General features: G+C 44.4%; 2 protein-coding genes across 23 annotated transcripts; both read right to left on the bottom strand.

Annotated features, from left to right (window-relative positions):
• Positions 1-74,545: 74,545 nt before the first annotated feature.
• LOC138676110 (mucin-19) lies at positions 74,546-843,661 on the bottom strand. 22 transcript variants are annotated; one of them, XM_069765013.1, is made up of 52 exons: positions 843,552-843,661; positions 822,859-822,873; positions 822,110-822,127; positions 737,269-737,292; positions 731,993-732,028; positions 710,214-710,249; positions 683,414-683,437; positions 678,464-678,502; positions 677,149-677,377; positions 665,884-666,004; positions 663,309-663,369; positions 625,046-625,140; positions 613,080-613,296; positions 612,368-612,490; positions 584,451-584,580; positions 581,554-581,692; positions 572,768-572,860; positions 564,988-565,075; positions 564,777-564,911; positions 546,611-546,760; positions 546,268-546,362; positions 544,066-544,192; positions 524,662-524,908; positions 520,827-520,879; positions 520,570-520,670; positions 508,466-508,617; positions 504,708-504,846; positions 464,497-464,592; positions 463,106-463,309; positions 436,199-436,438; positions 428,680-428,836; positions 344,301-344,426; positions 343,662-343,806; positions 339,946-339,977; positions 338,742-338,765; positions 338,547-338,582; positions 316,079-316,114; positions 312,320-312,364; positions 274,402-274,431; positions 273,340-273,384; positions 269,356-269,385; positions 244,226-244,270; positions 229,383-229,412; positions 227,482-227,526; positions 195,293-195,406; positions 178,560-178,591; positions 178,309-178,480; positions 109,386-109,423; positions 105,767-105,877; positions 89,356-89,395; positions 76,178-76,319; positions 74,546-75,007 (listed from the first exon to the last, which is right to left on the bottom strand). In XM_069765013.1, exons 1-52 carry the CDS (start codon positions 843,616-843,618, stop codon positions 74,833-74,835), a joined length of 4,944 nt encoding a protein of 1,647 aa, XP_069621114.1. In that variant the 5' UTR covers positions 843,619-843,661; the 3' UTR covers positions 74,546-74,832. The 22 variants fall into 22 exon arrangements, with proteins under 22 accessions (XP_069621114.1, XP_069621115.1, XP_069621117.1 ...); XM_069765014.1 differs by having other exon boundaries at positions 625,046-625,137; XM_069765016.1 differs by having other exon boundaries at positions 625,046-625,134.
• Positions 843,662-942,924: 99,263 nt separating this feature from the next.
• SPAM1 (sperm adhesion molecule 1) lies at positions 942,925-946,138 on the bottom strand. Its single transcript, XM_069762341.1, has 3 exons — positions 945,305-946,138; positions 943,891-943,980; positions 942,925-943,296 (listed from the first exon to the last, which is right to left on the bottom strand). The coding sequence occupies exons 1-3, from the start codon at positions 946,136-946,138 to the stop codon at positions 942,925-942,927; spliced, it is 1,296 nt and encodes a 431-aa protein (XP_069618442.1).
• Between the last annotated feature and the right edge of the window lie 15,804 nt (positions 946,139-961,942).

The raw sequence follows: 961,942 nt of genomic DNA, 5'->3' as shown, positions 1-961,942 counted from the left end.
TGGGCAACGGTCAGGTCTATTAGCCTGAAATTTTTGCAGCACCCGCCGCAAATCAGGGGAGATGGCAGACAAAACTACCCCCTCTTTGAGAATACCCGCCGGCTCAGGCAAACCCGGAGAGTCGGGCACAAAACTCCTAGACAGGGCATCCGCCTTCACATTCTTAGAGCCCGGAAGGTACGAAACCACAAAGTCAAAACGGGAGAAAAACAGCGACCAACGAGCCTGTCTAGGATTCAACCGTTTGGCAGACTCGAGATAAGTCAAGTTCTTGTGATCAGTCAAGACCACCACGCGATGCTTAGCTCCTTCAAGCCAATGACGCCACTCCTCGAATGCCCACTTCATGGCCAGCAACTCTCGATTGCCAACATCATAATTACGTTCAGCAGGCGAAAACTTCCTGGAAAAGAAGGCACATGGTTTCATCACCGAGCCATCAGAACTTCTTTGCGACAAAACAGCCCCTGCTCCAATCTCAGAAGCATCAACCTCGACCTGGAACCGGAGCGAAACATCTGGCTGGCACAACACAGGGGCAGAAGAAAAACGACGCTTCAACTCCTGAAAGGCTTCCACAGCAGCAGAAGACCAATTGACCACATCAGCACCCTTCTTGGTTAAATCAGTCATCGGTTTAGCAATACTAGAAAAATTATCGATGAGGCGACGATAAAAATTAGCAAAACCCAGGAACTTTTGCAGACTCTTCAGAGATGTCGGCTGAGTCCAATCATAAATGGCCTGAACTTTAACAGGGTCCATTTCGATAGTAGAAGGGGAAAAAATGAAACCCAAAAATGAAACCTTCTGAGCACCAAAGAGACACTTTGACCCCTTCACAAACAAAGAATTCGCACGCAGGACCTGGAACACCATTCTAACCTGCTTCAGGTGAGACTCCCAATCATCCGAGAATACCAAAATATCATCCAAGTATACAATCAGGAATTTATCCAGGTACTCTCGGAAGATGTTATGCATAAAGGACTGAAATACTGATGGAGCATTGGAAATGGCATAACCAGGTACTCAAAATGGCCCTCTGGCGTATTAAATGCTGTTTTCCATTCATCGCCCTGTTTAATACGCACAAGATTATACGCACCACGAAGATCTAACTTGGTGAACCAACTAGCCCCCTTAATCCGAGCAAACAAATCAGACAGCAGCGGCAAGGGGTACTGAAATTTGACCGTGATTTTATTTAGAAGGCGGTAATCAATACAAGGTCTCAACGAACCATCCTTCTTGGCCACAAAAAAGAACCCTGCTCCCAATGGCGACGACGATGGGCGAATATGACCCTTCTCCAAGGATTCCTTTACGTAACTCCGCATAGCGGCGTGCTCAGGCACAGACAAATTAAACAGTCGACCTTTAGGAAACTTACTACCAGGAATCAAATCGATAGCACAATCGCAATCCCTATGCGGAGGTAGGGCACTGGACTTGGGCTCATCAAATACATCCCGGTAATCCGACAAGAACTCTGGGACCTCAGAAGGGGTGGATGACGAAATAGACAGAAATGGAACATCACCATGTACCCCCTGACAACCCCAGCTGGACACAGACATAGATTTCCAATCCAATACTGGGTTATGGACTTGTAGCCATGGCAACCCCAACACGACCACATCATGCAGATTATGCAACACCAAAAAGCGAATATCCTCCTGATGCGCAGGAGCCATGCACATGGTCAGTTGGGTCCAATACTGAGGCTTATTCTTGGCCAAAGGTGTAGCATCAATTCCTCTCAATGGAATAGGATACTGCAAGGGCTCCAAGAAAAATCCACAGCGCCTAGCATACTCCAAGTCCATCAAATTCAGGGCAGCGCCTGAATCCACAAATGCCATGACAGAATACGATGACAAAGAGCAGATCAAGGTAACGGAGATAGCATGAGTGGAATCGCCACAGTAAAAACACAGCCCATTCCGACGTCTGTGTTCTTGCCGTTCAGCTCTGGTCAAAGTCGTATCACAATGCATAGGCTCAGGTTTATGCTCAGATAATACCGCCAAATGGTGCACAGTTTTACGCTCACATAAGCGTCGATCGATCTGAATGGCCAAAGACATAGACTCATTCAGACCAGCAGGCATAGGAAATCCCACCATGACATCCTTAAGGGCTTCAGAGAGACCCTTTCTGAAAATTGCTGCCAGCGCACATTCATTCCATTGAGTGCCTCAAGACTGGGCATTTTCCCTTGCGCCAGGAGATCCTGCATTATGTGATATTGATGCGTTTTTTCTGGCGCTCGGATTGCTTTATGATGAACCTAATTCAGTGGATCAGGCAGAGAAAAATCTGCTGGCTCTGTGTCAGGGTCAGGAGGAGGTAGAGATATATTGTCAGAAGTTTAGGAAGTGGTCCGTACTCACTCAATGGAATGAAGGTGCGCTCGCAGCTATTTTCAGAAAGGGTCTCTCTGAAGCCCTTAAGGATGTCATGGTGGGATTTCCTATGCCTGCTGGTCTGAATGAGTCTATGTCTTTGGCCATTCAGATCGGTCGACGCTTGCGTGAGCGTAAATCTGTGCACCATTTGGCGGTATTACCTGAGCTAAAACCTGAGCCTATGCAGTGCAATAGGACTTTGACCAGAGTTGAACGGCAAGAACACAGACGTCTGAATGGGCTGTGTTTCTACTGTGGTGATTCCACTCATGCTATCTCTGATTGTCCTAAGCGCACTAAGCGGTTCGCTAGGTCTGCCACCATTGGTACGGTACAGTCAAAATTTCTTCTGTCCGTTACCTTGATCTGCTCTTTGTCATCGTATTCTGTCATGGCATTTGTGGATTCAGGCGCTGCCCTGAATTTGATGGACTTGGAGTATGCTAGGCGTTGTGGGTTTTTCTTGGAGCCCTTGCAGTGTCCTATTCCATTGAGAGGAATTGATGCTACGCCTTTGGCCAAGAATAAGCCTCAGTACTGGACCCAGCTGACCATGTGCATGGCTCTTGCACATCAGGAAGTTATTCGCTTTCTGGTGCTACATAATCTGCATGATGTGGTCATGTTGGGGTTGCCATGGCTACAAACCCATACTCCAGTATTAGATTGGAAATCCATGTCTGTGTCCAGCTGGGGTTGTCAGGGGGTACATGGTGATGTCCCATTTCTGACTATTTCGTCATCCACCCCTTCTGAGGTTCCAGAGTTCTTGTCTGATTACCGGGATGTATTTGATGAGCCCAAGTCCGATACCCTACCTCCGCATAGGGATTGTGATTGTGCTATCGATTTGATTCCTGGTAGTAAATTCCCAAAAGGTCGACTGTTTAATTTATCTGTGCCTGAGCACGCCGCTATGCGGAGTTATGTGAAGGAGTCCTTGGAGAAGGGGCATATTCGTCCGTCATCGTCGCCATTAGGAGCAGGGTTCTTTTTTGTAGCCAAGAAGGATGGTTCGCTGAGACCTTGTATAGATTACCGCCTTCTAAATAAGATCACGGTAAAATTTCAGTACCCATTGCCGTTGTTATCTGATTTGTTTGCTCGGATTAAGGGGGCTAGTTGGTTCACCAAGATAGATCTTCGTGGTGCGTATAATCTTGTGCGTATTAAGCAAGGCGATGAATGGAAAACTGCATTTAATACGCCCGAGGGCCATTTTGAGTATCTAGTAATGCCATTTGGACTTGCCAATGCTCCATCAGTGTTTCAGTCCTTTATGCATGACATCTTCCGAGAGTACCTGGATAAATTCCTGATTGTGTACTTGGATGACATTTTGATCTTCTCGGATGATTGGGAGTCTCATGTGAAGCAGGCCAGAACGGTGTTTCAGGTCCTGCGTGCTAATTCTTTGTTTGTGTAGGGATCAAAGTGTCTCTTTGGTGTTCAGAAGGTTTCATTTTTGGGGTTCATCTTTTCCCCTTCTACTATTGAGATGGACCCTTTTAAGGTCCAAGCCATCCATGATTGGACTCAGCCGACATCTCTGAAAAGTCTGCAAAAGTTCCTGGGCTTTGCTAATTTTTATCATCGCTTCATCTGCAATTTTTCTAGTATTGCTAAACCATTGACCGATTTGACCAAGAAGGGTGCTGATGTGGTCAATTGGTCTTCTGCTGCTGTGGAAGCTTTTCAAGAGTTGAAGCGTCGTTTTTCTTCTGCCCCTGTGTTGTGTCAACCAGATGTTTCGCTTCCATTCCAGGTCGAGGTTGAGGCTTCTGAGATTGGAGCAGGGGCTGTTTTGTCGCAGAGAAGTTCTGATTGCTCGGTGATGAAACCATGCGCCTTCTTTTCCAGGAAGTTTTCGCCTGCTGAGCGAAATTATGATGTGGGCAATCGAGAGTTGCTGGCCATGAAGTGGGCATTCGAGGAGTGGCGTCATTGGCTTGAAGGAGCTAAGCATCGCGTGGTGGTCTTGACTGATCATAAGAACTTGACTTATCTCGAGTCTGCCAAGCGGTTGAATCCTAGACAGGCTCGTTGGTCGCTGTTTTTTGCCCGTTTTGACTTTGTGATTTCGTATCTTCTGGGCTCTAAAAATGTGAAGGCGGATGCTCTGTCTAGGAGTTTTGTGCCCGACTCTCCGGGTTTATCTGAGCCGGCGGGTATCCTCAAAGAGGGAGTAATTGTTTCTGCCATCTCCCCTGATTTGCGGCGGGTGCTGCAAAAATTTCAGGCTAATAAACCTGATCGTTTCCCAGCGGAGAAACTGTTTGTCCCTGATAGGTGGACGAATAAAGTTATCTCTGAGGTTCATTGTTCGGTGTTGGCTGGTCATCCTGGAATCTTTGGTACCAGAGAGTTAGTGGCTAGATCCTTTTGGTGGCCATCTCTGTCGCGGGATGTGCGTTCTTTTGTGCAGTCCTGTGGGATTTGTGCTCGGGCTAAGCCCTGCTGTTCTCGTGCCAGTGGGTTGCTTTTGCCCTTGCTGGTCCCGAAGAGGCCTTGGACACATATCTCTATGGATTTTATTTCAGATCATCCCGTCTCTCAAAAGATGTCAGTCATTTGGGTGGTCTGTGATCGCTTCTCTAAGATGGTCCATTTGGTACCCTTGTCTAAATTACCTTCCTCCTCTGATTTGGTGCCATTGTTCTTCCAGCATGTGGTTCGTTTACATGGCATTCCAGAGAATATCGTTTCTGACAGAGGTTCCCAGTTTGTTTCGAGGTTTTGGCGAGCCTTTTGTGGTAGGATGGGAATTGACTTGTCTTTTTCCTCGGCTTTCCATCCTCAGACTAATGGCCAGACCGAACGAACCAATCAGACCTTGAAACATATCTGAGATGCTTTGTTTCTGCTGATCAGGATGACTGGGTGTCCTTTTTGCCTTTGGCTGAGTTCGCCCTTAATAATCGGGCCAGCTCGGCTACCTTGGTTTCACCGTTTTTCTGCAACTCTGGGTTCCATCCTCGTTTCTCTTCAGGGCAGGTTGAGTCTTCGGACTGTCCTGGTGTGGATACTGTGTTGGACAGGTTGCAGCAGATTTGGACTCATGTAGTGGACAATTTGACCTTGTCCCAGGAGAAGGCTCAACGTTTCGCTAATCGCAGACGCTGTGTGGGTCCCCGACTTCGTGTTGGGGATTTGGTTTGGTTATCTTCTCGTCATATTCCTATGAAGGTTTCCTCTCCTAAGTTTAAACCTCGTTTCATTGGTCCGTATAGGATTTCTGAGGTTCTTAATCCTGTGTCTTTTCGTCTGACCCTTCCAGATTCTTTTTCCATACATAACGTATTCCATAGGTCATTGTTGCGGAGATACGTGGCACCTATGGTTCCATCTGTTGATCCTCCTGCCCCGGTTTTGGTGGAGGGGGAGTTGGAGTATATTGTGGAGAAGATTTTGGATTCTCGTGTTTCAAGACGGAAACTCCAGTATCTGGTTAAGTGGAAGGGTTATGCTCAGGAAGATAATTCCTGGGTCTTTGCCTCTGATGTCCATGCTCCCGATCTTGTTCGTGCCTTTCATGTGGCTCATCCTGGTCGTCCTGGGGGCTCTGGTGAGGGTTCGGTGACCCCTCCTCAAGGGGGGGGTACTGTTGTGAATTATGTGGCAGAGCTCCCTCCTGTGGTCACAAGTGGTACTTCGGCTGATTATCTCTGTGAGCTTCCGTTGGTGGAGGAAAGTGGTACTGCGGCTTCTGAGTTTCCTTCCTCAGGTGATGTGGTGAAGTCGTTAGGTGCTGCTCTATTTAACTCCACCTAGTGCTTTGATCCTGGCCTCCAGTCAATGTTCTAGTATTGAACCTGTTTCCTCCTGGATCGTTCCTGTGGCCTGCTGCTCTGCATAGCTAAGTTCTGCTTTGCTATTTTGTTTGCTGTTTTTTTCTGTCCAGCTTGTCTATTTGTTTTTTTCTGCTTGCTGGAAGCTCTGGGACGCAGAGGGTGTACCTCCGTGCCGTTAGTTCGGTACGGAGGGTCTTTTTGCCCCCTTTGCGTGGTTTTTGTAGGGTTTTGTGTTGACTGCAAAGTTACCTTTCCTGTCCTCGCTCTGTTCAGAAAGTCAGGCCTCACTTTGCTAAATCTATTTCATCTCTACGTTTGTCTTTTCATCTTAACTCACAGTCATTATATGTGGGGGCTGCCTTTTCCTTTGGTGTATTTCTCTGAGGCAAGGTAGGCTTATTTTCTATCTTCAGGCTAGCTAGTTTCTCAGGCTGTGCCGAGTTGCATAGGGAGCGTTAGGCGCAATCCACGGCTGCCTCTGGTGTGGTTGGAGAGGATTAGGGATTGCAGTCAGCAGAGTTCCCACGTCTCAGAGCTCGTTCTATGTTTTTGGGTTATTGTCAGGTCACTGTATGTGCTCTGACCTCTATGTCCATTGTGGTACTGAATTACCTTATCATAACACACCCAGATGTAAAGGGGAAAAGAAAGACAAAACACAGTGCAAAGAAAAAAAAAATGGTCTCAGAACTTCTCTTTTCCCTCTATTGAGAAGCATTAGTACTTTGGGCCTCCAGTACTGTTATGAACTGGTGATTTAGAACCACAATGGACCTGGTGGTTAAGAGCACTGAAAATGACCTGATAGTTACTAATAACATAGGACGAGCTCTGAGACGTGGGAACTCTGCTGACCGCAATCCCTAATCCTATCACACCACACTAGAGGTAGCCGTGGAGCGCTCCTGACCAGACCTAGGCGCCTCGGGCACAGCCTGAGAAACTAGCTAGCCCTGAAGATAGAAAAATAAGCCTACCTTGCCTCAGAGAAATTCCCCAAAGGAAAAGGCAGCCCCCCACATATAATGTGTTGTGAATTCTGTGGTCAAGCTCCCTCCTGTGGTCATGAGTAGGGTTGAGCGACCTTGACCTTTTTAGAGTCGAGTCGTGTTTCGCGAAACCCGACTATCTTAGAAGTCGAGTCGAGTGGAATCTGCCGATTATGGCGAAAAGTCGGGTATCGCCCGAAACACGAAACCCAATGCAAGTCAATGGGGGAGCATAGTCGGCAGTGAGTGGAGGCCAGGAAAACACCTACACTGCCCATTTTAATGGCAAAAACATCCATTCTTGTTACAGAAGCTTGTCAATCGTAATTTAGCTTATAATAATTGGAAGGCATTTGAAATTGGGGGTCGTTTGGCTAAAGTTGTGGGGGGTAGGGCTGGTTCAAGTAATTAGTGGGCCCAGTAAATCTGGACCATGTCACGGCAGTGGAGCAGGGAGAGGTAAGTATTTCAACTTTGCAAGTGCTGTGATCCTGAGCAAGCAGGGGGGGGCCCACTAGTTGGCATTGGCACTGGCACAGGGCCCCTCAAAGTACAGCGGTGTGTTTGCACGGCGGGGGCGCCTCCCACCGGCAGCAACACTTTTGCGTACTATGAGAGGCCCTGTGCCAGTGACGTCGCCAACTAGTATTCCTCCCCCCACCTGATGAAGGAACCTACACTTTCATCTGCACCTTCCTCTTTGTCCCCGTGTAAGGTGGTATGGTATGCGGGAAGAGGAGCCTGACTTTCAGCAGGGTCACAATCTTGCTGTGTAGCGTGCACGGGGAATTTTGCGTTATGGGTCAATGTACCAGCAGACTCATCTATCACTGGCTGGGCAATGGGCAGGATGAGGAGGAAACACAGATATAGGCCCAAAGAATAAAGTTGGCTAAATGCAGTTCAAAATTGGTAACACAGGACTAACCAGGGGGCACTGCAGTGGAGGACAACTGGAATGAGAGGCTGACACAGAGAGTAGGCCCAAATCAGTAAGTAGTCGAAATGCAGTTCAAATTTGGCAACCGTAGTAAACAGGCGGCACAGCTTTGTTCAGTGGAGGAGAACAGCAAGGAGTGGCAGACACCGATAGTAGGCCCCAACCCAACTAGTAGGCCAAATGCAGTCTAACATTAACAACTACTTAACGAGAGCCTGAAAATGGAATTTCAGGACAGGAAACCAGGAGAACAGCAAGGAGTGGCAGACACCGATAGTAGGCCCCAAACCAACTAGTACGCCAAATGCAGTTGTTCCATTTAACCACAATTTAATGAGAGCCTGAAGATAGAAGTTCAGGAAAGGCAACCTGGAGAACACCTTGGAGTGTAACACACCATCTCTCTACACCCCATACCCAATTTGTAGGCCTAATGCAGTGTAGTTTCCAACAACTACTAAACGAGAGCCGGAAGATCGAAGCTCAGGAAAGGCAACCTGGAGAACACCTTGGAGTGGAACACACCATCTCTCTACACCCCATACCCAATTTGTAGGCCTAATGCAGTGTAGTTTCCAACAACTACTACACGAGAGCCGGAAGATCGAAGCTCAGGAAAGGCAACCTGGAGAACACCTTGGATTGGAACACACCATCTCTCTACACCCCATACCCAATTTGTAGGCCTAATGCAGTGTAGTTTCCAACAACTACTAAACGAGAGCATGAAGATCGAAGCATTGGCGAGGAAACCTGGGGAACACCTTGGAGTGGAACACACCATCTCTCTACACCCCATACCCAATTTGTAGGCCTAATGCAGCGTAGTTTCCAACAACTACTAAACGAGAGCCGGAAGATCGAAGCTCAGGAAAGGCAACCTGGAGAACACCTTGGAGTGGAACACACCATCTCTCTACACCCCATACCCAATTTGTAGGCCTAATGCAGTGTAGTTTTCTACAACTACTAAACGAGAGTCGGAAGACCGAAGCAATGTGGACGACACCTGGGGAACACCTTGGAGTGGAACACACCATCTCTCTACACCCCATACCCAATTTGTAGGCCTAATGCAGTGTAGTTTCCAAGAACTACTAAACGAGAGCCGGAAGATCGAAGCTCAGGAAAGGCAACCTGGAGAACACCTTGGAGTGGAACACACCATCTCTCTACACCCCATACCCAATTTGTAGGTCTAATGCAGCGTAGTTTCCAACAACTACTAAACGACAGCATGAAGATCGAAGCAATGGAGAGGAAACCTGGGGAACACCTTGGAGTGGAACACACCATCTCTCTACACCCCATACCCAATTTGTAGGCCTAATGCAGTGTAGTTTCCAACAACTACTAAACGAGAGCCGGAAGATCGAAGCTCAGGAAGGCAACCTGGAGAACACCTTGGGGTGGAACACACCATCTCTCTACACCCCATACCCAATTTGTAGGCCTAATGCAGTGTAGTTTCCAACAACTACTAAACGAGAGCATGAAGATCGAAGCAATGGAGAGGAAACCTGGGGAACACCTTGGAGTGGAACACACCATCTCTCTACACCCCATACCCAATTTGTAGGCCTAATGCAGTGTAGTTTCCAACAACTACTAAACGAGAGCATTAAGATCGAAGCAATGGCGAGGAAACCTGGGGCACACCTTGGGGAGGCAGACACCGTTAGTAGGCCCTACCAAAGTTGTACCCCCAATGCAGTTTTAAAATTCCTAGAGGCTGAAAACAAGACTATTGACGCTCAGCTTTTTTCAAAGGAACACAGCTGAATTGAGTGGCGCAGACAGACACAGGTAGTAGGACTTAACCCAAAAATGTGGCTCACTGCAGCTTAAAAAAGTTACAGGGGTACACAAGCAGCAGTGCTCTGGGCAGTGGAGGACAATTTCAATAGTGGACCGCAGACAGACTTTGTACGCCTACTATTAAAAAAAGGATGCTCTATGCAATTAAAAATAGGTTCCAGGGGTACACGGGCAGCAGTGGTGTGGTCAGCGGAGGAAAATTGGAATTAGGGACTGCAGACAGACTTTGTAGGCTGTCCCCTGTGGACCATGCATCCAACACATTAACCCAGTGCGCCGTAATGGACACGTAACTTTTTGTGGACATGCCTACTGGTCCATGCGTCTCTTGTCAGGTTCACCTTTCTACTGTTTGATTGCCTGAGTGCTATGACAATGCAGACTTTTTCATGCCGGTGGAGGGCTGGGATGGCTTTTCTCGCAAAAGAAATGTCGACTGGGTAGCTTGAACCGTTGCACAGCATAGTTCATCTGGGCTTTCTAAATATAAAACAAAGAAAAAAAGGAGGCTACATGCACTTTCAGCTGGGTTCCAGGGGTACACGGCCAGCATTGGTCTGGTCAGTGGAGAACTATTGGAAGGAAGGACCGCAGACACGCTTCGAAGGCCTAACATAATAACAGATGGCTGTAGGCAATTTTAAATTGAGTCCAGGGGTACACGGGCAGCAGTGGTGTGGTCAGTGGAGGCCTAGTGGAAGGAGTGACCGCAGACAGGCATCGAAGGCCTAACATAATAACACATTGCTGTTGGCAATTTTAAATTGGTTCCAGGGGAACACGGGCAGCAGTGGCCTGGTCAGTGTAGTAGTAGTAGAAAGAACGGACCGCAGACAGGCATCGAAGGCCTAAAATAAAAAAATTGGGCTGGCTGTAGGCAATTTTAAATTGGTTCCAGGGGTACACGGGCAGCAGTGGTGTGGTCAGTGGAGGCCTAGTGGAAGGAGTGACCGCAGACAGGCATCGAAGGCCTAACATAATAACACATTGCTGTTGGCAATTTTAAATTGGTTCCGTGGGTACACGGGCAGCAGTGGTGTGGTCAGTGGAGGCCTAGTGGAAGGAGGGACCGCAGACAGGCTTCGAAGGCCTAACATAAAAAAATAGGGCTGTTGGCAATTTAAAATTGGTTCCAGGGGTACACGGGCAGCAGTGGTCTGGTCAGTGTAGTAGTAGTAGAAAGAAGGGACTGCAGACAGGCTTCGAAGGCCTAACATAACAAAATTGGGCTGTTGGCAATTTAAAATTGGTTCCAGGGGTACACGGGCCGCAGTACAATGGTCAGTGGAGGCCTAGTGGAAGGAGGGACCGCAGACAGGCTTCGAAGGCCTAACATAACAAAAATGTCAATACAATGGTATTGTCAGTGCCAGGCATTGAAGGATGTCAGCGCATAGACTAAACATTGGTGGAGCTGTGAGAGATAATTTTGCAAGTGGTAGAGCACTGTTTGAGCTGGGGGGGGGGGGGGAACTCTCTTGTGGCCGGCGGTACAGGCCCAGGGCCCCTCATATTACAACGGTGTGTCTGACGTTGGGTGCGCACCACCACCGCCAGAGACACTTTATTGTACTATGAGGGACCCAGTGGCAGTGCCGTCGACCAAAAGCGGGCACACCCACCTCTTCAGAAAAAAAACAGCACTCTCACGGGTGCTGGCGCCAAGTGGCTATACCACGGCCCCGTGTGGGGAGTTTGGCCATTTAGGGAGGTGTAAACATGTCGTATGCTGGACAATCAGGTGCAGCAAATTACGATATTGGAAAAGTCATTCATAATAGTCCACAGGCAAGACCTTTTCATAGGAAAGCTAGGTGTCAGCCGGGCAAGGTGGGGCAAAAGATTTCGAAATCCAGTTGTGGTTCATTTTAATGAAGGTTAGATCATCTACATTTTGGGTAGCCAGACGAGTCCTTTTTTCTGTCAGTATTGAACCTGCAGCACTGAATACTCTTTCTGATAGGACACTAGCTGCCGGGCAAGCAAGCTCCTGCAATGCATATTCTGCCAATTCTGGCCAGGTGTCTAATTTGGATGCCCAGTAATCAAATGGGAATGACGGTTGAGGGAGAACGTCGATAAGGGATGAAAAATAGTTTGTAACCATACTGGACAAATGTTGTCTCCTGTCACTTTGAATTGATGCTGCAGTACCTGTCCTGTCTGCGGTCATAGCAAAATCACTCCACAACCTGGTCAGAAAACCCCTCTGGCCAACGCCACTTCTGATTTCTGCCCCTCTAACACCTCTGGTCTGCTGGCCCCTGCAGCTCGTATGAGAACGATCACGGGCGCTGTGTGCAGGGAATGCCAGAAGCAAACGGTCAACAAGAGTTGATTGTTTGGTTGCTAATATTATTTCCAAGTTCTCATGTGGCATTATATTTTGCAATTTGCCTTTATAGCGAGGATCAAGGAGGCAGGCCAACCAGTAATCGTCATCGTTCATCATTTTAGTAATGCGTGTGTCCCTTTTGAGGATACGTAAGGCATAATCCGCCATGTGGGCCAAAGTTCCAGTTCTCAAATCTGCGGTTGTGCTTGGTTGAGGGGCAGTTTCAGGCAAATCCACGTCACTTGTGTCCCTCCAAAAACCAGAACCCGGCCTTGCCGCGCCAACAATTTCCAGTGGCCCCGGAAAAGCTTCCTCATTAAAAATATAATCATCCCCATCATCCTCCTCATCCTCCTCCTCCTCTTCGCCCGCTACCTCGTCCTGTACACTGCCCTGGCCAGACAATGGCTGACTGTCATCAAGGCTTTCCTCTTCCTCAGTTACAGACGCCTGATCCTTTATGTGCGTCAAACTTTGCATCAGCAGACGCATTAGGGGGATGCTCATGCTTATTATGGCGTTGTCTGCACTAACCAGCCGTGTGCATTCCTCAAAACACTGAAGGACTTGACACATGTCTTGAATCTTCGACCACTGCACACCTGACAACTCCATGTCTGCCATCCTACTGCCTGCCCGTGTATGTGTATCCTCCCACAAAAACATAACAGCCCGCCTCTGTTCGCACAGTCTCTGAAGCATGTGCAGTGTTGAGTTCCACCTTGTTGCAACGTCTATGATTAGGCGATGCTGGGGAAGGTTCAAAGAACGCTGATAGGTCTGCATACGGCTGGAGTGTACGGGCGAACGGCGGATATGTGAGCAAAGTCCATGCACTTTGAGGAGCAGGTCGGATAACCCCGGATAACTTTTCAGGAAGCACTGCACCACCAGGTTTAAGGTGTGAGCCAGGCAAGGAATGTGTTTCAGTTGGGAAAGGGAGATGGCAGCCATGAAATTCCTTCCATTATCACTCACTACCTTGCCTGCCTCAAGATCTACAGTGCCCAGCCACGACTGCGTTTCTTTCTGCAAGAACTCGGACAGAACTTCCGCGGTGTGTCTGTTGTCGCCCAAACACTTCATAGCCAATACAGCCTGCTGACGTTTGCCAGTAGCTGCCCCATAATGGGAGACCTGGTGTGCAACAGTGGCAGCTCCGGATGGAGTGGTTGTGCGACTGCGGTCTGTGGACGAGCTCTCGCTTCTGCAGGAGGAGGAGGAGGAGGAGGAGGGGGTGCGAACGGCTACAGCCAACTGTTTCCTAGACCATGGGCTAGGCAGAACTGTCCCAAAATTGCTGTCCCCTGTGGACCCTGCATCCACAACATTCACCCAGTGTGCCGTGATGGACACGTAACGTCCCTGGCCATGCCTACTGGTCCATGCATCTGTTGTCAGGTGCACCTTTGTGCTCACAGATTGCCTGAGTGCATGGACGATGCGCTCTTTAACATGCTGGTGGAGGGCTGGGATGGCTTTTCTGGAAAAAAGTGTCGACTGGGTAGCTCGTAGCGTGGTACAGCGTAGTCCATCAGGGCTTTGAAAGCTTTGCTTTCAACTAACCGGTAGGGCATCATCTCTAACGAGATTAGTCTAGCTATGTGGGCGTTCAAACCCTGTGTACGCGGATGCGAGGCTAAGTACTTCCTTTTTCTAACCATAGTCTCATGTAGGGTGAGCTGGACTGGAGAGCTGGAGATCGTGGAACTAGCGGGGGTGCCGGTGGACATGGCAGACTGAGAGACGGTGGGAGATGGTATTGTTGCCGCCGGTGCCCTAGATGCAGTGTTTCCTACTACGAAACTGGTGATTCCCTGACCCTGACTGCTTTGGCCTGGCAAAGAAACCTGCACAGATACTGCAGGTGGTGCGGAAAATGGTGGCCCTACACTGCCGGAAGGGATGTTGCGTTGATGACTAGCTTCATTGGCCGAGGGTGCTACAACCTTAAGGGACGTTTGGTAGTTAGTCCAAGCTTGCAAATGCATGGTGGTTAAATGTCTATGCATGCAACTTGTATTGAGACTTTTCAGATTCTGCCCTCTGCTTAAGGTAGTTGAACATTTTTGACAGATGACTTTGCGCTGATCAATTGGATGTTGTTTAAAAAAATGCCAGACTGCACTCTTTCTAGCATCGGATACCTTTTCAGGCATTGCAGACTGAGCTTTAACCGGATGGCCACGCTGTCCTCCAACAGGTTTTGGCTTTGCCACGCGTTTTGGGCAAGATACGGGCCCGGCAGATGGAACCTGTTGCGATGTTGATGCCTGCTGCGGCCCCTCCTCCTCCGCTTCAGAACTGCTGCCGCCTGCACCCTGTTCCCCCAATGGCTGCCAATCGGGGTCAAGAACTGGGTCATCTATTACCTCTTCTTGTTTCTCGTGTGCAACTTCGTCCGTGTCACCGTGTCGGTCGGTGGTATAGCGTTCGTGATGGGGCAACATAGTCTCATCAGGGTCTGATTCTTGATCATTACCCTGCGAGGGCAATGTTGTGGTCTGAGTCAAAGGACCAGCATAGTAGTCTGGCTGTGGCTGTGCATCAGTGCACTCCATGTCAGATTCAACTTGTAATGGGCATGGACTGTTAACTGCTTCACTTTCTAAGCCAGGGACGGTATGTGTAAAGAGCTCCATGGAGTAACCCATTGTGTCGCCTGCTGCATTCTTCTCTGTTGTTGTTTTTGCTGAAGAGGACAAGGAAGCGACTTGTCCCTGACCGTGAACATCCACTAACGACGCGCTGCTTTTACATTTACCAGTTTCACGAGAGGAGGCAAAAGAGCTAGAGGCTGAGTCAGCAAGATAAGCCAAAACTTGCTCTTGCTGCTCCGGCTTTAAAAGCGGTTTTCCTACTCCCAGAAAAGGGAGCGTTCGAAGCCTTGTGTAGCCAGACGACGAACCTGGCTCCACAGCTCCAGACTTAGGTGCAATATTTTTTTTCCCACGACCACCTGATGCTCCACCACTACCACTACCCTCATTACCAGCTGACAATGAACGCCCCCGGCCACGACCTCTTCCACCAGACTTCCTCATTGTTTTAAAAACGTAACCAAACTAACGGTATTTGTTGCTGTCACACAACTTACACGGTGAGCTATAACTTCAGTATGATTTAGCTACCCCTTTACAGGTGGGTGAGACCGCAAGGAAAATCAGGCACAATGTTACACACTCTGTTTTTGGTGGCAACAAATGAGAGAGATGCCACACACGCAGGACTGTCACTGAAGCACAAATGTAAATATTAATCTCCCACTGATTTGTTTTTTTTTTGTTTTTTTTCAGGGAGACTTTAGAAAAAAAAATAAATAAAAAAAAAATGATTTTTTCAGGAAGAATTTAGAAACCAAATAAAATAAAATGATTTTTTCAGGGAGAATTTAGAAAACAAATAAAACAAAAAATAGGCTTTCTATGGCCCACTGAGTGAGAGATGACGCACACAGGAGTCAGAAGTGGCACACAAGCCCAGAGGCCAATATTTATCTCCCACTGATTGATTTAGTGATTTTTTCAGGTAGATTTTGGAACCCAAATCAAGCAAAAAAAATAATAGGCTTTCTATGGCCCACAATTGGAGAGAGAGAGAGAGATGGCACACCCAGGAGTCAAGACTGGCACACAAGCAGAAAGGGCAATATTAATCTCCCACTGATTTTTTTTTTTTTTTCAGGGAGACTTTAGAAAAAAAAAATAATAAAAAAAAATGATTTTTTTCAGGAAGAATTTAGAAACCAAATAAAATAAAATGATTTTTTCAGGGAGAATTTAGAAAACAAATAAAACAAAAAATAGGCTTTCTATGGCCCACTGAGTGAGAGATGACGCACACAGGAGTCAGGAGTGGCACAGAAGCCCAGAGGCCAATATTGTTCTCCCAATGATTGATGTAGTGATTTTTTCAGGTAGATTTTGGAACCCAAATCAAGCTAAAAAAATAATAGGCTTTCTATGGCCCACAATTGGAGAGAGAGAGAGAGATGGCACACCCAGGAGTCAAGACTGGCACACAAGCAGAAAGGGCAATATTAATCTCCCACTGATTTGTTTTTTTTTGTTTTTCAGGGAGACTTTAGAAAAAAAAATAAATAAAAAAAAATGATTTTTTCAGGAAGAATTTAGAAACCAAATAAAATAAAATGATTTTTTCAGGGAGAATTTAGAAAACAAATAAAACAAAAAATAGGCTTTCTATGGCCCACTGAGTGAGAGATGACGCACACAGGAGTCAGGAGTGGCACACAAGCCCAGAGGCGAATATTTATCTCCCACTGATTGATTTATTGATTTTTTCAGGTAGAATTTAGAACCCAAATCAACCAAAAAAATAAATAGGCTTTCTTTTTTCACACTATTTGTGAGAGAGATGGCACGCTCAGGACTGGCACACAAGCCCAGAGGCCAATATTAATCTCCCACTTTTTTTTTTTTTTTCAGGGAAAATTTATAAACCCAATAAAATAAATAATAAATAGGCTTTCTATGGCCCACTATCTGAGAGAGAGAGATGGCACGCTTAGGACTGGCACACAAGCCCAAAGGCCAATATTAATCTCCCTTTTTTTTTTCAGGGAGAATTTATAAAACCAAAAAAAAAAAAAAAATAGGCTTTCTATGGCCCACTATTTGTGAGAGAGATGGCACACTCAGGACTGGCACACAAGCCCAGAGGCCAATATTAATCTCCCACTTTTTTTTTTTTTTTTTCAGGGAAAATTTATAAACCCAATAAAAAAAAATAATACATAGGCTTTCTATGGCCCACTATCTGAGAGAGAGAGATGGCACGCTTAGGACTGGCACACAAGCCCAAAGGACAATATTAATCTCCCTTTTTTTTTTCAGGGAGAATTTATAAAACCAAAAAGAAAAAAAAAAAATAGGCTTTCTATGGCCCACTATTTGTGAGAGAGATGGCACGCTCAGGACTGGCACACAAGCCCAGAGGCCAATATTAATCTCCCACTTTTTTTTTTTTTTTCAGGGAAAATTTATAAATCCAATAAAAAAAATAAATAGGGTTTCTATGGCCCACTATCTGAGAGAGAGATGGCACGCTTAGGACTGGCACACAAGCCCAAAGGCCAATATTAATCTCCCTTTTTTTTTTCAGGGAGAATTTATAAAACCAAAAAAAAAAAAAAAATAGGCTTTCTATGGCCCACTATTTGTGAGAGAGATGGCACACTCAGGACTGGCACACAAGCCCAGAGGCCAATATTAATCTCCCACTTTTTTTTTTTTTTTTTCAGGGAAAATTTATAAACCCAATAAAAAAAAATAATACATAGGCTTTCTATGGCCCACTATCTGAGAGAGAGAGATGGCACGCTTAGGACTGGCACACAAGCCCAAAGGACAATATTAATCTCCCTTTTTTTTTTCAGGGAGAATTTATAAAACCAAAAAGAAAAAAAATAAATAGGCTTTCTATGGCCCACTATTTGTGAGAGAGATGGCATGCTCAGGACTGGCACACAAGCCCAGAGGCCAATATTAATCTCCCACTTTTTTTTTTTCAGGGAAAATTTATAAACCCAATAAAAAAAATAAATAGGCTTTCTATGGCCCACTATCTGAGAGAGAGATGGCACGCTTAGGACTGGCACACAAGCCCAAAGGCCAATATTAATCTCCCACTGATTGATTTATTGATTTTTTCAGGTAGAATTTAGAACCCAAATAAAGCACAAAAAAAAAAAGGCTTTCTATGGCCCACTGAGTGAGTGATGATGCACACAGGAGTCAGGAGTGGCGCACAAGCCCTGAGGCCAATATTTTTCTCCCACTGATTGATGTAGTGATTTTTTCAGGTAGATTTTGGAACCCAAATCAAGCAAAAAAATAAATAGGCTTTCTATGGCCCACTGAGTGAGAGATGGCACACACAGGAGTCAGGAGTGGCACACAAGCCCTGAGGCCAATATTTTTCTCCCACTGATTGATGTAGTGATTTTTTCAGGTAGATTTTAGAACCCAAATCAAGCAAAAAAATAAATAGGCTTTCTATGGCCCACTGAGTGAGAGATGGCACAGACAGGGATGGCACTCTAGCAGAAATGCCAATCTTAATCTCCCACAAAAAAAAAAAAAAAGGAACTGTCCTTCAATTACTATCTCCCTGCAGTAATCTCAGCCAGGTATGGCAGGCAGCAATAAGGAGTGGACTGATGCACAAATTAAATAAAAAGTGTGAACAAACAAACAAGATAGCTGTGCAGAAAGGAAGGAACAAGAGGATTTGTGCTTTGAAAAAAGCAGTTGGTTTGCACAGCGGCGTACACACAGGGAGCCTTCTAGGGCAGCCCAATGAGCTACAGCGCTGAGGAAAAAAAAAAAATGTAGCTTCCACTGTCCCTGCACACCGAAGGTGGTGTTGGACAGTGGAAATCGCTACAGCACAAGCGGTTTGGTGGTTAATGGACCCTGCCTAACGCTATCCCTGCTTCTGACTAAGCGGCAGCAACCTCTCCCTAAGCTCAGATCAGCAGCAGTAACATGGCGGTCGGCGGGAACGCCCCTTTATAGCCCCTGTGACGCCGCAGACAGCAAGCCAATCACTGCAATGCCCTTCTCTAAGATGGTGGGGACCAGGACCTATGTCATCACACTGCCCACACTATGCGTTTACCTTCATTGGCTGAGAAATGGCGCTTTTCGCATCAGTACTGGACCCAGCTGACCATGTGCATGGCTCCTGCGCATCATTGAAACGCGACTTTGGCGCGAAAGTCGCGTACCGCATGGCCAACCCCGCACAGGGGTCGGATCGGGTTTCATGAAACCCGACTTTGCCAAAAGTCGGCGACTTTTGAAAATGAACGACCCGTTTCGCTCAACCCTAGTCATGAGTGGTACTTCGGCTGGTTCTCTCTATGAGCTTCCTCTGGTGGATGTGAGTGGGGCTGCAGCTTCGGAGTTTCCTTCCTCAGGTGACGAGGTTAAGTCGTTAGGTGCTGCTCTATTTAACTCCACCTAGTTCTTTGTTCATGGCCTCCAGTCAATGTTCCAGTATTGGTCTTGCTCTCTCCTGGATCGTGCTTGTGGCCTGTTTGCCCTGCATAAGCTAAGTTTTGCTTGTGTTACTTTTGTTTGCTATATTTTCTGTCCAGCTTTCTATATTGGTTTTTCTTGCTTGCTGGAAGCTCTGAGACGCAGAGGGAGCACCTCCGTACCGTTAGTCGGTGCGGAGGTTCTTTTTGCCCCCTCTGCGTGGTTGTTTGTAGGTTTTTGTGCTGACCGCAAAGCTATCTTTCCTATCCTCGGTCTATTCAGTAAGTCGGGCCTCACTTTGCTAATATCTATTTCATCTCTGTGTTTGTATTTTCATCTTAACTCACAGTCATTATATGTGGGGGGGCTGCCTTTTCCTTTGGGGAATTTCTCTGAGGCAAGGTAGGCTTATTTTTCTATCTTCAGGGCTAGCTAGTTTCTCAGGCTGTGCCGAGTTGCATAGGGAGCGTTAGGAGCAATCCACGGCTACCTCTAGTGTGGTATGATAGGATTAGGGATTGCGGTCAGCAGAGTTCCCACGTCTCAGAGCTCGTCCTATGTTAGTAACTATCAGGTCACTTTGTGTGCTCTTAACCACTAGGTCCATTGTGGTTCTGAATCACCTGTTCATAACAGTACTGGAGGCCCAAAGTACTAATGCTTCTCAATAGAGGGAAAAGAGAAGTTCTGAGACCATTTTTTTTCCTCTGTACTGTGTTTTGTCTTTCTTTTCCCCTAGACATTTGGGTGGTTCAGGACACAGGTGTAGTGATGGACATTAAAGGTCTGTCTTCTTGTGTGGATCATCTCACTGCAAGAGTACAAAATATTCAAGACTTTGTGGTTCAGAATTCTATGTTGGAGCCAAGAATTCCTATTCCTGATTTGTTTTCTGGAGATAGAGCTAAGTTTCTGAGCTTTAAGAATAATTGTAAACTGTTTCTGGCTCTGAAACCCCGCTCCTCTGGTGACCCAGTTCAACAAGTTAAGATCATTATTTCTTTATTACGTGGCGACCCTCAAGACTGGGCATTTTCCCTTGCGCCAGGAGATCCTGCATTATGTAATATTGATGCGTTTTTTCTGACGCTCGGATTGCTGTATGATAAACCTAATTCAGTGGATCAGGCAGAGAAAAATTTGCTGGCTCTGTGTCAGGGTCAGGATGAGGTAGAGATATATTGTCAGAAGTTTAGGAAGTGGTCTGTGCTCACTCAATGGAATGAATGTGCGCTGGCAGCAATTTTCAGAAAAGGTCTCTCTGAAGCCCTTAAGGATGTCATGGTGGGATTTCCTATGCCTGCTGGTCTGAATGAGTCTATGTCTTTAGCCATTCAGATCGGTCGACGCTTACGTGAGCGTAAAACTGTGCACCATTTGGCGGTATTATCTGAGCATGGACCTGAGCCTATGCAGTGCGATAGGACTTTGACCAGAGCTGAACGGCAAAAACACAGACGTCAGAATGGGCTGTGTTTTTACTGTGGTGATTCCACTCATGCTATCTCCGATTGTCCTAAGCGCACTAAGCGGTTGGCTAGGTCTGCCACCATTGGTACGGTACAGTCGAAATTTCTTTTGTCCGTTACTTTGATCTGCTCTTTGTCATCCTATTCTGTCATGGCATTTGTGGATTCAGGCGCTGCCTTGAATTTGATGGACTTGGAGTATGCTAGGCGCTGTGGGTTTTTCTTGGAGCCCTTGCAGTATCCTATTCCATTGAGAGGAATTGATGCTACGCCTTTGGCCAAGAATAAGCCACAGTACTGGACCCAGCTGACCATGTGCATGGCTCCTGCGCATCAGGAGGATATTCGCTTTCTGGTGTTGCATAATCTGCATGATGTGGTCGTGTTGGGGTTGCCATGGCTACAAGTCCATAACCCAGTATTGGATTGGAAATCAATGTCTGTGTCCAGCTGGGGTTGTCAGGGGGTACATGGTGATGTTCCAGTTCTGTCTATTTCATCATCCACCCCTTCTGAGGTCCCAGAGTTCTTGTCGGATTACCGGGATGTATTTGATGAGCCCAAGTCCAGTGCCCTACCTCCGCATAGGGATTGTGATTGTGCTATCGATTTGATTCCTGGTAGTAAGTTTCCTAAAGGTCGACTGTTTAATTTGTCTGTGCCTGAGCACGCCGCTATGCGGAGTTACGTAAAGGAATCCTTTGAGAAGGGTCATATTCGCCCGTCGTCGTCGCCATTGGGAGCAGGGGTCTTTTTTGTCGCCAAGAAGGATGGTTCGCTGAGACCTTGTATTGATTACCGCCTTCTAAATAAAATCACGGTCAAATTTCAGTACCCTTTGCCGCTGCTGTCTGATTTGTTTGCTCGGATTAAGGGGGCTAGTTGGTTCACCAAGATAGATCTTCGTGGTGCATATAATCTTGTGCGTATTAAACAGGGCGATGAATGGAAAACAGCATTTAATACGCCCGAGGGCCATTTTGAGTACCTGGTTATGCCATTCGGGCTTTCTAATGCTCCATCAGTGTTTCAGTCCTTTATGCATAACATCTACCGAGAGTACCTGGATAAATTCCTGATTGTATACTTGGATGATATTTTGGTCTTCTCGGATGATTGGGAGTCTCACGTGAAGCAGGTCAGAATGGTGTTCCAGGTCCTGCGTGCAAATTCTTTGTTTGTGAAGGGGTCAAAGTGTCTCTTTGGTGTTCAGAAGGTTTCATTTTTGGGTTTCATCTTTTCCCCTTCTACTATCGAGATAGACCCTGTTAAAGTTCAGGCCATTTATGATTGGACTCAGCCGACATCTCTGAAGAGTCTGCAAAAGTTCCTGGGCTTTGCTAATTTTTATCGTCGCTTCATCAATAATTTTTCTAGTATTGCTAAACCGTTGACTGATTTAACCAAGAAGGGTGCTGATGTGGTCAATTGGTCTTCTGCTGCTGTGGAAGCTTTTCAAGAGTTGAAGCGTCGTTTTTCTTCTGCCCCTGTGTTGTGCCAACCAGATGTTTCGCTCCCGTTCCAGATCGAGGTTGATGCTTCTGAGATTGGAGCAGGGGCTGTTTTGTCGCAAAGAAGTTCTGATGGCTCGGTGATGAAACCATGCGCCTTCTTTTCCAGGAAGTTTTCGCCTGCTGAGCGTAATTATGATGTTGGTAATCGTGAGTTGTTGGCCATGAAGTGGGCATTCGAGGAGTGGCGTCATTGGCTTGAAGGAGCTAAGCATCGCGTGGTGGTCTTGACTGATCACAAGAACTTGACTTATCTCGAGCCTGCCAAACGGTTGAATCCTAGACAGGTTCGTTGGTCGCTGTTTTTCTCCCATTTTGACTTTGTGGTTTCGTACCTTCCGGGCTCTAAAAATATGAAGGCGGATGCCCTGTCTAGGAGTTTTGTGCCCGACTCTCCGGATTTATCTGAGCCGGCGGGTATTCTCAAAGAGGGGGTAATTTTGTCTGCCATCTCCCCTGATTTGCGGCGGGTGCTGCAAAAATTTCAGGCTAATAGCCCTGACCGTTGCCCAGCGGAGAAACTGTTTGTCCCTGATAAATGGACGAGTAGAGTTATCTCTGAGGTTCATTGTTCGGTGTTGGCTGGTCATCCTGGAATCTTTGGTACCAGAGATTTGGTGGCTAGATCCTTTTGGTGGCCGTCTCTGTCGCGGGATGTGCGTTCGTTTGTGCAGTCCTGTGGGATTTGTGCTCGGGCTAAGCCCTGCTGTTCTCGTGCCAGTGGGTTGCTTTTGCCCTTGCCAGTCCCGAAGAGGCCCTGGACACATATCTCTATGGATTTTATTTCGGATCTCCCCGTCTCTCAAAAAATGTCGGTCATTTGGGTTGTTTGTGATCGCTTCTCTAAGATGGTCCATTTGGTACCCTTGTCTAAATTGCCTTCCTCCTCTGATTTGGTGCCATTGTTCTTCCAGCATGTGGTTCGTTTACATGGCATTCCGGAGAATATCGTTTCTGACAGAGGTTCCCAGTTTGTTTCGAGGTTTTGGCGAGCCTTTTGTGCTAGGATGGGCATTGATTTGTCTTTTTCCTCGGCTTTCCATCCTCAGACAAATGGCCAGACTGAACGAACCAATCAGACCTTGGAAACATATCTGAGATGTTTTGTTTCTGCCGATCAGGATGATTGGGTGTCCTTTTTGCCTTTGGCTGAGTTCGCCCTTAATAATCGGCTACTTTGGTTTCGCCGTTTTTCTGCATTTCTGGGTTCCATCCTCGTTTCTCTTCAAGGCAGGTTGAGTCTTTTTTTCTTTTTTTTTTTTTGTTTTTTTTTTTTTTTGTTTAATATTCCTGTGCCGCCAGTATGTAGTGGTGTGATTCACACTGAAGCGATAAGGTGCGGCAAGACATATTGGTATAGACTCTGCAGGTGCTGCTGTGCTCCTCAGTTTCTGTATACATCTGGTGACTATGGTAACAGGACTGAAAGTGTGACGACACACAGCAGGAGGAATCTCCTGACGTGTGCACACTGGTTAATCCAGGGATTGCAGTATTTACATGGTGCCATGGCAACCACTCCAAGGGCATGGTGACGAAGGTAGGAGGAGGGGGGGAGCCCTCCAGGCTCACATGTTTGCTTAGCTCACTAAGCACCGCCTCTGGAATCACTGGGTGATGGAACACATGCCGGCCTCTGGTAAGCAGCACAGCTGCAACTGCTTAAATTGCAATTACTCGATTAGATAAGGACGCAGGATCTCCATAGGAGCTACCCCTGACGAAGCCACTGGTGTGGCGACACGCGTAGGGTCTCTGCTCCTCCTGTTGATACCCCCCTTGGCTATGTACAGAGCTTGAACAGCTCCTGGGTTTGCATACTGGTTTCTTGTTATTGGTGATCTGAATCCTCACTCCTCAGCAGATCTTTTATTTCCCTTACTATGGGAGCTTTTGCAATTTAATGGCACAGGTTATATACCACGTTAGACTAGACCAGTGGAAGCGCTACACAACTAACTCTGCATTATATACAACTCTATACCTTAATGGAGTAGACCTACATGCTATATGTGTGGTTTGGGATCAATCTGATTCACTGTGTATGCTTTATTAAGCTTTTGTCTATGTCTTATGTTATTGCAAAAAGGTTATTTTTTTTTTTATTTTTTTTTTATTTTTTTTTTTTTTTTTGCATATCTGCTTATTTGTGTTACATAGGTAATCCTGCTGGTGTGAGGTATTCACAGACTGGTGCATTATATATCATGGTCACAACTATACTTCTTAGGTTGTGTTGCTTTACCCTATATTCCAATAGTGCTGTTCATGCAGACATCTTACACTGTACTATATATTATTATTAGCCATTACAGTGTGTTTGGGGAGGGATCGCATCTAGGAGGAGGGTTCTATTATGGGCCATTTGTTCATGTTTCTAGGTCCTATGTGTGACCAATTTTAAATGCTTTTAATTGTGTGCTCCATGTGGTTGTTTCCTATGTCCATGAGTGTTATTCTAATAAAATTTGTAATTTTCATATTTAATCCATTGCCTTGGGTGATCCCCTTTTATGGTCTATTTCTTGTGTTGTTTTTTCATGGCTTAGTATAGTATAGACCAGGTTGGATCCCCGTTTCCTATGTGGTGCCCCCGCTCTAGTTATTATACTGTGGTGGATAGGTTGCAGCAGATTTGGACTCGTGGTGGACAATTTGACATTGTCTCAGGAGAAGGCTCAACGTGTCGCTAACCGCAGGCGCTGTGTGGGTCCCCGAATTGGTGTTGGGGATTTGGTTTGGTTGTCATCTCGTTATATTCCTATGAAAGTTTCCTCTCCAAAGTTTAAGCCTCGTTTCATTGGTCCGTATAGGATTTCTGAGGTTCTTAATCCTGTCTTTTCGTTTGACCCTTCCAGCTTCTTTTTCCATCCATAACGTATTCCATGGGTCATTGTTGCGGAGATACGTGGCACCTGTGGTTCCATCCGTTGATCCTCCTGCCCCGGTTTTGGTTGAGGGGGAGTTGGAGTATATAGTGGAGAAGATTTTGGATTATCGTATTTCGAGACGGAAACTCCAGTACCTGGTTAAGTGGAAGGGTTATGGTCAGGAAGATAATTCCTGGGTCTTTGCCTCTGATGTTCATGCTGCCGATCTGGTTCGTGCCTTTTATTTGGCTCATCCTGGTCGGCCTGGGGGCTCTGGTGAGGGTTCGGTGACCCCTCCTCAAGGGGGGGGTACTGTTGTGAATTCTGTGGTCAAGCTCCCTCCTGTGGTCATGAGTGGTACTTCGGCTGGTTCTCTCTATGAGCTTCCTCTGGTGGATGTGAGTGGGGCTGCGGCTTCTGAGTTTCCTTCCTCAGGCGACGAGGTTAAGTCATTAGGTGCTGCTCTATTTAACTCCACCTAGTTCTTTGCTCCTGGCCTCTAGTCAATGTTCCAGTATTGGTCTTGCTCTCTCCTGGATCGTTCTTGTGGCCTGTCTGCCCTGCATAAGCTAAGTTTTGCTTGTGTTACTTTTGTTTGCTATATTTTCTGTCCAGCTTTCTATATTGGTTTTTCTTGCTTGCTGGAAGCTCTGAGACGCAGAGGGAGCACCTCCGTACCGTTAGTCGGTGAGGAGGGTCTTTTTGTCCCCTCTGCGTGGTTGTTTGTAGGTTTTTGTGCTGACCGCAAAGCTATCTTTCCTATCCTCGGTCTATTCAGTAAGTCGGGCCTCACTTTGCTAAAATCTATTTCATTTCTGTGTTTGTATTTTCATCTTAACTCACAGTCATTATATGTGGGGGGCTGCCTTTTCCTTTGGGGAATTTCTCTGAGGCAAGGTAGGCTTATTTTTCTATCTTCAGGGCTAGCTAGTTTCTCAGGCTGTGCCAAGTTGCATAGGGAGCGTTAGGAGCAATCCACGGCTACCTCTAGTGTGGTATGATAGGATTAGGAATTGCGGTCAGCAGAGTTCCCACGTCTCAGAGCTCGTCCTATGTTAGTAACTATCAGGTCACTTTGTGTGCTCTTAACCACTAAGTCCATTGTGGTTCTGAATCACCTGTTCATAACAATAATGACTGTGAGTAAAGATGAAAATACAAACACAGAGATGAAATAGATATTAGCAAAGTGAGGCCCGACTTACTGAATAGACCGAGGATAGGAAAGATAGCTTTGCGGTCAGCACAAAAACCTACAAACAACCACGCAGAGGGCGCAAAAAGACCCTCCGCACCGACTAACGGTACGGAGGTGCTCCCTCTGCGTCCCAGAGCTTCCAGCAAGCAAGAAAAACCAATATAGCAAGCTGGACAGAAAAAATAGCAAACAAAAGTAACGCAATCAGAACTTAGCTTATGCAGGGCAGACAGGCCACAAGGACGATCCAGGAGAGAGCATGACCAATACTGGAACATTGACTGGAGGCCAGGAACAAAGAACTAGGTGGAGTTAAATAGAGCAGCACCTAACGACTTAACCTCGTCACCTGAGGAAGGAAACTCAGAAGCCACATCCCCACTCACATCCACCAGAGGAAGCTCATGGACAGAACCAGCCGAAGTACCACTTATGACCACAGGAGGGAGCTTGACCACAGAATTCACAACAGAGGGGTCACCGAACCCTCACCAGGGCTCCCAGGACAATCAGGATGAGCCAGATGAAAGGCACGGACCAAATCAGCAGCATGGACATCAGAGGCAAAAACCCAAAAATTATCCTCCTGGCCATAACCCTTCCATTTGACAAGGTACTGAAGCCTCCGCCTCGAAAAACAAGAATCCAAAATCTTCTCAACCACATACTCCAACTCTCCATCAACCAACACAGGAGCCGGAGGATCAACAGAGGGAACAACGGGCACCACATATTTCCGCAATAAAGATCTATGGAAGACATTATGGATAGCAAAAGAGGCCGGAAGCGCCAAACGAAAAGACACCGGATTAATAATCTCAGAAATCTTATAAGGACCAATAAACCGAGGCTTAAACTTAGGGGAAGAAACCTTCATAGGAACATGACGGGAAGACAACCAGACCAGATCCCCAACCCGAAGCCGGGAACCAACACACCGACAACGGTTAGCAAAACGTTGAGCCTCCTCCTGAGACAACACCAAATTGTCCACCACATGAGCCCAAATCTGCTGCAACCTGTCAACCACAGAATCCACACCAGGACAGTCAGAAGGCTCAACCTGCCCAGAAGAAAAACGAGGATGAAAACCAAAATTACAAAAGAAAGGCGAAACCAAAGTAGCCTAACTAGCCCGATTATTAAGGGCAAACTCGGCCAATGGCAAGAAGGCCACCCAATCATCCTGATCAGCAGACACAAAGCATCTCAAATAAATCTCCAAAGTCTGATTAGTTTGCTCGGTCTGGCCATTTGTCTGAGGATGAAATGCAGAAGAAAAGACAAATCAATGCCCAGCCTAGCACAAAAGGCCCGCCAAAACCTAGAAACAAACTGGGAACCCCTGTCGGACACAATATTCTCCGGAATACCATACAAACGAACCACATGCTGAAAAAACAACAGAACCAAATCTGAAGAGGAAGGCAATTTAGGCAAAGGCACCAAATGAACCATCTTAGAGAACCGGTCACAAACAACCAAGATAACAGACATCTTCTGGGAGACCAGAAGGTCAGAAATAAAATCCATTGAAATATGCCTCCAGGGCCTCTCAGGGACTGGCAATGGCAAAAGCAACCCACTAGCATGGGAACAACAAGGCTAGGCCCGCGCACAAGTCCCACAGGACTGCACAAAAGAACGCACATCACGCGACAAAGAAGGCCACCAAAAGGACCTACCAACCAAGTCTCTGGTACCAAAAATGCCAGGATGACCAGCCAACACGGAACAGTGAACCTCAGAAATCACTCTACTTGTCCATCTGTCAGGAACAAACAGTTTCCCCACAGGACAGCGGTCAGGTTTGTCAGCCTGAAATTCCTGAAGAACCCATCATAAATCAGGGGAAATGGCAGAAAGGACCACCCCTTCTTTCAGAATACCGACCGGTTATAAGACCTCAGGAGAATCAGGCAAAAAACTCCTAGAGAAGGCATCAGCCTTAATATTCTTAGAACCCGGAAGGTACGAGACCACGAAATCAAAACGGGAAAAAAACAAGGACCATCGAGCCTGTCTAGGATTCAGCCGTTTGGCAGACTCGAGGTAAATCAAATTCTTATGATCGGTCAACACCACAATACGGTGCTTAGCTCCCTCAAGCCAATGTCGCCACTACTCAAACGCCCACTTCATAGCCAAAACTCCCGATTGCCGACATCATAATTGCGTTCAGCAGGTGAAAACTTACGGGAAAAGAAGGCACACGGTTTCATTAAGGAACCGACAGGATCCCTCTGAGACAAAACGGCCCGTGCCCCAAGCTCAGAAGCGTCAACCTCAACCTGAAACGGAAGAGAAACATCCGGTTGGCGCAACACTGGAGCAGAAGTAAATCGACGTTTAAGCTCCTGAAAGGCAGAAACAGCCGCAGAGGACCAATTCGCCACATCAGCGCCTTTTTTCGTCAAATCGGTCAAGGGTTTAACCACGCTGGAAAAATTAGCAATGAAACGGCGATAAAAATTTGCAAAACCCAAAAATTTCTGAAGGCTCTTCACGGATGTGGGCTGAATCCAATCATGAATGGCCTGAACCTTAACCGGATCCATCTCTATAGACGAGGGAGAAAAAATAAAGCCCAAAAAAGAAACCTTCTGCACCCCAAAGAGACACTTAGACCCTTTCACAAACAAAGCATTGTCAGGAAGGATCTGAAATACCATCCTGACCTGTTGCACATGAGACTCCCAATCATCGGAAAAAATCAAAATATCGTCCAAATATACAATCAAGAATTTATCAAGATAAGTCCGGAAGATATCATGCATGAAGGACTGAAAAACAGATGGAGCATTAGAGAGTCCGAATGGCATCACAAGGTAGTCAAAATGGCCTTCGGGCGTGTTAAACGCAGTTTTCCATTCATCACCCTGCTTAATACGAACAAGATTATATGCCCTCCGAAGGTCAATCTTCGTAAACCGACTGGCTCCCTTAATCCTAGCAAACAAATCGGACAGCAAAGGTAAAGGGTATTGAAACTTGACCGTGATCTTATTCAAGAGGCGATAATCAATACAGGGTCTCAAGGAACCATCTTTTTTAGCAACAAAAAAGAACCCCGCTCCCAACTGTGAAGAAGATGGTCGAATATGCCCTTACTCCAAAGACTCCTTAATATAGCTCCGCATGGCGGTATGTTCAGGCACAGACAGGTTGAAAAGTCGACCCTTAGGAAACTTACAGCCTGGAATCAAGTCAATAGCACAATCGCAGTCCCTGTGCGGTGGAAGGAAACTGGACTTGGGCTCATCGAATACATCCTGAAAATCAGACAAAAACTCTGGAATTTCAGAAGAGGAAGAAGAGGAGATTGACATCAAAGGAACATCATTATGAACCCCCTGACAACCCCAACTAGTCACAGACATGGACTTCTAATCCAACACAGGATTATGTACCTGCAACCACGGAAAACCCAGCACGATAGCATCATGCAAATTATGCAACACCAGAAATCGACAATCTTCCTGATGGGCTGGCGCCATGCGCATGGTCACCTGTGTCCAAAACTGGATCTTATTTTTGCCAAGGGTGTAGCATCAATGCCCCCTAAAGGAATAGGGTTCTGCAAAGGCTGCAAGGGAAAACCACAATGCTTGGGAAACTCAAAGTCCATTAAGTTCAAGGCGGTGCCTGAATCCACAATTGCCATGACAGAAAATGATGACAATGAGCAGATCAAGGACACAGATAACAAAAATTTAGGTTGTACAGTACTGATGGTAATTGAACTGGCGATCCTCTTTGTCCGCTTAGGGCAGACAGAAATGACATGAGAAGCGTCGCCACAATAATAACACAACCTATTCTGACGTCTGAAACCTTGTCGTTCCATTCTAGACAGAATCCTATCACACTGCATTGGCTCAGGAATTTGCTCTGAGGATAACGCCACAGCGCGCACAGTTCTGCGCTCCCGAAAGCATCGGTCAATCTGAATGGCCAGAGACATAGAATTACTCAGACCGGAAGGCGTGGGAAACCCCTCCATAACATCTTTAACGGATTCAGAAAGAACCTTTCTGAAAATTGCCGCCAAAGCATCATTATTCCATTCAGTCAACACAGACCATTTTCTGAATTTCTGACAATACAATTCTGCCGCCTCTTGACCCTGAGACAGGGCCAACAAGGTCTTCTCAGCTTGATCTACAGAATTAGGTTCATCATATAATAATCCTTAGGCCTGAAAAAAGGAGTCGACATTAAGCAAAGCCGGATCCCCAGATTCCAGGGAAAATGCCCAATCCTGCGGGTCGCCACGCAGCAGGAAGGTGACGATTTTAACCTGCTGAATGGAATCACCGGAGGATCGAGGTCTCAAAGCAAAAAACAGTTTACAGTTGTTTATAAAACTCAAAAATTTGGACCTGTCCACAAAAAACAAATCAGGAGAAGGAATCTTAGGTTCTAAAACAGGAGTCTGAACAATATAATCAGAAATACCCTGTACCCTAGCAGCAAGCTGGTCTACATGAGAAGCTAATTCCTGAACATTCATGCTAGCACAAGGTTTCTCAGCCACCCAGAGATTAAGAGGGAGGAGAAGACAAAGTAGACTGAAGAAAAAAAATGGCTCAAGACCTTTCTTCCCTTCTTCTGAGATGCATTTAACTCATTATTGGCCAGTTGTACTGTTATGATCAGGTGACCTTGGAGCAGCATGAAAACTTTCACTGGAGTAGGTGGTAACTGTACTGACCGCAAACCCTGATCTTAACACCGCAACTAGAAGTAGCCGTGGGGTGTGCCTAACAAAACCTAGACACCTCGACACAGCTGGAGGACTAAATACCCCTATAGATGGAAATAGGAATTCTACCTTGCCTCAGAGCAGAACCCCAAAGAATAGGCAGCCCCCCACAAATAATGACTGTGGGTAGTAGGGGAAAAGACACACGCAGGCAGGAAACAGGATTTGGCAAAAGAGGCCACACTAGCTAAAATAGGAAAGGATAGGACAGGATACTAAGCGGTCAGTATTAAAATCCTTCCAAAAATATCCACAGCAGAAAATACAAAAACTCCACCATCTAACTAAAGATGTGGAGCGTATATTTGCAACTCCAGAGAATCCAACAAGACTGAGAAAACACTGACACAGTCTAAGCTGGACAAGAGAAAACAAATGAATAGCACAGAATATAAGCACACTGCATGTGTGCCACAGAAAAAGAAACAGACACTTATTTTTGCTGAATTGGCAGCTAAGCAGGAGAAGCCAGACAAAGATCCAAACATTGACAACTGGCAAGGACTAATGAATCCTGCACACCTAAATATCCCAGTCAGAACTGCAATCAGCAGATACACCTGGCCAGGACTGCGACTCAGAGGCAACTGCATTCCCACCTACAACCACTGGAGGGAACCCAAAAGCAGAATTCACAACAGTCTCTACAGCATGAGACCCATAGGGTGGCCGAAAGCTGCTTTTGTTTCGCAGCCCTAGATTGGTAATAGATAGAATGTTAGTGGAAGAAATGGGATCAGAGTCAAGAAGAGGAGTAGAAGAGAAATTAACTTTAAATCTTAAAAGTCGAAAGAACCGTTGCAGGTCCATCTCCAATTCGAATGTCTTACATTTGTAAGAAGGACAGAAGGAAAGACCATTCTGTAACACGTTCATTTCTGCAATACCCAGGGATCTTGATGAGATGTTTACTACCAAAGATTCCCTACCTGGGATCTCATGACTCTCATTCTGTCCTGGTTGTTGTCTTTGTGGGCGCCCCCATCTTGTCTTCTTCTTGGGAAGCGGCGTTTCTGTCTGAAAAAAGGAATCTGGTTGGAGGGAGATGTACCCCTTTCTTGCTCCGATCCTGAGCGCCCACAAAGACAACAACCAGGACAGAATGAGAGTCACGGGATCCCAGGTAGGGAATCTTCGGTAGTAAACATCTCATCAAGATCTCTGGGTATTGCAGAAATGAACATGTTACAGAAGGGTCTTTCCTTCTGTCCTTCTTACAAATGTAAGACATTCGAATTGGAGATGGACCTGCAATGGTTCTTTCGTCTTTTAAGATTAAACTTCATTTCTTTTCTACTCCTCTTCTTGACCCTGATCCCATTTCTTCAACTAACATTCTATCTATTACCAATCTAGGGCTGCGGACCAAAAGCAGCTTTCGGGCCACTTTATGGGTCTCATGCTGTAGAGACGTTTATTAACTTCATACAGAATTCTTTCCATACCATTCGTGAGGACATGGAAAAGGGGAGACTCTTTTTTCCTTCTAATTTACCTGTTGTGGAACACCAAGCTCTTAAGACACTCCAAAGTGATAGCAATCTTATAATTAAACCAGCTGATAAGGGGGGTGCCTTGGTCGTGATGGATAGATCTAGCTACCTGTCAGAAATCTCCAGGCAGTTGGCTGATACATCCATCTACCATAAACTTACCAAAGACCCTACTCATGATATCTGTAATAAGATTGAGGTTGTTCTATTAAAATATGCCCATCTAGGAATCTTAGATTACAAAACTTTGGATTTTCTTAGGAAAAAGAACCCGGTCACTCCGGTGTTCTACACTTTACATAAGATTCATAAGGACCTACAACACCCTCCCGGTAGGTCCATAGTGGCTTCTACAGAGTTAATTCTGTCTCCAATATCTATTTTTTTGGAGAAAATCCTTAGTCCAATGATTCAGAATACACCCTCTTTTTTGCTAGACACTGGGGCGTTCCTCAACATCATTCGGAATCTCGATATTGTACCACCCGATACGATCCTAGTCACCATGGATGTCAAGGATATATATACGACCATTCCCCATAGTGAAGGTATTAACTCTGTACACCATCTTCTGTCATCATCCAACATGGGAGTTGACCAAATTGACCTATCTATAGACCTTCTTACACTAGTATTATTTAACAATTTTTTTCTTTTCCAGGACAGCTTTTTTCTGCAGACCAGAGGGACCACTATGGGCTCCAACATAGCGCCCCCTATGCTAATGCTTATATGGCACACTTTGAGGAATCGGTGATTTATAAACACCCCCTCTTTGCCACCAACGTCCTTCAGTGGACACGTTACATAGACAATGTGTTCTGTCTCTGGGGGGGCACGGTGGAGTCCCTAAATCAATTCCTCATAATCCTCAATGATTCCTGGCCTGGCATTAAGTTCACCATGAATCGCGATGGGCGTTCAGTCAGTTTTCTGGATACAATTGTCATTAAAGACCCTGATGGTCATCTCACTACAGATCTTCATATAAAGCCCACAGTAGGAATAGCATTCTACATTACCAGAGCTTCCATCAACCCTCAGTTAAACGTTCTATACCGAGGTCACAATTCCAGCGCATCAACCGCATCGTCTCTAATGATGCAACACGCAGCCAACGTTTACATGACATGACAAAAATTTTGAAACAGAGGATACCCCACATCAGTACTGAATGGACAATTAAACCCTCCATCCCATACTCGTAATATCGCCACAACAAAAGGATGCCATTCATACATGTATACCATCAATTTTCATTAATTCTCCATAAAAATATCAGGAAACATTGGCCTCTGTTGTCAATGGCGTATCCTAATATTCCTGAGTTTAGAGTCCCCTTTTTACCATGCTTTAAATGACTCCCCAATCTCAGGGACAGCCTAGTCAAGGTGGCCATAGGCCCTACCCAAACCAAGAAACCACTATTCTTGTCTTCACCTAAAATGGGAACATTCCCTTGCCTGCACTGTGCTCAGTGTGGTAACATGCAGAAGGGCAGTATTTTCTACCATCCACAATCAGGTAAAAGTTATCATATCAGACAATACTACACGTGTGAGGCATCCTTCGTGGTGTATCTAACTAAGTGCCCTTGTGGCTTACTGTATGTCGGTGAGACCACACAACCTGTACGAGACAGAATCTCAAAACATAAATCAACAATTCGCTGTAAAAACTTACTCCTACCTATCCCACACCACTTCCACTCCCAGGGCCATTCCATCTCCCAATTGAAGGATCAGGTTATTGATTCTGTCCCCACAACACGACGGGGAGGTGATAGAATATCTCTCTTAAAAAAACGCGAAGCGTATTGGATACACACGCTTGAGACACTCACCCCTAAGGTGTTAAATAGAGATTATGACTTGTTAGCATTTATATAGAGTACGCTTTTTGTGATATGTTTATGCCATTATTAACTGCATTTTCTCTAGCTTTTTAGAATCGTCTTTATTGATCTGCTGACACTTCGCCTCACGAGCACTTCACTGCCTGTTGCACCATGTGTAAGATTGTGTCTCTCAGAAGTGTCACATCGTACTTGTGTACTCTTCCTATATTTTCCCTTTATTAAGAACAGTCTGTTTTCTATATATGACTCTTACGCATACAGTCTATGACTGTTTATTTCACATTGTATAGTAGCTCTCTTGCTCTCTTATGCCATACGATCCCTCCACAATATTCACTTTTACATTATATAGTGGCCTCTCTATATTTCTGCGCTATATTAAACAACTCCCTCCTTGCAATATATATGGGTAACGTGACACTCACACATCAGTCAGACTGCGATCTGGCTTTATTATGCCGGTGGAATACATACAGCACGTTATTGGAGCGCATCTCCATTTCGGTTACGTCATATCCACACCCAGCACTCAGCAGCGCACGCTGGCAACGTGACACCTTTAGGCTTGGACCTTTACAATGTCAGTGGAACGCATACAGCATGTTACTGGAGCGCACCTCCATTTTGCTGAGGTCATATCCACTCCCAGTACACAGCAGCGCTCACCGACTCCCACCCACTTCCAGTCTACAGCGTCTCCACACCCCCTTTATGCACATATCATGCAGTACTCGGACGGCACACTCCAGACAAGCGGTGGATTCCGTGTCTGCAGCGCCACAGCAGGGTAAAACATTGCATCTATCTCCCTCTACCTCCCTGACCACTTTCAGTCGGGAAAACAGTCTAATAATAACCTTCCCTCACTACAGGCTGCGCCCACACTTGAGTATTCTAATCAGTGCCTTCCTTTAAAGGGATATGCAAACTTTCTTTTTCTACACCGGTACTTTATATCAAAGTCACGTTCCCTATCCTCTACTCTCTAATACATTCACCCTTGTTCATTTTTTCAGCAATAAGTATTACAGTTTGCTAATCAGAGCAATCACTTACTTCAATACCAATCACCATACGGTATGTACTTCCGTTGATTTCTCCTGACTCTCCATGTGACTGTATCATGATGTATCTATTTTTTCTCCGAACCATGTTTCTTCATTGTAATGCCATGAATTTTTGAGTATACTTTATTTTTCAGCAATTTATATGTTATTTTCATAATTTGTCATTTACAGTAACTGATGAAGGTCATGTGTCTATGACTGAAACGTTTTTGCTGTTACTGCACTTCCGCTTGGAATAATAAAAAAAACACCTTTATAAAGTTGAGTGCCAGGTTTTCTTGTATTTATCACTATGGTTTTGGAACCTACCTGGGCACCATTATATAGAGCTGTGCACACGCTTTTTGTTAATACTGGGTCAGTTACTACAGGTCCTTCTCAAAAAATTAGCATATAGTGTTAAATTTCATTATTTACCATAATGTAATGATTACAATTAAACTTTCATATATTATAGATTCATTATCCACCAACTGAAATTTGTCAGGTCTTTTATTGTTTTAATACTGATGATTTTGGCATACAACTCCTGATAACCCAAAAAACCTGTCTCAATAAATTAGCATATCAAGAAAAGGTTCTCTAAACGACCTATTACCCTAATCTTCTGAATCAACTAATTAACTCTAAACACATGCAAAAGATACCTGAGGCTTTTATAAACTCCCTGCCTGGTTCATTACTCAAAACCCCCATCATGGGTAAGACTAGCGACCTGACAGATGTCAAGAAGGCCATCATTGACACCCTCAAGCAAGAGGGTAAGACCCAGAAAGAAATTTCTCAACAAATAGGCTGTTCCCAGAGTGCTGTATCAAGGCACCTCAATGGTAAGTCTGTTGGAAGGAAACAATGTGGCAGAAAACGCTGTACAACGAGAAGAGGAGACCGGACCCTGAGGAAGATTGTGGAGAAGGACCGATTCCAGACCTTGGGGAACCTGAGGAAGCAGTGGACTGAGTCTGGTGTGGAAACATCCAGAGCCACCGTGCACAGGCGTGTGCAGGAAATGGGCTACAGGTGCCGCATTCCCCAGGTAAAGCCACTTTTGAACCATAAACAGCGGCAGAGGTGCCTGACCTGGGCTACAGAGAAGCAGCACTGGACTGTTGCTAAGTGGTCCCAAGTACTTTTTTCTGATGAAAGCAAATTTTGCATGTCATTTGGAAATCAAGGTGCCAGAGTCTGGAGGAAGACTGGGGAGAAGGAAATGCCAAAATGCCTGAAGTCCAGTGTCAAGTACCCACAGTCAGTGATGGTGTGGGGTGCCATGTCAGCTGCTGGTGTTGGTCCACTGTGTTTCATCAAGGGCAGGGTCAATGCAGCTAGCTATCAGGAGATTTTGGAGCACTTCATGCTTCCATCGGCTGAAATGCTTTATGGAGATGAAGATTTCATTTTTCAGCACGACCTGGCACCTGCTCACAGTGCCAAAACCACTGGTAAATGGTTTACTGACCATGGTATTACTGTGCTCAATTGGCCTGCCAACTCTCCTGACCTGAACCCCATAGAGAATCTGTGGGATATTGTGAAGAGAAAGTTGAGAGACGCAAGACCCAACACTCTGGATGAGCTTAAGGCCGCTATTGAAGCATCCTGGGCCTCCATAACATCTCAGCAGTGTCACAGGCTGATTGCCTCCATGCCACGCCGCATTGAAGCAGTCATTTCTGCCAAAGGATTCCCGACCAAGTATTGAGTGCATAACTGAAAATTATTATTTGTTGGTTTTTTTTGTTTGTTATTAAAAAACACTTTTATTTGATTGGATGGGTGAAATATGCTAATTTATTGAGACAGGTTTTTTGGGTTATCAGGAGTTGTATGCCAAAATCATCAGTATTAAAACAATAAAAGACCTGACAAATTTCAGTTGGTGGATAATGAATCTATAATATATGAAAGTTTAATTGTAATCATTACATTATGGTAAATAATGAAATTTAACACTATATGCTAATTTTTTGAGAAGGACCTGTATGTCATCCACTACCTCGTCTTCCACATCTGCACCCTGCTCCTCCTCCTGACTTTCTGGCAATTGTCTCATCATCATCCACCTCTTGTGACACTTTCCCACCATCGCCTTCGTGTGACCATGGCTGTTCAAATCTTTGGGCATCTCTACATGCGATCTCATTCTGGCCCCACTTCAAGTTGGCCAGCCAAGAGTCCAGAATCTTTAAAGGGAAAACTGAACAGCTCTTCGGAGTGTCCAAGTGTGGTATCAGTTGTCTCATGGCACTCGGCATGGTGGGAGGAAGGAGGATCAGGGTGAGTAATATGCGGTCCACACTCACGGCTTCTCAGACTTGACCATGTGGAAGATATGGTGGTGGTGGCTAAGTGACTGGAAGCACTATCCACTATCCAGCCAACAGCCATTTCACACTTCTCTGGCTTCCATAGTGGTGTGCTGCGGTCCCCTAGAAATTGGGCAAGGAAGGTTGAGTGAGAAGATGTGGGTCTTTGTTGTGGCCCACTTTAAGCTTGGCCACGGCCTCATCTGTTGTGAATTCTGTGGCCAAGCTCCCTCCTGTGGTCGTGAGTGGTACTGCGGCTGGTTCTGTCTATAAGCTTCCTTTGGTGGATGAGAGTGGTACTGTGGCTTCTGAGTTTCCTTCCTCAGGTGATGAGGTTAAGTCGTTAGGTGCTGCTCTATTTGACTCCACCTGGTGCTTTGATCCTGGCCTCCGGTCAATGTTCTAGTATTGGTCTTGCTTCCTCCTGGATCGTTCCTGTGGCCTCTCTATCCTGCATAAGCTAAGTTCTGCTTGTGTTATTTTTGTTTGCTATATTTTCTGTCCAGCTTGCTATATTGGTTTTTCTTGCTTGCTGGAAGCTCTGAGACGCAGAGGGAGCACCTCCGTACCGTTAGTCGGTGCGGAGGGTCTTTTTGCCCCTCTGCGTGGTTGTTTGTAGGTTTTTGTGTTGACCGCAAAGCTATCTTTCCTATCCTCGGTCTATTCAGTAAGTCGGGCCTCACTTTGCTAAGTCTATTTCATCTCTGTGTTTGTATTTCATCTTTACTCAGAGTCATTATATGTGGGGGGCTGCCTTTTCCTTTGGGGAATTTCTCTGAGGCAAGGTAGGCTTATTTTTCTATCTTCAGGGCTAGTTAGTTTCTCAGGCTGTGCCGAGTTGCATAGGGAGCGTTAGGCGCAATCCACGGCTACCTCTAGTGTGGTGTGTTAGGATTAGGGATTGCGGTCAGCAGAGTTTCCACGTCTCAGAGCTCGTCCTATGTTTTTGGTAAATGTCAGGTCACCTTGTGTGCTCTGAACTTCAAGGTCCATTGTGGTTCTGAATTACCTGTTCACAACAGTACTGGAGGCCCAAAGTACTAATGCTTCTCAATAGAGGGAAAAGAGAAGTTCTGAGACCATTTTTTTTTCTTTGCACTGTGTTCTGTCTTTCTTTTCCCCTTTACATAAGGGTGGTTCAGAACACAGGTGTGGACATGGACATTCAGGGCCTGTCCTCTTTGATGGATATTCTCACTATAAGAGTACAGAACATTCAAGATTTAGTGGTTCAGAATCCTATGTTAGCACCTAAAATTCCTATTCCTGAGTTATTTTCTGGAGATAGAGCTAAGTTTTTGAATTTTAAAAATAATTGTAAACTGTTTCTTGCTTTGAAACCCCGCTCCTCTGGTGACCCAGTTCAACAAGTTAAAATCATTATTTCTTTATCACGTGGCGACCCTCAAGACTGGGCATTTTCCCTTGCGCCAGGAGATCCTGCATTATGTAATATTGATGCGTTTTTTCTGGCGCTCGGATTGCTGTACGACGAACCTAATTCAGTGGATCAGGCAGAGAAAAATTTGGTGGCTCTGTGTCAGGGTCAGGATGAGATAGAGATTTATTGTCAGAAGTTTAGAAAGTGGTCCGTGCTCACTCAATGGAATGAATGTGCGCTGGCAGCTATTTTCAGAAAGGGTCTCTCTGAAGCCCTTAAGGATGTCATGGTGAGATTTCATATGCCTGCTGGTCTGAATGTCTTTGGCCATTCAGATCGGTCGACGCTTGCGCGAGCGTAAATCTGTGCACCATTTGGTGGTATTATCTGAGCATAAACCTGAGCCTATGCAGTGCGATAGGACTTTGACCAGAGCTGAAAGGCAGGAACACAGACGTCAGAATGGGCTGTGTTTCTACTGTGGTGATTCCACTCATGCTACTCCGATTGTCCTAAGCGCACTAAGCGGTTCGCTAGGTCTGCCACCATTGGTACGGTACAGTTGAAATTTATTTTGTCCGTTACTTTGATCTGCTCTTTGTCTTCCTATTCTGTCATGGCATTTGTGGATTCAGGCGCTGCCCTGAATTTGATGGACTTGGAGTTTGCTAGGCGCTGTGGGTTTGTCTTGGAGCCCTTGCAGTGTCCTATTCCATTGAGAGGAATTGATGCTACGCCTTTGGCCAAGAATAAGCCTCAGTATTGGACCCAGCTGACCATGTGCATGGCTCCTGCGCACCAGGAGGATATTCGCTTTCTGGTGTTGCATAATCTGCATGATGTGGTCGTGTTGGGGTTGCCATGGCTACAAGTCCATAACCCAGTATTAGATTGGAAATCAATGTCTGTGTCCAGCTGGGGTTGTCAGGGGGTACATGGTGATGTTCCATTTCTGTCTATCTCATCATCCACCCCTTCTGAGGTCCCAGAGTTCTTGTCTGATTACCGGGATGTATTCGATGAGCCCAAGTCCAATGCCCTACCTCCGCATAGGGATTGTGATTGTGCTATCGATTTGATTCCTGGTAGTAAGTTTCCTAAGGGTCGACTGTTTAATTTATCTGTACCTGAGCACGCCGCTATGCGGAGTTACATGAAGGAGTCTTTGGAGAAGGGTCATATTCGCCAGTCATCGTCGCCATTGGGAGCGGGTTTCTTTTTTGTGGCCAAGAAGGATGGTTCGCTGAGACCTTGTATTGATTACCGCCTTCTAAATAAAATTACGGTCAAATTTCAGTACCCCTTTCCGGTGCTGTCTGATTTGTTTGCTCGGATTAAGGGGGCTAGTTGGTTCACCAAGATAGATCTTCATGGTGCGTATAATCTTGTGCGTATCAAACGGGGCGATGAATGGAAAACAGCATTTAATACGCCCGAAGGCCATTTTGAGTACCTGGTTATGCCATTCGGACTTTCTAATGCTCCATCAGTGTTTCAGTCCTTTATGCATGACATCTTCCGAGAGTACCTGGATATATTCCTGATTGTATACTTGGATGATATTTTGGTCTTCTCGGATGATTGGAAGTCTCATGTGAAGCAGGTCAGAATGGTGTTCCAGGTCCTGCGTGCTAATTCTTTGTTTGTGAAGGGGTCAAAGTGTCTCTTTGGTGTTCAGAAGATTTCATTTTTGGGGTTCATTTTTTTTCTCCTTCTACTATCGAGATGGACCCTGTTAAAGTTCAGGCCATTTATGATTGGACTCAGCCAACATCTCTGAAGAGTCTGCAGAAGTTCCTGGGCTTTGCTAATTTTTATCGTCACTTCATCGCTAATTTTTCTAGCATTGCTAAACCGTTGACTGATTTAACCAAGAAGGGTGTTGATGTGGTCAATTGGTCTTCTGCTGCTGTGGAAGCTTTTCAGGAGTTGAAGCGTCGTTTTTCTTCTGCCCCTGTGTTGTGCCAACCAGATGTTTCGCTTCCGTTCCAGGTCGAGGTTGATGCTTCCGAAATTGGAGCAGGGGCTGTTTTGTCGCAGAGAAGTTCTGATTGCTCGGTGATGAAACCATGCGCCTTCTTTTCCAGGAAATTTTCACCTGCTGAGCGAAATTATGGTGTTGGCAATCGAGAGTTGCTAGCCATGAAGTGGGCATTCGAGGAGTGGCGTCATTGGCTTGAAGGAGCTAAGCATCGCGTGGTGGTCTTGACTGATCACAAAAACTTGACTTATCTCGAGTCTGCCAAACGGTTGAATCCTAGACAGGCTCGTTGGTCGCTGTTTTTCTCCCGTTTTGACTTTGTGGTTTCGTACCTTCCGGGCTCTAAAAATGTGAAGGCGGATGCCCTGTCTAAGAGTTTTGTGCCCGATTCTCCGGGTTTGTCTGAGCCGGCGGGTATTCTCAAAGAGGGGGTAATTTTGTCTGCCATCTCCCCTGATTTGCGGCGGGTGCTGCAAAAATTTCAGGCTAATAGACCTGACCGTTGCCCAGCGGAGAAACTGTTTGTCCCTGAGAGGTGGACGAATAAAGTTATCTCTGAGGTTCATTGTTCGGTGTTGGCTGGTCATCCTGGAATCTTTGGTACCAGGGATTTGGTGGCTAGATCCTTTTGGTGGCCGTCTCTGTCGCGGGATGTGCGTTCTTTTGTGCAGTCCTGTGGGATTTGTGCTCGGGCTAAGCCCTGCTGTTCTCATGCCAGTGGGTTGCTTTTGCCCTTGCCGGTCCTGAAGAGGCCTTGGACGCATATCTCTATGGATTTTATTTCGGATCTCCCCATCTCTCAAAGAATGTCGATCATTTGGTTGGTTTGTGATCGCTTCTCTAAGATGGTCCATTTGGTGCCCTTGTCTAAATTGCCTTCCTCCTCTGATTTGGTGCCATTGTTTTTTCAGCATGTGGTTCGCTTACATGGCATTCCAGAGAACATCGTTTCTGACAGAGGTTCCCAGTTTGTTTCGAGGTTTTGGCGAGCCTTTTGTGCTAGGATGGGCATTGATTTGTCTTTTTCCTCGGCTTTCCATCCTCAGACAAATGGCCAGACTGAACGAACCAATCAGACCTTGGAAACATATCTGAGATGTTTTGTTTCTGCTGATCAGGATGATTGGGTGTCCTTTTTGCCTTTGGCTGAGTTCGCCCTTAATAATCGGGCCAGCTCGGCTACTTTGGTTTCGCCGTTTTTCTGCAATTCTGGGTTCCACCCTCGTTTCTCTTCAGGGCAAGTTGAGTCTTCGGACTGTCCTGGTGTGGATACTGTGGTGGATAGGTTGCAGCAGATTTGGACTCATGTAGTGGACAATCTGACTTTGTCCCAGGAGAAGGCTCAACGTTTCGCTAACCGCAGGCGCTATGTGGGTCCCCGAATTCGTGTTGGGGATTTGGTTTGGTTGTCATCTCGTTATATTCCTATGAAGGTTTCCTCTCCTAAATTTAAGCCTCGTTTCATTGGTCCATATAGGATTTCTGAGGTTCTTAATCCTGTGTCTTTTCGTTTGACTCTTCTGGCTTCTTTTTCCATCCATAACGTGTTCCATAGGTCATTGTTGCGGAGATACGTGGCACCTGTGGTTCCATCTATTGATCCCCCTGCTCCGGTTTTGGTTGAAGGGGAATTGGAGTATATTGTGGAGAAGATTTTGGATTCTCGTGTTTCGAGACGGAAACTCCAGTATCTGGTTAAGTGGAAAGGTTATGGTCAGGAAGATAATTCCTGGGTCTTTGCCTCTGATGTCCATGCTGCCGATCTGGTTCGTGCCTTTCATGTGGCTCATCCTGGTCGGCCTGGGGGCTCTGGTGAGGGTTCGGTGACCCCTCCTCAAGGGGGGGGTACTGTTGTGAATTCTGTGGCCAAGCTCCCTCTTGTGGTCGTGAGTGGTACTGCGGCTGGTTCTGTCTATAAGCTTCCTTTGGTGGATGAGAGTGGTACTGCGGCTTCTGAGTTTCCTTCCTCAGGTGATGAGGTTAAGTCGTTAGGTGCTGCTCTATTTGACTCCACCTGGTGCTTTGATCCTGGCCTCCAGTCAATGTTCTAGTATTGGTCTTGCCTCCTCCTGGATCGTTCCTGTGGCCTCTCTATCCTGCATAAGCTAAGTTCTGCTTGTGTTATTTTTGTTTGCTATATTTTCTGTCCAGCTTGCTATATTGGTTTTTCTTGCTTGCTGGAAGCTCTGAGATGCAGAGGGAGCACCTCCGTACCGTTAGTTGGTGTGGAGGGTCTTTTTGCCCCTCTGCGTGGTTGTTTGTAGGTTTTTGTGTTGACCGCAAAGCTATCTTTCCTATCCTCGGTCTATTCAGTAAGTCGGGCCTCACTTTGCTAAATCTATTTCATCTCTGTGTTTGTATTTCATCTTTACTCACAGTCATTATATGTGGGGGGGCTGCCTTTTCCTTTGGGGAATTTCTCTGAGGCAAGGTAGGCTTATTTTTCTATCTTCAGGGCTAGTTAGTTTCTCAGGCTGTGCCGAGTTGCATAGGGAGCGTTAGGCGCAATCCACGGCTACCTCTAGTGTGGTGTGTTAGGATTAGGGATTGCGGTCAGCAGAGTTTCCACGTCTCAGAGCTCGTCCTATGTTTTTGGTAAATGTCAGGTCACCTTGTGTGCTCTGAACTTCAAGGTCCATTGTGGTTCTGAATTACCTGTTCACAACAGTACTGGAGGCCCAAAGTACTAATGCTTCTCAATAGAGGGAAAAGAGAATTTCTGAGACCATTTTTTTTTCTTTGCACTGTGTTCTGTCTTTCTTTTCCCCTTTACATCAGGGTGGTTCAGAACACAGGTGTGGACATGGACATTCAGGGTCTGTCCTCTTTGATGGATAATCTCACTGTAAGAGTACAGAACATTCAAGATTTAGTGGTTCAGAATCCTATGTTAGAACCTAAAATTCCTATTCCTGAGTTATTTTCTGGAGATAGAGCTAAGTTTTTGAATTTTAAAAATAATTGTAAACTGTTTCTGGCTTTGAAACCCCGCTCCTCTGGTGACCCAGTTCAACAAGTTAAAATCATTATTTCTTTATTATGTGGCGACCCTCAAGACTGGGCATTTTCCCTTGCGCCAGGAGATCCTGCATTATGTAATATTGATGCGTTTTTTCTGGCGCTCGGATTGCTGTACGACGAACCTAATTCAGTGGATCAGGCAGAGAAAAATTTGGTGGCTCTGTGTCAGGGTCAGGATGAGATAGAGATTTATTGTCAGAAGTTTAGAAAGTGGTCCGTGCTCACTCAATGGAATGAATGTGCGCTGGCAGCTATTTTCAGAAAGGGTCTCTCTGTTATGAAGGCAATCCAGTAACACAGTGTGCCAGTAATCAGAGCACATACAGTGATTTGACAAAAACCCAAAAACAATAGAACGAGCTCTGAGACGTGGAATCTCTGTAGACTGCAATACCTGAACCTATCCTACACACAACTTAAGGCAGCTGTGGATTGCGCCTGACACTACCTATGCAACTCGGCACAGCCTGAGGAACTGACTAGCCTGAAGATAGAAATACAAGCCTGACTTGCCTCAGAGAAATACCCCAAAGGAAAAGGCAGCCCCCCACATATAATGACTGTTAGCAAGATGAAAAGACAAAACGTAGGGATGAAATAGATTCAGCAAAGTGAGGCCCGATATTCTAGATAGAGCGAGGATAGCAAAGAGAACTTTGCAGTCTACAAAAAACCCTAAAGCAAAAAACCACGCAAAGGGGGCAAAAAGACCCACCGTGCCGAACTAACGGCACGGCGGTACACCCTTTGCGTCTCAGAGCTTCCAGCAAAAACGAATAGACAAGCTGGACAGAAAAAACAGCAACAAAAGCAAAGAAGCACTTATCTAAGCAGAGCAGCAGGCCACAGGAAAGATCCAGAAGCTCAGATCCAACACTGGAACATTGACAAGGAGCAAGGAAGACAGAATCAGGTGGAGTTAAATAACAAGGCAGCCAACGAGCTCACCAGAACACCTGAGGGAGGAAGCCCAGAAGCTGCAGTACCACTTGTGACCACAAAAGTGAATTCAGCCACAGAATTCACAACAGTACCCCCCCCCTTGAGGAGGGGTCACCGAACCCTCACCAGAGCCCCCAGGCCGACCAGGATGAGCCACATGAAAGGCACGAACAAGATCTGGAGCATGGACATCAGAGGCAAAAACTCAGGAATTATCTTCCTGAGCATAACCCTTCCATTTAACCAGATACTGGAGTTTCCGTCTAGAGACACGAGAATCCAAAATTTTCACCACAATATACTCCAATTCCCCCTCCACCAAAACAGGGGCAGGAGGCTCAACAGATGGAACCATAGGTGCCACGTATCTCCGCAACAACGACCTATGGAATACATTATGTATGGAAAAGGAGTCCGGGAGGGTCAGACGAAAGGACACAGGATTGAGAATCTCAGAAATCCTATACGGACCAATAAAACGAGGTTTAAATTTAGGAGAGGAAACCTTCATAGGAATATGACGAGAAGATAACCAAACCAGATCCCCAACACGAAGTCGGGGACCCACACGGCGTCTGCGATTAGCGAAAAGTTGAGCCTTCTCCTTGGACAAGGTCAAATTGTCCACTACCTGAGTCCAGATCTGCTGCAACCTGTCCACCACAGAATCCACACCAGGACAGTCCGAAGACTCAACCTGTCCTGAAGAGAAACGAGGATGGAACCCAGAATTGCAGAAAAATGGAGAGACCAAGGTAGCCGAGCTGGCCCGATTATTAAGGGCGAACTCAGCCAACGGCAAAAAGGACACCCAATCATCCTGGTCTGCAGAAACAAAACATCTCAGATATGTTTCCAAGGTCTGATTGGTTCGTTCGGTCTGGCCATTAGTCTGAGGATGGAAAGCCGAGGAAAAAGATAGGTCAATGCCCATCCTACCACAAAAGGCTCGCCAGAACCTTGAAACAAACTGGGAACCTCTGTCAGAAACAATATTCTCAGGAATGCCATGCAAACGAACCACATGCTGGAAGAACAAAGGCACCAAATCAGAGGAGGAAGGCAATTTAACCAAGGGCACCAGATGGACCATTTTAGAAAAGCGATCACAGACCACCTAAATGACTGACATCTTTTGAGAAACGGGAAGGTCAGAAATGAAATCCATCGAAATATGTGTCCAAGGCCTCTTCGGGACCGGCAAGGGCAAAAACAACCCACTGGCACGTGAACAGCAGGGCTTAGCCCTAGCACAAATCCCACAGGACTGCACAAAAGTACGTACATCCCGTGACAGAGATGGCCACCAGAAGGATCTAGCCACTAACTCTCTGGTACCAAAGATTCCTGGATGACCAGCCAACACCGAACAATGAAGTTCAGAGATAACTTTACTAGTCCACCTATCAGGGACGAACAGTTTCTCGGCCGGACAACGATCAGGTTTATTAGCCTGAAATTTTTGCAACACTCGCCGCAAATCAGGGGAGATGGCAGACACAATTACTCCTTCCTTGAGGATACTCGCCGGCTCAAATAAACCCGGAGAGTCGGGCACAAAACTCCTAGACAGAGCATCCGCCTTCACATTTTTAGAGCCCGGAAGGTACGAAATCACAAAATCGAAGCGAGCAAAAAATAACGACCAACGGGCCTGTCTAGGATTCAAGCGCTTGGCAGACTCGAGATAAGTAAGGTTCTTATGATCAGTCAATACCACCACGCGATGCTTAGCTCCTTCAAGCCAATGACGCCACTCCTCGAATGCCCACTTCATGGCCAGCAACTCTCGGTTGCCCACATCATAATTACGCTCAGCAGCAGAAAACTTCCTGGAAAAGAACGCACATGGTTTCAACACTGAGCAACCAGAACCTCTCTGTGACAAAACCGCCCCTGCTCCAATCTCAGAAGCATCAACCTCGACCTGGAACGGAAGAGAAACATCTGGTTGACACAACACAGGGGCAGAACAAAAACGACGCTTCAATTCCTAAAAAGCTTCCACAGCAGCAGAAGACCAATTAACCAAATCAGCACCCTTCTTGGTCAAATCGGTCAATGGTTTGGCAATGCTAGAAAAATTACAGACGAAGCGACGATAAAAATTAGCAAAGCCCAGGAACTTTTGCAGACTTTTCAGAGATGTCGGCTGAGTCCAATCCTGGATGGCTTGGACCTTAACCGGATCCATCTCGATAGTAGAAGGGGAAAAGATGAACCCCAAAAATGAAACTTTCTGCACACCGAAGAGACACTTAGATCCCTTCACGAACAAAGAATTAGCACGCAGGACCTGGAAAACCATTCTGACCTGCTTCACATGAGACTCCCAATCATCTGAGAAGATCAAAATGTCATCCAAGTAAACAATCAGGAATTTATCCAGATACTCACGGAAGATGTCATGCATAAAAGACTGAAAAACAGATGGAGCATTGGCAAGTCCGAACGGCATCACTAGATACTCAAAATGACCCTCGGGCGTATTAAATGCCGTTTTCCATTCATCTCCTTGCCTGATTCTCACCAGATTATACGCACCACGAAGATCTATCTTAGTGAACCAACTAGCCCCCTTAATCCGAGCAAACAAGTCAGATAACAATGGCAAGGGATACTGAAACTTAACTGTGATCTTATTAAGAAGGCGGTAATCAATACACGGTCTCAGCGAACCATCCTTCTTGGCTACAAAAAAGAACCCTGCTCCCAGTGGTGATGACGATGGGCGAATATGTCCCTTCTCCAGGGATTCCTTCACATAACTGCGCATAGCGGTGTGTTCAGGCACGGATAAATTAAATAAACGACCTTTAGGGAATTTACTACCAGGAATCAAATTGATAGCACAATCACAATCCCTATGCGGAGGTAGGGCATCGGACTTGGGCTCTTCAAATACATCCCGATAATCAGACAAGAACTCTGGGACCTCAGAAGGAGTGGATGACGAAATAGACAAAAATGGAACATCACCATGTACCCCCTGACAACCCCAGCTGGATACCGACATAGAGTTCCAATCCAATACTGGATTATGGGTTTGTAGCCATGGCAACCCCAACACGACCACATCATGCAGATTATGTAGCACCAGAAAGCGAATAACTTCCTGATGTGCAGGAGCCATGCACATGGTCAGCTGGGCCCAGTACTGAGGTTTATTCTTGGCCAAAGATGTAGCATCAATTCCTCTCAACGGAATAGGACACCGCAAAGGCTCCAAGAAAAACCCACAACGTTTAGCATAATCCAAATCCATCAGATTCAGGGCAGCGCCTGAATCCACAAACGCCATGACAGAATACGATGACAAAGAGCATATCAAGGTAATGGACAGAAGGAATTTGGATTGTACAGTACCAATGACGGCAGACCTATCGAACCGCTTAGTGCGCTTAGGACAATCAGAAATAGCATGAGTGGAATCACCACAGTAGAAACACAGACCATTCAGACGTCTGTGTTCTTGCCGTTCAACTCTGGTCATAGTCCTATCGCACTGCATAGGCTCAGGTTTAATCTCAGACAATACCGCCAGATGGTGCACAGATTTACGCTCGTGCAAGCGACGACCGATCTGAATGGCCAAAGACATAGACTCATTCAAACCAGCAGTCATAGGAAAACCCACCATGACATCCTTAAGAGCCTCAGAGAGACCCTTTCTGAACAAAGCTGCCAGCGCAGATTCATTCCACAGAGTGAGTACTGACCACTTACTAAATTTCTGACAATATACTTCTATATCATCCTGACCCTGGCACAAAGCCAGCAAATTTTTCTCAGCCTGATCCACTGAATTAGGCTCATCGTACAGCAATCCGAGCGCCAGGAAAAACGCATCGACACCACTCAATGCAGGGTCTCCTGGCGCAAGAGAAAATGCCCAGTCCTGAGGGTCGCCGCGCAAAAAAGAAATAATAATCAAAACCTGTTGAACTGAATTACCAGAAGAATGAGGTTTCAAGTCCAGAAATAGCTTACAATTATTTTTGAAGCTCAGAAACTTAGTTCTATCACCAAAAAACAAATCAGGAATAGGAATTCTTGGTTCTAGCATAGATTTCTGATCAATTGTATCTTGAATCTTTTGTACATTTATAACGAGATTATCCATTGAAGAGCACAGAGCCTGAATATCCATGTCCACAGCTGTGTCCTGAAGCACCCTAATGTCTAGGGGAAAAAAAAGACTGAACACAGAGCTGAGAAAAAAAAATGATGTCAGAACTTCTTTTTTTCCCTCTATTGAGAATCATTAGTTTAGGCTCCTTGTACTGTTATGAAGGCAATCCAGTAACACAGTGTGCCAGTAATCAGAGCACATACAGTGATTTGACAAAAACCCAAAAACAATAGAACGAGCTCTGAGACGTGGAATCTCTGTAGACCGCAATACCTGAACCTATCCTACACACAACTTAAGGCAGCTGTGGATTGCGCCTGACACTACCTATGCAACTCGGCACAGCCTGAGGAACTGACTAGCCTGAAGATAGAAATACAAGCCTGACTTGCCTCAGAGAAATACCCCAAAGGAAAAGGCAGCCCCCCACATATAATGACTGTTAGCAAGATGAAAAGACAAAACGTAGGGATGAAATAGATTCAGCAAAGTGAGGCCCGATATTCTAGATAGAGCGAGGATAGCAAAGAGAACTTTGCAGTCTACAAAAAACCCTAAAGCAAAAAACCACGCAAAGGGGGCAAAAAGACCCACCGTGCCGAACTAACGGCACGGCGGTACACCCTTTGCGTCTCAGAGCTTCCAGCAAAAACGAATAGACAAGCTGGACAGAAAAAACAGCAACAAAAGCAAAGAAGCACTTATCTAAGCAGAGCAGCAGGCCACAGGAAAGATCCAGAAGCTCAGATCCAACACTGGAACATTGACAAGGAGCAAGGAAGACAGAATCAGGTGGAGTTAAATAACAAGGCAGCCAACGAGCTCACCAGAACACCTGAGGGAGGAAGCCCAGAAGCTGCAGTACCACTTGTGACCACAGGAGTGAATTCAGCCACAGAATTCACAACATCTCTCTGAAGCCCTTAAGGATGTCATGGTGGGATTTCATATGCCTGCTGGTCTGAATGAGTCTATGTCTTTGGCCATTCAGATCGGTCGACGCTTGCGCAAGCGTAAATCTGTGCACCATTTGGCGGTATTATCTGAGCATAAACCTGAGCCTATGCAGTGCGATAGGACTTTGACCAGAGCTGAAAGGCAGGAACACAGACGTCAGAATGGGCTGTGTTTCTACTGTGGTGATTCCACTCATGCTATCTCCGATTGTCCTAAGCGCACTAAGCGGTTCGCTAGGTCTGCCACCATTGGTACGGTACAGTTGAAATTTATTTTGTCCGTTACTTTGATCTGCTCTTTGTCTTCCTATTCTGTCATGGCATTTGTGGATTCAGGCGCTGCCCTGAATTTGATGGACTTGGAGTTTGCTAGGCGCTGTGGGTTTGTCTTGGAGCCCTTGCAGTGTCCTATTCCATTGAGAGGAATTGATGCTACGCCTTTGGCCAAGAATAAGCCTCAGTATTGGACCCAGCTGACCATGTGCATGGCTCCTGCGCACCAGGAGGATATTCGCTTTCTGGTGTTGCATAATCTGCATGATGTGGTCGTGTTGGGGTTGCCATGGCTACAAGTCCATAACCCAGTATTAGATTGGAAATCAATGTCTGTGTCCAGCTGGGGTTGTCAGGGGGTACATGGTGATGTTCCATTTCTGTCTATCTCATCATCCACCCCTTCTGAGGTCCCAGAGTTCTTGTCTGATTACCGGGATGTATTCGATGAGCCCAAGTCCAATGCCCTACCTCCGCATAGGGATTGTGATTGTGCTATCGATTTGATTCCTGGTAGTAAGTTTCCTAAGGGTCGACTGTTTAATTTATCTGTACCTGAGCACGCCGCTATGCGGAGTTACGTGAAGGAGTCTTTGGAGAAGGGTCATATTCGCCCGTCATCGTCGCCATTGGGAGCGGGTTTCTTTTTTGTGGCCAAGAAGGATGGTTCGCTGAGACCTTGTATTGATTACCGCCTTCTAAATAAAATTACGGTCAAATTTCAGTACCCCTTGCCGCTGCTGTCTGATTTGTTTGCTCGGATTAAGGGGGCTAGTTGGTTCACCAAGATAGATCTTCGTGGTGCGTATAATCTTGTGCGTATCAAACGGGGCGATGAATGGAAAACAGCATTTAATACGCCCTGAAGGCCATTTTGAGTACCTGGTTATGCCATTCGGACTTTCTAATGCTCCATCAGTGTTTCAGTCCTTTATGCATGACATCTTCCGAGAGTACCTGGATAAATTCATGATTGTATACTTGGATGATATTTTGGTCTTCTCGGATGATTGGGAGTCTCATGTGAAGCAGGTCAGAATGGTGTTCCAGGTCCTGCGTGCTAATTCCATTGTGGTTCTGAATTACCTGTTCACAACACTCATCCTCTGCATACACCATCAGCATCGCGTCCACTTCCCCGACCCTTGCCTGCGCAATATTCAAAGGAGATCAGCAATCGGTGCATTAGGGCGGGGTACAAACGTGCCAAACAAACCCGAAGAGAGGATTTATTACTGCCCCCCAAGAAAGGTGATCAGTTAAGGGACACGGAGATTAGATTTATCTCTACGGCCAATTGTCGCTGGGATCAGATCCGTGATATTATGAACAAACATTGGTCAGTTTTACGTACTGATAACACCTTGGCAAAACACCTTTCCCCTTCCCCGTGTATGGTACAATGCAGGGGCCGAAATTTAAAGGATAATTTGGTTGCTAGCCACTATGTGGCCAAGCATAATACTTTTTTCACAAAAGCTAATCCAAGAATGGGGTGCTTCCCTTGTGGTACATGCGTCGCGTGTCTTAACATCCTTAGGAGTGGGACCTTCAAATCATCTGATGGGAGCAGGGAATACAAGATTCGCGAATACATTACCTGCAACACCACCTATGTGGTATATTATGCCACATGTCCCTGCTCCCTCATCTACGTCGGTCTCACTTCTAGGGAACTAAAAGTTAGGACGCGCGAACATGTTAGGGAAATAATGGCTGCAAGAGATGTCTGCGACACCTCTATGCTTAAAACCCTTCCACGGCATTTCCATTTGTATCACGGATCTGATCCCAGTGGGTTAAAAGTAAGGGGGATTGATAGAATTCATGGTGGTATCAGGGGTGGCAATCTGAAACAATTGCTGGCACAACGTGAGTGCAGGTGGATTGTCACCCTTGATACCATGTCTCCCAAGGGGCTTAATGAACAGCTAAGTTTTGTTCCTTTTTTGTGATTTGGGGAGATAGAGGTATCTCTGCCCTGTTCCCCCGCGATCTCGTCCTCCTGTTCTGTGACCTCTGGTGCGGATCTTCCTCACCAGTATGTTTTTTGGTTTATTTTTTGGTAATTTGTAATTTTTAATTTATCCTCTTCCCTGTAGTTTATCCTCCACACTTTTGTTTTTATTATTTTTTTATTTTATTAGTTTTTAACATTTGTTGTTCTTTGTTTTAGTTATTTCCTTAACGGGTGAGAGCGCCGATTTGTGATCTGCAGCTGCGTCTTTATCTATCGGACTTCAGCGCCATTTATTCTGCCGATTCTATATGGAGGAGGAAGTTTTCGTCTATTAAAGCGTCATTTTGTATTTTGTTTGTGTTTTAGGTAGCGCATTTATTGTGTGTCTGATGTAGTATTTATATGTCTTGATGTTTACGTGTTTACTACATATGTAGCATTTTGTATGATATATATCTCACCCTTTGTTCAATTTGGTTATTTTTTAAATATATTATTTTGTTTGCACTGTATCCCTGATATAAGTGGTAGTCCATACGACCTGTGGTAATATGGTTGCCTGTCAGTGGTACACTTTGATAATCGGTGATTATTGTTATTGTTTATATAGTGTTAGCACACTTTGTATATGTTGCCTATGTCTGGAAGCACAATGCACTTTATTTGATATATGTGGCAGTCCATACGATCTTTTGGCAATTATTGGCACACTTAGATAATCTGTGATTATCGTTATTGTGATTATAGTCTTTAGCACATTTATTATTATATGCTGCCCCTGTTTGTAAGCACTATCGCACTTTATTTGAGCACTTTTTACCTCTGAATGTTGGCATTATGATATTTTTAAACCTATAATATAATGCACAACTCATGAAAATATAAAGAATATAATTTTATTAATCATACAAAATCACAAGACATATGATAAATAAAAGGGAAAAAACAAAATAAGTGGAAATGGTTAGTGAGGAATTTAAACATATACCACCCACACTACCATATGACAATCTAACACGTGATGAACGAGAGGCTCTGATACAACTTAAAAGAATGGAAGATGTCGTCATTAAACCATCTGATAAAGGTGGTAACACCGTAATATGGCCAACCATACAATATGAGAGGGAGGCAAGACGACATCTATCTGACACAAGGACATACAAAAAATTGACATTTAATCCATTATCTAAGTATCAAGATCAATTATTTTCTATATTATCTTCTGCAGAAATGTCAGGAATAATTACTAAAAAAGAAATGGAATGTCTATTTAAGAAGAATCCGAGGATTGCGTCCCTATACTTTCTACCGAAGGTGCATAAAAATTTGGAATGTCCACCTGGGAGACCGATTATCTCAGGTATTAACAATATGTGCGAACCAGTATGTAGATTCCTTGATCACATTTTAAGACCATTCGTGGAAGAACTACCGTCTTATCTTAAAGATACCTCTGACATCCTCCGCAGGATGGACGGTGTGCAGATTCACTCGGACACACTTCTTGTGGTGTGCGATGTTGAGTCTCTGTACACCTCCATCAGGCATGAGGATGGTAGGAGGGCAATAAAATTTTTTCTGGAAACATCCAATATGGAGGCGGATATGGTCTCATTTGTCCTTGAACTGCTCCAATTTGTACTCACTCATAATTTTTTCATATTTAAGGGGTCCTTCTTCCTACAGCTCCAGGGAACAGCTATGGGGGCGTCTTGTGCGCCCTCGTATGCTAACCTGTTCCTGGGGCTGTGGGAGAGGGACCTCTTCCTATCAGACTTTACATCTCTTAGTGATAGGGTATTGTCTTGGAGTAGATTCATAGACGACATATTTTTTCTATGGCAGGGTACTGAAAAAGACCTTAAAACCTTTATTGGAACACTGAACAACAACGAACTAAACATCAAACTGACGTATCAAGCTGGGAGAGAAAATATGGAATTCTTAGACGTCTTGTTCAATGTTGATGACCAAGGGTGGATATTAACGGATGTACATCGAAAACCGACTTCTGTCAATACGCTACTTCATGCGGACTCGTCACATCCGAAAAATCTGATAAATAACATTCCGATTGGGCAGTTCCTCAGAATGCGGAGGATCTGCTCTGATGATAATAAATTTGAAATGCAAGCTAGTGATCTAAGAAAGCGATTTCTGAATAGAGGATATACGGATAAGGTAATACAAAGAGGCTATAGACGAGCTAAATTTACAAGAAGATCAGACCTACTGTATCAACATAAAATGCCAAAAGAAAATGACATTGTGAGATTTATTTCCACATTTAACGCCAGAAATGGCGAAATGTGGGCAGCCATGAATAAATATTGGAATTTACTGAAACTGGATACTTCCTTATCTAGATATATTGCGTCACACCCCACAATTACCTATCGGAGGTCTCAGAACATCAAGGACATTCTTGTTAAGAGTAATTTTGAACCAAGAACAAAGAATATTTTTGATTCAAGAGGACCGCCTTGGGGATGTAAAGCATGTGGTTCATGCGTTGCATGCCCTAATATTGAGACAACAAAAACCTTCTCGAACTCCTCTAACTCTAAAAATTACAAAATTACCCATAGTATCTCATGTAAGACCTTTGGTGTCATATATAGCGCTAGGTGCCCTTGTAATAAGCTATATATCGGACTGACATCACGTGAACTACGTAGGAGAGTCCGCGAACATGTCCTTGACATCAAAGCAGCAGCAGAGTCTACCAACATTGAGGAATTAAAAACTATTCCTAGACACTATAGATTATACCACAATTCGGATCCTTCCAGTTTTAAGGTGAGTGGTATAGACAGGGTGATTATTGATAACCGTGGTGGTGACTGGAAGAAGATCCTAGCCCAAAAGGAACTGAGATGGATCACGGTTCTAGACACTATGGCACCCAAAGGTCTCAACGAGACTATGAGTTTCGTTCCATTTCTCTGAGGTTGTTTCCTCTTTCTTCCTTTTAGCATATATGGTACATATGTTATATACCTTTTTTTTAGTAATCTTGGCCTGTATGATTCGATTGTTCTTCTTTTGATAATGGTTGGGCTTTTCCTACCTTATTTTGTTATATATACATGTGTGTACGGTTATTGATTTGTGTGTATGTATGCTATATCACTGATTCTGGATGAGTGGTTTGTTTTTTCCTTGTCTGTGTCCATTTATGAGTCCTTTGATGTTTGTAGGCTATAATATGATATATGAGACATAGCAAGTGAATATATATGGGTGTTTTATATATATATATGTATGTATTTATATGTATGGATGGTTTGCAGTATATTGTATATTTATTGATGTATATATGTGTGGTCTAACATATGTTTGTTTTTATGTGTATATGCACATCTATGATGTATTTATTAGTTTTTAACTTTGTATCGGATCAGATTGTTTGCCACATGTATATGTATGTATGTGTGTGGATACTGCATACATGTGTGTATGTATCTGTTGTCCTTTTGACTGGTATATGTATAATATAGTGCTCATATCAGTGTATAGTGATTGGTGTATACATGGGCAGCTCTATGGATGTATATTCGTGCACTCATGTATTTGCTATGTTTGACGGATTGATTGTTATGCATGGTTTTATGTCTAATTATATATTTGCATACTGTCTACTTTCCAACCTTTTGTGTTATTTATCTAGTGATGTATGCAGACATGCGTTTATATATATGTGTGTAGAGTTTCCTGCACATGTATATGTATTTATATATATGTGTGCCTTTTTGTTTTTATATTTATTTTGTTTTGTTTTCTATTTGTTCATTTGATCACGTCTTTTTGTCACTAATTTCTGTTTCGTTATCTTTATTTTTCTTTACAGATCTTTCGCCATATGTTCAATATGTTGTTATATATCTCTGCATTTGTCTGACTGTCATCGGGGGCTTTTGTACACCTATATTGTGCACCTCTTTTATGTAATGTGTATATGCTATTTCAATCATGATTTTGGTATCTGGTTGTCAAATGTATTTACATGTTGTATATATGTCATATTTATTTATATATTTATGCTAGGCAATAGGTCCCGGCAATACACTGCACTTTATTGTCCTGCACTGATCCTGTATGACCGCACTGTAGCGGCGTTTGTATGTCTTGGCTGTTACTTAGTCATATGCACTGCACTTAATGATGATATCAGGTACTCACAGCATCATCCTCACGTCACAATTACTGGCCGCACCTTTCACTTCATTGGCGCTTTATGCGCTCCAGCTTGGAGCGCACGCCGTTGTCTCTCTCCCCCACGTGGTGCGCTCCTAGGAGACGCATCTTGTGGGTGGAGCTAAACTTCGGCGATACCATGCATGGTACAACACACACGCCTCCTATCAGCTGTTTTCGGTTCATTCATTATTCACACTCCCACCGATTGGTCGGTTGTCAGATAAATAGCAGCCCTTTGGTTTTCTATTCATTCCCTCGTCAAAGCTCAGGCGAAACGCGCGTCGGGCGGGTGCGGGCCACCACAGGACCACTTAGACAGTTGAGTATTCCATTGTTTTTACATCTTCTTTTTTGTCTGGGCTGCGGACTTTAGACAAATTGAGAGCACACTGTGTTAGTCTATTAGTGATTACACTGTACCACTATTGCTGTGCAGGGGGCTTTCTATTCATTGCCAGATGGACTTAATGTGCAATATCTATGCTATGCTGCTACCTAAATAATTTGCATTTTGCTGCTATAATAATGTGGGCACATAGCCTATGATGGGTATATGATTTTTTACTTATAATTCTGTCCATATGCACTAATATTCTGGTATTACCAGGTTTTTTTTTTTTTTTTTGAATGGTATACCCTGTGACATTACTGTCATCTATATGACCTATGATAGTTGGTATTTCTGTTATAGACTATATTGCTAATTTTACATCCCGTGGATACCAGTGTTGTAATTATTATTCTCATTTATGTGGATATTCTTTGTCTTCATTTTGATTATACTATACATGTTACTTTGGTCCTAGTGTTACCCCGTACCTTTTTTCCACTTATTTTGTTTTTTCCCTTTTATTTATCATATGTCTTGTGATTTTGTATGATTAATAAAATTATATTCTTTATATTTTCATGAGTTGTGCATTATATTATAGGTTTGATAGTTTGGTAAATGCACACCATATGTCTATTGTGTTATACATATGTGTACTTATGATATTTTTATTGTAAGAGAGCCCTCCTATAAGATGGCTACCTCCATGGTCTTCGGCAAGATGGCCACCGACTGTGCGCGCGTGCGCTCTGGATTCTGGTCTCCCTCTTCCTGTCGGGCCGTCTTAGGAGCTGCGCGCGCATACCAACATGACGTCAGGAGGCGGATTTTCGCCCTATGCGCGCACTGCGATGACGGCCACCGGGATGATGTGGGCCGGATCCGAAGTGCGCGTGCGCCGATATGCCGGTGTTACTTCCGGTTCCCTCCCCTTTTTAAACCCCTAAGAGCGACTAAGTGTTACACCCCTTTTGAAAAAGCAGACGGCGAAACGCGCGTCAGGGGGCTGCCTGCGGTATCTGAGGGAGCCGTCCTGATCTATGGGTAAGCCTATTGATGGTATATTAGTGTCCATTTTGTTTGATATGATGGCGCCTTGCATTTTATAATACTATGGACTCTGATAAAGAGATCTTTTTGATACTTTGTAACGGCTCTATGAGTTAATAATGTAATAGGTTGATTTATTATGGTTGTACCCTGGACTTTATATAGTGTACTCCCTCATATTCCCCAGGCATACCACTAGTTTCCTCTACACTCTATCTGTTTGGGCTAGATGCCTGTTATTGCAGTAATGTTACATGACAATTTGTGATTATTGATCTAAATAAAGTTTGTATGATTTTATGATCATGGTATTTGGGATTCTTTTGCTTCGTTCTCTGGTGTTGTGTATGTTATGGAGCACCCTGAATTGTCCTGAGGATTTGGACTATAGTACTGGGGGAGATATACGAGTGTACTCCTGGCCACAAACATACTATAAGGTTTTTGAGTTTCTTGTGAAATATTCAAAGGAGTATTGAAATATTTGAAAAGTTCAATACAAATGGTGGGAAAACTTATATGTTTTTGGAGACCACAGATAGACGGGGCATCTGACTGAGATAACAGACTGTTTCAATATGTGTACTGGATTTTGTTAAATCTTTTTAACAAACAAAGACTGTTTAAACCAAGGATATCAGATCAAAAATGGAATGCATGCCTGAAAAACAAGGATTTTGACACCACAGATACACCGGGTGTCTGACGGACATAATAATAATAATCTTTATTTATATAGCGCCAACATGCTCCGGAGCGCTTTGCAGTTTAACAATTTCAAACACAACAGTCATAAGTAACAATGTTAACAATACAATAATTAAAGCAAAAAAAGACGAACCTGTTATGGATCTGCAACACAGGACTAAGGTAGAAGGGGGAAAACTGACCCTGCACTATGAGTAGGCTGAAACCCTACGATGGAGTGGCGACCCATTCCTTGTGAATAGACCCACCGACGATCCTAGGTTAATCTCAAATGATGACCTATAGATAAGGGGAAGGGGTTCGCTAATAGAACTAAGGACTGGGTACAAAAACAGGTCACCTCCTAATAGAAAACACAGAGAAGGCTGCAGAAACCAATAGAAAGCAGAAACTAAGGCTAGCAGAACCAGAGGTACCAGCACTGCACAAATAACACACAGAACAAAAGGAAAAGCACCAAGCTAGAGCTCAAGCAGATTAACACTGTTGTCCAGTGAGGACTGGGAGGCAGTTGCTGGTTAACAAAGAGTGATACAAACACCTGACCCAAGACAAACACAGCACCAGAGGAAAAAGATCAGCAGCCAGAACTCCACAAGAAAATGGTGGATAGTCACAAACTAAACAGATTTTAACAGTACCTCCCCTTTAACGAGGATCCCCCAGATCCTCTAGGCCGGGCCTTATTCGGAAATCTCCAGTGAAAAGCCTTAATTAACCTTGAGGCTGAGACGTCCACAGCTTTCACCTAGGAATTTTCCTCGGGACCGAAACCCTTCCAGGACACAAGATACTGTAACCCTCCTCTATGCCACTGGGAATCAAGAATGCGTGAAATCTCAAACCCACAGTCCTCATCAATTGGAGGAGCAGATGACATAGCCAACTTATCTGGCGTGTCAACCTTCTTCAGCAAAGATACATGAAAAACTGAATTAATTTTCCAGGACGAAGGAATGTCTAATCTCACCACTGCCGAGTTGACAATGTGAACCACTTTGAAAGGTCCTACAAACTTCGCCCAAACTTTTTAGAAGGGATCTTCAAACGCAGATTCCTATAGGACAACCAAACCATGTCCCCAACAACAAACCTCGCCTCCCTTCTTCTCTTGTCAAAATATTTCTTAGACCTCCTATTAGCCTGTTTAAGATCATGGCGCACATTGGTCCAAACCCTTTCCAAATTTCAAGAAAAACTCTCCTCCTCAGGCACCGCCGCCCCAATCTTAGAAAAAGGACCGAAAGATGGATTCTTCCTAGTACAACAAAAGAATGGAGAACAAACACCTGACCTAAGACAAACCCAGCACCAGAGGAAAAAGACCAGCAGCCAGAACTCCACGAGAAAATGGCGGATAGTCACAAACTAAACAGATTATAACAGACCCTGCTCGTGAAAGCTTACAATCTATAATGAGGTAGGGGAGATACAAAGTACAGGTGTGTATTTACAATGATGTATTTACAATGATGGTCCAGCCATCTTCAGGGGATTGGGGATAGATGGAAGCAGTGAATGGGCTACACACACACAAATCTAAAATGACTTTGTTTAGGGAATGTGATAGGCTTCTCTTAACAAATGTGTTTTGAGGGAGTGCCTAAAACTATGCAAATAGTGGATGGTCCTAATATCTTGGGGTACAGCATTCCAGATTGGCGCAGCACGGAATAAGTCTTGGAGTTGGGAGAGGGAGGTACAGATCAGTGCAGAGGTTAGTCGAAAGTCGTTTGTAGAGTGCAGAGGTCGGTTAGGCCGATAGACAGAAATGAGCGAGGAGATGGAAGGGGGAGCAGCACTGTGAAGAGCTTTGTGGGTGAGAACAAGTACTTTGAATTGGATTCTATAATGAATGGGCAGCCAGTGTAACGACTGGCAAAGAGCGGACACAACCTGAACACCGATTAGCCAGATGGATGACCCATCTAGAGAGATAACAGACTGTTTAAATATGTGGCCTTTAAAAAAAATAAAAATTAAACCCTAAAATAATAATTAGACCAAGGCTAGCAGACAAAACAATGCAATAAATGACTGCAAAGCGAGGATTTTGACACCACATATATACCAGGTGTCTGGCAAAGAAAACAGATTTTTCAAATATGTGGCCTTTTTTTTAAAATTTGTTATACCACCATTACAATGTATGCCTGAAAAGTAATATTTTGGAGACCACAGATAGACCAGGCGTCAGATAACAGACTGATCAAAATGTGGCTTTGAATTTTTTGGGCCCACCAAAATTGTATCAATAAGTGGGCTATCACACTAAAAAAAAAATGGAGTACTAAAATGGTAAAATATTTAGCGCAATGATATGCAATGCAAATCACAGTGATAAATATAAGAACTGCAGCTAAATATATTTGGGCCAGCTACAGATTTTTGGGGCAGCAAAATGGTGTCCAAAAATGTTGTAAGACACTCCAAAAAATAATATAGTACCAAAAAAAAAGGCCAGATTTTTCTCGTGCACTCACATCTGATGCCAGGGACAAAAAACAGAAAGGTAAATTGTTAGATTTTCACATTCTTGTTTTGCTCTGACCTGGCTGTAGTCTGTAGCATGACCAAGCAAATAAATGCAGAAAAAAGGGGGCTATAGATTGCTTTCTAATAAAGTTAGCAGGTATAAGCTGCAAAAAAAATTGCTACGAATACCTGCAGCTACGTAAATATAAAATACAGAGCAGCAGACAGGAATGGAGTTTTTTGAGGTATGCAGTGAGATCTATTTACTCACATACAGTGCCTGCATGCCTTGCACTGATGTGGATATGTGCAGGATTTGTGGATTGAACACTAGCAGACCCACACTAATTAATAAATATAAGAATCTGACCATCTCTCAGCAGCAGCTCTCGCTACACTAGCTGAGTCCGGAGCAGAATGCGGCGAGCAGGGCAGCGCCAGGTCTCTTATAGACCTGATGACACTGTGCGGCCAGCCAATCACTGTAATACCACAACAAAGATGGCTGCGGTATTACAGTGCATGGCAGACAATCCCTGCATGCTGATTGGTGCTCTAAAAAGCGACAAAAGGAGGAGACCAGAGCTCCCGCCGAATACTCCCTGAAATACTCGGTGCTCACTGAATACAACAAGCATAGTGATACTCGGGCGAGTACCGAGTAGTGGTGCGCACGTTCGCTCATCCCTAATAGTTACTGCACTCCAATCCTCCGACTCATGACGGTCGCATACATTGAAGCCCCTGACCAATCGGTGGATATATTAACATTGGCGCTCCATAAATCAGTTTTATTAACTAATCGCAAGTACTCACATTACCCCAATGAACCCGGAACCCGCCATCATTAGCTGCTTCCTCGCCAGCTGGCAAACACCAGGTTGCATCTGCACACCAGACCAGTGACCCGGGAGTATGATCACTTGACCAAGTCACATGACCATATCCACAGGTCCTCGACACAGTGCGTGTGCTTACCAGGCAGAGAAACAATGGTGTGTGGCCATATCAATGGCAACAGGGATACACTCGGAGTGGAGAAAATTTAACTGTTTAGTATCCGAACTAGCTGAATGAGTAGGATCGTTATTCATATGACCAAATGTTAAAACCTAATCCCTCACTATACAAATCAATTATTTCATTAAACTCCTAGCACCTAATTAGACCAGGGATAAGACTACAAATACAAAATATATATAGCATGACACCAAGGATGGGAACAGAGGGTATGGGGAATAATCCAACTTCCATACAAAAAAAACATGTATATAATATCAGTGATCTTCCAGATTCAAGATCCCAATCTTCAGGTGACTCCTCGATGCCAATTCCTGTACCTGAAAAGAAGAGAAAAGAAAAAACAAAATTAAAAATGAAACATTAAAAAGCAATCCACCAATCAGACGCCACTATCTAACAGCATGGGGGGGTCAAGTCACACAAATCTGTAAATTACAATCAATATTACGTCCCATGGGTTGCAACGAGCCCTGTGTAGTAATCCATCTCATCTCCTTCCTCTTCAAAATCTTCAATCTGTCTTCTCCTCTGTAAAGAAACACTATCTTTGACCCTAAAAGTTGGTTAACCGAATATCTACACTCAAAAAAGTGCCTAGGTACTGGTAAATCAAGTAATTTAGTACTAATGGTGCATTTATGTTTGCTTACGCGTGCTTGGACCTCCATGGAGGTCTCACCTACATACATCAACCCACAGGGACACCAAAGCATATAGATAACAAAGCTTGAACTGCAGGTATATCTCTCCTTTATTGGGAACTTCTTCCCAGTATGCGGGTGATTAAAATAATCACCTTTTAACATATTCCCACAACATGCACAGCCCATACAGGGAAATTTCCAGTGCCTGGGAGGACATAATGTCCTTTGTATAGATGTGCATAAGCAGGTCCCCAAGTAAGTCCCTAAAATTGTACCCACATCTATATGATAGAATTGGTTGAGAAGCAAATTCAGATACCTGTGGTAAGCCCTCTTGAAGTATGGTATAAAAGAAAAGTGATATCTTGGATACTGACTTATTCATTAAGAAGACTGGCATAAATAGTCTGCTCCTTTATAGTAGTAATCACCTAAGGCAGATGGTGGATTCTCTACCTTGGAGTCAGATGATATGGGTATGAAGGATCATTTCTGATGGTGAGAGACTTGATTTGAGACTTGAGAACATGTGCTATAAATTTATTAAAAGGGATTATCTGAAGCGTGAGCTGATGCGTTATAAGGATAAAGTGGTGGGCCTGACACAGGAGGAGATACATTTAAAAATGGACAATTCTGTCTCTAAACGTGTACCATTTGTTTCCACCTATGGGTCTGGTATGTAGACAAATTGGAAACATATTGAGGAAACAATGGAAATTACTTCATGAGGGCTTACCACAGGTATCTGAATTTGCTTCTCAACCTATTCTATCATATAGATGTGGGTACAATTTTAGGGACAAACTTGTGAAGTCAGATGCGGGAACCTGTTTATACAAATCTATACAAAGGACATTATGCCCTCCCAGGCAGGGGAATTTTCCCGGTCTGGGCTGTGCATGTTGTGGGAATATGTTAAAACGTGATTATTTTAATCACCCGCATACTGGGAAGAAATTCCCAATAAAGGAGAGATATATCTGCACTTCAAGCATTGTTATTTATATGCTTGTGTGCCCCTGTAGGTTGAAGTACAGTACAGACCAAAAGTTTGGACACACTTTCTCATTTAAAGATTTTTCTGTATTTTCATAACTATGAAAATTGTACATTCACACTGAAGGCATCAAAATTATGAATTAACACATGTGGAATTATATAATTAACAAAAAAAGTGTGAAACAACTGAAATTATGTCTTATATTCTAGGTTCTTCGAAGTAGCTTTTGCTTTCGTGACTGCTTTGCACACTCCTGGCGAGCTTCAAGAGTTTGTCACCGGGAATGGTTTTCACTTCACAGGTGTGCCTTGTCAGGTTTAATAAGTGAGATTTCTTGCCTTATAAATGGTGTTAGGGCCATCAGTTGTGTTGTGCAGAACAAAAGAAAAAAAAGTGGTTAGCACTCACCAAACCCGATGCTGTAAAAAGTCTTTATTTTGACATGGACATGGACGGAGAGAACATGATGTCTGGAGGATGACAGCTGTTTCGCGCTACATGCGCTTCCACAGATCCCGATCTGTATGTAGCGCGAAACAGCTGTCATCCTCCAGACATCATGTTCTCTCCGTCCATGTCCATGTCAAAATAAAGACTTTTTACAGCATCGGGTTTGGTGAGTGCTAACCACTTTTTTTTCTTTTTTTTTTTTTTTTCTTTTGCTTTTGAATTACATATCTTTTTGGTTGAGCACCCCTTATGCCCATGCATTGAGTAGGAGGTATAGGGGCTGGTACAGCATATTGTAGCACGCTGATAGGTGATCGCTAATGACAGCAGTGCGGGTATATTTTGTTTCTTCTTTTTTTGTGTTGTGCAGAAGTCTGGTGGATACACAGCTGATAGTCCTACTGAATAGACTGTTAGAATTTGTATTATGGCAAGAAAAAAGCAGCTAAGTAAAGAAAATTGAGTGGCCATCATTACTTTAAGAAATGAAGGTCAGTCAGTCCAAAAAATTTGAAAAACTTTGAAAGTGTCCCTAAGTGCAGTGGCAAAAACCATCAAGCGCTACAAAGAAACTGGCTCACATGAGGACTGCCCCAGGAAAGGAGACCAAGAGTCACCTCTGCTTCTGAGGATAAGTTTATCCGAGTCACCAGCCTCAGAAATCACAGGTTAACAGCAGCTCAGATTAGAGACCAGGTCAACGCCACACAGAGTTCTAGCAGCAGACACATCTCTACAACAACTGTTAAGAGGAGACTTTGTGCAGCAGGCCTTAATGGTAAAATAGATGCTAGGAAACCACTGCTAAGGACAGGCAACAAGCAGAAGAGACTTGTTTGGGCTAAAGAACACATGGAATGGACATTAGACCAGTGGAAATCTGTGCTTTGGTCTGATGAGTTCAAATTTGAGATCTTTGGTTCCAACCACCGTGTCTTTGTGCGACGCAGAAAAGGTAAACGGATGGTTTCTATATGCCTGTTTCCCACCGTGAAGCATGGAGGAGGAGGTTTGATGGTGTGGGGGTGCTTTACTGGTGACACTGTTGGGGATTTATTCAAAATTGAAGGCATACTGAACCAGCGTGGCTACCACAGCATCTTGCAGCGGCATGCTATTCCATCCGGTTTGCGTTTAGTTGGACCATCATTTTTCAACAGGACAATGACCCCAAACACACCTCCAGGCTGTGTAAGGGCTATTTGACCAAGAAGGAGAGTGATGGGTTGCTACGCCAGATGACCTGGCCTCCAAAGTCACCAGACCGGAACCCAATCAAGATGGTTTGGGGCGAGCTGGACCACAGAGTGAAGGCAAAAGGGCCAACAAGTGCTAAGCATCTCTGGGAACTCCTTCAAGATTGTTGGAAGACCATTCCCGGTGACTATCTCTTGAAGCTCATCAAGAGAATGCCAAGAGTGTGCAAAGCAGTCATCAAAGCAAAAGGTGGCTACTTTGAAGAACCTAGAATATAAGACATAATTTCAGTTGTTTCACACTTTTTTGTTAAGTATATAATTCCACATGTGTTAATTCATAGTTTTGATGCCTTCAGTGTGAATGTACAAATTTCATAGTCATGAAAATACTGAAAAATCCTTAAATGAGAAGGTGTCCAAACTTTTGGTCTGTACTGTATGTAGGTGAGACCTCAATGGAGGTCAAAGCACACAAGCAAACATAAAAGCACCATTAGGACTAAATTACTTGATTTACCGGTACCTAGGCATTTTTGTGAGTGTAGACATTCAGTTAACCAAGTTAAGTTTAGGGTCATAGAGAGTGTTCCTTTACAGAGGAGGGGAGGGGCAGATTGAAGATTTTGAAGAGGAAGGAGATGAGATGGATTTCTACACTGGGCACGTTGCAACCTAGGGGACTTAATATTGAATATAATTTACAGATTTGTGTGACTTCATTCCCCCCGTGCTGTTAAATAGTGGCATCTGATTGGTGGGTTGTTTTTAATGTTTCATTTTTAATTTTGTTTTTTCTTTTCTCTTCTTTTCAGGTATAGGAATAGGCAGCGGGCGATATGGAGATCTAGAATTTGGAAGATCATTGTTACTGTGTACATGTTTTTTTGTATGGTAGTTGGATTATTCCCCATACCCTCTGTGCCCTCCCTTGGTGTCATGCGATATATATTTTGTACAGGGTGGAGCGCGGTAATTTGCTGATTTGGGAATGAAATAAAAAAATTATGATCATTAGAAAAATTTATTTTATATTTTTATTATACTGAACAGTAATGGAATTTTTAAATTACATGGTTTTAAATAGTGTATCTGGCAAATGTCGACCTTCGCTATCCACACACTGCTGCATACGTTTTCTGAAGTTTTCATGAACTCTAACAAGCATGTCCACTGGTATTCTGCCAATTTCAGCTTCAATATTGTTCCTTAGGTCTTCCAAGGTGTTGGGATGGTTGATATACACCTTAGACTTCAGGTAACCCCAAAGGAAAAAATCGCATGGGGCTAAATCTGGTGAGCGTGCTGGCCAGTTCACATCTCCCCTCAAAGAGATAAGCCGTCCAGGAAACATTTGCCTCAAACAATTCATGGTAACCCTCGCTGTGTGTGCAGTGGCACCATCCTGTTGGAACCATGTATCCTCTAGTTCCATTGCCTCAAGACCCGGCTGAAAATAATCCTGTATCATAGACAAGTACCGTTCGGAGTTCACAGTTATGGCACGACCATTATCCTGAAAAAAGTAAGGACCAATGATGCCTACTCGTGATATGGCGCACCACACAGTGACGCGGTCCAAATGCAGAGGTCTCTCGTGAACTTCTCTGGGGTTTGTTTCACTCCAGTAACGCATATTTTGTTTGTTTACACACCCACTGAGGTGAAAATGTGCCTCATCAGAAAAAAACACAATTGCGTCACGGGGTATCGTTGCTAACATGTCTTCACAAGAGGTCCGCCGTGTCAAATAGTCCCATGCTGACAAATGTTGGACCACGCACATTTTATACGGGTGAAAATTCAGTTCATCATGAAGAATCCGGTGGAGAGAACGTCTTGAAATGCCAAGAGCAAATGATTGCTTCCGAGCAGAGCGTTTCGGAGATTGCAGTACTGCTGCTCTAACTCTCTCGATGTTTTGTGGTGTTGTAATCCTTCTCTCAGGTCCCCTTCGTACACATGACACATTCCCTGCTGTTCTGAATGCATTCACCCAATTTACAATTGATTGCCATCCAGGAACACGTCCGCGTGGAGGAACAGCGAATTGTAAACGAAAAGCACGCTTCACTGCAATGATCGAGTGGGCATTTGAAAAATACGCTTCAACACAAAATGACCTCTCCTCACGTGTCCACTGCATGATGGCAACTGAAAGGCAGAGGAATACAAATCTCCCATCAGCCACTGTAAGCCACACCCACTCTCCCCTCTCTTCGACCGACAGTGCCGCCACAGCATGCAGTGCAAAAAAGCAAATTACCGCGCTCCACCCTGTATTTGTAGTCTTGTCCCTGATCTAATTAGGTGCTAGGAGTTTAATGAAATGATTGATTTGTACAGTGAGGGATTAGGATCTTAACATTTGATCATATGAATAACGATCCTACTCATTCTGCTAGTTCGGATACTAAACAGTTAAATTTTCTCCACTCCGAGTGTATCCCTGTTGCCATTGATATGGCCACACACCATTGCTTCTCTGCATTCAGCTGTCAGCCTGGTGAGCGTGCGCACTGTGTCAAGGACCTGTGGATATGGTCATGTGACTTGGTCCCGTGATCATACACCCGGGTCACTGGTCTGGTGCGCAGATGCAAGCTGGTGTTTGCCAGCTGGCGGGGAAGCAGCTAATGATGGCGTGTTCCAGGTTCATTGCGGTAGTGTGACTACTTGCGATAAGTTAATAAAGCTGATTTATGGAGCGCCAATGTTAATATATGCACCGATAGGTCAGGGGCTTCAATGTATGCAGCCATCATGAGTCACAGGATTGGATTGGAGTGCAGTCACTATAACAACTGTGATGCCATAATATCATTGGTTTGTCATTAGTTATGAGGCAGACTCTGTGCAAATGTATTCTTAGTTTATTGATGTTTGTTCTTTAAATTGACATCATATTTATATTGCATTTGTTAATGTGTATATTATTATGTATTTTGTGATTTTGTATATGTTTTTTGTAACAATGTACATTGGGCAGTACCTTGTTTGTGATTGGTGTGCATGTGCCACCACACTATAAAAGGCTGCCATTTTATGCTTTGTGTATACTTGATAAAGACCAATTGTGATTGAAACGTTGTATCATGTCAGAATAAAGGCTTTTTTCTTTGTCATCACCTGGACTGGATGCTGTTCCTTTCTATTGTTTGTATCACTTGATGTCCAATTGGGTCATTGAACTTGGAATGTGCATCTTGGGACTGACATGCTGTTGACTGATTTTTCTTTAAATGAAGAATGTATGTGATAGAAACAGCAAAGCAAACAATTAGCTTTTAGAACAGCTCTTAGTATGATGATTCAGCTTCACTTTGCTGACACGATAAGGACTTTCTGGCTGTTTTCCAGCATAAATTTCAAGGTTGTATGTGTAGGTTTTCTTGGCATCAACAAGGGCATAAATTTTAATTTTGTATTTGCTAAGCTTTGATGTAATATATTGATGAAATGCACATCTGCCACAAAAGCCAGGGAGCATTTCATCAATAGTGACGTTCTCCCCAGTGCAATAGTTTTTCTTACAGTTTCAACAAATTTTTGGAATAAATCGCGAATTGAAGCAAGTCGGTCATATGTTTTACATTGAGTTTGGGTAGTTCTGTTGTCAAACTGAAAGCAATGAAGGCAACGAATTAGAATCTTGAATCTTTTTAAAGGGAACCTGTCACCTCAATTTGGCGGGACCGGTTTTCGGTCATATGGGCGGAGTTATTGGGTGTTTGATTCACCCTCTCCTTACCCGCTGGCTGCATGCTGGCCGCAATATTGGATTGAAGTTCATTCTCTGTCCTCTGTAGTACACGCCTGCGCAAGGTAATCTTGTCTTGCGCACACGCAGTATGCTTTGCCCAACTGCTGGCAAAGCCAAAAAGCATTAGTGCGCATGTGCCGGCGCACTATGTCCCAGAAGTATTTCGCTGTGTCCTGGGACATAGTGCACCGGCGCATGAGCACTAATGCTTTTTGACTTTGCCTGCAGTTGGGCAACGCATACTGCGTGTGCGCAAGGCAAGATTGCCTTGTGCAGGCGTGTACTACGGAGGACAGAGAATGAACTTCAATCCAATATTGCGGCCAGCATGCAGCCAGCGGGTAAGGAAAGGGTGAATCAAACACCCAAAAACTCTGCCCATATGACCGAAAACCGGTCCCGCCAAATTCAGGTGACAGGTTCCCTTTAAACACATTACAAGGTCAAATTTTTCTATTCCATTACCATTTACACCAAAAAGTTCCTTCAAACTTTGGCGATTTGCCCTATAAGCTCCTGCAAGGTATAACAATCCAAAAAAAGTCCTCAGTTCTATTTCTCACCGAAAAAAAATACTCACCGAGTAACAAGCACCCTGAGAACACTGATGCTCAAGTGAGTAACGTGTAGTGACGAGCATGCTCGCTCATCACTAATTGACATCTGTTCTGTGATTGGAGATAACCCTGGTTTTGGCATGCAAATACTGATCAAAAATTCTAATGTGTGAATAAGGCCTACAACAGAACACAGTGAGGAAAATAAGTAAAGCCAGTGTGAATTACCAAGGCAAACAGAGTAGATTTTATGTATTGCTCATTTTTAACCCTCCGTCACATACAACTGATCTGACAGATTGTGAGGAAACCCCCTCCCTCCAGGTAGTCTCCTGTCTCTTGAAGGTCTGTGAAACCTGATATCACAGTTGGATTTCAGAGCTTCAGGGGAGAGAATATAGCTGCACAGATCTCCCAGGCTCATTGTATGTGAATACGTTACATTCAGTAAGGTTGGTATTTTATGTTTTTATTCATCACAATAGTTTATTTAGCTTGTTTTATGAATGTATAGCACAAAATGTGAGGATATTTCATAGAAATAAGGGAGATTTTATAAAAGAAAGTGTGCTGCTCAGGCATATACAGTAGTTCCCTAACATATTCCTTCTCTTGCTTCAGATTATCTGCTGAAATGGAGAGGAAAATGTACAATTTATCCAAACAACTTGATGTTGAGGAAGTAACAAACATGCTGTTAGATGATAGAGACCTCACACTGAATGAGGATTTAGGAGAGGAAAGTGAGATTGATTCTCATGATGAGGTGGAAGAATGTGTCCTGGATTCTGAAACAGAGCAAGATGGTGACAGTGGTGAGGATGAAGAAGTTGGATCATATTATATTGGAAAAGATAAAAATACTAAATGGAACAAGAAGCCATTCCAGAAAAAACGTAGGGAACCTTTAAACATTATTACTCACCTTCCTGCAGTAATAGGAACTGCACGTAATGCAAAAACTGCAGTTGAATGCTGGAACAGTATATTTACAGATGACATTCTGGACTCTATTGTCACATATACCAACCAATATATAGACATTATAAAGGACAAGTACATCTGCAACAGAACCATCAAGCCCACAGATGAAATAGAACTGCGTGCTTTTTTTGGATTACTGTACCTTGCAGGAGCTTATAGGGCAAATAGACAAAGTTTGGAGGAACTTTGGGGTAAAGATGGGGATGGAGTTGAAAAATTCAGCCTTGTTATGTCCATAAACAGATTCAAGATTCTAATTCGTTGCCTTCGGTTTGACGACAGAACTACCCGAACCGAACGCAAAACACATGACCGGCTTGCTCCAATTCGTGATATATTTCAAAGATTTGTTGTAAACTGTAAACAAAGTTATTACCCTGGAGAGAATCTCACTATTGACGAAATGCTCCCTGGTTTTCGTGGTAGATGTGCCTTTCGTCAATATATTCCATCAAAGCCAAACAAATATGGAATAAAAATTTATGCCCTTGTTGATGCCAGTAAGACCTACACTTACAACCTGGAAGTTTATGCAGGAAAACAACCAGAAGGTCCTTACTGTGTGAGCAACAAACCCATTGATGTTGTAAAAAGACTGGCTGAACCCTTATTTGGATCAGGTCGCAATATTACAGCTGACAATTGGTTTACAAGTTGTGATCTGATTGATTATCTGAAAATTCAGAAGCTGTCATATGTGGGAACTGTAAGAAAAAACAAAAGGGAATTGCCGCCACAGTTTGTAAGTGTGAAAGAGAGACAACAGTACAGCAGTATGTTTGCATTCCATAATGGAAAGGCTTTAGTTTCCTATGTACCACATGCCAAAAAAATCGTACTTCTTCTATCAACACTTCATGATGATGCTGCCATCGATCCTGGGACTGGGGCAGAAAAAACCCCGGAGACAATTACATTTTACAATGCCACCAAAGGGGGTGTGGATACAGCAGATCAGATGTGCTCCACTTTCAACGTCAGCAGAAACATCAAACGCTGGCCAATGGTCATATTTTTTGCTATGTTGAATTTGGGTGGCATAAATTCACAAGTAATTTATCTTGAAAACAAGCTTGAACCACTCCGTAGACGATTGTATCTGAAAAAATTGGCCCATGAACTAGTACTTGGAGAGCTACGCAGGAGAAGCGTGAAAACAATCGGTATCCCCTCTCGCCTTCAAGTTCAGCTCAAAAGGTTCCGCCCAGAAGATGATGGTGAAAAGTCACCATCTGCACCACCTCACAAAAGAAGGTGATGCACCACCTGCCAAACGGAAAGCGGAACCAGAAGGCTTTCAAATTATGAATGTCTCAAATGTCATAAAGCAATTTGCCTGACACATGCAAAAATGGTGTGTAATTCTTGCTATTTGCTCTGCAAGTGTGACTTTTCTGGGGAAACCTCAGCATCTACTTCTGATTGAATGTTTTTAATAGTACTTAAGGTACCTTAAAATTAAGTTTGTGTTCAAAAATTTTCTTTGTACATTTTTTTGAGAGAGTCGAACTGGGGACTATTTGGCGGGAGTTTTGAAAAGTTTGTATTTCACAGTTATTAGTTTTATGTTAAGTAAATGTTTTTTTTTGCAACTGATTATGTGTAGTCTCTTTTATTACATCCCTATGAAGGTCACTGATCACTTTTAGAGCACTGAAATTGCAAACATTAGATATTATAGGTATTTTTCCAGCAGGCGCCTGACAGGCACATTGTATGTGAACTCGTTAGTCCGAATATTGTATGTGACGGAGGGTTAACTGTAGTACCAGATAAAATAGGTTCTAGTAAAGAAGGAAAAAATAAATGAAGGAGGAAAAAGGGGGAATTGTTGAAATATTTATATTTTTTCATTTTCTATACGAAGTGGTCCTGTAAAGAGTACCTGTCATTTACATTTGTATTCCATAAATCACTAATCCACTTGAAAATAAGCAACTTTTCTTCATGGAACTTTGAGCACCAACTGCCATCTCCTTTCTCAGTAATGGGAAAATCTGTATTCACTGAATACAGATTTCTACCTGTGAATTGAGAATTTTAACCCCTTCAAGACCCCATTTTTTTTTAGTTTTTTCGCTCCCCTCCTTCCCAGAGCCATATCTTTTTTATTTCTCCATCAATATGTCCATGTGTGGGCTTATTTTTTGTGGGACAAGTTTTACTTTTGAACAACATCATTGGTTTCAGCATGTCATGTACTAGAAAATGGGAAAAAAATTCCAAGTTCGGTGAAATTGCAAGTGCAATCCCACAATTGTTTTTTGTTTGGCTTTTTTGCTAGGTTCACTAAATGCTAAAACTTGATTCTCCAGGTCATTACGAGTTCATAGACACCAAACATCTCTAAGTTATTTTTTATCTAATTAATAAAAAAAACTCCAAACTTTGCTAAAAAAAAAAAATTGCGCCATTTTCAGATAACCGTAGCGTCTCCATTTTTTGTGATCTCAGGTCGGGTGAGGGCTTATTTTCTGTGTGTTGAGCTGACGTTTTTAATGATACCATTTTGGTGCAGATACATTCTTTTGATCGCCCGTTATTGCATTTTAATGCAGTGTCGCGGTGACCAAAAAAACCGTAATTCTGGTGTTTCAATTTTTTTTCTCTCTACTCCGTTTAGAGATCAGGTTAATCCTTTTTTTATTGATATATCAGGCGATTCTGAACTCAGCGATATCAAATATGTGTATGTTTGATTTTTTTTTATTGTTCTATTTTGAATGGGGTGATTTAAACTTTTATATATTTTTTTTCATATTTTTAAAACATTTTTTTACTTTTGCCAAGTTTCAATAGCTTCCATGGGAGGCTAGAAGCTGGCACAACTCGATCTGCTCTGCTACACAGGAGCGATGCATAGATCGCTCCTATATAGGAGAATACAGCATTGCTATTAGCGCCGATCACAAGGTGGCGCACACAGCAATCCGGCAACAGCAACCATAGAGGTCTTCAATAGACCTCTGCTTGTCATGCTGATGCATCGCTGACCCCTGATCACTTGACGGGGGTCAGCGATGCCCTCATTTCCAGCCCAATGGCCGGAAGCGCTAGTTGAATGACAGTGGCATTTAACTAGTTAATAGCGGCGGGCAGATCACGATTCCACCTGCTGCTATTGCGGGCACATGTCAGCTGTACAAAACAGCTGACATTTCCGGGCTTTGATGTGGGCTCACCGCTGGAGCCCGCATGAAAGCAGGGGTTCTGACCTCGGACGTACTATCCCGTCCGAGGTCAGAAAGGGGTACTCTGTCAGCACAGAATGATTGTTAAAACCAAGTACAGGCATTCTACTTGTTTTGCATTCTTTAACTTGTTTCTCTGGCTCTATAAAGCCAGAGCTGTCAGTCAAAGAGGAGGGGGTGGAGGAAAAACAAGCAGGTAGAAGGTGCAAGTAAATTTTGGCCACACCTTGATGCACCGCTGTGCAGTTCAAAAGTGGATTTCTCTGATAAGATATATTGCAAAGTTTTATGTTTGCATGTGTACTATTTCTGGAAAGAAAAGGAAATTACAGTAAGGCAGGGCTATGATTTGATTGTAGTACAGATACATGGTTTAATGAAACCCTATAATCCCCACCTTTCTTTTCAAATGCTTGGACTGCTGTTTATATCTCCCCTCTGCTGTTTTTTTGGGAACTACCAGTAAGAAAATAATAATAATTGACAAACACGAATGCTGAAGAAAATATGCTTTATTGAAAAAAGTGATAGCCAGGAGAGACACTTGAATTTTTGGTTACTTTTCTAAATGCATCTTTTCAGTATTGACAGACATTAAATTTCATACTAGATAATCAGGAAACAGTGAGTATGTGTCAATTATTAAAGCAAAATGAAAATGTATACTATACCAAGAAGATGACGACGCACAATAAAGTGCAATGTCTTAAAGATCAGTAGTAGAATTAATTAACGTATTTGTAGATTCATTTACTATCTTGTATGAATATAATCAAAATCTGATTATCTGTAAGTAAATGCAACAGAACAAGCATGGCAGCTGCAAGATGTTATATGCTTGTAGGTATATGACCTTGTGATCCCATCTTCGCAAGCCAGCCAAATGGTTTCATCCTCAGATGATGCTTCATTGCAGCAGTGACAGTCGCTCTTTATTTCATGTTCTTTAAGGTCATATCTGAAAAAGGAAAAGTTGACTTTTCAATAAGGTGCATATGTCAACGAGATGTAAAGTATTATTATTATTATTTGGTAGTAGCCCTTGTGCATGTCTGTGTGATTATTGCATGAAGATTTTTTACAAAGTTTCTTACAGTCAAAAGATTTATGTAAAGTTTTTTTTTTTTTTTTAATGTTAGTGACCATTTAGCATAAAAGGAGGCCTCTTTAGTAGTGCATATATCGTTAAGATGGGAAGAAGTTGATCTGATAAAGCACTGACAGAACACTATTTTGTCATTTCTATTTGTCTGCAACATCCAGACTTGTTCATATTATTGCCTCCTGCGAGGATCAGGTTATCTGTTGAAGTCACGAAATGATAAATATGATTTATGACTTTCAATAAGCAGTTGGAAAAGGTAAGTGGGTTATGGTACAGCTACTACGACAGTAGGAAGTGGTAATGGAATTAGCAATTGTAATTGTGAAAGTGAATGATGATAAAGTGCTGGATCTGAGCTTGTTAACTTTCTAGTGGTGAGAAAGAAGGAGAGATTTTAGTGGTGTACAGAAACAATCCTCATACTGTGTGAGCAGAAAAAACAAGTGTTGTGAAAAAACCATCTTTGTTAAGCTGGACTCTCTAGATTCAGCAGAAATTTCACTAATGCTGCCCCTTTAAGTGCACAAATACTGTGGTGAGAAGAATAAGGCTTTAGGTTTCTTTTTTGCTGAGGTGCCTTTATGTGGCAAATTATATACCCAAAACCTAAATAGTTATCAAGATGAGTCCTGGACGCAAGGTCCTCACTTAGGGCTCTTTTCCATTTGCGAGAAACACGTCCGTGTCTCGCATGTGAAAACCAAGCTCTGGCGCTGGCACTCCAGAGCGGAGCGTGCGGCCGCATAGCAATACATGGAGCCGCACGCTCCGCTCCCAAGTGCCGGCGCCAGAGCTTGGTTTTCACATGCGAGACACGGACGTGTTTCTCACAAATGGAAAAGAGTCCTAAGTCATACATTGTAAAATAGCATGAATTAATAACCAGTCTTTTAGCAAAACAAGGATTTGGAATATTTTAACTATCAACTTGCCTTAAATTAATACCAAACAAATACCAATATTTTATAGGTTTCATGTTTTTTTTCACAGTATTTTAATCTGTGTTTCTAACTTTACACTTGCCTTGGTTTAGCTTCTTCACATTCGCCATTGCATGTTGCCATTGTAACAGATGCTGAACAGGTTATTACAGAGTATTCATCTGAGCCTGGGTAAGTAACAACTAAATCCATTGGTGATGGCGAAGGTTTGCACGAGTTGTCACCTGCAAAAAGGAAATCAGACATCATGTACTGAAGTTTACAATCAGGATAATTCCAAAAGGGTTAATATCTTAAATAGTTCAATATTTCATTTTTAGGATTAGATTTCAATTTTCCAGTACAATTTACAAAAAAAAATCTGATTTAACTCCATAACCCGAGGGCCATTTTCCGATTTTGCGTTTTCATTTTTTGCTCCCCTTCTTCCCAGAGTAATAACTTTTTTATTTTTTTGTCAAAATGACCATGTGAGGGCTTCTTTGCAGGACAAGTTGTAATTTTGAACGACATCATTGGTTTTAACATATCATGTACTGGAAAAAAAATGAAATCCAAGTGCGGTGAAATTGCAAAAAAAAGTGCAATTTCACAGTTGTTTTTTTTTTTTTACCATGTTCATTAAATGCTAAAACTGACCTGCCATTATGATTCTCCAGGTCATTACTAGTTCATAGACACCAAACATGTCTAAGTTATTTTTTATCTTCTTTTTTATTTATGAGGTGAAAAAAAATCCAAACTTTGGTAAAAAAAAAATGGCGCCATTTTACGAGACCTGTATTGTCTTCATTTTTCATGATTTTGGGCTGGGAGATGACTTATTCTTTGCATGCCGAGCTGACATTTATATTTACAACATTTTAGGGTAGATACGATCTTTTGATCGCCCGTTATAGCATTTTATTTCAAAGTAGTGGCGACAAAAAAACCTTAATTCTGGCTTAACGTTACGGAACGTAAATCAGACGACGGAAGCGCAAGGGAGCGTGAAACGGCCGCCATCCGATTTTTTTTTCCCGTTCCACACCCCCCCGCTGAAGATGTTTTAAATCGTCACAATAAAGATTGGATTTTAGAAACGCTGAGTGCCACCCTTTTTTCTCTTCAGTATACGTATTTATGCAATTGTTTGCAGGGTTTGGAACCCGTGAATCCGAAAGGGCGGTGGTAATCACACACAGTGGATTTTTGGGCTCAGGTGTTGCAGCGGTGCAGGATTCTTTCTTCTATAGTATTGAAGGAGTCTTAAAAATAATCACTCTTATTGCACTCCATGTCGACAAAATCACTGCCCTTGTTGAGTTGAGATGTCCACCCTCAATTCTGATCTCCGCAGGCCTGGGGTGCATCGATATGTGAGTGAACAAGCTTGTATATAATTAAATGTGGACAAGCGAGAAAAAAGAGCTCTTAACCCATTACTTGCCAAATTAAAATTTTTACAAGTACGGATTTTTCAGAAAAGGGTGTCCCAATATTCAATTAAAAATGACAATGACATGATTTCCTATTTTGAAAACATTCATTTTACAAACACAACACAAAAAATTGGACCTAATTATAAAAATTATAAAATCTTTGTTGCTAGAAGCTAAAGATTAGGCGTCCCAAAAAAACAACATTGGTAGACAATGGGTTAACTGAGTGACTAGGGGATCGAGTTTGAGGCACTGTAATGTCCTACCTTCCAGGCTGCATTGTCGAAAGGTGACATGAGCCTCTCATGTCAGGAGGTAATCTGAATTATCTCTCAGTGGGCAGCACAATCCTCTTTTAGCAGTATGATTGTGGAGACCACTGAGGAATATTAGTCATATTTTAAATGAGATATGAAAGACTGAGCCATAGCACGTTTTCGGTCTATGAGTTAAGTTCTTATTACCAGAGGCCATTAAAATGGAAGAAACGGACAAAATGTGTGCTCCAGTGTCTGCAGGGCCCAGGATAATGAGCTTGCTCAGGTAACAATCCTCCTCTCCAGTGCTGTACTCTGTCTTCCTACTGCCAACCAGGGAGTTCTTTAGGTAATTGTTCTGGGATGGGGCATAGTTATGAGGGCCTTAAGTGCTCCAGGAGACTCCATGAGAAATTAAGTAGCAGTAAGTGTATGAATTAGAGTGTATTTGATCCCTTGCTGATTTTGTAAGTTTGCCCACTGACGAACACATGAACAGTCTATAATTTTAAGGGTAGGTTAATTTTAACATTGAGAGATAGAATATCAAAAATAAAATCCAGAAAATCACATTGTATAAATGATATAAATTTTGTTGTATTTTGCAGTGAGAAGTAAGTATTTGATCCCCTACCAACAATTAAGAGTTCCGGTTCCAACAGACCAGTTAGACGCTCATAATCAACTCGTTACCTGCATTAAAGACCGCTATCTTACATAGTCACCTTTATAAAAGACTCATGTCCACAGACTCAATTAATTAGTCAGACTCTAACCTCTACACCATGGGTAAGACCAAAGAGTCAGGGACAAGATCATAGACCTGCACATAGCTGGAATGGGCTACAAAACCATAAGTAAGATGCTGGGTGAGAAGGAGACAATTGTTGGTGCAAAAGTAATGAAATGGAAGAAATACAAAATGACTGTCAATCGACATCGATCTGAAGCACCATGCAAAATCTCACCTCGGGGGCAGCTGGGACCACAGTCACCAAGAAAACAATTGGTAACACATTACGCCATAAAGGTTTATATTCCTGCAGTGCCCAGAAGGTCCCCCTGCTCAAGAATGCACATGTGCAGGCCCATCTGAAGTTTTCCAAAGAACACCTGGATGATTCTGTGAGTGATTGAGAGAAGGTGCTGTGGTCAGATGAGACAAAAATTGAGGACTTTGGCATTAACTCAACTCGCCGTGTTTGTAGGAAGAGAAATGCTACCTATGACCAAAGAACACTGTCCCCACTGTCAAGCATGGAGATGGAAACATTATGTTTTGGGGATGTTTCTCTGCTAAGGGCGCAGGACTACTTCACCGCATCAAGGGGAGAATGGATGAAGCCATGTACGGTAAAATGGTGAGTGCCAACCTCCTTCCCTCCACCAGGATATTGAAAATGGGTCATGGCTGGGTCTTCCAGCAAGACAATGACCTAAAACATACAGCCAAGGCAACAAAGAAGTGACTCAAAAAGAAGCATGTCTCCAGACCTTAATCCCATAGAACAGTTATGGAGGGAGTTGAAGCTCCGAGTTACCAAGTGACAGCCTCAAAACCATAATAATTTACAGATCTGCAAAGAGGAGTGGACCAAAATTCCTCCTGACATGTGCAAACCTCATCATCAACTAAAAAAAAGTCTGACTGCTGTGCTTGCCAAACAGGGTTTTTGACACCAAGACTTGCTTGCCAGAGGGATCAAATACTTATTTCTCACTGTAAAATGCAAATAAATGTATACAATTTATACAATGTGATTTTCTGGATTTTATTTTTTATATTCTATCTCTCAATGTTAAAATTAACCTACTCTTAAAATTATAGACTGTTCATGTCTTTGTCAGTGGGCAAACTGACAAAATCAGCAAGGGATCAAATACTTATTTCCCCCACTGTATGTGTATATACACTATATATATATATATATATATATATATATATATATATATATATATATATATATATATATATGGAATTGAATTTGAACATGTGTTTTTTGTTAATTGGTGTCGGAGAGTAGGTTTATTGAGCGAGCCATGTAGAATGAATGTGGAATGAATTTCTAAAAAAATGTGAAGGGTTTAATGGATAGAAAAGAAAACATAATATTTTAATACATATTTTATAATATATAATATCTACATTCAGTCGCAGCGGTGGGGGAATTCCAAAGATCACTGTAGTACAATTAAAGGAACTTTCGCGCTGACCTACTTTCTCACGCATACATCACACACTCAGTCTATTCATACTTTCTTATTCATAAAATCCCAAATTTTGAACAACTATTGTTTCTTCTCTTTAATAATTTTCTTTCTCATTGTATATATAATATATAATTGAATTTAAATTAATTATCTTTAGTATGTAATTCAACATTATAATATACTATTTTATATCTCAAAATAGTATACACTGTGTGCAGAATTATTAGGCAAGTTGTATTTTTATCACATGATACTTTTTATACATGTTGTCCTACTCCAAGCTGTACAGGCTTGAGAGCCAACTACCAATTAAGGAAATCAGGTGATGTGCATCTCTGTAATGAGGAGGGTGTTGTCTAATGACATCAAAACCCTATATAAGGTGAGCTTAATTATTAGGCAACTTCCTTTCCTTTGGCAAAATGGGTCAGAAGAGAGATTTGAAAAGTTCAAAATTGTGAGATGTCTTGCAGATGGATGCACCAGTCTTGAAATTGCCAAACTTTAGAAGCGTGATCACCGAACAATCTAGCGTTTCATGGCAAATAGCCAACAGGGTCGCAAGAAGCGTGTTGGGCAAAAAAGGCGCAAAATAACTGCCCATGAATTGAGAAAAATCAAGCATGAAGCTGCCAAGATGCCATTTGCCACCAGTTTTGCCATATTTCAGAGCTGCAACGTTACTGGAGTAACAAAAAGCACAAGGTGTGCAATTCTCAGGGACACGGCCAAGGTAAGGAAGGCTGAAAAACGACCATATTTGAACAAGAAACATAAGATAAAACATCAAGACTGGGCCAAGAAATATCTTAAGACTGACTTTTCAAAGGTTTTATGGACTGATGAAATGAGAGTAACCCTTGATGGGCCAGATGAATGGGCCAGAGGCTGGATCAGTTAAGGGCAGAGAGCTCCACTCCGACTCAGACGCCAGCAAGGTGGAGGTGGGGTACTGGTATGGGCTGGTATCATAAAAGATGAACTTGTAGGACCTTTTTGGGTTGAGGAAGGAGTGAAGCTCATCTCCCAGACCTACTGCCAGTTTCTGGAAGACAACTTCTTCAAGCAGTGGTGCAGGAAGAAGTCGGTATCATTCAAGAAAAACATGAATTTAAGTGCAGAACAATGCTTCATCACATCCCTCCAACTACTCCACAGCGTGGCTGGCTAGTAAAGGTCTCAAAGAAGAAAAAATAATGACATGGCCCCCTTGTTCACCTGATCTGAACCCCATAGAGAACCTGTGGTCCCTCATAAAATGTGAGATCTACAGGGATGGAAAACAGTCCACCTCTCGGAACAGTGTCTGGGAGGCTGTGGTGGCTGCTGCACGCAATGTTGATAGTAAACAGATCAAGCAACTGACAGAATCTATGGATGGAAGGCTGTTGAGTGTCAACATAAAGAAAGGTGACTATATTGGTCACTATTTTTGGGGATTTTCTTTTTGCATGTCAGAAATGTTTATTTCTAAATTTTGTGCAGTTATATTGGTTTACCTGGTGAAAAAAAGCAAGTGGGATGGGAATATATTTGGTTTTTATTAAGTTGCCTAATAATTTTGCACAGTAATAGTTACCTGCAAAAACAGATATCCTCCTAAGATAGCCAAATCTGAAAAAAACCCACTCCAACTTCCAAAAATATTAAGCTTTGATATTTATGAGTCTTTTGGGTTGATTGAGAACATAGTTGTTGATCAATAATAACAATAATCCTCTAAAATACAACTTGCCTAATAATTCTGCACATGGTGTACATATTTTTCTATCCACTAATCCCTTTAAAGGGAACCTGTCACCTGAATTTGGCGGGACAGGTTTTCGGTCATATGGGTGGAGTTTTCGTGTGTTTGATTCACCCTTTCCTTACCCGCTGGCTGCATGCTGGCCGCAATATTAGATTGAAGTTTATTCTATGTCCTCCATAGTAAATGCCTGGCCAAGGCAAGATTGTTTCAGTCATTTCAGTCATGTTTACTGAACAAGTTCTGTCAGTCACAGAGCCATGTAGTTGTCACGTTTACTGAACAAGTTCTGTCAGTGACAGTGCCACGTAGTTCAGTCATGTTTACTGAACAAGTTCTGTCAGTCACAGTGCCACCTAGTTCAGTCACGTTTACTGAACAAGTTCTGTCAGTCAAAGTGCCATGTAGTTCAGTCATGTTTACTGAACAAGTTCTGTCAGTCACAGTGCCACATAGTTCACTCATGTTTACTGAACAATTTGTCAGTCACAGTGCCATGTAGTTCAGTCATGTTTACTGAACAAGTTCTGTCAGTGACAGTGCCACATAGTTCACTCACATTTACTGAACACATTCTGTCAATCACAGTGCCACGTAGTTCAGTCACGTTTACTGAACAAGTTCTGTCAGTCACAGTGCCACCTAGTTCAGTCACGTTTACTGAACAAGTTCTGTCAGTCACAGTGCCATGTAGTTCAGTCATGTTTACTGGACAAGTTCTGTCAGCCACAGTGCTACATAGTTCACTAATGTTTACTGAACAATTTGTCAGTCACAGTGCCACATAGTTCAGTCACATTTACTGAACAAGTTCTGTCAGTCACAGTGCCATGTAGTTCAGTCATGTTTACTGAACAAGTTCTGTCAGTCACAGTGCCACGTAGTTCAGTCACATTTACTGAATAAGTTCTGTTAGTCACAGTGCGACATAGTTCTCTCACGCTTACTGAATAAATTCTGTCAGTCACAGTCCCACTTAGTACAGTCACGTTTACTGAACATGTTCTGTCAGTCACAGTGTCAGGTAGTTCAGTCATGTTTACTGAACAAGTTCTGTCAGTCACAGTGCTACATAGTTCACTCATGTTTACTGAACAATTTGTCAGTCACAGTGCCACGTAGTTCAGTCACATTTACTGAATAAGTTCTGTTAGTCACAGTGCGACATAGTTCTCTCACGCTTACTGAATAAGTTCTGTCAGTCACAGTGCCATGTAGTTCAGTCATGTTTACGGAACAAGTTCTGTCAGTCACAGTGCTACATAGTTCACTCATGTTTACTGAACAATTTGTCAGTCATGGTGCCACGTAGTTCAGTCACGTTTACTGAACAAGTTCTGTCAGTCACAGTGCCATGTAGTTCAGTCATGTTTACGGAACAAGTTCTGTCAGTCACAGTGCCACATAGTTCACTCACATTTACTGAACACATTCTGTCAATCACAGTGCCACGTAGTTCAGTCACGTTTACTGAACAAGTTCTGTCAGTCACAGTGCCATCTAGTTCAGTCATGTTTACTGAACAAGTTCTGTCAGTCACAGTGCCACCTAGTTCAGTCACGTTTACTGAACAAGTTCTGTCAGTCACAGTGCCATCTAGTTCAGTCATGTTTACTGAACAAGTTCTGTCAGTCACAGTTCCATGTAGTTCAGTCATGTTTACTGAACAAGTTCTGTCAGTCACAGTGCGACATAGTTCTCTCACGCTTACTGAATAAGTTCTGTCAGTCACAGTCCCACTTAGTACAGTCATGTTTACTGAACAAGTTCTGTCAGTCACAGTGCCATGTAGTTCAGTCATGTTTACTGGACAAGTTCTGTCAGTCACAGTGCCATGTAGTTCAGTCATGTTTACGGAACAAGTTATGTCAGTCACAGTGCCACCTAGTTCAGTCACGTTTACTGAACAAGTTCTGTCAGTCATAGTGCCAACTAGTTCAGTCATGTTTACTGAACAAGTTCTGTCAGTCACAGTGCCACGTAGTTCAGTCACGTTTACTGAACAAGTTCTGTCAGTCACAGTGCCGCATAGTTCACTCATGTTTACTGAACAATTTGTCAGTCACAGTGCCACGTAGTTCAGTCACGTTTACTGAACAAGTTCTGTCAGTCACAGTGCCATGTAGTTCAGTCATGTTTACTGAACAAGTTCTGTCAGTCACAGTGCCACATAGTTCACTTACATTTACTGAACACATTCTGTCAATCACAGTGCCATGTAGTTCAGTCACGTTTACTGAACAAGTTCTGTCAGTCACAGTGCCACCTAGTTCAGTCACGTTTACTGAACAAGTTCTGTTAGTCACAGTGCCATGTAGTTCAGTCATGTTTACTGAACAAGTTCTGTCAGTCACAGTGCTACATAGTTCACTCATGTTTACTGAACAATTTGTCAGTCACAGTGCCACGTAGTTCAGTCACATTTACTGAACAAGTTCTGTCAGTCACAGTGCCATGTAGTTCAGTCATGTTTACTGAACAAGTTCTGTCAGTTACAGTGCCACATAGTTCACTCATGTTTACTGAACAATTTGTCAGTCACAGTGCCACGTAGTTCAGTCACATTTACTGAATAAGTTCTGTTAGTCACAGTTCGACATAGTTCTCTCACGCTTACTGAATAAGTTCTGTCAGTCACAGTGCCATGTAGTTCAGTCATGTTTACGGAACAAGTTCTGTCAGTCACAGTGCCACATAGTTCACTCACATTTACTGAACACATTCTGTCAATCACAGTGCCACGTAGTTCAGTCACGTTTACTGAACAAGTTCTGTCAGTCACAGTGCCATCTAGTTCAGTCATGTTTACTGAACAAGTTCTGTCAGTCACAGTGCCACCTAGTTCAGTCACGTTTACTGAACAAGTTCTGTCAGTCACAGTGCCATCTAGTTCAGTCATGTTTACTGAACAAGTTCTGTCAGTCACAGTTCCATGTAGTTCAGTCATGTTTACTGAACAAGTTCTGTCAGTCACAGTGCGACATAGTTCTCTCACGCTTACTGAATAAGTTCTGTCAGTCACAGTCCCACTTAGTACAGTCATGTTTACTGAACAAGTTCTGTCAGTCACAGTGCCACCTAGTTCAGTCACGTTTACTGAACAAGTTCTGTCAGTCACAGTTCCATGTAGTTCAGTCATGTTTACTGAACAAGTTCTGTCAGTCACAGTGCCACATAGTTCACTCATGTTTACTGAACAATTTGTCAGTCACAGTGCCATGTAGTTCAGTCATGTTTACTGAACAAGTTCTGTCAGTCACAGTGCCACATAGTTCACTCACATTTACTGAACACATTCTGTCAATCACAGTGCCACGTAGTTCAGTCACGTTTACTGAACAAGTTCTGTCAGTCACAGTGCCACCTAGTTCAGTCACGTTTACTGAAAAAGTTCTGTCAGTCACAGTGCCATGTAGTTCAGTCATGTTTACTGGACAAGTTCTGTCAGCCACAGTGCTACATAGTTCACTCATGTTTACTGAACAATTTGTCAGTCACAGTGCCACATAGTTCAGTCACATTTACTGAACAAGTTCTGTCAGTCACAGTGCCATGTAGTTCAGTCATGTTTACTGAACAAGTTCTGTCAGTCACAGTGCCACGTAGTTCAGTCACATTTACTGAATAAGTTCTGTTAGTCACAGTGCGACATAGTTCTCTCACGCTTACTGAATAAATTCTGTCAGTCACAGTCCCACTTAGTACAGTCACGTTTACTGAACATGTTCTGTCAGTCACAGTGTCAGGTAGTTCAGTCACGTTTACTGAACAAGTTCTGTCAGTCACAGAGCCATGTAGTTGTCACGTTTACTGAACAAGTTCTGTCAGTGACAGTGCCACGTAGTTCAGTCATGTTTACTGAACAAGTTCTGTCAGTCACAGTGCCATGTAGTTCAGTCATGTTTACTGAACAAGTTCTGTCAGTCACAGTGCTACATAGTTCACTCATGTTTACTGAACAATTTGTCAGTCACAGTGCCACGTAGTTCAGTCACGTTTACTGAACAAGTTCTGTCAGTCACAGTGCCATATAGTTCAGTCATGTTTACTGAACAAGTTCTGTCAGTCACAGTGCCGCATAGTTCACTCATGTTTACTGAACAATTTGTCAGTCACAGTGCCACGTAGTTCAGTCACGTTTACTGAACAAGTTCTGTCAGTCACAGTGCCACCTAGTTCAGTCACGTTTACTGAACAAGTTCTGTCAGTCACAGTGCCATATAGTTCAGTCATGTTTACTGAACAAGTTCTGTCAGTCACAGTGCCGCATAGTTCACTCATGTTTACTGAACAATTTGTCAGTCACAGTGCCACGTAGTTCAGTCACGTTTACTGAACAAGTTCTGTCAGTCACAGTGCCATGTAGTTCAGTCATGTTTACGGAACAAGTTCTGTCAGTCACAGTGCTACATAGTTCACTCATGTTTACTGAACAATTTGTCAGTCATGGTGCCACGTAGTTCAGTCACGTTTACTGAACAAGTTCTGTCAGTCACAGTGCCATGTAGTTCAGTCATGTTTACGGAACAAGTTCTGTCAGTCACAGTGCCACATAGTTCACTCACATTTACTGAACACATTCTGTCAATCACAGTGCCACGTAGTTCAGTCACGTTTACTGAACAAGTTCTGTCAGTCACAGTGCCACCTAGTTCAGTCATGTTTACTGAACAAGTTCTGTCAGTCACTGTGCCATGTAGTTCAGTCATGTTTACTGAACAAGTTCTGTCAGTCACAGTGCTACATAGTACACTCATGTTTACTGAACAATTTGTCAGTCACAGTGCCACGTAGTTCAGTCACATGTACTGAACAAGTTCTGTCAGTCACAGTGCCATGTAGTTCAGTCATGTTTACTGAACAAGTTCTGTCAGTCACAGTGCGACATAGTTCTCTCACGCTTACTGAATAAGTTCTGTCAGTCACAGTCCCACTTAGTACAGTCACGTTTACTGAACACGTTCTGTCAGCCACAGTGTCAGGTAGTTCAGTCACGTTTACTGAACAAGTTCTGTCAGTCACAGAGCCATGTAGTTGTCACGTTTACTGAACAAGTTCTGTCAGTGACAGTGCCACGTAGTTCAGTCATGTTTACTGAACAAGTTCTGTCAGTCACAGTGTCACCTAGTTCAGTCATGTTTACTGAACAAGTTCTGTCAGTCACAGTGCCACCTAGTTCAGTCACGTTTACTGAACAAGTTCTGTCAGTCACAGTGCCATGTAGTTCAGTCATGTTTACTGAACAAGTTCTGTCAGTCACAGTGCTACATAGTTCACTCATGTTTACTGAACAATTTGTCAGTCACAGTGCCACGTAGTTCAGTCACGTTTACTGAACAAGTTCTGTCAGTCACAGTGCCATATAGTTCAGTCATGTTTACTGAACACGTTCTGTCAGTCACAGTGCCACATAGTTCACTCATGTTTACTGAACAATTTTTCAGTCACAGTGCCACGTAGTTCAGTCACGTTTACTGAACAAGTTCTGTCAGTCACAGTGCCATGTAGTTCAGTCATGTTTACGGAACAAGTTCTGTCAGTCACAGTGCCACATAGTTCACTCACATTTACTGAACACATTCTGTCAATCACAGTGCCACGTAGTTCAGTCACGTTTACTGAACAAGTTCTGTCAGTCACAGTGCCACCTAGTTCAGTCATGTTTACTGAACAAGTTCTGTCAGTCACTGTGCCATGTAGTTCAGTCATGTTTACTGAACAAGTTCTGTCAGTCACAGTGCTACATAGTACACTCATGTTTACTGAACAATTTGTCAGTCACAGTGCCACGTAGTTCAGTCACATTTACTGAACAAGTTCTGTCAGTCACAGTGCCATGTAGTTCAGTCATGTTTACTGAACAAGTTCTGTCAGTCACAGTGCGACATAGTTCTCTCACGCTTACTGAATAAGTTCTGTCAGTCACAGTCCCACTTAGTACAGTCACGTTTACTGAACACGTTCTGTCAGTCACAGTGTCAGGTAGTTCAGTCACGTTTACTGAACAAGTTCTGTCAGTCACAGAGCCATGTAGTTGTCACGTTTACTGAACAAGTTCTGTCAGTGACAGTGCCACGTAGTTCAGTCATGTTTACTGAACAAGTTCTGTCAGTCAAAGTGTCACCTAGTTCAGTCATGTTTACTGAACAAGTTCTGTCAGTCACAGTGCCACCTAGTTCAGTCACGTTTACTGAACAAGTTCTGTCAGTCACAGTGCCATGTAGTTCAGTCATGTTTACTGAACAAGTTCTGTCAGTCACAGTGCTACATAGTTCACTCATGTTTACTGAACAATTTGTCAGTCACAGTGCCACGTAGTTCAGTCACGTTTACTGAACAAGTTCTGTCAGTCACAGTGCCATATAGTTCAGTCATGTTTACTGAACACGTTCTGTCAGTCACAGTGCCACATAGTTCACTCATGTTTACTGAACAATTTGTCAGTCACAGTGCCACGTAGTTCAGTCACGTTTACTGAACACGTTCTGTCACTCACAGTGCGCCAAAGTTTATTCACGTTTACCGAACACGTTCAGTCAGTCAATGTGGTGTAAAAAAAATATTTTGGGTTGATATTGTTAATAAATATATTATAGTGTCGATGTACTTCTTTCGTCTGATGAGTTATTTAAATACAGTTAGATATTCATGTAATGGTTTATATATTTTGATGATTTATTTAATAATGTTGTTCAGTGGTATTAAGTTCTATGAGCAATAAAATTTAATGATAATGTATATATTTTACCCGGAAAATCCTCTCTATTCATTGCATTATTCTTAAATCTTCATAAATAAACTACATACATATTCTAGAATACCCGATGCGTTAGAATCGGGCCACCATCTAGTATATAATAATTACTTACACTTTATGCAAATGTCACGCATATTTCTTTAGAAATTTCTTTAGGTTCATTTTTTGGTGTTTATACAATGAAAAAGTTTTGTTTAGTGCACAAATAATGATGAGTGAACTTTAATATACCATGTGCCTTCTTGGCATCATTATTTGAATTCAACTCCTATAAATCTGTCTGACTGTTTCATGTATCTAAATGGGGTTATATCCTGAGGAAGAAGTGTGTGTACTTCGAAAAGCAAGGATTAAAAACCACATTAAATTAAAAAAAAAAAAAGTTCCTGGTTCTTTACCTTACCATTTACTCATCAGAAAATCCACTATTTCTCCTATATCCATTCTTTAAGAATTGTAACATGTTGATTGTTCCGTCCATACAACTACACGAGGACTTGCTTTTTGCGTGGTCATCTGATGTTTTTATGGAAACCAATTTGGGGTATATACAACACTGTAATTGCTTTTTACTGCATGTTTTAAGAATGTAAGATGACCAGAAAAAGCAGTTCTGGCTGTACAATTTTTGTTCTTGGTTAATAAGCTTTATATTTTGATCATTTTGATAGACCGAACTTTTATGGATGTTGCCCTATCAAATATAAATATATATTTTTTCTTTATTTTTCTTAATGAGGAAATACATCACCAGAACCACCATCACTGAATGAATAAATCAACATTTTAAGTCCCAAAGTTTGACACATTTTTAAGATAGAAAACCAAAACAAAGGCCCCATATATATCCAATGCAGTTTTACTTACAAGTATAACAACATCTATTTTCATCATAAATTCTTCCATCCTAAAACATAAAGCAGAACATTTAAGGAAAGATAAAATACTTTTTAAATTATTTTTTAAAAATAAATTTTGATTCAGTTGATCTTTATAAAGGTGGGCGATAATAACAGATATGACCAACATAACAGACTACTCTATCATTACAGGCTACTCATTTTTCCTAAATACCTGATCAATACAATTGTCAAGTTATGCAGTAAAACAGTAGTAGGGAAGATATTAAATCACTACATATAAGTCAAGTTTGCTGTTTAAGACTGGCTAATAGCCCTATAGGAGCTAATGGTAATAGGTCATGGTAATGTTAACTACTTGGTCAACATTCAGCTTTCAACAACTAAAAATACAAAAACTAAAACATGGAACATGAATAAACTTAGAAGTGGAGAACAGAGCGCACAACTCCGTGGCTGGTGGATAAATCCTCCAGGATATATTGGATCCAGCCAGAAAAACATGTGGGCTGCACTGTTGGAGTTAAATTGATTTTTCAACAATGATGATGAAACGTTTTTTATTCACAATTGGTTTATACATAATACCCACATCATTATGAAGTTAAAAAAAAAAAAACGTCACACATTTGGTTTCTATACTTGATAAAGATGCTGATATGGCATTGAAATATGTTGTTGTGAATAAAAAACCTTTTAGCATCATTTTTGAAGAATCAATTTACTCTAACAGCGCAGCCTACCTTATGCGTTTTACTCAACTGGATACAAAAAATATAACATAACACATTTATTTTATTACTTTATCAATTTTTCATATAACATTTATCAGAACAGATATTAAAACCATATTTTGCTTTAAAAGCTAGAAACGCCATTTGTAGAATCTGTAGAAGTGGGATTCCATTCAGTTAAGTGGGGTTTCCACTTCTTTTATCCTGATGTCCTATCCCAGGGATAGATTAACCATATTAGATTGTTGAGGGTCCACTTTACAGGGGTAACAAAGTAGTATACCAAATGAAAAGAAGAAAAACCTCTATAAAATAACATTTATTATTTATCAATAGGGAGAGAGAACATGCTTGGTGATACTTGGTTATCACTCAAGTATCAAGGTGCTCGGATGTACTCATTACATTTTTTGCGTCACATTTTTGGCACCGGTTACACCGCCAATAAGCATGCGGGGATTGCCTGCACGTCACTGTAATGCCGTAGCCATCTTGGTTGTGGCAATAACCCCTTAAGCCCCGAGGGTGGTTTGCACGTTAATGACCGGGCCAATTTTTACAATTCTGACCACTGTCCCTTTATGAGATTATAACTCTAAAAAAGCTTCATGATAGTTGTAGAAATCCTTTGATAGTACCTGCGTTTGTTTGTGAAAAAAACAGAAATTTGGCGAAAATTATGAAAATTTCGCAATTTTCCAACTTTGAATTTTTATGCAATTAAATCACAGAGATATGTCACACAAAATACTTAATAAGTAACATTTCCCACATGTTTACTTTACATCAGCACAATTTTGGAACCAAATTTTTTTTTGTTAGGGAGTTATAAGGGTTAAAAGTTGACCAGCAATTTCTCATTTTTACAACACCATTTTTTTTTTAGGGACCACATCTCATTTGAAGTCATTTTGAGGGGTCTATATGATAGAAAATACCCAAGTGTGACACCATTCTAAAAACTGCACCCCTCAAGATGCTCAAAACAATATTCAAGAAGTTTATTAACCCTTCTGGTGCTTCACAGGAATTTTTGGAATGTTTAAATAAAAATGAACATTTAACTTTTTTTCACAAAAAATTTAATTCAGCTCCAATTTGTTTTAGTTTACCAAAGGCAACAGGAGAAATGGACCCCAAAAGTTGTTGTACAATTTGTCCTGAGTACACCGATACCCCATATGTGGTGGTAAACCACTGTTTGGGCGCATGACAGAGCTCGGAAGCAAAGGAGCGCCATTTGACTTTTCAATGCAAAATTGACTGGAATCGAGATGGGACACCATGTTGCGTTTGGAGAGCCCCTGATGTGCCTAAACATTGAAACCCCCCACAAGTGACACCATTTTGGAAAGTAGACCCCCTAAGGAACTTTTCTAGAGGTGTGGTGAGCACTTTGACCCACCAAGTGCTTCACAGAAGTTTATAATGCAGAACCGTAAAAATAAAAAATCATATTTTTTCACAAATTATCTTTTCGCCGCCAAATTTTTATTTTCCCAAGAGTAAGAGAAGAAATTGGACCCCAAAAGTTGTTGTACAATTTGTCCTGAGTACGCTGATACCCCATATGCGGGGGTAAACCACTGTTTGGGCGAATGGGAGAGCTCGGAAGGGAAGGAGCGCCGTTTGACTTTTCAGTGCAAAATTGACAGGAATTGAGATGTTACGCCATGTTGCGTTTGGAGAGCCACTGATGTGCCTAAACATTGAAACCCCCCACAAGTGACACCATTTTGGAAAGTAGACCTCCTAAGGAACTTTTGACCCACCAAGTGTTTCACAGAAGTTTATAATGCAGAACCGTAAAAATAAAAAATCATATTTTTTCAAAAAAATTATCTTTTCGCCCCCAATTTTTTATTTTCCCAAGGGTAAGAGAAGAAATTGGACCCCAAAAGTTGTTGTACAATTTGTCCTGAGTACGCTGATTCCCCATATGTGGGGGTAAACCACTGTTTGGGTGCATGGGAGAGCTCAGAAGGGAAGGAGCGCCGTTTGACTTTTCAATGCAAAATTGACAGGAATTGAGATGGGACGCCATGTTGCTTTTGGAGAGCCACTGATATGCCTAAACATTGAAACCCCCCACAAGTGACACCATTTTGGAAAGTAGACCTCCTAAGGAACTTTTGACCCACCAAGTGTTTCACAGAAGTTTATAATGCAGAACCGTAAAAATAAAAAATCATATTTTTTCAAAAAAATTATCTTTTCGCCCCCAATTTTTTATTTTCCCAAGGGTAAGAGAAGAAATTGGACCCCAAAAGTTGTTGTACAATTTGTCCTGAGTACGCTGATTCCCCATATGTGGGGGTAAACCACTGTTTGGGTGCATGGGAGAGCTCAGAAGGGAAGGAGCGCCGTTTGACTTTTCAATGCAAAATTGACAGGAATTGAGATGGGACGCCATGTTGCTTTTGGAGAGCCACTGATATGCCTAAACATTGAAACCCCCCACAAGTGACACCATTTTGGAAAGTAGACCCCCTAAGGAATTTATCTAGATGTGTTTTGAGCGCTTTGACCCACCAAGGGCTTCACAGAAGTTTATAATGCAGAGCCGCAAAAATTAAACAAAAATTTTTTCCCACAAAAATTATGTTTTAGCCCCCAGTTTTGTATTTTCCCAAGGGTAAGAAGAGAATTTCGACCCCAAAAGTTGTTGTCCAATTTGTCCTGAGTGCGCTGATACCCCATATGTGGGGGGGAACCACAGTTTGGCCGCGTGGGATGGCTCGGAAGGGAAGGAGCGCCATTTGGAATACAGACTTAGATGGAATGGTCTGCAGGTGTCACATTGCATTTGCAGAGCCCCTAATGTACCTAAAGAGTAGAAACCCCCCACAAGTGACACCATTTTGGAAAGTAGACCCCCTAAGGAACTCATCTAGATGTGTTGTGAGAGCTTTGAAGCCCCAAGTGTTTCACTACAGTTTGTAACGCAGAGCCGTGAAAATAAAAATAAAAATTTCCCCAAAAAATTATTTTTTAGCCCCCAGTTTTGTATTTTCCCAAGGGTAAGAGGAGAAATTCGACCCCAAAAGTTGTTGTCCAATTTGTCCTGAGTGCGCTGATACCCCATATGTGGGGGGGAACCACTGTTTGGCCGCATGGGAGGGCTCGGAAGGGAAGGAGCGCCATTTGGAATGCAGACTTAGATGGAATGGTCTGCAGGTGTCACATTGCGTTTGCAGAGCCCCTAATGTACCTAAACAGTAGAAACCCCCACAAGTGACCCCATATTGGAAACTAGACCCCCCATGGAACTCATCTAGATGTATTGTGAGAACTTTGAACCCACAAGTGTTTCACTACAGTTTATAACGCAGAGCCTTGAAAATAAAAAAATCTTTTTTTCCCACAAAAAATATTTTTAGCCCCCAGTTTTGTATTTTCCCAAGGGTAACAGTAGAAATTGGACCCCAAATGTTGTTGTCCTATTTGTCCTGAGTACGCTGATACCCCATATGTTGGGGTAAACCCCTGTTTGGGCACACGGGAGAGCTCGGAAGGGAAGGAGCACTGTTTTACTTTTTCAACGCAGAATTGGCTGGAATTGAGATCGGACGCCATGTCGCGTTTGGAGAGCCCCTGATGTGCCTAAACAGTGGAAACCCCTCAATTATAACTGAAACCCTAATCCAAACACACCCCTAACCCTAATCCCAACAGTAACCCTAACCACACCTCTAACCCTGACACACCCCTAACCCTAATCCCAACCCTATTCCCAACTGTAAATGTAATCTAAACCCTAACCGTAACTTTAGCCCCAACCCTAACCCTAACTTTAGCCCCAACCCTAACTGTGGCCCTAACTCTAGCCCTAACCCTAACCCTAGCCCTAACCCTAGCCCTAACCCTAACCCCAGCCCTAACCCTAACCCTAGCCCTAACCCTAGCCCTAGCCCTAACCCTAGCCCTAACCCTAACCCTAGCCCTAACCCTAACCCTAGCCCTAACCCTAGCCCTAACCCTAATGGGAAAATGGAAATAAATACATTTTTTTAATTTTTCCCTAACTAGGGGGGTGATGAAGGGGGGTTTGATTTACTTTTATAGCGGGTTTTTTAGCGGATTTTTATGATTGGCAGCCGTCACACACTGAAAGACGCTTTTTATTGCAAAAAATATTTTTTTGCGTTACCACATTTTGAGAGCTATAATTTTTCCATATTTTGGTCCACAGAGTCATATGAGGTCTTGTTTTTTGCGGGACGAGTTGTCGTTTTTATTGGTAACATTTTCGGGCACGTGACATTTTTTGATCGCTTTTTATTACGATTTTTGTGAGGCAGAATGACCAAAAACCAGCTATTCATGAATTTCTTTTGGGGGAGGCGTTTATACCTCATTTAAATCAATTTTTTATGTTTTGGCGCTTTTATACGATAAAAACTATTTTATAGAAAAAATAATTATTTTTGCATCGCTTTATTCTCAGGACTATAACTTTTTAAATTTTTTGCTGATGATGCTGTATGGCAGCTCGTTTTTTGCGGGACAAGATGACGCTTTCGTCGGTACCATGGTTATTTATATTTGTCTTTTTGATCGCGTGTTATTCCACTTTTTGTTCGGCGGTATGACAATAAAGCGTTGTTTTTTGCCTCGTTTTTTTTTTCTTACGGTGTTTACTGAAGGGGTTAACTAGTGGGCCAGTTTTATAGGTCGGATCGTTACGGACGCGGCAATACTAAATATGTGTACTTTTATTGTTTTTTTATTATTTAGATAAAGAAATGTATTTATGGGAACAATATTTTTTTTTTTTCATTATTTAGGAATATTTTTTTTAATTTTTTTTACACATTTGGAAAATTTTTTTTTAACTTTTTTACTTTGTCCCAGGGGGGGATAGTACAGATCGGTGATCTGCCAGTTTGCACAGCACTCTGACAGATCACCGATCTGTCTGAGAGCAGTGCAGCGTTACCAAGTGCCTGCTCTGAGCAGGCACTTGGTAAGCCACCTCCCTCCCTGCAGGACCCGGATGCCGCGGCCATCTTGGATCCAGGTCCAGCAAGGAGGAAGGAGGTAGGAGACGCTCGCAGCAACGCGATTACATCGTGTTGCTGCGGGGGGCTCAGGGAAGCCCCCTCCCTGCGCGATTCTTCCCTATACCGCCGGCACATCGCGATCATGTTTGATCGCGGTGTGCCGGGGGTTAATGTGCCGGGGGCGGTCCGTGAACGCTCCTGGCACATAGTGCCGGATGTCAGCTGCGATAGGCCTATGACGTACTATCCCGTCGGTGGGAATTAAAGCCCAACCCACCTCGACGGGATAGTACGTCATATGGGATTAAGGGGTTAATGTGATTGGCTGGCCGTGTGACATCAGGGGTTATAAAAGAACAGGCGTCGTCCGGCTCAACACACTGACACCATTACACAACTCTGTGCCACTTCGTATTGGAGGGAGAGAGTGCTTGTCAAGGCCTGTGTGTGCCCAATATAACAAATCAGAGGCCTGTAGTGTTGATTCTGGAGCTGAAGCTGAGCCATCATACTAACAGCCTTTCTATGTGCTAATCTTTTGCTTTGCTGTTTTTATCAAATACATTCTGCATTTCGTAGGAATAGGGAGAGTGGCCTAATGCAAACAGTAGACAGGGATTAGGGCTGTGCAGTGCATTGCCAAATATATAGCTGCAGTTTTTTTGGGGGGTGAAAAAATATAATATATTTTGAACTATCAAATATTACGTGCTTATGTTATTATTTTGCAATTGCTAAAAATTGTTAAAAATAATCCTAGGTTAAATTTCTCCCCTATACTTTATTCTGTGTTCTGGATTAAACATTTTGTATATCTAACACTCCAAAAAATCATTCAAAATGTTTGCATTGTTAAATTTGGCACCCATACAGAATTACATGGTCTGGGGTCCACTACTCAGACACTCAGACTGGAAGCACTTCCATTCTGAGCGGTGGACACCGCAGATCTGCACCTGGAGCTGCAGCAGTGATAGAAATTACAACTTTTTTTCTGGATTTTGCCTCTGTCAATAAATGCTTTTGTTGAATACACCAAAGTGCCACATTTTTTTACAATATTGATGATGTATTTGGTATCCTACTTGTGCACCACTTCTGTTCCAGACGTGCATTGTCTCTTTTCATAAAAAAAAATTTGCAGGCTTAAATTTCACAGCCTTATGGTATGGGGAACATGTCTGTGATATGCAACACTTCAAAAGAGAGTTTAAACATTTTGTTGGTTTAAATTTCTCACCAATACAGTATTACTTTCTTTCTGTTATGTTACGGTTTTATAAAACTCTAAGAAGCGCTTTGACAGGTGCAGGTGCCCAATTTTTTTATTTTAATTAAAAATAAACTTGGTTTCAAGAGACCTAGCAATTACAATATGTATAAGGTGTGCGATAAGGGACAGGGAAGTGGAGTGCCGATGATGGTGCACACAGATGCCGAGGACATAGTGCAGGTGCGACTACGCCTTTTGCTGGAGCACAAGAGACTTGCCCATCAATGACACAGATTCCTGTCCCACTTTGCAGGGAGGCATATACACCACTTCTGAAGCTAGAGCAGTGCGAACAGGTGGTTGATTGGATAGCAGGCTTGGCAACACTACCCAGGCTTGCACACACGGTCCACTCTCACCAGCATACATTCTGAATCACTTAATTCTCTGCCTGATCCTCCTTCCTCCCATCATGTTGAGTCCCAAGAAACTAGAGATCCCCTACTAGGAAACTCCAAAAAGGTCCTTACTTTTCTTTTCAATGTTCTTTTTATTGAATTTTAATGCAAACAAACACAAACTTTTATAAACAACAGCTCAAGGAAATGAGTATAATCATTACAACTATTAGATGAATGAATTTCAAGAATGTCTATCGTTCAATGTAGGAGCCTCTTAAACTTGAGCTAGATATACAATAAATGAGTAAGAACAGATAAGGTCTAGTACTTCTTTTTACCAGAGCGCTAAGCTCAGTTGCTTTAAAATAAAAACTGTAGTATTAGGGGGGAGAGAGTAGAGATATTCATAGACAAAGATAGAGGGGGTATACATAGAAGTATGGAAGTAGGGGGGATAAGAGGGAGATGCATCATGTTTTAGTTTTGGTGTCAGAGAGATTTATTCCTTTATTGTCGTTGACACCTCTCTGAAGGCAATCCAGGGGTTCCATATCTCCTTAAACTTTGTATGTATATGATTTACTAAGGACACCACCTCAGCCATGTGGTATAGTTGGTCTATTTTCTTTAGTAATTGTTGAGAGTTTGGTATGTTCGTGGTCTTCCAATATGTGGGGATTAATAGTTTGGCAGCAGCCAATATATTTTGGGCTAGGATGGTAGCACGTGGGTGTCCATGCCACACAGTAAAGTTCAGGAGTGCAATTTCTGGTGTTAGATTCACTTTTTTCCCTATGATGTCTTGAATGGTTCTCTCCGTCAGCGACCAAAAGTTACGTATGTTCGGGCATGTCCACCATATGTGGAGGTAGTCACCGTCTTCGGACTTGCAATGCCAGCAATTAGCATGAGAGCTCGTCCGCCAAGATTGGATTTGTGTTTGTGAAATATACCACAAAAAGGTCTTTACAACAAAATTTCTTGATTGTGGCCTCTCAAACTGCATGCTCCAAGAGGGACATGAGGGCATGCTGTTTAGTGACTTAAAGCAGCCACGGCCACAAGAAGATGACGGTGGGGAAGGGCAACTTTTGGCTAAGGAGAAAGATGATGATGAGACACAGTTGCTGCTAAGCCTTGTTAAGTTACAGGTGTGATGAGACACAGTTGTCGATAAGTTAGCTTGTTGTTGTCAAGTGTGGAGGACCAGGGTGCAGAGGTGGAAGACGAGGTGGTGGATGACAAAGTCAGTGACCCAACCTGGGAAGCTGGCATGCAGAACAAGGCCAGCAGCCATGAGGCAAAACACTGGCACAGATACCTCCTGCCCTGCACCTATCCTTGCACATTCTGACTTACCATCATCAGGCAATTCTAAATCTTTGTCTCAGCACAGCGTTCAGCTGTCCCTACCCCAGGCCTCAGAACGAAAGAGAAAGTTTGCAGCTCAGGCACGGGTACAAAGGCTAAGACAGGCTGCTTACGGTGGAAATGTTGCTGTTTTGGCTGGTTGACATGGTGAATTTCCACTGACTCATGGCAGCAGCCATCCCTCGGTACTCAGTCCCCAGCTGCCACTTTTTCTTTTTCGGTGTTGCATGCCAGCCTTGCACCAGCATGTGTCCATGAAAATCACCTATGCCCTTACCAGCGCACTTACTGGAATTGTTCACTTAGCAACTGACATGTGGACAGGCGCTGGTGACCAGGGAAGCCAAATTTCTCTGATGGCACACTGGGTGAACATTGTGGAGGCTGAGGCCTAGTCTGTTATGATAAGGTAATTCAGTACCACAATGGACATATAGGTCAGAGCACATACAGTGACCTGACAATAACCCAAAAACATATAACGAGCTCTGAGACGTGGGAACTCTGCTGACCGCAATCCCTAATCCTCTCCAACAACACTAGAGGCAGCCGTGGATTGCGCCTAACGCTCCCTATGCAACTCGGCACAGCCTGAGAAACTAGCTAGCCTGAAGATAGAAAATAAGCCTACCTTGCCTCAGAGAAATACCCCAAAGGAAAAGGCAGCCCCCACATATAATGACTGTGAGTTAAGATGAAAAGACAAACGTAGAGATGAAATAGATTTAGCAAAGTGAGGCCCGACTTTCTGAACAGAGCGAGGATAGGAAAGGTAACTTTGCGGTCAACACAAAACCCTACAAAAACCACGCAAAGGGGGCAAAAAGACCCTCCGTACCAAACTAACGGCACGGAGATACACCCTCTGCGTCCCAGAGCTTCCAGCAAGCAAGAAAAAACAAATAGACAAGCTGGACAGAAAAAAACAGCAAACAAAATAGCAAAGCGGAACTTAGCTATGCAGAGCAGCAGGCCACAGGAACGATCCAGGAGGAAACAGGTCCAATACTAGAACATTGACTGGAGGCCAGGATCAAAGCACTAGGTGGAGTTAAATAGAGCAGCACCTAACGACTTCCCATATCACCTGAGGAAGGAAACTCAGAAGCCGCAGTACCACTTTCCTCCACCAACGGAAGCTCACAGAGAGAATCAGCCGAAGTACCACTTGTGACCACAGGAGGGAGCTCTGCCACAGAATTCACAACAGTACCCCCCCCCCCTTGAGGAGGGGTCACCGAACCCTCACCAGAGCACCCAGGACGACCAGGATGAGCCATATGAAAGGCACGAACAAGATCGGGAGCATGGACATCAGAGGCAAAGACCCAGGAATTATCTTCCTGAGCATAACCCTTCCACTTAACCAGATACTGGAGTTTCCGTCTTGAAACACGAGAATCCAAAATCTTCTCCACAATATACTCCAACTCCCCCTCCACCAAAACCAGGGCAGGAGGATCAACAGATGGAACCATAGGTGCCACGTATCTCCGCAACAATGACCTATGGAATACGTTATGTATGGAAAAAGAATCTGGAAGGGTCAGACGAAAAGACACAGGATTAAGAACCTCAGAAATCCTATACGGACCAATGAAACGAGGTTTAAACTTAGGAGAGGAAACCTTCATAGGAATATGATGAGAAGATAACCAAACCAAATCCCCAACACGAAGTCGGGGACCCACACAGCGTCTGCGATTAGCGAAACGTTGAGCCTTCTCCTGGGACAAGGTCAAATTGTCCACTACATGAGTCCAAATCTGCTGCAACCTGTCCACCACAGTATCCACACCAGGACAGTCCAAAGACTCAACCTGCCCTGAAGAGAAACGAGGATGGAACCCAGAGTTGCAGAAAAACGGCGAAACCAAGGTAGCCGAGCTGGCCCGATTATTAAGGGCGAACTCAGCCAAAGGCAAAAAGGACACCCAGTCATCCTGATCAGCAGAAACAAAGCATCTCAGATATGTTTCCAAGGTCTGATTGGTTCGTTCAGTCTGGCCATTAGTCTGAGGATGGAAAGCCGAGGAAAAAGACAAGTCAAAGCTCATCCTACCACAAAAGGCTTGCCAAAACCTCGAAACAAACTGGGAACCTCTGTCAGAAACGATATTCTCTGGAATGCCATGTAAACGAACCACATGCTGGAAGAACAATGGCACCAAATCAGAGGAGGAAGGTAATTTAGACAAGGGTACCAAATGGACCATCTTAGAGAAGCGATCACAGACCACCCAAATGACTGACATCTTTTGAGAGACGGGAAGATCTGAAATAAAATCCATAGAGATATGTGTCCAAGGCCTCTTCGGGACCGACAAGGGCAAAAGCAACCCACTGGCACGAGAACAGCAGGGCTTAGTCCGAGCACAAATCCCACAGGACTGCACAAAAGTACGCACATCCCGCGACAGAGATGGCCACCAAAAGGATCTAGCCATTAACTCTCTGGTACCAAAGATTCCGGGATGACCAGCCAACACCGAACAATGAACCTCAGAGATAACTTTATTCGTCCACCTATCAGGGACAAACAGTTTCTCCGCTGGGCAACGATCAGGTTTATTAGCCTGAAATTTTTGCAGCACCCGCCGCAAATCAGGGGGGATGGCAGACACAATTACTCCCTCTTTGAGGATACCCACCGGCTCAGATAAACCCGGAGAGTCGGGCACAAAACTCCTAGACAGAGCATCCGCCTTCACATTTTTAGAGCCCGGAAGGTACGAAATCACAAAGTCAAAACGGGCAAAAAACAGCGACCAACGAGCCTGTCTAGGATTTAACCGCTTGGCAGACTCGAGATAAGTCAAGTTCTTATGATCAGTCAAGACCACCACGCGATGCTTAGCTCCTTCAAGCCAATGACGCCACTCCTCGAATGCCCACTTCATGGCCAGCAACTCTCGATTGCCCACATCATAATTTCGCTCAGCAGGCGAAAACTTCCTGGAAAAGAAGGCGCATGGTTTCATCACCGAGCAATCAGAACTTCTCTGCGACAAAACAGCCCCTGCTCCAATCTCAGAAGCATCAACCTCGACCTGGAACGGAAGCGAAACATCTGGTTGACACAACACAGGGGCAGAAGAAAAACGACGCTTCAACTCTTGAAAAGCTTCCACAGCAGCAGAAGACCAATTGACCACATCAGCAGATTATGCAACACCAAAAAGCGAATAACCTCCTGATGTGCAGGAGCCATGCACATGGTCAGCTGGGTCCAGTACTGAGGCTTATTCTTGGCCAAAGGCGTAGCATCAATTCCTCTCAATGGAATAGGACACTGCAAGGGCTCCAAGACAAACCCACAACGCCTAGCATACTCCAAGTCCATCAAATTCAGGGCAGCGCCTGAATCCACAAATGCCATGACAGAATACGATGACAAAGAGCAGATCAAGGTAACGGACAGAAGAAATTTTGACTGTACCGTACCAATGGTGGCAGACCTAGCTTAGTGCGCTTAGGACAATCAGAGATAGCATGAGTGGAATCACCACAGTAGAAACACAGCCCATTCAGACGTCTGTGTTCTTGCCGTTCAACTCTGGTCAAAGTCCTATCGCACTGCATAGGCTCAGGTTTAAGCTCAGGTAATACCGCCAAATGGTGCACAGATTTACGCTCACGCAAGCGTCGACCGATCTGAATGGCCAAAGACATAGACTCATTCAGACCAGCAGGCATAGGAAATCCCACCATGACATCCTTAAGGGCTTCAGAGAGACCTTTTCTGAAAATAGCTGCGAGCGCACCTTCATTCCATTGAGTGAGTACGGACCACTTTCTAAATTTCTGACAATATACCTCTATCTCATCCTGACCCTGACACAGAGCCAGCAAATTTTTCTCTGCCTGATGCACTGAATTAGGCTCATCGTACAGCAATCCGAGCGCCAGGAAAAACGCATCAATATTACTTAAAGCAGGATCTCCTGGCGCAAGGGAAAATGACCAGTCTTGAGGGTCGCCACGCAAAAAAGAAATAATAATTCTCACTTGTTGAACTGGGTCACCAGAGGAGCGAGGTTTCAAGGCCAGAAACAGTTTGCAATTATTTTTGAAATTCACAAACTTGGCTCTATCACCATAAAACAAATCAGGAATAGGAATTCTTGGTTCTAACATAGGCTTCTGAACCACCAAATCTTGAATCTTTTGTACATTTATAACGAGATTATCCATTGAAGAGCACAGACCCTGAATGTCCATGTCCACACCTGTGTCCTGAACCACCCAAATGTCTAGGGGAAAAAAAAGGCAAAACACAGTGCAGAGAAAAAAAAATGGTCTCACAACTTCTTTTTTCCCTCTATGGAGAATCATTAGTACTTTTGGCCTCCAGTACTGTTATGATAAGGTAATTCAGTACCACAATGGACATATAGGTCAGAGCACATACAGTGACCTGACAATAACGGAAAAACATAGAACGAGCTCTGAGACGTGGGAACTCTGCTGACCGCAGTCCCTAATCCTCTCCAACAACACTAGAGGCAGCCGTGGATTGCGCCTAACGCTCCCTATGCAACTCGGCACAGCCTGAGAAACTAGCTAGCCTGAAGATAGAAAATAAGCCTACCTTGCCTCAGAGAAATACCCCAAAGGAAAAGGCAGCCCCCACATATAATGACTGTGAGTTAAGATGAAAAGACAAACGTAGAGATGAAATAGATTTAGCAAAGTGAGGCCCGACTTTCTGAACAGAGCGAGGATAGGAAAGGTAACTTTGCGGTCAACACAAAACCCTACAAAAACCACGCAAAGGGGGCAAAAAGACCCTCCGTACCAAACTAACGGCACGGAGGTACACCCTCTGCGTCCCAGAGCTTCCAGCAAGCAAGAAAAAACAAATAGACAAGCTGGACAGAAAAAAACAGCAAACAAAATAGCAAAGCGGAACTTAGCTATGCAGAGCAGCAGGCCACAGGAACGATCCAGGAGGAAACAGGTCCAATACTAGAACATTGACTGGAGGCCAGGATCAAAGCACTAGGTGGAGTTAAATAGAGCAGCACCTAACGACTTCACCACATCACCTGAGGAAGGAAACTCAGAAGCCGCAGTACCACTTTCCTCCACCAACGGAAGCTCACAGAGAGAATCAGCCGAAGTACCACTTGTGACCACAGGAGGGAGCTTTGCCACAGAATTCTCAACACTAGTCACACCCTGGCATGGCACATGTGCTCCCGATGCCAATGATTGCTGGTCCTACCTCAACCAGGGTTTCCTCCTACTCCTAAAGAAGTTCCTACCCCCTCCTGCTCCTCCTCATATTCCATCTCCGATATGCTATCTCAGAGCAAGTCATCCACATCCGCGAGAAGCTGGAAGCTCTGCAGCACTGCCTTAGCGAAGCGGAAACAGGCTCTGATGAACCTCATTTGGCTAGGAGACAAAACTGGACACTCTGGCAGAGTTACTTAAAGGAATAACAGACTAGATAGAGCTGTGTTTTTTGTCATTGAGCCTCCAACCAGGCATGGTCGTGTGTGATAATGGGCATTACGTGGTGGCAGCTGTGAAGCTTGGCAAGCACACGTACCATGCTTTGTATATGTGCTCAACTTGGTAGTTCAGCGGATTCTGAAAACATACACAAATCTGCCAGAGCTTCTGGACAAAGTATTGCTGTGTCAGAGCCAATTCCCGCAAGACTGCTACTATGATGCCATAGTCAGGGCAACGATCCCGTTTCTGTGCCTACTTAAACAGTTGCTGCTCACAATTAAATACGAAGCTTTGCATGGAGACCAAGTGTGGATGGAGGAAGACATAACACAGAGAGATTGTAGCCAATGTAGCCTCATCTCATCTTCTCAGTGCAGATTCAGTAACAATGAGGAGATGGACGCCGAGGAGAAGGAAGAGGAAGAACAGGATCTGGTGGCTAGTGAAACAGAGGCTAGTAGCTACACAACCTTCATCCCGTCTCTCCTTTGTGGATGGGCTGAGGATGGAAATGAGGAGGAAAAGAGGGAGGAAGAGGTGATGGAGAGTCGTCATCATGGTGGAGACAGGGAAGTGTTGGCTGTATGGAGCTTGGCACATATGGCCGACTTTACACACTGCTGTTTTTCCATGATCCTCATATTACATTCATCTTGGCCAAAAAAAGTACTTGTTGTTCACCCTGCTAGACCCATACGAGAAGGAGAACTTTGCATTTCTTCTTTGTGAGGTGGAGAGGTCTTCTAAAATGGTGCCATACTAAAAAGCCATTGTGGAAAATATGTTGAAAAAATTTCCTTCAGACAATGCTAGCAGCAGGGGGCAAGCTTCCGTGCCTAACCAAAATGGAGGAGAAGTCAGAGACAAACACAGCAGAGGCAGGGGTACGCTTTTAAAAAGTGTGGGACAATATAATGACACCAGCCCAGACATCAGGGCCACATGATCTGGTATTTTTGACAAGGAGTGAAAAGTTTTTAAAGATGGTCAAGCAATACCTGGCCAACCAAACCAGCATACTCACTAATTCTTCTGCAACCTTCAGGTATTGGGTTTCAAAGCTGGACACCTGGCGTGAGCTGTCCCTCTATGCCTTGGATGTATTGGGATGCCCTGCCATTAACACCTTGTCTGAGCAGATTTTTTTGTACCACAGTGGGGTCATAACAGACAGATGCTTTCATCTGTCAACAGAAAGTGCTGACAGGCTCACTCTGATAAGAATGAACAAAGCCTAGCTTAGGCCCATATTTTACAAACCAACAGATGATAGCAGCACATAAAGTATTTTAATGTTCTATATTTCAATGAGGTGTGCTAGTTGTTGCCTTCTAGGGTCTATGGATTACTCTACTTATAATTTGTTCCTGGCTTTGCACTTCATGCAAAGCCTTTATGAGTGTGGGAATACCACAATTATACTTTGTTCACAATATTTGAATGAGGCAATACAGTTTGTGCCTTCAAGGGTGTATGGATGACTCTGCTTTTAATGTTTGGCAGGATTTGCACTTAATGCATAGCCTTTAATCTAGCAGTCTAATACATGACAACAGAATCTGTGTGAAGCTTTCCTTTATGCCTAATACAGGGTGCATCTGAGTCCCTCTGAGTCCATATTTTGCAGGTCTTGTTTTCTTCATAAATTAAACTGAAATTTCATTTTTTTAAAATAAAAAATCAATTTTGGTTTTCTTTAATTATAATTTTTAATCCTTTTAAAATGTTGTCTTATATACAAGTCATTGTACGGGAAAACATGTTTCTTAACATTTTATTTCCTGTAAAATGCAATTTCTCGTTGGTTTTGCATGATTTATTGTCACACCGTAAAGTGGAGTAAAAGTGTGACAACATTGTTTTCTGCAGTGATCTGGGAGTCAGAGATGATTCTGGACACATATGCCAAAACTGTATCTTGGTAATTATTTTTTGTCTTCTTGTGATTGTCTTTGCTTTAAACATTGTTTTTTTTTCTCAGAAAAAAACATACATCACATAAATAGTAAAAATTGGTGTCAATGCAGCCTTTCCAACAATTCCAGGGGTCATAGACATAAGGTTTGTAAAAACTTGGTGAAACATTTGTAGCATTGGGTGATTTTTGAAACAGTATACATTATAGAAAGCCTATAAAGAAGAATTTATGGGGAAACATGATTACAATAAAATTAAACTTGTTCTACCAGATTGCAATAGATATAATTCTAAGGAGAACAAATGATTGTCTCACCTCTGTGCAGTATATCTGTTTTGGACATTTGTCAACAAATACTGATAGGCCTGTGTCTTCACAAGTGTAAAGAACACATGGATCTTCTGAATCCCTGATGGTTTCACCTATCTAAAATAGGATAAAACAGTAATTTAAAAACAGTAAGTAAAGCAATATTGTTGTACAAGTACATTTCCACTATGTGTTAAAAGGGTTGTCCTGCCTCGTGATATTGATGAACTCTATCAATATCAGATCAGCAAGCATCTGACTATTGTAAACAACAGAACGAAACCAGAATAGCTTCTGATCACCATTTTGAGGCTGTTGTCGAGAAATACAGTTCAGCTCCTATCTAACAGTGAACAAAGCCGTAATGGTCTAGCTATGTCCTTTGTATACATTTGGTCAGACCTGAAAACAACTAGCCCTCATGATAGGTCAACAATATCATATGTCGTGGAACCAATATGGATAAATAACAAGGGGGGTACGAAGTACTAAACCAAAAACATGTAGAGAAAACCAACTAAAAATATATTTTATTAGCAGTGATATAGTAAAAACAAATATTAATATACAAAAAAAGCACCCAAGTGAGGATATTAAACAGGGAATCAGGGCAAAGGTCTATAAGGAATGATATTACTAAACCTATAACTCCCCCTAGTAGGCCATATGATCTGATGGCCTACCTGACAGCAGAGGTTGGCACCCTAATTTTGCGATGTGGCGCCCCGCTAAATGACGACTGTCCCTTCAATCCGTTAATCCCTATATACAAAATATATACACAGAAACAAAAGAATAGATGCACTCAGACCCATATATTGGATCAAGTGTCTCTGCAATTGCCAACACTAAGCAGTAGCACACCTAGCTACTGATGTATAATCTCTCAGATGACTATCACTAGTTTCAAATAGGTCAATGACTTCAAATAATTATAGATAAATCCATATCTCATAAATTCTGGGTATATCCTACATTATCTTAGATAGAGGCTGCAGTATTCTATATAGGGATACAGTGGTGTAGTATCATGTCCTATTGACTCAATATAACGCAGATAAAAGATACCTTAAATTGCAAAGAGTCTGAGATAACACAATAGTGAATTCAGTAGGGAGTTGACATTAGAGATTGGGAATCCATGAACTGTAAATGTAAACTCTGAGGCTGAAATAAAATTTGGGTGGCAATTCATTGAGAGGCGTAGTGTGCAAAATGGGGTAACTTATGGAGGGTTCTGCTGTTCTGGCACCTCAGGGGCTCTATATGGCACCAGCAAACCAACTCTTTAAGGCACCAGCAGTAAAATCTGCAATATCATATGGCGCTCCTTCACTTCTGATCTATTCACTGTGCCTGAACAATATTTCTCAATTACATGTAGGGTATTGGCGCACTCAGAAGAATTTTTTAAAACAAACTGAGGTCCATTTTTTCCCATTAGCCCTTATAAAAATAAAAACTTAGGGCTAAAAGTACATTTTAGTGGTAAAAATGTAATTGTTCTGTCTTCACTGCTTACACCTGTCGTGTCAACATGTTCCCTGCACACCTTGATGAATTAATCGGGGGGGGGGGGGGTTTGGGGTGTAATTTGTAAAGTGAGTTCACTTATGGGTGGTTTCTGCAATTCTGGCACCTCAGGGGCTCTGCCAATGTGACATGGCACCCTCAAACTATTCCATCAAAATCTGAACTCCAAAAAGGCACTTCTTCCCTTCTAACCTTTGCACTGTGCCTCAACAGTAGTTTTGGACTACATATGGAGTATCTGAGAACTCAGGAGAAATTTCACATCACACTTTTTGTTTCATTTTCTCCTGTTACCCTTGTAAAATAAAAAATTGGGGCTAAAAGAAAATGTTTGTGGGAAAAATTAGATTTTTTTTATTTTCATCGCTCTGCGCTATAAACTTCTGTGAGGCACCTGAGGGTTCAAGATGCTCACTACACATCTGCATAAATTTCCTGATTGTTCTAGTTTCCAAAATGGTGTCACCTTTGGGTTTTTCCACTGTTTAGGCACATCAAAGGCTCTCCAAATGCAACATGGCTGTCTTGTTTCCAGCCATTCTTGCGTTCAAAAAGTCAAACTGTACTCTTTCCCTTCCAACCCCTGTCATGCATCCAAACAGTAGTTTTCCCCAACATATGGGGTATCGGCGTACTCAGGAGAAATTGAACAAATTTTGGTGCCCATTTTTTCCTCTTACCTTATGAAAATAAAAAAATTGGGGCTAAAGTAAAAATTTTATGAAGAAAAGTAGAATGTTCATTTCTTTTCCTTCCACATTGCTAATAAAAAATAGTTGATAAACTTTGTGAATATTGTTTTGAGGATGCAATTTTTAGAGTGGTGTAACCTTTGGGTATTTTCTGCCATATAGGCCTCCCAAAATCACTTCAAATTTGATGTAATCCCTAAAAAAGGTGTGCAAATTTTGTTGGAAAAATGAGTAAGACTATGTGCCCACGTTGCAGAATTGAAGCAGAATTTTCTGCTTCAAATCTGCTCACCCTTGGCAGGAAAAACGCATGCAGATTTATATGCGTTTTATACGCATTTTTGATGCGTAATTGACGCATTTTGCATGCGTTTTTCATGTGTTTTTCAAGCGCTTTTCTAATGCATGTCTATGGGTGCAGAATTGCTGCAAAAATAATGAACATGCTGCGTTTTTTACCGCGATGGAAAAAAACGCAGCATGGGCACATTAATTGCGGAATGCATTAGAAATTAATGAGATGCTGTTTGTAAGCAGTTTTTAAGCGTTTCTGCAGCAGAATATAGCAGCAAAAATGATTAAAATACGCAATGTGGGCACATAGCCTAATTGTTGATCAACTTTTAACTTTTCTTCCTTCCTAACAAAAAAATTATGTTTCAATATTGTGCTGATGTAAAGTAAACATATGGTAAATGTTATTTATTAATTAATTTGTGTGATATAACTCTCTGATTTAAGGGCATAAGAACTAAAAGTTTGAAAATTGCAAAAATTTCATAATTTTCACCAACTTTCTGATATTTTAAAAAATAAATGCAAGTCAAATAATAAATGCAAATTTTACCACTGTCATGAAGTACAATATGTCATAAGAAAACAATCTCATAAATTATCACTGGGATCCGTTGAAGTATTCCAGAGTTATTACGAAATAAATTGACACTGGTCAGAATTGCACAATTTGGCCTAGTAAAGAAGGTGAAAACAGGCCTGGTATTTATGGGACTAAGATTAAATAGCAATCTTTATAGTGTAATGTTTCCATTCATAAGTTTCACTTGATTCTATTCTATTTTACTAAAGAATGGATAAAAATGAAAGGATATGTCCACCTTTGCAAACATTTTTATGTTTTAAATCGTCTAACAGAAAAAATAATGATAATGTACAAAGTTGTTGAATAATAATATTTAAACCTTTAATGTCTCGCTCTATGCAGAGCTATATATTTGTAAGGTAACAGACTACAAAAATTGTGCACTTTTACGCTGCATCACTATTGTTATCTTTATGTTCCCTGCCAAGTTAGATATTGTGAACTCATGGTGTTATTACAATTGGATAAGCATGTATTACATACAAGGAAATAATTAATAACAGACACACATTTTGCTTACCTGTACCTCTGCACCATTATGTTTACATATTATTGGTTCTGTTAAAAAAATAAATTTGCTGTTACTATGACATTGTTATTAATAACTTAATAATCAATTTATGTTCAAATTCTAAGCAATAGCTAAAATCTAGCCTTTCCGTATTTTTCACTATGTAAGACGCACCGGATTATAAGACGCACCCCAAATTTTGAGTAGAAAAGTAGGAAACATTTTTTTAATAAAATGGGGGTGCTTTTTATAATCCATGCGTCTTATGGCTTACTGGGGGTGGTAGCTGCGGTGAAGCTGGGTCGCTGTTGGAGGAGGCAAGAGTGGGGTGATCCTGCAGGCCGCAGACTTGGATGAAGGGGTGTCCAGAAGTGCTTCTGTTGTCTGGTGCAGCTGCCCGGTGCTCTGCGGGTGTCTCCGATGCCCGGCGGCCCTGCAGGGGTATCAGGCGGTCCTGCTGCAGGTGTCCAGTGCTGCTCCAAGGTGCTCTGCTGGTGTCTCCGGTGCTGCTGGTGCCCAGATGGCGCTGCCCGCTGCGGTGGTCTCCGATGCTGTCAGGGTTCTGCCGACATTTTGTGAAAGGCCAGAGCCCTGGCAGTTCCATGATTTCCTGTGTGGTGGACTCCGGTAAAATGGTCTCTGGGGGAAAGGCGCATGTGCAGATGGAGATCTCGGCACCAAGATCAGATTTCAGCGTATAAATCTCATCTCCCAAGATCTCGGTGCAGAGATCTCCATCTGCACATGCGCTGCTACCCCGCCGGTCATTTTACTGGGGTTTTCTTGGTCCCCTATAGTTCTCCAGGGTGTCATAGACTTTTGGCTCCTGTTTATAGTGAGGATACTAGCGTTTGTTGCTCCTGATTGTGTCCTTACTGCGCCTCTGTTATTTGTGGAGGTGTGCGCGCTGGCCGGCGGGTTGCAGTGTCTGGTGTCGGTGCACTGGCAGTGCCAGTGGCGGGTACGCTCACTCATACAGAGGCTGCATGTAGGACTTTTAACTGGGCTGCTTTGGATGAGGCAGCTCAGGAGCATTGTTTTTTGTTTATGTCACCTTGGTTACACGTTTTCCTCAGGTCATGTGACTTGAGGTATGGGCGGTCACCTCCGCTGATTGTTTCCCTGTTCTCCGCGAGGTATTCTTGCGGTTTGATGTACGCATGCGCGTTGCTGTGATGACGCTGATAACGCCGGCTACGGTGATCGGCTCAGTAAGCTGTGGAGACTAGAGCGGGATATGACGTGAGTGGTGCGGCATGCAACAGGGTGGCCGTTTGGTGGTTAGTTGTACGCTCATTTAGCTTGTACTATCGGATAGGCTATTTATATATTTAGGCGCCGTTTATAACAGCTAGGTATTGGTGGAGTCTGCTTTATTTATGATTGGTTCACATCTCTATAGCAACGATTGATGCATCTATCTTATTGGTGGATGTAAAGGTAAACAACTTATACATTATATATAATATAGATCTTTTCCATGTCTCCTCTATGGTGTTTGTATCTGCGGTGGTGGACTTTTTTATGATATGTATCTGATGCGTGTTTTGTTATTTCTATGTGGTATTATGAGACAGGGGGCGGACCTGATGGTGATTGGTGCAATATGTGGCATCCACACTATTTAAGGCCGCTCCCCTGCATGTTTTGATATGCTTGACAAAGACCTTCGGGTCGAAACGTTGCTGTAACATGGCCCAATAAAGTTTGCACTTTGGAATATTACACCCGGATGGAGCGCTGGTCTTTTGTTTCTCTTTGGACTATGTGGATGTTCCAGGAAGGTTCCCTGGATGTGGACCTGGTGCCCCAATAAGTGAGTGCTGTCAGTCTTCTTTTTCTTCTGGTCATTTTACTGGAGTCCACCGCACAGGAAATCATGGGACTGACGGGGCGGGCCCTGGCAGTACCGGAGACCATCGCAGCAGCATCGGGCAGAACCGGCCACCCACCCACAGCACCAGAGACACCAGCAGAGCACCAAGCAGCAGCCCCGGACACCCGCAGTAGCACCGCCAGACAACCTGCAGTGCCGCCAGGCACCAGAGACACCTGCAGAGCACTGGGTAGCAGTGCCGGACACCCTCAGCACCACCGGACACCCCTTCATCCCAGCCTGTGGCCTGCAGTAACTGTAAGGTACATTCGCATTTCCCCCCCAAAAAAAAATTTTGGGGGAAAAAGTGCGTCTTATGATGCGAAAACTTAAAGGGAACCTGTAAGGTCCCCCCCGTGCCCCCAGAGCCACCAGCAGTTGTGTCTGCATATGTAAATACCCTGTCTAACAATCCCTGTATTACATTACACACAGGCAGATCTTTAGAAAAAGTATTTTTAAAGTCCGTTATGATATGTAAATGAAGTCTTTGGCTGGTCGATGGGGCATTAGTGTCCCCAGACAAGTTGGCCCACTTAGATGTTATCGAACCCTTGTGGGAATGATAACAAAACTTACAAGCACCAGATTCATCACTAGTGCTGTACTTACCTTGCTCATGCATGCGGGTTCTCTCCCTCATTGCATTCATCCTCTGAAGCCGGGTGTACGGCTTCCGGCTTCAGAGATGCGCATAATCAAAAGTGCAGAAGAGAAATGTGCCTCTCTGAAACTGGCATGCGTACACCCGACTTCAGACGATCAATGATGTGAGGGGAGAAGTTGAGCACATGCGCGAGGTAAGCATAGTGCTAGTGACGACACTGGCACTTGTAAGTTATGTTATCACACCCACTGGGGCAAATGGTTTGGGGACACTAATGCCCAATCGACTAGTCAAAGGCCTAATTTACATATCATAAATGGACTTTAGAATTACTTGTTTTAAAGATCTGTTTATGTGTGTAATGTAATAAAGGGACTGTTAGGCAAGGTATTTACATATGCAGACACAAATGCTGGTGGTTCTGGAGGGCACAAAGTTTTCTGGGACCAAAAAATTGATAACCTATCTACATCCACTGAGGAATATGCAGGGCTTCTGTATTCCACCCAGCACATTACCTTTATGATAGGCAACCACAGGAGCAGGTTTAAGGCTTATTAGTGTGGGTGCCAGGTTTTAGACCCTCACTGACCTAATATTGATGACCTAGCCATTATGTAAAAATAGATCATCTATTTTTTATTTGCTGATAACTCATTTAAAGACGCATTCCTATCAACGTTTTTTATCCTCTTAATATATTGAAATCATCATATTATATTGTAGTGTGTACTTGCAATTGTGCTTTTATGCTTTAGGCTCTGCCCGCTGTAGGGAAGAGCTAACTGCGCAGACGCAACAAGCGCGAGCTGTCACCCTGCTATGTGGATGACGCAGGAGGCGTCATCAATATTAATCAGAGCAGGAACACAGTGAACAGGAGTCGGGAGCAGTGATAGACCTCGCAGCAAAGATGCCTATCGGACTGGATTGGCAAGATTTACACAGAGAGCAGGAGACTTTCAAAAGATTTTTAGGGAGCATACAGGGAGTGTCAGGGGTTTATTTACCCTTGTGGAATGCAGCACAGACACTGATTAAGGTGCTGGTCTTAATTCAGACATGAAAAATCTGGTGACAGGTTCACTTTAAGTTGTTTTGTTACTTTACTCATTCGCTCATATTATCTGCATCTTAAAAACATCTCCAGAATCCGGCCTTTTCTCACCTTTGAAACTGCTAAAACTCTTACTGTTGCTCTTATTCACTCTCAGCTGGACAACTGCAACTCTCTTTTGATGGGTGTCTCAATATGGAAACTGCTGGTTGTACCAGCCTCACCGTCGCACCACACATGCACATGCGGCGCCCAAGGGTCCTGGTCGTCACAGTGGTATTGCTTTCCTCTTGGGGAGAGTGATGCTACGTTTGGAGGCAAAGAAAGATAACTGCATACTGGTATCACAAACATTCAACACATTTCACACTCCAGGCCACCAGGGGGAGCTTCTGCTCCTATTTATTAGGTCACTCCCCATATATATATATAACTGGTAGTCTGTAGGGAAAGGTAGAATGTTCCAGACTTGGGTCTGAGGTGGACAGAGGGTCCAAGGGGCTGTGCATGCCCTCATAGCTGCAGCTCCCAGAAAGAGACATTCAGAAGGCAGAACTGTATTGCAGTGAGCGTGCAAGGAAGTCGGAGCAAAGGAGAGGATACCAGAAGGGGACCAGCCCTACACAGGCTGCCTCCTTCTAAGGCGCAGAAGCCCGGTAGCCAGAACACCGAGGGAGTAAGGACCTTTATGCTTTATTCCAGAGACCGGCAGGACAGCTAATTGCAGGTTACCTGACAACTACAGAGCCGGGTTATCTAAGAGACCCTATAAACAGGCTCAAGTCACCAGTCATACGGGTATTGTCCTATCCTATATGGAGGACAGAGAGAGCAAAATATTGCATCTGTGAGACCCTTATGTGAAGCCATAGGCAGTAAGGGACTACACCACCGCAGCGCAAGGGAAGGCTACTGATTTCCACCTGGACAAGGGGACTCTGGACTTGCCTCTAAAACCGGCCGGACTCTGCGTGCCCTGTGATCTAGTGCCCTGGACTGCGGATGCTGAAGTCTTCAGTAAAAGTAAAGAGACTGCAACCTTGTGTCCTCGTTCTTCTCTGTGCCTCTCACCATCCACCATCTACACACCAGGAAGCCCTGGGGACATACTTCACCTGTGGGAAGGTACACCATCTAGCTGCCATAACATCACCCCAGCGAACCCCTTAAAGCAGCAGTGGTCACCCTGACCGAATACCCCAGGTGGCGTCACGAACTCCAACTTTATCCCTTTCAAGACCTTTCCATTCTACACAGACGTCCCAGGGCCACGGACCGGGTCAGCCACCGTGACATCCCCCTGTGAACTGCAGGACCCGGTACCGAGTACCCCACGGCCCTATGGGGTGACTCAACTTTGGCGTCACTAACAGGATCTACTAAACCCCGTAAATCGGGTCATGTCCACCTAAAAGGACTGTGCCTAACTGTTTTGTGCTTAAAGACTGTGTGACTAATGGGCTGTGATTTGCCGCCAAAACCGCCACCATTACAGCACCACAAGGAGTGCTGGAGAAGAAGGGCGTGCCATCGTGGGCGTGCCCGCCCCTGCCAAGACTGTGATGTGAGGAAGGAGGAGGTGCCGAAAAGCAACATGGCGGATGGAGGTGAGCGGACCCCAAAGCGTGGGATGGAGCACAAGGACTCACCCGCCAAGGCCTGCAAGAACTGCACCTTTCACCGACGATGAATCCAGTCCTCCTGCGGAAAGAAGAGGAAGAACGTACCTGTCAGTTCGTACGCCAGGGGCTGGAAGCTGTGGCCGGGTGGAAGAAGACCTTCATCGGGGCCTCACCAGACGTCCGTCGACAGCCTCATCTGGACCAGGGCAAGAAAGAAGTTCTGGCGCTCCGAAGCCAGAAAGCAAGGCCCTGCCGGAAAGCGAGATGCTGCAAACATGGATGACAACGCCGCAGCACAAGGCCCTGTGACCAGCGTTCCAGACCCCAGGGGAGATGGCACAGATCAGCACCGGAGGGACCTCATCTGAAGCAGGTATGAGGAATGACCCTGCCTCGGTACCCAACCCCACTCTAGCGACTGCTCATGCCACAGCTACTGACCCCGCTCCAGTGATTGACCTTACCGCGGCCACCGACTGTGCCACACAGCAGGCCAACGAGTCACTGGTCGGTCCGCTCCCAGCATAAGAGAAAATAAAAAGAAAGAAAATGACTAAATAGTTACATGTTTATCTTTTGCTGCAAGTTTGAAATGACTATTGCTGTTTAACAGTTCATAATCCCGACTGGAGTTTCTTCTTAAAGGGGTCCCCTGTTTAACCCCTTCCCGACATGCGCCGTACTAGTACTGCTCTGCGGGAACTGAGTTCCCGCAAACCGCAGTACTAGTACGGCGGCACAATTGCATGGTCTCACAGTGTGCACTGCGGCGATCGCGTGTGGGTGTCAGCTGTATGTGACAGCTCACACCCCGCAGCAATGCCCACGATCAGCGCTAGCGCCGATCGTGGGCATTTAACCCCTCTGATGCCCCTGTCAGTAGTGACAGCAACATAGAGGGGCACCGCGCAGAGACGGCGGCTCCCTGCGCTTTCCCACCAGAACACTGAGATGCAATCGCGTTGCTCCGGTGTTCTGGAAGGAGTCCCCGAATCCAAAATGGCCACGGGGCTCCTTCTGGGTCCTTCACTGAGGTGGCTTGCAGGCGCCGGAAAGTCTCCTGCACTGCCTGTCAGATTGCTGATCTGACACAGTGCTATGCAAAGAGTCAGATCAGTGATTTGATGTAACATAGTGATAGTTAAAAAGTAAAAAAAAAATAGAATGTATTAAAAAAAATCCCCAAATAGAGAAAAAAATGAATAAATATTTTCCAATAAATCCATTTATGTAAATAAAAAAACAATAAAAGTATACATATTTGGTATCACCACGTTCATAACGACCTGCTCTATAAAACTATCCCACTAGTTAACCCCTTCAGTGAACACCGCCAAAATATAAATTAAAAACGAGGCAAAAAACAACGCTTTATTATCATACTGCCGAACAAAAAGTGCAATAAAATGTGATCAAAAAGACGGATATAAATAACCATGGTACCACTGCAAACATCATCTTGTCCTGCAAAAAAAAGCCTCCATGCAGCATCATCAGCAGAAAAATAAAGGTTATAGCTCTTTGAATAAAGCGATGCAAAAACAATTATTTTTTATATAAAATAGTTTTTACTGTGTAAAAGCGCCAAAACATAAAAAAATGATAAAAATGAGGTATCGCTGTAATCATACTAACCCGAAGAATAAAGCTGCTTTATCAATTTTACCACATGCAGAACAGGACAACCGCCCCCCCCCCCCCCCCAAAAGAAATTCAGGAATTGCTGTTTTTTGTTAATCCTGCCTCCCAAAAATCGGAATAAAAAGCGATCAAAAAATGTCATGTGCCTGAAAATAGTACCAATAAAAATGTCAACTCGTCCCACAAAAAACAAGACCTCACATGACTCTGTGGGCCAAAATATGGATAAATTATAGCTCTCAAAATGTGGTGATGCAAAAACTATTTTTTGCAATAAAAAGCGTCTTTTAGTGTGTGACGGCTGCCAATCATAAAAATCCGCCCAAAAAAACGCTATAAAAGTAAATCAAACCCCCCTTAGTTAGAGAAAAATAATAAAATATAAAAAAATGTATTTATTTCCATTTTCCCATTAGGGTTATGGTTAGGGTTGGGGTTGGGGCTAAAGTTAGGGTTAGGGTTAGAGTTGGGGCTAAAGTTAGGGTTAGAGTTGGGGCTAAATTTAGGGTTAGGGTTGGGGTAAAGTTAAGGTTAGGGTTGGGGTTGGGGTTAGGGTTGGGGTTAGGGTGGAGGTTACAGTTAGGGTTAGGGTTGGGGCTAAAGTTAGGGTTAGGGTTGGGGCTAAAGTTAGGGTTTGGATTACATTTACGGTTGGGATTAGGGTTGGAAATAGCGTTAGGGGTGTGGTTAGGGTTATGGTTGGGATTAGGGTTAGAGGTGTGTTTGGGTTAGGGTTTCAGTTAGAATTGGGGGGTTTTCATTGTTTAGGCACATCAGGGGCTCTCCAAACGCGACATGGCGTACGATCTCAATTCCAGCCAATTCTGCGTTGAAAAAGTAAAACAGTGCTCCTTCCCTTCCAAGCTCTCCCCTGCGCCCAAACAGGGGTTTACCCCAACATATGGGGTACTCAAGACAATTTGGACAACAACTTTTTGCATCCAATTTCTCCTGTTACCCTTGGGAAAATACAAAACCGGGGGCTGCAAAATAATTTTTGTGGAAAAAAAAGATTTTTATTTTCACGGCTCTGTGTTATAAACTGTAGTGAAACACTTGGGGGTTTATAGTTCTCACAACACATCTAGATAGGTTCCTTGGAGGGTCTAGTTTCCAATATGGGGTCACATGTGGGGGGTTTCTACTGTTTAGGAACATCAGGGGCTCTGCAAATGCAACGTGATGCCTGCAGACCAATCCATCTAAGTCTGCATTCCAAGCGGTGCTCCTTCCCTTCAGAGTTCTGCCGTGCGCCCAAACAGTGGTTACCCCCATATATGGGGTATCAGCGTACTCAGGACAAATTGGACAACAATGTTTGTGGTCCAATTTGTCCTGTTACCCTTGGGTAAATTAAAATTTAGGGGCTAAAATATCATTTTTGTGGAAGAAAATATATTTTTTATTTTCCACGGCTCTGCATTATAAACTTTAGCGAAACACTTGGGGGTTCAAAGTTCTCACAACACATCTAGATAAGTTCCTTGGGGGGTCTAGTTTCCAATATGGGGTCACTTGTGGGAGTTTCTACTGTTTAGGTACATCAGGGGCTCTGCAATCACAACGTGACGCCAGCAGACCATTCCATCAAAGTCTGCATTTCCAAACAGCGCTCCTTCCCTTCCGAGCTCTGCCATGCGCCCAAACGGTCCCCCCAACATATGGGGTATCAGCGTACTCAGGACAAATTGGACAACAACTTTTGGAATCCAATTTCTCCTGTTACCTTTGGGAAAATAAAAAATTGCGGGCTATAAGATCATTTTGTGGAAAAAAATAATTTTTTAATTTTCACGGCTCTACATTCTAAACTTTAGTGAAACAATTGGGGGTTCAAAGTGCTCACATCTAAGTTCCTTAGGGGGTCTTCTTTCCAAAATCGGGTCACTTGTGGGGATTTTCCACTGTTTAGGCACATTAAGGGCTCTCCAAATGCAACATGGGTTCCGAATTCTCAATTCCAGCCAATTTTGCATTGAAAAGTCAAATGGCGCTCCTTCCCTTCCGAGCTCTGCCATGCACCCAAACAGTGGTTTACCCCCTTATATTGGGAATCAGCGTACTCAGGACAAATTGCACAACAACTTTTGTGGTCCAATTTGTCATGATACCCTTGGGAAAATAAAAAATTTGGGGTGAAAAGATCATTTTTTGTGGAAAAAAAAATATATCTTTTACAGCTCTACATTATAAACTTCTGTTAAGCACTTACTTAGGGGTTCAAAGTGTTCACCACACATCTAGATTAGTTCCTTAGGGGGTCTACTTTCCAAAATGGTGTCACTTGTGGGGGTTTCCACTGTTTAGGCACATCAAGGGCTCTCCAAACGCAACATGGGTTCCGATCTCAATTCCAGCCAATTTTGCATTGAAAAATCAAATGGCACTCCTTCCCTTCTGAGCTCTGCCATTTGCCCAAACAGTGGTTTACCCCCACATTAGGGGTTATGGCCTACTCAGGACAAATTGAACAACAACTTTTGTGGTCCAATTTCTCCTGTCACCCTTGGTAAAATAAAACAAATTTGATCTGAAATCAATCACCAGGATCCGTTGAAGCGTTTCAGAGTTATGACCTCATAAAGTGACAGTGGTCAGAATTGAAAAAATGGCCTGGTCAGGAAGTTGAAAACAGGCTTCGGGGTGAAGGGGTTAAAGGGACCCTATGCTTGCACAAGTTATCTTCTGGATTAAAGAAATGTGAATCATGAACTGTGCATGATCAAGACTTTGCCTGTAAATAGTTTGCACCTTCTTAAAGGTGCTCCCTACTGGCTTTACAAAAAGAAAATAAGCTTTTTCAAGAGACTGCTTCGTGAAAGTTATTATTGCTGCTGTTTTTAAAGTTAACAATTGACCAGAGTATTGTTTGCACTACCTCAGTACCAAAGGTCAAATCCCAGCTCGTCACAGGGATTAAAAATGTCAACAATTGCTGTTACATGTTTGAATTGCTTGCTTATCTTTGTTACAGGTTTAAAAATGGACATTGCGGTAATGGACAATGCTTACTCGAAGACTTTTCTTGTAAATAGTTTGGCACCTCCAAGGTGCACCCTGGTTCTGCCCACTTTGCCGGCATGAGTAGAACCTTGTTTGCTTCATCTGACCAAAGACAATACCGGTTGAACCTTTATAAACTTGTTTTGCAACGTTCAAGTGTCCTCACCTCCCATAAAGGGAAGCATCAGTTTATATTATTTTGCTTTATAGCATTTCAAAAATTTGTATGTCTTTTGCTAACCTGTAACTGTTGTTTTCTTTTTGCAGTCTGGGAGTACTGGAATTAACGGGGGGGGGGGGGGATTGCGGTGCCCCAGGGTCCTGGTCGTCACAGTGGTATTGCTTTCCTCTCGGGGGTAGTGGTGTTACGCTTGGAGGCAAAGAAGGATAACTGCATCCAGGTATCACAAACATGCAACACATTTCACACTCCAGGCCACCAGGAGGAGCTTCTGCTCCTATTTATTAGGTCACTCCCCATATATATATATATATATATATATATATATATATAACTGGTCGTCTGTAGGGAAAGGTAGAACATTCCAGAACTTGGGTCTGAGGTGGACAGAGGGTCCAAGGAGCTGTGCATGCCATCAGAGCTGCAGCTCCCAGAAAGAGACATTAACGGCGCTGTGGAAAAAGTGAATAGCGCCCCCCAGAGTCGGATCTTCTCTGGGGTCTCGGTTGCCGAGGGTAGCCGAGAACCCAGAGAACATGATTCGGGTTTTTTTTAACCGACCCCCGAGTTGCGATCGCCGGTAATTAACCATTTACCGGCGATCGCAAAAAAAACGCGATTTCCCTTTTAATTTCTCTGCCCTTCGATGTGATCGCAGAGGACAGAGAAATGGGGTCCTGATAGCCCCCCCCCGATACTCACCTGTCTCCCCCGGTGCTCCTCGTGGCTCCCAATGGGTGCCGCCATCTTTGTCTGGCAAAAAAATGGCGGGCGCATGCGTAGTGCGCCCGCCGGCCGACACCGGGAGGATCTTTGGGGTCTCGGCTGCCAGGAGTAGCCGAGACCCCAAAGAACATGATTGGGGTCGGTTTTACCGACCCCTGTTTTGCGATCGCTGGTAATTAACTGTTTACCGGCGGTCGCAAAAAAAAAAGCGATGTGTAATTCTCTATCCTCTGATGTGATCGCACATCAGAGGACAGAGAAAAAGGGGGATTCGGGGACCCTATTATACTTACCAGTGTCCCTAGGTCCTCCTGCGTCCTCTCCTGCCCGCCAGCGTCTTCATCGGGAAACAATCTGTCGCCATCTGCCGGCCGGCAGGAGAAAGCAGTTGGGGCTAAAATTAGGGTTATGGTTGGGGCTAAATTTAGGGTTAGGGTTGGGGCTAAATTTAGGGTTAGGGTTAGGGTTGGAACTAAATTTAGGGTTAGGGTTGTGGCTAAATATAGGGTTAGGGTTGGGGCTAAATTTAGGGTTAGGCTTCTTTTACACTTGCGTCGGTACGGGGCCGTCGCAATGCGCCGGCCCGATATACCGATGCACATTGTGAAAATTTTACACAACGTGGGCAGTGGATGCAGTTTTTCAACGCATCCGCTGCCCAGTCTATGTCCTGGGGAGGAGGGGGCGGAGTTATGGCCACGTATCCGCGGTCGGAAATGGCGGACGCGACAGACAAAAAAAGTTACATTGAACGTTTTTATGTGCCAACGATCTGCCAAAACACAACTGATCCAGTGCACGACGGACGCGACGTGTGGCCATTCGTCGCGATCCGTTGGCAATACAAGTCTATGGGCAAAAATGCATCCTGCGGGCACATTTGCAGGATCCGTTTTTTGTCCAAAACGACAGATTGCGATGGATGCCAAACGACGCAAGTGTGAAAGTAGACTTAGGGCTAGGGTTAGGGTTGGGGCTAAAGTTAGGGCTAGGGTTAGGGTTGGAGCTAAAGTTATTGCTAGGGTTAGGGTTGGGGCTAAATTTAGGGTTGGGGCTAAATTTAGGGTTAGGGCTAGGGTTGGGGCTAAAGTTAGGGCTAGGGTTGTGGCTAAAGTTAGGGTTAGAGTTGGGATTAGGGTTAGGGTTTGGATTAGGGTTGGTATTAGGGTTAGGGTTGGCATTAGGGTTACGCTTGGGATTAGGGTTAGGTTTGGGATTAGGGTTAAGGTTAGGGTTGGGGTTAGGGGTGTATTTGGATTAGGGTTAGGTTTGAGGTTAGGGTTGAGATTAGGACTAGGGGTGTGATGAATTTAGGGTTTTGATTAGGGTTATGGTTAGGGTTGACATTAGGTTTGTTTTGGGGTTAGGGTTGAGATTATCGTTAGGGTTGTAATTAGGATTATAGATCAGGTTGGGATTAGGGTTAGGGGTGTGTTGGGGTTAGGGTTGGAGTTAGAATTGGGGGGTTTCCACTGTTTAGGTACATCAGGGGGTCTCCAAACACGACAGCCAATTTTGCGCTCAAAAAGTCGAACGGTGCTCCCTCCCTTCTGAGCTCTGGTGTGCGCCCAAACAGTGGGATACCCCCACATATGGGACATCAGCGTACTCGGGATAAATTGCACAACATCTTTTGGGGTCCAATTTCTCCTGTTACCCTCGTGAAAATAAAAACTTGGAGGCTACAAAATCTTTTTTGTGGAAAAAAAAATATTTTTTTTTTCACGACTTTGCATTATAAACTTCTGTGAAGCACTTGGGCATTCAAAGTTCTCACCACACATCTATATAAGTTCCTTGGGGGGTCTAGTTTCCAAAATGGGGTCACTTGTGGGGGGTTACTACTGTTTAGGTACATCAGGGGCTCTGCAAACACAACATAACGCCCACAGACCATTCTATCAAAGTCTGCATTCCAAAACGGCGATCCTTCCCTTCCGAGCTCTGCCGTGCGCCCAAACAGTGGTTTACCCCCACATATCGGGCATCAGCGTACTCAGAATAAATTGGACAACAACTTTAGTGGTCCAATTTCTCCTGTTACCTTTGTGAAAATAAAAATTTGGGGGCAAGAATATCATTTTTGTAGAAAAAATGCAATTTTTTATTTTCACGGCTCTACGTTATTAACTTCTGTGAAGCACCTGGGTGTTTAAAGTGCTCACCAAACATCTAGATAAGTTCCTTATGGGGTCTAGTTTCCAAAATGGTGTCACTTGTTGGGGGTTTGCACTGTTTAGGCACATCAGGAGCTCTCTAAACGTGACATGGTGTCTGATCTCAATTCCAGCCAATTCTGCATTGAAAAAGTCAAACGGCGCTCCTTCACTTCCAAGCTCTGCGGTGCGCCGAAACAGTGGTTTACCCTCACATATGTGATATCGGTGTATTCAGGAGAAATTGCACAACAAAATTCATGGTTAAATTTCTGTTTTTACCCTTGTGAAAATAAAAAAAATGGTTCTGAATTAAAATGTTTGCAAAAAAAAGTTAAATGTTAATTTTTTCCTTCCACATTGTTTCAGTTCCTGTGAAGCACGTAAGGGGTTAATAAACTTCTTGAATGTAGTTTTTGAGAACCTTGAGGGGTGCAGTTTTTAGAATGGTGTCACACTTGGTTATTTTCTATCATGTAGACTCCTCAAAATGACTTCAAATGTGATGAGGTCCCTAAAAAAAAATGGTGTTGTAAAAATGAGAAATTGCTGGTCAACTTTTAACCCTTATAACTCCCTAACAAAAAAAAATGTTGTTTCCAAAATTATGCTGATGTAAAGTAGACATGTGGGAAATGTTATTTATTAACTATGTTTTGTGACATATCTCTCTGATTTAAGGGCATAAAAATACAAAGTTTGAAAATTGCAAAATTTTAAAATTTTTTGCCATATTTCCGTGCCCCCCCCTATTGTGTCCCCCCTATTTCCTTGGAGAGTGTAAGCTTGTGAGCAGGGTCCTCACTCCTAATGTACCTGTTTAAACTGTCCTACCATGTATTGAATTTACTGTATGTATATGTCAATGCAAGTCCCATTTGATTTTTCCTTGCCTATGAAAAGTGAGCTACCGTATGTTTCTGATTTGCTATACTTAAATGGCAGTTCTAAAATTGTTATCAAGTTGCAGACAAATTTCCCAAATCTTTATGGACACACATCCTTTCTAATATTTGCTATAATTTGTCCAAAATTGCTATGCCTTAGACATACTGTGAGAGACATGCCCACAGAATGAATACCGTATAAACCCGAGTATAAGCCGACCCGACTATAAGCCGAGACCCCTAATTTGCCACAAAAAACTGGGAGAACTTATTGACTCGAGTATAAGCCTAGGGTGAGAAATGCAGCAGCTACTGGTAAATTTCAAAAATAAAAATAGATACCAATAAAAGTATAATTGATTGAGACATTAGTAGGTTAAGTGTTTTTGAATATCCTTATTGAATTCGGAGCCCCATATAATGCTCCATACAGTTCATGATGGGCCCCATAAGATGCTCCATACCAAATACGCCACATATAATGCTCCATAAAGTTCATGATGGGCCCCATAAGATGCTCCATATTAAAATATGGCCCATATAATGCTGCATAAAAGGTTAATGATGGCCCCATAAGATGCTCCATAGAATTTTATGCCCCATATAAAGCTTCACAAAGGTTGATGGCCCCATAAGATTCTCCATAGATTATGCCCCATATAATGCTGCACAAAGGTTGATGGCCCCTTAAGATGCTCCATAGAATATTATGCCCCATATAATGCTGCACAAAGGTTGATGGCCCCTTAAGATGCTGCATAGAATATTATGCCCCATATAAAACTGCACAAAGGCTGATGGCCCCTTAAATGCTCCATAGAATATTATGTCCCATATAATGCTGTACAAAGGTTGATGGCCCTATAAGATGCTCCATAGAATATTATGCCCCATAGAATGCTGCACAAAGGTTGATGGCCCCATAAGATGCTCCATAGAATATTATGCCCCATATAGTGCTGCACAAAGATTGATGGCCCCATAAGATGCTCCGTAGATTATGCCCCATATAATGCTGCGCAAAGTTGATGGCCCCATAAGATGCTCCATAAAATATTATGCCCCTTATAATGCTGCACAAAGGTTGATGGCCCCATAAGATGCTCCATAGATTATGCCCCATATAATGCTATACAACCACAGAAAGAACACAGTCAAAATGTCCCAAAAAATACAAATCTTTATTAAATATACATATATAAAAGACTGGATCAGAACAAGTATATATAATGCAAATGGGGCTAGTAAAAACCAACCAAATGTAGCACCACAATACACATAAAAGGGCTACATGGTGCCCCCCATAGAACAAGACACACCCAGGATATTACTAATAATCAAATGGTTAATACCGGATATACACGGAAACATGGGCCGAGTATAAAATATCCTATAGTGGACAATAATGGGGAACAACAATGGACATATACAAGAATCAATTGCAAATGCAAATGGGCACAAACGCCCCATATATAGAAATAAAATGCTAATGCAAATTGGCACAAACGCCCCACATGTCCACATTTGTCCCCATATAAATATCGAGCCCTAACCAGAACATGGCCACATGTACTCACACCGATTACCTGGTAGTGTGGCAGTAAGGGGGGAACCAGAGCCCACCCTGGTTGTATAGGATTTCTGTTGTACAGTTGTCCCTGCTAAATTAGTCCCTATATACACACATAGTACATCACATTTTGTTATCATTAGTTATTGATATTTATTTACGTCTGTTATCTATGTGTGTAATATGTGTACCACAATTCCTTTACCCATATAATGCTGCACAAAGGTTGATGGCCCCATAAGATACTCCACAGCATATTATGCCCCATATAATGCTGCACAAAGGTTGATGGCCCCATAAGATGCTCCATAGCATATTATGCCACATATGCTGCTGCGATAAAAAAATGACATACTCATCTCTCGTCGCTCAGGCCCCCTGCACTTGCGATATTCCCCTGTCCCCGTTCCACCGCTGCACGCCGCTGTGTCTTCCGGGTCTCTGCAGTGACTGTTCAGGCAGAGGGCGCGCACTAACCACGTCATCGTGCCCTCTGACCTGAACGTCACAGCCAGAGGACGCGGAAGATGGAGCTCGGAGGTGGAATGGGGACAGGTGAATATTGCAATGCTCACCCTCCCCAATCATACTCACCCCCTCCTGATGCGGTCCCTGCTTCTCCGATGCGATGGTCTCTGGCACCGACAACTTGTTCCTGTGTTCAGCGGTCACATGGTACCGCTCATTAACCCCTTCATGACCCAGTCTATTTTGACCTTAATGACCTGGCCGTTTTTTGCAATTCTGACCAGTGTCCCTTTATGAGGTAATAACTTGGGAACGCTTCAACGGATCCTAACGGTTCTGAGAATGTTTTTTTCGTGACATATTGGGCTTCATGATAGTGGTAAATTTAGGTCAATAATTTTTGCGTTTATTTGTGAAAAAAATGGAAATTTGGCTAAAATTTTCAAAATTTCGCAATTTTCAAATTTTGAATTTTTATTCTGTTAAAACAGAGAGTTATGTGACACAAAATAGTTAATAAATAACATTTCCCACATGTATACTTTACATCAGCACAATTTTGGAAACAACATTTTTTTTGCTAGGAAGTTATAAGGGTTAAAATTTGACCAGCGATTTCTCATTTTTACAACGAAACTTACAAAACCATTTTTTTTAGGGACCGCCTCACATTTGAAGTCAGTTTGAGGGGTCTATATGGCTGAAAATACCCAAAAGTGACACCATTCTAAAAACTGCACCCCTCAAGGTGCTCAAAACCACATTCAAGAAGTTTATTAACCCTTCAGGTGCTTCACAGCAGCAGAAGCAACATGGAAGAAAAAAATGAACATTTAACTTTTTAGTCACAAAAATGATCTTTTAGCAACAATTTTTTTATTTTCCCAAGGGTAAAAAGAGAAACTGGACTCCAAAAGTTATTGTACAATTTGTCCTGAGTACGCCGATACCCCATATGTGGGGGGGAACTATTGTTTGGGCGCACAACAAGGCTCGGAAGGGAAGGAGCGCCATTTGACTTTTTCAATGAAAAATTTTCTCCCATCTTTAGCGGACATCATGTCGCGTTTGGAGAGCCCCTGTGTGCGTAAAAATTGGAGCTCCCCCACAAGTGACCCCATTTTAGAAACTAGACGCCCCAAGGAACTTATCTAGATGCATAGTGAGCACTTTGAACCCCCAGGTGCTTCACAAATTGATCCGTAAAAATGAAAAAGTACTTTTTTTCACCAAAAATTTCTTTTAGCCTCAATTTGTTCATTTCCACATGGGCAACAGGATAAAATGGATCCTAAAATTTATTGGGCAATTTCTCCTGAGTACACTGATACCTCACATGTGGGGGTAAACCACTGTTTGGGTACACGGCAGGGCTCGGAAGGCAAGGAGCGCCATTTGACTTTTTGAATGAAAAATTAGCTCCAATCGTTAGCGGTCACCATGTCACGTTTGGAGAGCCCCTGTGTGCCTAAACATTGGAGCTCCCCCACATCTGACCCCATTTTGGAAACTATACCCCCCAAGGAACTTATCTAGATGCATAGTGAGCACTTTGAACCCCCAGGTGCTTCACAAATTAATCCTTAAAAATGAAAAAGTACTTTTTTTTTCACAAAAATTTTATTTTGGCCTCAATTTGTTCATTTCCACATAGGCAACATGATAACATGGATCCTAAAATTTATTGGGCAATTTCTCCTGAGTACACTGATACCTCACATGTGGGGGTAAACCACTGTTTGGGCACACGGCAGGGCTCGGAAGGGAAGGAGCGCCATTTGACTTTTTCAATGAAAAATTAGCTCCAATCGTTAGCGGTCCACTATGTCGCGTTTGGAGAGCCCCTGTGTGCCTAAACATTGGAGCTCCTCCACATGTGACCCCATTTTGGAAACTAGACCTCCCATGGAACTAACCTAGATGTGCAGTGACCACTTTAAACCCCCAAGTACTTCACAGAAGTTTATAATGCAGAGCCGTGAAAAAAAAAAATCATTTTTCTTTCCTCAAAAATTATTTTTTAGCCCGCAATTTTTTATTTTGACAAGAGTAACAGTAGAAATTGGACCCCAAAAGTTGTTGTCCAGTTTGTCACGAGTACGCTGACACCCCATATGTGGGGGGGAACCACTGTTTGGGCACACGTCGGGGCTCAGAAGGGAAGTAGTGACGTTTTGGAATGCAGACTTTGATGGAATGGTCTGTGGGCATCATGTTACATTTGCAGAGTCACTGATGTGCCTAAACAGTAGAAACCCCCCACAAGTGACCCCATTTTGAAAACTAGACCCCCCAAGGAACTTATCCTGATATGTGGTGAGCACTTTGAACCCCCAAGTGCTTCACAGAAGTTTACAACGCAGAGCCGTGAAAATAAAAAAATAATTTTTCTTTCCTCAAAATGATGTTTTAGCAAGCAATTTTTCATTTTTACAAGGGTAACAGGAAAAAGTGGACCCCAATAGTTGTTGCCCAGTTTGCACTGAGTATGCTGGTACCCTACATGTGCGGGTAAACCACTGTTTGGGCACATGTTGGGGCTCGGAAGGGAAGTAGTGACCCTTTGAAATGCAGACTTTGATGGGATGTCTGCAGGCGTCATGATGCATTTGCAGAGCCCTTTATGTGCCTGAACAGTAGAAACCCTCCACAAGTGACCCCATTTTGGAAACTAGACCCACCAAGGAACTTATCTAGATATATGTTGAGCACTTTGAACCACCAAGTGCTTCACAGAAGTTTACAACGCAGAACAGAGAAAAAAAAAATCATTTTTCTTTCCTCAAAAATGATGTTTTAGCAAGCAATTTTTTATTTTCACAAGGGTAACAGGAGAAATTGGACCACAATAATTGTTGCCCAGTTTGTCCTGAGTATGCTGATACCCCATATATGGGGGTAAACTACTGATTGGGCGCATGTCGGGGCTCGGAAGGGAAGTAGTGACGCTTTGAAATGCAGACTTTGATGGGATGGTCTGCGGGCATCACGTTGCATTTGCAGAGCCCCTGATGTGCCTAAACAGTAACCCCCCCACAAGTAACCCTATTTTGGAAACTAGACCCCGAAAGGAACTTATCTAGATATGTGTTGAGCACTTTGAACCCCCAAGTGCTTCACAGAAGTTTATAACGCAGAGCCGTGAAAATAAAAAAATAATTTTTCTTTCCTCAAAAATGATGTTTTAGCAAGCAGTTTTTTATTTTCACAAGGGTAGCAGGAGAAATTGGACCCCAACAGTTGTTGCCCAGTTTGTCCCGAGTATGCTGGTACCCCAAATGTGGGGGTAAACCACTGTTTTGGCGCATGTCGGGGCTCGGAAAGGAGGGAGCACCATTTGACTTTTTGAACGCAAGATTGGCTGGAATCAATGGTGGCGCCATGTTGCGTTTGGAGACCCCTGATGTGCCTAAACAGTGGAAACCCCTCAATTCTAACTCCAACACTAACCCCAACACACCCCTAACCCTAATCTCAACTCTAGCCATAACCCTAATCACAACCCTAACTCCAACACACCACTAACCACAGCCCTAACCCCAACACACCCCTAACCCTAATCCCAACCCTAAACATAATCCTAACCCTAATCCAAACCCTAACCCCAACGCACCCCTAACCACAACCCTAACCCCAACACACCCCTAACATAACCCTAACCACAAGCCTAATATTAACCCTATTTCCAACCCTAGCCCTAATTGCAACCCTAACTCTAATTCCAACCCTGACCCTAAGGCTATGTGCCCACGTTGCGGATTCGTGTGAGATTTTTCCGCACCATTTTTGAAAAATCCACGGGTAAAAGGCACTGCATTTTACCTGCGGATTTACCGTGGATTTCCAGTGTTTTTTGTGCAGATTTCACGCTGCGGAATCAGCACAAAGAATTGACATGGTGCGGAAAATACAACAGAGTTCCCGCGCGGTATTTTCCGCACCATGGGCACAGCGGATTTGGTTTTCCATAGGTTTACATGGAACTGTAAAGCTGATGGAAAACTGCTACGGATCCGCAGTGGCCAATCCGCTGCGGATCCGCAGCCAAATCCGCACGGTGTGCACATAGCCTAATTCTAAGGGTATGTGCACACGATGCGGAAAATGCTGCGGATCCACAGCGTTTCCGCCGCTGCGGGTCCGCAGCAGTTTCCTATGAGTTTACAAAAAATGCTGCGCACATGCTGCGGAAAAAACTGCACGGAAACGCAGCATTTTACATTCCGCACATTTCACTTCTTTCTGCGGATTCCGCAGCGGTTTTACAACTGCTCCAATAGAAAACCGCAGTGAAATCCGCAGAAAACCGCGATAAATCCACAGCGGTTTTGCATTGCGGATTTATAAAAACCGCTGCGGAAAAATCCGCAGAGGAGCAGAATACGTATGCACATTTCCTAACCCTAACCCTAACCCTAGTTCTAACTGTAGTGGAAAAAAAATATTTTTCTTTATTTTATTATTGTTCCTATCTATGGTGGTGATACAGGGGGGGTTCATTTACTTTTTTTTAATTTTGATCACTGTGATAGGTTTTATCACAGTGATCAAAATGTACATGGAATGAATCTGCCGGCCGGCAGATTCGGCGGGCGCACTGCGCATGCGCCCGCCATTTTGGAAGATGGCGGCGCCCCAATCTCCTATTCCAGCAAGGTTGGTATCCAAAGGACCTGTATAACCAACAGTCAGCTGATGCACTAGGTGACCTTTTAAAGGAAGGTGGGAGTGGTCACCACCCACATCAGCAGAACAAGCTGCAATTCAATTACACCAGCAGCCACCGGGAAAACTGCATTAACCCCCGATGACCTGAAAGGAAAAAAGGTTTTAATCTGAAGCTAACCAGATCTGCCACAGATCCAAACATGGATCGTGACACCAGGCAAAACAAATTAAACAGTTCCAACAAAGTCACTTTAGAGACAGTCCTGGACACAGCAGCTGAATAGCATCCAACCAACCGGCTCAGTCTGGAGACATCACACAAGAGGTCTTCTTACCTCAACACACAGGCCATGTGTCAAACAGAGTCCATTTTATCATGTGAACCACACCCAGAGGTGGGGTATGTGGGAAGACAGACTCGCCTATCTCTCAGGCTGCCCATAAACCCGACCCAGAAGCACAAAACAAGTCTCTTAGTACTATGTGCACTAGACCATTAGCTCCAGGTTTACATCAGAGAGGGCAACCTGTTTCGAATTCCGCTCTTGGGCTCCCTCCGGTGGTTGTAAGTAGCATTTTTGTGAGTTCTGCTCTTGGGCTCCCTCCTGTGGTTTTGAGTGGTATGGCTGCTTCTTGGATTTAGCTTCAGCAGCTGTTTTCACTGATCGTCTTTCTGGCTCGGCTATATTAGTCTGGCCTTATCCCTCATTCAATGCCAGTTGTCAATTGTTCCTGCCTGGAGTCATTGCTCTTAGGATTTTCCTGACACTCTGACCAGTTCAGCAAAAGCTAAGTCCTTGCTTGTCCTTTTGCAGTTCACTTGTTGTGGACTTTGTTGTTCAGCACTTTCTATGCTTTGTTCATTTGTCCAGCTTATCAGTATGGATCTATTCAGCTAGGCTGGAAGCTCTGGGCAGCAGAGTTTGCCCTCCATACCTTTAGTCAGGTGTGGAGATTTTTGCATTCCTCTGTGGTCGACTTTTTCTAGTTTTTATTACTGACCGCACAGCGTTCTGTCCTGTGCTATTTCTATCTAGCTAGAAGTGGCCTCCTGTGCTTAATCTTGTTTCATACTACGTAAGTCATTTTCTTCTCCTCTCACAGTCATTACTTGTGGGGGGCTAATCTATCCTTTGAGGATTTTCTCTGAGGCAAGATAGTTTTCCTGCTTCTATCTTTAGGGGTAGTTAGCTCTTAGGCTGTGACGAGATGCCTAGGCAGAGTTAGGAGCATTCCACGGCTAATTCTAGTGTTGTGTCGAGCTTAGGGACTGCGGTCAGTATAGTTGCCACCTGCTCAGAGCTAGTCGCATGTCACTCCTTAATCACCAGATCATAACAGTACAACTGGCCAAAAATGAGCTGAATGCATCTCAAAAGAAGGAAAAGAAAAAGAGTTCTGAGCCATTTTTTTTCCTGTTTTGTCTTTTTACTTCCTCTTATCTCTGGGTGATTCAGGATTTGGATGCAGGCATGGATGTTCAGGGGTTGTTTTCTCGTGTGGATCAGCTTGCTGCAAGAGTACAGAGTATTCAAGATTATGTTGTTCAGACTCCGGCCTTAGAGCCTAGAATTCCTACTCCGGATTTGTTTTACGGGGATAGATCTAAGTTTTTGAACTTTAATAATAACTGCAAATTGTTTTTTGCTCTCAAACCCCGTTCCTCTGGTGACCCCATTCAGCAAGTAAAGATAGTTATTTCTCTGCTGCATGGCGACCCTCAGGACCGGGCATTCTCTCTTGAGTCAGCGGATCCGGCATCGCTTAATATAGATGCATTCTTTCAATCGCTCGGATTATTGTATGACAAACCTAACTCTGTAGAGCATGCTGAGAAAACACTATTGGCCCTGTGTCAGGGTCAGGAAGCGGCAGAATTATACTGCCAGAAATTTAGAAAATGGTCTGTGCTCACTAAATGGAATGAGGACGCTCTGGCAGCAATTTTCAGAAAGGGTCTTTCTGAAGCCCTTAAAGATGTTATGGTGGGTTTTCCCACACCTGTTGGTTTGAGCGAATCTATGTCTCTGGCCATTCAGATTGATCGGCGCCTGCGCGAACGCAAAGTGGTGCACCATATGGCAGAGTCCTCTGAGCAGAGTCCTGAGGCCATGCAATGTGATGGGATTTTGACTAGAGCGGAACAGAGGGGATACAGACGTCAGAATGGGCTGTGTTTTTACTGTGGTGATTCTGCTCATGCTATTTCTGATTGCCCTAAGCGTATTAAGAGGATCGCTAGATCTGTTACCATTAGTACTGTGCAGCCTAAGTTTCTCCTGTCTGTGACCCTGATATGCTCATTGTCATCTTTTTCTGTCATGGCATTAGTGGATTCGGGCGCTGCTCTGAACTTAATGGACTTAGAATTCGCTAGGCGCTGTGGTTTTTCTTTGCAGCCTTTGCAGAGTCCCATACCCTTGAGGGGTATTGATGCTACACCATTGGCCAAGAATAAACCTCAGTATTGGACTCAGCTGACTATGTGCATGGCTCCTGCACATCAGGAAGATTGCTGTTTTCTGGTGTTGCATAATTTACATGATGTTGTTGTACTGGGTTTTCCATGGTTACAAGTACACAATCCAGTGCTGGATTGGAAATCAATGTCTGTGACTAGTTGTGGTTGTCAAGGGGTACATAGTGACGTTCCTTTGATGTCAATTTCCTCTTCCCCCTCTTCTGATGTTCTGAATTTTTGTCAGATTTCCAGGATGTATTCGATGAGCCCAAGTCCAGTTCCCTTCCTCCACATAGGGACTGTGATTGTGCTATTGACTTGATTCCTGGCTGTAAGTTCCCTAAGGGCCGACTTTTCAATCTGTCTGTGCCAGAGCATGCCGCCATGCGGAGCTATGTTAAGGAGTCTTTAGAGAAGGGGCATATTCGGCCGTCTTCGTCACCATTGGGAGCGGGATTCTTTTTTGTTGCCAAGAAGGATGGCTCCTTGAGACCCTGTATTGATTATCGCCTTCTTAATAAGATCACGGTCAAATTCCAATACCCTTTACCTTTGCTCTCTGATTTGTTTGCTAGGATTAAGGGGGCTAGTTGGTTTACCAAGATTGACCTTCGAGGGGCATATATTCTTGTTCGTATTAAACAGGGTGACAAATGGAAAACTGCATTTAATACGCCCGAAGGCCATTTTGAATACCTGGTGATGCCTTTCGGGCTTTCTAATGCTCCTTCTGTATTTCAGTCCTTTATGCATGATATTTTCCGCAATTATCTTGACAAATTCTTGATTGTGTATTTGGATGATATTTTTATTTTTTCCAATGATTGGAAGTCTCATGTGAAGCAGGTCAGGATGGTATTCCAGATCCTTTGTGATAATGCTCTATTTGTGAAGGGGTCTAAGTGCCTATTTGGAGTTCAGAAGGTCTCTTTTTTGGGGTTTATTTTTTCCCCTTCGTCTATAGAAATGGATCCTGTTAAGGTCCAAGCCATTCATGACTGGATTCAACCCACATCTGTGAAGAGCCTTCAGAAATTTTTGGGCTTTGCTAATTTTTATCGCCGTTTCATTGCCAACTTCTCTAGTGTGGTTAAACCCCTGACCAATTTGACGAAGAAAGGCGCTGATGTGACTAATTGGTCCTCTGAAGCTGTTGAGGCCTTTCAGGAGCTTAAACGCCGATTTACTTCTGCCCCTGTCTTGCGTCAGCCGGATGTTTCTCTTCCCTTTCAGGTTGAGGTTGACGCTTCTGAGATTGGGGCAGGGGCCGTTTTGTCACAGAGGAATTCTGATGGTTCCTTGATGAAGCCATGTGCCTTCTTTTCCCGAAAGTTTTCGCCTGCGGAACGCAATTATGATGTTGGCAATCGGGAGTTGTTGGCTATGAAGTGGGCATTTGAGGAGTGGCGACATTAGCTTGAGGGAGCCAAGTATCGCATTGTGGTCTTGACCGATCATAAGAATCTGATTTACCTTGAGTCGGCCAAGCGGCTGAACCCTAGACAGGCTCGGTGGTCCCTGTTTTTCTCCCGTTTTGATTTTGTGGTCTCGTATCTTCCAGGATCTAAGAATGTTAAAGCGGATGCCCTCTCTAGGAGTTTTTTGCCGGATTCTCCTGGAGTCCTTGAGCCGGTTGGCATTCTTAGGGAAGGGGTGATTCTGTCTGCCATCTCCCCTGATTTGCCCGGGGGCGCTTCGGGAGTTTCAGGCTGATAAACCTGACCGCTGTCCTGTGGGGAAGCTGTTTGTTTCTGATAGATGGACAAGTAAGGTAATTTCTGAGGTCCATTGTTCTGTGTTGGCCGGTCATCCTGGGATTTTTGGTACCAGAGATTTGGTTGCTAGGTCCTTTTGGTGGCCTTCCTTGTCGCGGGATGTGCGTTCTTTTGTGCAGTCCTGTGGGACTTGTGCCCGGGCTAAGCCTTGCTGTTCCCGCGCTAGTGGGTTGCTTTTGCCTTTGCCCGTCCCGGAGAGGCCTTGGACGCATATTTCCATGGCTTTTATTTCGGATCTTCCTGTGTCCCAGAGGATGTCTGTTATCTGGGTGGTTTGTGACCGGTTCTCTAAAATGGTCCATTTGGTACCTTTGCCTAAATTGCCTTCCTCCTCTGATTTGGTTCCATTGTTTTTTCAACATGTGGTTCGTTTGCATGGCATTCCGGAGAATATTGTGTCTGACAGAGGTTCCCAGTTTGTTTCCAGGTTTTGGCGGGTCTTTTGTGCTAGGATGGGTATTGATTTGTCTTTTTCTTCGGCGTTCCATCCTCAGACAAATGGTCAAACTGAGGGAACTAATCAAACCTTGGAGACCTATTTGAGATGCTTTGTGTCTGCTGATCAGGATGATTGGGTGACTTTCTTGCCATTGGCCGAGTTTGCCCTTAATAATCGGGCCAGTTCGGCTACTTTGGATTCGCCTTTCTTTTGTAATTTTGGTTTCCATCCTCGTTTTTCTTCAGGGCAGGTTGAGCCTTCTGATTGTCCTGGTGTAGATTCTGTGATGGACAGGTTGCAGCAGATTTGGACTCATGTGGTGGACAATTTGACGTTGTCCCAGGAAAAGGCTCAGCGTTTTGCTAACCGCCGTCGGTGTGTTGGTCCTCGGCTTCGTGGGGGGGATTTGGTATGGTTGTCCTCTCGTCATGTTCCTATGAAGGTTTCTTCCCCTAAGTTCAAGCCTCGGTTTATTGGTCCTTATAAGATTTCTGAGATTATCAATCCTGTGTCTTTTCGTTTGGTCCTTCCAGCCTCTTTTGCCATCCACAATGTTTTCCATAGATCTTTGTTGCGGAGATATGTGGTGCCCGTTGTTCCATCTGTTGATCCTCCTGCCCCGGTGTTGGTTGAGGGGGAGTTGGAATATGTGGTTGAGAAAATTTTGGATTCTCGTTTTTCGAGGCGGAAGCTTCAGTATCTTGTCAAGTGGAAGGGTTATGGCCAGGAGGATAATTCTTGGGTTGTTGCCTCCGATGTTCATGCCGCCGATTTGGTTCATGCTTTTCATTTGGCTCATCCTGATCGGCCTGGGGGCTCTGGTGAGGGTTCGGTGACCCCTCCTCAAGGGGGGGGTACTGTTGTGAATTCCGCTCTTGGGCTCCCTCTGGTGGTTGTAAGTAGCATTTTTGTGAGTTCTGCTCTTGGGCTCCCTTCTGTGGTTTTGAGTGGTATGGCTGCTTCTTGGATTTAGCTTCAGCAGCTGTTTTCACTGATCGTCTTTCTGGCTCGGCTATATTAGTCTGGCCTTATCCCTCATTCAATGCCAGTTGTCAATTGTTCCTGCCTGGAGTCATTGCTCTGCGGTGGACTTTTTCTAGTTTTTATTACTGACCGCACAGCGTTCTGTCCTGTACTATTTCTATCTAGCTAGAAGTGGCCTCCTGTGCTTAATCTTGTTTCATACTACGTACGTCATTTTCTTCTCCTCTCACAGTCATTACTTGTGGGGGGCTAATCTATCCTTTGGGGATTTTCTCTGAGGCAAGATAGTTTTCCTGCTTCTATCTTTAGGGGTAGTTAGCTCTTAGGCTGTGATGAGATGCCTAGGCAGAGTTAGGAACATTCCACGGCTACTTCTAGTGTTGTGTCGAGCTTAGGGACTGCGGTCAGTATAGTTACCACCTGCTCAGAGCTAGTCGCATGTCGCTCCTTAATCACCAGATCATAACAGCAAACACCTCCATCATACATACTTCCCATCAACAATTTGTAGCCATCTTACATACTTCCACCTTTTGCCTAAAGCTACTGGGACTTGGCACTTTCTACCACTAGACACGTGATTCTCAAGAGGGCATTGGCATTACCATGTAGCTTCCTTCCTCTATGTTCCACATGGAAGCTGAAATACTGCAGGGCTACAAACCAGTAGGTAACGAGCATTTTTCCACTTCTTCTCCCTCATCTACCTGAGTGGGGCATGGTCTGATACTAATTTAAATTTTTGCCATAACGGATAGTATTATAATGTGTCCATCGCCCAGCTTATGGTGAAACTATTCCTTTTTTATGAAGGAATATTTCTGCTCACATGACACCAGCTTCCTATTCAGGTAGAGAACACTGTACTTCTTCCTGTGTATTGCCTGAGAAAATACTGCTTATAAACCAACTTCTGAGGCATCTGTCTGGAGTACAAATTCCTTCATAAAGTCAGAGGCCATCAGAACTAGCTGCTTACACAGAGCTACTTTCACTTCTTAACCTTCCTCTAGTGTTAGCTTTCTGTTACTCTTTCTTATGTTAACGGATCGGTTTTGACCCGTGTCTTAAATCACCCCTAGGATACCCTAAAAACAGTTATTTATTACCCAATATGTTTCTTACTTCTTAGTTACCTTGTTAGGGTTTCTCATCCATGGAAGGATTGATTTTAATATTTTTGTTGTGGCCCCCTGGGCCTTTCATTTGAGAGCATACCCTTCATTTTCAATATAAAAATATTGTCAAATGAACCTCAAGAGAATAATATAAACTTAAAAAAGTTTGTTATATTACCTGACTATTACTGAAGAGTTTTAGAACACATTTCTTAAATGTAAAAAAAATGTACATACCGTATTTTCCGGCGTATAAGACGACTGGGCGTATAAGACGACCCCCAACTTTTCCAGTTAACCCCTTAGACCCCGAGGGTGGTTTGCACGTTAATGACTGGGCCAATTTTTACAATTCTGACCACTGTCCCTTTATGAGGTTATAACTCTGGAACGCTTTAACGGATCCCAGTGATTCTGACATTGTTTTCTCGTGACATATTGTACTTCATGGTAGTGGTAAAATTTATTCGATATAACTTGCGTTTATATGTGAAAAAAATGGAAATTTGGCGAAAATTTAGAAAATTTCGCAATTTTCCAACTTTAAATTTTTATGCCCTTAAATCACAGAGATATGTCACGCAAAATACTTAATAAATAACATTTCCCACATGTCTACTTTACATCAGCACAATTTTGGAACCAAAATTTTTTTTTGTTAGGGAGTTATAAGGGTTAAAAGTTGACCAGCAATTTCTCATTTTTACAACACCATTTTTTTTTTAGGGACCACATCTCATTTGAAGTCATTTTGAGGGGTCTATATGATAGAAAATACCCAAGTGTGACACCATTCTAAAAACTGCACCCCTAAAGGTGCTCAAAACCACATTCAAGAAGTTTATTAACCCTTCAGGGGTTTCACAGGAATTTTTGGAATGTTTAAATAAAAATGAATATTTAACTTTTTTTCACACAAATTTTATTTCAGCTCCAATTTGTTTTATTTTACCAAGAGTAACTGGATAAAATGGATGCCTAACGTTGTTGTACAATCTGTCCTGAGTACGCTGATACCCCATATGTGGGGGTAAACCACTGTTTGGGCGCATGGCAGAGCTCGGAAGGAAAGGAGCACCATTTGACTTTTCAATGCAAAATTGACAGGAATTGAGATGGGACGCCATGTTGCGTTTGGAGAGCCCCTCATGTGCCTAAACATTGAAACCCCCCACAAGTGACACCATTTTGGAAAGTAGACCCCTTAAGGAACTTATCTAGATGTGTGGTGAGCACTTTGACCCACCAATTGCTTCACAGAAGTTTATAATGCAGAGCCGTAAAAATAAAAAATCATATTTTTTCACAAAAATGATCTTTTCGCCCCCAATTTTTTATTTTCCCAAGAGTAAGAGAAGAAATTGGACCTCAAAAATTGTTGTCCAATTTGTCCTGAGTACGCTGATACCCCATATATGGGTGTAAACCATTGTTTGGGCATATGGCAGAGCTCGGAAGGGAAGGAGCGCCATTTTACTTTTCAATGCAAAATTGACTGGAATTGAGATGGGACGCCATGTTGCGTTTGGAGAGCCCAGGATGTGCCTAAACATTGGAACCCCTCACAAATGACACCATTTTGGAAAGTAGACCCCTTAAGGAACTTATCTAGATGTGTGGTGAGCACTTTGACCCAACAAGTGCTTCACAGAAGTTTATAATGCAGAGCTGTAAAAATAAAAAATCTTATTTTTTCACAAAAATGATCTTTTCGCCCCCAATTTTTTATTTTCCCAAGGGTAAGAGAAGAAATTAGACCACAAAAGTTGTTGTGCAATTTGTCCTGAGTGCGACGATACCCCATATGTGGGGGTAAACCACTTTTTGGGCGCATAGCAGAGCTCGGAAGGGAAGGAGCGCCATTTGACTTTTCAATGCAAAATTGACTGGAATTAAGATGGGACGCCATGTTGGTTTGGAGAGCCCCTGATGTGCCTAAACATTAAAACCCCCCACAATTGACACCATTTTGGAAACTAGACCCCCTAAGGAACTTATCTAGATGTGTTTTGAGAGCTTTGAACCCCCAAGTGTTTCACTACAGTTTATAACGCAGAGCCGTGAAAATAATTTTTTTTTTTCGCAAAAATTATTTTTTAGCCTCCAGTTTTGTATTTTCACATGGGTAACAGAATAAATTGGACCCCAAAAGTTGTTGTCCAATTTGTCCTGAGTACGCTGATACCAAATATGTGGGGGGGGGGGGAACCACTGTTTGGGTGCATGGCAGAGCTCGGAAGGGAAGGAGTGCCATTTGGAATGCAGACTTAGATGGATTGGTCTGCAGGAGTCACGTTGCATTTGCAGAGCCCCTGATGTACCCAAACAGTACAAACCCCCCACAAGTGACCCCATATTAGAAACTAGACCTCCCAAGGAACTTATCTAGATGTGTTGTGAGAACTTTGAACCCCTAAGTGTTTCACTACAGTTTATAACGCAGAGCCGTGAAAATAAAAAATTTTTTTTTTTCACAAAAATGATTTTTTAGCCCCCAGCTTTGTATTTTTACAAGGGTAACAGAATAAATTGGACCCCAAAAGTTGTTGTCCAATTTGTCCTGAGTACGCTGATACCCCATATATGGGGGGGAACCACTGTTTGGGCGCATGGCAGAGCTCGGAAGGGAAGAAGCGCCATTTGGAATGCAGACTTAGATGGATTGGTCTGCAGGCGTCATGTTGCATTTGCAGAGCCCCTGATGTACCCAAACAGTACAAACCCCCCACAAGTGACCTCATATTGGAAACTAGACCTCCCAAGGAACTTATCTAGATGTGTTGTGAAAACTTTGAACCCCCAAGTGTTTCACTACAGTTTACAACGCAGAGCCGTGAAAATAAAAAATCCTTTTTTTTCCCACAAAAATGATTTTTAGCCCCCCAAATTTTTATTTTCCCAAGGATAACAAGAGAACTTGGACCCAAAAAGTTGTTGTCCAATTTGTCTCGAGTACGCTGATACCCCATATGTTGGGGTAAACCCCTGTTTCGGCGCACGGGAGAGCTCGGAAGTGAAGGAGCACTGTTTTACTTTTTCAATGCAGAATTGGCTGGAATTGAGATCGGATGCCATGTCGCGTTTGGAGAGCCCCTGATGTGCCTAAACAGTGGGAACCCCCCAATTATAACTGAAACCCTAATCCAAACACACCCCTAACCCTCATCCCAACGGTAACCCTAACCACACCCCTAACCCTGACACACCCCTAACCCTAATCCCAACTGTAACCCTAACCACACACCTAACCCTGACACACCCCTAATTCTAATCCCAACCCTAATCCCAACCGTAAATGTAATCCAAACCCTAACCCCAGCCCTAACCCTAACCCTAGCCCTAACCCTAATGGGAAAATGGAAATAAATACATTTTTTTAAATTTTATTATTTTTCCCTAAGGCTAGGTTCACATTGCGTTAGGGAAATCCGTTTAGCGCTAGCGCTAGCGGATTGCGCTAACGCAATGTCTTTTTAGGTGTCACGTTTAGTGGTCGCCTTAACGTCCCCGCTCTGGAAGATCGGGGATCGGACCTCGGGCGCGCCGCGGACGCTGCAAGCAGCGTCCGAGGCGCGCCACAAAAGAACGGCACCTTGCTAGCGCGAGCCGAAAATGGCACACTCTAGCGATGCGCTACACCCGAAAATCACATTGCTGTCAATGGGTGCGCTAACGGACCCGTTGCACGGCGTTAATTGTGACATTTTCGCCGTGCAACGCTGTCCGTTAGCGTTAACCCATTAACGCAATGTGAACCTAGCCTAACTAAGGGGGTGATGAAGGGGGGTTTGATTTACTTTTATAGCGTTTTTTATATCGGATTTTTATGATTGGCAGCCGTCACACACTAAAAGACGCTTTTTATAGCAAAAAAGTTTTTGCGTCTCCACATTTTGAGACCTATAATTTTTCCATATTTTGGTCCACAGAGTCATGTGAGGTCTTGTTTTTTGCGGGACGAGTTGACGTTTTTATTGGTAACATTTTCGGACACGTGACAGTTTTTGATCGCTTTTTATTCCGATTTTTTGTGAGGCAGAATGACCAAAAACCAGCTATTCATTTCTTTTGGGGGAGGCGTTTATACCGTTCCACGTTTGATAAAATTGATGAAGCAGTTTTATTCTTCGGGTCAGTACGATTACAGCGATACCTCATTTATATCATTTTTTTATGTTTTGGCGCTTTTATATGACAAAAGCGATATTATAGAAAAAATAATTATATTGGCATCGTTTTATTCTGAGGACTATAACTTTTTTATTTTTTTGGTTATGATGCTATATGGCATGGCGGCTCGTTTTTTGCGGGACAAGATGACGTTTTCAGAGGTACCATGGTTGTTTATATCCGTGTTTTTGATCGCGTGTTATTCCACTTTTTGTTCAGCGTTATGATAATAAAGCGTTGTTTTTTGGCTCGTTTTTTTTTTTTTTCTTACGGTGTTCACTGAAGGGGTTAACTAGTGGGCCAGTTTTATAGGTTGGGTCGTTACGGACACGGCGATACTAAATATGTGTACTTTTATTGTTTTTGTTTTTTTTAGATAAAGAAATGTATTTATGGGAATAATATTTTTTTTTTCTTCTTCTTTATTTAGGAATTTTTTTTTTTTTTACACGTGTGGAAATTTTTCTTTTTACTTTTTCACTTTGTCCCAGGGGGGGACATCACAGATCACCGATCTGACAGTGTGCACAGCACTCTGTCAGATCGGTGATCTGACATACAGGCGGGCAGGATTAGAGCTGCAGCTCCTGACCCAGAAGTGCTCCCTGCAGGACCCGGATGCAGCCCCGTGGCCATTTTGGATCCGGGGCCTGCAGGGAGAAGACGATCGGGACACGGTGAGTACATCACCGTGTACCGATCTTCTCAGGGAAGCCCGCAGGGAGCCCCCTCCCTGCGCGATGCTTCCCTGCACCGCCGGCACACCGCGATCATCTTTGATCGCGGTGTGGCGGGGGTTAATGTGCCGGGAGCGGTCCGTGACCGCTCCTGGCACATAGTGCCGGATGTCAGCTGCGATAGGCAGCTGACACCCGGCCGCGATCGGCCGCGCTCCCCCCGTGAGCGCGGCCGATCGCATATGACGTACTATCCCGTCACTGGGAATTAAGTCCCAGGTCACCTTGACGGGATAGTACGTCATATGGGATTAAGGGGTTAATATATAAAATCTTCTCAAAAGTCGGGGGTTGTCTTATATGCCGGGTGTCGTCTTATAGGTTGGGTGCGGAGCAATTTAAGGTCGACGTATATAGTGGGGGGGAGTGGTCCCGATGACGAGGTGAGGGAGCGCCTCACCAGGAAGGTGTAAGTGAAGCAAACTATCAGCGTCTGGGATGCCAGGGTTATTCAAAAAAGAGAGAGAGCGGTGCTGTGCCTAGAAAAACACTCCTTTTTCACTAATCTGGCTCACCCTTGCATCCTATTATCTCCTTCTCTGCCTCTGCTTCACTTACACCTTCCCGGGGAGGTGCCGCCTCACCTCGTCATTGGGGTCACTCCCCCCACAATATGCGGCGACCTCAGATTACTCCGCACCTGCCCTATAAGACGACACCTGGCGTATAAGACGATACCTGACTTTTGAGAAGATTTTCAGGGGTTAAAAAGTAGTCTTATACACCAAAAAATACAGTATATATATTTTATATTATTAACTCTAGTAACATCTATGGTGTTACGGGTCAATTTTGACCCATATCTAGCTACTTTATGAAAAAGGCAAAAAAAAGATTGTTTTTTTTATAGAACTTTCATACAAATAAAAGATGAAAATTATATTAACATTAATAGCAATAATAATAATAAAAAATAGATTTTCTAGGTCAAACAAACAACAATCAATCAAGCAAATCAAATCAACAGAAATCAAGTACTAGTTTTTAGATGCATTAGTATTTAGATGCATGTGTGGCAAAAAGTGACACTTTTTGTGTGTTCTTTGCAGAGGTATTTTTTGCAGGCGAAGCACGATGTGCTTGTCTTTCTGTCCTTATTGCTAGGGCAGACCTGACACCTCTTTCTTTTAGAATCAGGTGGTCTCACTGGGGTTGTGGCTGTTGTGGTTGATGTTGAGGCAGGCCTGGTTGAGGAGGATGCTGGTGATGATGCTCTTTGTGTTGTTGTGGGTGTGGATGAAGCACTTGTTGAGCTCTAGAGTTGTCGGACCAAGGCTGCAGCGGCTGGGTCTCGGGGCACTCGTTCCCTTTGGTCAATGTGCGCCTTGACAAGGGAAATTCCTAGTTCCTCAAGAAACATCCTCCGCTTGTTTGTTTCTTTGAATTCCATCCTTGGTGAATGTGGGTCCACAACACAAAGGAATTGCATGCTGACACATGAAGGATGTTGTAAAATACAACTATTGGCCATCTCCTAGTCATTCGCTGGCAAGTGTAGGTGGCAGTCAGCTTGTCCAGGTTGTCCACTCCTCTGTTTTTGTTATAGTCCAGGATGATTCTTGGCTTTTTGTCACTTCCTGATGACACAGCTGCATCTTTGTGAAGTGTGGACATCAGTACCATATTCTGTCGTTTTTTGGGGCAGTATGAAACAGCAGTGGTGGTGTCTGTAAAAACAAACTTTGAGGAAAGTGGAGCCCTGACCTTCATCTGCAACAATTCAGCGGGCAGCTCAGGTTTGTTTTTTTTTCACTGTGCCCACCGTGGTGATTTTCATCCTGAGACGTTCTTGTCCATGGTCATAGCTGGTAAAAAAAATTGTCACAAGTAATGTTGTGACCCTGCAGTCCAGTAGTCATATCGAGGACTACACATTTTCCTTGTTTTTTTTCAGGGATGCCGCTTGCAGACTTGCCTGTATAAATCTGTAGATTCCATGCATAGCTAGTTTTTGCATCACAGGCTGCCTAGATTTTTATGCCGTATTTGCCTGGCTTACTTGGCATGTATTGGAAGGGGCATTTTCCGCGGAAAGGGAGAAAACGTTCGTCTACTGTCACCTCTGGCCCTGGGTTGAACATCAGTGGAAGGAGCTGCACCCATTTCTCCCAAACATCACTGATGGGAGCAAGTTTGTCAGATTTTGTTCTGGTGTCTCTGTTGTCAAATCTGAGGACTCTTTATATCATTTGAAACTTTTGAAGTGACATTGTTGCCCGGAAAATATTCCTGCCTGTCGATGCGTCCCAGAGACTATCAGTGGCCTCATTGCAGGATTTGTACACTCCAGCAAGGAGAAGAACACCAATGTAGGCATCCAGGACATCATCATGAAGGTCATGCCACATGTTGCCGTGGACTTTTTTCCTACAAGGTTTGTCATAGCAATAATGACTTCTTTTATTGACAATGGCATAAACAGATCAAAACATGTCTTGATGTCACTTACTCTTGTCACAGCAAACCTTGTGATCCCAGGGGTCATTTTTATGACATTTGCAGCATCTGCACTGCCATGTACATCCGGAAGTACTGAGCTCCAACTGATCTTGCCACTTTTGGATTTGAATCTTTTAGCGGGAGCAGCTTCAGCACCAGTGACCTCCTCATCAGACTGATCAGAACTGTCTGTGTCTTCCGGTTGATACTCCACATCATCTTCCTCCTCAGAAATCTGTTCATCTGTATCAGTTTGCTGCTGTGTGTCCCCTGATTCATTATCATCTAAGATATAATCCAGAATTTGGCTTACATCAAATCTTCTCCTCATTGTTGCATGTGGAAACTGGAGATGTATACTCTGCAAAGTACCAACTAACTCTAAGCTGATTTGGCCATACATGCCTGGACATGTCCCTAACTCAAGTTGTTGGAGGTAGAGCTGGCTGTGGGCTGTTGGTTTATATTGTGTTTATGAGTTCAGTTTTGGGACTTATTATTGTTTTTTTACTCTTATATTAGACCTGGGTCAAAATTGACCCCAACAACACAAATGTAAGAATTTTAATAAGAGCATTTTACAATTTAGTAAAATTGTTTTATTTTATTTTATTTTGTTTAACAATAAGTTCCTGAAAGAGTCAAAAAGTCTTGATGCAATAAACAAATGTATGTAGACTTTGTATGCATTTAAAACCTAAAACGGGTCGGTCACGACCCTAACACTAGAGGCCGCCTCTGTCAACAGTCCATTTGACCATAGCTAAGGTCTTCCCCTTAAGGAGGTGGTGAATTGTGTGGCTATCATGGCACCTTTTGGGAGGAACCTCCTGTAGTACCCCACGATTCCCAGAACAGCTCTAACTTGTTTCTTTGAGAGTGGTCTCTGACAGTTTTCGATAGCTTCCACTTCATTGATCAAGGGTTTGATCTCACCTCTACCTACAACATATCCAAGGCATTTGGCCTCTTCTTTCCTCATGGCACAGTTTTACATATTCCTTGGTATCTAGTAAGCCTAAATCATAGTAGGCCTTCTGGTGCTCCCCTGTTTTATAATGCCAGCACTTCCACCCATTGCTCTGGTGCGAGTTTCTTCCTTTCAAAAATGGTCAAAAAGGCTTCAATGTCATCACCGTCGGTCATTTTCTGCAGGGCTCTCCTTGCCGCTTTCCAAATGGAAAAATCATCAGCTGAACTTGGAGTTGCATCTGATGCCATGCCACGAACCACCTATGCAAGTAAAACAAACTGCTGTTGCTGTTGATGGTGCTGCTGCTGGATTTGTTGCATAATCAACTTATTCGTCTCCTACTGTGCCAAAAGATGGTGCTGCTGCAGCAACTGTTGCTGGGGCTGTTTTTGCTGGGTTTGCACCAAGTGTTAAACCAGGTCTTCCATGCTGACTGACGTTGCTTGCTGGTATATTGCCACCTTCACCCAGGACATGCAGTAGCTCTGTCACAATCACATGTGTTCCCTGGGAACGCTACTTGAATTTAAAAAAAAAAATTGTGGAAATGCTACCCTCTTGGGTACATGGTGAGGTAACACAGGAACTGTTACCAAATAAATGTCCAGGCTGGTTTATTGGTGCTTCATAAACCATGCTATAAGCAAAGGAAAATAAACGGCCTTTCAGTGCAGGCAAAACAAAGTAAACAATTCCAACAAAATCACTTTAGAGACAGTCCAGGACATACCGGCTGGATAGCATCCAGCATACCAGGTCAGTCTGTAAACTGTTGTGAATTCTGTTGTCAAGCTCCCTCCTGTGGTCGTGAATGGTACTTCGGCGAGTTCCGTCTATGGGCTCCCTCTGGTGGCTATGAGTGAAGCTGCGGCTTCTGAGGTTCCTTACACAGGTGACGTGGTTTATCCTTTAGTTGGCTCTGCTATTTAACTCCTCTCAGATCGTTACTCCAGGCCAGCTGTCAATGTTTTTGCATTTGTTCAGTTCGCTCCTGGATCTCTCTGGTGACCTGCCTTCTCCTGCAGAAGCTAAGTTCCTGATAATCATTATTTGTTCTCTGTTTTCTTGTCTAGCTGGTTATCATGATTTTGTCTTGCTAGCTGGAAGCTCTGGGATGCAGAGTGGCCCCTTCCGCACCGTGAGTCGGTGCGGAGGTCTTTTTTGCACACTCTGCGTGGTCTTTTGTAGGTTTTTGTGCTGATCGCAAAGTTACCTTTCCTATCCTCTGTCTATTTAGTTAGTCTGGCCTCCCCTTTGCTGAAACCTGTTTCATTTCTATGTTTGTGACTTTCATCTTTATATAACTCCGCATAGCAGCGTGCTCTGGCACAGATAAATTAAACAGACGGCCCTTAGGAAACTTACTACCAGGAATCAAATTAATAGCACCGTCGCAATCCCTATGAGGAGGTAGGGCACCGGATTTGGGCTCTTCAAATACATCCCGGTAATCTGATAAAAACTCAGGGACTTCAGAAGGAGTGGAAGGCAAAATTGACAGCAATGGAACATCACCATGTACCCCCTGACAACCCCAGCTGAACACAGACATAGATTTCCAATCCAACACTGGATTATGGACCTGTAGCCATGGCAACCCCAAAACGACCACATCATGCAGATTATGCAAGACCAAAAAGCGAATATCCTCCTGATGTGCAGGAGCCATGCACATGGTCAATTGAGTCCAATACTGAGGCTTATTCTTAGCCAAAGGCGTAGCATCAATTCCTCTCAATGGAATAGGATACTGCAAGGGCTCCAAGAAAAAACCACAGCGCCTGGCAAACTCCAAGTCCATCAAATTCAGGGCAGCGCCTGAATTCACAAATGCCATTACAGAAAAGGACGACAGAGAGCAAATCAGAGTAACGGACGAAAGAAATTTAGAGTGTACCGTACCAATGGTGGCAGACCTAGCGAACCGCTTAGTGCGCTTAGGACAATCGGAGATAGCATGAGTGGATTCACCACAGTAAAAACACAGCCCATTCCGACGTCTGTGTTCCTGCCGTTCAGCTCTGGTCAAAGTCCTATCACACTGCATAGGTTCAGACCTATGCTCAGAGAACACCGCCAGATGGTGCACAGCTTTGCGCTCACGCATGCGCCAATCGATCTGAATGGCCAAAGACATAGACTCATTCAGACCAGCAGGTGTGGGAAATCCCACCATGACATCCTTAAGGGCTTCAGAAGGACCCTTTCTGAAAATTGCTGCCAGGGCACAATCATTCCACTGAGTAAGCACAGACCACTTTCTAAACCTCTAACAGTGCACCTCCGCTTCATCCTGACCCTGACACAAAGCCAGCAAGATTTTCTCTGCCTGATCCACTGAATTTGGTTCATCATAAAGCAATCCAAGCGCCAGAAAAAACGCATCAACATCACGCAATGCCGGATCTCCTGGCGCAAGGGAAAATGCCCAGTCTTGAGGGTCACCACGTAACAAAGAAATAATGATTTTTACTTGTTGAGCGGGGTCACCAGAGGAGCGGGGTTTCAAAGCTAGAAACCGTTTACAATTATTTTTGAAATTCAAAAACCTAGATCTATCCCCAAAAAACAAGTCAGGAATAGGAATTCTAGGCTCTATCATAGGATTCTGAACCACAAAATCTTGAATGTTTTGTACTCTTGCAGTGATATGATCCACACAAGAGGACAAACCTTGCATGTCCATAACTACACCTGTGTCCTGAACCACCCAAAAGTCTAGGGGAAAAGAAAGACAAAACACAGTGCAAAGAAAAAAAAATGGTCTCAGAAGTTCTCTTATCCCTCTATTGAGATGCATTAATACTTTGGGCCAGCTGTACTGTTATGACCTGGTGGTTAGGAGCACCCGGAATGACCTGATAGTTAAACCACATACAGGACGAACTCTGGGATGTGGGAACTCTGTTGACCGCAAGCCCTAATCCTATCACACACACTAGAAATAGCCGTGGAGCGCTCCTGACCAGACCTAGGCGCCTCATCACAGCCAAAGGGCTATCTAGCCCTAGAGAAGGAAAATAAAGCCTACCTTGCCTCAGAGAAATTCCCCAAAGGTAAAGGAAGCCCCCCACATATATTGACTGTGAGTAAAGATGAAAGTCACAAACGTAGAAATGAAACAGGTTTCAGCAGAGGGGAGGCCAGACTAACTAAATAGACAGAGGATAGGAAAGGTCAGCACAAAAACCTACAAAAGACCACGCAGAGTGTGCAAAAAAGACCTCCGCACCGACTCACGGTGCGGAAGGGGCCACTCTGCATCCCAGAGCTTCCAGCTAGCAAGACAAAATCATGATAACCAGCTGGACAAGAAAACAGAGAACAAATAATGATTATCAGGAACTTAGCTTCTGCAGGAGAAGGCAGGTCACCAGAGAGATCCAGGAGCGAACTGAACAAATGCAAAAACATTGACAGCTGGCCTGGAGTAACGATCTGAGAGGAGTTAAATAGCAGAGCCAACTAAAGGATAAACCACGTCAACTGTGTAAGGAACCTCAGAAGCCGCAGCTTCACTCATAGCTACCAGAGGGAGCCCATAGACGGAACTCGCTGAAGTACCATTCACGACCACAGGAGGGAGCTTGACAACAGAATTCACAACAGTAAACGTCACACAGGAGGTCTTCATACTTCCACAAACATACCATATATCAAAGAAACAGACTGTATTTTATTATCTGGACCACATCCAGAGGTGGGGTATGTGAATATTCAGACCTGCCTATTCTTCAGGCTGCTTGCAAACCTGACCATGAGGCACAAAACAAGTCTCTTAGTACTATGTGCGCTTAAGTATTATTCGAGATTTACATCACAGAGGACAACCTCCTCTCTGACACATACATTCCATAAATCACAGGTGGCCAACTTACAGGTGCCATATACATGTCCTATTTTTCCTTGAAAAAATCACGGCATGCCCAAGTTTGATCAGAAATTCAAAAAGCTCTCTGGCATGCAAGTCAATGACTCTGTGGAAAACATCAGACTGCACTTGGATGACATCTGTATGCAGTACGATTTTCAGACTGACAGAATGAAGAAGATAGAGAATTTTTTTTCTTCATATTCTCATCTGAGAGAATCGGATCACACTATGATCATACTCTGATCAAACTCTAACAAATTTTAAAGCGTGAAGTTGGTGAAAAAAATCTTCTGTAACCAATGCCACCAGTAAGACAGCTCTCCGGTTTTAGGCTACTTGCACACTAGCATCGGACTTGGCCCGTCGTAGTGCATCGGGCCGAGGTTCCGATGCTAGCAGTGAAACGGAGGCACAACGGAGGCAGCGGATGCATTTTTCATGCGCATCCGCTGCCCCCCATTGTAAGGTTCGGGGAGGTGGGGGCGGAGTTCCGGCCGCACATGCGCGGTCGGAAAAAGCAGTCCATCGGCAGCAAAAAACGTTACATGTAACGTTTTTTGCTCCCGGCGGTCCGCCACAACACGGCGCAACCGTCGCAAGACGGTTGCGATGTGTGTCAATGCGTCGCTAATGTTAATCTATGGGGCAAAAACGCATCCTGCAAACAACTTTGCAGGATGTGTTATTTCCCCTAAACGACGCATTGCGACGTATTGAAAAAAACACCAGTGTGAAAGTAGCCTTACCTATCTTGAAATCTTTCTTATGTGGCACATTGGTAATGATTCACCTATTTATAGGCCATCAGTTGAACCAGCAGATATTATTTTTCACTAAATGGCAGGATTGCTTTCTAATTACTAATAGATTTCTTTTTATGACTGCTAAAGCATACAGATAATGTTCAATCCAGGAAGACAAATACCTGATCCTGACATGTCCCTGTTCAGACTAAGGGTACCGTCACACTATACGATTTACCTACGATCACGACCAGCGATATGACCTGGCCGTGATCGTAGGTAAATCGTAGTGTGGTCGCTGGAGAGCTGTCACACAGACCGCTCTCCAGCGACCAACGATGCCGAGGTACCCGGGTAACCAGGGTAAACATCGGGTTACTAAGCGCAGGGCCGCGCTTAGTAACCCGATGTTTACCCTGGTTACAAGCGTAAAACTAAAAAAAAACAAACAGCACATACTTACATTCTGGTGTCCGTCAGGTCCCTTGCCGTCTGCTTCCCGCACTCAGTGACTGCCAGCCGTAAAGTGAAAGCAGAGCACAGCGGTGACGTGCTTTCACTTTCACTTTACGGACGGCAATCACAGTGCGGGAAGCAGATGGCAAGGGACCTGACGGACACCAGAATGTAAGTATGTGCTGTTTGTTTTTTTTTAGTTTTACGCTTGTAACCAGGGTAAACATCGGGTTACTAAGCGCGGTCCTGCGCTTAGTAACCCGATGTTTACCCTGGTTACAAGCGAACGCATCGCTAGATCGCATCGCTAGATCGCTAGATCGGTGTCATACACACCGATCTAGCGATGACAGCGGGAGATCCAGCGACGAAAGAAAGTTTCAAACTATCTGCTACGACGTACGATTCTCAGCAGGATCCCTGATCACTGCTGCGTGTCAGACACAGCGATATCGTAACGATATCGCTGGAACGTCACGAATCGTACCGTCGTAGCGATCGAAATGGCAGTGTGTGACGGTACCCTAAGAAAAAACCTTATCAGACCTGGTTTGTTCCTGCCTGACCGCAGAAGTTGGCACCCTAAGATAACATAATGGAGCCTCCACTCGACAGCAGTTTACCCTGAATGTCCTTCGCTACTCCTAGGATTGCTAGAGTAGCGGTTTCCTAAGGAATACAAGAATCACACTCAAAACTACTGTTAGCAACACAAACTACAGAAAAGTGAATGAATATAGCAAAGTCTATCACCAGCATGAAAGCTGCACCTGAAAGTTAATAGGTCAGACAAACAAAATAAATGAAAAACATGTTACCCAACAACGACAGAAACCAAGATAACATAAATACAACAACCAAAGAAAAGGTGTGTCTGTTGTGACTCAGCAGAAAGAGACATCAAACCCAGAACATAGAATCAATGGTTCACATCCAGAAGCATGACAGTACGCCCCCTTAATGACCAAAGGTATTTTTGGTTTTGCATTTTCATTTTTTGCTCCCCTTCTTCCCAGAGCCATAACTTTTTAACTTTTTCGTGAAAATGGCTATGTGAGGGCTTGTTTTTTGTGGGACAAGTTGTACTTTTGAATGACACCATTGGTTTTACCATGTCTTGTACTCGAAAATGGGAAAAAAATTCCAAGTTCGGTGAAATTGCAAAAAAAGTGCAATCCCACAGTTGTTTTTTGTTTTGCTTTTCTACTATCTTCACTAAATGCTAAAACTGACCTGTCTTTATGATTCTCCAGGTTATTATTAGTTCATGGGCACCGATCACGGTGCTCATAGCAATCCAGCAGTGACAGCCATAAAGGTCTGCTGGAGACCTCTGGTTGTCATGCCAACCCATCAGCGACCTGTGGTCATGTGACACAGGCGTCGATACACAGAATTTCCAGTGCAATTGCAGGAAGTGAGTGTTAAATGCTGCTGTCAGAGTTTGACAGCGGCATTTAACTGGATAACAGCCAGGGGTGGATCTCGATTCCACCCGCCGCTGTTCCAGGCACATTTAAGCTGTTCAAAACAGATGACATATGCTACGAAAGATGTGGACTCAGTGCTGGAGCCCACATCAAAGGGAGGGTGTCCGACATCGGTGTACTATTACACCCGATATCGGAAGGCATTAAAAAAGGGGCCACTGGACCCATGAGATCTCCAACTGGTGACACCACAGATAGAACTCCTTCACTAGGTGATCGGCATGTAGATCTTTAGCATTCACCCAGGTGTAATCATCCAGACAGAAATCGTGCCATTTAACAAGAAACTGAAGTTGCCATCTGACATGTTTGGATCCCAATACTCAATCCACCTCCTACTCCTTGTCCTCTTTCAAGTCTACCTCAATACAGTCCTGAGGACCCGGCATCCCTTTAAACTTTATAAGAAGCAAAACATGAAAGGAATTATTAATCCCCAATTCAAACGAGAGTTGGAGCTTAAGCGTCACTGGATTAATGATCTTGATTATCCTAAACAATCTAACAAATCTAGTAGCAAATTTTCTGGATGGAACTTTAAAACAGAGATTTTTTGAGGATAGCCAGAAAAAATCTCCCACCCTAAAGACATGAGCCCTCCTATGCCTGTGGTTCGCAGTTCTCTTGGTCCGATCACAAGTTATCAAAATATCCCTTTTAACCTCTCTAAAAACCTTAACCAAATGAGAAGAATATCTTTCCTCCTCTGGAAGCACACACTGAAAACCAGACAAATCTCCAGAAAGTGGATGGAAACCTTCACAACAAAAAAAGTGAGTTACCAGTAGCAGTGGAGGTGTGGTTATCAAACCCTTCATGACCCAGCCTATTTTGACCTTAAAGACCTGGGCGTTTTTTGCAATTCTGACCAGTGTCCCTTTATGAGGTAATAACTCAGGAACGCTTCAATGGATCCTAGCGGTTCTGAGAATGTTTTTTCGTGACATATTGGGCTTCATGATAGTGGTAAATTTAGGTCAATAAATTCTGTGTTTATTTGTGATAAAAACGGAAATTTGGCAAAAATGTTGAAGATTTCGCAATTTTCACATTTTGAATTTTTATTCTGTTAAACCAGAGAGTTATGTGACACAAAATAGTTAATAAATAACATTTCCCACATGTCTACTTTACATCAGCACAATTTTGGAACCAACATTTTTTTTTGCTAGGAAGTTATAAGGGTTAAAATTTGACCAGCGATTTCTCATTTTTACAACGAAATTTACAAAACCATTTTTTTTAGGGACCACCTCACATTTGAAGTCAGTTTGAGGGGTCTATATGGCTGAAAATACCCAAAAGTGACACCATTCTAAAAACTGCACCCCTCAAGATGCACAAAACCACATTCAAGAAGTTTATTAACCCTTCAGGTGCTTCACAACAGCAGAAGCAACATGGAAGGATAAAATGAACATTTAACTTTTTAGTCACAAAAATGATCTTTTAGCAACAATTTTTTTATTTTCCCAATGGTAAAAGGAGAAACTGAACCACGAAAGTTGTTGTCCAATTTGTCCTGAGTACGCTGATCCCTCATATGTGGGGGTAAACCACTGTTTGGGCGCACGGCAGGGCTTGGAAGGGAAGGAGCGCCATTTGACTTTTTGAATGAAAAATTGGCTGCACTCTTTAGCGGACACCATGTCGCGTTTGGAGAGCCCCCGTGTGCCTAAAAATTGGAGCTCCCCCACAAGTGACCCCATTTTGGAAACTAGACGCCCCAAGGAACTTATCTAGATGCATAGTGAGCACTTTAAACCCTCAGGTGCTTCACAAATTGATCCGTAAAAATGAAAAAGTACTTTTTTTTCACAAAAAATTTCTTTTTGCCTCAATTTTTTCTTTTTCACATGGGCAATAGGGTGAAATGGATCCTAAAATTTGTTGGGCAATTTCTCCCGAGTACATCGATACCTCACATGTGGGGGTAAACCACTGTTTGGGCACACGGCAGGGCTCGGAAGGGAAGGCGCGCCGTTTGACTTTTTGAATGGAAAATTAGCTCCAATTGTTAGCGGACACCATGTCGCGTTTGGAGAGCCCCTGTGTGCCTAAGCATTGGAGCTCCCCCACAAATGACCTCATTTTGGAAACTAAACCCCCCAAGGAACTTAACTAGATGCATACTGAGCACTTTAAACCCCCAGGTGCTTCACAGAAGTTTATAACGCAGAGCCATGAAAATAAAAAATAATTTTTCTTTCCTCAAAAATGATTTTTTAGCCTGGAATTTCCTATTTTGCCAAAGGTAATAGGAGAAATCGGACCCCAAATGTTGTTGTACAGTTTGTCCTGAGTACACAGATACCCCATATGTGGGGGTAAACCACTGTTTGGGCGCACGGCAGGGCTCGGAAGGGAAGGCACGCCATTTGGCTTTTTAAATGGAAAATTAGCTCCAATCATTAGCGGACACCATGTCGCGTTTGGAGAGCCCCTGTGTGCATAAACATTGGAGATCCCCCACAAATGACCCCATTTTGGAAACGAGACCCCCAAAGGAACTAATCTAGATGTGTGGTGAGCACTTTGAACCCTCAAGTGCTTCACAGAAGTTTATAACGCAGAGCCATGAAAATAAAAATAAAAATTTCTTTTCTCAAAAATGATATTTTAGCCTGCAATTTTTTATTTTCCCAAGGGTAACAGGAGAAATTTGACCCCAAAAGTTGTTGTCCAGTTTCTCCTGAGTACGCTGATACCCCATATGTCGGGGTAAACCACTGTTTGGGCACATGCCGGGGCTCGGAAGTGAAGTAGTGACGTTTTGAAATGCAGACTTTGATGGAATGGTCTGCGGGCATCACGTTGCGTTTGCAGAGCCCCTGATGTGGCTAAACAGTAGAAACCCCCCACAAGTGACCCCATTTTGAAAATTAGACCCCGAAAGGAACTTATCTAGATATGTGGTGAGCACTTTCAACCCCCAAGTGCTTCACAGAAGTTTATAACGCAGAGCCGTGAAAATAATAAATAAGTTTTCTTTTCTCAAAAATACTTTTTTAGCCCAGAATTTTTTTAAATTTTCCCAAGGGTAACAGGAGACATTTGACCCAAATATTTGTTGTCCAGTTTCTCCTGAGTACGGTGATACCCCATATGTGGGGGTAAACTACTGTTTGGGCACATGCCGGGGCTCGGAAGTAAAGTAGTGACGTTTTGAAATGCAGACTTTGACGGAATGCTCTACGGGCGTCACGTTGCATTTGCAGAGCCCCTGATGTGCCTAAACAGTAGAAACCCCCTAAAAGTGACCCCATTTTGTAAACTAGACCCCCCAAGGAACTTATCTAGATATGTGGTGAGCACTTTGAACCCCCAAGTGCTTCACAGACGTTTACAACGCAGAGCCGTGAAAATAAAAAATCATTTTTCTTTCCTCAAAAATGATGTTTTAGCAAGCAATATTTATTTTCTCAAGGGTAACAGGAGAAATTGGACCCCAATCATTGTTGCGCAATTTGTTCTGAGTATGCTGGTACCCCATATGTGGGGGTAAACCACTGTTTGGGCACACGTCGAGGCTCGGAAGTGAGGGAGCACCATTTGACTTTTTGAATACAAGATTGGCTGGAATCAATGGTGGCACCATGTTGCGTTTGAAGACCCCTGATGTGCCTAAACAGTGGAAACCCCTCAATTCTACCTCCAACACTAACCCCAACACACCCCTAACCCTAATCCCAACTGTAGCCATAACCCTAATTACAACCCTAACCCCAACACACCCCTAACCACAACCCTCAGCTCAACACACCCCTAACCCTAACCACAACCCTAATTCCAACCCTAACCCTAAGGCTATGTGCCCACGTTGCGGATTCGTGTGAGATTTTTCAGCACCATTTTTGAAAAATCCGCGGGTAAAAGGCACTGCATTTTACCTGCGGATTTACCGCGGATAGCCAGTGTTTTTTGTGCGGATTTCACCTGCGGATTCCTATTGAGGAACAGGTGTAAAACGCTGCGGAATCCGCACAAAGAATTGACATGCTGCGAAAAATACAACGCAGCGTTTCCGCACGTTTTTTTCTGCACCATGGGCACAGCGGATTTGGTTTTCCATATGTTTACATGGTACTGCAAACCTGATGGAACACTGCTGCGAATCCGCAGCCAAATCCGCACAGTGTGCACATAGCCTAATTCTAAAGGTATGTGCACACGCTGCGGAAAACGGTGCGGATCCGCAGCAGTTTCCCATGAGTTTACAGTTCAATGTAAACCTATGGGAAACAAAAATCGCTGTACACATGCTGCAGAAAAACTGCACGGAAACGCAGCGGTTTACATTCCACAGCATGTCACTTCTTTCTGCGGACTCCGCAGCGGTTTTACAACTGCTCCAATAGAAAATCGCAGTTGTAAAACCGCAGTGAAATGCGCAGAAAAACTGAGGTAAATCCGCGATAAATCTACAGCGATTTAGCACTGCGGATTTATCAAAATCCGCTGCGGAAAAATCCGCAGAGGACCAGAATACGTGTGCACATACCGAAACCCTAACCCTAACCCTAGCCCTAGTTCTAACTCCAACCTTAGTGAAAAAAAAAATTCTTTATTTTATTATTGTCCCTACCTATGGGGTTGACAAAGGGGGGGGTCATTTACTGTTTTTTTATTTTGATCACTGTGAGGTTTTATCACAGTGATCAAAATTCACATTGGAATGGATCTGCCGGAAGATGGCGGCGCCCAGGAAAGAAGACGGATGGACCCCGGGAGGCTCGGTAATTATGATGGCGTGGGGGGGGGGGGGGAACACGGGGGGGTGGATCGGAGCATGGGGGGTGGATCGGAACACGGGGGGGTGGATCGGAGCACGGGGTGGATTGGAGCACGGGGGTGGATCGCAGTGTGGGGGGGTGGATCGCAGTGCGGGGGGGTGGATTGGAGTGCAGGGGGTTGGATTGGAGCACGGGGGTGGGATTGGAGCATGGGGGGAGCGCACAGGAGGACGGGGGAGCGGAGCACAGGACGAAGGGGAGCGGACCACAGATCGGAGGGCTGGGGGGGCGATCGGTGGGGTGGGGTGGGGTCACATCAGTGTTTCCAGCCATGGCCGATGATATTGCAGCATCGGCCATGGCTGGATTGTAACATTTCACCAGTTTTTTAGGTGAAATAATTCAAATCGCTCTGATTGGCAGTTTCACTTTCAACAGCCAATCAGAGCGATCGTAGCCACGGGGGGGGGGGGGGGGTGAAGCCATACCCCCTGGGCTAAAGTACAACTCCTCGTCTCCCTGCAGGCTGGGTGAAATTACAGTTAACCCTTTCACCCGGCCTGCAGGAGCCCAATCCGGCCATGACGCATATGCTGCGTCACAGGTCAGAATGGCACAGGTTTTCATGATGCATATGGTGCGTCAAAGGTCGGGAAGGGGTTAAGTGTGAACTCAGCCAGGGGATCCACCCAATCCTCTTGATTTGATGTAACAAAACATCTTAAATATTTTTACAATTCCTGGTTCATTCTCTCCATCTGACAATTAGTCTCAGGATGATAACCTGAGGAGAAGTAAAGCTTAATTCCCAACCTAGAGGAAGAACTATGCCAAAAGCTGGCCACAAACTGAATCCCTATATCAGAAATAATGATTTTATGAGCGCCATGTAGATTAACGACATGAGAGATAAGTAAAGTAGCTAAACCTTTAGCCGTAGCTAGTTTTGGTAGATGAACCAATTGAACCATTGCTAAAACAGTCAACCACATCCAAATTATAGTATTACTAGCTATTGAACCCGTTCTACGCCCGGGTGGCGAGCATTTATATTGGTATATGGTCTCCATCCTGGTATGTGCTGCTCCATCCTGCGTCCCCATCCTGTCATGCGCTGCTCCATCCTGCGTCCCCATCCTGTCATGTGCTGCTCCATCCTGCGTCCCCATCCTGTCATGCGCTGCTCCATCCTGCCTCCCCATCCTGTCATGTGCTGCTCCATCCTGCGTCCCCATCCTGTCATGCGCTGCTCCCATCCTGCGTCCCCATCCTGTCATGCGCTGCTCCCATCCTGCGTCCCCATCCTGTCATGCGCTGCTCCCATCCTGTGATGCGCTGCTCCCATCCTGCGTCCCCATCCTGTCATGTGCTGCTCCATCCTGCGTCCCCATCTTGTCATGTGCTGCTCCATCCTGTGTCCCCATCCTGTCATGCGCTGCTCCATCCTGCGTCCCCATCCTGTCATGTGCTGCTCCATCCTGCGCCTCCATTCTGTCATGTGCTGCTCCCATCCTGCGTCCCCATCCTGTCATGTGCTGCTCCATCCTGCGTCCCCATCCTGTCATGTGCTGCTCCATCCTGCGTCCCCATCCTGTCATGTGCTGCTCCCATCCTGCGTCCCCATCCTGTCATGCGCTGCTCCCATCCTGCGTCCCCATCCTGTCATGCGCTGCTCCCATCCTGCGTCCCCATCCTGTCATGCGCTGCTCCCATCCTGCGTCCCCATCCTGTCATGCGCTGCTCCCATCCTGCGTCCCCATCCTGTCATGCGCTGCACCCATCCTGCGTCCCCATCCTTATGTGCTGCTCCATCCTGCGTCCCCATCCTGTCATGTGCTGCTCCATCCTGCGTCCCCATCCTGTCATGTGCTGCTCCATCCTGTGTCCCCATCCTGTCATGTGCTGCTCCATCCTGCGTCCCCATCCTGTTATGTGCTGCTCCATCCTGCGTCCCCATCCTGTTATGTGCTGCTCCCATCCTGCGTCCCCATCCTTATGTGCTGCTCCATCCTGCGTCCCCATCCTTATGTGCTGCTCCATCCTGCGTCCCCATCCTTATGTGCTGCTCCATCCTGATGTGCTGCTCCATCCTGCGTCCCCATACTGCCTCTGACCCGCTCGGCGCCGAGTGCTGGGGGGCCTGAGCAGGCGGGGACACCGGCACGCTGTGGGGTCAGGTGCCGGTATCGCCGCCAGCTCAGGCCCCCCAGCACTTACTATATTCACCTGTCCTGCGTTCCAGCGCTGGGCGCCGCCATCTTCCCCGTCTCCTGGCCGTGACTGTTCAGTCAGAGGGCGGCGCCAGCGCGCATTAAGCGTGTCATCGCGCCCTCTGAACTGAAGGTTACAGGCCGAAGACCGGGAAGATGGCGGCGCTCAGCGATGGAACGCAGGACAGGTGAATATAGGCGACATTCACCCTCCTGGCGGTCCCTGCTTCTCTGTTGGAGATCGCGGTGTGCGTTCAGTGTGAACGCACACCGCGATCTCCCGGGAGCGTCACTCTGTGAGGCCCAGACTGGGCCAGCGCTTGCGCCTGCGCAGTCTATAAAGGCTTCGGACAGAGTGACGCTCCCAGCGTTATATTATAGATCACCAGAATTTAAATCCATGACAAAATCCATTAACAAGTGAGTCCAAGGTCTAGACGGAACCTTGTTAGGCAAAGGAATCACTGCTGATGCCTGGCAAGAAGCTTTAGACCTGGTGCAAATTCTTCACTTATGGACATACAAACCCACATCTTTTCGAGCACTCTGCCATCAAAATGACCTGGAAACAGCTATCCAGGTGGCAGAGAAACTAGGATGTGCAGCCAACCAAGTCATTTACCTCGTTTCAGGGATCAATGAAAAGCGAAGAAGGCACAAAAAACTTGCCAGTTGGCAAGCCCTGCAGTGCCCCATCCGGAGCCTCCATAATGCGCTGTCTGAGATCACTATCCAAAGTACCCATCACCACATATTCAGTAAGAATTTTGAATGGATTTTTGTCCCAAAACTCCGGAATGAAACTATGTGATAAGTTATCCAACTTAACATTCTTAGTACAAGGGAGATATGTCACAGAGAAACCAACCAAAAAAGAAAAAAGAGCCCACCAGGTTTGTTTAATACTCAGACACTTAGAAGCATCAGCACACAGTAATTTTTTGTGATCAGTAAAGACCGTTACTCTATGCCTAGCCTCCTCCAACTAATGTCCCCATTCCACAAAAGCTCTCTTAATTGCCAAGAGTTCCTGATCGCTTATGTAAGAGGGTAGTGCTGTTATGGACGGAAACACGCTGCCACTTTAATAGACAGCACCCCCTTGTCTGGTACGATGGAATGTCCTGCTTCCCCCTGCTAGACGGTGGAGATAAACTGCCCCAGGAGGAGGGGAGGAGTTGAGCATGAACTGTGCTTGTGATCAGAAGCTGCAAGAGAGAGAGAACTGTGTGTTATTTTGCTACAAGAAAGGTCCCACAGCTTGGGACGAAAGTTTACTTGTGAACTTTGCAAGACTCTTCTGGGTTACAGCAGAGGTGGCTGTCCTGTGCTAGTTTGTGAAGCCACCAAGATACTGAGAAGGGGACTTACAATTTCCGGGAGCATCCCTAGGATCCAGAGGCAAGGAGAAGACCACGCTTCGCAGAGCTGACAGGAATCTGTGCGCACCACCGTTTTGGACTTCGGGGGCCCCCTGGGACTGTACTGGTGTCCCCAACATCACCGTGAGTTGTTCCTGTTTGGTGCACCTGTTAGGGCCTAGTGCAGGCTCCAGTAGCTAGAGCACGGTAGCCGTGTGGCCTGCGTAGTAAAGGCCAGGAAGGTTATATGCAGAGTAGCATCAATATACCTTTTATTGTGTAAAGTTGCTTGAGACAGATACTGAGTTTCTAATTGTTTAAGCACTGTGTTACTTTACAGAGAAGATTACTCATGTGCATTATCTTTTGTTATTGTAATCCCCTGTTTGCACCTTCCTTGTCTCTTCCATTCCCCGTCTCCCAATAAATCTGTCCTTTGTTGTTTGCACCTCATCTTGTGTACAGTAGTCTTCCTGCACCGTGGTGGTCCCTCGGCCATCGCTTCACTTACATAGTTGGACTGTGCTTGTCAGATGTTCTGCAATAAAAGCACAAGGATGAAAGTAACCGTCCTTCTGTGGAAGAACAGCACCCATCCTTGCAGATGAAATGTCTACCTCAACCACAAAAGGAAAATCAACATTGGGTTGATTGATTACTGGAGTTTTTGAAAAGCCTAACTGGAGAGCAGCAAAAGCATCAACAGCCTCAGAAGACCAAGAGGTAAAGTCAGCACCTTTCTTAGTCATATCAGTTTAGAGGTTTGACTATGATGGAGAAACTTTTAATGAACTTATGATAATAATTATCGAAACCCAAGAGCCTCTGTAAAGCTATGAGATTAGTAGTTTGCACCTAAACAAGGACAGACATTACCTTAACGGGATCCATTTGAAAACCTTCAACCAACACCAAATAACCCAAAAACTGAATCTTCTGCACCTCAATCTGACACTTCTCTAGTTTTGCAAACAAATGATTGTCACATGGAACCTGAAACACCTGTTGAATACACTCCCATTGCTCCTCACGAGAACCTGAGTAGATTAAAATATCACCCTAGTATATCACCATAAATCTACCCACCAAAGGAAAAATATATAATTTATGATGTTCTGAAATACAGCAGAACCATTGGTCAAACCGAATAGCAGCACCAAATTCTCATTGTGACCCTTGGGAGTATTGAAGGCAGTTTACTACTCATAACCCCGGTGAACATGTTTAAGGTTATATGCATCTCTCAGATCCAGTTTAGAAAACCACTTGGCCCCTTCTAGTTGATTAAACAGTTCACGAATAAGAGGTAACTGGTATGGGTTACGCACAGTTATCTTATTAATCTCTCTAAATTCCAAACTATTTTGCATCTTTTTCATTAAAGAAAAATCCCATGCTGAATATTGAGGTGGAAGGCCTTATGTGACACTTGGTTAGACTCTTTTGATTGTACTCTTTCAAGGCATTGCTGTCTGGAAGAGAGAGTTTAAACAGATGGGATTTAGGCAATATGGCCCCTGGTGTAAATTCGGACCCAGAATCATTTGACCTATGGGAGGAATAATTTCACATCCAGCCTTAGAAACAAACATCCTCAAAATTCTGAGTAAATTCTGTATAAAGAGATCTCATGAATGAGTCACCCACCAGGGCATTGGGGTACTAGGTACCGGGTCCGGTAGCTCTTAAAGGGGATGTCACGGTGGCTGCGACCCGGTCCGTGGCCCTGGGTGCCCAATTAAAGGGGAAAAAAGTCTTTTAAGGGTTTAATAAAGTCTCTTTGTGATGCCACCTGTGGTTCTCGGTCAGTAGAGACCGACGCCGCTTAAAGGGGTCCTCTGGGGTGATGGTATGGCGGCTGGATGGTACTGCGTCCCACAGGTGAAGCGGGGTCCCCAGGGTTCCCAAGGTGTGTGGCAAGGATGTTGTATGCTGACAAATAAGTGGAGGACACAAGTTGTAAAGTCTTTACCTGGTTTACTGGTGGTAGTAGTCCACAGTCCAGGGTACCAGGCACAGGTGGTGATGTGGTCCGGCCAGCTTGGAGGCAAAGGTGACCCCTCTCCCAGGTGAGATCTGAAATCCTTTCCTACTTGCGCTAAGATGGTGAGTCCCTGGCTTCTTGTAGGTTACTGGCAAGGTATCCTCTCTCTCCTGTCCTGGAACAGCTGCCTGCACGGTAGGCAGTTTGAGCCTCTTTTTATAGGGTCTCTACCATGACCCAGGCTCTTAGATTACTGCTGTACCTCAGGCCTGGTGTGGGCAGTTAACGTGTAGTTTAGTGCCCTCCGGTTCTGCTATGTGTCTTAGAGTCCCACAAAAGCCTCGGGCTCCCGATGCCCGGTTTCTGCACTTCACCTCTGAGGGTACCCGGTCACAGTTCCCTTCTGAGCCCTTTTTTCACTCCTGTGCTCCTTTCCTCAATGCTTCACGGCATACAACAACCGTTCAGGTTCTCTTCCTTCTCAGGAGCCGCAGCTCAGTCCTGGCTGCATGGCTACGGTGTCTGCCTCACAGACTTCCTCCTGCCTCAGTCTCTCTCTCTGATTGCTCTCCTTGGTCTCCCTGGACCAACTAAATAACTCCTCCTCCAGACCAGGATACTTAAAACTAGGGAAGCTCCCCTGAATTTGGGTCCTGACCTCCCCCTGCTGGCCTGGATTTAGAATGTGTTGCATGTGTGTGCTTACATGGTAAAGAGAATCCTCCTTGCCTCCATGCATTATATCACCCTCCTCAAAAGGAAGGTAACATCACTGCAACAACTGGCTACCTAGGGTGTTACACTAGGGATTTAGACAAACAACAGGAAAGACAAAAATTCTCCCAAGACTTATCCTCACACCTCTCCTAATTAATGGAAGGATTGTGTTTCACCAAACTTTAACTGGTAATTAGCTTGTTAAAAAAAACATAGAGTCTGTGTGTAACACTCCCACTCTCATGCACACTGTTGTGAATTCTGTTTTTGGGCTCCCTCCGGTGGTTGTAGGTGGTAATGCAGTTGTCTCTGGGCTGCAGTCCTGGACAGGTGTATCTACTGATTGCAGTTCTGACTGGAGTATTTAGGTTTGCAGGACTCATTAGTCCTTGCCAGTTGTCAATGTTTCTTGGGAAGGATTTGATCTCTGTCTGGCTTCTCCTGCTTAGCTGCCAATTCAGCAAAGATAAGTGTCTGTTTCTTTTTCTATGGCACACAAGCTGTGTGCTTGTTTTTGATTGTATTCCTGCTCTGAGTTTAGTAGTCTCTGGAGTTGCAGATATACGTTCCACGTCTTTAGTTAGATGGAGGAATTTTTGTATAATCTGCTGTGGATATTTTTGGGTTTTAATACTGACCGCACAGAACTCTGTCCTATCCTTTCCTATTTTAGCTAGAGCGGCCTCTTGTGCTAAATCCTGTTTTCTGACTGTGTGTCTTTCCTTTCCTACTCACAGCCAATATTTGTGGGGGGCTGCCTATCCTTTGGGGTTCTGCTCTGAGGCAAGATAGTATTCCTATTTCCATCTTTAGGGGTATTTAGTCCTCCGGCTGTGACGAGGTGTCTAGGGCTTGTTAGGTACACCCCACGGCTACTTCTAGTTGTTAAGATCAGGATTTGCAGTCAGTATAGTTACCACCTACTCCAGTGAAAGGTTTCATGCTGCTCCAAGGTCACCGGATCATAACAGTACAACTGGCCAATAATGAGTTAAATGCATCTCAGAAGAAGGGAAGAAAGGTGTTGAGCCATTTTTTTTTCTTCAGTCTGCTTTATCTTCTCTTCCCTCTTTATCTCTGGGTGGCTGAGGAGTCTTGTGGAAGCATGGATGTTCAGGAATTAGTTTCTCGTGTAGACCAGCTTGCTGCTAGGGTACAGGGTATTTCTGATTATATTGTTCAAACTCCTGTTTTAGAGCCGAAGATTCCTACTCCTGATTTGTTTTTTGGAGACAGGTCCAAATTTTTGAGTTTTAAAAACAACTGTAAACTATTTTTTGCTCTGAGACCTCGATCCTCTGGTGATTCCATTCAGCAGGTTAAAATCGTAATCTCCCTGCTGCGTGGCGACCCGTAGGATTGGGCGTTTTCCCTGGAATCTGGGAATCCGGCTCTGCTTAATGTAGACTCCTTTTTTCAGGCTTTAGGATTATTATATGATGAACCTAATTCTGTGGATCAAGCTGAGAAGACCTTGTTGGCCCTGTCTCAGGGTCAAGAGGCGGCAGAATTGTATTGTCAGAAATTCAGAAAATGGTCTGTGTTGACTAAATGGAATAATGATGCTTTGGCGGCAATTTTCAGAAAGGGTCTTTCTGAATCCGTTATAGATGTTATGGTGGGGTTTCCCACGCCTTCCGGTCTGAGTGATTCTATGTCTCTGGCCATTCAGATTGATCGGCACTTGCGGGAGCGCAGAACTGTGCGCGCTGTGGCGTTGTTCTCAGAGCAGACTCCTGAGCCTATGCAGTGTGATAGGATTCTGTCTAAAACGGAACGACAAGGATTCAGACATCAGAATAGGTTGTGTTATTATTGTGGCGATGTTTCTCATGTCATTTCAGTCTGCCCTAAGCGGACAAAGAGGATCGCTAGTTCAGTTACCATCAGTACTGTACAACCTAAATTTCTGTTACCTGTGTCCTTGATCTGCTCATTGTCATCATTTTCTGTCATGGCGTTTGTGGATTCAGGCGCCGCCTTGAACTTAATGGACTTTGAGTTTGCCAGGCGTTGTGGTTTTCCCTTGCAGCCTTTGCAGAACCTTATTCCTTTAAGGGGCATTGATGCTACACCCTTGACTAACAATAAGCCCCAGTTTTGGACACAGGTGACCATGCGCATGGCGCCAGCTCATCAGGAAGATTGTCGATTTCTGGTGTTGCATAATTTGCATGATGCTATCGTGCTGGGTTTTCCATGGTTGCAGGTACATAATCCTGTGTTGGATTGGAAGTCCATGTCTGTGACTAGTTGGGGTTATCAGGGGGTTCATAATGATGTTCCTTTGATGTCAATCTCCTCTTCTTCCTCTTCTGAAATTCCAGAGTTTTTGTCTGATTTTCAGGATGTATTCGATGAGCCCAAGTCCAGTTTCCTTCCTCCGCACAGGGACTGCGATTGTGCTATTGACTTGATTCCAGGCTGTAAGTTTCCTAAGGGTCGACTTTTTAACCTGTCTGTGCCTGAACATACCGCCATGCGGAGCTATATTAAGGAGTCTTTGGAGAAAGGGCATATTCGGCCATCTTCATCACCGTTGGGAGCGGGGTTCTTTTTTGTTGCTAAAAAAGATGGTTCCTTGAGACCCTGTATTGATTATCGCCTCTTGAATAAAATCACGGTCAAGTTTCAATACCCTTTGCCTTTGCTTACCGATTTGTTTGCTAGGATTAAGGGAGCTAGTTGGTTTACGAAGATTGACCTTCGGGGGGCATATAATCTTGTTTGTATTAAGCAGGGTGATGAATGGAAAACTGCGTTTAACATGCCCGAAGGCCATTTTGAATACCTTGTGATGCCATTCGGGCTCACTAATGCTCCATCTGTTTTTCAGTCCTTCATGCACGATATTTTCCGGACTTATATTGATAAGTTCTTGATTGTATATTTGGACGATATTTTGATTTTTTCCGAAGATGGGGAGTTGGAATATGTTGTTGAGAAGATTTTGGATTCCCGTTTTTCGAGGCGGAAGCTTCAGTACCTTGTCAAATAGAAGGGCTATGGCCAGGAGGATAATTCTTGGGTTTTTGCCTCTGATGTCCATGCCGCTGATTTGGTTCGTGCCTTTCATCTGGCTCATCCTGATCGGCCTGGGGGCTCTGGTGAGGGTTCGGTGACCCCTCCTCAAGGGGGGGTACTGTTGTGAATTCTGCTTTTGGGCTCCCTCCGGTGGTTGTAGGTGGTAATGCAGTTGTCTCTGGGCTGCAGTCCTGGACAGGTGTATCTACTGATTGCAGTTCTGACTGGAGTATTTAGGTTTGCAGGACTCATTAGTCCTTGCCAGTTATCAATGTTTCTTGGGAAGGATTTGATCTCTGTCTGGCTTCTCCTGCTTAGCTGCCAATTCAGCAAAGATAAGTGTCTGTTTCTTTTTCTATGGCACACAAGCTGTGTGCTTGTTTTTGATTGTATTCCTGCTCTGAGTTTAGTAGTCTCTGGAGTTGCAGATATACGTTCCATGTCTTTAGATAGATGGAGGAATTTTTGTATAATCTGCTGTGGATATTTTTGGAAGGGTTTTAATACTGACCGTACAGAACTCTGTCCTATCCTTTCCAATTTTAGCTAGAGCGGCCTCTTGTGCTAAATCCTGTTTTCTGACTGTGTGTCTTTCCTCTCTTACTCACAGCCAATATTTGTGGGGGGCTGCCTATCCTTTGGGGTTCTGCTCTGAGGCAAGATAGTATTCCTATTTCCATCTTTATGGGTATTTAGTCCTCCGGCTGTGACGAGGTGTCTAGGGCTTGTTAGGTACACCCCACGGCTACTTCTAGTTGCGGTGTTAAGATCAGGATTTGCAGTCAGTATAGTTACCACCTACTCCAGTGAAAGTTTTCATGCTGCTCCAAGGTCACCGGATCATAACAGCACACATTCTCAACCTTAGAAGTAACATGACTTTGGATAAGAGGAGAATTATCAATTAATGATATCTGAATAGGATGACCGAGATTTGACACAGAAAAAAGACACAAAAATTGAGCTTATCTTGAATTGGTACACATGCAGAAGTTAAACACACGTTCACATTGGCCACAAAACATTAAAACCTACAAGAGAAAAAAATAAGCAAAAACCCTGATGTAGCTAAGTAAAAAAGCAAAAGTGCATTTAAATAACACAGAGTTTTTAGTAATACTTTTTTTGATAAAAAATAGCACAAAAGCCATCCCACCGCGTCAAGTCCTGTAAGACTGTCCCAGTCAGAGTTACCTTGACGCGGTGGGATGGCTTTTGTGCTATTTTTTGATCAAAAAACAGTATTACTAAAAACTCTGTGTTATTTAAATGGACTTTTGCTTTTTTTACTTAGCTACATCAGGGTTTTGGCTTACTTTTTTTTCTCTTGTAGGTTTTAACGAGAGTTGACACAGTATACCCACACCCAACAGCAAAATCACAGTCAATATCTCAGATGGAACCTGAATCAACAAATGCAGAGGTACTTAAAACTCCAGATATATTCACCAAAGATACTTGTGGAAAATAACCATTAGTATGCAGAGGGATAACTTCAAACTGTTAGGATCTGTTTCCTCTCCTTACATCTTAAGTTCACCTGCCTCAATAGGAAGAGAGGGGGTAAACACAAAAACAAATATGTTCCAATCCCTAAGACATCTGTCCAGGTGCACTGACAGAGACATCTCATGTCTTCATCCTGGGACAACAGAGAGAAACTACAAACCATCATATCATGTATTTTACTAGCGAGACCGTAGCAGAATTGAGTGCGGAGAGCTGGGTCATTCCAGGAGGTCTCTTCTGCTCAGAATCTGAATTGGGAGCAGAAGTCCTCCACTTTACAATTTCCCTGAACCAAACTGTGGATCATTGATTCAGCAACTGCAATTTTTTCTGGGTTGTCTCAGAGCAGATAAAAAAAAAATTAGAGGAAAACACTGGAGAATCTCAAGGCAAAGAAAATGCCCAAACCGAAGGATCTCCACAAAGCAACGACAAAACAATACCCACGCACACAATGTCAATCAGAAATGAAAACGTGTGTAGCGATTGGCTGTTTTAGGCCTGATTCACATTTTCAATATTTGGTCAGTGTTTTACCTCAGTATTTGTATGCCAAACTCAGAAGTGGAACAATGAGAGGTAAAGTATAATTGAAACATTTGCATCAATCACTTCTGCATATTTAAGCCACTTCAGGTTTTGGCTTACAAATAATTATGTAAAATACTGACCAAATAGCCTTATACAGAATATCCCCCATCCTCTGGAATTCTCGGCCCCAATACATCCGACTATCAACCACATTTGGATCCTTCAGACGGAACCTGAAAATCTACCTCTTCAGGAAAGCCTACAGCCTGCACTGATCTTGCTGCCTCCTCACCACTACCGAAGCTACTGCCTCACCAATGCCAGAACTCCTACATCCCTCAACCTATTGTCTCCATTCCCACCATCCTGTAGAATGTAAGCCTGCAAGGGCAGGGTCCTCGCCCCTCTGAATCAGTCTGTAATTGTTAGTTTGCTTACTGTGATATCTGTAATTTGTATGTAACCCCTTCTCATGTACAGCACCATGGAATCAATGGTGCTATATAAATAAATAATAATAATAATAATAATAATAATACAGGAGATAAAGATAACACTGATATGCAGGGGGAAAGTGTGTGCACAGTGTCAGTGTTTGCGTATTCTCCTTCCTTCTTCTGTTAGCATTGGCCACCATTGCTTTGCAATCCTGTGTAGCCAATACCTATACACAAGATAAGGAGATGAGAACTCTGCTTGCACCTGTACACACTGACACTGAATGCAGCTGCTCGGGTGCTCTGCTGTGGGTACATGCAAAGATGGGGAGTAATATCAGACAGTATTGCAATTGAAGGGGTGAAAAAGTGTCCTGAGCCATGGGTACACCGAAGTCCCTTCATTGACATTTGCAATAAAACAGTGTTTCTCAAAAATATATTTTCTAAAATCTAGTTATATGAGTGATTTTTATAGCAGATAAATCCCTTATCACCTCACTATACATCAATCCTAATTGACTATTTAACACTTTTTACTCCTTCCTCAGTCCCAAGGTGCAGTTCCCTATCACCAACCTCAGAGCTGATATGACCAATTATTTCAAAGAAAAAGTGTATCATATTCGAGAGGAAATTATCTCCCAATTCCCTAATATCATGGCTCCTTTTCCTTTCTGCACTTTACCAAAACTACTTTCCCTTATAGAATAAGATATTGCCCAGCTCCCTGCTTCTTTACGCCCTACTGCTCCTGTTACTCTTATTCCCTGTAATCAGGGCAGCCACTAGGAATTTTGGGGCTTCGTACTGGCAACATTTTTTGGGCCCCCTTGAGACTCCGCCCAGGCTCCACCCCTCGGACTGTCAAAAGTCCCACCATCCTCTCTTGGAAAAACTCCACTTCTGCACCACGTCCTCACCAATCACACATTAACAGTTCCCATCACCAGATCACACATATAGCCAGCAGCTTTTGTTTTGGCCAAAAGATTTTTTAATCCGTCACGACACCAAGGTCGACTCTTTTGGCCGAGCCCTACTCTACTCTAACCTGTTAATCGTTTGTTAAATTGTCCAATACAATTTAGGTATATTTGTATTTTTTTCACTGTTTAAAATGACCAATAATACCACAATAACACCACATACAAGGGACAAATACCACCGCACCATGACCAGACAACATATTACCACCACAGTGACCAACTAATACCACATGCAAGGAATAAATACCACTGCACCATGACCAGACAACATATTACCACTACATAGTGACCTATAATACCACATACAAGGAGCAAATACAGCCACACTGCAGCCAGGCCACATATTACTACCACATAGTGACCGAATATTACTATACTGATCATTAATTAAAAAAATAATACTAATATCACCTTAAGTACCATTATACACAGGAGATCTGTACTTAGTAGTCAGTGTCCTGGTACAGATAGTACAGTGATCAGTGACATTATACACAGGAGATCTGTATATAGTGTCAGTGTACAGGTAATACAGAAATCACTGGCGAGTAGCGACAATGTACACAAGAGCTCTGTATAAAATATACAGTGTATCCAGCACAGCCTGCCATCACTTCTTCCAGCCAGGGCTCGTCTCTGCAGGAAATAACACAGTTATCAAGAGCACCACTTGCAGAGCACATTATTTAATTAGCCCCTAGGGTAACAATATCCCCCATCCTGGCCACCTTGTGTCTCATTCCTTTCTCCATCCATATGTTCTTCCATCCTGCCCTCATGAGTATCCATTCTCCCCATATGATCTCCCCATCCTGCCCCATGATTCTGCATCATCTGTCTCCATCCTGCCTCATGATCCTGCACGATCTGTCTCTATCCTGCACCATGTGTCTCCATCCTGCCCCATCTGTCTTCATCCTGCCTCATGATCCTGTACGTGTCTGCATCCGACACCATATCTCCATCCTGCCCCATAATCCTGTACCATGTGTCTCCATCCTGCCCCATGATCCTGCACCATGTGTCTCCATTCTGCCCCATCTGTCTTCATCCTGCCTCATGATCCTGTACCATCTGTCTCCATCCTTCCTCATGTTCTTGCTCCATCTGTCTCCATCCTGTCCCATGTCTCCTTCCTGCCCATGATCTGGCACCATCTGTCTCCATCCTGCCCCATGGTCCCGCACCATATGTCTCCATCCTGCCCTATCTATCTCCATTCTGTCCCATCTGTCTCCATACCTCCCTATCTGTCTCCATCCTGCCCATGATCCTGTACCACGTGTCTGCATCCTGCACCATATCTCAATCCTGCTCCATGATCCTGCACGATGTGTCTCCATCCTGCCTCATGATCCTGCACCATGTGTCTCCATCCTTCTTCATGTTCCTGCCCCATCTGTCTCCAACCTGTCCCATGTCTCCATCCTGACCATGATCCAGCACCACCTGTCTCCATCCTGCCCCATGTCTGCATCCTGCCCATGATCCTGCACCATCTGTCTCTCTGGGAAAGGTCAGAGAGACCCAGCGCCTGCACACTGCAGTACTTTGCTCTGCCCTCAACAGGGCAGATAAGTACTCATGCACAGGAGCGTGATGCCGAGGAGCCTGTGTGGATGATGCAGGGACACATCATCCACATGGAACAAGGAGGATGGCATCGCAAGAAGATGGGAGGCGACAGACCAAGCAGAGCGACAACCCTCGGACCATCTGCCCCACAGGTGAGTATATTAAGTTATTTTTCTTCTCTTCCAGGTCGGGATGGAGGCTTATATACAGCATTATAGAATGCTGCGACTGCTATAAAAACAATATATAAGAGATACTGCGGTATACATGTTACATAGGTGATACTGCGACTATACACACCAGTCATAGTATCACCTATATAATAAGGATATACAGCAGAGTCGCAGTATCACTTATATATTGTATATACAGCAGTTTATATACAGTATACAGTATACAGTATAAAGCAAAGTTTCCATATTGGAACTCACCCAGGTCCCTGAGATGGTGGTGAAAGAAGAGCTAAGGTGCGTCCATGGTCGGGCGTGCAGAGGATCCTTGAAAAAACACCACAGAAAAACAGGCAAAGGTGCTTACCTGTCTAGGCCTCAAATCAAATGCACTCTCATGGTGCATTACAGTTAGCGCTGGTCAGCCCGCCACATGGCGTTACTAATAGGCTAGGATCCAGTTGCTGTGCATACTCTGTGTGAACACTGCTGCAGATTATTTATTTGCACTGGTGTTTCAAGCAGCCATTCCCTGATTGTAGGCTGGCTGTCTTATCTGGTATTATCACACCTGTGTAGTCGCCATCTTTACTTGGGCCCACTGCACCATGAGAGTGCATTTGATTTGAGGCCTAGACAGGTAAGCACCTTTGCCTGTTTTTCTGTGGTGTTTTTTCTAGAATAGTGGAGGTTTTTTCCTCCTTTTTTTCCTTCTGTTGTAGTTTTTGCTGTTAGACTAGGACTGGCAAGTGTGAGGACCCTTGACGTAGGTTGCCAGCTTATGTATTGTGGCCATAATATTAACTAATACCTTACATATTTTGATATGTACTTGTGCACTTTTTTTACTTTTACTTTTTGAGGTGCAGTTGGGCTCTGATGGCTTTGTAAGTTGTGGCCTCTGTTCACACGGGATGCATTACAGTTAGCGCTGGTCAGCCCGCCACATGGCGTTACTAATAGGCTATGAGCCAGTTGCTGTGCATACTCTGTGTGAACACTGCTGCAGATTATTTATTTGCACTGGTGTGCCAAGCAGCCATTCCCTGATTGTAGGCTAGCTGTCTTATCTGGTATTATCACACCTGTGTAGTCGCCATCTTTACTTGGGCCCACTGCACCATGAGAGTGCATTTGATTTGAGGCCTAGACAGGTAAGCACCTTTGCCTGTTTTTCTGTGGTGTTTTTTCTAGAATAGTGGAGGTTTTTTCTTCCTGTTGTAGAGGATCCTTGGTTTGAACTGGTGGTGAGTAGCGCAAGAAACCAAACAGATGCTCTGATGCTGGTACTGGCCAGCGTCAGACAGAAGAGCCCTACGCGCCGCGGCAGCCCATTCAAACTTGTTACTGAAGGCCCTGTGTGCGAGCACTCTCATGCTTGCAAACACTGACGGGGCCGCAGCCGCGTGCATGCGCTGACAAAGGCCACAGCGTCGAGCACGTACTGTCAAGTGCCGCTACGGTCCATGTCAGTGCATGCAAACGACACAGTGTGCGCACAGGGCCTCTAGTTAGGCATTTTAAAGGGCCCACTTTGTAGTATAGAACCACCGGCCTGGCCCAGCAGATTAGGAAGCCGGGCCTGGGCCCAATACAGGCCCCCTCTGCTCAGCAGGCCTCATACACCAGTCAGGGCAGTAATGCCCTGATGGTGGCCCTGGCTGCAGCCAATAGAAAAGGGACACAAAATAATGTATTCAATTTATCATAAATAACAAGCAGCACTGGCATGTATTGCCAATATACTGCAGTCAGACAAGGGGACAGTGCAGGAAAAAGTGGTAAGTCAGGGAAGAGACAGCCAGTGTCTTATACACAGCCCCCTCACCTGTCTCTCTTGTGCCTCATTCCTCTCTCTTGTCTTCTGCCTCTATCTTTGCTGTCTCCTCCCTCTCTCTCTCTCGACACTTCTTCATCTTTTCTGTCTCCCGCTCTTTTCTTTCTCTCATTCTGCCAGTGCCTCCTCCTCTTCGGTTCTCTCAGCCCCACCCCTCCCTTTATCCACGCCCCTCCATGTTATTCCACAGCCTGATAGCTGTGACGCTGCTGGAGGGGAGCGATCGGTTGCCCGGCTCCTGGCTCCGCTGCTGACTGCAGGCTGGGGTGAATGATTATATCCTTTGTCAGGACTGAGCCAGCCCAGCCTGCACTGCAGAGTGCTATCTCTCAGGGAATGGCACAGTGCTCCTGCTGTAGGAGGATTGTGCTGCCCCCTGAGAGACACCTCGGAGTACAGATGCCGTCATTAGAACTGGACCGGAGCACTTTTTTCTTGCCGGTTCTGCAACTGGTTCTGAAGAAGCATCTGAATTCCACCCCTTATCACAAATAAAGTGTTTTTTAAACTGCCCGGTGAGCAGAAGAAAAAGAAGGGGGGCAGCATATCTCAGCCAGTCTGGACCCCTCCTCTTTGCTTCTGCTCAGCAGGCCCCTTACACAAGTAAGGGTAGTAATGCCCTCACTGGCTGTCTGTACTTACCTAACTAAAATATTTAACTTATCTCTTTCTTACTGTAGCTTTCCCTCCTCCTTCAAATATGCCAACATTAATCCATTACTAAAAAAATCCCTCTACCATAACAGCACTATCAAATACTGACCTGTCTCTAATCTCCCCTTTATCTCTTAACTCCTGAAATGCTTGGTCTACACTCCACTTATATACTATGTTTAAGATAACTCTCTTTTTGACCCTTTACAATCCGGTTTCTGCTCTTTACACTCTATTGAAATTGCCCCATACTAAATTATCTAATGATCTACTAACAGCTAAATTTAATGGTCACTACTCCCTGCTGATTTTCCTGGCTCTCTCTGCAGCTTTAGATACTGTGGATGTCCAGCTCCTCCTCACTATGCTCTGCTCCATAGGCCTCAAGGACACTCCTTTCTCTTGCTTCTCCTCATACCTCTCTGGCTGCTCCTTCAGTGTATCGTGTGCATGATCTTCTTCGCTTCCTCTTCCCCTTACTGTCAGGATTCCTCAGGGTTCAGTCCTAGGCCCCATCTTCTCTCTTTACACTGCCCCTTTAGGCCAAACCTTCAGGAGATTTGGTTTACAGTACTGTCTCTATGGTGATCACATCCAATCATACACTTTTTTTCCTGACTTTGACTTCATATTACTACAAAATTGCACTAATTGCCTGTCCGCTGTCTTTAACAACATGTCCTCCCGCTATCTAAAACTAATCTGTCAAAAACTGAACTCCTTGTGTTCCCCCCCTTTACTAAGCTACCGAAACCTGAAATTGACATTTCCATTTGTGGTTCTATTATAACTTCCCAGCAGAATGCATTCTGTCTTGAGGATATATTTGACTCAGATCTTTCCTTCACTCGCTACATCCGATCACGTGCTCATGTCATTTGCACCTCAAAAACATCTCTAAAATTAAACCTTTTCTAACCTTTGTCTGCAAAAACTCTTACTGATTCTCTGATTCATTCTCGCCTGGACTTCTTCAACTCTCTACTGTACTAATTAGTCTCCTTCTCACTAAACTCTGGCCACTCCAATCTATCATGAATTCAGCAGTCAGGATAATAATTCTGTCGAACTGCTACACTAATGCCACCACCATGTGCCAGTCTTTGCACTGGTTGCCCATCTGCTACAGAATTCAATATAAACTTACACTCTTACACACAAAGCTTTTCATACTTCTGCACAACCCTAAATCTCCTCCCTCATCTCTGTCTAAAACCCTATCCATCCTCTCTGTTCCCTAATCACATGACTAACACCCTTTACCATCTGAACCTCCCCTTCTTGTCTCCAGAACTCCTTTCATGCTGCACCAATTTTCTGTAATGCTCTAAAAACACATTTCTTTAGACTGCCCTATCATCTTACCTCACTATTCTAAGAAACTATCCCCTGTTCTCACTTCCAGGCACTTGGTAGTACTTTGTACCTATACTTGAAAACATACTGCCTGGTGATTGGTTTAAGATGGCTGGTCCATACATGACTATTACCTTTTGTGTTACCTCTAGTTCCCTATAGATCATACGCTTGCGAGTAGTGATGAGCGAATTTGTTCAGAAAACAATCGCCAATCATAAATTCGGCACAAATATGGCACATTCAGATCTGTGATTGGAAACATGAACAAAATTTAAGAAAATTGTTAAAAATCGGTATAATTGGGTAAAAAGTGTGGCAAAATATATATTTTTCCTAACTTTATACAGGTATGTGCACATTTTGTCTAGCCAATCAGGGCGCAGGAAACATCCACAATGTCCTGAAACCACGGCTTGTTTCAATGGCTGCTGAAATCATATGTCCATTTACATATAAAGAGCAGACATCTTGTTTTAGCACCATTTTGACACTAACAGCGAAGAGAGGCTGATCCTGACGCGCCCACTGTCACTAGCAAGATTTTAGCTAGTTAGCTAGGCAGTTGTATATTAGTCAGATAGTGTAGTTAGCTAGTGTCCAGTGTGGCTAAATTTACCTTCCAGCATTTTTTGGGGGCCATTACTGAGGTTCTCAGACAAAGCCAGCAGGGCACATGTCCTACAAGTGTGTTGTGCACTGCTTCTATTGTGCTCCATGCACGAGTATAGCATTCTAAATAATATTTTTTCACTAGCTAAATGTGAAACAGCCTGCTATATCCCACCTTGTCATTTAGTGCTGTGGTGCTATGAAACTGTCTGCAGACCTAATACAAATAAAAGAAAATTAAAATTTTTCAGTTGCAAAAAGTTAGACAGCCCGCCATATCACACTTTGTCATTTAGTTGGGTTGAAATTAAGCTGTCTACAGATCTCACGCACATCACAAAAAAATGTTTCTGTTGCTAAATGTCACACAGTAGGGGACCTGACTTTAAAATAGTTTGCAGCATCTAGTGTGTTATAGAGTCCTGATCCAGAGGCCAACAAAAAAATTCTTGTGTTCCTAACATCATGAATTTAATCCCTGAACCACAACACTGCAAAACTATAGTGCTATACAATAAGCCATAATGATGCCCTTTCCATAACCCTACCTTCTTCCTTCTGTATATAGCTTGTTAGGATGAACCGCTTGTTTGTATGGGGTCCTGGTCAGCCTCATATTCAACTCGAAATGTTGTGGAGACCGAAATGGGGGAGGGGAGGTGGCAGGACTGACAATTTTCAGCTTTATTACAATGAAGCACTTCTTCTCAGGCTGGTTGACTGTTTTCACTCCTCCCCAATTAAACAGTGAGTATGGCTGAAGTCAGCCCTCTCAGGGATCTTACCCCAAATTATTTATTCTACTGGTAACAATTACACATTTCAGGAGGTGGAGGGGTCTCCCTGAAGAGGTGGAGGGGGGTCATCTCTATGATAGCCATTTAAGGCATCTCCCTGAATTATAACATTTTATGGTATTTGGGTGTCCTGTTTAAACTATCGCTCTGATATGGGTATGGAAAGAATATGGATTGAGATCGCTTTTATGCCTTAAGTCTTTTTGACTGAATAGGTAGTATGTCCCAGGTGGGGCATACATGGCCATTATTTGTTGTCTGCCCCTTTTCCCTTTACCTTTAATTTCCCATTTTTTTATATTACCATTCTTCCCTGTTCTTTTTAAAATCCCTCCCCCTTTATACTACGCTGGTACTTCATGTACATTGTAAGTTTGGTTATTTAATATGTTCAGATGTTTGACTCTTTTGCTGTAGCGTTTACTGTTTTACTTTTGTATTCTTGCTTTATATTGCTTCATATTTTATCCTTCTTTCTATTGTTGACTTTTGTTTGCTTTTTTCCATTGCCATTGAAAATAACTTTTCAAGTAGGGGAAAATTCCCTTAAGAGATCATGTTTTTCAGTATAATAAATTGAAACAGTACTATATTAGTGATAAAATTTTGACCAATTAGTGTTTTCACATTGATATTTATTGATAATTATTTAGTTTTAAAGTCTAGTTAACTTGCAAAACACAGCCAAATAGTTTTGTTCAAACTAACAGATTGTCAAAAATCACACATATCCATGAAAAAAGAATCAAGGGCAAAAACATTAGAAGAAAGAAAATATGCATGTAAATTATTTTTTTCCCCTCATAGTATAAAAAAAATCGCTGCTCAATTCAACGCTTCTGTCACTTCTCTTAACAATGGTTCTGAATGCAGCTATCACCTGTTGTATTTAATCCTGAAGAACTACTGTACATACTCGTGTATAAGTCGAGTTTTTCAGCATATTTTTTGTGCTGAAAACGCCCCCCTTGGTTTATACACAAGTCACGGTACAGAAAGCCGGCGGGGGAGGGGGACAGAGCAGTGGGTGTCGGGAGTTGGCGCGCACACCATACTCACCTACCTGCTCGCCCTCGGTGCTGGCACTGCATGTCATTTTGGGCTGCGGCTGTTGGCATCTGCAGCTCTTCCTGTGCTCAGTGGTCAGCGGTCACATGGTACCGCTCATTAAGGTAATGAATATGAACACATCCTCCACTCCCAAAGGGGTGGAGCGCATATTCATCACCTTAATGAGCGGTACCACATGATCGCTGAGCACAGGAAGAGCTGCAGACAGGCGTCGGCGGCCAGAACAAGATGCAGTGCCAGCACCCAGGGCATTCAGGTAGGTGAGTATGATTTTTTTTTTGTTTCAATAGGAAACATGCATACAGGAATAGGGAATAAGGAGGCATGCATACAGGGACAGAACTGGGAAGCATGCATACAGGGACTGAACAGGGGGGAGGCATTCATACCAGGACAGGGAAAAGGGAGGCATGCATACAGGGACAGAACGCGGGAGGGATGCATGCAGGGACTGAACAGGGAAGGCATGCATACAGGGACTGAATGGGGAGGCATGCATACAGGGACTGAATGGGGGAGGCATTCATACCAGGACAGGGAAGGGGAAGCATGCATACAATGACAGGGGAGGCATGCAGACAGAGACAGGGGAAGCATGCATACAGGGACTGAATGGGGAGGCATGCATACAGGGACTGAATGGGGGAGGCATTCATACCAGGACAGGGAAGGGGAAGCATGCATACAATGACAGGGGAGGCATGCAGACAGGGACAGGGGAGGCATTCATACAGTGACTGAAAGGGGGAGGCAAGTATACAGGGACTGAACGGGAGAGGCATGCATACAGGGACTGAAAAGGAGAGGCATACATACAGGGACTGAACAGGGAGGCATGCATACAGGGAAGGAATAGGGAGGCATGCAGACAGGGGCCGGGACCGGGAGGCATTCATACCAGGACAGGGAAGAGGGAGGCATGCATACAGGGAAGGAATAGGGAGGCATGCAGACAGGGGCAGGGACGGGGAGGCATTCATACCAGGACAGGGAAGAGGGAGGCATGCATACACGGAAGGAATAGGGAGGCATGCAGACAGGGGCAGGGACGGGGAGGCATTCATACCAGGACAGGGAAAGGGGAGCCATGCATACCCGGCTTGTACTCGAGTCAATAAGCTTACCCAGTTTTCCATGGCAAAAGTAAGTGCCTCGGCTTATACTCGGGTCGGCTTACACTCGAGTATATACGGTAAGCAAAAATGCTTTGCAAGATATAGGAAGATGGACAAAAACACACTTACCACAATGTCCACAACAAGAGTCTCCAGATATCTTTGCTGGATCTCCAAAAACCCTTCTTTCGTTTTTCGGACAGACATTGTATTGGTTACAATTATGAGGGGCACAATTCATTCTTCCAGTCTTTCCATCACAAGTGCATACAATACAGGCAATTTCCCAGGTCTCTCCGTCCTAAAGTAACAGCACAATGATTTAGAGTTTAGCTACATTTATATAGGAGTTTTTTACATGCATGCTCCTAAGAACTTACATTTATAATGTCTCCTGAAGGTGAACAGCAATCTGTTGATACAAAAATATTAAATAGAATCAAGTTCTATTATGTATTGTTCTCAAAATAAAGCAGGGTGAAGTGAAGCATGGTCTACAAAAGTCAGCTTTATGTGCACATGCACCCAATACCACAGCAACTACAACATACTGTATATTGCAATTACACTGTGTGAAGTAGGACACACTGGGCCTGCCTATGTGATTATTTATTGCAGGAATTGCTACTTTGTACAAATAATAATTTATGTTCCAATTAACATTTCTCAGTTTCAGTTTTACAAAGGCATTACCATTCTGCTTTATACTATACTGCAACCTAGTTTTAGGAAATATAAAAGCCAGACCTTAAAATTGTTATGTCTACATTTAAAGGGAATCTCACATGTAAAGCGCCATGGAATAAATGGCGCAATAATAATAATAATAAATAATAATAATAATAATCTGACACTAATTTTTTACTACGCATCTAAATGCAGCATGATGTAGGGGCAGAGAGCCGGATTCCAGCAATATGTCTGGGTGCATGCTGCCGTTTTGATAAAACTGCTTATCTGCAGTATTCTCTAAATGCAGAGCTGTATATTACCTTGCCCACAGTACTGATTGAAAACAGTAAAGGCCCCGTCACACATAGCGACGCTGCAGCGATACAGACAACGATCCGGATCGCTGCAGCGTCGCTGTTTGGTCGCTGGAGAGCTGTCACACAGACAGCTCTCCAGCGACCAACGATGCCGAAGTCCCCGGTAACCAGGGTAAACATCGGGTAACTAAGCGCAGGGCCGCGCTTAGTAACCCGATGTTTACCCTGGTTACCATCGTTAAAGTAAAAAAAAAAACAAACGCTACATACTTACCTATCGCTGTCTGTCCTCGGCGCTCTGCTTCTCTGGTCTGGCTGTGAGCACAGCGGCCGGAAAGCAGAGCGGTGACGTCACCGCTCTGCTTTCCGGCTGACCGGCGCTCACAGCCAGACCAGAGAAGCAGAGCGCCGAGGACAGACAGCGATAGGTAAGTATAGAGCGTTTGTTTTTTTACTTTTAGGATGGTAACCAGGGTAAACATCGGGTTACTAAGCGCGGCCCTGCGCTTAGTTACCCGATGTTTACCCTGGTTACCAGCGAAGACATCGCTGAATCGGCGTCACACACGCCGATTCAGCGATGTCAGCGGGACCTCAACGATCAAAAAATGGCCCAGGCCATTCCGACACGACCAGCGATCTCACAGCAGGGGCCTGATCGCTGGTACGTGTCACACATAGCGAGATCGCTACTGAGATCGCTGTTGCGTCACAAAACTTGTGACTCAGCAGCGATCTCGCTAGCGATCTCGCTATGTGTGACGGTGCCTTAACTCTTATGCTGTGCATATGTAAGGGGTGTGTTTGGGAGCTAAATTATGCCCTGCATCCCTTCATGTTCCTACCTAATAAACATGGAACGTTTTTGTGCAAAATGGTGTGATTTGTAGTACTGATTTATTGTGTAGTAATATGCTAAACAATGTTATGATGTTTGTATACTGTGTAAGTTATGTATCTTTATGGACTAGGGACAGAGATAGGGAGATATAGTGTAAGGGTATGTGTCCACGTTCAGGATTGCATCAGGATTTGGTCAGGATTTTATGCAGGTAAAATCCTGACCAAATCTGCACCTGAGGTCACTGGCAGGTCACCTGCGCTGTCCTTGCGTTTTTTCTGCAATGTAAGGACAAGCTGCATTCTTAAAAGACACACCGCATGTGCGATTTCGCAGGTATGCCGCATGCGTCTTTTAATGCATAGTGGAGACGGGATTTCATGAAATCCCCTCCACTATGCTGTAACATCTGGACGTTGCGTTTTTGACGCTGCGGCTCAATGCAGCGTCAAAAACGCAGCGCTTCCTGAACGTGGAAACATACCCCTAGAGTAAGGTTTAGTAATGGTAAGGGGTAATATACGGTTTAGTACAGTGGGGGGAACTGTAGATTAGACGATAAGAACTGGTTTCAGCCACAGTAGTGACAGTTGAGACACTGGGCAGGGCCAGATTAGAGGCAGTTAAGGCGGCTCCCTTTTTTCAGTCAGTCAGAGTGTGGTATGAGGTGAAGTGAGGTTGCTGAGGTAAATAATGCAAGAGGAGTCCAGTGGTCCAGGGCCATGGGGGCTGGAAGTTACTTAGACATGAAGGTAAAAGTGCAGCGAGGAAGGAATAGCAACTAGGTTCAGCAGAAAATCCAAAAACATCCGATACCTGTGGTCTGGTAAAGGTTGGAAAGCGCCATCCTTGATTTCGCCCTCAGAGGGGATAAAGTGGGCGGGAAACTGCGATCATGAACTAGTGTGTCTAAACAGGACGCCGTGGTACAAGGGGATATGGTACGGAAATAAAGAGTGGAAGGAGAGCAAAGAACAGCAAAAGAGGAAAGGAAATGAGAATGTTGAGGATCACCGTGCAATGCCTGTCACTAGACGGTTCCCTGAAAAATGCCCACAGGAAAATTGCCCACATGAAAAATGCCCACAGGAAAGAAGAATAATATAGAATTATAGGTGAGATGCTCTGCAGCACAGAAGAATATTGGCGAACATTGCCCGCATTAAAAACTACCGACAAGTTTATTAAGAACCGTTTATTAAGGAGTTAAGGAGACCCTTATTCCACTCTCATTGTGGTGTGTCTGGGCCTAGAGACCCTTATTCCACTCTCAGTGTGGTGTGTCTGGGCCTAGAGACCCTTCTTCCACTCTCATTGTGGTGTATGTGGGTCTAGAGACCCTTATTCCACTCTCATTGTGGTGTGTCTGGGCTTAGAGACCCTTATTCAAATCCACTCTGCATTTCCTTCCATCCTGTGCCTGCCTGCACCTGCAGTATATGTGTATGATACATAACTAGGTAGGGTCTGTTCACTCTTACTCTTGGTAGTCATAAATGGACAAGGAAGGAAGTGCAGGATCCAGATTCACTGCCACTGAATTCAATGGGAGAGCGGAGCTGCTATGGCACTTCTGCTCCTCTGACAGATTCTGACAGAATCTCACCTTTCTGCGGTGCCTTCTGGGCTTCCAGGACCATCTATCTCAGCCAGCAGCACCTGCTTTTGGTGAGCACCCACTGAGATGATAATGTATTAGATCTGGCCTGCAGTCCCATGTAACTCCACAGATAATACAGTGATTCTTTTGTGAATCCTGATAGCAGTGATGGCTCCTCTGGATTACACTGCTGCTGTTTCTGTATGTGCTGCTGTTCTGGGCTGGTGGGAGGAGTAAGTCAGAATCAGTGAGAGATGAGAGCAGACTAGATCTATATATTGCTGATAATGGCAGACTGCTACAAACCACAGATCTTTAGCATGTTTGCAGTTTTGCACTAGGTCAGCTGTAAATCACAAGTTGATCACACATCATGTGAACATCCTCACCTTTCACCTCAAATATCATAGATCTGAAACTTTGTGATGCTGCAATTGGCAATTTTCCATGTGGGCAATTTTCCATGTGGGCAATTTTCTGCGTGGGCAATTTTCTGTGTGGGGAATTTTCCGTGGGGGAAATTTTCCGTGTGGGCAATTTTCCATGTGAGCAATTTTCCGTGTGGGCAATTTTCCGTGTGGGTAATTTTCCTGTGGGCATTTTTCCTGTGGGCAATTTTCCTGTGGGCATTTTTCAGGGAACCGGTACTCTGCTCAAAATGGTGAACTCAATACCTGCCGATCATCCTCCCTTTCATCTCTTTCATTGAGAGAGGGTGATGAAACCCACAAGCATATGTATAATCTGCGGAAAACTAATTACAGAAGGAAGGGTGATACCCCCAGAAGATATTGTTAGGGCTAGCGGAACGCACCGAGTAAATAGAGATGTTTATTGATATTGGTGCGTTCGCAGCCCGGGGTCCACCGTGCAGGAGTACCTGCTGCTAGCAAACGGCGGAGCTATATGGCGGTATAGACTAACTCAGTTAATTCACTGAGTAGCCGTGAAAGGAAAGCACTGTGCCCTGTTAGACTCCACAGAGGCACAGGCTAACTGCCCAAACAGAGAGCAGTCAGTGGTCACACAAACACACAAAACTCCTCGCCGGAGGAGCCAGCATTCTAGGGGCTTATTTCAGCCGGGTCCCTGAATACACTCAGACTCAATCTCCTCGCCGGAGGAGCCAGCATTTTAGGGGCTTATTTCAGCCGGGTCCCTGAACACACATACATGTGACCACACTGGCGCAAAGCACATAACATAAGACAATACTAGTGCATGGCCGTGCGGTCATGCGCAGTTTATATAGTTGCAGCACAGGAAGCTGCTACTGAAGTTTTTGCCCTTTCAGGACCTTCCAGAAGGACCAATGGAAAGTGCTGCAGTACCTGAGCATGTTTTGCCCTTTCAGGACCTTCCAGAAGGACCAATGGAATGTACTGCAGCACCTGAGCATGTGACCGAACATGTGGCCCTCGACCTCCAATGGGAGACCCTGCCCTGGGCATGCTCAGTGTGAGTAAACAAGGACTTAGTCCCAGAGAGGCTCGCTCGCTGCAGATCAGTGCAGGGTACCATAGGAAAGCCAGAAAAGGCAGTAGTGACCCTATGCACCGAATCAGCCCCAGCGAGACGCTGGGAGCGACGTCTCCGCTGAGCAGAGCCCACTGCGGCCGATACCGAATGGGAGACCGCAGCAGACACGGATCGAGATTCCCCCTGTGCAGCAGAGGAAACTCGACTCCTAACATTACCCCCCCTCCTAGGGCCCCCCCCCTCCTTGAGCCTCACTACGCTCAAAAGCTGCGATAAGCAGCGGAGCCCGAATGTGCTCCACAGGCTCCCAGGTTCTATCCTCTGGGCCGTGACCCTTCCAGTCCACCAGATAAAATTTCTTGCCACGTACCACCTTGCACCCCACAATAGCATTCACCTCAAACTCATCCGTGGATGAACCCGATGTCCCAGCAGATGACTCGGAAAACCGGGACAAATGAACGGGCTTTAAGAGGGAAACGTGGAAAGTATCGGTGATACCAAGGCGTAGAGGAATAGCCAAACGGTAGACCACAGGGTTGACCTGTTCCAGAACCTTAAACGCGCCAATGTAGCGAGGAGCAAACTTAGTGGACTCAACTCGCAGCCTGATGTTACGGGCGGAGAGCCACACTAAGTCGCCAGGAGCAAAGACCGGAGCGGGGCGCCGGTGTGTATCAGCCGAAAACCTCATTCTCTCCTTGGAGGCCCGGATGGCATCCTGTGTTCGGTCCCAGATGTCACATGCCTCCACCGCCCAGTCTGCCACCCTAGAATCGGTGGATGACACGGGCATGGGCACAGGGACACGCGGATGCTGGCCGTAATTAAGGAGAAAAGGAGTTTGACCAGTGGAATCGGCTACGGCATTGTTCAGGGCAAATTCCGCCCAAGGTAGCAAAGATGCCCAGTCATCCTGCCCAGCAGAGACGAAATGTCGCAAATATGTCACCAGAGTCTGGTTGGTTCTCTCCACCAACCCATTCGTCTCGGGATGGTATGCAGAGGAGAGGTTTAACTCTATGCTGAGTAAATGGCAGAGCTCTCTCCAAAACCGAGATGCGAACTGGGGACCCCGATCGCTGACAATCTTATCAGGCATACCATGCAATCGGAAAACGTGTTTAATGAACAACACCGCCAAGGCCCGTGCTGAGGGTAACCGAGGAAGCGGCACCAAATGCACCATCTTGGAGAAATGGTCGGTGACAACCCAAATAATGGAGCAGCCACGCGACATGGGTAGACCCACCACAAAGTCCATCCCGACCATCTCCCAGGGCCTGTCTGCCACCGGTAGAGGGTAAAGCAACCCAGCAGGCCGTTGCCGAGGAGACCGATTCTGGGTGCAAGAAACGCACGCCTGAATATAGTCCTTGACATCTCGGGCCATATGCGGCCACCAGTATGTTCTCGCCAGAAGCTCAGATGTCCTCTTGGTCCCAAAATGCCCACCCACTCTGGAGGAGTGAGCCCAAGAGAGAACCTCCGGTCGCAAGTTAGCTGGTACGAAAGTCTTGCCCGGGGGCATAGACTCTAGCGAAACCGGAGCTACAGTTCTCAGGCTCTCAGAAGGGACAATAAGCCGAGGCTCCTCCTCCTCCTCCTCAGATGACACCACAGAGCGGGAGAGAGCGTCAGCACGAACGTTCTTCTCCCCGGAGAGGAAATGGAGAGTAAAATGGAACCGGGAGAAGAACAGGGACCATCTAGCCTGGCGAGAATTCAGCCGCTGGGCCGTTTGCAGATACACCAAGTTCTTGTGGTCAGTGAAGACTTGGAAGGGAAAGCGAGCTCCCTCCAAGATATGTCTCCACTCCGAAAAAGCCAACTTCATGGCCAGCAACTCCCTGTCCCCGATGGAATAATTCCTCTCCGCTGGTGTGAAGGTCTTGGAGAAGAAGAAGCAAGGATGCTTCCGACCTTGAGCATCCTTTTGGAAAAGGACTGCTCCAGCACCAACGGATGAGGCATCCACCTCCAAGATAAATGGCTTATCAACATCGGGGCGATGTAGGATGGGAGCGCTAGCGAAGTGTGACTTGATCGATAGAAAGGCTTTGGAGACCTCCTCTGACCACAACTTGGGGTTTGCTCCCTTCTTGGTGAGGGCAACCAAGGGAACTACCAAAGTTGAGAAGTGTGGAATGAACTGGCGATAGTAATTAATGAACCCCATAAAGCGCTGCACCGCTTTAAGAGAATGGGGTTCCTGCCAGTCCATTACAGCCTGTAGCTTGGCAGGATCCATAGCCAAACCCTGGGCAGAGATGATATAACCAAGGAAAGGCAAGGACTCCTGCTCAAACACACACTTCTCCAACTTGGCGTAGAGGGAGTTTGCCCGTAAGAGGTCGAAGACTTTGCGAACATCTCTCCGATGGGAGTCAATATCTGGAGAGAAGATGAGAATATCATCCAGATAGACTACGACCGAGGTGGTGAGCATATCCCGGAAGATGTCGTTCACAAAGTCTTGGAAAACGGCTGGGGCATTACAGAGCCCGAAGGGCATCACCAGATATTCATAGTGCCCATCCCTGGTGTTAAAAGCCGTCTTCCATTCATCCCCCTCACGGATGCGAATCAGGTTGTAAGCACCCCGCAGATCTAACTTTGTAAATACCCTCGCTCCCCGTAGCCTATCAAACAGCTCAGATATCAGGGGTAGTGGGTACTTGTTCTTAACGGTGATGGCGTTAAGACCCCTGTAGTCTATGCATGGACGTAAGTCTCCAGTCTTCTTCTGTACGAAGAAGAACCCTGCCCCTGCCGGTGACACTGACTTCCTAATGAATCCTCTTGCCAGATTCTCTTGGATGTACTGGGACATTGCCTCCGTCTCCGGGAGAGATAACGGATAGACTCGAACCCGGGGAGGCTCAGCACCAGGCAAGAGGTCAATAGGACAGTCATAGGGGCGGTGAGGCGGAAGGGTCTCCGCAGCTCTTTTGGAGAACACGTCTGCATAGAGCCAATAGTGCTTGGGGAGAGAGGAAAGATCTGCGGGTACCTGTGTAGTAGCAACCTGAACGCACTCCCTCAGACATCTACCCTCGCAGGATTTACTCCATCCCAAAATTCTCCCAGAGGACCACTCAATATGAGGAGAATGGTAGCGAAGCCATGGTATCCCCAACAGGACCTCATCAATTCCCTCAGGAATGACTAATAGGGAGATTATCTCCTGATGTGATGGTGACACAGATAGCGTGAAAGGAATGGTTTGGTGGGTAATCTGTGAAGGTAGTGTTGACCCATTTACCACTCGAACGGTTACTGGCTTGGCGAGCATCACCAAGGGTATTGCGTGACGCTGGGCAAAAGCGGAAGACATAAAGTTACCCTCTGCCCCAGAATCCACGCATAGCTCGACCATAAGAGTGGATGGGCCTATGGTAATTGTCCCCTTGAAGGACAACTTTGAGGCAAACGTCGCCGTGTCTAGTGTACCTCCTCCAACTGCCACTAGACGCTGACGTTTCCCCGACCGCTGAGGACCCTTGGAGGCAAGGTGTCCTGACTGCTGGCAAACATGACGGACCTTATGTGCACGGGCAGACTGAGACTTGGATCCCACTCGTGTCACCTCTAAGGCCTCATGTGACTCGGATGCCTGGACTGGAGATTCCAAAGGTTTGGCGAAGGTGGGAGCCAGCCGAAACCTCTGCCTACACTGGGCTCGCTCCAACCTCCGCTCGTTAAAACGGAGGTCAATACGAGTAGAGACAGTTATTAACTCCTCCAGTGTGGCAGGAATCTCCCTAGTGGCCAGAGCGTCTTTAATGTGGTCAGCCAGGCCCCTCCAAAATATGGGGATAAGGGCTTTATCCGACCACTCCAGCTCGGAAGCTAAAGTACGGAAGCGGACGGAAAAATGGCTGACCAAGGACTCACCCTGCGTTAATGCCAGTAGTTGGAGCGCTGTGTCATGGGTGACTTGAGGTCCTAAAAAGACCTTTTTCAGAGTGCTCAGGAACAACGGAGCACTCTGCACCACATTATCACCACGCTCCCACAGCGGCGTAGCCCACTCCAATGCCCTGTCCAACAAAAGAGACACAATAAATCCCACTTTAGCCCACTCTGTAGGAAAACGTGCAGCCAGGAGCTCGAGGTGAATAGAGCACTGACTCACGAATCCCCTACAAGTTTTGCTATTTCCAGAAAATTTTTCTGGCAGCGGGAGGCGAGATAACGTCGGAACAGGGGTGGCAGTGGACAAGGTTGCTGCAGCCACGCTAGCAGCCTGTACAGCAACTGCGGTAACATCCACAGCTGAGGTTGAGCTCTCGAGAGCCGCCAACCTACCCTCCAGCTGCTGGATATACCGCAAAGATTGCTGAATGTCCGCCATTTACTAGCCAGACCCTGGCGCTAGCATTCTGTTAGGGCTAGCGGAACGCACAGTGTAAATAGAGATGTTTATTGATATTGGTGCGTTCGCAGCCCGGGGTCCACCGTGCAGGAGTACCTGCTGCTAGCAAACGGCGGAGCTATATGGCGGTATAGACTAACTCAGTTAATTCACTGAGTAGCCGTGAAAGGAAGGAAAATGTGCCCTGTTAGACTCCACACTGTGACCACACTGGCGCAAAGCACATGACATAAGACAATACTAGTGCATGGCCGTGCGGTCATGCGCAGTTTATATAGTTGCAGCACAGGAAGCTGCTACTGAAGTTTTTGCCCTTTCAGGACCTTCCAGAAGGACCAATGGAAAGTGCTGCAGTACCTGAGCATGTTTTGCCCTTTCAGGACCTTCCAGAAGGACCAATGGAATGTACTGCAGCACCTGAGCATGTGACTGAACATGTGGCCCTCGACCTCCAATGGGAGACCCTGCCCTGGGCATGCTCAGTGTGAGTAAACAAGGACTTAGTCCCAGAGAGGCTCACTCGCCGCAGATCAGTGCAGGGTACCATAGGAAAGCCAGAAAAGGCAGTAGTGACTCTATGCACCGAATCAGCCCCAGCGAGACGCTGGGAGCGACGTCTCCGCTGAGCAGAGCCCACTGCGGCTGATACCAAATGGGAGACCGCAGCAGACACGGATCGAGATTCCCCCTGTGCAGCAGAGGAAACTCAACTCCTAACAGATATGACAGACGTATTTAAAATTCTTCTTCCAAATTACAGGTGATCAATCTTTCCGAGATTCAACTTACTTTACCCCAATTAGAGGTATTAAGTTTAGGCCTGTCTTTTTCACCTACATTCCCCTTTGATACTTTTTTAGCCATCAAAGACCTCCAGCTATTTGCCCATAAACTAGTTCTAAAAAATCTACACTAGAGATGTCATGTTGGAGAAGAGTGGACGGAATGAGAATTGCAGGTCATTTCTATCTTGGAAGAATTAAGGGACAAATCCAAGGTAGATAAATTCATACCACCTGTCCCAAAAAAATTTCCCCCCATGAATTTGTACCCCAATATCGAGATGTTCATAAAATGAGTCACTAAAGAATTCAAACAAATTACATCTAAGAGAACTGGGGATAATCTTACATCTGCCCAAAGAACATCATTAAGAGAATTTAAAAACTTGAAGGAAATTATAATAAAACCTGCAGACAAAGGGGGAAACGTGGTGATCTGGCCCGTTAACCCCTTTCTGACATGGGACGTACTATCCCGTCGAGGTGGGGTGGGCCCCTATGACCATGGACGGGATAGTACGTCCAGCGCGATCGGCGGCGCTCACGGGGGGAGCGCCGCCGATCGCGGCCGGGTGTCAGCTGCCTATCGCAGCTGACATCCGGCACTATGTGCCAGGAGCGGTCACGGACCGCCCCCGGCACATTAACCCGTGGCACACCGCGATCAAAGATGCAGGGAAGCATCGCGCAGGGAGGGGGCTCCCTGCGGTCTTACCTCCCTCCCTGCTTGTTCCAGACCCAGATCCAAGATGGCCGCGGATCCGGGTCCTGCAGGGAGGGAGGTGGCTTCACAGAGCCTGCTCAGAGCAGGCACTGTGAAGCAGCCTGCACTGCTATCAGATCGGTGATCTGACAGAGTGCTGTGCACACTGTCAGATCACCGATCTGTGATGTCCCCCCCTGGGACAAAGTAAAAAAGTAAAAAAAATTTTTTTTCAAATGTGTAAAAAAAAATATAAAAAAATATTCCAAAATAATGAAAAATAAATTAATATTATTCCCATAAATACATTTCTTTATCTAAATAAAAAAAAACAATAAAATTACATATATTTAGTATCGCCGCATCCGTAATGGCCCGACCTATAAAACTGGCCCACTAGTTAACCCCTTCAGTAAACAACATAAGAAAAAAAAAAAAAAGAGGCAAAAAACAACGCTTTATTATCATACCGCCGAACAAAAAGTGGAATAACACGCGATCAAAAAGACAGATATAAATAACCATTGTACCGCTGAAAACGTCATCTTGTCCCGCAAAAAACGAGCTGCCATACAGCATCATCAGCAAAAAAATAAAAAAGTTATAGTCCTGAGAATAAAGCAATGCAAAAATAATTATTTTTTCTATAAAATAGTTTTTATCGTATAAAAGCGCCAAAACATAAAAAAATGATATAAATGAGGTGTTGCTGTAATCGTACTGACCCCAAGAATAAAACTGCTTTATCAATTTTACCAAACGCAGAACGGTATAAATGCCTCCCCCAAAAGAAATTCATGAATAGCTGGTCTTTGGTCATTCTGCCTCACAAAAATCGGAATAAAAAGCGATCAAAAAATGTCACGTGCCCGAAAATGTTACCAATAAAAACATCAACTCGTCCCGCAAAAAACAAGACCTCACATGACTCTGTGGACCAAAATATGGAAAAATTACAGCTCTCAAAATGTGGTAACGCAAAAAATATTTTTTGCAATAAAAAGCGTCTTTCAGTGTGTGATGGCTGCCAATCATAATAATCCGCTAAAAAACCCGCTATAAAAGTAAATCAATCCCCCCTTCATCACCCCCTTAGTTAGGGAAAAATTTAAAAAATGTATTTATTTCCATTTTCCCATTAGGGCTAGGGTTAGGGTTAGGGTTAGGGCTAGGGTTAGGGCTAGGGTTAGGGCTAGGGTTAGGGCTAGGGTTAGGGCTAGGGCTAGGGTTAGGGCTGGGGTTAGGGTTAGGGCTAGGGTTAGGGCTAGGGCTAGGGTTAGGGTTAGGGCTAGGGTTAGGGCTAGGGTTAGGGCTAGGGTTAGGGCTACAGTTTGGGTTGGGGCTAAAGTTAGGGTTCGGGTTGGGGCTAAAGTTACAGTTAGGATTTAGATTACATTTACAGTTGGGAATAGGGTTGGGATTAGGGATAGGGGTGTGTCAGGGTTAGAGGTGTGGTTATGGTTACTGTTGGGATTAAGGTTAGGGGTGTGTTTGGATTAGGGTTTCAGTTATAATTGTGGGGTTTCCACTGTTTAGGCACATCAGGGGCTCTCCAAAGGCGACATGGCGTCCGATCTCAATTCCAGCCAATTCTGCGTTGAAAAAGTAAAACAGTGCTTCTTCCCTTCCGAGCTCTCCCGTGTGCCCAAACAGGGGTTTACCCCAACATATGGGGTATCAGCGTACTCAGGACAAATAGGACAACAACTTTTGGGGTCCAATTTCTCCTGTTACCCTTGGGAAAATACAAAACTGGGGGCTAAAAAATAATTTTTGTGGGAAAAAAAAGGATTTTTTTATTTTCACGGCTCTGCGTTATAAACTGTAGTGAAACAATTGGGGGTTCAAAGTTCTCACAACACATCTAGATTAGTTCCCTGGGGGGTCTAGTTTCTAATATGGGGTCACTTGTGGGGGGTTTCTACTGTTTAGGTACATTAGGGGTTCTGCAAACGCAATGTGACGCCTGCAGACCATTCCATCTAAGTCTGCATTCCAAATGGCGCTCCTTCCCTTCCGAGCTCTGCCATGCGCTCAAACGGTGGTTCCTCCCAACATACGGGGTATAAGCGTACTCAGGACAAATTGGACAACAACTTTTGTGGTCGAATTTCTCCTCTTACCCTCGGGAAAATACAAAACTGAGGGCTAAAAAATAATTTTGGGGGAAAAGATTTTTTTTTTAATTTTCACGGCTCTGCGTTACAAACTGTAGTGAAACACTTGGGGGTTCAAAGCTATCACAACACATCTAGATGAGTTCCTTAGGGGGTCTAGTTTCCAAAATGGTGTCACTTGTGGGAGGTTTCTACTGTTTAGGTACATTAGGGGCTCTGCAAATGCAATGTGACACCTGCAGACCATTCCATCTAAGTCCTCATTCCAAATGGAGCTCCTTCCCTTCCGAGCCCTCCCATGCGCCCAAACAGTGGTTCCCCCCCACATATGGGGTATCAGCGCACTCAGGACAAATTGGACAACAAATTGTGGGGTCCAATTTCTCCTGTTACCCTCGGGAAAATACAAAACTGGGGGCTAAAAAATAATTTTTGTGGGAAAAAATTTTTGTTTTATTTTTACGGCTCTCCATTATAAACTTCTGTGAAGCCCTTGGTGGGTCAAAGCGCTCAGCACACATCTAGATAAGTTCCTAAGGGGGTCTACTTTTCAAAATGGTCACTTGTGGGGGGCTTCTACTGTTTAGGTACATTAGGGGCTCTGCAAACGCAATGTGACACCTGCAGACCATTCCATCTAAGTCTGCATTCAAATGGCACTCCTTCCCTTTCGAGCCCTCCCATGTGCCCAAACAGTGGTTCCCCCCACATATGGTGTATCATCGCACTCAGGACAAATTGGGCAACAAATTTTGGGGTCCAATTTCTCCTATTACCCTCGGGAAAATACAAAACTTGGGGCTAAAAAAATAATTTTTGTGGGAAAAAAATTGTGTTTTATTTTTAAGGCTCTGAATTATAAACTTCTGTGAAGCACTTGGTGGGTCAAAGTGCTCACCACACCTCTAGATAAGTTCCTTAGGGGGTCTACTTTCCAAAATGGTGTCACTTGTGGGGGGTTTCAATGTTTAGGCACATCAGTGGCTCTTCAAACGCAACATGGCGTCCCATCTCAATTCCTGTCAATTTTGCATTGAAAAGTCAATCGGCGCTCCTTCCCTTCCGAGCTCTCCCATCCGCCCAAACAGTGGTTTACCCCCACATATGGGCTACCAGCGTACTCAGGACAAATTGTACAACAACTTTTGGGGTCCAATTTCTTCTCTTACCCTTGGGAAAATAAAAAAATGGTGGCGAAAAGAACATTTGTGTGAAAAAATATGATTTTTTATTTTTACGGTTCTACATTATAAACTTCTGTGAAGCACTTGGTGGGTCAAAGTGCTCACCACACCTCTAGATAAGTTCCTTAGGGGGTCTACTTTCCAAAATGGTGTCACTTGTGGGGGGTTTCAATGTTTAGGCACATTGGGGGCTCTCCAAACGAAACATGGCGTCCCATCTCAATTCCAGTCAATTTTGCATTGAAAAGTCAAATGGCGCTCCTTCGCTTCTGAGCTCTGCCATGCGCCCAAACAGTGGTTTACCCCCACATGTGGGGTATAGGCGTACTCAGGACAAATTGTACAACAATGTTTGGTGTCCATTTTCTCCTGTTACCCTTGGTAAAATAAAACAAATTGGAGCTGAATTAAATTTTTTGTGAATAAAAGTTAAATGTTCATTTTTATTTAAACATTCAAAAAATTCCTGTGAAGCACCAGAAGGGTTAATAAACTTCTTGAATATGGTTTTGAGCACCTTGAGGGGTGTAGTTTTTAGAATGATGTCACACTTGGGTATTTTCTATCATATAGACCCCTCAAAATGACTTCAAATGAGATGTGGTCCCTAAAAAAAAAATGGTGTTGTAGAAATGAGAAATTGCTGGTCAAATTTTAACCCTTATAACTCCCTAACAAAAAAAAATTTTGGTTCCAAAATTGTGCTGATGTAAAGTAGACATGTGGGAAATGTTACTTATTAAGTATTTTGTGTGACATATCTCTGTGATTTAATTGCATAAAAATTCAAAGTTGGAAAATTGCGAAATTTTCATAATTTTCGCCAAATTTCCGTTTTTTTCACAAATAAACGCAGGTACTATCAAAGAATTTTTACCATTGTCATGAAGTACAATATGTCACGAGAAAACAATGTCAGAATCACTGGGATCCGTTGAAGCGTTCCAGAGTTATAACCTCATAAAGGGACAGTGGTCAGAATTGTAAAAATTGGCCCGGTCATTAACGTGCAAACCACCCTTGGGGGTAAAGGGGTTAAAATATATGAGACGGAGGCTTTCAGGCAATTAAGAGATAAAAATTGTTATAAAAAATATTGACCTTTAACCCCTCTCTAAACTTTTAGGAAGAATTGCAAGGCATTTTGGACAATGCCTTTTATGAAGGCATATCAACTAAGTACTTGAAATAACATCTGATACCACAATATCACAAGATGGTTTGCATCTATTTTATTTCTAAAATACATAAGAATGCCACCATCCCACAGAGACATTCCATTGTTTCAGGTAACGGAAACCTATGCGAGATTGCATACAAATTCCTGGATTTTCATTTGAAACCACTGGTCTATGACATTCCTTCGTATGCAAAGGACACAGGTGATGTCCTGAAAAAAATTGAAGGAATACCCTTAGATGATGATATGTGGCTTGTCACCATGGATGTTGAGTCCTTTTACACATCCATCCAGCATCATCATGGGATTCAAGCAGTTAGAACTTTTTTAACAATCATAGACCACAATCCTGACAAAAGCAAGGTACCGCGATAAAAGCGGCCTTCGCATCATCGTATGCAAATTTATTTTTGGGGATGTGGGAAAAAATTGAGAAGGTCTTGTTGTGGGCCCGTTACAAAGATGACATTTTATTGGTTTGGCAGGGCTCAGAATGAAACCTTCTTGAATTTTTGGAAATTGTGAAAAACAATATCCTAAACATCAAGCTTACATGTAAATACAGTCAGACTACTACTGACTTTTTGGATGGCCTCCTGGAAGCTAATATTTTCCAAAAGGAGACTGCGGTTAACTCTCTTCTTCACGCTAAATCATCACATCTGAGACTTCTCATTAATGGATTATCCACTGGGCAATTCCTTAGAGCTAAGAGGATCTGCTCAAATGAACAATCTTTACTTGAATAGGCAAACCTTGTTCCCAATAGATTTGAGGAACGAGGCTATTCTAGGAGAAGCATAAAAAGAGGTCTGAAAATAGCTAACAGGGCCAAAAGAACTGATCTAGTGCAACCATGCAGAAAATCTGCCGATGAATCTAAGGTAAGATTTATCTCCACATATAGCAGTAAGTGGACTGAAATGAGGAACACTCTAAGTAAATACTGGTCCATACTCAAAATGTACCATGAACACACAAAAGAGCACAATGAGGCCAAAAATACTCTGCTGTAAAAAAAATCACAGTAATAAGCCAGTGCTAGTCAAAAGATGGAAAAAACAGGGTATTTAGTTGATACTTTTTTTTGCAAAATAATGTACACTAAGCTGCTCCACCAATCATCAAGGTATACCCATATAGAGCAGTGTTTCTGGTTCAAAATCTACCATGCCCTATTTAAATACTTATCTGATCAACCATCAATCACCTACAGAAGATCGTCCAATATCTGAGACCAGCTTGTCCACACCTATTATTCTGGACCTGAGTTTGACAAAGCTTTCAGTTCCAAAGGCTTGAAATGGGGATTCTATCCTTGCGACAGTTGTATCACCTGCCCCAACATGTCCGTGACACTACTTTCAAATCAAACGACGGTAAGAAAACCTTCACAATCACCCAACATATTACATGTAATACTGTATAGGTGGTTTACTATGCGGTTTGTTCATGTCCCTAAATATACGTGGGTCTTACATCAAGACCCCTCAAAATTCGAGTAAGGGAGCACTATTGTGATATCCTGAATGCAAGTGATGTAGAAGATATTTCCCTTTTAAAACCCGTGCCAAGACACTAAAATTTTCCACGACTGTCATGCCAAACTTTTGTTGGGTACTGGCATTGACAAGGTGCATATTGACTTGAGAGGGGATAATTGGAGAACGAATCTTGCTCAATTAGATGCCCAATTGATTTCCAAAATCAGATCAGTTCAACCACATGGTCTTAATGAAGTTTTAAGCTTTGCCCCCTTTCTTTAACTTTTCATGTTTTTTATTATTTTTATCGTGTTTTGTAATCATTTTGTTCTCTTCTCTATTTGTAGTACCTTACACTCATGCATGCCATACGTACCGCTCGCTGTTGTGGCTGTAAAGTCACTGCGCCCCTGTTGACGTGATGATGTTTTCTGCACTGCTGGTGTCTCGCCGTCACCTCTGTAACTTGGCACGTCCTCATGTGTTGAAACTGGGATTGGAGGGAAAACCATGATGTGATTACAAGTAAAGCAGTCCTATGAAGACCTTACTGCAATAGCAATGATTTTCTCCTACGGTATGATAATCATATGACCTGTAATATTTTGCTTTGAATATTAATTATCAAATGTATAGTTATAATATTTAAATATCAATTTTTATTATCTTAATATCCACTCTTAGGCTGGTTTCACATTTGCGTTTTTTTGGGTGCGTTTTTGCGGTAAAAAACGCAAAAAAACGCATGGTGAAAAAACGCATGTAAACGCTGCGTTTTTGCATGTGGTGTAAAAAACGCGGCGTTTTACCGTGTTTACATGCGTTTTTTCATGCGTTTGCGTTTTTTAAACGCATGCTGAGAAATGTGTGACAGCTGCCAATCATAAAAAAAAGTAAAAAGCCCACTATAAACAGAAATAGTTAGGGTTAGGGGTAGGGGTAGGGTTAGGGGTAGGGATCATAACCCTAACCCTAAAGGGATCCTAACCCTAACCCTACCCCTAACCCTACCCCTAACCCTAAGGGATCCTAACCCTAACCCTACCCCTAACCCTAACCCTACCCCTAACCCTAAGGGATCCTAACCCTACCCCTAACCCTAACCCTAACCCTACCCCTAACCATGAAGGGGTTAGGGTTAGGGGTAGGGTTAGGGATAGGGTTAGGATCCCTTAGGGTTAGGGTTAGGGGTAGGGTTAGGGGTAGGGTTAGGGGTAGGGGTAGGGTTAGGATCCCTTAGGGTTAGGGTTAGGGGTAGGGTTAGGGGTAGGGTTAGGGGTAGGGTTAGGGTTAGGGTTAGGGGTAGGGTTAGGATCCCTTAGGGTTAGGGGTAGGGTTAGGATCCCTTAGGGTTAGGGGTAGGGTTAGGGGTAGGGTTAGGATCCCTTTATCACCTTTACGTTGGGTGGTGGCATATTAGTGTGTTTTCAGGGTTTTTAATAAAAAAACGCATGCGTTTTTTAACGCAAAAAACGCATGCACCAAAAAACGCATGCATCCCCATTGACTCCAATGCATTTTTTGACCCAAAAAAACCGCATGAAAACGCATGCGTTTTTTTTTGGTCCAAAAAACGCTTCTAAAAATACTACAAGTAGCATTTTAGAAAAAAAACGCATGCAGTAAAAAAACGCATGCGTTGCAAAACGCGACCAAACGCATACACAAAAAAACGCATGCGTTTTCAATGTTACATATAGGGAAAAAAAACGCAGCAGACAAAAACGCAAGTGTGACACCAGCCTTAGACTTAGTGATGAAGTTTATGTATTTATTTATCATGCACATTATTAGTGATGAGTGAGCATACTCGGTAATGCTCGTTACTCACCCAAACATCGCCTTACTCGCGGTACTCGGCGAGCACAGAGCATTTCCGGGTTTGCTCGGCGGGAGCTCAGGTCCCTGCCCTGCATGTTTGGCACTCTTTAGAGAGCCAATCAACATGCAGGGATTGTCTGCCACACACTGTAATGCCGTAGCCATCTTGGTTGTGGCATTACAGTGATTGGCTGGCTGCACAGAGTCATGAAGTTTATAAGAAACCTGGCGCCACCCTGCTCGTCACATTCAGCTCCTGATTCAGACAATGTAGAGAGAGGTGCTGCCAAGATAGGGTCAGATTTGGGGGTTTATCAGTTAGTGCTATACCATCATATTTTACCCATAACCAGCTGAACCAACAGTCTTTCTATAGACGAATTAACAAATATATACATTGCAGTGCAAGGCAGACAGGGGAGTGTATGTGGCTCTATACATATCAGTGCAAGGCATGCAGGCACTATGTGTGGGTATATAGATATCATTGCATACATCAAGAGGTTCCATTCCATTACTTTCTGCTGCTGCCTATTACATATATTGACCATATATACCTAGCCCCAGGTACCAGTGGCTAGGAATAATTTTTGTTGCATCTTAATACTGATTATTTTATTCCAGAACCCCTTTTTTTCCATTTGCTTGTTGACACTGCAGACAGCCAGATTCTTTTCATAATACAGCATGAAAATCCAGCTATTTTAAACGGGTTTGCCCGTCCGAGCCATCACATCTGAGTGACCAGAAAATTATGGAATTTTTAGTGGTACTTTAGTATTTTTTGGAGTGTCTTATACAGCCATTTTGCTGCCAAAAAATATTTAGCTACAGTTCAGATATTTAACACTGTGTTTTGTCCGCCACACAGATCGCATATCATTGCTCTAAAAATTGTACCATTTCAGGCCTCCATAGAATTTTTTTTGTTGTGTCATAGCCTACTTATTGACACAATTTTGGTGGCAAAAAAAAAATACAGACCACATATTGAACATTGTGGTATCTCCGCCAAACGCTTCTTCTATTTGTGGGCTAAAAATTGTGGCATTTGAGGGCTCCATTCAACTGTTTTTGCCGTGTCTTACCCTAATTCTATTCAGTAGAGCTTAGTAGTAGTAAAAAACAAAAATACAGGCCAAATATTGAACAGTGTGGTACCTTTGTCAGACGTCTGATCTATCTGTGGGCTACACATTTGGGCATTTCAGGCCAACATTCACCTGTTTTTGTGGTGTGTTACCCTAGTTCTATACAGTATTCTTCTGTAAGAAAAAACAAAAATACAGGCAACATATTAAACAGTGTGGTATCTCTGTCAGATGCCTGATTCATCTGGGTGGTACAAATTTAGGCATTTCAGGCCTACATTCACCTTTTTTGGCAGTGTGTTACCCTAGTTCTATACCATATTTTTCTGTAAAAAAAAATGCAGGCTACATATTGAACAGTGTGGTATCTCTGTCAAACGCCTCCTCTATCTGTGGGCTATAAATTGTGGCATTTGAGGGCTCCAATGAACTGTTTTTGCAGTGTCTTACCCTAGTTATTGACAACAGTTTGGTAAAAAAAAAAAAGAATTGTTACTTGCAGCCCAGATATTTTAGGCTGTGGTTATTTTTCACACACTGATCACATATAAGTTTGCTCGAAATTCAACCATTTGTAGTGAACCTTGAAAATATTGTAGTCCATTTAAAATGGGCAAGGCGCGTGGCAAGGGACGGGAAAGTGGACGTGATGCTTATGGTGCATGCAGAGGCCGGGGACATGGGCAAGCTGAAATTGGGCCACATCAAACACCCACATCTTCTCGCCTGTCCCAATTACTAGTGGACCAAAGCACACAACTATTGAACTATTGTCAAAAGGTTGTTGGTTGGATAGCGGATAATGCTCCCAGTCACATTGCCACCACCACCACGTCTTCCACGTGGTTAAGTCTGAGTAGCCGTGAGTCTGGACTGCATATTACCCACCTTGATCCTCTATCCTCCCACCATGCCAAGTGCCTGGAGACAACTGATCCCACACTTGGACACTCTGAAGAGGTGTTCACTTTTCCATTGATAGATTCATTACTGTTACTGGGAAGGTTCACGTAACCACGGACACGTGGACAAGGGTTTGTGGGCAGGGATGGCACATCTCACTGACGGCAGACTGGGTTAACATAGTGGAAGCCGGAACCCATAATCACCGACTAAAGCATTACATAAACAAATAATTACAATACACAATAAAACGTACCATTTATTAATCTTACTGATAAAAATGACAACACTCACAACCTAAAAACGTCTACTATTAGGCTGACAAAAAGATACAGGGTGCACTCAGAACCTATTAAATAACCATCTTACCCTACCTTGCCGCGGAGGTTGGCACCCTAAAAGTCCTGCGCAATGGCGCCCCCGCTCACCGAAGACTCGCCCTAACTCACCCTGGAACACCCTCAAGTGAGGAAGATAGACAACCAGCAGACCATACAAACAGACAAACAAACAAAAAATGCAATTGGAGATGCAAAAAACAGTAAGTGCACATATGCTATAAAAGATTAGCACATATCAAGCAGAAAATTGCACTTATCCCCGTACGGCCTATAGCCTTGATATAGGATTAGACTGTACCTAGATACATGCTACCTGCCTGCGGGGGTTGGCACCCTATAATCCTGCGCAAATGGCGCCCCCGCTCTCGTCGTCTGGCCCTGATACGCCCTAATACTGCCAATTGGCAACCAGACCGAAAAAAAATACACAAAAAGCAGTCCGCATGTACAGTCACCAATTAGGTAAACTATACCACCTAACCAAAAAACAAAAAACAAGACATCCCCAATAACACAAACATATAGACAAAACCCAATATATACATCTCAATATACATATCCCAGTATGTTCATCTCGACGCGTTTCCCCGAGGTCGGTTCATCAGGAGACATACTAAAAAGATTACACTTATCTGAGTGACGGGTAGAGGAAAAATCACTCAAGGAGGTGTACGGTAGAGCAGTGGGGAACAGTGTCCATCCCTGACCGTAGGTTACAATCAGCCTTACACACAGCGATTTCGCAGTGCTTTAAATACAATCGCACTCACCCCCTCATGGTGCTAATCAGCGCTTCCTGACCGACGCTGAATCAATCACTTCCGGGTCTTATTTCTTAAAGGGTAACTCATTTATGCGCAAATGCATGGCGCCCTACGTCAGCGCTTCAGCCGAAACGCAAATGCGTCTCAGCTCGCGCATGCCCCGTTAGTCTTCCAGGGTCAACATAAAAAGAGCGATATGCGTTCCACATCACGCATGCACCCCAGCGCAACACCGCAGGGCGCCTAAATATGATTTATTACACACTTAGATTATACTAAGAAAGCGCCAGCGTTAGAAAGAAGAAAGGCATGCGCCACTAATAATACCAAATGAAAATATTTTGACCCTTACCCTCACTCCCAGATCTTGAAGGGTAACTCATTACTGCGCAAATGTATGACGCCCTATGTCAGCTCTTAAACTGAAACGCAAATGCATCTCAGCTCGCGCATGCCCCGTTGGGTGTCCTAAATGAGGCCTTTAAAAACTCTAGTACTAAGGAGAGAGCCCCTTTGCTTGTTAAAAAAGCGAAGGAGGAGGGGGGTAATGATCTGAGAATCATAGGTACATATGATAATCAATCCTATAAGGTAAGGGAAGTAATTCAGAAACACTGGGGGATTCTGAGAATGGACCCAGTTTTGAGGGATATTATCCCTGATGTTCCATCTATTACATATAGGAGAGGGAGATCAATTCGTGATCAATTGGTCCATAGTGCCTTTTTCCCCCAAAAGAAGTCTCCCACTTGGTTGGAAAAGAGACAGAATGGTACCTTTAAATGTGGAAAATGCAAATTTTGTAAATATGTCTCGAGGAGTAGCACCTTTGTGAGCTCTTGTACGGGAAGGGCTTATGATATGAGGCACTTCGCTAATTGTAAAACTGAAGGTGTAGTCTATCTTTTCCAGTGCAGCTGCCCTATGGATTATGTGGGTAAAACTAAACGGGAGCTGCGCAGGAGGATGGGCGAACACATTGGTGATATTTTGAATGGACGTGATACCCCTATTTCCAATCATATTAGGGGGGTACATGGAGGTGACTTGAGGTGCTTTAGTTTTTCAGTGATGGAGGTTGTGACACCACCAGTGAGAGGAGGAGATTGGGACCGCTTAATTTTGCAGAAAGAGGCAAAATGGATATTTCGTATGAAGAGCATGAAACCACAAGGCTTGAACGACCAACTGCAATTTGGCTGCTTTGTGTGATAATTGTTCTGCACCATCTCCCTATTGTGATTCCCTGATGGATTTTTGTCCTTTGACCCATTGTCCCAAAAGTGGGGTTGGTCATTATCATTTATAATTATTATTATTTATTTTTGTATTTTGTTTATACACGATCTAAAAATGGTGGGGATTTATCTGAGTGGTTCTTTTCAGTGTTTTTGTGTAAGGGGTAAACTATTTGGTATTACTAGTGGCGTTGCCTTATTTCTTCTAACGCTGACGTAATAATTAGCGTTTTTTTAGTATAGTCTAAGTGTGTAACTTATCATATTTAGGCGCCCTGTGGTGTTGCGCTGAGCGCATGCGTAATGTGGATCGCATATCGCTCTTTTAATGTTGGGCTGTTGTCAGACCCTGTAAGATGAACGGGGCATGCGCGAGCTGAGATGCATTTGCGTTTCAGTTTAAGAGCTGACATAGGGCGTCATACATTTGCGCAGTAATGAGTTACCCTTCAAGATCTGGGAGTGAGGGTAAGGGTCAAAATATTTTCATTTGGTATTATTAGTGGCGCATGCCTTTCTTCTTTCTAACGCTGGCGCTTTCTTAGTATAATCTAAGTGTGTAATAAATCATATTTAGGCGCCCTGCGGTGTTGCGCTGGGGCGCATGCGTGATGTGGAACGCATATCGCTCTTTTTATGTTGACCCTGGAAGACTAACGGGGCATGCGCGAGCTGAGACGCATTTGCGTTTCGGCTGAAGCGCTGACGTAGGGCGCCATGCATTTGCGCATAAATGAGTTACCCTTTAAGAAATAAGACCCGGAAGTGATTGATTCAGCGTCGGTCAGGAAGCGCTGATTAGCACCATGAGGGGGTGAGTGCGATTGTATTTAAAGCACTGCGAAATCGCTGTGTGTAAGGCTGATTGTAACCTGCGGTCAGGGATGGACACTGTTCCCCACTGCTCTACCGTACACCTCCTTGAGTGATTTTTCCTCTACCCGTCACTCAGATAAGTGTAATCTTTTTAGTATGTCTCCTGATGAACCGACCTCGGGGAAACGCGTCGAGATGAACATACTGGGATATGTATATTGAGATGTATATATTGGGTTTTGTCTATATGTTTGTGTTATTGGGGATGTCTTGTTTTTTGTTTTTTGGTTAGGTGGTATAGTTTACCTAATTGGTGACTGTACATGCGGACTGCTTTTTGTGTATTTTTTTTCGGTCTGGTTGCCAATTGGCAGTATTAGGGCGTATCAGGGCCAGACGACGAGAGCGGGGGCGCCATTTGCGCAGGATTATAGGGTGCCAACCCCCGCAGGCAGGTAGCATGTATCTAGGTACAGTCTAATCCTATATCAAGGCTATAGGCCGTACGGGGATAAGTGCAATTTTCTGCTTGATATGTGCTAATCTTTTATAGCATATGTGCACTTACTGTTTTTTGCATCTCCAATTGCATTTTTTGTTTGTTTGTCTGTTTGTATGGTCTGCTGGTTGTCTATCTTCCTCACTTGAGGGTGTTCCAGGGTGAGTTAGGGCGTGTCTTCGGTGAGCGGGGGCGCCATTGCGCAGGACTTTTAGGGTGCCAACCTCCGCGGCAAGGTAGGGTAAGATGGTTATTTAATAGGTTCTGAGTGCACCCTGTATCTTTTTGTCAGCCTAATAGTAGACGTTTTTAGGTTGTGAGTGTTGTCATTTTTATCAGTAAGATTAATAAATGGTACGTTTTATTGTGTATTGTAATTATTTGTTTATGTAATGCTTTAGTCGGTGATTATACTTTAATTGGGGCATTTATATTTGTTATATTTTCTGTGATATTGTTTACTTATGGCGGGCTTTCTGTCTGGGACTATCAATAGGGAGTTATGGGTGGCTGATGCTTTGGATGCTTTCTCTGAAGTAGAGGAAGGAAGCGGTACTAAGAGTACAGACTTGAGGTGCCTTTTCAACGATCTTACTGCATGTTATAAAGATAATATTCGCTCCTGGTGGGAAACGCAGTCACTGGAAAATTATATTAAGAATAAAATTGTACCAAAAGGTCTTAGGATCTCCATTACACCAGCACGGAGATCTAGGTCCGCTAACCTCCTAAGTAGATGAGAAACAGAACTTACTGAAAGCTCCCTAAGGTTCATGACTATTCTATTGGAAGAGGAGAAGAGAACCTTTGAAGCTACCTCCAAGAAACTAGCTGACCAAGTGGAGGAGGTCCTAAAATTTAAGACACATACCGATTTTTCTAGGAGGGAGGCTAGCCTTCAAACTACAGTTGAACAGTTCCAGAGTGAAATTAAGGCCAGAAAACATAAACAGTTTACTCGGGACATCCAGGAGTTTAAAGAGAAAAGGGTGTACACATTTTTGCAGGAGGATAGGAGGTTGCAAAATACTACAGATATATCATCTTCTGATATTGACTCATCGGATACTGATAGAGCGGCACCCAGTTTTTTGGAAAGTAGGGGTATCTTTGGAGGTACACGTAGGAAAAATAATAGACACAAATGGGTAAGACAGGACCGTATGGTCACAAGGAATCTTTACAGAAGAGAGATGTCTCCCTCAGGACCCTCTCCATCATCCTCATCCTTGTCTTTTTTGGAGAAAAAGAGGGTTATGGGTACGGATCCTCCAAAAGAAAAGGAGGTCAAGAACAAAAAGTAATGGAGGATAATAGGATTATAAATCTTTCCTCCTACTCTTTGAGTAATGTGGAGAGGTCCGTGTTGTCCAAGGGTCTCTCTTTTGTCCCTACAAATAAATTTGATGAATTTGGTTGGGTCAAGGATATTAATCTGTTCATTAGGAAAGTCAGATGGAAAAAGTTTTTTAAAACACATGATCGGGCTGATTGTGAGCTGTTGGGTATAACGGAGGAGGATTTGCCCAGTGTGAGAATTCTGACTGACCTGCTTAGGGAGAATGAGAGACCTTTGGACACAGGCCCATTTGCTGATCTTAAACCTAGAAGTGTTAGAATGCCCCCTCAAGAGGGCTATGATAGCATAGAGATATTTACCAGATTGGTGGTGGAGGATCTGGAAAAGATTAACACTCAGGGGGATAAGTACTATTCTAATCTAACTAAAGCGGAAAGGGAGGCATTGGATGGTCTTGCTGCCAATAAGGATTATGTATTTAAGCCCTCCGATAAGGGGGGGAACCTGGTTATTTTAGATCTCTGCCAATACCAGGTGATGTGTGAAAATATCTTGAAAGACACTTCTACGTATAGACCTCTTAGAAAGGACCCTACTAAAGATTTTATGGAAGATCTTAAAACACTACTTATAGAAGCGAGTAATGATGGGCTAATATCAAGGAATGAGTATAATTTTATGCTTCCTAAGTTTCCAGTTTTGGCCGTTTTTTATTCATTGCCAAAGGTGCATAAGGGCTTGAGCCCGTTGAAGGGTCGCCCAATAGTGGCTGGGATCGATTCGATCACGCAGAACACCAGTGTGTACATCGATAGAGTGTTAAGACCATTTGTAACCTCGTTGCCCTCTTACGTGAGGGACTCCTCGGATCTCCTCCTCAGGCTTGAGGACATTGTCCTTGGTGATGACGTAAATTTTGCCTCCATTGATGTGGAGGCACTTTATAGCAATATCCCACACGATAAAGGTCTTCAAGCTACTAACTTTTTCCTTAGATCAAGGGGTACACAGTTGTCCCGACATAATCAGTGCATTGTTGGATTACTTGAATTTGTGCTCAAACACAATTTTTTTGCTTTTGGGGGTAGGTTCTTCCACCAGCTCAGGGGTACGGCTATGGGGAGCCCTTGTGCTCCCACGTACGCTAATTTATTCCTGGGCTGGTGGGAGGACCAATCAGTTTTTGGGGACGACGACGCATTCTGGTGGAAACCTCAGATATTATTTTGGGGTAGATATATAGACGATGTGCTTATACTCTGGTCGGGGGATGTGTCGTCGTTCTCTAGATTTGTGGATGAACTTAATGACAATGCTATTGATCTTAGGTTGACTTATGAGTTCCAACGGGACTCTATAAATTTTCTGGATTTGAAAATCTCTAGGAGTAGCACAGGGCGGATAGTTACTGAGACGTATTATAAACCCACGGCTACTAATAATTTGTTGCGTTGGGAGAGTCATCACCCTGTGGCTTTGAGGAGGGGTATACCGAGGGGGCAATACCTGCGTATGAGGAGGAACTGTTCAACTGATTCTGGCTTTTACCGACAAGTGGGGGACTTGAGAGACAAATTTGTGGATAGAGGCTACCCGTTGGGTGTCCTAAATGAGGCCTTTAAAAACTCTAGTACTAAGGAGAGAGCCCCTTTGCTTGTTAAAAAAGCGAAGGAGGAGGGGGGTAATGATCTGAGAATCATAGGTACATATGATAATCAATCCTATAAGGTAAGGGAAGTAATTCAGAAACACTGGGGGATTCTGAGAATGGACCCAGTTTTGAGGGATATTATCCCTGATGTTCCATCTATTACATATAGGAGAGGGAGATCAATTCGTGATCAATTGGTCCATAGTGCCTTTTTCCCCCAAAAGAAGTCTCCCACTTGGTTGGAAAAGAGACAGAATGGTACCTTTAAATGTGGAAAATGCAAATTTTGTAAATATGTCTCGAGGAGTAGCACCTTTGTGAGCTCTTGTACGGGAAGGGCTTATGATATGAGGCACTTCGCTAATTGTAAAACTGAAGGTGTAGTCTATCTTTTCCAGTGCAGCTGCCCTATGGATTATGTGGGTAAAACTAAACGGGAGCTGCGCAGGAGGATGGGCGAACACATTGGTGATATTTTGAATGGACGTGATACCCCTATTTCCAATCATATTGGAGGTGACTTGAGGTGCTTTAGTTTTTCAGTGATGGAGGTTGTGACACCACCAGTGAGAGGAGGAGATTGGGACTGCTTAATTTTGCAGAAAGAGGCAAAATGGATATTTCGTATGAAGAGCATGAAACCACAAGGCTTGAACGACCAACTGCAATTTGGCTGCTTTGTGTGATAATTGTTCTGCACCATCTCCCTATTGTGATTCCCTGATGGATTTTTGTCCTTTGACCCATTGTCCCAAAAGTGGGGTTGGTCATTATCATTTATAATTATTATTATTTATTTTTGTATTTTGTTTATACACGATCTAAAAATGGTGGGGATTTATCTGAGTGGTTCTTTTCAGTGTTTTTGTGTAAGGGGTAAACTATTTGGTATTACTAGTGGCGTTGCCTTATTTCTTCTAACGCTGACGTAATAATTAGCGTTTTTTTAGTATAGTCTAAGTGTGTAACTTATCATATTTAGGCGCCCTGTGGTGTTGCGCTGAGCGCATGCGTAATGTGGATCGCATATCGCTCTTTTAATGTTGGGCTGTTGTCAGACCCTGTAAGATGAACGGGGCATGCGCGAGCTGAGATGCATTTGCGTTTCAGTTTAAGAGCTGACATAGGGCGTCATACATTTGCGCAGTAATGAGTTAACCTTCAAGATCTGGGAGTGAGGGTAAGGGTCAAAATATTTTCATTTGGTATTATTAGTGGCGCATGCCTTTCTTCTTTCTAACGCTGGCGCTTTCTTAGTATAATCTAAGTGTGTAATAAATCATATTTAGGCGCCCTGCGGTGTTGCGCTGGGGCGTATGCGTGATGTGGAACGCATATCGCTCTTTTTATGTTGACCCTGGAAGACTAACGGGGCATGCGCGAGCTGAGACGCATTTGCGTTTCGGCTGAAGCGCTGACGTAGGGCGCCATGCATTTGCGCATAAATGAGTTACCCTTTAAGAAATAAGACCCGGAAGTGATTGATTCAGCGTCGGTCAGGAAGCGCTGATTAGCACCATGAGGGGGTGAGTGCGATTGTATTTAAAGCACTGCGAAATCGCTGTGTGTAAGGCTGATTGTAACCTGCGGTCAGGGATGGACACTGTTCCCCACTGCTCTACCGTACACCTCCTTGAGTGATTTTTCCTCTACCCGTCACTCAGATAAGTGTAATCTTTTTAGTATGTCTCCTGATGAACCGACCTCGGGGAAACGCGTCGAGATGAACATACTGGGATATGTATATTGAGATGTATATATTGGGTTTTGTCTATATGTTTTTGTTATTGGGGATGTCTTGTTTTTTGTTTTTTGGTTAGGTGGTATAGTTTACCTAATTGGTGACTGTACATGCGGACTGCTTTTTGTGTATTTTTTTTTCGGTCTGGTTGCCAATTGGCAGTATTAGGGCGTATCAGGGCCAGACGACGAGAGCGGGGGCGCCATTTGCGCAGGATTATAGGGTGCCAACCCCCGCAGGCAGGTAGCATGTATCTAGGTACAGTCTAATCCTATATCAAGGCTATAGGCCGTACGGGGATAAGTGCAATTTTCTGCTTGATATGTGCTAATCTTTTATAGCATATGAGCACTTACTGTTTTTTGCATCTCCAATTGCATTTTTTGTTTGTTTGTCTGTTTGTATGGTCTGCTGGTTGTCTATCTTCCTCACTTGAGGGTGTTCCAGGGTGAGTTAGGGCGAGTCTTCGGTGAGCGGGGGCGCCATTGCGCAGGACTTTTAGGGTGCCAACCTCCGCGGCAAGGTAGGGTAAGATGGTTATTTAATAGGTTCTGAGTGCACCCTGTATCTTTTTGTCAGCCTAATAGTAGACGTTTTTAGGTTGTGAGTGTTGTCATTTTTATCAGTAAGATTAATAAATGGTACGTTTTATTGTGTATTGTAATTATTTGTTTATGTAATGCTTTAGTCGGTGATTATACTTTAATTGGGGCATTTATATTTGTTATATTTTCTGTGATATTGAAGCCGGAACCCAGTCAGACTTTGGGATGGTACACGTCCTCCCGATGCCGAGGATTGTGGGCCTTATGTCAATCAGGGTCACCCCCCACAGTCTACAGCTCCTGCACCTCCTCCTCCTTCACCTCTTCAACCTCCATTTCTGAAATGAGCACACCAGTCACAAGCTGGACGCACTGCAGCACTGCCTCAGCCAAGTGGCAACAGGCTGTGCAGAGGCTAATATGCTTAGTTGACAAACCGCACAATGCTGAAGAGTTGTGGACAGCTCTGAAAGAGCAGTCATATTTGTAGCTGACACTGCTGAACCTACTGCCAGGCATGGTCCTGTGTGACAATGGCCGGAACCTGGTGGCGGCTCTGAGGTGAGCTCACACAGGTACCATGCCTGGTCCATGTGCTTAACCTCAGTGCTTTTTCAAAAGCTACCCAGAGCTGCTGGATCTGCTTATGAAAGTACACGGCCTGTGTGCCCATTTTAGAAAGTCAGCTACAGCTTCAGCCTCACTTGCCGTGCTTCAGCAGTGTTTGCAGTTTCCGACTCACCGACTGGTGTGTGATGTCCCCACGCGTTGGAACTCTACACTGCATAGGTTGGAAAGGATTTGTGAGCAGTAGAGGGCAATTGTTGACTACCAGCATCAACTATTACGCTGGCGGCAGAGGTCATAGTTCATTGGACAACCAAGGAGTACAGGTGAGAGAGATACAACTCCAATCCAGCAGTGGCAGGGGAACACTGTCAAAGTACTGGGGGAATTATCTCAGACCCTCCCATCGCACAGGCCCTAAGGCGTGGGGAACTCTCACAAGGAGTGAAACGTTTGGGAAGATGCTGAGGAAGTACCTGACAGGCTGACTCTTATAAAAATAAACAAGGGCTGGATTGTGCTAGACTTCTCTACACCACCGAATGATAGCAGCATAGCATAAACTCAAATCCAGTGTCTTTTTGGGGAGGTCTATTCCCATTCACCTCTTCACACCCACACATTGGTATATGCTTCCTGATTTTGGCTATTTGATGTTGTCCTCTTCCTTGTCCTCATCCTCCACCACCATATCACCAGGGTGACCGTGGTTCGTGATGCAACACCCACATATTTTTTTTAAAGGGTGTTCATGATGCCCTTAAAAAAATGGTATACACGATGTTCATGTATATCCTCCAGGGGTAAATGTTTGTCAGCCCATACACTTAGTGCATGGGCATTACAAGTCTAGGAGACTTGCTCTTTTCTAATGGGAACATTTTTTCATGAGGCCCTCCTCTACGTCTCTTCAAAGGGTCATTGGAGTGCCTCCAAATTTTTGGCAGCCCTTGTATTCACTGCATAGGCAAACAGTATGGGAGACCCACATCCTAATAATGGGAACATTGTACGTCTCTAAGGGGCATTGGGGTGAGTCCAAATTTTTCGGCAGCCCTGCTACTCACTGCATATGCAATAACAGTATAGGAGACCCACTGTTTAATAATGGGAACAACAAAGCATAGCCAGCTGATGGCTCTCTAAGAATAGTGAGGGCTGATTGCTTGCCCTCTAAGAATAGTAAAGGCCACCTGATGGCCCTATAAAAATAGGCTTTGTGACTTTCAGAGTCCCTCCTTCATAAATGAAACAGTGTGTGTCTGATGATATGTCAAACACCACATGGCTAGATAAGGTTGTAAAATGTTAAAATGACATTTCCCAGTGAATGCATTTTTCTTGGTCGAAAGCAATGCTAAAGTTCAAAAACGCATCAAAAATGCTACGTGTGAACATAGCCCAAGGTGTGGAGGAGCATTTTTGTTTTTGATTATTTATTTTGCCTTATATACTTGTGACGCAGCATATGCATCATGGCCGGATCGTGTTCCTGCAGGTCGGGTGAAAGGGTTAACTGAAATTGCACCCGACCTGCAGGTACAGGGGGAGTTGTACTTTAGCCCAGGGGGGTGGCTTAGCCCCCACTTGGCTATGATCGCCCTGGTGACCACTTTGTCACCACCCCCTAAATCTGATTGGAGCTAGCATCCATGTGACGCTAGCTCTCCATTCAGATGTGGAGTGGCGGAGAAAACCATGGCTGCCTCACTGTCCAGCTTCATGCCTTTCATGGAAACTGAACAGCGAGGTGCCTGCATGCTGCCCTGCCACATACTGCGATCGCCGCTGCAGTTACCACCGCTGCTGCCATCACCGCCGCCACCAGGTACTCCCCTCTGCTTCTCTTCCCCCCTGCCTTGCGATTCCATGCCCCCCCGACCTTCAATCCCTGACCTCTCTCCCCGGTGATCACCCTCTCCCCCTGCCCCAGAGATCACCCCCCCTGCTGCTGCCGGCTGCATTTCCTCCTGCTGCATCGCACCTCACAGCCCTCGAACCAGTGATCCCCCTGATCGACCCCTGATCGCCCCACTGATCTTCCCCACTGATCACCCCCCTGGTCTTCCCCACTGATCTTCCCCCCTGATCACCCCCCTGATTTTCCCCACTGATCGCCCCCTGATCTTCCCCACTGATCGCCCCCCTGATCTTCCCTACTCATCGCCCCCCTGATTTTCCCCACTGATCGCCCCCCTGATCTTCCCCACTGATCGCCCCCCTGATCTTCCCCACTGATCGCCCCCTGATCTTCCCCACTGATCGCCCCCTGATCTTCCCCCACAGATCGCCCCCTGATCTTCCCCACTGATCGCCCCCTGATCTTCCCTACTGATCGCCCCCCAGATCTTCCTCCCGATCTTCCCCCCTGATATGCCCCCCTGATCTTCCCCCCTGATCTTCCCCACTGATCTTCCCCACTGATCACCCCCCTGATCTGTGGATCCCCCCTGCCCCGCTGATGTCCCCACTGCCCCACTGCTGTCCTCCCCTGCCCTGCTGCTGTCCTCCCCTGCCCCGCTGCTGTCCCCTCTGCCCCGCTGCTGTCCCCTCTGCTTCGCTGCTGTCCTCCCCTGCCCGGTGATGTCCTCCCCTGCCCCACTGCTGTCCCCTCTGCCCGCTGATGTCCTCCCCTGTCCCGCTGATTTCTCCCCTGCCCTGTGGATCGCCCCCTGCTCTGCTGATGTCCCCCCTGCCCCGCTGATGTCCTCCCCTGCCCCGCTGATGCCCTCCCCTGCCCCGCTAATGTCCCCTCTGCCCCGCTGATGTCCTCCCTGCCCCGCTGATGTCCCCCCTGCCCCACTGATGTCCCCCCTGCCCTGCTGATGTCCCCCCTGCCCTGCTGATGTCCCCCTGCCCCGCTGATCTCCCCCTTTCCCCCATTGATTTCCCCCCTTCCCCCGCTGAGTTCCCGCTGCCCTGTGGATCGCCTCCTGCTTCGCTGATGTCCCCCCTGCCCTGCAGATGTCCCCCCTGCCCCACTGATCTCCCCTCTGCCCCGCTGATCACCCCCCCCAGCCCCAGTTTTTCCATTAGGGTTGGGGCTAAAATTAGGGTTAGGGTTGGTGCTAAAGTTAGGGTTGGGATTAGGGGTAGGGTTAGGATTAGGGTTGGGATTAGGGGTAGGGTTAGGATTAGGGGTAGGGTTAGGGTTAGGATTAGGGCTAGGGGTGTGTTGGGTTAGGGTTGGAGTTAGATTTGGGAGGTTTCCACTTTTTAGGCACATCAGGGGCTCTCCAAATGCGACATGATGCCTGCAGACTATTCTATCAAAGTCTGCATTTCAAAACGTCACTACTTCCTTTCTGAGCCCCGACGTGTGCCCAAACAGTGGTTTACCCCCACATATGGGGTATCAGCATACTCAGGACAAACTGGACAACAACTTTAGGGGACCAATTCCTCCTGTTACCCTTGTGAAAATAAAAAATTGCGGGCTAAAAATCATTTTTGAGGAACAAAAAGATTTTTTTATTTTCACGGCTCTGTGTTATAAACTTCTGTGAAGCACTTCGGGGTTCAATGTGCTCACCACACATCTAGGTAAGTTCATTGGGGGGTCTAGTTTCCACAATGGGGTCACTTGTGGAGGGTTTCAGCTGTTTAGGCACATCAGGGGCTCTGCAAACGTAACATGACGCCAGCAGACCATTCCATCAAAGTCTGCATTTCAAAATGTCACTACTTCCCTTCCGAGCCCCGACGTGTGCCCAAACAGTAGTTTATCCCCACATATGGGGTATCAGCGTACTCAGGACAAACTGGGCAACAACAATTGGGGTCCAGTTTTTCCTGTTACTCTTGTGAAAATAAAAAATTGCTTGCTAAAACATAATTTTTGAGGAAAGAAAAATGATTTTTTATTTTCATGGCTCTGCGTTGTAAACTTCAGTGAATCACTTGGGGGTTCAAAGTGCTCACCACATATCTAGATAAGTTCCTTGGGGGGTCTAGTTTCCTAAATGGGGTCACTTGTGGGGGTTTCTACTGTTTAGGCACATCAGGGGCTCTGCAAACGTAACATGATGCCCGCAGACCATTCCATCAAAGTCTGCATTTCAAAACGTCACTACTTCCCTTCCGAGCCGCGATGTGTGCCCAAACAGTAGTTTACCCCCACATATGGGGTATCAGCGTACTCAGGACAAACTGGGCAACAACAATTGCAGTCCAGTTTTTCCTGTTACTCTTGTGAAAATAAAAAATTGCTTGCTAAACATAATTTGTGAGGAAAGAAATATGATTTTTTATTTTCACGGCTCTGCGTTATAAACTTCTGTGAAGCACTTGGGGGTTTAAAGTGGTCACCGCACATCTAGATTAGTTCCTTGGGAGGCATAGTTTCCAAAATGGGGTCACTTGTGGAGGGTTTCTACTGTTTAGGCACATCAGGGACTCTGCAAACGTATCATGATGCCCGCAGACCATTCCATCAAAGTCTGCATTCCAAAACATCACTACCTCCCTTCTGAGCCCCGACGTGTGCCCAAACTGTGGTTCCCCCCCACATATGGGGTATCAGCGTACTCAGGACCAACTGGACAACAACTTTTGTGGTCCAATTTCTCCTTTTACTCTTGTGAAAATAAAAAATTGCGGGCTAAAAATAATTTTTGAGGAAAGAAAAATGATGTTTTATTTTCACGGCTCTGCATTATAAACTTCTGTGAAGCACTTGGGGGTTTAATGTGGTCATATACTATAGCTGGGTAGTAATCCAAACAAGAAAAATGCAGAAGCAATAGCGGTTGGATACTGGATAAAACTTAGCTTTTATTAATACTAAGAATAAAATATGAATGACCGCTAAAAAAACACAAAATACAAAAAACCAGGGATCTGTGATACATGTGCCCTAAACCAAACACAGCAAGGGGAAAACAAATAGACGTAGACATGCAACAGACGATTGACTGTAGTTATTGGTCCTATTGTATAGATTAAAGACCAAAAATAGCGTATAGTACCGAAAAGAAATGGGAAGTACTAGTCAATGTATACCTCTCGTTATGTTAATGTGGTAATGTGGTGTCACTTATATTGTCACCAAGGACCATATCCACCTCATGGCTAATGCATACCACAGCCATGAATTGAGAGTGTCACCTAGAGCATTACCTTGGTTGCTATACAAATGTTGCTACCAGGCGCGTATAGCGCTAACACCCTAAGCTAGTTGTATAAAACAACGACAAATGTGCTGGGTGTATAAAGACAGTCAATAACAAAGCAGTAAGTCACAAAAGCCTCATGAGAAATCTGTAATGCACTAGACACTTGTATAGCGCACCTACAGTGGGGCAAAAAAGTATTTAGTCAGTCAGCAATAGTGCAAGTTCCACCACTTAAAAAGATGAGAGGCGTCTGTAATTTACATCATAGGTAGACCTCAACTATGGGAGACAAACTGAGAAAAAAAAATCCAGAAAATCACATTGTCTGTTTTTTTAACATTTTATTTGCCTATTATGGTGGAAAATAAGTATTTGGTCAGAAACAAAATTTAATCTCAATACTTTGTAATATATCCTTTGTTGGCAATGACAGAGGTCAAACGTTTTCTGTAAGTCTTCACAAGGTTGCCACACACTGTTGTTGGTATGTTGGCCCATTCCTCCATGCAGATCTCCTCTAGAGCAGTGATGTTTTTGGCTTTTCGCTTGGCAACACGGACTTTCAACTCCCTCCAAAGGTTTTCTACAGGGTTGAGATCTGGAGACTGGCTAGGCCACTCCAGGACCTTGAAATGCTTCTTACGAAGCCACTCCTTCGTTGCCCTGGTGGTGTGCTTTGGATCATTGTCATGTTGAAAGACCCATCCACGTTTCATCTTCAATGTCCTTGCTGATGGAAGGAGGTTTGCACTCAAAATCTCACGATACATGGCCCCATTCATTCTTTCATGTACCCGGATCAGTCGTCCTGGCCCCTTTGCAGAGAAACAGCCCCAAAGCATGATGTTTCCACCACCATGCTTTACAGTAGGTATGGTGTTTGATGGATGCAACTCAGTATTCTTTTTCCTCCAAACACGACAAGTTGTGTTTCTACCAAACAGTTCCAGTTTGGTTTCATCGGACCATAGGACATTCTCCCAAAACTCCTCTGGATCATCCAAATGCTCTCTAGCAAACTTCAGACGGGCCCGGACATGTACTGGCTTAAGCAGTGGGACACGTCTGGCACTGCAGGATCTGAGTCCATGGTGGCGTAGTGTGTTACTTATGGTATTCCTTGTTACATTGGTCCCAGCTCTCTGCAGTTCATTCACTAGGTCCCCCCGCGTGGTTCTGGGATTTTTGCTCACCGTTCTTGTGATCATTCTGACCCCACGGGGTGGGATTTTGCGTGGAGCCCCAGATCGAGGGAGATTATCAGTGGTCTTGTATGTCTTCCATTTTCTAATTATTGCTCCCACTGTTGATTTCTTCACTCCAAGCTGGTTGGCTATTGCAGATTCAGTCTTCCCAGCCTGGTGCAGGGCTACAATTTTGTTTCTGGTGTCCTTTGACAGCTCTTTGGTCTTCACCATAGTGGAGTTTGGAGTCAGACTGTTTGAGGGTGTGCACAGGTGTCTTTTTATACTGATAACAAGTTTAAACAGGTGCCATTACTACAGGTAATGAGTGGAGGAAAGAGGAGACTCTTAAAGAAGAAGTTACAGGTCTGTGAGAGCCAGAAATCTTGATTGTTTGTTTCTGACCAAATACTTATTTTCCACCATAATATGCAAAAAAATGATAAAAAAAACAGACAATGTGATTTTCTGGATTTTTTTTTCTCAGTTTGTCTCCCATCGTTGAGGTCTACCTATGATGTAAATTACAGACGCCTCTCATCTTTTTAAGTGGTGGAACTTGCATTATTGCTGACTGACTAAATACTTTTTTGCCCCACTGTATATCTCACCCATAGGATAGCTAATGAGCGTTATAACGGTGCTCAGTGCAGACCATATACCTTTAGTGTGGATACAACATTATATCTGCATGCAACCCGATTACTGTACAGACATATAGGATTGCACAGATAGATCCCGCCTGCTGTTGCGGGTTAGGATCACCACACATATAGCCCACTGTTGTGGGTGGATCTCACCAGAGTCCGTCGGTTTCGTTTGCCGTGGTAAGGTAATGGTGAGGCCGTGACATAAGACAGCGTCTCCCGACGCGTTTCATCCTACCGGAATCATCAGGGGAGCGAGGTATGACTGAACCGCCTTACCGGTCTTCCTCACTACTGTGTCATTTGTATGTTCGGACCAACCGCGCGTGAGCAATGCTCCGCCCATGGCGTGTGACGCATCTGAGGTCATATAGAGTACTTCCGGTATGATGAGTCAGTCGTCTGGAATGCTTGGAACACACGCAATGCATCTCAGTGGGACGCATAGCTCCCACAAGGTGCGCCTGCGCCGTAGACCAAGAACAGTTGCTGACCATCCTACCGTACTCATAATATGGAACCCTATAGAGTATAAAGGATCCCTGATGGGGCTGCACCAAATAAGGATGAAACAGTCAATATATACAGACACCCTCTATGGGCAAAGCCTAGAAAGGGGCGGGCACACAAAATTCTAGCGCCGACCCATACCCAAAACGGCATGATACAGAATAAACCTATACTAATAATGGTATGACACACCATAAGGAAAAACAAATGGCCTAAGAAGCAAAGATGACCAAAAAAGAAGATGTGAACAAGGGGGACTTAAAGAATGAGAGCGATGGCGCAAAAGAGTATATACCGATCAGTTGCTAAGGTGGGGCCCCGACATGGGATACTCACCACACACGGGGATATGAACACACACACAAAATGCGCCACACACTACCACGTGCTTGAACACATATACTACCCTCAGCACACATTTCACCACACATACACCAACCTCGCCACATAAAAGTCGAAACACAAAAGTCGCCGCTCAAAACTCGCCACGCGCAAAACTCGCCACATGCAAAAACTAGGCTCACGCAAAACTCGCCACAAGTGCAAAACTCCCCTCATGGAAAACTCGACACACGCAAAACTTGCACACGCGGAAAAATTGCCACATGCACAAAATTTGCAACACATGCAAAAGTTGCCTCACACAAAACTTGCACATACTCAAAAGGCACCAGACATAAAACTCACCACGCGCAAAACTCGCCATGCGCAAAACTTGCTGCACACAACTTGCTGCACTAACCTGTCACATGCAACTCGACACACAAAAAGTTGCCACACGCATGTTGCCACACAAAACTCATCTCACAAAAGTTGCTACATGCATGTCGCCACACACAACTCAACACGCACAACTTGACAAACGAAACTCGCCCTAAAACACACACAAGTCTGGTATTAGCCTTCAAAAATAAAAATCTGATTAATAAGCAGACAAACTACAAGAGCAACAAATGTACCATATAGGAAATACAGCAGCTGTCAGTCACATGACCTGTCTATTATGTGTATGTGTGAGCTAATATATACTGCCAGGGGGAGGGCTTCCTGTTGGCTGGGGATTTATCAGGCTGCCAATTCATCTTACAAATACTGAGGTAAAAATACTGAGCAAATAACGTGTTAACGAGGTCTAATACAGGAGATCACACAGGTATATACTATATACAAGGGAGATGACACACAGATATATACTATATACAGGAGAGATGACACACGGGTATATACTATATAGAGGAGGAGATGACATACAGGTACATAATATATACAGGAGGAGATGACATACAGGTATATACTATATATAGAAGGAGATGACATACAGGTATATACTATATATAGGAGGAGATGACATACACGTATATACTATATATAGGAGGAGATGACATACAGGTATATACTATATATAGGAGGAGATGACATACAGGTATATACTATATACAGGGGAGATCACACACAGCAGGTATATACTATATACAGGGGAGATGACATACAGGTATATACTATATACAGGAGATGACATACAGGTGTATACTATATATAAGGGAGATGACAAACATGTATATACTGAGGTGAAAATGAGAGGTGTGAGGTGAAAATGAAAAGGTGTGAGTGCAAAATGAGAGGAGTGAGGGAAAATAGTGTAGTGATCGGAAAATGACAGATGTGAGGTCGAAATGACAAGTGTTAGGGGGGAATGAGAGGAGTGAGGGAGAAAATGAGAGGTGTGAGGGAGAAAATGAGAGATGTGAGGGGGAAAATTAAAGATGTGATTGGGAAAATGAGAGGCGTGATGGGAAAATAAGAGAAGTGACGTGCTATAACTAACCACAGATATTTACTATGCCCAGGCAACGCCGGGCTCTTCAGCTAGTTACTTCATAAAGGGACACTGGTCAGAATTGCAAAAAACGGCCAGGTCATTAAGGTCAAAACAGGCTGGGTCATGAAAGGGGTTAATCTTCTTAATGGTCCATTAAACAGTGGGTCTCCTATACTGTTATTGCCTATGCAGTGAGTGGCTGGGATGCAAAAATTAGGACACACCCTTTGACGAGACGTATGTGAGGGCCTCCAGAAAAAATGTTACATTGAATGCTTTATACTTTATTCTGCCAAATGACAGGTCAACTTTGCCTTATGTTTTGGATCGCTGTCATGTTGAAATGTCCAAGTACGTCCCATGCGCAGCTTCTGGGCTGAGGATTGCAAATTTGCCTCCAGTATTTGCTGATAACGTGCTGCATTCATTTTTCCTTCAACTTTGACCATGTTTCCTATGCCTTTGTAGCTCATACATCCCCAAAACATCAACGATCCACCTCTGTGCTTTACAGTAGGAATGGTGTTTCTTTCATCATAGGCCTTGTTGACCTAGCTTCTGTTCTAGAAACTGCAGGGGCTCCTTTTTTACATCCTCATCCAACAAGTTCAGAATTAATAGGTGATGGATTGTCAGAATCTGGCCAAGGAACACATGGCTTCAGTAGTTGCGAGTCCTGGCCCCGTGCTCTTCCACGTGCTCTTGATCTGGCTCTTCCAGTCATGATTTAATCTAGAAGATTTCACCTTCGTAATCCAGAGACAGAGTAAAACAATGCCCAAGCATTCATTCTCTGCTCCTCAGACTTTCTATCTGCGCAGTGACTGCCTCTTGGCACAAGATGATGGTGGTAGTAGTCGGTGCATTTAAGACAAAGTCCTGAAGCAGCCATAACAACTTGAAACAGAAGTATTTTTACCGAGATACCACACTGTGAAATATGTGGCCTGTGTTTTTATTTTGTCCCCAAAAATAGTGTACAGAAATAGGGTTACAGACAGCAAGTACAGTGGAATGTAGGTCTGAAAAGACACAATTTGTAGGTCGCAGATACATCTGGCATTTCAGTGAGATACCAGACATTTCAATATGTGCCCTGTATTTTTAAAATTTGCACCCCAAAATAGTGTACAGAACTAGGTTAACAGACAGCAAATACAGTGGAATGTAGGCCTGAATTGCTGCAATTTGTAAGCCACAAATATCTCAGCCGTCTGACAGTGATACCAGACTGTTCAATATGTGGCCTGTATTTTTTAATTTTATACCCCAAAACAGTGTTTTGACCTAATGTAACACACAGCAAAAAAAGGTGAATGGAAGCCTCAAAAGCACACTTTGTAGCCCACAGATAGATAAGGCGTGTCACAGAGATACCAGACTGTTCAATATGTGGCCGATATTTTTTTTTACCCCAAAGTAGTGCAGAGACCTAGGGTAGTGGACAGCCAAAAAAGTGGAATGTAGGCCTATATGTTTGTATGTTCTCCCCATGTTTGCGTGGGTTTCTTTCAGGGTCTCTGGTTTCCTTCCACATTCTAAAGATATACTGATAGGGAATTTAGATTGTGAGCCCCATCAGGGACAGAGATGATAATGTGTGCAAAACCTGTAAAGCGCTGCGGAATATGTTTGCGCTATATAAAAATAGAGTATTATTATTAGGCCTGAAAAGCAACTATTTGTAGCGCACAGATAGACAAGGGGTCTGACGGAGATATCACACTCTTCAATATGTGACCTGTATTTTTTCATTTTATACCCAAAAATAGTGTACGGAACTAGGGTAAGAGACAGAAAATACAGTGGAATGTAGGCCTGAATTGCCACAATTTGTAGGCCACAAATAGATCAGGCGTCTGACAGCGATACCAGACTGTTCAATACGTGACCAGTATTTTTTTAGTTTTTAACTCAAAATAGTGTATAGACCTAGGGTACAAGACAGCCAAAAAAGAGGAATGTAGGCCTGAAAAGCAACTATTTGTAGAGCAAAGATATTCCAGGAGTCTGATGGAAATAACAGACTGTTCAATACGTGGCCTGTATTTTTTACCCCAAAAAAGTGTATAGACCTAGGGTAGCAGACAGCCCAAAAAGTGGAATGTAGGCCTGAAAAGCAACTATTTGGAGAGCATAGAAACACCAGGAGTCTGACGGAGATATCACACTCTTCAATATGTGGCCTGGAGTTTTTTTTATTTTTTTACCCCAAAATACTGTATAGACCTAGGGAAGCGGACGGCCAAAAAAGTGGAATGTAGGCCTGATAAGAAACTATTTGTAGAGCACAGATGGACCAGGTGTCTGACGGAGATAACAGACTGATCAATATGTGGCCTGTATTTTTTACTCCAAAACAGTGTATAGACCTAGGGTAGCAGACAGCCCGAAAAGTGGAATATAGGCCTGAAAAGCAACTATTTGTAGATCACAGATAGACCAGTAGTCTGACGGAGATAACAGACTGTCTAATACGTGGCTCTGGATGGCTTTGCAATAAAATTAGCAGGATTCAGGTGCCAAAAAAATGAATCCTAGCCACAGATACCTGCAGCTAGGTGTATATAAAATAGGCAGCAGCAGATAGTAATGGACCCTCTTGATGTATGAAGTGAGATCTATATAGTCACATACAGTGCCTGCATACCTTGCACTGATGTGGATATGCGCACATAGACTCCCCTGCCTACCTAGCACTGCAAAGTATATACTCCCAAATTAGCAATAAAAAGGAGTGTTGGTTTATCAGGATTCGTGGATTCTGTGATGATAGACCCACACTAACTAATAAAAGAACAAATCTGACCTTAACTCAGCAACAGCTCTCCCTCCACTAGCTGTTGCAATAGGAACTAGGAATTTCTGTATAGAAACCATCCTAAATAAAATGCAGGCAGTCCCTTTTAGGACAAAGTAGAAGGAAGATAGGTCAGCACTCCGTGTAGCTAGTAGTGGTGATCATGAAAAGTCAATGCAGAGTAAAGGAAACCAGGTCCAGGCACTCACGTGTTTGATAACTGCTTTTTTATTTCAATGCACAAAGCCAATTATCTGTTTAAACTAGTGCTGAGTGATACCTTCCGATATCAAGAAGTCTCAGTATAGGATTTGATCGGCCGATATCCAAAAAATATTGGATATCGCCGATATCGATACCCGATACCAATGCAAGTCAATGGGACACAAATATTGGAATGTAAATAAGTCCTTTCTGTCCTTCTACAACCTGTTCCAGAGGGGGGAAGATTGTGGGCAGTGCTTGGGCGGACACTGTGCGTGTCTCTGTGTGCGGGTGGGCTCTGTGGCGGCCTGCCGGGGATCTGTACGGGCATCTCGGGGGTTTGTGCGGCCTGCCGGGGCTCTGTGCGTGCCTGCCGGGGATCTGTGCGGGCTGGCGGGGCTCTATGCGGCCTGCCAAGGCTCTGTGCGGCCTGCCGGGGCTCTGTGCGTGCCTGCCGGGGATCTGTGCGGGCTGGCGGGGCTCTATGCGGCCTGCCAAGGCTCTGTGCGGCCTGCTGGGGCTCTGTGTGGGCTTGCCGGGGCTCTGTGCGGGATTGCCGGGGCTCTGTACGGGCCTGCTGGGGCTCTGTGCGAGCTTGCCGGGGCTCTGTGCGGGCTTGCTGGGGCTCTGTGTGGGCTGCCAGGGCTCTGCGCGGGCTTGCCGGGGCTCTGTGAGGCAAGCCGGGGCTCTGTGCCGCATGCCGGGGCTCTGTGCGGGCTGCCGGGCGTGTGCGCAGGCATCGTCCAATGGGACTACAAGTCCCATCGGATGATGCCTGCAACAGTGACAGTGATTGACACATTAGCCAATGACGGGACAGTAGTAGTCCCATCATCTGGCTAATGTGTTGAATGTAAAAAAAAAACAAAAAAAATACATACAACATACTACATACATTACATTCATACATTACATACAATACATGCATACAGACATACAGAACATATAACATAGATTACATACTCACCATTATTTGTCATTTTGATCCCCGAAGCCAGTGTCACCTGTAAAAAAAATATTAAAATAACAAACAACCAATATACTCCCTGTCCGCAGATATGCACGAGTGTCCCATGACGATCTCCCGTGGAAAACGGAAGCATCAGCTGATGCGACCGCTCTCCAGGGGCTCCAGGAACACAATGACGGGAGGAAGGTATCCTTCCGCACTGTATTCCTCCACCGCTGTAAAAAAAATAGTCCCCAGTCTCACTTTTGGCATTGCTGTGTGAGAAATTTTCCCACACAGCAATTTCCATAAAGTGAGACTTTGTCCTAAGGTAACCTCTCAGTGATGCACTGCAGGAGCCATTGTCTCCTGTCAGTGTGTCACTGAGGGTCCTATAGAGCAGTGACATCACCGGATGTCACTGTTCTATAGGGGAGATCATCGTGGGACCCTCATTATTAATTGAACTATGGCAGACAGGTAGTATACGGTTTATTATTTTACATTTTTTGCAGGCGCTGAAGTATGGTAAGTATGGTTAAATGAAGAAAATTAAAATACTTTTTCCTAACGTGTGCGTGTTTTATTAACCCTTTATTACTATTGGATTAATAATGGATAGGCATCTTATTGACGCCTCTCCGTTATTAACCCGGCTTACAGTCACCTTAAAATAGCAAGGTGACATTAACCGCTTATTACCCCATATCCCACCACTACACGGGAGTGGGAAGAGAGGGGATAAGTGCCAGAATTGGCGCATCTTACAGATGCGCAATTTCTGGGGTGGCTGCGGACTGGTATTTGTAGCCGGCTGGGGCCAATATCCATGGCCCCTCTCTAGGCTATGAATATCAGCCCGCAGCTGTCTGCGTAACCTTTCTGGCTATAAAATATAGTGGGACCCCACATCATTTTTTGGGGGGTCCCCCTATTTTAATAACCAGTAAAGGCTACGCAGACAGCTGCGGGCTGACATTCATAGCAGGCTACTAATATTGTCCCCCGGCCGTTGGCTTTCCCCCTCTGGTTAAATTCAACGCTCATTAAGGAATCTTTTACCCTTGCGTCGGTACGGGTCCGTCGCTATACGTCGGGCTGACGTGCCGACTCATGTTGTGAAATTTGTGGATGATGTGGACAGCCGATGTGGTTTTTCAACGCATCCATTGCCCATTCTGAAGTCCGGGGAAGAGGGGGCGGAGTTTCGGCCGCACATGCGTGGTAGAAAATGGCGGACACGAAGGACAAAAAATGTTCACTTGAACGTTTTTCGTGCTGATGGTCCACCAAAACACGAAGGATCCATTGCACGACGGATGTGACGTGTGGCCATCCATCGCGATCTGTCGCTAATACAAGTCTATGGGTAAGAAACGCATGCGTATATAGATATGAGCTGAACATAGCCTCCCTACATATAGATCGACTCTCCATTCTACTCTCAAGAACGAATCTCACCACCTGTGCACTTGACCCGATCCCATTTCATCCCAAACCTTGCCACAGTCTTCATCTCAACTCTAACCCATCTTTTCAACCTATCACTAACAACTGGTGTTTTCCCCTCAAGCTTTAAACATGCCTCAATCACACCTATCCTCAAAGAGCCCTCTCTTAACCCATCCTCTGTATCTAGCTATTGCCCTATATCACTTCTCCCCTATGCCTCAAAACTACTGGAACACCACATCTATCTTGAACTGTCCTCCCATCTGTGAAACTGCCCTAACTAAGGTCACCAATGACCTATTAACCGCCAAGAGCAAGTGATACTACTCTGTCCTCCTCCTGGACCTGTCCTCTGCCTTTGGCACAGTAGACCATTCCCTATAATTGCCATCACAGACTTGTCCCTATCCTGGATCTCATCATACCTAACAGACCGGACATTCAGCGTCTCCCACTCACACACCACCTCCTCTCCTCGCCCCCTATCTGTCGCAGTCCTGCTAGGTTCAGTACTAGGGCCCCTGCTCTTCTCCATTTACACCTTTGGCCTGGGACAGTTCATAGAATCTCACGGCTTTCCGTATCACCTCTATGCTGATGACACACAAATCTACTTCTCTGGACCAGATATCACCAGCCTACTAACCAGAATCCTTCAATGTCTATCCCCTATTTCATCCTTCTTCTCCGCTAGATTTCTAAAACTTAACGTGGACAAAACAGAATTCATCATCTTTCCCCATCTCACGCGACCCCCCCGACGAACCTATCCATTACAGTAAATGGCTTTCCACTCTCCCCAGTCCCACAAGCTCGCTGCCTCGGGGTAATCCTTGACACTGATCTCTCCTTCAAACCACATATCCAAGCCCTTTCCACTTCCTGCCACCTTCAACTCAAAAATATTTCACGGATCCGTACATTCCTAAACCAAGAATCTGCAAAAACCCTAGTCCATGCCATCATCATCTCCCGCCTTGACTACTGCAATCTCCTGCTCTGTGGCCTCCCCTCGAACACTCTCCCACCCCTCCAATCTATTCTAAACTCTGCTGCCCGACTAATCCATTTTTCCCCCGCCTCTCCCTTCTGTCAATGCCTTCACTGTCAATCCCTTGCTCAGAGACTCCAGTACAAACCCTAACCATGACATACAAAGCCATTCACAACCTTTCTCCTCTATACATCTGTGACCTCGTCTACTGATACTTACGTGCACCTCTGATCCTCACAAGATCTCCTTCTCTACTCCCCTCTTATCTCCTCTTCCCACAATCGCATAAAAGATTTCTCTCACGCATCACCCCTACTCTGGAACTCTCTACCACAACATATCAGACTCTCGCCTACCATCGAAACCTTCAAAAAGAACCTGAATGTCACGATCAGCTGCAGCCGCAGATGCGGCCCAGCCCATAGACGCCCCCAAGCTGACCAACCTCAGAAGGTGTGGGGCGTGTGTCCCCTGGGGACAAAATACGGACCCTTTAAACCGCAGACGGGGACCCGGGCCTACCTGAACTAGGGGAGGGCAGCGAACGGGGTTCTATGGCAGCTGAGCATGTGGACAAGGAAAGAGACACGTAGGACATGATTACACCGATACTTCAGGTATAGAGAAAGTAAAGTTTACTAAAGCAAAGTCACACAGTACATAAACAAAACATAACGATGTCAGGCTCCAGATTCCACACCTCAGAAGGGTACCACCCAGTGGACCCCAAGGCACCAACGGATCACCAAGGCACAGATAGGCAGGACATCAGGACACAGGCAGGACATCAGGGCACACGAGGACATCAGGGCGCAGGCAAGACATCAGGATACAGACAGGACATCAGGACATCTGGACTCAGGAAAGACCTCAGGACATCAGGACACAGGCAAGGCATCAGGACACAGGAATACTGAATAGACATCTGGGACACTGGCGTGCAGCCCAGGTCATCAGTTACATCAGGATATCAGACACAGGGAGGACATCAGGACATCAGGGAACAGACAGGATATCAGGACATCAGGGTCCATGAGGTCATCAAGACATAGGCAGGACATCATGATACAGACAGGACATCAGGACATCTGGACCCTAGGTCACCGGCAGACATCAGACAGGAGTCGTTCGGTTCCGGACATCCGACACGACCTACAGGCACCACCAGAGTCATCAGGCTTCAAGCTCCAGACAGCGGTCATCAGGTTCCATACTTTGGTCGTCAGGCTCTGGGCATCGGACCTAGGAAGGAACTCAAGCGTGATGTGCAAACACCGCCGTACTGGACATGAGCCAGACGGGCTTAACACCGCATGGTAGTCTTAGCACAGAGTAGTGGATGCTCAGCAGAAACACCAGTTTCAAGAGACTCAAAGTCACTGGGAGTGAGGCTCCAGATGCAGAGGGATTCCAGGAACATAATCACAGCAGACACAGTTCAGACAGGTTCAGGGACAGGATCAAGGATTCGGGCCTGGATATACTGCCTCCAGGACAGGCGCCAGAACAGGACAAAACAGGATTCAAGGCAAGGACTTTGGTACCAAAACATAGACGGGAGAAGTGCAGGAACACAAACACACATAGCAAAGTTCAAGAGCTTTGTGAGTGTAGATCAGGCCCCGCCCATAGGGCAGGGGAGCTTTATATATGAGCTGCCCCTCAGCAATTGGCTGGGGACAGCATTTGAAGTACACACCCTAACCATGATAAAAACAGGGGAGGTGTGGCCGCGCACGCCCTAAGCACAAACAGAAACCATTACAGCACACAGTGCAGGATCTGAGGCTCAGGGCACCTGGCTGAGACTGAAAGAACTGAACCACGTGGAAAATCATGCACCAACTGCAAATGACCTCTCAACCAGCGGACAGCTTCAAAGCAACAACCAGGGACCACACACGAGGAAGGTATGCAGCAGGGCAAATGCCTAAACAACCATGTACGACTGCGCAGCAGAGCAGGGAACTGAGAAGGCTCCATTAAGGTAACAGCCAACAGTATCCCAGCTCAAATTAGGGGGAAAAGAGTAAAGGGTTAAAGCAAACATATGCATTGTCATGCCGAAAACCAGAAACAGACATGACACTGAAGATCTACCTCTTCCAACAAGCCTACAACCTGCAGTAACCAACGATCCACCAAACTGCTGCACGATCAGCTCTACCCTCACCTACTGTATCCTCACCGATTCCTTGTAGATTGTGCACCCTCACGGGCAGGGTCCTCTCTCCTACTGTACCAGTCGTGACTTGCATTGTTTAAGATTATTGTACTTGTTTTTATTATGTATACCCCTCCTCACATGTAAAGTGCCATGGAATAAATGGCGCTATAATAATAAATAATAATAATAATATACTGCATGAGCCCCATACAGCCTTTCTATATACACCATGAGCCCCACAGCCTCCCTATATATTACATGAGGCCCCACAGCCTTCCTATAAACTGCATGAGCCCCATAGCCTCCATATATACTGCATGAACCCCACAGCCTCCCTATATACTGCATGAGCCCCACAGCCTCCCTATATAATGCATGAGATCACCACAGCCTTCCTATATACTGCATGAGCCCAACAGCCTCCCTATATAATACATGAGCCCCACAACCTCTGTATATACTGCATGAGGCCCTCATAGTTTCCCCACGTGCAGCATGACACCCCATAGCCTCCCAATGTGCAGCACAACACCCCCATAGCTTCCATATGTGCTGCATGTCACCACCATAGCATCCCCATGCACAGCATGGCCCCTCAATAGCCTCCCCATGTGCAGCATGACACCCTTATACTATCCTCATGTCCAGCATGTCACCCCCATAGCCTTCCCATGTGCTGCCTGTCACCCCCATAGCTTCTCCATGAGCTGCATTTCGCCCTCATAACATCCCCATGTGCTGCATGTCATCCCCATGTCACCCCAATGGATCCTAATGTGCTGCATGTCACCCTCTTAACATCCCCATGTGCTTCTTGTCCCTCCCATAGCATCCCCATGTCCTGCATGTCACCCCTGTAGCATCCCCATGTGCTGCATGTCACCCCACATGCAGCATGTCACCCCCATAGCATCCCCATGTGCAGCATGACGCCCCAATAGCCTCCCCATGCCCACCGAAACATAAGAAAAAAAGAACATCACATACTCATCTCGGTCCAGTTCACCTATGCTATGCTTCTGTTCATCTCTCCAGTGGCTGACTCTCCTCAGTACACAGCTGATGCAATGAAATAATGTCATCATGTCAGCTGTTTCACATGCTGATAGGTGGAGGAAGTAGCCGGAAGCCTAGCCGCCATCAATGCAGTCAGTGTAGATGGAGACAGCGACCGTGGAACTCTGGTTTCCAGTCCTACGGCTGTCTCGGTCCACAGGCAGGACTGAGTCAGCCAGAGGGCCGGATGTGGGGAGCGGACCATTCTTTGCCCAGGTCTGCACTAAAGCATCGTCTTGAGAAAAATATGGAAGGAATTCCTTTTTTCTGCTTCTGTACCACAAAAAAACAATTCTAGCCAATCTAATGACAACAAAATAATCCATGAAAAGTCACACAAAGTGGTAAAGGTATAGTGGAAGAGGAACTTTTATATTTTTCATCACACTTACCTCCTGATTCAGTTTGTACACAGTAAGGAGATCCTGGTTCACAGCCTGTAAGTAAAGCATTAATAAGATATAATTTAAATAAATCTTATTACTTAAAGGTGTTGTCTGTGATATTATTGGAAACAAGATACAAGCTAAAGGAAGCTCAAGATAGTAAGAGATGCTCGCTTTTTGAAAGCTAATTATGTGTGAGGAAGATGAAAATGAGCATGCTCATTCTTTCCATAGACTCCACGAGAAAAATCCATTTGGTTGGCCCCACAAGGTTTGCAACAATTAAATGAGTTTATTGTTCAGGTGACTCCGGGAGCACATCTGAGGCTCAACTATGATAGATATTAGATTTGAGCTGTAGATTTTTAAAAATTACTACAGCAGATTTACCATAGCCAAACCTATAATGAGTGAACATACACTAACTTGTACATTGAAACATTCATTAGTGTTGATTCTCAAAAAGATTAATAGAAGATTTCCAAAATTTTCTATAGCATTAAAATATTAAAATTATATGAAAAAGCAGCATTGTTCTATACTTTTCCTCTATGTGGTTCATGTACTGTAATTTTGAGAATAAAAAAAATGAAATAAGTAAAATACTAAATTATTAAAATTGGATACTAATATATAACCATAAAACTACACAAATAAGTTCCCAAATAAAGATCAAGAAAATGATGCAAAGATTTAAAAAAATATTAAAAAGCAAGCATAATTCTGTTTTATGTTTAGTCAACATTTAATGTGGCAATTTTAAAATAATTACAATATGAATATTGTTTTTATTTCTATTTTGTTTTTTAAAAAGCATTAATGAAAACAAAAAAACACAAGAAGTTCAGGTCCAGAGTTAACAATATATTAATAAAAGGTCTACAGCAGTGATTGCTGTTGCAGAAAATATAATTAAGAAAAGCTAGGATATTAGTGTCACGCAGAATAATCCCATTAAATGGATCTAATCTTCTTAATCATCCAATGGCCCATAATAAGGTAAAGGTACCGTCACACTAGACGATATCGCTAGCGATCCGTGACGTTGCAGTGTCCTGGCTAGCGATATCGTCCAGTGTGACACGCAGCAGCGATCAGGCCCCTGCTGTGCTGTCGCTGGTCGGGGAAGAAAGTCCAGAACTTTGTTTCGTCGCTGGACTCCCCGCAGACATCGCTGAATCGGCGTGTGTGACACCGATTCAGCGATTTCTTCGCTGGTAACCAGGGTAAACATCGGGTTACTAAGCGCAGGGCCGCGCTTAGTAACCCGATGTTTACCCTGGTTACCATCGTTAAAGTAAAAAAACAAACACTACATACTTACCTACTGCTGTCTGTCCTCGGCGCTCTGCTTCTCTGCTCTGGCTGTGAGCGCCGGGCAGCCGGAAAGCAGAGCGGTGACGTCACCACTCTGCTTTCCGGCCGCTGTGCTCACAGCCAGAGCAGAGAAGCAGAGCGCCGGAGACAGACAGCGGTAGGTAAGTATGTAGTGTTTGTTTTTTTACTTTAACGATGGTAACCAGGGTAAACATCGGGTTACTAAGCGCGGCCCTGCGCTTAGTAACCCGATGTTTACCCTGGTTACCGGCATCGTTGGTCGCTGGAGAGCGGTCTGTGTGACAGCTCTCCAGCGACCAAACAGCGACGCTGCAGCGATCCGGATCGTTGTCGGTATCGCTGCAGCGTCGCTTAGTGTGACGGTACCTTAACTCTGGCAGAAATTAGAGCATCAGATTTATATTTGCTCCATGAATTACTTGGAAATACCACATATTCAATCTGCCATAAGAAACTCTTCAATATTGAAACATGCCTTAAATTGTTAATGAAAACAATTTCTAGAGCTAAATATTGTAAGAAATTGTTTTTTGAAATGAATTGAAAAACAACTTTATGGTAAGCTTTACCTTTTTCAGCTTTCAATTCAAATATGTACTCTGAAATAATAACAAACAAAATAATTTTATGAAATTAGTACAGTGCTGATTTATTGAATTGGATTCAATAATACATAGGCCAGCTGGACAGACTTAAGATATGCCACCTAGAAGTATGAAGACATGAAGAAATGCCTCCTGGACAATAGGACACCTGGCCAGACTGAAGATATGAATGAGCTATTTTTATATCCGATGTCTCTCTTCTCAATAAAGTATGACATTGTGATCATGGAATATTTTAACTATCCAAATATTTGCTTACAATCTCTCCCAGGCAAAAGTAATGGGTCCCAAAAATTGTTATCTTCTCTTGCTGACAACTTTAGCTTTCAAAAAGTAGATGAGACAACAAGAGGATCTGCAATCTTGGATCTATTTCTTACCAACTGGGAGGAAATGGTTGAGGAAGTAAAGATCGCTGGGAATTCAGGAGGCAGCGATCATGCTATCCTCGAATTTTGAATTACAAAAGGAGGAAGACTAGCGAGAACTCAGACTTTAAGTCTGGGCTTCAGAGAGGAAGATTTTAATGGACTCAGAAAGAAGGTAGGAAAGGTCTAATGACGGGATAGCCTGAAGAAATATCAAAAGTCCATCACTTCCAAACAGAAATCAGGTGTGAGCAAGTGGGTACTAAGAGTAGGCATCTCCATATACAACTAACAAATAAAGTAGCACTCTCTTAGAGTGCTACTTTATTTGTTAGTTGGATATTCTAAAGGACAGAAGTGTCCAAGAAGGATGGGTTATTTTGCTAACTGAAATTCTCACTGCACAATGGGTAACTATCCCTAAAATAATGAACATTTGGAAGCATTTAAAGAGACCAGGATGGATGAACACAGAACATAATCACTTGCTATAAAGGAAAAAAAAGAAATTTATATTAAATGGAAAGAAGCGGGCACAAATAAGAATATAAAGCTGTTTTCAAGGAATGCTGGGCAAGCATTAGAATACAAAAAAGCCAGTAATGAAGTGAGGCTTGCAAGGGACATCAAAAGCAGTAAAAAGGATTTGGGTGTATGTCAAAAGCAAAAGTAAAGTCAAAGATGCTATAAGATTTTTACAAGGTAAAAAGGGTGAAGTGGTCAAAAGTGATGCTAAGAAGGCAGAACTTTTAAATTCCTTTTTTTTGCATCTGTGTTCTCTAATAAAAACAATTATAACATCAACTGATTTTCATGGTGCCATCGAAGGAATAAAAGAATCCGCACTATCTATAAACTGAGAGCTGGTGAGGGAACACTTAGATAATTTAAATTAATTTAAACCTTTGGTCCAGATAAAATTACATTCTAGAGTCCTGAAAGAGGTAGTAGAGAAAATTGCAGACCTGCTAGCCAGAAGCTTTCAAAAATACTGGAGAACAGAAGAAGTCCCAGAAGATTGGACAAAGACAAATGTTTTTACTATCTTTAAAAAAGGAAAGAAGATGGAGCTAGTGCCAGGTCAGTGAGCCTTACTCCTATACCAGGAAAGATGTTTGAACAAATTACTAAACAACATGTAAGTAAGTACTTGAATAAGAATACCGTAATTAACCAGAGCCAGCATGGGTTTGTAGCAAACAAGTCATGCCAGACTAATGCGATTTCCTTCTATGATGAAATCCCTGACTATGTTGATAAAGGAAATTTGGTAGACATAGCAAAACATTTGATAAAGTATCTCATACCATCCTTATTAAAAAAATGACCAAGTATGGGATTGACAAGGCTATGGTTAGATGGATTCATTACTGGCTCAGTGATTGTACTCAAAGAGTGTTAATAAATGGTTGCACATCCAATTGGAAGAGTGTTCTAAGTGGGGTAGCACAAGGCTCTGTGCTTCTCCCAGTGTTGTTTAACATTTTGTATTAATAAACTAGATATGGAAACTGAAGGTAAACTGATCAAATTTGTAGACGATGCAAAGCTAGGATGGATAGCTAACAATAGAGAAGACAGAGAAAGGATTCATACCTTGAACCTACAAAAAAAAGTTTCATAGAATAATCATTTTCTGGTAAAACGCTAACTTGAATCTCTTACTTTTGTCATTCCTTCTATTTAAACAACAGTTAAAGTTTCCATTACTTCAATTACCATATATACTTGTGTATAAGCCGAGTTTTTCAGCACATTTTTTTGTGCTGAAAATGCCCCCCTCGACTTATACACAAGTCAAGGTACAGAAAGACGGCGGAGCAGCGGGTGCTAGGAGGCAGCGCACACATCATACTCACCTACCTGCACACCCTCGGTGCTGGCACTGCATCCCATTCCGGCTGCTGGTGCCTGCCTGCAGCTCTTCCTGTGCTCAGAAGTCACATGGTACCTGTTGTGAATTCTGTGGTCGAGCTCCCTCCTGTGGTCACAAGTGGTACTGCAGCTTCTGAGTTTCCTTCCTCAGGTGATGAGGTTAAGTCGTTAGGTGCTACTCTATTTAACTCCACCTAGTGCTTTGATCCTGGCCTCCAGTCAATGTTCTAGTATTGGTCTTGCTTCCTCCTGGATCGTTCCTGTGGCCTGTCTGCTCGGCATAAGCTAAGTTCTGCTTGTGTTATTTTTGTTTGCTTTATTTTCTGTCCAGCTTGCTTTATTGGTTTTTCTTGCTTGCTGGAAGCTCTGAGACGCAGAGGGAGCACCTCCGTACCATTAGTCGGTGCGGAGGGTCTTTTTGCCCCTCTGCGTGGTTGTTTTATAGGTTTTTGTGTTGACCGCAAAGCTATCTTTCCTATCCTCGGTCTATTCAGTAAGTCGGGCCTCGCTTTGCTAAATCTATTTCATCTCTGTATTTGTACTTTCATCTTAACTCACAGTCATTATATGTGGGGGGCTGCCTTTTCCTTTGGGGAATTTCTCTGAGGCAAGGTAGGCTTATTTTTCTATCTTCAGGCCTAGCTAGTTTCTCAGGCTGTGCCGAGTTGCATAGGGAGCGTTAGGCGCAATCCACGGCTACCTCTAGTGTGGTGTGATAGGATTAGGGATTGCGGTCAGCAGAGTTCCCACGTCTCAGAGCTCGTCCTATGTTTTTTGCTTATTGTCAGGTCACTTTGTGTGCTCTGAACTTCAAGGTCCATTGTGGTTCTGAATTACCTATTCATAACAGTACTGGAGGCCAAGAGTACTAATGCTTCTCAATAGAGGGAAAAAAGAAGTTCTGAGACCATTTTTTTTTCTTTGCACTGTGTTTTGCCTTTTTTTTCCCCTAGACATTTGGGTGGTTCAGGACACAGGTGTGGACATGGACATTCAGGGTCTGTCCTCTTAGATGGATAATCTCACTATAAGTGTACAGAACATTAAAGATTTAGTGGTTCAGAATCCTATGTTAGAACCTAAAATTCCTATTCCTGATTTGTTTTCTGGAGATAGAGCTAAATTTCTGAGTTTCAAAAATAATTGCAAACTGTTTCTGGCGTTGAAACCTCGCTCCTCTGGTGACCCAGTTCAACAAGTTAAGATCATTATTTCTTTATTACGTGGCGACCCTCAAGACTGGGCATTTTCCCTTGCGCCAGGAGATCCTGCATTATGTAATACTGATGCGTTTTTTCTGGCGCTCGGATTACTGTACGATGAACCTAATTCAGTGGATCAGGCAGAGAAAAATTTGCTGGCTCTGTGTCAGGGTCAGGATGAGATAGAGATTTATTGTCAGAAGTTTAGTAAGTGGTCCGTGCTCACTCAATGGAATGAATCTGCGCTGGCAGCTATTTTCAGAAAAGGTCTCTCTGAAGCCCTTAAGGATGTCATGGTGGGATTTCCTATGCCTACTGGTCTGAATGAGTCTATGTCTTTGGCCATTCAGATTGGTCGACGCTTGCGTGAGCGTAAATCTGTGCACCATTTGGCGGTATTATCTGAGCATAAACCTGAGCCTATGCAGTGCGATAGGACTTTGACTAGAGCTGAAAGGCAAGAACACAGACGTCAGAATGGGCTGTGTTTCTACTGTAGTGATTCCACTCATGCTATCTCCGATTGTCCTAAGCGCACAAAGCGGTTCACTAAGTCTGCCACCATTGGTACGGTACAGTCGAAATTTCTTTTGTCCGTTACTTTGATCTGCTCTTTGTCTTCCTATTCTGTCATGGCATTTGTGGATTCAGGCGCTGCCCTAAATTTGATGGACTTGGAGTTTGCTAGACGCTGTGGGTTTGTCTTGGAGCCCTTGCAGTGTCTTATTCCATTGAGAGGAATTGATGCTACGCCTTTGGCCAAGAATAAGCCTCAGTATTGGACCCAGCTGACCATGTGCATGGCTCCTGCGCACCAGGAGGATATTCGCTTTCTGGTGTTGCATAATCTGCATGATGTGGTCGTGTTGGGGTTGCCATGGCTACAAGTCCATAACCCAGTATTAGATTGGAAATCAATGTCTGTGTCCAGCTGGGGTTGTCAGGGGGTACATGGTGATGTTCCATTTCTGTCTATCTCATCATCCACCCCTTCTGAGGTCCCAGAGTTCTTGTCTGATTACCGGGATGTATTCGATGAGCCCAAGTCCAATGCCCTACCTCCGCATAGGGATTGTGATTGTGCTATCGAGTTGATTCCTGGTAGTAAGTTTCCTAAGGGTCGACTGTTTAATTTATCTGTACCTGAGCACGCCGCTATGCGGAGTTACGTAAAAGAATCTTTGGAGAAGGGTCATATTCGCCCATCGTCATCGCCATTGGGAGCAGGATTCTTTTTTGTGACCAAGAAGGATGGTTCGCTGAGACCTTGTATTGATTACCGCCTTCTAAATAAAATCACGGTCAAATTTCAGTACCCCTTGCCGCTGCTATCTGATTTGTTTGCTCGGATTAAGGGGGCTAGTTGGTTCACCAAGATAGATCTTCGTGGTGCATATAATCTTGTGCGTATTAAACGGGGCGATGAATGGAAAACTGCATTTTATACACCCGAGGGCCATTTTGAGTACCTAGTTATGCCATTCGGACTTGCCAATGCTCCGTCAGTATTTCAGTCCTTTATGCATGACATCTTCCGAGAGTACCTGGATAAATTCCTGATTGTATACTTGGATGATATTTTGGTCTTCTCGGATGATTGGGAGTCTCATGTGAAGCAGGTCAGAATGGTGTTCCAGGTCCTGCGTGCTAATTCTTTGTTTGTGAAGGGATCAAAGTGTCTCTTTGGTGTTCAGAAGGTTTCATTTTTGGGGTTCATTTTTTCCCCTTCTACTATCGAGATGGACCCTGTTAAGGTCCAGGCCATTTATGATTGGACTCAGCTGACATCTCTGAAGAGTCTGCAAAAGTTCCTTGGCTTTGCTAATTTTTATCGTCGCCTCATCTGTAAATTCTCTAGTATTGCTAAACCATTGACCGATTTGACCAAGAAGGGTGCTGATGTGGTCAGTTGGTCTTCTGCTGCTGTGGAGGCTTTTCGGGCGTTGAAGCGTCGTTTTTCTTCTACCCCTGTGTTGTGTCAACCAGATGTTTCGCTTCCGTTCCAGGTCGAGGTTGATGCTTCTGAAATTGGAGCAGGGGCTGTTTTGTCACAAAGAGGTTCTGATTGCTCGGTGATGAAGCCATGCGCCTTCTTTTCCAGGAAGTTTTCGCCTGCTGAGCGAAATTATGATGTTGGCAATCGAGAGTTGCTGGCCATAAAGTGGGCATTCGAGGAGTGGCATCATTGGCTTGAAGGAGCTAAGCATCGCGTGGTGGTCTTGACTGATCACAAGAACTTGACTTATCTCGAGTCTGCCAAACGGTTGAATCCTAGACAGGCTCGTTGGTCGCTGTTTTTCTCCCGTTTTGACTTTGTGGTTTCGTACCTTCCGGGCTCTAAAAATGTGAAGGCGGATGCCCTGTCTAGGAGTTTTGTGCCCGACTCTCCGGGTTTGCCTGAGCCGGTGGGTATTCTCAAATTCTTTTGTGCAGTCCTGTCGGATTTGTGCTCGGGCTAAGCCCTGCTGTTCTCATGCCAGTGGGTTGCTTTTGCCCTTGCCGGTCCCGAAGAGGCCTTGGACACATATCTCTATGGATTTTATTTCGGATCTCCCCGTCTCTCAAAAAATGTCGGTCATTTGGGTAGTTTGTGATCGCTTCTCTAAGATGGTCCATTTGGTAACCTAGTCTAAATTGCCTTCCTCCTCTGATTTGGTGCCGTTGTTCTTCCAGCATGTGGTTCGTTTACATGGCATTCCAGAGAACATCGTTTCTGACAGAGGTTCCCAGTTTGTTTCGAGGTTTTGGCGAGCATTTTGTGCTAGGATGGGCATTGATTTGTCTTTTTCCTCAGCTTTCCATCCTCAGACAAATGGCCAAACTGAACGAACCAATCAGACCTTGGAAACATATCTGAGATGTTTTGTTTCTGCTGATCAGGATGATTGGGTGTCCTTTTTACCGTTGGCTGAGTTCGCCCTTAACCCCTTAATCCCATATGACGTACTATCCCGTCCAGGTGACCTGGGACTTAATTCCCATGGACGGGATAGTACGTCATATGCGATCGGCCGCGCTCACGGGGGGAGCGCGGCCGATCGCGGCCGGGTGTCAGCTGCCTATCGCAGCTGACATCCGGCACTATGTGCCAGGAGCGGTCACGGACCGCTCCCGGCACATTAACCCCCGGCACACCGCGATCAAAGATGATCGCGGTGTGCCGGCGGTGCAGGGAAGCATCGCGCAGGGAGGGGGCTCCCTGCGGGCTTCCCTGAGACGATCGGTACACGGTGATGTGCTCACCGTGTACCGAGCGTCTTCTCCCTGCAGTCCCCGGATCCAAAATGGCCGCCGGGCTGCATCCGGGTCCTGCAGGGAGCACTTCCGGGTCAGGATCAGGCTGCAGCTGCAGCTCTAATCCTGCCCGGCTGTATGTCAGATCACCGATCTAACAGAGTGCTGTGCACACTGTCAGATCGGTGATCTGTGATGTCCCCCCCTGGGACAAAGTGAAAAAGTAAAAAAAAAAATTTCCACACTTGTAAAAAAAAAATAAAAAAAAAATTCCTAAATAAAGCAGAAAAAAAAAAATATTATTCCCATAAATACATTTCTTTACATAAAAAAAAAACAAAAAAAACAATAAAAGTACACATATTTAGTATCGCTGCGTCCGTAACGACCCGACCTATAAAACTGGCCCACTAGTTAACCCCTTCAGTGAACACCGTAAGAAAAAAAAAAAAAAAACGAGCCAAAAAACAACGCTTTATTATCATAACGCTGAACAAAAAGTGGAATAACACGCGATCAAAAAGACGGATATAAATAACCATGGTACCTCTGAAAACGTCATCTTGTCCCGCAAAAAACGAGCCGCCATATAGCATCATAACCAAAAAAATAAAAAAGTTATAGTCCTGAGAATAAAGCGATGCCAAAATAATTATTTTTTCTATAAAATAGCTTTTATCGTATAAAAGCGCCAAAACATAAAAAAAATGATATAAATGAGGTATCGCTGTAATCGTACTGACCCGAAGAATAAAACTGCTTCATCAATTTTACCAAACGCGGAACGGTATAAACGCCTCCCCCAAAAGAAATTCATGAATAGCTGGTTTTTGGTCATTCTGCCTCACAAAAAATCGGAATAAAAAGCGATCAAAAACTGTCACATGTCCGAAAATGTAACCGATAAAAACGTCAACTCGTCCCGCAAAAAACAAGACCTCACATGACTCTGTGGACCAAAATATGGAAAAATTATAGGTCTCAAAATGTGGAGACGCAAAAACTTTTTTGCTATAAAAAGCGTCTTTTAGTGTGTGACGGCTGCCAATCATAAAAATCCGATATAAAAAACTCGCTATAAAAGTAAATCAAACCCCCCTTCATCACCCCCTTAGTTAGGCTAGGTTCACATTGCGTTAATGGGTTAACGCTAACGGACAGCGTTGCACGGCGAAAATGTCACAATTAACGCCGTGCAACGGGTCCGTTAGCACAACCATTGACAGCAATGTGATTTTCGGGTGTAGCGCATCGCTAGAGCGTGCCATTTTCGGCTCGCGCTAGCAAGGTGCCGTTCTTTTGTGGCGCGCCTCAGACGCTGCTTGCAGCGTCCGCGGCGCGCCCGAGGTCCGATCCCCGATCTTCCAGAGCGGGGACGTTAACGCGACCACTAAACACGACACCTAAAAAGACATTGCGTTAGCGCAATCCGCTAGTGCTAAACGGATTTCCCTAATGCAATGTGAACCTAGCCTTAGGGAAAAATAATAAAATTAAAAAAAATGTATTTATTTCCATTTTCCCATTAGGGTTAGGGTTAGGGCTAGGGTTAGGGCTAGGGTTAGGGTTAGGGTTTGTATTACATTTACGGTTGGGATTAGGGTTGGGATTAGAATTAGGGGTGTGTCAGGGTTAGGTGTGTGGTTAGGGTTACAGTTGGGATTAGGGTTAGGGGTGCGTTTGGATTAGGGTTTCAGTTATAATTGGGGGTTTCCACTGTTTAGACACATCAGGGGCTCTCCAAACGCGACATGGCGTCCGATCTCAATTCCAGCCAATTCTGCATTGAAAAAGTAAAACAGTGCTCCTTCACTTCCGAGCTCTCCCGTGCGCCCAAACAGGGGTTTACCCCAACATATGGGGTATCATCGTACTCGAGACAAATTGGACAACAACTTTTTGGGTCCAAGTTCTCTTGTTATCCTTGGGAAAATAAACATTTGGGGGGCTAAAAATCATTTTTGTGGGAAAAAAAAGGATTTTTTATTTTCACGGCTCTGCGTTGTAAACTGTAGTGAAACACTTGGGGGTTCAAAGTTTTCACAACACATCTAGATAAGTTCCATGGGAGGTCTAGTTTCAATATGGGGTCACTTGTGGGTGGTTTCTACTGTTTGGGTACATCAGGGGCTCTGCAAATGCAACGTGACGCCTGCAGACCAATCCATCTAAGTCTGCATTCCAAATGGCGCTCCTTCCCTTCCGAGCTCTGCCATGCGCCCAAACAGTGGTTCCCCCCCACATACGGGGTATCAGCGTACTCAGGACAAATTGAACAACAACTTTTGGGGTCCAATTTATTCTGTTACCCTTGTAAAAATACAAAGCTGGGGGCTAAAAAATCATTTTTGTGAAAAAAAAAAAGAATTTTTATTTTCACGGCTCTGCGTTATAAACTGTAGTGAAACACTTAGGGGTTCAAAGTTCTCACAACACATCTAGATAAGTTCCTTGGGAGGTCTAGTTTCTAATATGGGGTCACTTGTGGGGGGTTTGTACTGTTTGGGTACATCAGGGGCTCTGCAAATGCAACGTGACTCCTGCAGACCAATCCATCTAAGTCTGCATTCCAAATGGCGCTCCTTCCCTTCCGAGCTCTGCCATGCGCCCAAACAGTGGTTCCCCCCCACATATGGGGTATCAGCGTACTCAGGACAAATTGGACAACAACTTTTGGGGTCCAATTTATTATGTTACCCTTGTGAAAATACAAAACTGGGGGCTAAAAAATAATTTTTGCGAAAAAAAAATAAAATTATTTTAACGGCTCTGCGTTATAAACTGTAGTGAAACATTTGGGGGTTCAAAGCTCTCAAAACACATCTAGATAAGTTCCTTATGGGGTCTAGTTTCCAAAATGGTGTCACTTGTGGGGGGTTTTAATGTTTAGGCACATCAGGGGCTCTCCAAACCAACATGGCGTCCCAACTTAATTCCAGTCAATTTTGCATTGAAAAGTCAAATGGCGCTCCTTCCCTTCCGAGCTCTGCTATGCACCCAAAAAGTGGTTTACCCCCACATATGGGGTATCGTCGCACTCAGGACAAATTGCACAACAACTTTTGTGGTCTAATTTCTTCTCTTACCCTTGGGAAAATAAAAAATTGGGGGCGAAAAGATCATTTTTGTGAAAAAATAAGATTTTTTATTTTTACGGCTCTGCATTATAAACTTCTGTGAAGCACTTGTTGGGTCAAAGTGCTCACCACACATCTAGATAAGTTCCTTAAGGGGTCTACTTTTCAAAATGGTGTCACTTGTGAGGGGTTCCAATGTTTAGGCACATCAGGGGCTCTCCAAACGCAACATGGCGTCCCATCTCAATTCCAGTCAATTTTGCATTGAAAAGTCAAATGGCGCTCCTTCCCTTCCGAGCTCTGCCATACGCCCAAACAATAGTTTACACCCATATATGGGGTATCAGCGTACTCAGGACAAATTGGCCAACAATTTTTGAGGTCCAATTTCTTCTCTTACTCTTGGGAAAATAAAAAATTGGGGGCGAAAAGATCATTTTTGTGAAAAAATATGATTTTTTATTTTTACGGCTCTGCATTATAAACTTCTGTGAAGCAATTGGTGGGTCAAAGTGGTCACCACACATCTAGATAAGTTCCTTAGGGTGTCTACTTTCCAAAATGGTGTCACTTGTGGGGGGGTTTCAATGTTTAGGCACATCAGTGGCTCTCCAAACGCAACATGGTGTCCCATCTCAATTCCTGTCAATTTTGCATTTAAAAGTCAAATGGCGCTCCTTCCCTTCCGAGCTCTGCCATGCGCCCAAACAGTGGTTTACTCCCACATATGGGCTATCAGCGTACTCAGTACAGATTGTACAACAATGTTTGGCATCCATTTTATCCTGTTACCCTTGGTAAAATAAAACAAATTGGAGCTGAAATAAATTTTGTGTGAAAAAAAGTTAAATATTCATTCTTATTTAAACATTCCAAAAATTCCTGTGAAACCCCTGAAGGGTTAATAAACTTCTTGAATGTGGTTTTGAGCACCTTGAGGGGTGCAGTTTTTAGAATGGTCTCACACTTGGGTATTTTCTATCATATAGACCCCTCAAAATGACATCAAATGAGATGTGGTCCCTAAAAAAAAATGGTGTTGTAAAAATGAGAAATTGCTGGTCAACTTTTAACCCTTATAACTCCCTAACAAAAAAAAATTTTGGTTCCAAAATTGTGCTGATGTAAAGTAGACATGTGGGAAATGTTACTTATTAAGTATTTTGCGTGAGATATCTCTGTGATTTAAGGGCATAAAAATTTAAAGTTGGAAAATTGCGAAACTTTCTAAATTTTCGCCAAATTTCCGTTTTTTTCACAAATAAACGCAAGTTATATCGAATAAATGTTACTACTAAAATGAAGTACAATATGTCACGAGAAAACAATGTCAGAATCGCCAAGATCCGTTGAAGCGTTCCAGAGTTATAACCTCATAAAGGGACAGTGGTCAGAATTGTAAAAATTGGCCCGGTCATTAACGTGCAAACCACCCTCGGGGCTTAAGGGGTTAATAATCGGGCCAGCTCGGCTACCTTGGTTTCGCCGTTTTTCTGCAATTCTGGGTTCCATCCTCGTCTCTCTTCAGGGCAGGTTGAGTCTTCGGACTGTCCTGGTGTGGATACTGTGGTGGACAGGTTGCAGCGGATTTGGACTCATGTAGTGGACAATTTGACCTTGTCCCAGGAGAAGGCTCAACGTTTCGCTAATCGCAGACGCTGTGTGGGTCCCCGACTTCGTGTTGGGGATTTGGTTTGGTTGTCATCTCGTTTTATTCCTATGAAGGTTTCCTCTCCTAAGTTTAAGCCTCGTTTCATTGGTCCGTATAGGATTTCTGAGGTTCTTAATCCTGTGTCTTTTCGTTTGACCCTTCCAGATTCTTTTTCCATCCATAACGTATTCCATAGGTCATTGTTGCGGAGATACATGGCACCTATGGTTCCATCTGTTGATCCTCCTGCCCCGGTTTTGGTGGAGGGGGAGTTGGAGTATATAGTGGAGAAGATTTTGGATTCTCGTGTTTCGAGACGGAAACTCCAGTATCTGGTTAAGTGGAAGGGTTATGGTCAGGAAGATAATTCCTGGGTCTTTGCCTCTGATGTCCATGCTGCCGATCTTGTTCGTGCCTTTCATATGGCTCATCCTGGTCGGCCTGGGGGCTCTGGTGAGGGTTCGGTGATCCCTCCTCAAGGGGGGGGTACTGTTGTGAATTCTGTGGTCGAGCTCCCTCCTGTGGTCACAAGTGGTACTGCGGCTTCTGAGTTTCCTTCCTCAGGTGATGAGGTTAAGTCGTTAGGTGCTGCTCTATTTAACTCCACCTAGTGCTTTGATCCTGGCCTCCAGTCAATGTTCTAGTATTGGTCTTGCTTCCTCCTGGATCGTTCCTGTGGCCTGTCTGCTCGGCATAAGCTAAGTTCTGCTTGTGTTATTTTTGTTTGCTTTATTTTCTGTCCAGCTTGCTTTATTGGTTTTTCTTGCTTGCTGGAAGCTCTGAGACGCAGAGGGAGCACCTCCGTACCGTTAGTCGGTGGGGAGGGTCTTTTTGCCCCTCTGCGTGGTTGTTTTATAGGTTTTTGTGTTGACCGCAAAGCTATCTTTCCTATCCTCGGTCTATTCAGTAAGTCGGGCCTCGCTTTGCTAAATCTATTTCATCTCTGTGTTTGTACTTTCATCTTAACTCACAGTCATTATATGTGGGGGGCTGCCTTTTCCTTTGGGGAATTTCTCTGAGGCAAGGTAGGCTTATTTTTCTATCTTCAGGCCTAGCTAGTTTCTCAGGCTGTGCCGAGTTGCATAGGGAGCGTTAGGCGCAATCCACGGCTACCTCTAGTGTGGTGTGATAGGATTAGGGATTGCGGTCAGCAGAGTTCCCACGTCTCAGAGCTCGTCCTATGTTTTTTGCTTATTGTCAGGTCACTTTGTGTGCTCTGAACTTCAAGGTCCATTGTGGTTCTGAATTACCTATTCATAACAGGTACCGCTCATTAGGTGATGACTATGGACACGTCTCCACTCCCATAGGCGTGGAGCGCATATTAATCACCTTAATGTAATGCAGACAGGCGCCAGCAGCCGGAATGAGATGCAGTGCCAGCACCCAGGGCGCACAGGTAGGTGAGTATGATGTTTTGTTTTTGTTTTGTTTTTCCACAGGAAAAATGCACACAGGGATAGGGGATAAGGAGGCATGCATACAGGGATGGAATGAGGGAGGCATGCATATAGGGATGGAACTGGGGAGGCATGCATACAGGGATGGAACGGGGAGGCATGCATACAAGGATGGAACGGGGAGGCATGCATACAAGGATGGAACGGGGAGGCATAAATACATGGATGGAACAAGGAGGCATGCATACAGGGATGGAACGGGGAGGCATGCATACAGGGATGGAGCGAGAAGGCATAAATACATGGACGGAACAAGGAGGCATACATACAGGGATGGAACGGGGAGGCATAAATACATGGACGGAACAAAAAGGGATGCTTACAGGGACGGAACAGGGGAGGCATACAGACAGTGGCATCGATGAGAAAGCACTCATACCAGGACAGGGAAGGGGGAGACATGCATACAATGACAGAGACAGGGGAAGAATGCAGACAGGGATGGGGAGGCATTCTTACCAAGACATGCAGACAGAGACAGGGATGGGGAGGCATTCATACCAGGACAGCGATGGAGGGAGCAAGACAGGGATGAGGGGACAATGCATACCCAGCTTATACTCGAGTCCATAAGCTTACCCAGTTTTCCGTGGAAAAGTAGGTGCCTCAGCTTCTACTTGGGTCGGCTTATACTCAAGTATATGTGGTATTTTACAAGAGTAAAACATATCATGAAATGATAACACAGATGTGCAAAATTTAGGGTTATGAAAATTGTTTCAAATCCAATGACTGATTATTGTTTTCTTATGCCCCGTTTTCAAAAACACTTGTATTTGAAACCAAGTATGGATTTTGCAGGAAAGTTCGCGAAATTAGATACAAGCAAGATGAAATAAGAAAATTTGTTATTGTAGCCAAAAATGTAGGCCTCTCTGACCTTTCCCGGCTCCTGCGCCCTGCAATACTTTGCTCTGCCCTCAACAGGGCAGACAAAGTACGCCTGTGCCGGGGCTGCGGCAGGAAGACAAGAAGAGGACGTCATTGCATGAAGATGGGAGGCAATGGACCCGGACCACGCCCATCAGACCGGACCGCACTGGGACCGCCCCTGGGTGAGTATAATATAACTTGTTTTTCTTACCTTTCATGTTACATCGGGGGCTTTTCTACAGCATTACAGAATGCTATAGATAAGCCCCTAATGATGGTGGCCTTATCTCATATACAATTTTCGGGGTGACAGATTCCCCTTGATTCAGACAGTGTTTGAAATATGGTACACAGGTACTTAAAACTCTTTCCTTCTGTCAATAGAGCTTTCACAAACTGCTTGATCAGTCCAAGATTAATGTTGTATTTTGGCAGGAGAACTTTAGTGGGATCAATTAAACTTTCTGCAACTATGTTCTCTTGTCCAGGTTGCAAAGAACTTTTTTGGCTTCAGTGGTGAGTCCTTTCCTGGCTGTCCCATTCACACAAAAAGCATGGGTACTTTGTGCATCCTCCTTGCTGCCAAAGGAGCAAAAAAAGCTTTCAGATTACTACATAATAACCATTCTTGATCCTCGTAGTTAACTTTCTTAAGAATAAAGCTTTCCTTAAAGTGCACAGAATGCTCTGCAGTCACTGAAGCATACTTGGTGCCATGATGCAGTAGCGCAGCTTTAACACTTTTTTTGATGAATCAATAAAGAGTCTCCATTCGCTCACATGTTAAATTTTTCCATCAGTCCAAGAATATCTCTGCAATACACTAGAGCACCGTCTTGAGAAAAGTATGGAAGGAAATGTTTTTCTCTGCTTCTTTACAATGAAAAAGCATTTCTAACCAATCTAATGACACCAAATCATCCACCAAAAGTCAGGCAAAAAGGTCAAAGTATGGTGCAAAAAGTCACTGTTTGTGAAAACAACTTTTGTAGATCTGTGTAATTGTATGGTCATTTTATTGGGCTTAGGCTACAAAGAGGAGCTTTTATATTTTTCATGACACTTACCTCCTGATTCAGTTTGTACACAATAAGGAGATCCTGGCTCACAGCCTGGAAGTAGAGAATTACTAAGATTTAACCTAAATAAATTTTATTTTTTACAGGTGTTGTCAGTGATTTTATTGAAAATAAATTGTAAGCTCCAGGAAGCTCAAAATAGATAGAGATGCTCACTTTTTGAAAGGCCCAGGAAAAAATATCTGGCAGGTATTTTTTTGTGAGGAAGAGGCAGATGAAAATGAGCATGCCATTTCCTTCCATAGACTCTACAAGAAAAATCCAGTTGCTTGGCCCCACCATGTTTGCCCCTATGAGTATGGTATTCAGAAGTGTCCAGGTGCACATCTGAGGCACAACTATGATAGTACTTAGATTTAAGCTGCAGATTTCTACACTACACCATAGCATATTTGCCATAGCCAAATCTGTGATGAGTGAACATACCGTCACTGCAATATTTAAACAATTAGTAATGCTGATTGTAAGAAAGATTAATATAAGCTTTTCCAAGATTTTATAAAGCATAAAAATATTAAATTTACATTTAAATGCATCATTGTGTTATATTTAACCTATATGTTGGTCATGTTCAGGAATTTTTGAGAAGAGAAAAAACATTTTATAATATTAGTAAAATGCTGATTTATAGAATTGGATAGTAATATATAAACACAAAGTTATATAAATAAATGCTCAAATAAAGAACAAGAAAATTCTGAAAATAATAAAATAAACATTAATAAAAAGCAAGCATTATTATGTTATGTTATATTTGGTAAACACTTCATGATATAATTTTAACCCCTTTCTGCCACCATGGATTGATTAGTACGTCCAATGCAATCAGCCGCGATCCCGGGTGTCAGCTGATTCTCACAGCTGACATCCGGCCCTAAGTGCCACCAGCTGTCACGGACAGCTCCCGGCACTTTGACCCCCAGAACACTGCAATCAAACATGATTGCAGCGTTCCTGAGCCAGCAAAGGGGCTTACAGCCCGCCTGCCTTTGGATCGGAGACCCCACGGCATGACGTGGGATCACGATCGCTCCCATAGTCATGACAACATCCGGGTTACCAGAGCTGAGAGACTTCCTTTCGTGTGCAGTGCATATTAGGAAGTCTCAGAGGTCAGTTTGCACAGCGCTGACAGCTTATATGGCATGCAGTTCGGCATGACATATAAGTGATCAGCCTGCACAAAATGAGTGTCCCAAAGTGGGACACAGTGTAAAAGTTAGAATGAATTAAAAAAAATGTAATAATTGTAAAAATATCTTTAAAAAAATAATAAAAAAATAATAAAAAATAAATATTTATTCTATCAATAAATAAATAGTTGAATAAAAAAAATCTAAACAATAAAAGTACACATTTATAGCATGGCTGTGTCCGTAACAACCCGACCTATAAAACTGTACCACTAATTAACCCCTTTAGTGAACACCATTAACAAAAAAAAATCAAGGCAAATAAACAATGCTTTATTTATCATCATACCACTGAACAAAAAGTGGAATAACACGCAATCAAAAAGATGGTACCACTTAAAACATCATCTTGTCCCACAAAAAACAAGCCACCATATAGCTCCATCACCGGAAAAATAAAAAGGTTATAGCTCTCAGAATAAAGCGATGCAAAAATAATTATTTTTTATATAAAATAGTTTTTATTGTATAAAAGCGGAAAAACATAAAAAATATAAATGAGGTATCGCTGTCATCATACTGACCTGAAGAACCAAACTGATTTATCAATTTTACCACATGTGGAACGATATAAATGCCCCCCAAAAGAAATTCATGAATTGATGGTTTTTGTTCATTTTGCCTCACAAAAATCGGAATAAAAAGTGATCAAAAAATGTCATGTGCCCGAAAATGGTACCAATAAAATCCTCAACTTGTCCTGCAAAAAAGAAGACTACACATGACCTCGTGGACCAAAATATGGAAAAATTATAGATCTCAAAATGTGGTGATGCAAAAACTATTTTTTGCAATTAAAAGCATCTTTTAGTGTGTGACAGCTGCCAAACATACAAACCCGCTATAAATAGTAAATCAAACCCCCTTTATCACCCCCTTAGTTAGGGAAAAATAATAAAATACAAAATATGTATTTATTTCCATTTTCCCATTAGGGTTAGGGTTAAAGTTAGGTTTGGGGCTGAAGTTAGGGTTAGTGTTGGGGCTAAATTCAGGGTTAGGGTTGGGGCTTAAGTTAGGGTTAGGGTTGGGGCTAGAGTTGGAGTTAAAGTTTGGATTACGTTTATGGTTGGGGTTAGGGTTGGGATTAGGATTGGGATTAGATTAGGGTTAGTGGTGTGTCAGAGTTAGGGGTGTGGTTAGGGTTATGGTTAGGGTTAGGCTTAGGGTTTGGGGTGTGCTAGGGTTAGGGGTGTGGTTCGGAATGGGATTAGGGTTAGGCGTGTGTTCGGGTTAGGGGTGTGGATAGGGTTATGGTTAGGGTTGGGATTAGGGTTAGGGGTGTCTTAGGGTTAGGGTTGGAGTTAGAATTGGGGAGTTTCCACTGTCTAGGCACATCAGGCACATCCGATCTCAATTCCAGCCAATTCTGCATTGAAAAAGGTGCATGGTGCTCCATCTCTTCCGAGCTCTTCTGTGCAAACACAAATTCTTTGGTATTATTATCTTCATTTCATTTGTCTTCAATGAAAAAACACAAAAAGAAATGTCCTAAAGCCAAATTCGATATAATTCCACACCAAATATAAAAAAGGGTGGACAAAAGTATTGGCACTGTTCGAAAAATCATGTGATGCTTCTCTAATTTGTGTAATTAACAGCACCTGTAACTTACCTGTGGCACCTAACAGGTGTTGGCAATAACTAAATCACACTTGCAGCCAGTTGACATGGATTAAAGTTGACTCAACCCCTGTCCTGTGACCTTGTGTGTACCATATTGAGCATGGAGAAAAGAAAGAAGACCAAAGAACTGTCTGAGGACTTGAGGAACCAAATTGTGAGGAAGTATAAGCAATCTCAAGGCTACAAGTCCATCTCCAAAGACCTGAATGTTCCTGTGTCTACCGTGCACAGTGTCATCAAGAAGTTTAAAGCCCCTGGCACTGTGGCTAACCTCCCTAGATGTGGACGGAAAAGAAAAATTGTCAAGAGATTTCAACGCAAGATTGTGCGGATGTTGGATAAAGAACCTCGACTAACATCCAAACAAGTTCAAGCTGCCCTGCAGTCCGAGGGTACAACAGTGTCAACCCGTACTATCTGTCGGCATCTGAATGAAAAGGGACTGTATGGTAGGAGACCCAGGAAGACCCCACTTCTTACCCTGAGACATGAAAAAGCCAGGCTGGAGTTTGCCAAAACTTACCTGAAAAAGCCTAAAACATTGTGGAAGAATGTTCTCTGGTCAGATGAGACAAAAGTAGAGCTTTTTGAGCAAAGGCATCAACATAGAGTTTACAGGAGAAAAAAAAGAGGCATTCAAAGAAAAGAACACAGTCCCTACAGTCAAACATGGCGGAGGTTCCCTGATGTTTTGGGGTTGCTTTGCTGTCTCTGGCACTGGACTGCTAGACCGTTTGCATTATGAAGTCTGAAGACTACCAACAAATTTTGCAGCATAATGTAGGGCTCAGTGTGAGAAAGCTGGGTCTCCCTCAGAGGTCATGGGTCCTCCAGCAGGACAATGACCCAAAACACACTTCAAAAAGCACTAGAAAATGGTTTGAGAGAAAGCACTGGAGATTTCTAAGGTGGCCAGCAATGAGTCCAGACCTGAATCCCATAGAACACCTGTGGAGAGATCTAAAAATGGCAGTTTGGAGAAGGCACCCTTCAAACATCAGGGACCTGGAGCAGTTTGCCAAAGAAGAATGGTCTAAAATTCCAGCAGAGCATTTTAAGAAACTCATTGATGGTTACCGGAAGTGGTTGGTCACAGGTATTTTGGCTAAAGGTTGTGCAACCAAGTATTAGGCTGAGGGTGCCAATACTTTTGTCTGGCCCATTTTTGGAGTTTTGTGTGAAATGATCAATGTTTTGCTTTTTGCTCCATTCTCTTTTGTGTTTTTTCATTTAAGACAAATTAAATGAAGATAATAATACCAAAGAATTTGTGATTGCAATCATTTTCAGGAAGAAACTGAGTATTATCTGACAGAATTGCAGGGGTGTCAATACCTTTGGCCACAACTGTAGGTACATCAGGGGCTCTCCAAACGCAATATGGCTTGCAATCTCAATTCCAGCCAATTTTGCACTGAAAAGTCAAACGGCGCTCCTTCCCTTCCGAGCTCTGCTATGTGCCCAAAAAGAAGTTTACCCCCACATGTGGGGTATGAGCATACTCAGAACAAAATGCTGGGGGTTCTAGTTTCCAATATGGGGTCAATTGTGGGGGGTTTATACTGTTTAGGTACATCAGGGGCTCTGCAAATGCAACTGATGCCCGCTGACCACTCCATCAAAGTCTGCATTCTAAAACAGCGCTCATTCACTTCCGAGCTCTGCCATGCACCCAAATGGTGATGCCACCCACATATGGGCCATCAGCGTACTCAGGACAAATTGCACAACAACATTTGCAGTCCAATTTCTCCAGATACCCTTGGGAAAATAAAAAAATGTGGGCTAAAAGATCATTTTTGATGAAAAAATGACTTTTTTAATTTTCATGGCTCTACATTATAAACTTTAGTGAAACAATTGGGGCTTCAAAGTGCTCACCACACATGTAGATAAGCTCCTTGGGTGGTCTAGTTTCCAAAATGGGGTCACTTGTGGGGGGTTTCCACTGTTTAGGCGCATCAGGGGCTCTTGAAATGCAACATGGTGTCCGATCTCAATTTCAGCCAATTTTGCACTGAAGTCATACGGCGCTCCTTCCATTCCGAGCTCTGCCATGCGCTCAAACAGTGGTTTACCCCCACATATGGGGTATCAGCGTACTCAGGACAAATTGAACAACAACTTTTGATGTCCAATTTCTCCTGTTACCCTGGGTAAAATAAAACAAATTGGATCTGAATTAAAACATTTTGTGAAAAAAAGTTAAATGCTCATTTTTTTAAAGGGGTATTGTTTCTCCTTAAACTCTATAGCGCCATCTGTTGGAAGTAGCGATCCTACAAGTCACAATCAACCCTTTAAACGAGTCATGCGATATGACTTAGGATAAAAGCCAAATCAGTATCTCAATTCACAGACATGGTGTTTTGGGCTGTTGGCCCTCGTCAGTGCGAAGCATGAGAACTAATTTGGCTAGGTGAGAGGCTCTGGACTGGGTTCTAAGGGGTATTGTTTCTCCTTATGGAGAGTGACATACCATCTCTAGCTTGTCTAGGTAAGGAAGCTCTTTTGCTGTGCAATGCTCCTCTGGGAAATATAATATGCAAACTGCCTCTTCAGAAGATCGCAACCCGGGGTCCACCGTACAGAGATGTAAAACTGCAGCTAAAGTAAACAATGGTGGAGAATAGGGTTGAGCGAAAGGGATCGGACAAATTAAAAAATCGACGACTTTCGGGAAAAACGGGTTTCATGAAAACCGACCCGATCCTAGTGTGGGATCAACCATGAGGTCGGCAATCTGCGTGCAAAACTCGCGTTTCGTAAGACGCTTTCAGCGCCATTTTTCAGCCAATGAAGGAGGACGCACAGTGTGGGCAGCGTGATGACATAGGTCACGGTCCCCACCATCTTAGAGAAGGGCATGGCAGTGACTGGCTTGCTTTCTGCAGTGTCACAGTGACTATAAAGGGGCGTGCACGCCGGCCGCCATCTTACTTCTGCAAATCTTAGCATAGGGAGAGGTTGCTGCAGCTTCATCAGAAGAAGGGATAAAGTTAGGGAGGGAAGATTAACCCCCAAAATGCTTGTGCTGTAGCTATTTCCACTGTCCAACACCACTATTTTTTTGCAGAGACATTGGAGGCTATATTTTTGTGCATCATCTCTGTAGCTTATTAGGCTGCCTTGTAAGGCTCCCTGATACCTGCATTGCTGCTTGCATGCTGCTGTGGAAACCAACTGCTTTTTTAAAAGCAAAAATCCTGTTGCTCCTTTCTGCACAGTTATTTTGCTTATTTGTCCACACTTTTGTGGGCAGCAGTCCTTTTTATTGCTGCCATACTTTTCCTGAGATCATTGTAGGGAGATTGAAATTGTACTACAGTCCTTGTATTTTTTCATATATCTTCCAGCCACTTTCTGCCACTTACATTGTGTTGTTTTAAACACTGGGCCTGAGTTTTGGTTCAGTCTCCCCCCAAAAAAGAGAGATTCAAATTCTCACAAAGTGGATATACTTCAGTGCTGTTAGTTTGTCGTATGTCAGCCAACCACTTTCTGCCAAAAAAAGGGAGATTCAATTTCTCACAAAGTGGATATACTTCAGTCTTGTTAGTTTGTCGTATATCAGTCAGCCACTTTCTGCCACTTACATTGTGTTGTTTTATAAACTGGGCCTGAGTTTTGGTTCAGTCTCCCCCCAAAAAAGGGAGATTCTAATTCTCACAAAGTGGATATACTTCAGTCCTGTTAGTTTGTCGTATATCAGCCAGCCACTTTCTGCCACTTAGATTGCGTTGTTATATACACTATAACTGGGCCTGAGTTTTGGTTCAGTCTCCCAAAAGAAAAGAGAGATTTAAATTCTCAACAAGTTTATATACACCTTCTACCTTGTTTAACAGTACCATATAATGGTTGTTGTTTTGGTTAGATTTTCCAAAAAATGAAATCTGGTGGAAGAGCCCGTGGGCGGTGGTTGCCAGCTGGTACTGATGGTGGTGGTGATGATGGTGCATCTGGTGGTAGTGGCAAAAGCACAATAGCACCTAAGGCTGGAGGTGTTGAGCCAGTGTCATCGTCTGACTACACAAGGCCTCGAAGGCTCCCTTTTCTGGGAGTAGGAAAACAGCTTTTAAAGCCGGAGCAGCAGGAAAAAGTTTTGGCTTTCCTTGCTGACTCAACCTCTAGCTCTTTTGCCTCCTCTTCAGAAAGTTCCAAATATAAAAGCAGCGAGTCATCAGTTGATGCTCCCGGTCAGGAACAAGACGTTTCCTTGTGTCCTTCACCCAAACCAAAAGTGAAGGATGCGTCACGCGACACTACAGGTTACTCCATGGAGCTCTTTACACATACCGTGCCTGGGTTAGAAAGGGAAATTGTTAACTGCCCATTACAAGATGATTCGGACATGGAGTGCACTGATGCACAGCCACAGCTAGATTATTATGCTGTTCCATTGACTCAGATCACTACATTGCCCTCGCAGTGTACTGAGCCAGAACCTGACCCTGCTGAGACTATGGTGCTCCGTCCCGAACGCAATAGCACCTTACACGGTGACACAGAGGAAAGTGCACATGACATTGAAGAGGAGGTGATAGATGACCCAGTTCTTGACCCAGATTGGCAGCCATTGGGGGAAGAGGGTGCCGCTGCCAGTAGCTCAGAAGCGGAGGAGGATGATCCGCAGGAGCCATCTACATCGCAAAAGCTTTCATATGGCAGGCCCGTATCTGGCGAAAAATGTTTGTCAAAACCAAAAACAGTTTTAGGACAGCGTGGCCATCTGGTGAAAGTTGCACAGCATGCAATGCCTGAAAAGGTATTCCATAGTAGGAAGAGTGCAATGTGGCAATTTTTTAACCAAGATCCGAATGATCAGTGCAAAGTTATCAGAGCTTCCAGCAAGCAAGACAACAATAAAAATAGCAAGCTGGACAGAAAAATAGCAAACCAAAGATAATACAAGCAGGAACTTAGCTTCTGCTGGGAAGACAGGTCACAAGAACGATCCAGGAGTGAACAAGACCAATACTGGAACATTGACAGGTGGCATGGAGCAAAGATCTAAGTGGAGTTAAATAGAGCAGCCAGCTAACGAATTAACCTCGTCACCTGTGGAAGGAAACTCAGAAACACCCACCAGAGGAAGTCCATGGACAGAACCAGCCGAAGTACCATTCATGACCACAGGAGGGAACCCGACAACAGAATTCACAACATTAGGAAGTCCATGGACAGAACCAGCCGAAGTACCATTCATGACCACAGGAGGGAGCCCAACAACAGAATTCACAACACTAGACCCCTCGGCACAGCCTAAGATCTAACTTCCCCTAAAGATGGAAACAGGAAACCTATCTTGCCTCAGAGAAAATCCCCAAAGGAAAGATAGCCCCTCACAAATATTGACGGTGAGAGGAGGGGAAAATAACATACGCAGAAATGAAATCAGATTTTAGCATAGGAGGCCAGTCTAGCTTGATAGATAGGACAGGAAAGGATACTGTGCGGTCAGTATAAAAACTACAAAACAATCCACACAGAGTTTACAAAAATCTCCACACCTGACTAAAGGTGTGGAGGGTAAATCTGCTTCCCAGAGCTTCCAGCTAACAGAAATAATCCATACTGACAAGCTGGACAAATATAGAATGCACAGAACAATAAGTCTACAACATGTGGACTGAAATGAGCAAAGCCAGAACTTATCTTTGCAGAACTGGTCAGGAAACCAGGAGAATCCAAGCAGAGATGTGAATCCAGCCAGGAAACATAGACAAGTGGCACAAAAAGTGCCATTTACAACCACCGGAGGGAGCCCAAGAGCAGAATTCACAACAGTGGATGCAGGGTCCACAGGGGACAGCCATAGTGGGACAGTTCTGCCTAGCCCATGGTCTAGGAAACAGCTGGCTGCAGGCGTTCGCCACCCCTCCTCCTCCTCCTACAGAAGCGAAAACTCGTCCACAGAGCGCAGTCGCACAACCACTCCATCCGCAGCTGCCAGTGTTGCACACGAGGTGTCCCATTATCGAACAGCTAGTGGTAAGCGTCAGCAGGCTGTGCTACAATTGAAGTGTTTGGGCGACCACAAACACACCGCAGAAGTACTGGCCCAGTACTTGCAGCAAGAAACTCAGTCATTGCTGGGCAGTGTACATCTTGAGGCAGGCAAGGTAGTCAGTGATAACGGAAGGAATTTTATGGCTGCCATAGCCCTTTCAGAACTGAAACACATACCTTGCCTGGCTCACATCTTGAACCTGGTGGTGCAGTGCTTCCTGAAAATTTATCCAGAGTTAGCCCTGCTCCTGAAGGTGCGAAGACTTTGCTTGCACATCCGCCGGTCGCCCGTACACTCCAGCCGTATGCTGAACCATCAGCGGTCGCTGAATCTTCCCCAGCACCGCCTAATAATCGACGTTGCAACAAGGTGGAACTCCACACTGCACATGCTTCAGAGGCTGTGCGAACAGATGCATGCTGTAATTTATTTGTGGGAGGATGCACATACACGGGCAGGCAATTGGATGGCACACACGGAGCTGTCTGGTGTGCAGTGGTCGAAGCTACAAGACCTCTGTCAAGTCCTTCAGTGTTTTGAGGAATGCACACGGCTGGTAAGTGCAGACGACGCCATCATAAGCATGAGCATCCCATTAATGCGTCTGCTGATGCAAAGTTTGACGCACATTAAGGAGAAGGTGTCTGCAGCCGATGAGGAGGGAAGCCTTGATGACAGTCAGCCATTGTCTGCTCAGGGAACTCTCCTGGACGAGGTGGCGGATGAAGAGGAGGAGGAGGAGGATGGGGATGAATATTTATGGGAGGAGGATGCTTCTCAGGGGGCAATAGAAACTGGTGGTGTTGCAAAGTCAGGTACAGGGTTTTTGTGGGACACAAGTGATGTTGATTTACAAGAAAGTGCTCCTCAACCCAGCACAAGCAGTGAAATGACACCTGGAACATTGGCCCACATAGCTGACTATGCCTTATGTATCCTAAAAAGGGACCCCCGCATTATCAAAATGATGACCAATGACGATTACTGGTTGGCCTGCCTCCTGGATCCACGATATAAAGGAAGATTACGAAATATCATGCCACATGAGAACCTTGAGCAAATATTCGCTACCAAACAAGCAACTCTTGTAGACCGTTTGGTTCAGGCATTCCCAGCACACAGCGGCGGTGATGGTTCTCACACGAGCCATAGGGGGAAACATGGCACAAATCCGAAGTGGCGTTGGACAGAGGGGTTTTATGACCAGGTTGTGGAGTGATTTCGCAACGACCGCATACACGACAGGTACTGCTGCATCGATTCAAAGTGACAGGAGACAGCATTTGTCCAGTATGGTTACAAACTATTTTTCCTCCCTTATTTATGTTCTCCCTCACAGTTCATTCCCCTTTGATTACTGGGCATCAAAAATAGACACCTGGCCTGAATTGGCAGAATATGCATTACAGGAGCTCGATTGCCCAGCTGCTAGTGTGCTATCAGAAAGAGTCTTCAGTGCTGCTGGTTCAATACTGACCGAAAAAAAGGACACGTCTGGCTACCCAGAATGTAGATGATCTAACCATCATTAAAATGAACCAATCATGGATTTCAAATTATTTTGCCCCACCTTACCCTGCTGACATATAGAATGCCGGAAAAAGGTCTTGCTTTTGGCCTCCTCTTACTGACTGCTCCAATTCCTCCATTTGCAGCTGCTGAATGTCCAACATAGGCCATTTTTATACCTCCCTAAATGGGCTGACTCCCCCCACAGGGCCGTGGTCACCAACTGGTGCAAGTACCCGTGCGAGTGCCGTTTGCCTGGACAGGTGGGTCCGCCCACTCTTGGGCAACGGCACTGGCACAGGGTCCCTCATAGTACAATGAAGTGTCTCTGACGGTGGTGGTGCACAACCAACGTCAGACACACCGTCGTAATATGAGGGGCCCTGTGCCAGTACCGCCGCCCACGAGAGAGTGTTCCCTGTTGTGAATTCTGTGGCAGAGTTCACTCCTGTGGTCACAAGTGGTACTTCGGCTGATTCTCTCTGGGAGCTTCCGTTTGTGGAGGAAAGTGGTACTGCAGCTTCTGAGTTTCCTCCCTCAGGTGATCTGGTGAGGTCGTTAGCTGGTTCTCTACTTAACTCCACCTAATGCTTTTATTCATGCTTCCTGTCAATGTTCCAGTGTTGGACTTGTGTTTCTCTGGATCATTCCTGTGGCCTGCTGCTCTGCATAGCTAAGTGCTTCTTTGCTATTTGTTGCTATTTTTTCTGTCCAGCTTGTCTATTTGTTTTGCTGGAAGCTCTGGGACGCAAGGGGTGTACCTCCGTGCTGTTAGTTCGGTACAGAGGGTCTTTTTGCCCCCTTTGCGTGGTTTTCTTTAGGGTTTTGTGTAGACCGCAAAGTTATCTTTCCTATCCTCGTTCTGTCTAGAATATCGGGCCTCTCTTTGCTGAATCTATTTCATCCCTACGTTTGTCTTTTCATCTTACTCACAGTCATTATATGTGGGGGGCTGCCTTTTCCTTTGGGATATTTCTCTGAGGCAAGGTAGGCTTATTTTTCTATCTTCAGGCTAGTTAGTTTCTCAGGCTGTGCCGAGTTGCATAGGGAGCGTTAGGCGCAATCCACAGCTGCCTCTAGTTGTGTTTGGAGAGGATTAGGAATTGCGGTCTACAGAGTTCCCACGTCTCAGAGCTTGTTCTGTTATTTTGGGTTGTTGTCAGATCACTGTGTGTGCTCTGATCGCTATGTACATTGTGTTCCTGAATTGCCTATCACAACAGTACAGGAAGCCAGAAGTACTAATGTTTCTCAATAGAGGGAAAAAAGAAGTTCTGAGACCATTTTTTTTCCTTTGCACTGTGTTTTGTCTTTTTTTTCCCCTAGACATTTGGGTGGTTCAGGACACAGGTGTGGACATGGATATTCAGGGTCTGTGCTCTTCAATGGATAATCTCGTTATAAATGTACAAAAGATTCAAGACTTGGTGGTTCAGAAGCCTATGTTAGAACCAAATATTCCTATTCCTGATTTGTTTTTTGGTGATAGAGTCAAGTTTATGAATTTCAAAAATAATTGCAAGCTGTTTTTGGCCTTGAAACCTCACTCCTCTGGTGACCCAGCTCAACAAGTGAGAATTATTATTTCTTTTTTGCGTGGGGACCCTCAAGACTGGGCATTTTCCCTTGCGCCGGGAGATCCTGCATTGGGTAATATTGATGCGTTTTTCCTGGCGCTCGGATTGCTGTACGATGAGCCTAATTCAGTGGATCAGGCAGAGAAGAATTTTCTGGCTTTGTGTCAGGGTCAGGATGAGATAGAGGTATACTGTCAGAAACTTAGAAAGTGGTCTGTACTCACTCAATGGAATGAAGCTACGCTCGCAGCGATTTTCAGAAAGGGTCTCTCTGAAGCCCTTAAAGATGTCATGGTGGGATTTCCTATGCCTGCTGGTCTGAATGAATCTATGTCTTTGGCCATTCAGATCGGTCGACGCTTGCGTGAGCGTAAAGCTGTGCACCATTTGGCGGTATTACCTGAGATTAAACCTAAGCCTATGCAGTGCGATAGGACTTTGTCCAGAGTTGAACGGCATGAACACAGACGTTTGAATGGTCTGTGTTTCTACTGTGGTGATTCCACTCATGCCATTTCTGATTGTCCTAAGCGCTCTAAGCGGTTCGCTAGGTTTGCCACCATTGGTACAGTACAGTCAAAATTTCTTCTGTCCGTTACCTTGATATGCTCTTTGTCATCATATTCTGTCATGGCGTTTGTGGATTCGGGCGCTGCCCTGAATTTGATGGACTTGGATTATGCTAAGCGTTGTGGGTTTTTCTTGGAGCCCTTGCAGTGTCCTATTCCATTAAGAGGAATTGATGCTACACCTTTGGCCAAGAATAAGCCTCAGTACTGGACCCAGCTGACCATGTGCATGGTTCCTGCACATCAGGAGGATATTCGCTTTCTGGTGTTGCATAATCTGCATGATGTGGTCGTGTTGGGGTTGCCATGGCTACAAGTCCATAATCCAGTATTAGATCGGAAATCCATGTCGGTGTCCAGCTGGGGTTGTCAGGGGGTACATGGTGATGTTCCATTTCTGTCAATTTCGTCATTCACCCCTTCTGAGGTCCCAGAGTTCTTGTCTGATTACCGGGATGTATTTGATGAGCCCAAGTCCGATACCCTACCTCCGCATAGGGATTGTGATTGTGCTATCAATTTGATTCCTGGTAGTAAATTCCCAAAAGGTTGATTGTTTAATTTATCCGTACCTGAGCACACCGCTATGCGCAGTTATGTGAAGGAATCCCTGGAGAAGGGGCATATTCGCCCGTCATCGTCGCCATTAGGAGCAGGGTTCTTTTTTGTAGCCAAGAAGGATGGTTCGCTGAGACCTTGTATAGATTACCGCCTTCTTAATAAGATCACGGTTAAATTTCAGTACCCCTTGCCATTGTTATCTGACCTGTTTGCTCTGATTAAGGGGGCTAGTTGGTTCACAAAGATAGACCTTCGTGGTGCGTATAATCTGGTGCGAATTAAGCAAGGCGATGAATGGAAAACTGCATTTAATACGCCCCAGGGTCATTTTGATTATCTAGTGATGCCGTTCGGACTTGCCAATGCTCCATCAGTGTTTCAGTCCTTTATGCATGACATCTTCCGATAGTACCTGGATAAATTCCTGATTGTGTACTTGGATGACATTTTGATCTTCTCGGATGATTGGGAGTCTCATGTGAAACAGGTCAGAACGGTTTTTCAGGTCCTGCGTGCTAATTCTTTGTTTGTGAAGGGATCAAAGTGTCTCTTTGGTGTGCAGAAGGTTTCATTTTTGGGGTTCATCTTTTCCCCTTCTACTATCGAGATGGATCCTGTTAAGGTCCAGGCCATCCATGATTGGACTCAGCCGACATCTCTGAAAAGTCTGCAAAAGTTCCTGGGCTTTGCTAATTTTTATCGTCGCTTCATCTGCAATTTCTCTAGTATTGCTAAACCATTGACCGATTTGACCAAGAAGGGTGCTGATTTGGTCAATTGGTCTTCTGCTGCTGTGGAAGCTTTTCAAGAGTTGAAGCGTCGTTTTTCTTCTGCCCCTGTGTTGTGTCAACCAGATGTTTCTCTTCCGTTCCAGGTCGAGGTTGATGCTTCTGAGATTGGAGCAGGGGCTGTTTTGTCGCAGAGAGGTTCTGATTGCTCAGTGATGAAACCATGCGCTTTCTTTTCCAGGAAGTTTTCGCCTGCTGAGCGAAATTATGATGTGGGCAACCGAGAGTTGCTGGCCATGAAGTGGGCATTCGAGGAGTGGCGTCATTGGCTTGAAGGAGCTAAGCATCGCGTGGTGGTATTGACTGATCATAAGAACTTGACTTATCTCGAGTCTGCCAAGCGCTTGAATCCTAGCTCGTTGGTCGTTGTTTTTTGCCCGTTTTGACTTTGTGATTTCGTACCTTCCGGGCTCTAAAAATGTGAAGGCGGATGCTCTGTCTAGGAGTTTTGTGCCTGACTCTCCGGGTTTATCTGAGCCGGCGGGTATCCTCAAGGAAGGAGTAATTGTGTCTGCCATCTCCCCTGATTTGCGGCGGGTGCTGCAAAAATTTCAGGCTAATAAACCTGATCGTTGCCCAGCGGAGAAACTGTTTGTCCCTGATAGGTGGACGAATAGAGTTATCTCTGAACTTCATTGTTCGGTGTTGGCTGGTCATCCTGGAATCTTTGGTACCAGAGAGTTAGTGGCTAGATCCTTTTGGTGGCCGTCTCTGTCGCGGGATGTGCGTACTTTTGTGCAGTCCTGTGGGATTTGTGCTCGGGCTAAGCCCTGCTGTTCTCGTGCCAGTGGGTTGCTTTTGCCCTTGCCGGTCCCGAAGAGGCCTTGGACACATATCTCTATGGATTTTATTTCTGACCTTCCCGTTTCTTAAAAGATGTCAGTCATTTGGGTGGTCTGTGATCGCTTTTCTAAGATGGTCCATCTGGTACCCTTGTCTAAATTGCCTTTCTCCTCTGATTTGGTGCCTTTGTTCTTCCAGCATGTGGTTCGTTTGCATGGCATTCCAGAGAATATTGTTTCTGACAGAGGTTCCCAGTTTGTTTCGAGGTTTTGGCGAGCCTTTTGTGGTAGGATGGGCATTGACTTGTCTTTTTCCTCGGCTTTCCATCCTCAGACTAATGGCCAGACCGAACGAACCAATCAGACCTTGGAAACATATCTGAGATGTTTTGTTTCTGCTGATCAGGATGACTGGGTGTCCTTTTTGCCTTTGGCTGAGTTCGCCCTTAATAATCGGGCCAGCTCGGCTACCCTGGTTTCACCGTTTTTCTGCAATTCTGGGTTCCATCCTCGTTTCTCTTCAGGACAGGTTGAGTCTTCGGACTGTCCTGGTGTGGATACTGTGGTGGACAGGTTGCAGCAGATTTGGACTCAGGTAGTGGACAATTTGACCTTGTCCCAGGAGAAGGCTCAACTTTTCGCTAATCGCAGACGCCGTGTGGGTCCCCGACTTCGTGTTGGGGATCTGGTTTGGTTATCTTCTCGTTATATTCCTATGAAGGTTTCCTCTCCTAAGTTTAAACCTCGTTTTATTGGTCCGTATAGGATTTCTGAGGTTCTTAATCCTGTGTCTTTTCGTCTGACCCTCCCAGATTCTTTTTCCATCCATAACGTATTCCATAGGTCATTGTTGCGGAGATACGTGGCACCTATGGTTCCATCTGTTGACCCTCCTGCCCCGATTTTGGTGGAGGGGGAATTGGAGTATATTGTGGAGAAGATTTTGGATTCTCGTGTTTCTAGACGGAAACTCCAGTATCTGGTTAAATGGAAGGGTTATGCTCAGGAAGATAAATCCTGGGTTTTTGCCTCTGATGTCCATGCTCCCGATTAGGGTTGAGCGAAATGGGTCGTTCATTTTCAAAAGTCGCCGACTTTTGGCAAAGTCGGGTTTCATGAAACCCGATCCGACCCCTGTGCGGGGTCGGCCATGCGGTACGCGACTTTCGCGCCAAAGTCGCGTTTCAATGACGCGAAAAGCGCCATTTCTCAGCCAATGAAGGTAAACGCAGAGTGTGGGCAGCGTGATGACATAGGTCCTGGTCCCCACCATCTTAGAGAAGGGCATTGCAGTGATTAGCTTGCTGTCTGCGGCGTCACAGGGGCTATAAAGGGGCGTTCCCGCCGACCGCCATGTTACTGCTGCTGATCTGAGCTTAGGGAGAGGTTGCTGCCGCTTCGTCAGAAGCAGGGATAGCGTTAGGCAGGGTCCATTAACCACCAAACCGCTTGTGCTGTAGCGATTTCCACTGCCCAACACCACCTTCGGTGTGCAGGGACAGTGGAAGCTACATTTTTTTTTTTCCCCCTCAGCGCTGTAGCTCATTGGGCTGCCCTAGAAGGCTCCCTGATAGCTGCATTGCTGTGTGTACGCCGCTGTGCAAACCAACTGCTTTTTTCAAAGCACAAATCCTCTTGTTCCTTCCTTTCTGCACAGCTATCTTTTTTGTTTGTCCACACTTTTTATTTAATTTGTGCATCAGTCCACTCCTTATTGCTGCCTGCCATACCTGGCTGAGATTACTGCAGGGAGATAGTAATTGTTGGACACTCCCTGTTTTTTTTTTTTTTTTTTTTTTGTGGGAGATTAAGATTGACATTTCTGCTAGAGTGCCATCCCTGTGTGTGCCATCTCTCACTCAGTGGGCCATAGAAAGCCTATTTATTTTTTTGCTTGATTTGGGTTACAAAATCTACCTGAAAAAATCACTACATCAATCAGTGGGAGAAAAATATTGGCCTCAGGGCTTGTGTGCCACTCCTGACTCCTGTGTGCATCATCACTCACTCAGTGGGCCATAGAAAGCCCATTTCTTTTTTTTTTGCTTTATTTGGGTTCTAAATTCAACCTGAAAAAATCAATAAATCAATCAGTGGGAGATTAATATTGGCCTTTGGGCTTGTGTGCCAGTCCTAAGCGTGCCATCTCTCTCTCTCAGATAGTGGGCCATAGAAAGCCTATTTATTTTTTTTTTTATTGGGTTTATAAATTTTCCCTGGAACAAAAAAAAAAAGTGGGAGATTAATATTGGCCTCTGGGCTTGTGTGCCAGTCCTGAGCGTGCCATCTCTCTCACAAATAGTGGGCCATAGAAAGCCTATTTATTTTTTTTTTTTTGGTTTTATAAATTCTCCCTGAAAAAAAAAGGGAGATTAATATTGGCCTTTGGGCTTGTGTGCCAGTCCTAAGCGTGCCATCTCTCTCTCTCAGATAGTGGGCCATAGAAAGCCTATTTTTTTTTTTTTATTGGGTTTATAAATTTTCCCTGAAAAAAAATAGAAAGTGGGAGATTAATATTGGCCTCTGGGCTTGTGTGCCAGTCCTGAGCGTGCCATCTCTCTCACAAATAGTGGGCCATAGAAAGCCTATTTATGTTTTTGGTTGATTTGGGTTCTAAATTCTACCTGAAAAAATCAATAAATCAATCAGTGGGAGATAAATATTGGCCTCTGGGCTTGTGTGCCACTCCTGACTCCTGTGTGCGTCATCTCTCACTCAGTGGGCCATAGAAAGCCTTTTTTTGTTTTATTTGTTTTCTGAATTCTCCCTGAAAAAATCATTTTATTTTATTTGGTTTCTAAATTCTTCCTGAAAAAATCATTTTATTCTATTATTTTTTTTTCCTAAAGTCTCCCTGAAAAAAAAAAAAAAAAAAACAAATCAGTGGGAGATTAATATTGCCCTTTCTGCTTGTGTGCCAGTCTTGACTCCTGGGTGTGCCATCTCTCTCTCTCTCTCTCTATCCAATTGTGGGCCATAGAAAGCCTATTATTTTTTTAGCTTGATTTGGGTTCCAAAATCTACCTGAAAAAATCACTACATCAATCAGTGGGAGATAAATATTGGCCTCTGGGCTTGTGTGCCACTCCTGACTCCTGTGTGCGTCATCTCTCACTCAGTGGGCCATAGAAAGCCTTTTTTTGTTTTATTTGTTTTCTAAATTCTCCCTGAAAAAATCATTTTATTTTATTTGGTTTCTAAATTCTTCCTGAAAAAATCATTTTATTCTATTATTTTTTTTTCCTAAAGTCTCCCTGAAAAAAAAAACAAAAAACAAATCAGTGGGAGATTAATATTGCTCTTTCTGCTTGTGTGCCAGTCTTGACTCCTGGGTGTGCCATCTCTCTCTCTCTCTCCAATTGTGGGCCATAGAAAGCCTATTATTTTTTTTAGCTTGATTTGGGTTCCAAAATCTACCTGAAAAAATCACTACATCAATCAGTCGGAGATAAATATTGGCCTCTGGGCTTGTGTGCTACTCCTGACTCCTGTGTGCGTCATCTCTCACTCAGTGGGCCATAGAAAGCCTTTTTTTGTTTTATTTGTTTTCTAAATTCTCCCTGAAAAAATCATTTTATTTTATTTGGTTTCTAAATTCTTCCTGAAAAAATCATTTTATTCTATTTTTTTTTTCCTAAAGTCTCCCTGAAAAAAAAACAAAAAAACAAATCAGTGGGAGATTAATATTGCCCTTTCTGCTTGTGTGCCAGTCTTGACTCCTGGGTGTGCCATCTCTCTCTCTCTCTCCAATTGTGGGCCATAGAAAGCCTATTATTTTTTTTAGCTTGATTTGGGTTCCAAAATCTACCTGAAAAAATCACTACATCAATCAGTGGGCGATAAATATTGGCCTCTGGGCTTGTGTGCCACTCCTGACTCCTGTGTGCGTCATCTCTCACTCAGTGGGCCATAGAAAGCCTTTTTTTGTTTTATTTGTTTTCTAAATTCTCCCTGAAAAAATCATTTTATTTTCTTTGGTTTCTAAATTCTTCCTGAAAAAATCATTTTATTCTATTTTTTTTTTCCTAAAGTCTCCCTGAAAAAAAAACAAAAAAAAAACAATCAGTGGGAGATTAATATTGCCCTTTCTGCTTGTGTGCCAGTCTTGACTCCTGGGTGTGCCATCTCTCTCTCTCTCTCCAATTGTGGACCATAGAAAGCCTATTATTTTTTTAGCTTGATTTGGGTTCCAAAATCTACCTGAAAAAATCACTACATCAATCAGTGGGAGATAAATATTGGCCTCTGGGCTTGTGTGCCACTCCTGACTCCTGTGTGCGTTATCTCTCACTCAGTGGGCCATAGAAAGCCTTTTTTTGTTTTATTTGTTTTCTAAATTCTCCCTGAAAAAATCATTTTATTTTATTTGGTTTCTAAATTCTTCCTGAAAAAATCATTTTATTCTATTTTTTTTTTCCTAAAGTCTCCCTGAAAAAAAACAAAAAAAAAACAAATCAGTGGGAGATTAATATTGCCCTTTCTGCTTGTGTGCCAGTCTTGACTCCTGGGTGTGCCATCTCTCTCTCTCTCTCCAATTGTGGGCCATAGAAAGCCTATTATTTTTTTTAGCTTGATTTGGGTTCCAAAATCTACCTGAAAAAATCACTACATCAATCAGTGGGAGATAAATATTGGCCTCTGGGCTTGTGTGCCACTCCTGACTCCTGTGTGCGTCATCTCTCACTCAGTGGGCCATAGAAAGCCATTTTTTGTTTTATTTGTTTTCTAAATTCTCCCTGAAAAAATCATTTTATTTTCTTTGGTTTCTAAATTCTTCCTGAAAAAATCATTTTATTCTATTTTTTTCTTTTCCTAAAGTCTCCCTGAAAAAAAAAAAAAAAAAAAACAAATCAGTGGGAGATTAATATTGCCCTTTCTGCTTGTGTGCCAGTCTTGACTCCTGGGTGTGCCATCTCTCTCTCTCTCTCCAATTGTGGGCCATAGAAAGCCTATTATTTTTTTAGCTTGATTTGGGTTCCAAAATCTACCTGAAAAAATCACTACATCAATCAGTGGGAGATAAATATTGGCCTCTGGGCTTGTGTGCCACTCCTGACTCCTGTGTGCGTCATCTCTCACTCAGTGGGCCATAGAAAGCCTTTTTTTGTTTTATTTGTTTTCTAAATTCTCCCTGAAAAAATCATTTTATTTTATTTGGTTTCTAAATTCTTCCTGAAAAAATCATTTTATTCTATTTTTTTTTTTCCTAAAGCCTCCCTGAAAAAAAAAAAAAAAAAAAATCAGTGGGAGATTAATATTGCCCTTTCTGCTTGTGTGCCAGTCTTGACTCCTGGGTGTGCCATCTCTCTCTCTCTCTCCAATTGTGGACCATAGAAAGCCTATTATTTTTTTTAGCTTGATTTGGGTTCCAAAATCTACCTGAAAAAATCACTACATCAATCAGTGGGAGATAAATATTGGCCTCTGGGCTTGTGTGCCACTCCTGACTCCTGTGTGCGTCATCTCTCACTCAGTGGGCCATAGAAAGCCTTTTTTTGTTTTATTTGTTTTCTAAATTCTCCCTGAAAAAATCATTTTATTTTATTTGGTTTCTAAATTCTTCCTGAAAAAATCATTTTATTCTATTTTTTTTTCCTAAAGTCTCCCTGAAAAAAAAAAAAAAAAAAACAAATCAGTGGGAGATTAATATTGCCCTTTCTGCTTGTGTGCCAGTCTTGACTCCTGGGTGTGCCATCTCTCTCTCTCTCTCCAATTGTGGGCCATAGAAAGCCTATTAATTTGAGGGTGTTGAGCTCATGGATCCAATATGTCTCCCTACGTTTGAGCATGGAAATACGATCCCCACCGCGTCTAGGTGGTGTAATTTGCTCAATGATTTGGAATTTAAATTGTGCCAGATTGTGACCCTTTTCTATGAAGTGTGATGGAAGAGGGAGTAAAAGGTTCTGGCAACGAATTGTAGATTTATGCTTAGATATACGTGATTTGACCGGTTGGGTGGTCTCACCTACGTATAACAGACCGCAGGGACATTTAATAAGATACACTGCAAAATTGTAGCACTGCAACCTATTGTAGCATCCACAGACTCCGTCTTGGCCCCAATCTCCATCTACCTAGAAAAGATCCTCACACCTCTCATCAGAAACACCAGTTCTTTTTTATTAGACACCGGAGCGTTCCTTGAAACTGTTAGGTGTGTTACACCTATTCCCCCAGATAGCCCTCACCCCTAAAGGGCTGAATAGGGACTATGAACTATTATCCTTTATGTAAGTTATTATATACAGGACATTGTCAGTTTGTAATCCGATTGATACATATGTCTCTACTATCAAATTGTTACTTGTCTTTACCAGTATCTTTTAACCTACAGCCGTTCCCTTGGAACAGAAGAATTGTTCTTGCTGGAGACCATATATGATGTCCTATTTTCAGGTCGTTCTTAGACGCTATCTGGGTTTTTTACCCTCCTGTTTCTACATTACCAGAGTTACTGTTTTGACCCTGTTGAGTTTTTTAACTTCTGTCTCATATGGACAGTACTAATGACTATGCCATCTGCCTAGTTCTCCATATGTTTTAGTCCAGCACCTAATATTTTGGTGTTGATTGACAGGTTTGCCCCTTTATAACTGTATACCAGCGGTTTTTTGATCCACTCTATTATATGCTGTGCAGCTAGCTCAATGATTGTATAACATATATGGCCTTATTACTAATTATTTTTTCCGTTTTACAGAATCGTCCTTTCTGATTTTTCATTCCTGCTGCCTGTGACACTTCACTACCACCCGCACAGCTATCGCTCCACTGGAATGCACCTTTATTCTATAAGATCCTCTGTGGAATGCACAGTTTCCTGCCCCCTGCGGCTAAAAGGCACCGACGTCATCACCATCTTCTCCGCTGGAATACACCTCCTTCTTCTTTGTTGTAGTATAATGCATGTGTCTCCGCCTCTGTGACCTACTGACACCGGCCTATACTCTGTTGGAACGCACCTCCATTTTCTTTCATCGCCTGTGGAACGCAATTGTCACCGCCCCCTCAGTCAGCTGACACCGGCGTCACGTTGGCTCCGCCCATTTTCCAGACCTCTCTCCAGCTGGCATTGCGCTCCTCCCCATTCCCTATATATAGCTCTACCTAACACATAGCCACACACTCCTCCTGGCGGTGGATACCGCGGAGTTTCGTCTCTCTTGTGCGCTGGTAAGAATAGTTCCTTCCTCCTACACCTATCCAATATGGCATCTATACACTGGACCATTTTCCTCAGCGTTATGGTTAACCCATATTTTGTTGCTTCCTTGTAGATTTGCGTTATAGCTCTTTAGCTATTAGGGCTTTCTCTCCTCCCCTTGGCTTAACCCTTTCCATTAGGTATGTACCTTTGTCGGCAATTTGTGCCACAACAGTCATCACATATTCCATATTGTTTATTTCCTCGGCCTGTAGTACTCCTGGCTATACTGAATACAATATCTTTTCTATATAGACATCTCCATGTTGTATGTCCTGGTTCGAGTTTACCAGTTATATTTTTTGGTATGTACCTGCTCTAGTCCAGCTATATGGTTTACACTGTCACGACACTCCAGCTATGTAGGTTTTTTGATACGTATCTCATGTCCTATTTTAGATGCCATTTGTTTACATTCCATTTGGGGCTCAACCTTACATACAGTTGTACTTAGGTATGTGTTCCATCCTCTTACTACTTTACTCCTTCCTCACCACACTTACTCCACTGCCATCTTATATTATGTATGATTCTCTGGTTCCCTGGCCCCTATACGATCTATGTAGGTTCCGACTCTAGTCCCACACTGGCACCTATGCTCTACTTCTTGCGGTTCTATGTCCACATTCTATTTCGCAGCTTTTCTAGTACATAAACGGCGGTTATGCTGGCTGTATTCTACGATTATATATTATTTGACGTCTCATGACATTTTGTATCCGTATGATGTATATACTTCTGTTTATTTGGTTATTTTTTGTTATCACTGTGTCCTATTTTGTTTACACTCCCAGTTTTGTTAACATATATTTCTGTTTTGTATATATTTTCTTTGTAGAACACTGATGAAGGTCTAGAGTTGACCGAAACGTTTGTGACTTTGTATGTAAATAAACCCCTTCATTTTGCATCACAATCCCTAAGAGTGTGCTAGTCACTTGTTATCTATACTTTTTTATTTTGGGCCTACCAACTGTGTCTGTGCCACTCATTACAATTGTCCTCCACTGAACAAAGCAATGCTGCCTGTTTAGTCCTGTTACCAATTTTGAACTGCATTTAGCCTACTTTTTTATTTTGGGCCTACTAACTGTGTCTGCGCCACTCATTACAATTGTCCTCCACTTAACAAAGTTATGCCGCCTGTTTAGTCCTGTTACCAATTTTGAACTGCATTTAGCCTACTTTTTTATTTTGGGCCTACTAACTGTGTCTGCGCCACTCATTGCAAGTGTCCTCCACTTAACAAAGCTATGCCGTCTGTTTAGTCCTGTTACCAATTTTGAACTGCATTTAGCCTACTTTTTTATTTTGGGCCTACTAACTGTGTCTGCGCCACTCATTACAATTGTCCTCCACTTAACAAAACAATGCTGTCTGTTTAGTCCTGTTACCAATTTTGAACTGCTTTTAGCCTACTTTTGTATTTTGGGCCTATATCTGGGTTTCCTCCTCATCCTGCCCTTTGCCCAGCCACTGCTAGATGAGTCTGCTGGTACATTGACCCAGACCACTACATTCCCCTTGCATTCTACACAGTCAGAATCTGACCCTGCTGAAAGTCAGGTACCCCTTCCCGCATACTATACCACCTTACACGGGGACAAAAAGGAAGGTGCAGATGAAAGTGCAGATTCCTTCATCAGGTGGGGAGCATACTCATTGGCACTGGCACAGGGCCCCTCATAGTACGCAAAAGTGTCTCTGGCAGTGGGAGGCGCCACCCGCCGTCAAACACACCGCTTTACTATGAAGGGCCCTGTGCCAGTGCCAAGTGCCAACGATTGGGCCCCCCTGCTTGCTCAGGATCACAGCACTTGCAAATTTGAAATACTTACCTCTCCCTGCTCCACCGCCGTGACGTATTCCGTGTTTCCTGGGCCCACAAAAATCTTGAGCCTGCCCTACCCCCCCACAACTTTAGCCAAATGACCCCCTGTTTTTAATGCCTAACTATTATTATAAAGTAAATTAAGATTGACAAGCTTAAGAAATAAGAATTGATGTTTTTGGCATTAAAATGGGCACTGTAGGTGTTTTCCTGTCCTCCACTCACTGCCGACTTTGATTCCCCATTGACTTGCATTGGGTTTCGGTCGGCCACCGACTTTTCTAAATAATCGGCCGATTTCACCCGACCCGACTTTTGACAAAGTCGGGTTTCGCGAAACCCGACTCGATCCTAAAAAAGTAAAAGTCGCCCAACTCTAGTTACAAATAATAATAATAAAAAAAACATTATTCTCACCCTCCGACGTGTTGTCCTGTCTTCGGCAGTGCAAGCGGCAGGTTCCGTTGCTAAGGATGCTATGCGAGAAGGACCTGCCATGATGTCACGGACATGTTTCCGCGTCGTCATCACAGGTCCTGCGCTCATACCAACCCTGGGACCGGAAGCTGCCGCGTGCACTGCACACAGGCGACAGGACTACAAGGGCCCTTCAAAAGGTGAGTATGTTTATTTTTTATTTTTTAACCTGTTACATACGTGGCTGGGAAATATAATACGTAGCTGGGCAATATACTACGTGACTGGCCAATATACTACGTGTTTGTGCTGTATACTACGTGGCTCTGTGCCGCATACTACGTGGCTTTGTGCTGTATACTATGTGGCTGGGCAATACCCTACGTGGCTGGGCAATATACTACCTCACTGGGCAATATGCTACGTAACTGGGCAATATACTATATGGCTGGGCAGTATACTACATGACTGGGCAATATACTACGTGACTGGGCATTATACTATGTGGCTGGGCAATATACTTCATCACTGGGCAATATACTACGTAACTGGGCAATATACTACGTGACTGGGCAATATACTATGTGGCTCTGTGCTATATACTACGTAGCTAAGCAATATACTATGTGGCTGGGCAATATACTACGTGGCTGGGCAATATACTACGTGACTGGGCAATATACTACATGGCTGGGCAATATACTTTGTCACTGGGCAATATACTACGGGGCTGGGCAATATACTATGTGGCTGGGCAATATACTACATGGACATGCATATTCTAGAATACCCGATGCGTTAGAATCAGGCCACCATCTAGTGTAAAACATAACTGTGGCAGAAATAAAAGCATCAATTTTATATTTGCGCCTTGAAAATAAGAAACTCTTCGATAGTGAAACATGCTTTAAGTAGTTCATGAAATCAATGTCTAGAGCTAAGTACTGCAAAAGAAGTTTTCATGCATTCTTTAAAATTAAAATATCATAAAAATAGATCATTTTTAGAAGTTAATTGTAAAGATATATATTATAGTATACTTTACCCATTTCAGTTTGGAATTCAAAAATGTATTCTGGAATAATGATAATAAACAAAATCATTTCATGAAATCAGTAAAATGCTGACTTACTGACTTAGATTCAATAATACATAGATAGATAACTGTATAAAAAATTAATGGAAAAGATATTGGAAAATATGAAAATAAGGTAGAAATATTGTTTTAACATCAGTATATATCAAATTAAATGTTGCATTTAACGTATGCTTCTTGGCAGAAATACACAAGCAATTTGGCTGTGATGACTCTAAAAATAAAAAAATAAAAATAAAACCAGGGGAAAAAAATATAAGAAGCTGCAGATTGTAAAGCTTACAATACATTAAAATTTTTGTTACAGTAGTGTTTTCTGTGAATTCTTTTTTAACAGCAGGGTTAAAAAAAAAAATCTAAATCTACCTATTACATTCTTATTCCAGGAAAGTAACATTTTTTACCAAAACGATAATTTTTTGTGCGATCATAACTAAGATATGCTCCCAAAAAAGAAGAAAAATGCCTAATCAGCAACCGCTCTTAACATGTCTTATAACATGATTTTGTGTAACAAACTCTATTATGCGCTTTGATTTGATACTGTACATGTACTAAGAGAGCAACAATGTGAAAATGCTAAACAAAAATATGAATTCAGATGTATAAACAAATCTCTTGATTCTACACCAAAGTTTTGACAAATAATTATCTTATGGTATACCACTAAATTGAATGTATTATTTTTGTCCTTTTTTTATACACCAGTTGAACTTTCCACTAATTCAATTACTTTTCAAGAGTAAAATATGTCATGAAATAATAACACAGGTATGCAAAATTTGGGTTATAAAAATTGTTTCAAATCCAATGACTAATTCTTATGTTTTCTTATTCCCAAATTTTAAAAAAAGCTAATATTTTTAACCAACATATTTGGATTTTTAAATTACGTAACAAAGAAATAAACAAGAAAAATCATTATAGCTAAAAATGTGAATAATATAAAAAAGTATTGAAGTTTAATTCTGCAACTTTATTGGGAATTACTTATTGTGCCTTTTACTTTTCTCTTCAGAGATTCTCTTCATACCTTTTCTCATATAGAAAGTCTTCAGATCTTCACTGTGTAGCACCCAGCAGTAGTCGCCCATCATGTTCACGTTCCGTCTACCTTGGTATGGTCTTCCCATTCCTTTGATATCCTGTTGAAATTTTTCTCTTTGCATTTTGCCAACATCACCAAGGTTTTAAGTTAAGTAGTTCAAATGGGAATTCAAAAAATGTCACTTTAAATTGAGCAGAAAACCCAAGGCTTTAAAACTTTTCAGCATGTTCTCCATGATGGACTTAAAATTTGGATCTTTGTTATTACCAATAAATTTCTTCACAACTTTTTTTAAAAGCATGCCAAGTCCTTTTCTCAACAGGTTTCATTTTTGTTTCAACCATGTTGTACTTCATGACATTACTAATTTCCGGACCATAAAAATGCCGTTGTTCAGTTTTGCTACAGATAGTTCCTGAAACTTTATATACAGTACAATGCACAAAAGGAACTAGGAATTTCCGTATAGTTGTGATGTGAACCATCCTAAATAGAATGCAGCCCCTAGTCCCTTTTAGGACAAAGTAGAAGGAAGATAGGTCGGCACTCCTTGTAGCTAGCAGTGTTGATCATGGAAAGTCAATTTAGAGTAAAGGAAGACAGGTCCCGGCACTAAAGTGTTTGATAATTGCTTTTTTATTTCAATGCACAAATCCAATTAGATGTTTCAGCCCATCCCAAGCTATCTCCATTAAAAAAATATTTAATTGAAATCAAAAAACAATTATCCATCATGTGAGTGCCGGGACCTGGCTTTTTTTTCTCTCCTTTTAGAACAAAGAGCTATGCAGTGAAAAAGCGAATGTCAATTGTGCATGGACAAAGAGTTATAGATTGGACAAATAATTATGACAGGAAATGGTCTTTTCAGAGCGTTGGAACAAAGTTATTTGTTGTTAGGACTGGCGGAGTGCACCATTATTAGTAATAGAGAATATGAGGTGCGTTCGCAGTCCGGGGTCCAACGTGCAGGGATGACACCTGCTGCTGAGTAATGGCGGACAGATGCTTGCTCACATGTGGGTTAGACATCACCCAGTGTGAATAGAAGCAAACTCAACTCTGTTGCTTCACAGAGTCGCCACAAATATGCTGCACCCTGTTAGCAGTCACAGGGTGCAGCTGAAAGACACTAGTGGGATCCCTATGAATTACCCCCACTAAGCTGGTGATTGGACCTGCTCTGACCCTTGGTGGCTTTTGAGCCCGTGCCTGAGGACGCCCTGAGTCAGATGCTGAGTCCAAGCGGGAATTCCCACCCTACATTGACAAGCTGTCAAGAAAGCGCACTGATTGCGCACGGTGCCATATAAGCGGGCACTGCAAAGGCACTGTAACGTGTGCTTAGTGTGCAGATGGCAATGTCGTGCGCTAGATAGCAAACATCCACTATATGCGAGCAAACAACAATACTAGGAAGGGGGATGATTAAAAAGCGACTTTCACACGTCTGCACACACGTTTTCAAGTATACACTAGCGCCGAGCGGCCATGCGAACCTTTTATAGCAGTAGTGCTACAGGACCTTCCAGATGGTCCAATAGGAGGTGCAACAGGACCTGAGCATGTGACCCCCCGACCTCCAATGGGAGGTTGTCCCATGGGAGGTCGCCCCATGGGCATGCTCAGTATGGGAAAAGCAGGACTTAGTTCCAGAAAGACCTGCTCACTGCTGATCAGTGCTGGCTACAAAGGCAGAGCCTGAAAAGGCAGCAGTAACCAGTCGCACAGTATCAGCTTGAGCCAGACGATGGGACCAATGTCTCCACTGAGCAGGCTCCACTGTGGCTGGAGAAGAATGGGAGACCGAAGCAGACATGGTTTGAGATTCCCCCTGTGTGGAGGCGGGAACTCGACTCCTAACACTTGTAATTACACATAGATAGCAAAATGGAAGGGGCTTTGTCCACAGCAAATACCCCCAAAAAATATCACGGCCATCTTAAACTTCTGCGATCATCAGTACTAAAATTATTACATTAGTTGGGAATTTAAAAAAATACTGAAGTCCTGAGGACATCTCTCAACCTGGCCTCCGTGATGCCATCATGGGTGGGGTGTAGGTGATCTGTGATCACTGCTGAGGAAGATACATACCAGTGTAGACTTGATCCTGTAAGCCAGATGTTTTCAATCGGATTGCAAAGCTGAATCATCTCTGTGATCGGCGTAGTAAGTCTTTTGTTCATCCTTTTAATTTTCTGTAATTGTATTTGCTGTATGGTTTTGTTCGCTTTATAAAATATATTGTATATTTTTCTTTCAAACACTGCCCATATATTTGGATTACATATAAAATATAATAGTTCTGTTCCTTTTGTTCTGCAAACCACACTCCTGAAAGACATAAGCTACCAGATCCAGGCCTTCAGTCAGCAAGTGTAAATGACTGGTGGCTGCAGCGAGTAGTTTGAGATTATTGTGGAGTTCGCAGTGTATGTATCAGGGGTATAGATATATATTTCATTCTTTGAAATTGGACGTGTATTTATTATATGCTAATTTTCAGTTTCTGATGACCTGGAAACAGTCTGTTTAGTGAAAACAGTCTGTGCCCTCCTCTGTTGATCGTCAGTCCTTTGCGTAATTGTCCAGATTATAGGAGACAGCAGAGAGCTGTTTGCTCCAAAGATAACAAAGGGTGGGTCTGCGTGACCTCCCAGACTGTGATCTTTAACATCAATGTTAAATTTTTACATCGCCTTAGGAACATCACTGCAATACATTGCACTGTCTTAAGAAAAATAAGGAAGGAATTCCTTTTCTCTGCTTCTGTACCATGAAAAACCATTTCTAGCCAATTTAATGACACCAACATAATCCACAAAAGGTCAGGCAAAGGGGTAAAATGCAAGAGGAGATTTTATATTTTTCATGACTCTTACCTCCTGATTCAGTTTGTACACAGTAAGGAGATCCTGGTTCACAGCCTGTAAGTAAAGCATTAGTAAGATATAACTTAAATAAATCATATTGCTTAAAGGTGCTGTCTGTGATATTATTGAAAACAAAATGCAAGCTAACGGAAACTCAAGGTAGAAGGAGATGCTCGCTTTTTGAAAGGCCAAGGACAAAAAATCAGGCAGCTAATTTTGTTTGAGGAACATGAAAATGAGTATGCTCATTCTTTCCATTGACTTCACAAGAATAAAAATACTCTCACTGGGACATTAAAACAGTCACTAGTGCTTATTCTAAGAAAGATTAATAGAAGGTTTACCAAAAATTGCTGTAGCATAAAAAAATATAATTATATTAAAAAGCAGCATTGTGTTATACTTTACTTCTATGTGGTTCATGTACTGGAATTTGAGAACCAAAAAACAAATATTTTTTATGAAATGAGTAAAATACTAATACATAAAATTGGATACTAATATATAAACAGAAAATTATATCAATAAGTGCCCAGATAAAGAGCAAGAAAATGACGCAAAGAATAAAAAATAGTAAAAAGTAAGCATAATTTTGTTTTGTTATGTTTAGTAAACATTTCATGTAGCATTTTTAAAATAATTACAATATGAATATTGTTTTTATTTTTATTTTATTTATGAAAAGCACTAATGAAAACAAAAACCACAAGCAGCTTCAGATCCAGAGTTAACAATATATTAAAAATTGTCTATAGCAATGATTTCTGTTGCAGAAACAATAATTAAGAAAATCTAGGATATTAGTGCCTAGCAGAATAATCCCATTCATTGGGTTTAATCTTCCTAACCATCCAATGGCCCATGTAAGTCATATCTGGCAGAAATAAAAGCATCAGATTAATATTTGCTCTATGAATTACTTGCAAATACCACATATTCAATGTGCAATAACAAACTCTTCAACATTGAAACATGCCTTAAATTGTTAATGAAAACAGTTTCTAGAGCTAAATATTGCAAGAAATTATTTTTTTAAATGAATTGAAAAAAAAACTTTATGGTATGCTTTACCTTTTTTAGCTTTCAATTCAAATATGTACTCTGAAATAATAACAGACAAAATAATTTTATGAAATTAGTACAGTGCTGATTTATTGAATTAGATTCAATAATACATAGGCCACCTGGACAAACTCAAGATATGCCACCTAGAGAGTATGAAGACATGAAGAAATGCCTCCTGGACAATAGGACACCTGGCCATACTGAAGATATGAATGAGCTATTTTTACAGCAAATGTCTCTATTCTCAAAAAGCTATGACAGTGATTATGGAAGATTTTAACCCCTTCCTGACATGCTCCGTACTAGTACTGCTTTGCGGGAACTGAGTTCCTGCAAACCACAGTACTAGTAGAGCGACACGATCGTGCGGCTTCACGCTGAGCGCCGCGGCGATCGTGTGCAGGTGTCAGCTGTATATGACAGCTGACACCCTGCACCAATGCCCACGATCGGCGCTATTTATGTAAATAAAAAAAACAGTAAAAGTACACATATTTGGTATCGCCGCGTCTGTAACGACCCAACCTATAAAACTATCCCACTAGTTAACTCCTTCAGGGAATACTGCAAAAAAATAAATAAATAACGAGGCAAAAAACAACGCTTTATTATCATACCGGCGAACAAAAAGTGGAATAACACGCGATCAAAAAGACGGATATAAATAATCATGGTACCGCTGAAATTGCCATCTTGTCCTGCAAAAAAACGTTGCCATACAGCATCATCAGCAGAAAAATAAAAAAGTTATAGCTCTCAGAATAAAGCGATGCAAAAACAATAATTTTTTATAAAATAGTTTTTATTGTATAAAAGCGCCAAAACTTAAAAAAGGATATAAATGAGGTATCACTGTAATCGTACTGACCTGAAGAATAAAGCTGCTTTATCAATTTTAATATAGAAAATAGTCCCGAAGTCATTATAGTCTAATAATAATACCATGCATACAGTGGCATGTATATGCTAAATAGCATATTTGACAACAGGCAAGAGACGACTCAAAACATAACTAATATAAACAGGAGGACAGTGAGTCAAAGAAATATGCCAATAGTAACAAATGTGAAAAAGCTTTATTAATAGTGAGATAAACAAAAACAAAAACAAAACAAAACAAAAAAAAAAACAACTGTTTAACCCCTTACCGGCATCGGACGTACTATACCGTCCGATGCCGGCTCCCCTGCTTTGATGCAGGGCTCCGCGGTGAGCCCGCACCAAAGCCGGGACATGTCAGCTGTTTTGAACAGCTGACATGTGCCCGTAATAGGTGCGGGCAGAATCGCGATCTGCCCGCACCTATTAACTAGTTAAATGCCGCTGTCAAACGCAGACAGCGGCATTTAACTACCGCTTCCGGCCGGGCGGCCGGAAATGACGTCATCGCCGACCCCCGTCACATGATCGGGGGTCGGCGATGCGTCTGGATGGTAACCATAGAGGTCCTAGAGACCTCTATGGTTACTGATCGCCTGTCGCTGTGAGCGCCACCCTGTGGTCGGCGCTCACAGCACACGTGCAATTCTGCTACATAGCAGCGATCAGCAGATCGCTGCTATGTAGCAGAGGCGATCGTGCTGTGCCTGCTTCTAGCCTCCCATGGAGGCTATTGAAGCATGGCAAAAGTTAAAAAAAAAAGTTTAAAAAAATGTGAAAAAAATAAAAAAAACGTAAAAGTTTAAATCACCCCCCTTTCGCCCCAATCAAAATAAATCAATAAAAAAATATCAAATCTACGCATATTTGGTATCGCCGCTCTCAGAATCGCCCGATCTATCAATTAAAAAAAAGTATTAACCTGATCGCTAAACAGCGTAGCGGGAAAAAAATTCGAAATGCCAGAATTACGTTTTTTTGGTCGCCGCGACATTGCATTAAAATGCAATAACGGGCGATCAAAAGAACGTATCTGCACCGAAATGCTATCATTAAAAACGTCATCTCGGCACGCAAAAAATAAGCCCTCAACCGACCCCAGATCATGAAAAATGGAGACGCTACGAGTATCGGAAAATGGCGCAATTTTTTTTTTTTTTTTTTTTAGCAAAGTTTGGAATTTTTTTTCACCACTTAGATAAAAAATAACCTAGTCATGTTTGGTGTCTATGAACTCGTACTGACCTGGAGAATCATAATGGCAGGTCATTTTTAGCATTTAGTGAACCTAGCAAAAAAGCCAAACAAAAAACAAGTGTGTGATTGCACTTTTTTTTGCAATTTCACCGCACTTGGAATTTTTTTCCCGTTTTCTAGTACACGACATGCTAAAACCAATGATGTCATTCAAAAGTACAACTCGTCCCGCAAAAAATAAGCCCTCACATGGCCAAATTGACAGAAAAATAAAAAAGTTATGGCTCTGGGAAGGAGGGGAGCGAAAAATGAACACGGAAAAACGAAAAATCCCCCGGTCATGAAGGGGTTAAAAAGTATCTATAGTTCAAATGAGCAATCAACGCAGAATATGGCAATATTAACAACAGGTGTCAAGCGAGATTCCAATTAAAATAATGAACGGTACACCAAACCTAGATAACTGCATAGGATGTAACATGCTCTGTCAAAAAATGTCCATGACTACGGTACTGAAGGTTATATGCACAAGGAATATATCAAAGTGCATCCATAGACCAGACAGAAACGTATGTCCATGAATATGGGCAAAGAGTAAAGCAGTGAAGCAGGGGTGTATATGTGGAAGGAGTTAAACTAGTCCTTAAGGCAGCATAAATAATGTGTCCTCCATTAGTCCATATCTTATCCACCCACAAACAACTCCCAGAGCATAAAGAGTCGGTCTAGACCAACAGTGTATGTCCTCCAGCTAAACCGCAGAGACAAAGAAGTAAAAAATAGCAGCTAGTAGTTACCCATGTGTTAGAAGGCAGGTGAAACCGATCCTATGTCCCCAACGCACGTTTCGGTGCGGGTACACCTTCCTCAGGGGGCGTGGTGACCTGCCTTCTAACACATGGGTAACTACTAGCTGCTATTTTTTACTTCTTTGTCTCTGCGGTTTAGCTGGAGGACATACACTGTTGGTCTAGACCGACTCTTTATGCTCTGGGAGTTGTTTGTGGGTGGATAAGATATGGACTAATGGAGGACACATTATTTATGCTGCCTTAAGGACTAGTTTAACTCCTTCCACATATACACCCCTGCTTCACTGCTTTACTCTTTGCCCATATTCATGGACATACGTTTCTGTCTGGTCTATGGATGCACTTTGATATATTCCTTGTGCATATATGTTGTGAATTCTGTGGCTGAATTCACTCCTGTGGTCACAAGTGGTACTGCAGCTTCTGAGCTTCCTCCCTCAGGTGTTCTGGTGAGCTCGTTAACTGCTTCATTACTTAACTCCGCCTGATGCTGCTATCCTTGCTCCTCGTCAATGTTTCAGTGTTGGATCTGAGCTTCTCCTGATTGTTCCTGTGACCTGCTGCTCTGTATAGCTAAGTGCTTTTTGCTTTTTTGTTGCTTTTTTTTCTGTCCAGCTTGTCTTTTGTTTTGCTGGAAGCTCTGAGACGCAAAGGGTGTACCGCCGTGCCGTTAGTTCGGCACGGTGGGTTTTTTTGCCCCCTTTGCGTGGTTTTGCTTTAGGGTTTTTTGTAGACTGCAAAGTTCGCTTTACTGTCCTCGCTCTGTCCTAGAATATCGGGCCCCACTTTGCTGAATCTATTTCATCCCTACGTTTTGTCTTTTCATCTTACTCACAGTCATTATATGTGGGGGGCTGCCTTTTCCTTTGGGGAATTTCTCTGGGGCAAGTCAGGCCTATTTTTCTATCTTCAGGCTAGCTAGTTTCTTAGGCTGTGCCGAGTTGCCTAGGTAGTTGTTAGGCGCAATCCACAGCCGCTTTTAGTTGTGTTTAGGATAGGATCAGGTGTGCAGTCTACAGAGTTTCCACGTCTCAGAGCTCGTTCTTGTATTTTTGGGTATTTGTCAGATCACTGTGTGCGCTCTGATCGCTTTAAGCACACTGTGTTTCTGGATTGCCTTCATAACACCTGTCATTAGCAAACATAACACATATAACCTTCAGTACCGTAGTCATGGACATTTTTTGACAGAGCATGTTACATCCTATGCAGTTATCTAGGTTTGGTGTACCGTTCATTATTTTAATTGGAATCTCGCTTGACACCTGTTGTTAATATTGCCATATTCTGTGTTGATTGCTCATTTGAACTATAGATACTTTTTAAACAGTTCTGTGTTTTTTTTTTTTGTTTTTTTTTTGTTTTTGTTTATCTCACTATTAATAAAGCTTTTTCACATTTGTTACTATTGGCATATTTCTTTGACTCACTGTCCTCCTGTTTATATTATTTATCAATTTTACCACATATGGAACGGTATAGTTACATAGTTACATATTTATTAAGGTTGAAGGAAGACTTTAAGTCCATCTAGTTTAACCCATAGCCTAACCTAACTTGCCCTATCATGTTGATCCAGAGGAAGGCAAAAAAAAACCATGTGGCAAAGAGTAAGCTCCACCTTGGGGAAAAAAAATCCTTCCCGACTCCACATACGGCAATCAGACTAGTTCCCTGGATCAACGCCCTATCAAGGAATCTAGTGTATATACCCTGTAACATTATACTTTTCCAGAAATGTATTCAGTCCCCTCTTAAATTTAAGTAATGAATCACTCATTACAACATCATACGGCAGAGAGTTCCATAGTCTCACTGCTCTTACAGTAAAGAATCCGCGTCTGTTATTATGCTTAAACCTTTTTTCCTCCAAACGTAGAGGATGCCCCCTTGTCCCTGTTTCAGGTCTATGAATAAAAAGATCATCAGAAAGGTCTTTGTACTGTCCCCTCATATATTTACACATTAACATAAGATCACCCCTTAGTCTTCGTTTTTCCAAACTAAATAGCCCCAAGTGTAATAACCTATCTTGGTATTGCAGACCCCCCAGTCCTCTAATAACCTTGGTCGCTCTTCTCTGCACCCGCTCCAGTTCAGCTATGTCTTTCTTATACACCGGAGACCAGAACTGTGCACAGTATTCTAAGTGTGGTCGAACTAGTGACTTGTATAGAGGTAAAATTATGTTCTCCTCATGTGCATCTATGCCTCTTTTAATGCATCCCATTATTTTATTTGCCTTTGTAGCAGCTGCCTGACACTGGCCACTGAATATGAGTTTGTCATCCACCCATACACCCAGGTCTTTTTCATTGACGGTTTTGCCCAGAGTTTTAGAATTAAGCACATAATTATACATCTTATTACTTCTACCCAAGTGCATGACTTTACATTTATCCCCATTAAAGCTCATTTGCCATTTATCAGCCCAAGCTTCTAGTTTACATAAATCATCCTATAATATAAAATTGTCCTCCTCTGTATTGATTATCCTGCAGAGTTTAGTGTCATCTGCAAATATTGAAATTCTACTCTGAATGCCCCCTACAAGGTCATTAATAAATATGTTAAAAAGAAGAGGGCCCAACACTGACCCCTGTGGTACCCCACTGCTAACCGCTACCCAGTCCGAGTGTGTTCCATTAATAACCACCCTTTGTTTCCTATCCCTGAGCCAGCTCTCAACCCACTTACACATATTTTCCCCTATCCTCATTATTCTCATTTTATGTATCAACCTTTTGTGTGGCACCGTATCAAAAGCTTTTGAAAAGTCCATATACACTACATCTACTGGGTTCCTTTGGTCCAGTCCGGAACTTACCTCTTCATAGAAACTGATCAAATTAGTCTGACATGAACGGTCCCTAGTAAACCCGTGCTGATACTGGGTCATGAGGTTATTCCTCTTCAGATACTCCAGTATAGCATCCCTTAGAATGCCCTCCAGGATTTTACCCACAGTAGAGGTTAAGCTTACTGGCCTATAATTTCCGAGTTCAGTTTTTGTCCCCTTTTTGAATATTGGCACCACATTTGCGATATAAATGCCCCCCCCCCCTAAAAGAAATTCAGGAATTGCTGGTTTTTGTTCATTCTGCCTCCCAAAAATCGGAATAAAAGGCGATCAAAAAATGTCATGTGCCCGAACATGGTACCAATATAAACGTCAACTCGTCCCGCAAAAAACAAGACCTCACATGACTCTGTGGGCCAAAATATGGATAAATTATAGCTCTCAAAATGTGGTGATGCAAAAACAATTTTTTGCAGTAAAAAGCATCTTTTAGTATGTGACAGCTGCCAATCATAAAAATCTGCCAAAAAAAACGCTATAAAAGTAAATCAAACCCCCCTTCATCACCCCCTTAGTTAGGGAAAAATAAGAACATTTTTACAAATGTATTTATTTCCATTTTCCCATTAGGTTTAGGGCTGGGGTTAGGGCTTGGGTTAGGGCTAGGGTTAGGGTTAGGGCTAGGATTACGGTTAGGGATAGGTTTAGGGTTGGGGCTAGGTTTAGGGTTGGGGCTAGGGTTGGGGCTAGGGTTGGGGCTAGGGTTGGGGCTAGGGTTAGGGCTAGGGTTAGTGTTAGGGCTAGGGTAAGGGCTAGGGCTAGGGTTAGGGCTACGGTTAGGGCTAGGGATAGGGCTATGGTTAGGGCTAGGGTTAGGGTTGGGGCTAAAGTTAGGGTTTGGATTACATTTACGGTTGGGATTAGGGTAAGGATTAGGGTGAAAGGTGTGGTTAGGGTTATGGTTGGGATTAGGATTAGGGGTGTGTTTGGGTTAGGGTTTCAGTTAGAATTGGGGGTTTTCACTGTATAGGCACATCAGGGGCTCTCCAAACGCGACATGGCGTCCGATCTCAATTCCAGCCAATTCTGCATTGAAAAACTAAAACAGGGCTCCTTCCCTTCCGAACTCTTCCGTGCGACCAAACAGGGGTTTACCCCAACATATGGAGTATCAGCGTACTCAGGACAAATAGGACAACAAATTTTGGGGTCCAAATTCTCCTGTTACCCTTTGGAAAATACATAACCGTGTGCTAAAAAATAATTTTTGTGGAAAAAAAGATTTTTTATTTTCATGGCTCTGCGTTATAAACTGTAGTGATATGCTTCTGTCCTGTTAGTTTGTCATATATCAGCCAGCCACTTTCTGCCACTTAGATTGTGTTGTTTTATACACGGGGCCTAAGTTGTGGTTCAGTCTCCCAAAAAAAGAGGGAGATTCAAATTCTCACAAAGTGGATATACTTCTGTCCTGTTAGTTTGTCGTATATCAGCCAGCCACTTTCTGCCACTTAGATTGCGTTGTTATATACACTGGGCCTAAGTAGTGGTTCAGTCTCCCCAAAAAAAGGGGATTATCAAATTCTCACAAAGTGGATATACTTCTGTCCAGTTAGTTTGTCGTATATCAGCCAGCCACTTTCAGTCACTTACATTGTGTTGTTTTTTGCACAGGGCCTGACTTTTTGTTCAGTCTCCCCCCAAAAAAGGGAGATTTAAAATCTCAACACATTTATATACAGCTTCTACCTTGTTTTACAGTACCATATAACGGTTATTATTTTGGTTAGATTTTCCAAAAAATGAGGAAGTCAGGTGGAAGAGGCCGTGGGCGATGGTTGCCAGCTGGTACTGATGGTGGTGCATCTGGTGGTAGTGGCAAAAGCACAATAGCACCTAAGGCTGGAGGTGTTGAGCCAGCGTCATCGTCTGGCTACACAAGGCCTCGAAGGCTCCCTTATCTGGGAGTAGGAAAATGGCTTTTAAAGCCGGAGCAGCAGGAAAAAGTTTTGGCTTTCCTTGCGGACTCAGCCTCTAGCTCTTTCGCCTCCTCTTCAGAAAGTTCCAAATATAAAAGCAGCGAGTCGTCAGTGGATGCTCCCGGCCAGGAACAAGACGTTTCCTTGTGTCCTTCACCCAACAAAAAGTGAAGGATGCGTCAGGCGACACTACAGGTTACTCCGTGGAGCTCTTTACACATACCGTGCCTGGGTTAGAACGAGAAATTGTTAACTGCCCATTACAGGATGAATCAGACATGGAGTGCACTGATGCACAGCCACAGCTAGATTAAAATGCTGTTCCATTGACTCAGATCACTACATTACATTGCCCTTGCAGTGTACTGAGCCAGAATCTGACCCTGCTGAGACTATGGTGCCCCATCCCGAACGCTATAGCACCTTACACGGTGACACAGAGGAAGGTGCACAAGACATTGAAGAGGAGGTGATAGATGACCCAGTTGTTGACCCAGATTGGCAGCCATTGGGGGAAGAGGGTGCCGCTGCCAGTAGCTCTGAAGCGGAGGAGGATGATCCTCAGCAGCCATCTACATCGCAACAGCTGTCATCTGGCAGGCCCGTATCAGGCCAAAAACGTTTGTCAAAAACAAAAACAGTTTTAGGACAGCTTGGCCATACGGTGAAAGTAGCACAGCGTGCAATGCCTGAAAAGGTATTCCATAGTAGGAAGAGTGCAGTGTGGCAATTTTTTAACCAAGATCCGAATGATCAGTCAAAAGTTATCTGTAAGAAATGCTCAAAGGCCTTTAGCAGAGGGAAGAAACTTCAAAATTTAAATACAACGTGCATGCCTAGACATTTAACCAGCATGCACTTGCAAGCCTGGACTAACTACCAAACGTCCCGTACCGTTGGTGCACCTGCTCAAAATGAAGGTAGTCAGCAATGCTACATTGCTTCCCTCACTGTAAGCCCACCGGTTAGGACACCACCAGCAGCAAATGTGGAGGTATCGTCGCAAGGCCAAAGCAGTCATGGAATCACAAGGTTATTGGTAGGAAACACTGTATGTAGGCCAACATCGAGAATACCATCACCCACCCTCTCTCAATCAGCCATGTCCACCACCACCACTGCTAGTTCCACCATATGCACCTCTCCAGTCCAGCTCACCCTACAAGAGACTCTCGATAGGAATAGAAAGTACTCATTCTCTCATCCGCATTTACAGGGTTTGAATGCCCACATTGCTAGACTAATCTTGTTAGAGATGATGCCGTACCGGTTGGTTGAAAGCAAAGCTTTCAAAGCCCTGATGGCCTACGCAGTACCACGCTATGACCTACCCAGTCGACACTTCTTTGTGAGAAAAGCCATCTCAGCCCTCCACTAGCATGTCAAAGACCACATTGTCCATGCACTGAGGCAATCAGTCAGTAGAAAGGTGCACCTCACAACAGATGCATGGACCAGTAGGCATGGCCAGGGACATTACATGTCCATCACGGCACACTGGGTTAATGTGGTGGATGCAGGGTCCACAGGGGACAGCCGTATTGGGACAGTTCTGCCTAGCCCACGGTCTAAGAAACAGTTGGCTGTAGGCGTTCGCCACCCCTCCTCCTCCAGAAGCGAAAGCTCATCCACAGAGCGCAGTCGCACGGCCACTCCCTCTGCAGCTGCCAGTGTTGCACATGAGGTGTCCCATTATCAAACATCTAGTGGTAAGCGTCAGCAGGCTGTGTTAGAAATGAAGTGTTTCGGCAACAACAGACACACCGCGGAAGTACTGGCCAAGTACTTGCAGCAACAAACTCAGTCATGGCTGGGCAGTGAATATCTTGAGGCAGGCAAGGTAGTGAGTGATAACAGAAGGAATTTTATGGCTGCCATAGCCCTTTCAGAACTTAAACACATACCTTGTCTGGCTCACACCTTGAACCTGGTGGTGCAGTGCTTCCTCAAAAATTATCCGGAGTTACCAGCCCTGCTCCTGAAGGTGCGAAGACTTTGCTCGCACATCCGCTGGTCGCCCGTACACTCCAGCCGTATGCTGAACCATCAGCGATCGCTGAATCTTCCCCAGCATCGCCTAATAATCGATGTGGCAACAAGGTGGAACTCCACACTGCACATGGTTCAGAGGCTGTGCGAACAGAGGCATGCTGTAATTAATTTGTGGGAGGATACACATACACGGGCAGGCAGTTGGATGGCAGACATGGAGTTGTCTGGTGTGCAGTGGTCAAAGCTACAAGACCTCTGTCAAGTCCTTCAGAGTTTTGAGGAATGCACACGGCTGGTAAGTGCAGACGACGCCATCATAAGCATGAGCATCCCACTAATGCGGCTGCTGATGCAAAGTTTGACGCACATTAAGGAGCTGGCATCTGTAGCCGAGGAGGAGGGAAGCCTTGATAACAGTTAGCAATTGTCTGCTCAGGAAACTCTCCTGGATGAGGTGGCGGATGAAGAGGAGGAGGAGGAGGAGGATGATGGGGATGAATATTTATGGGAGGAGGATGCTTCTCAGGGGGAGCCACTCATTACAGTTGTCCTCCACTGAACAAAGCAAGGCCGCCTGTTTTGTCCTGTTACCAATTTTAAACTGCATTTAGCCAAATTTTTTTATTTTGAGCCAACTAACTATGTCTGCGCCACTCATTACAGTTGTCCTCCACTGAACAAAGCAATGCCGCCTGTTTAGTCCTGTTACCAATTTTGAACTGCATTTAGCCTACATTTTTATTGTGGTCCTACAAACTGTGTCTGCGCCACTCACTACAGTTGTCCTCCACTGAACAAAGCTATGCCGCCTGTTTAGTCTAGTTACCAATTTTGAACTGCATTTAGCCAACTTTTTTATTTTGGGCCTACTAACTGTGTCTGCATCACTCATTACAGTTGTCCTCCACTGAGCAAAGCAATGCCGCCTGTTTAGTGCTGTTACCAATTTTGAACTGCATTTAGTCTACTTTTTTATTGTGGGCCTACAAACTGTGTCTGCGCCACTCACTACAGTTGTCCTCCATTAAACAAAGCAATGCCGCCTGTTTAGTCCTGTTACCAATTTTGAACTGCATTTAGCCTACTTTTTTAGTTGGGCCGACAAACTGTGTCTGAGCCACTCATTACAGTTGTCCTCCACTGAACAAAGCAATGTCGCCTGTTTAGTGCTGTTACCAATTTTGAACTGCATTTAGCCTGCTTTTTTATTAAGGGCCTACAAACTGTGTCTGCGACACTCATTACAGTTGTCCTCCACTGAACAAAGCAATGCGGCCTGTTTAGTCCTGTTACCAATTTTGAACTGCATTTAGCCTACTTTTTTATTGTGGACCTACAAACTGTGTCTGCGCAACTCATTACAGTTGCCCTCCACTGAACAAAGCAATGCAGCCTGTTTAGTCCTGTTACCAATTTTGAACTGCATGTAGTCTACGTTTTTTATTGTGGGCCTACAAACTGTGTGTGCGCCACTCATTACAGTTCTCCTCCACTGAACAAAGCAATGCCGCTTGTTTAGTCCTGGTACCAATTTTGAACTGCATTTTGCCAACTTTTTTTTTTTGGGCCTACTAACTATGTCTTCGCCACTCATTACAGTTGTCCTCCACTGAACAAAGCTATGCCGCCTGTTTAGTCATGTTACCAATTTTGAACTGCATTTAGCCTACTTTTTTAGTTGGGCCTACAAACTGTGTCTGCGTCACTCATTACAGTTGTCCTCCACTGAATAAAGCAATGCCGCCTGTTTAGTCCTGTTACCAATTTTGAACTGCATTTAGCCTACTTTTTTAGTTGGGCCTACAAACTGTGTCTGTGTCACTCATTACAGTTGTCCTCCACTGAGCAAAGCAATGCCGCCTGTTTAGTGCTGTTACCAATTTTGAACTGCATTTAGTCTACTTTTTTATTGTGGGCCTACAAACTGTGTCTGCGCCACTCACTACAGTTGTCCTCCATTAAACAAAGCAATGCCGCCTGTTTAGTCCTGTTACCAATTTTGAACTGCATTTAGCCTACTTTTTTAGTTGGGCCGACAAACTGTGTCTGAGCCACTCATTACAGTTGTCCTCCACTGAACAAAGCAATGCCGCCTGTTTAGTGCTGTTACCAATTTTGAACTGCATTTAGCCTGCTTTTTTATTAAGGGCCTACAAACTGTGTCTGCAACACTCATTACAGTTGTCCTCCACTGAAGAAAGCAATGCGGCCTGTTTAGTCCTGTTACCAATTTTGAACTGCATTTAGCCTACTTTTTTATTGTGGACCTACAAACTGTGTCTGCGCAACTCATTACAGTTGCCCTCCACTGAACAAAGCAATGCAGCCTGTTTAGTCCTGTTACCAATTTTGAACTGCATGTAGCCTACTTTTTTATTGTGGGCCTACAAACTGTGTGTGCGCCACTCATTACAGTTCTCCTCCACTCAACAAAGCAATGCCGCTTGTTTAGTCCTGGTACCAATTTTGAACTGCATTTAGCCTGCTTTTTTAGTTGGGCCTACAAACTGTGTCTGTGCCACTCATTACAGTTGTCCTCCACTGAACAAAGCAATGCCGCCTGTTTAGTCCTGTTACCAATTTTGAACTGCATTTAGCCTACTTTTTTATTAAGGGCTTACAAACTGTGTCTGCGCCACTCATTACAGTTGTCCTCCACTGAAGAAAGCAATGCGGCCTGTTTAGTCCTGTTACCAATTTTGAACTGCATTTAGCCTACTTTTTTATTGTGGACCTACAAACTGTGTCTGCGCAACTCATTACAGTTGCCCTCCACTGAACAAAGCAATGCAGCCTGTTTAGTCCTGTTACCAATTTTGAACTGCATGTAGCCTACTTTTTTATTGTGAGCCTACAAACTGTGTGTGCGCCACTCATTACAGTTCTCCTCCACTCAACAAAGCAATGCCGCTTGTTTAGTCCTGGTACCAATTTTGAACTGCATTTTGCCAACTTTTTTATTTTGGGCCTACTAACTATGTCTGCGCCACTCATTACAGTTGTCCTCCACTGAACAAAGCTATGCCGCCTGTTTAGTCCTGTTACCAATTTTGAACTGCATTTAGCCTACTTTTTTAGTTGGGCCTACAAACTGTGTCTGCATCACTCATTACAGTTGCCCTCCACTGAATAAAGCAATGCTGCCTGTTTAGTACTGTTACCAATTTTGAACTGCATTTAGCCTGCTTTTTTAGTTGGGCCTACAAACTGTGTGTGCGCCACTCATTACAGTTGTCCTCCACTGAACAAAGCAATGCCGCCTGTTTAGTCCTGTTACCAATTTTGAACTGTATGTAGCCTACTTTTTTATTGTGGGCCTATAAACTGTATCTGCGCCTCTCATTACAGTTGTCCTCCACTGAACAAAGCAATGCCGCCTGTTTAGTCCCGTTACCAATTTTGAACTGCATTTAGCCTACTTTTTTATTGTGGGCCTACAAACTGTGTCTGCGCCACTCACTACAGTTGTCCTCCATTGAACAAAGCAATGCCACCTGTTTAGTCCTGTAACCAATTTTGAACTGTATTTAGCCTACTTTTTTAGTTGGGCCTACAAACTGTGTCTGTGCCACTCATTACAGTTGTCCTCCACTGAACAAAGCAATGCCGCCTGTTTAGTCCTGTTACCAATTTTGAACTGCATTTAGCCTACTTTTTTTATTAAGGGCCTACAAACTGTGTCTGCGCCACTCATTATAGTTGTCCTCCAATGAACAAAGCAATGCCGCCTGTTTAGTCCTATTACCAATTTTGAACTGCATTTAGCCTACTTTTTTATTGTGGGCCTACTAACCGTGTCTGCGCCACTCATTACAGTTGTCTTCCACTGAACAAAGCATTGCCGCCTGTTTAGTCCTGTTACCAATTTTGAACTGTATTTAGCCTACTTTTTTATTGTGGGCCTATAAACTGTATCTGCGCCACTCATTACAGTTGTCCTCCACTGAACAAAGCAATGCCGCCTGTTTAGTCCTGTTACCAATTTTGAAATGCATTTAGCCTACTTTTTTATTGTGGGCCTACTAACTGTGTCTGCGCCACTCACTACAGTTGTCCTCCATTGAACAAAGCAATGCCACCTGTTTAGTCCTGTAACCAATTTTGAACTGTATTTAGCCTACTTTTTTATTAAGGGCCTACAAACTGTGTCTGCGCCACTCATTACAGTTGTCCTCCACTGAACAAAGCTAGGCCACCTGTTTAGTCCTGTTACCAATTTTGAACTGCATTTAGCCAACTTTTTTACTTTTGGCCTACTAACTGTGTCTGCGCCACTCATTACAGTTGTCCTCCACTGAACAAAGCTATGCTGCCTGTTTAGCCATGTTACCAATTTTGAACTGCATTTAGCCTACTTTTTTATTGTGGGCCTACTAACTGTGTCTGTGCCACTCATTATAGTTGTCCTCCAATGAACAAAGCAATGCCGCCTGTTTAGTCCTATTACCAATTTTGAACTGCATTTAGCCTATTTTTTTATTGAGGGCCTACTAACCGTGTCTGCGCCACTCATTACAGTTGTCCTCCACTGAACAAAGTAATGCCGCCTGTTTAGTCCTATTACCAATTTTGAACTGCATTTAGCCTATTTTTTTATTGAGGGCCTACAAACTGTGTCTGCGCCACTTATTACAGTTGTCCTCCACTTAACAAAGCAATGCCGCCTGTTTAGTCCTGTTACCAATTTTGAACTGCATTTAGCCTGCTTTTTTAGTTGGGCCTACAAACTGTGTCTGTGCCACTCATTACAGTTGTCCTCCACTGAACAAAGCAATGCCGCCTGTTTAGTCCTGTTACCAATTTTGAACTGCATTTAGCCTACTTTTTTATTAAGGGCCTACAAACTGTGTCTGCGCCACTCATTACAGTTGTCCTCCACTGAACAAAGCAATGCCGCCTGTTTAGTCCTGTTACTAATTTTGAACTGCATTTAGCCTACTTTTTTATTGTGGGCCTACAACCTGTGTCTGCGCCACTCATTACAGTTGTCCTCCACTGAACAAAGCAATGCCGCCTGTTTAGTCCTGTTACCAATTTTGAACTGCATTTAGCCTACTTTTTTATTGTGAGCCTACAAACTGTGTCTGCGCCACTCATTACAGTTGTCCTCCACTGAACAAAGCAATGCCGCCTGTTTAGTCCTGTTACCAAATTTGAACTGCATTTTGCCAAATTTTTCATCTTGGGCCTACTAACTGTGTCTGTGCCACTCATTACAGTTGTCCTCCACTGAACAAAGCTATGCCACCTGTTTAGTCATGTTACCAATTTTGAGCTGCATTTAGCCTAGTATTTGGGCCTATATCTGTGTTTCCTCCTCATCCTGTCCATTGCTCAGCCACTGCTAGATGAGTCTGCTGGTACATTGACCCAGACTACTACATTCCCCTTGCACTCTACACAGCCTGAATCTGACCCTGCTGAAAGTCAGGTTCCCCTTCCCGCATACTATACCACCTTACACGGGGACAAAGAGGAAGGTGCAGATAAAAATGCAGGTTCCTTCATTGGGTGGGCTGGGCATACTTGTTGGCGACGTCACTGGCACAGGGCCCCTCATTGTACGCAAAAGTGTCTCTGGCAGTGGGAGGCGCCACCCGCCGTCAAACACACCACCGTACTATGAGGGGCCCTGTGCCAGTGCCAAGTGCCAATGAGTGGGCCCCCCCTGCTTGCTCAGGATCACAGCACTTGCAAAGTTGAAATACTTACCTCTCCCTGCTCCACCACTGTGACGTATTCCGCGTTTCCTGGGCCCACGAAAATCTTGAGCCAGCCCTACCCCCCCACAACTTTAGCCAAATGACCCCCTGTTTTCAATGCCTAACTATTATTATAAAATAAATTAAGATTGACAAGCTTAAGAAATAAGAATTGATGTTTTTGGCATTAAAATGGGCACTGTAGGTGTTTTCCTGTCCTCCACTCACTGCCGACTTTGATTCCCCATTGACTTGCATTGGGTTTCGTGTTTCGGTCGGCCCCCGACTTTTTGAAATAATCAGCCGATTTCACCCGACCCGACTTTTGACAAAGTCGGGTTTCACGAAACCCGACTCGATCCTAAAAAAGTAAAAGCCGCTCAACTCTAGTTATGTTGCCTTGATCAAAATCTGGTGTCGATGTCGGAGAGCGCTCAACACAAGCAGGTGTTTCCACTAGCAAATGTCCTGACGACCTGCCAATCACATTGGCTGTTGTGGGTAAAGAGGTGGAAGGTCTGCATCCAAAACCATGTGCGACTGCCGTCCCCACAGTCACAGAGGATGAAGAGGATGCAGATGCACTTGATGGGGCAGACGGTGGTTAACCCAGCACACTAGGCCGCATTTTAGCACAGTGAGCTTCCCACTGCAACTTATGCCTCAAATCCATGTGACGGTTCATGCATGAAGTACTCAAGCTAGTGATTTTTTGGCCTCTACTGCGATTTTGTTGACAAATCTTACAGACAACATGAGTTGGGTCATCCTTTGCAATGTCAAAAAATGCCCAGGCTATGCAAGGCTTAGAGCCCGTGCAACCTGAAGAGCCACCACGACTTCTGGTCTGAAGCACAGTTGGGGTTGAGGATGCAGTTGTTGACGTGCTTCAGTACTCCGTCTCAGCCCAGGAAGGCGCACCATTACCTCGTTGTCAGACTCGTCACTAGCATCCTCCTCCACCTCCTCTGCTGACCTTATGGACTGGCGGACTGGGGGTTGACTGTAAGTGGGGTCTACAACCTCGTCATCATCATCCTGTGTGTTCTCACACCGGTCGTCCTTAGAGCCAACCTCTTCCTGCCCCGACCGAAAAGTCAAGTTTTCGTTCCAATCAGGTATCTCAGTCTCATCATCATCTTCCTCATTGTCTCCACCAACAGGAGTTACAGTTTGGGAACGAGGGTCTACATTGTGCTCAGAACCTTCTTCATCTGGGCCTGGATCAGACTCACAAAGATTCTGGGCATCAGTGCAGATCATTTCCTCGTCTGGATTCACAGAAGCTCTGGAGCAGACCTCTGATTCCCAGGCTATAGCATGCGTAAACAGCTCTACAGACTCAACCATGTGTGTTACCCCATGCTCAGACGGGCAGCTGGAGACATGGGAGCTGTGAGGAAGCAAGTGCGATTGGGGTGACAACTCTGAGGACTAGAGTAGTTGTGATGTTAAAGTTGACATGGAGGAGAGCCCACTTGAATGAGCACTTGATATCCGTTCAAGCACCTGCTGTTTTTGTGCCTCATCTGGAATTTTTGGCGATGCTTCTAGCGATGGTCGTAAGTAGGGTTGAGCGAAACAGGTCGTTCATTTTCAAAAGTCGCCGACTTTTGGCAAAGTCGGGTTTCATGAAACCCGATCCGACCCCTGTGCGGGGTCGGCCATGCGGTACGCGACTTTCGCGCCAAAGTCGCGTTTCAATGACGCGAAAAGCGCCATTTCTCAGCCAATGAAGGTAAACGCAGAGTGTGGGCAGCGTGATGACATAGGTCCTGGTCCCCACCATCTTAGAGAAGGGCATTGCAGTGATTGGCTTGCTGTCCGCGGCGTCACAGGGGCTATAAAGGGGCGTTCCCGCCGACCGCCATGTTACTGCTGCTGATCTGAGCTTAGGGAGAAGTTGCTGCCGCTTCGTCAGAAGCAGGGATAGCGTTAGGCAGGGTCCATTAACCACCAAACCGCTTGTGTTGTAGCGATTTCCACTGCCCAACACCACCTTCGGTGTGCAGGGATAGTGGAAGCTACATTTTTTTTTTTTTTTCCTCAGCACTGTAGCTCAATGGGCTGCCCTAGAAGGCTCCCTGATAGCTGCATTGCTGTGTGTACGCCGCTGTGCAAACCAACTGCTTTTTTCAAAGCACAAATCCTCTTGTTCCTTCCTTTCTGCACAGCTATCTTGTTTGTTTGTCCACACTTTTTATTTAATTTGTGCATCAGTCCACTCCTTATTGCTGCCTGCCATACCTGGCTGAGATTACTGCAGGGAGATAGTAATTGAAGGACAGTTCCTTTTTTTTTTTTTGTGGGAGATTAAGATTGGCATTTCTGCTAGAGTGCCATCCCTGTCTGTGTCATCTCTCACTCAGTGGGCCATAGAAAGCCTATTTATTTTTTTGCTTGATTTGGGTTCTAAAATCTACCTGAAAAAATCACTACATCAATCAGTGGGAGAAAAATATTGGCCTCAGGGCTTGTGTGCCACTCCTTACTCCTGTGTGTGCCATCTCTCACTCAGTGGGCCATAGAAAGCCTATTTATTTTTTTGCTTGATTTGGGTTCCAAAATCTACCTGAAAAAATCACAACATCAATCAGTGGGAGAAAAATATTGGCCTCAGGGCTTGTGTGCCACTCCTGACTCCTGTGTGTGCCATCTCTCACTCAGTGGGCCATAGAAAGCCTATTAATTTTTTTGCTTGATTTGGGTTCTAAATTCTACCTGAAAAAATCAATAAATCAATCAGTGGGAGATTAATATTGGCCTTTGGGCTTGTGTGCCAGTCCTAAGCGTGCCATCTCTCTCTCTCAGATAGTGGGCCATAGAAAGCCTATTTATTATTTTTTTTATTGGGTTTATAAATTTTCCCTGGAAAAAAAAAAAAAAAGTGGGAGATTAATATTGGCCTCTGGGCTTGTGTGCCAGTCCTGAGCGTGCCATCTCTCTCACAAATAGTGGGCCATAGAAAGCCTATTTATTTTTTGGGTTGATTTGGGTTCTAAATTCTACCTGAAAAAATCAATAAATCAATCAGTGGGAGATTAATATTGGCCTTTGGGCTTGTGTGCCAGTCCTAAGCGTGCCATCTCTCTCTCTCAGATAGTGGGCCATAGAAAGCCTATTTATTATTTTTTTTATTGGGTTTATAAATTTTCCCTGGAAAAAAAAAAAAAAAGTGGGAGATTAATATTGGCCTCTGGGCTTGTGTGCCAGTCCTGAGCGTGCCATCTCTCTCACAAATAGTGGGCCATAGAAAGCCTATTTATTTTTTGGGTTGATTTGGGTTCTAAATTCTACCTGAAAAAATCAATAAATCAATCAGTGGGAGATAAATATTGACCTCTGGTCTTGTGTGCCACTCCTGACTCCTGTGTGCGTCATCTCTCACTCAGTGGGCCCTAGAAAGCCTATTTTTTGTTTTATTTGTTTTCTAAATTCTCCCTGAAAAAATCATTTTATTTTATTTGGTTTCTAAATTATTCCTGAAAAAATCATTTTTTTTGTATTTTTTTTTTCTAAAGTCTCCCTGAAAAAAAAAAAAAAAATCAAATCAGTGGGAGATTAATATTGCCCTTTCTGCTTGTGTGCCAGTCTTGACTCCTGGGTGTGCCATCTCTCTCTCTCCAATTGTGGGCCATAGAAAGCCTATTAATTTTTTTGCTTGATTTGGGTTCCAAAATCTACCTGAAAAAATCACTAAATCAATCAGTGGGAGATAAATATTGGCCTCTGGGCTTGTGTGCCACTCCTGACTCCTGTGTGCGTCCTCTCTCACTGAGTGGGCCCTACAAAGCCTATTTTTTTTTAATTTGTTTTCTAAATTCTCCCTGAAACAATCATTTTATTTTATTTTGTTTCTAAATTCTCCCTGAAAAATTCATTTTTTTGTATTTTTTTTTCTAAAGTCTCCCTGAAAAAAAAAAAAAAAATCAAATCAGTGGGAGATTAATATTGCCCTTTCTGCTTGTGTGCCAGTCTTGACTCCTGGGTGTGCCATCTCTCTCTCTCTCTCTCTCCAATTGTGGGCCATAGAAAGCCTATTAATTTTTTTGCTTGATTTGGGTTCCAAAATCTACCTGAAAAAATCACTAAATCAATCAGTGGGAGATAAATATTGGCCTCTGGGCTTGTGTGCCACTCCTGACTCCTGTGTGCGTCCTCTCTCACTCAGTGGGCCCTACAAAGCCTATTTTTTTTTATTTGTTTTCTAAATTCTCCCTGAAACAATCATTTTATTTTATTTTGTTTCTAAATTCTTCCTGAAAAATTCATTTTTTTGTATTTTTTTTTTCTAAAGTCTCCCTGAAAAAAAAAAAAAACAAATCAGTGGGAGATTAATATTGCCCTTTCTGCTTGTGTGCCAGTCTTGACTCCTGGGTGTGCCATCTCTCTCTCTCTCCAATTGTGGGCCATAGAAAGCCTATTTATTTTTTTGCTTGATTTGGGTTCCAAAATCTACCTGAAAAATCACTACATCAATCAGTGGGAGATAAATATTGGCCTCTGGGCTTGTGTGCCACTCCTGACTCCTGTGTGCGTCCTCTCTCACTCAGTGGGCCATAGAAAGTCTATTTTTTTTTTTATTTGTTTTCTAAATTCTCCCTGAAACAATCATTTCATTTTATTTGGTTTATAAATTCTTCCTTAAAAAAATCATTTTTTTTTATTATTTTTTTTTTTCTAAAGTCTCCCTTTTAAAAAAAAAAAAACAAATCAGTGGGAGATTAATATTTACATTTGCGCTTCAGTGACAGTCCTGCGTGTGTGGCATCTCTCTCATTTGTTGCCACCAACAACAGAGTGTGTAACATTGTGCCTGATTTTCGTTGTGGTCTCACCCACCTGTAAAGGGGTAGCTAAATCATACTGAAGTTATAGCTCACCGTGTAAGTTGTGTGACAGCAACAAATACCGTTAGTTTGGTAACGTTTTTAAAACAATGAGGAAGTCTGGTGGAAGAGGTCGTGGCCGGGGGCGTTCATTGTCAGCTGGTAATGAGGGTAGTGGTAGTGGTGGAGCATCAGCTGGTCGTGGGAAAAAAAATATTGCACCTAAGTCTGGAGCTGTGGAGCCAGGTTCGTCGTCTGGCTACACAAGGCCTCGAACGCTCCCTTTTCTGGGAGTAGGAAAACCGCTTTTAAAGCCGGAGCAGCAAGAGCAAGTTTTGGCTTATCTTGCTGACTCAGCCTCTAGCTCTTTTGCCTCCTCTCGTGAAACTGGTAAAAGTAAAAGCAGCGCGTCGTTAGTGGATGTTCACGGTCAGGGACAAGTCGCTTCCTTGTCCTCTTCAGCCAAAACAACAACAGAGAAGAATGCAGCAGGCGACACAACGGGTTACTCCATGGAGCTCTTTACACATACCGTCCCTGGCTTAGAAAGTGAAGCAGTTAACAGTCCATGCCCATTACAAGTTGAATCTGACATGGAGTGCACTGATGCACAGCCACAGCCAGACTACTATGCTGGTCCTTTGACTCAGACCACAACATTGCCCTCGCAGGGTGCTGATCAAGAATCAGACCCTGATGAGACTATGTTGCCCCATCACGAACGCTATACCACCGACCGACACGGTGACACAGACGAAGTTGCACACGAGCTACAAGAAGAGGTAATAGATGACCCAGTTCTTGACCCCGATTGGCAGCCATTGGGGGAACAGGGTGCAGGCGGCAGCAGTTCTGAAGCGGAGGAGGAGGGGCCGCAGCAGGCATCAACATCGCAACAGGTTCCATCTGCCGGGCCCGTATCTTGCCCAAAACGCGTGGCAAAGTCAAAACCTGTTGGAGGACAGCGTGGCCATCCGGTTAAAGCTCAGTCTGCAATGCCTGAAAAGGTATCCGATGCTAGAAAGAGTGCAGTCTGGCATTTTTTTAAACAACATCCAATTGATCAGCGCAAAGTCATCTGTCAAAAATGTTCAACTACCTTAAGCAGAGGGCAGAATATGAAAAGTCTCAATACAAGTTGCATGCATAGACATTTAACCACCATGCATTTGCAAGCTTGGACTAACTACCAAACGTCCCTTAAGGTTGTAGCACCCTCGGCCAATGAAGCTAGTCATCAACGCAACATCCCTTCCGGCAGTGTAGGGCCACCATTTTCTGCACCACCTGCAGTATCTGTGCAGGTTTCTTTGCCAGGCCAAAGCAGTCAGGGTCAGGGAATCACCAGTTTCGTAGTAGGAAACACTGCATCTAGGGCACCGGCGGCAACAATACCATCTCCCACCGTCTCTCAGTCTGCCATGTCCACCGGCACCCCCGCTAGTTCCACGATCTCCAGCTCTCCAGTCCAGCTCACCCTACATGAGACTATGGTTAGAAAAAGGAAGTACTTAGCCTCGCATCCGCGTACACAGGGTTTGAACGCCCACATAGCTAGACTAATCTCGTTAGAGATGATGCCCTACCGGTTAGTTGAAAGCGAAGCTTTCAAAGCCCTGATGGACTACGCTGTACCACGCTACGAGCTACCCAGTCGACACTTTTTTTCCAGAAAAGCCATCACAGCCCTCCACCAGCATGTTAAAGAGCGCATCGTCCATGCACTCAGGCAATCTGTGAGCACAAAGGTGCACCTGACAACAGATGCATGGACCAGTAGGCATGGCCAGGGACGTTACGTGTCCATCACGGCACACTGGGTAAATGTGGTGGATGCAGGGTCCACAGGGGACAGCAAGTTTGGGAGAGTTCTGCCTAGCCCACGGTCTAGGAAACAGTTGGCTGTAGCCGTTCGCACCCCCTCCTCCTCCTCCTCGTCCTCCTGCAGAAGCGAGACCTCGTCCACAGACCGCAGTCGCACAACCACTCCATCCGCAGCTGCCACTGTTGCACACCAGGTCTCCCATTATGGGGCAGCTACTGGCAAACGTCAGCAGGCTGTATTGGCTATGAAGTGTTTGGGCGACAACAGACACACCACTGAAGTTCTGTCCGAGTTCTTGCAGAAAGAAACGCAGTCGTGGCTGGGCACTGTAGATCTTGAGGCAGGCAAGGTAGTGAGTGATAACGGAAGGAATTTCATGGCTGCCATCTCCCTTTCCCAACTGAAACACATTCCTTGCCTGGCTCACACCTTAAACCTGGTGGTGCAGTGCTTCCTGAAAAGTTATCCGGGGTTATCCGACCTGCTCCTCAAAGTGCGTGGACTTTGCTCACATATCCGCCGTTCGCCCGTACACTCCAGCCATATGCAGACCTATCAGCGTTCTTTGAACCTTCCCCAGCATCGCCTAATCATAGACGTTGCAACAAGGTGGAACTCAACACTGCACATGCTTCAGAGACTGTGTGAACAGAGGCGGGCTGTTATGTTTTTGTGGGAGGATACACATACACGGGCAGGCAGTAGGATGGCAGACATGGAGTTGTCAGGTGTGCAGTGGTCGAAGATTCAAGACATGTGTCAAGTCCTTCAGTGTTTTGAGGAATGCACACGGCTGGTTAGTGCAGACAACGCCATAATAAGCATGAGCATCCCCCTAATGCGTCTGCTGATGCAAAGTTTGACGCACATAAAGGATCAGGCGTCTGCAGCTGAGGAAGAGGAAAGCCTTGATGACAGTCAGCCATTGTCTGGCCAGGGCAGTGTACAGGACGAGGTAGCGGGCGAACAGGAGGAGGAGGACGAGGAGGATGATGGGGATGATTATATTTTTAATGAGGAAGCTTTTCCGGGGCCAGTGGAAATTGTTGGCGCGGCAAGGCCGGGTTCTGGTTTTTGGAGGGACACAAGTGATGTGGATTTGCCTGAAACTGCCCCTCAACCAAGCACAACCACAGATTTGAGAACTGGAACTTTGTGCCACATGGCGGATTATGCCTTACGTATCCTCAAAAGGGACACACGCATAACAAAAATGATGAACGATGACGATTACTGGTTGGCCTGCCTCCTTGATCCTCGCTATAAAGGCAAATTGCAAAATATAATGCCACATGAGAACTTGGAACTAATATTAGCAACCAAACAATCAACTCTTATTGACCGTTTGCTTCTGGCATTCCCTGCACACAGCGCCCGTGATCGTTCTAACACGAGCTGCAGGGGCCAGCAGACCAGAGGTGTTAGAGGGGCAGAAATCAGAAGTGGCGTTGGCCAGAGGGGTTTTCTGACCAGGTTGTGGAGTGATTTTGCTATGACCGCAGACAGGACAGGTACTGCAGCATCAATTCAAAGTGACAGGAGACAACATTTGTCCAGTATGGTTACAAACTATTTTTCATCCCTTATCGACGTTCTCCCTCAACCGTCATTCCCATTTGATTACTGGGCATCAAAATTAGACACCTGGCCAGAATTGGCAGAATATGCATTGCAGGAGCTTGCTTGCCCGGCAGCTAGTGTCCTATCAGAAAGAGTATTCAGTGCTGCAGGTTCAATACTAACAGAAAAAAGGACTCGTCTGGCTACCCAAAATGTAGATGATCTAACCTTCATTAAAATGAACCACAACTGGATTTCGAAATCTTTTGCCCCACCTTGCCCGGCTGACACCGAGCTTTCCTATGTAAAGGTCTTGCCTGTGGACTATTCTGAACGACTTTTCCAATCTCGTAATTTGCAGCACCTGATTGTCCAGCATCCGACATGTTAACACCTCCCTAAATGGCCAAAGTCCCCACACGGGGCCGTGGTATCGCCACTTGGCGCCAGCACCCGTGAGAGTACTGTTTGTCTGAAGAGGTGGGTGTGCCCGCTTTTGGTCGACGGCACTGCCACTAGGTCCCTCATAGTACAATAAAGTGTCTGGCGGTGGTGGGGCGCACCCAACGTCAGACACACCGTTGTAATATGAGGGGCCCTGGGCCTGTACCGCCGGCCACAAGACAGTCCCCCCCAGGTCAAACAGTGCTCTACGACTTGCAAAATTTTCTCTCACAGCTCCACCAATGTTTAGTCTATGCGCTGACATCCTTCAATGCCTGGCACTGTCAATACCGTTGTATTGACATTTTTCTTATGTTAGGCCTTCGAAGCCTGTCTGCGGTCACTCCTTCCACTAGGCCTCCACTGACCTGTCTACTGCTGCCCGTGTTCCCCTGGAACCAATTTTAAATTGCCTACAGCCAGCCCAATTTATTATGTTAGGGCTTCGAAGCCTGTCTGCGGTCACTCCTTCCACTAGGCCTCCACTGACCTGTCTACTGCTGCCCGTGTTCCCCTGGAACCAATTTTAAATTGCCTACAGCCAGCCCAATTTATTATGTTAGGGCTTCGAAGCCTGTCTGCGGTCCCTCCTTCCACTAGGCCTCCACTGACCTGTCTACTGCCGCCCGTGTTCCCCTGGAACCAATTTTAAATTGCCTACAGCCAGCCCAATTTATTATGTTAGGGCTTCGAAGCCTGTCTGCGGTCCCTCCTTCCACTAGGCCTCCACTGACCTGTCTACTGCTGCCCGGGTTCCCCTGGAACCAATTTTAAATTGCCTGCAGCCAGCCCAATTTATTATGTTAGGGTTTCGAAGCCTGTCTGCGGTCCCTCCTTCCACTAGGCCTCCACTGACCTGTCTACTGCTGTCCGTGTTCCCCTGGAACCAATTGTAAATTGCCTACATCCCAATTTTTGTTATGTTAGGCCTTCGAAGCCTGTCTGCGGCCCGTTCTTTCCACTACTACTACACTGACCAGGCCACTGCTGCCCGTGTTCCCCTGGAACCAATTTTAAATTGCCTACAGCCAGCCCAATTTATTATGTTAGGCCTTCAAAGCCTGTCTGCGGTCCCTCCTTCCACTAGGCCTCAACTGACCTGTCTACTGCCGCCTGTGTTCCCCTGGAACCAATTTTAAATTGCCTACAGCCAGCCCAATTTATTATGTTAGGGCTTCGAAGCCTGTCTGCGGTCCCTCCTTCCACTAGGCCTCCACTGACCTGTCTACTGCTGCCCGGGTTCCCCTGGAACCAATTATAAATTGCCTACAGCCAGCCCTATTTATTATGTCAGGGCTTCGAAGCCTGTCTGCGGTCCCTCCTTCCACTAGGCCTCCACTGACCTGTCTACTGCTGTCCGTGTTCCCCTGGAACCAATTGTAAATTGCCTACATCCCAATTTTTGTTATGTTAGGCCTTCGAAGCCTGTCTGCGGCCCGTTCTTTCCACTACTACTACACTGACCAGGCCACTGCTGCCCGTATTCCCCTGGAACCAATTTTAAATTGCCTACAGCCAGCCCAATTTATTATGTTAGGCCTTCAAAGCCTGTCTGCGGTCCCTCCTTCCACTAGGCCTCCACTGACCTGTCTACTGCTGCCCGTGTTCCCCTGGAACCAATTTTAAATTGCCTACAGCCAGCCCAATTTATTATCTTAGGGCTTCGAAGCCTGTCTGCGGTCCCTCCTTCCACTAGGCCTCCACTGACCTGTCTACTGCTGCCCGTGTTCCCCTGGAACCAATTTTAAATTGCCTACAGCCAGCCCAATTTATTATGTTAGGGCTTCGAAGCCTGTCTGCGGTCCCTCCTTCCACTAGGCCTCCACTGACCTGTCTACTGCCGCCCGTGTTCCCCTGGAACCAATTTTAAATTGCCTACAGCCAGCCCAATTTATTATGTTAGGGCTTCGAAGCCTGTCTGCGGTCCCTCCTTCCACTAGGCCTCCACTGACCTGTCTACTGCTGCCCGTGTTCCCCTGGAACCAATTTTAAATTGCCTACAGCCAGCCCAATTTATTATGTTAGGGCTTCGAAGCCTGTCTGCGGTCCCTCCTTCCACTAGGCCTCCACTGACCTGTCTACTGCTGCCCGGGTTCCCCTGGAACCAATTTTAAATTGCCTACAGCCAGCCCAATTTATTATGTTAGGCCTTCAAAGCCTGTCTGCGGTCCCTCCTTCCACTAGGCCTCCACTGACCTGTCTACTGCTGCCCGTGTTCCCCTGGAACCAATTTTAAATTGCCTACAGCCAGCCCAATTTATTATGTTAGGGCTTCGAAGCCTGTCTGCGGTCCCTCCTTCCACTAGGCCTCCACTGACCTGTCTACTGCTGCCCGGGTTCCCCTGGAACCAATTTTAAATTGCCTACAGCCAGCCCAATTTATTATGTTAGGGCTTCGAAGCCTGTCTGTGGCCCGTTCTTTCCACTACTACTACACTGACCAGGCCACTGCTGCCCGTGTTCCCCTGGAACCAATTTTAAATTGCCTACAGCCAGCCCAATTTATTATGTTAGGCCTTCAAAGCCTGTCTGCGGTCCCTCCTTCCACTAGGCCTCCACTGACCTGTCTACTGCTGTCCGTGTTCCCCTGGAACCAATTGTAAATTGCCTACATCCCAATTTTTGTTATGTTAGGCCTTCGAAGCCTGTCTGCGGCCCGTTCTTTCCACTACTACTACACTGACCAGGCCACTGCTGCCCGTGTTCCCCTGGAACCAATTTTAAATTGCCTACAGCCAGCCCAATTTATTATGTTAGGCCTTCAAAGCCTGTCTGCGGTCCCTCCTTCCACTAGGCCTCCACTGACCTGTCTACTGCCGCCCGTGTTCCCCTGGAACCAATTTTAAATTGCCTACAGCCAGCCCAATTTATTATGTTAGGGCTTCGAAGCCTGTCTGCGGTCCCTCCTTCCACTAGGCCTCCACTGACCTGTCTACTGCTGCCCGTGTTCCCCTGGAACCAATTTTAAATTGCCTACAGCCAGCCCAATTTATTATGTTAGGGCTTCGAAGCCTGTCTGCGGTCCCTCCTTCCACTAGGCCTCCACTGACCTGTCTACTGCTGTCCGTGTTCCCCTGGAACCAATTGTAAATTGCCTACATCCCAATTTTTGTTATGTTAGGCCTTCGAAGCCTGTCTGCGGCCCGTTCTTTCCACTACTACTACACTGACCAGGCCACTGCTGCCCGTGTTCCCCTGGAACCAATTTTAAATTGCCTACAGCCAGCCCAATTTATTATGTTAGGCCTTCAAAGCCTGTCTGCGGTCCCTCCTTCCACTAGGCCTCCACTGACCTGTCTACTGCCGCCCGTGTTCCCCTGGAACCAATTTTAAATTGCCTACAGCCAGCCCAATTTATTATGTTAGGGCTTCGAACCCTGTCTGCGGTCCCTCCTTCCACTAGGCCTCCACTGACCTGTCTACTGCTGCCCGTGTTCCCCTGGAACCAATTTTAAATTGCCTACAGCCAGCCCAATTTATTATGTTAGGGCTTCGAAGCCTGTCTGCGGTCCCTCCTTCCACTAGGCCTCCACTGACCTGTCTACTGCTGCCCGTGTTCCCCTGGAACCAATTTTAAATTGCCTACAGCCAGCCCAATTTATTATGTTAGGCCTTCAAAGCCTGTCTGCGGTCCCTCCTTCCACTAGGCCTCCACTGACCTGTCTACTGCTGTCCGTGTTCCCCTGGAACCAATTGTAAATTGCCTACATCCCAATTTTTGTTATGTTAGGCCTTCGAAGCCTGTCTGCGGCCCGTTCTTTCCACTACTACTACACTGACCAGGCCACTGCTGCCCGTGTTCCCCTGGAGCCAATTTTAAATTGCCTACAGCCAGCCCAATTTATTATGTTAGGCCTTCAAAGCCTGTCTGCGGTCCCTCCTTCCACTAGGCCTCCACTGACCTGTCTACTGCTGCCCGTGTACCCCTTGAACCAACATCAGAAAATGTAAAAATAAGTATTTTGCTTATAAAAAAGAAAATACTGGAGAGATATCAAATGCAGACATTTTAACATTAAAAACAAACACATACAACAAAAATCTGGTACAGTACTAAAAATGGCCACCAGCTACAATAACTTTCTCCTGCAAGTAGTTAACTGAAAGTTTTTTTCAATTTAAAACACAGATATGGCATCCACCGAGTGTTGTCCTGTCGCGTCTTCTTTATATTATTGCCAAGAAGATGCAAAACAATGAAAATAATAAAATCATTATTTACCAAAAAAATAGAGTAAGTCAAAACCACATTGCAAATAAACATTCATTACAAATAAAGAAGCAGGGCGCGTCCGAGGGTGAGTATATATCTAATAAGAATATAATCACCCTCGGACGCGCCCTGCTTCTTTCCGACAGCCTTCCTTCCTAAGAATCAGCCCTTCCGTGGTGTAGAGAGAGGGTGTGTTACACTCCAAGGTGTTCCCCAGGTTGCCTTTCCTGAGCTTCGATCTTCATGCTCTCGTTTAGTAGTTGTCGGAAAGTAGGCTGCATTAGGCCTACAAATTGGGTATGGGGTGGAGAGAGATGGTGTGTTACACTCCAAGGTGTTCCCCAGGTTTCCTTGCCATTGCTTCGGTCTTCCGACTCTCGTTTAGTAGTTGTAGAAAACTACACTGCATTAGGCCTACAAAATGGGTATCGGGTGGAGAGAGATGGTGTGTTACACTCCAAGGTGTTCCCCAGGTTTCCTTGCCATTGCTTCGGTCTTCCGACTCTCGTTTAGTAGTTGTAGAAAACTACACTGCATTAGGCCTACAAAATGGGTATCGGGAGGAGAGAGATGGTGTGTTACACTCCAAGGTGTTCCCCAGGTTTCCTTGCCATTGCTTCGGTCTTCCGACTCTCGTTTAGTAGTTGTAGAAAACTACACTGCATTAGGCCTACAAAATGAGTATCGGGAGGAGAGAGATGGTGTGTTACACTCCAAGGTGTTCCCCAGGTTTCCTTGCCATTGCTTCGGTCTTCCGACTCTCGTTTAGTAGTTGTAGAAAACTACACTGCATTAGGCCTACAAAATGGGTATCGGGTGGAGAGAGATGGTGTGTTACACTCCAAGGTGTTCCCCAGGTTTCCTTGCCATTGCTTCGGTCTTCCGACTCTCGTTTAGTAGTTGTAGAAAACTACACTGCATTAGGCCTACAAAATGGGTATCGGGTGGAGAGAGATGGTGTGTTACACTCCAAGGTGTTCCCCAGGTTTCCTTGCCATTGCTTCGGTCTTCCGACTCTCGTTTAGTAGTTGTAGAAAACTACACTGCATTAGGCCTACAAATTGGGTATCGGGTGGAGAGAGATGGTGTGTTACACTCCAAGGTGTTCCCCAGGTTTCCTTGCCATTGCTTCGGTCTTCCGACTCTCGTTTAGTAGTTGTAGAAAACTACACTGCATTAGGCCTACAAATTGGGTATCGGGTGGAGAGAGATGGTGTGTTACACTCCAAGGTGTTCCCCAGGTTTCCTTGCCATTGCTTCGGTCTTCCGACTCTCGTTTAGTAGTTGTAGAAAACTACACTGCATTAGGCCTACAAAATGGGTATCGGGTGGAGAGAGATGGTGTGTTACACTCCAAGGTGTTCCCCAGGTTTCCTTGCCATTGCTTCGGTCTTCCGACTCTCGTTTAGTTTTGTAGAAAACTACACTGCATTAGGCCTACAAAATGGGTATCGGGTGGAGAGAGATGGTGTGTTACACTCCAAGGTGTTCCCCAGGTTTCCTTGCCATTGCTTCGGTCTTCCGACTCTCGTTTAGTAGTTGTAGAAAACTACACTGCATTAGGCCTACAAATTGGGTATCGGGTGGAGAGAGATGGTGTGTTACACTCCAAGGTGTTCCCCAGGTTTCCTTGCCATTGCTTCGGTCTTCCGACTCTCGTTTAGTAGTTGTAGAAAACTACACTGCATTAGGCCTACAAAATGGTTATCGGGTAGAGAGAGATGGTGTGTTACACTCCAAGGTGTTCCCCAGGTTTCCTTGCCATTGCTTCGGTCTTCCGACTCTCGTTTAGTAGTTGTAGAAAACTACACTGCATTAGGCCTACAAAATGGGTATCGGGTGGAGAGAGATGGTGTGTTACACTCCAAGGTGTTCCCCAGGTTTCCTTGCCATTGCTTCGGTCTTCCGACTCTTGTTTAGTAGTTGTAGAAAACTACACTGCATTAGGCCTACAAAATGGGTATCGGGTGGAGAGAGATGGTGTGTTACACTCCAAGGTGTTCCCCAGGTTTCCTTGCCATTGCTTCGGTCTTCCGACTCTCGTTTAGTAGTTGTAGAAAACTACACTGCATTAGGCCTACAAATTGGGTATCGGGTGGAGAGAGATGGTGTGTTACACTCCAAGGTGTTCCCCAGGTTTCCTTGCCATTGCTTCGGTCTTCCGACTCTCGTTTAGTAGTTGTAGAAAACTTCACTGCATTAGGCCTACAAAATGGGTATCGGGTGGAGAGAGATGGTGTGTTACACTCCAAGGTGTTCCCCAGGTTTCCTTGCCATTGCTTCGGTCTTCCGACTCTCGTTTAGTAGTTGTAGAAAACTACACTGCATTAGGCCTACAAAATGGGTATGGGGTGGAGAGAGATGGTGTGTTCCACTCCAAGGTGTTCTCCAGGTTGCCTTTCCTGAGCTTCTATCTTCAGGCTCTCGTTAAATTGTGGTTAAATGGAACAACTGCATTTGGCGTACTAGTTGGTTTGGGGCCTACTAACAGTGTCTGCCGCTCCTTGATGTTCTCCTGGTTTCCTGTCCTGAAATTCCGTTTTCAGGCGCTCGTTAAGTAGTTGTTAATGTTAGACTGCATTTGGCCTACTAGTTGGGTTGGGGCCTACTATCGGTGTCTGCCACTCCTTGCTGTTCTCCTCCACTGAACAAAGCTGTGCCGCCTGTTTACTACGGTTGCCAATTTTGAACTGCATTTCGACTACTTACTGATTTGGGCCTACTCTCTGTGTCAGCCTCTCATTCCAGTTGTCCTCCACTGCAATGCCCCCTGGTTATTCCTGTGTTACCAATTTTGAACTGCATTTAGCCAACTTTATTCTTTGGGCCTATATCTGTGTTTCCTCCTCATCCTGCCCATTGCCCAGCCAGTGATAGATGAGTCTGCTGGTACATTGACCCATAACGCAACATTCCCCGTGCACGCTACACAACAACATTGTGACCCTGCTGAAAGTCAGGTTGCTCTTCCCGCATACCATACCACCTTACACGGGGACAAAGAGGAAGGTGCAGATGAAAGTGCAGGTTCCTTCATCAGGTGGGGGGAGGAATACTAGTTGGCGACGTCACTGGCACAGGGCCTCTCATAGTATGCAAAAGTGTTGCTGCCGGTGGGAGGCGCCCCCGCCGTGCAAACACACCGCTGTACTTTGAGGGGCCCTGTGCCAGTGCCAATGCAAACGAGTGGGCCCCCCCTGCTTGCTCAGGTTCACAGCACTTGCAAAGTTGAAATACTTACCTCTCCCTGCTCCACTGCCGTGACGTGGTCCAGATTTCCTGGGCCCACTAATTACTTGAACCAGCCCTACCCACCACAACTTTAGCCAAATGACCCCCAATTTCAAATGCCTTCCAATTATTATAAGGTAAATTACGCTTGACAAGCTTCATTAAGAAGAATGGATGGTTTTGACATTAAAATGGGCACTCTAGGTGTTTTCCTGGCCCCCACTCACTGCCGACTATGCTGCCCCATTGACTTGCATTGGGTTTCGTGTTTCGGTCGATCCCGACTTTACGTCATAATCAGCCGATTTCACTCGACCCGACTTTTGAGATAGTCGGGTTTCGCGAAACCCGGCTCGACTCTAAAAAGGTCAAGGTCGCTCAACTCTAGTCGTAAGAAAGGGATCATATCAGATTGTCCACGAAAAGAAGTAGACATCTTACTTTGGCTGGAAGATGATCTTTCTTCTGCAGATGTTACTGTTGCTTTACCACCTACCCAATGGACACAACCTTTTTTTCCCTTTCCAACATGCCTATTCCCCTTTCCACCAGCAGCAGGCCTTTTGCCACTCATTTTATTGCTTAACTAATTGGCAACTCTGTATCTGTAGTTGTTGGCACAACAACCGTTGGATGAAAGTCGAGCAGAACTGAGTGGCCAAACTGTGGTACTGGGCCCAAAACTAATAACTGGATTAGATGCAGTGAAAACTGAGATACACAGGCGGTATAGTTTCTTTCACAGGCGGACTACTCTGCTGACGTGCAGACACTGCTCCTAGGCACTAAACTAATAACTGGATTAGATGCAGTGAAAATAGAGATACACAGGCGGTATAGTTTGTTTCACAGGCGGGCTACTCTGCTGACATGCAGACACTGCTCCTAAGCTCTAAACTATTTACTGGATTAGATGCAGTAAAAATAGAGATACACAGGCGGTATAGTTTGTTTCACAGGCGGGCTACTCTGCTGACGTGCAGACACTGCTCCTAGGCCCAAAACTAATAATTTGATTAGATGCAGTGAAAATAGAGATACACAGGCAGTATAGTTTGTTTCACAAGCGGGCTACTCTGCTGACATGCAGACACTGCTCCTAGGCCCAAAACTAATAACTGGATTAGATGCAGTGAAAATAGAGATACACAGGCGGTATAGTTTGTTTCACAGGCGGGCTACTCTGCTGACATGCAGACACTGCTCCTAGGCCCAAAACTAATAACTGGATTAGATGCAGTGAAAATAGAGATACACAGGCGGTATAGTTTGTTTCACAGGCGGGCTACTCTGCTGACATGCAGACACTGCTCATAGGCCCTAAACTATTAACTGGATTAGATGCAGTGAAAATAGAGATAAACAGGTGGTGTAGTTAGTTTCACAGGCGGGCTACTCAGATGACTATCAGACAATGCTACTAGCCCAAAAGAATTGGCTGAGCTAGATTACACCAAATGCTGTGACAAACACTTGCGGGATTATGGGTGGGGATGGGGTGGGTGGCGGGAATATGGGTGATGAAGGGGGGCGGGATTATGGGTGGTGATGGGGTGAGGGGGCGGGATTGCTATGAGCACTGACCACAGGGTGGCGCTCATAGCACTCTGCCATCAACAACCATAGAGGTCTCAAGGAGACCTCTGGTTGTGATGGCTATGCACCAATGACCCCCGATCACTTGACGGGAGTCAGCAGTGCGAGTATTTCGGGCCGCGTGGCCGGGAGTGCATTATGGGTGGTGATGGGGTGGGGGGGAGGGATTATGGGTAGTGAAGAGGTGGGGGGCGGGATTATGGGTGGTGATGGGGTGGGGGGCAGTATTATGGGTGGTGATGGGGTGGGGGGGCGGTATTGCTATGAGCACTGACCACAGGGTGGTGCTCATAGCACTCTGCCATCAACAACCATAGAGGTCTCAAAGAGACCTCTGGTTGTGATGGCAATGCACCAATGACCCCCGATCAATTGACGGGGGTCAGCAGTGCGAGTACTTCGGGCCACGTGGCCGGGAGCGCATGTTAAATGCCGCTGTCAGAGTATAACAGCAGCATTTAACTAGTTAATGGGCGCGGGGGGATCGCTATTCCACACGCACCCACTGCACACACATGTCAGCTGATGAAAACAGCTGACATTTCACGGCTTTGAGGTGGGCTCACCGCCGGAGCCCACCTCAAAGCGGGGGATACTGCCAACTGCCGTACTATTCTGTCAGCTGCCAGAAAGGGGTTAAATAGATCATTAATACAATTTCTAGAGCTAAATATTACAAAAAATATTATGGGTGGTGATGGGGTGGGGGTGCGGGTTTATGGGTAGTGATGGGGTGGGGGGGTGGGATTATGGGTGTTGATGGGGTGGGGGGTGGGATTATGGGTGGTGATGGGGTGGGGGCGGAATTATGGGTGGTGATGGGGTGGGGCAGAATTATGGGTGATGAAGGGGTGGGGGGCGGGATTCTGGGTGGTGATGGGGTGGGGGGGCGGTATTATGGGTGGTGATGGGGTGGGGGGCGGTATTATGGGTGGTGATGGGGTGGGGGGTGAGATTATGGGTGGCGATGGGGTGGGGGGCCAGCACTATGGGTGGTGATGGGGTGGGGGGTGGCATTATGGGTGGCGATGGGGTGGTGGGGTGGTATTATGGGTGGTGATGGGGTGGGGGGCGGGATTATGGGTGGTGATGGGGTGGGGGCCAGGATTATGGGTGTTGAAGGGGTGGGGGGCAGGATTATGGGTGGTGATGGGGTGGGGGGTGGTATTATGGGTAATGATGGGGTGGGGGGTGGGATCAGGGGGGTGATGGGGTGGGGGGGCGGGATTCGGGGGTGATGGGGTGGGGGGCGGGATTATGGGTGGTGATGGGGTGTGGGGGTGGTGTTTATGGGTGGTGATGGGGTGGGGGGGCAGGATTATGGGTGGTGATGGGGTGGGGGGTGGCATTATGGGTGGCGATGGGGTGGTGGGGTGGTATTATGGGTGGTGATGGGGTGGGGGGCGGGATTATGGGTGGTGATGGGGTGGGGGGCGGGATTATGGGTGGTGATGGGGTGGGGGCCAGGATTATGGGTGTTGAAGGGGTGGGGGGCGGGATTATGGGTGGTGATGGGGTGGGGGGTGGTATTATGGGTAATGATGGGGTGGGGGGTGGGATCAGGGGGGTGATGGGGTGGGGGGGCAGGATTAGGGGGTGATGGGGTGGGGGGCGGGATTATGGGTGGTGATGGGGTGTGGGGGTGGTGTTTATGGGTGGTGATGGGGTGGGGGGGCAGGATTATGGGTGGTGATGGGGTGGGGGGCAGGATTATGGGTAGTGAAGGGGTGGGGGTGGGATTATGGGTGGTGATGGGGTGGGGGGTGGGATTATGGGTGGTGATGGGGTAGGGGGTGGGATTATGGGTGGTGATGGGGTGGGGGTGGAATTATTGGTAATTTTATTGATGGTGACGGGGTGGGGGGTGGGATTATGGGTCGTGATGGGGTGGGGGGGCTTAATTATGGGTGGTGATGGGGTGGGGGGTGGTATTATGGGTAATGATGGGGTGGGGGGTGGGATCAGGGGGGTGATGGGGTGGGGGGGCAGGATTAGGGGGTGATGGGGTGGGGGGCGGGATTATGGGTGGTGATGGGGTGTGGGGGTGGTGTTTATGGGTGGTGATGGGGTGGGGGGGCAGGATTATGGGTGGTGATGGGGTGGGGGGCAGGATTATGGGTAGTGAAGGGGTGGGGGTGGGATTATGGGTGGTGATGGGGTGGGGGGTGGGATTATGGGTGGTGATGGGGTAGGGGGTGGGATTATGGGTGGTGATGGGGTTGGGGCGGGATTATGGGTGGTGATGGGGTGGAGGTGGAATTATTGGTAATTTTATTGATGGTGACGGGGTGGGGGGTGGGATTATGGATCGTGATGGGGTGGGGGGGCGGCATTATGGGTGGTGATAGAGGGTGGGATTATGGGCGGTGATGGGCTGGGGGGGTGGGTTTATGGGTAATGAAGGGGTGGGGGGCGGTATTATGGGTGGTGATGGGGTGGGGGGGCTGGATTATGGGTGGTGATGGGGTGGGGGGGGTTTTATGGGTAATGAAGGGGTGGGGGGCGGTATTATGGGTGGTGATGGGGTGGAGGGGCAGGATTATGGGTGGTGATGGGGTGGGGGGGCGGGATTATGGGTGGTGATGGGGTGGGGGGCAGGATTATGGGTGGTGATGGGGTGGGGGGCGGGATTATGGGTGGTGATGGGGTGGGGGGCGGGATTATGGGTGGTGATGGGGTGGGGGGCGGGATTATGGGTGGTGATGGGGTGGGGGGGCCAGGATTATGGGTGGTGATGGGGTGGGGGGCCAGGATTATGGGTGGTGATGGGGTAGGGGGGCCAGGATTATGGGTGTTGAAGGGGTTGAGGGGCGGGATTGTGTGTGGTGATGTGTTGGGGGGCGAGATTGTGTGTGGTGATGTGGTGGAGGCGTGATTGTGTGTGGTGATGGGGTGGGGGGTGTGATTGTGTGTGGTGATGGGTTGGGGGGGTGAGATTGTGTCTGGTGATGTGGTGGGGGGCGGGATTGTGTGTGGTGATGGGTTGGGGGTGAGATTGTGTGTGGTAATGGGTTGGGGAGCGAGATTATGTGTGGTGATGTGTTGGGGGGCGGGATTGTGTGTGGTGATGTGTTGGGGGTGGAATTGTGTGTGGTGATGGGGTGGGGGGCATGATTGTGTGTGGTGATGGGTTGAGGGCGAGATTGTATGTGGTGATTGGTTGGGGGGCGTGATTGTGTGTGGTGATGTGGTGGGGGGCGGGATTATGGGTGGTGATGGAGTGGGGGGAGGGATTATGGGTGGTGATGGGGGGCGGGATTATGGGTGGTGATGGGGGGCGGGATTATGGGTGGTGACATGTTGGGGGGGCGGGATTATGTAACATAGTAACATAGTAACATAGTTAGTAAGGCCGAAAAAAGACATTTGTCCATCCAGTTCAGCCTATATTCCATCATAATAAATCCCCAGATCTACGTCCTTCTACAGAACCTAATAATTCTATTAGTGGTCAGCAGGGGAGGGGGAGCGGGGGCTGTCTAATTATACTCACCTACTCCTGGCGCGGTCCCTGCAGGTCCCTGCTTCCCCGACACCACAGCTTCTTCCTGTACTGAGCGGTCACATGGTACCGCTGATTACAGTAATGAATGTGCGGCTCTACCTCCCATAGGGGTGGAGCCGCATATTCATTACTCTAATGAGTGGTAACGGTGACAGCTCAATACAGGAAGAAGCTGCGGCGCCGGGGAAGCAGGGACTGCACAGCGCCAGGAGCAGGTGAGTATAACGGGGAGGGAAGCGCAGCGCTGCATGATATTCACCTGCTCCTCGCTCCGGGCGCCGCTCCGTCTTCTGCATCTTCTGCAGTGACGCTCAGGTCAGAGGGCGTGATGACGTGGTTAGTGCGCGCCCTCTGCCTGAACATCAGTGCAGAAGATGCTGATGATGGAGCGGTGCCGGAACAAAGTCAGGTGAATATTGAAAGTGCCGGGGGCCTGAGCGACGAGAGGTGAGTATATGATTTTTTTTATCGCAGCAACAGCAAATGGGGCAAGTGTCTGTATGGAGCATCTTATGGGGCCATAACGTATGTGCAAGATTATATGGGGCAAATATCTTTATGGAGCATCTTATGGGGCCATAATCAACATTTGTGCAGCACTACTGTACATGGTGCAAATATCTTTATGGAGCATCTTATGGGGCCATAATCAACGTTTGTGCATCACTATATAGCGCAAATATCTTTATGGAGCATCTTATGGGGCCATAATCAACGTTTGTGCATCGCTATATGGTGCAAATATCTTTATGGAGCATCTTATGGGGCCATAATCAACGTTTGTGCAGCACTATATGGCGCAAATATCTTTATGGAGCATCTTATGGGGCCATAATTAACGTTTGTGGAGCATTATATGGGGCAAGTGTCTGTATGGAGCATCTTACTGGGCCATAATCAAAATTTGTGCAGCATTATATTGGGCAAATGTGTCTATGGTGCATCTTATGGGGCCCTTATTTACCTTTATGCAGGATTATATGGGACATATTTTAATATGGAGCATCTTATGGGGCCATCATAAACTTTATGGAGCATTATATGGGGCTCCTGAATCAATATGGATATTCAAAAACACTTAACCTACTGATGTCTCAATTAATTTTACTTTTATTGGTATCAATTTTTACTTTTGACATTTACCGGTAGCTGCTGCATTTTCCACCCTAGGCTTATACTCGAGTCATTAAGTTTTCCCAGTTTTTTGTGGCAAAATTAGGGGGGTCGGCTTATACTCGGGTCGGCTTATACTCGAGTATATACGGTACTTTACAAGAGTAATATATATCTTGAAATGATAACTGTATGGTTAATTTATTAGGCTACAAAGAGGAGCTTTTATATTTTTCATGACACTTACCTCCTGATTCAGTTTGTACACAGTAAGGAGATCCTGGTTCACAGCCTGTAAGTAAAGCATTAATAAGATATAACTTAAATAAATCTTATTTTCTAAAGATGTTGTCTGTGATTTTATTGAAAACAAGTTCTAGGCTCCAGGGTGCTCAAAATAGAAAGAGATGTTCGCTTTTTAAAGGGCCCAGGAAATAAACTCTGGAAAGTAATATTATTATGTGAGGCAGATGAAAATGAGCATGCTCATTCCTTCCATAGACTCCACAGGAAAAATCCAGTTGATTAACCCCAGAAGGTTTGCCCCTATTAAATAAGTCTAGTGTTATGGTGAGTCTGGGCACATATCTGAGACACAACTGTGATAGAAGATGTTAGCTGCAGATTTCTAAGAAATACCACAACAGATTAGCCATAGCGAAATGTATGAGTATTGAACATTCCTTCACTGGAACATTAAAAACAGTCACTAGTGCTGATTCTTAAAAAGATTAATAGAAGCTTTCCCCAAATTTTCTATAGAATAAAATATTAAAATTATATTAAAAGGCAGCATTGCGTAAGGGTATGTTTCCAAGGTCAGTATTGGCAGCGCTTTGGACACAGCACATGTCGGCTCCGTCCAATGTTCTTTTGTAAGCACGGTGATTCCACATATATTCGTTGAACCATGCAGAATCACCGCTCCCTATACATTGGACGGTGATATTTATATTGCGGAGACCAAGCATCTCCGCAAGATAAATTTACATGCTGCGGTCTAGAAAGACGCGCCGCATGTGCGTATATGCAGGGAAGCCAGAGGCGTCCATGCACGCATAGTGGAGATGTGATTTCAGAAAATCCCATCCATTATGCTGTAACATCTGGCTGTATGCAGCATCCAATCTGAAGCATTTACTAACTGTGGAAACATACCCTTATATTTTATGTGGTTCATGTACTGGATTTTTGAGAATAGAAAAACAAAAAAACATTTTATGAAATGAGTAAAATGCTGATTTATAAAATTGGATATTAACCCCTTTCTGCCATCGGACACAGACTATTCAAAGTGTATTCCAACATGTAGATGACCGAAATAGTGATGCTGAAGACTGCATCGTCAGAGCTAACCATCTTAGTAGCCATTTCAAAAACGTGCGGAAGGGTGCAGAGATCCTTCAGCTGTGTACTCTCTGCAAGTGTGAATTGCACCACGTCCATACTGTGTTGGGCCAGGTTATGCAAAATGTTATGTTGCACCAGAACCTGGCGCTGCTGCCACAGTCGTTGCAAAATGTGCAGAATTGAATTCTACGGTGTCAGAAAAAGGGGAGAAAAAAAAGTACATTCATATACGTTGCGCATTCCTGAGATGTATGATAATAGGTAACAAATTTATTACATCTACCTACAAACAATTAAAAGCATGTAAAAAAAACACATAACGGTGATATGCATAATACCCATGGATGTAATTTACCGTACAATCAGAAACCGTATACACAATACTGTAATCTGTATATGTACTTTGTCAAGTCAAGCAGAAAGAAATAAAGGTAAATAACCCATACCGCTATGATATATGAGAATACAAATAAATGCAAAATTAAACGCAGAAAGTGACAGAGTCATAGGCATATAAACACATATATAAATGGATGTCCCCAATACAGTTAAAGATTGAAGCAACCCGACTACTAAGAATGAACATAATATGCAAACAACATGGGGTACATAGGATGAACAAAATCCTTAAATTGTGCATCCGTATGATAGATAACCCATTACGCACAGCCCATAAAGTGGGGCAAAATTAAGAAACCTCAACATGAACAGCATATAAGTGACAGTAAGGCATTATCCACAGGGCTCAGTGCAGGAAGCCTAATGTGAAGTTCCTGCCTACAAAAAATAGTAGTGCATATAAAGCTGGAAGCCCATGTAATGTAAGGTGCAAAGATATAGGATTGTCAAAAAAGTGCATGAGTGCATGGTTACCCAGCCAGGTGTGAGGAACAAGCCACATGTGTATCACTGTTCACGTAGCTTCATCAGGGAAGTTGTTCAAGAGGGTGCATGCATAAATATCAGACCAGTAATCGTATATGAATGTACTTTTTTTCTCCCCTTTTCCCCATGCATGTATCTAATGCATGATGCAGCACCCTACATTTATCCATTTGACCTATTAGTAGTGCAACCCTCCTTACACATTTATCCTATTGGCGTTGTTACCCTCCTCTTGCATGGGAGTTTACATCCTTGGGTAGCACACAGCCTATTGTGGTTTAGCTTGGCTCTTTTGGAAATAGTATCTTGTCTTTTTCACTGGTTGCCCTCCAGCTTGCTTGTGCGTGTCTCTCTGTTGTGACATGGTTTGGGATGCTCGTGAGGTGGCATGGCTTGCCCAATCTGCCAATATATTTCAAGCACATGAACCTGTAGAGGCTGGGTCGGATTTTTCTAATACAGTACATGAGCTTAAACAGTTATTAGACTTTGGTGGAATATTAGGAGCCTAGAAGAATATATCAAGGCTAATATAGTCCCATGAGGTCTCAGAGTTTCCATATTACCAGCCTGGAAGCCCACTGTTGCCCCTCCTAAATGCAAAGCATGAAATTTAATTTGGCTCTATGAGAGGCTTAATCCTAAGTCATATGGCAATGGATCACTGGATATAAGATTAAATTTTGATGTAAAAATTTTTTATAGAAAAACCATTTCAAAATGACTTAAGATATTTACTTTAAGGTGCATTTACAATAAAAGATTGCTGTGAATGAGCATTGCTAGAAACAATAATCTTGCAGTATAAACAGCCTGCCGACAGCCCAATGAACAAGTAAAATGCTTGAGTGTTTGGTGAAATTATTTGTTAACTTGATTAAAAATCATTGTTTTCGGCAGTGAATCGTCCTGTGTAAAGAGGACTTATGCTTTTGAGGATAATAGCAGCCTATGGGCACTGAATGATATACGTATTACAGGACATTCAGTGCAGTCTAACTATATAAAGAGGCTTTTAAATAACCACCGATTGGTAAATATTTACTGACATAAGCCACTTATTTGTCTGTTTAAATGCGCATTTACGTTTAAGGTTTTTGCTTTTGCAATATTAAAAAATCAAAATAAGTAAACAAATTAATAATAATACTGGTTAGAATATTGGTAATAAAAAAAAAAAGAAAAGTGTTGGGTTTTTGTATCAAGTATTCTATCTTTCCCTAGTCCCTCAATGAGCATGTGATAATACAAAGTTATCAATTACAATGGAGGAAGAAGCTGACTGATAGACTCAGCAGCAGGTTGAATATTGAATAATAATTAAACAATTTATTGAAAAGTTGGAAATGTTCTTTTACCATTTATTAATTATATTTTACAAGATGCTTTAATCCTTCTGACAACTATTTTACTTTTGACAATGTTTTTTTTACAGAAGAAAAGTGTCATATAATATGTGCAGTTACAACTGTGTCCTATGTAGATAGAAAAAATGTTAGAATAAAATATACTAAAATATGTAAGGTACATTCAAAACTACAGGCTACATGCAAATGACAGACTGACCATTTTTTATTCCAACGGTCCTGAATGTCATGTGCGGGGACAAAAAAAAAATTGTTTTACCTCAGCACTATTCTAAGAAACAGCAGAATATCTGTATACAATATCTATAGTTATTAGTGCATGCTATGCTTACAGAGAAAAATGTTACTTGGTTAAAAATCAATAAGTATGTTTCAATGTAGTAAAAAGTGATGTGTTTTAGTACCTGTGTACTTTGATGCTGTCGGTGGTGAAGGTTCGTCTGAAAGAAAGTAGTCTACTTTGTTAACAATGACAGATAAAATACATATTACATTACATACTATAAAATATATGCTAAGAAATGTAAAGTACATGCAAAAATACAGGCTTTGTGCTGTTTTCAGACTGAACATTCAGGTATTTGACAATCTTATCTCCAGTGATCCGTTTTAAAACCATTTAGGAATAGAGATGAGCGAACCTTTCAAGGTTCGGTTCGATTCACCGAATGTTTAGATGTCCAGCGAATTTGTGTGCCGAATGGTTCGACGAACGTACCTGACCACAATCAGATTCAATGGGAGGCCAAACCAAACGTATACACAACACCTTAAAGAGCTTCCCAAACAGTTAAAATTATGGGCAAACTTCATGAAAAGTGGCATCAAATGACCCACAGTGGAAATTTGCAAATGACACAGCAGCAGTCAACCATGGCCCATGCATGAGGTATCAGGGTCTGGGCCAGCATTTACAGCAGTGATTTGAAGTTTCAATGGTGGATAATGGAGCAGTGTAAGCCCTGATATCTCATTCAACACCTCCAATTGTTTTATATTCCAGCCACACTCAGATGGCACAAACATCAGTTTCATGCAGTACTATTGGTAGAAAATTGTAAGGAAAGTAACACAGGTTGTTGATTGCTCAATTGGTCCACATTAGAACCTTTTTTAATGGCACAGAAGAAGTCAGCCATGGCCCATTCATGAGGTATCAGGGTCTGGCTCGCTTGTAATTGAAGTTTCAATGAGGACTTGGTGGTTAAAGGAGCAGTGTAAGCCCTGATACCTCATGCAGCACCTCCAATTTTTTTTATATTCCAGCCACATTCAGATAAGATAGCAAACATGAAGGAGCGCAGCATGAGAAGCACCAGGTGGTTGAATTGGGATGTTTCAATGAAAGGTGGGGGAATTAGCCTCTCATCTAGAAGGGTTGTGCACCCCTGCGCGACTCCGGTAGTGGACGTCTCTGTGCACCCCTGCTCTGTTGCTCCAGGACTGCTCCTGTGCTGTGCTTCCTGGTCTGGTCACGTGATGCCACTACACAGGACTTCACTTCAGGTCCTGTTTCCTGGAGATGAACTGTATGGCCCCAAGCTGCTCCAGCCACAATCCCTCAAGGGGAATATCAACTTTTTTGGAAAAAATATGTATGTGGTCAATTTAAGGAGTGCTATGGCTATAGAGCACACTGCAGTAGATAAGTGGTAAACAAACCTTTTATTAAACCACTACGCATTTCGGCAGCGGACTGCTACCTTTTTCAGGTGAATTTACAGACAGTGTAGGAAGTAACACATTAAATAGGGGTAGTAACCAATAGGATGGAAGCATTCAATGACGCCGATTAACCCTTTCTATACAATCGGTCAGCTGTCAGAAATGCAGCAATAAAACAAAAAATGCTCAAAAAATAAAGTGATATAAAATATAAATTGTACAATATATAGATATAAAAATATGTAAAATATAGCAATATCATAATGAAATGAAATATAATATTTGACCTAAAGATAATGTATTTCAAAGTGATTCAACCACCTAATCACCTGCAAAACTTATTATAATTATAGGTCAAGTACCTGTTACTGCTCTGAATCATTATAGCAACTTGATAAAGAAAGAAAGTTTTTGGATGTTTTAAATTGGGTACTTTGAGTCCTGGGGGTCTGAATTTAACCATTGTGAATGTGGCTAAGAAACAGTAGTAAGGATAAAAGAAATGCACTGCATGGTAATGATTAGAAAAAGACAGGAGGAAAAGCCTGAATGTGCATTTCCTCGTCAGATTGCAGAGGCTAAGCAGGTTGAGGCTGGGTCAGCACTAGCACGGGAGACTGGCTGGGAGTCCCTGGTTATGACATTAATAAAGAAAGAAAAGGTAAAGTGAATCAATTGATATTTCCTTTGTGTTCTTATAGTTTTTAAATAAGAATTTTATATGCTACAGTATAACCTGATATTAGTATTTTTAGATTGTGTATGATACATAGTTTGTAAAAAATATTTTGTTAAAAAACATTTTGCAGGTGATTAGGTGGTTGAATCACTTTGAAATATATTATCTTTAGGTCAAATACAGTATTACATTTCATTTTATCATGATATTGCTATATTTTTATATCTATATATTGTTTATTTTACATTTTATATCACTTTATTTTTTGAGCACTTTTTGTTGTTTTGTTTTATTGCTGCATTTCTGACAGCTGACCGCTTGTAAAGAAAGAATTAATCAACATCATTAAATGCTTCCATCCTATTGGTCACTACCCCTATTTAATGTGTCACTTCCTACACTGTCTATAAATCTACCTGAGGAAGGTAGCAGTCTGCTGCCAAAACGCGTAGTGGTTTAATTTAATAAAAGGTTTGTTTACCACTAATCTTTTGCAGTGTGCTCTATAGCCATAGCGCTCCTTAAATTGACCACATGCATATTATTTCCAAAGAAAGCCACACTCAGATGGCACAAACATCAGTTTCATACAGTACTATTGATAGAAAAATGTATGGAAAGTAACACAGGTTGTTGACTGCTCAATTGACCCACATTAGAACCTTTTATAATGGCACAGAAGCAGTCAGTCATGGCCCATTCATGAGGTATCATGGTCTGGCTCAGCATTTACAGCTTGGAATTGAAGTTTCAATAAGAACCTGGTGATTAAGGGAGTGATGAAAGCCTTCTTAGTTGGGAGCACTGATACCTCATGCAACACTTCCATTTTTTTTTTTAATTCCTTGACACTCAGATCGCACAAACATCAGTTTCTTACAGTACTATAGGTAGAAAAATGTAAGGAAACTAACACATGTAGTTGACTGGAAGTAAAAGCAGGCCTACCTGTCAGGAGTCCTACTTACACAGGCAACCGACAAGATGGAAAACCAACTTAGAGTCTCCACATTTAAAAAAAATAATTGTTACACACCACTAAAGTGGCATCAATTTCCACACAGTAGAAACAGTATAATAGGCCTCTGATACACGTTCTACTACAAGCAACCCACTAGATGGAGTCCCAAATTGAAGTCTCCACATTTCAAAAAATAATTATCATACACACATTCCACCACAGGCACGAGATGAAAACCCAACTTGGAGTCTCCACATTTCAAAAAATTGTTTGTAACATCAGCAGCAGTAGCAACAGCAGGCACAGAAGACACCACAAAGATGGCAAAGACTGCAATAACGCAAGATCAATGCATGGCACTAAAGATAACACCATCACCTAGTCCGCCCAGTCTGCGACTGTGTGGTTGTTATTGGTGATACATACCTTGCTAATTTTCATGAAAACTAGGTGGTCTACACTTTCAGGGCACAGCCAGTTGTGTTTATCCATCAGGATACCACCATACCACCAGCAGCGCTGAAGACACATTCTGAGAGAACACTAGGTGCCAGACATAATGACAAAACCTCCAAGGCACGACAGGCAAACTCAAATGCAAAAGGGTCCAAACCCCCCCCCCCTCGGTGGCATTGATATTGTTCTCCAGATATTCCTGCACCATCCTCTCCAGTCATTTACAACATGTCAGACGTTGGTGCATGGCTGGTCTAAAAAATGTGTGAAATGACTCACAGAAATTGCTTATGCCACTTACACTGCTGCTGCTAATGTTTTGGTGATGATGCCTTGACATTCCCATGGTTGGACGTCTAGAACTGGGATGCACATTGCGTGTCTCACTGCTGTCTTGAGGAAAACCACTCTTAAGATTATCTACGAGCATGTTTCAATACTCCAGCATGTGCGCATCCCTTTTTGATGTTGGGGGAAATATCTGGCTAAAGTTACCGTACTCTTGTACCATGGATCTAACAGAGTGGCAACCAAGTAGTCAGCACTATTTATAACCCTAAGAATTCGGGCATCATTTTGAAGATAGTGCAGGAAGAAGGCACTCATGTCTCGGGCGCAGTCATGAGGTCCAAGTCTGTGTTATGTTGGTGGCTGGGTAACACTCAATGTTGCTTCCTCCACCCCCTCCCGCCAACCACAGACAACAGAGAGGGGATCATTATCCTATTCATCTCCTGACTGTTGTGCATCAATCACCTCATCCTACTCCATTTGTTCTTGGGCTCATGCACCTTCACTAACAGTTTGTCTGGTACATAAGCCCCCTCTATCGCTGTAAGTAACCCTCCCATGGCACCTGCCTATGTGATGACAGTCCAGAAATTTGAGATATTGTTATCCCTTCTGAATCCTCCTTTACTTCCACCTCTTCCTCTAGGACCACCACTTTCTCACACAGACTATTCAAAGTATGCTCGAAAATGTAGATGACCAAAATAGTGATGCTGATGATGGTATCATCAGAGCTAACCATCTTACTAGCCATTTTAAATTTGTACAGAAAGGTGTAGAGGTCCTTCATTGGCGCCCAATCTGCAAGCATGATTTGCACCATGTCCATACTGCACTGGCCTGGACATTGCAAAAGGACATACTGCACCAGGGCTTTTCGCTGCTGCTGCAGTAGCTGCAACATGTGCAGAGTGGAATTCCACTGTGTCAGGACATCACAAATCAGTTAACCAATAGGCCAAAAGACCTCTGTAGCGATGCAAGTCAATAACCTACGAGGTGCGATTAGTGGAAGTTAGCACACAGCGACCATGCTTTCTGCAGCAGCGCACTCAGGCCAGGATAGTGGCATAGAAATTTCTGTACCACCAGGTTGAGGACGTGACCTATGCAAAGCATGTGTGTGAGGTTGCCCCAGTGTAGGGTCGTCACCAGGTTCACACTGTTATTGCACACAGCCTTCCCTGGTTCCAGGTTCATTTGAGACAGCCATTGCTCAAACTTGGCCTGGGGAGCTGTTCAAAACGCTTCAGCTGTATGACTGCGATCTCCAAGGTATATTAATTTTAACACTGCCTGATTGTGGTGAGCCCTGGCTGCGCCATATGGAGGTAGTGGGGATTTGCTCTGCACTGTTTGAATGTGTGTCTTATTAAGAGAGAGGTTGAGAGCACAGGTGGAGGCCCTAGAGGAGGTGGAGGAGCCAGATGCAATGGAAGAAGTGTTAGCTACAGAGGTTTTTCTGCCATTCTTGGGGATTCAAAGACTTGTGGAGCAGCTCCTTGACCGACTGCCCCAACAGCCACATTCTTTTACGTGACCACAACTGCGGCTGCTATGCTAAGAGATGGTGGATTAGGGTAAACAAGACAAACTGCTGGACTGTGAGTGAGTGGCAGGCGTAGATGGACTGAGAAATATGCGTTGTGCTAAGTGACATAAAAACAGCAGTCATATCCACTTCCATAACAGCTGACTGGTTCTCACTCACCCTGACTGTAGAATGTATACTCCGCCCTGAGACCCATATAAGAACATTTGGCACAGTGATGGAGGAGGAAGAAGCAGCAGATGCGGTTGGTGGTTGGCGCTAGTCAGCATTTTAGCACAGTGAGATTCTCAGACTAATTCATGTTGATCACGCATCAGGTGGTTCATGCATGTAGTTGTCAAATTATTGCAATTTTTGCCTCTACTTTATTGGGGGGGAAATTTCCCAGATAACCTGAGTTGGGTTATCCTTCAGGTTCTCAAAAAAGGCCCAGGCTAGGTATCCCTTGCTGCCCCTGCAAACTGCACACTCATGAGTGGTGCTGGCCACAGCCAGAGTTGTGGCTGAGGTTGCAGTGCTTATCGTGTTTGCATTACTTTGTGTCAGTTCGGGAAGCCACAACGTAACCTCCTCGTCTTCCTTCTCCTCCACCTCCTTTGCTAAGCTACTGAGCTGCATACCTCTGAATTCACACCAAATGGGATCTACAACCTCATCATTATTCTTTCTGTTCTCACACTCCTCACCCTGAGTGTCACCCTCCTCCATGTCCTGCCTTGACACTACAGTACAGACAAAGTGTACCTTTGGTACCTGAGTCTCATCAGGATTGACTCCACCCCCGGTGGTTAACGTCTGGTGACAAGGCTCAGGATTCTGCTTGCACCCTACTTGGTCCAGCCCCGGATTCAACATGAAAACAATTTTGGGAAACGGTGAAGATGCTTTCTTTCCTCTGGATTCTGTGAATCTTTGGAGCAGGTCTCTGATACTCACAGAATAGAATGTGTGAACATCTCTGCAGAATAGCCCATCTTTGGTTCCCCAGAATCAGTTGGGTGTTTGGAAATTTGTGATGCGAATTGGGGTGTACTGTGTGTGATGTTAAGGTGGAGGAAGAGGAGGAGAGGCCACTTGATGTTGCACTTGCCATCCACTGGGGCATATGCTCTTTCCGAGCCTAATCTGCAAGGCGTATCGCTGTGTGGCTGTCAAAGAAAGAGAGTTGAGTAGCCCATCCAGTAACAAATGTTGTCATTTGTCTTTGGATAGGATAAGATGATGTTTGTTCACTTGAGCTTTCAATTCAATATCAATACCCAACACACGCACATGTTGAACACCAAGCCTATTACCCCTTCCATCATAACCTCACTTTTTCCCAATCATGTTGTACGTACACTTATCCTCTTTTAACCAGCTGTTTCACATCCCTAGGCCAAGACTTGTCAGTCACCTGTGACAAAATTAAGAATCAGTATTTATTGGCTAATATAATGTGGCTAGACCATAGAATTAGCACAAAAGATTTTTATTATGAAATGAGGTCTGGTGGCTGCACCAGACTATTATCTCAAATTATTTTGATTATGAAATGAGGTCTGGTGCCTGCACAAGACTAATATCCCAAATAATTTGGAATATGAAAAGAGATCTGGTGTCTGGACTCTGTACTAAACCAGTATCCAAAACAATGCTGATTATAAAATGAGGTCTGGTGCCTGCACCAGAATATTATTCCAAACAATTTGGATTATGAAATACTAGTCTGTAGAGTTGAGCGACCTTGACCTTTTTAGAGTCGAGCCGGGTTTCGCGAAACCCGACTATCTCAAAAGTCGGGTCGAGTGAAATCGGCCGATTATGACGTAAAGTCGGGATCGACCGAAACACGAAACCCAATGCAAGTCAATGGGGCAGCATAGTCGGCAGTGAGTGGGGGCCAGGAAAACACCTAGAGTGCCCATTTTAATGTCAAAACCATCCATTCTTCTTCATGAAGCTTGTCAAGCGTAATTTACCTTATAATAATTGGAAGGCATTTGAAATTGGGGGTCATTTGGCTAAAGTTGTGGTGGGTAGGGCTGGTTCAAGTAATTAGTGGGCCCAGGAAATCTGGACCACGTCACGGCAGTGGAGCAGGGAGAGGTAAGTATTTCAACTTTGCAAGTGCTGTGAACCTGAGCAAGCAGGGGGGGCCCACTCGTTGGCATTGGCACTGGCACAGGGCCCCTCAAAGTACAGCGGTGTGTTTGCACGGCGGGGGCGCCTCCCACCGGCAGCAACACTTTTGCGTACTATGAGAGGCCCTGTGCCAGTGACGTCGCCAACTAGTATTCCTCCCCCCACCTGATGAAGGAACCTGCACTTTCATCTGCACCTTCCTCTTTGTCCCCGTGTAAGGTGGTATGGTATGCGGGAAGAGCAACCTGACTTTCAGCAGGGTCACAATGTTGTTGTGTAGCGTGCACGGGGAATGTTGCGTTATGGGTCAATGTACCAGCAGACTCATCTATCACTGGCTGGGCAATGGGCAGGATGAGGAGGAAACACAGATATAGGCCCAAAGAATAAAGTTGGCTAAATGCAGTTCAAAATTGGTAACACAGGAATAACCAGGGGGCATTGCAGTGGAGGACAACTGGAATGAGAGGCTGACACAGAGAGTAGGCCCAAATCAGTAAGTAGTCGAAATGCAGTTCAAAATTGGCAACCGTAGTAAACAGGCGGCACAGCTTTGTTCAGTGGAGGAGAACAGCAAGGAGTGGCAGACACCGATAGTAGGCCCCAACCCAACTAGTAGGCCAAATGCAGTCTAACATTAACAACTACTTAACGAGCGCCTGAAAATGGAATTTCAGGACAGGAAACCAGGAGAACAGCAAGGAGTGGCAGACACCGATAGTAGGCCCCAAACCAACTAGTACGCCAAATGCAGTTGTTCCGTTTAACCACAATTTAATGAGAGCCTGAAGATAGAAGTTCAGGAAAGGCAACCTGGAGAACACCTTGGAGTGGAACACACCATCTCTCTACACCCCATACCCAATTTGTAGGCCTAATGCAGTGTAGTTTCCAAGAACTACTAAACGAGAGCCGGAAGATCGAAGCTCAGGAAAGGCAACCTGGAGAACACCTTGGAGTGGAACACACCATCTCTCTACACCCCATACCCAATTTGTAGGCCTAATGCAGTGTAGTTTCCAAGAACTACTAAACGAGAGCCGGAAGATCGAAGCTCAGGAAAGGCAACCTGGAGAACACCTTGGAGTGGAACACACCATCTCTCTACACCCCATACCCAATTTGTAGGCCTAATGCAGCGTAGTTTCCAACAACTACTAAACGAGAGCATGAAGATCGAAGCATTGGCGAGGAAACCTGGGGAACACCTTGGAGTGGAACACACCATCTCTCTACACCCCATACCCAATTTGTAGGCCTAATGCAGCGTAGTTTCCAACAACTACTAAACGAGAGCCGGAAGATCGAAGCTCAGGAAAGGCAACCTGGAGAACACCTTGGAGTGGAACACACCATCTCTCTACACCCCATACCCAATTTGTAGGCCTAATGCAGTGTAGTTTCCAAGAACTACTAAACGAGAGCCGGAAGATCGAAGCTCAGGAAAGGCAACCTGGAGAACACCTTGGAGTGGAACACACCATCTCGCTACACCCCATACCCAATTTGTAGGCCTAATGCAGCGTAGTTTCCAACAACTACTAAACGAGAGCATGAAGATCGAAGCATTGGCGAGGAAACCTGGGGAACACCTTGGAGTGGAACACACCATCTCTCTACACCCCATACCCAATTTGTAGGCCTAATGCAGTGTAGTTTCCAACAACTACTAAACGAGAGCCGGAAGATCGAAGCTCAGGAAAGGCAACCTGGAGAGCACCTTGGAGTGGAACACACCATCTCTCTACACCCCATACCCAATTTGTAGGCCTAATGCAGCGTAGTTTCCAACAACTACTAAACGAGAGCATGAAGATCGAAGCATTGGCGAGGAAACCTGGGGAACACCTTGGAGTGGAACACACCATCTCTCTACACCCCATACCCAATTTGTAGGCCTAATGCAGCGTAGTTTCCAACAACTACTAAACGAGAGCCGGAAGATCGAAGCTCAGGAAAGGCAACCTGGAGAACACCTTGGAGTGGAACACACCATCTCTCTACACCCCATACCCAATTTGTAGGCCTAATGCAGTGTAGTTTCCAACAACTACTAAACGAGAGCCGGAAGATCGAAGCTCAGGAAAGGCAACCTGGGGAACACCTTGGAGTGTAACACACCATCTCTCTCCACCCGATACCCATTTTGTAGGCCTAATGCAGTGTAGTTTTCTACAACTACTAAACGAGAGTCGGAAGACCGAAGCAATGGCAAGGAAACCTGGGGAACACCTTGGAGTGTAACACACTATCTCTCTCCACCCCATACCCAATTTGTAGGCCTAATGCAGCCTACTTTCCGACAACTACTAAACGAGAGCATGAAGATCGAAGCTCAGGAAAGGCAACCTGGGGAACACCTTGGAGTGTAACAAACCTTCTCTCTACACCACGGAAGGGCTGATTCTTAGGAAGGAAGGCTGTCGGAAAGAAGCAGGGCGCGTCCGAGGGTGATTATATTCTTATTAGGTATATACTCACCCTCGGACGCGCCCTGCTTCTTTATTTGTAATGAATGTTTATTTGCAATGTGGTTTTGACTTACTCTATTTTTTTGGTAAATAATGATTTTATTATTTTCATTGTTTTGCATCTTCTTGGCAATAATATAAAGAAGACGCGACAGGACAACACTCGGTGGATGCCATATCTGTGTTTTAAATTGAAAAAAACTTTCAGTTAACTACTTGCAGGAGAAAGTTATTGTAGCTGGTGGCCATTTTTAGTACTGTACCAGATTTTTGTTGTATGTGTTTGTTTTTAATGTTAAAATGTCTGCATTTGATATCTCTCCAGTATTTTCTTTTTTATAAGCAAAATACTTATTTTTATATTTTCTGATGTTGGTTCCAGGGGTACACGGGCAGCAGTGGTGTCGTCAGTGGAGGCCTAGTGGAAGGAGTGACCGCAGACAGGCATCGAAGGCCTAAAATAATAACACATGGCTGTAGGCAATTTTAAATTGGTTCCAGGGGTACACGGGCAGCAGTGGCCTGGTCAGTGTAGTAGTAGTAGAAAGAACGGACCGCAGACAGGCATCGAAGGCCTAAAATAAAAAAATTGGGCTGGCTGTAGGCAATTTTAAATTGGTTCCAGGGGTACACGGGCAGCAGTGGTGTGGTCAGTGGAGGCATATTGTAAGGAGTGACCGCAGACAGGCATCGAAGGCCTAAAATAATAACACATGGCTGTAGGCAATTTTAAATTGGTTCCAGGGGTACACGGGCAGCAGTGGCCTGGTCAGTGTAGTAGTAGTAGAAAGAATGGACCGCAGACAGGCATCCAAGGCCTAAAATAAAAAAATTGGGCTGGCTGTAGGCAATTTTAAATTGGTTCCAGGGGTACAAGGGCAGCAGTGGTGTGGTCAGTGGAGGCATATTGTAAGGAATGACCGCAGACAGGCATCTAAGGCCTAAAATAATAACACATGGCTGTAGGCAATTTTAAATTGGTTCCAGGGGTACACGGGCAGCAGTGGTGTGGTCAGTGGAGGCCTAGTGGAAGGAGTGACCGCAGACAGGCATCGAAGGCCTAAAGTAAAAAAATTGGGCTGGCTGTAGGCAATTTTAAATTGGTTCCAGGGGTACACGGGCAGCAGTGGTGTGGTCAGTGGAGGCCTAGTGGAAGGAATGACCGCAGACAGGCATCGAAGGCCTAAAATAATAACACATGGCTGTAGGCAATTTTAAATTGGTTCCAGGGGTACACGGGCAGCAGTGGCCTGGTCAGTGTAGTAGTAGTAGAAAGAACGGACCGCAGACAGGCATCGAAGGCCTAAAATAAAAAAAATTGGGCTGGCTGTAGGCAATTTTAAATTGGTTCCAGGGGTACATGGGCAGCAGTGGTGTGGTCAGTGGAGGCATATTGTAAGGGGTGACCGCAGACAGGCATCGAAGGCCTAAAATAATAACACATGGCTGTAGGCAATTTTAAATTGGTTCCAGGGGTACACGGGCAGCAGTGGCCTGGTCAGTGTAGTAGTAGTAGAAAGAATGGACCGCAGACAGGCATCGAAGGCCTAAAGTAAAAAAATTGGGCTGGCTGTGGGCAATTTTAAATTGGTTCCAGGGGTACACGGGCAGAAGTGGTGTGGTCAGTGGAGGCATAGTGGAAGGAGTGACCGCAGACAGGCTTCGAAGGCCTAACATAACAAAAATGTCAATACAATGGTATTGTCAGTGGCAGGCATTGAAGGATGTCAGCGCATAGACTAAACATTGGTGGAGCTGTGAGATAATTTTGCAAGTGGTAGAGCACTGTTTGAGCTGGGGGGGGAACTGTCTTGTGGCTGGCGGTACAGGCCCAGGGCCCCTCATATTACAACGGTGTGTCTGACGTTGGGTGCGCACCACCACCGCCAGAGACACTTTATTGTACTAGGAGGGACCCAGTGGCAGTGCCGTCGACCAAAAGCGGGCACACCCACCTCTTCAGACAAACAGCACTCTCACGGGTGCTGTCGCCAAGTGTCGATACCACGGCCCCGTGTGGGGAGTTTGGCCATTTAGTGAGGTGTAAACATGTCGTATGCTGGACAATCAGGTGCAGAAAATTACGAGATTGGAAAAGGCATTCAGAATAGTCCACAGGCAAGACCTTTTCATAGGAAAGCTAGGTGTCGGCCGGGCAAGGTGGGGCAAAAGATTTCGAAATCCAGTTGTGGTTCATTTTAATGAAAGTTAGATCATCTACATTTTGGGTAGCCAGACGAGTCCTTTTTTCTGTTAGTATTGAACCTGCAGCACTGAATACTCTTTCTGATAGGACACTAGCTGCCGGGCAAGCAAGCTCCTGCAATGCATATTCTGCCAATTCTGACCAGGTGTCTAATTTTGATGCCCAGTAATCAAATGGGAATGACGGTTGAGGGAGAACATCGATAAGAGATGAAAAATAGTTTGTAACCATACTGGACAAATGTTGTCTCCTGTCACTTTGAATTGATGCTGCAGTACCTGTCCTGTCTGCGGTCATAGCAAAATCACTCCACAACCTGGTCAGAAAACCCCTCTGGCCAACGCCACTTCTGATTTCTGCCCCTCTAACTCCTCTGGTCTGCTGGCCCCTGCAGCTTGTGTGAGAACGATCACGGGCGCTGTGTGCAGGGAATGCCAGAAGGAAACGGTCAACAAGAGTTGATTGTTTGGTTGCTAATATTAGTTCCAAGTTCTCATGTGGCATTATATTTTGCAATTTGCCTTTATAGCGAGGATCAAGGAGGCAGGCCAACCAGTAATCGTCATCGTTCATCATTTTAGTTATGCGTGTGTCCCTTTTGAGGATACGTAAGGCATAATCCGCCATGTGGGCCAAAGTTCCAGTTCTCAAATCTGCGGTTGTGCTTGGTTGAGGGGCAGTTTCAGGCAAATCCACGTCACTTGTGTCCCTCCAAAAACCAGAACCCGGCCCTGCCGCGCCACCAATTTCCAGTGGCCCCGGAAAAGCTTCCTCATTAAAAATATAATCATCCCCATCATCCTCCTCGTCCTCCTCCTCCTCTTCGCCCGCTAACTCGTCCTGTACACTGCCCTGGCCAGACAATGGCTGACTGTCATCAAGGCTTTCCTCTTCCTCAGCTGCAGACGCCTGATCCTTTATGTGCGTCAAACTTTGCATCAGCAGACGCATTAGGGGGATGCTCATGCTTATTATGGCGTTGTCTGCACTAACCAGCCATGTGCATTCCTCAAAACACTGAAGGACTTGACACATGTCTTGAATCTTCGACCACTGCACACCTGACAACTCCATGTCTGCCATCCTACTGCCTGCCCGTGTATGTGTATCCTCCCACAAAAACATAACAGCCCACCTCTGTTCGCACAGTCTCTGAAGCATGTGCAGTGTTGAGTTCCACCTTGTTGCAACGTCTATGATTAGGCGATGCTGGGGAAGGTTCAAAGAACGCTGATAGGTCTGCATACGGCTGGAGTGTACGGGCGAACGGCGGATATGTGAGCAAAGTCCACGCACTTTGAGGAGCAGGTCGGATAACCCCGGATAACTTTTCAGGAAGCACTGCACCACCAGGTTTAAGGTGTGAGCCAGGCAAGGAATGTGTTTCAGTTGGGAAAGGGAGATGGCAGCCATGAAATTCCTTCCGTTATCACTCACTACCTTGCCTGCCTCAAGATCTACAGTGCCCAGCCACGACTGCGCTTCTTTCTGCAAGAACTCGGACAGAACTTCCGCGGTGTGTCTGTTGTCGCCCAAACACTTCATAGCCAATACAGCCTGCTGACGTTTGCCAGTAGCTGCCCCATAATGGGAGACCTGGTGTGCAACAGTGGCAGCTGCGGATGGAGTGGTTGTGCGACTGCGGTCTGTGGACGAGCTCTCGCTTCTGCAGGAGGACGAAGAGGAGGAGGAGGGGGTTCGAATGGCTACAGCCAACTGTTTCCTAGACCGTGGGCTAGGCAGAACTGTCCCAAACTTGCTGTCCCCTGTGGACCCTGCATCCACCACATTTACTCAGTGTGCCGTGATGGACACGTAACGTCCCTGGCCATGCCTACTGGTCCATGCATCTGTTGTCAGGTGCACCTTTGTGCTCACAGATTGCCTGAGTGCATGGACGATGCGCTCTTTAACATGCTGGTGGAGGGCTGGGATGGCTTTTCTGGAAAAAAAGTGTCGACTGGGTAGCTCGTAGCGTGGTACAGCGTAGTCCATCAGGGCTTTGAAAGCTTCGCTTTCAACTAACCGGTAGGGCATCATCTCTAACGAGATTAGTCTAGCTATGTGGGCGTTCAAACCCTGTGTACGCGGATGCGAGGCTAAGTACTTCCTTTTTCTAACCATAGTCTCATGTAGGGTGAGCTGGACTGGAGAGCTGGAGATCGTGGAACTAGCGGGGGTGCCGGTGGACATGGCAGACTGAGAGACGGTGGGAGATGGTATTGTTGCCGCCGGTGCCCTAGATGCAGTGTTTCCTACTATGAAACTGGTGATTCCCTGACCCTGACTGCTTTGGCCTGGCAAAGAAACCTGCACAGATACTGCAGGTGGTGCGGAAAATGGTGGCCCTACACTGCCGGAAGGGATGTTGCGTTGCTGACTAGCTTCATTGGCCGACGGTGCTACAACCTTAAGGGACGTTTGGTAGTTAGTCCAGGCTTGCAAATGCATGGTGGTTAAATGTCTATGCATGCAACTTGTATTGAGACTTTTCAGATTCTGTCCTCTGCTTAAGGTAGTTGAACATTTTTGACAGATGACTTTGCGCTGATCAATTGGATGTTGTTTAAAAAAATGCCAGACTGCACTCTTTCTAGCATCGGATACCTTTTCAGGCATTGCAGACTGAGCTTTAACCGGATGGCCATGCTGTCCTCCAACAGGTTTTGGCTTTGCCACGCGTTTTGGGCAAGATACGGGCCCGGCAGATAGAACCTGTTGCGATGTTGATGCCTGCTGCGGCCCCTCCTCCTCCGCTTCAGAACTGCTGCCGCCTGCACCCTGTTCCCCCAATGGCTGCCAATCGGGGTCAAGAACTGGGTCATCTATTACCTCTTCTTGTAGCTCGTGTGCAACTTCGTCTGTGTCACCGTGTCGGTCGGTGGTATAGCGTTCGTGATGGGGCAACGTAGTCTCATCAGGGTCTGATTCTTGATCATTACCCTGCGAGGGCAATGTTGTGGTCTGAGTCAAAGGACCAGCATAGTAGTCTGGCTGTGGCTGTGCATCAGTGCACTCCATGTCAGATTCAACTTGTAATGGGCATGGACTGTTAACTGCTTCACTTTCTAAGCCAGGGACGGTATGTGTAAAGAGCTCCATGGAGTAACCCGTTGTGTCGCCTGCTGCATTTTTCTCTGTTGTTGTTTTTGCTGAAGAGGACAAGGAAGCGACTTGTCCCTGACCGTGAACATCCACTAACGACGCGCTGCTTTGACATTTACCAGTTTCACGAGAGGAGGCAAAAGAGCTAGAGGCTGAGTCAGCAAGATAAGCCAAAACTTGCTCTTGCTGCTCCGGCTTTAAAAGCGGTTTTCCTACTCCCAGAAAAGGGAGCGTTCGAGGCCTTGTGTAGCCAGACGACGAACCTGGCTCCACAGCTCCAGACTTAGGTGCAATATTTTTTTTCCCATGACCAGCTGATGCTCCACCACTACCACTACCCTCATTACCAGCTGACAATGAACGCCCCCGGCCACGACCTCTTCCACCAGACTTCCTCATTGTTTTAAAAACGTAAACAAACTAACGGTATTTGTTGCTGTCACACAAATTACACGGTGAGCTATAACTTCAGTATGATTTAGCTACCCCTTTACAGGTGAGTGAGACCACAACGAAAATCAGGCACAATGTTACACACTCTGTTGTTGGTGGCAACAAATGAGAGAGATGCCACACACGCAGGACTGTCACTGAAGCACAAATGTAAATATTAATCTCCCACTGATTTGTTTTTTTTTTTTTTTTCAGGGAGACTTTAGGAAAAAAAAATAATAGAATAAAATGATTTTTTCAGGAAGAATTTAGAAACCAAATAAAATAAAATGATTTTTTCAGGGAGAATTTAGAAAACAAATAAAACAAAAAAAGGCTTTCTATGGCCCACTGAGTGAGAGATGACGCACACAGGAGTCAGGAGTGGCACACAAGCCCAGAGGCCAATATTTATCTCCCACTGATTGATGTAGTGATTTTTTCAGGTAGATTTTGGAACCCAAATCAAGCTAAAAAAATAATAGGCTTTCTATGGCCCACAATTGGAGAGAGAGAGAGAGAGATGGCACACCCAGGAGTCAAGACTGGCACACAAGCAGAAAGGGCAATATTAATCTCCCACTGATTTGTTTTTTTTTTTTCAGGGAGACTTTAGGAAAAAAAATAATAGAATAAAATGATTTTTTCAGGAAGAATTTAGAAACCAAATAAAATAAAATGATTTTTCAGGGAGAATTTAGAAAACAAATAAAACAAAAAAAGGCTTTCTATGGCCCACTGAGTGAGAGATGACGCACACAGGAGTCAGGAGTGGCACACAAGCCCAGAGGCCAATATTTATCTCCCACTGATTGATGTAGTGATTTTTTCAGGTAGATTTTGGAACCCAAATCAAGCTAAAAAAATAATAGGCTTTCTATGGCCCACAATTGGAGAGAGAGAGATAGAGATGGCACACCCAGGAGTCAAGACTGGCACACAAGCAGAAAGGGCAATATTAATCTCCCACTGATTTGTTTTTTTTGTTTTTTTCAGGGAGACTTTAGGAAAAAAAATAATAGAATAAAATGATTTTTTCAGGAAGAATTTAGAAACCAAATAAAATAAAATGATTTTTTTCAGGGAGAATTTAGAAAACAAATAAAACAAAAAAAGGCTTTCTATGGCCCACTGAGTGAGAGATGACGCACACAGGAGTCAGGAGTGGCACACAAGCCCAGAGGCCAATATTTATCTCCCACTGATTGATGTAGTGATTTTTTCAGGTAGATTTTGGAACCCAAATCAAGCTAAAAAAATAATAGGCTTTCTATGGCCCACAATTGGAGAGAGAGAGATAGAGATGGCACACCCAGGAGTCAAGACTGGCACACAAGCAGAAAGGGCAATATTAATCTCCCACTGATTTGTTTTTTTTGTTTTTTTCAGGGAGACTTTAGGAAAAAAAATAATAGAATAAAATGATTTTTTCAGGAAGAATTTAGAAACCAAATAAAATAAAATGATTTTTTCAGGGAGAATTTAGAAAACAAATAAAACAAAAAAAGGCTTTCTATGGCCCACTGAGTGAGAGATGACGCACACAGGAGTCAGGAGTGGCACACAAGCCCAGAGGCCAATATTTATCTCCCACTTTTTTTTTTTTGTTCCAGGGAAAATTTATAAACCCAATAAAAAAAATAATAAATAGGCTTTCTATGGCCCACTATCTGAGAGAGAGAGAGAGATGGCACGCTTAGGACTGGCACACAAGCCCAAAGGCCAATATTAATCTCCCTTTTTTTTTCAGGGAGAATTTAGAAAACCAAAAAAAAAAAAATAAATAGGCTTTCTATGGCCCACTATTTGTGAGAGAGATGGCACGCTCAGGACTGGCACACAAGCCCAGAGGCCAATATTAATCTCCCACTTTTTTTTTTTTTTCCAGGGAAAATTTATAAACCCAATAAAAAAAATAATAAATAGGCTTTCTATGGCCCACTATCTGAGAGAGAGAGATGGCACGCTTAGGACTGGCACACAAGCCCAAAGGCCAATATTAATCTCCCACTGATTGATTTATTGATTTTTTCAGGTAGAATTTAGAACCCAAATAAAGCAAAAAAAAAAAAAAATGGGCTTTCTATGGCCCACTGAGTGAGTGATGATGCACACAGGAGTCAGGAGTGGCACACAAGCCCTGAGGCCAATATTTTTCTCCCACTGATTGATGTAGTGATTTTTTCAGGTACATTTTAGAACCCAAATCAAGCAAAAAAATAAATAGGCTTTCTATGGCCCACTATTTGTGAGAGAGATGGCACGCTCAGGACTGGCACACAAGCCCAGAGGCCAATATTAATCTCCCACTTTTTTCTTTTTTGTTCCAGGGAAAATTTATAAACCCAATAAAAAAGATAATAAATAGGCTTTCTATGGCCCACTATCTGAGAGAGAGAGATGGCACGCTTAGGACTGGCACACAAGCCCAAAGGCCAATATTAATCTCCCACTGATTGATTTATTGATTTTTTCAGGTAGAATTTAGAACCCAAATAAAGCAAAAAAAAAAAAAAAAAGGGCTTTCTATGGCCCACTGAGTGAGTGATGATGCACACAGGAGTCAGGAGTGGCACACAAGCCCTTAGGCCAATATTTTTCTCCCACTGATTGATGTAGTGATTTTTTCAGGTAGATTTTAGAACCAAAATCAAGCAAAAAAATAAATAGGCTTTCTATGGCCCACTGACTGAGAGATGGCACACACAGGAGTCAAGAGTGGCACACAAGCCCTGAGGCCAATATTTTTCTCCCACTGATTGATGTAGTGATTTTTTCAGGTAGATTTTATAACCCAAATCAAGCAAAAAAAATAAATAGGCTTTCTATGGCCCACTGAGTGAGAGATGGCACACACAGGGATGGCACTCTAGCAGAAATGTCAATCTTAATCTCCCACAAAAAAAAAAAAAAACAGGGAGTGTCCTTCAATTACTATCTCCCTGCAGTAATCTCAGCCAGCTATGGCAGGCAGCAATAAGGAGTGGACTGATGCACAAATTAAATAAAAAGTGTGTACAAACAAAAAAGATAGCTGTGCAGAAAGGAAGGAACAAGAGGATTTCTGCTTTGAAAAAAGCAGTTGGTTTGCACAGCGGCGTATACACAGCAATGCAGCTATCAGGGACCCTTCTAGGGCAGCCCAATGAGCTACAGCGCTGAGGGGAAAAAAAAAAATGTAGCTTCCACTGTCCCTGCACACCGAAGGTGGTGTTGGGCAGTGGAAATCGCTACAGCACAAGCGGTTTGGTGGTTAATGGACCCTGCCTAACGCTATCCCTGCTTCTGACGAAGCGGCAGCAACCTCTCCCTAAGCTCAGATCAGCAGCAGTAACATGGCGGTCGGCGGGAACGCCCCTTTATAGCCCCTGTGACGCCGCGGACAGCAAGCCAATCAGTCGGCGACTTTTGAAAATGAACGACCCGTTTCGCTCAACCCTACTAGTCTGGTACAAGCACCAGGTCTCATCTCAAGCAATTTGAATTATGAAATGAGGCCTGGTGCCTGCAACACATTATTAGCACAAAGGATTTATATTATGAAGGGTCGGCTGGTGACAGAACCACAGAATTAACAAAAAAATTTAGATTTAGAAATGAAGCCTGACGACTATTATCACAAATGATTTGGATTATAAAATGAGGTCTGGTGCCTGAAACAGACTATTATCCCAAATGATTTGTTTTATAAAATGAGGCCTGGTGCTGGCACAAGACTATTATCCCAAACAATTTGGAATATAAAATGAGGACTGGTGCCTGCAACAGAGTTTTAGTCCAAATTATTTTGATTAGGAAATGCGGCATTCTCATTCCTCACTGCAACACAGTTTTATCACAAACTATTTGGATTAGCTAATTGGACCTCATGGCATCGCCCCAATATTAGGCCTTACAATTTTTAAGTGGATATCTGGCCTTCTGATTTGTCTCTGAAATACAGCTGTAAAACAATCAATTTTGGTTAGCTAACTGGGCCTCATGGCTGCACCACAATATTAGGCCTAACGATTTTTAAGTGGAAATTTGGCCTTTTACTTTGTCACTGAAACACAGTTTTATCGCAATCAATTTGGAGTAGCTAATTGGGCCTCAAGGCTGAACCCCAATATTTGGCCTAACAATTTTCATGAGGAAATCTGGCCTTCTGATTTGTCTCTGAAACACAGTGTTATAAAAAAACAATTTGTATTAGCTAATTGGGCCTTGTGGCTGCATCCCACTATTAGGCCTAATGATTTGTAAGTGGAAATCTGGCTTTCTGATTTGTCACTCAAACACAGTTTTATCACAAACTATATGCATTAGCTAATTGGGCCTCGTGGTTGCACCCAAATATTAGGCCTAATGATTTTTAAGTGGAAATCTGGCCCTCTGAATTGTCACTGAAACACAATTTTGTCACAAACTATTTGGATTAGTTCATTTGACCTTGTGGCTGTACCCCTTTATTATGCCTAATGATTTTTAAGTGGAAATCTGGCCTTCGGATTTGTCACTGAAACATAGTTTTATCACAAATGATTTGTAGTAGCAAATGGGGCATCCAGAGACTGCCATACAATTGTTTCACAATGTAGTTAGACACTGGAAGATCGATTTCACACAGGACAGGAACTTATCTAGCTAACTGACAAGTTCACTTTCAGCACTATCAGGAGCGGCTTTGCACTGTGCACTGTGACACTGAGCAAATGGCACCAGCAAAACAAGATATCAACTTTTTATATGGCCAGGGACATGTGACTTTGGCTGCCAATCACAGAAGACCCTGTGTCATGATGTTGTGGATGGTTTCTACGCCGTGATTGGCTGCTGTAATCAACACACATAAAGTTAAGGGAAAAAAAAGAGTGTGCCTCTCCACTCTCTCTCCCCTCATCAAACACATCCCCCATTCCTCCGCCCATCATACAACACTACTATCCTAGCCAAAGTAATAACAAAAGCATTAGTGGAAACATGATGATTTACTGAACTGTGACCAAATTATACCGACTTTGAGTAAAGATGCTGGTGAAACCGAACACGATTCCGAATGTGCTATGTTCGTGCTGAATTTGAGATTGACGGACGCTTTCCAAACAAGTACGCTCATCTCTACTTAGGATGTGTATCTTAGTTTAAAGGTTTTTGGTTTACAATCTCGTGTTGCTCTATGCTACTCATTCATTAACTCATGCAAGTCGTTTAACTAATTCATTTTAAGAAGAAGAAGAATATCTGTAACAATATACTTTCACCTTATCATTAACTTCTATATCTTGCACAAAAGGTGAATTCACTGGTCACGCACTATTGTTTGGCATAAAAATATTTATTTAGGCTAGATAAGGGGTTCCTGTGTTCTTTACCAAAGAGCCACTTCTAGAATAAACTGGCAGTGGCTTATCACCCCTCAGAATATATGGATCTGGAGAATGAATTTAAATTCTCTCATTCTTATGACCTCTGACATAATCTGTCAGGATAGAGTTGGGAGACCCCCGCACACCTTAGATGGTCAACCAATCCAGCTGAAATGGATGGGTATAGCAAACTTTAATCCAAAATGTATGAGGTTCTAAAAAAGCAGTGTGTGGATCTGTGGAGGGAACCTACTATCTAAAAGGGCTCGCTCACTTGAGCATATAAAACGAGTAAGCGCTGAGGTTTTTTTGGGAGCGCACTCAGGCCAACATTATACTATGCGGCAGTGGCAACTAGCCCTTTTTTCATGCCGATTCGACATGAGAAAAAAATCACAGCATGCTGCGTGTGGAACCAATATTCGGATCATGTGCACCCATACAAGTCTTTGAATGCATGTGGAAAATCAGACTGCAGTTGGTTGTCATCCAAAGGAGAGGATGGAGAAATGAAGTCCTCTGTCTTCTCCACACCTGTGCTGTGATACTCTCAGGCGAAAGAATCGGATCACAGTCAGATGAAACACCGCATGCTCATTCTTACGCAGGAATGCTGCAATTTTCATTACAGATTTCATCTTATACAAAGAGTAAAACTTGCAGTGAATCCACAGCATAATTTGCCACAGATTTATTTGAACTTCTAATGCGAACTAACAGGTTTCTGCAAACAGAACATCTGCAGCAACAATCATAAGGGGAATTTGTAAAGACTGTTGGTGTAAGGTGCACCAGATTTATCAAGAGTCACATGCCTTATTGTACTTTAATGCTGTCTGTGGCACAGTAAATTAAGTCTTAGCTACTGTATATATGAGCTGGTTCCGATTTCAGCCATAGTTTATATCAGTTTTCTGGAGTGCAAAGCAGTTAATTTGTTGCATGCTGGTTGGTCAATGCCCCTTTTAATAAGCTCTGACAACTGTTAGAAAAGTGACAGAAACACAGAACACTGTACAGAAGTGGTTGAGATTTTAAGGAGAATTCATTTAATAGATGCTGTACATAAGAATCTAACAATACTGGAAAGGTTTTATTTTAATTTTGATGTAAGCTTGATTTTCAAGGCCTGTAAAGATAAAATATCATTTACAAGATGAAAGATGCGATGAGATGAGTAGATTAATTCGCAATAATTTCATTCGGTGTCCAGGCCAATGGTACCTGGCGTCATATCGAACAGACGATACATGAACCCTGACAAATCAAATGCTGCACTGGATACACTAGAAGATAAAAGATTCACAGTCTCCCGTCTAGCCACCAGGTGCTATTGACCTGGACACTGGACCTGGAGTCCAGTGAAGAATCTGCTAATCTATAGTGCTTCCTTTACCTTTTTGCTTTGTGAGAGGTGTATTTTACCTGGTTAATATCTTGCAGGATTTTTTTGTACCCATGTCTGTGGAATGAGTTGCTAGTTTGCTTGATTATATTATTATTTCAGAATTTAATCACACTAAATTTATTTAACAAATTATTGCTATATAATATTGATATTTTATTGGTGTCCTCATTGTACCTTCGTAGTCTGAGAATGTTGATGGTGTTGGCTCCTCTGAAAGAAAGAATTTACTTGAAATTACATAGAACAAGTTTTAATGTAATCAATAAGCAGTTCATCTGCAGCAACATGGCAAACAAATAAGATGAAAAGAAAAAGGTAAGAAGATAAAATGAAATAACACCAATAAAATTACAGGTGTTTTAACTGTACCTGTAGGTGTTGGAGTAGGTTTTTCTAAAAATAAATGAATCAACTTAACAATAATATTTGCACAAAACATATATTGCATCATCATCAAGACAACAATATAAGTGGTTTTCCTGAATAAATGGGTAAAAGTTAAATTATAACACCCAATGCTAATGACTCTTGGCTCCTGTTCTGCTGCGAGCGGGAGCAGAGTGTCATGCATCTGTGCTCCAAGCCTCTCGTACAGAGAAGATCAGAGCACAGCTGCGGAGGAGGCGGAGAAATCAATTTCTCCATCTCCTCCATTGCCGGGGTCAACGTATATCACACATCACTCGGATGATATCTAAGTGATGTGCGTTGTCTCACTCGCACCCATAAGCTTATATGGGTGCGAGTGAGTCGAGACTCGCACCCATATAACATACCATGTTATAACATACCATGCTCTAAAAGATTAATTTATATTTTTTTCATGCTAGAGCTTTCATAACTAATACATGTTTTTGTTGTTGTCTAATATGTACTAGTGAGTAGCTTATAGGAAAGTCTGTTACATTGGATTAGACTATTAACCTGTAGAATTCCATGATGAAATTGCGACTCACTGGAGAAAATTAACTTTGTTCTTCCCAGGAGGAGCCGGCTTTCAGTCATACGGGCATGTTGGCGTGGCTATAATTATGTCTCACAGCACTATAAACAATGAATGTAGCCGCACCAGCACGCCTGTATGACTGAAAGCTGATGGCTCCCAGGACGAATAAAGTCCACTTACTCCCAGAAGCTGCACTTCATATTTCTAACGCTAGTAACATTAGCCCAATATCTATATCTACAGGTAAATAGCGTTATGTGTGGTGACCTGTTCCCTTTACATTTGATTTTAGAGACATGCTTTTTTTTTCATAGTCAAAACAGTACAAAAAAATACGGCTTTGGTTAATTGATGCAAAAATAATGTAGATCACTATGCAATCCTTAATTAAATACAGACACAAAAATACAGACAAAAAAGACACAAGTGTGAATGTTGTCTCTTACAAATGACATTTAGCAAGGTCACAATAGTTTATTTTTTGGGGGGGAGTGGGTGAAAATTAGTATTATCTATTGATAATCAGTAAATTAAAAAGAGCAATTGGAACATAATGAACAAATCAATTGTACTCTATCTCCTACAATGGATAGTGCCATAGCTTATACTACATAAAATAATGCTCACCATGGCAAATTACATTTCCATTAATACAGTAGCTGAAAAGAAAGGAACAGTGTACTTCAAAAAATGTTTTCAAGTTTTCAAGATAACATTATTTGGCATTTCAAAACGTTTACCTATGGGCCCAAAATATAGATACATGGATTTATCAAGCTAGATATGTTTAACACCTTCCTGACAGGGTGATTTTCTGTTTTTGAGCATTCATTTTTTACTCCATTTCTCTTTCAAGAACCATAATTTTTTTCTGTCAACAACATAGCTATTATAGTATGTGTTTTTTGTAGTATGAGCTACAGATTTGAATGATGCCATTTGTTTTGCTATGTCATGAACAGTAACTTAGGAACAAAAAATTCCAAATGCGGTGAAAAGGTGATCCACTACCACACATGCGCTCATTCTATTTTGCCATAGTTTCAAAGGTTTTGCTTTAGCAGCTTTCAATGTGCAGTAAACATGACCTGCTAGTAAGATTATCCAGATCAGTATGATTACAGCAATGCGAAACTTTAAAAACAAATATTATTTAAGTTGTGAAAATAAAATAAGAAATTTGCAAATAAACAATAGTTCGTGTTGATATTTTCTGAGACCTGTAACTTTTTCCGTTTACCATCAACAGGGCTGTTGTTTTTTATTGGTACCATTGTAAGGTACAAATGACATTTTGATCACATTTTATTGCATTTTTTATAGCGTTAGAGGTGCCCGAAAAAAACTAAAAACTTTTCAGTTTTTGTTGTGTAGCAAAACCAAATAAGCTTTTTAATTTCTTTATTTTTGAAAGGGGAAAAAAGGTAATATAATTCCTGTTTTTAATTTTTGTTTTTTATTTTTCAAAACTTTTGTTTATATTATTTCTTAGTCCCCTTAGTGATCTTGAACCTGTTTTCCTCTCATCACTTGTTTTATATACTGCATTATTATAATATTGCAGTATATAGCTAAAATCAGTGTCTTCTATAAAGCCCCGCCAGCATCCTTAGGTGCCTTCTGGAGTCATGCTGTTGCAGAGACTGGCATTCAGCATCTGCCAGGTATGGTGCAGGCTCAGTTTGCTAAGTACAATATACACACAGGCAGCTGACATAAAATGTACAAGTACAACCTATGTTGGGAAGGAGTTAGAAATGGAAAAACATACAACTTGTTAATATACTTCCATTATCATAAGCTCAACTGATGTTTGACTTTCACGTATGAGCACTAAAAGAAGGCTATATTTACCTATTTTTTACTTATTTGGGCTCCTAAAACACTAAGTATTATTATATATAATGAAAAACATTGTTAAAAACTGCTGAAACATGACAGTCAATGCCATCCTATCAGGACACTTGGTTTTTGATTCAGCATCTAATATATAATTGCCTAGAATACTACTTCCTGCAATTTGTGCCAACTTCCGTGGCTTTGTCTGGAGCTAATGTCCGGAGCTAATGTCCAGAGATTAATTGCCTAGAATACTACTTCCTGCAATTTGTGCCAACTTCCGTGGCTTTGTCCGGAGCTAATGTCCGGAGCTAATGTCCGGAGCTAATGTGCGGAGATAATGTCCAGAGCTAATGTCCGGAGCTAATGTCCGGAGCTAATGTCCGAAGCTAATGTCCGGAGATAAGTGACGTCAACAGTGTCCAGTGTCTGATTGGTTGCCGCCTGCTGCGAGCGACCAATCAGAAACGTGCCGTACTGTGACACACTCCGCCCGCCATTTTGGTGTGATTTTTGAATTTTTACCTCACAGCAAGTTTCTACTGCGTGGAGGCGGGCCCAGTGACGTTGCTCTTCAAGCTCCTGCCGAATTACGTCAAAAAAATGATAATACCATTTACCAAAACTATATATATTTAGTTGTGAAGTGGTTCAGTGACATTTTCACACCAATTTTGAACTTTTGTTTGGTGTTTTCTCCATATACTGCCTATTATTTTTGTTCTTTCTTACTATTATTTATTAATTGTATTATTCTTACATTTGAATAAATAAAGTATATATGGATTCTAGACTCCCGATTCTTTAGAATCGGGCTGCCATCTAGTATTTTATATTTATATACAGTTGTGCTCAAAAGTTTACATACCCTGGCAGAATTTTAGCTTTCTTGGCCTTTTTCAGAGAATATGAATGATAACACCAAAACTTTTTCTCCACTCATGGTTAGTGGTCGGGTGAAGCCATTTATTGTCAAACTACTGTGTTTTCTCTTTTTAAATCATAATGATAACCCAAAACATCCAAATGACCCTGATAACATGCACAAAAGTTGACACAAATGGATTTGAATGGCTACTAAAGATAATATCCTCACCTGTGACCTGTTTGCTTATAATCAGTGTGTGTGCATAAAAGTTGAGTGAGTTTCTGGGATCTAGACAGACTCTTGCATCTTTCATCCAGCCACTGATGTTTCTGGATTCTGAGTCATAGGGAAAGCAAAAGATCTGTTAATGCATGTACGGGAAAAGGTTGTTGAACTGTATAAAACTGGAAAGGGATAAAAAAAACTATCCAAGGAATTGATAATGCTGTGATTAACAAATGGAAAAACAGGGGCTCTGTAAAAACAAAACCACGGTCAGGTTGACCAACAAATATTAGTCCACAACTGCCAGGAAAATTGTTTAGGATGCAAAGAAAAACCTAGAAATAACATCAGCTGAAATACAGGACTCTCTGAAAACTAGTGGTGTGGCTGTTTCAAGAAACACAATAAGGAGGCACTTGAAAAAAAATGGGATGCATGGTCTTTTTGCCATAAGAAAGTGATTACTGCGCAAATACCACAAAGTATATTGCATACAAATATCACAGAGACAAGCCTCAAAACTTCTGGAATAAGGTAATGTGGAGTGATGAGACCAAAATTGAACTTTTTGGCCACAACCATAAATGTTATATTTAGAGAGAGGTCAACAAGGCCTATGATGAAAGAAACACCATTCCTACTGTAAAGCACAGAGGTGGATCGTTGATGTTTTGGGGATGTATGAGCTACAAAGGCATAGGAAACATGGTCAAAGTTGAAGGAAAAATGAATGCAGCACGTTATCAGCAAATACTGGAGGCAAATTTGCAATCCTCAGCCCAGAAGCTGCGCATGGGACGTACTTGGACATTTCAACATGACAACGATCCAAAACATAAGGCAAAGTTGACCTGTCATTTGGCAGAATAAAGTAAAGGTGCTGGAGTGGCCATCTCGGTCTCCTGACCTCAGTATCATTGAGCCACTCTAGAGAGATTTCAAGTGCGCAGTTCATGCTAGACAGCCCAGGAATTTACAGGAACTGGAGGTTGTTTGCCAAGAGGAGTGGGCAGCTTTACCATCTGAGAAAATAAAAAACCTCATCCACAACTACCACAAAAGACTTCAAGCTGTCATTGATGTTAGAAGGGGCAATACACGGTATTAAGAAATGGGGTATGTAAACTTTTGATCAGGGTCATTTGGATTTTTTGGGTTGTCATTATGATTTAAAAAGAGAAAACAAAGTAGTTTGACAACAAAATGGCTTAACCCAACCACTAACCATGAGTGGAAAAAAAGATTTGGTGCTATCATTCACATTCTCTGCAAAAAAGGCCAACAAAGCAAACATTCTGCCAGGGTATGCAAACTTTGAGCACAACTGTAATTCAGGAATTGGCATTACTGTTTATTTCAATACATGTTCCAAAATTGTAAAAATGTCACCACAGCTATTTAAATTGATTACCATTGTTTGTCGCAATGATCATAAATCATTGAATTTGCTGCAATTACTTGGCCATTATGTAAACAACTGCATTTTGAAAGTGGAACACATTGCATAACATTTTGATCAAGGTAAGGAGCTCCAGGGGGACAGGTTGGGTAGCAACCTAAAATAGAGGCAATATATCAAGTATCATTGTTTCGTATTCACAGTATTAGTTACAATCTTACTTAAGAAAGAAAACCTACATGAAAACATTTAACATTATTTGATAGGGCTATTTTCCCTCCAATGATAAACCTACTATATTTGTTTTGTGAGCACATAAAAAAACACATACAAAAAAATAATTTTCACTCAAAATATTAAACTGAAATTATAACATTCACCATATTGCATCATGATCGGTGTAATTCACTGATGAGTAGCTACATATTAATTTAACTAAGCATACAATTACAAACAAACTAGAAAAAGAATTATGAACATATTCAGTTTTATAAGCCAAACCTGTAACAATCTGGTCATTATATATTTATTCTAAATATCTACTTTATTTTATTAACTGCTAATGTAATTGACAGGTCCATATTGGTTTTCATCGCTAACATCTGTGTTTATGTAATGTACTTAAAATAATCATACTATGAATATTCATACCTTCTAAAAATGGTGCGAACTTATCAAAAATTTCTTGATTGCTACATGTTTTCACATAGGTTGATCCACATGGTTCATAATGCCAAATGTTCTCTCCTTTGGCATTGTAATAATCACAGCACATTGCTATAAGGACATAAAATTCAGGGAAAAATACCTCTTAGATCAAGTAAATGGAATTTTGAAAAATAATCAAGCAACACAACCTTCTCAGATTTTAGAATAGGGTGCAAAAATTGAAATGCATTACAAACATTTCTTATAACATATTTTTTAAGTAGTTTTATATAGTTAACTCACTGAAGTAGGAAAAATATTCAATGCCACAAAACCATTGACTTATCATAATGCATTTGCGAGGATGTTAGTCCTCAGAGCTGTTAACAGGAACCATAAGAACAGGTAGAATGGATTTTATCAACCGGTTGGTCAACTAAGAGTAAGTCTAGGGCTACAGGGCGGCAAGTGTCACCCAAGAGCTGTTCTCTGACAGTTTTGTAACCAAAAATATTTGTGTAACTTTTCTGTGAATTGCTATAATGCAAATATTTTACAGATCTGATTTTTCTGAAAATAAAATAGTGAAGTTGTGGACAATTCTCACACAAGTCACCATGTCACGTAACATGTATTGAAGTCTATGGCAAGTGTCTCGCATATGACTTACTATCAGCAACAGATAATCCAACAGATTTGGAAACAAATGCTGTATGTTGTATATTACATCCAATGGTGAAATGTCTCACTGCAATTTCAGTGTTGCTTGAAATTTTGCTGTGTAGCCTTAGCCTAAGGTTGGGGTCACACTAGCGTATAATACGGACGAGTGCTATGCGAGAAAACATCGCATTGCGCTCGAACCAGTGTTAATCTATGGGGCAGCTCACATCACCGTTTTTTTATTCAGCGTGTGTGTGTAAAATCGCTGCATGCTGCGATTCTACACGTATATAATCCGAGACTCGTCAATGTCAGTCTATGGGTGCGAAAAAAAATCGGACACCACACAGACCATCAGTGTGACTCGTGAGAAATACGGACACATTTTCCTCATTTCAGCCCATTGAGCCATTAAATTCAATTTGGAAAAGCAGTGAGAAATGTAAAGCCATACGGATGTCATACAGATGTCATACGGATACATAGGTGCGAGAAAATCATATCATCGCGTTGCAAACGCATTACACACAGATGACTATATGGAGAACACTTGTGCGACTCTCGGCAGGGAGACTCAGACTGATTTTTCATATGGTAAGTGTGACCCTGGCCTAAGAACTACACTTTGTGCAGAATTATTAGGCAATTTGTATTTTTGATGACTTATTTTATTATTTAACAAACACAGTGCTGATAGTGAAGCCAAAAGGTTAATAAACATGAAACCTTAACATTTAATAAAGTAAAAGTGAGGTTTTGAATTTCTAAGAAGGATATCTTTGTGTGCATAATTATTGGGCAATGATAAGTGTACAGAATTAAATATGCAACTAAATTAAAAATGTGAATTTTCCCATCTCAATTGCATTTCATAATCTATTGAAGTGAGAATAATAACCACACAACTCAAAATGTACAAAAATACATTCCTGAAATTTTGAAAAAATATATCAGCTACCAATATAGCCACCCTTATTTTTAATAACAGGCATAAGCCTTACATTCACGGAGTCTGTTAGTTTCTTAATATGTTGACAATCAACTTTCTTTGGGCAGCACAAATCACTGCCTTACAGACACACTATTTAGAGAAGTGCACTGTGTCACGCCACCTCCTCTGCCGCCTCCTGCAGCCGCTCATACTTACGTGTTCCCGGCGTCCCGGCGCGGCCCTCCTGCAGCTTCCTCTCTCCAGCGCTCGTTCCCGACTTCTGCTGGCCGTCGGGTGCGCACACACGTCAGGTTCTCTTCTGTGCGCACGCGCCTATAACCTCTGCTGGCTCGTTCTGTCCGGTCCTCTCTATCGTTCTGGAGGATCTTCGTCACCCAGAAGTAAGGCGCTGCGTTCCTTTTTCTTCCTCCCTGTATCTCACCCCTGTGCCTGATGTTCACTTGTGTCTTCCTAGTGCTCCAGGCCGCACGTGTGTTCTGTGCATCTTCCGTTCCCTGATTCTATGTCCTGTTTTCTCTCCGCAGAACCTCTTATTACTCACAGTCCTGGCAGTTCCTGTGTTCCCGCAGTCCCAGCCGCTCTGCAGTTCCTAGTGTCCCTGCAGCCTCCGTTGCTTCTCTGTTACTGTGCTCCCGCTATCCCAGCGCCTCTGCAGTCCCTGTGTCTCTGCAGTAGTGCCTCCGCAGCCCCTGTGTCTCTGCTATCCCAGTGCCTCTGCAGCCCCTGTGCCTCAGCAGTCCCAACCTCTCTACGGTCCCTGTGTCTTCTCTCTGTTCCAGTAGTCCCTGTTTCCCAGCGGTCTCTGTGTTTCTACAGTCCTGTGTCCCTGTGGAACTCCGTCTGTCCTTAGTCTCTTCCTATTCCACCAGTCTTAGTTTCCCACGGTCCTGACTCTCCGTCCCTTTTTCCCTCCTAGGTCCCTCCAGCTTCCGTGGTGATAGTCCCTCGCGGTCCTGCCCCTAACTCTCCCTGTATAGGAGGAGGTCTATCTAGTCAGCTCACCTGTGAGGGGATCGTCATCACGGTCTAGTGGGTCCACTCTCTCTATCTTGGTAACCTCACACACTGTTTTCCTTCTCTAACAATCAATGGATGTTTTGGGTTGTCATTATGATTTAACCCCTTAGCGACCGCCGATACGCCTTTTAACGGCGGCCGCTAAGGGTACTTAAACCACAGCGCCGTTAATTAACGGCGCCGTGGAAAAAGTCCATAGCCGAGACCCCAGAGAACATGATTCGGGGGGTTTTTAACCCACCCCGCATTTGCGATCGCCGGTAATTAACCGTTTACCGGCGATCGCAAAAAAAAAAAGCGATCTCTTTTTAATTTCTCTGTCCTCCGATGTGATCGCACATCGGAGGACAGAGAAAAGGGGTCCCAGGTGGCCCCCCAATACTCACCTAGCTCCCCCGATGCTCCTCGTGTCTCCCAGTGGGCGCCGCCATCTTCAAAATGGCGGGCGCATGCGCAGTGCGCCCGCCGGCCGGCACCGGGAGAATCTTTGGGGTCTCGGCTGCCGGGGGTAGCCGAGACCCCAAAGAGCATGATTGGGGTCGGTATTACCGACCCCTGTTTTGCGATCGCCGGTAATTAACTGTTTACCGGCGACCGCAAAAAAAAAAAAAAAAAGTAAAGTGTAATTCTCTGTCCTCTGATGTGATCGCACATCAGAGGACAGAGAAATAGAGGGATTCGGGGACCCTAGCATACTCACCTAGGTCCCTGGATCCTCTTGCTGCTCCTCCTGCCCGCCGGCAGCAGAACATGGCGGACGCATGCCCAGTGCGCCCGCCATCTGTCTCCATCTGCCGGCCGGCAGGAGAATAGCAGTTGGGGCTAAAATTAGGGTTAGGGGTAGGGGTAGGGTTAGGGGTAGGGTTAGGGGTAGGGTTAGGGGTAGGGTTAGGGGTAGGGGTAGGGTTAGGGGTAGGGTTCGGGGTAGGGTTAGGGGTAGGGTTAGGGGTAGGGTTAGGGGTAGGGTTAGGGGTAGGGTTAGGGTTAGGGGTAGGGTTATGGGTAGGGTTAGGGTTAGGGGTAGGGGTAGGGTTAGGGGTAGGGTTAGGGTTAGGGCTAGGGTTAGGGCTAGGGTTAGGGCTAGGGTTGGGGCTAAATTTAGGGTTAGGGTTGGGGCTAAATTTAGGGTTAGGGTTGGGGCTAAATTTAGGGTTAGGCTTCTTTCACACTTACGTCGGTACGGGGCCGTCGCAATGCGTCGGCCCGACATACCGACGCACGTTGTGAAAATTGTGCACAACGTGGGCAGCAGCTGTAGTTTTTCAACACATCCGCTGCCCAATCTATGTCCTGGGGAGGAGGGGGCGGAGTTACGGCCACGCATGCGCGGTCAGAAATGGCGGATGCGACGTACAAAAAAACGTTTCATTGAACGTTTTTTTGTGCCGACGCTCTGCCAAAACACAACTGATCCAGTGCACGACGGACGCGACGTGTGGCCATCCGTCACGATCCGTCGGCAATACAAGTCTATGGGCAAAAAACGCATCCTGCGGGCACATTTGCAGGATCCGTTTCTTGTCCAAAACGACGGATTGCGACGGAATGCCAAACGACGCAAGTGTGAAAGTAGCCCTAGGGCTAGGGTTAGGGTTGGGGCTAAAGTTAGGGCTAGGGTTGGGGCTAAAGTTAGGGTTAGAGCTGGGATTAGGGTTAGGGTTTGGATTAGGGTTGGTATTAGGGTTAGGGTTGGCATTAGGGTTACGCTTGGGATTAGGGCTAGGTTTGGGATTAGGGTTAAGGTTAGGGTTGTGATTAGCAAAAAAGAAAAAGTAGGCGCGCACTTACCCTGTTGCGGTGAATATCACTTTATTAGGACATATAAACAAACGGATAGCAGGGAGGGATAGGGTCAGCCACGGACAACGATCGTTTCGTGCTCTACGGCACTTCAACGGGTCCTAATGCTGAGTGGAACAGGAAGGAGTTTTATAGACCCATCTGGATCCCAGACTCCTCCCCCTGGACTCCAAACATAAACAGTGTTACATTTAAAACAAAATGGTATTAAAAACAACAATAATAAAATAGCACATGCTGAGAACTACAAATAAACCGAATACAGCTTTTAGAAACCAAGATTGAGACACTTTTATAAGAAAACCGACATGTCGACTTTGTCATTTAAACCAGATGGTCCTGCTGCGTCTGCGCGCAGGATCCATCTGGCTTCTCTGCGCAGCAGGAGGCGGCGCAAATCCCCTCCTCCCTCAGGCAACGAGACCCGCTCCAAACCCGCAAATCTTAGTACTTGGGCATCTCCTGCATGGCAAGTGTGTAGATGGTCTATTAACCTTGGAGCTCCTTTCCCTGTTCTAATGGAGTAAAAATGCTCCCTAATCCGAACAAACAGTGGGCGGAAGGTTTTGCCAATATAGAAGCGTCTGCACGGACAAAAAAGAACATAGACGACATGGGTAGTCCTGCAAGAAATAAAGTCCCGTACAGTGTGCTGGACGACGCAAGTGTGAAAGTAGCCCTAGGGCTAGGGTTAGGGTTGGGGCTAAAGTTAGGGCTAGGGTTGGGGCTAAAGTTAGGGTTAGAGCTGGGATTAGGGTTAGGGTTTGGATTAGGGTTGGTATTAGGGTTAGGGTTGGCATTAGGGTTACGCTTGGGATTAGGGCTAGGTTTGGGATTAGGGTTAAGGTTAGGGTTGTGATTAGGCGTGTATTGGGATTAGGGTTAGGTTTGAGGTTAGGGTTGAGATTAGGATTAGGGGTGTGTTGGATTTAGGGTTTTGATTAGGGTTATGGTTAGGGTTGACATTAGGGTTGTTTTGGGGTAAGGGTTGTGATTATGGTTAGGGTTAGTGATTAGGATTATGGATGAGGTTGGGATTAGGGTTAGGGGTGTGTTGGGGTTAGGGTTGGAGCTAGAATTGGGGGGTTTCCACTGTTTAGGTACATCATGGGGTCTCCAAACACGACAGCCAATTTTGCGCTCAAAAAGTCAAATGGTGCTCCCTCCCTTCTGAGCTCTGCCGTGCGCCCAAACAGTGGGTTACCCCCACATATGGGGCATCAGCATACTCGGGATAAATTGGACAACAACTTCTGGTGTCCAATTTCTCTTGTTACCCTTGTGAAAATAAAAACTTGGGGGCTACAAAATCTTTTTTGTGAAAAAAAAAAAATATTTTTTATTTTCACGACTCTGCATTCTAAACTTCTGGGAAGCACTTGGGCATTCAAAGTTCTAACCACACATCTAGATAAGTTCCTTGGGGGGTCTAGTTTCCAAAATGGGGTCACTTGTGGGGGGTTACTACAGTTTAGGTACATCAGGGGCTCTGCAATCGCAACATAATGCCCACAGACCATTCTATCAAAGTCTGCATTCCAAAAAGGCGCTCCTTCCCTTCCGAGCTCTGCCGTGCGCCCAAACAGTGGTTTACCCCCACATATGGTGCATCAACGTACTCGGGATAAATTGGACAACAACTATTGCAGTCCAATTTCTCCTGTTACCCTTGTGAAAATAAAAACTTGGGGGCTACAATATCTTTTTTGTGGAAAAAAAATATTTTTTATTTTCACGACTCTGCATTCTAAACTTCTGTGAAGCACTTGGGCATTCAAAGTTCTCACCACACATCTAGATAAGTTCCTTGGGGGGTCTAGTTTCCAAAATGGGGTCACTTGTGGAGGGTTTCTACTGGTTAGGTACATCAGGGGCTCTGCAAACGCAACATAATACCCGCAGACCATTCTATCAAAGTCTGCATTCCAAAACGGCGCTCCTTCCTTCCGAGCTCTGCCGTGCGCCCAAACAGTGGTTTACCCCCACATATGGGGTACCAGCATACTCAGGACAAATTGAACAACATCTTTTGGGGTCCAATTTCTCTTGTTACCCTTGTGAAAATACAAATTTGGTGGCTAAAAAATCTTTTTTGTGGAAAAAAAAAATATTTGTTATTTTCACGGCTCTGCATTATAAACTTCTGTGAAGCACTTGGGCATTCAAGGTTCTCACCACACATCTAGATAAGTTCCATGGGGGGTCTAGTTTCCAAAATGGGGTCACTTGTGGTGGATTTCTACTGTTTAGGCACATCAGGGGCTCTCCAAACGCGACATGGCGTCCGATCTCAATTCCAGCCAATTCTACATTGAAAAAGTAAAACGGCACTCTTTCTCTTCCAAGCTCTGCGGTGCGCCCAAACAGTGGTTTACCCCCACATATTGGGTATCGACGTACTCAGGAGAAATTGCACAACAACTTTAGTGGTCTAATTTCTCCTGTTACCCTTGTGAAAATAAAAATTTGTGGGCAAAAAATCATTTTTGTAGAAAAAATGCAATTTTTTTTTTCACGGCTCTACGTTATAAACTTCTGTGAAGCACATGGGGGTTCAAAGTGCTCGCCACACATCTAAATAAGTTCCTTAAGGGGTCTAGTTTCCAAAATGGTGTCACTTGTGGGGGGTTTCCACTGTTTAGGCACATCAGGGGCTCTCCAAACGCGACATGGCGTCCAATCTCAATTCCAGCCAATTCTACATTGAAAAAGTAAAACGGCACTCCTCTTCCAAGCTCTGCGGTGCGCCCTAACAGTTGTTTACCCCCACATATTGGGTATCAGCGTACTCAGGAGAAATTGCACAACAACTTTTGTGGTCTAATTTCTCCTGTTACCCTTGTGAAAATAAAAATTTGTGGGCAAAAATATCATTTTTGTAGAAAAAATGCGATTTTTTTTTTCACGGCCCTACGTTATAAACTTCTGTGAAGCACATGGGGGTTCAAAGTGCTCGCCACACATCTAGATAAGTTCCTTAAGGGGTCTAGTTTCCAAAATTGTGTCACTTGTGGGGGGTTTCCACTGTTTAGGCACATCAGGGGCTCTCCAAACGCGACATGGCGTCCAATCTCAATTCCAGCCAATTCAACATTGAAAAAGTAAAACGGCGCTCCTTCACTTCCAAGCTCTGCGGTGCGCCCAAACAGTGGTTTACCCTCACATATGGGGTATCGACGTATTCAGGAGAAATCGCACAATAACTTTTGTGGTCTAATTTCTCCTGTTACCCTTGTGAAAATAAGAATTTGTGGGCGAAAAGATCATTTTTGTGTAAACAAAAGCGATTTTTTATTTTCACGGCTCTACGTTATAAACTTCTGTGAAGCACTTGGGGGTTCAAAGTGCTCACCACACATCTAGATAAGTTCCTTAAGGGGTCTAGTTTCCAAAATGGTGTCACTTGTGGGGAGTTTCCACTGTTTAGGCACATCAGGGGCTCTCTAAACGTGACATGGCGTCCGATCTCAATTCCAGCCAATTCTGCATTGAAAAAGTCAAACGGCGCTCCTTCACTTCTAAGTTCTGCGGTGCGCCCTAACAGTGGTTTACCCCCACATATGGGGTATTGGCGTATTCAGGAGAAATTGCATAACAAAATTTATGGTTACATTTCTGTTTTTACACTTGTGAAAATAAAAAAAATGGTTCTGAATTAAGATGTTTGCAAAAAAAAGTTAAATGTTCATTTTTTCCTTCCACATTGTCTCAGTTCCTGTGAAGCACGTAAAGGGTTAATAAACTTCTTGAATGTGGTTTTGAGAACCTTGAGGGGTGTAGTTTTTAGAATGGTGTCACACTTCATTATTTTCTATCATATAGACCCCTCAAAATGACTTCAAATGTGATGTGGTCCCTAAAAAAAAATGGTGTTGCAAAAATGAGAAATTGCTGGTCAACTTTTAACCCTTATAACTCCCTAACAAAAAAAAATTTTGTTTCCAAAATTGTGCTGATGTAAAGTAGACATGTGGGAAATGTTATTTATTAACTATTTTTCATGACATATCTCTCTGATTTAAGGGCATAAAAATACAAAGTTTGAAAATTGCAAAATTTTAAAAATTTTCGCCATATTTCCGTTTTTTTCATAAATAATCGCAAGTAATATCGAAGAAATGTTACCACTAACATGAAGTACAATATGTCACGAAAAAACAATCTCAGAATCAGCGGGATCCGTTGAAGCGTTCCAGAGTTATAACCTCATAAAGTGACAGTGGTCAGAATTGCAAAAATTGGCCTGGTCATTAAGTACCAAATTGGCTCTGTCACTAAGGGGTTAAAAATAGAAAACACAGTACTGTAATTTGACAATAAATGGCTTCACCCAACCTCTAACCATGAGTGGAGAAAAGGTTTGGTGTTATCATTCATATTCTCTGAAAAAAGGCCAAGAAAGCAAAAATTCTGCCAGGGTATGTAAACATTTGAGCACTACTGTAGATTGTGGGCAACATGTCGCATTTGCAGAGCCTCTGACATGCCAAAACAGCAGAAACCCCTTATAACTACACTCCTCAAGAAATTAACGTATGGATATTGTAAGCATCTATGTCCCAAAGGTGCTCCACAGAACTTTATACCATTGGACCATGAAAATGAAAAATAATTTTTTTTCACAAAAATGTTGCTTTAGTCCCAAATTTTTCATTTTCCCAACAGTAGGAGGAGAAAATTGACCTCACAATTAATCACGCAATTTCTCCTGGATGCGCCAATATCCTACATGTGGTCAGAAACGACCATTTGGGAACACATCAAGTCATAGAAGGGATGGATTATATTTTTAAGTACCATTTTGGCTGGAATAGATTGTGGATGACATGTTGCATTTCAAGACCTCCCTGACATGTCAAAACAGCAGAAACCCCCACAAGTGACCTCATTTTGGAAACTTCACCCCTCAAAGAATTCATATAGGGGTGTGTTAGGAGTCGAGTTTCCTCTGCGGCACAGGGGGAATCTCGATCCGTGTCTACTCCGGTCTCCCATTCTGCTTCGCCCGCAGTGGGCTCTGCTCAGCGGAGGCGTCGCTCCCAGCATCTTGCTGGGACTGATTCTGTGCAGGGAGTTACTGCTGCCTTTCCTGGCTCTCCTGTTGTACTCTGCACTGATCTGCGGCGAGCTGGCTTCTCTGGGACTAAGTCCTTATTTGCACACACTGAGCATGCCCAGGGCAAGATCTCCCATTGGAGATCAAGGGTCACATGCTCAGGTACTGCAGCACATTCTATTGGTCCTCCTGGAAGGTCTTGGAAGGGCAAAACTTCAGTAGCAGCTTCCTGTGCTGCACATATATAAACTGCGCATGACCGCACGGCCATGCGCTAGTATTGTCTTGTTATAATGTGTGTGTGTAGATGGATGTATGTCGAAGGATGAAAGCTCCTAAGTATCCCTCCCTAGTGTTGTTGTCTGTTCGCGGATGATGGTAGCTATCTAGCGCCCGACTTGCCATCTACACGTAACACACATCTCAGCGTCCTTTGGCTGTGTCCGCCAGTACGGCGCCGTGCGCTTCCTCTGCGCTTTCCTTACCCAAGCCTGGGTGGATAGTGGCGTCCGACAGTGCGGCACCGCACGCACTCTCGTGCCTTAAGTTTCTATTTATAAGTTTCCTTACACACCCAGTTGCGGTGTTGTGCCAGCAAGAGTCTAATCGGACTTCAATCCCGGATTGGGGTTGTGTTCGCTGACTCCTTGCTCGCATTCTATGTGCGGTACTGCGGTCCTGTGACGTAACAGAATCGCTTCTTTCACGCAGGGTGCAGTTAACCCATGTGTGTATACCTAGTACCGCCATATTGTCCGTCTTGCTAGCTGCAGGGTCTTTTACCTGCACGGTGGACCTCGGACTGCGAACGCACCTAGTTTCTTACCATCTATACTTGGTGCGTTCCGCCAGTCCTTAACATAATACTAGCGCCAAGGTCTGGCTAGTATGGCGGACATTCAGCAATCTTTGCGGTATATCCAGCAGTTGGAGGGTAGGTTGAAGGTTCTCGAGAACTCAACCTCAGCTGTGGATGTTACTGCAGTTGCTGTAAAGGCTGCTGGCGTGGCGGCAGCAACCTTGTCCACTGCCACCCCTGTTCCGACATTATCCCGCCTCCCGTTGCCAGAAAAATTTTCTGGAGATTGCAAAACTTGTAGGGGATTCGTGAGTCAGTGCTCTATCCACCTCGAGCTCCTGGCTGCACGTTTTCCTACAGAGCGGGCTAAGGTGGGATTTATTGTCTCGCTGTTGTCGGACAGGGCGTTGGAGTGGGCTACGCCGCTGTGGGAGCGTGATGATCATGTGGTGCAGAGTGCTCCGTTGTTTCTGGGCACGCTGAAAAAGGTCTTTCTAGGACCTCAACTCACCCATGATACAGCGCTCCAACTACTGGCATTAACTCAGGGTGAGTCCTTGGTCAGCCATTTTTCCGTCCGATTCCGTACTTTAGCTTCCGAGCTGGAGTGGTCGGATAAAGCCCTTATCCCCATAATCTGGAGGGGCCTGGCTGACCATGTTAAGGACGCTCTGACCACTAGGGAGATTCCTGCCACACTGGAGGAGTTAATATCTATTTCTACTCGTATAGACCTCCGTTTTAACGAGCGGAGGTTGGAACGAGCCCAGTGTAGGCAGAGGTTTCGGCTGGCTCCTACCTTCGCCAAACCTTTGGAATCTCCAGTCCAGGCATCTGAGTCACATGAGGCCTTGGAGGTGACACGAGCGGGATCCAAGTCTCAGTCCGCTCGTGCACATAAGGTCCGTCATGTTTGCCAGCAGTCAGGACGTCTTGCCTCCAAGAGTCCTCAGCGGTCGGGGAAATGTCAGCGTCTAGTGGCAGTTGGAGGAGGTACACTAGACACGGCGACGTTTGCCTCAAAGTTGTCCTTCAAGGGGACAATTACCATAGGCCCATCCACTCTTACGGTCGAGCTATGCTTGGATTCTGGGGCAGAGGGTAACTTTATGTCCTCCGCCTTTGCCCAGCGTCACGCAATACCCTTGGTAATGCTCGCCCAGCCAGTGACCGTTCGAGTGGTAAATGGGTCAACACTACCTTCACAGATTACCCACCAAACCATTCCTTTCACGCTATCTGTGTCTCCATCACATCAGGAGATAATCTCCCTATTAGTCATTCCTGAGGGAATTGATGAGGTCCTGTTGGGGATGCCATGGCTTCGCTACCATTCTCCTCATATTGAGTGGTCCTCTGGGAGAATTTTGGGATGGAGTAAATCCTGTGAGGGTAGATGTCAGAGGGAGTGCGTTCAGGTTGCTACTACACAGGTACCCGCAGATCTTTCCTCTCTCCCCAAGCACTATTGGTCCCATGCAGACGTGTTCTCCGAAAGAGCTGCGGAGACTCTTCCGCCTCACCGCCCCTATGACTGTCCTATTGACCTCTTGCCTGGTGTTGAGCCTCCCCGGGGTCGAGTCTACCCGTTATCTCTCCCGGAGACGGAGGCAATGTCCCAGTATATTCAGGAGAATCTGGCAAGAGGATTCATTAGGAAGTCAGTGTCACCGGCAGGAGCTGGGTTCTTCTTCGTACAGAAGAAGACTGGAGACTTACGTCCATGCATAGACTACAGGGGTCTTAACGCCATCACTGTTAAGAACAAGTACCCACTACCCCTGATATCTGAGCTGTTTGATAGGCTACGGGGAGCGAGGGTATTTACAAAGTTAGATCTGCGGGGTGCTTACAACCTGATTCGCATCCGTGAGGGGGATGAATGGAAGACGGCTTTTAACACCAGGGATGGGCACTATGAATATCTAGTGATGCCCTTTGGGCTCTGTAATGCCCCAGCCGTTTTCCAAGACTTTGTGAACGACATCTTTCGGGATATGCTCACCACCTCGGTCGTAGTCTATCTGGATGACATTCTCATCTACTCTCCAGATATAGACTCCCATCGGAGAGATGTTCGCAAAGTCTTCGACCTCTTACGGGCAAACTCCCTCTACGCTAAGTTGGAGAAGTGTGTGTTTGAGCAGGAGTCCTTGCCTTTCCTTGGTTATATCATTTCTGCCCAGGGTTTGGCTATGGATCCTGCCAAGCTACAGGCGGTAATGGACTGGCAGGAACCCCATTCTCTTAAAGCGGTGCAGCGCTTTATGGGGTTCATTAATTACTATCGCCAGTTCATTCCACACTTCTCAACTTTGGTAGCTCCCTTGGTCGCCCTCACCAAGAAGGGAGCAAATCCCAAGTTGTGGTCAGAGGAGGTCTCCAAGGCCTTTCTCTCGATTAAGTCACACTTCGCTAGCGCTCCCATCCTACATCGCCCCGATGTAGATAAACCATTCATCTTGGAGGTGGATGCCTCATCCGTTGGTGCTGGAGCAGTCCTTTTCCAAAAGGATGCTCAAGGTCGGAAGCATCCTTGCTTCTTCTTCTCCAAAACTTTCACACCAGCGGAGAGGAATTATTCCATCGGGGACAGGGAGTTGCTAGCCATGAAGTTGGCTTTTTCAGAGTGGAGACACCTCTTGGAGGGAGCTCGCTTTCCCTTCCAAGTCTTCACTGACCACAAGAACTTGGTGTATATACAGACGGCCCAGCGGCTAAATTCTCGCCAGGCTAGATGGTCCCTGTTTTTCTCCCGGTTCCATTTTACCCTCCATTTTCTCTCCGGGGAGAAGAACGTTTGTGCCGACGCTCTCTCCCGCTCCGTAGTGTCATCTGAGGAGGAGGAGGAGGAGCCTCGGCTTATTGTCCCGCCTGAGAGCCTGAGAACTGTAGCTCCGGTTTCGCTGGAGTCTGTGCCCCCGGGCAAGACTTTCGTGCCAGGTAACTTGCGACCGGAGGTTCTCTCTTGGGCTCACTCCTCCAGAGTGGGTGGGCATTTTGGGACCAAGAGGACATCTGAGCTTTTGGCGAGAACATATTGGTGGCCGCATATAGTAACATAGTAACATAGTAACATAGTAACATAGTTAGTAAGGCCGAAAAAAGACATTTGTCCATCCAGTTCAGCCTATATTCCATCATAATAAATCCCCAGATCTACGTCCTTCTACAGAACCTAATAATTGTATGATACAATATTGTTCTGCTCCAGGAAGACATCCAGGCCTCTCTTGAACCCCTCGACTGAGTTCGCCATCACCACCTCCTCAGGCAAGCAATTCCAGATTCTCACTGCCCTAACAGTAAAGAATCCTCTTCTATGTTGGTGGAAAAACCTTCTCTCCTCCAGACGCAAAGAATGCCCCCTTGTGCCCGTCACCTTCCTTGGTATAAACAGATCCTCAGCGAGATATTTGTATTGTCCCCTTATATACTTATACATGGTTATTAGATCGCCCCTCAGTCGTCTTTTTTCTAGACTAAATAATCCTAATTTCGCTAATCTATCTGGGTATTGTAGTTCTCCCATCCCCTTTATTAATTTTGTTGCCCTCCTTTGTACTCTCTCTAGTTCCATTATATCCTTCATGAGCACCGGTGCCCAAAACTGGACACAGTACTCCATGTGCGGTCTAACTAGGGATTTGTACAGAGGCAGTATAATGCTCTCATCATGTGTATCCAGACCTCTTTTAATGCACCCCATGATCCTGTTTGCCTTGGCAGCTGCTGCCTGGCACTGGCTGCTCCAGGTAAGTTTATCATTGACTAGGATCCCCAAGTCCTTCTCCCTGTCAGATTTACCCAGTGGTTTCCCATTCAGTGTGTAATGGTGATATTGATTCCTTCTTCCCATGTGTATAACCTTACATTTATCATTGTTAAACCTCATCTGCCACCTTTCAGCCCAAGTTTCCAACTTATCCAGATCCATCTGTAGCAGAATACTATCTTCTCTTGTATTAACTGCTTTACATAGTTTTGTATCATCTGCAAATATCGATATTTTACTGTGTAAACCTTCTACCAGATCATTAATGAATATGTTGAAGAGAACAGGTCCCAATACTGACCCCTGCGGTACCCCACTGGTCACAGCGACCCAGTTAGAGACTATACCATTTATAACCACCCTCTGCTTTCTATCACTAAGCCAGTTACTAACCCATTTACACACATTTTCCCCCAGACCAAGCATTCTCATTTTGTGTACCAACCTCTTGTGCGGCACGGTATCAAACGCTTTGGAAAAATCGAGATATACCACGTCCAATGACTCACCGTGGTCCAGCCTATAGCTTACCTCTTCATAAAAACTGATTAGATTGGTTTGACAGGAGCGATTTCTCATAAACCCATGCTGATATGGAGTTAAACAGTTATTCTCATTGAGATAATCCAGAATAACATCCCTCAGAAACCCTTCAAATATTTTACCAACAATAGAGGTTAGACTTACTGGCCTATAATTTCCAGGTTCACTTTTAGAGCCCTTTTTGAATATTGGCACCACATTTGCTATGCGCCAGTCCTGCGGAACAGATCCTGTCGCTATAGAGTCCCTAAAAATAAGAAATAATGGTTTATCTATTACATTACTTAGTTCCCTTAGTACTCGTGGGTGTATGCCATCCGGACCCGGAGATTTATCTATTTTAATCTTATTTAGCCGATTTCGCACCTCTTCTTGGGTTAGATTGGTGACCCTTAATATAGGGTTTTCATTGTTTCTTGGGATTTCACCTAGCATTTCATTTTCCACCGTGAATACCGTGGAGAAGAAGGTGTTTAATATGTTAGCTTTTTCCTCGTCATCTACAACCATTCTTTCCTCACTATTTTTTAAGGGGCCTACATTTTCAGTTTTTATTCTTTTACTATTGATATAGTTGAAGAACAGTTTGGGATTAGTTTTACTCTCTTTAGCAATGTGCTTCTCTGTTTCCTTTTTGGCAGCTTTAATTAGTTTTTTAGATAAAGTATTTTTCTCCCTATAGTTTTTTAGAGCTTCAATTGTGCCATCCTGCTTTAGTAGTGCAAATGCTTTCTTTTTACTGTTAATTGCCTGTCTTACTTCTTTGTTTAGCCACATTGGGTTTTTCCTATTTCTAGTCCTTTTATTCCCACAAGGTATAAACCGCTTACACTGCCTATTTAGGATGTTCTTAAACATTTCCCATTTATTATCTGTATTCTTATTTCTGAGGATATTGTCCCAGTCTACCAGATTAAGGGCATCTCTAAGCTGGTCAAACTTTGCCTTCCTAAAGTTCAGTGTTTTTGTGACTCCCTGACAAGTGCCCCTAGTGAAAGACAGGTGAAACTGTACAATATTGTGGTCGCTATTTCCTAGATGCCCAACCACCTGCAGATTTGTTATTCTGTCAGGTCTATTAGATAGTATTAGGTCTAAAAGTGCTGCTCCTCTGGTTGGATTCTGCACCAATTGTGAAAGATAATTTTTCTTGGTTATTAGCAGAAACCTGTTGCCTTTATGGGTTTCACAGGTTTCACTTTCCCAGTTAATATCCGGGTAGTTAAAGTCCCCCATAACCAGGACCTCATTATGGGTTGCAGCTTCATCTATCTGCTTTAGAAGTAGACTTTCCATGGTTTCTGTTATATTTGGGGGTTTGTAACAGACCCCAATGAGAATTTTGTTACCATTTTTCCCTCCATGAATTTCGACCCATATGGACTCGACATCCTCATTTCCTTCGCTAATATCCTCCCTTAAAGTGGACTTTAGACAAGACTTTACATAGAGACAAACCCCTCCTCCTCTCCGATTTTTACGATCCTTTCTAAACAGACTGTAACCCTGTAAGTTAACTGCCCAGTCATAGCTTTCATCTAACCATGTCTCGGTTATTCCCACTATGTCAAAGTTACCTGTAGATATTTCTGCTTCTAGTTCTTCCATCTTGTTTGTCAGGCTTCTGGCGTTTGCGAGCATGCAGTTTAGAGGATTTTGTTTTGTTCCAATCTCCTCGCTGTGGATTGCTTTAGAAATGTTCTTACCTCCCATCTGAGTATGTTTCCCTGGGTCTTCTTTGTTCAAGTCTAATGTTTTTCTTCCCGTCCCCTCTTCTTCTAGTTTAACGCCCTCCTGATGAGTGTAGCGAGTCTTCTGGCGAATGTGTGTTTCCCAGGTTTGTTGAGGTGTAGTCCATCTCTGGCGAGGAGTCCATCGTACCAGTAATTCACACCGTGGTCCAGGAATCCGAATCCTTGTTGTCTGCACCATCGTCTTAGCCAGTTGTTTGCATCAAGGATCCTGTTCCATCTCCTGGTGCCATGCCCGTCTACTGGAAGGATAGAAGAAAAAACTACCTGTGCATCCAGTTCCTTTACTTTCTTCCCCAACTCTTCAAAGTCTTTGCAGATTGTCGGTAGGTCTTTCCTTGCCGTGTCATTGGTGCCAACATGTATCAGAAGAAATGGGTGGACGTCCTTGGAGCTGAAGAGCTTTGGTATCCTATCGGTCACATCCTTGATCATCGCACCTGGAAGGCAGCATACTTCTCTTGCAGTTATGTCCGGTCTGCAGATGGCTGCTTCTGTGCCTCTCAGTAGTGAGTCTCCCACCACCACCACTCTTCGTTGCTTCTTGGCTGTACTTTTTGCTGTCACTTGTTGCTGTGTGCCCTTTTCTTTTTTGCTTGCTGGTATTGCTTCATCCTTAGGTGTGCCATCTTCATCCTCTACAAAGATTTGATATCGGTTCTTCAGTTGTGTGGTTGGTGATTTCTCCATGGTCTTCTTGCTTCTTTTGGTCACATGCTTCCACTCATCTGCTTTTGGAGGTTCTCTGACACTTTTTTCACCTTCTGTGACCAGTAGAGATGCTTCTGTTCTGTCTAGAAAGTCTTCATTCTCTTTGATGAGTTTCAAAGTTGCTATTCTTTCTTCCAGACCCCGCACCTTTTCTTCTAAAAGGGCCACTAGTCTACACTTCTGACAGGTGAAATTTGATTCTTCTTCATGGAGTTATGTTCATATGGTCCGAGATGTCAAGGACTATATTCAGGCGTGCGTTTCTTGCGCCCAGAATCGGTCTCCTCGGCAACGGCCTGCTGGGTTGCTTTACCCTCTACCGGTGGCAGACAGGCCCTGGGAGATGGTCGGAATGGACTTTGTGGTGGGCTTACCCAAGTCGCGTGGCTGCTCCATTATTTGGGTTGTCACCGACCATTTCTCTAAGATGGTACATTTGGTACCGCTTCCTCGGTTACCCTCAGCACGGGCCTTGGCGGTGTTGTTCATGAAGCATGTTTTCCGATTGCATGGTATGCCTGATAAGATTGTCAGCGATCGGGGTCCCCAGTTCGCGTCTCGGTTTTGGAGAGAGCTCTGCCGTTTGCTCAGCATAGAGTTAAACCTCTCCTCTGCATATCATCCCGAGACGAATGGGTTGGTGGAGAGAACCAACCAGATTCTGGTGACATATTTGCGACATTTCGTCTCCGCTAGGCAGGATGACTGGGCATCTTTGCTACTTTGGGCGGAATTTGCCTTGAACAACGCCGTAGCCGATTCCACTGGCCAAACTCCTTTTCTCCTTAATTACAGCCAGCATCCGCGTGTTCCTGTGCCCATGCCCGTGTCATCCACCGATTCTAGGGTGGCAGACTGGGCGGTGGAGGCACGGGACATCTGGGACCGCACACAGGATGCCATTCGGGCCTCCAAGGAGAGAATGAGGGTTTCGGCTGATACACACCGGCGTCCCGCTCCGGTCTTTGCTCCCGGCGACTTAGTGTGGCTCTCCGCCCGTAACATCAGGCTGCGAGTTGAGTCCACTAAGTTTGCTCCTCGCTACATTGGCCCGTTTAAGGTTCTGGAACAGGTCAACCCTGTGGTTTACCGTTTGGCCATTCCTCCACGCCTTGGTATCACCGATACCTTTCACGTTTCCCTCTTAAAGCCCGTTCGTTTGTCTCGGTTTTCTGAGTTATCTGCTGGGACATCGGGTTCATCCACGGATGAGTTTGAGGTGAATGCTATTGTGGGAAGCAAGGTGGTACGTGGCAAAAAATTTTATTTGGTGGATTGGAAGGGTCATGGTCCAGAGGATAGAACCTGGGAGCCTGTGGAGCACATTCGGGCTCCGCTGCTTATTGCGGCTTTTGAGCGTAGTGAGGCTCAAGGAGGGGGGGGGCCCTAGGAGGGAGGGTAATGTTAGGAGTCGAGTTTCCTCTGCGGCACAGGGGGAATCTCGATCCGTGTCTACTCCGGTCTCCCATTCTGCTTCGCCCGCAGTGGGCTCTGCTCAGCGGAGGCGTCGCTCCCAGCGTCTTGCTGGGACTGATTCTGTGCAGGGAGTTACTGCTGCCTTTCCTGGCTCTCCTGTTGTACTCTGCACTGATCTGCGGCGAGCTGGCTTCTCTGGGACTAAGTCCTTATTTGCACACACTGAGCATGCCCAGGGCAAGATCTCCCATTGGAGATCAAGGGTCACATGCTCAGGTACTGCAGCACATTCTATTGGTCCTCCTGGAAGGTCTTGGAAGGGCAAAACTTCAGTAGCAGCTTCCTGTGCTGCACCTATATAAACTGCGCATGACCGCACGGCCATGCGCTAGTATTGTCTTGTTATAATGTGTGTGTGTAGATGGATGTATGTCGAAGGATGAAAGCTCCTAAGTATCCCTCCCTAGTGTTGTTGTCTGTTCGCGGATGATGGTAGCTATCTAGCGCCCGACTTGCCATCTACACGTAACACACATCTCAGCGTCCTTTGGCTGTGTCCGCCAGTACGGCGCCGTGCGCTTCCTCTGCGCTTTCCTTACCCAAGCCTGGGTGGATAGTGGCGTCCGTCAGTGCGGCACCGCACGCACTCTCGTGCCTTAAGTTTCTATTTATAAGTTTCCTTACACACCCAGTTGCGGTGTTGTGCCAGCAAGAGTCTAATCGGACTTCAATCCCGGATTGGGGTTGTGTTCGCTGGCTCCTTGCTCGCATTCTATGTGCGGTACTGCGGTCCTGTGACGTAACAGAATCGCTTCTTTCACGCAGGGTGCAGTTAACCCATGTGTGTATACCTAGTACCGCCATATTGTCCGTCTTGCTAGCTGCAGGGTCTTTTACCTGCACGGTGGACCTTGGACTGCGAACGCACCTAGTTTCTTACCATCTATACTTGGTGCGTTCCGCCAGTCCTTAACAGGGTGTAGTGAACATTTAGGTGGTTCAAAGAATTTTATATCATTAGGGAGTAAAAATGAAAAAATACATTTTTTCCACAAAAAATGTTGATCTAGCACCAAATTTTTCATTTTCTTGAGAGAAGCAGATGTAATTGGACCACAAAATTTGAAGTGCAATTTTTCCTGAGTACAATGATACCTCATTTTTAATCGTTAGGTAATTCAATGAATTGTATAACATTGGGATCAGTAAATGAAGAATTACGGTACTATTTTTCCACTAACGTAAAGCTTTAGCCCAAAGTTTTTTGGTCAAAAAGGCTAATGTTACAATTTGTTATGCAATTTCTTCTGAGTACACCAATACCCCCTATATAGCCAAAAACTACTGTTGAGGCACAGTGCAAAGCTCAGAGGGGAATAATTACCATATTGGAGTTCAGATTTTAAGGGTGCCGTGTCACACTGGCAGAGCCTCTGACATGCCAAAAGAGCAGATTCTGCATAAGTGACCCCATTTACATTTTACAAACTACACCCCTAAATGAATTCATCGAGGGGTGCAGTAAACATATTAACACAACAGGTGTGTCACAGAATTTTAAACTTTTGGGCGAAGAAAGAATAATTGCATTTTTACCACTAAAATGTAGTTTTAGCCCCAATTCTTACATTTTTATAAGGGCTGATAGGAAAAAATGGATCAAATAGTTTGTTGTGCAATTTCTCTTGAGTGCGCCAATAGCCTACATGTAATCAAAAACTACTTTGAAGATAAAAAGGGGAAATGGGTAAAAATGGCCCCAAAATTGTCAACCTGCTTAGCTACATGGCAAGACTCTGGAGGGAAAGCATGTTTTTTTACTCTTGCTGTACAGATTGTACAATAGTTTGCAACCCCACATGCAAAGCTCATATGTGTCAGAATAGAAGAAATCCTGAAGTGATCACATATTGGAAATTACTTCCCCCTGGGAATGCAGCTACAGGTGTAGAGATCATTTTGACCTTATGGGCATTTTCCAGAAGCAAGCAGCAATGGATGTTGTTGCAAATCTGCCATTGCAGTGTCCGTACATTGTAGTGTCTATATATTGTAGTGTCCATACATTGTAGTGTTCATACTGTACATTGTCCCCAGCTTGTGCTTATGGAGACAATCAAGTTAAACAAAAAACACCCAGTAATGGGTGGAAACAAAGCGCTGGACAGTTCAGAAATGGCCATCAATTAGTCCAGATCTAAATCCCATTGAAAAACTGGGAGAGATCTTTAAACTGTAGGTGGAAGAAGTCACCCATCAAATAGGAGAGTGTTATGAAAGGCAATTCAGTATCACAATGGACATGGAGGTCAGAGCACATACAGTGATCTGACAATAACCCAAAGTAATAGAACGAGCTCTGAGACGTGGGAATCCCTGATCCTCTCCAAACACAACTAGAGGCAGCCGTGGATTGCGCCTAACGCTACCTATGCAACTCGGCACAGCCTGAGAAACTAACTAGCCTGAAGATAGAAAAAATAAGCCTACCTTGCCTCAGAGAAATACCCCAAAGGAAAAGGCAGCCCCCCACATATAATGACTGTGAGTAAGATGAAAAGACAAACGTAGGGATGAAATAGATTCAGCAAAGTGAGACCCGATATTCTAGACAGAACGAGGATAGGAAAGATAACTTTGCGGTCTACACAAAACCCTAAAGAAAACCACGCAAAGGGGCAAAAAGACCCTCCGTACCGAACTAACGGCACGGAGGTACACCCTTTGCGTCCCAGAGCTTCCAGCAAAACAAATAGACAAGCTGGACAGAAAAAATAGCAACAAATAGCAAAGAAGCACTTAGCTATGCAGAGCAGTAGGCCACAGGAATGATCCAGAGAAACACAAGTCCAACACTGGAACATTGACAGGAAGCATGAATCAAAGCATTAGGTGGGGTTAAGTAGAGAAGCACCTAACGACCTCACCAGATCACCTGAGGGAGGAAACTCAGAAGCAGCAGTACCAGTTTCCTCCACAAACGGAAGCTCACAGAGAGAATCAGCCGAAGTACCACTTGTGACCACAGGAGGGAGCTCTGCCACAGAATTCACAACAGTACCCCCCCCTTGAGGAGGGGTCACCGAACCCTCACCAGAGCCCCCAGGCCGACCAGGATGAGCCACATGAAAGGCACGAACAAGATCGGGAGCATGGACATCAGAGGCAAAATCCCAGGAATTATCCTCCTGAGCATAACCCTTCCATTTAACCAGATACTGGAGTTTCCGTCTTGAAACACGAGAATCCAAAATCTTCTCCACAATATACTCAAATTCCCCCTCCACCAAAACCGGGGCAGGAGGGTCAACAGATGGAACCATAGGTGCCACGTATCTCCGCAACAATGACCTATGGAAGACGTTATGTATGAAAAAAGAATCTGGGAGGGTCAGACGAAAAGACACAGGATTAATAACCTCAGAAATCCTATAAGGACTAATGAAACGAGGTTTAAACTTCGGAGAGGAAACCTTCATAGGAATATGACGAGAAGATAACCAAACCAGATCCCCAACACGAAGTCGGGGACCCACACGGCGTCTGCGATTAGCGAAACGTTGAGCCTTCTCCTGGGACAAGGTCAAATTGTCCACTACATGAGTCCAAATCTGCTGCAACCTGTCCACCACAGTATCCACACCAGGACAGTCCGAAGACTCACATGAGCAGTAGAAAAGAAATCTGCGGCACTCACCCAAATGTAGCAGTGAAGACGTGAAACTTTAATGGAGAAAATACATCAATATTACATCCATCTGGACATAAGGTAAGCAGGAGGGTGCGGTAATGGAGCTTGGACGACGGCCGTTTCGCACGTGATGTGCTTCGACGGGTCCAGGTGGTAGATTACTACACGTCATTTCCTTATAAAGGTTCCATGACGTGTAAGCATGAAAATAACAACTTCAAAAAATATTCAAAAATTACGTGATAAAGTGACATAGTAGTGCAATAATCTACATACAGAACATACAATTCTAAAGGATCCTTCATTAACATCATATTCGAATATACTATATAACTATCAATAGTCTCATAATATTATCTGTGATATAAAAATTATTTTATTTTTAATTTTTAACAGTACCATGACCTCTAATGTTTTATAAAAATACAGACATATCAAGTCTGTCATTTAGACCGATAGGTCCCTGGGCGTTTGCATTGAGAATCCATTTAGCTTCTTTTTGTAATAAAAGTTTGTTCTGATCACCTCCTTGCTGGGGAAATTTAACTATTTCTATCCCTGCAAAACTAAGAAGGTTAGGATTAGCATCATGTTTGTCTCTCATATGTTGAATAAGTCTAAGGCATCCTTTTCCTGTTTTAATCGAATTATAATGTTCCTTGAAACGAACAATTAGCGGTCTGATCGTTTTACCGATATAAAAATATCGGCAGGGGCAGAACAGGACGTATATAACAAATTTACTCTTACAAAAAATAAAATCTTTTACCATATGAGTGATAGAACCTATCTGCAAGGGATTCTTAGTTATATGAAGATGACAAAATTTACAATTGCCGCATTTATGATTTCCAGAAGGCATGTTACTAGCTAACCAGGTATTTTTTTGTGAAACCATTTTATTATGGACCAATAAATCAGCTAAATTGTGGGCACGTTTATAAGCAAATCTCGGAGCCTTTTTATAGGTGGACATAAGCTCTTTGTCACTTTGCAACACATGCCAGTTTTTTCTGATCGATGCATGTATAACTTTATCTAGATTGCTATGTTTGAAACAGAAAGAAACGTTATTATTATCTGTTTTTTCAGAATGTAATTCATCAATATTTTTATTCTTATCTGCTCATTAAATGTTATATTACTACTATTGATCTTACGTAGTCTAACCATTTGGCTATAAGGCAGCCCTCTTTTTGTGTGTAACGGATGAGCACTCTCAAAGTGCAAGATATTATTTGTTGCAGTTTGCTTTCTAAATACCTTTGTTGAAATATTTCCTTCTCTAATTTGTATTTCTACATCCAAATATTCGAGATTATGATTCCCGAAACATGAAGTAAACTGCATATTTTCATTATTAGAGGTATTCAAATAACTAACAAAATTATTGAACTCTATCTCATCACCGTCCCATATTATCATGATGTCATCTACAAATCTAGTATATAGGCGAATATGTTTTAAGAAGGGGTTATTAATATTATTAACATATGTCTCCTCAAAAACTGATAAAAACAAATTCGCATAAGTACAAGAGATGGGCGTACCCATTGCGGTACCAATTAATTGTGTATACCACCTGTCCAAAAATTTAAAGGAATTATTGGATAAAATAAAGTCCAGACTATCTAAAATAAAAGATATAATATCCGGGTCTACGCCTCTTTTTTGTAAGATTGTTTGTATGGTGCATATTCCTTTATCCCTTGGAATTCGAGTATATAGATTAACTACATCGATAGATGTTAGAGCAAAGGTAGGCTGCCAATCTACCTCCTTTAAAATCAAAACTAAATCTCCCGAATCTTTGATATACGAAGGGATAGCTGGTAACAACGGCTTTAAAAGCCAATCTATATATTGGGATAGTGCCTCTGTAACTGAATTCATCCCAGCAATAATAGGACGTCCCGGAGGTTCTTTCATGTTTTTGTGGACTTTTGGTATACTGTACCAATATGGAAATTGTGGGTGTTCTAACAATAAGCTTTCTGCTCGTTTTTTGGGTAACACTCCCTTTTCTACGTACTTTCTAAGTAGTGTTCTTAGTTTAAGTATATATTTATGGGAAGGGTTATTGGGTAGAATACAATAAGTAGTTTGATCATTCAATTGTGCATAAGCTTCATTTATGTAATATTCCTTATCCAAGACAACAATATTGCCTCCCTTATCAGCTCTCCTGATAACGACATCGTCCCACTTTTGTAGTTCTTTTAGTGCCAACATTTCTCTGTTATTAAGATTATTATTAGGAGTATGATATATAATTGCCTCTACATCCTTAATCACTAAGTCTTGGAAAAAGTCGATGGCGTTACCAGGAGAGATAGGAGGCATAAAGCAAGACTTCTTGCCACCTTTAAAAGGCTTCATATTTTCTATCTCAGTGGTTCGTGAGACAGCAGTCTCATTCAATCTGAGCAACAAAGCTGCATCATTAATATCTTCATTTACAGTAGGTGGATAAATCATAAAACCCAATGAACCCATATCACTCTCCAAATTTGGAGAAGTCCCCACAATCATTTGATCAACTGGTACATTGAAGTTATATTTATTTTCTTTCTGAAAATGTTTATGTAAATGGAGTTTTCTAACACTTTTAAAAAGATCTATCTTGAATCCAGTAAGATCAAATGATTCCGGGATACAGTAATTCAGGCCCTTAGATAGTAAAGCAATATGATCCGCATTTAAAGTCCTTTTAGATAAGTTCAATACTTGTAGTTCATCCTTTATTTCTTCTGCGTTTGTATCTATCTCTTCCAAGAAACCTGCTTGCGTTTTCTTCTGTAAGTTGCGGTTCCTCCTTCCTCGTCTAGTCTTTCCTCTAAAGGGGATGAACAACTGGCTTTATCTGAAGTAACGGAATTAGTAAGATTAGAGTCACCTGAGTCCTCTGCCGCACTAGATTCTGAATCGGTAATCCAGCCGTCTTGTTTCTTTTTCTTATAAGTTTTATTTCCTTTTTGATTTCGATTTTTGTGGCATGTAGATTGCCTTTTATTTTTATTCCACTTAAACACCATTCCTGTTTCATAATCAGTTTTATCTCTCAAGAATTTTTCTTTCTTTTGCTGTTTAATTTCTATTTGTAATAATGTTAGTTTTCTTTCCAGTTTATTTTCAAAATTTTTATTCTGACTTTCTGTCAATCGAGAAGATAATTCTTTTTTAGCTTTTTCTAGTTCTTGACATAGATGTAAATACTCTTTTTTATGAGAGTCTGAAACAGTTTCAGACTCTCATAAAAAGGACTTTATTGATTTAATCGTTATGGATAACAATATGGAAAATATGGACTCCACAAATAGTCCAGGTTTGGAGAAACAAGGTATTTTAGCAGGTCGAGAGGGTGCGGTGGAGTTTTTTGCGGACTGGAATCTTAAGGATGAACTTCAAATCATCAGTACCAAGACTTTAGAAACCAAAATATGTTCGCTTGCCGAAAAGGAGATGCGCTTATTTTGGACAATCAAATCCTTAAAATCATACATAGACTGTAATAGATTTCCCAGAGGCTTACGTGTCTTTAAAGAAATCTCTCAGTTTCAACATGACAGCGCATTCCAAAAAGAATGGGAAAAAATACATCTGCAATGTTCCCACAGTTTATTGTCGCTAGTAACTTCTCAGAATGAAAAAGAGTATTTACATCTATGTCAAGAACTAGAAAAAGCTAAAAAAGAATTATCTTCTCGATTGACAGAAAGTCAGAATAAAAATTTTGAAAATAAACTGGAAAGAAAACTAACATTATTACAAATAGAAATTAAACAGCAAAAGAAAGAAAAATTCTTGAGAGATAAAACTGATTATGAAACAGGAATGGTGTTTAAGTGGAATAAAAATAAAAGGCAATCTACATTCCACAAAAATCGAAATCAAAAAGGAAATAAAACTTATAAGAAAAAGAAACAAGACGGCTGGATTACCGATTCAGAATCTAGTGCGGCAGAGGACTCAGGTGACTCTAATCTTACTAATTCCGTTACTTCAGATAAAGCCAGTTGTTCATCCCCTTTAGAGGAAAGACTAGACGAGGAAGGAGGAACCGCAACTTACAGAAGAAAACGCAAGCAGGTTTCTTGGAAGAGATAGATACAAACGCAGAAGAAATAAAGGATGAACTACAAGTATTGAACTTATCTAAAAGGACTTTAAATGCGGATCATATTGCTTTACTATCTAAGGGCCTGAATTACTGTATCCCGGAATCATTTGATCTTACTGGATTCAAGATAGATCTTTTTAAAAGTGTTAGAAAACTCCATTTACATAAACATTTTCAGAAAGAAAATAAATATAACTTCAATGTACCAGTTGATCAAATGATTGTGGGGACTTCTCCAAATTTGGAGAGTGATATGGGTTCATTGGGTTTTATGATTTATCCACCTACTGTAAATGAAGATATTAATGATGCAGCTTTGTTGCTCAGATTGAATGAGACTGCTGTCTCACGAACCACTGAGATAGAAAATATGAAGCCTTTTAAAGGTGGCAAGAAGTCTTACTTTATGCCTCCTATCTCTCCTGGTAACGCCATCGACCTTTTCCAAGACTTAGTGATTAAGGATGTAGAGTAGTGTTGAGCATTCCGATACCGCAAGTATCGGGTATCGGCCGATATTTGCGGTATCGGAATTCCGATACTGAATTCCGATACTTCCCGCGTATCGGATACCGGAATCGGAAGTTCCCAGAATTCAAATTGAACGCAGCAGCCAATGAGGAATGAATGAAAGTGTGGGCACATCCTGTTTAGCATGGTGGGCATGTAAGTACTGGCAAGGCTTGGATTGGCTGCTGAAATGATGTCACTCTGCACTATAAAAAAGCGCTGCCGCCATTTTGCGCTCACTCTGCTGTGATTTCAGTTAGGGACAGGACGCTGTGTTCTAACTGAGGGCCAGTTGAGCTAGCTAATTGCTTTATTTTCCTTTCCAAAGGCTAATTTAGCAAAACGCTGTGTGTTCTTCACTGTTCACCTTGCTCTTGCCTTGCAGCGCTGTTTTAACAGCGTTCTGCAAGGTCTCTGTGTGTGTGTGTGTGTGTGTGCAGCTCACTCTGTAGTCTGTGTGCAGCCATATACCCGGTTGTATTCAGCTCAGGGGGGGTTCACACTGCCTCACACAGTTGTTCTTTTTTGCTCTTAGTGCAGCCTGCTGCACATTTTTTCTCAAATTTCCTATTAGTGTTTTTCCACCAGTCTCCAGCTCTATTGTGGAAAAACACTACATAGGATAACCTAGAGGGGGGTTTTTGGGCCTTGCAGCGCCGTTTACGGCTGTCTGCACGGTCTCCGTGTGAGCCCAGCTCGCCCTGTAGTCTGTGTGCAGCCATAGCCGGTTGGATTCAGCTCAGGGTTCGTTACTGGCTCATACCTTGAGAAAAATTTTCCTTTTTTTCAAATAGTGCAGCCTGTTTAAAATTTGAAAAAAAAAATTCCTATTAGTGTCTTTCCACTCGTATCCAGCTAAATAGTGGAAAAACACTATATAGGATAACCTAGAGGAGGGTTTTTTGGCCTTGCAGCGCCGTTTACGGCTGTCTGCACGGTCTCCGTGTGAGCCCAGCTCGCCCTGTAGTCTGTGTGCAGCCATAGCCGGTTGGATTCAGCTCAGGGTTCGTTACTGGCTCATACCTTGAGAAAAATTTTCCTTTTTTTCAAATAGTGCAGCCTGTTTAAAATTTGAAAAAAAAAAAAATTCCTATTAGTGTCTTTCCACCAGTCTCCAGCTCAATTGTGGAAAAACACTACATAGGATAACCTAGAGGTTTTTTTGGGGGCCTTGCAGCGCCGTTTACGGCTGTCTGCACGGTCTCTGTGTGAGCGCAGCTCGCCCTGTAGTCTGTGTGCAGCCATAGCCGGTTGGATTCAGCTCAGGGTGCGTTACTGCCTCATACCTTGAAAAACAATTTCCTTTTTTTCAAATAGTGCAGCCAGTTTAAAATTTGAAAAAAAAAATTCCTATTAGTGTCTTTCCACTTGTATCCAGCTAAATAGTGGAAAAACACTATATAGGATAACCTAGAGGAGGGTTTCTTGGCCTTGCAGCGCCGTTTACGGCTGTCTGCACGGTCTCCGTGTGATTTAAACTAGCTCTGTAGCCCGATCTGCACCAAAAAAAAGGTTAAGTTCACCAAACACAACTTACACTTGTGTAGGCCACATTTGAAAAATAATAAAGTTTAGTCCACAATTTACAACATTAGTGTTTCTTACACCTGTTAGGAGGAGCATTACAGGAATAAGCACACTAAGGCCTTAGTACTTTTCTGCTTATCTTTATCTGTCAACCAAGATGAAGAGGGCAGGGAGTAAGGCACGTGGGCGTGGGCGCGGAGCAGGGAGAGGAGCAGGGAGAGGACGTGGTGATTCTGTGCCTGCTGCGGGCGCCGGTGACTCGTCGTCACTCAGTTTCAGCAGGGAACAGTCCTTCATGCGCAGCTTTGTCGGAGAGCGCCGTGCACCGCTGCTGCGTGAAGACCAAATTGAAGCCGTTGTCGGGTGGATGGCAGCTAACGCCTCGGCATCGACTTCAGTTAGTGCCACATCCTCTCAGGCACAGAGCACTGGAGAGCAGCCATCTGTCTCTTCACCACCTGCCAAATTGGCCAGGCAGTCAGAGAGCCCAGGACAGGAGCCGTCTCTACTTCTGTTCTCTGAATCTCTTGGCTTGGAAACAGGGGGCCAGCCAAGCAGCATTGGAGAAATGGAAGAAGAGGCAGTGTGCAGTGATGCCCAACACCTTTTTCTCTCTGACTCTGAAGAGGCAGGTGGGCCAGTGCCTCCGGTGACCACAGCGCAGTACGCATCTGATGATGAAACTCAGGTGCCGCTTTCTCGTGCGTACTGTGCTGCTGAGACTACCCAGGAGGAGCAGTTGGTGGCAGAGGGTAGTGGAGATGATGAGGTCCTTGACCCATCGTGGCGTGAGGAACAGGAAGGTGGTGGGAGCAGCTCAGAGGAAGAGCTTCCTCTTACGGGCCAAAGAGGGAGAGGGAGGGGGAAGACTGCGGAGCCTGTAGCCTCCACTTTGGCACCCGTTAGGAGCCTGTCTCTTTCCAAAGCCAAAAAGGGCGCTCCCAAGACTTGCAGTGCCTGGTCCTTTTTTGACACAGTTGCAGATGACATTTGTTTTGTCAAATGCAAGCTGTGTCATCATAAAGTAAAAAGAGGGAAAAATGTCAGCAACCTCAATACCACAAATATGTGGAAACATGTGCGGACCAGGCACGCGGTGGAGTTACAGAAACACACTGAAGATGTAGGCCAACCAACAGCGGCAGCTACCACCTCTTCAGCTCGTGTTGCCTCTTCCTCCAGCTCACGCACAGCTGGTTTGGCTTCCTCCCAGAGACCTAGTGTAATTCCACCCACAGCACCACCTTCCCAGTCATCCTCACACTCCCAGTCTACTCTACAGCCATCGGTAGTCCAGGCATGGGAGAAAAGGCGGGCATTCTCGGCCAACCACCCCCGAGCACAGGCTCTGAATGCAGGCATTGCCAAACTGTTGTCCCTGGAAATGCTCTCGTTCAGGCTGGTGGAGACTGACAGCTTCCGTGACTTGATGGCATTGGCAGTCCCACAGTACAAGGTGCCCAGCCGCTTTTACTTCAGCAGGCAGGCTGTCCCTGCCCTGCACAGGCATGTTGAGGCAAACATAAAACATGCGCTACTGAACGCCGTCAGTAGCAAGGTCCACCTCACCACCGATGCGTGGACCAGTCAGCATGGACAGGGGCGATATGTTTCCCTCACTGCCCATTGGGTTAATGTTGTTGAGCCAGGTACAGATCGTGCGAGTGGCGCAGGACGTGTCCTGCCCACTCCAAGGATTGCAGGAATCCAGTCTGTACGCATCGACTCCTCCTCTTACACCAGTTCCTCTGATTCCTCTCTGCAGGATCCGTCACAGTCCACCCCCACATGGACCCGTGAACGTTTACCTATGACCGACATGAGCACAGTCGTGGCCAAACGTCAGCAGGCCGTCTTGAAACTAGTTTCATTGGGGCATCGAAGCCACACAGCGCAGGAGCTCTGGAATGCCATAAAGCAGGAGAGCGATGTGTGGTTACTGCCAGCGAATCTCCAGCCAGGCATGGTAGTGTGTGACAATGGCCGAAATCTGGTGGCAGCTTTGGCCCTTGGCAACCTCACTCACATCCCATGTCTGGCACATGTGCTCAATTTGGTTGTGCAGAGTTTTCTGAGGGACTATCCGGATCTTGATGCCCTGCTGCACAAGGTCCGCCTAGAGTGTGCTCACTTGCGGCGTTCCAGCTTGGCCAGATCCCGCATTGCTGCTCTGCAGCGCCGATTCCGCCTTCCGGAACACCGCATCATATGTGACCTACCTACCCGGTGGAATTCCACGTTACATATGTTGGAGCGGTTGTGTGAGCAGCAGCAAGCAGTTATGGAGTACCAGCTGCATCAGGCGCAAAGAAGTCGCAGTCAGCGCCGATCAGACTTCACAACCACAGAGTGGGCCACTATGAAGGACGTCTGCCAGGTTTTGCGTCCTTTTGATTATTCCACGCGGATGGCAAGTGCAGATGATGCACTAGTCAGCATGACTGTCCCCCTTATCTGCCTGCTTCAGCAAACTTTGCAAGGGTTAAGGGATGATGTGGTGGAAGAGGTGGAGGATGAGGAGTCACCTTTTCCATCAGCTTCTGGAGAGTCAGCGCCACGTGGTTCCTCACAAAGGGGTACGCAGGGGCCAATTTGTGAGGAGGATGAGGAGGAGTCAATGGAGGAGGAAGAGCTCCGTCCAGAGGAGGGAGCGACACAATTGTCCAGTGGTCAGTGTGTACAGCGAGGGTGGGGTGATGACGAGCGGGCAGAGATCATGTCTCAAGCAGGGGACAGCGTTTCTGGGCCGGTTGGCACTCTGCAGCACATGGTGGATTTCATGCTGCAGTGCCTGAGAAACGACCGCCGCATCGACCACATTCTCAACATGCCTGATTATTGGGTGTTCACCCTCCTCGATCCTCGCTACCGGGACAACGTCCAAAACCTCATCCCTGCGTTGACCCGGGAGCGTAAATTGCGGGAGTACCACGACACACTGGTGAATTCCATCATCTTCTCCTGTCCAACTGAGAGGAGTGCTGCTAGTGCTTTACAAAGCAGCTCAGTGCGTCGAGGCAGTGGGGGAGGCTCTGCCCAAAGAGGGAGCAGAAGCAGTGCCTCTGCCCAAGGCAAGCCCAGTATGGCACAACTCTGGCACACTTTTGTGTGCCCGCCCCAAATGTCTACACCATCACCGGCGGCTCCAGTCAGCAGGAGGCAACGGTTCCGTCAGATGGTGACAGACTACATGGCTTGCCCTCTTACTGTACTCCCAGACGGCTCTTCCCCGTTCAAGTTTTGGGTCTCTAAGCTGGATACATGGCCAGAGCTAAGCCAGTATGCATTGGAGGTGCTGGCTTGCCCTGCGGCTAGTGTCTTATCGGAACGTGTCTTTAGTGCCGCAGGTGGTGTACTAACAGACCGTCGCATGCGACTATCCTCCGATAACGTTGACCGGCTTACTTTCCTGAAAATGAACCAGGCCTGGATCTCGCAGGAATTTGCCACTCCTCTGCCTGATTAAGTAATTGGGTGTCATCCAGGTCTCCTGCTGTGTTCATCTTTCTACCACCTGAACTGCTATTCCTGGGCTCCAACACCGCCAGTTGCGGCTCAGAAGTGCAGGCTGCACAGTAAAAACATACGACCCAGTGTTATTGGGTTTCAGTAACGTCAGCTGATCCCCAGCTGTGTAGCCGGCAATGTGTCCTGCGACCGCCACGCTGGCACAACAACCTAAATGTAAGGGAACCTCTCCCCCCCCCCCCGTCGTTTGTTACTGAAAGAGCCATCTTGTGCAGCAGTAATGCTGCGCAAGGAAAAGGTAGCTCTTTTTTTTTAGCTCTTTGCACACGCAGAACTTAACACTTATAAAATGTGTTCACTGATACCGTTATACCGTCCCGGAGCTGGGACTTTCCTTCGTAATGTGACGCAGCACAGCCGTCATTCCTACCCCCTTGGTGCCATGCGCTGCCTCCTCAGCGTTGTTTTAAGCTGTCACGGAGCCTGCGCTGTTCTGTTATCCCTTGGGCATGCCCTATTTGCGCTGCCTGTCTTCTGACATAATTTGGTGTCAGGCTGGCTGCGCCTGTGCGGCCGCGGTGCCCGAGATCCCGCCTCGCAGTGTCTTCTGATTGAGTCACACTGCGGGCCTGGGATCCATGGGCATGCGCAGTGCATATCTTCCCCTCGGGCTCTCGCTCATTTCCCTCCGCCTTCTTTAGACTGTGCGCCGTCAGCTGATCCCTAGCATGCCACGGCCGTGACACCGCACAGTCTGAAGAAGAGGGAAGGAGGGGAGTGAGAGTCGAGGTTATGCACTGTGCATGCCCATGGTTCCAAGGCCCGCAGTGGGATTACGTTAGATGAGACTGCGAGGTGGGATCTGGAGCAGCGTGGACGCACAGGCACTGACAGCCTGACACCAAATTATGTCAGAAGACAGGCAGCGCTAATTGGGCATGGCCAAAGGCTAACAGAACAGCGCAGGCTCCGTGGCAGCTTAAAACAACGCTGAGGAGGCAGCGCACGGCATCAAGGGGATAGGAATGACAGCTGTGCTGTGTCCCATTACGAAGGAAATTCGCACCTCCGGAACGGTTTAACGGTATAAAGGGACACATTTTTAGTGTTTACTTCGGTGTTTGCAAGGAGCATAATTAAAAGAGCAACCTTTTCCTTTTGCATCCTTAGTGCTGCACAACATGGCTCTTTCAGCTACAAACGTCTTGGGGGGGGGGTTAAAGGTTTCCTTTCAACTTGCTCCAATCAGGCTTCGGCCTACACTCTGTTCCTCTGCTCCTCCTGCTGTCCCTGGGCTCTAACACCGCCAGTTGGTGCCTGGAAGTGCTGTGTGCACAGTCAACAGTCGCTCCTCTGTTATTGGGGTTCAGTAACGTCAGCTGATCCCCAGCTGTGTGTGCGGCAATACCTCCAATCTGCTCCTCCTGCTGTCCCTGGGCTCTAACACCGCCAGTTGGTGCCTGGAAGTGCTGTGTGCACAGTCAACAGTCGCTCCTCTGTTATTGGGGTTCAGTAACGTCAGCTGATCCCCAGCTGTGTGTGCGGCAATACCTCCAATCTGCTCCTCCTGCTGTCCCTGGGCTCTAACACCGCCAGTTGGTGCCTGGAAGTGCTGTGTGCACAGTCAACAGTCGCTCCTCTGTTATTGGGGTTCAGTAACGTCAGCTGATCCCCAGCTGTGTATCCGGCAACGTGTCATGCGACCGCCACGCTGGCACAACTAAAATGTAAGGGGACCTGTCCCCGCCCCCCCTAGGCGTTTGTTACTGAAAGAGCCACCATGTGCAGCACTAATACTGCACAAGGGAAAGGTCGCTCTTGAAATTATGCTCCTTGCAAACGCTGAACTACACACTCATGTAATGTGTCCCCTCACACCGTCCAACCGTCCCGGAGGTGGGACTTTCCTTTGTAATGTGACGCAGCACAGCCGTCATTGCTACCCCCTTGGCACCGTGCGCTGCCTCCTTAGCGTTGTTTGATTCCGTCATGGACCCTGCGCTGTTATGTTATCCCTTGGCCATGCACAGTTTGCGCTGCCCGTCCTCTGACATCATTTGTTGTCGTCCTGGCTGCGCCTGTGCGTCCACGCTGCCCGAAATCACACCTCGCAGTGTCGTCTAATGTGATCCCACAGTGGGCCTGGTATCCATGGCCATGCGCAGTGCATATACTAGCCTCTCACTCCCCTTCTTCACGCTTCTTCAGACTAGGCGGCGTCAGCTGATCCCTAATAGCATGCCACGGCCGTGACGCCGCACAGTCTGAAGAAGCAGGAAGGAGGTGAGTGAGAGGCGATGATATGCACTGCGCATGCCCATGGATCCCTGGCCCGCAGTGGGACTACATTAGATGACACTGCAAGGTTGGATCTCGGGCAGCTTGGACGCACAGGCACTGCCAGCCTGACACCTACATGATGTCAGAAGACGGGCACCGCTAACTGTGCATGGCCAAGGGATAACATTACAGTGCGGGCTCCGTGACAGAACCAAACAACGTTGAGGAGGTGGTGCCCGGCACCAAGGGGGTTGGAATGACGGCTGTGCTGTGTCACATTACAAAGGAAAGTCCCACTTCCGGGATGGTTTGACGGTGTGAGGGGACACATTATATGAGTGTGTACTTCAGCGTTTGCAAGGAGCATAATTTTCGGAGCCACCATTTTCCATGTGCAGTATTACTGCTGTACAAGATGGCTCTTTCAGCAACAAATGCCTGGGGGGGGGGGTTAAAGGTTCCCTTTCAACTTGCTCCACTGCAGGCTTCGGCCTACACTCTGCTCCTCTTTGATTCCCTGGGTTTCAACACTGTCAGTTGCCACCTGGAAGTGTTGTCTACACAGAAAAAAACACTAGGTGATGTGTCAGTGGGGTTCAGCACCGCCAGCTGTTCCCCTGCTGTGTAGTCGGCAACGTGTCCAGCACAAGCCACGCTGGCACAACAGAACAAAAGCTGCCACCAGTGCAGGCTTCGGCCTACACTCTGCTCCTCTCCTCCTCCTGCTGACCCTGGGCTCAAACACCGCTAGTTTTTGCCCGGAAGTGCTAGCTGCACAGAGAAAAACACCAGCCAATGTGTTAGTGGGGTTCAGCAACGCCAGCTGTTCCCCTGCTGTGTAGCCGGCAACGTGACCTGCAAACGCCATGCAGGCACAGGAACTGAAATTAAAAGGGAACCTGGCCCCACCCCCCCAGGTGTTTCTATGTATAACAGCCACCTAGTACAGCAGTACTGCTGCATTTGTACAAGGTGGCTGACTTTTTCTCCTTGCCCACGTGGAACTCAACACGTACAAAATGTGTCTCATTGAGACCATTCCACTGTCCCTGAGGTGTGACTTTCCTTTGTAATGATACGCAGCACCCCCCTTGGTAGCGTTTCCTGTCTTTTGTCATCATGGTTAGCTGGCTGCGCCTGTGCATCCGCCCTGCTAGAAACAACGCCCCTCGTTGTCATATTTATTTTGTCAGCGAGGGTGTGGTTTATGGGCACGAGCAGTGCATATGTTCGCCTGTCTTAACTCATCTCCTTCCGCCTTCTTCAGACTGTGCGGCCTCCTGGCCGTGGTAGGCGATAAGGGATCAGCTGAGGCCGCCCAGTCTGGAGCAGGTGTAAGGACATGTGTAAGCGGCAAACCTATTTACTGCACAAGGCCACGAATCCCAGCCACGCAGTGTGATTTTTTGAAAACACACTGTGGGTCTGGGATTCATGTCCATCGCTAACCGCAACGGCCGACATGAAATGAGGTCAGAAGACAGGAAGCGCTCACAGCGCATGGCCAAGGGATCACAATAGCGCAGACTCCTGTACAGCAAATAACAACGCTCAGGAATCTGCGCCCAGTACCTAGGTGCAAATTTTGACACCTGTGCTGCGTCTCGTTAAAAAGACAAGTCACGCCTCCACAACTGTTTGACAGTATAATGGGCTAAATAGTGTACGTGTTTTAGTCAGCGTGTGCAAGGAGCAAAACAAATAGAGCAACCTTTTACTTGTGCAGCATTAATGCTGCACAAGGTGTGGCTCTTGTACCTTGCAACACCTGAGGGGGGGGTTAAAGGTAACCTTTGAAATTGGTTCAACTAGGCTTCGGCCTACACTCTGCTCCTCTACTCCTCCTGCTGACCCTGGGCTCAAACACCGCTAGTTTTTGCCCGGAAATGCTAGCTGCACAGAGAAAAACACCAGCCAATGTGTTAGTGGGGTTCAGCACCGCCAGCTGTTCCCCTGCTGTGTAGTCGGCAACGTGTCCAGCACAAGCCACGCTGGCACAACAGAACAAAAGCTGCCACCAGTGCAGGCTTCGGCCTACACTTTGCTCCTCTCCTCCTCCTGCTGACCCTGGGCTCAAACAACGCCAGTTTCTGCCCGGACATGCTAGCTGCACAGAGAAAAACACCAGCCAATGTGTTAGTGGGGTTCAGCACCGCCTGCTGTTCCCCCGCTGTGTAGCCGGCATCGTGTCCAGCACAAGCCACGCTGGCACAACCGACCAAAAGCTGCCACCAGTGCAGGCTTCGGCCTACACTTTGCTCCTCTCCTCCTCCTCCTGCTGACCCTGGGCTCTAACACCGCTAGTTTTTGCCCGGACATGCAATCTGCACAGAGAAAAACACCAGTCAATGTGTCAGTGGGGTTCAGCAACGCCAGCTGTTCCCCTGCTGTGTAGCTTGCAACGTGACCTGCAAACGCCACGCAGGCACATGAACTGAAATTGAAGGGAGCCTGCCCCCCACCCACAGGTGTTTCTATGTATATCAGCCACCTTGTACAGCAGTACTGCTGCATTTGTACAAGGTGGCTGACTTTTTCTCCTTGCCCACGTGGAACTCAACACGTACAAAATGTGTCTCATTAGAGACCATTACAATGTCCCTGAGGTGTGACTTTCCTTTGTAATGACACGCAGCACCACCCTTGTTAGCGCTGCCCGTCTTTTGACATCATTGGTTAGCTGGCTGCGCCTGTGCATCTCCCCTGCTCGAAACAACGGCCCTCGGTGTCTTATTTTTTTGGACAGCGAGGGTGTGATTGATGGGCATGTGCAGTGCATATGTTTGCCTGTGTTCACTCATCTCCTTCCGCCTTCTTCAGACTGGGTGTCCTCATGGCCGCGGCAGGCGATAAGGGATCAGATGAGGCCGCCCAGTCTGAAGCAGGTGTAAGGACATGTGTGAGCGGCAAACATATTTAGTGCACCAGGGCACGAATCCCAGCACCGCAGTGTGATTTTTTAAAAACACACTGTGGGTCTGGGATTCATGTCCATCGCTAACCGCAACGGCCGACATGAAATGAGGTCAGAAGACAGGAAGCGCTCACAGCGCATGGCCAAGGGATCACAATAGCGCAGACTCCTGTACAGCAAATAACAACGCTCAGGAATCTGCGCCCAGTACCTAGGTGCAAATTTTGACACCTGTGCTGCGTCTCGTTAAAAAGACAAGTCACGCCTCCACAACTGTTTGACAGTATAATGGGCTAAATAGTGTACGTGTTTTAGTCAGCGTGTGCAAGGAGCAAAACAAATAGAGCAACCTTTTACTTGTGCAGCATTAATGATGCACAAGGTGTGGCTCTTGTACCTTGCAACACCTGAGGGGGGGGTTAAAGGTAACCTTTGAAATTGGTTCAACTAGGCTTCGGCCTACACTCTGCTCCTCTACTCCTCCTGCTGACCCTGGGCTCAAACACCGCTAGTTTTTGCCCGGAAATGCTAGCTGCACAGAGAAAAACACCAGCCAATGTGTTAGTGGGGTTCAGCACCGCCAGCTGTTCCCCTGCTGTGTAGTCGGCAACGTGTCCAGCACAAGCCACGCTGGCACAACAGAACAAAAGCTGCCACCAGTGCAGGCTTCGGCCTACACTTTGCTCCTCTCCTCCTCCTGCTGACCCTGGGCTCAAACAACGCCAGTTTCTGCCCGGACATGCTAGCTGCACAGAGAAAAACACCAGCCAATGTGTTAGTGGGGTTCAGCACCGCCAGCTGTTCCCCCGCTGTGTAGCCGGCATCGTGTCCAGCACAAGCCACGCTGGCACAACCGACCAAAAGCTGCCACCAGTGCAGGCTTCGTCCTACACTTTGCTCCTCTCCTCCTCCTCCTGCTGACCCTGGGCTCTAACACCGCTAGTTTTTGCCCGGACATGCAATCTGCACAGAGAAAAACACCAGTCAATGTGTCAGTGGGGTTCAGCAACGCCAGCTGTTCCCCTGCTGTGTAGCTTGCAACGTGACCTGCAAACGCCACGCAGGCACATGAACTGAAATTGAAGGGAGCCTGCCCCCCACCCCCCCAGGTGTTTCTATGTATAACAGCCACCTTGTACAGCAGTACTGCTGCATTTGTACAAGGTGGCTGACTTTTTCTCCTTGCACACGTGGAACTCAACAAGTACAAAATGTGTCTCATTACAGACCATTACAATGTCCCTGAGGTGTGACTTTCCTTTTTAATGACACGCAGCACCCCCATTGTTAGCGCTGCCCGTCTCCTGACATCATTGGTTGGCTGGCTGTGCCTGTGCGTCCCCCCTGCCCGACACAACGCCCCCCGTTGTCTCATATATTTTGACTGCGAGGGTGTGATTGATGGGCACGAGCAGTGCATATGTTCCCCTGTTTTCACTCCCCTCCTTCCGCCTTCTTCTGACTGTGCGGCCTCATGGCCGCGGCATGCGATAAGGGATCAGCTGAGGCCGCCCAGTCTGAAGCAGGTGTAAGGACATGTGTGAGCGGCGAACATATTTACTGCACAAGGCCACGAATCCCAGCACCGCAGTGTGACTTTAGGAAAAGCCACTGTGGGTCTGGGATTTATGGCCATCGTTAACCGCACCGGCCAACATGAAATGAGGTCATGAGACGGCCTGCACTAACAGGGTATTGCCAAGGGATAACACAAGAGCGCAGTTTCCTGTACTGCAAATAACAACGGTAAGGAATCTGCGCACAGCACCTAGGTGTAAATTTGTACACCTGTGCTGCGTCTCCTTAAAAAGACTAGTAGTCACGCCTCCACTACTGTTTGACAGTATAATGGGCTAAATAGTGTACGTGTTTAATTCAGCGTGTGCAAGGAGCAAAATTAAATAGAGCAACCTTTGACTTGTGCATCATTAATGCTGTTCAAGGTGTGGCTCTTGTACCTTGCAACACCTGAGGGGGGGGTTAAAGGTAACCTTTGAAATTGGTTCAACTAGGCTTCGGCCTACACTCTGCTCCTCTACTCCTCCTGCTGACCCTGGGCTCAAACACCGCTAGTTTTTGCCCGGAAATGCTAGCTGCACAGAGAAAAACACCAGCCAATGTGTTAGTGGGGTTCAGCACCGCCAGCTGTTCCCCTGCTGTGTAGTCGGCAACGTGTCCAGCACAAGCCACGCTGACACAACAGAACAAAAGCTGCCACCAGTGCAGGCTTCGGCCTACACTTTGCTCCTCTCCTCCTCCTGCTGACCCTGGGCTCAAACAACGCCAGTTTCTGCCCGGACATGCTAGCTGCACAGAGAAAAACACCAGCCAATGTGTTAGTGGGGTTCAGCACCGCCAGCTGTTCCCCCGCTGTGTAGCCGGCATCGTGTCCAGCACAAGCCACGCTGGCACAACCGACCAAAAGCTGCCACCAGTGCAGGCTTCGTCCTACACTTTGCTCCTCTCCTCCTCCTCCTGCTGACCCTGGGCTCTAACACCGCTAGTTTTTGCCCGGACATGCAATCTGCACAGAGAAAAACACCAGTCAATGTGTCAGTGGGGTTCAGCAACGCCAGCTGTTCCCCTGCTGTGTAGCTTGCAACGTGACCTGCAAACGCCACGCAGGCACATGAACTGAAATTGAAGGGAGCCTGCCCCCCACCCCCCCAGGTGTTTCTATGTATAACAGCCACCTTGTACAGCAGTACTGCTGCATTTGTACAAGGTGGCTGACTTTTTCTCCTTGCACACGTGGAACTCAACAAGTACAAAATGTGTCTCATTACAGACCATTACAATGTCCCTGAGGTGTGACTTTCCTTTTTAATGACACGCAGCACCCCCATTGTTAGCGCTGCCCGTCTCCTGACATCATTGGTTGGCTGGCTGTGCCTGTGCGTCCCCCCTGCCCGACACAACGCCCCCCGTTGTCTCATATATTTTGACTGCGAGGGTGTGATTGATGGGCACGAGCAGTGCATATGTTCCCCTGTTTTCACTCCCCTCCTTCCGCCTTCTTCTGACTGTGCGGCCTCATGGCCGCGGCATGCGATAAGGGATCAGCTGAGGCCGCCCAGTCTGAAGCAGGTGTAAGGACATGTGTGAGCGGCGAACATATTTACTGCACAAGGCCACGAATCCCAGCACCGCAGTGTGACTTTAGGAAAAGCCACTGTGGGTCTGGGATTTATGGCCATCGTTAACCGCACCGGCCAACATGAAATGAGGTCATGAGACGGCCTGCACTAACAGGGTATTGCCAAGGGATAACACAAGAGCGCAGTTTCCTGTACTGCAAATAACAACGGTAAGGAATCTGCGCACAGCACCTAGGTGTAAATTTGTACACCTGTGCTGCGTCTCCTTAAAAAGACTAGTAGTCACGCCTCCACTACTGTTTGACAGTATAATGGGCTAAATAGTGTACGTGTTTAATTCAGCGTGTGCAAGGAGCAAAATTAAATAGAGCAACCTTTGACTTGTGCATCAATAATGCTGTTCAAGGTGTGGCTCTTGTACCTTGCAACACCTGAGGGGGGGTTAAAGGTAACCTTTGAAATTGGTTCAACTAGGCTTTGGCCAACACTCTGCTCCTCTACTCCTCCTGCTGACCCTGGGCTCAAACACCGCTAGTTTTTGCCCGGAAATGCTAGCTGCACAGAGAAAAACACCAGCCAATGTGTTAGTGGGGTTCAGCACCGCCAGCTGTTCCCCTGCTGTGTAGTCGGCAACGTGTCCAGCACAAGCCACGCTGGCACAACAGAACAAAAGCTGCCACCAGTGCAGGCTTTGGCCTACACTTTGCTCCTCTCCTCCTCCTGCTGACCCTGGGCTCAAACAACGCCAGTTTCTGCCCGGACATGCTAGCTGCACAGAGAAAAACACCAGCCAATGTGTTAGTGGGGTTCAGCACCGCCAGCTGTTCCCCTGCTGTGCAGCTTGCAACGTGACCTGCAAACGCCACGCAGGCACATGAACTGAAATTGAAGGGAGCCTGGCCCCCACCCCCAGGTGTTTCTATGTATAACAGCCACCTTGTACAGCAGTACTGCTGCATTTGTACAAGGTGGCTGATGTTTTCTCCTTGCCCACGTGGAACTCAACACGTACAAAATGTGTCTCTTTGAGACCATTCCACTGTCCCTGAGGTGTGACTTTCCTTTCTAATGATACGCAGCACCCCCCTTGGTAGCGCTTCCCGTCTTCTGACATCATTGGTTGGCTACTTGCGCCTGTTCGTCCGCCCTGCCTGAATAAAATGCTCCTCGTTGTCTTAATTATTTTGACTGCGAGGGTGTGATTGATGGGCACGAGCAGTGCATATCTTCGCCTGTCTTAACTCATCTCCTTCCGCCTTCTTCAGACTGTGCAGCCTCATGGCCGCGGCATGCGAGAAGGGATCAGCAGAGGCCGCCCAGTCTGAAGCAGGTGTAAGGACTTGTGTGAGCGGCCAAAATATTTACTGCTCAAGGCCACGAATCCCAGCACCGCAGTGTGGCTTTATGAAAAGACACTGTGGGTCTGGGATTTATGGCCATCGTTAACCGCACCGGCCAACATGAAATGAGGTCATAAGATGGGCAGCGCTAACAGGGCATTGCCAAGGGATAACACAAGAGCGCAGACTCCTGTACAGCAAATAACAACGCTCAGGAAGCTGCGCCAAGCACCAAGGCGTTATTTTGGACACCTGTGCTGCGTCTCATCAAAAAACCAAGTCACGCATCCACTACAGTTTGACTGTAGAATGGGGTAAATTGTGTATGTCTTTCATTCAGCGTGTGCAAGTAGACAAATTAATAGAGCAACCTTTCACTTGTGCAGCATTAATACTGCACAAGGTGTGTCTCTTGTACTTTGTAACACCTGAGGGGGGGGTTAAAGGTTTCCTTTGAAATTGGTTCAACTAGGCTTCGGCCTACACTCTGCTCCTCTCCTCCTCCTCCTGCTTCAACACGGGCTCTAACATCGCTAGTTTTTGCCCGCAAGTGCTAGCTGCACAGATAAAAACACACGCCATTGTGTTAGTGGGGTTCAGCAACGCCAGCTGTTCCCCCAGTGTGTAGCCGGCAAAGTGTCCTGCAAACGCAACGCAGACACAAAGCTGCCTCCAGTGCAGGCTTCGGCCTACACTCATCTCCCCCTGCTTACCCTTTGCTCCAACACCGCTAGTTGGGGCTCTAGGAAGACAATCTTTAATAGGCAAGGCAACGCATCCGGGTTCCAGCACCGCCAGCTGGTTCTCGGCAGTGTTCTTGTCACAGGTACTCCCTCGTGCCAAGCCTGGTTTCAGCACCGTCAGCTGTTTCCGGGTTGTGTCAACTTCACTGAGACGCCTATGCTTGCCCCGTCGTGGGGCGGTCGAGTTAGCCAACTCCAGGGTGCCTCCAGTTTAGGAGCTTCCTATGTGGGCTGCGTGAACTGGTAGTCAAGGCTGGTTCTGTAGTGCCAGTAGGCCCAGCTCCCCCTGTAGGACTGTTGGGGTTCGGTAACTGCGGCTGCCTCGCGGCCTAGCTGTTCTCTCCTCTCCTGTGGGCCTTGGGGTCCACCACCTGGTTCCAGCACCGTCAGCTGGTTCCGGGCCGAGCCTTTGGCTTAGGTGCCTCCTCCTGGGTATCCGAGTTCCGCCAACGCCAGGCGGTCCTTGGTAGTGCTTTTAAGCGCGGGCACCTACAGCTTAGTAACCGGGTTCCAGCACCGTCAGCTGGTCCTCGGTCGTGCCATTGGCTCTTGCACACTGGGGCAACGCATCCGGGTTCCAGCACCGCCAGCTGGTTCTCGGCAGTGTTCTTGTCACAGGTACTCCCTCGTGCCAAGCCTGGTTTCAGCACCGTCAGCTGTTTCCGGGTTGTGTCAACTTCACTGAGACGCCTATGCTTGCCCCGTCGTGGGGCGGTCGAGTTAGCCAACTCCAGGGTGCCTCCAGTTTAGGAGCTTCCTATGTGGGCTGCGTGAACTGGTAGTCAAGGCTGGTTCTGTAGTGCCAGTAGGCCCAGCTCCCCCTGTAGGACTGTTGGGGTTCGGTAACTGCGGCTGCCTCGCGGCCTAGCTGTTCTCTCCTCTCCTGTGGGCCTTGGGGTCCACCACCTGGTTCCAGCACCGTCAGCTGGTTCCGGGCCGAGCCTTTGGCTTAGGTGCCTCCTCCTGGGTATCCGAGTTCCGCCAACGCCAGGCGGTCCTTGGTAGTGCTTTTAAGCGCGGGCACCTACAGCTTAGTAACCGGGTTCCAGCACCGTCAGCTGGTCCTCGGTCGTGCCATTGGCTCTTGCACACTGGGGCAACGCATCCGGGTTCCAGCACCGCCAGCTGGTTCTCGGCAGTGTTCTTGTCACAGGTACTCCCTCGTGCCAAGCCTGGTTTCAGCACCGTCAGCTGTTTCCGGGTTGTGTCAACTTCACTGAGACGCCTATGCTTGCCCCGTCGTGGGGCGGTCGAGTTAGCCAACTCCAGGGTGCCTCCAGTTTAGGAGCTTCCTATGTGGGCTGCGTGAACTGGTAGTCAAGGCTGGTTCTGTAGTGCCAGTAGGCCCAGCTCCCCCTGTAGGACTGTTGGGGTTCGGTAACTGCGGCTGCCTCGCGGCCTAGCTGTTCTCTCCTCTCCTGTGGGCCTTGGGGTCCACCACCTGGTTCCAGCACCGTCAGCTGGTTCCGGGCCGAGCCTTTGGCTTAGGTGCCTCCTCCTGGGTATCCGAGTTCCGCCAACGCCAGGCGGTCCTTGGTAGTGCTTTTAAGCGCGGGCACCTACAGCTTAGTAACCGGGTTCCAGCACCGTCAGCTGGTCCTCGGTCGTGCCATTGGCTCTTGCACACTGGGGCAACGCATCCGGGTTCCAGCACCGCCAGCTGGTTCTCGGCAGTGTTCTTGTCACAGGTACTCCCTCGTGCCAAGCCTGGTTTCAGCACCGTCAGCTGTTTCCGGGTTGTGTCAACTTCACTGAGACGCCTATGCTTGCCCCGTCGTGGGGCGGTCGAGTTAGCCAACTCCAGGGTGCCTCCAGTTTAGGAGCTTCCTATGTGGGCTGCGTGAACTGGTAGTCAAGGCTGGTTCTGTAGTGCCAGTAGGCCCAGCTCCCCCTGTAGGACTGTTGGGGTTCGGTAACTGCGGCTGCCTCGCGGCCTAGCTGTTCTCTCCTCTCCTGTGGGCCTTGGGGTCCACCACCTGGTTCCAGCACCGTCAGCTGGTTCCGGGCCGAGCCTTTGGCTTAGGTGCCTCCTCCTGGGTATCCGAGTTCCGCCAACGCCAGGCGGTCCTTGGTAGTGCTTTTAAGCGCGGGCACCTACAGCTTAGTAACCGGGTTCCAGCACCGTCAGCTGGTCCTCGGTCGTGCCATTGGCTCTTGCACACTGGGGCAACGCATCCGGGTTCCAGCACCGCCAGCTGGTTCTCGGCAGTGTTCTTGTCACAGGTACTCCCTCGTGCCAAGCCTGGTTTCAGCACCGTCAGCTGTTTCCGGGTTGTGTCAACTTCACTGAGACGCCTATGCTTGCCCCGTCGTGGGGCGGTCGAGTTAGCCAACTCCAGGGTGCCTCCAGTTTAGGAGCTTCCTATGTGGGCTGCGTGAACTGGTAGTCAAGGCTGGTTCTGTAGTGCCAGTAGGCCCAGCTCCCCCTGTAGGACTGTTGGGGTTCGGTAACTGCGGCTGCCTCGCGGCCTAGCTGTTCTCTCCTCTCCTGTGGGCCTTGGGGTCCACCACCTGGTTCCAGCACCGTCAGCTGGTTCCGGGCCGAGCCTTTGGCTTAGGTGCCTCCTCCTGGGTATCCGAGTTCCGCCAACGCCAGGCGGTCCTTGGTAGTGCTTTTAAGCGCGGGCACCTACAGCTTAGTAACCGGGTTCCAGCACCGTCAGCTGGTCCTCGGTCGTGCCATTGGCTCTTGCACACTGGGGCAACGCATCCGGGTTCCAGCACCGCCAGCTGGTTCTCGGCAGTGTTCTTGTCACAGGTACTCCCTCGTGCCAAGCCTGGTTTCAGCACCGTCAGCTGTTTCCGGGTTGTGTCAACTTCACTGAGACGCCTATGCTTGCCCCGTCGTGGGGCGGTCGAGTTAGCCAACTCCAGGGTGCCTCCAGTTTAGGAGCTTCCTATGTGGGCTGCGTGAACTGGTAGTCAAGGCTGGTTCTGTAGTGCCAGTAGGCCCAGCTCCCCCTGTAGGACTGTTGGGGTTCGGTAACTGCGGCTGCCTCGCGGCCTAGCTGTTCTCTCCTCTCCTGTGGGCCTTGGGGTCCACCACCTGGTTCCAGCACCGTCAGCTGGTTCCGGGCCGAGCCTTTGGCTTAGGTGCCTCCTCCTGGGTATCCGAGTTCCGCCAACGCCAGGCGGTCCTTGGTAGTGCTTTTAAGCGCGGGCACCTACAGCTTAGTAACCGGGTTCCAGCACCGTCAGCTGGTCCTCGGTCGTGCCATTGGCTCTTGCACACTGGGGCAACGCATCCGGGTTCCAGCACCGCCAGCTGGTTCTCGGCAGTGTTCTTGTCACAGGTACTCCCTCGTGCCAAGCCTGGTTTCAGCACCGTCAGCTGTTTCCGGGTTGTGTCAACTTCACTGAGACGCCTATGCTTGCCCCGTCGTGGGGCGGTCGAGTTAGCCAACTCCAGGGTGCCTCCAGTTTAGGAGCTTCCTATGTGGGCTGCGTGAACTGGTAGTCAAGGCTGGTTCTGTAGTGCCAGTAGGCCCAGCTCCCCCTGTAGGACTGTTGGGGTTCGGTAACTGCGGCTGCCTCGCGGCCTAGCTGTTCTCTCCTCTCCTGTGGGCCTTGGGGTCCACCACCTGGTTCCAGCACCGTCAGCTGGTTCCGGGCCGAGCCTTTGGCTTAGGTGCCTCCTCCTGGGTATCCGAGTTCCGCCAACGCCAGGCGGTCCTTGGTAGTGCTTTTAAGCGCGGGCACCTACAGCTTAGTAACCGGGTTCCAGCACCGTCAGCTGGTCCTCGGTCGTGCCATTGGCTCTTGCACACTGGGGCAACGCATCCGGGTTCCAGCACCGCCAGCTGGTTCTCGGCAGTGTTCTTGTCACAGGTACTCCCTCGTGCCAAGCCTGGTTTCAGCACCGTCAGCTGTTTCCGGGTTGTGTCAACTTCACTGAGACGCCTATGCTTGCCCCGTCGTGGGGCGGTCGAGTTAGCCAACTCCAGGGTGCCTCCAGTTTAGGAGCTTCCTATGTGGGCTGCGTGAACTGGTAGTCAAGGCTGGTTCTGTAGTGCCAGTAGGCCCAGCTCCCCCTGTAGGACTGTTGGGGTTCGGTAACTGCGGCTGCCTCGCGGCCTAGCTGTTCTCTCCTCTCCTGTGGGCCTTGGGGTCCACCACCTGGTTCCAGCACCGTCAGCTGGTTCCGGGCCGAGCCTTTGGCTTAGGTGCCTCCTCCTGGGTATCCGAGTTCCGCCAACGCCAGGCGGTCCTTGGTAGTGCTTTTAAGCGCGGGCACCTACAGCTTAGTAACCGGGTTCCAGCACCGTCAGCTGGTCCTCGGTCGTGCCATTGGCTCTTGCACACTGGGGCAACGCATCCGGGTTCCAGCACCGCCAGCTGGTTCTCGGCAGTGTTCTTGTCACAGGTACTCCCTCGTGCCAAGCCTGGTTTCAGCACCGTCAGCTGTTTCCGGGTTGTGTCAACTTCACTGAGACGCCTATGCTTGCCCCGTCGTGGGGCGGTCGAGTTAGCCAACTCCAGGGTGCCTCCAGTTTAGGAGCTTCCTATGTGGGCTGCGTGAACTGGTAGTCAAGGCTGGTTCTGTAGTGCCAGTAGGCCCAGCTCCCCCTGTAGGACTGTTGGGGTTCGGTAACTGCGGCTGCCTCGCGGCCTAGCTGTTCTCTCCTCTCCTGTGGGCCTTGGGGTCCACCACCTGGTTCCAGCACCGTCAGCTGGTTCCGGGCCGAGCCTTTGGCTTAGGTGCCTCCTCCTGGGTATCCGAGTTCCGCCAACGCCAGGCGGTCCTTGGTAGTGCTTTTAAGCGCGGGCACCTACAGCTTAGTAACCGGGTTCCAGCACCGTCAGCTGGTCCTCGGTCGTGCCATTGGCTCTTGCACACTGGGGCAACGCATCCGGGTTCCAGCACCGCCAGCTGGTTCTCGGCAGTGTTCTTGTCACAGGTACTCCCTCGTGCCAAGCCTGGTTTCAGCACCGTCAGCTGTTTCCGGGTTGTGTCAACTTCACTGAGACGCCTATGCTTGCCCCGTCGTGGGGCGGTCGAGTTAGCCAACTCCAGGGTGCCTCCAGTTTAGGAGCTTCCTATGTGGGCTGCGTGAACTGGTAGTCAAGGCTGGTTCTGTAGTGCCAGTAGGCCCAGCTCCCCCTGTAGGACTGTTGGGGTTCGGTAACTGCGGCTGCCTCGCGGCCTAGCTGTTCTCTCCTCTCCTGTGGGCCTTCGGGTCCACCACCTGGTTCCAGCACCGTCAGCTGGTTCCGGGCCGAGCCTTTGGCTTAGGTGCCTCCTCCTGGGTATCCGAGTTCCGCCAACGCCAGGCGGTCCTTGGTAGTGCTTTTAAGCGCGGGCACCTACAGCTTAGTAACCGGGTTCCAGCACCGTCTGCTGGTCCTCGGTCGTGCCATTGGCTCTTGCACACTGGGGCAACGCATCCGGGTTCCAGCACCGCCAGCTGGTTCTCGGCAGTGTTCTTGTCACAGGTACTCCCTCGTGCCAAGCCTGGTTTCAGCACCGTCAGCTGTTTCCGGGTTGTGTCAACTTCACTGAGACGCCTATGCTTGCCCCGTCGTGGGGCGGTCGAGTTAGCCAACTCCAGGGTGCCTCCAGTTTAGGAGCTTCCTATGTGGGCTGCGTGAACTGGTAGTCAAGGCTGGTTCTGTAGTGCCAGTAGGCCCAGCTCCCCCTGTAGGACTGTTGGGGTTCGGTAACTGCGGCTGCCTCGCGGCCTAGCTGTTCTCTCCTCTCCTGTGGGCCTTCGGGTCCACCACCTGGTTCCAGCACCGTCAGCTGGTTCCGGGCCGAGCCTTTGGCTTAGGTGCCTCCTCCTGGGTATCCGAGTTCCGCCAACGCCAGGCGGTCCTTGGTAGTGCTTTTAAGCGCGGGCACCTACAGCTTAGTAACCGGGTTCCAGCACCGTCAGCTGGTCCTCGGTCGTGCCATTGGCTCTTGCACACTGGGGCAACGCATCCGGGTTCCAGCACCGCCAGCTGGTTCTCGGCAGTGTTCTTGTCACAGGTACTCCCTCGTGCCAAGCCTGGTTTCAGCACCGTCAGCTGTTTCCGGGTTGTGTCAACTTCACTGAGACGCCTATGCTTGCCCCGTCGTGGGGCGGTCGAGTTAGCCAACTCCAGGGTGCCTCCAGTTTAGGAGCTTCCTATGTGGGCTGCGTGAACTGGTAGTCAAGGCTGGTTCTGTAGTGCCAGTAGGCCCAGCTCCCCCTGTAGGACTGTTGGGGTTCGGTAACTGCGGCTGCCTCGCGGCCTAGCTGTTCTCTCCTCTCCTGTGGGCCTTGGGGTCCACCACCTGGTTCCAGCACCGTCAGCTGGTTCCGGGCCGAGCCTTTGGCTTAGGTGCCTCCTCCTGGGTATCCGAGTTCCGCCAACGCCAGGCGGTCCTTGGTAGTGCTTTTAAGCGCGGGCACCTACAGCTTAGTAACCGGGTTCCAGCACCGTCAGCTGGTCCTCGGTCGTGCCATTGGCTCTTGCACACTGGGGCAACGCATCCGGGTTCCAGCACCGCCAGCTGGTTCTCGGCAGTGTTCTTGTCACAGGTACTCCCTCGTGCCAAGCCTGGTTTCAGCACCGTCAGCTGTTTCCGGGTTGTGTCAACTTCACTGAGACGCCTATGCTTGCCCCGTCGTGGGGCGGTCGAGTTAGCCAACTCCAGGGTGCCTCCAGTTTAGGAGCTTCCTATGTGGGCTGCGTGAACTGGTAGTCAAGGCTGGTTCTGTAGTGCCAGTAGGCCCAGCTCCCCCTGTAGGACTGTTGGGGTTCGGTAACTGCGGCTGCCTCGCGGCCTAGCTGTTCTCTCCTCTCCTGTGGGCCTTGGGGTCCACCACCTGGTTCCAGCACCGTCAGCTGGTTCCGGGCCGAGCCTTTGGCTTAGGTGCCTCCTCCTGGGTATCCGAGTTCCGCCAACGCCAGGCGGTCCTTGGTAGTGCTTTTAAGCGCGGGCACCTACAGCTTAGTAACCGGGTTCCAGCACCGTCAGCTGGTCCTCGGTCGTGCCATTGGCTCTTGCACACTGGGGCAACGCATCCGGGTTCCAGCACCGCCAGCTGGTTCTCGGCAGTGTTCTTGTCACAGGTACTCCCTCGTGCCAAGCCTGGTTTCAGCATCGTCAGCTGTTTCCGGGTTGTGTCAACTTCACTGAGACGCCTATGCTTGCCCCGTCGTGGGGCGGTCGAGTTAGCCAACTCCAGGGTGCCTCCAGTTTAGGAGCTTCCTATGTGGGCTGCGTGAACTGGTAGTCAAGGCTGGTTCTGTAGTGCCAGTAGGCCCAGCTCCCCCTGTAGGACTGTTGGGGTTCGGTAACTGCGGCTGCCTCGCGGCCTAGCTGTTCTCTCCTCTCCTGTGGGCCTTGGGGTCCACCACCTGGTTCCAGCACCGTCAGCTGGTTCCGGGCCGAGCCTTTGGCTTGGGTGCCTCCTCCTGGGTATCCGAGTTCCGCCAACGCCAGGCGGTCCTTGGTAGTGCTTTTAAGCGCGGGCACCTACAGCTTAGCAACCGGGTTCCAGCACCGTCAGCTGGTCCTCGGTCGTGCCATTGGCTCTTGCACACTGGGGCAACGCATCCGGGTTCCAGCACCGCCAGCTGGTTCTCGGCAGTGTTCTTGTCACAGGTACTCCCTCGTGCCAAGCCTGGTTTCAGCACCGTCAGCTGTTTCCGGGTTGTGTCAACTTCACTGAGACGCCTATGCTTGCCCCGTCGTGGGGCGGTCGAGTTAGCCAACTCCAGGGTGCCTCCAGTTTAGGAGCTTCCTATGTGGGCTGCGTGAACTGGTAGTCAAGGCTGGTTCTGTAGTGCCAGTAGGCCCAGCTCCCCCTGTAGGACTGTTGGGGTTCGGTAACTGCGGCTGCCTCGCGGCCTAGCTGTTCTCTCCTCTCCTGTGGGCCTTCGGGTCCACCACCTGGTTCCAGCACCGTCAGCTGGTTCCGGGCCGAGCCTTTGGCTTAGGTGCCTCCTCCTGGGTATCCGAGTTCCGCCAACGCCAGGCGGTCCTTGGTAGTGCTTTTAAGCGCGGGCACCTACAGCTTAGTAACCGGGTTCCAGCACCGTCTGCTGGTCCTCGGTCGTGCCATTGGCTCTTGCACACTGGGGCAACGCATCCGGGTTCCAGCACCGCCAGCTGGTTCTCGGCAGTGTTCTTGTCACAGGTACTCCCTCGTGCCAAGCCTGGTTTCAGCACCGTCAGCTGTTTCCGGGTTGTGTCAACTTCACTGAGACGCCTATGCTTGCCCCGTCGTGGGGCGGTCGAGTTAGCCAACTCCAGGGTGCCTCCAGTTTAGGAGCTTCCTATGTGGGCTGCGTGAACTGGTAGTCAAGGCTGGTTCTGTAGTGCCAGTAGGCCCAGCTCCCCCTGTAGGACTGTTGGGGTTCGGTAACTGCGGCTGCCTCGCGGCCTAGCTGTTCTCTCCTCTCCTGTGGGCCTTCGGGTCCACCACCTGGTTCCAGCACCGTCAGCTGGTTCTCGGCAGTGTCTTTTGCTCTTGTACCTTCTGCTCCCCATCCTGGTTCCAGTACCGTCAGCTGGTTCCGGGCATAGCCTTTGGCTTAGGTGCCTCCTTCTGGGTATCCAAGTTCCACCAATGTCAGGTGGTCCTTGGTAGTGCTTTCAGGCACGGGTACCTCCTGCTTAGTAACCGGGTTCCAGTAACGTCAGCTGGTCCTTGGTAGTTCCATTGGCTCTTGGACATTCGGCTACCCATCCGGGTTCCAGTACCGTCAGCTGGTTCTCGGCAGTGTCTTTTGCTCTTGTACCTTCTGCTCCCCATCCTGGTTCCAGTAACGTCATCTGGTTCCGGGCAGAGCCTTTGGCTTAGGTGCCTCCTTCTGGGTATCCGAGTTCCGCCAACGTCAGGCGGTCCTTGGTAGTGCTTTTTAGCACGGGTACCTCCTGCTTAGTAACCGGGTTCCAGTAACGTCAGCTGGTCCTCGGTAGTTCCATAGGCTCTTGAACCTTCGGGTAGCCATCCGAGTTCCAGTTCCATCAGCTGGTTCTTGGCATTTTCTCAGCCTTCTTGTACCTTCTGCTACATTTCCAAGTTGAAGACCCTAACGTCGACAACCCGGAAGACCACCCCGATGACGACGACCCGGAAGACCACCCCGATGACGACGACGACGACGACGGTGGAGACGACGACGGCTGAGACGACGACGGCGGAGATGACGACACTGGAGACGAAGACCCTGGAGACGACAACATGGAAGACCGAGAAGCAGAAGAACAAGAGGCTGCAGAACAAAGAGCAGAAGAACATTAAGCATAAGACTTAATATCAGAGCAAAAGATATTATCTAAATTATATGCAGAAGAAGACTAAGCAGTGTATGGGGGTGAGTCCGTTCCTCCTCGTGGTGCCCCTGGATAAAGCCTGATGCTGCAGGCCAAACTGAACGCGGACAAATGTAACTTTTGTGACTGGCAGAACGGAAGGTGTAATCTTCCAACTTTTATAGATAACAACTACGGGAATGCCTGTCACAAATGAGAATATGATGAAGAAGTAGAATAGGAAGAATAATAACAGTGGAATAAAAAGAATATGTAGAATAGGAAGAATAATAATAGTTGAAGAAAATGAATATGAAGAATGTAATAAAAAAAAAAAATAGGTAGAAGATGAAGAAGAAGATGAATAAGGTGAAGAAGTTGATGTCAAGGATGCTGATGATGATGAAGATGAAAGTGTGGGAAAAGAAAAAAAAAAAAGAAAAAAAAGAAGGGGAAGGGCGTGGAATAGTGAAACATCAATATCTGACAAAATAAAAAAAATTTACATACTCAATATCTTTTTCAATCCGAACGTCTTTAAAAAAAAACAAAAAACATGCTATTCTATTTGATTGGACTAATCCTCATTGCCTTTAATGTCTCCGCCACCTCCCCCATACATCCTACATTATTCTTAGTTGTTTTCCTTCAGGTAGAATGAACCTACAAGGAAAGAAAGGGTTTATTTTAATTCCGATATTTTGGTCCCATTGACTTGCATTGGGATCGGGTATCGGTATCGGCGATATCCGATATTTTTTGAATATCGGCCGATCCAAACCGATACCGATACTTTCCGATATCGGAAGGTATCGCTCAACACTAATGTAGAGGCAATTATATATCATACTCCTAATAATAATCTTAATAACAGAGAAATGTTGGCACTAAAAGAACTACAAAAGTGGGACGATGTCGTTATCAGGAGAGCTGATAAGGGAGGCAATATTGTTGTCTTGGATAAGGAATATTACATAAATGAAGCTTATGCACAATTGAATGATCAAACTACTTATTGTATTCTACCCAATAACCCTACCCATAAATATATACTTAAACTAAGAACACTACTTAGAAAGTACGTAGAAAAGGGAGTGTTACCCAAAAAACGAGCAGAAAGCTTATTGTTAGAACACCCACAATTTCCATATTGGTACAGTATACCAAAAGTCCACAAAAACATGAAAGAACCTCCGGGACGTCCTATTATTGCTGGGATGAATTCAGTTACAAAGGCACTATCCCAATATATAGATTGGCTTTTAAAGCCGTTGTTACCAGCTATCCCTTCGTATATCAAAGATTCGGGAGATTTAGTTTTGATTTTAAAGGAGGTAGATTGGCAGCCTACCTTTGCTCTAACATCTATCGATGTAGTTAATCTATATACTCGAATTCCAAGGGATAAAGGAATATGCACCATACAAACAATCTTACAAAAAAGAGGCGTAGACCCGGATATTATATCTTTTATTTTAGATAGTCTGGACTTTATTTTATCCAATAATTCCTTTAAATTTTTGGACAGGTGGTATACACAATTAATTGGTACCGCAATGGGTACGCCCATCTCTTGTACTTATGCGAATTTGTTTTTATCAGTTTTTGAGGAGACATATGTTAATAATATTAATAACCCCTTCTTAAAACATATTCGCCTATATACTAGATTTGTAGATGACATCATGATAATATGGGACGGTGATGAGATAGAGTTCAATAATTTTGTTAGTTATTTGAATACCTCTAATAATGAAAATATGCAGTTTACTTCATGTTTCGGGAATCATAATCTTGAATATTTGGATGTAGAAATACAAATTAGAGAAGGAAATATTTCAACAAAGGTATTTAGAAAGCAAACTGCAACAAATAATATCTTGCACTTTGAGAGTGCTCATCCGTTACACACAAAAAGAGGGCTGCCTTATAGCCAAATGGTTAGACTACGTAAGATCAATAGTAGTAATATAACATTTAATGAGCAGATAAGTGAATTAAAATCTCGTTTTTTAAAAAGTGGCTATCCTGATCAGCTATTAAAAGAAGCAGAAACTCGTATTAATAAACATACGCAATATGATTTTTTGAAAAGGAAGAATAAAAATAAGAATAAAAATATTGATGAATTACATTCTGAAAAAACAGATAATAATAACTTTTCTTTCTGTTTCAAACATAGCAATCTAGATAAAGTTATACATGCATCGATCAGAAAAAACTGGCATGTGTTGCAAAGTGACAAAGAGCTTATGTCCACCTATAAAAAGGCTCCGAGATTTGCTTATAAACGTGCCCACAATTTAGCTGATTTATTGGTCCATAATAAAATGGTTTCACAAAAAAATACCTGGTTAGCTAGTAACATGCCTTCTGGAAATCATAAATGCGGCAATTGTAAATTTTGTCATCTTCATATAACTAAGAATCCCTTGCAGATAGGTTCTATCACTCATATGGTAAAAGATTTTATTTTTTGTAAGAGTAAATTTGTTATATACGTCCTGTTCTGCCCCTGCCGATATTTTTATATCGGTAAAACGATCAGACCGCTAATTGTTCGTTTCAAGGAACATTATAATTCGATTAAAACAGGAAAAGGATGCCTTAGACTTATTCAACATATGAGAGACAAACATGATGCTAATCCTAACCTTCTTAGTTTTGCAGGGATAGAAATAGTTAAATTTCCCCAGCAAGGAGGTGATCAGAACAAACTTTTATTACAAAAAGAAGCTAAATGGATTCTCAATGCAAACGCCCAGGGACCTATCGGTCTAAATGACAGACTTGATATGTCTGTATTTTTATAAAACATTAGAGGTCATGGTACTGTTAAAAATTAAAAATAAAATAATTTTTATATCACAGATAATATTATGAGACTATTGATAGTTATATAGTATATTCGAATATGATGTTAATGAAGGATCCTTTAGAATTGTATGTTCTGTATGTAGATTATTGCACTACTATGTCACTTTATCACGTAATTTTTGAATATTTTTTGAAGTTGTTATTTTCATGCTTACACGTCATGGAACCTTTATAAGGAAATGACGTGTAGTAATCTACCACCTGGACCCGTCGAAGCACATCACGTGCGAAACGGCCGTCGTCCAAGCTCCATTACCGCACCCTCCTGCTTACCTTATGTCCAGATGGATGTAATATTGATGTATTTTCTCCATTAAAGTTTCACGTCTTCACTGCTACATTTGGGTGAGTGCCACAGATTTCTTTTCTACTGCTCATGTGAACTCTTCATGCTTCATTATCGTGCAGAGCACCACTACCCCCAGCATGCGTGACACCTGGCAACTTGGGAATCCGCTTTAAGTCCTGATTACATTATGTCGCTCTAGTGCCATCCATTTCTACTTATCTTGTTGGTTGACAGTCCGAAGACTCAACCTGTCCTGAAGAGAAACGAGGATGGAACCCAGAATTGCAGAAAAATGGCGAAACCAAGGTAGCCGAGCTGGCCCGATTATTAAGGGCGAACTCAGCCAAAGGCAAAAAGGACACCCAGTCATCCTGATCGGCAGAAACAAAGCATCTCAGATAGGTTTCCAAGGTCTGATTGGTTTGTTCGGTCTGGCCATTAGTCTGAGGATGAAAAGCCGAGGAAAAAGACAACTCAATGCCCATCCTACCACAAAAGGCACGCCAAAACCTCGAAACAAACTGGGAACCTCTGTCAGAAACGATATTCTCTGGAATGCCATGCAAACGAACCACATGCTGGAAGAACAATGGCACCAAATCAGAGGAGGAAGGCAACTTGGACAAGGGTACCAGATGGACCATCTTAGAAAAGCGATCACAGACCACCCAAATGACTGACATCTTTTGAGAGACAGGAAGATCTGAAATAAAATCCATAGAGATATGTGTCCAAGGTCTCTTCGGGACCAGCAAGGGCAAAAGCAACCCACTGGCACGAGAACAGCAGGGCTTAGCCCGAGTACAAATCCCACAGTACTGCACAAAAGAACGCACATCCCGCGACAGAGACGGCCACCAAAAGGATCTAGCCACTAACTCTCTGGTACCAAAGATTCCAGGATGACCAGCCAACACCGAACAATGAACCTCAGAGATCACTTTATTTGTCCACCTATCCGGGACAAACAGTTTCTCCGCTGGACAACGATCAGGTTTATTAGCCTGAAATTTTTGCAGCACCTGCCGCAAATCAGGGGAGATGGCAGACACAATTACTCCTTCCTTGAGGATACCCGCCGGCTCAGATAAACCCGGAGAGTCGGGCACAAAACTCCTAGACAGAGCATCCGCCTTCACATTTTTAGAGCCCGGAAGGTACGAAATCACAAAGTCAAAACGGGCGAAAAACAGCGACCAACGAGCCTGTCTAGGATTCAAACGCTTAGCAGACTCGAGATAAGTCAGGTTCTTATGATCAGTCAATACCACCACGCGATGCTTAGCTCCTTCAAGCCAATGACGCCACTCCCCGAATGCCCACTTCATGGCCAGCAACTCTCGGTTGCCCACATCATAATTCCGCTCAGCAGGCGAAAACTTCCTGGAAAAAAAAGCGCATGGTTTCATCACTGAACAATCAGAACCTCTCTGCGACAGAACAGCCCCTGCTCCAATCTCAGAAGCATCAACCTCGACCTGGAACGGAAGAGAAACATCAGGTTGACACAACACAGGGGCAGAAGAAAAACGACGCTTCAACTCTTGAAAAGCTTCCACAGCAGCAGAAGACCAATTGACCAAATCAGCACCCTTCTTGGTCAAATCGGTCAATGGTTTGGCAATACTAGAAAAATTGCAGATGAAGCGACGATAAAAATTAGCAAAGCCCAGGAACTTTTGCAGACTTTTCAGAGATGTCGGCTGAGTCCAATCATGGATGGCTTGGACCTTAACAGGATCCATCTCGATAGTAGAAGGGGAAAAGATGAACCCCCAAAATGAAACCTTCTGCACACCAAAGAGACACTTTGATCCCTTCACAAACAAAGAGTTAGCACGCAGGACCTGAAAAACCGTTCTGACCTGTTTCACATGAGACTCCCAATCATCCAAGAAGATCAAAATGTCATCCAAGTACACAATCAGGAATTTATCCAGGTACTCTCGGAAGATGTCATGCATAAAGGACTGAAAGACTGATGGAGCATTGGCAAGTCCGAATGGCATCACTAGATACTCAAAATGACCCTCGGGCGTATTAAATGCAGTTTTCCATTCATCGCCTCGCCTGATTCGCACCAGATTATACGCTCCACGAAGATCAATCTTGGTGAACCAACTAGCCCCCTTAATCCGAGCAAACAAATCAGATAACAAAGGCAAGGGGTACTGAAATTTAACAGTGATCTTATTAAGAAGGCGATAATCTATACAAGGTCTCAGCGAACCATTCTTTTTGGCTACAAAAAAGAACCCTGCTCCTAATGGCGACGATGACGGGCGAATATGCCCCTTCTCCAGGGATTCCTTCACATAACTGCGCATAGCGGTGTGCTCAGGCACGGATAAATTAAACAGTCGACCTTTTGGGAATTTACCACCAGGAATCAAATTGATAGCACAATCACAATCCCTATGCGGAGGTAGGGCATTGGACTTGGGCTCATCAAATACATCCCGGTAATCAGACAAGAACTCTGGAACCTCAGAAGGGGTGGATGACGAAATTGACAAAAATGGAACATCACCATGTACCCTGTTATGGCTGGCAATCAGGCAACACAGCGTGCAGTAATCAGCGCACATACAGAGATCTGGCAAAAACCCAAAACAATAGGACGAGCTCAGAGACGTGGAATCTCTGTAGACTGCAGTACCTAAACTGTCCTCACACAACTGGAAGCAGCAGTGGATTGCGCCTATCACTACCTATGCAACTCGGCACTGCCTGAGGAGCTGACTAGCCTGAAGATAGAAATACAAGCCTGACTTACCTCAGAGAAATACCCCAAAGGAATAGGCAGCCCCCACATATAATGACTGTTAGCAAGATGAAAAGACAAACGTAGGAATGAAATAGATTCAGCAAAGTGAGGCCCGATATTCTAGACAGAGCGAGGATAGCAAAGAGAACTATGCAGTCTACAAAAAACCCTAAAACGAAAACCACGCAAAGGGGCAAAAAAGACCCACCGTGCCGAACTAACAGCACGGCGGTGCACCCCTTTGCTTCTCAGAGCTTCCAGCAAAAGATAATAACAAGCTGGACAGAAAAAACAGAAAACAAACTAGAAGCACTTATCTAGCAGAGCAGCAGGCCCAAGGAAAGATGCAGTAGCTCAGATCCAACACTGGAACATTGACAAGGAGCAAGGAAGACAGACTCAGGTGGAGCTAAATAGCAAGGCAGCCAACGAGCTCACCAAAACACCTGAGGGAGGACGCCCAGAGACTGCAATACCACTTGTGACCACAGAATTCACAACAGTACCCCCCCCTTGAGGAGGGGTCACCGAACCCTCACCAGAACCCCCAGGCCGACCAGGATGAGCCACATGAAAGGCACGAACAAGATCTGGGGCATGGACATCAGAGGCAAAAACCCAGGAATTATCTTCCTGAGCATAACCCTTCCATTTGACCAGATACTGGAGTTTCCGTCTAGAGACACGAGAATCCAAAATCTTCTCCACAATATACTCCAATTCCCCCTCCACCAAAACAGGGGCAGGAGGCTCCACAGATGGAACCATAGGTGCCACGTATCTCCTCAACAACGACCTATGGAATACATTATGTATGGAAAAGGAGTCTGGGAGGGTCAGACGAAAAGACACCGGATTGAGAATCTCAGAAATCCTATACGGACCAATAAAACGAGGTTTAAATTTAGGAGAGGAAACCTTCATAGGTATATGACGAGAAGATAACCAAACCAGATCCCCAACACGAAGTCGGGGTCCCACACGGCGTCTGCGATTAGCGAAAAGCTGAGCCTTCTCCTGGGACAAGGTCAAATTGTCCACTACCTGAGTCCAGATCTGCTGCAACCTGTCCACCACATAATCCACACCAGGACAGTCCGAAGACTCAACCTGTCCTGAAGAGAAACGAGGATGGAACCCAGAATTGCAGAAAAATGGAGAGACCAAGGTAGCCGAGCTGGCCCGATTATTAAGGGCGAACTCAGCCAACGGCAAAAATGACACCCAATCATCCTGGTCAGCGGAAACAAAACATCTCAGATATGTTTCCAAGGTCTGATTGGTTCGTTCGGTCTGGCCATTAGTCTGAGGATGGAAGGCCGAGGAAAAAGATAGGTCAATGCCCATCCTACCACAAAAGGCTCGCCAGAACCTTGAGACAAACTGGGAACCTCTGTCAGAAACAATATTCTCAGGAATGCCATGTAAACGAACCACATGCTGGAAGAACAAAGGCACCAAATCAGAGGAGGAAGGCAATTTAACCAAGGGCACCAGATGGACCATTTTAGAAAAGCGATCACAGACCACCCAAATGACAGACATCTTTTGAGAAACGGGAAGGTCAGAAATGAAATCCATCGAAATATGTGTCCAAGGCCTCTTCGGGACCGGCAAGGGCAAAAGCAACCCACTGGCACGTGAACAGCAGGGCTTAGCCCTAGCACAAATTCCACAGGACTGCACAAAAGCACGCACATCCCGCGACAGAGACGGCCACCAAAAGGATCTAGCAACCAACTCCCTGGTACCAAAGATTCCTGGATGACCGGCCAGCACTGAACAATGAAGTTCAGAGATAACTTTACTAGTCCACCTATCAGGGACGAACAGTTTCTCGGCCGGACAACGATCAGGTTTATTAGCCTGAAATTTCTGCAACACTCTCCGCAAATCAGGGGAGATGGCAGACACAATGACTCCTTCCTTGAGGATACTCGCCGGCTCAGATAACCCCGGAGAGTCGGGCACAAAACTCCTAGACAGAGCATCCGCCTTCACATTTTTAGAGCCCGGAAGGTATGAAATCACAAAATCAAAACGAGCAAAAAATAACGACCAACGGGCCTGTCTAGGATTCAAGCGCTTGGCAGACTCAAGATAAGTAAGGTTCTTATGATCAGTCAAAACCACCACGCGATGCTTAGCACCCTCAAGCCAATGACGCCACTCCTCGAATGCCCACTTCATGGCCAGCAACTCTCGGTTGCCCACATCATAATTACGCTCAGCAGCAGAAAATTTCCTGGAAAAGAAAGCACATGGTTTGAACACTGAGCAACCAGAACCTCTCTGTGACAAAACCGCCCCTGCACCAATCTCAGAAGCATCAACCTCGACCTGGAACGGAAGAGAAACATCAGGTTGACACAACACAGGGGCACAGCAAAAACGACGCTTCAACTCCTGAAAAGCTTCCACGGCAGCAGAAGACCAATTAACCAAATCAGCACCCTTCTTGGTCAAATCGGTCAATGGTCTGGCAATGCTAGAAAAATTACAGATGAAGCGACGATAAAAATTAGCAAAGCCCAGGAATTTCTGCAAACTTTTTAGAGATGTCGGCTGAGTCCAATCCTGAATGGCCTGAACCTTAACCGGATCCATCTCGATAGTAGAAGGGGAAAAGATGAACCCCAAAAATGAAACTTTCTGCACACCGAAGAGACACTTTGATCCCTTCACAAACAAGGAATTAGCACGCAGTACCTGGAAAACCATTCTGACTTGCTTTACATGAGACTCCCAATCATCTGAGAAGATCAAAATGTCATCCAAGTAAACAATCAAGAATTTATCCAGATACTCACGAAAAATGTCATGCATAAAAGACTGAAAAACAGATGGAGCATTGGCAAGTCCGAACGGCATCACCAGATACTCAAAATGACCCTCGGGCGTATTAAATGCCGTTTTCCATTCATCTCCCTGCCTGATTCTCACCAGATTATACGCACCACGAAGATCAATCTTAGTAAACCAACTAGCCCCCTTAATCCGAGCAAACAAGTCAGAAATCAATGGCAAGGGATACTGAAACTTAACAGTGATCTTATTAAGAAGGCGGTAATCAATACACGGTCTTAGCGAACCATCCTTCTTGGCTACAAAAAAGAACCCTGCTCCCAATGGTGACGACGATGGGCGAATATGTCCCTTCTCCAGGGATTCTTTCACATAACTGCGCATAGCGGTGTGTTCAGGCACGGACAAATTAAATAAACGACCCTTAGGGAATTTACTACCAGGAATCAAATTGATAGCACAATCACAATTCCTATGCGGAGGTAGGGCATCAGACTTGGACTCTTCAAATACATCCTGAAAGTCCGACAAGAACTCTGGGATGTCAGAAGGAATGGATGACGAAATAGACAAAAATGGAACATCACCATGTACTCCCTGACAACCCCAGCTGGTTACCGACATAGAGTTCCAATCCAATACTGGATTATGGGTTTGTAGCCATGGCAACCCCAACACGACCACATCATGCAAATTATGCAGTACCAAAAAGCGAATAACTTCCTGATGTGCAGGAGCCATGCACATGGTCAGCTGGGCCCAGTACTGAGGCTTATTCTTGGCCAGAGGTGTAGCATCAATTCCTCTCAACGGAATAGGACACCGCAAAGGCTCCAAGAAAAATCCACAACGTTTAGCATAATCCAAATCCATCAGATTCAGGGCAGCGCCTGAATCCACAAACGCCATGACAGAATATGATGACAAAGAGCACATTAAGGTAATGGACAAAAGGAATTTGGACTGTACAGTACCAATAACGGCAGAGCTATCGAACCGCCTAGTGCGTTTAGGACAATTAGAAATAGCATGAGTAGAATCACCACAATAGAAACACAGTCTGTTCAGACGTCTGTGTTCGTGCCGTTCTACTTTAGTCATAGTCCTGTTGCACTGCATAGGCTCAGGCTTACTCTCAGACAATACCGCCAGATGGTGCACAGATTTACGCTCGCGCAAGCGACGACCGATCTGAATGGCCAAGGACATAGACTCATTCAAACCAGCAGGCATAGGAAATCCCACCATTACATCCTTAAGAGCTTCAGAGAGACCCTTTCTGAACAAAGCCGCTAGTGCAGATTCATTCCACAGAGTGAGTACTGACCATTTTCTAAATTTCTGACAATATAGTTCTACATCATCCTGACCCTGGCATAAAGCCAGCAGATTTTTCTCAGCTTGATCCACTGAATTAGGCTCATCGTAAAGCAATCCCAGCGCCTGGAAAAATGCATCAATATTACTCAATGCAGAATCTCCTGGTGCAAGAGAAAACGCCCAGTCCTGTGGGTCGCCGCGCAAAAAAGAAATAATAATCAAAACCTGTTGAATAGGATTACCAGAAGAATGAGGTTTCAAGGCCAAAAATAGCTTACAATTATTTCTGAAGCTCAGGAACTTAGTTCTGTCACCAAAAAACAAATCAGGAATCGGAATTCTTGGTTCTAGCATCGATTTCTGATCAATAGTATCTTGAATCTTTTGTACATTTACAACGAGATTATCCATTGAGGAGCACAGAGCCTGAATATCCATGTCCACAGCTGTGTCCTGAAGCACTCTAATGTCTAGGGGAAAAAAAAGACTGAAGACAGAGCTAAGAAAAAAAAATGATGTCAGGATTTCTTTTTTCCCTCTATTGGAAATCATTGAATTGGCTCCTTGTACTGTTATGGCTGGCAATCAGGCAACACAGCGTGCAGTAATCAGCGCACATACAGAGATCTGGCAAAAACCCAAAACAATAGGACGAGCTCAGAGACGTGGAATCTCTGTAGACTGCAGTACCTAAACTGTCCTCACACAACTGGAAGCAGCAGTGGATTGCGCCTATCACTACCTATGCAACTCGGCACTGCCTGAGGAGCTGACTAGCCTGAAGATAGAAATACAAGCCTGACTTACCTCAGAGAAATACCCCAAAGGAATAGGCAGCCCCCACATATAATGACTGTTAGCAAGATGAAAAGACAAACGTAGGAATGAAATAGATTCAGCAAAGTGAGGCCCGATATTCTAGACAGAGCGAGGATAGCAAAGAGAACTATGCAGTCTACAAAAAACCCTAAAACGAAAACCACGCAAAGGGGCAAAAAAGACCCACCGTGCCGAACTAACAGCACGGCGGTGCACCCCTTTGCTTCTCAGAGCTTCCAGCAAAAGATAATAACAAGCTGGACAGAAAAAACAGAAAACAAACTAGAAGCACTTATCTAGCAGAGCAGCAGGCCCAAGGAAAGATGCAGTAGCTCAGATCCAACACTGGAACATTGACAAGGAGCAAGGAAGACAGACTCAGGTGGAGCTAAATAGCAAGGCAGCCAACGAGCTCACCAAAACACCTGAGGGAGGACGCCCAGAGACTGCAATACCACTTGTGACCACAGAATTCACAACAGTACCCCCTGACAACCCCAGCTGGACACCGACATGGATTTCCAATCCAATACTGGATGATGGGCTTGTAGCCATGGCAACCCCAACACGACCACATCATGCAGATTATGCAACACCAGAAAGCGAATATCCTCCTGATGTGCAGGAGCCATGAACATGGTCAGCTGGGTCCAGTATTGAGGCTTATTCTTGGCCAAAGGCGTAGCATCAATACCTCTCAATGGAATAGGACACTGCAAGGGCTCCAAGAAAAACCCACAACGCTTAGCATATTCCAAGTCCATCAAATTCAGAGCAGCGCCTGAATCCACAAACGCCATGACAGAATATGATGACAAAGAGCAGATCAGGGTAACGGACAGAAGAAATTTTGACTGTACCGTACCAATGGTGGCAGACCTAGCGAACCGCTTAGTGCGCTTAGGACAATCAGAGATAGCATGAGTGGAATCACCACAGTAGAAACACAGCCCATTCAGACGTCTGTGTTCTTGCCGTTCAACTCTGGTCAAAGTCCTATCGCACTGCATAGGCTCAGGTTTAAGCTCAGGTAATACCGCCAAATGGTGCACAGATTTTCGCTCACGCAAGCGTCGACCGATCTGAATAGCCAAAGATATAGACTCATTCAAACCAGCAGGCATAGGAAATCCCACCATGACATCCTTAAGGACCTCAGAGAGACCCTTTCTGAACATAGCTGCCAGCGCAGATTCATTCCATTGAGTGAGCACTGACCATTTTCTAAATTTCTGGCAATATACCTCTATCTCATCCTGACCCTGACAAAGAGCCAGCAAATTCTTTTCTGCCTGATCCACTGAATTAGGCTCATCGTACAGCAATCCGAGCGCCAGGAAAAACGCATTGATATTACTCAATGCAGGATCTCCTGGCGCAAGAGAAAATGCCCAATCCTGAGGGTCGCCGCGCAAAAAAGAAATAATAATCAAAACCTGTTGAACTGGATCACCAGAGGAACGAGGTTTCAAGGCCAGAAATAGCTTACAATTATTTTTGAAACTCAGAAACTTAGTTCTATCTCCAAAAAACAAATCAGGAATAGGAATTTTTGGTTCTAACATAGATTTCTGATCAATAGTGTCTTGAATCTTTTGTACTTTTGCCGAGAGCTGATCCACAAATGAAGACAGACTTCTAATGTCCATCGCTACACCTGTGTACTGAACCACCCAAATGTCTAGGGGAAAAAAAAGACAAAACACAAAGCCAAGAAAAAAAAATGGTCTCAGAACTTCTTTTTTCCCTCTATTGAGAATCATTAGTACTTTTGGCTTCCTGTACTGTTATGAAAGGCAATTCAGTATCACAATGGACATGGAGGTCAGAGCACATATAGTGATCTGACAATAACCCAAAGTAATAGAACGAGCTCTGAGACGTGGGAACTCTGCAGACCGCAATCCCTGATCCTCTCCAAACACAACTAGAGGCAGCCGTGGATTGCGCCTAACGCTACCTATGCAACTCGGCACAGCCTGAGAAACTAACTAGCCTGAAGATAGAAAAAATAAGCCTACCTTGCCTCAGAGAAATACCCCAAAGGAAAAGGCAGCCCCCCACATATAATGACTGTGAGTAAGATGAAAAGACAAACGTAGGGATGAAATAGATTCAGCAAAGTGAGGCCCGATATTCTAGACAGAACGAGGATAGGAAAGATAACTTTACTGGTACGATGGACTCCTCGCCAGAGACGGACTACACCTCAACAAACCTGGGAAACACACATTCGCCAGAAGACTCGCTACACTCATCAGGAGGGCGTTAAACTAGAAGAAGAGGGGACGGGAAGAAAAACATTAGACTTGAACAAAGAAGACCCAGGAAAACATACTCAGAAGGGAGGTAAGAACATTTCTAAAACAATCCACAGCGAGGAGATTGGAACAAAACAAAATCCTCTAAACTGCATGCTCGCAAACGCCAGAAGCCTGACAAACAAGATGGAAGAACTAGAAGCCGAAATATCTACAGGTAACTTTGACATAGTGGGAATAACCGAGACATGGTTAGATGAAAGCTATGACTGGGCAGTTAACTTACAGGGTTACAGTCTGTTTAGAAAGGATCGTAAAAATCGGAGAGGAGGAGGGGTTTGTCTCTATGTAAAGTCTTGTCTAAAGTCCACTTTAAGGGAGGATATTAGCGAAGGAAATGAGGATGTCGAGTCCATATGGGTCGAAATTCATGGAGGGAAAAATGGTAACAAAATTCTCATTGGGGTCTGTTACAAACCCCCAAATATAACAGAAACCATGGAAAGTCTACTTCTAAAGCAGATAGATGAAGCTGCAACCCATAATGAGGTCCTGGTTATGGGGGACTTTAACTACCCGGATATTAACTGGGAAACAGAAACCTGTGAAACCCATAAAGGCAACAGGTTTCTGCTAATAACCAAGAAAAATTATCTTTCACAATTGGTGCAGAATCCAACCAGAGGAGCAGCACTTTTAGACCTAATACTATCTAATAGACCTGACAGAATAACAAATCTGCAGGTGGTTGGGCATCTAGGAAATAGCGACCACAATATTGTACAGTTTCACCTGTCTTTCACTAGGGGGACTTGTCAGGGAGTCACAAAAACACTGAACTTTAGGAAGGCAAAGTTTGACCAGCTTAGAGATGCCCTTAATCTGGTAGACTGGGACAATATCCTCAGATATAAGAATACAGATAATAAATGGGAAATGTTTAAGAACATCCTAAATAGGCAGTGTAAGCTGTTTATACCTTGTGGGAATAAAAGGACTAGAAATAGGAAAAACCCAATGTGGCTAAACAAAGAAGTAAGACAGGCAATTAACAGTAAAAAGAAAGCATTTGCACTACTAAAGCAGGATGGCACCATTGAAGCTCTAAAAAACTATAGGGAGAAAAATACTTTATCTAAAAAACTAATTAAAGCTGCCAAAAAGGAAACAGAGAAGCACATTGCTAAGGAGAGTAAAACTAATCCCAAACTGTTCTTCAACTATATGAATAGTAAAAGAATAAAAACTGAAAATGTAGGCCCCTTAAAAAATAGTGAGGAAAGAATGGTTGTAGATGACGAGGAAAAAGCTAACATATTAAACACCTTCTTCTCCACGGTATTCACGGTGGAAAATGAAATGCTAGGTGAAATCCCAAGAAACAATGAAAACCCTATATTAAGAGTCACCAATCTAACCCAAGAAGAGGTGCGAAACCGGCTAAATAAGATTAAAATAGATAAATCTCCGGGTCCGGATGGCATACACCCACGAGTACTAAGAGAACTAAGTAATGTAATAGATAAACCATTATTTCTTATTTTTAGGGACTCTATAGCGACAGGGTCTGTTCCGCAGGACTGGCGCATAGCAAATGTGGTGCCAATATTCAAAAAGGGCTCTAAAAGTGAACCTGGAAATTATAGGCCAGTAAGTCTAACCTCTATTGTTGGTAAAATATTTGAAGGGTTTCTGAGGGATGTTATTCTGGATTATCTCAATGAGAATAACTGTTTAACTCCATATCAGCATGGGTTTATGAGAAATCGCTCCTGTCAAACCAATCTAATCAGTTTTTATGAAGAGGTAAGCTATAGGCTGGACCACGGTGAGTCATTGGACGTGGTATATCTCGATTTTTCCAAAGCGTTTGATACCGTGCCGCACAAGAGGTTGGTACACAAAATGAGAATGCTTGGTCTGGGGGAAAATGTGTGTAAATGGGTTAGTAACTGGCTAAGTGATAGAAAGCAGAGGGTGGTTATAAATGGTATAGTCTCTAACTGGGTCGCTGTGACCAGTGGGGTACCGCAGGGGTCAGTATTGGGACCTGTTCTCTTCAACATATTCATTAATGATCTGGTAGAAGGTTTACACAGTAAAATATCGATATTTGCAGATGATACAAAACTATGTAAAGCAGTTAATACAAGAGAAGATAGTATTCTGCTACAGATGGATCTGGATAAGTTGGAACTTGGGCTGAAAGGTGGCAGATGAGGTTTAACAATGATAAATGTAAGGTTATACACATGGGAAGAAGGAATCAATATCACCATTACACACTGAATGGGAAACCACTGGGTAAATCTGACAGGGAGAAGGACTTGGGGATCCTAGTTAATGATAAACTTACCTGGAGCAGCCAGTGCCAGGCAGCACCTGCCAAGGCAAACAGGATCATGGGGTGCATTAAAAGAGGTCTGGATACACATGATGAGAGCATTATACTGCCTCTGTACAAATCCCTAGTTAGACCGCACATGGAGTACTGTGTCCAGTTTTGGGCACCGGTGCTCAGGAAGGATATAATGGAACTAGAGAGAGTACAAAGGAGGGCAACAAAATTAATAAAAGGCATGGGAGAACTACAATACCCAGATAGATTAGCGAAATTAGGATTATTTAGTCTAGAAAAAAGACGACTGAGGGGCGATCTAATAACCATGTATAAGTATATAAGGGGACAATACAAATATCTCGCTGAGGATCTGTTTATACCAAGGACGGTGACGGGCACAAGGGGGCATTCTTTGCGTCTGGAGGAGAGAAGGTTTTTCCACCAACATAGAAGAGGATTCTTTACTGTTAGGGCAGTGAGAATCTGGAATTGCTTGCCTTGCTTGTTTCTAAAATAAAAGAACAATTTACATTTTACTCAAAAATATACCTATAAATACAAAAATTAGACAAACTGAACATTTTGCAGTGGTCTCTTAATTTTTGCCAGAGATGTATATATATTGTAACAATGCCAGATAGGCTAGTGTAAAATACTAGGTGTGCAGGCTTTGATTTCACCGTTTTACACCAAAGTTGGTTCAGAAACTAAAAAAGTTGAACTTGACTAATTTTGCCCAGAGAAAACAGGTGTTTCCAGTGAATGGTGAAGATAAAAAATAACTTTCAATAGGCACAAGTAAAAAATAATCCATACATATGGTGTCCAGCATTATGTACAAACTGGCTCAAAGCCTAGAAACCATCAACGCGTTTCGACTTCAAATCTTAGTCGTGATCTGAATTTGAGGCAGAATGTTCATAATCAGGGCTGGACTGGCCATCGGGCAGTTCTGGCAAATGCCAGAAGGGCCGGTGCCAGTAGTGGGCTGCTGCACGTCGACTCACCCTTCCCCCCAGCACCGCCGCTGCCGCATTCAACTGTACCGGCATCTATGATGCCGGTACAGTTGAATGAAATGATGGAGGTGAGAGCGTCACCTGACGCCCCTCTCCCATCATTCCCCGCTCTGCCTCTGACACTGCGGGTGCGCGCGCACTCACCTTGTCCCAGGTAGTGCAGTGGCAGCTACAGAGACAGGAGCAGAGAGCACCGCAGGCACGAGGGAAGGTGAAGAGTGTTTTTTTTTTTACTGGACTGTGGGGCCATTTTAGGGGGGAGGAGAGATGTGGGCTCTGCTGTATACTACTATGTGGACTCTGCTGTATACTACTGTGTGGGCTCTGCTGTATACTACTGTGTGGGCTCTGCTGTATACTACTGTGTGGGCTGTGATGTATACTGCTATGTGGGCTGTGCTATACACTACTATGTGGGCTCTGCTGTATACTACTATGTGGTCAGTGCTGTATACCACTGTGTGGGCTCTGCTGTATACTACTATGTGGGCTGTGCTATACACTACTATGTGGGCTCTGCTGTATACTACTATGTGGGCTGTGCTATATCCTACTGTGTGGGCTTTGCTGTATACTACTGTGTGGGCTGTGCTATACACTACTATGTGGGCTGTGCTGTATATTACTATGTGGGCTGTGCTGTATACTACTATGTGGGCTGTGCTATATACTACTATGTGGGCTCTGCTGTATACTACTATGTGGGCAGTGCTGTACACTACTATGTGGGCTGTGCTATACACTACTATGTGGGCTCTGCTGTATACTACTATGTGGGCTGTGCTATTGTTTTTATTGCACCCATTTCTCAATATTCAAATGTTTCTGTATTTTGTTATCATTATTCTGATTATATATCTGGATATTGTGTTTCCGATATATTAATTTTTTAGTGTTGCTGATTTTGCACTAATAAACATACAATTTTATATGGTAATTTCTTTTTGAGTCACTATACTTCATTTCTTTTGGTTTCTTATATTTGAAGAAGTATCTCAGGGTATTTACCCCATCAGTCCTGGGTATTCCAGACGGGACTGTATTCTATGGCAATGGTATCTGTATCTGAGGTTTTGTTTCTTACTATGTGGGCAGTGTTGTATACTACTATGTGGGCTGTGCTGTATACTGCTACATGGGCTGTGTTATCTGCGACGTGGGTTGTGCTATATACTATGGAGGTATATTATGTTCTATTGGGGAGGCCATGTTATATACTATGTGGCTGTTATATACTATTGTGGGGGTATATTATATTCTATGGGGGAGGCTGTGTTATACTATGGGGGGCTGCATTATATTCTATGGGGGCTACATTATATTTTATGGGGAGGTGGGCTGTATTATATTCTATTGGGTGGCTGCATTATACTCTGGGGTGGCTGCATTATATTCTGTAGGGTGGTGGCTGCATTATACTGTATTGAGGATTAAGGGGAATACGTTATACTATATGAAGAACTATGGGGTGCATTATACTATGGGAAGTGAATTGTACTACATGGATAACTATGGCGGTGCATTATACTATATGGAGCACTATGAGGAGTGTATTATGCTATATGGAGGACTGAGCAGTGTATTTTAATATATGGAGTGCTATAGGGAGTGTATTATACTATATGGAGGACTGTGGTGCACATTATAATATATTGAGGACTATGGGGTGTATTTTACTAAACAAGTAATATGCTGCATATTCAGATTGTTTTTGCTGGAACAAAAATCAGATCGTTCTGTCCCATCATTATACCTCAGCTGGTGGAAAGAGGCCGGGAAACAAGTGTTGAACAACTTCAGTATTGTCGATCAAACTCATTTAGCGGCCTGAACTCAGAGCTTGTAAATACAACCGAAATGCTTTTGTGTGATGTGCAATATGTTAGCATTTGGGGCCCAATTTTAAACTTTGCCTAGGGCCCCACTTTGCCTAAAACCGGCCCTGCCTACAAGTGAACAAAGATATTATACAGTCACCATGTGACAAGTGGGCCTGTGTAACTTCAAATGCCAGGGCTGAATTTTAGACCCAGTCTAGCCTTGTTCACAATTAAATAGTGTTCTCAAAAGATTTCAACAGTGGCTATCTATAATATAACGCTGGGAGTGTCACTCTGTCCGAAGCCTTTATAGACTGTGCAAGCGTGATTTGCCTGTGCAGTCTGGACTCCACAGAGTGACGCAGCCGAGGAGATCGCGGTATGCGTAAGCACTGAACGCATACCGCAATCTCTCCGCTGCCTGCAGCTCTTCTTGTGTTCAGCAGTCACGTGGTACTGCTAATTAAAGTAATGAATATGGACGCATATTCATTACTTTAATGAGCAGTACCATGTGACCACTCAGCACTGGAAGGCGCTGCCGGATCAGGACGACTGAGAAGCAGGGACATGCCCAGATAGGGTGGGTATGACGGGGGAGGGTGAGCCATGCTATATTCACCTGTTCCCGTTCCACCGCCGTGCTGTGTCTTCTGCATCCTCTGGCTGTGACGTTCAGGTCAGAGGGCGTGATGACATGTTTAGTGCACGCCCTCTAACTGAACAGTCACAGTAAGAGGACCCAGAAGACACAGCGGCGCGTAGAAGTGCAACGGGTGAATATCGCAAGTGCTGGGGGCCTGAGCCAGCAGCGACACCGGCACCTGAACCTCATAGCGCGCCATGTCCCCTCCTGCTCAGGCTCCCGGCACCTCTCCCCCAGTTGTGAGAGGTGAGTATGTCATTTTTATGGAGCAGCATATGGGGCATATTATGCTATGGAGCATCTTGTGGGACCATCAACCTTTATGGAGCATTATATGGGGCATATTATGCTATGGAGCATCTTATGGGGCCATCAACCTTTATGGAGCAGCATATGGGGCATTTAATGCTATGGAGCATCTTATGTGGGCCATCAACCTGTATGGAGCAGCATAAGGGGCATATTGTGCTTTGTAGCATCTTATGGGGCCATCAACCTTTATAGAGCAGCATACGGGGCATATTATGCAATGGAGTGTCTTATGGGGGCCATCAATCTGTGTGGAGCAGCATACAGGGCATATTATACTATGGAGCATCTTATGCACCATCAACCTTAATGGAGCATTATATGGGGCATATTACACTATGGAGCATCTTATGGGGCCCTCAATCTTTATGGAGCAGCATATGGGACATATTATGCTATGGAGGGTCTTATGGGGGCCATCAACCTTTATGGAGCAGCATACGGGGCATATTACGCTATGGAGCATCTTATGGGGCCATCAACTTTTATGGAGCATTATATGGGGCATATTATGCTATGGAGCATCTTATGGGGCCATCAACCTTTATGGAGCAGCGTGTGGGGCATATTATTCTATGGAGCATCTTATGCGGTCGTCATTAACCTTTGTGCAGCATTATATGGGGCATATTTTTATATGGAGCATCTTATGGGGCCATTATTAACCTTTGTGCAGCATTATATGGGGCATGTTTTTGTATGGAGCATCTTAAGGGGCCCATCATGAACTTTATGGAGAATTATATGGAGCGTATTTTGTATGGAGCATCTGATGGGGCCAATCATGAACTATATGTAGCATTATATGGGGCATATTTTGTATGGAGCATCTTATGGGGCCAATCATGAACTTTAGGGAGCTCTTATGGGGCCCATCATGAACTTTATTGGAGCATTATATGGGCCATATTTTGCATGGAGCAACTTATGGGGCTCCTGATTCAATATGGATATTCAAAAACATTTAACCTACTGATGTATCAGTAAATATCACTTTTATTGGTATCTATTTTTATTTTTGAAATTTACCAGTAGCTGCTGCATTTTTCACCCTAGGCTCATACTCAAGTCAATAAGTTTTGCCAGTTTATGGGGGACAAAATTAGGGGTCGCGGCTTATACTAGGGATGGCTTATACTCAAGTATTTATGGTACCTATCCGGTATTGCCGTGGGGTCTCTTCAGGCAGGAGCCTGGGACATGAATCCTCCGTCGGAAATGGCGGATGCGTATTGTGCACTTCAGGTGCCATTTTATAAGTTACGTATCTAGGGATGAGGATTGTGGCCCAGGAGGGTTGTAGCGCTTTCCAGCGCCATTTTTACATACTGAATCTATATATAAAATACATCAGCAGAGCAATCCAGCCACTTTCTACTAAATATATATATATATAGAAAATATGTCAGCGCAGCAAGCCAGTGACTTTTTACTGCACATGACAGAATGGGGGTGCAGGATGGAAGCAGCACATTACAGAATTGGGGTGTAGGATGGGAGCAGCACATGACAGGATGTGAGCACCACATGACAGGATTGGGATGCAGGATGAGAGCACCACATGACATGATGGGGGCCCAGGATGGGAGCAGCACATAACAGAATGGGGGTGCAGGATGGGAGCAGCACATGACAAGATGGGGGTGCAGGATGGGAGCAGCACATGACAGGATGTGAGCACATGACAGGATGGGGATGCAGGATAAGAGCACCACATGACAGGATGGGGGCGCAGGATGAGAGCACCACATGACAGGATGGGGGTGCAAAATTGAAGTAGCACATACCAGGATGGGGGCAGCACATACCAGAATGGGGGCGTGGGATGGGAGCAGGTCATGACAGCATGGGGGTGCAGGATGGAAGCACCACATGACAGGATGGGGGCACAGGATGGGAGCAGAGCATGACAGAATGGGGCACAGGATAGGAGCAGCACATGACAGAATAGGGGTGCAGGATGAGAGCAGCACATGACAAGATGGGGGCGCAGGATGGGAGCAGCATATGACAGGATGGGGCACAAAATGATAGCACCACATGACAGGATTAGGGCGCAGGATGGAAGCAGCACATACCAGGATGGAGACCATATACCAATATAAATGCTCGCCACCCGGGCATAGAACGTGTTCAATAGCTAGTTTACATATAATTAACTTTACCTGCTCAGATAGTGTGGACACAATAATACAAAAAACACACATTTAAAATCAACATTTACATTTTTAGAATATAAAATATATATAGAGAGAGACTCAAACATATTCCTAGTAGCAAAGACAATTAATATTGAGTGATTAAATCATGTCTCGCATTTAAACCATGTGGAGTATGAGTGTCCAAAATATAAATCCAATAAGATTCTCTGTTTAATAATTTTTTTATGGTTTTCTCCTATATGGGGTTTATAGACTATTTCTATGCCATAGAATTTAAAATAAAATGTATTGCTCTCGTGTTCGATATGTTTCGATGCTGCTGAGATTCCCACAGCTGCAGTATTCGTAGCGTCTGAGAGATGTCGACAAATGCAAGTTTTCAAAGGACAGGTTGTACATTCCGTATATTGTAGTTCGCATTTGATGCATTTAATAACATATACAACATGAGCGGTGTTGCAATTAGTATAATCTCTAATTTTATGAGTAGATGAATTATGCATAGAGCGAAATTCTTTTGTTTTAACCGCATGTATTGTTCACATGTTATACAGCGGTTCGTCCCACATTTGAAGAACCCAATAGAGTCTAACCATGTTTTATTATTTTTGTTAAATGTATTATCTATTTGACTAGAAAATAAACTAGGAGATAAAATAGATCCCAAAGTGGGTGCTCGTTTAGCCACAAAACGTATATAATTTTTTAGAATTTCTCTGAGTTTAATGTCTTGATTTAACATTGGTATATATTTTTTAATAATATTAACAATTTCCTGATACTGTTTACTCTAATTAGGAGAAAATGTAATACCAATGTTAACATGTTGTTAGAAGTTTATAGAATAAAAGAACAATTTACAGTTTACTCAAAAATATACCTATAAAGAGAAAAAATCAGACTAACTGAACATTTTGCAGTAGTCTCTTAATTTTTGCCAGAGCTGTATATATATTGTAACAATGCCAGAAAGGCTAGTCTAAAATACTAGGTGTGCAGGCTTTGATTTCACCATTTTACACCCAGTGCTGAAAACAAATATGATGCGTAAATGTACTAATTTGCTCTAATTTTCAAGATCCGGAGGAGGTTGTAATTACTTATGACACCTTTCCTGTAGGCTTATGGAAAAATTGTGACTATTATTTCATCACCATTGTTGCATTGTTAGAAGCTAGTCTATTAATTGGGTGAACAATTTTTTTTGTGAGGCTCATCCAAACTCACTTTTAGCAAGATGACAAAAATGGGAGGAGTTGACTCAATCTTTGCAATTTGGGTCTGCTCATGCCAACTAAGCATGGAGAACAGAAAGTGGAGAAGAGAACTGTCTGATGACTTGAGAACCAAAATTGTAAACAAATATAAACAGTCTCAAGGTTACAAGTCCATCTCCAGAGATTTTGATGTTCCTTTATCCACAGTGTGCAATATAATCAAAAAGTTTAAAACCCATGGCACTCTAGCTAATCTCCCTGGACAGGGATGACCTTGACTGTATACTCCGGAAATTAATTATTTTTGCATTAGTGTATGATTTTATTACAATACTATATGGCTAAATTATTTTAATGCTGTTAGGTGGGTCACATTTAAAAAGTGTATGGTGGTTTAAATAGGCCAGCACCTTTCAACTTTGAGCTCAATTTTTGCAATTTTCATATATAAAAATGAATTGATTATTTCAGTTTTCTGTCATATTAGGATAAGTTCCCTCAATGAGTTTTTGGTGAGTTTTTGACATTGCCTTTTTCATACTTTTGCAGCGCAAAAAACACAGCATCTCACAATTCAAGCAAAGTGAGTTAGATTTATAGAAATCTCGTACCCACTGTACCTTTTGTTTTACTCAGTGGAAACGAAACTACAGTGTGTTTCTGAAATTCGCATAATGTCTTGCTCGTACACTGAGTCTTAAGTGCAGATTTTTCCCATAGAATTGCATTAGATGCGGAAAATCCGAGTGTAAAAAAACACATTTGCGTCCACACATGACTGTTTCAATAAAGTTTGATGAAATACCAGGAAGTATCAAAACAAAGCAACTTTATTTAAACCATGGCATACCAAATAGAGACAAAAATTGCAGCACCAAAAAAGTTAGAAAAACAGATGTAAAGAGACATACTAAAAAACACAATGAAAAAATGCATGCAACTTAATTTAGCATGTAGATGTAGAAAACTGTCAACATCAAAAATGCATCTAGTACTTATTGTGGAAATGTATCCCTAGTAGCAAATAAAGTCATATTTTATACCTATGTAGTTGGATCGCCCCCATGGGGCCGTGGGGTACTCGGTACCAGGTCCTTTGGTTCACAGGGGGATGTCACGGTGACTGACCCGGTCCGTGGCCCTGGGACGTCCATGTAAAAGGGAAAGGTTTTTAAAGGGATAAAGTTTGTGTTCGTGACGCCACCTGTGGTATTCAGTCAGGGTGACCGATGCTGCTTTAAGGGGTCCGCTGGGGTGATGTTATGGCAGCTAGATGGTATACCTTCCCACAGGTGAAGTATGTCCCCAGGGCTTCCCGGTGAGTAGATAGTGGATGGTGAGAGGCGCAGAGAAGAACGAGGACATAAGATTGCAGTCTCTTTACCTTTACTGAAGACTTCAGCAGCCACAGTCCAGGGCACCAGATCATAGGGCAGGCAGAGTCCGGCAGGTTTGGAGGCAAGTCCAGAGTCCCCTTGTCCAGGTGGAAATCAGTAGCCTTCCCTTGCTCTGTAGTGGTGCAGTCCCTTACTGCCTATGGCTTCACATAAGGGTCTCACAGATGTGGTGTCTCTCTCTCTCTGTCCCACATAGTCGGATAGGACAATACCCGTATGACTGGTGGCTTGAGGCTGTTTATAGTGACTCTAGCACACCCCGGCCTCTGAGGGGCTTCCTGGGTGTAGGTGCGGACAGGTAACCTGCAATTAGCTGTCCTGCCGGTCTCTGAAGTAAAGCATAAAGGTCCTTACTCCCTCGGTGTGCCGGCTACCGGGATTCTTCGCCTCAGAAGGAGGCAGCCTGTGTAGGGCTGGTCCCCTTCTGGTATCCTCTTCTTTGCTTTAACTTCCTTCACGCTCACTGCAATATCTTCGGCTTTCTGAATATGTCTTCCCAGGAGCTGCAGCACTTCAGGCTACACGGCTCCTCTGCTTCCTTTCCCTCTGTCTTTCTGACAGGAACTGAACTGACTTTCCCTACAGACCACCATTTATATATATTTATGGGGAGTGACCTAATAAATAGGAGCAGAAGCTCCCCCTGGTGGTCTGGAGTGTGAAATGTGTTGCATGTTTGTGATACATGGATGCAGTTATCCTTCTTTGCTTCCAAACGTAGCATCACTCTCCCCGAGAGGAAAGCAATACCACTGCGATGACCAGGGGCGCCGCATAGCATAAACATACAAAGAGAAAACAGGCTCATAAATAGAAATGTTGTTTTTTTTAACCCCTTCCCGACCTTTGACGCCACGTAGGCGTCATGAAAGTCGGTGCCAATCCGACCCATGACGCCTATGTGGCGTCATGGAAAGATCGCGTCCCTGCAGGCCGGGTGAAAGGGTTAACTCCCATTTCACCCGATCTGCAGGGACAGGGGGAGTGGTAGTTTAGCCCTTCACCCCCTCGTGGCTACGATCGCTCTGATTGGCTGTTGAAAGTGAAACTGCCAATCAGAGCGATTTGTAATATTTCACCTATTATAACGGGTGAAATATTACAATCCCCCGTGCTCCGTTCCACCCCTCCCGCGCTCCGATTCCCCCCCCGTGCTCCGATCCCCCCCACCGTGGTCCCCCCCCACCCCATCATACTTACCGAACCAGCCGGGGTCCCGTCCGTCTTCTCCCTGGGCGCCGCCATCTTCCAAAATGGCGGGCGCATGCGCAGTGCGCCCGCCGAATCTGCCGGCCGGCAGATTCGTTCCAAAGTGCATTTTGATCACTGAGATAGATTATATCTCAGTGATCAAAATAAAAAAAATAATAAATGACCCCCCCCCCTGTCACCCCCATAGGTAGGGACAATAACAAAATAAAGAAATTTTTTTTTTCCACTAATGTTAGAATAGGGTTAGGGGTAGGGTTAGGGGTAGGGTTAGGGGTAGGGTTAGGGTTAGGGGTAGGGGTAGGGTTAGGGGTAGGGTTAGGGGTAGGGTTAGGGTTAGGGGTAGGGTTAGGGCTAGGGTTAGGGTTAGGGTTAGGGGTAGGGTTAGGGGTAGGGTTAGGGCTAGGGTTAGGGTTTCGGTATGTGCACACGTATTCTGTTCCTCTGCGGATTTTTCCGCTGCGGATTTGATAAATCCGCAGTGCTAAACCGCTGCGGATTTATGGCGGATTTACCGCGTTTTTTTCTGCGCATTTCACTGCGGTTTTACAACTGCGATTTTCTATTGGAGCAGTTGTAAAACCGCTGCGGAATCCGCACAAAGAAGTGACATGCTGCGGAATGTAAACCGCTGCGTTTCCGTGCAGTTTTTCCGCAGCATGTGTACAGCGATTTTTGTTTCCCGTAGGTTTACATTGAACTATAAACTCATGGGAAACTGCTGCGGATCCGCAGCGTTTTCCGCAGCGTGTGCACATACCTTTAGAATTAGGCTATGTGCACACTGTGCGGATTTGGCTGCGGATTGGCCGCTGCGGATTCGCAGCAGTGTTCCATCAGGTTTACAGTACCATGTAAACATATGAAAAACCAAATCCGCTGTGCCCATGGTGCGGAAAATACCGCGCGGAAACGCTGCGTTGTATTTTCCGCAGCATGTCAATTCTTTGTGCGGATTCCGCAGCGTTTTACACCTGTTCCTCAATAGGAATCCGCAGGTGAAATCCGCACAAAAAACACTGGAAATCCGCGGAAAATCCGCAGGTAAAACGCAGTGCCTTTTACCCGCGGATTTTTCAAAAATGGTGCGGAAATAGCTCACACGAATCCGCAACGTGGGCACATAGCCTTAGGGATAGGGTTGGAATTAGGGTTGTGGTTAGGGTTGTGATTAGGGTTATGGCTACAGTTGGGATTAGGGTTAGAGGTGTGGGGGGGTTAGTGTTGGAGTTAGAATTGAGGGGTTACCACTGTTTAGGCACATCAGGCACATCAGGGGTCTCCAAACGCAACATGGCGCCACCATTGATTCCAGCCAATCTCGTATTCAAAAAGTCAAATGGTGCTCCCTCACTTCCGAGCCCTGACGTGTGCCCAAACAGTGGTTTACCCCCACATATGGGGTACCAGCATACTCAGGACAAACTGCGCAACAATTATTGGGGTCCAATTTCTCCTGTTACCCTTGTGAATCTAAAAAAATGCTTGCTAAAACATAATTTTTGAGGAAAGAAAAATGATTTTTTATTTTCACGGCTCTGCGTTGTAAACGTCTGTGAAGCACTTGGGGGTTCAAAGTGCTCACCACATATCTAGATAAGTTCCTTGGGGGGTCTAGTTTCTAAAATGGGGTCACTTGTGGGGGTTTCTACTGTTTAGGCACACCAGGGGCTCTGCAAACGCAACGTGACACCCGCAGACCATTCCATCAAAGTCTGCATTTCAAAAGTCACTACTTCCCTTCTGAGCCCCGACGTGTGCCCAAACAGTGGTTTACCCCCACTCATGGGGTATCAGCGTACTCAGGAGAAACTGGACAACAACTTTTGGGGTCCAATTTCTCCTGTAACCCTTGGGAAAATAAAAAATTCTGGGCTAAATAATTATTTTTGAGGAAAGAAAACGTATTTATTATTTTCACGGCTCTGCATTATAAACTTCTATGAAGCACTTGGGGGTTCAAAGTGCTCACCACACATCTAGATAAGTTCCTTTCGGGGTCTAGTTTCCAAAATGGGGTCACTTGTGGGGGGTTTCTACTGTTAAGCCACATCAGGGGCTCTGCAAACGCAACGTGACGCCCACAGAGCATTCCATCAAAGTCTGCATTTCAAAACGTCACTACTTCACTTCCGAGCCCCGGCATGTGCCCAAACAGTGATTTACCCCCACATATGGGGTATCAGCGTACTCAGGAGAAACTGGACAACAACTTTTGGGGTCAAATTTCTCCTGTTACCCTTGGGAAAATAAAAAATTGCAGGCTAAAAATCATTTTTGAGAAAATAATTTTTTTTTTTTTTCATGGCTCTGCGTTATAAACTTCTGTGAAGCACTTGGGGGTTCAAAGTCCTCACCACACATCTAGATTAGTTCCTTTGGGGGTCTAGTTTCCAAAATGGTGTCATTTCTGGGGGATCTCCAATGTTTAGGCACACAGGGGCTCTCCAAACGTGACATGGTGTCCGCTAATGATTGGAGCTAATTTTCCATTTAAAAAGCCAAATGGCGTGCCATCCCTTCCGAGCCCTGCCGTGCGCCCAAACAGTGGTTTACCCTCACATATGGGGTATCAGCGTACTCAGGACAAACTGGACAACAATATTTGGGGTCCAATTTCTCCTATTATCCTTGGCAAAATAGGAAATTCCAGGCTAAAAAATCATTTTTGAGGAAAGAAAAATTATTTTTTATTTTCATGGCTCTGCGTTATAAACTTCTGTGAAGCACCTGGGGGTTTAAAGTGCTCAATATGCATCTAGATAAGTTCCTTGGGGGGTCTAGTTTCCAAAATGGGGTCACTTGTGGGGGAGCTCCAATGTTTAGGCACACAGGGGCTCTCCAAACGCGACATGGTGTCCGCTAACAATTGGAGCTAATTTTCCATTCAAAAAGTCAAATGGCGCGCCTTCCCTTCCGAGCCCTGCCGAGTGCCCAAACAGTGGTTTACCCCCACATATGAGGTATCGACGTACTCGGGAGAAATTGCCCAACAAATTTTATGGTCCATTTTATCCTACTGCCCATGTGAAAATGAAAAAATTGAGGCGAAAATAATTTTTTTGTGAAAAAAAAGTACTTTTTCATTTTTACAGATCAATTTGTGAGGCACCTGAGGGTTTAAAGTGCTCAATATGCATCTAGATAAGTTCCTTGGGGGGTCTAGTTTCCAAAATGGGGTCACTTGTGGGGGAGCGCCAATGTTTAGGCACACAGGAGCTATCCAAACGCGACATGGTGTCCGCTAACGATGGAAATAATTTTTCATTCAAAAAGTCAAATGGCGCTCCTTCCCTTCCGAGCCTTACCATGTGCCCAAACAGTGGTTTACCCCCACATGTGAGGTATTGGTGTACTCAGGAGAAATTGCCCAACACATTTTAGGATCCATTTTATCCTGTTGCCCATGTGAAAATGAAAAAATTGAGGCTAAAAGAATTTTTTTGTGAAAAAAAAGTACTTTTTCATTTTTACGGATCAATTTGTGAAGCACCTGGGGGTTCAAAGTGCTCACTATGCATCTAGATAAGTTCCTTGGGGCGTCTAGTTTCCAAAATGGGGTCACTTGTGGGGGAGCTCCAATTTTTAGGCACACGGGGGCTCTCCAAACGTGACATGGTGTCCGCTAAAGAGTGGAGCCAATTTTTGATTCAAAAAGTCAAATGGCGCTCCTTCCCTTCCAAGCCCTGCCGTGCGCCCAAACAGTGGTTTACCCCCACATATGAGGTATCAGCGTACTCAGGACAAATTCTTCTGCTGCTGTGAAGCACCTGAAGGGTTAATAAACTTCTTGAATGTGGTTTTGAGTACCTTGAGGGGTGCAGTTTTTAGAATGGTGTCACTTTTGGGTATTTTCAGCCATATAGACCCCTCAAACTGACTTCAAATGTGAGGTGGTCCCTAAAAAAAATGGTTTTGTAAATTTCGTTGTAAAAATGACAAATCGCTGGTGAAATTTTAACCCTTATAACTTCCTAACAAAAAAAAATTTTGTTTCCAAAATTGTGCTGATGTAAAGTATTCATGTGGGAAATGTTATTTATTAACTATTTTGTGTCACATATCTCTCTGGTTTAACAGAATAAAAATTCAAAATGTGAAAATTGCGAAATTTTCAAAATTTTCGCCAAATTTCCGTTTTTATCACAAATAAACGCTGAATTTATTGACCTAAATTTACCACTAACATGAAGCCCAATATGTCACGAAAAAACAATCTCAGAACCGCTAGGATCCGTTGAAGCGTTCCTGAGTTATTACCTCATAAAGGAACACTGGTCAGAATTGCAAAAAACGACAAGGTCTTTAAGGTCAAAATAGGCTGGGTCATGAAGGGGTTAAAGCAAAAACAACAATATTATTGAATTGCTCTAGCACTTTTATGGCCTTCCAGCTATACCTCTAGCCATCCATTTCTTTTCCCTCCAACATCATAGAAAAACATCAGCGTGAAAGTGATGCAAGAACTGATCCCATAGATTTTGGCGTGTTGTACTGGTCCTAAAGCCAATATGTAAAAACTGATCCCATTGATTTCTGTGTGCCGTAATGGTACTAAGGCCAGTTAAAAAAAACCCTTTGCATTCATCAATTTTCAATCTGGCTTTTGATGACAGACCTGTGCGTAATGTGCAACAGCCTGATATTCTTCGCAATGATGAACACTGTTGTGAATTCTGTTGTTGGGCTCCCTCCTGTGGTCATGAATGGTACTTCGGCTGGTTCTGTCCATGGACTTCCTCTGGTGGGTGTTTCTGAGTTTCCTTCCACAGGTGACGAGGTTAATTCGTTAGCAGGCTGCTCTATTTAACTCCACTTAGATCTTTGCTCCATGCCACCTGTCAATGTTCCAGTATTGGTCTAGTTCACTCCTGGATCGTTCTTGTGACCTGTCTTCCCAGCAGAAGCTAAGTGACTGCTTGTTTTTCTCTGGTTTGCTATTTTTCTGTCCAGCTTGCTATTTTGATTGTTGTCTTGCTTGCTGGAAGCTCTGGGACGCAGAGGGAGCGCCTCCGCACCGTGAGTCGGTGCGGAGGGTCTTTTTGCGCCCTCTGCGTGGTCTTTTTGAAGGTTTTTGTGCTGACCGCAAAGCTACCTTTCCTATCCTCAGTCTGTTCAGTAAGTCGGGCCTCACTTTGCTTAATCTATTTCATCTCTGTGTTTGTATTTTCATCTTTACTCACAGTCATTATATGTGGGGGCCTGCCTTTTCCTTTGGGGAATTTCTCTGAGGCAAGGTAGGCTTTATTTTTCTTTCTTCAGGGCTAGCTAGTTCCTTAGGCTGTGCCGAGCTGCATAGGGAGCGTTAGGCGCAATCCACGGCTATTTCTAGTGTGTTTGATAGGATTAGGGATTGCGGTCAGCAGAGTTCCCACGTCCCAGAGCTCGTCCTTTATTATCAGTAACTATCAGGTCATTCCGTGTGCTCTTAACCACCAGGTCCATTATTGTCCTGACCACCAGGTAATAACAGAACACTATTGTACATACAGGCTTATTCAAAGAAACAGAGGACTGTTTTCCTGGTCAATTTCCAGACCTTCCTTTTTTATTTATACAGAAAAAAGCTGTACACTTGGTTTGGTGTAAAAGTGGCATAACACAGAATTGATGGTCAATGCTGCAAACAAGACTATACAACCATGTGTTTGGACACCCATTGTTGTGGCAGACATCCAGAGGGGGATTATGAGAAGCAAGAAAAAATCAATATAGAAATTAGCCTAGCAGGCAAACATTGGCAGTACAACATATGAATGAGTACTGAAATTGTTTTACTTACAACCATATTAACTGTCAATAGTGCAAGATTCAAATTATAGGGATGAACAAAAGCATCTGGCATAATTGAATTGGTCACTAGACATGATCATTGATTGACTATTCGAAATACATTATATCTATTGAAACATGGTCCCAAATAGCTTGGTTTGTGAATTTGCATAATAGGTACTGTGAAAATTCACACAAGCTACACCATTTCATTAGCCAAATATTTGTGCTTAGAATGCAAATATGGATATGAAGATTGTGGGTCCAATATTCTTCAATCAAAATACGAACAGTAAAGTACATGATCATATTGGCGCAAATAGATAAGTATGAGCAAAAATCACAGTAGTGTTTTCTGCAACACACCTCATTTAAATTATATGAGAAATTCTATATCTTACTCTGCGTGCAGAATTATTAGGCAAGTTGTTTTTTGGATCACATGATACTTTTTATACATGTTGTCCTACTCCAAGCTGTTCAGGCTTGAGAGCCAACTACCAATTAAGTATATCAGGTGATTTGCATCTCTGTAATGAGGAGGGGTGTTGTCTAATGACATCAAAACCCTATATAAGGTGTGCTTATTTATTAGGCAACTTCCTTTACTTTGGCAAAATGGGTCAGAAGAGAGATTTGACGGGATCTGAAAAGTCCAAAATTGTGAGATGTCTTGCAGAGGGATGCAGCAGTGTTGAAATTGCTAAACTTTTGAAGCGTGATCACCGAACAATCAAGCGATTCATGGCAAATAGCCAACAGGGTCACAAGAAGCGTGTTGGGCAAAAAAGGCGCAAAATAACTGCTCATGAATTGAGGAAAATCAAGCGTGAAGCTGCCAAGATGCCATTTGCCACCAGTTTTGCCAAGGTGTGCGATACTCAGGGACTTGGCCAAGGTAAGGAAGGCTGAAAAACAACCACCTTTGCACAAGAAACATATGATAAAACGTCAAGACTGGGCCAAGAAATATCTTAAGACTGACTTTTCAAAGGTTTTATGGACTGATGAAATGAGAGTGACACTTGATGGGCCAGATGGATTGGCCAGAGGCTGGATCAGTAAAGGGCAGAGAGCTCCACTCTGACTCAGACGCCAGCAAGGTGGAGGTGGGGTACTGGTATGGTCTGGTATCATCAAAGATGAACTTGTGGGACCTTTTTGGGTTGAGGATGGAGTGAAGCACTCCCAGACCTACTGCCAGTTTCTGGAATACAACTTCTTCAAGCAGTGGTACAGGAAGAAGATGGTATGGTTCAAGAAAAGCATGATTTTCATGCAGGACAATGCTCCATCACATGCCTCCAACTACTCCACAGCGTGGCTGGCCAGTAGAGGTCTCAAAGAAGAAAAAATAATGACATGGCCCCCTTGTTCACCTGATCTGAGCCCCATAGAGAACCTGTGGTCCCTCATAAAATGTGAGATCTACAGGGAGGGAAAACAGTCCACCTCTCGGAACAGTGTCTGGGAGGCTTTGGTGGCTGCTGCATGCAATGTTGATCGTAAACAGATCAAGCAACTGACAGAATCTATGGATGGAAGGATGTTGAGTATCATCATAAAGAAAGGTGGCTATATTGGTCACTAATTTTTTTTTTGTTTTGTTTTTGAATGTCAGAAATTTTGTGCAGTTATATTGGTTTACCTGGTGAAAATAAACAAATGAAATGGGATTATATTTGGTTTTTATTAAGTTGCCTAATAATTCTGCATGGTAATAGTTACCTGCACAAACAGATAACCTCCTAAGATAGCCAAATAAAAAAAAACCCACTCCAACTTCCAAAAATATTAAGCTTTCATATTTATGAGTCTTTTGAGTTGTTTGAGAACATAGTTGTTGATCAATAATAAAAATAATCCTCTAAAATACAACTTGCCTAATAATTCTGCAGGCAGTGTAAACAGATTCCATTACAATTTCATAACTTAGATTTGGTACTTACGACAAAGATCTGGGTTACGCCAGTTAGTACATACTCCTACAGCAATACAGGCATGAGCATAGTTGGAAACAGATGTACAGAACCCAAGGTATTTTCCTTCCATGTCACCTACACATGCTTCTCTCATACAGGATTCATAATAAGATGTTGGATCAACCTAAATGAAAATACATGTTATTCTATGGTAGACGAAACATGTGTGAGTAATGAAGCTAACTGTATGCAAAATACACCGTGTCCCAAATTATTATGCAAATTGGATTTAAGTGTCATAAAGATGTAATTGTTTTGCTTTTCAAATAATCTCATGGATGGTATTGTGTCTCAGGGCTCAATGGATCACTGAAATAAACCTTAAACACGTGTGATAATTAGTTTTCCAGGTGAATCTAATTAAAGGAAAACTACTTAAAAATTATGTTCCACATTATTAAGCAGACCACAGGTTTCAAGTAACATGGGAAATAAAAAGGATCTCTCTGCTGCCGAAAAGCATCAAATTGTGCAATGCCTTGGTCAAGGGATGAAAACATTAGATATTTCCCGAAAACTTAAGCGTGATCATCGCACTGTTAAGAGATTTGTGTCTGATTCTGAGCACAGACGTGTTTGTGCTGATAAAGGCATAATGAGGAAGGTTTCTGCCAGGCAAGTTCATCGGATTAAGAGAGCAGCTGCTAAAAAGCCATTACAAACCAGCAAATAGATATTTGAAGCTGCTGGTGCCTCTGGAGTCCCTCGAACCTCAAGGTGTAGGATACTTTAAAGGCTTGCTTTGGTTCATGAACTTACTATTCGGCCACCCCCAAACAGTGTTCATAAGCAGAAACGGTTGCAGTGGGCCCAGACATATATGAAGACTAATTTTCAAACAGTCTTGTTTACTGATGAGTGTCGAGCAACCCTGGATGGTCCAGATGGATGGAGTAGTGGATGATTGGTGGATGGCCACCATGTCCCAACAAGGCTGCGACGTCAGCAAAGAGGTGGATGAGTCATGTTTTGGGCCGGAATCATGAGGAAACAGATGGTAGGGCCCTTTAAAGTTACTGAATAAATGAAAATGACATCTGCAAAGTACATAGAGTTTCTGACTGACAATTTTCCTCCATGGTATAAAAATCAGAAATGTGCCTTCAGGAGCAAAATCATCATCATGCATGACAATGTACCATCTCATGCTGCAAAGAATACCTCTGAGTCATTGGCTGCTATTGGCATAAAAGGAGATAAACTCATGGTGTGGCCACCATCTTCCCCTGACCTCAACCCTATAGAGAACCTTTGGAGTATCATCCAGCACAAGATCTATGAGGGTGGGAGGCAGTTCACATCAAAACAGCAGCTCTGGGAGGCTATTCTGACTTCATGCAAAGAAATACAAGCAGAAACTCTCCAAAAACTCACAAGTTCAATGGATGCAAGAATTGTGAAGGTGATATCAAAGAAGGGGTCCTGTTGTGAATTCTGTGGCTGAATTCACTCCTGTGGTCACAAGTGGAACTGCAGCTTCTGAGCTTCCTCCCTCAGGTGTTCTGGTGAGCTCGTTAACTGCTTCATTACTTAACTCCGCCTGATGCTGCTATCCTTGCTCCTTGTCAATGTTTCAGTGTTGGATCTGAGCTTCTCCTGATTGTTCCTGTGACCTGCTGCTCTGTATAGCTAAGTGCTTTTTGCTTTTTTGTTGCTTTTTTTCTGTCCAGCTTGTCTTTTGTTTTGCTGGAAGCTCTGAGACGCAAAGGGTGTACCGCCGTGCCGTTAGTTCGGCACGGTGGCTTTTTTTTGCCCCCTTTGCGTGGTTTTGCTTTAGGGTTTTTTGTAGACTGCAAAGTTCGCTTTACTGTCCTCGCTCTGTCCTAGAATATCGGGCCCCACTTTGCTGAATCTATTTCATCCCTACGTTTTGTCTTTTCATCTTACTCACAGTCATTATATGTGGGGGGCTGCCTTTTCCTTTGGGGAATTTCTCTGGGGCAAGTCAGGCCTATTTTTCTATCTTCAGGCTAGCTAGTTTCTTAGGCTGTGCCGAGTTGCCTAGGTAGTTGTTAGGCGCAATCCACAGCCGCTTTTAGTTGTGTTTAGGATAGGATCAGGTTTGCAGTCTACAGAGTTTCCACGTCTCAGAGCTCGTTCTTGTATTTTTGGGTATTTGTCAGATCACTGTGTGCGCTCTGATCGCTAAGCACACTGTGTTTCTGGATTGCCTTCATAACACCTGTCATTAGCAAACATAACAGTACAAGGAGCCAAACTAATGATTCTCAATAGAGGGAAAGAAAAAGTTCTGACATCATTTTTTTTTTTTCTGCTCTGTGTTCACTTTTTTTTTTTTCCCCTAGACATTTGGGTGATTCTGGACACAGGTGTGGACATGGATATTCAGGGTCTGTGCTCTTCAATGGATAATCTCGTTATAAATGTACAAAAAATTCAAGATACTATTGATCAGAAATCTATGTTAGAACCAAGAATTCCTATTCCTGATTTGTTTTTTGGAGATAGAACTAAGTTTCTAAGTTTCAAAAATAATTGTAAGCTATTTCTGGCCTTGAAACCTCATTCTTCTGGTAATCCTATTCAACAGGTTTTGATTATTATTTCTTTTTTGCGCGGCGACCCTCAAGACTGGGCATTTTCTCTTGCGCCAGGAGACCCTGCATTGAGTAGTGTCGATGCGTTTTTCCTGGCGCTCGGATTGCTGTACGATGAGCCTAATTCAGTGAATCAGGCTGAGAAAAATTTGCTGGCTTTGTGCCAGGGTCAGGATGATATAGAAGTATATTGTCAGAAATTTAGGAAATGGTCAGTACTCACTCAGTGGAATGAATCTGTGCTGGCAGCTTTGTTCAGAAAGGGTCTCTCTGAGGCTCTTAAGGATGTCATGGTGGGATTTCCTATGCCTGCTGGTTTGAATGAGTCTTTGTCTTTGGCCATTCAGATCGGTCGACGCTTGCGCGAGCGTAAATCTGTGCACCATTTGGCGGTACTGCCTGAGGTTAAACCTGAGCATATGCAGTGCGATAGGACTATGACTAGAGTTGAACGGCAGGAATACAGACGTCTGAATGGTCTGTGTTTCTACTGTGGTGATTCCACTCATGCTATTTCTGATTGTCCTAAGCGCACTAAGCGGTCCGCTAGGTCTGCCGTCATTGGTACTGTACAGTCCAAATTCCTTCTGTCCATTACCTTGATATGCTCTTTGTCGTCGTTTTCTGTCATGGCGTTTGTGGATTCGGGCGCTGCCCTGAATCTGATGGATTTGGATTATGCTAAACGTTGTGGGTTTTTCTTGGAGCCTTTGCGGTGTCCTATTCCATTGAGAGGAATTGATGCTACACCTTTGGCCAAGAATAAGCCTCAATACTGGGCCCAGCTGACCATGTGCATGGCTCCTGCACATCTGGAAGTTATTCGCTTTCTGGTGTTGCATAATCTGCATGATGTGGTCGTGTTGGGGTTGCCATGGCTACAAACCCATAATCCAGTATTGGATTGGAATTCCATGTCGGTATCCAGCTGGGGTTGTCAGGGGGTACATGGTGATGTTCCATTTTTGTCGATTTCGTCATCCACCCCTTCTGAGGTCCCAGAGTTCTTGTCTGATTATCAGGATGTATTTGAAGAGCCCAAGTCCGATGCTCTACCTCCGCATAGGGATTGTGATTGTGCTATCAATTTGATTCCTGGTAGTAAATTCCCTAAAGGTCGATTATTTAATTTATCCATGCCCGAACACGCCGCTATGCGCAGTTATGTGAAGGAATCCCTGGAGAAGGGACATATTCGCCCATCGTCATCACCACTGGGAGCAGGGTTTTTCTTTGTAGCCAAGAAGGATGGTTCGCTGAGACCGTGTATTGATTACCGCCTTCTTAATAAGATCACTGTTAAATTTCAGTATCCCTTGCCATTGTTATCTGACTTGTTTGCTCGGATTAAGGGGGCTAGTTGGTTCACTAAGATAGATCTTCGTGGTGCGTATAATCTGGTGAGAATCAGGCAAGGAGATGAATGGAAAACTGCATTCAATACGCCCGAGGGTCATTTTGAGTATCTGGTGATGCCGTTCGGACTTGCCAATGCTCCATCTGTGTTTCAGTCTTTTATGCATGACATCTTCCGTGAGTATCTGGATAAATTCCTGATTGTTTACTTGGATGACATTTTGATCTTCTCAGATGATTGGGAGTCTCATGTGAAGCAGGTCAGAATGGTTTTTCAGGTCCTGCGTGCTAACTCTTTGTTTGTGAAGGGATCAAAGTGTCTCTTCGGTGTGCAGAAAGTTTCATTTTTGGGGTTCATCTTTACCCCTTCTACTATCGAGATGGATCCAGTTAAGGTCCAAGCCATCCAGGATTGGATTCAGCCGACATCTCTGAAAAGTCTGCAAAAGTTCCTGGGCTTTGCTAATTTTTATCGTCGCTTCATCTGTAATTTTTCTAGCATTGCCAAACCATTGACCGATTTGACCAAGAAGGGTGCTGATTTGGTTAATTGGTCTTCTGCTGCTGTGGAAGCTTTTCAGGAGTTGAAGCGTCGTTTTTGTTCTGCCCCTGTGTTGTGTCAGCCAGATGTTTCTCTTCCGTTCCAGGTCGAGGTTGATGCTTCTGAGATTGGAGCAGGGGCGGTTTTGTCACAGAAAGGTTCTGATTGCTCAGTGATGAAACCATGTGCTTTCTTTTCCAGGAAGTTTTCGCCCGCTGAGCGTAATTATGATGTGGGCAATCGAGAGTTGCTGGCCATGAAGTGGGCATTCGAGGAGTGGCGTCATTGGCTTGAAGGAGCTAAGCATCGCGTGGTGGTATTGACTGATCATAAGAACTTGACTTATCTCGAGTCTGCCAAGCGCTTGAATCCTAGACAGGCCCGTTGGTCATTATTTTTTGCCCGCTTCGACTTTGTGATTTCGTACCTTCCGGGCTCTAAAAATGTGAAGGCGGATGCTCTGTCTAGGAGTTTTGTGCCCGACTCTCTGGGTTTATCTGAGCCAGCGGGTATCCTCAAGGAAGGAGTCATTGTGTCTGCCATCTCCCCTGATTTGCGGCGGGTGCTGCAAAAATTTCAGGCGAATAAACCTGATCGTTGTCCAGCAGAGAAACTGTTCGTCCCTGATAGGTGGACTAATAAACTTATCTCTGAACTTCATTGTTCGGTGTTGGCTGGTCATCCTGGAATCTTTGGTACCAGAGAGTTAGTGGCTAGATCCTTCTGGTGGCCATCTCTGTCACGGGATGTACGTACTTTTGTGCAGTCCTGTGGGATTTGTGCTAGGGCTAAGCCCTGCTGTTCTCGTGCCAGTGGGTTGCTTTTGCCCTTGCCGGTCCCAAAGAGGCCTTGGACACATATTTCGATGGATTTCATTTCTGACCTTCCCGTTTCTCAAAAGATGTCAGTCATTTGGGTGGTCTGTGATCGCTTTTCTAAAATGGTCCATCTGGTGCCCTTGGCTAAATTGCCTTCCTCCTCTGATTTGGTACCTTTGTTCTTTCAGCATGTGGTTCGGTTGCATGGCATTCCTGAGAATATTGTTTCTGACAGAGGTTCCCAGTTTGTTTCAAGGTTTTGGCGAGCCTTTTGTGGTAGGATGGGCATTGACCTATCCTTTTCCTCGGCCTTCCATCCTCAGACTAATGGCCAGACCGAACGAACCAATCAGACCTTGGAAACATATCTGAGATGTTTTGTTTCTGCAGACCAGGATGATTGGGTGTCCTTTTTGCCGTTGGCTGAGTTCGCCCTTAATAATCGGGCCAGCTCGGCTACCTTGGTTTCTCCATTTTTTTGCAATTCTGGGTTCCATCCTCGTTTCTCTTCAGGACAGGTTGAGTCTTCGGACTGTCCTGGTGTGGATTCTCTGGTGGATAGGTTGCAGCAGATCTGGACTCAGGTAGTGGATAATTTGATCTTGTCCCAGGAGAAGGCTCAGCTTTTCGCTAATCGCAGACGCCGTGTGGGTCCCCGACTTCGTGTTGGGGATCTGGTTTGGTTATCTTCTCGTCATATTCCTATGAAGGTTTCCTCTCCTAAATTTAAACCTCGTTTTATTGGTCCGTATAGGATTTCTGAGGTTCTCAATCCTGTGTCTTTTCGTTTGACCCTCCCAGACTCCTTTTCCATACATAATGTATTCCATAGGTCGTTGTTGCGGAGATACGTGGCACCTATGGTTCCATCTGTTGAGCCTCCTGCCCCGGTTTTGGTGGAGGGGGAATTGGAGTATATTGTGGAGAAGATTTTGGATTCTCGTGTTTCTAGACGGAAACTCCAGTATCTGGTTAAATGGAAGGGTTATGCTCAGGAAGATAATTCCTGGGTTTTTGCCTCTGATGTTCATGCTTCCGATCTTGTTCGTGCCTTTCATGCGGCTCATCCTGGTCGCCCTGGGGGCTCTGGTGAGGGTTCGGTGACCCCTCCTCAAGGGGGGGGTACTGTTGTGAATTCTGTGGCTGAATTCACTCCTGTGGTCACAAGTGGTACTGCAGCTTCTGAGCTTCCTCCCTCAGGTGTTCTGGTGAGCTCGTTAACTGCTTCATTACTTAACCCCGCCTGATGCTGCTATCCTTGCTCCTTGTCAATGTTTCAGTGTTGGATCTGAGCTTCTCCTGATTGTTCCTGTGACCTGCTGCTCTGTATAGCTAAGTGCTTTTTGCTTTTTTGTTGCTTTTTTTCTGTCCAGCTTGTCTTTTGTTTTGCTGGAAGCTCTGAGACGCAAAGGGTGTACCGCCGTGCCGTTAGTTCGGCACGGTGGTTTTTTTTTGCCCCCTTTGCGTGGTTTTGCTTTAGGGTTTTTTGTAGACTGCAAAGTTCGCTTTACTGTCCTCGCTCTGTCCTAGAATATCGGGCCCCACTTTGCTGAATCTATTTCATCCCTACGTTTTGTCTTTTCATCTTACTCACAGTCATTATATGTGGGGGGCTGCCTTTTCCTTTGGGGAATTTCTCTGGGGCAAGTCAGGCCTATTTTTCTATCTTCAGGCTAGCTAGTTTCTTAGGCTGTGCCGAGTTGCCTAGGTAGTTGTTAGGCGCAATCCACAGCCGCTTTTAGTTGTGTTTAGGATAGGATCAGGTTTGCAGTCTACAGAGTTTCCACGTCTCAGAGCTCGTTCTTGTATTTTTGGGTATTTGTCAGATCACTGTGTGCGCTCTGATCGCTAAGCACACTGTGTTTCTGGATTGCCTTCATAACACCTGTCATTAGCAAACATAACAGGGTCCTATGTTAACATGTAACTTGGCCTGTTAGGATGTTTTGGAGTTAAATAGCTTTTTTGGTCAGTGAATGTGACCTCCTAATGCTGCAAATTCCACAAATGAGCATTTTCAGTTCTTTAAAACATCTCAAATGTGTAGAAATTCTACTGTGCCTAATAATTTGTAACAGTGCATTTTGAGTTTTTATTCATTTTGGAGATTATACTGTTATCATTGGGAGGTTTCTTCAATAAAATTTGATGTATACTCTAACAGGTGATCACTTTTTAGGATGATCACTTAAAAATCCACAAGAAAATCTTACTTTTGAGTGGCAGTCTTTGAATGCAGCATCTTTTATTATTTGACATTTTCTCTGTGCCCGGGGTTTGCAGTAAGGATTAATATCACATGGGAATTTTTGAGCTTCTGTGTCTAAACAAGTTGAGACTTCATTCCAGCTGTAACCCATGTCTACTGCTCTTGTTACCTTGATGCCATTTCTTGCTGTGAAATCATCCTTCATATCACCATTACTGTTTCCACATAATCCAGCAACTTTATTCTGTATTAAAGATAGCAAGCAAATTACTGTGTAAAATGTAGATCAAACATCTTTGTTATTATTTTATACTGTATAGATGGACATATTCCAATTCTTTGCAATTTTACAATGAGGAACATTTTTGTAAAATGGTTGCACAATTTTTACATGCAGTTGTTCACAGATTGGTGAACCTAACCTGACTATCTTTTCTCCTGAGAGGCTCTGCCTCTCTAACATGCTTGTTTTATATATAGTCAAGGTACATAATAAAAACTGACCCTGCAACTGTTTTTCATCAGTACCACATAATTGTCCTGCCATTTGTTAAAGAGATTATGTCAGCAGGGCTTTACTATTTAATCTCAGAGCAACATAATATAAGGGAAGAAAGCCTGATTTCAGCAATGTGTCACTTATTAAGTTGTGTGCTGCAGTTTCAATACAATCAGTGTTTTATCAACAGGAGATTCCAATCAGTTGTTTTGTGAGTGTCTTTGTATGCTTGTAGTTTTTTTTATCCCTGTCTGTTTCCCCTGTCTGTCAGGTTTTGTGTTATCTTATACACTCCTGTCACTTTACTCCCTGGATAGGGGAGGAACAGATCAGCATGCATATTGGAGCATAGCAAGGTACGAGACCCCAGCATCTCCACCATCACAGGTAATCTGGTGAACAGGGATAGCCTAGGGTCCTCGTAGCTTGAGGGACTGGGAAGGAGCTCATTGCCCTGGGAAAGCCCAGTACAAAATTGTGACATCAGCACTCTGACCACTGTTATATCTATAGCAGAGAAAACAGAGATTAAAACTACACCAAGTAGTCCAATATGTGAAATCAGGCTCTCTGCCTCTACAGCATGCTGCTCTCGGATTACATAACAAAAATCTGTTGACTGTTTCTCTTTAACACTATCCCAACATTTTAGATGCTTTTTAATTCATCTACTTTATTATTATCAGCATAAACCTGGTTTAGTTTAAAAGTCCAGTCATTTTTACTGAAACAAAAATTTTACTTTTAACATTTCTAATGGGAAAATAATTGGTTTTACTGCTGCCAACATATCATTCACAAAGCTGGTATACTGCACACCAAATCTAGTGCCGGCACTCACAGCGCTTGGGTGGCTCTCCTGCTCATAGATTTCCACTACATGACCTATCTGATGATCACCAGTAAAGTGACCGATATATAGGTGTGTGCACTGCGTACCCATGATATTCATAGTCAGGAGCCTGCTGAAACCGTAGTGATCAGGCAGAACACTTATTCCAGCAGTTTAACCACTTAAAAGCTACAGTCAACAGTTACAGAGGCATTTAATTTGTAAGATAGAGGGAAAAGGCTTCCTCTGAAAGCCCAATGTCTGCTATGACATAACGTGGGGGTGCAGATGCATTGTCATTATAAAAGTGTGGGAGGGCATTGCTACCATATTAATCCTACTATTAGACTCTGGCTGGTTTTAATAGTATATTCTCGTGTTGACAGGCATAAAACACTGCTGTACAGATGTAGTTTAGTGTATTATATGAAGACTCAAGCTCATTAAGTTAAAATTCTCTAGCGAGACTAATATAAAAAGTAAAACAAAGAATAATAATAAATAATCAACATATCATAGGCACGCCAAAATGACACAATTAAAAACACAACCCATCCCCCACAAAAAAAACAACATATGACTAAGTTGTCTAGAAAATTAAATAATGATGGCTTTTTAAACATAGTAACAAAATTAAAAAAAATAGCTGTATCTCTAAGACATCATTACATAATAACATAGTTAGCAATTCCAAAAAAAAAGACATTTGTCCATCCAGATCAGCCTATAAAAAATATCATTCACATGTCAGGTTTTTTTTTTAATCCATGTTTCATCGGTGTTTATGAGCGAAAATCAGCAATAGTAGTTAAAATAAATAGTCCTGCTCTGTGTATTAGAGCTACTCATAGTTTTTACTTTAACCCCTTAATCTCATATGACGTTCTATCCCGTCGAGGTGACCTGGGACTTAATTCCCAGTGATGGGATGGTATGTCATATGCAATCGGACGCACTCACGGGGGGAGCGCAGTCGATCGCGGCCGGGTGTCAGCTGACTATCGCAGCTGACATCCGGCACTGTGTGCCAGAAGCGGTCTTGGACCGCTCCTGGCACATTAACCCCCGAAACACTGCGATAAAACATGATTGCAGCATTCCGAGAGGCATAGGGAAGCATCGCGCAGGGAGGGGGCTCCCTGCATGCTTCCCTGAGACCCTCGGTACAAGGCGATGTGCTCACCTTGTACCGAGCGTCTCCTCCCTGCAGGCCCCAGATCCAAAATGGCCATGGGGTTACTTCCGGGTCCTGCAGGGAGGTGGCTTACAAGCGCCTGCTCAGAACAGGCGCTGGTAAGCCTGCAGCCCTGCTTGTCAGATCGCTGATCTTACACAGTGCTGTGCAGTGTGATGTCCCCCCTGGGGGATGTGTAAAAAAGAAATTCTAAGTAAAAAAAAAATATTGCTCCCATAAATACATTGCTTTATCTAAATAATAAAAAAATAAAAGTACACATATTTAGTATCGCCGCATCCGTAACGACCCCACCTGTAAAACTGTCCCACTAGTTAACCCCTTCAGTGAACGCCGTCACAAAAAAAACGAGGCAAAAAACAATGCTTTGTTATCATACGGCTGAACAAAAAGTGGAATAACACGCGATCAAAAAGACTGATATAAATAACCATGGTACCGCTGAAAACGTCATCTTGTCCAGCAAAAAACGAGCCACAATACAGCATCATCAGCAAAAAAATAAAAAGGTTACAGTCCTCAGAATAAAGCAATGCAAAAATAATTATTTTTCTATAAAATAGTTTTTATCGTATAAAAGCACCAAAACATAAAAAAAGATATAAATGAGATATGGCTGTAATCGTTCTGACCCAAATAATAAAACTGCTTTATCAATTTTACTAAACGTGTATAAACGGTATAAACGCCCCCCAAAAAGAAATTCACGAATAGCTGGTTTTTGGTCATCCTGCCTCCCAAAAATCGGAATAAAAAGAGATCAAAAAATGTCATGTGTCCGAAAATGATACCAATAAAAACGTCAAAAAATATAGCTCTCAAAATGTGGAGATGCAAAAACAATTTTTTGCAATAAACAGCGTCTTTTAGTGTATGACAGCTGCCAATCATAAAAATCCGCTAAAATCCCCCCCTTAGTTAGATAAAAATAATAAAATAAAAAAATGTATTTATTTCCATTTTCCCATAAGGGCTAGGGTTAGGGCTAGGGTTAGGGCGAGGGTTAGGGTTAGGCATAGGGTTGGGGCAAGGGTTAGGGTTGGGGCTAGGGTTAGGGCTAGGGTTAGGGTTGGGGCTAGGGTTAGGGCTAGGGTTAGGGTTGGGGCTAGGGTTAGGGCTACAGCTAGGGTTGGGACTGAAGTTAGGGTTAGGGCTGGGGCTAAAGTTAGGGTTAGGGTTGGGGCTAAAGTTAGGGTTAGGGCTACAGTTGGGGTTGGGGCTAAAGTTAGGGTTAGGGTTGGGGCTAAAGTTAGGGTTAGTGTTGGGGCTAAAGCTAGGGTTAGGGCTACAGTTGGGGTTGGGGCAAAAGTTAGGGTTAGGGTTGGGGCTAAGGTTAGGGTTAGGGCTACAGTTAGGGTTGAGGCTAAAGTTAGGGTTTGGATTACATTTACAGTTGGGATGTTCAGTTAGAATTACGGGTTTCCACTGTTTAGGTACATCAGGGCTCTCCAAACGCGACATGGCATCTCATCTCAATTCCAGCCAATTCTGCGTTGAAAAAGTAAAACAGTGCTCCTTCCCTTCCGAGCTCTCCCGTGTGCCCAAACAAGGATTTACCCCAACATATGGGGTATCAGCGTACTCACGACAAATTGGACAACAACTTATGGGGTTCAATTTCTCTTGCTACCCTTGGGAAAATAAAAATTTGGGGGGCTAAAAAACATTTTTGTGGGAAAATTTTTTTTTTCTTTTCACGACTCTGCGTTATAAACAGTAGTGAAACACTTGGGGGTTCAAAGTTCTCACAAAACATCTAGATAAGTTCCTTGGGGGTCTAGTTTCCAATATGGGATCACTTGTGGGGGGTTTCTACTGTTTAGGTACATTAGGGGCTCTGCAAACGCAATGTGATGCCTGCAGACCATTCCATCGAAGTCTGCATTCCACACTGCGCTCCTTCCCTTCCGAGCTCTGCCATGCGCCCAAACGGTGATTCCCTCCGACATATGAGGTAGCAGCGTATTCAGGACAAATTGGAGAACAACTTTTGTGGTCCAATTTCTCCTCTTACCCTTGGGAAAATAAAAAACTAGGGTTTTTTTGTGAAAAAAAAGATTTTTTTAATTTCACAGCTCTGCATTATAAACTGTAGTGAAACACCCCCAAGTGTTTTCAAAGCTCTCACAACACATCTAGATAAGTTCCTTAGGGGGTCTACTTTCCAAAATGGTGTCACTTGTGGTGGGTTTCAATGTTTAGACACATCAGGGGCTCTCCAAATGCAACATGGCATCCCATTTAAATTCCTGTCAATTTTGCATTGAAAAGTCAAATGGCGCTCCTTCCCTTCCGAGCGAGTATCAGCGTACTCAGGACAAATTGCACAACAACTTTTGTGGTCCAATTTCTTCATTTACCCTTGGGAAAATAAAAAAATTGGGGGCAAAAAGATCATTTTTGTGAAAAAATATGATTTTTTATTTTTACGTCTCTGCATCATAAACTTCTGTGAAGCACTTGGTGGGTCAATGTGCTCACCACACAACTAGATAAGTTCCTTAGGGGGTCTACTTTCCAAAATTGTGTCACTTGTGGGAGGTTTCAATGTTTAGGCACATCAGTGGCTCTTGAGACGCAACATAGAATACCATCTCAATTCCAGTCAATTTTGCATTGAAAAGTCAAATGGCGCACCTTCCCTTCCGAGCTTTGCCATGCGCCCAAACAGTGGTTTACCCCCACATATGGGGTATCGGCGTACTCAGGATAAATTGTACAATAATGTTTGGGGTCCGTTTTCTCCTGCTACCCTTGGTAAAATAAAACAAATTGGAACTGAATTAAATTTTTTGTGAAAAAAAAGTTAAATGTTCATTTTTTTTAAAGCATTCCAAAAATTCCTGTGAAACACCTGAAGGGTTAATAAACTTCTTGAATAAAATTTTGAGCACCTTGAGGGGTGCAGTTTTTAGAATGGTGTCACACTTGGTTATTTTCTATCATATAGGCCCCTCAAAATGACTTCAAATGTGATGTGGTCCCTAAAACAATGGTGTTGTAAAAATTAGAAATTGCTGGTCAACTTTTAACCTTTAAAACTCCCTAACAAAAAAAATTTTAGTTCCAAAATTGTGCTGATGTAAAGTAGACATGTGGGAAATGTTACTTATTAAGTATTTTGTGTGACGTACAGTACAGACCAAAAGTTTGGACACACCTTCTCATTTATACATGTTTCTGTATTTTGATGACTATGAAAATTGTACATTCACACTGAAGGCATCAAAACTATGAATTAACACATGTGGAATTATATACTTAGCAAAAAAGTGTGAAACAACTGAAATTATGTCTTATATTCTAGGTTCTTCAAAGTAGCCACCTTTTGCTTTGATGACTGCTTTGCACACTCTTGGCATTCTCTTGATGAGCTTCAAGAGGTAGTCACCGGGAATGGTTTTCACTTAACATGTGTGCCCTGTCAGGTTTAATAAGTGGGATTTCTTGCCTTATAAATGGGGTTGGGACCATCAGTTGTGTTGTGCAGAAATCTGGTGGATACACAGCTGATAGTCCTACTGAATAGACTGTTAGAATTTGTATTATGGCAAGAAAAAAACAGCTAAGTAAAGAAAAATGAGTGGCCATCATTACTTTAAGAAATGAAAGTCAGTCAGTCCGAAAAATTGCGTAAACTTTGAAAGTGTCCCCAAGTTCAGTGGCAAAAACCATCAAGCACTACAAAGAAACTGGCTCACATGAGGACAGCCCCAGGAAAGGAAGACCAAGAGTCATCTCTGCTTCTGAGGATAAGTTTATCCGAGTCACCAGCCTCAGAAATCGCAGGTTAACAGCAGCTCAGATTAGAGACCAGGTCAATGCCACACAGAGTTCTAGCAGCAGACACATCTCTACAACAACTGCTAAGAGGAGAATTTGTGCAGCAGGCCTTCGTTGTAAAATAGCTGCTAGGAAACCACTGCTAAGGACAGGCAACAAGCAGAAGAGACTTGTTTGGGCTAAAGAACACAAGGAATGGACATTAGACCAGTGGAAATCGGTGCTTTGGTCTGATGAGTCCAAATTTGAGATCTTTGGTTGTATTGGCTATGAAGTGTTTGGGCGACAACAGACACACCGCAGAAGTTCTGTCCGAGTTCTTGCAGAGAGAAACGCAGTCGTGGCTGGGCACAGTAGTTCTTGAGGCAGGCAAGGTAGTGAGTGATAATGGAAGGAATTTCATGGCTTCCATCTCCCTTTCCCAACTGAAACACATTCCTTGCCTGGCTCACACCTTAAACCTGGTGGTGCAGTGCTTCCTGAAAAGTTATCTGGGGTTATCCGACCTGCTCCTCAAAGTGTGCGGACTTTGCTCACATATCCGCCGTTCGCCCGTACACTCCAGCCGTATGCAGACCTATCAGCGGTCTTTGAACCTTCCCCAGCATCGCCTAATCATAGACGTTGCAACAAGGTGGAACTCCACACTGCACATGCTTCAGAGACTGTTCGAACAGAGGCGGGCTGTTATGTTTTTGTGGGAGGATACACATACACGGGCAGGCAGTAGGATGGCAGACATGGAGTTGTCAGGTGTGCAGTGGTCGAAGATACAAGACATGTGTCAAGTCCTTCAGTGTTTTGAGGAATGCACACGGCTGGTTAGTGCAGACAACGCCATAATAAGCATGAGCATCCCCCTAATGCGTCTGCTGATGCAAAGTTTGACGCACATAAAGGAGCAGGCATCTGCAGCCGAGGAAGAGGAAAGCCTTGATGACAGTCAGCCATTGTCTGGTCAGGGCAGTGTACAGGACGAGGTAGCGGGCGAACAGGAGGAGGAGGACGTTGACCGTTTGCTTCAGGCATTCCCAGCACACAGCGCCCGTGATCGTTCTCACACGAGCTGCAGGGGGCAGCAGACCAGAAGTGTTAGAGGTGCAGAAATCAGAAGTGGCGTTGGACAGAGGGGTTTTCTGACCAGGTTGTGGAGTGATTTTGCTATGACCGCAGACAGGACAGGTACTGCTGCATCAATTCAAAGTGACAGGAGACAAAATTTGTCCAGTATGGTTACTAACTATTTTTCATCCCTTATCGATGTTCTACCTCAACCGTCATTCCCATTTGATTACTGGGCATCCAAATTAGACACCTGGCCAGAATTGGCAGAATTGGCAGAATATGCATTGCAGGAGCTTGCTTGCCCGGCAGCTAGTGTCCTATCAGAAAGAGTATTCAGTGCTGCAGGTTCAATATTAACCGAAAAAAGGACTCGTCTGGCTACCCAAAATGTTGATGATCTAACCTTCATTAAAATGAACCACAACTGGATTTCGAATTCTTTTGCCCCACCTTGCCCGGCCGACACCTAGCTTTCCTAGGAAAAGGTATTGCCTGTGGACTACTCTGAATGACTTTACCAATCTTGTAATTTGCAGCAGCTGATTGTCCAGCATACGACATGCTTACACCTCCCTAAATGGCCAAACTGCCCACACGGGGCCGTGGTATCGCCACTTGGCGCAAGCACCCGTGAGAGTGCTGTTTGTCTGAAGAGGTGGGTGTGCCCGCTGTTGGTCGACGGCACTGCCACTGGGTCCCTCATAGTACAATAAAGTGTCTCTGGCAGTGGTGGTGCGCACCCAACGTCAGACACACTGTTGTAACATGAGGGGCCCTGGGCCTGTACCGCCAGCCACAAGAGAGTTCCCCCACCCCCAGCTCAAACATTGCTCTACCGCTTGCACAATTATCTCTCACAGTTCCACCAATGTTTAGTCTATGCGCTGACATCCTTAAATTCCTGCCACTGACAATACCATTGTGTTGACATGTATGATGGTACTTAACATAGTCAGGGGCCGTGTCCTATATTTACCCAAGTAAATACTTTGCGCCAAATTACTAGGTCTGAAACTACGCAGAGGAGCCCACCCCTGTACCTAATGATTGCACCCTTTTGTGTTTTCGTTTTGTTGTAATGCGAGACATTAACATGTATTTATTGTTTGGGACTACTAACTGGCAGACACTCATTACAATCGGCCTACGCTGACAACACCAATGCTGCCTGTGTACCCCTGCAAGAGAATTCAAAGTGCCTACAGCCAAATTTTATTATGTTAGGCCTTCGAAGCCTGTCTGCGGTCCCTCCTTCCACTAGGCCTCCACTGACCTGTCTACTGCTGCCCGTGTGCCCCTGAAACCAATTTTAAAGTGCCTACAGCCACATTTTATTATGTTAGGCCTTCGAAGCCTGTCTGCAGTCCCTCCTTCCACTAGGCCTCCACTGACCTGTCTACTGCTGCCCGTGTACCCCTGGAACCAATTTTAATGTGCCTACAGCCCAATTTTATTATGTTAGGCCTTCGAAGCCTGTCTGCGGTCCCTCCTTCCACTAGGCCTCCACTGACCTGTCTACTGCTGCCCGTGTGCCCCTGGAACCAATTTTAAAGTGCCTACACCCCAATGTTATTATGTTAGGCCTTCGAAGCCTGTCTGCGGTCCCTCCTTCCACTAGTCCTCCACTGACCAGACCACTGCTGCCTGTGTACCCCTGGAACCAATTATAAAGTGCCTACAGCCCAATGTTATTATGTTAGGCCTTCGAAGCCTGTCTGCGGTCCCTCCTTCCACTAGTCCTCCACTGACCAGACCACTGCTGCCCGTGTACCCCTGGAACCCAGCTGAAAGTGCCTACAGCCCAATTTTATTATGTTAGGCCTTCGAAGCCTGTCTGCAGTCCCTCCTTCCACTAGGCCTCCAGTGACCTGTCTACTGCTGCCCGTGTGCCCCTGGAACCAATTTTAAAGTGCCTGCAGCCCAATTTTATTATGTTAGGCCTTCGAAGCCTGTCTGCGGTCCCTCCTTCCACTAGGCCTCCACTGACCTGTCTACTGCTGCCCGTGTGCCCCTGGAACCAATTTTGATAGTGCCTACAGCCCAATTTTATTATGTTAGGCCTTCGAAGCCTGTCTGCGGTCCCTCCTTCCACTAGGCCTCCACTCACCTGTCTACTGCTGCCCGTGTGCCCCTGGAACCAATTTTAAAGTGCCTACAGCCATATTTTATTATGTTAGGCCTTCGAAGCCTGTTTGCGGTCCCTCCTTCCACTAGACCTCCAGTGACCTGTCTACTGCTGCCTGTGTACCCCTGGAACCAATTTTAAAGTGCCTACAGCCCAATTTTATTATGTTAGGCCTTCGAAGCCTGTCTGCGGTCCCTCCTTCCACTAGGCCTCCACTGTTGTGAATTCTGTGGCTGAATTCACTTCTGTGGTCACAAGTGGTATTGCAGTCTCTGGGCTTCCTCCCTCAGGTGTTTTGGTGAGCTCGTTGGCTGCCTTGCTATTTAGCTCCACCTGAGTCTGTCTTCCTTGCTCCTTGTCAATGTTCCAGTGTTGGATCTGAGCTACTGCATCTTTCCTTGGGCCTGCTGCTCTGCTAGATAAGTGCTTCTAGTTTGTTTTCTGTTTTTTCTGTCCAGCTTGCTATTAACTTTTGCTGGAAGCTCTGAGAAGCAAAGGGGTGCACCGCCGTGCTGTTAGTTCGGCACGGTGGGTCTTTTTGCCCCTTTGCGTGGTTTTCGTTTTAGGGTTTTTTGTAGACTGCATAGTTCTCTTTGCTATCCTCGCTCTGTCTAGAATATCGGGCCTCACTTTGCTGAATCTATTTCATTCCTACGTTTGTCTTTTCATCTTGCTAACAGTCATTATATGTGGGGGGCTGCCTATTCCTTTGGGGTATTTCTCTGAGGTAAGTCAGGCTTGTATTTCTATCTTCAGGCTAGTCAGCTCCTCAGGCAGTGCCGAGTTGCATAGGTAGTTATAGGCGCAATCCACTGCTGCTTATAGTTGTGTGAGGATAGATCAGGTACTGCAGTCTACAGAGATTCCACGTCTCAGAGCTCGTCCTATTGTTTTTGGTTATTGCCAGATCTCTGTATGTGCGCTGATTACTGCACGCTGTGTTGCCTGATTGCCAGCCATAACAGTACAAGGAGCCTCACCAATGATTCCCAATTGAGGGAAAAAAGAAATCCTGACAGCATTTTTTTTTCTTAGCTCTGTCTTCAGTCTTTTTTTTCCCCTAGACATTAGAGTGCTTCAGGACACAGCTGTGGACATGGATATTCAGGCTCTGTGCTCCTCAATGGATAATCTCGTTGTAAATGTACAAAAGATTCAAGATACTATTGATCAGAAATCGATGCTAGAACCAAGAATTCCGATTCCTGATTTGTTTTTTGGTGACAGAACTAAATTCCTGAGCTTCAGAAATAATTGTAAGCTATTTTTGGCCTTGAAACCTCATTCTTCTGGTAATCCTATTCAACAGGTTTTGATTATTATTTCTTTTTTGCGCGGCGACCCACAGGACTGGGCGTTTTCTCTTGCACCAGGAGATTCTGCATTGAGTAATGTTGATGCATTTTTCCAGGCGCTGGGATTGCTTTACGATGAGCCTAATTCAGTGGATCAGGCTGAGAAAAATCTGCTGGCTTTATGCCAGGGTCAGGATGATGTAGAAGTATATTGTCAGAAATTTAGGAAGTGGTCAGTACTCACTCTGTGGAATGAATCTGCACTAGCGGCTTTGTTCAGAAAGGGTCTCTCTGAAGCTCTTAAGGATGTAATGGTGGGATTTCCTATGCCTGCTGGTTTGAATGAGTCTATGTCCTTGGCCATTCAGATCGGTCGTCGCTTGCGCGAGCGTAAATCTGTGCACCATCTGGCGGTATTGTCTGAGAGTAAACCTGAGCCTATGCAGTGCGACAGGACTATGACTAAAGTAGAACGGCAAGAACACAGACGTCTGAACAGACTGTGTTTCTATTGTGGTGATTCTACTCATGCTATTTCTAATTGTCCTAAACGCACTAGGCGGTTCGATAGCTCTGCCGTTATTGGTACTGTACAGTCCAAATTCCTTTTGTCCATTACCTTAATGTGCTCTTTGTCATCGTATTCTGTCATGGCGTTTGTGGATTCAGGCGCTGCCCTGAATCTGATGGATTTGGATTATGCTAAACGTTGTGGATTTTTCTTGGAGCCTTTGCGGTGTCCTATTCCGTTGAGAGGAATTGATGCTACACCTTTGGCCAAGAATAAGCCTCAGTACTGGGCCCAGCTGACCATGTGCATTGCTCCTGCACATCAGGAAGTTATTCGCTTTCTGGTACTGCATAATTTGCATGATGTGGTCGTGTTGGGGTTGCCATGGCTACAAACCCATAATCCAGTATTGGATTGGAACTCTATGTCGGTAACCAGCTGGGGTTGTCAGGGAGTACATGGTGATGTTCCATTTTTGTCTATTTCGTCATCCATTCTTTCTGACATCCCAGAGTTCTTGTCGGACTTTCAGGATGTATTTGAAGAGTCCAAGTCTGATGCCCTACCTCCGCATAGGAATTGTGATTGTGCTATCGATTTGATTCCTGGTAGTAAATTCCCTAAGGGTCGTTTATTTAATTTGTCCGTACCTGAACACACCGCTATGCGCAGTTATGTGAAGGAGTCCCTGGAGAAGGGACATATTCGCCCATCGTCGTCACCATTGGGAGCAGGGTTCTTTTTTGTAGCCAAGAAGGATGGTTCGCTAAGACCGTGTATTGATTACCACCTTCTTAATAAGATCACTGTTAAGTTTCAGTATCCCTTGCCATTGATTTCTGACTTGTTTGCTCGGATTAAGGGGGCTAGTTGGTTTACTAAGATTGATCTTCGTGGTGCGTATAATCTGGTGAGAATCAGGCAGGGAGATGAATGGAAAACGGCATTTAATACGCCCGAGGGTCATTTTGAGTATCTGGTGATGCCGTTCGGACTTGCCAATGCTCCATCTGTTTTTCAGTCTTTTATGCATGACATTTTCCGTGAGTATCTGGATAAATTCTTGATTGTTTACTTGGATGACATTTTGATCTTCTCAGATGATTGGGAGTCTCGTGTGAAGCAAGTCAGAATGGTTTTCCAGGTACTGCGTGCTAATTCCTTGTTCGTGAAGGGATCAAAGTGTCTCTTCGGTGTGCAGAAAGTTTCATTTTTGGGGTTCATCTTTTCCCCTTCTACTATCGAGATGGATCCGGTTAAGGTTCAGGCCATCCAGGATTGGACTCAGCCGACATCTCTAAAAAGTCTGCAGAAATTCCTGGGCTTTGCTAATTTTTATCGTCGCTTCATCTGTAATTTTTCTAGCATTGCCAGACCATTGACCGATTTGACCAAGAAGGGTGCTGATTTGGTTAATTGGTCTTCTGCTGCCGTGGAAGCTTTTCAGGAGTTGAAGCGTCGTTTTTGCTGTGCCCCTGTGTTGTGTCAACCTGATGTTTCTCTTCCGTTCCAGGTCGAGGTTGATGCTTCTGAGATTGGTGCAGGGGCGGTTTTGTCACAGAGAGGTTCTGGTTGCTCAGTGTTCAAACCATGTGCTTTCTTTTCCAGGAAATTTTCTGCTGCTGAGCGTAATTATGATGTGGGCAACCGAGAGTTGCTGGCCATGAAGTGGGCATTCGAGGAGTGGCGTCATTGGCTTGAGGGTGCTAAGCATCGCGTGGTGGTTTTGACTGATCATAAGAACCTTACTTATCTTGAGTCTGCCAAGCGCTTGAATCCTAGACAGGCCCGTTGGTCGTTATTTTTTGCTCGTTTTGATTTTGTGATTTCATACCTTCCGGGCTCTAAAAATGTGAAGGCGGATGCTCTGTCTAGGAGTTTTGTGCCCGACTCTCCGGGGTTATCTGAGCCGGCGAGTATCCTCAAGGAAGGAGTCATTGTGTCTGCCATCTCCCCTGATTTGCGGAGAGTGTTGCAGAAATTTCAGGCTAATAAACCTGATCGTTGTCCGGCCGAGAAACTGTTCGTCCCTGATAGGTGGACTAGTAAAGTTATCTCTGAACTTCATTGTTCGGTGCTGGCCGGTCATCCAGGAATCTTTGGTACCAGGGAGTTGGTTGCTAGATCCTTCTGGTGGCCATCTCTGTCGCGGGATGTGCGTGCTTTTGTGCAGTCCTGTGGAATTTGTGCTAGGGCTAAGCCCTGCTGTTCACGTGCCAGTGGGTTGCTTTTGCCCTTGCCGGTCCCGAAGAGGCCTTGGACACATATTTCGATGGATTTCATTTCTGACCTTCCCGTTTCTCAAAAAATGTCGGTCATTTGGGTGGTCTGTGATCGCTTTTTTAAAATGGTCCATCTGGTGCCTTTGGTTAAATTGCCTTCCTCCTCTGATTTGGTGCCTTTGTTCTTCCAGCATGTGGTTCGTTTACATGGCATTCCTGAGAATATTGTTTCTGACAGAGGTTCCCAGTTTGTCTCGAGGTTCTGGCGAGCCTTTTGTGGTAGGATGGGCATTGACCTATCTTTCTCCTCGGCCTTCCATCCTCAGACTAATGGCCAGACCGAACGAACCAATCAGACCTTGGAAACATATCTGAGATGTTTTGTTTCCGCTGACCAGGATGATTGGCTGTCATTTTTGCCGTTGGCTGAGTTCGCCCTTAATAATCGGGCCAGCTCGGCTACCTTGGTCTCTCCATTTTTCTGCAATTCTGGGTTCCATCCTCGTTTCTCTTCAGGACAGGTTGAGTCTTCGGACTGTCCTGGTGTGGATTCTGTGGTGGACAGGTTGCAGCAGATCTGGACTCAGGTAGTGGACAATTTGACCTTGTCCCAGGAGAAGGCTCAGCTTTTCGCTAATTGCAGACGCCGTGTGGGACCCCGACTTCGTGTTGGGGATCTGGTTTGGTTATCTTCTCGTCATATTCCTATGAAGGTTTCCTCTCCTAAATTTAAACCTCGTTTTATTGGTCCGTATAGGATTTCTGAGATTCTCAATCCGGTGTCTTTTCGTCTGATCCTCCCAGACTCCTTTTCCATACATAATGTATTCCATAGGTCGTTGTTGAGGAGATACGTGGCACCTATGGTTCCATCTGTGGAGCCTCCTGCCCCTGTTTTGGTGGAGGGGGAATTGGAGTATATTGTGGAGAAGATTTTGGATTCTCGTGTCTCTAGACGGAAACTCCAGTATCTGGTCAAATGGAAGGGTTATGCTCAGGAAGATAATTCCTGGGTTTTTGCCTCTGATGTCCATGCCCCAGATCTTGTTCGTGCCTTTCATGTGGCTCATCCTGGTCGGCCTGGGGGTTCTGGTGAGGGTTCGGTGACCCCTCCTCAAGGGGGGGGTACTGTTGTGAATTCTGTGGCTGAATTCACTTCTGTGGTCACAAGTGGTATTGCAGTCTCTGGGCTTCCTCCCTCAGGTGTTTTGGTGAGCTCGTTGGCTGCCTTGCTATTTAGCTCCACCTGAGTCTGTCTTCCTTGCTCCTTGTCAATGTTCCAGTGTTGGATCTGAGCTACTGCATCTTTCCTTGGGCCTGCTGCTCTGCTAGATAAGTGCTTCTAGTTTGTTTTCTGTTTTTTCTGTCCAGCTTGCTATTAACTTTTGCTGGAAGCTCTGAGAAGCAAAGGGGTGCACCGCCGTGCTGTTAGTTCGGCACGGTGGGTCTTTTTGCCCCTTTGCGTGGTTTTCGTTTTAGGGTTTTTTGTAGACTGCATAGTTCTCTTTGCTATCCTCGCTCTGTCTAGAATATCGGGCCTCACTTTGCTGAATCTATTTCATTCCTACGTTTGTCTTTTCATCTTGCTAACAGTCATTATATGTGGGGGGCTGCCTATTCCTTTGGGGTATTTCTCTGAGGTAAGTCAGGCTTGTATTTCTATCTTCAGGCTAGTCAGCTCCTCAGGCAGTGCCGAGTTGCATAGGTAGTTATAGGCGCAATCCACTGCTGCTTATAGTTGTGTGAGGATAGATCAGGTACTGCAGTCTACAGAGATTCCACGTCTCAGAGCTCGTCCTATTGTTTTTGGTTATTGCCAGATCTCTGTATGTGCGCTGATTACTGCACGCTGTGTTGCCTGATTGCCAGCCATAACACTCCACTGACCTGTCTACTGCTGCCCGTGTGCCCCTGGAACCAATTTTAAAGTGCCTACAGCCCAATTTTATTATGTTAGGCCTTCGAAGCCTGTCTGCGGTCCCTCCTTCCACTAGGCCTCCACTCACCTGTCTACTGCTGCCCGTGTGACCCTGGAACCAATTTTAAAGTGCCTACAGCCATATTTTATTATGTTAGGCCTTCGAAGCCTGTCTGCGGTCCCTCCTTCCACTAGGCCTCCACTGACCTGTCTACTGCTGCCCGTGTGCCCATGGAACCAATTTTAAAGTGCCTACAGCCCAATTTTATTATGTTAGGCCTTCGAAGCCTGTCTGCGGTCCCTCCTTCCACTAGGCGTCCACTGACCTGTCTACTGCTGCCCGTGTGCCCCTGGAACCAATTTTAAAGTGCCTACAGCCCAATTTTATTATGTTAGGCCTTGTAAGCCTGTCTGCGGTCCCTCCTTCCAATAGTTCTCCACTGGCCAGACCAATGCTGGCCGTGTACCCCTGGGACCCAGCTGAAAGTGCATGGAGCCTACTTTTTTTCTTTGTTTTATATTTATAAAGCCCAGATGAAATACGCTGTACCACGGTTCAAGCTACCCAGTCGACACTTCTTTTGCGAGAAAAGCCATCCCAGCCCTCCACCGGCATGAAAAAGTCTGCATTGTCATAGCACTCAGGCAATCAAACAGTAGAAAGGTGCACCTGACAAGAGACGCATGGACCAGTAGGCATGTCCACAAAAAGTTACGTGTCCATTACGGTGCACTGGGTTAATGTGTTGGATGCATGGTCCACAGGGGACAGCCTACAAAGTCTGTCTGCAGTCCCTAATTCAAATTGTACTCCGCTGACCACACCACTGCTGCCCGTGTACCCCTGGAACCAATTATAAAGTGCCTACAGCCCAATTTTATTATGTTAGGCCTTCGAAGCCTGTCTGCGGTCCCTCCTTCCACTAGGCGTCCACTGACCTGTCTACTGCTGCCCGTGTGCCCCTGGAACCAATTTTAAAGTGCCTACAGCCATATTTTATTATGTTAGGCCTTCGAAGCCTGTCTGCGGTCCCTCCTTCCACTAGGCCTCCACTGACCTGTCTACTGCTGCCCGTGTACCCCTGGAACCAATTATAAAGTGCCTACAGCCCAATTTTATTATGTTAGGCCTTCGAAGCCTGTCTGTGGTCCCTCCTTCCACTAGTCCTCCACTGACCAGACCACTGCTGCCCGTGTGCCCCTGGAACCAATTTTAAAGTGCCTACAGCCCAATTTTATTATGTTAGGCCTTCAAAGCCTGTCTGCGGTCCCTCCTTCCACTAGTCCTCCACTGACCAGACCACTGCTGCCCATGTACCCCTGGAACCAATTTTAAAGTGCCTACAGCCATATTTTATTATGTTAGGCCTTCGAAGCCTGTCTGCGGTCCCTCCTTCCACTAGGCGTCCACTGACCTGTCTACTGCTGCCTGTGTTCCCCTGTAACCTTTTTTAAACTGCATTCAGCCACATTTTTGTTTTAAGGCCTACTACCTGTGTCTGTCTATGCCACTCAATACAGCTGTCCTCCTTTGAAAAAAGCTGAGCGTCAATAGTCTTGTTTTCAGCCTCTAGGAATTTGAAAACTGCATTGGGGCTACTACTTCGGTAGGGCCTACTAACGGTGTCTGCCGCTCCAAGGTGTTCCCCAGGTTTCCTCGCCATTGCTTCGTTCTTCTGACTCTCGTTTAATAGTTGTTGAAAACTACACTGCATTAGGCCTACAAATTGGGTATAGGGTGTAGAGACGGTGTTTTCCACTCCAAGGTGTTCCCCAGGTTTCCTCTCCATTGCTTCAATCTTAAAGCTCTTGTTTAGTAGTTGTTGAAAACAACACTGCATTCGGCCTACAAGTTGGGTCAGGGGTGTAGAGACGGTGTGTTCCACTCCAAGGTGTTCCCCAGGTTTCCTCTCCATTGCTTCAATCTTCTGGCTCTCGTTTAGTAGTTGTTGAAAACAACACTGCATTCGGCCTACAAGTTGGGTCAGGCGTGTAGAGACGGTGTGTTCCACTCCAAGGTGTTCCCCAGGTTGCCTCTCCATTGCTTCAATCTTCTGGCTCTCGTTTAGTAGTTGTTGAAAACAACACTGCATTCGGCCTACAAGTTGGGTCAGGAGTGTAGAGACGGTGTGTTCCACTCCAAGGTGTTCCCCAGGTTTCCTCTCCATTGCTTCAATCTTCTGGCTCTCGTTTAGTAGTTGTTGAAAACAACACTGCATTCGGCCTACAAGTTGGGTCAGGGGTGTTGAGAAGATGTGTTCCACTCCAAGGTGTTCCCCAGGTTGCCTCTCCATTGCTTCAATCTTAAAGCTCTTGTTTAGTAGTTGTTGAAAACAACACTGCATTCGGCCTACAAGTTGGGTCAGGGGTGTAGAGAAGGTGTGTTCCACTCCAAGGTGTTCCCCAGGTTGCCTCTCCATTGCTTCAATCTTAAAGCTCTTGTTTAGTAGTTGTTGAAAACAACACTGCATTCGGCCTACAAGTTGGGTCAGGGGTGTAGAGACGGTGTGTTCCACTCCAAGGTGTTCCCCAGGTTTCCTCTCCATTGCTTCAATCTTCTGGCTCTCGTTTAGTAGTTGTTGAAAACAACACTGCATTCGGCCTACAAGTTGGGTATGGGGTGTAGAGAAGGTGTGTTCCACTCCAAGGTGTTCCCCAGGTTTCCTCTCCATTGCTTCAATCTTAAGGCTCTCGTTTAGTAGTTGTTGAAAACAACACTGCATTTGGCCTACAAGTTGGGTCAGGGGTGTAGAGACGGTGTGTTCCACTCCAAGGTGTTCCCCTGGTTTCCTCTCCACTGCTTCAATCTTCTGGCTCTCGTTTAGTAGTTGTTGAAAACAACACTGCATTCGGCCTACAAGTTGGGTCAGGGGTGTAGAGAAGGTGTGTTCCACTCCAAGGTGTTCCCCAGGTTGCCTCTCCATTGCTTCAATCTTAAAGCTCTTGTTTAGTAGTTGTTGAAAACAACACTGCATTCGGCCTACAAGTTGGGTCAGGGGTGTAGAGACGGTGTGTTCCACTCCAAGGTGTTCCCCAGGTTTCCTCTCCATTGCTTCAATCTTCTGGCTCTCGTTTAGTAGTTGTTGAAAACAACACTGCATTCGGCCTACAAGTTGGGTCAGGGGTGTAGAGACGGTGTGTTGCACTCCAAGGTGTTCCCCAGGTTTCCTCTCCATTGCTTCAATCTTCTGGCTCTCATTTAGTAGTTGTTGAAAACAACACTGCATTCGGCCTACAAGTTGGGTATGGGGTGTAGAGAAGGTGTGTTCCACTCCAAGGTGTTCCCCAGGTTTCCTCTCCATTGCTTCAATCTTAAGGCTCTCGTTTAGTAGTTGTTGAAAACAACACTGCATTTGGCCTACAAGTTGGGTTAGGGGTGTAGAGACGGTGTGTTCCACTCCAAGGTGTTCCCCAGGTTTCCTCTCCATTGCTTCAATCTTCTGGCTCTCGTTTAGTAGTTGTTGAAAACAACACTGCATTCGGCCTACAAGTTGGGTCAGGGGGTAGAGAAGGTGTGTTCCACTCCAAGGTGTTCCCCAGGTTGCCTCTCCATTGCTTCAATCTTAAAGCTCTTGTTTAGTAGTTGTTGAAAACAACACTGCATTTGGCCTACAAGTTGGGTCAGGGGTGTAGAGACGGTGTGTTCCACTCCAAGGTGTTCCCCAGGTTGCCTCTCCATTGCTTCAATCTTAGAGCTCTTGTTTAGTAGTTGTTGAAAACAACACTGCATTCGGCCAACAAGTTGGGTCAGGGGTGTAGAGACGGTGTGTTCTACTCCAAGGTGTTCCCCAGGTTTCCTCTCCATTGCTTCAATCTTCTGACTCTCGTTTAGTAGTTGTTGAAAACAACACTGCATTCGGCCTACAAGTTGGGTCAGGCGTGTAGAGACGGTGTGTTCCACTCCAAGGTGTTCCCCAGGTTTCCTCTCCATTGCTTCAATCTTCTGGCTCTCGTTTAGTAGTTGTTGAAAACAACACTGCTTTCGGCCTACAAGTTGGGTCAGGGGTGAGAGAGACGGTGTGTTCCACTCCAAGGTGTTCCCCAGGTTGCCTCTCCATTGCTTCAATCTTCTGGCTCTCGTTTAGTAGTTGTTGAAAACAACACTGCATTCGGCCTACAAGTTGGGTCAGGAGTGTAGAGACGGTGTGTTCCACTCCAAGGTGTTCCCCAGGTTTCCTCTCCATTGCTTCAATCTTCTGGCTCTCGTTTAGTAGTTGTTGAAAACAACACTGCATTCGGCCTACAAGTTGGGTCAGGGGTGTAGAGAAGATGTGTTCCACTCCAAGGTGTTCCCCAGGTTGCCTCTCCATTGCTTCAATCTTAAAGCTCTTGTTTAGTAGTTGTTGAAAACAACACTGCATTCGGCCTACAAGTTGGGTCAGGGGTGTAGAGACGGTGTGTTCCACTCCAAGGTGTTCCCCAGGTTTCCTCTCCATTGCTTCAATCTTCTGGCTCTCGTTTAGTAGTTGTTGAAAACAACACTGCATTCGGCCTACAAGTTGGGTATGGGGTGTAGAGAAGGTGTGTTCCACTCCAAGGTGTTCCCCAGGTTTCCTCTCCATTGCTTCAATCTTAAGGCTCTCGTTTAGTAGTTGTTGAAAACAACACTGCATTTGGCCTACAAGTTGGGTCAGGGGTGTAGAGACGGTGTGTTCCACTCCAAGGTGTTCCCCAGGTTTCCTCTCCATTGCTTCAATCTTCTGGCTCTCGTTTAGTAGTTGTTGAAAACAACACTGCATTCGGCCTACAAGTTGGGTATGGGGTGTAGAGAAGGTGTGTTCCACTCCAAGGTGTTCCCCAGGTTTCCTCTCCATTGCTTCAATCTTAAGGCTCTCGTTTAGAAGTTGTTGAAAACAACACTGCATTTGGCCTACAAGTTGGGTCAGGGGTGTAGAGACGGTGTGTTCCACTCCAAGGTGTTCCCCAGGTTTCCTCTCCATTGCTTCAATCTTCTGGCTCTCGTTTAGTAGTTGTTGAAAACAACACTGCATTCGGCCTACAAGTTGGGTCAGGGGGTAGAGAAGGTGTGTTCCACTCCAAGGTGTTCCCCAGGTTGCCTCTCCATTGCTTCAATCTTAAAGCTCTTGTTTAGTAGTTGTTGAAAACAACACTGCATTCGGCCTACAAGTTGGGTCAGGGGTGTAGAGACGGTGTGTTCCACTCCAAGGTGTTCCCCAGGTTGCCTCTCCATTGCTTCAATCTTAGAGCTCTTGTTTAGTAGTTGTTGAAAACAACACTGCATTCGGCCTACAAGTTGGGTCAGGGGTGTAGAGACGGTGTGTTCTACTCTAAGGTGTTCCCCAGGTTTCCTCTCCATTGCTTCAATCTTCTGGCTCTCGTTTAGTAGTTGTTGAAAACAACACTGCATTCGGCCTACAAGTTGGGTCAGGGGTGTAGAGAAGGTGTGTTCCACTCCAAGGTGTTCCCCAGGTTGCCTCTCCATTGCTTCAATCTTCTGGCTCTCGTTTAGTAGTTGTTGAAAACAACACTGCATTCGGCCTACAAGTTGGGTCAGGGGTGTAGAGAAGGTGTGTTCCACTCCAAGGTGTTCCCCAGGTTGCCTCTCCATTGCTTCAATCTTAAGGCTCTCGTTTAGTAGTTGTTGAAAACAACACTGCATTCGGCCTACAAGTTGGGTCAGGGGTGTAGAGAAGGTGTGTTCCACTCCAAGGTGTTCCCCAGGTTGCCTCTCCATTGCTTCAATCTTAAAGCTCTTGTTTAGTAGTTGTTGAAAACAACACTGCATTCGGCCTACAAGTTGGGCCTGGGTTGTAGAGACGGTGTCTTCCGCTCCAAGGTGTTCTCCAGGTTTCCTCTCCATAGCTTCAATCTTCTGGCTCTCGTTTAGTAGTTGTTGAAACAACACTACATTAGGCCTACAAGTTGGGTCTGGGTCGTAGAGACGTTGTCTGCCGCTCCAAGGTGTTCTCCAGGTTGCCACTTAATCGAAGCTGCATAGAGCCTATTTTGTAATTTTACGCCTACAAAGTCTTGCTGCGGTCCCTCCTTCCAATTGTCCTCCACTGAGCACAACAATGCAGAACGTGTACCCATGTAACCATTTTTAAACCAGCGTCGAGCCAACTTTGTGGTTTAAGGCATACTTGTAGTGTCTGGCTGCGCCACTCAATACAGCTGTCCTCTTTACAAAAAATGACCTACAATTATCTGGTTTTCAGCCTATCGGGATTTTAAAACTGCAGTGGGCCTACTAGTTGGGTTGGGGCCTTCTATCTGTGTCTGACGCTCCTTGCTGTTCTCCTACAGTGAACAAAGCTGTGCCGCCTGTTTACTACTCTTGCCAATTTTGAACTGCATTTAGACAACTTACAGATTTGGGCCTACTCTCTGTGTCAGCCTCTCATTCCAGTTGTCCTCCACTGAACAAAACAATGCCCCCTGGTTAGTCCTGTTACCAATTTTGAACTGCATTTAGCCCACTTTAGTCTTTGGGCCTATATCTGTGTTTCCTCCTCATCCTGCCCATTGCCCAGCCAGTGATAGATGAGTCTGCTGGTACATTGACCCATAACGCAACATTCCCCGTGCACGCTACACTGCAAGATTGTGACCCTGCTGAAAGTCAGGTCCCCCTTCCCGCATACCATACCACCTTACGCGGGGACAAAGAGGAAGGTGCAGATGAAGGTGCAGGTTCCTTCATCAGGTGGGGGGAGGAATACTCGTTGGCGACGTCACTGGCACAGGGCCCCTCATAGTACGCAAAAGTGTTGCTGCCGGTGGGAGGCGCCCCCGCCGTGCAAACACACCGCTGTACTTTGAGGGGCCCTGTGCCAGTGCCAATGCCAACGAGGGGGCCCCCCTGCTTGCTCAGGATCACAGCACTTGCAAAGTTGAAATACTTACCTCTCCCTGCTCCACTGCCGTGACGTGGTCCAGATGTCCTGGGCCCACTAATTGCTTGAACCAGCCCTACCCCCCACAACTTTAGCCAAATGACCCCCAATTTCAAATGCCTTACAATTATTATAAGCTAAATTACGATTGACAAGCTTCAGTAGCAAGAATGGATGTTTTTGCCAATACAATGGGCTCTGTACATGTTTTCCTGGCCTCTACTCACTGCCGACTATGCTCCCCCATTGACTTGCATTGGGTTTCGTGTTTCGGTCGATCCCCTACTTTTCGCGATAATCGGCCGATTCCACTCGACTCGACTTTTGAGATAGTCGGGTTTCGCGAAACCCGGCTCGATTCTAAAAAGGTCAAGGTCGCTCAACTCTAGTTAAAAGGTGTTATTACACACTAAAAGTATTAATAGAAGACTGAGAATGAGTCAGAAATCAGCAGGACAGGAGGACAACAGTGAAAAGAACTTGTTCAAGTAGAAATATTGGGCAGATAAAAAATTTGCAGCATGAATGATCTTGGACATAAATTCTGGCAAATAGCAATGTATAATTTAATTTATAAAATACTGACAGTTCAGAAAGGTTTAACCCCTTTCTGCCATTAGACGTACTATTCCGTCCATGTGGGGTGGGCCTTACTTCCCAAGGACGGAATAGTATGTCTTAGGCGATCGGCCGCGCTCACGGGGGGAGCGCGGCTGATCGCGGCCGGGTGTCAGCTGCTTATCGCAGCTGACATCCGGCACTATGTGCCAGGAGCGGTCACGGACCGCCCCCGGCACATTAACCCCCGGCACACCGCGACCGCCGGAGGTGCAGGGAAGCATCGCGCAGGGAGGGGGCTCCCTGCGGGCTTCCCTGAGACCCCCGCAGCAACACGATGTGCTCGCGTTGCTCCGGGGGTCTCCTACCTTCCTTCCTGCAGCAAGTCCCGGATCCAAGATGGCCGCGGATCCGGGTCCTGCAGGGAGGGAGGTGCCTTACCAAGTGCCTGCTCAGAGCAGGCACTTGGTAACGCTGCAGCGCTCTGAGACAGATCGGTGATCTGTCAGAGTGCTGTGCAAACTGGCAGATCACCGATCTGTATTGTCCCCCCCTGGGACAAAGTAAAAAAGTTAAAAAAATTTTTTAGAAATGTGTGAAAAAAAAAAAATCCTAAATAATGAAAAAAAAAAAATATTATTCCCATAAATACATTTCTTTATCTAAATAACAAAAACAAAACAATAAAAGTCCACATATTTAGTATCGCCGCGTCCGTAACGACCCGACCTATAAAACTGTCCCACTAGTTAACCCCTTCAGTAAACACCGTAAGAAAAAAAAAAACGAGACAAAAAACAACGCTTTATTATCATACCGACGAACAAAAAGTGGAATAACACGCGATCAAAAAGACAGATATAAATAACCATGGTACCGCTGAAAGCGTCATCTTGTCCCGCAAAAAACGAGCCACGATGCAGCAACATCAGCAAAAAAATAAAAAAGTAAGAGTCCTCAGAATAAAACGATGCAAAAATAATTATTTTTTCTATAAAATAGTTTTTATCGTATAAAAGCGCCAAAACATTAAAAAATGATATAAATGAGGTATCGCTGTAATCGTACTGACCCGAAGAATAAAACTACTTCATCAATTTTACCAAACGCGGAACGGTATAAACGCCTCCCCCAAAAGAAATTCATGAATAGCTGGTTTTTGCTAATTCTGCCTCACAAAAATCAGAATAAAAAGCCATCAAAAAATGTCACATGCCCGAAAATGTTACCAATAAAAACGTCAACTCGTCCCGCAAAAAACAAGACCTGACATGACTCTGTGGACTCAAATATGGAAAAATTATAGCTCTCAAAATGTGGTAACGCAAAAAATATTTTTTGCAATAAAAAGCGTCTTTCAGTGTGTGACGGCTGCCAATCATAAAAATCCGCTAAAAAACCCACTATAAAAGTAAATCAAACCCCCCTTCATCACCCCCTTAGTTAGGGAAAAATAAAAAAATTAAAAAAATGTATTTATTTCCTTTTTCCCATTAGGGCTAGGGTTAGGGTTAGGGATAGGGTTAGGGCTAGGGTTAGGGTTAGGGCTAGGGTAAGGGCTAGGGTTAGGGCTAGGGTTATGGTTAGGGCTAGGGTTAGGGCTAGGGTTATGGTTAGGGCTAGGGTTAGGGCTAGGGTTAAGGCTACAGTTAGGGTTAAGGCTACAGTTAGGGTTAAGGCTACAGTTAGGGTTAAGGCTACAGTTAGGGTTGGGGCTAAAGTTAGGGTTTGGATTACATTTGCGGTTGGGAATAGGGTTGGGATTAGGGTTAGGGGTGTGTCTGGGTTAGAGGTGTGGTTTGGGTTACCGTTGGAATTAGAGTTAGGGGTGTGTTTGGATTAGGGTTTCAGTTATAATTGGGGGTTTCCACTGTTTAGACACATCAGGGGCTCTCCAAACGCGACATGGCGTCCGATCTCAATTCCAGCCAATTCTGCGTTGAAAAAGTAAAACAGTGCTCCTTCCCTTCTGAGCTCTCCTGTGTGTCCAAACAGGAGTTTACTCCAACATATGGGGTATCAGCGTACTCAGGACAAATTGGACAACAACTTTTTGGGTCCAATTTCTCCTGTTACCCTTGGGAAAATACAAAACTGGGGGCTAAAAAAAAATTTTTGTGGGAAAAAAAGAGATTTTTTATTTTCACGGCTCTGCGTTGTAAACTGTAGTGAAACACTTGGAGGCTCAAAGTTCTCACAACACATCCAGATAAGTTCGTGGGGGGGTCTAGTTTCCAATATGGGGTCACTTGTGGGGGGTTTCTACTGTTTAGGTACATTAGGGGCTCTGCAAACGCAATGTGACGCCTGCAGACCATTCCATCTAAGTCTGCATTCCAAATGGCGCTCCTTCTCTTCCGAGCCCTCCCATGCGCCCAAACGGTGGTTCCCCCCCACATATGGGGCATCAGCGCACTCAGGACAAATTGGACAACTTTTGGGGTCCAATTTCTCCTGTTACCCTTGAGAAAATACAAAACTGGGGACTAAAAAATAATTTTTGTGGGAAAAAATTTTTGTTTTATTTTTACGGCTCTGCATTATAAACTTCTGTGAAGCTCTTGGTGGGTCAAAGTGCTCGCCACACATCTAGATAAGTTCCTTAGGGGGTCTACTTTCCAAAATGGTGTCACTTGTGGGGGGTTTCAATGTTTAGGCACATCAGTGGCTCTCCAAACGCAACATGGCGTCTCATCTCAATTCCTGTGAATTTTGCATTGAAAAGTCAAACGGCGCTCCTTCCCTTCCGAGCTCTCCCATGCGCCCAAACAGTGGTTTTCCCCCCACATATGGGGTATCAGAGTACTCAGGACAAATTGTGCAACAACTTTTTGGTTCCAATTTTTTTTTTCTTACCATTGGGAAAATAAAAAATTGGGGGCGAAAAGATAATTTTTGTGAAAAAAAAATGATTTTTTATTTTTACGGTTCTGCATTATAAACTTCTGTGAAGCACTTGGTGGGTCAAAGTGCTCACCACACCTCTAAATAAGTTCCTTAGGGGGTCTAATTTCCAAAATGGTGTCACTTGTGGGGGGATTCAATGTTTAGGCACATCAGTGGCTCTCCAAACGCAACATGGCATCCCATCTCAATTCCAGTCAATTTTGCATTGAAATGTCAAATTGCGCTCCTTCGCTTCCAAGCTCTGTCATGCACCCAAACAGTGGTTTACCTCCACTTATGGGATATCGGCGTACTCAGGACAAATTGTACAACAAGGTTTGGGGTCCATTTTCTCCTGTAACCCTTGGTAAAATAAAACAAACTGGAGCTGAATTAAATTCTTTGTGAAAAAAAGTTAAATGTTCATTTTTATTTAAACATTCCAAAAATTCCTGTGAAACACCTGAAGGGTTAATAAACTTCTTGAATGTGGTTTTGAGAACCTTGAGGGGTGCAGTTTTTAGAATGGTGTCACACTTGGGTATTTTCTATCATATAGACCCCTCAAAATGACTTCAAATGAGATGTGGTCCCTAAAATAAAATGGTGTTGTAAAAATGAGAAATTGCTGGCCAACTTTTAACCCTTATAACTCCCTAACGAAAAAAAAATGTTGGTTCCAAAATTGTGCTGATGTAAAGTAGACATGTGGGAAATGTTACTTATTAAGTATTTTGTGTGACATATCTCTGTGATTTAATTGCATAAAAATTCAAAGTTGGAAAATTGCGAAATTTTCAAAATTTTCGCCATATTTCCATTTTTTTCACAAATAAACGCAGGTAATATCAAAGAATATTTCCCACTATCATGAAATACAATATGTCACGAGAAAACATTGTCAGAATCACCGGGATCCGTTGAAGCGTTCCAGAGTTAAGGGACAGTGGTCAGAATTGTAAAAATCGGCCCGGTCCATAACGTGCAAACCACCCTTGGGGGTAAAGGGGTTAAAGTCATTACAGGGTGTATTTACAATGTAAGTACACCTTGATCATTAGGGGCAGGTGACCTATTTCCTGTTTTATACAGATTGTTAGGCCTGGTGACAGATCCTCTTTTTGTACAAAGCAACATAAATAAAAATTTAATTTAGAAGACTTACATTCCACACTGGTTTCATTGTAACTGAAACTGATGTACCTTTATCCCATATTACTGAAAGGCCATCTAGAAGAGTGATAATTATGTATGTTCCAGTTTTAGTCACAGAATAGCTTTTAGTCATAGAATAGATATCTGGGCTTGAGCAGTCTGATTTTGAATGGTCAATATTAACTTTTCCATCTTCAAGAGTAAGTATCGCATCCTAAATAAAAAAGGGAAGCAGTGGGAAAAATTAAGGCAATAATAACATATCTTGATAAACATATACTAAGAGTTGTATTCATGCTGGCATCAGGACTATCAGTTGCACATGAGACACTATAGCGTAATGCATCCACTATTATCTGTTTTGTTCAGGTTCATAACAGATACTGATGGATACCTTTGTACATATTGATTTACCACTAACTGTTGTAGTAATTAAGGGAATCAAAAAGAGTTCTGTAGTAAATTGACTAGTAGTGGTCATATAATATCATAATGTAATAAAAATCAAATATAGCTATGTAAAGAGTGGGACAAATGAGAAGACGCACACAGTTAATGCCTAACAGTGTCTGCAAGCGAACATCACCATCTGCTGGTCAAAGATCAAAAAGAAAGGAAAAGCTGAATGAATTAGATTGGCAGGAACTCAAGAATGAAGTGCATGTTTCCTCAGGGAAGAGATTAGAAGAGATGTCTGGTCAGGTGACATCTGTGGTGCAGTTAATAATAATTAAAAAGCCTGGGAGGGTCGAGAAGGGGGGAGTCGGCACCTGGACTTGTAACAGGACGGTCATGTGAGCAGCGGAGTTGGCTTAAAGCCACCATAATGAGAGACTAGATCCAAGAGAGACCAGACCTACGTGAAGACCCGAGAGAAACCAGAACCGAGTGAAGATCCAAGAGAGAAGAGAACTGACTGAAGACCCAAGAGAGTCCAAACCCGGAAAAAAGGCCTGAGTGAAACCAGAGCCAGGAAAGCTAAGCTGAGTAAGCAGAATCAGTGCTGAGAGATGACTAAGCAGCAGTGGAGGGACATTTATGTGGGCCATCAGCTCCAGTGTAGAAGTACGGTACAAAGTGGAGATTGGGGCCACGCTTCATGGAACGAATGCAGCCAGCATGTCAAGTGTACAGAGTAACCCACCAATCTGGGACTTGTGGCTTAGCAGGTAGTATAATCAACCCCCATTAGGGCCTGTCTGAAATTCTACATTGCCTAGAGAGTGACGACGGTGATGGGCCCAGTAGTAATAGTGAGCCCTTTTGGTTAGGGTATTAAGGCTAAGACCTCACAGACGATAACAGTTGTTTAATGGTAATAGCAGATATAGCTACATTAGCAAAAACATCTGGCATAAACAATTATTTCTAACAATATGCAGAATTATTTAGAGCACATACTTTTACATGTATGATAATTCTTCTAGAACAGGTAAGTCCTTCTTCACAGCAAGGAACACTTTTAGCAGAGATTCGGAAAGTGCCCTCAGTATTATCCTGCAAAAGAAAGTTTGTGATTTATTGGTCTAAAGAAATTATATAGCATGGTTATGCACTTATCACATGTGAATAAAATATTACACATTTATAACTCCTTATTTCTGTACACTATATAGATTTGGTTATGCACTTATCACATGTGTGATGCAGTGACCCCTGTAACAGGTAGGGGGCACTGCAAGGTCTCTCCAGTATACGCACGGAGGCGTATTGAGGCTGTGAGAGTGCATGGCAGTTGCATGCATGGATGTGATGATGTGACAAAGTCTGGCATTGTGGTGAATGGCCGATATGTGTGTCGCAGAGGAGGAGACTCTGCGCTGCCAGCCTGAAGCGATGTGGTGTTCTGGGACCTGTAGTCCTATAGATAGTCATGGGAGGCTTGGCAGGGCTAGTTATGTGAGATGGGTGGGACAAACTAGCCACACACCCACACTCCCACCCAGGGGAGTGGTTAAAGGTATATGATGTGACCAGGGTGTGGGTCACATGGTCCTGTGTATGTTCCTGTGTTGGAAGACCTGGGAGTAGGCTTCCTGAAAAGCACATGCTGATGTTGGGAGGTCCTGGGAGTAGGACCAGATCCCTGAGCAGCACACAGTGTGGGAGGTCCTGGGAGTAGGACCAGATCCCTGAGCAGCGCACAGTGTGGGAGGTCCTGGGAGTAGGACCGGATCCCTGAGCAGCGCACAGTGTGGGAGGTCCTGGGAGTAGGACCGGATCCCTGTGCAGTGCACAGTGTGGGAGGTCCTGGGAGTAGGACCGGCTCCCTGAGCAATGCACATTGGCACTGAGCTGGCCACCTGTGTGATCCTGAGTAACCTGGGTGTTGGGAGGTCCTAGGAATAGGACCGGATCCCTGAACAGCACGAGGTGAGGACACGGATCTGCAGAGCCAGTGACAGCTACTGTGTGAGGAAGCTACAGTCCTTCCGTGGGTCTGGACTGACTAATGTGTGCCGACCAGGCAAGTTGGTGATCCCCATGTTAGGTGTCGAGTTCCCGCCTCTGCACATGGGGAATCTCGAACCATCTCTGCTGCGGTCTCCCATTCTTCTCCAGCTGCAGTTGAGTCTGCTCAGCAGAGACGTCTGTTGTGAATTCTGTGGCTGAATTCACTCCTGTGGTCACAAGTGGTACTGCAGCTTCTGAGCTTCCTCCCTCAGGTGTTCTGGTGAGCTCGTTAACTGCTTCATTACTTAACTCCGCCTGATGCTGCTATCCTTGCTCCTTGTCAATGTTTCAGTGTTGGATCTGAGCTTCTCCTGATTGTTCCTGTGACCTGCTGCTCTGTATAGCTAAGTGCTTTTTGCTTTTTTGTTGCTTTTTTTCTGTCCAGCTTGTCTTTTGTTTTGCTGGAAGCTCTGAGACGCAAAGGGTGTACCGCCGTGCCGTTGGTTCGGCACGGTGGGTTTTTTTGCCCCCTTTGCGTGGTTTTGCTTTAGGGTTTTTTGTAGACTGCAAAGTTCGCTTTACTGTCCTCGCTCTGTCCTAGAATATCGGGCCCCACTTTGCTGAATCTATTTCATCCCTACGTTTTGTCTTTTCATCTTACTCACAGTCATTATATGTGGGGGGCTGCCTTTTCCTTTGGGGAATTTCTCTGGGGCAAGTCAGGCCTATTTTTCTATCTTCAGGCTAGCTAGTTTCTTAGGCTGTGCCGAGTTGCCTAGGTAGTTGTTAGGCGCAATCCACAGCCGCTTTTAGTTATGTTTAGGATAGGATCAGGTGTGCAGTCTACAGAGTTTCCACGTCTCAGAGCTCGTTCTTGTATTTTTGGGTATTTGTCAGATCACTGTGTGCGCTCTGATCGCTTAGCACACTGTGTTTCTGGATTGCCTTCATAACACCTGTCATTAGCAAACATAACAGTACAAGGAGCCAAACTAATGATTCTCAATAGAGGGAAAGAAAAAGTTCTGACATCATTTTTTTTTTCTTTTCTGCTCTGTGTTCACTTTTTTTTTTTTTCCCCTAGACATTTGGGTGATTCTGGACACAGGTGTGGACATGGATATTCAGGGTCTGTGCTCTTCAATGGATAATCTCGTTATAAATGTACAAAAAATTCAAGATACTATTGATCAGAAATCTATGTTAGAACCAAGAATTCCTATTCCTGATTTGTTTTTTGGAGATAGAACTAAGTTTCTAAGTTTCAAAAATAATTGTAAGCTATTTCTGGCCTTGAAACCTCATTCTTCTGGTAATCCTATTCAACAGGTTTTGATTATTATTTCTTTTTTACGCGGTGACCCTCAAGACTGGGCATTTTCTCTTGCGCCAGGAGACCCTGCATTGAGTAGTGTCGATGCGTTTTTCCTGGCGCTCGGATTGCTGTACGATGAACCTAATTCAGTGGATCAGGCTGAGAAAAATTTGCTGGCTTTGTGCCAGGGTCAGGATGATATAGAAGTATATTGTCAGAAATTTAGGAAATGGTCAGTACTCACTCAGTGGAATGAATCTGCGCTGGCAGCTTTGTTCAGAAAGGGTCTCTCTGAGGCTCTTAAGGATGTCATGGTGGGATTTCCTATGCCTGCTGGTTTGAATGAGTCTTTGTCTTTGGCCATTCAGATCGGTCGACGCTTGCGCGAGCGTAAATCTGTGCACCATTTGGCGGTACTGCCTGAGGTTAAACCTGAGCCTATGCAGTGCGATAGGACTATGACTAGAGTTGAACGGCAGGAATACAGACGTCTGAATGGTCTGTGTTTCTACTGTGGTGATTCCACTCATGCTATTTCTGATTGTCCTAAGCGCACTAAGCGGTCCGCTAGGTCTGCCGTCATTGGTACTGTACAGTCCAAATTCCTTCTGTCCATTACCTTGATATGCTCTTTGTCGTCGTTTTCTGTCATGGCGTTTGTGGATTCGGGCGCTGCCCTGAATCTGATGGATTTGGATTATGCTAAACGTTGTGGGTTTTTCTTGGAGCCTTTGCGGTGTCCTATTCCATTGAGAGGAATTGATGCTACACCTTTGGCCAAGAATAAACCTCAATACTGGGCCCAGCTGACCATGTGCATGGCTCCTGCACATCAGGAAGTTATTCGCTTTCTGGTGTTGCATAATCTGCATGATGTGGTCGTGTTGGGGTTGCCATGGCTACAAACCCATAATCCAGTATTGGATTGGAATTCCATGTCGGTATCCAGCTGGGGTTGTCAGGGGGTACATGGTGATGTTCCATTTTTGTCGATTTCGTCATCCACCCCTTCTGAGGTCCCAGAGTTCTTGTCTGATTATCAGGATGTATTTGAAGAGCCCAAGTCCGATGCTCTACCTCCGCATAGGGATTGTGATTGTGCTATCAATTTGATTCCTGGTAGTAAATTCCCTAAAGGTCGATTATTTAATTTATCCGTGCCCGAACACGCCGCTATGTGCAGTTATGTGAAGGAATCCCTGGAGAAGGGACATATTCGCCCATCGTCATCACCACTGGGAGCAGGGTTCTTCTTTGTAGCCAAGAAGGATGGTTCGCTGAGACCGTGTATTGATTACCGCCTTCTTAATAAGATCACTGTTAAATTTCAGTATCCCTTGCCATTGTTATCTGACTTGTTTGCTCGGATTAAGGGGGCTAGTTGGTTCACTAAGATAGATCTTCGTGGTGCGTATAATCTGGTGAGAATCAGGCAAGGAGATGAATGGAAAACTGCATTCAATACGCCCGAGGGTCATTTTGAGTATCTAGTGATGCCGTTCGGACTTGCCAATGCTCCATCTGTGTTTCAGTCTTTTATGCATGACATCTTCCGTGAGTATCTGGATAAATTCCTGATTGTTTACTTGGATGACATTTTGATCTTCTCAGATGATTGGGAGTCTCATGTGAAGCAGGTCAGAATGGTTTTTCAGGTCCTGCGTGCTAACTCTTTGTTTGTGAAGGGATCAAAGTGTCTCTTCGGTGTGCAGAAAGTTTCATTTTTGGGGTTCATCTTTACCCCTTCTACTATCGAGATGGATCCAGTTAAGGTCCAAGCCATCCAGGATTGGATTCAGCCGACATCTCTGAAAAGTCTGCAAAAGTTCCTGGGCTTTGCTAATTTTTATCGTCGCTTCATCTGTAATTTTTCTAGCATTGCCAAACCATTGACCGATTTGACCAAGAAGGGTGCTGATTTGGTTAATTGGTCTTCTGCTGCTGTGGAAGCTTTTCAGGAGTTGAAGCGTCGTTTTTGTTCTGCCCCTGTGTTGTGTCAGCCAGATGTTTCTCTTCCGTTCCAGGTCCAGGTTGATGCTTCTGAGATTGGAGCAGGGGCGGTTTTGTCACAGAGAGGTTCTGATTGCTCAGTGATGAAACCATGTGCTTTCTTTTCCAGGAAGTTTTCGCCCGCTGAGCGTAATTATGATGTGGGCAATCGAGAGTTGCTGGCCATGAAGTGGGCATTCGAGGAGTGGCGTCATTGGCTTGAAGGAGCTAAGCATCGCGTGGTGGTATTGACTGATCATAAGAACTTGACTTATCTCGAGTCTGCCAAGCGCTTGAATCCTAGACAGGCCCGTTGGTCGTTATTTTTTGCCCGCTTCGACTTTGTGATTTCGTACCTTCCGGGCTCTAAAAATGTGAAGGCGGATGCTCTGTCTAGGAGTTTTGTGCCCGACTCTCCGGGTTTATCTGAGCCAGCGGGTATCCTCAAGGAAGGAGTCATTGTGTCTGCCATCTCCCCTGATTTGCGGCGGGTGCTGCAAAAATTTCAGGTGAATAAACCTGATCGTTGTCCAGCAGAGAAACTGTTCGTCCCTGATAGGTGGACTAATAAACTTATCTCTGAACTTCATTGTTCGGTGTTGGCTGGTCATCCTGGAATCTTTGGTACCAGAGAGTTAGTGGCTAGATCCTTCTGGTGGCCATCTCTGTCACGGGATGTACGTACTTTTGTGCAGTCCTGTGGGATTTGTGCTAGGGCTAAGCCCTGCTGTTCTCGTGCCAGTGGGTTGCTTTTGCCCTTGCCGGTCTCAAAGAGGCCTTGGACACATATTTCGATGGATTTCATTTCTGACCTTCCTGTTTCTCAAAAGATGTCAGTCATTTGGGTGGTCTGTGATCGCTTTTCTAAAATGGTCCATCTGGTGCCCTTGGCTAAATTGCCTTCCTCCTCTGATTTGGTACCTTTGTTCTTTCAGCATGTGGTTCGGTTGCATGGCATTCCTGAGAATATTGTTTCTGACAGAGGTTCCCAGTTTGTTTCAAGGTTTTGGCGAGCCTTTTGTGGTAGGATGGGCATTGACCTATCCTTTTCCTCGGCTTTCCATCCTCAGACTAATGGCCAGACCGAACGAACCAATCAGACCTTGGAAACATATCTGAGATGTTTTGTTTCTGCAGACCAGGATGATTGGGTGTCCTTTTTGCCGTTGGCTGAGTTCGCCCTTAATAATCGGGCCAGCTCGGCTACCTTGGTTTCTCCATTTTTTTGCAATTCTGGGTTCCATCCTCGTTTCTCTTCAGGACAGGTTGAGTCTTCGGACTGTCCTGGTGTGGATTCTGTGGTGGATAGGTTGCAGCAGATCTGGACTCAGGTAGTGGACAATTTGATCTTGTCCCAGGAGAAAGCTCAACTTTTCGCTAATCGCAGACGCCGTGTGGGTCCCCGACTTCGTGTTGGGGATCTGGTTTGGTTATCTTCTCGTCATATTCCTATGAAGGTTTCCTCTCCTAAATTTAAACCTCGTTTTATTGGTCCGTATAGGATTTCTGAGGTTCTCAATCCTGTGTCTTTTCGTTTGACCCTCCCAGACTCCTTTTCCATACATAATGTATTCCATAGGTCGTTGTTGCGGAGATACGTGGCACCTATGGTTCCATCTGTTGAGCCTCCTGCCCCGGTTTTGGTGGAGGGGGAATTGGAGTATATTGTGGAGAAGATTTTGGATTCTCGTGTTTCTAGACGGAAACTCCAGTATCTGGTTAAATGGAAGGGTTATGCTCAGGAAGATAATTCCTGGGTTTTTGCCTCTGATGTTCATGCTTCCGATCTTGTTCGTGCCTTTCATGCAGCTCATCCTGGTCGGCCTGGGGGCTCTGGTGAGGGTTCGGTGACCCCTCCTCAAGGGGGGGTACTGTTGTGAATTCTGTGGCTGAATTCACTCCTGTGGTCACAAGTGGTACTGCAGCTTCTGAGCTTCCTCCCTCAGGTGTTCTGGTGAGCTCGTTAACTGCTTCATTACTTAACTCCGCCTGATGCTGCTATCCTTGCTCCTTGTCAATGTTTCAGTGTTGGATCTGAGCTTCTCCTGATTGTTCCTGTGACCTGCTGCTCTGTATAGCTAAGTGCTTTTTGCTTTTTTGTTGCTTTTTTTCTGTCCAGCTTGTCTTTTGTTTTGCTGGAAGCTCTGAGACGCAAAGGGTGTACCGCCGTGCCGTTAGTTCGGCACGGTGGGTTTTTTTGCCCCCTTTGCGTGGTTTTGCTTTAGGGTTTTTTGTAGACTGCAAAGTTCGCTTTACTGTCCTCGCTCTGTCCTAGAATATCGGGCCCCACTTTGCTGAATCTATTTCATCCCTACGTTTTGTCTTTTCATCTTACTCACAGTCATTATATGTGGGGGGCTGCCTTTTCCTTTGGGGAATTTCTCTGGGGCAAGTCAGGCCTATTTTTCTATCTTCAGGCTAGCTAGTTTCTTAGGCTGTGCCGAGTTGCCTAGGTAGTTGTTAGGCGCAATCCACAGCCGCTTTTAGTTGTGTTTAGGATAGGATCAGGTGTGCAGTCTACAGAGTTTCCACGTCTCAGAGCTCGTTCTTGTATTTTTGGGTATTTGTCAGATCACTGTGTGCGCTCTGATCGCTAAGCACACTGTGTTTCTGGATTGCCTTCATAACACCTGTCATTAGCAAACATAACAGACGTCGGTCCCAGCGTCTTGCTCAGTCTCACTCTGTGCATAGGGTTACTGCTGCTTTTTCAGCTTCTGCCATTGAAGCCAGTGCTGGGCAGTGGCGAGCAGACACTTTTGGGACTAAGTCCTGCTTTTCCTCTTCTGAGCATGCCCAAGGCAGGATCTCCCATTGGAGATTGAGGGTCACATGCTCAAGTACTGCAGCAGATCCCATTGGTCCTCCAGGAAGGTCCTGAAGGTGCTCAACTTCTGTGGCAGCCTCCCATTGGTCCTTCTGGGAAGGTCATGTACTGTACATGCTGCAGCTATATAAGGTTCGCATGACCGCACGGCCATGCGCTAGTGTACATTTGTAAACGTGTGTGTGTTGTGAGTGAAAGTCGTTCATTAATATTCCCCTCCCTATTGGAAGACTGCTCGCGAAGATGGATGATTGCTGTCTAGTGCCCGACTTAACCAACAGCACATTACACACCATACAGCGTCTAATTGCTGTGACCACCAGTGCGGCACCGTGTGCTTTCACAGCGCTTTCCTGACCCAAGCCTGGGTGGTAAGTGGCGTCCGCCAGTGCGGCACCGCACGCACTCTCGTGCAACTTTAATTATTAATTTGGCTACACTGACACCCCATTAGTGGTGTCGAGCGCAAGTAGTCTATACGTACTCGGATCTCAAGTCTTGGGACTGAGCTCGGTGACTCCTTGCTTGCGCTCTTGTGTGCGGTACTGCGGCCCTGTGACTTAACAGGGTTCGCTTCCTTCACACTGGGTGAAGTTAACCCGTGTGTGTATTCACATTGTACTGCTATATAGTCCGTCATTACTTGGCAGCAGGTTCCATCTCTGCACGGTGGACCCCGGGCTGCGAACGCACCTTATTCAATCATTCTTATTATTTGGTGCGTTCCGCTAGCCCTAACACCCCGTGAGGCAGCCTTCCCAAGAGAGAGGACTGACAAGGAGTCAGCAGGTGGGGCAGGAGCCCCCAGAAGGTACCATAGTCTGTTGGTGTTAATTATTTCTATGAACTGTGTGGTAACCCACGTCAACTGGTCAGAGGAGGATGAGTTGCTGCAACCTGTTAATGTGAAGATTATATGTTAAAGAATGGACTACATGTAAGTCAGTGATATGCAACTTGGCTTATGATGCGGTTTATGCTGTATATAATAAACCGTATGGACTGTTTTTGTGTTCAAAAACCATGCCCATGTGCTTGAATCCCGTGCCAAGCGAGTAATCCCCTACCCGTTAGTAAGGGCAATCTTACATATGGCGTTCGAATGCGGGCAACGTTCCAGGTGGCATGTTCAGTGTTAATTGCTGTGGCTCGGCGGGACCACGAAGATTGCGTCTGGCTGTAACTTGGCGGGGATACGAAGCTGACAAGCATCTTGCTGTGGATCGGCGGGTCCACGAAGGTGACAAACAGCTTGCTGTGGATTGGTGGGTCCACGAAGGTGACAAGTGGCTTGCTGTGGATCGGCGGGTCCACGAAGTTTGCGGTAGAGCCGTGCAGAACCTTGTGGAGCATAGCTGCAGTTGCAGCAAGAGGTTGCACAGCAGCCAGAGCTGCAGTGGCTTGTCGTCGGCAGCCGGAGGTGTCGGTTATATGTGTCTGCAGCGGGAGCTGTGGCAGTACCAGCAGGAGCTGGTGAAGTGACATATAGAAGAAAAAAAATATTTTTTTTTCCCTTCAGGTCTTGCAGACTCTTAAAGAGCCAGTTCACGCCCAGAGACTAAGTGGTGTACTGTGCGAACCGGGGCCTGAGTGCTGTGGGGAAGTCCACGGGGTGTACCCCAAGGAAGGGGGTGTCCCTAAAAGTGGGCAGGGACCCAAACGGGGATGGTTGCCCCAAAGGGGGCGGAGTCCCAAAAAGGGGCGGTAACCCGAAGAGGGGTAGGAGCCCAAAAAGAGGGAATCTCGGGAAATGGTGGTACCGCAGACAAATTGGTGCCCAGGGCGAGTAAGTTATGTGTGTCTAGTATGTGGTGTGAACTATCCACCTGGTGAAAGTTTACGGGGGTGTGCCCTGCGGATGCATGAGATAGAAATGTACGGACTGGTCGATTCTAGGGGTCCGGTGACTCTAAGGGGGGTTGCACCTGATGAATTCAAAATACCCGGTAGGAAGGTCACGGTCACCTGCATCCATGGGTACACTAAGGGCTATCCAGTGGCCAGGGTCGTCCTAGAAACAGCCAAGGACAGTGCAATCCATGATGTGGCCATAGTTTTAACCTTACCCTGCCCAGTGATAATTGGCCGGGACTCTGGGTTGTTCACAGAATTGTGGGAGAAGGGAGCTTCTTTACAACAGGAGAATGGAGGGCTCTCAGCTGGTGGGGTTGCATACCTTAAAGCATTAAAATCTCCCAAAGTTGGTGGGTCAGACGACGGGTTGACCAGTGGGGAAGGTGCGTCTGCCCAACTTACGGACATGTCACCTGATGGGTACCCCAAGTTGACTCTAGGTGACGTGGTTACTAAAGCCTGTGAAGCTGATACCCGGTTAAAGAATGACTTGAGGGTTCACTGTGTTGTGGGGTGTGAGACAGATGATGGTAGTGACTCCCATTCAGATGATGACGCCAGTGGGAAAGAGTGTACTAAGGCCGACTCAGGTACAAATGGCAAGTCTACCTCCCATCGCCGGAGACGGAAAAAAGGCAAAGGGGCTGAATCAGTTGCACCTTGTGAAGGTTTTACGGAAGATGGTGAAGGCTCCAGAAAACCTGGTGCTGAGGACTTGGAGTGTCTGAAGTACTTTAAAGTCCCAGGGAAAAGGGACGAAACTAAAGATGTCACTGCTGAGACCCAAGAGAGGGCTGACGCTGACAGTGCAAAGTCTGAGGGTGCAGAAGTGGAGGAGGCCACCAAAGAAGTGGTGCCTGAAGTAAATACCTCCTCAAGTGATGGATGCTCCACCAGTCCGGAGGATGGGAGAAGCGAGATAGAGCTGCTCAAAGAGTCTCTCGAACAAGAAAGAGTTCTGAAACAAGCGGGTGTGCACAGAGTGGACGAGCTGGAGAGGGAGGTCTTCGAGCTCAGACGTCACCTGTTGGTGTGTCAAACCGTGAATAGGATCATATTGGAAAATATGGACGTACTCAGAATGGCCCAAGAAAAGCATCAGCAGGAGCTGCTCCAGAAAGAGGAGGAGCGTCGCTGCCTGGCAGATGTGTTGCCAATACCCATCTTGGCGAAGGCTCAAGCAGAAGAAAAGACTGAGGAAGAGTTCGTGCTAAAAGCGGAACAAGACAGTCACCCGGTCTTGGCAGATGTCCGTGAAGAAGATGAGACCCCACTTTTCAGGAGTATAATGGAGGTACCCGAAGACATGCGAGAAGTGTGTCAGGAAGGGTGTGCATGAGGCCTTTAGAAAGGCAGTAGAGGCGTGCAGTGTGCACTGGGTGCCTGAGACTCAGCAATTGGTCATACTGTCGACTAGGGAAGTCACAGTGAAGCGGGTTGCTGTTCTGAGGGATATGCACCTACACTGCCTCCGTACAAAACAGAGGATCATTTTGAAGAATGATGAAGCCGTTCGACGTTTGGAGCGTGAAAGGAAAGCTCTTAGTCGGCTGGACTTAGTGGAAGACACAGTCCAAGTACCCAAAGTTCTTGTGGCGAAAGTCATTGGGAAACTTGGGAGAGTGATGCAGGAGATGATGGATAAATCCGGTGTGAAGAGACTAAGGATACCGGCTGATGACGAGGTCTAGGTCATGGATGCAGATGGGATGGTTCCATTCCTTGTTGTCAGATCCAGAGAGAGTCTTGAGAATATCCGCATGCTCCTGGAATATCGCATGGCATATCTAAGGGAGGTGGAGCAGCTGAGACTTGAGAGACTGCAAGTCAATAAGCAGCTGCCAGAAAGGCGAAAAAGATGGTGGCCGCTTTCAACCCGAAATGTGGACAAAGGGGTGGAAAAACCCAGCCTGAAGGAAGAGTTAGAGGCAGTGACTCCTCAGTTAGCTCAGTGTTGAGTGGCCTAGGAGGGAGACCCGGTAGCGGACGTGTTGACAAAGAGTCAGTCCAGACAGGTCATATGGGTGTAAGGGGATTGCGACGCCAGATTGACCGTGATGCCCAAACCCGACTGAGAGGGCCCTCTCGACTAGTAGGCCAAGGTGACTTGGGTACCCGGTCTTGAGGCCCCTGGGTTAAGACAAATGTTCAACCCCACAAGTTTGAACAGAGGGGGGGTATGTGATACAGTGACCCCTGTAACAGGTAGGGGGCGCTGCATGGTCTCTCCAGTATACGCACGGAGGCGTATGGAGGCTGTGAGAGTGCATGGCAGTTGCATGCATGGATGTGATGATGTGACAAAGTCCGGCATTGTGGTGAATGGCCGATATGTGTGTCGCAGAGGAGGAGACTCTGTGCTGCCAGCCTGAAGCAATGTGGTGCTCTGGGACCTGTAGTCCTATAGTTATAGTGTTGTATAATAGTCATGGGAGGTTTGGCAGGGCTAGTTATGTGAGATGGGCAGGAAAAACTAGCCACACACCCACACTCCCACCCAGGGGAGTGGTTAAAGGTATATGATGTGACCAGGGTGTGGGTCACATGGTCCTGTGTATGTTCCTGTGTTGGAAGACCTGGGAGTAGGCTTCCTGAAAAGCACATGCTGATGTTGGGAGGTCCTGGGAGTAGGACCAGATCCCTGAACAGCACACAGTGTGGGAGGTCCTGGGAGTAGGACCGGATCCCTGAGCAGCGCACAGTGTGGGAGGTCCTGGGAGTAGGACCGGATCCCTGAGCAGCGCACAGTGTGGGAGGTCCTGGGAGTAGGACCGGATCCCTGTGCAGTGCACAGTGTGGGAGGTCCTGGGAGTAGGACCGGCTCCCTGAGCAATGCACATTGACACTGAGCTGGCCACCTGTGTGATCCTGAGCAACCTGGGTGTTGGGAGGTCCTGGGAGTAGGACCGGATCCCTGAACAGCACGAGGTGAGGACAGGGATCTGCAGAGCCAGTGACAGCTACTGTGTGAGGAAGCTACAGCCCTTCGGGGGTCTGGACTGACTAATATGTGCGACCAGGCAAGTTGGTGATCCCCGTGAGGCAGCCTTCCCAAGAGAGAAGACTGACAAGGAGTCAGCAGGTGGGGCAGGAGCCCCCAGAAGGTACCATAGTCTGTTGGTGCTAATTGTTTCTATGAACTGTGTGGTAACCCATGGCAACTGGTCAGAGGATGACCAGCGTGATTAGTTGCTGCAACCTGTTAATGTGAAGATAATATGTTAAAGAATGGACTACATGTAAGTCAGTGATATGCAACTTGGCTTACGATGCGGTTTATGCTGTATATAATAAACCGTATGGACTGTTTTTGTGTTCAAAAACCATGCCCGTGTGCTTGAATCCCGTGCCAAGCGAGTAATCTCCTACCCGTTAGTAAGTGCAATCTTACACATGTGAATAAAATATTACGCACTTATAACTCCTTATTTCTGTGCACTATATAATACAGCACAGCAAAAAAAAAACATTGTATATGGAGTATCATAATGTACGTTTACACACTTGTTTGGTGCAACAATCCAAATAATTTTCAACTGATGTAACAGAGTAACATAGTAACATAGTTAGCAAAGTCGAAAAAAGACATTTGTGCTTCCAGTTCAGCCTATATTCCGTCAGAATAAATCCCCAGCTCTACATCCTTCTAAAGAACCTAATAACTGTAAGATAGAATATTGTTACGCTCCAGGAATACATCCAGGCCTCTCTTGAACCCCTCGACTGAGTTCACCATCACCACCTCCTCAGGCAAGGAATTCTAGATTCTCACTGCCATAACAGTAAAGAATCCTCTTCTATGTTGGTCGAAAAACCTTCTCTCCTCCAGGCACAGAGAATGCCCCCTTGTGATTGTCACCTTCCTTGGTATAAACAAATCCTTGGATAGTTGTATTGTCCCCTTATATACTTATACATGGTTATTAGATCGCCCCTCAGTCATCTTTTTTCTAGACTAAATAATCCTAATTTTGCTAATCTCTCTGGGTATTGAAGTTCCCCATCCCCTTTATTAATTTTTTTTGCCCTCCTTTGTATTCGCTCTAGTTCCATTATATCCTTCCTGAGCAAAGGTGCCCAAAACTGTACACAGTACTCCATGTGCAGTCTAACCAATGATTTAACAGTCTCTCGCATAACAATTAGTAGACAAACCAATTTTTAGTCCATGCTTGACCCCAAAGTGGTTGATAGTGGGAGCTTCCACTATACCCCAGACTCCACTTATTGACAAGCGGTGGACTCCGCGTCGTTCCCAGGACCCACAGTGAGCAGCTCACACCCTTTCTCAATCCTTCTTGATGGATGACCTACCATTATCTCACAGTCAAAAAGTATACACTTGGGGTAAATTAAACTAGACTCACAGAAAAGATCCCCCCAAAAAAAGAAAAATATCCTAAAATGTATCCTTTATTAATATATATTAAAACCGTAAATGTGCACTTGACAACACCATCACCAAATAGATGCAAGCGTACTATAGGAAAGGCCGGGTGGTGCCAAGCCCTACGCTTTCTCAATACTCCCTACCTGCCAGCGGAGGTTGGCACCCTATTATCCTGCGCCATGGCGCCCCCGCTCCTCGTCGGCTAGCCATGTTACCCTTTTATGCCCTAATAGGGTCAGGAGAGAAAATCTCACTCAAACAATAATTAAATATGGATAGCTTGAAAGGACATGAATATGTCAGTAAATAAAGGATACATTTTATGACCTACCATTATTAAGAAGCATAACTGATCAGGATTCAGTCTGATCAATCACCACTATCGCTCTCCAAGTCTACCAGTACGCTACTGAGGAAGGTCGCCTTTGACCGAAATGTATATTGGTACTACACAATAAATACTGAGTTTCCTATACCTAAGTTGAGTGCCAGGTTCTCTTTATATTGATATTCCATACAGATGAAGACTTTATTCTAATAGAGGATTGGCATTGTTAGGTCCTGGAAATGAGAAACGCCTTAATGTGGCTTCCAGGTACACATGAATTGGCCAATTTATGCTCTAAGCTTTCTCAATTTTTCATATTTCTAGTGCAGTAATGCAATTCAGTTTTCATATTTCATGTTTGCAAGCTATGGCACTATATAATGCTGCCTTTTCTGTTAAATAAGTCGTGGCTACCCCATAGGTAGCCCAAACAAGAGATTTTGGTACTAGGGCACAAAATGACTCCCCAACTTCATTGGTATAACCTCATGCAGGGCATTGAGGTAGCTTAGGTATTCATGCCTTGTTATGATTATAGTTGTGCCATTTTCTTCCCATTAAGCAATGTTCCATGATATGTTCAGAGTTTGGGCTATTTTTTTAGCCTAACACTGCACTATTTTCTCCACAACTTTATCCTTGACCTGTCTGGTGTGTTGGTTGGTTTCATGATGCTGTTTGTTCCCTAAAGTTCTCAAACACAACTCTGAGGCCTTCACAGAACAGCTGTTGTTATATTAACAATAAATTACACATAGGTGGGCTCAATTTACTAATTATGTGACTTCTTGAAGCTCTTGGTCACTCATAATTTTCAGATTTATATTTTTAAAATAATTAGCAAACCATATATAATTTCCCATACAATTCACAAATATTTGCTACTTTGTGTTGGTACTGTAAATCACATAAAATCTCAACAAAATACATTTAAGTTTGTGAGTGTAATGTGATAAAATGTGCAAAAGTTCACTGGGTATGAATATTTTTTAATGCACTGCAAGTAAGGGCTGCTTCAGACACCTACAGTATGAAAATTGGTCTGAGCAACAATCATAATGTACAGACTGTTCGCAAGTCTCTCAAAACAAGCAAAACAGCTTCATGAATGACTGTGAGCCTGTGACGCCTGTTTCGGGAGATCTGGGGAGAGTCATTACATTGCAATCTGTGATCAGACTAAAGGTACCTTCACACTGAAAAACTTAACAACGATAACGATAGCGATCCGTGACGTTGCAGCGTCCTGGATAGCGATATCGTTGTGTTTGACACGCAGCAGCGATCAGGATCCTGCTGTGACATCGTTGGTCGGAGCTAGAAGGCCAGCACTTTATTTAGTCGCTGGATCACCCGCTGACATCGCTGAATTGGCGTGTGTGACGCCGATTCAGCGATGTCTTCACTGGTAACCAGGGTAAACATCGGGTTACTAAGCACAGGGCCGCGCTTAGTAACCCGATGTTTACCCTGGTTACCAGTGTAAATGTAAAAAAAAACAAACACTACATACTTACATTCCGGTGTCTGTCTCGTCCCCCGGCGTTCTGCTTCCCTGCACTGTGTCAGCGCCGGCTGGCCGTAAAGCAGAGCACAGCGGTGACAGACACCGGAATGTAAGTATGTAGTGTTTGTTTTTTTTTACATTTACACTGGTAACCAGGGTAAACATCGGGTTACTAAGCGCGGCCCTGTGCTTAGTAACCCGATGTTTACCCTGGTTACCTGGGGACTTCGGCATCGTTGGTCGCTGGAGAGCTGTCTGTGTGACAGCTCTCCAGCGACCACACAACGACGAAACAGCAATGCTGCAGCGATCTGCATCATTGTCTATATCGCTGCAGCGTCGCTTAATGTGACGGCACCTTAAGTTACACCGACATATAAAGCAGCTCTAACACAAGTGTCCACGTAACATCCAAGTGGATCAATAAGTATGAGAAACCAAATAGTGTTAGATCAAAGCAAAAAGGTAACAAAACAAGCGGAAAAGCACATTACTAAGAACATGTGTACCAATAGATACCACCCTAACATGCATTTTGTGTTAACTTCCTCAGGGGGGCTCATCAGTTGGTTTGGACTTTTCGTTTCCTCATAAATTTACTGTGGTCTAAGGAAGAATATCTTGTATAAAACTGTGAGATATAATACAAAAGTAAACTGCAGTGTATCAGATAACTGCAATTAGACTATTTGGGGTTCCAGTCCTCTCTAAAAAAAAAATTTGTATAGCCATGTCGATAACAAATGAATCTATAAAATGATCATATTATTCATCATTCACAGTGAACACCGTAAACAAAACTGAACTGGGGTTCCAGTCCTCTCTAAAAAAAAATTTGTATAGCCATGTCGATAACAAATCAATCTATAAAATGATCATATTATTCATTATTCACAGTGAACACCGTAAACAAAAATGAATACATAATAATAAATGAAAATTCTAGTTTATGGTTGTCTCTGTAAGGCAGTGACCGATGTTATAAGCGAGGGTCACTATGTGTCCCCCAGGATGTGCGAAGAAGCATATGGAGGACGGGGGAGTGCATTGCAGTCAAAGGCATAGCTGTGAATGCAAGGCAGAATAGAAGTAAGTGTCAATCTTAGGCAAAGCTATTTGTCCAAGGCAGTTTTAAGAAAACCCACCAGCAACCTCAATCCGTTCAAAGGTTCATTATAAAGTTAGGTAAGCCTTGAGAAAGATGAGTCCTGAGGACAATATGGAAACCTTTCTCACCATGCTTGAACGCACAGCAGAGTGGGAGAGCTTGCCGATGACCCAGTGGGCTGAAGTGGTGGCCCCCTTCCTGACAGGAGATGCCAGAAGGCCTACCTGGACCTCAGTTGGGATGATGCCTTGGAGTATGGGAAGCTGAAAGGTGAGATCCTTGCTCGACTGGGGGTTAATACATATGTGCGGGCTCAACGAGTATTCCAGTGGTTGTTTGTGGCGTCGTGTCCCGCCAGATCTAAGACATATGACTTGCTGCAGCTAGCTACAAAATGGCTCCAGCCTGTTGCTGCAGCTGGTTACAAAATGGCTCCAGCCTGAGACCTTAAATCCTTTCCAGATGGTAGAGAGGGTAGTGGTCAACCAGCTGGTGAGGGCTCTGCCAGCAGCTATACAGCGTTGGGTGGGACAAGGGGACCCGGGCACTCTGGACCAGCTGGTAGGACTGATTGAGCGGTATACAGCCACTCAGGACTTTATACGGGACACTACCCCACTTCGGCTGTCATGTAAGGCCCCACCAGCTCAGGAGCCTGGGAAAAGTCCACGAACCTCCTCTGGGGCCAATCCGGACTGTGCCTGTACTGAGGGGGTATACCGAAAGGAGAATGACAACAGACCCATGTCCCTTAAATCAGCCCCAAGGTCCCCCCTTGTCACAGCTATTAAGTGTCAGCGGTGCCAAGGGCCCAGACATGTGGTTGCCAACTGCCCCTTAACAACTGAATCCATGGACTGTGGGTATACTCACCAGGTGTCTATGTATCCCCAGCCAATCTGTACCGCAACTACAGACACTGCCGTCAGCAAACCCCAACTATCCTAGGAACTCTTCAACGGGTACCAGGCATAGGCTCTCTTGGACTCGGGGAGCCTAGTAACTCTGGTTCATGGATCCCTTGTTGTTGGGAACAACCCCAATGAAAGTAAAGTGGGGGTGGTGCATATTCATGGGGATCTTCGGGAGTACCAGACTGCGGAAGTTACATTTTCCACACCATGTGTGGAAATAAGACATGTTGAGGGAGTGGTAAAGGCTCTTCCGTATTGGACTCTGTTGGGAAGAGATTTGCCCATGTTCTGGTCCCTGTGGGAGACCAGGGTTAACCCTCCCAAGGTAAATGCTATTTCCAAAGATCCAAAGTCAGGATACCTGCCGTAGGGGTCTACAACATAGGGACAGAGTGCAACCCAGATAGGCTCCACCTAGAGGTAATGGCAGGAGAGGTCGAGGAGACCCAACTGATCCCTGAGCTGGAGATGTCACCTGGTAAGTTCGGGACAGCTCAGCTCCAGGATCCCACCCTGTCCTGGGCATGAGAAAGGGTGGTTGAAATCAATGGGATAGCTCAGCAACTGGGTGCTGAGACAATTTTTTCTCGCATAGCTATCCACCAGGAGTTGTTGTACTATGTAGATAAAATCCATGATGAAGTGGTGGAACAGCTGGTGGTACCCCAGCCCTACCATCGGGCGGTGCTCGACATGGTTCACACCCATATGCTAGAAGAGGTAGGGCTGACAAAGGAGATCCTTACACATAAGGGTCCTCCTTTTATGTCTAAGGGGACCAGGGAGCTATGTAAGCTGCTCCAGATTAAATAGCTATGAATGTCGGTGTACCACCCATAAACCGACAGTTCGTGGAGAGATTTAAAAAGACCCTAAAGGCCCCGTCACACATAGCGACGCTTAAGCGATCCCGACAACGATACGACCTGTCAGGGATCGTTGCTGCGTCGCTATGTGGTCGCTGGTGAGATGTCACACAGTGCGATCTCCCCAACGACGCAGCAGCGATGCGGCGACCTGTAGCAACCTGTACAACGATGCTATTTCATGATGATTCAATGGGACGTCCTGTCAACGAGGTCGTTGGTAAGGTGCGGGACCACAATGATCAAAAAATGGTCCAGGCCATTCCGACACGACCAGCGATCTCACAGCAGGGGCCTGGTCGCTGGTACGTGTCACACATAGCGAGATCGCTACTGAGGTCGCTGTTGCGTCACAAAACTTGTGACTCAGCAGCAATCTCGCTAGCGATCTCGCTATGTGTGACGGGGGCTTAAGTCCATGCTAAAAAAGGTGGTCACCAAGGATGGGAGGGATTGGGACCTGTTACTGCCCTATCTAATATTCGCTATCCGCAAGGTACCGCAGGCATCCACGGAGTTCTCTCCATTTGAGCTAGTGTATGGCAGGCACCCGAGGGGCCTGCTGGACATAGCTAAGGAGATGTGGAAACAGTAGCTAACTCCGCATCAGAGCGTAATCGAGCAGGCGATGAGCATGCAGGACCGGATTGCAGCAGTACAGCCCATAGTAAAAGAGCATCTAATGGATACCCAGGCTGCGCAGAGCCACACGTACAATAAGAGAGTCACGGTCAGGGCCTTTAAAGAAGGGGACCGGGTGTTGGTTCTAGTGCCCACCCCAGAGAGTAAGCTCATAGCCAAGTGGCAAGGGCCATATGAGATATGGGGGAAGGTAGGAGAAGTGAATTATAGAGTGCACCAACCTGGAAAAAGGAAATCCGAACAACTATGCCACGTCAACCTGCTAAAAGCCTGGAAGGACAGGGAATGTTTGATTGCAGAGGCAAATCCAATCGTGCCAATGGGGATCCCTCTGGCACCGGCCAAGGACCCAGCAGAGGGTCAAGTTAAAATAAATGATGCCCTCACCAAACAGCAGCAGTGGGAGGCTCGTGCTCTGGTGCAGCGAAATAAGGATATATTCTCAAACTGCCGGGGCGGACCTCTATGATACAACATGACATCTTCACAGAGCCCCGGGTAAGGGTACGGATGAAACCGTACCGAGTGGCTGAAGCCCGAAGGCAGGCCATCACGGCCGAAGTGAAGCAAATGCTTCAGTTGGGAGTCATTGAGGAGTCCCAGAATGAGTGGGCTAGCCCCATTGTGCAAATCTCAAAGCCAGAAGGGTTGTTACGTTTTTGTAATGACCTCAGGAAATTAAATGAGGTATCTAAATTTGACCTCTATCCAATGCCCCGTGTAGATCAGCTAATTGAGAGAGTGGGGAAGGCCCACTACTTCACCACACTCAATCTCACTAAAAGTTACTGGCAGTTCCCGTTAACGGTGTCTGCAAAAGAACAGACCACTTTTATCACACCAGAGGGTCTCTACCAGCATGTTGTCTTGCCTTTTTGGTTCCATGGGGCTTCGGCTATATTCCAGAGGCTGATGGACATTCTGTTAGAGCCTCACTAGGATTACGCGTCTGCCTATTTGGATGACATAGTCATCTTTAGCACTGACTGGGTTACCCACCTGTCTCAGGTACAAGCAGTGCTGGAGTCTCTCAGAATCGTGAGGTTATCTGTTATGAACAGGTGATTCAGAACCCCAATGGACCTGGTGGTTACGAGCACAGAAAATGACCTGATAGTTGCTAATCACATAGGACGAGCTCTGAGACGTGGGAACTCTGCTGACCGCAATCCCTAATCCTATCACACCACACTAGAGGTAGCCGTGGATTGTTCCTAATGCTCCCTATGCAACTCGGCACAGCCTGAGAAACTAGCTAGCCCTGAAGATAGAAAAATAAGCCTACCTTGCCTCAGAGAAATTCCCCAAAGGAAAAGGCAGCCCCCCACATATAATGACTGTGAGCAAAGATGAAAACACAAACACAGAGATGAAATAGATTTTAGCAAAGTGAGGCCCGACTTACTAAATAGACCGAGGATAGGAAAGATAGCTTTGCGGTCAGCACAAAAACCTACAAACAACCACGCAGAGGGCGCAAAAAGACCCTCCGCACCGACTAACGGTACGGAGGTGCTTCCTCTGCGTCCCAGAGCTTCCAGCAAGCAAGACAAACCAATATAGCAAGCTGGACAGAAAAAATAGCAAACAAAAGTAACACAAGCAGAACTTAGCTTATGCAGGGCAGACAGGCCACAAGAACGATCCAGGAGAGAGCAAAACCAATACTGGAACATTGACTGGAGGCCAGGAACAAAGAACTAGGTGGAGTTAAATAGAGCAGCACCTAACGACTTAACCTCACACCTGAGGAAGGAAACTCAGAAGCCGCAGCCCCACTCACATCCACCAGAGGAAGCTCATAGACAGAACCAGCTGAAGTACCGCTCATGACCACAGGAGGGAGCTTGACCACAGAATTCACAACAGTTATCAGCAAACCCTACAAAATGCACGATAGGACTCATGGAGGCCCGGTACTTAGGTTACATGATCGGTCTCAGGGTTAGCAAGCTGCAAGTAAACAAGATTGAGGCCATTCAAAACTGGCCCAAGCCCTAAAGTACCAAACAGGTGAGGACATTACTTGGCATCATTGGGTACTACCACCAGTTTATTCCCAATTTTGCTGGGAAATCAGCACCCCGAATGGACCTGTTAAAAGGTAAGAAGACGATGATGGTCCGGTGGAACCATCAAATGGAGGAAGCATTCCAGTCCCTGAAGTCAGCGTTGTGTGGACAGCTGGTACTCATCAGCCCTGACCTCAAGAAAACCTTTATTGTGCAAGCCAATGCCTCAGAGGTAGGCCTAGGAGCAGTGCTGTCACAAGAGGTAAATGGGGATGAGCATCCAGTCACCCTCTTGAGCAGAAAACTGACCCCATCAGAGAAAAATTATGGCATAGTGGAGAAGAAGCGCTTTGGCGATTAAGTGACCCTTGGAGTCTGTACGCTATTATTTGCTCGGGTGTCAGTTTAGTTTGGTAATGGACCATTCACCCTTCATCTGGATGAGAAGCACAAATAAGAGGAATGCTCGAGTCACCAGATGGTTCCTGTCCCTATAAAACTTTAGTTTCTCAGTGGAACATTGGGCGGGGAAATCACAGGGAAATGCGGATGCCCTATCACAGACCCCCTGTATGGTGGCAAATGTTCAACCCCACAAGTTTGAACAGAGGGAAGGGGGTATGTGAGGCAGTGACCGGTGTTATATGCAATAGTCACTCTGTCCCGAAGGATGTGCAAAGAAGAATATGAAGGCAGGGGGAGTGCATTGCTGTCACGGGCATAGCTGTGATTGTAAGACAGAATAGAAGTGTCAATCTTGGGCAAGCTATTTGCCCAAAGCAGTTTTAAGAAAACCCACCATGGGCTTTTATTTTGAAATGCACTACGGGATGGTAGTGGGGTGGTCCATTTCCTTCCCCAGCCCCAGGTTTTCCATGTGGCCTACGGCCACTGGTTTGTTTGTAAGAACCTGAGCAGCAGAGGGTTGGCTGTGTCAGTTTTGGTCTTGCAAGCAGGCAGAGCAGATGGCTTTCAGAGCTCAAGCCTGTGGGAAGCAACACAGGGCCAAGCGGAGCTAAAAGGTCTGGCATTCTCAACCTACACGGTGGTGTAGTCGCCCACTGCAATAGGTCACAGACTGTCTTTATTCTCCTGGCTGCGATCCGGAGGATCTGATTTACTTTCTGTTTGTGAGTACACCGTTCATTAAAAGAGACTTTACTATGAACTTTTCCTTGGTCACTGCCTCATCACTACACAGTGTGGACACCGCTGCACCAAAAAAGGAATACAAATTGATTAAAAAGGCACATGTAAACATAATTTATACAGATTGTCAAACAAAAACAAGCAAGTGTAGATGGAAAATAAAAAAGTTCTGTAACTCAGAGACTGGAAAACGAGTGTGTAGTTTGCAAAATTGATCCACTTCTCATGGCTTTCGTTTATTATTTCACCTTGATTTTTTTGCATTTGTGGTCCTATGCTGTGCAAATTACCAAATTAGTCTCCAAATGTGCATAATGCTTTTTCACTTCTGAAAGTTGAGGGCTAAATGTCAGTTTTAAAATATATATATATATATATATATATATATATATGTATATATATATATATATACACAGTATATACCGTATATACTCGAGTATAAGCCGACCCGAGTATAAGCCAACCCCCCTAATTTTGCCACAAAAAACTGGGAAAACTTAATGACTCGAGTATAAGCCTAGGGTAGAAAGTGCAGCAGCTACCGGTAAATGTCAAAAGTAAAAATAGATACCAATAAATGTAAAATTAATTGAAATATCAGTAGGTTAAGTGTTTTTGAATATCCATATTGAATCAGGAGCCCCATATAATGCTCCATAAAGTTTGATGGGCCCCATTAAATGCTCCATATTAAAATATGCCCCATATAATCCTGCATAAAGGGTAATAAGGGCCCCATAAGATGCTCCATACAGACACTTGCCCCTTATAGTGCTGCACAATCGTTATGGCCCCATAAGATGATCCATACAGTCACTTGCCCCATATAATGCTGCCCAATCGTTATGGCCCCATAAGATGCTCCATACAGTCACTGCCCCTTATAGTGCTGCACAAACGTTATGGCCCCATAAGATGCTCCATACAGTCACTTGCCCCATATAATGCTGCACAATCGTTATGGCCCCATAAGATGATCCATACAGTCACTTGCCCCATATAATGCTGCACAATCGTTATGGCCCCATAAGATGATCCATACAGTCACTGCTAGGGTTGAGTGACTTTCACTTTTTTTAGTATCGAGTCGGGTTTCGCGAAACCCGACTTTGTCAAAAGTCGGGTCGAATGAAATCGGCCGATTATTGCGAAAAGTCAGGGATCGACCGAAACACGAAACCCAATGCAAGTCAATGGGGAATCAAAGTCGGCAGTGAGTGGAGGACAGGAAAACACCTACAGTGCCCATTTTAAATGTCAAAAACATTGATTCTTGTTACTTAAGCTTGTCAATCTTAATTTACCTTATAATAATACTTAGGCATTGAAAATTGGGGGTCATTTGGTTAAAGTTGTGGGGGGGTAGGGCTGGTTCAATTTTTTCGTGGGCCCAGGAAACGCGGACTATGTCAAGGCGGTGGAGCAGGGAGAGGTAAGTATTAAAACTTTGCAAGTGCTGTGATCCCGAGCAAGCAGGGGAGGCCCACTTGTTCGCATTTGCACTGGCACAGGGTCCCTCAAAGTACGGCGGTGTGTTTGACGGCGGGGGCGCCTCCCACCGACAGAGACACTTTTGCGTTCTATGCGGGGCCCTGTGCCGGTGACGTCACCAACGAGTATGCCCCCCACCTGATGAAGGAACCAGCATTTTCATCTGCACATTCCTCTTTGTCCCCATGTTAGGTGGTATAGTATGCGGGAAGGGGGACCTGACTTTCAGCAGGGTCAGATTCTGGCTGTGTAGAGTGATAGGGGAATGTAGTGGACTGGGTCAATGTACCAGCAGACTCATGTAACAGTGGCTGGCCAATGGGCAGGATGAGGAGGAAACACAGATATAGTCCCAAAGAATAAAGTAGTCTAAATGCAGTTCAAAATTGGTAACAGGACTAAACAGGCGGCATAGCTTTGTTCAGTGGAGGAAAACTGTAATGAGTGGCAGACACAGTTAGTAGGCCCAAGTAATTTAGTGGGCCAAATGAAGTTCAAAATTGGTAACAGGAGTGAACAGGCGGCACTGCTTTCTTCAGTGGAGGAGAACACCAAGCAGCGGCAGACACCGTTAGTAGGCCCAACCAAACCAGTAGCCCAAATGCAGTTAAATATCTAAAAAAAGGCCGAAAGCCTGAAGATTGAAGCTCAGATTTGCTCAGTGAAGGCAAACAACAAGCAGCGGCAGACACCATTAGTACGCCCAACCAAACCAGTAGCCGAAATGCAGTTAAATATCTGATATAGGCCGAAAGCCTGAAGACTGAAGCTCAGATTTGCTCAGTGAAGGCAAACAACAAGCAGCGGCAGACACCATTAGTACGCCCAACCAAACCAGTAGCCGAAATGCAGTTTAATATCTGATACAGTCCAAAAGCCTGAAGATTGAAGCTCAGCTTTGTAAAGTGGAGGAGAACACCAAGCAGCGGCAGACACCGTTAGTACGCCCAACCAAACCAGTAGCCCAAATGCAGTTTAATATCTGATATAGGCCAAAAGCCTGCAGATTGAAGCTCAGATTTGCTCAGTGAAGGCAAACAACAAGCAGCGGCAGACACCATTAGTACGCCCAACCAAACTAGTAGCCGAAATGCAGTTTAATATCTGATATAGCCCGAAAGCCTTAAGATTGAAGCTCATCTTTGTAAAGTAGAGGAGAACACCAAGCAGCGGCAGACACCGTTAGTACGCCCAACCAAACCAGTAGCCCAAATGCAGTTTAATATCTGATATAGCCCGAAAGCCTAAAGATTGAAGCTCAGATTTGTAAAGTGGAGGAGAACACCAAGCAGCGGCAGACACCGTTAGTACGCCCAACCAAACCATTAGCCGAAATGCAGTTTAATATCTAATATAGGCCGAAAGCCAGAAGATTGAAGCTCAGATTTGTTCACTGGAGAAAATCAAGCAGCCGCAGACACCGTTAGTACGCCCCAACCAAACCAGTAGCCTAAAAGCAGTTTTATATCTGATATAGGCTGAAAGCCTGAAGATTGAAGCTCAGATTTGTTCAGTGGAGAACACCAAGCAGCGGCAGACACCCTTATTAGGCCCAAACAAACAAGGCGTTCTAATGCAGTTTAATATCTGATAAAGCACGAAAGCATGAAGATTGAAGCTCAGATTTGTTCAGTGGAGAACTGTTATGAAAGGCAATTCAGTACTACAATGGACATAGCGGTCAGAGCACATACAGTGATCTGACAATAACCCGAAATCATAGAACGAGCTCTGAGACGTGGGAACTCTGCAGACCGCAATCCCTAATCCTCTCCAAACAACACTAGAGGCAGCCGTGGATTGCGCCTAACTCTGCCTATGCAACTCGGCACAGCCTGAGAAACTAACTAGCCTGAAGATAGAAAATAAGCCTACCTTGCCTCAGAAAAATACCCCAAAGGAAAAGGCAGCCCCCCATATATAATGACTGTGAGTTAAGATGAAAAGACAAACGTAGAGATGAAATAGATTCAGCAAAGTGAGGCCCGACTTTCTTAACAGATCGAGGATAGAAAAGGTAACTTTGCGGTCTACACAAAACCCTAAAGAAAACCACGCAAAGGGGGCAAAAAGACCCTCCGTACCGAACTAACGGCACGGAGGTACACCCTTTGCGTCCCAGAGCTTCCAGCAACAAATTAGACAAGCTGGACAGAAAAAATAGCAAACAAATAGCAAAGAAGAACTTAGCTATGCAGAGCAGCAGGCCACAGGAATGATCCAGGGAAAAGCAAGTCCAACTCTGGAACATTGACAGGAAGCCAGGATCAAAGCATTAGGTGGAGTTAAGTAGAGAAGCACCTAACGACCTCACCAGATCACCTGAGGGAGGAAACTCAGAAGCCGCAGTACCACTTCCCTCCACCAACAGAAGCTCACAGAGAGAATCAGCCGAAGTACCACTTGTGACCACAGGAGGCAGCTCTGCCACAGAATTCACAACAGTACCCCCCCCTTGAGGAGGGGTCACCGAACCATCACCAGAGCCCCCAGGCCGACCAGGATGAGCCACATGAAAGGCACGAACAAGATCGTGAGCATGGACATCAGAGGCAAAAACCCAGGAATTATCTTCCTGAGCATAACCCTTCCATTTAACCAGATACTGGAGTTTCCATCTAGAAACACGAGAATCCAAAATCTTCTCCACAATATACTCCAATTCCCCCTCCACCAAAACCGGGCAGGAGGATCAACAGATGGAACCATAGGTGCCACGTATCTCCGCAACAATGACCTATGGAATACGTTATGTATGGAAAAAGAATCTGGAAGGGTCAGACGAAAAGACACAGGATTAAGAACCTCAGAAATCCTATACGGACCAATGAAACGAGGTTTAAACTTAGGAGAGGAAACCTTCATAGGAATATGACGAGAAGATAACCAAACCAGATCCCCAACACGAAGTCGGGGACCCACACGGCGTCTGCGATTAGCGAAACGTTGAGCCTTCTCCTGGGACAAGGTCAAATTGTCCACTACATGAGTCCAAATCTGCTGCAACCTGTCCACCACAGTATCCACACCAGGACAGTCTGAAGACTCAACCTGTCCTGAAGAGAAACGAGGATGGAACCCAGAATTGCAGAAAAATGGCGAAACCAAGGTAGCCGAGCTGGCCCGATTATTAAGGGCGAACTCAGCCAAAGGCAAAAAGGACACCCAGTCATCCTGATCGGCAGAAACAAAGCATCTCAGATATGTTTCCAAGGTCTGATTGGTTCGTTCAGTCTGGCCATTAGTCTGAGGATGGAAAGCCGAGGAAAAAGACAAGTCAATGCCCATCCTACCACAAAAGGCTTGCCAAAACCTTGAAACAAACTGGGAACCTCTGTCAGAAACGATATTCTCTGGAATGCCATGTAAACGAACCACATGCTGAAAGAACAATGGCACCAAATCAGAGGAGGAAGGCAATTTAGACAAGGGTACCAGATGGACCATCTTAGAAAAGCGATCACAGACCACCCAAATGACTGACATCTTTTGAGAAACAGGAAGATCAGAAATAAAATCCATAGAGATATGTGTCCAAGGCCTCTTTGGGACTGGCAAGGGCAAAAGCAACCCACTGGCACGAGAACAGCAGGGCTTAGCCCGAGCACAAATCCCACAGGACTGCACAAAAACACGCACATCCCGCGACAGAGATGGCCACCAAAAGGATCTAGCCACCAACTCTCTGGTACCAAAGATTCCAGGATGACCAGCCAACACCTGTAAGACTCATGCTGGTGTGGTAGATGGAGGCAGGTATATCTCGCCCAGGTGTTTGTCCTATGTGAATTAGGCCACTCAGTATCTTCAGGGTGCTAATAGGTTAATGATTGCAGGAATAAAAGATGACCAGCTGGGTGTTTCCTGTGTCTGCCTGGGGCACACAGATTGCCTGCCTGTGTGAGACAAACGTGAGTGAAGAGCTCTGCTCAAAGATCTGGGTGATGTTAGCTGGGTGGGAGAAGCCCCCAGTTGTTGAGATAGCAACGTATTTGTTTAGTTAGTGCCGGACAGGCTAGGATTTATTTTTATGTTTTGTTTTTTGTGTTGCTTTCACGTTAATAAATCTGACCTGAGGTCAGCCTGCTCAGAAACCTGCTCTACGCCTCAGATTCAATGCACAAACCACGTGTCCTTTGACCCCAGCAAAGGCGATCCCAGAGTGTTTTGTCACACACCGAACAATGAACCTCAGAGATAACTTTATTGGTCCACCTATCAGGGACAAACAGTCTCTCCGCTGGACAACGATCAGGTTTATTAGCCTGAAATTTTTGCAGCACCCGCCGCAAATCAGGGGAGATGGCAGACACAATTACTCCTTCCTTGAGGATACCCGCCGGCTCAGACAAACTTGGAGAGTCGGGCACAAAACTCCTAGACAGAGCATCCGCCTTCACATTTTTAGAGCCCGGAAGGTACGAAATCACAAAGTCAAAATGGGCAAAAAACAGCGACCAACGAGCCTGTCTAGGATTCAACCGCTTAGCAGACTCAAGATAAGTCAAGTTCTTATGATCAGTCAATACCACCACGCGAGGCTTAGCTCCTTCAAGCCAATGACGCCACTCCTCGAATGCCCACTTCATGGCCAGCAACTCTCGGTTGCCCACATCATAATTTTGCTCAGCAGGCGAAAACTTCCTGGAAAAAAAAGCGCATGGTTTCATCACTGAGCAATCAGAACCTCTCTGCGACAAAACAGCCCCTGCTCCAATCTCAGAAGCATCAACCTCGACCTGGAACGGAAGAGAAATAGCTGGTTGACACAACACAGGGGCAGAAGAAAAACGACGCTTCAACTCTTGAAAAGCTTCCACAGCAGCAGAAGACCAATTGACCAAATCAGCACCCTTCTTGGTCAAATCGGTCAATGGTTTGGCAATACTAGAAAAATTGCAGATGAAGCGACGATAAAAATTAGCAAAGCCCAGGAACTTTTGCAGACTTTTCAGAGATGTCGGCTGAGTCCAATCATGGATGGCTTGGACCTTAACAGGATCCATCTCGATAGTAGAAGGGGAAAAGATGAATCCCAAAAATGAAACCTTCTGCACACCAAAGAGACACTTTGATCCCTTCACAAACAAAGAATTAGCACGCAGGACCTGAAAAACTGTTCTGCCCTGCTTCACATGAGACTCCCAATCATCCGAGAAGATCAAAATGTCATCCAAGTACACAATCAGGAATTTATCCAGGTACTCTCTGAAGATGTCATGCATAAAGGACTGAAACACTGATGGAGCATTGGCAAGTCCGAATGGCATCACTAGATACTCAAAATGACCCTCGGGCGTATTAAATGCAGTTTTCCATTCATCTCCTCGCCTGATTCGCACCAGATTATACGCACCACGAAGATCTATCTTGGTGAACCAACTAGCCCCCTTAATCCGAGCAAACAAATCAGATAACAATGGCAAGGGGTACTGAAATTTAACCGTGATCTTATTTAGAAGGCGGTAATCTATACAAGGTCTCAGCGAACCATCCTTCTTGGCTACAAAAAAGAACCCTGCTCCTAATGGTGACGATGACGGGCGAATATGCCCCTTCTCCAGGGATTCCTTCACATAACTGCGCATAGCGGCGTGCTCAGGCACGGATAAATTAAACAGTCGACCTTTTGGGAATTTACTACCAGGAATCAAATTGATAGCACAATCACAATCCCTATGCGGAGGTAGGGCATCGGACTTGGGCTCATCAAATACATCCCGGTAATCAGACAAGAACTCTGGAACCTCAGAAGGGGTGGATGACGAAATAGACAGAAATGGAACATCACCATGTACCCACTGACAACCCCAGCTGGACACCGACATGAATTTCCAATCTAATACTGGATTATGGGCTTGTAGCCATGGCAACCCCAACACGACCACATCATGCAGATTATGCAACACCAGAAAGCGAATAACCTCCTGATGTGCAGGAGCCATGCACATGGTCAGCTGGGTCCAGTATTGAGGCTTATTCTTGGCCAAAGGCGTGGCATCAATTCCTCTCAATGGAATAGGACACTGCAAGGGCTCTAAGAGAAACCCACAACGCTTAGCATACTCCAAGTCCATCAAATTCAGGGCAGCGCCTGAATCCACAAATGCCATGACAGAATACGATGACAAAGAGCAGATCAAGGTAACGGACAGAAGAAATTTTGACTGTACCGTACCAATGGTGGCAGACCTAGCGAACCGCTTAGTGCGCTTAGGACAATCAGAGATAGCATGAGTGGAATCACCACAGTAGAAACACAGCCTATTCAGACGTCTGTGTTCTTGCCGTTTAACTCTGGTCAAAGTCCTATCGCACTGCATAGGCTCAGGTTTTAGCTCAGGTAATACCGCCAAATGGTGCACAGATTTACGCTCACGCAAGCGTCGACCGATCTGAATGGCCAAAGACATAGACTCATTCAAACCAGCAGGCATAGGAAATCCCACCATGACATCCTTAAGGGCTTCAGAAAGACCCTTTCTGAACATAGCTGCCAGCGCAGATTCATTCCATTGAGTGAGCACGGACCACTTTCTAAATTTCTGACAATATACCTCTATCTCATCCTGACCCTGACAAAGAGCCAGCAAATTTTTCTCTGCCTGATCCACTGAATTAGGTTCATCGTACAGCAATCCGAGCGCCAGGAAAAACGCATCGATATTACTCAATGCAGGATCTCCTGGCGCAATAGAAAATGCCCAGTCCTGAGGGTCGCCGCGCAAAAAAGAAATAACAATCAAAACCTGTTGAACTGGATCACCAGAGGAGCGAGGTTTCAAGGCCAGAAATAATTTACAATTATTTTTGAAACTCAGAAACTTAGTTCTATCTCCAAAAAACAAATCAGGAATAGGAATTCTTGGTTCCAACATAGCTTTCTGATCAATAGTGTCTTGAATCTTTTGTACTGTTGCCGAGAGCTGATCCATAAATGAAGACAGACTTCTAATGTCCATCGCTACACCTGTGTACTGAACCACCCAAATGTCTAGGGGAATAAAAAGGCAAAACACAGTGCAAAGAAAAAAAAATGGTCTCAGAACTTCTTTTTTCCCTCTATTGAGAATCATTAGTACTTTTGGCTTCCTGTACTGTTATGAAAGGCAATTCAGTACTACAATGGACATAGCGGTCAGAGCACATACAGTGATCTGACAATAACCCGAAATCATAGAACGAGCTCTGAGATGTGGGAACTCTGCAGACCGCAATCCCTAATCCTCTCCAAACAACACTAGAGGCAGCCGTGGATTGCGCCTAACTCTGCCTATGCAACTCGGCACATCCTGAGAAACTAACTAGCCTGAAGATAGAAAATAAGCCTACCTTGCCTCAGAGAAATACCCCAAAGGAAAAGGCAGCCCCCCATATATAATGACTGTGAGTTAAGATGAAAAGACAAACGTAGAGATGAAATAGATTCAGCAAAGTGAGGCCCGACTTTCTTAACAGATCGAGGATAGAAAAGGTAACTTTGCGGTCTACACAAAACCCTAAAGAAAACCATGCAAAGGGGGCAAAAAGACCCTCCGTACCGAACTAACGGCACGGAGGTACACCCTTTGCGTCCCAGAGCTTCCAGCAACAAATTAGACAAGCTGGACAGAAAAAATAGCAAACAAATAGCAAAGAAGAACTTAGCTATGCAGAGCAGCAGGCCATAGGAATGATCCAGGGAAAAGCAAGTCCAACTCTGGAACATTGACAGGAAGCCAGGATCAAAGCATTAGGTGGAGTTAAGTAGAGAAGCACCTAACGACCTCACCAGATCACCTGAGGGAGGAAACTCAGAAGCTGCAGTACCACTTCCCTCCACCAACAGAAGCTCACAGAGAGAATCAGCCGAAGTACCACTTGTGACCACAGGAGGGAGCTCTGCCACAGAATTCACAACAGAGAACACCAAGCAGTGGCAGACACCCTTATTAGGCCCAAACAAACAAGTCGTTCTAATGCAGTTTAATATCTGATAAAGCACGAAAGCCTGAAGATTGAAGCTCAGATTTGTTCACTGGAGCAAAGCAAGCAGCCGCAGACACCGTTAGTACGCCCAACCAAACCAGTAGCCCAAATGCAGTTTTATATCTGATATAGGCCGAAAGCCTAAAGATTGAAGCTCAGATTTGTTCACTGGAGAACACCAAGCAGCGGCAGACACCCTTATTAGGCCCAAACAAACAAGTCGTTCTAATGCAGTTTAATATCTGATAAAGCACGAAAGCCTGAAGATTGAAGCTCAGATTTGTTCAGTTGAGAACACCAAGCAGCCGCAGACACCCTTATTAGGCCCAACCAAACTAGAAGTTCAAATACAGTTTAATATCTGATATAGGCCGAAAGCCTGAAGATTGAAGCTCAGATTTGTTCACTGGAGAAAATCAAGCAGCTGCAGACACCGTTACTAGGCACAAACAAAGAAGTAGTTTAAATGCAGTTAAATATCTGATATAGCCCGAAAGCCTGAGGATTGAAGCTCGTCTTTGCTCATTGAAGGCAAACAAAAAGCAGCGGCAGACAGCGTTAGTACGCCCAACCAAACCAGTAGCCCAAATGCAGTTTTATATGTGAGATAGGCCGAAAGCCTGAAGATTGAAGCTCAGCTTTGTGCAGTGGAGGTGAACACCAAGCAGCATCAGACACCGTTAGTACGCCCAACCAAAACAGTAGCCCAAATGCAGTTTAATATTAAAACTGAGGCTCAACTTTGTTCAGTGAAGGACAACCGGAATGGGAGGTAGACACAGTTAGTAGGCATAAATAAGAAGGTTGGCAAAATGCAGTTGAAAATTGGTTAGTGGAGTACACTGGCGGCATAGCTTTGTTCAGCGGAGGTCAACTGTCAGACAGACAGAGTAGGCCTACAATTAAAAAGGGTGGCTAATTGCAGTTCAAAATTTGTAAGAGGAGTACACGGGCGTCATAGCGTGGTTCAGCGGAGGAGGACAAGTGTTATTAGTGGCTCTGACGCACTGAATAGGCCTAAAATAAATAAGAAGGCTATATTCTTTTCACACTTGGTAAGAGGAGTACACAGGCGGCCTTGCTGGGTTCAGCGGTGGGGGACAACTGTTGTGAGAGTCTGACCCAGTTACTAGGCCAAAATAACTAAGTTGGCTAAATGCTGTTCTAGATTGGTAAGAGGAGTACAGAGGCGGCATAGCTTGGTTCAGCAGAGGACCACTGTAATAAGTGCCTCAGACAGGCTGACAGACAGACAGAGGCCTAAAAAAAAGGTGCCTAAATGCAGTTCAAAACTGCTATCAGGACTAACCAGGCGGCATAGCTTGTTTCGGGGGGGGGGGCAGTTGTAATGTGTGGCACAGACAGACAGACAGACAGAGGCCAAACCTAAAAAATGGTGGCTAATTGCAGTTCAAAACTGCTATCAGGAGGACTAGTCAGGCGGCATAGCTTGTTTCAGAGGGGGACAGTTGTAATGTCTGGCACAAACAGACAGACAGACAGACAGACAAAGGCTTTACATAAAAAGGTGGCTAAATGAAGTTCAAAACTGCTATCAGGCCTAACCAGTCAGCCGAGCTTCTTTCAGGGGGGGACAGTTGTAATGCATGGTGCAGACAGACAGACAGAGGCCTAACATAAAGAAAAGGTGGCTAAATGCAGTTCAAAACTGCTAGCAGGACTAACTAGGTGGCCTATCTTGTTTCGGGGGGGCAGTTTTAATGTGTGGCACAGACAGACAGACCAGTTACCTGACCGCGACGTCATCAAAGGTCCTTCACACTCTGCATTCTTAGGAATGGAGGCTGACGCTTGCAGCGGTGACAGCCAGGGTTCGTCAGAGGGGTGAGTATATCCATATTTTTTTTTTTTATTCTTTATTTTTTACATGAATATGGATCCCAGGGCCTGAAGGAGAGTCTCCTCTCCTCCAGACCCTGGGAACCATACGCACTGCACACGCCAAAGATGACTGGGAACTTATAGGAACTTCCGATTCCGATTTCCGATATCGCAAAAATATCGGAACTCGGTATTGGAATTCTGATACAGCAACTATCGGCTGATACCCAATAGTTGCTGTATCGGAATGCTCAACACTAGTCATCGGTCATCATTTTGATAATGCGTGGGTCCCGTTTTAGTATACACAAGGCATACTCTGCCATATGGGCCAATGTTCCAGGTGTCAATTCACTGCTTGTGCTGGGTTGAGGAGCACTTTCTTGAAAATCTACATCACTTGTGGCTCGCAAAAACCCTGTACCTGACATTGCAATGCCACCAGTTTCTATGGCCCCCTGAGAAGCATCCTCCTCCCATAAAAATTCAGCCCCATCCTCCTCCTCCAATGGCTGACTATCATCAAGGCTCCCCTCCTCCTCGGCCACAGATGCCTGCTCCTTGATGTGCATCAAACTTTGCATCAGCAGATGCATTAGTGGGATGCTCATGCTTATTATGGAGTCGTCCGCACTGACCAGCCGTGTGCATTCCTCAAAACACTGAAGGACTTGACAGAGGTCTTGGAGCTTCGACCACTGCACACCAGACAACTCCATGTCTGCCATCCAACTGCCTGCCCGTGTATGTGTATCCTCCCACAAATACATGACAGCACGCCTCTGTTCGCACAGCCTCTGAAGCATGTGCAGTGTAGAGTTTCACCTTGTTGCAACGTCGATTATTAGGCGGTGCTGGGGAAGATTCAGCGATCGCTGATGGTTAAGCATACGGCTGGAGTGAACGAGCGACCTGCGGATGTGCGAGCAAAGTCGGCGCACCCTCAGGAGCAGGGCTGGTATATCAGGGTAATTCTTGAGGAAGCACTGCACCACCAGGTTCAAGGTGTGAGCCAGGCAAGGTATGTGTTTCATTTTGGAAAGGGCTATGGCAGCCATAAAATTCCTTCCGTTATCACTGACTACCTTGCCTGCCTCAAGATGTACACTGCCCAGCCCCGACTGAGTTTCTTGCTGGAAGTACTCAGCCAGTGCTTCCGTGGTGTGTCTGTTGTCGCCCAAACACTTCATTTGCAGCACAGCCTGCTTACACTTATCACTAGCTGTTCCATAATGGGACACCACGGGTGCAAGACTGGCAGCTGCCGATGGAGTGTTCATGCGACAGCGCTCTGTGGACGAAGTTTCGCTTCTGGAGGAGGAGGAGGTGCAAAGGCCTGCAGCCAACTGTTTCCTAGACCATGGGCTAGGCAGAACTGTGCCACTATGGCTGTCCCCTGTGGACCCTGCATCCACCACATTAACTAAGTGTGCCATGATGGATACGTAATGTCCCTGGCCATGCCTACTGGTCCATGCATCAGTTGTGAGGTGCGCCTTTCTACTGACCGATTGCCTCAGTGCATGGACAATGTGTTCTTTGACATGTTGGTGGAGTGCTGGGATGGCTTTTCTCACAAAGAAGTGTCGACTGGGTAGGTCATAGCGTGGTACTGCGTAGGCCATCAGGGCTTTGAAAGCTTCGCTTTCAACCAACCGGTAGGACATCATCTCTAACGAGATTAGTCGAGCAATGTAGCCGTTCAAACCCTGTGTACGCGGATGAGAGGAAGAGTACTTTATTTTCCTATCGAGAGTCTCTTGTAGACTGAGCTGGACTGGAGAGCTGCATATGCTGGAACTAGCGGGGGTTGTGGTGGACATGGCAGATTGAGAGAGGCTTGGTGATGGTATTCTTGATGTGGCCCTACCTACAGTGTTTCCAACCAAGAACCTTGTGATTCCCTGACCCTGACTGCTTTGGCCTTGCGACAATACCTGCACATTTATTACTGGTGGTGTCATAACCGGTGTGCTTCCAATGAGGGAAGCAATGTTGCATTGCTGACTAACTTCAATATGACCAGGAGCATCAACGGTATGGAAAGTTTGGTAGTTAGTCCATGCTTCCAAGTGCCTGCTGGTTAGATGTCTACGCATGCACGTTGTATTTAAACTTTGTAGATTCTTCCCTCTGCTAAAGGTCTTGGAGCATTTCTTACATATAACTTTGGACTGATCATTCGGATCTTGGTTAAAAAATTGCCACACTGCACTCTTCCTACTATGGAATACTTTTTCAGGCTTTGGCCGTCGTGCTACTGTCACCGGATTGCAACGCTGTCCTACACCTGTTGTGGTTTTTGACACACGTTTTGGGCCTGATGTGGTCCAGCCAGATGACAGCTTTTGCGATGTAGATGGCTGCTGCTGATCATCCTCCTTCGATTCTGAGCTACAGGCAGCGGCACCCTCTTCCCCCAATGGCTGCCAATCAGGGTCAACAACTGAGTCATCTATCACCTCCTCTTCAATGTCATGTGCTCCATCCTCTGTGTCACTGTGTAAGGTGCTATAGCGTTCGGGACTGGGCACCATAGTCTCATCAGGGTCAGATTCGTGCTCAGTACACTGCGATGGCAAAGTAGTGATATGAGTCAATGGAACAGCATAATAATCACGCTGTGGCTGTGCATCTGTGCACTCCATGTCAGATTCATCCTGTAATGAGCTTTTAACAATTTCCCTCTCTAACCCAGGCACGGTATGTGTAAAGAGCTCCATGGAGTAAAGTGTAGTGTTGTCTGCCGCATCCTTCACTTTTGGTTTGGGTGAAGGAAACAAGGAAGCAACTTTTTGCGGACCTGGAGCAGCCACAGACGACTCACTGGTTTTAGAGAAGGTGAAAGAGCTAGAGGCTGAGTCAGCAAGGAAAGCCAAAACTTGTTCCTGCTGCTCCGGCTTTAAAAGCTTTTTTCCAACTCAAAGATAAGGGAGCCTTCGAGGCCTTGTGTAGCCAGACGATGACGCTGCCTCAACACCTCGAGCCTTTGGTTCTATCTTGCTTTTCCCTGTACCACCAGATGCTCCACTACTACCACCACCATCAGTACCAGCTGGCAACGACCGCCCATGGCCTCTTCCACCAGACTTCCTCATTTTTGCGGGAAAGTAACCAAAATAACAACCGTTATATGCTACTGTTAAATCAGGTAGAAAGTGTATATTAACTTTTGGAGAATTTATATATCCCTTTTTTTGGCGGGAAGACGGCAGGAAAAACAGGCCCTGTGTATTACACCAAATTACACAAAGTACAAGGCAGAACCTGGCTTTGTGTATTACACAAAGTACAAGGCAGAACGTGGCTGGCAGATATACGCCAAACAGAACTCATGTAGATCCACTTAGTGGCAATGTAAAGCTCCCTTTTCTTTTTTTTTTGGTGGGAGACTGCTGGAAAAAACTGGCCCTGTGTATTACAACACACAATGTACAAGGCAGAACGTGGCTGGCAGATATACGCCAAACAGAACTCACATAGATCCACTTAGTAGCAATTTAAACCTCCCTTTTTTTGTGGGAGACTGCTGGAAAAAACAGGCCCTGTGAATTACAACAAACAATGTACAAGGCAGAACGTGGCTGGCAGATGTTCGCCAAACAGAACTCATGTAGATCCACTTAGTAGCAATTTAAATGTCCCTTTTTTGTGGGAGACTGCAGGAAAAAAAAGGCCCTGTGTTTTACACCACACAATGTACAAGGCAGAACGTGGCTGGCAGATATACGCCAAACAGAACTCACGTAGATCAACTTAGTGGCAATTTAAACCTCCCTTTTTTGTTGTGGGAGACTGCAGGAAAAAAAGGCCCTGTGTATTACACCACACAATGGACAAGGCAGACCGTGGCTGGCAGATATACGCCAAACAGAACTCACGTAGATCAACTTAATGGCAATTTAAACCTCCCTCTTTTTGTGGGAGACTGCAGGGAAAAAAAAGGAAAAACCAAAAACACAAGGATCCCTAAAGTATAACTTTTAATAGAAAAAGCTAAAACCACTATACTGTAGTTCTAAAATTGAGGACATCAGCAAAATGAAAAAAAAAAAAATATATATATTATTTTATATATATATATATATATATATATATATATATATATATATAGCCACAGGAAAAATGTAATAGGAGCTAACTGACCTTATCAAATACCCTATTACTCTCCACTACCTGTCTGCGGAGGTTGGCACCCTAAGTTTCTGCGGTTGGCGCCCCCGCTCAACGAAGACTGGCCCTAATAGCCCTATAAACTCCCTGTAGTCCCTAATAAATATTATCACAAATACTTTAATACCCAAAAAAGAAAAGCAATATAAAAAATTAGCAAAAAGTATGTGAAAAACATAATAAAAAACTCAAAGAACAGAACTCAGCACAAAAGTGATTTTATAGGCAAACGACCCTAAATAGGGTAATCATGAAGACCCAGCCATTCCATGGAAAAGGATTATTACCCTAGTTGTCCAAAAAATTGCCGGACCACTCAAGAGTATTTGATAATACGAATTACCTAGTGGGATTAACCCTATGGATACACAGCCCACATTACTAATAGAATTAGCCATATAAATATACGGCCCACAGATTCCTCATGATTTCTAATCAGTAATATGCCAAAACAGGTAATTTTTATTCCATAAAAGAAAAACAATATAACCAAAATAAGAAAAATGTGAAAAAATATGAAAAAAAACAAGCAAAACAAAAATCAGCAAAAAAACATACCGTAATAGTTCTTCTAGCCACCACCCTAAATAGGGTAATAATGTATATTATACCGATTTTGGGCAAAAAAGAAGGATATATTGATGTCCCGTTTATGCAGAAACACTCAATTATGGAGGACCACTCAAAACTGACCCATACCTCTCACATAATAGTGAGGTCAGTATTATAGATACATAAATGCAGGAAACCGTATTGTCAGAGTGACTAGTTTCTACTTGCAGCAAAAAAAAACTTTCACAGAGTGGTAGCCCCAGAGTGTAGTACACAAACATATCCCAGGAGATATACACACAATGCGTCATTTGCTAGCTACAATGGCAATATCCTATCAAGATAAATCAATCATTAAGAACCACATAGAGCACTTATACTCATCCGATTCACAGAAGTCCCTCAGTAATGCTAAGGATATCCATTCAGCCATAGACGAAAGCCTCCATATAGGATGTCATCCCTTATAATACCCGACGCGTTTCACCCCCTGGGAATGCCGGGGGTTCATCAGGGGGTATTGACCGTCCAAATAATGAGAGGGAAAAAAAGGCCCTGCGTATTACACCAGACAATGTACAAGGCAGAACGTGGCGGGCAGATATATAAAAAAATACAAGGGCGGTAGCAGAATTTCAATCTCCTTACAATGATCAAAGGACAAGTATGGCAGCAATAAAAAGGACTGCTGCACACAAAACAGTGTGTGGACAAACAAACAAGAGAACTGTGCAGAAAAAAGCAACAGGATTTTTGCTTTTAAAAAAGCAGTTGGTTTGCACAGCGGCGTACACACAGCAATGCAGCTATCAGGGAGCCTTATAAAGCAGCCTAATAAGCTACAGAGCTGATGCACCCAAAAAAAAACTCCACTGTCCCTGCAAAGAAAAAGTGGTGTTGGACAGTGGAAATCGCTACAGCACAAGCAGTTTCGGGGTTAATATTCCCTCCCTAAGTATATCCCTGCTTCTGACGAAGCTGCAGCAACCTCTCCCTATGTTGAGATCAGCAGAAGTAAGATGGCGGTTGGCATGCACGCACCCTTTATAGCCCCGGTGACGCTGCAGAAAGCAAGCCAATCACTGCCATGCCCTTTTCTAAGATGGTGGGGACCGAGACCTATGTCATCACGCTGCCCACACTCTGCGTGCTCCTTCATTGGCTGAGAAATGGCGCTGAAAACGTCATACGGAACGAGACTTTGGCGCGCAGATCGCAGACCTCATGGCCGATCCCACAGTGCGTTTCACGAAACCCGACTTTGCCAAAAGTCGGTAACTTTTGAAATTGTCCGATCTGTTTCGCTCAACCCTAGTCACTGCCCCTTATAGTGCTGCACAATCGTTTTGGCCCCATAAGATGCTCCATACAGTCACTTGCCCCATATGCTGTGGCTGTGATAAAAAAAAAATCATATACTCACCTCTCCGTCGCTCAGGACCCCGGTGCTTTTACCTGCTCCTTGTTCGGGTGCGGCTCCGTCCTCAGCACTGACGTTCAGCAGAGGGCGCCCACTGACAACGTCATCGCGCCTTCTGACCTGAGCATCACTGCCAGAGGACGCTGATGACGGAGCCGCACCCGAACGAGGAGCAGGTAAATATCGCGCAGCGCTGCGCTCGCCTCCCCGTATACTTACCTGCTCCTGGCGCGGTGCAGTCCCTGCTTCTCCCGGCGCTGCATATTCTTCCTGTACTGAGCGGTCATCCCTATGGGAGGTGGAGCCGCATATTCATTACTGTAATGAGCGGTACCATGCGACCGCTCAGTACAGGAAGAATATGCAGCGCTGGAAGAAGCAGGGACGCGCAGTGACCGCACCAGGAGTAGGTGAGTATAATTAGATAGAACCCGCTCCCCCTCCCCTGCCAACCCCTGGGTATGACTTGAGCATAAGCCGAGAGGGGGACTTTCAGTCCAAAAAAATATACGGTATATATACATATATATATATATAGCACAGCATAATAATTATTTTTTTTTCACAGTGGCACGAGCTGGGCACAAAATATTGGGAGCTGAAATGGAACAAATATTGAAAAATTACAATTTTCATCCTACAAAATCCACTGTGCATAAACATCTGTAAAACAATTTTTGAATTAAAATGTTCTCTTGTTTATATTGTAATCAATAAAAAAGATCTATAAAAAAAGGAAAAACCTACCTAATATAGTGACAATTGACTGAACCTGCTAATTGTTTGGTCTAATGTTGCTTGTGCACAAACTGAAATAAATGAAAATTTAGGTATTGAATATGACATTGTTCAATTTATAATTTATACTCACTTGTGCTAGAGTGTACGGGCAGACTCCATCATATGTGTACCACATTCCATCAAAGGTTTTGAAATGACCATTTCCAAAAACACTGCAAGTTGTTTGGCAGTCATCGAAAGAACATTTCCATGTTCCTTTAGTACAGACACTATGTAATAGAAAATATAATGTGACTTCATCCTGTAAAAGCTATATATACGGTATGTCTTTTCAGACTTCATTTATCATCAAAGAGGTGGATAAAGTTAGGAATAAGGTCCTGTGGCCGGTCCATTTAAGCATGACAGAGGAAAGGAGATGATTAAGTGATTCAAATTTATATGTTGCATGCCTTTCAGATCCATCAGTTACTTTCAAAAAGAAACTGGATTTATTGTTGAACTTGGTGTTTTCACAGGGCACCATCAATAAAGCTGAGCGGGATATTTTAATAATCTCTAAACCTGTCATTCCCACCTTTTACCAAAGGTCCACACATTTGCTTAATCCCCCTTGCAGACCTATTGTGGCCAGAATTGATGGCCTTATGGATGTGTGAATACCTAGACTTTTATCTTCAACCTATGGTTACCCCAACTGGACTCCTGTATTCATGACAACATGCATGTGTTGGAGATCTTGGAGAGAATCTCTCTTCCACTTAGAAGTACGCTGGTATCACCTGATGTGGAGTGTCTCTATACTAGCATGCCACATGAGTTGAAACTGCAAGCTACAAAGTTCTCTTAGGAACAAACAGGTGATTCTCACAGTTCACACAATCTATTCCTTTTAGAGTTATTGTTGTTTGTATTTAAGCACAATTATTGACTTTTTGATCATACCTACTACAAACAAGTATATGGTACAGACATGGGTGCATGTTGTGCAACCCTCCTTTGCCAACCTCTTTTTGGGGTGATGTGAGGTAACACATGTGTATACCCTGGAATTCTTTAAACGTCATGTATTAAAGTGATATAGGTGCATCAATGATGTCATCTTCTTTTCGACTGGCCCTCCGGAATTGTGTTTTTAGTTGATTTCCACTCTAAACTCTAACTCTTGTAACATAGTTCTTACTTCCACTTTGGCTCTCAATACAGGACAATAGGGTGACCTCAACTCTTTTTTGGAAAGCTACTTCTACACACAGATTAATTCACTTCTCTAGCTTTCACCCTTCACACCTTAAGAAAACTATTCCTTTAGGTCAATTTATCAAGGCTAAATCTAAGTGTAGTGACAAGAACTTACTCAACAGTTTCGGACCAAAGGGTACCCCAAATGAGTGATAAATGAAGTCTTTCATTGTGCTCATCAACAAAATAGAACCAACTTGTTACATCCCAGGATGAAGCCATGTAACATTTTCATCCGGAAAGGTCACCTCCTTCAATAACCAGTGGCATGATCTTCACAAATTGCTCAATAAAAATTGCAGTACCTTACTGGTGGAACCGAAACTAAGGGACATTATTTCTTAGAACTACTCATAACCACTTATAATAGCTAGAAGAGCTAAGAATTTAAATAACAATCTCAGTAAGTCACCAAGTCATTTTGTATGACCACCTACAAGCCTTAATAGAGGCTTCTCTCTCAAAGGTTCACATGCATGTGGAAATTGCTCAGTATGTCCCTTTATGCCTTCTACGTATACTTTCGATAACCCTAGGGTTCAGCATGAATATCCACTCTGTAAGTACCGTATATTAACTGTCAATCTAAAAATCTCATCTATGTCCTCATTTGTCCCTGCTCTATGTTTTATGTTGGACAAATCACACAGGAATTTCGAAAAAGGCTAAAGCATCACATTTCTAATATTGCCCTAACCAAAAAAGAGGGCAAGGTGTTATCTATAGTAGCCTCACACTATGTGTAATAGTACAAATGTAGAATTAGGGGCACCAGGGTTGTCGACCTAGATGCTGTCTCCTCAAACATCAAGGTTGGCAACATTGTTCCAGCATTGTTACGTTATGAGTCCCGTTGGCTGTATAAACACAATTGTGTTTTTCCAAGGGGTATTAATGAGGACTTTCTTTCCACAGGTTTTTATAGACGCTAAATCCAAATGCTAATTCCAAATTTTAGATAATATCAGCAGTGATATATTTCGACAGTGTAGTCTAATTGACACACTTTGTCGTGCTGTTAGTATTTTTTCTTGGAATTTTTGGGTAATTTTTTGGGGGGCTTCTGTATACATTATGTGTATATTATGTCTACAATTTTGTTTTGTTTCCATATATAGATGTACCTTTATTCGTTATATTTTTTTTTATTTCCTCCTTTCTTATGTAAGTACAGTGACAAGCAAAAGGGTAACAATGTTTTCAAATTTTAGCTTTCAGGCTCCATATCTCACTATCCACTATTGCTTCAAATGTGAGACTGCTAACATTTTAGAGACAATCATCTTGGGTATTTCTTACATAAATTCTTGCAACTATTTAGTATATTATTAGTTATGCCGATTCTTGTCACTGCATTGTTACTGTTTTGCTCCTAAAAATCTAATATTTCATTTTATTATTTTCTTAGAATTTTGCAAATCCACCTTTGGCTTTTAACACTACCTGAATCCTTCTAGGCATGCTCTCGATCAGATTCAAGCATGTCTCAACCAAAATCTGATCCCTGGTCTTTCCTCTGGATTGCCAAAGTTGGTGCATACTCGTCGACTCACTTGTGAATATATACAGTTTTTTCTTCAATTCTAACCATAAGTATTCGATTGGGTTGAGGTATGGGGACTGTAGGGGCCAATCCAGCACCTCTACTCCATTGTTATTAAACCATTTCTTTGCAAATCTCGACATATGCTTCTGGTCTTTGTCCTGCTGGAACACTATGTCATTCTTTTCATACCCATAGTACACAAGAGTACAAAATAATTTGTCTTGTAGGATACTCACATACAGCTCAGCATTGAGACTGCTGTCCACTTTTCATAAATTTTTGCAAACTCGAGCCAATGCTTCTTATGACAATATTGAATTCGAGGCACCTTAAACTTTTTTTAAGCTACCATTCCAGACTTGTGTAATGTGTGTCACACGATGCTTGTATGGATGTCTGTGATCTCACTACTCACTTTACAAAGCAAATGAGCCACCTCTACTGCTATGTTTGTCACATCAGAACTGATAGACTTTATGATGAGACAACTTTTGACATCAATATTTTGCTTGCACGTACAACTCTTGACTTTTTGAATGGATGGATAGACTTAATTTAGTATTTTTCCAACTGTCATAGCACTCACATGAAACAGTTTAGACATTTTCTTGGCATGGAGAGCGCTAGCGATCAGTTAGATGATGCTTTTTCTCTTTTCCAGGGAAAACATCTTTATGGCTGCTCCTTGATTCAAACCAGTGACCTTTCACTTAGCAATCAACCTAATAGCACACTGAGATATTAGAGAATGTGATAATAGGTTGTATTTTGTATTATACAGGAAGAAAAATATTTTTCCACCACCAGGAGCAAAACAGTAACAATGGAGTGATGTGACAAGAATTTGCATAACTAATCATATGCTAAATAATGACATGTCAAATTTATATATGAGATAGCCAAGACGATTGTCTATAAAATGATGGTAGCCACACATTTGAAGCAGTAGTGGATGGTGAGATTTGGAGCCTGAAAGTCAAAAGTTGAAAACATTGTTATCCTTTTGCTTGTCACTGTGTATAGTTTAGCCACATAGAACACATTTTTTTAAAACTAATATAATATAAATCCATCAAAATAAATTCTAGTCAAATAATTACCATTGATTGCAGGAAATATTCACAGAACTACCACTTGCATATTCTTCACCACCGTAAAGACATGGACAATCTGTGAATGGTACGCAATTCCCTTTTGAGTCCCTAACCATACCAAATCTGCAGTAGCATCCAGGGTTACATTCGTCATCATCCTGTAAACAGAAAATGTTTAATAAAATAGATAAATAACATTTATGTTTTTATCCCTTATAAAGTGGCAGCCATGCATTTTTATTTAACCCTTTCACAACATGCACTGTATTTTTACGGCACTGCGGAAAATACGTCTCCACAAACTGTCGTACATGTACGATGCAACTACTGCACTGACTCACTAGCAAAGATAACGAAATCATCAGCGGGTGTCAGCTATATATCATAGTTGGCACTCTGCAGTAATACACACAATTAGTGCTAGTGCCAGTCATGCGCGTTTAACTCCTAAAATCAATTTCAATAGCAACAGTGGTGTCTATCTGTTTACAAAATGAGGGGGCTTCCTCTTTCCTCCTATCGGCACAATGTGATTGAAATCCACCCCATGGTGACTCCAGGTAAAATAATGGCCACAGGGTCACCCAGGTACAGTGGCCTGTAAGGTCAGCATACGGAAAGTTGATGTCCCATACTGGGACTAGGCAAAAAAATAAATAAAAAAGTTAAAGTTTGTAAAAATGTGCAAAAATAAAAATCAAAGTGCAAAAAAGATTTTAAAATGTTTTTCACATAAAAAAAGGGAAAAAAGTAAAGATATTTGGTATTGCTGTGTCTGGAACACACCAACCTATAAAACTGTCATATTATTTAACCCATTTTTTAACTCATTATCATCAATGAAAACGTCATCTTGTCAAACAAAAAAAAGCCCTTATATAGTGTCGTCGCTAGGAATATTAAAAATGTTTCAGATATCAGAGTATGATGATGGAAAAGCAAATAAGTGTTTGCAAAAGATGCATCATAGTATGCCAAAATGTAAAACATATAAAACTTGTATGCATCTGGTATCACTGCTATTGTAATAAGATTAAGAACATTACCTGATCATTTTTACAGCACAGAGAATGGCATGAATAAAAAAACTATACATTTCTGTTTTTTGTTCACTTTGCCACCCAGAAATCGTAGAAAATTAAAGATTAAAAAATGTTATGTATTCCAAAATTATACAAATAAAAACTTAAACTCATCACACAAAAAACAACCCCAATGCAGCTCGTTCAGTGGAAAAAAACATTGCTCTCAGAATATATGGCAATGCAATAAGGAATACTTTTTATTGTAAACGGGTGTCTTAGCATGCCAAAATTGCAAATTCTAAAAATACTAAATAATGGTGGCATCAATAAATAACCATCTAATTGTACTGATCCAAAAAATAAAGTCGCCTTACCAAGTTTACGGAACCATGACCAGTGTAAAATGGAATTCAAAAATTAACCCCTTTACCCCCAAGGGTGGTTTGTACGTTGTGGACCGGGCCAATTTTTACAATTCTGACCACTGTCCCTTTATGAGGTTATAACTCTAGAACGCTTCAACGGATCCCGGTGATTCTGAAAATGTTTTCTCGTGACATATTGTACTTCATGATAGTGGTAAAATTTCTTTGATATTACCTGCGTTTATTTGTGAAAAAAATGGAAATTTGGCGAAAATTTAGAAAATTTCGCAATTTTCAAACTTTGAATTTGTATGCAATTAAATCACAGAGATATGTCGCACATGTCATACATAACATTTCCCACATGTCTACTTTACATCAGCACAATTTTGGAAATAATTTTTTTTTTGTTAGGGAGTTATAAGGGTTAAAAGTTGACCAGCAATTTCTCATTTTTACAACACCATTTTTTTAGGGACCACATCTCATTTGAAGTAATTTTGAGGGGTCTATATGATAGAAAATACCCAAGTGTGACACCATTCTAAAAACTGCACCCCTCAAGGTGCGAAAAAACACATTCAAGAAGTTTATTAACCCTTCAGGTATTTCACAGGAATTTTTTGAATGTTTAAATAAAAATGAACATTTAACTTTTTTTCACAAAAAATTTACTTCAGCTCCAATTTGTTTTATTTTATCAAGGGTAACAGGAGAAAATGGACCCCAAACATTGTTGTACAATTTGTCCTGAGTATGGCGATACCCTACATGTGGGGATAAACCACTGTTTGGGCGCATGGGAGAGCTCGGAAGGGAAGGAGCGCCGTTTGACTTTTCAATGCAAAATTGACAGGAATTGAGATGGGACGCCATGTTGCGTTTGGAGAGCCACTGATGTGCCTAAACATTGAAACCCCCCACAAGTGACACCATTTTGGAAAGTAGCCCCACTAAGGAACTTATCTAGATGTGTGGTGAGCACTTTGACCCACCAAGAGCTTCACAGAAGTTTATAATGCAGAGCCGTAAAAATAAAACAAAATTTTTTTCCCACAAAAATGATTTTTTAGCCCCCAGTTTTGTATTTTCCCGAGGGTAACAGGAGAAATTGGACCCCAAAAGTTGTTGTCCAATTTGTCCTGAGTGCGCTGATACCCCATATGTGGGGGAAACCACCGTTTCGGCGCATGGGATGGCTCAGTAGGGAAGGAGCGCCATTAAAAATGCAGACTTAGATCTAATGGTCTACAGGCGTCACATTGCATTTGCAGAGCCCCTAATGTACCTAAACAGTAGAAACCCCCCACAAGTGACCCCATATTGGAAACTAAACCCCACAAGGAACTTTTCTAGATGTGTTGTGAGAACTTTGAACCCCCAAGTGTTTCACTACAGTTTATAACACGGAGCCGTGAAAATAAAAAATCCTTTTTTTTTCAAACAAAAATTATATTTAGCCACCAGTTTTGTATTTTCCCAAGGGTAACAGGAGAAATTGGACCCCAAAAGTTGTTGTCCAATTTGTCCTGAGTACGCTGATACCCCATATGTTGGGGTAAACCCCTGTTTGGGCACACGGGAGAGCTCAGAAGGGAAGGAGCACTGTTTTACTTTTTCAACGCAGAATTGGCTGGAATTGAGATCGGACGCCATGTCGCGTTTGGAGAACCCCTGATGTGCCTTAACAGTGGAAACCCCCCAATTATAACTGAAACCCTAATCCAAACACACCCCTAACCCTAATCCAAACGGTAACCCTAACCACACCTCTAACCCAGGCACACCCCTAACCCTAATCCCAACCCTATTCCCAACCGTAAATGTAATCCAAACCCTAACCCTAACTTTAGCCCCAACCCTAACCCTAACTTTAGCCCCAACCCTAACTGTAGCCTTAACCCTAGCCCCAACCCTAACCCTAACCCTAGCCCTAGCCCTAACCCTAACCCTAGCCCTACCCCTAGCACTAACCCTAATGGGAAAATGGAAATAAATACATTTATTTAATTCTGTAATTTTTCCCTAACTAAGGGGGTGATGAAGGGGGATTTGATTTACTTTTATAGCGGGTTTTTTAGTGGATTTTTATGATTGGCAGCCGTCACACTAAAAGACGCTTTTTATTGCAAAAAATATTTTTTGCGTTACCACATTTTGAGAGCTATAATTTTTCCATATTTTAATCCACAGAGTCATGTGAGGTCTTGTTTTTTGCGTGACGTGTTGATGTTTTTATTGGTAACATTTTCGGGCACGTGACATTTTTTGATCGCTTTTTATTCCGATTTTTGTGAGGCAGAATGACCAAAAACCAGCTATTCATGAATTTCTTTTGGGGGAGGCGTTTATACCGTTCTGCGTTTGGTAAAATTGATAAAGCAGTTTTATTCTTTGGGTCAGTACGATTACAGCGATACCTCATTTATATCATTTTTTATGTTTTGGTGCTTTTATACGATAAAAACTATTTTATAGAAAAAATAATTATTTTTGCATCGCTTTATTCTGAGGACTATAACTTTTTTATTTTTTTGCTGATGATGCTGTATGGCGGCTCATTTTTTGCGGGACAAGATGACGTGTTCAGTGGTGCCATGGTTATTTATATCTGTCTTTTTGATCGCGTGTTATTCCACTTTTTGTTTGGCGGTATGATAATAAAGCGTTGTTTTTTGCCTCTTTTTTTTTTTTACGGTGTTTACTGAAGTGGTTAAGTAGCGGGAAAGTTTTATAAGTTGGGTCGTTATGGACGCGGTGATACTAAATATGTGTACTTTTATTGTTTGTTTTTTTATTTAGATAAAGAAATGTATTTATGGGAATAATATTTTTTTTTTTCATTATTTAGGATTTTTTTTTTTTCTTTACACGTGTGGAAATTTTTTTTTTAACTTTTTTACTTTGTCCCAGGGGGGACATCACAGATTGGTGATCTGACAGTTTGCACAGCACTCTGTCAGATCACCGATCTGACTTACAGCGCTGCAGGCTTACCAAGCACCTGCTCTGAGCAGGCACTTGGTAAGCCACCTCCCTCCCTGCAGGACCCGGATGCCGCGGCCATCTTGGATCCAGGCCTGGAGCAGGGAGGGAGGTAAGGAGACCCTCGCAGCAACGCGATCACATCGTGTTGCTGCGGGGGTCTCAGGGAAGCCTGCAGGGAGCCCCCTCCCTGCGCGATGCTTCCCTGTACCGCTGGCACACCACGATCATGTTTGATCGCGGTGTGCCGGGAATTAATGTGCCGGGGGCGGTCCGTGACCGCTCCTGGCACATAGCGCCGGATGTCAGCTGCGATAGGCAGCTGACACCCGGCCGCAATCGGCCGCGCTCCCCCCGTGAGCGCGGCCGATCGCGCTGGACGTACTATTCCGTCCTTGGGAAGTAGGGCCCACCCCACATGGACGGAATAGTACGTCCAATGGCAGAAAGGGGTTAAAGACAATTCCTGAATTGCTTTTTATTTGTTCATTTTGTTTATCAAAAATTGGAATAAAACTGTTGTTTACCCACAAATGACACCAATAAATACTTTATCTTTTCACGCAAAAACAAGCCGCTACGCAAACCTGCCATCTGTCAATGGAAAAATTGAAGTTTCCCTTGCTCCTAGTAGTTCAGAAGCATTGGAAAAGACATCACTTGCAAGAAACCAATCAAGTAAAATCCACACTCAGAAACCCAGATGGCCCTCTTTTCTGAGCACTGGAGTGTGCCTAAACCACGCCTAACGTCAACATGTATAGGAAGGCTGCAAAGGGGAGAAAGCACTTAAGGAGGTTCTCTGGGCCTAATGATTGTTTATCCACTGTATTGTCCTTCAATATGAGATTGGTGGGCTCTGACACCAGCACACCTACCTAACAGCTAAAAACTGCTCCTGCAGGGGCCAGACCTAAGCGATGTACACAGTCCTGCACACTGCTTAGTAAATGAGTACTGAGCTTTATCTCTCATTGAAGTGAATGTACCGCACAATTTCGGCAGCGGCCATCAAGCAATTAATGGGGTTGCTGTATATAGCCCATACATGGTTTAGGCTAGTTGCACACTGCGTCTGTGCACCCAGCCTACAGTATATGACAGGAATCTTTTCCAGAAGTCTACTGTTACATTATCATGGTCGAACAATCACAATATGCAGGCTAAAAGTGTGTTCTTTCAGCCTCTGGCTGGCGTGCACTTATGTAATTGTATAGGAAAACGCGGCAGATTGCACTTTCCTATATAGGGATTCATTCATTATCATGAGGCATCTGACTTACTCTTGACTCCATCTGGCCTCTGTACAGCTGTTTCCTTCTTTTCAGAGGTGCGCAAAACTGTGATCAATCATGTTTATGTTCTCGCTTAAAAATACGGACCCCACTGGATCATCGACCAGATGGCCATTGTCTCCATCTGCTTCATTATAGAGAATCTTCAGCCGGAGATTTCGCTTGAATCACGTATTTCAGAGATTTACACAGAAACCCCAGTGTAAGTGCTCAGCGAAGAGCATAGGAAAAATGTGAGCCAAGCCTTACTGCAATCTTTGTGAGGCTGAATGAAAAAATGAACAGTAGGTGAAGAATAGGTTTCATTTATTTTTTAAGCCGTTTCTCGCACGGTATAAGTGATTAGACAACTTTATTCTTCGGGTCAGTGAGATTACAGCAACGGCTGCTCTCTAAAAGACAGGTTTTTTTTTGCAAAACAAAGTTTTTGCATCACCATATTTTGAGAGCTATAATTTTTCTATATTTCTGGTGACAAAGTCATTTGAGGGCTTGTTTTTTGTGGAACAGCTTGACATTTTACTATTTTCGGTCACAGAATATTTTTAATCGCTTTCTATTTCGACTTTTGGGAGGCAAAATAAACGGAATCCTGCAAGTCAATGCAATTTTTTTTGGGGGGGGAATTTATGCGGTTCTTCATGTGGTAAAAGTGATAAGGCCGCTTTATTCTTTGGCTCATGATGATTACAGTGATACCACATTTATATACGTTTTTACACAATAAAAACTATTTTTAGAAAAATAATTGTTTTTGCATTGCTTTATTCTGAGAGCTATAGCTTTTTTATTTTTCAATTGATGAAGCTGTATTGCAGTTCGTTTTTTGATGGACTAGATGACATTTTCTGCTATACCATTTTTACTTATATTTGCATTTTTGATCGCATTTTATTCCACTTTTTGTTAGATGGTATGATGAAAAATCATAGTTTTTTGCTATTTTTTTTACAACGTTCACTGAAGCGATAAAGTAATGTGACAGTTTTACATGTCAGGTTGTTCCAGACGCGGCATTACAAAATATGTTTATTATTTTTGCTTATTTTTGTTTTTACAGAAATATATGTATTTATTGGATTAAAATGTTTCATCTTTTTTGTTCTTTATCTTGTGATTTTGCTTTTACAGGTCCTTCTCAAAAAATTAGCATATAGTGTTAAATTTCATTATTTACCATAATGTAATGATTACAATTAAACTTTCATATATTATAGATTCATTATCCACCAACTGAAATTTGTCAGGTCTTTTATTGTTTTAATACTGATGATTTTGGCATACAACTCCTGATAACCCAAAAAACCTGTCTCAATAAATTAGCATATCAAGAAAAGGTTCTCTAAACGACCTATTACCCTAATCTTCTGAATCAACTAATTAACTCTAAACACATGCAAAAGATACCTGAGGCTTTTATAAACTCCCTGCCTGGTTCATTACTCAAAACCCCCATCATGGGTAAGACTAGCGACCTGACAGATGTCAAGAAGGCCATCATTGACACCCTCAAGCAAGAGGGTAAGACCCAGAAAGAAATTTCTCAACAAATAGGCTGTTCCCAGAGTGCTGTATCAAGGCACCTCAATGGTAAGTCTGTTGGAAGGAAACAATGTGGCAGAAAACGCTGTACAACGAGAAGAGGAGACCGGACCCTGAGGAAGATTGTGGAGAAGGACCGATTCCAGACCTTGATTCCTGAACCTGAGGAAGCAGTGGACTGAGTCTGGTGTGGAAACATCCAGAGCCACCGTGCACAGGCGTGTGCAGGAAATGGGCTACAGGTGCTGAAATGGGCTACAGAGAAGCAGCACTGGACTGTTGCTAAGTGGTCCCAAGTACTTTTTTCTGATGAAAGCAAATTTTGTATGTCATTCGGAAATCAAGGTGCCAGAGTCTGGAGGAAGACTGGGGAGAAGGAAATGCCAAAATGCCTGAAGTCCAGTGTCAAGTACCCACAGTCAGTGATGGTGTGGGGTGCCATGTCAGCTGCTGGTGTTGGTCCACTGTGTTTCATCAAGGGCAGGGTCAATGCAGCTAGCTATCAGGAGATTTTGGAGCACTTCATGCTTCCATCGGCTGAAATGCTTTATGGAGATGAAGATTTCATTTTTCAGCACGACCTGGCACCTGCTCACAGTGCCAAAACCACTGGTAAATGGTTTACTGACCATGGTATTACTGTGCTCAATTGGCCTGCCAACTCTCCTGACCTGAACCCCATAGAGAATCTGTGGGATATTGTGAAGAGAAAGTTGAGAGACGCAAGACCCAACACTCTGGATGAGCTTAAGGCCGCTATTGAAGCATCCTGGGCCTCCATAACATCTCAGCAGTGTCACAGGCTGATTGCCTCCATGCCACGCCGCATTGAAGCAGTCATTTCTGCCAAAGGATTCCCGACCAAGTATTGAGTGCATAACTGAACATTATTATTTGATGGTTTTTTTGTTTGTTATTAAAAAACACTTTTATTTGATTGGATGGGTGAAATATGCTAATTTATTGAGACAGGTTTTTTGGGTTATCAGGAGTTGTATGCCAAAATCATCAGTATTAAAACAATAAAAGACGTGACAAATTTCAGTTGGTGGATAATGAATCTATAATATATGAAAGTTTAATTGTAATCATTTACTTCTCATCCCTCATATCCTCCCTGTCCCACAACCCTAAACAGCTTTTCAACACTTTCAATTCTCTACTCCGTCCCCCCGCACCTCCTCCCTCCCCCCTCATTTCTGCTGATGACTTCGCCTCTTTCTTTAAACAGAAGATCGATACGATCAGAGAAAGCTTTGGCCCACAGCGCCCACTGCCCCTCTTAGCTGCTCAACCCTGCTCCTCCAAAACCAGCTTCTCCACCATGACAGAAGATCAGCTCTCCACCCTCCTGTCAAGATCACACCTCACCACCTGCACGCTTGACCCGCTCCCATCCCACCTCATCCCTAACCTTTCCACGGTCTTCATCCCAACCCTAAAGCACCTCTTCAACCTCTCACTCACAACAGGTGTCTTTCCCTCATCCTTCAAGCATGCCAAGATCACACCCATCCTCAAAAAGCCCTCCCTCGACCCATCCTCTGTGTCTAGCTATCGCCCAATATCTCTTCTCCCTTATGCCTCCAAATTGCTGGAGCAACACGTCCATCTTGAACTGTCCTCCCACTTCTCCTCCTGCTCCCTCTTTGATCGGTTACAATCAGGCTTCCGTTCCCATCACTCAACTGAAACTGCCCTAACTAAAGTCACCAATGACCTACTAACTGCCAGGAGCAAGCGACACTACTCTGTCCTCCTTCTCCTGGACTTGTCTTCTGCCTTTTACACTGTAGATCACTCCCTTTTGCTACAAATCCTCTCATCCCTTGGCATCACAGACTTGGCCCTTTCCTGGATCTCGTCATATCTGACAGACCGAACATTCAGTGTCTCCCTCCCCCACACCACCTCCTCACTTCGCCCCTTGTCAGTCGGTGTTCCTCAAGGCTCTGTTCTAGGACCCCTACTCTTCTCCATCTACACTTTCGGCCTGGGACAGCTCATAGAATCCCACGGTATGCAGTACCATCTCTACGCTGACGACACGCAGATCTACCTCTCCGGACCTGACCTCTCCTCCTTGCTTACCAAAATCCCGCACTGTCTGTCTGCCATTTCAGCCTTCTTTTCTGCTCGCTTTCTACAACTGAACATGGACAAAACAGAATTCATCATCTTTCCCCCATCTCACTCTACCCCTCCACCAGACCTATCCATCAATGTCAATGGCTGCTCACTATCCCCAGTCCCACACGCCCGGTGCCTCGGGGTGATCCTCGACTCTGCCCTCTCTTTCAAGCCACATATCCAAGCCCTTGCCTCCTCCTGTCGTCTCAAACTCAAAAATATTTCCCAGATCCGTGCTTTCCTTGACCGCAACACTGCAAAAACGCTAGTGCATGCCCTTATCATCTCCCGCCTCGACTACTGCAACCTCCTACTCTCTGGACTCCCCTCTAGCACTCTGGCACCACTCCAATCCATCCTACACTCTGCTGCCCGACTAATCCACCTGTCCCCCCGCTATTCCCCAGCCTCTCCCCTGTGTCAAGCCCTTCACTGGCTTCCTATCGCCCAGAGACTCCAGTTCAAAACCCTCACACTGACATACAAAGCCATCCACAACCTGTCTCCTCCATACATCTGTGACATGGTCTCCCGGTACCTACCTACACGCGACCTCCGATCCTCCCAAGACCTCCTTCTCTACTCCCCTCTCATCTCTTCTTCCCATAACCGCATCCAAGACTTCTCCCGTGCTTCCCCCATACTCTGGAACTCTCTACCCCAACACATCAGACTTGCGCCTACCATAGAAACCTTCAAAAAGAACCTGAAGACTCATCTCTTCCGACAAGCCTACAGCCTGCAGTGATCCTCAACCTACTGAACAGCCGTACAGCCAGCTCTTCCCTCTCCTAGTGTATCCTCACCCACCCCCTGCAGACTGTGAGCCCTCGCGGGCAGGGTCCTCCCTCCTTATGTACTCGTGTGCCTTGTTATCTGCTCATGTTTAATGTATTTGTCTATATTTGCCCCGTATTCACATGTAAAGCGCCATGGAATAAATGGCGCTATAAAAAAAAAATGTATAATAATAATAATCATTACATTATGGTAAATAATGAAATTTAACACTATATGCTAATTTTTTGAGAAGGACCTGTATACTTAAAAAAAAAAAAATTCACTTTTTTTTTAACTTTTTTACCTTGTCCTGCCCTGATCGCTGATCTAGTACTTTGCAACGCTTTTGCATTCCAGGGCATCAAATCAGCATCTCACAGACAGGGAGAGACATATCAGCTTCTGCTCTGTGCAGGAGCCTACAGGCGATCATACCCAGGTGACCCTGCAGCCATCTTTTGGCCCAGTGTCACCATGGAGTCCATCGGCATAACTTGATAGCAATGGTGTTGTGCCAATCAGAGCAGAGAGGGTGCTCTCTCCCTCTGCAATGCCCATTGATGTTGCTCTCACTATTGACAGTGGCATCAAAGCGGTTAAATTACCGTGATTGGTGCTAGTATCAATTGTGGGCATTGCCCCATGGTGTCAGCTGTCATATAGTACTAACACCGTTTTTGATCATGCTGGTGCTGTATATATATGGTGATTCGTGGGAACCCACCTACCGCAGCGCTATACAAGTACAGTGGATGTAGTGAAAGCGTAAAAACAACCAATTCTGCTCGATGTTTGGGACAGTTTGGGGGCTTTCTGATGTGCTGTCAACTGTTTCATTAACACCTTAGTGACCACCAATGCGTCTTTTTACTGACCTGCGATATAAGAGGCTAACAACCTCTTATGGTTGACAATACAATAGCAGTTAGCAGTAGTCAATAGGTAACACCTCGCTGCATCAGCCATGATCACTTTTGGTACTGACAAAAGTTGTTTAACCCTTTAAGTGCTGCTGTCAATAATGACAACAGCATCTAGATGGTTAACAGAGTGTCGGGGGTCTCTCTTTAACCCCATTGGATTACTGAGATCTTGATTGTATGGTCCTGATATTGATGATGGCAATTCATTGCCAAATAATGGCCTTAAAGTCTGCCGGCAACAGTGACCTGTTCAGAAGTTATCAACATTTAGATGATAAAAATACATTTTTTTCATTCCTGGCATGTCACTTTACATTAATTCCTGAAAAGCATGTGAAATGTTAATGAAGTACCTGAAAGCAATTTTGAATATGTTAAGGGTGTTGTTTTTAAAATGGTATCAATTTGAGGGTCTTGCATATTGGAAACCCCAAAAAGTAACTTCAAAACTTAATAGGTCCCTAAAAAATATGTTTTGGTAATTTCCTTGAAAAAATGAAAATTTACTGCTTCATTTTTAAACCTCCTAAAATTCTAACAAAATAAAACAACATTTTTCAAATGGTGCTGATGTAAAGCAGACATGAGGAAAATGTTATTTATTCATTTTTTTGTGTGGTATGACTCTCTGGATTAAAAGGATAATCATTCAAAAGTTAAAAAAAATTGCATTTTTTAAAATTTTTGTAAAATTTGTGATATTTTTATAAATAAACACAGAAAATATTGAAATTATGTATAAATGCACCATTATCATAAAGTCCGATATGTCACGAAAAAACAGTCTCAAAATCAATGGTATCTGTTTAAGTGTTCCCGAGTTATTACCACATAAAGTGACACTGGTCAGATTTGAAAAATTACTGAGGGGTTAAACCTAATAAATTGACAATATATATAAATTATCATAGGTATTTGTCAATTTATTTATAGTTAGGTATTTGAAAATGTGTTTTTTGCTCATAGTATTTAATCCATACATATTTTCAAAATGCTTGATATTTACTGATATGCTTTCTGATTGTTTTTTCACTTGCCATTTATATGAAGTCCTTAATAACTTACACTGATAATTGGCAGATTCTTTGTACTGCAATCTAGGTCAATAGGTCTTTGGTTATTTGGAAAGCTGCAATCTACAAATTCAGCATTTCTTGAGCAGAGTTCTGAAAATAAAAATAAGGACATTCTCTTGGAGATCTTTATTTACATGTAATTGTCTTAAGTATAGTTTTATGCCATAGATACGTAGACAAAATGTAGAAAGAGAGACTTTAGCAATCCATAAGAGAGCAGAACAAGTGTTTTTTTTATATTTGTACCTGTAAATTCACTAATATTTGAACGGCAGTCAATTTTTCCGTCAACGCATTCACTGAAAGGAAGATAACATAATTTGATCAGTATCTGAGGCAGTATAATAAAGAAACAATATACTGTATCATAGGCTGCCAATCACCTGGCGCACAAGCAAAATGCACATTCATAGGATGAAATTAGTTTTTAAGCTTGGTTAAAAATCATAGTTCTCAGCAGCATATTTCCCTGTTCAAACAGGACATGTATTGCAAGAACACTGACAGTCTATTTTCAAAGAAAACAATCAATTATTGATAATTCCGTTCACATTGGAGATGTGGTCTGCCTGCCTAAGGGCAGGCTTATGCCACTTGACTTGCGGCATTAAATGAATGCCAATTGCCTTCTTGTTTGCTGATAGGCGGCTGTATAATAGTCAGTTTAGACAGGCAGATCACATTTCTAATGTGCACAGAGCATACAGTAATATACAGTATACAGTACAGACCAAAAGTTTGGACACACCTTCTCATTTAAAGATTTTTCTGTATTTTCATGATTATGAAAATTGTATATTCACACTGAAGGCATCAAAACTATGAATTAACACATGTGGAATTACATACAAAGTAGCCACCTTTTGCTTTGATGACTGCTTTGCACACTCTTGGCATTCTCTTGATGAGCTTCAAGAGATAGTCACCGGAAATAGCTTTCACTTCACAGGTGTGCCCTGTCAGGATTAATAAGTGGGATTTCTTGCCTTATAAATGGGATTGGGACCCTCAGTTGTGTTGTGCAGAACTCTGGTGGTTACACAGCTGATAGTCCTACTGAATAGACTGCTAGAGTTTGTATTATGGCAAGAAAAAAGCAGCTAAGTAAAGAAAAACGAGTGGCCATCATTACTTTATGAAATGAAGGTCAGTCAGTTTGAAAAATTGGGAAAACTTTGAAAGTGTCCCCAAGTTCAGTGGCAAAAACCATCAAGCACTACAAAGAAACTGGCTCACATGAGGACAGCCCCAGGAAAGGAAGACCAAGAGTCATCTCTGCTTCTGAGGATAAGTTTATCCGAGTCACCAGCCTCAGAAATCGCAGGTTAACAGCAGCTCAGATTAGAGGCCAGGTCAATGCCACACAGAGCTCTAGCAGCAGACACATCTCTACAACAACTGTTAAGAGGAGAATTTGTGCATCAGGCCTTCATGGTAAAATAGCTGCTAGGAAACCACTGCTAAGGACAGGCAACAAGCAAAAGAGACATGTTTGGGCTAAAGAACACAAGGAATGGACATTAGACCAGTGGAAATCTGTGCTTTGGTCTGATGAGTCCAAATTTGAGAACTTTGGTTCCAACCACCGTGTCTTTGTGCGATACAGAAAAGGTGAACAGATGGATTTTACATGCCTGGTTCCCACCGTGAAGCATGGAGTAGGAGGTGTGATGGTGTGGGGGTGCTTTGCTGGTGACACTGTTGGGGATTTATTCAAAATTGAAGGCATACTGAACCAGCATGGCTACCACAGCATCTTGCAGCGGCATGCTATTCCATCTCGTTTGCTTTTAGTTGGACCATCATTTATTTTTCAACAGGACAATGACCCCAAACACACCTCCAGGCTGTGTAAGGGCTATTTGACCAAGAAGGAGAGTGATGGGGTGCTACGCCAGATGACCTAGCCTCCACAGTTACCAGACCTGAACCCAATCGAGATGGTTTGGGGTGAGCTGGACCGCAGAGTGAAGGCAAAAGGGCCAACAAGTGCTAAGCATCTCTGGGAACTCCTTCAAGATTGTTGGAAGACCATTCCCGGTCACTATCTCTAGAAGCTCATCAAGAGAATACCAAGAGTATGCAAAGCAGTCATCAAAGCAAAAGGTGGCTACTTTGAAGAACCTAGAATATAAAACATATGTTTAGTTGTTTGACACTTTTTTTGTTAAGAATATAATTCCAGATGTTTTAATTCATAGTTTTGATGCCTTCAGTGTGAATGTACAATTTTCATAGTCATGAAAATACAGAAAAATCTTTAAATGAGAAGGTGTGTCCAAACTTTTGGCCTGTACTGTAGTTCTGCGCATATAAACTATCATTGTTCTCGACAGCACTTGTCCTAATTTCATAGGATAACGTGCTGCTGAGAGTGCTGCTGAGTTTTATGCTTAAAAATTACTTCACCAGACAAATGAGTGTTTTGCTTGTATGTCAGGCAGTTGGCAGCCTGTTTACAGTGATCAATTATCAGGAAACAAGCATTCCTAGGAATACTCCTTCACAATAATCAACCAGTGCAAATCCAGCTTAAACAGGCTATTAAATGACCTCCAATCAGGAAACAAGTACCTCATTGACAAGCTTTTAATGATGCAAGTCCGGTGATGTAAAACTGCCCTTATAGTTTATTCAGCTTTTTTTCCATTAAAAAAATGTATTGAAAATGTTATAATGTTTTGCTAATAGGTTCCCTTTAAGTATAGTCTGTCTGCCGATACTTGTTGCCCAAACCATGGGCATAATGTATCACACTGGCTGCAGTATACCAGCCAGGTATGTTGTCTCTGAACCGCTATGGCACTTTAGATAAAAGGGTACTTTTAATAGCTGCCAGTGACAGATAGCGCTATTGGCTAGTCGTACAAGCAGGTCCCAGGCGATTTCTCTCAGCCCCCTGACAGCTGACGCGTGTATAGACAGAGGCTTGTCAGTCATTGTCAGCAGGTGGGGAAATGACTCTGTGGTCATAGAGCCAGTGGCTAATAAATGATGCCCACGGTTTGGGCAGCATGTATCAGCTGACAGGTTCCCTTAATGTTCAATATATTTTATTACTCTTCTAGTTTCCTTGATGTAGAGGATCCAAATGAGCATTTAGAAATAGACTTGCTTGGATTGAAGACTATTGCAATGAGCAGAACTGCTGGAACAGGAGCACTATTAAACAATTAGGGCATATTTATACTGAATTTGTTGAGGATTTCCTATATGCAAACACCGCAGTAATTGACAGTATAGTGTAATGCAAGTAAATAGGATTTTTCAAAATTCCATTTATACATTGAGGGAAAAGTCAGCTTCTTCTGCATAGCCCTGCCACATGTTCTATTTTGCCGCATGGATATTCTGTATACTAATACAGGCAATTATGTGCATGACAAAATTCATATTAAAATTTGCAACAAAATTCTCAATGCAAGTTACAATCTGGATTTGGTGCAAATTTGTCTGAAAAAAATGCACTTTGTGTGTGAACATTGTCCAAAAAACAATGGTTATATTTTACTGTATCTTAGACTATTTTCACATAAATATACTTTCGATCTGAGTGTTGTCTGGGGGAAAAAATGGCATCATATACAACACAAGAACCAATGTTATTCAATTGGTCTGTTCAGATAAACATATTTTTTACAGGAACTGAATGTCCATATTAAAATAGCAGCAGGCTCTAATCTCTCACATATTTTGGATGAGATTCACCCGTTCATGTTTATTGGAGAAGCAAATAAAAAATCAGATCTCATGCAGATCAATTGTGTAGCAACCAGTTTTTACCGATACATTGCAATTCTTAACATAGGAAACTGCTGATGGTCTTGCACATTTTATTCACTGTTGATATTTAACAATTAATGCCATATACAGTACATGCCATACCGATTGCCTATAGATGGCATATGGGTGACAATACAAATGAAAAATTTTGTTTTTTATGGATGAAAATTGAACACTTTTTTATACAGTTGGGTGACTTTAGCCTAACATGTAGAGGTGTCAGATAATTAATCTCTGTCAGAACTTCTAATTTATGAATTGAATATTGAAATAAACATTTAACATTTGTCCCTCTTACCATTGACGACCATCTATTTCAATTTTCTGATGTGCTGATATAACGTCGGAAACATGGAAGCAATCACATTCAGATTTTGTAACACAAGTTTCATCAATGTTCAGGTATTGTCCATCTGGACAACCACATATTTCAGCGACTAGTCCTTGTTGTTTATCACATTGTTCATTGGAAGAACTTAAGAAACACGTTCGGAAGCAGGACCCATAACTGTATTGGAGTACTTGATTATTTTTGCAAGTCTTTTCTGTAAAGATACAAATTTTGTTAATTACTAAAGACTAGTTTAGTAAAGGTTCACTAATTGATCTTTCTGAATTCCACTAAATATATTATTTGTGTAAATCACATCAAGCCTTGGTTGTCATATTACCATACTATTGATATGATTATAGTTCTTGTAGTGACTGACAATCCCTTCTATAATATGTGAGTGAATATTTGTATGCTTGATGTTTTCAGTTTACCCTTGTTTATATAGCCTTGTTTGTCAGTTGGTATACTTCCCTTCTTCCCTGAGTGGGGGAAGAGAATGATGGAGGACTAACTCAAGAAATAAGGCAAAGGTTGTGGCCCCAGCCTCTTCACCTTCAGAAGTATCCTGGGGAATAGGGCAAGTTATGGCACCCCTAGTGGTAGGGACAGGGTAGGAGCACCTAGTCCTGGGCCACCCGACAGCTAAGTCGTGACACCATCATTCTATATACAGTATACAGGGTTGTGGTAGTGACCATATTATATAAAATGGGGGGATGTGTGGATATCATGCCATATGGGTTGCTTTGGTGACCATCATAGTGTACTGGGGAACAGTGTGAGGAAGGGGAACAGTTTGGAGGGGCAGCGTAGTTGGCTGTATGAGTGCATAGTGAGAAGAGGGAGACATAATTGATATGAAGAGTGGGTAGCATGAAATGGGGCACAAGGTGGAGAGAGGTTAGCATGGCAGGGGGACAATGTGGAGATATCAAGAGTGTAAGGGAAAACAAGAACAAGGACAACCATTGTAATAACCAGTAAAGGCTAAGCATACAGCTGTGAGCTGACATTAATAGCCTAGGAAGCTTCGAGTGTATTACCCCTTCCCAGGCTATACAAAAAACTGCCCCCAGCTGTCTGCTTTCCCTCTTCTTGGTCAATCCGATTTCACCTGAGAAAAAAATCTCAGATGAGCTGTGACTCATAGCTTAATATTGGTCAGAGTGCAATCCGATTTTTTATCGGATTACACTCGTCCGTTTTCCTTGCAGATAAGTATGAGCCCTCAGAATGTAAATCTGTTCTGCTAATAGGCCACATTTCAGAATCTAAATTGTCTGTGTTAATAGTGTGGGCCAGTCACCAGCACACATTTCAAAATGTAAATCATTTGTGCTAACAGTGTGGTCCAGCCAGGAGTCCATATTTCAAATCTAAATCCTTTCTGATAATAGTGTGGGCCATACACCAGGCCCTTTTCTGAATCTAATTTGTTTCTGCTAGTAGTGTGGTCCAGACATCAGGCCACATTTCTGAATCTAAATCCTTTCTGCTAATAGTGTGATCCAGACACCAGGCCACATTTTAGAATCTAAATCCTTTCTGCTAATAGTGTGGCCCAGACACCAGGCCCTTTTCTGAATCTAACTCCTTTATGCGTATAGTGTGGTCAAGACATCAGGCCACATTTCTGAATCTGAATCCTTTTTGCTAATAGTGTGGTCCAGACACCAACCCACATTTCTGAATCTGAATTCTTTCTGTTAATAGTGTGGTCCAGACACACTATCTCACCAAATAACTATTGATTGTTAATTTAGTGACAGGTGACTGACCGGACTGGACCTAGAGTTGTGAGTGGAAGGGTACAACCAACATTTGTGAGAAAAAGTGAGGTTGTTGTGGAAGAGGGAATAAGCGTGGTGTTCAATGTGTACTGAACCAACACCATCTTGTTCTATCCAAAGACAACTGACAACATTTGTTTTTGGACGGGCTACTTGACTCTCTTTGTTTGGCAGCTGCATAGCGCTACGCCTTGTAGATGAAGGCCAGAAAGAAAATGTGATCCAGTGGATAGCAAGTGCTGCATCAAGTGGACTCTCTTACTCTTCCTCTAGCTTAACATCACACACAGTACAATCTTCAGAGGTGCCAATTACCCTTGTTTCCCCCAATGTAATCAAATCTCTAACTACCCAACTGACTGTGGGGAACCACAGATGGGTGAATCTGCAGAGCTGTTCACAAATTGTATTCCATGGCCATCAGAGGTCTGCTCCAAAAATTCACAGATTCAAGGAGAGGGAAGCATCTGCACCGATCCCCAAAATTAATTTTTGTTGGATCTGGTGCTGGGCAAAGTAGGTTCTGAGCAGAATCAAGACCCTCATCAGCAGACATTAACCCCCAGGGGTGGAGGTGATCCTCATGAGACTCAGATACCTGAGGCGCACGTGGACTGTACTGTGCTGTCAGGGCAGGAAGAGGAGCAGGGTGACTCTCAGGGCGAGGAGTGCGAGGTGTGTCAGAGCCCCATTATACTATTTCTACTCTGGGGAAATTGATGCCACTTCAGTGGTGTGTGGCAATAATTTTTTCAAATATTTGGACTCCAACTTGGGTCCATGTGTGTTATCTGTCACGATTCATTTTTGGACTCTGGCAGCTCTGGTTCTGCTATAATTTAAATGTTGTTTTTTTTTCTTTTGGGCCAGCAAGGGTTATGTAACACTCGCGCCCTGACTGGTTGGCGTGAGCGTGGAGTGTGTGGTCCCACTGTGCCACAAACCAGACTTCCCTGGAAGGGGCGTGACTAAGCAGCAACCTTGGTGTTCACTGGAGCCTCTGATGGTAAGGTCAGGTTTGTGCGGCAGGTAGCTGCCAGGTACCACTCCAGGATGGAGACTGGCTGTGGGTGCTGATCCCACTGGGGAACGGAACACTGACAGGCAGGCGGGCACGGCTGAGACACTGGCTTACAGGCGGGCATGGCTGAGACACTGGCAGATAGGGGGCACGGCTGAGACACTAGCAGACACGGCTGAGACATTGGCAGACAGGCGGGCACAGCTGAGACACTGGCAGACAGGCAGTCACGGCTGAGACACTGGCAGACAGGCAGGCACGGCTGAGACACCGGCAGACAGGCAGGCACAGCTGAGACACTGGCAGACAGGCGGGCACAGCTGAGACACTGGCAGACAGGCACAGCTAACGGGACTGGAACCGGTAGAGGTAAGACAGGAACATAGAAAGGTATGCATAGTATATGGAGACAGGTATGGACCTGTTTACACTGGAGGAGGGACAGATTCAGGGAGGACAGGTACTTGGACAGGAATGAGAGATATATGGGAACAGGTAGGGACCTGTTCAGACTGCAGGACAAACATCCGTGAGGTGCGGAACAAGAGCAGGGCAGAACCGCAAGGAGCGGAGTAGCATAGAACTGTAAGGAACGTAGCAGGACAGAAAAGCAAGGAGCGGAGCAGGGCAGAACCGCAAGGCGTGGAGCAAGTGCAGGATGGAATCGCAGAGCATGGAGCGAGAGCAGGACAGTACCGCAGAGCAAGAGCAGAACAGAACCGCAGAGCGCAGAGCAAAAGCAAGATGGAACCGCAAGTGAGCGGATCCGGGTGGAGAGCGGAGCCAAGAGCAGAATGGAACCGCAAGGAGCAGAACCAAGAGCAGAGCAAAGCCGCTGGGTACAGCGAGCAGAGCAAAGCCGCAGAGTGCGGCAAGCAGAGCAAAGCCGCAGGGTGCGGCAAGCAGAGCAGAAGTAAACACAGAAAGCGGAGCACATGGATACACCCAGCAGGGTAGGGAAAGCTACAGACAAGGTTACATGTAAACACAGGTATAGGACTGAGTTCTGACTAGGTCAGGTACAGGAACAAGGTAAGATACAACAGTAGGAAACTGTACAGACAAGAACAGTACAGATACTGGGCAAGGACACAAGCCTGAGTATACAGCCCTCAGGGAGGCGGAAACAAAACTTACCAAGCACAGTAGCAAGTCTGGGTATGCAGCCCCCAGAGAAGGCAGAGACAGAACATACAGAGTACAGAAACAGGTCTGGGTATGCAGCTCCCAGAGAAGGCAGAGACTGGACAGGACCTGGCAACTCAGCAACAAAGTACAGATTGACAGAGTATGTTGCTCAGGCCCCACCCTAGGGGTGGGGATGTCTTAAGTACCTGAGGCTTCATGGCAATTGGTTGGGGACACCTTAGGAAGGTGTACACCATCTCCATAAGACTCAGGAAGCGCTGGCGGTGATGCCCTATGTACACAGCTAGGAAGTATGCAAAGAGCAGACAAAAGACATGAGGTACACAACATGGAGCTGGCAGCAGACAGAACTCACAACATGGCCTGGAGCAGTGAGTAAGTGTAAATGCAGTGATGCCGGCAGGGTTGCTACAGGTTAATGTCAATATCTTTGCTGGTAGCGGCTTTGTTGCTGGTCAGCTGATGTGCTTGGTGACCACTCCCACCATCCTTTAAATAATCACATAATGCATCAGTATAATAGAGTTATTCTATGAAGACCAGCTTGAAGTTAGGAGTTCTCTGGTGTCAGTGGTGTATCTGCTGCTTCTGTGGAGTTCGCATTCCTGGTGCCATATCCTCTGCTGTTTGGAGCTTTGCAAATAGCTGATTATTGTTTCCCTGATCTTTGTCTGTCCTGTGTTTGTCACTTCCCAGTGTTGATACCATCTGCAGTGGTGAGGCTAGCATCCTTGGTGGTCAGTGCATTAGCCAGGGTATATTGAGGTGACAATTAGGGACTAGGCACATTATAGGCGGTGGGGGAAGGACATACATTGGGCGTTAGGGGAGATTAGGGATAGGCACAGGTTGGAGTCAGGAGGTGTCCTATCTTTCGCTCCCACCTGTTAGGGCCTTCCTCTCCCTATTCCATCCCATAGTAGGGGTATGTTGTGCCATCCACCGGACTTACTCGCGCCGAGCATGACATTATTACCGACCCAACTATTCCTTCCGAGACCCTATTGCTCAAGTGGAGGCTTTTGAATGTTTGCATGCCTGATTCAGACGGGGGAAGGACCCACAATGGGCATTAGGGGAGCCTGGGGATAAGCATAGGTTGGAGTCAGGAAGTGTCCTATCCTTCGCTCCCTACTGTTAGGGCCCTCCCCTCTCTATTCCATCCCATTGTTGGTGTATGTTGTACAATCCTGGGCCTTCTCCCTAATGACCGATTCACCATCTTTGCAGTTGGTCGACTAGCTTATTGCGCTTTGGTGTTGGTGTATAGGGATCCTGATGGTGTCTGCCTGGCTGAGTCTCCATAAAATCAAGCAGGGGGGCCAGCCGGCTGAGGAGCACTGCTCGGGGTTCCAGATGTGAGCCACTGATACTCACTGGAAAGACCCTTAGGAGTCATTTCTGTAAGGGTCTGTCACCTAGGCTACAGGATACTCTGATGCAGTATGCTACTTCTCGGTCGTTGGAGACAGCCATGTCCCTTGCTATCTGGGTAGATAGATGCCTCAGGTAGACATGCACCGATTTTTACCCCCTGTTGTTCTTCCTAGGGAGGAGGACACATGAGTGCAGATGGACGAACACAAGCAGGTGGGAGGAGTCTCTTCTTAACTAGGTGGCCTGCGGTTCACTGTGGTATAGGGGCATGTTTTTTCTGCGGTCTGACTGATCATTATATTAATGTCTGCCCATCTTATGTCAAAATTTGTACTCATCACAAAAGCCAAATTCCCTTGGTCGTGTGGAGGATGACCAGGGTGTGACAATTCCTCCACCGTTTAATCTCAGTTTACCATTTCTGCTGAAGTAGTGGCTGTAGGGGAGACTGAGACTATACCGGTTCTTGTGGATAGTGGAGCTGGAGTCAATTTGGTGGATTCTCCCATTGTTCAGAGACCCATGGTCTTATTGGCAGGATGCTGGCAAGACCCATTCTCATTTCTGCGCATTTGACTCTATTCCTCTCAACCACAGTAGTTTGACTCAAGTCATAGATAATATAAACTTACGCATAGGGACTCTTGATGAAGAGTCCCTGTCGTACTACGTCTTGGAGGGTATGCCTACTCACATCATCTTACAGTAGGTTCCTCTGGCTGAAGAGACACAATCCAGTCATTGATTGGTGGTCTATGGTAGTGGTTAGTTGGGGCATGTTTTGTAAAAATGGTTGCCTGGAAGCTACAATCTCTGCCATCCTTCATAAATCTACCCCTTCTTCTCCAGTAGAGGCAGCTAAGGTACTACCAGGCAATAGAGGCAAGACTCAACCCTCACCATAGGTAAACTTTGAGTCTCAGTATCCTCTCATGAGGAGGGATCAGGGGAGGGTGGTGTTTCCCTCTGAATATAGTGAGGGTATATGCTTGATGACACGGAGGGACACCTCTGTTGTCTGTTTCTCAAGAAAATTACCATCTTTTGGCAATTGTAAGCATGGAAATAAACATTCAGGTCCGGACTTGTGTGTGAATGAATACGTGTGGGTGTCCACTAAAAACATCAGGTGGAAGTGCACATCTAGGACTTGGAGTTCTAGGGTGATCAGTCCGTATTGGGTATTGGCTGTTCTCAGCCCTGGGACTTTCCAGTTACAGTTACCCCCAGTAATGCAGGTTCATAACATGTTCCACAGGTTGTCATTCTGGATATTTGATACTGACAATTGCTGATAGCAATATAGTTTATCAATGCAGTTTTGTCACTTTTTAGGCTTTGCAGAAGGAACCAATAAAAGTAAAAGATAATAATGGTAAGAATGATTGCCCCTATTGAACAATTTACTTTAACTTTGGTAGCTTTTTTATTAGTTGCTAATAATCACTTTGGTGAAATATCTTTGGAATATCATTGGAATGTGATCCTTCCTTATTTAGAATTGGTGGTGTAGCATATAGATAGATAGAAAAAAAGTAGAAACTTCGGTTACTATACCTTTAAGAAGCTTCAAGATCGTGCACACAATGCTGTGGAGAGGTTAGCTGCAATCACCCTGACGATCATTGTACTAAGCCTGGTTTTAATTCAAGTACTTAGTATAATTCTGGTGATGCATTCACGTAATTATTGTGATTCTGGTAATGTATTCATATACTAGTGATGGTTCTGGTGATGTATATATGGTGGATCTGTTGATGTATTCATGTACAGATGGTGGTTCTAGTGATACATTCATGTACTAATGGAGATTCTGGTGATATAGTCATGTACTCATGGTAGTTTTGGTGACAGTCATTTACTCGCATTGGTTTTGGCAGCGTACTCATGCACTGATACTGGTTGTGGTGACATATTCATGTATGAATGATGGTTCTACTGAGGAATATATCTCCAGAATACAGCAAAAAGTACAGCCAAGAAGCAACGAAGAGTGGTGTTGGTGGGAGACTCACTACTGAGAGGCACAGAAGCAGCCATCTGCAGACTGGACATAACTGCAAGAGAAGTATGCTGCCTTCCAGGTGCGATGATCAAGGATGTGACCGATAGGATACCAAAGCTCTTCAGCTCCAAGGACGTCCACCCATTTCTTCTGATACATGTTGGCACCAATGACACGGCAAGGAAGGACCTACCGACAATCTGCAAAGACTTTGAAGAGTTGGGGAAGAAAGTAAAGGAACTGGATGTACAGGTAGTTTTTTCTTCTATCCTTCCAGTAGACGGGTATGGCACCAGGAGATGGAACAGGATCCTTGATGCAAACAACTGGCTAAGACGATGGTGCAGACAACAAGGATTCGGATTCCTGGACCACGGTGTGAATTGCTTGTACGATGGACTCCTCGCCAGAGACGGACTACACCTCAACAAACCTGGGAAACACACATTCGCCAGAAGACTCGCTACACTCATCAGGAGGGCGTTAAACTAGAAGAAGAGGGGACGGGAAGAAACACATTAGACTTGAACAAAGAAGATCCAGGAAAACATACTCAGAAGGAAGGTAAGAACATTTCTAAAACAATCCACAGCGAGGAGATTGGAACAAAACAAAATCCTCTAAACTGCATGCTCGCAAACGCCAGAAGCCTGACAAACAAGATGGAAGAACTAGAAGCAGAAATATCTACAGGTAACTTTGACATAGTGGGAATAACCGAGACATGGTTAGATGAAAGCTATGACTGGGCAGTTAACTTACAGGGTTACAGTCTGTTTAGAAAGGATCGTAAAAATCGGAGAGGAGGAGGGGTTTGTCTCTATGTAAAGTCTTGTCTAAAGTCCACTTTAAGGGAGGATATTAGCGAAGGAAAGGAGGATGTCGAGTCCATATGGGTCGAAATTCATGGAGGGAAAAATGGTAACAAAATTCTCATTGGGGTCTGTTACAAACCCCCAAATATAACAGAAACCATGGAAAGTCTACTTCTAAAGCAGATAGATGAAGCTGCAACCCATAATGAGGTCCTGGTTATGGGGGACTTTAACTATCCGGATATTAACTGGGAAACAGAAACCTGTGAAACCCATAAAGGCAACAGGTTTCTGCTAATAACCAAGAAAAATTATCTTTCACAATTGGTGCAGAATCCAACCAGAGGAGCAGTACTTTTAGACCTAATACTATCTAATAGACCTGACAGAATAACAAATCTGCAGGTGGTCGGGCATCTAGGAAATAGCGACCACAATATTGTACAGTTTCACCTGTCTTTCACTAGGGGGACTTGTCAGGGAGTCACAAAAACACTGAACTTTAGGAAGGCAAAGTTTGACCAGCTTAGAGATGCCCTTAATCTGGTAGACTGGGACAATATCCTCAGAAATAAGAATACAGATAATAATTGGGTAATGTTTAAGAACATCCTAAATAGGCAGTGTAAGCGGTTTATACCTTGTGGGAATAAAAGGACTAGAAATAGGAAAAACCCAATGTGGCTAAACAAAGAAGTAAGACAGGCAATTAACAGTAAAAAGAAAGCATTTGCACTACTAAAGCAGGATGGCACCATTGAAGCTCTAAAAAACTATAGGGAGAAAAATACTTTATCTAAAAAACTAATTAAAGCTGCCAAAAAGGAAACAGAGAAGCACATTGCTAAGGAGAGTAAAACTAATCCCAAACTGTTCTTCAACTATATCAATAGTAAAAGAATAAAAACTGAAAATGTAGGCCCCTTAAAAAATAGTGAGGAAAGAATGGTTGTAGATGACGAGGAAAAAGCTAACATATTAAACACCTTCTTCTCCACGGTATTCACGGTGGAAAATGAAATGCTAGGTGAAATCCCAAGAAACAATGAAAACCCTATATTAAGGGTCACCAATCTAACCCAACAAGAGGTGTGAAACCGGCTAAATAAGATTAAAATAGATAAATCTCCGGGTCCGGATGGCATACACCCACGAGTACTAAGAGAACTAAGTAATGTAATAGATAAACCATTATTTCTTATTTTTAGTGACTCTATAGCGACAGGGTCTGTTCCGCAGGATTGGCGCATAGCAAATGTGGTGCCAATATTCAAAAAGGGCTCTAAAAGTGAACCTGGAAATTATAGGCCAGTAAGTCTAACCTCTATTGTTAGTAAAATATTTGAAGGGTTTCTGAGGGATGTTATTCTGGATTATCTCAATGAGAATAACTGTTTAACTCCATATCAGCATGGGTTTATGAGAAATCGCTCCTGTCAAACCAATCTAATCAGTTTTTATGAAGAGGTAAGCTATAGGCTGGACCACGGTGAGTCATTGGACGTGGTATATCTCGATTTTTCCAAAGCGTTTGATACCGTGCCACACAAGAGGTTGGTACACAAAATGAGAATGCTTGGTCTGGGGGAAAATGTGTGTAAATGGGTTAGTAACTGGCTTAGTGATAGAAAGCAGAGGGTGGTTATAAATGGTATAGTCTCTAACTGGGTCGCTGTGACCAGTGGGGTACCGCAGGGGTCAGTATTGGGACCTGTTCTCTTCAACATATTCATTAATGATCTGGTAGAAGGTTTACACAGTAAAATATCGATATTTGCAGATGATACAAAACTATGTAAAGCAGTTAATACAAGAGAAGATTGTATTCTGCTACAGATGGATCTGGATAAGTTGGAAACTTGGGCTGAAAGGTGGCAGATGAGGTTTAACAATGATAAATGTAAGGTTATACACATGGGAAGAAGGAATCAATATCACCATTACACACTGAATGGGAAACCACTGGGTAAATCTGACAGGGAGAAGGACTTGGGGATCCTAGTTAATGATAAACTTACCTGGAGCAGCCAGTGCCAGGCAGCAGCTGCCAAGGCAAACAGGATCATGGGGTGCATTAAAAGAGGTCTGGATACACATGATGAGAGCATTATACTGCCTCTGTACAAATCCCTAGTTAGACCGCACATGGAGTACTGTGTCCAGTTTTGGGCACCGGTGCTCAGGAAGGATATAATGGAACTAGAGAGAGTACAAAGGAGGGCAACAAAATTAATAAAGGGGATGGGAGAACTACAATACCCAGATAGATTAGCGAAATTAGGATTATTTAGTCTAGAAAAAAGACGACTGAGGGGCGATCTAATAACCATGTATAAGTATATAAGGGGACAATACAAATATCTCGCTGAGGATCTGTTTATACCAAGGAAGGTGACGGGCACAAGGGGGCATTCTTTGCGTCTGGAGGAGAGAAGGTTTTTCCACCAACATAGAAGAGGATTCTTTACTGTTAGGGCAGTGAGAATCTGGAATTGCTTGACTGAGGAGGTGGTGATGGCGAACTCAGTTGAGGGATTCAAGAGAGGCCTGGATGTCTTCCTGGAGCAGAACAACATTGTATCATACAATTAGGTTCTGTAGAAGGACGTAGATCTGGGGATTTATTATGATGGAATATAGGCTGAACTGGATGGACAAATGTCTTTTTTCGGCCTTACTAACTATGTTACTATGTTACTATGTTACTATTGCTTTCAGAAGTATATGAATACAACACGAGAGCAACCATCACTACATACTGTAGATATGTCATCAGAACCTGAATACATCACTATAACCAACATCAGTACATGAATCCTTCACCAGGACCATCTTCAGTACATAAATACATCACCAGAACCACCATCAGTTTTGCGCAAGCTGTATTTGTTACATGATGGATGCAAAAACCATCATACGCATCCCTTTATCTATAATGGGGTCTATTTAGGTTCCATTTGGGTATCTGCCAAATGCTGGACACTTTAATTTAAACCAAATTGCCCCCATTATAGTTAAGCTATAGTAGTATCTATGACTGTCCTTAGATCTGTCATTTAAAATCTATGACATCAGTGATGAATATCACAATTTTTCCTTGTATTGTTTAAAAGGTACGTAAACAATCAATGATTCTATATATAAATTTTAAATTGCACTCCCTGTTAAGTCATACCACTAAAGTATACCACGCTTCTTCACTTCTGCTGGTAATTTTTGGTGACAAAGGTAATAATTCTAGTGGAAGTGGTTGTCAGAGCTTGTTACCTGACCCATTGGAAGGGGGAGGGTTGCATTAGGAGAGTGATAGCCTAGTCTCTGACCTATTCGTATGGGGCTGGCAGATGGGGGTTCATTGGATTCATCTTTCTAAGACGTCAAAATACCTTGTCCTGGCCGTGCTACTACACAAAGACATCCTTAAACTAGTTTTAATTTTTTTGCGGTTTTCATTATTTCCTCCCCTGCTTCAAGTAGCCAAAATTTCTGTTTATTTTTCTGTCAGCATAGCCTTATGAGGGCTTGTTTTTTTGTAGGATGAGTTGGAGGTTTGAATGACAACATTCAGTTTACAATGTATTGTGCTGGTAATCAGGAAAAAATGCCATGTGCGATGCAATTGCAAAAAAACATATTTTGCAGCAATTGTTATTTTTTGTTTTGATTTGACAGCAATCTCCCTCTTTACCACTCAGTCTAATACGACTCTAGGTCATTCTATCACTCATTGCTCCCCAGGCAGTTCTATCCCTCATTGCTTTTTCAGTTCACCAATGGTCATTCCGAAGTCTCTCTGTAGGGTTTTGAGCCAGCGAATTCTTTGATGTCCTCTTCTTCTTCTGCCTCTGACTGATCAAAGCATGATGTCTTTCTCCAATGACTGACTTCACATAATATGACATTCATTGGATGGTAAATAAGATGCAGCAATATGATTTTTCAGATAATTTTAATGCAATTTTTTTAATTTTAATAATGAATAAAAATTCTGACGAAACGTGCGTCAGGCAGGTGTGGGCTGCCACGGGGGCTCTGGTATCGGTCAGTATTATTTTGCATCTCCTCTCCCTATGGCATTATGATACTTTATTCCTATAGGACCAGGCATTTATACTGGTAATACTTGCACATATTGTAGTGACTCTACAAGCACTACGTTACTATTTTTCCCTTTGCACTGTTTGACACTATGACACTTTAATTCTATATAATTATGGCGTATTATATTGAACATATATGCAAATTTTAGATAGTATTGACCTATAATATCCACTCTACATAATACGTACTTGATTTCAATACACTGTTTTATTTTTGTGGATTTTATAGTCAATAATTATCATCTTTTATATTGAATCTAGATGTAGGTGTTGGAATCCATACTATATAGGTACCATATATCAGCCATACTGTATACATTTTAGTGTCCACTGTAAGACTCATGCTGGTGTGGTAGATGGAGGCAGGTATATCTCGCCCAGGTGTTTGTCCTATGTGAATTAGGCCACTCAGTATCTTCAGGGTGCTAATGGGTTAATGATTGCAGGAATAAAAGATGACCAGCTGGGTGTTTCCAGTGTCTGCCTGGGGCACACAGATTGCCTGCCTGTGTGGGACAAACGTGAGTGAGAGCTCTGCTCAAGAATTGTGTGATGTTAGCTGGGTGGGAGAAGCCCCCCTAGTTGTTGAGATAGCAACGTATTTGTTTAGTTAGTGCCGGACAGGCTAGGATTTATTTTTATGTTTTGTTTTTTGTGTTGCTTTCACGTTAATAAATCTGACCTGAGGTCACCCTGCTCAGAAACCTGCTGTACGCCTCAGATTCAATGCACAAACCACGTGTCCTTTGACCCCAGCAAAGGCGATCCCAGAGTGTTTTGTCACATTGTGGTGGAGAATGCGGGCATACCGTGGCACAGGCGACAGCATGGAAGACGTGGTGAAAGCCTTAGTACAGTCCACTGCCGTACAGCAGCAGGCCACTGCCGCACAGCACGAAGCTAATCACTTGATGGCCGCACAGCTGAAGGAGTTACTGGACATGACGGTTGCAGACCGCCAACTTCTCCAACAGGTGGCGCAGCGCCTGGTGAGCATGCCTGACGCTGACCCGGAAGCAGAGTCCAGAAGGATCCATGTGAGTCGATACTGGCAAAAGCTGACTGCAGAAGATGACGTCGAGGCATACCTGACAACGTTTGAGCGGACGGCATTGAGAAAGAAATGGCCGAAGGCACGATGGGCCGATTTGATTGCCCCGTTTCTCTCCGGCGAGGCCCAAAAAGCTTACCATGATTTGGACCCGGAGGTCGCTCAGGACTTTGAGAAGCTGAAAGCTGAGATCCTGGCCCGGCTGGGTGTGACGACGGCTGTCCGTGCACAGAGGGTACATCAGTGGACATACCAGCAAGATAAACCGGCGCGGTCTCAGATGTTCGACCTGATCTACTTGACATGGCTGCAACCCGAGGTACTGACAATACCCGAAATAATCCAGCGGGTTGTCCTGGACAAGTACCTGAGAGTACTAACCCCAGCGCTGAAAAGGTGGGTAAGCCAAGGAAATCCCACGACAGCGGATCAACTTGTGGAGTTGGTCGAGCGTTATTCCGTGGCAGAAGGACTTCCCGACGACACCGCCAACCTCCGGTCTGTGCCTCCTCCTCGTGGAACCGGTAAGACTGTTCCAGGGACCACGGGTGAAGGAAAATCGCTTAAAACTGTGGGGGAGGAGTCCGGGACTGCTCGCACTCCGAGACCAAGAGTATTGGACGGTGGTCTCAGTAGGGGACCTGTTAGGTGTTTCCGCTGCCATGAGAAGGGTCATATTTCTGCGAACTGTCCTGTTACCACTGAACCCATGCAGTGCGACGTTATAGACTCTAGAAAACGCATGTCTTTGGTTACACAGCTAGTGAGTGTGAATGCGGGTCAAAATGATACAGTGAAACACCTGTGTGAATTATCTGTTGATGGGAAAAATGTTGTGGCATTACTAGACTCTGGAAGTGTGGTGACTCTGGTGAAAGCTAGTCTGGTGGCACTTCCGTCTGGTCCGTCTGACAAGTTTTCTGTGACATGTGTGCATGGTGACACCCGCTCGTACTTAACAGCGGTCATATGGATTTCTACTCCCTATGGGTCAGTGCAGCACAAAGTGGGACTCGTTCCCGCATTGTTACAGGATGTAATCCTGGGCAGGGATTTTCCCTATTTCTGGCAGTTGTGGGAGAATCAGTTGCTCCTTCACGGTAGCTGTACCCGTGAATCTTCTCCCATGCCATCTGGAGGTCCCGAGTCCCTAGAGGAGACCCCACAGGAAGATGTTGCTGGGGAGGTTAGTGAATCTAACCTTCAGTACCCCTTCTCCGTCATGGCGGGGGAAACAGAGGAAACTGAGGAACCTCAGCGAGAGGCGTAGGCAGACAGCCATCCGGCACCCTGCCTGCCACATTTGGGAGTCCAGGTGGATGACTTCCACAGCGAGCAAATGAAAGATCCTACCCTGACTCCGGCTAGGAAAAATGTAAAAATGATAGATGGGGTACCCGTAGAACCTGACACTAGGCTAGCGTACCCTTATATGGTTCTTGAAAATGATTTGCTCTACCAGGTAGAAAAAAAAGGGGAAGACACAGTGCAACGGTTAGTGGTACCCAAACCTTATCGGCGGAAGGTACTGGATTTGGCCCACGGACATATAATGGGGGGACATCTGGGGGTACAGAAAACCACAGAAAGGATATTGCATTGTTTTGTGTGGCCTGGAATACATTGTGATGTGCGTAACTATTGTGAGTCCTGTCCAGAGTGCCAAATCGCGGCCCCTAAATCTCAGTTCCGTAGCCCTTTGGTACCCCTTCCTATCATCGGGGTCCCTTTTGAGAGAATTGGGATGGATTTGGTTGGGCCCCTTCCCCGATCCGCACGTGGACACCAACATATCCTCGTCATCGTGGACTATGCCACTCGTTACCCGGAAGCCGTCCCTTTGCGTAACACAGCTACCAAGACGATCGCCAAGGAATTGGTACAAGTGTTTAGTCGGGTGGGAATTCCAAAACAGATACTAACCGACCAGGGGACTCCCTTTATGTCGAGGGTAATGAAGGAGCTCTGCAGGCTCCTACAAATAGACCCGTTGCGTACGTCTGTCTATCACCCTCAAACAGATGGCCTGGTTGAGTGCTTCAACAAAACCTTAAAACAGATGCTCCGGAAGGCGATAGACAAAGATGGGAAGAACTGGGATTACTTGTTACCCTATTTGCTGTTTGCCATTAGGGAAGTTCCCCAGTCTTCCACAGGGTTTTCGCCTTTCGAACTGTTGTACGCCCGTCGTCCCCGGGGACTGCTGGACGTCGCAAAAGAAACCTGGGAAGGTCAAGTCACTCCCTTTAAAACGGTGATCGACCATGTAACACAAATGCAGGATCGTATTGCCGCTGTCATGCCCATTGTTAGGGACCATATGTTACAGGCCCAGGGAGCCCAGAGGCAAAGTTATGATAGAGGCGCTAAGGTCCGTACATTTGCACCTGGCGATAGGGTGTTGGTCCTAATCCCTACGGCGGATAGTAAATTCCTGGCGAAATGGCAGGGCCCATTTGAGGTCCGAGAAAGAGTTGGTGAAGTGAACTATAAAGTGTACCAGCCGGGTAAGAGAAAACTGGAACAGATTTATCATGTGAATCTGATAAAATCCTGGAAAGACCGCTCTGCCCTAACGGCGGATCTGCCCCGTCCGGTTTGTTCACCTACTGTACCAGAGGTGCAGGTTGCTGAGACTCTCTCAGAACGACAAAAATCTGAGGTTAAGCAATTTTTGTTACAGAACCGACAGTTTTTCTCCGAAAAACCTGGCCGGACTAAGTTGGTGAAACATGAGATTGTCACAGAGCCTGGCGTCACTGTTCATGTGAAGCCCTACCGGATTCCGGAAGCCCGCCGTGAAGCCATCTCCCGGGAAGTGATGGCAATGTTGGACTTAGGAGTCATTGAGGAGTCACACAGCGCCTGGTCCAGTCCAATTGTGTTGATACCTAAACCGGATGGCTCCATCCGGTTTTGTAATGACTTTAGGAAACTGAATGCAGTTTCTAAATTTGATGCGTACCCTATGCCCCGGGTCGATGAGTTGATCGACCGGCTTGGTAAAGCCCGATACATTACGACCCTGGATTTAACAAAGGGGTACTGGCAGATTCCTCTGGCCGAGGCGGCCAGAGAGAAGACGGCATTTGCTACACCGGAAGGTCTGTTCCAGTATGTCTATATGCCGTTTGGACTTCACGGAGCTCCCGCAACGTTCCAGAGATTGATGGATCGAGTCTTGAGGCCTCACAGACAGTACGCTTCTGCCTACCTTGATGACATCGTAATTTACAGCATGGACTGGGAAACTCATCTCCAGAAGGTACAAGCGGTGATTGATGACCTGCGAGATGCAGGTTTAACGGCAAACCCCAAGAAATGCCACATCGGGCTTGAAGAAGCCCGATACTTGGGCTACGTGATTGGCCGAGGAGTGGTTAAACCCCAGATCGACAAAATACAGGCAATTCAGGGCTGGCCACAACCAGTGAACAAGAAACAAGTGCAGGCTTTCCTGGGGATTGCCGGCTATTATCGCCGGTTCATACCCAATTTTGCAGCCATGGCTACTCCCTTGACGGATCTTACCAAGGGGAAGGGTTCCGTCATGGTAAAAATGGACCTCAGCTGCTGAAGAGGCCTTCCACAGCCTGAAACGGGCTTTGTGCTCTCAGCCCATACTAGTGACTCCTGATTTCAGCAGCGAGTTTGTGGTACAAACTGATGCCTCTGATACTGGTGTCGGAGCTGTACTTTCCCAGGTGAGGGATGGAGTCGAACACCCGGTCCTCTATCTCAGTCGGAAACTGAATGTACATGAGCAGAGGTATGCGGTGGTTGAAAAAGAGTGCCTAGCCATTAAATGGGCTCTCGACTCCCTCAAGTATTACCTGGCTGGTAGGAAGTTTAGGCTGGTCACAGACCATGCCCCTCTCAAGTGGATGCACCTCCACAAGGACCGTAATAGTCGGGTAACCCGGTGGTTCCTTGCCCTGCAGGCTTACTCTTTTACGGTGGAGCACCGACCTGGGGTGCAGATGGGGAACACCGATGCCCTATCCCGAGTGCACTGTTTCAAAAGTGTTCTTGCTCGACCAGAGTGGTCTGAGCAAGGGGGGGGGGATATGTAAGACTCATGCTGGTGTGGTAGATGGAGGCAGGTATATCTCGCCCAGGTGTTTGTCCTATGTGAATTAGGCCACTCAGTATCTTCAGGGTGCTAATGGGTTAATGATTGCAGGAATAAAAGATGACCAGCTGGGTGTTTCCAGTGTCTGCCTGGGGCACACAGATTGCCTGCCTGTGTGGGACAAACGTGAGTGAGAGCTCTGCTCAAGAATTGTGTGATGTTAGCTGGGTGGGAGAAGCCCCCCCAGTTGTTGAGATAGCAACGTATTTGTTTAGTTAGTGCCGGACAGGCTAGGATTTATTTTTATGTTTTGTTTTTTGTGTTGCTTTCACGTTAATAAATCTGACCTGAGGTCAGCCTGCTCAGAAACCTGCTGTACGCCTCAGATTCAATGCACAAACCACGTGTCCTTTGACCCCAGCAAAGGCGATCCCAGAGTGTTTTGTCACACCACATAACTATTATTAATTTTATACTTGTATATTTGATAATTTATTGGAATTATTATTGTTGTAGTGTGGCACTATGTATAACAAAGGCATGTGTGGCACCCCTAGGGGTATTTGCCACAAAAATAGTTACTGACAGTAAATGCAAATACTAAAATAGCAAGACTGCACTACCACCTCCGGCCAGAAGGGGGAGCTCCAGAGACTCCCCTTGATCCATTCTGGTCTGAGAGAAGAACTGGCAGTTGGGCTAAGGAGCTGAAAGTGAGAGGTCATACAGTTGAATCTCTAACAGCCCTGTGACTGTTACCAGGCCTAAATCACCGGCCTGAGGAGAAGAGGGATAGAGAAAAAGGACATTGTGAGAACCGGGTAGCATTAATCACTACCCAGAACAGGCGCAAAGACGGATACCGGATCCGTGGCTGTATTCATTACATATAATACAGCAACCGGAAAAACGTGAGGTGATATCAGCTTCACTAGGGTCGGACGCAGCAACAGACACAGAGTTCAGCGGTACTCCTGGAGGGGGTAAGCCGATAAAAGGACTCGGGTTGCCCGTCGAACCAGGACCCGGAGGGGACAGATTGGGCCGGCAGCCAGTTCACATACAGCAGCAGGGCCACACAGATATTGCGTACAATAAGAGGCGAAGACCCCGGCAGGGTCAAAGTAACTCAGAGTTCCCATACAGACTCCGGTGACAGGACTGGTTGTAAATCCTTTTTTGTTAAAGTAAACTGGTTAAACGTTTCAGTGCCTCAGTCTTTCATTTGGACAATAGCCATCTATCCAGGATTGGGATCATCACCGCTGGGAGAACCTGCTGCTGATCAAGTAAGTGCCTGTTCCCTCACGATACCCTTTACACTGTGCATTGCCTGAGGCCACAGCACCGGGTCAAGCCACCCGTGACACCCCCCTCAAGAGACAGACCCCATTGGTCCGGTGCTGGGTATCCCGGTCTCTTGGGCGTCACACATGTTTTCAACTCCGTGACACCCCGTACTTTATTTCCATCTGGTTCGTTTTTTCCCCTATTATGTATTTTGTGATGTTTTTATGATACAATAAAATTATTTGTTCAGATACATTTGTTGTAGACGTGCATCATATTTGTAGGTATTCTAGTCTCTAAGTGGATGCACCTCATATACTCTTTGTTGGTGTATATGTATACTAATACATTTAATTGCAAAAATAGAGGTATTCCAGTTTTTCAATTCTTTAAAATCTTTTAAAATCTTATGTTTTACTTTTAACTTATTTTTTTTTTTAGTGTCCTTTGGGGACTTGAGTCGGCGATCAAACAGTATTGCACAATATTGCTAAAATGATGCCTCATGGCCTTCAGCAAGTTCAAAGGTATCCATCAACACCCCATATTAGAATAAACACTCACAGGACCATGCAACTTACGTTCTGCTGTCAGAAAGTGACAGCTGTATTTAAGGGGGGTAAACAGCAGATTTCTTAGCTTAGTTCTGATTGCTGCTGTTACAACACTACTACTGCAATGAAAGGGAAGGCACTTACCGCAAATATTGCTTCTCCAATCCTTTATAAAAATGTTATTTTCAGCACAAGCCAATGCATAATTTTTTAATGCAGTGCACAAGCCTGCTGTAATATCTTCACTTATGCAAGTTGATTCCACACATCTCTACAGATTAAAAGATTGGGAATATAAATGGAAACACATTAGTGTAATATTAACATTTTCAATTTCTCATTCACTATGAGAGAAATATTTAGAAACTGTCACCAACTGCTCAACTACAGTTACTTACTTTTACAAAATTGTGATTAATCATTATTAATAAATTATCATTTTAATTTGCTCTCCTTAGTATAGCACACAGATTTCCACAAAAATGCTTGTTAGGCATTCTTCATATGTCCTTTTTTTCCAGTTTGTGTGGCATCCATTTTTTTCATGGATACCACACACACCCATTACAATCTATGCTGCTATGCACATGTCTGTGTTTTTACAAGGACCTTGGTTCCATGCAAAAAACACGGAAACATGGCAATTTGTTTCTGGCAGCATGGATGACAAGAGCTAGTACAAGTCTATGGGTCTGTGAAAAGCGAGTACAGTACAAGGATGGCGTCCGTGTGCTGTACATGTACATTGCAAATTACTGGAGAAGCTTTGTATTTTAATTTTTTCTTTATCTTTAATGAAAAACCACTAATTACACACTCATAGTAAAAATGGACACACAGATGACACAAAGATGACACACTGACGGAAAACACAGATAACACCAGTATCTGTTTTTCACGTATGTGTTTTATACAAACGTGTGAAGGAGGCCTTACCAAAACTAAAATATACCATGTTCACTGTCACAATCCAATTTTCCTCTAAATTTTTTAGGAGTAAAAGGAACTTATTTTCACTATAACTCAAGCAATTCATGTAACTAAGGCTAGCAAACAGCTTTTTTTATCTAAATGAAATGACAGACTACGTCTAAATTCGAATGATGGCAATTCGGTGCGTTTTTTTCTGCGAAGTATTTCCATGCACAAAAAATGTAGCATATTTCAGTTCCAGCAAAAGTGATAAGATTATTGTAAATCTTATGCCCACTGTGCTGTATTTTTTACAACTGTGGAAATTGACCTGCGGTGTGTGTTTTAAATTCGCAACATGTGTATTTGTCAAGCTGTAAATAAGAATTTAACTTAAATATTTTCCCCATTAAAATGAATGAAATGTAAAACATTTACAGATTAAGACTTCATAGTGGAAAAGCATTAAAAACACATGTTAGGCTACTTTCACACTAGCGTCGGTACGGGGCCGTCGCCATGCGTCGGCCCGACGTACCGATGCAAACTGCGAAAAAAAAAACAACGGGGGCAGCGGATGCAGTTTTACAACGCATCCGCTGCCCCATTGTAATGTCCGGGGGGAGGGGGCGGAGTTCCGGCCACACATGCGCGGTCAGAAATGGCGGACACGACGCACAAAAAAAAGTTGCATGCAACATTTTTTTGTGCTGACGGTCTGCCAAAACACGACGCATCCATCGTACGACGGATGCGACGTGTGACCATACGTCGCAATCCGTCGGCTAATACAAGTCTATGGAAAAAAACGCATCCTGCGGGCAACTTTGCGGGATGCTTTTTTTCTCTAAAACGACGCATTGCGACATACGTCACACAACGCTAGTGTGAAAGTAACCTAATCCTCACATAACTTTATCAATAAAGTTTTATGAAAGCTAGGTAACTCATAAAAAAGGAAGCTTCAGAAGCAAATAGTTTTACTGAAAACAGGACATACCAAAAGGAGTCAAAAAATGCAGCTGACAAGACGTGACATCTAAGTGATGGTGTCGGGCAGGTGCACAATGCTGTTAAACTACAGATTAACCTCATATGTGCAGGTTTACCTCACTTTCAGGTGACAGGTTAAGACTTCCTGCCATCATATCTACTACAAAACCAAATATCTATAAGGATCCAACACTAGCACATCCATACTGGAGAGAGCCCTCTAATAATGATATTGAACACCAATTGTTATAGGAATATAACCAAACGAGAGACCAATTTAGCAAAAGAGAGTACAAATCTTAAAAAGTTTTAGACCTACAGTATGTGTGCATTTGGCAAAAATAGAATTTAATATTACTATTATATTGATAATACAGAAACATATTGTTTAAATAATGCAGTATATAAAGAGCAAAACACATTTTAGGAAAGAATCCATACATCATAGTAGCTTCTGTAATCCACGTCAAAATGACACTTAGCAAATGGTCCGTTGGGATCTTTAAGCCGAGAACAATGCTCTTCAGCAAAATTTACTAAACAAAAAAAGAGACTTGCATTAGAGTATTGGATTTAGATTTCCCAATAAAAAGCACAGAACATTTTTTAACATTCCTAGATAGCTGACTGTAATGCAACGCTACAGCCTAGGTTGCTTTCAGTTCTTTATTTTGTACATTTAGCGAGAGATAATTATGAAACATTTAAAATTTAAAAAGAACACAACAACATGGCAAAAGAGAACATGTCAAATGATACTATATGTGCTGTTTGTTTTGTTTACCATTATCAAAGCTGATGCAAGTTGGCGGATCTGGTTTTGGGCAAGAAGACAATGTCCATGAGCTGAAAAAGACTTCTGGTAAAGACTCCACTATGTTTTGGTTTGTCAAGAAGTCATCGTCGCTTTTATTATTGTATGAACCACATAGTCCTTTAAAGAAAAGGAGAGGTATAAAATAAACTGTATAACATAAAAAAAATGCTGTTGTCCTTATTTTATGCAATGATATAAACAATTAATAGTGGAACCAATCTGAATACCAATTACCGTAAAACATTTTCTTGGAATCCAATAATGAATGCTTCTAAAAAGAAGCACTCCTTTCATCAGAATTTTTGTGTTCTTATTATATTGCAGTCATCATATTTTATATATATATATATATATATATATATATATATAAATATATATATATAGCTCTGGCAAAGAATTAAGAGACCACTGCAAAATGTTCAGTTTGTCTGATTTTTCTCTTTATAGGTATATTTTTTGAGTAAAATGTAATTTTTTTTTTTACTCTATAAACTTCTGACAACATGTCTCCGAATTTCCAACCAATAAACTTTGTATTTTTTTCTGACAAAGAAAAATGGTCAAAATTAAAAGAAAAAACAGTGCTTTCAGACCTTAAATAATGCAAAGAAAACAAGTTCACAATCAGTTAGAAACAACAATACTAATGTTTTAACTCAGGAAGAGTTCAGAAATCAATATTTTGTGGAATAACCATGATTTTTAATCACAGCTTTCATGCGTCTTGGCATGCTTTCCACCAGTCTTTCACACTGCTTCTGGTGCAAAAATGTATAAGCTGTTCTTCTTTGTTTGATGGCTTGTGACTATCCATCTTCCTCTTGATTACATTCCAGAGGTTTTCAATGGGGTTCAGGTCTGGAGATTGGGCTGCCCATGACAGGGATTTGATGTAGTGGTCTTTTAATTGTTGCCAGAGCTGTATATATCTTATTCTTCTGTTCTCCATTATGTCTATGACATCACGTGATTAAGAGCAGACTAGTTGAATCCTTCTAAGCTCTATATAAAAATAGGAATCCTCTTTTTGGTGCACTAGTAATAATTTAAACTACAATTCAGCATCAGTGCAAAGTTCCTGGCAGAGGGATGGAGTGGAGCAGGGGAAAGAGACTTCCTATTTTTAGATAGAGCTCAGAAGTATTCAGTTACTCTGTTTTTAATTATGTGATGTCATAGACCAAATGGAAAAGAGAAGAATTAACTGGGTAGAAAGAGAAAATGAGCAATTGTAAGTACATAGTGCTTTATAATATGTTGACTGCCATATATTAAGAGGGTAAAAACTTTGATAGGAGTGCTTATTTAATAATACTATGCAAATGAATGTAGAATTTCAATTGAACGGTTATGACTGCCAAACATAACATAACATAAAACCAGGAAGACAAATACTTTAGTCTGACAGGTTCCTGCTCAGACTACGAAAAGCTTTTCTTTGACCCTGGTCTGTCCCTGCCTGACCAAGGAGTTTGGCACTTTAAGATAATGCAATGGCACCCCCACTTAACATTGGCCTACGTATCAAGGCACTGACAGCTCAGCATGCCCCAACATCCGAGTGGGCAACTGAGCCCATCTTATACTGAAACCTGAGATCCCTATGGCCCTGCATGAGTTATTCTCCCCATGCGCAATCACGTGCCTTAAGGTACCGTCACACTTAGCGACGCTGCAGCGATACCGACAACGATCCGGATCGCTGCAGCGTCGCTGTTTGGTCGCTGGAGAGCTGTCACACAGACAGCTCTCCAGCGACCAACGATGCCGGTAACCAGGGTAAACATCGGGTAACTAAGCGCAAGGCCGCGCTTAGTAACCCGATGTTTACCCTGGTTACCATCCTAAAAGTAAAAAAAACAAACACTACATACTTACCTACAGCCATCTGTCCTCCAGCGCTGTGCTCTGCACTCCTCCTGTACTGTCTGTGTGAGCACAGCGGCCGGAAAGCAGAGCGGTGACGTCACCACTCTGCTTTCCGGCTGACCGACGCTCACAGCCAGTACAGGAGGAGTGCAGAGCACAGCGCTGGAGGACAGACAGCGGTAGGTAAGTATGTAGTGTTTGTTTTTTTTACCTTTTAGGATGGTAACCAGGGTAAACATCGGGTTACTAAGCGCGGCCCTGCGCTTAGTTACCCGATGTTTACCCTGGTTACCAGTGAAGACATTGCTGGATCGGTGTCACACACGCCGATTCAGCGATGTCTGCGGGGAGTCCAGCGACCAAATAAAGTTCTGGACTTTCTTCCCCGACCAGCGACAGCACAGCAGGGGCCTGATCGCTGCTGCCTGTCACACTGGACGATATCGCTAGCGAGGACGCTGCAACGTCACAGATCGCTAGCGATATCGTCTAGTGTGACGGTACCTTAAGCCCTTACTGACCCTGCACCTTGCCCTGGCTAGTCTTGCTACTATGGTAAAGACAACACAGGGGAAACACACAAACAAATGGAAATCCGAAAGCTTCAGCACAACAATTTCTCCAAGAATACCTTCCTCAGAGTAGTCAGGCACAGTAAAATAATTCTACAGCTGGCATGGGAGAAAGCCAGGTGTAACCCCTTCATGACCGGAGGTATTTTCTGCTTTGCGCTTTCATTTTTTGCTAACCTTCTTCTCTCAGAGCCATAACTTTTTTATTTTTCTGTCAATATGGCCATGTGAAGGCTTGCTTTTTGCATGATGAGTTGTAGTTTTGAACAACATCATTGGCTTTACCATGTTGTGTACTAGTAAACGGGAAAAAAATTCCAAGTGAGGTGAAACTGCAAAAAAGTGCAATCCCACACTTGTTTTTTGTTTTGCTTTTTTACTAGGTTCACTAAATGCTAAAACTTACCTGACATTATTATTCTCCAGGTCATTCCAAGTTTATAAACACCAAACTTGTCTAGGTTCTTATTTATCTAAGTGGTGAAAAAAAATTCCAAACTTTGTTAAAAAAAAATTGCGCCATTTTCCGATATCCGTAGCATCTCCATTTTTCGTGATCTCGGTTTGGGTGAGGGCTTATTTTTTGTGTGCCGAGATGAAGTTTTTAATGATAGCATTTTAGTGCAGATGCAATCTTTTGATCACCCATCAATGCATTTTAATGTAATGTCGCTGCAACCAAAAAAACGTAATTCTGTCGTTTTAACTTTTTTTCTCGCTACGCCATTTAGTGATCAGGTTATTCCTTTTTGTATTGATAGATCAGGCGATTCTAAAGGCGGCGATACCAAATATGTATGTGTTTGATTTTTTTATTGTTTTTTTTTTTTAAATGGGCGAAAGGGGGGTGATTTGAACTTTTATATTTTTTCATATATTTTTTTTATTTACTTTTGGCATGCTTCAATAGTCTCAATGGGAGATTAGAAGCTGCCACAACCCGATCGGCTCTGCTACATATAGGCGATGATCAGTTCGCCTATACAGTGGGTACAGAAAGCATTCAGACTCTTTTACATTTTTCACTCTTTGTTTCATTGCACCCATTTGGCAAATTCAAAAAGGTTAATTTTTTTTGTCACATTAATGTACTGTTAGGGCTAGCGGAACGCACCGAGTAAATAGAGACGTTTATTATAATTGGTGCGTTCGCAGCCCGGGGTCTACCGTGCAGGAGGAACCTGCTGCTAGTGAATGGTGGCACTGTTTGGCGGTATAGACTAGCTCTGTTACTTCACAGAGTAGCCGTGAAAGGAAAGCACTGCGCCCTGTTAGCCTCACAGGAGCACAAGCTTACTGCCGAACTGATAGCAGTCAGTGGTTATGCAAACATGCAATCTCCTCACTGTAGGAGCCGGTATTCTAGGGGCTTATTTCAGCCGGGTCCCTGAATACATTCATACAATCTCCTCACCGGAGGTGCTGGTATTCTAGGGGCTTATTTCAGCCGGGTCCCTGAACACATTCATACATAACCACACTGGCGCAAAGCACATATTTGGATTGATACTAGTGCATGGCCGTGCGGCCATGCAAACCTTTTATAGCTGCAGCAAGTACAGGACCTAACTAGAAAGACCAATGACAGGCTGCCACAGAGCCTGAGCAACTTCAGGACCTTCCTGGAGGACCAATGAGTTTTGCTTCAGTGTCTAAGCATGTGACCCTCGATCTCCAATGAGAGATCTTACCCTGGGCATGCTCAGGGGAAAAGAAGGACTTAGTCCCAAAAGTGTCTGCTCTCCGCTGCCCAGCACTTGCTTTAATGGCAGAAGCTGGAAAAGCAGCAGTAACCCTTTGCACAGAGTGAGACTGAGCAAGACGCTGGGACCAACATCTCCACTGAGCAGGCTTCACTGCGGCAGGAGAAGAATGGGAGACTGCAGCGGAGATGGCCCGAGATTCCCCCTGTGCAGAGGCGAACTCAACCCCTAACATGTACACTCTGCAACTCATCTTGACTGAAAAAAACAGAAATATAATATTTTTTGCAAATTTAGTAAAAAAGAAAAACTGAAATATCACATGGTCATAAGTATTCAGACCCTTTGCTCAGACATTCATATTTAGGTCACATGCTGTCCATTTCCTTGTAATTCTCCTTGAGATGGTTCTACTCCTTTATTGGAGTCCAGCTGTGTTTAATTAAACTGATAAGACTTGATGTGGAAAGGCATCCACCTGTTTATATAAGACCTCACAGCTCACAGTGCATGTCAGATTAAAGGTACCGTCACATTTAGCGACGCTGCAGCGATCTAGACAACGATCCCGATCGCTGCAGCGTCGCTGTGTGGTCGCTGGAGAGCTGTCACACAGACAGCTCTCCAGCAACCAACTATGCGAAGTCCCCTGGTAACCAGGGTAAACATCGGGTTAATAAGTGCAGGGCCGCGCTTAGTAACCCGATGTTTACCCTGGTTACCAGTGCTAATGTAAAAAAAAACAAACAGTACATACTTACATTCCGGTGTCTGTCCCCCGGCGCTGTGCTTTTCTGCACTGACTGTGAGCGCCGGCTGGCCATAAAGCACAGCGGTGACGTCACCACTGTTATCTGCTTTACGGCTGGCCGGCGCTGACAGTACAGGGAAGCAGAACGCTGAGGGACGCGACAGACACCGGAATGTAAGTATGAAGTGTTTGTTTTTTTTACATTTACAATGGTAACCAGGGTAAACATCGGGTTACTAAGCGCGGCCCTGCGCTTAGTAACCCGATGTTTACCCTGGTTACCAGTGAAGACATCGCTGAATCGGCATCACACACATGCCGATTCAGCGATGTCTGCGGGAGATCCAGCAACGAAATAAAGTTCTGGACTTTCTGCTCCGACCAGCGATGTCACAGCAGGATCCAGATCGCTGCTGCGTGTCAAACACAACGATATCGCTATCCAGGATGCTGCAATGTCACGGATCGCTCGCGATATCGTTGTGAAGTTGGTCAGTGTGAAGGTACCTTTAATGAGAGTCATGAGGTCAAAGGAACTGGTCAAGAAGCTCAGAGACAGAATTGTGGAAAGGCACAGATCTGGCCAAGGTTACAAAAGAATTTCTGCAGAACTCAAGGTTCCTAAGAGTACAGTGGCCTCCATAATCCTTAAATGGAAGAAGTTTGGGATCATCAGACGTCTTCCTTGACCTGGCCGTCCAGCCAAACTGAGCAATCATGGGAGAAGAGCCTTGGTGAGAGAGGTAAAGAAGAACCCCAAGGTCACTGTGGCTGGGCTCCAGAGATGCAGTAGGGAGAAAGTTTTATAAAAACAACTATCACTGCAGCCCTCTACCAGTCGGGCCTTTATGGCAGAGTGGCCATACGAAAGCCTCTCCTCAGTGCAAGACATATGAAAGCCAACATAGAGTTTGCTAAAAAAACACATGAAGGACTCCCAGACTATGAGAAATGAGATTCTCTGGTCCGATGAGATGAAGATAGACCTTTTTGGTGACATTTCTATTTGGTGTGTGTGGAGAAAACCAGGCACTGCCCATCACCTGCCCAATACAATCCCAACAGGGTGGCAGCATCATGCTATGGGGGTGTTTTTCAGCTGCAGGGACAGGACAACTGGTTGTCATTGAAGGAAACATGAATGTGGCCAAGTAAAGAGATATCCTGGATGAAAACCTCTTCCAGAGTGCTCTGGACCTCAAACTTTGCCAAAGGTTCACCTTCCAACAATACAATGACCCAAAGCATACAGCTAAAATACCAAAAGAGTGGCTTCAGAACAACACTTTCACTATTCTTGACTGGCCTAGCCTGACCTAAACCCAACTGAGCATCTCTGGAGAACCCTGAAAATAGCTGTCCTCGGGGCGTGGCCTGCAAGCAGATGGCAGCAGTTGCATAACTCCAGGGCTCCTGAGGTTGTGGACCTAACACCGGCACACAGCAGCTTCCAGCCAGAATCCTTACCTCCATATCACAGGCTGTAGGTGTCTGAAGGCTCCGGGCATATGATGACCAGGGGTAGAACCCAGAAACGTGGATTCCCACCAAGATTGGACTTCTTTTCCAGAAGGAAACCTGCAGTGACTTCAGGTAAAATGGCGCCTGCCTCTCCCTCTGGATCCTCTCACACCTCACATGGCATGGGGGGAGGTACAGTGGACACAGTAGAGCAGGAGCATAATGTACCTCTCACAAAAGGAGATATGGAGAGTCTCCTCTCTTCCTTAAGAGCCTCATTAAGAGAGGACTTAAAATCCATGCTGGGGGAGATGAACAGAGCAATCTCCAGCCTGGGAGAATGCACTTCCCATGTGCAAAATAAGATGGCATAATTCACCACATCATATAATGCCCTGATTGATGAGAATGAAGCTCTGAAAAATGAATTAGCCCAGCTTAGTGACAAAGTATATGATCTAGAGGACAGATCTAGAAGGAATAATGTTCGCATAAGAGGCATCCCTGAGAGGATTACTGATAACACCCTACATGCTTTCCTGCAATCATTTCTGCAAGCAGTTCTCCCTGATTTAACCCCTAGATATCTAATGGTGGACAGAGTTCTTAGAACTCCTAAACCACGGCATATAAATCCTGATCTCCCTAGAGACACATTAGCCAGACTTCATTTTTTCACCACTAACGAAATATTTCTGCAGAGATTAAGGAAAAACCCAAGCCTGCCAGAGGATGTGCAAAACCTCCAAGTTTTCCCAGACCTTTTTGCAACAATGTTGGCTAAGAGGAGGGAATATGCCCACGTTTGTAAGTCTCTCAGAGACAACAATATCCGATAGAGATGGGGTTACTCACTGGTGAAGCTGTTGGTCTCGTAAGATGGTCGGCTGGTGGTATGTCCCTCTCCCAAACAAGCAAAAGAAAGACTATCTGAGTGGAAGATTCCTTTATCTCCTAGGAAAATTAATCAGGGAAAAAAATTAACCCAGTAGTGGTCTAACCCATGATCTGGAGGTTTGGAGCAGGTCCATGTCTCTAAGGCCCATTGTGGGGCTAGTGGAAACAGTGCCCTTGTAGTAACTTTATCTGCTGATCCTTGACTTAACAGTTTGCATTCTTTTTTTGTTGTGCAACTTTGGTTATTTCTTTTTTGTTTTTTCTAGCTCTAACTACTTTTACATTTTTTCAGTTGTTTTCTTCTTTTTGCTTGTTCTGGTGGTGTGCGATTTTGAAGCCCTGACTTGTTTACATTTATTGATGCGTCTCTGCCCTCAAAGTAATACTATGATGGAAGAGTGTTTAGTCATTTTGATTACACTCAATATTGGGTTGTACTTAGAGGCATATGGGAAGTTCTAGGCGATGTTCCACTATGAGCATCCAAATACTATCACTCAATATTAAAGGACTGAACTCCCCAGGGAAAAGGTCCATGATATGGAGGGAGGAGCAGAAATTATGTGGTGTGTTTGCAGGAGACGAATTTGCTTGAGTCCGATAATAATAGGATTAGCCATCCCCAATTCCCCCACACATTCTTTGCAAATAACCCTGGCAAGAATGCAGGGATATGTACAGTGCCTACAAGTAGTATTCAACCCCCTGCAGATTTAGCAGGTTTAATAAGATGCAAATAAGTTAGAGCCTTCAAACTTCAAACAAGAGCAGGATTTATTAACAGATGCATAAATCTTACAAACCAAAAAGTTTTGTTGCTCAGTTAAATTTTTATAAATTTGAAACATAAAAGTGTGGGTCAATTATTATTCAACCCCTAGGTTTAATGTTTTATGGAATAACCTTTGTTTGCAATTACAGCTAATAATCGTCTTTTATAAGACCTGATCAAGCCGGCACAGGTCTCTGGAGTTATCTTGGCCCACTCCTCCATGCAGATCTTCTCCAAGTTATCTAGGTTCTTTGGGTGTCTCATGTGGACTTTAATCTTGAGCTCCTTCCACAAGTTTTCAATTGGGTTAAGGTCAGGAGACTGACTAGGCCACTGCAACACCTTGATTTTTTGCCTCTTGAACCAGGCCTTGGTTTTCTTGGCTGTGTGCTTTGGGTCGTTGTCTTGTTGGAAGATGAAATGACGACCCATCTTAAGATCCTTGATGAAGGAGCGGAGGTTCTTGGCCAAAATCTCCAGGTAGGCTGTGCTATCCATCTTCCCATGGATGCGGACCAGATGGCCAGGCCCCTTGGCTGAGAAACAGCCCCACAGCATGATGATGCCACCACCATGCTTGACTGTAGGGATGGTATTCTTGGGGTCGACTCGTATGCAGTGCCATCCAGTCTCCAAACGTTACGTGTGTGGTTGGCACCAAAGATCTCGATCTTGGTCTCATCAGACCAGAGAACCTTGAACCAGTCAGTCTCAGAGTCCTCCAAGTGATCATGAGCAAACTGTAGACGAGCCTTGACATGACGCTTTGAAAGTAAAGGTACCTTACGGGCTTGTCTGGAACGGAGACCATTGCGGTGGAGTACGTTACTTATGGTATTGACTGAAACCAATGTCCCCACTGCCATGAGATCTTCCCGGAGCTCCTTCCTTGTTGTCCTTGGGTTAGCCTTGACTCTTCGGACAAGCCTGGCCTCGGCACGGGAGGAAACTTTCAAAGGCTGTCCAGGCCGTGGAAGGCTAACAGTAGTTCCATAAGCCTTCCACTTCCGGATGATGCTCCCAACAGTGGAGACAGGTAGGCCCAACTCCTTGGAAAGGGTTTTGTACCCCTTGCCAGCCTTGTGACCCTCCACGATCTTGTTTCTGATGGCCTTGGAATGCTCCTTTGTCTTTCCCATGTTGACCATGTTTGAGTGCTGTTCACAAGTTTGGGGAGGGTCTTAAATAGTCAGAAAAGGCTGGAAAAAGAGATAATTATTCCAAACATGTGAAGCTCATTGTTCTTTGTGCCTGAACTACTTCTTAATACTTTAGGGGAACCAAACAGAATTCTGGTGGGTTGAGGGGTTGAATAATAAATGACCCTCTGAAAAAACTTTTCCCAATTTAAAAAACAAAAAAACAAAGAAATAACATTCTTTTTTGCTGCAGTGCATTTCACACTTCCAGGCTGATCTACAGTCCAAATGTCACAATGCCAAGTTAATTCCAAATGTGTAAACCTGCTAAATCTGCAGGGGGTTGAATACTACTTGTAGGCACTGTATATGAATGAAAAATACACTGGCGTTTCAGTGTATAAATTCTTATAAAGACCCAGCGGGTCAATTCCTGATTTTTTTAGGTGCTCTCTTAACAGTGAGGCGCATACTATTGTTGCAATATATGCTCCAAATAATGCACAGATTCTCTTTCTGAAAATCCGAAAAAAATGCAGTCACTGAATCCAATAAAAATATCTTTATTATAAACCACTAAAATGACATACAAAAAGACCAAACAAATAGTGAGAATGGGGCCAGCAGATGGCAAGACAAATGCCGCAGGCAACATGAAAAAAGCAGTCGCCCAAGGTATGGTGACCCTGGCAAAGCTCCAGAACCAACCAGCTGGTGTAGCAGAGCACATACCATACCACAAATCAACCACCCAGTAACATAAAGGTATCAGCAGTGCTGTAGCATGAGGTTACATAGTAACCCAGATAATAAGTATAAGTGGGGTAGGAGACATGTGGACGCCAAAATTACTGTGCATAATACCTGCTGTGTCCCGTGTCCCCTGCACTGGCCCGGACCCTCCACAGCAGGTATTATGCACAGTAATTTTGGCGTCCACATGTCTCCTACCCCACTTATGCTTATTATCTGGGTTACTATGTAACCTCATGCTACAGCACTGCTGATACCTTTATGTTACTGGGTGGTTGATTTGTGGTATGGTATGTGCTCTGCTACACCAGCTGGCTGGTTCTGGAGCTTTGCCGGGGTCACCATACCTTGGGCGACTGCTTTTTTCATGTTGCCTGCGGCATTTGTCTTGCCATCTGCTGGCCCCATTCTCACTATTTGTTTGGTCTTTTTGTATGTCATTTTAGTGGTTTTTAATAAAGATATTTTTATTGGATTCAGTGACTGCATTTTTTTCGGATTTTCTGATATGGTTTTGGCAGTTATCCATATAGTCCATGCTTGGTAGGTGTATGCTTATTCTTATATACTATTACGTCTTAATTTGTATCACGTCCTTACACCACCAATGTTGCTCGTTAGAATATTTTTGTAGATTCTCTTTCTGCAGAAAGTACAGGTCCTTCTCAAAAAATTAACATATAGTGTTAAATTTCATTATTTACCATAATGTAATGATTACAATTAAACTTTCATATATTATAGATTCATTATCCACCAACTGAAATTTGTCAGGTCTTTTATTGTTTTAATACTGATGATTTTGGCATACAACTCCTGATAACCCAAAAAACCTGTCTCAATAAATTAGCATATCAAGAAAAGGTTCTCTAAACGACCTATTACCCTAATCTTCTGAATCAACTAATTAACTCTAAACACATGCAAAAGATACCTGAGGCTTTTATAAACTCCCTGCCTAGTTCATTACTCAAAACCCCCATCATGGGTAAGACTAGCGACCTGACAGATGTCAAGAAGGCCATCATTGACACCCTCAAGCAAGAGGGTAAGACCCAGAAAGAAATTTCTCAACAAATAGGCTGTTCCCAGAGTGCTGTATCAAGGCACCTCAATGGTAAGTCTGTTGGAAGGAAACAATGTGGCAGAAAACGCTGTACAACGAGAAGAGGAGACCGGACCCTGAGGAAGATTGTGGAGAAGGACCGATTCCAGACCTTGGGGAACCTGAGGAAGCAGTGGACTGAGTCTGGTGTGGAAACATCCAGAGCCACCATGCACAGGCGTGTGCAGGAAATGGGCTACAGGTGCCGCATTCCCCAGGTAAAGCCACTTTTGAACCATAAACAGCGGCAGAGGCGCCTGACCTGGGCTACAGAGAAGCAGCACTGGACTGTTGCTAAGTGGTCCCAAGTACTTTTTTCTGATGAAAGCAAATTTTGCATGTCATTCGGAAATCAAGGTGCCAGAGTCTGGAGGAAGACTGGGGAGAAGGAAATGCCAAAATGCCTGAAGTCCAGTGTCAAGTACCCACAGTCAGTGATGGTGTGGGGTGCCATGTCAGCTGCTGGTGTTGGTCCACTGTGTTTCATCTAGGGCAGGGTCAATGCAGCTAGCTATCAGGAGATTTTGGAGCACTTCATGCTTCCATCGGCTGAAATGCTTTATGGAGATGAAGATTTCATTTTTCAGCACGACCTGGCACCTGCTCACAGTGCCAAAACCACTGGTAAATGGTTTACTGACCATGGTATTACTGTGCTCAATTGGCCTGCCAACTCTCCTGACCTGAACCCCATAGAGAATCTGTGGGATATTGTGAAGAGAAAGTTGAGAGACGCAAGACCCAACACTCTGGATGAGCTTAAGGCCGCTATTGAAGCATCCTGGGCCTCCATAACATCTCAGCAGTGTCACAGGCTGATTGCCTCCATGCCACGCCGCATTGAAGCAGTCATTTCTGCCAAAGGATTCCCGACCAAGTATTGAGTGCATAACTGAACATTATTATTTGATGGTTTTTTTGTTTGTTATTAAAAAACACTTTTATTTGATTGGATGGGTGAAATATGCTAATTTATTGAGACAGGTTTTTTGGGTTATCAGGAGTTGTATGCCAAAATCATCAGTATTAAAACAATAAAAGACCTGACAAATTTCAGTTGGTGGATAATGAATCTATAATATATGAAAGTTTAATTGTAATCATTACATTATGGTAAATAATGAAATTTAACACTATATGCTAATTTTTTGAGAAGGACCTGTATTTCAGAAGGTAACTAGATTTTTCAAATAAAAAGAACTATTTCCTGAAAGAATTAAAACCTTTGATTAGCGAGTTGCATTTACATGATTACTGGAGATATTTTCACGCCACAGAAAGGGACTTTGCTTTCTATTCCTTTCGACATCAGACCTACAGTAGACTGGATTATTTTCTAGTCAATAATAAGGCCTTAGGCAGATGCGTCTCATCAAAAATTGAATTTGCTGGTCAGATCACGCCCCAGTGACCTTGATACTCACCCTGAGACACCAAACAAACCCATCCTCTAAGTGGCGATTAAATAACTCTCTTCTTCTTGACAAGCATATGATGGAGAAAGTGTCATCAGAACTTTCACATTACTTTAACACTAATGATGTGGGGGAGGTTTCAGATGAGACCTTATGATCAGCACATAAGGTTGTCATCAGAGGAATATTCATTCAACAGGCATCTTATATGAAGAGGAAAAAAAAGAGAAGAGCAGAAATAAGATAATGACGCAACTCCATCAATTAACACGTCCGACTATCAACCACAGTCGGATCCTTCAGACGGAACCTGAAAACTCATCTCTTCAGGAAAGCCTACAGCTTGCACTGACACCGCTGCTGCCTCATCACTATCGAAGCTACCGCCTCACCAACACCGGAGCTACCGCCTCACCAACACCGGAGCACCTGCAACCCTCAACCTACTGTCTCCTTCCCCATAATCCTGTAGAATGTAAGCCCGCAAGGGCAGGGTCCTCGCCCCTCTGTATCAGTCCGTCATTGTTAGTTTGTTTACTGTATGTGATATTTGTAACTTGTATGTAACCCCTTCTCATGTACAGCACCATGGAATCAATGGTGCTATATAAATAAATAATAATAATAAATAATAATAATTAGAACTAATTAATAAATCCAACCCTTTTTTTGATAACTCAGAGGCTATATGCAAGCTTAGATTTAAATTACGAGAAAATCTCCTTTCCATTTATGCATATAATCTTAAAAGAATGAAAATGAGATTTTAGGCAACTGGGGACAGAGCTGGAGCCCTACTGGCACGCAGAGTTAAAAAACACAAAATGTGAGCCATTGATCACCTTGTAGACCCGCATGGCAATTATGTTTGGAACCCCAAGGAGATAGCAGGCCTATTTGCCGAATACTATACCCAACTTTATAATCTACATAAAGACCCTCAAACTCCTCAACCATCTCAGTCGGAGACTGATCAATATTTACTAAATATTAATTAACCCCGGGTATCCCAAAACCAGCTAAACTGTCTTAATGCTACCTTCACTGAGGAGATTAGGACTGCTATTAAATTGATGAAGAGTAATAATCTGTGTCCACTTCTAATCTGGAGGCTACGATTACTACATTAACGAAACCATGTAAACCACCTACATACATGCCCAGGTAACTTCAGGCCTATTTCACTTTTGAATTGTGACGTGAAGATATTTTCAAAAATATTAGCAATGAGACTGCACCACATTATTCCTTCTCTTATCTTCTCTTATCTCCTCTGACCAAGTTGGGTTTGTGGCGGGACACGAGGCAAAGGATGGGACACATAGAATGATTAATCTGATTAAAGTTGATGAGCTCTGTGGTTTCCCCAGTACATTCTAGTCACTTGATGCTGAAAAAGCTTTTGATAGGGTGAACTGGGGTTACCTAAGGAGTGTACAAGGTAATTTTGGAGTGACAGGTCCCATCTTTTTGGCTTTGGTAGCCATGAACTCTAACCCCAATGCAAGAGTCCATAAAAAAGGACCTAGAGAATCTTCAACTTGTATCTGTGTCATGGTTAGCCAAAATTAATACTTTTAAGATGATGTTGCTTCCAAAAGTTTTATATTGCTTTAGATGCCTCCCGATTAAGATCCCCCTGATATATATAACTTCCCTTCAGAAGATGACCAACCAATTCATATGGGCTAATAAGAAGCCCAGAGTGGCCAGTAAAACAATGTACTATCCTTATGATTTGGGGGAATGAGAGTTCAGAATATATTAGCATATCATAGAGTAGCCATTCTAGGGGGGATCCAGAGTTGGTGGCTAGTCGACAAACCCAACAAATGGTTTCAAATAGAATCTTTCTTTGCTAAATGGGCCTCAACCAGGCTGATATTGGAAACTGAGACAATTAAACATAGCTCCTATACTCCGTGCCTCCCGACAATGGAGGCTACCTTAAAATATTGGAGAACACTGGCCCTAAAATTGATAAAAAATCCCCTAATGGACATTTCACAAAGAGTGCTTGAATCTCACATTCCCTTTCTTAAGCTTCAAAAATGGGAAGAGGCAGGAGTAAAACATGTACAAAACTTAATGGACAATTTCTCGGTCATCCCCTTCGATCGATTGACAGCAACATTTCCAGGGATTCGGCATTATTTTTACCAATACCTACAACTTCAACACCTCATTCAGACCTCCACACAATTTGTATTTTTCACTCTCCTCATAGAAAACCGGGCTAATAGTTATATTCTATGACCGGAATCTAATTCTAAAGGGGTTTCAATTTTATACAAAGCTCTGAACGAGATAGATTTAGTTGATAAACTACCCTATATGAAGCAATGGGAATTGGAATTAGGCATATCCCTGGAACGAGATAATTGGAAGGTGGGTTTGGGAGAGGTACATTGTGTATCCTCATGTATAAACCATGTTGAACAGTTGAAAAAGATGCACCTATAATGATACCAGTGGCCAGCGAGACTAGCTCATTTTGCTCCAAATCAGTCCTTATTATGTTGGAAAGTATATAAGGAGAAAGGTACATTGGGTCTTCTATGGTGGTTTTCTCCCATAGTCGCTAAATTTTGGGAGGGTGTAGCCGATCTTATTAAAAAAGTTCTCATGATGCAGATATTATTGGACCCCAGCTTAATGGTACTTTACATTGGAATGGATAAGTTTCCTTTTAACCTTAGAGGTTCCCTAACTCACATTTTAATTGCGGCTAGATTAACTCTCGCTGCTAAATGGAAAGATCAGAATGTACCTACTATTAGAGAAGTGGTTGACAGAATTAACGTAAATTGTCAAGATGAATTATCTTTGGCTCAGTCCTTAGTAGCTATGAATAGAATATATCGCATATGGGATCCCTGGTTAGACAGTCCTATGTCCACCCCACTTCATTGAGACAGGACGAGAATTTGAAAAGTAATGGTGTAATCTCCAGCTCCTATGTGACCATGCACATGTTTAGTTTGGGTGTAATTATGGAGTAACAGTTCATATTACCTCCTTTTCCGATACATTATGTTTACTGCTTAATCTTCAAAAGTTAATATACAATACATGATTACTTGATGGAAAAGCTGAGATCACAGTGTTTTGATATATTGCACAGATATCCTCTGTTACTTCTGTTAGTTATGTGGTTCCGCCAGCCATGTTGGCAGGTGGCTGTTTGAAATCTTAATAAAAAAAAGCTGTCCATCAACATTCACTATCCAACCTGACGGAACTGGAGAGGATCTGCAAGGAAGAAAGTCAGGGAATCAGCAAAATCCAGGTGTGAAAAACTTATTGCATGTCAAGATGGGTTGCAGAGTGTACATTAACGAGAAAAAAATTTACTTTTTTGAATTTACCAAATGGCTGCAATGAAACAAAGAGTGAAAAATTTATAGGGGTATGAATACTTAGCGTTCGCACTGTATGCAGCTGAATAACTCAGCTGCTATGAGCGCCAACAACGGGTGTCACTCACAGCAATTCGGCACTGACAACTATAGAGATCTCCAGGAGACCACTGGTTGTCATGCCAATGAACCAGTGACCTGCGATCACGTGACGGGGGTCACCAGTGGGCAGATTTCCAGCCCAATGGCAGGAAGCGCAAGTTAACTACCACTGTCAGCGTTTGACAGTGGCATTTAAAGTTTTAATAGGGCGGATCGTGATTCCATCCGCAGCTATTCCGGGCACATGTCAGCTGTTCAAAACAGCTGACATGCCACGGTTAAAATGTGGGCTCACCGCCGGAGATCACATCAAAGGGAGTCCGACATCGGCGTACTATTACACCTGACGTCGGAAAGGGGTTAAATAATGAAAGGGGCGTAGTTCCAAAAAGCAGCACCTGACACAAGAGCTAATAGAAAAACTCAGCAGAGCTACAACAATGAACTAGTCTTAAACCCTTCCATAACACAAGAAATCAAAAACCTGTTTAGCTTATGATTAGTCATGTAGATTTCAAAGAGGACCTGTGCTGAGCTAATCACTGAGTTCTTCTAATCCCAGATACACTACAGGTCCCAGCAGAGTGCGGCACATTTGTGACATGCTGACTGTGTCCTGCCTCCTGCACACAGGGCTGTCATTGAATAGCAGGCTACATTCAAAGCACAGCCATGAAGACTTTGCATTGTGTGCTTTGAATAGACTGTAATAGAAAATAAGGAGATGGAGGTTACATTACAGCTCAATATTACAGCTCAATAACTGAGCAAAATTTTAACAGCAAATTAATTATGATGTTTCTACAATTCTCATAAGCTCCCTGTGGAGTCAACGCTATTCCCTGTGTGTGGTGGCCATTGCAGAAGGCAGGTGAGAAAGGAAAAAATTATCAGAAAGGGCTAAATTGTTTTACAAATTTTGTCCAAATCCTTTGAAGTTCAATTTTTTTTAACAAAATTAACAATTTTACAAATAACCAAGATAACAGCCTCACCATTTACTGCATATGATAGGATGGCGAAGGCCTTTTTCAAATGCTGGAAGGTCGACACTGGAGGGCTGTGACTAAGAGCCTCTGTGGTGAAGTAAAGGTACCGTCACACTCAGCGACGCTGCAGCGATATACTGTAGACAATGAGCCAATCGCTGGAGCGTCGCTGTTTAGGTTGCTGTAGAGACGTCAAACACAGCAACTCCAGAACGATGCAGGAGCGATCCAGTGACGTAACTGCGACTCACTTATCGTTCTCGCTGGTTGTTAGCTCCATGTAAAACATTGCTGGCATTTTTGCTTTTGCTGTCAAACACGACGATACACGCCGACCTGACGACCAAATAAAGTTCTGGTCTTCTAGCTCCGACCAGCGATGGCACAGCGGGATCCAGATCGCTGCTGCGTGTCAAACACAACGAGATCGCTATCCAGGACGCTGCAACGTCACGGATCGTTGTCGTTCTCATTGTAAAGTTGCTTAGTGTGAAGGTACCTTTAGGCTTGGCTGCAGGTTGTCGCCAGGTACCACTCCAGGGCAGCCCCCCAGGAACTGCCTTATATAAAACCTGCTCTCATGGGATAGGCTTTGTAAGCCAAAACTCTTCAGGACTTAGCAGGGTTAAACTCATCCAGAGACCGGCCATGGTCCCCTACATGGAAGCACCATGCTGTCGCAGCAATGCAGTTGAGCAGAGGAGACAACAAACTTTAATGGAACAGCTTGCCACGAGGAGAAACTGCACAGTGAGTGGGGCGGCACTGAGTCATGCAAGCTGCCGCTGTCACACATGCAATGTCTGTACATTTCACATCTTTGTGAGTTGTGAATGGAAATAGTTTTGAAGGCAGTAGATATATTGTATTCCAGGCTGAGATGTTGCACTCTTAACACAACACCAAAAGGTGAGGAGATCTAACATTGTGAACTAGTGTTGATCTATGTAGTACTGTTTCTTTTTTCCTTCTTTCTATGGTTAAATTTATGTGAGTAGTATCCACATATGTAATGCTAACTTCTATTGGATTGTGATATATAGAGATACAATCCTATTGTAGGTGATTCACTTCCTTTTTGACATAGTTGGCTTTTTTGGTGCTATGATACCCATGAAAGGTATATTTTTTCTGATATTGACTGAGTTACTTGGATTTGAATTTTAATGACCTTTATTCCGTGATTGGACGCTTCACAGCTTTTATCAAAGAGGCTCAAAGTTGTTTGTCATAGAATAAATCTTACCTTTTGTGTTTTCTAAGCCTTCTGGGACTGAGATATGTAGTTGCATCAAAGGCTTTACTGTCACCAATAATTGCATACGAGAAGGAAAATGTGAAAAGTGAATATGGTCATCCATTCGAAGGAAGATCAACTGGTCTGAAAGGGGAGAAAATTAGCATGTTGTATTTAAAATGCAATTACGGTAAAATATTTAAGTATTCAATGTAGGTACCTGATTTGTAGTGATTTTGGTCATAAATGTCACTATTTGATATCTCTCCATCTTTCCGAATCACAAATTTACTTTCCACCTTTCCGTTCTGTTAAGAATAAAACATTAAAGTTAGAAATTGTAGCTATGAAATATATATGAAATGCTGAAAACAAAAATGAAAAAAATGAAATATTTGTGCAAACAGTTTTGAAACGCATTCATTTTCTACTGTACAGTATTCTTATCCATCAGGTAATAATCAACAAAACCGTTCTCCATCCTATCTCTACAGCATAGTGGGGCATAAGTAACAATGGAATACAGACTGTAAAAAGGATACACAGTAACATCAGTTGCTTTTCCCATTAGCCCTTTACTTTGCTTCTAATCTTTTACAGTCTTTCTCTTTTTTTTAGTAAAAGCCTAGGGTTCATCAGGCAGTTATTGGGAAACAAATCTTTACTTTTAACTCACAGCCCCAGAAGACTTCTTTCCAAGTATGTAGTACTTCTAGGGGACCATTCTTTGCCTTATGGAGGTACACAAAGGCCCCACAAGGCATGATGTGGACTGCAGTTAAAAGAGTTGTCCCACAAACATAGTTCATCGTAATCAATAGATTTTGGAATAATAATAAGTTCCACAATTGGATGAGCTTAAAAAATATGTTCCTGTGCTGAGATAATCTTATAAATGTGCCTCTGCTGTGTACTGTGTAATGTCCGTGTCTCACCGTACAGGGACATGGTCTGATCATACCACAGCTCCTGGGCAGGGGAAGAAGCAAAAAAGTATACAGATATTACAGCACAGGACAGCAAATAATTATTTAACTCACAAAAATAATCAGCTGTGACCCCTTGCTGTGTTGTCTGTATACTTTATTTTGCTTCCCCCTGTCCAGCAGCTGTGGTATGATCAGACCATGTCCCTGTATGATCAGACACAGCCACTACACAGTACACAGCAGGGGCACATGTATAAGATTATCTCAGCTCAGGAACATTTTTTTAACACATTCAATCGTGGAAATTATTCTTATTCTAAGATGTATTGAATAAAATGAACTTTAAAATTAACTTATTGGGAAAATGCTTTTAGGGTCCTTTCTGCAGTATGTATAGTAATACTGCATATGTGTTTAAGGATCCCACAATTTATATTGACTACATATTATACTTGTGCACCTTCATTTGTACATATGAAATTAAAGGGAACCTATCAGGACCTCATGCCCCCAGAACCTCCAGCATTAGTGTCTGCATAACAGCCAATGCATTACATTACACACATAAAAAGATTTTTACAAAAAGTATTTCTAAAGTCTGCTTATGAATAACTAAGGGTTTTGACTATTCAAGGGGGCACCATTCTCCCATTCTAGTCAGCCACTTAGCATGTTAACATGCCCCTGTGGTTATGATAACATAACTTACAGGTGTCATCATCAACGCTAGCGCTATACTTACCTTGTGTGCTGCTTCTTCCCCTCTCATCATTGAGCCTCTAAAGCTGGCTGTATGCGTGCCAGCTTCAGAGAGGCACATTACAATTGATCGAAACTTCCGATCATGCACAGTGTGCCTCTCTGAAGCTGGCACGCATACACCCAGCTCCAGAGCATCAATGATGAGAGGGGAAGAAGCCATGCCCATGTGCAACATAAGTAAAGCGCTAGCAATGATGCCGGTGTTTGTAGGTGTTAGGAGTCGAGTTCCCGCCACTGCACAGGGGGAATCTCGAACCATGTCCGCTGCGGTATCCCATTCTCCTCCAGACACAGTAGAGCCTGCTTAGCAGAGACATCAGTCCCAGCGCCTGGCTCAAGCTGATACTGTGCGCTTGGTTACTGCTGCCTTTCCAGGCTCTGCCTTTGTAGCCAGTGCTGACCAGCAGGCGTTTCAGGGACTAAGTCCTGCTTTTCCCATACTGAGCATGCCCACGGGACGACCTCCCATTGGAGGTCACACACTCAGGTCCTGTAGCAGCTCCTATTGGACCATTAGGAAGGTCCTTGAGAGCTACAGCTATAAAAGGTTTGCATGGCCGCATAGCCATGCGCTAGTATAAACTTGATAATGTGTGTGTGTAGATGAATGTCTGTCGATGGATGAAAGCTCCTTAATCATTCCCATTCCTAGTGATGATGACTGCTCGCGAATGGTGGAAGCTGCCTAGCTCCTGACAGTGCTACCTGCCCACTTCGCACACGTTTATGCGTCTATTCGCAGTGCCCGCCTGTACGGCACCGTGCACAATCAGTGCACTTTCCTGACAGGCAGTCAGTGTAGAGTGGGAACTCCTGCTTGGACTCAGCATCTGACTCAGGGCATCCTCAGGCGTGGGCTCAAAAGCCACCGAGGGTCAGAGCGAGTCCAATCACCAGTTTAGTGGGGGTGATTCATAGTGATCCCACTAGTGTCTTTCAGCTGCACCCAGTGACTGCTAACAGGGCGCTGCATATTTACAGCGACTCTGTGAAGCAACAGAGTTCACTTCCATTTGCACTGGGTGAGGTCAAACCCACATGTGAGCAAGTGTCCATCCTCCATTACTCAGCAGCAGGTGTCATCTCTGCAAGGTGGACCACGGACTGCGAACACACCTCATATTCTCTAGTATTATTATTTGGTGCGTTCTTCCAGTCCTAACAGTAGGTTACGTTATCACACTCAGAGGGGCGTGATAACATGCTAAGTGGCTGACTAGTCTTGGGACACTAACGCCCCCTTAACTAGTCAAAGCCCTTATTTACATATCATAAATGGACTTTAGAAATAGTTTATTTCCTGTAATGTAATACAGGGACTGTTAGGCAGGGTTTTTACATATGCAGACACAACTGCTGGTGGTTCTGGGGGCACGACAGGTCCCTTTAATACTAAAGATTTGGAGGCCCTTTTTTGTTGCTTATTTTGTAGTATGCATTTGATGAGGGGGCACCATCCTAGGTGAAGCACCGATATCCACTCATCTTTCCCTAACAAAGGTTTAATTATGAGCTATGAATGGTTTCCTTTCACTTTGCAAGTTCATATGAGTCCTGACTTTGCATACAGAGAGATGAGACACATATAAAAGGTACACCTTATCCTGGTTGGATGTATTTTGCATTATTTGATCAGAAAGTGTGCACATTTTGCACTCGTTTGTCATTCGTAGAGAGATAGCAGTAGGCTAATTGTAGCATTTTCTGATCTGGTTCTAAAACCAATCCCGTGGAACAAACAATTAATGACTAATTCATACAATAGTTTTCCCTCTGTTGTTCTGGAAGGAAAGAAATACCAGTTGGAAGGATACATGGAAGCACAAAAATTGTCAATATATTTTTACACCAATCAAAATAAAAAAGGCATTTGAAGTGATTTGAGCTGAAGGCATTAAAAGATGCAACACCTCTAAAGAGGATCTTTCACCAAATGTTTCATGTTGAACTTGACACGTGATGTAATAGTGGCTACAGAGTCGAATAAAACTTTTTTTTCATTTCACCTCTCCATTGTGGAGATATTAGCAATAAAAATATTTGCCACGTAATGAGGTCACTTTTTATAAGTCCAAGTGGATGTTATTAGAAAGTTTCACAGGGGTGTATATTTCTTCTCCATGTGTGATGCTAACCAATCAAGCAGGCAGCAACACTCAAAGAAAAAAAGAACACGTCTTCTCAGACTGAGATGTATATTGTCAGACAGCCCTGATCTCCTAGTCCAACTTTATGCATGTTTAGATAGCCCAGACAACTCACACCTTTCAGATAAGGTCCCTGGGTAGGAAGGAGCAGTACAGATGAGTTTAGTTGTATCACATTACAGACCCTTCCATCAGCTCTCCTCCTCTCATAGCACTGTCACCTTTGCCGTACTGCCCTTTCCCCACACTAAACACTGCCTGTCCAGAGATGTGTCACTATCACACTTATGTCTGTTGTGCTAACTTGTACTTGCTCTGCATTGAGTCTGAATACATCTAACACAGGAGTCCAGAACAGCCAGGTTACTACTGTGTGATATATAATGACAGCCCTGATCTTACTGTCTGGGGAATTACAAGTTGTTCCCATACAACAGATATAAGTGTGATACTGCCACATCTTTATAATCACGAGGGCTGATATAAAGGTTTGAAATGTGACACAGCTAAACAAAGCTGCACTGCCCCTCACCCCACACTGACTCCTGCAGGAGATATAACCAGGAGATTAGAGCTGCATCATTATATCTCACATACAAAAGATTGCTCTAAACTAGGGATGGGGAACCTCAGGCCCAGGACCTTTTATCAGGCCCCCGAGTAGATTCTCAGGGACCGCATTCTTGGGCAGCCACCAGCTCATTAATTTCTTCTTGCTCTATTAGCATACACATGCAGTGTTCACTATTGAACACTGAAGGGCATGCAATGAAAGATTACATCCTGAAACCAGTGCCAGAGTCAGGATGGACTTTGTGGGCAAAGTTTGTATGGCCCCCAAAGGATGGTATAAATATTCAAATGGCCCTTGGCAGAAAAAAGATTACTCACCCCTGTTCTAAAGTATGGTGGGGCATGTGGTTCTGTTCTTGTGTTGATTGCCTGCTTATGATTGGTCAGCACACCAAAGGGGAGAAGACATACATACCCCCAGGGAAAACTGTGTGATAACACCCACTTGAGCTTAAAAAAAGTTACCGTAACTCATTAGGTGTCTAAATACTCCACAACAGAGAGGTGAAAATAAAAAAAATGTTTAATACCGCTTGTAGCTACTATTAAATTGTACACCCAGTTCAACATGAAAGGGTCAAAGGTCATTTTTAAAAAGTAGCTGTAGTTTCAGGAGAATTTGCAGCAGAATGTCTGTGCATGTCTCTAGCTCCTCCTCCTCACCTCTCTATACAACGTTATGAGCAGCAACTGTCATCAGCCCAGGAAAAGAAAAAAAACAACATTTCTCTGATAAGATATAATTCAGTGAATGGAAAAAAATAAAACAATGGCATTGGTTACTCTTTAAATACATTTGGTACATTTTAAATACTCTAATGTCCCTGTCACAGGAACGTATATTCTCTCCACTGAGAGAATTAGATCGATTATGTTAATGACACTCCAATCAAACTCTGATCCGAGTATCAGCTTAGTGTGGTCCGATTCTCTAAGCTAAGAGAATTGTAGCTCAAGCGAGGAGAAGATGAAGAACAAAATCTCTTCTCACACTAATTATGAAGTAAAAATGATCCTAGACAGCATTCAGAGTACATAAATGTATATTATAGTACTGGGTGACTCACTCACTACTTACCTGGAAAAATTGCTGTAACTTCTAAAAGATCGGTCGACCATACTGAAATTTGGACTGTACATACTTTGGTTCTTGAGAAGTGAGAATTCAATGAACCTCAGCTAGAGCAAAGAGAAACATCTTCATGCTGAGTGGAACCGTCGACTTTTCGCCCCATCCGTCGACATCACTATGAGATAGATTTTGCCACACATCTTTCTATGTTGGTAGTTTGTGTGTGGAGCTTACATTTCAATCCTGCTGAATTAATTCTTCATTTGCTAATAATTTACAGATACAGTATGGAGGAGCATATTTTCATTGTGAAAACTTATAGGAAAACTGAGTTGTTAAAGAGGTGTCAAAGTGGGCTTCTAAAGGCGTTTGAAGGTTGAAATCCACTCTCCAAGCCACGTGTTCTGTCTTTGGAGAATAAGCTGGAATGTACAGGAACATTATTGGATATACAGTACAGACCAAAAGTTTGGACACACCTTCTCATTTAAAGATTTTTATGTATTTTCATGACTATGAAAATTGTAAATTCACACTGAAGGCATCAAAACTATGAATTAACACATGTGGAATTATATACTTAACAAAAAAAGTGTGAAATAACTGAAAATAAGTCTTATATTCTAGGTTCTTCAAAGTGGCCACCTTTTGCTGTGATGACTGCTTTGCACACTCTTGGCATTCTCTTGATGAGCTTCAAGTGGTAGTCACTGGGATTTCTTGCCTTATAAATGAGGTTGGGACCATCAGTTGTGCTGAGCAGAAGTCTGGTGGATGCACAGCTGATAGTCCTACTGAATAGACAGCTAGAATTTGTATTATGGCAAGAAAAAGGCAGCTAAGTAAAGAAAAACGAGTGGCCATCATTACTTTAAGAAATAAAGGTCAGTCAGTCCGAAAAATTGGGAAAACTTTGAAAGTGTCCCCAAGTGCAGTTGCAAAACCCATCAAGCGCTACAAAGAAACTGGCTCACATGAGGACCGCACCAGGAAAGAAAGACCAAGAGTCACCTCTGCTTCTGAAGTTAAGTTTATCCAAGTCACCAGCCTCAGAAATCACAGGTTAACAGCAGCTCAGATTAGAGACCAGGTGAATGCCACACAGAGTTCTAGCAGCAGACACATCTCTACAACAACTGTTAAGAGGAGACTTTGTGCAGCAGGCATTCATGGTAAAATAGCTGCTAGGAAACCACTGCTAAGGACAGGCAACAAGCAGAAGAGACTTGTTTGGGCTAAAGAACACAAGGAATGGACATTAGACCAGTGGAAATCTGTGCTGTGGTCTGATGAGTCCAAATTTGAGATCTTTGGTTCCAACCACCGTGTCTTTCTGCGATGCAGAAAAGGTGAACGGATGGACTCTACATACCTGGTTCCCATCGTGAAGTATGGAGGAGGAGGTGTGATGGAGTGGGGGTGCATTGCTGGTGACACTGTTGGGGATTTATTCAAGATTGAAGGCATACTGAACCAGCATGGCTACCACAGCATCTTGCAGTGGCATGCTATTCCATCTGGTTTGCATTTAGTTGGACCATTATTTATTTTTCAACAGGACAATGACCCCAAACACACCTCCAGGCTGTGTAAGGGCTATTTGATCAAGAAAGAGAGTGATGGGGTGCTACGCCAGATGACCTCGCCTCCACAGTCACCAGACCTGAACCCAATCGAGATGGTTTGGAATGAGCTGGACCGCAGAGTGAAGGCAAAAGGGCCAACAAGTGCTAAGCATCTCTGGGAACTCCTTCAAGATTGTTGGAAGACCATTTCCAGTGACTACCTCTTGAAGCTCATCAAGAGAATGCCAAGAGTGTGCAAAGCAGTAATCAAAGAAAAAGGTGGCTACTTTGTAGAACCTAGAATATAAGACATATTTTCAGTTGTTTCACACTTTTTTGTTGAGTATATAATTCCACATGTGTTAAATCATAGTTTTGATGTCTTCAGTGTGAATGTACAATTTTCATAGTCATCAAAATACAGAAAAATCTTAAAAAGAGAAGGTGTGTCCAAACTTTTGGTCTGTACTGTATATGGTGGAGGATGTCTGAAAATGTGTGTAGAAACAAATTAAGATGTGAAACTGACTTCTGGAATCTCCTTGTTGCACAGACTTTCCCAGGAGACAGGCATGTCGTATTACACAAGTCAACAAGTGGCCAAGAAAGGTCGTGTTCACCCGTAAAAAGTAACTGTCATTCACTAATTGAAAGGGCCACACCAAGAGAAAAGCCTCAAATATGACAGGCACTTTGACAGAACCTATAGCGAGAAATTCAAGCTATGACCCCTGACAGAATACATTCAATAATATGGAATGGTGCATGCAGGCATGCTTGGATGCGAATGGTGAACATTTTCAACACCTGCTTTAAAAGATTAGTTTCTTATGAACCAAAGTATGTGCAGTCCAAATTGCAGGTACGCCAATAGGCCTGTATAGTACGATACATAAGTTTTTTTATTTTAGGTTTTGCCGTATTAATTAGTGGTCAAACGTATTCAACTTACCCTATTAAAGAGTAGAGTAATGCTATTTATGGAACTTGTTGATTGAGCATTTGCAGTCTGTGCTACATTTACAGAAATAAGCCAGCTGTCATCCTGTAAATTCAAAAAAGTATTTGTAAGTATTCATGTAAAATAGGTATGTTGTCAGTAGAAATTATGAAACCTCTGATCTATATGATGCTTGTCTCATGTAAATAAAATTAACCCTTTAGTGACCAAGTAAATTTTGACCTTAATGACCAAGCCAAATTTTACAATTCTGACCACTGTCACTTTATGCGGAAATTACTCTGGAATGCTTCAACGCATCACAGTGATTTTGAGACTGATTTTTCAAGACATATTGCACTCTATAATAGTGGTAAAAAATGTTCAATATGACTTGCGTTTATATATGAAAAAATTTAAATTTGCCCAAAATTTTGAACATTTTGCAATTTTCAAATTTTTCATTTTTGTGCCCTTAAATCAGATTGATATGTCACACAAAATAGTTCATAAATAACATTTCCCACATATCTACTTTACATCAGCACAATGTTGGAAACATTTGTTTTGTCAGGAAGTTAGAAGGGTTAAAAGTTGACTAGCATTTTCTTATTTTTGCAACAAAATTTTAGGAACCACATCACATCTGAAGTGACTTTCAGAGGCCTATATGACACAATGTATCCAAAAAAACACACAATTCTAAAATCTGCACCCTTCTCGGTGCTCAAAACCACATTCAAAAAGTTTATTAACCCTCCAGTTGCTTCACGAGAACTGAAACAATGTGGATGGAAAGAATGGGCATTTAACTTTTGTCACCAAAAATTAACTGACCAAATGTTTTTATTTTCACAAGGGTAAAATGAGAAAAAGGGTGAAAAAATTTGTTGTGCAATTTTTCCAGAGCACGCCTATATGTGGGGGAAATTCACTGTTTTCAGAATGGAAGGAGAACCGTTTGACTTTTTGAACGTAAAATTGGCTGAAATCAAGAGCAGACATCTTGTTGCATTTGGAGAGCCCCTGATGTCCCTAAACAGTAGAAGCCAACCACAAATGACCCCATTTTATCCACACCCCTCATGGATTGTATCCAGGGGTATAGAGAGCATTTTGAACCAACCAGTACGACACAAAATTTGCTAACATTAGATTGTCATCTTGAATATGTCATCATTAGTGTTAAGCATGAGTGCTTGCTACTCCCGCTTGCATTGGGTGCTCGGGTATGCACCAAATATCATAGGTATTGAGTGACATAAAAGGTACGGAAAGATATCCAGCTTCGGAAATAAAATAAAAAATCTTTATTTATATAGCTTAAAATGAGAAAGAAAGCTGTCGGACAATTATGTCGGCAATACCGGAGGAAGAGTTCCTGAAACAACTGAATGCGTTTCGAACACGTGGAGTGTTCTTAAACTTCAGTTTCATTGTGAGTGTGTAGTATGTCATATTATCTTTAATTATATAAAATTCAGTATATCCTTACTGTATGGAGTTCACAGAAGGTAATTGAAACTTGTTCAACCACATAGTCAATTGTCCAATGAGAGCATATAACCAGTCTTTGTTCCACTTATCTAACCAAGGAATTTAAATGACCAGTAGTTTGTTTATCTACTAACAAAGGATTGCTGGCATTCAAAGATGAGAGCTACCTGATTAGATCTTTCCCAGGAGATGTTTATCCTGATTGGAGGCAGTTTCAGTCTCCAGTACACTTACCTTGGGAAATCAAAGCCTTTAGAGAAGTTTCAATGTACAGTTGTTTAACATATAGAAAGAGAACTGAGTTTTTGTAAGGACAGACAGATGGAAGAGAGATGAGGAGATACATAAACAGAGAGAGACAAGCCTGATTGACTTCTACCATAATAATATAATGTATGTAATGTTTTTTTTTATTTTTTCAGTGACTGTGTATTTTCTTATTATTTATTAAGTAAATTCATTTTTGTTTATTCTATTTTTGTGTGAGCATTTATTTATTCATCACAATTCCAAGAATCCTTAACAAAACAGTGAGCAAGTAAAGACAGGAAATAAAAACACCCTGAACAGCTGAAACAGATGTCATAATTAACAGGAAACATTCATGGACAAAAACATTTGTTGCCAGAATTTGTTTTGCGGTATGTGCAGCTGCTGATAGTTTTAAAAGGGATACCAGAAATACACAAATCCCCCCAAAAAATAATAGAACTGCTGTGAAACGAATTGGTACATTTTAAATTGTATGTGTTATTATTAACATAATCCATGAATGAAGTTAAAAGATAGAATTAGAGAACATCTTTATGACATTGCTCAACCCACAGTTCACAATATTTCAAATGTTTCTAATCATTTTGTTACAACACATAGACAAATCACACATTTTAATTTGTTTGCAATAGAGCAAATACATAAAAATTTACACTGTGGAGACAAAGAAAAAAGATTACGTGACAGGGAAGCTTATTGGATATATTTATTAAATACTCGAGTGCCATTAGGAGTAAATCTTAAAAAAGAAATTATGTTGCACTATTAATTATATACTTTATTGCATTGTCTTTTGATACTATTGTGTTTTTGTTTTTCGTGCATCCTCTGCTTGCTGGTTTTAATCCGCATTTGTCCATGAATGTTTCCTGTTAGTTATGACATGTGTTTCAGCTGTTCAGGGTGCTTTTATTTCCTGTCTTTTCTTGCTCACAATGAAACTAAAGTTTAAGAACACTCCACGCGTTCAGCTGCTTCAGGCTCTCTTCCTCTGGTATTAGAAGCATAATTGTCAGACAGCTTTGTTTCTCATTTTAAGCTATATAAATAAAATATTTTTTATTTTATTTCTGGAGCTGGATATCTTTTCGTACCTTCTTGTGCAAGAGTCCAACTTCAGGCAGATACGCTATTCCGTGCTCGGACCATCTCACATGCTGTGGGAATCATCGTAAGGGTGAGCTGAATTTAAACTTTCACATTGAGTATTGAGTGACATGCTCAATTCCCTATCCCGTATATTTCATACCCGAGCACCCAATGCAAACTCGAGTAGCGAGCACTTACGCTGAACACTAGCTGTCATATTGTCATCATTTTTTTTCTTTTACTTTTGAAAAACCCAATTCTAACACCTAACTCTAACACAACTCTAACTCCAACCCTAACCCTAACACAACCCTAACTTCATCCCTAACCCCAACCATAGTTGCAGAGAAAATAAAACATTTTAAAAATTGTATTTTAGAATTTTTTTCTAACTAGGGGAGTGGCAAAGGGGGATATTTTTTACTATTTTTTTTATTTTAATCATTGTGATAGGGTCGATTGCAGTGATCAAAAGGAACCAATAGGAAAAATTCCCTATTGTTGCCAGCGCACTTCACCTGTCATTTTTTTACAGGAAGGTGACAGGGAGGACCGGGGGATGGAGCAGGAGGGTCCGGGGATTGCCAAGGTACTAAGGGTGTTCGGGTGACTTTACTTCTCTCTTCTCTGATATGCTAGATCATATCAGAGGAGAGAGAAATTAAATTTAAACCAGACTTTTTTTTCTTGTGATTGCCATTATTTGGTAATCATGGCAATCATGTGACAGGAGACTGTAAAAACTGGCTCTGATTATGCTCTGCAGGGTCTCAGCTACCCCCAGTAGCTGAGACCCCAGAGATTTTCCAACACTGGGGGGCACTATACCCTTATTTCCCAGGACTGTTAAAAAGCAGTGCTGAGGAATAAATACCTTTAACTGCCACTGTTAAAAGGTATTATTTGACTGCCACTGTTAAAAGGTGTAATTTTTCTCATTAATGTACACTCTGCACCCCATCTTTTTACTGTGGCAGTTGTATGTCAAAAATATACAGCCAGACATGGTTGGATCTCAATAGCATCGGTACATTGCTCCTGCAGTGTAACCAGTCCATCTGAGGTGTGACAATTTTCCAGCTATAGTAATAATACAATTGTTTTTCAGCAGTGAAATATTATATGGCTTTTATAGTCAAACAGTTGTGCATCAAAAGCATACAGCCAGATTTGGTTGGATCTCAATAGCATCACTATATTGATACTGCAGTGTAATACGTCCATGTGAAGTGGGCGAATTTGTGTGTTACAGTAATCCTGCCAATTTTTTTCAGCAGACAAATATTATACTCCATGTATACTGCAGCAGTTGAGTGGTTAAAAACAGCATCACTATATGCTTCGGCACTGTAACAAGTCCAAGTGAGGTGGGCGAATTTGTGTGTTCTAGAATTCCTGCCATTTTTTTCAGCATACAAATATTATGCCAGTTGTGCATCAAAATAAAAAAGCCAAAGTTGGTTGATTAGAAATAGAGATAAGCGAAGCTTTCAGATGAGCACCCCGATGTTCGCCGAACAGTTCGTCAAACATACCCAAACCCCATTGAATTCAATGGGAGGGAAAGCAAAACACAGAGATAACATCTTAAGGGGGACAACAACACCTCAAATTAGGGGTATACACCAGGAAAAGTGACATAAATTGACCTAGAGTACAAATACAGTAGTATAATTGTGCAGCATGGAACCGGGCTGGACCAGCATTTATAGCTGAAATATTGATCAGTAGCAGGTGAATGAGTGACAGGTGTAGGCCTAGTGCTCTGAGAGGCCTGACAAATTAAGGCAACACACATGAGGGAGACCCAACTTGGAGTCCAAACATTTCCAAAAATTAGGGGTAGACAACAGGAAAAATTGCAGTACACCATCATGTCGCAGACAACATCACCGATTCCTTGAAAAAACCTATGTCTGCGAGAGTGCCTTTCAAAATTGACAACTGGACCAGCAAGCATGGCCAGGGGCATTACATCTCATTGACTGGGCACTGTGTGACTCTGTTGGCTTTGGCAGCAGGTGATGGTCTGCTCCACAAGTCTTGGAATTCCAAAGGTTTGCAGGACCCTTGGGGATGGAGACCTAAATCACTACACAGCAGAGGATGGAGAACTAAACTACTAGACAACATGGATAGGAGAACTAAACTACTAAACATCTTGAGATGGATAACTAAACCATTACACACCAGGGGAAAGAGAACTAAACCACTACACAACAAGGAATGGTGAACTAATCCATTAGACAACAAGGTGCAAACAGACAGCAAGTCTTGGAATCCCCAAGACTTGCAGGACAAATCTCTGTATCTCACAAATCCTCTACTGTGTCTGCCTGTTGATATGCGATGTGCTGACGTTGGAAATCCACTTTACACATGTTGCAGCGACTGTAGCTGCAGTGAGGATCTTTGGTGTATTATGTCCTTTTGCATAGCTTGAGCCATCGCAGTCCGGATGTGGTGCAAATCACGCTTGCGGAGTGGGTACAGATGAAGGACCTTTGCACCCTTCTGCACAGTTTTGAAATGGCTACTAAGATGGTTAGCACTGATGAAGCCATCAACAGCATTACTATCCCAGTGTGGAAGGGATAACAATATCTGAAAGTTCCAGGCTGTTGTCGCATCAGCGGGTGCCATGGGAGAGTGAATTACAGCGATCAAGGGGGGGTCATGGTACCAGTCAAACTGTTAGTGAAGGTGCAGAAGAGATGATGGGTGTGCAATAGTCAGGAGAGGAAGAGGATAATGATCCCCTCTCTGTTGTCTGTGGTTAGTGGAAGAGAATGTACAGTCATGGCCAAATGTTTTGAGAATGACACCAAAATTATATTTTCACATGATCTGCTGCCCTCTGGTTTTTATTAGTGTTTGTCTGATGTTTATATCACATACAGAAATATAATTGCAATCATATTATGAGTACCAATAGGTTATATTGACAGTTAGAATGAGTTAATGCAGCAAGTCAATATTTGCAGTGTTGACCCTTCTTCTTCAAGACCTCTGCAATTCTCCCTGGCATGCTCTCAATCAACTTCTGGACCAAATCCTGACTGATAGCAGTCCATTCTTGCATAATCAATGCTTGCATTTTGCCAGAATTTGTTGGTTTTTGTTTGTCCACCCGTCTCTTGATGATTGACCACAAGTTCTCAATGGGATTAAGATCTGGGGAGTTTCCAGGCCATGGACCCAAAATCTCTATCTTTTGTTCCATGAGCCATTTAGTTATCACCTTTGCTTTATGGCAAGGTGCTCCATCATGCTGGAAAAGGCATTGTTGGGCACCAAACTGCTTTTGGACGGTTGGGAGAAGTTGCTCTTGGAGGACATTCTGGTACCATTCTTTATTCATGGCTGTGTTTTTAGGCAAGACTGTGAGTGAGCCGATTCCCTTGGCTGAGAAGCAACCCCACACATGAATGGTTTCAGGATGCTTTACAGTTGGCATGAGACAAGACTGGTGGTAGCGCTCACCTCTTCTTCTCCGAATAAGCTGTTTTCCAGATGTCCCAAACAATCGAAAAGGGGATTCATCAGAGAAAATGACTTTGCCCCAGTCCTCAGCAGTCCACTCCCTGTACCTTTTGCAGAATATCAGTCGGTCCCTGATGTTTTTTCTGGAGAGAAGTGGCTTCTTTGCTGCCCTCCTTGAAACCAGGCCTTGCTCAAAGAGTCTCCGCCTCACAGTGCGTGCAGAAGCACTCACACCAGCCTGCTGCCATTCCTGAGCAAGCTCGGCACTGCTGGTAGTCCGATACCGCAGCTGAAACAGTTTTAAGATACGGTCCTGGCGCTTGATGGTCTTTCTTGGGCGCCCTGGAGCCTTTTTGACAACAATGGAAGCTCTCTCCTTGAAGTTCTTGATGATGCGATAGATTGTTGACTGAGGTGCAATCTTTGTAGCTGCGATACACTTCCCTGTTAGGCTATTTTTGTGCAGTGCAATGATGGCTGCATGTGTTTCTTTAGAGATAACCATGGTTAACTGAAGAGAAACAATGATACCAAGCGCCAGCCTTCTTTTAAAGTGTCCAGTGATGTCATTCTTACTTAATCATGACTGATTGATCGCCAGCCCTGTCCTCATCAACACCCACACCTGTGTTAATGGATCAATCACTAAAACGATGTTAGCTGCTCCTTTTAAGGCAGGACTGCAATGATGTTGAAATATGTTTTGGGGGTTAAAGTTCATTTTCTGACTTTGCAAGTACAGTAATTGCTGTTAAGCTGATCACTCTGACATTCAGCAGTATATGCAAATTGCCATTAGAAAAAATGAAGCAGTAGACTTTGGAAAAATTAATATTTGTCTCATTCTCAAAATTTTTGTCCATGACTGTAGGAAGCAAGCTTGAGTGTTATCCCACCATCAAGACATCATGGACTTGGATCTCATGGAAGCATCCCACACGAGCGCCTTCTTGCTGCACTATCTGCAACATGATGCCCATATTGTTAGTATTAGAAGGATTAGAAGTAGTGCTGACTACTGGATTGCCATTCTTTTAGATTGACGGTACAAGAGTAAATTTTGTTTTTCCCCAAGACAGCAGTCAGGCACACAGCGAAATCGCAGTTATAGACTTCCAACCCTTGGAATGTCAAGTCGTCAAAGCAAAAACATTAGAAGCAGCAGTGTAAGTGGCATAAGCAATTTCTGTGAATCGTTTCACACATTTTTAAGACCAGCACGTTCAAAAGCAGAACAGAGTACAAGTCTGACGCATTGTGAACGACTGGAAAGTATAGCGCAGGAGTATCTCGAACTCAATATCATTGCCATCAGGGGGAATTTGAACCCTTTTGCATTTTGGTCTTCAAATATGTCAGTGGCCTGAACTCGTCTGTCACGCCTTGGAGGTTTTTTGGTCGCCGCGACGCTGCATTAAAATGCAATAACGCGTGATCATAAGATTGTATCTGCACTAAAATAGTATAATTAAAAACATCAGCTCGGCACACAAGAAATGAGCCCTCACCCAACCCGAGAGCATGAAAAATGGTGATGCTATAGGTATCGGAAAATTGTGCTTTTTTGTTTTTTAACAAAGTTTAGAATTTTTTTTCACCACTTAGATAAAAAAAAACCTAGACATGTTTGGTGTCTATGAACTCATAATGACCTGGAGAATCATAATTGCTGGTCAGCTTTAGCATTTAGTGAACCTTGTAAAGAGGCCAAACAAAAAACAAGTGTGGGATTGTACTTTATTTTGCAATTTCACCTCACTTGGAATTTTTTTCCAGTTTTCTAGTACATAACATGGTAAAACCAATGGTGTCGTTCAAAAGAACAATTTGTCCCACAAAAAACAAGTCCTCACATGGCCATATTGACAGAAAAATAAAAAGTTATGGCTCTGAGAAGAAGGGGAGCAAAAAATGGAAGCGCAAAACCGAAAAAAGCTCCGGGGAGTAAGAGGTTAAAGAGTTTTTAAAATGGGGTCTCGTTTGTGGTTTTTGTGACATATATGCACCTCAAAGTCACTTCAAACGTGAAATAGTCCATAAAAATACAGGTTTTATATTTCAATTAAAAAATATGCGGTGTTATTTATCAACTATTTTGTGTGGTATGACTATCTAATTTATGGACGTAACAGTCAAAATTTGAAAATGTTGAATTTTTCAAAATTCTCATCAAGTTTTAGAAATTGTAATACCGTAAATAAAAACAAATCATATCAATCTAAAATTACTACTATCATGAAGTACAATGTGAAATGAAAAAAAAAAAATCTCAGAACGGCAGTGATATGTTGAAGCATTCCAGAATTAATACCAAAAAAAGTGTATAGGTAAAAACAGACTTAGACAGTAAGGGATTAGTAAAAAAAAATGTGTTACATATTGAAGAAAAAAACATGCATAATACATTAATGAATTCATAAACCCAGCATGAAACCTGAGATCATCAATGTACTTACATGTGATACGATATATTCACAGTTGCCAAAAAGATTGTATTTCTTGCCATCATAGGTTGTGACATATAGACCTTCTTCAATTTTGCAGGTTCCAGGACATTTTTCATCTGAACATTTCCATTCTCCAGCTACACATTGACTGTCAAATAGATATAACTTAAAATACCGATTTAACTAACTGCTTCAGTATACAGTATGTGTTTGACAACATTAATATAAAAAAACTATAATGAAACAGAAATCTTACCAAATATACATAAAAGCAATAGTTTTAAATGATTATATATGTTTTTCCATAATACTAAGATTGCATAATACTGGGTTATGAAGTGAAAACCATTACCTGTTTGTAGTGTAAGTAATATAGTGATTGAGGAACTGTTCATGACAACCTACTGTTTTAAGACGACAGCTCACATCTCTGTTAAAGGGAATCTGTCACCTACTTTTTCGTACATAAGCTGCGGCCACCACCATTGGGGGCTTATCTACAGCATTCTGTATATGGGGGAATAGTGTGAGGGAACAGTATGTGGGGAACTGTGAGGTGACAGCATGACGTGAAAAATAAATGTTTGGGAGCAATATAGTGGAGAAAAGTGTAAAAACACATTATGGGGAAGAAAAGTATGTGGGAATAGTGAGCCAGGGGAGTAGTGAAAGGGGACAGTATGGGGAGAAAAGCATGAGGGGAAATATGGGAAGAAACGTGTGAGAAGACAGTATGGGGGAAATGTGAAGGTAGAGTATGGGGGAATATTGTGAGGGGACAGTATTGGAGAATAATGTGAGGGTACAGTATGGTTGGAAGTGAGAGGGCAATATGGGGGAAAGCATGAGGGAATAGTGTGGGGGGAGAAGTGTAGAGGACCAGAGTATAGAGATTGGATAGTGGGAGGGCAGGATAGAGAGTAGGCAGTGTCGAGGGACAGTGTGAGCGCACTGCAGAAAGAGGACGGCATGCAGAAATGCAGAAGGAGGTGTCTGGGTAGAAGGCACAGAATAGGGAAAATGTTACCTATAAGGTAATGAATGTAAATGTTTATTTGTGATACAATGACTATGCAAGTACTTATCAGTACTGTCATTCCTGTGTGACCCACCATCTGATGTTGGTTGTTAACAACAACTCCCAGTTTCAACATTACCTTAATATTGTTGAGGACATACTGGGAGCTGTAAGCTCATGCAATACAATTAAAATGACAATTGATCACTGTAATAAGCTTGGAGATGCATTCATTCACTAATGATAGTTCTTGTGCTACATTTACAGTATGTACTGATAGGGGGTTTTGGTGATGTATTTACATACTTTCAATGCTTCTGTTGATGTATTTATGTACTGTCGGTGATTGTGATGCTGTATTACCATAATGTTGGTGGTTCTAGTGTTGTGTTCATGAACTGAATGGGATTCTGATGATGGATTCATGTACTAATTGTATGTCTAGTAATGTATTCATGTATTGACATGGGGCAGCATGGTGGCGCAGTGCTGGAGTCCTGGGTTCAAGCCCCACTAAGGACAACACCTGCAAGGAGTTTGTATGTTCTCTCCGTGTTTGCGTGGGTTTCCTCCGGGTACTCTGGTTTCCTCCCACATTCCAAAGACATACTGATAGGGAATTTAGATTGTGAGCCCCATCGGGGACAGCAACAATAATGTGTGCAACCTGTAAAGCGCTGCGGAATATGTTAGGCTACGTTCACACTAGCATTATGCTAGTTAGCGGCGACGCATGCGTCATGCGCCCCTATATTTAACATGGGGGACGCATGCGTTTTTTTTTGTTGCGTTGTGCGACGCATGCGTCTTTTTTGCCGCGAGCGTCGGACCAAGAAAACGCAACAAGTTGCATTTTTCTTGCGTCCAAATTTCGGCAAAAAACGACACATGCGTCGCAAAACGCAGCGTTTTTGCGTGCGTTTTGGTGCGTTTTTGCATGCGTTGTGCGTTGCGTCGCCGACGCAGCGGCGCACAACGCTAGTGTGAACGTTACCTTAGCGCTATATAAAAATAAAGATTATTATTATTGATGGTGCTTCTGGTGATGTATTCCAGTACTGTAGGTGATTGCTTTTCTGTACTCTAGGTGGTTCTGGTGATGTATTTCTGTTCTAATGGTGGTTCCAGTGATGTATTTATGTACTGATGGAGATCTAGTGATGTATTTCTGTACTGTTGGTTGTTTTGGCGATGTATTTCTGTACTAATGGTGGTACTAATTATGTATTTTCATACTGTTAGCGGTTATGGTGATGTATACATATACAGTTAATGATTGTAATCCAGTACACAGGAAGCAATTAATAACTTATCACATAATGTTATACATCGCTATGTTAGTAAAGCATTGTACGGTCTGAAAACTTAAGGATTATTACATCTGATTTAGTCACGTAAGCCCTACAGATAATCCATGGCCATTAATGGGCCATTTCCCGATCACTTTCGTCAGATTAAACTGATAACCAGTCGAAGTATGTCATTTACATCTGAAGGAAGCAAGACTGATGTGGCCCATTAGTAGTTGTTGATTGGCTGCAGAGTTCATGTGACATAACAATGTTCAGTGAGCTCTGTGGGACATGGTGCTGATGTTGCTGGAACGTGATGGGGCATTGGAGGACAGTATATATTTTATTCTACGTGGGAGAATACAGTAATTGAGAAGGGGTTGCCCAGTAGTAGACAACCCCTTTATGTAATATATAGGAAGGAACAGAATTTTTTCCTGCATGCAGGAAAACCTAGATTTGCCTCGCTACAAGGCTTGCCATGAATTTCGCGTAAACCACAAATATTAGAAAACAATACATCAATATGTCAATATCAAACATTTTGAAAAAAATGTGTTATATATGTACAAAAATGATATGTTTTACATACTAACCATTTAGAATTGCATGTGCTTTCACGTGATGATCCAGGTTGATAAAATATCCCACCATAAGAGCAGGGGCAATCATTAATATCTACACATTGATTACTTGGTCCTATTCCAATGTCATTGAGCACCAGATCTAACAGATAAAAATATAAATAATAATTAACAGATTATATATAATAATCATTATGAGGAATATACAGGGTGGTCCATTTATATTGATACACCTAAATAAAATGGGAATGGTTGGAGATATCAACTTTCTGTTTGTGGCACATTAGTATATGGGAGGGGGAAAACTTTTCAAGATGGGTGGTGACCATGGCGGCCATTTTGAACACGCAAGAACTTAATTCAGATCAACAGACATAGAATAGATGACCTGAATTAAAACAGATTATAAAGGCTTGGATTAAAATTCAATAATTTGGAGCAAATGGTCTATTTAGATGAGTCGATAATCAGCAATAGTGTTGAGCGATACCGTCCGATATTTGAAAGTATCAGTATCGGATGGTATCGGCCGATATCCGAAAAATATCGGATATCGCCGATACCGATATCCAATACCAATACAAGTCAATGGGACACAAATATCGGAAGGTATTCTGTAATGGATCCCAGGGTCTGAAGGTGAGGAAACTCTCCTTCAGGCCCTGGGATCCATATTCATGTGTAAAATAAAGAATAAAAATAAAAAATATTGATATACTTACCCTCTGACGCGCCCTGGTCGTCACCGCTGAAACCGCCTTGCTTTCGTTCCGAAGAATGAGCGCGTAAAGGGCCTTCGATGACGTCGCGGCTTGTGATTTGTCGCTGAGCGGTCATGTCATCGAAGGCCCTTTACGCGCTCATTCTTCGGAACGAAAGCAAGGTGGTTGCAGCGGTGACGACCAGGGCGCGTCAGAGGGTAAGTATATCAATATTTTTTATTTTTATTTTTTATTTTACACATGAATATGGATCCCAGGGCCTGAAGGAGAGTTTCCTCTCCTTCAGACCCTGGGATCCATTACAGGATACCTTCCGATATTTGTGTCCCATTGACTTGTATTGGTATCGGAAATCGGTATCGGCGATATCCGATATTTTTCGGATATCGGCCGATACCATCCGATACCGATACTTTCAAATATTGGACGGTATCGCTCAACACTACTTGACAGAGAGACAGTGCATGATCAGCAAGTCTCTTTGTCAGTGCAGAGTTGACAATTTCTGTAGCATGGAGAGGCTGCTGCATATCCATGCTATAGAAGCGATCAGCCTGCAAAAAATGATTGCCTCATAGTGGGACAAAGTAAAAAGTTATAAGAAAGTACAAAAAAAAGTAAAATAATTGTAAAAATATTTCAAAACAAAAATAATAAAAAAAATCAATATGTATTCTATCTCTAAATAAATATTTGAATGAAAAAAAAAAATATAAACAATAAAAGTATACGTTTCATATCGCCGGGTCCATAACGACCCGACCTATTAAACTGTCCCACTAGTTAACCCCTTTAGCGAACACCATAAAAAAAGGCAAAAAACAATGCTTTATCATCATACCGCCAAACAAAAAGTGGATTAACATGTGATCAAAAAGATGGATATAAATAAACATGGTCCACTGAAAGCATCATCTTGTCCTGCAAAAAACAAACCGCCAAACAGTTCCATCAGCAGAAAAATAAAAAAAGTTGTTATTGTATAAAAGCACCAAAACATAAAAAAAAAATAAATGAGGTATCGCTGTAATTGTACTGATCCAAAGAATAAAACTGCCTTAACAATTTTACCACACATGGAACGGCATAAACCCCTCTCAAAGACATTCATGAATTGCTACTTTTTGTTCAACCTGCCTCCCAAAAATAAGAATAGAAAGCGAAAAAAAATGTCATGTGTCCCCGAAAATGGTACCACAAGAAATTTCAACTTGTCCCGTGAAAAACAACACCTCAAATGACTCTGAGGGCCAAAATATGGAAAAATTATGTCTCTCAAAATGTGGTGTTGCAAAAACTATTTTTTGCAATAAAAAGCTTCTTGTAGTGTGTGACAGCAGCCAAACATAAAAAATCGCTATAAGGTCCTGATTTTTCCGTTACTGGAGATGTCAGTGTGTGTACTACTTGCAGCATACATGTGGCATGCCTGTGCCACATCAGTAGCACACGGATGGGTGCCAGGGAAGAAGCATTATAGTAAGCGCTGTTCCCTGGTGCCGGGTGCTGAGCATGGCTCTCATCAATCTTCCCTACTCTGCCATCGATCAGCGTGAGCAGAGGAGAATGATGAGAGTTATATTTAAGTGATAAAAGAGACAGCAGGCGGTGGCTGATGGGACTATTACTCCCATCAGCCTACCCCTGCTGCTGCTAATAAGAGTGACAGCAAGAGCGGCTGATAGAGGTATTCATCAGCCGCCGCCTGCTCTATAAATAAATGAAAAAAACGGGGTGGGTTCCCCTGTATTTTCTAAAACTAGCCAGGTAAAACTCACAGCTGGGGACTGCAACCCTCAGATGTCAGCTTCAGCAAGGTTGCTTATCAAGAATAGAGGGGTCTCCACGCTGTTTTTTTTTTATTCTTTAAATAAAGAATTTTAAAAAATGGTGTGGGGTGTCCCCCATTTTTGACAACCAGCCTTGCTAAAGCTCAGAGCTGGCGGCTGCTATTCTCAGGCTGGTAAGGGGACATGGATATTGACCCCCCAGCCTAAAAATAGTAGCCCGCAGCTGCACAGAAAAGGCAAATCTATTGGATGCGCCAATTCTTGCGCTTTGACAGGCTCTTCCCACTTGCCCTGTAGCGGTGGCAAGTTGGGTTCATATTTGTGGTGTTGATGTCACCTTTGTATTGTCAGGTGACATCAAGCCCACGGCTTAGTAATGGAGAAGTGTCTATAGGAAACCTATCCTTTACTACTTTATAGTTCTATGGTAAACAAAGATACAGCCAGAATAAAGTATTTTATTAGAAATAAAACAAAACACACTTTTCCATTTTTATTTAAAAATGACAAACACAGTTAAACTCATCTAACGCCTATTCCACCGAAGCCCTCATTCTCCTGTATTAAAACAAAAATAAAAACAACCATATCCCTCACCTGTCAGTCGTTCTGTCCCACGCCGTAATCCATGTCTGGGGGATAACTAGTTTTCAACCTGGACTGTGCCAAGATGCGACCGTCCAGCCTGAGAACAACTGGTGAATGAGCTGCTGCAAATGCAGCATCAATGACAGGTGGTGACGGTCATCGAGGTTACTGCTGGTCACTGAGGCTCAATTCCAGCCATGTTGAACTACGGTAAGATCCGGTGAGATCCCCACTAGCTCATGGTGCTCCAATCTCTATTCCAGCCAATTTTGCCTTGAAAAAATCAAGTCGAGATCTGCCATGCACTCAAACAGTGGTTTACTCGCACATATTGGGTATTAGCATACTTAGGACAAATTGCACAACAGCTTTTGGGGTCCAATTTCTCCTGTTACCCTTGGGAAAATAAAAAAAATTGGATTTGAAGTAAATGTTTTATGAAAAAAGTTAAATGTTCATTTTTTTTAACATTCCAAAAAATTCCTGTGAAGAATCTGAAGGGTTAATAAACTTCTTGAATGTGGTTTTGAGCACCTTGAGGGGTGCAGTTTTTAGAATGGTATCACTTTTGGATATCTTCTATCATATAGAACCCTCAAAGTGACTTCAAATTTGAAATGGTGTAAAAATGAGAAATCATTGTTCAACTTTTAACCCTTATAACGTCCTAACTAAAAACATTTTTTGTTCCAATATTGTGCTGATGTAAGGTATAAATGTGGAAAAGTCTTTTGTGTGACATATCTCTGTGATTTAAGGGCATGAAAATTCAAAATTGGAAAATTATGAAATTTTCTACATTTTCACCAAATTTCTGCTTTTTTCAGAAATAAACACAAGTTATAGCAAATAAATTTTACCATTATCATTAAGTACAATATGTCACGATAAAATAATCTCAGAATCATTGAGATCCATTGAAGCGTTCCAGAGTTATTACTTCATAAAGAGACAGTGGTCAGAATTGTAAAAATTTGCCCGGTCATTGACGTGCAAACCACCCTCGGGAGTAAAGGGATTAAAATGTAAAAGATGAAAATATGTATTTTTTTTGGCCTAAAATGCAAATCAGAGCAAATTTCTACAGTGCAGTAGATAAGCCCTGAAAGGCGGTGGCAGTAACTTGTATCGGCCAAACCTTGTGACAGGTTCCCTTTAACCCCTTTCTGACCTTGGACGGGATAGTACGTCCAAGGTCAGATCCCCTGCTTTGATGCAGGGCTCCGCGGTGAGCCCACACCAAAGCCGGGACATGTCAGCTGTTTTGAACAGCTGACATGTGCCCGTAATAGGCGCGGGCAGAATCGTGATCTGCCCGCACATATTAACTAGTTAAATGCTGCTGTCAAACGCAGACAGCGGCATTTAACTACCGCTTTCGGCCGGGCGGCCGGAAATGACATCATCGCCGACCCCCGTCACATGATCGGGGGTCGGTGATGCGTCTCCATTGTAACCATAGAGGTCCTTGAGACCTCTATGGTTACTGATCGCCGGTGGCTGTGAGTGCCACCCTGTGGTCGGCGCTCACAGCACACCTGCATTTCTGCTACATAGCAGCGATCAGCAGATCGCTGCTATGTAGCAGAGCCGATCGCGTTGTGCCTGCTTCTAGCCTCCCATGGAGGCTATTGAAGCATGGCAAAAGTTAAAAAAAAAAGTTGAAAACAATGTTAAAAAAATAAATAAAATATAAAAGTTTAAATCACCCCCCTTTCGCCCCAATCAAAATAAATCAATAAAAAAAATCAAATCTACACATATTTGGCATCACTGCGTTCAGAATCGCCCGATCTATCAATTAAAAAAAGCATTAACCTGATTGCTAAACAGCGTAGTGGGAAAAAAATTCGAAACACCAGAATTACGTTTTTTTGGTCGCCGCAACATTGCATTAAAATGCAATAACGGGCGATCAAAAGAACGTATCTGCACCAAAATGCTATCATTAAAAACTTCATCTCGGCACGCAAAAAATAAGCCCTCAACCGACCCCAGATCACGAAAAATGGAGACGCTACGAGTATCGGAAAATGGTGCAATTTTTTTTTTTTTTTAGCAAAGTTTGGAATTTTTTTTCACCACTTAGATAAAAAATAACCTAGTCATGTTAGGTGTCTACGAACTCGTACTGATCTGGAGAATCATAATGTCAAGTCAGTTTTAGCATTTAGTGAACCTAGCAAAAGAGCCAAACAAAAAACAAGTGTGGGACTGCACTTTTTTTGCAATTTCACCGCACTTGGAATTTTTTTCCCGTTTTCTAGTACACGACATGCTAAAGCCAATGATGTCGTTCAAAAGTACAACTCGTCCCGCAGAAAAGAAAAAAAGCCCTCACATGGCCAAATTGATGGAAAAATAAAAAAGTTATGGCTCTGGGAAGGAGGGGAGTGAAAGACGAACACGGAAAAACTAAAAATCCCACGGTCATGAAGGGGTTAATGATATGCTCGTGCCCCAGGACGGGCATGGAGGGGTGGTCTTTATGTGGTGGTCTCATTAGGTATTCATAATGCAGGCTGCTTATAGGTCACTGAGGTCTTTTCCTGAGGTGTACAACAAAAAAAACTATTTTATAATAGCACCTGCCGTGCCTGCACAGTAGCTGCTATTGGGGTACATAGCTGTGATCCGCTGCTATTGCACAGGTGCTGGCAGTGTCATCTTGCTAGAGAAGAAAAAAAAATTTCTCCTCCGAGATGGCGCCGCCCGCGCCTGAGCAGTAGCTGCTCTCAGCGATAGCCGAGCAGTGCTACTGTGCAGATGTGTACAGCGCCATCTTGGAGGAAGAATTGTTTTTCTCTAGCAAGATGGCGCCACTGGTGCCCGCACAATAGCAGCTATCGGATCACAGCTATGTACACCTATAGCTACTACTGTGCAGGTGGGGCAGGTGGCATTTTAAAATAGTTTTTTTGTTATATACCTCAGGAAAAGCTCAACCACATGTAATAACTACACAGTAAACATGCGATCGATAATGCTGCAGCACAGGTGCCACGGCTAGCACCTGCCGCAGAAGGTTTTTTCTTTTTCTTCAGTATGTCCAGGTATTCACTATGCAAACTAGGGGCAGGTCACTGGGGGATCAGTGACCTGTCAGCAATCTGCATTATGTGGCACGAGCATATCATTACCTAAAAACTGAAAATAAAGATTAAAAAACAACCACAGGATGGATTTCATCAATTAAACCTCTCTTTAGGTTACTGTGCACAATCCTGCTGACAGGTTCCTTTTAAGAAACAGGTTTTGTACAATTGTTTAAAACATGAAAAATTGCTGCTACGCTTTTAACCCCTCTAACAATCTAACAATGTAAAATGACATTGCAAAAATGATGCAGATGTAAAGTAGACGTATGGGAAATTTTATTTATTAGTTATTTTGTACAGCAAGACTAACTGGTTGAAGAATATTAGGATTGAAAGTTTGAAAATTGTGACTTTTTTACATTTTCACCAAATTGCAATATTTCCACAAATAACGCAAAAATGTTGGCCAAAATTTGCAAATAATATGAAGTACAATGTGTCACAAAAAACAGTCTCAGAATCAGTGGGATAAGTTGAAAAGTTCCATAGTTTTAACCACAAAAAGACACTGGTCAGATTTCTAAAATTTGGCATGGTCACTAAGGGTATGTTTCCACGTTCCATAAAGGCAGCGCTTTGGACGCAGCAGATACCCGCTCTGTCCAAAGCGCTGCCAGTTTTTCTACACGTGGTGATTCTGTATGTGCTCATTGAACACATGTGGAAATACTGCATCCTATACATAGACTGTGTAATTTATCTTTCGGAGACTTAGCATCTCCGCAAGATAAATAGACATGCTGCAGTCTAGAAATATGCGCCACATGTGCACGTACGCAGGTCTGCCACCTGCGTCTTTGTACGCATAGTAGAGATGAGATTTCATAAAATCCCCTCCACTATGCTGTTACATCTGGCCTCTGCGGATTGGACGCTGCAGCTGTATGCAGCATCCAATCCCCAGCAAATATTGACCATGGAACCATACCCTAAGGGGTTGAAGGAAAAAAATAACCACAAAAATAAAAATGCTAACATGGGTAATAAATACCATTTTTTTCCAATTAAATTACACTAATTATTTTAAAATATTTACCTATTCTTGATCAGGATATATCACTCCACAAAATATTGCAATATGGCAATAAAAGTGTTTAAAAAAGGTCGATGTCTATTGAAATCAGTCAGTCTCCTAGCTACTTTTCAATGTTGCCAAATCTAACAACAACTTCTTGTCATTACATGAATTTTGTCAAATTTGGTGGCAGCAAGTTCTTTGTCACTTTCCAAATAAAACAAATACTTTTCCACAGCAGAGTCAGAAAAATAATGTGATCCTTCATAAATTGTGGGACTACACATGCAGTTTATATTAAGGAATACACCCCTTGCAGACTCAGATAAAACGAAAAATTAAATCAAATATTGCTAAATATATAGCTGATGTGTATAAATAAAAGAAAACTGCAAAAATATGAGGAACTTCCAAGAATTTTGGGGATAAACATAATGGCTAAACATATTTTGGGTGTTTAAGAGGCTAGTAAGCCCAAACTGGGGTGGTGACTAGCATAAAGTCCTGCTTAATTTGGAAGCATTGTAGCTAGTGATGAGCAAATATACTCAGGCCCAGGCTAATTTAGTAACCGCTGTGTGAGAACCTTGTTTTTGCATTGCAGCGCTGCTCACAGCTGTCTGCAAGGTCTCTGTGTGTGTGAGTGCAGCTCACTCTGTAGTCAGTTCTGCAGCCACAGCCGGTTGTAGACAGCTCAGTGTGCATCACTGCCTCATACTGTTCCATTGTCCCTTTTTTCAATTAGTGCTGCCTGCTGCACATTTTGTCCGGATTTATCCTATTAGTGGGTTTCCATCCGTATCCTGCTAGATTGTGGAAAAACACTATATAGGAGTACATAGAGGAGCTTTTTTAGGCCTTGCAGTGCCGTTCAGGGCTGTCTGCAAGGTCTCTGTGTTTCTTCAGATCACGCTGTAGTCTGTTTTGCGCAAAAAACAAAAAGTTATTAAAGTTCACCAAACACTCCACTTTACAGTTGTGTAGGCCACATTAGCTCATATTAAAGTCTAGTCCACACTTTATAAAATTAGTGTTTCTTATACCTGTTAGCAGCTGTTCAGGAATAAGCACACTAAGCCCTTAGTACTTTCTGCCTATCTTTATCAGTCTACCAAGATAAAGAAGGCAGGGAGTAAGGCACGTGGGCGTGGAGCAGGGAGAGGATGTGGGGATTCTGTGCCTGCTGCGGGAACCAGTGACTCATCATCCCCCAGTTTTAGCAGTCCTTCATGCGCAGCTTTGTAGGAGCTTGCCGTACCCCGCTGCTACAGGACGAACAAATTGAAGCCGTTGTCAGATGGATGGCAGCTAACGCATTGACTTCAATTAGTGCCACATCCTCTCAGGCACAGAGAACTGATGAGCACCCATCTGTCTCTTCACCACCTGCCAAATTGCCCAGGCAGTCAGAGAGCCCAGTACAGGAGCCATCTCTACTTCTGTTCTCTGAATCTCTTGGCTTGGAAAGAGGGGGCCAGCCAAGCAGCATTCTAGAATCTGAAGAGCTAGTATGCAGTGATGCGCAACAGCTTTGTCTCTCCGAATCTGAAGAGGCGGGTGGGCCAGTGCCTACGGTCACCACACCTCAGTACGCATCTGATGATGAGACTCAGGTGCCACTTTCTGGTGCATACTGTGCTGCCGAGACTACCCAGGAGAAGCAGTTGGTGGAAGAAGGTAGTGTAGATGATGAGGTCCTTGACCCATCATGGTGTGAGGTACAGGAAGGTGGTGGGAGGAGCTCTGAGGAAGAGATTCCTTGAACGGCCCAAAGAGGGAGAGGGAGGGGGAAGACTGCATTGCCTGTAGCCTCCACTTCGGCAACCATTAACCATTAGGAGCATGCCTCTTCCAAAAACCAAAACGGGCACTCCCAAGAGTTGCAGTCACTGGTCTTTTTTTGACACAGTTGCAGATGACATTTGCATTGTCAAATGCAAGCTGTGTCATCAGAAAGTCAAAAGAGGGAAAAGTGTCAGCAACCTCAATACCACAAATATGTGGAAACATGTGCGGACCAAACACGTGGTGGAGTTACAAAAACACACTGAAGACCTAGGCCAACCTACAGCGGCACCTACCACCTCTTCAGCTCGTATTGTAGCCTCTTCCTCCAGCTTACACACAGCTGGTTCGGCTTCCACACAGGATCGCCATGGAAGAACCTCTTGCACTGTTGTACAGAGACCCAGCGTAATTCCACCCACAGCACCACGTTCCCAGTCATCCTCACACTCCCAGCCCAGTCTACAGCCATCGGTAGCACAGGCATGGGAGAAAAAGTGGCCATTCTTGGCAAACCACCCCGAGCACAGGCTCTGAATGCTGGCATTGCAAAAATACTGTCCCTTGAAATGCTGTAATTCAGGCTGGTGGAGACTGACACCTTCCGTAACTTGATGGCATTGGCAGTCCCACAATACAACATGCCCAGCCGCTTTTATTTCAGCAGGCAAGCCGTCCCTGCCCTGCAAAAGCATGTGGAGGGAAACATTAAATATGCGCTACTAAACGCCGTCAGTAGCAAGTTCCACCTCACCACCGATGCGTGGACCAGTCACCATGGACAGGGACGATAACTTTCACTCACTGCCCATTGGGTCAATGTTGTTGAGCTGGGTACAGATCTTCAGAGTGGCGCTGTACGTGTTCTGCCAACTCCAAGGATTGCAGGAATCCAGTCTGTACACATTGACTCCTCCTCAAACTCCAGTTCCTCTGAATTATCGCTGCAGGAGCCGTCACAGTCCACCTCCACATGGACGCGTGAACGCTTACCTGTTACGACCGATATGAGCACAGCCGTGGCCAAACGTCAACTGGCCATATTGAAATTAATTTCTTTGGGGAATCAAAGCCACACAGCGTAGGAGCTGTGGAATGCCATCAAGCAGGAGAGCGACGTGTGGTTTGTGCCAGCAAATCTCCAGCCAGGCATGGTAGTGTGTGACAATGGCCAAAATCTGGTGGCAACTCCGGGCCTAGGCAACCTCACTCACATCCCATGTCTGGCACATGTGCTCAACTTGGTCATCCAGAGTTTTTTGAGGGACTATCCGGATCTTGATCCACTGCTGCACAAGGTCTGCCTAGAGTGTGCTCACTTGTGGCGTTTCAGCATGGCAAGATCGCACATTGCAGCTCTGCAGCGCCGATTCTACCTTCTGTAACATCACATCATATGTGACCTACCCACCAGGTGGAATTCAACATTACATATGTTAGAGTGGTTGTATGAGCAGCAGCCAGCAGTAATGGAGTACCAGCTGCATCAGGCGCAAAAAAGTCACACTGCGCGCCGTTCAGACTTCACAACCACTGATTGGGCCACTATGCAGGACATCTGCCAGGTTTTGCGTGCCTTCGATGATTCCACGCGGATGGCGAGTGCAGATGATGCACTAGTCAGCATGACTATCCCCCTTATCTGCCTGCTTGAAAGAACACTGCAAGCACTTATCCTCGGATAACGTTGACCGCCTTACTTTTCTGAAAATGAACAAGGCCTGGATCTCGCAGGAATTTGCCACTCCTCTTCCAGTTTAAATAACTGGTTGGCAACAGTATCCAGGTCTCCTGTTGTGTTTATGTTTCTGCCACCTGAACTGTAATCCCCGGGCTCCAACACCGCCAGTTGCTGCTCAGAAGTGCCGTCTGCACAGTCAAGAGCTAGAAAAAGAAACAAAGCACTACCGTAAAGCCCGCACACTACACCAAAAATAGCAATATATCAAACTTTATTGGGTACATAAACACAGCAAAAAAACATAAAACATAAGTAAAAACAAGACAGCACCCCACTCATGGACCCCCTACAGATAAAACATCCATATAGTGCATAAAAAGTGGAAAATCACAATCAGTATATAGTATAATGATACAAGCATAAATAGACAACAACAGTAATATATCCCACTATGCATATATCAGAAGATGCAAGTACACCTGTAATAACAAGTAGGCAGGATCCTCTATAGCAATCATAAGATATATGGTCGGTCAAATGGCCAGTATGAATCCAGATGGGACAGAAAAGAATAGAGGACCGTCCCACATCCGGAATAACCCAGGCTAAATAGTAGATACATAAAGTGCCATAGTCCATATAAGAACAAATATCAAGGCTAGCACAAATGAATGGGTGTGAATCACAACCCCATCATATGTGCAGAGAAAACAGCCCAAAGCCCGAAGTCCGAGCCATAATGAAGACCAAGACTCGACCAGGATGAAGAGGAAGATACCCACCAAAGGGGGCCCCAGATAGAACTAGGAGCGGGGTGCGACCCAACACGTATCGCCGTAACCCGTACGGCTTCGTCAGGGGAAGGCGAGTGCAGATGATGCACTAGTCAGCATGACCATCCCCCTTATCTGCCTGCTTGAAAGAACACTGCAAGCGCTTATCCTCCGATAACGTTGGCCGCCTTACTTTTCTGAAAATGAACAAGACCTGGATCTCGCAGGAATTTGCCACTCCTCTTCCAGATTAAATAACTGGTTGGCAACAGTATCCAGGTCTCCTGTTGTGTTCATGTTTCTACCACCTGAACTGTAATCGCCGGGCTCCAACACCGCCAGTTGCTGCTCAGAAGTGCCGTCTGCACAGTCAACACATGACCCAGTGGTATCGGGTTTCAGTAACGTCAGCTGATCCCCAGCTGTGTATCTGGCAATTGCTCCTGCTCCATCCACGCTCACACTACAACTGATATTAAACTAGCTCAAGTTAGGCCTCGGCTTATACCCTGATTGACCCTGGGCTCCAAAACTGCCAGTTGCTGCTCAGAAGTGCCATCTGCACAGTCAACACTTGCTGCCATGTTATTGGATTTCAGTAACGTCAGCTGCTCCCCTGCTGTGTATCCGGCAATTTGTCCTGCTGCCTCCACGCTCACAATACAACAGATATTAAACTGCCTCGAGTGTAGGCCTCAGCCTACATTCTGTTTCTCCTGGATTCCCTGAGCTCCAACACCACCAGTTGTTGCTCGGAAGTGCGGTCTGCACAGAGAAAAACACTAGCTCCTGTGTTAGTGGGGTTCAGTAATGTCAGCTGCTCCCCTGCTGTGTATCTGGCAATTTGTCCTGCTACCTCCACGCTCACACTACAACAGATATTAAACTGTCTCGAGTGTAGGCCTCAGCCTACACTCTGTTTCTTCTGTAATCCCTGGGCCCCAACACCACCTTTTGGTGCTTGGAAGTGCCATCTGCACAGAGAAAAACAGTAGCTCCTGTGTTAGTGGGGTTCAGTAACATCAGCTGCTCCACTGCTGTGTATCCGGCAATTTGTCCTGCTACCTCCACGCTCACACTACAACAGATATTAAACTGCCTCGAGTGTAGGCCTCAGCCTGCACTCTGTTTCTCCTGGATTTCCTGGGCTCCAACACTGCCAGTTGTTGCTCAGAAGTGCGGTCTGCACAGAGAAAAACACTAGCTCCTGTGTTAGTGGGGTTCAGTAATGTCAGCTGCTCCCCTGCTGTGTATCCGGCAATTAGTCCTGCTACCTCCATGCTCACACTACAACAGATATTAAACTGCCTCAAGTGTAGGCCTCAGCCTACACTCTGTTTCTCCTGTAATCCCTGGGCTTCAACACCACCAGTTGCTGCCTGGAAGTGCTGTCTGCACAGTCAACAGTTGCTCCTCTGTTATTGGGGTTCAGTAATGCCAGCTGCTCCCCTGCTGTGTGTGCGGCAAATTCTCCACTCAGTTTCTAGCATTGACCCTGGGCTCCAACATCGCCTGTTGCTGCTCAAAAGTTTCTTTGGCACGGGTACTCCCTCCTGCCCAGCCTGGTTCCAGCACGCCGGCTGTTTCCGGGTAGTGTCAAGGTCACTTTGCCTCCAATACATTGTCGTATCGGGTTGCGGTCGGGTTAGCCAACTCTATGGTGCCTGCAGTTTAGGTGCTTCCTATGTGGGCTGCGGGAACTGGCAAACAAGCCTGGTTCCGTGGTGCCGATAGGACAAGCTCCCCCTGTAGGACTGTGGGTTTTCGGTAACTACGGCCGGGTCGCGGCCTAGCAATTTTTTTTCCTGTGGACCTTCTGCTGCCTTTCTGAGCTCCAGCACCATTAGCTGGTTCTTTGGAAGACAATCTTGAATAGGTCCCCCTGCTTCCAGCACCGTCAGCTAGTTCCAGGCAGAGCCTTTGGCTTAGGTGCCTCCTTCTGGGTATCTGAGTTCCACCAACGTCTGGTCGTCCTTGGTAGTGCTTTCTGGCACGGGTACCTCCTGCTTAGTAACCGGGTTCCAGTACCGTCAGCTGGTCCTCGGTAGTTCCATTGGCTCTTGTACCTTCTGCTACCCATCCGGGTTCCAGTACAGTCAGCTGGTTCTCGGCAGTGTCTTTGCGCATGTAAATTCTGCTCCCCATCCTGGTTCCAGTACCATCAGCTGGTTCCAGGCAGAGCCTTTGGCTTAGGTGCCTCCTTCTGGGTATCCGAGTTCCACTAACGTCTGGTGGTCCTTGGTAGTGCTTTCAGGCACGGGTACCTCCTGCTTAGAAACCGGGTTCCAGTACCATCAGCTGGTCCTCGGTAGTTCCATTGGCTCTTGTATCTTCTGCTACCCATCCGGGTTCCACTACCGTCAGCTGGTCCTCGGCAGTGTCTTTGGCTCTTGTACCTTCTGCTCCCCATCCTGGCTCCAGTACAGTCAGCTGGTTCCAGGCAGAGCCTTTGGCTTAGGTGCCTCCTTCTGGGTATCTGAGTTCCACCAACGTCTGGTGGTCCTTGGTAGTGCTTTCTGGCACGGGTACCTTCTGCTTAGTAACCGGGTTCCAGTACCATCAGCTGGTCCTCGGTAGTTCCATTGGCTCTTGTAGCTTTGGGCAGCCATCCGGGTTCCAGTACCATCAGCTGGTTCTTGGCAGTTCCTCAGCATTCTTGTACCTAGGGTTGAGCGAAACGGGTCGAACATTTTCAAAAGTCGCCGACTTTTGGCTAAGTCGGGGTTTCATGAAACCCGATCCGACCCCTGTGCGGGGTCGGCCATGCGGTACGCGACTTTCGCGCCAAAGTCGCGTTTCAATGACGCGAAAAGCGCCATTTCTCAGCCAATGAAGGTAAACGCAGAGTGTGGGCAGCGTGATGACATAGGTCCTGGTCCCCACCATCTTAGAGAAGGGCATTGCAGTGATTGGCTTGCTGTCTGCAACGTCACAGGGGCTATAAAGAGGCGTTCCCGCCGACCGCCATCTTACTGCTGCTGATCTGAGCTTAGGGAGAGGTTGCTGCCGCTTTGTCAGAAGCAGGGATAGCGTTAGGCAGGGTCCATTAACCACAAAACCGCTTGTGCTGCAGCGATTTGCACTGTCCAACACCACCCTCGGTGTGCAGGGACAGTGGAAGTTTTTTTTTTTTTTTTTTCCCCTCAGCGCTGTAGCTCATTGGGCTGCCCTAGAAGGCTCCCTGATAGCTGCATTGCTGTGTGTACGCCGCTGTGCAAACCAACTGCTTTTTTCAAAGCACAAATCCTCTTGTTCCTTCCTTTCTGCACAGCTATCTTTTTTGTTTGTCCACACTTTTTATTTCATTTGTGCATCAGTCCACTCCTTATTGCTGCCTGCCATACCTGGCTGAGATTACTGCAGGCAGGGAGATAGTAGCTGCCTGCCATACCTGGCTGAGATTACTGCAGGCAGGGAGATAGTAATTGTAGGACATTCCCTGTTTTTTTTTTTTTTTTTTTTTTTGGTGGGAGATTAAGATTGGCAATTTGGCATTTCTGCTAGAGTGCCATCCCTGTGTGTGCCATCTCTCTCACATAGTGGGCCATAGAAAGCCTTTTCATTTTTCTGTATTTTTTTTTGTGGGGTGTATAAATTCTCCCTGATAAAAATACAGTGGGAGATTAATATTGGCCTTTGGGCTTGTGTGCCAGTCCTGAGTGTGCCATCTCTCTCACAAATAGTGGGCCATAGAAAGCCTATTTTTTTTTTTTTGGGTTTTATAAATTCTCCCTGAAAAAAAGGGAGATTAATATTGGCCTCTGGGCTTCTGTGCCAGTCCTGAGCGTGCCATCTGTGCCAGTCCTGAGCGTCCCATCTCTCTCACAAATAGTGGGCCATAGAAAGCCTATTTAATTTTTTTTTTGGTTTTATAAATTTTCCCTGAAAAAAGGGAGATTAATATTGGCCTCTGGGCTTGTGTGCCAGTTGTGAGCGTGCCATCTGTGCCAGTCCTGAGCGTGCCATCTCTCTCACAAATAGTGGGCCATAGAAAGCCTATTTAATTTTTTTTTTGGTTTTATAAATTTTCCCTGAAAAAAGGGGGATTAATATTGGCCTCTGGGCTTGTGTGCCAGTTGTGAGCGTGCCATCTGTGCCAGTCCTGAGCGTGCCATCTCTCTCACAAATAGTGGGCCATAGAAAGCCTATTTAAATATTTTTTTGGTTTTATAAATTCTCCCAGAAAAAAAGGGAGATTAATATTGGCCTCTGGGCTTCTGTGCCAGTCCTGAGCGTGCCATCTGTGCCAGTCCTGAGCGTCCCATCTCTCTCACAAATAGTGGGCCATAGAAAGCCTATTTAATTTTTTTTTTGGTTTTATAAATTTTCCCTGAAAAAAGGGAGATTAATATTGGCCTCTGGGCTTGTGTGCCAGTTGTGAGCGTGCCATCTGTGCCAGTCCTGAGCGTGCCATCTCTCTCACAAATAGTGGGCCATAGAAAGCCTATTTAAATTTTTTTTTGGTTTTATAAATTTTCCCTGAAAAAAGGGAGATTAATATTGGCCTCTGGGCTTGTGTGCCAGTTGTGAGCGTGCCATCTGTGCCAGTCCTGAGCGTGCCATCTCTCTCACAAATAGTGGGCCATAGAAAGCCTATTTAAATACTTTTTTGGTTTTATAAATTCTCCCAGAAAAAAAGGGAGATTAATATTGGCCTCTGGGCTTCTGTGCCAGTCCTGAGCGTGCCATCTGTGCCAGTCCTGAGCGTCCCATCTCTCTCACAAATAGTGGGCCATAGAAAGCCTATTTAATTTTTTTTTTGGTTTTATAAATTTTCCCTGAAAAAAGGGAGATTAATATTGGCCTCTGGGCTTGTGTGCCAGTTGTGAGCGTGCCATCTGTGCCAGTCCTGAGCGTGCCATCTCTCTCACAAATAGTGGGCCATAGAAAGCCTATTTAATTTTTTTTTTGGTTTTATAAATTTTCCCTGAAAAAAGGGAGATTAATATTGGCCTCTGGGCTTGTGTGCCAGTTGTGAGCGTGCCATCTGTGCCAGTCCTGAGCGTGCCATCTCTCTCACAAATAGTGGGCCATAGAAAGCCTATTTAAATATTTTTTTGGTTTTATAAATTCTCCCAGAAAAAAAGGGAGATTAATATTGGCCTCTGGGCTTCTGTGCCAGTCCTGAGTGTGCCATCTGTGCCAGTCCTGAGCGTCCCATCTCTCTCACAAATAGTGGGCCATAGAAAGCCTATTTTTTTTTTGGGGGGGGTTTTAGAAATTCTCCCTGGAAAAAAAAAGGGAGATTAATATTGCCCTTTGGGCTTGTGTGCCAGTACTAAGCGTTCCATCTCTCTCTCTCTCTCTTAGTCAGTGGGCCATAGAACGCCTATTTTTGGTTTTATTTGTTTTCTAAATTCTCCCTGAAAAAATCATTTTATTTTATTTGGTTTCTAAATTCTTCCTGATAAAATCATATTTTTTTTATTATTTTTTTTTCTAAAGTCTCCCTGAAAAAAAAAAAAAAAAAAAAAAAACAGTGGGAGATTAATATTGGCCTTTCTGCTTGTGTGCCAGTCTTGACTCCTGGGTGTGCCATCTCTCTCTCTCTCTCTCTCTCTCTCTCTCTCTCTCTCTCTCTCTCTCTCTCTCTCTCTCTCTCCAATTGTGGTCCATAGAAAGCCTATATTTTTTTTCCTTGATTTGGGTTCCAAAATCTACCAGAGAAAATAACTCCATCAATCATTGGTAGAAAAATATTGGCCTCTGGGCTTGTGTGCCACTCCTGATTCCTGTGTGCGTCATCTCTCAGTCAGTGGGCCATAGAACGCCTATTTTTGGTTTTATTTGTTTTCTAAATTCTCCCTGAAAAAATAATTTTATTTTATTTGGTTTCTAAATTCTTCCTGATAAAATCATATTTTTTTTATTTTTTTTTTTTCTAAAGTCTCCCTGAAAAAAAAAAAAAAAAAAAAAAAAACAGTGGGAGATTAATATTGGCCTTTCTGCTTGTGTGCCAGTCTTGACTCCTGGGTGTGCCATCTCTCTCTCTCTCTCTCTCTCTCTCCAATTGTGGTCCATAGAAAGCCTATATTTTTTTTCCTTGATTTGGGTTCCAAAATCTACCAGAGAAAATAACTCCATCAATCATTGGTAGAAAAATATTGGCCTCTGGGCTTGTGTGCCACTCCTGATTCCTGTGTGCGTCATCTCTCACTCAGTGGCCCATAGAAAGCATATAGTTTGTTACATTTGTTTTCTAAATTCTCCCTGCAAAAATCAATTTTTTTTTTGGGGGGGGGTTTCTAAAGTGTTCCTGAAAAAAATAAAAATAAAAAACAAATAATAGTGTGACATTAATATTAACATTTGTGCTTCAGTGACAGTCCTGCGTGTGGGGCATCTCTCTAATTTGCAGCCACCAAAAAAAGAGTGTGTAACATTGTGCCTGATTTTCGCGGTGGTCTCACCAACCTGTAAAGGGGTAGCTAAATCATACTGAAGTTATAGCTCACCGTGTAAGTTGTGTGACTGCAACAAATAACGTTAGTTTGGTTACGTTTTTAAAACAATGAGGAAGTCTAGTGGAAGAGGTCGTGGCCGGGGGCGTTCATTGTCAGCTGGTAATGAGGGTAGTGGTAGTGGTGGAGCATCAGGTGGTCGTGGGGAAAAAAATATTGCACCTAAGTCTGGAGCTGTGGAGCCAGGTTCGTCGTCCGGCTACACAAGGCCTCGAACGCTCCCTTTTCTGGGATTAGGAAAACCGCTTTTAAAGCCGGAGCAGCAAGAGCAAGTTTTGGCTTATCTTGCTGACTCAGCCTCTAGCTCTTTTGCCTCCTCTCGTGAAACTGGTAAAAGTAAAAGCAGCGCGTCGTTAGTGGATGTTCACGGTCAGGGACAAGTCACTTCCTTGTCCTCTTCAGCAAAAACAACAACAGAGAAGAATGCAGCAGGCGACACAACGGGTTACTCCATGGAGCTCTTTACACATACCGTCCCTGGCTTAGAAAGTGAAGCAGTTAACAGTCCATGCCCATTACAAATTGAATCTGACATGGAGTGCACTGACGCACAGCCACAGCCAGACTACTATGCTGGTCCTTTGACTCAGACCACAACATTGCCCTCGCAGGGTGCTGATCAAGAATCAGACCCTGATGAGACTATGTTGCCCCATCACGAACGCTATACCACCGAACGACACGGTGACACAGACGAAGTTGCGCAGGAGGTACAAGAAGAGTTATTAGATGACCCAGTTCTTGACCCCGATTGGCAGCCATTGGGGGAACAGGGTGCAGGCGGCAGCAGTTCTGAAGCAGAGGAGGAGGAGGGGCCGCAGCAGGCATCAACATCGCCACAGGTTCCATCTGCCGGGCCCGTATCTTGCCCAAAACGCGTGGCAAAGCCAAAACCTGGTGGAGGACAGCGTGGCCATCCAGTTAAAGCTCAGTCTGCAATGCCTGAAAAGGTATCCGATGCTAGAAAGAGTGCAGTCTGGCATTTTTTTAAACAACATCCAATTGATCAGCGCAAAGTCATCTGTCAAAAATGTTCTACTTCCTTAAGCAGAGGTCAGAATCTGAAAAGTCTCAATACTAGTTGCATGCATAGACATTTAACCACCATGCATTTGAAAGCTTGGACTAACTACCAAACGTCCCTTAAGGTTGTTGCACCCTCGGCCAATGAAGCTAGTCATCAACGCAACATCCCTTCCGGCAGTGTAGGACCACCATTTAGCGCACCACCTGCTGTATCTGTGCAGGTATCTTTGCCAGGCCAAAGCAGTCAGGGTCAGGGAATCACCAGTTTCGTAGTAGGAAACACTGCATCTAGGGCACCGGCGGCAACAATACCATCTCCCACCGTCTCTCAGTCTGCCATGTCCACCGGCACCCCCGCTAGTTCCACGATCTCCATCTCTCCAGTCCAGCTCACCCTACATGAGACTATGGTTAGAAAAAGGAAGTACTTAGCCTCGCATCCGCGTACACAGGGTTTGAACGCCCACATAGCTAGACTAATCTCGTTAGAGATGATGCCCTACCGGTTAGTTGAAAGCGAAGCTTTCAAAGACCTGATGGACTACGCTGTACCACGCTACGAGCTACCCAGTCGACACTTTTTTTCCAGAAAAGCCATCCCAGCCCTCCACCAGCATGTTAAAGAGCGCATCGTCCATGCACTCAGGCAATCTGTGAGCACAAAGGTGCACCTGACAACAGATGCATGGACCAGTAGGCATGGCCAGGGACGTTACGTGTCCATCACGGCACACTGGGTAAATGTGGTGGATTCAGGGTCCACAGGGGACAGCAAGTTTGGGACAGTTCTGCCTAGCCCACGGTCTAGTAAACAGTTGTCTGTAGCCGTTCGCACCCCCTCCTCCTCCTCCTCCTCCTCGTCCTCCTGCAGAAGCAAGAGCTCGTCCACAGACCGCAGTCGCACAAACACTCCATCCGCACCTGCCACTGTTGCACACCAGGTCTCCCATTATGGGGCAGCTACTGGCATACGTCAGCAGGCTGTATTGGCTATGAAGTGTTTGGGCGACAATAGACACACCGCGGAAGTTCTGTCCGAGTTCTTGCAGCAAGAAACGCAGTCGTGGCTGGGCACTGTAGATCTTGAGGCAGGCAAGGTAGTGAGTGATAACGGAAGGAATTTCATGGCTGCCATCTCCCTTTCCCAACTGAAACACATTCCTTGCCTGGCTCACACCTTAAACCTGGTGGTGCAGTGCTTCCTGAAAAGTTATCCGGGGTTATCCGACCTGCTCCTCAAAGTGCGTGGACTTTGCGCACATATCCGCCGTTCGCCTGTACACTCCAGCCGTATGCAGACCTATCAGCGTTCCTTGAACCTTCCCCAGCATCGCCTAATCATAGACGTTGCAACAAGGTGGAACTCAACACTGCACATGCTTCAGAGACTGTGCGAACACAGGCGGGCTGTTATGTTTTTGTGGGAGGATACACATACACGGGCAGGCAGTAGGATGGCAGACATGGAGTTGTCAGGTGTGCAGTGGTCGAAGATTCAAGACATGTGTCAAGTCCTTCAGTGTTTTGAGGAATGCACACGGCTGGTTAGTGCAGACAACGCCATAATAAGCATGAGCATCCCCCTAATGCGTCTGCTGATGCAAAGTTTGACGCACATAAAGGATCAGGCGTCTGCACCAGAGGAAGAGGAAAGCCTTGATGACAGTCAGCGATTGTCTGGTCAGGGCAGTGTACATGACGAGGTACCGGGCGAAGAGGAGGTGGAGGATGAGGAGGATGATGGGGATGAGTATATTTTTAATGAGGAAGCTTTCCCGGGGGCACGGGAAATTGGTGGCGTGGCAAGGCCGGGTTCTGGTTTTTTGAGGGACACAAGTGACGTAGATTTGCCTGCAACTGCCCCTCAACCAAGCACAACCGCAGATTTGACAATGGGAACTTTGGCCCACATGGCGGATTATGCCTTGCGTATCCTCAAAAGGGACACACGCATTACAAAAATGATGAACGATGACGATTACTGGTTGGCCTGCCTCCTTGATCCTCGCTATAAAGGCAAATTGCAAAATATTATGCCACATGAGAACTTGGAACTAATATTAGCAACAAAACAATCAACTCTTGTTGACCGTTTGCTTCTGGCATTCCCTGCACACAGCGCCCGTGATCGTTCTCACACGAGCTCCAGGGGCCAGCAGACCAGAGGTGTTAGAGGGGCAGAAATCAGAAGTGGCGTTGGCCAGAGGGGTTTTCTGACCAGGTTGTGGAGTGATTTTTCTATGACCGCAGACAGGACAGGTACTGCAGCATCAATTCAAAGTGACAGGAGACAACATTTGTCCAGTATGGTTACAAACTATTTTTCATCCCTTATCGACGTTCTCCCTCAACCGTCATTCCCATTTGATTACTGGGCATCCAAATTAGACACCTGGCCAGAATTGGCAGAATATGCATTGCAGGAGCTTGCTTGCCCGGCAGCTAGTGTCCTATCAGAAAGAGTATTCAGTGCTGCAGGTTCAATACTAACAGAAAAAAGGACTCGTCTGGCTACCCAAAATGTAGATGATCTAACCTTCATTAAAATGAACCACAACTGGATTTCAAAATCTTTTGCCCCACCCTGCCCGGCTGACACCTAGCTTTCCTATGAAAAGGTCTTGCCTGTGGACTATTCTGAATGACTTTTCCAATCTCGTAATTTTCTTCACCTGATTGTCCAGCATACGACATGTTTCCACCTCACGAAATGGCCAAACTCCCCACACGGGGTCGTGCTATCGCCACTTTGCGCTTGGACCCTTGAGAGTGCTGTTTGTCTGAAGAGGTGGGTGTGGCCGCTTTTGGTCGACGGCACTGCCACTGGGTCCCTCATAGTACAATAAAGTGTCTCTGGCGGTGGTGGTGCGCACCCAACGTCAGACTCACCGTTGTAATATGAGGGGCCCTGTGCCTGTACCGCCGGCCACAAGCCAGTTCCCCCCCCCCAGCTCAAACAGTGCTCTACCACTAGCAAAATTATCTCTCACAGCTTCACCAATGTGTAGTCTAGGCGCTGACATCCTTCAATGCCTGGCACTGACAATACCATTGTTTTGACATTTTTGTTATGTTAGGCCTTCGAAGCCTGTCTGCGGTCACTCCTTCCACTAGACTTCCACTGACCATACACTGCTGCCCATGTACCCCTGGAACCAATTTAAAGTGCCTACAGCCAGCCCAATTTTGTTATGTTAGGCCTTCGAAGACTGTCTGCCGTCACTCCTTCCACTAGACTTCCACTGACCAGACCACTGCTGCCCATGTACCCCTGGAACCAATTTAAAGTGCCTACAGCCAGCCCAATTTTGTTATGTTAGGCCTTGGAAGCCTGTCTGCGGTCACTCCTTCCACTAGACTTCCACTGACCAGACCACTGCTGCCCGTGTACCCCTGGAACCAATTTAAAATTGCCTACAGCCATGTGTTAATATTTTAGGCCTTCGATGCCTGTCTGTGGTCACTCCTTCCACTAGGCCTCCACTGACCACACCACTGCTGCCCGTGTACCCCTGGAACCAATTTAAAATTGCCTACAGCCATGTGTGATTATTTTAGGCCTTCGATGCCTGTCTGCGGTCCCTCCTTCCACTAGGCCTCCACTGACCTGTCTACTGCGGCCCGTGTACCCCTTGAACCAACCTAACAAAATATTTAAAAAATTAATTTGATTATAAAAAATAAGATCGTGTTGAGATCTCAAATGCAGACATTTTAACAATCAAAACAAACACACAACAAATATCTGGAACTGTACTACAAAGGTCCAACAGCTACAATTTCTTTCTCCTGCAAGAAGTTAACTGAAAGTTTTTTGGAGTTGTTAACACAGATATGGCATCCACCGAGTGTTGTCCTGTCGCGTCTCCTTTAAATTATTTCCAATAAGATGTTAAACTATTAATTTAATAAAATCAATAATTAAAAAAATTATTGAGTAAGTCAAAAGCACATTGCAAATAAACATTAATTACAAATCAAGAAGCATGGCGCGTCCGAGGGTGAGTAGATACCGAATAAGAATATAATCACCCTCGGACGCGCAATGCTTATTTACAACAGCCTTCCTTCCTAAGAATCAGCCCTTCCGTGGTGTAGAGAGAGGTTGTTGTTACACTCCAAGGTGTTCCCCAGGTTGCCTTTCCTGAGCTTCGATCTTCCGGCTCTCGTTTAGTAGCTGTTGGAAACTACGCTGCATTAGGCCTACTAATTGTGTATGGGTGAAACAGTGGCGCATCTGCGGTCCCTCCTTCCACTAGGCCTCCACTGACCTGTCTACTGCGGCCCGTGTACCCCTTGAACCAACCTAATAAAATATTTAAAAAATTAATTTGATTATAAAAAATAAGATCGTGTTGAGATCTCAAATGCAGACATTTTAACAATCAAAACAAACACACAACAAATATCTGGAACTGTACTACAAAGGTCCAACAGCTACAATTTCTTTCTCCTGCAAGAAGTTAACTGAAAGTTTTTTGGAGTTGTTAACACAGATATGGCATCCACCGAGTGTTGTCCTGTCGCGTCTCCTTTAAATTATTTCCAATAAGATGTTAAACTATTAATTTAATAAAATCAATAATTAAAAAAATAATTGAGTAAGTCAAAAGCACATTGCAAATAAACATTAATTACAAATCAAGAAGCATGGCGCGTCCGAGGGTGAGTAGATACCGAATAAGAATATAATCACCCTCGGACGCGCAATGCTTATTTACAACAGCCTTCCTTCCTAAGAATCAGCCCTTCCGTGGTGTAGAGAGAGGTTGTTGTTACACTCCAAGGTGTTCCCCAGGTTGCCTTTCCTGAGCTTCGATCTTCATGCTCTCGTTTAGTAGGTGTCGGAAAGTAGGCTGCATTAGGCCTAAAAAATGGGGAATGGGGTGGAGAGAGATGGTGTGTTACACTCCAAGGTGTTCTCCAGGTTTCCTCGCCATTGCTTCGATCTTCCGACTCTCGTTTAGTAGTTGTAGAAAACTACACTGCATTAGGCCTACAAAATGGGTATCGGGTGGAGAGAGATGGTGTGTTACACTCCAAGGTGTTCCCCAGGTTGCCTTTCCTGAGCTTCTATCTTCAGGCTCTCATTAAATTGTGGTTAAATGGAACAACTGCATTTGGCGTACTAGTTGGTTTGGGGCCTACTATCGGTGTCTGCCACTCCTTGCTGTTCTCCTGGTTTCCTGTCCTGAAATTCCATTTTCAGCCTCTCGTTAAGTAGTTGTTAATGTTAGACTGCATTTGGCCTACTAGTTGGGTTGGGGCCTACTATCGGTGTCTGCCACTCCTTGCTGTTCTCCTCCACTGAACAAAGCTGTGCCGCCTGTTTACTACGGTTGCCAATTTTGAACTGCATTTCGACTACTTACTGATTTGGCCCTACTCTCTGTGTCAGCCTCTCATTCCAGTTGTCCTCCACTGCAATGCCCCCTGGTTATTCCTGTGTTACCAATTTTGAACTGCATTTAGCCCACTTTATTCTTTGGGCCTATATCTGTGTTTCCACTTCATCGTGCCCATTGCCCAGCCAGTGATAGATGAGTCTGCTGGTACATTGACCCATAACGCAACATTCCCCGTGCACGCTACACAACAACATTGTGACCCTGCTGAAAGTCAGGTTGCTCTTCCCGCATACCATACCACCTTACACGGGGACAAAGAGGAAGGTGCAGATGAAAGTGCAGGTTCCTTCATCAGGTGGGGGGAGGAATACTAGTTGGCGACGTCACTGGCACAGGGCCTCTCATAGTACGCAAAAGTGTTGCTGCCGGTGGGAGGCGCCCCCGCCGTGCAAACACACCGCTGTACTTTGAGGGGCCCTGTGCCAGTGCCAATGCCAACGAGTGGGCCCCCCCTGCTTGCTCAGGATCACAGCACTTGCAAAGTTGAAATACTTACCTCTCCCTGCTCCACTGCCGTGACGTGGTCCAGATTTACTGGGCCCACTAATTACTTGAACCAGCCCTACCCCCCACAACTTTAGCCAAATGACCCCCAATTTCAAATGCCTTCCAATTATTTTAAGGTAAATTACGCTTGACAAGCTTCATTAAGAAGAATGGATGGTTTTGACATTAAAATGGGCACTCTAGGTGTTTTCCTGGCCCCCACTCACTGCCGACTATGCTGCCCCATTGACTTGCATTGGGTTTCGTGTTTCGGTCGATCCCGACTTTACGTCATAATCGGCCGATTTCACTCGACCCGACTTTGGACATAGTCGGGTTTCGCAAAACCCGGCTCGACTCTAAAAAGGTCAAGGTCGCTCAACTCTACTTGTACCTTCTGCTACATTTCCAATTTCAAGACCCTAAAGATGACGACCCTGAAGACCACCCAGAAGAAGACGATGACCCCGGAGATGACGACCCTGGAGACGATGACTCTGAAGACCACCCCGAAGAAGACGACAACCCTGGAGACGACGACCCCGGAGACGACGACCTTGGAGACGACGACCCTGAAGACCACCCCGAAGAAGACGACGACCCCGGAGACAACGACCCTGGAGATGACGACCCCGAAGACCAAGAAACCGAATAAACAAGAAGCTGCAGAACAAAAAGCAGAAGAACATTAAGCATAAGACTAAAAATCAGAGCAAAAGATATTATCTAAATTATAAGCAGAAGGAGACTAAGCAGTGTATGGGGATGAGTCTGTTCCTCCTCTTGGTGCCCCTGGAAAAAACCTGCTGCTGCAGGCCAACTGAACGCGGACAAATCCTGTTGTAAATCTGTTGTGACAGGCAGAACGGAAGATGTAATCTTCCAACTTTTATAGATAACAACTACAGGAATGCCTGTCACAAATAAGAATATGATGAAGAAGAAGAATATGAAGAAGATGAAGAAGTAGAATATGAAGAAGAAGAAGAATTGAATAAGAAGAATATGAAGAATGTAAAAAAAAAGAATAATAGGAAGAAGGTGAAGAAGAAGAAGATGAATAAGGTGAAGAAGAAGTTGATGAAAAAGATGCTGCTGCTGAGGATGATGAAGAAGAAAGTGTGGGAGAAGTAAAAAAGAAGGTGAAGAGCATGGAAGTAGTGAAACATAAATATCTGAGCAAATATAAAAAATCTTAACATAGTCAATATCTTTGTAACTCCGAACGTCTTAAAAACAAAAATTAATTCCTGCTATTCCATTTGATTGGGCTAAACCTCTATGCCTTTAATGTCTCCTCCACCTCCCCCGATACATCTTACATTATTCTTAGTTGTTTTCCTTCATGTAGAATTAACCTACAAGGAAAGAAAGGGTTTATTTTAATTCCGATATTTTTGTCCCATTGTCTTGCATTGGTATCGGGTATCGGTATCGGCGATATCAAATATTTTTTGGATATCTGCCGATCCAATCCGATACCGATATTTCCAAATATCGGAAGGTATCGCTCAACGCTATTCTTGATATGACTAAGAACATTTAAGGGTCGAAACGCATCATTTGTTACTGTTTTTACCTGACATTCATATGTAATTTTAATTAACGTTAAATAAAGGATTCATACTTTTCTATAAATCTAGCAGAGCATTTTCTATTTTTATATTTACTTGCTGAAGCTGACAAGTTTTCTCTACGGATTTCAAGACTGCTGAGAGTATAAATCGAACTGGTATTGGTGAGCATTTTTTTGTGTTTAATTAGCTGAGGTCAAGGTGCTGAGATCACTGTGATAGCTGACATAACTGTATATCTATGCCAGGGTCCGCCTTTGTAACGCAGAGTCAAAAGCTGAGCTTGCTCCACACAAGGCAGATGCAATCTGTGCAATACAGCCAGCACCTCCTTGTAAGAGCAAGAACTCAAGTGAGCTATAATTGATGCTGTTTACCTATTTAGATGTCATTGTCAATCACTGCTGGAAAACCCCATAGCAGCCATCTGAATACTCCTGTGAAGCCAAGTCACAGGCATCGTTACATAGGAAACCATTATTTACATTATATCCAGCAATTCTTTATTATTTCAGTGAATACTGTAGAACATGTGATAAAAGGATCACTGGTTCAAGTCTCCTAAGGGGACAAAGCAAGGATCACCCTTTTTCCCCAGTTGATCAGTAAAGATATTTAAAAATTTGCTCTTTCAAGGTGCAAAAATAATCTTAACAAGTGACTAAAACATAATATGTACCCTAAAATGGTATCAATAAAAATGCTTGCTCTCCACTCAAAAAGTAAGTCCTCACACAACTCCACTGGTTTAGAAATAAAAAAAGTTACGAGTCTGAGGAAATGGCAACAAAAAACATTTTTTTTATAAAGTTTTGAATTTTTTAACCACTAATACAATAATAAAAAAACTATTTAGTTTAGTATCTCAATAATTAAATTAACCAGATCATGCTTACTATACAAAAAAAGACAGTAAAACAAATTAATGGCGGAATTGTATTTTTTTCTTTTGTTATGTAAACCCATTTGCAATTGTTTTCCTCCTTTTCAATGTATCATGTTGTAAAGTGAATGATGCAATTGAAAACTACATCTTGTCCTGCAAAAAATATTGCTAAAAAATAAAGTTATTTATCGCTTTTAGGGCGCACTTAAAAGGAGACATAAATCGGAATAAGATCGGAACCCCAGGGCCCACATCAAAGGGGGAGACCCGACATGTACAATACATGTATGGTGCATGTCGTGAGGGGATTAAGACATGTCTTAAAGGATATCCCGTCATTTTATATTAGCATGGGTTCCAGTAATATGACTTGCTCCTATCTAGAGAATGGTTTTAGAACAGCCCTGGTGCTCACTGATGTACGCAGAGAAGGTAGTCATAATTCCTACTCATATGTATTGCAGTTCCGACCACCTCTCCCTGACAGCACCCTTTTCTGGCTGGGTCCTCTTTTCTAGACAGATGTAGGTACTGTTGGGTCGACTCACATCTATACATATATAGAATATCCTAAGAATATGACATAGATGTATGAGATAGGTATACACAAAATATGAAATTTTATGTTCATCTTACCTTCAGGACAGGTACAGCCGGCTACAACTTCCACAACTTCACTAGGAGATAGATTTGAGCATGTCCGTTGAGAAATAGGGGAACAGTCGTCAAAGACTTGTGTTTTGGGACACACTGGTGCTCCTAGACAGATAAAAAAGTGGATCTTTAAAGGTGATTTCGTAAATCAAGTACACTTTTATAGCTATAATTATACAGTATATAAAGAACTCCTAACTGAATCACATTCTTTCTACAAATTTTAAAGTTAAAATGTTATTTTAATACATTATTTATAAATACTGTATAGCAAGTTAATTACTTTGAAATGTATAGACACAGACACGTTCATATCTTCTACTCAGTTTGATAAAATATCAGAGATGTATTTTCTTCTATTTAGAATACTAACTCTGAATGGGTCTTTATTCTAGCATGACTATTTTTTTATGACCAATATAATTGCTGGTAAAGAAAATTTTACTTAAAGCACCATCTAGTTTTGTACATTAAAGTACTTAGAGCACAATCAGGAATATCTAGACCCCTTGTGAAAGCATATAGCAAAGTATATGTATTAATTCATACTTTCATTTGTACAAAATATTACTTATAGAGATGATCATAAAGATGTGGGTTGCCATGAGGAAGGAGGAGGTTCAAAAGGCTCTTTGTCAGTGCCTATGGACTGACAATGTGGTCACTGTCACTTGCCTATCATCAAAGTACATACCACATACTACATGTTGATCTTTTCTCCAAGCACTCAAAGAGTCTGAGCATCCACTCTTGGCACAGAGAAAAGCTATGCTTGTAAATGTTGAACATGCACATGATCTCTTGTCTGTAGCTTCACAGTCATTGTATTCATAGGCACAAACTTTGATATAATTATCTTGATCCTCAGGTTCTAGTTGCAAAAAGTTGCGTCTAATGACTCCAGCACAATACTGAAAGACAATAAGATCTAGAGTAATAAATATAGTCAACTATCAGCACAACTGTAAACTCTTCTTGTGATTTGAGAATGATTTCAGGTTGAGCATTATTTTCTAACAAGTCTAATCTGACATCATGATGTTATACATTCTGTGTTAGTAATAGCTTTCTAAACATAACAACAGAAAACTCCCAAATGTGTAATACCCATGGGAACATGAAGATCCAATGCTAAATAATATTAAAAATCAACTTTATTAAGTATTAATTAAAAAGTACCATGTAAAAAGCAAAATACCATCAAGGGACACCAAGCAGAAAAAAGGGGGGAATATTGCACTAAAATTAATATTAGTAACCAAGGGCAAGGGATACATATGAAAAAGGCCCACCTTATAAGAACAAAAATTGCTCAAGTTTATAAGTAGGTACGATCCATAACCAGCGTAAAACTATATGTGAACAATATCCCAATGAAGTTCCCCCTTATAAATAGGTACCGTAAATAGATGAGACATAAGACAGTATAAATCCCAATATCATAACACCCAAAGAGCAAAGGCAATAGTAATGATATAATAGCTGTGATGGAGATTGTCTGTTATGCCCAGATAGTAATGTAATGATAGCAATAGTAATGCAATAGTAATGATATAATAGCTGTGATGGAGATTGTCTGTTATGCCCAGAAGTAAAGCTATTATTAGTAAAGGTAGCATTACCGGTAGCAACAGGTCACAAATGTCTGCTCAGCGTTCCCTCACCCCGACGCATGTTTTGCAGCCAGCTTCTTCCGGGGGGCGAGGTCACCAATGGGTGGGATTTCAGGTGTGTTTCCAGGAAGAGTGAGTTAAATGCTGCTGTCAGAGATTGACAGCGGCATTTAACGGGTTAACAGACGTGTGTGGATCGCGATTCCACCAGCGCCTGTTAGAGGCACATGTCAACTGTTCAAAACAGCTGACATGTGCCGGGAAAGATGTGGCTCAGTGCTGGAGCCCACATCACAGGGAGTGAGGGGTTAACATGCATTTCAGAGAGGTTTTCAAAAGCTAGTATTATTATGCACAACACTATGGTGGCAGTGTATTGATACTTGGGGTTTATATGATGACATTTTTCCTTACAAAAAATACTGAATATAATAAATATATTAAATAGAAAGGTAATTATAAAATTAATTGTATTTTTTTTAATTAAAGGGGTTGCCCAGGATTGGGATTAAAGTCTGCAGTCACACTATGTGTGACACAAGTGTCCCCATATCTTGCAAGGATTTTTATATTAAACATATTTTGACTATGTTTTTTTGTATGATCCATTTACCGTATGTACTTCTATAGGTTAATCATGTCACCACCCCCTTAGTTGTTTATTCTCAAAGATAAATAAATGTAATTATTTAATTTCCTCATAGATAAGATATTTCGTGCCCCATATTAGCTTTGTGTCACTGCTTTGTACTTTTTCTAGCTCCAGCGCATGCTTTGTGTAAATTGGTGCCCAAAATTGAATTTCATATTCCAAATTAGACCTCACTATGTGCCCGCTCACGTGAGCATAAAAAAATCGGACAAGTGCAATCTGATAAAAGTAATGATTGAACTCTGACCAATGTTATTCAATGGGGCAGTGCATACCTGCAATTTTTTTCTCAACTGAATTCAGTTTGAGAAAAAAATCTCAGTATGCTGTTATTGTCCCGAACATCGGACAAAACTTGCCAATGGAAGTCAATGGTTGTGATGAAAAACTGGATGCCACACAGACAATCCAAATGACCTCTGATTTTGCTGGATAACTCCCCCAAATGGCACCCATACCACGAGTCCACGGCATGAGGGATTCTCCCCACCAGTAGGCCCAGGTGCGAGGTAAATAGTGGAGTTTCAGACTATCTTGCACTGTAAAGGATGATAGGGAGGATGCATTTGCATGACATTGCCAGGTCTGGGAAGCTGTTCAAAAAGTGCACCACATTTTGCTTGATGCCTGCACAACACCCAACAACCCATGACAGGTATTTGAGTACTTTGCATGGTGGCAGCAGTCTGAAGGCAATTATCCCTGCCTGCCAGAGGAAGTGGAGCAGCACGTGGCCTCAAACCAACCAACAGCACTGCAACATCTACCACCATCACTACTGCCGGTAGAAGTGCAACAAGGACTCGCTGTGTATGGACTCATCAGCACCAAAAGTCAAGCTGAGTAGCTAGTGCCAGGCCCTTCAATGGCGAGGATCAGTGGGGGCCAGATGCAGCGCCCATGGTCCAGCCATCTGCCTATTGATGCCGCATATTATGGCATAAGTGGACCATACTATTTCGCCACCAAGTCACATCCACAGAGGCCTCCTTTGACTTCGGGTTCCAGAACCTAAACCTTTTGGCTGCAATATCTGTCAGCACCACAACAACATGCAGTAACCAACCCTGCCTCTCATCCACAACCCCCCATCACATATCACAATTTGTCATGTGTGCGTGATGTCCTGTACTCTATTAGTGGTATTTTATTTTCTGGTTATTTAAATGTTGTTTTATTTTTAACCCATTTAATTTATGTCTTTATTTGAAAGAAATATTAATCAGCTTGCCAGGTCGGCTACAACTTTATTAGTGAACAAAAATGTTTTTGAACAAATAAATCCTATATTGCTTGTTTTTTGGAATACACGTGTGGGTAGTGGATCAAGCAGGTACAAAACAAGTTTAGGTGTCCAAAAATCTAAGTAATGTAAACACATGACAAATGTTACATAGCAATTTAAATTAAGGGATTAGCAACACCTGACTACTGCCAGGGAATTGCACCCTCTGCTGTGAGAAAGTAGGTGGTAAACATGTTCCAAACCTTCATGGCCGAAGACTGTTGGCATGAAGTGGCAACAGTAGGACCGACAGGGGAATGGGTACCTCATTTCCATCTTCATCACCAGCATCCACAGGGCTAGAGATGAGTGAACTTGATCAGAAATTCTAGCCAATCTCAAATTCGGCACGAACATCGCACATTCAGAATCATGTTCAGATTTTCGTCAAAATCAGCTAAATTTGGCCAAAGTTTGGTAAATCATCAAGTTTTCCTTAAAGCTTTTGCTAAAGGTACCGTCACACTCAGCAACTTTGCAACGAGAATGACAACAATCCGTGACGTTGCAGCGTCCTGGATAGCGATCTTGTTGTGTTTGACACGCAGCAGCGATCTGGATCCCGCTGTGCCATCGCTGGTCGGAGCTAGAAGTCCAGAACTTTATTTCATCACCAGGTCGGAGTGTATCATCATGTTTGACATCAAAAGCAACGATGCCAGCAACGTTTTACATGGAGCTAACAACCAGCGAGAACGATAAGTGAGTCGCCGTTATGTCACTGGATCGCTCCTGCATCGTTCTGGAGTTGCTGTGTTTGACGTCTTTACAGTGACCTAAACAGCGACGCTCCAGCGATCTAGTTTAGGTCGGCTCGTTGTCTATATCGCTGCTGCGTCCCTGAGTGTGACGGTATCTTAAGACTTTGGCTAGGATAGTGGTGCTGTGTGATGAGCGGGGGGGATGTGTTTGATGAGGGGAGTGGGTGGGGAGAGGTCAAAGGAGCAGTAGACTGTTAATTACTTTTTTAATTAAATTAATGTGTGGACATTCTGGCAGCCAATCAGGGTGCAGAAACCATCCACAATGTCCAGACACAATGGCCTGTGTCATTGACTGCCAAAGTAACATGTCCCTTTCCATATAAAAAGCTGACATGTGCCTTTGGTGCCATTTTGTGACTGTAACAGCATAGTGAGACTGCTGCTGAAAGTAGCCAGATTGTTAGCTAGGAAGTTTATTCTCAGGTTATAGTTAAATATTATACTGTGTCAAATCGACCTTCCAGCCTAAAAATCTGGAGTGCTAATTGTGTGGTCCAGCCATACGTCCACATTACAGTACCTGTATCCATACTATCTCAGCCAATAATTGCAGGGAAATGCGGATACCCTGTCACGGGCCCCCTGTATAGTGACAAATGCTCAACCCCACAAGTTTGAACAGAGGGGGGGTGAGCCAGTGACAGGTGTAACTTTGTGTCCCCTAGGATGCACATAGAAAAATATTAAAACTGCTGGAGAGCATTGAAGTCACAGCTATAGCTGTGCAGTGCAAAATAAAAGTAAGTTTGGTCTTGGGCAAGCTATTTCCCCAAGGCAGTTTTAAGAAAACCCAGCATGGGCTTTTATTTTTGGAGTGAACTACAGGATGGTAGTGGGGCAGTTTGCTCACTCCATGCCATGTCATACAAGTGACCCATGGCCACAGATTCCATTTTAAAAAACCCTGCGGCAAAGGGTGGGGTGTGTCAGTCTTGGTTTGCAAACTTGCAGAGCAGGTGGTTCTACAAAACTGAGCCTGGGTGAACTAACAAGGAGCCGATCAAAGCCAAAAGGCCTGGCACCCCTCAGTGTAGCACGGTGGTGCAGTCGCCCACAGCAACCGGTCTCGGATACAGACTGTTATGACCTGGTGGTTATGAAAATAATGGACCAGGTGGTAAAGAGCACACGGAAAGACCTGATAGTTAATAATAATACAGGACAAGCTCTGGGAGGTGGGAACTCTGCTGAACGCAATCGCTAATCCTATCACACACACTAGAAATAGCCGTGGATTGCTCCTAACGCTCCCTATGCAACTCGTCACAGCCTAAGCAACTAGCTAGCCCTAAAGATAGAAAAATAAGCCTACCTTGCCTCAGAGAAATTCCCCAAAGGAAAAGGCAGCCCCCCACATATAATGACTGTGAGTTAAGATGAAAATCACAAACACAGAGATGAAATAGATTTAGCAAAGAGAGGCCCGACTTACTGAACAGACAGAGGATAGGAAAGATGACTTTGCGGTCAGCACAAAAACTACAAAAAAAACACGCAGAGGGCGCAAAAGACCCTCCGCACCGACTCACGGTGCGGAGGCGCTCCCTCTGCGTCCCAGAGCTTCCAGCAAGCAAGACAAAAATCAAAATAGCAAGCTGGACAGAAAAATAGCAAACAAGAGAAAGACAAGCAGGAACTTAGCTTCTGTTGGAGAAGACAGGTCACAAGAACGATCCCGGGGCAAACAGACCAATACTGGAACATTGACAGGTGGCATGGAGCAATGATCTAAGTGGAGTTAAATAGAGCAGCCAGCTAACGAATTAACCTCGTCACCTGTGGAAGGAAACTCAGAAGCCGCAGCCCCACTCACAACCACCAGAGGAAGCCCATGGACAGAACCAGCCGAAGTACCATTCATGACTACAGGAGGGAGCTTGACAACAGAATTCACAACAATACCCCCCCTTGAGGAGGGGTCACCGAACCCTCACCAGAGCCCCCAGGCCGACCAGGACGAGCCAAATGAAAGGCACGAACCAGATCGGCAGCATGAACATCAGAGGCAAAGACCCAGGAATTATCTTCTTGACCATAACCCTTCCACTTGACCAGGTACTGGAGTTTCCGTCTCGAAATACGAGAATCCAAAATCTTCTCCACCACATACTCCAACTCCCCCTCAACCAACACCGGGGCAGGAGAATCAACGGATGGAACCACAGGCGCCACGTATCTCCGCAACAACGACTGTTATGATAAGGAAATTCAGTACCACAATGGACATAGAGGTCAGAGCACATACAGTGACCTGACAATAACCCAAAAAACATAGAACGAGCTCTGAGACGTGGGAACTCTGCTGACAGCAATCCCTAATCCTCTCCAACCACACTAGAGGCAGCCGTGGATTGCGCCTAACGCTCCCTATGCAACTCGGCACAGCCTGAGAAACTAGCTAGCCTGAAGATAGAAAATAAGCCTACCTTGCCTCAGAGAAATACCCCAAAGGAAAAGGCAGCCCCCACATATAATGACTGTGAGTTAAGATGAAAAGACAAACGTAGAGATGAAATAGATTTAGCAAAGTGAGGCCCGACTTTCTGAACAGAGCGAGGATAGGAAAGGTAACTTTGCGGTCAACACAAAACCCTACAAAAACCACGCAAAGGGGGCAAAAAGACCCTCCGTACCGAACTAACGGCACGGAGGTACACCCTCTGCGTCCCAGAGCTTCCAGCAAGCAAGAAAAAACAAATAGACAAGCTGGACAGAAAAAAACAGCAAACAAAATAGCAAAGCAGAACTTAGCTATGCAGAGCAGCAGGCCACAGGAACGATCCAGGAGGAAACAGGTCCAATACTAGAACATTGACTGGAGGCCAGGATCAAAGCACTAGGTGGAGTTAAATAGAGCAGCACCTAACGACTTCACCACATCACCTGAGGAAGGAAACTCAGAAGCCGCAGTACCACTTTCCTCCACCAACGGAAGCTCACAGAGAGAATCAGCCGAAGTACCACTTGTGACCACAGGAGGGAGCTCTGCCACAGAATTCACAACAGTACCCCCCCTTGAGGAGGGGTCACCGAACCCTCACCAGAGCCCCCAGGACGACCAGGATGAGCCACATGAAAGGCACGAACAAGATCGGGAGCATGGACATCAGAGGCAAAGACCCAGGAATTATCTTCCTGAGCATAACCCTTCCACTTAACCAGATACTGGAGTTTCCGTCTAGAAACACGAGAATCCAAAATCTTCTCCACAATATACTCCAACTCCCCCTCCACCAAAACCGGGGCAGGAGGATCAACAGATGGAACCATAGGTGCCACGTATCTCCGCAACACTGACCTATGGAATACGTTATGTATGGATAAAGAATCTAGAAGGGTCAGACGAAAAGACACAGGATTGAGAACCTCAGAAATCCTATACGGACCAATGAAACGAGGTTTAAACTTAGGAGAGGAAACCTTCATAGGAATATGACGAGAAGATAACCAAACCAAATCCCCAACACGAAGTCGGGGACCCACACAGCGTCTGCGATTAGCGAAACGTTGAGCCTTCTCCTGGGACAAGGTCAAATTGTCCACTACATGAGTCCAAATCTGCTGCAACCTGTCCACCACAGTATCCACACCAGGACAGTCCGAAGACTCAACCTGCCCTGAAGAGAAACGAGGATGGAACCCAGAGTTGCAGAAAAATGGCGAAACCAAGGTAGCCGAGCTGGCCCGATTATTAAGGGCGAACTCAGCCAAAGGCAAAAAGGACACCCAGTCATCCTGATCAGCAGAAACAAAGCATCTCAGATATGTTTCCAAGGTCTGATTGGTTCGTTCGGTCTGGCCATTAGTCTGAGGATGGAAAGCCGAGGAAAAAGACAAGTCAATGCCCATCCTACCACAAAAGGCTCGCCAAAACCTCGAAACAAACTGGGAACCTCTGTCAGAAACGATATTCTCTGGAATGCCATGTAAACGAACCACATGCTGGAAGAACAATGGCACCAAATCAGAGGAGGAAGGCAATTTAGACAAGGGTACCAAATGGACCATCTTAGAGAAGCGATCACAGACCACCCAAATGACTGACATCTTTTGAGAGACGGGAAGATCTGAAATAAAATCCATAGAGATATGTGTCCAAGGCCTCTTCGGGACCGGCAAGGGCAAAAGCAACCCACTGGCACGAGAACAGCAGGGCTTAGCCCAAGCACAAATCTCACAGGACTGCACAAAAGTACGCACATCCCGCGACAGAGATGGCCACCAAAAGGATCTAGCCACTAACTCTCTGGTACCAAAGATTCCAGGATGACCAGCCAACACCGAACAATGAACCTCAGAGATAACTTTATTCGTCCACCTATCAGGGACAAACAGTTTCTCCGCTGGGCAACGATCAGGTTTATTAGCCTGAAATATTTGCAGCACCCGCCGCAAATCAGGGGAGATGGCAGACACAATTACTCCCTCTTTGAGGATACCCGCCGGCTCAGATAAACCCGGAGAGTCGGGCACAAAACTCCTAGACAGAGCATCCGCCTTCACATTTTTAGAGCCCGGAAGGTACGAATTCACAAAGTCAAAACGGGCAAAAAACAGCGACCAACGAGCCTGTCTAGGATTCAACCGCTTGGCAGACTCGAGATAAGTCAAGTTCTTATGATCAGTCAAGACCACCACGCGATGCTTAGCTCCTTCAAGCCAATGACGCCACTCCTCGAATGCCCACTTCATGGCCAGCAACTCTCGATTGCCCACATCATAATTTCGCTCAGCAGGCGAAAACTTCCTGGAAAAGAAGGCGCATGGTTTCATCACCGAGCAATCAGAACTTCTCTGCGACAAAACAGCCCCTGCTCCAATCTCAGAAGCATCAACCTCGACCTGGAACGGAAGCGAAACATCTGGTTGACACAACACAGGGGCAGAAGAGAAACGACGCTTCAACTCTTGAAAAGCTTCCACAGCAGCAGAAGACCAATAGACCACATCAGCACCCTTCTTGGTCAAATCGGTCAATGGTTTAGCAATACTAGAAAATTGCAGATGAAGCGACGATAAAAATTAGCAAAGCCCAGGAACTTTTGCAGACTTTTCAGAGATGTCGGCTGAGTCCAATCATGGATGGCTTGGACCTTAACAGGGTCCATCTCGATAGTAGAAGGGGAAAAGATGAACCCCAAAAATGAAACCTTCTGAACACCAAAGAGACACTTTAATCCCTTCACAAACAAAGAATTAGCACGCAGGACCTGAAACACCGTTCTGACCTGCTTCACATGAGAATCCCAATCATTCGAGAAGATCAAAATGTCATCCAAGTACACAATCAGGAATTTATCCAGGTACTCTCGGAAGATGTCATGCATAAAGGACTGAAACACTGATGGAGCATTGGCAAGTCCGAATGGCATTACTAGATACTCAAAATGGCCCTCGGGCGTATTAAATGCAGTTTTCCATTCATCGCCTCGCTTAATACGCACAAGATTATACGCACCACGAAGATCTATCTTGGTGAACCAACTAGCCCCCTTAATCCGAGTAAACAAATCAGATAACAACGGCAAGGGGTACTGAAATTTAACCGTGATCTTATTTAGAAGGCGGTAATCTATACAAGGTCTCAGTGAACCATCCTTCTTGGCTACAAAAAAGAACCCTGCTCCTAATGGCGACGATGACGGGCGAATATGCCCCTTCTCCAAGGACTCCTTCACATAACTCCGCATAGCGGCGTGCTCAGGCACAGATAAATTAAACAGTCGACCTTTTGGGAATTTACTACCAGGAATCAAGTCGATAGCACAATCACAATCCCTATGCGGAGGTAGGGTATCGGACTTGGGCTCATCAAATACATCCCGGTAATCAGACAAGAACTCTGGAACCTCAGAAGGGGTGGATGACGAAATAGTCAGAAATGGGACATCATCATGTACCCCCTGACAACCCCAGCTGGACACAGACATGGATTTCCAATCTAATACTGGATTATGGACTTGTAGCAATGGCAACCCCAACACGACCACATCATGCAGATTATGCAACACCAGAAAGCGAATAACCTCCTGATGTGCAGGAGCCATGCACATGGTCAATTGGGTCCAGTACTGAGGCTTATTCTTGGCCAAAGGCATAGCATCAATACCTCTCAATGGAATAGGATACTGCAAGGGCTCCAAGAAAAAACCACAGCGCCTGGCAAACTCCAAGTCCATCAAATTCAGAGCAGCGCCTGAATCCACAAATGCCATAACAGAATAGAATGACAAAGAGCAAATCAGAGTAACGGACAAAAGAAATTTTCGACTGTACCGTACCAATGGTGGCAGACCTAGCGAACCGCTTAGTGCGCTTAGGACAATCGGAGATAGCATGAGTGGAATCACCACAGTAAAAACACAGCCCATTCCGACGTCTGTGTTCTTGCCGTTCAGCTTTGGTCAAAGTCCTATCACATTGCATAGGCTCAGGTCTATGCTCAGATAATACCGCCAAATGGTGCACAGCTTTACGCTCACCCAAGTGTCGATCGATCTGAATGGCGAAAGACATAGACTCATTCAGACCAGCAGGCATGGGAAATCCCACCATGACATCCTTAAGGGCTTCAGAGAGACCCTTTCTGAAAATTGCCGCCAGGGCACATTCATTCCACTGAGTGAGTACAGACCACTTCCTAAACTTCTGACAATATATCTCTACCTCATCCTGACCCTGACACAGAGCCAGCAAGTTTTCTCTGCCTGATCCACTGAATTTGGTTCATCATAAAGCAATCCAAGTGCCAGAAAAAACGCATCAACATCACGCAATGCCGGATCTCCTGGCGCAAGGGAAAATGCCCAGTCTTGAGGGTCGCCACGTAACAAAGAAATAATGATTTTCACTTGTTGAACAGGGTCACCTGAGGAGCGAGGTTTCAAAGCAAGAAACAATTTACAATTATTTTTGAAATTTAGAAACTTAGATCTATGCCCAAAAAACAAATCAGGAATTGGAATCCTAGGCTCTGACATCGGATTCTGAACCACAAAATCTTGAATGTTTTGTACCCTTGCAGTGAGATTATCCATCCAAGAGGACAGACCTTGAATGTCCATATCCACACCTGTATCCTGAACCACCCAGAGTTCTAGGGGAAAAGAAAGGCAAAACACAGTGCAAAGAAAAAAAAATGGTCTCAGAACTTCTCTTATCCCTCTATTGATATGCGTTAATACTTTGGGTCACCTGTACTGTTATGACCTGGTGGTTAGGACAATAATGGACCAGGTGGTAAAGAGCACACGGAAAGACCTGATAGTTAATAATAATACAGGACAAGCTCTGGGAGGTGGGAACTCTGCTGACCACAATCCCTAATCCTATCACACACACTAGAAATAGCCGTGGATTGCTCCTAACGCTCCCTATGCAACTCATCACAGCCTAAGGAACTAGCTAGCCCTAAAGATAGAAAAATAAGCCTACCTTGCCTCAGAGAAATTCCCCAAAGGAAAAGGCAGCCCCCCACATATAATGACTGTGAGTTAAGATGAAAATCACAAACACAGAGATGAAATAGATTTAGCAAAGAGAGGCCCGACTTACTGAACAGACAGAGGATAGGAAAGGTGACTTTGCGGTCAGCACAAAAACTACAAAAAAACCACGCAGAGGGCGCAAAAGACCCTCCGCACCGACTCACGGTGCGGAGGCGCTCCCTCTGCGTCCCAGAGCTTCCAGCAAGCAAGACAAAAATCAAAATAGCAAGCTGGACAGAAAAATAGCAAACAAGAGAAAGACAAGTAGGAACTTAGCTTCTGTTGGAGAAGACAGGTCACAAGAACGATCCCGGAGCAAACAGACCAATACTGGAACATTGACAGGTGGCATGGAGCAATGGTCTAAGTGGAGTTAAATAGAGCAGCCAGCTAACGAATTAACCTCATCACCTGTGGAAGGAAACTCAGAAGCCGCAGCCCCACTCACAACCACCAGAGGAAGCCCATGGACAGAACCAGCCGAAGTACCATTCATGACCACAGGAGGGAGCTTGACAACAGAATTCACAACAACAGACTGTCTTGATTCCCGGATGTGAACTGGAGGTCTCCATTTGCTTTTCCACGTTGGCAATTAAAGATACTTTGTTTTTTAACTTTTCCTGTGGTCACTGCCTGTCTGTCACACTGCACCAACCCCGCTGCAATACACTAGACATATTTGATGTTCACAGATTTTTACTACCCCGATACATAGCTTTATATTTTTCCACATTGAATCCTTTAAACCATGTGGATGCTCAAACACTCATACTGCACAATGAAAATTTCTTAATTTTAAAAACATCAGGATATTTATTTGCATCCATACAGTGTAAACATGGATATTCATACTTACAGCTGTTCCATCAACAGGAGGTAGACTGCGTGGAATCTCAATTGCATCCTCATGCCCAATTACATATTTTGAAAAGAAGGCTTCCAAGTCTTCTTCTAAAAGAATATTTAAACAAATGTAATTATTTGTAATTAAATATGCATATAAAATGTGTGTACAATGTGTAAATAGCAGCATGCATGACAAAATTACTTTTCACATTATAAAAGTAAGGCAAGTATAAAAGTAAGTAAGGCATATTTATAAAAGAGTATGTAAGTAAGGTATTGTTACAGGGTCACTGATGTTGTATATGAGGGGAGATATGTGTCATAAAGATTGCTTTCCTGTGTGTTGTGAAAGCCATAAGTGAAAACTCCAGCATGTTATGTCCTGAGAGCAATCCAGTTACAATATGGGCATGGCTTTCATGGACAGGTAGTTCAGAGTTGGGGCGGGACACCAACCCACCAAATCTCCACCTGCAGGGTGTGGCTGTAGGGGAGATAAATGTCCAGCCATTTTTTTCTCTGTCTATGTGTGTGGAGGAAAGCAAACCTCCAGATGGCTAGCTCCTGCGAGAGCTGCAGTGTGTGTTATTCCAGAGGACCTTGGCAGGATGGTGTATGAACTGTTTATTTTCATTTGAGACAGGCTATTTTTCTGTTACCATTTTGTTTTTTTGGTTTATGAGGCAATAAACCACCGAGAGACTTTAACCACCCGTGTGCCTGAGTCTACCTCGAGGAGCAGCTAAGCCTGTCAGCCCCTCACACGTGGTGGAGAATGCAGACAACCTTTCAGAAACACGTGTAGCTGCAATGGATAAACCGTATATGTCCTGGGTTAAGGCAGTACAGAGATGGAACAGTGTTCCGACAAAATGGAGTAGCTACTCAAGCACCTGATCCTGAGCCAGCAGCAACAGCACCAGGTACAGCAAGAGACTAATAAGCTCCTAATACAGCAGCTGCAACAACAGCAAAGACAGATGGGACTTCTGGTGGGAGATGTCACGGTCCAGTACACATAGCGGCCCATTTTCCTATGTCTACCGAGCAGATGGATTGCAGCCTAGGCAGGCACTGCTCGTATTATTTAAACCTATAGGAAAAAATGCACTATGGAATCTAAATCATAAAAACATGTAATTTATTGAAAACATATTGATGAAAAAACATAAATTATAACAACATACGGGATTCCAAGATGGAGAAAACTGCTAAATGGGACCACAGGTCAAAGGCTAGTTAGTATAACCAAATGTGCCAGCACCCTACCAACGTGTTAAAGATATATTGAGCCATATCTGTGTTGGTCAAACAAAGTATATAGGTTTACGAGTAAACAATATCCAGTGCCCAATATTCTAAGAATTAGGAGGGTAATTTAAGCTATATTAATCCAACATGTTTACCTTAGACCTTCGGCGCCACTGCCCCTATGCACGTTTCAGCTTACGTGCCTTCTTCTTGACTTCCCCGGAAGAAGGCACGTAAGCCGAAACACGCATAGGAGCAGTGGCGCCGCAGGTCTAAGGTAAACATGTTGGATTAATATAGCTTAAATGACCCTCCTAATTCTTATAATATTGGGCACTGGATATTGTATACTCGTAAACCTATATACTTTGTACCTCAGTGTACCATCCACAGACTGACGACCTAGTAGAATGCTTCAATAAAACCTTGAAAGCCATGCTCAAAAAGGTCATTAAGAAGGATGGTCGAGACTGTGAGCACCTGCTTCCATTTTTGCTCTTTTCCATCAGGGAAGTGCCCCATACCTCAACTGGCTTCTCGCCGTTCGAACTCCTGTATGGTCGACATCCATGAGGGCTCCTGGACATCGCCAAGGAAACATGGGAAGCTGAGGTCACGCCACACATGAGCATCATAGAGCATGTTGCCCAGCTGCAGGAGAAAATGGCAAAAGTAAAGCCTCCTGAAGGAGCATCTTCTCTAGGCACAGGAGGCACAGGTGAGGGTGTATAACCGATTAGTGAGGCTGAGGCAGTTCCAGCCCAGGGACCGCGTGCTAGTGTTTATCCCTATGGTGGAAGGCAAGTTTCTAGCCAAGTGGCAAGGCCTATACAAGGTGGTGGAAAAACTGAGTTAATTGCAAAGTACACCAGCCAGGGCAAAGGAAGCCGCACCAAATGAAACCCTGGCGAGACAAAGAACCGCTGAACACCCCTTGCCTGGGAGTCAGTCCCAAAGTCACTGTGGAAGATGTCACCATTGCAGAGACCCTGATACCGGCCCAGAGGCAACTTTGTCCGGAGCTGTTGAAACGGAACAGGGACCTATTCTCAGAATTGCCAGGGAAAACACAGGTAGTCGAACATGCGTGTTGACGGAACCGTATGGAAGGGTGAACCTCAAGCCCTATAGAATTCTGGAAAAACAGAGAGAGGTGATATCCAACGAACTGAAGAGGATGTTGGACCTCGGGGTGATAGAGGAGTCAAAACGTGGATGGACGAGTCTCATCGCCCTCGTATCAAAGCCTGACAGTGAGTGAAGGTTTTGAAATGACTAACGCAAACTGAATGAAGTCTCTAGTTTTGACGCTTACCTTATGCTTCGTGTGGACGAACTCATTGAGAGACTTGGACCCGCAAGATACATTACAACCCTGGACCTGACAAAGGGCTATTGGCAGATCCCCATGTCCCAAAGTGCCAAGGAGAAGACAGCCTTCTCAACCCCTGATGGAGATTTTAAATACACCAGGATTCCCTTCAGTCTGCATGGTGTCCCGGCCACCTTCCAGAGGGCAATGGATCGGATCCTGGCTAAACATAAAAAGTATGCCGCAGCTTACCTTCATTACATAGTCGTCTTTAGCCCTGACTGGGCTAATCAAGTGCCAAAGATACAGTTGGTTCTGGATGCTTTAAGAGGTTCAGAGTTCACAATAAATAAAGAAGTGTGCCATAGGGAAGGAAGAGGCCAAGTACCTGGGCCATATCGTCGGAAGTGGCAAACCTAAACCGCAGATAAATAAGATCGAGGCGTTTCAGAAGTGGCCGCAAATGCTTACCAAGAAGTAAGTGAGGGCGTTTCTTGGAATGGTGGGCTATTACCGTCAGTTCATCCCAAGTTTTGCTATAATTGCCACACCATTGACAGATCTTCTAAAAGGTACCACGTCAGCCGTAGTTAAATGGACTACTGACACAGAGATGGTGTTCCAGGAGCTGAAGTAGGCTCTGTGTAAGAGTATGTGCACACGTCAGGATTTCTGGCAGAAATTTTCCTAACAAAAACCTGACATTTCTGCCAGAAATCCGCATGCGTTTTTTTCGCGTTTTTGGTGCGTTTTTTGTGCGTTTATTCCCAACTGCATAGAATTGCGGGAAAAACGCAGAAAATCCACAAAAATAATGAACATGCTCATTTTTTTACCGCGATGCGTTTTTTTCGTTAAAAAAACGCATCCATGTGCACAAATCATGCAGAATGCATTGTAAATGATAGAATGCATAATGTATGTGTTTTTAATGAGTTTTTATAGTGTTTGTAGCGCGCAAAAACGCGAAAAGACCTGAACGTGTGCACATAGCCTAAACATCCAATTCTGGTCGCACCAGATTTCAGCAAGGAGTTCGTGATCCAGACAGATGTGGAAGAGCATCCCATCCTGTATCTGAGCCAGAAGGTCTCGTCATGCGAGAAAAATTACGCCATTGTGAAGAAGTGTCTGGCCATAAAATGGGCCGTGGATACATTGAGATATTGTCTACTAGGCCGGAGATTCAAACTCATGTCCAATCATGCCCCTCTGAGATGGTTAAGTGAGAGACAGGGTAAGAATACCCAGGTGACAAGATGGTCCGTAGGTCTCCAGGATTTCAGGTTCCACATAGAACACAGGTCCAGGAAGCTACATGTGAATGCAGATGCCCTCTCGCGAATTCCCTGTTTGGTGTCCGAAGGTGCCAAAGCCCCTGGCTTTATGCAGGAAATATCTGACAGATTCACTGGTGTTGTACATGAGGGGAGATATGTGTCATAAAGATTGCATTCATGTGTGATGTGAAAGCCATAAGTGCTTTCTCCAGCATGATATGTGCTGAGAGCAATCCAGTTGGTATATGGGCATGGCTTTCATGGTTGGTAGGTCAGAGTTGGGCGGGACGCCAACCCACCATATCTCCACTTCCAGGGTGTGGCTGGAGGGGAGTTAAATGTCCATCCATTTTTTTTCTCTATGTGTGTGGAGGAAAGCAAGCCTCCTGATGGCTAGCTCGTGCAAGAGCTGCCGTGTGTGTTATCCCAGAGGACCTTGGCATGATGGTGTATGAAATGTTTATTTTCATCTGAGACAGGCTGTTTTTCTGTTACCATTTTGTTTTTTTGGTTTATGAGGCAATAAAAGACAGAGAGACTTTAACCACCCGTGTGCCTAAGTCTCCCCTCAAGGAGCAGCTGAGTCTGTCAACCCCTCACAGTATTCATATTTTTGCATCAATTATTTATTGCTCCAATATAACAGTAGGGGCATTCTTGGGTAGTCCCTGTTAGGGCTTAAATGTCTTGATTTTAAAGAGGTTCTCCAGGAAAAGAAAAAACTAAATGAATCAGTTTTATAAATAAATTGCTAAATACATTTCAGTAGCAAATTACAATTGCTTTGTATAGAGCGGTAATGAGTAATCACTAGGGTTGAGCGACCTTGACCTTTTTAGAGTCGAGTCGTGTTTCGCGAAACCCGACTATCTTAGAAGTCGAGTCGAGTGGAATCGGCCAATTATGGCGAAAAGTCGGGTATCGCCCGAAACACGAAACCCAATGCAAGTCAATGGGGGAGCATAGTCGGCAGTGAGTGGAGGCCAGGAAAACACCTACACTGCCCATTTTAATGGCAAAAACATCCATTCTTGTTACAGAAGCTTGTCAATCGTAATTTAGCTTATAATAATTGGAAGGCATTTTAAATTGGGGGTCATTTGGCTAAAGTTGTGGGGGGTAGGGCTGGTTCAAGTAATTAGTGGGCCCAGTAAATCTGGAGCACGTCACGGCAGTGGAGCAGGGAGAGGTAAGTATTTAAACTTTGCAAGTGCTGTGATCCTGAGCAAGCAGGGGGGGCCCACTCGTTGGCATTGGCACTGGCACAGGGCCCCTCAAAGTACAGCGGTGTGTTTGCACGGCGGGGGCGCCTCCCACCGGCAGCAACACTTTTGCGTACTATGAGAGGCCCTGTGTCAGTGACGTCGCCAACTAGTATTCCTCCCCCCACCTGATGAAGGAACCTGCACTTTCATCTGCACCTTCCTCTTTGTCCCCGTGTAAGGTCGCATGGTATGCGGGAAGAGGAACCTGACTTTCAGCAGGGTCACAATCTTGCTGTGTAGCGTGCACGGGGAATTTTGCGTTATGGGTCAATGTACCAGCAGACTCATCTATCACTGGCTGGGCAATGGGCAGGATGAGGAGGAAACACAGATATAGGCCCAAAGAATAAAGTTGGCTAAATGCAGTTCAAAATTGGTAACACAGGACTAACCAGGGGGCATTGCAGTGGAGGACAACTGGAATGAGAGGCTGACACAGAGAGTAGGCCCAAATCAGTAAGTAGTCGAAATGCAGTTCAAAATTGGCAACCGTAGTAAACAGGCGGCACAGCTTTGTTCAGTGGAGGAGAACAGCAAGGAGTGGCAGACACCGATAGTAGGCCCCAACCCAACTAGTAGGCCAAATGCAGTCTAACATTAACAACTACTTAACGAGAGCCTGAAAATGAAATTTCAGGACAGGAAACCAGGAGAACAGCAAGGAGTGGCAGACACCGATAGTAGGCCCCAAACCAACTAGTACGCCAAATGCAGTTGTTCCATTTAACCACAATTTAATGAGAGCCTGAAGATAGAAGTTCAGGAAAGGCAACCTGGAGAACACCTTGGAGTGTAACACACCATCTCTCTACACCCCATACCCAATTTGTAGGCCTAATGCAGTGTAGTTTTCAACAACTACTAAACGAGAGTCGGAAGATCGAAGCAATGTGGACGAAACCAGGGGAACACCTTGGAGTGTAACACACCGTCTCTCTACACCCCATACCCAATTTGTAGGCCTAATGCAGTGTAGTTTCCAACAACTACTAAACGAGAGCCGGAAGATCGAAGCTCAGGAAAGGCAACCTGGGGAACACCTTGGAGTGGAACACACCATCTCTCTACACCCCATACCCAATTTGTAGGCCTAATGCAGTGTAGTTTCCAACAACTACTAAACGAGAGCCAGAAGATCGAAGCAATGGAGACGAAACCTGGGGAACACCTTGGAGTGTAACACACCGTCTCTCTACACCCCATACCCAATTTGTAGGCCTAATGCAGTGTAGTTTCCAACAACTACTAAACGAGAGCATTAAGATCGCAGCAATGGCGAGGAAACCTGGGGAACACCTTGGAGTGGAACACACCATCTCTCTACACCCCATACCCAATTTGTAGGCCTAATGCAGTGTAGTTTCCAACAACTACTAAACGAGAGCCGGAAGATCGAAGCTCAGGAAAGGCAACCTGGAGAACACCTTGGAGTGGAACACACCATCTCTCTACACCCCATACCCAATTTGTAGGCCTAATGCAGTGTAGTTTCCAACAACTACTAAACGAGAGCATGAAGATCGAAGCAATGGAGAGGAAACCTGGGGAACACCTTGGAGTGGAACACACCATCTCTCTACACCCCATACTCAATTTGTAGGCCTAATGCAGTGTAGTTTCCAACAACTACTAAACGAGAGCCGGAAGATCGAAGCTCAGGAAAGGCAACCTGGAGAACACCTTGGAGTGGAACACACCATCTCTCTACACCCCATACCCAATTTGTAGGCCTAATGCAGTGTAGTTTCCAACAACTACTAAACGAGAGCCAGAAGATCGAAGCAATGGAGAGGAAACCTGGGGAACACCTTGGAGTGTAACACACCGTCTCTCTACACCCCAGACCCAATTTGTAGGCCTAATGCAGTGTAGTTTCCAACAACTACTAAACGAGAGCATTAAGATCGCAGCAATGGCGAGGAAACCTGGGGAACACCTTGGAGTGGAACACACCATCTCTCTACACCCCATACCCAATTTGTAGGCCTAATGCAGTGTAGTTTCCAACAACTACTAAACGAGAGCCGGAAGATCGAAGCTCAGGAAAGGCAACCTGGAGAACACCTTGGAGTGGAACACACCATCTCTCTACACCCCATACCCAATTTGTAGGCCTAATGCAGTGTAGTTTCCAACAACTACTAAACGAGAGCCGGAAGATCGAAGCTCAGGAAAGGCAACCTGGAGAACACCTTGGAGTGGAACACACCATCTCTCTACACCCCATACCCAATTTGTAGGCCTAATGCAGTGTAGTTTCCAACAACTACTAAACGAGAGCATGAAGATTGAAGCAATGGAGAGGAAACCTGGGGAACACCTTGGAGTGGAACATACCATCTCTCTACACCCCATACCCAATTTGTAGGCCTAATGCAGCGTAGTTTCCAACAACTACTAAACGAGAGCCGGAAGATCGAAGCTCAGGAAAGGCAACCTGGAGAACACCTTGGAGTGGAACACACCATCTCTCTACACCCCATACCCAATTTGTAGGCCTAATGCAGTGTAGTTTCCAACAACTACTAAACGAGAGCCAGAAGATCGAAGCAATGGAGAGGAAACCTGGGGAACACCTTGGAGTGTAACACACCGTCTCTCTACACCCCATACCCAATTTCTGGGCCTAATGCAGTGTAGTTTCCAACAACTACTAAACGAGAGCATTAAGATCGCAGCAATGGCGAGGAAACCTGGGGAACACCTTGGAGTGGAACACACCATCTCTCTACACCCCATACCCAATTTGTAGGCCTAATGCAGTGTAGTTTCCAACAACTACTAAACGAGAGCCGGAAGATCGAAGCTCAGGAAAGGCAACCTGGAGAACACCTTGGAGTGGAACACACCATCTCTCTACACCCCATACCCAATTTGTAGGCCTAATGCAGTGTAGTTTCCAACAACTACTAAACGAGAGCCGGAAGATCGAAGCTCAGGAAAGGCAACCTGGAGAACACCTTGGAGTGGAACACACCATCTCTCTACACCCCATACCCAATTTGTAGGCCTAATGCAGTGTAGTTTCCAACAACTACTAAACGAGAGCATGAAGATTGAAGCAATGGAGAGGAAACCTGGGGAACACCTTGGAGTGGAACATACCATCTCTCTACACCCCATACCCAATTTGTAGGCCTAATGCAGCGTAGTTTCCAACAACTACTAAACGAGAGCCGGAAGATCGAAGCTCAGGAAAGGCAACCTGGAGAACACCTTGGAGTGGAACACACCATCTCTCTACACCCCATACCCAATTTGTAGGCCTAATGCAGTGTAGTTTCCAACAACTACTAAATGAGAGCCAGAAGATCGAAGCAATGGAGACGAAACCTGGGGAACACCTTGGAGTGTAACACACCGTCTCTCTACACCCCATACCCAATTTGTAGGCCTAATGCAGTGTAGTTTCCAACAACTACTAAACGAGAGCATTAAGATCGCAGCAATGGCGAGGAAACCTGGGGAACACCTTGGAGTGGAACACACCATCTCTCTACACCCCATACCCAATTTGTAGGCCTAATGCAGTGTAGTTTCCAACAACTACTAAACGAGAGCCGGAAGATCGAAGCTCAGGAAAGGCAACCTGGAGAACACCTTGGAGTGGAACACACCATCTCTCTACACCCCATACCCAATTTGTAGGCCTAATGCAGTGTAGTTTCCAACAACTACTAAACGAGAGCATGAAGATCGAAGCAATGGAGAGGAAACCTGGGGAACACCTTGGAGTGGAACACACCATCTCTCTACACCCCATACCCAATTTGTAGGCCTAATGCAGTGTAGTTTCCAACAACTACTAAACGAGAGCCGGAAGATCGAAGCTCAGGAAAGGCAACCTGGAGAACACCTTGGAGTGGAACACACCATCTCTCTACACCCCATACCCAATTTGTAGGCCTAATGCAGTGTAGTTTCCAACAACTACTAAACGAGAGCATGAAGATCGAAGCAATGGAGAGGAAACCTGGGGAACACCTTGGAGTGGAACACACCATCTCTCTACACCCCATACCCAATTTGTAGGCCTAATGCAGAGTAGTTTCCAACAACTACTAAACGAGAGCATTAAGATGGAAGCAATGGCGAGGAAACCTGGGGCACACCTTGGGGAGGCAGACACCGTTAGTAGGCCCTACCAAAGTTGTACCCCCAATGCAGTTTTAAAATTCCTAGAGGCTGAAAACAAGACTATTGACGCTCAGCTTTTTTCAAAGGAACACAGCTGAATTGAGTGGCGCAGACAGACACAGGTAGTAGGACTTAAACCAAAAATGTGGCTCACTGCAGCTTAAAAAAGTTACAGGGGTACACAAGCAGCAGTGCTCTGGGCAGTGGAGGACAATTTCAATAGTGGACCGCAGACAGACTTTGTACGCCTACTATTAAAAAAAGGATGCTCTATGCAATTAAAAATAGGTTCCAGGGGTCCACGGGCAGCAGTGATGTGGTCAGTGGACGAGTATTGGAAGGAGGGACCGCAGACAGGCGTAGTAGGCCTAACATAACAAAATTAGGCTGTAGACACTGTAAAATTGGTTCCAGGGGTACACGGGCAGCAGTGGTGTGGTCAGCGGAGGAAAATTGGAATTAGGGACTGCAGACAGACTTTGTAGGCTGTCCCCTGTGGACCATGCATCCAACACATTAACCCAGTGCGCCGTAATGGACACGTAACTTTTTGTGGACATGCCTACTGGTCCATGCGTCTCTTGTCAGGTGCACCTTTCTACTGTTTGATTGCCTGAGTGCTATGACAATGCAGACTTTTTCATGCCGGTGGAGGGCTGGGATGGCTTTTCTCGCAAAAGAAATGTCGACTGGGTAGCTTGAACCGTTGCACAGCGTAGTTCATCTGGGCTTTCTAAATATAAAACAAAGAAAAAAAGGAGGCTACATGCACTTTCAGCTGGGTTCCAGGGGTACACGGCCAGCATTGGTCTGGTCAGTAGAGAACTATTGGAAGGAAGGACTTCAGACAGGCATCGAAGGCCTAACATAATAACAGATGGCTGTAGGCAATTTTAAATTGGTTCCAGGGGAACACGGGCAGCAGTGGTGTGGTCAGTGGAGGCCTAGTGGAAGGAGTGACCGCAGACAGGCATCGAAGGCCTAACATAATAACACATGGCTGTTGGCAATTTTAAATTGGTTCCAGGGGAACACGGGCAGCAGTGGCCTGGTCAGTGTAGTAGTAGTAGAAAGAACGGACCGCAGACAGGCATCGAAGGCCTAAAATAAAAAAATTGGGCTGGCTGTAGGCAATTTTAAATTGGTTCCAGGGGTACACGGGCAGCAGTGGTGTGGTCAGTGGAGGCCTAGTGGAAGGAGTGACCGCAGACAGGCATCAAAGGCCTAACATAATAACACATGGCTGTAGGCAATTTTAAATTGGTTCCAGGGGAACACGGGCAGCAGTGGCCTGGTCAGTGTAGTAGTAGTAGAAAGAACGGACCGCAGACAGGCATCGAAGGCCTAAAATAAAAAAATTGGGCTGGCTGTAGGCAATTTTAAATTGGTTCCAGGGGTACACGGGCAGCAGTGATGTGGTCAGTGGAGGCCTAGTGGAAGGAGGGACCGCAGACAGGCATCGAAGGCCTAACATAATAACACATGGCTGTAGGCAATTTTAAATTGGTTCCGTGGGTACACGGGCAGCAGTGGTGTGGTCAGTGGAGGCCTAGTGGAAGGAGTGACCGCAAACAGGCATCGAAGGCCTAACATAATAACACAAGGCTGTAGGCAATTTTAAATTGGTTCCGTGGGTACACGGGCAGCAGTGGTGTGGTCAGTGGAGGCCTAGTGGAAGAAGGGACCGCAGACATGCTTCGAAGGCCTAACATAAAAAATAGGGCTGTTGGCAATTTAAAATTGGTTCCAGTGGTACAAGGGCAGCAGTACAATGGTCAGTGGAGGCCAAGTGGAAGGAGGGACCGCAGACAGGCTTCGAAGGCCTAACATAAAAAAATAGGGCTGTTGGCAATTTAAAATTGGTTCCAGGGGTACACGGGCAGCAGTACAATGGTCAGTGGAGGCCTAGTGGAAGGAGGGACCGCAGACAGGCTTCGAAGGCCTAACATAACAAAAATGTCAATACAATGGTATTGTCAGTGCCAGGCATTGAAGGATGTCAGCGCATAGACTAAACATTGGTGGAGCTGTGAGAGATAATTTTGCAAGTGGTAGAGCACTGTTTGAGCTGGGGGGGGGGAACTGTCTTGTGGTCGGCGGTACAGGCCCAGGGCCCCTCATATTACAACGGTGTGTCTGACGTTGGGTGCGCACCACCACCGCCAGAGACACTTTATTGTACTATGAGGGACCCAGTGGCAGTGCCGTCGACCAAAAGCGGGCACACCCACCTCTTCAGACAAACAGCACTCTCACGGGTGCTGGCGCCAAGTGGCGATACCACGGCCCCGTGTGGGGAGTTTGGCCATTTAGTGAGGTGTAAACATGTCGTATGCTGGACAATCAGGTGCAGAAAATTACGAGATTGGAAAAGTCATTCAGAATAGTCCACAGGCAAGACCTTTTCATAGGAAAGCTAGGTGTCAGCCGGGCAAGGTGGGCCAAAAGATTTCGAAATCCAGTTGTGGTTCATTTTAATGAAGGTTAGATCATCTACATTTTGGGAAGCCAGACGAGTCCTTTTTTCTGTTAGTATTGAACCTGCAGCACTGAATACTCTTTCTGATAGGACACTAGCTGCCGGGCAAGCAAGCTCCTGCAATGCATATTCTGCCAATTCTGGCCAGGTGTCTAATTTGGATGCCCAGTAATCAAATGGGAATGACGGTTGAGGGAGAACGTCGATAAGGGATGAAAAATAGTTTGTAACCATACTGGCCAACGCCACTTCTGATTTCTGCCCCTCTAACACCTCTGGTCTGCTAGCCCCTGCAGCTCGTGTGAGAACGATCACGGGCGCTGTGTGCAGGGAATGCCAGAAGCAAACGGTCAACAAGAGTTGATTGTTTGGTTGCTAATATTAGTTCCAAGTTCTCATGTGGCATTATATTTTGCAATTTGCCTTTATAGCGAGGATCAAGGAGGCAGGCCAACCAGTAATCGTCATCGTTCATCATTTTAGTAATGCGTGTGTCCCTTTTGAGGATACGTAAGGCATAATCCGCCATGTGGGCCAAAGTTCCAGTTCTCAAATCTGCGGTTGTGCTTGGTTGAGGGGCAGTTTCAGGCAAATCCACGTCACTTGTGTCCCTCAAAAAACCAGAACCCGGCATTGCCGCGCCAACAATTTCCAGTGGCCCCGGAAAAGCTTCCTCATTAAAAATATAATCATCCCCATCATCCTCCTCGTCCTCCTCCTCCTCTTCGTCCGCTACCTCGTCCTGTACACTGCCCTGGCCAGACAATGGCTGACTGTCATCAAGGCTTTCCTCTTCCTCAGCTGCAGACGCCTGATCCTTTATGTGCGTCAAACTTTGCATCAGCAGACGCATTAGGGGGATGCTCATGCTTATTATGGCGTTGCCTGCACTAACCAGCCGTGTGCATTCCTCAAAACACTGAAGGACTTGACACATGTCTTGAATCTTCGACCACTGCACACCTGACAACTAGGGTTGAGCGACCTTGACCTTTTTAGAGTCGAGCCGTGTTTTGCGAAACCCGACTATCTTAGAAGTCGAGTCGAGTGGAATCGGCCGATTATCGCGAAAAGTCGGGTATCGCCCGAAACACGAAACCCAATGCAAGTCAATGGGGGAGCATAGTCGGCAGTGAGTGGAGGCCAGGAAAACACCTACACTGCCCATTTTAATGGCAAAAACATCCATTCTTGTTAAAGAAGCTTGTCAATCGTAATTTACCTTATAATAATTGGAAGGCATTTGAAATTGGGGGTCATTTGGCTAAAGTTGTGGGGGGTAGGGCTGGTTCAAGTAATTAGTGGGCCCAGTAAATCTGGACCACGTCACGGCAGTGGAGCAGGGAGAGGTAAGTATTTAAACTTTGCAAGTGCTGTGATCCTGAGCAAGCAGGGGGGGCCCACTCGTTGGCATTGGCACTGGCACAGGGCCCCTCAAAGTACAGCGGTGTGTTTGCACGGCGGGGGCGCCTCCCACCGGCAGCAACACTTTTGCGTACTATGAGAGGCCCTGTGCAAGTGACGTCGCCAACTAGTGTTCCTCCCCCACCTGATGAAGGAACCTGCACTTTCATCTGCACCTTCCTCTTTGTCCCCGTGTAAGGTGGTATTGTATGCGGGAAGAGGAACCTGACTTTCAGCAGGGTCACAATCTTGCTGTGTAGCGTGCACGGGGAATTTTGCGTTATGGGTCAATGTACCAGCAGACTCATCTATCACTGGCTGGGCAATGGGCAGGATGAGGAGGAAACACAGATATAGGCCCAAAGAATAAAGTGGGCTAAATGCAGTTCAAAATTGGTAACACAGGACTAACCAGGGGGCATTGCAGTGGAGGACAACTGGAATGAGAGGCTGACACAGAGAGTAGGCCCAAATCAGTAAGTAGTCGACATGCAGTTCAAAATTGGCAACCGTAGTAAACAGGCGGCACAGCTTTGTTCAGTGGAGGAGAACAGCAAGGAGTGGCAGACACCGATAGTAGGCCCCAACCCAACTAGTAGGCCAAATGCAGTCTAACATTAACAACTACTTAACGAGAGCCTGAAAATGGAATTTCAGGACAGGAAACCAGTAGAACAGCAAGGAGTGGCAGACACCGATAGTAGGCCCCAAACCAACTAGTACGCCAAATGCAGTTGTTCCGTTTAACCACAATTTAATGAGAGCCTGAAGATAGAAGTTCAGAAAAGGCAACCTGGAGAACACCTTGGAGTGTAACACACCATCTCTCTACACCCCATACCCAATTTGTAGGCCTAATGCAGCGTAGTTTCCAACAACTACTAAACGAGAGCCGGAAGATCGAAGCTCAGGAAAGGCAACCTGGAGAACACCTTGGAGTGGAACACACCATCTCTCTACACCCTATACCCAATTTGTAGGCCTAATGCAGTGTAGTTTCCAACAACTACTAAACGAGAGCCGGAAGATCGAAGCTCAGGAAAGGCAACCTGGAGAACACCTTGGAGTGGAACACACCATCTCTCTACACCCCATACCCAATTTGTAGGCCTAATGCAGTGTAGTTTCCAACAACTACTAAACGAGAGCCGGAAGATCGAAGCTCAGGAAAGGCAACCTGGAGAACACCTTGGAGTGGAACATACCATCTCTCTACACCCCATACCCAATTTGTAGGCCTAATGCAGTGTAGTTTCCAAGAACTACTAAACGAGAGCCGGAAGATCGAAGCTCAGGAAAGACAACCTGGAGAACACCTTGGAGTGGAACACACCATCTCTCTACACCCCATACCCAATTTGTAGGCCTAATGCAGCGTAGTTTCAAACAACTACTAAACGAGAGCCGGAAGATCGAAGCTCAGGAAAGGCAACCTGGAGAACACCTTGGAGTGGAACACACCATCTCTCTACACCCCATACCCAATTTGTAGGCCTAATGCAGTGTAGTTTCCAAGAACTACTAAACGAGAGACGGAAGATCGAAGCTCAGGAAAGGCAACCTGGAGAACACCTTGGAGTGGAACACACCATCTCTCTACACCCCATACCCAATTTGTAGGCCTAATGCAGTGTAGTTTCCAAGAACTACTAAACGAGAGCCGGAAGATCGGAGCTCAGGAAAGGTAACCTGGAGAACACCTTGGAGTGGAACACACCATCTCTCTACACCCCATACCCAATTTGTAGGCCTATTGCAGTGTAGTTTCCAACAACTACTAAACGAGAGCATTAAGATCGAAGCAATGGCGAGGAAACCTCGGGCACACCTTGGGGAGGCAGACACCGTTAGTAGGCCCCACCAAAGTTGTACCCCCAATGCAGTTTTAACATTCCTAGAGGCTGAAAACAAGACTATTGACGCTCAGCTTTTTTCAAAGGAACACAGCTGAATTGAGTGGCGCAGACAGACACAGATAGTAGGACTTAACCCAAAAATGTGGCTCACTGCAGCTTAAAAAAGTTACAGGGGTACACAAGCAGCAGTGCTCTGGGCAGTGGAGGACAATTTCAATAGTGGACCGCAGACAGACTTTGTACGCCTACTATTAAAAAAAGGATGCTCTATGCAATTAAAAATAGGTTCCAGGGGTCCACGGGCAGCAGTGGTGTGGTCAGTGGACGAGTATTGGAAGGAGGGACCGCAGACAGGCGTAGTAGGCCTAACATAACAAAATTAGGCTGTAGACACTGTAAAATTGGTTCCAGGGGTACACGGGCAGCAGTGGTGTGGTCAGCGGAGGAAAATTGGAATTAGGGACTGCAGACAGACTTTGTAGGCTGTCCCCTGTGGACCATGCATCCAACACATTAACCCAGTGCGCCGTAATGGACACGTAACTTATTGTGGACATGCCTACTGGTCCATGCGTCTCTTGTCAGGTGCACCTTTCTACTGTTTGATTGCCTGAGTGCTATGACAATGCAGACTTTTTCATGCCGGTGGAGGGCTGGGATGGCTTTTCTCGCAAAAGAAATGTCGACTGGGTAGCTTGAACCGTTGCACAGCGTAGTTCATCTGGGCTTTCTAAATATAAAACAAAGAAAAAAAGGAGGCTACATGCACTTTCAGCTGGGTTCCAGGGGTACACGGCCAGCATTGGTCTGGTCAGTGGAGAACTATTGGAAGGAGTGACCGCAAACAGGCATCGAAGGCCTAACATAATAACACATTGCTGTTGGCAATTTTAAATTGGTTCCAGGGGAACACGGGCAGCAGTGGCCTGGTCAGTGTAGTAGTAGTAGAAAGAACGGACCGCAGACAGGCATCGAAGGCCTAAAATAAAAAAATTGGGCTGGCTGAAGGCAATTTTAAATTGGTTCCAGGGGTACACGGGCAGCAGTGGTGTGGTCAGTGGAGGCATATTGTAAGGAGTGACCGCAGACAGGCATCGAAGGCCTAAAATAATAACACATGGCTGTAGGCAATTTTAAATTGGTTCCAGGGGTACACGGGCAGCAGTGGTGTGGTCAGTGGAGGCCTAGTGGAAGGAGTGACCGCAGACAGGCATCGAAGGCCTAAAATAATAACACATGGCTGTAGGCAATTTTAAATTGGTTCCAGGGGTACACGGGCAGCAGTGGTGTGGTCAGTGGAGGCCTAGTGGAAGGAGTGACCGCAGACAGGCATCGAAGGCCTAAAGTAAAAAAATTGGGCTGGCTGTAGGCAATTTTAAATTGGTTCCAGGGGTACACGGACAGCAGTGGTGTGGTCAGTGGAGGCCTAGTGGAAGGAGTGACCGCAGACAGGCATCGAAGGCCTAAAATAATAACACATGGCTGTAGGCAATTTTAAATTGGTTCCAGGGGTACACGGGCAGCAGTGGCCTGGTCAGTGTAGTAGTAGTAGAAAGAACGGACCGGAGACAGGCATCGAAGGCCTAAAATAAAAAAATTGGGCTGGCTGTAGGCAATTTTAAATTGGTTCCAGGGGTACACGGGCAGCAGTGGTGTGGTCAGTGGAGGCATAGTAGAAGGAGTGACCGCAGACAGGCTTCGAAGGCCTAACATAACAAAAATGTCAATACAATGGTATTGTCAGTGGCAGGCATTGAAGGATGTCAGCGCATAGACTAAACTTGGTGGAGCTGTGAGATAATTTTGCAAGTGGTAGAGCACTGTTTGAGCTGGGGGGGGAACTGTCTTGTGGCCGGCGGTACAGGCCCAGGGCCCCTCATATTACAACGGTGTGTCTGACGTTGGGTGCGCACCACCACCGCCAGAGACACTTTATTGTACTAGGAGGGACCCAGTGGCAGTGCCGTCGACCAAAAGCGGGCACACCCACCTCTTCAGACAAACAGCACTCTCACGGGTGCTGTCGCCAAGTGTCGATACCACGGCCCCGTGTGGGGAGTTTGGCCATTTAGTGAGGTGTAAACATGTCGTATGCTGGATAATCAGGTGCAGAAAATTACGAGATTGGAAAAGTCCTTTTTTCTGTTAGTATTGAACCTGCAGCACTGAATACTCTTTCTGATAGGACACTAGCTGTCGGGCAAGCAAGCTCCTGCAATGCATATTCTGCCAATTCTGGCCAGGTGTCTAATTTTGATGCCCAGTAATCAAATGGGAATGACGGTTGAGGGAGAACATCGATAAGGGATGAAAAATAGTTTGTAACCATACTGGACAAATGTTGTCTCCTGTCACTTTGAATTGATGCTGCAGTACCTGTCCTGTCTGCGGTCATAGCAAAATCACTCCACAACCTGGTCAGAAAACCCCTCTGGCCAACGCCACTTCTGATTTCTGCCCCTCTAACTCCTCTGGTCTGCTGGCCCCTGCAGCTCGTGTGAGAACGATCACGGGCGCTGTGTGCAGGGAATGCCAGAAGCAAACGGTCAACAAGAGTTGATTGTTTGGTTGCTAATATTAGTTCCAAGTTCTCATGTGGCATTATATTTTGCAATTTGCCTTTATAGCGAGGATCAAGGAGGCAGGCCAACCAGTAATCGTCATCGTTCATCATTTTAGTTATGCGTGTGTCCCTTTTGAGGATACGTAAGGCATAATCCGCCATGTGGGCCAAAGTTCCAGTTCTCAAATCTGCGGTTGTGCTTGGTTGAGGGGCAGTTTCAGGCAAATCCACGTCACTTGTGTCCCTCCAAAAACCAGAACCCGGCCTTGCCGCGCCACCAATTTCCAGTGGCCCCGGAAAAGCTTCCTCATTAAAAATATAATCATCCCCATCATCCTCCTCGTCCTCCTCCTCCTCTTCGCCCGCTAACTCGTCCTGTACACTGCCCTGGCCAGACAATGGCTGACTGTCATCAAGGCTTTCCTCTTCCTCAGCTGCAGACGCCTGATCCTTTATGTGCGTCAAACTTTGCATCAGCAGACGCATTAGGGGGATGCTCATGCTTATTATGGCGTTGTCTGCACTAACCAGCCATGTGCATTCCTCAAAACACTGAAGGACTTGACACATGTCTTGAATCTTCGACCACTGCACACCTGACAACTCCATGTCTGCCATCCTACTGCCTGCCCGTGTATGTGTATCCTCCCACAAAAACATAACAGCCCGCCTCTGTTCGCACAGTCTCTGAAGCATGTGCAGTGTTGAGTTCCACCTTGTTGCAACGTCTATGATTAGGCGATGCTGGGGAAGGTTCAAAGAACGCTGATAGGTCTGCATACGGCTGGAGTGTACGGGCGAACGGCGGATATGTGAGCAAAGTCCACGCACTTTGAGGAGCAGGTCGGATAACCCCGGATAACTTTTCAGGAAGCACTGCACCACCAGGTTTAAGGTGTGAGCCAGGCAAGGAATGTGTTTCAGTTGGGAAAGGGAGATGGCAGCCATGAAATTCCTTCCGTTATCACTCACTACCTTGCCTGCCTCAAGATCTACAGTGCCCAGCCACGACTGCGTTTCTTTCTGCAAGAACTCGGACAGAACTTCCGCGGTGTGTCTGTTGTCGCCCAAACACTTCATAGCCAATACAGCCTGCTGACGTTTGCCAGTAGCTGCCCCATAATGGGAGACCTGGTGTGCAACAGTGGCAGCTGCGGATGGAGTGGTTGTGCGACTGCGGTCTGTGGACGAGCTCTCGCTTCTGCAGGAGGACGAAGAGGAGGAGGAGGGGGTGCGAACGGCTACAGCCAACTGTTTCCTAGACCGTGGGCTAGGCAGAACTGTCCCAAACTTGCTGTCCCCTGTGGACCCTGCATCCACAACATTCACCCAGTGTGCCGTGATGGACACGTAACGTCCCTGGCCATGCCTACTGGTCCATGCATCTGTTGTCAGGTGCACCTTTGTGCTCACAGATTGCCTGAGTGCATGGACAATGCGCTCTTTAACGTGCTGGTGGAGGGCTGGGATGGCTTTTCTGGAAAAAAAGTGTCGACTGGGTAGCTCGTAGCGTGGTACAGCGTAGTCCATCAGGGCTTTGAAAGCTTCGCTTTCAACTAACCGGTAGGGCATCATCTCTAACGAGATTAGTCTAGCTATGTGGGCGTTCAAACCCTGTGTACGCGGATGCGAGGCTAAGTACTTCCTTTTTCTAACCATAGTCTCATGTAGTGTGAGCTGGACTGGAGAGCTGGAGATCGTGGAACTAGCGGGGGTGCCGGTGGACATGGCAGACTGAGAGACGGTGGGAGATGGTATTGTTGCCGCCGGTGCCCTAGATGCAGTGTTTCCTACTACGAAACTGGTGATTCCCTGACCCTGACTGCTTTGGCCTGGCAAAGAAACCTGCACAGATACTGCAGGTGGTGCGGAAAATGGTGGCCCTACACTGCCGGAAGGGATGTTGCGTTGCTGACTAGCTTCATTGGCTGAGGGTGCTACAACCTTAAGGGACGTTTGGTAGTTAGTCCAGGCTTGCAAATGCATGGTGGTTAAATGTCTATGCATGCAACTTGTATTGAGACTTTTCAGATTCTGTCCTCTGCTTAAGGTAGTTGAACATTTTTGACAGATGACTTTGCGCTGATCAATTGGATGTTGTTTAAAAAAATGCCAGACTGCACTCTTTCTAGCATCGGATACCTTTTCAGGCATTGCAGACTGAGCTTTAACCGGATGGCCACGCTGTCCTCCAACAGGTTTTGGCTTTGCCACGCGTTTTGGGCAAGATACGGGCCCGGCAGATGGAACCTGTTGCGATGTTGATGCCTGCTGCGGCCCCTCCTCCTCCGCTTCAGAACTGCTGCCGCCTGCACCCTGTTCCCCCAATGGCTGCCAATCGGGGTCAAGAACTGGGTCATCTATTACCTCTTCTTGTAGCTCGTGTGCAACTTCGTCTGTGTCACCGTGTCGGTCGGTGGTATAGCGTTCGTGATGGGGCAACATAGTCTCATCAGGGTCTGATTCTTGATCATTACCCTGCGAGGGCAATGTTGTGGTCTGAGTCAAAGGACCAGCATAGTAGTCTGGCTGTGGCTGTGCATCAGTGCACTCCATGTCAGATTCAACTTGTAATGGGCATGGACTGTTAACTGCTTCACTTTCTAAGCCAGGGACGGTATGTGTAAAGAGCTCCATGGAGTAACCCGTTGTGTCGCCTGCTGCATTCTTCTCTGTTGTTGTTTTTGCTGAAGAGGACAAGGAAGCGACTTGTCCCTGACCTTGAACATCCACTAACGACGCGCTGCTTTGACATTTACCAGTTTCACGAGAGGAGGCAAAAGAGCTAGAGACTGAGTCAGAAAGATAAGCCAAAACTTGCTCTTGCTGCTCCGGCTTTAAAAGCGGTTTTCCTACTCCCAGAAAAGGGAGCGTTCGAGGCCTTGTGTAGCCAGACGACGAACCTGGCTCCACAGCTCCAGACTTAGGTGCAATATTTTTTTTCCCACGACCAGCTGATGCTCCACCACTACCACTACCCTCATTACCAGCTGACAATGAACGCCCCCGGCCATGACCTCTTCCACCAGACTTCCTCATTGTTTTAAAAACGTAAACAAACTAACGGTATTTGTTGCTGTCACACAACTTACATGGTGAGCTATAACTTCAGTATGATTTAGCTACCCCTTTACAGGTGAGTGAGACCACAACGAAAATCAGGCACAATGTTACACACTCTGTTGTTGGTGGCAACAAATGAGAGAGATGCCACACACGCAGGACTGTCACTGAAGCACAAATGTAAATATTAATCTCCCACTGATTTGATTTTTTTTTTTTTTTCAGGGAGACTTTAGGAAAAAAAAATAATAGAATAAAATGATTTTTTCAGGAAGAATTTAGAAACCAAATAAAATAAAATGATTTTTTCAGGGAGAATTTAGAAAACAAATAAAACATAAAAAGGCTTTCTATGGCCCACTGAGTGAGAGATGACGCACACAGGAGTCAGGAGTGGCACACAAGCCCAGAGGCCAATATTTATCTCCCACTGATTGATGTAGTGATTTTTTCAGGTAGATTTTGGAACCCAAATCAAGCTAAAAAAATAATAGGCTTTCTATGGCCCACAATTGGAGAGAGAGAGAGATGGCACACTCAGGAGTCAAGACTGGCACACAAGCAGAAAGGGCAATATTAATCTCCCACTGTTTTTTTTTTTTTTCAGGGAGACTTTAGGAAAAAAAAATAATAGAATAAAATGATTTTTTCAGGAAGAATTTAGAAACCAAATAAAATAAAATGATTTTTTCAGGGAGAATTTAGAAAACAAATAAAACAAAAAAAGGCTTTCTATGGCCTACTGAGTGAGAGATGACGCACACAGGAGTCAGGAGTGGCACACAAGCCCAGAGGCCAATATTTATCTCCCACTGATTGATGTAGTGATTTTTTCAGGTAGATTTTGGAACCCAAATCAAGCTAAAAAAATAATAGGCTTTCTATGGCCCACAATTGGAGAGAGAGAGAGAGATGGCACACTCAGGAGTCAAGACTGGCACACAAGCAGAAAGGGCAATATTAATCTCCCACTGATTCGTTTTGTTTTTTTTTCAGGGAGACTTTAGGAAAAAAAAATAATAGAATAAAATGATTTTTTCAGGAAGAATTTAGAAACCAAATAAAATAAAATGATTTTTTCAGGGAGAATTTAGAAAACAAATAAAACAAAAAAAGGCTTTCTATGGCCCACTGAGTGAGAGATGACGCACACAGGAGTCAGGAGTGGCACACAAGCCCAGAGGCCAATATTTATCTCCCACTGATTGATGTAGTGATTTTTTCAGGTAGATTTTGGAACCCAAATCAAGCTAAAAAAATAATAGGCTTTCTATGGCCCACAATTGGAGAGAGAGAGAGAGATGGCACACCCAGGAGTCAAGACTGGCACACAAGCAGAAAGGGCAATATTAATCTCCCACTGTTTTTTTTTTTTTTTCAGGGAGACTTTAGGAAAAAAAAATAATAGAATAAAATGATTTTTTCAGGAAGAATTTAGAAACCAAATAAAATAAAATGATTTTTTCAGGGAGAATTTAGAGAACAAATAAAACAAAAAAAGGCTTTCTATGGCCCACTGAGTGAGAGATGACGCACACAGGAGTAAGGAGTGGCACACAAGCCCAGAGGCCAATATTTATCTCCCACTGATTGATTTATTGATTTTTTCAGGTAGAATTTAGAACCCAAATCAACCAAAAACATAAATAGGCTTTCTATGGCCCACTATTTGTGAGAGAGATGGCACGCTCAGGACTGGCACACAAGCCCAGAGGCCAATATTAATCTCCCACTTTTATTTTTTTTCAGGGAAAATTTATAAACCCAATTAAAAAAAAAATAAATAGGCTTTCTATGGCCCACTATCTGAGAGAAAGAGATGGCACGCTTAGGACTGGCACACAAGCCCAAAGGCCAATATTAATCTCCCTTTTTTTTTTCAGGGAGAATTTATAAAACCAAAAAAAAAAAAATAAATAGGCTTTCTATGGCCCACTATTTGTGAGAGAGATGGCACGCTCAGGACTGGCACACAAGCCCAGAGGCCAATATTAATCTCCCACTTTTTTTTTTTGTTCCAGGGAAAATTTATAAACCCAATAAAAAAAATAATAAATAGGCTTTCTATGGCCCACTATCTGAGAGAGAGAGATGGCACGCTTAGGACTGGCACACAAGCCCAAAGGCCAATATTAATCTCCCACTGATTGATTTATTGATTTTTTCAGGTAGAATTTAGAACCCAAATAAAGCAAAAAAAAAAAATGGGCTTTCTATGGCCCACTGAGTGAGTGATGATGCACACAGGAGTCAGGAGTGGCACACAAGCCCTGAGGCCAATATTTTTCTCCCACTGATTGATGTAGTGATTTTTTCAGGTAGATTTTAGAACCCAAATCAAGCAAAAAAATAAATAGGCTTTCTATGGCCCACTATTTGTGAGAGAGATGGCACGCTCAGGACTGGCACACAAGCCCAGAGGCCAATATTAATCTCCCACTTTTTTTTTTTTTGTTCCAGGGAAAATTTATAAACCCAATAAAGAATAAATAAATAGGCTTTCTATGACCCACTATCTGAGAGAGAGAGATGGCACGCTTAGGACTGGCACACAAGCCCAAAGGCCAATATTAATCTCCCACTGATTGATTTATTGATTTTTTTCAGGTTGAATTTAGAACCCAAATAAAGCAAAAAAAAAAAAAAGGGCTTTCTATGGCCCACTAAGTGAGTGATGATGCACACAGGAGTCAGGAGTGGCACACAAGCCCTGAGGCCAATATTTTTCTCCCACTGATTGATGTAGTGATTTTTTCAGGTAGATTTTATAACCCAAATCAAGCAAAAAAATAAATAGGCTTTCTATGGCCCACTGACTGAGAGATGGCACACACAGGAGTCAAGAGTGGCACACAAGCCCTGAGGCCAATATTTTTCTCCCACTGATTGATGTAGTGATTTTTTCAGGTAGATTTTATAACCCAAATCAAGCAAAAAAATAAATAGGCTTTCTATGGCCCACTGAGTGAGAGATGGCACACACAGGGATGGCACTCTAGCAGAAATGTCAATCTTAATCTCCCACAAAAAAAAAAAAACAGGGAGTGTCCAACAATTACTATCTCCCTGCAGTAATCTCAGCCAGGTATGGCAGGCAGCAATAAGGAGTGGACTGATGCACAAATTAAATAAAAAGTGTGGACAAACAAAAAAGATAGCTGTGCAGAAAGGAAGGAACAAGAGGATTTGTGCTTTGAAAAAAGCAGTTGGTTTGCACAGCGGCGTACACACAGCAATGCAGCTATCAGGGAGCCTTCTAGGGCAGCCCAATGAGCTACAGCGCTGAGGGGAAAAAAAAAATGTAGCTTCCACTGTCCCTGCACACCGAAGGTGGTGTTGGGCAGTGGAAATCGCTACAGCACAAGCGGTTTGGTGGTTAATGGACCCTGCCTAACGCTATCCCTGCTTCTGACGAAGCGGCAGCAACCTCTCCCTAAGCTCAGATCAGCAGCAGTAACATGGCGGTCGGCGGGAACGCCCCTTTATAGCCCCTGTGACGCCGCAGACAGCAAGCCAATCACTGCAATGCCCTTCTCTAAGATGGTGGGGACCAGGACCTATGTCATCACGCTGCCCACACTCTGCGTTTACCTTCATTGGCTGAGAAATGGCGCTTTTCGCGTCATTGAAACGCGACTTTGGCGCGAAAGTCGCGTACCGCATGGCCGACCCCGCACAGGGGTCGGATCGGGTTTCATGAAACCCGACTTTGCCAAAAGTCGGCGACTTTTGAAAATGAACGACCCGTTTCGCTCAACCCTACTGACAACTCCATGTCTGCCATCCTACTGCCTGCCCGTGTATGTGTATCCTCCCACAAAAACATAACAGCCCGCCTCTGTTCGCACAGTCTCTGAAGCATGTGCAGTGTTGAGTTCCACCTTGTTGCAACGTCTATGATTAGGCGATGCTGGGGAAGGTTCAAAGAACGCTGATAGGTCTGCATACGGCTGGAGTGTACGGGCGAACGGCGGATATGTGAGCAAAGTCCACGCACTTTGAGGAGCAGGTCGGATAACCCCGGATAACTTTTCAGGAAGCACTGCACCACCAGGTTTAAGGTGTGAGCCAGGCAAGGAATGTGTTTCAGTTGGGAAAGGGAGATGGCAGCCATGAAATTCCTTCCGTTATCACTCACTACCTTGCCTGCCTCAAGATCTACAGTGCCCAGCCACGACTGCGTTTCTTTCTGCAAGAACTCGGACAGAACTTCCGCGGTGTGTCTGTTGTCGCCCAAACACTTCATAGCCAATACAGCCTGCTGACGTTTGCCAGTAGCTGCCCCATAATGGGAGACCTGGTGTGCAACAGTGGCAGTTGCGGATGGAGTAGTTGTGCGACTGCGGTCTGTGGATGAGCTCTCGCTTCTGCAGGAGGACGAGGAGGAGGAGGAGGGGGTGCGAACGGCTACAGCCAACTGTTTCCTAGACCGTGGGCTAGGCAGAACTGTCCCAAACTTGCTGTCCCCTGTGGACCCTGCATCCACAACATTCGCCCAGTGTGCCGTGATGGACACGTAACGTCCCTGGCCGTGCCTACTGGTCCATGCATCTGTTGTCAGGTGCACCTTTGTGCTCACAGATTGCCTGAGTGCATGGACGATGCGCTCTTTAACATGCTGGTGGAGGGCTGGGATGGCTTTTCTGGAAAAAAAGTGTCGACTGGGTAGCTCGTAGCATGGTACAGCGTAGTCCATCAGGGCTTTGAAAGCTTCGCTTTCAACTAACCGGTAGGGCATCATCTCTAACGAGATTAGTCTAGCTATGTGGGCGTTCAAACCCTGTGTACGCGGATGCGAGGCTAAGTACTTCCTTTTTCTAACCATAGTCTCATGTAGGGTGAGCTGGACTGGAGAGCTGGAGATCGTGGAACTAGCGGGGGTGCCGGTGGACATGGCAAACTGAGAGACGGTGGGAGATGGTATTGTTGCCGCCGGTGCCCTAGATGCAGTGTTTCCTACTACGAAACTGGTGATTCACTGACCCTGACTGCTTTGGCCTGGCAAAGAAACCTGCACAGATACTGCAGGTGGTGCGGAAAATGGTGGCCCTACACTGCCGGAAGGGATGTTGCGTTGATGACTAGCTTCATTGGCCGAGGGTGCTACAACCTTAAGGGACGTTTGGTAGTTAGTCCAAGCTTGCAAATGCATGGTGGTTAAATGTCTATGCATGCAACTTGTATTGAGACTTTTCAGATTCTGCCCTCTGCTTAAGGTAGTTGAACATTTTTGACAGATGACTTTGCGCTGATCAATTGGATGTTGTTTAAAAAAATGCCAGACTGCACTCTTTCTAGCATCGGATACCTTTTCAGGCATTGCAGACTGAGCTTTAACCGGATGGCCACGCTGTCCTCCAACAGGTTTTGGCTTTGCCACGCGTTTTGGGCAAGATACGGGCCCGGCAGATGGAACCTGTTGCGATGTTGATGCCTGCTGCGGCCCCTCTTCCTCCGCTTCAGAACTGCTGCCGCCTGCACCCTGTTCCCCCAATGGCTGCCAATCGGGGTCAAGAACTGGGTCATCTATTACCTCTTCTTGTAGCTCGTGTGCAACTTCGTCTGTGTCACCGTGTCGGTCGGTGGTATAGCGTTCGTGATGGGGCAACATAGTCTCATCAGGGTCTGATTCTTGATCATTACCCTGCGAGGGCAATGTTGTGGTCTGAGTCAAAGGACCAGCATAGTAGTCTAGCTGTGGCTGTGCATCAGTGCACTCCATGTCAGATTCAACTTGTAATGGGCATGGACTGTTAACTGCTTCACTTTCTAAGCCAGGGACGGTATGTGTAAAGAGCTCCATGGAGTAACCCGTTGTGTCGCCTGCTGCATTCTTCTCTGTTGTTGTTTTTGCTGAAGAGCACAAGGAAGCGACTTGTCCCTGACCGTGAACATCCACTAACGACGCGCTGCTTTTACATTTACCAGTTTCACGAGAGGAGGCACAAGAGCTAGAGGCTGAGTCAGCAAGATAAGCCAAAACTTGCTCTTGCTGCTCCGGCTTTAAAAGCGGTTTTCCTACTCCCAGAAAAGGGAGCGTTCGAGGCCTTGTGTAGCCAGACGACGAACCTGGCTCCACAGCTCCAGACTTAGGTGCAATATTTTTTTTCCCACGACCACCTGATGCTCCACCACTACCACTACCCTCATTACCAGCTGACAATGAACGCCCCCGGCCACGACCTCTTCCACCAGACTTCATCATTGTTTTAAAAACGTAACCAAACTAACGGTATTTGTTGCTGTCACACAACTTACACGGTGAGCTATAACTTCAGTATGATTTAGCTACCCCTTTACAGGTGGGTGAGACCGCAAGGAAAATCAGGCACAATGTTACACACTCTGTTTTTGGTGGCAACAAATGAGAGAGATGCCACACACGCAGGACTGTCACTGAAGCACAAATGTAAATATTTATCTCCCACTGATTGATTTAGTGATTTTTTCAGGTAGATTTTGGAACCCAAATCAAGCAAAAAAAATAATAGGCTTTCTATGGCCCACAATTGGAGAGAGAGAGAGAGATGGCACACCCAGGAGTCAAGACTGGCACACAAGCAGAAAGGGCAATATTAATTTCCCACTGATTTGATTTTTTTTTTTTCAGGGAGACTTCAGAAAAAAAAAATAATAAAAAAAAATGATTTTTTCAGGAAGAATTTAGAAACCAAATAAAATAAAATGATTTTTTCAGGAAGAATTTAGAAAACAAATAAAACAAAAAATAGGCTTTCTATGGCCCACTGAGTGAGAGATGACGCACACAGGAGTCAGGAGTGGCACACAAGCCCAGAGGCCAATATTGTTCTCCCAATGATTGATGTAGTGATTTTTTCAGGTAGATTTTGGAACCCAAATCAAGCTAAAAAAAAATAGGCTTTCTATGGCCCACAATTGGAGAGAGAGAGAGAGATGGCACACCCAGGAGTCAAGACTGGCACACAAGCAGAAAGGGCAATATTAATCTCCCACTGATTTGATTTTTTTTTTTTTTTCAGGGAGACTTTAGAAAAAAAAAATAATAAAAAAAAATGATTTTTTTCAGGAAGAATTTAGAAACCAAATAAAATAAAATGATTTTTTCAGGGAGAATTTAGAAAACAAATAAAACAAAAAATAGGCTTTCTATGGCCCACTGAGTGAGAGATGACGCACACAGGAGTCAGGAGTGGCACACAAGCCCAGAGGCCAATATTTATCTCCCACTGATTGATTTATTGATTTTTTCAGAACCCAAATCAACCAAAAAAATAAATAGGCTTTCTATGGCCCACTATTTGTGAGAGAGATGGCATGCTCAGGACTGGCACACAAGCCCAGAGGCCAATATTAATCTCCCACTTTTTTTTTTTTCAGGGAAAATTTATAAACCCAATTAAAAAAATAATAAATAGGCTGTTAGGAGTCGAGTTTCCTCTGCTGCACAGGGGGAATCTCAATCCGTCTCCGCTGTGGTCTCCCATTCTTCTCCAGCCGCAGTGGAGTCTGCTCAGCAGGGACGTCGCTCCCAGTGTCTTGCTCGCTCTCACTCTCTACAGAGAGTTACTGCTGCTTCTTCAGCTCCTGCCATTAAAGTCAGTGCTGGTCAGCGGCGAGCGGACTTCCCTGGGACTAAGTCCTTGTTTGCGCACACTGAGCATGCCCAGAGCAAGATCTCCCGTTGGAGATCGAGGGTCTTGTGCTCTGGCTCTGCAGCGCATTCCATTGGTCCTCTTGGCAGGCCCTGGAAGGGCAAAGTTTCTGTGGCCACTTCCTGTCCTGCAATTATATAAACTGCGCATGACCGCATGGCCATGCGCTAGTGTATAATTGAATACGTGTGTTTGTTGTGAGTGCAAGTCGTTCATTAAATACCCCTACCCTATTGTATGACTGTTCGCGTATGGAGTATGGCTGCTATCTAGCGCCCGGCAAATCACTCAACGTGTCACACACGTATCAGCGTCTATTGCTGTGACCGCCAGTGCGGCGCCACGCGCCAGTAGTGCGCTTCCTGACCCACGTCTGGGTGCTTAGTGGTGCCTGCCAGCACGGCACAGTTCGCACTTCGGTGCTCTAATTATAAGAGTTGCCTAACACACCCTGTTGCGGTGTTGTGCCAGGAAGTGGTCTAATCGGACTTCAATCCTAGTTGGGGTTAAGTTCGCTGACTGCTTGCTCGCCTTCTATGTGCGGTACCGCGATCCTGTGACGCAACAGGATCGCTTCCTTCACGTTGGGTGAAGTTTAACCCACACGAGTATACTTGTGAGTACCGCCATATAGTCCGTCATTACTCAGCAGCAGGTTCCATCTCTGCACGGTGGACCCCGGGCTACGAACGCACCGTACACTATCAGTCTTATTATTTGGTGCGTTCCGCTAGCCCTAACATTACACTAGCGCCAGGGTCTGGCTAGTGATGACGGACAAACAGCAATCCCTGCGGTATATACAGCAGCTGGAGGGTATGTTGGCGGCTCTCGAGAGCGCAACCCCAGCTGTGGATGTTACCGCAGTTGCTGTACAGGCTGCCAGCATGGCTGCAGCAACTTTGTCCATTGCCACCCCTGTTCCGACATTTTCTCGCCTCCCGCTGCCAGAAAAATTTTCTGGTAATAGCAAATTTTGTAGGGGATTCGTGAGTCAGTGCTCTATTCATCTCGAGCTTCTGGCTGCACGTTTCCCCACAGAGCGGGCTAAGGTGGGATTTATTGTGTCTCTATTGTCGGACAGGGCGTTGGAATGGGCTACGCCGCTGTGGGAGCGTGGCGATCATGTGGTGCAGAGTGCTCCTCTGTTTTTGAGCACTTTAAAACAGGTCTTTTTAGGACCTCAAGTCACCCATGACACTGCGCTCCAACTGCTGGCATTAACTCAGGGTGAGTCCTTGGTCAGTCATTTTGCCGTCCAATTCCGCACTTTAGCATCTGAGCTGGAATGGTCGGATAAAGCTCTTATCCCCATATTTTGGAGGGGCTTGGCTGACCATGTAAAGGACGCTCTGGCCACTAGGGAGATTCCTGCCCCACTGGAGGAGTTAATAACAGTCTCCACTCGAATTGACCTCCGTTTTAACGAGCGGAGGTTAGAGCGAGCCCAGTGTAGGCAGAGGTTTCGACTGGCTCCTACTTTCGCCAAACCTCTGGAATCTCCGGTCCTGGTTCCTGAGTCACATGAGGCCAGGGAAGTGTCACAAGCGGGACCTAAGTCCCGGACCGCTTGTGCACTCAGGGTCTGTCATGTTTGCCAGCAGTCTGGACATTTAGCCTCCAGATGTCCTCAGCGGTCGAGGAAACGTCAGCGTCTAGTGGTCGTAGGTGGAGGTACACTAGACACGGCGACGTTTGCCTCTAAATTGTCCTTTAAGCGGACAATTACTTTAGGCTCATTCTCCCACTCGGTAGAGCTCTGCGTGGATTCTGGGGCGGAGGGCAATTTTATGTCTTCTGCCTTCGCCCAACGCCACGCAATACCTCTGGATATGCTAGCTCAACCTGTAACGGTACGAGTGGTGAATGGGTCGACTCTGCCCTCACAGATAACTCACCAGACCATCCCTTTTACTCTGTCCATGTCGCCATCTCATCAGGAGATTATTTCTCTGCTCGTCATTCCAGAGGGAATTGATGAAGTCCTGTTGGGAATACCTTGGCTACGGTACCACTCTCCTCATATCGAGTGGTCCTCAGGCAGAATTCTGGGATGGGGTGAATCTTGTGAGGGTAGGTGTCAGAGGGAGTGCGTTCAGGTAGCTACAACTGAGGTACCCACAGATCTTTCCTCTCTCCCCAAGCAGTATTGGTCGTATGCAGACGTATTCTCCAAAAAGGCGGCGGAGACCCTTCCGCCCCATCGCCCCTATGACTGTCCTATTGACCTCTTGCCTGGTGCTGAGCCTCCCCGGGGTCGAGTCTATCCGCTATCTCTCCCGGAGACGGAGGCAATGTCACAGTACATCCAGGAAAATCTGGCAAGAGGGTTCATCAGGAAGTCAGTGTCACCTGCTGGGGCAGGGTTCTTCTTCGTGCAGAAGAAGAGTGGGGAATTGCGTCCATGCATAGACTACAGGGGTCTTAACGCCATCACCGTTAAGAATAAATACCCTTTGCCTTTGATATCTGAACTGTTTGATAGGCTTTGGGGAGCAAGGGTATTTACTAAATTAGATCTGCGAGGTGCTTACAACCTGATTCGCATCCGTGAGGGGGACGAATGGAAGACGGCTTTTAACACCAGGGATGGGCACTATGAATATCTGGTGATGCCCTTTGGGCTCTGTAATGCCCCAGCCGTTTTCCAAGACTTTGTGAACGATATCTTCCGGGATATGCTTTCCACCTCGGTCGTAGTCTATCTGGATGATATTCTCATCTACTCTCCAGATATTGACTCCCACCGGAGAGATGTTTGCAAAGTCTTCGACCTCCTACGGGCAAACTCCCTCTATGCCAAGTTGGAGAAGTGTATGTTCGAGCAGGAGTCCTTACCTTTCCTAGGCTACATCATCTCAGCCCAGGGATTGGCTATGGATCCTGCCAAACTACAGGCTGTGATGGACTGGCAGGAACCCCATTCTCTTAAAGCGGTGCAGCGCTTTATGGGGTTCATCAATTATTATCGCCAGTTCATCCCGCATTTCTCAACTTTGGTAGCTCCCTTGGTTGCCCTCACCAAGAAGGGGGCGAATCCCAAATTGTGGTCTGAGGAGGTCTCCAAGGCTTTTATCTCTATAAAGTCACACTTCGCTAGCGCTCCCATTCTTCATCGCTCCGATGTTGATAAGCCATTTATCATGGAGGTGGATGCCTCTTCTGTTGGTGCTGGAGCAGTCCTCTTCCAAAAGGATGCTCAAGGTCGGAAGCATCCTTGCTTCTTTTTCTCCAAGACCTTCGCACCAGCAGAGAGGAATTATTCCATCGGGGACAGGGAGTTGCTAGCCATGAAGTTGGCTTTCTCGGAGTGGAGACATCTCTTGGAGGGAGCACGTTTTCCCTTCCAAGTCTTCACAGATCACAAAAATTTGGTGTATCTGCAGACAGCTCAGCGGTTGAATTCTCGCCAGGCCAGATGGTCCTTGTTCTTCTCCCGGTTTCATTTCACCCTCCGTTTCCTTTCTGGGGAGAAAAACATTCGGGCCGACGCTCTCTCTCGCTCCGTTGTGTCATCTGCGGAGGAGGAGGAGGAGCCTTGGCTTATTGTCCCCACCGAGAGTTTGAGAACCGTGGCCCCGGTTTCGCTGGAGTCTGTGCCCCCGGGCAAGACTTTTGTTCCATCTAGTTTGCGACCGGAGGTTCTCTCTTGGGCGCACTCGTCCAGGGTGGGTGGACATTTTGGTACTAAAAGGACATCAGAGTTACTGGCGAGGACATACTGGTGGCCGCATATGGCTCGTGATGTCGCGGAGTACGTTCGGGCGTGTGTGTCTTGCGCCAGGAACAAGACTCCTCGGCAACGGCCATCTGGTTTGCTATATCCTCTGCCCGTGGCTGACAGGCCCTGGGAGATGGTCGGGATGGACTTTGTGGTTGGCTTACCCAAGTCTCGTAATTGCACCATTATCTGGGTGATCACCGATCATTTTTCCAAAATGGTGCATCTGGTGCCTCTTCCACGGCTACCATCTGCACGGGCGTTGGCTGTCTTGTTTATCAAGCATATCTTTCGCTTACACGGTATGCCAGACAAAATTGTTAGTGACCGGGGTCCCCAGTTTGCGTCTCGATTCTGGAGGGAGCTATGTCGTCTACTCAGTATTGAGTTAAATCTCTCTTCGGCATATCATCCCGAGACGAATGGGTTGGTAGAAAGGGCCAACCAGACCTTGGTCACATATCTGCGACATTTTGTTTCTGCCAGACAGGATGACTGGGCATCCTTGCTACCGTGGGCAGAGTTTGCACTTAACAATGCCGTAGCCGACTCCACCGGTCAGACTCCATTCCTCTTAAATTACGGCCAGCATCCGCGTGTTCCTGTGCCCATGCCTGTGTCTTCCGCTGATCCCAGGGTGGCAGACTGGGCTGTGGAGGCACGGGATATTTGGGATCGCACGCAGGATGCCATTCGGGCCTCCAAGGAGAGAATGAGGTCCTCCGCCGATGTTCATCGGCGCCCCGCTCCGACTTTTGCCCCTGGCGACTTGGTGTGGCTCTCCGCCCGTAACATCAGGCTGCGAGTTGAGTCCACTAAGTTTGCTCCTCGCTACTTGGGTCCCTTCAAGGTTCTCGAACAGGTTAATCCTGTGGTCTACCGCCTGGCTCTTCCTCCACGCTTGGGTATCACCGACACCTTTCATGTGTCCCTCTTGAAACCCGTATACATGTCCCGGTTTTCCGAGTCATCTGCCGGGACATCGGGTTCGTCTACGGACGATTACGAGGTGAACGCTATTTTGGGGTGCAAGGTGGTACGCGGCAAAAAGTTTTATTTGGTGGATTGGAAGGGTTATGGTCCAGAGGACAGGTCTTGGGAGCCTGCTGAAAACATTCGGGCCCCACAGCTCATTGCTGCCTTCGAGCGTAGCGAGGCCCAAGGAGGGGGGGGCAATGTTAGGAGTCGAGTTTCCTCTGCTGCACAGGGGGAATCTCGATCCGTCTCCGCTGCGGTCTCCCATTCTCCTCCAGCCGCAGTGGAGTCTGCTCAGCAGGGACGTCGCTCCCAGTGTCTTGCTCGCTCTCACTCTGTACAGAGAGTTACTGCTGCTTCTTCAGCTCCTGCCATTAAAGTCAGTGCTGGTCAGCGGCGAGCGGACTTCCCTGGGACTAAGTCCTTGTTTGCGCACACTGAGCATGCCCAGAGCAAGATCTCCCGTTGGAGATCGAGGGTCATGGGCTCTGGCTCTGCAGCGCATTCCATTGGTCCTCTTGGCAGGCCCTGGAAGGGCAAAGTTTCTGTGGCCACTTCCTGTCCTGCAATTATATAAACTGCGCATGACCGCACGGCCATGCGCTAGTGTACAACTGAATACGTGTGTTTGTTGTGAGTGCAAGTCGTTCATTAAATACCCCTACCCTATTGTATGACTGTTCGCGTATGGAGTATGGCTGCTATCTAGCGCCCGGCGAATCACTCAACGTGTCACACACGTATCAGCGTCTATTGCTGTGACCGCCAGTGCGGCGCCACGCGCCAGTAGTGCGCTTCCTGACCCACGTCTGGGTGCTTAGTGGTGCCTGCCAGCACGGCACAGTTCGCACTTCAGTGCTCTAATTATAAGAGTTGCCTAACACACCCTGTTGTGGTGTTGTGCCAGCAAGTGGTCTAATCGGACTTCAATCCTAGTTGGGGTTAAGTTCGCTGACTGCTTGCTCGCCTTCTATGTGCGGTACCGCGATCCTGTGACGCAACAGGATCGCTTCCTTCACATTGGGTGAAGTTTAACCCACGCGAGTATACTTATGAGTACCGCCATATAGTCCGTCATTACTCAGCAGCAGGTTCCATCTCTGCACGGTGGACCCCGGGCTACGAACGCACCGTACACTATCAGTCTTATTATTTGGTGCGTTCCGCTAGCCCTAACATAGGCTTTCTATGGCCCACTATCTGAGAGAGAGAGATGGCACGCTTAGGACTGGCACACAAGCCCAAAGGCCAATATTAATCTCCCTTTTTTTTTTCAGGGAGAATTTATAAAACCAAAAAAAAATAAATAAATAGGCTTTCTATGGCCCACTATTTGTGAGAGAGATGGCACGCTCAGGACTGGCACACAAGCCCAGAGGCCAATATTAATCTCCCACTTTTTTTTTTTTTCCAGGGAAAATTTATAAACCCAATTAAAAAAATAATAAATAGGCTTTCTATGGCCCACTATCTGAGAGAGAGAGATGGCACGCTTAGGACTGGCACACAAGCCCAAAGGCCAATATTAATCTCCCTATTTTTTTTCAGGGAGAATTTATAAAACCAAAAAAATAAAAATAAATAGGCTTTCTATGGCCCACTATTTGTGAGAGAGATGGCACGCTCAGGACTGGCACACAAGCCCAGAGACCAATATTAATCTCCCACTTTTTTTTTTTTTTTTTCAGGGAAAATTTATAAACCCAATAAAAAAAATAATAAATAGGCTTTCTATGGCCCACTATCTGAGAGAGAGATGGCACGCTTAGGACTGGCACACAAGCCCAAAGGCCAATATTAATCTCCCACTGATTGATTTATTGATTTTTTCAGGTAGAATTTAGAACCCAAATAAAGCAAAAAAAAAAAATAGGCTTTCTATGGCCCACTGAGTGAGTGATGATGCACACAGGAGTCAGGAGTGGCACACAAGCCCTGAGGCCAATATTTTTCTCCCACTGATTGATGTACTGATTTTTTCAGGTAGATTTTGGAACCCAAATCAAGCAAAAAAATAAATAGGCTTTCTATGGCCCACTGACTGAGAGATGGCACACACAGGAGTCAGGAGTGGCACACAAGCCCTGAGGCCAATATTTTTCTCCCACTGATTGATGTAGTGATTTTTTCAGGTAGATTTTAGAACCCAAATCAAGCAAAAAAATAAATAGGCTTTCTATGGCCCACTGAGTGAGAGATGGCACAGACAGGGATGGCACTCTAGCAGAAATGCCAATCTTAATCTCCAACAAAAAAAAAAAAAGGAACTGTCCTTCAATTACTATCTCCCTGCAGTAATCTCAGCCAGGTATGGCAGGCAGCAATAAGGAGTGGACTGATGCACAAATTAAATAAAAAGTGTAGACAAACAAACAAGATAGCTGTGCAGAAAGGAAGGAACAAGAGGATTTGTGCTTTGAAAAAAGCAGTTGGTTTGCACAGCGGCATACACACAGCAATGCAGCTATCAGGGAGCCTTCTAGGGCAGCCCAATGAGCTACAGCGCTGAGGGGAAAAAAAAAATGTAGCTTCCACTGTCCCTGCACACCGAAGGTGGTGTTGGACAGTGCAAATCGCTACAGCACAAGCGGTTTGGTGGTTAATGGACCCTGCCTAACGCTATCCCTGCTACTGACGAAGCGGTAGCAACCTCTCCCTAAGCTCAGATCAGCAGCAGTAACATGGCGGTCGGCGGGAACACCCCTTTATAGCCCCTGTGACGCCGCAGACAGCAAGCCAATCACTGCAATGCCCTTCTCTAAGATGGTGGGGACCAGGACCTATGTCATCACGCTGCCCACACTCTGTGTTTACCTTCATTGGCTGAGAAATGGAGCTTTTCGCGTCATTGAAACGCGACTTTGGCGCGAAAGTCGCGTACCGCATGGCCGACCCCGCACAGGGGTCGGATCGGGTTTCATGAAACCCGACTTTGCCAAAAGTCGGCGACTTTTGAAAATGAACGACCCGTTTCGCTCAACTCTAGTAATCACTATAGAATTAAAATGGCCACCATGCTGTTATACAGATTTCATGTATCGCACATTCCCTTGCTTTAGTACAGTTGAGTGCAGCCATTGATCTATTTGCTATGTAAGTCTTTTTTGGTTATGCACCAGTTCAGACTAGATTGCTGTTCAGTCAGTTTACCTATATTTGCTATGTACTATTTTTTCTGACTTGAACGCCCCGCCCTTCACCATGCTGTGATTTTAATTACATCCAAACACAGTTGGTTCCGACCTTCCTATAAATGCAAGCTTTACCATGTTATTAGCCAGAGGTAAGTGTTCACACTAGGTAGACAGGTCAGGGACCCATCCGATCCATGAGATTACCTTGACGTTTGGTGGATGGGCTCACATTTTTTGGCCAAATCTTGTGCTAAGCATCTCATGTGTTTTTTTCATAGAATTCACAAGCCATTATGCTATTCACATTTAATGTATCGCACATTCCCTTGCTTTAGTACAGTTGAGTGCAGCCATTGATCTATTTGCTATGTAAGTCTTTTTTGGTTATGCACCAATTCAGACTAGATTGCTGTTTAGTCAGTTTACCTATATATGCTATGTACTATTTTTTCTGACTAGAACACCCCGCCCTTCACCATGCTGTGATTTTAATTACATCCAAACACAGTTGGGTCCGACCTTCCAATAAATGCAGGCTTTACCATGTTATTAGCCAGAGGTAAGTGTACAGATAGCTGTGAGGGCCCATAGCATTACACTTCGACCCATTCAGTCCCCATAGAGTAAAACAGAATCTCCCAAGATAGTGTGCTGGGCTGTGCAAAAGTGGAAGTACCCATGGGAGATAGAGTGTGATGTTGCTTGGTGTTAAAGAAACATCCTTGAAGATAAATGCCTACTATCTATTGTATATTGTTCATACCAAATTATTCTTAAATAAAAGAAAGTTTATTTTTAAATGGTGGTATCCCTCATTGAACTGTAAAACATCTGGTCCTGGCAAAGCAGCAACATCGGTTACATGCAGCCTGGATGGGTGTAGCGCTCTCACAGCACAAGTCCACACCCAGCCAGGACCTCCACTTTCAGGTAACGTGCTATGGCATACGAGATTAGTGTCTCGCCCACAGCTACCGCCCCGCTTCACTTTACACTTGACGCAGTTATCAGGATAGAGTCTTGCAGTTGGAAGAGCAGAGTGATGAGGGAAAGACTTAAGTTTTTTGCAGGATTCATACAAATGTACAAATATACTACTGTATTTAGACAGTTAAGTAAAAAAATGCTTTTATATATGATTTACAATGATTGGAGCGGAAAACAACTTTTGACAATGGTACTTCCAAACACAAGTTTTTCAACGCTACCCATTAGGATTCCTTAGTTGTAATATTACATTGCAATAAAACATACAGTGGTTACATAAGAGCATCCAAAGAGTTCAATTTTTGCTTCATATGACCTGACTATATTCTCCCAGTATTTCACAGGCTTGTCTAAATGTTGTTGAGCAAACTTTAAATGTGATTGAACATGCTTTTTTGTTCAGCAATGGAGTAATTATGATGAGTGGGCATTACTTATAGTTTTCTTTGAAACTATTGTACCTGTTGATTTCAGGTCTTTCTTTAGCTCTCTACAGGTGATCCTTGGCTCTTGGACAACTCTTCTGATCATTTTTTCACTACTCTGTCTAAAATCTTGTTGGAAGCACCTTGTTGTGGATGATTTATGAAGAAATTATATTATTTCCACTTCCGTATTATGATCTCAGCGGTGCTCACTGGAACTTTCAGTAGCTTACCACCAGTTTTCCCCATCATAAGATGATTCTTTTGAGGCAACTTGGCAATGAGACATCTTTTTATAGGCCATCAGTTGAACTAGCTGATATTATTTTTCACTAAATGGCAACATTGCTTTCTAATTACTGATAGATTTCAGCTGGTGTCAAAACTTTACATGGCTTTTTTGCACCTCTCTTCATGTGCTCAAAATTTTTTCCCTTTGTCTTTTTTCATTCTTATACAACATTTATGGCTTGATGTCATGCCTGTGTGGATTGGATGGCTTGTTATTGACATCTGGTGAGAATATCATGTCAATTGCACCTTTACCAATATATTTACTTAGAAAATTGGTGATAAGTTCAATACTTATTTCACCCTCTATATATGAGTTTTTCTGTATAAGTGAAAAAGACCCGATTCTACACCAGTGCGTGGCTGCAGCCATGACTAAACAAATTACTTATGTTTTCCATAAACTGGTATTAATCTAAGAAAAAAATAGCATTTCACATCTAATTTGAAACTTTCCAGATTTTGCATTTTTATATAGATAGATAAATAGATTTACCTAAAATAAGTTTAGACTCTCCCAAAAGTCCACCAGTTTTAAAACTCTTCTCAAGGTGTATCTAGAAATTAATAACAAAATTTTTGTTACTACAACTTTTTATTTTTATATACTACAGAAAGACAAGAAATCAATAAAGATTTTTTTATCATAACGTATTCCCCAGATACCGTATATTTTTTGGACTATAAGAAGCACTTTTTCCCTCTAAAAAGGCGGAGGAAAATGGGGGGTGCATCTTATAGTCCGGATGTACCAGTTCTGGCTATGGTGGGGAGGTGGGGGAGCGGTTTTGGCGGAGCAGGGGGTCACAGAGGCAGGAAAGTAAAGGGGCCAAATAATATTGCACGCCCCAATTTTCAGTTTTTGAAATTCCACAAAAATGTAAAATAACCAATAAATTTCGTTCAACTTCACAATTGTGTTCCACTTGTTGTTGATTCTTCACCAAAAATGTACATTTGGTATCTTTATGTTTGAAGCATGATATGTGGGAAAAGGTTGAAAAGCTCCAGGGGGCCGAATATTTTAGCAAGGCACTGTATATGGTGTCTTTTAGAAGACGATATATTGATCGATTTTTACAAACACAGACACTCCAGAAAAATTACAGCAGTGTTTTTTTTCTAAAGACAATTGGTTGCATTTGTATTGTAATGTTTTTGTTTAAATACATTTTTATTAACAAATTTTAACTATTTAGAAAAGGGAGATATTAGGGTAAGTCAGGGATTAGTATTAATATACAGATCTTGATACCCTTAAGGATAGTGGGGAGGTAAAGAAAGGAGAGAAGAAGGGAGAAAAGGACGGACAAAGGAAAAAGGTAAATGAAATCTTAGAGAAAAAAAAGGGAGATACAGTTGTTATGAAATAACTTACAGCAACATCAGCACTGCGAAAATTACAGAACACAGAAAAATCTAGACTAGTAGGTTGCCAGCCTGAGATTTTTTCCAAAAAGGCAAGCCATGGTTTCCATTTAAATAGGTATTTTTCCCAAGTGTTATTAACAATTGCTAGTCTATATTTGTAAGAATTAAGTAATTATGTTTTCTCTATTATATTTTGAAGTGTAGGAATAGTAGCTCTTTTCGAATTTAAAGTTACAGCATTTTTAGCCACTGATAAAATGTATATTAGAATAAATCTATGTTCTGAGTTGATATGCTCTATTTCTAGAGAAAGAAGAGCTAATTGTGGGGTGATAATAATGTCGCTACAAGTAAAAAATTTTTTAAAAAAGTGGAAATGTCACTCCAAAAACTCTGGATTTTAGAGAAATACTAGAAAATATTGATCAAGTCTCCTTTATTTCCGCATTCTCTCCAGCAAAGAGGTGTAAGATTCATAATGGCTTCAGCCAATCTATTGGGGGTTAAATACCACCTTGATAACATCTTAAAAAATGCCTTGTGAAGAGAGACACAGAGATTAGATGTGTATGACAAGGAAATAGCTTTTTTTCGAGCTTTCAATAGGAAATTATTTCTTTAAATCTCTTTCCCAATTGCTTATCTGTGAAGATTTTTGGAGATCATAATCCTGATTCTTTAGATCTTTTTGGTTTTCCACAAAGTTTTGTTGTTGTGATTGCAAATTAAATTCCCATACTCGAGAAAAGGGTATTTAGAATCAAAAGTCCCCTAATAGTTTTCCTCAGTAATATATAATATATCAAATCAGGAACTTTATATTTTAGTTTAAGTTGTATAAAAGGAAGAAAATTATTCCCAAAAGGTACATTTTGAATGAATTTTAATCCAAGATCTTTCCAGGATAAAAGGATATTTTGGTTAGTTATCATATATATTATCTCCAAAGGTGAATTTTTTGAGAGTCCAATACAGATGTCTTAGAGTTTAATAAAAAGGATATTAGTAGAGAATGAAGCAGAGACTTTTCAATGCAACCCTCTTCTCCCACTCTTGACACACTGATAGCAACACCGCAGAAGAAATGCCGGCACAGGCTTCCAGTATATGTTGTTTCAGATGCTGGGGTCATCTGAAGGCAATTGTCTATGCTGTGAAGATACGAGATGTGCAGCATCTGAAACAAGGATACTGAAAGCCTGTGCTAGCATTTCTTCTGCTGTGTTGCTATCAGTGTGTCAAGAGTGGGAGAAGAAGGTTGCATTGACAATCCAACACAATGGGCAGCACTTTGAACACATTTTATAAGTGGTCATAAACTTGTAAATAACTCATGAAAGAATAAAGTTATGTTGAAACCAAGCACACTATTGTTTTTCTTGTGAAATTCTCAATAAGTTTGATGTGTCACATGACCCTCTTCCCATTGGAAAAATAAAGTTAGATCCAAAATGACCAACTTCAAAATGGCCTCCATGGTCACCAAACATCTTGGAACATTTTCACCCTCCCATATACTAATGTCCCACAAACAGGAAGTTGACATCACCAACCATTCCCATTTTATTTAGGTGTATCCATATAAACGGACCACCCTGTATAATAATAATAGTAGTAATAATAATAATAATAATAATAATAATAAATCCTGGTTGTTTTATGTTGCAAATTTAACTTAAATTGAATATGGAAATACTTACATCTAAATGACTTAGTCTTAAACTGAATGTCAAAGATAAGATATTCCGATGGCTGGTGACCTTAGTATAAATGCCACTTTTGTGGATGTGGAACTTCTTGTTCATATAAGGTATTGTAACACTGCATTAAAATAAAAAATAAAACAATATAATACAAAGAAAATAAAATCTTGCCTTGCGCAGGCGTGTACTACGGAGGACAGAGAATGAACTTCAATCCAATATTGCGGCCAGCATGCAGCCAGCGGGTAAGGAAAGAGTGAATCAAACACCTGAAAACTCCGCCCATATGACCGAAAAATTTATAAATTTGCATTGTGTTCAGACACTACAAAAATGCTCGTAATGTTTACTTTTCCCTACTAAATTTAAAAGGTAATTAACTGCATGCAAATCAATCATAATGCCTAAACACCAATTTAAAGAGTAACCGTTGTTTTAATTTTTATTTAATAAATGAATAGTACCCATGAAAATATTACGCACTAAATATAAATATACGCCTTGTACCTAACCAGCATTCGCAGCTGAGCCTTACTGACTCAAAAATACCTTTAATACATACAGTACTTCAATCTTCCACACCCAAGCTCTGCTTCCAGTTAAAGCTGTTATTTATGTTCATGTGATGGTTAACAATTGGAGAAATAACATTTTAGATACACTTACTAAAGCAATTTCACCATGGAATTTCTAACATATTTCAGCAGCCTTATTCTTTATACAAATGAGGTCAGCTTCCTTTAATATTTGTGTCCATAGATACTACCTAACAATTTTGTAATAATTTGCTAAAATAAGGTATTCGACAACATGGCTAAAATCACATAAACAGTTTTTGTGCCAGTTTTTTTGCCCAGTTTTGATGCAGTTTTCTGTCCAAATCAAGAAGTGGATTCAAAAGGTATGGGGAATATAAAAGTATTCCTATATAGTTCTTGAAGGTATCTGATTGGCTCCAAATTTATATTGCAATTACTTTTAGTGAAAAGGAAAGGAGGAGGAGTATGAATGTATAGGTAGAAAATATGCAGAAAAGAAGGAGCAAATGGGTTGTTCTGCACTGCTGTGCTTGTCCTGATGAAGAAGTTGTATGCTTTAACCCCTTAGCAACCAGGGGTATTTCAGTTTTTGAATTTCTGCTTTTTCCTCCCCTTCTTCCCAGAGCCATAACGTTTTTTTATTTTTTGGTCAATATGGCCATGTGAGTTCTTGTTTTTTGGGGACAAGTTGTACTTTTGAACGACACCATTGGTTTTAACATATTGTGTACTGGAAAACGGGAAATAAATTCCAAATGCAATGAAATTACAAGAAAAGTGCAATTCCACAGTTGTTTTTTTTTTTTTACCATGTTCACTAAATGCTAAAACTGACCTGTCATTATGATTCTCCAAGTCATTACGAGTACACAGGTAATTAGGAAAACACGGCACTTCTGGAATTCTGGTGGTGCACAAGTAGGATAACCAAATCCGTCAGCTGTGAGTAGAAATAATTTGCACTTGTATAGCTTTGTTGAAGAACTTATTTACTGAGTGAAGAATTTCCAGAAATAAATGAGACGTTTTGGTCAATACCTGACCTTCATCAGTCATCCAGATAGAGGAGATCTGTGTGGCAGCGCACTCTGTGGGAGTTTGCAGTATCTACTGCTAAGACAGGAAAGGTCAGAGAGGCCCGGCGCCTGCTCACTGCAGTACTTTGCTCTGCCCTCAACAGGGCAGACAAAGTATGTCTGTGCCGGAGCCGCAGCGTGAAGACAAGAAGAGGATGTCATCTGATGAGACCAGACCGCTGTCACGCCCTACAGACGTGTCTATCGGGTGGACCCACTGGACCGCAAATACAGCGGTTACTGATACCAGGAAGGGAGAACCAGACCAGGAAAGCAGGTTCAAACGCTTTATTGTACAGTAATACAAACACTAGGGGAGACACCCCAAAGGAAGGCCACAGGGCCACAACACCAGAAAACCTCTAAGGAGACCAAGGCTTGGAGTGACCCCTATACAGGGATTTCCCCTAGACCACCAATAGAGGGTCCGATGAGGCAGACACCTGTGTTAAACCGACCTAGGAGGTAGGAAGAAATTAATAAACAAAACAGGGCTGAATGTGGAACTTGGAAGCAGGAAGAAGACTGCAGGGAACCACACAGGATACTGGACTCAGGATGCTGTGGAGACCAGACTCGATCCTAGGGAAAAAAGGAACACAGAGTAAGACAGGCAAATAGGACTGAAAAGCCTAGCAGGATAAGACCTGGAGCAGCAACTTCAGGATAATAGAAGTTGCCCAGGCGGCGTCCAGGAGTGACTGAGATCCTTATATACCTCCAGCCTCCAGGTGATAGGCCGGGAGGAGGGGCAGTGAGTAGGGAGGGGCTGACCCTTTAAGAAGCCAGAGAGCTCGCCTGACCGCCCCCTATGCACTCCTTAGGAGAGGGAGAGAAAGGAGGAAGTGCAGCAGACATGGGAGCAAGGACCCGGGCAGCATGTCTGCAGGGATGGACCCCGGAGCGCCGGCGGACGACCGGAGCGTGACCCTGCAGGCTAAGGACAGGACCAGAAGAGGTAAGAGCAGGCGGGGAAGAGAAAGAAGGCGCCCCGGACTGCGAGGTGGTGACAGTACCCCCCCCTCCAAGCCCCCCCGGGCGGCGACTGGCAAAGAACCGCCGTAGGAGACGAGGAGCATGGACGTTGCCCTCCGGCTCCCAGGACCTCTCCTCAGGACCAAACCCCTTCCAGTCAACCAGGTACCATGTGGCACACCCTCTCTTCTTCACATCCAGGATGGCACGGACCTCATACTCATCATTGGCTGAAATCGGAGGAGGACGCTCTCCCGGATCCTGGGAGAAGCGGTTGAGGATCACAGGTTTGAGGAGGGAACGGTAGAAAGAATTATGTATTCGCAGAGGAGGCAGTAGTAGCCGATAGCACACATTGTTGAGTCTCCAGGACACCTCGAACGGTCCGATGTACCGAGGCCCGAGCTTGAAGGAGGGCACCTTAAGGCGGACGTACTTGGCTGATAACCATACCTTGTCTCCCGGTTGAAACATCTGGGCATCAAGTCTTCTCTTGTCGGCATGGTCCTTCATGCGCTGGGATGCTTTCACAAGAGCCTCACGAGTCTTGTTCCAGATGTTGGCGAAGTCGTGAGCCACGGCCTCTGCTGCAGGATTGGGAGTCGCGATGTCCAAGGGAGTCGGGATCCTCGGGTGTTGCCCATATACAATAAAAAATGGAGTGTTACGAGAGGACTCACCAACATGATTATTGTACGAGAAGTCCGCCCAAGGCGGTAGGGACGTCCAGTTGTCGTGGTGTGCGTTGACAAAGTGTCGTAGAAAACCTGCCAACACCTGGTTTACCCGTTCCACCTGTCCGTTAGACTGTGGATGATAAGCCGAAGAGAAGTCCAAGGCAATATCGAGTTTCCTGCAGAGAGACCGCCAGAATCGTGACACGAATTGTACTCCCCTATCGGAAACAATGTTGGAGGGTAACCCATGCAACCGGAGGATATGTTGAACAAACAACTCGGCCAGCTTGGGTGCCGAAGGAAGACCAGGCAGAGAAACGAAGTGACTCATCTTGGAAAATCTGTCCACCACGACCCAGATGACAGTATTCCCGGAGGATGCAGGGAGATCCGTGATGAAGTCCATCGCAATGTGTTGCCATGGTTTTGATGGTATAGGCAAGGGCAAGAGTTGACCGGTGGGAAGCCGTTTGGGGGTCTTGTTGCGGGCACAGGAAGAACAAGCTGAGACGTAGTCTGACACCTCTTGACGCATCCCAGGCCACCAGTAGTACCGACCGATCAACTGTAGAGTCTTTGTCAGACCTGCGTGGCCGGCTAGTAAGGAGGAATGTCCCCAGCGAAGGATGCGTTCTCGACTCAGTTCGGGCACCAGCGTCTTACCAGGAGGTACCTGCGACAGTCGAAGCGGTGCAACCATGATCACCTTGGATGGATCGATGATGGGGCGAGGTTCCTCTGTTGTGAATTCTGTGGCAGAGCTCCCTCCTGTGGTCACAAGTGGTACTTCGGCTGATTCTCTCTGTGAGCTTCCGTTGGTGGAGGAAAGTGGTACTGCGGCTTCTGAGTTTCCTTCCTCAGGTGATGTGGTGAAGTTGTTAGGTGCTGCTCTATTTAACTCCACCTAGTGCTTTGATCCTGGCCTCCAGTCAATGTTCTAGTATTGGACCTGTTTCCTCCTGGATCGTTCCTGTGGCCTGCTGCTCTGCAAAGCTAAGTTCCGCTTTGCTATTTTGTTTGCTGTTTTTTCTGTCCAGCTTGTATATTTGTTTTTTCCTGCTTGCTGGAAGCTCTGGGACGCAGAGGGTGTACCTCTGTGCCGTTAGTTCGGTACGGAGGGTCTTTTTGCCCCCTTTGCGTGGTTTTTGTAGGGTTTTGTGTTGATCGCAAAGTTACCTTTCCTATCCTCGCTCTGTTCAGAAAGTCGGGCCTCTCTTTGCTAAATCTATTTCATCCCTACGTTTGTCTCTTCATCTTAACTCACAGTCATTATATGTGGGGGGCTGCCTTTTCCTTTGGGGTATTTCTCTGAGGCAAGGTAGGCTTATTTTCTATCTTCAGGCTAGTTAGTTTCTCAGGCTGTGCCGAGGTGCATAGGTAGCGTTAGGCACAATCCACGGCTGCCTCTAGTGTGGTTGGAGAGGATTAGGAATTGCGGTCAACAGAGTTCCCACGTCTCAGAGCTCGTTCTATGTTTTGGGTTATTGTCAGGTCACTGTATGTGCTCTGACCTCTATGTCCATTGCGGTACTGAATTACTTTATCATAACATTCCTCCTCCTGATCGTTGGTAAGAAAAGACCTGGAGAGGGCGTCAGCCTTGATATTCTTATCTGCGGGATGAAAATGAAGACGGTAGTCAAACCGAGCAAAGAATAACGACCAACGGGCCTGACGAGGATTGAGCCTCTGGGCAGACTGGAGATAGGCCAAGTTCTTGTGGTCGGTGTAGATCACCACCGGGTGCACCGCTCCCTCTAGGAGGTAACGCCACTCCTCCAAGGCCATCTTGATGGCAAGCAACTCACGGTCACCAATGGAGTAATTCCGCTCACAGGGGGTAAAGGCCTTCGAAAAGAAGCCGCAAGAGACCATGCGTCCGGAGGCGGCTTTCTGCGTGAGGACAGCCCCGGCACCTGTGGAGAATGCGTCCACCTCCAGAAAGAACTGCTTCTCAGCGACGGGCCTGTGCAGGGCTGGTGCGGAGGAGAAGGCCCGTTTGAGTGCCTGGAAGGAACACTCGGCCTCTGGAGTCCATCCATTAGAAGGTATTCCCTTGCGTGTGAGTGCTGTGAGAGGCTTGACCAGATCCGAGAACTGCTGGATAAACTGCCGGTAGTAGTTGGCAAATCCTACGAACCGCTGGATGGCTTTGATCCCGACCGGCCGAGGCCAGTTCATGATGGCCGACACCTTGTTAGGATCCATCTCCAGCCCAGAGTCAGAGACGATGTATCCAAGGAATGGCAGAGAAGACCACTCGAAGAGGCATTTCTCATACTTGGCATACAAGCGGTTCTCCCGTAATCGAAGGAGAACTCGTCGGACGTCTCTTCTGTGTGTGGGTAGGTCTGGGGAGAAAACCAAGATGTCATCCAGGTATACCACTACACATACGTACAGCATGTCACGGAAGACGTCGTTCACGAACTCCTGGAAAACGGCTGGTGCGTTGCACAGTCTGAAGGGCATCACCCGGTACTTGAAGTGACCATCACGGGTGTTGAAGGCGGTTTTCCACTCGTCACCGGCCCGGATGCGGATAAGATTGTAAGCCCCTCGCAGGTCCAGCTTGGTGAAGATCCGGGCTCCCCGGAGCCGATCGAAGAGTTCTGGAATAAGAGGCAGTGGGTACTTATTCTTTACCGTGATAGCGTTTAATCCGTGGTAGTCAATGCAAGGACGCAAGGACCTGTCCTTCTTTTTCACGAAGAAGAACCCGGCTCCCACAGGGGATGTGGACCTCTGGATGAATCCCCGGGCCAAACTGTCTGTGACGTATTCTGACATTGCCTGAGTCTCAGCAGGGGACAGAGGGTAGATTCGTCCTGTAGGAAAAGAAGCACCTGGAACCAAATCGATGGGACAATCATAAGGCCTGTGCGGGGGCAAGACCTCTGCTTCTCGTTTATCGAAGACATCCGCAAATGCCCAGTAGGCCTCCGGAAGTCCGGGCAAGGACGTAGGTGAGGGAGGCAAACGGATAGGCCGGACGGACAGCAGGCAACGGCTATGGCAGGCTGAACCCCAACGCAGGACCTCCCCACTTCGCCAGTCTATGACTGGCTCATGCGTACGCAGCCATGGCAGACCGAGCATGAAAGGCGGAGAGAGAGTGGGTAGCACGTAAAACTCAATCCTCTCAGCATGGAGAGCTCCAATCTGAAGCTCCACCTCACTGGTAATGCCCTCAACGGAATCTACTAGGGGTCTCCCATCTATGGTGGTGATGATGCGGGGATGCTGCAGGGGGTGTATAGGAATGCCGAGGCGGAGAGCCATGTCTCGCTGAATAAAGTTACCTGCAGATCCCGAGTCCAAATACGCCAACTCTGAGAATCGCCTGTCACCGACTTTCACCTGTATGGAAACAGTTAATGGTAGAGAGGTATCACTCTCACCTAGGATGGCCTCTCTTACCTGTCCTAGGTGGAGGAGTTTTCCGGTCTTCTGGGACATTGCCGGCGGAAATGGTTGGAGCCACCACAATAGAGACTCTCTCCTCACGCTCCCGGGGACTCAGCCGGAGACGATCCACCTCCATGGGTTCGGGTGCTTCAGCAGAAGAAGCGTTACCTGGTAACAGGGGCCTCTGAAAAGAGGGTGCCAATCGAGGTGGTCTTTTCTCCTGGGTTCTCTCCTTGGTGCGTTCTGGTAGGCGGCGATCTATCCGGACGGCAAGGGAGATGTATTCATCCAGGGTACCTGGAAGATCTCGTACGGCGAGCTCGTCCTTCAGGCGACTGGATAACCCTCTCCGGAAGACACCGATCAGGGGCTCGTCAGACCAGCGAAGCTCAGAAGCCAAAGTGCGAAACTGTATGGCGTATTGGCCAACCGACAGAGTACCTTGCTGTAAGTTGAACAACTCCTCCGTGGCAGAAGCCACCCGACCTGGCTCATCAAAGATCTTCCGGAAGGTGTCCAAGAAGGCCCGCAAATCGGATACAATGGGGTCCTCTCTCTCCAGTAGTGGGTTGAACCAGGCCAAGGCCTCGCCCTCCAGGTGTGATGCCAGAAAGGCCACTTTCGCCACATCCGTAGGGTATTGATGAGGAAAAAGCCTGAAATGCAGCTGGCATTGGTTGATGAAACCCCTGCACATCTTTGGATCCCCAGAGTACCTGGTAGGTTTGCAGAGGCGAGGGGAAGAGTAGACCGGAGCAGAAGGAGATCGCTGCAGATTCGAAAGCCGCTCGTCCACAGACGTCATGTAACTCAGCATCCGGGTCTGCATCCGTCCTTGTTGATCCAACTCCTGATGGAGATCTGCAAGATGAGAGGAGAAAGATGCATCCACCCCCTCAGGGGAAGCTAGACGGGCCTCAAGGGTACGCATGAACGCAACTACCTGTTCCTGGCTCTGGCGGAGACTAGCGAGCTCCCTCTGAGCATCGAACCTGGCATCAGCGGGGTCCATGGCCTGGACAAAATCTGTCACGCCCTACAGACGTGTCTATCGGGTGGACCCACTGGACCGCAAATACAGCGGTTACTGATACCAGGAAGGGAGAACCAGACCAGGAAAGCAGGTTCAAACGCATTATTGTACAGTAATACAAACACTAGGGGAGACACCCCAAAGGAAGGCCACAGGGCCACAACACCAGAAAACCTCTAAGGAGACCAAGGCTTGGAGTGACCCCTATACAGGGATTTCCCCTAGACCACCAATAGAGGGTCCGATGAGGCAGACACCTGTGTTAAACCGACCTAGGAGGTAGGAAGAAATGAATAAACAAAACAGGGCTGAATGTGGAACTTGGAAGCAGGAAGAAGACTGCAGGGAACCACACAGGATACTGGACTCAGGATGCTGTGGAGACCAGACTCGATCCTAGGGAAAAAAGGAACACAGAGTAAGACAGGCAAATAGGATTGAAAAGCCTAGCAGGATAAGACCTGGAGCAGCAACTTCAGGATAATAGAAGTTGCCCAGGCGGCGTCCAGGAGTGACTGAGATCCTTATATACCTCCAGCCTCCAGGTGATAGGCCGGGAGGAGGGGCAGTGAGTAGGGAGGGGCTGACCCTTTAAGAAGCCAGAGAGCTCGCCTGACCGCCCCCTATGCACTCCCTAGGAGAGGGAGAGAAAGGAGGAAGTGCAGCAGACATGGGAGCAAGGACCCGGGCAGCATGTCTGCAGGGACGGACCCCGGAGTGCCGTCGGACGACCGGAGCGTGACCCTGCTGGCTAAGGAGAGGACCAGAAGAGGTAAGAGCAGGCGGGGAAGAGAAAGAAGGCACCCCGGACTGCGAGGTGGTGACAACCGCAACACCCATTGGACCGGACTGGGACCGCCCCTGGGTGAGTATAATCTAACCTCTTTTTTTCATCTTTTAGGATACATCGGGGGCTTATCTACAGCATTCCAGAATGACCAAACCATGTGACCAAACACTATGTGTTCGGTATGGTCCTGAACTTTACAGCTTGGGTTCGCCCATCCCTACACAGCACTCAAGGGTGTTCACTCACAACAAATAGGATAGCACTAGTGTTACCCTCATTCCAGCCTAGAGTATTTGCTTTAAGATAAGTTGTAGAGAAAAACCTTATGTGATAAAAAAAAAACGAACCGCAGTTTTGAAATCAGCATGCCTATTTAAGTCTAAATCAGTTAAAAAGTCAAACTCAACAAAAATTATGTTAGAAATTATGTTAAAATAAGTTATGTTAAAAATTATGTCCCAGTGTTACATCCCTGGAAGAAGCCAGGAAATCAGGGAAAAACACATTGGGTCATCAATCTTGACATTAGTATAGGGAGACAACAAACGCCTGAAATAAGGGTCGTGTTGATAAAATTGCATTTACTGTATATGTATGCTATTAATGCTCCTATAGAACCATATAATGTGCTTTCAAGTGATGAGTTACTGTATATTATAATAATTTCTAATATAATCAGTGTACTGATTTAAAAGATACATAGATAATACAGCTATTTAATAGTACATTCCAGTCTATCTTATGTCTGCTCCTCATCGCCCATCTTATTGTGATTCCCCGAACAAGAGACTATCATACAATACTGATTGGATGATAATATATTGGGGATATCAGTCTGGGGTATAATTATTTTCCTCCCTGATCTACAATAACAATATACTAATAGAAATAATATCAGGAATAATAATTTTAATAATTGAAATGATCATAGCAAAATACATAGTTTATACCGATACATTCACATCCCTTGTACTTCTTAGCACTTGTATTTTTTTAAAGCGTTTCTATTATAAAGCATTTTAAACACACTTGCCTAATAGTTTTGCACAGTACTGCACATTTATACTTTTTTTTAGATGATTTCCATTTTTTTCATTTTCATATTCATTACCACTTTTGACATTGGCGCAGAAAACAGCATTAAAACTGGATATTTGCTAAATAAACTGCATTTGTGAATTCAGCCTAACAAGCAAAAATAGGTAAACATTTCCACTTTATAATTAGAAGCTCTGTCAAAGCCTTTTTCACAAATTCCATTATATTTGATGGCGAGAAAAAGATCTATTGTTGTGCTATTCTTCGAGTTGTAATGATGAACACCAAATGGGGAATGTGACAGACTCTATTATATATCAATAGGATACGTCAGAAGATGATGTCCATCATGCAACCAATTCAACACTGCATCTTTGTGATCTACACTGGTTTTCTACCTCCATGCTTGCATGCAACTTCCTAAAGTTTTTGCGTGCTGTTATTTAGTCATACCTTTATATTCTGCAGCCCAATTAAATATTTAAGAGTCATCCAATCCATTAAACACATAAAAGTTAAAAAGTTGTACAGCGGCAATTAGCCATCTTGGCCATTCACTAAGATAGCAATATTACGCTAGTTAAAGAGGTCATGTCACCATTGTTTACATGCTAAACTGGCCTTATTTTATTGTTTCTCATCTTTGTTGCGGAAATATTAACTTGTAAAGTTTATATGCTAATTCGGAATGTAATGAAGGGGGTTTTAGTAGAGATTCTTCCCTGCGGGTGTTTACTTTTCACCTGTTATGACACTGCCCAATCATAAGAAGCAGCATCGTGCAGGGAAAAAAATAAACACCCCTGAGAAGCTTAGTACTGGCTTTTTGTATGTGATATGGTAAGACTGATATGTCCAATCAGGTCACACTGCTGGCACCTACTGTGATTACAAGTGTGATGGATAGGAGAGCAGAGCTGTGTGTCACACACACTCTGCATCTATCCCAGACACGCAGCACTGCTCTACTCCTGACACTTTAATAAATCTCAGGTAGTACAGAGCCGTGTATGTAATGACACACAACTCTGCTCTCCTCCACCCCCAGTGACAGTGATGTGAGATGAGAGCTGCAGCATATCACTTACATCACTCTGCAGCTATCCCACACACTGCTCTACTCTTGTCCCAGGACTTATATTCACAGCAAGATCTCTGTGACTTGATGAGGCGACAGGACAGGGTGTCATTACATACCCTACTCTGCATCATCTGTGATTTCAAGTGCTAAGAGGCAAGCAGAGCTGTGTGTTTGGTATAGATGCATATTGATATATGCAATGATTGACTCACAGCAATGCTTTCCTCCCCCTGCAATTGTAATCACAGTAGGTGCAAGCAGTAAGATCAGTGTAACATGGTTATACAGTCTTACCATATCACACAGAGAAAGGTCGTTCTGAACTTCTCTGGGGTGTCCTTTTTTCCCACCTGCTTGACGCATTCTCCTTATGATTAGGCAACATAATGAAGAGGAAAAAGTATACACCAACAGTGAAGAGTCTCTGCTATTGCCCCACTGGTTATAGAGCAAATCTACAACAAAGATGAGAAATAAACACTGTTTTATTCAGATCTTCAGCTACTTTATCACAATGTGACCAGTTTAACATATACAAAAAAGATCCTATTTAACAAGCAGTCATTATGTAGTTATTTAAAGAAAGGTGACTGTTTTAGCAAATATGATCAGATTTGTGATGCTTAGAATAGTATTTCTACTCACAGTTCACTGTTAACGTTGATGCCAATAGCACTGACTTCAATTTCAATGCTGTCAAATTTCACATGAATATTTTCTAACGATCCATCACTACTGCGCTTTGCTTGGACACTGAATTCAGGAGCTTCTTCAATATGGTGATAGCATAAAGCTACAGTGCTTGAGCATTTAGCATAAAATACTTGGCCAAGTAATGTTTTATAACCTCCTTTTCCCCATGTACCACAGCGGCCTGTAAAGGAAGTGTACAATTACTATTTGTCAAAATATAGGCTAAACAAGTTGGCAAAAAGCAAGTCTTTTGAATATATCTATATTTTTGCATCGATTATCAATTAAATGTTGTCTGAAAAAAAATTAAGGGTAACAGCAAAAAAATTCTCAGTGTAAACTATTCAAACTGCAAATAACTATTACAAAAACACAGAATAAGAATGGTGTTTTAAGGAATGACTGTACAAAAGAAAACATTGCTATCCAAAGAAAGCATTGCAACAAATTTATATTCTGCAAGGCTTCTGAGAAAATATTCTAATGGACAGATTAAACAAAAACTTTTTACCAAAAATGAACCAAAATATGTTTAGAGAAATGTAAAAAATAACTTCCCACCTACACCAAAGCCTCATCCCAACTATAAATAGCATGCTGGAGGGAGATTCATGGTTTAGGACTGGTCCCCACACCCCTTACTTGGGCCTGGAAGCCTCGAGATCAAGGAGAAAACAACACATCCAAATGTGTATCAAAGAGCAGTAGGTCATAAACTCAAATTGAGGAGACACTGAGTGCTGCAAGAAGGCAATGATCCAAATGCCACAAGTACCGTAGATCAACTAAAGAATTTTTGAAAAAAAAAAAAATGTTTTTGGAATTGCAAAGACAAAGTCTTGACCATAACCTTATTGAATTAGTCTGTCATTAGTTGAAGGGTTGCGTATTCAAGGAATTCCAGAAATATTAATGAACTGAAACACATTTGCTAGGAGCAATGGTCCAAAGCACCATCTAAATGTTGTGCAAAATGTACTAATTTCTATTGCAAGTGTTTGGTGAAGATGATTGCTGCTATAAAGGCATCTACAGCTCATTGAATTCAAGACTTCACTTGTTTTTTGTCCCTGCATTTCGTGCACAGTAAAAGACATGAACAACACCATTGTTTGCGTATGTTTTAGTTTTCATTGTGTTTGTTCATAATTGTGACACATTTGTTAGTAATCAATGCAAAAATCTACATAATTACATTTTTCATCTGTATCATCCATTGTTCACTTAAAATTAAATAATAAAAATACAGCATGTGCAATATAGCTACCAGACATTTCTCTCTCTTCTGGTGGTGATTCCATAATTACTATTAAAATGTGAAAAAAAAAGAAACATTTTAGATGTCCCCTTAAAAAAAGGTTTACTTATTGTTACAGCTAATAAAATACTATGCTTAATAGGAAGAGACAAGAATATGTTATACATTGGTGGCCAACTTTGGTTCTTTGCTATAGAATAAAAATAGACCATATTGGATATAATGTTACTATCGCACAATGGCGAATGGCAAATTGATGGCAGAGATTTCTGCAACCAAAAAATGTATATTGTGACAAAGTCACTGGTAAAGTGCTGCTCTTAATGTCATCAGTGATGTAAAACTCAGAGATTTTCTTTCACATGGCAAGAGCAGACTCACAAAAATTAGAGATAAATAGTCTAATAAATATGTTTGCGTATCTCTGCAGGCTTTGCTCCAGTCACAAAACTGCTAGATAAAGATATGCTGTTCATTAAACCAACAGAAAATGTGTAGGCTTGTGTGGATTGGACAATAGCACTCTTGTCTCTTTCCCTTGAGGAGGCTGCTTCCAAGTAAAATGAAGCTTGTACATGTTCCTGACATGGGTTTCAGGCCTAACAGACTAACCACATTACAGGCCCTCAGTTGCATACACTGTATTCAGAATTCAAATCAAATGCTTTTGGTGTCTGGTAGAATTTACTGACATTGATCATACAGCTCCCCAAACTCCAGTATTATATTCATCTTTAAGCTGCTTCACCCGCTATAACAGTTGTTCCATTGGGATCCGATGGCAAAAAAGAACTGTGTAGCTTACAAAACGCAGGTTTCACAGGACCTGCTGGCACTATGCTAAATGTCAGCGAAGGCTGCATAATGACATGGTGGTGGACATGGTGGTGGTGGTGGCAGGCAAAGCCCAAAATTAAAATGGGCATGTTTGAAATGGCATTGTAAAGGGTGGGGAATATGTATTCCACTATCTGGCTAACTATTTAACACGATTGTAGGAGTGAGAGCTCTCCCAAACGTATGATACAGGGCCACCTGGGGGCCCTTACCAAACTCAGGTTTCACAGCACCTGCTGGCACTCTGCTAATTGTCAGCAAGGGCTGCATGATGACATGACAGTGGACGTGGTGGTGGGCAAAGACCAACATTTAAATGGGCATGTTTGAAGTGGCATTGTAAAGAGATGGGTAATATGTATTCCACTATCTAGCTAACAATTTGGCATGAGAGAGGGTCCTTCCAAATGTAAGAGTGAAAGCCCTCACAAATGTTAAAGGAAAAACTAAAGCCAAAATGCTCCATGTGAACATATGCCAAAGGGGAGGTATATATATATATTTTTTGCTTTATACACATGCAATTATGTAGGAAATAATGCTTCTTAGCATTTTTCCCTGAAAAAATTTTTTTTAGCTTGGTTTAGTAGGTCTTTTCAAAAATCCGTGAAGCCAGCGCAATAGTCTGACAACATTATTCCCAAATATGATACGTGAGTCAGAAAGGAATGCAGGCATCTTCTCCATGCTGTTCACATTTAGTTTTAGCTCTTTCCCATTTCAGCTTTTTTCTCATGCCCCAGACCTGTTAGTTGGGTCCAGCAGAAAATATTTGGCTTTCTCATTGACTTGCATTGGATTTGTTATTTGGATATTAGAAATTATTTGTGCCGATTTTCCCGAATCCAAATATTTCACTCTTCAGTCATCACTAGTAATGGAGCAAAATGTTCTGTACAATATGTTGTGCAATTTCTCCTGAGTACACTAATACCCTATATGTGGTCGAAAACTACTTTTGAGGCACAGTGCAAAGCTCAGATAGGAAGAAGCGTCATAAATAAGGATGCCATATCACGCTGGCAGAGCCACTGAGGTGTAAGAACAGCAGAAAACCCCCATAAGTGACATCATTTTACAAACTGCATCTCCCAATTAATACATCTAGGGGTGCAGTGAGCATGTCTACTCCATATGTGCCTCACTGAAATTTATACCATTGGACAGTGAAGAAAGGATAATCACATTTTTACCATAAAAATTTTGTTTTAGCCCCATTTTTTTAATTTTATAAGGGCTATAATGAAAAAAATGGACCTCACAATTTGTTGTGCAATTTCTTCTGAGTACGCCAATACCCTACATGTAATTGGGAACTATTTTTGAGGCACAATGCAATACTCAGAAGGGAAGGAGTGCCTTAATTTAGTGCAGATTTTACTGCTATTGTTGCCATGACCTGCTGGGAGAGAGAGGACTTTGAGGGGCCTATATATTGGAAACTCCCCAAAAGGGATACATTCTAAAAGCTGCAGCCCTCAAATACTTTAAAACTGTTGTTGGGAAATTTTTTAACCATTCAATCACTACACAGGAATTAATGTAAAATGGAATGAAATTTTTTTTTTTTACCTCTAACTGTTGCTTTAGCCCAAAATTTCTCACTTTTGCAAGAGGTAACACTAAAAAGTGAACCCAGCAGTCTGTTAGCCACTAGTGATGAGCAAGTATACTCGTTAGGACTCATCACCTGCGAGAAACTCAGATAAGTCTTGCACGTCAATACCCGGCGCTGCTGCCGGCACTCAGGAGCGGAGCGTGCGGCTGCATGTATTCCTATGCGGCTGCACGCTCCGATCTGAGTGACGGGTGCAGTGCGGGGTATTAACATGCGAGACTCATCTGAGATTCTCGCAGGTGAGTATGAGCCCTTACTCGTGTTTCACTGAGCATGCTCAGGTGGTCTCCGAGTATTTGGGAGTGTTCGGAGATTTCGTTTTTGTCGCCGCAGCTGCATGATTTGCGGCTCCTAGACAGCCTGAATACATGTGGGGGTTGCCTGTTTGTTAGGGAATTCCCACATATATTCAGCCTGTCTAGCAGCCGCAAATGATGCAGCTGCGGTGACAAAAACTAAATCTCCGAGCACGCCAAAATACTCGGAGACCACCCGAGCGTGGTCAGGGAAACCAGAGTAATGAGTATACTCACTCATCACTATTAGCCAATTTCTTTCAAGTGCCACGATTCCCTATATGTAGTCAAAAAGTTTGTTTGGACAAACGGCAGGGTTTGGAGTAGAAGGAGCAATATTTGAATATTGGAACACAAATTTGGCTGAAAGAGATGGCGGGCACCATGTCATATTTGCAGTGCCGCTACAATGCCTAAACAGCAGAAACCCCCTACATCTGATCCCATTTAAGAATCTAGACCCCTCAAGAATTTTACCTAGGGGTATAGTAAGTATTTTGAAAACACAGGTGTGACTCAGAATTTGATAACATTAGGTTATCATATTGAAAAAGTTTTTACACAAAAATCTTTAATCATAAATTTCTCACTTTTGCAAGAGGTAACATAAAAAAGTGGACACCACAGTTTGTTACCCAATTTATGAGCACAGTGATACCCCACATGCAGTCAAAAAGTTTTGTTAGGACAAACGGCAGGGTTAGGAATGAAAGGAGCAATATTTGAATTTTGGAACACAAATTGGCTAAAATAGATTGTGGGCGACAAGATACATTTTCAGGGCCCTAAGGTGACCTAGCAGCAGAAACCACCCACAACTAACCTCATTATGGAAGCTACACCCCTCAAGGATTGTATCCATGGGTATAGTGAGGATTTTGAAATCAAGGTACTACACAGAATTTAAGAACATTAGGTTGTCATATTGAACATGTCATCAATACTGTTTAACTTAAGTGTTTGCTTATCGAGTTTCCGTCGAGTGTTTGGGTATGCACCAAGTATTGGAAGTACTCGAGTGACATGCTTGATCTCTCTTTTGTGGCTGTTAGACTCCCAAAATAAACATGCGGGGATTGCATACACTAATATCCAACACAACCTTGAGTAGCAATCACTTGCGCTCAATACTAGTAGTCATATCGTCCTCATTTTTTTTTACTTTTGAAAAAACCCAACTCTAACCCTGAGCTCTACTCTATCCCTAAACCTATCCTCAACCATAAGCCCCACCCCAATCCTAACTCTAAGCCCAACTGTAAACCTAAGCCCAACACTATTTCTTAACTCCTAACACCAGGGGATGATATACTAATTATTGGCTATTCATCTCTGTAATAGGGTCTGTCACAGTGATCAAAAGGAACCAATATGAAAAATACCTGCTGTTGCCATGTGCTGGCCAGCAGGTCTCAGCAAGAGCACTGGGCATGCGCCCGCCATTTCTTTTCAGGAAGAGGAGGCGAAGGGTTGGGGAACTGAGCAAGAGGGCCCGGGGAATGGTAGAGGTACCAGAGGGAGGCTTTGGGACATAATTTCTCTCTCCTCTGACATGTTTACGATGTTAGAAGAAAGAGAGATTATTTTAATAGTGGGCACACTTTTGTTTTTATGTGATCGCCGTTATTTATTGAATAACGGTGATCACGTTATCAGGGACCAGAAAATATCTGTCTGTCCCTGATCATGTTCTCCAGGGACTCACGGAGAATTTCAGAATCTGGGGAGCGCTATAGACATATTCTCGAATAAGGGGAAAAAGTTCCTTAGTGGCCGCCATTTTAATGCATATCAGTGGTTGTTAAGGAGTTAAAGTATAACTGTATAAAATTAATAAACTGCAATATATACTGTATTAATAGAGAAATCTGCTTCTTTCTCCTCCGGGACTGATCTTTCATTCTTAAAATTCTCAATTCAAATTCACAGGTAAAAATATGTGTTCGGTGAATACAGACTTTCAGCAGAATGTCTGCTTTCTCATCAATGGGAAAATCTGTCTTCACTGAATAATCTAAATTTTAAAGATTTTACCAGTAAATTGAGAAAGATCAGCTCAGGAGGATAAAAAAAAAGCCAATTTCTTATTTTCACATGTAATATCAATTTATTGGATAAAAATTATAATGACAGTTACGCGTTAATATTACTTGAAATTGCACAGTGGTGTACACATATTTTTTAAAATGCCTAAAGGCAGATGCTTACCTTCTTCTTCATCAGAACCAGAACCTTATAAATAAATGGCAGATAGTATAAAAATAGTTAACATACATGGAATTACTTAAATTATTACTTTAAATTATTTTATTCACAATGGAAAGGGATTTCAACTCTGATTTTTAAAACAAACACAATAATTTTTTGCCATACTAGTTAGGGTCTACACTCCATGTCATTTCTGGCAAAGGGGTTAAAGGATAAGACCCAAAATTGTAAATCTTCCCTATCCATAGGATGCGGAGTAACTTACTGGTGGCTGAGGGTCCAACTGCTCAGACATCCAGTTTATCCTGAGATGGGGCTGTAGATCCCACAAACTAGGTTCTGTTGTCTCCTTATCAATATATGGAGCCAGAGAACTTTATGAAGTAGGAATGTAGTTTATTGTCAACGCGTTTTGAAGTTACACCAAAACTTCTTCTTCATGACAAACCATACCTTTGGCTTGCCATGAAGAAGACATTTTGGTGTAACAATATTCCTACTTCATCATGTTCCATGGCTCCATAAGTCCATTTGTAGTGCAGGTTTAACCCCTTCTCTTCTTCCAGCACTCTTCTCTCCATCTTATCTATGGCAGCAGTTTTATAAGGTATCATCTTTGGTTGTGGACACACAACTATATCAGGTGAGCAATTTCTCATCTACCATCATAATTGTCATCCTGGATAAGACCCTATTACGCTTTTTGTCCTTCTAGTTATATACTGCGAACTCTCCTTTTGCATGTAGCAGAGGTGCACATGCTCAAATTGTGCTCCATTCATTGTCTATTATACTGCCAAAAAAAGAGAACACTTTATTCGCCTATCAGATTTAATTATTGGTAAGTATTTTAGTCCAGTCTATGGAACTGTAGGAGAAAACTGAGTGCAGAGCTCTGCTTTTCAATTAATCCTATAGACAGTGAATGAAGCAGAAGTCGAGAATGTGCCCCTCCAAGCCTTTCATGAGGGGGCTCTGCAGAGCACAGTTATTGGGATCAATCCTATAACATTTATAAGACATTTTCTTATAAACTATTCTATTAGAGCATTATAAGGTATCAAGCACACCTCTATGCTCTTGTGGTCTGCACAAAAATATAATAGGCACCTAAACATTTCAGTACACTGTGATTATTTTTTTACGAATATTAAATACAGGCTAAAGGGTTCCCATTGCCATATCTCCGGAATGAGAAGGAAGGAAGGAAGGAAGGAAGGAAGGAAGGAAGGAAGGAAGGAAGGAAGGAAGGAAGGAAGGAAGGAAGGAAGGAAGGAAGGAAGGAAGGAAGGAAGGAAGGAAGGAAGGAAGGAAGGAAGGAAGGAAGGAAGGAAGGAAGGAAGGAAGGAAGGAAGGAAGGAAGGAAGGAAGGAAGGAAGGAAGGAAGGAAGGAAGGAAGGAAGGAAGGAAGGAAGGAAGGAAGGAAGGAAGGAAGGAAGGAAGGAAGGAAGGAAGGAAGGAAGGAAGGAAGGAAGGAAGGAAGGAAGGAAGGAAGGAAGGAAGGAAGGAAGGAAGGAAGGAAGGAAGGAAGGAAGGAAGGAAGGAAGGAAGGAAGGAAGGAAGGAAGGAAGGAAGGAAGGAAGGAAGGAAGGAAGGAAGGAAGGAAGGAAGGAAGGAAGGAAGGAAGGAAGGAAGGAAGGAAGGAAGGAAGGAAGGAAGGAAGGAAGGAAGGAAGGAAGGAAGGAAGGAAGGAAGGAAGGAAGGAAGGAAGGAAGGAAGGAAGGAAGGAAGGAAGGAAGGAAGGAAGGAAGGAAGGAAGGAAGGAAGGAAGGAAGGAAGGAAGGAAGGAAGGAAGGAAGGAAGGAAGGAAGGAAGGAAGGAAGGAAGGAAGGAAGGAAGGAAGGAAGGAAGGAAGGAAGGAAGGAAGGAAGGAAGGAAGGAAGGAAGGAAGGAAGGAAGGAAGGAAGGAAGGAAGGAAGGAAGGAAGGAAGGAAGGAAGGAAGGAAGGAAGGAAGGAAGGAAGGAAGGAAGGAAGGAAGGAAGGAAGGAAGGAAGGAAGGAAGGAAGGAAGGAAGGAAGGAAGGAAGGAAGGAAGGAAGGAAGGAAGGAAGGAAGGAAGGAAAGGAAGGAAGGAAGGAAGGAAGGAAGGAAGGAAGGAAGGAAGGAAGGAAGGAAGGAAGGAAGGAAGGAAGGAAGGAAGGAAGGAAGGAAGGAAGGAAGGAAGAAGGAAGGAAGGAAGGAAGGAAGGAAGGAAGGAAGGAAGGAAGGAAGGAAGGAAGGAAGGAAGGAAGGAAGGAAGGAAGGAAGGAAGGAAGGAAGGAAGGAAGGAAGGAAGGAAGGAAGGAAGGAAGGAAGGAAGGAAGGAAGGAAGGAAGGAAGGAAGGAAGGAAGGAAGGAAGGAAGGAAGGAAGGAAGGAAGGAAGGAAGGAAGGAAGGAAGGAAGGAAGGAAGGAAGGAAGGAAGGAAGGAAGGAAGGAAGGAAGGAAGGAAGGAAGGAAGGAAGGAAGGAAGGAAGGAAGGAAGGAAGGAAGGAAGGAAGGAAGGAAGGAAGGAAGGAAGGAAGGAAGGAAGGAAGGAAGGAAGGAAGGAAGGAAGGAAGGAAGGAAGGAAGGAAGGAAGGAAGGAAGGAAGGAAGGAAGGAAGTTTGGGCAACCCTGGTCAAAATTTCTGTTATTGTGAACAGTTAAGCAAGTTGAAGATGAAATAATCTCTAAACGGCCTAAAGTTAGAGATTACATATTTCCTTTGTATTTTAAGCAAAGCAATATATTACATCTTAAAAATTTTAAAAAAATGAAATGGGCCACTGCAAACGATTGGACACCCTGCATGGTTAGTAACTAGTAGGACCCACTTTTTTGCAAGTATCACAGCTTGCAAACTCTTTTTGCAGCCAGCCAAGAGTCTTTCAATTCTTCCTTGGAAAATTGTTCCTGTTCTGTGAGATTCCTGGGTCATTTTGCATGCACTGTTATTTTGAGATCTAGGCACAAATTCTCAGTGATGCTCAGATCAGGGGACTGGGAGGGTCTTTGGAAAACCTTCAGTTGCGCCTTTTGAGGTGGTCTATTGTGGATTTTGATGTGTTTAGGATTATCCATTCGTAGAAGCGATCCTCTTTTAAACTTAAAGGGACTCTGTCACCTGAATTTGGAGGGAACAATCTTCAGCCATAGAGGCGGGGTTTTCGGGTGTTAGATTCACCCTTTCCTTACCCGCTAGCTGCATGCTGGCTGCAATATTGGATTGAAGTTCATTCTCTGTCCTCCGTAGTACACGCCTGCGCAAGGCAATCTTGCAATCTTGCCTTGTGCAGGCGTGTACTATGGAGGACAGAGAATGAACTTCAATCCAATATTGCAGCCAGCGGGTAAGGAAAGGGTAAATCAAACACCCGAAAACCCCGCCCCTATGGCTGACGATTGTTCCCTCCAAATTCAGGTGACAGAGTCCCTTTAAGCATTTTTACAGATGGTGTTGTTTGCATCAATAATTAGTTGAAATTTCATTGAATCCATTCATCCTTCTACCTGTGAAATGTTCCCCATGCCATTGGCTGCAACACAACCCCAAAGCATGATTGATATTTGGTGCCCTTTTTTCTCCACGCATACCTTTGATCATTGTGGCCAATGAGTTCTATTTTAACCACAATGGTCCACATGGCTTGTTTACAAAATACATCAGGCACATCAGGCTTGTTTAAAGGTTCTTTTGCATACTTCTGATGCTAAATTTTATGGTGAGCATGCAGGAGAGGTTTTCTTCTGATAACTCTTCCATGAAGGCCATATTTGTACAGGTGTCTCTGAACAGTAGAACAATGTACCACATCTCTAGACTCTGCTAAATCTTTCTGAGGATCTTTTGCAATCAGGTGGCTGTTCTTATTTGCCTCTCTAACAATCATAGAGCAGCTCTCACTGAAATTGTGCTTGGTCTTCCAGACCTTATCTTGACCTTCATTGTTCCTGATAACTGCCATTTTTTAATTACATTTCAAAATGCGGAAAGGGCAACTTGAAAACGCTTTGCTATCTTTTTATTACATTCTCCTGCTTTTCGGACCTCCACCATTTTCATTTTCAGAGTGATCGGCAGCTCCTTAACCCCTTTACCCCCAAGGGTGGTTTGCATGTCAATGACCAGGCCAATTTTTACAATTCTGACCACTGTCCCTTTATGAGGCTATAACTCTGGAACGCTTCAACGGATCCTGGTGATTCTGACATTGTTTTCTCGTGACATATTGTACTTCATGATAGTGGTAAAATTTCTTTGATAGTACCTGCGTTTATTTGTGAAAAAAACGGAAATTTGGCGAAAATTTAGAAAATTTCGCAATTTTCAAACTTTGAATTTTTATGCAATTAAATCACAGAGATATGTCACACAAAATACTTAATAAGTAACATTTCCCACATGTTTCCTTTACATCAGCATAATTTTGGAACCAAATTTTTTTTTTGTTAGGGAGTTATAAGGGTTAAAAGTTGACCAGCAATTTCTCATTTTTACAACACCATTTTTTTTTTAGGGACCACATCTCATTTGAAGTCATGTTGAGGGGTCTATATGATAGAAAATACCCAAGTGTTACACCATTCTAAAAACTACACCCCTCAAGGTGCTCAAAACCACATTCAAGAAGTTTATTAACCCTTCAGGTGTTTAATAGGAATTTTTGGAATGTTTAAATAAAAATGAACATTTAACTTTTTTACACAAAAAATTTACTTCAGCTCCAATTTGTTTTATTTTACCAAGGGTAACAGGAGAAAATGGACCCCAAACGTTGTTGTCCAATTTGTCCTGAGTACGCTGATACCCCATATGTGGCAGTAAACCACTGTTTGGGCACATGGGAGAGCTCGGAAGGGAAGGAGCGCCGTTTGACTTTTCAATGCAAAATTGACAGAAATTGAGATGGGACGCCATGTTGCGTTTGGAGAGCCACTGATGTGCCTAAACATTGAAACCCCCCACAAGTGACACCATTTTGGAAAGTAAAAGCCTGCAAACTTGAAAACACGAAATTTGAACTGCATTACTGCACTAGAAATATGAAAAATGAGAGCTTTTAGCGAATAAAAATGGCCATATTTATGTGTACCTCGTAGCCACTTTACGGCATCTCTCTTATACGAGGTCCTACGCTTGACCTACCTCGCTGAGAATAAACGTCTCCATCTGAATGGGTACATGTGAAACCTCTTCTTGGACTCAAATTCTCACTCTCTGTGGAGGGGTATTAGACCTACTATAATTAAAACACCTGTGGCTAGGAGGCGGGAGTGCACGATCAGAAGGCTAGAGAATACATTTCAAAAACCTGACCTGCACATCCAAACATAGACTGAGTGTGAACAGGTGCTGAACCCAGAGTCGCCAACTCGTATATAGTTAAGTAAAAAGGGCAGCACACTGCAGCGCCAAAACATGCAAACTTGAAAACACGAAATTTGAACTGCATTACTGCACTAGAAATATGAAAAATGAGAGCTTTTAGCGCATAAAAATGGCCATATTTATGTGTACCTCGTAGCCACTTTACGGCATCTCTCTTATACGAGGTCCTACGCTTGACCTACCTCGCTGAGAATAAACGTCTCCATCTGAATGGGTACATGTGAAACCTCTTCTTAGACTCAAATTCTCACTCTCTGTGGAGGGGTATTAGACCTACTATAATTAAAACACCTGTGGCTAGGAGGCGGGAGTGCACGATCAGAAGGCTAGAGAATACATTTCAAAAACCTGACCTGCACATCCAAACATAGACTGAGTGTGAACAGGTGCTGAACCCAGAGTCGCCAACTCGTATATAGTTAAGTAAAAAGGGCAGCACACTGCAGCGCCAAAACATGCAAACTTGAAAACACGAAATTTGAACTGCATTACTGCACTAGAAATATGAAAAATGAGAGCTTTTAGCGCATAAAAATGGCCATATTTATGTGTACCTCGTAGCCACTTTACGGCATCTCTCTTATACGAGGTCCTACGCTTGACCTACCTCGCTGAGAATAAACGTCTCCATCTGAATGGGTACATGTGAAACCTCTTCTTGGACTCAAATTCTCACTCTCTGTGGAGGGGTATTAGACCTACTATAATTAAAACACCTGTGGCTAGGAGGCGGGAGTGCACGATCAGAAGGCTAGAGAATACATTTCAAAAACCTGACCTGCACATCCAAACATAGACTGAGTGTGAACAGGTGCTGAACCCAGAGTCGCCAACTCGTATATAGTTAAGTAAAAAGGGCAGCACACTGCAGCGCCAAAACATGCAAACTTGAAAACACGAAATTTGAACTGCATTACTGCACTAGAAATATGAAAAATGAGAGCTTTTAGCGCATAAAAATGGCCATATTTATGTGTACCTCGTAGCCACTTTACGGCATCTCTCTTATACGAGGTCCTACGCTTGACCTACCTCGCTGAGAATAAACGTCTCCATCTGAATGGGTACATGTGAAACCTCTTCTTGGACTCAAATTCTCACTCTCTGTGGAGGGGTATTAGACCTACTATAATTAAAACACCTGTGGCTAGGAGGCGGGAGTGCACGATCAGAAGGCTAGAGAATACATTTCAAAAACCTGACCTGCACATCCAAACATAGACTGAGTGTGAACAGGTGCTGAACCCAGAGTCGCCAACTCGTATATAGTTAAGTAAAAAGGGCAGCACACTGCAGCGCCAAAACATGCAAACTTGAAAACACGAAATTTGAACTGCATTACTGCACTAGAAATATGAAAAATGAGAGCTTTTAGCGCATAAAAATGGCCATATTTATGTGTACCTCGTAGCCACTTTACGGCATCTCTCTTATACGAGGTCCTACGCTTGACCTACCTCGCTGAGAATAAACGTCTCCATCTGAATGGGTACATGTGAAACCTCTTCTTGGACTCAAATTCTCACTCTCTGTGGAGGGGTATTAGACCTACTATAATTAAAACACCTGTGGCTAGGAGGCGGGAGTGCACGATCAGAAGGCTAGAGAATACATTTCAAAAACCTGACCTGCACATCCAAACATAGACTGAGTGTGAACAGGTGCTGAACCCAGAGTCGCCAACTCGTATATAGTTAAGTAAAAAGGGCAGCACACTGCAGCGCCAAAACATGCAAACTTGAAAACACGAAATTTGAACTGCATTACTGCACTAGAAATATGAAAAATGAGAGCTTTTAGCGCATAAAAATGGCCATATTTATGTGTACCTTGTAGCCACTTTACGGCATCTCTCTTATACGAGGTCCTACGCTTGACCTACCTCGCTGAGAATAAACGTCTCCATCTGAATGGGTACATGTGAAACCTCTTCTTGGACTCAAATTCTCACTCTCTGTGGAGGGGTATTAGACCTACTATAATTAAAACACCTGTGGCTAGGAGGCGGGAGTGCACGATCAGAAGGCTAGAGAATACATTTCAAAAACCTGACCTGCACATCCAAACATAGACTGAGTGTGAACAGGTGCTGAACCCAGAGTCGCCAACTCGTATATAGTTAAGTAAAAAGGGCAGCACACTGCAGCGCCAAAACATGCAAACTTGAAAACACGAAATTTGAACTGCATTACTGCACTAGAAATATGAAAAATGAGAGCTTTTAGCGCACAAAAATGGCCATATTTATGTGTACCTCGTAGCCACTTTACGGCATCTCTCTTATACGAGGTCCTACGCTTGACCTACCTCGCTGAGAATAAACGTCTCCATCTGAATGGGTACATGTGAAACCTCTTCTTGGACTCAAATTCTCTCTCTCTGTGGAGGGGTATTAGACCTACTATAATTAAAACACCTGTGGCTAGGAGGCGGGAGTGCACGATCAGAAGGCTAGAGAATACATTTCAAAAACCTGACCTGCACATCCAAACATAGACTGAGTGTGAACAGGTGCTGAACCCAGAGTCGCCAACTCGTATATAGTTAAGTAAAAAGGGCAGCACACTGCAGCGCCAAAACATGCAAACTTGAAAACACGAAATTTGAACTGCATTACTGCACTAGAAATATGAAAAATGAGAGCTTTTAGCGCATAAAAATGGCCATATTTATGTGTACCTCGTAGCCACTCTCTTATACGAGGTCCTACGCTTGACCTACCTCGCTGAGAATAAACGTCTCCATCTGAATGGGTACATGTGAAACCTCTTCTTGGACTCAAATTCTCACTCTCTGTGGAGGGGTATTAGACCTACTATAATTAAAACACCTGTGGCTAGGAGGCGGGAGTGCACGATCAGAAGGCTAGAGAATACATTTCAAAAACCTGACCTGCACATCCAAACATAGACTGAGTGTGAACAGGTGCTGAACCCAGAGTCGCCAACTCGTATATAGTTAAGTAAAAAGGGCAGCACACTGCAGCGCCAAAACATGCAAACTTGAAAACACGAAATTTGAACTGCATTACTGCACTAGAAATATGAAAAATGAGAGCTTTTAGCGCATAAAAATGGCCATATTTATGTGTACCTCGTAGCCACTCTCTTATACGAGGTCCTACGCTTGACCTATCTCGCTGAGAATAAACGTCTCCATCTGAATGGGTATATGTGAAACCTCTTCTTGGACTCAAATTCTCACTCTCTGTGGAGGGGTATTAGACCTACTATAATTAAAACACCTGTGGCTAGGAGGCGGGAGTGCACGATCAGAAGGCTAGAGAATACATTTCAAAAACCTGACCTGCACATCCAAACATAGACTGAGTGTGAACAGGTGCTGAACCCAGAGTCGCCAACTCGTATATAGTTAAGTAAAAAGGGCAGCACACTGCAGCGCCAAAACATGCAAACTTGAAAACACGAAATTTGAACTGCATTACTGCACTAGAAATATGAAAAATGAGAGCTTTTAGCGCATAAAAATGGCCATATTTATGTGTACCTCGTAGCCACTTTACGGCATCTCTCTTATACGAGGTCCTACGCTTGACCTACCTCGCTGAGAATAAACGTCTCCATCTGAATGGGTACATGTGAAACCTCTTCTTGGACTCAAATTCTCACTCTCTGTGGAGGGGTATTAGACCTACTATAATTAAAACACCTGTGGCTAGGAGGCGGGAGTGCACGATCAGAAGGCTAGAGAATACATTTCAAAAACCTGACCTGCACATCCAAACATAGACTGAGTGTGAACAGGTGCTGAACCCAGAGTCGCCAACTCGTATATAGTTAAGTAAAAAGGGCAGCACACTGCAGCGCCAAAACATGCAAACTTGAAAACACGAAATTTGAACTGCATTACTGCACTAGAAATATGAAAAATGAGAGCTTTTAGCGCATAAAAATGGCCATATTTATGTGTACCTCGTAGCCACTTTACGGCATCTCTCTTATACGAGGTCCTACGCTTGACCTACCTCGCTGAGAATAAACGTCTCCATCTGAATGGGTACATGTGAAACCTCTTCTTGGACTCAAATTCTCACTCTCTGTGGAGGGGTATTAGACCTACTATAATTAAAACACCTGTGGCTAGGAGGCGGGAGTGCACGATCAGAAGGCTAGAGAATACATTTCAAAAACCTGACCTGTACATCCAAACATAGACTGAGTGTGAACAGGTGCTGAACCCAGAGTCGCCAACTCGTATATAGTTAAGTAAAAAGGGCAGCACACTGCAGCGCCAAAACATGCAAACTTGAAAACACGAAATTTGAACTGCATTACTGCACTAGAAATATGAAAAATGAGAGCTTTTAGCGCATAAAAATGGCCATATTTATGTGTACCTCGTAGCCACTTTACGGCATCTCTCTTATACGAGGTCCTACGCTTGACCTACCTCGCTGAGAATAAACGTCTCCATCTGAATGGGTACATGTGAAACCTCTTCTTGGACTCAAATTCTCACTCTCTGTGGAGGGGTATTAGACCTACTATAATTAAAACACCTGTGGCTAGGAGGCGGGAGTGCACGATCAGAAGGCTAGAGAATACATTTCAAAAACCTGACCTCCACATCCAAACATAGACTGAGTGTGAACAGGTGCTGAACCCAGAGTCGCCAACTCGTATATAGTTAAGTAAAAAGGGCAGCACACTGCAGCGCCAAAACATGCAAACTTGAAAACACGAAATTTGAACTGCATTACTGCACTAGAAATATGAAAAATGAGAGCTTTTAGCGCACAAAAATGGCCATATTTATGTGTACCTCGTAGCCACTTTACGGCATCTCTCTTATACGAGGTCCTACGCTTGACCTACCTCGCTGAGAATAAACGTCTCCATCTGAATGGGTACATGTGAAACCTCTTCTTAGACTCAAATTCTCTCTCTCTGTGGAGGGGTATTAGACCTACTATAATTAAAACACCTGTGGCTAGGAGGCAGGAGTGCACGATCAGAAGGCTAGAGAATACATTTCAAAAACCTGACCTGCACATCCAAACATAGACTGAGTGTGAACAGGTGCTGAACCCAGAGTCGCCAACTCGTATATAGTTAAGTAAAAAGGGCAGCACACTGCAGCGCCAAAACATGCAAACTTGAAAACACGAAATTTGAACTGCATTACTGCACTAGAAATATGAAAAATGAGAGCTTTTAGCGCATAAAAATGGCCATATTTATGTGTACCTCGTAGCCACTCTCTTATACGAGGTCCTACGCTTGACCTACCTCGCTGAGAATAAACGTCTCCATCTGAATGGGTACATGTGAAACCTCTTCTTGGACTCAAATTCTCACTCTCTGTGGAGGGGTATTAGACCTACTATAATTAAAACACCTGTGGCTAGGAGGCGGGAGTGCACGATCAGAAGGCTAGAGAATACATTTCAAAAACCTGACCTGCACATCCAAACATAGACTGAGTGTGAACAGGTGCTGAACCCAGAGTCGCCAACTCGTATATAGTTAAGTAAAAAGGGCAGCACACTGCAGCGCCAAAACATGCAAACTTGAAAACACGAAATTTGAACTGCATTACTGCACTAGAAATATGAAAAATGAGAGCTTTTAGCGCATAAAAATGGCCATATTTATGTGTACCTCGTAGCCACTTTACGGCATCTCTCTTATACGAGGTCCTACGCTTGACCTACCTCGCTGAGAATAAACGTCTCCATCTGAATGGGTACATGTGAAACCTCTTCTTGGACTCAAATTCTCACTCTCTGTGGAGGGGTATTAGACCAACTATAATTAAAACACCTGTGGCTAGGAGGCGGGAGTGCACGATCAGAAGGCTAGAGAATACATTTCAAAAACCTGACCTGCACATCCAAACATAGACTGAGTGTGAACAGGTGCTGAACCCAGAGTCGCCAACTCGTATATAGTTAAGTAAAAAGGGCAGCACACTGCAGCGCCAAAACATGCAAACTTGAAAACACGAAATTTGAACTGCATTACTGCACTAGAAATATGAAAAATGAGAGCTTTTAGCGCATAAAAATGGCCATATTTATGTGTACCTCGTAGCCACTTTACGGCATCTCTCTTATACGTAGTCCTACGCTTGACCTACCTCGCTGAGAATAAACGTCTCCATCTGAATGGGTACATGTGAAACCTCTTCTTGGACTCAAATTCTCACTCTCTGTGGAGGGGTATTAGACCTACTATAATTAAAACACCTGTGGCTAGGAGGCGGGAGTGCACGATCAGAAGGCTAGAGAATACATTTCAAAAACCTGACCTGCACATCCAAACATAGACTGAGTGTGAACAGGTGCTGAACCCAGAGTCGCCAACTCGTATATAGTTAAGTAAAAAGGGCAGCACACTGCAGCGCCAAAACATGCAAACTTGAAAACACGAAATTTGAACTGCATTACTGCACTAGAAATATGAAAAATGAGAGCTTTTAGCGCATAAAAATGGCCATATTTATGTGTACCTCGTAGCCACTCTCTTATACGAGGTCCTACGCTTGACCTACCTCGCTGAGAATAACCGTCTCCATCTGAATGGGTACATGTGAAACCTCTTCTTGGACTCAAATTCTCACTCTCTGTGGAGGGGTATTAGACCTACTATAATTAAAACACCTGTGGCTAGGAGGCGGGAGTGCACGATCAGAAGGCTAGAGAATACATTTCAAAAACCTGACCTGCACATCCAAACATAGACTGAGTGTGAACAGGTGCTGAACCCAGAGTCGCCAACTCGTATATAGTTAAGTAAAAAGGGCAGCACACTGCAGCGCCAAAACATGCAAACTTGAAAACACGAAATTTGAACTGCATTACTGCACTAGAAATATGAAAAATGAGAGCTTTTAGCGCATAAAAATGGCCATATTTATGTGTACCTCGTAGCCACTTTACGGCATCTCTCTTATACGAGGTCCTACGCTTGACCTACCTCGCTGAGAATAAACGTCTCCATCTGAATGGGTACATGTGAAACCTCTTCTTGGACTCAAATTCTCACTCTCTGTGGAGGGGTATTAGACCTACTATAATTAAAACACCTGTGGCTAGGAGGCGGGAGTGCACGATCAGAAGGCTAGAGAATACATTTCAAAAACCTGACCTGCACATCCAAACATAGACTGAGTGTGAACAGGTGCTGAACCCAGAGTCGCCAACTCGTATATAGTTAAGTAAAAAGGGCAGCACACTGCAGCGCCAAAACATGCAAACTTGAAAACACGAAATTTGAACTGCATTACTGCACTAGAAATATGAAAAATGAGAGCTTTTAGCGCACAAAAATGGCCATATTTATGTGTACCTCGTAGCCACTTTACGGCATCTCTCTTATACGAGGTCCTACGCTTGACCTACCTCGCTGAGAATAAACGTCTCCATCTGAATGGGTACATGTGAAACCTCTTCTTAGACTCAAATTCTCTCTCTCTGTGGAGGGGTATTAGACCTACTATAATTAAAACACCTGTGGCTAGGAGGCGGGAGTGCACGATCAGAAGGCTAGAGAATACATTTCAAAAACCTGACCTGCACATCCAAACATAGACTGAGTGTGAACAGGTGCTGAACCCAGAGTCGCCAACTCGTATATAGTTAAGTAAAAAGGGCAGCACACTGCAGCGCCAAAACATGCAAACTTGAAAACACGAAATTTGAACTGCATTACTGCACTAGAAATATGAAAAATGAGAGCTTTTAGCGCATAAAAATGGCCATATTTATGTGTACCTCGTAGCCACTTTACGGCATCTCTCTTATACGAGGTCCTACGCTTGACCTACCTCGCTGAGAATAAACGTCTCCATCTGAATGGGTACATGTGAAACCTCTTCTTGGACTCAAATTCTCACTCTCTGTGGAGGGGTATTAGACCTATTATAATTAAAACACCTGTGGCTAGGAGGCGGGAGTGCACGATCAGAAGGCTAGAGAATACATTTCAAAAACCTGACCTGCACATCCAAACATAGACTGAGTGTGAACAGGTGCTGAACCCAGAGTCGCCAACTCGTATATAGTTAAGTAAAAAGGGCAGCACACTGCAGCGCCAAAACATGCAAACTTGAAAACACGAAATTTGAACTGCATTACTGCACTAGAAATATGAAAAATGAGAGCTTTTAGCGCATAAAAATGGCCATATTTATGTGTACCTCGTAGCCACTTTACGGCATCTCTCTTATACGAGGTCCTACGCTTGACCTACCTCGCTGAGAATAAACGTCTCCATCTGAATTGGTACATGTGAAACCTCTTCTTGGACTCAAATTCTCTCTCTGTGGAGGGGTATTAGACCTACTATAATTAAAACACCTGTGGCTAGGAGGCGGGAGTGCACGATCAGAAGGCTAGAGAATACATTTCAAAAACCTGACCTGCACATCCAAACATAGACTGAGTGTGAACAGGTGCTGAACCCAGAGTCGCCAACTCGTATATAGTTAAGTAAAAAGGGCAGCACACTGCAGCGCCAAAACATGCAAACTTGAAAACACGAAATTTGAACTGCATTACTGCACTAGAAATATGAAAAATGAGAGCTTTTAGCGCACAAAAATGGCCATATTTATGTGTACCTCGTAGCCACTTTACGGCATCTCTCTTATACGAGGTCCTACGCTTGACCTACCTCGCTGAGAATAAACGTCTCCATCTGAATGGGTACATGTGAATCCTCTTCTTGGACTCAAATTCTCTCTCTCTGTGGAGGGGTATTAGACCTACTATAATTAAAACACCTGTGGCTAGGAGGCGGGAGTGCACGATCAGAAGGCTAGAGAATACATTTCAAAAACCTGACCTGCACATCCAAACATAGACTGAGTGTGAACAGGTGCTGAACCCAGAGTCGCCAACTCGTATATAGTTAAGTAAAAAGGGCAGCACACTGCAGCGCCAAAACATGCAAACTTGAAAACACGAAATTTGAACTGCATTACTGCACTAGAAATATGAAAAATGAGAGCTTTTAGCGCATAAAAATGGCCATATTTATGTGTACCTCGTAGCCACTTTACGGCATCTCTCTTATACGAGGTCCTACGCTTGACCTACCTCGCTGAGAATAAACGTCTCCATCTGAATGGGTACATGTGAAACCTCTTCTTGGACTCAAATTCTCACTCTCTGTGGAGGGGTATTAGACCTACTATAATTAAAACACCTGTGGCTAGGAGGCGGGAGTGCACGATCAGAAGGCTAGAGAATACATTTCAAAAACCTGACCTGCACATCCAAACATAGACTGAGTGTGAACAGGTGCTGAACCCAGAGTCGCCAACTCGTATATAGTTAAGTAAAAAGGGCAGCACACTGCAGCGCCAAAACATGCAAACTTGAAAACACGAAATTTGAACTGCATTACTGCACTAGAAATATGAAAAATGAGAGCTTTTAGCGCATAAAAATGGCCATATTTATGTGTACCTCGTAGCCACTCTCTTATACGAGGTCCTACGCTTGACCTACCTCGCTGAGAATAAACGTCTCCATCTGAATGGGTACATGTGAAACCTCTTCTTGGACTCAAATTCTCACTCTCTGTGGAGGGGTATTAGACCTACTATAATTAAAACACCTGTGGCTAGGAGGCGGGAGTGCACGATCAGAAGGCTAGAGAATACATTTCAAAAACCTGACCTGCACATCCAAACATAGACTGAGTGTGAACAGGTGCTGAACCCAGAGTCGCCAACTCGTATATAGTTAAGTAAAAAGGGCAGCACACTGCAGCGCCAAAACATGCAAACTTGAAAACACGAAATTTGAACTGCATTACTGCACTAGAAATATGAAAAATGAGAGCTTTTAGCGCATAAAAATGGCCATATTTATGTGTACCTCGTAGCCACTTTACGGCATCTCTCTTATACGAGGTCCTACGCTTGACCTACCTCGCTGAGAATAAACGTCTCCATCTGAATGGGTACATGTGAAACCTCTTCTTGGACTCAAATTCTCACTCTCTGTGGAGGGGTATTAGACCTACTATAATTAAAACACCTGTGGCTAGGAGGCGGGAGTGCACGATCAGAAGGCTAGAGAATACATTTCAAAAACCTGACCTGCACATCCAAACATAGACTGAGTGTGAACAGGTGCTGAACCCAGAGTCGCCAACTCGTATATAGTTAAGTAAAAAGGGCAGCACACTGCAGCGCCAAAACATGCAAACTTGAAAACACGAAATTTGAACTGCATTACTGCACTAGAAATATGAAAAATGAGAGCTTTTAGCGCACAAAAATGGCCATATTTATGTGTACCTCGTAGCCACTTTACGGCATCTCTCTTATACGAGGTCCTACGCTTGACCTACCTCGCTGAGAATAAACGTCTCCATCTGAATGGGTACATGTGAAACCTCTTCTTAGACTCAAATTCTCTCTCTCTGTGGAGGGGTATTAGACCTACTATAATTAAAACACCTGTGGCTAGGAGGCGGGAGTGCACGATCAGAAGGCTAGAGAATACATTTCAAAAACCTGACCTGCACATCCAAACATAGACTGAGTGTGAACAGGTGCTGAACCCAGAGTCGCCAACTCGTATATAGTTAAGTAAAAAGGGCAGCACACTGCAGCGCCAAAACATGCAAACTTGAAAACACGAAATTTGAACTGCATTACTGCACTAGAAATATGAAAAATGAGAGCTTTTAGCGCATAAAAATGGCCATATTTATGTGTACCTCGTAGCCACTTTACGGCATCTCTCTTATACGAGGTCCTACGCTTGACCTACCTCGCTGAGAATAAACGTCTCCATCTGAATTGGTACATGTGAAACCTCTTCTTGGACTCAAATTCTCTCTCTGTGGAGGGGTATTAGACCTACTATAATTAAAACACCTGTGGCTAGGAGGCGGGAGTGCACGATCAGAAGGCTAGAGAATACATTTCAAAAACCTGACCTGCACATCCAAACATAGACTGAGTGTGAACAGGTGCTGAACCCAGAGTCGCCAACTCGTATATAGTTAAGTAAAAAGGGCAGCACACTGCAGCGCCAAAACATGCAAACTTGAAAACACGAAATTTGAACTGCATTACTGCACTAGAAATATGAAAAATGAGAGCTTTTAGCGCACAAAAATGGCCATATTTATGTGTACCTCGTAGCCACTTTACGGCATCTCTCTTATACGAGGTCCTACGCTTGACCTACCTCGCTGAGAATAAACGTCTCCATCTGAATGGGTACATGTGAATCCTCTTCTTGGACTCAAATTCTCTCTCTCTGTGGAGGGGTATTAGACCTACTATAATTAAAACACCTGTGGCTAGGAGGCGGGAGTGCACGATCAGAAGGCTAGAGAATACATTTCAAAAACCTGACCTGCACATCCAAACATAGACTGAGTGTGAACAGGTGCTGAACCCAGAGTCGCCAACTCGTATATAGTTAAGTAAAAAGGGCAGCACACTGCAGCGCCAAAACATGCAAACTTGAAAACACGAAATTTGAACTGCATTACTGCACTAGAAATATGAAAAATGAGAGCTTTTAGCGCATAAAAATGGCCATATTTATGTGTACCTCGTAGCCACTTTACGGCATCTCTCTTATACGAGGTCCTACGCTTGACCTACCTCGCTGAGAATAAACGTCTCCATCTGAATGGGTACATGTGAAACCTCTTCTTGGACTCAAATTCTCACTCTCTGTGGAGGGGTATTAGACCTACTATAATTAAAACACCTGTGGCTAGGAGGCGGGAGTGCACGATCAGAAGGCTAGAGAATACATTTCAAAAACCTGACCTGCACATCCAAACATAGACTGAGTGTGAACAGGTGCTGAACCCAGAGTCGCCAACTCGTATATAGTTAAGTAAAAAGGGCAGCACACTGCAGCGCCAAAACATGCAAACTTGAAAACACGAAATTTGAACTGCATTACTGCACTAGAAATATGAAAAATGAGAGCTTTTAGCGCATAAAAATGGCCATATTTATGTGTACCTCGTAGCCACTCTCTTATACGAGGTCCTACGCTTGACCTATCTCGCTGAGAATAAACGTCTCCATCTGAATGGGTACATGTGAAACCTCTTCTTGGACTCAAATTCTCACTCTCTGTGGAGGGGTATTAGACCTACTATAATTAAAACACCTGTGGCTAGGAGGCGGGAGTGCACGATCAGAAGGCTAGAGAATACATTTCAAAAACCTGACCTGCACATCCAAACATAGACTGAGTGTGAACAGGTGCTGAACCCAGAGTCGCCAACTCGTATATAGTTAAGTAAAAAGGGCAGCACACTGCAGCGCCAAAACATGCAAACTTGAAAACACGAAATTTGAACTGCATTACTGCACTAGAAATATGAAAAATGAGAGCTTTTAGCGCATAAAAATGGCCATATTTATGTGTACCTCGTAGCCACTTTACGGCATCTCTCTTATACGAGGTCCTACGCTTGACCTACCTCGCTGAGAATAAACGTCTCCATCTGAATGGGTACATGTGAAACCTCTTCTTGGACTCAAATTCTCACTCTCTGTGGAGGGGTATTAGACCTACTATAATTAAAACACCTGTGGCTAGGAGGCGGGAGTGCACGATCAGAAGGCTAGAGAATACATTTCAAAAACCTGACCTGCACATCCAAACATAGACTGAGTGTGAACAGGTGCTAAACCCTGAGTCGCCAACTCGTATATAGTTAAGTAAAAAGGGCAGCACACTGCAGCGCCAAAACATGCAAACTTGAAAACACGAAATTTGAACTGCATTACTGCACTAGAAATATGAAAAATGAGAGCTTTTAGCGCATAAAAATGGCCATATTTATGTGTACCTCGTAGCCACTATCTTATACGAGGTCCTACGCTTGACCTACCTCGCTGAGAATAAACGTCTCCATCTGAATGGGTACATGTGAAACCTCTTCTTGGACTCAAATTCTCACTCTCTGTGGAGGGGTATTAGACCTACTATAATTAAAACACCTGTGGCTAGGAGGCGGGAGTGCACGATCAGAAGGCTAGAGAATACATTTCAAAAACCTGACCTGCACATCCAAACATAGACTGAGTGTGAACAGGTGCTGAACCCAGAGTCGCCAACTCGTATATAGTTAAGTAAAAAGGGCAGCACACTGCAGCGCCAAAACATGCAAACTTGAAAACACGAAATTTGAACTGCATTACTGCACTAGAAATATGAAAAATGAGAGCCGTAAAGTGGCTACGAGGTACACATAAATATGGCCATTTTTATGCGCTAAAAGCTCTCATTTTTCATATTTCTAGTGGAGTAATGCAGTTCAAATTTCGTGTTTTCAAGTTTGCATGTTTTGGCGCTGCAGTGTGCTGCCCTTTTTACTTAACTATATACGAGTTGGCGACTCTGGGTTCAGCACCTGTTCACACTCAGTCTATGTTTGGATGTGCAGGTCAGGTTTTTGAAATGTATTCTCTAGCCTTCTGATCGTGCACTCCCGCCTCCTAGCCACAGGTGTTTTAATTATAGTAGGTCTAATACCCCTCCACAGAGAGTGAGAATTTGAGTCCAAGAAGAGGTTTCACATGTACCCATTCAGATGGAGACATTTATTCTCAGCGAGGTAGGTCAAGCGTAGGACCTCGTATAAGAGAGATGCCGTAAAGTGGCTACGAGGTACACATAAATATGGCCATTTTTATGCGCTAAAAGCTCTCATTTTTCATATTTCTAGTGCAGTAATGCAGTTCAAATTTCGTGTTTTCAAGTTTGCATGTTTTGGCGCTGCAGTGTGCTGCCCTTTTTACTTAACTATATACGAGTTGGCGACTCTGGGTTCAGCACCTGTTCACACTCAGTCTATGTTTGGATGTGCAGGTCAGGTTTTTGAAATGTATTCTCTAGCCTTCTGATCGTGCACTCCCGCCTCCTAGCCACAGGTGTTTTAATTATAGTAGGTCTAATACCCCTCCACAGAGAGTGAGAATTTGAGTCCAAGAAGAGGTTTCACATGTACCCATTCAGATGGAGACGTTTATTCTCAGCGAGGTAGGTCAAGCGTAGGACCTCGTATAAGAGAGTGGCTACGAGGTACACATAAATATGGCCATTTTTATGCGCTAAAAGCTCTCATTTTTCATATTTCTAGTGCAGTAATGCAGTTCAAATTTCGTGTTTTCAAGTTTGCATGTTTTGGCGCTGCAGTGTGCTGCCCTTTTTACTTAACTATATACGAGTTGGCGACTCTGGGTTCAGCACCTGTTCACACTCAGTCTATGTTTGGATGTGCAGGTCAGGTTTTTGAAATGTATTCTCTAGCCTTCTGATCGTGCACTCCCGCCTCCTAGCCACAGGTGTTTTAATTATAGTAGGTCTAATACCCCTCCACAGAGAGTGAGAATTTGAGTCCAAGAAGAGGTTTCACATGTACCCATTCAGATGGAGACGTTTATTCTCAGCGAGGTAGGTCAAGCGTAGGACCTCGTATAAGAGAGTGGCTACGAGGTACACATAAATATGGCCATTTTTATGCGCTAAAAGCTCTCATTTTTCATATTTCTAGTGCAGTAATGCAGTTCAAATTTCGTGTTTTCAAGTTTGCATGTTTTGGCGCTGCAGTGTGCTGCCCTTTTTACTTAACTATATACGAGTTGGCGACTCTGGGTTCAGCACCTGTTCACACTCAGTCTATGTTTGGATGTGCAGGTCAGGTTTTTGAAATGTATTCTCTAGCCTTCTGATCGTGCACTCCCGCCTCCTAGCCACAGGTGTTTTAATTATAGTAGGTCTAATACCCCTCCACAGAGAGTGAGAATTTGAGTCCAAGAAGAGGTTTCACATGTACCCATTCAGATGGAGACGTTTATTCTCAGCGAGGTAGGTCAAGCGTAGGACCTCGTATAAGAGAGATGCCGTAAAGTGGCTACGAGGTACACATAAATATGGCCATTTTTATGCGCTAAAAGCTCTCATTTTTCATATTTCTAGTGCAGTAATGCAGTTCAAATTTCGTGTTTTCAAGTTTGCATGTTTTGGCGCTGCAGTGTGCTGCCCTTTTTACTTAACTATATACGAGTTGGCGACTCTGGGTTCAGCACCTGTTCACACTCAGTCTATGTTTGGATGTGCAGGTCAGGTTTTTGAAATGTATTCTCTAGCCTTCTGATCGTGCACTCCCGCCTCCTAGCCACAGGTGTTTTAATTATAGTAGGTCTAATACCCCTCCACAGAGAGTGAGAATTTGAGTCCAAGAAGAGGTTTCACATGTACCCATTCAGATGGAGACGTTTATTCTCAGCGAGGTAGGTCAAGCGTAGGACTACGTATAAGAGAGATGCCGTAAAGTGGCTACGAGGTACACATAAATATGGCCATTTTTATGCGCTAAAAGCTCTCATTTTTCATATTTCTAGTGCAGTAATGCAGTTCAAATTTCGTGTTTTCAAGTTTGCATGTTTTGGCGCTGCAGTGTGCTGCCCTTTTTACTTAACTATATACGAGTTGGCGACTCTGGGTTCAGCACCTGTTCACACTCAGTCTATGTTTGGATGTGCAGGTCAGGTTTTTGAAATGTATTCTCTAGCCTTCTGATCGTGCACTCCCGCCTCCTAGCCACAGGTGTTTTAATTATAGTAGGTCTAATACCCCTCCACAGAGAGTGAGAATTTGAGTCCAAGAAGAGGTTTCACATGTACCCATTCAGATGGAGACGTTTATTCTCAGCGAGGTAGGTCAAGCGTAGGACCTCGTATAAGAGAGATGCCGTAAAGTGGCTACGAGGTACACATAAATATGGCCATTTTTATGCGCTAAAAGCTCTCATTTTTCATATTTCTAGTGCAGTAATGCAGTTCAAATTTCGTGTTTTCAAGTTTGCATGTTTTGGCGCTGCAGTGTGCTGCCCTTTTTACTTAACTATATACGAGTTGGCGACTCTGGGTTCAGCACCTGTTCACACTCAGTCTATGTTTGGATGTGCAGATCAGGTTTTTGAAATGTATTCTCTAGCCTTCTGATCGTGCACTCCCGCCTCCTAGCCACAGGTGTTTTAATTATAGTAGGTCTAATACCCCTCCACAGAGAGTGAGAATTTGAGTCCAAGAAGAGGTTTCACATGTACCCATTCAGATGGAGACGTTTATTCTCAGCGAGGTAGGTCAAGCGTAGGACCTCGTATAAGAGAGTGGCTACGAGGTACACATAAATATGGCCATTTTTATGCGCTAAAAGCTCTCATTTTTCATATTTCTAGTGCAGTAATGCAGTTCAAATTTCGTGTTTTCAAGTTTGCATGTTTTGGCGCTGCAGTGTGCTGCCCTTTTTACTTAACTATATACGAGTTGGCGACTCTGGGTTCAGCACCTGTTCACACTCAGTCTATGTTTGGATGTGCAGGTCAGGTTTTTGAAATGAAACCATTTTGGAAAGTAGACCCCCTAAGGAACTTATCTGGATGTGTGGTGAGCACTTTGACCCACCAAGTGCTTCACAGAAGTTTATAATGCAGAACCGTAAAAATAAAAAATCATATTTTTTCACAAAAATTATATTTTTGCCCCCATTTTTTTATTTTTCCAAGGGTAAGAGAAGAAATTGGACCCCAAAAGTTGTTGTCCAATTTGTCCTGAGTACGCTGATACCCCATATGTGGTGGAAGAACCACCGTTTGGGCGCATGGGAGGGCTCGGAAGGGAAGGAGCGCCATTTGGAATGCAGACTTAGATGGAATGGTCTGCAGGCGTCACATTGCATTTGCAGAGCCCCTAATGTACCTAAACAGTAGAAACCCCCCACAAGTGACACCATTTTGGAAAGTAAACCCCCTAAGGAACTCATCTTGATGTGTTGTTAGAGCTTTGAACCCCCAAGTATTTCACTACAGTTTATAACGCCGAGCCGTGCAAATAAAAAATATTTTTTTTTCCACAAAAATTATATTTTAGCCCCCAGTTTTGTATTTTTCCAAGGTTAGCAGGAGAAATTGGACCCTAAATGTTGTTGTCCAATTTGTCCTGAGTACGCTGATACCCGATATGTGGGGGGGGAACCACCGTTTGGGCACATAGGAGGGCTCGGAAGGGAAGGAGCATCATTTGGAATGCAGACTTAGATGGATTGGTCTGCAGGCGTCACATTGCGTTTGCAGAGCCCCTAATGTACCTAAACAGTAGAAACCCCCCACAAGTGACCCCATATTGGAAACTAGACCCCTCAATGAACTTATCTAGATTTGTTGTGAGAACTTTGAACCCCCAAGTGTTTCACTACAGTTTATAACGCAGAGCCGTGAAAATAAAAAATCTTTTTGTTTTCCCACAAAAATTATTTTTTAGCAACCAGTTTTGTATTTTCCCAAGGGTAACAGGAGAAATTGGACCACAAAAGTTGTTGTCCAATTTGTCCTGAGTACGCTGATACCCCATATGTTGGGGTAAACCCCTGTTTGGGCACACGGGAGAGCTCGGAAGGGAAGGAGCACTGTTTTACTTTTTCAACGCAGAATTGGCTGGAATTGAGATCGGACGCCATGTCGTGTTTGGAGAGCCCCTGATGTGCCTAAACAGTGGAAACCCCCCAATTATAACTGAAACCCTAATCTAAACACACCCCTAACCTTAATTCCAATGGTAACCCTAACCACACCTCTAACCCTGACACACCTCTAACCCTAATCCCAACCCTATTCCCAACCGTAAATGTAATCTAAACCCTAACCGTAACTTTAGCCCCAACCCTAACTGTAGCCCCAACCCTAACCCTAGCCCTAACCCTAGCCCTAACCCTAACCCTATTCCCAACTGTAAATGTAATCTAAACCCTAACCCTAACTTTAGCCCCAACCCTAACTGTAGCCCCAACCCTAACCCTAGCCCTAACCCTAGCCCTAACCCTAGCCCTAGCCCTAACCCTAGCCCTAATCCTTGCCCTAACTCTAGCCCTAATGGGAAAATGGAAATAAATACATTTTTTTTATTTTTCCCTAACTAAGGGGGTGATGAAGGGGGGTTTGATTTACTTTTATAGCAGGTTTTTTAGCGGATTTTTATGATTGGCTGCCGTCACACACTGAAAGACGCTTTTTATTGCAAAAAATATTTTTTGCAATACCACATTTTGAGAGCTATAATTTTTCCATATTTTGGTCCACAGAGTCATGTGAGGTCTTGTTTTTTGCGGGACGAGTTGACGTTTTTATTGAAAACATTTTCGGGCATGTGACATTTTTTGATCGCTTTTTATTCCGATTTTTGTGAGGCAGAATGACCAAAAACCAGCTATTCATGAATTTCTATTGGGGGAGGCGTTTATACCGTTCCGCGTTTGGTAAAATTGATAAAGCAGTCTTATTCTTCGGGTCAGTACGATTACAGCGATATCTCATTTATATCATTTTTTTATGTTTTGGCGCTTTTATACGATAAAAACTATTTTACAGAAAAAATAATTATTTTTGCATCACTTTATTCTCAGGACTATAACTTTTTTATTTTTTTGCTGATGATGCTGTATGGCAGCTCGTTTTTTGTGGGACAAGATGACGTTTGCAGCGGTACCATGGTTATTTATAACTGTCTTTTTGATCGCGTGTTATTCCACTTTTTGTTCGGCGGTATGATAATAAAGCGTGGTTTTTTGCCTCGTTTTTTTTTTTTTTTTCTTACGGTGTTTACTGAAGGGGTTAACTAGTGGGCCAGTTTTATAGGTCGGGTCGTTACAGACGCGGCGATACTAAATATGTGTACTTTTATTGGTTTTTTTTTTATTTAGATGAAGAAATGTATTTATGGGAATAATAAAAAAAATTTTTTTCATTATTTTGGAATATTTTTTTTTTTTTTTTTTACACATTTGGAAAAAAAATTTTTTACTTTTTTACATTGTCCCAGGGGGGGACATCACAGATCAGTGATCTGACAGTGTGCACAGCACTCTGTCAGATCACTGATCTGACATGCAGCGCTGCAGGCTTCACAGTGCCTGCTCTGAGCAGGCTCTGTGAAGCCACCTCCCTCCCTGCAGGACCCGGATCCGTGGCCATCTTGGATCCGGGCCTGGAGCAGGGAGGGAGGGAGGTAAGACCCTCGCAGCAACGCGATCACATCGCGTTGCTGCGGGGGGCTTAGGGAAGCCCGCAGGGAGCCCCCTCCCTGCGCGGTGCTTCCCTGCACCGCTGGCACATCGCGATCATGTTTGATCGCGGTGTGCCAGGGGTTAATGTGCCGGGGGCGGTCCGTGACCGCTCCTGGCACATAGTGCCGGATGTCAGCTGCGATAAGCAGCTGACACCCGGCCGCGATCGGCGGCGCTCCCCCCGTGAGCGCTGCCGATCGCTATGACGTACTATCCCGTCCAGGGTCAGATAAGCCCAGGGCACCTCGATGGGATAGTACGTCTAAGGTCACAGAGGGGTTAAAAGTACCCATGGCTGTTGTTTTTTTACACAAGGTTAGAGGAGGCTGGGATTTTATAAAGCTGGGAAATTTGCATTATCTGGCCTTTCCTTATCATGATAGTGAACAATCCATAACTCTTAGGCTGCTTTCACACTAGCAGTATTTGGTCAGTATTTTACATCAGTATTTGTAAGCTAAAACCAGGAGTGGGTGATAAATGCAGAAGTGGTGCATATGTTTCTGTTATACTTTTCCTCTAATTATTCCACTCCTGGTTTTGGCTTACAAATACTGATGTAAAATACTGACCAAATACTGCTAGTGTGACAGCAGCCTATCAGGCTAATTAAGGTTTGAAACCTTGGTCAAAAATATCTGGGCATACAAATCTCCAAGGGTGCCCAAACTTTTGCATCAGCCCATTTTCTTTTTGGTAAGTTGTATAATGTTAAAGACGAAAATATATAAATATATAAATACATTTGCTTAAAACACAAAATAAATGTGTCATCTTTAACTTTTGGCCTATTAGAGATCATTTAATCTTCAACTTGCTTATGCTACTGTTAGGTGTCAAGTTACTGCCGCTGCACAGGCGGAATCCAGAGCCACCTCCGCTGTGGTCTCCCATTCTTCTTCAGCCGCAGTGGAGATGACAGTCCCAGCGTCTGGCTCAGTCAGATACTGTGCACTTGGTTTCTGCTGATCTTCCAGGCTCAGCCATTGTAACCAGCACTGTTCAGCGGCGAGCAGACGCTTCTGGGACTAAGTCCTGCTTTTCCGCTACTGAGCATGCCCAAGGGACGACATCTCATTGGAGGTCGGGGGTCACATGCTCAGGTCCTGAAGCAGTTCCTATTGGACCACGAGGAAGGTCCTGAAGAGCTTTCTCTATAAAAGGTTTGCATGGCCGCACAGCCACGTGCTAGTATCAACTTATGTTTATGAGCGTATAAGCTAAGCTACTTTATGGTCTGTGTCAGCATGTGCTCAGGGTCGGCTGTATAGCCATTGGAATTCTGGCACCTCAGGAGAGGAGTTTGTGTGAGTGAATTTAGGGCTGGCGTATAGCCACTAAAACTCCGGCAGCTCCGGAGAGCAGTTGTTTGTGTGCTGTTGCTGACTGAATGACCACTGTATGCTACCTGCTCTGTTAGTGAGCTGTGATCCTCTGTGAGGTTAACAGAGCACAGCATTACCTTTAATCCCGGTGACTCTGTGAAGCAACAGGGTTCGCTCCTATAGAGACCGGGTAATGGAACCAGTGTCTATTCAGGCGTAGTACCTCCATATAGTGCCGCCATCTACTAGCAGCAGGTTCCTCTCCTGCACGGTGGACCCCAAGCTGCGAACACACCTATACTATCTCCGTATTTACTCGGTGCGTTCCGCCAGTCCTAACAGCTACTTTCACACATCGGGTTTTTGCCTTCAGACACAATCCAGCAAATTTTGAAAAAAACTGATCCGTTTTTTTCTGCAGATCCGTTTTAATCTCATAGAGTTGTATTAGCCACAGATTCTGCCTGATGGCCACACGTTTCATCCGTTTTGTGCCGGATCCGTCAAAAATGATTTTTCCGGCAGACGGAGAAAACATTCAGAAGAACTTTTTTATGTCCGGCGAAAAAATGCACAGCATTGGTTCCAGCGATAAACAGATGGAACGTGAGGTGAAATGAGTGGATCTGGCTACCGATTCCGGTATTTTTACACTGAGCATGCCCCTTAACTTCACTTTCCATTCTTGAGTCTCTTTCCCTCCCTCTCCCTCTCTCTCTCCTTTTCCGTGGAACAGGAAGTCTAAACTCAATGCCCCATAATGAAAAACTGATCCAGCAAAAAAAACGAATCCGGTGAATCAATTTTTTCACAATTTGCACCGGATCCGTTTTTTTAACATTTCGCCGCATTATGCCTGAAGACAAAAAACTGATGTGTGAAAGTAGCCTTAACTCTTCACATTAATAGTATTTTTGCCCAAACTTTTACATGCCACTGAAGAAAAAGATAGAGCTAATTTTATGTTTGTCTGCCTTTCAGACCCAGCAAGTCATTCAGCTTCTTCAATTGTAATGTAACATCTTTAAATGTTACAATATACCTGATTTATCATGACTATCATGCTTGTCTTTCTTTCCTATGGTAAAATTATAACAGAAGTCTTGAAGAAGTTTTAAAATAAGACAGGTCATTTTTAAGTCTATAATTACATTTTCATATTTTTATGACTAATAATTTATCAGACAAATATTTCCAGAATTCTGGAGTAAATTGCTTTAAAAAGTTGAAAAACATTTTTTTGCAATTATTTGTGTTATTGTAATAAGAAGCATTGGTATCCCTGAAGATCCTTTGCTGGATTTGCCATTAAAGGGAACCTGTCACCTGAATTTGGCGGGACTGGTTTTGGGTCATATGGGCGGAGTTTTCGGGTGTTTGATTCACCCTTTCCTTACCCGCTGGCTGCATGCTGGCTGCAATATTGGATTGAAGTTCATTCTCTGTCCTCCATAGTACACGCCTGCACAAGGCAAGATTGCTTTGCGCAGGCGTGTACTATGGAGGACAGAGAATGAACTTCAATCCAATATTGCAGCCAGCATGCAGCCAGCGGGTAAGGAGAGGGTGAATCAAACACCCGAAAACTCCGCCCATATGACCCAAAACCAGTCCCGCCAAATTCAGGTGACAGAGTCCCTTTAATGAGGAGAGACTGCCATCTACTGGCCAGGGTGGAATGAAGTGGAACCAAATTGTACTGGAATATAGATTTGCACTTTATCAGGTGACCCACAGGAAGCACTTCTTTGATATAAAAGCCCTGTGCATGAAACCATGAGTGGATTTGAGACCTGAGAAGAGAGTGGAGTAGATGTGTTTCAGAGACGCTGCTGAGACCAGCGTGACAGGTCTAAGTGCAAAATCTATACCACCAAGGTGCCAGTCACCGCCTGGCCAGGTCCAGATTCCCCTCAGGAGAATGCCAAGTTCCGCAGAAGAACAACGATAATGAGCAGGGCCGTCACTTCCAGCTATGGTATCGAGATTGGCTTGGATTAGGACAACAAATTGAGAGGGGGCCAGTTGTTGCGTGGCAGGCCCAATGTGCGTTTATAACTACATCAAAGAGAAAATTGGGCCCAGCAGGAAAACCTGGTGACTAGGGTTGAGCGAAACGGGTCGTTCATTTTCAAAAGTCGCCGACTTTTGGCAAAGTCGGGTTTCATGAAACCCGATCCGACCCCTGTGCGGGGTCGGCCATGCGGTACGCGACTTTTGCGCCAAAGTCGCGTTTCAATGACGCGAAAAGCGCCATTTCTCAGCCAATGAAGGTAAACGCAGAGTGTGGGCAGCGTGATGACATAGGTCCTGGTCCCCACCATCTTAGAGAAGGGCATTGCAGTGATTGGCTTGCTGTCTGCGGCATCACAGGGGCTATAAAGGGGCGTTCCCGCCGACCGCCATGTTACTGCTGCTGATCTGAGCTTAGGGAGAGGTTGCTGCCGCTTCGTCAGAAGCAGGGATAGCATTAGGCAGGGTCCATTAACCACCAAACCGCTTGTGCTGTAGCGATTTCCACTGCCCAACACCACCTTCGGTGTGCAGGGACAGTGGAAGCTACATTTTTTTTTTTTTTCCCCTCAGCGCTGTAGCTCATTGGGCTGCCCTAGAAGGCTCCCTGATAGCTGCATTGCTGTGTGTACGCCGCTGTGCAAACCAACTGCTTTTTTCAAAGCACAAATCCTCTTGTTCCTTCCTTTCTGCACAGCTATCTTTTTTGTTTGTCCACACTTTTTATTTAATTTGTGCATCAGTCCACTCCTTATTGCTGCCTGCCATACCTGGCTGAGATTACTGCAGGGAGATAGTAATTGTTGGACACTCCCTGTTTTTTTTTTTTTTTGTGTGGGAGATTAAGATTGACATTTCTGCTAGAGTGCCATCCCTGTGTGTGCCATCTCTCACTCAGTGGGCCATAGAAAGCCTATTTATTTTTTTGCTTGATTTGGGTTATAAAATCTACCTGAAAAAATCACTACATCAATCAGAGGGAGAAAAATATTGGCCTCAGGGCTTGTGTGCCACTCTTGACTCCTGTGTGTGCCATCTCTCAGTCAGTGGGCCATAGAAAGCCTATTTATTTTTTGCTTGATTTGGGTTCTAAAATCTACCTGAAAAAATCACTACATCAATCAGTGGGAGAAAAATATTGGCCTCAGGGCTTGTGTGCCACTCCTGACTCCTGTGTGCATTATCACTCAATCAGTGGGCCATAGAAAGCCTATTTTTTTTTTTTTGCTTTATTTGGGTTCTAAATTCTACCTGAAAAAATCAATAAATCAATCAGTGGGAGATTAATATTGGCCTTTGGGCTTGTGTGCCAGTCCTAAGCGTGCCATCTCTCTCTCTCAGATAGTGGGCCATAGAAAGCCTATTTATTATTTTTTTTATTGGGTTTATAAATTTTCCCTGGAACAAAAAAAAAAAAAGTGGGAGATTAATATTGGCCTCTGGGCTTGTGTGCCAGTCCTGAGCGTGCCATCTCTCTCACAAATAGTGGGCCATAGAAAGCCTATTTATTTATTTTTTTTTTGGTTTTATAAATTCTCCCTTAAAAAAAAAAAGGGAGATTAATATTGGCCTTTGGGCTTGTGTGCCAGTCCTAAGCGTGCCATCTCTCTCTCTCAGATAGTGGGCCATAGAAAGCCTATTTATTATTTTTTTTATTGGGTTTATAAATTTTCCCTGGAACAAAAAAAAAAAAGTGGGAGATTAATATTGGCCTCTGGGCTTGTGTGCCAGTCCTGAGCGTGCCATCTCTCTCACAAATAGTGGGCCATAGAAAGCCTATTTATTTAGTTTTTTTGGGTTTTATAAATTCTCCCTGAAAAAAAAAGGGAGATTAATATTGGCCTTTGGGCTTGTGTGCCAGTCCTAAGCGTGCTATCTCTCTCTCTCAGATAGTGGGCCATAGAAAGCCTATTTATGTTTTTGGTTGATTTGGGTTCTAAATTCTACCTGAAAAAATCAATAAATCAATCAGTAGGAGATAAATATTGGCCTCTTGGCTTGTGTGCCACTCCTGACTCCTGTGTGCGTCATCTCTCACTCAGTGGGCCATAGAAAGCCTATTTTTTGTTTTATTTGTTTTATAAATTCTCCCTGAAAAAATCATTTTTATTTTATTTGGTTTCTAAATTCTTCCTGAAAAAATCATTTTTTTTTTATTATTTTTTTTTTCTAAAGTCTCCCTGGAAAAAAAAAAAAAATCAAATCAGTGGGAGATTAATATTGCCCTTTCTGCTTGTGTGCCAGTCTTGACTCCTGGGTGTGCCATCTCTCTCTCTCTCTCCAATTGTGGGCCATAGAAAGCCTATTATTTTTTTTAGCTTGATTTGGGTTCAAAATCTGCCTGAAAAAATCACTACATCAATCAGTGGGAGATAAATATTGGCCTCTGGGCTTCTGTGCCACTCCTGACTCCTGTGTGCGTCATCTCTCACTCAGTGGGCCATAGAAAGCCTTTTTTAGTTTTATTTGTTTTCTAAATTCTCCCTGAAAAAATCATTTTATTTTATTTGGTTTCTAAATTCTTCCTGAAAAAATCATTTTATTCTATGATTTTTTTTTCCTAAAGTCTCCCTGAAAAAAAAAAAAATCAAATCAGTGGGAGATTAATATTGCCCTTTCTGCTTGTGTGCCAGTCTTGACTCCTGGGTGTGCCATCTCTCTCTCTCTCTCTCTCTCCAATTGTGGGCCATAGAAAGCCTATTATTTTTTTAGCTTGATTTGGGTTCCAAAATCTACCTGAAAATATCACTACATCAATCAGTGGGAGATAAATATTGGCCTCTGGGCTTGTGTGCCACTCCTGACTCCTGTGTGTGTCATCTCTCACTCAGTGGGCCATAGAAAGCCTTTTTTTGTTTTATTTGTTTTCTAAATTCTCCCTGAAAAAATCATTTTATTTTATTTGGTTTCTAAATTCTTCCTGAAAAAATCATTTTATTCTATTATTTTTTTTTCCCAAAGTCTCCCTGAAAAAAAAAAAAAATCAAATCAGTGAGAGATTAATATTGCCCTTTCTGCTTGTGTGCCAGTCTTGACTCCTGGGTGTGCCATCTCTCTCTCTCTCTCCAATTGTGGGCCATAGAAAGCCTATTATTTTTTTAGCTTGATTTGGGTTCCAAAATCTACCTGAAAAAATCACTACATCAATCAGTGGGAGATAAATATTGGCCTCTGGGCTTGTGTGCCACTCCTGACTCCTGTGTGCGTCATCTCTCACTCAGTGGGCCATAGAAAGCCTTTTTTTTGTTTTATTTGTTTTCTAAATTCTCCCTGAAAAAATCATTTTATTTTATTTGGTTTCTAAATTCTTCCTGAAAAAATCATTTTATTCTATTATTTTTTTTTCCTAAAGTCTCCCTGAAAAAAACAAAAAAAACAAATCAGTGGGAGATTAATATTGCCCTTTCTGCTTGTGTGCCAGTCTTGACTCCTGGGTGTGCCATCTCTCTCTCTCTCTCTCCAATTGTGGGCCATAGAAAGCCTATTATTTTTTTAGCTTGATTTGGGTTCCAAAATCTACCTGAAAAAATCACTACATCAATCAGTGGGAGATAAATATTGGCCTCTGGGCTTGTGTGCCACTCCTGACTCCTGTGTGCGTCATCTCTCACTCAGTGGGCCATAGAAAGCCTTTTTTAGTTTTATTTGTTTTCTAAATTCTCCCTGAAAAAATCATTTTATTTTATTTGGTTTCTAAATTCTTCCTGAAAAAATCATTTTATTCTATTTTTTTTTTCCTAAAGTCTCCCTGAAAAAAACAAAAAAAACAAATCAGTGGGAGATTAATATTGCCCTTTCTGCTTGTGTGCCAGTCTTGACTCCTGGGTGTGCCATCTCTCTTTCTCTCTCTCTCTCCAATTGTGGGCCATAGAAAGCCTATTATTTTTTTAGCTTGATTTGGGTTCCAAAATCTACCTGAAAAAATCACTACATCAATCAGTGGGAGATAAATATTGGCCTCTGGGCTTGTGTGCCACTCCTGACTCCTGTGTGCGTCATCTCTCACTCAGTGGGCCATAGAAAGCCTTTTTTAGTTTTATTTGTTTTCTAAATTCTCCCTGAAAAAATCATTTTATTTTATTTGGTTTCTAAATTCTTCCTGAAAAAATCATTTTATTCTATTATTTTTTTTTCCTAAAGTCTCCCTGAAAAAAACAAAAAAAACAAATCAGTGGGAGATTAATATTGCCCTTTCTGCTTGTGTGCCAGTCTTGACTCCTGGGTGTGCCATCTCTCTCTCTCTCTCTCCAATTGTGGGCCATAGAAAGCCTATTATTTTTTTAGCTTGATTTGGGTTCCAAAATCTACCTGAAAAAATCACTACATCAATCAGTGGGAGATAAATATTGGCCTCTGGGCTTGTGTGCCACTCCTGACTCCTGTGTGCGTCATCTCTCACTCAGTGGGCCATAGAAAGCCTTTTTTAGTTTTATTTGTTTTCTAAATTCTCCCTGAAAAAATCATTTTATTTTATTTGGTTTCTAAATTCTTCCTGAAAAAATCATTTTATTCTATGATTTTTTTTTCCTAAAGTCTCCCTGAAAAAAAAAAAAAATCAAATCAGTGGGAGATTAATATTGCCCTTTCTGCTTGTGTGCCAGTCTTGACTCCTGGGTGTGCCATCTCTCTCTCTCTCTCTCTCCAATTGTGGGCCATAGAAAGCCTATTATTTTTTTAGCTTGATTTGGGTTCCAAAATCTACCTGAAAATATCACTACATCAATCAGTGGGAGATAAATATTGGCCTCTGGGCTTGTGTGCCACTCCTGACTCCTGTGTGTGTCATCTCTCACTCAGTGGGCCATAGAAAGCCTTTTTTTGTTTTATTTGTTTTCTAAATTCTCCCTGAAAAAATCATTTTATTTTATTTGGTTTCTAAATTCTTCCTGAAAAAATCATTTTATTCTATTATTTTTTTTTCCTAAAGTCTCCCTGAAAAAAAAAAAAAAATCAAATCAGTGGGAGATTAATATTGCCCTTTCTGCTTGTGTGCTAGTCTTGACTCCTGGGTGTGCCATCTCTCTCTCTCTCTCCAATTGTGGGCCATAGAAAGCCTATTATTTTTTTAGCTTGATTTGGGTTCCAAAATCTACCTGAAAAAATCACTACATCAATCAGTGGGAGATAAATATTGGCCTCTGGGCTTGTGTGCCACTCCTGACTCCTGTGTGCGTCATCTCTCACTCAGTGGGCCATAGAAAGCCTTTTTTAGTTTTATTTGTTTTCTAAATTCTCCCTGAAAAAATCATTTTATTTTATTTGGTTTCTAAATTCTTCCTGAAAAAATCATTTTATTCTATTTTTTTTTTCCTAAAGTCTCCCTGAAAAAAACAAAAAAAACAAATCAGTGGGAGATTAATATTGCCCTTTCTGCTTGTGTGCCAGTCTTGACTCCTGGGTGTGCCATCTCTCTTTCTCTCTCTCTCTCCAATTGTGGGCCATAGAAAGCCTATTATTTTTTTAGCTTGATTTGGGTTCCAAAATCTACCTGAAAAAATCACTACATCAATCAGTGGGAGATAAATATTGGCCTCTGGGCTTGTGTGCCACTCCTGACTCCTGTGTGCGTCATCTCTCACTCAGTGGGCCATAGAAAGCCTTTTTTAGTTTTATTTGTTTTCTAAATTCTCCCTGAAAAAATCATTTTATTTTATTTGGTTTCTAAATTCTTCCTGAAAAAATCATTTTATTCTATTATTTTTTTTTCCTAAAGTCTCCCTGAAAAAAACAAAAAAAACAAATCAGTGGGAGATTAATATTGCCCTTTCTGCTTGTGTGCCAGTCTTGACTCCTGGGTGTGCCATCTCTCTCTCTCTCTCTCCAATTGTGGGCCATAGAAAGCCTATTATTTTTTTAGCTTGATTTGGGTTCCAAAATCTACCTGAAAAAATCACTACATCAATCAGTGGGAGATAAATATTGGCCTCTGGGCTTGTGTGCCACTCCTGACTCCTGTGTGCGTCATCTCTCACTCAGTGGGCCATAGAAAGCCTTTTTTAGTTTTATTTGTTTTCTAAATTCTCCCTGAAAAAATCATTTTATTTTATTTGGTTTCTAAATTCTTCCTGAAAAAATCATTTTATTCTATGATTTTTTTTTCCTAAAGTCTCCCTGAAAAAAAAAAAAAATCAAATCAGTGGGAGATTAATATTGCCCTTTCTGCTTGTGTGCCAGTCTTGACTCCTGGGTGTGCCATCTCTCTCTCTCTCTCTCTCCAATTGTGGGCCATAGAAAGCCTATTATTTTTTTAGCTTGATTTGGGTTCCAAAATCTACCTGAAAATATCACTACATCAATCAGTGGGAGATAAATATTGGCCTCTGGGCTTGTGTGCCACTCCTGACTCCTGTGTGTGTCATCTCTCACTCAGTGGGCCATAGAAAGCCTTTTTTTGTTTTATTTGTTTTCTAAATTCTCCCTGAAAAAATCATTTTATTTTATTTGGTTTCTAAATTCTTCCTGAAAAAATCATTTTATTCTATTATTTTTTTTTCCTAAAGTCTCCCTGAAAAAAAAAAAAAAATCAAATCAGTGGGAGATTAATATTGCCCTTTCTGCTTGTGTGCTAGTCTTGACTCCTGGGTGTGCCATCTCTCTCTCTCTCTCCAATTGTGGGCCATAGAAAGCCTATTATTTTTTTAGCTTGATTTGGGTTCCAAAATCTACCTGAAAAAATCACTACATCAATCAGTGGGAGATAAATATTGGCCTCTGGGCTTGTGTGCCACTCCTGACTCCTGTGTGCGTCATCTCTCACTCAGTGGGCCATAGAAAGCCTTTTTTTGTTTTATTTGTTTTCTAAATTCTCCCTGAAAAAATCATTTTATTTTATTTGGTTTCTAAATTCTTCCTGAAAAAATCATTTTATTCTATGATTTTTTTTTCCTAAAGTCTCCCTGAAAAAAAAAAAAAAAATCAAATCAGTGGGAGATTAATATTGCCCTTTCTGCTTGTGTGCCAGTCTTGACTCCTGGGTGTGCCATCTCTCTCTCTCTCTCTCCAATTGTGGGCCATAGAAAGCCTATTATTTTTTTAGCTTGATTTGGGTTCCAAAATCTACCTGAAAAAATCACTACATCAATCAGTGGGAGATAAATATTGGCCTCTGGGCTTGTGTGCCACTCCTGACTCCTGTGTGCGTCATCTCTCACTCAGTGGGCCATAGAAAGCCTTTTTTTGTTTTATTTGTTTTCTAAATTCTCCCTGAAAAAATCATTTTATTTTATTTGGTTTCTAAATTCTTCCTGAAAAAATCATTTTATTCTATGATTTTTTTTTCCTAAAGTCTCCCTGAAAAAAAAAAAAAAAATCAAATCAGTGGGAGATTAATATTGCCCTTTCTGCTTGTGTGCCAGTCTTGACTCCTGGGTGTGCCATCTCTCTCTCTCTCTCTCCAATTGTGGGCCATAGAAAGCCTATTATTTTTTTAGCTTGATTTGGGTTCCAAAATCTACCTGAAAAAATCACTACATCAATCAGTGGGAGATAAATATTGGCCTCTGGGCTCGTGTGCCACTCCTGACTCCTGTGTGCGTCATCTCTCACTCAGTGGGCCATAGAAAGCCTTTTTTTGTTTTATTTGTTTTCTAAATTCTCCCTGAAAAAATCATTTTATTTTATTTGGTTTCTAAATTCTTCCTGAAAAAATCATTTTATTCTATTAATTTTTTTTCCCAAAGTCTCCCTGAAAAAAAAAAAAAATCAAATCAGTGAGAGATTAATATTGCCCTTTCTGCTTGTGTGCCAGTCTTGACTCCTGGGTGTGCCATCTCTCTCTCTCTCTCCAATTGTGGGCCATAGAAAGCCTATTATTTTTTTAGCTTGATTTGGGTTCCAAAATCTACCTGAAAAAATCACTACATCAATCAGTGGGAGATAAATATTGGCCTCTGGGCTTGTGTGCCACTCCTGACTCCTGTGTGCGTCATCTCTCACTCAGTGGGCCATAGAAAGCCTTTTTTTTGTTTTATTTGTTTTCTAAATTCTCCCTGAAAAAATCATTTTATTTTATTTGGTTTCTAAATTCTTCCTGAAAAAAATCATTTTATTCTATTTTTTTTTTTTCCTAAAGTCTCCCTGAAAAAAACAAAAAAAACAAATCAGTGGGAGATTAATATTGCCCTTTCTGCTTGTGTGCCAGTCTTGACTCCTGGGTGTGCCATCTCTCTCTCTCTCTCTCTCTCCAATTGTGGGCCTGCATTCAGTCTGCAATGCCTGAAAAGGTATCCGATGCTAGAAAGAGTGCAGTCTGGCATTTTTTTAAACAACATCCAATTGATCAGCGCAAAGTCATCTGTCAAAAATGTTCAACTACCTTAAGCAGAGGACAGAATCTGAAAAGTCTCAATACAAGTTGCATGCATAGACATTTAACCACCATGCATTTGCAAGCCTGGACTAACTACCAAACGTCCCTTAAGGTTGTAGCACCCTCGGCCAATGAAGCTAGTCAGCAACGCAACATCCCTTCCGGCAGTGTAGGGCCACCATTTTCCGCACCACCTGCAGTATCTGTGCAGGTTTCTTTGCCAGGCCAAAGCAGTCAGGGTCAGGGAATCACCAGTTTCGTAGTAGGAAACACTGCATCTAGGGCACCGGCGGCAACAATACCATCTCCCACCGTCTCTCAGTCTGCCATGTCCACCGGCACCCCCGCTAGTTCCACGATCTCCAGCTCTCCAGTCCAGCTCACCCTACATGAGACTATGGTTAGAAAAAGGAAGTACTTAGCCTCGCATCCGCGTACACAGGGTTTGAACGCCCACATAGCTAGACTAATCTCGTTAGAGATGATGCCCTACCGGTTAGTTGAAAGCGAAGCTTTCAAAGCCCTGATGGACTACGCTGTACCACGCTACGAGCTACCCAGTCGACACTTTTTTTCCAGAAAAGCCATCCCAGCCCTCCACCAGCATGTTAAAGAGCGCATCGTCCATGCACTCAGGCAATCTGTGAGCACAAAGGTGCACCTGACAACAGATGCATGGACCAGTAGGCATGGCCAGGGACGTTACGTGTCCATCACGGCACACTGGGTGAATGTTGTGGATGCAGGGTCCACAGGGGACAGCAAGTTTGGGACAGTTCTGCCTAGCCCACGGTCTAGGAAACAGTTGGCTGTAGCCGTTCGCACCCCCTCCTCCTCCTCTTCGTCCTCCTGCAGAAGCGAGAGCTCGTCCACAGACCGCAGTCGCACAACCACTCCATCCGCAGCTGCCACTGTTGCACACCAGTTCTCCCATTATGGGGCAGCTACTGGCAAACGTCAGCAGGCTGTATTGGCTATGAAGTGTTTGGGCGACAACAGACACACCGCGGAAGTTCTGTCCGAGTTCTTGCAGAAAGAAACGCAGTCGTGGCTTGGCACTGTAGATCTTGAGGCAGGCAAGGTAGTGAGTGATAACGGAAGGAATTTCATGGCTGCCATCTCCCTTTCCCAACTGAAACACATTCCTTGCCTGGCTCACACCTTAAACCTGGTGGTGCAGTGCTTCCTGAAAAGTTATCCGGGGTTATCCGACCTGCTCCTCAAAGTGCGTGGACTTTGCTCACATATCCGCCGTTCGCCCGTACACTCCAGCCGTATGCAGACCTATCAGCGTTCTTTGAACCTTCCCCAGCATCGCCTAATCATAGACGTTGCAACAAGGTGGAACTCAACACTGCACATGCTTCAGAGACTGTGCGAACAGAGGCGGGCTGTTATGTTTTTGTGGGAGGATACACATACACGGGCAGGCAGTAGGATGGCAGACATGGAGTTGTCAGGTGTGCAGTGGTCGAAGATTCAAGACATGTGTCAAGTCCTTCAGTGTTTTGAGGAATGCACACGGCTGGTAAGTGCAGACAACGCCATAATAAGCATGAGCATCCCCCTAATGCGTCTGCTGATGCAAAGTTTGACGCACATAAAGGATCAGGCGTCTGCAGCTGAGGAAGAGGAAAGCCTTGATGACAGTCAGCCATTGTCTGGCCAGGGCAGTGTACAGGACGAGTTAGCGGGCGAAGAGGAGGAGGAGGACGAGGAGGATGATGGGGATGATTATATTTTTAATGAGGAAGCTTTTCCGGGGCCACTGGAAATTGGTGGCGCGGCAAGGCCGGGTTCTGGTTTTTGGAGGGACACAAGTGACGTGGATTTGCCTGAAACTGCCCCTCAACCAAGCACAACCGCAGATTTGAGAACTGGAACTTTGGCCCACATGGCGGATTATGCCTTACGTATCCTCAAAAGGGACACACGCATAACTAAAATGATGAACGATGACGATTACTGGTTGGCCTGCCTCCTTGATCCTCGCTATAAAGGCAAATTGCAAAATATAATGCCACATGAGAACTTGGAACTAATATTAGCAACCAAACAATCAACTCTTGTTGACCGTTTGCTTCTGGCATTCCCTGCACACAGCGCCCATGATCGTTCTCACACGAGCTGCAGGGGCCAGCAGACCAGAGGAGTTAGAGGGGCAGAAATCAGAAGTGGCGTTGGCCAGAGGGGTTTTCTGACCAGGTTGTGGAGTGATTTTGCTATGACCGCAGACAGGACAGGTACTGCAGCATCAATTCAAAGTGACAGGAGACAACATTTGTCCAGTATGGTTACAAACTATTTTTCATCCCTTATCGATGTTCTCCCTCAACCGTCATTCCCATTTGATTACTGGGCATCCAAATTAGACACCTGGCCAGAATTGGCAGAATATGCATTGCAGGAGCTTGCTTGCCCGGCAGCTAGTGTCCTATCAGAAAGAGTATTCAGTGCTGCAGGTTCAATACTAACAGAAAAAAGGACTCGTCTGGCTACCCAAAATGTAGATGATCTAACCTTCATTAAAATGAACCACAACTGGATTTCGAAATCTTTTGCCCCACCTTGCCCGGCTGACACCTAGCTTTCCTATGAAAAGGTCTTGCCTGTGGACTATTCTGAATGCCTTTTCCAATCTCGTAATTTTCTGCACCTGATTGTCCAGCATACGACATGTTTACACCTCACTAAATGGCCAAACTCCCCACACGGGGCCGTGGTATCGACACTTGGCGACAGCACCCGTGAGAGTGCTGTTTGTCTGAAGAGGTGGGTGTGCCCGCTTTTGGTCGACGGCACTGCCACTGGGTCCCTCCTAGTACAATAAAGTGTCTCTGGCGATGGTGGTGCGCACCCAACGTCAGACACACCGTTGTAATATGAGGGGCCCTGGGCCTGTACCGCCGGCCACAAGACAGTTCCCCCCCCCCCCAGCTCAAACAGTGCTCTACCACTTGCAAAATTATCTCACAGCTCCACCAATGTTTAGTCTATGCGCTGACATCCTTCAATGCCTGCCACTGACAATACCATTGTATTGACATTTTTGTTATGTTAGGCCTTCGAAGCCTGTCTGCGGTCACTCCTTCCACTATGCCTCCACTGACCACACCACTGCTGCCCGTGTACCCCTGGAACCAATTTAAAATTGCCTACAGCCATGTGTTATTATTTTAGGCCTTCGATGCCTGTCTGCGGTCACTCCTTCCACTAGGCCTCCACTGACCACACCACTGCTGCCCGTGTACCCCTGGAACCAATTTAAAATTGCCTACAGCCAGCCCAATTTTTTTATTTTAGGCCTTCGATGCCTGTCTGCGGTCACTCCTTCCACTAGGCCTCCACTGACCACACCACTGCTGCCCGTGTACCCCTGGAACCAATTTAAAATTGCCTACAGCCAGCCCAATTTTTTTATTTTAGGCCTTCGATGCCTGTCTGCGGTCACTCCTTCCACTAGGCCTCCACTGACCACACCACTGCTGCCCGTGTACCCCTGGAACCAATTTAAAATTGCCTACAGCCATGTGTTATTATTTTAGGCCTTCGATGCCTGTCTGCGGTCACTCCTTCCACTAGGCCTCCACTGACCACACCACTGCTGCCCGTGTACCCTGTTGTGAATTCTGTGGCTGAATTCACTCCTGTGGTCACAAGTGGTACTGCAGCTTCTGAGCTTCCTCCCTCAGGTGTTCTGGTGAGCTCGTTAACTGCTTCATTACTTAACTCCGCCTGATGCTGCTATCCTTGCTCCTTGTCAATGTTTCAGTGTTGGATCTGAGCTTCTCCTGATTGTTCCTGTGACCTGCTGCTCTGTATAGCTAAGTTCTTTTTGCTTTTTTGTTGCTTTTTTCTGTCCAGCTTGTCTTTTGTTTTGCTGGAAGCTCTGAGACGCAAAGGGTGTACCGCCGTGCCGTTAGTTCGGCACGGTGGGTTTTTTTTGCCCCCTTTGCGTGGTTTTGCTTTAGGGTTTTTTGTAGACTGCAAAGTTCGCTTTACTGTCCTCGCTCTGTCCTAGAATATCGGGCCCCACTTTGCTGAATCTATTTCATCCCTACGTTTTGTCTTTTCATCTTACTCACAGTCATTATATGTGGGGGGCTGCCTTTTCCTTTGGGGAATTTCTCTGGGGCAAGTCAGGCCTATTTTTCTATCTTCAGGCTAGCTAGTTTCTTAGGCTGTGCCGAGTTGCCTAGGTAGTTGTTAGGCGCAATCCACAGCCGCTTTTAGTTGTGTTTAGGATAGGATCAGGTGTGCAGTCTACAGAGTTTCCACGTCTCAGAGCTCGTTCTTGTATTTTTGGGTATTTGTCAGATCACTGTGTGCGCTCTGATCGCTAAGCACACTGTGTTTCTGGATTGCCTTCATAACACCTGTCATTAGCAAACATAACAGTACCCCTGGAACCAATTTAAAATTGCCTACAGCCATGTGTTATTATTTTAGGCCTTCGATGCCTGTCTGCGGTTACTCCTTCCACTAGGCCTCCACTGACCACACCACTGCTGCCCGTGTACCCCTGGAACCAATTTAAAATTGCCTACAGCCAGCCCAATTTTTTTATTTTAGGCCTTCGATGCCTGTCTGCGGTCCGTTCTTTCTACTACTACTACACTGACCAGGCCACTGCTGCCCGTGTACCCCTGGAACCAATTTAAAATTGCCTAGAGCCATGTGTTATTATTTTAGGCCTTCGATGCCTGTCTGCGGTCACTCCTTCCACTATGCCTCCACTGACCACACCACTGCTGCCCGTGTACCCCTGGAACCAATTTAAAATTGCCTACAGCCATGTGTTATTATTTTAGGCCTTCGATGCCTGTCTGCGGTCACTCCTTCCACTAGGCCTCCACTGACCACACCACTGCTGCCCGTGTACCCCTGGAACCAATTTAAAATTGCCTACAGCCAGCCCAATTTTTTTATTTTAGGCCTTCGATGCCTGTCTGCGGTCACTTCTTCCACTAGGCCTCCACTGACCACACCACTGCTGCCCGTGTACCCCTGGAACCAATTTAAAATTGCCTACAGCCAGCCCAATTTTTTTATTTTAGGCCTTCGATGCCTGTCTGCGGTCACTCCTTCCACTAGGCCTCCACTGACCACACCACTGCTGCCCGTGTACCCCTGGAACCAATTTAAAATTGCCTACAGCCATGTGTTATTATTTTAGGCCTTCGATGCCTGTCTGCGGTCACTCCTTCCACTAGGCCTCCACTGACCACACCACTGCTGCCCGTGTACCCTGTTGTGAATTCTGTGGCTGAATTCACTCCTGTGGTCACAAGTGGTACTGCAGCTTCTGAGCTTCCTCCCTCAGGTGTTCTGGTGAGCTCGTTAACTGCTTCATTACTTAACTCCGCCTGATGCTGCTATCCTTGCTCCTTGTCAATGTTTCAGTGTTGGATCTGAGCTTCTCCTGATTGTTCCTGTGACCTGCTGCTCTGTATAGCTAAGTTCTTTTTGCTTTTTTGTTGCTTTTTTCTGTCCAGCTTGTCTTTTGTTTTGCTGGAAGCTCTGAGACGCAAAGGGTGTACCGCCGTGCCGTTAGTTCGGCACGGTGGGTTTTTTTTGCCCCCTTTGCGTGGTTTTGCTTTAGGGTTTTTTGTAGACTGCAAAGTTCGCTTTACTGTCCTCGCTCTGTCCTAGAATATCGGGCCCCACTTTGCTGAATCTATTTCATCCCTACGTTTTGTCTTTTCATCTTACTCACAGTCATTATATGTGGGGGGCTGCCTTTTCCTTTGGGGAATTTCTCTGGGGCAAGTCAGGCCTATTTTTCTATCTTCAGGCTAGCTAGTTTCTTAGGCTGTGCCGAGTTGCCTAGGTAGTTGTTAGGCGCAATCCACAGCCGCTTTTAGTTGTGTTTAGGATAGGATCAGGTGTGCAGTCTACAGAGTTTCCACGTCTCAGAGCTCGTTCTTGTATTTTTGGGTATTTGTCAGATCACTGTGTGCGCTCTGATCGCTAAGCACACTGTGTTTCTGGATTGCCTTCATAACACCTGTCATTAGCAAACATAACAGTACCCCTGGAACCAATTTAAAATTGCCTACAGCCATGTGTTATTATTTTAGGCCTTCGATGCCTGTCTGCGGTTACTCCTTCCACTAGGCCTCCACTGACCACACCACTGCTGCCCGTGTACCCCTGGAACCAATTTAAAATTGCCTACAGCCAGCCCAATTTTTTTATTTTAGGCCTTCGATGCCTGTCTGCGGTCCGTTCTTTCTACTACTACTACACTGACCAGGCCACTGCTGCCCGTGTACCCCTGGAACCAATTTAAAATTGCCTACAGCCATGTGTTATTATTTTAGGCCTTCGATGCCTGTCTGCGGTCACTCCTTCCACTAGGCCTCCACTGACCACACCACTGCTGCCCGTGTACCCTTAGAACCTATTTATAATTGCATAGAGCATCCTTTTTTTAATAGTAGGCGTACAAAGTCTGTCTGCGGTTCACTATTGAAATTGTACTCCACTGCCCAGAGCACTGCAGCTTGTGTACCCCTGTAACTTTTTTCTGCTGCAGTGAGCCACATTTTTGGTTTGAGTCCTACTACCTGTGTCTGTCTGCGCCACTCAATTCAGCTGTGTTCCTTTGAAAAAAGCTGAGCGTCAATAGTCTTGTTTTCAGCCTCTAGGAATTTTAGAACTGCATTGGGTGTACAACTTTGGTAGGGCCTACTAACGGTGTCTGCCTCCCCAAGGTGTTCCCCAGGTTTCCTCTCCATTGCTTCAATCTTCATGCTCTCGTTTAGTAGTTGTTGGAAACTACGCTGCATTAGGCCTACAAATTGGGTATGGGGTGTAGAGAGATGGTGTGTTCCACTCCAAGGTGTTCTCCAGGTTGCCTTTCCTGAGCTTCAATCTTCATGCTCTCGTTTAGTAGTTGTTGGAAACTACGCTGCATTAGGCCTACAAATTGGGTATGGGGTGTAGAGAGATGGTGTGTTCCACTCCAAGGTGTTCTCCAGGTTGCCTTTCCTGAGCTTCAATCTTCATGCTCTCGTTTAGTAGTTGTTGGAAACTACGCTGCATTAGGCCTACAAATTGGGTATGGGGTGTAGAGAGATGGTGTGTTCCACTCCAAGGTGTTCTCCAGGTTGCCTTTCCTGAGCTTCAATCTTCATGCTCTCGTTTAGTAGTTGTTGGAAACTACGCTGCATTAGGCCTACAAATTGGGTATGGGGTGTAGAGAGATGGTGTGTTCCACTCCAAGGTGTTCCCCAGGTTTCCTCTCCATTGCTTCGATCTTCATGCTCTCGTTTATTAGTTGTTGGAAACTACGCTGCATTAGGCCTACAAATTGGGTATGGGGTGTAGAGAGATGGTGTGTTCCACTCCAAGGTGTTCTCCAGGTTGCCTTTCCTGAGCTTCAATCTTCATGCTCTCGTTTAGTAGTTGTTGGAAACTACGCTGCATTAGGCCTACAAATTGGGTATGGGGTGTAGAGAGATGGTGTGTTCCACTCCAAGGTGTTCTCCAGGTTGCCTTTCCTGAGCTTCAATCTTCATGCTCTCGTTTAGTAGTTGTTGGAAACTACGCTGCATTAGGCCTACAAATTGGGTATGGGGTGTAGAGAGATGGTGTGTTCCACTCCAAGTTGTTCTCCAGGTTGCCTTTCCTGAGCTTCAATCTTCATGCTCTCGTTTAGTAGTTGTTGGAAACTACGCTGCTTTAGGCCTACAAATTGGGTATGGGGTGTAGAGAGATGGTGTGTTCCACTCCAAGGTGTTCCCCAGGTTTCCTCTCCATTGCTTCGATCTTCATGCTCTCGTTTAGTAGTTGTTGGAAACTACGCTGCATTAGGCCTACAAATTGGGTATGGGGTGTAGAGAGATGGTGTGTTCCACTCCAAGGTGTTCTCCAGGTTGCCTTTCCTGAGCTTCAATCTTCATGCTCTCGTTTAGTAGTTGTTGGAAACTACGCTGCATTAGGCCTACAAATTGGGTATGGGGTGTAGAGAGATGGTGTGTTCCACTCCAAGGTGTTCTCCAGGTTGCCTTTCCTGAGCTTCAATCTTCATGCTCTCGTTTAGTAGTTGTTGGAAACTACGCTGCATTAGGCCTACAAATTGGGTATGGGGTGTAGAGAGATGGTGTGTTCCACTCCAAGGTGTTCTCCAGGTTGCCTTTCCTGAGCTTCAATCTTCATGCTCTCGTTTAGTAGTTGTTGGAAACTACGCTGCATTAGGCCTACAAATTGGGTATGGGGTGTAGAGAGATGGTGTGTTCCACTCCAAGGTGTTCCCCAGGTTTCCTCTCCATTGCTTCGATCTTCATGCTCTCGTTTATTAGTTGTTGGAAACTACGCTGCATTAGGCCTACAAATTGGGTATGGGGTGTAGAGAGATGGTGTGTTCCACTCCAAGGTGTTCTCCAGGTTGCCTTTCCTGAGCTTCAATCTTCATGCTCTCGTTTAGTAGTTGTTGGAAACTACGCTGCATTAGGCCTACAAATTGGGTATGGGGTGTAGAGAGATGGTGTGTTCCACTCCAAGGTGTTCTCCAGGTTGCCTTTCCTGAGCTTCAATCTTCATGCTCTCGTTTAGTAGTTGTTGGAAACTACGCTGCATTAGGCCTACAAATTGGGTATGGGGTGTAGAGAGATGGTGTGTTCCACTCCAAGTTGTTCTCCAGGTTGCCTTTCCTGAGCTTCAATCTTCATGCTCTCGTTTAGTAGTTGTTGGAAACTACGCTGCTTTAGGCCTACAAATTGGGTATGGGGTGTAGAGAGATGGTGTGTTCCACTCCAAGGTGTTCCCCAGGTTTCCTCTCCATTGCTTCGATCTTCATGCTCTCGTTTAGTAGTTGTTGGAAACTACGCTGCATTAGGCCTACAAATTGGGTATGGGGTGTAGAGAGATGGTGTGTTCCACTCCAAGGTGTTCTCCAGGTTGCCTTTCCTGAGCTTCAATCTTCATGCTCTCGTTTAGTAGTTGTTGGAAACTACGCTGCATTAGGCCTACAAATTGGGTATGGGGTGTAGAGAGATGGTGTGTTCCACTCCAAGGTGTTCTCCAGGTTGCCTTTCCTGAGCTTCAATCTTCATGCTCTCGTTTAGTAGTTGTTGGAAACTACGCTGCATTAGGCCTACAAATTGGGTATGGGGTGTATAGAGATGGTGTGTTCCCCTCCAAGGTGTTCTCCAGGTTGCCTTTCCTGAGCTTCAATCTTCATGCTCTCGTTTAGTAGTTGTTGGAAACTACGCTGCATTAGGCCTACAAATTGGGCATGGGGTGTAGAGAGATGGTGTGTTCCACTCCAAGGTGTTCTCCAGGTTGCCTTTCCTGAGCTTCAATCTTCATGCTCTCATTAAATTGTAGTTAAATGGAACAACTGCATTTGGCGTACTAGTTGGTTTGGGGCCAAGGTGTTCCCCAGGTTTCGTCCACATTGCTTCGGTCTTCCGACTCTCGTTTAGTAGTTGTAGAAAACTACACTGCATTAGGCCTACAAATTGGGTATGGGGTGTAGAGAGACGGTGTGTTACACTCCAAGGTGTTCCCCAGGTTTCGTCCACATTGCTTCGATCTTCCGACTCTCGTTTAGTAGTTGTTGAAAACTACACTGCATTAGGCCTACAAATTGGGTATGGGGTGTAGAGAGATGGTGTGTTCCACTCCAAGGTGTTCTCCAGGTTGCCTTTCCTGAACTTCTATCTTCAGGCTCTCATTAAATTGTAGTTAAATGGAACAACTGCATTTGGCGTACTAGTTGGTTTGGGGCCCACTATCGGTGTCTGCCACTCCTTGCTGTTCTCCTGGTTTCCTGTCCTGAAATTCCATTTTCAGGCTCTTGTTAAGTAGTTGTTAATGTTAGACTGCATTTGGCCTACTAGTTGGGTTGGGGCCTACTATCGGTGTCTGCCACTCCTTGCTGTTCTCCTCAACTGAACAAAGCTGGGCCGCCTGTTTACTACGGTTGCCAATTTTGAACTGCATGTCGACTACTTACTGATTTGGGCCTACTCTCTGTGTCAGCCTCTCATTCCAGTTGTCCTCCACTGCAATTCCCCCTGGTTAGTCCTGTGTTACCAATTTTGAACTGCATTTAGCCCACTTTATTCTTTGGGCCTATATCTGTGTTTCCTCCTCATCCTGCCCACTGCCCAGCCAGTGATAGATGAGTCTGCTGGTACATTGACCCATAACGCAAAATTCCCCGTGCACGCTACACAGCAAGATTGTGACCCTGCTGAAAGTCAGGTTCCTCTTCCCGCATACCATACCACCTTACACGGGGACAAAGAGGAAGGTGCAGATGAAAGTGCAGGTTCCTTCATCAGGTGGGGGGAGGAATACTAGTTGGCGACGTCACTGGCACAGGGCCTCTCATAGTACGCAAAAGTGTTGCTGCCGGTGGGAGGCGCCCCCGCCGTGCAAACACACCGCTGTACTTTGAGGGGCCCTGTGCCAGTGCCAATGCCAACGAGTGGGCCCCCCCTGCTTGCTCAGGATCACAGCACTTGCAAAGTTTAAATACTTACCTCTCCCTGCTCCACTGCCGTGACGTGGTCCAGATTTACTGGGCCCACTAATTACTTGAACCAGCCCTACCCCCCACAACTTTAGCCAAATGAACCCCAATTTCAAATGCCTTCCAATTATTTTAAGGTAAATTACGATTGACAAGCTTCTTTAACAAGAATGGATGTTTTTGCCATTAAAATGGGCAGTGTAGGTGTTTTCCTGGCCTCCACTCACTGCCGACTATGCTCCCCCATTGACTTGCATTGGGTTTCGTGTTTCGGGCGATACCCGACTTTTCGCGATAATCGGCCGATTCCACTCGACTCGACTTCTAAGATAGTCGGGTTTCGCGAAACACGGCTCGACTCTAAAAAGGTCAAGGTCGCTCAACCCTACTGGTGACCCTTGCTAAGGCCAGAGGTGCAGAGAGAATTTACGTTATGACTCCTGATTCATGAAGAGGCGTGAGCCTTTTTATTGAATTGGGAGCATCTGACTCCTGCACACCCCCTCATCAAGCGAATAAAGTTTTAATGAAGTGAGGCCTACGTATATTATGTTTACCGAGGTTGTGCGCTTTGTGTACTGAACATGGAGCGGGTTCTCCTCCTGAGTCCACTTTATACACTGACACCCGACATGTGACATACATGTAGATCTCATGTCAGTATGGCATTAACCTCCTTTTTATTTATTCATTTTACTTTACCTTTCTACCTTTTTGCTTCTTTCCTAAGTAATTTTATGTTCACATCTGAATCGGATACTCCATTCTGCTAGGCATTTTATTGTCCTGTCAAAATGATTGGCACCTCAGAGGAATCCATGGGTTTTGTGATTTGGAAATGATATCTGCTGTGCCACAGATTAGGCTATAATTTCTGTTGTAGATGGTAACCCCAACAGTAGTGTGGATGAAGCCTAAACCGGCAGTTGGGTGTTCATAAATAAAGAGTAAACACACTAAATAATAACATAGTAACATAGTAACATAGTTAGTAAGGCCGAAAAAAGACATTTGTCCATCCAGTTCAGCCTATATTCCATCATAATAAATCCCCAGATCTACGTCCTTCTACAGAACCTAATTGTATGATACAATATTGTTCTGCTCCAGGAAGACATCCAGGCCTCTCTTGAACCCCTCGACTGAGTTCGCCATCACCACCTCCTCAGGCAAGCAATTCCAGATTCTCACTGCCCTAACAGTAAAGAATCCTCTTCTATGTTGGTGGAAAAACCTTCTCTCCTCCAGACGCAAAGAATGCCCCCTTGTGCCCGTCACCTTCCTTGGTATAAACAGATCCTCAGCGAGATATTTGTATTGTCCCCTTATATACTTATACATGGTTATTAGATCGCCCCTCAGTCGTCTTTTTTCTAGACTAAATAATCCTAATTTCGCTAATCTATCTGGGTATTGTAGTTCTCCCATCCCCTTTATTAATTTTGTTGCCCTCCTTTGTACTCTCTCTAGTTCCATTATATCCTTCCTGAGCACCGGTGCCCAAAACTGGACACAGTACTCCATGTGCGGTCTAACTAGGGATTTGTACAGAGGCAGTATAATGCTCTCATCATGTGTATCCAGACCTTTTTAATGCACCCCATGATCCTGTTTGCCTTGGCAGCTGCTGCCTGGCACTGGCTGCTCCAGGTAAGTTTATCATTAACTAGGATCCCCAAGTCCTTCTCCCTGTCAGATTTACCCAGTGGTTTCCCATTCAGTGTGTAATGGTGACATTGATTCCTTCTTCCCATGTGTATAACCTTACATTTATCATTGTTAAACCTCATCTGCCACCTTTCAGCCCAAGTTTCCAACTTATCCAGATCCATCTGTAGCAGAATACTATCTTCTCTTGTATTAACTGCTTTACATAGTTTTGTATCATCTGCAAATGATAGGTATTCTATTATTTAAAGTTTCGCAGTAGAGAATATACTGTAAATAGATAGATAGATAGATAGATAGATAGATAGATAGATAGATAGATAGATAGATAGATGTTATGACATACCTGATTTATCTCGATTATCATGCTTAGCTTTCTTTTCTATTTAAATGATAATACAAGTGTTGAAGCAATGTATGAATAAGTCAAGTTAACAATTTATTTTAACATATTTACATATTTATATGGTTTTGCGTCAACATTGTCGGAATCTTTGTACAGACCAAACTTGTTAGAAAATGCCTTGATAATAAGATCACTAATGAATCCCTTCTAGAACTCTCCGTTGTAATCTATGGGGAAATCTAGAAATGTTTGAATTCATGGAGGCACCATCAGAAGGAAAATAAATGGGGTTGCTACCATCACAAGTTACAGGGAATATGGAATTACATGTTGACTGCAGGGGTCCCATAATTGACCCAAGAATTTATTGATCGCTTATGTAATACTTTGAAATACATAGCATTCCAAGGTTTGATTGCTTGTCAGCAGGGCCACCATCAGCGCATTACTGCCCTGACTGGTGTATGGAGCCCGGTGGGCAGAGGGGGCCCACATCTGGCCACATCTCATCTGCCCATCAGGCCTGGGCCCCCGCAGCAGGCTTGTGACAGTACTGAGATGCAGGTTCAGTTACTCTATTGCCTCGCGGGCTGTGCGGGACCACAATGCAGTAGTTAAAGCCGCCAGTCAATCGGTGGCTGGCAGCTGACGTCAGCGTGCATGTTGCTGGCGTATGACGTCATTGTCATTCGCTGGTGAGTCTGCACTGAAATGCCTGGAATGGACGTCGGCGCTGGAGCGTGGCCAGGTAAGGAGAAAGGTGTTTTTTTGTATTTTACTGAATGCAGCAAGCCTGGGGCAGATTGGAAACACGGGGCAGTATGGGAGACATGGGAGCTTGATGGAGATACAGGGAGCCTGAATGGAAACACAGGGGGCAGGAATGGAAACACAGGGGGCAGGAATGAAAACACAGGGGGCAGGAATGAAAACACCGGGGGCAGGAATGAAAACAACACAGGGGGCAGGATGGAGACAGGGGCAGAATGTGAGACACAGGGGGCAGAATGTGAGACACTGGGGAAGAATGTGAGACACGGGGGAAGAATGTGAGACACAGGGGGCAGAATGTGAGACACGGGGGTAGAATGTGAGACACAGGGGGCAGAATGTGAGACACGGGGGAAGAATGTGAGACACAGGGGGCAGAATGTGAGACACGGGGGAAGAATGTGAGACACAGGGGGCAGAATGTGAGACACGGGGGTAGAATGTGAGACACAGGGGGCAGAATGTGAGACACTGGGGAAGAATGTGAGACACAGGTGTGCAGAATGTGAGACACGGGGGAAGAATGTGAGACACAGGGGGCAGAATGTGAGACACAGGGGTAGAATGTGAGACACAGAGGGCAGAATGTGAGACACGGGGGAAGAATGTGAGACACTGGGGCAGAATGTGAGACACGGTGGCCAGCATTGGGGTCATATGTCCCCTGGGACTCTTGATGGTGGGAGGAAAGAGGCCCAACCTCTTGGCTACTGAGACTGAACCGTGTGGAAGACTTCGTGGTGCTGCTTATCAACACACTGAAGCCTTTGTCTGCCATCCAACCCACAACATCCTGGCAATTGTCTGGGTTCATCAGTGGTGTACCACGCTGACCACATTTTGTCAGGAAACTAGAATGAGATTCAGTCACCTTCTGATCTGTAACACGGCTTTGGTGGAAACCACCACATCCATGTCCCTTAACATCACCCTTTCTCATATTGAATGCTTTATGCTTATGAAAAAAAAAATTCCTGGCTTTATTTTTAACAAGTACCCTCACAGAGGTGTTATGTACAAATTCAATATATCTAGCAATGCGTGGCAATTTTTTTTTTAAATATCAGCTTTATTACACATGGCAACAACAGACTAGTCTAATAAATATTTTTGCATATCTCTGCAGGCTTTGCGCCAGTAGCACAACTGCTAGATAAAGATACGCTATTTATTAATCCAATAGAAAATGTGTAGGCTTGTGCAGATTGGTCAATTGCACTCCTGTCTCTTTCTCTTGAGGAGGCTGCTTCCAAGTAAAGTGAGACTTGTACATGTTTCTGACATGGGTTTCAGACCTGACAGACCGACCACAATACAGGCCCTCATTTGCATACACTGTATTCAGAATTTATTTCTAATGCTTTTGGTGTCTGGTAGAATCCAATTTACTGACACTGATCATACAGCTCCCTATCTCCTGTATTATATTCACCAGACAGTGGCTTTACCCGCTATGACAGTTGTTCCATTGGGATCTGGTGACAAAAATGAACTGAAGAGCTTACAAAAAAGCAGGTTTCACAGCACCTGCTGGCCCTCTGCATATTGTAAGTGAGGTCCGCATGACATGGTAGTGGCCATGGTCGTGGTAGCGGGCAAAGACCAAAATTCAAATGGGCATGTTTGAAATGGCATTGTAAAGGGATGGGGTATGTGTATTTCACTATCTGGTTAACTATTTGGCATGAGGGAGGGACCTCCCAAATGTAGGAGTGAGAGCTCTCCCAAATGTATGATACAGGGCCACCTGAGGGCCCTTACCAAACTCAGGTTTCATGGCACCTGCTGGCACTCTGCTAATTGTCAGTGAGGGCTGTATAATGACATGGTGGTGGTGGCGTACATGGACAGATTTGAAATGGCATTGTAAAGGGATGGGAAATGTAGGAGTGAGAGCCCTCACAAATGTTAAAGGAATGGAGAAAAATGGACCATACAATTTGTTGTACAATTTCTCCTGAGTACACTGATACCCTATATGTGGTCGAAAACTACTTTTGAGGCACAGTGCAAAGCTTAGATAGGAAGAAGCGCCATATTGGAGTTGAGATTTTGCTGGAATGGTTTAAGGATGCCATATCATACTGGCAAAGCCACTGAGGTGTAAGAACAGCAGAAAACCCCCATAAAAGTGACATCATTTTACAAACTACATCTGCCAATGAATACATCTAGGGGTGCAGTGAGCATGTCGAATCCATGTGTGCCTCACAGAAAATTATACCAGTGAGCAGTGAAGAAAGAATAATTAAATTTTTGCAGTAAAAATGCTGTTTTAGCCACAATTTTTTTAGTTTTATAAGGGCTAATAGGAAAAAATGGTCCTCAGAGTTTGTTGCACAATTTCTCCTGAGTGCACCAATACCCTAAATGTAATCAGGAACTATTTTTGAGGCACAATGCAATACTCAGAAGGGAAGGAGTGCCATAATTTAGTGCAGATTTTACTTCTATGATTGCCATGACCTGCTGGGTGAGTGGACTTTCAGGGGCCTATAAATTGGAATTTCCCCAAAAGGGATACCATTTTTAAAGCTGCACCCCTCAAATACTTTAATACTGTTGTTGAGAAATGTTTTAACCCTTCGATTACTGCACAGGAATTAATGTAAAGTGGAATGAAAAAAATATGTTAACTCTAATTTTTGCTTTAACCCCAAATTTCTCACTGTTGCAAGAGATAACACCAAAAAGTGAACCCAACAGTCAATTAGACACTTTCTTACGAGTGCGACGATTCCCTACATGTTGTCAAAAAGTTTTGTTTGGACAAACGGCAGGGCTTAGAAAGAAAGGAGCAATATTTGAATTTTGGAACATAAATTGGATGAAATAGATTGTGGGCGACATGTGACATTTTCAGGGCCCCTAAGGTGACCTAACAGCAGAAACCCCCACAACTAACCCCATTATTAGAAACTACACCCCTCAACGATTTTATTCAGGGGTATAGTAAGGATTTTGAAATCAAAGGTACTACATAGAATTTAATAACATTAGGTTGTCAAAATGAACATGTAGTCTTTACTGTTTAGCTCAATTGCTTGCATATCAAGTTTGCATCAGGTGCTTCGGTATGCATCAAGGATCGCAAGTGCTCGAGTGATATGCTTGGGTATCCGCCCCACATTTTTTGTGGCTGTTAGACCCCCAAAATAAACATGCAGGGTTTGCATACCCTAGAATCTGACACAAACTTGAGTAGCGATCACTTGTGCTCAATGCTAGTCATCATATCGTCTTCATTTTTTTTACTTTTGAAAAAAAAACAACCCTAACCTCAACCCTATCCTTAAACCTAACCCCAACCATAAGCTCAACCCTAATCCTAAATCTGAGCCCAAACGTAACCCTAAGTCCAACCCTATCCCTAAGCCCCTAACACCAGGGGATGATATACTAATTATTGACTTTTCATCTCTGTGATAGGGTCTGTCACAGTGATGAAAAGGAACCAATATGAAAAATACCTGCTGTTGCCATGTGCTGGCCAGCAGATCTCAGCAAGAGCACTGGGCATGCGCCCGCCATTTCTTTTCAGGAAGAGGAGGCGAAGGGTTCGGGGACTGAGTAGGAGGGCCTGGGGAATGGTTGAGGTACCAGAGGCAGGCTTTGGGACATCATTTCTTTCTCCTCTGACATGTTTATCATGTCAGAAGAAAGAGAAATTATTTTAATAGTGGGTACACTTTTTTTTTACGTGATCGTCGCTATGTATTGAATAACGGCGATCACGTGATCGGGAAACAGAAAATATCTGGACCTGATCATGTTCTCCAAGGTCTCAGTGAGACTCTGGAAAATTTCAGAATCTGGGAGGCGCTATAGGCTTATTCTCGAATAAGGGGAAAAAAGCCCTTAGTGGCCGCCATTTTAATGTGTATCAGTGGTTGTTAAGGAGTTAAAGTACAACTGTTTGTTCATTTCTATTGTTTCATAAACCAATAGTAAACCTGAAGTTAAGAAACTGTAATATATACTGTATTAATAGAGAAATCTGCGTTTTTCTCCTCCAGGACTGATCTTTCCTTCTTAAAATTCTCAATTCAAATTCACAGATAAAATCTGTCTTCACTGAATAATCTAAATTTTAAAGATTTCACCAGTAAATTGAGAGTGAAAGATCAGTTTAGGAGGAAAAAAAGCTGTATTAATAGAGAAATCTGCTTCTTTCTACTCCGGGACTGATATTTCATTCTTAAAATTCTCAATTCAAATTCAGAGGCAAAAATATGTGTTCGGTGAATACAGACTTTCAGCAGAATGTCTGCTTTCTCATCAATAGGAAAATCTGTCTTCACTGAATAATCTAAATTTTAAAGATTTTACCAGTAAATTGAGAGTGAAAGATCAGTTCAGGAGGATAAAAAAAGCCAATTTCTTATTTTCACATGTAATTTGAATTTATTGGATAAAAATTATAATAACAGTTACGCTTTAATATTACTTGAAATTGAACAGTAGTGTACATAGATTTTTTTAAATGCCTAAAGGCAGATGCTTACCTTCTTCTTCATCAGAACCAGAACCTTTTAAATAAATGGTAGATAGTATAAAAAATTAATTAACATTTTGATCTTCATTAAGAACATGGAATTACTTAAATTATTACTTTAAATTATTTTATTCACAATGGAAAAGGATTTCAACTATGATTTTTACAACAAACACAATAATTTTTTTACCATACTAGTTAGGGTCTACACTCCATGTCATTTCTGGAAAAGGGGTTAAAGGATAATACCCAAAATTGTAAATCTTCCCTATCCATAGGATGCGGAGTAACTTACTGGTGGCTGAGGGTCCAACTGCTCAGACATCCAGTTATCCTGAGATGGGGCTGTAGATCCCACAAACTAGGTTCTGTTGTCTCCTTTTCAATATATGGAGCCAGAGAACTTTATGAAGTAGGAATGTAGTTTATTGGCAACGCGTTTCGAAGTTACACCAAAACTTCTTCATGACAATCCATACCTGTGGCTTGCCATGAAGAAGACATTTTGGTGTAACTTTGAAACGCGAGAATATTGAACAATATTCCTACTTCATCATGTTCCATGGCTCCATAAGTCCATTTGCACCGCAGGTTTAACCCCTTCTCTTCCTCCAGCATTCTTCTCTCCATCTTATCTGTGGCAGCAGTTTTATAAGGTATCATCTTTGGTTGTGGACACACAACTATATCAGGTGAGCAATTTCTCATCTACCATCATAATTGTCATCCTGGATAAGACCCTATTGTGCTTTTTGTCCTTCTAGTTATATACTGCGAACTCTCCTTTTGCATGTAGCAGAGGTGCACATGCTCAAATTGTGCTCCATTCATTGTCTATTGTACTGCCAAAAAAAAGAGAGCACTTTATTCGCCTATCAGATTTAATTATTGGTAAGTATTTTAGTCCAGTCTATGGAACTCTGGTAGAAAGCGGAGTGCAGAGTTCTGCTCTTTCATTAATCCCATGTAGCGATCAAACCAACTCCCCCTGAGGAAGCGGTAACAATCAAACGCGAAACAAGCGTTGGGGTACGTGACTCAGGATCAAGACGGGACTCTCTCACACATATGGGTAATTTGCTCACTTGTTCCATTCTACGTGTTATAATCGGTATATCTATGGTATGTGGCAATCTTAAGAACATGGCTAATGTGATTATACCACTTGGTTTGATCGCTACACACCAGACCTAGCAGTGCTCATGTGTGGGTAGTACTCCTTTCCCCTTTTTTTTACTCATGATTTAAAATACTGTTTACTATACTTACCTTGGTCCTGTCCTGTCTTGATGTATTCATGGATGTAGTTGCAATGCTTTTTATAAACTATTAATCACGGTATATTATACTTATGCTCATGTAATGGATTTTTTCAATAAATGTAAATTTTTGTGAACTTTTTTGGCCAGTTTTGACTCTCGTTTCTCCGGTAATATTACAAGGTTAGAGGAGGTTGGGATTTTATAAATCTGTGAAATTTGCATAATCTGGCCTTTCCTAATAATGATTGTGAACAATCCATAACTCTAAAAGTCTAATTAAGGTTTGAAACCTTGATCAAAGTTATCTGAGCATACAAACCTCCAAGGGTGGCCAAACTTTTGCATTGGCCCATTTTCTTTTTTGTAATTTGTAAAATGTAAAAGTTGAAAATATATATATTTTTTCCTAAAATGCAAAGGAAATGTGTCATCTTTAACTTTTGGCCTTTTAGAGATCATTTTATCTTCAACTTGCTTAACTGTTCACAATAACAGTATTTTTGACCAAGGGTGCCCAAACTTTTACATGCCACTGTAGATAGATAGATAGATAGATAGATAGATAGATAGATAGATAGATAGTGTAAGATGGCCGCCAGACATGTCCTTGACGGGAGATATGTGTCATTGTGACTGTTAGCTGCGATGATGTGAGCTCGGAAGTATGCTCTAGCACCTATAGTGCTGAGAGAGTTATTTGGGCCATTCCAGGGCCAGGCTTTACGAGCAGTAATAATAGATGGGTGGGAATGACAGCTCACATATCCCAACCTCAGGGGCGTGGTTTGGCAGATAAAATGGAGGCCGAGTCTCTCATTCAGGGTCTGTGGCTGGAGTTGTGGAGCCCTCTAGTGTGTGTTGTTAAAGACACTGACCTGAGTAGGTGGAATCGCAGGGCTATGTGGACTATTTTCCTGCAGTTCGTGTTTACCTTCAGTGTGTGTTGCTAAAGGCACTGACCTGAGTGAGCAGACACGCAATACAATATGGATTTCTTTTCAGTTTGTTTTCACTTTATGCCAGAAGAGGCTCTATTTTGTTTTGCCTCCCGGAGCGGTTTATGAAGTGAAAGAAACTTGCCTGGACTATTGCATGGAAACCGCCTCCTGTGCCTACCTCACATGCAGCTGAGTGAATACAAACCTCTACAAACCTTGTCTTTCTTTCCTATGGTAAAATTATAACAGAAGTCTTGAAGAAGCTTTAGAATAAGACAGGTCACTTTTTAAGTCTATAATTACATTTTCATATTTTTATGACTACTAATTCATCAAATACATTTTCCAGAATTCTGGAGTAAATTGTTGTGAAAAGTTGAAAAAAGTATTTTGCAATTATTGTGTTATTGTAATAAGAAGCATTGATATTCCTGAAGAGCCCATGCAGAATGTGCCATTAATGAGGAGACTGCCATCTACTGGCAAGGTGAAATGAAGCGGAACCAAATTGTGCAGGAAGATTTGCAGGGGTGTAATCATTGGAACTTGATCAAGTGACCCACAGGAAGGACTTCCTTTATTTAAAAGCCCTGTGCATCAAACCACAGGTGGATTTGGTACCTGGGAAGAGAGTGCAGCAGATGTGCACCAGAGACGCTGCTGAGACCAGCATGACAGGCCTCAGCACAAAGTCTACACAACCAAGGTGCCGGTTACCATATGGCCGGTCAGGATTCCCCTCAGGAGAACTCCAAGTTCTGCCTACACTGGTCAGGACTAGCATCCACGCTCTGGGCTGGTCAAGCCTCCGAGACCTGGCGTCGACTGCCAAGAGCCTAGTTCTCTCTGACCCGAGCCTAAAGGATGTCAGCCGACATCAAGCCAAGAAAATCTGCAAGGAGACTGCAACAGGGGAGGCATGCCTCCAATTGCGGTGGAACAACACTAGTGAGCAGGGCCGTCACTTCCAGCTATACCCTACAGTACCAGGGTTGGCTTGGACTAGGACAACAGGTTGGGAGGGGGCCGGTTGGTGCATTGCAAGCGCAACGTGTGTTAATAAACTACATCAAAGAGAGACTTGCGGCCCAGCGGGAAAACCAGGTGACCCTTCCTTGCTAAGGCAAGAGCTGCAGAGAGAATTTACGCGGTGACTCCTGATTCATGAAAAGGCGTGAGTCTTTTTATTGAATCGGGAGCATCTGACTCCTGCACGCCCCCTCATCAAATGAATAAAGTCTTGATGAATCGAGGCCTACGTATATTATGTTTAACGAGGTTGTGCGCTTTGTGTACTGAGCATGGAGCAGGTTCTCCACCTGAGCCCACTTTATACATCGACACCTGACAGGTGACATGTCATGATCCAGGCTGGGGTTTTTCTTGTTATTCTCTCCTCGGTCTGGTCATGCGGGAGTTAACCTTCTCTGCCTCGTTCTGGATTTGTTGTGGCTACTTCAGTCTGCTGTGGCCTGCAGACCAATGTCAGTGATAGTTCATGCTCCCAGGATAGAGCAGCTGACCCCTTGATACCGTATTTTGTCCTCTGACCATTTGCTCTGTTCCCGTGTTCGCTCCCTGTGCTTGGACCTCTTGGTATCTGACCCGACTTGTCTTCTGACCTGTTTTACTGTCTCACGTCTCGGTTATCTCTGGTCCCGTCGGGCTCTGACTTCTGGCTTGTATTTGACCACGTGTATTGCTGTGACCTCTGGTACTTCTGTTCCTGACTGTTGCTTTTCAGCCCATCTGACTACTTTTTTTGCCACCTGGTGTCAGCCTGTGCTGCTGCCCAGTAGTGCTGCGCTGTGTGTGCAACCTTTCTTCCCTCACCAGCATCCCCTGGTGGAGGTTGCGCTATACTGCACTGCAGCAGCATTACATGACATACATTTAGATCTCATATCAGTATTTATTTATTTTTAGTTATTCATTTTACTTTGCCTTTTGACCTTTTTGCTTCTTTCCTGAGTGAGTTCACATCTATATCGGATACTCTATTCTGCTATGATTTTTTGTTCATGTCAAAGTGATTGGAAAGTCAGAGGAATCCATGGGTTTTGTCACTTGCTAATGATATATGTTATGCCACAGATTAGGCCATAATTTCTGTTGTAAATAGTAACCCCAACAGTAGTGTGGATGAAGCCTAAACTGGCAGTTGGGTGTTCAAAAATAAAGAGTAAAAACTAAATAATAATAAGTATGATATTAACCGCTTCATGACCCGGGGTATTTTCGTTTTTTTGTTTTCGTTTTTCACTCCCCTCCTTCCCAGAGCCATAACTTTTTTATATTTTCGTCAATATGGCCATGTGAGGGCTGATTTTTTTGTGGGCCGAGCAGTACTTTTGAACTATATCATTGGTTTTAGCATATCATGCACAAGAAAACGGGAAAAAAATTCCAAGTGCGGTGAAATTGCAAAAAAAGTGCAATCCCACACAAGTTATTTGATTGGCTTTTTTGCTAGGTTCACTAAATGCTAAAACTTACCTGCCATTTTGATTCTCATTACGAGTTCATAGACACCAAATATGTCTCGGTTATATTTTATCTAAGAGGAGAAAAAAAATTCCAAACTTTGCTAAAAAAAATAAAATAAAATTGCGCCATTTTCTGATACACGTGAACAAAAAAAAAAGAGAGAAAAGGACTACCGAAAAGCCCGCACACTACACCAAATAATATATGAAATTTTTATTGGGTACACCAAAAACAGCAAAAAACACATATAAAACATAAGTAAAAGCAGCACAAGAGCACCCCACTCATGGACCCCCTACAAATACATGATTAATGACAAAATGATAAATGCAAAATAGCCAAGTATATGGATATAAATATATAATAGTCATCAAAAACATGTAGACAAATGCAAATGCATGTGGAATGGCAAATATACACGACCTCCTAAAATGACCTTGTAACATAACAGAAACACAGCCACAGGTAATTTAGTGGCTAATATGTATCCTACTCAGACCAATATAAACCTATAATAGGAAATTGGTCATGCTCTGAAATACTCCGAAGGGCAAGACACCATAGCCCATAGAAGGCCAGTAACCAGGCCGGCACAGATAGAGAAATGTATGACACGGCCCTAGTCACGTGTGCACCTAAAGTAGCACAGAGCCAAATATATAGGCCATAGGAAAAGTATGACTCGCAGGCCAACAAAGGAGGGAAATACCAACCAGGATCTTCCCCTGACGAAGCCATACGGGTTACGGCGATACGCGTTGGGTCGCGCCCCGCTCCCATTTTCATCTGGGGCCCCCTCCTGGTTGGTATTTCCCTCTATCTGTGCCGGCCTGGTTTCTGGCCTTCTATGGGCTATGGTGGCTTGCCCTTCGGAGTATTTCAGAGCATGACCAATTTCCTATTATAGGTTTATATTGGTCTGAGTAGGATACATATTAGCCACTAAATTACCTGTGGCTGTGTCTCTGTTATGTTACATGGTCATTTTAGGAGGTCGTGTATATTTGCCATTCCACATGCATTTGCATTTGTCTACATGTTTTGATGACTATTATATATTTATATCCATATTCTTGGCTATTTTGCATTTATCATTTTGTCATTAATCATGTATTTGTAGGGGGTCCATGAGTGGGGTGCTCTTGTGCTGCTTTTACTTATGTTTTATATGTGTTTTTTGCTGTTTTTGGTGTACCCAATAAAAATTTCATATATTATTTGGTGTAGTGTGCGGGCTTTTCGGTAGTCCTTTTCTCTCTTTTTTTTTGTTCATGTGGCTTTTTACTACCGGCCTTTTGGCACCTCCCTGTTATTTTATTTACAGTTGTGCGCCTTATTTCCTTCTTTGATTTTCTGATACACGTAGCATCTCCTTTTTTCATGATCTGGGGTCGGGTGAGAGCTTATTTTTTGTGCATCAAGCTGACGTTTTTAACGATACCATTTTGGTGCAGATACGATCTTTTGATCGCCCGTTATTGCATTTTAGTTCAATGTCGCGGAGACCAAAAAAATGTAATTCTGTTGTTTCAAATTTTTTTCTTGCCACGCCATTTAGCGATCAGGTTAATCCTTTTTTATTGATAGATCAGGCGATTCTGAATGCGGTGATACCAAATATGTGTATGTTTCATTTGTTTTTTATTGTTTTATTTTGAATGGGGTGAAAGGGGGTGATTTAAATTTTTATATTTTTTTATTTTTTCATATTTTTTAAAACTTTTTTTTAACTTTTGCTATGCTTCAAAAGCCTCCATGGGAGGCTAGAAGCTGGCACAACTCGATCGGCTCTGCTACATAGGAACGATCATCAGATCGTTCCTATGTAGCTGAATTCCTGCATTGCTATGAGCGCCGACCACAGGGTGGCACTCATAGCAATCCGGCATCAACAACCATAGAGGTCTCAAAAAGACCTCTGGTTGTTATGCCGACGCATCGCTGATCCCCGATCATGTGACAGGGGTCAGCGATGCGAGCATTTCCTGCCCGATGGCTGGAAGCGCTAGTTAAATGCTGCTGTCAGGGTTTGACAGCGGCATTTAACTAGTTAATAGCAGCGGGTGAATCGCAATTCCACCCGCCGCTATTGTGGGCACATGTCAGCTGTTCAAAACAGCTGACATGTCCCGGCTTTGTTGCGGGCTCACCACCGGAGCCTGCATCGAAGCAGGGGATCTGCCCTCGGACGTACTATCCTGTCCGAGGTCAGAAAAGGGTTAAAGTTTCACAGTAGAGAATATACTGTCATTTGCAAATGTTATATGCTATGCCACAGATTAGGCTATTTCTGTTGTAGATGGTAACCCCAACAGTAGTGGTGATGAAGCCTAAACCGGCACTTGGGTGTTCATAAATTAAGAGTAAACACACTAAATAATGATAGGTATTCTATTACTTAAAGATAGATAGATAGATAGATAGATAGATAGATAGTTACACTATAGCTGATAACTTGCTGCATCAGCCACGATCAGTGTTGGCACCGTCCAAATCTGTTTAACCCCTTAGATGCTGCTGTCAATAGTGACTATATCATATAAATGGTTAGCATAGTATGGGGGCTCTTCTTTATCCCCATCGGCAGCCTGAGATCATTATTGTGTAGTCCTGTTGTTGGCCATTCACGACCAAATGGCAGCCTTAGAGTTTATCGGCTGTAATAACATGTTCAGACATTAGCAACATTTAGGTGGTAAAAAAAAATACTTTTTCATTCCTGTCATGTCACTTTGTATTAATTCCCGAATAGCACCTGAAGAGTTAATAAACTACCTGACAGCAGTTTTCAGTATTTCAAGGGGTGCTGTTTTTAAAATGATATCACTTTTGGGGCTTTCCAATATATTGGACTCCCAAAGTCACTTCAAACCTGGCTAAGTCCATAAAAAAATATATTTTGTAAATTTCCTTGGAAAAAGGAAAAATTGTAGCTACATTTTGAAACCTCCTAAAATGCTAACAAAATAAAATAACATTTAACAAATGGTGCTGATGTAAAGCAGACATGTGTGAAATGTTATTTATTAATGTTTTGCTATGGTATGACTATCTGGATTAGGCCAGAGTCACACTAGAGAGAAATACGGACAAGTGCTATGCGATAAAAAATCGCATAACACTCGGACCAATGATAATCTATGGGGCAGCTCCCATCATCCGTTGGTTTCTTGGATGCATTATACGTGCTGAGGAAATCACAGCATGCTGCGATTGTCACCGTATTACACCCGAAATAAGACAATGCAAGTCTATGTGTGCGAGAAAAACTCACGTCACACGGACCAGCAGTGTGACTTGCGAGAAATACGCAGCGGTGCCCTATAGAAAAGCCGGCAATTCAATGCGGTGTACAGTAAAATCACACTGACAGGTTAGAATAGAATAGGTAGAATAAATGTGTACACATAGTATAGGGATATATACAGTGCCTACAAGTAGTATTCAACCCCCTGCAGATTTAGCAGGTTTACACATTTGGAATTAACTTGGCATTGTGACATTTGGACTGTAGATCAGCCTGGAAGTGTGAAATGAACTGCAGCAAAAAAGAATGTTATTTCTTTGTTTATTTTTTTTTTTTAAATTGTGAAAAGTCTTTTCAGAGGGTCATTTATTATTCAACCCCTCAACCCACCAGAATTCTGTTTGGTTCCCCTAAAGTATTAAGAAGTAGTTCAGGCACAAAAAACAATGAGCTTCACATGTTTGGATTAATTATCTCTTTTTCCAGCCTTTTCTGACTATTTAAGACCCTCCCCAAACTTGTGAACAGCACTCATACATGGTCAACATGGTAAAGACAAAAGAGCATTCCAAGGCCATCAGAGACAAGATCGTGGAGGGTCACAAGGCTGGCAAGGGGTACAAAACCCTTTCCAAGGAGTTGGGCCTACCTGTCTCCACTGTTGGGAGTATCATCCGGAAGTGGAAGGCTTATGGAACTACTGTTAGCCTTCCACGGCCTGGACAGCCTTTGAAGGTTTCCTCCCGTGCCGAGGCCAGGCTTGTCCGAAGAGTCAAGGCTAACCCAAGGACAACAAGGAAGGAGCTCCTGGAAGATCTCATGGCAGTGGGGACATTGGTTTCAGTCAATACCATAAGTAACGTACTCCACCGCAATGGTCTCCGTTCCAGACGAGCCCGTAAGGTACCTTTACTTTCAAAGCGTCATGTCAAGGCTCGTCTACAGTTTGCTCATGATCACTTGGAGGACTCTGAGACTGACTGGTTCAAGGTTCTCTGGTCTGATGAGACCAAGATCGAGATCTTTGGTGCCAACCACACACGTGACGTTTGGAGACTGGATGGCACTGCATACGACCCCAAGAATACCATCCCTACAGTCAAGCATGGTGGTGGCAGCATCATGCTGTGGGGCTGTTTCTCAGCCAAGGGGCCTGGCCATCTGGTCCGCATCCATGGGAAGATGGATAGCACGGCCTACCTGGAGATTTTGGCCAAGAATCTCCGCTCCTCCATCAAGGATCTTAAGATGGATCATCATTTCATCTTCCAACAAGACAACGACCCAAAGCACACAGCCAAGAAAACCAAGGCCTGGTTCAAGAGGCAAAAAATCAAGGTGTTGCAGTGGCCTAGTCAGTCTCCTGACCTTAACCCAATTGAAAACTTGTGGAAGGAGCTCAAGATTAAAGTCCACATGAGACACCCAAAGAACCTAGATAACTTGGAGAAGATCTGCATGGAGGAGTGGGCCAAGATAACTCCAGAGACCTGTGCCGGCCTGATCAGGTCTTATAAAAGACGATTATTAGCTGTAATTGCAAACAAAGGTTATTCCACAAAATATTAAACCTAGGGGTTGAATAATAATTGACCCACACTTTTATGTTTAAAATTTATAAAAATTTAACTGAGCAACAAAACTTTTTGGTTTGTAAGATTTATGCATCTGTTAATAAATCCTGCTCTTGTTTGAAGTTTGAAGGCTCTAACTTATTTGCATCTTATTAAACCTGCTAAATCTGCAGGGGGTTGAATACTACTTGTAGACATTGTGTATATATATATATATATATATGTCATTGACACACATATATATATCTTTAGATTTCATAGAGAGTTAGATATCAGAATAGGCAATAATTCAATTGTCGGGTTCTGTAAAATCATTGCAGAACCCAACAAGATACGAGACATGGTTTACATACAGTAAGCCATTGCATATCCGTTAGATTTATATATGTCCCTCAATAATAATGTTAGTAATGTATTTGTGTAAACATTTGGAGCAGTAGGTGTTAAATTAAAGGATTAATTCACGGAAAAAAACTGGCGTGGGCTCCCGCGCAATTTTCTCTGCCAGAGAGGAAAAGCCAGTGACTGAGGGCAGATATTAATAGCCTAGAGAGGGTCCATGGTTATTGCCCCCCCTCTATCTAAAAAAAATCTGCACCCAGCCACCCCAGAAAAGGCGCATCTGGAAGTGACGTCAGCGGCAGTAGTCACTGAGCATGACCTGACTCCCCACCTGACATGGTGAACTTGACAGCGTGGGAAAATGTTCAGAAACTTTCCCACACTACAGAGTTCATGTCCAGTCAGGTGGGGAGGCTGCGCAGGCAGCTTTTCATTCATTCCTCTGTGGTTTACAGCCCGGCCGGTAGCATTAGCACCGCTCCGGGTTGTAAACTAATTAACCTCTTGAGATGGATTTACAGCGTGGGACTTGACTGTACAGTGGACAGGTATGAGATATTGTTGGCTTTTTAATTTGGAATTTTTTACAGGAGAACAAGGGTTTCTCTTGGATTGAGCACGCAATAAAGATGTTACACCTGTGTGTTTCATTATTTAATTAAAATACTTTATTCTTAATGTGTGTGTGTATTTTTAACCAACAGAAAAGCAGGTGTGTCCAATGAGTGGTGAAGGTAAAAAATAACTTTTAATGAAAATAAATTAAAAATATATCCATATATCTGGTATATCCAGCACTCAGTACACACTGGCTATAGAACCTAATGACGATCTACGTGTTTCAACCTGGTGGCCTTAGTCATTTTTTCTCTACTTTGTATTTTTAACCCTTTCATACTATTGGATTAATAATGGATAGGTGTCTTATTGACACCTCTTCATTATTAATCAGGTTTAATGTCACCTTACAATAGCAAGGTGACATTGACCCCTTATTACCCCATTACCCACCACTACAAGGAAGTGGGAAGAGAAAGGCCAAGTGCCATCTTACAGATGCGCCTTTTCTGGAGTGCCTGGGGGCAGATGTTTTTAGCCAGGGGGGTCCAATAACCATAGTCCCTCTCTAGGCTATTAATATCTGCCCTCAGTCACTTGCTTTCCCTATCTGGTGGAGAAAATTGCGCTGGAGCCCACGCCAGTTTTTTCTGTGAATTAATCCTTTAATTTATCACCTACAGCTCCAAAATTTTACACACACTACTAACATTATTAGGGAGGGAAATATAAAAATATAACAGATATACAATGGTTTACTGCATGTAAACCGTGTCTCATATCCTGTCGGGTTCCGTAATGATTTAGCAAAAGCCGATAAATGAATTACCGGGTTTCTGCTATCTAACTCTGTATGAAATATAAATATTTATATATATATATATATATATATATGTTTCTCACTGACATATATATATATATATATATATATATATTTATATATATATACAGTACAGACCAAACGTTTAGACACACCTTCTCATTTACAGATTTTTCTGTATTTTCATGACTATGAAAATTGTAAATTCACACTGAAGGCATCAAAATTATGAATTAACACATGGGGAATTATATACTTAACAAAAAAGTGTGAAACAACTGAAAATATGTCTTATATTCTAGGTTCTTCAAAGTAGCCACCTTTTGCTTTGACTGCTTTGCACACACTTAGCATTCTCTGATGAGCTTCAAGAGGTAGTCACCGGGAATGGTCTTCCAACAATCTTGAAGGCGTTCCCAGAGATGCTTAGCACTTGTTGGCCCTTTTGCCTTCACTCTGCGGTCCAGACCATTGGGTTCAGGTCTGGTGATTGTGGAGGCTAGGTCATCTGGCGTAGCACCCCATCACTCTCCTTCTTGGTCAAATAGCTCTAACACAGCCTGGAGGTGTATTTGGGGTCATTGTCCTGTTGAAAAATAAATGATGGTCCAACTAAACACAAACCGGATGGAATAGCATGCCACTGCAAGATGCTGTGGTAGCCATGCTGGTTCAGTATGCCTTCAATTTTGAATAAGCCTCCAACAGTGTCACCAGCAAAGCACCCCCACACCATCATACCTCCTCCTCCATGCTTCACGGTGGGAACCAGGCATGTAGAGTCCATACGTTCACCTTTTCTGCGTGGCACAAAGACACTTTGGAACCAAAGATCTCAAATTTGGACTCATCAGACCAAAGCACAGATTTCCACTGGTCTAATGTCCATTCCTTGGGTTCTTTAGCCCAAACAAGTCTCTTCTGCTTGTTGCCTGTGTTTAGCAGTGGTTTCCTAGCAGCTATTTTTACCATGAAGGCCTGCTGCACAAAGTCTCCTCTTAACAGTTGTTGTAGAGATGTGTCTGCTGCTAGAATTCTGTGTGGCATTGACCTGGTCTCTAATCTGAGCTGCTTTTAACCTGTGATTTCTGAGGCTGGTGACTCAGATAAACTTTTCCTCAGAAGCAGAGGTGACTCGTGGTCTTCCTTTCCTGGGGAGACCCTCATGTAAGCCAGTTTCTTTGTAGCGCTTGATGGTTTTTTCCACTGCACTTGGGGACACTTTTAAAGTTTTCCCAATTTTTTTGGACTGACTGACCTTCATTTCTTAAAGTAATGATGGCCACTCGTTTTTCTTTACTTAGCTGATTTTTTTCTTGCCATAATACAAATTCTAACAGTCTACTATTCAGTAGGACTATCAGCTGTGTATCCACCAGACTTCTGCAGAACACAACTGATGGTCCAAACCCCATTTGTAAAGCAAGAAATCCCACTTATTAAACCTGACAGGGCACACCTGTGAAGTGAAAACCATTTCCGGTGACTACCTCTTGAAGCTCATCAAGAGAATGCCAAGAGTGTGCAAAGCAGTCATCAAAGCAAAAGGTGGCAACTTTGAAGAACCTAGAATATAAGACATATTTTCAGTTGTTTCACACTTGTTTGTTAAGTATAACAAGCCCAAACTGAAACATATAGTTCCAAATTTCTCCAAAATGCTCACAGCCACCATGGGGGAGCCTATTTAAGGAGAAATATCACTGATGAGTAGATATAGGACACTCCCAAAACTAGCTTATACAGACAAAAGCGGAGTACAAGTCCATACTAAAATAACTATTTTATTGAATAAAAATAGTTAAAAATCCAATATCAATTATATTTATACAAAAAAGTATACAAAAAGTTGCAAGCAGAAGAAACAGTGGAGGTAGCACAGATGAAAAACCAGCGCGGAGAAAAACTGATGCCAAATGTGTTAATAAAGTGCCTAGTGCAACAGATAGAGCCAGGGGAAGGGGGTCAGGGGGTGTAAGGTCATATCAACTAATCAAAATCCATGTGGACACTCACAGAGCCCTGTACACAGGCTCCAATCAATCCCATATTGTAAGTGATTGCACAAAAACCCCCCTTAAGTCCTTACCCCTGAAGCTGGCACTCAGAGATGATCCACGCTGTAGCCCCAACGCGCGTTTCGCGTCAGCTTCGTCAGGGGGCGGTGCTGCTGAGAAACCGGAGGGGCTATTTAAAGATCCCCCAATAGCGAAATTGATGCCACCTGTTGCGGCGCATGTCGCCGCTCGCACGGCCGGGAATTGCATCCCGGGCAGCATCCAAGATGGCGCCATGGTCAGTTCCGTCGCGATGACGTCACTGCTCCGCACGCGTCATCACACGGCGCCGCCTACAATGCCCCGGACTCAGAGCGGCAGCCGACATGCGCACAGTGGACTACTAAGGATGGAGAGCGTAAGTGTCCCAGATAGGAGCGTCAACGTAACTACCACAATCAAAAGGAAAGTGTGAGCGCTGATAGCGTCCTCAATACAGAAAGGAAGGGGAAGAAGGAGGGGAGTCAGACATCTCACCGCGATAGGACCGACCCAAAACTTCTGCCTGATATGCATAACAAACGCACCTCCTCCATAACATATTAACCCCAAAAAGGAAAGAAAAAGAATACAATAGTGATAAGGAAAAGCAATATAAATAAACAAATAAAATGGATACAATAAGGAAAATAATAAAATGAAGAAAATCACACAAATATTAAAGAGAATAAACAAGATACATAACAGAGAAAAAATATAAATTATTATGTGAATCAATATATATACACATGTATATAAGAATAAATAAAATGTGTGTATATAAACAGTAATCATATATTTTTTCTGACGCTCAACAGGTGCTGTGACATCAAAAGTGTCCAATAACGAAAATTGATTGTAGCCACGACTGTCCAGCAATCGTGATGGCTGAACCATGGGTCATGTACATTTCCTCCAGCGGGGGGACCACGGCAATGATGAATGAAGACAGACTTAAAGGTAACTATATAATAATTAATCAAAAAAGAAAAAAGAAATTAATAAAAACACATACAATTAAAAACAACAGCAACAACCAAAAAACTAAAAAAGATCCGGAGTAGCTCTATAAAAATGAACTGAAGCTCAACTGCTCACTGAGACCCGCTGGAGCAAGTGTATTTAACACTGTGATCCAGCGGCATTCCCTCTGAGCCAATTTCTGTTTGGCGTCACCACCTCTTATGCCTACCCGAATCCTGTCAATCCCCCACACCTTTAAATCTTTGGGGTTACAGTCATGGTGTCTGCGAAAATGTTTTGGGATAGGTTTCAAATATTCTTCATCCATCACATCACGTGCTTCTTTGATATCTCTTACGTGTTCGCGTACGCGGACACGCAACTCCCTGGACGTCAACCCAACATACACAAGATTACACGTGCAAGTAGCATAATAAACGACATGAGTCGTACTGCATGTGATGTGATCTCTTATTTTGAATTCACGCTTCCCATCTGATGATACAAATATCGCAGATCTGACAAGATTTCTACAGGCCAAACAGTCACAACATGGAAAGAAACCATTTTTTTGCCTCCCTGCTTTGAATGGATCTGGTGTCTTTGCCACGTAGTGACTGTGGACTAGCATGTCTTTGATGTTATTACATCTTCTTGCTGTCATAAGAGGTTGGTCAGATAAACATCTTTTAAGTAAGGGGTCAGTGACTAGGATCGGCCAATGTTTTTTCAACACACGTCTCATTTCATCCCATCTATGATTAAATGTTGACACAAATCTCGGTTGGTTATCCCAAGTTTTTAGTTTCGTTTTCCTTCTCTCCACCAAAAGGTCATTCCTGCATGATTTCTTTGCCCTTAGATACCCCTTCTTTATGATCCGACCACTATAGCCACGTTGTTTAAAACGCTCCCCAAGGTCCACAGCCTGCCTCTCAAAAAGTGAATCAGAGGCACAGATTCTTCGAGCCCGAAGAAACTGCCCTTTGGGGATGGCCCTTATCGTGGAGGTTGGATGGGATGAGGTTGAATGCAAAAGTGCATTCACTGAGGTCTCCTTCCGGTACATATCGGTATAAATTTCACCATTTTCCTGGACCCTTAAAGTGATGTCCAGAAAAGAGATCTTTTGGTGATGATATACATACGTGAGCTTGATGTTGGAGTCGTTGTCGTTCAATCCCACCATAAATTGTTGTAGCTCCAGGACAGGGCCATGCCATATGAACAAGACTTCATCTATATATCTATACCAACCAAGAATTTGGTGGACAGAAGGGGCGGACTGTGTGCCATCCTGGAAAATCTCACGCTCCCAATATCCAAGGAATAAATTAGCATAAGACGGCGCACAGGCCGCCCCCATGGCAGTGCCCTGTCTCTGGAGAAAAAAACGATCTTTAAAAACAAAAAAATTGTGTGTAAGGATGAACTCCAACAACTCCAACACCAGCTCACGTAAATCCGGATCCAGATTGCTAGACTCCAGAAAAAATCTAGTGGCCCTCATTCCATCAGCATGGCGGATGCTGGTATATAATTGTTCGACATCCGCCGTGACTAATAGCATATCCTTCTCCACGATAAGGCCATCAACCCGTCGCAGGACGTCTGTCGTGTCTCTGACATAGGAGGGCAGAGTCTCAACCTGTGGTTTTAGATAGTGTTCAATGAATTTACACGTTGTGTCACACAGCCCTCCCATGCCAGAGACAATAGGACGCCCTGGAGGTGACAACAGGTCTTTGTGGACCTTGGGTAGTAAGTAAAAAGTGGGTATCATTGGACATTGGGTCAAAAGCCCACCCAACATTTTTTTATTAATTATACCCCTTTCAAAGGCCATTTCCAAGATATTTTGTAACTGGGCTTGAAACTTAGGAAGAGGATTTTGTGGTAAAGGGGTGTAGGTGTCTCTGTTCCGTAGTTGCCTGAAAGCCTCTTTTTCGTACCTCTCCACAGGCCAGATGACCACGTTTCTTCCCTTATCCGCCGGTTTGATGACAACGTCGTCCCACATTTTGATTTCCTGTAATGCCTCCCTTTGTTTAACTGTGAGATTGTCTCTTTTTTTTATAATTACTGATTTTACCAAAATCCTCCACCACTGATTTGGTGAAGATTTCAACCTGTGGGCAGAGGGAAAAGAGGGGAAAAGTGGTACATCTGGCTGAAATATGAGGTGGAGAGGCACTTACCCCCATAGTAAGAGACTCCTGTTCCAGCTCTTCCAGATTTCTCAATGTTTCGATTTCAGTAGGGTCAATTATTTCAGCGTTTCCTGAAGAGCGCAAATGAAGTCTTTTTAAAATGATCTTCCGGGCAAAGAGATGCAGGTCCTTTAGCGCTACAAAAAAGTCAAAATTATTACATGGAGAAAAAGAAAGGCCCAATCCAAAAACCTCTTTTTGTTGTTCAGAGAGAACATGAGTGGACAAATTGATTACCTCTAAAACATTCGTTTTTGATTTTTTGTCCATAGTAGGAGAGGCATTCATTTTTCGCTTATTCCTTAATCGTCCATTTCTCCACTCATTTCTCTCCTGATCCCTTTTGGTCCAGATAGATCTATTATTTTCTATTCCCTGTGTTCTGTCCTCCGCCGAGGATACGGAAGAAATGGAAGTAGAATGACTTCTGGGAAATGTTTTATTAAATGCTCGTTTATTATACCATTTGTATGTCCGGCCTTGCTGTCGATCAGCCAAATCACGCTGGTACTTCCTAGTCTTATTTTGTACCACTTCAGTTTCCCATTTTTTTAAAGCCGAATCAATTTCATCTTTAAATTTGGTTGCCATTTCACCTGTCAAACACTTATTGATCTCTTCTTGTATCGTGTTTAATTCCATATCTAACTCTTTGAGTTGTTTCTCATTGTGTTTGGACAATAGTTCCATAAACTTCTTAGAGCACAGCACATTTTCCTTATTGTATCCATTTTATTTGTTTATTTATATTGCTTTTCCTTATCACTATTGTATTCTTTTTCTTTCCTTTTTGGGGTTAATATGGTATGGATGAGGTGCGTTTGTTATGCATATCGGGCAGACGTTTTGGGTCGGTCCTATCGCGGTGAGATGTCTGACTCCCCTCCTTCTTCCCCTCCCTTTCTGTATTGAGGACACTATCAGCGCTCACACTTTCCTTTTGATTGTGGTAGTTACGTTGACGCTCCTATCTGGGACACTTACGCTCTCCATCCTTAGTAGTCCACTGTGCGCATGTCGGCTGCCGCTCTGAGTCCGGGGCATTGTGGGCGGCGCCGTGTGATGATGCGTGCGGTGCAGTGACGTCATCGCGACGGAACTGACTGCAGCGCCATCTTGGACACTGCCCGGGATGCAATTCCCGGCCGTGCGAGCGGCGACATGCGCCGCAACAGGTGGCATCAATTTCGCTATTGGGGGATCTTTAAATAGCCCCTCCGGTTTCTCAGCAGCACCGCCCCCTGGCGAAGCTGACGCGAAACGCGCGTTGGGGCTTAAGCGTGGATCATCTCTGAGTGCCAGCTTCAGGGGTAAGGACTTAAGGGGGGTTTTTGTGCAATCACTTACAATATGGGATTGATTGGAGCCTGTGTACAGGGCTCTGTGAGTGTCCACATGGATTTTGATTAGTTGATATGACCTTACACCTCCTGACCCCCTTCCCCTGGCTCTATGTGTTGCACTAGGCACTTTATTAACACATTTGGCATCAGTTTTTCTCCGCGCTGGTTTTTCATCTGTGCTACCTCCACTGTTTCTTCTGCTTGCAACTTTTTGTATACTTTTTTGTATAAATATAATTGATATTGGATTTTTAACTATTTGTATTCAATAAAATAGTTATTTTAGTATGGACTTGTACTCCGCTTTTGTCTGTATACACTTGTTTGTTAAGTATATAATTCCCCATGTGTTAATTCATTGCTTGCCTTCAGTGTGAATGTACAATTTTCATAGTCATGAAAATACAGAAAAATCTTTAAATGGGAAGGTGTGTCCAAACTTTTGGTCTGTACTGTATATATATATATATATATATATATGCATATATATATATATATATTATATATATATAAATATATATATATATATATATATATATATATATATACTAGATGTTTCCAGCCAGCTAATGCTCGGCACGCTCATTGCTATCTAATTAACGCTGCTGGTGATTAAACTAAAGTAAATAATGACAACATTCAATAGCGCTTACGCAGGTGGTAAATTAACTTAAAATGAAGTTAATAACAATAATAATCATTAAAAATCTGAATAATACTAATAATACATTTTATTCACAGTGTAAAATAAAAATTAAACTGGATTCAGTAAGATGTGCGTTTTTTATTCATTCCAGCATCTAAACAAATTTCATAACGAAACATAAATTAAGTTAAAATTTCTCTGTAAACACAATTAAATGTATAGTCATTTTCGTCGTTTTCAAAGATTTTTCCTTGACTTCTGCCAGGTATAAATTTAATGTGTGGGGACGGGATTGTGTGTGGTAATGTGGTGGTGGGGGAGATTGTGTGTGGTAATGTGGTGGGGAGGCGGGATTATGTGTGGTAATGTGGGGGGGGCGGGATTATGTGTGGTGATGTGGTGGGGGGCGGTAATATGTGTGATGATGTGGTGAGGGATGGGATTATGTGTGGTAATGTGGTGGGGGGAGATAATGTGTGATAATGTGGTGGGGGGTAAGATTATGTGTGGTGATGTGGTGGGGGGGCGGGAATATGTGTGGTAATGTGGTGGGGGCGGGATTAGGCATGGTAATGTGGTGGAGGGCGGGATTATGCGTGGTAATGTGGTGAGAGGCGAGATTATGGGTGGTAATGTGGTGGGGGCGGGATTATGGGTGGTAATGTGGTGGGGGGCGGGATATATGGGTGGTAATGTGGTGGGGGGCGGGATTATGCATGGTAATGTGGTGGGGACGGGATTATGTGAGGTAATGTGGTGGGGGCGGGATTATGGGTGGTGATGTGGTGGGGGCGGGATTATGTGTGGTGATGTGGTGGGAGGCCGGATTATGCGTGGTAATGTGGTGGGGGGTGGGATTATGCATGGTAATGTGGTGGGGGGCAGGATTATGGGTGATGATGGAGTGGGGAGGCGGGATTATGGGTGGTGATGGGGTGGGGGCGGTATTATGGGTGGTGTTGGGGTGGGGCGGTGGGATTATGGGTGGTGATGGGGTGGGGGGGTGGTATTATGGGTGGTGATGGGGTGGGGGGCGGGATTATGGCTGTGATGGGGGGGCGTGATTATGGGTGGTGATGGTGTGGGGGGGTGATTATGGGTGGTGATGGGGTGGGGGGGTGGGATTATGGGTGGTGATTGGGTGGGGGGCAGGATTATGGGTGGCGATGGGGTGGGGGGTGGGATTATGGGTGGCGATGGGGTGGGGGGCGGGATTATGGGTGGTGATGGGGTTGGGGGCGGGATTATGGGTGGTGATGGGGTGTTGGGCGGCATTATGGGTGGGGATGGGGTGGGGGCAGGATTATGGGTGGTGATGCAGTGGGGGGGCTATATTCTAGGTAGTGGTGGGATGGGGGGTGGTATTATGGGTGGTGATGGGGTGGGATTATGTGTGGTAATGGGGTGGGGGCGGGATTGTGTGTGGTGATGTGGTTGGGGGTGGGATTATGTGTGGTAATGGGGTGGGGGGTGGGATTATGTGTGGTGATGTGGTGGGGGGCGGGATTATGTGTGGTAATGGGGTGGGGGGGCGGGATTATGTGTGGTGATGTGGTGGAGGGCGGGATTATGTGTGGTAATGGGGTGGGGGGCGGGATTGTGTGTTGATGTGGGGGGCAGGATTGTGTGTGGTAATGGGGTGGGGGGTAGGATTATGGGTGGTGATGGGGTGGGGGGCGGGATTATGGGTGGTGATGGGGTGGGGGCCGGTATTATGGGTGGTGATGCGGTGGGGGGCTATATTCTGGGTAGTGGTGGGATAGGGGGTGGGATTATGGGTGGTGATGGGGTGGGATTATGTGTGGTAATGGGGTGGGGGCGGGATTGTGTGTGGTGATGTGGTGGGGGGTGGGATTATGTGTGGTAATGGGGTGGGGGGTGGGATTATGTGTGGTGATGTGGTGGGGGTGGGATTATGTGTGGTAATGGGGTGGGGGGCAGGATTGTGTGTAGTGATTTGGTGGGGGGCAGGATTATGTGTGGTAATGGGGTGGGGGCGGGATTGTGTGTGGTGATGTGGGGGGGCAGGATTGTGTGTGGTAATGGGGTGGGGGGCAGGATTATGGGTAGTGGTGGGATGGGGGGTGGGATTATGGGTGGTAATGGGGTGGGGGGTGGTATTGTGTGTGGTGATGTGGTGGGGGGGCAGGATTATGTGTGGTGATGTGGTGGGGGGGCGGGATTATGTGTGGTAATGGGGTGGGGGGCGGGATTATGTGTGGTGATGTGGTGGGGGGCGGGATTATGTGTGGTGATGTGGTGGGAGGGCGGGATTATGTGTGGTGATGTGGTGGGGGCGGGATTATGTGTGGTAATAGGGTGGGGGGTGGTATTGTGTGTGGTAAAGGGGTGGGGGCAGAATTATGTGTGGTGATGTGGTGGGGGGCGGGATTATGTGTGGTGATGTGGTGGGTGGCGGGATTATGTGTGTTAATGTGGTGGGGGTGGTATTGTGTGTGTAATGTGGTGGGGGTGGGATTATGTGTGATGTGGTGGGGGCAGGATTGTGTGTGGTGATGTGGTGTGGGGTGGGATTGTGTTGTGAATTCTGTGGCAGAGCTCCCTCCTGTGGTCACAAGTGGTACTTCGGCTGATTCTCTCTGGGAGCTTCCGTTTGTGGAGGAAACTGGTACTGCTGCTTCTGAGTTTCCTCCCTCAGGTGATCTGGTGAGGTCGTTAGGTGCTTCTCTACTTAACCCCACCTAATGCTTTGATTCATGCTTCCTGTCAATGTTCCAGTGTTGGACTTGTGTTTCTCTGGATCATTCCTGTGGCCTGCTGCTTTGCATAGCTAAGTGCTTCTTTGCTATTTGTTGCTATTTTTTCTGTCCAGCTTGTCTATTTGTTTTGCTGGAAGCTCTGGGACGCAAAGGGTGTACCTCCGTGCCGTTAGTTCGGTACTGAGGGTCTTTTTGCCCCTTTGCGTGGTTTTCTTTAGGGTTTTGTGTAGACCGCAAAGTTATCTTTCCTATCCTCGTTCTGTCTAGAATATCGGGCCTCACTTTGCTGAATCTATTTCATCCCTACGTTTGTCTTTTCATCTTGCTCACAGTCATTATATGTGGGGGGCTGCCTTTTCCTTTGGGGTATTTCTCTGAGGCAAGGTAGGCTTATTTTTTCTATCTTCAGGCTAGTTAGCTTCTCAGGCTGTGCCGAGTTGCATAGGTAGTGTTAGGCGCAATCCACGGCTGCCTCTAGTTGTGTTTGGAGAGGATCAGGGATTGCGGTCTGCAGAGTTCCCACATCTCAGAGCTCGTTCTATTATTTTGGGTTATTGTCAGATCACTGTATGTGCTCTGACCTCCATGTCCATTGTGATACTGAATTGCCTTTCACAACAGGATTGTGTGTGGTAATGGGGTGGGGGGTGGTATTGTGTGTGTAATATGGTGGAGGCGGGATTATGTGTGATGTGGTGGGGGCGGGATTGTGTGTGGTGATGTGGTGTGGGGTGGGATTGTGTGTGGTGATGTGGTGGGAGGCAGAGCTTCTGTGCAGGGGGAGGGATTAGCGAGTAACGACGATGCCTCTTATATGTATAGATAGACTATATAGATATGTTTTCATGAATATTTCAGCCCATGAATCCATTATATGTCCATTTTGCAAGCCGGCGAGAAAATCTCGCCATACGGATGCCATGCCGATGTCACACGGATACTTTTTTGAGAAAAAAATTGAATCCTCGCATTGCACACAGATGACATATGGATCATTGTTTGGGAACATTTCTGCGTATTTCGGCCGTAAACAACGGACCGTATTTTTATACTTTATGTGTGACGCCGGCCTTAAAGGGATAATCATTGAAAGTTTGCTATTTTTTTTTACAGATTTGTCAAATTTCGGATATTTTTATAAATACACACAAAACATCAACCTAAATTCACCATTATCATAAAGAAAAAACAGTCTCCAAATCACTGGGATATGTTGAAGCGTTCCAGAGTTATTTCCACATGAAGTGACACTGGTCAGATGGAAAAAATTTGCACCTGTCACTATGGGGTTAACATATTTACATATTTATATGGTTTTGAGTCAACATTGTCGTAGGCATTGTACAGACCATACTTGTTGGAAAGTGCCTTGATAATAAGATCACTAATGAACTCTCACTAATGAACCCAACTCTCCGTTATTATCTATGGGGAATCAAGAAATGTTTGAATTCATGAAGGCACCATCACAAGGAAAATAAATGGAGTTGCTACTATCACAATTTATAGGGAATATGGAATTAGATGTTGACTGCAGGGGTCTCATAATTGACATGAGAATTTATTGATCACTTATGTAATGTTTTCAAATACATAGTATTCCAAGGTTTGATTGCTTGTCAGTATAAATTGGCATGCAAACTGGCAAATGCCTCTGACATAATCACATCCCACAATTGCTTTCTAAGGTGCCAATTGTAAAAGGGAGTGCCCATCTGTCAAACACCTTAAATGTAGTAGTTGGTGTTGACCACGCACATCTAAGGAGTTGACTCATATTTGAACACCCACCCGCCTCACTTCCTTCTGCCTTGTTTGAGCTTGTAGCGGAAAGTTCTCTGGGCAATGCACAATTGTGAATGGAATCTGCAGATGACTTTTCATGTCTTTTTTTTTTAATTTCGCCAACATATTCCGCAGCACTTTACAGTTTTACATACATTATCATTGCTGTGCCCGACGGGTCTTACAATCTAAATTCCCTATCAGTATGTCTTAAAAAGAAGCAGTCCATTCCATAAGGACAGAGAAAGTAGTTAGCTAACAAGATAAGTTACAAAACAAAAAACTCTCTAGAAATTAAAAAAAACTGGTTTGTGTTGTCATTTTCTGAGACAGGATTAACAATTGGGCCAGCCCATGATGGGAGAATTTAAGTGAGCATAGGAAGTTAGTCCCTGTTTCTACTGAGTCAGACAAAGCCCTGGAAAAGAAGGAACCCATATTTGCAGACCAGCATTGTTTAAATGGGTTCTTCGAGAAATGTGATAAAATAAATAATTTCAATACTTTTAAATATGAAAATAATTTTCTATATACCTATATTTATCAAAAAGGTATGTGGATCGCCCTCGCAGGGTAGTGGGGTACTCGGTACCGGGCCCTTTGGTTCTCAAGGGGGATGTCACGGTGGCTGACCCGGTCCATGGCCCTCGGGAGGTCCGTTGTAAAAGGGGAAAAGTCTTTAAAGGGGAAATGTTCGTGATGCCACCTGTGGTATTCGGTCAGGGTGACCGACGCTGCTTAGCGGTCCGCTGGGGTGATGTTATGGCAGCTAGATGGTATACCTTTCACAGGTGAAGTATGTCCCCAGGGCTTCCCAGTGTATAGATGGTGATGGTGTGAGGCGCAGTGAAGAACGAGGACACAAGGTTGCAGTCTCTTTACCTTTTACTGAAGGCTTCAGCATCCACAGTCCAGAGCACCAGATCACAGGGCAGGCAGAATCCCGCCGTTCTGAAGGCAAATCCAGAGTCCCCTTATCCAGGTGGAAATCAGTAGCCTTCCTCTAGCGCCTGAATGTTGTAGTACCTTCCTGCTAAGCTTCTCGGCAAGGTCCTCACAACTGTTGTAGATGTTATGTTTCTCTCTGTCCCCCAGATGGATAGGACAAACCCATATGACTGGTGGCCTGAGGCTTTTTACAGGGACTCTAGCATGCCCCAGCCCCCACAAGTTGCCACCGTGCCTCCTGGGTATAGGTCAGGCAGGTAATATGGAATTAGCTGTCCTGCCGGTCTCTGGAGCAAGGCATGGAGACGATTGCTCCCTCGGTGTTCCGGCTAACAGATCCTGCGCCTCAGAAGGAGGCAGCCTGTATAGGGCAGAACTCCTTCTGGTTTTCTCTCCTTTTGCTATGACTTCGTTTCTCACCCTCTACAATACAATTCACTGTTCTTGTCTCTTTCTTAGGATGCTGTCACATCAGTAGGCAGTGGCAGCTCCGTGGCCTTCTGTCTAGGCCTCTGACAGGATCCCACCCCTGTCAGGGACCAACTACCTGAGCGGAGCTCAGATAGCAGCTCACTGGGCCCAGCCAGCTTCTGCCTAACTTCCTATCCAGACCCCCAGTTTTACCTAATTGTGAGGAGTGGGGCAGCACGGTGGCTTAGTGGTTAGCACAGCAGCCTTGCAGCGCTGGAGTCCTGGGTTCGAATCCCACCAAGGACAACATCTGCAAAGAGTTTGTATGTTCTCTCTGTGTTTGCGTGGGTTTCCTCCGGGCACTTCGGTTTCCTCCCACATTCCAAAGACATACTGATAGGGAATTTAGATTGTGAGCCCTAACGGGGACAGCGACGATAATGTGTGTAAAGCGCTGCGAAATATGTTAGCGCTATATAAAAATGAAGATTATTATTATTATTATTATAGGAGTGCCCTAATAAATAGGAGCATGGCTCTCCCTGGTAGACTTTGAGTGTGAAGTGTGTTGTGTGGTTTGTGATACCTGGTAAAGTGATCTCCTTTATTGCCTTCAGACGTAACATCACTCCCCCCTAGAGGAGAATGATATTACTGCAACGACCAGGACCCTGGGGCACAGCACTTGCTTTATGTAGTGCATTCTGTCAGTATTTTAATGATGACAACCAGTAGCATAGCTACTGGGGGGACAGAGGGGGCCATCGCCCCGGGCCCTGTCACATGAAGGGGCCCACTGGGAGCCAGGGCAGGGCCACTTCTGTGAGGAGGCAGAACACCGCATAGGAGCAGAGCAGTAAAATGTCTGCTCCCCGCTGCTAGCACAGTGGCCGGCCGGCGGCTGCAGTCTCCCCTCCTGCAGTGAATTGTTTCACCCGTCTGACCTGATCCTGAAGCTTTCACTGTCTGCAGTTTTTCTTCACTCTGTGCACACTGGGATTGGCTCAGGCACGCTGGGTCCTAGGGCACACCTGCATTTCACTTACTTCCTGGCCTGGTCCTGCCTGCAGTGCAAACTTTATCAGTAAGTGCTGGGGATGGAACTTATTAGATTTATTAAATTCAGGTATGTCACTTTGAGACCATTGGGGTATTGTGGAGGCTTAAAGTGAGTGAGGGAGCACAGGGTACTGGGAGGCAAATGTGAGACCATGGGGGTATTGTGGGGGAGGGGAGACAGGGCACTGGGGGGTGAATGTGAGACGCCATTTGGGGGTTGTGAGGGCAGAAGGTGGGTGAGGAGGGACAGGGCACTGAGGGGTGGATGTGAGATGATGGGGGTATTGGGGCTGAAGTGGGGGAGGTATTGGGGTCAAATTTCACCTGTTACCCTTGGGAAAATTAAAAAATTCTGGGCTAAAAAATTATTTTTGAGGAAAGAAAACGTATTTATTATTTTCACTGCTCTGTGTTATGAACTTCTGTGAAGTACTTGGGGGTTCAAAGTGCTCACCTCACATCTAGATAAGTTCCTTTCAGGGTCTAGTTTCCAAAATGGGGTCACTTGTGGGGGGTTTCTACTGTTTAGCCACATCAGGGGCTCTGCAAACGCAACGTGACGCCCGCAGAGCATTCCATCAAAGTCTGCATTTCAAAACTTCACTACTTCACTTCCGAGCCCCAGCATGTGCCTAAACAGTGGTTTACCCCCACATATGGGGTATCAGCGTACTCAGGAGAAACTGGACAACAACTTTTGGGGTCAAATTTCTCCTGTTACCCTTGGGAAAATTAAAAAATTCTGGGCTAAAAAATTATTTTTGAGGAAAGAAAACGTATTTATTATTTCACTGCTCTGTGTTATGAACTTCTGTGAAGTACTTTGGGGTTCAAAGTGCTCACCTCACATCTAGATAAGTTCCTTTCAGGGTCTAGTTTCCAAAATGGGGTCACTTGTGGGGGGTTTCTACTGTTTAGCCACATCAGGGGCTCTGCAAACGCAACGTGACGCCCGCAGAGCATTCCATCAAAGTCTGCATTTCAAAACTTCACTATTTCACTTCCGAGCCCCAGCATGTGCCTAAACAGTGGTTTACCCCCACATATGGGGTATCAGCATACTCAGGAGAAACTGGACAACAACTTTTGGGGTCAAATTTCTCCTGTTACCCTTGGGAAAATAAAAAATTGCAGGCTAAAAAATCATTTTTGAGAAAAGAAATTTTTTTTTTATTTTCATGGCTCTGCGTTATAAACTTCTGTGAAGCACTTGGGGGTTCAATGTCCTCACCACACATCTAGATTAGTTCCTTTGGGGGTCTAGTTTCCAAAATGGGGTCATTTGTGGGGGATCTCCAATGTTTAGGCACACAGGGGCTCTCCAAACGCGACATGGTGTCCGCTAATGATTGGAGCCCTGCCGTGCGCCCAAACAGTGGTTTACCCCCACATATGGGGTATCTGCGTACTCAGGACAAACTGGACAACAACACTTCTGGTCCAATTTCTCCTATTACCATTGGCAAAATAGGAAATTCCAGGCTAAAAATCATTTTTGAGAAAAGAAAAATTATTTTTTATTTTCATGGCTCTGCATTATAAACTTCTGTGAAGCACCTGGGGGTTTAAAGTGCTCAGTATGCATCTAGATAAGTTCCTTCGGGGGGTCTAGTTTCCAAAATGGGGTCACTTGTGGGGGAGCTCCAATGCATAGGCACACAGGGGCTCTCCAAACGCGACATGGTGTCCGCTAACAATTGGAGCTAATTTTCCATTCAAAAAGTCAAAAGGCGCGCCTTCCCTTCCGAGCCCTGCCGTGTGCCCAAACAGTGGTTTACCCCCACATATGAGGTATCGGCGTACTCGGGAGAAATTGCCCAATAAATTTTAGGATCCATTTTATCCTATTGCCCATGTGAAAATGAAAAAATTGAGGCGAAAATAAATTTTTTGTGAAAAAAAAAGTACTTTTTCATTTTTACGGATCAATTTGTGAAGCACCTGAGGGTTTAAAGTGCTCACTAGGCATCTAGATAAGTTCCTTGGGGGGTTCCGTTTCCAAAATGGGGTCACTTGTGGGGGAGCTCCAATGTTTAGGCACACAGGGGCTCTCCAAACGCGACATGGTGTCCGCTAACGATGGAGATAATTTTTAATTCAAAAAGTCAAATGGCGCTCCTTCCCTTCCGAGCCTTACCATGTGCCCAAACAGTGGTTTACCCCCACATGTGAGGTATCGGTGTACTCAGGAGAAATTGCCCAACAAATTTTAGGATTCATTTTATCCTGTTGTCCATGTGAAAATGAAAAAATTGAGGCTAAAAGAATTTTTTTGTGAAAAAAAAAGTACTTTTTCATTTTTACGGATCAATTTGTGAAGCACCTGGGGATTTAAAGGGCTCACTATGTATCTAGATAAGTTCCTTGGGGCGTCTAGTTTCCAAAATGGGGTCACTTGTGGGGAGCTCCAATTTTTAGGCACACGGGGGCTCTCCAAACATGACATGGTGTCCGCTAAAGAGTGCAGCCAATTTTTCATTCAAAAAGTCAAATGGCGCTCCTTCCCTTCCAAGCCCTGCCGTGCGCCCAAACAGTGGTTTACCCCCAAATATGAGGTATCAGCGTACTCAGGACAAATTGGAAAACAACTTTCGTTGTTCAGTTTCTCCTTTTACCATTGGGAAAATAAAAAAATTGTTGCTGAAAAATCATTTTTGTGACTAAAAAGTTAAATGTTCATTTTTTCCTTCCATGTTGCTTCTGCTGCTGTGAAGCACCTGAAGGGTTAATAAACTTCTTGAATGTGGTTTTGTGCACCTTGAGGGGTGCAGTTTTTAGAATGGTGTCACTTTTGGGTATTTTCAGCCATGTAGACCCCTCAAACTGACTTCAAATGTGAGGTGGTCCCTAAAAAAAATGGTTTTGTAAATTTCGCTGTAAAAATGAGAAATCGCTGGTCAAATTTTAACCCTTATAACTTCCTAGCGAAAAAAAAATTTTGTTTCCAAAATTGTGCTGATGTAAAGTAGACGTGTGGGAAATGTTATTTATTAACTATTTTGTGTCACATAACTCTCTGGTTTAACAGAATAAAAATTCAAAATGTGAAAATTGCAAAATTTTCAAAATTTTCACCAAATTTCCGTTTTTATCACAAATAAACACAGAATTTATTTACCTAAATTTACCACTAACATGAAGCCCAATATGTCACGAAAAAACAATCTCAGAACCGCTAAGATCCATTGAAGCGTTCCTGAGTTATTACCTCATAAAGGGACACTGGTCAGAATTGCAAAAAACGGCAAGGTCTTTAAGGTCAAAATAGGCTGGGTCATGAAGGGGTTAATGAAACCGTGTGCCTTCTTTTCCCGTAAGTTTTCGCCTGCTGAACGCAATTATGATGTCGGCAATCGGGAGTTGTTGGCTATGAAGTGGGCGGTTGAGGAGTGGCGACATTGGCTTGAGGGAGCTAAGCACCGTATTGTGGTCTTGACGGATCATAAGAATTTGATTTACCTCGAGTCTGCCAAACGGCTGAATCCTAGACAGGCTCAATGGTCCTTGTTTTTTTCCCGTTTTGATTTTGTGGTCTCGTACCTTCCGGGTTCTAAGAATATTAAGGCTGATGCCCTCTGTAGGAGTTTTTTGCCTGATTCTCCTGAGGTCTTAGAGCCGGTCGGTATTCTGAAAGAGGGGGTGGTCCTTTCTGCCATTTCCCCTGATTTACGACGGGTTCTTCAGGAATTTCAGGTTGACAAACCTGACCGCTGTCCTGTGAGGAAATTGTTTGTTCCTGACAGATGGACTAGTAGAGTGATTTCTGAGGTTCACTATTCCGTGTTGGCCGGTCATCCTGGCATTTTTGGTACCAGAGATTTGGTTGGTAGGTCCTTTTAGTGGCCTTCATTGTCACGTGATGTGCGTTCTTTTGTGCAGTCCTGTGGGACTTGTGCGCGGGCCAAGCCTTGTTGTTCCCCGTGCTAGTGGGTTGCTTTTGCCATTGCCAGTCCCTGAGAGGCCCTGGACGCATATTTCAAGGGATTTAATTTCTGATCTTCCAGTCTCCCAGAAGATGTCTGTTATCTGGGTTGTTTGTGACCGGTTCTCTAAGATGGTTAATTTGGTGCCCTTACCTAAATTGCCTTCCTCTTCGGATTTGGTTCCGTTGTTCTTTCAGCATGTGGTTCGTTTGCATGGTATTCCGGAGAATATTGTTTCCGACAGAGGTTCCCAGTTTGTTTCTAGGTTTTGGCGGGCCTTTTGTGCTAGGATGGGCATTGATTTGTCTTTTTCTTCTGCATTTCATCCTCAGACAAATGGCTAGACTGAGCGTACTAATCAGACCTTGGAGACTTATTTGAGATGCTTTGTGTCTGCTGATCAGGATGATTGGGTGGCCTTCTTGCCATTGGCCGAGTTTGCCCTTAATAATCGGGCTAGTTCTGCTACCTTGGTTTCGCCTTTCTTTTGTAATTTTGGTTTTCATCCTCGTTTTTCTTCTGGGCAGGTTGAGCCTTCTGACTGTCCTGATGTGGATTCTGTGGTGGACAGGTTGCAGCAGATTTGGGCTCATGTGGTGGACAAGTTGGTGTTGTCTCAAGAGGAGGCTCAACGTTTTGCTAATCGTCGTCGGTGTGTTGGTTCCCGGCTTCGGGTTGGGGATCTGGTCTGGTTGTCTTCCTGTCATGTTCCCATGAAGGTTTCTTCTCCTAAATTTAAACCTCGGTTTATTGGTCCTTATAGGATTTCTGAGATTATTAATCCGGTGTCTTTTTGACTGGCACTTCCGGCCTCTTTTGCTATCCATAATGTCTTCCATAGATCTTTGTTGCGGAAATATGTGGAGCCCGTTGTTCCCTCTGCTGATCCTCCGGCCTCTGTGTTGGTTGATGGGGAGTTGGAATATGTTGTTGAGAAGATTTTGGATTCCCGTTTTTCAAGGCGGAAGCTTCAGTACCTGGTCAAATGGAAGGGTTATGGCCAGGAGGATAATTCTTGGGGTTTTGCCTCTGATGTCCATGCTGCTGATTTGGTCCGTGCCTTTCATCTGGCTCATCCTGATCGTCCTGGGGGCCCTGGTGAGGGTTCGGTGACCCCTCCTCAAGGGGGGGTACTGTTGTGAATTCTGCTCTTGGGTTCCCTCCAGTGGTTGTTGGTGGGAATGCAGTTGTCTCTGACTCGCAGTCCTGGCCAGGTGTATCGGATAATTACAATTCTGACTGGGATATTTAGGTGTGCAGGATCCTTTAGCCCTTGCCAGTTGTCAATGTTCCTTGTGAAGTGTTGGATCTCTTTCTGGCTTCTCCTGCTTGCTGCTAAATTCAGCAAAGATAAGTGTTTTGTTTTTGTATCTGTGGCACACTGCTGTGTGCTTGTTTCAGTTTTATTCCTGCTCTGTTTGTAGGATTCACTGGAGTTGCAGATATACGCTCCTACATCTTTAGTTAGATGTAGGAAGTTTTTTGTATATTCTGCTGTGGATTTTTTGAAGGGTTTTAATACTGACCGCACAGAACTCTGTCCTATCCTGTCCTATCTAGCTAGAGTGGCCTCCTGTGCTAAATCCTGTTTTTTCTGCCTGTGTATGTTTTTTCCTCTCCGACTCACCGCCAATATTTGTGGGGGGCTGTCTATCCTTTGGGGATTTTCTCTGAGGCAAGATAGTATTCCGATTTCCATCTTTAGGGGTATTTAGTCCTCCGGCTGTGACGAGGTGTCTAGGTGTGTTAGGTACACTCCACGGCTACTTCTAGTTGCGGTGTTAAGTTCAGGATTGTGGTCAGTATAGTGGCCACTTTCTCCAGTGAAAGTTCCCATGCAGCTCCAAGGTCACTGGATCATAACGGTTTACAATTCCATGTAATCCTACGGAAAACCAAATCCGCAGTGCACATGGTGTGGAAATGCTGCGTTGTATTTTCCGTAGCATGTCAATTCTTTTTGCGGATTCCGCAGCGTTTTACACCTGTTCCTGTATAGGAATCCACAGGTGGTAAAACGCAGGTGAAATCTGCACAAAAAACACAGGAAATCCACGGTAATTCCGCACACCAATCTGCAAAAAGTGCACATAGCCTCATAGTCTTACATTGAGCGCTTGTGACATAACTTCATGACTACATAACTACATGAAGTGCATGTAATTGCCACATGGCATTCTTTGCTTACCCGTTATTTTCTATCCATATGTACTTGACTCCTCTCTTGCGTCTTCCTTGCATACCTGAGTAGCCATCTACCCCACCCCCTCTTTATGACCTGGCTTAACTGTGAACATGTGCTCTGGACACACACGCCCACATCCTCCCTCTCAGCTGTGAGCCCTTAGGTGCCGATAAATTCATAGCCATGAGTCTGACCAGACGTGTCTGACCATCTTAGAAATTGCATTTTTAAATTGCAGTTTTTTAATTGCTATGAATTAGACTAGAATTGGACTGGAATTGACTGGAAGGTAAAGAAATAGAATACCACTATAATGTTTCGGTTTCTCTTCACATTCACCCCCATACTACTTTATTTCTTCCTAACTCCTGTAGTCCCTCCACCCAGTAAGGAACTAGTCATTTCTCCCTCCATCCTCCCCAGTCATCTCACCTCCTCCACAGAACTATTCCTCCACATACAATCCTTTCTCGCCAGGCACACACGGCCACATCATGACCTATCCAGCTCACACCTTCTAACGCTCTGTCTGCTGCTCCTCATTGCTGGCGACATATCCCCAAATCCTGGCCCTACTCATCACATCCCCACACTCATTTCTAATCCCCTGCCACGATCCTCTACACATCCTCGCAACCACAGTAACCTCATACCCATTCATCCAGCCCCCACTCCCCCAATTTCCCTATCTGGAGCACTATGGAACGCACGCTCTGTCTGCAATAAACTGTCATTTATCCATGACCTCTTTATCAATAACAAACTCTCCTTCCTCGGCATCACTGAAACCTGGCTCACCCCTTCTGACACAGCCTCCCCTGCGGCACTTTCTTACGGTGGCTTCCACCTTTCTCACACACCCCGCCCCAGCAGCAAACATGGCGGAGGAGTTGGTTTTCTCCTGTCAGATAACTGCTCCTTCACCCCAATCCCACTGCCACCCTCTGTTACCCTCCTTTCCTTTGAGGTGCACTCTGTGCGCATCTACTCCCCCTCCAACCTCCAACTGGCTGTCATCTACCGTCCCCCAGGGCCAGCCACCACCTTCTTCGACCACTTCACCACCTGGCTACTCCATTTCCTCGCCGCTGACATCCCCACTATCATCATGGGCGACTTCAACATCCCCATTGACACTTCCCTCTCAGCTGCCACTAAACTTCTATCCCTCACTTCCTCCTTTGGCCTTACTCAATGGTCTTCTACAGCCACCCACAAAGATGGTCACACACTGGACCTCATTCTCACCCGCCTCTGCTCCCTATCTAACCTCTCAAACTCACCTCTTCCTCTTTCTGACCACAACCTACTTACATTCTCTTCCCTTTCCACTCCTTGTCTACAACCCCCACCCCACAAACTCTCACACCCTCGCAGAAATCTTAAACACCTTGATCTTCACTCACTCTCTGAATCCCTCCTCCCTCTCACAGACATAAGCTCCCTACACAATGCGGATGATGCTGCCGCTCTATATAACACCACAATAGCTGCAGCTTTGGAATCTCTTGCCCCTCTCACACATACCAAAGCTCGCAAAATCAACAGACAACCCTGGCACACCAGCATGACCAAAGAACTGAGGCGAGCTTCCAGAGCTGCTGAGCGCAGATGGAAAAGATCCCACTCCATCGAGCACTTCATCGCATTCAAACAGTCCCTCACTGCTTTCAAAACCACGCTCGCCACAGCAAAACAAACCTACTTCTCATCTCTCATATCCTCCCTGTCTCACAACCCCAAACAGTTATTCAACACCTTCAACTCTCTCCTCCGTCCCCCAGCACCTCCTCCCTCCCCACTCATCTCAGCTGAAGACTTTGCCTCATTTTTCAAGCAGAAAATTGAGAACATCAGAGACAATTTTAGTAAACAACCCCCAGAACCCTTCCTCCCAACTACCCAGCCCTCCACCTCCAAAACCAACTTCTCCACCATTACAGAAGATGGACTCTCCACTCTACTCTCAAGATCGCATCTCACCACCTGTGCACTTGACCCACTCCCATCCCACTTCATCCCAAACCTCACCACAGTCTTCATCCCAACCCTAACCCATCTCTTTAACCTATCACTAACAACTGGCATTTTCCCCTCAAGCTTTAAACATGCCTCAATCACACCTATCCTCAAAAAGCCCTCTCTTGACCCATCCTCTGCATCTAGCTATCGCCCTATATCACTTCTCCCCTTTGCCTCAAAACTACTGGAACAACATGTCCATCTTGAACTGTCCTCCCATCTATCTTCCTGCTCCTTCTTCGACCGCTTTCAATCAGGCTTCCGGTCACACCACTCCACTGAAACTGCCCTAAGTAAGGTCACCAATGACCTATTAACCGCCAAGAGCAAGCGACACTACTCTGTCCTCCTCCTCCTGGACCTGTCCTCTGCCTTTGACACAGTGGACCATTCCCTGCTGCTGCAGACCCTCTCATCCCTTGGAATCACAGAATTGGCCCTATCCTGGATCTCATCATACCTAACTGACCGTACATTCAGCGTCTCCCACTCACACACCACCTCCTCACCTCGCCCCCTATCTGTCGGAGTCCCGCAAGGTTCAGTTCTAGGACCCCTGCTCTTCTCCATCTACACCTTTGGCCTGGGACAGCTCATAGAATCTCACGGCTTTCAGTATCATCTCTATGCTGACGACACACAGATCTACATCTCTGGACCAGATATCACCTCCCTACTAACCAGAATCCCTCAATGTCTGTCTGCTATTTCATCCTTCTTCTCCACTAGATTTCTAAAACTTAACATGGACAAAACAGAATTCATCATCTTTCCCCCATCTCACGCGACCTCCCCAACGAACCTATCCATTACAGTAAACGGCTGCCCACTCTCCCCAGTCCCACAAGCCCGCTGTCTTGGGGTAATCCTTGACACTGATCTCTCCTTTAAACCACATATCCAAACCCTTTCCACTTCCTGCCGCCTCCAACTCAAAAATATTTCACGGATCCGCACATTCCTAAACCAAGAATCTGCAAAGACCCTAGTCCATGCCCTCATCATCTCCCGCCTTGACTACTGTAACCTCCTGCTCTGTGGCCTCCCCTCTAACACTCTTGCACCCCTCCAATCTATTCTAAACTCTGCTGCCCGACTAATCCACCTGTCCCCCCGCTATTCCCCGGCCTCTCCCCTCTGTCAATCCCTGCACTGGCTCCCCATCACCCAGAGACTCCAGTGCAAAAACCTAACCATGACATACAAAGCCATCCACAACCTGTCTCCTCCATACATCTGCGACCTCGTCTCCCGGTACTTTCCTGCACGCAACCTCCGATCCTCACAAGATCTCCTTCTCTACTCCCCTATTATCTCCTCTTCCCACAATCGCATACAAGATTTCTCTCGTGCATCCCCCCTACTCTGGAATGCTCTACCACAACATATCAGACTCTCGCCTACCATCGAAACCTTCAAAAAGAACCTGAAGACCCACCTCTTCCGACAAGCCTACAACCTGCAGTAACCACCGATTGACCAAACCGCTGCACAGCCAGCTCTACCCTCACCTACTGTATCCTCACCCATCCCTTGTAGATTGTGAGCCCTCGCGGGCAGGGTCCTCTCTCCTCCTGTACCAGTTGTGACTTGTATTGTTAAAGATTATTGTACTTGTTTTATTATGCATACCCCTCCTCACATGTAAAGCGCCATGGAATAAATGGCGCTATAATAATAAATAATAATAAATAATAATAATAACTTCGAACTTCTGGCCTGTCAGAAGCTGCACTCACAAGTTTGAGCAGCGGCACTGCAGCAGTGCCACAAAATAGTGAATATGCCGGAGGATGAGTAAATGACCGGGACATCCAAATCATGACAGGGAGCTGTGAATCCATCACACTGTGTATAAGGAAGCTGCAAGCTCATCATATGTGTATAAGGAAGCTGTGGGCCCATCATACTGTGTATTAGGGAGCTGCGGGCCAATCATACTATGTATAAGGAAGCTGCAGGCCAATCATACTATGTATAAGGGAACTGCGGGTCCATCACACTGTGTATAAGGGAGCTGCGGGCCAATCCTACTGTGTATAAGGGAGCTTCGGGCTCATCATACTGTGTATAAGGGAGCTGCAAGCCAATCATACTGTGTATAAGGAAGCTGTGGCCCCATCACACTGTGTATAAAGGAGCTGCAAGCCCATCATACTATGTATAAGGAAGCTGTGGGCCCATCATACTATATATAAGGGAGCTGCGGGTCCATCACACTGTGTAAAAGTGAGCTGCGGGCCCATCATACTGTGTATAAGGGAGCTGTGGGCCCATCATACTGTGTATAAAGGAGCTGTGGCCACATCATACTGTGTATAAGGGAGCTGTGGCCCCATCATACTGTGTATAAGGGAGCTGCAAGCCCATCATACTATATATAAGGGAGCTGCGGGTCCATCACACTGTGTAAAAGGGAGCTGTGGGCCCATTATACTGTGTATAAAGGAGCTGTGGCCACATCATACTGTTTATAAAGGAGCTGTGGCCACATCATACTGTGTATAAGGGAGCTGTGGCCACATCATACTGTGTATAAGCGACCAATCAGCGACGGGCACAGTATCGACGTAGAAATCCCGCACCTCTGATCGGTCGAGGCCGCCAGGCCTCGACCAATCAGTGACGGGCACAGCGACGATGATGTCATAAAGGACGTAGACATCCCGCGTCTGATTGGTCGAGGCCGCCAGGCCTCGACCAATCAGCAACGGGCACAGCGACGATGATGTCATAAAGGACGTAGACATCCCACGTTTCTGATTCAGCGACGGGCACAGTATCGGCGTAGATGTCATAATGGTTGCCATGGCGACGATGATGTCATAAAGGTTGCCTCGACCAATCAGCGACGGGCACAATCTGCCGCGAATTCTGGAATCATCATTGTCCATATACTACGGGGACATGCATATTCTAGAATACCCGATGCGTTAGAATCGGGCCACAATCTAGTACTGTGTATAAGGGAGCTGTGGGCCCATCATACTGTGTATAAGGGTGCTGTGAGTCCATCATACTGTGTATAAGGGCGCTGTGAGTCCAGAGTCCATCATACTGTGTTTAAGGGAGCTGTGGGCCCATCATACTGTGTATAAGGGAGCTGTGGGCCCATCATACTGTGTATAAGGGAGCTGTGGGCCCATCATACTGTGTATAAGGGAGCTGCGGGCCCATCATACTGTGTTTAAGGGAGCTGCGGGCCCATCATACTGTGTATAAGGGAGCTGTGGGCCCATCATACTGTGTATAAGGGAGCTGCGGGCCAATCATACTATATATAAGGGAGCTGCGGGTCCATCACATTGTGTATAAGGGAGCTGCAAGCCCATCATACTGTGTATAAAGGAGCTGTGGGCTCATCATACTGTGTATAAGGGAGCTGTGGGCCCATCATACTGTGTATAAGGGAGCTGTGGTCTCATCATACTGTGTATAAGGGAGCTGTGGGCCCATCATACTGTGCATAAGGGAGCTGTGGGCCCATCATACTGTGTATAAGGGCGCTGTGAGTCCATCATACTGTGAATAAGGGAGCTGTGGGACCATCATACTGTGTATAAGGGAGCTGCGGGCCCATCATGCTGTGTATAAGGGAGCTGTGGGCCCATCATACTGTGTATAAGGGCGCTGTGAGTCCATCATACTGTGTATAAGGGCGCTGTGAGTCCAGAGTCCATCATACTGTGTATAAGGGAGCTGTGGGCCCATCACACTGTGTATAAGGGAGCTGTGAGTCCATCATACTGTGTATAAGGAAGCTGTGCACACATCATACTGTGTACATGGGAGCTGCAGGCCCATCATACTGTGTATAAGGGAGCTGTGGGCCCATCATACTGTGTATAAGGGAGCTGTGGGCCCATCATACTGTGTATAAGGGAGCTGCGGGCCCATCATACTGTGTTTAAGGGAGCTGTGGGCCCATCATACTGTGTATAAGGGAGCTGCGGGCCAATCATACTATATATAAGGGAGCTGCGGGTCCATCACATTGTGTATAAGGGAGCTGCAAGCCCATCATACTGTGTATAAAGGAGCTGTGGGCTCATCATACTGTGTATAAGGGAGCTGTGGGCCCATCATACTGTGTATAAGGGAGCTGTGGTCTCATCATACTGTGTATAAGGGAGCTGTGGGCCCATCATACTGTGCATAAGGGAGCTGTGGGCCCATCATACTGTGTATAAGGGCGCTGTGAGTCCATCATACTGTGAATAAGGGAGCTGTGGGACCATCATACTGTGTATAAGGGAGCTGCGGGCCCATCATGCTGTGTATAAGGGAGCTGTGGGCCCATCATACTGTGTATAAGGGCGCTGTGAGTCCATCATACTGTGTATAAGGGCGCTGTGAGTCCAGAGTCCATCATACTGTGTATAAGGGAGCTGTGGGCCCATCACACTGTGTATAAGGGAGCTGTGAGTCCATCATACTGTGTATAAGGAAGCTGTGCACACATCATACTGTGTACATGGGAGCTGCAGGCCCATCATACTGTGTATAAGGGAGCTGCGGGCTCATCATACTGTGTATAAAGGAGCGGCGGGCCCATCATACTGTGTATAAAGGAGCTGTGGGCCCACCATACTGTGTATAAGGGAGCTGTGGACCCATCATACTGTGTATAAGGGAGCTGCAGGCCCATCATACTGTGTATAAGGAAGCTGCGGGCCCATCATACTGTGTATAAGGGAGCTGCGGGCTCATCATACTGTATAAGGGAGCTGCGGGTCCATCATACTGTGTATAAAGGAGCGGCGGGCCCATCATACTGTGTATAAAGGAGCGGCGGGCCCATCATACTGTGTATATGGAAGCTGTGGGCCCATCATACTGTGTATAAGGGAGCTGTGGTCTCATCATACTGTGTATAAGGGAGCTGTGGGCCCATCATACTGTGCATAAGGGAGCTGTGGGCCCATCATACTGTGTATAAGGGCGCTGTGAGTCCATCATACTGTGAATAAGGGAGCTGTGGGACTATCATACTGTGTATAAGGGAGCTGCGGGCCCATCATGCTGTGTATAAGGGAGCTGTGGGCCCATCATACTGTGTATAAGGGCGCTGTGAGTCCATCATACTGTGTATAAGGGCGCTGTGAGTCCAGAGTCCATCATACTGTGTATAATGGAGCTGTGGGCCCATCATACTGTGTATAAGGGAGCTGTGAGTCCATCATACTGTGTATAAGGAAGCTGTGCACACATCATACTGTGTACATGGGAGCTGCAGGCCCATCATACTGTGTATAAGGGAGCTGCGGGCTCATCATACTGTGTATAAAGGAGCGGCGGGCCCATCATACTGTGTATAAAGGAGCTGTGGGCCCACCATACTGTGTATAAGGGAGCTGTGGACCCATCATACTGTGTATAAGGGAGCTGCAGGCCCATCATACTGTGTATAAGGAAGCTGCGGGCCCATCATACTGTGTATAAGGGAGCTGCGGGCTCATCATACTGTATAAGGGAGCTGCGGGTCCATCATACTGTGTATAAAGGAGCGGCGGGCCCATCATACTGTGTATAAAGGAGCGGCGGGCCCATCATACTGTGTATATGGAAGCTGTGGGCCCATCATACTGTGTATAAAGGAGCTGCGGGCCCATCATACTGTGTATAAGGAAGCTGTGGGCCCATCATACTGTGTATAAGGAAGCTGTGGGCTCATCATACTGTGTATAGGGAACTGTGAAGGCATATTGTGCATATGGGAGCTGTTGGCCCATTACACTGTATATAGGGGAGCTCTGGGGGGCATTATACTTTCTATAGTGGAGTTCTGTCAGCATTATACTTTGTATAGTGGAGCATTGGGCTCATACTATCTATAGGGGAGCAGTGGGAACCTCATATGGTGTACTGGGGAGTTATAGAATCATCACACTGGGTATAGGGGAGCTGTGGGGGCCTTAGACTGTGTATAGGGAAGCTTTGAGATCACCATACTGTGTATAATGGAGCAGTACATAGGGGAACTTAGGGAACATTATTAAATGTTAAGTGGGCACTTAAGCATCATTGTTATAGGGGCACTCAGAGTATTGTGACCATCAAAGTTGCATATGGTCACAATATGGCGGTAAAGTCAATGTTCGTTTTTGTATATAGATTTATTTTCAATAACAGCGCGGTCATATACTGAGGTTCCACTATATTCACAATTAGAGTGCACAACCATAGCTGTAATCAGGGTTAGCTGGTTAGGGGCCCACTCAGATGTTTCACCCCCCCCCCTAAGTTGAAACCCTAGCTACGCCTCTGATGGCAACTTCCATCTAGCAGTGTGCAGCCACCCTAGGACTGGTGAGACAGACCTTCTCCCTGCAAAGGGCCGGTGTTAGTGGCAGGCAGACCAGGCAGCTGCCTAAGGCCCCCGCTCCCCAGGGGCCCCCAGCCAGTGGCGTGCCACTGATAGTGGCACATCACGCAGCTGCTATAGAGCCCGTGAGTCCGGGGGGCCACCTGCCACCAGTGCCGACTTCCCCTGCCGCCGCCACTACATTCAACTGTGTTGGCGTCTATAACTCCGGTACAGTACAAAGCAATGATGGAGAGAGCATCAGATGACGCTCCCTCAGGGCTGTACTGGCCAACTGGCAATTCTGGCAAATGCCAGAAGGGTCTGTCTGCTCATGGGCTGCCTTGCCTGCTATGATGTTAACAGAATCGGTGTTCCCAAGACACCCATACTGTTAAGAGTTGTGACAGAGCAAAAAGTTGCTGACTCCATCACTTACCCCAGCAGGCCACGGGTATCATCTAATGTATAAAGCTGAATGTGTGTGTGTATGTGTGTATGTATGTATGTATGTCCGGGATTGGCATCTGCACCGTCGCAGCTACAGCCACAAAATTTTGCACAGTCACACGTCTGGACCCTGAGAGCGTCATAGGCTATGTTGTGAGGCGAAATTTTAACCCCGCGCTTTCCAATTCACCAAACAATTTTGCCCCTATCTACATAAAGGGGAAAAAGTGAAAGGAAAAGTGTTGGAGGCAAATTGACAGCTGCCAGATGTGAACAAGGGGGACTTAAAGAGTGAGAGCGATGGCGCCAAAGAGTATATACCGTACAGATGCTAAAGTGGGGCCCTGACATGGGATACTCACCACACACGCTACAAACTACCACGTGCTTGAACACATACACTAACCTCGCCACATAAAAGTCGAAACACAAAAGTTGCCGCTCAAAACTCGCCACATGCAAAACTAGGCTCACACAAAACTCGCCACACGTGCAAAACTTGCACACGCGGAAAAATTGCCACATGCACAAAAGTTGCAACACATGCAAAAGTTGGCTCACACAAAACTTGCACATACTCAAAACGCACCACACATAACTCGCCATGCGCAAAACTCGCCATGCGAAAAAACTGGCTGCACACAACTTGCTACACTAACCTGTCACATGCAACTCGACACACAAAAAGTAGCTACACGCATGTCGCCACACAAAACTCATCTCATAAAAGTCGATACATGCATGTCGCCACATGCAACTCAACACACACAACTTGACACATGAAACTTGCCCTAACACACACACAAGTCTGGTATTATCCTTCAAAAATAAAAATCTGATTAATAAGCAGACAAACTACAAGAGCAACAAATGTACCATATAGGAAATACGGCAGCTGTCAGTCACATGACCAGTCTATTATGTGTATGTGTGAGCTAATATATACTGCCAGGGGGGAAGGCTTCCTGTTGGCTGGGGATTTATCAGGCTGCCAATTTAGCTTACAAATACTGAGGTAAAAATACTGACCAAATAACATGTGAACGCGGTCTAATACAGGAGGAGATGACACACAGATACATACTATATGAGAACCGGAGGAAAACTGAGTATAGCGGGTTAAGAACAAGGTACTTTATTAAATAATAACTCAATCAAATAACACACAATCCAAAAGTTAAAAACAAGGACAGGATGTATGGATGATCACCCGCACCATCAACCCCCCATATGTATCAGAAAATACTATAGGGCAATGCACTGACTCTCCAAAACATGGGCACATGTAACAACCAAGTGGTTCACATAGACATAATAAATGTAGCGGAGCAGCGCTTACCACAATGATCTAAAATGGGGTAACAAGGCTGGATGGGCTGAGGGTGCCGGAATGGATCTAGCAGATGCCCCAACGTACGTTTCGCCTCTTTGGTGTACAGCTTTCTCAAGGGGATGCCGCCGTACCTCAGCAAGGACCTTTAATAGCCGTATGACATCACACAAGGTCGGTCACATGTTGTGACTCGGCCAATAGTATTGGCATCAGTGGCGCATGCGCCCCGCAGTCCGCAGGTCCTAGCTCGGCCAACGGCGTCAGGCACAGACGCGCACACGCGGCGACAGAACGTCACCGCGCACGCGTGATCAGCCGAAGAGACGCCGCAGCCGAGAAAGGAGACCGCGGAAGCCGCGCGCATGCGCGCAGCCAGCAACTAATATCAGACATAGATACAATCGCGTCAGGACATAGTAACCACAACAGAGAGAGAAAGAATCCAATGCTGCAAACAATTTATATGGATCCGAAGTACATCTCCAAATAGGATCAGCAGCATATCCTCTTCCTGTATGGGTGGTGCCCCGGCGTAACGCATGTTAACATTAGTGCATGAAGTTCCGGCCAAGTGGTAAGATAACTTGAAACCATAACCGGCGAAACTAGGTCCGTGCCTCAAGGATTTACGGAAAATATACAGAAAGTCACATACAAATTAAAAACAATGTAAAAACACAGACAAACAAAAACCCATATCACGATCCCAGGGGAGCAGAATGATACGAGAAATGGGGATGATAACATGACCCAATAGGAAATCACAGAAAAGATGCAAAGTTTAATGACTCATTTAACCCATTTGGCATCATTGTGTTGAGGCGCACTATCCAGCTTGCCTCCCTTTGGGCCAAGAGTTTTTTATAGTCCCCACCCCTAATGCCCAAATGTAGGCTTTCGATCCCCCTGACCCGAAGAGACCCCACGTCACAATCATGGAAAGTCCTGAAGTGGCGCGGAATCGTCTTCAGCCCGGAGGGATCGATTACTGCCCTGGCCGCGCCAATGTCCCGAACGTGCGCACGCACCCTGATCCTGAACTCCCGGGACGTTAGGCCTATATAAATTTTAGGACAAGCACATGTGGCGTAATAGATGACATTCTTCGTGCCACACGTGATATGTTGTCTGATTTCAAATTGTTTCAAGCCATCAGAGGTCTCAAAGGTAGAGGTGCGTTGGACATTGGCGCATGCCATGCAGTGGCCACATTGAAAACAACCCAAAGGTGGACCCCGAGTGCCGAAGATGTTATTTATGGGTGGAATGTAATGACTCCTAACCAGTAAATTGCCAATATTTGGTGCCCTTCTGGCGGTCATAGCTGGAAAGTCACCCAAACTGGCCCCCAGGGCGGGCTCGGTCTTCAAGATAGACCAATGTTTGTTCAAGATGCCCCTAATATTTGACCATTCATGGTTATAGGTACCAATAAACCTAATGGTGTCCCTCTCACCTTCTTTGTTGTATCTCTTGTTTGCATATAGCAGGTCACCACGCCGAGTTTTCCTTGCTCTATTAAATCCACGCTTGATGCACCTGCGGCTATAGCCGCGTGCCTCAAAGCGGGATTGTAGATCTGCCGCTTGGTTGTAAAATTTCTGATCGGTCGAGCAGATCCGTCTCATCCTTAGGAACTCTCCGATCGGGACAGCTCTGATGGTGGCAGGATTGTGGGCCGAATCAGCACGAATCAAAGAGTTGACAGAAGTTGGTTTACGAAAGACATCAGTCTGGATACACCGAGTGTTATCGAGTTCCAGTGTGATGTCTAAAAAATTGATCCTATCAGGATCATATTGGTAAGTCAATTTGATGTTATATTGATTCGTGTTCAGTCTCAGCATAAAATCCTCGAGCTGCTGTGAAGTCCCCGCCCACATGAAAAAAATATCATCAATATAACGAAGCCAGCACAGCACATGGTCGGCGGCCCCCGCGCCCTCGCCGCAAAAAATCAATCTCTCCCAATATCCCAGGAAGAGATTAGCATACGAGGGCACGCAGGCCGCACCCATGGCTGTGCCACGCCTCTGTAAATAAAAAACGTCTTTAAAGACAAAAAAGTTGTGGGTGAGGATAAAGCACAGCAGCTCGAGGATCAACTCACACACAGAGCTGTCCAGGTCGGAGGTCCCCAAGAAGAAACGGACCGCATCAAGACCGTGTGTATGGTCTATGCAAGTATATAGAGTCTGGATATCGGTGGTGACCAGCAATGCATATTGATCCACCGAGACACCGTCGACCCTCGTGAGGACGTCCGCAGTGTCACGCACATATGATGGTAAATTCTCTACTAATGGTTTTAAAAAGTAGTCGATGAATTTGCATATTGGGTCAGATAGACCCTCAATGCCGGACACTATGGGACGCCCAGGAGGGTCGACGGGGTCTTTGTGAATTTTGGGTAAGAGGTAGAAGGTTGGAGTCTTGGGGGACCTGACCATCAACCCCTCCAACATCCTTTTATCAATAATGCCCTCCTCATGGGCTCGTACTAGGATTTGTTGCAACTGAGATGAGAACGAGGTCATTGGGTTGTATGACAGTTTTGTATACGTACTGGTATCCTTCAACTGTCGGAAGGCTTCTTTTTCGTATTTCAGACATGGCCAGATCACGATGTTTCCCCCCTTATCCGCTGGTTTATAAACCACGTCTTTATAGGATTGCAATTCATTTAAGGCCTGCCGTTGGCGTTGGGTCAAATTATCAAATTTACGTCTAGTTGACAATTTTTTAAGATCTTCTGTCACCAACCTGGTGAAGATCTCAACGGCAGGGCATAAGGAGAAGGGGGGAAACCTCGTAGATCTGGGCATGACTGTTGCTGGAAACCTACCTGGATGAAACGTAGGCTGTTCATCGAGGAGGTCCTCAAGATTTTGCAATGCCTCCTTCTCCATCTCTGTCAACATTTCATTAGTTGATGCCTCCTTGTAATGTAATTTCTTTAGGATAAGCTTCCGAGAGAACAAATGCAAGTCTTTTAACGCTAGAAAATAATTAAAGGAGTTAGTGGGGGAGAAGGTCAGGCCCCTCCCAAGAACATCCAATTGAGCATCTGAAAAAACTCGAGATGACAAGTTATGTACCTGCAGCCCGCCCTGGGATCCAGATACGGGTCTCCCCACCTGGGGGCCCCTATGTTTGGCAGCCTGTCGGGTAACCACCCCCTTAGTAGGTGGATCCAAGGTGGTCGTCTCGCTAGAGGGCTGTGGGTGGGCAGTCCGTCTCTCATATGGTGCATATGATTTGCTTGAGGTGGATCTAGACCGAGAGCGCGAGAAATGTCTGTCATGAGGGCGAGACCTATCATTAGGTCCACGCCATCTGTATACATGGCAGTTCAGCCTATCATTCGCATCTCTTTTAAATTTCTTGGTCTTGATGGTCTGTATGTCATTGACCCACTTTTGTAGCTCTGCATCCATGTCGTCATTAAATTTTTTTAAAGTCTCTACAGTCATGTCTTTCCTGAGGGTGAGTTGCAGGGCCTCCATTTCTGTTTCGATAGCATTTAGGTTTTTAGAATCTATTTCTTTCAATAGTTCCATGTGGCCCCTAGAGCAAGTGTTCGAACATTCTTCCCATCTAGTTTTAATCTCCTCATCCAAAATTGGAAATGAGGGAAACACCTGTACTCTGAGGCCACGGGGGATGAGCCCCTCCTCCAAGTACTTTTCCAGGAAAGCCTTGTTCCACCATACCCTCGTGCGCTTGCGTAAGAGTTCTTTAAATCGAGCCATAGTTTCGTGAAGGTCATTATTCACCCCATTCGCTCCCCCATTACCATCATCCTTGACCGTTTGGTTAATTTGGGCACGCCAAATCGAGTCTTGTGCCCTATAGTCCATGGAAGACCAGCAAGATACTGTGAAAAACACAGTTATGATTAATAACATCAGGATGCCAGTAACCCACATAGTAAATATGTCATGCGTAGATTACGCTAAACAGTGCCCCTAAACAAGGAGCCACAGATAAACCCACTCCATAACTACATGAGAGCCGGAGGAAAACTGAGTATAGCGGGTTAAGAACAAGGTACTTTATTAAATAATAACTCAATCAAATAACACACAATACAAAAGTTAAAAACAAGGACAGGATGTATGGATGATCACCCGCACCATCAACCCCCCATATGTATCAGAAAATACTATAGGGCAATGCACTGACTCTCCAAAACATGGGCACATGTAACAACCAAGTGGTTCACATAGACATAATAAATGTAGCGGAGCAGCGCTTACCACAATGATCTAAAATGGGGTAACAAGGCTGGATGGGCTGAGGGTGCCGGAATGGATCTAGCAGATGCCCCAACGTACGTTTCGCCTCTTTGGTGTACAGCTTTCTCAAGGGGATGCCGCCGTACCTCAGCAAGGACCTTTAATAGCCGTATGACATCACACAAGGTCGGTCACATGTTGTGACTCGGCCAATAGTATTGGCATCAGTGGCGCATGCGCCCCGCAGTCCGCAGGTCCTAGCTCGGCCAACGGCGTCAGGCACAGACGCGCACGCGCGGCGACAGAACGTCACCGCGCACAAGCGAACAGCCGAAGAGATGCCGCAGCCGAGAAAGGAGACCGCGGAAGCCGCGCGCATGCGCGCAGCCAGCAACTAATATCAGACATAGATACAATCGCGTCAGGACATAGTAACCACAACAGAGAGAGAAAGAATCCAATGCTGCAAACAATTTATATGGATCCGAAGTACATCTCCAAATAGGATCAGCAGCATATCCTCTTCCTGTATGGGTGGTGCCCCGGCGTAACGCATGTTAACATTAGTGCATGAAGTTCCGGCCAAGTGGTAAGATAACTTGAAACCATAACCGGCATATCTAGGTCCGTGCCTCAAGGATTTACTGAAAATATACAGAAAGTCACATACAAATTAAAAACAATGTAAAAACACAGACAAACAAAAACCCATATCACGATCCCAGGGGAGCAGAATGATACGAGAAAAGGGGATGATAACTTGACCCAATAGGAAATCACAGAAAAGATGCAAAGCTTAATGACTCATTTAACCCATTTGGCACCATTGTGTTGAGGCGCACTATCCAGCTTGCCTCCCTTTGGGCCAAGAGTTTTTTATAGTCCCCACCCCTAATGCCCAAATGTAGGCTTTCGATCCCCCTGACCCGAAGAGACCCCGCGTCACAATCATGGAAAGTCCTGAAGTGGCGCGGAATCGTCTTCAGCCCGGAGGGATCGATCACTGCCCTGGCCGCGCCAATGTCACGAACGTGCTCACGCACCCTGATCCTGAACTCCCGGGACGTTAGGCCTATATAAATTTTAGGACAAGCACATGTGGCGTAATAGATGACATTCTTCGTGCCACACGTGATATGTTGTCTGATTTCAAATTGTTTCAGGCCATCAGAGGTCTCAAAGGTAGAGGTGCGTTGGACATTGGCGCACCATGATCCTATTTGGAGATGTACTTCGGATCCATATAAATTGTTTGCAGCATTGGATTCTTTCTCTCTCTGTTGTGGTTACTATGTCCTGACGCGATTGTATCTATGTCTGATATTAGTTGCTGGCTGCGCGCATGCGCGCGGCTTCCACGGTCTCCTTTCTCGGCTGCGGCGCCTCTTCGGCTGTTCGCTCGTGCGCGGTGACGTTCTGTCGCCGCGCGTGCGCGTCTGTGCCTGGCGCCGTTGGCCGAGCTAGGACCTGCGGACTGCGGGGCGCATGCGCCACTGATGCCAATACTATTGGCCGAGTCACAACATGTGACCGACCTTGTGTGATGTCATACGGCTATTAAAGGTCCTTGCTGAGGTACGGCGGCATCCCCTTGAGAAAGCTGTACACCAAAGAGGCGAAACGTACGTTGGGGCATCTGCTAGATCCATTCCGGCACCCTCAGCCCATCCAGCCTTGTTACCCCATTTTAGATCATTGTGGTAAGCGCTGCTCCACTACATTTATTATGTCTATGTGAACCACTTGGTTGTTACATGTGCCCATGTTTTGGAGATTCAGTGCATTGCCCTATAGTATTTTCTGATACATATGGGGGGTTGATGGTGCGGGTGATCATCCATACATCCTGTCCTTGTTTTTAACTTTTGTATTGTGTGTTATTTGATTGAATTATTATTTAATAAAGTACCTTGTTCTTAACCCGCTGTACTCAGTTTTCCTCCGGTTCTCATGTAGTAATGGAGTGGGTTTATCTGTGGCTCCTTGTTTAGGGGCACTGTTTAGCGTAATCTACGCATGACATATTTACTATGTGGGTTACTGGCATCCTGACGTTATTAATCATAACTGTGTTTTTCACAGTATCTTGCTGGTCTTCCATGGACTATAGGGCACAAGACTCGATTTGGCGTGCCCAAATTAACCAAACGGTCAAGGATGATGGTAATGGGGGAGCGAGTGGGGTGAATAATGACCTTCACGAAACTATGGCTCGATTTAAAGAACTCTTACGCAAGCGCACGAGGGTATGGTGGAACAAGGCTTTCCTGGAAAAGTACTTGGAGGAGGGGCTCATCCCCCGTGGCCTCAGAGTACAGGTGTTTCCCTCATTTCCAATTTTGGATGAGGAGATTAAAACTAGATGGGAAGAATGTTCGAACACCTGCTCTAGGGGCCACATGGAACTATTAAAAGAAATAGATTCTAAAAACCTAAATGCTATCGAAACAGAAATGGAGGCCCTGCAACTCACCCTCAGGAAAGACATGACTGTAGAGACTTTTAAAAAAATTTAATGACGACATGGATGCAGAGCTACAAAAGTGGGTCAATGACATACAGACCATCAAGACCAAGAAATTTAAAAGAGATGCGAATGATAGGCTGAACTGCCATGTATACAGATGGCGTGGACCTAATGATAGGTCTCGCCCTCATGACAGACATTTCTCGCGCTCTCGGTCTAGATCCACTTTAAGCAAATCATATGCACCATATGAGAGGCGGACTGCCCACCCACAGCCCTCTAGCGAGACGACCACCTTGGATCCACCTACTAAGGGGGTGGTTACCCGACAGGCTGCCAAACATAGGGGCCCCCAGGTGGGGAGACCCGTATCTGGATCCCAGGGCGGGCTGCAGGTACATAACTTGTCAACTCGAGTTTTTTCAGATGCTCAATTGGATGTTCTTGGGAGGGGCCTGACCTTCTCCCCCACTAACTCCTTTAATTATTTTCTAGCGTTAAAAGACTTGCATTTGTTCTCTCGGAAGCTTATCCTAAAGAAATTACATTACAAGGAGGCATCAACTAATGAAATGTTGACAGAGATGGAGAAGGAGGCATTGCAAAATCTTGAGGACCTCCTCGATGAACAGCCTACGTTTCATCCAGGTAGGTTTCCAGCAACAGTCATGCCCAGATCTACGAGGTTTACCCCCTTCTCCTTATGCCCTGCCGTTGAGATCTTCACCAGGTTGGTGACAGAAGATCTTAAAAAATTGTCAACTAGACGTAAATTTGATAATTTGACCCAACGCCAACGGCAGGCCTTAAATGAATTGCAATCCTATAAAGACGTGGTTTATAAACCAGCGGATAAGGGGGGAAATATCGTGATCTGGCCATGTCTGAAATACGAAAAAGAAGCCTTCCGACAGTTGAAGGATACCAGTACGTATACAAAACTGTCATACAACCCAATGACCTCGTTCTCATCTCAGTTGCAACAAATCCTAGTACGAGCCCATGAGGAGGGCATTATTGATAAAAGGATGTTGGAGGGGTTGATGGTCAGGTCCCCCAAGACTCCAACCTTCTACCTCCTACCCAAAATTCACAAAGACCCCGTCGACCCTCCTGGGCGTCCCATAGTGTCCGGCATTGAGAGTCTATCTGACCCAATATGCAAATTCATCGACTACTTTTTAAAACCATTAGTAGAGAATTTACCATCATATGTGCGTGACACTGCGGACGTCCTCACGAGGGTCGACGGTGTCTCGGTGGATCAATATGCATTGCTGGTCACCGCCGATATCCAGACTCTATATACTTGCATAGACCATACACACGGTCTTGATGCGGTCCGTTTCTTCTTGGGGACCTCCGACCTGGACAGCTCTGTGTGTGAGTTGATCCTCGAGCTGCTGTGCTTTATCCTCACCCACAACTTTTTTGTCTTTAAAGACGTTTTTTATTTACAGAGGCGTGGCACAGCCATGGGTGCGGCCTGCGCGCCCTCGTATGCTAATCTCTTCCTGGGATATTGGGAGAGATTGATTTTTTGCGGCGAGGGCGCGGGGGCCGCCGACCATGTGCTGTGCTGGCTTCGTTATATTGATGATATTTTTTTCATGTGGGCGGGGACTTCACAGCAGCTCGAGGATTTTATGCTGAGACTGAACACGAATCAATATAACATCAAATTGACTTACCAATATGATCCTGATAGGATCAATTTTTTAGACATCACACTGGAACTCGATAACACTCGGTGTATCCAGACTGATGTCTTTCGTAAACCAACTTCTGTCAACTCTTTGATTCGTGCTGATTCGGCCCACAATCCTGCCACCATCAGAGCTGTCCCGGTCGGACAGTTCCTAAGGATGAGACGGATCTGCTCGACCGATCAGAAATTTTACAACCAAGCGGCAGATCTACAATCCCGCTTTGAGGCACGCGGCTATAGCCGCAGGTGCATCAAGCGTGGATTTAATAGAGCAAGGAAAACTCGGCGTGGTGACCTGCTATATGCAAACAAGAGATGCAACAAAGGAGGTGAGAGGGACACCATTAGGTTTATTGGTACCTATAACCGTGAATGGTCAAATATTAGGGGCATCTTGAACAAACATTGGTCTATCTTGAAGACCGAGCCCGCCCTGGGGGCCAGTTTGGGTGACTTTCCAGCTATGACCGCCAGAAGGGCACCAAATATTGGCAATTTACTGGTTAGGAGTCATTACATTCCACCCATAAATAACATCTTCGGCACTCGGGGTCCACCTTTGGGTTGTTTTCAATGTGGCCACTGCATGGCATGCGCCAATGTCCAACGCACCTCTACCTTTGAGACCTCTGATGGCCTGAAACAATTTGAAATCAGACAACATATCACGTGTGGCACGAAGAATGTCATCTATTACGCCACATGTGCTTGTCCTAAAATTTATATAGCCAACATAGTAAGAAAGGATTGCAAATGCACTCACCGACTGCAGTTCAAAGTGTTTATTCCAACAACAAGTGAAACATCTTCACGGCACGGGGGAAAGGAAATTAGCCAGGGAGAGTGCGGCAGACGAGACGACGGCCGTTTCGCGCTGCACAAGAGCGCTTCTACGGGTCCATAGCCAGACGGGAAGTGACACCAGGTTAAGTAAGTAACTGAATACAAGCTCCACCTGTGTCATCAACCCGCCGGGCAAAGAAAGAAAGTGCACAGTGTGTTAAAACTAATTAAAAACAAACGCATATAACTGACACTGAACAGATGTTACATAGATATATACGTACAGTCCTACAGACGAAATCTAACAATGAATACTTCATATCTAGTTGCTGAGAGATTGCTGAAAGATTGCTTAACATAAATCACTAAATCCATAAAAGAGACAGGTATAAACAAATATATTTCCATATTGATTGTGACTAAGAATATGTAGACGTACCGAGAATACAATTCTATATCGGTCCTAGATATTCACACCTAAATCTAAATCATCACCTCGCTGCAAGACACGAAACAAATCCATGATAATATACAAGAGCTACAGAAAAACCGACATATCGACTCTGTCGTTTAGGCCGGCCGGGCCGGTGGCTTTCGTCTTTAATATCCATGTAGCTTCCTGTCTCAATAATATCTTATGGAGATCGCCGCCCTGTACCGGTAATGTTATTTTTTCTACCCCCGCGAATGTCAGAACTTCTGGGTTACCGTTGTGACTTTCTTTGATATGATCGATTAGTCTCGGTACACCCTTGCCTGAGGTGACTGATTTAAAGTGTTCCCTAAAACGCATATACAATCTACGAATGGTCTTACCGATATAAAAACGCCCACAAGGACAAAAAACGACATAGACTACAAACTCCGTCTTACAAGAGATGAATTGTCGGACCTGATGTATCACAGGTCCAATATGTAATGTTTGGCCCAATAGATGAAATCTACAATACTGGCAATGACCACACCGATGGTTACCTATTGGAACAGACCGCTCCAGCCAATTTGATCTATCCCTAGTAATCCGATTCCGTACAAGTACGTCTCTAATCCGTGTCCCCCGTCTATTAGAGACCAAGGGGCCTCCTTTGCTCCTCCCAGTAAGCTCTCTATCTCTCTCCAAAACATGCCAATGTTTGCGGAGGGTGGCTTTAATCTCGCTATCCAAAGGACTGTATTGAAAGCAGAAGGAAAAGCGTTGTGACGCTGTGTCTGGTAATTTCTTTTTCTGACCGCAATGCACGGTTTCTACCCGTTCTAACGTAGATTTTAATAATTTTTCCGGATAGCCTCTATCCCGAAGTCTACTGCAAAGTTCCTCTGACTGTTGCGCAAAGCCCTCCTGGGTATTGTTCACACGTCGTGTTCTAAGTAACTGGCTATACGGTAAAGATTTTTTTGTATGATGAGGGTGAAAACTGTTATAGTGTAGAATGGAATTAACCGAAGAAGGTTTTCGAAAGATGGAAGTACACACCTTCCCTTCCACCACTTCTAACCATACATCCAGAAACTCCAACGTACAACCCCCAAATTTATGTGTAAAAGACATCCCCATCACATTGCTGGTATTAAGATATTCCACAAAAGAATGAAATTCTGTCTCAGTGCCGTCCCATATCAAGAACAGGTCATCCACATATCTCAATAATAGCTTGATATGTTTCAAAAAAACGTTGTTAGTAGAGTAAATATAATCCTCCTCAAAGACAGCCATGTACAAATTAGCAAAAGTACATGCAGCCGGGGTCCCCATGGCAGTCCCCGTGGTCTGCCTATACCAGACATCCAAAAAGGTGAAGGCATTATGGGTTAGGATGAAATCCAAGCCTCCACATACAAATTCAATGTATGCCTGACTCTTATCTGTGGTATCCAGAATCCGTCTCACGGTTTCCACACCCAACACTTGGGGTATATTAGTGTATAAGCTGACCACGTCAATGGACACCATGGAGAACCCCGGCTGCCAAACAAAATCCTGAACATGTCTGAGAAAGGAATCCGTGTCCTTGATATAGGACGGCACATTAATGAGCAAAGGACGCAACAACCAATCAATGTATTGTGAAAGGGGTTCAGTAAGGGAGCCGACCCCTGACACAATAGGTCTCCCAGGGGGAGCAGTGTTAGATTTGTGAATCTTCGGTAAGTAATACCAATGAGGTCTCATGGGGAAATTGGGGAGCAATTTTTCGGCTTTCCTCTGCGGGATGACACCATTCTCTACTGCCCTCCTAAGGAAGGAGCAAAGCTCTCTTTTAAACCTCTGGGTAGGATCACCTTGCAATTTGGCATAAACGGAGGTATCAGATAATTGCCTATTGGCTTCGGCTATATATGACTCCCTCGGCAACAAGACCGTCTTTCCGCCTTTGTCTGCGGGACGTATAATAACATCAGTCCAATTGGCCATTTCTTTTAAAGCCTTACTTTCATTGATGCTCAAGTTAGGAATGGCCTTGTTGTTCCGGTAATATTTTCTCTTGGAATAAAATATCTAAAGATAACCAGCCCATGTATTCACAAGGCAATAGATTCAGACAAAGGAAACGTCGATTCCAGCAGAAAAAAAGATCTAACCAGCAATATGGGAGAGATTACTTGACAACGGAATCGGATTCCAGTCTCAGCGAAGGCCCTATTACCAATGCAGGTTCATCAGAAGAGGTGCACTTGGATTCTCAACACACTACCCCTATCCCTTTAGGAGAAAAACACGGAGGGGCCAGCACAAGTGCCGGCGCTACATGGCAGCGCAAAAGGAAGTTCGTTTCTTGGAGACAGGAACGGTTCTAAATACTTCTCCTGAGGACTACGTTGTCAATTTGACACAACGCAGTTTAGACTCCTCCCAATTGTCTGTTTTGGCCAGGGGTCTGAACTACTGTGTCCCTGATGAATTTGACTTTGTTTCTTTCCAGGTGGACTTATTTAAGGCTACAAGAAAAATGCACTTGTATAGACATTTTCGTTGCAATTCTGTAGAATCGGCAGTATTGGAAGGAGAACGTCCTTGTAATATAGGACCTTTGGGCTTTATGGCTAGTGCACAGGGGGGAGCGTTAGCAGATTTACAAGAAGATGCCAAATGTCTGCTTAGCATTTCTGATGAGAGACTTGGTGAAGAGATCACCAATTCTGATGGGTATAAACCTTTTTTGGGAGGAGTTCCCTCTACATATATACCCCCAGTCTCCCCCGGCAACATGATCGATCTATTTGAAACTTTGGTCCTTAAGGATGTAGAAGCCTTGGTATACAACAAGGCCATTCCTAACTTGAGCATCAATGAAAGTAAGGCTTTAAAAGAAATGGCCAATTGGACTGATGTTATTATACGTCCCGCAGACAAAGGCGGAAAGACGGTCTTGTTGCCGAGGGAGTCATATATAGCCGAAGCCAATAGGCAATTATCTGATACCTCCGTTTATGCCAAATTGCAAGGTGATCCTACCCAGAGGTTTAAAAGAGAGCTTTGCTCCTTCCTTAGGAGGGCAGTAGAGAATGGTGTCATCCCGCAGAGGAAAGCCGAAAAATTGCTCCCCAATTTCCCCATGAGACCTCATTGGTATTACTTACCGAAGATTCACAAATCTAACACTGCTCCCCCTGGGAGACCTATTGTGTCAGGGGTCGGCTCCCTTACTGAACCCCTTTCACAATACATTGATTGGTTGTTGCGTCCTTTGCTCATTAATGTGCCGTCCTATATCAAGGACACGGATTCCTTTCTCAGACATGTTCAGGATTTTGTTTGGCAGCCGGGGTTCTCCATGGTGTCCATTGACGTGGTCAGCTTATACACTAATATACCCCAAGTGTTGGGTGTGGAAACCGTGAGACGGATTCTGGATACCACAGATAAGAGTCAGGCATACATTGAATTTGTATGTGGAGGCTTGGATTTCATCCTAACCCATAATGCCTTCACCTTTTTGGATGTCTGGTATAGGCAGACCACGGGGACTGCCATGGGGACCCCAGCTGCATGTACTTTTGCTAATTTGTACATGGCTGTCTTTGAGGAGGATTATATTTACTCTACTAACAACGTTTTTTTGAAACATATCAAGCTATTATTGAGATATGTGGATGACCTGTTCTTGATATGGGACGGCACTGAGACAGAATTTCATTCTTTTGTGGAATATCTTAATACCAGCAATGTGATGGGGATGTCTTTTACACATAAATTTGGGGGTTGTACGTTGGAGTTTCTGGATGTATGGTTAGAAGTGGTGGAAGGGAAGGTGTGTACTTCCATCTTTCGAAAACCTTCTTCGGTTAATTCCATTCTACACTATAACAGTTTTCACCCTCATCATACAAAAAAATCTTTACCGTATAGCCAGTTACTTAGAACACGACGTGTGAACAATACCCAGGAGGGCTTTGCGCAACAGTCAGAGGAACTTTGCAGTAGACTTCGGGATAGAGGCTATCCGGAAAAATTATTAAAATCTACGTTAGAACGGGTAGAAACCGTGCATTGCGGTCAGAAAAAGAAATTACCAGACACAGCGTCACAACGCTTTTCCTTCTGCTTTCAATACAGTCCTTTGGATAGCGAGATTAAAGCCACCCTCCGCAAACATTGGCATGTTTTGGAGAGAGATAGAGAGCTTACTGGGAGGAGCAAAGGAGGCCCCTTGGTCTCTAATAGACGGGGGACACGGATTAGAGACGTACTTGTACGGAATCGGATTACTAGGGATAGATCAAATTGGCTGGAGCGGTCTGTTCCAATAGGTAACCATCGGTGTGGTCATTGCCAGTATTGTAGATTTCATCTATTGGGCCAAACATTACATATTGGACCTGTGATACATCAGGTCCGACAATTCATCTCTTGTAAGACGGAGTTTGTAGTCTATGTCGTTTTTTGTCCTTGTGGGCGTTTTTATATCGGTAAGACCATTCGTAGATTGTATATGCGTTTTAGGGAACACTTTAAATCAGTCACCTCAGGCAAGGGTGTACCGAGACTAATCGATCATATCAAAGAAAGTCACAACGGTAACCCAGAAGTTCTGACATTCGCGGGGGTAGAAAAAATAACATTACCGGTACAGGGCGGCGATCTCCATAAGATATTATTGAGACAGGAAGCTACATGGATATTAAAGACGAAAGCCACCGGCCCGGCCGGCCTAAACGACAGAGTCGATATGTCGGTTTTTCTGTAGCTCTTGTATATTATCATGGATTTGTTTCGTGTCTTGCAGCGAGTTGATGATTTAGATTTAGGTGTGAATATCTAGGACCGATATAGAATTGTATTCTCGGTACGTCTACATATTCTTAGTCACAATCAATATGGAAATATATTTGTTTATACCTGTCTCTTTTATGGATTTAGTGATTTATGTTAAGCAATCTTTCAGCAATCTCTCAGCAACTAGATATGAAGTATTCATTGTTAGATTTCGTCTGTAGGACTGTACGTATATATCTATGTAACATCTGTTCAGTGTCAGTTATATGCGTTTGTTTTTAATTAGTTTTAACACACTGTGCACTTTCTTTCTTTGCCCGGCGGGTTGATGACACAGGTGGAGCTTGTATTCAGTTACTTACTTAACCTGGTGTCACTTCCCGTCTGGCTATGGACCCGTAGAAGCGCTCTTGTGCAGCGCGAAACGGCCGTCGTCTCGTCTGCCGCACTCTCCCTGGCTAATTTCCTTTCCCCCGTGCCGTGAAGATGTTTCACTTGTTGTTGGAATAAACACTTTGAACTGCAGTCGGTGAGTGCATTTGCAATCCTTTCTTACTATGTTGGATTTACACAGACTTTTTTCATGCAAATAGCACCTCCCTCTCTTTCCCAGACTGCTAGATCAAAACAAATGAGCCTATTGTAAGTCTCTCTGTGTGTGGGACGTTGTGCTGCTCTGGTTTTCTTTTGTATTCCTAAAATTTATATAGGCCTAACGTCCCGGGAGTTCAGGATCAGGGTGCGTGAGCACGTTCGGGACATTGGCGCGGCCAGGGCAGTGATCGATCCCTCCGGGCTGAAGACGATTCCGCGCCACTTCAGGACTTTCCATGATTGTGACGTGGGGTCTCTTCGGGTCAGGGGGATCGAAAGCCTACATTTGGGCATTAGGGGTGGGGACTATAAAAAACTCTTGGCCCAAAGGGAGGCAAGCTGGATAGTGCGCCTCAACACAATGGTGCCAAATGGGTTAAATGAGTCATTAAGCTTTGCATCTTTTCTGTGATTTCCTATTGGGTCAAGTTATCATCCCCTTTTCTCGTATCATTCTGCTCCCCTGGGATCGTGATATGGGTTTTTGTTTGTCTGTGTTTTTACATTGTTTTTAATTTGTATGTGACTTTCTGTATATTTTCAGTAAATCCTTGAGGCACGGACCTAGATATGCCGGTTATGGTTTCAAGTTATCTTACCACTTGGCCGGAACTTCATGCACTAATGTTAACATGCGTTACACCGGGGCACCACCCATACAGGAAGAGGATATGCTGCTGATCCTATTTGGAGATGTACTTCGAATCCATATAAATTGTTTGCAGCATTGGATTCTTTCTCTCTCTGTTGTGGTTACTATGTCCTGACGCGATTGTATCTATGTCTGATATTAGTTGCTGGCTGCGCGCATGCGCGCGGCTTCCGCGGTCTCCTTTCTCGGCTGCAGCGTCTCTTCGGCTGTTCGCGCGTGCGCGGTGACGTTCTGTCGCCGCGCGTGCGCGTCTGTGCCTGACGCCGTTGGCCGAGCTAGGACCTGCGGACTGCGGGGCGCATGCGCCACTGATGCCAATACTATTGGCCGAGTCACAACATGTGACCGACCTTGTGTGATGTCATACGGCTATTAAAGGTCCTTGCTGAGGTACGGCGGCATCCCCTTGAGAAAGCTGTACACCAAAGAGGCGAAACGTACGTTGGGGCATCTGCTAGATCCATTCCGGCACCCTCAGCCCATCCAGCCTTGTTACCCCATTTTAGATCATTGTGGTAAGCGCTGCTCCGCTACATTTATTATGTCTATGTGAACCACTTGGTTGTTACATGTGCCCATGCTTTGGAGATTCAGTGCATTGCCCTATAGTATTTTCTGATACATATGGGGGGTTGATGGTGCGGGTGATCATCCATACATCCTGTCCTTGTTTTTAACTTTTGTATTGTGTGTTATTTGATTGAGTTATTATTTAATAAAGTACCTTGTTCTTAACCCGCTGTACTCAGTTTTCCTCCGGTTCTCATGTAGTTATGGAGTGGGTTTATCTGTGGCTCCTTGTTTAGGGGCACTGTTTAGCGTAATCTACGCATGACATATTTACTATGTGGGTTACTGGCATCCTGATGTTAGATATATACTATATACAGGGGAGATGACACACAGGTATATACTATATACAAGAGGAGATGACCCACAGGTATATACTATATACAGGAGCAGATGACACACAGGTATATACTATATACAGGAGCAGATGACACACAGGTATATACTATATACAGGAGGAGATGACACACAGGTATATACTATATACAGGAGCAAATGACACACAGGTATATACTATATACAAGAGCAGATGACACACAGGTATATACTATATACAGGAGGAGATGACTTACAGGTACATACTATATACAGGAGGAGATGACACACATATATACTATATACAGGAGGAGATGACAAACAGGTATATACTATATATAAAAGAGGAGATGACACATAGGTATATAGAGGAGGAGATAACATACAGCAGGTATATACTATATACAGGGGAGATGACATACAGGTATATACTATATACAGGAGATGACATGCAGGTATATAGTATATACAGAAGAGATGACATACAAGTATATAATATATACAGGAGGAGATGACATACAGTTATATACTATATATAGGAGGAGATGACATACAGGTATATAGTATATACAGGAGGAGATGACACATAGGTATATACAATATACAGGAGGAGATGACATACAGCAGGTATATACTATTTACAGGGGAGATGACATACAGGTATATACTATATACAGGAGATGACATGCAGGTATATAGTATATACAGAAGAGATGACATACAAGTATATAATATATACAGGAGGAGATGACATACAGTTATATACTATATATAGGAGGAGATGACATACAGGTATATAGTATATACAGGAGGAGATGACACATAGGTATATACAATATACAGGAGGAGATGACATACAGCAGGTATATACTATTTACAGGGGAGATGACATACAGGTATATACTATTAACAAGAGAAGACATACAGGTGTATACTATATATAAGGGAGATGACAAACATGTATATACTGAGGTGAAAATGAGGGGTGTGAGGTGAAAATGAAAAGGTGTGAGTGCAAAATGAGAGGCGTGAGGGAAAATAGTAGAGTGATTGGAAAATGACAGATGTGAGGTAGAAATGACAAGTGTTAGGGGGGAATGAGAGGAGTGAGGGGGAAAATAAGAGGAGTGAGGGGGAAAATGAGAGGTGTAAGGGAGAAAATGAGAGGTGTAAGGGAGAAAATGAGAGGCATGATGGGAAAATAAGAGACGTGAGGTGCTATAACTAACCACAGATATTTACTATGCCCAGGCAACGCCGGGCTCTTCAGCTAGTCTAATATATAAAGCTGAATGTGTGTGTGTATGTATGTGTGTGTGTGTATGTCCGGGATTGGCATCTGCACCGTCGCAGCTACAGCCACAAAATTTTGCACAGTCACACGTCTGGACCCCAAGAGCATCATAGGCTATGTTGTGAGGCAAAATTTTAACCCCGCGCGTTCCAATTCACCAATTTTGCCCCTATCTACATAATGGGGAAAAAGTGAAAGGAAAAGTGTTGGAGGCAAATTGACAGCTGCCAGATGTGAACAAGAGGGACTTAAAGAGTGAGAGCGATGGCGCCAAAGAGTATATACCGTACAGTTGCTAAGGTGGGGTCCCGACATGGAATACTCACCACACACGGGGATATGAACACACATACAAAATGCGCCACACACTACCACGTGCTTGAACACATATACCACCCTCAGCACACATTTCACCACACATACACCAACCTCGCCACATAAAAGTCGAAGCACAAAAGTCGCCGCTCAAAACTCGCCACGCGCAAAACTCGCCACATGCAAAACTAGGCTCACGCAAAACTCACCACACGTGCAAAACTTACCTCATGGAAAACTCGCCACACGCAAAACTTGCACACGCGGAAAAATTGCCACATGCACAAAAGTTGCAACACATGCAAAAGTTGCCTCACACAAAACTTGGACATAATCAAAACGCACCACACATAAAACTCGCCATGCGCAAAACTCACCATGCGCAAAACTTGCTGCACACATCTTGCTACACTAACCTGTCACATGCAACTCGACACACAAAAAGTTGCTATACGCATGTCGCCACACAAAACTCATCTCACAAAAGTCACTACATGCATGTCGCCACATGCAACTCAACACACACAACTTGACACATGAAACTCACCCTAAAACACACACAAGTCTGGTATTATCCTTCAAAAATAAAAATCTGATTAATAAGCAGACAAACTACAAGAGCAACAAATGTACCATATAGGAAATACGGCAGCTGTCAGTCACATGACCTGTCTATTATGTGTATGTGTGAGCTAATATACACTGCCAGGGGGAGGGCTTCCTGTTGGCTGGGGATTTATCAGGCTGCAAATTTAGCTTACAAATACTGAGGTAAAAATACTGACCAAATAACGTGTGAACGCGGTCTAATACAGGAGGAGATGACATACAGATGTATACTATATACAGGGGAGATGACACACAGATATATACTATATACAGGAGGAGATGACACACAGGTATATACTATATACAGGAGGAGATGACACACAGGTATATACTATATACAAGAGGAGATGACACACACATATATACTATATACAGGGGAGATGACACACAGGTATATACTATATACAGGAGGAGATGACACACAGGTATATACTATATACAGGAGGAGATGACACACAGGTATATACTATATACAGGAGGAGATGACACACACATATATACTATATACAGGGGAGATGACACACACATATATACTATATACAGGAGGAGATGACACACAGGTATATACTATATACAGGAGGAGATGACACACAGGTATATACTATATGCAGGAGGAGATGACACACAGATATATACTATATACAGGAGGAGATGACACACAGGTATATACTATATACAGGAGGAGATGACACACAGGTATATACTATATACAGGGGAGATGACACACAGGTATATACTATATACAGGAGGAGATAACACACAGATATATACGGGCGTCCAGAGAGAAAAAAGAAAAAAGTTGGCACTCACCCAGCGATGAAAGCAACGAGAGGGTGCGAGGATGGAACCGGACGACGGCCGTTTCACGCGGACTGCGCTTCAACGGGTCCAGGTATGTGAAGCGCAGTCCGCGTGAAACGGTCGTCGTCCGGTTCCATCCTCGCACCCTCTCGTTTGTACTGCAGCCCTACAGGCATGTCCGCATCCCATTGTATGGATAAATAAAGGACTTTTCTACTTTCATCGCTGGGTGAGTGCCAACTTTTTTCTTTTTTCTCTCTGGACGCCCTTATATGACTTGCTGCTTGGTTGTGCACCACTATGCGATTCAAATCCACGGTTTGTCTGCCTGCCGCATGAAACATTGATTTTTTGCAGCTTGTTTGCCTATATCAATTACCATCAATAACCACTCATCCTGGTGCCGTCATACTTTCTTTTCTTTTCATACACAGATATATACTATATACAGGAGCAGATTACACACAGGTATATACTATATACAGGAGGAGATGACTTACAGGTATATACTATATACAGGAGCAGATGACACACAGGTATATACTATATACAGGAGGAGATGACTTACAGGTATATACTATATACAGGAGGAGATGACACACGTATATACTATATACAGGAGGAGATGACATACAGTTATATACTATATATAGGAGGAGATGACATACAGGTATATAGTATATACAGAAGAGATGACATACAGGTATATGCTATATACAGGAGGAGATGACACATACAGGTCCTTCTCAAAAAATTAGCATATAGTGTTAAATTTCATTATTTACCATAATGTAATGATTACAATTAAACTTTCATATATTATAGATTCATTATCCACCAACTGAAATTTGTCAGGTCTTTTATTGTTTTAATACTGATGATTTTGGCATACAACTCCTGATAACCCAAAAAACCTGTCTCAATAAATTAGCATATTTCACCCATCCAATCAAATAAAAATGTTTTTTAATAACAAACAAAAAAACCATCAAATAATAATGTTCAGTTATGCACTCAATACTTGGTCGGGAATTCTTTGGCAGAAATGACTGCTTCAATGCGGCGTGGCATGGAGGCAATCAGCCTGTGACACTGCTGAGATGTTATGGAGGCCCAGGATGCTTCAATAGCGGCCTTAAGCTCATCCAGAGTGTTGGGTCTTGCGTCTCTCAACTTTCTCTTCACAATATCCCACAGATTCTCTATGGGGTTCAGGTCAGGAGAGTTGGCAGGCCAATTGAGCACAGTAATACCATGGTCAGTAAACCATTTACCAGTGGTTTTGGCACTGTGAGCAGGTGCCAGGTCGTGCTGAAAAATGAAATCTTCATCTCCATAAAGCATTTCAGCCGATGGAAGCATGAAGTGCTCCAAAATCTCCTGATAGCTAGCTGCATTGACCCTGCCCTTGATGAAACACAGTGGACCAACACCAGCAGCTGACATGGCACCCCACACCATCACTGACTGTGGGTACTTGACACTGGACTTCAGGCATTTTGGCATTTCCTTCTCCCCAGTCTTCCTCCAGACTCTGGCACCTTGATTTCCGAATGACATGCAAAATTTGCTTTCATCAGAAAAAAGTACTTGGGACCACTTAGCAACAGTCCAGTGCTGCTTCTCTGTAGCTTAGCAACAGTCCAGTGCTGCTTCTCTGTAGCCCAGGTCAGGCGCCTCTGCCGCTGTTTATGGTTCAAAAGTGGCTTTACCTGGGGAATGCGGCACCTGTAGCCCATTTCCTGCACACGCCTGTGCACGGTGGCTCTGGATGTTTCCACACCAGACTCAGTCCACTGCTTCCTCAGGTTCCCCAAGGTCTGGAATCGGTCCTTCTCCACAATCTTCCTCAGGGTCCGGTCTCCTCTTCTCGTTGTACAGCGTTTTCGGCCACATTGTTTCCTTCCAACAGACTTACCATTGAGGTGCCTTGATACAGCACTCTGGGAACAGCCTATTTGTTGAGAAATTTCTTTCTGGGTCTTACCCTCTTGCTTGAGGGTGTCAATGATGGCCTTCTTGACATCTGTCAGGTCGCTAGTCTTACCCATGATGGGGGTTTTGAGTAATGAACCAGGCAGGGAGTTTATAAAAGCCTCAGGTATCTTTTGCATGTGTTTAGAGTTAATTAGTTGATTCAGAAGATTAGGGTAATAGGTCGTTTAGAGAACCTTTTCTTGATATGCTAATTTATTGAGACAGGTTTTTTGGGTTATCAGGAGTTGTATGCCAAAATCATCAGTATTAAAACAATAAAAGACCTGACAAATTTCAGTTGGTGGATAATGAATCTATAATATATGAAAGTTTAATTGTAATCATTACATTATGGTAAATAATGAAATTTAACACTATATGCTAATTTTTTGAGAAGGACCTGTAGGTATACACAATATACAGGAGGAGATGACATACAGCAGGTATATACTATTTACAGGGGAGATGACATACAGGTATATACTATATACAGGAGATGACATACAGGTGTATACTATATATAAGGGAGATGACAAACATGTATATACTGAGGGGAAAATGAAAGGTGTGAGGTGAAAATGAGGGGTGTGAGGTGAAAATGAAAAGGTGAGAGTGCAAAATGAGAGGAGTGAGGGAAAATAGTGGAGTGATCGGAAAATGACAGATGTGAGGTCGAAATGACAAGTGTTAGGGGGAAATGAGAGGAGTGAGGGGAAAATAAGAGGAGTGAGGGGGAAAATGAGAGGTGTAAGGGAGAAAATAAGAGATGTGAGGGGGAAATTGAGAGGCGTGATGGGAAAATAAGAGAAGTGAGGTGCTATAACTAACCACAGATATTTACTATGCCCAGGCAACGCCGAGCTCTTCAGCTAGTTAGAAATATTGGTCTTGTAGTAAATCTTCCTTTCCTCCATCCAGGGTAATATTATTAATATATCCCATCTGGTTCATGGGGATGGGGATAACATAGGCCTGTGCGATTTCCAATACCAGGACTGAATTTCAGCCCCAGTCCGTACCTGCGCTCTCCCATAATTCCCCTCTTCCTCTGAAACTGCGGGTGCGCAATGACATCACTTCATTGCGCACCCACTGTGTGCTGCAGCTGAGATCAAAGCCAAGCCTGGAGGAGCGCAGGGTATGAGGAAAGGTGAGGATTGTGGGGGTTTTTTTCTGTTTTTTTTTTTAAATATATCAGTGAGTGAATACTGAACTGTGGAGCCATTCCCCGGGGGGGCTGTATTCCATGGGGGGCTACATTACATTCTATGGGGGGCTGTATTGTATTCTGTGAGGGAGGACTGCATCATAATATTTGATGGGACTACATTATATTCTATGGGGAGGTGGGCTGTATTATGTTCTATGGGGGCTACATTATATTATATGGAGGGACTGTATTATATTCTATGAGGTAGGATTGCATCATACTCTTTGATGGAACTACATTATATTCTGTGGGGAGGTGGGCTGTATTATATTCTATGGGTGGCTACATTATATTCTATGAGGGAGGATTGCATCATAATCTTTGATGGGGCTACAATATATTCTATGGGGAGGTGGACTGTGTTATATTCTATGGGGGCTCTATTATATTCTATGAGGGAGGATTGCATCATAATCTTTGGGGAGGTGGGCTGTATTATATTGTATGGGTGGCTACATTATATTTGATGGGGGGCTGTATTATATTCTATGAGGGGCTACATTATATTCTATGGGGGGTTGTATTATATTCTATGAGGGAGGATTGCATCATACTCTTTGATGGGGCTACATTATATTCTATGGGAAGGTGGGCTGTATTATATTCTATGGGGGACTACATTATATTCTATGAGGGAGGATTGCATCATACTCTATGAGGGGGCTATATTATACTATATGAGGGGGCTACATTGTATTCTATGGGGGGCTGCATTATATTCTTTTTCTCTTGTAAGTTTTATATGTTTTGTGGCCAATGTGAACATGCGTTTAAATTCTGCCTGTGTACCAACTTAAGTCAAGCTCAACTTTTGTGTTTTTGTCTTTGTACTGTATTATTGCATTCTGTGCAAGCCGGGGTGTGGCCTCCCCCTCTCCTGAGTTGGAAATTGTATATAAGGCTTCCCCAGTCTGGTGTTTCACTGGTTGGGCCAAGTCTTTTTGTCTGCCGTTATTCACACTGAGGTCAACATTGACACATGGTAAGGTTTTAATATTAGACCGTGTAGGACTGTCCCGATCAGAGTTACCTTGACGTGATGGGATGGCTTTTTGTGCTATTTTTTTATTTTAAAAAGCATTACTAAAAACTCTATTATTTAAATGCACTTTTTTGCTTTTTATTTACTTAGTTACAGCAGGGTTTTTGCTCACTTTTTCTCTTGTAGGTTTTGTATATGGAGGACTGAGCAGTACATGCTAATATATGGAGAACTATGAGAAGTGTATTATGCTATATGGACGACTGAGAAGTGTATTTTAATATATGGCGGACTATAGGGAGTGTATTATACTAAATGGAGGACTATGGGGAGTGTATTATACTATATGCAGGACTGTGGTGCACATTATAATATATGGAGGACTATGGGGTGTATTATACTAAACAATCAAAATGCTGCATATTCATCGAGTGATTGGATTATTTATGCCGGAACAGAAATCATTGTTCTCAGCAGCACATTGCCGATGTAAACTGTAGATGTGCTGCTGATAACATGATACTGTATGGGGACAAATTAATCTAATAGTGATTGTTCTGTTCCCATCATTCTTTCTCAGTTGGTGTAAAGAGGCCAGGAAACAAGTGTTGAACGACTTCAATACAGTCGATCACACTCATTTAGCGGCCTGAACTCAGCGCACGTAAATACAACAGAAATGCTTTTGTGTGATGTGCAATATGTTAGCAATTAGGGCCCCATTTTAAACTTTTGCCTAGGGCCCCACTGTGCCTAAAGGGACCCTGCCCTTGCATTACACTTAAACTGTCAGGCTAACTGATATGGATGTTCCTTCTCAGTCAGCTGAAGAAAGTGTTTAACTTCTCCTTTAGTCATGCTAAACCCAATATCCTGTCAGCTTGACTGAACAGAGGAATGTGTGTTCATGATGCCTGACAGGACTCTGCTTTGATCTGACCTCTGTCTCAAGCAGATGCTCTTTACCCAGTGCTTTCATCTATCACGGATTTACCAAAACAGAGAGGAGCAGAAGACCGCAGCTTCTGATTTCTAATATTTCTCCACTGATTAAAAGGCCTTCACCTTTATATTAAAAGGTGTAAATTTCGTTTAGCAGTGCACGAGTTAATCTGCTCAGTTGAGAGCTCTTCTAAGGTTTCCTGCATTAAGGCTCTCAACTGTGCACTGTTAGCCTCTCCAATCTCCTATATAAACTGGGCCCTGGCTAGTACTTATTGTCATAGTTAGCTTATGCTGCATGGCTGGAGGTTGCTGGTTGGTGGCTGTTATTTGAGAAGTCATTAGGTAGATTTATCTGAGACTGTTGCTAGTTTTTGAATGTGTGATATTTCCCTTTATTCTCTTAGTTTGGTTTAACCCCATCCTACACTCCCTGGTGTTTACCATTGTTGTCCTTGTGAGTATACTTGTATGATAAGTATTTTCCTTTATCCCTGTTCGCATTACTTTATTAGTCGGGTTGTTGTATTACGTTACACTACTTCCCCCCTCTTCCCTGGGTGGGGAAAGGATACAGACTGAGGGCGGATTAACCCCTTCATGACCCAGCCTATTTTGACCTTAATGACCTGGCCGTTTTTTGCAATTCTGACCAGTCTCCCTTTATGAGGTAATAACTCAGGAACGCTTCAACTGATCCTAGCAGTTCTGAGAATGTTTTTTCGTGACATATTGGGCTTCATGTTAGTGGTAAAGTTAGGTCGATAATTTTTGCGTTTATTTGTGAAAAAAATGGAAATTTAGCTAAAATTTTGAAAATTTCGCAATTTTCAAATTTTGAATTTTTATTCTGTTAAACAAGTTATGTGACAGATAATAGTTAATAAATAACATTATCCACATGTCTACTTTACATCAGCACAATTTTGGAAACAACATTTTTTTTGCTAGGAAGTTATAAGGGTTAAAATTTGACCAGCGATTTCTCATTTTTACAATGAAATTTACAAAACCATTTTGTTTAGGGACCACCTCACATTTGAAGTCAGTTTGAGGGGTCTACATGGCTGAAAATACCCAAAAGTGACATCATTCTAAAAGCTGCACCCCTCAAGGTACTCAAAACCACATTCAAGAAGTTTATTAACCCTTCAGGTGCTTCACAGCAGCAAAAGCAACATGGAAGGAAAAATGAATTTTTAACTTTTTAGTCACAAAAATGATCTTTTAGCAACAATTTTTTTATTTTCCCAAGGGTAAAAAGAGAAACTAGACCTCAAAATTTATTATACAATTTGCCCTGAGTACGCCGATACCCCATATGTGGGGGGGAACCACTGTTTGGGCGCACAACAGGGCTCGGAAGGGAAGGAGCGCCATTTGACTTTTTCAATGAAAAATTGGCTCCAATCTTTAGCGGACACCATGTCGCGTTTGGAGAGCCCCTGTGTGCCTAAACATTGGAGCTCCCCCACAATTGACCCCATTTTGGAAACTAGACCCCCCCAAGGAGCTTATCTAGATGCATAGTGAGCACTTTGAACCCCCAGATGCTTCACAAATCGATCCGTAAAAATGAAAAAGTACTTTTTTTTCACCCAAAAATTTTTTAGCCTCAATTTTTTCATTTTTACACGAGCAACAGGATAAAATGGATCCTAAAATGTGTTGGGCAAATTCTCCTGAGTACACCGATGCCTCATATGTGGTCACAAACCACTGTTTGTGCACACGGCAAGGCTCGGAAGGAAAGGAGCGCCATTTGACTTTTGAATGAAAAATTAGCTCTAATCGTTAGCAGACACCATGTCGCGTTTGGAGAGCCCCTGTGTGCCTAAACATTTGAGCTCCCCCACAAGTGACCCCATTTTAGAAACTAGACCCCCCAAGGAACTTATCTAGATGCATAGTGAGCACTTTGAACCCCAAGGTGCTTAACAAATTGATCTGTAAAAATGAAAAAGTACTTTTTTTCACAACAAATTTCTTTTAGCCTCAATTTGTTCATTTCCACACAGGCAACAGGATAAAATGGATCCTAAAATTTATTGGGCAATTTCTTCTGAGTACACTGATACGTCACATGTGGGGGTAAACTGCTGTTTGGGCACACGGCAGGGCTCACGGCAGGGCTCGGACGGGAAGGAGTGCCATTTGACATTTTGAATGAAAAATTAGCTCCAATCGTTAGCGGAAACCATGTCGGGTTTGGAGAGCCCCTGTGTGCCTAAACATTGGAGCTCCCCCACATGTGACCCCATTTTGGAAACTAGACCTCCCATGGAACTAATCTAGATGTGCGGTGACCACTTTAAACCCCCAAGTGCTTCACAGAAGTTTATAACGCAGAGCCGTGAAAATAAAAAATCAATTATCTTTCCTCAAAAAATCATTTTTTAGCCCACAATTTGTTATTTTCACAAGATTAACAGGAGAAATTGGACCCCAAAAGTTGTTGTCCAGTTTGTCCTGAGTAGGGTTGAGCAAAACGGATCGGTCAATTTCATAAATCGCCGACTTTCGGCAAAGTCGGGTTTCGTGAAACCCGAGCCGATCCCAGTGTGGGATCGGCCACGCGGTCGGTGATCTTCGCGCCAAAGTCGCGTTTCATATGACGCATTAAGCGCCATTTCTCAGCCAATGAAGGTGGACGCAGAGTGTAGGCAGCGTGATGACATAGGTCTCAGTCCCCACCATCTTAGAGAAGGGCATTACAGTGATTGGCTTGCTTTCTGCGGCGTCACAGGGGCTATAAAGGGGCGTGCACGCTGACCGCCATCTTACTTCTGCCGATCTGAGCATAGGGAGAGGTTGCTGTAGCTTCATCTGAAGCAGGGATATTGTTAGGAAGGGAATATTAACCCCCAAACCGCTTGTGCTGTAGCGATTTCCACTGTCCAACACCACCTTTTCCTTGCAGGGACAGTGAAGGCTAGATTTCTGTGCATCAGCTCTGTAGCTTATAAGGCTGCCTTATAAGGCTCCCTGATAGCTGCATTGCTGTTTGTACGCCGCTGTGCAAACCAACTGCTTTTTTCAAAGCAAAAATCCTGTTGCTCCTTCTTTTCTGCACAGTTCTCTTGTTTTTTTGTCCACACTCTTGTGTGCAGCAGTCCTTTTTATTGCTGCCATACTTGTCATTTGATCATTGTAGGGAGATTGAAATTCGACTACAGCCCTATTATTTTTTGATATATCTGTCATCCACTTTCTGCCACTCAAACTGTTGTGTAATACAGCGGGCCTGATTTTTTGGTGTTGACTCCCACACATAAAAAAGGGAGATTTGTATTGCCCCTGAGTGCCTCTGCGTCAGTCCTGTTTGTGGCATCTGTCATCCACTTTCTGCCACTCAAACTGTTGTGTAATACAGTGGGCCTGATTTTTTGCTGCTGTCTCCCACACATAAAAAAGGGAGATTTGTATTGCCACTGAGTGCATCTGCGTCAGTCCTGTTTGTGGCATCTGTCATCCACTTTCTGCCACTCAATCTGTGTAGTGTAATACAGTGGGCCTGATTTTTTGCTGCTGTCTCCCACACATAAAAAAGGGACATTTGTATTGCCACTTTGTGCATCTGTGTCAGTCCTGTTTGTGGCATCTGTCATCCACTTTCTGCCACTCAAACTGTTGTGTAATATAGTGTGTTATGTTTGCTAATGACAGGTGTTATGAAGGCAATCCAGAAACACAGTGTGCTTAGCGATCAGAGCGCACACAGTGATCTGACAAATACCCAAAAATACAAGAACGAACTCTGAGACGTGGAAACTCTGTAGACTGCACACCTGATCCTATCCTAAACACAACTAAAAGCGGCTGTGGATTGCGCCTAACAACTACCTAGGCAACTCGGCACAGCCTAAGAAACTAGCTAGCCTGAAGATAGAAAAATAGGCCTGACTTGCCCCAGAGAAATTCCCCAAAGGAAAAGGCAGCCCCCCACATATAATGACTGTGAGTAAGATGAAAAGACAAAACGTAGGGATGAAATAGATTCAGCAAAGTGGGGCCCGATATTCTAGGACAGAGCGAGGACAGTAAAGCGAACTTTGCAGTCTACAAAAAACCCGAAAGCAAAACCACGCAAAGGGGGCAAAAAAAACCCACCGTGCCGAACTAACGGCACGGCGGTACACCCTTTGCGTCTCAGAGCTTCCAGCAAAGCAAAAGACAAGCTGGACAGAAAAAAAGCAACAAAAAAGCAAAAAGCACTTAGCTATACAGAGCAGCAGGTCACAGGAACAATCAGGAGAAGCTCAGATCCAACACTGAAACATTGACAAGGAGCAAGGATAGCAGCATCAGGCGGAGTTAAGTAATGAAGCAGTTAACGAGCTCACCAGAACACCTGAGGGAGGAAGCTCAGAAGCTGCAGTACCACTTGTGACCACAGGAGTGAATTCAGCCACCGAATTCACAACAGTCCCCCCCCCCTTGAGGAGGGGTCACCGAACCCTCACCAGAGCCCCCAGGCCGACCAGGATGAGCCGCATGAAAGGCACGAACAAGATCGGAAGCATGAACATCAGAGGCAAAAACCCAGGAATTATCTTCCTGAGCATAACCCTTCCATTTAACCAGATACTGGAGTTTCCGTCTAGAAACACGAGAATCCAAAATCTTCTCCACAATATACTCCAATTCCCCCTCCACCAAAACCGGGGCAGGAGGCTCAACAGATGGAACCATAGGTGCCACGTATCTCCGCAACAACGACCTATGGAATACATTATGTATGGAAAAGGAGTCTGGGAGGGTCAAACGAAAAGACACAGGATTGAGAACCTCAGAAATCCTATACGGACCAATAAAACGAGGTTTAAATTTAGGAGAGGAAACCTTCATAGGAATATGACGAGAAGATAACCAAACCAGATCCCCAACACGAAGTCGGGGACCCACACGGCGTCTGCGATTAGCGAAAAGTTGAGCTTTCTCCTGGGACAAGATCAAATTGTCCACTACCTGAGTCCAGATCTGCTGCAACCTATCCACCACAGAATCCACACCAGGACAGTCAGAAGACTCAACCTGTCCTGAAGAGAAACGAGGATGGAACCCAGAATTGCAAAAAAATGGAGAAACCAAGGTAGCCGAGCTGGCCCGATTATTAAGGGCGAACTCAGCCAACGGCAAAAAGGACACCCAATCATCCTGGTCTGCAGAAACAAAACATCTCAGATATGTTTCCAAGGTCTGATTGGTTCGTTCGGTCTGGCCATTAGTCTGAGGATGGAAAGCCGAGGAAAAGGATAGGTCAATGCCCATCCTACCACAAAAGGCTCGCCAGAACCTTGAAACAAACTGGGAACCTCTGTCAGAAACAATATTCTCAGGAATGCCATGCAACCGAACCACATGCTGAAAGAACAAAGGTACCAAATCAGAGGAGGAAGGCAATTTAGCCAAGGGCACCAGATGGACCATTTTAGAAAAGCGATCACAGACCACCCAAATGACTGACATCTTTTGAGAAACGGGAAGGTCAGAAATGAAATCCATCGAAATATGTGTCCAAGGCCTCTTTGGGACCGGCAAGGGCAAAAGCAACCCACTGGCACGAGAACAGCAGGGCTTAGCCCTAGCACAAATCCCACAGGACTGCACAAAAGTACGTACATCCCGTGACAGAGATGGCCACCAGAAGGATCTAGCCACTAACTCTCTGGTACCAAAGATTCCAGGATGACCAGCCAACACCGAACAATGAAGTTCAGAGATAAGTTTATTAGTCCACCTATCAGGGACGAACAGTTTCTCTGCTGGACAACGATCAGGTTTATTCGCCTGAAATTTTTGCAGCACCCGCCGCAAATCAGGGGAGATGGCAGACACAATGACTCCTTCCTTGAGGATACCCGCTGGCTCAGATAAACCCGGAGAGTCGGGCACAAAACTCCTAGACTGAGCATCCGCCTTCACATCTTTAGAGCCCGGAAGGTACGAAATCACAAAGTCGAAGCGGGCAAAAAATAACGACCAACGGGCCTGTCTAGGATTCAAGCGCTTGGCAGACTCGAGATAAGTCAAGTTCTTATGATCAGTCAATACCACCACGCGATGCTTAGCTCCTTCAAGCCAATGACGCCACTCCTCGAATGCCCACTTCATGGCCAGCAACTCTCGATTGCCCACATCATAATTACGCTCAGCGGGCGAAAACTTCCTGGAAAAGAAAGCACATGGTTTCATCACTGAGCAATCAGAACCTCTCTGTGACAAAACCGCCCCTGCTCCAATCTCAGAAGCATCAACCTCGACCTGGAACGGAAGAGAAACATCTGGCTGACACAACACAGGGGCAGAACAAAAACGACGCTTCAACTCCTGAAAAGCTTCCACAGCAGCAGAAGACCAATTAACCAAATCAGCACCCTTCTTGGTCAAATCGGTCAATGGTTTGGCAATGCTAGAAAAATTACAGATGAAGCGACGATAAAAATTAGCAAAGCCCAGGAACTTTTGCAGACTTTTCAGAGATGTCGGCTGAATCCAATCCTGGATGGCTTGGACCTTACCTGGATCCATCTCGATAGTAGAAGGGGTAAAGATGAACCCCAAAAATGAAACTTTCTGCACACCGAAGAGACACTTTGATCCCTTCACAAACAAAGAGTTAGCACGCAGGACCTGAAAAACCATTCTGACCTGCTTCACATGAGACTCCCAATCATCTGAGAAGATCAAAATGTCATCCAAGTAAACAATCAGGAATTTATCCAGATACTCACGGAAGATGTCATGCATAAAAGACTGAAACACAGATGGAGCATTGGCAAGTCCGAACGGCATCACTAGATACTCAAAATGACCCTCGGGCGTATTGAATGCAGTTTTCCATTCATCTCCTTGCCTGATTCTCACCAGATTATACGCACCACGAAGATCTATCTTAGTGAACCAACTAGCCCCCTTAATCCGAGCAAACAAGTCAGATAACAATGGCAAGGGATACTGAAATTTAACAGTGATCTTATTAAGAAGGCGGTAATCAATACACGGTCTCAGCGAACCATCCTTCTTGGCTACAAAGAAGAACCCTGCTCCCAGTGGTGATGACGATGGGCGAATATGTCCCTTCTCCAGGGATTCCTTCACATAACTGCGCATAGCAGCGTGTTCGGACACGGATAAATTAAATAATCGACCTTTAGGGAATTTACTACCAGGAATCAAATTGATAGCACAATCACAATCCCTATGCGGTGGTAGAGCATCGGACTTGGGCTCTTCAAATACATCCTGATAATCAGACAAGAACTCTGGGACCTCAGAAGGGGTGGTTGACGAAATCGACAAAAATGGAACATCACCATGTACCCCCTGACAACCCCAGCTGGATACCGACATGGAATTCCAATCCAATACTGGATTATGGGTTTGTAGCCATGGCAACCCCAACACGACCACATCATGCAGATTATGCAACACCAGAAAGCGAATAACTTCCTGATGTGCAGGAGCCATGCACATGGTCAGCTGGGCCCAGTATTGAGGTTTATTCTTGGCCAAAGGTGTAGCATCAATTCCTCTCAATGGAATAGGACACCGCAAAGGCTCCAAGAAAAACCCACAACGTTTAGCATAATCCAAATCCATCAGATTCAGGGCAGCGCCCGAATCCACAAACGCCATGACAGAAAACGACGACAAAGAGCATATCAAGGTAATGGACAGAAGGAATTTGGACTGTACAGTACCAATGACGGCAGACCTAGCGGACCGCTTAGTGCGCTTAGGACAATCAGAAATAGCATGAGTGGAATCATTAGTTAGGCTCCTTGTACTGTTATGTTTGCTAATGACAGGTGTTATGAAGGCAATCCAGAAACACAGTGTGCTTAGCGATCAGAGCGCACACAGTGATCTGACAAATACCCAAAAATACAAGAACGAGCTCTGAGACGTGGAAACTCTGTAGACTGCACACCTGATCCTATCCTAAACACAACTAAAAGCGGCTGTGGATTGCGCCTAACAACTACCTAGGCAACTCGGCACAGCCTAAGAAACTAGCTAGCCTGAAGATAGAAAAATAGGCCTGACTTGCCCCAGAGAAATTCCCCAAAGGAAAAGGCAGCCCCCCACATATAATGACTGTGAGTAAGATGAAAAGACAAAACGTAGGGATGAAATAGATTCAGCAAAGTGGGGCCCGATATTCTAGGACAGAGCGAGGACAGTAAAGCGAACTTTGCAGTCTACAAAAAACCCGAAAGCAAAACCACGCAAAGGGGGCAAAAAAAACCCACCGTGCCGAACTAACGGCACGGCGGTACACCCTTTGCGTCTCAGAGCTTCCAGCAAAACAAAAGACAAGCTGGACAGAAAAAAAGCAACAAAAAAGCAAAAAGCACTTAGCTATACAGAGCAGCAGGTCACAGGAACAATCAGGAGAAGCTCAGATCCAACACTGAAACATTGACAAGGAGCAAGGATAGCAGCATCAGGCGGAGTTAAGTAATGAAGCAGTTAACGAGCTCACCAGAACACCTGAGGGAGGAAGCTCAGAAGCTGCAGTACCACTTGTGACCACAGGAGTGAATTCAGCCACAGAATTCACAACAATAGTGGGCCTGATTTTTTGCTGCTGTCTCCTACACATAAAAAATGGAGATTTGTATTGCCACTGAGTGCATATGCGTCAGTCCTGTTTGTGGCATCTGTCATCCACTTTCTGCCACTCAAACTGTTGTGTAATACAGTGACCCTGATTTTTTGCTGCTGTCTCCCACACATAAAAAAGGGAGATTTGTATTGCCACTTAGTGCATCTGCGTCAGTCCTGTTTGTGGCATCTGTCATCCACTTTCTGCCACTCAAACTGTTGTGTAATACAGTGGGCCTGATTTTTTGCTGCTGTCTCCCACACATAAAAAAGGGAGATTTGTATTGCCACTGAGTGCCTCTGCGTCAGTCCTGTTTGTGGCATCTGTCATCCACTTTCTGCCACTCAAACTGTTGTGTAATACAGTGGGCCTGATTTTTTCCAGCTGTCTCCCACACATTAAAAAGGGAGATTTGTATTTCCACTGAGTGCATCTGCGTCAGTCCTGTTTGTGGCATCTGTCATCCCCATTCTGCCACTCAAACTGTTGTGTAATAAAGTGGGCCTGATTTTTTGCTGCTGTCTCCCACACATAAAAAGGGAGATTTGTATTGCCACTTAGTGCATCTGCGTCAGTCCTGTTTGTGGCATCTGTTATCCACTTTCTGCCACTCAAACTGTAGTGTAATACAGTGGGCCTGATTTTTTCCTGCTGTCTCACACAGCTATAAAGGGAGATTTAAACTCACAACAAGTTTACGTACACCTTCTAACTGGTTTTACAGTACCATATAACGTTTGTTAGTTTGGTTGCATTTTTCCAAGAATGAGGAAGTCTGGTGGAATAGGTCGTGGCCGTGGTCGGTCATTGCCAGCTTGTAATGATGGTAGTGGTGGTGGAGCATCAGGTGGTCGTGGGAAAAGCAATATAGCACCTAAGTCTCGAGTTGTTGAGCCAGCGTCATCGTCTGGCTACACAAGGCCTCGAACGCTCCCTTTTCTGGGAGTAGGAAAACCGCTTTTAAAGCCGGAGCAGCAGGAACAAGTTTTGGCTTTCCTTGCTGACTCTTTCGCCTCCTTTTCGGAAAGTGCAAAATTTAAAAGCAGTGCGTCGTCAGTGGATGCTCCCGGTCAGGAACAAGTCGCTTCCTTGTGTCCTTCACCCAGAACAACAGAGAAGGATGCGTCAGGCGACACAACAAGTTACTCCATGGAGTTCTTTACACATACCGTGCCAGCTAGATTATTATGTTGTTCCATTGACTCAGATCACAACATTGCCCTCGCAGTGTACTGAGCCAGAATCTGACCCCGATGAGACTATGGTGCCCCGTCCCAAACGCTATAGCACCGGCTTACACCGTGACACAGAGGAAGGTGCACAGGACATAGAAGAGGAGGTGATAGATGACCCAGTTGTTGACTCTGATTGGCAGCCATTGGGGGAACAGGGTGCCGCCGGCAGTAGCTCTGAAGTGGAGGAGGAGGAGCTGCAGCAGGCATCAACATCGCAACAGCTTTCATCTGGCAGGCCCGTATCTGGGCAAAAACGTGTGTCAAAACCAAAAACAGTTGTAGTACAGCATGGCCATCCGGTTAAAGTAGCTCAGTGTGCAATGCCTGAAAAGGTATTTGATAGTAGGAAGAGTGCAGTCTGGCAATTTTTTAACCAAGATCCGAATGATCAGTGCAAAGTCATCTGTAAGAAATGCTCAAGGACCTTTAGCAGAGGTCAGAATGTGAAAAATCTAAATACAACTTGCATGCGTAGACATTTAACCACCATGCACTCGCAAGCCTGGACTAACTACCAAACGTCCCGTAACGTTGTTGCACCCGCTCACAATGAAGCTAGTCAGCAACGCTACATTCCTTCCCTCACTGTAAGCACACCATTTACCACACCACCTGCAGCAAATGTGGAGGTATCGTCGCAAGGCCAAAGCAGTCAGGGAATCACCAGGTTCTTGGTAGGAAACACTGTATATAGGCCAACAGCAAGAATACCATCACCAACCCTCTCAGTCTGCCATGTCCACCGGCACCCCCGCTAGGTCCACCATATGCAGCTCTCCAGTCCAGCTCACCCTACAAGAGACTCTCGTTAGGAAAAGGAAGTACTCATCCTCTCATCCGCGTACACAGGGTTTGAACGCCCACATTGCTAGAATTATCTCGTTAGAGATGATGCCCTACCGGTTAGTTGAAAGCGAAGCTTTCAAAGCCCTGATGGACTACGCCAGGGGTGTCAAACTGCATTCTTGGAGGGCTGCAACCAGGTCATGTTTTCAGGATTTCCTTGTACTGCACAGGTGATAATTTAATCACCTACACACATAATGATTGCAGCACCTTGTGCAATGCTAAGGAAATCTTGAAAACACGCATGGTTTGCGGCCCTCGAGGAATGCAGTTTGACACCCCTGGACTGCGCAGTACCACGCTACGACATACCCAGTCGACACTTATTTGCGAGAAAAGCCATCCCAGCCCTCCACCAGCATGTAAAAGACCGCATTGTCCATGCACTCAGGCAATCTGTCAGTACAAAGGTGCACCTCACAACAGATGCATGGATCAGTAGGCATGGCCAGGGACGTTACGTGTCCATCACGGCACACTAGGTTAATGTGGTGGATGCAGGGTCCACAGGGGACAGCCATATTGGGACAGTTCTGCCTAACCCACGGTCTAGGAAACAGTTGGCTGTAGGTGTTCGCCCCCCCTCCTCCTCCTTGTCCTCCTGCAGAAGCGAGAGCTCGTCCACAGACCGCAGTCGCACGACCGCTCCATCCACAGCTGTCACTGTTGCACATGAGGTGTCCCATTATGGAACAGCTAGTGGCAAGCATCAGCAGGCTGTGTTGGGAATGAAGGATACACATACACGGGCAGGAAGTTGGATGGCAGACATGGAGTTGTCAGGTGTGCAGTGGTCGAAGATACAAGACCTGTGTCAAGTCCTTCAGTGTTTTGAGGAATACACATGCCTGGTTAGTGCAGATGACGCCATCATAAGCATGAGCATCCCCCTAATGTGTCTGCTGATGCAAAGCTTGATGCACATAAAGGAGCAGGTGTCTGCAGCCGAGGACGAGGGAAGCCTTGATGACAGTCAGCCATTGTCGGGTCGGGGAAGTCTACTGGACGAGGTGGCGGGCAAAGAGGAGGAGGACGAGGAGGATGATGGGGATGAATATTTTTTGGATGAGGAAGCTTCTCAGGGGGCAATACAGGAAAGAAATATATCTTGGTACCGTACAGGGGGCAATAGAAACTGGTGGCGTTGCAAGGTCAGGTTCAGGGTTTTTGAGGGAGACAAGTGACGTTGATTTGCCAGAAAGTGCTCCTCAACCCAGCACAAGCAGTGAATTGACACCTGGAACATTGGCCCACATGTCGGATTATGCCTTGCGCATCCTAAAAAGGGACCCACGCATTATAAAAATGATGACCGATGACAATTACTGGTTGGCCTGCCTCCTGGATCCACGCTACAAAGGGAAATTGCAAAATATCATGACACATGAGAACCTTGAGCAAATATTAGCTACCAAACAAGCAACTCCTGTAGACCGTTTGGTTCAGGCATTCCCAGCACACAGCGGCGCTGATGGTTCTCACACGAGCTGCAGAGGGCAACATGACAGAGGTGTTAGAGGTGCACAAATCAGAAGTGGCGTTCAACAGAGGGGTTTTCTGACCAGGTTGTGGAGTGATTTCGCAATGACCGCAGACAGGACAGGTACTGCAGCATCAATTCAAAGTGACAGGAGACAACATTTGTCCAGTATGGTTACTAACTATTTTTCCTCCCTTATCGATGTTCTCCCTCACCCGTCATTCCCATTTGATTACTGGGCATCCAAAATAGACACCTGGCCTGAATTGGCATAATATGCATTGCAGGAGCTTGCTTGCCCAGCAGCTAGTGTGCTATCAGAAAGAGTATTCAGTACTGCTGGTTCAATACTGACCGAAAGAAGGAGTCATCTGGCTACCCAAAATGTTGATGATCTAACCTTCATTAAAATGAACCAATCATGGATTTCTAATTATTTTGCCCCATCTTTCCTGGCTGACACCTAGCTTTCCTGTAAAAAGGTCTTGCTTTTGGACTGGTCTTACTGAGTGTTCCAATGTCTCCATTTGCAGCTGCTGTCCAGCATACGACATTTTTACACCTCCCTAAATGGGCTCACTCCCCCCGCGGGGCTGTGGTCACCACTTGGCGCAAGCACCCGTGAGAGGGCCATTTGTCTGAAGAGGTGGGTGTGCCCACTTTTGGGCGACGGCACTGGCACAGGGTCCCTCATAGTACAATGAAGTGTCTCTGGCGGGGTGGTGCGCACCCAACGTCAGACACACCGTTGTAATATGAGGGACCCTGGGCCAGTACCGCCGGCCACAAGAGAGTGCCCCCCCCCAAGCTCAAACAGTGCTCTACCACTTGCAAAATTATCTCTCACTGCTCCACCACTGTTTAGTCTATGCGGTTAAATCCTTCAATGGCACTGCCAATACCAATTTCTTGACATATATGATGCTAGCAAAAGTATTCAGGGGCCCTGTCCTATATTTACACCAGTTAATACTTTGCGCCAAATACCACTGTCTGCAAGTCAGCAGAGGAGCCCACCCCTGTACCTAGGTATGCCACCTGTTTATTTGTTAATTTGTTTTTTTTGCCAGACATTAACATCTATTTATTATTTTGGACTACTACCTGCGTCAGACACTCCTTCCAATTGTCCTCCGCTGACCACACCAATGCTGCCTGTGTACCCCTGGAACCTATTTAGATCTGCATCGAGCCTACTTCTTTATTTTAGGCCTAGTAAGTTTGTCTGCGGTCCCTCCTGCCAATTGTCCTCCACTGACCACGCCAATGCTGCCTGTGTACCCCTGGAACCTATTTAGATCTGCATAGAGCCTACTTTTTTATTTTAGGCCTAGTAAGTCTGTCTGCGGTCCCTCCTGCCAATTGTCCTCCGCTGACCACACCAATGCTGCCCGTGTACCCCTGTAACCTTTTTTTAAACTGCATTGAGCCAACTTTGTGGTGTAAGGCCTACTTCCAGTGTCTGCGCCACTCAATACAGCTGTCCTCCTCTTAAATAAGCTGAGCTGCAATTGTCAGGTTTTCAGCCTAGCGGAATTTGAAAACTGCATTGGGGCTACAGGTTTGGTTGGCTTCTACAAACGGTGTCTGCCGCTCCAAGGTGTTCTCCAGGTTTACTGTCCTGAGCTTCAATCTTCAGGCTCTCAGTAAGTAGTTTTTAATATAACACTGCATTTGGCCTAGTAGTTTGGTTGGCGCCTACTAACGGTGTCTGCCGCTCCAAGGTGTTCTCCTGGTTTCCTTTCCTGAGCTTCAATCTTCAAAAATGCATCAAAAACACTGAGTGTGAACATACCTTTATACCTACTACATATTTGAATAGGATCTTGGAGATGAGATTACACCTTTAATATCTTGGCTTAGCGGTTTTTCCAACCTGGTTAGCATGTGACTGCTGAGCTTTGTAATTGGCTACAGTTGTTAAGCATACTGCAGCCATGACATCACCACTGCAGCCTACTAAAAGATCAGTAGCTGCAGCAGAGAGTTGGCATTGGGGTGGGGGACAATAAGTAAACATTAGTTTGCTATTTTTCACCTGTGGAAGCATATGGCGTGGAACATTTTTATATTTGAAAAAACTTTTAAACATTGAATTTAATGAAATGGGAATTTTATTTCATTTTGTTATGCATCATCAGGTGAATACATTTTTCACAGAAAGATATTTATTAGGTTAACTTGGCAAAGTCACACAGAGTGACTGCAGGCTTATCATTTTAGACCAGACAACCCCTTTAATGGATAGAGCCAATATCAGAAAAAAATATTCAAAGACGTAGTAAAGAGTCAATCCACTGAAGTAATGAAGAATACATCAGTAATTGTAATTATTGTTGGATTCCAACTAATTGCTAAGTTGGACAAAGCCTTTAAAGCATGTATTCAGTTATTAAAAGTTTAATTGTTAAGGAATCGAATGAGCTGCTAACCCCCATTTCCCTTAGATTTAAAAAAGAAACATTTACAACTGCAATTTTATATTGAAATGTATTTCTCTTTATTATTAGAATTATATTTATTTTTATGTCATAACTTAATGTAAACTGTGCATATTAACCCCTTCATGACCATAGGTATTTTAATTTTTACGTTTTCGTTTTTTGCTCCCTTTCATCCCAGAGCCATAACTTTTTCATTTTTTCGTCAATATGTTTTTTGCAGGACGAGTTGTACTTTTGAACAACATCATTGGTTTTAACATATCCTGTGCTGGAAAATGGGAAAAAATCTAAGTGCAGTGAAATTGCAAAAAAAGTGCAATCCCACACTTGTTTTTTGTTTGGCTTTTTTACTATGTTCACTAAATGCTAAAACTGAAGTTCTTTATGATTCTCCAGGTCATTACGAGTTCATAGACACCAAACATGTGTAGGTTCTTTTTTAGCTAAGTGGTGAAAACAAATTCCAAAGTGTTTTTTTTTTAAATTGTGCCATTTTCCGATACCCATAGCATCTCCATTTTCTGTGATCTCGGGTTGGGTCTACAGAGTTCAGTATGGAGTCTAGCGTCTACAGATTTCAGTATGGACTCTAGAGACTACAGAGTTCAGTATGGAGTCTAGCGTCTACAGAGTTCAGTATGGAGTCTAATGTCTACAGAGTTCAGTATGGAGTCTAGCATCTACAGAGTTCAGTATGGAGTCTACAGTCTACAGAGTTCAGTATGGACTCTAGAGACTACAGAGTTCAGTATGGAGTCTACAGTCTACAGAGTTCAGTATGGAGTCTAATGTCTACAGAGTTCAGTATGGAGTCTAGCATCTACAGAGTTCAGTATGGAGTCTACAGTCTACAGAGTTCAGTATGGACTCTAGAGACTACAGAGTTCAGTATGGAGTCTAGCGTCTACAGATTTCAGTATGGACTCTAGAGTCTACAGAGTTCAGTATGGAGTCTACAGTCTACAGAGTTCAGTATGGAGTCTAGAGTCTACAACGTTCTGTATGGAGTCTAGAAGGGAAGTTCAATGAGCCACACAGCAGAATGACAGCTCTAGCAGAAACATGTGAGGGAGTTCATTCCCCTGTTCCACCAGGCTGTTATGGAGCAGCTGGTTGGAAGAGAGTGTGAGTGAAACTGTCTACTACTGGGTTTGTTGTTGTGCCCTGATTCGCTGTTGCACACAGAGAACTGCATTACAAGCATGCCTAGAATACAGGAAGAACACTCAACCAGAAATAAGTTACTTAGCAACTATGGGAAAACGTCTGCAAACACGACTCACACATAATGAAGATTAGTGAGGCTGGGACATGGAGGCCGTCCATGGATTGCAGGCCTGAAAGGGTGGAAGCTATTTTCATAGCGTCAGTACTGGACACCAGATTTAGACACTGGAGGAAGTTGATGTCATGCGCTTCTCTTATGCACCCGGTTCTCTGCCTCTGCTACCATATACTGTCTGTGATTTGGGACTGTTTTGCCATCTGCACTTGTTTCCATTGTAGCATCTATGGCTGTCATCCTCCTTGCTGTGCTCAAAGTAAAAGTTAACCTGTTCCATCATGGGGAACGCTATCCCCATCACACTCAGAAGGGACAGTAAAACCGGCGTTTAACCCCCAGATAACCAACGGCCATGTGCCTCTCTTTGCATTGCCTCGAAAGCGCCAGGCGCTGGCTCGGCCACCACCGTTCATGTACCAGGGACCAGAGGATCCGACCCATGCCCAATGTACTGGAGGGTTACACCTTGTGCTCCGGTGCGCTACACAATGTTTAAGGAAACAATATACAAATTATTGTATATTTCTGCTGATAGTTAAAGGGGTTTTCAAGAGACCATAGAAATACCAAATTGTGACATTGTGCATACTGTGAGTGTTCTTAATTCCCCTCTATCTCCAGCACGAGTGGGCGATCACTTTTCTGCAAGTATGCAATTGGCATAGTTATATGATGATTAGATTCTAATTCACACCATGTAATAGTGCTATTCTGCTGAGCCTGGAAACTCCCTTTAATTACAGTATTAATAAACCTACTTGATTTACCCCTGGACAAGCTTTCCAAGAGAGAGCTATGTGAGGTGGGTCCCTGGCTCCCTGCTATTATGCCTTATTTCACTTTGACTGTATTACTGTGGGTGTATGCCACCTTTTTTCTAGTGTCATCAGGCTTTCTTTTGGAGGGGGGGTTGGGGACCACACCTGTTTGTGGAATGGATTGGGGCCTTATATCCCTTGGTTCTAGTATATTTCCTATATTGCTTCTCTTGTACTGAACGCAATTATTCCTTTTTTTTTTGCACTTGCGGTTATATATTGCCATCTTGTGGTAGAAAAACTATACTACATTTCTAATTAGAGGTGTTTGCTAATATTATTATTACACCTACCACATACTGGGTTAAGATCCTGGAGATGGGAATACCACTTCAAGTCCAAATATGTGGTTGCCCAATAGGCATTGTAATTTTAGTAACCAATATGTAAACATATGTATAACATACATGTGTTATTAAAGTTGACCATACACGTTAGATAATTGTTGGCCAACTATCTCTGCCAACTTCCCCACACATAGGAACACTTTTCTCAGCTGAACACTCCTGTGTCCTCAATGGAGAGAGCCGAGTAAACATCTGTCAGAATCATGTGGCAGCTATTTATCTGCCTAATCTAATCCTTATCTCCCCAGACATCCTCCTCCTCCTCCATCATCCTCTAAAGGTACCTTCACACTGAGCAACTTTAGAACTAGAACGACAACGATCCGTGACGTTGCAGCGTCCTGGATAGCGATCTCATTGTGTTTGACACGCAGCAGCGATCAGGATCCCGCTGTGACATCGCTGGTCGGAGCTAGAAGGCCAGAACTTTATTTGGTCGTCAGGTCGGCGTGATTCGTCATGTTTGACAGCAAAAGCAACGATGCCTGCAATGTTTTTTCATGGAGCTAACAACCAGCGAGAACGAGAAGTACGTCACTGGATCGCTCATGCATCGTTCTGCTGTTGCCGTGTTTGACGTCTCCTAGTGACCTAAACAGCAACGCTGCAGCGATCGGCTCGTTGTCTATATCGCTGCAGGGTCACTTAGTGTTACGGTACCTTTAGAGTTCCCACACACATGACACTAAAGTCGGCTGAACCCGCCAATATCAATGCACTTGACCGACAGTCTAATGTGTATAGGGGTGTCATCTGACTGATGGTCTGGAGAGATATGGATTATGGACTGCCGATTGTATTGTTCTCCCAGAGATAAGCCACTGACCAACGTGTCAGTCAGCGGGAGCGCTCAGCTGCAGACCACAACCATCTCTTGTGTATAGCCCGCCTGAGGGGTGAAAGGTGAGATGAATGCAGACTGTTTGTATAGTGTTGCTAGTCTGCCTCCATGGACCACCAAGCTTTGTGAACCATAGCCAACATGAATTATAGGCCATATCCATAATTATAACATGTATGTTTTACTCTGAAATGCTGCAAAATTTCAAAGAAAATGCAATTGAAATTAGGAGTTGTGAAGAAGGTGATTGGCAGGACTAGTCATGGGGCGGGCGGGCGTCCTCCATGCTGGCTTTTCCTTGCCCACACAGCTAAATTGACAGGCTGACCAATCTCTGCCTTTATATACGCAGGTCAATGACCTGTCAATTACGAAGAACTGGGCAAAGAAAAGAATGACAAATCCTGTCAGTTCTGTCACTTCTCGCTCCAGCATTTGAATATATTGAATATATGCTGCACCATTGCAGAGTAAAACATAAACATTGGTAAGTGCAGATCTCGTCTCTTTTTCCTGCTGCTTGTGGATCATACATTTATATTAAAAGCAATCATTTAAATTAAAGACAACTTTTTTCTACATGTATTTTTCCTTTGGGACAACTTGCCAACAAGTGTATAGGAGAAGATAATAGATTTAATTGATTTGAATAACTGATGTAAAAATAACAAAATGGACTACATTTCAGCACCATGTGAATACTTGCCTTTATTTTCTTTGGAATCTGTAAATAAATAATACTTTAATTAGTACATTTATCATCTATAATATATTAATGACCCAGATGGAATTTATTCCAGGCCTCACTAATAAAAATTGTAATGACTAAAATTATATTTTGGGGGCAGCACGATGCCTCAGTGGTTAGCACTACAGCCTTGGGGTCCTGGGTTCAAATCCCACCAAGGTCAACATCTGCCAGGAGTTCGTATGTTCTCCCCGTGTTTGCGTGGGTTTCCTCCGGGTACTCCGGTTTCCTCACACATTCCAAAGACATACTGATAGGGAATCTAGATTGTGAACCCCAATGGGGACAATGATGATGTCTGTAAAACGTTGTGGAATTAATGGTGTTTTATAAGTGAGGAAAATAAATATTTCTTTAAGAAAATAAACTCCAATATTATCTGAGCTGCATTAGATAGACTGGTTTGATGGACAGAGGCAACATCTGAATATTATTAAAAAAAAAGCAGCAGGGAAATGTCCAAACTTTGCAATCTGTCAAAACATTGTATTCATGGAAATATATTATTATTATTAATAATAATAATTATAATAATAACAAAAATAAAAAATATTTAAAAAGCTGATGTCTTTCGCGCTTTGATAGTTCTATATATGACAATTATGATATTTATTCTACTTCTACTTTTTATCATCTGACATTTCTGAACTTTAAAGTATAACAGGTTGATCATTGGCCATAAATAATTAACAGCATCTAAAACATACCTGAGCCATGTTGTCCTAAAAGAGAGACAGTAATGAGTGTTTACAGTGCAAAAAACAACAAAGCCAACATTAACCCCTTAGTGACAGAGCCAATTTGGTACTTAATGACCATGCCAATTTTTGCAATTCTGACCACTGTCACTTTATGAGGTTATAACTCTGGAACGCTTCAACGGATCCCGCTGATTCTGAGATTGTTTTTTCGTGACATATTGTACTTCATGATAGTGGTAACATTTCTTCGATATTACTTGCAATTATTTATGAAAAAAACGGAAATATGGCGAAAATTTTTAAAATTTTGCAATTTTCAAACTTTGTATTTTTATGCCCTTAAATCAGAGAGATATGTCACGAAAAATAGTTAATAAATAACATTTCCCACATGTCTACTTTACATCAGCACAATTTTGGAAACAAAATTTTTTTTTGTTAGGGAGTTATAAGGGTTAAAAGTTGACCAGCAATTTCTCATTTTTACAACACCATTTTTTTTTAGGGACCACATCACATTTGAAGTCATTTTGAGGGGTCTATGTGATAGAAAATAATGAAGTGTGACACCATTCTAAAAACTACACCCCTCAAGGTTCTCAAAACCACATTCAAGAAGTTTATTAACCCTTTACGTGCTTCACAGGAACTGAAACAATGTGGAAGGAAAAAATGAACATTTAACTTTTTTTTGCAAACATCTTAATTCAGAACCATTTTTTTTATTTTCACAAGTGTAAAAACAGAAATGTAACCATAAATTTTGTTATGCAATTTCTCCTGAATACGCCAATACCCCATATGTGGGGGTAAACCACTTTTTGGGCGCACCGCAGAACTTAGAAGTGAAGGAGCACCGTTTGACTTTTTCAATGCAGAATTGGCTGGAATTGAGATCGGACGCCATGTCACGTTTAGAGAGCCCCTGATGTGCCTAAACAGTGGAAACTCCCCACAAGTGACACCATTTTGGAAACTAGACCCCTTAAGGAACTTATCTAGATGAGCACTTTGAACCCCCAAGTGCTTCACAGAAGTTTATAACGTAGAGCCGTGAAAATAAAAAATCGCTTTTGTTTACACAAAAATGATCTTTTCGCCCACAAATTCTTATTTTCACAAGGGTACCAGGAGAAATTAGACCACAATAGTTGTGCGATTTCTCCTGAATACGTCGATACCCCATATGTGAGGGTAAACCACTGTTTGGGCGCACCGCAGAGCTTGGAAGTGAAGGAGCGCCGTTTTACTTTTTCAATGTAGAATTGGCTGGAATTGAGATCGGACGCCATGTCGCGTTTGGAGAGCCCCTGATGTGCCTAAACAGTAGAAATCCCCCACAAGTGACCCCATTTTGGAAACTAGACCCCCCATGGAACTTATCTAGATGTGTGGTGAGAACCTTGAATGCCCAAGTGCTTCACAGAAGTTTATAATGCAGAGCCGTGAAAATAAAAAATATTTTTTTTCCACAAAAAAAGATATTTTAGCACCCAAGTTTTTATTTTCACAACGGTAACAAGAGAAATTGGACCTCAAAAGTTGTTGTCCAATTTGTCCTGAGTATGCTGGTACCCCATATGTGGGGGTAAACCACTGTTTGGGCGCACGGCAGAGCTCGGAAGGAAGGAGCGCCGTTTTGGAATGTAGACTTTGATAGAATGGTCTGCGGGTATTATGTTGCGTTTGCAGAGCCCCTGATGTACCTAACCAGTAGAAACCCTCCACAAGTGACCCCATTTTGGAAACTAGACCCCCCAAGGAACTTATCTAGATGTGTGGTGAGAACTTTGAATGCCCAAGTGCTTCACAGAAGTTTAGAATGCAGAGTCGTGAAAATAAAAAATATTTTTTTTTCCACAAAAAAGATATTGTAGCCCCCAAGTATTTATTTTCACAAGGGTAACAGGAGAAATTGGACTGCAATAGTTGTTGTCCAATTTATCCTGAGTACGCTGATGCGCCATATGTGGGGGTAAACCACTGTTTGGGCGCACTGCAGAGCTCGGAAGGGAAGGAGCGCCTTTTTGGAATGCAGATTTTGATAGAATGGTCTGTGGGCCTTATGTTGCGATTGCAGAGCCCCTGATGTACCTAAACTGTAGTAACCCCCCACAAGTGACCCAATTTTGGAAACTAGACCCCCCAAGGAACTTATCTAGATGTGTGGTGAGAACTTTGAATGCCCAAGTGCTTCACAGAAGTTTAGAATGCAGAGTCATGAAAATAAAAAATATTTTTTTTTCCACAAAAAATATATTGTAGCCCCCAAGTTTTTATTTTCACAAGGGTAACAGGAGAAATTAGACTGCAATAGTTGTTGTCCAATTTATCCCGAGTACGCTGATGCGCCATATGTGGGGGTAAACCACTGTTTGGGCGCACGGCAGAGCTCGGAGGGGAAGGAGCGCCTTTTTGGAATGCAGATTTTGATAGAATGGTCTGTGGGCATTATGTTGCGATTGCAGAGCCCCTGATGTACCTAAACTGTAGTAACCCCCCACAAGTGACCCCATTTTGGAAACTAGACCCCCCAAGGAACTTATCTAGATGTGTGGTGAGAACTTTGAATGCCCAAGTGCTTCACAGAAGTTTAGAATGCAGAGTCGTGAAAATAAAAAATATTTTTTTTTCCACAAAAAAGATATTGTAGCCCCCAAGTTTTTATTTTCACAAGGGTAACAAGAGAAATTGGACCCCAGAAGTTGTTGTCCAATTTATCCCGAGTACGCTGATGCCCCATATGTGGGGGTAACCCACTGTTTGGGCGCACGGCAGAGCTCAGAAGGGAGGGAGCACCATTTGACTTTTTGAGCGCAAAATTGGCTGTCGTGTTTGGAGACCCCCTGATGTACCTAAACAGTGGAAACCCCCCAATTCTAGCTCCAACCCTAACCCCAACACACCCCTAACCCTAATCCCAACCTGATCCATAATCCTAATCACTAACCCTAACCATAATCACAACCCTTACCCCAAAGCAACCCTAATGTCAACCCTAACCATAACCCTAATCAAAACCCTAAATCCAACACACCCCTAATCCTAATCTCAACCCTAACCTCAAACCTAACCCTAATCCTAATACACCCCTAATCACAACCCTAACCTCAACCCTAATCCCAAACCTAACCCTAATCCCAAGCGTAATCCTAATGCCAACCCTAACCCTAATACCAACCCTAATCCAAACCCTAACCCTAATCCCAGCTCTAACCCTAACTTTAGCCCCAACTCTAACCCTAGCCCTAAGGCTACTTTCACACTTGCGTCGTTTGGCATTCCGTCGCAATCCGTCGTTTTGGACAAGAAACGGATCCTGCAAATGTGCCCGCAGGATGCGTTTTTTGCCCATAGACTTGTATTGCCGACGGATCGTGACGGATGGCCACACGTCGCGTCCGTCGTGCACTGGATCAGTTGTGTTTTGGCGGAGCGTCGGCACAAAAAAACGTTCAATGAAACGTTTTTTTGTACGTCGCATCCACCATTTCTGACCGCGCATGCGTGGCCGTAACTCCGCCCCCTCCTCCCCAGGACATAGATTGGGCAGCGGATGCGTTGAAAAACTACAGCTGCTGCCCACGTTGTGCACAATTTTCACAACGTGCGTCGGTATGTCGGGCCGACGCATTGCAACGGCCCCGTACCGACGTAAGTGTGAAAGAAGCCTAACCCTAAATTTAGCCCCAACCCTAACCCTAAATTTAGCCCTAACCCTAGCCCTAACCCTAGCCCTAGCCCTAACCCTAGCCCTAACCCTAACCCTACCCCTAACCCTACCCCTACCCCTAACCCTAACCCTACCCCTAACCCTACCCCTAACCCTACCCCTAACCCTACCCCTACCCCTAACCCTACCCCTAACCCTACCCCTAACCCTAACTCTACCCCTAATTTTAGCCCCAACTGCTGTTCTGCTGCCGGCCCGCAGATGGAGACAGATGCGCCCGCGCCCGCCATTTTCTTTTGCCGGCGGCCAGGAGGAGGAGCAAGAGGATCCAGGGACACAGGTGAGTATTGTAGGGCCCCCGAATCCCCCTATTTCTCTGTCCTCTGATGTGCAATCACATCAGAGGACAGAGAATTACACTTTACTTTTTTTTTTTGCGGTCGCCAGTAAACAGTTAATTACCGGCGATCGCAAAACAGGGGTCGGTAAAACAGACCCCGATCATGCACTTTGGGGTCTCGGCTACCCCCGGCAGCCGAGACCCCAAAGATTCTCGCGGGGCCGGCCGGCGGGCGCACTGCGCATGCGCCCGCCATTTTGAAGATGGCGGCGCCCACCAGGAGACACGAGGAGCATCGGGGGAGATAGGTGAGTATTGGGGGGCCACCAGGGACCCCTTTTCTCTGTCCTCCGATGTGCGATCACATCGGAGGACAGAGAAATTAAAAAGAGATCGCGTTTTGTTTTTTTGTTTTTTGCGATCGCCGGTAAACGGTTAATTACCGGCGATCGCAAATGCGGGGAGGGTAAAAAAAACCCCGAATCATGTTCTCTGGGGTCTCGGCTACCCCCGGCAGCCAAGACCCCGGAGAAAATCGGCCTCTGGGGGGCGCTATTCACTTTTTCCACAGCGCCGTTAATTAACGGCGCTGTTGTTTAAGTACCCTTAGCGGCTGCCATTAAAAGGCGTATCGGCGGTCGCTAAGGGGTTAAAGGGACTCTGTCACCTGAATTTGGAGGGAACAGTCTTCAGCCATAGAGGCGGGGTTTTTGGGTGTTTGATTCACCCTTTCCTTACCCGCCGGCTGCATGCTGGCTGCAATATTGGATTGAAGTTCATTCTCTGTCCTCCGTAGTACATGCCTGCACAAGGTGCAATCTTGCCTTGCGCAGGCGTGTACTATGGAGGACAGAGAATGAACTTCAATCCAATATTGCAGCCAGCATGCAGCCGGCGGGTAAGGAAAGGGTGAATCAAACACCCGAAAACCCCGCCTCTATGGCTGAAAATTGTTCCCTCCAAATTCAGGTGACAGAGTCCCTTTAAAACAATCTCAATCTATAACTTGCATTAATTTTTCTAGTTATTCTTAGAAGTTATTCTGAGGATACATATTGGGCCTAATGCGGTCTAATAGTAAGACAACATGAATTTAGGCCTGGCCAACAGAATTTGCATCCAATAAGAGACGATGGGTACTGTAAACATATAAAGAAAAAGACTGAGCGATGATGTGGGATGGATCTAATTTTCATATACTGAAAGAAGCATGCTAGGAACTAGGACATGCCCCAAAATAGCAAAAAGTGTATTAATCTTTGATATTTACAAAATAAGGGAAAAAATGAGCAATATATATATTTTTTAAATTATCAATCCTGAGATCACTACAAAGCAAATGTGACCTGCCTGCTGAAGTCTGCTCCAATAACGAATAAAACATATGGGTAAATTGACTGTAATGACCAGAGTCCAGTACCGCATATAAGAATGTAATGTAAGACAAGGATAATTATTTATCACTCATAGATACTATACTTTTACTTAGCCAACTCTTATGTAATATATGCAGTAAAAACTGGGCCTCACCAATAATACATTTGTCACAAATTACGACACCTTAGCAGCGCCCACATTTAAGGTAAAAAAAATTATCTATCTAAATAGCTTTACCTGCTGCGCACCATAAATACGAGATGTTCTTTGATGTGGACCATTGTGTATATGTTCTTTTATCTCTAGTAAAGTATATAAGCGCAAAGCTATGTGCCTTCAAAATAGTTATACATTTACTGTTTGATTTTTGCAAATTTTTTTCAACTACTTTATTTTTTCACTATGTCTACCATTATTTGCCCAGAAGAGTTCATGGGAGATAGATTCTGATTGTTGCAAATACCGGAGTGCACTCACTTATTCTTCTGTAGGCGCTAGTGAATGGAGTGACATTTCAAAAACCTGACCGGCACATCCAAACAAAGACTCAGTGTGAACAGGTGCTGAACCTAGAGTCGCCAACTCGTATATAGTTAAGTAAATAAGGCAGCACACCGTAGCGCTGAAACATGCAAATATGAAACACGAAAATTGAACTGCATTACTGCACTAGAAATATGAAAAATGAGAGCGTTTAGCGCATAAAAATGGCCAATTTTATGTGTACCTGGTAGCCCCTTTACGGCATCTCTCTTATACCAGGTCCTACACTTGCCTTACCTCGCTGAGAATAAACGTCTCCATCTGAATGGGTGCATGTGAAACCTCTTCCTAGACTAAAATTCTCTCTCTCTGTGGAGGGGTATTGGACCTGCTGTAATTAAAACACCTGAAGCTAGGAGGCGGAGTGCATGATCAGAAGGCTAGAGAATACATTTCAAAAACCTGACCGGCACATCCAAACAAAGACTCAGTGTGAACAGGTGCTGAACCTAGAGTCGCCAACTCGTATATAGTTAAGTAAATAAGTCAGCACACTGTAGCGCTGAAACATGCAAATATGAAACACGAAAATTGAACTGCATTACTGCACTAGAAATATGAAAAATGAGAGCGTTTAGCGCATAAAAATGGCCAATTTTATGTGTACCTGGTAGCCCCTTTACGGCATCTCTCTTATACCAGGTCCTACACTTGCCTTACCTCGCTGAGAATAAACGTCTCCATCTGAATGGGTGCATGTGAAACCTCTTCCTAGACTAAAATTCTCTCTCTCTGTGGAGGGGTATTGGACCTGCTGTAATTAAAACACCTGTGGCTAGGAGGCGGAGTGCACGATCAGAACATATTTGCATGTTTCAGCGCTACAGTGTGCTGCCTTATTTACTTAGTGAATGGGGTGAGTCCCCGCAGTTAGGCAGTAAATCAGCATGGCATCTAGTCAACAGAGCGGAGAGGAAGAGAAGAAGCTGTTTTGTTGACTTGACGTTGCTGGAAACCACAGAATAGCTGGAGCGATCTGTTACCGCTCTGAACCGGTAGAGATCAGCAGCGGGCTGAACAGGCAGGTGGTTAGCAACTACCTGCCTATAATTTCTTAGTCCCAAAAGGAAAAATAAGTGAAGTCACGGATAACCCTTTTAACACAACTACACAACCAGCAAGTCCAGGAGAACTAACTTTAACAAACATTTACATTTTGTTATGAATACAGACCACTTAAAACAATCTACCGTACTTAAAAATGCTATTCAATTGTGGTGAAAATGGTTCCTATTCCATGACTCATAGATATGCTTTTTTCTAACATAAGTTACACCAGATATTTTTTACATTTTTAGCCACGACAAGGAACTAAATAGTTGTAGTAGCCATTTTTAGCAGCTATTGAGTTAGTTTTTTTGTCACAAATTCACACAATCTTGTCACCCTCCCATGGTTCTGTTTTTATTTTTCTTGTTTGTGGGAGTGAAAAACTAGAAATTTCAAATTCAACAAATTTCAAATTCTGCTGTCTTATTGCCACCTGCTGTTTTATAGGATTGGTTGAAGATGTGCTTTAATTGAAATAACAGTGAACTATAAAGTTTTAAAGTATTTGGAGTTCTCACAATCAATATAGTACTGTAGAGATGAGCATATCGCTCCATGCAACCGTGGTCTTCTGTCCAGGTCAGTGCCCTTTCGCTTTGGACAGGAGTTGTACAAATTTCCTGAGCTTCTGGTTTCCCCAGCATGGAGTTTGATTCATGGCCTAATGTGCTGTCACCTGTGGCACACACTAGTGGCATCTTGCCAGCCCAGCTAATTATAAGGTTAATCATAAGGATAAGGAAATTCTCTCAGCTCCTGTCCACAGCCATAGAGCACTGACCTGGACCATTGACCAGGGTTGCGCGAAGTTATACTCTCATCTCTAATGGTAATCATAATAATATTAATTGGGTTTTCCCTACTTTAAAACTTATGGGGATTAAAAATATAGTAGGATAAAAACCTTTTTAAACTATTCTAAGAACCTTACCATAACATAAAAAATAAGGAATACAATTGCTTTTTTCTATCATCTAGAAATAGATGTTAAAGGGACTCTATCAGCACAGAATGACTGTTCAAACTAAGTCCCGCCGCTCAGTGCCTCATGGCAGGGTCAAACATTTAAATCCACCTTCCCACCGGCTTGTTTTCCCTCAATTTCTACCCCAGTCTTCTTTGACTGACAGCTCTGGCTTCACAGAACCAGAGAAGGGTGGAGACAGATGCTGGCATACAGGGTCAGGAGCTGCCTAGGGCCCCCGCTGCTCCAGGGGCCCCCAGCCAGTGGCGTGTCACTAATAGCAGCATACCACACAGCTGCTATGGGGCCCCTGATGCCAGCAGACCAGCAGTGGGTGACAGGAGGCTGAAGCTGGCTGCTGCAGCTAAAGCTTGTCCCCGCTGCTAAAAAGAAATCAATATTCAATCTTCTCCACACCCCCATGGGCATTGAGAGGCGTAAATATTAATTTCACTTTAATAGCGGGCAGTGCTAGCTGCAACAGCCGGCTAACACTGCCCGCAATAATGGAGGAGAGTGCGTCAGATGACGCTCCCTCTCCCATAATTCCCCTCTGCTTCTGACCCAGCAGGTGCATGATGATGTCATTCCATCCCATACCCGCTGTGTGCCGGTTAGACTGCAGGGCAGCTGCTGAGACCAGAGCAGAGCCAGAATCAGTATGGGAAAGAGGAGTGAGTATTGTGTTTGTTTTTTTATATACAGTACAGACCAAAAGTTTAGACACACCTTCTCATTTAAAGATTTTTCTGTATTTTCATGACTATGAAAATTGCAAATTCACACTGAAGGTATCAAAACTATGAATTAACACATGTGGAATTATATACTTAACAAAAAAGTGTGAAACAACTGAAATTATGTCTTATACTCTAGGTTCTTCAAAGTAGCCACCTTTTGCTTTGATGACTGCTTTGCACACTCTTGGCATTCTCTTGATGAGCTTCAAGAAGTTGTCACCGGGAATGTTCTTCCAACAATCTTGAAGGAGTTCCCAGAGATGCTTAGCACTTGTCGGCCCTTTTGTCTTCACTCTGCGGTCCAGCTCACCCCAAACCATCTAAATTGGGTTCAGGTCTGGTGACTGTGGAGGTCAGGTCATCTGGCGTAGCACCCCATCACTCTCCTTGGTCAAATAGCCCTTACACAGCCTGGAGGTGTGTTTGGGGTCATTGTCCTGTTGAAAAATAAATGTTGGTCCAACTACATGCAAACCGGATGGAATAGCATGCTGCCGCAAGATGCTGTGATAGCCATGCTAGTTCAGTATGCCTTCAATTTTTTATAAATCCCCAACAGTGTCACCAGCAAAGCACCCCCACACCATCACACCTCCTCCTCCAAGCTTCACGGTGGGAACCAGGCATGTAGAGTCCATCCGTTCACCTTTTCTGCGTCGCACAAAGACACGGTGGTTGGAACCAAAGATCTCAAATTTGGACTCATCAGACCAAAGTACAGATTTCCACTGGTCTAATGTCCATTCCTTGTGTTCTTTAGCCCAAACAAGTCTCTTCTGCTTGTTGCCTGTCCTGAGCAGTGGTTTCCTAGCAGCTATTTTACCAGGAAGGCCTCCTGCACAAAGTCTCCTCTTAACAGTTGTTGTAGAGATGTGTCTGCTGCTAGTACTCTGTGTGGCATTGACCTGGTCTCTAATCTGAGCTGCAGTTAACCTGCGATTTCTGAGGCTGGTGACTCGGATAAACCTTCATTTCTTAAAGCAATGATGGCCACTTGTTTTTCTTTACTTAGCTGCTTTTTTCTTGCCATAATACAAATTCTAATAGTCTATTCAGTAGGACTATCAGCTGTGTATCCACCAGACTTCTGCAACTAATGGTCCCAGACTCCCAACCCCATTTATAAGGCAAGAAATCCCACTTATTAAACCTGACAGGGCACACCTGTGAAGTGATAACCATTCCCGGTGACTACCTCTTGAAGCTCATCAAGAGAATGCCAAGAGTGTGCAAAGCAGTGATCAAAGCAAAAAGTTGGTACTTTGAAGAACCTAGAAATTAAGACATAATTTCTGTTGTTTCACACTTTTTTGTTAAGTATATAATTCTACATGTGTTAATTCATAGTTTTGATGCCTTCAGTGTCAATGTACAATTTTCATAGTCATGAAAATACAGAAAAATCTTTAAATGAGAAGGTGTGTCCAAACTTTTGGTCTGTACTGTATATCAGTGAGTCGTGGTTGCATTATACCCTATAGGGGGGGCTATATTACACCTTATGAGGGGGGCAGCATTATACCCTGTGAGGGAGCTACATTATACCGTATGAGGGGACTACATTATATTCTATGGGGGGCTGCATTATACCCTACGAGCGGGGAAGCATTATACCCTATGAGGGAACTACATTACATTCTATGGGGGCTCCATTATACCCTATGAAAGGGTTGCATTATACCATATGAGGGGGCTACATTATATTCTATGGGGGGCTGCATTGTACCCTATGAAGGAGCTATATTATATTCTATGGGGGTTGCATTATACCCTATGAAGGAGCTACATTATATTCTATGGGGGTTGCATTATACCCTATGAGGGAGCTACATTATATTCTATGGGGGGCTGCATTATACCCTATGAGGGGGCTGTATTATACCGTATGAGGGGGCAGCATTGTACCATATGAGGGGACTACATTATATTCTATGGGGGGCTGCATTATACCCTCTGAGGGAGCTACATTACATTCTATGGGGGGCTCCATTATACCATATGAGGGGGAGCTGCATTATACCCTATGAGGGAGCTACATTATGTTCTATGGGGGGTTGCATTATACCCTATGAGGGACCTACATTATATTCTATGGGGGGCTGCATTATACCCTATGAGGGGGCTGCATTATACCCTACGAGCGGGGAAGCATCATACCCTATAAGGGAACTACATTACATTCTATGGGAGGCTCCCTTATACCATATGAGGGGGAGCTGCATTTTACCCTATGAGGGAGCTACATTATATTCTATGAGGGCTGCATTATACCCTACAAGGGGGCTGCATTATACCATATGAGGGGGGCAGCATTGTACCCTATGAGGGAGCTATATTATATTCTATGGGGGCCTGCATTATACCATATGAGGGGTGTAATGTGCTGCTGCAGTACAGTATAGTGCAACTTCCACTAAGGGGTGCTGGTGAGGGAAGAGAGGTTGTACACACAGCGTAGCAACACTGAACAGCAACACAGGTGCCACAGGTAATGAAAGCGAAGTCAGACAGAGGGGGATTAACTCCCACATGACCAGTCCAGAGACAAGACAGCTGAATACAAACTCAGGACTGGATCACGACAAGGGGGAGCTGCATTTTACCCTATGAGGGAGTTACATTATATTCTATGGGGGGCTGCATTATACCCTATGAGAGGCCTGCATTATACCGTATGAGGGGGCAGCATTGTACCCTATGAGGGAGGTATATTATATTCTATGGGGGACTGCATTATACCCTCTGAGGGGGCTGCATTATACCCTCTGAGGGGCTGCATTATACTCTATGGGGTGGATGCATTATACCATATGAGGGGGGCAGCATAGTACCCTATGAGAGAGCTCCACCGATCCCCCTACCTGGAGCACTATGGACGCACGTTCTGTCTGCAATAAACTGTCATTAATCCATGAACTCTTCATCACCAACAAACTCTCCTTCCTTGGCATCACTGAAACCTGGCTCACCTCCTCTGACTCAGCCTCTCCAGCTGTACTTTCCTATGGCGGATTCCACCTCTCTCACACCCCTTGCCCTTGCCCAAGCAACAAATGTGGTGGAGGAGTTGGCTTGCTCCTGTCCGCAACTATTCCCCTTCCAACCTTCAGCTGGCTGTCATCTACCGCCCTCCCAGAACTAGCCATTTCCACTAGTGATGAGCGAGTATACTCGTTGCTCGAGTGGTCTCTGAGTATTTGTGACTGCTCAGAGATTTAGTTTTCCTTGCCACAGCTGCATGATTTACTAGACAGCTTGATTACATGTGGGGATTCCCTAGCAACCAGGCAACTTCCCATGTACTCAGGCTGGCTAGCAGCTGTAAATCATGCAGCTGCATCAACAAAAACTAAATCTCAGAGCAGTGACAAACACTCGGAGACCACCCAAGCATGCTCAGGAAAACCCGAGCAATGAGTATACTTACTCATCACTAATCTCCACCTTTCTTGACCACTTCACCACCTGGCTACTTCACTTCCTCTCCAATGACATCCCCACTATCATCATGGGTGACTTCAATATCCCTTTTGACACTTCCACCTCAGCTGCCTCTAAACTTTTATCACTCACTGCATCCTTCAGTCTCACTCATTGGTCCTCAGCGGCCACTCATAAAGATGGTCAAACGCAGGACTTTATCTTTACCCGATTCTGTTCACTTACTAATCTCACTAACTCACCCCTCCCCCTGTCTGACCACAACCTACTGACATTCTCTTCCCTCTCCTCTCCTAGTGCACAACCCCCACTCCACAAACTCTCTCACCCTCACAAAAAACTCAAACACCTCAATTTACAATCTCTCTCTGAGTCCCTTCTCCCTCTTACAGACATAGATTCCCTTCATGACACAGATGCTGCTGCTACTTTTTATAAGACCACAATAACAGCAACACTCGATTCGGCCGCCCCCTCATGCATAGCAAAACTCGTACAATCAACAGGCAGCCCTGGCTGACCAGCCTGACCAAAGAAATGAGGTGGGCTTTCAGGGTCGCTGAGCAGAGATGGAAGCGATCCTGCTCTGCTGACCACTTCATTGCATACAAGCAGTCCCTTGCCAGCTTCAATTCCACGCTCACTGCCGCAAAACAAACTTACTTCTCATCTCTCATATCCTCCCTGTCTCACAACCCTAAACATCTTTTCAACACCTTCAATTCTCTACTCCATTGCTCAGCACCTCCTCACTCCCCTGTCATTTCTGCTGAAGACTCTGCCTCTTTCTTTAAACAGAAGATTGATGCGATCAGAGAAGCTTTGTGTGTGTTCAAGGAGTGAAAAACTGAAAGTGGACCTTCTAGACTGTGACGATGAACCCCCCACGGACGAGCTGACCAAATAGACCGCCCCAATACAGGGAGAGATAGGGGCAGGCCCATGAGGGACTATCGCCACGGAAGCTAGAGGATCGGGACGGGAGAAGACCAGGGAGTAGCGGAGAGTGTAGGAACACAGGATAGGTGAGTACCGCAGAGACACAGAGCCGAAGGACACGACAGGGACAAAAGGATGGCGGAAACACTGCTGCAACACGGACACTGCCAAAGCACAGCAGAGGCACGGGAGCTGATGGAGATATTGCAGAGGTGCGGAGAATGACAGGGAGACTGCAGAGAAACAAGGTTAGAAGAGATGCTGCAGAGACACAGGTCCTGGCGAGGCAAAGTCGAAAACACAGAAACTGGCAGGAAGCTGGAAAGACAAGATAAACCCAAGGTCAGAGAGAAATGAACACACAGAGACCAAGAGCATCCGGAAGCACTTGAAAGTACAAATGATCATCAGGCACAGAGGGGCGGACGGAAGCAGTTTACATACCAGCGCGGCACAGCACTTCCGGGTGAAGGACCTCCAAGATGATAGAGAGGATGGGAAGAAGCACAGGCAAGAAAGGTTAATAGTGCGCATGCGCAGTGCTGGACCTGGCGTGCGTGCGCGCCTGACGACCAGCAGAGGGCGGAAGCACGCGCTGAGAAGAAGACTCTGCAGGAGAGGAAACGCGCCGGGATGCCGAGGATAGGTAAGTATGACAGGGCGGAGGAGGCAACAGCAGCGGTATAATAGTACCCCGGTCTTTACATTCCTCCCTCCTCTTTGGGCTAGAAAGAAACTTAGCTAAAATTCGAGGAGCCTGAATATTCTCTCGAGGCTCCCAGGATCTCTCCTCCGGACCGAAACCCTTCCAGTCAACCAAAAACAAAGTTCTACCTCTAATCATTTTCATGGCCAAAATATCCTTAACCTCAAAAACATTGTCTGCGGAAACAGGCAAAGGTGAAGAGAGAGTCGAGGAATGAAATTGATTAAAAACCACAGGCTTTAGGAGAGATACATGAAAGGAATTAGGGATACGAAGAGAGGCAGGTAACTTAAGTTTGTAGGACATGTTGTTATTACGTGCCAAAACCTCAAAAGGACCAATGAAACGAGGACCCAGTTTATGAGAAGGGATTTTAAGGCGAATAAATCTAGAAGAAAGTCAGACCTTGTCCCCAGGATGGAATACAGGAGAATCAAGACGCCTTTTGTCTGCATGTCTCTTCATTCTATGCTGAGCTAGTTCGAGAGCAGATTTGGTCTCCTGCCAGACCCTGGAGAATTCTCTAGACAGAAGATCTGCCGCTGGCACAGTAGAGACAGGAGGAACCGGTAGAGGAAGACCAGGATGTTGCCCATAGATGACAAAAAATGGAGATTTGGTAGAAGCTTCGCTGGTGTGATTATTATAAGAAAACTCGGCCCATGGTAGTAGGTCAGACCAGTCATTCTGATGAGCGTTGGAGAAATGCCGGAGATAAGTAACCAGGATCTGATTGATACGCTCCACCTGGCCGTTGGACTGTGGATGATAGGCCGAAGAGAAATCAAGCGAGATGTCCAATGACTTACAGAGAGATCTCCAGAATCGAGCGGTGAACTGAACTCCACAGTCAGAAACAATATGCTGTGGAAGACCATGAATGCGGAAAATATGTTGAACAAAAATCTTCGCTAACACACGAGCCGAAGGCAGACCAGGGAGAGCAATGAAATGTGCCATTTTAGAAAAATGGTCCACAACCACGAGGATGATGGTACAACCACAGGAACAAGGCAGATGAGTTAAGAAATCCATTGCAATATGTTGCCACGGAGCAGTAGGCACCGGAAGAGGAAGAAGAAGAAGTCCGAAAGGTAGCCGCCTGGGTACTTGGTTCTTGGCACAGGATAAACAGGAGAGGACAAAGGCTCGGACATCCTTCTAAAGAGTCGGCCACAAGTAGTAGTGAGATATTAGATGAATGGTTTTCTTGAAACTGACATGGCCCGCTAGCTTGGAGGCATGTCCCCAGAGCAACACACGTCTCCTGTTCCTCTCAGAAACTAAAGTCTTACCCGGAGGTAAAGAGGTCATAGAGACCGGTGCAAGTGTGATGACTCTAGCGGGGTCAATTATGTGCGTGGATTCCTCCTCAGCGTCCACCGACAAGAAGGACCTGGATAGAGCATCGGCTTTGAAGTTCTTTTCTCCAGGCAGAAAGCGAAGTTCAAAGTCAAATCGAGCAAAGAACAAGGCCCACCTGGCCTGTTGTAGATTCAGTCGATGCACAGAACGGATGTATGCCAAATTCTTATGATCCGTAAACATGACAAAAGGATGTAAGGCTCCTTCCAACAGATACCTCCACTCCTCCAATGCCAATTTGATGGCCAAAAGTTCTCTGTCACCGATGGAATAGTTTCTTTCAGAAGGCGAGAAACTCTTGGAGAAGAAACCACAAGGCATAAGATGACCAGTAGAGGACTTTTGAGAAAGCACAGGTCCGGCTCCGATAGCAGAGGCGTCAACCTCTAAGAAGAAGGGTTTATTAGTTTCAGGTTGATGGAGTAAAGGAGCAAAGGCGAATGCTTCTTTGAGAGACTGGAAAGCCCTTTCAGCCTCTGCTGGCCAAAGATGAGGATTGGCGCCCTTCTTTATCAAGGAGGAGATGGAAGCTGACAAGGAGGAGAAGTGAGCAATAAACTGCCGATAGTAATTCGTGAATCCTAGAAAACGCTGAATCGCCTTAACTCTAAGGGGACGAGGCCAGTTGAGTACGGCAGAAACTTTATCTGGATCCATACACAGACCAGAATCGGAAATGATGAAAACCAAGAAAGGCAGGGACGACTGTTCAAAGGCACAATTCTCAAGTTTTGCATACAGACGATTCTCCCTTAGACAAAGAAGAACTTGCCGCACATGTCTCCTATGAGAAAGCAGATCCGGAGAAAACATAAGGATGTCGTCCAAATATACCACAACACAGGTGTAAAGTAGGTCTCAAAAAACATCATTCACCAACTCTTGAAAAACTGCTGGAGCATTGCATAAGCCGAAGGGAATCACCAAATATTCATAATGACCGTCTTTGGTGTTAAACGCAGTCTTCCATTCGTCTCCCGAACAAATTCAGATCAAGTTATAAGCTCCTCTGAGATCAAGTTTAGTGAAGACTCGTGCTCCACGCAGACGATCAAAGAGTTCTGGGATGAGAGGAAGTGGATATTTGTTCTTAATGGTGATGTTATTGAGGCCACGGTAATCAATGCAGGGACGAAGAGAACCATCCTTCTTCTTGATGAAGAAAAAACCAGCTCCTGCAGGTGAGGATGATTTCCAAATAAAGCCTGTGGCCAGATTCTCTTGAACGTATTCAGACATGGCTTAAGTCTCGGAGGGTGACAGAGGATAAATACGACCTCTAGGAGGAGTAGAGCCGGAAACAAGATCAATTGGACAGTCGTATGGGCGATGCGGAGGTAAGACCTCAGCCCCTTTTTTGCTGAAAACATCTGAAAAAGAATGATAAGCCACAGGTAGATTCGCTAGTTCAGGAGACGAGGGAGAGACAGTAGCAGGCTTGTTGGAAAGCAGGCATCTGTTTTGACAATACTGTCCCCAGGATAGGATGTCTCCAGTATGCCAGTTCAGAGTAGGTTCATGATTTCTTAGCCAGGGAAGTCCTAAAAGAAACGCATGGGATAAAGATGGTAAAACGTAGAACGCCAACTTTTTTCAATGTAGAGCTCCAATTTGAATCTCAATCTCCTCGGTTACGGAAGTAACGACCTCCCGCAAAGGCTGATCATCAACAGAAGCTATTTGCCTAGGAACCTCCGGGGATCTGACAGGAATCTCAAGCCTCTCGACCAGCTCAAGTTGAACAAAATTCCCAGCCGCACCTGAATCTACATAAGCCTCAAGAGAAAAGTGACTGGAACCCATGTGTAAAATAACTGACAAAATCAAAGATGGAGAGGAATCATGGCTACCTAGGGAGACCTCTCTTACGTGTCCTAGGTGGAGGCGTTTCCCGGCTTCTGGGGACAGGAACACAGAAGATGAGAAGCACTGCCACAATAGAAGCAAAAGCCCTGTGCGAGTCTCTCCTTTCGGCGTTGTTCAGCAGGCTTGAGGCGATCTACCTGCATAGGCTCAGGGGAAGAAGAGGAAGAGGCTGAAGTGGTTTGGGAGAAAGAAGTACTTCGTGTAACAGAGGATAAACGAGAGGGTCTCCTCTCCCTGACAATCTCACGAGAACGCTCCTGGAAGCGCAAGTCAAAGCGTGTCGCTAAAGAGATAAGGTCAACCAAAGCAGAAGGAGTTTTCCGCCCTGCCAGCTCATCCTTAATATGAGAAGACAGACCTCGCCAAAATGCTCCAACCAAAGCCTCATTATTCCAACCCAAATCAGAGGACAGCGTCCAGAAACTAATGGCATATTGGGCTACAGAAAGGGTACCCTGATAAAGGTTGAAAAGTGACTCGGTAGTCGATACCAGACGACCAGGTTCATCAAACACCTTGCGAAAAGTGTCTAAAAAGAGAGCAAGTTGAGAAACCACTGGATCAGCTCACTCCCAGAGGGGGTTCACCCAAGCCAAAGCCTCGCCCTCCAAATGGGAAACCACAAAAGCTACCTTTGCTCGGTCGGTATGGTACAGTAGCGGAGATAATTCAAAGTGTAGTTGACACTCATTGAGAAACCCGCGACATAATTTAGGATCCCCACCATACCGGAGTGGCCTGGCTAGACGGGGTGAGGGCTGTGGAGCGGACGCCAGAACAGGAGCAGAATCGGCAGTCTGAAGGGAGAGAAGCCGATTATCAACAGAGGCCATAAAATTCAAAATATGGGACTGAGTGTCCCATTGTTGGCTTAACTCTTGCTGAAGAGCTGCCAACTGAGAAGCGTTACCAGGGTCGGTAGACTGTAACGCCGCGAGACGAGACTCCATATTCTTAAGAAAGGACATGATTCTAGTCTGGTTCTCCTGCAAAAAAAGTAACTCCTTTTGAGTGGAAGAGATGCTGCAGGGACACAGGTCCTGGCGAGGCAAAGTCGAAAACACAGAAACTGGCAGGAAGCTGGAAAAACAAGATAAACCCAAGGTCAGAGAGAAACGAACACACAGAGACCAAGAGCATCTGGAAGCACTTGAAAGTACAAATGATCATCAGGCACAGAGGGGCGGACGGAAGCAGTTTACATACCAGCGTGGCACAGAACTTCCGGGTGAAGGACCTCCAAGATGATAGAGAGGATGGGAAGAAGCATCGGCAAGAAAGGTTAAAAGTGCGCACACGCAGTGCTGAACCTGGCGTGCGCGTGCCCGACGACCAGCAGAGGGCGGAAGCGCACGCTGAGAAGAAGACGCTGCAGGAGGGGAGACTGCAGGAGGGGAGACGCGCCGAGACGCCAAGGACAGGTAAGTATGACAGGGCGGAGGAGGCGACAGCAGCGGTATAATACTTTGGCCCACAGCCCCCAATGCCCCTTTTAGCTGCTCAACCCTGTTCCTCCAAAACCAGTTTTTCCACCATGACAGAAGATCAGCTCTCCGCCCTTCTGTCAAGATCACATCTCACCACTTGCATGCTTGACCCGCTCCCATCCCATCTCATCCCTAACCTTGCCACAGACTTCATCCCAACCCTAACACACCTCTCCAACCTCTCACTCACAACTGGTGTCTTCCCCTCATCCTTCAAGCATGCCTTGATCACACCCATCCTTAAAAAGCCCTCTCTTGACCCAGCATCTGTGTCTAACTAAGGCCCATATCTCTTCTCCCTTATGCCTGAAAACTACTGGAACAGCATGTCCATCTTGAACTGTCCTCCCACCTCTCCTCCTCCTCCCTCTTTGACCAGTTACAATCTGGCTTCCGACCCCATCACTCAAATGAAACTGCCCTATCTAAAGTCATCAATGACCTACTAACCGCCAAGAGCAAGCGACAGTGCTCTGTCCTCCTTCTCCTGCACCTGTCTTCTGCCTTTGACACTGTGGGCCACTCTTTCCTGCTACAGATTCTCTCTTCTCTTGACATCACAGACTTGGCCCTATCCTGGATCTTGTCATATCTAACAGACCAAACATTCAGTGTCTCCCTCTCCCACCCTACCTCCTCACTTCGCCCCTTGTCTGTCAGTGTTCCTCAAGGCTCAGTTCTAGGAATCCCACGGTTTGCTGTATCATCTCTACGCCAATGACACACAGATCTACCTATCCGGACCTGACCTCATCTCCTTACTCACCAAAATCCCACATTGTCTGTCTGCTATCTCAGCCTTCTGTTCTGCTTGCTTTCTAAAACTGAACATGGACAAAACAGAATTCATCATCTTTCCCCCAGTCCCACACGCCTGGTGCCTTTGGGGTGATCCTCCACTCTGACCACTCTTTCAAGCCAGATATCCAAGCCCTTGCCTCCTCCTGCCATCTCGAACTCAAAAATATTTCCCGGATCCACGCATTCCTTGACCAGGAAACCACAACAACACTAGTGCACACCCTTAGCTCCCACCTTGACTACTGCAATCTCCTACTCTCTGGCCTCCCCTCTAGCATTCTGGCACCACTTCAATCCATCATACATTCTGCTGCCCGACTAACCTACCTGTCTCTCAGCCATTCCTCGGCCTCTCCCCTATGCCAAGCCCTTCACTGTCTTCCAATTGTCCAGAGACTCCATCTCAAAACCCTAACTATGACATACAAAGCTATCCACAACCTAACTCCTCCATACATCTGTAACATGGTCTCCTGGTACTTACCTACACGCAACCTTCGATCCTCTCCAGATCTCCTTCTCTACTCCCCTCTTATCTCTTCTTCCCACAACCGCATCTAAGACTTCTCCTGTGCTTCCCCCATACTCTGGAACTCTCTACCCAAACACATCAGACTCTCGCCTACTATGGAAACATTCAAAAAGAACCTGAAGACTCACCTCTTCTGACAAGCCTACAGCCTGCAGTGATCCTCAACCTACTGAACTGCCGCACAACCAGCTCTACCCTTTCCTAGTGTATCCTCACCCATCCCCTATAGACTGTGAGACCTCACGAGCAGGGTCCTCTCTCCTTCTGTACCTGTTAGTGCCTTTTTTTTGCTCATGTTTATTGTGTTTGTCTATATTTGCCCCCTTTTCACATGTAAGGCGCCATGGAATAAATGGCGCTATAAAAAAATGTATAATAATAATAATAATCATCGAGGTCTGAATGAGACTTACACTGCTACATTGATAAAAAAAAGTTGTGTTTCTCAGAAAACGGCTAGTATAAAGTACTACATGTATTTGGTAGTGCCAATATCGGACTAACCCACTGAATAAATATCACGTTATTTTTACCAAATTTACCCAAAATTACTTAATTACATTTTTTTATTTTTACTAAAAAAGGAAACAAAAAGAAAAAACTATTTTAAATATATTATATGTGCTCCATAAAGATACAGGCTGTTAAACAAAAACCAAGCTAAGATACAATGATGATGAATATCTCAATAGAACAATACTGTATAAAAATGAAATAATATAGCTCTTAAATTGCAACAATAAAAAAAACAAGTTTTCATGTTTGGTTATTAGAGCCCTTAAGTTTCAAACAGGTAAAATAACATACAGAGTTATTACTTTGTGACTTGGAGAATCGGATTTAAAATTACAGAGAAAACACGATGTCAGACTCACCTGAGCATGAACACAGATGGAGAAGAATGACAAGAAGACCTACAATGACAATTGTTTTCAACTGCATTGTTAAAACTAGAAGTCTATCATGAGCATCATAGACTCAGCTGTATAGATTTGCTTTGCAGGTAGCTTTTATATGACATGCACGTTTAGGTTACTTTGCATAAAAAACATCACACCTCTAATCAGAACATCTGAGCAAACATCAGATTCTGCCAAAATTCAACTTTAATTTTCATACTTCCCCAATGTTGTTTGCTGAACTTACAGCAACGTCAACATAATGCCGTAATCAATTTTTGCAGTAATAATCCTATTCTGTATATTCTAAAAATAGGTAGTTGTTCAACTTGCGTAGAAGTAGCTTGTATTTTTTGTGTGTTATCTACAGTTCAACATGAATGCCCATTTTAGAGGCAGAATTGAGATTTAAAGAGACTCTGTCACCCCTAAAATGTCTTTTAGACAAACTATGCAGTTAAAGGGGACTTCACCCATAAAAAAATCATACTAACACTTTACCTATTACTGGTACATTGTTTGAAAAAATAACAGTGAACACCCATGAAATAGCAATAAGGTGAGTGCACTGTTACATCCCCACAATTTGTATCTTGGCTTCTTCGCTAGCTTATGATGGACAGTACTAATTGCAAGAGTGTGGGCACGTGTACATGGATACTGGCTGTGCCAGCCACAGACGCACACAGTGGCCAGGCATGTTCTCCTTCCTGATCTGGTCCTGTCTGCTAATGCCACTCATGCACCAGGAAGCAAAGTGAGCGGCGTCCACAGAGAGCCAGGTAGAAGAACGCGCACATATATGGTATGCACATGTGGTTGGCACAGCATATATATACAGGGCAGAGTTCACACTAGGTGTGAGTGCTGTCCATTACAAGCTAAGACAGTCGACAAGGCAAATATTCAGGGCTCATATCTGTGCACCCAGCTCATTGCCATGCCATTGTCGGACCAAAGCCCCCTCATTGGCCTATAGATTAAAAGTTGTTTTCACAAGAAATGTACCAAAAACAGTTACAGCACTTGTACGATTTTTATAGGAGTGAAGTCTTCTATATCACTGTATAGTTAGTCTAAAATGCATATTGTTGCTGATAGACTTCCTCTAACCCCTTTCCAACATTTTCAGTAATAATACATCCCTGTGCCCTGGGCCTTACTGACCAGGGACATATTATTTCTGACAGCTGACACCCAGCACTAAGTTCCAAGAGCGCGGTCCTGCACTGCTCCAGGCACTTTAACCCCCTAAATGCTGCGATCCCAGCTGTTGTGAATTCTGTGGCTGAGTTCACTTCAGGTGTTTTGGTGAGCTCGTTGGCTGCCTTGCTATTTAGCTCCACCTGAGTCTGTCTTCCTTGCTCCTTGTCAATGTTCCAGTGTTGGATCTGAGCTACTGCATCTTTCCTTGGGCCTGCTGCTCTGCTAGATAAGTGCTTCTAGTTTGTTTTCTGTTTTTTTCTGTCCAGCTTGCTATTGTCTTTTGCTGGAAGCTCTGAGAAGCAGAGGGGTGCACCGCCGTGCTGTTAGTTCGGCACGGTGGGTCTTTTTGCCCCTTTGCGTGGTTTTCGTTTTAGGGTTTTTTGTAGACTGCATAGTTCTCTTTGCTATCCTCGCTCTGTCTAGAATATCGGGCCTCACTTTGCTGAATCTATTTCATTTTTACGTTTGTCTTTTCATCTTGCTAACAGTCATTATATGTGGGGGGCTGCCTATTCCTTTGGGGTATTTCTCTGAGGTAAGTCAGGCTTGTATTTCTATCTTCAGGCTAGTCAGCTCCTCAGGCAGTGCCGAGTTGCATAGGTAGTTGTTAGGCGCAATCCACTGCTGCTTATAGTTGTGTGAGGATAGATCAGGTACTGCAGTCTACAGAGATTCCACGTCTCAGAGCTCGTCCTATTGTTTTTGGTTATTGCCAGATCTCTGTATGTGCGCTGATTACTGCACACTGTGTTGCCTGATTGCCAGCCATAACAGTACAAGGAGCCTACCAATGATTCCCAATAGAGGGAAAAAAGAAATCCTGACATCATTTTTTTTTCTTAGCTCTGTCTTCAGTCTTTTTTTTCCCCTAGACATTAGAGTGCTTCAGGACACAGCTGTGGACATGGATATTCAGGCTCTGTGCTCCTCAATGGATAATCTCGTTGTAAATGTACAAAAGATTCAAGATACTATTGATCATAAATCGATGCTAGAACCAAGAATTCCGATTCCTGATTTGTTTTTTGGTGACAGAACTAAGTTCCTGAGCTTCAGAAATAATTGTAAGCTATTTTTGGCCTTGAAACCTCATTCTTCTGGTAATCCTATTCAACAGGTTTTGATTATTATTTCTTTTTTGCGCGGCGACCCACAGGACTGGGCGTTTTCTCTTGCACCAGGAGATTCTGCATTGAGTAATGTTGATGCATTTTTCCTGGCGCTCGGATTGCTTTACGATGAGCCTAATTCAGTGGATCAGGCTGAGAAAAATCTGCTGGCTTTATGCCAGGGTCAGGATGATGTAGAAGTATATTGCCAGAAATTTAGGAAATGGTCAGTACTCACTCTGTGGAATGAATCTGCACTAGCGGCTTTGTTCAGAAAGGGTCTCTCTGAAGCTCTTAAGGATGTAATGGTGGGATTTCCTATGCCTGCTGGTTTGAATGAGTCTATGTCCTTGGCCATTCAGATCGGTCGTCGCTTGCGCGAGCGTAAATCTGTGCACCATCTGGCGGTACTGCCTGAGAGTAAACCTGAGCCTATGCAGTGCGACAGGACTATGACTAAAGTAGAACGGCAAGAACACAGACGTCTGAACAGACTGTGTTTCTATTGTGGTGATTCTACTCATGCTATTTCTAATTGTCCTAAACGCACTAGGCGGTTCGATAGCTCTGCCGTCATTGGTACTGTACAGTCCAAATTCCTTTTGTCCATTACCTTAATGTGCTCTTTGTCATCGTATTCTGTCATGGCGTTTGTGGATTCAGGCGCTGCCCTGAATCTGATGGATTTGGATTATGCTAAACGTTGTGGATTTTTCTTGGAGCCTTTGCGGTGTCCTATTCCGTTGAGAGGAATTGATGCTACACCTTTGGCCAAGAATAAGCCTCAGTACTGGGCCCAGCTGACCATGTGCATGGCTCCTGCACATCAGGAAGTTATTCGCTTTCTGGTACTGCATAATTTGCATGATGTGGTCGTGTTGGGGTTGCCATGGCTACAAACCCATAATCCAGTATTGGATTGGAACTCTATGTCGGTAACCAGCTGGGGTTGTCAGGGAGTACATGGTGATGTTCCATTTTTGTCTATTTCGTCATCCATTCCTTCTGACATCCCAGAGTTCTTGTCGGACTTTCAGGATGTATTTGAAGAGTCCAAGTCTGATGCCCTACCTCCGCATAGGAATTGTGATTGTGCTATCGATTTGATTCCTGGTAGTAAATTCCCTAAGGGTCGTTTATTTAATTTGTCCGTACCTGAACACACCGCTATGCGCAGTTATGTGAAGGAGTCCCTGGAGAAGGGACATATTCGCCCATTGTCGTCACCATTGGGAGCAGGGTTCTTTTTTGTAGCCAAGAAGGATGGTTCGCTAAGACCGTGTATTGATTACCGCCTTCTTAATGAGATCACTGTTAAGTTTCAGTATCCCTTGCCATTGATTTCTGACTTGTTTGCTCGGATTAAGGGGGCTAGTTGGTTTACTAAGATTGATCTTCGTGGTGCGTATAATCTGGTGAGAATCAGGCAGGGAGATGAATGGAAAACGGCATTTAATACGCCCGAGGGTCATTTTGAGTATCTGGTGATGCCGTTCGGACTTGCCAATGCTCCATCTGTTTTTCAGTCTTTTATGCATGACATTTTCCGTGAGTATCTGGATAAATTCTTGATTGTTTACTTGGATGACATTTTGATCTTCTCAGATGATTGGGAGTCTCATGTGAAGCAAGTCAGAATGGTTTTCCAGGTACTGCGTGCTAATTCCTTGTTCGTGAAGGGATCAAAGTGTCTCTTCGGTGTGCAGAAAGTTTCATTTTTGGGGTTCATCTTTTCCCCTTCTACTATCGAGATGGATCCGGTTAAGGTTCAGGCCATCCAGGATTGGACTCAGCCGACATCTCTAAAAAGTCTGCAGAAATTCCTGGGCTTTGCTAATTTTTATCGTCGCTTCATCTGTAATTTTTCTAGCATTGCCAGACCATTGACCGATTTGACCAAGAAGGGTGCTGATTTGGTTAATTGGTCTTCTGCTGCCGTGGAAGCTTTTCAGGAGTTGAAGCGTCGTTTTTGCTGTGCCCCTGTGTTGTGTCAACCTGATGTTTCTCTTCCGTTCCAGGTCGAGGTTGATGCTTCTGAGATTGGTGCAGGGGCGGTTTTGTCACAGAGAGGTTCTGGTTGCTCAGTGTTCAAACCATGTGCTTTCTTTTCCAGGAAATTTTCTGCTGCTGAGCGTAATTATGATGTGGGCAACCGAGAGTTGCTGGCCATGAAGTGGGCATTCGAGGAGTGGCGTCATTGGCTTGAGGGTGCTAAGCATCGCGTGGTGGTATTGACTGATCATAAGAACTTGACTTATCTCGAGTCTGCCAAGCGCTTGAATCCTAGACAGGCCCGTTGGTCGTTATTTTTTGCTCGTTTTGATTTTGTGATTTCATACCTTCCGGGCTCTAAAAATGTGAAGGCGGATGCTCTGTCTAGGAGTTTTGTGCCCGACTCTCCGGGGTTATCTGAGCCGGCGAGTATCCTCAAGGAAGGAGTCATTGTGTCTGCCATCTCCCCTGATTTGCGGAGAGTGTTGCAGAAATTTCAGGCTAATAAACCTGATCGTTGTCCGGCCGAGAAACTGTTCGTCCCTGATAGGTGGACTAGTAAAGTTATCTCTGAACTTCATTGTTCGGTGCTGGCCGGTCATCCGGGAATCTTTGGTACCAGGGAGTTGGTTGCTAGATCCTTCTGGTGGCCATCTCTGTCACGGGATGTGCGTGCTTTTGTGCAGTCCTGTGGAATTTGTGCTAGGGCTAAGCCCTGCTGTTCACGTGCCAGTGGGTTGCTTTTGCCCTTGCCGGTCCCGAAGAGGCCTTGGACACATATTTCGATGGATTTCATTTCTGACCTTCCCGTTTCTCAAAAAATGTCGGTCATTTGGGTGGTCTGTGATCGCTTTTCTAAAATGGTCCATCTGGTGCCCTTGGTTAAATTGCCTTCCTCCTCTGATTTGGTGCCTTTGTTCTTCCAGCATGTGGTTCGTTTACATGGCATTCCTGAGAATATTGTTTCTGACAGAGGTTCCCAGTTTGTCTCGAGGTTCTGGCGAGCCTTTTGTGGTAGGATGGGCATTGACCTATCTTTCTCCTCGGCCTTCCATCCTCAGACTAATGGCCAGACCGAACGAACCAATCAGACCTTGGAAACATATCTGAGATGTTTTGTTTCCGCTGACCAGGATGATTGGGTGTCATTTTTGCCGTTGGCTGAGTTCGCCCTTAATAATCGGGCCAGCTCGGCTACCTTGGTCTCTCCATTTTTCTGCAATTCTGGGTTCCATCCTCGTTTCTCTTCAGGACAGGTTGAGTCTTCGGACTGTCCTGGTGTGGATTCTGTGGTGGACAGGTTGCAGCAGATCTGGACTCAGGTAGTGGACAATTTGACCTTGTCCCAGGAGAAGGCTCAGCTTTTCGCTAATCGCAGACGCCGTGTGGGACCCCGACTTCGTGTTGGGGATTTGGTTTGGTTATCTTCTCGTCATATTCCTATGAAGGTTTCCTCTCCTAAATTTAAACCTCGTTTTATTGGTCCGTATAGGATTTCTGAGATTCTCAATCCGGTGTCTTTTCGTCTGACCCTCCCAGACTCCTTTTCCATACATAATGTATTCCATAGGTCGTTGTTGAGGAGATACGTGGCACCTATGGTTCCATCTGTGGAGCCTCCTGCCCCTGTTTTGGTGGAGGGGGAATTGGAGTATATTGTGGAGAAGATTTTGGATTCTCGTGTCTCTAGACGGAAACTCCAGTATCTGGTCAAATGGAAGGGTTATGCTCAGGAAGATAATTCCTGGGTTTTTGCCTCTGATGTCCATGCCCCAGATCTTGTTCGTGCCTTTCATGTGGCTCATCCTGGTCGGCCTGGGGGTTCTGGTGAGGGTTCGGTGACCCCTCCTCAAGGGGGGGGTACTGTTGTGAATTCTGTGGCTGAGTTCACTTCAGGTGTTTTGGTGAGCTCGTTGGCTGCCTTGCTATTTAGCTCCACCTGAGTCTGTCTTCCTTGCTCCTTGTCAATGTTCCAGTGTTGGATCTGAGCTACTGCATCTTTCCTTGGGCCTGCTGCTCTGCTAGATAAGTGCTTCTAGTTTGTTTTCTGTTTTTTTCTGTCCAGCTTGCTATTGTCTTTTGCTGGAAGCTCTGAGAAGCAGAGGGGTGCACCGCCGTGCTGTTAGTTCGGCACGGTGGGTCTTTTTGCCCCTTTGCGTGGTTTTCGTTTTAGGGTTTTTTGTAGACTGCATAGTTCTCTTTGCTATCCTCGCTCTGTCTAGAATATCGGGCCTCACTTTGCTGAATCTATTTCATTTTTACGTTTGTCTTTTCATCTTGCTAACAGTCATTATATGTGGGGGGCTGCCTATTCCTTTGGGGTATTTCTCTGAGGTAAGTCAGGCTTGTATTTCTATCTTCAGGCTAGTCAGCTCCTCAGGCAGTGCCGAGTTGCATAGGTAGTTGTTAGGCGCAATCCACTGCTGCTTATAGTTGTGTGAGGATAGATCAGGTACTGCAGTCTACAGAGATTCCACGTCTCAGAGCTCGTCCTATTGTTTTTGGTTATTGCCAGATCTCTGTATGTGCGCTGATTACTGCACACTGTGTTGCCTGATTGCCAGCCATAACACCCAGCATTCTGGGAGCAGGCAGAGGGATGACAGCCACTCTGCCCTTGGATCAGAGACCACACGGTGTGACGCAGGTTCCCGATCGTTGCCATGGTGACCCGATGTCGACATGACGATATCCGGGTCACCACAGCTAATAAAGTTGCTAGATGATGCTCAGAGCATGATAAGCAACTTTATCTGTCAGTGCAGAGCTGACAGTTTGCATAGTATGGGGATGCTGCTGCATCCCCATGCTGTACAAGCGATCAGACTGCAAAAAATAGTAGGACAAAGTAAAAAAGTAAGCAAAAGAAAATTTTTTTTAAAATATTTAAAAAACATAATAAAAATTAAAAAATCAAAAGATATTGTACTAATAAATATATATTTGTATGAAAAAGAATAAACAAAAAAGTACACATATTTGGTATTGCCGCATCCAGAGCGACCTGACCTATATAGCTGTCCCACTAGTTAACCCCTTTAGTGAACACCATAAAAGATAAAGAAAAAACAAAGAAAAAACAATGCTTTATCATCATACCGCCAAACAAAAAGTGGAAGAAACCTCGATAAAAAAGGATATATATGAACATGATACCACTGAAAACATCATCTTGACCCCACAAAAAAACAAGCTGCCATACAGCTCCATCAGCAGAAAAATAAAAAAATAATAGCTCTCAGAATAAAGAGATGCAAATATAATAATTTTTTTTGTAAAACAAAAACATGAAAAAAAGATATAAATTAGGTATCGCTATAAAAAATAAATAAAACTAATTCTTCACCTGCTGTAAGGCTCAACGCGCATTTATCCTGCGCTCTGTTTTGAGCGTTTACACCTGGGTTTCCGTGTAAATCTATGAAATACATGATTCAGAAGGAATCCTAGACGGAAGATTCCCTATAATGAGGAAGATAGAAGCACTGTGGACGCTGTCTGACCTGTGATCCGGCGGTGTCCATCTTTATAGGACTGCACAAAATTGCCGTCGGTCAGTTTTGTGCACTTCTGAAAAGAAGGATACTACTGAACAGAGGCCAGACGGACCCAGAATAACTCTGCTGTCTCATTATACTGAATCGATCCCTCAGGGGTTTCGCCTGAATCACGTCACTCGTAGATTTAGATGGAAATCCCAACATAAATGCTCAGCATAGAGCGCCGGATAAATGTGATTCCAAACATTATGTAAAATGTTCCCAATAATAGCTTCAAATCAATAAAAAAAAAAAACCTAGCCCCCACTCAGGTCTGTCATCTGTTAACAGAAAAATAAGGGACTTCCACATTACTGGAAGTACAAAGGCTGTGGAATAGTGAAATGGCTCCTCATTCTCCAATGTACCGCATTCTCCAAAAGAAATTCAGCAAGTTCTCCGCTCCCAAATCTAAATTTCCCCTCTCTTCTGAGCCCCACAGTGCACCTAAACCACAAATAGTGTAAACATGATTGACATTTCAGAAGCAATGAAAGCCCACCTAAATTACGGGTGCATGTCTCCAGAAGCATGGACTGGGCATAACGTACTGGTGACTGCAACACAATTGTCATTACAGCATGCATTCTGGTCACAACAATTGCAGATTGCAATTTTCACTTGGCAACATCCACTGCTGCTTGTTTCTGGAAAATACCTATGAAGTCATGGCACCCTCAAACAATTCCAGCAAAATCTGAACTCCAATATGGCGCCTCTTCCCTCCTGAGCTTTGCACTGTGCCTCAAAAGTAGTATTTCCCACAAATGCATACTCAGAAGAAATTGCACAGCATATTGTATGGTGCATTTCTCCTGCTACCCTTATGAAAATGCAGAATTTTCCAAAATAACATTTTTGGGGAGAAAATGTGTTTTTTTTTTATTTTCATGGCTCAACATTATAAACTTCTGTGAAGCACCTGGGTATTCAAGCTGCTCACTACACATCTAAATACATTCCTTGAGGGGGTCAAGTTTTCAAAATGGGGTCACTTGTGGGAGCTTTCCATTGTTTAGGCACATCAGGGGTTCTCCAAATGGAACATGATGTCAGCTAATGATTCCAGGAAGTTTAACATTCAAAAAGTCATATGATGCTCCTTCCCTTCCGAACCCTACCATGCACTGAAACGATAATTTTCTCCTTCATATGAGGTAATGGCGTACTCAGGAGAAATTGCACAACAAATTGTATGGTTCAATTTCTCCTGTTACCCTTATGAAAATGCAACAATTGGGGCTAAAAACAATCTTGTGGTGAAAATTAGATTTTTATATTTTATTTTCACGGCTCAACGTTATAAGCTTCTGTGGTGCACCTGAGGGTTCAATGTGCTCACCACTAGTGATGAGCGAGTATACTCGTTGCTCGAGGTTTCCCGTGCTCACTTGGGTGTCCGCCGAGTATTTTTTTAGTGCTCGGAGATTTAGTTTTTCTTGCCGCAGCTGAGTGATTTACATCTGTTAGCCAGCATAAGTACATGTGGGATTTCCCTAGCAATCAGGCCACCCCCACATGTACTTATGCTGGCTAACAGATGTAAATCATTCAGCTGCGGCGAAGAAAACTAAATCTCTGAGCACTAAAAAAATACTCGAAGGACACCCGAGCGTGCTCGGGAAATCTCGAGCAACGATCATACTCCCTCATCACTACTCACCACACATCTAGATCCATTCCCTGAGTGTTCTAGTTTCCAAAATGGTGTCACTTGTGGGGGATTTTCACTGTTTAGGCACATCAGAGGCTCTCCAAACACGACATGGCATTTGCCAATTATTGCCGTGCGCCCAAACAGTGGTTTTCTCCCTCATATGGGGTATTGGCATGCTGAACAGAAATTACACAACACATTTTGGGGTCCATTTTTCCTTTTAGCCTCGTCAAAAAACAAAAAATTTGGATCTGAAGTCAATTTTTTGTGGAAAAAAGTTAAATGTTCATTTATTTCCACATTACAAAAATTCCTGTGAAGCATTTAAAGGGTTAATAAACTTTTTGATTGTGGTTTTGAGCACCTTGAGTGTGTAGTTTTTAAAATGGTTTCACTTTTGGGTATTTTCTCTCATATAGAACCCTCAAAGTTACTTCAAGTGTGATGTGGTCCCTTAAAAAAAATAGTTTTGTAAATTTTGTTGGAAAAGTGGTCAAATTTTGTCATGATTAAGGGAGCTTAGTCTCCAGAAACGCGTTGAGATTCTTACCCATATGGTTTGTGCTGAAGTCTGTATCCTCTATGCTTACTTTGTGAATAAAGAAAACTCTTTTTTACTGGATTCAGTGAAGCTGGACATTCTCTTCTTTTTTAAAAAAGTTTTAATGTCCCTATAAAGATTAGATTAATGTTGGTCTAACACGGCAATATCGACAAGTTCGTCCAACAGTCTAATATCTATGGAGGCGCTGGCCAACTGATTGTCCTGGAATAGATCAGTTGTCAGCTGGTGGCTTTCTCATAGAGAACACAGGATCTCTCTGCCGAATGAGCACCCCTGTGTATGGGAGAGTCAGCTGAGAGAGCTCTTGGAAGAAGGATCATTTGGCCCACTGCCACTTAATTTGTGTGACTGGCTTTATTTTCAACATAATTAATGGTTAAATTTGCAAGGTACTTGCAAATACAAGAAACTTTGCAATTTACCTCTTATTAAAAATCCTTTCTGTTCTCGCTGTCTAGTTACCAGCCACTCATTAGGTCTAGCAGCAGTGCCTGAGTATGTGAAGTCATAAGTGTATTTAATAAAGTTTCCAAATGCCGATCCAAAGTTGGCCGGATTGCAGAAGGGCACGATCCAGCCAGCTTTAGTGCCTTTGTGCTCATATCATATTGTTGTAGCTGTAAGGGTTGTGGACTGGACTGTCACGACTCTGTTGTGAGGTGTGCCAGGACAAGGGGCTCTTTCCCTGTCCCTAATGCTAGGGCCACCCTAGCTCGCCCTGCTCCCTGGATTATTTCTGACGGTGAAGATGCCAGTGCCACGTACCTTGCCTTAGCTCCTGAATCTGCCCTCAGTTTGTACCCTTCCCACACCCAGGGAAGAGGGGAGTAGTAGTGCACTGTAGTACACCAACCAGACTAACAAGGTAATATGAACAGGGATAACAAAAAAATACCAAACAAACAAATATACTCACACATATAACATAAGAATGCACCAGGAAGTGAAGCATGGGGTGAAAACAGAGTAGGAAAAGAAGGGGAATAATCATATACTCAAAAACCTAGCAAGAGACACAGATAAATCCACCAAACTCCTTCTCTAATGACAACATGATCTTTTTAATCATAATCCTGAGACAGGGACAAGGGGGCATCCTCTACGTCTGGAGGAAAGAAGGTTTAAGCATAATAACAGACGCGGATTCTTTACTGTAAGAGCAGTGAGACTATGGAACTCTCTGCCGCATGATGTTGTAATGAGTGATTCATTACTTAAATTTAAGGGGTGACTGGATACCTTTCTTGAAAAGTATAATGTTACAGGTTATATATTCTAGATTCCTTGATAGGGCGTTGATCCAGGGAACTAGTCTGATTGCCGTATGTGAAGTCGGGAAGGAATTTTTTTTCCCCAATGTGGAGCTTACTCTTTGCCACATGGGGTTTTTTTTTGCCTTCGTCTGGATCAACATGTTAGGGCATGTTAGGTTGGGATATGGGCTGAACTAGATGAACTTAAAGTCTTCCTTCAACCTTAATAACTATGATACTGTGTAACAACAACAATCTCTAGCCATGCAGTATAAGCTTGCTCTGATAATGAGTGTTAGCCAGGACCCAGTTTATATAGGAGATGGGAGTGGCTAACAGTGCACAGCTAAGGGCCTTAATGCTCCAGGAGCTCTCAACTGAACAGATTAACTCCTGCACTGCCAAACAAATTTTACACCGTTTAATGTGAAGGTGAAGTGCTTCTAACCAGTGCAGGAGTATGAGAAATCAGACACTGTGTTCTTCTGGCTCCTTTCTGTTGCAGTAAACCCGTGACAGTCACCGTTCCTGCCCCTAAGGTTACCAATCGCATTGTAGTGTGAATTATGTCTTGTGTCTTTGTATACAGTGCCTACAAGTAGTATTCAACCCTCTGCAGATTTAGCAGGTTTAATAAGATGCAAATAAGTTAGAGCCTTCAAACTTCAAACAAGAGCAGGATTTATTAACAGATGCATAAATCTTACAAACCAAAAAGTTTTGTTGCTCAGTTAAATTTTTATAAATTTTAAACATAAAAGTGTGGGTCAATTATTATTCAACCCCTAGGTTTAATATTTTGTGGAATAACCTTTGTTTGCAATTACAGCTAATAATCGTCTTTTATAAGACCTGATCAGGCCGGCACAGGTCTCTGGAGCTATCTTGGCCCACTCCTCCATGCAGATCTTCTCCAAGTTATCTAGGTTCTTTGGGTGTCTCATGTGGACTTTAATCTTGAGCTCCTTCCACAAGTTTTCAATTGGGTTAAGGTCAGGAGATTGACTAGGCAACTGCAACACCTTGATTTTTTGCCTCTTGAACCAGGCCTTGGTTTTCTTGGCTGTGTGCTTTGGGTCGTTGTCTTGTTGGAAGATGAAATGACGACCCATCTTAAGATCCTTGATGGAGGAGCGGAGGTTCTTGGCCAAAATCTCCAGGTAGGCCGTGCTATCCATCTTCCCATGGATGCAGACCAGTTGGCCAGGCCCCTTGGCTGAGAAACAGCCCCACAGGATGATGCTGCCACCACCATGCTTGACTGTAGGGATGGTATTCTTGGGGTCGTATGCAGTGCCATCCAGTCTCCAAACGTCACGTGTGTGGTTGGCACCAAAGATCTCGATCTTGGTCTCATCAGACCACAGAACCTTGAACCAGTCAGTCTCAGAGTCCTCCAAGTGATCATGAGCAAACTGTAGACGAGCCTTGACATGACGCTTTGAAAGTAAAGGTACCTTACGGGCTCGTCTGGAACGGAGACCATTGCGGTGGAGTACGTTACTTATGGTATTGACTGAAACCAATGTCCCCACTGCCATGAGATCTTCCCGGAGCTCCTTCCTTGTTGTCCTTGGGTTAGCCTTGACTCTTCGGACAAGCCTGGCCTCGGCACGGGAGGAAACTTTCAAAGACTGTCCAGGCCGTGGAAGGCTAACAGTAGTTCCATAAGCCTTCCACTTCCGGATGATGCTCCCAACAGTGGAGACAGGTAGGCCCAACTCCTCGGAAAGGGTTTTGTACCCCTTGCCAGCCTTGTGACCCCCCACGATCTTGTCTCTGATGGCCTTGGAATGCTCCTTTGTCTTTCCCATGTTGACCATGTATGAGTGCTGTTCACAAGTTTGGGGAGGGACTTAAATAGTCAGAAAAGGCTGGAAAAAGAGATAATTAATCCAAACATGTGAAGCTCATTGTTCTTTGTGCCTGAACTACTTCTTAATACTTTAGGGGAACCAAACAGAATTCTGGTGGGTTGAGGGGTTGAATAATAAATGACCCTCTGAAAAGACTTTTCACAATTTAAAAAAAAAATAAACAAATAACATTCTTTTTTGCTGCAGTGCATTTCACACTTCCAGGCTGATCTACAGTCCAAATGTCACAATGCCAAGTTAATTCCAAATGTGTAAACCTGCTAAATCTGCAGGGGGTTGAATACTAATTGTAGGCACTGTATATCGTGTTAAGTGAAATGCAATATGTTTGCCTATATAGTGTTAAGACTTTAGTTTAGGACTTAGGACATAAGATGGGTAGTATAAGGTAGTGACTGTAGTTAGGTAGTGATGTTAGGCTAAGATAGTATTAACATTCGGGACTACACCATAGAGGGAGGGGCTTAGTGTTAGGGTAAGGGTTGACTTTCTGTTAGTTTGGCAGATAGGGTCAAGTTCAAGAAGTATTTGGAAGTGTCTGTGAGCAGTGCTGCCATTGAGGGTGAGCTACAGCAAAGGAAACTAAGGGATGGGGGTAGCATGACGTTGAAGTGACTGAAGAGGCAGAGTGGCTATCCACCTTATAGGGGTCTTTAGAAAGGACGACAAGTCATGGGAAGCCCTGAGCTTGGTGAACGCTGAAGGTAACAGGATTGAATTTGTGAGACTTATGGTTGGTTCCGAACAGTAGATTAAGGTTACAAGTATTGGATGAAATAGGTTCAGAAACCACTGAGTAGGCAGAGAGACTGTCATGTGGATTTCGCAACAAAGAGGGACCAGAAGATTGCAGCGTTTGGTTGCACTAAGTCCTGCACTGATTAAAACTGCTTCACCTTCTTATAAACAGTGCAGGATTTTCCTTGCTCTGTCATTGCAAGGGTTAATCAGTTCAGTTGATCTCCTGGAGCTCTCCATCCTGAATTGCCTCAGCTGTTTTGTGTTGGCCACTCCCCTCTGGTATATATGCTCACCACTGGCACTTGGGAATTACCAATGATAGTTCTTACTTCCTGGTTAGATGCTGGAGGAGAAAATCAGTGTTTGGAGTAGGTGGTTGAATAGTCATTCAGGAGATTTCTGCTTTGCCTGCTTATACTCATCCTCTCCTATTTGGTTTCTCTTACTCATCCTTCCCTGTGTTGCACTTTGTTGTTTTGTAAGTATATTTGATTGATTGTAGTTTTCTTTCATCTGTCTAGTTAGTATAATTCTATACACTTCAGCTTCACACCTACCTTGGAGGGGACAGGGAGAAATTAGGATGCCCCCTAGTACAATTGACCAGGTAGCCGCCCACTGTTTCTGGTCACTACGTGACAGATATTTGCTGATCAGGACTGTGGTGACGAGCTGGACTGTGACGAAGTAGGGCAAATCAGTATGCTTCACCAGCCCTGGAGTAAACTTCAGTGGAAGGAAATGATGTGTATGAAAATGATTTACACTGTGAAGGAAATATCCATAAGACTTTGTACCTGCTATTCTTGTACATAACTCTGTAGCGTGCCAGGGCGTCACAGAAGATACGTGCCTTGCCTGTAGCTACCGCCCCGCGCCGCGCTACGCAACAGTAGAGAGTCCACAATCATTCAATTGTTTGAAACTGTCAATTTTCTGGAGCATACCGCCCCTCTGCCAACAGAAAATCTGGGAGCTGGACATCTTTCTGCTCCTGCAGATAAAACATGAGAAGAACCCTTTAAAATGAAAACTCACAGATAGTAATGCCATGTTATTTGATGGAGTCACTAACAACAAGCACCATATGTTAAGAAAAACGGGGTGGTTGAAGCTTTCCACTCTTTTAATATTAATTAGAGTCCATGGGAGACAAAACCGATGGGTGCCATGTCTCCAGCTGGTGCAGCACAGCAGAAATGTAAGGAAATTAGATGGTGAGCGGGACTGAAAATGAATCATAGTGATAATCTATGAATCATATGGGATGGTCATACATGATTAAGGGCGTCCTGGACGCCAGGAACGCGTCAGGTTTTTTTTTAACGCCGTTTGTCTTTTTTATGACTTGCTAAATAAGCCTTTTTTTTTTTTTGAGCTGCTGGAAGTGCAGCTCTTCCTTTTTTCCAATCACCATATATTGTTTGATTTTATCACTTGGAAAATCCAATCAACATCATTACTTACTTTCATCCACTTATATACTACAAAGACAAAAAAAGCACAATTCATTTTCATTTGGTGCTATGGCAACATGTTTTATTGACAGTGAACCGTAAAACATGTAAAAAAATGGCATATTTCAAAATATACATGAATGATTAGACATCTGTCCCCAAAGATCAGCAGACATTTTATGTATATATATATATATATCTATATATATATATATATATATATATAGATATATATATATATACATGTATGTATATATATATATATATATATATCTATATATATATAGATATATATATATATATATATATAAAATGTCTGCTGATCTTTGATATATATATATATATACACACAGGTGCTTCTCACAAGAATAGAATATCACCAAAAAGTTAATTTATTTAAGTTCTTCAATACAAAAAGTGAAACTCAAATAAAATATAGAGTCATTACAAACAGTGAGATCTGTTTCAAGTGTTTATTTCTGTTAATGTTGATGATTATGGCTCACAGCCAAAGAAAGCCCAAAAGTCATTATCTCAGTAAATTAGAATACTTTATAACACCAGCTTAAAAAATGATTTTAAAATCCAAAATGTCGGGGATCCTTTTGCATCAATTACTGCATCAATGTGGCGTGGCATGGAGGTGATCACCCTGTGGCACTGCTGAGGTGTTATAGAAGTCCAGGTTGCTTTAATAGCAACCTTCAGCTCATCTGCATTGTTGGGTCTGGTGTCTCATCTTCCTCCTGACAATACCTCATAGATTCTCTATGGCAGTGATTTTCAACCTTTTTTGAACCGCGGCACACTTTTTATACTTAAAAAATCCCGAGGCACACCACCAACCAAAATGGCACAAAATGGTGCGTCCAGGTTTGAGATGAAAGTCTGCAGTCATTCTATGTGACTGCAGGCTTCTGAATTCTCACAGCGCAAGCCCTGCACACTTTCAGGATTCTCCCTTGCCGGTGGCCAGAGTGGACGGTCATGACAGCACAAGTATGTGATTTGGATACTTCTGGCCACATTCTAACTAGAAATGTCCGGCCTCAGTCAATTCATTTTCATTGAATGAGGCCACACATGTCTAGTCAGCACGTGACCGCATGTATGTAAATCACCAACATCAGAGAATTATGATAGCAGTGTGCACTGTGAGAATTCAGAAGTCTGCAGTCACATAGTATGACTGCAGACTCATCACAACCTTGGACATCCCCTTTAATGTTCCTAACAAATAAAAATGAGAATTAGTATCACAAAAAAAACACATTTACATCCAGGTACCTGATAGATGACGTTGTTTGTGGAGTCGCCTCTTTCTTTTCATCTTCACCTTGTCCAGATGCCATGATGACTCTTCTCATCCACCGGCAGAGCTCGTTTCTGCAGACTTCCATCTTCTCCTGTCTTCTGCAGCACATCCCGACACAACACCCTTAAAGATAGCAGTGTTATTATAATGCTCCGGAATAACAATATCTGCCCTAGGCTGAGCCCCTGAGTAAATAATTGCCCCTCACTTTATTCCCAGCACATAATATGACCCTCACTGTCCCTCTTATGGTACATGCCATCCACACTACCCTCTCTCTCTTTTCCATACTTCACACTGCCTTCTCATACGGTGTCCCTCATAGAGAGCCCAGTCTCTCTACTGTGCCCCTTCATTACACTCCTCCTACTTGGCATACTGTCTCCTCCTGGCTGTTACCCTCACACTACTCAGTATCTATTATGTGTCCACTCACACTTTCATCCCCCCATACTGTCTGCACACATTTCTAATAGCCTCCTCCTGTACATCCCCCCCCTGCTAACATACCCCTTTGCTCTCTCCATATTTCCTCCTCACACATTCCCCCCTCACACATTCCCCCGACTCCCCATACTGTCCTCACACATCCCATCACCGTTGCTCCCAGTACTGTCAGCACACATTTTTCCCCTCGCTACTCTGTCCACCCCCATCTCCCCACTCACCCCCACAGAATATATCCACTCCCCTTCCGATACAATAAATCCATCCCCTTCCACACAGAATAAATGCACCCTGCCCCACACATGCTAAATAAATTCCAGCCCCCCCACGTACACACTGAATAAATCCCCCCCACACACTGAATAAATCCCCCCCACACACTGAATAAATCCCCCCCACACACTGAATAAATCCCCCCACACTTAATAAATCCCCCCCACACACACTGAATAAATCCCCCCCACACACTGAATAAATCCCCCCCACACACTGAATAAATGCCCCCCCACACACTGAATAAATCCCCCCACACACTGAATAAATCCCCCCACACACTGAATAAATCCCCCCCACACACTGAATAAATCCCCCCACACACTGAATAAATCCCCCCACACACTGAATAAATCCCCCCCACACACTGAATAAATCCCCCCCACACACTGAATAAATCCCCCCCACACACTGAATAAATCCCCCCACACACTGAATAAATCCCCCCCACACACACTGAATAAATCCCCCCCACACACACTGAATAAATCCCCCCACACACTGAATAAATCCCCCCCACACACACTGAATAAATCCCCCACACACACTGAATAAATCCCCCCCACACACTGAATAAATCCCCCCACACACTGAATAAATCCCCCCCACACACTGAATAAATCCCCCCCACACACTGAATAAATCCCCCCCACACACTGAATAAATCCCCCCACACACTGAATAAATCCCCCCCACACACACTGAATAAATCCCCCCCACACACTGAATAAATCCCCCCACTCACTGAATAAATCCCCCCCACACACTGAATAAATCCCCCCCACACACTGAATAAATCCCCCCACACACTAAATAAATCCCCCCACACTGAATAAATCCCCCCCACACACTGAATCAATCCCCCCACACACTGAATAAATCCCCCCCACACACTGAATAAATCCCCCCCACACACTGAATAAATCCCCCCCACACACTGAATAAATCCCCCCCACACACTGAATAAATCCCCCCACACACTGAATAAATCCCCCCACACTGAATAAATCCCCCCCACACACTGAATAAATCCCCCCACACACTGAATAAATCCCCCCCACACACTGAATAAATCTCCCCACACACTTAATAAATCCCCCCACATATTCCCCATAAACCCACCCCACGCTGAATCTTCGGTGTCTTCAGCTCCACAGCACAGGAGCACTTACCACCAAGTGTCTTCTGTCTCCTGCGCGCCGGATAGTGACGTCAGCAGCGTGATCACATGACTTGATCACGCTGCTGGCGTCGCTCTGACCCAGCGGTCAGAGCCTCAATTGTACTCGCAGCTGGTAGATGTCTGCGAGTACAATTGATCTCCGGGAGCCGGCGCGCTGCAGCTTCTCTGTGCCGGCTGTCAGCTTGACAGTCGGCACAGAGAACAGCTGACTCCCGTTCCCCGCGGCACACCCGACCATAGAGCAGTGTTTTTCAACCAGTGTGCCGCGGCACACTAGTGTGCCGCGACACATGGTCGGGTGTGCCGCGGGGAACGGGAGTCAGCTGTTCTCTGTGCCGACTGTCAAGCTGACAGCCGGCACAGAGAAGCTGCAGTGCGCCGGCTCCCGGAGATCAATTGTACTCGCAGACATCTACCAGCTGCGAGTACAATTGAGGCTCTGACCGCTGGGTCAGAGCGACGCCAGTAGCGTGATCAAGTCATGTGATCACGCTGCTGACGTCACTATCCGGCGCGCAGGAGACAGAAGACACTTGGTGGTAAGTGCTCCTGTGCTGTGGAGCTGAAGACACCGAAGATTCAGCGTGGGGTGGGTTTATGGGGAGTATGTGGGGGGATTTATTAAGTGCGTGGGGAGATTTATTCAGTGTGTGGGGGGGATTTATTCAGTGTGTGGGGGGATTTATTCAGTGTGTGGGGGGGATTTATTCAGTGTGGGGGGATTTATTCAGTGTGTGGGGGGATTTATTCAGTGTGTGGGGGGGATTTATTCAGTGTGTGGGGGGATTTATTCAGTGTGTGGGGGGATTTATTCAGTGTGTGGGGGGGATTTATTCAGTGTGTGGGGGGGATTTATTCAGTGTGTGGGGGGATTTATTCAGTGTGTGGGGGGGATTTATTCAGTGTGGGGGGATTTATTCAGTGTGTGGGGGGATTTATTCAGTGTGTGGGGGGGATTTATTCAGTGTGTGGGGGGGATTTATTCAGTGAGTGGGGGGATTTATTCAGTGTGTGGTTGGGATTTATTCAGTGTGTGTGGGGGGGATTTATTCAGTGTGTGGGGGGATTTATTCAGTGTGTGGGGGGGATTTATTCAGTGTGTGGGGGGGATTTATTCAGTGTGTGTGGGGGGGATTTATTCAGTGTGTGGGGGGATTTATTCAGTGTGTGGGGGGGATTTATTCAGTGTGTGTGGGGGATTTATTCAGTGTGTGTGGGGGGGATTTATTCAGTGTGTGGGGGGATTTATTCAGTGTGTGGGGGGGATTTATTCAGTGTGTGTGGGGGGGATTTATTCAGTGTGTGGGGGGATTTATTCAGTGTGTGGGAGGGATTTATTCAGTGTGTGGGGGGGATTTATTCAGTGTGTGGGGGGGATTTATTCAGTGTGTGGGGGGATTTATTCAGTGTGTGGGGGGGATTTATTCAGTGTGTGGGGGGATTTATTCAGTGTGTGGGGGGATTTATTCAGTGTGTGGGGGGGGATTTATTCAGTGTGTGGGGGGATTTATTCAGTGTGTGGGGGGGGATTTATTCAGTGCGTGGGGGGGGATTTATTCAGTGTGTGGGGGGGATTTATTCAGTGTGTGTGGGGGATTTATTCAGTGTGTGTGGGGGGGATTTATTAAGTGTGGGGGGATTTATTCAGTGTATGGGGGGGATTTATTCAGTGTGTGGGGGGGATTTATTCAGTGTGTGGGGGGGATTTATTCAGTGTGTGGGGGGGATTTATTCAGTGTGTACGTGGGGGGGCTGGAATTTAATTAGCATGTGTGGGGCAGGGTGCATTTATTCTGTGTGGAAGGGGATGGATTTATTGTATCAGAAGGGGAGTGGATATATTCTGTGGGGGTGAGTGGGGAGATGGGGGTGGACACAGTAGCGAGGGGAAAAATGTGTACTGACAGTACTGGGAGCAACGGTGATGGGATGTGTGAGGACAGTATGGGGAGTCGGGGGAATGTGTGAGGGGGGAATGTGTGAGGAGGAAATATGGAGAGAGCAAAGGGGTATGTTAGCAGGGGGGGGATGTACAGGAGGAGGCTATTAGAAATGTGTGCAGACAGTATGGGGGGATGAAAGTGTGAGTGGACACATAATAGATACTGAGTAGTGTGAGGGTAACAGCCAGGAGGAGACAGTATGCCAAGTAGGAGGAGTGTAATGAAGGGGCACAGTAGAGAGACTGGGCTCTCTATGAGGGACACCGTATGAGAAGGCAGTGTGAAGTATGGAAAAGAGAGAGAGGGTAGTGTGGATGGCATGTACCATAAGAGGGACAGTGAGGGTCATATTATGTGCTGGGAATAAAGTGAGGGGCAATTATTTACTCAGGGGCTCAGCCTAGGGCAGATATTGTTATTCCGGAGCATTATAATAACACTGCTATCTTTAAGGGTGTTGTGTCGGGATGTGCTGCAGAAGACAGGAGAAGATGGAAGTCTGCAGAAACGAGCTCTGCCGGTGGATGAGAAGAGTCATCATGGCATCTGGACAAGGTGAAGATGAAAAGAAAGAGGCGACTCCACAAACAACGTCATCTATCAGGTACCTGGATGTAAATGTGTTTTTTTTGTGATACTAATTCTCATTTTTATTTGTCAGGAACATTAAAGGGGATGTCCAAGGTTGTGATGAGTCTGCAGTCATACTATGTGACTGCAGACTTCTGAATTCTCACAGTGCACACTGCTATCATAATTCTCTGATGTTGGTGATTTACATACATGCGGTCACGTGCTGACTAGACATGTGTGGCCTCATTCAATGAAAATGAATTGACTGAGGCCGGACATTTCTAGTTAGAATGTGGCCAGAAGTATCCAAATCACATACTTGTGCTGTCATGACCGTCCACTCTGGCCACCGGCAAGGGAGAATCCTGAAAGTGTGCAGTGCTTGCGCTGTGAGAATTCAGAAGCCTGCAGTCACATAGAATGACTGCAGACTTTCATCTCAAACCTGGACGCACCATTTTGTGCCATTTTGGTTGGTGGTGTGCCTCGGGATTTTTTAAGTATAAAAAGTGTGCCGCGGCTCAAAAAAGGTTGAAAATCACTGCTCTATGGGATAAAGGTCAGCCAAGTTTGCTGGCCAATTAAGCACAGTGATACTGTTGTTTTTAGACCAGATATTGGTACTTGGTTTAACAGGGTCTACCAAGCTGGGGTGCCTCTTTCAGTACCACCCCGTGTTTCAGGAGGTCCACTCTGCTTTTGCTGGATTCTGAATGAAGGACGCTGGCTGGAATTCCTTGATTACGTGAGAGCATATAAAAGCTGACTGCTACTCCAGGTATTTCCAGTCTAAAAAGAACACACTTTATTTTCAGCACACAGAATATATAACACAGATACACAGGGCAGGCCAATAGAAAAAGCAGGCCAGACATACATTACAATAGCCGCAGGGGGCCGGAGCCTGCTGATATTTACTGTGGGAATTACAAAGGTGGGGGAGAACAAAGGGGAATATCGTATCCCCTCTGCCCATGGGCGCAGCCTGTGGACTGATGAATTTCACATGAAACCTATTATACATAATATATACTGCATAACATATTCTTGGTGTTGGGGGTTCTGTAACACTTGGTTTTTAACCCCTTAATGTCATATGATGTTCTATCCCGTCGAGGTGACCGGGGACTTAATTCCAAGTGACGGGATAGTACGTCATATGCGATCGGCAGTGCTAACGGGGGGAGCGCGGCCGATCACGGCCGGGTGTCAGCTGACTATTGCCGCTGACATCCGGCATCCGTGACCACTCCTGGCACATTAACCCCTGGCATAATGCGATTAAAGATGATTGCAGTGTTCCGGCGGTATAGGGAAGAATCGCGCAGGGAGGGGGCTCCCTGCGTGCTTCCCTGAGACCCTCACGATGTGATTGCATTGCTACGAGGGTCTCCTACCTCCTCCTCCCTGCAGGCCCCAGATCCAAAATGGCTGCGGGGCTGCTTCTGGGTCCTGCAGGGAGGTGGCTTGCAAGCGCCTGCTCAGAGCAAGCGCTTGCAAGCGTCCCTGCAGTGCCTGTCAGATTGCTGATCTGACACAGTGCTCTGCAAAGTGTCAGATCAGTGATCTGACCCTATAACATGATGCCCCCCTGGGGCAAGGTTATAAAGTAAAAAAAAAATATTCACATATGTAAAAAAAAAAAAAAAAAAAAGTTCCTAAATAAAGAGAAAAAAAATATTGTTCCCATAAATACATTTCTTTATCTAAAAAAACAATAAAAGTACACATATTTAGTATCGCCACGTCCGTAACGACCGGACCTATAAAACTGTCCCACTAGTTAACCCCCTCAGTTATCACCGTAAAAAAAAAATGAAGCAAAAAACAACGCTTTACTATCATACCGCCGAACAAAAAGTGGAATAACACGTGATCAAAAATACGGATATAAATAACCATGGTACCACTGAAAACGTCATCTTGTCCCGCAAAAAACGAGCTGCCATACAACATCATCTGCAAAAAAAATAAAAAAGTTATAGTCCTCAGAATAAAGAGATGCAAAAATAATTATTTTTTCTATAAAATAGCTTTTATCGTATAAAAGCGCAAAAACATAAATAAATGATATAAATTAGGTATCGCTGTAATCATACTGACCGGAAGAATAAAACTGCTTTATCAATTTTACCAACCGTGGAACGATATAAACGCCCCCCCCCCCAAAAGAAATTCATGAATAACTGGTTTTTGGTCATTCTGCTTCACAAAAATCGGAATAAAATGCGATCAAAAAAAGTCACATGTCCGAAAATGATACCAATAAAAACATTAACTCGTACCGCAAAAAACAAGACCTCACATGACTCTGTGGACCAAAATATTGAAAAATTATAACCCTCAAAATGTGGAGACGCTAAAACTATTTTTTGCAATAAAAAAAATAATTTAGTGTGTGACAGCTGCCAATCACAAACATCCATTAAAAAGCCTGCTTTCAATAGTAAATCAAACCCCCCTTCATGACCCCCTTAGTTAGGGAAAAATAAAAAAATTGAAAAAAGTATTTACTTCCATTTTCCCCATTAGGGTTAGGGTTGGGGCTAGGGTTGGGGCTAGGGTGGGGGTTAGGGTTGGGGCCAGGGTTAGGATTGGGGCTAGGGTTAGGGTTTGGGTTAGGGCTACAGTTAGGTTTGGGGCTAAAGTTAGGGTTAGAGTTGGGCTAAAGTTAGGGTTAGGGCTAAAGTTAGGGTTTGGATTACATTTACGGCTGGGATTAGGTTTAGGGTGTTTCAGGGTTAGGGATGTGGTTAGGGTTATGGTTTGGATTAGGGTTAGGGGTGTGTTGGAGTTAGGGGTGTGGTTAGAGTTGGGATTAGATGTCTGCTGGGGTTAGGGGTTTGTTGGGGTAAGGGGTGTGGTTGGGGTTAGGGGCATGTTCAGGTTAAGGGTGTGGTTAGGGTTATGGGTAGAGTTGGGATTAGGGTTAGGGGTGTGTTTGGGTTAGGGTTTCAGTTAGAATTCAAAGCTTCCACTATTTCGGCACATCAAGGGCTCTCCAAACGCGACATGGCGTCCGATCTCAATTCCAGCCAATTCTGCATTGAAAAAGTAAAACAGTGCTCCTTGCCTTCCGAGCTCTCCCGTGCACCCAAACAGGGGTTTACCCTAACATATGGGGTATCAGCGTACTCAGGACAAATTGGACAACAACATTTGAGGTCCAATTTCTCCTGTTACCCTTGGGAAAATACAAAACTGGGGGCTGAAAAATATTTTTTGCGGGAAAAAAGATTTTTTATTTTCACGGCTCTGCGTTATAAACTGTAGTCAAACACATGGGGGTTCAAAGTTCTCACAAAACATCTAGATAAGTTCCTAGGGGGGTCTAGTTTCTAATATGGGGTCAATTGTGGGGGTTTCTACTGTTTAGGTACATCAGGGGCTCTGCAAATGCAATGTGTTGCCTGCAGACCAATTAATCTAAGTCTGCATTCCAAATGGCACTCCTTCCCTTCCGAGCTCTGCCACGCGCCCAAACAGTGGTTCCCCCCAACATATGGGGTATCAGCGTACTCAGGACACATTGGACAGCAACATTTGAGGTCCAATTTCTCCTCTTACCCTTGGAAAAATACAAAACTGAGGGCTGAAATATAATTTTTGTGGACATTTTTTTTTTATTTTCACGGCTCTGTGTTATAAACTCTAGTGAAACACTTGTAGGTTCAAAGTTCTCACAAAACATCTAGATATGTTCCTTGGGGGTCTAGTTTCCAATATGAGGACACTTGTGGGGAATTCTACTGTTTAGGTACATTAGGGGCTCTGAAAACGCAATGTGATGCCTGCAGACCAATCCATCTAAGTCTGCATTCCAAACGGCGCTCCTTCCCTTCCGAGCTCTGCCATGCGCACAAATGGTGATTCCACCCCACATATGGGGTATCAGCATACTCAGGACAAATTGGACAACAACATTTGAGGTCCAATTTATCCTGTTACCCGTGGGAAAATACAAAACTGGGGGGTAAAAAATAATTTTTGTGAATTTTTTTTTTTTTTTGTTCATGGCTCTGCGTTATAAACTGTAGTGAAACACTTGTGGGTTCAAAGCTCTCACAACACATCTAGATAAGTTCCTTAGGGGTCTACTTTCCAAAATGGTGTCACTTGTTGGGGTTTCAATGTTTAGGCACATCAGGGGCTCTCCAAACGCAACTGGCGTCTCATGTCAATTCCAGTCAATTTTGCATTGAAAAGTCAAACGGTGCTCCTTCCCTTCCAAGCTCTGCCATGCGCTCCAACAGTTGTTTACCCCCACATATGGGGTATCGGCGTACTGAGGACAAAATGTACAACTTTTGGGGTCCAATTTATCCTGTTACCCTTGGTAAAATAAAACAAATTGGAGCTGAAGTAAATTTTTTGTGAAAAAAAGTTAAATGTTCGTTTTTTTTTTAAACATTACAAAAATTCCTGTGAAACACCTGAAGGGTTAATAAACTTCTTGAATGTGGTTTTGAGCACCTTGAGAGTTGCAGTTTTTAGAATGGTGTCACATTTGGTTATTTCCTATCATATAGATGTTAGGGCTAGCGGAACGCACCGAGTAAATAGAGATGTTTATTGATATTGGTGCGTTCGCAGCCCGGGGTCCACCGTGCAGGAGTACCTGCTGCTAGCAAACGGCGGAGCTATATGGCGGTATAGACTAACTCAGTTAATTCACTGAGTAGCCGTGAAAGGAAAGCACTGTGCCCTGTTAGACTCCACAGAGGCACAGGCTAACTACCCAAACAGTGAGCAGTCAGTGGTCACACAAACACACAAAACTCCTCGCCGGAGGAGCCAGCATTCTAGGGGCTTATTTCAGCCGGGTCCCTGAACACACATACATGTGACCACACTGGCGCAAAGCACATAACATAAGACAATACTAGCGCATGGCCGTGCGGTCATGCGCAGTTTATATAGTTGCAGCACAGGAAGCTGCTACCAAAGTTTTGCCCTTTCAGGACCTTCCTGGAGGACCAATGGGATGCGCTGCAGTACCTGAACATGTGACCGAACATGTGACCCTCGACCTCCAATGGGAGACCTTGCCCTGGGCATGCTCAGTGTGTGCAAATAAGGACTTAGTCCCAGAGAGACCCGCTCGCCGCAGATCAGTGCAGGGTACCATAGGAAAGCCAGAAAAGGCAGTGGTGACCCTATGCACAGAATCAGCCTCAGCGAGATGCTGGGAGCGACGTCTCTGCTGAGCAGACCCCACTGCGGCCGATGCTGAATGGGAGACCGCAGCAGACACTGATCGAGATTCCCCCTGTGCAGCAGAGGAAACTCGACTCCTAACAATAGACCCCTCAAAATGACTTCAAATGTGATGTGATCCCTAAAAAAAGTGGTGTTGTAAAAATGAGAAATTGCTGGTCAACATTTAACCCTTATAACTCCCTAACAAAAAAATTTTGGTTCCAAAATTGTGCTGATTTAAAGTAGAAATGTGGAAAATGTTACTTATTAAGTATTTTGTGTGACATATCTCTGTGATTTAAGGGCATAAAAATTTTAAGTTGGAAAATTGTGAAATTTTCTATATTTTCGCCAAATTTCATTTTTTTCACAAATAAATGCAAGTATTATCAAACAAATTTTACCACTACCATGAAGTACAATATGTCACGAGAAAACAGTGTCAGAATCATCAGGATCCGTTGAAGCATTTCAGAGTTATAACCTCATGAAGGGACAGTGGTCAGAATTGTAAAAATTGGCCCCGGTCATTAACGTGTAAACCACCCTTGGGGGTTAAGGGGTTAAACCAGGTATTGGTACTTTTGGCAGTGTGGTCAGGCACCAAGTCCTGCTGGAGAATAAAATTTCCATCTCCAAAAAGCTTGTCGGCAGAGGGAAGCATGAAGTGCTCTAAAACTTCCTGGAAGACGGCTGCGCTGACTTTGGTCTTGATAAAACACAGTGTATCTACACCAGCAGATGACATGGCTCCCCAAACCATCACAGATTGTGGAAACTTCACACTAGACCTCAAGCAGCTTGGATTGTGGCCTATCCACTCTTCCTCCAGACTCTGGAACCTTGATTTCCAAATGAAATGCAAAATTTACTTTCCTTGTGGTGTGTGTCAATGACTGCCTTCTGGATATTTGTCAAGTCAGCAGTCTTCTCCATGATTGTGGAGACTACTGAAACAGACTAAGTAACCTTTTTAAACACTAAGGAAGCCTTTGCAGGTGTTTTTTGTTAATTTTTCAGATTTACTGAGATAATGATTTTTGGATTTTCATTGGCAGTAAGCCATAGTTATCAACATTAACAGAAATAAACACTCAAAATAGATCACTATGTTTGTAATGACTCTATTTAACCCCTTCATGACCTTGGGATTTTTCATTTTTCCGTGTTTGTTTTTCACTCCCCTCCTTCCCAGAGCCATAACTTTTTTACTTTTCCGTCAATTTGGCCATGTGAGGGCTTATTTTTTGCGGGACGAGTTGTACTTTTGAACGACATCATTGGTTTTAGAATGTCGTGTACTAGAAAACGGGAAAAAATTCCAAGTGCGGTGAAATTGCAAAAAAAGTGCAATCCCACACTTGTTTTTTGCTTGGCTTTTTTGCTAGGTTCACTAAATGCTAGAACTGACCTGCCATTATGATTCTCCAGGTCAGTACGAGTTCATGGACACCTAACATGACTAGGTTATTTTTTATCTAAGTGGTGAAAAAAAATTCCAAACTTTGCTAAAAAAAAAAAAAAAAAAATGCGCCATTTTCCGATACCCGTAGCGTCTCCATTTTTCCTGATCTGGGTCGGTTGAGGGCTTATTTTTTGCATGCCGAGATGACGTTTTTAATGATAACATTTCGGTGCAGATACGTTCTTTTGATCGCCCGTTATTGCATTTTAATGCAATGTCGCGGCGACCCAAAAAACGTAATTCTGGCGTTTTGAATTTTTTTACCGCTACGATGTTTAGCGATCAGGTTAATGCTTTTTTTTAGTTGATAGATCGGGCGATTCTGAGCGCGGCGATACCAAATATGCGTAGATTCTATATTTTTTTTATTGATTTATTTTGATTGGGGCGAATGGGGGGTGACTTAAACTTTTATATTTTTTTTATTTTTTTAACATTTTTTTCAACTTTTTTTTTACTTTTGCCATGCTTCAATAGCCTCCATGGGAGGCTAGAAGCAGGCACAGCACGATCGCCTCTGCTACATAGCAGCGATCTGCTGATCGCTGCTATGTAGCAGAATTGCAGGTGTGCTGTGAGCGCCGACCACAGGGTGGCGCTCACAGCCACCGGCGATCAGTAACCATAGAGGTCTCAAGGACCTCTATGGTTACAATGGAGACGCATCGCCGACCCCCGATCATGTGACGGGGGTCGGAGATGACGTCATTTCCGGCCGCCCGGCCGGAAGCGGTAGTTAAATGCCGCTGTCTGCGTTTGACAGCGGCATTTAACTAGTTAATAGGTGCGGGCAGATCGTGATTCTGCCCGCGCCTATTACGGGCACATGTCAGCTGTTCAAAACAGCTGACATGTCCCGACTTTGGTGCGGGCTCACCGCGGAGCCCTGCATCAAAGCAGGGGATCTGACCTCGGACGTACTATCCCGTCCGAGGTCAGATAGGGGATAATATATGCTTTTCACATTTTGCATTGAAGAGCTGAAATAAATTAACTTTTTGATGAAATCCTAATTTTGTGAGAAGCACCTGTATATGTGTGTATATATATATATATATATAGTGGGGCAAAAAAGTATTTAGTCAGTCAGCAATAGTGCAAGTTCCACCACTTATAAAGATGAGAGGCGTCTGTAATTTACATCATAGGTAGACCTCAACTATGGGAGACAAACTGAGAAAAAAAAATCCAGAAAATCACATTGTCTGTTTTTTTAACATTTTATTTGCATATTATGGTGGAAAATAAGTACCGTATTTGGTCAGAAACAAAATTTCATCTCAATACTTTGTAATATATCCTTTGTTGGCAATGACAGAGGTCAAACGTTTTCTGTAAGTCTTCACAAGGTTGCCACACACTGTTGTTGGTATGTTGGCCCATTCCTCCATGCAGATCTCCTCTAGAGCAGTGATGTTTTTGGCTTTTCGCTTGGCAACACAGACTTGCCTTGTTACATTGGTCCCAGCTCTCTGCAGTTCATTCACTAGGTCCCCCCGCGTGGTTCTGTGATTTTTGCTCACTGTTCTTGTGATCATTCTGACCCCACGGGGTGGGATTTTGCGTGGAGCCCCAGATCGAGGGAGATTATCAGTGGTCTTGTATGTCTTCCATTTTCTAATTATTGCTCCCTGTTATGGCTGGTAATTCAGTACCACAATGGACATAGAAGTCAGAGCACATACAGTGATCTGACAATAACCCAAAAACAAAGAACGAGCTCTGAGACGTGGGAACTCTGCTGACCGCAATCCCTAATCCTCTCCAACCACACTAGAGGCAGCCGTGGATTGCGCCTAACGCTCCCTATGCAACTCGGCACAGCCTGAGAAACTAGCTAGCCTGAAGATAGAAAATAAGCCTACCTTGCCTCAGAGAAATACCCCAAAGGAAAAGGCAGCCCCCCACATATAATGACTGTGAGTTAAGATGAAAAGACAAACGTAGAGATGAAATAGATTTAGCAAAGTGAGGCCCGACTTTCTGAACAGAGCGAGGATAGGAAAGGTAACTTTGCGGTCAACACAAAACCCTACAAACAACCACGCAAAGGGGGCAAAAAGACCCTCCGTACCGACTAACGGCACGGAGGCACACCCTCTGCGTCCCAGAGCTTCCAGCAAGTAAGAAAAACCAAATAAACAAGCTGGACAGAAAAAACAGCAAACAAAAATAACACAAGAGCAACTTAGCTATGCAGAGCAGCAGGCCACAGGAACGATCCAGGAGGAAGCAAGTCCAATACTAGAACATTGACTGGAGGCCAGGATCAAAGCACTAGGTGGAGTTAAATAGAGCAGCACCTAACGACTTCACCACATCACCTGAGGAAGGAAACTCAGAAGCCGCAGTACCACTCTCCTCCACCAACGGAAGCTCATAGATAGAATCAGCCGAAGTACCACTTGTGACCACAGGAGGGAGCTCTGCCACAGAATTCACAACAGTGCCCCCCCTTGAGGAGGGGTCACCGAACCCTCACCAGAGCCCCCAGGACGACCAGGATGAGCCATATGAAAGGCACGAACAAGATCGGGAGCATGGACATCAGAGGCAAAGACCCAGGAATTAACATCCTGAGCATAACCCTTCCACTTAACCAGATACTGGAGTTTCCGTCTTGAAATACGAGAATCCAAAATCTTCTCCACAATATACTCCAACTCCCCCTCCACCAAAACCGGGTCAGGAGGATCAACAGATGGAACCATAGGTGCCACGTATCTCCGCAACAATGACCTATGGAATACGTTATGGATGGAAAAAGAATCTGGAAGGGTCAAACGAAAAGACACAGGATTAAAAACCTCAGAAATCCTATACGGACCAATGAAATGAGGTTTAAACTTAGGAGAGGAAACCTTCATAGGAATATGACGAGAAGACAACCAAACCAAATCCCCAACACGAAGTCGGGGACCCACACAGCGTCTGCGATTAGCGAAACGTTGAGCCTTCTCCTGGGACAAGGTCAAATTGTCCACTACATGAGTCCAAATCTGCTGCAACCTGTCCACCACCGTATCCACACCAGGACAGTCCGAAGACTCAACCTGCCCTGAAGAGAAACGAGGATGGAACCCAGAGTTGCAGAAAAACGGCGAAACCAAGGTAGCCGAGCTGGCCCGATTATTAAGGGTGAACTCAGCCAAAGGCAAAAAGGACACCCAGTCATCCTGATCAGCAGAAACAAAGCATCTCAGATATGTTTCCAAGGTCTGATTGGTTCGTTCGGTCTGGCCATTAGTCTGAGGATGGAAAGCCGAGGAAAAAGACAAGTCAATTCCCATCCTTGCACAAAAGGCTCGCCAAAACCTCGAAACAAACTGGGAACCTCTGTCAGAAACGATATTCTCTGGAATGCCATGTAAACAAACCACATGCTGGAAGAACAATGGCACCAAATCAGAGGAGGAAGGTAATTTGGACAAGGGTACCAAATGGACCATCTTAGAGAAGCGATCACAAACCACCCAAATGACTGACATTTTTTGAGAGACGGGAAGATCTGAAATAAAATCCATAGAGATATGTGTCCAAGGCCTCTTCGGGACCGGCAAGGGCAAAAGCAACCCACTGGCACGAGAACAGCAGGGCTTAACCCGAGCACAAATCCCACAGGACTGCACAAGAGAACGCACATCCCGCGACAGATGGCCACCAAAAGGATCTAGCCACTAACTCTCTGGTACCAAAGATTCCAGGATGACCAGCCAACACCGAACAATGAACCTCAGAGATAACTTTATTCGTCCACCTATCAGGGACAAACAGTTTCTCCGCTGGGCAACGATCAGGTTTACTAGCCTGAAATTTTTGCAGCACCCGCCGCAAATCAGGGGAGATGGCAGACACAATTACTCCCTCTTTGAGAATACCCGCCGGCTCAGATAAACCCGGAGAGTCTGGCACAAAACTCCTAGACAGGGCATCCGCCTTCACATTTTTAGAGCCCGGAAGGTACGAAACCACAAAGTCAAAACGGGCAAAAAACAGCGACCAACGAGCCTGTCTAGGATTCAACCGCTTGGCAAACTCGAGATAAGTCAAGTTCTTATGATCAGTCAAGACCACCACACGATGCTTAGCTCCTTCAAGCCAATGACGCCACTCCTCGAATGCCCACTTCATGGCCAGCAACTCTCGATTGCCAACATCATAATTTCACTCAGCAGGCGAAAACTTCCTGGAAAAGAAGGCGCATGGTTTCATCACCGAGCAATCAGAACTTCTCTGCGACAAAACAGCCCCTGCTCCAATCTCAGAAGCATCAACCTCGAACTGGAATGGAAGCGAAACATCTGGTTGAAACTACACAGGGGCAGAAGAAAACCGACGCTTCAACTCTTGAAAAGCTTCCACAGCAGCAGAAGACCAATTGACCACATCAGCACCCTTCTTGGTCAAATCGATCAATGGTTTAGCAATACTAAAAAAATTGCAGATGAAGCGACGATAAAAATTAGCAAAGCCCAGGAACTTTTGCAGACTTTTCAGAGATGTCGGCTGAGTCCAATCATGGATGGCTTGGACCTTAACAGGGTCCATCTCGATAGTAGAAGGGGAAAAAATGAACCCCAAAAATGAAACCTTCTGAACACCAAAGAGACACTTAGATCCCTTCACAAACAAAGAATTAGCACGCAGGACCTGAATCACCGTTCTGACCTGCCTCATATGAGACTCCCAATCATCCGAGAAGATCAAAATATCATCCAAGTATACAATCAGGAATTTATCCAGGTACTCTCGGAAGATGTCATGCATAAAGGACTGAAACACTGATGGAACATTGGCAAGTCCGAATGGCATTACAAGATACTCAAAATGGCCCTCGGGCGTATTAAATGCAGTTTTCCATTCATCGCCTCGCTTAATACGCACAAGATTATACGCACCACGAAGATCTATCTTGGTGAACCAACTAGCCCCCTTAATCCGAGCAAACAAATCAGATAACAGCGGCAAGGGGTACTGAAATTTAACCGTGATCTTATTTAGAAGGCGGTAATCTATACAAGGTCTCAGCGAACCATCCTTCTTGGCCACAAAAAAGAACCCTGCTCCTAATGGCGACGATGACGGGCGAATATGCCCCTTCTCCAAGGACTCCTTCACGTAACTCCGCATGGCGGCTTGCTCAGGCACAGATAAATTAAACAGTCGACCTTTTGGGAATTTACTACCAGGAATCAAATCGATAGCACAATCACAATCCCTATGCGGAGGTAGGGTATCGGACTTGGGCTCATCAAATACATCCCGGTAATCAGACAAGAACTCTGGAACCTCAGAAGGGGTGGATGACGAAATTGACAGAAATGGGACATTACCATGTACCCCCTGACAACCCCAGCTGGACACAGACATGGATTTCCAATCTAATACTGGATTATGGACTTGTAGCCATGGCAACACCAACACGACCACATCATGCAGATTATGCAACACCAGAAAGCGAATAACCTCCTGATGTGCAGGAGCCATGCACATGGTCAGCTGGGTCCAGTATTGAGGCTTATTCTTGGCCAAAGGCGTAGCATCAATTCCTCTCAATGGAATAGGACACTGCAAGGGCTCCAAGAAAAACCCACAACGCCTAGCATACTCCAAGTCCATCAAATCCAGGGCAGCGCCTGAATCCACAAATGCCATGACAGAATAAGATGACAAAGAGCAGATCAAGGTAACGGACAAAAAAAATTTTGACTGTACCGTACCAATGGTGGCAGACCTAGCGAACCGCTTGGTGCGCTTAGGACAATCAGAGATAGCATGAGTGGAATTACCACAGTAGAAACACAGCCCATTCTGACGTCTGTGTTCTTGCCGTTCAACTCTGGTCAAAGTCCTATCGCACTGCATAGGCTCAGGTTTATGCTCAGATAATACCGCCAAATGGTGCACAGATTTACGCTCACGCAAGCGTCGACCGATCTGAATGGCCAAAGACATAGACTCATTCAGACCAGCAGGCATAGGAAATCCTACCATGACATCCTTAAGGGCTTCAGAGAGACCCTTTCTGAAAATAGCTGCGAGCGCACCTTCATTCCATTGAGTGAGTACGGACCACTTTCTAAATTTCTGACAATATACCTCTATCTCATCCTGACCCTGACACAGAGCCAGCAAATTTTTCTCTGCCTGATCCACTGAATTAGGTTCATCGTACAGCAATCCGAGCGCCAGGAAAAACGCATCAATATTACTTAACCCCTTAATCCCATATGACGTACTATCCCGTCCAGGTGACCTGGGACTTAATTCCCATGGACGGGATAGTACGTCATATGCGATCGGCCGCGCTCACGGGGGGAGCGCGGCCGATCGCGGCCGGGTGTCAGCTGCCTATCGCAGCTGACATCCGGCACTATGTGCCAGGAGCGGTCACGGACCGCTCCCGGCACATTAACCCCCGGCACACCGCGATCAAAGATGATCGCGGTGTGCCGGCGGTGCAGGGAAGCATCGCGCAGGGAGGGGGCTCCCTGCGGGCTTCCCTGAGACGATCGGTACACGGTGATGTGCTCACCGTGTACCGAGCGTCTTCTCCCTGCAGTCCCCGGATCCAAAATGGCCGCCGGGCTGCATCCGGGTCCTGCAGGGAGCACTTCCGGGTCAGGATCAGGCTGCAGCTGCAGCTCTAATCCTGCCCGGCTGTATGTCAGATCACCGATCTGATAGAGTGCTGTGCACACTGTCAGATCGGTGATCTGTGATGTCCCCCCCTGGGACAAAGTGAAAAAGTAAAAAAAAAAATTTCCACACTTGTAAAAAAAAAAATAAAAAAAAAATTCCTAAATAAAGCAGAAAAAAAAAAATATTATTCCCATAAATACATTTCTTTACATAAAAAAAAAACAAAAAAACAATAAAAGTACACATATTTAGTATCGCCGCGTCCGTAACGACCCGACCTATAAAACTGGCCCACTAGTTAACCCCTTCAGTGAACACCGTAAGAAAAAAAAAAAAAAAACGAGCCAAAAAACAACGCTTTATTATCATAACGCTGAACAAAGAGTGGAATAACACGCGATCAAAAAGACAGATATAAATAACCATGTTACCTCTGAAAACGTCATCTTGTCCCGCAAAAAACGAGCCGCCATATAGCATCATAACCAAAAAAATAAAAAAGTTATAGTCCTCTGAATAAAGCGATGCCAAAATAATTATTTTTTCTATAAAATAGCTTTTATCGTATAAAAGCGCCAAAACATAAAAAAAATGATATAAATGAGGTGTCGCTGTAATCGTACTGACCCGAAGAATAAAACTGCTTCACCAATTTTACCAAACGCGGAACGGTATAAACGCCTCCCCCAAAAGAAATTCATGAATAGCTGGTTTTTGGTCATTCTGCCTCACAAAAAAATCGGAATAAAAAGCGATCAAAAACTGTCACGTGTCCGAAAATGTAACCGATAAAAACGTCAACTCGTCCCGCAAAAAACAAGACCTCACATGACTCTGTGGACCAAAATATGGAAAAATTATAGGTCTCAAAATGTGGAGACGCAAAAACTTTTTTGCTATAAAAAGCGTCTTTTAGTGTGTGACGGCTGCCAATCATAAAAATCCGCTAAAAAACTCGCTATAAAAGTAAATCAAACCCCCCTTCATCACCCCCTTAGTTAGGCTAGGTTCACATTGCGTTAATGGGTTAACGCTAACGGACAGCGTTGCACGGCGAAAATGTCACAATTAACGCCGTGCAACGGGTCCGTTAGCACAACCATTGACAGCAATGTGATTTTCAGGTGTAGCGCATCGCTAGAGCGTGCCATTTTCGGCTCGCGCTAGCAAGGTGCCATTCTTTTGTGGCGCGCCTCAGACGCTGCTTGCAGCGTCCGCGGCGCGCCCGAGGTCCGATCCCCGATCTTCCAGAGCGGGGACGTTAACGCGACCACTAAACACGACACCTAAAAAGACATTGTGTTAGCGCAATCCGCTAGTGCTAAACGGATTTCCCTAACGCAATGTGAACCTAGCCTTAGGGAAAAATAATAAAATTAAAAAAAATGTATTTATTTCCATTTTCCGGTTAGGGTTAGGGTTAGGGCTAGGGTTGGGGCTAGGGTTAGGGTTTGGATTACATTTACGGTTGGGATTAGGGTTGGGATTAGAATTAGGGGTGTGTCTGGGTTAGGTGTGTGGTTAGGGTTACAGTTGGGATTAGGGTTAGTGGTGCGTTTGGATTAGGGTTTCATTTATAATTGGGGGGTTTCCACTGTTTAGACACATCAGGGGCTCTCCAAACGCGACATGGCATCCGATCTCAATTCCAGCCAATTCTGCATTGAAAAAGTAAAACAGTGCTCCTTCACTTCCGAGCTCTCCCGTGCGCCCAAACAGGGGTTTACCCCAACATATGGGGTATCAGCGTACTCGAGACAAATTGGACAACAACTTTTTGGGTCCAAGTTCTCTTGTTATCCTTGGGAAAATAAAAATTTGGGGGGCTAAAAATCATTTTTGTGGGAAAAAAAAGGATTTTTATTTTCACGGCTCTGCGTTGTAAACTGTAGTGAAACACTTGGGGGTTCAAAGTTTTCACAACACATCTAGATAAGTTCCATGGGAGGTCTAGTTTCCAATATGGGGTCACTTGTGGGTGGTTTCTACTGTTTGGGTACATCAGGGGCTCTGCAAATGCAACGTGACGCCTGCAGACCAATCCATCTAAGTCTGCATTCCAAATGGCGCTCCTTCCCTTCCGAGCTCTGCCATGAGCCCAAACAGTGGTTCCCCCCCACATATGGGGTATCAGCGTACTCAGGACAAATTGAACAACAACTTTTGGGGTCCAATTTATTCTGTTACCCTTGTAAAAATACAAAGCTGGGGGCTAAAAAATCATTTTTGTGAAAAAAAAAAAGAATTTTTATTTTCACGGGTCTGCGTTATAAACTGTAGTGAAACACTTAGGGGTTCAAAGTTCTCACAACACATCTAGATAAGTTCCATGGGAGGTCTAGTTTCAAATATGGGGTCACTTGTGGGGGGTTTGTACTGTTTGGGTACATCAGGGGCTCTGCAAATGCAACGTGACTCCTGCAGACCAATCCATCTAAGTCTGCATTCCAAATGGCGCTCCTTCCCTTCCGAGCTCTGCCATGCGCCCAAACAGTGGTTCCCCCCCACATATGGGGTATCAGCGTACTCAGGACAAATTGGACAACAACTTTTGGGGTCCAATTTATTATGTTACCCTTGTGAAAATACAAAACTGGGGGCTAAAAAATTTTTGCGAAAAAAAAATAAATTTATTTTAACGGCTCTGCGTTATAAACTGTAGTGAAACACTTGGGGGTTCAAAGCTCTCAAAACACATCTAGATAAGTTCCTTAGAGGGTCTAGTTTCCAAAATGGTGTCACTTGTGGGGGTTTTTAATGTTTAGGCACATCAGGGGCTCTCCAAACCAACATGGCGTCCCATCTTAATTCCAGTCAATTTTGCATTGAAAAGTCAAATGGCGCTCCTTCCCTTCCGAGCTCTGCTATGCACCCAAAAAGTGGTTTACCCCCACATATGGGGTATCGTCGCACTCAGGACAAATTGCACAACAACTTTTGTGGTCTAATTTCTTCTCTTACCCTTGGGAAAATAAAAAATTGGGGGCGAAAAGATCATTTTTGTGAAAAAATAAGATTTTTTATTTTTACGGCTCTGCATTATAAACTTCTGTGAAGCACTTGTTGGGTCAAAGTGCTCACCACACATCTAGATAAGTTCCTTAAGGGGTCTACTTTTCAAAATGGTGTCACTTGTGAGGGGTTCCAATGTTTAGGCACATCAGGGGCTCTCCAAACGCAACATGGCGTCCCATCTCAATTCCAGTCAATTTTGCATTGAAAAGTCAAATGGCGCTCCTTTCCTTCCGAGCTCTGCCATGCGCCCAAACAGTGGTTTACCCCCACATATGGGGTATCGTCGCACTCAGGACAAATTGCACAACAACTTTTATGGTCTAATTTCTTCTCTTACCCTTGGGAAAATAAAAAATTGGTGGCGAAAAGATTATTTTTGTGAAAAAATATGATTTTTTATTTTTACGGCTCTGCATTATAAACTTCTGTGAAGCACTTGTTGGGTCAAAGTGCTCACCACACCTCTAGATAAGTTCCTTAAGGGGTCTACTTTCCAAAATGGTGTCACTTGTGGGGATTTCAATGTTTAGGCACATCAGGGGCTCTCCAAACGCAACATGGCATCCCATCTCAATTCCAGTCAATTTTGCATTGAAAAGTAAAATGGCGCTCCTTCCCTTCCGAGCTCTGCCATACGCCCAAACAATGGTTTACACCCATATACGGGGTATCAGCGTACTCAGGACAAATTGGCCAACAATTTTTGAGGTTCAATTTCTTCTCTTACTCTTGGGAAAATAAAAAATTGGGGGCGAAAAGATCATTTTTGTGAAAAAATATTTTTTATTTTTACGGCTCTGCATTATAAACTTCTGTGAAGCAATTGGTGGGTCAAAGTGGTCACCACACATCTAGATAAGTTCCTTAGGGTGTCTACTTTCCAAAATGGTGTCACTTGTGGGGGGTTTCAATGTTTAGGCACATCAGTGGCTCTCCAAACGCAACATGGTGTCCCATCTCAATTCCTGTCAATTTTGCATTTAAAAGTCAAATGGCGCTCCTTCCCTTCCGAGCTCTGCCATGCGCCCAAACAGTGGTTTACCCCCACATATGGGGTATCAGCGTACTCAGTACAGATTGTACAACAATGTTTGGCATCCATTTTATCCTGTTACCCTTGGTAAAATAAAACAAATTGGAGCTGAAATAAATTTTGTGTGAAAAAAAGTTAAATATTCATTTTTATTTAAACATTCCAAAAATTCTTGTGAAACCCCTGAAGGGTTAATAAACTTCTTGAATGTGGTTTTGAGCACCTTGAGGGGTGCAGTTTTTAGAATGGTGTCACACTTGGGTATTTTCTATCATATAGACCCCTCAAAATGACATCAAATGAGATGTGGTCCCTAAAAAAAAATGGTGTTGTAAAAATGAGAAATTGCTGGTCAACTTTGAACCCTTATAACTCCCTAACAAAAAAAAATTTTGGTTCCAAAATTGTGCTGATGTAAAGGAGACATGTGGGAAATGTTACTTATTAAGTATTTTGCGTGACATATCTCTGTGATTTAAGGGCATAAAAATTTAAAGTTGGAAAATTGCGAAATTTTCAAAATTTTCGCCAAATTTCCGTTTTTTTCACAAATAAACGCAAGTTATATCGAATAAATGTTACTACTAAAATGAAGTACAATATGTCACGAGAAAACAATGTCAGAATCGCCAAGATCCGTTGAAGCGTTCCAGAGTTATAACCTCATAAAGGGACAGTGGTCAGAATTGTAAAAATTGGCCCGGTCATTAACGTGCAAACCACCCTCGGGGCTTAAGGGGTTAATGCAGGATCTCCTGGCGCAAGAGAAAATGCCCAGTCCTGAGGGTCGCCACGTAAAAAAGAAATAATGATCCTAACTTGTTGAACTGGGTCACCAGAGGAGCGAGGTTTCAAAGCCAGAAATAGTTTACAATTATTTTTGAAACTCAGAAATTTAGTTCTATCTCCAAAAAACAAATCAGGAATAGGAATTCTTGGTTCTAACATAGAATTCTGAAACACAAAGTCTTGAATATTTTGTACTCTTGCCGTGAGCTGATCCACACATGAAGACAGACCTTTAATGTCCATCGCTACACCTGTGTCCTGAACCACCCAAATGTCTAGGGGAAAAAAAAGGCAAAACACAGTGCAGAGAAAAAAAAATGGTCTCAGTACTTCTTTTTTCCCTCTATTGGGAATCATTAGTACTTTTGGCCTCCAGTACTGTTATGGCTGGTAATTCAGTACCACAATGGACATAGAAGTCAGAGCACATACAGTGATCTGACAATAACCCAAAAACATAGAACGAGCTCTGAGACGTGTGAACTCTGCTGACCGCAATCCCTATTCCTCTCCAACCACACTAGAGGCAGCCGTGGATTGCGCCTAACGCTCCCTATGCAACTCGGCACAGCCTGAGAAACTAGCTAGCCTGAAGATAGAAAATAAGCCTACCTTGCCTCAGAGAAATACCCCAAAGGAAAAGGCAGCCCCCCACATATAATGACTGTGAGTTAAGATGAAAAGACAAACGTAGAGATGAAATAGATTTAGCAAAGTGAGGCCCGACTTTCTGAACAGAGCGAGGATAGGAAAGGTAACTTTGCGGTCAACACAAAACCCTACAAACCACGCAAAGGGGGCAAAAAGACCCTCCGTACCGACTAACGGCACGGAGGTACACCTTCTGCGTCCCAGAGCTTCCAGCAAGCAAGAAAAACCAAATAAACAAGCTGGACAGAAAAAACAGCAAACAAAAATAACACAAGAGCAACTTAGCTATGCAGAGCAGCAGGCCACAGGAACGATCCAGGAGGAAGCAAGTCCAATACTAGAACATTGACTGGAGGCCAGGATCAAAGCACTAGGTGGAGTTAAATAGAGCAGCACCTAACGACTTCACCACATCACCTGAGGAAGGAAACTCAGAAGCCGCAGTACCACTCTCCTCCACCAACGGAAGCTCATAGAGAGAATCAGCCGAAGTACCACTTGTGACCACAGGAGGGAGCTCTGCCACAGAATTCACAACAGCTCCCACTGTTGATTTCTTCACTCCAAGCTGGTTGGCTATTGCAGATTCAGTCTTCCCAGCCTGGTGCAGGGCTACAATTTTGTTTCTGGTGTCCTTTGACAGCTCTTTGGTCTTCACTAGGGTTGAGCGAAACGGGTCGTCCATTTTCAAAAGTCGCCGACTTGTGGCAAAGTCGGGTTTCATGAAACCCGATCCGACCCCTGTGCGGGGTCGGCCATGCGGTACGCGACTTTCGCGCCAAAGTCGCGTTTCAATGACGCGAAAAGCGCCATTTCTCAGCCAATGAAGGTAAACGCAGAGTGTGGGCAGCGTGATGACATAGGTCCTGGTCCCCACCATCTTAGAGAAGGGCATTGCAGTGATTGGCTTGCTGTCTGCGGCGTCACAGGGGCTATAAAGGGGAGTTCCCGCCGACCGCCATGTTACTGCTGCTGATCTGAGCTTAGGGAGAGGTTGCTGCCGCTTCGTCAGAAGCAGGGATAGCGTTAGGCAGGGTCCATTAACCACCAAACCGCTTGTGCTGTAGCGATTTCCACTGCCCAACACCACCTTCGGTGTGCAGGGACAGTGGAAGCTACATTTTTTTTTTTTCCCCCTCAGCGCTGTAGCTCATTGGGCTGCCCTAGAAGGCTCCCTGATAGCTGCATTGCTGTGTGTACGCCGCTGTGCAAACCAACTGCTTTTTTCAAAGCACAAATCCTCTTGTTCCTTCCTTTCTGCACAGCTATCTTTTTGGTTTGTACACACTTTTTATTTAATTTGTGCATCAGTCCACTCCTTATTGCTGCCTGCCATACCTGGCTGAGATTACTGCAGGGAGATAGTAATTGAAGGACACTCCCTGTTTTTTGTTTTTTTTTTGTGGGAGATTAAGATTGACATTTCTGCTAGAGTGCCATCCTTGTCTGTGTCATCTCTCACTCAGTGGGCCATAGAAAGCCTATTTATTTTTTTGCTTGATTTGGGTTATAAAATCTACCTGAAAAAATCACTACATCAATCAGTGGGAGAAAATTATTGGCCTCAGGGCTTGTGTGCCACTCTTGACTCCTGTGTGCATCATCACTCACTCAGTGGGCCATAGAAAGCCTATTTATTTTTTTGCTTGATTTTGGTTCTAAAATCTACCTGAAAAAATCACTACATCAATCAGTGGGAGAAAAATATTGGCCTCAGGGCTTGTGTGCCACTCCTGACTCCTGTGTGCATCATCACTCACTCAGTGGGCCATAGAAAGCCCATTTTTTTTTTTTTTGTGCTTTATTTGGGTTCTAAATTCTACCTGAAAAAATCAATAAATCAATCAGTGGGAGATTAATATTGGCCTTTGGGCTTGTGTGCCAGTCCTAAGCGTGCCATCTCTCTCTCTCAGATAGTGGGCGATAGAAAGCCTATTTATTTTTATTTTTTTTTATTGGGTTTATAAATTTTCCCTGGAAAAAAAAAAAAAAAAGTGGGAGATTAATATTGGCCTTTGGGCTTGTGTGCCAGTCCTAAGCGTGCCATCTCTCTCTGTCTCTCAGATAGTGGGCCATAGAAAGCCTATTTATTATTTTTTTTATTGGGTTTATAAATTTTCCCTGGAACAAAAAAAAAAAGTGGGAGATAAATATTGGCCTCTGGGCTTGTGTGCCACTCCTGACTCCTGTGTGCGTCATCTCTCACTCAGTGGGCCATAGAAAGCCTTTTTTTGTTTTATTTGTTTTCTAAATTCTCCCTGAAAAAATCATTTTATTTTCTTTGGTTTCTAAATTCTTCCTGAAAAAATCATTTTATTCTATTTTTTTTTTTTCCTAAAGTCTCCCTGAAAAAAAAAAACAAAAAAAACAAATCAGTGGGAGATTAATATTGCCCTTTCTGCTTGTGTGCCAGTCTTGACTCCTGGGTGTGCCATCTCTCTCTCTCTCTCCAATTGTGGGCCATAGAAAGCCTATTATTTTTTTAGCTTGATTTGGGTTCCAAAATCTACCTGAAAAAATCACTACATCAATCAGTGGGAGATAAATATTGGCCTCTGGGCTTGTGTGCCACTCCTGACTCCTGTGTGCGTCATCTCTCACTCAGTGGGCCATAGAAAGCCTTTTTTTGTTTTATTTGTTTTCTAAATTCTCCCTGAAAAAATCATTTTATTTTATTTGGTTTCTAAATTCTTCCTGAAAAAATCATTTTATTCTATTTTTTTTTTTTTGCTAAAGTCTCCCTGAAAAAACAAAAAAAACAAAACAAATCAGTGGGAGATTAATATTGCCCTTTCTGCTTGTGTGCCAGTCTTGACTCCTGGGTGTGCCATCTCTCTCTCTCTCTCCAATTGTGGGCCATAGAAAGCCTATTATTTTTTTTAGCTTGATTTGGGTTCCAAAATCTACCTGAAAAAATCACTACATCAATCAGTGGGAGATAAATATTGGCCTCTGGGCTTGTGTGCCACTCCTGACTCCTGTGTGCGTCATCTCTCACTCAGTGGGCCATAGAAAGCCTTTTTTTGTTTTATTTGTTTTCTAAATTCTCCCTGAAAAAATCATTTTATTTTATTTGGTTTCTAAATTCTTCCTGAAAAAATCATTTTATTCTATTTTTTTTTTCCTAAAGTCTCCCTGAAAAAAAACAAAAAAAAACAAATCAGTGGGAGATTAATATTGCCCTTTCTGCTTGTGTGCCAGTCTTGACTCCTGGGTGTGCCATCTCTCTCTCTCTCTCTCCAATTGTGGGCCATAGAAAGCCTATTATTTTTTTTAGCTTGATTTGGGTTCCAAAATCTACCTGAAAAAATCACTACATCAATCAGTGGGAGATAAATATTGGCCTTTGGGCTTGTGTGCCACTCCTGACTCCTGTGTGCGTCATCTCTCACTCAGTGGGCCATAGAAAGCCTTTTTTTGTTTTATTTGTTTTCTAAATTCTCCCTGAAAAAATCATTTTATTTTATTTGTTTTCTAAATTCTTCCTGAAAAAATCATTTTATTCTATTATTTTTTTTCCTAAAGTCTCCCTTAAAAAAAAAAAAAAATCAAATCAGTGGGAGATTAATATTTACATTTGTGCTTCAGTGACAGTCCTGCGTGTGTGGCATCTCTCTCATTTGTTGCCACCAACAACAGAGTGTGTAACATTGTGCCTGATTTTCGTTGTGGTCTCACTCACCTGTAAAGGGGTAGCTAAATCATACTGAAGTTATAGCTCACCGTGTAATTTGTGTGACAGCAACAAATACCGTTAGTTTGTTTACGTTTTTAAAACAATGAGGAAGTCTGGTGGAAGAGGTCATGGCCGGGGACGTTCATTGTCAGCTGGTAATGAGGGTAGTGGTAGTGGTGGAGCATCAGCTGGTCGTGGGAAAAAAAATATTGCACCTAAGTCTGGAGCTGTGGAGCCAGGTTCGTCGTCTGGCTACACAAGGCCTCGAACGCTCCCTTTTCTGGGAGTAGGAAAACCGCTTTTAAAGCCGGAGCAGCAAGAGCAAGTTTTGGCTTATCTTGCTGACTCAGCCTCTAGCTCTTTTGCCTCCTCTCGTGAAACTGGTAAATGTCAAAGCAGCGCGTCTTTAATGGATGTTCACGGTCAGGGACAAGTCGCTTCCTTGTCCTCTTCAGCAAAAACAACAACAGAGAAGAATGCAGCAGGCGACACAACGGGTTACTCCATGGAGCTCTTTACACATACCGTCCCTGGCTTAGAAAGTGAAGCAGTTAACAGTCCATGCCCATTACAAGTTGAATCTGACATGGAGTGCACTGATGCACAGCCACAGCCAGACTACTATGCTGGTCCTTTGACTCAGACCACAACATTGCCCTCGCAGGGTGCTGATCAAGAATCAGACCCTGATGAGACTATGTTGCCCCATCACGAACGCTATACCACCGACCGACACGGTGACACAGACGAAGTTGCACACGAGCTACAAGAAGAGGTAATAGATGACCCAGTTCTTGACCCCGATTGGCAGCCATTGGGGGAACAGGGTGCAGGCGGCAGCAGTTCTGAAGCGGAGGAGGAGGGGCCGCAGCAGGCATTAACATCGCAACAGGTTCCACCTGCCGGGCCCGTATCTTGCCCAAAATGCGTGGCAAAGCCAAAACCTGTTGGAGGACAGCGTGGCCATCCGGTTAAAGCTCAGTCTGCAATGCCTGAAAAGGTATCCGATGCTAGAAAGAGTGCAGTCTGGCATTTTTTTAAACAACATCCAATTGATCAGCGCAAAGTCATCTGTCAAAAATGTTCAACTACCTTAAGCAGAGGACAGAATCTGAAAAGTCTCAATACAAGTTGCATGCATAGACATTTAACCACCATGCATTTGCAAGCCTGGACTAACTACCAAACGTCCCTTAAGGTTGTAGCACCCTCGGCCAATGGAGCTAGTCAGCAACGCAACATCCCTTCCGGCAGTGTAGGGCCACCATTTTCCGCACCACCTGCAGTATCTGTGCAGGTTTCTTTGCCAGGCCAAAGCAGTCAGGGTCAGGGAATCACCAGTTTCGTAGTAGGAAACACTGCATCTAGGGCACCGGTGGCAACAATACCATCTCCCACCGCCTCTCAGTCTGCCATGTCCACCGGCACCCCCGCTAGTTCCACGATCTCCAGCTCTCCAGTCCAGCTCACCCTACATGAGACTATGGTTAGAAAAAGGAAGTACTTAGCCTCGCATCCGCGTACACAGGGTTTGAACGCACACATAGCTAGACTAATCTCGTTAGAGATGATGCCCTACCGGTTAGTTGAAAGCGAAGCTTTCAAAGCCCTGATGGACTACGCTGTACCACGCTACGAGCTACCCAGTCGACACTTTTTTTCCAGAAAAGCCATCCCAGCCCTCCACCAGCATGTTAAAGAGCGCATCGTCCATGCACTCAGGCAATTTGTGAGCACAAAGGTGCACCTGACAACAGATGCATGGACCAGTAGGCATGGCCAGGGACGTTACGTGTCCATCACGGCACACTGGGTAAATGTGGTGGATGCAGGGTCCACAGGGGACAGCAAGTTTGGGACAGTTCTGCCTAGCCCACGGTCTAGGAAACAATTGGCTGTAGCCGTTCGCACCCCCTCCTCCTCCTCTTCATCCTCCTGCAGAAGTGAGAGCTTGTCCACAGACCGCAGTCGCACAACCACTCCATCCGCAGCTGCCACTGTTGCACACCAGGTCTCCCATTATGGGGCAGCTACTGGCAAACGTCAGCAGGCTGTATTGGCTATGAAGTGTTTGGGCGACAACAGACACACCGCGGAAGTTCTGTCCGAGTTCTTGCAGAAAGAAACGCAGTCGTGGCTGGGCACTGTAGATCTTGAGGCAGGCAAGGTAGTGAGTGATAACGGAAGGAATTTCATGGCTGCCATCTCCCTTTCCCAACTGAAACACATTCCTTGCCTGGCTCACACCTTAAACCTGGTGGTGCAGTGCTTCCTGAAAAGTTATCCGGGGTTATCCGACCTGCTCCTCAAAGTGCGTGGACTTTGCTCACATATCCGCCGTTCGCCCGTACACTCCAGCCATATGCAGACCTATCAGCGTTCTTTGAACCTTCCCCAGCATCGCCTAATCATAGACGTTGCAACAAGGTGGAACTCAACACTGCACATGCTTCAGAGACTGTGTGAACAGAGGCGGGCTGTTATGTTTTTGTGGGAGGATACACATACACGGGCAGGCAGTAGGATGGCAGACATGGAGTTGTCAGGTGTGCAGTGGTCGAAGATTCAAGACATGTGTCAAGTCCTTCAGTGTTTTGAGGAATGCACACGGCTGGTTAGTGCATACAACGCCATAATAAGCATGAGCATCCCCCTAATGCGTCTGCTGATGCAAAGTTTGACGCACATAAAGGATCAGGCGTCTGCAGCTGAGGAAGAGGAAAGCCTTGATGACAGTCAGCCATTGTCTGGGCAGGGCAGTGTACAGGACGAGGTAGCGGGCGAAGAGGAGGAGGAGGACGAGGAGGATGATGGGGATGATTATATTTTTAATGAGGAAGCTTTTCCGGGGCCACTGGAAATTGGTGGCGCGGCAAGGCCGGGTTCTGGTTTTTTGAGGGACACAAGTGACGTGGATTTGCCTGAAACTGCCCCTCAACCAAGCACAACCGCAGATTTGAGAACTGGAACTTTGGCCCACATGGCGGATTATGCCTTACGTATCCTCAAAAGGGACACACGCATAACTAAAATGATGAATGATGACGATTACTGGTTGGCCTGCCTCCTTGATCCTCGCTATAAAGGCAAATTGCAAAATATAATGCCACATGAGAACTTGGAACTAATATTAGCAACCAAACAATCAACTCTTGTTGACCGTTTGCTTCTGGCATTCCCTGCACACAGCGCCCGTGATCGTTCTCACACGAGCTGCAGGGGCCAGCAGACCAGAGGAGTTAGAGGGGCAGAAATCAGAAGTGGCGTTGGCCAGAGGGGTTTTCTGACCAGGTTGTGGAGTGATTTTGCTATGACCGCAGACAGGACAGGTACTGCAGCATCAATTCAAAGTGACAGGAGACAACATTTGTCCAGTATGGTTACAAACTATTTTTCATCCCTTATCGATGTTCTCCCTCAACCGTCATTCCCATTTGATTACTGGGCATCAAAATTAGACACCTGGCCAGAATTGGCAGAATATGCATTGCAGGAGCTTGCTTGCCCGGCAGCTAGTGTCCTATCAGAAAGAGTATTCAGTGCTGCAGGTTCAATACTAACAGAAAAAAGGACTCGTCTGGCTACCCAAAATGTAGATGATCTAACCTTCATTAAAATGAACCACAACTGGATTTCGAAATCTTTTGCCCCACCTTGCCCGGCTGACACCTAGCTTTCCTATGAAAAGGTCTTGCCTGTGGACTATTCTGAATGCCTTTTCCAATCTCGTAATTTTCTGCACCTGATTGTCCAGCATACGACATGTTTACACCTCACTAAATGGCCAAACTCCCCACACGGGGCCGTGGTATCGACACTTGGCGACAGCACCCGTGAGAGTGCAGTTTGTCTGAAGAGGTGGGTGAGCCCGCTTTTGGTCGACGGCACTGCCACTGGGTCCCTCCTAGTACAATAAAGTGTCTCTGGCGGTGGTGGTGCGCACCCAACGTCAGACACACCGTTGTAATATGAGGGGCCCTGGGCCTGTACCGCCTGGGCCTGGGCCACAAGACAGTTTCCCCCCACCCCAGCTCAAACAGTGCTCTACCACTTGCAAAATTATCTCACAGCTCCACCAATGTTTAGTCTATGCGCTGACATCCTTCAATGCCTGCCACTGACAATACCATTGTATTGACATTTTTGTTATGTTAGGCCTTCGATGCCTGTCTGTGGTCACTCCTTCCACTGCCCGTGTACCCCTGGAACCAATTTAAAATTGCCTACAGCCATGTGTTATTATTTTAGGCCTTCGATGCCTGTCTGCGGTCACTCCTTCCACTAGGCCTCCACTGACCACACCACTGCTGCCCGTGTACCCCTGGAACCAATTTAAAATTGCCTACAGCCATGTGTTATTATTTTAGGCCTTCGATGCCTGTCTGCGGTCACTCCTTCCACTAGGCCTCCACTGACCACACCACTGCTGCCCGTGTACCCCTGTAACCAATTTAAAATTGCCTACAGCCATGTGTTATTATTTTAGGCCTTCGATGCCTGTCTGCGGTGACTCCTTCCACTAGGCCTCCACTGACCACACCACTGCTGCCCGTGTACCCCTGGAACCAATTTAAAATTGCCTACAGCCATGTGTTATTATTTTAGGCCTTCGATGCCTGTCTGCGGTCACTCCTTCCACTAGGCCTCCACTGACCACACCACTGCTGCCCGTGTACCCCTGGAACCAATTTAAAATTGCCTACAGCCATGTGTTATTATTTTAGGCCTTCGATGCCTGTCTGCGGTCACTCCTTCCACTAGGCCTCCACTGACCACACAACTGCTGCCCGTGTACCCCTGGAACCAATTTAAAATTGCCTACAGCCATGTGTTATTATTTTAGGCCTTCGATGCCTGTCTGCGGTCACTCCTTCCACTAGGCCTCCACTGACCACACAACTGCTGCCCGTGTACCCCTGGAACCAAATTAAAATTGCCTACAGCCATGTGTTATTATTTTAGGCCTTCGATGCCTGTCTGCGGTGACTCCTTCCACTAGGCCTCCACTGACCACACCACTGCTGCCCGTGTACCCCTGTAACCAATTTAAAATTGCCTACAGCCATGTGTTATTATTTTAGGCCTTCGATGCCTGTCTGCGGTCACTCCTTCCACTAGGCCTCCACTGACCACACTGTTGTGAATTCTGTGGCTGAGTTCACTTCTGTGGTCACAAGTGGTATTGCAGTCTCTGGGCTTCCTCCCTCAGGTGTTTTGGTGAGCTCGTTGGCTGCCTTGCTATTTAGCTCCACCTGAGTCTGTCTTCCTTGCTCCTTGTCAATGTTCCAGTGTTGGATCTGAGCTACTGCATCTTTCCTTGGGCCTGCTGCTCTGCTAGATAAGTGCTTCTAGTTTGTTTTCTGTTTTTTTCTGTCCAGCTTGCTATTGTCTTTTGCTGGAAGCTCTGAGAAGCAGAGGGGTGCACCGCCGTGCTGTTAGTTCGGCACGGTGGGTCTTTTGCCCCTTTGCGTGGTTTTCGTTTTAGGGTTTTTTGTAGACTGCATAGTTCTCTTTGCTATCCTCGCTCTGTCTAGAATATCGGGCCTCACTTTGCTGAATCTATTTCATTCCTACGTTTGTCTTTTCATCTTGCTAACAGTCATTATATGTGGGGGGCTGCCTATTCCTTTGGGGTATTTCTCTGAGGTAAGTCAGGCTTGTATTTCAATCTTCAGGCTAGTCAGCTCCTCAGGCAGTGCCGAGTTGCATAGGTAGTTGTTAGGCGCAATCCACTGCTGCTTATAGTTGTGTGAGGATAGATCAGGTACTGCAGTCTACAGAGATTCCACGTCTCAGAGCTCGTCCTATTGTTTTTGGTTATTGCCAGATCTCTGTATGTGCGCTGATTACTGCACGCTGTGTTGCCTGATTGCCAGCCATAACAGTACAAGGAGCCACACCAATGATTCCCAATAGAGGGAAAAAAGAAATCCTGACATCATTTTTTTTTCTTAGCTCTGTCTTCAGTCTTTTTTTTCCCCTAGACATTAGAGTGCTTCAGGACACAGCTGTGGACATGGATATTCAGGCTCTGTGCTCCTCAATGGATAATCTCGTTGTAAATGTACAAAAGATTCAAGATACTATTGATCAGAAATCGATGCTAGAACCAAGAATTCCGATTCCTGATTTGTTTTTTGGTGACAGAACTAAGTTCCTGAGCTTCAGAAATAATTGTAAGCTATTTTTGGCCTTGAAACCTCATTCTTCTGGTAATCCTATTCAACAGGTTTTGATTATTATTTCTTTTTTGCGCGGCGACCCACAGGACTGGGCGTTTTCTCTTGCACCAGGAGATTCTGCATTGAGTAATGTTGATGCATTTTTCCTGGCGCTCGGATTGCTTTACGATGAGCCTAATTCAGTGGATCAGGCTGAGAAAAATCTGCTGGCTTTATGCCAGGGTCAGGATGATGTAGAAGTATATTGTCAGAAATTTAGGAAATGGTCAGTACTCACTCTGTGGAATGAATCTGCACTAGCGGCTTTGTTCAGAAAGGGTCTCTCTGAGGCTCTTAAGGATGTAATGGTGGGATTTCCTATGCCTGCTGGTTTGAATGAGTCTATGTCCTTGGCCATTCAGATCGGTCGTCGCTTGCGCGAGCGTAAATCTGTGCACCATCTGGCGGTACTGCCTGAGAGTAAACCTGAGCCTATGCAGTGCGACAGGACTATGACTAAAGTAGAACGGCAAGAACACAGACGTCTGAACAGACTGTGTTTCTATTGTGGTGATTCTACTCATGCTATTTCTAATTGTCCTAAACGCACTAGGCGGTTCGATAGCTCTGCCGTTATTGGTACTGTACAGTCCAAATTCCTTTTGTCCATTACCTTAATGTGCTCTTTGTCATCGTATTCTGTCATGGCGTTTGTGGATTCAGGCGCTGCCCTGAATCTGATGGATTTGGATTATGCTAAACGTTGTGGATTTTTCTTGGAGCCTTTGCGGTGTCCTATTCCGTTGAGAGGAATTGATGCTACACCTTTGGCCAAGAATAAGCCTCAGTACTGGGCCCAGCTGACCATGTGCATGGCTCCTGCACATCAGGAAGTTATTCGCTTTCTGGTACTGCATAATTTGCATGATGTGGTCGTGTTGGGGTTGCCATGGCTACAAACCCATAATCCAGTATTGGATTGGAACTCTATGTCGGTAACCAGCTGGGGTTGTCAGGGAGTACATGGTGATGTTCCATTTTTGTCTATTTCGTCATCCATTCCTTCTGACATCCCAGAGTTCTTGTCGGACTTTCAGGATGTATTTGAAGAGTCCAAGTCTGATGCCCTACCTCCGCATAGGAATTGTGATTGTGCTATCGATTTGATTCCTGGTAGTAAATTCCCTAAGGGTCGTTTATTTAATTTGTCCGTACCTGAACACACCGCTATGCGCAGTTATGTGAAGGAGTCCCTGGAGAAGGGACATATTCGCCCATCGTCGTCACCATTGGGAGCAGGGTTCTTTTTTGTAGCCAAGAAGGATGGTTCGCTAAGACCGTGTATTGATTACCGCCTTCTTAATAAGATCACTGTTAAGTTTCAGTATCCCTTGCCATTGATTTCTGACTTGTTTGCTCGGATTAAGGGGGCTAGTTGGTTTACTAAGATTGATCTTCGTGGTGCGTATAATCTGGTGAGAATCAGGCAGGGAGATGAATGGAAAACGGCATTTAATACGCCCGAGGGTCATTTTGAGTATCTGGTGATGCCGTTCGGACTTGCCAATGCTCCATCTGTTTTTCAGTCTTTTATGCATGACATTTTCCGTGAGTATCTGGATAAATTCTTGATTGTTTACTTGGATGACATTTTGATCTTCTCAGATGATTGGGAGTCTCATGTGAAGCAAGTCAGAATGGTTTTCCAGGTACTGCGTGCTAATTCCTTGTTCGTGAAGGGATCAAAGTGTCTCTTCGGTGTGCAGAAAGTTTCATTTTTGGGGTTCATCTTTTCCCCTTCTACTATCGAGATGGATCCGGTTAAGGTTCAGGCCATCCAGGATTGGACTCAGCCGACATCTCTAAAAAGTCTGCAGAAATTCCTGGGCTTTGCTAATTTTTATCGTCGCTTCATCTGTAATTTTTCTAGCATTGCCAGACCATTGACCGATTTGACCAAGAAGGGTGCTGATTTGGTTAATTGGTCTTCTGCTGCCGTGGAAGCTTTTCAGGAGTTGAAGCGTCGTTTTTGCTGTGCCCCTGTGTTGTGTCAACCTGATGTTTCTCTTCCGTTCCAGGTCGAGGTTGATGCTTCTGAGATTGGTGCAGGGGCGGTTTTGTCACAGAGAGGTTCTGGTTGCTCAGTGTTCAAACCATGTGCTTTCTTTTCCAGGAAATTTTCTGCTGCTGAGCGTAATTATGATGTGGGCAACCGAGAGTTGCTGGCCATGAAGTGGGCATTCGAGGAGTGGCGTCATTGGCTTGAGGGTGCTAAGCATCGCGTGGTGGTATTGACTGATCATAAGAACTTGACTTATCTCGAGTCTGCCAAGCGCTTGAATCCTAGACAGGCCCGTTGGTCGTTATTTTTTGCTCGTTTTGATTTTGTGATTTCATACCTTCCGGGCTCTAAAAATGTGAAGGCGGATGCTCTGTCTAGGAGTTTTGTGCCCGACTCTCCGGGGTTATCTGAGCCGGCGAGTATCCTCAAGGAAGGAGTCATTGTGTCTGCCATCTCCCCTGATTTGCGGAGAGTGTTGCAGAAATTTCAGGCTAATAAACCTGATCGTTGTCCGGCCGAGAAACTGTTCGTCCCTGATAGGTGGACTAGTAAAGTTATCTCTGAACTTCATTGTTCGGTGCTGGCCGGTCATCCAGGAATCTTTGGTACCAGGGAGTTGGTTGCTAGATCCTTCTGGTGGCCATCTCTGTCACGGGATGTGCGTGCTTTTGTGCAGTCCTGTGGAATTTGTGCTAGGGCTAAGCCCTGCTGTTCACGTGCCAGTGGGTTGCTTTTGCCCTTGCCGGTCCCGAAGAGGCCTTGGACACATATTTCGATGGATTTCATTTCTGACCTTCCCGTTTCTCAAAAAATGTCGGTCATTTGGGTGGTCTGTGATCGCTTTTCTAAAATGGTCCATCTGGTGCCCTTGGTTAAATTGCCTTCCTCCTCTGATTTGGTGCCTTTGTTCTTCCAGCATGTGGTTCGTTTACATGGCATTCCTGAGAATATTGTTTCTGACAGAGGTTCCCAGTTTGTCTCGAGGTTCTGGCGAGCCTTTTGTGGTAGGATGGGCATTGACCTATCTTTCTCCTCGGCCTTCCATCCTCAGACTAATGGCCAGACCGAACGAACCAATCAGACCTTGGAAACATATTTGAGATGTTTTGTTTCCGCTGACCAGGATGATTGGGTGTCATTTTTGCCGTTGGCTGAGTTCGCCCTTAATAATCGGGCCAGCTCGGCTACCTTGGTCTCTCCATTTTTCTGCAATTCTGGGTTCCATCCTCGTTTCTCTTCAGGACAGGTTGAGTCTTCGGACTGTCCTGGTGTGGATTCTGTGGTGGACAGGTTGCAGCAGATCTGGACTCAGGTAGTGGACAATTTGACCTTGTCCCAGGAGAAGGCTCAGCTTTTCGCTAATCGCAGACGCCGTGTGGGACCCCGACTTCGTGTTGGGGATTTGGTTTGGTTATCTTCTCGTCATATTCCTATGAAGGTTTCCTCTCCTAAATTTAAACCTCGTTTTATTGGTCCGTATAGGATTTCTGAGATTCTCAATCCGGTGTCTTTTCGTCTGACCCTCCCAGACTCCTTTTCCATACATAATGTATTCCATAGGTCGTTGTTGAGGAGATACGTGGCACCTATGGTTCCATCTGTGGAGCCTCCTGCCCCTGTTTTGGTGGAGGGGGAATTGGAGTATATTGTGGAGAAGATTTTGGATTCTCGTGTCTCTAGACGGAAACTCCAGTATCTGGTCAAATGGAAGGGTTATGCTCAGGAAGATAATTCCTGGGTTTTTGCCTCTGATGTCCATGCCCCAGATCTTGTTCGTGCCTTTCATGTGGCTCATCCTGGTCGGCCTGGGGGTTCTGGTGAGGGTTCGGTGACCCCTCCTCAAGGGGGGGGTACTGTTGTGAATTCTGTGGCTGAGTTCACTTCTGTGGTCACAAGTGGTATTGCAGTCTCTGGGCTTCCTCCCTCAGGTGTTTTGGTGAGCTCGTTGGCTGCCTTGCTATTTAGCTCCACCTGAGTCTGTCTTCCTTGCTCCTTGTCAATGTTCCAGTGTTGGATCTGAGCTACTGCATCTTTCCTTGGGCCTGCTGCTCTGCTAGATAAGTGCTTCTAGTTTGTTTTCTGTTTTTTTCTGTCCAGCTTGCTATTGTCTTTTGCTGGAAGCTCTGAGAAGCAGAGGGGTGCACCGCCGTGCTGTTAGTTCGGCACGGTGGGTCTTTTGCCCCTTTGCGTGGTTTTCGTTTTAGGGTTTTTTGTAGACTGCATAGTTCTCTTTGCTATCCTCGCTCTGTCTAGAATATCGGGCCTCACTTTGCTGAATCTATTTCATTCCTACGTTTGTCTTTTCATCTTGCTAACAGTCATTATATGTGGGGGGCTGCCTATTCCTTTGGGGTATTTCTCTGAGGTAAGTCAGGCTTGTATTTCAATCTTCAGGCTAGTCAGCTCCTCAGGCAGTGCCGAGTTGCATAGGTAGTTGTTAGGCGCAATCCACTGCTGCTTATAGTTGTGTGAGGATAGATCAGGTACTGCAGTCTACAGAGATTCCACGTCTCAGAGCTCGTCCTATTGTTTTTGGTTATTGCCAGATCTCTGTATGTGCGCTGATTACTGCACGCTGTGTTGCCTGATTGCCAGCCATAACACCACACCACTGCTGCCCGTGTACCCCTGGAACCAATTTAAAATTGCCTACAGCCATGTGTTATTATTTTAGGCCTTCGATGCCTGTCTGCGGTCACTCCTTCCACTAGGCCTCCACTGACCACACCACTGCTGCCCGTGTACCCCTGGAACCAATTTAAAATTGCCTACAGCCATGTGTTATTATTTTAGGCCTTCGATGCCTGTCTGCGGTCACTCCTTCCACTAGGCCTCCACTGACCACACCACTGCTGCCCGTGTACCCCTGGAACCAATTTAAAATTGCCTACAGCCATGTTTTATTATTTTAGGCCTTCGATGCCTGTCTGCGGTCACTCCTTCCACTAGGCCTCCAATGACCACACCACTGCTGCCCGTGTACCCCTGGAACCAATTTAAAATTGCCTACAGTAATGTGTTATTATTTTAGGCCTTCGATGCCTGTCTGCGGTCACTCCTTCCACTAGGCCTCCACTGACCACACCACTGCTGCCCGTGTACCCCTGTAACCAATTTAAAATTGCCTACAGCCATGTGTTATTATTTTAGGCCTTCGATGCCTGTCTGCGGTGACTCCTTCCACTAGGCCTCCACTGACCACACCACTGCTGCCCGTGTACCCCTGGAACCAATTTAAAATTGCCTACAGCCATGTGTTATTATTTTAGGCCTTCGATGCCTGTCTGCGGTCACTCCTTCCACTAGGCCTCCACTGACCACACCACTGCTGCCCGTGTACCCCTGGAACCAATTTAAAATTGCCTACAGCCATGTGTTATTATTTTAGGCCTTCGATGCCTGTCTGCGGTGACTCCTTCCACTAGGCCTCCACTGACCACACCACTGCTGCCCGTGTACCCCTGGAACCAATTTAAAATTGCCTACAGCCATGTGTTATTATTTTAGGCCTTCGATGCCTGTCTGCGGTGACTCCTTCCACTAGGCCTCCACTGACCACACCACTGCTGCCCGTGTACCCCTGTAACCAATTTAAAATTGCCTACAGCCATGTGTTATTATTTTAGGCCTTCGATGCCTGTCTGCGGTCACTCCTTCCACTAGGCCTCCACTGACCACACCACTGCTGCCCGTGTACCCCTGGAACCAACATCAGAAAATATAAAAATAAGTATTTGGTTATAAAAAAGAAAATACTGGAGAGATATCAAATGCAGACATTTTAACATTAAAAACAAACACATACAACAAAAATCTGGTTCAGTACTAAAAATGGCCACCAGCTACAATAACTTTCTCCTGCAAGTAGTTAACTGAAAGGTTTTTTCAATTTTAAACACAGATATGGCATCCACCGAGTGTTGTCCTGTCGCGTCTTCTTTATATTATTGCCAAGAAGATGCAAAACAATGAAAATAATAAAATCATTATTTACCAAAAAAATAGAGTAAGTCAAAACCACATTGCAAATAAACATTCATTACAAATAAAGAAGCAGGGCGCGTCCGAGGGTGAGTATATACCTAATAAGAATATAATCACCCTCGGACCCGCCCTGCTTCTTTCCGACAGCCTTCCTTCCTAAGAATCAGCCCTTCCGTGGTGTAGAGAGAGGGTTTGTTACACTCCAAGGTGTTCCCCAGGTTGCCTTTCCTGAGCTTCGATCTTCCGGCTCTCGTTTAGTAGTTGTTGGAAACTACGCTGCATTGGGCCTACAAATTGGGTATGGGGTGTAGAGAGATGGTGTGTTACACTTCAAGGTGTTCCCCAGGTTTCCTCTCCATTGCTTCAATCTTCCGGCTCTCGTTTAGTAGTTGTTGGAAACTACGCTGCATTAGGCCTACAAATTGGGTATGGGGTGTAGAGAGATGGTGTGTTACACTCCAAGGTGTTCCCCAGGTTTCCTCTCCATTGCTTCGATCTTCCGGCTCTCGTTTAGTAGTTGTTGGAAACTACGCTGCATTAGGCCTACAAATTGGGTATGGGGTGTAGAGAGATGGTGTGTTCCACTCCAAGGTGTTCCCCAGGTTGCCTTTCCTGAGCTTCGATCTTCCGGCTCTCGTTTAGTAGTTGTTGGAAACTACGCTGCATTAGGCCTACAAATTAGGTATGGGGTGTAGAGAGATGGTGTGTTCCACTGTAGAGAGATGGTGTGTTCCACTCCAAGGTGTTCCCCAGGTTTCCTCGCCAATGCTTCGATCATCATGCTCTTGTTTAGTAGTTGTTGGAAACTACGCTGCATTAGGCCTACAAATTGGGTATGGGGTGTAGAGAGATGGTGTGTTCCACTCCAAGGTGTTCCCCAGGTTTCCTCTCCATTGCTTCGATCTTCATGCTCTCGTTTAGTAGTTGTTGGAAACTACGCTGCATTAGGCCTACAAATTGGGTATGGGGTGTAGAGAGATGGTGTGTTACACTCCAAGGTGTTCCCCAGGTTTCCTCTCCATTGCTTCGATCTTCCGGCTCTCGTTTAGTAGTTGTTGGAAACTACGCTGCATTAGGCCTACAAATTGGGTATGGGGTGTAGAGAGATGGTGTGTTACACTCCAAGGTGTTCCCCAGGTTTCCTCTCCATTGCTTCGATCTTCCGGCTCTCGTTTAGTAGTTGTTGGAAACTACGCTGCATTAGGCCTACAAATTGGGTATGGGGTGTAGAGAGATGGTGTGTTACACTCCAAGGTGTTCCCCAGGTTTCCTCTCCATTGCTTCGATCTTCCGGCTCTCGTTTAGTAGTTGTTGGAAACTACGCTGCATTAGGCCTACAAATTGGGTATGGGGTGTAGAGAGATGGTGTGTTACACTCCAAGGTGTTCCCCAGGTTTCCTCTCCATTGCTTCGATCTTCCGGCTCTCGTTTAGTAGTTGTTGGAAACTACGCTGCATTGGGCCTACAAATTGGGTATGGGGTGTAGAGAGATGGTGTGTTCCACTCCAAGGTGTTCTCCAGGTTGCCTTTCCTGAGCTTCGATCTTCCGGCTCTCGTTTAGTAGTTGTTGGAAACTACGCTGCATTAGGCCTACAAATTGGGTATGGGGTGTAGAGAGATGGTGTGTTCCACTCCAAGGTGTTCTCCAGGTTGCCTTTCCTGAACTTCTATCTTCAGGCTCTCATTAAATTGTGGTTAAACGGAACAACTGCATTTGGCGTACTAGTTGGTTTGGGGCCTACTATCGGTGTCTGCCGCTCCTTGCTGTTCTCCTGGTTTCCTGTCCTGAAATTCCGTTTTCAGGTGCTCGTTAAGTAGTTGTTAATGTTAGACTGCATTTGGCCTACTAGTTGGGTTGGGGCCTACTATCGGTGTCTGCCACTCCTTGCTGTTCTCCTCCACTGAACAAAGCTGTGCCGCCTGTTTACTACTGTTGCCAATTTTGAACTGCATTTCGACTACTTACTGATTTGGGCCTACTCTCTGTGTCAGCCTCTCATTCCAGTTGTCCTCCACTGCAATGCCCCCTGATTAGTCCTGTGTTACCAATTTTGAACTGCATTTAGCCCACTTTAGTCTTTGGGCCTATATCTGTGTTTCCTCCTCATCCTGCCCATTACCCAGCCAGTGATAGATGAGTCTGCTGGTACATTGACCCATAACGCAACATTTCCCGTGCACGCTACACTGCAAGATTGTGACCCTGCTGAAAGTCAGGTCCCCCTTCCCGCATACCATACCACCTTACACGGGGACAAACAGGAAGGTGCAGATGAAAGTGCAGGTTCCTTCATCAGGTGGGGGGAGGAATACTAGTTGGCGACGTCACTGGCACAGGGCCTCTCATGGTACGCAAAAGTGTTGCTGCCGGTGGGAGGCGCCCCCGCCGTGCAAACACACCGCTGTACTTTGAGGGGCCCTGTGCCAGTGCCAATGCCAACGAGTGGGCCCCCCCTGCTTGCTCAGGTTCACAGCACTTGCAAAGTTGAAATACTTACCTCTCCCTGCTCCACTGCCGTGACGTGGTCCAGATTTCCTGGGCCCACTAATTACTTGAACCAGCCCTACCCACCACAACTTTAGCCAAATGACCCCCAATTTCAAATGCCTTCCAATTATTATAAGGTAAATTACGCTTGACAAGCTTCATTAAGAAGAATGGATGGTTTTGACATTAAAATGGGCACTCTAGGTGTTTTCCTGGCCCCCACCCACTGCCGACTATGCTGCCCCATTGACTTGCATTGGGTTTCGTGTTTCGGTCGATCCCGACTTTACGTCATAATCGGCCGATTTCACTCGACCCGACTTTTGAGATAGTCGGGTTTCGCGAAACCCGGCTCGACTCTAAAAAGGTCAAGGTCGCTCAACTCTAGTCTTCACCATAGTGGAGTTTGGAGTCAGACTGTTTGAGGGTGTGCACAGGTGTCTTTTTATACTGATAACAAGTTTAAACAGGTGCCATTACTACAGGTAATGAGTGGAGGATAGAGGAGACTCTTAAAGAAGAAGTTACAGGTCTGTGAGAGCCAGAAATCTTGATTGTTTGTTTCTGACCAAATACTTATTTTCCACCATAATATGCAAATAAATTGTTAAAAAAACAGACAATGTGATTTTCTGGATTTTTATTTCTCAGTTTGTCTCCCATAGTTGAGGTCTACCTATGATGTAAATTACAGACGTCTCTCATCTTTTTAAGTGGTGGAACTTGCACTATTGCTGACTGACTAAATACTTTTTTGCCCCACTGTATATATATATATATATATATATATATATATATATATACAGTACAGACCAAAATATTTGAACACCCCTTCTCATTTAAAGATTTTTCTGTTTTTTCATGACTATGAAAATTGTACATTCACACTGAAGGCATCAAAACTATGAATGAACACATGTGGAATTATATACTTAACAAAAAAGTGTGAAACAGCGGAAATTATGTCTTATTTTCTAGGTTCCTCAAAGTAGCCACCTTTTGCTTTGATGACTGCTTTGCATACTCTTGGCATTCTCTTGAGGAGCTTCAAGAGATAGTCACCGGGAATGGTTTTCACTGTCAGGTTTAATAAGTGGGATTTCGTGCCTTATAAATGGGGTTGGGACCATCAGTTGTGTTGTGCAGAAGTCTAGTGGATACACAGCTGATAGTCCTACTGAATAGACTGTTAGAATTTCTATTATGACATATATATATATATATATATATATATATATATATACACAGGGCCGTATTTAGAGTTTTTGCTGCCCTAGGCACTTTTAGTTTTGCCTCCCCCATTGGTGAGTATGACACTATCGGCACTGACTTTGGCAAAAATCGCTGTTGTGAAAGTAGCCTTTTGCAGCAGATCCAGCAGTTTTTCTTCATCTGCCGCGTAACGGATCACTTACGGCAACACTGCGTTTGGCCTCATCCATTCCCTATGGGAGTTGCAGACATGTGCAGCACTTGTGGTTTTGCCGCGATCCAGAAAATGCGGTACTTGCAGCAATGGGAAAAAACCCTGCCAGCAGTGTTTTTGTCTCACCGCTAGTGCAAAACCGCAAGTGCCGCACATGTCCGCAAGTAGCCATCACTACCTGTCCCTGCACCTTGCTAGCTCATCTGTAACCATTCCTCCCTGACCTAAAACTACACTATAAAGCTTTAGAAAAACAATTTATTAAAGGGAGTCTGTCACCCCAAAAATCGTATATGAGATAAGGCCACCAGCATCAGGGGCTTATCTACAGCATTCTGTAATGCTGTAGATAAGCCCCCGATGTATCCTAAAAGGTAAGAAAAACAGGTTAGATTATACTCACCCAAGGGCGGTCCCGGTCCGGTTCGGGTCCGATGGGTGTCGCGGTCCGGTCCAGTGCCTCCTATTTTCATACGATAACGTCCTCTTCTTGTCTTCCTGCCCCTGCTCCGGTGCAGGCGTACTTTGTTTGCCTTGTTGAGGGCAGAGCAAAGTACTGCAGTACGCAGGTGCCGGGAAAGGTCAGAGAGGCCCAGCACCTGCGCACTGCAGTACTTTGCTCTGCCCTCAACAGGGCAAACAAAGTACGCCTGCACTGGAGCAGGAAGACAAGAGGACATCATCATATGAAGATAGGAGGCACTGGACGCGCACAGCAACACCCATCGGACCGGACCGCAGCAGAACTACCCCTGGGTGAGTATAATCTAACCTCTTTTTCTCATCTTTCAGGATACATCAGGGGGCTTATCTACAGCATTCCAGAATGCATTAACAGAATGCTGTAGATGAGCCCCTGATGCTGGTGGCCTTATCTCATATACGATTTTTTGGAGTGACAGGTTCCCTTTAACTGACATATTCCTATGATAATGAGGGCTCCAGGCTATGGCGTAGACTGGGAAGGGCAGTGTCCAGGTCTCCATTCTCTCTCTGTGCACACCCTCAGTCCCTGCCTCACTGCCTGTGCTGCACTGTGCACAGACCTCCCTCCACTGGACCCGGTAATCACCGCTCACAGTAGCATACTGGCAGAGGTGTATGTCGGTTTTCTGGCACCCGGGGAAATAATTCATTTGGCGCCCCCCCAGCACATATGCGATTTGCACACTTAGTCATGTACCAACGACCTCGTCTCCCTAATGCTCTCAATGTTCAGTGAAAAACAGAGAAGCGGAAAGAGAAGCTCGTTGTCACAGGACCACAAGTATGAAAATCGCATATGAGTGAAGTGTCCATGTGACGACTACTGGAACTTGCAGAGCTGAATCCTGACATCGCAGGCTTCTGAATTCTTACAACGCATGCACTGCACATTATTAGGATTCTCCCCTGCCGATGAAGAGTCATGTCAGCACAAGCATATGATTTGTATACGTCTGACCACATTCCGACTAGACGTGCCCGGCCTCGCTCGGTTCATTTTCATTGAGTGAGGCCACACATGTCTAGTCAGCACGTGACCGCATGTATGTAAATCGCCAGCATGAGAGAATCCTGACAGCGTGCAGTGCGCACTGTGAGAACTAAGAAGTCTGCAGTCACAAAGAATGATTGCAGACTCATCACAAACTTGGACATCCCCTTTAATGCTCCTAATATAAATAAAAACATGAGAGTTAGACAGTATCACAAATAACATTTACATCCAGGTACCTTATAGATGACGTTGTCTCTTCTGGAGCCGTTCTTCTTTTCTTCATCTTGTCCAGACCCCATGATGAGTTTTCTCATCCACAGCCGTCTCTGCAGATTTCCATTTTCTCCGCTCTTTTGCAGAAAATCTCCATGATGCCCTTAAAGTTACAAGTGACATTATAATGCTCTTGTATAAAAAATTGCCCCTCACAATATTGTCTGCACAAAATATGACCCCCACATTGTCCCTCTTATGGTACATGCTCTTCACACAGACCTCTCCTTTCCATACCGGCCCCCTCTTCACACTGTTCTCTCATACTGTGTCCCCCCCTATAGGGCCCAGTATTTATACTGTACTCTCTCATCACACTTCCCCTCCTTGATATACTGTCGCCTCCTGGCTGTGCCCTTACACTGTCCGCCATGCTACACCCGCACTACACAGTTTCTATTCTGTGCCCACTCACTTTTCTCCCCCATACTGTCTCCTCACACTATTCCCCTCCCTCCTCATACTGTCTCCTCTCACATCCCCCTGTTCAACATACTGTCTCCTCATATATTTAACCCTTCACTTTCTATACTGCCTGCTCACCTGACTCCCCATACTGTGTCTGCACACATCCCATCACTCACACTCCCCGTACTCTGTCCACATACATTTTTCACATCGCTACTCATACTGTGTCTGCATACATTCCCCTGTTTGCTCCCCATACTGTCTGCACCTATCTCCCCATACTGTTTCCTCATACATACCCCCATTCCCCCAGTACTGTTTCCCCATCTCCCCCTTTGCTCTTCATTTTGTGCCCTTAAATCTCACCCCACACATTAAGCACCCCAATCTCCACTTCAATTCTCCCCACATAATAAATCCCCCCATCCCCACTCAAATTGTCCCCCCCTCCCGTGCACTTAATCTTCGGTGTCTTCTGCTCCACTGGGGCACTTACCACCAGTGTGCCTCTGCAGCGCAAGTGAGCGACGTCAGCAGCGTGATCACATGATCTGATCACGCTGCTCACGTTGCTCTGACCCAGCAGTCAGAGCCTCAATTGTACTCACTTCTGTAAGATGCGAGTACAATTGTTACCTGGGCAGGGGCAGACACTGACAGCTTGGGGCTGTCAAGAACTGTGCCTAGGCCCCCTCTTTTTATGGAGATAAAGCTATATAGATACAGCCACACACACATACATGTATATATATTACACTCCGCATATACTCGAGTATAAGCTGACCTCAGTATAATCTGAGGCACCTAATTTTGACACAAAAAAACTGGGTAAGCTTATCGACTCGAGTATAAGCCGGGTATGTATTGTCCCATCATCACTGTCCATCATGTGTGGCTCCCTCTCTTGTGCTGCTCTGTGCGGCTCCCCCTGTTATATGCATGGCTCCGCCCTCCCATCTTGTATGGGTGGCTCTGCTCCCCCCTCCCATCTTGTATGCGTGGCTCTGCTCCCCCCTCCCTTCTTGTATGCGTGGCTCTGCTCCCTTCCATCTTGTATGCGTGGCTCTGCTCCCCCTCCCATCTTTATATGCGTGGCTCTGCTCCCCCCTCCCATCCTTATATGTGTGGCTCTGCTCTCCCTCCCATACTTATATGCGTGGCTCTGCTCCCCCCTCCAATCCTTATATGCGTGACTCCCCTGTCCTCCTTTACCCCTCCATCCTCCTTCACCCTCCCCCGTCCTCCTTCACCCTCCCCATCCTCCTTCACCCTCCCCATCCTCCTTCACCCTCCCCCATCCTCCTTCACCCTCCCCCATCCTCCTGCATCCTCCTTCATACTCCCCCGTCCTCCTTCATCCTCCCTGTCCTCCTTTATACTCCCCCATCCTCCTGCATCCTCCCCGTCCTCCTTCATACTCCCTCGTCATACTCCCCCGTCCTCCTGCATCCTCCCCCGTTCTCCTGCATACTCCCCCATCCCCTTTCATCCTCCCCCATCCTCCTGCATCTTCCCTTGTCCTCCTGCATACTCCCCCATCCTCCTGCATACTCTCCCGTCCTCCTTCATACTCCTCCGTCCTCCTGCATCCTCCTTCATACTCCCTCATCCTCCTTCATACTCCACCCGTCCACCTGCATCCTCACCTGTCCTCCTGCATACTCCCCTGTCCTCCTGCATACTCCCCCATCCTCCTGCATACTCCCCTGTCCTGCTGCATACTCCCCCATCCTCCTTCATACTCCCCCATCCTCCTTCATACTCCCCCATCCTCCTGCATACTCCCCATCCTCCTTCATACTCCCCCGTCCTCCTGCATACTCCCCCGTCCTCCTTCATACTCCCCCGTCCTCCTGCATCCTCCCCAGTCCTCCTTCATACTGCCCCATCCTCCTGCATCCTCCTCCTTCCTCCTTCATAATCCCCTGTCCTCCTGCATCCTCCCCATCCTCCTGCATACTCCCCCGTTCTACTGCATCCTCCCCGTCTTCCTGCATCCTCTCGTCCTCCTGCATCCTCCCCCGTTCTCCTGCATCCTCCCCCGTCCTCCTTCATACTCCCCCGTCCTCCTTCATACTCCCCCATTCTCCTGCATCCTCCCCCGTCCTCCTGCATCCTCCCTTGTCCTCCTTCATACTCCCCCATCCTCCTTCATACTCCCCCCGATCTCCTGCATACTCCCCTGTTGTGAATTCTGTTGTCGGGCTCCCTCCTGTGGTCATGAATGGTACTTCGGCTGGTTCTGTCCATGGACTTCTTCTGGTGGGTGTTTCTGAGTTTCCTTCCACAGGTGACGAGGTTAATTCGTTAGCTGGCTGCTCTATTTAACTCCACTTAGATCTTTGCTCCATGCCACCTGTCAATGTTCCAGTATTGGTCTAGTTCACTCCTGGGTCGTTCTTGTGACCTGTCTTCGCAGCAGAAGCTAAGTTCCTGCTTGTATTTTCTTTGGTTTGCTATTTTTCTGTCCAGCTTGCTATTTTTATTGTTGTCTTGCTTGCTGGAAGCTCTGGGACGCAGAGGGAGCGCCTCCGCACCGTGAGTCGGTACGGAGGGTGTTTTTGCGCCCTCTGCGTGGTCTTTTCGTAGGTTTTTGTGCTGACCGCAAAGCTACCTTTCCTATCCTCAGTCTGTTCAGTAAGTCGGGCCTCACTTTGCTAAATCTATTTCATCTCTGTGTTTGTATTTTCATCTTTACTCACAGTCATTATATGTGGGGGGCTGCCTTTTCCTTTGGGGAATTTCTCTGAGGCAAGGTAGGCTTTATTTTTCTATCTTCATGGCTAGCTAGTTCCTTAGGCTGTGCCGAGTTGCATAGGGAGCATTAGGAGCAATCCACGGCTATTTCTAGTGTGGTTGATAGGATTAGGGATTGCGGTCAGCAGAGTTCCCACGTCCCAGAGCTCGTCCTTAATTATCAGTAACTATCAGGTCATTCCGTGTGCTCTTAACCACCAGGTCCATTATTGTCCTGACCACCAGGTCATAACAGTACAGGTGGCCCAAAGTACTAATGCAGCTCAATAGAGGGATAAGAGAAGTTCTGAGACCATTTTTTTTTCTTTGCAGTGTGTTTTGTCTCTCTTTTCCCCTTTACCTCTGGGTGGTTCAGGACACAGGTGTAAACATGGACATTTCAAGGTCTGTCCTCTTGGATGGATAATCTCACTACAAGGGTACAAAACATTCAAGATTTTGTGGTTCAGAATCCGATGTCAGAGCCTAAGATTCCAATTCCTGATTTGTTTTTTGGTGATAGATCTAAGTTCTTGAATTTCAAAAATAATTGTAAATTGTTTCTTGCCTTGAAACCTCGCTCCTCAGGTGACCCTGTTCAACAAGTAAAGATCATTATTTCTTTGTTACGTGGTGACCCTCAAGACTGGGCATTTTCCCTTGCGCCAGGAGATCCGGCATTGCGTGATGTAGATGCGTTTTTCCTGGCGCTTGGATTGCTTTATGACGAACCTAATTCAGTGGATAAGGCAGAGAAAATCTTGCTGGCTCTGTGTCAGGGTCAGGATGAAGCGGAGATATATTGTCAGAAGTTTAGAAAGTGGTCTGTGCTCACTCAGTGGAATGAATGTGCCCTGGCAGCAATATTCAGAAAGGGTCTCTCTGAAGCCCTTAAGAATGTCATGGTGGGATTTCCCATGCCTGCTGGTCTGAATGAGTCTATGTCTTTGGCCATTCAGATCGATCGACGCTTGCGTGAGCGTAAAGCTGTGCACCATTTGGTGGTACTATCTGAGCATGGGCCTGAGCCTATGCAATGTGATAGGACTTTGACCAGAGCTGAACGGCAAGAACACAGACGTCGGAATGGGCTATGTTTTTACTGTGGTGATTCCACTCATGTTATCTCCGATTGTCCTAAGCGCACTAAGCGGTTCGCTAGGTCTGCCACCATTGGTACGGTACAGTCTAAATTTCTATTGTCCGTTACTCTGATTTGCTCTTTGTCATCCTATTCTGTTATTTGTGGATTCTGGCGCTGCCCTGAATTTGATGAACTTGGAGTTTGCCAGGCGCTGTGGTTTTTTCTTGGAGCCCTTGCAGTATCCTATTCCATTGAGAGGAATTGATGCTACGCCTTTGGCCAAGAATAAGTGTTGTGATAGCAATTCAGTATCACAATGGACATAGCGGTCAGAGCACATACAGTGATCTGACAATAACCCAAAATAATAGAACGAGCTCTGAGATGTGGGAACTCTGCAGACCGCAATCCCTAATCCTCTCCAAACAACACTAGAGGCAGCCGTGGATTGCGCCTAACTCTACCTATGCAACTCGGCACAGCCTGAGAAACTAACTAGCCTGAAGATAGAAAATAAGCCTACCTTGCCTCAGAGAAATACCCCATAGGAAAAGGCAGCCCCCCACATATAATGACTGTGAGTTAAGATGAAAAGACAAACGTAGGGATGAAATAGATTCAGCAAAGTGAGGCCCGACTTTCTCAACAGAGCGAGGATAGGAAAGATAACTTTGTGGTCTACACAAAACCCTAAATAAAACCACGCAAAGGGGGCAAAAAGACCCTCCGTACCGAACTAACGGCACGGAGGTACACCCTTTGCGTCCCAGAGCTTCCAGCAAAACAAATAGACAAGCTGGACAGAAAAAATAGCAAACAAATAGCAAAGAAGAACTTAGCTATGCAGAGCAGCAGGCCACAGGAATGATCCAGGGAAAAACAAGTCCAACACTGGAACATTGACAGGAAGCATGGATCAAAGCATTAGGTGGAGTTAAGTAGAGAAGCACCTAACGACCTCACCAGATCACCTGAGGGAGGAAACTTAGAAGCCGCAGTACCACTTTCCTCCACAAACGGAAGCTCCCAGAGAGAATCAGCCGAAGTACCACTTGTGACCACAGGAGGGAGCTCTGCCACAGAATTCACAACAGTACCCCCCCCTTGAGGAGGGGTCACCGAACCCTCACCAGAGCCCCCAGGCCGACCAGGATGAGCCACATGAAAGGCACGAACAAGATCGGGAGCATGGACATCAGAGGCAAAAACCCAGGAATTATCTTCCTGAGCATAACCCTTCCATTTAACCAGATACTGGAGTTTCCGTCTAGAAACACGAGAATCCAAAATCTTCTCCACAATATACTCCAATTCCCCCTCCACCAAAACCGGGGCAGGAGGATCAACAGATGGAACCATAGGTGCCACGTATCTCCGCAACAATGACCTATGGAATACGTTATGTATGGAAAAAGAATCTGGGAGGGTCAGACGAAAAGACACAGGATTAAGAACCTCAGAAATCCTATACGGACCAATGAAACGAGGTTTAAACTTAGGAGAGGAAACCTTCATAGGAATATGACGAGAAGATAACCAAACCAGATCCCCAACACGAAGTCGGGGACCCACATGGCGTCTGCGATTAGCGAAACGTTGAGCCTTCTCCTGGGACAAGGTCAAATTGTCCACTACATGAGTCCAAATCTGCTGCAACCTGTCCACCACCGTATCCACACCAGGACAGTCCGAAGACTCAACCTGTCCTGAAGAGAAACGAGGATGGAACCCAGAATTGCAGAAAAATGGCGAAACCAAGGTAGCCGAGCTGGCCCGATTATTAAGGGCGAACTCAGCCAAAGGCAAAAAGGACACCCAGTCATCCTGATCGGCAGAAACAAAGCATCTCAGATAGGTTTCCAAGGTCTGATTGGTTCGTTCGGTCTGGCCATTAGTCTGAGGATGGAAAGCCGAGGAAAAAGACAAGTCAATGCCCATCCTACCACAAAAGGCTCGCCAAAACCTCGAAACAAACTGGGAACCTCTGTCAGAAACGATATTCTCTGGAATGCCATGCAAACGAACCACATGCTGGAAGAACAATGGCACCAAATCAGAGGAGGAAGGCAATTTAGACAAGGGTACCAGATGGACCATCTTAGAAAAGCGATCACAGACCACCCAAATGACTGACATCTTTTGAGAAACGGGAAGATCTGAAATAAAATCCATAGAGATATGTGTCCAAGGCCTCTTCGGGACCGGCAAGGGCAAAAGCAACCCACTGGCACGAGAACAGCAGGGCTTAGCCCGAGCACAAATCCAACAGGACTGCACAAAAGTACGCACATCCCGCGACAGAGATGGCCACCAAAAGGATCTAGCCACTAACTCTCTGGTACCAAAAATTCCAGGATGACCAGCCAACACCGAACAATGAACCTCAGAGATAACTTTATTCGTCCACCTATCAGGGACAAACAGTTTCTCCGCTGGACAACGATCAGGTTTATTAGCCTGAAATTTTTGCAGCACCCGCCGCAAATCAGGGCAGATGGCAGACACAATTACTCCTTCCTTGAGGATACCCGCCGGCTCAGATAAACCCGGAGAGTCGGGCACAAAACTCCTAGACAGAGCATCTGCCTTCACATTTTTAGAGCCCGGAAGGTACGAAATCACAAAGTCAAAACGGGCAAAAAACAGCGACCAACGAGCCTGTCTAGGATTCAAACGCTTAGCAGTCTCGAGATAAGTCAAGTTCTTATGATCAGTCAATACCACCACGCGATGCTTAGCTCCTTCAAGCCAATGACGCCACTCCTCGAATGCCCACTTCATGGCCAGCAACTCTCGGTTGCCCACATCATAATTTCGCTCAGCAGGCGAAAACTTCCTGGAAAAAAAAGCGCATGGTTTCATCACTGAGCAATCAGAACCTCTCTGCGACAAAACAGCCCCTGCTCCAATCTCAGAAGCATCAACCTCGACCTGGAACGGAAGAGAAACATCTGGTTGACACAACACAGGGGCAGAAGAAAAACGACGCTTCAACTCTTGAAAAGGTTCCACAGCAGCAGAAGACCAATTGACCAAATCAGCACCCTTCTTGGTCAAATTGGTCAATGGTTTGGCAATACTAGAAAAATTGCAGATGAAGCGACGATAAAAATTAGCAAAGCCCAGGAACTTTTGCAGACTTTTCAGAGATGTCGGCTGAGTCCAATCATGGATGGCTTGGACCTTAACAGGATCTATCTCGATAGTAGAAGGGGAAAAGATGAACCCCAAAAATGAAACCTTCTGCACACCAAAGAGACACTTTGATCCATTCACAAACAAAGAATTAGCACGCAGGACCTGAAAAACCGTTCTGACCTGCTTCACATGAGACTCCCAATCATCCGAGAAGATCAAAATGTCATCCAAGTACACAATCAGGAATTTATCCAGGTACTCTCGGAAGATGTCATGCATAAAGGACTGAAACACTGATGGAGCATTGGCAAGTCCGAATGGCATCACTAGATACTCAAAATGACCCTTGGGCGTATTAAATGCAGTTTTCCATTCATCGCCTTGCCTGATTCGCACCACGAAGATCTATCTTGGTGAACCAACTAGCCCCCTTAATCCGAGCAAACAAATCAGATAACAATGGCAAGGGGTACTGAAATTTAACAGTGATCTTATTAAGAAGGCGGTAATCTATACAAGGTCTCAGCGAACCATCCTTCTTGGCTACAAAAAAAACCCCTGCTCCTAATGGCGACGATGACGGGCGAATATGCCCCTTCTCCAGGGATTCCTTCACATAACTGCGCGTAGCGGTGTGCTCAGGCACGGATAAATTAAACAGTCGACCTTTTGGGAATTTACTACCAGGAATCAAATTGATAGCACAATCACAATCCCTATGCGGAGGTAGGGCATCGGACTTGGGCTCATCAAATACATCCCGGTAATCAAACAAGAACTCTGGAACCTCAGAAGGGGTGGATGACGAAATTGACAGAAATGGAACATCACCATGTGCCCCCTAACAACCCCAGCTGGACACCGACATGGATTTCCAATCCAATACTGGATTATGGGCTTGTAGCCATGGCAACCCCAACACGACCACATCATGCAGATTATGCAACACCAGAAAGCGAATAACCTCCTGATGTGCAGGAGCCATGCACATGGTCAGCTGGGTCCAGTATTGAGGCTTATTCTTGGCCAAAGGCGTAGCATCAATTCCTCTCAATGGAATAGGACACTGCAAGGGCTCCAAGAAAAACCCACAACGCTTAGCATATTCCAAGTCCATCAAATTCAGGGCAGCGCCTGAATCCACAAACGCCATGACAGAATACGATGACAAAGAGCAGATGAAGGTAACGGACAGAAGAAATTTTGACTGTACTCTACCAATGGTTGCAGACCTAGCGAACCGCTTAGTGCGCTTAGGACAATCAGAGATAGCATGAGTGGAATCACCACAGTAGAAACACAGCCCATTCAGACGTCTGTGTTCTTGCCGTTCAACTCTGGTCATAGTCCTATCGCACTGCATAGGCTCAGGTTTAATCTCAGGTAATACCGCCAAATGGTGCACAGATTTATGCTCGCGCAAGCGTCGACCGATCTGAATGGCCAAAGACATAGACTCATTCAAACCAGCAGGCATAGGAAATCCCACCATGACATCCTTAAGGGCTTCAGAGAGACCCTTTCTGAATATAGCTGCCAGCGCAGATTCATTCCATTGAGTGAGCACGGACCACTTTCTAAATTTCTGGCAATATACCTCTATCTCATCCTGAGCCTGACAAAGAGCCAGCAAATTTTTTTCTGCCTGATCCACTGAATTAGGCTCATCGTACAGCAATCCAAGCGCCAGGAAAAACGCATCAATATTACTTAATGCAGGATCTCCTGACGCAAGAGAAAATGCCCAGTCCTGAGGGTCGCCACGCAAAAAAGAAATGACGATCCTAACCTGTTGAACTGGGTCACCAGAGGAGCGAGGTTTCAAAGCCAGAAATAGTTTACAATTATTTTTGAAACTCAGAAATTTAGTTCTATCTCCAAAAAACAAATCTGGAATAGGAATTCTTGGTTCTAACAAAGAATTCTGAACCACAAAATCTTGAATATTTTGAACTCTTGCCGTGAGCTGATCCACACATGAAGACAGACCTTTAATGTCCATTGCTACACCTGTGTCCTGAACCACCCAAATGTCTAGGGGAAAAAAAAGGCAAAACACAGTGCAAAGAAAAAAAAATGGTCTCAGAACTTCTTTTTTCCCTCTATTGAGAATCATTAGCACTTTTGGCTTCCTGTACTGTTGTGATAGGCAATTCAGTATCACAATGGACATAGCGGTCAGAGCACATACAGTGATCTGACAATAACCCAAAATAATAGAACGAGCTCTGAGACGTGGGAACTCTGCAGACCGCAATCCCTAATCCTCTCCAAACAACACTAGAGGCAGCCGTGGATTGCGCCTAACTCTACCTATGCAACTCGGCACAGCCTGAGAAACTAACTAGCCTGAAGATAGAAAATAAGCCTACCTTGCCTCAGAGAAATACCCCAAAGGAAAAGGCAGCCCCCCACATATAATGACTGTGAGTTAAGATGAAAAGACAAACGTAGGGATGAAATAGATTCAGCAAAGTGAGGCCCGACTTTCTTAACAGAGCGAGGATAGGAAAGATAACTTTGCGGTCTACACAAAACCCTAAATAAAACCACGCAAAGGGGGCAAAAAGACCCTCCGTACCGAACTAACGGCACGGAGGTACACCCTTTGCGTCCCAGAGCTTCCAGCAAAACAAATAGACAAGCTGGACAGAAAAAATAGCAAACAAATAGCAAAGAAGAACTTAGCTATGCAGAGCAGCAGGCCACAGGAATGATCCAGGGAAAAACAAGTCCAACACTGGAACATTGACAGGAAGCATGAACCAAAGCATTAGGTGGAGTTAAGTAGAGAAGCACCTAACGACCTCACCAGATCACCTGAGGGAGGAAACTCAGAAGCCGCAGTACCACTTTCCTCCACAAACGGAAGCTCCCAGAGAGAATCAGCCGAAGTACCACTTGTGACCACAGGAGGGAGCTCTGCCACAGAATTCACAACAAATAAGCCTCAGTATTGGACCCAATTGACCATGTGCATGGCTCCTGCACATCAGGAGGATATCCGCTTTCTGGTGTTGCATAATCTGCATGATGTGGTCGTTTTGGGGTTGCCATGGCTACAGGTTCATAATCCAGTATTGGACTGGAAATCTATGTCTGTGTCCAGCTGGGGTTGTCAGGGGGTACATGGTGATGTTCCATTTTTGTCTATTTCGTCTTCCACTCCTTCTGAAGTTCCAGAGTCTTTGTCGGATTATCGGGATGTATTTGATGAGCCCAAAGCCAGTGCCCTACCTCCTCATAGGGATTGCGATTGTGCTATTAATTTGATTCCTGGTAGTAAGTTTCCTACGGGCCGATTGTTCAATTTATCTGTGCCAGAACACGCCGCTATGCAGAGTTATATAAAGGAATCCTTGGAGAAAGGCCATATTCGCCCGTCGTCATCACCATTAGGAGCATGGTTCTTTTTTGTGGCCAAGAAGGATGGTTCTTTGAGACCTTGTATTGATTACTGCCTTCTTAATAAAATTACAGTCAAATTTCAGTATCCTTTGCCGTTGCTGTCTGATTTGTTTGCTCGTATTATAGGGGCTAGTTGGTTCACCAAGATAGATCTTCGAGGGGCGTATAATCTTGTGTGTATTAAACAAGGCGATGAATGGAAAACAGCATTTAATACGCCCGAGGGCCATTTTGAGTACCTGGTTATGCCATTCGGGCTTTCCAATGCTCCATCAGTATTTCAGTCCTTTATGCATGACATCTTCCGAGAGTACCTGGATAAATTCCTGATTGTGTATTTGGATGATATTTTGGTCTTTTCGGATGATTGGGAGTCTCATGTGAAGCAGGTCAGAATGGTGTTCCAGGTCCTTCGTGCGAATTCCTTGTTTGTGAAGGGGTCAAAGTGTCTCTTTGGAGTTCAGAAGGTTTCATTTTTGGGGTTCATTTTTTCCCCTTCTACTATCGAGATGGACCCTGTTAAAGTCCAGGCCATTTACGATTGGACTCAGCCGACATCTGTGAAGAGCCTGTAAAAGTTCCTGGGCTTTGCTAATTTTTATCGGCGCTTCATCGCTAATTTTTCTAGTGTTGCTAAACCGTTGACTGATTTGACCAAGAAGGGTGCTGATGTGGTCAATTGGTCTTCTGCAGTTGTAGAGGCTTTTCAGGAGTTGAAGCGTCGTTTTTCTTCTGCCCCTGTGTTGTGCCAGCCAGATGTTTCGCTCTCGTTTCAGGTTGAGGTTGATGCTTCTGAGATTGGAGCAGGGGCTGTTTTGTCGCAAAGAAGTTCTGATGGCTCGGTGATGAAGCCATGTGCTTTCTTTTCTAGAAAGTTTTCGCCTGCTGAGCGTAATTATGATGTTGGCAATCGAGAGTTGTTGGCCACGAAGTGGGCATTCGAGGAGTGGCTTGAAGGAGCCAAGCATCGCGTGGTGGTCTTGACAGATCACAAGAATTTGACTTATCTTGAGTCTGCCAAACGGTTGAATCCGAGACAGGCTCGATGGTCGTTATTTTTCTCCCGTTTTGATTTTGTGGTTTCGTACCTTCCGGGCTCTAAGAATGTGAAGGCTGATGCCCTGTCAAGGAGTTTTGTGCCTGACTCTCCGGGTGTTCCTGAGCTGGCGGGTATTCTCAAAGAGGGGGTAATTTTGTCTGCCATCTCCCCTGATTTGCGGCGGGTGCTGCAAAAATTTCAGGCTGATAGACCTGACCGTTGCCCAGCTGAGAACTGTTTGTCCCTGATAGATGGACTAGTAGAGTTATCTAAGAGATTCATTGTTCAGTGTTGGCTGGGCATCCTGGAATCTTTGGTACCAGAGATTTGGTGGCTAGATCCTTTGGTGGCCGTCTTTGTCACGGGATGTGCGTTCTTTTGTGCAGTCCTGTGGGACTTGTGCTCGGGCTAAGCCCTGCTGTTCTCGTGCCAGTGGGTTGCTTTTGCCATTGCCGGTCCCGAAGAGGCCCTGGACGCATATTTCTATGGATTTTATTTCGGATCTCCCCGTCTCTCAAAAGATGTCGGTCATTTGGGTGGTTTGTGATCGCTTTTCTAAGATGGTTCATTTGGTACCTTTGTCTAAATTGCCTTCCTCCTCTGATTTGGTGCCATTATTTTTCCAGCATGTGGTTCGTTTACATGGTATCCCGGAGAACATCGTTTCTGACAGAGGTTCCCAGTTTGTTTCGAGGTTTTGGCGATCCTTTTGTGCTAGGATGGGCATTGATTTGTCTTTTTCCTCGGCTTTCCATCCTCAGACAAATGGCCAAACCGAACGAACTAATCAAACTTTGGAAACATATCTGAGATGCTTTGTTTCTGCTGATCAGGATGACTGGGTGTCCTTTTTGCCTTTGGCTGAGTTCGCCCTTAATAATCGGGCCAGCTCGGCTACTTTGGTTTCGCCGTTTTTCTGCAATTCTGGTTTCCATCCTCGTTTCTCTTCAGGGCAGGTTGAGTCTTTGGACTGTCCTGGTGTAGATACTGTGGTGGATAGGTTGCAGCAGATTTGGACTCATGTGGTGGACAATTTGACATTGTCCCAGGAGAAGGCTCAACGTTTCGCTAACCGCCGGCGCTGTGTGGGTCCCCGACTTCGTGTTGGGGATTTGGTTTGGTTGTCGTCTCGTTATGTTCCTATGAAGGTTTCCTCTCCTAAGTTTAAGCCTCGTTTCATTGGTCCGTATAAGATTTCTGAGGTTATCAATCCTGTGTCATTTCGTTTGGCCCTTCCTGCTTCTTTTGCCATCCATAATGTGTTCCATAGGTCGTTATTGCGGAGATACGTGGCGCCTGTGGTTCCATCCGTTGATCCTCCTGCCCCGGTGTTGGTTGAGGGGGAGTTGGAGTATGTGGTGGAGAAGATTTTGGATTCTCGTATTTCGAGATGGAAACTCCAGTACCTGGTCAAGTGGAAGGGTTATGGTCAGGAAGATAATTCCTGGGTTTTTGCCTCTGATGTTCATGCTGCCGATCTGGTTCGTGCCTTTCATTTGGCTCATCCTGGTCGGCCTGGGGGCTCTGGTGAGGGTTCGGTGACCCCTCCTCAAGGGGGGGGTACTGTTGTGAATTCTGTTGTCGGGCTCCCTCCTGTGGTCATGAATGGTACTTTGGCTGGTTCTGTCCATGGACTTCTTCTGGTGGGTGTTTCTGAGTTTCCTTCCACAGGTGATGAGGTTAATTCGTTAGCTGGCTGCTCTATTTAACTCCACTTAGATCTTTGCTCCATGCCACCTGTCAATGTTCCAGTATTGGTCTAGTTCACTCCTGGATCGTTCTTGTGACCTGTCTTCGCAGCAGAAGCGAAGTTCCTGCTTGTATTTTTTTTGGTTTGCTATTTTTCTGTCCAGCTTGCTATTTTTATTGTTGTCTTGCTTGCTGGAAGCTCTGGGACGCAGAGGGAGCGCCTCCGCGCCGTGAGTTGGTGCGGAGGGTCTTTTTGCGCCCTCTGCGTGCTCTTTTTGTAGGTTTTTGTGCTGACCGCAAAGCTACCTTTCCTATCCTCAGTCTGTTCAGTAAGTCGGGCCTCACTTTGCTAAATCTATTTCATCTCTGTGTTTGTATTTTCATCTTTACTCACAGTCATTATATGTGGGGGGCTGCCTTTTCCTTTGGGGAATTTCTCTGAGGCAAGGTAGGCTTTATTTTTCTATCTTCAGGGCTAGCTAGTTCCTTAGGCTGTGCCGAGTTGCATAGGGAGCGTTAGGAGCAATCCACGGCTATTTCTAGTGTGGTTGATAGGATTAGGGATTGCGGTCAGCAGAGTTCCCACGTCCCAGAGCTCGTCCTTAATTATCAGTAACTATCAGGTCATTCCGTGTGCTCTTAACCACCAGGTCCATTATTGTCCTGACCACCAGGTCATAACACTCCCCCGTCCTCCTGCATCCTCCCCCATCCTCCTTCATACTGCCCCGTCCTCCTGCATCCTCCCCATCCTCCTTCATGCTCCCCTGTCCTCCTGCATCCTTCCCCGTCCTCCTGCATACTCCCCCGGGCGGCGGGCCGTCATACTCACCCTCCTCACAGCGCGCTGAACTCCCTGCATCAGATTCTATGTCCCGACTCCCAGCGCTGCAGCTTCTTCCTGTGTGGTCCATATTCATCACCTTAAGGAGCGGTACCATGAGACGGCTGAGAACAGGACAAGCTGCCGGCGCTGAGACCATGGGAGGCACCGCTGGAGGAGGGTGAGTATGGGCAGGCGGGGGGAGGTGGGCGTTTGGATGACCCCAGACCTTAAAAAAAAAAAAATAACCCTTGCTCAGCTGCCACCCCCCGCATCCTGGCGCCCTAGGCACGTGCCCTCACGTGCCTAGTGGCAAATCCGGCCATATATATATATATATATATATATATATATATATATATATATATATACAAGGTGAGCCATTTTATGGATACACCTGGGTGGGCCATGTATATGAATACACCTAAATAAAATGGGAATGGTTGGTGATATCAACTTCCTGTTTGTGGCACATTAGTATACGGGGGGAGGGGAGGACTTTGCAAGATTAGTTGTGACCATGGCAGCCATTTTAAAGTATACAGTGGGTACAGAAAGTATTCAGACTCCATGAAATTTTCACTCTGTTTCATTGTAGCCATTTGGTAAATTCAAAAAAGTTCATTTTTTTTCACATTAATGTACACTTTGCCCCCCCCCCCCAACTTGACTGAGAAAAAAACAGAAATGTAGAAATTTTTGCATAAATAAAAAAGAAAAACTGATATATCACATGGTCATAAGAATTCAGAACTTTTGCTCAGACACTCATATTTAAGTCACATGCTGCCCATTTCCTTGTGATCCTCCTTGAGATGGTTCTACTCCTTCATTAGAGTCCAGCTTTGTTTAATTAATCTGATAGGACTTGATTTGGAAAGGCAAGTTGCATTTTTCTTGCGTCCAAATTTCGGCAAAAAAGGACGCATGCGTCGCAAAACGCAGCGTTTTTGCGTGCGTTTTGGTGCGTTTTTATTTGCGTTGCGCAGCGGCGCACAACGCAAATCTGAACGTAGCCTAACTGCATATCAGCATGGGTTTATGAGAAATCGCTCCTGTCAAACCAATCTAATCAGTTTTTATGAAGAGGTAAGCTATAGGCTGGACCACGGTGAGTCATTGGACGTGGTATATCTCGATTTTTCCAAAGCGTTTGATACCGTTCCGCACAAGAGGTTGGTACACAAAATGAGAATGCTTGGTCTGGGGGAAAATGTGTGTAAATGGGTTAGTAACTGGCTTAGTGATAGAAAGCAGAGGGTAGTTATAAATGGTATAGTCTCTAACTGGGTCGCTGTGACCAGCGGGGTACCGCAGGGGTCGGTATTGGGACCTGTTCTCTTCAACATATTCATTAATGATCTGGTAGAAGGTTTACACAGTAAAATATCGATATTTGCAGATGATACAAAACTATGTAAAGCAGTTAATACAAGAGAAGATAGTATTCTCCTACAGATGGATCTGGATAAGTTGGAAACTTGGGCTGAAAGGTGGCAGATGAGGTTTAACAATGATAAATGTAAGGTTATACACATGGGAAGAAGGAATCAATATCACCATTACACACTGAACGGGAAACCACTGGGTAAATCTGACAGGGAGAAGGACTTGGGGATCCTAGTTAATGATAAACTTACCTGGAGCAGCCAGTGCCAGGCAGCAGCTGCCAAGGCAAACAGGATCATGGGGTGCATTAAAAGAGGTCTGGATACACATGACGAGAGCATTATACTGCCTCTGTACAAATCCCTAGTTAGACCGCACATGGAGTACTGTGTCCAGTTTTGGGCACCGGTGCTCAGGAAGGATATAATGGAACTAGAGAGAGTACAAAGGAAGGCAACAAAATTAATAAAGGGGATGGGAGAACTACAATACCCAGATAGATTAGCGAAATTAGGTTTATTTAGTCTAGAAAAAAGACGACTGAGGGGCGATCTAATAACCATGTATAAGTATATAAGGGGACAATACAAATATCTCGCTGAGGATCTGTTTATACCAAGGAAGGTGACGGGCACAAGGGGGCATTCTTTGCGTCTGGAGGAGAGAAGGTTTTTCCACCAACATAGAAGAGGATTCTTTACTGTTAGGGCAGTGAGAATCTGGAATTGCTTGCCTGAGGAGGTGGTGATGGCGAACTCAGTCGAGGGGTTCAAGAGAGGCCTGGATGTCTTCCTGGAGCAGAACAATATTGTATCATACAATTATTAGGTTCTGTAGAAGGACGTAGATCTGGGGATTTATTATGATGGAATATAGGCTGAACTGGATGGACAAATGTCTTTTTTCGGCCTCACTATGTTACTATTTTACTTGGGTAGAAGTAATAAGATGTATAATTATGTGCTTAATTCTAAAACTCTGGGCAAAACCGTCAATGAAAAAGACCTGGGTGTATGGGTGGATGACAAACTCATATTCAGGGGCCAGTGTCAGGCAGCTGCTACAAAGGCAAATAAAATAATGGGATGCATTAAAAGAGGCATAGATGCTCATGAGGAGAATATAATTTTACCTCTATACAAGTCGCTAGTTCGACCACACTTAGAATACTGTGCACAGTTCTGGTCTCTGGTGTTTAAGAAAGACATAGCTGAACTGGAGCGGGTGCAGAGAAGAGCGACCAAGGTTATTAGAGGACTGGGGGGTCTGCAATACTAAGATAGGTTATTACATTTGGGGCTATTTAGTTTGGAAAAACGAAGACTAAGGGGTGATCTTATTTTAATGTATAAATATATGAGGGGACAGTACAAAGACCTTTCTGATGATCTTTTTAATCATAGACCTGAAACAGGGACAAGGGGGCATCCTCTGCGTTTGGAGGAAAAAAGGTTTAAGCATAATAACAGAAGCGGATTCTTTACTGTAAGAGCAGTGAGACTATGGAACTCTCTGCCGTATGATGTTGTAATGAGTGATTCATTACTTAAATTTAAGAGGGGACTGGATACCTTTCTGGAAAAGTATAATGTTACAGGGTATATACACTAGATTCCTTGATAGGGCGTTGATCCAGGGAACTAGTCTGATTGCCGTATGTGGAGTCGGGAAGGAATTTTTTTCCCCAATGTGGAGCTTACTCTTTGCCACATGGGTTTTTTTTTGCCTTCCTCTGGATCAACATGTTAGGGCATGTTAGGTTAGGCTATGGGTTGAACTAGATGGACATATAGTCTTCCTTCAACCTTAATAACTATGTAACTATGTAACTATGTACAGCGAAGCACCACGAGTGCCTGTCACCGGCCGGGACAGTGCGCTCAGCAACTCTCCTACAAGCCGGACTCATAGGACTAAGGAGATAAGTACCACTCCATTATTTTATACAATAAGGACATTTCCTCTCGGAAACAACGTACCTTAGTTCACAGGTACCTTTTCTTTTTTTCTTTTATTCACTAAAAGTCCTGCCGTTTTTTATAATGCCAATCTAAGAGGGATATCCTCCACTAAGACTTCATTTTATTGTGCTCTATTTTTTATGTGTATCTGCAAGCAGCGGAGCATTATCTAAATACACCCACTCTAGTCCTTTTAAATGCCGCACATTTTCAGCTAAATAGGTGTGCATACCAAATACCTTGTTCTGTTTTTTTTTTACTTTAGTTGAACTCACACACATTCCCCTGAAATTGCCTCTCTCAACATACAGCGTCAGACAGCCCACTGTATACTACCTAAAAGGTAATTATTCGCAATAATCTTTGCATTTATTGGTATCCTACTAGTGCATATTTCAAAGCGCGGGTATTATATTTTATTATATATCTTCTTATTTTCTTGTAGCCTTAGGCTGCGTGTCCACGATCAGGATGGCCGGCGGTATCGTCGGAGCGGCTTTGCCGCTCTGCGCTAAGCCCCGCCCCCTTCTGGGACGCGATGATGCCGGATGTGTTTACAGCACACATCCGGCATCATCGCACCCATCGCATAGGGCCCTGTGCTATATCTTGCGGCGACGCAGTGTCACCGCAAGATATACGGACATGCTGCGATCTGAAAAGACGCGCAGCATGTCCGGAGTCGCAGGGCCGCCGCGTGCGTGTTACCACGCATAGTGGAGACGGGATTTCATTAAATCCCCTCCACTATGCTGTAACATCTGGACGCTGCGTGTCTGACGCTGCGGCTCTATGCAGCGTCAGACACGCAGCGTTTCCTGCACGTGGAAACATACCCTTACTCTCCTGATGTGGTTTGGGATTATACTTCCAGCTGATCTTATGCACCTGCACTAGCGCGGCTACAAAACACTCAATTTTAATGTGAAACAAATTGAACATTTTTGAATTTACCAAATGGCTGCAATGAAACAAAGAGTGAAAAATTTAAAGGGATATGAATACTTTCCATACCCACCGTATATACACTGCTCAAAAAAATAAATGGAACACAAACAACAGAATATAACTCAATCTTCTGTGAAATCAAACTGTCCACTTAGGAAGCAACACTGTTTGACAATCAATTTCACATGCTGTTGTGCAAATGGAATAAACAACAGATGGAAATTATTGGCAATTATCAATTCAAGACACACTCAATAAAGGAGTTTTTCTGCACGTTGGGACCACAGACCAGATCTCAGTACCAATGCTTTCTGGCCGATGTTTTGGTCACTTTTGAATGTTGGTTGTGCTTTCACACTCGAGCAGAGTGATCTGCTGCCTGCAACATCCTTCAGCATGACCGGTCTAGCAGTGGGTCAGTAATGGTGTGGGGTGGCATTTTTTTGGAGGGCTGCACAGCCCTCCATGTGCTCGTCAGGTATAGCTTGACTGCCATTAGGTACCGAGATGAGATCTTCAGACCCTTTGTGAGACCATATGCTGGTGCGGTTGGCCCTGGGTTCCTCCAATGCAGGACAATGCCAGACCTCATGTGTCTGGAGGGTGACAGCAGTTCCTACAAGATGAAGGCATTGAAACTATGGACAGGCCCGCCCATTCCCTTGAATCCAATTGAGCACATCTGGGACATCATGTCGCGCACCATCCACCAATGTCACGTTGCACCACAGACTGTCCAGGAGTTGGCGGATGCTTTAGTCCAGGTCTGGGAGGAGATCCCTCAGGAGACCATCCGCCGCCTCATCAGGAGCATGCCCAGACGTTGTAGGGAGGTGATACAGGCGGGCACGGTGGCGTAGTGGTTAGCACTGCAGCCTTGCAGCGCTGGAGTCCTGGGTTCAAACCCCACCAAGGACAACATCTGCAAAGAGTTTGTATGTTCTCTCCGTGTTTGCGTGGGTTTCCTCCGGGTACTCCGGTTTCCTCCCACATTCCAAAGACATACTGATAAGGAATTTAGATTGTGAGCCCCATTGGGGACATGGGGATAATGTGTGCAAAATGTAAAGCGCTACGGAATATGTTAGCGCTATATAAAAATAAAGATTATAAATAAAGATTATTATTAATACAGGCACGTGGCGGCCACACACTACTGATCATCATTTCCTTGTCTTGAGGCACTTCCACTGAAGTTGGATAAGCCTGTAATTTGATTTTCCACTTTGATTTTGATTATTATTCCAAATTCAGACCTCCATAGGATTTTAATTTTGATTTACATTGATCATATTTATGTTTTATTCTTCTCAACGCATTCCACTTTGTAATAAATAAAGATTTGCAAATGGAATATTTAATTCAGTGATATCTAGGATGTGGGATTTTAATGTTCCTGTTATTTTTTGAGCAGTGTATATATATATATATACGTATGTATGTATATGTATATATATATACAGTATATTGATATAGAGAGAGAGAGAAAGAAAGAAAGAGAGAGTAATGTATACCGGCAAAACATAGGCCAAAAGCACATTCTTTTGCCTTACATTTAGCTATTGAAATTTATGGGCAAGTTGGTAAATCATTGTCCCGTTTTTATAAAGCATTTTATAAACGGATTGCGTTTGTGAACTAAAATTACCGTAACAAAAGATAAAGAGGTATGCAAATCACATGGATCACCTATAGATAACAATAAATAATTTTATTAAATATAGAACAAACCACAAAAAAAGAGTACAAACAATTAGCAAAGCTTTTTTAGGTTGATCTCTTCAATGTAAGGTCATGCCCACTATTTTTTTTTTTTTTTTTGCAATATTGTAAACTAAAAGCACTGAATGAGTTGTGTGGGGAATAACTTGCATACAGTTTTCATGCTTCTTACAATTGTCATAGAAGTTTCCAACATAGATAGCGATTTTGAAACAATTTCAAATTGCTTGTAAATCCTGTGGTATATTTTTCTTTACGATACAATACACTTTATTGATCCCTGGGGAAATTACGGTATTACAGCAGCAATACAAACAGCAGTACATAAAATATTAGGACACAAATCTTGCACAAGTATACCATTACATAACTAATGTGGGTAGTTCAGTTATATAAGTCACTGTTAATTGACATTAGTACACCTGCAATCAGTTATTGTTGCCTACCACCCTTAAGAAATTGTGATATATTGTTATACTAGCTGTAGAGCCCGGCGTTGCCTGGGCATAGTAAATATCTGTGGTTAGTTATAGCACCTCACTTCTCTTATTTTCCCATCACGCCTCCTATTTAGCACCTCACTTCTCTCATTTTCCCCCTCACATCTCTCATTTTCCCCCCTCACTCCTCTCATTCCCCCCTAACACTTGTCATTTCGATCTCACATCTGTCATTTTCTGATGACTCCACTATTTTCCCTCACTCCTTTCATTTTGCAGTCACACCTTTTCATTTTCACCTGAAAACATGTTTGTCATCTTCTTTATATATAGTCAGTGGCGTAGGAAGGGGGGTGCGGGGGGGGCGGTCCGCCCCGGGCGGCACAATGCGGGGGGCGGCCGGCGCTGCAGGAGAAGAAAAAAAAAAAAAAAAAGACGCCCCTTTAAATCTTCGGGCGGCGCCGTCCGCCGCCACGACCAGGGCCAGCTCCCCCCACCACCGGACCCCGCCCCCCGCTCTATACTCACCTCTCCTGGTTCCTGCGGCGCCGGCAGCTACAGCGTCCTCTGACTCTGCGACGTCTCAGAGCAGAGGGCGCGATGACGTCACTACTGTGCGCGCCGCTCTGCCTCTCTGTCCTGAGCGTCGCAGAGCCGGAGAGACGCTGACTGCACCGGACCTGCGCTAGGAACGGGAGAGGTGAGGATTTTACTTTTTTTTTTTTTTCTTTATGTCTGACTGTCTGGGGCTGGGGCAATGCTGGACACACTGGGGCAATACTGGAGACCATGGGGCAGATTGCTGGACACACTGGGGCAATACATGAGACCATGGGGCAGATTGCTGGACACACTGGGGCAATACATGAGACCATGGGGCAGATTGCTGGACACACTGGGGCAATACAGGAGACTATGGGGCAGATTGCTGGACACACTGGGGCAATACTGGAGACCATGGGGCAGATTGCTGGACACACTGGGGCAATACAGGAGACCATGTGGCAGAATGCTGGACACACTGGGGCAATACAGGAGACCATGTGGCAGAATGCTGGACACACTGGGGCAATACAGGAGACCATGGGGCAGATTGCTGGACACACTGGGGCAATACTGGAGACCCTGGGGCAGATTTCTGGACACATTGAGGCAATGCTGGAGACCCTGGGGCAGACTTCTGGACACACTGGGGCAATGCTGGACACTGGGGCAGATTGCTGGACACACTGGGGGTAATATGCTGGACACACTGGGGCAATGCTGGACACTGGGGGTAATATGCTGGACACACTGGGGCAGACTGCTGGACACACTGGGGAAAGGCTGGACACTGGGGCAGATTGCTGGACACACTGGGGGTAATATGCTGGACACACTGGGGCAATGCTGGACACTGGGGGTAATATGCTGGACACACTGGGGCAGACTGCTGGACACACTGGGGAAAGGCTGGACACTGGGGCAGATTGCTGGACACACTGGGGGTAATATGCTGGACACACTGGGGCAATGCTGGACACTGGGGGTAATATGCTGGACACACTGGGGCAGACTGCTGGACACACTGGGGAAAGGCTGGACACTGGGGCAGATTGCTGGACACACTGGGGGCAGTGCTGGACATACTGGGGCAGATTGCTGGACACACTGGGGGTAATATGCTGGACACACTGGGGCAATGCTGGACACTGGGGGTAATATGCTGGACACACTGGGGCAGACTGCTGGACACACTGGGGAAAGGCTGGACACTGGGGCAGATTGCTGGACACACTGGGGGTAATATGCTGGACACACTGGGGCAATGCTGGACACTGGGGGTAATATGCTGGACACACTGGGGCAGACTGCTGGACACACTGGGGAAAGGCTGGACACTGGGGCAGATTGCTGGACACACTGGGGGCAGTGCTGGACATACTGGGGCAGATTGCTGGACACACTGGGGGTAATATGCTGGACACACTGGGGCAGATTGCTGGACAACATGGGGGTAATATGCTGGACACACTGGGGCAGATTGCTGGACAACATGGGGGTAATATGCTGGACACACTGGGGGCAGGACTTGAGGCATGGGCAGAATGTAGATACGGGGCATGATTGGAGACACGGGGCAGGATTGGATCATGGGGCAGGACGGATACGATGGAGGCTGGTGGGGCAGGATGTGGAGATCATATGGGGTAGAATGGATACTCATGAGGGCAGGATGCGAGAACATATGGCTGGAGCCAGGAATGAGAGACGGGGCCAGGGTGGGGAATATTATTACCATAGGGGCTAATTAAGGGATATTATTACTGCAGTGATGTATTTATTTTATTTTTTGAGTATACTGTTTTAAATGGGGGGGCGGTCCTGTTACTGTGCAGAGTGACACTATATCACCTTTTTTTCTTCATGTGATGTAATGTAGAAGTTGTGAAAAATTAAGTAATGTGTTCTGCAAGCGGAGCTCGAGATAACTGTGTTATTTCCTGCAGAAACGAGTCCTGGCTGGAAGGAATGATGGCGGTCTGTGCTGGATGAAAGATGAAGGACTTCACCTAGAGACGTCACTGGTGAGTCAGTGTTACCTATACACTGACACTATACACTGTATACTATATAGAGGTCCTGTGTATAATGTCACCAGTGATCTCTGTATTACCTCTACACAGACACTGCATACTAAGTACAGATCTCCTGTGAATACTGGCACTTATGGTGATAGTATTGTGGGGTTTTTTTTATTACTGATCAGTATTGTAGTATTCAGTCACTATGTGGTGGTAATATGTGGTCTGGAAATGGTGTTGTGGTATTTGTCCCTTGTATGTAGTATTATTCGGTCACTATGTGGCCTGGTCATGGTGTGGTGGTATTAAGTCACAGGTGTGGCATGTGGGGGTGACACCATTAGGCCCAGTTTAAGGTCTACAAAACAGGAAAACCGTTTTTGGTAACCTTTGTGTGTATTGAGCCGGGAGGGATGGGGGGGGTTGGGGGGCGCAAAACTCGGGAACAGCCCCGGGCGGCAAAAGCTCTAGCTACGCCTCTGTATATAGTATACACCTGTACAGTTGTGGCCAAAAGTATTGACACCCCTGCAATTCTGTCAGATAATACTCAGTTTCTCCCTGAAAATGATTGCAAACACAAATTCTTTGTTATCTTCATTTAATTTGTCTTAAATGAAAAAACACAAAAAGAATTGTCCTAAAGCCAAATTGGATATAATTCCACACCAAACATAAAAAGGGGGTGGACAAAAGTATTGGCACTGTTCGAAAAATCATGTGATGCTTCTCTAATTTGTGTAATTAACAGCACCTGTAACTTACCTGTGACACCTAACAGGTGTTGGCAATAACTAAATCACACTTGCAGCCAGTTGACATGGATTAAAGTTGACTCAACCTCTGTCCTGTGTCCTTGTGTGTACCACATTGAGCATGGAGAAAAGAAAGAAGACCAAAGAACTGTCTGAGGACTTGAGAAACCAAATTGTGGGGAAGTATGAACAATCTTAAGGCTACAAGTCCATCTCCAAAGATCTGAATGTTCCTGTGTCTACCGGGCGCAGTGTCATCAAGAAGTTTAAAGCCCATGACACTGTGGCTAACCTCCCTAGATGTGGACGGAAAAGAAAAATTGACAAGAGATTTCAACGCAAGATTGTGCGGATGTTGGATAAGTATGAACAATCTTAAGGCTACAAGTCCATCTCCAAAGATCTGAATGTTCCTGTGTCTACCGGGCGCAGTGTCATCAAGAAGTTTAAAGCCCATGACACTGTGGCTAACCTCCCTAGATGTGGACGGAAAAGAAAAATTGACAAGAGATTTCAACGCAAGATTGTGCGGATGTTGGATAAAGAACCTCGACTAACATTCAAACAAGTTCAAGCTGCCCTGCAGTCCGAGGGTACAACAGTGTCAACCCGTACTATCCGTCGGCGTCTGAATGAAAAGGGACTGTATGGTAGGAGACCCAGGAAGACCCCACTTCTTACCCCGAGACATAAAAAAGCCAGGCTGGAGTTTGCCAAAACTTACCTGAAAAAGCCTAAAACGTTTTGGAAAAAATGTTCTCTGGTCTGAGGAGACAAAAGTAAAGCTTTTTGGGCAAAGGCATCAACATAAAGTTTACAGGAGAAAAAAAGAGGCATTCAAAGAAAAGAACACGGTCCCTACAGTCAAATATGGTGGAGGTTCCCTGATGTTTTGGGGTTGCTTTGCTGCCTCTGGCACTGGACTGCTTGACCATGTGCATGGCATTATGAAGTCTGAAGACTACCAACAAATTTTGCCGCATAATGTAGGGCCCAGTGTGAGAAAGCTGGGTCTCCCTCAGAGGTCATGGGTCTTCCAGCAGGACAATGACCCAAAACACACTTCAAAAAGCACTAGAAAATGGTTTAAGAGAAAGCACTGGAGACTTCTAAGGTGGCCAGCAATGAGTCCAGACCTGAATCCCATAGAACACCTGTGGAGAGATCTAAAAATGGTAGTTTGGGGAAGGCACCCTTCAAATATCAGAGACCTGGAGCAGTTTGCCAAAGAAGAATGGTCTAAAATTCCAGCAGAGCATTGTAAGAAACTCATTGATGGTTACCGGAAGCGGTTGGTCGCAGTTATTTTGGCTAAAGGTTGTGCAACCAAGTATTAGGCTGAGGGTGCCAATACTTTTGTCTGGCCCATTTTTGGAGTTTTGGGTGAAATGATCAATGTTTTGCTTTTTGCTTCATTCTCTTTTGTGTTTTTTCATTTAAGACAAATTAAATGAAGATAATAATACCAAAGAATTTGTGATTGCAATCATTTTCAGGAAAAAATGAGTATTATCTGACAGAATTGCAGGGGTGTCAATACTTTTGGCCACAACTGTATATACCTGTGTGTCATCTCCCCTGTAAATAGTATGTACCTGTATGTCATCTCCTCCTGTATATAGTATATATCTGTGTGTCATCTCCTGTATTAGACCTCGTTCACACGTTATTTGGTCAGTATTTTTACCTCAGTATTTGTAAGCTAAATTGGCAGCCTGATAAATCCCTAGCCAACAGGAAGCCCTCCCCCCTGGCAGTATATATTAGCTCACACATACACATAATAGACAGGTCATGGGACTGACAGCTGCCGTATTTTCTATATGGTACATTTGTTGCTCTGAGTGGCGAGTTTTGCGCGTGATGAGTTTTATGTGTGGTGCATTTTGAGTATATGCAAGTTTTGTGTGAGGCAACTTTTGCATGTGTTGCAACTTTTGTGCATGTGGCAATTTTTCCGCGTGTGCAAGTTTTGCGTGTGGCGAGTTTTCCATGAGGTGAGTTTTGCACGTGTGGCGAGTTTTGCGTGAGCCTAGTTTTACATGTGGTGAGTTTTGTGCGTGGCGAGTTTTGAGCGGCGACTTTTATGTGGCGAGGTTGGTGTATGTGTGGTGAAATGTGTGCTGAGGGTGGTATATGTGTTAAAGCACGTGGTAGTGTGTGGCGCATTTTGTGTGTGTGTTCATATCCCCGTGTGTGGTGAGTATCCCATGTCGGGGCCCCACCTTAGCAACTGTACGGTATATACTCTTTGGCGCCATCGCTCTCACTCTTTAAGTCCCCCTTGTTCACATCTGGCAGCTGTCAATTTGCCTCCAACACTTTTCCTTTCACTTTTTCCCCATTATGTAGATAGGGGCAAAATTGTTTGGTGAATTGGAACGTGCGGGGTTAAAATTTCAACTCACAACATAGCCTATGACGCTCTCGGGGTCCAGACGTGTGACTGTGCAAAATTTTGTTAAGTAAAAAGGGCAGCACACTGCAGCGCCAAAACATGCAAACTTGAAAACACGAAATTTGAACTGCATTACTGCACTAGAAATATGAAAAATGAGAGCTTTTAGCGCATAAAAATGGCCATATTTATGTGTACCTCGTAGCCACTTTACGGCATCTCTCTTATACGATCAGAAGGCTAAAGAGAGAATTTGAGTCCAAGAAGAGGTTTCACCTGTTCACACTCAGTCTATGTTTGGATGTGCAGGTCAGGTTTTTGAAATGTATTCTTTAGCCTTCTGATCGTGCACTCCCCGCCTCCTAGCCACAGGTGTTTTAATTATAGTAGGTCCAATACCCCTCCACAGAAAGAGAGAATTTGAGTCCAAGAAGAGGTTTCACATGTACCCATTCAGATGGAGACGTTTATTCTCGGTGAGGTAGGTCAAGCGTAGGACCTCGTATAAGAGAGATGCCGTAAAGTGGCTACGAGGTACACATAAATATGGCCATTTTTATGCGCTAAAAGCTCTCATTTTTCATATTTCTAGTGCAGTAATGCAGTTCAAATTTCGTGTTTTCAAGTTTGCATGTTTTGGCGCTGCAGTGTGCTGCCCTTTTTACTTAACTATATACGAGTTGGCGACTCTGGGTTCAGCACCTGTTCACACTCAGTCTATGTTTGGATGTGCAGGTCAGGTTTTTGAAATGTATTCTTTAGCCTTCTGATCGTGCACTCCCCGCCTCCTAGCCACAGGTGTTTTAATTATAGTAGGTCCAATACCCCTCTACAGAAAGAGAGAATTTGAGTCCAAGAAGAGGTTTCACATGTACCCATTCAGATGGAGACGTTTATTCTCGGTGAGGTAGGTCAAGCGTAGGACCTCGTATAAGAGAGATGCCGTAAAGTGGCTACGAGGTACACATAAATATGGCCATTTTTATGCGCTAAAAGCTCTCATTTTTCATATTTCTAGTGCAGTAATGCAGTTCAAATTTCGTGTTTTCAAGTTTGCATGTTTTGGCGCTGCAGTGTGCTGCCCTTTTTACTTAACTATATACGAGTTGGCGACTCTGGGTTCAGCACCTGTTCACACTCAGTCTATGTTTGGATGTGCAGGTCAGGTTTTTGAAATGTATTCTTTAGCCTTCTGATCGTGCACTCCCCGCCTCCTAGCCACAGGTGTTTTAATTATAGTAGGTCCAATACCCCTCCACAGAAAGAGAGAATTTGAGTCCAAGAAGAGGTTTCACATGTACCCATTCAGATGGAGACGTTTATTCTCGGTGAGGTAGGTCAAGCGTAGGACCTCGTATAAGAGAGATGCCGTAAAGTGGCTACGAGGTACACATAAATATGGCCATTTTTATGTGCTAAAAGCTCTCATTTTTCATATTTCTAGTGCAGTAATGCAGTTCAAATTTCGTGTTTTCAAGTTTGCATGTTTTGGCGCTGCAGTGTGCTGCCCTTTTTACTTAACTATATACGAGTTGGCGACTCTGGGTTCAGCACCTGTTCACACTCAGTCTATGTTTGGATGTGCAGGTCAGGTTTTTGAAATGTATTCTTTAGCCTTCTGATCGTGCACTCCCCGCCTCCTAGCCACAGGTGTTTTAATTATAGTAGGTCCAATACCCCTCCACAGAAAGAGAGAATTTGAGTCCAAGAAGAGGTTTCACATGTACCCATTCAGATGGAGACGTTTATTCTCGGTGAGGTAGGTCAAGCGTAGGACCTCGTATAAGAGAGATGCCGTAAAGTGGCTACGAGGTACACATAAATATGGCCATTTTTATGCGCTAAAAGCTCTCATTTTTCATATTTCTAGTGCAGTAATGCAGTTCAAATTTCGTGTTTTCAAGTTTGCATGTTTTGGCGCTGCAGTGTGCTGCCCTTTTTACTTAACTATATACGAGTTGGCGACTCTGGGTTCAGCACCTGTTCACACTCAGTCTATGTTTGGATGTGCAGGTCAGGTTTTTGAAATGTGCAAAATTTTGTGGCTGTAGCTGCGACGCCTCCAACACTTTTCCTTTCACTTTTTCCCCATTATGTAGATAGGGGCAAAATTGTTTGGTGAATTGGAATGCGCGGGGTTAAAATTTCGCCTCACAACATAGCCTTTGACACTCTCGGGGTTCAGACGTGTGACTGTGCAAATTTTTGTGGCTGTAGCTGCGACGGTGCAGATGCCAATCCCGGACATACATACATACACACATACACACATTCAGCTTTATATATTAGACTAGCTGAAGAGCCCGGCGTTGCCTGGGCATAGTAAATATCTGTGGTTAGTTATAGCACGTCACTTCTCTTATTTTCCCATCACGCCTCTCATTTTCCCAATCACATCTTTAATTTTCCCCCTCACATCTCTCATTTTCTCCCTCACACCTCTCATTTTCTCCCTCACTCCTCTCATTCCCGCCTAACACTTGTAATTTCGACCTCACATCTGTCATTTTCCGATCACTACACTATTTTCCTTCACTCCTCTCATTTTGCACTCACACCTTTTCATTTTCACCTCACACCTCTCATTTTCACCTCAGTATATACATGTTTGTCATCTCCCTTATATATAGTATACACCTGTATGTCATCTCCTGTATATAGTATATACCTGTATGTAATCTCCCCTGTATATAGTATATACCTGCTGTGTGTCATCTCCCCTGTATATAGTATATACCTGTATGTCATCTCCTCCTATATATAGTATATACCTGTATGTCATCTCCTCCTATATATAGTATATACCTGTATGTCATCTCCTCCTATATATAGTATATACCTGTATGTCATCTCCTTCTATATATAGTATATACCTGTATGTCATCTCCTCCTGTATATAGTATATACCTGTGTGTCATCTCCCCTGTATATAGTATATATCTGTGTGTCATCTCCTCCTGTATATAGTATATACCTGTATGTCATCTTCTATATATAGCATATACCTGTATGTCATCTCCTCCTGTATATAGTATATACCTGTAGGTAATCTGCTCCTGTATATAGTATATACCTGTGTGTCATCTCCTCCTGTATTTAGTATATACCTGTATTTCATCTCCTCCTGTATATAGTATGTACCTGTATGTCATCTCCTCCTCTATATAGTATATACCTGTGTGTTATCTCTCCTGTATATAGTATATATCTGTGTGTCATCTCCCCTGTATATAGTATATACCTGTGTGATCTCCTGTATTAGACCTCGTTAACACGTTATTTGCTCAGTATTTTTACCTCAGTATTTCTAAGATAAATTGGCAGCCTGATAAATCCCCAGCCAACAGGAAGCGCTCCCCCTGGCAGTATATATTAGCTCACACATACACATAATATACAGGTCATGTGACTGACAGCTGCTGTATTTCCTATATGGTACATTTGTTGCTCTTGTAGTTTGTCTGCTTATTAATCAGATTTTTATTTTTGAAGGCTAATACCAGACTTGTGTGTGTTTTAGGGCGAGTTTCGTTTGTCAAGTTGTGTGTGTTGAGTTGTGTGTGGCGACATGCATGTAGCGACTTTTGTGAGATGAGTTTTGTGTGGCAACATGCGTGTAGCAACTTTTTGTGTGTCGAGTTGCATGTAACAGGTTAGTGTAGCAAGTTGTGTGCAGCAAGTTTTGCGCATGGCGAGTTTTGTGCGTGGTGAGTTTTATGTCTGGTGCCTTTTGAGTATGTGCAAGTTTTGCGTGAGGCAACTTTTGCATATGTTGCAAATTTTGTGCATGTGGCAATTTTTCCGCATGTGCAAGTTTTGCATGTGGCGAGTTTTCCATGAGGTGAGTTTTGCACTTGTGGCGAGTTTTGCGTGAGCCTAGTTTTTGCATGTGGCGAGTTTTGCACGTGGCGAGTTTTGAGCGGCGACTTTTGTGTTTCGACTTTTATGTGGCGAGGTTGGTGTATGTGTGGTGAAATGTGTGCTGAGGGTGGTATATGTGTTCAAGCACGTGGTAGTGTGTGGCGCATTTTGTGTGTGTGTTCATATCCCCATGTGTGGTGAGTATCTCATGTCGGGGCCCCACCTTAGCAACTGTACGGTATATACTCTTTTGTGCCATCGCTCTCATTCTTTAAGTCCCCCTTGTTCACATCTGGCAGCTGTCAATTTGCCTCCAACACTTTTCCTTTCACTTTTCCCCATTATGTAGATAGGGGAAAAATAGTTTGGTGAATTGGAAAGCGCGGAGTTAAAATTTCACCTCACAACATAGCCTATGACGCTCTCGGGGTCCAGACGTGTGACTGTGCAAAATTTTGTGGCTGTAGCTGCGACGCCTCCAACACTTTTCATTTCACTTTTTCCCCATTATGTAGATAGGGGCAAAATTGTTTGGTGAATTGGAAAGCGCTGGGTTAAAATTTCACCTCACAACGTAGCCTATGACGCTCTCAGGGTCCAGACGTGTGACTGTGCAAAATTTTGTTTCTGTAGCTGCGACGCCTCCAACACTTTTCCTTTCACTTTTTTCCCCATTATGTAGATAGGGGCAAAATTGTTTGGTGAATTGGAAAGCGCGGGGTTAAAATTTCACCTCACAACGTAGCCTATGACGCTCTCAGGGTCCAGACGTGTGACTGTGCAAAATTTTGTTTCTGTAGCTGCGACGCCTCCAACACTTTTCCTTTCACTTTTTTCCCCATTATGTAGATAGGGGCAAAATTGTTTGGTGAATTGGAAAGCGCGGGGTTAAAATTTCACCTCACAACGTAGCCTATGACGCTCTCAGGGTCCAGACGTGTGACTGTGCAAAATTTTGTTTCTGTAGCTGCGACGCCTCCAACACTTTTCCTTTCACTTTTTTCCCCATTATGTAGATAGGGGCAAAATTGTTTGGTGAATTGGAAAGCGCGGGGTTAAAATTTCACCTCACAACGTAGCCTATGACGCTCTCAGGGTCCAGACGTGTGACTGTGCAAAATTTTGTTTCTGTAGCTGCGACGCCTCCAACACTTTTCCTTTCACTTTTTTCCCGATTATGTAGATAGGGGCAAAATTGTTTGGTGAATTGGAACGCGCGGGGTTAAAATTTCACCTCACAATATAGCCTATGACGCTCTCGGGGTCCAGGCGTGTGACTGTGCAAAATTTTGTGGCTGTAGCTGCGACGGTGCAGATGCCAATCCCGGACATACACACACACATACACACACACATTCAGCTTTATATAGTAGATTGTATATTGTTATATGATATTTATGTGCTATTTCGCTCTATTTGTAAAATTGACATGTGTCTGATTAATTCATAGAGCGGATGTATTGTGTACTGTTGTACAGTTAGGTATTGCTTCTCATCTTGTAACTATACTGTTGTTCTGTATTGAGCCATGTTGGCCGTTTGGCGTACAGTATAGACAAATAGTATATATCGGTGCCTGAGCGTGTATCTTACTATATAGTGGCATGGGTTTAATTTTGTGTTTTGTTCTTATATTTTTTCCTCATTTCCTTTCTTATTTTTTTCTTCATACTATTTTCTATGTGGGGTTATTATGTTTATATTATTGTCTTCTTGCATATAAATGTCGCTCATCCTTTGTTATGAGTTCTAATCCTCTATATATTGCGGTGCAGTGCCGAGCTGCGCCTTGCAGCGAGGTACTGGCATATTCCCCATAGTTAATATGGCCGCCGTCTGCTGTGATGCTGTGCAGGTCCCTCCCCTTGCCCATCGCTGCTCACCGTTTGTTGTCTTGGTCACATGGGGCCCCATGTGATCTTGCATCAGCGGTGACGTCGGCGTATGGAGGCGGGGGTATGGATCTCCAGCGTCGTACAGGCACGATCATATCCGGTCCCTTGTGCTCTTATACCACTCTGTTGTCCTGCATGGCACGCCCCCTGAGGAAGGAAGTCCCGCACTTCCGAAACGCGCATCGGGGAGGGCGGGAGCCCACACGTGCCGGGTCTATACACCACTTGGTAGGTCACACTAATGTCTTCTTATTATTGTGCTGCGCACTTGCGCTTGTGACCGATCTTTACCCCTAAGTGTGGGCTCTCGCTAGTGATGTGGTGATGTGGTTTTACTGCCTGTTTCAGTCTCGTCCCTGTCTGATACCTATGTATGCATCTTTTATCAATAAAGTTGTTTCTACTTTAAGTAATTGTGGACGGTTTCCACCATTATTTCTGTGGTTGATTGTTATATAGCAGTAGGAACAAACGATTTCCTCAATTTCTTCTTCTTACACCTTAGTAGCACTAGGCGGCTGCTGAATGTGCTCTTCTGCTTCAGGAACAGCTCGTATAGTGGGTGTGTGTTATTGATCATTATAGCCCTACACTTCATCTGAATCCTATCTTCCACTACCTCCTCAAAAGAGTCCAGATGGAGGCCAACAGCCTTCTTGATAAGTTTATTGAGCTTATTAGCGTCAGCTACTCGCACACTACTGCCCGAGCATATGATAGCAAAAAAGATGGCGCTTGCCACACCGGACTGGTAGAACATTTCCAGCATTTTTCTGCACACATTGAATGACCTGAGCTTCCGACGAAAGTAGAGTCTTCTCACTGGGTTGTTATCATATCAATAGAATAAGCTGGCTTCTAGTCCTGTATTTATATGTTGCGTTTGGTTGTTATTGTAGTTATATACTCATGTTTGGTTGAGGTAATGTATCTAAGGACTCAGAATAGTTCTGTTATTGTATTTAATGCGTGAATTTGACTCTGTTATAAAACCACCAATTTGCTGAGTATAATTTCACTTGACAGTTACTGGATTTTTCTGTAGATTTTACCTACGCAAGTCTGCACGTAAAATCTGTAGCATTTCGGGTACATGTGGCCCTATCCTTACCATATCTATACATTGAACATGGTTTTGTTATCTATTTAAGGAGTAATCTTGGTTTTGTTACCACATCTACATAATTCGCTTGGTTGTTTTACTGTATCAATACAGTAACATTGGATCTGTCACCTTATCTAGGTTGCAGTCTTGATTTTGTTATGGAACCTACTGTATATAACAAGTTTCCATCTACAGTCATTAAAGGGAATCTGTCACCAGGTTTTTGCTATGCAATTTGACAGGAGCATGATATATAGACAAAGACTGATTCCAGAAAGGTATCACTTAAGGGTCTGCTTGGTGCAATTTTGAAATCATCACAGTTTTCTCTGCTGCAGACCTACCAGTTCACTAAATGCTGAGCTCTGCGTAAGCCCACGCACACCGCTAATTGGCAGATTTATGTGTAGTGTACATTGACAGAAAGCTGTAAATCAGTAGTAGGGACAGGGTATCACACAGCAGGATGGTGACATGGTACAAGACAACTAGTCCTCTAGTAATAATCTCCTGCTCGTAAAATACTGATTTTATTGAAACTATGAGAAGCAGCCCAGTAAGCACAAGCACACATCATTAAAGTCATGATCTCTGACACTACATCATACTGCTCTCAGATCACCTAGCAAATACCTGCTGAAAGATTCACGTTCACATTACAACAATAAGAAGGAGAAATCACAGGATGGATAGACATGTTAATGATGAACAAATGATGAAAAATTGTAAACAACATTTTCAAAATATCGATTTACTCAGTATAGAGTATTAGCGCAATGCACAGGAATACAAGCACTTAGACACCTTGGCACGCTATCAATGAGGTTATAAATAATTGTCTGAGAATTGATCTACCATGCTGAAGGCACATAGACATGCAAATCTTCAAAATCTGTTACTCGCAGCTCTCTTTGCCATTGCCAACCAATCACATCCCAGGTGTGCTCGATGCGAGCCAAATCTGGATATACTGCAGGTAATGATAGTAATAATGAGCCATGCAGGCTGTTCCCAGTAGCACAAGTAGCATATGGCCTGGTGTTGAAAAATGGCTCCTGGGATACTTTGGATAAATGGCTGCTCCACTAGTTCCACAATTGATCAATTCTGTACTGCAAGCGAAAATGGACACCCCACGACAAGACTATGGCATCAAAACAAACAATCAGGAGGAACTTGCAAAACATTAGGTAATAAGCCTGACATCCAGCTACGAGCATTTCATTGACTTCACACCACTGCTCTCAAAAGCAATTGTGGTGCAGATTAAGATGTCAATGGAGGCTGGAATGGAGGTTTATCTTCCATTCCAGACGATGAGTCCCACATTTGTTTAGCATGCAATGATAGATTGATCTCTAGACAATGTAGGCTAAGCCGTAAAGAGGCCTTTAGTAAGGAACATCACACCAGTCCTACTCCCAAGATTACAGCTTGGTGTGATGTAACATACGGTAGTTGGACCCGTTTACTCTTCATTCCAGGTACACTAACAGCTCGGTGCTACATTGATTCAGTCATGCAACCAGTGGTATGGCCTTTTCGCAAAAGTGTCTCAGGAGCAAATTTTTAACACAATGACATGCCACACTTTGCTTGTGCTACTATGAGCAGCCAGGGTGACCTAAATGTACTACCAGGTCTGGCAGCATCTCTGGACTTCTTTTTACCACTCAGCATATCCAGAACATTGTTGTTCAGCAATTACAAAATGATTTGCATGTCCCAGTTCATTTAGAGTGGAAGAACATTCCTCAGACAACCATTAATAACCTCATTGATCCATTAATAACCTCATTGATAGCATGCCAAGAAATGAAGTGCATGTATTATTGTGTGTGATGTACACATTCGATGCTGAATAAATTGAGATGTTTTGAAAACTTTTTTCCACTTTTTCAACATTTGCATATCATTAACATGTCTATCAATCCTGTTATTTCCATAATTGACAGCAGAAAAAAACACATGTTCCAGCTTCTTAGAAATAAAATAGATTTATTGAAAAATTCTTAAAAAGTGCATACTCCATGGATCTCACAAGAGCCCCGGGAGGAAAGCGACGCGTTTCGACTGCAACCGCAGTCTTTATCCAAGCTTGTTGATAAATGTATATATTATGCTTGGTTCTAGCACTAAACTTATGGAGTAGTCTTGATGAATATATAGTTATTCTGTAATTTTATGGTGTTTTCACACAAAATATTAGCAGAAGCAAAAAATGTGGCAAACAGCGAATTCAGTGCCTATGGTAATAGCTGTAGTGGATGGAGTACAATATGGGTCCACTGTATAGATTGTACCTAAAACTGTTGTGTGCATGAGGCCTAAAAAAATGAAATTTCACAATGACACTGTCACAGATCCACCATGACAGAGAGGGGCCAGAAGACTGTAGTATCTGATTTCACGTACTCCTGGTTAGAAACACTTCTTCATATTAAGTGGTGCAGGTTTCTTTTAGCAGTGCACAAGTTAAACTGTTTAACTTAGGGTCTTTGAAGCATCCCTGCTTTGATGGTTTCAGCTGTTCAGTTTTGCCCACTCCTTTCTCCTAAATATAATGGATTTCCAGTGTTCGTCTTGCACAGCCTGATGTGGAGTGCAGTTGTTTGTTGGTAGAGGCATTTGGAGTGTTGATCTGTGACCAGCGTTAGGGACAGGGAAGGAGCCCCTGGCCCCTGGTATTCTCACAACAGACTTGTGACAGACTTATAGTTAATATGAATATCACATGGAACTTGTACTGTACAAAATGGGAAAGTCCATCCTTTACCACAATAAAAGTGAAACATGTACATAACATTTTAAAATACAGTTAGGGCCAGAAATATTTGGACAGTGACACAAGTTTTGTAATTTTAGCTGTTTACAAAAACATGTTCAGAAATACAATTATATATATATATAATATGTGCTGAAAGTGCACACTCCCAGCTGCAATATGATAGTTTCCACATCCAAATCGGAGAAAGGGTTTAGGAATCATAGCTCTGTAATGCATAGCGTCCTCTTTTTCAAGGGACCAAAAGTAATTGGACAATGGACTCTAAGGGCTGCAATTAACTCTGAAGGCATCTCCCTCGTTAACCTGTAATCAATGAAGTAGTTAAAAGGTCAGGGGTGGATTCCAGGTGTGTGGTTTTGCATTTGGAAGCTGTTGCTGTGAGCAGACAACATGCGGTCAAAGGAACTCTCAATTGAGGTGAAGCAGAACATCCTGAGGCTGAAAAAAAAGAAAAAATCCATCAGAGAGATAGCAGACATGCTTGGAGTAGCAAAATCAACAGTTGGGTACATTCTGAGAAAAAAGGAATTGACTGGTGAGCTTGGGAACTCAAAAAGGCCTGGGCGTCCACGGATGACAACAGTGGTGGATGATCGCCGCATGCTTAATTTGGTGAAGAAGAACCCGTTCACAACATCAACTGAAGTCCAGAACACTCTCAGTGAAGTAGGTGTTTCTGTCTCTAAGTCAACAGTAAAGAGAAAACTCCATGACAGTAAATACAAAGGGTTCACATCTAGATGCAAACCATTCATCAATACCAAAAATAGACAGGCCAGAGTTAAATTTGCAGAAAAACACCTCAAGAAGCCAGCTCAGTTCTGGAAAAGTATTCTATGGACAGATGAGACAAAGATCAACCTGTACCAGAATGATGGGAAGAAAAAAGTTTGGAGAAGAAAGGGAACGGCACATGATCCAAGGCACACCACATCCTCTGTAAAACATGGTGGAGGCAACGTGATGGCATGGGCATGCATGGCTTTCAATGGCACTGGGTCACTTGTGTTTATTGATGACATAAGAGCAGACAAGAGTAGCCGGATGAATTCTGAAGTGTACCGGGATATACTTTCAGCCCAGATTCAGCCAAATGCTGCAAAGTTGATTGGACGGCGCTTCATAGTACAGATGGACAATGACCCCAAGCATACAGCCAAAGCTACCCAGGAGTTCATGAGTGCCAAAAAGTGGAACATTCTGCAATGGCCAAGTCAATCTCCAGATCTAAACCCAATTGAGCATGCATTTCACTTGCTCAAATCCAGACTTAAGACGGAAAGACCCACAAACAAGCAAGACCTGAAGGCTACGGCTGTAAAGGCCTGGCAAAGCATTAAGAAGGAGGAAACCCAGCGTTTGGTGATGTCCATGGGTTCCAGACTTAAGGCAGTGATTGCCTCCAAAGGATTTGCAAGAAAATATTGAAAATAAAAATATTTTGTTTGGGTTATGTTTATTTGTCCAATTACTTTTGACCTCCTAAAATGTGGAGTGTTTGTAAAGAAATGTGTACAATTCCTACATTTTCTATCAGATATTTTTGTTCAACCCTTCAAATTAAACGTTACAATCTGCACTTGAATTCTGTTGTAGAGGTTTCATTTCAAATCCAATGCGGTGGCATGCAGAGCCCAACTCGCGAAAATTGTGTCACTGTCCAAATATTTCTGGCCCTAACTGTATAAAATGCTAGTGCTTTACACATTATACTTAACATAAACTTACAATAATTTTTTTTTTAGCTTAACGCAGATATTTTGTGCCATGCAAACGTTCATGGATTTAATTTTAAGCCGCTCTAGAGGCTCTTTGCATTGATATCCAGCATAACAATGGCAGATAAACTTGTCAGTGTAATATTTTAGGTCTTCTAGACTTGGACTTCCACTCACCTTATAACTGTTTTTATATCTTTCTATTGTAATGTTTGTTATATTTAAGTGAAGGTAAGTGTTTGTGTTCCAGTCTTTGCGGGCGCAGACTCCATTATTTTGGCAAAGTACAGCACTACACAGTTTAGCGGATAATGAAACATTAATGATGTATGGGTTCAGAGTGTTGATGATGAAAGAATTTAATTTCATGCACGTGTTCTAAAAAGAAGAACAACATAAAGATTAGATCTATCTTTATCACAAATATATAATGTGTATTCCATAAAGCAAGTTGGTCATTATGTATAAATAAGTTCTACCTACTGTTAATTTTTTACAAAACCTTATACAAAGCAATAAAGCACAATAATAAAAGAGTTATCCCCTTTCAAAGATTATATATAATGTTCCAAGGGCGATGGAAGTATCTTCCACTGCTGATTAAATAATAAGCCATGATGAAATGAGGAGCTATTGACTTAATGTCAATGCGTTTCGGACTCATTCCAACTCCTTCTACAGGTCAAACCAAAATTATTTTTGGTTTGTCCTAAAGAAGGAGTTGGAGTGACTCTGAAATGCGTTGATATGAAGCCAATAATTCCTCATTTCATTGTGGTTTATCATTTAATCAGCAGTGCAAGATTCTTCCATCGCCCTTGGAACATTATATATAATCTACGGTAATATTAATTAATTCCTATAGCTTTAAGTTTTACAAGTGATATTTTACTACTTTTGCACAATGACGGCACAATTCTTGAAAAAAAAAAATGTAAATGCATTCTAATGGTCAGATTATAAACTACATACCATACTTCGTGTCAGGTTCACACTACCCCATACTATAAATCCATTGGTTCCCAAAGCAGCACTTTCACCAATTGTATTAACAAGATCAGGCTGAAAATGAGAAAAGAAAAGCAATTCTAACGGTATTTATACAATAAAACTACACATTCTGAATTCCCCGTCCAAAAAATACCAAATTAAAAAAAATATTTATACTGGGTATTGAGGCGTCAGAGGGCCTTACTGTTGAAAGAGTTGATATATACAGCGCAAATTCAGTATTGTGAATTTCTGAACCACTTAAACTTTATCCAGTAATTCTAAATTTACAGTCAATCCTTTAAGGGCTGGGGGATCTTTCATTTTTGGTGCGTTAGTTTTTTCCTCCCTTTATTCGCAGAGCCATAGTTTTTGTTTTACTTAAAAAAAATTCAGAAATTTGTAAAAAAAAAAAAAATGCTAATGCTGTGTGTGAAATGTACGCCGGAATGTAGGCTCTCCCTATTAGATATGTCTCTTAAAGTTATACTATGATGATGTATTTTTGTATTTTGTTTAGATTTATTTCATTTTCTCAATCACGCGTATTCCTATTTATGCAGTCATTTTGTACACCTCTTGGATACATTTTATTATTTATAAATCTCTACAATGTAATCATCTACATCCATAGAATTATAATCTACTTTTATAGTGGTTTGTTTGCCCCTTGTCTGTCTATACCCTTACAATTTGTACTATGTGTTTCCCTCCTTGTTTTTTTACATTTACAGTACAGACCAAAAGTTTGGGCACGCCTTCTCATTTAAAGATTTTTCTGTATTTTCATGACTATGGAAATTGTACATTCACACTAAAGGCATCAAAGTATGAATTAACACATGTGGAATTATATACTTAACAAAAAAGCGTGGAACAACTGAAATTATGTCTTATATTCTAGGTTCTTCAAAGAAGCCACCTTTAAATCTTTAAATGAGAAGGTGTGTCTAAACTTTTGGTCTGTACTGTATGTATTTCAAAATATTTTATTATCTTGTTTAATAAAACTAAATTGTTTTATGAATCGCAGAGGAATTATATAATTTTTTATGCCTAGCTTTCTAGGTCCACTGATAATACATATTCTGTTATTAATGTTGTGTGTTTAGGTGTATTTAGGTGTGTTTAGATTCTTGAGAGCCATAACGTTTTCAATTCTTGGGATATTGCGCTGTGTGAGGACTTATTTTTTGCGCATAGAGCTGATGTCTTTATTGATCTAATTTTGGGGTAAATATTATGTCTTCATTGCCTCTTATTACATTTGTTTATGTTGTTGAAGAGGTAAAACTATGTATGACATATATATATAGAGGAAAAAAACTAAAATAATAATATCGAAAATAAATTTTCATGAACTAGTCAATTTATCTGTAATTCATAGATTTCTTACCAGTGTCAAATATTTCTCAGTATGATCAGTAAATACAGGGCGGCTGTACATATATATGGGAAGGGGGTGAAGCTTATTTGAGTGTGTCGATAGTCTTCTTGCTTCTTGGATACGGTGGCGTGTATATAGAGCACCAAGGTGGGAAGACATTAGCGCAGTCTCCAAATACATGTTTGGAAACAGTGCTGTACTTTCCTTCCATAACCACCACAATTTATCATTTCTTATCATTTCAATGTCCGGGCAGCGTCCCGTGTACTGATGAGGATTTTGCTTATAATCATAGTTATAGCAGTTGGGAAATAGATAGAACCCCCAAAGTTGGTTGGGTCTCAGTTGTTTCCCGAGTCGGAGCGTGTTTAGAATAAAGCTTTTTGCTGCAGATTCAAACTGTAGTCTGGCCGTAGATTCTACCTTTGCATGATCAAGTGTCAGGTCTGTTTGCTGAGCAAAGTCAATAGAGTGCTTCTTGTATATAGTCTTAGAAGCCCAGTTTCTTATCCAGGTTGGCCTCCAATCTTCCCAATCAATAACAGCAAGTCCTTTTTGTGATGCTGACGATATATAATAACGAATATCTTCTTCGGCTTTTTTTAAGTGTTGTGCCATATTGCTTATTTGAGGAATACCTCCATTATAACTAATACCAGTAGCAGGATCTATGTATGGATAGTAGCCTAGTCTATCAGTGTAAAATAAAGTAATGTTCTGGCTGGTGGCAGTCGGGAGCGTGCTTCCCACAGGCTCAAATAAACTGACATCAATAGGGATTCTGTATTTTCTCATACACAGTTCAGTTGGTGCATTCCATATAGCCACAAAGGGCGAGTACATTCCGGCTGATGCTCTCTGTTTAACCAATTGGCAAGAAGTCCTCAGTGTTAGTAAAAATAGTGTCTTTAGCAATATAGAAATTACTTTCATTGTGAATGCAAGAAAAGCCTAATAGTTATGGATTCTTTTCTTAGAAAACAAGAATTACTCATACCTGTGGAGAAAATAGAAGAATAAAATGTTTATAAAGTTAATATTACAAGGGGAATTCCCATCTCCAACATCCTATCCCAATATGTAGCAGATGTAATAATAAAATTAGCAAATACTTTCAATTGGAAACGTAGTATAGTTCTTCTGATTAGCTATGTCGCTTACCCCATGTGCAGGCTATTGCAGTAGCTTAGGTATCCAGTTACGACCACTCATATAGTGACAGTTAATTAGTTAGTTGTTATTGGTCATAACCATGGATATCTAAGCTACTGCAATGCCCTGCACATGGGATATGCGACATATCCCATGTGAAGAACTATACAACATTTCTGGTAAGATTTTCTAATATTATTATTATTATCATTACACCTACCAAATATTGGAATGCGATTTTGGAGAGGGGAATACACCTTTAAGCTTATTTTGAGTGCATTATGTTTTAACTTATACTACTTATACTACATTTGTAAATCTAAATGTCGCATTATGAAGTGATTTTGCTATTCTACCCCATTATATATTATAAATTATAGGGTAGCCATAAACATCATAAATATAGTGTTTTATCTCAGTTAATCATGACTCATGAAGGGCAATTTACTAAGCTTGGTAGAAATTGCAGTATAAAAATTGCAATTCACGGAAGCTTTTCATCCAATCTCACTGAGCTAGAGTTAGTTTGCAAAGAAGAATGGGCAAAAATGTCAGCCTCCAGATGTGCAAAGCTAGTAGTGACATACAGTGGTATTTCAAAGTTTGGGCACCCCTGGTCAAAATTACTGTTATTGTGAACAGTTAAGAAAGTTGAAGATGATATGATTGCTAAAAGGCCTAAGGTTCAAGATGACACATTTTCTTTGTTTTTTAGGCAAAAAAGATATTGTCATTTTTTACACTTTAAAAATTACAAAAAGGAAAATGGCTTAATGCAAAAGCTTAGTCACCTTTGGAAATTTGTATGCTCAAATAACTTTGACCAAGGTTTCAGACCTTAGTTATCCTATTATCCTAAGTTAGCCCTTTGTCTGTCCGCTTCCCCCACCCAGGGAAGCATGGGTGCTCCTGTGCACCGCAGTACACTATCCCAACAAACAGGGCAACAAAGACTAGGGTAAACTGAAAACGTCACACACACAAAAATATTCTCTCACATATAACAGAGGAATCTACTAGGGTGTGCAGGAAGGGGAAGAAAGCAAAACAGGGAAGGATAAGGAATTTCCAAGCCTACAGACAAAGCAACAGTCACTTCTAACTCCTCCAGCAATCCTTCTCAAACCAACTTTTCTCCCTCCTATTGTCATGAAGCAAGTGCTAACTCTGACAAGGACTAGGTAAGAGAGCCCAGATTTCATAGGGAAAAGGAGTGGCTAAACGAGCACAGCTGAACACAGGAATTTCCAACATGGCCGATTAACCCCTGTTCTGCTGTAAGAAATAAACACTTAACAAACCGGAGAAGTGCTTCTACTAGTACTACCTAGAACCACGCCCTTTTGCAAGTATCACAGCTTTCCTAACCATGGAGGTTGCCCAAACTTTTCCAGTGCCAATTTTCCATTTTGTAATTTTTAAAACATAATGAATGACTATATATATATATACATCTAAAATCCCACATCCTAGATCTCACTGAATGAAATATTCCAGTTGTAAATCTTTATTCATTACATAGTGGAATGTGTTGAGAACAATAAAACCTAAAAATGATCAACATAAATCACAACTAATATCCCAAGGAGGTCTGGAGTTGGAATGATGCTCAAAATCAAAGTGGAAAATGAAGTTACAGGCTGATCCAACTTCAGTGGAAATGCCTCAAGACAAGGAAATGATGCTCAGTAGTGTGTGTGGCCTCCAAGTGCCTGTATAACCTCCTTACAATGTCTGGGCATGCTCCTGATGAGGCGGCGGATTGTCTGCTGAGGGATCTCCTTCCAGACCTGGACTAAAGCATCTGCCAACTCCTGGACAGTCTGTAGTGCAATGTGACATTGGTGGATGGTGCGAGACATGATGTACCAGATGTGTTCAATCGGATTCAGGTCTGGGGAACGGGCATGCCAGTCCATAGCTTCAATGTCTTCATCTTGCAGGAACTGCTGTCACACTACAGTCACATGAGGTCTGGCATTGTCCTGCATTAGGAGGAACCCATGGTCAACCGCACCAGCATATGGTCTCACAAGGGGTCTGAGGATCTCCTCTCAGTATCTAATGGCAGTTAGGCTAACTCTGGCGAGCACATGGAGGGCTGTGCGGCCCTCCAAAGAAATGCAACCCCACACATTACTGACCCACTGCCAGACCGGTCATGCTGAAGGATGTTGCAGGCAGATCACTCTCCATGTCGTCTCCAGACTGTGTCACATCTGTTACATGTGCTCAGTGTGAACCTGCTTTCATCTGTGAAGACCACAGGCGAATTTGCCAATCCTGGTGTTCTGTGGCAAATGCCAAGCATCCTGCACGGTGTTGGGCTGTGAGCACAACCCCCAACTGTGGACGTTGGGCACTCAGACCATCCTCATGGAGTCAGTTTCTAACCGTTTGTGCAGACACATGCACATTTGTGGCCTGCTGGAGGTCATTTTGCAGTGCTCTGGCAGTGCTCCTCCTGTTCCTCCTTGCACAAAAGCTGAGGTAGCGGTCCTGCTGCTGGGTTGTTGCCCTCCTAGGGCCCCCTCCACATCTCCTGGTGTACTGGCCTGTCTCCTGGTAGCGCCTCCAGCCTCTGGACACTACGCTGACAGACACAGCACACATTCTTGCCACAGCTCGCATTGATGTGCCATCCTGGATGAGCTGCACTACCTGAGCCACTTGTGTGGGTTGTAGAGTCCGTCTCATGCTACCACAAGTGTGAAAGCACAACCAACATTCAAATGTCACCAAAACATCAGCCAGAAAGCATTGGTACTGAGATGTGGTCTGTGGTCCCTCCTGCAGAACCACTTCTTTATTGAGTGTGTTTTGATAATTGCCAACAATTTCCATCTGTTGTCTATTCCATTTGCACAACAGCATGTGAAATTGATTGTCAAACAGTGTTGCTTCCTAAGTGAACAGTTTGATTTCACAGAAGTTTGATTTACTTGGAGTCATATTCTGTTGTTTAAGTGTTCCCTTTACTCACTCCCAAACCTGTTGTTTAAGTGATATATATATATATATATATATATATATATATATATATATATATATATATATAAAATATATATACCTAAAATACAAAGGAAATGTGTAATCCTTAAGATTAGGCCTCTTAGAGATCATTTCATTTTCAATTTGTTTAACTGTTCACAATAACAGTAATTTTGACCAAGGGTGCCAAAATTTTTACATGCCGCTTTACTCCCAAAAGACTTGCGGCAGTAATTGCAGCAAAAGGTGGTCGTACAAAGTATTGACTCAGAGGGGTTGAATATAAAATGTACATCAGAATTTTCAGATTTGTATTTCTAAAATAATTAGAAAACCACGGGTCATTTTCTTTACACTTCACAAATAATTGCCACTTTGTATTGTTACATCGCATAAAATCCATATAAAATACAATTAAGCTTGTGGGTGTATTGTGAAAAAATGTAGAAAAGTTCACAGGGTATGAATACTGTTTCAAGGCACTTTATATTATTTTTTAGTCCACATGAGGAATTTGTACCTTGTACCTCAATCACTTCATTTCAGAGTATATTGAAATCGAAGTTCTCCAATAAAGCTCAGCTCTTGGTTGAGATTCATGGGAGGACCAAGATGGCAGTTACAGGGGCCTTCAGCTGAATCCTGGCTGTCATCGTAACTCATCAGTTCCCTGCAACCGCATCAAGCGAGGCTGATAAGAGCACGTGCACCCACCGGTAATGGTGCAATTTAAATGCCACTGTCAGAGGTTGAGAGTGACGCTTATTTGGTTTAGCTGCAGAAACTGGAGAAAGCTCCAGTCACTGTAGTTACAGGCAGATGCCGGTTGTGTAATCCAGTTGGCATTTGTCTGGTAGGAAGCAGTCTCAGCTCCTTAGCTGATTTTGCACTTTCCTTGGCGACCTGTGACGGAAATGTAGGCTATAGATTGTTATGTAATAAAATTACATGTGTTTCAAGCATGTTTTATTGTGATTTTTATTTACACTCCTTTACACTGCAACTGTAAAAGCATGAAAGAAAAATCGTGGGATTATGGAAATCGCAGGATCACAGGTCGATAGACTTGTTAGCCCTTCATGACCTTGGGATTTTCCGTTTTTCCGTGTTTGTTTTTCGCTCCACTCCTTCCCAGAGCCATAACTTTTTTATTTTTCCATAAATATGGCCATGTGAGGGCTTATTTTTTGCGGGACGAGTTGTACTTTTGAACAACATCATTGGTTTTACCATGTCGTCTACTAGAAAATGGGAAAAAAAATCCCAAATGCGGTGAAATTGCAAAAAAAGTGCAATCCCATGCGTGTTTTTTGTTTGGCTTTTTTGCTAGCTTCACTAAATGCTAAAACTTACCTGCCATTATGATTCTCCAGGTCATTACGAGTTCATAGACACCAAAGTTGTCTAGGTTTTTTTTGTATCTAAGTGGTGAAAAAAAATTCCAAACTTTGCTAAAAAAGAAAAAAGAAATTGCGCCATTTTCCGATACCTGTAGTTTCTCCATTTTTCATGATCTGGGGTCGGATGAGGGCTTATTTTTTGCGTGCCGAACTGACGTTTTTAATGATACCATTTTGGTGCAGATACGTTTTTTGATCGCCCGTTATTGCATTTTAATGCAATGTAGCGGCGACCAAAAAATAATAATTTTGGTGTTTCAAATTTTTTCTCGCTACGCCGTTTAACGATCAGGTAAATCCTTTTTTTATTGATAGATTGGGCGATGCTGAACGCAGCGATACCAAATATGTGTGTATTTTATTTTTATTGTTTTATTTTGAATGGGGCGAAAGGGGGGTGATTTAAACTTTTATATTTTTTTTTTCATATTTTTTTAAACATTTTTTTTTACTTTTGCCATGCTTCAATAGCCTCCATGGGAGGCTAGTAGCTGGCATAGCCTGATCGGCTCTGCTACATAGCAGCGATCAGCAGATCGCTCCTATGTAGCTGAATTTAGGGCTTGCTATGAATGCCGACCACAGGGTGGTGCTCACAGCAAGCCGGCATCAGCAACCATAGAGGTCTCAAGGAGACCTCTGGTTACTATGCCGATGCATCGCTGACCCCCGATCATGTGACAGGGGTCGGCGATGAGCGCATTTCCGGCCACACGGCTGGAAGCAGTAGTTAAATGCCGCTGTCAGCGTTTGACAGCGGCATTTAATTAGTTAATAGCGGCGGGTGGATCGCGATTCCACTTGCTGCTATTGCGCGCACATGTCAGCTGTTCAAAACAGCTGACATGTCGTGGCTTTGATGTGAGCCCACCGCCGGAGCCCACATCAAAGCAGGGGATCTGACCTCGGACATACTATCCCGTTCGAGGTCAGAAAGGGGTTAATGATATGTGCAGGATTCACGCACTTACACGAATGGCACATACAGAAATACATACACTTACATACTTACGTATGTTATAAATTAAGTTAATATTTATATCAGCACAAACAACATGCGGCACGGCGTTGTCGTGTTCAATAACGGCTCTTGGGATACTTTGGAGAAATGACCATTGCACTAGTTCCACAATTTATCCATTCTGTACTGCAAGGGAAATTGGAGATCACATGCAAAGCCTAAGGCGACAAATAGTGTCTGCACAAACTATTAGAAAGCATTTGCATATTGGGCTACAACCTAGATGTCCAGGTGTCCATCGACCTCACACCATCGCTCTCAAAGGCTATCATGGTGCATAGCAAGACTGCAATGGACACTGGAATGGAGGTCTACGTGACAACAACAGGTTGCATAATCCTCATGCTACTGTGAACAGCCTGCTTGGCCTGAACTGGCTACCATGGCCTACATCTGTCTCCGATAGAGCACATCTGAGATGTCATTGGCTGGCAATCATAAAGGGAGCTGCCAGCAGCTGATTTGCATGCCCAACTGCACTCATTATGGCAGAACATTCCTCTAACAACCATTAATAACCTCACTGATAGCATGCCTAGGCGGGTAAGTGCATGCACTTTATTTCTGCGTGTGGCACTCATACTGAATAAATCGAGATGCTTTGAAAATTTGGGTTCCATTTTTTCATCATTTGCGTATCATTAACATGTCCATAGATTCTGTAATTTCCATAATTTCATGACTTTGTCTTCTTTACGTTGCAAATTCAATGTTGTGCAGTGTTTTTTTTTTGTGGTATTTTATTTTATAATGTTTTGTACATGCACTTTTTATGGTTTTTCAATCCAGCTTTCAAGTATGAAACTGTGCAGCAGAATACAGCTGCCAGAAATGGGTTCCATTAATTTATTACAAGTATTGTCATAATGCAGAAATATTTATATAAGCACACGGAGGTGTGTGAGAATTTTAGGCAGGCATTTCTGTCTTTTTGATGGGCAGGTTAAATTTCATGACAAATCTGAGACATCCCTGTGGCAAAACCTAAAATGGATTTTTCCATTCCATGTGAATGTACATTTGGAGCGTAGCTCTATTTTTTAACTAATATAATCAACAGCAATTGAGACTAATCACTTTTTTATGCAAAGATTCAGGTCATAAGGCAAGATGAGGGCATTGTTAATTTGCTGTAGAATTTTTGTTGTGTAATTGGAAATGCCACAGATTTTCACAAGAGTGAAATTGGCTGTGAAAATCCAAACTAATTATTCAATTCCATACCAAAGCCAACAATAAAATTCAGATTTCCCACAAGCAGATTTTAATAATGATTCTGAGGATTTTTTGTATTTGGTATTCGCTTAGGCCTTATTCACAGGTCAGTATTTTTTGATCAGTATTAGTATGCCGAAACCAGGAGCGTCTCCAAAACACAAAACAGGTGTCAACCTTTCAATTACAGTTTTTGAAAATTCTACTCCTGGCTTTGGGATACATACACTGATGCAAAATATTGACCAGATACTGATGTGTGAATGAGGCCTTTGCAAACAATAAATTTGGTGGTGGGTGGGTTTAAGGCTCGATAGTGGATTACTTCAACCAGGGCTATCAAACTGCATTCCTCGAGGGCCGCAAACAGGTCATGTTTTCAGGATTTCCTTGTATTGCACAAGTGATAATTTAATCACCTGCACAGAATGATTCCAGCACCTTGTGTAATGCAAAGGAAATCTTGAAAACACGCATGGTCTGAGGCCCTCGAGGAATGCAGTTTGACACCCCTGACTTCAACAACATAATTTATTAACGTGTTCTTGTACGCTCTCACAACTGCTTGGTTACTTTTCTGTGCATGAATAACTTAGGTGGTTCAGCAAACATATCAACACATCATTGGTTGGCATCCTGACTGTTACTTATATACAAAAATGCCTGCTCAGTACCACACCAAAAATGACTGTTGACTAAACGTAGTATGTACCTACATGGACCCATGCCTCACACATGAGCATGTTAGGTGTATCAGTAGAACATTGCTATAAGGTTTGTAAAAGCCTTACCTGCACGCTCAAGGTCCAAGTGGCCACCCAAGGTAAGGTCTTACAATAATGTATGTTCTAATTCCAGAATTTCTGAAAGGAAAACCTTACAATCCTCAGAATTTATAAGACCTTTTATCTGGATTTTTAAACAGCCTTCTTGCCAGTAACAATGTTATCTTAAGGTTGGTCACAGCTAGGCATCTTATCATTTTGCATAGACTAGTACTTTGATCATTGACACTGACATTACAGCGTAGTTCTTCTCTGTGTTCACAAAGGATTTAATATTCAACAATTATTAATGCTTAACATAAAAATATGCCATTTGGACCTATTTTTCAACCTTCCTAATATACTGCCACATCTATTCAGAGATTATTACCTAGTAATTTACAAACTTCTATTTTGTCATCATTAAATTACAGATAATCAAGAATGAATGTTTAGCAAGAATGTTTAGCAATGAATAGTAAAAGATTTCAAGTGGTTTTCAGTGGTTGGTACAGCTTCACTTTATAATTTTGAAAGCTTCTGAATTATCAGAATTATTCCTTAAAGGGAACCTGTCACACCATTTTTTCAATATGAGCTAAAAATAGCGTTCAATAGGGCCTGAGCTGTGCTTTACAATAGTGCCTTTATTATCCCCTGATTCCCCACCTTTGCTGCCAAAATACCTTAGTAAACTCACCGTTTTCGGCTGTCAATCACCCCAGTCCGGTCCGATGGGCATTGCCAAAGCGCTGTCTCTCCCCCCGCTCCTCGGCGTGTCAGACGTAACTCGATCTGTGAATATAATACATCATTGCGCATGCACGGGTTTTCACTGTAAACTCTGTGCCCCGGAAGTCTGGATATGCAAATTGTGTTGTCCTGGATGTTGGTAAACTTTTCCGGGGCACACAGGTTAGTGAAAACTCACGCATGCGCAATGATGTGCTGTATGCTATGCCCACAGTTAGGCAAAGCATAATGCGCAGGCACAAAATACAACGCCAATGCCAGGAAGAAGTTTCTTAGTGAAAAGTCGGAGGTGGGGAGAATCGGAGATTAGCCCACGCTCATCGGACTGGCTCGGGGTGATTGACAGCCGAAAACGGCAAGTTTACTAAGGTATTTTGGCAGCAAAGGTGGGGAATCAGGTGATAATAAAGGCACGATTGTAAAGCACAGCTAAGGCCCTATTGAACACTATTTTTAGCTCATATTGAAGAAACAGGGGTGACAGGTTCCCTTTAAAGGGAACCTGTCACTACATTCATGCTGCTACAACCACAGACGACATGAATCAGAGCCTGGCTGACCCATTGCAGCCAGGTATGTTTTCTGTTAATGCTGAGGTATTTTAGAGATAATAATAATAATAATAATTAATGCTGAGGTATTTTAGAGATGGAAAGCGAGAGACCCGACTAGTCCTATGTGGTCACTGTCAGGTTTCTCCCTGCACCACTTCAGTTGATTGACCAATCTCTCTCATGTTTACATAGCAAAGGACCCGTCAATCAACTGGAGCAGCCTCTCTGGACTAGTCAGGTCTCTCTCTATTGTCCCTGTCCTGCTTTTCAAACTGTGCTTTCTTTGAAATGCTGCATCTCTCTATTCTTAGACTTATCTGGCTGAAGTCATGCAGTCAGGTTCTGATTCATGCAGTCCATGGTTTGGGCAGCATGAATCTAGCTACAGATTCACTTTAACCCCTTCATGACCATAGCTTTTTCCAGTTTTGCATTTTCGTTTTTCGCTCCCCTCCTTCCCAGAGCCATAGCTTTTTTATTTTTCAATATGGCCATGTGGGGGCTTATTTTTTGCGGGATAAGTTGTACTTTTGAACGACCTTATTGGTTTTAGCATGTTATGTATTATGGGAAAAAAATTCCAAGTGCGGTGAAATTATCTAAGTGGTAAAAAAAATCGCCCATAATTGCGTTTTAATGCAAGGTCGCGACGGCCAAAAAAACATAATTATGTTGTTCTTCGAATTTTTTTCTCATTACACCATTTAGCGATCAAGTTAATCCTTTTTTTATTGATATATTGGGTGATTCTGAATGTGGCGATACCAAACGTGTAGGTTTGATTTTTTTATTGTTTTATTTTGAATGGGGTGAAAGTTGGTGATTTAAACTTTTATTTTTTTTTTTAATTTCAAAACTTTTTTTATACTTTTGCCCTGCTTCACTGCTTCAATAGCCTCCATGGGAGGCTAGAAGCTGGCACAACTCGACAGCCTCTGCTACATAGGAGCGATGCTCAGATCGCTCCTATGTAGTAGATTTACTGCATTGCTATTTGTGCCGACCACAGGGTGGCGCTCACAGCAATCCGGCATCAACAACCATAGAGGTCTTCAGTAGACCTCTGGTTGTCATGCCGATGCATCGTTAACCCCCAATCACGTGACATGGGTCAGTGATGCGCGCATTTCGGGCCCGTTGGCCGGAAGCGCTAGTTAAGTGCCGATGTCAGCATCTGACAGCAGCATTTAACTAGTTAATAGGCGCGGGTGGATCACGATTCCATCCACCGCTATTGTGGGCACATGTTAACTGTACAAAACAGCTAACATGTCTTGGCTTTGATGCGGGCTCACCGCCGGAGCCCACATCAAAGCGGGGGGTTCTGACCTTGGACGTACTTCCCATCCAAGGTCAGAAAGGGGTTAAAGGGGTTGTCCCCTGCCATGATAGCTGGGCACAGCATTTCTACCAGTCACAAACCTTTCATACTCTAGATGTGTCTTTATACAAAGTAGCCAGATATTATGACAATGATAAATGCTGTGTAATTGACCTTTGCTAACCATTACGTGGCACAAATCAAAATCAATAGGTTTACATTTTACCTGACATCAAGGATCCTGGTGCCAAATGCTTCAACAGAAATTATTTTTAGCTCTTACTAAAAGAGGGGTTTCCATTTGGAAGGCCTTACCTATATTAGCTCAACATAACATAAGGGCATAGGAGGAGGAGAAAACAAGACATTTCTATTAAATTATATCTGAACTTATAGTGGTAGTGATAATCTGCCCAGTATAAATATTTTTGTTATCCTTTTATACAAATCTGTTCATTTTTCTTTTCATCTTCACTGATAAGCAAAAGGGTAACAATGTATTGAACTTTTGACTTTTAGGCTCCTTATCTCACCATCCACTACTGCTTCGAACATGAGACTACCATCATTTTATAGACAATCATCTTGGCTATCAATTACTTAAATTTGACTTGCAACTATTTAGCATATGATTAGTTATGCAGATTCTTGTCATGTCACTGCATTGTTACTGTTTTGCTCCTAAAAATCTAAAGTTAAATTTTTATTATTATGTAAATCCACCTTTGACTTTCAACACTGCCCAAATCCTTCTAGGCATGCTCTTGATCAGATTCAAGCGTGTCTCAAGCGAAATATGATCCCATATCTCTTCTACACGTTCTCAAAGTTAGTGCGTACTGGTCATTTCACTTGGCTACGTATACAGCTTTTTCTTCAACTCTACCCACAAATGTTTGATTGGGTTGAGGTCTGGGGACTGTGGCAGACAATCCAGCACCTCTACTTCATTGTCATTGAACCATTTCTTTGTCAATCTCGCCCCTTGCTTCGGGTAGTTGTCCTACTAGAACACCATTATCATCCTTTTCATACCCATAGTACTCAAGTGTATGAAGTAACTCGTCTTGTAGGATACTTGCACATATCTCAGCATTGAGACCACCGTCGATCCTGTTCATGTATTCAATGCCTTTGGCTGTGAAACAACCCCATATCATCATGCTTCCACCACCAACACCAAACCTGACAGTTCCTTCAATTTCTCGATCCATAGCCTCTTTTTCTCGTTTCTTCCAGACCCATTTGCACCCATCATAGCCTAGTCTATTGAATTGAGTCTCAACTCTCCATATAACCCTTTTCCAATCTTTTACTGTCCACTTCTTATTACAATATTGAAATGGAGGCTTCTTCGCCTTATGTTGGGCCACCAATCCAGACTTGTGTAATGTGCATTGCTTGGTGCTTGCACGGACGTCTGTGATCTTACTACTATGAAGCATATGATCCACCTCCACTGCCATGTTATTCCCTCCAGAACTGATAGATCTTGTGATGAGCTGACTTGTTGACTCCTACATTTTGCCTGGTTGTCCACCTTTTGGCTTTTGAATGGATGGATGGACATCATTTCATATTCTTCTAACTGTCATGGTGTCACGATCCATTTTTGGATGCGTGGCAGCTCTGGTTCCACTGATTTAAATGTAGCTTTTTTTACTTTTAGGCCAGCAGGGGTTAATGCCAGTTTCCCTTGCTGGCAGTGTTGCAATTGCAGAGTTGCTAGGACAGCTGATGTGGATGGTGACCACTGCCACCATCCTTTAGTCACCTGATGCATCAGCTCACAGTTGGTGATAGAGCAATCTATGTTGACCAAAGCCTGGAGTAATTAGCTCTCTGGTTGCAGTGGTGAATCTGCTGGTTTTGTGGAGTTCATGGTCTGGGTGCCTCTCTTCTGCTGTGCAGCAAAGAAAGTTGTTAAGCTAAGTTTGGTGTTTCTTCCTTGTCTGTCTCGTGTTTGTCACTGTTCCCTGTGTTGAACCATCTGCAGTGGTGAGGCTAGCGCCCTTGTCGGCCAGTGCACTAGCCAGGGCAGTGTGAGGTGACAGCAGTGGAATGAGGTTAGTGACACGGCGGAGGGGGAAGGACCCCCTTTGTGTGTTAGGGGAGTATAGGGACAGGCTCTGGTTGGAGCAGGAGATGTCCATCCCTCATTCCCTATTGGTAGGGCCTTCCTCTCCACATTTCCATCCTGTTGAGTGTTTGTTGTACTGTCCGCTGACCGACCCCCCTGTTGGGTTATTACATTTCATGACTAGTGATCGGCAAAACCCCACGATGATGGGGATTGGTGGGTTTGCCCAAATATTTTTGTAAAGTTCGAGTTCGGGGTCGGGGATGACGCGAACTTGCATCCGAACCCCGAACTTGGACTTTACAGATATGGGATGGGGCGGGGGGCTATGAAAGAATCATTAACATTATAATTATACTTACCTGTCCAGTGACACGTCCTCCCGTCCCGCTGTCTCCCGGACGCATCTGCTTCCGCGGCCACTCATTACCTTCCGGCGGTATTTACTGCACTCGGCATTCTTTGGCTTTTTCCGGCAGTGTTCATGTGGTGATGTCAGAATGTGAATGTGAGAACAGGTTGTATTTTGTAGTAACATTTTTCCACCACCAGCAAAACAGTAACTATGCAGTGACTTGACAAGAATCTTCATAACTAATCATATGCTAAATAGTTGCAAGTCAAATGTATGTATGAGATAGCCAAGATTATTGTCTATCAAATGATGGTAGTCTCACATTCGAAGCAGTAGTGGATGGTAAGATATGGAGCCTGAAATTCAAGAGTTCAAAATATTTTTACCCTTTTGCTCATCAGTGTATGTCATGGAGGCGCAACTCCGTTGCCTTCAGTCGTCAGGACAGTTATGCAATTTATTGACGAGTGACAGACGAAGCAGCGGCTACTTCCACTATTAGGCCGGTTATTGGGGAGATCCCAGTGAGCATATGGTACATACACCTCTGATTCCAATGCATAGAATATACAGTCACAGCCCAAAAAATCCAGAAAATGAAGTATTTTGAAGCATTCTCGAAAGTTCTTAAGTGGCCAACAATGAGTCCAGATCTAAGTCCCATTAAACACCTATGGAGAGAACCTAAAATTGCTGTTGGGGGAAGGCACCCTTAAAGTATGAGAGACCTGGAGAAGTTTGCAAAACAAGAGTAGTCCAAAATTCCAGTTGAGAGGTGCAAGAATCTTGTTGATGGTTATAGGAAGTGATTGACTGCAAGTTATTTATTCCAAAGGCTGTGCAACCAAATATTAAGTTGAGGGTGCCAACAATTTTGTCCTGCCTATTTTGAGGGTTTTGTGTCAAATTACATCCAATTTGTCTGTTTTTTCTCTGTTTTTTTTTGTGTTGTTCCAATAAACACAAAGAAAATAAACATGTTTATAACAAAACGTGTAATTGCAATAATTTTCTGGGATAAATACTTAATTTTCCAGAATAATGTCAAGTGTGGCAACAGTTTTGGTCATGACTGTATATATATATATATATATATATATATATATATATATATATATATATATATATACATATACCCCGGTAGCTACAACTTGCCTACTTTGTACCCATCATACGAAAAGAGCAATCACTGGAGAAGGACATCATAGTTGGAATAATAGAAAGCACAAGGCGAAAAGGAAGACCAGCAACCTGATGGCTTGATAGAATCAAGATAATGGCAAAGAAGACCCTGGTGGACCTATGTGGGCTTGTACAAGATCGATCCTCCTATCAAACGCTCATCCATCACGTTGTCATGGCTCGAGATCGAGCTGAAGGTTATTAAGAAATAAAAATAACCCTTGTACAATCACTGCCAATTTCACAATAACAAAAAACTACTAGCTGCTACCACCAATTGTTTATACAGGCCGATTGTACACCTGTTACAGGTAGCATATGGCTTCAGCAGTGGGGTTTACAGTGCAAGAGGATCATTTTATATATTTAATCTGGAAAGATTTGCAGTGTTTATAAAAAAATAAACAAATATGATACAAAATGGGAACAAAACAATACAGTATATACAGTGACATAAAATAAAAGCGATAACAAAAGAAAATTACTAAACCTGTTGTCATGGGAATGTCCCAGAGCTTAGAGGAAGGAGGTACTCCTTAGGAAAATGGACATAACCCACAGCAAGCTATTCCTTCCTGACAGGGCTGACAAATGACCAAACTCAGATTTTGCTTTTAATTATATATCAAGGTTAAGCCCACATACCTCCCTTTGGAGAGCTCATGTGGGGGCTAGTTGTGGGTTATGCTATGTTCTTAAGAATTTTATGAGATCCACAACTTACAGGATACCTTCGCCCCTGTAGGTCCCATGCGGTAGATATTGTAGTCATGTTTCTTATTGTGAGCTTACCTGTCTATAGAGATGAAACATGGCATGGATAGCACCATCCATTGGTGCTGCCAGCCTTACGGTGATGTGAATGGATTATGTTTGTCCCTTTGCTACGACGCCAAAAATATATGTCCCATAAATACTGGATCAATGAAAACCCTTATATCCAACACTGACCATTGGCTCCAAAAGGTCTGTGAGCCTTGCTTACGCCGGAAGAGCACTTCCCAGCCTCTGTGTAATAGAATTTGTCTTGGTGTGTTTTTTTCCATAGCAAATCTGCAGTTCACTTCATGAGGGCCCTACTGCAAAGGAGGTTGAAGTGTTAGTTCTCTTTCACTTCACCAGTTATAATTAGTTTATCTCTTCCCCAGCTATAAATAATCACATAGGTTCAATGTGAGGGTGATATGTCCCCTCTCCGGAGATGTCTTATGGATTTAAAGTTTTTTTTTTTATGATAAAAGGCAGCAACACTTACCTGCCCAGATTTTCGAACAAATGCACTGCAGGGTGCAGCCAGCCCATAAAGGTGAACACCACCCTATGTGGGCCTTCATTGTGCAATTGTATACTGGGCAGCCCCCCCTCCAGGAATGGGTAGGTTGAGAATGGCTGTTGATCTGGTATTTTACACCTGTGTTGCTAACATCATTGCTTTATTGGCTGGCTGCACCATGCAGTGCATTTGCTCCAAGATCTGGGCAGGTAAGGGTTGCATCCTTTTTTTTCTGCCATTTTGAATTGAATTTTAGGAGACCTTGAGCCTTTAGTGGCTTTGCTATTTAGTTTTTTCTATGATAATCAAATTTATTTAGCCAACCAACTATCCATAGGTAGATTAACCTGAATGAGGAATTCAGCTTGACTGTAAAGCTATTTTCTATGCCCATTTGCATTTAAATATGTTTAACCCCTTTCTGCCATTAGACATACTATTCCGTCCATGTGGAGTGGGCCCTACTTCCCAAGGACGGAATAGTACGTCCAGCACGATCAGCCACGCTCATGGGGGGAGCGCGGCCAATTGCGGTTGGGTGTCAGCTGACTATTGCAGCTGACATCCGGCACTATGTGCCAGGAGC

The sequence above is a fragment of the Ranitomeya imitator genome, chromosome 4, assembly GCF_032444005.1.
Source record: "Ranitomeya imitator isolate aRanImi1 chromosome 4, aRanImi1.pri, whole genome shotgun sequence".
Lineage (NCBI taxonomy): Eukaryota > Metazoa > Chordata > Amphibia > Anura > Dendrobatidae > Ranitomeya > Ranitomeya imitator.
This window is presented reverse-complemented; position numbering and strand designations above follow the sequence as displayed.

Bases quoted from the DNA above. Each gene is read 5' to 3' on its own strand.
- LOC138676110 (XM_069765013.1), bottom strand. From the start codon at position 843,618: ATGCAGTTGAAAACAATTGTCATTGTAGGTCTTCTTGTCATTCTTCTC. The intron at 584,581-612,367 runs GTAAGATGAACA...TTTATCTGTTAG, and splicing joins CGGCTGTACCTGTCCTGAAG to ATCTGGTGCTCAATGACATT. The intron at 344,427-428,679 runs GTAAGTACCAAA...ATGTCCTTATAG, and splicing joins GCGTAACCCAGATCTTTGTC to CAATGTGCTGTGATTATTAC.
- SPAM1 (XM_069762341.1), bottom strand. From the start codon at position 946,138: ATGTACTCGCCCTTTGTGGCTATATGGAATGCACCAACTGAACTGTGT. The intron at 943,981-945,304 runs GTAAGAAATCTA...TCTCATTTTCAG, and splicing joins CTGAGAAATATTTGACACTG to CCTGATCTTGTTAATACAAT. The intron at 943,297-943,890 runs GTATGTAGTTTA...TCTTCTTTTTAG, and splicing joins TGAACCTGACACGAAGTATG to AACACGTGCATGAAATTAAA.